The sequence below is a fragment of the Prionailurus viverrinus genome, chromosome B4 (assembly GCF_022837055.1).
Source record: "Prionailurus viverrinus isolate Anna chromosome B4, UM_Priviv_1.0, whole genome shotgun sequence".
Classification (NCBI taxonomy): Eukaryota; Metazoa; Chordata; class Mammalia; order Carnivora; family Felidae; genus Prionailurus; species Prionailurus viverrinus.
Window position 1 is genome coordinate 50,317,628 of NC_062567.1, and position 1,124,840 is coordinate 51,442,467.

At 37.9% G+C, this 1,124,840-nt stretch overlaps 13 protein-coding genes, 2 long non-coding RNA genes and 2 pseudogenes across 32 annotated transcripts; 7 read left to right on the forward strand and 10 right to left on the reverse strand.

The window, feature by feature from the left end:
* Positions 1-146,151: 146,151 nt before the first annotated feature.
* On the forward strand, positions 146,152-457,396 carry PDE3A (phosphodiesterase 3A). 2 transcript variants are annotated; one of them, XM_047866450.1, is made up of 16 exons: positions 146,152-147,147; positions 329,278-329,328; positions 392,141-392,398; positions 393,866-394,020; positions 400,319-400,443; positions 416,325-416,544; positions 419,929-420,014; positions 423,068-423,222; positions 424,836-424,973; positions 431,008-431,119; positions 437,357-437,470; positions 437,605-437,804; positions 439,445-439,648; positions 440,879-441,034; positions 443,444-443,702; positions 453,346-457,396. In XM_047866450.1, exons 1-16 carry the CDS (start codon positions 146,188-146,190, stop codon positions 453,585-453,587), a joined length of 3,435 nt encoding a protein of 1,144 aa, XP_047722406.1. In that variant the 5' UTR covers positions 146,152-146,187; the 3' UTR covers positions 453,588-457,396. The 2 variants fall into 2 exon arrangements, with proteins under 2 accessions (XP_047722406.1, XP_047722407.1); XM_047866451.1 differs by lacking the exon at positions 146,152-147,147 and adding an exon at positions 198,085-198,219.
* Positions 457,397-468,536: 11,140 nt separating this feature from the next.
* Positions 468,537-543,947, forward strand: SLCO1C1 (solute carrier organic anion transporter family member 1C1). Of its 5 annotated transcripts, none has more exons than XM_047866456.1 (17): positions 468,537-468,681; positions 468,772-468,921; positions 469,214-469,349; positions 474,017-474,186; positions 475,617-475,758; positions 486,761-486,893; positions 498,682-498,806; positions 502,166-502,312; positions 504,217-504,315; positions 506,299-506,544; positions 507,589-507,753; positions 510,541-510,736; positions 514,756-514,921; positions 517,767-517,951; positions 519,997-520,061; positions 529,581-529,698; positions 543,899-543,947. In XM_047866456.1, the coding sequence occupies exons 4-17, from the start codon at positions 474,058-474,060 to the stop codon at positions 543,900-543,902; spliced, it is 1,920 nt and encodes a 639-aa protein (XP_047722412.1). In that variant the 5' UTR covers positions 468,537-468,681; positions 468,772-468,921; positions 469,214-469,349; positions 474,017-474,057; the 3' UTR covers positions 543,903-543,947. The 5 variants fall into 5 exon arrangements, with proteins under 5 accessions (XP_047722412.1, XP_047722408.1, XP_047722411.1 ...); XM_047866452.1 differs by lacking the exon at positions 543,899-543,947 and adding an exon at positions 531,198-535,263; XM_047866455.1 differs by lacking the exon at positions 543,899-543,947 and adding an exon at positions 531,198-535,263 and having other exon boundaries at positions 529,584-529,698.
* A 9,901-nt stretch (positions 543,948-553,848) lies between these two features.
* Positions 553,849-630,474, forward strand: LOC125171301 (solute carrier organic anion transporter family member 1B3-like). 3 transcript variants are annotated; one of them, XR_007154250.1, is made up of 17 exons: positions 553,849-553,982; positions 554,751-554,824; positions 558,876-559,006; positions 592,967-593,108; positions 596,623-596,755; positions 599,970-600,091; positions 601,445-601,591; positions 601,752-601,850; positions 602,119-602,361; positions 603,402-603,566; positions 605,158-605,353; positions 609,276-609,441; positions 611,538-611,722; positions 617,380-617,444; positions 618,240-618,319; positions 620,553-620,670; positions 630,195-630,316. XR_007154250.1 is itself a non-coding variant. In XM_047868619.1 (16 exons), exons 3-16 carry the CDS (start codon positions 558,920-558,922, stop codon positions 630,400-630,402), a joined length of 2,076 nt encoding a protein of 691 aa, XP_047724575.1. In that variant the 5' UTR covers positions 553,849-553,982; positions 554,751-554,824; positions 558,876-558,919; the 3' UTR covers positions 630,403-630,474. The 3 variants fall into 3 exon arrangements, 2 of the variants coding, with proteins under 2 accessions (XP_047724575.1, XP_047724574.1); XM_047868619.1 differs by lacking the exon at positions 618,240-618,319 and having other exon boundaries at positions 630,195-630,474; XM_047868618.1 differs by lacking the exons at positions 620,553-620,670; positions 630,195-630,316 and having other exon boundaries at positions 618,240-619,859.
* On the reverse strand, positions 593,817-596,532 carry LOC125169780 (prefoldin subunit 4-like; annotated as a pseudogene).
* Positions 630,475-642,284: 11,810 nt separating the features above from the next.
* On the reverse strand, positions 642,285-693,589 carry SLCO1A2 (solute carrier organic anion transporter family member 1A2). Of its 3 annotated transcripts, none has more exons than XM_047866962.1 (15): positions 693,530-693,589; positions 693,073-693,189; positions 688,031-688,172; positions 683,530-683,662; positions 679,893-679,999; positions 677,950-678,096; positions 674,894-674,992; positions 673,378-673,599; positions 670,830-670,994; positions 669,435-669,462; positions 663,172-663,337; positions 662,057-662,229; positions 656,134-656,198; positions 655,470-655,587; positions 642,285-642,891 (listed from the first exon to the last, which is right to left on the reverse strand). In XM_047866962.1, exons 2-15 carry the CDS (start codon positions 693,130-693,132, stop codon positions 642,672-642,674), a joined length of 1,845 nt encoding a protein of 614 aa, XP_047722918.1. In that variant the 5' UTR covers positions 693,133-693,189; positions 693,530-693,589; the 3' UTR covers positions 642,285-642,671. The 3 variants fall into 3 exon arrangements, with proteins under 3 accessions (XP_047722918.1, XP_047722916.1, XP_047722917.1); XM_047866960.1 differs by having other exon boundaries at positions 669,435-669,630; XM_047866961.1 differs by lacking the exon at positions 693,530-693,589 and adding an exon at positions 693,299-693,331 and having other exon boundaries at positions 669,435-669,630.
* Positions 693,590-753,603: 60,014 nt separating this feature from the next.
* Positions 753,604-759,610, forward strand: IAPP (islet amyloid polypeptide). The gene is made up of 3 exons (XM_047868509.1): positions 753,604-753,618; positions 753,948-754,042; positions 759,223-759,610. The coding sequence occupies exons 2-3, from the start codon at positions 753,963-753,965 to the stop codon at positions 759,410-759,412; spliced, it is 270 nt and encodes an 89-aa protein (XP_047724465.1). The 5' UTR covers positions 753,604-753,618; positions 753,948-753,962; the 3' UTR covers positions 759,413-759,610.
* An 18,792-nt stretch (positions 759,611-778,402) lies between these two features.
* On the forward strand, positions 778,403-778,630 carry LOC125170994 (non-histone chromosomal protein HMG-17-like). The gene has a single exon (XM_047868015.1). It carries the CDS (start codon positions 778,403-778,405, stop codon positions 778,628-778,630), a length of 228 nt encoding a protein of 75 aa, XP_047723971.1.
* A 13,232-nt stretch (positions 778,631-791,862) lies between these two features.
* On the forward strand, positions 791,863-820,720 carry LOC125169848 (pyridine nucleotide-disulfide oxidoreductase domain-containing protein 1). 2 transcript variants are annotated; one of them, XM_047865637.1, is made up of 12 exons: positions 791,863-792,036; positions 796,643-796,723; positions 802,011-802,130; positions 805,130-805,258; positions 807,303-807,376; positions 810,464-810,624; positions 812,796-812,896; positions 814,622-814,757; positions 815,798-815,910; positions 816,771-816,893; positions 818,992-819,129; positions 819,628-820,720. In XM_047865637.1, the coding sequence occupies exons 1-12, from the start codon at positions 791,953-791,955 to the stop codon at positions 819,874-819,876; spliced, it is 1,509 nt and encodes a 502-aa protein (XP_047721593.1). In that variant the 5' UTR covers positions 791,863-791,952; the 3' UTR covers positions 819,877-820,720. The 2 variants fall into 2 exon arrangements, with proteins under 2 accessions (XP_047721593.1, XP_047721594.1); XM_047865638.1 differs by lacking the exons at positions 791,863-792,036; positions 796,643-796,723 and adding an exon at positions 799,878-799,907.
* Positions 802,999-857,936, reverse strand: LOC125169850 (uncharacterized). Its single transcript, XR_007153809.1, has 3 exons — positions 857,641-857,936; positions 831,849-831,947; positions 802,999-803,409 (listed from the first exon to the last, which is right to left on the reverse strand). It is a non-coding gene; the product is annotated as an uncharacterized LOC125169850 (long non-coding RNA).
* Positions 857,936-858,718, forward strand: LOC125169851 (uncharacterized). The gene is made up of 2 exons (XR_007153810.1): positions 857,936-858,074; positions 858,358-858,718. It is a non-coding gene; the product is annotated as an uncharacterized LOC125169851 (long non-coding RNA).
* Positions 858,719-887,573: 28,855 nt separating this feature from the next.
* Positions 887,574-901,018, reverse strand: LOC125169832 (cationic amino acid transporter 3-like). Of its 3 annotated transcripts, none has more exons than XM_047865611.1 (3): positions 900,904-901,018; positions 900,248-900,381; positions 887,574-889,621 (listed from the first exon to the last, which is right to left on the reverse strand). In XM_047865611.1, the coding sequence occupies exon 3, from the start codon at positions 889,615-889,617 to the stop codon at positions 887,833-887,835; it is 1,785 nt and encodes a 594-aa protein (XP_047721567.1). In that variant the 5' UTR covers positions 889,618-889,621; positions 900,248-900,381; positions 900,904-901,018; the 3' UTR covers positions 887,574-887,832. The 3 variants fall into 3 exon arrangements, with proteins under 3 accessions (XP_047721567.1, XP_047721564.1, XP_047721566.1); XM_047865608.1 differs by having other exon boundaries at positions 887,574-889,806; XM_047865610.1 differs by lacking the exon at positions 900,248-900,381 and having other exon boundaries at positions 887,574-889,806; positions 900,904-900,979.
* A 20,289-nt stretch (positions 901,019-921,307) lies between these two features.
* Positions 921,308-922,968, reverse strand: LOC125169847 (cationic amino acid transporter 3-like; annotated as a pseudogene).
* A 23,450-nt stretch (positions 922,969-946,418) lies between these two features.
* On the reverse strand, positions 946,419-948,185 carry LOC125169839 (cationic amino acid transporter 3-like). The gene is given in 1 exon segment (XM_047865619.1): positions 946,419-948,185. A coding segment is annotated over 1 exon segment (1,767 nt).
* Positions 948,186-998,399: 50,214 nt separating this feature from the next.
* Positions 998,400-1,000,338, reverse strand: LOC125169838 (cationic amino acid transporter 3-like). Its single transcript, XM_047865618.1, has one exon. The coding sequence runs from the start codon at positions 1,000,170-1,000,172 to the stop codon at positions 998,400-998,402; it is 1,773 nt and encodes a 590-aa protein (XP_047721574.1). The 5' UTR covers positions 1,000,173-1,000,338.
* A 2,563-nt stretch (positions 1,000,339-1,002,901) lies between these two features.
* Positions 1,002,902-1,021,767, reverse strand: LOC125170577 (cationic amino acid transporter 3-like). Its single transcript, XM_047867278.1, is given in 5 exon segments — positions 1,002,902-1,003,302; positions 1,003,305-1,004,498; positions 1,004,501-1,004,854; positions 1,020,693-1,020,896; positions 1,021,669-1,021,767. Coding segments are annotated over 3 exon segments (1,770 nt in total). The 5' UTR covers positions 1,004,676-1,004,854; positions 1,020,693-1,020,896; positions 1,021,669-1,021,767.
* Positions 1,021,768-1,054,132: 32,365 nt separating this feature from the next.
* LOC125169840 (cationic amino acid transporter 3-like) lies at positions 1,054,133-1,111,108 on the reverse strand. Of its 6 annotated transcripts, XM_047865620.1 has the most exons (4): positions 1,111,007-1,111,108; positions 1,110,383-1,110,516; positions 1,068,204-1,068,363; positions 1,054,133-1,056,475 (listed from the first exon to the last, which is right to left on the reverse strand). In XM_047865620.1, exon 4 carries the CDS (start codon positions 1,056,287-1,056,289, stop codon positions 1,054,526-1,054,528), a length of 1,764 nt encoding a protein of 587 aa, XP_047721576.1. In that variant the 5' UTR covers positions 1,056,290-1,056,475; positions 1,068,204-1,068,363; positions 1,110,383-1,110,516; positions 1,111,007-1,111,108; the 3' UTR covers positions 1,054,133-1,054,525. The 6 variants fall into 6 exon arrangements, with proteins under 6 accessions (XP_047721576.1, XP_047721579.1, XP_047721577.1 ...); XM_047865623.1 differs by lacking the exon at positions 1,068,204-1,068,363; XM_047865621.1 differs by lacking the exon at positions 1,110,383-1,110,516 and having other exon boundaries at positions 1,111,007-1,111,098.
* On the reverse strand, positions 1,087,721-1,111,075 carry LOC125169833 (cationic amino acid transporter 3-like). Its single transcript, XM_047865612.1, has 2 exons — positions 1,111,007-1,111,075; positions 1,087,721-1,090,008 (listed from the first exon to the last, which is right to left on the reverse strand). The coding sequence occupies exons 1-2, from the start codon at positions 1,111,008-1,111,010 to the stop codon at positions 1,088,228-1,088,230; spliced, it is 1,785 nt and encodes a 594-aa protein (XP_047721568.1). The 5' UTR covers positions 1,111,011-1,111,075; the 3' UTR covers positions 1,087,721-1,088,227.
* Positions 1,111,109-1,124,840: the final 13,732 nt, after the last annotated feature.

The following is a 1,124,840-nucleotide window of genomic DNA, read 5'->3' on the forward strand; positions in this document are numbered from 1 at the left end:
AATCACCGTGTTGTTCAGGTTGATATTATATGATGATTTAACCCTCAGAACTCTTGTGCTGTGTACTTTGGCTTTACTCCAAGTCACCATGAGATACGCATAGGGCACGCTTTGTCTTTGCTGAAATCACGAAAACACTGCAATTTCAGAATATGTGGTACCTGTTCCAAGATCATAAAGTGGCCTATCTATTGCCTTCACTCGTGAGCCCATAAAGTACTCCCCATGGTTCCTTTAAAACTAAATTGGGAAGGTGTCCTGTTGCTGGATGTTCATTTCTGTGAATATTTCACATTAATGTGTGGATTCATGTGCTGTCATTACGTTTGTTTTAGAGGTGGATTTTGACAGGAAACTAGCAAGGTTTCAATGTGAAATTTAGCTACAATTTCACATAGATAATTCTTCCTGTCTCTACTTTGTCTTTGAGCACGTAAAATTGAACACATGATTACTTATTTGTACTCAAAGTTACTAAGTAGAGTTTCAAGCCAGGAGCTTCCAGTGGAAGGCAGTCTCTTTTGTTAGTGTTTGATGCAAAATGCATGAAAAGTAAATTTAAGATTAACTGTGTTTGGGGGGCACCTGGGTGGCTCAGTCGGTTGAGTGTCCGACTTTGGCTCAGGTCATGATCTCACAGCTCATGGGTTCCAGTCCCAAGTCAGGCTCTGTGCTGACAGCTTGGAGCCTGGAGCCTGCTTCAGACTCTCTGTCTCCCTCTCTCTGCCGCTCCCCTGCTCATGCTCTGTCTCTCTTTCTCTCCCAAAAATAAATAAACATTAAAAAAATTAAAAAAAAAAAAAGATTAACTGTGTTTGGAAGCACTTTTAAAAGAAAACTCACAGCTATGTTGTACAACTATTGGTGTTCAGTCAAAGGACTTGTTCTGGTGGAGGAGATAGATCTGAGAGATAAGAACATGTAAAGTCTCAGTGGTAAATCAGTTGGGCATGAATAAGGCTTCAAAGTGTTTAAATCCACTTCCACTTTCAGTCTACAGAATACCAAATAGTCTGTTCAATGAATTATTTCATGATATTCCTCCAATGTTTGGTGAGAAAACTAGTGAATGAGAAACATTACTTTTGAAATTAAGAAAATTGAGTTGAGTATATATTAGCAATCTGAACCAAAAAAAGCTAAATATTTCTCTTTTTTTTTTTTTTAAGTTTTAAGAGTTTAAGCAAACATTGATTTGAATGGGGCAGTGACAAACTGGAAGTGATTAGAACTGCTCCCAAGATAAGTATTTCTAATTTTCTATTTTGAATCATTTATGCATAATCAATATTTTAAGTTATAATTTCTGATGTATTGTGGATGCTATATTTTAAAACTATCCTAAAATCATTTGGGCATATATAGCTATTTGTGTGCATGTATACACACATATGTGTAGTATATAACATATATATATTTTGGTCATTTTGAAAATTGATTCAGAAAACTTAAGTTTTAACTATGTGTTTTGATGAATACTATAGGTCCATAAATAATAATTTAGGTATTTATATATGTGTTTAAGTATATGTAATATATATGCTTTGTCTCAGAGGGTTTCCTTTTAAAGGTATATAGAAATATATAAAACTAACATAAATTTGCTTCTAAGGAGCATCATGTTTTTAAAATTTAAATAATGTTAAAAATAATATAACAAACTATCATTCAATTTATTGAATATGTATTAGGTTCACTTTCAAGTGAGACAACAGTGAACTTATATGGCTTCCTCATGATCTCTCATCCAAAGAAAAAAGAATAAAAGAGGGAATAAGCATTTTGTGCAGTGCTCTGGTTTTCATTCCCAAATATCTGGGTGACCTTCTGGTGTTGTAGGGTTCAGTATCTGAGTAGGGGGCTCTACTTCCTTGTGAAACCATCCAAAAGAATTGACCTTATCCTTCATCTCTCTGGTCTCTGAGATTCTGAGCCTTGCATCAATGGTCGAATTAAATTCTTCAGTCCAGAAGAATAGACTCAGTCTTCCCAGGCATCCCTCAACAATCTTGGGCAGTCATCAACCAAGAAAGTAGCATCACACATGCTAAAAGAGAAAAGATTTTCTAGAAAAAAATAAAGAATTCAGTAGTGTCTACTAGATGCAGGAACAAAATATACATTGAAGAAATAGTAAAGCAATTAGTATCGACTTTAAGACAGGAAGTATTTTTTATGTTTCCATTTGTTTCTCATTAAGAACCACGTCAACTTATTGGTGCATATGTAACAAAAATAACTCATTTATTTATTTATTTATTTATTTATTTATTTATTTATGCACACAGAGTAAAAACGCAGACTTTTGGGATTTTATTCCCCAGCCATTATCAATGGGTTTTTAAGCTAGCTAAAGGAAAGGCAATTCCTGGGAGAATTAAAATCTTGTAAGTGAAGACTCAAGACCAAATTAATCCATGCGTATATATACTTTACTATATTGCAGCAAACACTCTTGCTGGCAAAAGCAATTTTGATATAGACCAGTCTTCTCTCCTTTATTTGATTAGAAATTTTTCTCTGTAGGGATTTGAATCTCAAAGGCCTGAAACAAAAGTGAAAGTCAACTTAATTCTTTGTGTTTCTGTCTTTTCTTTCTTCCTTCTTTTCATCCCAACCACCAAAGATTTATGTTCTGTGCCCTGGGCTAGGTACCAGGGAATAAGAGATAAATAAGACACAGTCCCTGCTGATAAGGGCTTTATCATCTAGTGGGAAAGATAAAAATAAAAAAATACAAGAAATAAAGTATTGTAGGCTTTTTGATAAAAGGATGTACCTCTAGGGAAAGGGAAAGAAGCAGTTAGTTACTTGTAGGGGGATCTGACAAGGCTTCGTGGATAAAATGATGATTGCGATGATGATTATGACCTTGTAGTCACCAGTGGACAAAGTGAGAAGAGTATTTCAGATAAAAGCAGCACACAAGAAAAGTAAAGAGACTTGAAGTGGTAGGTACTTGCAGAATGGTTTGAATAGTTTTGGTATGGCTGGAATAGAAGATGTGCATGTGAGAATAAGAAAAAGAAAGGCGCCAAAAAGGTGAACTAAGAGTGTTGAACAGCTCTGTCATTTTAGAAGTCTGGAGTTTGTACTACAGAAAAGAGAGAACTGTAGGAGAACTTGTTGTTTTGTTTTGCTTTAGTAATATCATTGTTGCAGCCATGTGGAAGGTGGTTTGCACAGAGGCCCATGCAGACGGAAGTGGGGAAGGAGAGAGAATGTTTTCACAATCCAAGCTGATGCAGATCTAGAGAGCAGAGCAGTTACAACAGCAATAAAGATAGAGCAAAGCACACAAAAGGAAGGTAATTCAAGGGCCTGCCAAGGATTGTTTTTCCTATCTCCACCAAGATTAGAAGGCAAGTGGCCAAAGCGCTCTATGTCCTTAAAATAATTGGTTGTGTAGCATTGATCACTTAATTATGTAAAAGATAAGAAAAGAGTTTCTCTGTAGTTCCTGTGTATGGCAGAATGTCTTTAGGCAGCATTTCTTTTCTTCTCTTCCCTTCCCTTCTCTTCTCTGTCTCTGTCTCTCTCTGTCTCTCTCTCTCTGTCTCTCTCTCTCTGTCTCTCTCTCTCTCTCTGTCACTTGGTCTTGTTGTTGTTTGTATCTAACAAAGTTTATGCTGGGAAAGGGAGTTTGGGCCACTTTGGGAAAAAGAAATTGATTTCTTTGTACATTTATTCACTCAACAAACACTTAGAAACTACTGCACTGTGTCCCTGGGGATATGAAAAGAAAATGGCGCAATCCATGGCCTGGACTTGGAGATTTCACAGCACAATGGGGAGAGTATATAGTAACCACTACACTATCCTAATCTCCACAATGGAGGCATGTATGAACTGCAGAGGAACACAGAAGAAAGTAAATGCTTGAGGTCACACTTGGAAAATGAATAATTTGCCATGGGGAAAGGGAGTCAGACAGAATGAATATTTTATATTCAAAATTTCAGACGAATAAGGGGAACCTGGTATGTTGAAGAATAAATGGTTCAGAATAACCCCAGGAAAAATGGTGAGAGATAAAACCATTTAAAGTAGCAGGAACCGGGATATAGAGGGACGTTCAAGATAAAATATTCAAGAATTATGACATGGTCCAAATTGCATGGGCAGAGAAAAGAGAAGGGACTAAGTTAAGCAGGTACTTAACTCTGTGATGAATGCTTCAGGGGTAGTATTTCAGCATGATGCAGTGGGAAGAGCACAGTTTTGAAACTGAACAAATTGGAGTTTAGATCCTAGATCTTTTTTATTAATTTTTAGAGTTGGGTCAATTAATTTATTCAAACATCTATCATCTTCATAATGTTTTATGCCTAACTTGCATGGTTGTTATAAAGAACCGATGTTAGCTGCAAAGTGTATGACACGGTAAGTGTAGTCATATCCTTAGTACGAATAAACACTATTAGAGCTGAAATTCAAAGCTCTGCATAATTCCAAAGAATGCACATGACACAGCCTTTAACCAGTCAGAATATTGCAGAGCCTTGGACTGCTTCACTTAACAGTTGGTATGTGACTCATTCTGAGTCCGCCAAAGTTAACCCTAAAAATTACATGGAGATCCGGTCAAACAGCCTTCTTTTTCTGCAGATTTAGAGCACTGAGAAGGTGAATCTAGAGATCATTGTCACTGTTTGCCACCATGAAGCATGAACTAACTGGCCAAGAAATCATGCTAAAATAGAAGGAGGCAGAGTCAGGAAAGTGACAGTAAGTCCTAGTTCAGCTGTACCTAAAGTTAGCTCTCCCTATGTACTTTTTTGGTAAAGGAGCTAAATAACAATAATAACCACAATAATAAAAGTAACTTCCCTTTTGGTTTAGCCTGAATCGAAATAAGTTTTCAGTCACTTTTATCCAAGAATACTGACTAATAAGGTTGGAATTAGTAATATAGATGCACACTTCGGCACAGCAATAATGTAGGGATAGAGCGTTTGTAATCAATAAAGGAAAGAACTAAATATTAAGAGGGAGAGACAGTTGGTGTAGACTGCTTGTTCTAGAAGCTGAACTAAAAAAAAAAAAATCTTAAAGGAGAAAGCACAGTAGCTAGAGTGGAGACAGTTAAGGAAGTATTTATTCCCAAGATGGGAGAGACTTGAGCATGTTTCTAGCCTGCAGGAATGAGGCCAGTGAAAAGGAAAAGGTTGACAGTACTGAGAAGAGAGGGGATAATTAATGGAGGAAAGTCCAGACAGAGGCAGGAAGTGATGAATATTTCTGTTGCCATGAAATCTCTAATAAGGTCTAGTGTCTGCTCAGATGGTTGATCAATTTGACTAAAAGTTCTAATTTTTTTTTTAAAGAATTGTTTTAACTTCTACATGTCTAGTTATATTTTTTACGTTTCCTCCAATCCCTCCTATTTTCCCCAATCCATATGAAGTCGTATAATACCCCAGTTTCCCATCAAACAAAACCAAACCAAACAAAAAACGCACAAGCAAAACTAAATTAAAACCCCCCATTCAAACTAGTGGAGATTTCCACAGCCAAAGAATATCCAGGATAACTGAAGGCATCTCAACAGAGTCATTTTGCAAGTTTTTAGGTTTCCTCCACTTTTTTTGTCCGTAATTTTCACAATCTGATGCACAAAAACAATGGGAAAGAAGATTACGTCAAATGTATGAAAGAAGTGGCAGAAATCCAATGGGAAAGACATGCCCTCCACATTTGGCAGGAGATGTGCAGAGAGGCAGTGGCTTTGTAAAGTGATGAGTCACACTTGAACAGAGGCTCTGGAAGGAATTAGTTCAAGAGAAGGCTGGAGAGCTCCCTGAAATGTATGAGTGCCTCGGGCCATTAGCAATATGTGTGTGATCATAGCGAGACAAAGGAAACCCTGAGGTCTTCAGCCCGTTTTTTTCTGGAACCAGCAGAGGAAAATATCCCTAGCTTTTCCTGTCTCTGTGCTGTGTAGAAAATCACAGCCCTTTTCTATTCTAGTGAGAAAACAGTTCATAAGCACTTTTTAGAAAACTTTATCTTGACCCAAAGTATGTAATACAGATTTTAAATATGGTAACTAGATGACTCTGAAGGGAAGATTGATCTGCTCAAAGGTCACTGGGCCACACAATTAATGAGCTTAAGACAGACTGGGCAAGAGATGGATGAGAGAGAAGAAAACTGTTTGTTTAACTCTGAATCAATCAACAAAAAGCAAGCAAGCATCAGGCTGGCAGCAAATGACTAGCATATGGACAAAGCCTCAAACAACCAGGCAAAGAACAAAGCCGAATTTACATAAAGACATACCTATTGAACAATATGGTAAATATCAACTGCCACGTATCAGGGATCAAAAGTTCCTGATTCGAGTGCTAGCAAACTGCTCAGTATTTAATGTCTTAAGCCGGGATGGATTACCTTTCTGCAATAATTTTGAAAATAACTATAAATATTTATAGACATAAATGACAGCTATTTTCCTAATCCTGTTTGTTGTACCACGTCGTAGTAATCCTAGAACTTTGAAGGGCAGAAGTAAAATTTCAGTTTTATAACAATCACATTTTGAGCTTGTGACATGGAATAATACGACTCATTGTTATACTTCTGTATGTTCAAATATGACCAGAGAATAAAAAGAGGTTAGGCTTTCATAGGCTGAATTATCCGAGTGAGACCTAAATCCCCACAAATTGGTTTTTAAGTGAAGTGCCATGAAACCAATAAAATGTTCCAGTAGATTAATGCAACTGATTGATCAATTGGTTCATAAAGTGGAGCACTTTGTTTCTAAAGCATTAAACGATAGATCACGGAACAGAGTGTTGGTTCCAGGCCTTCTAAAATGGATACAGAACTGCTGGTGTAGAGGCAATTGGCAATATTGTCAGAAGACAGCCTCAGAGTGCTAAAACATCAGCTAATTTCTAGCTGTTATACTATAAGGTTTTATTTATGTATGTATGTATGTATGTATGTATTTATTTATTTATTTTTTTTTTGCTTTTTATTTACTTATTTTTTTTTTCATTTCAAAAGACCAAAAGTACTTGACATGAGTGGGGAGAGAGAACCCTCCCAGTTCTGGGAACTTTGAGTGAAGGCACTAAGTCTGTACAGCCCAATTGTGATAAAATGACTTAAACATTTCATTATTCCAGTTCCATTTGCTTGGGAGAGTATCCTTGACCCTAGATTAATGTAGAATTGAAATTTCCACAAACTGTAAACCTCTCACCATGTAACTAGAATGATGTCAGTAGAGCAGGTGATCTGAGGCCTTTGGTGACCTCTGAGGGGATGTCCTCTAACGGCAGTGGTGAGGGGGCTTGTTTGGCTTTGACTTTTAAAAATTGCTGGAGAAGACTATTCTTTGTCTCTTGCCATTTGAAAAGAACTGGAAGCTGTAGGTATGTGAGAGCTGATTGTCTCCAGTCCCCCTCTGCATGAAAATTCTTGGCGCTCTGCCTGGTTTACTTTACAGTTAGTATTACCTCATTATTCTTATTTTCTCCTGGTGTCCTGCCTTGAAGAGCTTTTCCCGAATGTGATTTTTCTGTCTCTCCCTTCAGAGTTGACCATGCAAAAATCAAATAAAGACAGTCAAAGCACTGCCCTCAAGGGTGTGATTATAGTGACTTTTGCCTAGGCATCACAGTCCATTATTAATGTAATTCTTCTGAGGAGGCCTTGTGAAAGAGTCCAGTCTGATATAGTTTCCCCATTCTATGATTGAGAAGCTGAGGTATATTTTAAAAATGGAGGAAGGTAGCAATTACAGTGGTCAGGCAACAAAATATTGCAGCAAACAAAAAGTTGAGAACAGCATCTATGCTGTGCCCAATTCTGTGCTAGGTGCTAAAGTATGTCCGTTCAAATCCTCAAATTAACTTTCTAAATTAAATGGCATTTTGTTTCTATTTGCTGCTAAGTCCCAGGGCTAGAATTTGACCCCAAGGTCATCTCCTTCCAAAGCTCAGTCTTTGTCACATCACACAGTACTCTTTCCCAATTGAAATAGTACTTTATAACATATTTCAGTGATGATTTACACTGAGTAGTGCATTTTACTAACTATCCTCACAAAAATCTTTTGTACTTAATAGGGATAACTAACTTTTTCTTACAGATGAAGAAACTGAGGCAAATTCAGAAGAAACTGAGGCCAAGGGAGACCCTCCTTCTTCCTACAAAACTTAATCACATTATAGGAAATAGGATTAAGGTCTTCTGTGTTGCAATGCTATGGCAGCTACATTAGATCACATCATCTATTTGGGGGTATTTATTTTGGGATAGACCCAAAGCAGTTAAGGATAATGATATATGTATCAGGATTTCCACAAATAACCACAAAATTTTACACGATTTTACTCAGGCTGTAGGTAAGAGGTGCTATCATCACACAATGTGGAGAAAAATGCAATGATAAGTTCCCTGACAGCAAGAACAGTATATCCCCAACAATCAGCACAGTTCCTGGCAAATAGTGCATATTCAATAAATAGTTGCTGAGTGAATGGAGAATAACTTAATAACATTGACGAATTAAGAGAGAGCTTGTTTGGGTGCCTGGGTAGTTCAGCCGGTTAAGCATCTGACTCTTGATTTCGGCTCAGGTCATGATCTCATGGTTGTGAGATTGTGCCCTTCATCGGGCTCTATGCTGAGCATGGGACATGTTTGGGATTCTTTCTCTCCCATTCTCTCTCTCTCCCTCTCCCCCCCACCCAACTTGTGCCCAAGCTCTCTCTCTGTCAAAATAAATAAACATTTGAAAAAGAGAAAGAGGGAGCACCTGCTAGTGAGAAAAACATTAAAAAATGAATGGACAGCATTGGTGTGTAGGTGGAACTATAAAGCTGCAACTTTTCAGCTTGTCAGCAGGGCCCAAGCTTTTTTCTGACAAAAAAAAAAAAAAAAGAAAAAAAAAAGTATACCTCTTCTCAAAAGGCTTCACTGGGAAAATGTGGTCTGAGGAATGTTGATTAATTTGACTATGTATATATCACACCAAATCCATCTATACATGGAAAATGCCACTAAACTTACCAATGGGGTATCTCTTTTTGGATGCACTCAGAATGGCTTTATACTCCTAAGAATTTGTTAGTTCTTTTGATCAATAACTAAAAAAAAGTTGAGTGCCTACTGTGCCATGATCCTCAATAGTGAGGATAGCAGTACACAAAATGGAGAAAAATTCTTCCTCATAGATCTTATATTCTAGTGTAGGAAGAGACAATAAACAAAAAGTTTAAATATATACTCTGTCAAATGAGGATAACAGCAGGGGCGCCTGGGTGGCGCAGTCGGTTAAGCGTCCGACTTCAGCCAGGTCACGGTCTCGCGGTCCGGGAGTTCGAGCCCCGCGTCGGGCTCTGGGCTGACAGCTCAGAGCCTGGAGCCTGTTTCCGATTCTGTGTCTCCCTCTCTCTCTGCCCCTCCCTCATTCATGCTCTGTCTCTCTCTGTCCCAAAAATAAATAAACGTTGAAAAAAAAATTAAAAAAAAAAATGAGGATAACAGCAATGAATAGAAATAAAACAGGATATGGAGTGCTAGTTGTGTGTGTGTGGGGGGGGGGGGGGAGAGAGAGAGAGAGAGAGAGAGACAGAGACAGAGACAGCCTGTGCAATTTAAAATACAGTGATATAGGAGACCTCACACATAAGATGATATCTAATGAAAGATATGAAGGAGTGAAAGAGATATAGATACTTAGAAGGGTGAGAAAGACATTATTGAAAATGGGCTAGTAAGTACAAAATCCCAAAGGCTGGAGTGTGCCTGTATTGTTAGAAGGAAGAAGGCTGGTGTCAGGACAGGGAACAGGTACACAGTAAAGTCGGAGAGGAAAATGGGTATTACATAGTGCCTTAGAGATGATTGTGAAGGCTCAAAATCTTCTCTGCACAGGAAACCACTAGTGGCCTTTGAGCACAACAACATGATTTAATATATACTGTACAAGGATTACTCTGACCACTTACTGTACTATGAATTGACCAGGGGCAAGGATGGAAGCTATTGAAGTGATCCAGGGGAGAGATGATGATGATTTGCTGAGATATTAACAGCAAAGTGGTAAGAAGTGGCCATAATCTGGATATGGATTTGAAGGCAGAATTGCTAAGGTTTGTCAAGGAACTGGGTATGGGGTAGAAGAGAAAGAGATCTGTCCAAGATAACACAGAGGTTTTTGTCCTTAGCACCAGGAAGGTGTTGCCATTTACTAAGACAGGAAAGACTGGAGAAAGTTCCAGAGATGGGGAATTCAGTTTGCAGTTGGGTGTGTGAGGCTGGAGCTCAGAGGAGATGTCCAGGCATGATACAGAGATTAAAGAATCATCAACTTATAGATGGTATTTAAAGACCTGAGACTGAATGAGCTCATCTGAGGATATACTATTGATCGATAAGAAAAGGAGTCCAAAGACTAAGTCATTTCATGATTGAGCACAAATAAAAGACTGAGCCTCCACTCCCATGTGTATTGCAACATTATTCACAACAGCCAAGATATGGAAGCAATCTAAGTCTCCATCAGTGGATGAATGGATAAAGAAGATATGATCGTATGTATCATATATATCACGTTATATATATATATATATATATATATATATATATATATATATATATATATCACATCACACACATGATAGAATATTATTCAGCCACAAGAAGGAGGTCCTGCCATTTACAACATGGATAGGTTCTCAGAGAAAGACAAATACTGCAAACTATCATTTATGTAGAATCTTAAAATAAAAACAAACAAAAACCCCCAAAGTCATAAAAACAGAGTAGAAAAGCAGGGAGTGGGAACTAAGGGAAATAGAAGAGGGGGATAAGGACATGGAAAGAGCACTCAGTGATGTAGGAGAAAAAGCAGGAGAATTTGATATCTGAGAGCCATGTAACAAAAGTGTTCTAAGGAGGATTGATCAATGGTGGGTGCCAAATGTTGCTTGAAAACCATGGAAGATGAGAATAGAGAACTCAAGAGTTTTAACAATGGGAGAGTATTCATGACCTCAGCAAGAGCTGTTTCAATGGAGAGATGAGTCCCAAAAGACTGGATTGGATTGGATTAAATAGATAATGAAGGAGAGGAATTGAGGCAAAGATAAATATACAGTTTTACATTTCAGTACGTGCAGAGAATTGTGAAGCATGGAGGTGACTGGGATAAGAGGGAATTGGGTTGCATACTCTGATGGCATGAAAATCTACTCTCAGTGAGTTTAGAAAAGAGAGAGGGAGGAAAGATAGGAAATGTCAACATGAAGAGCACTCAGCAGCCTTCATACCTAGAGATAGTAGGATGTGGGAGAGAAACTATCCATCATACTTGGGGACTGAGTGGGAATCTGTGCCATAAGGAAAGAAGCATTTTTCAGTTGGAGTAAAAAAAAAAAAAAGGTAAAGGAAAAAAAAAAAGGTAAAGGGAACCTTCAGTGACATATTTGAAGACATGGGGTATTGAATGGCCCTTGAGTCCAGAGGGCTTAGTGTAATGGTTTTACAAATTGGAGAATGGCAGGAGGAGATGCGGTTAGGTTAGGAGATATGGGTTTGGAGTCTCAGAGATGGAAACAAGGGCTTATTGTGACTGATAAAAATAATGATAATAGATATAAATTTAGTAAAATTAAATTTGATAGTCTTAAAGCAAATTGTGGAGATATAGTTATGAGTATTGTAGATGAGGGAAAAGGAGATGGGAGTATTGTCCGAAGTGTGAGGAACACAGGGCGCTTTGTTACATGATATCTGTAAATGCCAAATATTTCCTTGTCTTTCTGGGTAGTGTATTTTTAGACTTTTCCCGGACTCTGAGCTTATACTATGTTGTAATAGTCACTAAACAAATATCTGTTGAAAAAAAGAGTATAAGAATGAATACATGTTTCCATAAGATGATAAAATGCTGAATGAGACTTCATTTTACATGGGATGGAGTAACTTGTGTGGGACCAGGACTGCTATTTAGAACAACTAGAAAAGCCAGGTAAAATGATGATCTGTTTGACAACATCACAGGCTGTCGAGGAAATAGACACCAGGAGCACTGAGTTGGGAGGCTGAGATTTGGAGTGTACCCATCATGTGGCTGATTTTCTTCTCAGGACAATTCCTAGATTCTGGGGCTGTGTGGGTTAAAGACAGCAAAACTGACTGGTGTTCGATGTCTAGTAGTTCTTAAAATGTCTGGTGATTCCCTCAGTTTGGGACATACAGTCACCTGAGTGAATAACCATAGGTCGCTTTGGGAAAGGACTAAAGACTAAGTATATACCACAGTATATACTTCCATGGTGTTACAGGGTCCTTCCTCCTAGGCCTCCCTAGGTTCCAAACAGGAAAATTAGCTCAGTTCTGATAACCAAGCAAAGAACTGTGATATTTTCTTGGGGCAGTTTCCCTCATCTTTTTACCCCTCTATTCTTGCTCTTTTGTTGCCGCTGTTATTTATTATTGATTTTGAGCAGAATCTTGGCAGGCCCCCACCTCTCTTTCTCATGGGAACCCCAGATTCCATTAATCATTTACACTGTTCCCTGTGGGTCAAGCCTACTGGGCTCCTCCTCGGCTCACTCTCTGACCTTTCTGGTATTACAATCATTGCAGGCTCATCTTAATGCCTTTCCTGTTCTCTAGGACCTGGGTCCCTTCAGTTTGGGCTGATTTGGTTGCTCTCTGATGCTACCATTTGGCTTTTCTTTGTATTTTATTAAGCTTTTTGAGTTATTCTAGATGGCAAACTTAGTCTGATAGCAGCAATTTAGTCACAGATGAGTTACAGAATATTTAAACACTATGGATTAATAAATACCCTTTGCCCCTGGGAGACCCACTACTCTACCTCTTAGCACTCAACTCCACCCACACAGAAACAAATTAACATTTTATTCCTAAAGAGAAAATGCATTCCCTACAATATTTTTCTCACCATTGTCTCATGTCCCTGCTATACTGCGCTTTTTTTTATCCTATAATAAGATACCCTTTGACAGTTTTGAAATATGGTCATTCAGATTTCTGTGTTTGAGGCAAGGCATCAAGTGTAGTATTTTAAAACATTAATAAAACTAAATGTATGTTTGTATGTTGGGAAGGAAGCTGGCAGGAGGATTCTGGAGACCAATGGTTCCTTAGCTACGGTCTTCCTAGGAAAACCTGGGGTAAACTAACATTTTAATTGAAATTATGATTTTCATTACATCAAATGTATTGTTTGTCTTACTCCTTTTCTTGAATGAAAAATGGCATGCATTATATTAGCAAATATATCAGAAAAGAAAAGCATCAAAGAGATAGGGTATACTTGAAATCTTTTTGACCGCATGATTTATAAAGCAAGCTGTTCTATTTATACAGTTAACATCACATTGCCCTTCTGAAAATCTGAACTTAGTTTTCAGAGTTAAAAATTATTTGCTGTGAATATGTGTTTTAGATACTTAAATAGTTGTTTGAGTTCTGTATTACATGCATATGCTTTTTAAAGCTTATCTTTTTTGGCAATTTATCAATTTTTATTGTTATTGATTGATATTTTATTGCTATATAATTGCTATCCTTTCTATTTCCCATAGGAAAGTATATATTAAGCATTATAATTTTCAGGATAACAATGAGAAATTACTTAACATATGTCAAATTTCTCTTAAAACTATGAATTCCTAATAGCAATAGCTATCACTTATAATGAGCTTTTAATCCTCACAGCAATTCTGTCCTACAGATCTTGTTCTCATTTCGCAGATGTAGAAATTAAAAGTCAGAGTTTCATACCAGCTTAAGGTTGCATGAATATCAGTGGAAGAGTCAGGAGTTAAAACCATTTCGTAATGTACACACACAGCAGCTCCTGGTTATTGAATCAAGCACTAATCTAGATCCTTCTAGAATCTAGAATTCTGTGAAGGAATTTTGCAGATGTGATTAAAGCTGCTAATCAGTTAAGTTGATCCCATGGGAGATTATCTTGTATAGACTTGAATCAATCCATTGGAAATCCTTTCAGACATGCTCAAGTCTCTCTGAGTGGAGAGCTTCCTACCTGTGGTCATCATAAGCTTTTGCTCCTGCCCCTGGGGTTCCAGCTGGCTCACAACATTCTTTTCCTGATGGCTTTCCCAACAGGCCTCCCACTTGCGTAGCCAGTACCCACAATTACATAAACAAAAAGGCATATATTTGCTTATAGATATAATCTCCCACGGGTTTGCATCTCTGGATGAACCTTGACTAATACTCTTGCCTTCACTGCAAATCTCATGCTTGAGTCTGAACTTTGTGCAAATTCAGAATGGAACAGTGGGGAGGGAACAGTGAATTTAAGAACAGGGTGGAGAGAGTGAAGAGCTTTATTTTTGTATCTTTACATCGCGATGTTGAAACAGTTTTTACAAAGAATTCTTTTCCTGTCATTTGAGTGACTCATGTTCAACAACTTTTGACATCATTTCTAAAATTATATGGTATTAAGTAAATATAACTAGTGGCTATTAGTATCTGAATAGTAACACTAGGAGTTATGATGTATCAACATTTTTCAGTGTAAACCTTGAATTTGAATCCAAAAGTTCTGGATTATAGGGAAAAAGTTTTGCTGCTATTACATGTGTACATGAGAATTCTCCACAGATTTGTGTAAACAGTACTTTTCTGCAGAGCATTCCCTTATAACCTGCTCAATAGTTTCCAAACAAAACAGATTTCTCTTTTAATGAAGGAATACTAGAATACAAAATACCTTAAAAAATACTTTTATGGACTGAATGTTTGTGTCTGCCCCAAATTTATACATTGAAGCACTAACCCCCTAGTGTGTTTGTATAAGGAGATGGAGCCTTTAAAGGAAGTAATTAGGTCTTCATTCTTTTTTTTTTTTTTTCAGTTTATTTATTTTGAGAGACAGACAGACAGACAGACAGACAGACAGAAGGAGCTCACACGCATGTATGCAAGTGGTGACCTGAGCTAAAATCAAGAGCCCAGAGGCTTAACCGACTAAACCACCCAGGTGCCCCAGGGCTTCACTCTTATGATCTCATTTAATCTTAGTCCAGTGGGATTGGTTTTCTTATAAGAGAGAGTGCTCTCTCTTTCTCCACCAGTGGACAAGGAAGAGGTCATGTGAGCCCGCAGTGAGAGATGGTGGCCACCTGTAAGCCAAGAGGAAGGGCCTCAGAATAAAACCTACCTTGCTGGCACCTTGATCTTGGACTTTCCAGCCTCCACAACTGTGAGAAATAAATGTCTGTTGTTTAAGCTACCCAGTGTGTGGTATCTTGATGGCACCACAGGCAGATTAAGAAAAATACTACACCTAAAAGATAACATTTTAGGGGCACCTGGATGGCTCAGACTGACTTCAGCTCAGATCATGATCTCACAGTTCATGAATTCGAGCCCCATGTTGGGCTCTGTACCAACAACTCAGAACCTGGAGCCTACTTTGGATTCTGTGCCTCCCTCTCTCTGCCCCTCTCCCTCTTGTTCTCTGTCTCTGTCTCTCTCTCTCTCTCTCTCTTTCTTTCAAAAATAAATTTAAACATTAAAAAGAAATATTTTAAAAAGGTAACATTTTACTAAAAATTAGTTAAGTATATACAATTTATTTATTAACTATCTCAAAAAGCATATACTACAAAAAGTTTCTTAAACTTTTTATTATCTTAAGCCCATAATTTTAAGCTAAATTAAATAGCAGACATGCAGACAATGTAGTAAGTATAATAAATTCTAGAGGAAAAAAAAATAATAGGTTTTGGGGCACCTGCATGGCTCAGTCTGTTAAGCGTCCAGCTCTTTATCTTGTCCCAGGTCATGATCTCTCAGTTTGTGGGATCAAGCCCTGCATCCAAAATACAATTAAAAAAAAATTTTTTTTTAATGTTTATTTATTTTTGGAAGAGAGAGACAGAGCATGAGTGGGGGAGGGGCACAGAGAGAGAGACACACACAGAATTGGAAGGAGGCTCCAGACTGCAAGCTGTCAGCACAGAGCCCAACACGAGGCTCAAACTCACAGACTGCGAGATCATGACCTGAGCCGAAGTCGGACCCTCAACCGACTGAGCCACCCAGTTGCCCCCCAAAATACAATTTTAAAACAGTTAAAAAATTTTTCAAAGTGATTAACCATCATAGCTATAAAGGTATAAAAGTCTTACTAACTTTAGGTATGTGAAATTAGAATGTAATCAAATAACAGTTGAACCATTTAAATGCCAACTTAAAGTTTAAAAAATAGGGGTGCCTGGGTGGCTTAGTTGGTTAAACATCTGACTTGATTTCAGCTCAGGTGATGATCTCACATTTCCTGGGATCAAGTCCTGTGTTGGGCTCTGCACGGACAATGCACAGGCTGCTTGGGATTCTATCTCTCCTTCTCTCTTCTCTTTGCCCCTTCCCTACTTACTCTGTCTCTCTCTCTCTCATAAATAAATAAATAAACATTTAAAAAAAAAACTTTAAAAAATAATTTTAAGTATCTAAAGTGATCTTCATAAATTATATTTGTTAAAAACTAATAATGGTTATAACAGGGATTATAATGATGATATCCAGATCTTATATTCAATTAACTGTATAAGATCTATGACTATTAATTCTTCTAATTATCTTTAGAGCATCAAAAATACAGCAATCTTTGAAAGAGTTTGGGGTAAAATCTCATTTTTTAGTGAACTACATAAGTTGAGGGAATTATATATCTAGAGAACATTTGAATCTCAGCATTACAAAATAAATCATGTTTATAACCATTAAATGTGAAGCCAGGCCAATTACCAAACTAACATCCTAGAGACAAAGTGAAATAATTTCCTTTACTTATAGTTTGTGAATAGGTTAAAATTTAATATATTAGAATACTCCATGAGAATTCACATAGGCTTGTATATAGATTATTTGTTTATTAAATAACCTATATATAATATATATTTAACATAAAACATATTATATATATTTTTTCTTAATCATCATCCCTATTTAACCCATCCCCCCAACCCCTTCCCTCAGGTAACCATCAGTTTGTTCTCTATAATTAAGAGTCTGTTTCTTAATTTGTCGCTCTCTCTCTTATTTTTCCCCCTTGCTTGTTTGTTTCTTAAATTCCACGTGAGTGAAATCATGATATTTGTCTTTCTCTGATTTATTTCACTAAGTATTATACTCTCTAGCTCCATCCATGTCATTGCAAATGGCAAGATTTCATTCTTTGTGGGTGAATAATATACCATTTATATATATATATATATATATTTATATATGTGTATATATATATAAATATATATATATATTTATATATATATATATATATTCCTCTTTGTCCATTCATCAGTTGATTGACATTTGGGCTGATTGCATAATTTGGCTATTGTAGACAATGCAGCTATAAACATTGGGGTGCATGTATCCCTTTGAACTAGGATTTTTGCATTCTTTGGGTAAATACCTTGTAGTGCAGTTGCTTGATCATAAGGTAGTTCTATTTTTAACTTTCTGAGGAGCCTCCATACTGTATTCCCAGAGGGGCTGCACCAGGTTGCATTCTCACCAAGAGTGCAAGAGGGTTCCCCCTTTTCTGCATCCTTGCCAACACCTGTTGTTTTTTGTGCTGTTGATTTTAGCCATTCTGACAGGTGTGAGGTGATATCTCATTGTAGTTTTGACTTGCATTTCCCTGATGATGAATAATGTTGAGCATGTTTTCATGTGTCTGTTGGCCATCTGTGTGTCTTCTTTAGAAAAATGTCTATTCATGTCTTCTGCCCATTTTTAATTGGATTATTTCTCTTTTGAGTGTTGAGTTTTACAAGTTCTTTATATATTTTGGATACTAACCCTCTATCAGCTATGTCATTTGCAAATATCTTCCCACATTCCATAGGTTGCCTTTTAGTTTTGTTGATTGTTTCCTTTACTGTGCAGAAGTTTTTTATTTTAATGTAATCCCGATAGTTTATTTTTGCTTTTGTTTCCTTGCCTCAGGAGATGGGTCTAGAAAGAAGTTGCTATGGCCTAAGTCATAGCCTGTGTTCTATGCTAGGGTTTTGATGGTTTCCTGTCTCACATTTAGGTCTTACATCCATTTTGACTTTATTTTTGTGTATGGTGTAAGAAAGTGGTCCAGTTTCATTCTTCTGCATGTTGCCATCCAGTTTTCCCACCACCATTTGTTGATGAGACTGCCTTTTTCCCATTGCATATTCTTTCCTGCTTTGTTGAAGACTAGTTGACCATATAGTTGTGGGTTAATTTCTGGGTTTTCTGTTCTGTTCCATTGATCTGTGTATCTGTTTTTGTGCCAGGACCATACTGTTTTGATTATAATAACTTTGTAATATCACTTGAAGTCCAGAATTGTGATGTCTCCAGCTTTGTTTTTCTTTTTCAAGGTTGCTTTGGCTATTTGGAGTCTTTTGTGGTTCCATACAAATTTTAGGATTGTTTGTTCTGTGAAAAATGCTGGTGGTGTTTTGATAGAGATTGCATTAAATGTGTAGATTGCTTTGAGTAGTATAGAGATTTTAACAATATTTGTTCTTCCAATCCATGAGCATGGAATGTCTTTCCATTTCTTTGTGTCATCTTTGTGTCATTGCTTTCATCAGTGTTTTATAGTTTGCAGAGTATGTTCTTTGATCTCTTTGGTTAGGTTTGTTTCTAGGTATCTTATTATTTTGGGTTTAATTTTAAATGGGATTGTTTTCTTAATTTCTCTTTCTGCTGCTTCATTATTGTTGCATAGACATACAACAGATTTCTGTGCATTGATTTTGTATCCTGTGACTACTGAATGAATTTTTTGGTGGAGTCTTTCTTCCTTTCATTTTTTCATTCTTTCTTGCCTTTTTATTTTTGAGAGAGAGAGTGTGTGAGCAGGGGACAGGGATGGGGGGAGAGGGAGACAGAGAGAGAGACAGGAGAGAGGGAGAGAAAATCCACATGGGGCTCAATCATGACCTGAGTAGAAATCAAGAGGTGGATACTCAACCAACAAAGCCACCCAGGTGCCCCTCAGGTTTTCTAGATAGATTATTATGTGTTCTGCAAATAATTAAAGTTTTACTTCTTACTTACCAATTTGGATGCTTTTTATTTTATTTTTATTTTATTTTTATTATTGTGTGTGTGTGTGTGTGTGTGTGTGTGTGTGGTCTGATTGCTGTGGCTAGGACTTCTAATACTGTGTTGCATAAAAGTTGTGAGAGTGGACATTCTGTCTTGTTCCTGACCTTCAGGAAAAAACTCTCAGTTTTTCCCCATTAGATGATTTATCTGTGGGTTTTTCATATATGGCCTTTATGTTTCCTCTAAACCTACTTTCCTGAGGGTTTTTATCATGAATGGATGTCAAATGCTCTTTCTGTGTCTATTGAAACGATTGAATGATTCTTACCCTTTCTCTTATGATGTGATGTATCATATTGATTGATCTGCAATATTGAAACCCCCTTGGAACCCAGGAATAAATCCCACTTGATCCTGGTGAGTGATTTTTTTTAATGTATCATTGAATTCGTTTTGCTAGTATTTTGTCAAATGCAAAATAATATTAAACATATATTAATATATTTAAATGTAAATACATATTTATATTTAACATATAAACATATAATACATATTTATATAATATATATAAAAAGCCATATTTATGCATTATTGTATCAACCCTTCAGTTTTTTCAAAATATAATTTTTAAAGGTTAAATACATGACTTTCATATGAAAATGAGCACATCAAAAATTTATTTAATACATAAATGAGCAAACAAGAGGGGTCATGTTGTTTCCAAAAAATGTTTTGAAAAACAGAAGTAATGGGGTGCCTGGGTGGCTTGGTCGGTTAAGCGTCTGACTTTGGCTCAGGTCATGATCTCACGGTCCGTGAGTTCTAGCCCTGCGTCGGGCTCTGTGCTGACAGCTCAGAGCCTGGAGCCTGTTTCGGATTCTGTGTCTCCCTCTCTCTCTGCTCCTCCCCTGTTCATGCTCTGTCTCTCTCTGTCTCAAAAAAAAAGTAAAAAAAAAAAAAGAAAATCAGAAGTAATTATAATGAGTAAAAGAATGGTGAGAGAGGACTATGAAATTCTACACAAAGCTGAATTATGTCTTATATGAAGAAAAAAAAAGTAACCTTGGGTTTCAGACCAATTTACATATCTTCAGGGCGAAATTCATTAAAATGGCTTCCAGTATTGCACAAATTAACATTTATCCTTATGGTGCAGGAAAATATCCTAATGATAATAGGTAACAAATCCAAAGTTCCAAAATCAGAAAATCTTTGGGTGCACCTGTTAGTGCTTCAGTATGACAATCTCTCCTTGTGATCCTGATCCTAAATAAACTCTAGAGATTGTTGATTAAAAACACAAAAAGTTGGTCACAATGTTTTGGCCAGTTACAGAGATTTAGCAAACAATATCCATAGTTTCCTAACAGTATGCTCCGCAAGTTTTGGTTTGCTTTGGTTGAGTTTTAAATACCTCTTATGTGTTGTTCTATTCTGTGGGAGAAAAGAAAAAAAATTATCTTCATTAGGTTACAACTTCAGTACCTCTGTATGTGTATGGATTCTATTTCCTCAATGTTCACAAAATCTGCTAAAGTGTTCTGACCAGTGATGAATTAATTGATCTATTACACTGCCTATGAGGCTGTGGTCTTGAACTCCACAGAAGGTATAAGACCTATGTCCTGGAGGCAATGGACTTTGATTTCAGACCCAAATTATAACTTTGTTCCGTAGTGGGCTTTTAGTTCCAATTACATTGGATTTATTCTCCAGTAAGCCAGCATAAGTGGTATCTGCAATGATATCCTAATTAAAAATATATATATTCCTATGAACCTATGAAAATAATTATGTTGCTGTTAAAATGAAAGATTTAATCAAATATGTGTTTCTGAAGTATGAGAACCAGTCTTCATGGAAATTTCATTTCAGTCTGTAAAAGCATAGTCTAAAAAACCTAAGCATTAGAGCTAGAAGAAGGATGAAAGAGGATTTTTCATATACCCATCAAAAATATCAATATTCCAGGTCCACCTGAGTGGCTCAGTCAGTTAAACATCTCACTCTTGGTCTCAGCTCAGGTCATGATCTCATGGTTCATGAGTTTGAGCCCTACAGCGCAGAGCCTGCTTGGGATTCTGTCTCTCTTCTCTTTAGCCCTCCCCTGCTCGCATGCTTTGTCTCTCTCTCAAATAAAGAAATAAACTTAAAAAAAATCAACATTCCAAACAGAACACATATAACCACACAAATAGATTCCTTCAGCCATTCTTTCAGTTCTACGTGTGTAATTAATTATTAAAGAAGGGTAATATTCTCTATTGAGATACATGCACAACTATATCATGAGGATTTGATCAGTTTTTCCCCTGAGGGTTGAGTAGGTGTAAGGTGATCGAACTTTCTTTCTTTTTTTTAATTTTATTTTATTTTTTAACGTTTATTTATTTTTGTGACAGAGAGAGACAGAGCATGAACAGGGGAGGAGCAGAGAGAGAGGGAGACACAGAATCTGAAACAGGCTCCAGGCTCTGAGCTGTCACCACAGAGCCCGACGTGGGGTTCGAACTCACGGACTGTGAGATCATGACCTGAGCCGAAGTCGGATGCTTAACCGACCAAGCCACCCAGGCGCCCCTCGAACTTTCTTTTTTAATAGAGAGAGAGAGACACCTGCCTCTCCACCTCCCCTCCTTAGGGTGTCTCCTTGAAACATTATTGACTTGATAAAAAGCTGAACCTTTTGATCTGGCAATGCAAAGTCTTAGTCCTTCTGATTACTGGAACTGCAAACACCTTCAGAATTAGCTCAGGATCGTCTGTTAGATTGTCAGGAGGTGATCTCACAAGTGTATTCTTTAATCTCCCAAGAAGATTTGAGAAGTTTTAATTGTTCTTTTTCCACTTAAATGTATAAATATTTGTGAAATTGTATCCAACCTTGTAAACACTTTGAGGCTACCTTTACATGCATGTAAATTTGAAATGGTTACTGACTAGGAAATTTTGTTTTCTCCCTTTCTCTTCAATACTGGTATGGAGGGGATTTATTGGTTTCCTGACAGTTTTCAGGAACTGTGACATCACTTATGAGGTATAAGATGTTACTTGCTAACAAGTTAGCCTACCATAGTTTCATGGATGCCAGCAGAACCCACAACACTAGGGTCAGAGACAAGGGACTGTTTATTACTCACAGTGAAGCAAGCAGAATGATCATCATGTTCACATCAGTTGACCTTGCCTACCACTTTGTAGAGGCACCAGGTAGATGCTGTGCTCACACCTGAAGAACATGGAATTTAGGAAACCCAAATCTCTTGTAATAGGCTCCAAGGAAATGAAATGAAATTTACCTGAGGGCAGCCCTAACTTTATTATACTGGCCTCTAAACAAACAGCTGTGGAGAAAAACACTATCTTCCAAGCCTGTTTGCTATTAAGATATCCTTAGAAAGATAACCCAGGACAAGGGTAGCCAGGGTTTATGCTTGTAAGACATACAGAAATGAAAGAGATCCTTGGTGACTTGTCTTCTAAAAATGTGAGAAAATATTCTTCACAGTGAGGGCATTGTAAATTTCTAGAACCTTCCTTCAGGGTGAACATTCTCTAAAATATATTTGTATTAAAGCAAGTTATTCACACAAAAATAAATTTGGTAACCAATATTTCAGTATCCTAACTTAGAAATTATCTTGGAATGGATCGCATAGGTAGACCTCTGAGTAAAAAAAATGTTAAAAGACTTTGGGGGAACTAATCTAGCTTTTCTAATTAGTAAACCACCGTACAATGCTTAGGAGGCTCAGATTAACTAGTCCCTTCAAGAGAAAACAAATCCAAATATTCTAAAAGTAGTTTTTATAGTTTTACTGTATACTGATAGAGTCAGGGAGCTAATGGATTTTTTTTTTTTAATCTAGAATTGCTACGTTGGTCTGATTTGTTCAAGATTCACCTTATTTCCATTAATTTAATTACTGATAGAAAAAAATGCCTCAAAGCTAACAGTTTTGGTGAGAAAGTTTCTTTCCCCCCTCTCAAAAAGCACATTTAAAAAATCAGAAGTTTTGTGTCTTTATATTCTGGGAATATTAGAATTATGTCCATGATGACTAGTTTTCTACATGAGAACAGCCCTTATTTATTTTTAGAGACTTTCTAACATATTAATACCCACTGGAGTATAAAAAATATGTCACTCACACAATGAGAAGTAAAGGCTTTTCTCAGTTATAGATTCAGATACACAGACTTCACAGCTTTCCTTCACAACTCAGGTCAAAATACAACACAACACACACAGATCACTGGTTCAGATCCCAAATACTGCTCTTTTTTTCAGTGAGCATGAGATATTTTCTTAATTGATTTGAACTCACAAATTAACAAAAAAGACCAGTAACTGAGATAATCTGTTATCAGAGAACAAATCTGTGTCTCTACCCATTACAGATCATTAAATGGTGAGATCATGAAAACAGATTTTCATTTTTTGCTGTCCTATGCAAACCAGAATCAAAACCTTAGTTAAGAAATAGAAAATAAAACCATATAACAAGAAATTAAAATCGTAAAGAAATGAGTCAGTAAAGTTAATTGCTGCTTGATAGTCTTTCTAAGAGGCAAGAAAATATGTACTTTGCTTCAAATACGAAGTTCATTTCTTTGGAAACTCAGTCTAATTGGTTTGGGAAGATAGGTCCATTTGGACATCTTGGTGAAACCTGTAAAACTCTCATGGTTTTTTAGAAGTTCAAAGTATGACTCATATAAAAGGAACGCATCAAAGACTTATTAATAGTGCCCAAACTTGAGAAGAACTTGGGTTAATATATATATATATATATATTTGTATACATATATTATATACACATGGCAAAATAGCCTGTATATATGATATATATATATATATATACACATATATGTGTGTGTGTATGTGTGTATATATATATATATACACACACGCACATACACACACACATATATATATATCATCAATCACACATATAGGAGTATTCATGATGACTAAATGAAAGAATGATGGGATAAAATATTGAAATTACATGCAAAACTGGTGTAATGGTTAATTTTATCAACTTGACTGGGCCAAGAGATACCCAGATATTTGGTTAAACGTTTCTCCTGCATGTATCTGTGAGGGTATGTGTAGGTGTCTGCTGCCACCTCAGCAGAGGAAGATTTTAATAATCAAGTCATAGAAGGACTTGTTCTGTGGATACCAGTTGGCCTCTTTCCTCAGCTACCCTGCCATTGTCCAATGGGCTCATAAACAAAGTGGCCATGGTGGCAGGAATGGAGGTTCTCATGGGGTCCACACCATGGATCTCTACCATCACATATTGTGGAAGGGGCAGTGTTTTATTCTTGCTAGAAGAGACACTTACCCTGGATATGGATCTGACTGGCCTGCGTGCAGTGCTTCTGCCAAAACTACCATCCATGTACTTACAGTATGTGTTATGTACAGTTGGATGTTCTACAAAATATCGCTTCTGATCAAGAAATTCACTTCACAGCCCAGGAAGCATGGCAATGGGCTCATGCTCATGGAAGTCCTTGGTCTTAGCATATTCCCTAGTATCCTGAAGCCACTGGTTTGATAGAACAGTGGACTGGCCTGTTGAAGACTCCACTGCAGTGCCAGATAGGTGGCAATACCTTGCAGGGCTGAGATGAGGTTCTCTGGAAAGTATATATACTCCAAATCAGCACCCAGTATATGGTGCTGTTTCTCCCATTGACAAGAATCAAGGGGTTGAAATGAGAGTGGCACCATTATTAACCCTAGTGACCCACTAATAAAACATTTGCTTCCTGTTCTTGCAACCTTATGCTCTGCTGGCCTAGAAGTCTTGAGTCCAAAGGTAGAAATACTTCTACCAAGAGACATAACAATGATTCCATTGAACTGGAAATTAAGACTACCACACAACCACCTTAGACTCCTTATACCTCTGAATCAACAAGCAAAGAAGAGAGGTACTGTGACAGCTGGAATGATTGATCCTGAGTACCAAAGGTAAATTGGATTACTATTCCACAGCGAATGTAAGGAAGAATGTCTGGAATACAGGATCTCTATTAGGGCATCTCTGAGTATTGCCATGCCTTGTAATTAAGGTCAATGGAAAACTACAGTAACGCAATCCAGGCAGCATTGCTGGTGGCCCAGACCCTACAGGAATGAAAGTTATAAATACCAGCTATGACAATGTGACCAATTAAAGAAATTAGGAATGTTATTGTCATGAATATTCCTCCTGGTTTTGTTATAAATATAGTTTTATATGTGTGTATACATGTATATGCATGCATATGTACAGAGATATTTTCCATATATATTTTCTATTTTCCCTGCTCTTATTTTCTTATCCTATAATGTAAGATGTATTAACTTTATATCATAGTATTTATTCTTAATTTTATATCATAATATGTAAGTTGTGGGATAATGAGGACAAGAGTAAACATTACTCAAAGACTTAACCTTCTCCTTTGGGGAAGGATGAATGCATTTCTGGTTGTATACAGTGTAGTTGTATGATCTTAGATGGAATCTGGCCTTCTTGTCTTTATTTGAAGATTAAATGTGATTCAGGGACATGAGTATGGAGGCCAAGATGGTTGATTTTAAGCATCAACTTGACTGGGCCCCCAGGGGGCCCAGATATCTGGTTAAACATTATTTTTGAGTGTGTCTTTAAGAGTGTTTCTGGATGAGACTAACATTTGAATCAATTGACTGAGTAAAGGTGATTGTTCCTCCCCAGTGTGAGTGGGCCTCACACAATCAGTTGAAGACCTGGATAGCACAAAAGGCTAAGTAAGGAACAATTCTGTCTCTCTGCCTATGTCTGTGAGTTGGGACGTTGGTCTTCTCCTGCCTCTGAACTTAGGCTTAGACTAGCACTTACACCAACAGCCCTGTTAGGTCTCAGGCTCTTTGACTGACTAAAACTGTACCATTGTCTCTCCTGGGTCTCCAGCTTGCTGACTGCAGATCTTATATTTTTCAGCCTCTGTGTGTGTGTGTGTGTGTGTATATCTCCATTCTCTTGGTTCTTTCTCTGAAGAACCCAAATACAACCGATTAATGGCATGCAAGTGAAAAATAAACAAGAAGCTAAAACTTTTGATTTGTAATATTCACTATGGAGAGGAATAATGGTTCTCAACATGAGAAATTCATTTTCAAATTCATTGCTAATTTTTATTAGCCAAGAATTATTTGCATTGTTATCAGATTTCTGCAAGTTAGTTTACAATCTTTATAGAGTTGTAAAATAGCGTAATTAAGAGCAAATGGCAAAACAAAACAAGATAGATACTTCTAGATAATCAGATAAACTTTTAATATGAAAACTAATTTATTATTCAGTTTGACCCAAACTGTCCATGAAGGGGAAAAATGCCTACTATAAGACAATTCCTTTTATTATTATTATTTTTTTAATGTTTTATTTATTTTTGAGACAGAGAAAGACAGAGCATGAGTAGGGAAGGGGCAGAGAGAGAAGGAGACACAGAATCCGAAGCAGGCTCCAGGCTCTGAGCTGTCAGCACAGAGCCTGATGCAGGGCTCGAACTCACAAACCCTGGGATCATGACCTGAGCCGAAGTAGGACGCTCAACCAACTGAGCCACCCAGCCGGCCCCATAAGACAATTCCTTTTTAATATTCAAGTGTTATTATCAATGTACACTTTAGGTTGGGTATTTCTGAAAGTTTCATGAGATTGTTATGCATGTCAACAGTGAACAGCTTCTCTACATTATAGCTTGGATTCTGAAAAATTATGTGAAAATATCTCAAAGGTGTACAATCAATTAGATTTTCCTATGTCATCTCTCCCCAACTCCCTACTGTACCAAAATCTTGGGTGCTTTAAATTTTACAATGGTATTCATTTATATTGTAAGATGCTCCCTGTCTGTAAGAGTTGGAAATTCAACATTTAAATCCACACTGAAGGGTCTCCAGTTCAATGAATACCACTATTTACATTCATAAAAATTTAGATAATTTTTTGTTGTTAAACTTTTTGGCCAAGATATTCAATTCCACTAGACCAAGAGTGGGACATATTATTTTGTTTTTAAATGAATTTTTTTAAATGTAAAATTTTAGAAGGGTTTTTTTTTCAGAAAATAAGATGAATTATAGATTTAGACATGAATTTCAAAAAATCATACTAAATAGTCTAATTTTCTAATAAGAGCAACACAAATACATTTTTGCTCAAATTCTGGAGAAAAAAGCGTGTCTTCCTGATCAAATGCAGAGAGTGCTTTTGTTGCCCTTACTTGTGAGTTACTGACACCATTCAGAGGGACTCCTTTCAGCCCACAGTCTATAATCCTGCTCCCCACTGCCCGCCTTCCTCCCACTGGATTCTTACAGTGAAAAATCTCAGTCTTTGCTGCAGGTAGAATCACCTAGAGAGCCTTGATTGACTGATGCTTAGTATACACCCCACACAAATCAGAATCACTGAGGATAGGGCCCTCATATCATTATTTATCAAGACTTCTGATGATTCAAATATACAGCCAATGTATGGCCATACTGATACAATGGATGGATATTCTGGCTGCTAGCTTGTTTGTTCCTGACATTCCCTCCCAAAGTTTTCAAATACTTAAAAAAAAATTACTGTGACTTCTTTTAAAATAGGAAGCTCATATACCCATAAAATTCTTATTGTACAATTTTCTTAAGAATAGACATGTTCTGGGGTGCCTGCGTGGTTCAGTTGGTTGAGCGTCCAACTCTTGATTTTGTCTTAGGTCATGATCTCAGGATTCGTGAGTTTGAGCCCCACATCAGTCTCTGTGCTGACAGTGTTGAGCCTGCTTGGGCTTTTCTCTCCCTTTCTCTTTGCCAACCCCCACCCCCCACTCTCTCTCAAAATAAATAAGTAAAATTAAAAAAAAAAAACCTACTTGGGGCCCCTGGGTGGCTCACTCAGTGAAGCATCTGACTTCAGCTCAGGTCATGATCTTACGGTTCATGAGTTTGAACCCCGCGTCGGACTCTGTGCTGACAGCATAGACCCTGGAGCCTGCTTTGGATTCTGTGTCTCCCTGTCTCTCTACCCCTCCCTCACTTATGGTCTGTCTCTATTTCTCAAAAATAAATAAACATTAAAAAATAATAAAAAGAACCCAGCTTTAAAAAAAGAATAGACATGTTCCTCTGATAATATTTGAAAATATATACCCAAAATATATCTTTATAGAATGTGAATTTGTCCCACGTGATCAGAAAGTATATTGTTGATCCAGATATACAATATACCAGATTCCTATATGCTCATGTCAGTGACTTTAATGTATGTGTGGGTGTGAGTGTGTGCAAATTGGTCAATATTATTTCAAAGCTGAAAGTAGTTTCTCTCACACATGAATGATGCATTTTCTTTTCAGGGGGGAGATAGTTTTGTTGCTATTAACTGGGCTTTAAGGTATGAAAAGGTAAAACCAATATCCTGTTCTGGAATCCGGGTGGAGTGAAGACAATAAAGCCCTATACTTCCAAAAATAAATATTATAAATGATTATTTTTATTCTGGGAAGAGTTGCTCAAAATCCCTTTTTGGGAACATCTGAGAATGGTTGTCTGGATTGCATGGTAGGAAGATACAGGGAGGGAAATGTGGTGGTCCTTGTAATGATAGTTGAGCAGAAGCTCGCTGAGTTGAGAACTAAGAGTAACCCTGGCATAGCCTGGCCTAAGAACTCTGAGAGATTCTTTATGTTTAATTCAATTTCATGTGTGCGTGTGTGTGTGTGTGTGTGTGTGTGTGTGCGCACGCGCGTGCGCGTGTGTGTGTTTCACTGCATTCCTCTTTTTTTTCTACCCAAACCTTTAGTAGAATCTTGTTAAATCATGTTGGCTGATCATTTCTGTGGGGTGTTGGGGACTGTTCTGGGCTCAGAATGAAGTACCAAAGCGGACAGCAGCAACTGCCTAAGGGGAAAGTTTCCAGACTGGGAGAGGAGATCCAGAGCAGAAAAGAGACAGTCTGCCACAATGAACAGAGTGCCGGGTAGCAGTGATAACTGGAATAATTCCGGAACCTGTAAACATTCCTCAGTGATTCTAGAAATAAAAATACCTGGGAGTGGGGAGGGAGAAAATATTCCAAGACCAGATACTCAGTTATTAAGGATGACGCTATTTATGGTAAAAGTATTTATTTATGCTTTTACATATTTATATTATGCTTTATATTATGGATATATTGCATATATTGCATATATTATGCAAAATATATATATTTATGTATATATATGCATTTATATTATGCTTTACAACCTGGGTTGTAATAGGGGGGAAAAAGCCAACTGCCCATAAATTACTTTAACCACCTTGGAAATAGCTTTATAAATATATAATAAATAAATGATGTGCATAATGCATGAGCCAGCAATACAACTCCAAGCCTTATACCTTAGACCTGTGGTTCTTAAATGTTAGTGTGCAACAGAATTGTGTGTAGGGCTTCTTCTAACAGACTGCTAGGCTCTATCCCTAGAATTTCTAGTTCTCTTACAGTAGCACCCAAGAATTTGCATTCCACAGAAGTAACTGGGTGAAGCTGGTGTTGCTGCTCTAGGAACATGCTTTAAGTATCACTGCCCTAAAACCCCTGCCACAGTGCAGAAGGAAGTGTGTAAGAGAATGTCTCAACATTGTGGTTAAGAATTGGAAACATCTTAAAGGTTCTTTACTAAAGAATGGCCAAATACATTGTTTTATTCCTATAGTGGCATTTTCTATAGCTGTTAAAATGAATTAGACATGCCTAGCAAATGGATAAATCTCATGAAACACACTGGTGGGGACCAAAATCAATAGGGCCCATTGTTTGGTGATGGTGAGAAAGTGGATACAACAATGGCACGTTACAACACAAACACAGGAGAAAAGACACAGAGCATTCACGAAAAGCAGTGAGTTTTAGAAGAAATGTTATCATATGATACTGTATTAAATATTAAAATTGAAATATTAAAACATTAATAAATAATACTATATCATTTATGAACGCATATCAAAAGTATGAGAACATGGTCTGAGAATTATAAACACGAAGTTCAGGATAGTACTTAGGGCAGAAGCAGTATGTGGCATAATTCAGTATAATTAAGGAGACCAATACTGAGTGAAATTGTGGTAACAAAGGGTAGATACATTTTAATTCTCATAAATATTGACAAATGGTCCCCATGGAGGTTGTACTAGTTTACTCAAGTTTTATATCTTATACTGGGTGATAAGTATGATCATGCATTATATTGTTTCTTCTAATTTCATTGAATGTCTGAGATAGTTCATATATAAAAATTAATAAGGAATATGTGACTGTAACTAACTGCCCCTTGTTGATGCTTGACTCCTTAAAATGTCCTAAAGGAGATAAGAGGAAGATGAAGAAAAGTCACATGGCCTGTACCCTTATGTTAAATGCTGATTTCATCGTAACTTTGTTGCAAATTGTGAAATTATGGAACTGTTCTGAAAATTCCTCTTTCTCTCTAAATTTAGGCCACAGATTACAGATTTTTAACCCAAAGTATAAATGGTTCCAATATGGGTTCTATACTGTACCCAATTTTATTTAAAAGACTGCATAAAGAAAGGTCACATAAAAATCTGGTTCTCTAGTTTTTCTAAAAATATCAGAAGGTCTGGCAACACAGGGCTAACATTCCCACGTGGTAACAACTGCCTGGAGCGAGCACCAGCTGCCCCTCTTCACGCTGTCCATGGAGCTCACCTGGTCCACATGACTCATTGAAGTTACCACTCTAACCCCTACAAGCATTTGAGCTAACAGTCCCTGCTCTATCGAACATTGTCTGGGGGAAGTAAGATTTGTGTTTTGGAGCTCCACATGTGTGTGGTTATGACTCAATCATAATCAGGGAGGGGAGGTGGGTAAAATTTTGTGATCCACACAGGTGAGGTACACCCATAAGACGATGAACCATTGAGTGCCCGTTCCTTCAACTTAACTGTGACATGAAAAAAATCTAGACCAGACTTCTCTGCTGGAATTAGAACTTTAAAATTGCCACAACTCTCCCACTAAGGCCTTTGTTTCTCTCCCTACAACTTATCCCTAACCCCAACTCCCACAAGTGCCCTCTCCAGTATTCAAGACCAATGGTGTCCAATAGAATTATATATAGCATTATATGAAGACACATTTATATTGTTAATAACCACATTAAAAGAAGTAAAAAGAAACAGGTAAAATTAATTTTAATGATATCACATATTCCAATGTATCCAAAATACAGTAAAACCTTGGATTGTGAGTAACTTGTTCTGTGAGTGTCCTGCAAGATAAGCAAATATTTCTAATCATTTTTAACTTGATAAGTGAGTGATGTCTTACAATATGAGTAGTACATGATGCCAAACATCACATGATCTGAGCCAGTGGTTCTCTCTCTCTGTCTCTCTGTGGGATTGTGCGTGATCATCTCCCATGTTTGGATGCTTGGTCTCAGGCCACAGTGTTTGGCAGAAAACACTGATTTTTCAGACCTTTGGAAGGTGCCCCACAACTGGCACTAATGAACTTTTTGTCACTTCAAGTGCCTATGGACAGTCCTTTGCTTTTCCATACAAGAGTAAGCTTATGAATGCTTTGCTTCATTCTAGGTCAGGCTGCCTGCAGATAGAGACCCTTTCCTCTGCTGCCTTATTGCCAGTTAAATTAAACACAGTATACGACAAGAGTTCATTAATACTGTACTGTAGTCAACATCTGTGTGAGCATATACAATGGCCCCCATGCAGAAAAAGGTTGAAAAGAAAGGAGGTAAGAAGGAGATGATTATGGCAGAAGTTAAGAAGGAAATCATTGAGAAGTATGAATGAGGTATGTGAGTGGCCGAAATTGCGATTTTATAAGAAGTCTATGTCTGCATCTTGTCTGCAGGGGAGGAGAAGAAAAGGGTGAAGGAATCCCTCACTTCAAGTGAGATTAGGGAGATGTGTCAAATGTGGGAAATGGCAAAATTCTGTAGAAAAGCACCACCAGAATAAGGTGGTAGCAGTGTGAGCAATGAATCTGTTTAACGACAATGCAATGTCACATTTCTGCAAAATCCTCAAAAGGAGGCGTGCCATTGGACACTTTCCTCATTAAAGTTACATGAAATGAAAAAGAATTCATTGAGCCAATAGATAGCAGTGATTCCATTAGTGATACTGAAAGTAGTCCTACATAATAACCCTCCTTCCTCTTGTCTCTCTCACACCAGCCACGAACGTTTTCAAAGGGAAGTGCAGGCTACTGTCCTTATTTTTCTTTATATTTTGTATTTTAGCATTTTGTATTATATTACAGTATTGTAATCGTTTTTACATGAGTATTTTTGGGTTGTGGAATGCATCATCTGAGTTTCCATTATTTCTTTTGGGGAAATTTGCTTTGATATACAAGTGCTTTGGGTTACAAGCATGTTTCTGGAATGAATTATGCTCGCAAAACCAAGGTTTTACTGTATTATCATTTCAGCATGTTATCAATGTATAAATGATTATTTAATACGTGTGTGTGTGTGTGTGTGTGTGTGTGTGTGCACGCACGCTGCGTCTTTGATATTTGGTAGATATTTTTCACTTAATGCACTTCTCAGCTGAGATTAGCAACATTTAAAGTGCTCAATACCCACACAGGCTAGTGGGTGTAGTATCAGTGTAGTTCTACATGCAGTTGTTTGCACTTGGTGACATAATCTGTCGTTAGGAGATTTGAATCAAGAGGTTGTTTTACAAATCCTACGAAGCAGGATGTATTCATCAAGACATTTCCTGTGAAGTCGGTGATACCTCAATCTTTTGCATTGAAATATTCATAAAGCATACATCTTTAGGTTTATTTGTCACAATTGTAATGAAATTATCTCACCTTTTGAGAAGTTCCATATGCATAGATAGCTTTATGTTGTGCTGTGGTAGAGGGTAGAGAGAAACAGCACAAGAAATTATGGCCAAGCCCTTGCTCATACTTCAGCTACAGTTTGTAGGAATGACGCAACATTGCCTTCTGAAGGTTGCACTGGACCGTGAATGACTGGGAGGAACTCATACTTTTGGAGCAGCTTCCAGGTCAAGCCTGGGAACTCAAGAGGGATTACACATAAACTGGCTTTTTTCTCTGTATGTACTAGAAGACGTTGAACCTTGGACTGGTAAAAGGACTGTAAACAATAGAAATCTTTCTAGAAGGCAAGATAGAGCAAGCAATAAAGAAAAGGATCTGAGAAAAGTCCCTAAGAAAGATGTGACTATCTCCACTTTGGGCTTTGCTTTGTTTTTGTGTTTGTTTTGTTTGGCCTTTAGTTTAGGGCTGGAGGAACAAATTTCATAACACCTAGTAAAATGGCTTTGGGGAGCAAGTTTTTCCCTCTGACCATGTTCAATAGCCAAAAGGAGCACTTTTCCGACTCAGAAGGTAACTTCTCTAATTTGCACTGGGAGTTTTGAGAAGTTGTTGGTTAAGGTTGAATAGAAGCATGACTTCAGCTGGACCATAACAATGGTTGGGACTTGAACAGACAGAGGAGGAGACAGGGCATTCCTGGAGCAGGATGGCATACACAGCAGACTAGGCAGGTGGAAGAAATGAAACCCTCCAAATTAAAGTTTGCCACAGTGACAAAGAAGGCAAGGTAATAAGAGAATTATTCAGGGAGGTCAACAAGACACACAGGGAAGACCTTTATCTGCCCTTAGTCTGCCCTCAGGACATTACAAAAGGTCTGAATGAGGCACAGGGACTTCTAGAATAAAGCGACTTGAGTTTTATTTGGAACCATTATAATTTCGCCTCACTTCTTTCTCTTCTACTGACAGCATCCTGTACTTCCTATGCTCATTCCACCCGAGTCTTCACTACCTTCAATTTTGATTCTTACGAAAATTTTTGCAGGTTTTCTTTTTTTCCTTTTCTTTCTTTCTTTCTTTCTTTCTTTATTTCTTTCTTTCTTTCCTTCCTTCTTTCTTTTTTCTTTTTCTTTTTTTCTTCAGCTTGCTGATAAATGTCAGGAGAAGGGAATTATGTGGGGCCAGAACCACAACCATTCGTTTCCCAGCACACTTGAGTGTTCATACGGCTGAATGCTAGGATTGCTCTCCTAGCAAACTGACACGTGGTCAGTTTACGGCTCCATGTTTTCGCTTGAGCTTTTCCACTAACCTAAAATACCTTCTTTTCTGTTCTGACCCTAACAAAATTCCACTCAATTTCAAGGCCTAATTCAAGTCTAAATCATTTACTTGGGATAGTTAATATACATCAGTTATCAACACATGGATTACTACTCATTTTTCCCACAATTATTAGATGCCCTGTCTAATTTCATATTATTTTATGTGTTCTCATTTTATAAACTGTCTGCTTCCTATAATTATATAATAAATTTCTTATAATCAGAGACCATTCTTTATTTTTCTCTTCAAATATTCAATACATCCTAGTTGTACAGATTGATTCTTTGAATCCGTACTTAAGTTGTAGTTATTGAGCACTGATTATGTTCATTATGTTATAGCATAGTGAATCAGATCTTTTACAACTTAGATCTCAGTCTATTTTTCAGCTCTCCTGATTTGCAACTGTGTATCTAGCTTTCCTGATTTTCAACTTTGTATCTAGCTTTAAACCCTAGACTTGCTGAACTTTTCATCCAGTGTCTATTTTAGGTTATTATTGCCATGTTTCTGCATTTACTATTCCCCAATCCCATGCTCTATCCACACATGTATATTAAGCCAGCATCTGTTCCCAAATAGTGCTTTATGCCTCTTCTCATAGCACATTGGTAACGTGGTCTTGCATTCCACCAGATTGTATCCATACCTGTATACGCAAAGAGCAGCAATCTGGTAGCTAGGGGAGGGTATTGTATCCATCCAGGTATTATCAACAGAATAGTCAGAGTACTAAAATTGGAGTGGGTGAGTGGGGAGTCCCATATGTTTGAAATCTGGAGATAGAGAAGCTTTCGAGAAAAATGGGGGTGGTCAATAGGGATAAGAGCTCAAAAAGTGTCGAGAGAGAGAGAGAGAGAGAGAGAGAGAGAGAGAGAGAGATGTAGAAAAGACCTTTGAGTCTGACACAGAAGAGACTATTGAAGTAATTCTCTGGACAGAGTCTTAAAGAAACAGAGGTAGGTACATGGGAAATAGTAAAGTTTTGGTGCTAAAGAATTGAATATAGCTCAGATATTAGAAAATTTTGACAGTGAAAGAAAGGGAAACATATAATGGTAAGCAAATATGTCAGCATGGGCAAGGGGAAAAATATTTCCAAGATGGAGAGACTAATTTGTTGATTTTGATACCTACATAAACTTTCACTAACAGTCCTAGGGTGATTATTTTTTCCAAGCTTTTTAAACAAGGAAAAATATGATTATATTGGAATAAGTTATATAAGAAAGGTAACACTTAAATATTGTCATTTCCTGCTACGCCACCCTTTTCTCCTGATATAGCACAACACAGTACAGTCTAAATGACTACCATTCCACACACAATTCTGTTAATGCAGCATTACCTGATAAAATATTTCTTGTTTGCTTCAATGGTTTTCATTAAATTTAGTTCATCATTCAATACTTACATCTTACTACCTCTATGAAATCATAACGACAGTTACAATTCTTGGGGAATTCACCAACATTGTCATACCATTTGTTTATGTTTCTTAGAGGACAAATAACGTTGTCATTTTTATCATTGTTTTTAATGGGCTTTATTTATTAAAAAAATTTTTTAATGTTTATTTATTTTTGAGAGACAAAGAGAGACAGCATGAGTGGGAGAGGGCAGAGAGAGAGGGAGACCCAGAATATGAAGCAGGCTCCAGGCTCCAGGCTGTCAACAAAGAGCCCAACAAGGGGCTCGAACCCACAGGCTGTGAGATCATGACCTGAGCCGAAGTTGGACTCACAACTGACTGAGCCACCCAGGCGCCCCTAATGGGCTTTATTTTTTACAGCATTTTTAGATTTATAGAAAAATTGAAGAGAAAATGCAAAGGTTTCTAAATGCTTTACCTCTGCTGCTCTCAGGAGGAAAGTATTTCCCCTATTGTTAACCTCTTATACTGGTGTGATACATTTATTACAATAATGTACTAATATTGATACTTTATTGCTACTAATGTCTATAGTTTACATTAGGGTTCACTTTTTGTGTTGGACTGTTCTATGGGTATTGCCAGATGCATAATATCATGTATTTACTGTTACAGTATCATAGAGTTAGACTTCCCTAAAGAGTCCAGGTGCCACCATTTATCCATTCCTCTCCCCTATCTTCCTGGTAACTTTCTTTCCTGCTAACTAACTCTTGCCTTTGTCAAAATGTCATATAGTTGGAATCATACATTATAGAGCTTTTTGAGATTGACTTCTTTCACTTAGCAAAATGCATTTAAGATTCTTTTTTTGTGTCTTAACAGCTCATTTCTTTTTATCCCTAAATAATATCCTATTGTATAGCCGCACCAATATTCATTCAGCTATTGAAGGATATCTTGGTTGCTTCCAAGTTTGGGAAATTATTAATAAAGTTACTATAAATACTCATGTACAGGTTGTTAGGTAGACAGAAGCTTTCCACTCACGTGGGTAAATACCTAGGAGTGTGATTGCTGGATTATGTAGTGAGAGAATGTTTGGTTTACTAAGAAGCTGCCAACATGTTTTCCAGAATGGCTCTATCATTTTGCATGCCCACCAGCAGTGAATAAGAGTTCCTGTTACTCCACATCCTTGCCAGCATTTGGTGTTGTCAGTGTTTTGGATTTTAGCCATTCTAATATGCGTGCGATGGTCTCACATCATTTTAATTTGCAATTCCCTAATGGCATATAATATTGAGCATCTTTCATACGTTTATTACCATCTGTATGTCTTTGGTGAAATGTCTGTTCGGATCTTTTGCCCACTTTTTAATTGGGCTATTTTCTTATTATTGAGTCGTAAGAGTTCTTTATATATGTCCATAGAAGTCTGTATCAAATATGTGTTTTGCTTTATATCAAATATTTAATATCAAATATTTTCTCTCAGTTTATTTAGTTAAATATTACAACTGAGTATAATGTCCTGTAAGGTGAGATTTTATCTTAGCGATTTTTTGGTTTAAATTTAATTGGCTGGCAAACCCAATAATAGCCACATCACACTTCAGCTCTGGCTACTGTCACAATGTTCTCAGTGAAATATAGAACAGTTGAGAGCCCAGTTTTCAATGTTGGCCAATGGCTCAAGTATTCAAGAGTGAATTTTAACACGTAAGAAAATTATTTTCCCAAGTGTGTGCAAGCATTCAAATGAGAGCTTATCATTCTAACTTTAAAGGGGACTAATATTTAACCTGCGTATAAACTTTCTTACCATATAAGATTATTATAATTTTTCAGAGAAACCAAAAGAAATCTTCCAGCTTATCTTTTTTTGTGGTTTCAATGGTTTCTGACAAAATAACTAAAACTATATTAACACTAACATAATCCTTTTTTTAAAGTTTTATTTATTTTTAGAGAGACAGAGAGAGAGAGAGAGACAGAGAAAGAGAGCACGATGTGGGGGGAGGGGGTGGGCAGAGAGAGAGAAAGAGAGAGAGAGAATCCTAAGCAGGCTCCACACCGCAGGACAGAGCCAGTGCAGGGCTCCACACAGGGCTCAATCTCGTGAACCATGCAATCATGACCTGAGCCGAAACTAAGAGTTGAACATTTAACTGACTGAGCCACCCAGGTGCCCCTAATGTAACCCTTTTAATTTGTTTTAACGTTTGTTTATTTTTGAGAGAGAGAGAGAGACCGACAGACAGTGTGAACAGGGGAGGGGCACAGAGAGAGGGAGACACAAAAACCAAAGCAGGCTCCAGGCTCTGAGGTGTCAGCATAGAGCCTGATGTGGGGCTCAAACCCACAAACCAGGAGATCATGACCTGAGCTGAAGTCTAGTGCTTAACCAACCGGAGCCACCCAGGCGCCCCTGTAGCCCTTTTAAACAACCAAACTATGAGCAGATTTTTGTGGTGCACAGAAAATGACAGTAATTGGAACAAAATTCCAGAAAGTAAAGGCAAAGAAAAACACAATAAAGTCCCAACAGAGAGGAATGGAAAATATTTTGCAAAGTATCAGCCGTCTAAACTTCACTAACTGGGAGTCCAGTCCAGGAAGGTGAAGTCACCATCCTGAACAACTTGGATAGAACTGACATAAAAAGTTACACATTTAGTCATTAGTGTATTAATCCCCTTTCCCATTTGTAAAATGTAAGCTACATATATTTTTATCTACCTTTACAGTGTATAATAATTTTTATTGTACAATATTTTACTGTACATAAGACTGTATACTTTCTGTTTTACTTGGAAAACATTTTCACTTTTATTATTTGCTTTTCATTATAATAATAATTATTCATTATTCTGAATAAATATAAATTTATTCATTATTATTATTCATTTTTATTCACCATAACCAGTGGTGAAACAGGTAAAGTAGTAATGATTTCTAATGGTGTATTTCATCTGGTAGATACCTCCATCTATAAGTTCCATGAATCTCAAGTTCAACATGATTATTTTTTTTTCCTATCTTCCAAATCTGTTACTTTTAACAGTCCCTGACTCCATTAGTGACAGTGACATTAAAATGTATTGTTTCCCAAGCTAGAATCTTTAAAGTTATACTCACCTTCTAACCGTCTTGCAGTGTCTCTTTCCCAACCCCCATTCATCCTGTACACTACCATCTAGAATGTAAATCTGATACTAATCCTGAGCCTCTAATTTTGGGCAATGCCCAGTCACCAAACATGACGAAATGTAAACTCCTTTGCATACAATATAAAGCCTTTCATTAGCTGACTGATAAATTTTCCCAACCTCATTTTCCTCTACACCCCAAATGGACTCAACACTGGTTACATTAAACTCCCAGTTTCCAAACACAATGTGTTTCTCTGATTTTATTTATGCCTGCTATTCTCCTGCCCCTTTCTTTCCAATTCAGATGTTTTCTTTTCTGTGAAGTTTTAAGAATTTTTGTAACATAATTCATCTTTTATTCCTCTGTGTTCCTACACCATCTTATTCCATCGTACTTTAATTACTTGTGTGTCTTTTCCATGTAAACCATGAATTCCTTGAGGATGAGAATGAAGCCATTTAATTTTGTATCTCTCTCACCTTGCATAGTACCTGGCTCAAAGTTTGTAGTGGTCAAAGATTGAACAAATGAAAGGCTGAATGAACAAATGAATTATTGACTTGCTAAAACTTCATTTCCAATGCCCTCCACCCCCCCCCCCCAAAAAAAAATAAACTGCCTAAATAGACACCTAGGATGAGTTACTTTTTTTCCTGAGTATTCCATGTTTAGGTATTTTTAAAACATTCATATTATTGAATGGAAGTTACTTTGTTGTTTCACGGGTAGCAAAGATGCTTGAGATCTTTATTTTTAATCTTTATTGATTTTTGAGAGAGAGAGACAGAGAGACAGAGAGAGCGTGCGTGAGCAGGAGGGGTAGAGATGGAGACACAGAATCTGAAGCAGGCTCAGGTTCTGAGCTGTCAGCACAGAGACGGACACGGGGCTCAAACCCACGAACCGTGAAATCTTGACCTGAGCCAAAGTTGGACGCTTAACCAACTGAGCCGCCAAGGAGCCCCAAAGATGTTTGAGATCTAACCCCCACCTTCAGTGAGGAACAGAGACTCTGGTAGTCAGATCTAGAAATAACTGCGACTCAGGTAGAATGGGGTTGGTACTGTGTGAGGTTTATAGTTCTGGGTGTTAAAAGGAGGACCAACTTTCAGTTTTATCAAAGTACGTGGCATTTGCTTCAATTATTAAACTATCAGTATACTTTAGACAAGCAGAAATGCAAAGAAAAAGCATTATATAAAGAAAGCAGCAGAAACAAAGACCCAGAGCGTGCTGTTTGGCTGGACTGGGAATGGTTTGGTAAGTTGGTATGGCCAGACGATGAAGGACCTAAAACATCAGGATAAGAAGTATGAGATTTGTTTCATAAATTACTGGCAGCTTTTGGATTAGAGAAGAAACATACTAGCCATGGAAAGAACACAATATCAAGGTATTAAACACCCTTCTTTGCAACATTTTGCTCCGTACATGTATTAGGTATATGTTGCTTTTGCCAGTTAGTCTCCATTCTTACAGCAACAGAATGTTAAGTCCACCCTCTACCTTCTATCAGAGCTCCAGGGATGGAGTATTTGACCTGGGTTGAGCCTAGACAATTAGGGCATTTTGTTTTTTTGCCCCTGGCTACAGCTATTGGTTCTGGGGAGAACCGTGTCCTAACTCAGGGAAACCAGGCAATTAAACTCCATCCTGGACATAGTTTTAAAGTTGAAATCAGTTTGGGCTAGGTTTTCTGAAATTGAAATAACTTTTGCATATCTGTGTGTTTCCCTGCTCCTCCAGATTATTGCATGGCATTCGATTTTATGGCTGAGGCAATTCAGAGGTTTCTTTCCGTCCATCCATCCCAATAATGAACTCAAAACAACCACAGTTCAAGGCTTAGGCACAGGCGACAGCGGAATTAAGTTGAACCTATTTTATGAATAATAGTGACTAACAGATAATTAATGATTGATGAAAAGAGAGTTGATTTAAATAACTTATGGTATGTGAGAAACATTTGTAAACTGTGAAGCGTAATATAAAAGTTAACTGTTAATACTCAATACCATTTTTACATTGGCCTAATATTTATTGCTTCATTTGTTGCCTCTTGGAGTTCAGAGAGTCTCTTTGTACTCCTCCTGAGCACCTTTGGTTCTCTCCACGGTCTCTACACTGACTTTCCTTGTTTGTCCATCTGTAGCTTAGGGGGAAAAACAGAAAAAAAAGAATCAGGTAAGCCTCAATTCTTTAGAGAATCAGAGTTAATTCATCTTGTCTTGGAGCCCTTACAAAAACACCAACCTAACAACGGAGGTCTTTATTGCTGGGTGTTTTACTGATGATTTATCCTCTTAGACCTTGGTTTTCTATTTGATTGGCAATTGAAAACTGCCGCAATTTCCACCTTTACCTAACAGTGCCCTATATTTCAAAAGTGATTTCACTAACAAATGAAACAACTCCTAAGCTGACTAAGAAAATTAGATTTAGGTTTTAATTTACACTTCACAAAAACACACTTGCTGAGTGATACCAACAGCAAACGTAGAAGGTACATAATGGAAAGGAAATAGTCTCAAAACAAGGATATTGGCCGTTTATAAAACCTTACATAAATATTCTTTTTGGATTAGTCAAAACTCAGAGCTTCCATTCTTTGATGTTTGAAATCAGCCAGATTTTTAAAATATATTTTTCAACTTGGGAAATGTTTTTTTTATTACACAGTTGAAATATTTTCTTTAAGCACAACTTGTCACATCTATTATTTAAGCTTTTTAAAATTAGCACTTCCTTTCTCTGATGGAATATTCCATTTCCTCGTTTCTTGTCATTTCATTTATTTAAATAAAAAATTCCTTCCCCTAAGTCCCCTGAAACCCTTTATAATGCCTATTTTTTTCTTACGACTTTATATAATCTGCCTTGTATAATGTTTACTTGTGTTCCTATTATATACCCTTTGCTCAATTACTAAGTTCTTTAAGAACAACTCCTGGTTTCTTCATTGCATAGTACGGTATGCTTCCCTCCTGTCACTGTTTACATATACTTATTCTCCACACACGTGGAACAGAAAGGAAGTGAATTAGCAATTTACTTTATAATGGACTCCTCTAGCAACTATTTATGTATTTCGTTTCTGGGTAATTCGTATTGCCCTCTTTGTCTTATCAGAACACAAACTTCTCCAGGGCAGTGATCTTTGTTTGATTAACTGGTATATTCTGAGCATCTAGAATGGTCCCTGGAACATAGTTTACTCGATGAAGATTTATTGAAGAAATGAATGTATGAATGAATAAACGATAGTGAATGATACCATTGAGCGTTTTAAAAGCTAAAGTTGCTATACTCTTTTAATAAACAAAGAACAATGCAAGTTTTACTTTGTAGTTTTATAACCACAAAACTACCATTCAGAATGAAAGTTGTCTGTAAAACTTACAAGAGGACACAGCCCATGGCACCTAGGAAAACAGAAAGCTTTATTTTTAAGCAGCTTTTGTGTTGAGTTTGTTCACAATATGCCATCTTTGACATTTCCCCGGTGACATTTTTTTCTCCCATTCTTTCTTCTTTATCTTCACGATCACATCTGTTCTCTGTGATTTTTCTCAACATTTGTCTTAGGTCTTTGAAATCAGAGGGTGAAAATGGACTATCCCCGCCTCCCAGGCTTTCTACTCAGGGAGTTGTTGCCTGAAGAAGGTGTGCTATCTATGTTAGAAGGGAAAAACAAAGTAAGGAATAGTGAAAGTGGGGCACCTGGGTGGCTCAGTGGTTAAGTGTCCGACTTTGGCTCAGGTCATGATCTGGCAGTTTGTGAGTTCAAGTCCCACACTGGGCTCTGTGTTGGCAGCTGAGAGCCTGGAGCCTGCTTCAGATTCGGTGTCTCCCTCTCTCTTTCTGCCCCTCCACTAGCAGTCCTCTGTCTCTCTCTCTCTCTCTCTCTTTTTATTATTATTTATTCTCTCTATTTATTATTAAATAAATAATAAGCCTGAAAAAAAAAAGAATAATAAAAGCAAGTGGATGGTTCTTGCTTAAACTCAGCCCAAATGAAAAAAAAAAAAAAAAAGCACAGTTGACAGAAAAAAAACCGTCTTTCATTATAGCACACCAGGGCTAGCTCTCCATAATGAGAGAGGAACTTTCAATTTATGAGGGTGCTTTTTAATTTTTTTTTTTAATGTTTATTTCTGAGAGACGGAGACAGAGCGTGAGTGTGGGAGGGGCAGAGAGAGACAGGGAGACACAGAATCCAAAGCAGCCTCCAGCCTGTCAGCACAGAGCCGGATGCGGGGCTTGAACCCACAAACTGCAAGATCATGACCTGAACTGAAGTCAGACGCTTAACCAACTGAGCCACCCAGGTGCCCCTATGAGGGTGCTTTTTAAAGCATGGTGTTTATTTCCTGAAATCCTTTTCCTCAAATCAACTGAGTAGACTCCTTTTTTTCAGCAAAATGAAATTAGTTTCCATAATTAAAGGTACTGGTATATTGGAAATTTGAGAAAGAATTAAATATGTACAAAGCAAACTTAGGCTTGTTTTAGCTATCTGAAAGGGGAAAAATAAATGTCCCTACTTGATAACAGGTTTTGGCTAAATTAACTTCCTAGGTCATGTGGTAGAAACCATTCATTAGAGTTATCTAAGGCACTCAGCAGACTCTTCTATAACTTTTCAAAATTCAGTGGGCATAAGAATTGTTTAGAGGTCTTGTTAAAATGTAAATTCTAATTCAGCAAGTCTTGGGTGAGGCCTGGGATTCTATATTTGTAACAAACTTCTGGGTAATTTCAGTGATGCTGTTGGTCAAAGACCACACTTTGAGTTCTTAAGGCTTTTGGCTTCTTTTTTTTTTTTTTTTAACAGTGATTTAATTTGCAATCCCTAATTGTTTTAATTAGTAAAAAAATTTTTACTATATTTTAACTTTATAAAAAAAAAACACCTTGATTTCTTTACTGTGCTCCATAACTAAAACACATTTCTGCTGATTAAATTTTAGATATTTATTCTTTGAGGATTTTTTTTTTTTTGCCTGCTAAATTGAAAGAAAAAAAAATGATATAATATTCCACAGTTAGATTAGTTGAAAAGAAAGATAAACTGTCTTACCTTCTTGTACCACAGATGCTTCAAGTAAAGACAGGAAAATTTAAGTGAAACAGTCCGTTGCTGGCCTCCATGAGTAGACTTCCTCTTCCTGTCCTATCTCCTAACTTAATGCAATTTAAATGACACATGTTATATATAACACACTCGGTCATTTGTTTTCCTAAATGTATACAGGGTTAAAAAATCTCCTCTCATTTTTCCCAAATTTTCACCAATGTATTCTACTTTCCCTAAAGTAAAAAATTGGAACGAGGTTCAGTTTTTAGCTTCCAGTGACTAGCTAATGAAGTAAAAATGTTCATGTTCAGCAATGGTGATTAGAAATGTTTTTGTACTTGGCATTCAGTTTTCAAGAACATTTTAACTATGACCATACTGTTAATGAATGTCTGGGAACACCTTTGGGGAATTTTCTTTCTAAAGTACTACATTCTACTGACTATTTCAGGTCAATGGTAGGGGTAAAAGATGGGATTTAGAGATAGGAACACAGTTTAGCATTCTAAATTGCTTTAGTATAAAGACTGCTGAAAGCATATAGCTTTGAAGAAATCTGTACATGAAGACATAGAAAACTATTTTGTCATTAGGTTTGTGCTGATTTTTGTACATTGAGGAGAAAATATTGTGATGTGTTGACATAGTTGCCAAGAGTGACCTAGGCATTTGTTAACAAAAATGGTGTTTCATAAACAGAAAAAGAGAGACAAAGCATAAAGACAGACTTAACTATAGAGAATAAACTGATGGTTACAGAAGGGAGGGAGGTCGGGGGGGATGGATGTAATAGGTGATGAGGATGAAGGAGGGCACTTATCCTGATGAGTGCTGGGTGATGTATGGTATTACTGAATCACTATAGTGTACATCAGAAACTAATATAACTGATATAACTAATATAACTACATGTTAATTATACTGGAATTTTTTAATGGTGTTTTATTTATTGTATTTTTTTAAACCTACCTAAACTAGATGAGTCTGGCTTTCCTGCAAAATGTTTCCTTTGCTGGCAAAGGGTACTTGTGACACTCATTATATGACTTCCTATTTAGAATCTTTCAGTGGCTCCCCATGGCATTCAATCCAAAGCTCTCTTTAGTGTAGCACATTGTAGCCTGTATTGTCCTAACCCCTGCCCACCTCTCTAGGCCCATCTCTTGCTCTTCTCAGTACGTCTAGCTGTAATCAGCTAAGTGTTCACTGTTTAGTGGAGGCATCACATGAACCAGATTTTCTTTTCTCCAGTCACCTCCTCAACCACACTATGTCAAACTTCCCCAACCCACTGGATAGTACATTACAAAATACAAATTTACTCACTTCCTTACTACTCTTGATTGTTAAAATCTCTCCACTGTAGAAGTTACAGCTTCTGTATCTTACATCTCTTTTACTTCCCTCCTACAAGGCTGGTCACTTTCGTGGTTTAGGGAGGATGATTTACTTTTACTGCTCATTCTCTCACCTTAAAATGGAAAGGGGAAGTGATAGGTATGCCTCTGAGACACTTCCTTTCTCTCCCGTTTCCTGGCTCCAGCTCCTCCCCAGTATCCTGGGGAAGGTAGGGGAAAGATAAACCCGTGTCTCTTCCTTATGGACATTTCCGTAGTTTCATGTTAATCATTGCTGCTTCCCTGGGTAACAGTGACAGGTCACGGGAGGGGGCGGGTGTGGGCCCTATTGTTGAAATCCAAATGGTTAAGTCTATCAGCAACCCTCCTGGGAGTCATTTAATTTGACAATTTCCAGCTGTGGGGCAGCCAGCTCCACCTGGGCCTCTTCTACACACTTTTTGGTGGTGTTGGTAATACCAACTTCGCACTGCTCAGGTGCCCCTGCCCGCCATTTTGTTCTGTTGGTCTTGGGCTGGACAGCTGGCCCAAGCCATCTTCCACATTTCTCATTTGTCTACAAGCAGCACACATTCTTATCATGCCAATGGGCAGCTCAAAGGCTGTTTCATGCTTCCCGTGCCCCCCAACCCCAAGGCCTTAACATCTTCCTCCAATTCTCTCTCCCTCGTGTTCAAGAAGGCACAGGTGGGAAAATCAGTAAGTGTCTGACCTACACTCATGTCCAAGCAGGCAGTGAGATGCCAGTCTCTCTTGCCAAGCAGCCCTGAGCAATAAGGATATGAAAAATGACCGAGTATAAATTATCATGTTTTATGGCTACCTTTTTAAACTACAATTGTGGTTGATGGGAAAGTATGTTCATAAAATCAGGAATGCAAAGTGATAAATCAGAACTAGCACAGGTTTTGAAATCCAGAGCCCTAGAATCAAATAAGATCTGCTAGTTATTATCTGGATAAACATTGCCACTACCTTTCTGAGCAGAGGTTAATAATAATTTTACCTGAAAGAGATCCTTTCAAGGGTTAAGTGAAATAATGTATGTGAGGCCTTTTAAAAGCCATAGCAGATTATGAAAATAAAGCATTTACTATTATTGATATTTCAATATCACTAAAAACCTGGAAGTGTTTTATCTTTACTTTGTAATATTGGATGTTTTTGTTGAGCATAATTCTGACTGTATATAATGGTAAATACTCTGGAGAAAAATTACTGAATGATCTTGATTAATGGCAGTGGAAAGATATAGTTCAGTCTTGTTCCTGAAATAATGCTGTTCTTTTTCTAATCAAAATGATGAATGTTTTTTCTTGTTTTCATCAGTCATGCTCATAAGGCCCACTTATTTAGAGATTTGGCCTAACAGCTTACCTCAATTTAAAGATGAGCTAATGGATTGTATTTTCCCCTCCTGCTGTTGGGAATAACAGACACCATCTCTCTGAATAACTTTTGAATACTCATGACTGATAAGTAAGCCCTAAAGTTGATTGATTGATTACCAAACATACTAAATTAGTCCTCAAAGTAACTTCTAATTTGGTGAGAAACTGCAATCTTAAGTGTTCTAGGTGAAAATTCAGAACAAGTCTATTTTAAAGGTGTTCTCTGTAAGTAAGAATGCAAAATTGGGTTTGAAATAATTAAATCTGAGAAATATTTATGACTTTCCTCCCTTCATATAGCCTCCTGTGATATTCCTTTCATCTAAAGAAGCGGAATGGGATTTAAGTCCTTTGAAAATTTTTTTTTTATAATGCTGAATCTTAAATTTGTCTTTCAACTAGGTTGACAATCAAAGTTGTTTTAATAAGATGAGTCAAATAAATAAGATTTAAATTTTCCTACCCTAGAAAGAGCCACTTGACCTTCCCTATACTGTAATCTATGTACTTAAAAATGCTTTTCTTTTCTTTTTATGAGTACTATGGTCATATCCATAGATGTATATAAAAAACAAAGAGAAAGCAAATCATTATTTTACATTTTCAGGAAAGCAAATCATTATTTACATTTTCGGTAGGAGGTCTTTTTTTTTTAAAGATATTCCTGACTATAATTATTAAGTTTACCTGACTAAATGTGAGAAAGTGAGATGAAAAGATACAGAGGAAAGAATTAGAGAAAACTCTACTAAATGTATATACTTCTAGAAGGAATATTTTGAATAAGGCATGCCTTCATAATATAATGGAAGGTTGACAGCTGAGCTAGAATAAACCCAACTGTAATACCAAGAATGATTCAGATTTCTTTTAAGTATACCTAATGTTATCCTGGAAGGGAACAACTGTCTATTATCCAATATATTAATTTATTTTTACCTTTTTAAATTGAAATTGCAAATTTAAGAATAATCTGTATGTGTGTGTGTGTGTGTGTGTGTGTGTGTGTTTAACATAGATCTGGAATTTATTAAAACAACACAATTCAAAGTAGGCTCTTTTGAAACATTATTCATAGACTATTTATTACATAAAATATCCCAAGATGAAACTGACTTTTCCAGGCTATTTACAAAGTGGTCAAAGAGGGGGAAGTCATATTTTGAGTGAGATACTTAGATGTTTTTTTACCATTATTTTGACAAATTTGAAAAAAAAAATTGCCATAGTTACTGTCTTGGTCACACAACTGAGAAACTTCCTTTTTTTTTTTTTTTTAATTTTTTAATGGCTTTTTTTTTTTGAGAGAGAGAGAGAGAGAGAGAGAGAGAGTGCAAGCAGGAAAGGGGCAGAGAAAGAGGGAGACACAGAATCCAAAGCAGGCTCCAGGCTCTGAGCTGTCAGCACAGAGCCTGATGTGGGGTGGAATTCAGGAACCGTGAGATCATGACATGAGCCAAAGTTGAATGCTTAACTGCTTAAATGACTGAGCCACCCAGGTGCCCCGAGAAACTTCCTTTGCAATAATGGTGCACATGGAGTAAGGAAACAACAAAAGCTAGCAGAAAAGGCCCTGTTCTTTCCCCTTTTTCATTTCTCAATAACCATGGGATAAAATAATATAACTGATTAAACTGTTCTTAAAATTGGGAAGTCCTGGTTCGGTACATGTCTTTAAAAATATCTAATCGTCTCCTTTTCATCATCCACACATAATGTCATTTATTCTCCTGTCCTTTCTATTTTTTCTTTTCGAAGTTGGAAAGTTTGAAAGACTAGTTTGAGCAATCCAAGCTACCTCCAACTCCCTTGATCAGCATATGTCTCCTTACCACTGTGCCCTCTTCTTTTCTGCATTGAGACCACAGTATCCCTACCACTGGCCTTAAATCCCTCTTTCCCCCAAACACCCATTCCCCCCCTCTATCTCTCATTTTGTTTAGTGGCAATCCTCCCATATTAGAAACCTCCGTGTTATCCTTCACACCATCTTACTCATTTTCATATTTAACTTAGTGGCTTCTTGTCCTTCCAAGCAGTTCTATTCTTCACTGACATCGGTCTTAGGATAGATCTTAGCATTTTTATTTGCTCTATTAAAGAAAATCCAGGAGTATAACATACAGCAGTGAGATAGAGTACATAACATTTTCTGGGAAGCGTGGGAGAAAAGAGAGGGGCTCTTTCACTATGCAACAAAAGTTATTTAAAAATCTTATTATATATCTTTACCTTTCTCAAAATTAGGCATCACATGTTTTCACTTGCTTCCCCTCACCCCCCTTAATCTTCTGCTGTTCCCCATGAGAGGAAATGTCCATGTGGCCATAGCTGTCACTACTTAGCCTCGGTCCACAATAAGTGACATGCAGAGGACTGAGACCAGACCTAGCTATAGTCTGAATAAGCCAAGCCCAGCCAACCTGCAGACCCCTGAACAAAAAAATCAACCACAGACCTATAAGCTAGAAATAAATGTTCATGGTAATAGGATCCTGAAATACTGGGCTGTTTTTGGCATCATCTGACTAGTACAATACTATGGACTTAAAAATTGGTCGGAATGTGAACAAGCATCAGAGAAAGAAGGAAACAGAGAAAAGGAAAAGAAAGATAAAACTTTCCAATGTTCTAAGCATTTTACATATTTTATCTCCTTTTTATTCTCACTCATACTATGATACACTTATTTTTATCTCCAACTTACAAATGAAGAGACAAAAGGATATAACCAATCTCAGCAGCAACTACCTCCTAGAAATGTGTTAGAGGCACCTGGGTGGCTCAGTTGGTTAAGCATCCCACTTCAGCTCGGGTCATGATCTCACAGTTTGTGAGATTAAGCCACACATCGGGCTCTGTACTGACAGCTCAGAGCCTGGAGCCTGCTTCAGAGTCTGTATCTCCCTTCCCCAACTCACACTGTCACTCTCAAAAATAAATAAACATTAAAAATTTTTAAAAAGAAATGTGTTAGATATATGTATGTCCATGGACACTGATGGACTTTCTTATTTTATTTATGTGTTCATATATATATATTTTCAATTAGAATGTATTGGTTTTAAAATATTGACTTCTAAGTTTTAAGAATGGAAATGGGGAACCTCAGGCTGTGAGGAGTTGAGTGACTTTCCTAAGATGACATGCACAGTAAGTAGCAGAGCCAGGCCCTAATTCCACATGATCTCCAGCTATTTGTGCACGTTAAATTCAGTTCCTCTTTTATATCATTGCTGTAAACTGGACAGAGAGATGGGTGAGCAACCATCAATCACTTTCCTGTCCCTCGCATGACTGACCCCTTTCCCCCTGTCCTATCTCCATCCCCTGTTCTCATAGAAAATCTAATTTTGCAACCAAAGATGCACTCTCCTTTACCCCCATCTGTTAAGGTGGAGAACAGCAATATCACTCATGCTTCACATATATCAGAGTTTGCTAGGATCCCAGGGGCAGATGTGCTCTGAGATGTTAACTGCCCCAGCATCTGGGCTGCAGATGACCCTGCAAGAAGGTGCTGTCTGTACATTGGAAGATTCCAAAGTTGAATAAACATGGTTTAGGGAGCTTTGTTCCAGTCATTCATATGCTATTAAGGACCTTGACCCTGTTTTGTTAGCAGTTCTGCCATGGCATTTATATTCCACATCTTGCTTGTTAACATCTAAGAATAGAATTAGGGTATTAGCAAGACTGAGAGTGTTTTCTTCTTCCACTTCCCAAGAATATATAGGGTGTGAAGATGATGAGCAGAATGTATTTTCTCATAATATCCTCCTCTGGTAAACAAACCTAGAGATTAAAACCATTCTTTCAGGCTTTCATCTCCTAACTTCAGAAAGAATTTCTGACATCCCCACCATTAAAGCAGCAAATATAGGCTTATCCTAATACACAAATTAAATCAGAAGCATCTGCCGAAGGAAAAGGACAGCATCTGTTAGAATATGTCACATCATCCAACATGAAATATTTGATTCCTCCTTCCAATGACAGAAGAACTAGACCCTAAAACATCACACATCTGGTAACAATCTCCCACAGGCTTTCAGTGACCAAAGATACAGTGACACTAATGAAGACACCATCTATGTGCTCCTGCTAAAAGACCGCATAGTGCGCGAAAACTAACTTACTGGGTTTATGATACTCAGAGCACTATAAGTGGGAACTAGGACTTTTGAAATTTAAATGATAAATATATTCCAGGGAAGGGCTTTTGGCTATCCCAAAGGGTTTTAGCCACCTTACAAGGCTTTGGTGATTAATTATTTTAATATGGTGGTGATTGCAATCTTGGCTTGAAAGGTGCACTAAAAGAACATTTCCAAGTATTTATACACATTGAGCCAAAGTTTTAGTAAAAAAAAAAAAAGTATAACTTTGCACTTGGGAGTATGACTACACAGGCAAATTTATTTGCAACATCTTTTTGTGCATATACTCATTCAACAGCAATCTTAAATGATACCAAATAACTAAAGAATTCATATTTCATTTTGGAATTCAGAACCAAAATAGATTGCCTCCTTGCTTTTGCAATATATAATCAATCTTTGTAATGAAAAGAAATGTTTTACAAAGGAAAACAGTACAATTGCATCTTACGGCGTGTTTCTCCTTGTCTAATAGAGCCATGTGCAGATGGTTTTACTCCCTACTAGCTCTAGTGTGTTGCTAAGTTCTGCTAACCTACAGAAGGAATGAGACTGCATGAGAATTGGTGTAAATCTCATTTGGTGTGACTTGCGTTAGTAGCTGATTACGTGATGTGTTGATAATGAAGTTGAATGACTTAATGCAGATTTACCCTGTATGCCAGTCTATGGTTTGTATAAGTTCCCAGTAGTATTGACAAGGTGTTAAATGTGTTATGGCAACGAAAGTAAAATCACAAACATTGCTTTTAGTGCAATCATTTTGAAGGATAATACATGATTTGGGTCATATTTCTCTTGGCATTATCACAAGACAAGAAGCACAGATGTATAGTGTTCTATAGATAAAAGAAACAAAATTTCCCAGTGATAGAAACTGGGAAAGCTACTTATGGTGGAGAATTTTAAGAAAGAAGTTTTCTGTCTCTGAGGAGTGTGCATTAATTGCTGATTACCAGAGAATAAATAAATTTTCAAACATACTATTTACTGTCTATCTAAGCCTCGTATTTTACATAGGTATGCGTTATAAGAATTTGTGTTATCTTTTTATTCTTTTGTTTGTAGTAACCAAATGAATAACATCTTTTGTATGTGTGTAGAGCTAATTTATATAACTAATTTCATAATTTAAATTGTCATAATTTCATTGCCTTAGAAACATGTTGACTCTCCATTTACATTTTTTTTACTAATAGTTCACATTATTGAAATGCCTATTCCTAGGAACTATGTGTATATTTAATTCATAAGATTTAATGGAATATTCTCCAAAGCTAATATTTTTTAAATTACCTATTAATTTTAATATCTATTGAAGAGAAGTTTGGGGGAGAGAGTACGTGGAAGGGTATATTCAAAATCTTCAATTACTTAAAGGCATTTCAAGTTGATTTGCACTTAGACCTGCCCTGCGCGTATCCCATGAAGTAGGTCCAGGGCCAAATATAGTTAGACAAAATAAGTAGGTAATGGCATATTTAAAGGGGAAAAAAACTGTAAGAGAGTGCGTAGAAGATGGAACAGTTTGCTTCTAAAAGTGAAATTTTCCACAAAAGGAACTAGTATAGCAGCTAAGCAGTCACTCAACAGACATGTTTCAGAAAAACCAATGGTTTTCCCCCTTGTGGGGCTTTTGGGGTGAAGGATGATGATTTGTCAGGGCATAGGAAGTTAGCAGCCTCAAAGAGACTCCAAAATTTAGGCTCACTGCATCCTTCTGAAGTTGAAGTCGACCTTATACTTAATGCCTTCTGAGAAGTGATCCCCGGTATTAAATTATTTAGAAATGTCATTGATTATGACCTCCTAGAAGGCTCAGCTAAGAGTATAAATCACCTTAAAACATCAGTGTGGAATGGAACTCAGATAAAACAAGTTGTCATCTATCTGCAACTATTAAAATTAATGAGCTCATGGAATGACTGAAACTTTTGATAATTGATAGGGAATATTGAAACAAAAGGGAGATGCACGAGGACAGATATAACCGGCTTCATTCAACACTGTGTAAAGAAGAGAAAGGATAGCTCAAGTGTTGTTACGTTTCTAGCTCCTTTAAGGGTAAGAACGTATTTATATCTAAGCTCAAGCACAGGACTGCAGATTGTACAAACTGACCTCTGAGTAGGCAGATTTAAAAAGGCCTTCTCTATGAATAGATGAATTAGAATAAGGTGCCCCACTCAGGGATGACTGTCCTACTGGGAGAGGCTTGGAGAACAAAGCACAGGACAAATTTCAGGCCCTAACCATCCCTTGTCCCAGCAGCTTTGGCTGTTATACAAATTGCACATCAATATATAGTAGCCTGTGTTGAGTCCATTAATGAGCAAATGAATGAATAAGGAGAAAAAATATGGGGCATCCCATTGTTTTATTGTTTCTAAAAAGAAACGATACTAGGATAAGATTTAGTCTACTAATGACCCCCGGAAGACTAGAGAGATCATGTTTCCCTGATTCAATGACCATCAGAAAACTTTTTGATCAATTATTTGGTTTTCACTTACCGGGATCCTGGGAGCCCTGTAAAGCAAATGTAAGTGTACTAATTGTTATAGAGTGATACTCAGTAGATACAGGAATCAATATCTTTTTCTCTTTTCTGTGAATTTCAGGAGGACATTGCATCTCCCATGACTACCATATCATCTTGTCCCTTGCAGTATTCTGTAAAATGTATTAAATAAATGTAGAAAATAATTTTATCAGGCATTTAAAAATTTGGTTAATGCCGAAGACTAAACACTTTTAAGTGGCCATCTCCCTCTCTCTCTCTTCCTCTCGCCTGCTCATGCTCTCTTTCTCTCAAAATAATAAACATTAAAAAATATTTAAAAAAATACTTTTAAGTGGCCAAAAACAGAGTTAAAGTATGTGTAAAACTCATCTCTGATCTGGAACACCTGTGACAAGTGATTGCTACCTTGTGAGGCTCCACCTGAAAACATCAGCTGGTCAATCCTTCACAACTACAAGCAAGTTCATTTTATCAGGAAGGCTCACCTAGCAAAACAATGCAAGAGGAATTCACGAAAAGGAAGGCAAAGGCACCTGAGTGGACAGTGTGATTGACACAAAAACCATTACTCAAAATCATAACCTGTTAAGTTTCTAATCTCTCAGTGCCTAACGGCAGAAGGACATAGTAAAAACAAAAGTATAACAGATGAAAGTGTAGCCATCTGAAAATGAGTAAGATATTGAAAAAATATTTTATTTGAAATCAGGGATAATAATTCGAAAGGCGTCAGGGCCATTTAATATATAAGCAACAAGCCTAAAATGTCTCAGTGGCCTATGGAGAGCATCCCTGCCTTGCTGGAGAACTCTACCATCATTCTTATCCTAATGATGCTGCACGAAAATATTACATTCTGTTCCCTAGGTTCAAAAAAGCAGAAAGTCTATAATTTATAAAAAATGGTTAAAATATAAAGTAGCCAAATGTTTCTCATTGTTAGAGTAATGTTTTCTTACTGCTGTAGGAATATGTGTATATTTCAGCAGTCAGTTGTAGAAATCACTTCAGTGAGGGAAGTAATAGGTAATAAAGCTGCCACACGATGAGAAAAGAGGATGCCACCCAAAGGAGAATGCCCCTGTTAATAACCCTTTTAGAGGTCAGGGCTAAGATTAAAATGCTGTGACCTTCTGTTCTAATCCCAGAGCCTGTTCTAATAGGTTAACATCTGTGTCATGCCAGTCACTAAACATGTCGAACGTCATCCCTTCTGCAGAGCTTGATTCCTCTTGTTCAGTATCTCTTTTGCAGCCGACTCCCATTTCTGTACCAACAATACCTCCATCCTAGACTTAGCTCAAGCTTCCCAGCAGCTCTCCACACCTGGCCCGGAGGTAACAAGGAAACAAATAACACCCTGTGAGGCACATTGCACTAAACAGAAAGGCTTTCCGTTCTGTGGAAACTGGATAGCTAATTAGCCTCACTTGGCCTGAGATTCCTCATTTATTAAAATAGCTTTATTGAGGGGCGCTTGAATGGCTCAGTTGGTTGAGAGTCTGACTCTCGATTTCAGCTCAGGTCATGATCCCAGGATTGTTGGATCTAGCCCTGTGTTGGGCTCCACGCTAAGCATGGAGCCTGCTTAAGATTCTCTCTCTCTCTCTCTCTCTCTCTCTCTCTCTCTCTCTCTCTTCCTCTGCCCCTCTACCCTGCTCTCTCTTTCTCTCTCTCTCTCTCTAAAAAAAAGCTTTATTGAAATATAATTTGCATGCCATATGTATTAGGTTTCTCCAGCAAAAGAGAAACAATAGGATATGTGTGTGTATAGAAAGAGGGAGAGAGATTTGTTTCAAGGAGTTGGCTCCTGTGATTGTGGATGTTTGGCAAGTCCAAAATCTGCAGGGTAGGCTAGCAAGCTGGAGACCCAGGGAAGAGTTGCAGTGCAAGCCCAAAGGCAGTCTGCTGCCAAAATTCCTTCTTGATTGGGGAGGTTTGTTGTTTTTTATTAAGGAGTTCAACTGATTGTATGAGACCCACCCATTCTATGAAGGTAACCTTCTTTACTCAAAAGGTACTGATTTAAATGTTAATTTCATCTGAAAAATACCTTCACAGAAACATCTAGAATAATAGTTGACCAAATATCTGGGAACCATGCCTAGCCAAGTTGATACGTAAGATTAACCATTACAGGAGCACCTGGGTGGCTCAGTCGGTTAAGCATCTGACTTTGGCGCAGGTCATGATCTCACAGTTCGTGGGTTCGAGCCCTGCGTCAGGCTCTGTGCTGACAGCTCAGAGCCTGGAGCCTGTTTCAGATTCTGTGTCTCCCTTTCTCTCTGCCCCTCCCCTGTTCATGCTCTGTCTCTGTTTCAAAAATAAATAAACATTAAAAAAATAAATAAATAAAATAAAAGATTAACCATTATATCCTAAAATTCACCCATTTGTGTATAATTCAATAGTTTTTAGTATAGTCACAGATATGTACAACCATCATTATAGTCAATTTTATAGCATTTTCATCACCCTCAGAAAGAAACTTCATGCCCTTTAGATAACACTCACCTACCCCCCCCCCCCCCCCATTTTCCTCAGCCCCAAACAACTGCTAATCTACTTTGTGTCTCTATGGATTTGACTCTTCTGGGCATTTCATGTGAATAAAATAAAAATATCTGGCCTTTTGTGACTGGCTTCTTTCATTTGCATTTTTATTTATTTATGTAACATAATGTTATCAAGATTCATCCCAGTTGTAGCCAGTACCACTACCTCATTCCCTCCTATAGCTGAATAATATTCCATTGAGAGACCATGTTTATGCATTGATTCCCTTGATGGATATTTGGGTTATTAGCATTTTTTGACTGTCATGAATAATGCTGCCATAAACAAGTTTTCGAATGTTTTTACTTCTTTTGAACATACACCTGAGAGAATTGCTCATCATAGGGTAATTCTACTTCCCAGAGTGGTTGCCCCATTTTACATTCTCATGAGCAGTGTATAAAGCTCTTGGCTTCTCCATGTCCTTGCTAACACTTGCTATGGTATGATTCTTTGACTGTAGCCATTTTAGTGGATGTGAAGTGGTATGTCGCGTGGTTTTGATTTGCCTTTCCCTGGTGACTAATGATGCTGAGTTTCGTGTTTTCATCTTTTCATTGGTTGTTTGTGTATCTTTCTTGGAGAAGTGCCTATTCAGATCCTTTGTTCATTTTTCAGTTGAGTTATTTACCTTCTCACTATTGAATTATAAGAGTTCTTTATATATTCTGTATACAAGTCCCTTACGAAATATGTGATTTGCAAATACTTTCTGCCATTCCACAGGTTGTGTTTTCACTTTCTTGATAGTGTCCTTTGAAGCACAAAAGTTTTAAATTTTGATGAAGTAAGAATTACCTATTTTTTCTGTTGCTGGCCACGTTTTTGGTATTATATCTAGGAATCTTTTGCCAAATTTTAATAATATTAAACTTTCCAACTCATGAATATGGGGTATTTTTTCCCACTTATTTAGATATTCTTTAATTTTTCAACTTTTTTTTTCATTTTCAGAATATAATTGCATTTCTTCTGTTTAATTCGATCTAAGTATTTTACTCCCTATGATGCTACTATAAATGGAATTGTTTTCTTAATTTGATTTTCAGATTGTTGCAGATGAAGAAAGTCCCTTTGGGAAGAGATTAGGAGCTATCTGTTTGATGGCCTACTTCTGTCCCAGGCAAAATCTCTGAGCCAGGGCTCTGAATTTGGGGGTGGGAACAATGGCACAGTTCTCTCTCACTGATGTGCTTTAGTTGCTGAGTGATAGGTGGAGTCACTAGTCTGAGGACATCTCAGCTTGCCACCTCTGGCATCGAACCACCACCTCACGGGCCCCAAGCAAAGGTGACAGTATTCTCAGTGACACTGAACTCAAAGTAGAAGCCCCATTCCAAAAGCAGGGGCTAGGGGCGCCTGGGTGGCGCAGTCGGTTGAGCGTCCGACTTCAGCCAGGTCACGATCTCGCGGTCTGTGAGTTCGAGCCCCGCGTTGGGCTCTGGGCTGATGGCTCGGAGCCTGGAGCCTGTTTCTGATTCTGTGTCTCCCTCTCTCTCTGTCCCAAAAATAAATAAAAGACGTTGAAAAAAAAACTTTTTTAAAAAAAAGCAGGGGCTAGGCTAAAGAAGGAGATTCTCACTGCATCACAACACTCACATGGAGCTTAACCTCAGGGGCAAGTAGCTGGGTGCAGTGGGAGAAATGCTGACATTCTGCTCCTCCCAGGAAGAAAGCCCTCCAACTGGAGGCTGTAGGGAGAAGGATCCCTGTGCTCTCGGCTGCACCAACCAAGTGGAGTCTTTGCCTTGCTGAGCTGGAAGGGAGGAGAGCAGGAGTGGTCTTGGTTATTCTGTAGATTTTCTTGAATAAATGTTGATTCATCTGTTATATTCTTTAGGACCATATCCAGAGGCTTCAAATTGTTGTAGTTTATGTAATTTTAGATGGGGAGTACTCTGCAAAGCTCTTCATGCTATCATGCTACAGTTTGCTCATTTTTAACATGGAGATCATAGTCTCTATTTCATGTGGTTATGTGAGGTTTAAATTAGTTAATACATGTAATGTGCTTGAACAGTACCTGCTCCAGAGTAAGCTATCAAGTAGCTTAATGATGATCACTGTTAATGATGATCGCTATCATGGTTTTATTGATTGCCACCATAATTACCATTGGTAGGGAAGTGGTGGATTAAAACACAGACCCTGAAGCCAGCATGCTAGCAGTGTTTTCTTTTTTAACTTAATGTAATTTAATTTAATTTAAAGTTAATACCTTGACTTATGTGTATCCAGATGATTCTTCTCACCAAACTTTTCTCCTTTGACTCAAGTAAATAGTATCTTGAGCCATAGTCATATTTGTTAACAAATCAATTTAAATTATATTTGTGTGTGTGCGTGTATGTGTGTGGAGAGAGAGAGAAAGAGAGGGAGACTGACACTGAGACCTTTAACCCCCCTACCCCAGCCCCTTAAGTGTCTATATATGATAATAGCAAATATTTTGGAACATTTCTGTGTCTTAGCTTTGTATATTAGTTGATTGATTTCTTATTATACCCTATGTAGTAGGTACTCCTGCAAAGCCCATATTTTTAACCCCTATGCTATATTCCATTCCTATAAGATTACGTGCTTATTTCTGTATTTACATTTATGCATAGAGAGATTTTCCCCAGCGTGTGAATAGAGGTTACCTCTAGGTGGTGGGATTTTCATGATTTTCACTTTCCTCTTCCCATTTTTGAAGTTTGCCTCTCTCTTTTTTTTTTTTAAACAATGACCATCTACCATGACTAGAAAGAGCAAAATAAAAATCCTAGTGTGGGGTGCCTGGGTGGCTCAGTTCGTTGGGCATTCTACTTCAGCTCAGGTTATGATATCCCACTTAATGAATTCAAGCCCCATGTTGGGCTCTGTGCTGACAGCTCAGAGCCTAGATCGTGCTTCAGATTCTGTGTCTCCCTCTCTCTCTGCTCCTCCCCCACTCATGCTCTGTCTCTCTGTCTCTCTCAGAAATAAACATTAATTTTTGTTTTTTTTTTTTTTAAATCCTAGTGCAACTCTGCAGGTAAGAGCAAAGCTGCGTTAAGCTCTTTATAATAGGGTGATTAACTTGACAGGGTAATTGACTTGAACCTTTGTATTATCCCATATAAACCTGGCTCTCACCTGCATCGCATGTTTTGTTATGTAGAGACTAGAAATCAATCAAAATATGTTCTGTTAATTAATTATATCTTGTGCAAAATATACTGGGGAGAAGTCTGTGCTATGTGCTTGTTTCTCTGATTTTTCAAGCCGGGTCAAAGCTTTGGCTCTGAGTTCATAAGCATCTACCACATTTCACCTTGCAGTTAATACTTAATGTTCAAACTTAATTTCTGGAAGGAAGTATTCACCCTTCTTAGGGGAATAAGAGTATAAGTTATAAGAGTACCACTTATATTTGTAAACTTCAGTCTAATTCCTTAAATAAAAAATGCTTCTTAACACTTCCCTTGTAAGTAGGGTGGCCCTGGAGTAATAGTATTTGCATTAATTTTCTTTGTCCTGAGTGACGAACATTCAAGTAGCCTTGTTTTACAGTACTATCATTTACATTTTTATTGATTATTTTAATTAACACTTATTATATTCTATATAGAGAACACACTGATGCTTACCAGAAGAGAGGTGGGTGGGTGATGGGTGAAGTAGGTGAAGGAGTTAAGAGTACATGTATCACTATGAGCACCGAGAAACGTATAGAATTGTTGAATCATTATAATCATACACTTGAAACTAATATAATGCTTATGTTAAATCCACTGGAAACTTACTGGAAAAAAACTTATTCTCAAAAAAATGAAAAAATATAGAAATAAATTATTCATGTCGTTTGTATAGACCACAAAAATATATTGCTCTTTTTTCCTCTTTTTCAAGTTACTAAAAAGAGAACTAAAATATAATTTTGCTCTAGGAGAGTGAGACAAAATGTCATATACTTTCAAGTAATCTCCAAATGTGAAATAAGGTAAAACGCAAAAAAAAAAAAAATCTATTTTATAATAGCTGAGCTAAAGCTACTTAAGAATGTAATGGTGATGACAATTTTAAACACAAGCACACCAATGAGTATTTTAGATACTAGTAATTATTCCTCATTTCTTATTCCCTCTTTATTAGCCAGTCTTCTTTGTGCTAATGTGAAATAGAATTTGAACATATTTAATTTATGTCAAAGTAGATGCCCATGATCCCTTCCTAAATGTAAACGTGAAGTTGTATAAGTGCTCAAACACTATTAGAATGCTGGCTCCAAGGAAAATGTTTAGATTCAGCCTAAACTGGAAAATAGAATTAATAATTTATCAGCTGCCTGTTTTAAATGTTTGAGTGATGAGGACTCTGAAATACAAAGCGGGGTATAAATCCTAAAATTATGTGCAAGCCATCAGGCCTTGGTAACATGACCCAGATGCATGATACAGTACTAAAGATTTTAATCAGCCAAAAATGAAAATATTTCTAAGAGAAAAATACTAAATGAAATTACATGATTTTTGTCCATATATTTCAGAATTGAAGTATGACACTTTAAAAAAAAATTATATTCAGAGAGAGCCTGAGCAAGGGGAGAAGCAGAGTTGGGGGGGGGGGAGAGAAAGAATTCCAAGCAGGCTCCACACTGTCAGCACAGAGCCCAATGCGGGGCTTGAACCCAAGAACTAGGAGATCATGACCTGAGTCAAAAGCTAGAGTCAAATGATAGTCCTAGCTTTTTATTTAACTTCTTTTCCCTCAGATTTATCACCAATTAAATTATCTAAACCCACAGAGCCATAAAATTGTAGAACTAGGCTTTTAACCAAAAACTGTTTATATAAAGATGAAAATGTTGAAAACAACCTAACCATTCAATGCCAAAGGCTTGGCTAAATAATAAAAGATAAAAATCATATGCTGAAATATTATCTCACTATTAAAGGCATTCTATAGACACAGAGATAGTGAAAAACAGGTTTTAAATTATATTTGGTAAAATTATATTTTTATTTTTAAAAACAGCCATATATATGCACCAAAAATATATAAAAGGATAATTTCAATAATTGTAACCATAGCTTATTTTGGTAATTATATTTATTTTTTATTGTCTTTGCATATATATATATATTTTTAATTTCTGGGGTTTTTCTCCACAATTGAATTCAACTGCTAGGGCTGCTATAACAAAATATCATGTACCAGTTAGCTTAAACAACAGAAATTTATTTCCTCACAGTTCTGGAGGTCAAAAGCCTGAGATCAAGATACAGTTGGTTTATTTTAAGGCCTCTCTCCTTGGCTTCTTGGTGGTTGTTTTCTCCCTATTGTCTTTATATGGTCTTCCCTCTGAGTGTGTCTATGTCCAAATTTTCTCTTCTTGTAAGAATACCAGTCATATTGGATTAGTGCTCTCTGAAACGATCTCATTTTAACTTAATTACTTCTTAAAGACAGTCACCAAATACTGTATAGTCACATTCTGAGGTACTAGGGTTGGAACTTTAACATATGAATTTGCCCCCAGTGGGGGAGACCTTGAAATATATATATATTTATATAATGTAATATAATATAATATAATTATATATTATATATATAATATAATTATATATAAACATATATATTATATGTTTATGTAATATAATATAATATAATATAATATAATATAATATTATATTATATTATATTATATTATATTATATATATATAAATTTGGGAGGAGGGGGACACAATTCAGCCCATAATAATGTTCATATATGACTTTTAAGGAGAAATATAAGAACTTCATGCTGACAAGATAAAAAGGGAAAATAATCAACTCTTTCAATATTCCTACACTAAATTAGTTAATTGGTCTTTTGTTTATAAGTCAATCTATTTGGGATTTGGTTATTATGAGTCTGTCCTTCCAACTCCTGATCAACTCTCTGTAACTATTAACGCTTTGGCCAAGATTTTGTGTAGTGATGACACCATCAGGTACTGTCTAATTGTGAGGCACCCCCTGAGGCAGCTGGCTAGTCCATTTTGAGTTTTTGAGCTGTGACAGCTTCCTTAGCCTCTTCTTTCAGCCTCTTGTTTCCTTAGCCTCTTGTTTCAGTTTTCTTGTTATATAGAAAGATTTTTAGAAATATTAAGGAAACAACAATTAGAATCTTAAACTTACAAAAAACCAATAGTCATGTTTTCCAGACCACAGCAAGTAAAAGGAAAAATGAAATCAAAGAAAATTTTTCTGAAGCCAGTCCAGAAACATTGTTTCTTTTCCTTGGTTTCTCTTAATACTGTGCTGTACGGACACCACTAACAATGGAGCCCTGAGAAAAAGATGGGAAAATTTTTATAATCAGAGGAGTTGAGAAACTTCTGGACCATAAATCTCTCCTCTGGAAGATATTGCCTACTTTTGGTTTAGTTAAGAAAAAAGGTGGGAGATTTTCTAAGGAGGAAACTTGAAGGAACATCAGTGAATACAAAGAACACTAATGACATGGAAACTCCAAAGGAAAAGGTCAGATTTACTACCTATAGTCAAAGAACCATGGACCACATTTATTTGCATTTGCTCTGATATATCTTTGAAATAAAGGTCTAATATAGACTGCCAAAGACTATATGTTTATACAAATTCATAAAATTCATTTTTATTATATATCTTTCAAAAGGGTATAGTATTTTGAGAAAAGTAAGTGGGAAAATATTTTTATAAAGTCCATCAAAGTCTTTGTGTTTCCTCTTTTAATGCCTCATGATAAGTCATATAGTATTTCCAGGTCTTATTTTCCATAGAGTTAACTTGTTTAAATTGTAAGGGAAGAGATTTTAGGGGTTAGGAAAAGTAAATATACCAGACCAAACCATGGCTTCTCATTAACTTCATCTATGCTTGTAAAATATTTTTTTTAATTCTCAGGAACAAAAAAGTTTATAAAAATATATACACATTAGCAACTGGTTTTATATCCATGCAGATGTAAGTTTGTAAGTTTTATAATATCAACTGAATTCAAATGAACTTGAGATAACTAAAGAATATTTGACAACTGAAAAACATCATTAAAGTGTGAATTCAATACTTCAAGTCCTCAAATTAGAAAATATTCAATCCTAAAATCTTGAATATTAATCTGCGTTAATAGAGAAATATCCACCTATGACAAAGTCACTGAATGTAAACATAAAAAGAGAACAGATGTATCTAGAAAAAATTAATATCATTTCTTCTTTAATATTTGAAATGCTGCAGATCTTTTTTTCCCCACATAGATACAATGCAAGCATTTTGTTCATTGCTTTATAGTGAGTACAGTTCTCGTTTACATGTTCCTCTCTCCCTGTTAATACATTCAATTGTTTGAATGGCTGGAAAAGAAAATACTAAACAACAGTGACTGTCTCCATCTGACCTCCCCAGTGCCTCAGAAAGCAATTGTCATCCAAAACAGGACTTAATCTTTGGGAGTAAATTTCATTTGAAAAACTTGTAGGTTTCTTCAAAGCCACCTCACAAAATAGTTGCTGGGTGGCAACATAGATTCTTTCCTAATTTAAAAAGAAACTGGCTAACTTTGGTACTTCTGATGTCTCAGAAATATTACTTGGCAAGGATTATGATAAGAAACAAATCACTTCAAGTTCACTGCAGCCCTTATGATGACCCCAGTTAGTTGTGTAGACTAGACTTTGTAGGATTAGAAAGCACCTTTCAGTAAAGAACTGGGAAATTTGCAAATGAATAAGTAGGCCCCCTGGCAGGATCAAAATGCTTTTCCTCATCTGGTGTGAAATTCTTTCCACGGTTGCAGCTGATTATTAGACCGCAATAGAATTCTAATTTATTGCGTATTTCTGGACTGTTATAATGAGATAATTCTAGAATGTGCTGTGGTGGTTGAAACTGAGAGTAGCTGAGTGAGGCAACAGGGTGGCCTTAAGAATTAGTAAAATAAAGAAAAGGGATGGGGTGGAGGATGGGGCAGAGCCTGGGGAAAACATGGGTTGTCCAGATGCTAACTATTGCATATGAAAATAGCATTGGGGAAAGTCAGGAAAGCTGAGAAAGTGAGAGGGTGAATAAGAAAACAGGCTCTGAATTCTTCTGGAAAGGAAGTTATTACATTAAGCTCTATCTTTTATTCCTTGGAAAGGCCGGCAATAGAAGTACTTTTAGCCAAGGATAAAATGAGAGGCCCTTTCAATTTCCTTTTGGTGTCTGTTATATCAATGTCTAGAACATTTTTTAAACATTCCATAGAGGCACAGTACTTTACTGGGGAAGGATTTAATGATTTTAAATGTAAAGAAGATAAGATTCTGCTCCAATTTACTCTGACAACCATATCTTTGGTGATTTAAAAATATTTTTTAATGTTTTATTTATTTTTAAGGCAGAGAGAGAGATAGAGCATGAGTGACGGAGGGGCACCGAGAGGAGACACAGAATCTGAAGCAGGCTCTAGGCTCTGAGCTGTCAGCACAGAGCCTGATGCTGGGCTGGAACCCACGAACCATGAGATCATGACCTGAGCCAAAGTGGTATGCTTAACTAACTGAGCCACCCAGGCGCCCCCATATCTTTGGTGATTTATGTATTTATGGCTTCCTAGCATTTGGATGTGCATTTAGGTGAGCTAATCAGAATCTGTTTCTTGAACTGCATTTACTTATCTTAAACTTCATACAAGTAGATGGGGGTGCCTGGGTGGCTCAGTCAGTTAAGCGTCCGACTTCAGCTCAGGTCATGATCTTACAGTCCATGAGTTCGAGCCCCGCGTCGGGCTCTGTGCTGACAGCTCAGAGCCTGGAGCCTGTTTCCGATTCTGTGTCTCCCTCTCTCTCTCTCTGACCCTCCCCCGTTCATGCTCTGTCTCTCTCTGTCTCAAAAATAAATAAACGTTTAAAAAAAAAAACTTCATACAAGTAGAATATAGGTTCCACAAGAGCTAAAAGTTTTGTCTAGCTTGTTCTTTACTCTTTACCCAGCACTTAGAACAGTGCCTGCCCCAGAGTAGCTGCTACTGATCCTATTTGTTGAGTGAATACACACATAATTCCTACATTCAGTGAGATCATAATTCCTACATTCAGTATAAATGGAATGTTTCTAAAGTTGTTCAACCCATTATTATTGTGCATTCACTCTACCAACTCCACTGATTATTTCAACTGATGTCAACCTGTAAATGGCTTAACACCTAATAGAGGAGACAAACTGCATGCAAAGCACAATTCAGTATCAGTGGAAGAAATGGTCCGACCTACAGCCGTGATACTGCAGTAGTCTGAAAGCCAAGACAAATGTAAATGCCAAGAAATGTTGGGTTGTCTGCAGAACAAATACTGCAGAAAGGTAAAAGGAGATGGGGAAGAGGTGAAACATGTAGCTTTCAGGAGATTGCAACATACATGGTGATGAAGAGCCTTTTCTCTGGGATCAAGCTCTTTATGAAGTTTAAATCTCAGCTCACTACTCAGTAACCCTGTGCCTTCTCTGTGTGTCATCTCACAGATGAAGTCATAATAATACTACGTAAGCCATAGAGAACTTTTAAGGATCAAATGAGCTAAAATATTTGTAGGACGTTTAGAACAGTGCCTGCCATGTCATATACTATTACGTGTGAGAAGTGTCAATGATCATTACCAAAGCTGTCGGGAAAGAACCCAGGTGTTAAGAGTTTAGAAGAGGATAGTGAAACTTCTCTGTGCTAACCTTTGACCTCCAAAAGAATGACTTCCACACAGTTCCTTGGGTTATGCAAGTCTAAGGGAAGCAATATATACAATACTTAATCACTACAGCCTGCTTTGTTAGTCAGCTTCTGGCAAGACGTTTAATGATACCCTCCTCCTGGAATTCATGCCTGTACGGAATCCTCTGCCCTGAGTGTGGACTGGACCTAGTAACTGCAATCCATCGGATTGCAACATCTGATGGGAAAGTGCCTACGTATGGTGTGTGCAGGGCACCAACAAGGTTTACTTCAAGCAGTTCTGCAGAACTCGTCAGAAGTCTTATAACCCTTACCGAGTGGAGGATATCACGTGTCAAAGTTGTAAACAGACTAGATGCTCCTGCCCTGTAAAACTCCGCCACGCTGACCCTAAAAGGCCCCACCGTCAAGATTTGTGTGGGAGATGCAAGGGCAAACGCCTATCCTGTGACAGCACTTTCAGCTTCAAATACATCATTTAAATGAATGTAAACGAATGGGCCAACTTGAACGTGAGCTAGTGAAGCAGACATGTTAGCTTTTTTCCGTGCTCCTTCCTTATGCCTCTCTTTCTCAAAATACTTCATGAAAGGCTGTATTTTTGACAGAGCCTTCAAATAAAAGTATTGCAAAACAAAACAAAACAAAAAAACAGAACCCAGATCTTTTTGCAAATAGAATATGACAACAGTAGATGACAACAGAAGATGTCACTTCTGTGATTCGTTTTCAGAAGACTATGACTTCCATCTTGCAAGCTGTCTGATGTCCTGAAACTCTCCCTTGCCCTCTTGTTCTCTCACTTGTTCTATGAACCAAGATGCCATGTTGTAAGATGCTCTGTGGAGAGGCCCATGTGGCAAGAAGCTGAAGGAGGCCTCCAGCAACAATGTGTAAGGACCGAAGGCTTCAGCTATAGCCTAGAAGAAACTGAATTTTACCAACAACCAGGTGAGTGAGCTGGGACTCAAATACTTCCAGCAAAGACTTAAGATAACTGCAGACTCATGAGAGACCCAGAATCAGTGGACCCAGCTAAGCCCTGCCTGGATTTCTGGCTTACAGAAACTGGGAGATAATAAATGTTGCTATTTGAATCCATTATATTTATGGAGTCATTTGTTACACAGCAATAGTTTGCTCATATACAAGTATAAGAAATACATTTTATATTGTGACTTAGCATGCATGTGCACACATAGAGACACCTGTACATACACTTATATAGCTAGAGCAAGAGTTTCTTAAAACAAGATTTATCTTAACTATGTATAATATGCTCAAATATTTTCTATTCTATTAATTTTTAAAAATGACAATACAGACAGTAAGTTGATTTAATGGCTCACAAATTGGTTGTAACAAAGAGTTTAGAAACATTGGTTAAGAATGTTGTCCCTCAGGTTCCTCAAAATGTTAAAAAATAGAACCACCTGATGATGCTACTGGGCACTTACCCAAAGAATACAAGAACACAAATTCAAAAGGATACATCTACCACTATGTTCATAACAACATTATTTACAATAGCCAAGATATGAAAGCAGCCCAAATGTCCATCAACTGATGAATGGAGAAAGAAGAGGTGGTATGTACACACACACACACACACACACACACACACACACACACACTGGAATATTATTCAGCCATAAAAAAGAATGAAATCTTGCCATTTGCAAAAACAAGAATAGAGCTAGAAAGTATAATGACTTAGAAAGCTAAGTCAGAGAAAGACAAATAAGAGTCAGAGAAATAGGTCAGAGAAAGACAAATACCATGATTTCATTCATATGTGGAACTTAAGAAATAAAACAAACAAGCGAAGAGAAAAAATAGAGAGACAAACCAAGAAACAGACTCTTAGCTATAGAGAACAAACTGATGGTCACCAGAGGGGAGGTGGGTGAAATAGGTGATAGGAATTAAGGAGGGCACTTGTCATGATGAGCACATGGCGATGTATGGAAGTGCTGAACCACTATCTTGTATACCTGAAACTAATATAATACTGTATGTTAAGTAACTGGAATTGAAAACTCAAAAAAAAAAAACACCAACAAATAGATTTATACTTAGGCAGGGAGATAAACTGATACACATGCCACTACTAAAGGGTTGACAAACTGTAATAAAATATAATATATACTCAGAACATTCTTTAATAACCTGTATAAATCAACTTGATTTATAAAGTTCTACATATCAAATATATAGACATTAAAATAGTTGAAAAAAAAAGAATATTGTTCCTGGAATGAAACTTTCAAGGTTTATAATTCAGCTCTACCACTTAGTATTTGGGTAATTCTGGCAAAGTTGCACAGCCTGACTATGCATCAGTCTCCTAATCTATAAAATGAGAAAAGTAACAGAATACAGGGTGGTCTTGAAGATTGGATCAGGTAATGTGTGCAAAGCATTTGTTACAGAACTTCACAAAGAAAAAAGCTTTTCTTAGCTAATACTTTTTTATTGTAATGAAGCTTTCCTAGATCTTTCCTTATTCCTGGGACAGAATTTGTAATTCTATTCACTCCTACGGCTTGTTGAAAACAATTACTATAGCATCTTTTACATTCTATTATTATTATTTATTTTTCTGTAATTTTATCTCCCATACCCACTTCATTCCTACTAAGTTATGAGCTCTTTAAGAGCAGGTTGTATTTCTAATTATTCTTTGCTCTAATATTTGCACAATTCTTGACACAAAATAAGAATTCAGTAGCTATCAAATTGTAAATGAATTAACAATGAATGAATAAATGCTCACCATCACAAGATGACCCATTCAGTTTTCCAATATCTATAATTATTAACAAGCTGTACCTTACAGCAAGTTAAAATATACATTCTGTAAACTCATTTTCCTATTAAAATTGGCTCTTTATAAGTCTATTTCCTTTCTAATTACAGTTCTATATGCTCTCCTCAATGAGAAGCACTGTTATAGGAGAATAGGATTTATAATTCCAAATCATCTCTGAGTGAAAAAAGTCCCCAAATTTTCAATGATTCCTGACCAACATCGCAGTCATTCTTCTCTAGATGTATCACACTTCGCTAGTGTTTCTATTAAAATCTGATATCCACATCAGAGCAGGTGAGGGCAGGCAAATATCACATTGAACTCTCATTGTTCTGGTTTTACATTATAATTACACCAGTGTGTTCCTAACTGTTTTGGACTTCTCTAGTAAATATGTCATGCTCATTCTTATAAAAATATTCATTTTATACACACTCAATTATGTTCTTAATGTGGGTTCACATTTTTTATTTGTATTTGGGAAATATTTAATCTTATAGTTTGCATTCTTTAGAAAAGTTTTAGAATCCTGATTTTCTCATAATGTATTAACTAGGTTTCTAAGCTTTGTATCATTGAAAAATGTAGCAAACGCACATTCTATTCTGTGTCTCCCTCTCTCTGCCTTCGCCCACTCACAGTGTTTCATTCTCTCTCAAAAATAAACATTAAATTTTTTAAAAAAAAATACTGAAGCACATATGGAAACAGGACAAAGAAAAACAATGGAGACCTATAGTTGACCGAGTTATTGGCGTTATCAAGAAATAGACTGTAAAGTAATTGTGAATAACACATTTAAGAAATAATTGATAAGATAGAGAACTTTACTAAACAAGTTGAAATTCATTTTTTAAATTTTTTTTTAATGTTTGTTTATTTTTGAGACAGAGACAGAACATGAGCAGAGGGGAAGACACAAAATCCGAAGCAGGCTGCAGGCTCTGAGCTGTCAGCACAGAGCCCGACATAGGGCTCAAACTCATGAGCTGTAAGATCATGACCTGAGCCAAAGTCAGACATTTAACCAACTGAGCCACCCAGGTGCCCCTGGAATTCATTTTTTTTTTAATCAAATGAGAATGGTAGATTTTTAAAAATTGTATTTAGAACTCCAAGGATGAATCTAATACCAGATTTAACACAACAGAATAGAGGTTTAGTTCACTAGGACAACTCTGTAAAATGTATTTGGCTAAAACACAGAAGACAACAAAAACAAGATGACAAATAGAACAAATAACATGAGGTAAATAAGGAATATCATGACAAGCTCTTACATGTAAATTTGAAAGCCAAGTATTTCCAAAATGATCTTGAGGACAATGAATGAAGCCAAAGTACTTATACAACCGATATTAAGACCTATTAAAAAACAAAAAAAAATAGGTTATTTTTTTCATCAGAAGACACCATTAGAGAGTGAAAGGCAAGCTGCAGGAAAAGTGACAGCATTTATAATACTTATATCCAACAAAGAATTCATATCCATAATATCCAGAATGTATAAATATATATATCAGTATATTGAAAATCAATAAGAAAAAGACAATCTAGTAGAAAAATGGTCAAGAAATATAAAAGAGGTCTGAAACATACGAAAAGGGCTCTCTAATTATATATCAGAATAATAAGAATCAATAGCATAGCAAGTTACACTATATACCTACCAGACTGCTAAAATTTAAAAAAAAGTAATATTAAGTGTTGGTATAGATATGCATCAGTTGGGAGTCTCATTCACCACCACTGAGACTATAAATGGGTACAAACCCTTTGAAAATCTGTTTGGTAGTTGCTACACAATTTTAACATAAGAATACCCCATGATCTACTAATGGATACAGGACTGCCAAAAATGCATGTAAAGAGTGTTCATAAGGCATTATTCTGTATACTGGACACAACCCTTACAATACATTCATAAAATAGAATACAATAATGAAAACTAGTAGACTTGTAACCACAATGTAAATGTGTGACATTGGATCTCATAAGAAATATATACTTGGACTTTGTCCAGGTTCCTGGCACAGGGTTTCTAAAACTTTTGGAATTTCCCAATTGATAGGCATAAAAGGGGTATCCTTTGTTATTCATAATAAGGCCCTTTGTTATTCATAATAAGACTAGCATAAGTTTATGCTAGTGAGGTGAGCCTTGGTGGGCCTCTGGATAGCTTCAGGTGGGGGCTTTTTTCCAGAGGAACAATAATGAATAGGTAATTGGAACTTTTAGTACTACCCTCTGACCTCTGGTGAGGGTGGGAGAAGAGTTGAAGATTAAGTTAATCACCAATAGGTAGTGATTTAACCAATCATGCTTACTGCAATGAACTGAATGTTTATGTCCCCACAAAATTTATATGTTGAAATCCAAATACCCAATGTGATTACATTGGTATTGGTATATTCGGTGGTAGGGTCTTTACATCATAAGGTGATTACATCACAAGGGTGGAGTCCTCAAGAATGGCATTACTGCCCTTGTAAAAGTACCTAGAGAATTCCCTTGCCCTTCTGTCATGTGAGGACACAGCAAGTGAGCTGTCTAGAAAACAGGAAGCAGACTCTCACCAGACGCTAAATCTGCAAGCATCTTGATCTTAAACTTTCTAGCCTCCGGAAATGGAAGAAATAAATTTCTTTTGTTTATAAGCCACCCACCCATTCTGCGGTGTTCTGTTTAGCAGCCTGAACTAACACATCAGCATAATGAAACCTCCATGAAAATTTCTAACCAATGGAATTCAGAGAGTTTCCAGGTTGGTGAACACATCAAGGTGTGGGGAGAGCAGTACGTTCAGAGGGGCCATAGAAGCTCTGACTCACTTCCCCTATACCTTGCCCTATACATCTCTTCCATTTGGTTTTTCCTCAGTTGTATCCTTTACAATAAACGTGATAGTAAGTAAACTATTTCCCTCAGTTCTGTGGGCTATTCAAGCAAATTATCAAACCCTGACAGGGAACATGGGAATCTCCCAGTGTATAGCTAGTCTGTCGGAAGTACAGGAAGCCAGGGAATCGTGATTGATACTGAAGTAGAGGTATTCTTGTGGGACTGAGCCCTTGATCTGTGGGTCTGTACTAATTCCAGGCAGTGTCTGAACTGAATTGTAGAGCACCCAATTGGTGTCCAGAATGTGGGAAAATTGGTTCAGGTGAGGAAAAATAAACACCTACATTTGGTTTCAGAAGTGAGAGTAGAAACAGGTCAGAAAATGGCATGCAAATATTGTTGACTGAAATAAGCTAGTGCACATTGTATGTTTCAGTTATATCCATTTGGAAAACAGGCAAAACTAATCTATGGTATGAGAAGCCGTGATTTGTTACTTGGTTACTTTTAAGGAATCAGTAATTGGATAGGACAAGTGGGACACTTCATGGTAGCAATGCTCTATTTCTTGATCTGGAGAGTGGTTACGTGGGTATATTCAGTTTTACAAATTAATTGTTATTCATTCAAAATTTGTGTACCTTATGACTTTATATTTCATTGAAAGGTTTGCTTAAAAATCCATTCAAATATCCATTTACTTTTTTGTCCTAAAAATACATTACATTTCACAATGGAGACTTATATAACAATGTTGAGAATGTTACCAGAAATATTTGTCATACTTCAGAAAGATCCAATCTCCTGTCCTACAGGTGAAATATAAATTCCTAAAAATAAATTAATTAAATAAATTAAAATCAATCAATAAAATAAATCAATTATAAATCTAAATATTTTGATTATGTTTTTATTTTGTTTCTGGCATTGTGCTAGAAACTAGGAACATAACAATAATTAAGAGAGTCATTGAAAAATGAAGGGCATTTTGAAACCTGGGGACTGGTGTTTTAGTTTTCTATTGCTCTTGTAACAAATTACCACAAACTTAGCTGCTTAAAACAACATATGCTTGTTATCTGATAGTTTTGGAGATTAAATGTCTAAAATAAGTCTCACTGAGCTAAAAATCAACATGTTGGCAATGCAGTATCATTGTGGAGCTCTAGGAAAGAATCCAGGTTCTAAAGGCTGCCTGTGTTTCTTAGCTCATGGCCTTCTTCCATCTTCAGAGTCAGCAAATGCATTGCTCTTCCTTGCTTCCGTTGTCACCTCTCGTTCACTAACTCTGACTGTCCGCCTCCTTCTTTCACCTATGAGGACCACTATGATTACGTTGGTCTTACCCAGAAAGTCAGGATCATCTCCCTGTTTTAAAATCTCATATGATCATATCTTCAAACTCCCTTTCACTGTATAAAGTAATACAGTCACAGGTTCTGGAGATTGGGATGCAGACATCTTTGAGGGGCTATTAATCTGCCTACCACATGATCCTAAGAAATAATCCCTAAAACTAACAAATTAGTCTTTTTAAATTTAATTTGTGTCTCTGACAAGAAAGCTCTAAGAAGAATGTCACTGAAGGCCGTGTAATTCCTTTCAAAATACACCATGATGGTGGCTCCCCCCATTTTCTGTAGTAGTTGGAGGTGGGAGGAGCATTCTGGGGAACACTGTCTTTGAGTTCATTCATCACCTGAGCAGTCTGGCTGGATCTGAGGCATTTAAGTCACATGAAGTAACGAATCTATATGATCTCCACTACTACCATACTTACTTTCAGTTTTATTTTTTATTTATTTGTAATGTTTATTTATTAATTTTGATACATACAGAGTGAGTATGCATGTGGAGGGGCAGAGAGAGAGGAAAAGAGAATACCAACCAGGCTCGATGCTGTCAGCGCAGAGACGGAAGCGGGGCTCTATCACACACACCTTGAGATCATGACTTGAGCTGAAATCAGAAGGTGGACACTTAAGTTTTAAATCTTGACGATTTTAAGGTGGCTTTGCTTTAAAAAAAAATGCGATTGCCCTTTCGTGGAGAACCGGGAAGCCACATAGAGTTGAGCAATTCTGCATCGACACCATCTTTGTTATGTGTACACCCTCTCGTCCAAGTGTGTCACATCCTCTCGTCCAAGTGTGTCCAAGTGCCCATTCCTCATACCCGGCAAGCTGCCATTCTAATGTGCTTGCAGCTCTCCAGAAGGGCCACATCCTCACACAGTTCTATGGCTTTGCACATGCTTTCGTCATCTCTAGAAATTTCTTGCCCACATTTATTCATTTGATTAACTGCTATTTGTCCTCTAAGATCCAGTGTAGTATTTATCCCATATAAAAATGTTTCCAGGCCCTTCTCCACTCTCATCTAATCTCAGTATACATCCATGTATATGTTCTGATACAATTCTAGGCTTTCTTTTATCAAATCATGTATCAAACTGTATTACATATTTATTTATTTTTTATTGTCACCTTTAGGTAAGTTTCTTTAGGGTAAGATCCTATTTTATTTGCTTTTGAAATTCTAGCCTACAGATGATGAATGAATGAAGAATGAATGAATGAATGAGTGAATGAATAGTAGTAAATAAATTACACTTAAAGTCTATTTAAGACCTGGTTCTGGTTATACCTACGTGAGATTGGACTAAATTGATTGACAACTTGGAGCCTTGGTTTTCTCTTCTCGTGAGGATAATAACTTCTTTTTTTCTTATTTGTCATTTGAGGATCAAATGTAATAACTTAGGGAAAAGTCCATGCCAACAGTGAGGTTTTACAGAAACCTATTGACAGCTCACTGAGCTGGGCATAGAGAATACAAAGAAGAATAAAATATATGCCTGCCATTAAGGAACTTAGATCTGTCCTGAATGTCAAGGAAACAGGAAAAGGAATTGTTTTCTTCCGCCGTGAAGAGGGAGAACATCAAAGAGAGATACAGAGAGTGGCATTTGAGCGGGGCCATAAAGACAGATGAAGCATTTGCTTGGTTTGCAATCATAAAGTGATGAAATTAATACAAATTAGACAAAACAAAGAGTGCTATGGGCATACAGAAGGAGAACTGCTTAATTTTGTCCAGTGGAGTCAGATAAAGAAAGCTTCACACAAAAGATGGCATTTAGGACAGATCTCAAAGAACAGATAGTATCTTCCCATCCTTCAAAACCTTAACAGGAGGAAGGAAATTCTAGGCAGCCACCACACTGGATGACTAGGCTAGTTTGGCTACAGCATATGGTGTAGAGGACTGGCTGCCAACTCGAAGAGGAGGGTGTTTTCAACCCCCACCTGAAGGCATGAGCCTGGGTCAATAGCAGCTGAAGCCAAGAAGGGCGTAGAGGGTGACTGAATGACAGATGGGGCAAAGTCGCATGAGGACTGATGTCAGAATCGGCTGAAGTCGAAGGAACAACACAATTGCCAAAAAGGAAATCTGAGAGCAAAGACCAGTAGCCAGTAATGGACGGATGCCATGGTGTCAACACAGGGGCAGGGCAAGTTTCCAAAGGCAAAAGTCCAGTAGCCCAGCTGGGTTTGAAAGCTCTGGGTGAGCACCATCAGGGACAAGATGAAAACAAGGACCGATTAGGCAGAAAAGAGAATCCATGAGGGTCAAAATGTTTTGACACCATAAGGCAGGAGGTGGTGTTATTTCTAAGAGCCCAAAGAGTATTTGTTGCATACAAACCTTCAGTTCTAGTTCCTGGTGGATGAAATTGTTCCCTATGCTGGGGCAGAAAACACCACCTACTCCACTCCCCTACCTTTGTGGCAGTCACATGCAATTATGCTAGTGGTAAGAAATAAAGCTGGAAATATTAGAGAGGGCCTCATAAGGAAGGGCCTAGAGTGCCAGAGTGGGGAGTTTGTCCATGATTTGGAAGTTAATGCAGAGCCGTGGAAAGATCATAAGTAGGGAAGCCACATGATTGAAGCTGAACTTGAAGAAAATCAACAGAAAAGGTAATGGTATAGCTAGTGATGTTTCAACAAGTCCAATTTAAGTTATAAGAAGTCTAAATTGGAGCCTCTTTCATCTGTTCATTTATGAAGCATAGGTAATCAGAGTGGCAAACATTTATTTATTAAACCTATATTATCTGAATTGCAATAAGGCTAGCTGATACTATTTTATGGATCATCTATCATCATCATGTTCACCAGTTTGTTACTATATAGTTGTATGGATGGTGGTGGTGAATATTTGTCTGCAGAGGAATCAAAATTAGCATTTTTTTTAAAGATTCTACAAGTGCACTCTGCATCTAATGCAGGCCAGTTATTAGGCAAGATATGGTCATGTTTGCTGCCCATACCTATTATGACAGTTTAGAATCAGAAATTAACCTATTGGAAAACTCTTTTATACCTGTATATGCTAGTTTCTGAATCCCTCTAGGCCCCCAGGATGGGGATATTCCTTGATTTTGCCCAGTTCTATTCCCTGAGAAGGGTTCTGGTGGCCTTTGTTTCTTCTCTCTGTATGTTTGTTTTTGTTTGTTGGTTGGTTTTTCTCCTGATCCTCCTCTGCTCCGTGTGAAGTGAGCATTGGAAAATATGCCCTTTTTGGAAGGTAGAGGCATTTTTAGCCTACCATCTGCTGTTAGAAACATAGGGACTGAAGGATAATTTTGGGTTTTGAGGAAGACTTTCTTAGCCCCTTGCATCTGTAACTATATACTCTCTTAAAATGATGGATTTCTTATCTATTAAATTCCAGTTAGCTCCATGGACTAATCAATCATAGTTCTTTGCTCTTTTCCGGACATACTTCTTAGAATTTTACACATATATTAGTATATAAAACGAATCCCAGAAGCAGATAGGCATGCATATATACTTTATTTTCGTTTCTTCTTTTTCTTGCTTCTCTCTCTTGACTTATTGTCAGTACCTTATAAATACAGACTTTGATGGGAGAATACAACTTTTGTGCCTGTTCTCAGAGTCATTTTGTCCAATTTTAAGAATTTCTTGAGCAGTACCTTAATCTATTCAGAAGGGTTTTTTTTTTCCAGTGAGTGAAACAAGTATATCCTTGTTTTGATTCTTACCAAACGCCAAGTTTTTATCAGTCTTTATCCTCAGAATATTTCTCAATTTTATTCTTTTATTCTTTGGGCTTGAGAAATGGTTGTCTCTTTCATTATTATATATGGCTGTAAAGTTGTGGCCTCCATATCCTTTCATCCCTATTCACAGATCGGTCTGCTCGTTTATAAAGTCATATCTTTCTTCTATCTTGCCATATGTAGCAACTGACAATGGCACTGGCATTCAGTTCTCCCTCTTCTCCCAAAGCTACAAGCTCATCAGACACGTTGTCTACTTTCTAAGCTACTTCAGTTGTGCATAGCATGGACTGCTACCCATCCATCCTGAAATGTCAATTTTCTAACAGCCCTTTAGTCAGTGCCATATATTATAGTTTACTTGGAACATAACTAATCTTACAATCTTAGTGACCTCTAATTGCAAAGATCTATTCTGAAAAAGGAGTCAGAGAGCTCATCACTATTGAGTACATAATATGTCCTAGGTGGCCGGCCTTGATCTTTCCATGTACTATTTCATTTTAATCTTTATGAGGTATTCATGAGCATCTCCATTTTCTATGTAAGGAAAATAAAGTTTACAGGGATTAAGTAATTGTTCAAGAATACATAAATAGTAGTGGTAGTGGGATTCAAATCTAGGTCTGTCAGATGCCAAAACTTTTTTTTTTTTGACTATGTGAGAGAAAATATAAGTGTCTTCTGCCAAAATAAAACCAAGCTAGTCACATGTGTTATTGGCTGCAGCTACTGCATGTAAAACATGCACTGCAAATCTGATGTATGCTGATTAAATTTCAGCCATCTTTATTCTTTTAGCTTGTATGACTCAACATCCACTTTTGAATATCATGTTAAAATATTCGGTAAAGTTCCTCTTTGAAAAAGTAAGGCTTTTGTGAAAGCTACTGTGTATCTTTTCTTCCTTCCTTTCTTTTTTCTTTCTTCCTTTTCATCAAAGAGTATACCCACACCATAAAGGAAAAGTATAACCTTCCCTTTTGTAACATGAAAAAAATACCATTACTATTTTGGAAAGGATAATAATTGTACAGAAAAAAAATTGCTCACAAGAAAATTAAATTATATAAATGATAAAAGTCTAAATGAGATTGGTGATTGGATTTCAGGGAGAGATTATAATGGAAAATCCCTTTTGGATCTACCAGTTTAACCATTTCAGTCCTAATTTAAATGCTTCACTCAAGAACTTCACAAAACAGAAGAAAAGTTGAATAGTTTTTCCCTGTAAGGGACTAAGCAAACTGGATGCCACAGGAAATAAAATGACCCATTTAGATGCATTCCTTGTACTGAAGATGGTGACTCAAAGTGGTTAATATCTGATTGCGGTTCCTGGGCTCAGGTCCCATCAGTTGCTGGTCACGTGTCTGTACCGCACTTCCTGATGAAATTAGCAAAGATATCTCTAGCAAGGAAAATACATTTTAAGTGAAGCTGAATTTGTAACTATGTTTTCAAATCTAGACATGGTTTCAGTTAGCACAAATGTAAAGAAGAAAAAAAAAGCTACACTGTTAACTTGGTGAGAAAGGGACTTTGTTCATAAGCATAATCAAAGCAGTACTTTTCCATAATTTGCCTAACTTAATTTCAGGTTTAAATGAACCTTAAGTATACTTCATTGAAAACATGTTTTGCCAGGACAAGCTGTTTGCTTCCTCCTAGGAACTGCTGTATCATTTATTGTGTAAACTGTATTTGTGGTACTAGCATATGTTATCTTTAAATAAAATTTGCCATTTGTACAAATCTGGCAATTTACAAAATACTTTCATATCCAAAAGCACATTTTTGAATCCATAAAAATCCTGTGGATGTATCAATAACCCCATTTTACAGTTGAGAAAATAGAGCTCAAGAGAGACAGAGCAATCTGCCCAAGTTCTTAAAACCAGAAGAACAGGGATCCTTCTAATGCAAAACCTGGTCTTTTCACTGGAATTACTATGTTGCTTGCATTGTTGGTTAAGGTTAACCTCATATATACTGACTACCAACAAGGTTAGAAGCATCTTGAGCAAACTACGTCTTATATAACTTTTTAAATCAGTTTGGTAGTTTTTGATTATTTTTTTATGCAAGTATAATTAGCATGCAGTGTTTATTAGTTACAGGTGTACAATATAATAATTGAAATTTCTATACATTACTCAGTGCTCATCACAGTAAGTGTATTCTTGATCCCTGTCCCCTATTTCACCCATCCTCCCACCCACCTCCTCTCTGGCAACTACCAGTTCTCTGTATTTAAGTGTCTGTTTTTCCATCTATTTTTTTCTTTGTTCATTTGCCTTATTTCTTATGAAATGAAACCACATAGGAGTGAAATTATATGGTATTTGTCTTTCTCTGACTGACTTATTTCATTTAGTGTTATGCCCTCTAGATCCATCTATGTTGTTGCAAATGGCAAGATTTCATTCTTTTTATGGCTGAATAATATTCCACTGAGTGTGTGTGTGTGTGTGTGTGTGTGTGTGCGCGCGCACATGTATACCACATCTTCTTTATCCTTTCAACTGTCTATGGACACTTGAGGTGCTTCCATACCTTGGCTATAGTAAATAATGCTGCAATAAACATAAGACTCTATATATTTCTTTTCAAATTAGTGTTTTTGGGTCTTTTAGAGGGTAAATATCCAGTAGTGGAATTGCTGGCTCATATGGTAATTCTATTTTTAATTTTTTAAGGTCCCTCCATACTGTTTTCCACAGTGACGGCACCAGTTTGCATTCCCAACAGTGCACAAGGGTTCCTTTTTCTCTACAGCCTCCCCAACACTTGTTATTTTTTGTGCTTTTCATTTTAGCCATTCTGACAAATGTAAAGTGGTATCTCATTGTGGTTTTGAATTACATTTCCTGGATGATTAGTGATGTGGAGCACTAAGTTTAATCCCATATATACTGACTACCAACAGGGTTAGAAGCTTCTTGAGCAAACTATGTTTTGCATAATTTTTAATGAACAACCCTTCACAGAATGTCCTGTGCAGGGTGGTCATCCAGAAAAGTCTCTTGTGGATGATGATGTTAACCAACTCCAACAGTCTTCTTCCAAAGTAGGCTTAGAAAATCTTAGTTAGCTTTGAAATATATTTTAATTGCATTTAAAAATATGAGTTTAGTATCCTGCAGAATATTAAGACCACAAAATGTTTGCTTGCTTAGTCAATCTTCAAGCTTTATGCTGTAGGTTAAAATAACCCAACAAAACACCCACTCACCTCAATAACTTTCAAACCAAAAAAATTCAATTTTTAGATATATTCTTTTTTTTTTAACTTTATAAGAAAAGTAATTGCTTACTGCACAGAAACAAAAGAGAGGCTACCAAAGTGATACTTAAACACTGCATTGGAGAATTTAACATTAAAAAGTATTTTTGTTTCTATATAACAAATAATTATGATGAGCTCTGGCAGTTAACTTTGACAGTGTATTTTCATCAGAGGTAACTGATTTACATTTGGAGGGGAACATCCCTATAATAAAAGAAATATAATTTTAAATCTTTTATCATAATTTAAATACTAATTTCTGTGCTCAAAAGGCTTCAAAACTACTCATCTACTGAAAAAAAAAACTCCATGCATTTTCTCTGGGGTATTAATTTATGTTCAAAGAATTACCACTGAATGGAGCTCATATTCAAGTCCCATTGCCATCATCCCCAAATCTAGCATCTCTAGAAATAAAATCCACTAATGGCAATAAATCAACAATGCACTATTGAAAGTTTCCTTTTGGAAACTCCTAAAGGTAAACTATGTTAATCCTGAGAAAGACATCATTTTAAAGGAATATACTTACACTCCTTAACACTGTATTTGTGCCGGATACTCATGCAGGTGTTGACATTACCATTGAAATGGGTCCTGACAAGAACCTTCTGTGCCTGGGACAAATGTATACACAGAGAGGGAGAAGAGCAGCTTTCCAGAGTGACTCCCATGATGGTGGTCATGGCAGTGGAGTAATCACCTTATCAGCTACAGGACCAATGGTAAGTTACTCCTCTTCATTGGCCTCAGTTTCTGTTGTGTGTGAAATGTGGTTGGACTAGATCTTTTAATACTCTTGTGGCACACTTTGCGAAACAAACTCACAAGGTGCTAGCAAACCCCAGAATTTGTGAGATTTAAGAATCTGGTTCATGTATTTAATGGACAGATTATGGGCTTCAGTTGTTTTTTTGAATATGTCTCATATGAATATAATAGTCATTAGGAGAAACTTGTTTTGAATTTGAGTGACTCTGTGTACAACAGACCACAGCTAAGCTTTTTTAGATCACTTATGTTTTGAGGCTCAAGACCACCTGATGCCTTTTACTCCAGTCAACAAACAGCCATAGTTTAGTTGGCAATTGGATTCTCAAAAGCTCATGATAAAGTTTTCTTTTATAGCCAGAGTTCTGAAAGTAATCTAGCAAGTGAGCATGATAGGGGGACTATTTTCTGGCTGTGTTTCTCAAGCTTTTCATGCAAATCCATAAAAATTAGCTTACACAGACATTCTGTGACATTTCTATGGAGCAATATGGGCAATTTGGGGTAAAGTATGTGGGATAAGTTAGAAGGAGCACATTAGCATGCAGTATTAATGTGAGCTCCCCTTTCCCTTTGGTGACATAAATGAACAATTTGCAAGCAGATTATTACCTAGCCATGTGAAGAATTTTCCATTCTTCTTTTTTTTAAACACCCTTAAAAAAATCGATGTCTAGCTGGGGACAATTAAAAGAGATTAGCACATATGGCATAGAGGCATAAGTCAAGGGGTTTTAACATTTTTACTTAATTTAATAACCATATTTAATGACTTATAGTTTTGAAAGTTTAGCTAGAGCTTAAATTAAGTCAGATTTTATTCTTTCATGTTTTCCTTTTCTATCTTCCTCCCTCTTTCTCCAAGTTAGTGTGAAATAAAAAGAGTGGAACATTTCTTTTATCTAAAATCTCATATCTTTTATGGCTATCCTTCCTACTAAAAACAACAACAATAACACCATCCAAAAAAGAAATACCCACAAATTAATTCAATGATAGGCACTTAAGACTGAGAAACAGAAATTGATAGCAACTCTTGAATTCCTGTTTGGCTCTTGTATATCGTCTTATAAAAAGTGGTTGTAGCACTCAACATTTCTGAATCAATAGAGACTTGGTTATGACTTCAGATGGCAGAACAAACCCAAATTATGGAAACCTCTCCTAACCAAACAAATTGTATTTCATTCCAGTCTTAGATCAATATAGCACTTGCTTTCCAAATTAAGTTTTGTTTATTTGGGCTATTGGATTTTTACAAAACATGAAAGCAAGTCATTAAGTAAACTAACGAAATTTAAGAAGTTTTGTTTGTTACAGTGTGAACTTGTTTTTTGTGTTCTGATTAGAAACCTGGGCATATTTATTTTATATGGCTAAACTTTCATTACTCTCATATGCATGAGTGTCCCACAGACACTGAGATCTCAGTTTGTCCAAAGTCAACTACCTTCGGTATCAAATTGGCTTTAAGAGCTCCTATTTGTGCTTAGTTATTGGTGTAACAGTCTCCGAAGCTTCCAGTTATCCTCGATGACTCCCTTCTTCTCAGTCCCAGATCCAAATGCTTACTGAATCCTGTCAATTGTACCAGAGAAACGTCTTTGAAGTTGCATCCTTTTGCTCGTTATTTCCACAGTCACAGCTGTAGTTCAGGCGAATCCCAGAAGCTCTGTGGTGCAATGCCATTTATTAGCCACGTGACAAGTTAACCCCTCTGAGCTTTAGTTTACTCAGCTATTAAGAGGAGGGTGAACTCACTTCAGAGTGTTACTCGGTGACTGTGGTGATGGGCAGAAAGCATTTAGCAGATTTCTGGCATGCACTAAGTTGAATCTTAGCTAGGTGAAGGATGAAAAAGAGAAGAGGTTATACACTCTTTAGATGTTAAAAGGCTTGGAAACTTGAAGCGGCATTGCCCATTCAGGAAGAAGAATTTCTTATTTCAGTATCAAGAGTTTCCCATGTCCATTGCTATTAGATAAAATACTAGGCTGAGGACTTAATATAATGATGCTCATAGCTTAATAAGAATTACTCAATTTTTTTTTTTTAATCCAAAGTACAGGAGAAGAGCCAATTCCACTCAAAGGACAACTAAATACCACCCTCAGACACTGGTACAGACACATATTCATACCCTAAGAGTACCTCCTAGGAAAATATCCCCAGCAAGTGGTTCACTGATGAGACATTTTCAGCTCTTAATAGGGAATGCTGGGAAATGATTACAGTAGCTACTTTTGTAACATGTTATTTTTGTTTATTTACAATATTAAAAATTAAAGTTTCATGTGACCCTCTATTCTTAATCTGAAATTGCAAATATTAACAAACTTCAGGCTGAGAAAATTTTTACTTTAGTCTTTCAACCAGGCTTCACTCATTTGCACTGATTACTTGTTTCTTCTGTGCCATTTCCACAAGCTGTTCCTCTTATCTTTAATTGATTCAGGCTAATTGTATCTACATCTGCCCTGAGGGAAGGAACAGTTCTTTGGAACCAGTGCTGTAGGGCAGTAATCAGGATCTGTCTCAGAAAGTCAGTGTCCAATAGCTACCAGAAGACAGAGGATATTGGAATTAGAAAGATACTTCTGACAGTTCTTTCTACCTCTAAGAGAGAGAGAGACAGTATGCCACAGATTCTGTCTCCTTGCCAGGTCAACTTTCCTGTGATCAATATTAAGGAAAAAAAATTCCGTTCAGTTGCCAATTGAAGTTGTATCTTTTTTCAAGTAACACTGAGATGTTCCATTCTTTATCTAAGCTAAATGAACTATCCTTAGTCTTTCCTTTTACTTTTTAAAATAATGGCCAGTTTCTAACCAAAGTTAGCTATGCTTGTTTTTAAAACAACTGCAGAAGGACATGGCTGCCTCAGTGATTGTGGATTACAATCTACTCAGGGTGTCACCACAAGTCAATTAGGATAGATATCTATAAGGGCTATTAAATTTGTCAACCGTGTTTAATAGTCTTTCAGTTTGGCTGATGTTTATTTATAGTTGTTTATGATCTTCTAATTTCCCTGTTTCTACCAGGGCCTATTTAAAGTTGATACCATTTCTAAGATTTCTTTGGGGGCTGTGAAACTATATGTAACATGTTTTTAAAATATATAGTTATTTTGTTAGGGCACCTTGCTATGGTTGACAAGCATCAACATATTTAAGTAAGAAAAATTATGTCAAGTTAGTTAGAACCCTGAATGATATGGAGATTGGTATTGAAGTGATTGATAATGAAGAGTAGGTTTTGGGGGGTGTGCCCCTGGGTGACTCAGTTGGTTAAGTGACCAACTTCAGCTCAGGTCATGATCTCCCTGTTTGTGAGTTCGAGTCCCACATGGGGCTCTGGGCTGCAGCTCAGAGCCTGGAGCCTGCTTCAGATTCTCTGTCTCCCTTTCTCTCTGCACCTCCCACACTCATGCTGTCTCTCTCTCTCAAAAATAAATAAACATTAAAAAAAAGTAGTTTTTTTAAAAAGCTTCAGGAAATGTGAGGACTTGGAGTTGGTTAAATCTAAGATGCAGTGAAAGCCAGTGACAACCCAATAAATGTTCTGGTATTTCAGCCTTTAACATACCATGGTGAAAGGTTAGTAAATTATTCCCAGTGATTACCTTAAAGCAAATGCCAATAGTGACAGACTGGAGAACACAGGCTATCACTGCTAAATAGTGATGAACTAGGTTAAAGCAAATAGTTTGTTTAGTGATGAACTGTAGGGGAAGGTTGGACTACATCGGGTATATAATATCAAGCTCAAATTCTTATATTCTTGACTCAGAAATAAATTTTAAAAATTAAGATATTTAAATATTTAATTATTTATTAAAATACACATAAAATTGTACATATATGGCCTATATGTACTACATGTACAATTTTTAAAAGCACAATGACAAATAGGCATATACAAACCACCTCTTTTAAAAATTTGAAAATTACTTGCAGCTCAAGTACATTTCCATTCCTCCTGCCCTTTTCTGTCATCAATATTCTAAAACTTTTACTAAACATTCCCTTGATATTTTTTTATGGCTTTACCACATATGTATGTCCTAAAAAATATACTGTGTAGCTTTGTCTGTTCTTTACTTTTTAAAAATTTTTAAACCTGTTTATTTATTTTTGAGAGAGAGACAGAGCATGAGCAGAGGGAGGGGCAGACAGACAGGGAGACACAGAATTCGAAGCAGACTCCAGGCTCTGACCTGTCAGTACAGAGCCAGACTCGGGGCTCAAACCCAAGAACTGTGAAATCATGACCTGAGCTGAAGTTGATCGCTCAACCAACTGAGCCACCCAGGTGCCCCTGTTCTTTACTTTTATATGCTGGTAATAAATCATACAGTTATGTGTACTCCAATGATTTTTCCCACCCTGAAGATTATATTTTTAGTTGCTTCCATGTTGATACCATGGTTCATTCATTTTCAAAATTGTGTGATACATAACTACATGAATTTAAGGTGATTTACCTATGTAGTCTCCCATCAATGTACATTTGGATTATTCCAAACTCTGACTCTATCGACATGTTAAAATATATCTCCAACGTGCATATAGAGAGTTCTCTATGGTATGTTCGTTGGAATAGAATTGTTGGGTGTAGTGAAGGTATAACTTCTACTTTAAGAGGTAATGCCTAATAATTTTACACTGGTTATACCAACATGCACCCTCACCAGTACTTTATAAAGTTTCTGTTCTACCATATGCTTTCCAGCATTTCAATTATCAATCTTTTAAGTTTTTATCAATATCAGAAAATATCTCCTTTTATTTTTATTTTGTATTTTCTTAACTTAATAAATTTGGCTACTCAGCTTTCTTCCTGTGTCAAATGCTTCTTCTTTTTTTCCCATTTTTATAATGTATTTTTTGTTTTTATATATTGCTTTGTGGGAATTCCCTACATATTCTGTATATAAAGTTTTCTTGCTTATGTTCTTGGGACATATCTTCTCCTGACCTAGTTTGTTGTTTGTCTTTTCATGTTGTATTTTGATGATAAGTTCTTTGTTTTAATGTATTTGAATATTGATCCTTTCCTTAGAATCCTTTGTATGCCTTATTTAAGAAATCCTTCCCTACTCTGATGTGTTTTCCTATGCTTTCATTCAAGTTTTCCTTATCTTTTTAAAGTTCTATCTTCCACAAGTAAGTTTGAGTCTATGTTGTAGAAATAAGTTTTTTGTATTGGTGAAAAGCAGAGTTCAAATTTTATTTATTTAATATGGATACAAAATTTCCCCGGCACTATTTGTGGATAGTTCATTCTTTCCCAAATGACCAGGAATTCTATCTCTGTCATGTCAGATAGCCATATATTGACAGGTCTATTTCTTGGCCTGCCCTATACTTGTTTCCACTGGTCTGTTCTTCTGTACCAGTAGCACATTGTCTTAGTTAAATTTTGTGACTGATGAATTTTATTTTTAATAAGGCACTTTCTTATTTCTCCATCTCTTCCCCCTCTATCTTTTCCCTCATGAATAATTTAGCTATTCTCAATCCTTGGTTCTTGCATATAAATTTTAGAAATAGCTTTATCAAATTCCAAGCTTGTCCAAGCTCAAATTCTTTTGAGATTTTGATGGGAATTTTATTCAATCTATTCAACTATTTAGAGAGAATGACACTTTTTTTTAGTCTATCCATGAATATGGTACATATTTCCATTTATACAGAACTTACTTAATTTCTTTCACCATAATATTATTTTACTCCTATTTATATTTATTTCTGGCTACTATTTTTTTTTATTGTAAATAGTATACTTGTCAAATGTTTTATTATTTCCATGTATACAGAAATTCAGTTGACTTTAGTATAGTATCCTTATATTTGTCAATCTTATCATACTCTTATTCTAATAATCTTCAGAAAATTGAATTTATCTATAGAGACAATTATATAATCTACAAATAATAAAAGTCTTCTTTCTTCTTTTCCAATTCTTATACTTTATTCTTCTAATTACATTACACTAGCTAAGAGCTCCAATAGAATAGAATAGAAATGATTAAAAGGTGTATCAATGAATTCTTCCTGATTTTCAAGAGTTGGCTTGCTAATATTTAGGATTTTTGCATTTATGCTTCCAAAGATAGCATAGCATAAATTGGTCTTTTTTTTTTTTTAACATTTATTTTTGAGAGAGAGAGACAGAGTGTGAGCAGGGGAGGGGCAGAAAGAGAGAGACACACAGAATCCGAAGCAGGCTCCAGGCTCCATCCAGGATCCATCCAGGCTCAAAGCTGTCAGTACAGAGCCCGATGGGGGCTTAAACCCCGTCTCACAAACTGTGAGATCATGACCTGAGCCGAAGTCGGCCACTTAACCAACTGAGCCACCTGGGCACCCCTAAGTTGGTCTTTAATATTCCCTATTTTTATATTCTTTACTTGACTTTTATGCCAACATTATACTGTCTTGTCAGCTGAGTTGGGGAGTGGTCTCTTCTGTTAAAGACTTTGTTTTAAAGTACATCATTTGTTTTTTGAATTCTTGACAGAATTAACCTATAAAATCATCTGAGACTGATATTTTATTCTTGGGAACAGTTTTTGTTATTGGAAAATTAATGTTTTTACAGGTTCTTATCTTTCTAAAATTATTTCATTTTAACCATATTTTCAACTTTATTAGCAAAAATATCCATTATATTCTTTTTTAATCATTTTGATATCTGGTTAATCTGTATTAAATTCTTTTTTGCATTCCTATTAGTATTTTTTTTTCATTGATCAATCTTTTTAAGCTTATATGCAATAATTTCTTCCAAGAATTATCTTTGAGCTTTGCTGATCTTTTCTACCTATATTTCTTTTCTGTCTTCTTAACTTCCTTTTCTTAAATAATTTTTTTAATGTTTATTTATTTTTGAGAGAGACACAGAAAGAGCAGGGGAGGAGCAGACAGAGAGGCAGGCACAGAATCTGAAGCAGGCTTCAGGCTCTGAGCTGTCAGCACAGGACTTGATGTGGGGCCCAGACTCATGAACTGTGAGCCAAACTGTGACCTGAGCCAAAGTGGAACGCTTAACCAACCAAGCCACCCAGGCACCCCTGTCTTCTTAACTTCTGCTTTTATGTTTATACTTCTGATTTCTATGGAATTACAGTTTTTAAAAATCTTTAATTAGATAATTAATGAATTATATTTCTTCTCCCCTAATGTAAATATTTAAGGATATATATTTCCCTGTAATACTACTTTAGTTCTATCCCTCAAGCTTTGATAGATAGGGTTTTTTTTATAATATCTTAATTTTTTTGATCATTTTAAGGCTCACAGCAAAATGAAGGGAAAGTACAGAGATTGCCCATATACTCCCTTGCTCCTACACGTATATAACTTTCCCCATTATCATTATCCTCCACATCAATGGTATGTTTGTTACAATTGATGATCCTACCTTGAAACATCATAATCACCCAAACTCCATAGTTTACATTAGGGTTCACTCTTGGTTTTATACTTTCTGAAGGTTTGGACAAATGTAAAATGGCATATGTCTATCATAATATTATCATGCAGAGTATTTTTACTGTACTAAAAATGTTCTATGCCTCTATGATCATGGTCTGCAATTTTCTTTTCTTGTATTTCTTTGGTCTGGTTTTGGTATAAAAGTATTTCTGGCCTCATAACGTGGGTTAGGAAGTATTCTCTCTGCTTCTATCTTCTGGAAGAGATTATAGAGAATTGGTATCATTTATTCATTAAATTTTAGTGTAGTTCACCAGTGAGCCCACTTGTGCCTGGCACTTTCTGTTTTGGAAGGTTATTAATTATTGATTGAATTTCTTTAATAGGTATGGACTTTTTCTGATGTCTGTTTATTCCAGTTTGAGTTTTGACAGATGGTGTCTTCTAAGTAATTGGTCCATGTCATCTAGGTTATCAAATTTATGGACATAGAGCTCTTCATAATATTTCTTTATTATCCTTTTAATATCTATGGAATCTCTGATGATGCCTCCTTTTTTATTTCTGATGTTAGTAATTTGTGTCCTCTCTGTTTTCCTTAGTTAGCCTGGCTAGAGGCTTATCGGTTTTATAATCTTTTCAAAGAACCAGCTTCCAGCTTTGTTGATTTTCTCTATTGATTTTTTGTTTACAGTTTCACTGGTTTCTGCTCTAATTCTTGTTATTTCTTTTCTTATGATTATTTTGGAATTAATTGTATCTTCTTTTTGTAGTATCCTAGAAGCTTAGATTATTGATTTTTGATCTTCTTTTTTGAATATATGCATTTGCTGCTATAAATTTCCCATTAAGCCATGCTTTAATGTGTCCCATGAACTTAGATAAGTTGCATTTTCATTTTCATTCAGTTCAAAATATTTAAAAATTTCTCTAGATATTTCTTCCTTGACCCATGTGCTATTTAGAAGTATGCTTTTCAATCTTCAGGTATTTTGAGATTTTCCAGTTATCATTCTGTTATTTCTGTGGCCTAAGAGCAGACATTATGTGATTTCTGTTCTTTTAAAGTTGTTAAGATGTATTTAATGGTCCAAAATATGATCTATTTTGGTAAATATTTCATGTGAGCTTGAAAACAATGTGTATCCTGCTGTCACTGGATGAAGTAATCCATACATGTCAATTATATCTAGTTGATTTATGGCATTGTCGAATTCAACTATGACCTTACTGATTTTCTGCCTGCTGAAAATGTCCATTTCTAAAAGAGGAATTTTGAATTCTCCAACTATGATAGAAGATAATTATAATTCTATCAGCTTTTACCTTACATAGTTTCATGCTCTGTTGTTAGACACATACATGGTAAGGATAGGTAAGAATCCTTTTCCTTTGATATTTAATATTTTCTAGATTTCATTTTTATTTTTTTACCCCAGAGTTATAAACTGGTATATTTTTAATTTGCATCTGAATGACTTTAAAAATTATCTTGTTATTAAGTGAATTTAAATTTTTTCTAATGTTTATTTATTTTTTTGAGAGACAGAATGCAAGTGGGAGAGGGGCAGAGAGAGAGGGAGACACAGAATCCAAAGCAGGCTCCAGGCTCAGAGCTGTCAGCACAGAGCTCGATGTGGGGCTCGAACTCACAAAGTATGAGATCATGATCTGAGCCAAAGTCAGCTGCTTAAGTGACTGAGCTCCCCCAGCCACCCCTTATTAAGTGCATTTTTAAAAACAACATGCTCTCTAAGATATTGATTCTTTGAAACTTGTTAATGTGCTCTTTATTCTATATCATTTAATCAATTTTTGTAAATATTCCATGTATCTTTGAAAGAGCATACATTTTGCAGTTTTGGGGTGCAATTAATTATATGTATACATTTGAGCAAATGTTATAATTGCTTTATAATTATATTTTCATATCATTTCAATACTTATTAATTTATTTTCTGGTTTATCTATCATTTATTGAGGTAGTTGCCTAATTTTATAGTATGTTGATAAATTTATTATTTTCTTCTTTTGTGTACTTTGAAAATGTATGACTAGGCAGATGTCAATTTAGAAGTGTATCTTACTGAGACATTAAATCTTTTATCAGTAGGAAGTGATTTCAGACATATAACTTACAAGTAGATAAACCTGTTGTATTTTGTTTCTTAGATACATGCAAAAGTATTGTGTTTCCCATTGGTAAATGCAACTCAAGGTGGAAACAATTCCAAATCTTTCAGAATAAATGAAAAATATTTCAAAGAGAAACAGCTGGTCTGACTAATTCATGAAGTATAAAGAACTTTCATCACACACGATTAACATTAAAATACAGTGTCACAAGTTAATAAGTAGAGTTTCATTTTTCTTTCTCAGTAGGCTGTAAAATAATAATCCCCTTAATTCAGTGGCATATTGGATTAAGTTACACAAAATAGCCTGATATTTAAATCCATCCTGCTCATCTTTGCTTTTTTCTGGAAATTTTAGTCTATTTCCACTTCAAGATAGTTAATTTGTAGTTCATATTAGGCCCATTTATCCTATGTTTTCCTCGCCACAGTATTTTTTAAATTCTATTTTATTTGTTTATTTATCCCATAAGTTAGATATTATTACTGTTCCCTATAGTCAGTGTTTGGTCAGGGTTATGCATAGGTTTCCATTTTCTTTGTTCACCAGTTCTTGCAACTCATATCTTTTTCTTAAATTATTTTCTGCAGTTCTAATGTTTGTCCTTTAGAGATTTCCTTAGCAATGTATGTTAGTATTAAAATTTTCAGTTTTTGTTTGTATAAAATTGTCTTTATATCATTCTCAAACTTGGAAAAGTGTTTCACTGGGACTATAATTCTAGAATGGTAGTTACTTTCTCTTAGCATTTGAAGACATTATTTCTTTATCTTCTGTCTTATTTGTTGCTGTGTAGAAGTTAGTGGTTAGTTCTAATACTTTTTATTTTATAGACAATCTAATTATTTTTCTGGATGCTTTTAAGATCTTTTTGTTCTTGGTATTCTGAAATTTTATAAGGCAATGAAAACAATTTTTTGTTTATTCTCCTTGGGATTCACTGGGTTTCCTAAGACTGAATTCTGTTGTCTGTCATCAATATTTGAAAATTCTCAGCCTTAGCATCTTTGAATATTTGCCTTTCTACCATTCTTTCTAATCTCTCATTCCGAAACCCCAATAAGATATATATCAGACCCATTTATATTATTCCCATAAATGTCAATCTCACCTTCATGGATGGAGCTAAAGAGTATAATGCTAAATGAAATAAGTCAGTCAGAGAAAGATAAATACTATGATGTCACTCATATTTGGAATTTAAGAAACGAAACAAATGAGCAAAAAGAAAAATAGAGGGAGAGAGAAAGAGAAACCAAGAAACAGACTCTTAACTATAGAGAACAAACTGATGGTCACCAGAGGGGAGGGGAGATGGGGGGATGGATGAAATAGGTGATGGGGATTAAGGAGTGCACTTGTTGTGATGAGCACAGGGTGATGTATGGAAGTGCTGAATCACTATATTGTATACCTGAAACTAATATAACACTGTGTTAGCTAACTGAAATTAAAACAAAAGCTTTAAAAATAGTAATCTTGCCTTCATATTTTTTATCTTGTTGATTCTTTGCAGTACATTCTGTGTAATCTTTAGTTCTATCTCCCTGTTTATCAATTCCATCTTTACTTATATCTAATATGCTATTTAATACATTTATTGAATTCATAAACAATTTATTGAATTTAACACATTCTGAATTCTTTTTTTTTAATTTTTTAAATATTTTTTTTTCCAACGTTTATTTATTTTTGGGACAGAGAGAGACAGAGCATGAACGGGGGAGGGGCAGAGAGAGAGGGAGACACAGAATCGGAAACAGGCTCCAGGCTCGGAGCCATCAGCCCAGAGCCCGACGCGGGGCTCGAACTCACAGACCGCGAGATCGTGACCAGGCTGAAGTCGGACGCTTAACCAACTGCGCCACCCAGGCGCCCCAATGCTTATTTATTTTTGAGAGAGAGAGAGAAAGACAGAGTGTGAGCAAGGGAGTGGGGGCAGAGAGAGAGAGGGAGACACAGAATCCAAAGCAGGCTCCAGGCTCTGAGCTGTCAGCACACAGCCTGGCTCAGGCCTCAAACTCACGAACCATGAGATCATGACCTAAGCTGAAGTAAGACGCTTAGCCAACTGAGCCACCCAGGCATCCCCTGAATTCTTAATATGAGTTATAATATTTCCTATTTTCTAGAAATTCTTTGCAGTTATTCAGTGTTTTTTTGTCATTTTTTAGTTTGGGTGTTTTTGTGTATATGACAGTTTGATATGCTTTTTAAACATATTAAACATAGTTCTATTTCTATATGACAGTTCTATAAATTTCTTGCATGTTTTAGATTCTGAAAATTTTTATTTCAAATGATTTCCTCTAGGTATCTTGCTTCTTTGATTATTTTGTGATTTATTAGCCATAGGCTTATGTTTCTTGGACCTTTATCTATTGGAATTCTTTGAGGTCTGAGGTTGAAGTTAACTAAAGCACTCATTTTTATTGTTGTGTGTTTTTGTTTGTAGGCAGTTGAGGGCACTAGCAATATAACCTTAAATATTCAGCTTCAGCCTTTTTCAATTCATCAAATATTCTGCCCTAAACCCATGTGATGCCTGGCTTATGACTAGGAACCACTCATCACCTCCCTACTATCCTTCACCCACCACCATCCAGAGTGAAGGCTGAAGCAGGCAAAAAAAAATTTTTTTTCAGCAAGAATGTTTTTAGTCAACCCATTGAAGGGATTGTTTTGGGGGCCTTGATTTACACAATGGTGCCTCTCTTCTGATTTAGACATTGGGAGTGCCCCTAGTTTTGTCTCTTTCCCTGTCACATAGGACATTTGAAATTCAAGCTCTATTTCATCAAGAATGTGAAGATGCCCAAGGCAAATGCCTATATACTATGCATCAAAAAATTCACCCTATTTGCCATGTAGCTAATGCTTGCCTATCGAAAGATGGTTGTGTGTGTTTGTGTGTGTGTGCATGCACGTGAGTGCACATGCATAAAATTGATCCAGACTTTTTGCTGTTCCATACTGGAAGTGTTACTTCAGACAGCTAAACCACTACAGTACCAGAAAAAGAAGATAGACTTCTTGGAGACTTTTACTGTTACAGTGAAATAGTTTTGTAACTCTTATGACTAAAGAGCTAAAAAAGCTCAAAATCAAGCTCAGAGTTTACTGGGAGATATTTTCTACATAACAGGAAATCAATCTGGAATGAGTAAGGCCCTGAGAATTGAAATGAGTGTGTAGAAGAAGAGAAGAAGACTAATTGGAGAACTCTGAAGTTTATTGCCCTCTGAGTCTCCCCCATCTTGGAAAGGGGCAACTTCTTTTGCTCTCTCCCCTTTCCTTTATTAACCAACTCCTGTCCTAGTGTCAAGACACTATCATTCTCTTACCTGAGATGATTAGCTTCCCAAAGGAAGCCAGTTCTTACCTCCCATTTTATCAAAACCGAATACATTGATATTTCAAAATGCCTTCAGGAGTCAACTCTAAGTTTATACCCTGGACTGGGGTGCCTGGTGGCTCTGTCGGTTTTGTTTCCAACTCCTGATTTCAGCTCAGGTGATGATCTCATAGTTTGGGAGTTCAGCCATGCATCTGCTTAGGATTCTCTCTCTCTCCCTCTCTCGCGGCCCCTCCCTCTCTCTCTCAAAATAAATAAATAAACATTAAAAAAAAAAAGTTTACACCCTGGAGAAGAAATGCCCACACCAAAGAGCTATAGAACTCCCTTAATATATATTAGAAATAATCTCAAGAATATATATGGAAATGAAATTTTAGGGTCCTCAGCTAAGCAGAAAAAAACATAACCTCAGATCAGGTGAAATTTGCCAATAATGAAGCAATTTCTAGAAAACCCTGAATCTGATAGTTTTCTGGATGGACTAAGACTTCATTCAATATTGATTGACAAATGAAAATAAAATTCAATAAATGAATAAAAAAACATAAAATAAGATGGTAAAACTAATTGAAATATGCACATGTATATAAACATAAAAATTTGCCTTTTGGAAGCAAGCAGTTATTAGAATGGATTATTAAAATTCCATTCATATACTGTTTATAAGAGACAAACTTAAAACACAAGGACACTAAAAAACTGGAAGAAGACAACTTTATTGGTGAGGACCTTCAGAGTCTAGAGGTTTTGACCACATTTGGTGTCCCGCTTTGACCCTTTTACCAGGTGGCCTGAAGAGCTGCCAGCTTTCAGTGGCACTCGGAGCAAGAGAAGACTCTCTATTAGGCAGCCGGCAATACAAATGATAACTGGGTCCTTGTGAAACAGCAAGTACAATGACTCGTGAGTCTCAGACGATCAGGATGCTTCATAATCCATGGTAAGTCCCATAAGGGAATCAGTGTTCTGTTCAGTTCTCAACAAAGCCAACCTCTTTATGGCAAGTTACTGTATTTGTGAGAAGGAGTTTCTAGCTTGCTCCTGGATTCAGGTGTTAACCAGAAGAGTGAATCAGGGGAATGTGGGGCTCAAACTGACCATCATACATTAGATCCTAGCAGATCTTGTGTTTGTTTAGTCACACACTCCATTTGATCATGTAGAAGAGTATTTTTCAAACTATTTGGTCTAAGATCCACAGTGAGAAATATTGTCATCATAAATACACTCATACACACATATTTGAAAAAAAAGTTTTCCAACACAAAAATATTTTTACTATATTCAGTGCACTGTGATGTTTTTATTCTATTTGATCCTAGTTAATCTTCAAGTTCTGGCTGCAACCCATTACATTTAATTCACAACCCGCTAAAGGTGGGGGCATGCAATTTATCTCTTATGGTATCTCTCAGACCTCATCTTGAAGGCACAAGCAAACTGTACATCCTCAGTGGGTCTACGTGATCCTCACTGCCAGGGTCTCATTCAGTCTGCACCTGGGACTCCCAGGGAGTTCTTTATGACCTGTTGATGAAGAAGAAAAAAACTGAGCTGGGAGTAATAATTCTACTCTGCTATGTCAATAAACAAGCACAGTTGGTGAATTTCTAAAGTGGGTAATGATTTTGTAGTTCTTTCAACCGTATTCTCTGCCCCAATCACTATTTTAAATGGTGAAGGTTCTATACCTTGATGAAAACTGTCATCGTTTGCTGTCATCTCAAAGTAACTCTGTCCTTCCAAGTTAGAATTATAAACAAGAATAATAAGGTTTTTTTCAAGTAAGTAACCTAGTTTTAGGTTTGCCACCTTATATTCTTTTTTTAAAGAATTTTTTTGATGTCTATTTATTTTTGAGAGAGACAGAGACACAGTGTGAGCGAGGAAGGGGCAGACAGAGAGGGAGACACAGAATCTGAAGCAGGTTCCAGGCTCTGAGCTGCCAGCACAGAGCTCAATGTGGGGCTTGAACTCACAAAGTGTGAGATCATGACCTGAGCTGAAGTTGGACACTTAACTGAGCCACACAGGTGCCCCAGCTTATATTCTTTAATAAATACCATTACGTATTTACAATACCATGTTGAATGTAATTGTTGTTTTCTTAAAATAACAATTTTATCATTAGAAGTGTTCTCAAAAATAACTTTTTAAAAAAAACTGTCGTGTTGAACCCACAATATAGTCAATTAATCTTCAATAACGCAAGAAAGAATATCCATCAGAAAAAAGAGTGTCGCTTCAGTGGTGTTGGGAAAACTGGACAACAACACACAGAAGAATGAAACCAGACCACTTTCTTACACCATACACAAAAACAAAATCAAAATGTATGAAAGACCTGTGAGAAAGGAAACCATCAAGTCCTAGAGGAGAACACAGGCAGTAACTTCTTTGACTTCAGCCATAGCAACTTCCTCCTAGATATGTCTTCTGAGGTAAGGGAAACAAGAGTAAAAATAAACTTGGAGACTTCATCAAAATAAAAAAGCTTCTGCACAGTGAAGGAAACAATCATTAAAACTAACAGGCAAACTTCAGAATGGGAGAATATATTTTCAAATGACCTAATAAAGAGTTAATATCCAAAATATATAAAGAACTTGTAAAACTCAACACTCAAAAGAGAAATAATCCAATTAAAAAAGGGCAGAAGACATGAATAGACATTTTTCCAAAAGAGACATCCATGGCAACAGACACATAAAGATGCTCAACCTCACTGATCAATAGGGAAATACAAATCAAAACTACAATGGGATACCACTTCACCTGTCAGAATGGCTAAAATCAATAACACAGGAAACAACAGGTGTTGGCAAGGATGTGGCAAAAGAGGAACCTTATTGCACTGTTGGTAGGAATGCAAACTGGTGCAGTTACTATGGAAAACAGTATGGAGGCTCCTCAGAAATTTAAAACTAGAATGACCCTAAGAGCCAGCAATTGCACTACTAGGTATTTACCCAAAGAATACAAAAATCCTAGTTCAAAGTGATACATGCATCCCAATGTTCATAGCAGCATTATCTACAATAGCCAAATTATGGAAACAGCCTAACTGTCCATCCACTGATGAATGGATAAAGAAAAGGTGGTATGTATGCATGTATGTATGTATATAATGTACGTATGTGTTTGTGTGTTTGTGTGTGTAATGGTATATTACTTAGCCATAAAAAAGAATGAAATCTTGTTATTTGCAATGATGTGGATGGAGCTAGATAATATTATGCTAAATGAAATAAATCAGTGAAATACCATACGATTTCACTCCTATGTGGAATTTAAGAAACAAAACACATAAGCAAGGGGGAAAAAAATAGAGAGGCAAACCAAAAACAGACTCTCAGCTATAAAGAACAAATTGATGGTTACTGGAGGGGAGGTGGGTGGGGGGATGGGTTAAATAGGTGTTGGGGATTAAGGAGTGCACTTGTGGCAAACACTGGGTATTGTATGAAAGTGTGGAATCACTATATTGTACACATGAAACTAATATTACACTGTATGCTAATTGAATTTAAATAGAAACTTAAAAAATAAAAATAAAAAACTGTCATGTCATTGATGAGAAAACTAAAGTCTGTAGAAGTAATCGACTTATTATTGTCACACAGTATTGAATACTAGAGCCAAAACTACAATTCAGGTCTTCTGATATCTCAGCTAGTATTCTTAAATGTTCTTTGTTTGTTTCACTGTGTCTAAAGGGGAAGCTTCTCATTTATAATCCATGTTTAGCACTGAGTGAAAATAACAGCTTCATCAAAATGTTTCTAAGGGGTGAGTAAATCAGTCACAAGTGATTCTAGTGATCTTTATGCCTAGTTCAAGTACCATTCAGATCCAGAAAGAGGGGACTAGCCCCAGAGTGGGCTGTTCTTTCATCATTCCGTACAACCCAGATAATTATATTGTTTTAACACTAATGTTAACGTCTTGCTGAAGAAGCTTGAAATATGTTTTCTTAACACTACAGTGTGGAAAATGAGCAAATACTACCGTGACTCTGATTATTACTTTTGTTTTGTAAAACGTTATTTGGAAGCCAAATGTAGCATCTCTAGTCAAAGACATGCCTCATGAAACTGAAAATACTTTTAAAGGTCCGTAAGAAGGGTCCTCTAATCATGTCACTACTTAGAGTCCTCCTGGCCTCTTATAAATCATTAGTTTCAACAAAAACAAGGATAAAGAGGGGGCGCCTGGGTGGCTCAGTTGGTTAAGCGTCCAACTTCAGCTCAGATCATGATCTCGCGGTCTGTGAGTTCGAGCCCCACGTCGGGCTCTGGGCTGATGGCTCAGAGCCTGGAGCCTGCTTCCGATTCTGTGTCTCCCTCTCTCTCTGACCCTCCCCCGTTCATGCTCTGTCTCTCTCTGTCTCAAAAATAAATAAAAAACGTTAAAAAAATTGTTTAAAAAAAAACAAGGATAAAGTAAAACTGAAAGGTCATGCCCTCATGTCAGAATAGAACTAGTATTTATGTATATCCAATAGACTTGGATAATTTAGATACTTCATCTCTGTGTTCCTGCCCACTTCCACTGTTTTTTCCATTTTTTTTCACACAACATATCTGTGTTGGAAAGCAATTCAAACATCTAGATATTACTAATTATTCCAATGTCTGTTATCATGTTATTGAAATATCTTAGCCATGTACTAAATATCCATGAGGTTTACTGGCAAGTTTGTTCTCTCAACCACCTTTCTGCCAGCAATGCTAAAATGGAGAAGAATTTGGCTGTTCATAAAGTTTGGTCTCAGTTATACAATATAGCAGTTACCAACCCTGTTTTTATCACTTGATTCCAACCTCCGTTTGCTATTTCTGCTATTTCCTTTTTTTTCCTGGTTCTTTATAAATTTGTACTCTAGTACACAATACTAGAGTTCCCCACCATTATTGGAATTATCCACTTAAGTGTTAAATCTGCCTCTGGCAAACCAAGAAATTCAGAAATTCTTTTGTTTTTTTTTTTTCAATTTTTTTTTTTCAACGTTTATTTATTTTTGGGACAGAGAGAGACAGAGCATGAACGGGGGAGGGGCAGAGAGAGAAGGAGACACAGAATCAGAAACAGGCTCCAGGCTCTGAGCCATCAGCCCAGAGCCCGATGCGGGGCTCAAACTTCACGGACCGCGAGATCGTGACCTGGTTGAAGTCGGACGCTTAACCGACTGCGCCACCCAGGCGCCCCCAGAAATTCTTTTGTATAAAACAAATTCAATGATGCTCGATAACTCTGTTATATAATTATAAAAACAATTCACATTTGCTAGCATGTTTGAAGCCACAAGACTTGAGATTGGACAACCTGACTTTTATCAGAATCATCAATTTCATAGTTACCATGACAGGTCCTGAGCATTAGGTTAGGAGCTCTGTGAGTACCAGTTCAGTTAATCCTCACCAACGTCATTAAGACAAAAGTGCCATTAGTATTTCATCCTCATTTTTGTGGGTAAGGAATCTGAGGCATAGACAAATGTAGTTTGTTACCCAAGGCACAGTGGTTGGTGAGAGGAAGAAGGAGGCCATGAATCCAGGTTTATCTGCAGCTAGTGATTGGCATGTATAGTTTTAAGTAAATGAAAATTAGCCAGGATGTATGAAAGAAAGTCAGTACAATTTTATCCTTTTTAATAACCTTTTTGTTAATGCAAATGCTTCCAAAACAACACAAAGGTTACTTTTACATTGTATGCTCCAATATGAGCCTAATATTTGGTGGAACCGCCAAATATTTGGTGGTTCCCCTTACTTGTGAAAGATGGGCTTTTTCCAAATGAGAAATACTGCCTATTAATTTAACAAGTTATTTCAAGTAAGATTTAAAGCAGGAACCCAAACCTAAATAGTGGTGAGCTAGGTAACATGAGTGATTTAGAAAGGTTAAGGGTAGCAGTAACTAGGAAATGCGGTCTAATCCAGTGGTTCTCAAAGTGTGATCCCCTCACCCGCAGCATCAGCATCACCTGAGACCTTGTTAGAAATACATTCATTCATCAGCCCCGTCCCAAACCTACTGAATCAGAAACTCTGAGAGTGGGGCCCAGCAATCTGTCAGCACAGACCCTCCAGGTGTTTCTGATGAATGCTTCAGTGAAATATTGGTACTGGTCCCCAACCAGCAGTTTTGACTCCAGGGGTTCCAGGCACTTGTTGCTAGGAGAACCCTGGGAGACCACTTTGTAAAGCTTCCTGAGTTTTCAAAGTATGCCAGAAATACAGAATTTTATGTGAATTTTTAAATGTTAAGTGACATTTTAGTTTAAAAAGTAAGAAAAATCTATGATGGCTAAATAAAACATTTCTGCAGATCAAAACTTCCCTGGGTTGCCACTCTTTGGTTTCTAGTTTAGAGTATTTATTACAAGACAGAATGTTGTCAGTATACTTAGCCTTTACCCACATTTCTTGTACTAATAAGTACACAAGAACTATTTGATTCTTCTTGAGAAGGTAAAGAGTTGATTAAGCAGTTTTTTTTCCTTTGAGATTTGTTACCAGAGGACTAGTAATAAATAATACAAATAGCCAAACTTTAAAAATAGCTTTTATATTTTACATAAGTAGTGAATTCACATAACAACATACAGACAAATACTACTGAAGGGTAAACTACTTAAAAGTGTTATTTACCGTCCTACCCTACTTCCAATTTACCTTGTCAGAGATTAGGATTAGTCTATTTTTATAACATTTCATTTTTGACCCATTAACTTTGATATTTTATTTGAATCCCTACAATGAATGATAAAAAATTCTCCTGTGTGACATTTCTTTCACCTGATGATTTCTATCCAATTATTATTTTATGATAAAACTTTATTAACTTAGGGTGCCTGTGTGGCTCAGTCTGTTAAGTGTCAGAGTCTTTGGTTTTGGCTCAGGTCACAATCTCATGGCTTTGTGGGTTTGAACCCCACATCGGGCTCTGCATGGACAGTGTGGAGACTGCTTGGGATTCTCTCCCCACTTGGGCTGTCTCAGTCTCTCTCAAAATAAATAAATAAACTTTTAAAAAATAGAAAAACTTAGAGTAGTAATTCAGTTTAGTAATTATAATGATCTTCCTAGCTTTTCCTGTAAATTGATTCTGAATACTGTCAATAAATATCACTATAGTGTCATGATTATATAAGTTCACAGGAGAATTTGTTGCTATGATTAGACTCAGAGAAAAGGAAATAGAGCCCCATATCTTTAAACCTGGAACACTTGAAAAAGAATATCATCAAAGTCAGATTTCCTTTTTTTTCCTGTCATCTTAGAGTTTTCTGGGCATATACACACATCAGTCTCCTTGTAACCATATCATTTCCTTTCTTAAAATCCCTTGGTACTGTTTGATTAGTTCATATATATATATTTATATATATATGTATACATACACACATACACATATATAATATGTATTTATATATAATTAATGTTATATACTATATATAATTATATATTATACATATTATAATTATTATATAAATATATATCTTTGTATAATGAATAAATATATTCATATAAATGTATTCATATTTATATTTATAGATGTTAAATGTATATATTTAATATATATGTTAAATTTGGTTGGGAATGTGAAAAGTAGACTCAATAAATTTTCCATCAGCCTGGAAGACAAAAGGATTGCTGATGAGAAATCTGATGTTAATTTAATTCTCATTCCTTATTGTTTTTTTTTTCTCTGAAATATTTTAGTTCCATCCTCCGCCCCTGTCCATCCTTTCAGAATTGTGGATGGAAAACTGACCAAGAACTTTGTGTAAATAGATGATGTATGTCAAAAATCAAGACACCCTTACAGGTATATGGGCAGGGAGGAGGCAGGTTGGCTAATTACCCTTTTAATGTCTGTAAAGGAAGGCTTTATGTGGGCAGAGGTGGGTGTAAACTATTTTATACGTAGGTTTCTTGGTGTATTTTTCTTCCCCTTGTCCTTGTATCTCTTGTGGCAGCTCTGACATGCCTTAAGTTCTCCGGTGCATCTGTCTCAGATCCAGAGTCTAGGAGTTTTAATACCATTTTATTTAGAAGATGTTCTTGAAGTTTTCACCTAAGTGAAAAGTAATCAGTGCCCACTACACTGCATACAGAAGCAGGTGAAGGGAGTAGGGGACGCAATTCCCCCCAGATGACCTAAAGGCAGTTAATTAATTTCTAAGATCCACTCTACATTTGTTGATTTTGAGATGGGAGCTCCTTCAGGGCTCCCATATAACTGGTTGCTCTTGCCCCAAATGTTTGAACTCCTTTCTTTGTTTTTCTTTTCTTTTCTTTTTTCTTTTCTTTTCTTTTCTTTTCTTTTCTTTTCTTTTCTTTTCTTTTTCTTTTTTCTTTGGTTTTCTTTTCTTTGGTTTTCTTCTCTTTTCTGATATCTTCATCTGGGATATCTCAACAGTTTTGCTTTTTCAGGTTTCTTTATCAGCAGCTCTTTGTTTTCTGCCTTCAGGAATTCCTCATTATTTTTGATCTGCTGATGGAGCCTTTCTTGTACATTATACTCACTTGCAAAATCTGAAGCCAGGTTAATCCAACTCTGTCTGCTATTGGACCAAAATGGACTACTCCTATTTTAAAACAAATTTCTCAGTCGGTTAAGCATCCGAGTCTTGATTTCAGCTGAGGTCATGATTTCATGGTTTGTGAGTTTGAGCCCCACATTGGGCTCTGTGCTGACAATGTGGAGCCTGCTTGGGATTCTCTGTCTCCCTCTCTCTCTCTCTGCCCCTCCCCTGCTCTTCCTCTTTCTCTCAAAATAAATAAACATTTAAAACAAACTCCTGGGGCGCCTGGGTGGCGCAGTCGGTTAAGCGTCCGACTTCAGCCAGGTCACGATCTCACAGTCCGTGAGTTCGAGCCCCGCGTCGGGCTCTGGGCTGATGGCTCAGAGCCTGGAGCCTGTTTCCGATTCTGTGTCGCCCTCTCTCTCTGCCCCTCCGCCGTTCATGCTCTGTCTCTCTCTGTCCCAAAAATAAATAAATGTTGAAAAAAAAATTAAAAAAAAAAAAAAACAAAAAAAACAAACTCCTAAGGTCTTTTTTTTTTAAACTCCTAAGTTCTTATAATGACATCAGTGACTACAAGCATCTCTGCAGTCTGACTCCCAGATACTTCAGCAACTGTCTCCCTTCATTCTCCTTTTATCTGACTCCCTTCTGTCACACTGGCTCTCCTGCCATTTCTCAAAGTTGGCAAGCTTGTTCACATCTCCAATATACTCTGTACTCTTTCCCCAGATGTTCTTTTAAATTTTTTTTTTCAACATTTATTTATTTTTGGGACAGAGAGAGACAGAGCATGAACAGGGGAGGAGCAGAGAGAGAGGGAGACACAGAATCAGAAACAGGCTCCAGGCTCTGAGCCATCAGCCCAGAGCCTGACGTGGGGCTTGAACTCACGGACCGTGAGATCGTGACCTGGCTGAAGTCGGACGCTCAACTGACTGCGCCACCCAGGCGCCCCTCCCCAGATGTTCTTATACACAAGTCCCTTAATCTGTTGTCTGTCACTTCTTCAAATGGGACCAGCTCAGACCACCCTGTCAAAAATAGTTTTTTAAGATGTGTTGGAGTGTGTGTGTGTATGTGTGTGTATGTATGTATGTATGTATGTATGTGTGTGGTGGAATATTATGCAGCCATAAAAAAGATAAGCTCTTTCCATTTGTAACGACATAAATGGACCTAGATGGTATTATGTGAAGTGAAAGAAGATAGATTGAGTCAGATTGAGAAAGACAAATACCATATGATTTCAATCATACATAGAACCTAAAAAAAACAAAATTAGTGAATAAACAAACAAAAGGCAGAATCAGACCTACAAATAGAAAGAATGTAATTATAAAAATAACTGATAAAAATACTGATGGTTGTCAGAGAGGAAGAGGGTGGAGGGATGGACAAAATGGGTGAAAGGAAGTAGGAGAGATGGGCTTCCAGTTATAGGATGAATAAATCACAGGGATAAAAGGTACAGCATAGGGAATATAGTCGATGATATTGTAATAGTGTTGTATGGGGACAGACGGTAAGTCAGCTGTGGTGAGCAGAGCAGAGCATATAGAGAGATGTTGAATCACTGTTACACATCTGGCACTAATATAACATTGTGTGCCAAATATTCTCAATTAAAAAAAATTTTTTAAGTAGTTTATTCCCTCAATCCTGTTTTATTTTTCTGATAGCTCTTCTTTTCTGATAGTATGCCATATATATATATATATATATATATATATATATATATATATATATTTGTCTAACTTATTCATCACTCTGTATCCAGCACATGGAACAATACTTAGCAGGATGAATACCTGGTGAGTGAACAAATGAAACAGTCGTGCCCATTATAAAATCTGACATGTGGAGGGGTGCCTGTATAGCTCAGTCAATTAGGCATCTGATTCTTTTTTTTTTAATTAAAGAAAAATTTTTTTAACATTTATTTTTATTATTGAGAGATAGAGCATGAGCAGGGAAGGGGCAGAGAGAGAGGGAGACACAGAATCTGAAGCAGGTTCCAGGCTCTGAGCTGTCAGCACAGAGCCCGACGCTGGGCTCAAACTCACAAACTGCAAGATCATGACTTGATCCAAAGTCAGACGTTTAATTGACTGAGCCATCCAGGTGCCCCAGCATCTGATTCTTAATCTAAGCTCATGTCTTGATCTCAGGGTTGTGAGCTCAAGCTCTGCATTGGGCTCTGCACTGGTGGACACAAGCCTACTTAAACAAAATCTGGGGTGGATACCCCTTTATCTGACATATGATGGTCCAGGTACAGAGGAGTTAGATAATTTGGCTGCGGTTACAAAGCTAGGATTTAAACCCATATTTCCTATTCCAGAGCCCTAGCTCTTTTATTATTATTTTCTTAATGTTTATTCATTTATTTTTGAGGGAGAGCATGCACATGAGCAGGGGAGAGGCTGAGAGAGAAGGAGAGAGAGAATTCCAAGCAGGCAGCACAGAGCCTTACGTGGGGCTCGAGCCCATGAACCATGAGATCATTACCTGAAATCAAGAGTCAGATTCTTGACTAAGCCACCTTGACACCCAAGAGCAATAGCTCATAAGCATTGTGCCACAGAACCTCTTGATTTGGGACTCTAATCAGCCAATTTAATGTAGTATGATAAATGCTAAGCTGAGGTGTTCCAAAGGTGAAGGTTTTCCTCTGTCTGCCATTTCCCATTACAGTGAACTCCAGGGGATAGTCTTGGTTCTTTAGATATATGAGATTTTTGGCTCAGGTCATGATCTCATGGTACAGGAGTTCGAGCCCTGCATCGGTCTCTGTGCTGACAGCTCAAAGCCTGGAGCCTGCTTCAGTTTCTGTGTCTCCCTCTCTCTCTGCTCCTCCCCCACTCACGCTCTGTCTCTCCCTCAAAATAAATAAACATTGAAAAACGATCTGGCTCAATTGGTTAAGTGTCCGACTCTTGATTTCAGCTCAGGTCGTGATCTCACAGTCATGATTTCATGGTTGTGAGATCAAGCCTTGCATCAGGCTCCACGCTGAACATGGGGCTTAAGGTTCTGTCTCTCTCTCCATCTGCCCCTCTCTCCTGCTCATGGTCTCTCTCAAATAAAAAAAAAATTGTTTTAATCTGACATGTGGACATTAAATATTTGTGCTAGGTCTACTTTTGTCATCTAGTTCATCTAAAAAAAAACAACAACAGGGGCGCCTGGGTGGCTCAGTCGGTTAAGCAGCCAACTTCGGCTCAGGTCATGATCTTGAGGTCCGTGAGTTCGAGCCCCACGTCAGGCTCTGTGCTGCCAGCTCAGAGCCTGGAGCCTGTTTCAGATTCTGTGTCTCCCTCTCTCTCTGCCCCTCCCCTGTTCATGCTCTGTCTCTCTCTGTCTCAAAAATAAATAAACGTTAAAAAAAATTAAAAAAAAATAAAAAAACAACAACAAAAAGTAAAAAAGAAAATTATTGCTGCAGGTAGAGTTCCTTTATTCAAATAAATAGTAGAGCTAATAAACAGTACAGTTAATACAATAAGTTCAGTAATATTAAAATCTGAAAACATATATTGACAGATGCTGGCAAAATACATTCTGTCATCATTTCTGAAATGCTTCCATGAGGATGCACAGCTTAATCGTTAAGCACAAGGAGGTGAAGAGACCATTGTCCTCCTCCTTCTGTATGCTTTATTTTCTGTTCTATTTATTATTTGTCTAGTGCTTAACACCATAGCATCTATGTCTCATTAGTAAAAGGCAATCGGGAAAGACTGGAGTTGAAAAATTATGCCCTGAAATACTCATTTGAAAGCAGTCTGCCCAAGAGAAAGATCCTCCAACTGGAATGCCAACTAACATCCCAAGTGACCAAAGACTGTCAATGTCCCTGACTGAGTCTCAGTTTCTCATCTGTAAAATGACAAACGTGAAACTGAGTGACATTCAAGGCCTTCTTCTGCTCTAATTCTCTACATTTAAAGAACTCTAAATATGGCTAGTGTTAGACATGATTCTGAAGTATTTTCCTGTACTCATTTTTATTACATCATAGCAATCATTGATTATGAAACTTTGTAATGATAGACAAATACAGCATGATTATAAAACACATTAGGAAATGGTACAGTTTCCATCCAGCGTTCTCAGCCTCAGGCCCTTACATGGAAATGGAAAGGCCTGTAAGGAAGTAGTTGTCAGCATGGTCACTAGAGTCACACTGGCTAGGTGAAAATCTGGGTTCAACCACTCTGGGTAAATGAACTTGGGAAAGTCATTTTACTTATCTGGGCCTCCATTGCCTTATCTGTGAAGCAAGGATACTTTATAGGTTCTCTGAGAATGAAATTACTCTATTTGAGTGAAGTCCTGAGAATATTGCCTGACATCTATAAAGTATTACTTAAGTATTTTTCTACTATGATTACCTAGTTCAAAGGGTAAATACAAGAATTAAATAAGAAAACACACATTAAAATAATATAATATCTAGCAGAAAGAAATTCATTAATCCAACAAATATTTACTGAGGACTTCCTTTGTGCCAGTCATGGGTCTAGATACTAGGGACAAACATTTATTAATATTGAATTATGATCCCTGCTCTCCTGGGGTTTGTACCCTAGTGAAGAAGGACGGGAAATATACAATTAAGTAATTAAGCATAATGTTTAAGGCGGTGAAAATTGGTTAGAATGAAAATAATTTGGAGGAGAGAATGTTCAGATCCTTTATATTTAAGATGGCCAAGGAAGTCTTGCCTGACAAGATTGGTTTTCTTTCCCCAAGTTAACTCGTATGATAAACATAACTTTATAAATGCATAGTGTCAATGTCATTATCATCATATTTCCTTAAATTGAATTGTTATGAAGTAAGGGTTTGCATTTGGTATGTCATTGCTATTATTTTGATAAAAATTAGAGTAGTGGCAAGTGTCTTTTTGATGGTTCATGGATACATTTGGAAAACAGGCTGTTATTTTTTTGTCATTTCCAATAAAATCATTAACCTAGAGTTCATCCTATGATGAGTATTTTTTAAATATATATCATACGAATTTTCAGTGTACACAGTAACTTTAAAATGCATGCTTAATGTCTGCAAAATACATAAATGCCATTGAGCATTGATTAGGAAATTGAGGATTACAGAGATGTCCGAATTCATACCAGCAATAGAGCAGCACTCAACCCTATGTCCTTGATTCTAAATTCAGAATTCTCTCTACTACTGTAAACTACTTGAATAATAATATATTTAATTGGCTAGAATCTGCAGTGTCTTAATTTTTTTGTTCTTAGATACTTAAACTGGCCTTTTCTTCCATTTGTTTTCATTCCTGAGGACCAGATTGCACAAGATAATTTCATTTGCAGCATTAGTGGACTTTCATGGCCTTTGCCCTCAGATGAGAAAAATGTAGTATTCATTATTTTTCATATTCAATATCTCATTTATAATTCAACAAATTCAACAGGGTTTTGTTTTGTTTTGTTTTTTGTTTTTTGCTACCATAGAGCTTCTCTTTAATGGTAAACAGTTTACCCAATAGACCTGTTTAACTCCAGTAAGGATATCAAGATAACGTGAAACATGGTAGTTCTAGAACAATATGTTCTACTGAAGCATGGAAAGCTACTTGTCCTCTGGTACGGACTGAAAGCCATAAAGAAGAGCAAATGTGAGCTGGAGAAATGATGAATATTCATGCTGCACAAAGACACTGATTTCCATAGTGGGGCAACATCTGGAGCAGCTAATGGGGTCAGGCTGCTCTTAGTCACCTGCGTGCCAGAGAGAGACATTCACACTTAGGAAAACCAAGCAAAAGTAAGAGGCAGTAATTTAAAATTATATTCAAATATTGTGCATATGAAATTAATGATGTGTTTTTAAACATATATTCGATTCATGAGACTGGCTACATAGGAAGGCATTATTTTAGAAGCATTTAAAAATATAGTCCCATTAAGTCATTTTGTAAAAAGAGTAATAAATGACATTTTTATTGGTTTATCATCTTCTCGGGTTTTTTACAATGTGATTTTCTTGGTTTGGAAAAAAGAAAAAAACCAAAAAGCCCTAGTGACTTACTCTCCTAACCATGGCAAAAATAGAAAAGAGGACATAAATATAATGCACACAATAATGTCGCACTTTATGCTTTCCCCAAAAAGTGTTTATATACAGCGTGTCGTTTGAAGTTCAAGATCACGTGTGAAACATTGAGAAGAGTGCCTGGCACAGAGCTAGCAGTGAATAATGCTACTTGTTATTATCCAGCAGTGCCTCCAGTTCAATACATCTGAACTATACTCCTCACTCATTCCCTTACTTCTCCAATCTCTTTCTGCTTTTTCTCACCTGACCTGGTGAATGGCATAACCCACTCACTCTAGCCTGCAACCTGGGAGACGTCAGTGGCTGTGTCTTACCTTTCAACCTAACCACCATCTTCTGCTCGAAATTCTCGATGGCAGTGCATTGGCTTGGGTGCTCATGACATTTTGCCCAAACTCTTGCTATTGCCTTTCTCTTAACCTAAAAGAATCCCCATCCCTGAACCCTTACAATTCAATTGCTACACAGCTGGGGGAAGCGATCTAGTCATGTTGGCTGCCTACATAACCTTAAATATTCTCCTGGTTTTAGCATAAGACTCAAGAACTCTCACCCCTACCTCTTTCTTGTCACTTCTCACCAGCCCAACCATATCCTTCTGTAATTCATTCCCTCCATCCTCGGTTACATGTAGTTCTCAGAACACCCTATGTTCTGTTGAGTTTTTCCTCCTTTGCACAGCCTGCTTCATCTGAAAAGAATACTCCTTCCTCCTTCTCGGTCTGGAAATCCTGTTTTGAATTTTCAAGACTTGGGCCGGGCATCCATTCTCGGTAATGCTTACTCTGATGATCTTCTCTAGGCAGCTACTCCTCTGAGGCCTGGGCCCATATTGCTGGGTTATTTCCACTGTAGCCTTTGTTCGTTTTCACCATAATTCACTTGTTTAATATCTATTTATTTTTATTTATTTATTTATTTTTTAATGTCTATTTTTAAGACAGAGAGAGACAGAGCATAAGCATGGCAGGGGCAGAGAGGGAGACACAGAATCTGAAGAAGACTCCAGGCTCTGAGCTGTCAGCACAGCACAGAGCCCAATGTGGGCTTGAACCCACAAACCGTAAGATCATGACCTGAGCCAAAGTCAGATGCTTAACTAACTGAGCCACCCAGGTGCCCCTTGTTTGTTATTTATTAACGGCTGAATTTCAAAGATAAAAGACACAATCCAAGCTCTTAATTTGCATACCAATCCAAGTGGGAGAAAACTAAACAATTGCCATAACTGATGTATCAAAAAGTTGGCTTTTAAAATGCTGATTCAGGGGGGCTTGGGTGACTGAGTAGGCATCCAAATTTGGCTCAGGTCATGATCTCACGGTGTATAGTTGGAGTTCGAGCCCTGCGTTGGGCTCTGTGCTGACAGCTCAGAGCCTGGAGCCTGCTTCAGATTCTGTGTCTCCCTCTCTCTCTGCCCAGCCCCCACCCTCTCTTTCTCTCAAACATGAATAAACATTTAAAAAAAAATTTTAGTGCCGATTGAGTGCTCTTTTCCTGCCCTGCCCAACTTCCCCACCCTGCCTTCTTTACTTGGAGTCTCCATTTCAAAAACGTACTTTTCTCTCTTCCTTCAAGGCCAGCATAATATTTTGATGTTCTTTATGAAGTTCACCCCCACTTTGAACAGGATGGGCCAGATTCTGCAAAGGGAAGTGAAATCAATGGATGTTTCCCTTCTGAACTTTACCTGCTCTGTAGCTGGCTCATGGCTCTAAACTCGGGAGGCATTCTGAGTACTTTTGTCTCATTTTTAGTTTTCATGCACACCTATGCATCACTATTTCTTCTCTAGACCTAAATTAGTGACTGGATTTTCTTTTTTTCCCCTCTCTTCTTTTCTCCCTTTCTTCCTTCTTTGTTTCCATCTGTCAGTAAATACAGTCTACATACAGTCTACCATGCATTCTATTCATTGCTATCCTAGAGTGGTAAATAAGACAGATACAGTTCTGATTCCCATGTAGCTCTAAGAATCTACCAAGGGACAAATAGGAAGTAAAAAGTATGTATGTATGTATGTATTTAAATTATTTCATTATAATACTGATAAAAAGAACAAAAGAGAAGACTGTTTTTGTGCTAATGAGGTTCTTAGAGATTTAAAGCATGGGGCAGCATTTGGATGAGAGGTAGTTTATGGTCTATTCTCTAAGAGTGTGGCTGCCCTCAGGTGCATGGTGGTAAAGGGAACTCTCATCTTTACTTCCCCCAAAACACTACTCAATTTGTAGTGTTTGTTGGAGAGGGGGTGGCGCGGAGGGAAGGCAATATGATTAGACTAAATAATATTTAGGTAGTAAAGTCCTAGCAATGTGCCCCCAGCATGCACACATGTGAATAAAAGCAAAGTGGCTTCAAGAATTTTCACTTGTCATATATTAGTGCTCTATTTAAACTGCAGAGTTGATTTAATGAGAATTCCTGATATATTCTGTCAGTTGCAAATAGATACCACCAGTTTTCTAAGGAGGAGCATTGCCTTACTTCTAGTGCTTCTGTCGTGTGGCCACACCATAGTTGGGGTAGTTTGGTGTATTGTAAGCATACTTTTAATTTGCATATGAGAATTGTTTGCTAATTTCTTGGGAAGGCAAAAAAATAAAAAGGGTCATGAGGATAAGCTTTGGAGTCACATGGCACAGATCTTTGCTGGGTTTAGAATCTTGAACAACTAATTTAACACTCTGTGTTACAATCTCTTCATGTGTACAGTGAGATAAAATGAATAATATAGGTTTGTTGTAAGGATTAAATACGTAGGTAATACACAAAGTACTTTGGCATAGTACCTGCTAGGTAGAAGGTGTTCAGTAAATGCTAGATAAACATTCTTAGAGACTAATTTTGATCCCAAAGGTGAAAATTAAATCGTTCAGTTATGCATTGAGAAGGAGACAGAGTAACAAATTTGGTAGTAGTATCTTAATGACCTTCTAACACAGTGTGATAGACAGAATAATGTTCCCCCAACCTCCAAAGATGTCCAGGTCCTAATCCCTGGAGCTGTGAATATATTATCTTACACTGCAAAAAGGGCTTTGCAGATGTGATTAAGAATCTTGAGATAGGAAAATTACTCTGGATTATACAGGGGGTCCAATGTAATCTCACGTGTTTTTATAAGATGGAGGCAGGAGGGTCAGAGTGAAGAGAAGGACATGTGATGAGGGAAGAAACAGAGGTTGGAGAGATGTGAGCACTTGAAGGAGGCCACGAACCAAGGAATGCAGACAGTCTCTAGAAGCTGGAAAAGACAAGGAAAGGGATTCATTCTCTCCTAGAGATTTCAGAAAGAACCAGCCCTACTGACACTTTGACTTTAGCTCAGTGTGAACAATTTTGGACTTCTGACATCCAGAACTGTAAGATAATTAATTTGTGTTGTTTTATGCCAAATAATTTGTGGTAATTTATTATAGCAGTGATAGGGAACTACCACACATAGATTGGCCTGAATTGTTTCTTTTTTCTTTTTCAGGCAAAGCAAATTTCTAAATTTAAAAATGGAAAGCTATATTTCAACATATAAATATGTATTGCATATACTTTTCAAAGAAAACACAGTTATTGTTGGTCTTCATCACATGAACAATTGAGAAATTTTTCTGCCTTAACTCTGAGGTTAGACCTAGATAAACACGTTATACCCTCTTCCTTGCTTATCTTTCAACTTGGCATTATTTAGCTGGCAGGTACTAGTAGTTGTTAAGGATTACAAATTACAAATATATATATATATAAAATACTGTGCTATATGTATATATTATACATAATATATATAATATATTATACATATAATAAATATATAATATAATATATATTATTATACATTATTAAGAAATAAATAAATAATTAATATATTATATATTATTATATATTATTTAGCTGGCAGGGACTAGTAGTTGTTAAGGATTACAAATTACAAATATATATATATATAATACTGTGCTATATATATTATATATTATATGATATATAATATATATCATATTATTATATTATATTATTAATTAATGATTATTAATATATTATTTATTATATATATTAATATATAATATATAATAAATACTGTGATAATATTAAGTGTAAATTTTCCTCAACACTTCTTTAATAGCTAAAACTTCTCTCTGTTTTTAAAGTCCTGTTTTTTAAATTTGATTGTGCCTCTCTCTTCTGATTTAATGCTTATTATATTCAAGGTACAGTCTTTCAAAAGAAATAATTTCTGAGGATGAATATTTGTGTTATAAAATAAACCAGTACAGGGTTTCTTGAAATAGAACCTCCCTTAGTGCATTTCTAAATGTTTCAGCTTTATAGATGTGTGATTTATACACACAGCTGTTCTTGAGCACAGGTGTTGTACAAAGTGAAGAGTATCTGTGTGTATCTAGTGTCTGTAACTGGGCATGTTTCCATATATCTACCATGGTGTATGCACTTTAAAACATGCCATTTAAAAAGTAGAACACTTTTCTGGGTTTATTTTATTTCAGGAGGCTAGGGGCACCTGGGTGGCTCAGTCAGTTGAGTGTCTGACTCTTGATTTGAGCTCAGGTCATGATCCCAGAGTCATGGTATTGAGCCCTGCGTCAGGCTCTGCACTGAGCATGGGACCTGCTTGAGATTTTCTCTCTCTCTTTCTCTCTCTCTCTCCCTCTGCCCCTCTGTCCCACTCTTTCTAAAATAAAAAGAAAAAAGAAGGCTAAAACTTACTGTGTTGAGGTATCAAATGCTTACTCATACTTCCTTCTGTCTCATGTACCTTTCTTCATACTCATGGAATAAATTGATAGTGATGTTTCCAAAGACAGACAGACAGACAGACAGAAAGAAAGAAAGAAAAGGAAAGAAAGAGAAAAGGAGAGAGAGAAGCTTGAGTCTATTAATAAAATGAATTTTGCCTTTAATTGTTTGTTTAAAAGAAAATAAAATAGGCCATCCTCTCTAAAAGATGCTGCATAATGCCCCCAACATACTGCAATAGAATAACAAAAATCTAAAGATGAACTTATACATCCCCCTGATTTTTTAAAACATGTACTCTAGCTTTAGGAGTAATCTGAATGAGGTGCACTGATTCTTGAGAATGTGTATATGTGTATTTCTAAATTTTTCATCTTTCTCTAGTTCTTTAGTATTTCCAATGCACAGGGCCTATGGTAATGCCCCAGACAAACTGCCCAACTGCTCCATGTTTCCCACAGCAGGGACTTGTCAGGGCTGGAGAGAGACTGCCTGGCGCACGCCAGCTCAAACATGGACATTTCCTCTTTCTGTTTTCCTGCTCCCAAAGGCCAGCCAATCCAGGGTGAAAACCCTCAGCCCTGGCACGTGTGATTGAGAGTCTCCATACAAACGGTGATGCTTTCATTCCAGTGCCTCTGCAGGTGATAGAAAGTAAGCTGCTTTCTCTCCAGGAGAGGGCTGCCGGCAATATGTTCACACGTGCTTTTCTTTTAGAAAGAAAACTATTCATCAATGCAGGGCAGTGTTTAGAAAAACTGTTAGTCAGCTACTCTTAAAAGCAGTGCTTATTAAGTTGTAAACCACAGTCAGAGAGTAAAGAGGACTCTGGGGATGGCTCCCTTTGTGGATTCCATTCATAGTACGTCTCATAAAATTAGAGGTTCTTCCACTTTCAACTTCTCTCTCACTTATGATCTTCTGTCCCCAAGTATTTAAAGCTTTCTGATAGGAAAACTTAATAACTTAATACCAGCTTCAAGGAGGAAATCTACAAGTCATGGGTAGTTGTTTTCTTTTTCTACACTTAACAATCCTTATAAATATTATGGTAAGTGTAAAATGGGCAAAGAAGATTTTATGTGTGTATTAGCTTTTTGTTGCTACATAATAAATTATCACATACTTGATGGCTTCATATAGTATTCATTTATAATCTCACAGTTTGTAGATTGGAAGTCCAGCACCATGTGACTGAATTCTCTGCTGAAGGCATCACAAAGCTAACATCAGTGTGTCAGTTGGCCTGAGTACTCATCTGAAAGCCATAGACAAAAATTCTCTTCCAAGCTCATTTGGGTTGCTGGCAGGATCCAGTTCCTTGTGGCACATGACTGAGGTTCCCATTTTGTTTCTGGCTATTGGCTGGAGATGACTTTCAGCAACCAGAGGACATGTTCCAATCTTTTTCACATGGCCCCATCAATTTTTTTTCCAGTTTTTTAAAATGTTTATTTTTGAGAAAGAGAGAGAGCACGTGCGTGTGAGAGGGAGAGACAGAGAGGGAGACACAGAATCCAAAGTAGGCTCCAGGCTCTGAGCTATCAGCACAGAGCCAGATGCAGGGCTCAAACTCATGGACCGTGAAATCATGATCTGAGCTGAAGTTTGACACTTAACTGACTGAGCCACCCAGGCGCCCAGCCCTATCCATCTTTAAGTCAGTAATGGCATGTCAGATCCTTCTTATAACTTCAAGTCTCTGGACTTCCCCTTCTGCTACCAGCTGGAGAAAAACTTCCACACTTAAAAGGCTTCATGTAATTAGGTTAGACCAATCTGGATAATCTTCCTGTCTTAAAATCAACTTATTAGTAACCTTAATAACATCTGCAAAAACCCTGTTGCCAGGTAACATAACATGATCATAGGAATAACCCCAGGGGGTGGAAATCATGATAGCTATCTTAGAATTCTGCCTATTACAGTGGATGTTCTATTTCAATCACCCTTCCTGGTTATCACCACCTTTTATTGTTTTCAAACTGTGATACAATTCTCTAAGTTCTAGCACACTAATAATGCAAGTGATACTTACCCATGGAAATACAAGTGAAATGTGCATGCTACAATGCAAGAGATTGTTGCCCCATGGATAGACTACTTTTGCATCTGTTTATAAATTCGTTTTAGCATTCCCTGTTGCATATATATGTATGGTTCTTTAAACTCACCTTTGAATTACTTGGAACATCTTACTAGTCCCCTCATTAAATAATGGATTAAATAAAATATTTAATTTGTGTTCATTTTATATTTCTGTGTATGATTTGACTTTAAAAAAATTGATCCTTTAACAATATTTGTTATATGTAAGTTACTATAGTGTTCATCAGTACACAGAAATAACAATCTTAGGTAAGGTCATAAGAAGCTAGGTCTTTAAATAATTGAAAAGTTTCCTAGAAAGGAAGGAGCATAGTTGAGTGGAAAAGACATTATTGTTTTAAGTGAAATTTTAGGCTAATACCTTATAGAAGGTATGGAAAGATGTCTCAGTTTCAACAACTTTATAAGTAATTTTTTTTGGTTAAAGGGTAATAGTGAGTATGTATATTTAGTAATAGTAACACAAGAAGGATTTCCTTGAGCTTTCCCTAAATGAAGGAAAGCCACGAGTAGATGGGTTTACTGACCAAGGGTCCAGAGAAGTAGAAGCATTGATTTTAACTGGCCTGTGTTCCTGAGAACATGAATGAATCATTCATGAAGCTGTCAACTTGTACTCCATCTTATAATTTACAGCTTTGTGGATCAGTAGCCAATATTCAATCATTATAACAAAATTTGTAATTGCACTTGATTTGGTAATTATTACATGAACACTGCTGTTTGCCTTCAACTTTATCATTAGGTACAGATCTTTCTCTTACAATGAGGTTACTTCCCAGTAAGCCCATTATCAAAAATATCATTAAATCAGGGCACCTGGGGGGCTTAGTTGGTTAAGCATCAGACTCTTGATTTCAGTTCAGGTCATGGTCTCAGGGTTTGTGAGTTTGAGCCCCACATTGGGCTCTGTGCTGACAGTGTGGAGCCTGCTTGGGATTCTTTCCCTTTCTCTCTCTCTCTCTCTCTTTCTCTGCCCCTCCCCCACTTGCATTCTCTCAAAATAAGTAAATGAACTTAAAAATATATGTATCATTAAATCAAAAATGCATTTAATATTCCTAACCTACTGAACATCATTGCTTAGTCTAGCCTACCTAGTACCTACTCAGAACATTTCATCATTGTGAAGGAAATCTCCCACAAGTCTATAATACAAATTTATTTTATCCACTTCAGGATGATGAAGAGTTTTATCCTACAGTTGAGTGAAATCATCCAAAATAAAGCCTATTTTATCATAAAAGTATTGAATAGCTCATGTAATTTATGGCATCCTGTATTGAATGTGAAAAACAGAATGCCTGTATGGGTACACAATGGGTGTAAGTGCATCAGTTGTTAACCCTTGTGATTATATGGCTGACTGAGAGCAGTGCTTCACTGCCACTGCCCAGCATCAATAGAGAGTATCGTATTACAGATCACTAGCTCAGGAAAAGATCAAATTCAAAATTCAAGGTACAGTTTTTACTGAATGCGTATTACTTTCACACAATCATAAAGTAGAAAAATTGTAAGTTCAAGCTATGTAAGTCAGGGACTGTCTGTAGTAAATAATTTAGAGTGCCCTGGCATAAATCAGGTAACTAGTATGCTTTATACTTTATAAAGCAAATATAAGTACTCATCTTAAACAGAATTTTAAAACAACCTAAGTGTCCATCCATGGATGAATGGATAAAGGAAATATACACACATGCGCGCACACACAGACACACACACACACACACACACACACACACACACACACACATACACACACTGGGATATTATTCGGCCATAAAAAAAGAAGTAAATCTTGCCATTTGCCACAACATGGATGGACCTTGAGGGCATTATGCTAAGTGAAATAAGACAATAAAGGACAAATACCAAATGTTCTCACTTATCTGCAAAACCTGAAAACAAGAACCAAAATCTAAACTCATAAATACAATAAATTGGTGGTTGCCAGAGGCAGGGTGGGGGTGGGCAAAATGGTTGAAGGTGGTCAAAAGGTACAAACTCCTAAGTCATAGGGATGTAGTATGTAATGTACAGCATGGCAATTATAGTTAATAATACTGTATTGTATGTTTGAAAGTTGCTAAAAGCGTGGACCTGAAAAGTTTTCATCACAAGAAAAATAAATTGTAATGATGTGTGGTAATGGATGTCAACTAGAATTATGTGATGGTAATTTTGGTATATACAAATATGAAATCATTATGTTGTATACCTGAAACTAACATGATGTTATATGTCAATTATATCTCAATGGAAAAAAAATTTAAAAGAATGGGTCTATCAATTGGCTTGACTAGTATATTTTTATGTATCCCTGAAAGATATCTAGATCTGTCACACAATTGATTATACTTAGCAATTATGACAGGCCCAGCATTCTGAACTTGAGTTTTACACAAACACTTTGCTCCATTTGTTTCAAAATATCACAGATTATAATAAACTGCAATGATAAAACATAGAAAAGTTTTTGTGTTTGGATGCTAAACAGTACCCCAAATTGGCATTTTAGTTTGCTAAAAATAATCTCTAAATAGGTAATATTACTATAAATTCTCTTTACACAAAAGAGTGAAACTGTAACTATGGAAGGAAAAGAAAGATAGCTAAATTTGCTTTACTTTGTTTCTAAAACTTTATATTCTGTTATTAGATGCAGGAAGTAATACACCAGATGTTTTCTGGAAAGTTTGTTTTAAGAAAACAAATGTCTTAAATTAGCATCAATGAACAGTAACTTATTCAGTAAGAGTAGCTTACTTAAAAGCTTCTGAACTTCAGAAGGAAAGCATAAGGCTATACTTGGCCATCATCCTTACTGAGAAAAAATAATTCTCATAGGAAGCATCTTACCATGACTCACAGTTTTGCATCCATGAGAAAGGAGGAAGAGGCTAATGCTGAAATCAGTATTAAATGCGTAAAATAAATCTATATTATAGACTTGTAGGGGATTTCCTTCAGCATGATGAATAATTAGTCATTTCTAGATTCAGTGAGTAGCAATTTCACCTTTAACCCCTCTCACTGGTGCTGTTTTTTGTTTATTTATTTATTTTGAGGGGGGGGGGCATGTGCAAGTAGGGGAAAGGCAGAGAGAAAGGGAAGAAAGAGAATCCCAAGCAGACCCCACACTGTCAGTGCAGAGCCCAACACAGGGTTCCATTCCACGAAACGTTAGATCATGACCTGAGCTGAAATCAAGAGTCTGTTGCTTAACTGACTGAATACCCAGGCACCCCTCACTGTGCAGTTTTTTAATACAGGCATTTGGCCAAGTAAGATCAAGCTGTTGTGCTACAATCATGAAGTATAAAGTACTGCTTTTAGACTTTACAAGTAGAATACTTCTATTTAAGTAAACTGTATAGATTGTGTTTATTTGTACTACTCTAAAACACACCCTTGAGACAGTGTCACTTTTAAAAGTGACCTAGTATGGTGCAGAAAATATTTATAAATAAGTCCAAGGAACAAATAAAAGTGAATAAGCATATTCCAAAAAACCAATGACAACTTGCTGGAGAAGTTTTTACAAATATCTAAAGCTGTGGTAAGATAGACTTGACAAGTAAATATTATACCTTTCCAGCATCATCTTCCAGTGTCTGTGAACACTGCCTTTGAGTGCAGCTGTCTCACGGTCACATCGAGCTGCACTTTGAATTTCTTGCCTTTGATGCATTCCTGATTTTATTGGTGCTTAAAGGCAAAGTTTGGGTTCTATTTATTTTAAATGCATTAGAGAAATATTTGCAGAATTACTGGATTTATAATAAATGCCTCTAACAGATATGTTAATAAACCAAGAAAACTACACCCTTATGGATTCACTTAGAAAATTGATAAAATTGCTTAGTTGATGACTCTTAAACATGAAATATTTTTTGAAGCTTTTAAAAAGTGTTAGTGGTTTTTTACACAAGGACAATCAAGTTTAAAATGAATGCCACTGTTCTGTTAGATTTCAACAAATGTAACCTTAGAAACGTGTTTAATTGTATATTACCAAATGAAAGCGGAAAACATATAGGCTATAGAGCTCTAGATATAGAGCTTTACAGGGCCAAAGTAAACAATTACAAGGGGAAGAATTTAGTGTATATACATGTGGACTACATTATGACAGGCAATTGTTGGACCAGGGTTTTTAACTAAATTGATATCACTACTCAACTCCGACTCTTTCCTTTGGCCAGCACAGACTTCTCAAGTCCACCCTGGCCTCCAAAACAACATTCAAGTTCAGCTTTCTCCATGAGGTCTTTACAACTAATTAAAATTACCTTGATGTCTTCTCACCAATACAAAAGTCAGTATCATAAATGTTTCACTCGCATATGTACTGTGCTGTATTAGTTTCAAGGTGCGTGTATGTGTGTGTATGTGCATGTGTGTGTTTCTATGCACATGTGAATCTTGTCCCCCATGCAGGAGTTTGCACTTCTCCATGTGGGAAGCGTGGCCTCATGCCTTTTTATTTCCCATGGTGCCTAAAGTTATTAAGCATGAAATGGTTCCACTGTAAAACTCCAGGCTGCAGCCAAAGGGGTTTTTAATGGGGTACACAGGAAGTATACTAGAATCCACGTTTTTACCTAGTGGGGGATTCATTTTCATCTTGGACCTAAGCTGGAATTTATTCTCTGAACCAAAAGCAGTAGAATATACACCTCGTCCTTGCAACTGCTCAGCAGAACACAGAAGCAGCAAAGAACACTCAGAGAAGACAGAGAGTTGCCAGGCTGGTCAAATAGAGACAGAAGCCAGTCCTTGTATAATAAATACTAGCAGTGACCAGTTAGCTGACAGCAAGGAGCGAAACAGCTTTCATATTGAACTACGTACAGTTTACAAAGACTCTATATTGAAATCTGAAAAGCAAGCAAAATGGAAACTGAGAATTTTCTACCAGCGGTAGGAATTTGATAAAATGACATGCTAATCCTAGTACAGAAGAGTTAGGGGTATAAAGAAAACAATATGGATGACAAATTGACCACACATAGAGAAAATTCATTTGTGCTGTACCTGAGTAGAGACATTTCACTAGTCTCACTGAGTTAATAATACAGAATTAGAAAAAGAATTTCCAAACTCTACTCAATATTATTTCTAGTTTGTTATGTATACGTATCCTTAAATGGAGGTAAACTCTAATGCAATTCTTATTTAATACTTTTCTTCCTAGAGCCTTGAGATAAAGAAACCCTCTAGGTATCATTAATGATAGAAATCTGAACCTAGTCACTAGCGGACATGATTCTGGTCCCTGTATTGAATATACCAGGGTAGCATTCTTTATAGAGGATCTCTGTGAGAAAACTTTCTCTCATCAGGTTACAATACACTAACAGCTGGCTGGGCAAACATGTCTGTTCACTAAATTCTTGTGGATTTGTTTAACCCCAAAAATTGCGAATATAGGAATTTCTTCTTTTGAGCTCAGTTCTAAAACAGGATAAAACTACCTAATAATCTATACACATTTAAAAGAAAAAGGCAGGGGCGCCTGGGTGGCTCAGTAGGTTAAGCATCTAACTTCAGCTCTGGTCATGATCTTGTGGTGCATGGGTTGAAACCCCACATTAGGCTCTGTGCTGACAGCTCAGCTCTCTCTGACCCTCCCCTGCTCGCTCTCTCTCTCAAAAATAAATAAACATTAAAAAAGAAAAGAAAAAGACAGGGTGATATTGGGTGCTTAATAACCTTGGAATTAAAAGAGAAAAAGAGCTGGATCTTCATGAGCCTTAGAGGTGACATTTACTTTGGTCTGTTTACCTAGGCTCAGAGTTTGAAATCCCAGCCAAAATAATCTTGTCAGTCACCCAGAGATTGTGAATGTCAGGATGGCTAACTTGCATTTTCTAAACTCATAAGAGGCCAACTTTGTTAATTTACTATGTTATAACTTAGAACTCTTGGTCACAAGTGACAAAAACCCCAATGTCAAGCTCGCTTAAACACAAAGGAAACGTATTGATTTAAATAACACAAGTAGTTTGGAGGTTTAGTTAGATTGATGGTGAGATTCAAACAACATCAAAATTATCTGGTTCCCTAGCTTGAGTTGATTTCCCTCCTCCACATGTTGGATTCATTTGCAGACATGATCTTTCCTCTTGAGTAAAAATTTATTACTGCAGCTTCAGACTTTACATCAGATGTGGAAGGGAGAGCATCTCTCTCCCAATAATCCAGGATTCTGTTGTGGTGATTCCCACAAGGTCATACACCTATCTGTGTACCAATCACCAGACCAAAGGGATGGGATGTGCAAAGTTATGTTAGCCAGTCCTGAAGCTGAAGGTGAGGTCCCACATGATTGTGTAGCAGAGAGGGAGTGTTCGTTATTCCTCGAAGGGAAAGCTATGCATTATTAGAAAGTAAGAAGGATGCTGGGGGCTGGGGAAAAGTCATTTCATTATACAATAAAAAATACAACTGAACTAGCTGTTGACCTCAGCCTGAGAAGCACATTCTTTTTCCCTAAGCAAGCTAAAAATGTGGATACAAATTATCAGCATTTTTTTTTAGTAGACAAAGAATTTGATTGAAGGAAGTTAGTTATGTGATTCAAAATATTTTGTGACGACAACCTGTCCTATCCTCTTCATGTTGATTGTATGTTCTTAAGTGCTCTAAGCATTAGTTGCTGGGCCTTCCTGCAGTCCCATGTACCAGCTCCCACACCTGTTGTATGGAACTCTAGCTGGTTAAACAAACTCCATTTTAAATTTGAGGCAGCCAGTTCCCAGCAGAGATTCATTTTAGAACTCTAATGCAAAACTCTAATGTCAGTCTGTTAGACTTTGGTGGATTCTACAGACTGGCACATTGCCTAGAGCATGATACTGATTTATTATTATTTTTCTTTCATTTTCTTGAAAATAATGTCTGTTCATTAAGTGTGTAATCTTAGGCAAATCATTTAATCTCTCTGGATCCCAGCTTTATCAGTTGCAAATGAGATGAAATTCCATCCATCCTTTCCATATTCTTTATGACACTTTGTCACTAAAAGAGGTCATTAAATTGTCTCCTTTATTTTACATGTTGTGTATATTCATGTTATCCTTTTGCTAAGTTAGCACGTTGATATTAAATTCCAAATCTTAGTGGCTTGGAAAAAGAGAGGTTTATTTCTTACACATGGTACGTGTCAGCTGGGACTCTGCTCCTTATCATCCTCATTGAAAAACAAGGCTGGAGGAGAAGTCTGTACCCAGGAAATGTCAGTTTGATGGCAAAGGGACAGTAACTGGTGGAGTCCATGCCCTGTATAGATCACTTCTGCTCATGTTCCATTGACTAAAGCAAGTCACTTTAGTGACTCCATTGACTAAGGAAGTATTAATGTGGTAGGAGGTGAACAGGCTCAGAAGGGTAAGCCTATGACAAAGAGCTGAAATACATAATTCTCTCACAAGAAAGGATGACTCACTGCCCAAGTACATTAAAAACTTACATTATATTGCCTTATATTACCTTATGTTGCTTTATTTTAAAATTAAAAAAAATAATATTTATTTATTTTTGAGAGAGAGAGAGAGAGAGACTGCACACAAGCAGGGAGGGGCAGAGAGACAGGGAGACACAGAATGGGAAGCAGGCTCTAGGCTCTGAGCTGTCAGCACAGAGCCTGATGCAGGGCTTGAACTCACGGACCGTGAGATCATGACCTGAGCCAAAGTCTGACCCCTAACCCACTGAGCCACCCAGGTGCCCCTATGTTGCCTTATTTTTAATGTGAATTAGTAAGACACTTAAAAATATATTAGAACATTGTATAGCCCCATTTACAGTAAACTCAGTAGAGAGGCTGAGAATATGGGACTGTAGCCCCATTTACAGTAAACTCAGTAGAGAGGCTGAGAATATGGGACTGCTCTGAGAAAAAAGAATGTCAAGTAGATGTTGCAGTGGTAATGAAACCTGTGGAGAAGAATAAAATAAGTATGAGCCCTGGGTTTGTGACTTGATCTTTACTCTGACTTCTCCTGGTTACCTTTCAAAATCTGAACTTGGGTGGCACAAATGATGATCCCTCAACAAACTGAATATCAAATATTCACCAAGTAAGTGATTGCTGCAAGATATAAGCGGATTTAGCACATATAAACATGATATGAAATTGTAATATTGATGTGGACATGAGGCTCTCTTTCCCCTGAAGGGCCGCTGTGACATCCAAGTCAATGTAATGCAACAGCTCTCGAAGTGTGGTCCAGGAGACCACAGAGTCAGCAGTCTTTGGGAATTTGTTAGAAATACAAAATTGGGGGCCCATCTTTCTACCCAGTGAATTGGAAGTCCTGGGGTTGAGATCCTGCCAAGCCCTCCAACTATTTCTGAAATTCACTAAAGTTTGGAAACCACTGGTCAGGGAGTATTCTTAAGCCTCTGGGACTTCAAACCTGAATAGGTGACAGCTTGGGTCTTGAGTGCTAATGGCACATCAGCACCTTTGCTTCTGTCTAATAGAATCTAGTGCTGTTTACAATCTTCATCTTCACCTGAAACAACGTAGCCTATATAGCCTAGTGTTCTAAAACTTCAACTAGATCGTTGACATGGATTAGTGTGAGAAATATTTCTATATCACCGCATATTTGCTTTAAAAATATGTTTTAGCTATTTGCCTCACTATGCCACTTTGACCAGTGTTATGTGATCTTGAAATAAAAAACCTTGTCTTATTTTAGGGTCTGCTTTGCCAAAAATATTTATGGCTTTCCCAGCTTTGCCAGGATAGGAAAGCTGCAGGGGTTTGGTTTATAGCAAGCCGACTTGTGTAGGTCAAGGAGGCCTGTGGAAAAATCTGAACTGTGCCTCTTTCCCAAACCAAATTCAGGCCATGATCCAAGAAAAGGGAAATAAACACTCAGGTGAAGAATTGTTCATTTCTTCTGGAATATTTAAAAGATCTTTCCTAAGAAGGCTTGATTTAAGATCAAAGAAATAGGATTAAAAATAAAGCTTTAGTGGAAATTGGTGAGTTTAATATTTGGGATTGGATAATTAGTGCTGGGTTCCTAGCCTGTTTGAAATCTTCAGATCATTTTGGGATAATTCCTTTTTAGCAAAGTATAGCTCCTTACTTACGTTAGCACAGATATATTACTGACTGAACCTCCCATTGTTATTCTGGTTAATGTTTCTGAATATACTTTGGGTATTTTTGTAGATTTCTTTAAAAAAACTTTTGTCTATTTTAGAAAACTATGTTATTTTTTTAAATAGAAGGATGACTTCTATAACTGAAAATTTTATGCTAAGATTTATGCTTTCTACTTGGAAGTGTTTACAGTTCATGCATTTAGATGCTTGCCTGACATTTTTACTTAGTCATTGTTGTATTTTGCACAATTTCTTTCCTTTAGAAGAAGGTACTGGGGGAGGACATAAAGATATGGTAATATATTGATAGTTAACATGATAATGAAAAAAAAGGGTAAAGAATACCTTTTCAAGATCATATTAATAATCTGATTTTCCCAGGACATATCAGTCTGGAAGCTGACATGAATAGGGTGCTACAATGAAAGAATACAGGGAAAAATAATAACAATAAAAAATGTATTTCTAGCAACTGCCATCGCTGCTATAGCACCTCCTGGCATCCCTGTGTGTCTTTCTCTGTGCCATCCATCACATCGCTGGTGTTGACACTCCCTTTGTGACATCATTCACATTACAATACAGCCTTGCCTTCATTTCAGTTTCAACAGCACTTACGGTGAAGTAAAGACAAGTACCTTCTCACGATTAAACTCTACAGATGTGTTCCTTCTTTTCCCACAGTAGCACTCTTTCCCCCTATTTGATTTACTGATCTAGTCTCTTACAGCCTCCTTCCCCAAAGAGTCTGGCACAGGTTTCCCGAGGGCTGTTCCAGGAGACAATTTGTGTGACACATTATTTTGCTTCTTTCTTCCCCTCTTGTTCCCAGCGTGTTCCAACTCAGATTCAAAAACAGTCCTACCAGGCATGAGCTTTTTTTGTTGTTTTTTTTTCAAATGTATACAGTCCCTGAGAGGTAAAGAGTACACCATTTTTGCCTAAATGCTTTTAAAAAGCAATTTAGGAATCGTGTCCTGAGTTTAGGCCCTGTGTTGGGCTCCATGCTGGGCAAGGAGCCTACTTAATAAAATAAAATAAAAAAATAAAATAAAATAAAACATTTGCTATTTTTTAAATGTTTGTTTATTTACTTATTTTGAGAGAGAGAGAGAGAATATAAGTGGGGTAGAGACAGAGAGAGAGGGAGAGAGAATCCCAAGCAGGCTCCACACTATCAGCACAGACCCCAATGTGGGGCTCAATCCCATGAACTGTGAGATCATGATCTGAGCTGAAATCAAGAGTCAGACACTTAACTGATGGAGCCACCCAGTCACCTCTAAAATACATTTTAAAAAAAGAAAATACCATTTATATAATTTCAATAGTCATTATAGGGCCCAGAGTAGGGGGTGTTGAGTTAGCTTGGGAGTAAAAGAATCACAAGGCTTTGTCATGGTCATCTCTTACTTGATTATTGGTGCCTATTATGGACTAAATGTTTGTGTTTCCCCAAAATTCATATGTTGAAATCCTGACTCCCAATGTCATAGCATTAGGAGGTGAGACCTTTGGAAATGAATTAGATCATAAGGGTAGAACACTCATAAATGGGATCACAGAGGGGCTTCTGGTTGGCTCAGTCAGTTAAGCATCTGACTTTGATTTCTGCTCAGGTCGTGATCTCACAGTTCATGAGAAAGCCCCGAGTTGGGCTCTGGGCTGACAATGTGGAGCCTACTTAGGATTCTCTCTCTCTCTTATCTCTCCTCCCCTCCCCCATGCTCATTTGTTCTCTTTCTTTCTCAAAATAAGTAAACCTAAAAAAATAATAATAAATGGGACCACAGAGAGACTGTGGGGAGCTCTCTCCATTCCTTTGCATGTGAGGACACAGGGAGAAGTCAGCCATCTGCAACCAGGAAGTGGGTTCTCACTGGATACCCAATTGGCTAATGTTTTGATCTTGGACTTCTAGCCTCCAGAACTGTGAGAAATAAATGTTTGTTGTGTAAGCCATCTAGTCTATGATATATTTGTTATCAAAACCCAAGCTAAGACAGTACCCAAAAATACGGTGCCAGGGAGGAGCAAAATGACCAAAGGGCAAAAACTTAAATAAGATCACGATCCAGGATAGTAGGTAAAATATTTTATTGAATGAAGTATGGCAGCGGGGAAGGAGCTTAGAATGAAACATTCATTGAAGAATAGAATCAGGAGACATTAAAGACTCCAATGGGTCCAGGAGAGGTTCAGAAGCACAGAGATCCATAAGCACACAAGCACTGTCTATGACAGTGGTCTTCTTATGCACAAGATGAGGAATTTAAAGTAAAAGCTATTCCAGACCTATTAATATAGTCTTTTACTATCCTTTGCATTATTTAGAGATTGGGAGATTCCTTAGACTTGACTTTGGGTGTAAGCTACTCTATCCATTGAATTCAACTTTGATCAACACTGAATCAATCATTCCTTCCTTTATTTTAACCTTTCTTTCATATACTGGTTGCTTCTCTCTGTGTTGCATTTATGTGTAATCTTCACCCCCACTTTCCACCTTACCTACACTTCATGATTTACAGTCTGGTAAATCTTACTAACTGATTGTCTACCCTGAGCTAAAACACCAATAGTGAAGAAGCATCACTAACTCTCAAAGTTGTTGATCTTTTTCATTTTCAAATGGCTTTAATTGTTAGAAATGTCTTCCTTCTGATCACAAAAGCATGTACTCTACAATATGATTGTGCAAGTAAAATGTGGTTTCTTTACTACATCAATGGCTGCACTGATGTCTGTAATACCTGCCTACTACACACACAGACATTCCAGAAAATGTGGACACTGCAGACTTACAAATGGATGATATTTCTGTCTCTTTTGATTCAAAGCAGAATATTCATTATTTCTAAATTGCACCTTCCTTGCAGGCTGGTTTCAACAATACATTTTTGATGACTGAATTTCCTTAGGTAATTGCCCAGTCTTTCAGGTTTTGCTCCTGTTTCTTTGTTCCCCCAAGATGGTATCTAAGTAGATGAGGACAGCTTACTGTATTTCCCTGTCATCAGGGAAGAAGGTTCCTCATATTCATATGGTATCCTCCAGATTATCTAGTCTCTGATGTGAAAGTGCAATATAGTCTGCCTCTTGGTATTGAAAATTTTGAGGGATGAATGGTCCCATATAGTATTACAGGCAAATATGAAAGTACTCAACACTGCAGCCCATGAGCTTGGCAATTTTACCCCCATTGTGAAAGAGCCCACCCATGATAACCTCTTTAATTTAATGTCTCTGTTCATCTGCTGGTGCTGCCAGCACATCTGCGGCCCCTTACTAGGGCATGTGGGAACCATTGGGGTCCCTAAACACAAAATATAGGCCAAGGGAAACCAGGAACATGGCTACAACTTGGTAGATATCCAATATCCACAAATGCCTCTGAGGTATCTTTTCTTAGCAATGTTTGCTATGGCGCTAAGCTAAACCCTGTCACCTTCTTTGGGACCTGAAGCTCCCCATTGCTAAACGGGGGGAAACTATCCCTATTTCTAACATTCACAATCACTGTCACTCCTTAAAAATTTTTTTTTACTGTTTATTCATTTTTGAGAGACAGAAACAGAGATTGAGAAGGAGAGGGATGGAGAGAGAGGGAGACACAGAATCTGAAGCAGGCTCCAGGCTCTGAGCTGTCAGCACAGAGTCCAACATGGGGCTTGAACCCACGAAATGTGAGATCATGACCTGAGCTGAAGTCGGATGCCTAACCGACTGAGCCACCCAGGCACCCTGTCACTCCTTTTAAAGCTCAGCCAATTGAGAAGAGTGTCTAACCCTTTTGCTCTACTCTGTCTCCTTTCTTCCACAATCCCTGAAATGTGATGCTTTTCTCTACCTAATATCTGTCTAGGTTTGCAAGCCTAATAGCCAGCAATGTGCTGACAAATGTTTAACAACTGGCACTTTGTGGGAAGAAAACTAATTTGTAGGGTTTGCAGAATTTCATGGGGTAAGTGCTCCTACACAGCCAATTTCTAGCTACCAACATGATGTCTCTAAATGAGTTATGGAGTGATGCATATAACTAGGTCTTGGAAGCCAGTACCAGCCCACCCCAGCACACCTGCTTAAGGTCTAATGATCACACACTAAGCAGAGGATTTGCTGTACAATTATCTGTGATCTGAATCTTTTAGCTTTCCTAAATTGATAGACTAACAATATTCTTTTTATCCCTTTTTATTCCAGTTGAGCTGCAACTACAGTGCATATTCAGGGAGGATTATGTTTTGTTTCATGTATTTATCAAATTTCCCATTGTTTCAGGAAACTTTCATGGTATTTGAGCAGCCAACAAATCACACCTTTGTGAGTCTGTTGGTTCATGACCTTGGGAATTCCTGGGTAGGATTTGAAAGTGGCCCTTGTAAACAGAGAGCAGGGGGAGATGAAAGAAAGGTCAGAACACTCCAGATTGGTAGGTGACAGCTTCAGTAAGCAAGGGAAGTTACACTCAAGCCTTGTCTTGAGTGACCGCAAGATCTTCTTGGATCTTTACACCCACCCCCTCAGAGTCTTGAGTTTATACAGAGGACTTAACCAGGTTCAGTCACGCATCCAGTCCAGATGGTCTCCTTAACACATTACTCTCTCAAGGTTGCATTCCCAAAGTGGCTCCTAGTGTGGGAACAGTGGGCAGAACATACATTCCAAGGACAGGGGAGGGGCTGGAGCCTCTGATTGTCCAGCTCTCAGGCCAACCTGCTGTCACATACTCTCAATGACTTCCTCTGATTCAATCTGCATTTATCTCTCTTGAGATTTGTGTCAACTGGTATTACAGGCAAAATTCCATGATTTCTCCTTATATAGTGAAACCCAATAATTGACATATTGAAGTATACATTAATTTATCATAAAACTTTCTCCTTTATAGTTTTTCCAAACTGACAAGTGTGTTTGTAATATATTTAAAGTGCACAATGTGATGATTTGATGTATATATGCATTGTGAAAGGATTCCCCCCATCAAGTTAATCAACACCTCCATCACCTCACATATTTACCCTTTTTTATTTTATTTTATTTTATTTTATTATTTTATTTTATTTTATTATTATTTATTTTTTGTTAAATTTTTAATCTTTATTCCTTTTTGAGAGAGAAACAGAGTGTGAGCAGGGAAGGAGCAGAGACAGAGGGAGACACATAATCCGAAGCAGGCTCCAGGCCCCGAGCCATCGGCACAGAGCCCGACGCAGGGCTCAAACCCACAAACCGTGAGATCATGACCTGAGCTGAAGTCAGATGCTCAACCGACTGAGCCACCAGGTGTCCCTATTTTATTTTATTTTAATTAATTAATTTTGGTGAGAACATTTATGCTCTACTCTCTTGGAAAATTTTAATTATACAATATAGTATTATATCAGCTACAGTTATCATGTTATACATTAAATCTTCAAACCTTATCCATCTTATAATTTAAAGTTTATACCTTCTAACCAATCTACTCCTATTTCCCACATACCCTAGCCCTTTGGCAAGCACTGTTCTGTTTCTGCATTTCTTTGTTTTAGATTCCACATACAAGTAATACCATGCAGTATTTGTCTTTGTCTGACTTATTTCATTAGCATAATGCCCTCCAAATCTATCCATGTTGTTGTACATGATGGGATTTTCTTCTCTTTTTTTAGGACGGAAAAATTCTCCTCGTGTGTGTGTGTGTGTCCTATTTTATTTATTTAGTCATCTTGCCGATAAACATTTAGGTTGTTTCCATCCTTGACTATTGTGAATAAAAGCCAGATATAACCTGCAATTTCTTTTTCCAAAAAATAAACGTTGCAAAAAACATGGAAATACAGATCTCTTTAAGATAATAGTTTCATTTCCTTTGGCTGTAGGACCAGGAGTGGTATTGCTGGATAATAGGGTAGTTCCATTTTTAATTTCTTGAGGAAGCTTTATGCATTTTCTGTAGTGTCTGGGTCATCTTATACCACCAATAACAGGGCACAATGGTTCCCTTTTCTCCACAGTCTTGCCAGAATTTGTTATCTCTCGTATTTTTGATAGTAGGTATCATAACAGGTTTTAGGTACCTCCCTTATATGAAGACTGGGAATTACAAATTATCTAGGTGGGTAGGTTACATTAGTAATGAATTTTATTTTGGTAAAGGTGACTGTTTTAAAATTTTTTTTCAACGTTTATTTATTTATTTGGGACAGAGAGAGACAGAGTATGAACGGGGGAGGGGCAGAGAGAGAGGGAAACACAGAATCGGAAACAGGCTCCAGGCTCTGAGCCATCAGCCCAGAGCCTGACGCGCGGCTCGAACTCACGGACCGCGAGATCGTGACCTGGCTGAAGTCGGACGCTTAACCGACTGCGCCCCCCAGGCGCCCCAAGGTGACTGTTTTAGATTAGGATCCCCAATAAGCAGGCCCTGAGAAAGGATTTGAATGCAAGGAGTGTTTTGGGGAAGTAATCCCCAGGATGCACTGGCAGGGGCGTGTGGAGTGAAACAAGAGAGGAAGGGACAGGAGAGCAGGTGCATTAAAAAGCAAGTTAGCTTCCATGAGCCCCTGAAGCACCATCTCTTTGGAAGCTTCTGGGAGAGTGTGCAGAACACCACCATCTCTCAACTATCACACCTGAGATGTTAGGAAACTAGAGTGTAAGTTATCCATTGCCATTTGTCATTGACTGGGGGCAACTGCCAGGGACTCTGGCTCCCCAGCACTTTTGGCCTGTTTCATGTATGGATCAAGCATGGACCTGTGGCTACAGAAAGACCTCAGGCAGAGGGGCACAAGTGTTAACACAAAGAGGTTTGTAGGCAATTTTAGGGCAAGTGCTGATAAGAGGGACACGACCAATGTCTGCTCCAGTCCACTCCTTGTACCACCACATCCACTCAGGCCCTGCCTGAAGTTATCTGTTTTGTAACTGATTCCACAAAGTTCCGGCAAGTCTCTCTCTCTCTCTCTCACACACGCATACACACACACACACACACACACACACACACACACATAATTTCCGAAACAAAACTACCTCATTTATTACCCATTTTATTTTTATTTTTTAAAATTTATTTATTTGAGAGAGAGAGAGAGAGAGAGGGTAGGTGAAGGGCAGAGAGAGAGGGAGAGAGACTCCCAAGCAGGCTCAGCACTGTCAGTACAGAGCCCGATGTGGGGGCTCGAACTCACCAACTGTGAGTGAGAGCATGACCTGAGCTGAAACCAAGAGTCAGACGCTTAACCAACTGAGCCACCCAGGTGCTCCTCCACCACCTGTTTTAGAGTCTCCTCACTTTTCAGCCAGCACTTGTCCTGGCTTACGTCTCCCACCTGGTTGGGCAACACAGACCTAGGTCCTCGGTGCATTGTCTTGAAGATGTCAGATTATCCCCTGAGATGGAACGCACCAGGAGGCTCCACAGTGAATTCCATGAGTTCTAGCCATGTTCCTCTCTGCTCCCAGTATGCAGCACAACCCTATCAGCTTATGTCAATCATTATAGTAACTCTTTTCTTTGCCCGCTCTTCTATTGGCATGGGATGCCCAATATGCCTGGATAGCAGCCAAAGTTCTAGGTGCAGTGAAGGCTCTGCCCCACCACCCTTCCCTCCCCCATTGTTTGTGCCCTTATGAGGTCATTCTCCATTCTATCCTGCTAGCATGTTCTGGCCTGCCACAGTGTGTGAGACTAGCTCTCGCTGCAACCAGAAAACGTCCCCTGGCAGAGATCAGCAATCAGAAGTCACTGGTGTGTACGACCAAGGGATATGGGAGAGAAGTGACAGCATCTGTTACACTTATGCTACAAAGTATTTGTTATAAAGGGGGGGCTATGATCTTGTGGTTTATAATAAGAAAGACATATTTGTTCTTATGGCACAGAGCTCCTAAAGCTCTTGGAATTTCCTAAGTGATGAGAGTGATAAAGGTCTCTTTTGTTATGTTAATGAGACAGCTCTTGGAAAGCACCTAAGGATAGGTGCAGAATCAACCAGGTGCTTTGAGGGTTGGAACTGTCAGCCCCATCCCCAACCTCTAGGGAGTGGAAAGGGGCTGGAGGTTGAATTAATCGCCAATGGCCAATGATTATAATCATGCCTATGGAATAAAGACACCACAAAAACGCAAAAGGAGAAAGACTGGAGAGCTTCCAGGTTAGTGAGCGTGTGAAGTTCAGGGACAGTGGCATACTCAGAGAACATGGGAGCTCTGCACCATTTCCCCACACTTTGCCCTATGCATCTCTTCCATCTGGCTGTTCCTGAGTTACATCCTTTTATTATTTATTTATTTATTTATTTAAATGTTTATTCATTTTTTGAGAGAGAGATGGAGACAGAGCATGGTTGGGGGAGGTGCAAAGAGAGAGGAGGAGACAGAATCCAATGCAGCCTCCAGGCTCTGAGCTGTCTGCACAGAGGCCAACACGGGGCACGAACCTACAAACTGCGAGATCATGACCTGAGTGGAAGTCTGACGCTTAACCCACTGAGCCACCCATGCGCCCCGAATTAATGGACCTGTAATCTTGTAGGTAAAGCGTGTCCCTGAGTTCTGTGAGCTGCTCCAGCAAATTAATAGAACCCAAGGAGGAGGTCATTGGATCAATCAGCTAATCTATAGCTGATTGACCAGAAGCACATGTGACAAACAGGGCTTCAAAGTCAGATGACTGGTGGGGGGGAAGGGAATGGGGGAGTCTTGTAGGACTGACCCCTTAACCTGTGGGATCTGATACTATCTCTGGGTAGATAGTGTCAGAACTGAAGTGAATCGTAGATGCCTCGCTGTTGTCTGAGAACTGCTTGCTTGGTAGTATGGGAGAAAAAAGTCACACTGGAGTGTGATAATAGATATGAGGTAAAGAACCACTGGCTATACTATGAACTATACATTTATGTACCTAATTGCATTTGATAGCTGGACTCTAAATCTTTTATCACTCAAGGTATCCCTTATTTTATTTTATCCTTCATGTTATCATTTGGACATCAAAAATCTTTACATAAGGAAGTCCCGGGGGCAGAGAAAAGGAAATAAAGCAGAGCAGACATAACCAGTGTCCTCCCAATTTTCAGGACCTCTTCAATAAGGACAGAGAAATACAGCTGTAAAAGTGAGCAGGACTTGAAGAGCTCAGTTACCGAGTACAACGTGTGAGTTTTCCGCAATCAAGTGGTAACAGAGAGTAGTCTGTTCAGATCCCACTTAGCTCTACTGCTTGGGTGCAAGAGGGAACTTATTTTAGCCGTCGGCCCAAATATATTGGTTAAATTATTACCATTTTAATTTGGAGGCAGCTGAGAAAATATATGGCAATTACTCCCAGTGACCACTAGATTCAAGATGTCTTTTCATTCATTAATTATTAAGGATTGGGCTTTTGTAAGAGGAGGTGATGGTGACCTCTCTCTCTCCCTCTCCCTCCCCCCCCCCCCTTTCATTTAACACCTCTTTCATAGAGGTGCTGTGAGGATTTCTCCCTGTGTGGTAATGAGGTTCAGTAGCCTGCTTTGAATTTGTCAGTGGAAAAGGTGTTATAAAATTTTAAAGTAAAAAATATACTACTACTAATAAGGATGTTGATCTTGAAATGCAATATGAAAACCAGAGACTGGAAATTTAAAATTTGTAATGAAATGCTCTAAAGCTGTGATCTCTTCAGACCTCTGGAGTTCAGCAGGGGTGGGCCCAGGGAAGACTTGGATGGAAGAAGATGCAGGATGTGGTGGCGGTGATTCAGTAGGTGGCCCTCTTCCATCCCAAGGTGGTCCGGAGCCAGCTCCCAGCCCTGGGTTATGGAGCACTGTGCTGCAGGAGAACCATCCATTGGATGAGATGTAAGACTGAGTTTCTGACCACCTCTGCTCATTAAAAATTCTGGGGCATTTTTATAAGGTTAAGGATGTATCCTTGTGTTCTACAATCTGGTTCCAGTTGGGTAGCAATATTGGCTTCTTGGTAAAGTCTAGAGAAAAGAAAATGCATGGAAATTTCAGGAAGATGGTTAGCATTCCTATAGGAGAACATGCAGATAGATTAATTCAAAATTTTATCCCCAAATCTTATTTTACAGAGTAGCAAAACAAAACACCTGTTTGAGTAAGTTTCTTATTGGAGTGTAAATGTATTTGTAGATGAGAGATAGATCCCCTTTCTTGGTAAGTTTATATAATAGGGGTTAATTTAAGGAGCCACTCCAGTATTTATATACGGTGATGAAATATAATTTGAGGTATTTTCTGGGCTTTGGTTCAGTCCTTTGAATAACTCATCTTTGGGATAGTAAATGGAAAAAGATACATAGTGAATGATAATTGTGTTGATTTAGAATAACCTGAAAGCTTTTCTTCACCCCGTTTAGCTCTGTGTCATCCGTAACTTCCTGAACTCTTAGTTCTATGTCACCTATAACTTTACAGGTTATACACTGTGATTACAAAAATCAGAGCAAGAATGTAAAATTTATTCTTAATAAGAAATGGACTAGGGTAAAAAAAAAAGAGAAACAAAAATTAGTATAAAGATTAGGTCAAGGAGAGGAGAGTGATTATCAGAGAAAACTTGTGCATTCTGAGATTTATTCAGAGTCACCCCTTTTTTGGGATGTGAGAAGAACCACTTTGCTTTCTCCCTTGCATCACTTACTATTCTTACTGAGCTCAAAATGCCCCATTTCTAGATTTTTGTTAAAGAAAATCATTGAGCCTAAGCTCCCTATGGGATTTGCCATTTCTGTGGAAAGTTACCATAGCACTGTGGTTCCTGTAGAATGAAAAAAATGCCTCACAGCTTCAGGCAGACATCAGCTCAGATTAACTAATATGGCACTTCCCTCTCTGCCTCTGAATGTGAGATATTGATTATATTGAGAAGCCCTGATGTCTTCTTTTCTGAACTCCATATTAATGGAAGAAATAGTAGACTAGCATATTGCTTTCTGTATTTAAGTCTTTATGAGTACATAATAGTTACCTATGCACACTGATTACTTCTTTTCTACAGTCTCTACAGGTAGTTAGTTTTAAATGCTGTATTTTGACACTTTTGCTATGCTTTTAACATACTTATTGTGTTCAAGCCAACCAGACATGCCATAGTCATAAGTGAGATTGCCCTTTGGGGGCTAATGCTTTGAGGGAGGCAAGAATATAAGAGACAGTATAACAGTAAAATAAATAGCCCTAGATTCTGTAGGATCCAATGCAGCTACAAATAAAAATAACATGTAAATGTAAGGATAACTGGTCAAGTGCCAGTATTCTTTAGCTACATTTACTTAAAGGTACAAAATATATAATTGCTGGATCATGGTATCAACAGATCAGGAATCCAGACTGAATTGTGGGGTACCTTAGCCGAGGGACCCAAAATATCTGTGTCTCTGTTTATATTTATTTTGAATTATCCTCGTTTATAGCAGTTAGGATGCTATCATTCTCTCCTCCCATTTCATGTGAACAATGTTAATAAATCGTCTTTAAAAGCAAAGACTAAAACTATATTTAGATGAAGTTCCCCCAAAGTTCATGCTATACCACTTTTCTTTTACAAAAGACCTACATTGGTACCTGTTTTTGCTAACTGAAAGAAATCGAAGAGGATTTTGACGTTTATGAAAAGTGGCAAAAAGTGCAAATAACATTCAGCATGTGTTTGACAGCGAGCCGAGCTGTTACAGAAGCCGTGCACACTCTGAACAGCGAGTGGTACCAACAAGCTTCTTCTTGACAACTACGCTGAGCATCTCAGCATTAAGCCACCATGACTTTGACCTGTGTCTGTAGGCATTTGTGCTTTATCTCGATTTATTTGTGCACCCGTTAGCAAGATGTGTCTTAAAGTATAAGCAAAGCCTCAGAGAGGTTATTTTGGGGGTCTGGGAATGCTCAAAATTTTCCCAATGGATTAATGGTAATTGCTTCTTTGCTTGACTCCACTTGGGCTTACAAAACTTTACATAGATACACTCTACTTTCAGATCGCAGGGGAAGCCTGTACTTGTAAGTATTTCTTTTCAGGATAAACTGCTCTATGAGAGCCAAATACTAAATTTTTATATTTTTAATATTCTTCAGTTATACATTTATTTTGCTTTACATGATATCCAGCAATTATTTTATAACAGAATTAACCAAATATCAAAAGAATTTCAATGTGTGACTAGTACAGAGAAAACCAGTACATTTTTAAAAAATGATCTGCCTAAGCATAGGCAGAAGTAATAGCAATTCTCTTTTTAGCAGTATCACAGATAATGCAAAATATAATTTGTTTTCTTTTTATATTATAGATTTACATGTAGTTGTGAGAAATAATTAACAAATTCACATACCCTTTACTCAGTTTCCCTCAGTGATAACATCTTGAAAAACAATAGTACAATATCACAAGCAGGACATTGGCATTGATATAGTCAAGATACAAAACAGATTCAGCAACACCAGGATCCCTCCAGGTGACCTTTTGTAGCCACACATATTTCCTAACCACTCAGTCCCTGCACCTGGCTCCCAACCTCTGCCAACCATTAATCTGTTCTCCATTTCTATACTTGTTTAAATTTCAAGAATGTTATGTAAACAGGGTCATACAATATACAACATTGGGGGTTGGCTTTTTTCATTCAGCTCAAGTGTCTGGAAATTTATCTAAGTTTTTGTGTGGATCAGTAGTTTGTTGCTTTTAATTACTGAGTGATTGGTATTCTAAAAAATACATTCGTTAAGCTCTAAACACACCTTACTAGGAATGCTGCTTTACCTAGGGGATCCATGTTTTTGAGTAAAGTGCACAATGAAAGAATAATAACACATAATGAGAGGGCTATTTCTTGCTACAGTCTACTTTTAAAATTCTGGTAGTTTAAATGAACTATGAGAAAAAACAACATGAATGTATCTGGAAAACACAGTTAACATATTTTTAAATTACATTAATATAAACATGGATCCATGATCATGGGAAGTAATACAACAGTTTTATTCTCTTCTGTAGTGCAAAACCAGACCTAGAGCATTCCAGAATGCTGCTGATAAGCAGGTATAAAGGTACAAAAGATACTGAAGGGCCAAAATCCATGTTGCTCAATAAACTGTTCTACAAACTGGGGATCTCTCTCTCTCTCTCTCTCTCTCTCTCTAATGTTTATTTATCTATTTTTGAGAGAGAGAGTGAGAGTGCAAGTGGGGTAGGAGCAGAGAGAGAGAGGGAGAGAGAATCCCAAGTAGGCTCCATGTGTCAGCACAGAGCCTGACACAGGGCTCCAACTCATGAACCATGAGATCATGACCTGAGCCGAAATCAGGAGTTGGATGCTTAAACAACTGAGCCACCCAGGCACTCTATCTATTGGGGAAAATAAAGCTTCATAAGATTTCAAATATTTTGAATGCTGGCTGCTATGTATGGAAACTATCAAAGTCTTATTTTGTATTTCCCCAAAAGCAGAATTGGGAAATATATTTGAGAAGAGGCAAATTTTATTTCAGTGTTAGAGAAGGCTTCTCCCTGCCTTTGTTTTACTGAGATACAATATGTATAGACATTTGGCTAATTATGATTTCCTCCAAAATGATAAGGAGGCTCAAAACATTTTATTAGCCGTTAGGAACACTGATGGATTTCATTTATAAAAGAGGATTACATTTATAGACCAAAGATGTTTCTGAGCTATGCATAATTTTTTTCCTGGCATCTTTTTATGACATGCACAAAAAGTAATAGTTTGGGTGCTAGTATAACTTCTGAGGGTAAAATAAAACTAACTTTAAAATTCAGTGGTATTGGAGTATCAAAATAAATAGGCTATGCTTACATATTTTTTCTATCAAGTAACCATCAAATTTTTCTCTATAAATATGCTCTAATTGAAAACACAAATGATCCTTAAATTCGAACATTTTAAAATGGTCTGCATATCAGTATCAGCTGTAGAACTGAGGTATTTGCTCAGGGAGTCAGTAAGAGCAACATATTGCATATATTTTGAGATGAGGGTTATTTTTAAAGTAATTATTACTGCTCAGAGATTAGTTCACATTCAGTCTAACCCCTATCCTCTTACTACCATTTACTTCTGCAGACACAATTGAAAATTACTATTCATAATGATGAGTCTGAGACACTAGACAAGTTTGAATCATCACAGAAAGATTCAATTAAACCTGTCATGCTGATCGCACTAAAGCAGAGAAGTGGAACAATTTATTTAAAAAAAAAACTCTTTAGGGGGTGCCTGGGTGGCTCAGTCGGTTAAGCATCTGACTCTTGATTTCAGCTCAGGTCTTGATCTTGGGATCGTGAGTTCAGACCCTGAACTGGGCTACATGCTGACATGGACTCTGCTTAAAACAAAAGCAAACTCACAAAAAAACATAAAGCCTCTTTAAAACAGTAATATGAGCATTTTTAAAGCTCTCACTACTCATACTATTTATAGTATTTTGCTATTTGTATGAAAATAGATGTACAATAAATGCATTCACAGCTCTTTTGACTCAGGTACTATGTGCTCTGCTATCATGGCCTGTGATTTCCTTCCTTCTTAATAGTCTTGTCCTCTGAGGTTGAGACATTAAGGGTGTCGAGGAAAGCCTTAAGTCTTCACTTCTATACAGAACATCACCTTTAGATATGTATGTATATGAGACTCTTAAGTGAAAAGCATATGGACTACACACATTTTATCATTTATCATTATTTAGGAGACTAACTATACACACACACACACACACACACACACACTCACTTGTATCATTACATAATGATTCACTTTGAAGAGTTGCAGTTGTAGAGGAGTTACTGAAATTACTAGTGTTACTAATGAGTTACTAATATGATCAATGAGAATAACTGATGTGATGGAGAACACATCAACGTATGGTAGGGAAGATTTGGATTCTAGGCCTGGCCATGATCATGTCCATCCTACAAATCATACCGAGTATGTCTCATTTCCAAATTTGAAAACTAGATAAAAATCATGCATTTGAGTTGGAGACCAACTGAGGGAGTTTATGGGGAAGTGGCTGGAAAGAAGGGCTAAGAAATGTGAACATGGTAGTCTGCAAGCTACTGAGACCTTGGGATTCACCCCATGTTTATTTTAACAGCCTTCAGAAGGCGGCTTTATATTTTATTAGTGAATCAAATATTAACTGTTTCAAAAATTCCCAGATAAAGTGCCACCAGTTAGAGGTGTGCCTGAGATTATGATCTCCTCAGGCCCTGTGCTTGAAACCTTTGTCTGCAAAGGGCTTTGTCCTTTAAATCCGATGTGACAATAAATATTATCATTTTCTGCATGTGCCACAAAGTGAACAAGGTTGGGAACCCCTGTACCTAAAGCACTCTGATTTCCTTGACAGTTTGTTTAGAAAAGGTGGAGCCAGCAGTTAACAACATCCAAACGTGTTGTAGGAATGCCAGCTGTGTGTCAGACAACGTGGATACAGAGGGCACGGAGGGTAAAGTAACTGTCCTGGTGGTTTGTGCTGCAGACAGTCTGACGCTTTGTTAAAAACTTTTGCATGGGTCACCATCAGTCCTCACACCTTGCTTTTTCCTTTAGTGTTTCTATGCAAGTTCACAATTGTATTTCGAAAGCTGTTACTTAAATTCTTTGGAAATTAAATGGGGGCAGCACTCTACAGAAAGAGTGGGATGTTTGCACTTAAAAATACAAGTTTTCTATGTGTTTTCTCTGACTAGATGTGGAGCAATGAGTATTAGTATGGTCTATTCTGGCAAAATGTTTAATATTTTAAATTAAAAAAAATTTTTTAACATTCATTTATTTTTGAGAGACAGAGCATGAGTGGGGGAGGGGCAGTGAGAGAGAGGGAAACACAGAATCCGAAACAGGCTCCAGGCTCTTAGCCGTCAGCACAGAGCCCGACGTGGGGCTTGAACCCACAAACTGTGAGATCATCACCTGAGCTGAAGTCAGACCCTTAACTGACTGAGCCACCCAGGTGCCCATTGATTTAATGGTTTAAATTTAAATTCAACTCCTAAAGTAGTGTTGTTAATTGGAATAGCTGGAAACTATGTCACAGGTCACGATGTGAGAGTTATGACTCTTTAGTAATTTTTATTTAGACATCTCCTAATCCTCCTTTCTCAGCTGACTTGCTACCCAGATGCATATAGTTAAACTGATTTTTTTTCTGCTGGGCCCACAAGAAAATGGCTGTGGATTATGGACATTTCATGTGAGAATCCATACGGAGCTTTCAAAACAGTGATTTTTTAAAAGCAACTTTCTATTAAAAAAGTGATGCTCCATGATTCTGCCTATCAGTCCATTTTGGGCAGCAGTATCTTCCAGGCAAGATTTTGAGGGATCTGTCCACTTGAGCAATTAGTTGTATAAACATATGAAGATTGTCTTTAACTTAGACTTTGACAGAGATACCTGTTTCTTTTATTTGTGCATCTATTATCCGTTGACTTTCTTCATTCATCAAGTATTTATTCAGCAAGTATGCACAGAACTACTACCATGTTCCGAGCACTATTAGGGTCATCGGTACTACCCAGCAAACAAGCCAAAGATGTCCATGGCCTTTGTTCACAGGGCACTTACACCCTAGTGAAAGGAGATGTAGGATAAACAAGACAACAAATAAATGAGCAAGACTATAGCTAAGTGCTATAAATAGACTGCAACAGGGTAGTGTGGTAATAAATGAAAAAAATGTGTGTGTGCACAAGGAGACCCAAGACTTTTTCATGTTTGGGAAAAAGCTTTTCTAAAAAGGTAACATTTCAGGGGTGCCTGGGTGGCTCAGTCGGTTGAGCTTCCGACTTCTGCTCAGGTCATGATCTCTCGCAGTCTGTGAGTTTGAGCCCCGCGTCGGGCTCTGTGCTGACAACTCAGAGCCTGGAGCCTGCTTCGGATTCTGTGTCCCTCTCTCTCTGCCCCTCCCCCACTCATGCTCTGTCTCTCTCTGTCTCAGAAATAAATAAACATTAAAAAAAATTAAAAAAGGTAACATTTCAGACGAGAATTGATGGAGCAGAAGGAGGCAGCTGTGTGAAGTTCTGTAAATACTAAGGTCATGAGCAAGGTTTTCAATTTGACCTGCTAAAGAATGGAAAGACGGCTTGAGGAGCAGGAGACGAACCCATCAGAAACCACTATTCAGGTGAGGCTATTACATTTTTTAAATATAATTTCTTTTAATGTTTATTTATTTTTGAGAGAGACAGAGCGTGAGTGGGGGAGGAGCAGAGAGAGAGGCAGACACAGAATCCAAAGCAGGCTCCAGGCCCTGAGCTGTCAGCACAGAACCTGACACGGGGCTCGAACTCACGAACTGTGAGATCATGACCTGAGGTGAAGTTAGATGCTTAACTGAGTGAGCCACCCAGGCTCCCCGAGACTACTGAATTTTAAATTAATTAAAATAAAATATAAAAACTCAGTTCCTTGGTGGCACTATGTTTCAAGTTCTCAACAGCCATATGTGACTAGTTGCCACCATACTTGACAGTGCAGAGTATATCTGCATCATTGAAGAATGTTCCGATGGACAGTGTGGCACTAGTGAAGTAGGAGAATTGGAATAGGGCAGGTCACAGAGAGTGGTTTGCAAAGATCATGAAGGTCCCTGTAGGTGGCCATGAGAACTGCAAGTTCAGTGGAAAGCCTCTGGATGGTTTTAAGCAGGGAATGACATCATCTGACTTGCATTTAAAAAATTAAAAAAAAAATTTTTTTTTTCAACGTTTATTTATTTTTGGGACAGAGAGAGACAGAGCATGAACGGGGGAGGGGCAGAGAGAGAGAGGGAGACACAGAATGGGAAACAGGCTCCAGGCTCTGAGCCATCAGCCCAGAGCCTGACACGGTGCTCGAACTCACGGACCGCGAGATGGTGACCTGGCTGAAGTCGGACGCTTAACCGACTGTGCCACCCAGGCGCCCCCCAAAATTTTTTTTAACATTTATTTATTTTTGAGACAGAGAGAGGCACAGCATGAATGGGGGAGGGGCAGAGAGGGAGACACAGAATCGGAAGCAGGCTCCAGGTTCTGAGCCATCACCCCAGAGCCCGACGCGGGGCTCGAACTCGCGGACCGCGAGATTGTGACCTGAGCTGAAGTCAGACGCTTAACCGACTGAGCCACCCAGGTGCCCCTCATCTGACTTGCATTTTAAAACTCTCATTCTGACTACTGTGTGGAAAAGGGTAGGCGAGCAAGACCAGTGAGAAAGTTATTGCAATGTCCTGGCCAGGGATGATGATGGGTCTTTGGTTGGTTATTGTAAGAGGGAGGGTGAAAAGTTGATGGACTCAGGATCTATTTTAGATGTAGAATCAAAAGGACTTGCTAATAGATTGGAAGTAAAATAAGGTAAATAAAAGAAGGAATTGAGGGCAGTGCCCTCTTTTGGGACCTGAGCAGTTAGGCTCAAGGCTTTTCGCTCAGGTGCTTAAGCTTTTTCCTATGGTAGGAGGACTGGGGAGAAATAGTTTGGGGTGGTGGGGATTGGTGGAGGATGGCAGGGAGGGAGTTGGAAGTCAGGAATTTTGTTTTGGATGCATTGTATTTTAGATACCCATTTGATATATATGCATATCATATATATGCATATATATAGGTCAGGGAGGTCAGGGAGGTAGTAGGGAATGAATAAACCCCTGCTATAGAGTATAAACTTTTAAAATTTAACAGAATTCCCTTAAGGATAACTATATTTGGCAAATGATATGCAACCGGGCTGATTTCTAGATCCTCTTCACAAAGCACTAATGAAAACACGGTTGCTAGATTTAGCTAAGTGGAGAGCTTTACCAAATGGATTTTTCCTTTCCATTTTCCATACTCTACTTTCCCGTGGGTGCCTTTTTCTTATCCTTTGGCTGTGTTGTCACGTTCTGAATTGGGATTCATCGCTATCTGTAGAAAATAGGCAGTTTTATATCTGGGTGATTATTCAGTGTCCACTTTATGTACTGGGTCTCACTTCACTTAATATATTCTGCCCAAAGTTTGTCACTTTTTCAGTATAGTGTTGTAGCTTTCTGCATCTCTCTAGTAAGAGTATTTGTTATTTTCATTCATCTGCTTCCAGGTTTGAGATGATAATGAAGGTAAAGGGGTGAGGGAATCCACCTTATTTCCTCTGGGTGGGACAAATAACTTTCTGGGTGTGATTTTCGTTGAGAATGGGGAGAAGCCCAGATGCCAGGACATTGCCTCTGTAATACCATGGAATACCTCAAGGATGTCAGTTTAACATTTAGATCTAGTATTTTTGTGTTGGTGCATTAACAAATGTCATTCTTATTTTTTCTATTACAGTTTCTTAAAATGTCGACATTCCATCTCTCATAAATTCAATTTTTATGATGATGATTATTTTCTAAAGAACTGAGATAATTGTGGGGGTGGGAAAGAGAGAAAAGTGAAATATTCTAAAATTCCCCTCACTATGCCTTTCTTTCTAACCTTGATACATGCCGTATTTTTCATTTTAATATGCTGTTTCTGATCACCATTGGATATTAGCATGATTTTCCATTCAAGGTTTTTTACTCTGAAGTGTTCCAGGTAGGCTCTGGCATATGAATCATATATCTAAAAAGGAAACTCAGAAAAGTATGTGTGCATGCTAGGGGGCTCATTTGTCTTTGGCAAAGACATTGCTGCTTCTGTTTCCTTAATTATCAAACAGATGGTGCCCACTGCCATTGACTAGCTGCCCAACTTGTTCTCCACGTGATAGTATAGTTCTGGACATCTGATGGAGAGTTGTATCATCATAGCTCCTCGTATCCATTTATATCATAAATTAATATTAATACCTGCCTCTAAGGAGAGCAGGTTGTTTCCCGTAAAGCTAAGTTTAAGACTTCAGCCATCTTCTTCCCCCTACCTCTATGAATTAATTTTATCTCAAGTATCTCCTTTGGCTTTTCTTTATATTACTTCATCTCTACACACAAAATACAGTGGCATATTGAACCAATTATCCAAATACTCCAGGCTAACAACACACTTTAACCTGGAATGTCAAGATAATTAAGACAAAATTGGATTATTATTAATATTAGTGAAGGCAAATGACATCTAAGGTAGCCATATTCAACACGAACAAGAGTGGACGATCATATTCTTATGTTCTAAATGTAAAAAGGAACTAGCTCCCAACACTGATGGATTTTAAAGGCCCACTGGGTGGATATTGAATGATTTTTCATAATCTGCCTAAAAAGTTAGTTTTAAATTTTTTTAGTTTCTCAAAGACTACATTCCTACAGTATATGAAGCATGCATCCTGTAAACATTCATAACGAGGGTCCTGATTTTTTCTCACAAGCATTCTTTATGGTAGACATACTATTTCACAACCATAGTGAGTCTTCTCAGAGCTCTTCTGCTGTTAACCTACCTGGCCTCACTTCTCCCTTGAGATTTCTTTTAATTCCTTTTAGGCTTCTTAATTTGGTAAACCTTCTTGAGGCTGGGGTCACTTAATCTCCATGTATTTACCACCCACCATCAACAGCTGTTGCCTAATACTCTCATACCCTGGATTTTTCAAATAACAATTTGGAAAAAACAAACTAACAAAAAATCCCGCCCTCAACTCTTATTTCCCAATTTAATAATGCTGTTATGGGGTGCCTGGGTGGCTCAATGGGTTAAGCCTCCGACTTTGGGTCAGGTCATGCTCTCACGGTTCATGGGTTCAAGCCCCACATTGGGCTCTGTGCTGACAGCTCAGAGCCTGGAGCCTGCTTCGGATTCTGTCTCCCTCTCTCTATGCCTCTCCCCTGCCCACGTTCTGTCTCTCTCTCTCAAGAATAAATAAACATTAGAAAAAATTGAAAAATAATAATGCTGGTACTGTCTTGGTAACTTTTTGAGATTTCCCATCATTTGGAATAATAGGAAAGGCTTGGGTTCTGTTTAAAACAGACCTTCCAGCAGGAGCAGCCAGAGCATTACAATGCCACCTGAAATTGGTTTGCTGTTGTAACTGACTTGAGAACTAAGCATCTTTGAATCACTGACAGTAGATGTGGCTTGTCATCAGGAGGTAGCATGTTAGTTTCCACTGCCTGACAAGTAGGCAAGGACAATCCATTTTTCCTAACGTCCTAGGAAGCTCGGCCTGAGGGCCAGCCGCAGAAACCCGCAACCCCTGGCTTCAGTAAGCTGGGCGGTGGTAGACCAGCCTCAGCAACCCTTTCTCCAACGTGCTTAAGTGCGTGCGGGACCCGCTCAGGAGAATGCCGCAAAGCGCTGAAAGCAGCGCCTCCTCCGGGGGAGGAGGCGGGAACTCGGCTGGGAAAGCTTTCCTAGGGAGTTGCCTTAAAGAAAGCAGCAAGCAAGCTGAGTCGCTGATCACTCCAGTTGCCCGCTTTTTTAATACAGTTTTAACCAGTCGTCTAAACTCGTTTCCCTTTTGCAAAACTGCAAATCACCACCTACATCGCACCAAAAAGAAGGGGAGAAAAAAAAAAAAGAAGTAAATCTCGTTCTCCCTTCTCACCCTCCCTTCCTCTCACTCTCCCTTCCTCTCCAGCTCGCTCGCTCTCCCTCCCTCCCTTCTTGCCGCTGCCGCTAGCCTCTCGGACTGTGTCTCTTTCCGACGGGACTTAGCAACTTCTTGGTTATTTCTCAGCCCCCTTTCCATTTTTTTTGCCACCCTTTGCCATGGACTGGACCGACAGACGCAGGGGAGGCTTTGCTTTCTGCCCCGGGGAATGGCGGTTCGCTTCCTGGGGCCGTGCCGGGGAGGATCGGCCGAGGAGAAAGAAAGAGTGATAGAGAAAGAGCTGCAGGAAGGAAGAAAAGGGGCACCTCCAGACGCCGCGGGCCAGGCGCGCTGCAGCGCAACGCCGAGCGCCGCACGAGATGGCCCCGAGCTCGCCCCGCGCCTCCGGCTCCTCCAGCGGCTGCAGCCCCCGTGCGCGGGGCGCGTGGGGCAATTTTTAAAATCCTGAAGTAGGAAGAGACCCCGGAGGATAGAAATCGGGGGTGGGGGTGGAGCACAATTTTTAAGAGTTTTCCAAAGAGAGAAAAGGAGGAAGTCTGATCGTTTGTGTCTGTGCTAGCTTTTAACTTGAAGGCGTCTCTCTGGAGCATCCAGGATTCCCCAGGAGTTTACTGGGAAGCTGAAACTTGTAGTGGGGCTCGGGGGCCCGGGGAGAAGGAAGGATTCCGAGGGTGGGATTAGGGAGAGGGTGCGTGCGTGCATGTGTGTGTGTCGGGGTGGGGGCGTCGGGGGGACCTTGGGGATTCCGTGAGGAGGGCACACAATGGCAGTGCCCCGCGAGGCCGCCCGAGTCCGAGACAAGCCAGGCCACGGTGGGGTGCATCCAGCCCCCGCCGCGTGCCGGGACTACCCCGCTCGCCCCGGCGCCGCACCGCCGCGGGACTCCGGCAGCCGCGGCCGCTGGAGAGACCTGGTGCTGCAGCCGCTCCGGCGCTCCCGGAAACTTTCCTCAGCGCTGTGCGCCGGCTCCCTGTCCTTTCTGCTGGCCCTGCTGGTGAGGCTGGTGCGCGGGGAGATCGGCCGGGACCCGGAGCAGAGTAAGGAGGTGGCGGCTGCGGCGGCGGAGGAAGCGGCCCTGGGAGCAGAAGGGGGCGTCTTCCCGGGGCTTCGGGGAGGTGCTCCCGGGGGCGGCGCGCCGCTCAGCCCCTGGTTGCAGCCCTCGGCGCTGCTCTTCAGTCTCCTGTGTGCCTTCTTCTGGATGGGCTTGTACCTCCTGCGCGCCGGGGTGCGCCTGCCTCTGGCCGTCTCACTGCTGGCAGCCTGCTGCGGGGGGGAAGCTCTTGTCCAGATTGGGCTGGGCGTCGGGGAGGATCACTTACTCTCGCTCCCGGCCGCGGGGGTGGTGCTCAGCTGCTTGGCCGCCGCGACATGGCTGGTGCTGAGGCTGAGGCTGGGCGTCCTCATGATCGCCTTGACTAGCGCGGTCAGGACCGTGTCCCTCATTTCCTTAGAGAGGTTCAAGGTCGCCTGGAGACCTTACCTGGCGTACTTGGCCGGCGTGCTGGGGCTCCTCCTGGCCAGGTACGTGGAGCAAATCTTGCCGCAGCCCGCGGGGGCGGCTCCGAGGGAGCATTTCGGGTCCCAGCTGATTGCTGGGACCAGGGAAGATATCCCAGTATTTAAGAGGAGGAGGCGGTCCAGTTCCGTGGTGTCCGCCGAGATGTCCGGCTGCAGCAGCAAGTCTCATCGGAGGACCTCCCTACCCTGCATACCGAGGGAACAGGTAAGCGCTGGCAAGCTCTTCTTGCTCGCCTCTCGCCTCTCGGGAAGACTCGAAACGCTTGGGATTCGCCCCAAAGTGGAGGGAATCCCAGAACTGGGTACTAAAGCAAAGATAGCCTGGAAAAGTACTCTAACTTCAGACCTAGTAGGAAAGTAGACACGTATTCTCCTCGTCTCCCACAGTATTTTACAACCTGAACAACAGAAACAATAATAAGTAACAAAACTAGGTGGCGTTTGCAGGGTCTTCCACAGCTGGGTCAACTTTTTAGATGTGCTACACCTGGCGTTTGACTTCCCTCCACTTAAGTACTCTCCTAGCTTTACTAATGTAGCAGAAATCTTCCAATGCAGCTTTTTAGCACTGGGTGATTTTTCAACACGTGGATCTTACTAGATTTTTAAAATACTTTTGATAAAGTTTCATCCAAAGTGACAAATGTTTATGGAAGTCAGTAAAAGCAAAGAATGCTTGAAGGTGAGGTGTTGATACACGCTTTCTGGCTTTGCGGTAAGTTTTCCTTGAAGAGGCTGCATCTGGTGGTGCCCAGTTTGTTTTTAAATGTAACTTGGGGACATAGTTATTTATGTGCTAATGTGTTTTGTATCCTAATGATAAACTTCTATTTGGGGAACAATATGTCTGAACTGCGGAATTTGTCAAAGTCTTGAACTGAGCTCTTAGTGTCAACTAAAAGAAAACATTTCTCTTGAGTGCGCGCTTAAGTGGATGTTTAGAAATTCAAATGAATTTATTCAGATTATACAGGAAATATTAATTCAGGAGAATAATTCTAAGATTGCTGGTGGTATAAATCTCTCAAAAAGAAAGAAGAGAATTATGAATGAAATTGTCCTAGAGGGGGGAAAAAAAGGTTAGTGAATTTTGGAGATGAATCTCCTTATTATTAAGGGATTTGAGACCATGGAATATAGCTGCTATAAAGGGCATAAAAGAACAAATCCCAATTTTAAATACAAATTGTTTCTGAAAAGGTATACATAAGTGTTTGCTTCTCTATTCCAAACAGATAATGACACTTAAGGGGGTGGGGGCTGTAGAGAGCTTATTATGTACACAGCAAGTGGAAATTTACACTTTTCCCATTTAAATTTATGCCTACCTATGGTCTTTTTAGGACAACTTTAGTGAGTGGGAGAATGTCCTAATATATAGTAAGCTTTTCTTTTTAGGTTATTCTGTGTAGAATCATGTAGATTCTAAGACCTAGCAGTCACCATATGGTGTGGTGGCTAGTTTGTTTTTGAAATGGAGTTGATTACACAGAATGCAGTTGTTTGATAGTATTTGGCAGAATGGATGACAGCATCATAGTCTCTGTGTTTATTTTAAAAGAAATGTACTTATTTAGCTTTTTGTTTAGATAAAGCAAATATTTCTTGGGTATAAGCTTACTCTAAGAGTAAAGTTAAAAACAGGCCACTGACTGATACTTAGTTTTGGTAGAAATTTGGAAATCACCAGAATAAAATAAGCCATCTATTTAAAGGTAAACCAATTAGGGGGAAAACACAGTTCAGTTTCTTTTCAAAGTGTCAGGAGAGAATGTTTTTTAAATGAAAACACCGCTAGTTTAATTACAGTTTGAACACTTTTCTTTGACTTGAAGGGAAATGTGATATGATCATTGCAAAATTGAACCATACTTTGTAAGGCAAATCTGTGATTTAATCATAAATAGCTTGACCACAAATTAATATCACTTAACCTCTTACATTTCTGAAATTCCATACAACATTTAGAAGTTAAGGAGCTCCAAGTGGATTTAATGTAAAGGTGTTTAGGTGAGTTAACTAGCAGTGTTAATTATCTACGGATTTTTCTTGGTTTTCTCTGATTTGAATTGATAAATGGAAAATTCAAATAATGTGCAGACTTACAAGAAAACAACTTAGCATTGCATTTTTAAATGTTTTGCTGATTAATGCTGTTGAAAATGCACATTTATAATCTACTTTGGCCATTTTCTCTGGTTCCTATTTTTTTAAAGACTGTTTATGAAGAATGTTCTCAAGTGAGAGAGACTAGATCTCTTATGGTTGATGGAAAAAACAAGGTTACATTTAGTAGAAATTTAGATCCTTGAAGTTTTAATGAAGGTACTGGTTAGTGTGTGCGTATTACTTAAGACTAGTTTTCATATATGGCTCATTAAAGTTGTTGCTGAGTAGAATTGGGGGTGGGTGGGTGGGAACTAACATGGAATAGTCTCTTACAAGATAGGGCAATATCTCATACGTTAGCCTAACTGTGTGAAAAGTTCAGGAGCTATATAATAAAAGGCTTATCTGTTTTATCATAAGGAAACAAACTTCTGGTTAAGAGTGCAAAGTGTACACTGTCATCTGCATACTTTATGAAGTCAAGAATCACAATACTTGTAAAGCACATATATGACCCTGCCCTGAATGCTACCTTTATGAAAGAATGTCTGTTCTCAACTCAAGATGATAGGCAACAAGTGACTTTTAAATGGAGGCGTAAGGACATAAAGCCCAGAAAGGCTGGCAGAGGCCTCTTGAGAATTTACTTGGACCTTGCTCATTGCGAGGTTTAAAGGTGAGAGAATTTCAGCCTTTTCTTCTCTGTATGAATGGTAGTGGCCGCTTGCTTGCGAACTGCCTCTTTTCAATGACTCGATTCTAAAAGGTCAAGGAGAATGGATGATAAAAATTCTCGTAAGACAAACTAACTGACAGAGGTATTTTCCTCTCTTTTCCCCCTTCCTTCCTGAACCATAGCTAAGTCTACAGATTAGATATTGCACATGGGATTAGTTTTGCAGTGTGGATGATGAAGATGGCTTTAAGCGAAGGAAGGAGAAATAGGGCTAGTCCTCAGTCACAGAATTAATCTGATACTGGGTCTGTCTGTGAATGCAAGTGGAGGTATCTTGACTCTTCGTAAAGAAAAGTTTGTAATATTTGTGTGGCTTTTAGTTTAGTAGTATACTAGTCCAGTATCCTCAAGACTCAGGCTGATTTTGTAGATCAGTGTGTCAAACTGCACTTTTTTGGTTGGCAGATGTGTGTCCATTATGGTATATGTATCTTTTCTAAGTGGGTGTTCGTTCACGTTCTAGAGCAGATCTGTCTCTCTCAAGTTATCACTGCACTGTCTAAACACTGGACTATACAGAGATACTTAGAATTTCTTGAATTACTAGATATTTTGTATGGTTAATGCTATTTTTCAATATAAAATTTTAATTATGAAATTTTTACCATTTGGAAATTGTGTTTGAAGTGGTGTCTCTATTCTCTTTATAAGTCAAAGAACACCATTGGCTGGTCATTACTCTCTAATTACTGTGACCACCTTGCACTTTCAATTTTGAAAGATTCCTAACCAGTGCAATTTTATTTTGGTTACATGTCAAGAATTTAGTATTTTTGCCAATGGCTTCACACAAAGCACACCCCAGGTATGTGTCTCTCTCTGTTCGTGTTATTTGGACCACTCATTGACAAAATTCTTTAGGATGGATACCGTATCCATCAGAAATGTATGGCTATATACTTTATATTGTAGAATTAAAATTCAAAATGTTCATTTCCCTAAAAACTCTTAAACATCTTTAGCAACAACAGATTTTTGTAGGAATGTAGTGGAGCCTGGTGGTTGGTTGTCAAAAGTAGAATCAAGTTTTTCATCATTGACATAAGAAAGACATTTTGAAATGAAAAAGCAAGTAGCAACAATAAAACAAAAATATGAGAAATAGGTATGCTTTTTGCTGGTAGACACAGATAGGCCTTGATACATCTTTTATATGGAAAAGTATGACTTCTGTTTATAGTGTGGCTATAAAAATACAGAATTATTTCTTTTGAAAATAAAGACTATATTGTCCTTTGAGTTCCTAATACATTTAAGTATAATACACTATATTCCTCAAACTGAATAAATTTCAGAAACAATCATAGGTTTTTAATTTTATAACATTTCAGTAGGATAACTCAGCTTATGGTGATACAAAGAACAATACTGATTGTTTATGACCTGCTGACAGAATTAAAATTAATTAATCTCAACTTCTGAAAACATTAAAAAAGAAAAACACAAGACTTTCTTATCCCTTGGGAAAGGTAAAGGGAAATAATTTTGTGTGTTTGTGGGGACAAAATTGTGATTTTTACTTTGTATATACAGATAAATTTGAAGCATACTGAAAAAACGGTTTTAACTGACAGAAATAGTCAGTGAATCTATATAAATTTACAGAGGTTGGAAGGAGTCAAACAGTAATTTTACTCTTTCTGTATTGAGTCTAAAGTGTAAAAAGTTAAAACTGTAGAACTGAAAGAAATGCTGTGTATGCTGGGCTGTCATGTTAATTAAATAAACAACCAGAACAGTGACTCTGTGTATGAAATACATTTTGAAAAGCCTGGGCAGGGGGTGCAGGCAGGCAGGGGTGAGTGACACTGGCATGAAAAAGCATTCATTGTATTTGTAGTGACATTTGTGTGAATTTGTTGTATTCTATTAGGAAATAAAATTCTGAGACTAATCTTTGCACGACTCTAGTTGAATAAAGCCTTTACTAAATTTAATTTCACTTCTCCTTTAAATAGAATTGAAATGGAATGTTTATGAACCTCAAAATTAGATTTCTATATGTTTTAAGATTTCAGTTAATATGGGTGGTGCCAGTAACATCCCAATAGAGTCTATGTAGATTAACACAAGTTTTCAATGATGTCTATCGAATGAATGAGTTTATTTTGGATTTAGGATAGGAGTTGTATTTTTCAGGAAACATTGTTGTGAGATGTAATCTCATGGATGTAGGAAGGCAATCAATGCAACTGTTGTAGCATGTCGTATCCTAAAGAGGTTTTGACATGCAGACACAGTGCCTTTGCATAAGGCAAGTTTCTTTGGCTTTGTGAAATTATGTGTGACCCTACATGTTTGTGGTGAATTGTTTATTTACTTGGTCTTCTGTCTCCTATCCCATCAAGTCTTCCTCCTCCTCCTCTTCTCTTGTGATATTTATAATTGTATCTTTGAAAAAACCCTCAAGATATGAGATTGAAAACCTAATTTATGTTTGCTTTCTACATTCATGTTTTTAATGAAGCTCTATTAAATAATTCTTAATGAACCTCAGAAGGTTCAGGTATCTTCATATTCTTATATTTAAATTTGCTCGGTTAATATTCAAATGAATATTATTTTTTTGTATGGGAATTTAAATCCTCTTAGTAACTATTTATATATGCTTTTACTGTTGGTAGTATTTTTTAGAAGGATCTCCTACCTCCCCAATAAGGATTTTAGGGAATTGTCTTAACTTGGATCTAAGAATATAATGCTATTGTCAACATAAAATACACAGCTTACTGTCTGGAAGAAAAATATCTTGAAGATGTTGAGTAAGTTGTAGTTCAGAGAAAGATCTGTTGGATAAAAATTTTCAAAAATATTAGTCGGCTATATGTGTTCACCATAAATGTATACTACGGTTTTAAAAGAAGATGCTACATTTAGTGAATGTTATCCGTAAAGGTCTTTGGTCAGTGAACCTCTCGAATGTCATATCAGCACATTTTATATATTAGGCCTTTTGCGAAAAGCCATACAAATTATACACAGATATAATATAGTACTTGTCTCTCCAGAGCTTAAAGCCAGTTAGGGTAATGAGAGATCAACATAAGAAAAGGGGAAATCAGTAAAATAGCTAAATGACCTCTTAGATAATAGTTGAAAGAATGCATATAGGTTGAGCGTAGGTTTTACATCTAGATCCAGAACCATTCATCTCTTCTCTGAAATTTTATGCAAAACTTCATATGTTCATTTTTCTGGGATAAAAGTCTATAGTTTCATAGATTTTCATAACTTCCTCATTACTGGTTAAACATAAATGTTTTTAGAATTTCAGCAACTTTGCATTTTGAAGACAGAATTTTTTATTTGAAATGGAAGTTACATTAGTATACCTTTATAGTACTTCTGAAATAAAGTTATTACAGGATTTAGGAAGTTACACTTCAATATAGTACAATGATTGTTTTCATATCCTGAGGTAGTTTATGGCCTTAAGTAATTTGTAGCAAGGAGATCTCAAAATGCTCAATTCTGTACAGTTTGTAGTTAAGAGACTAAAATTAGTCTGATTTTAGAAGAAACTGAGGGAAAGTCAGCTAAATGTATGTAGTCAGACTGAGGCAAAATGTTGGTTTTTATCCATTTTTCTCTTGGGCCTGAATATGCTGCTTGGGGAAGAGTAGGAAAGGAGTCAGGCTGGTAAATTTAAGTATCATTTGTGAGTTGCACATGGAAAGAATTCTAAATTCTCATTCAGAATTTGAATAAAACCCATTGAATGGACAAATAACAACAGAAAACTTGAGCCCTTACAATGAATTTTCTGGTTATCAAAGTACCAGGTAGCCTCCGAAATGTATCATTCAGGACTTTGTCCCATGATTGAATATCAATTGCATTGCAAAGTCTAACTTTGTGGAGTCTTTATCTCATCAAAGAAGAGCATGCTCTGGTGACTTGACTATTGATTTTTGTTTTTATTTTAGTTTTTTATATCTATTTAAAAATGTTCAGAATTTCAAAATCCAAGGCAAAAAGTAATCTGCACATCAGTAAAGCATTTCTTTGTTAGCAAAAACAGCTGGTGGTTTTTGTTCACCTAAGTTATTTTGCATGGTTTCCTCAGGAATCCATTAAAATGTAAGTAAATAGGATGTAATATTAGAGGAGGTTGTGAAGAACATTGCCATTTATAAGGTGGAAAACTAGTTGGGAAAAATCAGCAACTAAACAAGTTCAGCCTGTTTGATTTGATTAGAGCTGTCATTTGTTATCGAGGAATCTGAATGATCATTAAAGACTTTTAAATATAGCTAGTCCTGCTAAAATGGTAATAAAATTACTTAAATGTGTTCATGTTGTTATCCTGAGATAGTAATAAAATTACTATAGTGTACTTTTTTCTTTCATCCTAAGAAAGTTTCATCCGATGAATATAGATATAAAGAGCATTTTATGTCTCTTGGTGTATATGTCCACATGGGTACATGTATGCATGCCTGTGTGTGTGATTTTTTTCCTCTGCCAGGAAATTGCTTTGGTTGTACCAATTTAGTGGAGAAACAGTGTCACCCAGTGGCTTTGATGAAAACAGTCTTGTAAACATTATAGATATGCGCTGTCCAATAGAAATCTAACATGAGCCACGTATTTAATTTTATATTTTCGAGTAGCCACATAGAAAAGTAAAAAGAAACAGGTGAAATCCACGATAGTCATATTTAAAGTAATCCATTATGCCATATCAACATAAAATCAATATAAAAATATCAGGATTTTTTGCATTTTTTTTGTTGTTGTTGTAAATTTAAATACCTGGTGTATGTTTTACACTTACAGCATATCTCAGTTTGGTGTGGCCAAATTTCAAGTACTCAAATGATATATGTGACTAATGGCTACCTTTTTGGACAGTGCAGCTGTACTTAAAACAATTTTTTTAAATATTTATTTATTTTGAGAGGGTGTGAGCAGGAGGGGAGTAGAGAGAGAGAGAGAGAGAGAGAGAGACGGACAGAGAGAATCTCAAGCAGGCTCTGCACTAGGCTCTACACTGTTAGTGCAGAGCCTGACACAGGGCTTAAATTCACAAAACAGTGAGATCATGACCTGAGCCCAAACTGAGTCAGATGCTTAATTGACTGAGCCATCCAGGTGCCCCTACCTTTTAAACAAATGATATATTTGAATATGCATGTGACCTGTTCAGTTATAATGAATAGCAAGTCTATGTAGATTTAATAATGGCACTTGATATACAATCATTCAAATTTATAAGTGACCTTAGTAACTCTTTCTTGTACCACTAACTGCTACACTAATAGGTGGAAAGTCTGTTTTTCGTCTTTTCTTCATTTCACATTATTGCACATATTTAAAAATATTATTTTAATTGGAGGGGAGTTTCACAGACTTCTTGAATAAGGAGACTTTATGTTTACATGATTCGTAACACAGTATTAAAATTGCCAGTTATTTATGATTCTGCCTTTCAGAGTTTGATTTTTAACAGAGATTGCTTGTGTGGACAGTGTGACCATGTGATTAGTCATGTTCATGGTGATTAGTGTATAATTGGGTTATCTAATGTCTCTTTAGAAATGAAAGTGTTTATGTTTATAGTGCAGGTCGTTATCTTGGTAACTTAGGAAACTAAAGTGACAAACTTGCTGGTAATTTTAATGGACGAAAAGTATAACAGTGTCTGTAAAGGGCTGATGACTTCTCACCATTGTTTATGCAAACACTATACAAAACGAAATGGAAATAGTTCTATTTTGTGTATAGAAAGGATTAGAGATTCAGGTAGTATGGAATTTCAAGACTAGGGATTGAGATGAGGTGGCTTTGGAGCTCTGTGTGATTTCAAACTGCAGGGTGAACTCAGAAAAAGGTACAGGTTTTGAAAAAGGTAGTGATTTTTGAATGTCCCCTTCCGTCTCCTCTCCCCAAACCCCACAAATTCGTTAACTCTAGGCAATGTTCCAATATTACATTGAGAATGCGGGGAGAATTACTTTTTGTATAAGGCATGTTGCTTTATATACACAGATACATACAATGATTTTTATTTAAGTATGTGTTTATTTTGTGTATAATGGTTTATATCTGTGTGTGATGCTTGTGGTGACCTTTGATTTATAAATTCCTTTTCTTTGAGCCAGGCCCATTATTTATCTTTGCATTCCAGAATAAAAATAGTGAGATACATAGATTTTTCACGTATCACTTGGGAAATCTAAAATGAACAAAAGGCAGTAGAATCATGATATGCAAAGAAGCACATTTAGCTAAAATGAAATAATGTGAACTCAGGCTCATTCCTGGTGAAGTTGGCTAAATTTAGACTTCTTGAAGTAGCTAGCTGGAGAATAAAGTATCATAATAATCATAACTGTTAACTTGAAAGAGTTTGTATTTGAATGTAACTAGTCATTCACCCTGGCTAATTTTTGAAATTGCTTTAAAAAATGCAGAAGTTGGTTGTGTAAAACTTTTTTTGCTAGTCATCTTTTCTGATAAAGTGTGTGTGTGTGTGTGTGTGTGTGTGTGTGTGTGTGTATTTCAAAGAAATGCTTTTAATTCATGTGTTTTTAACCTAGGAGATTCTTCTCCCTCAGAGTATATTTAAAATTTGAGGAATACCTTTCTATCCCCCACACCCCACAGTACCCTGTCAGATTATGGAAATAATTTTATGCAAGAAGCTTGTGGTTTTGATTTAATAGGATTTTAATAAAAATATTCCATCTTCTGAAGGAAGTTTATATGCTATGTCTATGGCAAGTGTTTGCCTCTGTCCAGGTATAATCCACTTAAATAAAGTTTGAAGTCATTAAAAATGTTCTTTTGGGAATGCTTTATTTTGTGGCAACCCACGTGGAGTCGGCACTCTTACCTAAACGCTAGTTTAAAAATGAAGGAAATGGTTCTTACTTTTAAACTAAGCGTTGCATATGATTCAATTCACAGGTCCACTTAGGCAATGCTCCTCATGAGGCATGGTGATACAAAGCATCCCCTTGTTTGGTAGTTTGTATTTTGGGGTCCTGACCCCTCGACAGCCTCTCAAAGTTTAAAAAGCAGAGGACCTGTTGAGTTGCCTAGGCTACCTTCAAACTTTGCTTTCTAGGCTAACGAACTAACGTCAGACTCTGATCATAACTGTTTTCATTATAAAAGAATCAAACTTCACAGCCTGCTCCAGCCCAGCGCCTTGCTCATTGTGGGTGCCGGCTGGCAGGTGTAATGGATGGAAAAGAAATAAATGACTTTTAATCTGAAATATTTATCTCCCTAATCTACTGATTGAGCTAGTGATTAAACGGATTTAAGTGAATTTCTATGGAAAGTAGAAAAGAAATAGCCTATCAGCTAGTCCACAAACTTAGATTTTTAATGTATTTGTATTTTTATTACTTAAAAAACTATTCTCTTGCATGTGTCAGATAAGGGGCTGAATTTGCTGTGCTCTTACTGGGAGGAAATCCCACTTTCAGCATGAGTCCTAGATATTTATTTTTAGCTCATTCCGAACTGAAAATAACCAAAGCTACCACCAAGATCGTCACAGTGTAAATGTTAAAACAAGCTTTGAAATTAGGTACATTTTTTTAGAAAAATAAAAATTGAAGTCTTCTAAGCCTTCTCCATGTTCAACTGATAAATTAATTGACAAAGAATCAGCATTGACTTTATTTGTTCCCATCACTTTCTGCGAAGAGTTGGCAGGTGATCTGAACTGCCGCCCTTAATATACTGTGTTGGTCTCTATTTTTGTTAGAGGTTCTTACTGAATAGCTGTATATCTGGAAACGTCTAATGTAAATCTCTCTTTTTTTTCCTTTAATTGTGCTCAATTATGAAATCTGATTTGAGTCCGTTGTTTCCAGAGATGACTTGTCAATTGTGCTAAATCTAGAACCTTGGTGGCATAATTGTAGAGTCCAGATGAGCTGAAAAACCAGAAATGGGCACCATTTTCTTGAGATGGCAAGTTTTAGTTTATCCAATTATCTTGATATTTCTAGTTTTTAATAGAACTTGTTAAGATAGAAAGCTTTAAGACCAACAATATTTTGTTGCTGAAGTTTTAATACTTAATAGAGATATTGTCATGGCCTTTCACTGAAATCAGAAATATCTCTTTTCAGCATGGTAGTCAGATTATCATGCCCTTAGATAAACTGGTAGTACAAGTGTAGTGGAAAAAAGGTTATGTTCAACTATATTATATAGTGACAAGTTTCTTTTACTCTGTGGATGTCAAATGGTCTCATAGGTAGATTTTTTTTTTTGAAATGTTGCCGTTACTGAAAACCATCAAGAGTTTGAGATTTCTTTAAATATATTATTTTTTAAAAACCTGAATGTTTCTATTTGAAAAAAAAAATTACAAACTAAGAATTTAGTCCTAAATTCGTATTTTAAAATGAGCAAAATATATTTTTGAAAATAAGCCATTTCCAATATGACATTTTAACACAAAATTTAGAAGCAAAATCTTTTAACTACATTTTGGGACAGGAAGCTAGCTATGTGTCTGTGCCATCTTGAATAGTGTCTGTTTTTACTCTTAATGATTTGTTTTTGCTCTGATTGGAATTGTTTTTGCTAGATAAGCAGCACCTAAATTATAGCCCAGTTTTAAAGGCAGTGGCCTCATATTGTCGGCTTCTTTTTATTTCTTTTTGCTTGAATAATAATTGAATCGGCTCTTCTTAACCCCTTTAAAGAATGACACTAGAACTTTTAAGTGTCCAGTGGAGCTTCTGTAAGGAATTAAGTAGTCCTAAATGAAAAGTGTGAGAATTTGGTTAGGAATGTTGGGTACAGATAGAAATGGACACTGATTAAGTTATCTAAAAAAGTGGCGTTGGGAAATGGAAACTGCCCGCAGTGAATGAGTGGAACAAATTAAGGCTGGTATTTGCTTGTGCAGAAAGAAGGCTAGATCAAAATCAAAAGAATAATTCCTCAGCTTAAAAACATATATTTACTGTATAGTCTTTTGGGGTTATAACATTGGTGCACTTAAAATCTAGAACTTTTTGTGATTTGGAAAGAGGAGAAGACCTGAGAGAGTCACTCCTGGACACTGGGCAGGAAGCCCATCCATGTATTGGGTCAGGATCTGTCTTCAGACCAAAAGCACTTAGATTATTTTTCAGAAGTCGTGATGCTATTTGTGAACTTTCCTGACATTATTACTTTCCAAGACATTGATTCATAGTCTTTACTTCTTTAGTGCATTTACCACTTTGACTTATAAATGTACTCTTATGGCAATCTTGTGTGACTTTTTTTTTTTTTTTTTTTTTTTTTTACCTCTTATGGGCCCAGATTGATTAAAAATGTCAGCAACTAGGGTCTCCTGGCTGGCTCAATCAAAAGAGCATGTGACTCGATCTCGGAGTCATGAGTTCGAACCCCATGTTGGGTGTAGAGATTACTTAAATATTTCAGCAAGTAGATGTATCTCATTTAACATCCAGGACTGTTTCACAATGACTATTTGTTACCTTCTGGGTATCTCAGTAAGTCTAGATTCTTAGCTTCTTTTTCCTTGGTGTTAATTTTATATAATTATAATGCTGTGTTAATCAGACTGTTTTATGAATTCTAATAGTGCCTGTTTCTGATTAATAGATTAGTAGACTTCCTTTAGACGCTTTACAAATCTGCGAGGAGATGGCCTGACCTCACCTACTTATAACTACATATCATCTGGTACTTTCTAAATCCAGTTGCATGCTGTAGTTCTCAAGTTTTAGTGTGAATAAAAATTAGATGGGAAGCATATTAAAATGAAAATTTCTAGGTCCTATGGTGAGATATCCTGATTTAGTTATGTGTAGAGTGGGGTCTAGAAATATGAGATTTTTAAAATTTAATTTTAGAGAAAGAGTACATGACCGGGAGAGGGGCAGAGGGAGGGAGAGAGAGACTGAATCTCAAGGAGGCTCCATGCTAAGCGTGGAGCCCGACACAGGGCTTGATCCCATGACCCTAGGATCATGAGCTGAAATCAAGAGTTGGACACTGAACTGACAGAGCCACCCAGGTACCCCCAGAAGTCTGAAGATTTAAGGTGCACTGTAGGTAGCTCAGTGGGAAAACATGGGGACTACAAACTTGTGTCTACTAAAACTAGACAGAAAGTTCTGACTTCTGCAATCTGATTAAACAAATAAATAGTTAAAAAATGATTGGTTCGGTGTTGTGGGGAAAACTTCTTTATTTATACATGTGTACAGATTATGGTTTATGAACGTATGACATTCATAAAATTTTCACTTTGATTTCCCCATTGAGGATATCTCCAAAAAATTATTTTACCACTCTGCATATCAATTTCTTCTTCTGTAAGACAGGAATAACAATTTTTCTACCTATTTCATATGGCTGTTATAAAACTTAATACACATAAATTGCTGTACAAATGTTAAGTAGAGTATATGCACTTTGTAATGTGTACAGGTTTCTTCAACTTTCTGAACTTTAATAATCCATATCATAACATGGAAATAATACAGTCTGTTTTTTTAAGGTGTGAAGATAAAGTTAGTGGAAATAATGGGCATAGGTTTTTGTCAAACATCACTTCTAACTGAATAAGAATAGTATCTATTCCTACCCATTAAGGCCAAGTCATTGAAGGTTGTGGGCTTACTATCAGAAAGTATCAACTTACATTTGATTAAAAAAAAAAAAAAGCTTGTAAGTCATATAAAAGATTTAGGTTTTCTGGAAGTTAATTAAAATGATATAAGATTACAGTTGCTTACATACAATCAAAGCTGACCAATGAAGAGCCTGGGGAGTCAGACAGATTAACAGTGGAAAGAGAAAAATCTGACAAAGATGGTGAGAGGTGCTTCTGAGGAAAATGATGCGAGTGAAAAAGGATGAAAGGAGATGTTGAGGAAAATTGATGGAGTCTTTGAACATGTTTGCAAAAATGGCTGATGATGCTGTTGAGAGTCAGCTTTGCAATCATGTGTCATAGAACCCCATCAGAAACGCGTTTTGTGCTATAGCTGCCATTATAACCCATATTTTGTTTTGAAAGTTTTCTCAGGATTTTTTATTTCATTTTTCATGGTAAAATTCCAGTCTTATCCTTCCTTTTTTTTTTTTTCATTATTTACCATTATTCTCAAACAAGGGACTTCCTGCTTATAATCTCTGGAAAATAGCAGTACAGCATAGGCTCAGAAATGACCCTCAGTGGAAGGGGGTAATGGTTTATTTCACCACATAAAAATATTTCTCTAGATGTTCCCTCTTTTTTCTAATTCTCACAGGACTTCAGTACTCAGACCACTTTTCTTCCAGATTTTCCCACTTATTGAATGATCTTTCAGTCTAGTCTGAGGTGGTTATTTTGGTTTGACCTCAGGGGAGCAAGAGTCCTGCATCATTTCACTATACCACCATTGGCTTCAATTTAGAAATTCTTCCTGTGGTAGTCTTCTTTCCCCCCAACTTGGTCATTGAACATTCTCTGGTTTTTGCTTCTGTCATGTAGAAGGAGATGTCAGACAGGTGACAGGAAAGGGCAGTAGATAAGTAAGCCATAGGAGTCATTGCCAGGCCGTTGCTCCAAGCAGAATGGGAAGCTATTGAAGGATTTTTGGTAGAGAAAGAATGTAATCAGGCCTATGTTGAACAGGATCTCTCAGGCTTTTTGTGTTGAGTGAGAATAAGTGTTAAGATGGACGAAGAGAAAAGGCTATTGGGATAATTGGAAATTAGACCAAGAGGTAGTGTTAGTGAGAAATAGATCTTGAAGGCAGTCCACCAAGATTGGTATTGACTGACTGAACTTCTCTTTGAAGGGAGAAGAGTTTCTTTAAGTTTTCTCTTTTATTCAGAGGCCAAATATTAAGGGAATATCTATATCTTCATTTCCTTTAAAAAATCTGATTGGTTCGACTTTATTGCTTTCCAAGTTTATCTTTTGTCTTTGCTTTTCAGAGGATGTACAAATTGTAAACCCTACTTTCAGGAAAACCATCAGATCTCCTTACATTGAAACAAATTACTTTAAAAAAAATTTTTTTTTAATGTTTATTTATTTTTGAAGGAGAGAGAGATAGAGCATGAGCAGGGGAGGGGGCAGAGAGAGAGGGAGACACAGAATCCGAAGCAGGCTCCAGGCTCTGAGCTGTCAGCACAGAGTCTGATGCGGGGCTTGAACTCATGAACCATGAGATCATGACCTAAGCTGAAGTCAGACACTCAGCCGACTGAGCCACCTAGGGGCCCACATTGAAACAAATTTCTAATCAGGTGTCTTATACTCTTCAAATGTCATTAGTTTGTTAGGGTATTATAACATTTGATAAAAGTTGGTTTTGGAATTTTATTCTTACATATGTGTCTTATTATTTTAAAACAAATTTTTAATACATTTAAGTGTCCTCATGCTCTCCTTCTTAAACAGATGTATTTGTAGATGCTTTAACATTTCAGCCTCTAATACAGCAAAAACATTAGACTGTTCAAAGAAAATTCAAGTCTTTCTCTTCTTATTAATCTTCAAATAGTCTGACAAATCCCATCTTATCTAAAGGCATGCGGCCAGTCCATCCCACACCTTCCTATAGAGGAAAAACTCCTATTTTGTTTTCATATTAATTCAGACCATTTGTCAACCTACAGAGCACTTCAATGATAGGTGCTATATAAATATTTAAATTCTGATAGCCTGATTGCCCTGCAATTTCTCTGAGTTTGCTAACTCTACACTGTGGTTAATATCTGATTCTGAAACATTTTGTGTATTGCTTGAGAGCAACACAAGATAGGAATTTTAAAAAGTGCTAAATGAAGAGTGTTTAATCACATGGGAAAATGTGTTGATGAGTAGAGAGGAAAACTAGGAAACAGAATCGAGGATACGGCAAGCTATCACCTGTAACAACAAAATGCATAACAGAGAGGATAGTTGTCAAAATCTATGTTTGTATGAGTGCATCATGGGTGATTTTTACTTGTCTATTTTCGGTACTTTTAAAGTTTTTAAACCTGAACACACATTTTATAATCAGAGAGACAATTAAAACATTGTAAAGAAATGTAGTCATTTGACATTGTTCTGCTTGACATGTTCAGAAAGCATTTTTAGGACCACCTGCTCTATAGTTGTTGGACCTATGGGCAAAATTAATAAAATTTTGAAGTAAAATTTTACATTCCTGTCTCTTGATCCAGATGGCTGGACAAGCTTAAATTTTTTAGAAGATCAATGTTTAACTCATATGTGACCCTCTGAAATGGGTTCCTGAAACTCTAGATTGACATATACACAATTTTTGTGATGTGACCTGGAAATATAGTTTCATGAAAGAAATATACATATGCACTGAAATATGTATACATATTTGAAAATGTATTTCAATTTTTACAAAGGCTCTTGGACCTGTTTAGGTTAAAAGGTGGTAGTAAAACTGTAACTGCATTCCTGTGATATGTTGAGATGAATATGAAAACAAATGATGTTCTACTAAGGAGAGACAATTCTTTTTAAAATGTACATAAGAGAGTACTGAGCCTACTCCACTGATTCTCAGGCCAGTAAAGTTGAAAAAAAGTCAGGTTCATAATGATTTTCAAAGTAATGGACGTTAAAAAAAATATCTTTGCCTGAAGGACTTTTAAGTACCAAAGTATTTATTAAATACATAATATAATTTTTCTAATAGTTTATGCATAGTCTAGAAATATAGGCCTTTTTATTTTATAATATTTAAAAAATTTTTATCCATCATTTATATGCAGAAACATGTTATTTTTATGCTTTGCTTTTTCTGCATCTGAGTTATACTGTGTATAATGATTAATTTCAGTTTTACTTGTCAGGATTTTGTTGATTATTCTTTGCATTTCCTGTGTGAGACTAAGGAACTTCATATATTTTCATTTGCTATGGTTTTGTTTAAATCGATGAATGGGGGAAAAAGCAGTGTGTGTGTAACATTTTAAAAATTATTTCCACACCTTGGATTATTACCATGCTTTAAGAACTGTAAAGTTATGTAAAACTAAATTTTAAAATATTGAAACAATTTCTGTAACTACCTAAAAACATAAAGACAATGTGTCTACCTACTAAAGAACAATCTTTGCAGGGGCGCTTGGGTGGCTCAGATGATTAAACATCCTACTCTTGTTTTCGGCTCAGGTCTTGATCTCAGGGTCCTGAGTTTGGGCCCGGCATTGGGCTCCACACTGGGTGTGGGCCCACTTAAAAAAAAAAACCTTTGCAGAAATAAATATGATAGAATCAGAGATGGTGTTTAAATAAAACAAAACAAAAAATTTTTACTCAAGCATTTCATCTTTTTACTATTCTATCCAAAGAGCATAAGTAGATTAGCCTTAGCTGATTGCTGGTTATGTTTAATATGGTTGAGTTAAGGTGACAGAGACTGGTAGGCATTTCTCTGTCAAGTGTATGTGTGTGTGTTAGGGGTGGGGAAAGGGGTGTTGGTTTTGGCATTGAAGTTAGCATTTGGCTAGAATCCAGATTTCAGCCTTGCAGGTCAGAGATGCACTTTTTCTATAGAACCAGAGGTTATTCATTGCTAAAGTACACTAATAAAATTCCAAGTCATGAATCAGAATGTCAGGTTATTAATTTATATGAGGGAATTTAATTGTGAGCTAGATCAGAATACCAGTACTTACTGGTAAAGTAAGTAAGTTTCTCGTTCCTAGTGGGAAAGTCACCTTTAGCATGGTTAGCTCCTAGATTGAAACTAGGGATCCCTAGCCTGTAGGAATTTTCCTTGGAAAACTTACTGTGTTCATGTTTTTAAATTTTAGAACCTTTGAGGAGTTCTCAGAACATACCAGAGAGGTGGGATTGTTGGTGAAGGGTTCAGAGTGGATCTCTGTTGCACCCCCTCCCTGAGTAGATAGTAAAGATACAACATTAACAAATGATTGCAGTGCAAAGTGATAAATACTTTGAAATATGGGAAGTTATGAGAACTTGGCACTCCTGAAAGATCAGAGCTAAATTCAATGCTTAAATACTGTCACCTTCTTTTTTTTTTAAGTTTGTTTGTTTGTTTGTTTGTTTATTTATTTATTTAGAGAGAACGAGCGGGGAGGGGCAGAGAGTGAGGGGGACAGGGGATCCAAAGTGCGTTCTGTGCTGACAGCAGAGAGCACAGAGAGCCCAATGCAGGGCTTGAACTCAAGGACTGTGAGATTCTGACCTGAGTCCCAGTCTGATTCTTAACAGACTGAGACACCCAGGTGCCCCTCAAATACTATCACCTTCTTAGCATGGATTTGTGGTAAAATTCTGTCTCCCCTTCCTTTCTAACTTCTCTTTTATATTTGTTTCCCACCTTTTCTTGTGTATATAGGGTACAATATAAAGAAGGTATCTAAAAAAGAAGAAAAGGGGATGCGTGCGTGGCTCAGTCAGTTAAGGGTTAAACGTCTGATGCTTCATCTTGGCTCAGGTCTTGATCTCAAGGTTGGTGGGATCAAGCCCCACCCGCTGGCTCTGCCCTGACATTACAGAGCCTGCTTGGGATCCTCCCTCCCTCCCTCTCTCTGCTCCTCCCCTGGTCATGTTCTCTTTCTCTCTCATTCTCTTTCACTCTCTCTCTCTCAAAAATAAATAAATAAACTTAAAAAGAAGAAAAATCTCAATGTATCCTTATAGGAATGTTTGTGTTTCCCCTGTGCACATGAGGTTCAGAGGGAAGGACAGAGAAAGGACAAAACATGTTGTGGGACTGGATGCCATGTGTGGAGCGATGGTGTATTCTGGAAATGACATGTAGAATGGAGAGGCTAGCCTTTGTGATGTGGGAGGGGTGGGATGGTGGGAAATTTTTAAGAGTTAAGATAGAGAAGGGTGGGGATAGAGGAACGAATAATGGAGTGTTCTAAGATTAGGGTGAGGAATATGAACATTATTTTGTCTGTGCCGAAAGTTACTAAGTTTTTAAATTTTTTTTTAATGTTTAGTTTTGAGAGAGAGAGAGACAGACAGCATGAACAGGGGAGGGGCAGAGAGAGAGGGAGAACAGAGCCTTAAGTGGGCTTCAGGCTTTGCACTGTCAGCACAGAGGCCAACGTGGGGCTGGAACTCAGGAACCCATGAGATCATGACCTGAGCTGACCCCTCAGAGGCTTAACCAACTGAGCCACCCAGGGGCCCCCGACAGTTACTAAGTTTTTTAACCAGAGAGTGATGCCAACAGATGAAACAGTGGATCAAATACTGGACAAACTGACATTTTTGGGATATGTGTAAGGGACTATTGTAAAAGTCCTGGTTAGAAACCATGGGATTTATTGGAAGAGTTGAGGTTGGAAAGCATAGATGATTCAAGAAAAAACAAAGAGCTGCAATTGGCAAGATTAGTCAGTGATCGGTGGTGGAAGGTGTTAACAAAGTGTCCGGGACAGTCCTTTAGTTTGTGAATCTGGGAAGCTGGAAGTATTGTAATGCCCTTCTTGGAGAGAGAAAGCATCAGAATATCAGCGTGCATTTGTTTTTAGGTTCAGAGTGAGGAAGGGAAGGTGATGTGTGTATGTGTTAGATTTGGACATATCCCATGAAGGTTACTTTTGCAGCCTCATGTGACCTTGTTTGCTTGAAGGTGCCCAGTTTCATTTGTTCACACAAAATATTTCAGTGTCAGAGTTACATTTGCTCCCCATGTTCCCTTGCTCAGTATGTACATACTTTTAAAAAAGAACCAGAAGCCTCTTGTGCCCTGTCTATAACCACAAGGGCGGAAAGGTTGTAGGCTTTGGCCATTTTAATAAGTTCAAAGATGATCACCCTATTTAAGATTAGATTGTAAATTAGTCTTAAATCTTACAGGACAGACAACTTAGTATTTTTGGTGTTGATCTTACCACTGAAATAGACCATCTAGAGTCAACAGACACTGCAGTCTGTGTGTAATCCTCTGAGATTCTTGGGTGATTTATGTCATAGCCCCAGATTGCATTCTAAGTTTTTAAAAAAGTTTACTTATTAGAAAGAGAGAGAGAGTGGGGAGGGGGGGCAGAGAGAGAGAGGGAAAGAGAATCTCAAGCAGGCTCTACACTGTCAGCACAGAGCTCATTGAGGGGCGCCGGCTGTACCAACCGTGCAATCATGACCTGAACTGAAATCAAGAGTTGCATGCTCAACTGACTGAGCACCCCCAAGACCACATTTTAGAAGTACATGGCCAAGCTTCTCATTGTCCAACAAATGAATGCTGGATCATAGAACTAGTTACAAATTATTTTGTCAGTTGAGTTAATCTAGGCAGTCTAGAGCCGTTAACCTTGTAAAATCATCTGGTTGAATTCCGCTTTGGTAGATTTCTTGGGTTATTCTAAATGTTTAACATGATTTGTGTTTATATAAATAAATAAATGGTTTGTTTTCATAAACATATATTACATATGTATAAAATATATTAGGCTATGCATTCTAGGTCAAGTTTCCTTAAGTGCAATGCAACTTCTATTCTTTGCCCACTTGTAAAGTTTCCCACATGGTAAAACCCTTCATTGCTCTCTGTATTCTTCTGAACTTGTTTTTATATATCATTGTGGAATTTTGGAGATCTTTTTTTTTCTTGTTTATGTATGTGTTCCTTTCCCTAAAAAGCATCACTGCTGTTACATTCTAGAGTTGGAGGGAAATTAAAAGTAGACCCAAATTTATAAAATTCCTAACAAATGGCCCTCTATAAGCTTTTGCTTCATTGCTACCATGATGGGAACTAAGTTCCCTTCCATAGTATTTCTACTCTCCCTTTCCTCTTCCCCTCTACCTCTTGTTGGAAGTCATGGTCTTTTGAAATTGAGAAGTCTGGAACCTGGTACAGTAGTTTAAATGTGGTATAATTGGGACAAAGCAGTGTGTGATTGTCTCCTTTTTCTTACCAAATAATTTAGACCTTTGTTTAACATATACTTGCCTAAGTACCAATCCTAGACCTAAACTATATTAAAATACAGGTGAACAGGTAGGTAGGATGTGTGATTCTGTAATATACTTGCTTACAAACCACTAATCTAGATAGTAAGATCCTTAATATATACTAAGACTGCATTTGCTTTTTTTTGTCAGCAAAATAATCTATAGATATATATTTAATTTTTAGTCCAAACTTTGAAGACCTTCACTAAGCTCTGTCTGTATTGTGTGTTTGGTACTTTCGACTTTCTGCTTTTGTTTGATTCACATGAAAAGAGGAAGATAGTCAAGGTTTCTGCTGTGTTAAGAATCTTTCAGTGATTTATGTATGGTTAGAATAGTGAAAAGTGAGAGGAAGCAACACTATATATGTGAAATTTGTTCAAGTTTTAGGGATTTAAAATAGTTCCATTTATCTGCTTTCTCTTCATTCAGAGTAGACGTTTAACACAATAGAAATCTGTAGCAAGTTTAATAATGTCTTAAGTTCTCATTGGTACAGAACCAGTACAGAAATGTGACATTTTGTCCATGATTTTGTACATAATACTTAAATTTGAAAAAAATTGTTTTAATATTTGTATTAGCACTCCATATAGATCTGAAATGTAGCTGGAAAGGGAAGTCATGAGCTTTGATGCCCCAAATTATGGGTGCCCTTGGAAATACTATCAACATAAGATGGTTCATTTCAATGGTGAAATGAGCTTTTTATCCTAGGTGAGATCTTTGAGTTGGCAGGAACATTGCCTCTTTGTTTCCTACAAAGGTGATGATCACATAGTAGGCTTTTCAGACGCTAACCTGCCTTTGATTCTGATATGTTCTGTTGAGGGAGACCTCCCCACCTCCTGAATCAATGCTTTTGTGAGCCATAGTTACTGATGTGTGTGTGTGTGTGTGTGTGTGTGTGTGTGTGTGTGTGTGTGTGTGTCACATCCATCAGGTATGTTGAAGTGAGAGAAAAAAAAAAGAAACTTGCAAATCACATCTCTATAAATTTAATCCAAGAAGGGCACGAACCTAATTTAGGGATCAAGTGAACATTTACTTTCCTGTACAAAGTTCCTGTAAGGAGGTATTTAAATAAATATAGCTTAGAGGAAGGGCCTTTTCAGGAGTTTCATTTGACATGAATGAAATATTCTTGCAAGAGGCAATATTTACCTCCATTTTTACAGGTCATATAGATTTTACTTTTGATTACTGGTTTTCTAACCTTGGATGACAGACGATTTCATATTTTTCCCCATAAAGTTATGCTTCGTTATTTATTTTCTATAGCTAATGAGTTCATGCTTGTAACTTACAGGGAAATCATAAAAAATGAGGCAGAGAGTAGCTTGAGCACCGTAAGTTCTAAAAGGGTATTTCTGCCTTAAAGATGGTATAAATTACTTTTTTCAGGAGTTGGGATAAATACAAACCTCTGTAGCACTTTGGGCAATAAAGGAAGGTGTACTTTATTTAACATTGGAATGACACCAACTGCTAAAGAATTGTACCTGAAATGTTTTTTTTATCTAATTTAGTTAAATATTTGTAGAACACATTAGCTATCAGAAAAGCATTGTAATTATGTAGAACTCCACATTTTCTTCTAGAAGTGCCAAATTCTATAATTGTAATCTTCACAGAAGAAAATAGGACTTTGAAATATAAATTATCAGAACTTGAATTAGTCATTCTGATTCTGTGTTTCCAAAGTTTGAGAGTATTGTATTGTTAGCTGGGACTGATTTTGCCCCTAGGGAACATTTGGCAAAATCTGAAGATAATCGTTAGTGGTTAGGATCTGAGGGGTGCTAGCAACATGCATGTACTAGGTGGAAGCCAGGAATGCTGTTAAACATCCTATAATGCATAGGACATTCCCCCAAATAAAGAATTATCTGCCACAAAAGGTTAATAGTGCTAAGATTGGGAAAGATTTTAGAGTATTGTGCACTTATTTTTATTATCACCGTGTATGAACAAGAGGATGAAATAAACAAATTGAAATCTTATTGTAAATGTGAAATAGTGGTAGCAGGATCTATTGATGGAATGGAGGAATTCAAGTCTAGTGCAGTAATTAAGAAGTAACATTTGTTATCAGATTTGGGTTCTGATCTTTACTCCCATCGCTTGTTAGCCATCTGGCCTTGGGTAAAATGATTAATCCCTCTAACCCTGAATATATCCATTTATGCAATGTAGATAGTAAATTTTACCTTATAAGCTTGTTAAGTTAAATGATGTTTGCAAACTAGAAAATATTATACATTCAATAAATGGTAGCCACCGTTACTATGTTTAGGATGTAATGTGGGATTGGTAGTATAGGATTTATATGGTTATATAGGGAGTGAGATGGCAGAAATGTTCTCAGTAGAGATGAATTTCTTGAATGAATCTAACGGTTTCTCTGTAATTGAAGGATCCAGTATATTCTTAAAGAAGCGCTGGGGTTTGTTAAAAAGAAAAAGAGAGTCTTTTTTTTCTAATTTTACATTCTTCTATGTTTAAATGTTTGTTTAAAGAATCCATTCCTTTTGTAATTGAGAAAGCAAACATGACAACAACAAACCCTCATAGTTTCTTAGAAGTCTTGAAAAATATGATACTTATAAAACCATTCCTCTCCTAATTTATAGTTACCCTTTTGCTAGTTTTTCTACATTAGTTGGTTTCCCTCTTTAGTTCCCTTTCTGAACGTGGTTAAACTGTGGGACCCATTACAATTTTACTGGCATGATAAAGCTCGTTGTATTGATACCTTTATCTTCCAGTTGGCATCTGGTGCTCTCCCTGAAACCACCAAAATTTTGTCTGGGTGGGAAGTAGAGAAGAGCACAGGAGAATTTATAACTGAATCTCCAAAGCCAGGACACTTCACTTGCTCAGGTTCTCTTTAGTGCTTTATTAAGTACTTGAATAAAAACAGAGGAAGCATATTTAGTAAATGTCTACTTGTCAAAAATTGGAAAGCATAGGTAATTGGATGATTAGATATAGATTTCACAGTGTGCATAGATTTTAACAGTGGGCAGAGACTAAAGGCATGAAATTTAATGGGAGAAAATGGAAATTCTGTAAATTTAGTTTTTGAAATGATTGTATCATTTCACAACGAGAGAATTTGGACACTTATCTAATTCCTGTTTAAGTAAAGAATAAATATTAAGTGTTGAATGGTGCAAGTTCAATGAGTTGACTCCTATTTGCTGCCTTATTAGACTTGGTTTTGGCAGCATAATATCCAGAATTCCCCTGGGTTTGTAGCTTTGTGACCAGTTCTGCTTGCCATTATTTTGAAGGCAATACTGACCACTAGAAAATGGTCAGAAAGCCTAGAATTAGTCATATCCCTGCTTTGTCATGTAGTAACTGTGTGGCTTTAAATAAATTATAATGTGCTTAAGCTTTAGAAATTAAAGTTTAGGTTTTGTCATATAAAATATATTAGGTTTTATGTAAAAAAATTTTAAGTACCACATAGAGATGTTTTACGGGCTGAGATTGATGATGATGCTAATAATAATTATTATTAAACTAATGTATTGCTTATTCTAAGCCTGGCTAAATGCTAAGAATTTATAAGAACTTCACATTTATGAATGCCTTTTTTTTTATGTTTTGCACCCCCCCCCCTCCATCCTTTTCCTGCCTCTAAGAACCACCTATCTGTTCTCTGTATCTGTGAACTTTTCCCCTTCCTTCCTCCCTCCCTCCCTCCCTCCTTCTCTCCCTCCTTCTCTCTCTCTCTCTCTCTCTCTCTCTCTCTCTCTCTCTCTCTCTCTGTCTTCTGATTCCACATATAAGTGATATCATATGGTAGTTGCCTTTCTCAGACTTATTTCTCTTACCATAATTCCCTCCAGGTGCATCCATGTTGTGGCAAATAGCAATATTTCATTCTTTTTTATAGTTGAATAACATTCTGTGTGTGTGTGTGTGTGTGTGTGTGTGTGTGTGTGTGTATAAATACATGCCACATTTTCTTTACTCATTCATCCACTGATGAACACTTAGGTTGTTTCCATAAGTTGGCTATTATAAGTAGTGCTGCATTGGACATGGTTGCATATATCTTTTCTTGTTTTTGCTTTCTTCAAATAAATACCTAGAAGTGCAATATATAGTTCCATTTTTAAATTTTTGAGGAACTTCCATGCTGTTTTCCATCATGGCTGCACCAATGGACATTTCCATCAGTAGTTCCCAAGGGTTCCCTTTTCTCAACATCCTTACCAATGCTTGCAATTTTTTGTCTCTTTGATAATACTCATTCTAACAGGTATGAGGTGATACCTCACTGTGGTTTTGATATGCATTTCCTAGATAATTAATGATCTTGAGCATCTTTTCCTGTACCTGTTGGCTGTTTGTGTATCTTCTTGGGAAAAATGTCTATTCAGATATTCTGACTATCAAGCTTTTTTTTTGCTACTGAGTTGTATGAGTTCTTTCTATATTTTAGATATTAATCCCTATCAGATATGTATTTGCAAATATTTTTTTCTTCAGTAAGTTTCCTTTTCAGTTTGTTAACGGTTTCCTTGCTGTGCAGAAGTCTTTTAGTTTGATGTAGTCCTACTTGTTTAGTTTTGCCTTTGTTGCTTTTACTTTTGGTGTCACATAAAAAAATCACCAAGACCTATGCTTTCTTCTAGGAGCTCTGTGGTTTCATGTCATACATTTTTAATGCTCATCAGTACTCTGGGAGGTTGGTAGCATTATTCCCATTTTAAAGCTGTGGAAACTGAGACACAGTAAAATTAATGTCACTATATATTCTAGTAAATCACAGTTTCATATTTTACACATATACAATGCTAAGCATTATGACATATGTGTCCTGACAATATCATGTATTTTACATACTTTTGTGGCCTTATTTCACTTTGCATATGGTCTTCAAGGTTCATTCATTTTTTTATTTAAAACATTTTTTTTCTAAAATTTTTTTTTCAACGTTTATTTATTTTTGGGGGGACAGAGAGAGACAGAGCATGAACGGGGGAGGGGCAGAGAGAGAGGGAGACACAGAATCGGAAACAGGCTCCAGGCTCTGAGCCATCAGCCCAGAGCCTGACGCGGGGCTCGAACTCACGGACCGCGAGATCGTGACCTGGCTGAAGTCGGACGCTTAACCGACTGCGCCACCCAGGCGCCCCTAAAACATTTTTTTAATGTTTGTTGATTTTTGAGACAGAGACAGAATGCAACTGGGGGAGAGGCAGAGAGAGACAGGGATACACAGAATCCGAAGCAGGCTCCAGACTCTGAGCTGTCAGCACAGAGCCTGATGCAGGGCTTGAACCCATGAATCACAAGATCATGACCTGAGCAGAAGTCTGACACTTAACTGACTGAGCCACCCAAGCACCCCTCATCCATGTTGTAGCATGTGTCAGAATTTCTTCCTTGAGGCCGAATAATATTGTATGCATCACATTCTGTTTATCCCTTGGTGAATACTTGGGTTGCTTTCACTTTTTGGCTGTTATGAATAATGCTACTATGAATACATGTACACAAATAAGATTTTTATATTACTTAAAACGGCATTAATATAACTTTTTATATAAAACTGTGACGTTCACGAAGGAGCTGCTGCAAATGTGGGTGACTTGACTGCATTTATTTAACTAGTACACTTTTCCCAAACTGATTCTAATCAATCACATCCTCATGGAAAGATAAAAGATAATAGGAAGAGATTAAAAGGCATATGTGAAACAGTTTTAGAACATTAATTAGGAACTGTTGTAAATTTTGGGTTAAAAATGGACATTTAATTACTTGGCTGGTCATTACTTTTAGGATTCAGATTATTAATTAATTAGAAAAGCTGAAAGGTATTGTTATAATTTCAGTTATTTTCTACTGGAGAAGCAAAGAAACCTCTCTCAACAAATAACACTGTGGACAGAAATACATTTAAGAGCATTCGATGCTTTGATTTTCAGTATTTGTTTTAGCAAGGCATAAATAAATTGTTTTTTCACCTATACAACTAGTATCCCAATATTCTGAGTTCCTAATTGTTGTAGGGGTCGTTTAACCATATTCAGCAAATCTTCCACAATTTTTTTTTTAAATATCGTTTTAAGTATTTGGTTGTAAATTCGTATTAACTTCTATCTAGTCATTCCAATTGAAACAGAATTTTGTTAAGAATGATTGGACAGAGGGAAGAGCACATTAACTTTTCTAATTTAGGAGCATTGTCAGGTTCTCTGCTTGTGGTGTGTGCACAGTTCCCCCTCAGTCCTATCATGTCCACCTCTGCTCTGAGACATCCATTATTAGTAGATAGTTTTCCCAAGCATGTGTGAGATCAGGAGCCAAGGCTTCAGGTCATTTTACCTTCTGGAGTTCTGTTTCTGTGTTCTGCCGAATGTCAGACTGAGCTCTGTTTTAAAAATAAGGAGTTGCTACCTGAAGCTAGGGAGCTACTGGAGAATGAACAGCCTTGAGACCTCTGCTCTCTGAGGGAGCAACACAGCCAGATGCTGATATGTGGGTGTGATAGCTGAAATCTTCATTATAAAAGCCCATTTTGACTCCTTCATATTTTTTTAATTAAAAAAATTTATTTACTTTTGATAGAGCACAAGTCAGGGAAAGAGAGAGAGAGAGAGAGGGAGGCACAGAAACAGAAGCAGGCTTCAGGCTCTGAGATGTCAGCGCAGAGCCCGATGTGGGGCTCGAACTCACAAACTATGAGATCATGACCTGAGTGGAAGCCAGACACTTTATCCGACTGAGCCACCCTGGCGCCCAACTCTGTCACATTGTTAATACTTTTGTTTCTCTTGCTAGTTCATCCTTTTCCTAATTACTAATTTTTCCCCAGTATGCTAAGCATTTTCCAGCATTTTTCCATGATAGCTAAATCTCCTAACAACCTTAGAGAGATCTATTATTGTGTCTGAAGCTCGAAGACGTTAAGTAACTTACCCAAGATTTCATTGTTTATCAGATGCAGAGCCTGGATTTGAGTCCAGGTCTGTCTGGCTCTGAAGGCTTCCTGTTTCCATTGCACTAGACAGCAGAAGCATTGCCGGAATTCACAGGATATAACTTTCTTCAAAGTGATAATCATTATGTCAAGCTGTTCCCTTCCTTTTCTGCTCTTGCTGACCTACTTTATGGCCTGGTCACATCATACTTGAATGGACTGCAGGCATATGTCAGAGATATTCCATGTTTGGTTCCAGATCATGCAATAAAGCAAACATTGCAATAAAATGAGTCAAGTTTTTTTGGTTTCCTAAATGCGTGTAAAAGTTATGTTGATACTATAGTCTATTAAGTGTGCCATTGCATTATGTCTAAAAATACAACGTACATACCTTAATTAAAAATTACTTAATTGCTAGGCATTATATGAGCTTTCAGCATATTATAATCTTTTTGCTGGTGGAGAGTCTTGCCTCTAATTGCAGTTGTTGAAGGTCATCTGTGGCAAATACTTAGAATAAGACAGTGGTGAAATTGGCCATATCATTTGACTCCTCTCATGAATGATTTCTCTGTAGCACGCAATGCTGCTTGATAGTATTTTACCCACAGCAGAACTTCTTTCAAAATTGGAATTCTCTCAAACTCTGCTGCTCCTTTGTCAACTAAGCTGATATAATATTCTAAATCCTTTCAACAGTCTTCACAGCATCTTCACCAGGAATAGATTCCATCTCAAGCCATTTTCTTTGCTTGTCCATAAGGAGCAACTTGTCATTCGTTAAAATTCTAACATGAGATGGCAGCCATTCAATCTCATCTTGAGGCTCCACTTCTAGGTCTGTTGCTATTTCCACATCTGTAGTGTTATTTCTTCCACTGAAGTCTTGACCCTTCAAAATCCTCCATGAGAGTTGGAATCAACTTCTTCCAAATTCCTGTTCATGTTATTTTGATCTTTTCCCATGGATCACAATTATCATTTAAAATATTTTAGAGCGCGAGCACGTGCAAGAGAGGGAGAGAGAATCCCAAGCAGGCTCCATGCTGTTAGTGCAGAGCCCAATGCCAGGCTCATACTCATGACCCATGAGATCATGACCTGAGCTGAAATCAAGAGTTGGACATTTAACCGACTGAACCACCCAGGTGCCCTGTGTCACGAATATTCTTAATGGCATCAGAATGGCAGATCCTTCCCAGTTTTCAGTTTATTTTGCATAGATCCATCAGAGGAATACTTACCTATGGGAGCGATAGTCTTATGAAATGTATTTTTTAAATAATAAGACTTGAAAGTTGAAATTACTCCTTGATCTTTTAATTTCCTTCAAGAACTTTTGCTCTGCATTCACAGCTGCGCTGGTTGGAACATAAAGGCCTAGCTTTTGGCCTGTCTTAGCTTTGACATGCCTTCCTTACTAGTTTAATCGTTTCTAGCTTTTGGGTTAAAGTGAGAGAGATGTGACTGTTCCTTTCACTTGAATACTTAGAGGCCATTGTAGGATTATTAATTGGCCTAATTTCGATATTGTTGTATCTCAGGGAATAGGGAGGCCCTAGGTGTGTGTGTGTGAGAGAGAGAGAGAGACAGATATCTGGTTGGTGGAGCAGTCAGGACACACACAACACTTACCTGTTAAGTTCACTGTCTTGCATAGGAAAGGTTCCTGGTGCCCCAAAACAATTACAATAGAAACATCAAAAATCACTGATCACAGGTCACCATAACAAATATAATAATAATGAAAAAATTTGAAATATTGTTAGGATTATCAAAATGTGACACAGAGATAGGAAGTAAGCAAATGCTGTTAGAAAAATGGTGCCCACAGATTTGCTGTATACAAGATTGCCATGGACCTTCAGTTCGTAAATGAAAATAACTAAATCGAAACCCAGTACGTGTGAAGCATAATAACGTGAAACGCTCTACAGCAAGGTGTGCCTGTATTGTGTGGTGGCTTCCCAACTGATCTTCCTGCCTTCATGCTTTCTAAATATTAACTCATCCCCTGAACTTCTGCCTTACACCTTCCTGGTCAAGTGTAATCATGACAGTAGTTTTGTTGAATGCTCGTGTAAGCTCTTGTCAATCCCTTGATAAACAGTAGTTCATAGTTCTTAGTTGCATTTCAAACAAACAAATACCTCTTAATTTGGGATTCTGGACCCTCTCTCATTTGCCAGTCCTCCCCTTCAGTCACTGCACACTGCCACTTCTTTGTCACATTAATTTTCTAGCTTGTTTGAATTGCTTATAGGGTGCGTGCTCTCTAGCTGGTGCTGGTTTGTGTTCTCTGCTCTCTCTGCCTCTCCATGCACCACCCCCATTAGGTAGGTAGGTAGGTAGGTCTCTGTAGAAACCTTGTTTCCTATTTCTGTTGCATTTATTGCCCCCTGCCTCTAATGCCCATCTCTGAATCCTGATAGCCAACTAATGTAAATGAAAAAAAATCACCCATCTTCTACCTGCCTCACGATGCATTTTCTGATCATCCCAACTGGCAGTTCTTTCTCCTTTGAATCTCCGGAGCACTCTATGTGTTATTCTCTTATAGCACTTATATTTTTCACCTTGGATTGTGAATATTTTTAGAAATAAGAGTGAGGTCTTGTGGGGGGAAGGGTCCATGTATAATTGGCCTGCCTTTCTCATGTGCCACATTGTTTTCCTGCCATGTAGATGGTCAACAAATGTTTTTAAGTAAATGAGATTTTATAACTTACATGTAGATAGTGCTTGGAAATTCAGAAAATATCTTAAGTGTACATTTTCTCATTAAATTGGGCAACAATAGTGTAGAATTGGGTGGTTATCTCCATTTTATGGATAGCATTTGGAAGTTTATGGAGATAGGGTCAGGAAATGTCAATGGAGTTTTATAGGCAGTTTTCCGGGGAGAATGGCAAGATGGGACTCCAAGTTAAGCAGTGTAGAGCTTTAAGGACTTTTAGGGCAATTGAATTAAGGGTTTTGAACCCTGTTAGTGCCTTGGACTCAACCTTCAGGAAATTAAATACAAAATCATTTACCAAGCCCTCCTTCCCCTACTCAGACCCAGACATTGGTATTTTTAAGTGTAGTGATTTTTAAAAATATTTTTTAAATGTTTTATTTATTTTTGAGAGAGAGAGAGAGAGAGAGTGCGAGCAGGGAAGGGGCAGAGAGAGAGGGAGACACAGTATCTTAAACAGGCTTCAGGCTCTGAGCTGTCAGCATCGTAGGCATGAGAGTCCATCGTAGGGCTTGGAATTATGAACTGTGAGATCATGACCTCAGCAAAAGTCAGACGCTCAACCGACTGAGCCACCCAGGCATCCCAGTGTAGTGATTTTGAAAAATATTTAATTGTTCCAAATTTATGGAAGAAACTTATTAATAGAGATTTATGATTTCTATTATAAACACATTAAAATTTTTTGAGCCAATCGTTCACAGACTTTTTTCTTTTTATAAAGGGAAACTTTTTTCCCTTATTTGTACAGTACTGTCAAAATTACTTTCTGATGCTGGTTTGAATAATAGGTCCATATTCTAGTTGTATGAGGCATAGATTTATGTTGATGTGGTCCTAACTAGGCTGTCAGAGTTGAAATATTCTATAATGTGTTACTGGGAGTCTACCTAGATTTCTGGGAGATGAAACTTGGGTACCAGTAAAGGTTATATTTAAAACTAAAAAAACAAAAACATAAACAAAGAAGTCTTGTGTCTTAATGAAAATTATTTGTTGAAAGAAAGTTATATAGGAATAAAGAAATAATGTGTAACTCTTATTTGCATGGCAATGTCTGTTTTTTTCTCTCGCTTAAAGCAATGTCATCGCTTGGATTTTTATTGTTGCTGTTCAGTTGGTAACTGAATTTCTTTCTTTTTCTTTATTTCTTTTTTTTTTTTTTTACTGTGTGGGTGTGTTCATAGTGCACACTGACTTTAATTACATTTTTTCTTGCTAGCTCAAGGTCTTGATTTTCAACTTGAATTATTTTAAAATGCAGCAGTACAGTAACATCCTCAGAGACCATTAAAATATTTAGAGATATTTTCCCGATGCTGAATGGCTCATCCTTCCATGCTTCTGTATCATAATGTGTTTTTCTTTAAACTTTCCTCCCCCCTCCTTTATAGTTAGCCGTCCAAAGTGCCTGGCAGATATCTTTTTGATTCTGCTGCAAGGAATAATTGTCAGCCTGCTACAAGAACAGTCAATCACACTTCCTTAGTTAATAACTCCGTGAGCTGTAGGTCGAGGCATGAGGGTGACAATTCATCTTTCTTACACAGGACAGTGTTTAGGATATGTGACCACAATTGTATCTAATATTTAGGGGCTAGATTTACAACTGTGTTATGAATGGAAGGGTTTTGTTGGAATTGCTTCTTAAAGGAAGTAAAGACACTTAACATCAGAATGTTCAAAATGGCAATCTCTTATGCAGAAGGAGATTTAGAAGTTTGACAACCAAAAATTTGTCCTTTTTTTTTTATAAGACAAAGAATGGTATTGCTTGTCATTTTTATTTCAAAACTATTTCAAATAGTTCTAACTATTTCAAGGGAGACTGTATACATGGTAGACATTCTAATGTTTATTCTAACTTTCTACTCTGAAATTTAACAATTTGGTCAAAGTTCAGTCTTGAGCTTTCTACTTGAACTTCCTAATGAATTATATCCTTTCAAAGGCTTTTCCTGGAATTTCTCCTTTTGGCAGGTAAGTTTGCATATCTAAAGTGACATCATTTGGCCAGATTCCTGAAAAAGAATAATTTAAGAGACAGAAGAATGTAGGTTGGCTTTTGAAAGTTCTAATGTTAAAATTCAGGGAGAAGCTAAAATAGAGAAATCATATGTTGTATTAATAGGAATGTGTTAATTTCTTAAAGTTCATCAATATTTCATGAGGTTTTTTTGTTTTAATAAGTTCATGAGGTTTATAACTTTATTTCAGGTGGGAAATACTACTTTTCCTTTTTTTACTGGGTTAAGTTTTGGCAAAAGTGACTTAGTTATAATTTTGGAGTGCATCCTGCAAGAAAGTAATTGGGTCTGGACTTAATAAAACCACACTGCTATAGAAAGCCATACAATTGTTGGTGTGGAAAAGGAACAAGATAGCTTTGGTAATTTCGAAGTTAAAAATATAATACTGGAAGTTGCTTGAGGTAGGAACCACATCTCGTAATTTTTTCTTTATCCTGAATTGAACTTAAAAAAGTGCTATGTACATGATGGACACTCATTAAAAAATTTTTAATTGATTTATTGGTTACCAAATAAATGCCTGGAATAGTACTAGCCATTCTAACTCAATTTGGCTTTATCTAGTGTTTTTCTAATGGAAATAGTCCTAGAAGTTTTTTCCAGTATTGCTATTATAATTTGGCTTTCTCTAATACATATTTCTATTATGAAAATAGTCATTCTCAAGGACTTTAGCTAGCATTTGTCTCCTGGAAATCACCGTTCCTTAATGGTTTAACTCTTTTTGAACTGTTAACCTCAGATCACCTTGTTTCTGTCTATTCAGATTATTTTCCTTATGAGCCATTATTCATCTTTCTTGAGCTGTTGGCTACTTGCTAAACTTCATGCTCATTTGCATCCATGTAGTTTATAAGTTTGGTGGGGGGGATAGGAACTAGCACAAATCCTTTTTTAAAATATGCATTTGTCTACTGGCCTTAGCTAAGAAGCGCTAATGGTTCCCCACTGCTTGCTGATTCAATACAGAGTTTTCTGCTGGCTTCCTTTATCTCCTCCCCAGTTTTTATTCTGACAGACTTATTCAGAGAATGAATCAGCTTTTCTGTATAAAGCTTTGAATTGGTTGTGAAGGAAGAAGTGACAGAGGTAACGGAAGAGAAATGGGAAGTGTGAGGTGTGATCCATGCTGCTTAAATTGCTACTTATTAATCCATCCTTGTTCCCTTCAATTTTCTCTTCATCTGTGTTATATGTATTTTGTCCATTCTATTATGTGAGGGTCTGGGGTGTCTTGGTGGCTCAGTAAGTTAAGGGTCTGAATGTTGATTTCAGCTCAGATCATACTCTCAAGAGTTTGTGAGATCTAACCCTATGCGTGGCTCTGATGGTAAGGAGGCCTGCTTGGGATTCTCTTCTCTTTCCCTCTCTGCCCCTCTCCCTCCCTCCGCACCCCCCCCCCCCTTCAAATAAAACCACTTTATTATGTGAGGGCTTACTTCTGGGATTATCCAGGCCTCTCACGGTTTCTTTGTGCGTACAGCTTGTATACTTTGATGGATACTCCCACTTTCTGTGAGACCTCCAGGTTTCTTCCCACCCTCATTCTCTTCCAGTCCCTGGGATGACCTAATTTCTCTTTGGCGATTTACTAGAATTCTGGTCCTCTTTCACGCACTGATCCAGAGCATTCTTTCACAAACCCTTCAGAACCTGTGCAGCTCATTCTCATTTACCTGAACTCCTCCTACATAGCACTGCACGGCTTAGCATTTCCTTACCTTTTGTGTGGTCTTATTTCCACGCCCACGTCAGAGACATCCTATCTGAAGCTGCTTCTCAGCATTATTTAGTCAGGAGTCATAGTGGTCCAACACAGAGTTTGGGATCAAGGCAGATATTCACTGCCAGCTGTGTGACTTAGGGGAAGTTACCTAGCATCTCTGAGGCTTTTTCTTCATCTGCTTAATGGGGATAACAATTTCTACTTCATAAAGTTATTACTTAATTTTAAGATAATTTGTTCACAGCATCCACCAGTGTCAGGCACATAGCAGACACTTAATAGATCCTTTTCATCATACATACATGGTTGGGTTTAGAATAGGTATTTACTAAAAACTTTTTTTTTTTTTTTTTGCAACTAAGTAGCTATACTCCACTTGAATGGCTGAATTTTTAGAAAGGCATTAGGAAGGCAGGAGATAGAATTAGTTTGACGTATTTTCGCATAGTTATTCTTTGTCAATGAAGGTAGTAGCTCTAAATGTAGCAAAATGAGGTTTGTTGTTACATAGTGTAGCTGTTACCAAGGTTCCTAGATAAGGAAAGGAGTTGGTGGAGAAAGATACAGCAGTACTCCCCAATTTTGTACAATTCAAAGATTCTGTTGCTTGGAATTAAAATTTTAATGGATTTTGGAGTCCTAAAGTTTAGAGTTTCAAGTTAGTTTTTGTAAACCTTGTTTAAAAATTACTTTCATCTGCCTTCCATGTGTTCAGCATTGTATTTGTATTCTTAAAATAGGTATCTGAAAAGCAAGTAGTATACATAATAAATATTTATGTTTTTTTGTGGAATTGGATTATATTTTAGACTCCTTGTACTGAAGTATGGTAAGACACATTTTCTTACAAGTAAAACTTTATTATAAATGTCACATGTAGCTTAATATTTTAGAAATCTATAATAGAGTATGGATGAAGTTAAAAAAATTAAACATATGAATCTGTCTCCCTTCGTAAATAATTGGAGGAGGACCTATTTGCCTTAAATGAAAACTGGTATTATGGTTAACAAATTTATATTCTTAATGATGTCTTGTGTTATTCTGGTCTGCTGTTCAGCTCTATAGATGTGAGAAAACACTCATTACTAAGGGCACCCTTTTTCTTTGTGGAAAATTAGCTCAAGCTGACATTAATTTGCAGATAGTTTTCATTAAAGAGTTTCTTTTCGTAAGGGTCATTCTTCATTCTTATTTCAAAGATTAAATGACTTTATAAATATTTTAATGTAGCATCTGTTCTTATTTTTCCCTACTCACATTTTTCTTCTCAAATATTCCATGTTTGTGTTCTGTAAGCTATACAAATGAGATTTCAAGAAGAAAATGCAATAATTATTGTGTAATTTATTGCCATTCTTTCTCTTATAATTTTCATTTTATTAAACATATTTCTCAAGTCTTTCAAAAGGCTTTTCTAAGTGCCGTGAAAAATTTAAATGTATATGACATTACTTATGTGTGTATGTATATTATTTCTGCTGCATAGTTTCTCAGAGTGCAATGATGAATCCATTGACAGTGAAGGGTCTGGAAGGCTCTAAAAGAGAGATTTTTCTTCCTTCTCCCTTCCCCATTCCTCTCTACTTCTTCTAGAATGGAACGTTTGTTTCTTCTGAAATCGTATGCAAATCTAATGAATGGATAGATTAAAACAAACCAACCTGATCCAAGCCCTTGAAGGCAGTGGGGGCTTGTGGACCCAGAGCACCAGACTTTTCCCATCATTCCACCTGAATTCCCCCTCCCTGCCTCTCCCCTCTTGTCCCCTCCCCTAGGTTCTTGGGCTAGTGTGCCAGAAATCTGGAGGTTGAAAGTGATATTTACTACAGGATTTGAGGTCCTAATGGTGGTTATGTTTTGTAAGTCAGTGACCCAGTTTGAAGCCACAGGCAACATTCTACTTTGAATAGTTTGTACTTTTAAAAACTATTTAAGCTGTTTCACTAACTGTGGTCACTTCTACAACTCTTCCTAGAAAACACAGTTTCTTAGATTTTAATATATTTGCTATTATTGGCCTTCTTATTTAAAGATGAACCAGATCTCTGTTCCTTAAAACCAAAGAAGTCCCAACAATTTTAACGCACTAGATGGAGAACAATTTTCTTTTTAGAAGTTATCAGGATTGCAAAACCTTTAATAGATGGGAAAAATATTCATCTTTGCTTGTGATGAATTCTTTCAAAATGAAGTCACTGATTCCAAAATAAAATTATGAAATATTACAGCTGGACATCATCAGAGAAGTGAGGTAAGTTTCCCACCTCAAACAGTAATTATTCCTATAGTATTTCTGTGACAAATGTTTATTTAGCCACCCCCTCAATACCTTAAGTGAAAGCTAGCACAACACATTCAAACCAATACAAAGCAGTGGTGTGTTAGAAAGAGAAGGGAAGGAAATGAATGTTAACAACTGTGAGATGATATGTTAATTATACCAAAACATCATGTTGCATGCATTAAATATATATAACTTTTTGTCACTCATACTTGCAATAAAGCTGGGGAAGAAAAAAAAAGAGCTTTGGATCCAAATGAACATTGGTGCAAATTGTGCTTTGCTACATATTAGCTGTTTGGTGCTGGGCAAATATGTGAATTTTGTAGCTTTGGTTTTGTATTTATTAAATGAAAAGTTAAATCCCAACGCTGCAGGTTTGTTGAGTGATAATATGAATAGATTATCTCATATGTGGGATATTTAATAAAACATTGCTATAGGATGGTTGTTATGTTGAGTCAAAAAGTGCCCTTTTATAACTTTGACCTCTTTTCTTAATATTTATTTTCTATTTTATGTAATAAATTTAGATGGTGACCATTCTCATTTGCCTCTTAGAACTCTTACGTCTCCCTCCCCCCACCCCCATGGCTAAAGATGACCCTTTCATTTAGTTGTCCTTTGTGGGACTTGATTTTCATATCTCAACAACTTTCCTCTTCCCTGGTGTGCAGTTGTGATCAATTCCCACTTGGGTATTGGGCTATACTTGGTGTAGCCATCAAAGCCACACTTACGTGGCTTGACCCTGTTACCTGACTGCACTAGATTGGACTCAGGAGCAATGAAATTCTGATCCAGAATTTGGTATTGGGACTGAGAGTTAAGTCAGTCTTTTCCATAATGGAAAAGCACCTTTCTGAATTCCTGTGGGGCTAAGGAGCATAGAAAGTCAATTTGCAGAATGAAGCAGTTATGGGGAGTGGGACAAAGGGAGAGGGAATCTTAATTGACTCAGGGTTTTCCTTACTTTGCTTCTGCTTCTCCCCTAAGGCTGCACTGTGCTCCTGTCCCTCATTCTGTGAATAACCCTGCCCTAAGCTGTATCAAGTTAGTTTCTGTTTAACTACTGTTTTGTCATCAAAAGATGCTATTCCTCTTTTGACCAAAACAATTCAGAGATATCAAAATGTGGGGGAAAATATGTTAACATAATAAATTTTAGAAACATCTCTGTTAAAATCTAGGGCTCAGAGTTGATCATGATGATGGACTCCCCCATCCCCCCCCCCCCCCAAATGGGGACACCAAAGTAAAAACCAGCATATTTCCTGTTCTGTCCACAGAGCACTTATCTGTTGCTTCCAGCTGCCTGAGAAACATTTCCATTTAGATGTTCCTATCAAACATATTTGACAATTGACCCTCTTCTCTGTCAGGCTGGATCCCCTTTATTTCAGTGTTCCTTCCTCTTCTAAGCTAGTGGTCCAGAGGAGTTGAGAATTCTTTTCTCATTCTTACCTAATTCCATTTGACATGAAGTTTTGACATTTAAAAAGAATTATTACTTTAAATTGTGGTATATTATGATATTGAGTATATTCATGCTGTTGGGCAGCCAACCAGTGACCACTGTCTCCTCTCCAGAGCTCTTTCCTCCTCCAAAACTGATACATTGCACCTGTTAAACAAGAACTCCTCACTCCCAGCTTTCCCTGGACCCTGGACCCTCATTCTACTTTCTGTATCCATGAATTTGACTACTCTAGGTGCGTCACATAAGTAGAATCGTACACCGTGTCGTCTTGTGACTGGCTTATGTCATTTAGTGTAATGTCCTCAAGTTATTCCCAGTTGTAGCATGTGTCAGAATTTTTGGCATTCTTTATGTTATCATTATTCTGTGACTCTTTTTCTTTTTTCTTTCTCCCCTCTTTTGACAGTCAAGATTCTAAGCCTTTATCACTGTACCTGTTACTGAAGTTATGTCTTAGTCTCTGAAGATTCTCTCTCTGATTACAGTCATAATCTATAATGCATGAGTCATCTTTAAAAACATGGATTTCATCTAGTTATAACCACAGGACGACTATGAATGGAGCTCCGTGGGTGGTTGGTGCAACATGGAGGCCCTGAATAGCTGCTTCTTGCTAAAAACAATACACTTTCCCACCCGATAGCCCCTGTCTCCTTAATTTTTGAGGCCTTCATAATTTAGTTAGATTTTCTGTTAATTATCTCCTCACCATGTGTTTTTATTTGTATACCTCTATTATTAGTCAAACACTTTCATTTCAGTCAGATAGTCATTTAACTTTCTCTACCAAATCCATTGTTTATACTTGTTTCTTCCTCTTTTTTGCCTTTAATTCCTCTCAGATGAAAATTTCAACTTCTCATGATCTTTCTGAATACCATGTGCTGGGTGTAGTTGACCTTCTTCATGAAAATTTCACAGCTGTGAAAGCCCCACATATACAGGTCACTTCATTGTAGTCTTACTCTTAAGCCCTTTCACTGTTGATTGTGTACTGCTGGTTAGTAGTTTCCTAACTAGATTACAGTTTCTTGAAAACTTATGTTTGTTTTTTTATACCTTTATATTAGCAAGCGTTGCGTGAATATGTATTCAGTGGGCAATAAATACTTGTGTTAGCGACATGTTTATGTTAGTGCAATAAAAGAATATGGATGTGCTTTAAAATCTTTCATGACACGACTGTCATTTTCTATTTCACCATTCTTTTTAAACCACCCACCCTTAATCTACTTGCAAGTGCTTTTAAGTTTGAAAATATTTAATTTTTTTTTAACGTTTATTTATTTTTGAGACAGAGACAGAGCATGAACGGGGGAGGGGCAGAGAGAGAGGGAGACACAGAACTGGAAGCAGGCTCCAGGCTCTGAGCCATCAGCCCAGAGCCCGACGCGGGGCTCGAACTCACGGTTTGTGAGATCGTGACCTGAGCTGAAGTCGGACGCTCAACCGACTGAGCCACCCAGGCGCCCCAAGTTTGAAAATATTTAAGAAAATTATTGGTGATAGTCTTTTTCCTTCTGTGAAGCACATGGGCATCTTATGATTTAATGTAGCATCATTCCAAAATGAGAGGTATTTGACATATCTATAGGTAACTATCATTAGATACATATCCATGAAAGGAGGAAAAAAAAAACCAAACTCCACTTGAATCCATAATGCTGGCAATAGGACATAGATGGCTATTACAGCATTTGAAATGCTAGCCTTCCTGCACGGGTGGAAGAATATTGTTTAGTCCTTTTGCTTTTTGCTCCTTTTGAACCACTCTTTTTTTTTTTTTTATTCTCCCTAGCCCTATTCTGAAACTTAAGCTCAAGGTTATTAATGAGTGTGAAGGATGTTTCTTGTCCATCTTTTTCCTCCAACTCAGGTGGATGGACTTATTGTTGGCCCTGATTTCTCTTCTTTCCAGTAACCCTGAAAAACACCATACTAGCTATAAAAATAAAATGTTGTAATTAGAGTGCAGGGGAGTATATGTTTAAAGTCGTAGATATATTAGCTTATATCACATATGTGGAAAAAGCAGATATTATACAATTTAGTTCAGTAGCAATACATTGAAACACCATTAGCATTCTCTACTAGGAATAAAATGATGAACAAGGTAACATCATTCTGCCATTGTGGATTATACTGTAGTAGGACTATATTAAGTAATTATAAATATATAAGTATGATTGAAGGGATGTGGAATATTGATTGCTGTGGGAGAGAATAGCAAAGGAATTTTATTTTGTCGATGGGGTCAGTGAAAGCCTTTGATAAAGTGTTCTTTAATGTATATGCATTATTTACCATGTGTGCCAATCAGAACTCTAAGGAAGGGTTCAGGAAGTAACTGGGGTATAGGCTGTAGATGAGACCTGATGGAATCAGGCACCCATGATGGAATCCTCTCTCTACAGATGGTGTAAGGCCATGGGAGTAGACACAATTCCTTGGAAGTTTGTAGAAAAGAAACACTCTTGAGAACCAATATTTAGCAAGAGATTAGAGGTGCATTTAGGACTGACAACCCCAGATATAAAATTATGTAAGTGGAAATATCTTGTACATCATCTAATCTGATTTAGTCAGAATAAAGATGAGTCAGATAAGGTCCTGTTAGACTCAGTATTTTTCTATACGACATGGCACAGAATGTCTCCCAACATTTACCTTTCTACTGTAGGTTTTATATTAATCTAACTTAGCCTTTTAGTGGTATTTTATCTGCATTGAATTACAAATTGTGAGGGTGCAAGAATTTTTTCCCCTATATTTGTCTTTAACACCCTTTGGTGGTAGAAAAACTTAAGATATCTCTCATGTAATCAAATCTAAATGTCTGCCTTGTCCCTGCTTATAAAACAATTATCAAATAAGATAATTCTTGGACATTGACTCTAGGTTGTTTTCCTTGGTTGCTCAGCCTGTTACATCTGTGTGCTTAGAATATCATGTACTTTTTCTTACAGCCTTTATTCATTTCTCTTACTAGACTCTAGGCTACCTGTGGGCAGTTTCTGTTTCTAACTATGGTTTGAATCCAGAGAAACATAGTGCCTGGCAAAAATAGGAATGGTATTTGCTAAATGAATGAAACATGCAGATATCTGAGACTATAAATTCTTTAAAGATAGAAACTCACTGTTTTCTTCTGGACAAGTACAAATATTTGCACATAATGAAAACACAATTATGTTGACTTATGGTTCTTTCTTTCTAGGAGATATCTTTTCTTATTGTTTGAACTGAGGGCAGTAAGTGATAGCATTAAGAGTAAAAGGTGGCTTTTTAAAAAAATTGAGTCTCACAAGAAATATGAACCATTATTAGACATAAAAGTATGTCAAACAATAAAATTCACAATTGTAAAATACTCATTACCTTTGGATCTAAAGATTGAATTGTACAGGATTGCTCATAAGGTTCATAGCATATATATTTTTAAGCCTCCAAAATATCTTTTATTTAAAGACCTTCTTTTTAAACCACAGAGTGTAGAGATAGTTAGGTTCTATTTATTGCTAATTTCTCTCTGGCTATTTTTTTCCTTTTTGTATCATGCCCACAGCAGCTGTTTCCCTAACCCTTACCCCAGCCCACAGGCTTTCCCACGGTCCTTTTTGGGCTGTCACTTGGCATTGATCCTTAGTGTGACAGATTAAACATGTGTCTGAATTGTAGTTATGACCACACTACCATCCATCAGGTTTCCCATAAGGGTGATTATGCTTATTTTTACTCCCAAACCAGGTGATCATTTTACAATGAAAGTATTCAGTTAACTTTGAATAAGTCTTCAGGCTCCTCATTTAATCTCTCATTCCTTGGTAACATGCTGATACTTTGCTCTTAGGTTTTGTAGTTCAGTGTGAGTCAAGCTCATGGGATATTAGTGTTGGGAACACAAAGAAGGGCCTCTGTGTTAGACAGATTGGGCTTCCAATCTTCCACAGTGATACCATTTGGATCAGTGTTGCCAAAAGCACATAATTTTATAGATAAGGAGGTTAAAACCCATAGAAATTAACTATCACACGTGCAGGCTTACAAGCTAACACATGATGGGCCCTATCCCTGTTTCATTCAAAAGTATGAAATCAAGGCTGCTACTTCTAAGGTATGCATCCATGGCTCTACGATATTCATAGCACAATTTGAACTTAAGTTGCAGGGACACTTCCCAGGTTGACGTATGGGTGTATGTGAAATCATGGTGGACAAGGAAGGAATAAATCACTTAAAACAGATTACAGTTCTCACTTGTGAACATTAGCACACTGGCATTAAAGGATCTGGTAATCAGTGGTCTAACTTATTTTAGAAACAAAACAAAACTACCTTCAAGTTCGTTTAGCTATACAGAGTAATTGGTAACTAAATTAGTTGCATTCTTAGGAGCTATCTTTATTGTCCTTGTTCCCAAGCGCTATTTAATACATTTCAAGTGTTAAAGGAAGAATAAGTAGTGGGTCAATAAATAAACAATAAATGATTTAAAGATGTTCATTGCATTCATAAATTTCAGACATAAATACAAACAACCTACCTTTGTGTGGGTGCCTATATGCATATGTGTCTGTGACTAAATGGTTACAATTTAAAATCAGGCCAAAATTAAACATTCAAAAGAACACTTATTAAGCAGCTACTGTGTACCAGGAATAGTAGGAATATTTTCATCCAAATTTAGGACTCCTCTTGCACACACTGTATAAAACAACTTAATTTTTTATTGGTGTGTATTTCAGTCACATCTTTATTAGTCTTCCTATGAATGCCTTCATTACTTCCCAAAGCCCTCAAGAAATTATGAAAGAATTAGAAGAGACCTTTGATTTTTAGATTCAAATTTTCAGACAGGATCATGTGAAAATTCTTTTCTCAGGTTCTCATACATATATGGTTATGAATACACAAGTATGGGCTATTCTTAGTTACTGTTAATTTAGAAAGAGCCCTCCTTTAGGAATACTTTTTATAGCTGTAAAATGGCTTAAATTCATATCTATACTCTTAATTTTATACTCAAAGTATATAAGGTAATCTGTTGTGATTTTTCCCCTTATATATGTACCTTATTAAGGGAGTATGGTTATTTTTATTAAAAAAAATTTTTTTTAAGTTTACTGATTTTTTTTTTTTTTTAGGGTGAGAATCCCAAGCAGGTTCCACACTGTCATTGCTGTCAGCACAGAGCCCCCTGCAGGGCTCAAATTCACAAACTGTGAGATCATGACCTGAGCTGAAATCAAGAGTCAGATGCTTAACTGACTCAGTCACCCAGGTATCCCTGATTATTTTTTTTAAAACAAATACACATTTTACAAATGATAGTGGAAGCCTTAACCAAAGTATGCTTAATATGTATACAAGATAAGAAACTTCGTTTCTGCAACTAGAATTCATGCTAGAATATGGACACTGATACTTAAGGCATAAATATATTTTGTAAAAAAGAGTTTATTTATTTATTTTGAGAGGGAGCGGGGAGAGAATCCGAAGCAGGCTCTGTGCTGTCAATGCAAAGCTCCACACGGTACTCAAACTCTTGAACTGCTAGATCATGACCTGAGCAGAAATAAAGATGCTTAACTGACTGAGCCTCCCAAGTGCCCCTAGGCGTAAATACATTTAATTTAACCTTTCCTCTGTACTTGATTTGTTGTTGGCTAAAAGAGTTATTTATGTGACATTTATGTGGCAGTCCTTAACTTTTAGAAACAGTTTACTTGTTCAAAAAATAAACTGGCAGTGCACAAAATTACTATTATATAAAAAGGACATTTTAAGTCTGATATTAGAATAATTTATTTTTTGTTTTACATTAAATTTTAAAATTGATTTATTTAGAAACTTAAAAATTTTTTTTAAGTTTTTTTTTTTTTTTTTTTTGAGAGAGAGAGTGTGAGCGAGGGAGGGCCAGAGAGAGAGGGAGAAACAGAATCTGAAGCAGGCTCCAGGCTCTGTGCTGTCTGCACAGAGCTTGACAAAGGGCTTGAACTCACAAACCGTGAGATCATGACCTGAGCTGAAGTCAGACGCTTAACTGACTGAGCCACCCATGTGCTCCTGGCAACTTCTTAATAAACCACAAATTATATCTTGGATACTGACATATTTAAGAATATTGCCAAAGTTATGGTATAATTAGGCTTGAGAAGTCAAAGTTGCCCATATTTTTAATTTCCTGTGGTCGCAATTCATAAATGAAGATTCTGGTATAAGTGCTAAGAGTATGGATTTTTGTTTTGCAAAGTTTCTTTAAACTTGAAGAGACATCCAGAAGGTTCTGAGTTCATCCACCCAGTTTCAGCCAGAATGGCTTTCAAATTGTCACATGGCTCATTTAGGCAATTAAAACATTGTAATTGTCCTACTAAAGGTCTAGAAGTATGCATTTACCTCACAAATATTATAAACAGGAATACTAGTTAAGTTTTATTGAATGATTTAATGGGAAAAATGTAGAATGATAAAACCTACATTTGTAGAATGCTTGTTATATATCCTAGGCAATTTATATCCTCATATTTTTGTCATAAAGATTAAGTAAATTAATAGAAAATACATACACATGCCTTGCATATGTGTTATCTATTTATAATAATATCAATTATTAATTATAAAAAAGTAATAGGTGGGAGAGCCTTAATTTGAAATCTGTTTGAATTTGAATTCCTGCCTGACCTCTATGTCCATTCTGCTTTTCATTGAGCTTTTCTAATTTTCACATGTAAAGAATCAGGATGGTCCAAACAGGTCACCAGGGCCTCCCTGTTAGTGATCCTTCAAAACAACCTTTTTTATGGGTTTTATTTTTATTTAATTGGAAAGTTCTAAATTTTACTTCCAATATAGTTCACATACAGTGTTATATTAGTTTCAGGTGTAAATATGGTGATTCATAATTCTATACATTACTCAGTGCTCATCATGATAAGTGTACTCTTAATCCCCATCACCTATTTCACCCTTCCCCCTTCCTTTCTTCCCTCTGGTAACCATCAGTTTGTTCTCTATAGTTAAGGGTCTGTTTCATGGTTTGTCATTTTTTTCTGTTGTTTGTAAGTTTTGTTTATTAAATTCCACATGAGTGAAATCACATGGTATATGTCTTTCTCTGACTTACTTTGCTTAGCCAAGATTTTATTCTTTTTTTATGGCTGAATAATATTCTTTGTGTGTGTGTGTGTGTGTGTGTGTGTGTGTGTGTGTGTACGTACAACATCTTTATTCATCTTTCAGTGGACACAGGTTCCTTCTAGAATTTGATTATTGTAAATAATGCTGCAGTAAACACAAGGGTACATGTATCCTTTTGAATTAGTATTTTGATATTCTTTGGGTAAATGCCCCATAGTGGAATTACCGAATCATATGGTATTTCTATTTTTAATGTTTTGAGGACCCTCCATACAGTTTTCCACAGTGACTGCCAGTTCTCATTCCCACCAACCAGTGCATGGGAGTTCCTTTCTCTCATATCCTTGCCAACCCTTGTCGATTCTTGAGTTTTTGGTTTTAGCCATTCTAACAGGTGTGAGGTAATATCTCATTGTAGTTTTGATTTGTATTTCCTGATGATGAGTGATGTTGAGCATCTTTTCATGTGTCTGTTGGCCATCTGTATGTCTACTTTGGAGAAATGTCTGTTCCTGTTCAAAAAAAAAAAAAATCAACAACAAACACAATACACCTTGGGAATAGAAGTTGGCTTGTGATGACTTACCAGACTATCAGGATGCCTTTCAGTGGTCACTGAATTTACACCAAACTACCTACTACCTACACTTTCTCAATTTCTTCTGTAAAATGGGGATGATGACAATACCAACCCTAGATTTATTGGAAGGAGGAAATGAGATACTGCATGTAAATTGCTGAGCACAAAGCTTGGCATATAACAAGCACTCAGTAAAGTTTAACTGTTACTGTTGCATTGAGGACTGTGTATCATATAACTGTATTGGCTGTGAGTGCTCACTTGTGGCCTAACTGAATCCTATGTCCCAAACTTGATGCTATACTTCGGGAACTAATCTTACTTCTTATTGTACCTTGGCACTACTCTTCTTATTTTCTGGGAATCCACTTGCCCCATCCATTTTGTTTAAGTTTTTTTTTTTTAATGTAGTTATGTTTTAAAAAGATTTGTTAGCTTAAATTCTGTGATAAGCAACAAAATAAATGACAATAATCAACGTTAATATTTTAGCAGTTTCTCCCATTTTTTTCAATGCTTTTACAGTTTATATAATTAGGATCATAGGTTACATATTGATTTTTCTGTATTTTTAATTAACAGTATTTTCTAACCATTTCCTACAGCATTAAAAGTATGAAAACTTTTATCACTTGTAATGCTTTTTCGCTGTACCTCATTTTTATTACTTGTATACTTCTTAAGAGTCTGTGTATGAGTGTGTCCTTTTTTATTTAAGCATTTCTCGTTGTTAGACTTGTTGATTATCTCCAGGTTTGATCAGTATAAATAATACTGAAGTAAATATTTGAATAAACCTTTGTTTAATTTCTGATGATTACTTCCAGATACATTTCTATGTATGTGATTATGGATTAAGTAACTAAGCATTCTGGGAAAAAAAAAAGGAACCAAGCATTTTGTACTTTAATGGTTTACAATCTAATAACTAAAATTGGGAGAAAATTTCTTTTAAAAATGCAGCAATGGTTTTTAAAGTGCTCTGTGACCTCTTTGGGGTTACTATTGAGACGGCAAGAGCTTTACACTGATGATAACCTTTTTCATGTCCCTTTCTTTCTGACAGCAAGTGAAATTTGTTATTTAATAACAAGGATGCATTTCAAAATATCAGGCTTGACAAAAAAATTAAGTTACGTGTTCTTGCTTCATTTTATAATATATCTATTTTGAGCACTCATATACTAGATACCATGTTTATTTTTTTTTAATGTTTATTTTTGAGAGAGAGAGAGAGAGAGAGAGAGAGAGAGAGAGAACAGGGGAGGGACAGAGAGAGAGGGAGACACCGAATCTGAAACAGGCTCCAGGCTCTGAGCTGTCAGCACAGAGTCTGACACAGGGCTCAAACTCATGAACTGTGAGATCATGACCTGAGCTAAAGTTGGACACTTAAGGAACTGAGCCACCCAGATGCCCCAAAACACCATATTTAATAAATAGTTTAAAATTAAATTACAATCCTCTGATTAAATTTAATATTAGTGAAGAAATGTAGTTGGAGGAAGGTGGTTTTAGGAACTTTTTTTTAAGTCAGATGAAGAATATTTTACTGACTTTACAACTATTATCAAAATTCTTAGAAGAAAGTATGGAAAAATATTTAGCTATTGTTTCAAGTATAGAGAGAACATTACACCCTTTTCACTCTACCCATTTCCATAAAGGGTTTGGGTGTCAGATGGAGCCAGACTTCAGAGAGGAAAGAAAATATCTGTGGCACAGATAGAATGTTTTGGAATCTTCTTGGGAGTTTATAAGAGTGTGGGAAGGAGAAAGTCCAGGGAACCAGGTGAGCGATAGACTGCAATATGCCTCTTCCTTGTAAATCCCCCATCTCCATCCTCTGAACTCAGAAATCTCATCAATTCACGAATGCTTGCTTGCAAGTTTTACATCATTCTTAACATGTGAGAATGGGCTTAGCTTCGTGCTGAGGTTGACATGTGGATTGAGGCAACCCTGAAAGACGAGTGAAAACTCTTGAAATAGACTAGCACCCAAGAAGAGTGAAAACTCGATGACTCCTAGGGGCAGGAATTTGACGAAGAGGAAAGGTTGGAATAGGAACCTTCACCAACTGTGGAATTTGGGGGCATGAGATTTTACTTATACCCACGGGTCATGGAGGCCTCAGTTTGAAGGCTTGGCTATAGGAGTTTTCAAGAGCATTTCAGAGATGGTAGGATAAGCCCGACTTTTCAGGTTGTATGGAACAGAATCCCTGAAGGATTGGCTGCACAGTGCCAAGTAAAGTCCCCACGCTGGATATGCATCAGGTTTATCACTAGAAATACAAACTTCTGGATACATAGGGTTAGGGTTTGGTCATTCCACTTTGCTATCAGATTCCAGGTAAGTTATCAGGCAATAAAGTGATGAATGTCTTGCCCTTTATTCATATGTCCTGGATCTGACAAATGTTTAGACTGTACTTCAATAGGAATAGGGGAAGGGCAGGTATGAGTGATAGATCTCAATATTGTGCCATGTAGTAGAACGAGGGCAAAAAAATTTTTTTTTCTAATCACAAGAGGTGTCTGAATGGAAATACAGTTTGGTGGAGATAAAATAGAAGATGTTGAAATGGTAAAGTTGTAATTATGATGATACATGAAATAGGATACTTATTTTACATAAATTTGTATGTACTGCTAGTACAGAAATCATCAAAGTGGTGGATTACCCATCTTAAAATATCTTGGCATTGATTTTTAGGCACATATATTTGTATATTTTTCTAGGTTTTTTTTTCTTTCAGAAGTTGCCTTTTCTGCTATTTATTTTGCCTTTCTGTAAGTACCATTTTAATGTTTTGCTGTTCAGGAAACAAACTAGTGGTAGATTTAATTTTGATGATCAGATTAGTTAATGTTTTTATATATGTCTTTATCAGACTTAATTCTGTGTTCACACCAAGTGACAACTCAAGACTGTGAAAATATTCTATTGGCTATGAGGTTTTTTACTTTAATTGCAGCTGAGTTAATCTGTAGAATTTAGCAATTATACTGCCATCTATCTTAAGGGTTTATAACACTAGTATAGAATAAGCAAATAGCATAAAACACTTGTACCTGTGTGTGCTTCAGAGTTTTATTGGTAATAAAAAAAAAAGGCATGCTGATTTTTGTGCTTGGGAACAGAATCTGTTTCTAACCTTTGCTATTAACAGGAAGTGGGAGAGGTGAAATGAGGCCTGGTTTTGTGGCTGGGCCAGAGCACTCTGTGTTCCTAAGAGTGGCATTTAAGTTTCATGTCTGTCTAGCTTCTTGCTCCTTGGAATAGCTGGCCTTTGAAGTCCTGAAAACATAGATTGGTAATGAGCAACATAAAGTCAGGAGTGGGCAAATATTTGGAAAATCCAAGCTCTGAGAATAGCCAGTCTAGAATAATTTGGCTTAGACTGTTACAACTGCAGTTTCCTTTCCCACCTACATTATGACATTTTTCTAATATAATGGTATAAATTTCCCAATTAAGAATAATTGAGAAGTCTCAACTTCACTTCTATATTCAGGTAGAGTGATTGCCGTATTTATTTTTAAATTGTAGGATAGCACTAACTTGCTGTCTAGAGTATTAAAGGAAAATTCAGCCCCTGAAGTGCCTAGTTTTGCAGGTAGAGGTGGAATCAGAAAAAGGAATTCTAAAGTAAATTTTTGGTTATATACTACATACCTTTGAATGAAAGTTATTAACCTTTTATTATAATATATACAGTGTCCTGTTTTAGAAAATATTCTCTGCCAGAAAAAAGCTCACATAATTTATTACTTATTTCCACCAAGGTCCTGTTCTAAAAATATTTCTATTTTTATATTTTAATTTTTTAAATAATTTTTAAAGTTTATTTATTTTGACAGAGACAGACAGAATGCTAGCCGGGGAGGGGCAGGGAGAGAGACAGAAACCCAAGCAGGCTCTGTCTGCAGAGTCAGCACAGAGCTGGATGCGGGGCTCGAGCTCACAAACTGCGATCATGACCTGAGCCGAAATCAAGAGTTGGATGCTTAACCAACTGAGCCACCCTGGTGCCCCTAAAAATGTAATTTTTGTTTTGTTTTGTTTTGTTTTGGAGGATGGACATGGCAGTAGCTCCATCTAAGCTTAGGTGAATACTGGAGAATATCCCATTTACCAATGCTCTACTGTCTCTTCCTTTAAGAAAATAAAAATAGGCAAAGTTTGCTAAATGGTCCCAAAGGGAGGACATACATGTGTGTGCTTTTATATATTTAGGAATATGTTAATTTTATTAAAAAGTTTTTTTGAAGTTTATTTAATTTTGAGAGAGAGAGAGAGAGTGAGCAAGCAAGCAGGAGAGGAGCAGAGAGAGACGGAGACACAGAATCCGAAGCAGGCTCCAGGCTCCCAGCTGTCAGCACAGAGCCCAATGCGAGGCTCAAACTCACGGACCGTGAGATCATGACCTGAGCTGAAGTCGGACACTTAACTGACTGAGCCACCCAGACACCCCAGGAATATATTAATTTTAAAAGGCAATCTGAGCTATTAGCATATTTATCTCTTGCCTTGGAGACTGTTCTTAAAACTATGAAGATTATTTAGTTCCAATTACTATAGACTTTTGAAATCTGATTTGATATTCTATTATTTACCTTTTAAAACCTTACATTTATAGTTGTGACTGTCAAAATATAACACATGTATAATTTTTGGAGAAGGTAATTTTATAATACTGATACCTGTATCTAATCTGTTATAATTATGTAACAGTGATAGTTTAAAATTTCAGTTGCCTGATAATTAGACTTGGAATACTAGAAATCACTAGAATGCATAGCTTGAGTTGATTTTGGTTATGTTTGGTTTTACACAGTAGCAAATTATAATGCCAATCTCTATACTCAGGTCTCTGAAAAAACAATGTGGCCTTTCATTTATGAAAATGCATTTAACATATTTATCACATTTATACATATTTATAAAATATACAGAGGAAATCTACATACATTTTAAAATAGAACTCTATAAATATTTGTATCATCCTAGATAAGACAATTACAAAAATAATGGCAATTAGATGTCACATGTCTGTTAGGAGCTCAGTTTTTTCCCCCAAAAGATTCCTCCCTCCCTTAGACACAATGTACACACTTATATATGAACTCATAAGCCTGTATCTGCCTTGATTGACTTCCTTCTGGAGACTTTAATCCCGAAATGTTTCATAGCACACATACAGCTAAGATTAAAGTGTTCTTTTTAAGAGCACACTTTTCATAATGCCTTGAACGTGTTTTCCTGTGGTAGAGGGAAACAACCTCTCATGCACCTGGACAAACAAAGGTGTTCCTTCAAAAACAGACTTTCAGAATCATTAATTCTGGTTTAGAAGTAATTATAAAGGTTAAGTGGACTCTCATGCGGAAGGCTTTAGAGCTGGTTAGTGGCCCATCTGTGGTTTGCCTCTCCCTTGTTTACATCTTCCCCATGCCATCTACATTACTGTGTCTCCTCTTCAAAGTTGAATTCCCTTTGCAGCAAGGGGGGCAAAGACAGCCTTCCAGCCTCTTCTAGCCTCCTGGTGGGATGCGGGGCCCACTCACTGAGATAAACACTTGGGCTGAAACACATCCTGAGGTAAGGCGAGTGATTGGTACGGGTTGGGAGAAGGGTGGGTTTGTTAATTCATTTGAGTCCTAAAGATGTAGAAAGAACAGAGAGTACACAAGAGTACAAATAGCAATAACCAGGTGGGAAATCAGTAGTGGGTTCACTGCTGATTGGAGTGGAGTCACTCTGTTTTAGTGTGAGGTTGAAGAGGTAGCAATGTCTTTAAGTGAGATTGAAGAGGTGAAAGTTGGTAAGAGATGATGCAGACTAGTGGGAGAAAGCATTGGATTTTTGTCATTTCCTTAAAACGTAATCATAAATTCAAAATTAGGAGAAAATAAGTATTACCAGAGTAAAATTCTCAAAGGATAAATTATTTTTTGCTTGAAATTCTTAGTACTTTTATAGTAATCATATTGGTTCTTACTTGCTGTATTATAGAATGGCTGTACAATAAGGAGGTCAATTCTTGGTTGTTAGGTAGGGAAAATGTGGACATGAGAAAGGAAAAGATAGTGATTAATGGGGACATGAGCTGAAACATGGCATTTTGTCTCATATCTGAGTGGGGTGGAGGACTCTATATTAGTAGGCCTCTTCTTCTGTCTCATTTTCTCTCTCGTTTCCTTTAGTACTTCTCCTGAATCACAGGTTTTTATTTCAGTAGGAAAATAATTCAATGAATACAACTAGATGAAGAGAAGCATATATGAATTGACTTTCTAAGGAAAAAATTTGGACATATGCATATGAGTTTATTAAAAATCCTATTATTGCAAATTATTAACATGAATTCACCCATGAGTCAACAATGAAGTGCTTCTACCCATGCAAAACAGAAATTGTTTTGGAGGTAGTATGGAATAATGTTTACAGCTACCTTATGGATGATTTATGTTAAAACTGCTATGCATACATGTCAAAATCTCTATTGGAAAATCGTAGAACAAATAAGCAAGTTTCCATCACTCACACTGTAGATTGAATCAAACAGCTAATGACAAAGTTTGATAAATATTAGTAATGCTTATAATTAGAAAGTAAAGAAGCAGAATATCAACAATAGAACAGCCATCTCAAGACAGTGGATTACTATGTAATTACAGGATTCCATCAATTGTGGCCTGCACGTTCTGCTCTGTCTGCTTGAATGGCATAGCCACACACTTCAAAGCCAAGTGAGGGCTCAGTGTGCTCAGGAAATTCTGATGGCATGCTGCTAGTTTTACTGGTTATATAGCTCTTAGTTTTAGGTAAAAAATGGTGCTCTGTGAAATCCCTGTGTCATTCATCTTAAACAACTAACAAAAGAACATATTTTAGATAACCTTACGTTAGCGGGAACACACATGGGTTGCCAAAAATATTGAATACTTAAAATCCAGGTCAGTTCCTGGATTGGTTTGGTGACCAATAATGAGTGGTGGCAATGCATGTTTCTGAGAGTATTTTTTATTTGTAACCCCTGAATATGTTGGGGACATATATAAAGTTAGTGGACTTCTTTCCATTAGAAGATGGGTGCTAATGAAGTTGAGTGATTTTTTTTCTTCATACAGTGTTTCTGATTGTCCCATCCACTTCTGCAATTCTCACTGTGCTTCTCTTCTATATTTAAGAGAATATTTCACTTTTTAAAATAAAGCCTCATTGCAATTTACTTAAAAGTTTATTTTTTTTTGCCCTAAGGAATGGTGTAATTTATGAGTTTACATATATGCATGTTTGTATGAATAAATAAATTTATAATATTGATATTTAAATAGAGCTAGCACCTAGGTTGGGCCAGACATTATTCTAAGCACTTTACAGATACTAATTTATACAATCCCTTCAACAGCCCTAAAAGTGACCTTTGTTTTTTGGATTCAATATAAAGTTATGCTCAGAATGTCTATGACCAATTTCTGTGTTGTGTATCATGATTCTGTTTATTTATTATCTATTTGATGGAACTAAGACTAGCATATAGAAATATGAAGATGTTGTATTTTGTTTGTTTTCCAGGTGTCTGGCACAGTACTTACTTTTCTAAGTATGTAAATCCTTGGATTGTGAGTAACTTGTTCAGCCAGCATTCCACAAGATGAGCAAACATTTCTAATAAATTTTAACTTGATAAACAAGCGATGTCTTGCAATATGAGTAGTACATGATGCCGAATGTCACATGATCACAGCTGAGCCAGTGGTTCTTGATATTCGCTTTGAAATATGAGAACTTTGAAATCATAAACATGTTTCCAGAATGAATTATGCTCACAAACCAGGGTTTTACTGTATTTATTTAGGATCAAGAAACAGCATAACATCATGATTATGAGCCCCAGTCTGGTCCTGGACTACCTGATTTTGAATCCTGGCTCTGCTTCTTACTGGCTGTGTGGTTTAAGGCAGGCTACTTAAATTGTCCGCACTTTAGTTTCTTCATTTGTTAGATGTATATAATAGAAGCACCTACTTCATAATTTTTATCCACGTAAAATGAGTTAATATTCTTAAAAGCACTCAGAACAGTGACCAACACATATTACGTATAAGTAATGGTATACATAAATGTGTTATTTGAATTTTCAAGAGTTCCCCAAAGGAAAAATACTTAAGTCTGTTGAAATTTTAAGACATAAGAACGGCAACCAGAAGAGATTTTGTAACAAAATGTAGTGGGTTCTCCCAGATTTTTATCTCTGCCTTAGGCAGCTACACATGTCACTGGCTTCTCTGTTAACTGGAGTAAGTGGTTGCTGGCTCCAAATGTGAACTGAATATGAAAAGTTTCAGTTTGTGAAAAAATCTGGAGGTTTTACTTGACTACAAACTTAGTATGAGCCAACTGTAAGATGCAGCTGCTTAAAGGGAGGGGGAAAGAAAAAGAAAATCATTAAGGCTTTCCTAGGCTGTATAAATAGAAATAGAGTGTCCACATCATGGGAAGTAGGATCTTTGATGTACCTAACACTAGCTAGATCACAGTTGGAATACTGTGTTCTAAGACACTGTAATTTTATGTAAGACATTGACAAACTGGTGTGCCAGGGGTCTGGAAATCATGTAGAAAACCGGGGAAGCAGGGATGGGTAGCCTAGAAAAGACCAAAGAGAACTAAAACATTTATCTCCAATTATTGACAAGGTTGCCATTTAAAAAAAAAAAAAAAAAGGACACACTTTTGTCCTGCTCTAGAAAGCAAAAGTAGAATCAATACAATGAAAGTAACATGCACATTGTAACTCAAGGGGGAAATTTTATAACCATCAGTCCAATAACGGGAGTAGTTTGCTGTTGTCCTTTAATAATGTGTACTGATACTGAGTCTTGCAGGAGTGCTGTAAGAATTCCTGTATATGGTCCAAGATTAGATTTGATCACTCACATGTACCCAAATCAAATTGATCTGTTCATATCCTCATTGGGATTGGCTAGTGAAGACCTCTGGAAAATTCATTAAGATTTTAAGGCTGTTATATGATTGCATGGATGGTAAAGATTAGACTTGCTGGCACTATTGGCTATATTTCCCATAATGAAAAGAGTAAAACATGTAATTGGTTCACTTGTATATGCAGGTTGGTTTTGAACCCAAGTAAGGCTTGCATCAAGGAGCACTGATGATACATTGTTTTCTTAAATTTCATGAATTCTTCTGACTTAGATTTAGTACGTTATTAAGAATTTGTTATATGTATGTCAACAAAAATAGTTTGATAAAGGACTAATTGAATATTGTATGATGTTGGGATCTGACCAGAGATCTTGTCCCTGATCTCTAGTTAGTTAGAACGGTTAAGAAGAGTGGAAATAATGTGTACTTTTGAGTTTTATATGTGAACAGTATTTGAGATTCATACTGGTACATTAAGGATTCTGTTTAAGGATGAGTATGAAAGTACACTAACTACTGGAAAATAGGAAACATATATGGTATATCTTTGAGAACTGACTTCATGTCTAATAGGAATGTTTCTCTTTTGGTATTTTGTTCTTGCGTCTTCAAATATATGCTCTTTGGGTTAGGTATGTGCTAGATCTTAGCATTCCTTTAAAACTCATCTCATCAAAATATTTGCCTTTATTGTATTAATAGTGCCTAGTTTCAGTGATTTGTTATAATTTCTTTGAAAAAGCAATAAAGTAGACTTAGTAATTTTATAGTTTTCTCATAGAAGACAGATAATTTTAACCAACAGACTGTGAGGGAGGGAGGGAGGGGCAGAGAGAGAGGAAGACACAGAATCTGAAGCAGGATCCAGGCTCTGAGCTGTCAGCATGGAGCCTGATGTGGGGCTCGAACCCATGAACCATGAGATCATGACCTGAGCTGAAGTTGGATGCTTAACCAACTGAGCCACCCAAGCGCCCCAGAAAACAGATATTTTAAAATTTTATTTAATAAATTTAACCTTATAATGTACGCATTTCCACATAGGATGGAATAAAAAGTAAAGGTGATCTAAATAAAAAATTAAAAGGCACATTCACATATTTTTTGCAGTACTAGATAATAGGTGTTTGCTATGATCCAGAATATACTGTCATCCTCCCAGACTATCCAAATTAATAAAGAATTTCTTAGTCTTCTTTGAAACAGGAGTGGGTACAGCTGAGAAATTGTTTCTACGTTTCTGGTTCTGGTCACATCTATGCTAAAGTCTGAATTACTAGGACTTGGTGAGGGACTATGCAGTTAGTTAGTCCCTGTCCTCCGTATAGAATTTTTCTTCCTGTTGTAATCCTGTTGTGAAGACACATTACAAATCAAACCACCCTGGTATGAATGTTTATTTCAATTTTTGATACATTTAAAAAACATAGATAAGAACATGAAAGGTAGATGTAATGTTTATTGATTGTAATCTATAAGTTTTGGAGGTTTTTTTAAAAATTCCAAAGCATGGGACTGGGTATGTGCAGAAGTAGGGAGATGATTGTGCATTCAAGTGTTCGGGTTGCAAATTATTTCCTTTGTTCATCTACTTCAAAAGTAGTCAAATGAATGCCATCAAAAGAGGTTTAATTACTGGAATATTTTCTTAAACACCCTTATATTAACATATTGTCATCTGTAAAGTGAAATATCTGTAACGGAGATTTGTGGAATATGTCTACTGTAAATAACATTGATGTTATGAATCTTGATCTTGTCTATCCTTTTCTTATAATTCTACCATGCAAATTCTCAATTAGGACCTCTGAGGAAAATGACTTCTATTGATAGTATAAATAAGCATTTCACTAAGTAATGGTTTTGGGTGTAGTTAAGTTCTGTTGCTTAATATTGCCTTTAATGAACATAGACCAGAAAAATAGCATACATAGGTTTGACTTCTGATTTCTTTCTTTTTTTTCTTCAAATGGTTACTTTTTGGCTGTTTTATCTTTTAATTCTTGTCTCAAATTGTTCCCTGGTACAGTGCTGCAATGGACAGCCCTTTTTTTTTTTTTAAATCGTTAAAGATATGAGAAAATACGTCTATGGGCCTTTGGAGGTGAGAAACATTGTGGATGTAAGAGTGTTGGGTTGTAAACACTGTATTGGCCACGTCTGTGTTTATGAAGCTTTTTCCTAAGTCGAGCAATTTTCAGTCAGCTAACCAGAAGACTATCCTAAGTAATGTAATGGGATCACCTTCAATGAAGCAAATGAACACTTTACTGAGCACCTGCTACAGCCAAAACTCTTTGGGAGACAGGGATTGTAAAAGAGAATGTCGATGTATTTAGATTTGGTCGTTAGAGTATATATACTTTTTATAGTTAGTGTTGATGTTTTTTTTCTTTTATCTCCCATCATTTCAGTTTCTCATTTTGTTTCAAATACCGAAGCATCAAATCCATGTTTCATATATCCTAGACACTGGTTGTCTATGTTTTCCCTGCATCCACCCAGCACCCAAATGCCAACATTTGCTGCATTTTGCCCTATGGTTTTAGACTTGAACTCCAGAATGCCCCCAAATGTTTTAAAATTTTATTTGTGTACATTTTCAAAATACCCTTCCTTGGAGGTCTCAGTTTTATGTGAGCTGTAGTTAAACTCTTTTTTCCATGACTTGTAGCATATGGTATTTAACTGTTTGCTAGTGTCACTTTCTCAAGTAAACATATTTGTACAAAAGTATTTTAAGAGAACAGTACACTTAATAAAAGGGTCTCCTCTAAGGTGACTCTATTGCTTAGACTTGGGTTTAAAAATTAAAATATATGTGGCTTCACACACTATTTCATTATCTTCCAAAGTTTGTCATATCTGATCTCTGGGAAAGAATCAGCATTAAAACTTTTTAAAGCCAGAATAATCTTTCTTACATTTCATCCTGAGATAATTGTTCCTAACAGAAGAGAATCAAATCCATTGACATTGTGGCCAGCCACTATCAACCTTGCATTAAAAAAAATACAAAAAAACAAAAACAAACAAAACCCACCAAAAACCCATCTATTGCATATGATTTGAAAATATAATCAAACATAAATCTAGGAATAGGAATTCTCTCACCTAATAGAGTATAAATTGCTTTCCATAAATTGTACCCTTAGTGCCTTTTTCATTTCGAATATTATTCACTGAATTCTTCCATCTTTTACCTCAACCACGTTATCACAAAGAAAGGACCTCTAGCCTTTTTCAATTCTGTTAGCCCTGTAATACCAATACTAATATTGGAATACATATTCACTATTCTAATTGTGGCTTCTCAGAGTGCAATTGTGGGAAGTGTTAGGCGTGCTAGCTGAATCATAAACACAGCTGCAAACATCTAGAGCGTGATTATTGATGCCATTTGTAAATCAGAGATGTTCGTCACAGAATAATTTGGAGACTTGCCCCAAATCACGTGGATAATCAGTGGTCGGGTCATGATCATAGTCCAGCTATTCTAGTACTGGGGTGCATTGCTTTTCCCAGGAAATCAGGGGATCATACCCAATGTGCCATAATCAAATAAATTTGCAGACTCTGATCTTTTCATCCATAAAAAACTCCACAAAACAAAAATTTCAAGACGTGGGGAAGGAAATATCAGTAGTAGTAGTATCTGTGATTCCAATTTAGTGACTCAAATACTCAAGGGGACTGTTTGTGTTTGTGCTTACATGATAAGTAGCAAAATGGTAGTGTGGCTAGTGTGGGTTTCCTTGTGGATTTTGGCTTGAGACAGAACTGGACTCAATCTTGGCTGTGCAAGTTACTAGCATTGTGGCCTTGGATAAGCCACTTAAACTACTGAAGCCCTGGTTTCTTCATCTACAGAAAATGAAATGGATGTCATGGCCTTATTGCAATGTTTTGATAAGTTAGAGATGCTATACATAAACCACCTAACACAGTTCATGGGGCTGTGTGTATGCGTGCGCACACACACACCAACATCTCCTGAAATGGTAAAACGAAGTGATTATTTAACCCCTCTCAATATTTAAAGTTATTTGTTAAAGTTCTGAAATTGTGAGGCAATTTTAGCAGAGGCATATATGATGATCAGAACGCCATAGATCATTATTAGTCCTTCAGCCAAGTATTTTTAAGTACGGGAGTTTTCACCTTCAAGAAAATCAAAGAAACAGCAGAGATTACTAGAACATCTGGAGAAGTGATAGTGTCATTCATTTTGAAATTCTTAATATAATTCCTTAGCTACTACCAAGAATCTGGGATTTTTTTTCCTACATGAAAACGTTGATGTACTGTTTAGAAAGATGGTATTTTGCTTAAACACCAGTTCAGTGTCTTCAGTAAAGGGTAGACACTGATTGCTTTGGAAGATGATGTGAACATTTAATCTTGAACACAGGTCTGATTTTGAGGCTTGGAAAGTAGAACCTGGTTAAATCGTTTCAAATAAGGAAATCTTTTGAAAAGCTACTAGTTTAGGAAATTTATTTTCCAGATGCTCACACATTGCACAGGATGAACCACTTAACGATATAGGAGAAAACTAGTAATTCTTGTATGTCAAAATTTCAGTTATGAATGCTGCTCATTCTGGCATCACTCTGGATTTCTTCCGTGCACCTTGTATAAGTTATCTCATGCACTTGGCAGGATCATCCTGCATAGTTTGAAAGCATCAAAAGCTGCTAGAATACTGTTACTGAACATCCAGGTGTTCTGAATCCTAGTGAGCGCTTTCCAGCCTGCTTTCGTAAAAACGGATGTCCCAGTAGTCTCTGTGTGTCTAAGCACCAATAGCTCTTGGCCAGGCAGGGTTATGCTGATCTGAAGGTGCTTTGGGCTCAAGACCCTGGTAGCTAGAGGCATCCCATAGCGGACATTAATATTCTTGGCTTACTTGCATTTTCTGTCAATGGCTCATCAAAATGCTGTTTGACATGAAACGAGTGTTCCCTGTAGCTCCCTCTAATGGGCCTGGCAAACATTGCAGTCTGTCTTAGGGAAACCGGGTCTGTTAATTGGAAGGGTGCTTAACTAGTAAGCCATTCTTCATACCTGCTTCTATTTCTTCTTTGAGAAAAGAGCAAATTATCTGAGAAGGAGAAGAAAACAGGCATGTATTTTAGTTTAAGTTACTGTAAAAATATGAGTGGGTTTTGGGACCCTTCACTGTCTTGATGCTCTTGAAAATAAGCTGAAAGTAAACCCTACACTGATATAATTTGGTTAATCTATTACCTTGGGCAAAAATTCTGGAAAACTACTTTAAAAGATATGAAGAAGAGGACCCTCTTGCTGAAAGCTTAGAAAATGGTGTTTATACCAACTATTAGTGAATAAAGAGAACACAATTGAAAACTTTTATGATGAAAATTTGTTATAGTGAGAAGATTCTCTTAGGTTTTGTGTTTTTTGCCACCTCCCTTAATACATCTGAGCTTAGGCACACATACACAGAGACCCCCTAGAAAGACGTCTGTCTTCAATAAAACTTTGAATGCAACAAATGAATGCTTCACCTTGTTCTCTTTTATGTCATGGAGGTACCCCTTTCAGGGAGGAAGGAAGCACTCATGATTCTTGATGTAGCAAATTCACAACCTGTATCCTGTAGGAAAATATATTTTTTTAATCAAGGAAGTTTTTGCTAATATTAATAATTTGATACAATCCCCTAGTTCTTGAGAAATACCATGGCTTTATTGAGCTTCTGTATTTTGACATGTTTTTCTTTTGTCTGAAGGAAAGTTGTCCACTTTGTTTTAGGGATAAATTACCCAGTTTTTTTTTTTTCTTTAATTCTTTGTTCTGGGGTCTGGTTGCATTACCTTACTTTGCTACAGGAGACCCAAAACAAAGCACTATACTGAAAGAAAGATCTGTAAAACTCTGGAAGTGAGCAAAGTTGAAATGGGTGACTGCATAGAAATTTAGCGTTTTATTCTAAAGTACGGTCCTTTAACATAAATAGGTCCCTGTCGTATATGTAAGCATTGGCTGCTCTCTGGATCCCTGGGCACTTCCATTCCCTACTTTAATATGTATAACCACAACTTCACTGAACTTAAAAGAATTGTGTTTTAGTGAAGGTAATATTTATGGGCTTTCTGTTATTCTGTGGAGAGGGAGACATTTCATGGGAAAATTACCTTAAATCCATGTTTTGTCCAGGACTACAGCTGACCCACCCCTTGGCTCCAAGCAAGGCATTCTTTCTATGCCACAGTTACTGCCATAATATTTAAATATTCTGGATTCACTGGAAGATTCTTTTTTTAAATATCTCTATTATGTCCTTTTTATTTTTTATTTATTTATTTTTCTATTGTATCCCTTTAGTTTTCAGTCATCATATCTCCCTCAGATTGTCTCACTGGTGGGACATTACCATCCTAATACAAAGTTTGCATATTTGTTTGTCATTCTGTAATTCTGTCTAAACAGGTTGATTTTATGTTTTGAAAGTAAAAGACACAGAATGGGATAAAGCTGTGTAAGGAGATTCTCTGCATAGCTAAGTCTGGCTCTTTACACATAAGTACCATGTTCACATAAGCATAATGAATGAGCCTCAAATGTTAGAATTTCTGAAAACAGTTTCTTCATAAAGGTTGATAACATGACTTGTTGTTCACTGCAAGTAGTGTTCTGCCACGTTGGTTCATGGGGAGGAAGAAAAGTTTCTCATCGTTTGAGAGGAGGAGAGGAGGATGCTGTATATAATATGAGAGGGGTAGGAGAAGATTTTATTGGGTCCATGACCTTAAAGTAACTTACTTACCTTTTTTTTTTTTTTGAGTTTATCTTTTGAGAGAGAGAGCGTGCACACATGCATGAGGACTGAAGAGGTGCAGAGGGTGTGGGAGGGGGTGGAGAGAGAATCCCAAGTAGGCTCCAGGCTGTCAGCTCAGAGTCTGAGGCAGGCTTGATCCCACGGAACTGTGAGATCATGAGCTGAGCCAAAATCAAGAGTTTGACGCTCAGCCACCCATGTGCCCCAATTTACCTGCCTTTTATGAAACTATTTCTTTATGCTTAAGACAAGGACATTTGAATTGCTGTGAGGATTACTTTAAATCAGATGGGTTAAGTGTTAGCACACTGTGCCTGTCAGATAGTGACTGGTAAGGGGAAAAACAAAATGCCACTGCTATTAAATGTACATGCAGCTATAATATGTCTAGATTTTCCATGGTATCAGATTACACTTCAGTTCTTTGAAATTCACTGGGAGAGCATAAAATAGACTGATAGAAATCATGAAGTCAGAGATAATCTATGTGCCTTATCTTTTCAGTTGTTTATGACCTTTTGAAAGAAAATGTGTTTGTTTCATACATTAGGTTAATGATACATCATACAACTGTGGTAAAGTTCCTAAGTTTCTGTTAGCTAAGAGTTAAATTAAGGTTCTAGATTGACTGGCCTGGTTATCTGACTTCAGGTATTAACCTGTGTGCACTTTTAAAATGCACAGTTAAAAGCATGATTTCTTTTTTCTTCACAAATCTTTTACAAAAAGCTATGATAATATGCTGATGTTGATGAAACATTTGAATTAGAAAAGATGCTTTTACTTATAGGTGAACATGATAAGACCTCAGGTGGTTAAATGATTTGCCCAAAGTCACATCGACCTGGTTCTAATTTCTCAGTTCACCAAATATGTAGGTACTCTTTCCAAAAAGCAAACTTCTCCGAACATCTATCGAATTTTCACTGTTTCCAGGATTATATGTGATTCTTTGAATTTTTTAAACAAATTTTTTAATGTTCATTTTTGAGAGAGAGACAGAGAGACACAGCACGAGTGGTGGAGGGACAGAGAGAGAATGGCACAGAATCTGAAGCAGGTTCCAGGCCCTGAGCTGTCAGCACAGAGCCCGACTCGGAGCTCAAACCCAAGAGCTGTGAGATCATGACCTGAGCTGAAGTCAGATGCTTAACCAACTGAGCCACCCAGGCGCCCCGATGCTTGGAAACTTCTTAAAGAAAACAAAAAGGAAGAGGTTCAGTTATTTTTCTCTTCTTCCCTTTTTCTATGTTACTGTAAAAAATCCAGAAAGTCTGAGGATCTTTGCTGAGAAGCTAGCATCTGATTAATGGAATCTGTAATGACTCTAAGAGTTAAGGAGAAGTTTCCAATCACGTTGTCATTTGTATTTATTCCTAAACCAGGGGTCAGTCAGGTTTTTAGTGCTTGTGGAAGGAGAATCTGCTAGACTGAAATAAAAAGTCATCCAAAATGGGTTACAAAGATGGGTGCTGCTGCTGAGATCTCTCATAGTGACAGGGAGCAGATCTGGTCTAGATAGTCCTGGGAATGTGGGGGTGCAAATGTACTAAGATTCACAAAGGTAAATGTATCTAATTGGGTATGTACTTTTAAGGGGAGGTGATTATAATTTGCAGTGATAATGGGAAAAGAAGTGAAATTGGTCACAGGGAGGACCAGGGGATCTCTCACATAATGACCAGTATAACGATCTGAAAGGTTAACCACCCCCCCCCCCCTTAGCAAATGTCCTGGCAAATACAGATGAGGGCATTGTCTTTCCATGTCACTGCCAGAGTAAAGAAATGAAAAAGGAGGAGAGAAAGGGTATCATGGTGGGTTAAAGAAGGAAGTCTTGATTCAGCGTCTTGGGTAGAAGCAGTGTACTTCATTTCAGACACTTCCTCATCAATGTGATATAGAGGTCTTCAGTGTCTATAAAAGACCAGCTGTCAAGTGGAGACTTATTTAGCTGTGAGATGTGTACTCAAGGCCCAAGACCTTCTAGTTTTGCAGCAGTGTCCATAGTCAGAAACACTTGGTAAGGTGTCTTCCAGTGGGAGGGTAGAGTGGTCTTCCTCTGATGAGGCTTCTAGAATACCCAGTCACCAGGCTCTAGATTGTGACCAACAGGATCCTTGAATTGGGATCTGGGAAAGCTTCTTTATTTAATATGTTAATGATAAGCTCGAGTATAAGACCTTAAAGACCTAACAGTAACTGGTTATGCCAGCATGAGACAAGAAGGCATCAACAGAAGGTTGTATACCAATAGACACTGGTCAGCTGGAGACTATTTCATGTGGAGTGAGTTTATGTTTCCCAAAGTGGGTACTGCAAACAGCAAGACCAAAGGCAGTACCTTAGGTCAGAGAGTTCAGTGGTTTCAGCAAGTTTTGAGATTCTACGTTTGTGGATCTGATTAGTTCTCTTGATCTTATGTGATGACTGAGGGTGGTAGGGACAGTGATAATTATAAGAAATTTTTGAGATTTTCATTAAGGTTTATATGATTTTCCCAGTGAAGTAGGTGCCTTGATCACTGGAAATTATACTGCAAGTATACTACTCTAAGGACATCAGTCTTGCAGCAGGAGACAGCTTCAATCCCTCATTTAAAAGTGATTTTAAATGCACTGTGGTTAGTGAAGGAATGTAAAAAATGACAAAATGGGGTTTGCTAGGGAGACTGGAAGAACTGAGTGGCTTTCTTGGGTTTTCCATAACTCCAAATATTTGTTTAATTTACAGTCATTATTTACCCATCTTCATTTCTCCAGTTCAGGAGCAGACTGTTAGTACCACAGGGACATCAGGATGGCAAAAATCTGGCAATGAGGGGTCACGTTTTGCAGATGCAGAATGGACTTCATACACGTGTTCCACAATCTTTATAGATGTCTGTTGCTGCTACCTTTGCAGCAAAGTCAGCTGGTACATTTCCCTGATACTCTGGTTCCATCTTTTTAGTGTGAGCCTCAGTTTTGATGACAGCAATTTCAGAAGGTAAGAGAATAGCAGCTAGAAGATTGTTTACTTGTTGCCCAAAGGCATCCCAGAGGATGTCAGAAAATCCCTTTTGTTCCCATAACATCCCAGAATCAGAGGTGACCCCAAAGGTATGCTGGATATCAGTATAAACTTTATCCATTTGTCTGATAATTGCATGCTTATATCAAATCAATAATTGTCTTTCTGATAAACTGGCATGCTCCAGTAAGGTCATGGAGCTCTGCTTGTTGGGCAGGTTAACTTTGTACAAGGTCTCTTCTTTTGAGTAGTTCATATTGGGTGGTAATAATATTATCAGCTTGAACATTTCCTTTTTCATTTCTACAGTATGACCCATCAGCAAAAAGATTAGATCAGAATTAGTTAAAGGAGTGTCTTGTAAATCAGGACATGGTGTCACAGAATGGAACATTATTACCTCGCTGTCACGCTTTCCTTTGTCAGGCAGGGGTAGTAAATTAGCAGAATTAAGGACATAGCGACATTTAAGATTAAGGATGTTGTGACGTTAAGATTATGTGGTGAAAGCAGAAGATCTCATAGGAAGTTAGTCTACTTACAGAGAAACGTTGAGTCAGTTCAGTGTTAAGTAGACTTCGGACAGTGTGTGCAGTCTGCAAATATTTCCTAGCATCAGATCTGGTGAGGCATCCAGTAATTTTGCATCTGAAGTTATAATCTTGAGACAGGTGGGAAAGACACACACAACTAAGTCAAGTTGTATGCTGTAATAGTCAATAGACCTATGTGTATTACCATGGTCTTGCGTGAGCTTGATCGCAGGGCTTGATTATCTCTTTGGTGCACAAATAAAGTGAAAGGCTTTGAATAGTTAGGTAGCCCTAGGGCAGATAGTTCATGCAGTATTCGAGTCTTATAAAAGTGTGTGTATGCTTGTCTTCCAAAGAAGGTGTTCAGAGACTGAAATTTTAGTAAGTCTATAGAGTGGGGAAGCTAATAGAGAAAAGTTAGGAACCCATAGTTTGTAATAACCAGTCAAGCCATGAAGCTGTTGCTTAGTTGTGGGTCTAGGGAATTCTTGATTAGCTTAATTCTTTTTGGAAACAGCTGAATTTTTTCAGCACTTAGATCATGACCTAGGTAATTAACAGTGTCTAGAGATAATTATAATTTTTCCTTAGAGACGTTGTGTCCTTTTTCAGCTAACTGTTGTAGCAAATAAATGGAATCTTTTATGAATGCCCCTTTGGTAACTGAGCACAGCAAAAGATTATCTACATATTGTACAAGCATCATTTTTCTAGGGAGCTGGAGGGTGCTTAAATCTCGGTGGAGTACTGAAGAGAAATAAGAAGGGGCCCCAGTGAACCGTTGAGGCATGACTGTCCAGGTATAGCATCAGTTGTTCAAAGTAAAGGCAATTAGATATGGACTGTTGGGATCTACAGGGATGTTGAAAAAGGCCAAACCAAGGTCTGCAACAGTGAACCATTTTGAGTCTGGTGGAACCTGTGACAGAAGCGTGTTCAGGTTTGGAAAGACTGGGAAATGGGGTATAGTCTTAATAGTTCTCAAATCCTGGGCAGATCACCATCCCATCCATTAGGTTTCTGGACTGGCAAGATCAGCTTGTTACAGGGACGAGTGCAGGGAATAATTTGCTTTGCATGGCCTCAGGCTTGAATGGATCTTGAGGTAATATAAGTTTAGTATCTGAATCTCTACATATTCTGTACTTCTCATTCTTCCAATGTCAGTTTTGGAAATAGGCACAGATTTTCGGGTACCTTGATTAAATTCAGGCACTTTTGTTGAAGTTTTTCCTCTTCTAGGTCAAGGACAGACTAAGGAACATATAAGAGCAGGTTTGGGTTGGTCAGGAAACTCTAAGGAGAGGTCTCCATTGGAGCAAAATGTATTAGCCCTTTTAATTTAGAAAGGCAGACCTTACCTAACTGATTGGTTGGGCTGTATGACATAGCAAAAATGAATGTGTTTTAGTAAAAGTCTGCAGAATTATTTGTACTGGTTGAGGTAAAAATTCTGAGCTTTATTAGATACCCCCACTATGGAAACTTCCTTTTTGCTCCAAGCAATTTGTTGTCCTAGGGGGGTAAGGCTTAAGGTAGAAAGCATAGCTCCAATAAAATTTAGCAAGGCTCCCATTAATTTTAATTTTAGTTTCCCCTTGGCTGTTTAAGGAAATTGTTGGTAACTTTTTACTGAAGAACTCTGAGAGCCCTGTCAGCTGTGGGAGGGGCCCAGTGGGGTTCCCTCCTTTGGAAATAAGTACGAGGACATTTGAGAAGTATTCGCATAGGACTTTTGAGGAAGATCTCTTTTTCTGTGTCCCAGTTGATTACAGCTAAGACCTCCATCTTTGGATGGCCATTTTGATGATGGACCCCTAGAGGGGTGCAGTATGTAAGGCCCAGGTGTTGTTTTGGGTCTCTGGCTTTGTAGCCGTAAAGCTAATAGCTTGGCAAGTTTTTGTTTGCAGTCTTGTTCCAGTGTCCTTTCAAAATGCTCAGCTGTAGTCATGAGTCCCCAAGCTGGTGACCTCCCAGCCTATTTCATGCCTTTTCTATCAATTCACTAATCTCAGGAGATAATCCATTTACAGAGCAGGCAGCTGGAGCAGGCTGGGTGACCTTATTTATTGTATGGAACCCTGAATACCATAGAAAATGGGCTTCCAAAGGAGCTTTAAATTCTGCCACAGATTCATTTTCTGTTTGTTTGCAAGTCTGTTTAATAGACCAGTCAGTACAAGCAGGAAATACTCTAGGAATGGTTTGTAAAAGTTTAGCTGCTATTTGGCAAGCTTTCTTTTTCTCTGGTCCCTGAGAGGTTGAAAACCCTGAAGGGTTTTGCCATCTTCTTGTATCCCTTTTTGGGCTCTAGCAGGTCCTACCAATGTGCTGATAAAGATCTGGCAGCCAAATCTAGGCCCCAATCATGACTAAATTCTTCAAAAACACTTTTTGGTTCTTCCCTAGATTTAGGAAATGCTTTTAGTTTCAGGAAATTCTTTTAACTGTGGACCTGAGTTGAGTCTTTGACCAAGGGGTGAAGGATACCTGGGGAGGTTCACTGCAACACTGGGTAGTTTTATTTTGAAAGGTAACTGTCTAATAGTCTCATAGAGTCTAATAGTCTAATAGAGTGGAAAGGCAGTTCAGCCCTGGAATGAGTAAAGCATGGGTACTCAAGTAAAGAAGGATAGAAGGGAGCAGTAGGAGTTCTGTCAATCCTGTCATTTTTCTGTTTAGGTACTTCTTGTGTCTTGAATTTTTTTTCATTTGCCTTTTGTAACAATGCTTTTAATGAAGCTGTTTTGCAATCTTGAAGCCTTTTGGAAGCTTCTGCATACTAATTAAAGTCGGCATCCTATTCTGTTTGTTCAACTTGGGATCCCTTGCTTTCAAGTGCATTTCTTAAATGAACCATCTTCTCTAATTGGAACATTCCCCTTAATGGCCATTGTAATTGTAGGTTATATTTAGTAAAATTTTGCCATTTAGCATTACTAGGTATCTGCAGCTTCTGGGACTATAGTTACAAGCCAAGTGTGCCAGAAGGTGGCCCTACCCACCCTTTGCATATAAAACATCCCATTTCTTTTTGCTACATCTTTGGGTTTCCCACAGCAAAATTCATACCTGTAAGCTCCTATCTCAGTAGTCTTCTTGAGATGGCGAGCACTCAACAGCCTTTTTAAATGCCTGACCCCTACCCACCAATGTTTGGGGCTTTTTTTGACTTTAAAGATTTCCATTAGCAACTTGTCTTTTTACTTTCAAGAAGGCCACCGACTGGACTCTGTCCTCCCACTGGACTCTGTCTTCCCACTGGACTCTGTCTTCCCACTGGGCTCTGTCCTCCCACTGGACTCTGTCACACTCAGATCAGACCCAGTCTGATCCCAGACCTAGTCTGGCTTTAAGTTGGATCCAGTCTAGCTCTGGCAGGTGACCATCAACAGTTCCTTACATGGAATCTGGGGATTAGAGATGATTGAACCAGCAGACTCCCCCCTCCGCCCCCAAATGAGGACTGCAGACAGATTCCAAACAAATGGGGAACTGTAGCTGCCCCTAGCAGCTCTCATATTGTGGAATCTGGGGATAGAGCTAAGGGCTGGGTCTCCAGTCCCGTAAGGGAACTGTGCGAAAGCTAATCAGATCTGGAGCTCAACAGAAAAAGAGCAAAGCCCAGAACTGGGAGGAACTTACCCTCGGTCTTTGGAAATAGTGAGAAAGAGAACTCAAAGGGTTTAAAGGCACCACATCTGTATTTCTCGTTGTCCCAGAAGCTGCCAGAAGTCTCCTTTGGTCCTGCTGCTGCCACCAAATCTGTCAAAGAACAAAAATTCAGCCAAGTAAATTTGAAGATTTAGTTGCTTTTATTCAGTGATTCACAAACCAGGCAGCATCCCATCTGACACACAGAAGGTGCTCTTGGGAGTTGTACAAAATGCAAAGCTTTTATAGGCAGATATGGAAAGGACAAGGAAGTTACCAGCAAAAGAAAAAAAAAGAAAAAGGCAAGGTCACCTTCCCTCAGGGGTAGGGGCAGGGGGTCTTATCCTGCAGATTGCCCCTCTCCTGCTGATCAGGAGATTCCAGACTGACTGGTTTAGAATTCCTCTCCAGGGAGAGGCTGGAACTGCAGTTAGGTTAGATATTAAGTCTTCCTGGGGCTTAACGGAAGTGACTCCATTTTGGGCATGCTGATTCTTTTTAACAAAAGAAATGAGGGTGTCATTTTAAAACAGGTTTTGACATTTATTACATTGTGTTATAATAAAACTTTAATTCTTCATTTGTTTTAAAAAGAATATTTAGGGAGCGCGTCTTATAAACCAGGCGTTTTTCTGGGTGCTGGGATATAGCAGCAAACAAAGCAGAAATGGCCTGGGATTCTTGAAGTTATACTCCAGAAAGAGCTTCTTTCTGAGGATAACTTGGACAGGCAGGCAGTACCTCTCATTTCTCACTTTGCCATGGGGAGTCCCGGTTGCAGTCTTTGTTATATGGTGTCACTGTGAGATTCTTGACTGTGGCACATTTTCACTCAGTTACTAATATTGATGATCTGTGATTAGCATTTGTATTCAGGTTGATCAACAGTGTCTCTCCACTGTTAAATCAAGTGTTGAGGATTCTAATTCTTTTCTTCTATCCAGCTGTAAGTCATTCAGCAGAATTTAGGATTTTCTTCCAGGTTAAAAAATTCAGTTAGAATGCACAATATTCTGAAATAGTGAATACCAAACAACATAGGACATTGCTATTCCTTTTTTATTTTTTTTTAATACAACTGTGGGAAAAATAGTGTAATAAATACCAAAGAAAACATGTCTGGAAGGTAGAAGATGGGTGATGTGGAAGGCACTGTTTTAGTGGGTAGATTCTAGACTTGGAAGTGGGGGGAGGAGGGGAGGGCATGTCAAAATTTGAGCCTCATTCCTGAATCTGATTCCCATGAGTTATGAGATACCATGGATAAGTTGCTTAACTTGATCAATCTGTTTTCTCCTTTTCTGAAATAGTAATTATGTCTCCTCTGCTCAGCTCACAGTTATTGTTACGGATTACATCAGAAGTGCATGGATGCTTTCATACTGTAGTGAAGGTACAAAGGTAGAAATGGTCAGATTTCAGACTACAACTGTGGTCTAACCACTCTTGATACAATACGGTGTTGGGTCTGTACAAACAAGGTTAATAAAGAAAACTGGCAATTTTCTCCTATGCGCGCGCATGTGTATGTGTGTTGTCTGCTATCGGGCAAGCTGAGATTTTTGGTGCAGAAGAATTTTTGTCATACCCCTCAGATTAAATGACATAGGTAAAGTTGGAGTAGATCCTTACTCCTTAAAGTAAGGTTCATTGGTCTGCAGCGTCAGATTTTGCCGGGAGCTGCTAGAAATATGGACTCTGAAGCCACACCTTAGATTACTGAATTGAAATCTGCATTTTACTAACCCCCCTAGTAATTATATGCAAATTTTCTTAAGCACTGGGGTTAACAGATTTCTAAATCCATCCTGGTCCTTCAGAAGACTCTTCAGAAGGTTTCAGATACCCTGATAGCTAGCAGCTGCTGGATGTTTTGGCACCACCTGGGAGAATGGGGGGCTCAGGAGGGTTATACTAAAATATGTACTGCTTTCTGTTCCCAAGAAACCATTTTAGGGGTGAAAGGTTCATATTCCATTATCCGTCCCCTGAGCCCACCAGTGTTCAAAAATGTTTTTTTCCCAAGACTTTTATGGTGCTTAAGTCAGACTTTTCATATTGGAATAACAGACCAAAAAATGACTGACAGTTATAGTGTCTGGGATTAAGGAGGGAAATATTTAGTCAGAGGAACTTGGAATTTATCAGGAGATATGTATGATTGTATCTCTAGGATTCTGATTTCTAGTCACCTTTGTTCTGTGAGGATAGCGAGTAAATACTGCTCTACTCTGCCTAAGTTCCACAAGGCACACATTCTCAGGAGCTTAGGGCGTTTTATAAAAAATATCTTATTCTGTTATAGAGGGAAAGAATGAAGTCAGTTTAAACCTGGAGAGGCTTAAATTCTCAATAAAGACCACATGCATGTTTGAAAATAGTAACTACTTCATAGTCCGTGTCTAATAGCAAAAGCTTTTCTGTATAAATGCAAATTAGCCCTCACTTCCAGTTTTAGCAAGGTTTAGGTAGGATTAAATAAAATTGAACTAATATCCCCCTTAGAACAGGGCTTTTCTTTTGCAGGATACATAAAATAATTTTTTTTAAGTTTTTATTTTTGAGAGAGACACAGCGTGAGTGGGGGAGAGGGAGAGAGAGAGAGGAAAGAGAATCCCACTAGTAGTGCAGAGCCTGATGCGGGCTCAAACCCACGAAACACGAGATCATGACCTGACCTGAAACCTAGAGTCAGGTGCTTAACCAACTGAGCCACGCAGGCGCCCCTAGATAAAATCATTTTTAAATCTTTCCTCCTGTGTAATTATAATAGTTGTAACTTTACTTTTTGCCCCTTCTCTTTCCCTCCTGCCTGGGGTGCTGGTAAAATTTAAGACATCTTCTGAGCTGCATGCTATGTGATTCCTTTGAGTTTGGACTCCACATCTGGAATGTGTAAATAAAAATTCAGAGCATTGGGTGATGTGAAGTAAATCAGCTTTACTACTAGAGATTGTAGATGGCTCAAGACAAAATTTCAGGCCTTAGTTTTCCATTTTTGCTACAAATTAGTGAAATTTTGTCATGGCGAGCATTTGGGCACCGTGTTGTACCCGACTCAGCCTTCCTTTATTTATTCAGCAATCCTGACTTGTTTCTAGTAATATTATAGATGGTAGGCCTGGAGTAGAAAGTAAAGACTTGTTCTCACTCACACAGTTTATAGTTCGTTGTGGTGGATATCCTTCAGAGCCCATAGCTCCAAAGTTTGAAATGAACTGAATTGTAAGTTAGCTTGTTGCTCATCTTAAAGCCTTTTATTTTATTTTTCAGTTTTAGCTAAACTTTTTATGGAAGAAAAGAAATTGCTTTTCACAATAGGTCTACCAGTCAAAGCCTAAAATTATTTCGTTATAACTGTCTTGAAAGCAGACCCGTGCTGGGGTATTGCTGACATTAACACTTTTCTTGACTTCTCCTGTGGCTGATTCCATCTAGTAAAGAAGGCTTCCTATTCTTGGATTTGGGAATTTTGCTAGAAAGAATTACTTCCATTTTCTCCAGTGTTCACCAAGTTACTCCTATTTCTCTTTGAAGGAAGCTCCTAACTATCCACAGGTGTTCAGCCTCCTAAAATTTCAATTTATCTTCAGCACATCCAGCTTTTGAGTGTTTACTATAAGACTTTAACCACATAGTAATTCCTGCCTTAAAGAAGTCTGCTGTGTATATAATGTTAAGGCGGAGTTGTCATGGCTGTTATCCTGTGTCTTAAGCCAAATACATTTCTCAGCATTCCAAGGTTATGTGAATACACAGAAATAATTATTTTCAGATGTTGACATTGTACTTAGTGCTTTAGTAATGTAAGAAAATATGGTTCAAAAGTCAGTCATCTAAAAAGCAATGCAAAATACGGTGCAGATAAATATGCTGTACATGCAGGCATATGCTATAATGTAGAAATGTTGGAGTAATTTAGCTTTCTGTCACAATATCTTCAAAACAGAGGATATGAACTCTGCTATGTCCTGAATTAGCATGTTTCCTGGACTGCTGTCCAGAGATGGTGTGCCTTGCTTCCAGTCAAGTAACTGCTTTTAATCATTGAGCCAGACCCCTGAGTCTTGGATTCTCTTGTCACTTAATATGTTCTGTCTTTAAGTCAACTTCAAAAGTTAAAAAAAAAAAAAATGAAATCTTCACTTAGTTTCAAAATACGTTTTTTCTATAATTGTTGTAAAATGACAGTAGGACTTAAAAAGCCTCATCTATCTCAGATTCTTTTGGAAGGAAGGAGTTGAGGACAGTAAGATTTAATCATTGAAGAGACCAAGACCAAGTTGAAAAATACGCTGAATTAATTTTTGTGTCAACATACATGGGAGACATCCAATATGAATTCTATCTGTTTATGTCAATTTGTCTTCTAGTCCATCGAAAAAGAGACATCGATGAAATTTTGTGATAGCCACAAAATTCTGATTCTTTACATTTATGAAAGGGAAAACTATTTTCATCATCCCTTAATAATAATTAAATTTTTATAGTGACATTGGAAGAAATAAAAAACTATTTGATATAGGAAGTATTGCACTTGAAAATGTTCAGATCACTGAGTATTGTTGACTGCTTGCAAAGCAAAATATTTTGACTTTACAACATTGTAAATGTTGTGGAAAAACGAGGAGTGTGCTAAGGTTTTCCTTTCAAATGCATATTTCTGTCTTTACCTTGTAGACTTGCAATACATAATTCAAAGTGTTTGCAAAGTACAAGAAGTTTATTGTATTGTTTAACTATCTGTTTTGAATTATAACTTTAAAAAGAAAATGGGACTCTTTTCCTGCCCCCCACCCTAGAGACAGATTTTCCATGACAGAATAGTTTTAAACATCAGGATATTGCATAAGTCTGTCTGGAAGAAGTAGGGACAGACAGCACTATCTCATAGGGCTTTGCTTTGTGACAACATATTTTTGTTAAATGAACCATACATAAGTTATAATTTTCCTGCGTGTTTGGAACAGCTTTCAAAATCAATTTTTTGCTTATGTTGTTTCTGATTGTCTTTGGACACTTCAATAAAAATAAGAAAAATCTTAACCATCACAGTATAGGGTAAGACCCAAAGAAATCTAATTAAGCTTTGGGTCTAAGAGAAAACCTGTTCAAGGAATGTTTGGAAGAGTTAACATTTGTGGTGAGGTGTGAAAAGCTAAAGTCGTGATATTGCCTGGCTTTTATGTACACAAGGACTCATTGGGATTTAATTTTTAAGCTTGCCACCCAAAGACATAAATTCCAAAGTAGTTTATAATGGGAAAGAAATTGGTGGGATAGTTCCATTATCCTACTGGTGGCTCAGGGCTGGCCCTAAAATAGTTCATGGGGTAGAGACTTAAAAGTCAGAGTCTGTTTCAAGAAAGTTGTAATCAGGGTGGGAAGGAAGAACTGTTCCTAAGTTCCTTTGAATTTTATGTGATCACTTAACCAACAAGGCCTGGGTCAGGCCCCCAAGTTTTTCAGGTTGTCCTAATGAGCCTACTGGGCTGGTTGCTTTTCAAGTGCACATCTATTCCTCAGTAAGTCCCACTAACACACTTCTTGAGTGCTTGTTTATTACAGAGGAGACAACGAGGGTATCAAGGAACATTAGGTTTACTTTTTGGTGGAATCTGGCAGAAAAACTGTTTTTCAACAGCCAGTTGTTTACAAGGATCCCTGTATGTCTGGTGACATCTTTATGGCCATGGGAGGGAAGAATGCTTTCTGACCAGTTGTGGAAGATTAGGTTTCTTCCCTTCCTGTTCCTGGAATATAAGAGCCAGGGGTTTATTATCAGAGATGGTAAATTTTCTTTTAGGACTTGTCATCGACAGGCCATGCAGTTTTAGAATAGTTACTTAAGCTATCTAATCTTTGATTACTTATAGATAAAAGGAAGGAAAATATTACCAGTTTTGTAAAATAGTTGTTGTTTCTGAACTTTATGAATAAAGATTGTATATATTATACTAAGAAATTTAAACCAGTTATGTGTAAGAATTAGATCTAATTTCTTAAGTTTTTCAACAGCCAAATCAGTACATTTAAGGCATTACAATTAAGTACTGTTGGAAATATACATGGAGAGATAAGAAGTAATACTGGCCGAAGGAAAATATAATATAGTTGGGGGGGGGGGGAAACACTGTATTTTATTTATCTTTGATCCAGCAGATTGTTTATAATGAAGTGCCATGAAGCAGTTCAAAAATATATTATAGTTCAGAATTGGAAGAGATTATTTCCTGGTGGTGGGGAGCATTCAGAACAGTCTTCATGGTGCAAATGGTATTTAAGCTGGATCCTGAAGGGTGAGTGGCATTGGGGCAGGTGAAGACTGAGAAAAGATATAGTCCAAGGCAACATCATTAGTAAAGGAAGAATGAAAAGATATGGTATTGAGGATAATGGCCTACTTGTGTTATGGGTAATAAAATGCATTAGATTAGTTAACCATTACTCAGAGCCAGGGACTGGCTAAATAAGCATTTTACATATTTACATATTGCTAAAATAAGCATTTTACATATTTTATTTTATTTAAATCTTTATGGTAAGCCCCAGAAGTGTAAATTTATGGATCAGGAAACCAGGACATCGTATAACTATTATGTGGCAGAAGTTGTACATTTCATTCTGTAAGCTATGGTCATTCATGGGATATTTTTGAGCTAGTTGAGTGATGTGTTCCTCTCCATTCCTCTCTTTGCCTCATCTTGCCCTTCTATTCCCACATCCTCTCTTCAAACCTGCCTTCAAACTACAGAACAAAAACTTTCAAAATTAATAGGTCTGATCTTACTGTGTTCCCAGGTCTGGAGCATATCTTTCCTGATCCGTCCCATGGTATACAGTGCCCTGCCAATCCCTTGTAACTACACTTGGAATTATTTTTCATTCTCTGAAATTTCTTTGTCTTCTCTTTCATCTACTTTTCCTGGGTTAGTACCTCCAGGTGGAAGACCCTTTCTCAGATCTTATCTCAGATGAGGGATCTCTGGATTCCCTCACCCTTCCAACTCCTCTCATTTATTGTTAAACATTGAGCCACTTAACCTTACATATAAATTTTGAAAATTTATTTCAAACATGCATTTCTACATCAAAATGAAATTTAACCGTTGACCCTACATGTTTCATATTAAAATGGCCTTGGGGTGCCTGGGTGGCTCAGCCAGTTGAGCGTCTGACTCTTGATGTCAGCTCAGATCATGATCCCAGGGTCTTGGGATTGAGCCCTGCATTGAGCTCTGCACTGAGTGTGGAGCCTGCTTAAGATTCCCTCCCTCTCCCTCTCCCTCTCCCTCTCCCTCTCCCTCTCCCTCTCCCTCTCCCTCTCCCTCTCCCTCTCCCTCTCCCTCTCCCTCTCCCTCTCCCTCTCCCTCTCCCTCTCCCTCTCCCTCTCCCTCTCCCTCTCCCTCTCCCTCTCCCTCTCCCTCTCCCTCTCCCTCTCCCTCTCCCTCTCCCTCTCCCTCTCCCTCTCCCTCTCCCTCTCCCTCTCCCTCTCCCTCTCCCTCTCCCTCTCCCTCTCCCTCTCCCTCTCCCTCTCCCTCTCCCTCTCCCTCTCCCTCTCCCTCTCCCTCTCCCTCTCCCTCTCCCTCTCCCTCTCCCTCCCCCCCCCTCCCCCTCCCCCTCCCCCTCCCCCTTCTCCCTCCTCCCTCCCCCCTTCTCCCTTTCCCTCTCCCCCCTCCTCCCCTTCCCCCTCCTCCCTCTCCCCCCTTCTCCCTCTCCCTCTCCCCCCTTCTCCCTTTCCCTCTCCCTCTCCCCCCTTCTCCCTTTTCCTCTCCCTCTCTCTCCCCCTCTCTCTTTCCCTCTCCCTCCCTCTCTCCTTCTCTTCCTCTGCCCTTCTCCCCTGCTTGCACATGTGCTCTCTCTCTCTCTCTCTCTAAAGAAAAATAAGGCTCCTAAAGTTAATGTAGGTTCCCCGCCCCCCCCCCAACCACCCAACTTCCAGCATGTTTCATATAGTCAAAACCAGGTAGTCGTCAGAATATGCTAAGTTATGTTGCAGTGTTAATAACCACCAGAATCTTAATGACTTACAACAAAAACTGTTTCCCTCTTATTTACATGTGTTTTGGCAGGAAGAGTGTGCTTATTACACTTCCAAAGGAAGCTCCGCTTGACACATGCTTCCCAATCACCTGAGCAGGGGCAGAGAACACAGTAAATCACATAGTGGCTCTTAGCACTTCTGCCTGGTAGTGATGCACGGCACTTGAGAATACACTGATTTCACATGGCCTCACTGAATGTCTAGGAGACAGAGAACTGCAATCCTACCATATGGTGGAAAGTGGGGGACAAGTAGAAATATTTAGTCAACAGCACTGGAGAGTGTGAGAGATTAGAAATTGTAGGCCAGTTCTTTTGAAATTTATGCTTATTAGCAGTGTGTAAAAATGTAGTCCAGTCTAGCAGTTTGGAAATTAAAAGTAAAAATGCTTAAGGTATGATTATGTGTCTTTTGATATCATTAACTCAATTTAATACATTGAATTTGCAGTAGATGCTTAAATTTAACTCTGTAAATGTAAGCACTGAATGGCTGAGCACAAAAACATATGTTAAAATCATCTTGTTCACTAATAGTGTGGAAAAAAAAGGCAGTGTCACGGCAAACAGGTTGAGTTATCTTTGGATATAAATCATGCTTGAAGGATGCTTTTTTCAGGGACAGAGGCCATGATCGTCATTCAGAATTCATCAAAGACAATGAGCAGAGTTTCAAAGAATCAAAATTCCGCATTGAAATACTTCTCTATAAGTGTTTTGAATTTTATAAAAACATAATATTTTTCTTAATATTTATTTTTTTGGTTTATTTTCATTTGTCATTACCAATTAACAGCCAGCACTTGTCAACACTAATTGCTGGGTTTTGTTTCCTTTTGTGAGAAGAGGTTCTACAGAAATTGATTTCAGGGACATTAAATGTAACATTGGAGAGAAATCTTACTCTGTCCTTTGTATGGATATTGCTAAATCGTATCACTCTGGTCCTCACCCCTCACTTGGATATAGGATCCTGACTACCTACATGAATGAGGATACTGGGGAGAGGGGAAAATAAGAAAATAGTTATACTAGAATTACTTGCCTTTTATAAAAGCTTCTTAGGAAATACCTCATTTTTTGGAATGAATAATGACTGTCAATATGACTGAGTATACAGACACAGAAAGAGGAAGTCTAAAAGCAGTATCTGTTTGATCCAAAAAATTTGTCCATTAATTGCTTTTTCCTGTGTTTTGCTTTTATTGCACAATGAGAACATCTCCTTCCATTTCTTATATGTAAGTTAAACATGTCTGAGTATATATTTTAGCTTTCTTTTGCCTCATAGTGTGCTAAAAATTATCTGGAGATGTATTAGCATAAATTAATGATTAAATATGGAAATCATAAAATAAACTATTCCATGAAAATAATTTTTTTAAAGAGAAATAAGTATTATTGCTTGTCTTTTTTTTTTTTTATTTAGCAGATTTGCTTATGGAACTTTATTCTTCTGCCTCTCAGAAAATTTGCCCAATCCCTCAGAACTCCCCTCCACACCCCCCAGAGTTTGTGTTTCAGTAACCTGTCAAAATAACAGCTGATTTGCATATGCCAGGTTTACTTCTGTTTAAAGCCTGGATCCTGCAGTTAACTTCTTTGTGTTAATGTGAGAGAAGAAAAAGGAGGAGGGAGAATCTTAAGTATTGGTTTATGCAGCGGAAAGTTAAAGGACAAGAAAGCTTTATAATTATGGAGCACAGGAACATTGAGTTCTGTTCTCAGTGGTGTGGTGTGGTGCATGTTGACAAAGTTTTAAAGATGATGCATCCTATAATTCCTTTCCTTTCTATTGTATAATTGACCAGCACAAGTTGACTAAGTATTTATTAGTTTAAGGTACTTGTGGCTGAGTTTTCATTTCTGTCCTGCTTTTTCTGTCCCCTCCTTCCCAACCTCTTTGTCCTGGATATTGGGTTTTCATGTGCATTAAATTCTCTGATAGGCCTTCACACTACCCACTTGTCCCCTCTGGCACTGAATACACATGAACAACAGATAGCAATACCTCTTAAACTTAGAAGCTTACACAAAAAACAAAACCAACAAAACCAGTTGGTTGTATTGATTTTTATCCCTCCATTTCATTCTGAGGAATCTAGTCAATGAGATCAAGTATATCATTCTGTTTAAATTCATGGACTTTGTCCATCCATCACTGTTTCATGTATGTAGCAGTGGGTTCAAGGATATTATTGACTTGACAGTGAATTGTTGACAGTTACAAGCTTAAATGTTGCCTTGTGAGTTTTCAAAATTAAAGAATTAATGCATTAATTCTCTTTGATGTGAACGATTCAAGATGCACCTCACCCACTTTATAGGTCAGGTTGTGGAACAAGGGAGTGTGATGAAGCATGACCATACATGCTTGGGGAATTAAAACCAAACGTGATTTTAGCAAATGATGGGAAGGAGTGAAGCGTGCCTTAAATTAGCTGCCTCGGAAATGATGGGAAGACTTGGGTGGCGATAGAGACAGGAACTATTTACATTATGAACTATATTACTTTATTCAAAGTAAGGCAGTTTGTGATCTATGAAGGAATCCCAGGCTCCAGGTTGGAGCCCATGTGGATCAGTAAATTTTGCACTAGGAAACACTTGATCCCGAGCCTTAGAAAGCACCTCATACTTGGACCGGTGGTCGCCAACACCATGCCCACTGCTAGCAAAATAACTCCAAAAACAAATCAAGCTGGGAGAAATTGCACAAATAAATGGGTGACAGAAGAGCAAAATGGGTAAGTGTGACAACATCATTTCCGTTGCCCCCCACACTATACTGCTTACATTAGAAACAACTAGAAGTCTAGTTGTATGTATGTTAATGTAAAGCCTGGTATTACATTCTTCAGTGATGCAGGAGTACGTGTTAACAGCTGTGCCTGGGTGCTTTCCCCTGCTTTGTCCTGGAAATCTATCACCATTTAAGAGAAATTGACTACATACCTTTGGAAAAATGTTTCTCTACCATATTGTGCAAATCCGTGTAAATCTTCTCATTTCTTCCCCTTTTTTAGAGTTAAGTCACACAAATATCTGTAAGGCTTTTCCAAATACTTTGTTAAGCCTGAAGAACTTTTCCCCCAGATTTTCAGCATGTCCAAATGGCTGCAGATTATAGCCAAATGTGAGTATGTATGTGCATGTGGAGTGAAGCCAGTTTTTAAAATGTGGGTGGCAGTGTCTTTAGCTCAGATTCAGGATGTTTTCTTTACACAGTAGTAGGAAGCATGAGGGATCACCTTGAAATTCTTTAAAAGCAATCAGAATTTTAGAAAGACAAAGGGAAATGGGAATATGGCCTCACCTTTTATTTCTCACTAACAACATAAATGACTCCCCTGCTGTGTTGTTTATTGTTTCTTCCAGATGATCTTTGCATACTCAGTCCATGGAGTATAGAGTCATTGCCCTGTACTCATTTTTTCCTTCCTGGAGGTATAAATAGACCGATGACGCCCTATGCTCTCTGCAGTCTGTGCATCATTCATACCGTACATCTCCTTTCTAGGTCACAAAGCTTTTAAAAAAATCAGCAGCGGTAGCAGCATGTGAGAAGATGAGCATATGACCCCTTCTCTCACCTCGAAACAGTGCTTTTGATAGCATCCAGACAGCAGTGCATGGAAACATGACATTTGGATGGTACAAGAATATCAGAGGGAAAAATAGCCATTCTTACCAAATAGTTTAAAAATAGCACAGTCTGAGCATTTTCCCCTCCACCCTTTCTCCCCTACATGCCTGAAATGAAGCCCTTCCCATCCAAGGCATAACAAGGAATTTGTATTTTGTGAGAATTTGGAGAGCCTGCCTCTCCCTTCCACAACAAATATCTGCCTTCTCCCTTGGTGCAGTCGTGTACGCTCAAATCATGAGAAAATGTCCTCTCCCTTTTCCCTCTTCCCTCTCTAGTCAAATAAAAATGGTCTTGCTTCCAGACCAGTCATTTATTATTGAGTGCCTACCGAACAAGGAACAGTGGATTGAGTGTTTTGAGATGGTGTGAGGGAGGAACATGATTCTCTGCTTTCCTCCAGCTTCTTCACTTTGCTGGTAATCAGTGATCTCTAATCCAGTTCTTCCACAGAGGGTTAATTGGCCAGCGATCATCTCCTATTTGGGTAAGGCTAGATAGAACAAGGTTGGTGAATAACCAAGGCAATGCCTTTGTAGTCCCTGAATTTGTGTCCCAGACTCCAACTTACTCATCACATTGTTCTCTTCTTGGTCTGTCAATACTTTTTAGGCACTATTAATTCTCTCTTAGAGTAAATATTTGAATGCCTACTAGGTGCCAAACTATTCTAAGCATTCAGAATACCAGTTAACAGAAAAATCTGTTCTCTTTAAATTTCATTCCAGTTGATAATATCTCATGTGGAGTAAGTGCTGTCAAGAGAACTCAAGCAGGCTGAGTGCTGTCAGTAGGGAGGAAGAGAGCAATGTGTTGTATTTCATGCAGGTTGGTCAGGGAGGATAGAACTGATAAAGGGGCATCTGCTTCTTTCAGGGGAACAAGCCACATGCATTGTCGGTGGCAAAAGCGTTCCAGGCAGAGAAATGAGCAAGTGTAAATCTCACAGGGGAGGGCACAGTAGAGGGACAACGGCAAGAGTGGTGTGACTAGGGGTCATGGAGCAGTGGGACACACCTAGGAGGCCCTTCTAGGCCATGCTGAGGCTTTTGTGGCCAAGATGTGACATTTCAGAAGAGCGGCACAATCGGGTCTACTCTGCAGAAGAATAACGTGGAATAGAGAGTGGGCATGTGCTCCTATTTTGATGAATACATCAGATGTACTTTTATTTCAAAGGAAGATACATGTCAAAATTTTGAGCTGAGTAGGTCTTGCTTGGGGGCAAGAAATGTATATTTGAGAACATGTTCATGGTAGTAAACAGGCTTTAATTGAGCCAGAGTACAAAAGATGAACAGGTAAAAAGTCCAATGACCTGCAGAAAGGTGTTTCACTTTTATGAAGCTTGCTGTTTAAAATCTAGTATTTACTTTTTAATCCCTTCAAATATGTTTGCAAAAATTCTAGTATTTGAAATATGCCTGGATCACTTGAAGGCTGTAGAGGTCAGAGGTAATTGTAAAATATCAGGTATTTAAGGATATGTTTCAACTGAGTCCAGGAAAGTCTCAGGCCTGAGTATATTAACAGCTGTCCTGACACTAGTCAGTGGTCTCTAATTCACATGTAGCTTTTAATGTTTTTTTCTGGAATAAAGGACCAATGACCTTTTTGAATGACCACAGGTTCCAAAACAAAAGGGGATTTATTTCACCATCTTTAATTCTACCACATTACATGGCACCCTGGTGTCTAGAATAACTTTCTCACGTATGAGACTGCAATGCTGGACTTCTTTTGGAAATAGCAAGATTTTAAAATCATTTAGGAATATTTGTGCCTAAAATGCATTAGCAGTTGAACATAGTGCACAGTTGTTTAACTGGTTTGTGTTTCATCCCCTCATCTTGTATGCTACATTCACACCTATTAATTTTTTTTTTTTTTAGTTTATTTATTTTGAGAGAGTGGGAGGGGGTGAGAGAGAGAGAGAGAGAGAGAAAGCACTAGTGGGGGAGGGGCAGAGAAAGGGGGAGAGAGAGAATCCCAAGCAGGCTCCACGTTGTCAGCACAGAGCCTGATGCAGGGCTTGATCTCATGAACCACCTGAGCCACCCAGGCACCGCCCCATCGCACCTATTAAATTTCTTTTTGTTACATTGCTCTGACCTGACTCACCTAGCCCTTTACCTGCTAAGTCTGCCTTGTTGCTGTGTCTGAATGGTCTTTTCTCCTCACCTGGTTTACATGCACTGCTCCTTTAAGTCTCAGCTCAGATGTTACTTCCTCTTGGAATGCTTCCCACATTCCTAACCTCGAGTATTTGTGCTCCTGAATCATGGCTGTCCTCTGTGCACATCAGCCTTGTTCTCATATCTCATACTGAGTTGTAGTGACTCACCTAGACTAAGTTGTGCAAAGGCAAGAATGGTCTCTCTGATGTTTGTTATTCTTGTTCTTGGTGTTTGCTTTAGTGCATGGAACACAGTAATCAGTAAATGCCTCTTATTGAATCAAAATTCAATATATAATTTTGATTACATATAATTGAATCAAAATTTTTTTTAACTTTGGAAGTCCATTGTTTTATATATAAGTTTTCCTGTTTCTGGTCATCGTTATTAGAACTGAAGTCTTTTTTTTATATCTACCTCTCTGTCACCCATTCGTCATTCACCAAGTTTTGACACTTTTGCTTTACAGGGTGTCTTCAAGGGGTCGTCATCTTCTCATCGTCCTAATTAAGGTCCTTGTTTCCTTTGCCTGTGGGTAAAATAAGTTTGGGAAATGCTAGTTAAACAGAGGTTTGATTACCACAGGACTTGACAAAAACTTTAGAGAAGCAGCATTGTAAGTATCCACAGACGAAATATAGAGCATTCCCTACCTTTATTTGATCAGAGAATCTTTTTTGTCTTCGAGGGGCTGCTGTGGTTAATGATCTGTAGAACTCACCTGGGGAAGTTCTGGCAGAGACTGGGGACTAGCTGTGCTCTCCTTATGGGCTGACGATCATTTGGTTTTAACCTAATGACAGACATAAGCCATAGACAGCAAACACATGGAAAGGAGGCATGCCGGACCCTTGCCCCTGAATGACCTTTGACCCTTACACCCCTTTGGCAGGTGGGACCAGTTTACTTTAATGAGGTGATGGGGCTCTGCATGGGGAAGCGCACACCTTATTCACCTGCCAGAGATGCTACTATGTCTTTTTGCCGTGCGGCCGATCGCCTGCTTTCCTTGATGCTGTCTTGCTAAGATTTTAAAGTTGATAGCCTCCATCTTCAGACCTTCAGAAAAAATACGATAGACTCTTTATTTTTTTAATCTTTCTTAATGTATATTCATTTTTTGAGAGAGAGAGCATGAGTAGGGAGGGGCAGAGAGAGAGGGAGACACAGAATCTGAAGCAAAAATACGATAGACTGTTAATGCCTGCCCACATGGTTTGGATTAGTAGGTTCAGGAAATTTAATAGCCAACCTCATGGAAGTCTGGTGGCAGGCTTACGGGCTTTTGTTTTCCAGATTTGGGGTAGGTGTGAAATGGTAAAGGTGTATAGGCAGCAAAACTATGGAAAGAGAGAATCATGATTTATCAGAGTATCCAAGAACTAGGCAAAATAAATTAGAAAGTTCAACTGTTTGGTTAAAGAGGCCAGAGAGGAAAGGCTGTAAAATGTTAAATACTTTTTTCCCTTGTTTTGGTTTTGAATAGAGATTGTATTCAGGAAATCATGTTGTTGATGCATTGGTTGGTCTGTTCCACTTCTGCAGTTGCTCACGGCACGTACTTGGGGTTATGCTTCTAGTTCTATTGCTTTCACATCCCACATCTGATCTGTCTGTAATCCTGGTCCACCCAACTTCAGAATCTATCCAGCGTCTCACCATTTACCACCTATACACTTACTGTCCCGCTGTCAGTCACCATCATCTGTTGCCTGTGTGATTACACTAGCCTTCTGAAAGATTGCTGCTTCTGCCCTTGCCTCCATGTGGCCTGTTCATCACACAGCACTAGAACGAATCCTTTGAAGGGTGAGTCAGATGATGTCGTTCTCTACAACCTTGTGATTGTTTCAGCTCTCTTTCAGAATAAAATTTAAAATTCGTAATGCAACCAGTGAGCTCAGCTATGACCTGCCTACCTGTTCTCTCTTTGACCTCCTCTCCTAACACTTTCCCCGTTACTCCTTTGGTCACAGCAGCTCATTGCTCTTGTTTTAACTTGCTGAGCATGTGCTCGCCTCAGGGATTTTGCACCACTGCTTCCTGTGTTGGAAGGTACTTCCTTTACGTATCCACATGGTTGCTTCTCTCATTTCCTTACAGTCTCTGCTCCAGTTTTCCTCATCAGTGATGTAATTAAGATTATCATCATTAAAGCAGTCCATACACTAACACTCATCACTCTAGCTTTACCTGCCTGTATCTTTCTGCATTGTCTGTATTCCCACATGGCATGTGTTACTTCCTTATTGTTCTTCTGTTCCAACTAGAATGCAAGCTCAAGGACTTTATCTTGTTCACTGCTTAGAACAATGCTTGTAGCAAAGATCATGGCACAAGGTAGGCATATGATAGATGCTTGCTAAATAAATGAAAGAATACACGAACAAGCTTTATGTGTTGTGGCAGTCAACATTTACCAAGAAATGATAAGCGGCTTCTCAGTAAATCTCTGTCATCTCTGTATGTTTATGGTAAAATCGGTAAGCTTTCTAATTAAAAACATAGAGGTAAACATTTTATGAATTGTTGCTCTCCAAGTTCTCTCTTTTGTGGCATATGGGACAGACGGGTATTTAAAAATGGTGACAATGTTGGGCAAAGGTCAAAGCAACAGGAAGTAGAATAATCTATTTAGATAATACCTCTTGAATCTGCCTGAGCCCATTTTAGGGACAATTATTGTTTGATGTATTATCTAAAGCTTTTCTAAATCAAAACATCATAGATCCCTGTAACATTTCTATCAGTGTAACATTTTCACTGGTAAATTGGCACTTGACCACAAAATACGGTGGTTTTTCCTGGGCTGAAAAATACATGAAGGAAAATACTAAAAATTATGGGTTAAAAATTAACTGCCTGTTTAAACAGTTATGTCCAGGACATCTTGACAAACTTGTTGGTTCCCATGTGAAGGGATCATTATCCTCTCTTGCAGCACTCCAGTGGAGAGAAGGAGAGTCCACATTCCAGAACAGGGAGAATTGGAGGCATGTATTGTGTTCTGCCCCATAAAAATTTACTAAGTGTTGGAGAGTGATGTAACTCAAGTTTACTAAAGTCCAGAAGCAGGTAGAATTTTAAAACACTGAATTCTGTAGTGTGTTCTCTGGCAGTGTGTTTGCTCAGATAATACAACACCAAAGAAGAGATAGTGTATAAATCTGGGAGCAGGTTTAATAAAACAAATATAAATATTTCACCTTTGAACCATAACGTTTATATCTTACAGTTGGCTTCTTAGAAAATTACATTTCCAAAAGAGTTGTTGAAAATATGCATCTCTCTGTGCTGTAGGGTGAACCAAACCCTGCATAACCTAAATTGATAGCTGTGAAGCTAAACAAATTTATAAATAACAGGTTACAGTAAAATATGACCAACTCAGGACAGTACTCTTGATATATTGATAATAAAGAATCCTTACCAAATAATTTGCTGGAAATCCCATTGAACCTATGTGTGTTTATGGTAGAGTTGCCAAGCATTGCATGGTAGTTGAATAACTAGTGATTTGGTTATTTCATTTGATTAATATAAAGTTTTAATAATCTTTTTATAGTTCCCTTGTTTCTTTATGGAGTAGCACTTAGTCACTGGTAAAAAGAATTAAGGCTGTGACTTTGCCCACCAGATTCAAGCAGAGGGATTATGCTTTTGGATAAATTTTCCAGCTGAGGACCTTTCTGAGAAGAACTACTTTCACTCTAAGCATAGAGATGCTTCTGTCAATTTACCTTGATTTTTGCTTTGTTCTCCCTTTGCTTACGTTATGCCAGAGCTTCCTTCCCAGGACATCCTTTTAATTCTCTTTTATTCAAGGCTAGCCAATCACTTCGTTTCCAATGTTGCATCTAATGCCAACAAAAAACAAACAAAACCCCACATGAAACAAGAAACAAACCTGGAAATTCACATAAATTTAAATTTTAAGGAAATTCTGAGAAAGGACCTGAGTGGAGAAGGAATGCCCTTCCTAATGTGGAGAGCCCTAAAAAGAAAGGATTCTAGTTTTTAATTCTAGGCAGGGAATATTTTAATTTATTCCTTTTCTTCTGTTTTTAATAACAAATCTGTACTTAGACCTTAGATGTTTATAGCTATACTCAGTTTATATAGGAGTCTCAATCATATTATGTTTATAGTACTTTACTTATGGTTAAAATAAGGCATGTATGAATTAAGGTACATATGTATATATGTATGAATTGGTGTGTGTGTGTGTGTGTGTGTATACATGCATTCACAACATATGTCAACACACACAACTTAATTCATGTGTATTTTATTTATCCATATATGAATAATTTATTTTGATATACATGTTTTACATATAAATTATTATATAATATTGTCCTCTATAGTAAGTGGTAGATCCAGAGTAGACTGCTGATTTCATAAACTCTGAACTTAAATGTTAGAAAAGGATATGTCTCTATTCAAAGGTATTATAAAGGTTAATCCACTTTTGGCCACTTAGAAGTTAGGGTATTTCTTATCTGAGTGGTTATATCTGTTAAAAAATAACTTGCAATATAATTAAATTTGTCATAGCTCATTTATGGCAATGCTGTAAAATTTAAAAAAAGAACTTGTAAACTATGTCCTGATTAAATTTAATAAACATGTCAGATAAGTTGCCATTTAGTAAAGTTATTCTAGTTTCCCTAAAATTGCTACATCCTGAGCCTGTCTTCTGTATCAGTTTTCACAGTGTTCTTTCATTAGTTGTTATGGTTATTATGGCCATTCCATGAGATATTAACTTTCCTAACTAGCAGATATGATCTTTGATATCTTTTTCTTCAAAAATATTTCCAGATATTTTTTTTTCTTCTGGATTTCAGGAACATGGATATGTTAGTCTGTTAATGAATTTTCATCTGTATGTGCTTACCTTCCCAGGGATGGATTTATTATTTATAAGCCAGTTAGCTGTGCCATCACAAATGTAGGAAGGGCAGTGCCCAGCGACTCTAGCTTTGTGTCAAGGTTGTTAATATGTTTTCTGACCACCTTTCTATTTGGTTACCTCTTATGTGGAGAGAACACTTACCATCTCCATTTCTTTTCAATGTAGTATTGAGTTTGTTGCCAATGTTTTTATGTTTTTTTCCAGTAATAGTCCTTATATTTATTCTGAATTTTATCAATTTGTATAAGTAATTACTCAAACACCTATTTTGGAATGAACATGTTATGTTATGCTTTGTATTGGTACAGGAGTGGACTTGGTTTTAGTTTAGAAGTGGTGTGTAGTCAGTATGTCTCACATTTTCCTGTTGATGTGCCCTTAGAAACACGGGAAGAGATGTACGCAGGACACTGGGGTTGATGTTTAATCTGCTGCCTGAACCTGGGAAGCGTTTTTGCTAACTATAAGGAAGAGAGAATCAGAGGTCAGACCCCTGGCTTCACTGCACTTAAATAGGAAGACAAGGGGTCCTTCCTAAGATTCACATGGTAGAAAGGCATAATTTAGGGTGCTGTCCATGTTTTTACGTGGATATGGTCTTTGGAGGCCATCAATATGTCTCCCACTATATTATATAGTTAATCGCATGGTGTTTATAGTGTTTCATAGAATGTTTGAAAAATGCGTACGGTGGAGTCTTGAGAAGGGAAAAAGGGTGGATTTTCAAAATGAGTATGTAAGGGAATAAAAAATATGTAAATATGTAAATAAACGTGCATAGTTATAAAAGTGAAGGGAATGTGTCAGATGTGAACAGTGCTTCTTTGCCAGGTGGAGGAATTAGGGGGGACTTTTTTCCCTACTTAATGTTTCTTTTTACTTCTCAACTTTTATAGTAAGCATCTGTTATTTGTGATTTTATGTATCAAGTTGATATTTAAACAAAAGACAATAAATAGGTGGAAAGGATAAGGGTGCCCCACTTTTAGTATATGCAATTTCCTATAAAATTCTCAATAGTCTTGTGACTTAGACCTTTATCAACATTATGTAATTAACAAGTGGTTAAAAAAAGAAAAGAAATAGTCAAACTAAGGTCCTAGTGCAATCTGTCTGACCCCAAATACTGTGCTCTTGACCTTACACCTTGTTACAAACAAAATCATCCTGATAGAAAGAAAGCTTCAAAGGTAGAAAATAAAAACACATATTTACAGAGTAAAAAGTTAAAAAAAATTTGAAATAGGCATAATTTCTATCTTTTAAAACTTGTGTGACTTTCAACATGATTTCTTATTAGTAAAGTAGTATGTAAAGAGAAAACCAAGAATGATTTGACCATCAAGATGTTGTTTAACATTTGAAACGATCTTGTTCTTATCTGTTTTGAGTGTGTGTGTGTATGTATATTCATGTATATTTATATATATACTCATATTTTGTAGCCTTAGCCTGAGATCTGTATATCAGAACTTTGCAATGTAATGTCGGTAATGACGAAAAGAGAACATGTTTTTGAGTTATATTGGTTTTACTCTGTGGCAGTAGCCATTCAGAAAGGTAGAACTCATTGAGGCAGCAGAAGTTTGAATGAAGAGAATGACAAAGGTAACAGAAGGACTGGAGGCACCAAAGTGAGAAAGGGTTGCTGCCCCCAAATCAGAAGCTGTTACCACCCAAGGCTGGAGGCCAGGAAAGTGCATTTGATGCTGAGTTCTGGTGGGACAGACAGGCTGCTGCTTCTGCTACCAGTGGTGAACCAGCTACTGAGTAGCTGGCTCCCAGGAGCCAGCATTGCTAATATTTCTGAAATTGTGAGGCTGGATGTCAGTCACCTGCAGTGGTTCTCAGGCACCTGCTGCTGCTGCTTCTATTAGAAACAGAAAATAATAAAAAATTTTTTTTCTTTCTTCCATGGGCAAATTTCTAACCGGTGCCTCCACTGGGCAGAATAATTTATTAAAGCATAACGTGGCCAGGAAATGAATAGTTGGGGGCATAGGATACTAGCAAGAAAGAGTAATGTACTTCTCCAAAGTGCCTAATACACTGTTTGTAAGAAGAATGTGATACAAAAAATCTAAATTATGGTAAATGAGAGATCATTAAGCTTTTGGAGTAACAAGAAAATTGTTTATGCTAATGTTGTGGTAGAATTCACGTAACTGATTTGTTAAAACAAAGAATGCTACTTTATCAATATGTATATAATTTTAGTAGTTATTTTAGGATTATTAGTACTTTTTAAAAACATTCACTTCTTGAAAATATGACTTGGCCCAATTATTTTAAAGGCTGTGTTGGTCATCAGTTGAAATAGGGACATGGGAGTTGATCTCAGAAGTGCTCTTTAGTTTCTACCCCTTCTTTTGGCTCACTGCTCCCATTACCGTCCCTGGGTCATAGACAAATGCCATTTTGGTTTTAGTTTGACCACCATGATTCTTGATAAAAGAGAACTTCAGCTTTTCATTTAAGTAATGTGTGCCTAGTATATACTATAGTATTTCTTGAAATGTGGAGTCCATATTAGTGGTAGAAGGAAACACTGTTTCATATGCAACCAGAAATCCTTTGTGGATCATATGTGCTTCATATGCATGTAAGTTATTTGCTTTTCAGTTCTGCTCTAATTTTTCTGATTAAAGAGCAAGGAGCAGATCTCAGCATGGTGGTAGTACACCATTAGCATCCCTCCAACACTTAACTGGTCTCCATTTATTACTGAGAGTAAACCTTGGTCTCCGTGTTTGTTGGGAAGTATGTAATGTCATGGCATTGTTTCTCACTGAATTTAATTTTATGGCAACTTTCCACTTAAAGCGTTACTGAGTTTTTATTTAAGTAGTAGTATAAAATTTAAAAAAAAGTAAATTCAGGGTGCCTGGGTGGCCCAGTTGGTTGAGTGTTCGACTTCGGCTCAGGTCATGATCTTTCATTTGTGGGTTTGAGCCCCTCGTTGGGCTCTGTGCTGACAGCTCAGAGCCTGGAGCCTGCTTCCGATTCTGGGTCTCCCTTTCTCTCTGCCCCTCCCCTGCTCGCACTCTGTCTCTCTCTCTCAATATCTCTCAAAAAATAAAATAAAAAGTGTTTAAAATTTTTTTAAAAATTCAGTTGAAGAAAATTCCAGTTTGAGGGTATTATATGTGTGGTTACTCCACAGTGTGGTAAAATCATGAAGATGATAGCTATGTGAATAATTGAAATTTGGGAAACAGTGATACGTAGTACATTTACTTCCATCTTATCCTTCTTTCTAGTTACTTTTGCCATAATGATATTAAGTGTAAAAGGATACACTTATCTTCAAAAATGATATTAAAATGATCATTTTTATCTACTTTCTTCCCTGAGTAATTATATTAAACTTTGGGTTTAACACAGCAATTAAAAGGGACAATGATGATTATTGATTACTGAGGTTTTAAAACCACAATTCCTAATAAAATAAATTTGTAGCTGATTTTAACAAATTTTGATTGGTCGATTCAGCAAATAAAGACAGGTATTGTGTCAAAATGTCAACTGAAAAGTGTATAATATCCTGTTCTATTCCAAAAATGATTTCTCGATCTACAGTATATCAAGCTATAGACCATTTCAGAGGATTTTAAAAATAGCAATGAGGATAGTAATAAAAGGAATGTTAGAGTGAAGAAAAGAGAGGAAGTACTTCTTTTGCCCCTTCCCTGCTGCATTTCTCTGCTGTGGGTACTACCTATATGTAGATACAGTCTGTGTCACCATCAAACAAGGCTTACCACCAGTCCTGGATCTCACCTGTCACTTCTAATTCTAGGTTAAAAAAAGATATGCTAGAAGTGTTACTATCTTTGACAAGTACTTAACCTCGGAATTTTCAAATCAATTTTGAATATAAAGAAGATTAAAATTTAAATTACAATGTAGTTTATGAAGATTGAGGTTAGGATTAGATCTCTTATCAGATTTGTACTTTGACTCCCCAGTTGCCCTAGACAACACTCTGATTGGTTTGGTTCATTATTCAATTTAGTTTGATTGGGTTCAGTATTCTAAATTTCCTTTTATTTTCAATTTACGTTAGTAAAACATTTACTTCAAGCTTGCAATTAGTTATTATTTAGTTAAAAACCTCTGGTAAGATACCAACACACTTTAAGAGGTTATAATCTATACTGCGCTTATGCCCAAGGTCACTTTCTGAGCAATTGTACATTGCCTGTGTCCATCTGAAAATACGAGCAAGACTTCTCTTCCCTTCAGTCAGACCTTTTGAGAATAAATAAGAAAATATTTTGCTGGTCATCTAAGTTGCAGGCATTAAATTGTTTCAGTGCGATGAACAATAGACCAGGAGTCAGAAGACTTTTAGCTTATCTGTGGCAGAGCTGGAGATAAATACCTGATCTCTCTACATGTCCATTTCTTCATCTGTGTAATGAAAATAATTATATTTTCCTTTTTTATGTTGGTATGCTATTAAGTACATTGATGACTAATTTATATGTATTTTCTTAAAATTTTTTGATGTTTATTTTTGAGAGAGACAGAGCATGAGTTGGGGAGAAGCAGAGAGAGACACACACACACAGAATCCAAAGCAGGCTCCAGGCCCTGAGCTGTCAGCCCAGAGTCCAACATGGGGCTCAAACTCACGAACCATGAGATCATGACCTGAGCTGAAGTCGGATGCTTAACCGACTGAGCCACCCAGATGCCCCTTATGTGTATTTTTAAAACTCCACATAAATACGTCTCTTGCTGCATCAAATCTTTTCTTAATGCTATATCTAAGCATCCTATAGTTTGTTCCTAGACGAAGAATCAGCCAAAGAAAGTCTCTGTATCTACAAACATATACAATTAGGGAACGGGAAGCATCACCTCTCCTGAAAGATTTCTGGTTTTAGTCTTGTTTTCACATTTACATTTGTTTCAGTACCCACCCAGAGTATTTGAAAATGTTGTAATTTGTAATTACAAAAGTAGTATGTCTTCACTGAGGAAAGATGCAGAAAAACATCATGAAGGTGACAGAGCATCAGGCTTAATTCCACTCCCCAGGCCTGTACACTGTTAATATTCTGTCATCATTACTTCCATCCTTTGTGTTGTGTGTGTGTGTGTCTGTTGTGTATGTGTGAAAATTGTATATTTTGAGGCTTTTTTGATTTTATAAAATGCAGACCATACTATGTAAAAGTGTATACATTTTTATATGAGTTTCTCTTGTTTTTTCTGAAAAGCAGAACTATTTTAAATTTGTTTCTGTCTAGTTGTTAATTATATTTACTGCTGCTATTTTGTTCTTTGGGGATTTGATGTCCTAGTCATTATTCTGCACTTGCCACTAGATGGCTCTGTTCTTGGAGTGACTATTTCCTAAAAGTGTGCCCTGCATTAATTATGTGTAAATGATGAAAATTTGTATTGGCCTTATTGGTATTATGTTAAAAATACATAAATATAATTGTGTAATAATTTGTTGAAGTAAGGCTTGTGATATTTAAAATGGTATTTTGGCAGATCCACAACTTTAATATATACCTTTCAAATCAGGATTATGTGTATTTAGAAATTAATGTATTCACCGGACAAGGTCCACTGCCAGTTGATAAACCATTACGTAAAATGTTTTTTCAAGTATTGCTTTTTAAATCTGTAGCTATAATTTTGAGTATATCATCTTTTTGTCCATTAATCAGCTAATTTTTATTATAATTTTCCCTTCTGTGGCAATGTTCATAGTGATATTGTAATTCTGGGCCATGAGATATACTGTATATATATGTAAGATTTTATTTTGAGTGTTTATGATGGTAAGATGTTTTACCATGAGTTGAATCATAATTATTTTCAAAGCTTCTCTGTTTTTGTACAGGTCCTAAGACCATGGCAGGATAGGGTATGATGCAAATTTTCTTTCTTCTTGAACACTGACAGCAGGGCTAGAAATGACTTCTCAGTTGAATGAAATGAGATATATGGGCACAGACATCAGTTTCTCATGTGTGAATAAGTTCTAGTCTTTGAAAACAAAGGTTTATCTGAAGATTTCCAGACATGCCTAACTAATTGCTATCACACCTTATCTTACAGTGAGGAAATAAAATATCAGGGGAAACATTCTTACCACATTATGAACGTATTAAATAACATACTGTATACCATTAAGCAGATTTCATTTTTATGAATTAAGAAGCAGTCAATAACATGAGAAGTATAAAACAGGAGCTTAGCCATGACATATAGGCTTGTTGTACATAACTGTAACTTTTGTGGTTTTAGGTTCATGATACTCTATTTATTTTTATTTTTAGACTTTAGATGTTACATATAACCTTGTAAAAATTCTGGGTGTTTTTCTCGGTTCATCAAACCTTCCTTTCTGTGAAAAGAAGTCAGTGAAATTGGAGATGGCTCTACACAGTTTCTTCTCTCTGTTGGTATGCCATTTTCCATTTCTGCAGCGTATGTATTCCAAGAACAGAGTAGCTCTTATACTAGGTCATTAAGTTGTAGCATTACACATGCCTACAACTCTCATATGATTCCCTTGCTGATTCTCTGATAGAACAGCTTTCCAAGCAAACTAACTTATGCATTCTAGAATGTTAAATATTTCAAGTACTTTTATTTACAATTTTTAAAGTGGCAACATGTCCTGCGTAAAATAAAAAACAGTTGTAAGTCCTGGAGATGGATAAAATGGGAAAAGCAGATAGGACAAACGGTTCCTACTTCTTAGAATTTGAGGGGCTATATCTAAAGGAATGTTCCAGAAGAAGAAAGTGTTATAAATAATACAAATATGTGCCAAAAAATATTGCTCATCTTACATCTCTCTTTTGGAGATTTTAAATCATTAGGAAATCGTGTTTTGATGGAAGTCAAGTGTAGAGGCTATTGCTGAGTGTGAAGAGCCAATGAACTAAGTCAGCAGGTTAAAACCTGACCCTCTGGCCCATTTATTTTTCTCTTTTCTGCCTCTTGAAAAGCATGTTCCCTGGAGATCTATCCAAATAGTCACTGGGAGTCCTGAGGCCCCACCCTTTGTCCAGTACACTGAACTGTGTTATGCAACGTGGAAATTGTTCCCATTCCAATTCCTGACGGCCAAACTCTTAGAAGTCAAGCAAAGAAACAGGATGCTTCTGTGAAGCACACTTTTTTCACTGACAGCTAGGATCTATGAATGAAACTACTTTTTATTAGATAAAAAATAAGGTTTTATTTCTTTTTAAAAATTTTATAAAGTATATCAACTCTTTCCCACCTCCCCACCCACCAAAGGTCTAGTAACTAAGAATTCTTGACGAGTGGGAAGCAACAGTTCTCATGTGTATTAGACACATGAAGCAGGAGTGGAGGAGGTGAACAGGTGCCAACTGATGATCATCTAGGGTGCACTGAGTTGTATTCAGGTGACTATAATGTGATATAATGAGTGGTCATGGGTAATACTTTGAATGCTTTTTAAAAATTTTTGGGTAGCTTTAAATAACTTATTTTAAGACTAAATTTTGGCCATACATTATTTTTAAACGTCTCCTAGTAACACATTTACTCCGTTTGTGTTTTTAACTTTGTGTGTAGTTCATGTTCTGGACAAATCCAATGTCCAGAAATTGACATTGGATTGACATTCATTCCAGAATAAATGTAGAAACCACTTACTCTATTAACAGTTGCCTGACTGTGGCTGCTTGTATGACAGAGGAAGTTTGAATTTTAAGATAGAGCATTTCTTCCTCTTTCTCTTCTTTAACCACTGCTACCTGTTTGTTCCCTTTCCTAAAGGGACCTGTCTTTCCCTACCACCAATTTTTAGTTTGAATGGTAAAATGAGATCTTATACATGTGCTTCCCATCTTACGGTTATGAGGACAAAAAATAAATTGTCACTTGAACTCTAGAATTGAGCTCAAAATGTGCAGAAATAGCACAGATTTTATTAGCTTTTGGGAGACTTTTTTGCTTTTCTCATTGTTAGGTGGGTAGCCTTTGTTAAATATGCCTTTCAAGGTTTTTTCTTTGTTGTAGAATTACTTGATCTGTGTATTATTTTAATAAGTACACTCAATTTTTGTCTAATTAGGAGTAAAAGAAGACAGCTGTTAAACATAAATTCTAAGTTATTGGTTGTTTTCATCTTCTAGAAAAATTCATTTGAGAAATAGCAGATAGACTTGATTAAAACAATAGGTTATAAATATGTGAAATATGTGGAAGAGACTTTTTAAGGAAGAAGAATAAAAGAAAGATCAGTGCAGTGACACTCTTGTCTATGTAGGAATCTTTAATTTTAAAATAAGTTATAAAAGTGAGTTAACCCAGCCCCTTTTTAAATGTTTTAGATTACACACTCATTATAAAAATGAGTTAACCCAGCCCCTTTTTAAATCAGTGATGACATCTAGGCCCCTAAAGCTTTGCATATGATTTCCTGTGTTCCTGCCTGGTAGTGTTTCCATTGCCCTATAGCCCTAGAAGTATTAGTATTAAATGTTTTATAAAAATGAATTATTACTCTTGATTATATAAAAGAAAGATTTTAAAAATCTCTTTAAAATTACCTCTCTATGTGATATGCTCTTAAAAACATTGAAAATACATTTTCTGGCATCTTTTTCTAGGTTTTGGACTTTATTCCTTATCCATTACTAGAACATCCACGGGGCACCTGGGCGGCTCAGTTTAAGTGCCCAACTTTGGCTCAGGGCATGATCTCACAGTTTATGAGTTCGAGCCCCACGTCCGGCTCTGTGCCGACAGCCTGGAGCCTGCTTCAGATTCTGTGTCTCCCTCTCTCTCTACCCTTCTTCTTGCACTCTCTCTCTCAAAAATAAATAAACATTAAAGAAAATTTGAAAAGAACACCCACTTTAATTTGAATTTTTGAGCTAATTAAACGATGAAGTGTTGGTCAGTGGGTACAAACTTTTCTTGAAACACTCAAATTAGTAGAAAGACTACATTTTGTAGCCAGCTTTGTAATTTTGTCCTTTAAGCTCAAGCAGAGTAAATTTTATTGTTCAGATTTTAAAACAACACCATTCTTCTACTAGGATTGAACTCTGTTCATACATCCATTATGGGATTTATTTTTCCATTTGCAAGTGGTTTCTCAGTATTCCCTTTCATACTCGGAGCTGTTGCAGAATCTTGCTTTTATTTTGGCACCATTTTGCATATTATGTATTTTGCATTTATATCAGTTGCTTAGTAGTAATAGTATTTTGTCTTGAAATTAAAAAGATAGATGCTTAAATTCTGTATTCGCCTCTGATCTGGAGCAAGTTATTTAATTTTTTTTGGATCTAGTTTTGTCATCTGTAAAATTGCCCTGGTAGTTTGGATCTATAATATTGATGGTAAAGATGGAGTGAAATGCCTGGTGTGGCCTCAGAATCTTTGTAAAGTTGTGCTAATAGTAGTCAAGAAGCAAGAGGCAAGTCAGATTATACCTACAGCAGGTCTGCCTGATGTTTCAGATTATACTGATAATCTCGCCGTGTTTCTCTCTCCACCATTATGCGACGTCAGGTATGCCAGATTTAAGAGAATTATTTCACTGTTGTTGTTACAACTCTTAACCTAACTACTGTTGAGAGGAATTAGACACCAGTACTTTAAGGAGTGTTAATTCACTGCATGTTAGTGGTGGACTGGCAAGCACTGTAATTAGATTTTTTAGGACTTCTTTACACAAAGGATGGACGAACCACTAAGCACCATTTCAGAGTTTCAAATGTCTTTTCTGGCAGAAGTTATTTTCTTAGATGACCTTAGGGGAGAGGTTACCTAAGCTTATTTTGCACATGGTGAGGCTGCCACTTTGTCACTAAGTGTATCATTAACATGGTCTGATTATTTGATCCCTTTCAGTTCCTTTCTGAACTGGGAATTAGAGTTCAAAGCCTTGGAGCTCATGGTGCTTCTCTGCCTTTCAGAACCCAATGGTGGCAACCTTGAAAATGATTAATCATGAGGTCGGAGAAGGCAGAGATCACTGCATACCATTCTCATTATTACTTTTTCTTTTTTTGGCAAATTTTGAAACCTATTTGTGTTTAACCGTGAAAGACTTCCAAGCCATTCCTTCAGCCTCAGAGTGACTGAAATTTTCAGATTTTCCTGGCTACCTCAGCAATCAGTATCTTCCTAGTTGCCTGGGTGTGACATCCAAGAAACATGTTTTGTTTGTTTTTTTTTTTTTTTTTGCCTGCCCTCTAAACTTCATTTCTTACTTTCAGTATGTTGTAACATCCTGTCAGCTTTGTTAAGTGCCAATGTTTCTCCGTTCCTGTGACCTTGGCCTATCTTCATCATCTCCCACCCAGCTATCTGTCACGGTCTTCTGTTTCCAGCCTCTCACCCCCAGAGTCTTTTTTCCACATCACCTTCATGGTCACTTCCCTGAAACATACATCTGCAGTGATTTCACTCAACACAGAAACTGATGGACTCTTTCTGAATTTGATAAATTAATTCAAGCGCTATGTTGTTGATGATGTTTATTAGGAACTATTTTAGTTTAAAAACTCCTACAGTTACCTTCCAGCAAACACAGGTGCTTCTATATGTGTTTAAGAGATGTCACCTATTGAATAATATCTAGAGAGAGGGGTAAATATTTTTAGGCACAACATTTATTTTTGATGACCTCTGAAAAGAAATATTATAGGAGAGGAGTATAGGTATTATTACCTACTATGACTTACTTCAATGTTATTTATGAAGTAAAGGCAGACTAATTTATTTAACACAGATTAACAGTATTGTAACTGTAAATAACACCTAAATTCTGAAGTTAAAGTTCATTGTGGAGAATGAAGACAGACAAAATAGAAATTCACATGGCAGGGAATTTTGGGCTTTCAGGGAATTGTAAATGACATTCTCTGCCAGAAATGACTGGAAAATTGTGTTGTCTTCTTTTCTAAACTTGTTTCCGTTTCCGCCTCTTGGAAATCATATCTTGAGTTTAATCTCTTTTTCTTGGCAATGAATTTTTAGATATGACACCAAAGCACAAGCAACAAAAGCAAAAATTTTTAAAAAGTGGGGTGACATTAAGTAAAAAAGCCTCTGTCCAGCAAAAGAAAATGAAAAGGCCATGTATGGAATTGAAAATGTTTGCAAATCTTGTATCTGATAAGAGGTTATATCTAAAATATATAAGGAGCCCCTATAGCAAAAAAAAATAGCAAACCCTCTCCAACCAAACAATACAATTAAACAAGTGGCAGAGGGACTAAGTAGACATTTTTCCAAAGGAGACGGGTAAATGGTGAAAATCCTGAAAAGATACTCAATATTACTAATCATCAGGGAAATGCAGATTAGAACCATAATGGAATATCACTTCCACACCTATTAGAATGGCTGTCATCAGAAGGAAAAGAGATTAAGTGTTGGCAAAAATGTGGAGAAAAGGGAATACTTCACTGTTAGAAATCTAATTGATACAGCCCCTATGGGAAATGGTATGGAAGTTTTTCAGATAACTAAAAATAGAATTACCTTCTCATTCACCAATTGCATTTCTGTGTATATCCAAAGGAAATGAAATCAGGATCTTGAAGAGAGATCTGTACTTCTGTGTTTATTGCAATCGCAGCATTATTCCCAATATCCAGGATATGGGAACAGCCTAAGTGTTTGCCTATAGATGAATGGATAAAGATGTGGTGTGTGTGTGTGTGTGTGTGTGTGTGTGTGTGTGTGTGTGTGTGCGCGCGCGCACGCACACGCGCGCGCGCACGCATACATACGGTGCAGTAGTATTCAGCCATGAGAAAGAAGGACATCCTGCCATTTGTGAGAACATGGATGGATTTGAGGGCACTATGCCAAGTGAAATAAATCATCCAGAGAAAGACAGATGCTGTACGTTATCACTTATATATCTCAGGAATTTAAAAAAGTCAGACTCCTAGAAATAGAGAATAGAGTGGTGGTTGCCACGGCCTGGGGAATGGGGGACATGGGAGATGTCAGTCAAATGGTACAAATTTCCTATTGTAAGATGAGTACATTCTGGGGGTCTAATGCCCAGCATGGTGGTTATAGTTAACAGCACTGTATTATACTTGAAAGTTGCTGAGAGGGTAGATTTTAAATGTTCTCAACACAAAAAAAGAAATAGTAATTACTTGAGGTAATGGGGGCGTTAACTATGTTTATCATTTCACAATATATGTGTATTACATCAACCTGTAATCTTAAACTCACACAATATTATGTATCAATTATATATCAACACTGGAAAAAATGTTTTTCCTATTTTTTTTCTACTTCTGCTTTATATATTAAGAAAACTTAGATTGCTTTTTCTGGCTTGTATAGTAGTAATCATTCAATATCATCCATTTTTCTTAACTTTGAGGGTAGCTTTTTAAAATTTTCTTTAACACTTATTTTTGAGAGAGAGAGAATCCAAAGCAGGCTGTGTCAACACAGAGCCCGATGCGGGACTCAAACTCGCAAGCCTTGAGATCATGACCTGAGCCAACGTCGGATGCTTAACCGACTGAACCACCCAGGTGCCCCAAGGGTAACTTAAAAAAAAAGTATACTACAGCTAAGTATACTAAAGCTTTGTTTAATGAAATAAATAAATTTGTTGATGGACCTTATGGCATAAAATAGAAGTTTTTAAAGCAGGGATTTTGAGTGTTGTTTCTACTTGAGTTGAATGCTGTGTTAAGAAGGTCTCTGAGGCTATATCTCAGCTCAGTGGAAAACAGGTAAGAATTAATGATGTCTCACCTGCCACATGTGTAGGGAGAGAGTGATGTCCTACAGGCCTTCTCTGATTTCAAGTATGACCACTGTTATTAGGGATTTGAACCCTAGGGTCATCTGATTACAAAGCTCAAATTATTAAATAGCTAATCTGTATTGGCTCTTATAATGGTATATAAGTAGACAGGAAAGAATAGTATAATTTATAATATATATATTTTAAAGTTTACTTGGGGAGAAAGACAGCATGAGTGGGGGAGGGGCAGAGAGCAGGGGAGAGACAATCTGAAGCAGGTTCCATGCTGTCAGCTTAGAGCCCAATGTGGGGCTCGAACCCACCAAGTTGTGAGATCTTCACCTGAGCTGAAACCAAGAGTCAGACTGAGCTTAACTGACTGAGCCACCCAGGTGCTCCTAATTGATAGTATTTTTACACTTTAAGCATTTTGAGATGGGAGTTGGGGACAGTGTAGCCATGTGGGTTGGGAGAGGTAGAAAGGATATTCTTTTCCTTTTTCTTTAGTCAAACAATAATCTCTGATTTCTGAATTTGTAAGTGTGGGCCTTAGGTTATCATCACAGTAATTGGGAAACTTTTGAAATGTAGTTCTGTGGACTGAATTGTGTCCCCCCAAATTCATATGTTGAAGCCCTAACCTCTCGAATGAGGCCTTCAGAAAGTAGAATTAGAGAGTAGAGTGGGGGTACTCCCCTCTTACCACCCCCTCCCACTACCCTCACGCCCGCCCCCCCCCCCCCCCCACACACACACATAATGTCAGGACACAATGAGAAGGCAGCCATCTGCAACCCAACGAAAAACCTCTCAGCAGAAACCCACCATGCTGATACTCTGATCTTCGATTTCTAGTCCACAGAACTATGGAGTCTATGGATTTCTATTGTTCAGGCCACCCAGTCTGTAATATTTTATTATGGCAGCCTGCACAAACATGCAGCTAAACGAGAGAACCACAGGCCTAAATCTGTCCCTTTCCTCTGTGCTTCGGCTCTGTAAATCCTAGTTTCTGGCATTGGAGTCTGATCACACTGTCTTTTCTTACTGGGCTCCCCATTTCCGCATTCAGAGCAACATTCATATTCTTTTCTAAGTGGCAAGTCTACAGTTTCAGAATTCATGTTTTTTCTATTGCCTCAAGTTCTTTACTACTTAAAATCCCAGAATCAGGATTGAACAAGTAAAAAACATGTATTTTCTAGGTTTATGGATTCTGGGTAAATTGGTATTACTTATCCAAAACTGCACATCTTAATGAATTTTAGACTTTATACCAAAATAACATTTGAATAACGTTCCTTTCATGTCCCTTTTTCTGGTGTTCTCATTTAAAAAAATATTTATGAAATATCTTTTACCTGTCTTTTAGCTTCTGTATTTGGCACTTGAGATATAAGGGAGAAGGTAACAGTGGAGTGTAGCACTGACATGACTAGTCAGAAAGGACGTGAACCATAAACAGCCCTTATGTTCATACTGGGGAATATTGGCCCCAAAAGTAACAAACACTGAAAGAAAAGATCCATCTCTCCCACCTTAAGAGAGCTGTTGTTTTTTTATAGAGTTACACTTGAATGTGTGTCAGTATAACTTAGGTGATTTTTGGGTACCACCTCAGAGATTCTGATGCAGTAGATCAGAACTGGAGTTCAGGAATCTGCATTTAAAAAATTTATTTATTTTTTAATTTACACCAAAGTTAGCATATAGTGCAACAATGATTTCAGGAGTAGCCCTCTTTGTGCCCCTTACCCACTTAGCTCATCACCCCTTTCACAACCCCTCCAGCAACCCTCTGTTCTCTATATTTAAGAGTCTCTTGTTCTGTTCCCCTCCCTGTTTTTTTTTATTTTTGTTTTCTTCCCTTATGTTAATCTGTTTTGTGTCTTAAATTCCTCATATGACTGAAGTCATATGATATTTGTCTTCCTCTAAGTTTGTTTAGCATAATAGCCTCTAGTTCCATCCATGTAGTTGCAAATGGCAAGATTTCATTCTTTTTAATTGCTGAGTAATACTCCATTGTGTATGTATATATGCCACATCTTTATGGATTCATCCATCGATGGACATTTGGGCTTTTTCCATACTTTCGCTATTGTTAATAGTGCTGCTATAAACATTGGGGTGCATATGCCCCTTTGAAATACCATACCTGTATCCCTTGGATAAATAGCTAGTAGTGCAATTGCTGGGTCATAGGGTAGTTCTATTTTTAATTTTTTAGGAACCTCCATACTGTTTTCCGTAGTGGCTGCACCAGATTGCATTCCCACCAGCAATGCAAAAGAGATCCTTTTTCTCTGGATCCTCACCAACATCTGTTGATCCTGAGTTGTCAGGAATCTGCATTTTTAACATATTTCTTGGGAGAATGGATGAAAAAAGACCACCAGGAAGGGATTCCTCAGTGGTCACATAAAACAATTTAGTGTCTGAAAAACTCTAGCCCACACCATGTTTTTTTCTTCTGTTTTTTTTTTTTTTCAGGGTCTTTAGTAGAAAATCTCTGCTGCCTGATAGTTGGCATCTTTGGGGTCAGTTTTATGGGGGGTTAGTTTCTATACATTCCAAAAACTTCATTTCCTCCCTTCAGGCCCACTGCAACCCCAGTCAGCAGGAAATTCTGGAAACTGGAAGACAGAGTGACCGCTTTTTTTTTCTTTCTCCTCAAGGTACAACTATCTAGTTAGATATAAAATCCTACACTCTTCAGTTGTTAAATCTATCAATCTAGTCATCCCTCTGGGATTTGATTAATCAAACAGCTGTAACTCATCTTAAGGAGTTTGTCTCGGAAAAAAAAAACAAAAAACCAAAAAAAACCCAGTAAATAGTTAGTGACTTTTTTCATTCTGAGAAAAATAAAGAACAGTTTAAAGTCTAAATCTTATCAGGGTTTCCTCTGAAATTTTTTAGAGGTTGGAATGTGTAGCTTTTAATCTTGTTTGGGGAATTTTAAAATTTGGCTCAGATTAAAGGGCCAAGTTTTTAGGCACATAAGCAGCTTACTATCTAAAGACACTAGAATATATATTTTCAGATGCACATTTTAAATAAATTAAAATGATTATTTACTAACATGGTAGATCTTTTATTATTTTTTACTTTTTAAAAATATAATTTATTGTCAAATTGGTTTACATACAACACCCAATGCTCATCCCAACTAGTGCCTCCTTGATGCCCATCACCCATGTTCCCCTCCCCACCCTCTCCATCCATCCTCATTACTCTGTACTTAACAGCTTTTGTGGTTTGCCTCCCTCTCTGTAACTGTTTTTTTTGCCTTCTCTTCCCCCATGGACTTCTGTTAAGTTTCTCAAGATCCACATATGAGTGAAAACATATGATATCTGTCCTTCTCAGACTGACTCACATGATAGATCTTTTAAATATGTTTCTGTTGACATAATTTAAGTGGCACTCAAAACAAGCTGGTCGTATGTGAGCTTACATGTAGTTAAGGTGTAAGCTATAATTTTTTTTCTTTAAATGTTTTTATTTATATATTTAGAGAGGGGGTGAGAGACAGAGAAGAAAGAGAGAGAGAGAATCCCAAATGGGCTCTGTGCTGATAGTGGACTTGGGGCTTGATCTCCTGAATCATGAAATCATGACCTGAGCCAAAATCAGGAATCAGATGCTTAACTGACTGAGCCACTCAGGTTTCCCATATATATAACTTTTCAACAATTAATAATGAACGATTCAAATAGAAAGGTGGATCTTAGAAATATGTAATTTGCTATTGTAACATTTCTGGTAAGTTGTATCATTGAACTTTTGTAGGTAAATGCTTTTATTTCCTATTTTTTTAAGTTTATTGATTTTGAGAGAGAGTGGGAGAACATGAGCCAGTGAGGGCCAGAGAGAGACTCCCAAGCAGGTTCCCTGCTGTCAGCACAGTGCCTGATTCAGGACTCAATCTCCCGAACTGCAAGATCATGACATGAGCCTAAATCAAAAGCCTGATGCTTTATTGACTGAGCCACCCAGGTGCCCCTGTAAATAAAAACTTATAATTGTGAATATTATGCATATGAAATGAGTCTATGTGATGTATGTACAGTTTGAAGAATACAGAACATTCATATTCCATCAGAATATTGCTTTATAGTTCACTGGAGGCCCTACCCTGACCCCATACTCCTCTTTTCCTTATACTGTACAGTTAATCCATATCCTCAGTTTTATAAAAATAATTCTTTTCTCTATAGTATGAATCCTTTAAAAATGTTTTGTCTATTTTTGAATGTTATAATATTAGAATAACACTGTTGTTGTTTTTTTCTGATCTGCTTTTTTTCACCCATCTCTTTGATTCTCAATGTTGATCTCTTTATCTGTAGTTCACTCATTTCCCACTCTATGTTCATTCATTGTGTGAAGGTACATGCCACAACATATTTGTCCCTCTTTGTGTGGATGGGCTTTTGGATTGTTCTCAGTGTTCTTAGAATACTACTAACAACATGAATATAATTGTATGGCTTCTAGCACAGAATACAAGAATTTCTTCAAGGTGTGCACCTTGGAGTGAATTGCTAGGTCATCTGGTATGAGCTTGTTCAGCTTGGCTTGCTAAAACCAAACCACCCTCCATAGTGGGTGTAACAGTAGAAAGTCCTCCCTGGCAGCTTGTCTGTATGTATTCTAGTTGTTCCCCATACTGATGAATCTGATGGGTGTTGAAATGAACTCTACTGTTTTTGTTTTTTTTAATTGCCATGTCAATGATTGCTAGTGCAGTAGAATCTCTTTTCGTATATTTAGGAGTCATCCATGAAATGCCCTTTTGTATTTTTTGCCTAGTTTATTATTAATGGTTTATCCTCTTGTTATTTCATAAGAATTCTTTATATATTTTGTATACCTATCTTTTGTCAATTGTGTGTCTTTTTTCTTCCTATTTTCTTGAATGATTTTGGTGACAAGACTTTTTATAGTTTATTTTTTAAAAAAAATTTTTTTTTCAACGTTTATTTATTTTTGGGACAGAGAGAGACAGAGCATGAACGGGGGAGGGGCAGAGAGAGAGGGAGACACAGAATTGGAAACAGGCTCCAGGCTCCGAGCCATTAGCCCAGAGCCCGACGCGGGGCTCGAACTCACGGACCGCGAGATCGCGACCTGGCTGAAGTCGGACACTTAACCGACTGCGCCACCCAGGCGCCCCAAGACTTTTTATAGTTTAATGTGGGTGTATTAGTTTCCTATGGTTTCTTTTTTTTTTTTAATTTTTTTTTCAATGTTTATTTATTTTTGGGGGGACAGAGAGAGAGCATGAACGGGGGAGGGGCAGAGAGAGAGGGAGACACAGAATCGGAAACAGGCTCCAGGCTCTGAGCCATCAGCCCAGAGCCCGACGCGGGGCTCGAACTCACGGACTGCGAGATCGTGACCTGGCTGAAGTCGGCCGCTTAACCGACTGCGCCACCCAGGCGCCCCTTTCCTATGGTTTCTAAAACAAATTACCACAAACTCAGTGGCTTAAAACAACACACATTTATTCTTATAATCCTGGAGGTGAGAAGTATGAAATCCGTTTCACTGGTGCAAAGTCGAGGTTTCAGCAGGCTTTGTTCCCTCCAGAGATTCCAGGGGAAAATTCCTTTTTTTTCCCTTTCCAGCTTCTGGGGTTGCATTCTTTGCGTTCCTTGGCTCTTGGCCTCTTCCTCCCTTTTCAAAGCCAGCAGCTTAGTGTCTTGTTTTAGTCCTCATATTGCCTTCTGTCTCTGTTGTTTTTAGATTTTTCTCTGACTCCTTCCTATAAGGATCTTTGTGATGACATTGAGGCCATTCAGATAATCTCACCTTCTTAAACACATCTGCAAAGTCTCTTTTGCCTTTTGGGTAACATTCATAGGTTCTAGGGAGTAGGATGTGATATCGTTGGGCCATTATTCACAGAAGATAAACTTCTGGGTTTTTTTTTCCTCTTTCTCTTCCCTTCCCTTTTCCTTTTCCTTTGCCATGTAGATGGGAGGGTGCTATGACTGTTGAATCTTCACAGGCTAGATTAACTGGATGATTTTTTAAATCTCTTTCGTTCCCTTTGGTCAAGAATGAATGACAAAATAGTCTGTCCTTTAATGATGTCCTTTAATTATCATCTACCTTTTATGCTAAATGTAGGAAAAAAATATGTATATTTATATAGACTACACAGGTATACTTCAGAGGTATTGTGGGTTCAGTTCCAGACCACTGCAATAAGGCAAATATCACAATAAAGCAAGCAAATGATTTATTTTGCTTTTCTAACACATATAAATGTTATGTTTACACTATACTGTAGTCTATTAAAGTGTGCAATAGCTTTTTGTCTTAAAACAATCTACATACCTTAATTAAAAAATATTTCTAAAAGATGCTATCATCTGAGCTTTCAGTGAGTTATAATCACTGATCACAGATCACCATAACAAATATAATAATAGTAAAGAAGTCTGAAATACGGTGAGAATTAGGGAGATGTGACACAGACACTTAAAGTGAGAAAATGATGTTGGAAAAGTGGTACAGATAGATATGCTTGATGCAGGGCTATGATAAGCCTCCACTTTGTTAAAAAAATGCAATATCTATGTAGCACAGGAAAGCAAAGCACAGTAAAATGAGATATGCTTGTATATCTTTTTGAATTCCTGGGCCCCTCTTCTTTCTCCTATATTGAATTCAGTAAAATGTCCACATGCTTGGGCTCAGTGTCCTCAGTGAAATCACATGTACTTTTCCATGTGAGGTCTGTTCTATGGTAAAATCTGAAGAGTGAGAAAAATGATGCAGAGAGCTTTTGCAACCTCTGCGCCTAGTTACATGATTTGTTAACTTTATGCATGCTTGGTATATAATGAACGAAAGAAATCTCTTCGGTTTTGTGTATCTGGAAATGGGGATTTCAATGGACTGAAGACACAGGCCACACAGGCTCAACTCCTAATAAAGGAAGAAACAGAAAAGCAGATGTTCTTGGAACTATTCATGGGGATACAAGAGGCTGGTGCTAGATAAGCATGGAAATAGAAACAGGAGTGGAAGTGAGGCAAGGCCAAGAAACGATAGGCACAAGAATTATTTAAATGCTTCAGTTTGTGTTTTAGTTCATGCCAGAAGTTATGGAGTTTAAAATTGGGTGCCTTTCTTAACTTAAATCTCTTTGCTTTAATCACTTGCATTTTATTTAATTTATTATTCTTTCCTTTGAGATTAAAATAATGATTTTGTTTTTCTGACTTTTAATATTTGGAAGTTGTGACAATCTTTAGAAAAATACTAGCACAGCATTGCTATTATTGACAAATAAAGTACTAATGTCACAAACTTATCAACCTATAATGTCCTTAGACTGGGAAAAATCAATACCTTCATAATATCTATGCCATGTGGTAAAGGGGAGACAAGAATCTATATGTATTTTGTGTTACATAATATTTGATTTTATGATATTTGAGTTTTGTGAGATGGATTTGATACTGCAATCCTATGAGGTAAAGATTGCCGACTCTTCTGTGATTGGAATAGAAAAAGGATTCAAGGATAGCTCAACATCTGCAGACCATCTATTTGACACACCACATTAACAAAATGAAGAATAAAAATCATAAAATCAGATGCGGAGCAGAATAAGCATTTGACAGAACTCAACATCTGCTTGTGATAAAAGCTCTTAATAGAGTGGGAATAGAAGAAACCTATCTCAACATAATAAAGGTCATATGGAACAAGGCTACAGCTAACATCAAACTCACTGGTGAAAAGCTGAAAGCTTTCCTCTAAGATCATGAATAAGCCAAGGATGCCCACTCTTGCCACTTTTATTCAACATAGTATTGGAAGTTCTAGCTAGAGCAATTAGGTAAGAAAAAAATAGAAGGCATCCAAATTAGAAAGGCAGAACTAAAGCTGACACTACTTTCAAGTAGAATGATACCATATATAGAAAACTCTAAAGGGGCCATTAAAAACCCATTAGAACTAATAAATTCAGTAAAGTTGCATGATACAAAATCAGTAAACAAAAATCTGTTGCATATCTTTATACTATTAATGAACTGTCATGAAATGCATTTACAATTGCATCAAAAAGAATAAAATACCTAGGAATAAATTTAATGAAGGAGGTAAAGATCTGTGTATTGAAAAATACCAGAGGTTAATGAAAGAAATTGAAGACACAAATGAATAGATGTCCTGTGCTTATGTTTTAGGAGAATTCGTGTTGTTAAAATACCCAAACACCCAAAGCAATCTATAGATTCAGTAAAATTCCAATAAGTATAAAAATTCCAGTGGAATTTTTCAAAGATATAGAACAAATAATCCTATAATTTGTATGGAACCACCAAAACCAAATTAGTCAAAGCAATCTTGAGAAAGAGGAACAGAAGACATCATGCACCCTGATTTCAAACTATACTATAAAGCTGTAGTAATTAAAACAGTATGGTATTGGCGTAAAAACAGATGTGTAGATCAGTGGAGATCAGAAAGAGGAAGAAAGATCATACAATGGAGAAAGGATGGTCTCTTTGATAAATGGTGTTGGGAATAGCCACATGCAAAAAAATGAACTTGACCACTATCTTACATCAGAACAATGTGGGGGTTCCTCAAAAAATTAAAAATTTTAGAACTACCACGTGATTTAGCAGTTCCACTTCTGGATGTTTATCTGAAGAAAACAAAAACACTAACTCAAAAATATATCTCTACCCCGTGTTCACCACAGCATTATTTTCAATAGCCATGATATGGAAACAACACAAGTGTCTATCAGTGAATGAATAAAGAAGTTGTGGTGTATCTGTACAGTGGAATATTATTCATCCATAAAAAAGAATGAGATCTTGGCATTTTTGACAACATGGATGGATCCAGAGGGTGTTTTGCTAAGTGAAATAAATCAGACGGAAAAATATAAATACCATATGATCTCATATGTGGAATCCAAAGAAACAACAAACAAACAAAAAACAAAAAAAAAATTCTGAGAACAAATTGGTGATTGCCAGAGGCAAGGGGTGGGAGGTGGGAGAAATAAAAATTGAAGAACAAAATGCAATGTAACTATATTTTTTTGACCCATCATATATGTGTGTGTCTATATAAAGCTTGAATTTACTTATTTTATTCATTGTAAGTTTTGAAGATCTATCTAGGAGGTTCCCAACAGTGAGCTAAGCACCATACAGTATTGATGGACAATGAAGGAGGCTGAATCTTACAGTGTTAGGGTAAGGAAGATGTGTGCTAATAGAGAGAAAGAGAAAAAGAAAAGAAAGAGAAAAGCAAATCATATGTTGGCTGTGGATACAAAAGTTAGGGAAAAATCAATAAAAATAATCTTTAAGACTCAACAGACTATATGAAATCTAAAATACAAAGTTGGTATATTTATATATACCAGTAATATTTTTACTTACACATAATGTGCTATATACATCCTTATATCCGTATTATACTAAGCACACACTTTCCCTCTGGAGAGTCCATTGTTAAAACATTTGCAACCATATTACTGCTTGTATAAATGCTTAAAATATATATAATAAGGCAATATATAAATTAAAACTGTTTTAAAGTAAAACATGACACATAAAAATGGGGCCAGAAGTGAGACTTGTAACGATAACACGAATATTAACAAATATTATCAGTGTCTTTTAATTTTCTGTGGGTAGCCTAATTTACTCTAAACTTTCTGGTAGCTACTGTAAAAAACAAGACCCAGTGGATGATTGATTGATAATATTTATTAATGAGAGGATATTGATTACTTAGGAGAAACTACTTTTGATTCTATGTGTGTTTGTAGGACCCTGGGTAAAATAAAAACAAAAAAAAACCTATAATAATCATATAAAACTTTCAAAAGCATTCAAAGAAACTTGATTGAGTATAGTGAGTCATTCAATGATATCTCTGCCTAATGATGAGAACTTAAAGCAAATTTCCTGGCACTAGTCTGTCTTGATCATTGCCTGCTCGGTTCCATCTTGTGACATATCATGTGAACCTACTGCGGGAGAATATAGTTGGCATTGAAGGATAATTCATTCCATGTGATTATCTAAATTATCCAAGAAGGATAGACTGTGAGTCTCTTGAACATATGGTTGGGTCTGTGGGGATTCAAACCAACGCCTTGGGGTTTAGATGAAAAGTCCTTCCCCGAAGAGCAGAAAGATATGTCAACAAGATTATAACCCTTGGCAAATTCCATCAAATTGTTTCGAATCTGTGGGCTGAAAACGTCAGTCCTTATTAAACTGCACACTGAAAATTATCAAGACTGTAATTGCTGAATGTCCCATGTTCCTTTCTGCCACTAGCAATGAAGTGACAGCTGATTTTTTTTTCTTTTTGGTGTAGCAGGGTCACTGTTTGTTATGAGCAAAAAGACAAAACACAGAAAAGTTTCCTTGTTTCCAACAAATACTACCTGAGAATTTAGTGCTGGTGAGTCAGCCCATCATTTCATCTGTATACTTACTGGTAAGCTACATTTTGAGGATGTTCTTCTCTTCAATGAACACTTAGCAAGTATTAAATCACCAGTAGAGTTTAAAAAAGCAAAGACATATTCTTGACATTTTCAAGAATTTCAAAGTCCATTGGAAATCTTTTGGAGCAAAGAAGTGCTATACATTTGATGAGAGATTGCCTGTGAAATCTGGAGCTACTACAAGAAAAGTATGAGTTAAATATTTCAGCATAAATGCCTCTTCTCCCTGTTTCAAAAGTACCATATCAAAAGAAAAAAAAACAACAGAATTATGTGCCAGCAATTTATACCCCTTGTTATCATGCAGTTTGCAAGTAAGTGATTCAAATCTTCTAATTTCTGACCAGAAGTAATGCAATTATGATCCTTTGTTAAATAACTTAAAAAAAAAAAAAAACAGGTCATAAGGAACAGCACTTCTAGCTGGTAGACAAAATAAAGGCCACAAGTCAAAAGGAATAATTCAGTATCTAGCTAGATAAATGAGATGTGAAAAGACAAGACTCTGGGTTTCTGCTAAAATCTTCCCAAACATAAAACAAGTAAGGGTGTCTACCAGCTGACTTGGGTGTGGAGGTAGAGAAGTAGGACAGAGGGCAGTAGAGGCATATTTTGAGAATTAGAGACACATATCTGGTTCCTAGGTGTTAAAACATAACATACAAAGACTCACTTTGTAACAGATTCTCTCCAGTGTCATCAATAATAGGTATGCTCTTAAACAGGGTTGAGTTTAAGAGGAAATCTCATGACTGACATAATAGTTTACATAATAAGGAAAAGGAAAATTGTTGATTTCATGGGTGTGATTCATACATTAGCCGGACAACTCAGGCTGCTGTGTTTCGGTTAAAATTCTAAATATCTTAACACCTTCCAAGCATTATTTTTGACTTGAAGAAGGCAGTTGAATATCTCCCTACCATTCCCCTTATCTGGAATTGAACTTTGAAATTTCTAAAGATTCAGAGGTTTCAGTGAGGCACAATATGGGTATTTCCCCACCTCCCAAACTTTGTATACAGAATGTCAACTGTACTGAAAAGTTGAAAGAAATTTACAATGAACACCTGTGCACATACCAGCTAGATTCTACCATTAACATTTTATAATATTTTCTTAATCACATATCCATTTCTCTAAAACTTCATCAATGTACCAATGCATCTAAGTTTTTTGATACATTTCAAAGTATGTTGCAGAAAGGGGTACACTTCTCTGAAATCCATCAGCATGCATATCGTTAAGCAGAACGCAGTGTTTATTTACTGGTTATGCAGTGTTTATTTAGCTAGTTATGTCTTAAACCTAACTACTCCAAAGCTGTCTGACTGAAAAAGAGTACTTAGGGGGAGAAAAAGCTGCCAAAAAATAGAGGCAGTTGAAATTTAGCCAGAAAGGAGCAGTTTTTATCTTGGATTAATCAGAGTTTTCAGTTATTCTTGCCATGCTAAGCCCTTTAAATGTACTATTTCATTTAATACAACAACCCTATAAATTTGTTTTGTTCCCTTCACATTCCTCATAAGCAAATGGAGTTTTGTAGAGGTTAAATCATTTGCTCCAGGTATACAGCAAAGCTGAAATGCATATATCTACATGTGTTGGACCTTGACTTGCAGGGTTTTTAAAAATGTAGATAGAAATAGCAGTGTGCTCAACTTGTGCATCCATTTCTTTCTTGTATTTATAGACTGATGTTAAAGTATTTGATAGTAAAAGTTAACTTGTGTTAATGTTAAAGCTTGATGATTATCTCTTGGGTTGTTTCTAGTATAAAATTTATTGTTCAGAATTACACTCATTTGTAATATTTTAATGTTCCCTCTTGATTTGATATATGTAGGAGTGAGTAAAGATATTAGTTACGTCCATTTTTAAAAACTATTCCAAATTCGAAGTTAGGATTGATGAGTTAAATTATTATAGCTATTAAGTTAATATCCCTTTTTTAGCCATCAATACTCCTAAGGGAAACACTGCCTATAAAACTGGAAAAAAATATGCCTCTTTTTTAGATTGTTAAATTTCGTTGCCGGCGTTTCCTTTATTTGACACTGAGGTTCAAGCAGAGGAGCACAATGTAATTTCCACTGAGGGAATCATTTCATACGTAAGCATGTAAGCTTTGTTTCATTGAATTCTAGCAGAGGCTTCTGAAACGGAAGCTTCTCTCTCTCTCTCTCTCTCTCTCTCTCTCTCTCTCTCTCTCTCTCTCTTTGTGTGTGTGTCTAGTTCTTAATACATGAATATATAATTATGATTGTTGAACTAATGTTTCTTGAGCTTGTTATGCATTAAGATGCCAAAGAGTAATAGCAACTAAATCCTACCTGAAGAGATGCCATTCACTGTTGAGTAAACCAAAAGCCTCATTTAAAAATATTTTGCCAAGGTGCACCTGGGTGGTTCAGTCAGTTAAGCGTCTGACTTTGGCTCAGGTTATGATCTCGTGGTTCATGAGTTCGAGCCCCACATCAGGCTCTGTGCCGACAACTCAGAGCCTGGAGCCTGCTTTGGATTCTGTGTCTCCCTCTCTCTCTGCCCCTGCTCATTCTCTCTTTCCTCTCTCAAAGATAAATAAACATTAAAAACTTTTAAAAAATATTTTGCCAAGAATAAACACGTGTGTACAGTATTTTTGTTGCATTTGTGGGGAATGCATATTGCTTTATTCTCAAGCCTGTTCTACCTTAAAGCCTATGTACACATCATGATTTTCAGTCCTGTATAGAATCATGTATCCTTCCACATGTAACTCAGTATGCTAGAGTTTTAAAGAGAGTAAAAGATTTGTATATTTTAAAGTAATTAAAATATTTTTGATTTAACGAAACACCATTCTGTACAAAAGGAGGAAACTGGTAAGATTTCTTTTTCTCTGTCATTAAGTATGTTAGCCTGGGGAGTGAGACCCTTAAATAGCAACTGAATCCTTTTTGGAAAACATGTTAGTGTCCCTCCTTCCTTTATAAAAACCAAAGATGGAGCTTGAAGAGTCTCTTCATGATTCATCTCCAACAGCTTGCCTTTCTCCTTTGTCACCAGAGTAAGCAGTTCTCTCCAGATATAATCTTCTGCCAGAAGCCACAAATTTGGCTTCTTGAAATCTCAGAACTACTTGTTTCTCAAATAAGTAATTAAAAACAAATAAATAAAATGTGTAAGGCTTTAAGTTTCCGCACGTGACTCATATTCTTCCAAAATAGTCTGTTCACAATTGTAATGTTCATAATAACAGTTGTGAGAAAGGGATGTTTAACTTTAGGAATTATTCTTCATGTAAATTTTTATTTTAAAGTGCTCTTAGGAATAAGGATGGTTTATCCCCATTGACAGCCTGGTCTGTGTGGAATAAACAGGGGAACCATGTTCAGAGGCAGCCTGCTATATTAGAAGGAGCAAGGATTCCGAAGAGGATACTTTGAAAATAAATATAGTGGTAGCTATAATCAGACATAAACACCCTAGGGAGCTATTTGTATGTTATACACCTTCATCAGATGAAGCTTCTGCAAACACTTAAGTTATGCATAATTAATATGTACTGGATCTAGAGCCCCTAACTCTTGCCACTATGCGTATTGCCTTCAGTGAGCCCCTGATGACTTGTTATTTTTTTATATCTTCAGTACCTAGCACAGTACTTGACACTCAGTAAGAGCTCAATAAATGTTGAATGTAATCACAAAATTAAGAATTACCTGTAAATGCAGCTACGTAAATATTTATTGTAACAGAAAAATTTCCAGGAAGTAATACTTTTCACCCAAGTGTATTACCTATTTTGAAATAGAATTTAAATGACATTTCTCCTTCTTTGTAATAGGAACAAATTTTAATAGGATAATTATATACTTCAAAATCCTCATAAACACCAGTATTTTATGGAATATATTACAATATTACTACTACTAATGTAAAAAGTTCCTCTTTTGCTATGAATCTCAGATCATTTTTAGGTCACAATTTCAGCATGTGCATTTTTGCCTAGATTCTTGGATAGCTGAAAAGTCTTCCAGCTTCCTGAATCTTCTCGTGCATTTTCTTCTCCATCTTAATAAAATAACTGAAGTAATTACACTAATTTGAAAACAAGTAATTACTGTGGCATCTTCAGCATTTATTAAAACAATTTCTCACGGCCAGATTTTTTATCTACACCTTTGCTAAGAAAAATGATGCTCAGTTAGGATTGACCTAGGATTTTTCAGGTAGTGCTGAGATACTTCTCAGGAGTAACAGCTTACCTATGGTATCTGTTGCTTGTAAATACTCTTTCCTCTTAAAATGTTTTAGTCTCTTAAAAGATAACTAACATAGTTTACAGAAGTTGAAAACCAGTGAATAAATCACTTGTCCTTTATATGAAATATATCAAATGTGTGCTGATGGATTCCTCTCTTTTTATGGCAATAATGTGATCATACTGTCGCCAGGAGACCTTTTCACCACACTTCCTTATTGATCAGTGCCAAAGTTCATATGTCTCTCTACATAAATTCCTTTCAGTTTATTCTCCTGTGATATATATACCAGGACACATCTTGCATCCTTGTTGCTGAGGGCCAGAATTTAAAAATTACCCCAGTTTCTGAGTTAAAAGGAAGTGAAGGAAAAAGAGTCTCACTGCAGAAATAGTTGTTCATAATATTGTCCAAATCTTGGTCCTTTGAGCTTATGATCAAACATGAGCACATTTATGCAATGCTTTCCTGGGGCCAGCATGGCAACAACTGTGGTTGGAAAGTGATTCAAATTACATGGAGGACATCTGGATCAGAGACTCCTGCAGCTGGAATTGCTTAGAAGTTTCTCACCATTACTTGAAATCTTTTTACATGTTATTAGTTGAGCATTGTATAATTAAATCTTCGGTTGACTTTAAGTTGCAACAAAGAGATTGCCAGGTGCGCAAGAGATCAAAACCCCAAAGGTAGACTGTCTAAACCTGAAGTTCATAAATGATCAAAAGGCTTCATCTGTCAAGATTTCCTTCATCGTTTTTGGAGTTCTTCTGATCATTGTTGACAAAAGCAAGTATCTGAGGAAAATTTTTCTTTTGGCTATAGGGATGGCAGTGAAGACGAGTTCATTTGTCCATGAAGTTCTTGCTCTTGCCTTCTAGCCTCATTTTATAGCAACGTGAGGCATGTTCCCCACTATCTCTGAAGAGAATGTGCAAAGTTTGGGCCTTCTTGGGGATGTGCTAATAGCCAAGCAGTAGGAGGGATTTGGCAATTAGTCTCACTGCTACAAAATGACACAGTTAATTGTAGAAAATTACAGGGTAAAATGCCAAGTCAAAGCAGTAAAATACCTTCTTGCTTATTTGATGTTTGTTAGCTATATAACAGAGGCCCTCTATCTTCATGGTGTTTATGATCATTTTCTTCTTTATCAGTCACCTAGTATAGTATCCAGGATTGAAAAATTATTCTGATTATGGGTAAGCCACTATATGTACTAGGCATTGTATAATTTAACATGATCAATTACATCTTCTAAAAGCATTATTTCCCAAATAAGAGGACTTACAAATTTAATAGAGAATCTTATTAAAGAAATGCCCTGATTAATTGCAAGTCTATCAGGAATAAATTTCCTTAACTTGGTCTATAGGTCATTTTCATCTCACAGAAAGAAGTTTTCCTTTAATATTTGCTTTGGATTATATAACCTCCTTCTCTTTAAAGCAATCATTTGCCAAGAAGCTATTTTATTTAGCTTGAAACCATAGGAGGACAGTAGAGAGAAGAATATATGTGAATAACAGTTCCACCATGTTCTCATAAAGATAAGTTTAAAAGGGAGAAGCTAAACAAACAAAACTAACCAAACAAAACTAGCACTGGCAATGAAGGCAGAACACCATTTAAGCTCTGAAATGAAGCCGTAGGAGAAATTCTCTTCACTGACTTCCTCTTTTTTTTTTTTATTAATTTTTTAAATTTTATTTTAGAGAGGGATAGAGACTGTGCAAGTGAGGGAGAGGAGTGTGTGTGGGGGTAAGGGGGGAAGGAGAGAGAGAGAGAGAGAGAGAATGAATGAATGAATGAATGAATGAATGAATATGTTCAGCAGGCTCCACACTCATCATGAAACTGGATGTGGGACTCAATCCCATGACCCTGGGATCATGACCTGAGCCAAAATCAAGAGTTGGACACAAGCGACTGAGCCACCCAGGTGCCCACCCACACCCCTTTTTTTCCATTTTTTTTTATTAAAGTATAACATGAAGTTATATCAGTTTTAGTGTACAATATAATTATTCCACAATTCTGTACATTACTCAGTGCTCATCATGATGAGTGTACTCTTAATCCCTGTTATCTGTTTCACCCATCTCCCTATCCAGTTCCCTCAGTTTGTTCCCTGTACTCATGTGCCAATTTTTTGCTTGTCTCATTTCTTTTGTTTCTTAAAGTCCACATGTGAGTGAAGTCATATGGTATTTGTCTTTCTCTGACTTATTACACTTAGCATTATACCCTCAGGGTCTGTACATGTTGTTGCCAATGGCAAGATCTCATTTTTTTATGGCTCATATTTCATTTATACACATGCGTGCACACACACAACATCTTCTTCATCTATGGATGAACACTTGGATTGCTTCTGTATCTTGGCTATTGTAAATGATGTACAATATACATAGGAGTGTTTGAATTAGCGTTTGCATTTTCTTTGGGTAAATACCAAGTAGTGGAATTCCTGCATCATATGGCACTTCTATTTTTAATTTTTTGAAGACCCTCCATCCTGTTTTTCACAGTGGCTGCACTGATTTGCATTCCTACCAACAGTGCACGAGTGTTCCTTTTTTTCTATATCCTCACCCACACTTGTTATTTCTTGTATTTTTGATTTTAGCCATCCTGACAGGTATGAGGTGTTACCTCATTGTAGATTTGATTTGCATTTCCCTGATGATGAGTGATCTTGAGCATCTTTCCATGTGTCTGTTAGTCATGTGTATGTCTTCTTTGAAAAAATGTCTTCTCAAGTGCTCTGCCCATTTTAAAATTGGATTATTTGTGGGTTTTTTGGTGTTGAATTGTAGAAGTTCTTTATTTTAGATATGAACCCCTTATTAGAGTTATCATTTGCAAATATCATCTCCCATTTGGTAGGTTGCCTTTTGTTTTGTCAATGATTTTCTTTGTTGTACAAAAGCTTTTTATCTGGGTGTAGTCCCAAAGTTTATTTTTGGTTTTGTTTCCCTTGCCAGAGGAGACCTATCTAGAAAAGTCTCTACAGCCAGTGTCCACTGACTTCTTCTTAATCAGCTCACCTAACTGACCCGTGCTGCCCAGTCTCTGTTGAAAATACCAACTGATGTATGTTGACAGTGTTTGTTCCCAAACTTCTACATACTGCTCCATCAACTGTGTTTGTTCTCACTTATACATAATTTCATTAAAATTATTTGATGTAGATACATTTAATTTAAATATTTGCTATTTAAATATAAACAAAACCATTGTGTCTGTTTTATGGACATTTGGTTAAATGTTTTCTTTGGAAGCTTGATGAAGGCCAAGTATATTTAACATATATGTTACATTAACTGTAGGTGATATAATTGTGAAATATTTGGAGAACTGTTAAGATCAAATAACCTTGCTGTATTGGAGATGTTTAGGTCATATTCTCTTTAAAGGTGACGTGTAATACCATGTTGGAGACCCATACCTTGTAGGGTCTTGTCCTTCATAGAAAGAATGGTGAATGAATGTGTGGATGATGAATATTTCAAGTTAAAATCAAATATTTATTCTAAGCAAATTTAATTTGTTGAAATGCTTCTCTGCTTTACATGACTCAACCGTGTGAACTGAGTTTTGTTAACCAACTACCAGTCCTGGTTGCCTAGATACAAAGACTCTTGCTGTAGTAAATCTAAGCGTCACCAAATCTGGGATGTCCTGGGACCTAGTCTGTGAGTTGCACATAAAGAAACACAATGAAGCAGCCAAAAAAATTAAAATAAATACAAGAAGCATTTTAATCATTACTTGTATCTTTTTCAGACCTTAAAATAAATCCCACTTATTGCTCACAGAATCTCTTCTCAAATCCCCCAAACTCTGCCCAGCTTCTTGGCTTATACAGTTCACTCAGCATCTCCAGGGAAGTGACCTGGTAAATATATATTTTTAACAGGCTCCCAAAATGGCTTTTCTCTGGCAAGTATGAAAAGCACAACTTCATTTCTTTTTGTTTTTTGACTCTTATGATGACATAATCATTTAACTGGAAGATGAAAAATATTTTGTTAATTTCATGACTAAACATATGCATTGCACACCTCTGTTCTTTTTTCTGTGCTCTAAAGAAAAAAAATACCCTGATACAGAAAATATTTATAATCTATACAGAAACGAATATTTTTGTTCCAAAACAATTGACTGGAAGCTATGGCATAGAGAAATTCTGTTTCTATAGGTATGTATTTTTTTTTAAATGAGCCAGATACTCAGGAGCATGTGGGAAAAATAAACAAACAAACAAAAAACAAGGACAACTGGAGGATGAGAAAACGGAGTTCTAGAAGAAGTGAAGCAAATTCTGGCACACAAAGTTGACAAATGCAAATCATTAGAGCCCAGTAGTACGTATTCAAGCAGGTTTGGATAAAACACACATGAAAATAAAATAAAAGTTGTTTCTCAAAGGACAAAATTGGAGCTAAGTGTCTGACTGTTTCAGAGATAAGCGCTTCTCAACTTAGAGTGGAAAAGGAGAAGCTGGTGTTTATGTAAAAGAATCTGTGTAAAAGCCATATGGAGCTGTTGCTAATAAATATCCATTTAATCAAATGTCACTATGTTTTTTAATGTTTTGTAGTTTGATGCAGAGAATGTACTTTTATTTCTTCAACAGCTGCTCTTTTTAAATGGGTGCAGCTGTACTACAGATTTAATTGGCAACAATTGCTTAATTTTTAGTCCGTTGCTTCCAGTCTTTCAAAAGCAATGTTTCATGTTCTGTGGAAGGGAAAGGCTTGATTTATTTTTCCTAGAAAGTGCAAAGTACAGTATGAAGTAGGAATTAGGCAAATAAAAGTTTCTGCTTGAGTTTTTTGTTTATTTGTTTGTTTAATGTGAAAGTGCTTTTTATTATCTTTATATCCCTACTTTTTGTAGACATCCTTTTCAGATCGCGTTGACAGAGATTTCGTGCCCGGTCATCAGTCCATCTCAAAACTCCCCAAACACTGTAAGCTAGAACAGATTCTGGCAGATGACCTGAACATGAGGGAGAAAATGACACCTATTGGTTTTAATGTTAACTGCTTTGAGAATAACCCAGTATCAGATATTCATTGCTTGAATTAGAAATGTGACTCTTCAGTACATACAGAACTTGCATCTCGATGTGTTTGATGGGATTAAAATAGGAAGCACATGTTCTCCTCTACTATTTATTACTTTTTTTGTTTCTACTGTGATATTGAAAATCGCTGGCTCAGTTGCTATGGAAAATTCATCCTTTGCAAGCCTTCCAATTCAGTTTCTTTTTTCTTTTTCTTTTTTCATTTTATTTATTTTAGAGAGTAAGAGTCGGGGGGCAGAGAGAGAGAGAATCTCAAGCAGGCTCCATGCTCGGTGCCAAGCCTGATTTGGGGCTTGATCCCACAGCCCTGGGATCATGACCTGAGCTGAATCAAGAGTTGGATGCTCAACTGACTGAGCCATCAGGTGCCCCAATTCAATCTCTTTTAAACCTAGAACAAATTTTGGAGGAAAGGGATTAATGTTACAGTACCTACTTTTCATCCGGTTTCACCATCTTTTACTTTTCAGGCTTTCATCCTCCAAACAGGATTGTGAGTACAGAGTATTGGATAGATAATGAAAAACTCGATTTCCAAAATGTGTGCCACTCAGAATCTCTCATGCAAATCTTATCTAGAGAGCTCTGAATGTATAGGTCTGCTGAATAAAACCGCCTTGGTTATCTGTTTCTTCCTGCTTCACATACCCACTTGAATTTAACTTACACTTTCTTCATGGAATGTTTCCAAAGATCTCTTTGTATGTGTTAGGCTCTTGTTCAATGTTGCCTAGGCACTTCTTAATTGCTTTATATAGTAAGCTGTGCAGCCAGAATTCAGTGATACATGTGGATTTGAATGCCCGATTCCACACTATTAGTTACCTAGTTATTATCCAGAATTAAGTAGATAACCCACTAGTTACTGTGATTACCTTGAGGCTTTGTAGCTCTTAGAACTATCCTGTGCTTAATGGGAGTGACATACTATATAACTCAGTAGCAAAGTCTCTTCTGATTTTTATGTAACATTTTCTTTAACATTTTAAGTGTTCTTTATTAAGCAGTAACCCAGTCATGATAAACTGAAGTAAATATAGCTTTGTATATTCCCCCAAATCAATGAAACTTTTCTTTATAGTTTTCAGTCTTTTGGGTTAAGGGAAACTTCTTAGCTTACTTCTGATCTCTGCAAGAAAGGGGTTTCTCTGTATAATTCGGTGTGCTTATTATCCTTTCTCACTTTGATATTATTATCTATTAATGGATCATGAGCTCCATTAAGTTTAATATATATTTCAGAAAGCTTTTGATTTAATTTTGTTTTAACTCTTTGCCTTGTCTTTAACATTTTTGGTCCTTATTCCATTGTCTCATTTTAATTTTTTAGGATATCTAAGATAAAACATAAATCTTGAAGTATTTTTAATAAAGGTATGACAGTAAAAGGTGAAACAATTAGCATTAAAAGAATGTCATTAATGATAATTGATGTACAGTGACCAGAACAGTCCATTGTAGTTTGTATTTAAAAAATTACCATGTTCCTTTCAAAGAGTTCTTTAAGTTTCGCTCTTTTTCCTGGTGTGTGTGTGTGTGTGTGTGTGTGTGTGTGTGTGTGTGTGTGTGTGTGTTGATAGAGGGCAAGTTGAAGGGAAAGAGTCAAAATAATTCGGTTAGTCATTAATGTGCATTAATAGTATATTATATTGAGATCATAAGTAGCATGTGAAGTTAGACAATGAAATGTCAATTCTTGGGCTAGTTTTCAGGGGCTATTGTAACAGTACCACAGACAGAAAGGCTTAAACAACGGAAATGTATTCTCTCAGAGTTCTGGAGATAGAAGTCTGAGATCTGTGTGCTGGAATGTTGGTCTTTTCTGACAGTTTTCCAGGAAGGATCTGTTCTGTACCGCTCTCCTAGCTTTTGGTGGTCTCAGGTATTCCTTGGCTTGTAGATGGCATTCTCCCTGTGTCTTCACATCATGTTTGCTCTGTACATGTCTGTCTCTGTGTCCAAATTTGCCTTTTTAATAAAGAAGTAATCATACTGGATTAGGGCCCCCACAAATACCCTAATCTTAAATCAGTCATCTGCAAAAGCCTTTTTCCAAATAAGGTCACATTCACAGGCACTGGTGGGGGGTTGAGGGGTGAGGGGGTTAGGACTTCAAATCTTTTGGGGAAGGGGGCACACAATTCAACCCATAACAGTTCTTGAAACATTGGCTAGTTCCTTCATGATTGATTTTTAATATGTCTTCAGGGTATATTATATTTTTATTCTGAATGTTCAGAATAAGGTAAAAAGTTAATTCACATATATTGATTTGTTCAGTAAGAAAATGGGCAGGTATTTTGTAATGATACATAATAGAGTTACCTATTTTCTGTCATCTCTGTGCTGATGTGGATATTATATGAAAAGTAATAAATTGTAAGGATTCACCTGTCTACATTTGCAATGGAATTCATGTTTTTAGAACCTGTGATATTTAACTTCTCTGTGTGCAAATATTTACTTTGCATTTAAATACTATTACTTATTTCTATAGTAATTTCATTATGGGTGCCCTGTTATGATATGGCAGGCTACAGAGTGCAAAGATTTATTAATTTTTATCAGTAAAACACTTTTATTTATTTCTTATTGTTTTAAATGTTTTTATTTATTTTTGAGACACAGGGAGACAGAGCATGAGCAGGGGAGGGGCAGAGAGAGAGGGAGACACAAAATCCAAAGCAGGCTCCAGGCTCCAAGTTGTCAGCACAGAGCCCGATGTAGGGCTCAAACTCACGGACTATGAGTTCATGACCTGAGCCAAAGTTGGACACTCAACAGACTGAGTCACCCAGGCATTCCAATAAAACACTTTTAAAAAATTAAGATGAATACTTTGGAATGGCTGAAGAGATTGTGGCTTGAATTAACGAGATTGAAGACTTTATCTCATTAATGCTTAGACACTAATGTCTATGATTTTATTGATACTTCGTTGTTTCTCCAAATAAAGTCCAAGGAATAGTTATTTTTGGGGGTTCCTGGGTGGCTCAGTGGATTAAGTGTCTGACTCTTGATTTCGGTTCAGGTCATGATCTCATAGTTAGTGAGTTTGAGCCCTGCATCAGGATTCTCAGTCTCCCTCTCTCTCTACCCCTCCCCTGCTCATGATTGCTCTCTTTCTTTGTCAAAATAAATAAACTTTAAGAAAGAGAGAAATGAAAATGTAATTGATATGGTGTTTTAGAAACTGGCTCCTTTTGAATGGGTCACCTGATGACAGCATTTAAAAAATATATTTGGGAGTTAGATATCTATGTGTAGAAACTCTTAGAGGATTACTTTAGCCTTTTTAAAAAAAAACAATATTCTTTTTTAATCAATGAAGTAATTCATGATCATTAAATCTCAGACAATACAGAAAAATATATGGGAAAAAGTACTTGGAGTCCAACTCAACATAATTTTAAATCTTATTGGTTTCTGTGTCCGTTTCTGAGGGTATGTGTATATGTGCACGGCTGTGTGCAGAGCCTAAGGATAATTTTTTTTTAGAAAAGTGTAAGTCATGACTCCTATGAAATGAGTGTATTTATTTACTTAACTGATTGAGGGAACTGATGTTACAGCTGATTCAAAGGAGAAGTCAATGTATCACATTTATAGTCAACATAGTGAATGATAAAATGAATTTTAAAAAGATGTAAAACTGGGTACTCCTGGGTGGCTCAGTCAGTTAAGTGTCTGACTCTTGATCTCAGCTCAGGTCTTGATCTCAGGGTCATGAGTTCAAGTCCTGTATTAGGCTCTGAGCTGGGTGTGGAGCCTACTTAAAAAAAAACAAAAAGATGCAAAACTCATGAGTATCCACAGAACAAGAATCAGTTGCATTCTAATGGACATGGCTTATATTTATGACAGTTTTCTGACAGTAATTTGCATTGCTCTCAAATTTATATTACTTAGGGAGTTCTAAAATGGCTCAAAGACTTTGGAAGGAGGAGATAACTAGGAGGTGTGAGCTGGTAAGGATACCCATGATTTAGGATGTATGTTTTATCTTTTGCCCATTTCAAAGTCTTTCACAAACTTTCCATGTGGCATATGTTAACATTTATTTTATCTTCACCAGTTGGAATTATATGTTTACATTTTTTCCACCCCAAACAAATATAATTGACATCATTGCTATCCACATGCACATGAAGTGCATAAACTCACACTTAAAAACAAGGAAGCAAAGTAAGACAAAACCATTCCTACCTTTCATTCTTTTTACTCTGGGAGGGGTAGTATATCACTCTTTCACTTCCCTTTTCACTCACCCTGTCCCAGTCACCCTTTCCCCCTTTCATGACTCCACTCCTCACCCCTGCTACCCCCAACATGCACACATAACCTGGTCAGTCCAGTCCTGATTCTGGAGCCTGGAGTTTTTCTTGCTTCAGTTGGTGATACCCATCACACTATCTGAGAAGTGCATTCAAGAATGTCGTTTGGTGTTGATGAATAAGTATTCTTAACATTTTCCTTTAAAGCCTCTATTTAACTGTGTTACAGAGCTTTACCACATTAGTCTGATCTTCTTTCTTTTGAAAAATTCATCTTCATTGTTATTCCCATGAGACCTGCCTCTTTTTCAATGAGCCAGCTTTTAAGAGAAATAGCTTCTTTAGCACTGAATGCAAAGTGTTATTCCCAGTGCTTAATCACCATTATTTTGTCTAAAGTATCTGTGGTCAAGGTGATAGTTTATATTTTAGTAAATATTTTTAACTAATAATTCTTCAAGAACTAGTCAATTCTTTGGGAATCATCAAAGAAGTTCTTTTTCCAAGAAAGAGAAACTAAAGTTCTAAAAAATTCATTTTCTGTTTGCTCTAAGAACAGATTTTTACTAATAACGATTTATTTCCTTTTTTTTTTTTGTTTTGAGAGAAACAGAGAAAGTAAGTGAGATGTAAGTGAGAGAGGGGGAGAGGGAGAGGGAGAGAGAGTATCTTAAGCAGGCTCCAGGCCCAGCTCAAAGCCCCACGTGGAGTTCGATCTCATAACTATGAGATCATGATCTGAGCCAAAAATCAAGAGTCTGATGCTCAACCCAGGCACCCTTTTCATTCCTTTATTAAGGAGTTTTGTAATTCATTCTCACTTGAATGAACAGCAAGAGAAGAGAAAGATGCATTCATTTTTGTCTTTTCTAGAAATTAATACAGAAAACTTGTACTAAAAATTTCATCTGGCTGTAACTTAGAGTCAGAGTGATACAGCTACCTAGCTTGGCAGTCAGCCCCTCACAATGTGAGCAAGCTTCCAGGTGGTCACGAAAAATGATGGCCATCCTTGTGCAGAGACTTATTACCATTTTGATCCAAAAAAATGTTTGGGTATAAGTAAAATACTGTAGACATGAAAATAAGACAGTCATTTATTTTGTCCTATGTATACTCCATGTAGTTATATAGAAGAATGAAAAGTCAATGTGCAGTTCTCTACCAATCCCTGTACATGAAGGAAATCATTTGTGGCTAAACACATTAATGTTTAATTCAACTCTTCTATATAAAATCGTATGTGGTCATAAAATACAACATTTATTTAACATTTGTAGTTAATTCCAGTTCTTCCCTTACCTATAGAGTAGGTAGCTTTATTCTAGTAAAACAAGTCTGAAAATAATGTTCACTGATTCAGATGTTGATGACAGATGGGTTTTAGGTCAGGCTAATGTCTGTGGCTTGGAGACAATGATTGTTAACATTTACGCTCCAATAATGAATGACCTGAATTTTTCCCACATGTTTGAGGTCTTGACGTCACAGAGGCTGAAGGATTTGTAGCCGTGGGTATATTCAATGTTGGCAGCCATTCATTAGTAAATCCTTGGTAGGAAAGTTGGATATGAGTGACATCTGGAGGCTTTCTATACCCAGAGGTGGGGGAATTCTGGGTTTGTGGGGTTTTTGTTTTGTTTTTGTTCCCCCCAGTAAGCTAGATTCAGCTTTTAGGAAATAACCACATGTGCAACTGATGAGTTTAGCATTTCGCAGAGAGAGGGACTGAAAGATTGAAAGAATGGAAGGAGAAAGATCTTTTATGATTTCTTTCACTGAATAGAATTGGTTAATTTGATGTTAGGTGCTAATATAAAACACTGCCTGAACTATGTGTATATCAAGCATATATATGTGTTATCAATTGCTACTTAAAAGTGAACATTAAAATTTTTATTTTTACCTATCAGAAAAATGACAGTTACCCTTAAATATTTGGAAAGGGTGCATTCCAAAGTGTCTAGCTATGAGGCAAAATTGCTAATATTGATTCTGTTTTCTTCCCAGAGTCCATTATAATGTGGGAAACTGTGAACACTGGAGTAGTGTGGGAATTTTGTGTTTGCAATATGGAAAAGGGAAATGTTAGGCTTGTCTACATTGTGACTAAGCAAGGCAGTGGATGCATAGTGAGGCTGGGGTGGAACTTAGACTCCAGTTCCCTATAAGACATAGTTCAGATAGTTTGATCATCTAGATTTGATGAAATGAAATTTGAAGCATACTTACTCTTCTGTACATCAATATTGTCCCAAGGGAAACTATAAAATTCTATCTTTATTAAACTCTGGAGTATATTGTTAAAAGTAGAATATTAAATGTTTTTCTTTTGGTTCTCATCCCATTGGAAGAACTAGTTAATCCAATATCTCTTTGGCACATTGTCAACAATAGGAATAATAATTTAGTAATCCTTTACTCTTTTCATATTCAAGGATTTTTTTTTTCCAATCCAGGAGTGTCAATACGCAGCATATTGTCTAGACCTCTACGTTACAGAATGATTATCCATAATTTGTAAGAAAGCCCTACAGTCAAATTTTTTAAATAAAAATTTAACTACAAAATGGGTTATTTGTCCTAAGAGATTAGACCAAATTTCTTTAAAGGAGTAATAGTAAGTGCTGTCATTTCCCATTGTTGCCATCTCACTATTGAATGTATAATGCATTGCATTTTTATTAGGAATACATAAAAATTGACAAAAAATAATGTTTATTTTATTTTTGAGAGAGGGAGAATGTGAGCAGGGGAAGGGCAGAGAGAGAGGGAGACACAGGATCGGAAGCAGGCTCTAGGCTCTGAGCTGTCAGCACATAGCCTGACATGGGGCTTGAACTCATGAACCATGAGATCATGACCTGAGCTGAAGTCAGATGCTTAACTGACTGAGCCACCCAGGTGCCCCAGAAAAACATAATGTTGTAGAACTATAAAATATAGAAGTTTACACTTCTTCCTATAATTCTACTTCCCAGATAAAATTCCTATCAATAACTTAGTGCATGATCTTTCAATACAAAAAAGACATGTATATCAACACAGCAAGGAGGCAGTATTCCATGGTGAGCAGAGAGAGAGAGAGAGAGAGAGAGAGAGAGCGCGCATGGGTGTGTGCGAGAGCATAGCCTCTAGAACAAGACTGCCTAGGTTTGAGTCCTATCTTTGCTACTGTAGGACTCAGGGTCCTGGGAAGAAATAGATGACCCAATCATAGGAGTCACTGAATACTTTGAGAAAAGCATGTGTGTGATTTTTTACTCTAGCAATATATCTTGATCATCTTCTATCTCTGTATCTACACACACACATATACTAATAAACATACACAAACATACACAAATGCATACCCATTCCTCTCTCTCTCTCTGCACACACACACACATACACACATACACACTCACTCACTCACTTACTCTTTATTGGCTTTAGAGTATTCCGCTGTGTGCATATACCATGATATATTTAAACTTTTCTGTTTAGATGGGGATTGGGACTATTTTAATATTGCACTATTATATACAATGCAGTAGTAACATTTCACCTTGTAATCCCTAATTTTGGATTTGAGAGAAGCGAGTAAGTTTTTTTTGTATTTTGAATCATGTAGATTAAATCATCTTCAGGCCACTCTTTAATAAGAAGGAATGTACATGACTGACATTAGTTCAGCTGTTCAGGAAGTGACTGAAGCCTTTTATTTCTCTAGGTCCTAACCCCATCAATTTTATAAAGAAAAGGTTTATAGACTTCTTTCTATGGCTTTTAACTTGATTGAAGAACAGCTTTTTGAATATTTTTTCTTGATACAAATATTCTGTGCACGTAGGTTTTAGGTAGTTTATCAAAATATTAATAATTATGTAAAATTCAGGGGCAAATTTTTGAACTGGTTGATCTCAGTGTAATGAGGTTAGAGAAGCACAATTATGAGTTATTGGAATCCCATGGTGTGTTTGTAAAAATTTTTTTAAGTTTATTTATTTATTTAGAGGGAGAGAGAGCACAGCAAGGGAGGGGCAGAGAGGAGAGACAGAATCCCAAGCAAGCTCTGTACTATCAGTACACAGTCCGATGTGGGCCTCGAACTCACAAACTTCAAGATCATGACCTGAGCCGAGATCAAGAGTTGGATGCTTAACCGACTGGACGACCCAGGTGCCCTAGTGTTTGTAAAGTTTTTAGATGCAATAATATATATCATGATTATTTTTTATTTATATATATTGTTGGCCTAGAACTTTTTTCTCCTTTTGTAACAACTAATGAACTAAATTTGCCCTTTATTGTGTAAATTTTATAAAATTCAGTAAGTGAAATATGAAAAAAGTAACATTTGTTTATTTTTACTTCTGGTCAGAATTATGGTGGACGACAATATATTTCATGCTGCTTTGAAATAATTAAGAATATTGCTGTAATGGAGAATCTAGACTGAGTAAAGGAAAGTTTCCACCAACTGTTCATTAAGGTTACACTGATGAGAATTGGAACAAATAACATTTTTAACAGTACTGTAATAAAACTATGTTTTAGTGGCATTGGTGACAATCTGTCCTAAATACAGTACTTCTCAGTTACATCATTTGAGGATTTAGCATGAATGAGATTGTTGTAGAAACAAATTGTACAATATTACTTATTTTAACATATTTCCTCTCTAAAAGAATTCCTTTTGAGAATTCTTCCATAAGGGCAGCAGAAAAGAGGACATTTCATGACTTTCTGTGTAGTATCTTTTGTCCTAACTCTCCATCTGCTAAGTGCTCCCTCAGTGCCTCCTGGTAATTCTTCCGTCCTCTCCCTGGATCTCTTGCCTGTTTTGCCAGTTGTCTTGTCATCTTCAGCACATGCTCTGGTGATCTGTGCCTCTAGTCTCAGTCTTAAACCTTTATTCCTGGCACCTAGCAAATCATCCAACCAAATTTGAATTGCTTTCAGAATATCAGATTTTGGATTTCTTAGATTTGTAACCACAAGTTCAGTGTTTAGAAAGTTAGGATAATACAAAGAAGAAAAGGAAAAAAAAATACAGTGTTAACATGCTAATCTGAGATCAGCAGCTCATGTTTTCTGTATCTTCAGTTAAACGTTTTACATGGTGCGCTGTATTTAATCTTGAATGTTCCTTTTAAATATGTCTATTTTACAAGCATTTTGTTTTGTACTAAGTGTTCAAAACATTTTTAGTGGTCATGTGCCAATTTTCTCTATGGCTATGACATAACTTACTCTCTTGTTAGACATTTTTGTTTCCTGATAGTCCTTATTACAAATAATGAGATAAAAACTTTGTATAAAAATATCTCAAGTTGTAGATCTCTTTATGAAGTATTCCTAGAAGGGGAATTAGTGGGCCAAATGGTATGAATACTTGAGAACTTCCCGTACATATTGCCAAATTGCTTTCCAAGGAGGCTGTACCAATTTGCACTTCCACCAGCAATGTAGAAAAGTGCCTGGTAAGTTTTCAATTGGATTTCTTTGATAAGAAGCCAAATGGGCAACATTGAGCTGGTCATTAAAACAAAGATGAGAACACAACTGTACAGGCATTTTGCTGTCAAGATGGAAATTCTGGTCTGTTGGATTTCTTCTGTGTGCTAAAGGAATTCAGCGTGTTAAATTATTATATCATTTTTATCCTCATTAGGTCATCAGACAACAATCATACTTGAATTTGCTTTTTACTTCCCCCTCGTTGGCACTCTCAATGTCAGTGTAAATAAGCAGATGTTGGGCACTTGGTTAAGCGTCTGACTTTGGCTCAGGTCATGACCTCACGGTTCACAAGTTTGAACCCCAAGTCGGCCTCTGTGCTGACAGCTCCAAGTCTAAAGTCTGCTTCAGATTCTGTGTCTCCCTCTCTGTCAGTCCCTCCCCCACTTGCACTCTGTTTCCCTCTGTCTCTCAAAAATAAATGTTAATAAATAAAGCAAACCAGCAGAGGTCAAAGAATACTGTGCCAAGATTCCGACCCCTCTTCATTGGGCTGGAATCGGTGGTGAGAAGTGGGGGTTGATTCTGAATTAGTTACTGAAGACCGTGTGCTGGGCTGGCCCATTGTGACTGACCCTGTCAGGGGGAAGGGACTGAAGAGCTGAATGCCCAACACCAAGTACGTGATATATTTAACGGCTGGATAGATTGGATACATCAAAGGATTAGTAAGTGAAGTAATGAAGTGGTAAACACACAAACCTGCTGACATTAAAAACCTGAAGTCATCCTTTTTGATATAGCTGGGTAACCCTCTTTACACGTTTGGCTAGTTAGAATTATCCTTGTTAAAACCTCTTGGACTTCCTGGTCACTGAACGGAACCACTCCCCCCCACCCCAAGCAAACAAGCAAAACTAATCCTCAGAGAGCCTTAGGTGCAGATTATCTCTGTACCATCTCATGGACCCAAGTGCTTTTAGAGCCATACAAAGAATTTATTTTGGTTCTTCTCAATCAGAACTCTACTTTTGGGTGTTGGAATTCATCCAAAATTAAGTTACTGACTTTCGTATTGAAAAAGATACTTTTTTAGAGATTTTGATTTGCTTTGCTATATTGAACTAAAGAGGTATTGGTTCTAAACTTCTGTCACTCACTGAGTTGGGCTTTATACTTAAGGAGAAAGGTCTTCATAACTGCTAGATTTTTTAAAATGTAGCACACACATATATGAAAGTGACAGGTTAGAAGGGTTCCAGAAGAGGATCGTTCATGTTGCTGGCTATGTCCTCTGTACTAGCCTTGCTACATACAAGGGGATGGGCCCAGCATACGTGAGAAGTTCCATGAAGAAGCACTGTGCTTGCATTCTGCTGGCCATATTTGAAAGTTTCAATATTACCATGGTGGTTTATGTTGGGTATTAAGATGGGTACTTTTTCTGTAATAGAAACTCTGTTATTAGATACTTCTTCTCAAGAGATCTCTCAGGTTACTATAATGAAAACTGTCAGTACTGGTTCCCTAAAGAGACTGTACTTATTTAGGATACATCCTCATAAGATTAAAAAAAAATTAATGTGATTCTGATATAATTGCTGGAGTACTTTAAACCTATCAGTCCTAGAAGTATAATTTATCTCTGTTGAAATAAATAAATATATATATATATATATTTTTTTCTATCAAAGGAAAATTTATCCTAATATTAAATAATATAAAATTCTAATTCTCCTAGATGTTGGGCAGTGTGTTTTGTGAACTTATTTAAATCAAAATGGGAGCCAATATATATAAAGAGAAATTAAAGAGTTTTTCTGTAAATTAAGGGACCTCTTGAAAACAGAAACCATATTACATATATGGTTTTATATATATATATATATATACACACACACACACACACACACGTAAATATATGTGTGTATGTACGTATATATGTGTATGTGTATATATAGTGAAAAACAGCAAAATATTTTAATTAGAATTTAATGCATTTTAATATAGAATATGTAGATCTGTCATTTTTGACTAATGACAAGTTGCCATTGCAAGAAGCAATTTTTTTACACATTGTTTTAAAAGAAGAAAATGATTAATCTTTATACTTTGAAGAGAGTGTGTTTCCCTATATTAACTGAAAAATGGCCCATAATCTTAACTTGGTCCCTTAACCATTTTTTATTTAGATTCTGAATTATTTTTTCTCTTTGGTATGATTAAAATTATTTTTTTTCATTTTTCAGGAATTTGTTTCTTATTATTTGGACTGTTCAACAACTGGTTTGCTCAGCAGAAAAATATAATGAAGTTATTTGTTTAAATGAATTTCTTTATATTTAAAAAATATGTATATTGTATCTTAGAGGGTTTTCCTCCCCTAATATTGGAAAAATTACTGATTAGGGGCATCTGGGTCGCTCAGTCAGTTAAGTGTATAACTTCATCTCAGGTCATGATCTTGCAATTCAAGAGTTTGAGCCCCACGTTGGGCTCTGTGCTGACAGCTCAGAACCTGGAGCCTGCTTTGGATTCTGTGTCTCCCTCTCTCTCTGCCGCTGTCCCCCCTCTCAAAAATAAACAAACATTTAAAAAAATTAAGAAAAATGACTGATTAAAGGGGAAAAGGCTTTAATTATTTTACTGTAGAGAATTTACAAGTGTTACAGGTAAAAGAGAAAATATTGGCATGGAATTGTAGTCCAAGCATAGGAATTCCCTCTTTAATATTATGTTCTGACTATTCTTTGATCAAGAATTTACACTACTTTTTTTTCTGCCTTTGGATTTAGGTACATTGTGAAGCAATAAGCCAAAATGATTAAATCAGAAATGAGAAAATATTCGTTGAGTTCAAAGATTATTTTTATTCAAAGATTGGTGTCTATGTTAGTGTCAGTATATCCTCAGCACCAAGTCAGAGTTTGTTTATTGCCTGGAAAGTGCTAAGTAAATACCGTACAATTAAATGAATGAAGGAATAAATATTTCAGCATTTTAACCAGCTATGAACAATATTACTACTCTAAATAGATACAAAATTATTCCCACAACCTGTTTGTATCAACTTTTTCAATTGTTTAAATGGAATAAGAATTTCTGTTTAGTTCAGTAGAAGTGATTTGAAATGGTGCATAGAATTGAAGTAGTTAAATTTTATTATTCTTATTTTCCTAGAAAATTATACTGAGAGAGTTGCGTTCTGTTTCTCTAATGAGCACTTATAAAAATGAAGCTATTTTCTGGTGCATTTAATATTGTAAGTGATAATTCCAGACTATTTTACATGTTTCAAGTTAGTCTGATGCCTTGGTAATAAAATTGAAAAAGGATGCTAAATCTTGAGATGTTAATGGTAGTAGAAATGACTGCATTATTGCTTTTGACATGTCAAATGTACCACATTAAGCTGTCGTCCCAGTCTTATGCTAAATAACTCACCTGTGTGTGCAGCTCATCCTGTTATAGAATTGATTATACCCTCGATTCTGACTTCCATAAACTCTGTACTTGTTAAACTTACAAACCTGTATGCGCTGAACTTTTAAAAGGGAATACAAATGATTGTTCATCCATTTGTAAATAATACTTCATAAAATAATATTAACCTAAAAAAACCCTATCCTTGCTTATATCCTGTAAGGATGTACGTGAAGCAAATACTCCCTATGTTTTTGGTAGGAATTATTATTACCAGTTGGGTGCTTTCTACTGAATCACATGACTTCCTTCATTCCCAAATATTAGATTTTCAGTTTGTAGCTGACAGGATATAGGAACAGTTAGGAAAAGCTGGATGCTTCTAACCACTTCCTATTTTTAAAAAATCTTTTAAAATTTATTCCTTTAAGTGTTAATCCAGCAATCGTATGAGGAAGGATATTTAGTCAAAGGATGCTTAACACAGGTAGAGTTTGAATGGACCAATGGAATGAGTCTTCCTGCCTAGAAAACCTTTTTCCGAGGGTATATCCATGGCTTAAATTCTTATTTTGTTCAGGTCACAAGTCAAATATCCCTTACCAGAAATACCTTCCCTGAGGTCACATGCCCAAAAAGTATTCATTTTACCAGAGGAAATGAGATAAGTCAGGATCTTTTTCTGCTGTGTTCACTGTGGTATGCTCAGTACCTAGAAGGGGTCTGGCAAAAAGCATTTGATGTGTATCTATGGAATAAATGAGTAAAAACATGAATGAATTATAGAACTAAAGTCCTTTTGATCTCCTCTGATCTTTTAATTTATATAATGGGAGCTAAGTCCAAGATCGGTGCATTGATTTCCTCAATATTCCATAGGTAAGAATTGAGGACATCCCAGAATTCCAATTCAGTACTTCATTCTGCGACCTTCACTTCTGTCCATGAGAGGCTGTGTAGGAAAGGGGAAGGACTCATGTTTGGGAGCCAGACCAAATCCTGATTTTATCGCTTACTAGCTGTGTGACTTTGTGAAAGATACTTAATCCTTCCATGTCCTTTTCTTCAACTGTAAGTGGAGATGACGTGTATATCGCTTTGGATTATTGTGAAGAATAAATGAGACAGTGTATCACAGAACTTGTCATAGAGCAAGCTACTATGGCTATCCTCATCATTTAGTCATTATCTATAAATCATACGGGTATTTAGTCTGTTACTTCCTATATATTACTACAGTAGTATTTTTCTCTGACTTAATATATATAAAGCTTGTTCATCATCACCTGAAGTGATTATGGAGTTTACTAGGTTGATATACTAGGTTCAGAATACTAAGTGATATTAATATGAAGTGTGTTTTCTATACTAGTTTACAACACTAATTAATATTAAATATCAATCTAGTGCTTCTAACTCCTGAGGCTTTACCCAGTATTCCACATAAAGATTATTCTCTTATTGGCAATAGACTTTAGAAATAAGCGGGATGTAAATCTAGCTACAGAGGTTGAAACTCGGTGAAAAAAATTACCTTTGATTTTCTTCTTATCAATTTCCTATCCAAAATAGAAAAATTTCTGTCATTCAGTAACCAATCAAGAGAAGGCATGGAGAGTATTCCAGAAAGAAGTAAGTTGTATAGATACATATTGATCATTCTTTTGCTTAATGTGTCATCTAATTTGAGTATTTGTTTTTTGAAATTAGAATCATGTAGAATAATTATTACTATTAAGAAACTAATTTTTAGATGCATATTTTTATGACATCATGATTCTGTCAATAAATTTCTGTGTGGTAGCTTTGCTTCTATTGGATTTTAACTTTAAAATCGACATCACAGGGGTGCCTGAGTAGCTCAGTCGGTTGAGCATCCGACTTTGGCTCAGGTCATGATCTCATGGTCTGTGGGTTCGAGCCCTGGGTCAGGGTCTGTGCTGATAGCTCAGAGCCTGGAGCCTGCTTCGGATTCTGTGTGTCTCTCTCTCTCTCTCTGCCCCTCCCCCATTCCTGCTCTGTCTCTCTCTGTCAAAAATAAATACCCATTAAAAAAATTAAAAATAAATAAATTAAATAAAATCGACATCATGTTTGATGTTCACTAGAATTTATAGACCATCCTGGGGTCCACTGTCTTTAGATTTCTGTTTTTCAAATGTAATGGAATGTGTAATAACTTATTATTACCATTACAAATTATGGAGCATTTCCTTGAGTTGAGAACTTTTGTTCAAGATTCTAAAGTCCTTCCTTCTTCTCAGCTACTCTGTTAACCTTTTACATACAGAAACTTTTATGTACACAGACCCATGTGCACATAAGCCAGTTCCTGAGTGCATCTTAGTCTTCTTTTAATCCCATGTCCTTGAGTCTAGCACACCTTAGACTTTCAGTAGATGTTTCTTAAATGAATGTTAAGATCTTTTTTCATTTATAAAGAAAACATGCTTTTATAAGCCAAGTTTACAAATTTTCTGTTCCTGCTGTAGCCAGTTATCACACACTTAATGGCACTAACCCATATTTATTTTTTATAGTTCTATAGATCAAATATCTGACGTTCACACTGGGCTAGAATCAAGGGGAGGTGGTTCTGCATGTCTGTCTTTAGGCTCTGGGTAAGATCCATTTTTGTGCCTTTTCCGGCTTATAGAAGCTGTCCAGTTTCCTTGGCTCGTGGCCCTTTCCCTCCACTTTCAAAGCTAACAAAGGCCAAGTCCGTCATAAATCACATTGCTCTGACCTCTTCCATCTTCACGTGTCCTACGACTGACTCTTCTGCCTCCCTTTTATAAGGATCCTGTGGTTACAGCGATGATAGTCTGGCATAATTTCCTGATCTCAGGGTCTGTAATCCCATCTGCAGGGTTGCTGTTGCCATGTCTTCACAGCTGCTGGAGATCACCATGTGAACAGCCCAGGGTCTGTTATTCTGCCCAGTACATTGAGCTTATGCCAGCAGCTGAAGCCCCAGAGGTCGTTTCCTTGTTAAGTATATGGGGAAGATGCTTGTTGGTTAGCAAGTGTAAGTGCTTTAGCCAACCCTGTCTGAGGTTTTAGCTCAAAAAGATCCATTCTTTAGGTTTAGATTTCATTTCAAGTGTGTAGTCAGCAATTAGTTTATATAGCCCTGTATTTATGGCCTATCACTTAAGTTCCAGTAAATTCACAGTAAATTCATAACACAATAGTTCATCACACAGTGACAGAGGTCTATGTGGTCCGTGGCAATTTCCCTTGAACTGGACTTAGGAGAATTCTTCTCTCTGCTAACTTTGCAGCCCTGTGTGAATCATTTTTTGCCACTGCACTTCATTTGCTTATGTAGAAACGGCATATAACTAAGTCTCTTACTCATTTTCCAGAACCACTAAGATCTCAATGAAAAATGTCCTATGAAGTACAGAGTTCTCTTTCCTATATATAGTATTTCTCTAGGTTTTATTAAAGGACTCTTTTGTACTGAAATGTTTTATTTACTTTGATGTAAACGTACACCGTGGTGAATCTTAGCACATTACTGAAAATAACTCAACATTTTGTAAAACCACTACTTAGTACTGCTTCACATGTTAAGCTTTCCAGTAAATGATACAAAACAGATTTTTTTTTTGCCTGGTTTCTTTGGGAAAAGTAATGTTAATCCAAGTGTCTGTTGATGGTTACACATTTCTTTCTGTAGTTCTGTTACATAAATGTGGAACTTTGATGCCTCAGTAATTTTATTTTTAATTAAGAAATATCGAGGACAGTGGTTTTCCAAGTAATTTTGTAAGCTACAGAAGCCCTTTTGCTACAGAATATTAAACGGAGCTGACATACAAAACAAATGTATGCGGAGCTGCTCTGGTTGGTTAAGGTCCCCATGAATACACCTTCCAGTGACTGCTAGGGGACCAGTGGGCCTCAGTGAACGGTGGTTACATATTTGTAATGTATTTTGTAAGCTCTAAAGTATATAAGATAATATAGGTCAAGAAGCTATGGGAACAGTAAATGTGTGTGTGTGTGTGTGTGTGTGTGTGTGTGTGTGTGTGTAGAACAGGTTAAATAAATGAGTTCTCCACAAGTTTATTTTGTAAATGCTAATGCTAAGTCAATGTTTGTTCTCTGAGTTAACCTCCTATAAAACCATAACCCATGTGAATATTTACATTTAAAATTATTTTCTTGAAAGTTATAAATTCATAGACCATGTATTTATATATATCATTTATATCATAATATGCATACTATGTGTGTGTATATATAATTTAAAAAATAAATTCTGTGTAACTTGGAAAATTTATTTTCTGCATCTGTCCATCATGACCAGAGAAAACAGATGTTATAATGATATAGCCCTGGGTCCTCAATATTTAATGTATATATGAGTACATGAAATATTTTTGTTAATCTTATCAGAGTAAATTTGGAAACTGTTTTTGGTCAGACTAGCATATTTAGTTTGTAGTAAGAAATCTTGAAGTTCTATTTTTTTCTCAAACTTTTTATTTTTTTATTGGTATGTCTATAATTTTACAGTAGAATTTATAATTTGGCTCATAAACATTGTCAGAAATGGTATGTGATACTCTTACCTATTGAAAAGATATGTATCTTCTGCATCCAAATATTCTTAAATAAGTTAACTCTTAAATACTTAAAAAAGTACAAGACACGTAATAGATATGAAACCTTTAAAGCCAAATGATTAGGAAAAGAGAGAATTGTACTATAATTCTTTGAAAAATATGGTATCAAATGAATAAGCCATCATTTTTATGTTCTGTTTTAGAGAAATAGGTTACTTAATGTTCTACATATGTGTGCACAATTTGGCTCATGTTGGTAACATCAAAATAAAGTAAGTGACTTGTGAGAAACAGGTGATTTTTCAAGAAGACAATTTACTTAAGAAAACCAAAATGTTTTAAACATTTTTATTCAATCCTAAAAGACTTTGTAAATTTTCATTCATTGCAAAAGGCTTATTAAACTCAACTTTAAATTTAATTCACATCATTAAGGGCATTTATTATATTAGGTCTATAGTTCTGCATCCGCTTTTTGGATTCCTTTTTTCATTTATCACAGCCAGAATATAAGCTACATTTCTATTTGTATTGGGCCCTTGAGAGGTTATATAGCTAATGGAAAAGCCTACATAGGAGTCCAACGTCTGCCTCTTCCAAAATTCATTGCCATAAGGAAAGCTGGTTAGCCTCAGGGAATTACTTAGACTTTCTCAATTTAATTTACTAGGCTGTAAAATGGTCTAGTCTGAAAAACAGGGGAGTTACAAGAATTAAATGACATAAGGCATGTGAGAGTTTACGGTGTAGGGCATGATGTATGTTAAGTGACCAATGAGTGCTTTGCTTCTCTTGCTCTTTTAGCTAGAAATTAATTTTCAGACTGACAGCCTCTAAATTTATATCTCCTGCTTGGACCCCTCTTTTGAAATCCAGACTCCCATATGCAGCTGCAATAAATGACCTCTTGACTCAGATATCTAACACACATCTCAAACTCCATGTGTCCCAAAGGGAACCTCCAAACGTTGCCTTCAAACCCAATCCAGATGCAGTCTTCCTAATCTCAGCTGTTGGCAACTGCAGCCTTCTAGGTGTTTCGTCGGAGATCTTGGGGGCAACCTGGATTTCTGTCATTCTCTTATCCATCACACCCAATCTACCAGCATGTCTAGTTAGTTCTACCTTCTGAATAGTCCAGAATCTGAGTACTTCTCTCCATCTCGCTTTTACAGCTGCCGTAGAGCTTATATCTTGCCTAGCCTGAGTGCTACCAAAACCTCTCAGCAGTTCTCTCTGCTTCCTTACTTAACTGTCAGTTCCCAGCAGAGCAACCTAGGTGACTTGAGAATAGAGGTTGGTTAATGTTACTCCTCTGCTTGAAACCATCCATGACTCACCTAGTCAGAGTAAAAGTCAAGGACTTTATAACCCCTACAGGGACCTCTGTAATTGAGCTCCTTTATCTTCGCCATTATCTTATGTCTTATTACCTTTCTCTTCACTTACCCTGCTTCGGCTACACTTACCTGTACTATTCTTTGTGCATGCCAGTGTACTCAGTGATAGTATTTGCATTGGCTATTCTCTCAGCCTGGAACACTTTCTTCTTGAATATCCTCCTAGCTCATTTCCTATGTGCCTGTGTCTTCCAGTCTTAAATCTGATACTGGCATCCCATTGTGGTTTAGCCTGACAACTCCCCCTCTCCCACTTCAAGATGAAGCCCCGCCCCCTGTAGTACCAGTCCCTACTTATTATCTTACTCTTCCTTCAAGAGCACTTGTCATCTAATACGTGGTAGAATTTGTTACTTTCATTATTTACTCTCTGTCTCCTTCTCTAGAATTTAAGCTCCATAGTGATGGAGCAACTTTTGTGGCTGTTGTTTTGTTTATTGATACTGCCGAAGCATCTAAAACAGTGTTTGGTACATAATAGGGGCTCAATAAATATTGACAGAATGAATTAGGTAAACCATTAGAAAAATGCATCCCTAGAGTTTTTTTGTTTTGTTTTGTTTTATGGTTTTTTTTTTTTTTTTACATTTCATCCTTTACTATTTATTTAAAAGGAACCCATTTAGAATAACAGAACAGCAAATTTGCAGTTTGGAAACAACTGGGAAGCAAACACAGATTAAGCAGTTAAGATATGGTAATGACTTTGGATTTGGGCTACCTGAGATTGATTCCTGCCTTTGCCACATAAAAAGCTCATTGGGATCATCAACTTTCTGATTATTTCATCACCATGAATACTTTAAAATAGCCATCGAGTTGGTAACAAAAATAAAGAAGAAAAATCTTGCATTTTTTTCAGTTTTTTACCCCAGCACTTGTTTTTCTTAAGCATCCAAATCTGTAAATGATGACATTTGTTTTATTTTTTGATGAGTCCATCCTTTCGAAATAAAGAATTGTATCTCCAAACCAAACAAAATCTCATCGTCATTTATCTAGCTACATCTTCGAATAATACCCAGCGTTTTCCACTCATTTCATGTTAGTACACATGCATTCAGTCACCAGATCTTAAACTGCCCTTCTTATGTTGGATTTGTGACATTGTGCGTCATCAAGAGCTGTTCTCAAAAACACAGATTCAATTACATCTAACAAACAGGCCAAATATCTAATCTGCCACCATTAAAACTATATTAACCTGCTTTTATCCAGTTGGGGCTTGAATAACAGAGCAAGACCACATCTGTGTCCACAGCTGCTTTCTTTTAGGCAAGAGCTAGCATAATCTGGACAAGGGCCTTTTGAAGAGTCTGTACACAAAGCATACTCTTTGCTATCAGGGAAAGCCCGTCTTCAGGGTTTGGGGTCTCTACTTTACCATCCGTTTCCCCATTTACAGAGTGTACACTTTATCTTTTTGCATTACCTTCTGTTTCTCTCATTAATACTTCTTTTCCAGAAGTAGTCTATCATTTATGCCTTAGTGTGAACTATTTATTCTGGAAGTGTTTGCTTTTATAGCTTAATTTTCAACTAAATAGTCTTTTTTTCATTAAAAAAAATGGGTGTGAAGAAGTTGGTAGGAAAAGTATTTTGAGAGGGCTTTTTTGGCACTATAATAGTCCCAGCAGGTATTTCAGCCTGCTTCATTACTTTATAATGTCTCATCCTAAACTGATGATTTTGTCTCCTGATTATTTTATTAATAGATGGTATTTAACGTTTTCTTTGTATTGTTAAATGTCTTTTGTTCTTTTTAGTGCGGCTTTGAAAATCCAGAAATAAATAGAAAAAAAATCATACACACTTTTACTCTTTTCTAGAAACCATTGCTATAATGCTAGTGTTAATTCACATTTACTAGAATTGGGAGAAATATTTGAATTAGTAATTGAATAGGTGAAAAAAGAATAGTTCATCTATTTAATTCACTTTTTATTTTTTGGTTTTTACTTAGGAAGCTGAACATTTTGTTAGCCATTTGTATTTTTTCTCTCATGAATTATCTTCTCATTAACACTTTAATAATAATTATTTTGTGTGATAAGACATTTCAAATGTGTTGCTTGCCTTATACATTTATTTATATTTCAAATGCATTTTTAAAATCATTTTGTATTTAGACATTATCTTTCTATTTAAAAATTTTCTACACTCACAAAGTTAAAAAAAAAAAAAAAAAGGAGACACCTGGGTGGCTCAGTCGGTTAACCTTTTCCAATTTATGGCTTAGGTCATCATCTCATGGTTTGTGAGTTCGAGACCGTATTGGGCCTTGTGCTGACCACTCAGATCCTGGAGTCTGCTTCAGATTCTGTGTCTCCCTCTCTTTCTGCCTCTCCCCTGCTTGCACTCTGTCTCCCTCCCTCAAAAATAAACAAACATTAAAAAAAATTAAAATAAAACTTCTGCATTCAGACAGCAACAGATTTAATCAGCATTTTCTTCTAAACTTTTTGGTTTAAGTGATTTGAAGTGTAGCACTTGAATTCTTTGAAATTCACTTATATGAATGGTAGTTTACATGTAAATAAGCAAATTGTGTGTATTTTCTAAGTTGCTACATAAATCTGTCAGCAAGTTTAGTTGAATAATGTATGTGATTTTTCTGTTGGTTTATCATATGTTAGATCACTTAAATGGTAGAGGAGAATTCACTGGAACTAGCTAATTAGGTAGAAGTTATATTTCATTCGTGGTAGAAGCCAGGTAACAGTGGGTAGAGAGGTAGATGGGAGTTGAGGACATGGAAAATTTTATTTAGATTACATTTCCAAGGTGCTGGGGCATGAAGAGAAATAGAAAAAGAGAAAAATAGCTAGAAAGTGTTTTGGAGATAAAAATCTACATTTGTAAGAAGAAGGGAGGGCCTTGAGTGTGTTTGCTGAGGAGAAAGAAAGTGGAAATGGAGAGGTTTGTAGATGCAGACGATTCAGGCAAATTAGTGGTGGGATTAGGTACCTGGAGAGGCAGGGAGAGGGAAGCTAACTCTTACATGGGTCCGTTAACACCAGATGAAGGCAGACTGTTTTCTGCTGAGTGGGAAGTAGACCATACAGATGTGTATGGTGCATGTATCTTTGTAGGAAGGAGAGCCTGAGGTTGAGCCAGGTTTCTTGACATCTGCAAAACAAGAAGGAAAGTATGCTCTGTAAGTGCAGAGAAGGTAATAGATGTCATTTTTGTCTGGATTTCTTCAGACATCTATTCAGCAAATGCTGAATGTTGCCATATGTCAAGTCCTGTGTGAAGACCACGAAAGGTGACCAGAAATGAAGTGTACAGTGAAGTCTATCAAATCACTCCAGTCATGAGTCGACCAGAAAGTCACACAGGGAAGAGGACTGTATGACTTCTGCACTGCAGCATCCAGAGTACCGTCCGTTCCAAAATGAAGTCTCCTTAAAGGGGTGTGTTCAGTTTGGGGAGAGGTGTATTTTCAGTTTGGTTAATGACATAAAAAAGGCTTAATATAGATGCAAATAGATAAATATGGAAATATTTATTGTCATGTATATAATTTAGGATTAGTATACACACAAATACTTCCTTGCTGTGTCTGCTGAGAGGGCCTAGAAACACAACACCCCGTTAGCACTGAGCATCTCCAGCTGAGACTGGTTTCTGATACCATCCCCGATAAAGGCATGGGGGTTCTTTGGAGAAGTGGTTTATTTGAGGACTGAGGTGAAGAATATACAATACAAGTCTGGAGTACCTTTTAGTGCCAGTAAGTTAAGAAGTGCTTGCATATACAGTCATCCCTACACACATATACACAGTGATAGGTAGGGTATGTCAGCTGGACCTAGGAGTCAAGTGAAAGAACGCTGATGGCCAAAGCTGGAATAGTCTGAGAAACAAAACACGTAACATAGTGTTGGATTACAACCTAACGTTTAAGGTAAATATTCGTGAGTCCATACTGATCTAAATGATTGACTAAATAGGCTGAATAGACAAATCTCCCAGTGCAAAAGGAGTCCAAATAATTTATGTAAATACTTCTCTTGCGAGGATGTAGAATATAACTCCCCACTCCTTAAGTGTGGGCTGCACTAAGTGATTCCTTCCAAAGAGTGTAGCATGGGAAGTGGAGAACAGATTAACTTTACACCTTATGGAACTGCCTTAGTCAGATGATCAAGGTTAATTTAACCTCAAAAGCAATGTCAGGTTGATAGTATATACCCATAATATGATGTGGTGAGAATATATTTACCTCTGTGATCTTCCTCCTCAAAACCTTTACCTCCAGTGTAATCATGAGATAAACATCAGGCAATTGAGAGATATTCCACAAATACATTCCTAGTTCCCAAATTGTCACAGTCATCAAAAACAAAGTCAGAAAAACTGCCATAGCTGAAAAGAGTCTAAGGAGATATAACAACTAAATGTACAGTGATTTCCTGGATCGGATTCTGGAGTAGAAAAAAAGACATTAAAAAACAACTAAGTATATCTGAATAATATATTGGCTGTAGTTATTAGTAATATATCAATATTGGTTCATTAATTTAGTGAATATACCATACTACATAAAGTGTTAATAATGGCAAAGTGTGTTTGTGGGAGAGGTGGGGGTCGCATCTGACTCTGTGCCATCTTTACAACTTTTCGGTATATCCAAAACTATTCCAAAATAAGAATTTTATTAACCTTTTTTTTTTTTTAAAGCCACACTACAAACCATATACTCTTCGGTAATTATGAAGCTATTCTTATATCAAAAGCTAAAGACAAATCCTATTAGTGCTAACTTGATTTATTGAGTAATCCCTTTGTAAACACCGCAGTGTGCTGATAAGAGTGTAGTGTTTCTTTCTTATCTTTCAGCAGAGGAAACAGATGAAATAGTCCATACTTGACAACAGTCACTTTGGGGTTTAGGGAATTTCATCTTCCAGAAAGGTTCAGTGAGTTTATTTTTAATTACAGAATGCATTCTGCCAAAGAGTGTAGCACATTTTAAGCTACACAAAATGACCATCCGAGAACTTCTGCGTGGGTTAAGCCTACATTTACCAGAATATTGCTTGGTAAATTTCAACTCCAGCACAGTAAGCAGTGACCTGACACCCTGAGACTGATGACAGATTTGAAAGTGCCAGGTTCCAAGGAAACAGTTGACTTGGTGCAAAGCATATTATTTATCATCATTTTGGAAGCATCTGTCATGATACAAATACATTCATTTATTAATATAGCATTATTCATAGTAGGAGGCACCAGATTCTTCTTATTCATTCTTTGCCCTTCGGGCTTCTTTTGAATAAATATATTTTGTTCTTTTTGCAGCATTAATTACGTAGAGTGATTTCCACCTCACCAAAGGATGTTGTTGAAGGCCTGTTCCTCTCTCCCCTATTAATTTCTCCTTTAAAATGATAGATGCTCTTGGACAGTGATTCTTGATCTTTCATGTTTTGCATCATACCACCTAATGTATTAAAAAAAAAACCTGTGTCCTACTGTCATAAAATCAAACCGTGTTTATAGTCATCCATTGTAAATATATTTTCATTTATATTTAAAGCATAAACTGATACAATTTTAGCAGCAAACTATGTTAATCCAGTATGTTAGAAATATTTGAAGGAGGTGAGATGGCAAAAAATAGGTGATTTGGTGAAATATTTAATGTCTATCAACCAACATGAATAAGAATTACAGTCAATTATGTGATCAGAAAGGATTGGCAAAAGAAAGTATAACTTGTGAGGATTGAGAGAAAATCTGAGTAATATTTGTGAAATTCTTTGTATCTCACGATACTACTGTGAATGTTATTGGGGAAGATTCTAGGTGCCATTTCTTGTTCCTTGTGCCAATTTACTAGTTGTTTCCAGGAGTTACTTGGTAATGACAACAGAAGAGACTACGCTGACAACATTTTACATATTAAGTGATAGGTACTTATAATAATTTTTTTCTTTCTTAAAATTTTTTTAATATTTATTTATTTTTGAGATAGTGTGAGTGGGGCAGGTGCAGCGAGAGGGAGACACAGAATCCAAAGCAGGCTTCAGACTCTAGGCTGTCAGCACAGAGCCTGATGGGGGGCTTGAAATTATGAAGCTTGAGATCATGACCTGAGCCGAAGTTGGATGCTTAACCAATTGAGCCATCCAACCCCTGTAATTTTTCTGTCTGATTTTTGATGCAAAATTTCTAGGCAGTAGTCTAAAAGAGATATAACCATACGATCTTTGCCTTGTTTAAATGTATTTTCGTGCTTAAATATTTAGTTGAGCTGAACTCGAACATGTGTACCAGATGTTGAAAATTTGTAATAGGCTTTTTTCTTTTTTAGTAAGGTTTATATCCCACCATCCAGAGCCCATATATCTAAACAAGACTTCCAGCCTGCTGGCCACTTCATGCACATTTGTTTGATTAGCATGATACAATAGATCAGTGTGACATTCTACAGGATATCCAGACCATTCAGGACATTGCAGATTATGGTATGACAGAGGGACAGACAGTTAACATGGCCCCAAGGGCAAAACTGTAAATGTATACATTTATACATTACAGGTGAATGCAAATTGTTTCTGATTCTCTTCTCTGATAGGTATACGAAAACTCATGTTAAACCAAAGCCCTATGTCATATGAATCAGAGATAGGACATTTGGTGTGGGCACTGCTAGTTCATGGACATTGGGGCTTTGCTTGTAGTTTGCTGTCATCTTCAGGATCCTTCTGGTTAGTGGAGGAGCCAGACTGTTGAATTGAGACAAAATGAGAACCATACTGTAGATCTTAAGGGGGACACTATTTTATGTCCTGGAGGATGTTTTGAATTGTGACCTCAAGGAACTTGCAGCTCTATAAAGGGCACCATACCCAAGAAAGTAATGGTAGATTTTTTTTTTAGGACAATAATAAAAGTGAATACATGGTATTTGAACAGTTGTGGCCTCGGAATAGAGGAGGGCCTAGAAAACTGTTTAAGGAAGTGAAATTAGTAATGCTTTGAACTGAACTGTGTTTTTAAAAAGGGAGCTAGAAAGGGAAGAGGGGAGGAGCAAGAAGATAGGGCAGAAAGAGCAAGAAGCAAGAAATAATGACGGTGCAGGGAAACTGCATTCTGTGGTTAGTTGCTGAGGCATCAGTTGTGGGGCTCCTATGACAGGAAGTGAGACTGCAGAAGAAAACAAGGCCAGATTGTAGAGGGTCTTCATCATCATGTTCAGGATCTTTTATCCCATCACAGAGAACCAGGTTATGCCAAAGTCAAGGTTGTATTTCTAATACAATGGATCATTCTGGCTCACTCCCCAGTGAGGACCACAACTTTGGGGTGGAAAGTTTGGAGACAGGTAAAGCTGTTGGAACTTAATTGACAAACCCATGGGACTGATGGTGTGAGTGAACTACTGCTAGAGTAGGGTGGAAATAGAGTTACTGAGTCCAAATGAGGTGACTGGTGTTGGAGCTTCAGAAAGGACCCAACGTGTAGACCTAGAGATTAGATGGTTGAGGGATGTGCAAGAAGCAGTACATTTGGGAAAGTTCAACAGGAATGATTAGGGGGATTGAGGATAGGGTGCATTTACTTTGAACTTCAGCTTCAGGTTATAAGGCATGTTTGGATAGAGACATCCAACAACAAATCTGAAGCTCAGAATGGCAGATGGGGATCTTCTGGCTTTAGAAAATATTAGAAATGTTGAAGATAACATCAACTTTCTTAGAAGAGTTTTGGAGATTTTCTTTAGCCCTTCTTTGTGTGAGGTCACTTGCTCTGGTCCACTGACTGAGTTGGTAAAAATATTCAAAGAGTTGATTTTTGTAGTTTAATTTCTATCAACTTGAAACCTAGAAAGAAAATCTGAAATAATGCTTGACTTTTTTGTCTAGTAATTGTATAGCTAAAATAAAATATCAGATTGTCACGATGTATACACTTTTGTTATTTATTCCCACTAAAACATAATTATGGACTCTAGAGACCATTTTCATATGTTAAAATATAATTTTTACACAGGTAGAATCATGGTTCATAGAAACACAAAATGAACATAATTCGAATATTTAATTAATGAGGGAACCACTAATTTGTTAAACCCCTATGAGACAAAATTAGTTTGCATTGTCATGAGGAGGAGTCATTTGAATTGCTGCAAACAGAAAATGTTTGCATTGCTACCAGTGTTCTCTGACTTAAGGATTATCCCTAAAGTTGTAAAATAGTCTAGCCAAAAGCAATCAGAGAAAGCATAAAAATGCATTCTTATTTTTAATCCCTAGAAGAATCATTAGAAATCCCTAACATTCCATTGAAAAGACAGTAATCTTTTTTGTATTAAGGGCCTAATACACTGTCTGATGCATAGTAAATACCCAGGAAATGATTGTTGACCATAATTATAATATACCTATACCACTCACATATTAAATGTGCTTCAGAATGCATGGCCTCAGAATTTCTGTCCAATTTTTATGAACCCAAGTGTTGCTATTTTTACATATATGAAAAATTAAACCTCAAATGTCTTCGGTTGATAACAAATCAGTTATTCCAGCATATGAGATTCTCACGTTATTTTTAATGAGGTTTCTTTAAACTTTTTGAATTATCTTCACTGTGATTAATTTAATAGTGAAGATGTTTATAAAATCAAATTTTTTATTCTCAATGTTGTCACTTTTGCTTCATGCAATTAAGCTTAATTAATTAAAAAAAATCACCAAGGCAAATTACATCAAGATAAATTTCATTCAAAAAAATTTAGCTAAAAGGAGAATATATTTTATTATGCAAAGCTAAAAGCTATAGTTAGGATGAGGAACTCTTTTCTCCTAATTCAAATTACAGAATTTCAAAGCAGGAAGATCATCTTGTCTTGCTCCTCTCTTTATAGATGGGAAACAGCCCCAGAGAGAGCACATGATCTGCTCAGTGTCTCAGAGGCACTTAGTAAATGGCAAAGGTGTGAGCTTAACTACAGCAGTGACAGGAGTTCCTTTTTCTTTTTCATACTTTCTAATGCAGCACTAGGAAATGAGACGTAATTTTGAAAGTTGTTCAGTGTCTTTCAGAGCATCAGGTGTAATTTACTGTTCTTGTTTTCGTTGATGTATCCATCCATCCATTCAAAAGGTTTAATTTACTAGCTAAAGTAATCCAAGAATAAAACAGGATGACCAAAACAAGACATGGCCCCACTTCTTGGCCAATTGACAGAGGAAGGAGTTGAAGGCTGGGTTTTACAGTGGCTCTTTGAACAGTAGGCAGAGAAGGGTGAACTTTCGGAGTATTTTTGGATGGCTTTACAAATATTGTGTGACTACAAGAGCTTATACGTGGAATGCTTTTCTCAGTTGTATAATAGGTACCACAGTGACATAAATAAGCTTTTTTACTGATTTTCTACTGTGTTTTTATAGCTCCCTCATGCAGCAAATTGTGTATTGGTTATGCCCTAATTGTACTGATATCCTTGGGGAAAATATGTTTTCTGTGTATGTGTGTATACATATATATGTGTATATATATGTTATATTTATAAATATAGCATAGTATCTTATGTGTAGTATAATTATATATAATCAATATATGTGATATATGTGATTAATATCAAATATAATTGTTATAATTATACATAGCATTTATATATCACATTACTATATTATTAATGTAATCAATATTATATTTATTTATAAATTATTAATTAAATTAATATAAAATTAAATAAAATTAATTAAATTATTTAATTAATTTATAAATATTTATATAAATATTATATATATTTATTATATAAATATTTAATATGTGTTTAATATATATATAATATATAACACAATAATATATATAATATTATATTTATATATAATTATATATGATATATAGTATATAATTATATATTATATGATTATATAATATTTACATAAATATTTATTATATATAATTTATTATTTATGTATATTTATTATATATGATATATATTTATATAAATACTTATATATTATTTATTATTTATATATATTTATTATACATATAACATATGTAATAAATTTATATTAAATTTAATTTATAAATTTATTTAATAAATAAATTAAATTAATTAAAATAAATAATATAAATTATTATATTTAATTATATAATTAATTATATTGCCATTATCTGAACTATCAGGCCCTGCTCTCTTCCAGCCCAGTAATACTGTCAGGATATATAGTGCAGGGTCCTTTACCTTTGTTCCTGTCACTGTGACAATGGTTGCCAAACTGGAATGTGCATACCAATCTCTTGCTCACTTGTCAGATGTGGAGTTCCAGGCTCCAACCTTAGGATTATGACTTAATAAACCTGGATCCTAGGAAGTGGCCCACAGGCATCTGTATTTAGCAACACTTTCCTGATAGAAGAGCTTCTAATGTGGGTGGTCCAAGACCATATTTTGAGCTCTGACTCTGTGGTGTTCTTTTCTGAAGACAGGCAGGAGTTTCTCTCTCCCTCCTTGGCATGGACAATGCCTATACACTACTTGAGCATGTAAATATTTGTCTTCCTAAGAATTGGTAGATGGAAGTAAATTTGCTCCACAAGAGGGTAAATTGCAGGCAGAATTCATCAGTTTTCAGATCTCATAAAGGACTGGCTGTTCATTCATTAAACGGCTTATAAAAGAGCAATCTTCTCAATATTCAAATGTACTAAGGGCACAGACATTTTTATGAATAAACACTAAGAATCAGTTCATTTATATAGGACACTTTTTGAAAGCTTTCTAATCCTTGTTATGAGCATGAACTTTTAGAGAGTTCAGACTTAAAATTTGCAAGGGTGTTTACCACTGGAAAAAAAAGCAATCCTTTTGGGAGATGATCTTGAAGTATTACCACCGTTAGCTCTTTGCTTATTCCTGTGAGAATAACTGACTTAAAAAAAAAAAAAGCAGTAGAGAGCATGGATAGAGACTGCTTTTTAAAATTTAAGCACCTATTTTTTCATCAAGAAAAATCTATTATTGGATTGGACTATTTCCATATTTGTAAATTAAATTTAATAGATGTTTCAGACCTGAAGAGTCTTTTCTCCATCTTCCTCCTTCCCTTTTGCATGTAGAGGATCATGGTGACCAATTCTTTTTGGTAACAGACAGCCAATAACCCAATTAACAATAGATTACATGAACAGAAGGGCATAGCCAGATTAAAAAACAAACAAACAAACACATTTTCATGGTCATTCTCTAGATGCAGCACAGTTCAGTGGAACTTTCTGTGGTGATTAAGATGTTTTATGTGTCTGTTGTTTAGTCTGGAAGCCACTAACTACATGTGGCTACCAAACACATTAAAAATGGAGCTAGTGCAACTGAGGAACTGAGTTTTTAATTTAACTTCAATTAATGTAAATTGCCACATGTAGGAAGTAGCTACTGTATTGCACTGTGTCACTCTAGAAAAAAGTATAATGTACAGTTTTTCATAACTGTAGTAGTAGTAAATGAGTTCTTTATGAAGCTAGAAAGCATTGTAGCCTACTAAGGTGGCTTTTAATGGAGCAGTCCTTTGACTTTCTCAGACTTATGGGTGTGGTTATTATCTCTCTCCTTGCTTTTATTTTGTTTGTTTCATTTATTTTTTTTTTGTAATGTTTATTTTTGAGAGAGAGAGAAAGAGAGAGTGAGCATAAGCAAGGGAGGGGCAGAGAGAGAGAGAGAGGGAGACACAGAATCTGAAGCAGGCTCCAGGCTCTGAGCTGTTAGCGAAGAGCCAAATGCCGGGCTCAAACTCATGAACTGTGAGATCACAACCTGAGCTGAGGTTGAATGTCCAACCTACTGAGCTACCTGGGCACTCTTCCCTGCTCTATTTTGAAAGTCCTTCCTTAAAGCAAATAGATGTTCTAGAGTGAGTCAGGAGATCGTTACACAGCACCTGGAGGGACCATGTCATGAATGGCTTTCCTTGGGATGATGCTCACAGCATCCTGGCCACCCTATAAAGCTGCACCACTGCTCAAGGGGATTCTTACTCCTTTTTATATCTAATGTGTTTAGCATGCAGTCAGTTCATGATAAATCTTTGTCAGATAAAATAGCAATGTATATCCCAATTTTAAATATCCACCATGATGAAGCATACTGATTTTACTATGTAAAAATCATCTTTAACTGTGCTAATAGAACCCATTGTATGAATTTTCCCTTCAGATCTACATTTATTGATTTGTCCTACATGTTTAGAGTACTTACTTTGTAGCAAGTATTACTTTAAGTATTTTGGAGTTCGAAGATAATTTTTAAAAAGATTTTTGTTTATTTTCAGAGAGTGAGTTGGCGGGGGTTAGAGAGAGAGGGAGACAGAGAATCTGAAACAGGCTCCGTACTGTCAGTGCAGAGCCCAACATGGGCCTCGATCCCATGAACCATGAGATCATGACCTAGGCTGACATCAAGAGTCAGACGCTTAATTGATTCAGCGACCCAGGAACCCCTGGAATTCAAAGATAATTTAGATACAGTATGTGCCTTTATGAATCCACTACTGATTAGTGAAGATGGGAATTAAATGTGCTGCATCATAAAATTGAAACTGATAGTTATTGTATATGTGTGGCGTAGTTTTGAATAGCCAAGGAAAAAGTGATTTTCGTCTGGCTGAGAGCAAAATGGAGGGGATGAGGGCAGAGAAGGCTGCACAGAAGAAATGACTTTTGGGGCAGGCTTTGAAAGAATAGCGGGGGCAACCGTAGGGATGAGTAAGGAAGATAAGGACTGCTGTGGTCCAGGCATTTTGCTAAGAACTTGAGAAATGGTATCTCACTTCAGTTCTCTCAGTGCTCCTCCGAGGTAGGTGTCCTTATCATTATTTTAGTGACAATGCAGCTAAGACTCAGAGTTTAAGAAACTTGTCCAAGGTAACCTCGTTATTCAGGGAGGGCGCCAAGCTTTGAACCTAGGTCTGTCCAACCCCAGAGCCCATTCATTGTACCAGAAATCATGAGTGTCAGCAGTGACCAACCCAGCATGTTTGGAGCAACTGAGTAGTATGGGATCACTGAAACACAGGATACAAAGAGGAGTAACTGAAGAGGCAGGAAAAACCACTGGTGCTCTGGTAAGTATGTTGGAATTTTTTTCTGTAAGTTATTTGGAGTCTTGGATGGGTTAGTTTTAGATTAGGCAATGACATCATGGTTCCTAAGGAAATTCAGGAGCTAAAATCAACAGCAGACTTGGCTAATTGTTTGACTTGAAGTTCTTTGTTTTTGAACTGGCTTTATTATTTCCTGAATGCACAGTTGCTGGGAAGTGGTTGAGTTCTACTCTGGCGTGTTGGCTCTCAGCCAACAGAGAAGTAAAAATTCACCATGAACAGTCGGCCAAGAGACACGTGTGGATATTTAAGAAATAATTATAATTGCTTTTCACATGTCTGCCAATGGAATGGAAAGCTTTTGCTCTATTGTGTTTTTTGATTGTTGGTTTGTTTTAATGTGTGTTTTCAAAAACATAAAGTAACAGGACAACAGATATCTGACGGAGTTGCCAAATCATTTCTAGGCTTTGGCCCAGGGTTTGATCATCCCTCTGCTGTTTTCTGGCTTCTTATGCTCAGAAGCACCCGCCATCAGCTCTCAGCCCTGTGGCAAAAATGAGGAATGGGGTCAGAGTCAGGCAAGCAGAAACCAGAGCCAGGAGTTGCTCTGGGAAGTTTGAGCATATGTTTTGTGCAGTGAGGAGTTCTCTGCTTTGTACTTGGCAACCCACATGAGACTCAAGCTAAAAAAGGGGGCTGATGATCTGAGATTGAGAGAAAGAAACCAGACAGGAGACCTTGAATCATGGCATGGCCCTTTCCCCACCTGTCTGATGGAGCATTCTTCATATTGACCCACAACTTAGACTAAAGCATTGCCCCTGTTCCTCATGCAGATGAAAACACACTTTGTTCTTAGTGTAGGGATATGTTTTTCCTTTCCTTTCTGTTACACTCCTTCTCCTTCTGCTTCAAATACATTCCTTGCCCAACTCCTGGCTGTCTCTCTAGGACCTTCCCTTTTTTCTTTGGCTTATAAACATCAGATTAACCTGCAGGTGTCTAGAAACAGGCTGGCTGGACAGGAAGGAAACAGGCAGACCTAGTTTTTAAATCTGTACACAGCTTTTGGAGCCAGGAACTGCTGTACAGTCTAGCTGCTTTGGGATAAGAATTTAAATTAGTAAAGAGGAGTGATGATGTAATAGGGAAATTAAAAAATATATATGTAATAGGGAAATTAAAAAAAAACCATAGATGATAGGAATGCAATCAGATATTTTAGTTAAGCATTTTGAGAAATAAGTTTAAATAGATTAAGTATTCAGTTGTGGACATTGAAAACGTATCACTGTCTTGACTGTCAGTGCATTTAATAATGATTGGTAATACCCAGATTTCCAATTTGATGAGTAGCCCATTTAAAAATGATATACACAGGTATTTATACTACACTTTGTTTTAAGAATGTTTTGGTATAAATTATTTAGGATCTGAAGCCCATGGAAATGTCTCTTACATTAAATCAAGTTTATTCCAAAATGAATTATTCATTTATTCACCGCAGTTCATTGAGCATCATCCATGTGTGATAGGCCAGGTGCTCTCCCATGTGCTGGGGATACGGTAGTGATCTCTTTCACGATGTTTTGTGGCTCCATTCATAATTTTATATTCTTTTAATTTGTCTTGTTCTTCCAACATGAATATACAGTTTTCAGAGCTCTTATATTTGGAAGGCTGAAAGGGCTCAGGCTTTGAAAGTGTCTTGTTTTCACTGCTTTTGCCTTGTTTTAATAAGCTATATAAAACTTGTGAATTAATATGTTTTTTAATAATTTTTTAATGTTTATTTATTTTTGAGAGAGAGAGAGCGAGACAGAACACAAGTGGAGAAGGGGCACATAAAGAGGGAGACACAGAATGTGAAGTAGGCTCCAGGCTCTGAGGTGTCAGGACAGAGCCCAGTACGGGGCTTGAACTCTCAAACCGTGAGATCATGACCTGAGCTGAAGTCAGACGCTTAATCGACTGAGCCACTCAGGCGCCCCATGAATTAATAAGTTTCTTGAGGGACTCATGGGTGGCTCAGTTGGTTAATCGTCCGACTCGATTTCAGCTCAGGTCATGATCTTGCAGTTTGTGAGTTTGAGCCCTGTATCTGGCTCTTCACTGACAGTGTGGAGCCTGCTTGGAATTTGCTCTCCCCCCTCTCTCTCTGCTCCTTTCCTGCTCTCACCCTCTCTCAAAATAAATAAATAAATAAACATTAAAAAAATAAGTTTTTTTAAACGTTTGTTTATTTTTGAGAGAGAGACAAAGCATGAGCAAGGGAGGGACAAAGAGAGAGGCAGACACAGAATCCGAAGCAGGCTCCAGGCTCTGAGCTGTCAGCACAGAGTTGGACTCAGATCTCAAACTCGTGAACTGTGAGATCATGAGCTGAACCCAAGTCGGACGCTTAGCTGCCTGAGCCACCCAGGTGCCCCAAAGCTTAGTGTCTTAAGGACAGGTGGTGTGTTATCTTATGGGATCAGACTCCTGGTTCCCTCAAGTGTTTGTTGCAGGCTCCCCTTGAAACTTGGAAACCATGCATACAGCATACAAAACTGTTTAGGAGAAGAGAATGCCCCCTTTCCTCTGTCTCAGTTGCCATCTTCAATCTTTTTTCTCCCTTTTTCCATTTCCTGGATATTCACCAGGTAACTTCTTTGGTCCAGACAGCTAAGAATAATTAGTTTTGGTTTGTTTTTTTTTTTCCTAAGTTAATAGTACCTAGATCATTTTAGAAATTGGCATACTCTACCACTCTGACAGAGGTTTTTCTTAACATTGAATTACATTGTTGATTTTTTGCATTCTAGAACTTGATGTTTTCTGATATGATCATTTAAATGCACTGAGTTATTGATCAAAGCAACAATGGAATTTATAATTTCCAACTGGGCCTATGATTCTTGGGGTTTCCTTCAGAAAAGAATACCTCTACAGTGGAGGAGCGTATCACTTAAAATGAAAAGTATCTTTAAAATCTGAATTACGAAAGAAAATAATCAATAAATGATTCACTTCATAGGAAAGTTCTTTGACCTTATCTAAGGTTTCAGACCTCTTTAGTGGAGAATCAAGTCTTGAATCTGGGTCTCCTAGGGGCTGGCTCACTTGTGGAATTGCCCACCACAGCTTCGGGGGAGTACCTTAGAAAGGGTGGAGGGGGATCTCTAGGAAACATACTCAGTAGAATGAGTCTTGATCAGCACAGGTTTATTTATTCATTCATTCATTCATTCATTCATTCTAATTTTTTTTTTAACATTTGTTTGTTTTTGAGAGAGAGCACAAGCAGGGGAGGGGGCAGAAAGAGAGGGAAACACAGAATCTGAAGCAGGTTCCAGACTCTGAGCTGTCAGCACAGAGTCCAATGCAGAGCTCGAACTCATGAACCACAAGATCATGACCTGAGCTGCAGTTGGATGTGTAATTGACTGAGCCACCCAGGCACCCCAGCACTCCTGATTTAACACATTCTTGTACTACTTGCAGTGTTTAGATTTGACTAACAAGTTTTCTTGGCAATTGTGGCTTCACTCAAACCTGTACAGCTATAAATTTCTAAAGCTGTAAGGTATTTTAATGATGTTCTAATTTTCTTGTTTTTAAGTGAGGAAACCATGGCCTTGAGTGGTTATTACTTGCCAAAGCTTATTTCTTAGAAGAATGGGAGATCTTCAAGTACCTTTCAGAATGTGACCGAAAATTACCCAAATCATGACATGTGTTCACTAAAAGATGATAAACTTCTCTGTCTACATTTCAAACCCAGTCTGGATGCCACTTGGGCCAACTTCTAAAGTTTTTAGAATAGCCGCTTTCTTTAAATTTTTAAATTGTAAAATACATCATTAAAAAGAGCATATGTACCATATATTTTAATGTATTTTGTTATTTTAAATCTATATTGTTTTAACTATATATCCAAAACTATAAATACATATATAGTTAAAATAATAAGAAAAACGGGGCACCCGTGTGGCTCAGTCAGTTAAATGTCCAACTCTTGTTTTCGGCTCAGGTCATGATCTCATGAACCGTGCGATCCAGCCCCTTACGGGGCTCTGTGCTGAAAGCGTGGAGCCTGCTTGGGATTCTCTCACTCTCTCTCTCTTTCTGCCCCTCCCCTGCTCGCGCTCGCTCGCTCGCTCTCTCTCTCTCTCTCTCTGTCTCAAAATAAATAGTAAACGTTAAAAAAATATAAAATAAGAATTAATGAAATATAAAACAGACACACAGGTACCAGTCACCGAGTATAAGAAATAAACCTTCCAGAATCTTGAAGGGTCCCTATGGATTCCTGATCTAGCTCCTCCCCTTCCTTGTCCTCAGAATAATCTCTGTGCAGTGCAGTCTAGTGGTTAGGAGTGTGAAGCTATGTAGCTGCTCTACACCTCTTGGCAAGATACTAACCTCTCTGTGGCTTAGTTTCCTCATCTTATTGTCTAAAGGGAATGATAATATACTTCACAGGGTTGTTGGGAGGGCTAAATAAGTTCAGCTATGTAGCATGCTTAGAAAAGTATATTGTGTTGCAAACATTATTTGTTTACTGTTTGGTTATCATCATGTTGAATTTTATATCTGAGAGACTTCATGCTGTCAACCAGATGGAATATAAAGGTCTACAAGCTGGTTTTAAGAGGGATAATTTTATTATTCCCTTTTCAAATCTTTCAAAGTGGAAGCATCCTGATTTCTCTTGGGCCTTTTAGATTTCATCTGTTTCACTTTATAAGTGTGTATTTTCAAAATACTGTCCTAAGAAGCTTCCATTGAAACATCATGAAAGTTTATTTAAGCAAAGACTCTTTTATGTTAGAATCATTATTTGAAAAGATAATACCAGTTGCTGGCCAAACAATTTTGTTTTAACAGGGGGTACCTGGGTGGCTCAGTCAGTTAAAGCATCCAACTCAGGCCATGATCTCACGGTTTGTGGGATCAACCCCACATCGGTCTTTATGCTAACAGCACAGAGCCTGCTTGGAATTCTCTTTCTCTCTGTCCCTGCCTCTTCCCCCACTTGTGCATGCTCTCTCTCTCTTTCAAAACCAAATTAATTAATTTTAAAAAAGATTTAATTTTAACAGGATCTTGCTATTCTGTTGTGTAATAGTGCTGGTTGCATTAAGATACAGTGAAGGGTGATATTAAAAATTGACAGACTTTCCAGAACACTATTTTGGGTCTTTTTGGGTTTGGTCCCTCTGCTGAGTTTACTAAAGAGTACCTCTAAAAGTATGAGAGAATAAATGTTTAAGAGTGACAAGGGGATAATTGGCAAAATAAGACTGTAAAACAAGAAAACGAGTTTCTAAAAATTGCTATCTTATCAGTATGGAGAGCCAAAGAAAAATTTCCCACTTGGAGGTTTTTGCTTTTTCTCTTAGTATTTATAAATACGGTTGAAAATCAACAGTACATTTTCTAAGTAAAAGAAAATACCCTTCTGCTCTAGGACTTTGTTTTGAAGTTGCCAATATAAAATTCACCAGTAAGGTATTTGGAAACTCTTGACGTCACTGTTCCTTTTCCTCTCAATTCATGCAAAGATTATTGTCTGAGCTCTTTGTTTTGCCATGAACGTCATATTTGATGACATCCCTTTATTGCCTTTACACATTGGTTTAGGCACTCCATAAAATTTCTTATGCTCTATTCAGTTGGTGCTCTTTTCCCCCAGTAAAATTACTTTTTTCCTTGGTGACATAATTCTCAAGTTGACTTCTAGTCAGCAACTCTGTAGGCACTTGTCTCTTGGTTTTTAGATTCTGTAATGCAATAGGCTAGCAATATTTCCTTTTTATTGAGATTGCATTGTATCTTTGTTAAGAAACTCATTTACACGTGTTTACATTTTAAAAATGTATCTGGGATCTAAAGATTCACTTAGAAATTCGCTTTCCTATCAGATTTGCAAAAGAAAAAAAATGTTGCAATGAAACCATGTCAACATAGGAAAAGAAAATACTGCGAGCATGCATAACATGTCTTCTATATCTCTATGCATCTGGCAGCAGAGATCTGTGTTTCATGAATGATCTACAAATCTGCTTAATGAGTTCATAACCAAGCATGTGGTACTTGGAGTAGTGGAGATGATAGGAAAAGCTGTCTGTCATTCATTTGCTTCTGAAAACATTTAATGGCAGTCTTAAACTTATTTTTTTTTTTTTACTTGTGGAATCTCACTTTATAGCAACATGAGTTTATATTGATCATATTTGTAATTGATGACGTACCCATGTCCCTCGGTGAAGTAAATTATGAACCTAGGAAGATTTTCATGTGTCAGTCCATCAGGAAATACTTTTTTCTTTGTATTTTTTAGCATGAGGAATACAGCAGCAGAAGCATAATAAAATAGCTACCAAACATCTGAAAAGATAAATACATTTCCCCTTTCTAAATGAGATAGTCAAGAGAGAGTTAGTTAAACATTTCTAATCTTACATTTGATGATAATGTTTATACAACCTAATAGTTGCTCCCTTTCCTCTCTTTTGCTTCCCTAATAATAACAGCACTGCTTCTGGCATTAAACGTAGTACAAAATAAATAGAAAGGCCATGAGCTTGATGCGCTGTTTCCTTTCTTTTTCCTTGATCCTCCTCGCCTCCCAACCTACATTTCTTGGCATCTTTCCACTCTCTGTTTGTTAGAACTCCGACTCTGACGTAAAGAACTCACAGCGAGTGACCCCCGTGGCAAACCTGTAAAACATTATACAACATGAATAAGAACTTTCTTATTAGATCTGCAGCTGGCTGGGTGCAGACATATGGCAGCAAGAATGTTTTGGAAGAAAGGCATTGCTTGACAAAGAACCCAGTCTCTTGAATAAAGGTTTACACTGGCACTTCTGGATGTTTACAATACCTGATGCCAGGGGCAAGACTCCACACCGCCCCCCCCCCCCCGCCCATTACATTGTTATTTTACTGTTTAAACCTCGTGGTTTCATATGTCGAGGTGGCTAAAATGTAGAAGCAGACGTTTTATGTGTGTCTGTATAACTTTAAAAGAAAAAAAAAAAACCCACAGAACTTTCTCAGGCTCTTCCTGCCCAGCTGGGAGTGCTCCTTTCTCTGAGGCCCAGCCTGTGATGGAAAGTGAGGGAGTTTCTCCTCTGCTGAGAAGACCCAAGTTTTCTGACTGGGATTAAAAACGACCATCAAAGGGTCACCTGGCTGGCTTAGTTGGTAGAGGATGTGACTCTTGATCTCAGGGCTGTGAGTTAGAACTCCACGTTGGGTGTAGAAATTACTTAAAAAAAAAAATAATAACGACAAAACAACCATCAAAGGGCGCATAGGCTTTGAATGCCTGACAACATCCACTGTTTCTTCTGGTCACTGTTGTTGACAGTAGTTATTTTCAGTTGCTAAAAAATTAGGTGGGGAACGATTTGTAAACTAGGAAGTTGTCACACTGGTTTTCATTTGACTTGTGATTTCTCAGTCTTTTCCTTGCTGCCCTACTGCCATTTCTCCGATGCCAGCTGCTAGAATTGCAAAGAACGTGGTCATGTTTGGTGATCTGCACTAGCACACTGGCATTGAATAATATAGTGAGAAATTTCCTGATGGTGGCAGATGAGCAGTTGCCTCAGGAGGGATGATGACACTTTGAATTACAGTTACAGGAACAGACAGGTTACATCTAGTGGCTAGCCAAGGTAAATGAATGAAAGCTTCTGCTTCTACTAAGATTATTGATCTCCTTTTATTACTGATTCTTTGTAACCTTGATGATATTTAAAATGCTCAAAATCTTAGATGTGGTCATTAGCTTCCTTCCCCTTATTGCACCTGTGATAATTTAGTGATAAGCTAAGCAAGGCATGCTGACTATATATCCTTGAGAGTATTTTCTAATTATCCCCATGTGATAGCTGAGAAAACTGAGGCAGGGAGCCACCCCCATGAGCTTCCCAGAGCACACATCATAACAGAGGCAGAATGAGCTGGGAGTCTAACACTGAGCAAGTAGGTACTTGTTGGCGCTTCTGATTTAGCATATGTTAAGAAGTATATATTTACAGAAGCAACATAGTGTATGCAGAGAATGGACTCTAGTCTGGGAAGATTGAAGAACACTAGGAAAGGTGTTAATAAGAATAATGTTAGAAATGCTCTGAGCTGTAAGGATGATTTTTTCCCTTATTTTCAGGTGTTCATGTTAAAAATTCTTTGGCAAGACATCTTGTCTTTGTTGATTTCATCTCCATAGTAAGAATGCAGGCCTAAAAACTGCCCTAGATTTGGAAAAGTCCTATCTGTAAAGGTCTTGGAGATCATCTAATCCAGGAGTCCTCAATCTCTAAATCAAATCTGCCAGATGAACCCTATGGTCAGTCATTATAAACATAACTGATCCTACTCTAGAAAAACTCACGTTTTTCTAGAAAGTGCAGAAAGCACAGCTCTTTCCAGGATCTTGCATTCAGCAGGTGCTATCAGCACTCATGAAGTATACATTTTTATTTTGAGAAAATGAAAATTGCTTTATTCCTTCAATGGTTGAGAACCCCATTAGGTAGTCGCCCTTAGTAATTTTCTATGTGTGAAAACTAAGACCCATATGTTATGGGTTGAATTGTGTCTCCCAAAAAAGATGTTAACATCCTAACCCCCAGCACCACAGAATGTACCCTCACTTGGAAATAGGGTCTTTTACAGGGGTAATCAAGTTAAAATAAGGTCTTTAGGTGAGCTCTAATCCAGTATGGCTGATGTCTTTAGTGGAAAATTGGGAATTTGGACACAGAGACAGGCACACACAGAGGAAAGATAGCTGTAAAGACAGAGGATTGGAACAATGCATCTATAAGCCAAGGAACATGAAAAGTTGCTAGGAAACCAACAGAACTAGGAAGAGGCAAGGAAGGATTTTTCCCCCTATTGGTTTCAGAGGAAGCGTAGCTCTGCTGACACCTTGATTTCAGACTTCTGGCCATCAGAACTCTGAGATAACACATTTCTGTTGTTCTGAGCCAGTCAGTTTTTGGTACCTTGTTGCGGTGGCCCTAACAAACCAATGCATCATGGGTATTACTGGTCATAGTCTCATAGGGAATTAATTAGTAAGGTGATCAAGTCTGCAGCCCAGTCTGTCTGAGTTCTGAGTGCTCAGTGCCTGCCTCTAGAAATAAATGATTTCATTTCATTCCTGTAAAGGAATTACAAATTAACAAATTGTTATAAGGGACTGTCACTTTACTGTTACCCATTTGAAGTTATCTGTGTCCATGAATTACTTGATTTAGAAGTTCCTGAAATCTAATATATATTTTCAGGTTCAGATTTCATTTATTAAAATTGAAGAATCGAATTTGAGGAGGTAAAATTTCTTCAACCATTTCTTTCACGTCTCACCGTTGATCAGTGAAATCTGGAGAAAACCGTAATTACTCTTCCTTTTCCTTTACTTCGTGTGAACACTGAAACCATAGTTAATAAAATGTGTCAGATTCCATAGTAGTCAAGGAATTAGGGTCAGCTAAAGTCGACCCTACTATATCTAATGGGCACACCCTTCTCTAGAAAGTAGAAATAAGACTCAGAGTATGTATTTCATAAGATAAATCCAATGTGAGCACCAAGTAATAGATTCAAATATAATTTTTCAAGGCTTGAATATGAGTTCACAAATCAGTATTAATGACTGTAAAATACATTTTGTTAAGAATTAGCCTCATGGCAAAATCACATTGAAAACCCCACCCTTTCTTTTCAAATTAAAATTAATTAGTAAATTAGAAGTGTGAATGCCTTACCAAGCTCAACAAATTAAAAAATGGTACATGGATCCAACAAATCCTTCCTCCCCTGGGCCTTGTCATCTGTGTACATTAATTGGAATAATGCTTTGTTCATTCTGTAGAAAGTGAGTGTGTTTTTAAATACCTCATTTAATGTAAATTCTGACTGGGTTTAATTAAAACATTATAGTAAATCAGAATTGGGATCCTGAGCATGAAAAAGGATTTATTGTTGTCTGGTTCAGAGTTCAGCCAGGAAAAGCACTCTCATGATAATCTAGAGGTTTAATCCTTTGAAATGTCACCCCAGACTGAAGTTCCCAGAGGCTAATGGGGTTTTCCTTATCAGGACATATTTCTGATCCCCATGCAACTCTCCTCTTAGCTTTATCCTGTTAGACCGGTTTCTATTTATTTTGACATTCCAAAACAAAATCGTTCCATTATTCTACCAACCTCTGCAAAAGCAGTGCTCCTTATGTTAAAAAACAAAAAACCCAAAAACCTTATCTATGTGAACGCATTTCCCATATTCTTGCAGGATACTTTACAACACATTATAAACAATTATTTTTTTTATTCTTTCATTGTAGGGCAAAATAGTGTTCATTTGATGTGAAGAGTATTCTTTAAGATAATTCTGTATTTCTGATGCTTGACCACATGTTACATTTATAAAATGCATAGTCAATAGTTTTAGGAGTAGCTTCACAAATTTAAATAGATTTGTCCTACTCACAATCATTACATCACATAAGAGACGAGGGCAAAGGATAAAGGCCTTCAGAAAGCACTTTTTTGTCTGTTCTGTCATTTGCTCCCTTGTAAAATCCCTGTGAGATGGTTAAGACAAGTAGTGTCTCCATTGACTTAGAAACTGAAGCTTCAAGAGGTCAAATATATTTCTCAAGTTTGCTTACATAGTAGAGGTTAAACATTAATGTGACATTTGCTCTGTTGTGGAAAAAAATTACTCTATAACAATGTATATGAACAGTGAAGGGTGTACCCTTATAAGGGAATTTTTTTCAGTTAAGATATTGGATTATTATTAAATAAATGATAACACTGTTTTTGATAAGAGTAGTACTTTCTAAAATACCTAAGGAATTAATTGAATACTCCGACTATTATAAGATTTGTTTTACTCAGAAAATTCTGAGTGATCTTTAAATTGTTTCTTCTATGTCTTAGGCTTTTTTTTTTTTTACTTTTTTTTTTTTTTAACATTTATTCATTTTTGAGACACAGAGACAGGGTGCATATGGAGGAGGGGCAGAGAAAGAGGGAGAGGCAGAATCTGAAGCATGGTCCAGGCTCTGAGCTGTCAGCACAGAACCTGATGCAGGACTTGAACTCACAAACCGCGAGATCATGACCTGAGCCGAAGTCTGACACTTAACTGACTAAGCCACCCAGGTGCCCCTCTGTGTCTTTGGCTTCTGTTTTTTATTCAGTGTTAGCATCTGTGAAATAAGAGATTAAGAAAAAAAATGTCTTGTGTCCTGTGCTCAAGTCTGATATATCTGTGTCCTCTGCTTGCTAAATGGACAGTTATTCCCTTAAAGTTTCAGTGTCTTCCCGCAGAGTACAAGTAACAGCAAAATAGGAAGCAAATACATTGGAAGCCTCAAGGAATTTTGTTTTTAATTAGTTTATGCTTATTTGCTAGCATATGCTCTGAACACAATTTAATTATACATCTGGAGTCATATTGAACAAAGCTATATAAAAGTAATGATAAAAGCTATAAATAAAAGTCATGATAGATGCATGGGACAAAAAAGGGTAAACTTTGGTAAGATCTGTAATAAGGAATATGAAGATCTGGATGCTTGGCATTTGTCACACATTTATTTAACGCAGAGCAGTTAGTTGGTACACTGTATAGATACTTGAAAATTTGAATATTTGAAAATTTATTTTGGAAATTATTTTCAATAGCCATAATCAGCAGCATTTATTAAGAACTAACAATGTTGTTTGGGTATAAAATGAACTAAGCCAGAGTCTCTAATCTTGAGTTTACAAATTAAGATTGACAACATTGATATGGTTAGATATAACAGGCAGATGACTACCATTTAACGTGAACATTCGTGATATTGACATCACACAAACATTTGGGTTGAGGTATCAGGTTCCCATGTGACAGTTTCTTGTGAAGGCTTATTCAAATCAATCTGTAAGAATGTATTAAGGGTCTCATGCTGTATTGACTGAGAGAAACAACACAACTAAGGTATTAACTAGATATCAGAACTCAAGCTATACTGTTGTTTTCTCTGGATCATTGCCCTTTGTCCATGTTCTATTGTTATGTTAATATTGCAGCACTTAAGTAATTAACTATTAGTTCTGGAACATCTTCTAGTGAAGACACAGTGTTAGGCTCAGCAGTTGGCAAATGTGCCTGACATTAAGGAATTTGCATTTTTTAAGCTAGAGGTCTGTGGTACGGTATGAGAGGTACACAGATTGTAATACTTGCCTTTTTCTGAAGCTGTCTTTTTGTCTTCTCTGAGTAATAAACCTCCACTTCAGGAATCTCTCTCACTCTCCCTCATCTCCTCCATTTATGTTGTCTCTGCCTTGCCCCAGATCCTCCTTAACTCTTGACCAGATAATAGAATTGTTTCTTAACTGGTCTTCATGCAGACTCCCTTCTTTACCTGACCCCAGTCTACTAAACACTGTCTTAGCCGATATCTTTCTAAATCTGAACAAAGCAGTGACTGTCTTAACCCATGGTGTAAATATTCCAAGTTCCTAACATGCCTTATCAGGCTTTCCAAAATTTGCTACCCTTTTCATAGTGCCTCCTAAGTATAGGTGATCAGTGAATTGGTCTTCTTTTCCTGAACACAGAATCCATGTGCTTTCAAATTCTGACCATTTGCCAGTGGCCCATCCTCCTGGGAAGATCTCCAAACCCCTTGACCTCCCTCTCTTTCTTTTTATCAAAACCATCTTCACCCTTCACAACACATAATAAATGGTTTATGCAGCCCTCCTTGTCTTTGAGAAACAGATATTTTAAGGGTTATAAGATTTTATTATAATTCTTCATTTACATGTTTTCTTTTCCTCTGGTAAATGAGAGTTCCTTCAAGGCAGACTCTCAGCTTTTTATTTGTCTTCTATAACCCAGCATCCGACAGTTAGTAAGTGCTTAATAAGTGTTCAATTTGTGAATAGTAAATATATAATATAGGTCTCATCAAAGCATGTGTATCCTTGGCTTTCTGAAGGCCTTTATCCTTTGCTCTTGCCAGGGCTACCCTTTTGGTCTCTCCAGTGATGAGGTATAATCTACCTCTAATGGGTAATACATTAGAGTAATTTTTTAGAATTTCTTTTTTTTAATGTGTATTTATTTTTGAGAGAGACAGAGCACGAGTGGGGGTGGGGTAGAGAGAGGGGGAGACACAGAATCTGAAGCAGACTCCAGGCTCTAAGCTGTCAGCACAGAACCTGATGCACGAGCCTTGAGATCATGACCTGAGCCAAAGTCAGATGCTTAACTGAGCCTCCCAGGTGCCCCTAGAATTTTCTTATCCATATTTACATTTATACTTTAAATGCTGTGTCCTGTGTGGGACAGCCCTTATACTGATCTGTGTAATTTAAAAAAATGGAAATCTGAGTGCTTGTCAACCACTCTAGACATTTAGATACATTTTGGGGCTCATGGATCCTTTAAAAGTGCTCAGGCTACAGTTGATTTAAATTACCTATTTAAAGGGAAAAAAGAGTATAAGATTCTCCCCCACCTTCCTTCTGAGTTGTCAATTCTCTATCTCTTTTTGTTGGGTTCTAATTTATTAGCTTTTAATTTTCTTTGGTTAATTAAACCTGTTGATACAGTTAACAACCTCAGATGAAAACATTGATGAGAGCATGAATATTTAATGGCCTTAATCTTTGAATGTGAGAGGAGAAGATGCTCATGTTTCAATTCAAATGTATCTTGAATTGATTAGACACTTCCTTATGAGAATAAGGGAATGAGTATGAACTTTAGTTTCAAACTGTTGTATCCATTCCATGTTTAGTAGGGGTCTTATTCTTAGGGATCTTGCCATCATTCTCCTTCCCAAAAGTTGCCCTATCATTCAAACAATCTGTAACTATGTTTATAGACTTGTCTTTCTAAAGCGCAAACATGTTCATGTAATTTTTACTTGAAAGTGTTTAATGTTTCCTTTGCTTTAAACATTTTTTTTAACGTTTATTTTTGAGAGAGACAGAGAGAGACAGAATGTGAGCGGGGAGGGGCAGAGAGAGAAGGAGACACAGAATCTGAAGCAGGCTCCAGGCTCTGAGCTGTCAGCACAGAGCCCAATGTGGGGCTCAAACTCACAAACTGTGAAATCATGACCTGAGCCGAAGTCGGACACTTAACTGACTGAATCACCCAGGCCCTCCTCCTTTTGCTTCTAAAATATATTATGAAACCTTTAACTTAATGTACAAGGATCTTTGTATCTTGACCCCAACTTACTTAGAATCCTCCCTCATCCCCGGCAATCTCCTATGCATTCTTTAAAAACCAATTTAAACATCACATCCTATCCTTTGTTCAGCCCTCATTGTTACCTCCTACCTCTCAGGGAAGAGTTCATTGCTTCCATATCTGTGATTAATTCATGATATGTGAGGAGTACAACGTTGAGGATAAGAGCTGGTGTTTCAAAGGGAGACCTTGCTGTGTATGCATTCTGGCTGTGGGACCTTTGACAGATTCCACATAATAAAGAGCCCTCTGTATGTCCCAGTTACATCATTTATAAGAGAGGGGAAATGATATTACTCTAGAGGGATTATTTGGAGGATTTTTGAAATAATGCATAGAAAATACTTAATGCATGCCTGGCACACAGTAAGGACTCAACCACACCAGTGGGAAAAACAAATGTGTGCTTACGTTTTATTTTAATCGCTTATGTTTCTTTCTCCTTTATTAAAATGAGATGGCCAGAATCCCATCTGTCTTTGTTGTACACAAAGTATCCAACAGCCCTTGGCATAGAATATTGGCTTATATGGTTATTGATATTAATATATATGGAAGGTCACATAGTGGTCAAAACATTAATTATTTGGAGAAGAATCATCAGATTATTACAATGCTTTAAATTACCCATATTAATGTTGTAGTCGGCACTCAAATATTTTGAGAAGGGTTTTGTTCACAGAGAAAAGGAAAATGAAAGCTACTGTGTGAGCCACAGTTTAAAATAACAAACCCCAAAATGTCAGATATTGTATCTCCAGTGCAGAATTACTCCTGGAGCCAATTTAGAAATAAAAACAATGTAAGTGCGTATAAAATCTCCCTTTGGTTCAAACTCTGCAGGTAGAGCCGGTATAAGTGGAAAGTTTCCTAAATATTTTCAGAGTACCTAGTAATAGGAATAGCAATCACCATGCATATACTTATCATTTTCTAATAGGAATAAGTCATGCTTATATTTACTTTTTAATACAGCTAAAATATCTTGCACATAAGGAAGTTAATTATAATTCTCTGTTCCACAATATTTTTAGCAGCATACATCAAATTTAAATAGGGATTATTAATGCTCATAATTTTTCCTTAAGCACTTCTGTAGTGTGGAATGTACATGCTTATTAGAAAAAAAAAGTTTTAATTGATATATAATTCACATACCATAAAATTTACCTATTTAAAGTATATAATTCATTGGTTTTTATATATTCATGGAGTTGTGCAACCATCACCAGTGTCTAATTCTGGAATATTTCTATCATCCCCCCAAAGAAATCCATCCATCGATAGTCACTTTGGATCGATATATCCATCGATAGTCACTTTGCCATTTCTGCTTCTATCCCTGCCACCTCCCTACCATTTGTCTCTTTTTTTTTTTTTTTAAGTGGTGATAGTCATTTTCAAGATCCAAGTGTCTGGCAACAAAGGCAACTGAGATGTTCACAGGTTACATCTGTGCTTAATTTATGAAGTTGCATATATGTGTCATAGCTTGATACATGTGTCAGATACATAATCAAACTACCAATCTTATAGTTAGCATGTTATGATGATTTTGCTTTGGAGTAAATCCAAAGTCAGTTAATGTGTGTGGATCTGTTTCTCTTCCATTTCCAAGGCCTTTCCTGGTATGTATTGATTGCCTTTCATTGTTGCTACTCTTCCATGAGAGGGAGAGAGATTGCGTTTGTACATGTTTGCTCAAATAGAACTCAATAATGACATTTTCATGGCTTCAGGATGTTGGGGCAGAAGCAATTATCTCTCTCTCATGGTCATTTGTATCAGATGATAATTGTTTCATCTCCAGAATTCTATATCCCTTCCAGGCAGGAAGGTGGGAAGGCAGAAGGGCAAAAGAGACATGCCAGCCACATTTCCTCTTTTAAAGAATTTTCCTGGAAGCTTCACACAGTGACTTCTTCTTATATCTTAGTGACCAAGACTGTCCCATGTCTGCCTGATTTGTAAGGGCGGGGAGGTCAGGAAATGTAGTTTTTAAGCTGGGCATTTTGCCATCTTTATGAAAATCGGGGTCCTGTGAAGAAGGAAAAAGAATAGAAAGTTTATGATATGAGCAACTACAGGTCTTTGGTCACATAAGACAAGCAACAAAAGAGAAGATTCTGAGTTGGAATGAAGAGACAAATCATCTTTACTATTAGGTGTTCTTTTTTCCTCTTGGTTGATTGTTTTTATTTTTTATTCTATTTTTATTTGAGTAGAGTTGACACACAATGTTACATTAGTTTCAGGGGTACTTACGTACTTCTGTCTGTACCTCTGAGCTTATAGAAACTTGGTATGCCTACATTTCCATCAAGAAGTGCTACAGAATCTTAAAGTTAAAATAATAGGCATTTTATTCTTTAAAATTTGAAAACTTATGTATTTCACAAGATGTGTTTTTGTAGCAAGAGAACTCTAGGGAGAATGAAATTGAAGACAAAGGATTCACAGCTATAGAAGTTTTGATTCAACTTCTCATTATTTAAATTTCTATCTAGTTAACTTCTCTTATTAAATTTTCTTTGGGACACACCAATCAGTCATTCTTTAAACAATATTTATTGAGTACCGTAACTGGTACCAGGCACAGTGTACATAGAAAATAAGACCAAAAGTTTGTGCTAACTTCAAACTCACTTTCCAGAAATGGAGACCAACAATACACAAGTAATGAAATAAATAGACAAGTTAATTTCATATTGCAATAAGTATAGGAAACAAACAGTGTTGTCGAAGAGTAATGGGGGAAGATGAGGGCAAGGCTGGCCTCTTTTCTTTACTCCCTAACCCCAGTGTCTTGTATCAAGCCTGGCCAAGAGTAGGTGCTGAATCTGTATTGGTTGATGTTGGATGGATAGATGGATGGGTGGAGAGATGGCTGGCTGGAGGAAGGGATGGATAGATAAAATGGGAAAATTCATTCCAGGCCTGATCAACAATATTCAAACCTTGAGTTTGTAGCAGGGAGTTCAAATTTAATTCTAAAGTAAGTGAAAAGCCAGTTGCATGGTTTTATATGGGTTCTCTCATCTATAAAACTTACATGAAGTTGGTAATATTCTTATCTCTATTTTACAAATGAGGAAACTAAACACAGCAATGATAAAATAACTTACCCAGATTGATGAGACTAGGAAGAGTGAAATAGGGATTTGTTTTCAGGAAATTTGACTCAGGAGTCTACCCTTCCAAGGATACTGTCTTGGGCACATCACACACACCCTGCAGCCAGAAACAGCATGAGAGGAGTGATTCCCTCATGACTGCTTCCAGAAATGAAGAAATGTGGGCTAAAAGGAAAATTGCCCTAATATTCCCATAAATGACCATAATTTTCCATTTTCAGATGTAATTTTCTGATCATTTGGAATCCCACAATTCTAATTCTTAAATTTCTTAACAAAGGGTGAGAAACCAAAACATTTTCTATGGCAGTTTCATTAAAGAGGTTTGGCTGTGACGTGGCATTGATGAACAAATATTTTGTCAAATTCCATCCCTCTCCCTATTTCTATATCGCAATTTCAATTGAAACATGTTTCTTGGTAAAATATTCAGTACTCCTAGTCATAGTTGGAAGCAAAGAAAATGTGTTTAATAAAAAAATATATATATTGTATACTTTATTTAAGATGGTCCTTTCTCCTCCCTAAAATATCCAGAAAAATTTCAGTGTATATAAATAATCTACGAAGCAGGAATCCCATTCTTTGTACATTATTAATTCACATTGACAAGGTCAGTAATAAATTGATATATCAATCAGGACTCGCCTTCTACAACCTAAAATAGCCATCATTAGTTAGCTATGTATCTATTTCCTTGTGTTTCTGCGCTTCAAATTAACTTTTTTAGTTGTTCCTCTTTTTATATTTGGCCTTTAATACAGGTTCTAGCATATAGTAATGCTTAAAAAGAAAGAAATAAAAAGGCAAGAAGTCTCTCTGCTCTAGCAGTAAGAACAGAGTTAGAGAAGAACATGATAATTCTTTTCGCACTTGTAATTCTACTGACCTCGTCAAATACAAAGAATTTATTAAGTTCCTAATTCAAAGTTCATAAATTTTGAAATTCAGAGAGTTCATGAAATACAAAGAACTTTAGATCTTATTATACTATTTTTTTCCTCCTCCTTCCCTTTTTCTTGCCACGATATCTTATATTCTAATTTATTTTCCTTGGTCCCCAGTGACCCAAATAATATATCCCCAAAGGGAATACATTTCCAAGAAAAGTTTTTTTTTTGTTTAATGAAAAGAACACTGATTGCAATATAAACAAACACATGAAATTACTCTCAACATATCAAATGGCTCTTGGAGCCATGAAGAAGAATGGAGGGGCTAGGTCAAATTTGGGGAGGTGGTTATATATTCTGCCTTAAACTTGAGCTAAGAGAATATCTTCTGGCCTTATAATAAATTATTTCCAATAACATTTAAGAATCTGAGGACAAAATTCACGTTTTGTTAAAACTTACTAATTGTAGAAAGTAGAAGTAAAGTAATTTTGGCAATACCAAGTTCAGAGGAAAAAGAAGAAACCCAAGGGACGTGTAATGGAGTTGGCATATATTGTTCTCTGCCATGTAAGTGAATCTGCCCTTTTCTCACTGACCCCAAAATGAAGCTGTTTGACAAGAAGGAAGTAGTCTGGAAAATATTGGGAATTATGTCATTTTGCTGAAGTTTCTTTGGCGCTAATGAGAAACATAGCTTACAACTGAATAAGGCTTTTAAAAATTTACAAAAAGCATTTTTGGGCCAATGTTGAGAGGAAATTTTAAAAAATTCAGTATTTTATGTCATTTTATGAGACTTAAAATGAGTTCAGTTGTTTAAGTCACATGAATTACTGAGATTTATTTGAAAAAAGTCATGCTATGGACTTTTAAGACCCTTTCTGAGAAAGATGGTTAAAGTGGAGAATTTTCCTCTGATTTAGTTTTGTTGATACATAACAGCTTAAAAACAGAGTAGTAATATATCTGTATTTTTATGGGTTCACAAGTGTTAAACTATTTGGGGATAAAGGTAATTTTCCCACTTCTCAGCACACAGTGTTAATTTTAATGCTTTTACATTAAAGAAACTATTCTTGTTTATACCACATACAATGCATAAGAGTGTTTGATTTAGAAAAAGGAAAAAAAAATCCTTAAAACTATCCAAATGCAAGACCTCTTGAATCTTGAGTTAAAGCTTTTGTCACAACTGAGGCTATTTCTGATTTTATTATTTATCCCTGGGATTTCCAAATTTTTCTTATAAGTAAAGATCAGTTTTATAGATTAGTTTCATGAATTTGCCCTCTTGGGTTTGACTGGGTTTTAATTTTTCTGGGGAAAATACTCTTGAATGAGCCCTTTCAGGAGACATTGTATAAATGCAATATGAATGTAGATAGGGAAACAGAAATATTGGCATGATCTAGTCTAAAAATAACAGGTGAAAAGCTGGAAATAATAAATGAGACCCCCATTTTTAAAGATTTCTACTCAGTTATAGAAATTGGCAGAAATCACATAAGAGGTAGTTTAACAAACTGTAAAATACAGATTTATAATCACATTCAAGGCTGCTCACAGATTTGGGTTTCACTGGAAGTAAACTTGATAAAGTTAAATGACTTTAAGCCGTAATGCCTCTTTACTATTTCACAAGAAAAATGTATTTCTTTTGTTGCTTAGAACTTAAAAGCTTTTTTACTGTGATTGTTTTACATGGATTTTGTTTTGTTTTGTTTTTGCTTATTGTTTTAGGGCTAATTAACTGTCACTTGCATGGGAAATTTGGTTGTATTTCCAACTAGTAGATCATACAGCTGAAGGTGCAAGTCTTTTTGATATTGAAGAAACATAGCATAGCCTTTACCTAACTAATCTTTTCAAGTGTTTGTTCTTTGTGATTCTCAGCTTTTTGCTACTCTTTATGTGTCAGGAAGAGTAAGCCATCCCAGTTGTCATTACTGCATGCGTCACCAAGTGGTCCTAGTAATGTTAGAGGTTGGGTTTTCCAATTGATACACAGAAAGTAAATCTGACCTGATGCAGTACACTCAGTAGACTCCATTGTCATGTACATCTCTTATGTTACTGTGAGTAATGATGCTTGAGTTTTATTTTACTTATGAATTTGATCAAATTTTATAAACTGTGTGGTGGCATGGGTCAAGGAATGGGTTTCTCCCATTCTAGTTTAATAGAAAGTAACTGTATATATCATCAGATTTATAGTTTTTAAAAAGAATCAGAATACAGTATCACCTAAATAATATTATATAATTACTAATGGTGACAGAAGTAACAGCTAAGGTTTGATGAGTGATATTTATTACACACCCGGTACTGTACTAAGCCTTCTTTATGTAATGACTCATTTAACAATCCCCTAACCCACATGAGTTAAATGCTATTATTATCTGAATTCTAATGGTACAGAAACTGAGGCACAGAAACATTCATTAAATTTTCCAAGATCATGTATCTTGTAAGTATCATGTCAGATTGTGATTTAAACTAATCAGCCTCCCAGAACCCATGTGCTTAACCAATGTGCTATACTTGATTAACAGTTCAGAAGGTACTTCAAGATTCTGTGGTGACTCTGGGTTGGCAATATCAGTATTTGTTATGTTTACATAGAGCATGGGGCTAGATATATTGTGGGCACCCAGTAAATATTTGTATGAATAAATATGTGAATGTAGCAATGAATAATGTGTATTAAAGAGACACATTAGTAGAATTTAGTATAACCTAACTTCTGACACGTAATTTACCATATACATTTTGAGGTAATTCTATAGCCCACATTAAAAAATATAATTAACTTGTAGGATTTACATAGGATTTTCTGAGACATTAATTTTTTCTCTTATTTCACAGTTTTTAAAGGAGGTGGAGACTAGAGAGTGGAAAATGGATTTTAGAGAAATAAATCTATCACATTAACTATCATCATTATTAATTCCATGAAGACAAATAAACTCCCACATCTTTTTCTTTTTTCTTACCAATATACTTCATTGCCCAGGATGGGATATTTGGTTTGGCTCAGTAATTCCTTATTGTTGAAAGTAATACAGTAGGAAAGAATTAAGTGATCATACATGATTCTATAAATTGTATGAAAATAATGTATATGAAAAGCATTTAGAAAACTGTAAAAAATAGTTTCTCAGAATGTATTCCAAATAAAATTATTACTCCCTTTTGAAAGAAAAGTATTCTGTGATCAAATTCTACTGGAAATGTTTAGTTGAATTGTGTTTCTTTAAGACTTCCTCAAACTTTAACAATGCTAATATATATTGCGACTAAGTAGAATTATATTTTGCAGAATTTCACAAGCTTATTTAACTTTACTGCTATTTCTTTGTGAAATGTTGCACTGTTTAAGCACAAGACCGATGTGATTGCATTATTCATAGTAGTACCAAAAATGCAAATTAGCAGTAAAAGTGTCAACAATTTATGTAATCAAGATAGTACAGATGTCATATGTAAATATGTAAAAATAATGGAAGCGTTAGTTTCATCGGTGACCACATATAGGTTTAGAGTAATGATTGTCGTTAGGATAACAGAGACAGAAATAGAATTATGGAAACACTCTAAATCAGAGTGTGTGAATATCATCATAATTGTCAGAAATAGATCTATGATTTACAGTAGAGAGGATGGGATTTCAAACTCCAGAATTTTTGAATTTCTTTCTACTTGAAGTATTTTCATTTCTCATGTTTATGAAATTTATACTTTGTTGGCATGTTAAGAGTCAGGATCAGGGATGGACTGATCCCTGTGTAGAGTGGATGGAATTTAGGTAGTTATCAGCAACTGTGAAAACAAAGATATCCCTTAATTTCAGTCATTCAGTTCTTTACTATTTCCAGGGTCTCAGTGCTAAGCAGAGTTAGTTCTAAAGAATCTTTGTTCCCCCTACTAATTTGTCTAAAGATTCAAGATGGGGAGAATAGGAGGAAGCTAAATTATTCTGGGAAAAACAACAACAACAACAACAACAACATATTTAGAGCCTGAGAAAGATCCTTGAGGCATGAAAGGCTAGGACCAGTAAGTTGAAAAAGACTCACTTCCCTTGTCCTGCCTCAAAAGTAAAGGGCAAGAGGTGTGACAGCTGCCCTCCTCCCACCCCACCCCCAAATGCTGAAGGATGCCTTTGGAGTATCTGATGAATATTTTTGTGGCTTTTTGCAGTATTCAGTGTAATGTAACCATGTCCTGTTTCCCCCTAAAATCTTTGATAGTATCTCCATCACTTGATAATGCCTTTGCAGAGTGAGATGGACTTGGGTATGGGTGATGTGATAAAGTGGTGGTGGTGAAGGTAGGCTATGGGTAAGAACCAAGGCCACTCATCAAACCTATCTGGTTTACCCAAAGGTGTCTGATGGAGTCTCCCAGTTTGTAAATTCAATTATAAAGGAGGGTAAATCTTGTCAGTGTCACCTGCATTAGGCCTTTCTATGCCCCAAACCCCAGGGAAGAACCCTGCAGGGCTGGGTGACAGTGTGTGGGAGCCTCAGGGATTCTGTCAACATCTTTGGCCTAAGGCCCAAATCAAATATAGATTTCAGCGTCCCTCTTCTGCAGAGCACAATGTCCTCTTGAACTTCTTACTCCATTGATAGCAAGAGGTGAAGGAAAGAAACAAAGGATTAAGAGCAGTTCCCCTCAAAGGACTAGACAGGAACTGAGCTTGGCTAGACTGTCTGTCAAAGAGCTTCCCAGGCCAAGGCACTGGCATCTAGTAGACCCTGTGGTCAGGGGAATGAGCCGTCCAGGTCTACCTTCCCACATGGAATCCTGAAGAGAGAAAACTTAAGTAGTAAAGAGATTATAAAAAGAGTATGCAAAGGGGAAGAATCCAAAGGGAAGTGCTAAGTGTAAAGAGAAGCTTTAATATGTTTATCAAATGGAAAGTTTCATGCCTCTCACAGTAAGTAGAGTTAAAAGGCAGCCTGCTGTGTCTTTTATGACTCTTGAAAAAAATGTGTAAAGGGACACCAGATTTGTGCTATGTGGTATGGCTAATCTAAGGGTGCCTTTGTGGAGTGTGGGATCTATTGCATAAAGTTGAGGAAGAGATTGGGGAAGAGGGGGAATCCCTGGTCTGTTATTGCTGAAGAGAATGTACTTGGCAATTTTTAATTAGTGGATCGAAAGATTAACTTTTGGGCAATTTTATACCAGAGGAAGGGAGTAAATACCAAATATATACCTATGGTTAAAAAAGATCAGCTCTTTTTAAAATTTTAGCTTAAGGATAATCTGCTATTTCCCAAATGAACCACTTCTCCCATCTCGAGATCGCGATCGTTGCATCTCCTATTTCCTCTGTCTGACACGCCCACCCCCCAGATATCTGTGTGTACAGCTCTCACTTGATACAGTTCTCTCCTAAAAAGCCACTTTTTCATAAAGGATTTCCCTGATCTACTTAGATGAAATTAGCTCTGTTCCCAGGCCCTCTCTGCCTTGAGCCGCTGATTCTCCTTCCTTTATTCCAAGCTTCTGTGTAGCTTTATCATCTCCTGCTATCTTCTGTTTATTCATTTATGTTCTGTCTCCTTTCACTAGAATTGTAACAGCCAGGTGAGTAGAGATACATCTTGGTTTGTTCACATCTAGATTGTGCCTAGAACAGTTCCTTGAACACAATAGGCATATAATAAATATGCATTAAAAATTTAATGAATAAATGATGCAATGAAAAGGAGGTTTATATAGCAACTTTGGCATCCTCGTATGCACCATCTATGGTAGATATAAGTATACATAGTGTGTATATATATTTACACACACACTATAATATATATTATATATTATATAATTATATATATTATATAATATGGCATATATATGTTATTTTATGTGTTTTTAAAAATATGCTTTAGTAATTCTTGACAAGTGAAGTAGAGGAATGGTTTCTAGAGAGGAAGGCCAGGATAACAATGGGATTGTCTCTCTGTGTTACTTTTTTTTTTTTTCTTATGTAAAGCCTCTTACCTCCTTAGGTATGTGCAAATAATTATTTTTTTCACACCTAGTGGGCCTCATGCAGCTTTCATCTCTTTGCAGTAATAGCGATGGTGAACTTTTTCCTCCCATGGAGCCCCTAAAAAGGTGTTCTTTTTTATATTAACAAACAAAAAATAATGCAATATAGCTCAGGGAAAAATCTAGAAACAAGAAAGGAAAATATTTTACCTACAGAAGCATACTTTCAACTGTCTGCATTTCTCATGCTATTATTAAAAATACCTCTGCTTGGATAGAACCATTTTGTTTCCATGCTGACTTCTCCTTTGCTTTCTCCTGTGAACTTTTTAAATTTGGTGTTTGGCAGCAGTTTTGTTTTCCTTGGAACTAAGTACTGTGTAACATACTGTTAGCTGAAGGCTGTGATGTAGAAATGTATTATTAAAAATAAAAGAGAGAGAAAAGAATTTATTCCATAAGGATGAAAATGACTCAGTGTCAAGGAAGTTAGGATTTTTGAAATGCTTTAAATAATAGATTGTGTTTCTTTTAAAGGAAGTATACTTTGTTTCCTAGAAATAAATATAAGGATCTGCATTTTCCTATCTTGATTAGTGGGACCTGGAAAAGAAGAGAGATAACTCTTGTGGTTTTTTTTTTTTTGAGAATTCCTTCATCAGATAGAAAGATTTTTGTTTAGCATTTGTGGGTATAACTTTGGTGACCTATATATCCCCAAACCTTCTTATTAAAATGCCTTTACCCAGAGGGGTAATCATATTTCAGTAGTTAAGAAGGTATTTTTAAAGGTGAGAGGCAAACATTCTTTTTTCTTCCTGAATTAAGCAGCCATGTATTCTTGACCAGCTAGAATACATTTGAAAACCTTTTTTTTTTTTCATTTTTCTAGTCAGTCTCAGTATGTGTCTCTCGTTCTCTCTTACATTTCTAGAAACTGTACATAACTAATCATAAAATCCTAAGCATTCTTTCTCCAGAAAGAGTATCATATCATGTTAATGAAGTGTCTCTTTCCCCAGAGTTATCTAGGTATCATGCTCTTCATTTTTCTTGAAAGTTTAGTCCAGATGAATTAAAGTGCAAAAAGAAAAAGATAATTCCACAGTTTCTACTTCTGTTCCTTATGGTCCATGACCGATTTCTGTCTTTCATCTAAGCCCATGAAAATGTCAAATGACTACTCTTGTCATCTGCAACTTAATACTAATCCTACCTGTTTGATTCAAAGGATGTTTTGACTTTCTCATCAGTATTGGTTTGCACTTAAATCTGAAATTCACTGACTTCCCTGTTCAAGATCCCCTTTTCACTGTTTATTATAACCAAGATTTTTGGTTTGTCCTAATTTAGTCATGAGAGGGAAGCTAATGAGATGTCTATATACTTCCTAAAGCATTTAGTCCTATGGTACAGCATTAACAGGAATACTTACCTGTGGGCAAATGCTTCATTTTAATGTAAATAATCTGTAATAATAAATAAGTCAGGCCGTTTATCACACTATGGATGGTTTTTTAAAAGGGATAGTGATGGGGCGCCTGGGTGGCGCAGTCGGTTGAGCGTCCGGCTTCAGCCAGGTCACGATCTCGCGGTCCGGGAGTTCGAGCCCCGCGTAGGGCTCTGGGCTGATGGCTCAGAGCCTGGAGCCTGTTTCCGATTCTGTGTCTCCCTCGCTCTCTGCCCCTCCCCCGTTCATGCTCTGTCTCTCTCTGTCCCAAAGGTAAATAAACGTTGAAAAAAAAATTAAAAAAAAAATAAATAAAAAAAAATAAAAGGGATAGTGAAAACATTGTGGTTATTTTAGTCTTTTGTCCTGTCTAAAGGCAGTGCTGTTATAATAGTAAAATAAATTCTTTGTGCAAATAAGATGAAAATGCATGTGCTATCATGTGCTTATCCTCACTCCCTACCTCACCCCTACCTGTGCCGGGTATGATGTAATCACAGGGAGAGCAGAGCCCTGACACCCTGTACAGCACCCCCACTACTTCCTACTACTGCCTTTAAAAAACAAATTACAGAGAATATTATAACAAAACCCATACATTCGACACTGAAACAATTAATGTTACATTTTGACTCAGATTATTTTAATTAAAAACAAAATCTTTGTATGATTTCTTCAAGTCCAAAGGGAAAAAAAAAATCTTGTTGAAGTTTCTTTGACTCTCTTTCCATCAAATAGAGAATATTACAGTATCTTGTTTATCATTTCAGAGTTTATTGCTTTTTTGATTTTATTGCATAGCATGTAGATTTCTTTAACTTTTCATTATTTTGAAAAAAGTAGTGATAGTATCATTTAAAAATACATTTTGAAATACTACCAAATGGCTGGTCCACTCAGACTTTTAAATATAATAATATATAAAATAAATATGTAATAATAGAATAAAATAGAATGCCTTTACCCTAAATCACAAGGTCAGATTTAGGGAGTGAACTTTTGGAGGTTTATAAGCTCTGGCTTATTATTATCAAGTTTATCTTCTTGTTCTGTGCTAAGGGATGACCCAAGTGACTCTGTATTTTGAAAGTTTTTGTTCAATGTATTATGTATTATGTATTATAACTTGTGTTTGTGGTTTACTTACCTCTTTTTATTTTTTTTATTTTTTATTTATTTATTTTTTTTTTTAAATTTTTTTTCAACGTTTATTTATTTTTGGGACAGAGAGAGACAGAGCATGAACGGGGGAGGGGCAGAGAGAGAGGGAGACACAGAATCAGAAACAGGCTCCAGGCTCTGAGCCATCAGCCCAGAGCCCTACGCGGGGCTCGAACTCCCGGACCGCGAGATCATGACCTGGCTGAAGTCGGACGCTTAACCGACTGAGCCACCCAGGCGCCCCTACTTACCTCTTTTTATTGTGACACTCATGATAGAATTTATTAAATTATCCCGTTAAAGTCATTAGCAAGAGAATAATGGCATAACAGTTTTTATAAAATACTATTTTCAGTAAATTTAGGTAGTACTCAAGTTATCATCTCTTTAAAGTTGCCAAAGCAAGTATCTCCTCTTTCTATTATTTTTTTTCTTCCTATTATTGACAAAAGTCAATAATAATAGTTTAATAATAATAGGTCAATAAGGCAGGTGATGAAATGTGTCAGGAATGGGTTTTGATAGTTCTGGTGAACAAGTAATTAAATGTTGATTTATATGTTTCTAAATCAGACTATTTATTTCACTAGTTGATTAGTATTTAACTTTTTTATAATCAACTTTATATAAATATTAATATTTACTAGCAGATGTAATGCCATTAAATCCAGAAATTAAAAAAAATTAAAGCATTAAAGAAATGTCTGCTAAGCGTAAACATTCAAGTTATATGATGATTACCTGGGCTAATTTACCCCAAACTGTGTGCTAGCCAAATTATAATTAAATCATTTCACTAATTCCAAGGCATACAATAACTGACCTTCTTATTAAAAATGAGTAATTTAAAATTACTTTGTTATATTTTTCACTTATTAAAACTTGAGCATTTTGCATGTAATTTTTAAAAGGGCCCTGAAGGCCACATTGTAAATGCAATATTATATTCTTTTGTATACTCTAATTTAGTGGATAGTTCCCCTGTGGTTGGATGACACAGTGATTGACACATTATAATTACTGGATTTTTACATTTTTATTTTCTAATTCAAAGGGTATGAATTTTTAAGAGTATGTAATATCTATTAAAATTGATATATATAGTGTATACATGTCTGTATTTACAAGTATGTAAATATATACATGTGTGTATCTGTGCACTACATACTAGCAATATATAGGCATATTAAGTTCCCAGAATATTATGTTTGCTAATTTAATAGGCAAGCGTCATTTCTTGCTTTTGTTTATATTGAAATTTTTTCACTTCAAATAAAGTTATTTCCAGTATTGATTATTGATAATTGTTTTGTGAACTATCTTTTCCTGTAATTATTTTGTTAAGTTGCATTACTTTCAAATTTGTAGAAAATTAGTGTGCTGAAGATACTTTTTTTTTTTTACCTGCCATTTAAAGCAAATATTTTGCCAGTGTGACATTTGTACACGGATATTTGAGGATTTTATGTAGTTGAATCGTAATCCTGTGTGTATGTGCATGTGTGTGTGTGTTTTGATTCTCTGTGTATGTGTGTGTTTTGTTTAGTTTGGAAAATCTTTTCACATTTCAAGGTAGTTTAAATATTTGCCTGGACTTTATTTTATTTTATGCTTTTTATCTTTTTAAATTTGTCTTTTTATCTATCTAGAATTAATATTTGTGTATAAAGTTCAGTTCTAATTTTTTTCCACAAAATCTATTTCTCTTTTTTTCATTTGTTGACTAATTCATCAAATACTCATTGATATTTATGTTTTCTTTTTCATATTTTGTTGCCATATGTACTTGAGTTTATGTCACAAGTGTCCACTACATCTCATTCATTTATATTTTGAGTCTTAAATCACTAGCTCATAATTAGGGTTAAATTTTAGAATATATTTTAATATCCCCTAGGGTATTACTCTCTCTTCTAATATTTTCTCATTCTTACCAATGTTTATTCAGATAAAATTTACCTAGTTGTTTTTTTTTTCAGTTTCCTAAACAAATATGGATCACTTTTCACTGAAATTAGGTTAAACCTGTAAATTTGTGTGGGTAGAACTGAACGCTTAATAATTTTATACAATTCAGTCTTTTTAATCAGGAGCACTGTATGACTATCAGAAAAGTTTTACCGTTTTCTGTTTATGGTTATCACACATGTCTTGCTAATGTTCAAAACTATAATACTTTTTTGTTGCTATTCTGTTGTGAACAGATTTCTTTATTTTTTTTCAATATATGAAATTTATTGTCAAATTGGTTTCCATACAACACCCAGTGCTCATCCCAAAAGGTGCCCTCCTCAATACCCATCACCCACCCTCCCCTCCCTCCCACCCCCATCAACCCTCAGTTTGTTCTCAGTTTTTGAACAGATTTCTTTATATCCACTAAGAAATCATTGCTGTTGTATAGAAAATCTGATAATGTATATGCATGTGTTGAAGGGTCTGTCCTGTTGGTGTACTAGTTTATTAGTGATGGGGAATTCTTCCATTGGGACACACGAATAGTAAGTGTACTGGACAGATGAATGGAGTTTTATTCCTTTCAGTCAACATCTTCTATTTTCTTAGTATTCTTATAGTTGAATGTTATTTTCAATAAATAAATACAATGCTTTGCAAGTAGAGTAGTTCAGGTCCATTACAACTATGGGACAAACTTGATAATGTCTTATAGTGTCTCTTTTGATGTAAATCTACATTTTGTGACCTTGGGGGCATATTTCATATTAAATCATTTCACTCTTTAGAATTCCCATGTTTTGTGATATTATCAAAACAGAATTAAAAATGATTGAAATATTTTTGCCTTCTCATTTTTGTCATTCATGACAGTAAATTAAGCTATACTAATGATTTATTTAGCGTATTTTCTTAATAAACTAGAAACCTAATGGCTTACAAACTTAAAAAGCTTAACCTGGGTTAACATCTCTCTAGGACATTCTGACAAAAGAACCATAAAGCTATGTATTAGCAGACTCTTTCTATCAGACAGTAATATTAAAATATCTTCAAAACAACTACCATTTGGAATCTTAGCTATCAAAGAAATTATTATGACTAGGTATATTAATTTATTCATGATAGCTATTTAATACATTACTATTAAAACTTAGATTTCAAAAACTTGATCTTTATAAGAAGGAGTACACATTTTTTGCCACATAAAATAAGCATCATTGAATTTATGGTAATTATTATATTATATTACAGCTCATGGGACATTCAGAATGGGACCACAAGCGAGGGCCAAGAGGATCACAGGTAAGTTTGTTTTCCTTTCCTTTTTTTTTTTTGCATTTTGTTTCTTAACGTTTTGAGCCGTGAGTCTTCTAAAACTCAAGAAATAACAAGTAGAAAGAGGAAGAGGCAAATAATCATGCCATTTGTTTTTATTTAAGTTAGTTGTGATTAAAGTCTGGTTTGAAATCCCAAAGGCAGATGCCTGCGTATTCTTCCTGAGATCTTTCTGGTATCCCAGATTGGTTGTGTTTACATGAATGTAGATTTTATATTCATCTTGTCTCTGCACAATACATTTTGATCAGCAACCCACTCTCTTGCTTTTATTCACTTCCTTTGAAAATTTTTCAGTGTATTTTCTTTCTTTCTCTATCTTCCTGTTTTTGGTTAAATATTTTGAAACATAATCAAAGTAAACCCTGAACTAATTACAGATTTTGTCTCTAAATTAACTGTCTTCGTCTTAGGGAAATAGAAAGATGAAAGGACCTATTATTTTTGAAAAGAAACAAATTCTGAACCTTTCTATATTACCAGATTGTTTTCATTGTCTTACTTTATGTCTTAGGCAAGGGGAAAAGCTTCCATGACGCATTTATGCTTTTTAATGACCTAATTAGACAATGTGGATTTGTTTTGGTTCCCTAATTACTTTGCCTGACAGAATAAGGACTGAGTTTTATACTAAGAAAATTCTCTCTCCTCCTAGGGTGTTTGTGAAGAAATATGAAAATCATTTATCTCCTAGTAGCCTGTGTGTTTACCTGTCTGTAGACATGCCAAATAAAAATTAAGTGGGTGGAACATTTTTACCTTTCCTGCTCACACTTTATATTTGTCACTAAAAAAATATGGCTGACAGAAAGTTGAATATGTAGCACTGCATATGAAAGTCTGTTGTGAACTGTGAGATTCTCTGGAGTGTTTTATGAAGCTGATGCAGACCGGCACGGTCATCAAGTTGGCATGGTAGCTAACTAATTTAGGTCATGGGAACATAAAACCCAGTCAATCAGTTGTTTTTCGTTGAGATTTTAATAGCTGTGGTTTTATTGTTGTCCATTATCAACTTGATTAGTAAATAATATAAGCCAGGCCAATTAAGTCGGTTATCCCACAGTATTTATGCCCTGCTTTCCTTCACTCTTATTTCCTCTTCTCCATTCTCTGTCAGCTCTCCATCTGTATACATCTGTAATGTTTTAAATCAGAATTTGCCGCAAGATTGGTAATGAAATGACGACTGTGTGGTAAATGCCTTGTGAGTCCAAACCAGTTAAAAAGTAAAGATGAGAACAAGAAATTCAACAATTCTGATAATTGCCACCAAAAACATTTTGATATTCAAAACATGCCAAGTAACTTCGTGCTGACATGCCCCTTCAAAGGGATGTAGTGTTATATATGTTTGTTTAAAATTTGTGTTATTTACTCCTCATATGACCAATTTGGGTTTTTTAAGGTTTTATTTAAATTCCAGTTAATTAACCTACAGTATAATATTAGTTTCAGGTGTACTATATAGTGATTCGGCACTTCCATAGAACACCTGGTTCTCTTCACAACAAGGGCACTCCTTAATCCACATTACCTATTTAGCCCATCCCCCTACCCACCTCCCCACTGGTAACCATCAGTTTGTTCTGTATAGTTAAGAGTCTCTTTCTTTGCCTCTCTCTATTTTTTTTCCTCTTGCTTGTTTCTTAAATTCCACATATGAATGAAATCATGCGGTGTTTGTCTTTCTCTGACTTATTTCATTTAGCATAATATTCTCTAGTTCCATCCATATCATTCATTGACTGATAAATGGATAAAGAAAATGTGACACACACACACACACACACACACACACACACACACACACACTGGAATATTACTCAACCATAAAAAGAATGAAATCTTGCTATTTGGAACCCATGTGACCTATTTGGATAGAATATATCTTCAAGTTTGAATTGGTCACTCTGTTATAAATTAGAAAAAAAAATGTCATAAAGGCACAATATTGCTTGTGTTAAATATAAACGTAAAGAACTCAGAGTGAAAAACTTTTAAATTCTAGATACTGCATATAGCTAGAAAACTTCAAAATTCCATATAGACAAATATTTTTATAAATAAAGTTTGATCATATTTGAAAGCCCGAGATGGTTCTCAAAAGCAAAGGCATTGGAACATTCTTGCATGAACTACCATTATCAGCATCAAGGCAGTCTTAGACCTTTCAACTAGCTAAATAAGTATTCTAAACAAGTGTTCCTTTGTCTCCCTTTGATTCTTCAACACAGCTAAAAATTGCTAAGGTAGAAAGAAAAATACGCATCCAAAACTGAAAACAGTAACTACAACAAAAAACATTATTCTTTGGAAATTTCAGATAACAAGTATTAGGTAATAATTTCTTACCTAATTTTGATTGCCCACTGGGGGGAAAAAGATACTGTATTTATGTTTTATATCATTGATCCCTTATCTTGCTATTATTTTCTGGGGTGATATGTCAAAAGCCTTTTAACCATTTCAAAGGAATTTCAGACAGTCTTCATCTGAATACAGATTTCTTAATAATTTCCTAATACTCAAATCCCATCTCAGTTTAGTTTAATTGGAGACATTTAGTAAGTTTTTAAGTACTTACAATGTATACACACTGTGGCAGATCTAAGTCTGAGGAAAAACTGAGTTGACAAGGTTACTGTGTTCCAAGAGCTCACAAGTTATATTTGGAAGTAGAACAATATTTGAATATATAATTTTCATATAAGGCAGTCTGGTAAGTGTAAAATTAAATATATAAACAAAACATGATAGGAGTTGAAGTGGGACAGAGTATTTATCCCTAGTGAAACTACTTCTTGGAGCTGATATTGGAGGTGAGCCTTCAATGCTGGATAAGATCTTAGAAGTACAAAGGGAGGAGAAGGAAAAGCTTGAGTAAGAGTCTGAACTGGCAGAGTATAGGACATGTTTAGATATATGTGAGTTTTCTTTATAACTTCTTTGTGAACATTTATTGGTTAAGGGCTGTTGCAGGAACTACAGCAAAGGAATGATTCAGAGAATGTCACGCATTATTGATTAAATGTGAGGAGGAAGTAAGGAGGGTCAAGATGTTGAAATCCAGTACTTGAGGAACTAGCACCATTCACATAGCCCAGTTTACAGAGAAGATGATGAGTTTGGTGTTTGTGATGTTACGTGAGAACATTTCCACAAGGATATTTCCACAAGGAAATAACAGACAACTACTTGAGATACCATTCTGGTGCTCTGTAGCCAGATTAGAGCTCTGTAATCAATTGAGAATGCTAATCATACATGTGATAATTGAACTACATCAGACATAGATCCTAGAGGAAGAATATTAAAAGGGAAAAATGAAAGAAAGACTGATTCTTGGGGAAGGCTAGTTGGAAGGGCTGGGGTGAGCCTGGGGAGAAAATTAAAGCATGCCTATGTTCCCACTAGGAGACCATTTGAAGGAGAAATGATGCAGAATCGAAAGCAGCATACTATGAAGTTACACTAGGAAGAAAATTGAGACAACAAACAAAGGTTCATGGAAACAAAACAAAAACATAGGAAATACCTTTCAGTATAGTGATTAGCAGGACATCAGTGAGCTTTGAGAATGCCATTTTGATCGAGAAGGGATGGAAAGCAGAATACAGAAATTAAATGACTAGTATAAGATAGAATGTTCTCTTGGAGTTTTTAGAAGAGAGATGGCAGCAGAAGTGAGTGAAATTTCTTTTTATGCCACAGTGAGATGTGTGTCTCAACAGTTATTAATGGCAAAGAAAAAAGAATCTGTGTAGAGAGGAAAATAGTGAAAATTCTTGACACCGGCCTGTTTAAGGACTGGAAAAATGGTGTGGTTCAGGGAAAGGAATGTACGTTCTTCCAGAGTGGCCCTTTTGGCACCTGTTGATGTGCTTTTCTTACATGCCATCAGTCCCCTCACCAAACGCCACCATTCACACTTTAGTCAGAAAACTGACCATGTTCTCAAAGGAACTATTGGGTGGATTCACCAAAAAGCACACATGAAGAAGTTTTGGAAAGAAAGTAGAGGCATCTATACCAGAGCAAGGTATAAGAAAAAGAGACAGATAGTACAAAGTAAAAGAAATACTGTGAGCCTAATGATTTCAGTTTTCTTGGTAGACAAAGGGTGCAAGAAGTTGATGATTAATAGTGGAACATCTTGAACGGTAGAAAAATAGATGGAATATATTTGTTTTGGGTATCTAAGAAAAGGGGACTGGCTTGATGTTTGAGTATCAAGAAGTGCCTAGTAAAAGCAGAGGCATTTTCTGTGAGTGGGTAGCCTGTAAGACAAATTTTCACCCCTTTTGTGTTGATTTACAACACCACCAATATATGTCAGGCACTTTCTTTAGCCTTTAAGGGGTCAAAACTGAACTGAACAACTTTGGTCTTCAAGAAGCACACAGTTTTACCTGAAGTCAGCCTTAGCTAGAGGATAAAAAATAATCAGCTAGTGGTTTCTTTTAATATTTTTATTTATTTTTGAGAGAGAGAGAGAGGGAGGGGGAGGGAGGGAGGGAGAGAGGGAGAGATAGCACAAGTGTGCAAGGGAGGGGCAGAGAGAGAGGGAGACACAGAATCTGAAGCAGGCTCCAGGCTCAGAGCTGTCAGCATAGAGCCCAATGTGGGCTGAAACTCGTGAACCCTAAGATCCTGACCTGAGTAGAAGACAGATGCTTAACCAATGAGCGACCCAGGTGCCCCTCAGCAAGTGTTGAGAGGATTAGTCATTATCAAGATAGAGTTAAGCTTATCTTGGATTTCCTCCCATGTGTTTATTACTAAGTAAAAGATTTTCTCAAATTTGACGTGATTCTCCAAAATTGTATCATGTGTGCACTATTACAGATAATAAGGGGTACCCTTCAAATATTTATCATATGGAAAAATGTATATCTTGTTTCAAGTAAACTGTACCACTTAATTGCATATGACTTTTCAGACTCAATAATTTAATTCAAATTGATTTATTGCAATAATTTTGTGACATAATTTATGAACTCACTCACAGCTTTCTGACTGTCTCTTCTTCCTCTTCCTCCCCTTCCCCCTCTCCCTTTTCTTCCTCTCCATCCCCTTCCTCTTCTTCCCCTTCCTCTTCTTCTCCCTCTTTTTTCTCCCCATCCTCCCTTTCTTCTGTCTTCTCCCTTCTCCTCTTCCCCGCCCTGCCCCCCCATCTTCTTCCTTCTTCCCCTCCTCCTTTTCCTTCTCCACCATGTTCTTAAAGTATATATTCCCAAATAGTAGATCATCCAAATTAGGGAATATGCTGGAAGATTAACTTCCAACAGCATGCAGAACTCTTTCCTCTGGCAGCATTCCCAGTAATACCAAATGAAGTCAGGGATGAAATTCTCAGAAGGCAATTAGTTTTTTATTTTTCTTTAAATTCTTGAAGAAAAGTTTTCCAGTGGGAAGTGAAGAAGGGCAATAGAAAATCACTCTCCTTTGAAAAGCTTAAAAATGTGAGGAGTGGATTCCAAGGAGTCTTGTGGGAAAAGATTACTTCAATTTGTGAGCTTGCTAAGATTTTAATATACTAGGAACCAGCAGGCTCTTCTTTACCAATAGTTAGAGACTAGCAGGTTCCTTAGTTGTTTAGTAAATTAGTGATGATTGACAGAGTACCAGTCAGGATTCATCAAATAGACTTAAGACCACTTATTGAAGAAACAGCTTTTTGTGTGATTTATGTAATTCTGTAGACAATGAAATTCTGATTTGTATGTCCCTAAATAAGTGAAGTAATGTGTATATAATAGAAGAGCACAGCTAAGTATTCTGATGGGGAAAAATAAGTTATCAGATACACTAAGCTATTGATATGCTTAAAAATGAAACAAAGATGGATATGTAACGTATCAATATTTATGGGATGCAGCAAAAGCAGTTTTAAGAGGAAAGTTCATAGAGTCTACCTCAAGAAATAAGAGAAGTCTCAAACAATCTAACTTACTACCTCAAGGAACTAAGAAAGAAGAAATGAAGGCCAAGGATAGTAGAAAGAAGGAAATTATAGAGATTAGAGAAGAAATAGATGATATAGAGACTAAAAAGAAAGTTAAATTAAAAGCTGTTCTTTGAAAAGATAAAAGTTGATTAACCTTTTGTTGGACTCACCAAGAAAAAAGAGAAGACTCAAAATCAGAGATGGAAGAGGAGATGTTATAACTGATACCACAGAAATACAAAGGATCATAAGAGGATCAGTCTCTTATAAGACTAATGTGAACAATTATATTCCAGTAAATTGGACAACCCAAACGGAATGGATAAATTTCTGTAAACATACAACCTACCAAGGCTGAATCATGATGAAATAAAAAATCTGAACAAACCAATGACTAGCAGGGAGATTGAGTCAGTAATCAAAAAGTTCCAACAATCCAAAGTCTGGGACTGGATGGTTTCACTGGTGAATTCTACCAAATATTCAAAGAAGAATTAATAACATTCCTTCTCACACTCTTTTAAAAAATAAAAGAGGAGAAACTCTTTCAAACATACTTAATCTGATACCAAAATCAGACAAGGATGACTCACAAAAAGAAAACTACAGGGCAATATCTCTAATGAACATAGATGTGAAAATTCTTAACACAATATTAGAAAATCAAAATCAACAATACATTAAAAGGATCATACACTGTAATTAAGTGGGATTTGTTTCAGGGATGCAAAGATGGTCCAACATTCACAAATCAGTCAATGTGATATATACCACATTAACAAGGTGAAGGATGAAAATGATATAGTAATCTTGGTATATGTAGATAAAGTGACAGAATTCAGCATCCATTTATGATTAAAAACTCCCAACTTCCTTCCCACGGAAGGAATGTATCCTACCGTATTAAAGGCCATATATGAAAAGCCCATAGCTAATATCATATTCAACAGTGAAAAGCTGAAGATATTTCTTGTAGGATCAGGAATAGATATTCACTCTTACCACTTTTATTCAATATAGTATTGGAAATCTTAGCCAGAGTGATGAGGCAAAATAAAAGGAAAAAACAAAACAAAACAAACAACAACAAAAAACTACCGAAGGCATCTAAATTGAAAAGAAGAACTAAAATTGTCTCTATTTGCAGATGTCTTGATATTATATATAGAAAACCTTGAAGACTCCATTAAAAAACTGTTAGAACTAATAAGTGGCTTCAATAAAGTTGCAGGATATGAAATCAACACCCAAAAACCTGTTAAGTTTCATTACACTAATAATGAACTATCAGAAATAGAAATTAAGAAAACAATCCCATTTATAATTGCATCAAAAAGGACAAAATACCTAAGAATCAATTTAATGAAGGAAGCAAAAGGCCTGTCTATTGAAAGCTATAGGGCATTAATGGAAGAAATTAAAGACATAAGTAAATGGAACGATATTCTGTGCTCATGAATTCAAAGAATTAATATTGTTAAAATTTTCATACTTCCCAAAGCAATCTAAGATTCAGTGTAATCCATATCAGGATTCCAATGGCATTTTCACAGAAATAGAATAATCCTAAAATTTTCATGGAACAACACACACACACACACACACACACACACACCAACTAAAGAGCCAAAGCAATCTTGAGAAAGGACAAAGTTTGAGGCATCATACTCCCTGATTTCAAACTGTATTACAAAGCTATTACAATTAAAACAGTATGATTTTGGCATAAAAACAGACACATGGGTCAGTGAAACAGAATGGAGAGCCCAAAAATAAACCTACACACATATGGTCAACTTATGACAAAAGAGCCAACAATATACAGTGGGTAAAGTATTATTAAATTATTAAAGCCTCTCTTTAATAAATGGTATTTGGAAAATTGGACAGCCATATGCAAAAGAATGATGCTGGGTTACTATCTTACACCATACACAAAAGACAACTTTAAATGGTTTGAAGATATGAATATGAGACCTGAAACCATAAAACTCCTAGGCAAAAACATAGGTAGTATGCACCTTAACATTGGTATTGGCAATATATATTTTTTTAATCTGACACCCAAAGCAAAAGCAACAAAAGGAAAAATTAACATCAAACTGAAAAGCTTCTAAGCACCAACAAAATGAAAAGGCAAACCACCGACTAAGAGAAAATCATCGTTAGGTCTTATGTCTGACAAAAGGCTAATATCCAAAACATACATAGAACTCCTACAACTCAATAGGGAAAACATAATTTGATTAAAAAATAGGTAGAGTATCTGACTAGACATGTTTCCAGAGAAGTATACAGATGGCCAACAGGGATGTGAAAAGATGCTCAACATCATTAGTCATAAGGGAAATACAAATCAAAACCACATGATTTATCACCTCACACCTGTCAAAATGATTATTACCAAAAAGATAAGAAATAACAGTGTTGGTGAGCATGTGGAGTAAGGAGAACTCTTGTCCATTGTCGATAGGAATGTAAATTGATGCACCACTGTGGAGAACAGGCTTCCTCTAAAAATTAAAAATAAAACTACCATATAATTCAGCAGTTCCACCTCTGGGTATTTTTCCAAAGAAACTGAAACACCAATTTGAAAAGATACCTGCACGCCACCTTCATTGTAATGCTGTTTACAATAGACAAGACATGGAAACAACCTAAGTGTCCATTGATAAGTGAATGGATAAATAAATTATTATATGTATTATATACACATACCCCCACACATCAGTGGAATATTATTAAGCCAGAGAGAAGAACGGAATCTTGGGATTTGAGACAATGTGGATGGACCTCCACAGCATTATCTAAGTGAAATAAGTCAGAGAAAGATAATACTATATGGTGTCTCTTCAATGTGGAGTCCTAAAAAAAATTATTACACACAGAGAATGGGCTGTTGGTTGCAAGAGGTAGGGAGTAGGAGATAGAAATGGGTGAAGTGTTTTTGGTTTAAACAAACTGAATAAAAATTTTAAAAATATTAAAAGTAAGTAAATAAATTATCTGTGTCTTATTTAGTAGCATGGCTTTAAGTGTCTATCACATACAAGAAACTCCAAACTATGAAACTTCTAGAATAAGAAGCATATATGTAGATAAATTAGCTTTTGCAGTAATATTTTAAGTCTTAAGGATGGAGTTTGATGGCAAGTTATCATACTTGAGGATCCTGTCCTCTCAGGTGTTCAAGAGAATGATACTTCACAGCTACTCAAGTTGATAAACTTAAGCATTTGCATCCTAAGGATCTAATTCAGGGCAAAGCAATTCTTTTCTATATTAAGTAATTTGCTTTTGTTATGAGAGTAATTTAAATGCTGTCCAGGTTTACCTGGAATAATGCCATATAAATTTATTAAAGTTAATTTCATTTAATACATTTAGAAAGACAACCATCCAGATTTTTCAGGAATTTATTCCAAGGGATTAATGTGAGCAGACTGGGAATCCATGATTATATTGCCCAAACTCCTGATGTGTTACCAAGGAATAATTCATATCCTAGATGAAGCTAGCTGCCAGTGTTAACTTTTTCTGCAAACACAGTGTTTTTCCCTTGTACTTCCATCTCATTTTTTACTTTACCATGTATTAATCTAATAATTATTATCATTTTTTGGCATCTCTCCAAGGGAATATTTTTATTGTTGTAAAATTTGTTTGAATTTTTTTATATGGGCCAAAATGCCAAGTATTTGCCTGGGCCCTACATGTTTTAGGAATGGCCTTGTCGTCTCATACAATAGAGGCAGGAAAGGACCTGATTGTTTAATACTTATTGAATGACCCTCTTATCTTGGAGGCTGTGGACATCATTTACTTGACATGTACCTTTTACTTGTTTTTGTTAAATCAGAACTTTTTGGTACATCTAAAAAACAAAACTGCCCATTAAATCCTTCTCTGAGTGTTTTAAATTTTACCCATTAGTCAGATCTAAATTTTTGGATAATCTCTCCCCCATATTCTGTGAAATTGCTTTTATCTGGTGTTATTTTACTGTTATGTCTTTAATTTACGTTGACACACTTTATAAGGTACAGTCTTAAAAATTTGTCCTGATGCTAACATCCAAAGAGGACATATAGACATTTCTTTTTATTTTAGTTCAGAGAAAGGGAAATGGTGTTTCTCTTTAACAACTGAACCCAGTGGTTTATTACTTCTCCAGCATCTCTGGTCTCTCCCCAGTAGAGGCCAGTAGCAAACTCCCTAGTAGAGGCCACCCACAGTTCATATGATAATGAAAAATGTGTCCAGACATGGTCAAGTGCCCCCTGGGAGGCAAAATTGCCTCAGGTTGAGAACCACTGAGATTACAGCATAATCTCTTTGCTATACATATAAAAGATAATAAATAAATATTTACTAATGAATGTTGATATTTCATATAGGAATATGGGAAAATACTTTTTAGGTGTAGCTTTTGAGCTTTCAGGTTCCATCTTTAAGTCTACTAAGCAATTTTAAAGAGCATATTCATTTTGTTATGAGGTAGTTACTCACAGTAGAATCATTCCTAGAAAACTAGGAGGAGAAAATGCACTGTTTCCACATGTAAGCATCCAAGTGATTCAGAAGAACAACTTTAAAGAGCACATGGCTGTGTCTATGCAGTGGTTGCACAGAATGTGTTTCTGGTGAATTGATGGATGGCCTTGAGTGAATCACTCTTCATCAAGGTCCCTGGTCTCTAAAAAGGCATTGATCGATGAACAGGAATTAAACAAGTCCACAGAAATAAAAGGGGAAATTGCCACTGGCATTTATGCTCTCCTCCCTCCATGTTTATAGATTAGTAAAAATGTTGTTCAGTAATTATTGAATGACCCTCTTGTTTGGGGACTGTGGACAACATTCATGTGGCATGTGTACTACCTTATGCCTGTTTTTGCCCAATCAGAGGCTTGTGGTCCATTATATGAAACACAACAAAGAAATGAAACAAGCAGCTGGAGATGACACACGTTTATCTGCAGGAGCTATAAATAGCTTAAGCAATAGTCAAATGTAATAAGTGTATAAAAGTATACTTTGAAGAAAATAAAAACAATAATAATTCTTTTCATTTGTTAGAATAACAGAAGAAAGATAGACTATCTGGAGAACTGTTAGTTTTGTCTTGGAATTGAAATGCCTGACAGAGGGAAGTAATTTTTACTGCAGGCTGGATGATTTTATGCAATCTTTGGCATAGAGTAAGATCTCGTTCTTCATTCATTATGGAACGTGCTCTACAAGGAAAGCTTTGGGGGTTGACTTTTTAAATTTTTACTCATAGGTAAAGCTGATGAAAAAAGATGGAGTTGAACATCGTTAGATTTTCATGGGAGACAAAAATCCAAGGCTAGGATATATTGACTTGAACAAACCGTCCTGTAGAGCAATAGGTGAAGGTGAGGTGAAGTGAAGGTCATATGAGAATTAGAAAGCCAGTTAACTATAAGGGGTGAATAAAGGCAACAGAAATAAGAAGTGACTGCAAGAAAAAAATAACTGATCTTTTAAAGTGAACATGGACATCTGTTTTGGTATACTAACAAAAACAAAACAAGACAAAACCCAAGATGCAGGTTTTTAAGCATCTTCTTTGTATAATTGGTAGACATTTGAAGACAGTGAATGTTATTTAATTTCTTAATGCAAATCTAGGTTACATGCAAAAATATACATTTCTAGTACATAACAATCTTATGGAATTTTTCTTTGCTTCTTTTGTAGGGGATGAACTAAAAACTTATTTAAGAGATTTCCCCACATGATTTTATATTGTCATCAAAGCTACTGATTTTTTTTTTTATAACATTTTACATTGGAGAAGGAGGTTGCTTGGCAGTTGTGTTCTCAATTTAAGTGATTGTCCCATTTTGCGTAGAATAAAGCCATTGTGTAAAATTAAGTAAATCTAAGGAACGGGGGCTAATAATTGCAAAGCAAAATCCTGGCGCAACATGAGAGATATTAGCGAACTGAAATTTCTCAAAATTCACAAAACTGAAGCTTCTTGTCAAGTTTGATTTTCCAGATCATAGGGAGGGTTTTTGTTTGTTTGTTTTTGTTTTGTTTTTGTGGTGATGCCTTATGCAATGACCCATTCCCAGCAAACTCTTCGTTTTACTAGTTAAAGCTTGTTCTCATTGGCAATCTGCAGGTTATCAAACTTGAATCAAAATAGTTTGGTTGCTGAATTATCTGGCTGTATGGCTAAATACTTCTGGGTGACAGTACGCACTTGGATCTCTACAACTATTTCCATTTTAGAATTTTGTAACCATGTGGTTTTCTTTTCAAATCGTTTTAACCCCAAGTGTACAGAAAGTTGTTTACACACCATCGGTGATATGCATTTACATGAGCAATTAAAAAAAAGTTTAGGAGAAAAACTCTCAGAAGGAGATTATGGGTGAGACCAACAGATGGAATGCAAATTTCAAAAGTTAAACCAACGTGATCATTCAGGAAGATAAAGAAGTGCAAACAGATGTAAAAGCTCTAGTTCTCCAAGGATTGAAAGCAAAGGAATGGAAAGAAGTTGTCTATCAAAAATGATACAAAAGAGACCCAAGGGAAAAAGGATTAGTCAATAGAGGAAATATTATTTCATGAAGCGAAATAAGGACATGACCATTGCAGCCATGTTGAGAAGGTTAACATGCATAAAACATTGCATAAAAGCCCTTTGATCCTGGGCATCATGATTTGGGGCAGCGGTGGGGGGTGGGGTTTGCATGCCTTAAACCCATTTTTACTAGTCAGGATTACTGTGACTCACTGCCATAACTTGTTGACATTTCTCTGGTACTTCAAGAATGTGTCAGTGTGATACATACTTGTGTTCTTAGGCCTCTTACAGTTTTTTCAAAAATATTCCAATGCACCAAGTCAATTTGTGAAAACTAATCCCAGTGTAATTTTGTTTCCATTTTGATGTAGAAATACAGCATGACTTTACATAAGTTTTGGCAAATACTGTAGTGTCATCCCAGCAGTCAGTTTTATTTTATGCTGATTATGGTAACTCCATACCCCAAACAGTAGATTTTTAATGAATATTTCCAAAATAAACGGAAGCATGTTGAAATTTAATAACTTACAGTTTAATTTAGTAAGTTTTGTTGAACCAGTGTGTTCTGAAGAAATTTCTATTAATCCACCATAAAATATAGCATCTCCCTAGGATTTATTGAAATGATTTCTAAAGCGTAAAATAATAAGGCCAAAAAGCCTTTTGTTCTATTTATGCTATTCCTTTGCCTTCCAATTTCTCTCTTTCAAACCTTACAGGTAAGTTGAGATTCCCTCCTTTTAATATCTCTGATGCCATATTATAGGATGGTATTTGATTACTTGAACTGTAAACTGCCATTATGATCTGAGGAAAAGTTGTATTGATATTAATGTAGGAGAAGATAGAATTTAAATATATACTTTTCCATATTGGAACATGTGTTCCTCTCATTCTCCAGACCCCTGTGGCTTCTCCCTCCCTTCCTCCTCCCCGCTTTGTTCTCATGACATGGACCTTTTGAGTGCAGGAGTGGTCCTGTCTCATGCAGCGTAGAGATCTGAAATTTACATAAGGACTTTAATAGAAACTTGTGACACATGAGATGACCAGGCTTTTCATTATTTTTTTGCTATTTATTTGGCTTAAAACCAGTGGAACAAACTGAACTTGGCATTGCTATTTCTGTTCAAAAAGAAGAAAAATACATAATTTTACTATTTCTTATGTTTTCGTCTTGGCACTGCGGCTTTTGTTTATGGAAAAAGATAGGAGAGGAAAGTGCATTATTTTAACTTCACATGATAAATAATCATACCAAACTAAAATTCCCTTAAAAAGCATTTGTTATTTTTTTTAATTATCATTATTGCAATGCACACTGCCACTAAGTCAGTGCAAGCTTGAGAAATAAGATTAATATTTTGTTTAACATTATAGGTTCAAATGCACCACTAAGATTATATTAATGTATTCCATTAGAATTCAACTAGTTTCTGTGCCTGTGCATGAAAGGGAAACCTTCCATTTTATTATGGATGTTATTTCCTCTTCATAAATCCTTACAGAATTTATGGAAAAGCATTTTGATTACTCTTTTTTTTTTTTTTTAAGAGAGAGAGGGGGGAGAGTGCATGCTTGTACCCACCTGCAAGCAGGGGAGGGGCAGAGAGAGAGGGGGAGAGATTTACTTTTGATAAAAATGATTTACCTTTGGTAAAAATGATAACTCACACTTTATTGTTAAACTTACTTGTAAGTGTTTTATGGACGTAGCTACTTGGAAATATTAACTATTTTTATCTGAAGTAAATTTATACCAAATAATAAAGAAAAATGGGAATACAAGTAATGTCTGACTTACAAATGTTTCAAAGAGGTTCTGTTTTCATCATTTTATGCACTGATGGTCATGAAAATTTGAATTGGGAGATGCAGTAGGGGAAATAAACAATTTTCCCGGAGTGAACAGCATATTATCCATATTAAGTGCATACATAGCATATAGGAGATGCTATGTTACACTGAATATCAAATAGTTGAAGACTTTCTCCCTTTTTTTATATTATATTTCAAACATGCAGCAAAGTACAGTGAACAATGTACAAAACCATATGCTTACTACTTAGACTTAATAAATATTAACATTATGCTACATTTGAATTTTTTTATTAATTGATGATTGCTTAGAAATACTTATTAAACTTTTTTATAACATGTACACTTTTCTCATTAAGAGATATGTATTTAGTTAAATTTATTTCACTATACTTGACAATGGGAATGCATAGAATGTGGAAAAAATTAGTATGGAAAAGAATTAGAGAATCTGGAAAGGAATGTGGAAAAAATTAGTTTTTCAAGGAGATAAGCAAGATGCAGGGGTTTTTTTGTATGTAAGCAGTACATTAATAAATATGCATACAAGTAATATCTATTTTAACACCATTTGGAATAAGCTGGTGGTATATGACCAACATTTAAATAAATACATATCCAGAAACAGGGTTAACATAAATGTGTGAGATAATCAAAGCATGCCCTGTATTAAAATAATCTCTTTGGAGATATTAAGAAAAGAATATAAGAAATTTTATTAACATTAAATATTCTCTTCTAACAACATTAAATATTCTCTTCTAATTCTCTAAAGCTAATAACAATTAGCTTTGTTAACTAGACCTAAATTTCTTTTAAATCATATTTTAGAAAATCATCCCTGTATGGGTCATCAGATCAACTTCTTACAATCAACTGTATGTAAAATTGGAAATGGATGTTACTATCTATCCCTGTAATGTTTTCTAAAAGTGTTACTTTCTATACATTGCACATAAATATTTAATGGTTATTTTAACAGCTTGAAAGACAAATATGTTTGATATATTTTTATTTTAAAAGTGTAATTACTTATGTAGGAGTTAGAGTTATCAATAGTGTATTCATCTCTTCAAAACCTTACAAGGGTTGTCACATTTGCATACACAGTGAATAGTTTTTGCAGAGCAGATTCAAAAAATAAAATAAGAATTGTAAAAATCCTTAAGATACCACCCTATATAACATTTTTATTGATGACTGGTTTGGACAAAAAATGCACACATATTTTTTGTTAAACATAGGATATGAAGCTTATATTTGAATAATAGAGTATATTTTCATTAAACTGCAGCTAAAATACTAAACCAAAAAAGATTAAATTGAAGAGGAGTAGACAAAATTTTGCACTTAAGTTTTCAATAAATTTCTAGTATGAAGGTGCCTGCATATTTTTATAAACAAGTGAAGAAATAGAAAAAAGGCTTAAAGGTCCGGGTTAACTTCAAGCCCAAATCATGGCTTTTTCTAACAGCATGTGCAACCTTGGGCTCTATTAGCCGTGGTTAGCAATGGCATGCAGAGAAGGAGTTATCTAATAAAATCTGCACTGGCGACATGAAACCTGCAGTGTTGCATTCAATTCACATTCCCAGATTTCACGAAGGGTGTTGAAAAGCTGATCCATTTACACAGAAGATCACCATGTGTAGACAGTATGGGAGAAAGAGTGCTTTCTTGAGTCGTCAGAAGTAGTAGGATGTTGAAGGGGAGTGCAGATTCTTTTTTTCTCTTTGAAGTCCTATAAGATGCTATTTGAACAAATGGATATAACCCAAGAGCAGTCAAATTTTGATTAGATATGAGGAGGACATTTCTGGCTATTCAAATTGACCTAGAAATAAAATAATAGTGTTCCTGACTATGAAGTTGTTTAAATGATTGTTATGTAGAATGGTTTCTATTAGAGCAGATGATCTAACCTAATAAGAGTGTGTCTCCTGATTGTTTCTGAACAGTGATTAATAGTCAAGATACTAAAATCTCAACCTCCTAAGTTAGTGTGACTCAGAGAAGAGTCCTGTTATGCTTTTCATTTGATGGAAATTTCCAAATCTGGGGAAACCATAAGTTTTAAACTCAGATATAGACCATATTCTTTATAGAGTATTCCATATAGAGTATAGAGTTTCCCTTGGGGAGTGGCTTTAAAGCCATCGTTTACATGGATTAGCAATATATATCCATTCAGTATCACCTAGGGAGTTTATCAGAGACTGATTGACAAGGTTTTAGATGGAGCTAGGCAACTTTCCTTTTAAGAAGTTTCCCAGGTGATGTGAAGAGTACCCATACATTCTACCATTGACTTAAAGGAGTTGTATTGGATGCTGAATGGATTTCAGTGCCTAAGCTAATCTTTTTCTCACTCCTGTCTGAAATTCTGAAGTTAGAGCTATATTTCTTTACTACTCATTGGTGTTGATTTGTAAGTTGTGAAAGCTTACATTTTGTATTGATATCAGTCATTTATTCATTAGTATGAATGAAGCATAATGAGAATGTTTGATGAGGGAGCATAGAAGGGCAAAGAAACAAAGGTACTCAATACTGGAGTTGAAAGTCAGGGAAACAATGCTGACAACTGATACTGGTTTCTCTTCCCCCAACTTAAGGTGCCAGGACAAGAAATTGAACAACTCCAACAACTACATGTGTAATCTACATGATTGATGCACATCCCCCTCCCCCGAGTTGTGCAGTGTACAACATGAAAAACTGCACATGTTTAAAGGGCCCTTAATGCCCTTTAAACCTCTTTCTACACATACAACAAAATGTTTGTTCTAAAACCTAAACATGACTGTGTCCCTCCAGTTAACTCTGTGGAAAAGGACATAAGGCCCGTTATTGACTCCTAGCTTTCTACTAACATCTTCACTCCCCAGAATAGATCAGATTTCCTGTTCCTTGGATGGCATTGTGTTATTTCACCCTCCATGCTTTGTAGATGTCTTTTCTCTGCCTGTAATAAATGCTCCCCCACCTTTTATTGTCTTCTTAAATCCTTCTTCAGTGCAGTGACACATTGAGTACCGATGCTTCATTTAAGCATTAACCATTCTCCCATAACACATTTTTATCCATCATGGATTTGACATAGAATATTATGTAAAATTTCACACCAGCCTAAAATTTCTCATATTCAGGAACTATGTCATGTTTGAACCTCCCATAGTGACTGCTCAGAAGTTGGTCAAGAAATGTTGAATCAGTGAATGAGTGAATGGGGTGAAAAGTGTGAAATCTGAGCATACAGAATTTTCATTTAATTATACTTCATGAGTTGGTTTTGGTGTGGCCCTGCTTTGATTTGAAGCATACCTGGAGTTTCAATCAATATTCAGGAAAAGCAAATTTTAAAGAACTGAGTATTGTTTTAACAGTTTCTGAACATTAAAAAAATATCTTATTACTGATCATGCATGGTGACAATACACCAATTTACCAAATTGTAGAGCTCCTACTTGTGGAATGTCTGAATAAAATTTTATCCTGTAAGGATTTTCAATAGTTGTATCAATTAGAGAAGATGAATTGAAAAACTTTCAAAAACAAGGAATCCAGAAAGTAAGAGAAATCACATCTATAATAAACTTGTTCAGCTTATTTCTTAAGTAATCTATTAGGTTAATTTTAGTGTTAATTTTTCAACAAATATATAACCTGGAACCAAAAAAACTTCACAGCCAAAGTTCTAGAATTTTTAAACTGCTACAAAACTACCTTAGAATGTTAAACAGAATTTTTATTAGCTTAGAATTCTTCAGTAACATCCCAAATAGAACCCCAATCTCTCTACCCAAAAGTAGAAGGTTAAAGTGTTGTGACACTTGATAATCTTTATCCAGTACCAAATCTACACTTAAAGCTTGATAATGTATTTTCTTCTGCTTGTTTTCCTATTTTCTTTGTGAATTAATTGCATACTTAGAATTTTTAAAGGTCTAATTTAAAATTCATGGAAGAACGTAAAAATACATAATACCCTGTCACCATAGCAGGAAGTAATAAACATCTGTTGAAAGAATCACTATTTGAGCAGACAAGGCATTTATATATAAGATATGCAAGTGATTTAGTGTTTCTGTGGCTGCTAAACTCTAATGTAGTTCAAGCATATATTTCATACTTAGAAGTTATCTTTGTAAGATGTATGAAATACAAAATTAGAAATGTCAATATATAATGTCCTCCCCCCTCCCCCATATTGGTTGGTACCTATCAGTCATTACTAGCCAAAATGGTGATCCTGCGTTTCTGACCATATTAAACTTTCCAAACTTGGGTTTTGGTTTATCTTGGACTAACATGCTAAAGTAGAGATCCTGCATGCCTTTTCTTTTCATTGACTTTGATGGTACTTTTTTTTTTCCCTATAGTAATTTCTCACTGCTTCCTGTAACAAAAGATAAATGATTTGAAGTAAAATATTAAAAACATATCTTGAGTTAACTTGAGGAAAAAGAAACTAACATTCAGTGGATAGGTTTTTGTTTTGTTTTGCCAGATACTGTGTGAGGCACTTCATTCACATAATTTATTTTAATCAATAAATAATTCTGGAAGGCCAAAATTAAATTACTTTTTCAGCTGAGGTTTTTTTGAGCACCTCCTGTGTATGGTTTTAGTGTTAGTAATGAGACAGTGTCATGGAAACAGGGCAGACAAATTTTGCCCCTTAAGAAGTTCATATTCAAGAGTTCTGGATAACATTACACATTCATAAATGAAGAGAAAGACTTAAACAGTCTATAGGACTAGCCAAACATCACAGAGCTAGAAAGGGGTAAGGTTGTGTTCAAATCCACGTCTGGCTCTAGAGTGCCGCTTCTTTAAAAAAAAAAAAATTAGCATTCATTTTTGAGAGACAGAGTGTGAGTCGGGGAGGGGCAGAGAGAGAAGGAGACACAGAATCTGAAGCAGGCTCCAGGCTGTGAGCTGTCAGCACAGAGCCCGATGCGGGGCTCGAACTCACAGACCGCGTGATCATGACCTGAGCTGAAGCTGGATGGTCAACCGACTGAGCCACCCAGACGCCCCCTAGAGTGCTGTTTCTGACTCCACTGCGCTATATTACCTTTCACCAAGATATATTTGGTATCTGATTTATGAGACCATCAAAACATTTTACCAGATAAGGTAAAAATTCAATTTTTTATACCACTGCTAATTACCATCTGTTAAAATAAACTCACTGTTATTGAATGAAACCTTAATTTTAATTAGAAACAAAGCCCCATCTCGAGATAGAGGTTATAAATTTAGAGTCTCAGAAATTTAAATAACTGCAGGGTTAATCTCTGAACACCAGGTTTTCTGAACAGCCTTATAAATGTGCAGGAAATAAACATTTCGGAATTACTTTTCTGACAAAAAAAAGGTGGTTTCAGGCAACACACATATACCACTGCATTTTCTGCTGCCAAGCCTGACTTCCATAAATTAAATTTATTATGTACAGTGCATGAGGAAGTTCTCCTCCAAACCTGTGCAGCTCTCACACCCTCCCACTTGACCACGTATGCAGCAGGACTGTTAAAGAGGTTAGTTTATTTATGATGGAGTAGAAATTACCTCTAAATATGAACTTTGGAAGACCTCTGAAAGTGCTGCAAACTTTCATTTTCCCACTGAGGTAAAATTTACTGTACTTCATCGTCTTAAAGCTGCACATCTGTCAAAGCAAAAGGTTGTAATTAAATTTCCTTGGAATTTTATGGAACTACAAATTTTTGGGTAGAGTCCTGCCGAATTCCACACTAACTGAAATGAAAAGTAGTTCCGTGTGGTGGTTTGGAGAATGCTCTTTGAAGTAATAAAGATCCCAACTCCATCATGGAGCACATATATCATCTTAATACGACACTTAACTGCTGGAAGTCATAATTTTCTCATCTGGAAAATGAGATAATATCTACTTTGTAGGGTTGTTCTGTGGATATGGTACATCGTAAAACATTAAATCAAAAAGAGTGTCTAGAATAGAGTAGACATGCTCATTTAAATGGTAGCTTGAAACACCTCAGCATCCATCCTCTGCCACCATGACCATCACCAACCGCCTTTATCTGTTTCTGTTCAAGAACTATGCGTATGTTCCCTCAGAACATATACTACTCATTTACCCTAGTGCCACAGAGAACCACCTCACACGGGCACATTTGTCAAAATGTCCTGCATACGTCAATTAAGCATTGTCTTGTGTTTCTTTCCCAAGACAGCAAGATCTCTCAAAGAGAGATTATGCTACCTTGTGAACTACTCCACTGAAAGACGATTAGCTTGAGCTCACCATTACACAGATTTCTTTGTTCTACGAGAAATGGTATTGTAACTGAGCTCCAAAGTGGAGATATCTTCCTTCCAAGTGTCTGTAAATGTCATTTAACATATTATTTATTGAGTTACCTCTGATTACATAGGTAAGATAAAATACCTGTCTCATTGGGAATGCCCACTTCTCGAGTAATTTATGAAGATGAATTGTAACATCATCCATAATCATTTTCAATGAGGATATTAATTTTTATGTTCTCTATTTTGCAAAACAAGTTGTCCTCATTAAACTTGGATTTTAACTTTTTAAATTAATATTTTTGTTTACTTGGAATGTGAAGCAAAACGTAAATTTACAAAAAGTAAATTTCAGCTTCCTTAATAGTTACCTAACCATTTCGTTAGAGCTAATATATTATTTAAGATTAAGCTACAAAATTAAGCTGTAGAAAAATGATTCAAAGCAGGAGAAGAAAATAGAGCTCTGATGAAATCAACAATGACCAAAAAATAGAATTTAATCTAGCCATAGAAAGAATTTTTTTTTAACCATAGAAAGAATTTTTGATAGCCTGTGAGTCGATTTTAATGTGTACTTTGGGTTTCACCTAATTAAGTAACTTTAAAAATCACTGATGCTGTTCACTGGTAATTTTTTGGTGTTTGGGAATTTTATCTATATAAAATTAAGTAATTTAAGGTATAACATGTTAATCTCTACGATTGGGATCATCTATAGGCTTCCATCCATGTAGAAAAAATTCTTTCTCTGCTTCATTCTGAGTTACATCGTGTTACATGATTCTGTTAAAATTAGCAGTTGATGCAATTTTCACTAAAGAGGCTGTTTCTTTCACCCTCCTTTTTTAACCCCCAAATACTTGATTGGACGTGACAGAAAAGATTTAATTTCAAATTGTAATCTGACAGTTTCATTTAGTTTTTTAAACACAGTATGATTGAAAAGGTCTTTTCCAAATGTACAGCTAACCTCAGATGCATAGAACTAATAGAAATTAGGTCAACATTTGCATGTTCACAAATCAAAGAATTTATACCTAGAAACTATTACCACATCTTAATTTGAACTTTTTACAATACTAAACTATCTCATAAGTGAATGTTACTGAAAGAATTGCTTAAATTTTACATTACTGGTCTTTATGTTTCCTAAATGTGGTTTGGGAATAAAATATTACCTTATTCTGAAGCAGGAATTTGAGAACAAAATTTGCCTCAAATATAGATTGAATTGTGAGCAGTATTTCATGTGTTATAATTTTTATGTTGTCCACTGAATGTTAGAGTAGCAGGAAGTGGCGAAATTGACAAAAATAAAGATGTGAACATATTTGAAATAGAGTACTATATGCAAACTAATTAAAAACAGAAGGATGAGTAGCTCGGCAGAAGCATTAAGGTATCCTAAAAACAGGAAAAAAAGGATTGCCTTGGTCTTACATACTGTGAAAGGACTAAATCCTCTACTAGCAGTAGACAGAACTGAAGAACAACTCTTTGAGCATTAAGCAGTCCATTGCCAGTGGGAATAAGATTAGACAGTCTTTATTTTAAATATATTCAATTTATGGAAATTTACAAAAATAAAATTTGTCTTGTAGAGAACAGTTTTCTTGTCACCTAAAGACCTTCCTTGATAATGAAAATATTATATATTTTTTCTTAGTTACGTGCTATTATAGGCACAGGTGGACTTTCTTATTTTTCAAATGGAGTATGTCCACTTGTGAGAATACAAGATTCAGTGACCCAGAAAGAGTAACATGGAATTACACAAAGGAATAAAAGAAAAGGGTAAATTGATAAATGTTGAATGAATGTATGCTTTCCAGTTTCTACTTTTAGATCTTTACATTTCAGAGCCACTCGTAAGTTTACAGTTAGTTATTTGTAATCTTTGTTAGGCTTATCTTTTGCATTTTCATTATGACACACAGCTGTACCGTGTTGCCCTAAGTGTTCATTCAGAAAATATTCTTTGAGTATCTATTTTGTGTTAAGTGCTATAAATGCAAGAATAAGCATGATTCTTGCATACCTGAAAAAAAAAACCAGCTACACATCATTCATCAATTCATTAAATAATTCATTGAACATTATGACTCTTCTGTGTGGGCAGACACTGCATTAGGCATTAGAAATAGGAACACAAAAATGAAATCGCCATGTTCTTAGAATGGATGAAAGTGTGTTTGGTACTGTGTTGGCAGCATGCTTTGAGAATGATAGAGGCTATAAGAAAAATATAAATACATTTGATATTCAGGTCATGCCTGATAGAAATGAGGGGCATTTGAGACTCTTGAGAGTTGATTCAAAATTAGACAAGGGAAGGGTTGTGGAGGACTTCCCATGCAAAGGCAAGGTGTATAAAAGCTTAACAGAATTTTAATTCCGTAAAACAGAGCGAAGAGTGCTGGTTAGGAAGGAGCTTGAGACTGACAGAGGTCACATCTTGCTGGTCCTTGTTACTTTTTTTTCATTCAAGTGTAATTAACATACAATGTTGTGTTAGTTTCAGGTGTAGAATATAGTAATTCAGCAATTCCATATATTACTCACTACTCATCATGATAAATGTACTCAATCTCCTTTACCTATTTCATCCGTCCCCCTCCTACTCCTCTGGTAACCATCTGTTTCTTCTCCACAGTTTAGAGTCTACTTTTTTGTTTGTTTTTTGTTTTCTTTTTAGTTTGTCTCCTTTTTTTTAAAGCTAATTTTTTTTTTTTTTTGGCGGGGGGAGAGAGAGAGAGAGAGAGCAGAGGAGGGGCAGAAAGAGTGAGAGAGAGAGAGAGAGAGAGAGAGAGAGAGAAAGAGAGAACGAGAACCATAAGCAGGCTTCGCACTGCCAATGAAGAGCCCAGTGAGGGGCTTGAGCTCGTGAACTGCCGAGATCATGACCTGAGCCAAAACCAAGAGATGCTTAACTGACTGAACCATCCAGGTGCCCCTTGTTTTGCTTCTTAAATTCCTCATATGAGTGAAATCATATGGTATTTGTCTTTCTCTGACTAACCTCGCCTAGCATTATACTCTAGATCTATCCCTGCTGTTGCAAATCATAGGATTTCATTCTTTTTCATGGCTGAATAATATTCCATTATATATATATATATATATATATATATATATATATATATATACACACACACACACACACACACACACACACACACACACACATACAACTTTCATTCATCTATTGATGGACATCTGAACTATTTCCATAATTTGGCTATTATAAATGATGTTGCAATAAATATGGGGGTGCATGTGTTTTTTTGTTTTTTTTTTTACCCAGTCTTCCAGGTATAAAGTGATATCTGATTTTGATTTTAGTTTACATTTCCCTGATGATGAATGATGTTGGGCATCTTTTTATATGACTGCCAGCCATCTCTTTGTCTTCTTTAGAAAAATGTCTATTCAAGTTCTCTATCCATTTTTAATTAGATTATTTGTGTTTTTTGGTATTAAGTTCTATATGTGTTTTGGATTCTAATCCCTTATTAATACATCATTTGCAAATATCTTTTCCCATTCAGATTTCCTTCTTGTTTAGTTGATGATTCCCCTCACTGTACAAAAGCTTTTTATTTTGGTGTAGTCCCAATGTTTAATTTTTCTTTTGTTCCCTTGCCAGAAAAGATAAAAAATGCTTCTTCGGCTAATGTCAGAGAGACTACCACCTATGTTTTCTTCTAGGGATGCTATGGTTTCAGGTCTCATATTTAGGTGTTTGATCTAGTTTGTGTGTAGTGGAAGAAAAAGGTCCAGTTTCATTCTTTTGCACGTTCAGTGTTCTCAGCACCATTTGTTGAAGAGACTTTTTTTCCCATTGTATATTCTTGCCTCCTTTGTTATGGATTAATTGACCATATAAATATAGACTTACTTCTGGTCTCTCTATTCTGTTCCATTGATCTATGTATCTGTTTTTGTGCCACTATCAAACTATTTTGAACATTGTAGTTTTTAGTGTATCTTAAAATCTGGGATTGTGATAGCTCCAGTTTTATTCCTTTTCAAGCTTGCTTTGGCTATTCAGTCTTTTGTGGGTCCAAACAAGTTTTAGGATTGTTTGTCTAGTTCTGTGAAAAATGTTGTTGGCATTTTGATAGAGATTGCATTCAATCTTTAGACTGCTTGGAGTAGTATGGACATTTTAACAATATTGTATTTTTAGATGATACTTTGCTAAGGCTTTTGAAGGACCCTGAATTGGGAACTAATATGATTAGATCTATAATTGAGGAAGATTATTCTGTTAGCAACATAGATAGGAGATGGATTGCTTAACACTTTTCAAAGTCATTCTGTAGCACTTGGATAATAGATGAGCTGAAAGCAAGAGATGTGAGGCAGGAGACAAGTTAGGAGACTATGAGGATAAAAAAGATAAAAACAAGCTGAACAAGTGTGATTGTAGAGATTCAAAGGAAGGTTATGTCCTGTCATGTCATGTGTTATGTCTTGTCCTCAGGCCTTCTTTTATGACCTCCTCTAAACTAGCTAGTCCCCTCACCATACATCTCTATTATTTCCTACCACAGCCTTATGTTTCCTTTATACTACTTATTTTAATTTTTAATATTTTTATTTACTTATTTATTGTACTTATGAGTATAGCTGTAAATGGGGTGAACCCAGGCATGCTTTCTTCACATTTGTGTTCCCAGTGCCTGAGCAAAATATTTGGCACATAGTAGCTACTTGACAAATATTATATTTTTACATTATATATTATATTATATTATATTATATTATATTATATTATATTATATTATATTATATATTTTATATTACATTAATAAAAAATAAATATGTGGGACGAACAAGCAAAGGATATCTTTTATTTTTTTTAATGAGGTAAGTAGGTAATGTGGTGTAATCATTGAGATAGGAAATGGAGGAGGAGAAGCAAATTTGGGGGGAAAGAGAATACAGATTAAGTTTTGAGCCCATACAGATAGTTTCACTTTAACGTGATCACCTTCTAAGAGGCAGTTGCACATATGATTGTGAAGTTCATGAGAAGGGGCCAGACTAGAGATGTAGATTTGGAAGGTTTTGAAGATTTGGAAACTTAGGAACTAAGCCAGATGCAGTTGCCCAAACAGAATGTGAAAGAATAAGGAGATGGCACCCTGCGACACAACACAGCCTCAGGAAATGCAGTAGCATTACTAACAGCATGAGAAGAGGAAAGTATTAAATCTTCCCAGGATATCAAGCAGAAACCAGCATAAGGACTACCTACACTACCCAAAGATTACCCAAACAAAGAATCCTAGGAATGGTTTTCAATTCTGAAGAGTCAGCTGGAGCAAAGTTACAGGAGGAGGCATAAAAGCACAGTGCTTTGAGAGCCCAGTGAATAGGTCAGCGTGGTGGAGTAGCACTCCTAGCACATGTGATTCCTGTGGGTCAAGTGTGGTGGAGAAGATGGGTTAGGTAAGAACCACTGTGACACACTTTGTTTGCCCTACTAAGGAGTTCGGAATGAAACCAGTACATAATAATCACTGAAGGATTTTAAGGAAGGAAGGTCTGCTACATTAAGTCCCACCCCTCCTCCCACCATGTCATTGAATTCTGTATTTTTTGGATTGGTGCATGTTCACATTCATGTGTATTTTTGCATAACTTCCATGAGTCTGGGAATCAGAGTGTGAATTTGGATTCTAACTGGCTTAGTTAGCCCCTAACTAGTACCATGACTTTAGACCTTAAATAACTTCTTTATGTTCCAGCCTTCTTAATTAAAAAAAAAAAAATCATGAATTTGGCTGTGTTATCTGTAATGTCACCCATTGCTTTACAATTTTGTGGTTGTGGTATGTGCTTTGGAAATGGGATTTTATGTATCCTAAAATGCCCAGTCATTTTATTTGCCAGAAATAAGGGGAAAAAATTCCTTGGTTCTTTTTATAATTATGGGAAAGCTAGTGAAAAATGTAAAGACTACTGAAGTAATAGTTTTCGGGAGATGGGACAAAAGTGGAGAGGTGCAATTAGAAACGAGTAATAAATTTAGGTTTGAAAAATTCATCAGAGTGGGAGAGGAGCTGTTCTATGAGAATTGCACCCATTTCACTACTTGTTCCAGGGAGAAACTTTAATGGAGTCAGAAGAAGTTGGTAAAGATTATTTGTGAATTAGGTTTCACTTCCTCTGTGAGAGTTTCACACTATTCCGAAGGAGTACAAGGCCAAGGCAGCCTTCATAAATAAGCGGTATTTCTTATGATGTTTTTATTTTTAATTTAAGGATAGTATCAATCAGGATGGAAAAGTACTGAAGCATTAAAGAGACCTCGACTCTCAAGACCATAAGGTTTATTTCATGCTCCATCATGTGTTGTCCATCATGCTTTGGCTTGGAGCTGTGTCCATATTGCCCTTCCATTAAGACAAGGTGGTGGGGCAGCTGCCATCTAAGGCATTGCCAATCATTGGCAGGGGGTGGGGGGTGGGTAGGGAGGTTATTTCTTGAGCAATTAAGTACCACACTCTGAAAACACGCATCACTTCTCCCTATAACTCATTGGCCACAGCCAGTGGCATGGCTCCACCTAACCATGGAGGAAGCGGGCAGTTGTAATCCCTCCAATGTGTCCAGAAGAGAGGAAAGTTGGGAATATTTTACAAACACCACCTTGGTTCACCCTTCTAATTGTTGCTGGATGAGAAAATTATTCTCCCCAGAGTTAAAAACAATTACACTTCTCTCCTTCTCAGGGGAGACAACCAAAAACTTTCATACAGTGTCCATGTGATCTGTTCTTTCCTCATTAGGGAGTGTATTAGTTTGCTAAGGCTGATGTGACAAAGTGGCTTAACGTGAGTGGCTTAAACAAAAGAAATTTATCGTTTCACAGATCTGGAGGCTAGAAATCTAAGATCAAGATGTTCATGGGGTTAGTTCCTTCTGAGCGCTGTGAGAGAGAACTTATTCCATGTCTCTACATAGATTCTGGTAGTTTTCTGGGCATCTTTGTTGTTCCTCGACTTGAATAAGCATCACTCCGATCTTTGCTTTTATCTATACATAGCATTGGCCTTGTGTATGTGTACGTCTCCAAATTCTCCCTTTTTATAAGGACAGCAGTCCCATTGCATTAGGGTCACTCTAAAGACCTCATCTCCAAATAATGCCACACTCCAGCATATGGGAGGTTCACATCTCAACTTATGAATTTGGGGGGAACACAGTTTAACCCATAACAAGGAGTAATGGGCAGTAATTTCTGTATCAGATGTGGATGTGGCTCCTGTTGATCCTGAGACCTCTAAATGTAAAATACAGCTTACCAGCCTTCTCACTCTCCCCCGACTAGTACACACACATACAGACACACTCATACAGTATGCACGGGTGGAAAATAGAATCAGCACAGCAAACACTGTCACTTGGAAAGGGAAGAAAGGAAGTCACACAGCATCACTAATGTGAAACAGTCCAAAGCCTTATTGGGAAACCCTTATCCTGGGATAGTATACATTTTTTCTTAGATCTTGGTTCTGCTCCCTGGAAGAAGGCCCCTGTCCATTGTTCCCTAGGTCCCTGGCTCTGACCTCAGAAGTTCTCCCTGATTATCCTCCAGGACCACTTGTAAACTGGGCATTGGGAAGCATGCCCTTCTTTGGAACTGAGCACCCTTATTTGATCACTACCTACAGAGTGTTGGGATCCAAAGGGTTGTGTTAAGTACTGAAAACTCATTCATTTCCTGTTATAACACTTTCAAAAACATAGCTCCTTTTTAAGCTGATTGCATTCAGCTTTGTATACTAATTACATCTACAGTTTGTTTCTGCATATATGTCTTAGATGTGCTATATCTTCCCATATGGTGTATGCTTCTCCCACTTTAGATTCTGATAATATGAGACTATTAGACTTTGTTGGAAAACCCTACCAGATTTTGATAAGAAAAGTATCTTTCTTTAGTCTCTTTTTTCTGAGTTATTTTATCCTACTGAAAGGATATATTGAGTGCTGTGACCTTAATTTAGTTTTGTTTTAAGACAACCTGGTCCATTCAGAGGTTTCAGCAATGGGAGTGATGCCCATATTCTTATTAATCCTTACCAAGACTGAGTAGTTACAGGCATTTTTAGTTCAGTCTCCTCAGCTTGCTCTTTTGCCATGTGAGAATGGGAAGCAGTTGCCTCTTTTCTTACAAATGATAACACTTTTTTTCTGAGCTTATCTGTTTCTTGTCCTGCCTTATCAAATACAGCTCACAGTAACCAACACGTGCTACTCATATCCTGTTTTTCATTCTTTCTGCTAGAGCTACAAGTTCATTAGATCCATCATCTACCTTCAAAGATACTGAGAGTGACAGTGTTACCAAACATTCCTTCTCTGCATCACATAGACTGTCTCTTTCCAGATTCTGAGGGTAGGTTTCTCACCACCTGCCACCAGATCCCTAACCCATTGCCTCATATATTAGTGATTTTTTTACAGCAACACTCCACTTTTGTCTGCCAGTTTCTGAATAGCTTTTTATTACCTTAGGTTATGTTTTGTTAAAATCAAAGCAAAGATCTTAGACTCAACCTATAGGTGTAGAGAAAGCAGTTGAAGAGCCAAGTACAATTAGAGTGAGTGAAGGCATCCTTGACAGGAAGAAAAATGCATGCTTACAAGGTTGGCTTAGAGTTGATTCGTTCATAAAAAAATATTCTAAAAGCTTTAAGAAACACCTATTTGGGATGGAGAAATGAGACCAGGCATATTAGATCAAAATTTAATATAAAAACAAAATATAGCCAGCTAAAATTGTGTAGTGAGCACTACAGAGGTGTCCAATCAAATTAAATTCACTGTGCCCACATTATATTTATCATGTAATAAACCATTGTGGGAGGAGGCCTCCTGCACCACTTTTAATGAGCCCATGACTTGGAGGTGGGGGATTCTGGGGAGGGAGCAGAGAGTTTTTGACTAATTCTTGGGGTTCAAAAACATGACTCCCTTGTTCAGAATTTAAAATTTGAATTAGAACCATGAGAACACATAAAAGTTAAGAAAACAGGACATAACATTTTAATGGTCTAATATTGACTATAGTGGGTGGAAGTCAAAGAGAAAAATCAGTGTGGACTGAAGTCTTCAGGGATAATTTCACAGAAGCTGTTGGCTTTAAAGAATGAATAAATGATGGGGTGGAAATGAAGAAAAGGTCATTTCAAAATTCAACCCTTGTAACCATACTGGTAATATTAAAAATATTCTAAGGTCCAAAAGCATTTAGTCAATTTAGTGCTGTGATCCTAGCAGTCAATGAACCAGTGTACCTTTTGACGGGCAAGGGCCTTTTGATTCTTTCCTGTTTCTATTTCTATTGATCGTGGAGCTGGGAAAATGACTGCAAATTATTTTTTGCTCTTTATTTTTTGTGACACTGAGCACAGTAGTGTGTGCTAAGTCAGAGGAATAAATGCACAGGCTAGTATTAAAATCGTGCTCTGCATACTCACATCGCTTTCCTGACACGCATGAAAATGTGCAAGCATTTCCTAAAAGTGACAGCTAATGGTATAAATTAACCTCCTGAATCTGGATCTGTCATTTTCAAAAGTACTGTAGCGCGTGAAATATGAATAGTAAATGGGAAGAAGAATGGCATCCCCTCCTCCCGCTTTCAGAAGCAGATGGAAGGTTCCACTATCAAGAAAATTATAACCTCTCAGTTTGTTTATTACTGAGATTTTCAAACAACCTTCCTTTACAGTGAACTAATTTAGGCTTGGGGGGAAAAATAGCAGAGGACAGTTCTGTTTAAATTTCCTTTTAAAACTGAAAGGTTTGCCAAATACTGAGCTTTATCACCGGCGGAATAAAGGCAAACTAGCAGTAGTTTATCACCATGGCAAACATATTCAATTCAGTGTGAATAGCAGGTACACATTTAATGCCAGACGGAATGCTTACACTTTTAGGACTTCGAGGTAAAATTCTAGTTTTTGTTTTGTTTTACTAAAGAATCATTAAGCAACAGGTGACTAATATTGATAGAGGTCATCGTATGAGAAAGATACAAGGAATGGAGAACATGCTTCGTAGCTTGGAGCCAAATGTGTCTTCCACTCCTTCACCTGATACCTTCCCCCTCATGTTAGACTTCGCTGCTACACTAGTTAAATACACACATGCATAGACATTGCAAACAGCAACATGTTAGAGCTTGCAATATCTTTCTTTGGAATCGAGCGTTTAGTATATTCATACATACTTGTCTCTAAATGTGAAATCTATAGAGAAATCGTGAAATACCAGAATTTTAAAATTGGATAAAACTTCATTGACTAATAGGACTAAGAAGAGAAACACCTTTTAAAGACTTCATTTACATTGTAAAAATGTGGTTTTTCTTTGTATTATTTAGTTTGGTGGCTTTTTATTTTTCATACTCTTCACAAGTCTCTGTTCATTGATTCAGAAATTTCTAAAGACACATTTTTACAAAAAAAAAAAAAAAGACATTGCCCTCCAAATTAAGACCTAGTGGAAATAGCCTTGTCTGTTCTGTTGCTGTAAAACTGGATATAAATGAAATTATTTTGATGGAAAGAATTCAAGTCATTTTGTAAATAATAGCAATATTGTTGTTAATTTATATTTAAAATGGTTCAGAATACTGAAGTTGGAATATTATAGTGAAAAGCTATATACATTATACTGTAAATTATTAAACAGAATGATTTGTCACCAATGATCCATGGTACAAGTTAGAATCTGAAACAATAGTCATTACAAATGCACGTATTGATGTTTATAGCAATATGTTGGGGACTGTAGACTTTTTTTTTCATTTTTGTGTTTGCTCTTGTCTGTAAGTAGAAATATTTACTCTGATGTGATTCTTGTTTGCACTTGAAAACAAGTGCCGTGTTGTAGAGTGAAGTCATGGTGAAATATAGAAGTGAAAGAATAAAAGGAAGTACATTTAGAAATAATATTCTCCCACAGTCCTAATATGCAGAGGGGGGAAAAAGGACAATTTTAGTAATTACTAGAGCTATTCTTAGGAAACTACTGCCTATGGAGCTCTTAAATTCTGCAGAACAGTTTTATAATTGCAGACCTATTCCCTGTTCCTTCCCTTTTTTCTCCCTCCCCCACTCATTGTCTGAAAACTGTTTTTTGTTTGTAAATATCCAAATTGTACCAAGTCAAGCCTCCACCAGAATGCTGGAATTACCTGCCCGCTCCAAAAGAACTCAGATTCTGAAATATTCTCCTTACCCCCACCTTGCCTCATGCATGGTATAAATTCTTGAATATAGAAAATATTTTTTAATCTCCTGTATTTTCTGTGCTCTCCGTAAATAAATAGTTGTGATTTAGGGAAGCACTAAGTATAGATAGATAATTTTTCCACTGATTTCTAGATTGCCCTCAAGGAGTTGCTTTATTTACCTTACTATAATTCCTACAAGTCATTTCATCTAGAATGAGAGATTGGTTAAGAATCTCTTTTAGTTGGATTTCACTAAGGGGAACAGTATAGAGGATAATGGTGAAGAGAGCAAAGACTCTTCTCCAATTTCATGGAGTCAGAGACTGCCTGGAATCAACCCCTGCCCCTTACTTATTACATGTATGCCCTTGAGCAGGTTACTTTAACTCTACCAACTCCTCTGTAAAATATGTATATAATGTTAGTACCTTCTTGACAGGGTGATATGAGGACTAAATGGCAAAGTTATATCAAGTGTTAAATTAGTTGCAGGCATAAAATAAGCCCTTAGTAAGTGGTAATTTTTATTCAATTTCCCACTATGATATTTGTTCACTTTTTTTTCTTGATCAATGAAATTAAGAAACTACTAATGTTCCTACAAAAAAACCAGCTTTCATTTTTATAGTCTACAAATAGGAGAAAACACAGATGGAGTGAGATACGTATTAATTCTAGTATAATATAGAACAGGAGTGCCACTTAGTTTCTGTGGAGAGCTTTGGGTACAGAAGAGGTTTTTTTTTCATTAAATTTTTTTAATGTTTATTTATTTTTGAGAGACACAGAGCATGAGTGATGGAGGAACAGAGAGAGAGGGAGACACAGAATCTGAAGCAGGCTCCAGGCTCTGAGCTGTCAACACAGAGCCTGATGTGGGGCCCGAACTCATGAATGGCGAGATCATGACCTGAGCCAAAGTCAGATGCTTAACCAGCTGTGCCACCCAGGCACCCCCAGAAGAGGTTTGATGAGGACAGAACAAGAGCTGATTGGCAAAGGCCAGTTTCAGCCCAGATTCAGAAACATCTTCTAATGACTACAGCCTTCCAGTTTAGAAAGACTGCTTTGTGAAGTGGTGAAGTCCTCGTCACTTTCAACAAAAAGGATCCCAAGAAAGACTGGGTGCTCTTGTTTAGCAGTCACACAGATGGTCAGTGTCCGTTGTCAAAAGTATGACCCTCGATGCTCTCAATTTTTTTGTGAGGTAACCTACAAAATCAAACTCGGAAATACTAGGTCATTAGAGATTCACATTTGGGTGGGATGATATGTTATCAACTCAAAAATCAAATGTTAGTGTGATTGGTGAATTATAGACATTGGTCAGTTGCCCAGGAAACTGTATTAAGTAGTATATTACATGACTTGCAATCCCAAATTGTTGATCAAAGGGAGTGGACCATAAAATTACTGCCATAAGGAGCACCTGGGTGGTTCCGTCGGTTAAGTGTCTGACTCTTGGTTTTGGCTCAGGTCATGATCTCACCTTTCATGGGTTCGAGCCCCACATTGGGCTCTACACTCACAGTGCAGGGCCTGCTTGGGATTCTCTCTCCCTCTCTCTATGCCCCTCCCCTACTCACACTCTCTCTCAAAATTAAACATTAAACAATTATTGCCATTTGAATGTGATGCCTTTAAGTTTCTTATCTCTCTAGAATGTTTCCATCTAGCTAAGGTTTAACAGCATCATTGCCCAATATCAGGACCTTCTACTTCACCTTGACAGGCTTTACACATACTGATTGTTCCATGGTAGCAACCAGTAATCCTGACTTGACATAGTAATGCCAGACACTTGATTAAAATATCCTTTTTTTTTTTTTTTTAGAAACTGATTATAAGACTGTTGTATAAGTTTTCTTGTCCTTTTTTACATTACAGTCCTAGGAGTAACTCCCCAAAGCACTATTATGAATATGAGATGTTTTATGTCTTACGTTGACTCAAACTTGGGCTAGGTCTTAGACAAGACAAAGCTTGTTCTGTCTAATGGATCTGTCTCAAGTGTGCCATTAAAATTTTGAGTATCTTCTTTTTTCTGGTGATTTTTATCTTTTGTGTCCTTGCTTCTCTTCCTCTGAAAACGTGTTAACTGTTTTCTGGACAGTTTTAGAGTCTGTTCTCTTGATTTCTCTATTTTATTAGAAGAAAAATAGTTTCCACTTAAAGACAGTTATGATTAGGTAAGGCACTCAGCACATTCTTTGCTTCTCTGCTTTATTTAATACTTTCTAGAAGGGATGTTAGATATTTTTGCTGATTATTAAACGTTTTAAGGTACAAATCTAATAATTCCTTGTTCTTATTCTCTCTTCATTTACCAAACTGATATTTTCCCTTGCCTGATTCTGCCAGGGCCTTCTGAGTTTTTTATTTTCCATTCTTAACCCAATACACAGAGCTCATAAAAAACAGTAGTTATCAAGTGACTGGTGTTTTTTAAAAACTTGCTTAGTTTATACGTTGAGTGAAGATGTTGCCTCTAAATCAGCAGCTGCTAATGACCTTTTGTTCCAGGAAGCTGTGAGAAATCCAGATGGAGTCCTGGAGCTGAAGCATAGTTTAGGCTTCGCCCCAAGTTGGTATTTTCCAAATGTACCTTGTTGAGTTTTATCTTAGGCCCTAATGGATTTATTATTAGACTTTGCAAGATTCACCTCAACTTCAATAACAGGGTATTCATTCCCTTGCCTTCTCTTTCCCATTACCCCTTCTGCCTTAAAGTAACACAACACAAGGTATTAAATATCTTGTAAAGCTATAGGATCAGCATACTTGCCTTCCATCCTGCCACCACCTTTTGCCAGTTGATGGGCCTTTTGGTAGTTTACAGAATCTCTCTGAATCAGATTCTTCTTGTGTAAATGGTAATAACAATTCCCACTTATCAGGTTTTTGTTTTGTTATTAAAATGGATAATGTGTGAAAATACCTAGCATGTTACTAGGCACATAATAAATCTGCAGTAAGTCCTAGCTGGTTTTCTCTAGCTATAAAAAAGTTGTCTTTTGAATTCTTTTTTTTTTCTTTGCTGCACTTGTTCTGCCTTCTTTCCTTTCTTTCATTACTTCCATAGCCATCCCTTGAACACTTAATACCATGCTAGGCACTGAAGACGCAAAGATGAATAATACTCTCCCTACAGTGGAGAGAGTTCACAGTGTCATGAAAAAATGGACATGCACCATCAAGTGTTGAAATTAACTTGAGGATGTGTGCACAGGTCATTTTCAAAAAACTTCTGGAAAAGGGCCAGCAGAGGCCTTCTGGAGGACAGGAATTGCTAAACTAAAGCTTAAAAGATGAGCAGAAAGACTTGAGAAGATACGTCTTCTGTGTAGAGGAAACAACATAATCCAGAAGCGTGCAACAGCCTACTCAGAAGAACAAACCAGAAATATTTTATAGAAAGAAAAAGAGTGGCAAGAGTCGAGTTGAATATGAGAGGGAGAGTAAGAGCTCAGTCACACAAGGCCTCATTTTGGATATGCCATGTTCCCTTTTAGAGTTAGTGGGTGAAGACTTTCAAATTCTACATCCCTCCCATTATTTCTTCTCCCTGCACCCTGACCACCATGCGTACATCACTAACTTTGCTCTTTCTACTATTGGAACTGTATCCTATTCCTCCAGTGAGTTGAAACAGGGTAGAAAGTTTAATACATAAGAGGGAACTCTTGAAAAAAAAGTCAGCCCAGAGCACACATAGTCCTATCTGTACTTCATAATCACTCACCTAACTTAGAGGATGAATGTATTTTCATCAGAAGTTATAACTGGAAAATAAGGATATTAAAAGTTCTTTTCAATATTATATGTTTAACATTTTTTAAAAAGTAAAAAAGCAAAACTTTTAGGAAAGGTGAAGAACGAGGTCCATAGCAATGTCTCTAAGCAATACCAAGATTGGTTAATCTTAATTAATAGACTTATCCTTAATATATAAAATTATTTTTTCAAAATTGTTTACCTTTGATAAAGGTCTGCCTAGGTAAGTGAAGTGTACCAGGATTTGGATAAAATTATCTGAGTCAAATGTGTATGCTTTTACCTTGAGAAATAATGTGTTGGGAGCCTAAAAAGGAGCTGATTAATTGGCTTTTAATGAGACCAGTTTACTCTTTATGGTTGATAGTATTTGCCCATTTCCAGGAACAGACTGGGTATTGTGAGTATTCAACTTCTCCCTTTTAAGTAAAAAAATCATAATAGGCAATAATAATTTAAAATGTGTATTCTCCTTTACACTATGTGTAAATATTAGAGTTGGTTTTTTGTTTTGTTCTAATTAGGACTTCTGGAAAGGATTTGTATTGGATGGGTGTCTCTTTTATGATTCTGTTTCTTTGATGAGGTGCAAACATTCAGTTGACTTATTTGCTTTTTTTTCAATAATTTAGAAAAATATGTGTTTCATGGAGTTATATCTAAGGCAAAATAGCTTGATAACTATATCATATGATTTCAACATTGAAAAAAATTCTGTCCATCCAAGTTTCTAGTGAACTATTAAAAGATGTGTGCAGATATGTAAGCTCTCAAGCCATTGCATTCAGCCTAAGGCTGCAGACTTATTCTCTGTAACACTGGGTGTTTATTTACAGGGATCAAAGAGAGCATGTGTGGAATCACAAGTCACATTAATAGTTTTCTTTAACACCTCTAGTCTTGGAATAAATGTACTTCAAGTCCTAAAACACAAATAGAAAAGACTTTAAATTTTCTTTTTAATGTAATGATCTATACAACCTTTGACTGGAATTTGGAGAGCTGGGGCCAAATGGCACTGTTGCTCTGATGCTAAAGCCGGTTCTTAAAATGGAGCAGAGAAGAAATAGAGAAAAATCTTTTAAAATGGCTACTCTGCTCCTGTCCTCCACAACTGAAAGTCAGAGCTTTTTGCCAGAGAGGAGGGGAGAGCAAAGTTGGGGGTGGAAGGGAATGATGAAGAAGGCAGTGGGGGCAGTTGTTTTTCTGTGCCTGCTGACGTCAACGAAATTGCCAGATGGCATTTGAATGTTTTGCAAAAAGACAGGAGCCTTTTATTACAGCTGTCACATGGGGTTTCATTCATTTGCATTCCCAGAAGTGGTCCAAAGCTTTCCCTAACTGTAGGAGTAATGAGGGCTCTGTACCTTCGGAGACCCAGAGAGCCTTTTGTAGGATGTTGTTACCTTAAGTGGCTCTGATAAGGGACACATGCTCAGAGAATGGCATATTTCACTGTCAGCTTCAGAGGGCTATGAATTACGCAGCTTCAATTAGGACTATAATGTGATCATTCAGAAATATTCTCTGCAGAAGGTCTTTTGTGGATCCTGACAGCTTTGGAAGCACACTCAGCAGCACCTGAAGGGTTAAAAATGGCAATAATGAGCTCTAGGAAAAAACCCAGGTTTTGTGAATTTATCCCAGGACAAAAAAACACCTAATGGAAATAGACCTGTGCATATGTACAAACAGCTTTAGCATCACCATCTTGCCCTGTGCTGCCTGTCATCCCCACACCATTTGGAGGGACAAGAAAGGAAAAATGAACTTTTAGAAAATCTGTGGGTCCATGCATAGAAGCAAGAGGCTTTGAAATACCAGGGACTGTGCTCAGAAACTGACTCCAGGCCACTCTCTTGAGCCAGGCTGACCTGTTCCCTTCATACTCCATTCCTCCCACTGCCAGAAAATTTCATATTTTACTTAATTTTCATGCCTAGAATTTCTGAAAATTTTAATTCACTGGATTGTCAACTACATTTTAAAATGACATACCTATTTCTGGGACAGGTAATTGGATGCGTTGATTTCCACAGCTAATTTGAGAATGACAGAAGAGATAAGGTACTTATACCAGAAAAGTTTTTATCTTTGTTTGCTATCACTCATATTACTTGTTACCACAAATACCAAAATGAGTTGATATTTGAAGACGGAGCTGTGTTACCCAGGTCACTGCCTCCTTCTTACCTCAGGTGAATGATATGATGCGCTGTTTTGATGGCAATAGGTCTGTGTGTTGTGCTGAAAGGAAAAGCAGCTTATATACCAAGGGAATTGGAGGCAAGGGACAAGGAAGGCTTAAAAAATTAGCTATTTGTATTACCTAGTTTCAGTCTTAGGCCCACACTGGCAGTGATAACAGAGTACTTACAATGGGACTGATCACCTCAATTTGGTCAAAAATCTTCCGCCCTTTTGTCAGTGGCAACACATGATGCAGATGTCAAGACTACTGGCTCAGTGATGGACAGACCTAGAGCAGTTTCTGTATGCCCTGTTATGCTGCCAATGAAACCAGTCCAGTCACTGCTACCATTCCATGCTCCAAATACAGGGTCAGCCATGAAATATTTTCCAAATATTAACTATGAGAGTGGAATTGTGGGGAGTGTGTTCATCTTATTTTAATTTCACTTTCTGGTTCCGATTTAGGATCTAGGGAGATGTAGGAGATGATGATGAAGATTATGAAGGTTTCATACAAAACCTTGCGGTTTCCTCTGATTCCTTTTTCCCTCTCATCCTTAGGGGCAGGGGCCCATGTAGTGGCATGACCAGTGTCTTATATTCCTGAATAGATCCAGATCTGAGAGGTGGCTTGAGGTCAGGAGCAAGGAACATAACACCAACATCAAAGAATACTTCTTAGGAGAAAGATGGTATCAGGAAACACAACCAAAATGGGCAGGATGATGGGAATTAAAAAGAGATGGGATATAAATATAAATCACCCACTCCCAACCCCAGGCAGCACCAAGGTGTTTTACAGGTGGAATCAAGATGAGAAACGTATTCATAAATACATATTTCACACAGAGTGTACCTGGATGTAAATCTCAAGAGCATGCAGACAACGGTAGATCTATTACACACCGTGTTCCTGTTTCCCTGAGAATAAACTCTAGGACAGCTGTCGTGTTAATAGCAGTGTCCTACTTTGTGTGTCCTAACTATCCACTCAGAAAGTACAGAGCACTTGTACGAGGCATAAGTATTGCTACTGTTGATACTACAATGGCCATTATTCATTGCCACCTATCTAAAATGCTAGAGTTTTGCCTGAGCGTTACCAGAATTAAAACAATATGTTCCTGAATATAACTTCAGGTGATAGTCATTTTTGCCAGATTGTGCTTGTCCCCATAAAGTCCTAAAACAGCAAGCCTATGATTCATTTATTTCTCAACTATAGAGAGATAATGTAAACTTATCTCCTTTTTTCATGAAGTAGGTTTCTGATTGGGCAGTAATATGGTATATTGCATATACTGGACAGTGCTACAGTTCAAGACAATATAAAACCATATGTAGATTTCACTGTTTTGAATGGAGTATCATAGCAAAGAATTGAATAGCCAATTGCCAACTTACATTAGAGTCAAACCACCATCTACTCTTATTTTAATAATACCATTTCTCAGTCAGAACCAGTTAGTGTAGAGTTTGTAGGGTCTGGTATCTCATTGCTGGTGCCATAATCCAAAACGCAATTCCATTTCACAAAGGAGTAGCTACAGGAACAGCTTCATTCTGACACACAGGTATAACCTTCCCATGCTTGAGGCAAATGGCCAAGACCTGTGCTTTGTTAAGGAATCAGAGGCAGTGATGATGACAGGCTGTGCTAGGCTGAGTGTCATGAGTCTTGCCAAGGGGCTGGTAGAGATGTTATTTTTCTACTAAATTCACCCAGATAATCGAGGTTTCAAAGAACTTATGAATTTTAACTTCTCTCATGAGAGGCTGATAAACCATAATGCTAGTGTACTCACTTTTCTTGAGAAATATCATTGCCAAACATTATAACACGGTGGCTATTCTGTTTTTGCTTTTGAACTAGAAAAGTCTACCTAGGCAAGGGTGCCTGGGTGGCTCAGTCCATTAAGCATCCAACTGTTGATTTGGCTCAGGTCATGATCTCACAGTTGTGAGATTTAGCACCGGGTTTAGTTCTGTGCTGAGCATGGAGCCTGTTTGGGATTCTCTTTCTCTGCTGCTCCACTGCTCACACACATATACTCACTTGATACCTCTCTCTTTCTGTCTCAATAAATAAATGAATAAATAAATAAATCTTAAAAATGTAGAAAGTCTACCTGGGCGAATAAATCAGTGAATAAATAAATGCAACTAATAACTTGCTAAGCATTTTGTATGCACCTAATGAGTTGCACACCCTGGAATAAGCACTGGAAATAAAAAAAGTCAAGTGGTGAAGACAGGTATGCAAACAAAGCATTCCAATTTCAGGGCAGTGATTGATACATAATTAGGGTGATATAGGAGTACAGGTGATGGGTATCTACCCCAGTTTGGTGTAAAGTGGGGAGTCAGAAAAAGTGTTTTTGGAAGAATGAAGTAGTAATGGAATAGTAGGAATAAACCAGGGGCACCTGGGTGGCTCAGTCATTTGAGTGTCTGACTTCGGCTCAGGTCATGATCTTGTGGTCCGTAAGTTCGAGCCCTGTCTGGAGCCTGCTCCAGATTCTGTGTCTCCCTCTCTCTCTCTGCCCCTCCCCCACTTATGTGCTCACTATCTCTCTCTCTCTCTGTCAAAAATACATAAACATTAAAAAAATTTTTTTAAGGAATAAACCAAAGGTGGTGGTGAGAGATGGAGGGCAGGGGGTATTGAGGAAGTAAATACCTTTACCAAGATGTATGATTAAAAACTAGCATGTGGAAAACATAAGTAATTAAGTACTTTTGGAGCAGTAAAATACAGTGAATACTCTTTTTAAGAGTGAAATAGAGTAGCAAGCCATATAGCAGGTAAAAATGCCAAGACTCAGTGATTAATGAGATGACGTTGAGGGAGGGGACTTAAGGCTTTGGAGATAAGGGTGAATGATTTGGGGCAGGGGGAATTGAAGCAGCGACTGAGATCCTAGAGTCAAATAAGCAGATTAGGAAAGTTGGTAGGTGAGGTGTGGGTGCTAGGCTCTGAGGAGCCATGGAGTCTCCAGGGGGTCCAGTGACAGTAGAGGCACTGGATAGAGAAGTTTTGGGCAGAGATGGTTTAGGTGTTATTAACTAGAAAAGATTATATGGATTTCATGAGAGCTTGTGAACAAATTTAGGGAATGTCTATAGAATAGAGAAGAGCAGTGGGCTAAGAGAGGAAACCTATGGAAATGGGTTTTAAAATGTTGAAGGATCGGGAAGGAGGAGGAAAAAAAATCCAGGAGAGAAGTGAACTGTTCAGAGAGATAGGGAAAGAACTAGAAGGACATGATATCATGGGAGTTGAAGGAAATGAGGTTTCCAGAAAATGCATGCCACCAATACTGTAAATGGAGAAGTCCAGTAATGCAGGATCTGAAAAGTATACTTTGGATTTGGCAATTAAAACCCACTGGGATGGCAAGAGCAATTACAGTCTTGATTCTAGAAGACCAGCTCAGTGGGATGGGATCTAAATGGAAAATTAGAAAATGAAGACTGTGAATACTAACTGTTCTTTCAAAAAGGTTGGTAGAAAAATTGGTTGGTAGTTAACAGGGGTGTGGAGATTGGGGGAAGAATATGGGATTAAAGAGGTATTCTAGCAAGGGAGTAAGAGGTATTCTAGCAAGGGAGAGACTGGGGTGTTTCCAAAAAGGTGGGGTTTATATAGGCTGAGAAGACTCTAGTATCAAAAGTTTGCTTACAACATATACTTTCAGAGTAAAGAGACAAATGATCTTAATGGTTACTGTCATCTTGCCGTCAGCTTAATGTGTCCTTCTCAATGTCAGGGCTTTTTCTGCCAGCTTCTTTTGAGAACGAGTTGGCAAGTTAGGAATATTTGAGTCGCAACAAACAAGCTCTTTCTTCCCAGCTGCTCCTTTCTAATATTCCCTATCATAACTCGTCAGCAAGAAATTCTTACCACAATAAATTCTTCATGACAAACATAATTTTCAACATAGTATTTACAGTTTATGGCTAAAATCTCAGAACGGATACCAGTATGTCTCCCGAGCAGAAAGGCAATCATTCAGCATCTTGGGTAGGTCATATTGTGGAAAGGTGGTAAATCTTATCTATTTAAAGATTTGATTTAAGAGGCTTTTTAAAATTTTGTAAATCTGAAGAAAGAAAGAATGTTGTCTCAAAGAGCATATGGGGTGATATGTGCTGATGACAGTGGAAAGCTCAAAAGTTAGTATATTCATTTTGAGAAAGCAGATAGATTAACTATAGGTCTCCAGAATTATCTCTTCAGAAGAACTGATGATCAGCCTGCACTCAATAAATTTAAACATTGTATATGGCTATAGACAGTATATAGGAATAGTATATAAAACTCTTTTAGCAATGCGTCCGAATTTTTTCAGTCTTCTGTTTCCCTTCTGTGTTCTAGAATTTTCTGATAATGTGACTGTATTGTAAATTACCACAAACAAAGCCACTTTCTGCCAAGTGTGCACGTATGCTTGAGTGCTAACCACAAACAGGAGCCCTGGAAATAAGTAGTGTGTCCCATCATCAGGGACTAAGGAAAATCAGCGAGGGCATCCAAAGGAAGTTCAAACACGCAGCCTCTCCTTTCTTCAGCACTCTCTTTTTGTTCCTGGCTCCTGGGAATCTACGTTTGCCAGTCACTTGAGCACTTAGGCCATCGCCTTAAGTAATGTGGTACTCAGTAGGAGGTTGTAAGAACATGAAGGGGATGTTGTTTGACTATAAGGACCAGGCAAAGGCACACTTTTTGGACTGATTAGTATGACTGAGAGCCTACAAACTTTTGAGAACCATTTGTTAGACTAACATATTGTGTTAGAAGGCAGAATTCATTTAATAATTATGTTTTTGGAGTTCTTACAGCATGCTGAGTGCTAAGATTATAAAAATTAATAAAAATCATCCTTGCCCTCAAATTCACAATCTGGCAAGGAATTTATTCACAAACAATTAGCAGTAGTGCAATATGATAATAGATGTTGGGAAAGAGTGCTACAGAGGCTTTGAGGCTGAAGTGATTAATTTGGTGTCAGTTTGGGAATGAGGCTAAAATGTTTTATGTTTGGATGTTGGATCTCGATCATTAAAAACAGTATATCAGAGAAATGAAGTGGTAGGCAGAAGTAATACCATAAGCAAAGGCATGGGGTTGTGGTAGCATATGGAGGAGGTAATCTAGCACAGTTGAGGAGGAAGCACATTAGTGGGATGTGTGGAAATGTAACTGGGGGAAAAAGGGTTAAGGATTAAGTTTTAAGATACCTAAAGCCATCCCAAAAGGTTGAATCTTGTTCTATAACTTCAGAAAACCATCAAAGAAAATAACAGAGCAGCATATTAGTATCTCTGTATTGGGGAAAAAATAAGTTTGTGGTAGGAAAAAACTGGGGGAAAAAACCCTACAGCCATTCTCATGTGAAATAATGAGATGGACTAAGGCAGGGATTAAGGAATTCTAAAGGAAGAAGTAGGTGAGGGGCTCCTCAGTAGAAATTTTCAGTTGCAGTGATTAGTTTGATGTTGGAGGTGAGAAAGTTAAAAATCCATTAGAAAAAGCCAAGGTGTCCAGTTCAGGTAAGTAATTTTGTCGTTAGCCAAAATAAAAAATAAAGGAGGGGAAGAAGAGTCTAGAAGATGGAGGTGAATTATTTTCTTTGGGAAGGTAATGATTGTGGGGTATCTGAGTGAAGCTATCCAGAGAACAGATAAATACACAGGCTGAGTCCAGAGAATTGGTCAGTGTTGGAGCTCCAAATTAGCAGGTTCTCACTGTAATGCTAGAGCTGGAAGGGAAGGGCATAGATAGAAGAAGAAAAAAACAGTACAAAGGGTCAGTAGTTAAGGAGGGAAGAAGACCCAGCAAAGGAGGCATGGAGTTCCTTCTCAGAGGGACTGGAGAAAGCCAGGGCAGGAGAAAGAGGCTGTGAAACTGGGCTAAGAAGACAAAACCAGGAATGTTATCATTAGATATTTTCATGAGGATATTGAATGGACTTGATAGAGGATTTTGCTTTATTTCGTTTATTTATTTGAGAGCAAGAGAGCATGCTCATGCAAGCTCAAGCAGGGGAGGGGTAGAGAAAGAGGGGGAGAGAGAATCCCAGGCAGACTCCGTGGTGTCAGTGCAGAGCCCCACTCGGGGTTCGATCTCATGAACCATGAGATTGTGACCTGAGCCGACATCAAGAGTCAGACTCTTAACCAACTGAGGCACCCAGGCCCCCTGAGGATTTTATTGTATCAGATACATCAGTAGAAGATTAAGTATCTTTAAAAAGGATGTTAAGAGAGAGTAGAGCTCTCTTTCCAAGGGTTTAACAGATTAGAATTTCAAAGGAATAAAGAGCATCTTAGATGGGGTCAAAGAACAATTTTGTCGGGAAGGGAAATGCTAATAATGTTCTTAGGTTAAGAGGAGGGAAAGGGGGAGAAAAAAGAGTGAATAAGAAAAACACGAATGAATAGAGGTATACTGTTTGTGTTTGAAGAAAGAGTAAGTAATTAGGCATCTTTTTGCTGAACATGGTTAAAGTTGCTGTGGGAGTAGAAAAATAGATATAAAATGATTCTCATTGCCAAGAAGCTCACAAAATCCACACTTGAGAGTAGAGTACATTTGCACAGGAAGATTTTATGAATGGCATTTTGATTATTACAAGTCATATTGAAAGTCCATGGCATCTGGTAGTTTGCAATTAAGGCACAGTTAGGGATAATGTACTGATGTTAGAAGTGAGTCACTTAGCTAGAGTGAAACTAGTCCTCGCTCTGCTCTCATATCTCCCAGTGAGCCACCAGGGTTTGCTGAACCTGTGATAATCATATTTTATTGCCTCCTGATATCCTGAATACAATAAAATCACTGAAACCAATTTTTTAAATTAACAGGATGAACTCTGTAGATAATGCTGCTATAAACACAGGCTATCTATAATAGCCAAATTATGGAAACAACCCAAGGGTCCATCAACTGATTAATGGATAAGGAAGAGAAGGAATATTACTCAGCTATAAAAAATAATGAAATCTTGCCATTTTCAATGACATAGATGGAGCTAAAGAGTATAATGCTAAGTGAAATAAGTCAGAGAAAGACCAATACCATATGATTTCACTTATATGTAGAATTTAAGAAACAAAACAAACAGACTAAGGGTAAAAAAAGGCAAACCAAAAAACAGACTCTTAACTATAGAGAACAAACTGATGGTTACCAGAGGGGAGATGGAGGGGGATGGATAAAATAGGTGAATGGGGATTAAAGAGTGCACTTGTTGTGATGAACACTGGCTGTTGTATGAAAGTGTTGAATCACTGTATTGTACACTTAAAACTAATACTGTATGTTAACTGGAATTTAAATGAAAACTTAAAAAAAATAAAGTGATTAACTCGGACTTGCAGACACATTATAAAATTTTATATTCATTACCACCTATTTATCTACTAATTCCTTATACATTTGTTAGTTTTATGCTGTATTAGTTACTTCCAACCATAAGAAAAAGAAAATTTTATTCAGATTACTGGTAGGCCATAATTTGAAATGCTTGTTATGTTATCTCTTATAATAAGGCCAGAGAAAAGAACGCTTCAGGGCTAATGAATTCATAACTCAAGAACATTGTAACAGACCTCGTTTTTTTTTTTTTTATTCTTTCCACTTTGCTACTGTCTACACTATTGGCTTCATCCTAAAGCTGATTCCACTTGGTTATCCAAAGATGGCTGCTGGCAGCAACATTGCTTCCTTCTGGAGGGTGAAGATTTTTTTTCCTAGAAGCACTGAGCAAAGTTCCCCTCAAGTCTCATTGAATCACAGTGCTTAGGACCTACCTACCCATCCTTGACCAAATTCCTGGCCTTAGAGATGGAATCACCATGATTAGTGTAGAGAGTCAATGACAACATCCATTGTGTATAGTTTGAAGAGAGTTAAGAACTGGGGCATGTCACTGGACATAGGCCTTGATATCAAAATGTTACAGTAGTCCCAAGGGCAACAATCAAGTCTGCCAACTGATCAACAGCCACAAGACCTGCTTGACGGGCATCTGAAAACCTGTTTAATCTTTTGGGCACATGTAGAGTGTGGTTAGTGACAGAGATACAACAGTAAGTTTAAATTACTGTTAGAAATATTGAAACCAGCAGGAAGACAATTTGAGGCTATGTATAGTTAGATCTCACTCTATATTAATTTCAGTCTTTAGTTTGCCATCAGAATCAGCATGTGAAAACATTCATTGCTTCTGTGTTTGTTTTAATCATGCTTTGCTTATTTTTTCCTATGGGATATTTTAATTAAGTTCTTGAATTATATTTCCACTGACAACTTCTTTTAAGATGAAATAAAACTAAAAGAGACTGAAATGATGGCTAAAGGGGAATTAACTGCCAGCTTCTCCCTAGATCCTTCCTCTTGATCCCCAGGGGAAAAAAATAACCACTTTTTAATCACACTTTTATTAATCTTGTAAGATCATAAGATCATAATCTTAGAAGATAATTTCTGAAGTCAGTTTGTCTTCTTTGCATAGACCTTTGTCTTAATGAATCTGTGCTGAATCTCAACAAATTGTTGGCCATTTGTATTCCTTCAATATGCTATTATTACTATACTAACAGCATATGGAAGCATTGACCAAACTAACAATTATGTCCACAAGGAAGAAAAATCTATGACATAAATGTTGACTGATGCATCATTATGACCAAATGACTTCTTTTCTTGCCTGATTTCCTCTTCACTCAGCAACACATTGTTGCTAAACATGAGGAGTAGGGTATCATTTTGAAATGCTTCTCATACAGAACCTCTATAATCTGGCTCAACATCTGCCTATTAAATATCTTGGTGAGTTACTGGGGTCTATTGACCCAAAGATAATCATATTTATTATCTGAATGTCTCATAACGTTATGAATATAATAAGATTATAACTGAAACCAGTTTCATAAACTGAAGTAATTAACCCAGACTTGTAGACAGATGCATTATAAAATTTTATTTTCATTACCACCTAAAAGGAAAATGAAGACAGATGCTTTCCTATTAGCAACAGAAGTCTCAACAAGAACCACCAGTTTTTCCTTCCAGGAGCAAATATTACATGAGATCTGGCTCAAGTATGAGAAATAAGGACAAAGAATAAATGGCATTTTTCTTGATGGAGAAACCGTGGGATCATCCCTAAAAATTCATTCTGGGAAGAGTCTAATTTGATTTTCAAAAACAAAACAAAACAAAAAAAAACCTAAAGGAAGGGCATATAATAATATGAATTCTTGGGTTGCCTGGGTGGCTCAGTCAGTTAAGCGTCTGACTTCAACTCAGGTCATGATCTCACAGTTTGTGAGTTTGAGCCCCGCGTTGGGCTCTGTGCTGGTAGCTCAGAGCCTGGAGCCTGCTTCAGATTCTGTGTCTCCCCCTCTCTCTGCGCCTCCCATGCTCATGCTGTATCTCTCTGTGTCCCTCAATAATAAATAAATGTTAATTTTTAAAAAAAATAATATGAATTCTTAGAGTATAGTGATGATGTTAATAAGTTCTTGATAAGGAGAGCCTAAATTGATGAAGATTAATTGCAGGAAGAGTTTATGGAACTAGTAGTATGTAACAAATTGACGAAGATATTTTATATCATCAAAGGTAAGTGACCATACATAGGAATAGTTACCCCCAGATACTGGTAGGCACTTTTGTGCTGTGATTAGTAGTGTAGGTGCAGACTGCCTGGGTTGAAATTCCTTCCTCTTCTGTCACTTACTATCTGTGTAATGTTGGACAAATTACTTGTGCGCTAGTTTCAAACTTTGAAAGTCATTCCCTTTATAATTTGTAGAGCTCTGAGTTGCCTTCTGGGAAATCCAGAAATGATATTACTCAATAATGTAATATTTTTAAGTTTTGATATTTTTAAGATTTTAACATTTTAAATATTCTGTGCATGCCAAATGGTTCACAGGTAAGCTTACCTCTTCTCTTAAAATCAGTTAGCAAGAAGCAGACCCTCAAGTACTCTGAGAGACAAGGGAGTTTCCAGTTCCCTACACTTTACTGGGAGAATGGGAAGCTGGGGAGCCTTGCAATCCAAGTTTCAAAGTGGAAACTTGGGTGGTGGAGCTATGGGAGTTCTAAGGGCTAAAGATTTTGAGGGAAGTGTCAAGAAACTGAACGTTTCTATGTTTGAGTGATAAGTATCTTTGCAACCAGTCCCTCTCCCTTCTCATGCTTCTCTTCTCTGGAGAGTTGATTTTTATTTTAATCCTATGTTGAGGAGAGGTATGGATGATAATGGTGACTCAGCTCAGGGTAGTCATTTTCAGAGTTGGCCAGAGGTAGGTGTTTTGAGACCTGCATTTTAAGAAACAACTTACTTCCCTTCTGGTAACCAGAGGTGGTGTGATTCATCACAGGATTCCTTCAGTTTCCTCTTTAGTCCTCCAATCGCTTTTAGTCCCCTGAACATCTGCCACTAGACTGCAGGCTTCTTGATGGCAGCTGCCAAATTTGTCTATCTCCATAGCCCTAGGATGTAGACGGTACAAAGTACCCAGTACATGTTCAGTTAATAACTGTTGAATAAATGAGGCAGAGATGGATGTTTCCCAGTGCCTCTGTATTTCCTTTTTGAATCACACCATTGATAAAATGTGTTTTGTCTTAAAATATTGAGGTATAGTTGAAATAGGGTACATTTGCACTGTAGAACAAAAAAAAATGCTTTCATACCTATTATTAAGTGGTTGTATAAGTTTGTGTGAGCTTGCCTAGGAATTTCATCACTGTTTATAGTGTTATTTCTCTAGAAAAATTCTATGTTCCAAAAAAAATGGTTTTAAAAGCATTTTGAAATTTGATCTATTTACAAGTTTGGAAACCTTGTTACATAATTTATGGTATCTTTGACTAGTTGTAGAAAATAGAATTTACTGTGTTTTAACAGTACATTTATGAAGTATTGGATGTTGTATTAAAACAGCTTGGGCCTATTAAGAGTATCCATTCACCCCTATGTTTAAATTTGGAGGACTACTACCAGGATATATCAAAAAAAAAAAAAGAATATTTTCTTAGTTGCTTAGACCCAATGTGGATTTTATACCCCGCAAGGGTATAAAAAGGAGTCTCCACCTTTTATTTTGTGAGGGCAAGAGTACTTGAAGAGATTCTCAAAAGAAGGAACTGAGAGAATATTGTGGACAGAGTAAAAGAAGACTACTACAGGAATAAATACATTATATTTTTTTCATGTCTCAGTCTTGGATGAATTTACAGGTGCAACTGATTCTCCTTAATGTTGCTTTCACTCTTCCCTCCCTGGCCATTCATACTGTAAGTATCTAGTTGGACAAAATCATTGCTGTGGCAGCCTTGGTCAAGTCTGTCTTCTCTCCACACCTTAATCTTCCTTAAGCACTGTGTGCTGTTCGATTACATCATTTTTCTTCTCAGACATCTTTCATCAGTCAATTACCAACTGATAGAATTAGAAAACTTTGTCCTTCATTCTTGGTCATCTGAAATCAGGCTTCATATTTCCTTTTCAACCTTATTTTCTGCTAATAAAAAGCAGAAACCTTCCATGCCTGAGAGACTAGCCTACTAATGGCATCCTGTATTTGTTTTTCTCATACTAACACCTGACCCTGTATGTTGACTCCATGCTTCTTCAAGCTTTACTGCTCTGTTTCTCACCTGCTCTGTGCCTGCTCTTCCACTTCGCCAGAATCTTCGGTCTAGTTGTTCAGTCGTCTTTCTTTTCCATCTGGCAGACCCTTCCCGTTTTCACTTTGTTGCCTTTTCGTGTAAAATTTCATGCTGAGTAACACTGAAAAGTACACAAACAACATATTGGAGCTGAGGTCTCTAACCTCAGCTGGACCTTCAGGATTGCCTGAGAATCTAGCCAGCTATTTCCTACTCCTTTTCCAAACGTTCTTTATTCTCTTCTATACTTCTAACCTCCACATTGCCTACATCGCTCTCTCTACGAGGGACTCATGACTAATCTTCAGAGTTAAATAAAAGCCAAAGTATAGGAACTCCAACCTCTCACCTGCAAATCTTTAGCCTTTTTTTCTCACTGTTACCATAGAAAATGTTAGTCACCCTCTACTTCCTTCTCTTGGACCTTGATCTCTTTATCATCTCTGTGTTTTTACTGCAGTTTAAACCCCTCACACTAGTGAGATTCCCCCGGTTCAATATTTATGCTAGCCAGCTCTTTAGAGCCTGTTTTCCCTCTGGATATGAACATATCTCTATCTTCTGTTTTACAGTAGTTTTCAGGAAAGAGTTTTCTACATTATTTCCATTTTCATATATTTTCTTTGCTTCATTTATTGTGGTGTGACTTACAACCTCAGCATGTCACTAAAATTGTTCTCTCCAGAGTTACCAGTGACCTTCCAAATACTAAACTAATGGATATTTTTTTAGAATTTATTAATCTTTCACACTCACTGGCCATACCTCTCCTCTTGACAAAAGCATTTATTTTATCCATTTGGCCCCATGCTCTTAATTTTCAGTTGTCCTTTCTCATTTTCCTTTGCCAGTTTCTCTTCTCCCTGACCTTTTCAAACTGGTATTGATTATGGCCCTGCCTTAAGTCTACCTTTCTTTCTCCTTATACACTGCCATGTAGGGTGTTACTGAAATGACCATATCTGTGTCATTGATACCCAGGTGTATATTTTCAGTTCAGATATCTCTCTTGATGTGCAACTTGAATCATTATGTGAATATCGCATATTTACTGAAGGATGAGTATCTTAGCATCCACATCAAAACTCATTCCTTCTCTTGTGATTCCTAATTTAAGGGAAGGTTCTTAGCTACCCATGTGTACAAGTCAGAAGCCTGAAAGTCAGCCTGACTCTTTCTTCCACACGTACTGATGATGTCACTACCCTGCAGGGGCTTCTCATTACTCTTAGTAGTTAATCAAAGCTCTTACATTTGGCTCATGTTCCTGTCATGATGTATTCCCTCAAACCTCTCCAGACACATCCTTTTCTTCTTCTTCTGTTTTTAAATTTAAGTATAATTGACATGTAACATTATATTAGTTGCAGGTGTCCAACATAGTGATTCGATATATATGTATATTACAAAATGATCACCACAATAAGTCGAGTTAACATCCATCACCATGCATCATTACAGATTTTTTTCTTGTGATGAAAACTTTCAAGATCTACTCTCTTAGCAACTCTTAAATATATATTATAGTATTATTAACTGTAGTCACTATGCTGTACACAGACAAATTCTTTTCAACCTGAAGCACTCTTACTTCACCTGAGTGTTATCACTGAAAGGTCATTCTTTCTCTTCCTCCAGTCCTTTTAACTCCTTTCCCCCCTCTAAAAAATACTCATACATTTACCTGAATCCTCTGCTTGTTCATTTCATACATGTACCAGATTATAGAAAAATATGTAGAATCACTTTCTTTTTTTTTTTTTTATTTTTTTTTAATGTTTATTTTTGAGAGAGACAAAGCATGAATGGGAGAGGGGCAGAGAGAGAGGGAGACACAGAATCAGAAGCAGGCTCCAGGCTCCGAGCTGTCAGCACAGAACCTGACACGGTGCTCAGACTCACGGACCGTGAGATCATGACCTGAGCTGAAGTCGGACACTCAACCGACTGAGCCACCCAGGTGCCCCCAAGATCACTTTCTTTTATCACTACTATTCATTCTCCTTGGCAATTTCACAATTTTCTGCTTATTAGTTATTCCAGAATCAGTTTGTGAAATACAGTTTTTACTTATGTCTCCAGTATTTCAGTCTAACAATTCTCAATATTTTTATTTAAATTAAAATGAGAATATGAAATTGTGCTAGAAGGTTAAATGTTTTAGGATGGCTTCCAGAAAATTCATTTATCTGTCTTGAGGAAATACCTTGGACGCTGTAATTTGTCTGTCTTTGTATTCTTTAAGACACAGAACTGGAGAGAGGAAATTTAATTCTCTGGAGGTTTAGAATATGCTACTTACAACTTCACTCATTTTTAAAATCATCGAATGTCTAAAAATTGTAAGATCCTAAACTAGGGTCTGGGGTTAAACTGGCAAAGGAAAACTAGCACTGCCTTTGTGCTAACGCTGGCAGCCTGAAAGAGGAAGACAAACCTTTATCAAGATCACACATCAAAAGTCGAATTGAACACTGTTACAAGTGTTTATGACAGAGATGTCCTAAAAATACATGTGAGAATTGGTCAGAGATGCAAGGTTTCTCTGAAGTTACAGCTTCCAAGGCTTTTCATTTGTTTGTTTTGTTTTTGATGCTCCCAGCATGAGGTCCAGGCACTCATGTGGTGAGCCCTTTGGGTGCTACTGTACCAGTCCAAGGTAAGATCTCCTGGTTGGACAGCAGCTGGAGCAAATTGGTAGCATAGATAACTGCCCGTTGCCCATGAGGTTGGAAAGAGTCTACTGATAGATAACACAGGGCAGATAAAATAGATGCCAATGAAGACTGACACAACCAGTCATGTCAGAATTCATATTTGGATGGTTTTGTTTTGGTTTGTTTTGGTTTTAGTTTTTATGGATATTTGAATCACAATGGAAAATTACATGGGGAAAAATATTTAATTGTATATGCAAATGGATCATCTTTAAAGTGTTTACCTTATGAAAATGGGAATAGGCGACAGAACTGAAGTGTTTATAGTGTAAAAGAATTAGTAACAATGTAATTACAGTTTCTCTTTGACAATGATCTTGAAACATATAACACAATTTAAGATTTTGTATTACTTTCTACCAATAATCTTATGTAAGTTATTCTTCTTTTAGTGTTTGTTTTTTTCTTGTGAAAAAAGAAACTGAACTGTGCTGGTTACTGAGGGAGCAGCTCTCATTCAAAAAAGATCTTCAATTAGAGTTCTTTAAAAAGGCAGAATACTGCCATCTGTTGTTCACTGAAATTGTTTCTAGGCTAAGCACACAGAAACCTCAAGAGTTCAAGTTTAATAGCAGTTCTTAAAATTTAATAAATAAAAGACCATCAAAATTCATCAGCTTTTATGAGTTCATACTTGAGAGAGTCTTAAATTTTCTATATTTATAAACTCATGCGCAATCAGAAAACCCAGTTTCTTTCACCAACAGAAATAATAATGCTTTTTATTTATATAACAGTTGGCACTTTACAGGGTACTTACCCACCTTCATTTGTGGGAGCAGTCACATGACTGGTTCTGTACCTGAGTTCCTCATAGAGCCACCAGCCGCCTCATCTTTTCTAATTAGAAGAAACTGAGAGAAGCAGCCCGATATGGGTGCTTAATAAATATGGTTTATTTCCTAAATGATAAAACAGTGTTCTGTGTTAATTGTTGTTTTTGAGGCTGTTTAGTGACTTTGCTAGTTTCTGGAAGACAGAAAACAGGGACCGCATGAACAACTTTCGGCTTATCTGCAGATAGATTATAGGGAGGTATGTAAGGACACAAGATGGTGTACTACATCCCATTTGGGGGTATGGAATGTTCCTTGAACATCTAAAGAGAAGGAAGTTAAGAACTCTGACAATTGCTGCATTTTGCTGCATCTCACCTCTCACATGCGGCCGGCCCACAGAGATGTTGGAACACAGTTTGATAAAGGGCCCTATATGTTTTCCTCCTACTGTACATACATATTATCTTAAGGAGAAAATCCAAATGTAAACTTCTAGTCCCTGCCAGAAAATTAAAATAAGCAAACATCTGCTTCCTTAGGATGGCATGTAGCCAAAGTTCAGCCTACAATGAGTTACTGCAAAATTTTCACATGATTTCATTTTTAAAAAATTTCCCAACCAACTTCAAGTCTAAAATTATAAATGGGTCCTATGAAAGTATAAACACATATGCAATTTTACTGGCTTTGAGGTCAGAACCAGTAATACACCAAAGACCATTTATCAATCCAGCTCACCTTCTAAGTGAATTTAGGGCCTTAAAGACCAAGATACTACTCCCTGGTACCACAGACAGCCTTCCAGAGAAAGATTTGGAGGGTTGGGGGTGGCAAACTGTGCTTTAAAGATGCAGGGGACTGCTCCCAAAAACCCATCAGGCATCTTTTCCCAGCATTGAGGACCAAAGTTGGGTAAGAAAAGTCCCAGTGACTCTTTCCTTTTATGTGTCATCTCTTACACTGTTTATTCCTCTCTTATCCCAGCTTGCTCTTCACCCTGAGAATGTTCTTCCCATGCTATGTTTGCCTCCCAGGGTGCCTCCCAGGATGACTAAATAGAAAGGAAGAAAAAAAAAAAACTTTCCAACAATGGAGCTAAGAGGCCTGCTCTTAGAATTCCTTTCACATACTGTGTTATAAATTATACCAGTGCAATCAGCCATATTAACTGAAACCAGGACTTTTGTACAATTACTTTCTGAGAGCCTAAAATCTCAGAACGATTTTCAATATACAGGAATAGGGAATACGATCTTTAGATTTACCTAGAATAAGAAGTGAAAGTATTCAGGTTTTCATTTTTGTTATTTTGTTTTTGTTGATAAAGAAATATCTCTATGCTGCCTTCATTTATGAAGGAACTGCTGTCCCAGTATATGTTGAAGACAAACATACATGCAGTACTTTACCACAATGTTTAGTGCAATAATAATGGTGGAGATATATAATATTTATCAAACATGTACAGTGGGCCAAGCAACTCTGCTGAGGTCTTTATGAGCATGATTTCATTTAATCATCAACAATACTATATAGTATCATATAATAATATTATTATTATCCCCTGTTTTGGATACAGGCAGTCTAGCTGTAGATCCTCTGTACCAATTCATAAAGGCCCATGTACCAATTCATAAAATAAAAATTTGGGGCACCTGGGTGCCTCAGTCGGTTAAGTGGCCAACTTTGGCTCAGGACATGATCTCGCGGTCCGTGAATTCGAGCCCTGTGTCAGGCTCTGTGCTGACAGCTCGGAGCCTGGAGCCTGCTTCTGTTTCTGTGTCTCCCTCTCTCTCTGCCCCTCCCCCATTCGCACTCTGTCTCTCTCTGCCTTTCAAAAAATGAATAAATGTTAAATTTTCTTTTTAATTTGATATAGATGAATGAGTAAAACTTCCTCTTTTATCTCAGTACTTTATCATTTTGCTTTCCAACTTCTCACGTATGCAAACTTCCAAATCACATACATGATGAAAATAGGCACCTGTTCCTTTTTGCCACCCCCATGTGCTGATTCATAAACCAAACTTTACTTTCTACACCTTGTTTCAGGAGTGGTAATGAACTAGCTATGACATAACTGTTAATAATAGTTCCTTTCACTGGAAGGCTTTCAAGTGAAAGGTGTTGTATTTAAAATGTGGGACTCTTGGGGCGCCTGGGTGGCGCAGTCGGTTAAGCGTCCGACTTCAGCCAGGTCACGATCTCACGGTCCGTGAGTTCGAGCCCCGCGTCGGGCTCTGGGCTGATGGCTCGGAGCCTGGAGCCTGCTTCCGATTCTGTGTCTCCCTCTCTCTCTGCCCCTCCCCTGTTCATGCTCTGTCTCTCTCTGTCCCAAAAATAAATAAACGTTGAAAAAAAAAATTTTTTAAATGTGGGACTCTTAACAGATACAATCAGGATCGTAGTTGGTCTGTTCATTTTAAAAACTTTAAAGCAGAGAATTATAAACATTTGACCTACATTTTCGATACCTCTAGTGATATATTTTAACTTAATACATCTAAATATGCAGGCTTTTACACATCTTTTGATGAAGAGCCAAGACTATTTGCTGTAAGCATGTGTCCACTGTATCGATTAGAGTTGCAAGTTGTCTTTCTTACATGTACCACACCTGTACCTCGTTGTATACACTGCCAGTTTCTGTTTATTTCACAGTGGAAATGACTTAGGCACTTACAAAAGCATTCTGAGTTCAAAATCTTCCAGGTATGTTATCACTTTCTTTTTGAACCCTTACAGTTGTACCTCCCCTGCTTAATTTAACAGAAATCAATATTAGGGCCTCACTTTTATGAAATGTATTTATGAAGTCTTTAAAGTTGTTCAACTTAGTTTTCAAAGGAACTCTTCCAGTTTTGACTCATGTATCACTGGTTTATGGATATTTTATTAGCATAGGTAATTTACAGTGACCGAATACAACTGGCCTCAACAGATGTGGGACTAAAGGAAACCGACATTTGGCAAATGTACAACTCCATTCTTGGGAGAAGCATGTGGAAATTCCAGAGAATAGCCTATTTGCTTGTGAGCACTCAGTGGACACTGGGCATTTTAACACAGAAAGGAAACAGCACCAGTAACTCAATAATAAGTTATAAGGTAGAGCTTAGGTAAGTTTAGCAATCAGTGAAACAAAGAATTTTCTGTCTACGTAATATCTTTTAAATTGTTTTAAAAAATTTTTTTTTAAATTTTTTTTTTCAACGTTTATTTATTTTTGGGACAGAGAGAGACAGAGCATGAACGGGGGAGGGGCAGAGAGAGAGGGAGACACAGAATCGGAAACAGGCTCCAGGCTCTGAGCCATCAGCCCAGAGCCCGATGCGGGGCTCGAACTCACGGACCGCGAGATCGTGACCTGGCTGAAGTCGGACGCTTAACCGACTGCGCCACCCAGGCGCCCCTTAAAATTTTTTTAAATACTTACCGATGCCAAGAAATAAGTTTTAAAATAATTTCCTTTTTTCTTCTTTGATGTATGTTTATGTGTATATGTGAAATCTTTAGATATATAGAATTGGAAGGGACCTTGGGAAAATCCAACCCAGTTCTCTGATTTCACAAGGGGGGAGCCTGTCTGGCCCCCAATGGATACAGTATTGCCTAGAGACAGCCTGTGTGGTTGGTTTTGGAAACCATCATAAATTAAACTATTAAAAAAGAGGATCTAATTTGAGGCATATAGCATCTCAACTAGGTTACTTAGATAACTGTCTTCAATTCTGGTTCTTTAGCATATGTAACCTGTCTTTGAGTTTCATGTAGAGTTATGAAGAGAGGCATTTATGCTGCTCCTAATTCTGTTTTTTTTTTCCAGTTAGAATAAATTAATCTCCAAAGCAAATGACTCATCAGATGATTCACTAATTCACTGAGTCAGAAGACTTGAGAGTTATTACATCTTCCACCTTGAAGTAGGGATGTGTGCAACCTATTTGATTAAATTATCAGTTTAATGTTTGCTTCAAAATGTGTAGGAAGAAAAGCTATAACTTGGGGCACCTGGGTGGCACAGTAGGTTAAGCGTCCGACTTCAGCCAGGTCACGATCTCGCGGTCCGTGAGTTGGAGCCCCGCGTCGGGCTCTGGGCTGATGGCTCAGAGCCTGGAGCCTGTTTCCGATTCTGTGTCTCCCTCTCTCTCTGCCCCTCCCCCGTTCATGCTCTGTCTCTCTCTGTCTCAAAAAATAAATGTTGAAAAAAAAATTTTTTTTTAAAAATAAAAAAATAAAAATAAAAAAAAAGAAAAGCTGTAACTTAGCTATATTGGTGCTGCCTCCAAAAGAATTCATCAAGTATTAGATGACTTACTGTCACCTGACTTTTGAAACCAGATAACCTCCCTGATCATTTTGAACAAGTAGTTTGCTGTTGACCTGAAGTTTCCCAGTCCTTTTCTGATTTTTATCTTGGGCATCTTCTCATTCTTTAAGTGAAAGAGTGTTTGTTGGCTTTTTTTTATTTACCTTGTTCCTGTAGCTATTTTCTAAAACTTCTTAGCAATTATTTCTTTTAGGAATTCCCCATTTCTAAATAATATGTTGACAGAACCCCAAACACAGTGCCACAGTAAATAATCTGACATGTTACTTTATTTTACATGCTATTAGTAATTTGGTCACGTGGATTTATCTAGAATTTTTAAAAAATTGCAACTTAGGGTAATTTAGAAACTTGAGTGCCCTTCCTAAAGTGCTCGTTTTTTTTTCTGATCCCTACACATATTGAAAGCTTTCCCTTTTCTTGTACTAATAGTGTAATTTCAAAGTTTTAACACAGCAATAGTAAGAGTGAAAACAAATTTCCTATAATTGAATTGATTGATACCTGCTTAGTCTAGGAGTTATGTTTAATGGTGTTTATGAGTATATTTGTTATTGTTTCTTTAACTTCTTATCTATAACTCCAGATTTTCCCCTGCCTTTGGTGTTCAATAAGTGAAGTAACTTGGAAACAACTAGATCATACTGTATAGCAAGACCATTTGTATATTCACAGCCTGGAGATGGTGAGATAGACTGGATGGAGATAAAGAGGGAAAGGATGATATTTTAAAAACTGGACACTTTGAATCAGCTATTTTTGCTTTAACCTATAAATATATATATTTAACATATGTATTTGTTATGTTATATGTTAACATTTTATTTTAACATATATATATATATATTTAAAATATATAAAACCACACTTTACTGTTCATCAGACTTAAATTCCCTAGTTTCTATTTAAAGGTAACAATCCAAATTTGGTTGTCATTTAAACGGTGTGTAGGGAATTGTACTTGCATCTTCTTAAATGTTAAGTGTAAATATTTCTGTTATAAGGAGAGCTTGCTAAGTAGAATGTTTTATATTGTTTGATCCTGTTTTTTTCTTTTAAGGAAAAGATTTGTTTGATTATCTCCACCATAAAACAACTCAACCGTGGTTTTATGCTCTAGTATATATAGTTCATTACTGCACTGAAAGATGATTTCATGCTGTTAGCTTAAGACTTTCCTTTAAAGTAGCTTTTATATAAACTTAACCTTTAGTATTTATTATCACTAAGGTTTCACCAGTGAAATGGAATATTTCTGAGTATGCCTAGAAATTTAGTTATGTTATTTTTAAAGTTGGATAGGGTATGGCAGTATCCTCTTTGTGAGTCACTCTTGTTTCATATTTTGTATCTTCCAATGAAAAAACTCTACCATTGACCGAAGCTTCTCTCTCCTAAAATTCCTTGTTACTTACTCCTTGGACTCGCCTGTGTCTTTATAATTTGCCTGCTGCTTATTGAAATAGTGATCTGTCTGCCTTTCAGTGAGTCACGTGTGGTAGTCTTGGAGATTTTGTGGCAAACAAATCTGATTGTTGGTTTTAGATTTTATGCCTCATTGAAGCCTTTAGTTATTTGAGCCAAAAAGTGGTGATAACGTCTGTGTGTGATGCAACTTTTGACTTTTATACAATTCTATTCTTTTTTTTTTTTTAATTTTTTTTTCAATGTTTTTATTTATTTTGGGGACAGAGAGAGACAGAGCATGAACGGGGGAGGGGCAGAGAGAGAGGGAGACACAGAATCGGAAACAGGCTCCAGACTCTGAGCCATCAGCCCAGAGCCTGACGCGGGGCTCGAACTCCCGGACCGCGAGATCGTGACCTGGCTGAAGTCGGACGCTTAACCAACTGCGCCACCCAGGCGCCCCGATATACAATTCTATTCTTGAATCAGAAAACCAGTAGAGCAAAGACCTGGTTTCATTCCAGTATTAAGTATATTTCATTAAAGTATACTTTTTTCCATAGTAAAAATGTTCACTTTGCTTTCATAGCTAATTCCAGTGTGGATAATTTACTACTTACTGGCATGAATATTGCTTTGTTTTTACTTGAAGACCTTTGCTTTTACAAAAGCTATGGCATAAATAGCATTGAAATACATATTGTGCTTATTTTCTAAATTCTTACGTAACACTAACAATGACAGGAGAATGAGTTTTCAGTACTGTTTCTATTTTAAAATTACTTTAAAAATGTTTAAGATTTGTTTTTTTCTGAGTACATAAATGCATTAAAAAAGAAAATATGTTATAATCATAAAATTAGAGAATTATAAAAAAAGACTTGTTCTCTCACCAATAATTCATTAAAAATTATAGTTCTAAATATCAATGAACATTTGTAAATTTTGTATGGTGAGAGCATTTTGAGAAAACCTCTTTAATTATTAATTATTAGCACATAAACTGTTAATTTCATTGTCAGAAAGTCTGAAAATTTTATGTCCTAAAAACAATTTGACTTAAATTTTCACTTTTTAAGGGGAACAATACAGTGACTTGTTATTTTAAGTTCATTAGAGAAACATGGATAGGAATAAATATTAGTTTTTCAGAAGGTCACAGTGAGTGAGTTTTTTAGAAGCATCATAATTAGAGATGCACTTGAAAAAAATGTGTTTCCAAAGGAAAATGTTAACTTAGTTCAGTGGCATTTCTTATGAACAGTTTTGAAGTTGGCAATGTAGGTACATATGTGAAGTATGCATAATTATGTATCCTAAAGATATTAACATTACACTTAAATTTGTACATTGGTTCATAACAGATATTTAGTCTTCCAAACAGAGAAAAGCTTGACACAGTGATTAAATAAAGCATTAGATAATTACAGATATATTTAGGAACATAAGGTAAAAAAAAACCAACATGTATTCTGGTGTACTGGGTTAGCACTTAAGCTGTAGAATCAGAGTACCTTTATTTGCAGCCTGTTGTTTCCATGTTTCAGCTATCTGACTATGATTTTGGCAAGTTATCTTAATAAAAATGGAGTTAATAAATGAAGTAACTACTTTGTAGACTTGTGCTGAATAAGTATCAGCTGCCACTATGATCATTATGGTTACTATTATTCCAAGGTAAAAGACATAACTATTCTATACTGTATCTTTACAGAAAAATTTAGCCTTTACTTACAGTTGTTACAAGGCTACATGTCTTCCTGTATGATGGGTGTTTTCATCATTTTTATATTTTTCTGATCATAAAAAATAATGCATATTCACTTTTTTGAGAACCTACCTTTCTCCACCAGTGAACAATATGAGTGTTTTTTCAAGTAACCATTTATAGATCTACCCAAATCTTAAAAAAAAAAAAAAAACTATATACCAGTGTATAATATAGTCAGAATACAACTTTGTATCATTTTCCCTGTAGATACCCATTTATGACTGCATTCTCTGGTTGTTATAAGAGTACTATTGTACTTTTTGTGTCTTTGTCCTCGTGTTTTTACGTATTTGTAGTTTTTCTTTAGATGTCTGTCAACATTGTTTTACTGGATAATAGGATATATGCACTTAAATGACACATTGATAGACTCAGCAAAATGCCCTTCCACAAATACTGGGTTATTTTGACTCACTGCTTATTTCCCCAAACTATTACTAATACTTGGTGCCTTCAATCCTTTATTATTTTGCCACGTTGATGAGTAAAAGTTTTCATTACCTTAATTTGCATTTTAAATATGTGGGAGACAAGGAGCTTTTTATGTATTTGATTGTTTACATTTTGTTTGAATTGTCTATTCAGTCCCTTTATCCAAATTTGTCTTTTATCGATTTTTTTTAGAAGCTCTTCATTTGGATATGTTTCTTCTTCTCTGTGGGGCAAATATTTTCTCAGTCTTCTTTACCTTTGCTTATGGTGTATTTTCTTACATAGAAGCTTATGTCTTTATTCCTACCTGTCATATATTTCATTGACAGGTTATGAAGTTATATAATTTTTTCTAACAATCCAAGATTATAACTTACTCCCCAGTATTTGCTTTTAATAAATTGCTTGTAATTTTATATGCTTAAATTTTTCATCTCTCTGGAGTTTATTTTTGAGTCTGTTGTAGATGATTAAACTTTTCTTCCAAATATATAGCCAAACTTGTAACATCCTCTTATTGAAAAACTCTAGAATTATCATTATTATTTTTACCATTATCCGTATTGAGCACTTAGAATTGCCAGCACAATATTGAGTGCTTTACATGTATTGCCCCATTTAATTCTTACAATTACCTTCTGAAGTTGGTGCTATTACTGTATCCACTTTACGGATGTAGAAATCACAGGATGGAATCTTAGTGACTTGACAGAGATCATGCAGCTAGATAGTGGTAAGGTTATGAGTCACGATTTGGATGTAAGTAGCCTAGTTCCAGAATCTGTTATGCAGTTATGTGGGTTTCCTGTGCCTCATATTGTGGCACTATTCCAGTATTAACGGTCTTTGATGCGCTGTCTTTAAGCTTCACCTGCTCTCTTGGCCTTGACTTTGCCCATCCTCTCCTTTGCTCTCATGCCTTCCTGCCTGCATTTGGGCCTGGCCAGCAGGTCCGGGAGCATTCCTGTCCTCCATTTTTTGTGCTCTTCCTTTCTTCAGCAAATACAGAATAATGACTCTCAGTGTTAGAGGTACTTTGCAAAATATGACAGATGTGCCGCAGAATACCAGAACTAAAATGACTATTCTTACCAACCACAAGAAGAGGGACAATGTGTGAATTTGATCACAAATGGAGTTGCTTTTTGTGCTTGTCTTTAACATTTCATTAAATAACTACCACATACCAGGCTAAACTATCACATTAAAATATTACTGAATTAAAAGTTACAGTACATTGGGGCACCTGGGTGGCTCAGTTGATTAAGCGTCAGAGTCTTGATCTCAGCTCAGGTCTTGATCTTGAGATTATGAAGTCAAGCCTTGTGTTGGGCTCTGCGCTGGCATGAAACCTACTTTAAAAAAAGGAGGAAGAGAAAAAAGTTTACAGTATATTAATGTTACTTTCAGAATGAAATTTCTAAATAAAGTGCAGTTAAATGTTGAGGTATTCATAAGGAGTGGCTGATAGGAAGTTTTTGTTTGTTTGTTTGTTTTTTCCCCCAGTTCTCTGAAACTTCTTGCCTTTGAAAAACTAGTTATCTTTTGGATTTCTTCAAATATGTCTCACCCCTCCCCAAGTTCTAACATTAAAAAACATGCATGAACACAAAAATGGCAAAAGACATGGCACATTTGGGTAAATTTGAAACAGAAATGTGACTTGAATATACTTTACTGCAACCTGAAAGAGTCAATCAGCCCATTTCTGAGAAAAAAGCCCAATTTTGTCTGTGCCTTCAGCCTCAGCTCTTCTCTCACTTGACTGTTCCTTTGGTGTCTCAGTCTTCAGGAACCAGTATTACTGTGGATATTGCCGTGATGGGTGAAGCTCATGGTCTCATTACCGACCTCCTGGCAGACCCTTCTCTGCCCCCCAACGTGTGCACATCCTTGAGGGCTGTGAGCAACCTGCTCAGCACCCAGCTCACCTTCCAGGCTATTCACAAGCCCCGCGTGAATCCTGTTATTTCCTTCAGTGAAAACTACACCTGTTCTGATTCTGAAGAAAGCTCTGAAAAAGACAAGCTGGCTATTCCCAAGGTAAGTATTAAGGACACGTTCCTGGAAAGGTTAAATTTTTTTTGTTTGTTTTCTGGGTCTGTTTGTTGTCACCCCACACCCATATGGAAGATTTATGTCAGTGACTCAGTGAAGACGTGTTGATCATGGTGATCAAAGTTAATAAAAATTTAAACATAAAGACTTGTGTCCTTAAACCTAATAGCTTTCTGCAAGTGAAAGCTTTACCTCGTTATGTTACCTTTATTATTATTATTATTATTATTATTATTATTATTATTATTTTGACTTTGAAGAAGATTTTACTCCTCTATGCCAGGCTCTGTTCTGTGGGCTAAAGATGTAGCAGTGAGGGGTGGGGGCAGGAAAAAGTCCCTGCTCCTAGTGTTTAAAATCTGGTGTCTTCTGAAACCCAAGGATGCTCTGCACATGATTTCTTTGTGTGATACCCTTCAGAGTATGCTCCTGGTTTTCCCAAACCCAAGAAGTTTTGAACTCAGAACAGTTTTGATTGATTCTGGATTATTTAAGGTAAAAGATGGCCTTAGTTATTTGTAGAATTCTTTCTTTTTACATGTAAGATCGGAGTTTTACAAACATAAGCTGTAGGAAATCAGATCCTACAGCCAGTTTAGACCTTGCATGAGAATGGGTCATAGTAAAGACTAAAAAAAAAAAAGTTTTAAGTCATCTCTGGCACATCCTGCAGTTGTCTGTTTGGTAAACAGGCTTCTGTCCTCTTTAGCTAGTGGTCAGTCAGTAACACCCTTGCTTTAGCTATTCTGAGTCTCTTGACTCAGGAATGTGTTTTTCACACAGCTTTCTCAATTAGGTATTTACATAATTTTTTGAACATCTGCTTCTCTGCAAAAAGTATGGCTAAGCATGATAAGACAGTAAAGGAATGAAGAAAGATTAACTGATTCCTTTCAGTCTCAAAAGAGACATGCAGTTAGGCATCAATCCTGATATGTAAAATGCTTGACCTCTTCTCTTACTATTGAATTACATTCTAAGATGAATATTCAGACCTTTAGGAAATATAGGAAGCTAGTATCAGAGTCATTCTTTTTTTTTAATGTTTATTTTTGAGAGAGGGACAGTGCAAGTGGGGGAGAGGCAGAGAGACAGGGGGAGAACACAGCATCTGAGGGAGGCTCCAGGCTCTGAGCTGTCAGCACAGAGCCCGATGCGGGGCTTGAACTCACGAACTGCAAGATCATGACCTGAGCCGAAATTGGATGCTCAACTTGACTGAGCCACCCAGGAGCCCCTGTCATCGTTTAGATGAAGACCCCAAAATGTTAATTTTGTAATATTCATTCCTTTATTGAATTCCTGACCACCTAGATCCAGATAGGTAATATTCAGCCAATAGATTTTAATAAATTTGCTTCCAATTTAAAACCCATTTCCTCCCATTATATTACATAGAAGTCAGTGATCAAAAATATGCTTGATAATAAAATCAACACTCCTTCTTCCTAGCGTCTGAGAAGGAGTTTGCCTCCTGGTTTGTTGAGACGTGTTTCATCAACTTGGACAACCACCACCTCAGCCACAGGCCTACCCACTTTGGAGCCTGCCCCAGTCCGGAGGGACCGTAGTGCCAGCATCAAACTGCATGAAGCATCTTCATCAAGGTTAGGCAATGCTCCTGTTGGTTTCATGTCTCTAGAGAAGTTATTTGCCAAAAGGAATGATAAATTGCAGAGGAAAGGTGGCCCAACTAGTTACAGTTGCCTGGAGGCCAGTGTCAAAAATGAAGATGGTATATGGTTTAAATGCAGAGCAGTACTATAGGGATTAATATTAGATAGTTAGGCTTAAGTTGTGTTGTGTGACCTTACATGTAAATGGGAACAGGGAGTTGAGTTAATGCCCGCCAGTATGACAGGATGGGAAGAGTTGAGCCCAGAGCAAAGGTAGGCTAGATTTTACAGAGACTGAGATTCATATTGAGATTCTTAAATCAAAGGTATACAACCTGATATTTGCAAATTGTTGTTAGATTTCCCCCAGCCCACCAGACCGGTTATCCTAGTATGATATGAAAGGCAAAAGATCAGATCAAAAAGTAGATCGTCATCCGGAAGGTATCTGGATATGTTCAAACATTTGGTGATTTAAAGTTTATTTAGACAAAGGACAAATTGGTGGCTAGCAGAGACAGGACATGGGGGGTGACGTGGGCCAAATAGGGAAAGGGGGTCAAAAGGTACAAACTTTGAGTTTTAAATAATTGTGATAGGGATATAATATACAGCATGGTGACTATAGTTAGTAATACCATATCACACATTTGAAAGTAGCTAAAAGAGTAAATCTTAAAAATCCTCCTCTCAAGAAAAAAAATTTTTTTACTGTGTGGTGATGGATGCTAACAAGACTTATTATGGTGATTATTTCACAATATATACAAATATCAAATCATTATACACCTGAAACTAATATGTTGACAATATCTCATTTGAGAAACAGAATAGACTTTATGTAGTATGTTAATTAAAATTTTACAAAGTGATTTAAAAGCCAGAATTACCAAAGCTAAAGAAAGATAGTGTTAAGATCTGGAAAGAATTTTGAAGAAAACTTCATGAAAGAGGTGCTTTTAGAGGGAGCTATTGTGTTTGTCCTTTTCTAGTTAGAATAAAAATAGCATACTTTGTATGAATTCAGTAATTTTGAGAACATTTCCCATACGATTTCAGGTTTTCGAAACATTTGCATCAGTTTTATTAATGATGAAATGACTAAAAAATAACCACATCTTTGTTGAACTCCATGAAGGTAATATTAAAAGTAATTTTCTCCTGATCTGGGCCTTGAATATCAATAAAGCACTATTTTGAGATTGGCAGAGAAATGGAAACCTTTAGAATTAGAAGTTTAATGACTAACTTTTCTTTCTTTGTCATTTAAAAATATGTTTAATTGGTTTCTCCCATATTAACATGGATAGTCTAATGAACCTATAGAATCCAAAGCAAACTCAAATGATTCTTTCACGTATCAGTGTAATTCTCCATTTTATTACCTGAACTTCTGTAAAACTTTAAATGCCACCACAGGAGAAGATTACCCAATCTGATTCATGAACATTTCCTAAAGTTTTAAATTACAGGTCTTTGGTGATATATTCCTCTGAAAATATTGACTATTGTCAGTGTCTCCAACAGCAAATATCGATAAGTGATACTGGGTCATAGTTAAATATTTGTTCCTTAAGAAAATGAATTTTGGGGGTGCCTGGGTGGTTCAGTTGGTTAAGCGTCTGACTTTGGCTTGGGTCACGATCTCACAGTTTTTGAGCTCAAGCCCCATGTTGGGCTCTATGCTGACAGCTCAGAGCCTGGAGCCTGCTTTGGATTGTGTGTCTCCCTCTCTCTGCCCCACCCCTGCTTGTGCTCTTTCTCTATCAAACATGAATAAACATTAAAAAAATTTTTTTGTAAAGAAAGAAAATGGATTTTGTTCTCAGTGTATATCTTTAGGGAAGCTATTTTACGGACCAATTTTGCCAGGATTTCTGTCATAGAATAGCTAATGCCCCATGATTTTTTTTCCATACAGTGACTTTGCCAGAAATCCATTTGTGCATTTTTGCATGATTCCTTTATTTCTGTAATTGTTTGTTACTTCTTGTCACATTTCATTTCTTATATTTCTTTTCTTCTTAGTTAAGTGAGATTAAGAACTGTAACTGAAATTATCATGAAGAGGGTTTCTTTTTTTTTTTTTTAATTTTTTTTTCAACGTTTATTTATTTTTGGGACAGAGAGAGACAGAGCATGAACGGGGGAGAGGCAGAGAGAGAGGGAGACACAGAATCGGAAACATGCTCCAGGCTCCGAGCCATCAGCCCAGAGCCTGACGCGGGGCTCGAACTCACGGAGCGCGAGATCGTGACCTGGCTGAAGTTGGACGCTCAACCGACTGTGCCACCCAGGCGCCCCATGAAGAGGGTTTCAAGAACTTTTATGAGCTGAACTCCCAGGGATCCTGTCATCCTACTTAATGAAATAAATACTCATAATCAAATATTTTCAACATAATTTAGGAAGAGTGTAAAATCTCATTCATTTTCTTTGTCCAAGAAAAAAAAATACTTAAAGCTGACTTGCCAGAGTATACTTTCCCCCTTAATTTTACTATTCCTTAATTTCACTATACTATTGAAAATCCTGATATAAATCTGAAAACAGTACAAATTTTCACCACAATGAGTAAATGAAATTCATTCTGAAGAGAATTTAAGGGAATAACCATATATTAGTGGCAATAGTACCATCATTAACTACAACTAGTTTTGGTGGACTCCTTTGTCATGGGTGAAAACAGTGAAAAGATAGCCATAGATCATCTTCAGCCCTGAATATAAACCAAAATTAAAAATTCACTTAGAAGACCTATTGATAAAACTACAGATCGATTTCAAAACTGATTTGAGTGTTAGCCCTTGTGGTTTCTTCCCTTTCAGCCTTTTTGTTTCTTCCTTTCCTATGTGCCTATTGAAGACTCTGAGGACTGTAGTTATCAGAAGAACAGAGGTGAGAAGTGGAAATTAGGAGCAACCCTCAGCTTACCTTACGTCCCCTTCAGTATTTAGCTAGGTGATTCACTCCTGGGTAGTTTTACCTACAGCCGGGTAGAAAGGACGCTGGACTGAGGATCAGAAAGACCTTGGCCCTACCACTCAGAGATGCGTGTCCTGAAGAGCAGTCCTTGTCTGAGCCTCAGCATCCTCTGCAAAGAATCCTTCAGAGAAGGGGGAACTGTGGCACAATTGTGAGATAAATCAGGTAGAAGAATACCAGATGCTTCAAAAACAAATAGGCTTGAGATAAGTCACAAAAGTCTGAAATAAATCACACCCTAGTGACTGAACTGACCCCTCCTTCGGTATATTAGGCAGAAAGGAAACTTGGTTTAAAAACAAACAACAACAACAAAAACTTAGGATCTGGTAAGACTTTTTGAACCTTGGATGGTGTTGTTATGGGTAGAACTAAGATTATAAAATTTACTTTTGTGGAAGGGGATTGAGATCTTCCACAGCAGACATGTACAAACTTTTCCTGTAGTCAGCTTGAGGTGACCAAGTAAAGGTTTCCCCAAGCTACTTTCCTCTTCCAAACCCAAATTATTATGTACATATTTATGTGATTGAAACAGCAATCATGAAGGTGTGAGGGTCAGTCCAAAGCTGAAAGCTATTGTGAGGCTCACAGAAGGCAATGTATTTGAAAGTGCCAGTAAATTATAATGCACATATATACATACACATATACGTATATCTACATATACATAAACATATAGCTTTATTGTTGATATCTGTTTTAATAAATGTTATATTAAGGACTGTATAGCTAGAATTTTAATTTGTCTTCAAGTTCATTTATTAACTTAATTATTAAAGGTACTCTATTATACTTTATAAAACTTTGCAGAATTAGCATATTTTCCATGTTTTCATTAAAAAGTAGACAGCTTTTGAGCTAGCTTTCATAATAGAAAACTTTTTGTGATAATAACAAATATACAAATATAATAAAATGCAGTTAATGTTAAGGTCTTTTCTTTTAAAAGTCTACATAGAAAAGTAATAACCATTCATTGTGTTATGTACTAAGAAATTAAAACTCCTAGGCCAATATACATTGCATAAAAATTCTTCATAGTGATCTTATTGGTCATTCAGTCAAGCAAAAGAAGTTAAAGAACAGCGCTGTAAAGAAATAGTGTAGTTATCTATCTCAGATTCTAAGTTTTCTTTGATTTCATTGTTTCAGAATTTTAGGCATTCTGAAATGCCTAGAATGAGATTTCAAGAAGAATATGAAACAAATATTATTTTGTGTGCTTTTCTTAATTGATAATCACTGGAGTTCATTCTATAGTTCATTCACTCTATAACATGTCTTTGTTATAATTTGTTTTGTAAACTGCTATTAGAATTAGGAGAAAAGATGAAGTTTTTAAATACCTAAGTCAGTAAGTGAAGAAAAATGTGAAAAGGAAAATAAGAAATGAAGAAGTAACGTAAGTGTCAGAGTGTTAAATGGAATTCAATATACAGATTTTTTTAAATTGTTTTTAATGTTTATTTATATCTGAAGAAGAGAGAGACAGACCATGAGTGGGGAGGGGCAGAGAGAGGGAGACACAGAATCCAAAGCAGGCTCCAGGCTACGAGCTGTCAGCACAGAGCCCGAGATGGAGCTCGAACTCACAAACCGTGAGATCATGACCTGAGCCAAAGTCGGATGCCCAGCCGACTGAGCCACCCAGGTGCCCTGTAAGTTATGGATTTTATTCATTGCTAATGTTACTAATAATCAGAGAATATAGGCAGTAGTAAAACACATGCTTAGCATTCTTCCCTTCAAGAAGTATGAAACTATTAGTGCAGCCCCCTAAAAAAGTCCTTTTGTTCCACATTAGCACATGGGTCTATTTTGTATTTAACATGCAGAATTCTAAGTAATTCATGCATAATGTTGCTTGTACAGAGGAAGCCATTTTGCTTATGGGACACCTCTAAATTATGTGTTATTAATTATACATCTTACACGACCAATCTCCACCATTCATGACTCCATGCCTCCATCAATTTCAGGTTTATTTACAATAAGCCACACAGACCAGGTACATCCTGCTTACACTGCCAGAAAGGAGGCTGCCTGTCCAAGATTGGCAGAATGTCAAATTGTCCAGTTATACTCATGCAAATTATAGATCTGACCTAGTACCAAATTTACAAATGTTTAAAAGCGCAAAGGTATTAGCAAAACATGACCAGGTGTTTTTCCCATGGAGCATTCCAAGATTGCCAACATAGCTTCCTAAATTTTTTTTCTCTCTCAAATTACAATATATTCTGTTTCAGATTTAACTTAAGGTTTTGAGCACTGCATTCAAATAAATTTTGCTTTAGAACACCTCCAAAATTCATATCCCATTAATTACATGGGTGTGTAATATTCTCCTCCCCAACCTTCCATAGATCCATTAATTCCAGATTTATTTATAGTTATAATCTAGGCAAACCAAGGATAGCTTGATAAAAGCATCCCTAGATGAAGACTTACTGTCCATTACCTTTCTCCTACTAAACAGCATCACTGTGTTTATCAAAATATCCATCATAAACGTGTTTACAAGGGGATTTGGCTCAGCATCCCTTTCTTTCCAGGGTGTCACCAATAAAATAAATTGTAGGCTAAATGCTTGTTGCTAAACTCTTCTTCACAAAAAAAATGCTTGTGCAAAGAATACTATCTTTGAATAATTTTATAATCACTTAATTTTCGAATTCAGATATACCAAGAATAGATGAGGCACCTGCCATTCATAACTAATGTAAATTACGAACTTTGTTAAAAGCTTTGTCAAATTTGGGGCACCTGAGTGGCTCAGTGTGTTAAGCATCCAACTTGGCTCAGGTCATGATCTTGTGGTTTCTGAGTTCGAGCTCTGCATTGGTCTCTCTGCTCTCATTGGAGAGCCCACTTCAGATCCTCTATCTCCCTCTCTCTCTGCCCATCCCCAGCTCACACATGCTCTCTTGCTCTTTCTCTCTCTCAAAAATAAACATTAAAAAAACAACTTTGTCAAGTTTTTAGAAAATCTGTGAGGAACATGATTATAATAGTACACTAAGAAGGTGTCTGGTTCCTACTAACTGGATAAATAGGAAAATTATCTTTCCTCTTTTATTAACCCAGTATGTTTGATGAGTAACTGCTGTATCCCTGAAGCAGAAATTGAGCTCAGATAACTTATTTTTTTTATTTGGAAGTAATGTAGTCATGTTGCTGAAGCTGGACCATGACTCAGATTGGCAAGCTGAATATGGAAATGCTGATTGTGTTCTGGCAAGATCTATCCCAATAATTGATTAATAATTTCTTCATTTTTCTTTATGCTCTGTCTTTATAGTGCTGTTTGTCCTGATTCTTGGAATAACCCAGTGATGATGACCCTCACCAAAAGCAGATCCTTCACTTCGTCCTATGCTGTTTCTGCAGCTAACCATGTAAACTCAAAAAAGCCAAATCGACCAGGTTAGTAGCTTTTTAGGAGAAGAGTTCCTCCTTAGTGAGTGTGTAGTCATGGGGTAAACTAAGCCTTAAGTGTTGAAATAAGATTCTGAGAATTCATACTAGGATATGTTTGGTTTGACTATTCTAAAAAGGAAGAGCCTCAATAACCAATTAATTTCTTAAATTTCTACAGATGCTTTCAATTTCTGCTAGGTATCCTATCTTGAACTTATTGGATGAATAGGAAATAAGTATCATCATTGAGGATAATCTGTGGAAGCATCATCTTGTAATATAAAAGCTAATGATGTACATGCCAATTTCAATTTTATTTTTAGTGTTAAAATTAGTTTTCAGGAGTATGGTAGTTATAGGAGTTAAGAAATGCTTCATTTGCTATACATATTATAATTCTTTCAAATAAATTCTTTTGTTTTTTAATTTTTTTATAGTTTGTTTTAGAGAGAGAGAGAGAATGAGCAGGGGAGGGCACAGAGGGAGACACAGAATCCAAAGTAGGCTCCAGGCCCTGAGCTGTCAGCACAGAGCCCAGCACAGGGCTCAAACCCACAAATTGTGAGATCATGACCTGAGCCAAAACCAGATGCTTAACTGAGCCACCCAGGCGCCCCTCAAATAAATTCTTTATGTCACTCATCCCCTCATATATAAAGGGGTGTATGAAAGGAAGAGGTAATTAAATTTGGAGAAAATACAGTTCAGAACCTTTCAGAGCCCTTTGGAAAAGCCCACAAATTAGCAACGAAAAAACCCAATAGCACAATGGGCAGGAAGTTTTCCTTACCTTTCAAGACTGGTACAAAATGAAATTTGATGTGATTTCTCCCATCTGGTATCTCGAATATAACTCTTGCATGGGGTTTTCCATGTTGGACTCAATGTACACTGTATACTTCTAAGCATCAGCTTCTCCCTTCCCTTGAGCTTCCTTTATTCAAGAAATATTTGTGAAGCAATCACAGTCTCAGACCCTAAACTAGTTTGGGGAATATGGCAGTGATTAAGCCAGACCCACTTCCTCCTGTCACTAGAATTACATTCTGGTGGGGAATACAAACAGATCGATAGCTACTACTATTTAGTGTGTTAAAGGCTATGATGAGGAAGAGAGGGAAGACTTTCAAATAATGAAAGATGAAAAGAGATAAGATCCAACACATTGAGAGAAAGCTTAAGGAACTTGAGTCTAGATGAGTGGCAAAATTGGCAAGCACAAGGGGGATGGAAACAGACATGCAGATAGGACCTGGAGATCTATGGAAAAGAGTATAGATATCAAAATTAAGGATAGTTAAGTATGTTTCAGGTAGGAAAGTGAATGTTTTGGGTAAAATTACTTCATTTAATTAGAATTTGGGCTGATTCAAGACTGGAATATGGTTTTTGTCAGATTCTTTTGCTAGATTGTCCCCCTCCTAGAATGTCACTTGAGAATCTGGGGTATATACGATGACCTCTTCTTCTTAGAATGTTCTGACTAGAAGTTTTCACCTCTCAGCACTGCAGAAAACTCTGATGAAATTTTCAGTAGCTTCCGGCGTATGTTCTTAATCTTCTGCCTTTATAGCAGCTTAAGAATTCTCCAAAAGGCTCCACGGAAAAACTGCCCCCTTCTCACTTGGCCGTTAGACATTCACATTCTAGCTGCCATGGCGGCAGTCCCAGACTCCAATTTTCCTGTCATTAGCGTCATGACGTTGCTAAAAGTTCTGCTGACTTGCTTCCTTAATAGCTGCACCCTTCTGCTTAGATTCTTAGACTTTTGCTCGATGCAAATGGTCAGTAAATAATGTTCTGAAAGGAAGAACAGTTCCTAAGACTTTTGCTTACCCTTCCGTGGTATCTTCTCTTTGCTCTCTCTGAGAACCTAGTCCCTCTGAATTGATCATCTTGTCTTAAAAGCTTTTTATTTTTAAACTCTTCTATTTGTTCTCAAAGAAACATGGGTTTATTACAAACTATGGCATCATAGCCAGAACCAGAAGTCCTCAAAATGGCAAAGTGTCTATGTGGGTCAGAGAAACAGTGCTCACATTCATTCCACTAATATTTCAAGACACCACCGTGAAGTGGAAACTTGATTTTAAAAGAGGTGCATCTCCTCTATTGTTTCTTACATCTGGAAATTTTAGTACTCTCTTTCCCCTTTGATCATCCACTTTCTATTGGTGACTATTTCTTGGAATCACGTAAGCAACAACTTTGCTTAAGTCTCTGTTTAGTGTAGAAAGACACTTCCTCCAGAAAAGACTCCAGGGAAAAACTGGAAAGTATGATTTTGTTAGAATTGCATCATTGACAGAAACCACTAAAAGCAATGCAGGTTTCCAAAAACTAATCTCGTCCTCTCTGCTCTTTGGTAATGTTCATTAAGTCATGTAATTTAGAAGTTATTAATGACCTGAGAAATATGGACCTGAGTAATATGGATCCTCATCTTGGGCTCCATCAAGACAGAGGAACTGAATTTGAGTATTCCACATTAAGCCGGAGAGAGATTTTAAGGGGGCACTAAAGTCATTCTAGGTCAGTGGGACCCTTGGTTCTCTACAAAAATATGTGCAAATAATTTTGGAGGAAAGCATCACCAGTTAAGGGCTAACCTATCAAGTTCAAACAAATTGGAGCTTGTAAGCAAGAGCACTAAACACACATAAAGGACACACACAGGGTTTCTAGCCATGAGTTAGAAACAAACAACAAACAAAAACAACTTTACAGATTTCTAAAAGGGTTGAAATATTTAAATGCTAAAATATTTACATATTTATGTTATAACTTTAAGGTATGTAAATAATTTAAGGAAAATATGAGGTCATAAAAAATAACAGCAATGAGAGAAGACATAACTGCAGAGCAGCTAAATATAACTTTCAGAAATGTAATCAAGGAAAAAGGATAGATTAAATGGAATAATACACTATTAAAGGGAGAAATAGTAAACTGGTGAGTGGAGAATATGAAGAAATTACCTAGAATGTGGTAGAGATGAAAAATGGGGAGTATGAGATTTTAAGAAATGTACGAATATAAGAAAAGGCTAGTATAACATTATAGTTTTAGTACAGGATAGGGGACATAAATGCTGAGGAAGAGCAGAGTAAAGGCAAAAAAAAAGTTACACAAAGACAAAATACTGAAATTACACAACACTGAAAACAAAACAAAACAAAAATCTTAAAGTCAGCCAGAGAAAAAGGAAATTTCAGGGAAAGCAAGTCAGTCTGAGAGCGAGCGGAACTATCTAAAATAAAGGGCATCAGAACACAGAGCATTTTTCTTCCAAGTTCTGAGAGAATATAACGAACTCTAGCAATGATCCCTGAAAGTATAGTCTTTCTGAGAGAATATAATAGCCTGAAATTGTGTAGCTGGCACATCTATCTCACAACAGTAGAGGAATTTTCAGATTCCTAAGATATTTTCAGAAAGTCAAAACCTTGCCACCTGCCAAATCTTAACTAAAGGAATTTAGGATGGATGTATTCTAGAAAGCAAAGTAATAGAAGAGAAGTCTGAGATCTAATAAAAATGGTTACTAAATTTAAAAACCATCAATTTATCAAATATTATGTGCATAAATAATAGTATTTTTAGATTTGTAAGTATTTTTTTTAATTTTTAAGGACAGTATTAAAATATCAGACAATAATAATATGTACCATAAGGGATGAAATATAAATGTAAATGTTCTACTTTCTTGTGTAGCTCAGGAAAAGGACTCAGATGAGGAGCCTGAGGCACAAAGATGTTAAGTAACTTGCCCAAGTTCACACAGTTATTCCTGAATCTTTTATTTTGTCCCAATGACTTTATACTAGAAGAAAATTGATGACAACAAATGGAGGTAATTTAAAATTAGGATTTTCTTTTTTTGTTGTTGTTCCTGTCTGGCCAAGTACATGACAATGGAAGGATTTGATTTTGTATCTCTCAGTTTCTTCATTTAGGTTAGAAAATTAAAATTATCAAAATAAACAACCAATGTGCTCATTTTGACAGTACATATACCAAAATTGGTGTACAAATGCTGAATCATTGTACACCTGAAAGTGATGTTCCATGTCAATTATATGTCAATTAAAAAAAAAAGCTGAAAACTATAGTTGGTGCATTCACTGGAGATAAAGAGCAAATGATGGCACAGACATGAGGAACAGCCTCATCTTCCTGTGTCCTACTCCTCAGTTTATACAACTGTAGTCAAGAAGAAAGAACAGAGTACAAAAAGAGAAAAATTTCCATGTTACATACCCCAAAGGCAGATGGTAGAAATTAGAACCCAGGCGGGTGAGAGCCTCTCTCCATTCTTGCCATAAAGTACATAAGGTATCTCCATCATGATTACTTTGGAGGGGATTTCGCATTGTGACATAGATTGCTGTCACAGCAGAACTAAATGTTTATAAAATAACCTACATCCTATGCATGCTGAATTCAACTAAACAAATCCCTGAAAGTCTGCCAAGAGGGAAGAAAGTCCATCAAGAATCAGAGAGCTGAAATTCAATTATAGTTCTTCCTGATCAGATGGGCTCTTCTGTTTTGAAACCTTTGTTTTTCTGCATTGATGACGTATTGGTGTTGATTGAGCTAAGTGGGTGTGATCTGTTTGATGTTATTGACTGAGATGCCTATGTGGAAAGGGGCTAGGAAAAGCCCCTTTATGTGGCAAAGAGTATAAGGAAATGGAACCAAATGAAGTGTGAAGAGAATAGGAGGAGGAAAGTAAGAAGTAATAGGCAAGAGAGGATAGGGGGATGCAAGCATAGAGAATAAACACTGAAAGGTAATGTTTCCAGAGGGAACTAATGAAATCTATTCTTTCCACGAATCAAGCAAAACAGTGTATTCTCTAGCTCAATCAGTGTTAATATAAATAGTTGAAACAAGCCAATTATTATACAATTGCTAATATAAATGGATAAAATCACATAGAAGTCCTTTGATTAAATGGATAAAATCACATAGAAGTCCTTTGATTAAAGCGCAGGAGCAGGATATTTAAATATAATTTACATTTTCAATCTTTTTTATTAGGAGTCACTGGCAATGTAGAGCTGCCATTGTCATTCTGCTTTTAAAATTCCTCCAGGTCATACTTACTGCATTTGCAGTAGAACCTTTCAAGATTCTTTTCATTTTTATAAGATTCTTATAATCCTTTTGCAGTGATTACAAATCTCTCTACACCTACAAGGTAGACGGAGTTTTCTGTACAGAAAATTTGAGGTGAGAGAGAACTTTAATTATGGTGCTCGGTGGTTATGGGGGAGGGGGTTGTTTCTTTTTGCATTCTCTATACGGTAGATACATTTTCTGTTTTGGAAAAGTATTAGGGCTGTCCATTTTACTGAGGGCATAGAAAAGAGACATGTATTTATTAGACATGCTCACTCCTTTCTTGTTCAATTAAAATTAAAATGAGAGTTTTACAGCATAAAACAGATGGATTCACTTAAGTAATTTTCCTCCAGTATTGTTTATCATCTCCCTTTAATTGTCCAGAATTCCTAGTGTCTTGACACATTTTCTCATGCTCTTAGAAGCAACGAATTAAAAACTGAATCACTCAAAGGATTTGGGATTTTAAAATTTTAAAGTTACATTTTTAATTTTTTTTAAATGTGTCAGTTTTATGTATTTCACATCAGGATGGTTTGAATCATTCAAAGATTTATATTTCATAAGCTGTATCTTTTTCCTGGAGTCTCAAATACAAAATGATAAATAAAATTAAGAATGCATGTTTAGGGGTGCCAGGGTGGCTCAGTTGGTTACGCATCCAGCTTAGGCTCGGGTTATGATCTCACAGTTCGTGGATTCGAGCCCTGCGTCAGGCTCTGTCCTGACAGCTCAGATCAGAGCTTGGATTCCGTGTCTCCCTCCCTCTCTGCCGCTCGCCTGCTTATGCTCTGTCTCTCTCAGCAATAAATAAATGTTAAAAATAAAAATAAAGAATATGTTTAACTGAATCCCTTCCCCACCCCATGCATGTGCATGTGTAAATGTGCAACATGAAATTGGATGAGACTCCAAAGCTCATAAAGTTAAGTCTTCTAACTTAGTACATGATCAAATTAAAAAAAAAAAAAAACAACAAACCTAGAATATAATTTGTTCTTGAAGATTTGTAAGGAAGGCATTTCTCTTGTTTCCTTGGAATATCCTCTTCCTTGCATCTGATAACTTTACTTGTAATCTACCCTTTCTAGAAATAAAGAGTATTTGGTTATTCTTAGCACTGGTGTATCTCTTTCTACTCAAAGACTAAAAATGTAAATATGTACCCATTTTCTATAGCATTCCTAATTCTTTTTGTTATTAAAACTTTACTGTGCACTGTATGAAATACTTTGATTTGGGAAAAAGGGAATTTATATATTTATACCTTTATCTTCTCACCTACAATATAAAAATATTCCTGCTTTTCCCACCAGTTTTATTGAAAAATAATTGACACACATTACTGTGTAAGTTTAAGGCGCGCAGCATGATGGTTTGATTTACATATATTGTGAAGTTATTACCATGATAGGCTCAGACAACATCCATCTTTCTCATTATAGATATAATAAAAAGAAAAGAAAGACAAGAAAAAGGAGAAAAAATGTTCTCCTTGTGCTTGGAACACACATGATTTACACTCTTAACAACTTTTCTATATATCATACAACTGTGTTAGCTATAGTCCTTATGTTGTACATTACATCCCTACATTATTTACCTCCTAACTGAAAGCTTGTACCTTTTGACCACTTTCCTCTAATTTCTCCTCCACCCACCCCCTGCTTCTGGTAACCACAGGCTGATCTCTTTTTCTCAGTTTGGTGCTTTTAGTTTTGTTTACTTAAAGTTTCCACATATAAGTAAGATCATACAATGTTTGTCTTTCTCTGTCTTATTTCACTTAGCATATGTCTTCAAGGTCCATCCATGTTGTTGCCTTTGGTAGGATTTCCTTGTTTTTTTTTTTTTTAAATGGCTAAACAATATTTCATTATATACACACACGTGTGTGTGTGTGTATAATTTATCCATTTATCCATTGATAGTTACTTAGGTTGTTTTCATGGGACAGTTTTTTTTTGTGAATGTTTTCATTTTCATGAAGTGAATTTGAGAGTTTTTACTTGTTTTCAATATTTTTTGGAAGAGTTTGAAAAGAATTGGTGCTAATCTTTAAATATTTGGTAAAATTTACGAGAGAGACCATCTGGCTTTTCTTCATTGGGAAAGTTGATTACTGATTCAACCTTCTTACTAGTAATTAGTGTGTTCAGATTTTGTTTCTTCGTGCTTTGGTCTTGGTAAATTATAGGTTTCCAAGAATTTTTCCATTTCTTCTAGGTTGTCCAGCTTGTTGGTATATAGTTATTTGTAGTAGCCTCTTTTGATCCTTTGAATTTCTGTGGTATTCATTGTATTGTCTCCTTTTTCATTTATATTTTGTTGATTTGGGCCCTTTCTCTTTTTCGCTTGCTTCTTTTAGCTAAGGGTTTGTCAGTGTTGTTTATCTTTACAGAGAACCAATTCTTAGTTTGGTTAATCTACTCTGTGGTTTTTCTTTTTCTATTTCATTTATTTCTGCTCTACTCTTTATTATTCCTTTTATTCTGCCAACTCTGAGTTCAAGTTGTTCTTCTTTATCTAGTTCTTAAGATGTAGATTTTAACTTGTTTATTTGGGATCTTTCTTCTTAATGTAGGCATTTGTGCTACGAACTTTCCTACCAGAACTGCTTTTGCTGCATCCCACAGTTTCTGATGTGTTGTCTTTCCATTTGTTTTAAGACACTTTTTAAATTCCTTTAAATCTCTTTGATCCATTGGTTGTTCAGGAAGGTATTGTTTGATTTCCATGGGTTTGTGAATTTTTACAGTTTTCGTCTTGTTACTGATTTCTAGATTTGTGCCATTGTAGTTAGCAAAGGTACTTGGTATGATTTCAATCTTCTTTCTTTTTTTAATTTTTTTTATGTTTATTTATTTTTGAGAGAGTGGGAAAGTGAGCAGGGAGGAGCAGAGAGAGAGGGAGACACAGAATCTGAAGCAGGCTCTAGGCTCAAAACTGTGAGCACAGAGCCTAATCTAGGCTGGAACTCAAACCACGAGATCATGAACTGAGTTGAAGTCAGATGCTTAACTGATTGAGCCACCCAAGTGCCCCTGATTTCAGTCTTCTTGAATTTGCTAAGACTTGTTTTGCGGCCTAACATATGGTCTATCCTAGAAAATGTTCTATGTGTGCTTGAGATAAATGTGTATTCTGCTGTTGGGTAGATTATTCTATTATTAGTCTTTTGGGTCCATTTGGTCTATAGTGTTGTGCAAATTTGCTGTCTCCTAATTGATTCTTTCTCTGGCTGATCCATGTATTGTGGACAGTCAGGTATTAAAGTTCCCAGCTATTACTATATTTCTTCTTGTAGCTCTGTTAGTTTTTGCTTTATGTATTTAGGTGCTCCAATGTTGGTTGCATAAATATTTTATAATTGTTATGTCTTCTTGCTGTAAAGACATATGCTGTAACATTATAAATAATGCTGTAACATTATAAATAACGTTCTTTGTTTTTACCATTTTTAGTTCAAAGTCTATTTTGTCTGAAAAAAGTATTGCTACTCCGTTTTTTCTGGGTTACCCATTTTCTTGAAATGTCTTTCCTTCCCTCTCAGTCTACTGTGCCTTTAAGGTTAAAGTGAGTATCTTTAAGGCAATGTGTTGTTGAATTATGTTTTTTTCACCAGTTGGCCATTCTGTGTCTTTTAATTGGAAAACTTAATCTGTTTCCATTTAAAGTATTTATTGATAGGTAGGGACTTACTATTGCCATTTTGTTAATTGTTTTCTGGCTATTCTGTAGGTCTGTTGTTTATTTTTTCCTTGCCTGCTGTTTATTTTTATATCTTTTATTATTTTATTATATTATTTATAATATTTTATTATTATATCTTTTATATCTTTTATACATTTTATTTTAATGTCTTTTGATATCTGCTTTCATTTCTTCAGCATATTTTTTTGTGTAATTATTAAAGGCTTTTCCCTTGTGGTTACCATGACACATACAGTATCTTAAACTTAAAATGCCATGTTTTATTTTTATTTTAAGTTTATTTATTTTGAGGCGAGGGACAGAGTGAGGAGAGAGAGAATCCCAAGCAGGCTCCGTGCCATCAGCACAGAGCCCCACACAGGGTGAGATCATGACCTGAGCTGAAGCCTAGAGTCAGACACTTAACTGACTGAGGCACCCAAGGTGCCCCCTAAATGTGGTATTTTTTTTTTAATTTTTTTAATTTTTATTTATTTATTTTTTTAATTTTTCTTTTCCCAGCGTTTTTATTTATTTTTGGGACAGAGAGAGACAGAGCATGAACGGGGGAGGGGCAGAGAGAGAGGGAGACACAGAATGGGAAACAGGCTCCAGGCTCCGAGCCATCAGCCCAGAGCCTGACGCGGGGCTCGAACTCACGGACCGCGAGATCGTGACCTGGCTGAAGTCGGACGCTTAACCGACTGCGCCACCCAGGCGCCCCCTAAATGTGGTATTTTAAACTGATAACAACTTAGCTTCAGTATAATCCATAAACTTTACACTTTGAGTTCTTCTCCCCCTCACATCTAAGATTATTATATTGCTGTTATAATTTACATGTAATTTATGTTGCATAACTAATAAAGATTATTGTAGTTATGATTATTTTTACATTTTTTTAACTTTTAAAGAAGAGCTGTAAGAGAATTATGCTCCACTGTTACCATATTGCAGAATCTATGAGTTTATATTTGTCATTATCAGTGAGATTTACACTACCTTTTTATGAAGTTAATTAGCATTCTTTTACTTCCAGTCAAGATGTACTTAGCATTTCTTACAAAGCAGGTCTGATGGTAATGAAGTCCCCCAGCTATTGTCTGTTTGGGAGTCTTTAATCCCTCCTTTGTTTCTGAAGGAGAACTTCATCAGGTATAGAATTCTTGGTTGACAGTTATTTTCTTTCAGTATTCTAAATATATCATCCCATTTTATCCTGGCCTGAAAAGTGCTGTTGAAAAATCTGCCCATCATCTTATGGGAGTTCTCTTACATATACAAACTCTCTTTTCTCTTGCTGTTCTTAAAATTCTTTGTCTTTGACTTTTGATACTTTGATTGTAATTTGTCTTGGTGTAGCCCTATTTTGGTTGAACTTTTTAGGGGTCTTTGGGACCTCATGGATCTGGATGGCCATCTCTTTCCCCAGATTTGGGAAGTTTCCAGCCATTGGTGCTTTAAATATACTTTCTGTCCCTTCTGTTTCCTTTCTTATTCTAGAATTCCCGTAACACAAATATCATTTCCTTTCATTGTATCCCCATAATCCCCATAGGCATTTATCACTCTTTTTCATTCTCTTTTCCTTTTGGTCCTCTGACTGTGTAATTTGCAATGTTCTACTCTCCTGATCATTGATTCTTTCTTCTTCATGGTCGAATGTACTTTTGAAACTCTCTATTAAGTTCTTCAGTTCAGTTATTCTGTCTTTCAAATTTGGATTTCTGTTTGGTTTTTGTTCATTTGGTTTTGGGTTTGTTTTGATGGTTGCTATTTCCTTGTCAGACTTCTCTTTTTGTTTGCATTGCTTTCCTAATTTTGTCTAGTTGTCTGTTTTCTTGTAATTTACTATACTTCTTTAAGAGGGGTATTCTGAATTCTTTGTCAAACAGTTCATAGATCTTCATTTCTTTAGGATTAGTTATTGGAGCTTTATTAGTTTATGTTAGTGGTGTCATATTTATCTGACGTTTTTGTGGTCCTTGATTTCTTAGGTTGGTATCTATGCATTTGGGTAACTGAGCTTCTTTTCCAGACTTTGCAGGTTTGCTCTACAGAGACACTTTTCACCAGTCAGCTCAGTTTGTTTCTGGCTTGTCTCCTGATAATGTCTTTGGGCAGGTAGGACCTGCTATTGTGGTCTATTTTGGAGTGAAACAGCTGTTCAAGCTCTGAGGTTGGGAATGAGGGAGCGTGCCACTGGCTGATAATAATTGGATAGGACTGTTGGCTTGGTCCCCTACCTAAATGAGGCTGTAATACGGGCTCCACAATGCATTGATTCTCTGGTCAGGCTTAGTAGATGGTCAGGACTGCTATTATATACAGTAATAGTGAGACTATGACAGGGATCCTAGCAGGGACCCCGGACCTATGCAGCTTGTTGTTTGGGGACATGAATCAGGCCAGAGTATACATTGAATGCTCTGGTTAGGTAAGGTCATCAGTTTTGCTCTGCAGATGGGGGAACCCACAGGCTGTGCTCTCTGTTCAAGTGCCACTGTATGTAAGGCTATTGATGGGTTATGCAGCTTCCCGTGTGCTCTATTTAGAACCTGGTCAGACAGGCTCTAGGTTGTATTTAGCAACGTGTAGGAGTAAAAACTTAGACTCTCTGCTTGGCCACAGCAGGAGAAGCAGCTCTAAAGCCTACAAAGCTCTTTGTTTGTTGTCTTTACTCAAGCTGTACCACATCTCATGTTCCCTGACCAAGCAGGGCCACTGGCTTTGTTCTGAAAGTTGTCTGTTCTCCCTGCCCATGTGTCAGCTCCAGTGATGCTGGACCACACAACTTCCAAAAGTTGGTCACCTGGGGATAAGACACTCTCTACAGTGAGTAGGGCTGTCTCAGGGCAGGAGGGGGAGGTGTCATTCCAGCTATTTTCAGTTTCCCAAACAGGCTCTCAGGTTGAGAGTGGCTAGGAGTCACCCTCAGGCTTAGCTATGAATGAATCTCCCTGCCTGTGCATAGCATGGGAACACTCCACACCCAGCACTGGCTTTGCTCTCGGGGTATTCCACACTGCCCTTGCACCCCTTGGCTCAAGTGCCACCAGACCTCACTGCCTCTGGGAATTGTCACCAATCCTTTTGATCAGATGGGGCTGGAAGACACTCCCCACAGTGGGGGAGACTATGACTCACTTCCTTGCCTGGGTATGGACATACTGGGCTTTAGAGCTGACAAAACTCCTTGCTTAAGAATCTGAATCAGGCACATCTGCACCCACCAAGTTCACTGATCTGTGTGTGCCCCCAGCTTGGTTCTGCAGCTGAGCAAAGCTGCTGGTCAAGATTACTATTTGGGCATTGCTTGTATGAACTTGATCTGCCAAGATCCATGTCCTAGTTGTTGCAAACCCCTACTCCCCTTATATATCACAGTCCGATTCCCAGTGGTTGAGCCTCACAGATTCCCCTGCAGTCACCATGGTACAGATCAGAATAGGGACTTCCACAGAGCAACCTACAATTCTGGGAAGGGTGCTCGTTATCCACTTGGGTTGTCTTTTCCTGCAGGAGGAACCAGAATCTCAGGAGAGACTTTGCGCATTATTGTGCTTGCTGGGGTTAGAGCAGCGTGGTCATCCTGTAGCTTCTTTTCTTACCCTTCTAATGCAGTCTGTCTTGATCTCTGTGGTGCACAGGGAGTGCTTCAGCCTCACCCCCACGTTCTAGGACTCTCTCAGTGGTGTTTTTTGTTGAGTAGTTGTTGGTTGTTCTTGTGAGGGAGAGCTAAGCTGGGAACATCCTATGTTGCCATCTTTGTAACTGAAGGCAAATATCCCTCTTTTCATGGTTGTTGCCAGGGCTTGTACTTGTCAGAAGTGTTCAAAATATGTAGACCAACAGTACTACAGAAGTAACGTGCTTTTCCTCTCTTACAAGGTTTATTTTAAATTTCATCCCAGGCAGTAAGTTTGGAGTCTTAAGGTCTGCTTTTTGTTTAAATTTAGTCAATCCTTGAGTTCCAAGAACTCTAATCATTGAGTGGATTGTTAAATTTGTATTTAAGAGGGAATTGCATTTCTCTGAGAATCTCAGCTGGCAGCTATAAAGAATTTGCAATGAAAAAGATCACTCTTCTCATAAATTTCCCTTAGAAAATATGTTGTATTAAGACACATATGGCACTACTCCCATTGACTTGATTAAAAAAAAAAGTGGTGGAAAACTCAAAAACTCACAATTAACTATCAAAATAATTAAAGAATTGCCTAAAGCAGTGCCTGTCAGAAGTCTTTTTTTTTTTTTTTCCAAAATATAGCGGTTAAAATCTTGCCTTGGCCTATCAGCTCTCTACAGCCTTGCCTGGCAGATTCTCTGAACATGTTCCCTGTCCCCTGCTCCTCCTTCCCCTTCACTAAGCTGCTTTCCCTTCCACACTGACCTCCCAACTGACCTTCTGACCTCTCCCAGGTAGGGCCCTCTTTCTGAAACATGCTTCCCCAGTACTGTCTAAATGTCTTCCTTACTGCACCAGGCCTCTGTTCAAATTTTACCCCTAGAACATTCTGAATTTCTTTTCTTTGTTCTATGTTCTCTGCATAATTTTTCTTTATATCACTTAAAACTACCGGAGTTTCTTTTCTTTTAATCCCTCCTCCTCTCCTTCTTCTTTTTCTTTTCTCTTCCTTTCCCCACCTCTTCCACCTCTTTTTTTTTTAAGGTTCTGTCTTTTCCAAGAGAGTGGAAGCTCCACGAGAGCTGTTGTTGTTGTTGTTGTTGGCTACTTCATCCTTAGTCTCTGGAACAGGACACAAAATTTCTCTGTGCAGACACTTTCTTTATACAACGTCATACCTCCATCCCACTCCTTATGTTTACCTTGCTTTTCTAAGATTATCTGTAGGTGGCCATAATCTAACAAATAGTCTAAACTAGTTGTTTCCAACCTTTTTACATCAGAGCATATGATGTAAATCATACATGTATGATGTATATATGATGTGTTATATGTGATACAACGTGTGAATACAGTAGTGTTCCACAGACAGCAGTGGAGAAAGGGGAAAGGATTTAGAGCTTGGTGAAAATTTTATTTCCTTTGTTTTATAAAAATATAATACAATATCATTACAAAATATTAGAAATAATATTAAAAATTAAATTTATTCTGAAAGACAAATAAAATCTTATTTAAAAAAATTTACAGCCCTAGTACTTCACAGGACACCTATAACCCACTTGTTGCACACAATGATAGATTTGTTGGGAAACTCTAAGACTTAAGGGAAGTTTTTGTTTTGTTTGTTTAGGAGATTATATGTTGTGTAGGTTTGTCAGTGTCTTTGGTAAAATAGCTAAATCTTTTCCAAAGACATAGAAGACAGTATAAAAACCCTTAGGCGTGTTGTTGTTAAGTGCAGTACAGATGCTGTCTAGCAGATCATGGATTCTTCTTCCTCCTCGGACAGCCTCTGATAGAAGTATGGGCTAAAACCACATTTTACTAAGAACAGCTGCACTCACTCCATATTCTCCTGTTCATTAGCACTGTGACCATGGGAAGGTTATTTAACCCGAGTCTGAATGATTTCTTTACCTATGAAGGCAAGTGATTAAGCTACTGATCAAGTATCAACAATAGAGAGGTGCCTGGGTCGCTCAGTCGGTTAAGGGGTTAAGCATTGTCACTCTTGATTTTGGCTCAGGTCATGATCTCACGGTTTGTGGGATCTTGCCCTGAGTCCAGCTCTGCACTGACAGCATGGTACCTGCTTGGGATTCTCACCGTCTCCCTCTCTCTCTGCTTCTCCCCCATTTGTGCTCTCTCTTTCTCTCGAAAATAAATAAATGAACTTAAAAAAAAGCAACAACAGAAATATTTGAAAGGAGTAGGAGGATAGGAGGGGCTCCCAGCTTCTACATTTATCAAACAAAGGAAGAGCACAATTTCTCCTCTGGTATAACAAAACAAAAGAAATAATGATGCCAACAAGACGTGGAAATTACAAAAGCCTTTCAGCACGCTTAATATTACTTTCAATGGACCCAAAAATCTTCGGGTGTAATATATCAAACTTTTGAGAGAACTGGACATTGGAAGCAAACTAAGCCAGCCGCGAGTTCCCCACACATATTAGTCAATGATGTGAGAGCTGCCTGTTGTGTGTTTCCCTTGAGTGGTGAGAAATAGAAAACAACTCAAGATTTCATTTCATTTGCCTTACAGTAGGTTGTTCAGCCATAAAATGCTGGAAAACAGTAAGCAGATGGCTGTTCAGAAGATAGTTCTCTCTTCAGTTTTCAGTGCAGGCTGCCTTCTCTGTGTTTGGGAGAATGGAACTTCAAAAGATCTCGTCCCTGTACTCAAGTATCAGCACTTTGAAATCTAAGCCAGTTTTCTGTACAGTTTTCACAATCGAGAGTAAACGCACTTTGGCACAGATATCAACGCTTAAAATTTAGGCTTTAGTCCTTTTGTTTCATCTGAAATGGATCATATTACATTTTTAAATGTTTTCTTCAGATACTATTCTGATCAGAGTTCTGTCTCACACCAATAACGTAGGTTCACTAAAAATGTTGATGGTTAATAAAGTTAATTGCCTCTCAAAAATATATCTTCTTTATTTACGAATTTTAAGCATCGGATACCTGCCAAACTCTGCTCCAGATAAGTTAATGTTTAAAACAATAGCAGATCCTGTTACTGCTAAAAATTTCTCAACCTTAGAGAAGGCAAACACACGAGGAAATTTTAATTATTATCATTATGTCAGAATGACAAGAAGAAACAAAGATGGGAGGAGAAAATAATATCCTTCTGTCCTGAAGTTACTCCAGGACACCAAGGCTTTAGCTCAACTTGCCAACATTGCCACTGATCTTTTCATGATGATCCATTCTTCCCATTTCATGCCATGGAGACACCCTACTATACACCTTGTCTCCAGATGGTGGTGTGCAGAGAGGGCAAGCCCCGTGGTCTGAGTGCTCACTCAGTGCATCACGTGGTCCTGATGGAATGAGAGGGGGTCTAAGGTGAAGCGTAAGAGCTGCAGTTTCTAATTTCCAAAAAATTTATTTAGTGGTTTAATAAATCTTTGTCTTTCTAGGTGCCCTAGCTAAAATTTCACCTCTTTCATCGCCCTGTTCCTCACCTCCCCAAGGGACCCCCGCCAGCAGCCCAGTCAGCAAAATTTCTGCAGTGCAGTTTCCAGAATCTGCCAACACAGCTGCCAAACAGGGCCTAAGTTCTCACAGGGCATTAACTTATACTCAGAGTGCCCCTGACCTATCTCCTCAGATCCTCCCTCCACCTGTTATATGTAGCAGGTAAGGATTTTATCGTGTTAACTAGAGTTTAACTCATCAGAAAACGAATACTAGTTTTCTTCTTAGGAACACTTACCTCCAGTCCACATAGCTATGTGGAGGTTTGACAAAGCAATGGACAGGAAAAGTAGAAGATAATGTATTTTATGTTGAATAGAAACTTAATTTTTTGTGTGTGGTTGTCTGTTAATATAAAGCTTAGAGTCCATACAGTCCATACAGCTAAACTTTGGAGATGATATAAAATAATTAGTTGTATATTTCCTCTGCTTACTGATGAAGAATGCATAAAACCTGTAAGTAAAAAATTGTATCAAGTCATTTAGTATAATAGGATGTTGTGTTGGAATTTTTTTAAATTTTTTTAGTGTTTATTGATTTTTGAGAGATAGAGTGTGTGTGTCTGAGTGGGGGAGGGGTAGAGAGAGGGAGACACAGAATCTGAAGCAGGCTCCAGGCTCCGAGCTGCCAGCACAGAACCCAACACAGGGCTCAAACCCATGAACCGTGAGATCACGACCTGAGCTGAAGTCGGACACCCAACCGAGGCATCCAGGCGCCCCATGTGTTGGAATATTTTTATATCCAGGGAGGATTTTATATTGATTTTAAGGGTATTTTATCTTAAGCATGCAATTCCCACTTTGAAAATATGCAAATAACACATGACAGGTTACAGTTGGACCAAATGGGTCTCTGAATGCAATTAAGCAATCGGTTTGTATTGCTCTATCATTTTTCAATAGAATTAGAAATAAGAAGTCATGTCTTGTCACAGAGGATAAGAAAACAAGGCCTAGCATGGTGAGAGTAGTTATTTTGCCAACATTGTCCTGAGAAGGAAATACCTCTTCTTACTGATATGGTAATATTATTGTTCTCTAGAAATAGCTTCAACTTGAAGAACTGGTTTTAAAGCATTACAGTATTCTTTTAACTACAAGAGTTGAGTGTTTTTAAACTAAGTATAATCATGAGAGTGTTATTTCTTTTCTAAGGTTACTGAGGGTAACCATTTGCATAAACGACTTACATATTGATAGTTTACTATCACCTGGTGGTTCACAGACCCAGATTTAAGATTCACACGTTTCATTTTCTGATCATTTATTCAAAAACTATATTCTTTTCTCTTTACAAATATTTTTAAAGGGAAATCATTTTTGTTAGTTTCCTGGTCCAGGGTCAGAGTAAAAAGTTATTTTACCATCCAAAAGTTATTCTGTTACCCTCTCTATGACAGCTTTTTTAATGAAATAATTTATGTGGAATATGAATCCCATCTTTCCCCCCACTTCCCCACACACAAAGCATGATCTGTGGTAAAACAGACCTATCATATATATTTCCCTCAGCGATTCACAACACACATCACTTTATTAAAAGCTCTGAGAAGTCCTGCAAAAAGAAACCTCTTGATTTTTGTCTCATCTAGCATTTCCTGAATATATCTGACCACATAACCAGTTTCTTTAGGTGAACACACAGTAATTTCCCATGGAGCTAGTGTTTGATGGAACATCCTTAAGAAACATGTTTTTGTGGTATGCATCCTAAGCCAAGACAAAGCTCAGTGGAGTAATCACCATCAAGGACATCTGCTTCCAGCATTTCTAGGGAGACTCTCCCACTGCGGGCTTCAGACTTGTGGGAAATAAGTTGCCTAAAGAAAGCAGAGATGTTCTGATCTACCACTCACACAGCTCTTCTCCTCACAGTCTATTTTTTGTGAATTTAGCAGGAAGAATGTTAATGGGATTTTTATAAAAGAGGTTTTGGAGAAAAACAAGACAATTTCACTGCCTGCTTTTTCAGTAATGTTTATAAATCCAGTAGTGTGTCTTTTATTTGTTTGGGCTTTATAAATCTGTAATTCAAACCATGTTCTATTATTGCCTTCAAGGCAACCACCCATGTAGGCACAGAGAGCTCCAGAAACACACGACTAATTATTGTGGTTTCCCCTGCTGAACTCGAAGGGTTTGGCATTGAATCCGTCTTTTGGCTGCTGTAATGTCTACGCAACAAGCCATTTTTTTGGCATAAGAGGTAGTATATTTGGACTACTAATTTAAGTGTTCCTTTTAAGTATTATCTTGCAATGAAAATTCTTAAAACTAATAAACCCGGCATCTACCAAGTGTCACCCAAGAGTGTAAGCCCATCATTTGTATCTGTTTTTTCCCCCACTTTGGTCCAGTCATTTTCTTTTGATTCCCTAAATCAAAGTGATGGGATTTCATAATTAGAAATATTTCACATGTGACGCTTTTCCACTTACGTTTAAGGCTTGAAAATAAATTTACTTAGGATGAAAATATTCTCTACCTAGAAAAATGCTTATCTCTACAACACATATCTAAGCACAATTCAGGGAAAAGAAAAGTGATGAGACATTTAATATATTAAATTATGAACCATTTCATTTCTTTTCCTTTTAGAGTGAATAATCTGTGGTTAAATAACAAACAAAACCGTCCAAGACCATTTGTAGTATTAGGCAGAAGAAAAGAACCCATAAGCAAAAGGCAGATTTAAAATCTAACCATGGAGTTTCTAAACAAAATAAGTAAGAGAAGAAACTTGCCCAACCATTTGTGGGGTTGCTTTTTAATTTATGAAACAGTCAAAAGTGTTGAGAAAGTAAGTGTCCTACATTCTCCAAAGTCCTCTGTTAAAGAGCCCAGTCTCTCAAGTATTTTCATTTTTCTAGGTTACTCACAACATACCCCTTTGGCCTGTTTTTCTCAATTAGTGTTCTGTGCTAGTCAGTTTTACATTCACTCTTCATCAAAATGTATCTCTACTTTCTTCATTTCCTTAGGGCCTTAACAGTGACTGGTCAATATTAAAAAAAAATAATTTTTATTTTGTGACAAAAAGTTAACATACTAGCATCCTATTTTCACATATGCAATCTTTTCTTAAAGGGCTCCTTGGGCATAAAATGTCTCTTAATCCACAGAAATAAATCTAATAATGAGGCTTTTAAGCAGATACAAAGGGATTCCACTGGGAAACATATTTTTTAACTAAATGTGCATCAGCACCTCCAAAATCATTATTATAAATAGGTAGCAGACAATCCCAGGATTCTCTAAATAACGTAACAATTTTGCCAGTAGTTTCACCTCAACTATGGTCTAGATTATAGAGGAAGATGAGCGTTGAGTGGAGTTTCTGATCATTTGTATTGATGACATTCTCACAAAAAAGAAAACAGTATATCAGCATCTGTATATAAAGCAAAATGAGGTTTTCTATCAAATAAGTGGAAGATAGAAAGATTTGATTATTATTGCCCTTCATGTGTACATAGATGGTGTATGCCTGTGACTTTTTGAAAAGAAAGAATATACTTACAGCTGTTCCAATATTTCTCAGCTGTGGCAGGCCATATCCCCAAGGGACCCCTGCTGCTGTGCCCCTGGAGAGAAGCAGTGCCACCATTCGGACACCAAGCAGAATGGGTAATTCTTTGTTTGGATTCTTTTGCTTAAAATGGAAATCACTTTACTTTTTTTTTTTTCCTCTGATCAAAAAGGTAACATATATTTCTGATTTTTTAGATAACAAATTTAAAAAGATAGTGAAGGAAGACAAAATCATCCATAGTCCTACTACCTAAGAGCTAATCGTGGGTAAAATTTTGATGCAAAGCTATCCAAAATGGTTTTCAATATCTATACACAAATGTATGTATTTTTAAAACTAGAAGTCATTTTATATAATGTGTAGAACTATGTAGAAATATCATATTATCTTGGACACTGAAGGGTCATCCCTTTTAGGGAACTCTCTGGAAATCTCCATTACAGGCTGAGAATCACTATAAGCTTGTAAAAAGGCTTTTTCTTGAGGCAGTGTTATGGACAGGTTAAAAGAACACAGGCATTCAAGGCTGGTTTTACCTTTATTTCACTGTCTACTAGTTTGTATTGTAATCTCTGTGACTCAATTCCTTCATCTGTGGATGTGGATGATAATAGTACATACCAGACAGGATTGTTGTGAGAATTAAATGACTTAAAACATGTAATGGAAACACTAATTTGAAAAGATATATGCACTCCTATGTTTACTGCAGCATTATTTACAACAGCCAAGGTATGGAAGCAACCTAACACATGACAGAATATTACTCAGCCATAAAAACATAATGAAATCTTGCCATTTGTGACAACATGGGTAGACCTAGAGGCTATTATGCTAAGTGAAATAAGTCAGACAGAGAAAGACAAATAACACATGATTTCATTTATATGTGGAAACTGAAAACCAAACAAACAGAAACAAACTCATAACTACAGGGAAAAAATGTTATTGCCAGAATGGAATAGAGTAAGGGGATGGGCAAAATAGGTGAAGGGAATTACGAGGTGCAGACTTCCAGTTATAAAATAAATAAGTCATGAGCATGTAAGGTAGAGCAAAGGGAATATTGTCACTAATATCATAACTGTACAGTAACTACACTTATGGTAAGCACTGCATAATGTATATAATTATTGAATCACTATTTTGTATACCTGACACTAACACAGTATTTTATGTCAACTATACTTCAACTTAAAAAAATCAAGTAAAATACTTAATAGTATCTAGGTCACTGTAAGTAAGTGACCCACTGTAAGTAAGTGACCCACTGTTTGCTGCCATCACTACAGTAATTATTATTTTATTTTTATTGATGCAGATCTAGGGACTTGCTTTTGTTAGTGCTGAAGATCTACATGGTAGGAAAAAAATGGCTTCTCTGAACTACAGAGTTTAGGGTGATAAAGGTATGCAAGAATGGTTCGTGATTATCTGCTTCAGCAGATATGTCAAGGGACACAGGCAAGAAAAATTCAAAAGGAGAATTCTCTGTGATATTGTAGCATTCTGAAGACTCAGAATATCCCCTCCTTATGTCCCTGATGTTCTTTGACTCTACTGAGTCTGATAGAATATGGGTAGTAGTTTCTTATCTCCTTTGTGGCCTCATGTAGAACTATGGCCTTTGAGTGTTCTTCATTTTTTCTACAAATTCTGAGATTGAAACTTGTCTATTGTATTTTCATGCTGTGTCTCATTCTAACATAGAACAAACTTCATGAGAAAGATGGAAGAAAGACAGGTCCTTGGAAAAGTCTTATAAGATACCCCTGATTGCAATAGTCTACCTAACAAAAGCCATTATTCGCTAACAACTTCAGAAAAATTAGATAGTAAAGGTATGATGGCATACAACAATACTAGAATATACGCATCTGAGAAGGGAGAACAAAGAGGAAATACTTTACCTGACTTCAAGACTTAAACTATAGTAATCAAGATAGTGTGGCGCAGGAATAAGGATCAGCAAATAGGTCAAATGGAATAGATCAGAAAGCCCCAATTTAGACCCGTGTCTACACCGTCACTGAATTTTCAACAAAGATGCCAGAGCATTCCAAGAGGGTTGGAAAAAAAATGAATTTCACCCCCTACTGCACACCGTATGAAACATGGTCCTGAGGTGGAGCATAAACCTAAATGTAAAAGCTAAAACAATAAAGGTTCTGAAAGAAAACAGAGGAAGATATATTTGTGACTTAGGAGAAAGCAAAGATTCCATAGGGATGTTAGCAATAACCATAAAAGAAAAAAAAAGCTAGGCTTTATCAAAAGTAAAGAATACAGGACGTTGGGTCAGATTTCATGGGTTCAAAGTCATGCGGCAAAATTTACCAGCTGTGTGCCTTAAGCCATTTACTTATCCCTTTTGTGCCTCCATTTCCTTTCTGCAAAGTAAGGATATGAGTAATGCAGTGATGTGCTGTAAAACCCGCCTCAGGATTGTGTAGGTTTAAAGGCGTTAGTACAAATAAGGTGCTTTCGGTGCTGTCCAGCACATGGCCACTCACACAGTAAACTTCATTCAGGCACTTGTTCAGCCATGAGAAGGTTCTTTCAAGGTCTTTGCCCCAGAAGCATGTTCTACAGACTGTTCACATTACCTGATTGGGCCTCTGGTTAGCATAGTTTAGTGCTGATTGAAATGGGAGACAGTGGAAGGAGGCATCTAAGGAGGAAAGCCACAGCTTCCTATGGAGATTGGACACACAAGATGTCCCCAGTCCTTCAGCACATGCTACTGTGCCATGTCCCACAGACACCACCTTGTTCTCAGGTGTCAGCTAACTTCTACCATGTGCCCATTCTGGAGTTAGTGTTTTGTCAGCTACTTGCTGGTTTAATGTGTTGGCGGATGCATAAAGGAAAAAGGAACATAATGTTGTATGATTTGTAAAAAGTATAAACTGCTGATCTACATATTATTACTGAGGAATTACTGAGCATAATATAAACCACAGGTCATAATTCTGTCTATTTTCTTGGGTTAAGAAATGTGTACTTTTCTCCATTTCATGATCTCACCTTCTTGGTGTGTCAGCTCATGAAAGCAGTTATTTCCCTACTCGCTTAGGAACATGCGCTCACATAGGACCCCTTTTTCCATTAGCAGGTTTCATCATAATCTGTTCTCTTGTAATTGCAGATGACACTACTCAAGTTACCTCTGATTATGAAACCAATAACAACAGCGATAGCAGTGATATTGTACAGAATGAAGATGAGACCGAGTGCCCGAGAGAGCCTCTAAGGAAAGCTTCGGCTTGTGGCACCTACACGTCTGAGACCATGATATTCCTGGTAGCCCCATATCACTGTGCTCATTCATTTACTTGAGAGATTGCCTTCTGTTACAGAAATTGACTTAGAAACGGATCCCTGAGTCGTTAGATTTACAGATGTATCTCTTTTGGAACACACATGTGTTATAGCCATACCTATGTGTGTCAGTATGTGTTTTCCTTATGCAAGTATATCAATCTCTTAATGATTCTATTATTTAGTGATTAAAACCATAAATATTCATGTCCACAAGTGATTACAGGTGTTTAATCCTAGAATCTAAAAATGTAAATCTAAAAGTGCATAGAAAAAAATTATTTCATCCAATAAAAAAATATTTTATAAACATCAGTAAAAGTGAAATATGTTAGTTGTCTTAGGGCTTCTGCTACTTTTTCCTAGCACTTCCTTTATTTAGAAAGCATGCCAATATTTATTTTCCTTATTGTATTAAGCTAGATTTATACTGACACTTGCTACCCGTTCAAATATCCTTTAATGATGACTGATCTGGGGTGTTTATAGAGATCCTTTTTTTTTTTTTTTTTTATAATTTTTTTTTCAACGTTTTTATTTTATTTTTGGGACAGAGAGAGACAGAGCATGAACGGGGGAGGGGCAGAGAGAGAGGGAGACACAGAATCGGAAACAGGCTCCAGGCTCCGAGCCATCAGCCCAGAGCCTGACGCGGGGCTCGAACTCACGGACCGCAAGATCGTGACCTGGCTGAAGTCGGACGCTTAACCGACTGCGCCACCCAGGCGCCCCTAGAGATCCTTTTAAAGAAGATAAAAGCATACATTTGAGTCTGATTAATCTTGGGGAGGCAGTAAATAGTAGAAAATAGTTCACTGTCATGTAATTATCCATTGTTGCTATTATCATTTTTATTTTACCTGAGTTACCATTTATACTTTTAATTTAAAGAGATTGTCAGATAATGTAATTTGCATGTTTCCTAATCCTCACTATCATTTTTTACTTTTACCTTTTGGTAAATGTACTCTTAAGAATATCCTCATTTAGAACATACCGTAAAATGTCTTTACATTTCTTTAGCGCGGGTTTCTTTATAAACCATACATCACATGAATTAAATAAAAATAGTGAAAAATGTGGCAGTTATCATAGGATTAATGCTGATTTTGAAACAATAATATAAATTTGGCCAAGTAGGGGGTGATTGACTCCTCCCCCATCATGGGTTTCTCTTGAAAGTCCAATATAAACCAGGAACCCTCCCAGAAAAATTTACATATACTTCTAAAGAGATAAGTTTATATACAATTTCAGAGCATCCTAAAGTCCTTTAGTCTTTATTGAAGAATCCCATAGTAGGTGAAAAGCAGTTCTATTAGGAAAGAAACATCCATTTTTTTCTGTGGCATATATGAACCAGCAATAGGCAGGCACCTAATACGCAAAATTCATGGTATGAAACAGCATTAGGACCTTCTCTCCTTACTTTTGGACCAATGTCTTATTCACCTTGCTTTTTTTTTTTTTAAGATCATTCATTCACCCTGAAGTTTTAAGTCCTTTATTTTTGTAAACTCAGTTGTTGAACAAAGCGCAAATTGCTTTGTAGAAAAAAATTACATGTTCTTAAAATATTTTCTTCTTCATTATAGGACAAACCAGTTCTTGCTCCTGAACCTCTGGTCATGGATAATTTGGACTCAATTATGGAGCAGCTAAATACTTGGAATTTTCCGATTTTTGATTTGGTGGAAAAAATAGGAAGAAAATGTGGCCGTATTCTTAGCCAGGTAAGGAATGCATTCATACGTGTGACTTTAAATGTAGGAAAAAAAAAAAAAAACTCCTTGGTTGGTTAAAGCTCTGTACATGCTTGACACTGGTGGTGGACTTCAGGTGGAGAAAGGAAATTTTAGTACCTCACATTCTGTAGATTCCTTGGTAGTGGGTCAACAAAAGAAGTTGGAATTTCAAGTGAGTGAATACCATAATGTACAATTAAAATACGTAGTTTTTTAAGACAGTGGAGAGGAACAGGGACAAAACAAATAAAAGCTGATACAAGCCCTCAAGATAAGAAAGCTACCTAATAATAAATAGTAATTTATTGTCCATAATTTTTTCCAATGACTAGTTTTTAATTTTTTTTTTAATATTTCAGTGTTTAGGTCTTACCAAAAGACCTAAAATTGTGCAGAAACACATTTCCTTCCATTGCTGTGAGAAACATATCAGAGTTCTCTGTTCTAATATAGAAGACACCATTAAGTATCACAAGAAATAGACTATGAACTATTGCTACTTAACAAGACTTTTTGTATATTTTCCTTAAGCTAGACGACTCTCAAGGCTTTCCACATTAAAAAATATATAAATTTGTGTCCTTGAAGGAGAAAGAAAACACAGAAATTAAGAATTTGAGTATGATCTCAATAAATGAAAAAAACAAAACAAAACACTGGAATTGTTCTGTTATCAAACACCTCTCAGAACACACCCTCAATGAAAGGGGCTAATACAATAATATTTATCAGCTTATGTAAAATGCTTCAAGTGTGTTCTCATAGATTGACTAAATATCACAGCAGAGATGCTAAGGACCACCAAATTAATATGAGACGTAGAATTCAAGACCCAGATTTTTGGAGCCACCAACATTTCCCTGGAAAACACTAGAAGAGAAATCACGTGTCATACTGATTTCTACTCCATGCATCAGAGACAGGCTTTCTTCAGACTTCTCAACAAGTATCTTAAGTGTGGAGTTTCAGGGTGAGGTTTCCTGATCCCTGAAGGTTTGAAGGAAGATGATAGAGGGGCCTTTCCTCTGTTTTTCAGATCCACAAATACAAAGTACTAGGCTAGTCTTCAAGAAGGAAAAGTAGGTCTGTGCCTTAAAGGGACTAGTAGGGAAGTTAGATATGTGTCAAAATAATGGCAGTTCAACTTCCTACGCAGAAAAGTGTGCTAAAATGATTGATGGCTTATGAAGGTCAAAATAATTATATGGTCTGTGTACCGTGTAGTTGCCTCTGCTAAACTGTCTTCTAACCATGAACACTGTGAGACCTAGGGTGACAGCCCTTGCACCTTTCCTACGAGTTAGTGGGCCCATTTTCTCCTCTCTTTCCTTCTCCTCAGTGCTAAGTAACCTCTTTTATGCTAGGTGATCGTGAAGACAGCTTTAAGGGCAGCTGTTTTTATCCAGTCCACCTTCACCTCACACCTCGGGACTCCTCCTGGGAGATTTTGTATCCCACTTTCTGAACCCCCTTGCAGACTGCACCTCTGAGGGAAGGATCTTACCTGGAAATACCCCTGGAATGGCACAGCAAGAGGAGATGGCGGTGGGCCCAGAACTCTGCTTTCCCTTTCACTGCAGTGTGTTTCCTGTGAAGAGAACATTTTCACATTGTTTGGTATTTGATACGTATGTCACAGACTCCCCCAAGCTCTGCAATTTAATCCTCTCAGTAACGTTGATGCAGGTATTCTGTTTAATCTCTGTTTTTCAGAAGAGGAAACCAAGGCTTAAAACAGCATATCCCATTCATCTAGCTATATAGTAAATATCGGACCTGTGATTTGAAACCCATACTTATTTTTTTAAGTTTATTTATTCAGTTTGAGAGAGAGAGAGTGAGAGCGGGAGCAGGGGAGGGGGAGAGAGACAGACAGACAGAGAGAGAGAGAGAGAGAGAGAGAGAGAGAATGAATATGAATGAATCCCAAGCAGGTTCCGCACTGTCGGTACAGAGCCCGGGGCTCGAACTCAGGAACCATGAGATCAGATCATGACCTGACCTGCTCTGAAATCAAAAGTCAGATGCTCAAATGACTGAGCCACTCAGGTGCCCCAGGAAATCCATACTATTGACTTTTGTTTACCTTCAGCTGTTTCTCAGCCCCTCATAAAACATTCACTTATTCTGTCTTCAAACTGGGAACAGAGAGCTTGAGCCAGTGGGAAAATGGTTATTGTAGTAGTTGGTTTCTTAGCTACAGTGACAGTATAGCAAATACTGTTCCAAGTACCTAGCTCCCCTTTAATTTCTGGGAACAAGGGGTGGGAATGTGACCCTTGACCAGCTTTGCCACAAAATGTTTTGTAAGAGTCCTGGATAGGAGTACACAATGGAAAAATTAGATGTAATGAACAATTAGATTGCAGTAAAATTCGCTAATGTTTTTTTTTTCCCAGTCATCTTTCAAAAATAAATACATAACTACATGATCCTTAGTACGTCACTATTTTGTCTTTCCGGTTTACAAAACATTGAACTTTGAGAAAATGCAGTTTTATTTGTCTTGCTGAGTAGAACTTTATGGGATTTTTTTTCTTTGATTGGAGTTTATAAGCACAAAATCATGAAATTTTCACTGTGTGAAAGGCATATTTTTTTTTTTTACCCTAGTAAGACTTTTGGGACAGCTGAAATGAATTAACTTGAACATTCCGAGAAATCACCTTTTGGCTGAAACTACACAGAAAAAATCTCACTTCAAAAGATTTTTAAAGAGACATATGTGCAATGGAAATGACTTTTCAGTCTCAATATACTGACTGCCTTTTTGATGACTATCATATTTACTTTAACAAATTTAAAAGGGCATGGTTCAGATTTCAGAAGAGTGCTTGCTTTTTCCAGTTACCAGTATTTACCTGGTTAATGGAATCTGTATTTGTAGTGTAAATTATTAGTGGTTGATTTGTAATGGCATCTTAGTGAAAATTCTTCTATTTTAAAACCATACTCTAAGATATCCTGTTGTCTTAATTTTTTCAATTCATCTTTCAAATGTTTAAGAGAGTAATGGGAAACTTTAGTTATTTGCAATCTTAAAAACATTGCTTTTCACATACCAGTGGTAGGATCTAACACAATTTAGAGCACAAAATTTGGAGCCAAAAAAGGCTTGGCTTGAATTTTGGTTCTGAAAATGTCAGCTGTGTGATCTCGGACAGGTCCCTGAAGTAACATGCATAGTTAAGCCCTTTAGGTATTTATAAGCGAGAACTCATATACAGACTAAAGCAGTAGTAAGGAGGAGCTAACTTAAAAAAAACAGCCTGAAATATTACAGAAACCTTAACTTCACTTTCTGTTGCATTTTTAAAGAGAGGAGGTGTGGATGTTATGTTCCAAACAAAAAGGGTAAAACCTCAATGTATTTTCCATTCAGAGTGGAGAAAAGCATATAGAAGTTGATGTACCTAGGGTGTAATCTGTTTCCAACAGCAGCTACGGTGATGCTTTTAAAACAGAAGTCAAATAAAGTTACTTCCCTGCTCTAATCTCTTCCAGGGTTTCCCTACCTCACTTAGAGTAAAAATCTTACAATGGTCAGTCTAGCTGTCAAACCCCCAATATTGCATCCTGCCCAATCCCACTCTGCTGTTACTAACATAAATTCTACTCCTGTCCTCATTCATTCTGTTTTAGCCATGCTGGCCTTCTTGCTCTTTCTTGAGCACAGCAAGCATACCTCAGGGCCTTTGCACAGGCCTTTTTCTCTGTATGAAAAACTCTTTTCTCAGATATCCGTGTACTTCAGTCTACATATCCTTCAATTTTTTACTCAAATGTCACCTTGGATATGTCTGCTCTAACCACCATACTTAAAAAAGCAAATTCCATAGCTTCTCTGGTATTCTCAGTCCTCCACCCCTGCTCCCCTCCCCCCCCTTTTTTTTTACATATTACTTACTACCTTTTGTCATAGTGTATACCTTATTATATCTGCTGTTTACTTCCCTTCCCTGCTATACCGTAAGCTCCCTGAAGGAAGAGATCTTTGTTTTGTTTACCTGTATATATGCCTCATATGCAGAAAATTGTCTGGAACGTGGTAAGGGCTCAATAGATATATGCTGAATGAATAACTCTCCTTTTTAGTTATGCCAGCCTAAAGAAGTAAACCGAGGCAAGCTCAAAATTGTCAAAAAGATGAGTTTATTCAGGAATAACAGGCATACTGCGATTTTGGATATGCAAACTATAGCAAACTATCATGAGTCCCTTGAGGGTTTGGGGTGGGCTGTTATCTATGGGCAGGAAATGTAAAAAGGGGATAGTTCAATTAGAGACTGTTAAAATAAAAAACAAATGGGACCAGGTTTGAAAATTCCTCAAGCAGACGAAACCAGTGCAGTCATACAAACAAAGCTCAAGTCAGTTTATTTTGTGAGACCAGGCCGACCCTGACCATTCCTTGTTCACGCCTCTGGAAACCATAAGTACAACTTCCCAAGGTTGATAACGAGGCAACTCTTGATCAACTACCTATCACTTAAGAAAATTCCAGTGTTACCACTTTTTTTGTAAATCAATCATTTATGGGAAATCAGTCTGTCTTTAAATTGTATTTTTCTGACAGCATATGTGTGTGATTTTTTTTTTGTTTTATATCCTTCTGTTTCATTTTAGATAGAAATTCCTTTAGAGATATATATACACACACACACATATGTTAAACACTGAGTACATAATTAAAGGAATATCATTGAGGGGCACCTGGGTGGCTCAGTTGGATTAGCATCCGACTCTTGATTGCAGCTCGGGTCAAGATCTCATGGTAAATGGGTTCAAGCCCCTCATCAGGCTCTGCTCTGACAGCATGGAGCCTGCTTGGGATTCTCTGTCTCCCTCTCTCTCTGCTCCTCCCCCTCTCACCCACTGTCTTTCTCTCTTTCTCTCTCTCTCTCTCTCTCTCTCTCTCTCTCTCTCTCAAATTAAATAAGCTTCAAAATGGAATGTCATTGACTTTAAATAAGTTTAAATAAATTTAAAGTCAAATGACAAAAGATAGGAATTTATGAAACTATATCAAAGCTTTGGAAGAAATATTTCAAGACAATTTTTTTTAATATATGAAATTTATTGTCAAATTGGTTTCCATACAACACCCAGTGCTCATCCCAAAAGGTGCCCTCCTCAATACCCATCACCCACCCTCCCCTCCCTCCCACCCCCCATCAACCCTCAGTTTGTTCTCAGTTTTTAACAGTCTCAAGACAATTTTAAGAAGAGATGCAGATAATAAAAATGATGAATAATTCTTTCATAAGGTCTCCTGAGTTATAACCAACTCTGTACCTTTGTACAGATACGAAGTAAGGCCACTTGAAATGGTGCTGTCCTCCATTCTGCCATGTGAATAACCATTTCTCTCCCCATTACCGCCTGTGCCTTTATCATTTTTTTCTCCATCATTTGCCTGTCAAATATGCCAATTGCATGCAAAGGTATTCACTGACTTTGAGTTGCCAGAGCTGTGAATGCAACTGAAAGGAGAATAGATATTTGGAGGAGAAAGAGAAGACATGTGAGAAAAAAATAATTTAGATGGCATTTATACTGCAGTAGAATAAATTGGTTTCTCTGTACATTTAGTCAAGGTAACCCTTTTTCTGTCTCATAATTCTTTCCCCTTCTCTAAGGTACAGCTATGAATCCTTTATCCTCTGGAATTTCTTTTTCAATAAACATTAGTCAAATTAAAGCCTTTTCTCATTTGTTAGTGCTTATGTTATGCACTTTGCAGTCAGCAATTTAGGAAGTAGTGTTGCCTAGCAGTTGATATCACACACAATTGATTGCCTTGGTATGTTTCTGCAGTGTATATACTGTTGTTTGAGTTGGTTGTTTTCTTGGTTGCATATCCCAACATTTAAAAACAGATTAAGTACCCCTTGTGGTCAGGGACTGCAAGGGCTAGACACACAAAGTTCCTCAATAGTTACTTGACTTATTATTCCCAATAGGTGTCTCTACTAGCTATGAATTATTTGGTGTTTTATAAAGCTTGTGCTTCTGCTTATAGGTATCATACAGACTTTTTGAAGACATGGGCCTCTTTGAAGCTTTCAAAATTCCAGTTAGGGAATTTATGAATTATTTTCATGCTTTGGAGATCGGATACAGGGAAATTCCTTGTAAGTATAAGTTATTTGTGAAATAACACTTTAAAATCTGTCAAATTTTCTGTGGGTAGTGAGATATTGAATTGTTAGCAGCTAGCAGAGAATTCCTCATGGTAAAAACAGTGTGTGGCCACATGCTATAGTGATTAGGAGAGAATAGCCTGTTTCAGAATCCCAGCCCCTACATTTATCAGCTGTGGAAGACCATGGGTCTTACTTAACCTCTGCATGCCTCATTTCTCAATCTGTGAAATGGGGATCATAATATCTGCTTTGTAGGATTGTTATGAGGGTAAAATGAGGTAATAATTCTAAAGGAGTTATACTAGTGCCTTCACCTAGTAAGACATTTAAGTGTGTGCCCCACAAATAATTAAATGTTAAATTTATTGCTCATTTTATTACGTACTCCTTTTATTGGGTGAGTTCAACTTTTGTTCTGGCATCTGCAGAGTTAAAACATTAACTCTTGATATTCTTGAATATAACAAAAACCTGCCTGGGTGTTGAGGGACAGGTGGGTGATGGTATAATTAATAAAATACACAAGAGGCACTCCTGAGTGGTTGCAAAGAAATTATTAGAAGCCTTTAAAATCAGATAAATGTGAAGACCAAAGGAAGATTTTGTGAACCAAGTATTCATGTTTGTGAACTTTAAATATTATGAGCATAGTTTGTGATTTATAATAATGCAAAATAGAACAGAGGGAAGATGTTAAATTTCCAATATGGAGCATTGCAGGTTTCATCTGAACATCATCCTAAATGCTACAAAATATATGGAATGGAAGAAAATGTCCAAAAACCCAGTCATAGAAATTGTGAAAATGTGCAGAAATCACGTGGTACTTTTAGAAAATAAATGGCATACAACAAGAGAAATAGGCATCATATATTGGTTGAGGCATGTCTTAGAAACGTGTTGTTCAAATCATGTTCTAAGTTTTAAGTTTTAAATTTTCTTTTATACACCTTAGACTTTAGAATCCCATGTCTTTTTCTAGTTGCAAAGAGCTGAAGTTAAATAAAAATTCCATGCAGACAAATAAAGTTCAGGTATTTCCAGACATTAAACTAGTGATCCATTATTAACATACTGTTTTTCAAAATGCCATCTGATTGGAACAAAAATGCACACCTAATGGCATGTGATAGGAAAAGAGAATGAAGAATTGGATCCACAATGAGATTTGTTGGAGAATATGGGACCCAAATGCAGGCAAAACAGGACAGTGGGTGTAGAGGAAAGAGGAACTTAAGAACACTGGTCCCCTTGGGAAGGTCTGGCCAATAGGGCCATGGAAATTGAGAGAGAAATATGAAAAAGGAGTAGTTGAAAGGATCTCAAGATAAGCTTTGCTTTCTTAATACCATTTTCCCAGGGCTCCCCTGGTTGGATGCCAGTGATTGACATAAGTGTTACTGATTTTTCAACAGCTAGTCACCAGACTAAATTTACAAATTGCTGTATTTCCAAATATATTTTAGTAACATAATCAGTGATAGCCAAGTCCAGGGAGTACAAATTGATATAATAACTACTAACTTTTCTCTAGGCAGTGTGTCATTAAATCGTAGGGAAAGTTGACTAGTATTTAAATGTATAAAGAAGTTTCCAGAGTCTAAATTTTATTATTCATGCTTATAGTTTTTATTTTACAAGTGAATGGATTTTTTTCCCTGAAAGAGTGGGTTCTTCATTCCATGTGAAAAGAATTTGTTTATTATAAACCTGCCTATTCTATTAGGGGTCCCAGACACTTTCCATAAAGGGAATTCACTGATATCTTCTCACAGGAAAGTTTTAGCTTGATTGGTGATCACTTTTCAATAGTAATTCTTTGCATATGGTTGTGTTGTAAATTTCAACTAATATAGATATTTATTAAAAGTTTTGTTTATCATTAATTATAATTATGCTACATAAAAATTTGTTTTATGTGTCCTTAACTTTAATACATATTCCTGGAGAACTATGTTTCTAATAGCTCTATCTAAATAAACCCATACCTAAATGAAAAAGCTCAAGAGTAACTAAAATGGGTTAGATTAACTTTAATATGACAGTCACCTAAAATAATAGAAACTAAACTGTATTAGACTTCTAAGTACACCTTTAATAATTTTTAAAAGAAGCGGGAAAATGTGAAAGCATTTATTTATTGATTGGTTGAAAGCATGAGAGGGGAGAGGAGCGGACAGAATCTCAAGCAGGCTCCCACACTGACAACGGAGAGCCCCACACAGGGCTTGATCCCCCAATCCTCAGATCATGACCCTAAATCAAGAGTTGGATGCTCAACTGACTAAGCCACCCAGGTACCCAAAAATATTTTAAATTTGTACCCAGAACCCTTATTAAAATTTGAAGAATCTAGATTTAAAAATAGGGGCGACTGGTGGCTCAGTCGGTTAAGTATCCCGACTTCGGCTCAGGTCATGATCTCACAGTTTGTGGGTTCGAGCCCTGCGTCGGGCTCTCCATTGTCAGCGTGGAGTCTGCTTTGGATCCTCTATCTCCCTCTCTCTCTGCCCCTCCCCTGCTGGTACCCCCCCCCCCCAGTTCTCTCTGTTTCTCTCTCTCTCTCTCTCTCTCACATACACACACACACTAAATAAACTTTTTAAAAAATAAAATAAAATAGACATGGGTAGCTAGGTAGATATGACAAGGTATAGATGTAGGCAACTCACTGACAGAAATATGATACCAAATATATACTTGCTCAGTAAAGATTTGGATAGATTAAGGTATAGTTTATATTCAATTGCACAGAGAGATAATGTTTAATATTGTTCACAGTCCTTTTCAATTGGACATACTGGCAGGTAAAGAAGATAAATCATCAGGTGATATTCATTAGCAAATTCAAAGTTACTTTTGAGAGTGCTTTTTCTCTTTTCGGAGAATTTCATCTCTAAAATATATGTTACCTAGCACCTCTCATTCTTGTTACTGAAGTTGGAGAAATGGGTACGATGTCTCAGAAATACCTGTGATCAGGTACTATTTAATGGCAGTAAGAGAATAATCTTGCTCGATCTGTGTTCAGTTCAGCTGAGCTGTATGTCATGTGCCCACCAATTCTAAAGTAGATCCTGAGGTGACACAGCATAAGCTGGAAAGGCAGAAATATTACAGTATTTGCTATATTCCAAAGGGGAAAATATTTACATTGTCACTTTTCTTCTTTTAACACTTTTCCATCGGCACATAGACAGAATTTTAAATTGAAAATCTATAGGCCTAAAAATGTATGAATTTTACGTATAACTCCAACCCTGCATGCCAGTTTGCTTCAACTCTCTGCTTGAGGGATCAGGAGAAAGTTGAGAAAACAAGTGTCTCAAGACAGAAGAGGGAGATGGACAGGCTTTGGGTATGGGGTAGGGCCTATTATGTGTTAGTGTGTGTGCATGTGCGTTTATGTGTTGTCAGAGAGGCAGGGGGGCTTACCAGATGGGAGGGGGAACCACCGAGGGGGTTGGAGGTTTGTCCAAAATGCAGAGATGAAGGAAGAAGGATGACAGCAATGATAGCTCTGATGCTGTTACTTATCCCTCTCAGTTGCCTACAAGAAGAGGAATATTTAAGCACGTTTGTGTGTCCTACAAAATCCCCTATGTGGACCTAGCTGGCTTATTTCCTGGGTGCTTTTGCTCCGGAGTTGGTCATCAGAAAGCTGATGGCGAGAACAGCAGCAATGTTAGCACTTGACACAATACTTGCACATAATACGTGCTAAGTAAATGTTTATTTAATAAACATGTTATTGACTGCTTAGAAGGCAGGTGATTTTCCATCGTGCATATGTGACAGTGACAGTGTTATTCTTCTGGATCTACACATGCATAACTGGAGATACTTTTTTTTTAAGGAGTTAGGTTTGGTTAGCTATTGTTTTAAGTATTTCTGAACCTATATTCAAAAGCAAAGGGGGTATTTATTTCCATATACTGTCTTTACCTAATTTTTAAATCAAGATTATTCTAGCCTCATAAAATGAGTCAGGCAGCTTCCCTCCTTTTTTATATTTTCAGTACCAGATTATTTAGATAAGATTATTCATTGAAAATTCACAGAAGTTACCTGTGAAGCCTTCTGGCCCTGGGCCTTGGGGTGGGGAATAGGGCAGGAAGCAGTAACTCCACAGGTTTATCTGTACTTGATGTTGTCTGTCACCCCAAACAGACTCTGCCAACACCCTGATCCTGCCCGCATCCGCCCTTCATGATGCTGGATGCATACACAGGTTTCTGTGACTTGGAAGAGGACTGGGAACTACTTGCACACAGTCATTTTCCAAGCTTGCCACAAAGGGGGAGAAAAGAACTTAGAAGCTCTCTCCTGATATATCCCCTAACAGTGGCAGCCTGGGCAGTTTCTCCCTCTACCGGAACATCACTGCCTTCTCTGTCCCCCAAGGGTTTAGCATAGCTGTTATTTTTAGGTCTTCAGTGTTTAACAAATCCAGGATGGATTTTGGAAGAAAATTGGTGATCTGTACCATCTTGTTCCAACAGCAATAATTTATTTTATGTGACTTATATTAACTGCAAGCTTACTATGTGTCAGGAGTTTAAAAATACGTCCTCTGTAATTCTCACAATTGTACCATTGTGCTATAATAAGGCACCATTATTTAATATGTCTATACTTTCAAGATTAGGAAATGAGACTGAGAATTTTAACTCACTTAAGGTAACCCACGTAATACTATCAGAAAAGAGACAAAATCAGATCTCACCTAAATCCAGAAACGTTTAGTGTGATCAATTTTGTACATGGCACAGGTGTGGATGTAAAATATAATGGCCTTGGATGACTTGAGATAGTCCATATGCAGAGATACAGACTCCAGTTTCAATACAGTTGTTCTTTAGGGCACTAGATAATATCTGGCAATGGCAAAGGGCACAGGTTTTCCTCTTTTCCTCCTTTGGAGCCTGGGTTATCTGTTTCTCAAAGCTCTTCTGAACACATCTTCTCAAGTCCTCACAAGGCCCCTTGACTGAATTGCTGGGGTGTTTACGTAAGATCTAGCTACATGTCCTCACATAAAGACTGACTCTTAAGAGTTACCAGAAATGTAGGAGAATAGGCACTATCTCCACACATTCCCTCCGTGTGCCCACCAACACAGTGTCAGTTTTTTCTTTCTTCCCTGAACAGGGACCAGATGTTTCTCTCCAAGTCCCATTATTATTCTCATTTTTCTCTCTCTCTTTTCTCTTCATCTGTTGAGTATTATTCAGAGATATAATCTATATTGGAGGAGACTGTATGATCGTTGGCCATTGGAAATAAAGTATGTAAAGTTAGTAGACTTAGGGTAAGGCATAGCACTCAATGAAATACTATGAAGGGCCAGTAGACAAGAGAAAAACTTGGAAGAATTGCACCAGAAAAAGAAGGTGAGCCAAGAGCACACTGGGCCTTTTGTCACGGTTCAGTAGAAGCTGAGGTGCACACATAGAATAGACCCCCTTCCTGTGATATGACATTGTTAACTAGAGGTTGTGGTTTTCCCATAGATTTTGCTCTATGGTCAATGACTCAACTCCCTACATTAATGTACAAAGAGGCTTTTATTGTTCTCTGTAGATATGTCCTAGAGCTGTATTCCCAAACTGAACATCATTGATTCTTGTTCTTGATTTTTGCTTTGTGGATTTAATCTACATATAAAAGATATATCAGTAACTTTTAACCAGTGTTTTAAGTTTGATACAAAAGAATAGTACTATGTTTTATTCACAGAATATATTTGCATGCTATTTATCAGAGATGAGATATTGGGTGATATAGGCCATTGATCTGACCTATTTGAAGTATGTCACAGGTCTTTATTTTATTTTGGTCCTCTGCATAATCTTATAGGAGCATGGAAATATATATAAAGGTAAACATTACAGGGGTTTCACATATGTTTTCTTTATATGTTAGGTTTCTGGTAGACTTTATACTTTCTTTATATGTTAGGTTTCTGGTAGACTCTGCACACAGATTTTTCCACTTCAGACATCTGCATGAATAATGAATGTTGTGTGTGCTTTTTTTTTTTCTTGTCACTATGGATATTTTGGAGTAATGGAAGAGTAATCAAAGAGTATTTGTCCTTGAATGGCTGCTTTTTGCTGGGGTATTAAAATGTTAAGACTAAAATGTTTATCCAGTAGATGGCACTCTTAGTCCTTGGACCCCAAGTTCACAAATTAATGACTGTTCCCTTTGCATTGGTTAAAGATCATAACAGAATCCATGCCACTGACGTCTTACATGCTGTTTGGTATCTTACTACACAACCTATTCCAGGCCACTCAACTGTGATTAATGATCACGGATCAGCAAGTGATTCAGGTACGTGTTAAGTATATCGGTGCTTCTTTGTAACTGTGGGGGGAAAAGTATTTCTTTAAAAAAGGAAGTCAAGACAAATGGTATCGCTTTAATACTTTTTAAAACTTTCTGTTACTTTCATTTTCTCTTCTCAGATTCTGACAGTGGGTTTACACATGGACATATGGGATATGTATTCTCAAAAATGTATAATGTGCCTGATGATAAATACGGATGTCTCTCTGGAAATATCCCTGCCTTAGAGTTAATGGCCCTGTATGTAGCTGCAGCCATGCATGATTATGATCACCCAGGAAGGACTAATGCTTTCCTGGTTGCAACTAGTGCTCCTCAGGTAAATCTTTCAATTTTGATTACAAGAGATAATTCAATTTAGAGATTTTTCCAAAGGAAATTTATTTTATAAATTTGACTTATAATAGGGACCAAATGAATATGAGCCAAGCTATATTTAGCCCTAGGAAAAAATTCTTACAGACCAAGCTAATTTTGAAAATATATCATGTTTGTTCCAAGATATTAATGGCAGGCATGCAACTTTATTACCCATGGGACTCCCTTGTCAGTTTTCTTAAGAAGAAAAGCTAGTTGAATTCATATTAATGAACCTTCTCAACAAAGAAAATCAAACCTATACTAAAGTCTCTTTTTTGGAAAGATTAGAGAACCCAGCCTTTCTTGGACTTTTAAGAATATGGGGCTTATTTGTATATAAATCCTATTCATTTGAGATATATTCATTATAACAACCATGATTCTTATGACATTTCTATTGATTAGGATTTAAACATCAACTTATTTCATTCATTTGAAGGAATTTTTTTTTATCTGAACATAGTATTCAAAAAACAATAACTTTAAAGAAGTTCATTTTCATATATATTTAAAGTTAAGTCAAAAATTAGTCACTGAGTATCTCAGCATCTCCATTTATACAATTAAACTCAGTAAGTTTCTCCTTCATTTAATTAGCTGGATCCATGTTACTAAGTATTCTGAGATCCTGTTTTTCTTTCTAGAGGATCTAGAAGACAATCTGGTCTCATACATTTTTTTGTTTTTTTCTTGTTTGACTTTTGTCCTTTACCCAACCCCTATCCATTTCCACCTGTCATATAGACTAGACTAGATTTTCCTCTAATCTATATGTTAAAAAAGTATCCTGATATTTTTTCCCTACTTATTTTAAACTTATTCCAGCATGTCCTCCTTACTCCAGAATTATTTTCCCTAAAGATGGGCAAATCATTTTGCCAGCACCATTTGTCATGCATATTTTCCTACACATGTATGCATTTTTACTTAATTCAATGTAAATTTTCATGTGCTCAGGCTCTCCTTTTTATCCTTATGCCTTTTAACCCTGTATTGTCACCTATCTGACACACTAACCTTCAAGCAGTTTTTAGGCAACTTCCTTCTCTTTTGCAATGTCCTTGAGCATTATTAGAGAATTCCAAGCAGATATTTATTATATACCTTCAATTACTACTTTAAGGATGATGTTTTCAATGGCTGCTTGTGAGGTGAGAATGTTTTAAATTATGAGCTTTTCAGGGATTCCATTCGTATGTATTAGTTATATGTGTTTAAGAAAAGGTAATTCTTACTCTAGATGCAGAAAGTAACTGAGTTACCTCCTAGGGATTTTAGTGTATTTGGATTGTTTTAAATGGTTAAATTCCTGTGCAAAGAAATCTGATAAAAGCTAACTCTAAGCCCCTCATTTGCAAGAGTTTAGAATAAAGTTCAAGGAAATGAACTTCATCTTATAAAAAAGGAAATTTAACCAAGAAAAGTAACCATCAATCAATGTAATTACAATATATAATTCTTAATAACCAACAGTCACAAGATTAAATTTCTGTGTTCTGTGAAAAAAGAGAATTCCGAAAGCTTTGCATACTCATGTATTATTATTATTTTTTTTTAACTTAAAAGTTGAACTCTTCAGTCTCTTACTTATTTGCTTAGGCGGTGCTCTATAATGATCGTTCAGTTTTGGAGAACCATCATGCAGCTGCTGCATGGAATCTTTTCATGTCCCGGCCAGAGTACAACTTCTTAGTTAATCTTGACCATGTGGAATTTAAGCATTTTCGTTTCCTCGTCATTGAAGCAATTTTGGCCACTGACCTGAAGAAACACTTTGATTTCGTAGCCAAATTTAATGCCAAGGTAAGTAGATTTGTACCAGTCTTCATTTTATGACCATATTGAAAGATGTCATGGAATCAAAGTGTGGAACAAAATTCATTGCTTTCACCTTTTATATGTCAAATGTGAAAATAAAGTGCAATAAAATGATTAACCAGAAGCAGATATATAGACATTGGTCCCAATCTAGAAATCTGAGAAGTTGAGGTGCTGTTTATGTGTGTGTGTGTGTGTGTGTGTGTGTGTGTGTGTGTGTACACATACATACATTTTGTGCTGCAGAGAAATAAAACTCTCAGTGTCATTGGGTTTTTGTTTGATTTAATTTACTCTCACCTCTGTAGCATATTAACATAAATTATCTGACTGTAGAAAAGGTCAAAACCTCAAAACAAAATTTCATACTTCAAACATAAACACCAAAATTTAACTTAAGAAAATTTCTTACCGTTTGTAGCTATATTTATTTACTGGTAATTGGTAATATATGCTAATTTTATTTATTTGTTTATTTAGAGAGCATGAGCAGGGGAGAGAGGCAAAGGGGGAAATAAAGACAATCTTAAGCAGCTCCACGCTCAACATGGAGCCCAACACAGGGCTCAATCCCACAACCCTGGGATCATGACTTGAGCCAAAATCAAGAGTCAGATGCTCAACCGACTGAGCCACTCAGGCATCTCTTTTTATTTATTTATTTATCCACTTTAATTTACAGCCTCTTTACATATATATGCTAATTTTTTTAATTATTTTTTTAACATTTATTTATTTTTTTTGAGACAGAGAGAGACAGAGAGAGACAGAGCATGAATGGGGGAGGGTCAGAGAGAGAGAGAGAGAGAGAGAGAGAGAGAGAGAGAGAGACAGAATCTGAAACAGGCTCCAGGCTCTGAGCGGTCAGCACAGAGCCCCACGCAGGGCTCGAACTCACAGACCGCAAGATCATGACCTGAGCCGAAGTCGGACGCTTAACCGACTAAGCCACCCAGACGCCCCTATGCTAATTTTAAGTAGCATTATTTTCACTTCAATAATTAATAATTATTTTGTCCATCATTTCTTATTTTAGTCTTCCGATAAGCTATTTTACTGTTATGCAAGCCAATAATGTTATTTTAAATAACTACGAAGTTCTTCATTTCTTGGTATTCTGATCTCTACATGTTAGGAAGATAATAAATATTGTTTATCTGTTCAACTTTTGCTTTCATTGAGGCAAAACACATTTTAACTTTGCCCCTCAAACAGGTTAATGATGATGTTGGAATAGATTGGACCAATGAAAATGATCGTCTACTGGTTTGTCAAATGTGTATAAAGTTGGCTGATATCAATGGGCCAGCTAAATGTAAAGAGCTCCATCTCCAGTGGACAGAGGGTATTGTCAACGAATTTTATGAACAGGTAACTAACTTAACTGTTTATCTTAATTCCTACTTAGGCTGCTCATAAATTCAGAAAAGCTTCCAAAAGCTGTAAAATGTGATCAGTCTCTTTCATATTCATACATCAGAAAATGCGCTGACTAAAAACTCTAAACATACACAATTTGCAAGGATTGTGGGAGGGGAAGGAGAAGATACTGAGATAATGAAATGACTTAGCCATTAGGAACACCATTGACATATTGTTTTTTTTTTATAAACTGATTATAAGGTAGTTTATATGGGTGAATGCATATCAGATTAAGTTCATTTACTTTTTAATGTTTATTTTGAGAGAGAAAGAGCAGGAGTTGGGGGGCAGAGAGAGAGGGTGGGGAGAGGCAGAGAAAGAGAAGGAGAGAGAGAACCCCAAGCAGGCTCTGCGATGTCAGCACAGAGCCTGACACAGGGCTTGGTCTCATGAACCATGAGATTATCACCTGACTGGAATCAAGAGTCAGACACTTAACCAACTGAGTCACACAGGCACTCCCAAGTTCATTTACTTTTAGTGGTCAATAACAGCAGCATACAAAAAAACTTTAAAAATAGGCATTTTATTTGACATGATAATGTGAAAATAAACACACTAACAAAAAACCTACCAAACACATAAACATGAGGTGATCTTCCCCATATTATCCTATGCTGATTTAATTATATCTGAAACTATGTTTTGAGTACTGTGATTTACTCTCTTAAGAGGAATGTGGAGGCAGTAGATCATGGGTAAAGGACAGGGATCAGTGACATAAAAAGACATGAAAAAAGTGAAGATCATTACCACGGGAGAAAATGGAGGTGATGTAATAACTGTCTTCAGATACTTAAAAGGCTGACTTACAAATTTAGTGTTAAGTGATCATACACTGTGGAGATTAAAGAAGATAAATTATTGCTTAACACAGGACCTGATTTTTTTTTAATGTCTATTTATTTTTGAGAGAGACAGAGACAGAATACGAGTGGGTTAAGGGCAGAGAGAGAGGGAGACACAGAATCTGAAGCAGGCTCCAGGCTCTGCGCCGTCAGCACCAGAGCCTGACGTGGGGCTCAAACTCACGAGCTGTGAGATCATGACCTGACCAAAGTTGGACACCCAACCTACTGAGCCACCCAGGTGCCCCAAGATGTGATTTTTAAGAAACATGAGATTTCTTTTTCCTTCCCTAAAAATGGTGTGGATATAACCAGTCTATAGAAGGTATAGTGAGATTGATTTCAAGACAATGAGAGAAAAAAATTTGTATTATGAAGAAATCCAGAAATAAGTAATAAATTGCCTGCTATCGCTGGACATATTTAAAGAGGGATTAGAAAGAATTTTATAGGTTTATAAGGTTTTGTAGACAGGATTCATATATAGAATAAAAGGTTTATACTTTCTAGATACTTTTCTAGAAATGAGATTAATTCATAATCAATCCCCAAATATTGAAATAAAGAAAAATAAAAAGGATAATTTATGATCATTCTACATAGGTATAACCATTGTTGGTATTTCACTATATTTCCATCATTAATATTGCTAGATGACTACTAGTTTACAATCTGTTTTTTTTTCCAGAAAGATTTGAAGCAGTTCAAAATAAAAACACACAATAGTACTGATAAACATATTGCCAAATAAGACTTTCAGAAACCGTATAATCACAGAAGATATAATTCAACCAAAAGCTGGGATAAGATAGCACCTTTAATTGAGTAATAAACTATACTAAGATTTCTGGCAGCTAAGGCAAAAGAAAAAAAAAAAAGAAAACATGATAGATTATGTATTTGTTGGATAATTATTCCCAGCATTGCATTTTAAAGTGCATTTATATTCTCATTTAAAGAGGAATCATGTGTAATAAGATGTACCATCTAGTGAGACATTAGACCATTTCTTCTATTTCCCCTCAATCAAAAGCCAAAATCTCAAGATCACAAAAGTGATAAATAGCAACAAAACATTTCTACAGGGATCTTAGTAATTTGAGTAGAATCTTTTAGCAGTCAAGCAAAAGAGGGAGTTCACACATGAATGTCTGGGCTCTTACATAATTGCAAATTTTAGGTGCCAAGTGAATGTTGACTTTACTAGTATTTTAAATTTTCCATGTCGGGGTGCCTGGGTGGTGCAGTCGGTTAAGCATCCGACTTCAGTCAGGTCACGATCTCGCGGTCTGTGAGTTCGAGCCCCGCGTCAGGCTCTGGGCTGATGGCTCAGAGTCTGGAGCCTGTTTCTGATTCTGTGTCTCCCTCTCTCTCTGCCCCTCCCCCGTTCATGCTCTGTCTCTCTCTGTCCCAAAAATAAATAAACGTTGAAAAAAAAATTTTTTTTTTTAAATTTTTCCATGTCATTTATCTTTCTGGTTGACTATTCATGCTAAATTCCTATTTCCAGGGTGATGAAGAGGCCAGCCTTGGGTTACCAATAAGCCCCTTCATGGACCGTTCTGCTCCTCAGCTGGCCAATCTTCAGGAATCCTTCATCTCTCACATTGTGGGTCCTCTGTGCAACTCCTATGATTCAGCAGGACTAATGCCAGGGAAATGGGTGGAAGACAGTGATGAGTCAGGAGATACTGATGACCCAGAAGAAGAGGAGGAGGAGGAGGAAGCACCAAATGAAGAGGAAACCTGTGAAAATAATGAAGCTCCAAGTAAGTTTTATAAAATCTATTTCTAGTGTGTTTTTCCTAGGATTGTTGTTTTATTTTTTGTTTTTTGTTTTTACATAGGTTTGGATGAATTTAGGCTTCTCATGAACTACATAGTTTGTGTCCACATATCATCTGCACTGGATTGTGGATAACCTCCCTTCCCTAATATAATAATAGCAATTATAGACTGTGGAATCTATTATAATACCATGTTCATACAAGGATACATTCTCTGTTATGAAGCAAAAAGAAATCAAGTCGTTGAAGCCTGTTCTTTGTAGTATCTTAATGATTTAGAGATGAAAGGAATTTCACATACTATATAGAGCAACAATTGACTTTTGTTGGTCTAGTTCAAGGGAAGCCATGTGAAGTGGTAAGAGGTAGTTATCACTCATTTATGTAACAAATTTTTATTAAGCATCAACACTGTGCCAGGCATTCTTCCACGTACTGAAGATAGAGCCATGAACAAATCAGACAAAATATAAATCCTTGCCCACTTAGACTTATCTTTCCAGTGGAGTCAGTAAACACTAAGCAGGACAAGTCAGTAAGTCTTTAATAAGTCAGGTACTGATAAATGCTCGATTTAAAAAAAAGGGGGGGATATGAAATACTGCAGAGAAAAGTTAAAATTTTAGATAAGGTACCACAGATGGTCTAAAGAAGAAAGACATAAAAAAAGAAAAAAAGAAAAAAAGACTGAAAGAAGTGAAGGAAGATCCATGGCAGTTCAGGTGGAAAAAGTGTTCCAAGAAGAGAAAGAAGCAAACCATGTAAACGTCCTGAGGTCGGCGTTGGCTGGGTGTTCAAGGAGCATCAGGAGAGCTGGGGTGGCTAAGACAGGAAAGGGGGTAGCAGGAGAGAGGCAGTGGGGAGCCAAATGATGTAGGGTTTGAAGGTGGGGCGCTGTAGGTCACAGTATGGAGTTTGGCTTTTACTCTGAGTAAGTTGGGAAGCCCTGAGAGATGTGGTGCAGAAGAGTTAGCTGATTCAGCTTACATTTTAAATGGGTTGCTTCAGCTGCTGTATTGAGAACACTCTTGAGTCTGAGGTGGGAATAAGGGTAATAAGAGGCTGTTGAAGTTATCCAAGTGAGAAATGACTGTGGCTTTGAACCAAGCAAAGTAGTGACATTAGGAACAATGAAAAGTATTCGCATCTGGTCATTGATTTGGAGCACATCATGTAGCCAACCTAATCCATTTTAACTCACCTGATGACAAAAAGGCATTAGTTTTATTCATGTCTTGAAATATTGTCTGCTACTTCTCCTGTTATAGGGAGGAGGCCCAAACATCATAATTAGGAAAACCCATAACCCTTACAGTAACATTGCACAAATAGTACTCTATAAGTACTCTGTTGTAGGCTTGCAAAATAGAGATACAGAGATCTTCATGAACTATAAACTAATGAGGCAGGGTTTCACAAATTTGCTCTAGATTAAATTTTTGCTTCAGTTCTGTCTTATATTTTAACTTTGATACAGAATGAGGTGAAAATCAAAAGTTGTTTTCCTTCAATATTCTATTATCAAAGAAATTATATTTTATTTCTCTGGTGCTTATAAAAAGATTTCCATTAGCAATTTTGTGCTAATCTTGAGATTCAGAGGTTGGAGACAAGACTTGGGATTCATGGCTTATGTTTTCATTTCTTCATTTAATAAACATGTAGTGGTTGTTTTGTTTTGTTTTGTTTTGTTTTGTTTAACTTCAAAGAGCCAGGAGGTAGTTTGCTGTTGAGGGACAGGACAGGTTTGTTTGTTTGTTTGTTTTTTGTTTTTGTTTTTCTTTTCCCACTGAGTGACTTTGGAAAGTGTTGTCGGCTTAGCCTCTTGGAAAAGCTTTGTTCCCATGGGCTTTTACGGATTGCTATTTGAACTCAAACACATTGAAAACACACACACATAATACCGGCATCAAGAATTGAAGAACACAGGCCAGGAGATTAAACAGGCTCAACTTGTCAGCATTGGCTTTAGCAGCAAATGAGACAACCAGATATTCAATTACTTTTCGTTCTGTAGGGTTAAGTTGCCGTACTGACTTCCAGATTCTGATGTGTTACTCTCCAAGCCCAGATTTCCTCATTTCTAACTCGACTGCTGTAGAATCCGAGTAATTTTAGTTTCATAATCAGATTGACTGAGACGGTTAACTTGATTGAGCCTGAAAGTTAGGTTTCAGAAAAAATTAAGATTAAATATGCACTGATAATTTCAGCAATTTGCAAAACTTGGAGATCTCCCAGGAAACACAGAATTAAATGTTTCAATATGGTATCCTAGGGAAAGAAGGCTTTTTCCCAACCTCATAATTAAATCTGAAAGATTCCTACAGCGAACTAAGAGGTTTCTAATGAAGTACTAAGCTGCATTTAGAATTTCAGCAATGAAAGGCTCTTTGTTCTCATTTCAAAAGGTTCCAGTGCTGAACAATTTGGCTCCCAATACAGGCATGTTTTAGACCACCTGCAGACTCTAATCTACGCAAATTTATTTGGTACAAACTTTCTTCTACGTCACCTTATTCAGTTCAAATCCAGAGAGGTTTATTGCTAACATTTAACAGCATTAATAAGAGAACAGCTGTTCTCATGGGAGCTGTCCTGAAAGGAAAAGGAGAAAAATCAAGCTTTTGTTACCTTCATCCCTTTGAATACACTGCCATGAATGTGTATAACTTTCAGATGGAATAATCACCTTGGGCAGTAATGTTTTCCTATAACCGTGATTCAAATCTGGCCTTTGGCCAGTGCTCATTGGTAACTCTCTTGATTCAAAGGATTAGGTTCAAAAGTATATTGACATTGAAAAATTCCTAAACAGAAGCCGATTTGACTTAACTATAATAAAAACAAAGTAGACACAGACAAGTAGATGACTTTGGTAGAAGAATAATTTTATAAATTTGCTTTTAAAACTCTAATGTGGTAGTAATATATTTTATTGATTTTTATAGAAATAATTCAGATTTCTTTAAATTTTAGTGTATATGTATACACACACACACACACATGCATACACATATACACATAGAGTCTTTGTTAAGAAACGTTCAGTTGAAGAAATTGATGTCATGCTCCACAGACCCGTAACCCTGCCTGGTATGCTGCCAACACCTTCACCTAGAGTATTTAATTCTCAAAATTTACGTCTCACCTCAGGTGTCCTGTTCTTTGAAAAAAAAAAATCTTACCTATCCCCTCACAGGCTGAGTCTCTTGTGTTGCCATGGTTTTAATGTACCAGAGAGAGATTGCAATATACACTTTGTTAAAAATGTCAAGGAATGCTTTATTCAACATTGTTGCGATAAGGGAGAGAAATTAAACTCAACTCCATTGAAACTAAGGCAGGAGAATTTTTAAGCAATAGCATGAGCTATGAAAAAGTACTATAGGACCTTAGAGGGAAGTTGGCCCATGTGATTGAGCCATTTGTGTTTGCTAATTGGTACGTATTGAAGTTAGGCACCTTCCTTCCCATGAAGACTGAAAGGTAGGGCCCCTGTTTTTCCTGATTTCATTTCAAAAGAATTAATGCCCATGTACTTGAGGAAGGAGTTCCTGGGTTGTAAAACTGGCTAGAAACTGGGAGAAGTTTTATCTGTATTACATAAGAGCAGAGAAAGTATCTGCACTTTCAAGTTTTATAAAGTAAATGCTATAATAAAAGGCAGGCCAGAGATACAATCTGGAAGAAACTGGTCTAGAATTTAGTCCAGCTAAGGGGAGCATCAAGACCATCTTAGTCACATGCATATGTCTGTCATAAAACATAGCATGTGTATTTTATTTTCTTGTCTTCTTTGCTTTCTCTCCTATAAACAGTAAACTCCTTTAAGGCAAGCTCTTGGACTAATTGGTATTTGTGTATGTAGCATCCAGAAATTTCTTGTCAATTCATAGATGGTCAATATAAATTTGATTGATGGGTTCATCTCATAAATAAAATAATGAAAACAGTAAATCGTTTTTTAAATTCTTGCTTATGACTCAGCCTATATCCATTCACCCTGGCATTTATTCAATTTAATAATTTTGTTATGTGTCTATATGGTTCAAAATTAATTCAAGATAGCATGTCCCTTTTTTTTGGCATCTGTTTCTTTTTATTCTTTTTTTTTTAAATTTATATCCAAATTAGCATATACTGCAACAATGATTTCAGGAGTAGATTCCGTAGTGTCTCTTACCTATTTACCCCATCCCCCCTCCCACAACTCCTCCAGCAACCCTCAGTTCTCCATATTTATGAGTCTCTTCTGTTTTGTCCCCCTCCCTGTTTTTATATTATTTTTGTTTCCCTTCCCTTATGTTCATCTGTTTTGTCTCTTAAAGTCCTCATATGAGTGAAGTCATATAATTTTTGTCTTTCTCTGACTAATTTCACTTAGCGTAATACCCTCCAGTTTCATCCACATAGTTGCAAATGGTAAGATTTCATTCTTTTTGATTGCCGAGTAATACTCCATTGTGTATATGTATATATACTACCTCTTCTTTATCCATTCATCCATCGATGGACATTTGGGCTCTTTCCATACTTTGGCTGTTGTTGATAGTGCTGCTATAAACGTGGGGGTGCATGTGTCCCTTTGAAACAGCACACCTGTATCCCGTAGATAAATGCCTAGTAGTGCAATTGGTGGGTCATAGGGAATTTCTATTTTTAGCTTTTTGAGGAACCTCCATACTGTTTTCCAGAGTGGCTGCACCAGCTTGCATTCCCACCAACAATACAAGAGATCCTCTTTCTCTGCATCCTCGCCAACATCTGTTGTTGACTGAGTTGTTCATGTTACCCATTCTGACAGGTGTCAGGTGGTATCTCATTGTGGTTTTGATTTGCATTTCCCTGATGATGAGTGATGTGGAGCATTTTTTCATGTGTTGATTAGCCATCTGTATATCTTCCTTGGAGAAGTGTCTATTCATGTCTTTTGCCCATTTCTTCACTGGGTTATTTGTTTTTTGGGTGTTGAGTTTGATAAGTTCTTTATAGATTTTGGATACTAACCCTTTATCTCATATGTCATTTGCAAATATCTTCTCCCTTGCTGTCAGTTGCCTTTTAGTTTTACTGATTGTTTCCTTCGCTGTGCAGAAGGTTTTTATTTTGATGAGGTCCCAGTAGTTCATTTTTGCTTTTGTTTCCCTTGCCTCTGGAAATGTGTTGAGTAAGAACTTGCTACACGTAAGATCAAAGAGATGTTTTCCTGCTTTCTTTTCAAGGATTTTGATGGCTTCCTGTCTTACATTGAGGTCTTTCATCCATTTTGAGTTTATTTTTGTGTATGGTGTAAGAAAGTGGTCCAGGTTCATTTTTCTGCATGTTGCTGTCCAGTTTTCCCAGCACCTCTTGCTGAAGAGACTGTCTTTATTCCATTGGATATTCTTTCCTGCTTTGTCAAAGATCAGTTGGCCATATGGATCAGTGGGTCCATTTCTGGGTTCTCTATTCTGTTCCATTGATCTGAGTGTTCTTGTGCCAGTACCATACTATCCTGATGATTACAGCTTTGTAGTATAGCTTGAAGTCTAGGATTGTGATGCCTCCTGCTTTGGTTTTCTTTTTCAAGATCGCTTTGGCTATTCGGGGTCTTTTCTGGTTCCATACAAATTTTAGGATTATTTGTTCTAGCTCTGTAAAGAATGCTGGTGTAACTTTGATAGGGATTGCATTGAATATGTAGATTGCTTTGGGTAGTATTGACATTTTAACAATATTTGTTCTTCCTATCCAGGAGCATGGAATCTTTTTCCATTTTTGTGTGTCTTCTTCCATTTCTTTCATAAGCTTTCTAAACTTTTCAGCATATAGATTTTTCACCTCTTTGTTTAGATTTATTCCTGGGTATTTTATGGTTTTTAGTGCAACTGTAAATGGGATCGATTCTTTGATTTCTCTTTCTGTTGCTTCATTGTTGGTGAATAGGAATGCAACTGATTTCTGTGTGTTGATTTTATATCCTGCAACTTTGCTGAATTCATGAATCAGTTCTAGCAGTTTTTTGGTGGAGTCTTTTGGGTTTTCCATACAGATTATCACGTCATCTGAGAAGAGTGAAAGTTTGACCTCCTCCTGGCTGATTTGGATGCCTTTTATTTCTTTCTGTCAGTTTTTCCCTTTTGAGAATGATATTAGTGTTGGGTCATTCATATATGGCTTTTATGATCTGGGGGTATGCTCTTTCTATCCCTGCTTTCTTGAGGGTTTTTATCAAGAAAGGATGCTGTATTTTGTCAAATGCTTTCTCTGCATCTATTGAGAGGATCATATGGTTCTTGTCCTTTCTTTTATTAATGTGATGAATCATGCTAATTGTTTTGCAGATATTGAACCAACCCTGCATCCCAGGTATAAATCCCGCTTGGTCGTGGTGAATAATTTTTTTAACGTATTGTTGGAGCTGGTTGGCTAATATCTTGTTGAGGATTTTTGTATCCATGTTCATCAGGGAAATTGGTCTGTAGTTCTCCTTTTTAGTGGGGTCTCTGTCTGGTTTTGGAATCAAGGTAATGCTGGCTTCATAGAAAGAGCTTGGAAGTTTTCCTTCCATTTCTATTTTTTGGAATAGTTTCAAGAGAATAGGTGTTAACTCTTCCTTAAATGTTTGGTAGAATTCCCCTGGAAATCCATCTGGCCCTAGGCTCTTGTTTTTTGGCAGATTTTTGATTACTAATTCAGTTTCCTTACTGGTTATCAGCGTCCTTTTTTTTTTAACTGTATTTTGAAATTGATCTTACCCTGTAAAATAAAAGAATTTTTGTGGTATATTATAATAAAACTGTTAACAGAATCACTAGTACTTCCATAAAAATTTTGGTGGATGGCCTCCAAAAGATCTACTTCCTTTGGCATATCTCATAGCTCATGTATTTTTTCCTATTCTTACTATTTTTTTCTTCTTTTTTCCTCTCAGATTGTACATTGTAAATCATTACTACTTCATTAGGTAAACCCAAATATCCCTGCTGATATTCCTGGTAACTTGTACTGTTAACTCTTTAATGTAGTCCCCATTAGATCATAATTTCCTGTGGACCGCTTTTTCATATCATTGTCATTTTTATCACTTATCACCACTTCATCATTTACTTGGACCTGTGGAACAGAAACTAGAAAGAACATGATTCATCTAGTAAACTCTTACTAAAGTCTGGAGCTTTGTATACAATATACACACAAAAGGAGGGACCTGGCTTCTCTGCATTGGAAAGTTCATAGTCCAATAGGGGATCTTAGCCTAATTTTTAAATTCTTGGTCTAAGTCTAAGATGGCCACTCGGATGAAGGTACTAAAAGTTATATTCTGGCCACAACCAGACCCTCTTCTAAACTCAAGTCTAGCTCTTACTTTACCTCCGCACTTGAAGGTCTCCCAGACATTTCATGTTCAGCATCTCCCTCAAATCTCCTCACCTAACATTGCCTTCTCAGTACATCTTATGACCACCTACTCAATGACTCAGACCAGACAGCTCAGGGTTGTCTTTGATTCCTTTCTCTTCTTTTTTTCCTTACATCTAATCAGTTGCCAAAGTCCTGTTGATTAAACCTCACAAATATGTCTCACATTTATCTACTTGTCTTCATTTTCATTACTTTCTTCCTAGCCCAAGCCATGGTCATCATGCCATATTCTCTTGGCTGAGTAATTTTTGTCTCTTTCTGGCACCTTTAAAAGATTTTGTAAGACTCAGTGTGATTGTACCTACCTTTTCACTCTTGCCCACTAGAGTAAAAGCTCCATGCTGGCAGGCATTATGTCTCTCAGTGAATGACCAGAACCTACCATACTTGGTACATATTAGGTTCTTAATAAGTAGATAAAGAATTGGAAGACTAAATAGTGAGTTATGGTATCAATTCAAAGGTCTTTAAAATGTCTTATGTTTCATCTGTCAAAGTTGATGATATTATAGTTCCTTAAGAGATTCTGTGAAAATTGTCCTTACTATTTCAATGTTGAACACATGAAATGTTTTGATCACCAAGACAATGTAATTTATTTACTTATCAAATGCATATTTGCTGAGCCTCATTCTGTATAAGATACGTACTTCTCTTTATAAGTCTCCCTAAAAGAAGCTGTAGTCTAGTAGAGGGGCTAAGGCCTGTAATATATGAGAGCAAGATAAGTGCCCTAAAGAATGCATGTTATTGGGGCACCTGGGTGGCTCAGCGGGTTAAGCGTCCAAGTTTTGGTTTTGGCTCAGGTCAGGATCTCACACTTTTGTGAGTTTGAGCCCCGTGTTGGGCTCTGTGCTGACAGTGCTGCAGAGCCTGCTTGGGATTCTCTCTCTGCCCCTCTCCTACTCGTGCAGTCTCTGTCTTTCTCAAAATAATAAACTTTAAAAAATTAAATAAAATAAAGATAAAAGAATGCACATCATTAAGGACATTGTTTTTGTTACAAGTGACAAGACTCCAATAAAGTGAGTATATACAAAAGGGAAAATTACTGGTTCAGGTAATTGGGATGTTGTCCAGTATTCACGCTTACTTGCACCTGCTCTTGTCTCTGAGTCACCTGCCTGACAGCTTGATCTTTCAACCTTTCTTTCTATGTGAGACTGGAAATCTAGCCAGCTCTATATTCACTTCATTTCACATAAACAGGCAGAGGAGAAAAGATCCCCGGCCCCCATTCCCTGACTGATTCCATGCTGTTGGGAAAATTTCCAGGGGAAGACGCTGAGTGACCTGATTTGGGTCACACCCATTGACTAGCTGCTGCAACAGGGCTATATTGTGGGAAGGTGGGTGGGGAAGTAGAGTTTGACAACCTTTTCTAGAACTATATAATTGAAAGAAGGGATGAGAGTTTCTGATTTTGGATATGCAGTTATCAGAAAAAGATACCAAGATAATGAGAAAGGAAAAAAATGAAAACAATGTGTACTCTTGGAAGCATGAATGGAGGGAAATGAGAGTTTAGAAGAGTGAGGCGATACAGGGGGAGAGAATATTTCTTATAGGAGCAATTCAGTAAAATCTGAGTCTTAAAATAATAAATGGGCATGAACTTTTGAGGACTGAGAAGAGCATTTGAGAAGGAGGGCCAGTACCTGCTGGACAGTAGAAGAGTTCAGTGTATATATGGAAGTAGAGACAGAAGCCAGGCTGCGGAAGATGGAAGACTGCAAAAGCATGCTTTTGCCAGCTTGTGGGAGAACTTTGACAGGACTTTGAAATTAATATTTTAGTCCGTGTGAAGCAGAACAATAACATTCAAACCATCCTAAAAGAAATCAATCTTGTAGACTTTTGTGGGTTGAATTAGCTGACAAAGTAAAGGAAGACCTAACAAGAAGTTCTTCCAGTAGTCCAGGTGAAAAATCTGGAGGATCTGACTGTATTGAGAATAATACCAAAACTTAAGCAGAACTTTTTATTGGGCATTACTGGATATTAAATCCGGTTCACAGTATGTCTCGATGTAACCATGATATATTAATGATGGTTGCCATCTCCCTCTTATTTCCCCACTCTTGAAAGCAACATTATGATGATACACAAATCAAGTGGTATATGTATCTGTTTGGTACTTTAGCTCCTATTAATGATGTGAAAAAAAAATAACCACCATGTACTCAGCACACAAATAAGTAATTTGGTGTTTTCTCAGGAAAGAAAACTTTCAAAAGGAGGAAAATCTACTGCCAAATAACTCAACACCTCCTGCAGAACCACAAGATGTGGAAGAAAGTCATTGAAGAGGAACAGCGGTTGGCGGGCATAGAGAGTCAATCCCTGGACCAGTCACCCCAACAGCATTCCTCAGAACAGATCCAGGCCATCAGGGAAGAAGAGGAAGAGAAAGGGAAGCCAAGAGGAGAGGAGATCCCAACCCTGAAGCAAAACCAGTGACGATGGATATAATGAGCTGTGTTTCCCAACAGAGTGACTTGTCACAGACTCTTTTCAAGCCAGCACAACACTTAGACACAACACTGTAGAAATACAAGAAGATGGGCAAACAGCTATTGCATTTGGGAATTCTTCGCATTTTATGTGTTTATTTTTACAGTGAGGTACATTGTTAAAAACTCTTGCTCGGAGAAGCTTTCACATTTGCAACACCAGCTTCCAAGGATTTTTTTTAAGGAAGAAGTATATATGTGTGTGTGTATATAAGCTCGCACGTAGATACATGTAAAACATATTCACACACATACACGCACATGCACACTGAAAGCCAGGGTTACTGGCTCCACACTTTAGTAACATTCATATTAAGATATATAGTGGTCACTGTGATATAGTAAGTTATAAAGGAAAAAAAAAGGAAAACAATTCACAGAGGAAATGGGGTGGCTTAGCAGGGAAACAGTGCAGTGAATGTAAGTTACCAACTAAGGAGCTTTTGCTCTTAGTACTGACGGATGAAAGTTCCAGAGCATTATTTGAATTCTTCTACATCCTGCCGATATCGTGTGTGTGTGTGTGTGTGTGTGTGTGTGTGTGTGTGACAGAGAGAGAGGAGAGAGAGCATGCTTGTGTGTATGTATGTGCTTATGTCAACAGAGATTTTTATGGTTTTAGTCATTCATAGAATAGCTGCAGCAGATGACTCAGCACATCTGAACAAACGGAAGGCAGTTCACTCTGGAGTGTCTGAGAGGCAGCCATTCCAAATGCCTTCCTCCATTTAGCTTCAGTCCAGGGCCCTCTGAAGAGGGAGGGTATTCACAGGCTGGTGAGAGGGCCACGGGATTGGTACTATGCTAATGCACCACTTGGAGGCACTCTATCGCCGGCCTTAAACCTGGAAGACTGAGGCATTTTCCAATCTGCTTGCCTAATGAATGTATAGGAGCTGTTTGTCTGTGAGTATGTCTGTCACTCATGTAAGATCAAATCAACTATTTTTAAGGGGATGGCATTCTTTATACATAAACACCTAAGAAGGGGCTGAAGTCCGATCTTTTAATTAGGTTAGAATTCTGAAAAGTTGCCAGAGGAGACTTGGGGGAATTGCTCTTCACGGTGACCTTCCATGTCTTAAATATGCTGCAAAATGTGTGATAGAAAAGAAGAAAAAAAGGCAAACAGAAACCCACTATGGGACATATAGCGAGAGATGAAGGGGGAAAATTGCAACCTAGGGTGTGGTGTTTGTTGACGTAGTGAAAGCCTGATTCTGGGCAACTGTTGAAGATTGGCTTTGGGTGGTGAAGGTCCCACTGACAACAACCTTGTTGTGGTGTTCCACGTGCCGTGGGGTAAGGTAGCTTCTGTCTGCAATCTGGCCCATTGTCATGTTTCTTTTGTCAGGGAAAATTATAGAGGGAATTTTGGGTACTGGGCCTATTATTGAAAGTCTTTTTTTTTTTTTATTTGTTCATCTACACTTGTTTATGCTGTGAGCCAAACCTTATTTAAAAAGTTGATACTCACTTCCAATATTTTATTTCATATTATTATATTTGTCATGAATAGTTATCTTGATGTAAATATAAAGATTTTTTTTTGTTTCTGTAGATAGTAAACTCTTTTTTTTTAAAAAGGAAAAGGGAAACATTTTTATAAAGTTATATTTTAATCACCATTTTTATACATTGTATCTATCTCCAAGCCCAGTAAGAGAGTGATGAATCATTTGCACGGAGGTCTAAGGACAGCCACATATCTACCTATTCTAATTTAAATGATAATCAGATAGTTATTTTATGCCAATTAAAGGAAGATGCCACAAAGAATGTTTTTTTCCTAGGAACTTGGAACTTTTAGGTCACTTTGGGGTTCATGTCTCCCAAAGAGAAAGACTTGCATAACCAATACCGAATTTTTATAATTGGTATCCATTTCCCGCCAATGTTTTTTGGTTATAATTCCTCCTTCAGTACTATGTACGGAAGAACTTGTTCATCAATGAAACGATCTTAGCTTCTAAGTTAACCATGATGGTGATTTCTAATTTTTCTTTCCTCTGAAGTCATAGCAAAGAGTGTTTACATTAAAAATGCTTTTGTTTCTCATAAATGAATATTCTTCCTTTCCAAAGCAGTGATTTTACATTAACCTATGGCATTTTTCAAATAAGGCAAACATAATATCGAAAGTAAACACAATTTCAGGGCAGATTTCGCATTAAGTAGGAAAATATGAAAAAGGATCAAATAGATGCAGACTCTGTTTCAAAAATGAGAATAATTTCATATTTTTGTGTTAACACTAGGTCTTCACTATTCAGGATTTATTGAGTTGTTTTCCATTTTCTTAGTAATGCTTTTGTGTCTCATGTTTGCAAAAATTACTGTGAGTCCAATGCATTTCCCCAGTGACATTAACTGTTTTCCTTCCCTTGCAAATAAGAGAAGAGGGGGAAAAAATGTGCTCGTTTATCTCTTGTACCTAATTACTTAAGAAAACAAATCTTTCCCCATTCTCCAAATGTCGTATGACAAGTGTCTAAAACACAGGTGAAAGTGAGCACAAATATAGGTTGTGGAGCAAGTAGTGTGACAGCAAAACAGTCACGAGTCTATAACTGTGTATTGGCAGCTGCTGTGTCAAAGCTGGCCAGTCTGGCTGCCAGAGTAGAGGTCTTAGCAAATGACCCAGTTGTGTTTATTCTGTTTTAAAGTACCTGAAATAATGGTGGCCAAAGCACTTAGAACCTCTTCATTCCCAGATTGTGTTAATCAGTCCAGGCAGATTGATCACCTTTTTTTCTTCAAAAATCAGTTGCCAGGATATTACAGCTAAAAGTCCATTGAAATAAATAGAGATCAAGGATGACCCTTTCATACACATTCAGTACATCCCAAAGGATGACCAGGGGCATAAAAAGATCTTTTCTGCTGGCTATGTTCTCCCCCTCCTCGGTGACAGCAGTATTACTGTGTTCACTTCCAACTCCAGAGCTTATTCCCTGTGGTGCCAGTGTGTTTGTTGCAATTTGCTACATTTTTATATGAGCCTATTTATAGGTGCCATTTAGGTAAACTCAGGTCTTTCAAATGAAGGAATCTGTAGCCCATTTAGGAAAAAGGATCATTGTACAGACAGCCATAAACCCAATGGGAGGAAAACTCGGAGCTGGTGACCTTGATTCTAGGGGTTGCTCTCTGTTAAGGAAAAGACCAGGTATTACTATGAGTGTCATCACTGTCGTTTCCAGCATGCTATTACAATGTCCTTTCCAGGTATCCAACTAAGCCAACCTTTAGGATATCGTTCCCTTTAGCTTTTTTCTAAACTATAAAATTTTATTTGTCATTTCTATAAGATTTGGTTTTCTCTCAGTAGATGAAGATAGTAGCACTGTACAGGGATAGATCTATACTAGTCTTCATCTGGCAAGTGAAGGAATGTCCTCATGTTTAAGAAAATACTCATTTTCTAAAAAAAGAATACCCAATTCTATATGTTCCGTTTTGATCGACTTCCAGAACAAACCCCTAATTATTGCAATCCCAGTAAAACTAAAGAAAAGGGATTGTACGATGTGCAGACTGTTCGTATAACATGTATGTATTGTGATTTCCTCATGTCCCCTGCCTGTCTTGATTTGCGATTTCCCGACGTCCCCTGTCACGTGCCCAGAGAACTTTCTTTGAAGGTAAAAGCTGTGCAAGAGGCATGAGACTCAGGCCTATTTTTTGTTTAAATGGTGGAAAAATATAAATTATTTTCTAAGTAATAAAGATATGCAAATTATCATTGTAAATAAAGTCTAAAGTTTGAAATGACTGCTTTATATAAGTGATATTTGTGTGATGAACAATTCCTGACCAATGAGAAGTGACTGATCAAAAAATCATTTCTAGCCTACTTTGGGAGGTAATTTTGGTGCTTCGCTGTCAGTATGGGGATCTCCATTGTCCTCACCTTTTGAAATATTTCTAAAATAATAATGAAAACCACAGTAAGGATCTTACTGTCCTTTCTTCCATCCTAACCCTGAGTCCCACTTAATGCCTTTCCTGGTTTATATGCCACTTTGGAAATAAACTGTCTTTTCAAACTGGCAGAAGCCTCCAGTAAAACCAACTTTTGTAAGCTTTCATAGCCTGGGGTAAATCAAGATTCTCCTTATTCTAGGGATTCTCAGCTCCTGTGTGTAGAAAGAAAAATATCAGTAAAATTTCAAATGCTCATAGGTTACCTCCAGACCATTGATACCTAAAATATCTGTATACTTCGAAACCAAACTGAGTTTCTTTCATTCACCTTCGCTCCTAACAAGCAGCAAAATACTTTATGATCGTTGTTCTAGGTCATTCATTTCTCTTGTGATTTTTCCATGAAAGGAAACTGAATTTGCTGATACTGTTCGTCTGTTTTTCTAATCTGTTCAACAAAATTCCACCATAAGATTAGGAGACCAATTAGCCGTTTTAAGCGAGGAGCATTCCAAAATTAAATTACTCTTAGAACCTCTAATCAGGGCAAAATATGCAAGTTTTAGGTCCACCTGTATTCATATCAGTGTGTTCCTCTAGTAAATACTCAAATTCTTATTGCATATTTGATTGATTGCATATTCAGTGCATATAAGCACTGAATTAATTAAACTATAAACAATGCATTCAGCAACTTAAATTGAGGTTTGCATGGTATTTATAATGTTTAGCACTAATAATCCATGATCAGAGAAGAACAGATTTTTCAGTCTATATTACATACCATGGCAATTTGCGTATCACCTCACACATTTCATTTATTACCATGCTGCAATTTTACCTTACCTAATGGTGCTTTTACCTTACCTGAGTGATCTTTACGTTCATACTATCACATCATTCAAACAGGTTAACAATGGTGACAAAAAATAATTAGGCATTGTCCTGCTAAATATGTTTAAAGACCCAAAACTAAACCTTAAAGCTTTATTATTTGGTGGAACTCCATGTTAACATCTGCAGATTCAGAAATACTGATCCACCATAAATTATTTTAGTACAGTAAGACTATAAATTATATGGAATTGTATAGAGATGGAAAACAAAATTAGCTTTTGCTCTGTGCTTCAGGTTGCAAAATGAGCCCAAATTTCCTATCTAAAGGTAGCGGGTTCTTCTCCATATTCTACTCCTAAGGTTGATTACTTGAAAGGCATTGGTATTCATGGATTTCTGCTTCCCTCAACAGAAGAGAAGTCAACCCTTCTTTTGATAGATAGTGAACATGTACCTGTTCAGAAAAGTTTCCTCATTGCTTCACATCAAGAAGAGGTTCTTTAAGCATGCAAATAATCCATTAAAAAAATGCTTCAGAGAGTAATATTGTCATCGTATGTAAGTACTATCAAAAATATTTAAATTTGATATAGTTTTTGAAACAAAGCTGTTTAAAATTTTTTTGTTATTCAATTACAACGAAACTCACAAAATGACCTTCCATGGTAGAGAGACGCTAAATATATTGATAGAATTACAACTACTATTGTGTCATAAAAAACTGGAAAGAATATTTAATTATTTGTCTAATATCTCTCATGCCTCAGGGAGGAAATTGTTTTATGGCAGGTTCAAGAAATACATGAAATAGATAAAAATAAACTTAGTACCAATAATTTAATTAGATGAAATGCACAAATTATAGCCTGATTTTTTCAGACTTGTCCAGAAAAAAAAGGAATGTATTATCCAGCAATTTTTCATGGATTAGATTGTTTTAAAGTAAATGGTCTGTTAATGTAGATTATATTTTAGTAAATTATAACACTGTTAAAAAGCCAAATACATTATCTTCATTACTAAAAATAATTAAATCTTATTAATCTTGACTTTCACAGATGAAGCACTGACCAGGCAATAAACTACACCCACTACTTCATCTACCAAGACTGATCAAATGGTAGGTCGGAATTTGAAATTCATTAACAGAAACATAAATTTTTAAAAATCATGTTAAAGCTTTACTGCTTTAACTAAAATTTCAGTGTCAGTAAAAGTACCTATTTCAAATGAAACAAATTTTAGCAGGGCTTTAACTAAAATTTCAGTGTCAGTAAAAGTACCTATTTCAAATGAAACAAATTTTAGCAGGGCTTTAACTAAAATTTCAGTGTCAGTAAAAGTACCTATTTCAAATGAAACAAATTTTAGCAGGGAATTCTTCCTTTCCTCTTTAAAAAAAAAGAAAGTCAAACTCATAGGAGAAAAGTGTGACTTCTCTTCAGTTTTACTTCTCTAACTCAAAATAGTCAAGGAAAAGTGATCAGAAATTCTCCGCCATAATAAGGAATAAGAAATACCCTTCACCTAAGTTACAACTCTCCACACCCAGTTTCATTGTGCAGTCCATGGTACCAGAAAGCAGGAAAAAAAAAAAAGTTATGGATCAGGAGTGAACACAACATAAAATGTGAAGGATCATGCCAGCACACCCCTCCATCTTTGTGATAAACCAATTTAGTTATCAGTTACTCTTGAGTAAAGACACTTAATGGATCCATATTTCAGCCCTGACTTCCATTATACAGTCAGCACGTACACATGCTTTGGAATGTGAATTAGCCCTTAGAACTTAGAAACTGCTGCTTGAGTACCTTTTGATGGGAAGGACTTTTTTTTTCTTTTAATTCTAGTAATTTTACTCCCTATATAATAGCAAAATATTTAGATGATTTAATGTAAAATTAAAAGTAGTTGTTTAAAGATGTTTTGTGTATATAACTTGTTGGTTAGAATTTTCCACCAACTTTCTTTTGAAAATTAACTGGTTATTTTTATGGCTTAAAAACTCCTATCACATATTATGTTTTAGCTAGTTATAAGCATAAACCAGTACTATAGTGTTGCTATCTTTAAATAATAATCCTAATTACCTATATATTACCTGTTAGTGGGGTTTATTGGCTTGACATTTAGTGTATATTTATTCATTAGTTTTTTTATATAATCACTATTTTTTAATATTCTGTCAAATATCTGCATGGGATTTTTACCATACTCTGTTTGCTTAACTGGTGGTTTGCTTTTGTTTTTGTTTTCCATTTGAGTGTCAATTCATTTCTTGATATATTCTCACAGAAGTATGCATACCATTTTTTGCTCCAACAAGGACAGTTTGTTAGTTGATGAGCACTGGAAATAAATATCACTGAACCCACCCACCCCTTGATATTTCTTCCTAAAGATTTTGGTCATGCAAATCAGAAAATGAAAAATCGGTGCTTTTAAAAATATTCAAAACTTTCAGTGCAAAACAATGAGTAAGAATTCTTCCTGGCTTTCTATCGTAATATTTGTATATGCAACTGAAAGAACTTTAATTTGAATGTAGAATATTTTTGGTTTGGGCTGATTTGGTTAATTTGATTTGTTTTTTGGTATTGAAATGGATTTCTGATTCCCGATGGAACAGTTGTTCTGATCAGTCATTATTTCTTCCTTTTCCTAAGAAGAAAAAAACAAACAAACAAAAAAACTGCCATTAGAAAGTTTATGTTTTAAGTCCCAAATATTTGACTTTGTAGGGTATTTGCAAACCAGAGAGTATTACATTAACTTAATTTAGTATTCCTGAAAAGCAATATTTTCAAATAAGTAGCAACCAAAGTAACAGTATAGGGAATGCCTTTTGCACATGACAATTTTTAACAAGGTAGTTCTTACCACTCTCAACTGAACGTGTTTATTAACAACTCTCCAAATTTATCAACTTTTAGAAACCCAAGAGTGAAGCATTGGACTTAAGGGATCATTTTGCAATTGAAGTAAATCTTGTCCTTACACCTGTATCTCACACTTAATACATGTAGCAATACTTCGTATCTTCCTATCAAAATTATTTGTTAAGTGATTTAGTTAATGGCTGATAAATATTTTGTAAAACATAAAATTGTACAGAAAAAATATTAATTTGTATTTATTTTTATTATTTTTTAGCATAGACACTATATTGACGCTCCTTTTTTGCCAGAATTACTGGAAGTGCCTCTTGATTTTTATATATATATATATATATATATAAATATTACAGTAAACATATACTCAAAATTATTAGAATTGTGTCACAGATGATCAATGTGGATGTTACAATGTGAAAATAATGTATAATATAAATATAATTCTGTGGTATTATGTTTGATGTAGTTATTTGTACAATCCAAGCCCTCCGTCCAGTTTTGAAGAAATCCTTCCCTCTCATATCCAAATGCAGTGGTTTGTGCCCAGCTATACATGCTATAGTGAGACATCTGCTGGACTCCTACAATTCCTAAGGACTCCTGGGGGCTTTTTCCCCCATGGTCACATTTCCTTGCCTATTGCTGATGAATTCTTAGTTTCATCTCTCTGTAACTAAGCTGTGTTCTTTGTCTAATCAAATAGTTAACACCATAATCAACATACCTAGATTTCTGGCATTCAGCTGCAGAGTTCTATAAAATAGCTCTGCCATTGATCCTATAAATACTACAGTTTGTCCTATACGGATTGTCTGTTGATGCCTAATACATGGGATATTTGGTTGTACAGACTCAGAATAATTTTTGTTCTGCATCTTTGAAAGCTTTTAAGAAAACTGAATGATTCAAAACATTCAGAGTGTTTTAACTAACTCAAACATACAGTCTTCAGACAAAAAAAAAAAAAAGCAAATGTGATTTTTACCCACAGTTTCCAAGGAATTAATTCTTTAAGCTACACATACAGATTTCCCTCATTCCCTGTTAGGCAAAATCCCTGCTCCTAAACTTGGTATATTTGTAGCTTTCTTCACTTTGGCCCCAAACTATCCCTCACCAAAGGAACTAACCATCTATCATTTGTATTTCTGTGTCTTAGGCAAGTTATTATCAGTGGAGTATTTACACACACTGTATACATGTATTTTCTTTCTTTTGTATACACACACATACTTCCAATCACAGGCAGCACAAAAGGGCAGAAGATTGACAGTATCTTCCTGAGTTGTAAACTTTATCCCTCTCCTAAGGCTTTCCTTTTACAGTGATGTCCTCAGTGGAAAGGAAGCAATAGCTGGAAATTCCAGTCCCAACCTTCATCTCCTTCCTGCAACTAGGTGCTATCAAAACTGTTCGTAGGTAAGCAAATGTTCATTTACATGGTTGGGTAAGAGAAGTGATGATAGGTATCTTCTAATGGCTCCTGAGATTCAGCCCAGGGCAAAGGGAGGACCATAGCCACTGCCTTGGAGATCAGTTTAGTGTGTCCTGGGTCAGCTCTACAGATCACCCCTATGCCTGCTGAGCCATGTGAGGTGGAGCTCGGGATATGGGTACACCCCAACCAATGAAAAGAAAAATGAAATAAAATCAGTTCTTAAATAATTAGAAACTCTTCTGCTTATTAGGATCGATTTAAACTTATTTAATCCTGAAGCTACTTCAGGTCCTGATCATTCTTTCTGACATCATTGCTGGCTTTATAAAGGAGCCCAAGGTCCACTTCTGGTGAAATTTGTCAGATTTGAAGAATTATCAGGCTGCCCATGCTGGCTGAGATCTTTTGAGCTATTGGGGCCAGTTAGAGCTGGATGGGCATAGGGAGAACATATTGGTTCATACTTTGTGCTTACTCTACTGTCAATTTGACTGCCCTTTCCCTGTAAGATGCCAAAGGTGAATTCAGAGAAATCCTGGTCTTCAGAGAGTGCAAAGTAATTAACGATTACGTAATCATTTTCTATTTGTGCTATAATCAATTGCCACAAACTTGGTGACTTCAAACCAACAATCAATTACCACAACAATGGTGACTTATTGGGTCAGAGCTTGGCCAGTCAGAAGTCTAGAGGGACTTGGCAGGACTCTCCTTCTGGTCTCTCACAAGACTGAAATCAAGTATTTGCCAAAGTGTTGGCCAGCCTGGACTCCTCTCTGAAGTCTCTAGAATCCACTTCTAAACTCATTTAGGTGGTTGGCAGAATGCAGTTCCTTGTAGTATAGGACTGAGGTCCCCCATTCCTTGCCAGCTGATGTCTGAGAGCCTTTCTCAGGGTCTTCAGGCAACTTCTTTCCTGTAGGCATTGCTTCTCTCACCACTCGTCATCTTCAAACTGGTGATGTCACCTGATTCCTTCTTACACTTTGAGACTTTCTGACTTCTGCTGCATCCTTCTGTCTCCAGCTAGGAAAGTTCTCTCCTTTTAAGGGCTCATGTTATGATATTGGGCCCAGATAATCCAAGAGGATCTCCCTACTTTAAGATCTTTAATTACATTTGAAAAATCTCTTGCCATGTAACTTAGCATATTTATAATTTTCTGGGGATGATGGGGTGGACTTCTTTGGGGGCTCTAATTATGTCTTCTACAAATCATGAATAGGATGAGGAACACAGTGAAAATAAAGAAGGCATATTAGCCACATGGTTGTTCCACATGATGGAAGCTCATGCCCACAGTGAAACTGCGGGGAAGGTACAGAGATTTCCCATATACCCCTGCCCCCTGTACACTCAGCCTTCCCCATTACCAATCTCACTATCAGAGTGACACAGTTGTTACCATTAATGAACTTACCATTTATGGACCATTTATGAACACATCCTAAATCACCCAAAGTCCATTATTTACCTTAGGATTTGCTCTTGGTGTTGTACATTATAAGGGCTTGGACAAATGTATAATTACATGTATCTGTCCTTATGGTATCATAGAGAGTATTTTCACTGCCTTAAAAATTCTCTGTGTTCTGCCTGTTCATCACCGCCCCCCGCCCCCTGCCAGCCCTAACCTCTGCCCATCACTGGTCTTTCACTATCTTCATACTTTTATCTTTTCCAGAATGTCATATAGTTGGAATCATACAGTATGTAGCCTTTTCAGGTTGGTTTCTCTCACTTAGAAATAAGCATTTAAAGTTCCTCCATGTCTTTTCATGGCTGGATAGCTCATTTCTTTTTAGTACTGAATTCTATTCCACTGTCTGGATGGACCACAGTTTATTTATTTACTTACCTGCTGAAGGACAAAATGATTACTTGCAAGTTTTAGCCTTTATGAATAAAGCTGTTAAAAACATCTGTGTTGCAGGTTTTTGAGTGGATGTAAGTTTTCAACTCTTTGAGTAAATACCAAGAAGTGTGGCTGCTGGATCTTATGGGAAGAATATGTTTAGTTTTATAAGATTCCACTAAACTGTTTTCCAAAGTGTGTGTACCATTTTATATTCCCACCAGCAATGAGTGAGAGTCCCTGTTGCTTTAAGTCCTTACCAGCATTTGGTGTTGTCAGTGTTCTGGAATCTGGCCATTCTAATAGGCGTGTATTGGTGTCCTACTGTCACTTTAACTTGCATTTCCCTGATGACTAATGATGTGGAACATCTTTTCATATACTAATTTACCATCTTTATATCCTCTTTGATGAGGTGTCTTTTAAGGTCTATGGTCCATTTATTAATTGGACCCATTTCCTTTCTTTCTTGCACTTTTGGTTGGGAAAAAAAAATAATTGTTTGTCTTAATGAGAGTCTTCATTTTGGGTTTTGCTGATTGCACCTTTATAGTTTCATTTAGCATGTTCTTCTCTTCCTTGCATTTCTTCTTCCTTTTTTCCCCACACACTTATTGATTTTTGAGAGAGCGCAAGCAGGGGAGGGGTAGAGAGAGTGCGGGACAGAAGATCTGAAGTGGGCTCTGTGCTGACAGCAGAAAGCTGGATGCACGGCCCAAACTCATGAACCATGAGATCATGACTTGAGCCAAAGTCGGAGGCTTAACCAACTGAGCCACCCAGGCACTCACTCCTCTCTTCCCTAGATTTCTTAAGAACTGATATTTAGATCTAAACTGAGGTTTGGTAAGATTTTTTTTGAACTAGGGAAGAGTGCTATTTCAGAGGTGATATTTCAAGTTTCTAGCGTCCATTGAGATATTTAAAATAGCTCCTTCTTTTTTGTATTGTTACTGATCGTTGGTGACCATTACCTAGATGCATTAATTCATTAGAGGTTTGAAAATTATGGTATTCTAATTCTTTCATCCTTTTTTTGTTCATTATTTGGAATACTTCTATACAGAAAAAAAATATCTTCACATTTTAATGATTCTAATGACTAGGAAAGACAGGATAAATGCAATTTTTCTCCTAAGTACCAGTTTTAAATGTATTGAAGTGTTTCCTTAGAAGCATCCAGAGTTTAACATGTTCTTTTTTTGGAGTGCTATGAATTCATGAATTTAAACATTCTGTATATTTCAACCATTACAATTACTTTTCTTAACGATGAAAATTTCCTACAGTTGGTTAGTGGGAGCTTGTTCAAATTCGCCCATGAGTGACTGGGGCACAATCTAGTCTTCAAGGCCTCCCTGCTTTTTTGTATGACAAATATTCTGGGCTCATCTTATATTCTCAGACCTGGTAGTAATCACATATTGAGAAGCCATAATTCCTTTTATATAGCATTTATAGACCCAATTCAGTGCTGGTTGCATTTATTGCTACTGGTTGATCATTGGTTTTAGACCTTTTCAGTGCAGAGCTAAGATATATGTCACTCAGACTGAAAACTCCTGCTTCAAATATAGGACTACCAAGTTTTTCTTAACCTGGTTCATCTTAAATTATAAATGACATTTTAAGCCATGAGCCTGGATGAGGTGATTTGGGATTATATGTAGATAGGGCAAAGAAGATATTCTAAGGACTGAACTGTGGAATGCTGTGGCAATGAATACTAACAGAAAATGACCACTTAGCCAGGAGGAAAACAAAGAGAGTGTGGGGTTATAAAAACCGGGTGAAGAGAATGGATTAAAGAGGACACAATCAATGGTATGCAATTCTGCTAATAGCTCAATGAAGATGAAGCCCAGAAACTGCTGAATTTATTAATGTGAAGGCCTTTGATGTTATTTATGAAAGTAGTTGTGGTAGAGTTGTGGAGGCAAAAAAAAAAAAAAGAGCTGGTGGGTCAAGAATTGGAGAAGAGGAATTTTAGGTAAGGAGTACAGATGAAAGCTTGGTCTTAGAAACATGGACCATGCAACCATAGGAATAGAAGAGGAAACAAATCAGATGAATACAAATGCAGATGGAGAGTAAATGTGGTGGGGGAAGAGTACAATATTTCTCTCCTGATTTCATCAGTGAGTTCCCTAAGCAAGGTCATCAGCTGATAATGAAAATTGGGAAAGAAATGTTGAGGGTTTGAGAGAAGTCACTTGGAAGAAAGGGAAAGAGATTAAGTTATTAAAAGTTATGCTTAACAATGCCTCTAAGACCCAGTGAGGTCAGTGGTCATAAATTTAAGATAAGCCCTTATGTCATGTTAATGAGTTTTTATTCAACTATTTAAAACAGTGTGGGTGTAAATACAGAGTGGAGAGAAATTTGAATTTAACCCAACTGTGGTTTGTCAAGGAAGAACAAATTGACCAATGGACAAAGGAAGTGATGCGCTGTGCAAGTGAGTGATTAAAACAGTTATGTGAAACAACTCAGGTAAGTAGGGAAATGACAATATGAATGATATGGGTTAAGTTGTGTCCTCCCCCCTAAAAACATATGTTGAAATCCTAATGCCCTGTATCAGTGAATGTGACCTTATTTGGAAATAGGGTCTTTGCAGATGTGATCAAGTTAAGATGAGGTCACTGGAATGGGTCCTCATTCACTGTGACTGTCCTTTTCAGAATAGGAGAAGACAGAGACACATAAGAGACAATGGTCATGAGACAATAGAGGCAGAGATTAAAGTAATGAATCTACGATTCCAACAATTGTCAGCAAACATTGACAGTAGAAGAGAAGGAAGAATCCCTTCTTTAGGTTTCAGAGGGAGCATGGCTCTGCTGACACCTTAGTTTTGGACTTTTAGCTTCCAAAACTGAGATAATAAAGTTCTGAAGTTTTAAGCTCCCCAGTTTGTGGGGGCTTTGTTAATGCAGCCCTAGAAAACTCATTCATTTATGGTTAATTTCACACCACAGCAGCAGAGGTGAGTGGTTATGGTAAAGTTTATATGGCCTGCAAAACCTAAAACACTTACTATTTGACCCTTTGCAGGAAAAGTTTGCTGATCTAAAATACGGAAGTAGGATATAGTCCAATGAAAGACTACAAATGAGAAGTGCTGAATATTGTGTAAAGTAAGTAGTATGTACATTCAAAACTGTAACTTTAACTGTGGACTGAAGAGGTCAGAAAAGGAATCATGTTAGAGAGTGAACTTGAGTAAGCTGAGGTAGACCAAATTACACTCTTGGGAAAATTCCATTTGTTGGTGAGGAAACGTAGGCTCTTTGCACTTTGGGATAGTAAACACTGCTTCCCTTTGAATGCACTAATGACCACACTGTTAAACACATTGAAAATACAAGATCTATTGCAATGCTTGCTCACTAGCAAAAGCTAGTTTGATTGCTAAAATAAAATATTTGGTCTTTCAGAATCTGAATGTACCATTGCCTCATTGTGAGATTTATCACTTTATTTGTATCCTTTTTTTTTCATTTGTAGTGAAATGTGCTTATAACCTTTGATTTTTGGTTAATGATCCTTACCATTGTGTGAACTGAAATTGTATATGTAATGATGATACTTTCCAGTCATTTATAACATTTTGTTATTTGGAATATACTTCTGAATAGCTCATATAATTTAATCTTTAAGAGAGCCCCATGAATCTATTTTATTTTGAATAAAAATTCTGCTTCACAGAGGAAGAATCTGGAATTCAGTAAAGTTTAGTGACCAGGTCAGAGTCACAGCCATTTAAGAATATGATGGATCTTGGATGATACCGGTAGCAAATTCATTTATTACCATAACCAAATGCAAGCTGATATGGCTCAGAATCCTCCTAAAATGGTACTCTTGGAAAAAGAATTTATTGTAATTTTAGAATTTTTCAGTGCAAGGAGTTTTCTCTCCTTAGAATTTAGATAGCATAAACAAGTGGATGCTGAAAAATCCAATGTTGTTTTGTTTTTTTTCTTTTTCTATTGGATCCTCATAAATTGTGGATGTGAGCAACTGATCCTGTGTCTGAGAACTCTTTCTAGAAAGAACTCTGCAGAGCCTTGATCCTGACCTGGTATGTGTTCCCTAAGATTCTGGAATCCCAGTGGGAAAAGAAACCACACAGAGATTTAGCCTATGAGCCTTTTTTTTTTTTTTTAAACAGAAGTATCCCAATGATGTCTCAAGGAGCAGCTGGCTTAAAAACTTCTTGGAAGGAGAAGGAGGGATCTTTGTTACAGACTTCCGCCCCTCCTCCTGCTTCTGTTCCCTTCCCCTCTGCCCCCTGCAGAGTTTTGTTTCTGGGAATCAGCAAGTAAGATCACAAGTGGTCTTTTCTCTTTTCACTCTCTCCCATACAGAAAGCTTTATCACGTGTGGCCTTAAACTTGCAGCAAATTGCAAAGAAATGGCTCAAAAGCTTCAGCTCTCTCTGTGCCCTGGGAGCTGAGATGCACGTCAGTGGCTTTGCCAGCGTGGCCTGTTCTCTGCAGACTGCCAGAGAAAAGAGGCCAGGAGGAAAGAGGAAAGAGTCGAAATTGCCCAGGGGTGAGACCATGCCCTTCATCTTTTCTTTCCCCTAATTTGCTCTGTCTGTGTCCATCCAGGCTCTCCCCACCTGGCAGAACTGCTCAGAGCTGCTGTAGAATTCACCCCAGTTTCCTCTTTCAGTCTGTGGACTGGGGTCCAGCCTCTTGCTGAGCAAGTTGAGAGGAATTGGCTGTCTTTGATCTCCACCTCCAGGTAAGATTTAGTTCTCTGCTTTTGTATTTTGTGACTATCACACCAGATTCTCATAGGAGAGCAGCTAATAAACCCTTCAGTTCTGCACTACAAGTATCTTATCCATACACACCATTAAAATTGGGCCCTTGTCAGGTTAATAGAAATAGGAAAGGACACAGGTTAAAGTCAGATCAACTCAGATCTGGTTCAAATTTTGACTCTGATGCTTATTGGTTGGGTAGTTCTTGACAAGTCACTTAACAGCTCTGAGTTGTATAATTTTCTATAAAATGGGAATTCTAATGCTAACCTTGCTGAGTTGTTTTAAGGATCAGCCAAAAGTATATAATTCACCTGGCACATAAATAGTACTTGTTAAATCTGAATCTGACACAAACAATTACTTGTATTAGGGGGCTTAGCTTTCTTAACAACTCACAGTTTGTATTAGCAAGTACCATGACATTATTTGGTGTCCAGAAGATAAGCTAGTCCAGAGGGTTTCCTCATGAGACTAAAAGAAGAGGGTGTTGGGGGTTGCTCTCTGACTTTCTCTCTGGCAGTCTTTGGAGTTTGACTATGGATGGAATCTATGTCACAGGATTATGGCACAGAGCTTCAGGGCTTCTGTGTGATCCAATTACACCCTTTCAGGCTATCTGTGCTCTTTCAAGACCAGAAGATTCATTTTCAAACTCATATGAACAGAGAATTCTGTCATTTTTTTTTAAGTGAAAAAAATGAAAAGCAGTTGGCTTCTTTTTCTTTGGCCTCCAGAGTAAGATCTACTCCAACCCAGGATGTTGGATGAAAACTTTGCCATAACTCTTTTCCTGGAGGAATCTGTTCAAGTGGTGGAAGAACAATTAAGGATTTGCCAAATGCGAATCCTTCTAAATAGTTGTGTGCCTTTGCTCTACTGCTGCAACTGCAAATGAATAGAGAGAGGGAGAAAATCTGGAGGATCTTTCCATTCATGTCCTTGAGCTTTCCTTCTTCTTCTCACACAGGAATGAAGAGCTCAATACTCATAAACATGGTGTCCTTGAAACAGACTATTCTTGAGGTGATATGCAAATTAGCCATCAAGATGAAATGACATTTTCAGTGAAAATATCCAGTGCCAGTGTTCTAAGCTGAATCCTATTTTGCCCTAACACAACATCAACTAAGATGACTATAGCTTTCTTATTTTTGTCATTACTTCTAGATTAGAAGTGATTTTTGTGTCAACACTCCCAAATATAAGAAGACAGTGTGTTTTGGTGTCTCAAGGTTTTAATATTGTTTGCAACATGATTGTTTTTCTCTTTAGCATTAGCATTCTAGATGTAACCTTTGAATCTTTTAAAGATAGATTTGTTATAAGTGATAGTATATTTAATTATTAAAGAATTTGTTCTGGTCCATTGGCTTTATTATAACTGGCCAGAAATAATATATTGAAGCTCTAAAACAGTAGGCCAATTTGAATTAAATTTAAATTTTTTCTGGTATATATTCCTTGCTTGGTGATATTTTTACATCTTTAATGTTTAAAATATTTTTGTATGTTCATTATAGAAACATTAGGAAATATGAAACACAAAACATTTTTAAAACATTGCCTACAGTGTCACCAACCACAAATAATGTGTTAACTTTTTCTTTATATCTAGACTTTCTGAAACTTCGTTTCTATGCATATACACATGTGAAAATGTATGCTTCTGTTGTAAAATAGCGTATTATGTATATTGTTTTGTACCATGAAGTTTTAAAATCAGCTCTATAATAAAAATATTCTATATAGCTGTATTTACTTCTTTACACTAATTTCTAAAGGCTTCAAAAGATTTTCTTGCATAAATAGACCATAATTTGTTAGACATTTAGGTCATTTAGATGTTTTGACTTTTATTATTATTATTATTATTATTATTATTATTATTATTGGCAGTGTGTCTCCAGCAATTTAATGAAGGTACAGGTACTCAGTAGTCTTTTAGCAGAGAAACCTATGTAACATTGGATAACCCAATGTTTCTCAGACTCCCTTTTCATTGTTCTGACAAAACATTGTTCTGGAAAACTAGTTTCAGTGACTCAGTGGACATAAGAAGTTGACCTTGGGTATCAGAACACGGTAAAGAAGAATCTCTATGTCCTTAGTTTCTTAGAAGTTGTGTTTTTTTTTTAATCAGAAATGGATGTTAAATTTTATCACCTGGTGTTTGGCATCTACTGAAACTTTATTGTTTTTTTTATTTTGATTTTTTTCAGCTTTCTTGAGATGTGACTGACAAAAATTGTCTAAATTTATGATGTACAATGTGATGTTTTGATATTCATTATAACATGTAACATTATAAATGTATACATTCATTAATGTAATGATTTGGTAAATAAAATTCCTAATATTGTTACATTTGTAAACTAGATCCTAATTACAGAATATAAATTAATTTGGATTTACTAGTATTTTATTTAAAATTTTAGCATCTCTAAGTTTCACCTGAAGTGTTTTTTTTCCTTGTGCTATCTAAATGAGATTTTGCTCAATATAACTCTGACGTTTTTAAATGAATAGAGATTTTTATCATCTGTTTTAATTACCTAATATTTTCTCTTTGAAGGGTATCCCTTACTAAACTACTCCTTAGTATTCTTGTGTAAGGGATCTGTCCTTAGTATTTTTGCTTAGAGGATAGTTTCAGCGTATTTTTGTTAATGGTTCCCTTGGCTATTTTTGTTTTCTCGGCTGTATCAGTACAGGTAATTAATATTTGCCAGAAAGTTACCTATTTGGTCAAGACTTTGAAGTTATTTCTATATATTGTGCATAATTTCTATGTTTTATACTTATAAACATCTATGTTTAGAGCTCACTGATATTGTATTCTTGGGTCTTTGTCTTTTCTTTTTTTAATCTTTATTTATTTATTTATTTTAATTTTTTTTTCAACGTTTATTTATTTTTGGGACAGAGAGAGAGACAGAGCATGAACGGGGGAGGGGCAGAGAGAGAGGGAGACACAGAATCAGAAACAGGCTCCAGGCTCTGAGCCATCAGCCCAGAGTCTGACGCGGGGCTCGAACTCACGGACCGCGAGATCGTGACCTGGCTGAAGTCGGACGCTTAACCGACTGCGCCACCCAGGCGCCCCTAATCTTTATTTATTTTTGAGAGAGAGAGCATGAGCAGGGGAGGGGCAGAGAGACAGGGAGACACAGAATCTGAAGCAGGCTCCAGGCTCTGAGCTGTCAACACAAGAGCCCAACATGGGGCTCGAATTCAAGAACTGCCATATCATGACCTGAGCTGAAGTGGGATGCTTAGCTTAACCACTGAGCCACCCAGGCACCCCAATGGGTCTTTGTCTTTTGATCTTGCTTAGTATTATCTGCTCTTTGTTTAGTTCTTTGGTTTTTAACTTTTTTCCTGTTTCACTCAATTTTCCTTGCCCATTTCTTAAAAGTTAAATGTATGTATCAAATAATCTAAAAATCAAATAATCTAAATATCTAATACTAAAAAAAAAAGAAAGAAACAGGCCCTTGCTTTACCCTTCTCCACTCATTTCTCACTCCCTAGAGGAATCCCCTCCAGTTTTAATTGTTCAGGTCTTACTTTTGATATTTAATTCCGTATTTCAAAATAAATTCTTGATTTTTCAGTTTTGAGAAATTATCTATGAATTCAAACTGTGAAGGATGAGGTTTAGGAAACACAGAATAAGTATTACATAAAGTCAAGGTAATATATTCATAGGCAGAATAAGCCTAAATTTCTAAATACATTAAATTTTACTCCTAATGTTATTCCTTTAATTAGTTTTATGAAAATATGCAAGATTTATATTAACATACAAATGCATCATTAGGGTGATCCAGAAGTTATTTTGTTTTTTCAATCTCTTCACTTAATTTATTTTTTCAGGCAGGTATTGAGCCATGCAGAATCCTAAAAAAGTAAATACGGATATGAATAGGAGAAAATAGGTTCAGAGCATGTGAAACTGTCCAGGGCTTGGTAAGGACAGGAGGATGGAAAATTAAACATAGGAAGGGAGGCCATCTTTTTTTAAGGCACTAAAGTAACTTTTGCCTGAATTAAATGTAAGCCTGAGGCACAAATCATGCTCCTTCCTTGTGTGTCAAACTAACATGATACATAAATTGGTCCTCTTCTCTTTTTTGCCATATTTTAAACCTTACTTTGGATGCTGCAGACCTATAGGAATAACAGTGTGCTACAGGGACCTATAAGGGGCATCAATCTTTTCTACCCATTCTGTTAAGATAGATTAAAAGGCTTTAATGACTTAATTTTAATGAATCAATATTCAAATGGTTGAATGCCTCTTCCTTTCCTGCTTGCTTCTAGTTTAAGCTGGCAAGACCACAAAGTTTGCAAAATTCTGCCTCGTTATTTATTCCAAAGACAACATTTAAATTTATTCTTTGCCATAATGAGGCTTAAGCTGGAGGGATTGAGAAAGAATGTTGGCTACAGAGTCCTGATAGCTGGATTAGTTAATCAAATATACTGGTCAATTTTAATTGAAAAATTTTGCCAACTTCTGTGGTAAAATAAGGTAGCTTATATCAAGCTATGTCTCCAGAATTGTGATCTGTGAAATAAAAACATTATTTAATAAACAGTGGATTTGAATTTTTGTTTTGTTTTGTTTTTTTACTGTCAGAAGCAACCTTGACAGGATCAGAGTCAAGGAATATTTTCATAATGGACACTTCATCCAAAGAAAATATCCAGTTATTCTGCAAAAGTTCAATGCAACCTGTCGGGCGACCTTCCTTAACAACAGAATATTCTTCCTCAAAGGGGAAACAACAGTGCTGTGGTGAACTGAAGGTAACAAGCAGTTCAACAGTAAACAACAAATAACCCTATGTAGTGAACTAAAGAGTAACAAAGAATTAGGGGGGGGAGGGGGTGTTGGGGAATTATTTGGTGGAGTCCATGTTTTTGACTCTCCATCCAGATGTTTGCTACACAATTTTATAATTCATGTTTCTATGCAATTATTTTCCATATGTAGTTAGAAGCAAGAATTTTTTTTTCCTTTTTAAAAAGCGATCTTAGATGCAACTTATTGAAACCACACTTTATCAGGCAGTGAAAGCAGTAGTCTCTCTCTACCATGTAGGTTGTTACTGCATATTACTTTCGGGCCCCATTTCAATGCCCCTCCTAAAGTGAAATGAGAGAGAAGAAACTAACGTTTATTCAATTTCTACCATGTACCAGATATTATGCTAAGTATAGTGATAGCATTTAATCTATGAAATGTCCATCTATTCCCATTTTGTAAATGAAAATTTTGAACTTTCCTTGCTGCACAGTAAAGGGTAGCATTGCTTTTTATTATTTTTTTTATTTTTATTTAAAAAAATTTTTTTAACGTTTTATTTATTTTTGAGGCAGGGAGAGATAGAGCATGAACAGGGGTGGGTCAGAGAGAGGGAGACACAGAATCTGAAACAGGCTCCAGGCTTTGAGCTGTCAGCACAGAGCCCGACGTGGGGCTTGAACTCACGGACCCAGAGATCATGACCTGAGCTGAAGTCAGCCGCTTAACCGACTGAGCCACCCAGGCGCCCCTAGTGTTGCTTTTTAAATGGTGCTCAGTGTGACTCCCAAATTCCTGTTCTTTCTTTGTACCAAACATTTGCTTAGCAAATATATGTGTGTGTTTTCATACAAGTGCTCATCTGTTCTATGGATATTCCATCACAGACTCAGGTCTGGCAAAATACATAAGCCAGCTATTAAAAAAACATTCATTTGAGAATGAATTTAACTTGAATATGAACTCAAGCACAAGGATAGTTGTACTTTTTTTGGTCTGCTATGTTCCTGCTATGACTGTGAAACAGTCATGAGTACTAGACTTGATAAGATGTTAAGTGTTTGATTTATATCCTTGTTTTATTTTCTTACCTATGTATGGTTCCTTCCCTCTTTGCTTCACCATACAGTGGATCTTTTTTTCAAAGCCAAGACTCCTTCAAGTATCCTTGAGGGGAGGGGGTGGAAAGAAGGGAAAAAGCAGAATTCAATATACATTCTGAATGAAATATATTTCAGAATTTATATTTTTAGGAATCTGCATGAGCTTGAGGCTGAAGAAAGCCTGTACCCATCCTTGAGAGAAATCTTCAGTGATAACAAGCTTGTTAGATTGTTCTTGGTTTGCATTCTTGTTTGTCTGTTTGTTTAGTAAGTTTCCACATGTATGTCAAGCTGGAGTCAGACTAAGTGTGACTTGTCATATTTTCCAGGTATTTTTGGGTGCCTTGTCTTTCGTTTACTTTGCCAAAGCATTGGCAGAAGGCTATCTGAAGAGCACCATCACTCAGATAGAGAGAAGGTTTGATATCCCCTCTTCACTGGTGGGAGTTATTGATGGTAGTTTTGAAATCGGTAGGTATTGCAGACACATGGCTTTACTTTTAAGTACAAGGTCTTCTAGGCGTTACTAAATGACATCCTCACTGCATTCTGTTGTTGCTAGGATCAGACTCTCTCTGTAAATTCATGTTTAGACAGAATTTACTAGGACCTGTTACAGTGGAGGCCAGGTGTTCACTATTATATGACACACAATTCAGAGTTTCCAATCAGAGTGAGAGACTTTCCTAGAGGAGAGGGTGAGATGCTATTGGGATTTTGAGTTAAAAATATTCAGGAACTGTCTTTACAGAAGAGTTCTATATCCTGAAAGCCCTGTGATTCAAAATTTGGAAGAATTCACATGGGTTGTACAAATCTTTATTGTAATGATTTAAGAAGTGAAACCATAAAATAAGTTTTCTGCCCAGTGACCTAGAAAAAAATCTTATTAACGAGAACAGTAGAGCAAAGCAGGCAAGAAAACTTCTACTCTCATGTGTCTTTGGGTAGCATTTGACTATAGACTTCCTCTTGGCACTTAAAAAGACCAAATGATTGTAATCACTGTGTTGGAAGTACTTTAAAGAGTATAATTCCACCTAGAGCTTCCTGAATTGATAAGGTACAAGGCTGTAATTCTTTGTTAAAATAAACAAAGAATTGGGGTCCTTACTACCTTGGGACTCAGATATATACTTTATGTAGTAAAAGCTCTAATGGCTCCAGTTTCAGCTCATGTGAACTTATAGAAATGTGAGGAAATATTTTTCAACTCTTCAACAATGACTTTTTTAGTTCATCCTGTATATTTCTGTTCTTACTCTGAATATCACAAAACTAATTAAAAGAATGAAAAGGTAACCTTTTACCTTCAGGGTTTTCTTCCCAAATCCTTCTTTCATCATCCTATCAAAAAAATGGGAATGCTTAGGTCAGTACTAATCAAATGTTAATGTACATCCGAATAACTGGGCAACGTGGTGAAAATGCTGATGCTGAGTCTGTAGAAATTGGAATAAGACTCTGCCTTTCTAACAGGCTCCCATATCACATGAAGCTGTTATTCAATGGGCCATACTTTCTGTAGCAAGTGTTTGAAACATCTGATCATATCACTCCCTTGAGTAAATTCTGTAGACAGGCCTAGATAGTTGATGTAGTACTTGATGCCTGTCCTGTCTATAGCCCTAAACTGAATGAAGGGCCATGGAGAGTCAAGATAAGGATGACACACATAATCACAGGAAGAAATGAGTATAAAGAGGCAACTAGTTCTAATTGAAAGAACAAATCACACAAAAAGAAGGAATGAACAGATAGAAAATTATATACCAAGTGGTACTTCTTGCTCACTCTAGGTTATAGTATAAAAACATTTTAGAGCTGAAGAGACTTAGAATATGGTCCAAACTTTTTCTTAAGTCCCCAGGTCCTAATGCAACTTGAGAGAGCCTTTATTTGATACAGAGTACTAACGTTTCACAAGAAGTGACAAAGGACCCTGAGAATAAATTGATATTAATTCTTTCAGACTATTCTAAGGATAGAAGCTGTTTATTGAATTAGATACAGTAAAATGCTTTGAAATCCTCTCACTTCCATTGCAAACCTTTATTCCAAAACATCACTAGGTTTTCTCCAGTAGTTTGCAATCCACAGTTTTTCAGAAAAGTGGGTTTCCTGACCATAATCCTAATTTATTCCTCTTGCCTCTCTCCACATTCCTTCCTTCCAGGATTCTGGATGCACTATCACCTTTGTCTCTAGCTCCCATTTCTTCTTTTTTGCAGAACAATCTCATTTATCCTTTGACATCAGTTGGCATTATTATCTAATGTCCACACAACAGGCACTCAGTTTTTTCCCAAGTAAAGTATTTTTTCAAACCAAAGTCTTTCTCCAGCAACAGCAGAGTTGCCAAGAAAATAAAATGTTTTCTATATTATCACTTCCTAATATTTCCAGATACTCTTTCTTTCAAAAGTTTTCCCATATATTCTTATAAATATTTAAAAGTTTTGCTTTTCATATTTTAGTATTTAATCAACTTCATGTAGACATTATAAAAACTTTGTTTTTTAGAGTAGTTTTGGATTCACAGCAAAATTAAGTGGCAGGTACAGCGATTTCTCATATATACCCTACTCCTACCTATACAAAGCCTCCTCCATGAAAAGATCCCCCACCAGAGTGGTATATTTGTTACAACTGATGGACCTACCATAACATTATCATTCAGACACCATAGTTCGTATTAAGGTTCACTCTTTGTGTTGTATATTCTAAGGAATTGAAAAAATATATATATGTATAATGCTAGATATAGCATTATATATCTATCTATCTATGTGTATATATGTACACATATATGTGTACATATATGTATATGTGTGTGTGTGTGTATATATATATATATATATATATATATATATATATATATATATATAAAATGCTAGATATCCATGCAAACTACTTTCCCTGCCCTAAAGATCCCTGTGCTCTACCTGTTCTTTCATCATGTTCCCCTACCCTCTGGCAACCACTGATCTTTTTACTGTCTCCATAGTTTTGCCTTTTCCAGATTGTCATATAGTTGGAGTCATATAGTATGTAGCCTTTTCAAATTGGCTTCTTTCACTTAGTAATATGCATTTGGGGTTCCACCAAGTATTTTCATAGCTGGATAGCTCATTTCTTTTTAGTGCTGGATAATAATCCATTTTCTGGATAGGCTTTAGTTTATTTATCCATTCATCCACTGAAGGACATCTTGATTGTTTCAAAGCATTGGCAACTATGAATAACGCTGCTATAAACATCCCTGGGCAGGTTTTTGTGTGCACATGTTTTCACCTTCTTTGGGTAAATACCAAAGAGCATAATTGCTGGATCATATGGGGAAAATATGTTTAGTATTGTAAGAAACTGTCAATTGTTTTCCAAAGCTTCTGTGCCATTTTGCATTCTCACCAGCAATGAACAAGAGCTCCTTTTGCTCCATGCCCTCACCAGCATTTTATACTTTGGATTTTGGTCATTCTAATAAGTGCATAGTGATATATAATTGGCACCTCAATTTGCAGTTCTCTTATATGACGTTCAACATCTTTTCACGTGTTTATTTGCTATCTGTAAATCTTTTTTGGTAACCTGTTAAGTTATTTGGCCCATTTTTTAATCTCACTGTTTGTGCTTTATTATTGAGTTTTAAGTGTTCTTTGAATATTTTTGATAACAGTCCTTTATCTGATATGACTTTTGCAAATGTCTTCTGTCAGTCTGTGGCTTGTCCTTTTATCCTCTTTTCATTATCTGTCACAGAGCAGAAACTTTTAATTTTGATGAAGGCCAGCTTATCCATTTTTTTGTCACAGATTATGCTTTTGATGTTATATCTAAAAAGTCATCACTAAACCTAAGGTCATCTAGCTTTTCTCCTAAGTTATCTTCTAGAAGTTTTATAGTTTTGCATTTTACATTTAGGTCTGTCATATATTTAGACTTTATTTTTATGAAGAGTGTAAGATTTGTGTCTAAATTCATTTTATTGCATGTGGATGTCCAGTTGTTCCAGCACCATTTGTTGGAAGGATTATTCTTGCTCTCTCATACTACATTTGCTCCTTTGTTAAGGATCAGTTAACTACATTTATGTAGGTCTGTTTCTGGTCTGTGTATTCTGTTCCACCATCTATTTGTCTATCCGTTCACCACTGTTACACTATCTTGTTTAATGTGGCTCTATAGTATATATTGAAGTTTGGTAGTGTTGATCCTTTAACTTTGTTCTTTTTCAATATTGTGTTGGCTATTCTGGGTCTTTTGCCTCTCCAGGTTGTCAGTTTAGAAGTCAGTTTGTCAGTATCCACAAAATAATTTCCTGGGATTTTGACTGAGATTGAATCAATAGATCAAGTTGAGTAGAACTGGCATCTTGATAATACCAAGTCTTCCTATCCATGAACATGAAATGCCTCTCTGTTTTCTTAGTTCTTTGATTTGTTTCATCAGAGTTTTTTAGTTTTTCTCACATATATCTCGTACATGTTTTAAGATTTATACCTAAGCATTTCATTTTGGGGATGATAAGGTAAATGGTTTTCAAGTTCATTTGTTCATTGCTGGCATGTAAAAAAGCAGTTGACTTTTGTGTATTAACCTTGTAGCTTGCAATCCTGCTATAATCATTTGTTAGTTTCAGAAGTTTCTTTGTCAGTTCTTTTGGATTTTGTACATAGATGATCATATCTTCTGGGAATAAAAACACTTTTATTTTTTCCTTCCAAGTCTGTGTACCCTTGTTTCTTTTCCTTGTCCTGTTGTATTAAGTAGGACTCCAATACAGTAATGAAAAGTAATAGTGAGATGGGACATTCTTGCTTTGTACCTGATCTTAGTGGGAAGCTTTGAGTTTTTCATCATTAAGTATGATGTTAGCTATGTATTTTTGTAGATATTCTTTGTCAAATTGAGGAAGTTTGTGTCTCTTCCATGTTTATTGAATTTTTATCACGAATGGTTGTTGGATTTTGGTCAAGTGCTTTTCTGCATCTACTGATACGAGCATGTGATTTTTCTTCTTTAGCCTGTTGATGTGATAGATTATATTAATATAATTTCTAATGTTTAACTAGCCTTATATATCTGCGAAAAATCCCACTTGGTCATGGTAATAATTCTGTATATTGTTGGATGTGATTTGCTAATATTTGCTAATATTTTGTTGAGGAATTTTCTACCTGTGTTCATGAGAAATATTAGTATTAGGGCAATGTTGGCCTCATGGAAATGACTTAGGAAATTTCCCCTCTGCTTATATATTTTGAAAGAGATTATAGAAAATTGGTATACTTTCTTCATTACGTGCTGGGTAAAATCCACTAGTGAATCTTTTGGAGTCTGTGCTTTCTGTTTTAGAGGGTCATTAATTATTGGTTCAATTTCTTTAATAGATACGGGCCTGTTTATATTATCTATTTCTTCTTAGGGAAATTTAACAGATTGTGTCCTTCAAGAAATAGGTCTATTTTATTTAGGTTATCAAATTTGTAGGCATGGAAATGTTCATAATACTCCTTTACTATCTTTAAAAAAAAATTTTTTTTAAGTTCATTATTTTTTGAAAGAGACAGAGTGTGAACAGTAGAGGGACAGAGAGAGAGGGAGACACAGAATGCAAAGCAGGTTTCAGGCTCCGAACTGTCACCACAGACCCCTTTGTGGGCCTCAAACTCACAAACCTGAGATCATGATCTGAGCTGAAGTCAGAAGCTAACCCACTGAGCCACCCAGGCGCCCCTCCTTTATTATTTAATGTCCATGAAGTTTGTAGTAGTGTCTCCCTTTTCATTTCTGGTATTAGTTATTAGAATCTTCTCTTTTTTCTTCTTGGTGAACATGACTATAGGTTTATATTTTTATTTAAAAAATACATTTTATTAAAAATTTTTTAATGTTTATTATTTTTTTGAGAGAGAGAGAGAGAGAGAGCATGAGTGAGCACAAGTGGGGAGGGGCAGAGAGAGAGAGGGAGACACAAAATCCCAAGCAGGCTCTGAGCTGCCAGCACAGAGCCCAACGTGGGGTTCTAACTCACAAACTGCAAGATCATGGCCCAAACTGAAGTTGGACACCCAAACTGAGCCACCCAGGAGCCCCATGAGGTTTATTGATTTCATTGATCTTTTCAAAGAATCATCTTTTGGTTTTGTTGATTTTCTCTTCTGAGTTTCTGTGCTCAATTTCATTTATTTCTGCTGTAATTTTTATTATGTCTTTTCTTCTGCCTCATTTGGATTTAATTGGCTCTTCTTTTTCTAATTTTCTAGGTGGAAACTTAGATTACTGGTTTTAAATTTTTCTCCTTTTCTAATATATGCATTCAATGCTCTAAAGGTCCCTCTAATCATTGCTTTTACAACAATAGTCTTCTGTTACATTTTCTATTTAGCAATTCCTGGAACATTAGAACAATGTTAATATCTAATATATTTATGCAGAAACCTTGTTGAATTTGTTAATTTTTTTTAAAAAAATTTATAGTTGACACACAATATTACCTTAGTTTCAGGTGTACAACTTAGTGATTTGGCATGTTTATACTTTATGTTGTGTTCACCACAAGTGTGGCTACCATCTCTTCCATTATATCACTACTACAGTATTATTGACTGTATTCCTTGTGCTGTGCCTTTTATTCCCATGACTTATTCATTGCATAACAAGAAAACTGTGTCTCCCTCTTCCCTTCATCCATGTTGCCCAACCATCCTTCCCCTCTGGCAACTGTCAGTTTGTATTTAAAGGTCTTATTCTGCTTTTTGTTCATTTTTGTAAGATTTCACTTATGAGTAGAATCATATGGTATTTTTCTTTCTCAGTCTGACTTATTTCACTTACCATTATACCTACTAGGTCCATCCATATTGTCCTAAATGGCACAGTCTTGTCCTTTATATGGCTGCATAATATTCCTGTGTGTGTGTGTGTGTGTGTGTGTGTGTGTGTGTGTGTGTGTACGTGCACACCTCCTTTATCCATTCATTTATGAATGGACATCTGGGTTGCTTCCATATCTTGGATATTGTAAATACTGCTACAATAAACATAAGGGTGCATACATCTTTTTTAATCAGGGTTTTCATTCTCTTTGGGTAAATACACAACAGTAAAATTATTCTTGTGGTATTTTTGTTTTTAATTTTTTGAGGAACCCCCATACTATTTTCCACCATGGCTGTACCAATTTTCCTTCCCACCAACAGTGCATGAGGTTTTCTTTTTCTCCACATCCTTGCCAACACTTGTTATTTTTTGTCGTTTTGATAGTTGCCATTCTAACTGGTGTAAGGGGATATCTCGTTGTGGTTTTGATTTACATTTCCCTGATGATTACTGATGTTGAGTATCTTTTCATGTGTCTGTTGGCCATCTGTGTGTCTTCTTTGGAAAAATGTCTATTCAGGTCCTCTGCCCATATTTTAATCAGATTTTTTTTTGGTGTTGAGTTATATAAATTCTTTATGTATTTTGGATATTAACCCTTGTCAGATATATCATTTGCAAATATTTTCTCCCCTTCAGCGGGTTATCTTTTGTTTTGTTGATGGTTCCCTTTCCTGTGTAAATACTTTTTATTTTTATATAGTTCCAATAGTTTATTTTAGTTTTTGTTTCCTTTACATGAGGAGACAGATCTAGAAAAATCTTGCTACAGCCAATGTCAGAGAAATTACTACCTGTGTTCTCTTCTAGGACTTTTATTGTTTCAGATCTCAAATTTAGGTCTTTAATCCATTTTGAGTTTATTTGGATGTATGGTATTAAAAAGTGGTTCAGTTCCATTCTTTTACATATGGCTGTCCAGTTTTTTCAACACCATTTATAGAAGAGACTGTCTTCCCCATTATATATTTCTGCTCCCTTTGTTGTGAATTAATTGGCCATTTAATTGTGTTTATTTCTGGGGTGTCTATTCTGTTCTTTTGATCTCTGTGTCTATTTTTTGTGCCAATACAATGCTGTTTTGATTGCTACAGTTTTGTAGTTATCTTGAAATCTACTTTGTGATACATCCAGTTTTGTACTTCTTTCTCAAGATCACTAGTCTTCTGTGGCTCCATACAAATTTTAGTATTATTTTCTCTTGTTTTGTGAAAAATGGTGTTGGTATTTTGACAAGGATTGCATTGAGTCTGTAGATTGCTTTGGGTAATATGAATATTTTAATGATATTAACTCTTCCCATCTATGAGCATGGAATATCTTTCCATTTGTTTTTGTCATCTTCAGGGTTTTTTTAAAGAAGTTTTAAATGTTTGTTTATTTTGAGAGAGAGCGTGCCCACGAGTGGGGGAGAGACAGAGAGAGAGGGAGACACACAATCCCAAGCAGGCTCTGCAATTGTCAGCACAGAGCCCGGCTTGGGGCTTGAACTCATGAACCATCAGATCATGACCTGAGCCAAAACTAAGGTCAGATACTTAATCTATTGAGCCACCCAGGTAACCTTGTCATCTTCAGTTTCTTTCATCAGTGTTTTATGGTTTTTGAAGTATACTTCTTTCGCCTCTTTGGTTAAGTTTATTCTTACATATTTTATTCTTTTTAGTCCAGTTGTAAATGGTGTTGTTTTTAAAATTTCTCTTTTCTTCTCTTTTGTCATTATTGTATAGAAATGCTACCAATTTCTGGTTATTTATTTTGTTTCCTGTTACTTTACTGCATTTATTTATTATTTCTAGTAGTTGTTTTATGGAGTCTTTAGGATTTTCTTTTTTTTTTCCTTTTTTTAAGTTTATTTATTTATTTTGAAAGAGAGCAACCAGTGAAAGGGTAGAGAGAGAGAGAGGGAGAGAGAGAATCCCAAGCAGATTCTATGCTTAGCAGCACCAACTCACCAACTATGAGATCATAACCTGAGCTGAAACCAAGAGTCAGACACTTAACCAACTAAACCACCCAGGTGCCCCAGGATTCTTTATAGTATAAATGTGTGTCATTTTAATTGTCTATAGATGTCTATAGTAGAGTTTTCTGAATGGACAATCATATTATCTGAGACAGAAGTCAGTTTTATATTATTCTTTCCAATTCTTAGATCTGTTGTTTGTTTTTGCCTTATTGCCTTGGCTTCAGTACTATCTTAAATAGAAGCAGTGACAATGGGCATTCTTTTCTCATATGTGACCTTAATGAAAATGCTTTTATAAATTCACCATTAAGTAATATGTGTGCAGTGTAATATGGTAGATACACTTTATTTAAAAAAAAATGTTTAATCAATTAGCATGAGTGAAGGAGGGACAAAGAGAGAGAGAGAATTCCAAGCAGACTCCACACTGTCAGTGCAGAGTCCTACGTGGGGATTGATCTCGCAAACCATGAGATCATGACCTGAGCTAAAATCAAGAGGTGAACACTTAAGTGACTTAGCTACCCAGGTGTAGATATACTTTAAAAGTTAATATGCTCAAATATTTTTCTTATCATAAATTTTTCTTACCCAATTATATTGGATGCATTTACTACATCTGTTAGGATAACCATGGAATTTTTCTCCTTCTTTAATACAATGATTAAATTAATATATATTTTTATCTTATTTGGTGGTACCCTTGCACTTCTGGAACAAATTGCATTTGGTCTTTTCTTTCATTGTCCTTGTCTAGGTTTGGTTTCAAGGGTATATAAGTCTTATGAGTTGGATGGCTTCTTTTCTGTTATCTAAGTAGTGTGTGTGTGTGTGTGTGTGTGCGCGCGCGCTGAGAGAAAGGAAGAAAGAGAAGGTGGGGAGAATCTGTTCCTTCAAAGCTTGGTAAAACCATTTTAAAACACTCTGGATCTGTTGTCGTTTTCAGAAGCTAGTGATAGTAAATGTGAAAGAATTTTGATATCCAATTTAGTTTTTTAGAGATTACTTATTGCCATTTATTTTCTATGTGTATCTTCTGAGAACTCAGAGGGATACAAAGTAAAGAAAGCAAAAACACTATAGATATCATAGATGCTAAAATGGTATTATGTAGTCTTTGGCATACTCACTAATGTAACACAGAAACAGTCTGTAAACATGAGTTCTTTATTGTGAAGTGTTGGTGGTGTGGGAGTTGGGGAGAATAGGTAATGTTGGTTGCAGGGATACATTACCTATAACTGAAGGTCAGCTTTTACTTTACTTTGGCTTATTCACTGTGACACATTAACAAAAGTATAGACATAATTATCAATGTAATATGATACAAAGTTTCTTCTACTAAATGCTTAAATACCGAATGAGAAATCTCATACTCAATATTTTTCCCCTGTGAAAATTAAAACAAGTTTAATTCTTTCTGAAGCCATAAAACCTAGAGCCACTGTGCAAGCTAATTTTCTCACTGTCATTATTGTCCTCAAGTCTATAAAAATTGCTACTCTTTTTGCATTTGACTAAAGCTGGCAATGTGAACAAACAGTAGTAAATTAGATGATTGCTTACAGATGTAAGCAAACACAGTCTTGCTCGAAAATTGGAAACATCGAAGAAAGCTTCAAAGCAGCACTATCCATCAGCCATCACAATCAATTGCTGGGGAATTGCTAACTTCTTACTCTGTCTAGCACTGAAGATTTTAAAGACTATTCCAAATGCAAAGAAGTGAAACTTTAAGCCTTTTGAAATCTAAGATTCTAAACAATGTTTATCAAACCGTATTTCAGGAACCATCTCCATCAGCACATATGAGCTAGTTTTAAAAATGCAGATTTCTTGACCTACCCCTAGATCCATGGAATCAGAATCTGTTGGGAGCTTCCAAGATACTGCATTTTTAAGGTTTCTGTTACTGTCACCACCACCTTTCACCGTTTTTGTGTACAGCAAAATATGAGGACGTTTTCCCTAAAGCATATTTAATCACTCATCACCATCATCAACTAAAAGTAATTTATCATATGCTTCTCTAGAGACATTTTCAAAAAGCATAACTTCTACATGCAGAAAAATTCTTTTTTGTACTAATATGAATTTCATGATTTGATTTCATAAAGTGAGGTACAGTTGTGTTTATCATACTTTTTTTAGAAGGAATATCTGCTGAAGCAAGAATTTGTAATGTATGTTTTAAGAGCAAATGGGCAACTGACAAGTTTTAATAAAAAATATTAATGAATGAAAAAACAGTAATAAGGTTCACTTCACAATCATTGAGGAAAACTTAAGAGAACGCCTAAAGGAACTCTTCTACAATTTGATTTACTGTTAAAACACTTTTAAAAGGACAAATAATCAGGGTAGATGACAATGAGGTAGTTGTGTTGATAATTAAAGTATTTTGATAAATGGATGAAATAATTGAAGTAATGAGCATGGAGACAATTTCAACAGTCATCTCAGATTAAAGAGAAGAGAGAAAGGATGGGAAGAATGGTGGGGAGACAGTTTAGTTAAAACAAAGAATTGCCAGAACCGCTATAGACATTCATGCATTTAATATGCTGATGACTTTTTCTAATTTATCTAACTGATGCACATTTTATTCTTTATCTGAAGGGAATCTCTTAGTTATAACATTTGTTAGCTACTTTGGAGCCAAACTTCACAGGCCAAAAATAATCGGAACAGGGTGCCTAATCATGGGAGTTGGAACACTGCTCATTGCAATGCCTCAGTTCTTCATGCAGCAGTAAGTCTAAAGCAATTATCTTTTTCTTGATTTAACCAACTGTATTGCTCCCTTTTTATAATTACAATTAATTGTTTAAATTTAAGAAAATCACACATGGCTTAAAGCATGATGATTTATACCTTATTTTTGTTATATCCTCTGAGAAAAAATTCAGAATACTTACAAGTTTGCTTAAAATTTAATAATCTGTAAAAAAAATTGATATATAGCTATGTATCGATGTCAGCAAAAACTAAAGGGAAATTTCACTATATGTCTTCATTCAAATAATTTATCTGGGGACACAAAATAAGTAAAAAATTAATGTATTGTGGTAGATGTCAAATGGGTAATGAATGAATGCTTCTGACAATATGTTGGGTCACTTGACTGGCAGATCATTGACTAAGGGTATTTTATCAATTCAAATAGCTATTCAGTGTCCAAATACTATCTCATAGAACTTTTTCAGTAGGTATAGGTTGTCGGTATCCTTTAACCCTGAAGTCTGCTTTTGGTACTTTTGCTACTAAGTTTGTTAGTACTTGCATACAACTTTAGTAGTTCCAAAGATTTTCCACCATCTTTGTATCATTTCACCTTTACCTGTGAAGTAGAAGAGCAGTTTGTCTTTTTATTTTAGGACTAATGATCATGACTTAGTCAACTTTTTCAAGGTTAGGTGTCCTGTAATTATAGAACTGGAATCCTAAAACAAGTATTCTGACTTCATGCATATCTATGTTGCCTTCCTTATCCATGGTTACCTATTGCCAACTGAGAGAAGTGACTACCTAGAGGTTTTGAAGCAAGATAATAGTTTTTTAAAATTATATATCAAATAATACTTTGATACTGTTCACTCTAGATCATTGTATCATGACATTTTAGAGCTATAGAGACTTAGGTATGATATAGTACAAACGTTTTCTTGGAGTTTGTATAGTTACTATATAAATATAGTCAGATTTTTACCTCTGTGGTCAATCTATAAAGATAGTGCACAGAATCCTCTGAGTGGGATCTCTTGTACTTATTTGGATAGTTTCCCTGGCCCCTTCATTTTTACTTGGAGAGAGATCGGTGTTTTCAGAACTTCTGCCTACTCTTTGAACACCTATCCAGCCTCCTTTTCATGAGGCAGAAGTTTTCCTTGGATCACTGAGGTTCTACAAAGGTGCCATTTGGAGTCAATGGAAAAACAGCAAGCAAAGGAAAAGGCTGAGGGAATGGATCTTCACTCTGCCTAATCCCTGCTTGATCAATAGCTGTGACACTACTATCTGTTCTAGTCACTGAACCCCCATGCAACAGTTTGCCAGGTGGGGGGGGGGGAAGAATTCCATTACTTAAAAACATAAAATTAGAAAGTAGTTGCAGAGGATAAATAAATCTATGACTCTTGACATAACTCATTCTGCAGTGGGTTTTTTCTGTATGACCTTGGACATGTTACTTAAGCTTTCCAGGCCTCAGTTTATGCATATTAAAAATAGGTATTATAAGTATTAAAAATAATACCTAGCTTATAATATTGCAAATATTAAATGAGATGACACAGGTAAAATGCTTACTAAGTTTCCTCATATATCTAGTAACTGTGTCATTATTGTTATGTATTGTTGTGAGACCTTCTTAGATCATTAAGCCACCTGGTTTTAACCAGAGACAAGTAATGGGTTGTCTTCAGGTTAATAATTTTGTCACCTCAAGTTAGTGACAAATATAAAACATTCTATTTCCCCTTAATCAAAAGCCAAAACCTCAAGATCACAAAAGTGGTAAATAGCAACAGAGCATTTCCACAGGGATCTTAGTAATTTGAGTAGAATCTTTTAGCAGTCAAGCAAAAGAGGGAGTTCACACATGAATGCCTAGGTTCTTACATAATTGCAAATTTTAGATGCCAAGTGAATGTTGACTTTACTAGTATTTGAAGTTTTCCAGTAAAAGAAGTAAAATTTTCTAGTAAAAGATTTTTCTTTTTTCTAGTAAAAGAAAATCAGAAAAAGACCAGCCAGGCAGCCAGGCAAGGGTTATCAAAGGTTGCCAAAGGGTCAAGGACAAATTATTAGACACTACTTTTTTGTATGTTTAAAGTTATATTTGTTTATTTATTATTTAGTGTCTGCATTGGCCTGATACTGTGCCATGTAATGGGGCTACTTCAGTGAGAAAAAAACAAAATGAAATTAAACAAAAATATATGTGCACAATTTTTACCCATGAAGTTTACTATCTACTAAGGGTTATTATAATAACTTCTTTTTAACTTTTCACAGTATTATTTGGACAATTGTCCAAATGTCATTTTTGATCTCCAAGAGACCACTGTACTCTTCTGCCTAGCAGAAATACTTTTGGTTTCCAGCAAAACATAACACTGATCATGGATATCAATTATTGAGGGGCTACCATGAACAGACTGTGTTTAGCTTTATGTGTGTGAGCTCACCTGAATCATGAATTTAAAAAATATATATTGGTGGTTTTTGTAGGTAATGCAGATAGAGTAGAGACAAAAAAATCTCTGTTCTCTTGGATCTTATGAGGAGGAGACAGATAATAAAGAAATAAATAATGATACAGTATTCCAGATAATGTTAAGTGCTACATAGAAAAATAACCTTCTGAAGACACATAAGGAGTATGTTGCGGGGAGGAAGGGTTGCAGTTTAAAGTAGGGTTATGAGGGGATGGCTCACCCATATGATGACCCTTGGGAAAGACTGAAAGAGATGAAGGAGAGAGCCATGCAGACACCTGGGGAAGAAAGCTTCTGTGCTGATTGAATAATGAATATAAAGTTCCTGCAGCAGGAGGGAATCTGGCATGTGGGTAAAGAGCAGGGAGGCCTGTGTGGCTGAAGTAGGACAAGCAAGGGGAAAATGTAAGGGGGAATAGCAGAGGCTGTCAAGGTTGTTTCTCAAACTTTGGTGGACATTTGTGTCACCTGAAGCTCTTGGTAGAATAAAGATTCTGATTTAGTAGTTCTTCGATAGGGTTTGAGATTCAGCTGATGCTGTTGGTCTGCAGACTTCACCTTGAATAGTAAGGTTGCACACAATTGCAACTTCAGCTTCTTCTTGGGATGAGATGGGAAGCTGGTGGAGAGCTTTGAGCAGAATGGCATGATCTCACTTACATTTTTTAAGGGCCATGCAGACTCCTGCTTGGAAAAATAACTCTGATGAGGGAAATGTGGGAGTAGGAAGACTATTTAGATGGCTACTGTAGAACTTCATGTCTCTGAATCAAGATTGTTTCAGAGTCTGAATCCAGGTCAGGAACTAAAATCCCTGGTTTAAAAGCATTTAAACCACTGGTCCCCTGTGAAATTACTTCTATGTCTCCTTATCCAACAGAACCTAAATTGTACAGACTACATGGATACCCCTACTTTACCACCAAAAATATTGAAATTTGAAAAGGTTAATTGATTTTTCTAGAGTGTCATATCTAGTAATTAGTGGCAAAGGAGACACTTGCATAAATTACATTTATTCAAAATCTAAATAATTGTTATGCTAAACAGTTTCATTGTGATAGAATGAATTAGGAAAGCTCAAATAATTTAAAATTTTAAAAATTCTACATAATCATGATTGACATTAATTTTAAGAGCTCTAAGGCACTATAACAGTCCGTGGTACCTCTGGAATTATTAAAGAAAGAAAATTATATTTATCATGATTTTAATGCTGAATGTTCTCTTGGGTAGCTGAGAATCGACAAATAGTTATCCTCATTAAGTGGTTTTTAAACTATTTTGGCCAGAGAACCATATGATAAAAGTAACAACAACTCTGAACTTCTTTCTTTAAATACTAACATACATACAAAAATGTTGTTACTTTTTCTGTAAGGTTCATGGACCTAGCGAGGTATAGATTATGCAAAACTGATATAAGGTGACCCATCTATTAGTCTATATATTTTAATACCTCAATACATGTTTTACTTACATGGCTGAGTAGGTTGTTATTACTAATATTATAAATACATTACTCTGATTCCTAGTCTTTAGTCATATGGTACCTGAACAAAAAGAGAACCATGATGACGTTGAGAAAAAGATAATGTTGTGATGTCCTTTTATCAGGTACCTCTTTTTGGAGAGTGCAGTGGACAGAGAAATTGTCTCATGAAGGATAATTTGAGAGGGAGCATGGCTGGGGAACTGAAGATAGAATTATCACAGTGTTTCCATTCAGCCTTGGCTCTTCAATCCAGCTGCCATTGTAACCATACATCAGAGGAAAGAATGGCATTAGAAATAACTTCGAGCCCTAACAATAAACTCTAGAGAAAAGTGATACCATCCAGATAAACAGTTCAAAATCCCCTTATATCAGGGGAGAGGAATATGGCAGCAAAATAGGCAGACCCTAGGCTCACCTCATCCCATGAACACAGCTACTATCAAATCCTCCTAAATACCCCAGAAACCAACTTGAAGACTGACAGAACAAACTCCACAGCTAATGAGAGAGAAGAGGCCACATCGAAGAAGGTAGGAAATGCAGATTTGGTATAGGGGAGAAATAGGTCACAGGTGCTGCAGAAGGGAGGGTGCTGTGGTCACAGAGAAGGGCACGAGAGAGAAGAGCAAACAGGGGAATGCACAAGGAGAAAGTTTCTCCAAAGTTACTGACTTGGAAAACAAGAGAGGTTGAACTTCATCTGTTTTTGCAACCAGCGGGGCATAAAGTTTAGAGTTTAAAGGTCACCAGACCTGGCGGATAGAGCCTAGAGGGCACTGTGCTGCTCCTGGAGAGAAGGCTGACAAACAAGCCAGGGGCATACAGCATGGAGACAGCAATCTGAAGAGTACCTGAACCACACAGGGGTGAGATTATTTGCTCTTCTTGGTTATCTTGAAGCATATTCCAGAGAGATCGCATTCACAGAGATGCCTCTTGGAACAAAGGAGCTGGTACCATTCCCCTTCCCCACTGTTCCTCAGCATAAGCACAGAGCCATGTGCTGGAAGCAGCACAGCACCAACACTAACTTCCTAACTTGGTTATACCAAGCCCCACACCCCTGTGCTCTGGCAGGACTGCTCTTCTCTGTCAAGCTTCCATCAGTTCCAGTGCAGCAGGCTCCATCCTCTGAAGATGAGCATAAACCTCTGCCCATACCAAGTCTCCCAACCAGAGTTCTCCAGGGCCTTGGCTCTGGTGGAAGTGGTATCATGTCTCATTTCATGACCAAACCAAGCACATCTAATTAAAACTCACCACATTCAGGCCAGGGAGCAAACACTGCCCGCAGCAGACAACAAAAGCCTCTGAGGGCAACCGGCCTGAAGGATAGATCAGCTAAAACAAAACAGCAAAGCGCATGCAGCACATACCTGAGACACCCCCTGAAGCACCAGGCCCTGGACACTTCATGACCTCTTCATAAAGTTGTTACTTTCAGGCACAGGAGACATAGTTGGCTTTTCTAACACAGAGAAGAAGGCAGAGACTTAGGCAAAATGCAAAGATGGAGGAATTTATCCCAAATGAGAACACAACATAAGGCCATAGCCAGAGATCTAGGTGAAACAGTTTTAAGTAACACACCTGATAGAGAATGACAATAGAAGAAATCAGTGAGACCCTTACTACAGAGATAACAGAGTTGAAAAAGAAAAATGAAGAGTGCTATAAACAAGATTGGAAACAGGCTTGATGAAATAATCAGCATTCTGGAAGAAGCCGAGGAATGAATTAGTGACCTAGAAAGCAAAATAATGGAAAATAATGAGACTAAACAAAAGAGAGAAAGAATTATGGAACACGAGAATAGATATAGGGAACTCAGTAACTCCATCAAATGTAAAAACAGTCATATTGTAGGAGTCCTAGAAGAAGAGAGAGAAAAGGGTGCAGAAAATTTGAGGAAAGTAATAGCTGAAACCTAGGGAAGGAAGCACAGATCCAGGAGGCACAGAGAACTCCCATCAAAATCAACAAAAGCAGGCCAACAATCAGACATATTGTAATTAAATTTGCAAAATATAGTGATAAAGAAACTAAAGGCAGAATGTCAAAATAAGTCCTTATACAGGAAGACCCTGTAAGGCTAGTTGCAAATTTCTCAACAGAAACTTGGCAAGCTAGAAGGGAGCAGCATGATATATTCAAAGTGCTGGAATGGGGAAGACTGCAACCAAGAATACTCTGTTCAGCAAGGTTATCATTCAGAATAGAAGGAGAGATAGAGTTTCCCAGACAAACGAAAACTAAAGGAGTTTGTGACCACTAAACCAGCCCTGCAAGAAATATTAACGGGGATTCCTTGAGTGCAAAGGAGAGACCAAATGTGACAAAGACAAGATCAGAAAAATCTGCAGAAACAATGACAAAACAAATAATAAAATGGCAGTAAATACATATCTATCAATAATTACTCTGAATATAAATGGACTAACCAATAAAAGACAGGGTGTCAGAATGTATAAAAAAAAAACACAAGACCTATCTGTGTGCTGCCTACAAGAGACTCATTTTAGACCTAAAGACACCTGCAGATTGAAAGTGAAGGGATGGAGAAACATTTAACATGCAAATGGATTTGACATACAAGTCAAAAGCCAGAGTAGCAATACTTATATCCGACGAACTGGACTTTAAAACAAAGACTGTAACAAGACACAAAGAAGGGCACTGTCTCATAGTAAAGGGGACAATCCAACAAGATCTAACAATTGTTAAGTATTTATGCAACCAACATTGGAGCACCCAAATATATAAAATAAATAAAAACAAAAATAAAGGAACTAATTGATAATAATACAATAAGAGTAAGGAACTTTAACACCCCATTTACATCAATGGGCAGATCATCTAAGCAGAAAATCAACAAGGAAAAAGTGACTTTGAATGACACGCTGAACCAGATGGACTTAGACATATTCAGAACATCTCATCCTAAAAGAGCAGAATACACATTATTTTCAAGTGCACATGGGACATTCTCCAGAATAGATCTCATATTAGGTCACAAGTCAGACCTCAACAAGTACAAAGGATTAAAATCATACCATGCACCTTTTCTGACCATAACACTATGAAAGTAAAAGCCAACCACTAGAGAAAATTTGAAAAGACCACAAATACATGAAGGTTAAGCAACATGCTAGTAAACAATGAATGAGTCAACCAGGAAACTAAAAAAGAAATAAAAATACATGGAAAAAATGAAAATGAAAACATGATGGTCCAAAACCTTTGGATGCAGCAAAACATTTTTTAAATTTTTTTAATGTTTGTTTATATTTGAGAGAGAAACAGAGCGCAAGTGGGGAAGGAGCAGAGAGTGAGGGAGACACAGAATATGAAGCAGGCTCTAGGCTCTGAGCTGTCTGCACAGAACCCGAAGCTAGACTCAAACTCATGAACTGTGAGATCATGACATGTGAAATCATGACATGAGCCAAAGTCAGATGCTTAACCGACTAAGCCACCCAGGCACCCCGCAGCAAAAGCTATTCTAAGAGGGAAGTATATAGTGATACAGACCTACTTCAAGAAGCAAGAAAAATCTCAACAACCTAACCTTATACCTAAAGCTAGAAAAAAGAACAACAAATGAAATCTAAAGCCATCAGAAGGAGGGAAATAAATATTAGAGCAGAAATAAATGATACAGAAACTAAAGAAAAAGAAAAACAAAAACAAAACAAAACAAAACAAAACAACAAACAATAGAACCAGAGCAATGAAAACAGGAACTGTTTCTTTGAAAATATTAATAAAATTGATAAACCTCTAGCCAGACTTATCACAAAGAAAAGAGAAAGATCCCAAATAATCACAAATGCGAGAAGATAAATAACAAATAACACCATAGAAATATAAAAATTATAAGAGAATATTATAAAAACTATATGCCAACAAATTGGACAACCTAGAAGAAATGGATAAATTCCTAGAAACATATAAACTACCAAAACTGAAACCGGAAGAAATAGAAAACTTGAATAGACCTATAATCAGCAAAGATATTGAATCAGTAATCAAAAATCTCCCCCAAAACAAAAGTCCAGATGCCTTCACAGGGGAGTTCTACCAAACATTTAAAGAAGAGCTAATATCTATTCTTCTCAAACTATTCCAAAAAACAGAAAAGGAAGGGAAACTTCCAAATTCACTCTATGAGACCAACATTACCCTGATACCAAAACCAGATAAAGACTCCACTAATAAAGAGAACTATAGGCCAATACCTCATGTACATAGATACAAAAGTTCTCAAGAAAATACTAGCAAACCAAATCCAACAATACATTAAAAAAATCATTCACCACGATGAAGTAGGGTCAAAGGTGGTTCAATATTCATAAATCAATAAATGTGATATACCACATTAATAAAAGGAAGGATAATAGCCATATGATTTTTACAATAGATGCAAAAAAAGCATTTGAAAAAGTACAAATCTATTCATAAAAATGTTTTTTCAACAAAGTAGATTTGGAGGGAACAAACCTCAACATAATAAAGGCCATATGTGAAAAACGCACAGCTAATATCCTCAATGGGAAAAAATTGAGAGCTTTTCCTCTATGGTCAGGAACAAAAAAGGAATGTCCTCTGTCACCAGTTTTATTCAATATGATACTGGAACTCCTAGCCACAGCAATCAGGCAACAAAAAGACAAGGTATCCAAATCAGCAGGGAAGAAGTCAAATTTTCATTATCTGCTGGTGACATGATACTCTATATAGAAAATCTGAAAGACTCCACCAAAAAAAAAAAAAAAAAACCTGTGAGAACTGATAAATTCACCAAAGTCACAGGAGACAAAATCAATGTACAGAAATATTTTGCATTTCTATACACCAATGAAGAAGCAACGGAAAGAGAAATTAAGGAATCAGTCCCATTTACAACTACATCAAACCCAATAAGATACCTAGGAATAAACCTAAACAAAGAGATCTGTACTCTAAAAACTATAAAACTCAGGAAAGAAATTGAAGATGACACAAAGAAATAGACATTCCATGCTCATCGATTGGAATGTCTATATTACCCAAAACAATCTGCAGATTTAATGCAATCTTTATCAAAATACCAACAGCAGTTTTCACAGAGCCAGAACAAAGAATCCTAAAATTTGTATGGAACCATGGTGGCGCAGTCGGTTAAGCGTCCGACTTCAGCCAGGTCACGATCTAGCGGTCCGTGAGTTCGAGCCCCGCGTCAGGCTCTGGGCTGATGGCTCAGAGCCTGGAGCCTGTTTCCGATTCTGTGTCTCCCTCTCTCTCTGCCCCTCCCCCGTTCATGCTCTGTCTCTCTCTGTCGCAAAAATAAATAAAAACGTGGAAAAAAAATTTAAAAAAAAATTTGTATGGAACCACAAAAGACTCCAAATATCGAAAACCATCTTGAAAAAGCAAAGCAAAGCTGGAGGAATCACAGTTCTGGGCTTCATGTTATATTGCAAAGCTGTAGCAATTATGACAGTATAGAACTAGCACAAAAACAGACACATAGGTCAATGAAGCAGAATAGAAAACCCATAAATGAACCCACAACTATATGGTCAACCAATCTTTGACAAAAAAGGAAAGAATATCCAATGGGAAAAAAAGTCTCTTCAATAAATGGTGTTGGGAAAACTGGACAGCAATATGCAAAAGAAAGAAACCAGACCACTTTCTCACACCATACCCAAAAGTCAAAATGGATTAAAAACCTAAATGTGAGACCTTAAACCAGAAAAATCCTAGAGGAGAACCCAAGCAGTAAACAATTTGGCATCAGAAGTACCAAGTTCTGGGACACCTGAGTGGCTCAGTCGGGTAAGCATCCGACTTTGGCTCAGGTCATTGTCTTACCTTTCCTGACTTCAAGCCCTGAATCGGGGTCTGCGCTGACAGCTCAAAGCCTGTAGCCTGCTTCAGATTCTGTGACTCCTTCTCTCTCTGCCCTCCCCTGTTTTCTCTCTCTCAAAAATAAATAGACATTTTTTAAAAAGTACCAACTTGTTTCTAGATATGTCTCTTGAAGCAAGGGAAACAAAAGCAGAAATAAACTATTGATATTTCAGCAAAATAAAAAGCTTCTGCACAGTGAAGGAACCAATCAACAAAATTAAAAGGCAGCCTATAGGAGGGAAAAAGATAATTGCAAATGACATATCTGATAAAGGGTTAGTACCTAAAATCTCTAAAGAGCCTATAAAACTCAACACTCCAAAATGAATAATCCAATTAAAAATTTTAAAATCCAATAAAAAAGACATGAAGAGACATTTTCCCAAAGAAGACATCCGGATGACCAATAGTCTTATGAAAAGATGCTTAATACCACTTATTATCAGGGAAATGCAAATCAAAACTACAGTGAGATATCACCTCACACCTGTCACAATGGCTAAAATCAACAACCCAAGAAACAACAGGTGTTGGCAAGGATGTGGAGAAAGGGGAACCCTCTTGCACTGTTGGTGGCAGTGCAAAGTAGTGCAGCCACTGTGGAAAACTGTATGAAGTTTCCTCAAAAAGTTAAAAAGAGAACTACCTTATGATCCAGCAGTTGCACCACTAGGTATTTACCCAAAGAATGCAAAAATACTTATGTAAAAGGATACATGCACCCTGATGTTCATAACAACATTATCCATAATAGCCAAATTAAGGAAACAGCCCAAGTGTCTGTTGACAGATGGATAAGGAATAAGTGCCATATGTTATTATTATATAATATTATATAATATATATGACATATATTTTTGGTGGAATATTTTTCAGTCATAAAGAATGAAATCTTGCCATTTACAATGACATGGATGGAGCTAGAGAATATTATGCTAAGTGAAATAACTCAAAGAAATACCACATGCTTTCATTCACATGGAATTTAAAAAGCAAAACAGATGAGCAAAAGAGGAGAGAGAGAGAGGCCAAGAAACAGACTCTTAACTATTGAGAACAAACTGATAGATACCAGAAAGGAGGTGGGTAGGGGAATGAGTTAAATAGGCGATTGGGATTAAGGAGTGCACTTGTCATGATAAGCATCAGGTATTGTATGGAAGTGTTGAGTCACTATATCGTATACCTGTAACTAATATTACACTAGATGTTAACTAACTTGAATTTTAAAAGTTTTTGTTAATTTTTTTATGTTTATTCATTTTTGAAAGAGAGAGCACAAGCAGGGGTGGGGCAGATAGAGAGGGGGACACAGAATCTGAAGCATGCTCCAGGCTCTGAGCTGTGAGCACAGAGCCCGACGCAGGGCTTGAACTCATGAACCACGAGATCATGACCTGAGCCAAAGTTGGATGCTCAACTGACTGAGCCTCTCAGGCGCCCCTGGAATTTAAAAAGTTAAAAAAAAACCCACACATCATCATCGATTCTCTAGAATCAGCAATGCAGTTGTTCTACTAAATTTACAACTCTAAATATAGCATGCAATACCATAGTTTTTAAATTATTGCTTTTCCTCTGACTTGGAGATAGTCATGATTTTATCAAACATTGGATATTTTTTCACCAGGGGAATAGGTGATTTATAGTCATTATTTTTACATTAAAATGAACCCTTATGAATAATTCTTACTTTTATTTTCTTTTACTACACTAACTGGTTGAGATATGGTGTAATACCTGTAAATGAGACTTTGTGGTTATCTCTTCAGGACATCTGCTCTTAAATGCTGGTTTGGTTTAGTGATTAAGACTCAAGGGTAGTTGCAAACTCAAACAGGTTCCATAGTAACTCATGTAGTGTACATTTAATATTTTTAGTATGATGTTAAATGAGTCTGTAGTGAAGAAAACATTCTTTTTTACAGGTACAGATATGAAAAGTATTCTCCTTTCTCTAATTCCACTCTGAGCATCTCTCCATGTCTCCTGGAGTCAGACAATCAATTACCTATCTCAATTATAGAAAAATCACAATCCAAAAGAAGTGATGGTAAGATGATTTTGTTTACTTGACTAAGATAGCTTTTTATAAAGACTTTATATTGCTTTAGTATGGGCAAAAAATTTATGTGATGTTTTTCTCTTAAAAGCTTTACTACTTAAATTGAGATACTATAGTGCCATAAAAATTCCTAGAATATAAAGCAGTATATGATGAGATCTGAAGAAAATATGGAAAAAGCATTAATTGCTGGTGACTGGGAAAAGCTTCCCATGGTTCCAAATAAGGTGGGCCATGAATTAGGATAAAACTAGTTTAACACATATTAATCTCAGTCCAGTGTTCAGATATGAAAGAAATATATTCTTCCCCAGATCTCAATTTAACTTCTGTGTTCAGCCCCTTTCCATCAGAATGGGATAAATTGAATCTCATTCAATTTGTCCCTAACCTTACCTTTTTCCCCAGGGGTTGCTTATATTCTAGGGAGCTTACATAATAGCAAAGAGGGAAGTTGTGGGAGGGGCCTCTTGGTGTTATTGGTCCCTTGTCAACTTAGGTATTTAAAATCCCTCTGGCCACAATATTTGGTCATACATGTCACTTTAGGGCCATCCCATGTCTACCTTTATGTCCTTTTTTAGCACAGAAGCTCTTCCTGATGCAGATGTGACAGTCTTGGAAACTTGGGAATAATTGTTTTCCACACAACACAGGATGCAAGGAATTTTGTCAGGATGTCTAGAATTCCATATGGCTGATGCACATTGCATAGCAATGCTTTGTGTGAGCACCCTTGGGAACATGGAAATCATCTCTTAGAAAGCTTTTGAGGAGCCAAAAGCAGGACGCTTAGCCACACTGTTCTACATATGTAGCCATCTTGTCTTTTGGGTTTTGCTACCTCCCTGGCTCTACCATGGTGGCCCAGGTTCTTCCTGCTAGAGAATCCACAAATCTCCCCTGAGGTGTTTGCTATGTCTCCGGGATGAGCTCAAATGCCCTGTCTCCACTGCCCTTGAGCATTGACATGCTCGACGCTTCCTCCTCACCACTCCCACCCCACTCCCTGCTCCTAGCCTACAGATTGCTGTATAGGCAGTGTGGAAGCTCCTCTTTTCTATACCTGCTAGTCATGCAAATCTTTTATCTATACCATAAAACCTTTTCTTTCCCCTAATATCATCATCAGTGCTTTCTTTTGAGATGCCTTTTTTCCTGAGCAATGAACTCCAGAGGTCTGGATGAAGGGAAGGGCCAGAGGATTAATAGAGATATGAGGCAGGGAGGGAGGGAAGATGTGAACATGTAACAAGTGTACCCCATCCTGCTGTATGAAAAGAAGAAGAAAAGCCCCCTGGAAGAAGAGAAGAGTGTGAAAGGAGGGTTTGGACTTTCACTTCCACAAAATGTACAGTTATTGAAGATATTTTGTTTTTGACAGGAAAGATAGGATGTAGATGGCAATACAGCTAATCACGAAATATTTAAACCTTTAGTGTTAAGAAGAGAAACATAGCATCTAGAGGTGGGAATTAAAAATTTTTTAATGTGGGACGCCTGGGTATCTCAGTCAGTTAAGCATCCGACTCTTGATCTCCGTTCAGGTCATGATCTCATGGTCATGGGATCGAGCCCCAGGTTAGGCTTTGCAGTGATAGCACAGAGCCTGCTTGGGATCCTCCCTCTCCATCCCCTTTCTCTCTAAATAAATAAATAAATAAATAAATAAATAAATAAATAATAAACAAATAAATAAATAGATAGATAAATAAATAAACTTTAAAAATGTTTTTAATGTAGAGACAGGTTTTAGACAGGTATACAGCATAAGACCCACAATCTTTTTCTTTGCTTTAAATGAGGCCCTGCTCCCTGAAAGTCATAGATCTGTATAAACATCAGATATAGTGGACACAAAGTTTATCCTAAAAATTATAGTAGGGTGATAATAGGACTCTTGTCAAAAATGCTCCACCTACAACCCCCATTCCCACTACACTGGAGAGCTGAGATGTCCAAAAAAACTCTGCAACAGTGGAAATGTTCTATATCTATGCTGTCTAATACAGCAGCCACCAGCACATGTGACTGTTGACTTCTGTAATATAGCTAGTGTGACTGAGGATTGAATTTTTACTTTTATGTAACTTTAATTAATTTACTATTCAGTAGCCACATGTATTTTGTAGTTACCATATTGGAAAACACAGATCTAAGCTATCTTCACCTGTCTACAAGATTTCCCTACCCTTGTGTGATCTTGGGATCACACAAATGTCAGGGGTAGAATTGACATTAGAATCAATTTTTTGGAAAAGGAATTCCCATTATATTTTGGGGAGTGAAATGGAAATCTAGAAAAGATAAGTGAAAAATGCGTGGTCACTTGGCTACATTTCTAGAAGAGGCAAAATTAGAAGGAACATGACTACACAATAGTCTTGTCTGTTACGCAGTCTGATTCATCTACCCAAAAGGATTCATCCCAGTTCCAAATAACCTATATTTTACCTTCAAATTTTACTTAAGGGCTACTAATAAGTGTAAATAACTCCTACCTCATATGATTATTAGGAGGAAATAATTTAAAAATGCCTGCAAACCACTTAGCCCAGTGCCTGGCAGAAAGGGAGCACTCACAAGTGGTGATTGTCAGAGATAGATAACATTATCACTTTTATTAAAGTGATCAAACTCTTCAAAATATATTTCACTTGTGATGTGGGGGTAATTCTCCAGCTTTACATGATTATATCAAGACATGACTTCTATAAAAGCATTTTAAAATAGTTAGCTTTGAATGTCTAAGAATACTGCCAAAAGGTTCTTTTTGTTGGAATAGTTATACTACTAAAGTATATAGAGTTTTAAATTTTTATGTGACTTTGTTTCCTAAACCTGATCCCTAAAAATGGTTATTCACTAACAAACAATTGTAATGCTGTCCATATAAAAATTTAAATTTCAGATAAAACTTGATCAGCAATAAAATTACAAGGGATTTCTGTTGAAAAATAGAAAAGTTTAAAGATTAAGGCGAGAAATGCCTTTGTTCAAAATTTTGTCTTTTTTCCAAGACAGGATAGTGAATGTTATTGGAGCATAGGAATTCAAAGTACGCAGTATAAATATAAAATAAAAAGAGAAGAGAAAATAAGAAACAAGGCATCAGAAACAAGAAACAAAAGAGTCCTTTTTTCAAAACCTCTGGGGGATTTATATTGCCTAAAATATTGAGGAGAAAATATTTTCCAGTCTTGCTTAGACTCCTATCAAATTAAGTCTGTTGAAAATTTCATTTTTACATCCTAATCCAATTTTAGGACAGCTTGTAGAAATGCAAAATAAGTATTTAACTTTGATACTGATCTAATTTCACTTCTCTTGTTTGCTTTCCTTTTAAGAATGTGAAATTGATGCCAGCTCTTCCATGTGGGTTTATGTTTTCCTGGGGAACCTTCTTCGTGGAATTGGGGAAACTCCTATTCAGCCTCTAGGCATTGCCTACCTTGATGATTTTTCCAGTGAAGACAATTCTGCTTTCTATATTGGTAATGCCTACCCCATTAATCTTCTTGGGAAGCAGCATATCTGGTTTTCTCAACTCTATTCCAAACTGAGTGGAATAGAGTGTGCAATAGAGTTTGACACTTCATATCCAGTTCCTATATTGAGGTTCACACATATCTGAGGTCCACACTGAGGATTTGGATGATAAAGAAGCTTGCATTAGAAGGACCTGTCACATTAGGGAAAGAACATTAGATTAAAAGAAAATAACTATAAGATCAACTGCAATCATGTATGACTTTGTACAAGTATCTTCATGGACTTCAGATTTCATAGGTTTTTTTTTATTGGGTTAACTGTGCCACTGAAGCATTTAGGTATCATATATATATATATATATATGTGTGTGTGTGTGTGTGTGTGTGTGTGTGTGTGTGTGTGTGTATCTATATGTGTGTGTATATATCTATATGTGTGTGTGTGTGTGTGTGTGTGTGTGTATATATATATATATATATATATATATATATATATATAATTTTGTCTTCAGAGCCCTAGAAATTGCTTTCTAAGATAAAAGCCCTGATTATTTAAAGCATCTTTTTTTCCTATGAGGGATAGCCTGCAAGGAATTCTGAGTTATCAGTAGGAGGTATGAATGGATAAAGAAAAACACAGAAAGTATGAGAGCAAGGCCTGACACGAACCCATGTCTGGAACAGGCCCCACTGGATAGACCAGCAGCTAAAATCACACACACACAAAACAAAATATAGCAAAACCAAACTCCAAGTCCAGATACATCTAAGCAGTATTGACTGAGTGCCTCTTATGTCTTAGAAACTAATTTTTTCTCTATTTCACACACCAGTCTTGGTTTTTTTTGGGTTCTGATCTTTGAGGGCCTGGCCTTCAAGGGACAGAAGGACAGGACTGAAATTCATTGGGAGGGGCTATGGCTAGCTCCACAGTATAGTTCTTTGCTGGCTATGCACACAGAACTCCAGAGAGCTCTGATTACAGTCTGGCAGGCTGTAATTAAAAACAGGTTACCTGCTCTAATGGAAAACTCCAGCATAAATCAGAAACTAGAGTAGAAGTTGCTAGGCAATGACTCTGGAGACTAGAGGAAAGATTGCAAGCCAAGAGATGCAGGCATGTATCAAGGTGTCCCCTTCCTGTTCATTCTGTTCACCCTGTCTTCTCTTCTGAAAAGGATCTGTAACTGCCATTTACTCCTCCTATCAATTTAAATTAATCATCAGGGATATGCGTGTATCAAGCTCTGTGGTGAAATGAAAGGCATATAGTAGATACTTTGCAAGGAAGAGTTATGTTTCTGGTAACCAGAAATGATGTCATTTATACAGTCTGCTCCACTTTCCTGTTACAGCTGCCTAGGCTGGTCATGGTTGCTCCAAAGAGCACCTTCCTGCCCTCCCAGGTCTAGCTCCACTTGCTGGCTGCATCCAGGGATATGCATAGTTACTACTCTCACACAGACTCTCTGAACACATGCACTTCTTCACTAAGGTGGAAGAAATGAAGTTTAATGTCAAAATGACTCTTATGCTTAGCCAGCCACAAAAAAGTTTTGAAAGACTGTCAAAATAGTATAATTCTGATTTTTTATCAGTGGGGGAAATCTAATCCTAACGAGTAAAGTTTGTTCCATTTGGGGGAAGTTAACTTCTTCAGAGTCTTGGTGTCCCTTCTTTACTAAGAAGTAATTAAAGCCTTCCAAGTGTTCGTTCTTCTTTCAAAGCTGAGAAGGACTTATTTCCTGATTCAATAAGGTTGAAAAAATTGACAAATTAAGCACTCTTAAGTGAAGAGTTGATGAAATATTTTTAGCTACTCACTGGATTTCACTAATATTTCTTGTTTAAAAATGTATTAATTTACAAAAGCAGAGAAATGCCCCCCCCCCTTTTTTTTGGTGCAGGGTGTGTGCAGACGGTTGCAATTATAGGACCAATCTTTGGCTTCCTGCTAGGCTCATTATGTGCCAAACTGTATGTTGACATTGGCTTCGTAAACCTAGGTAAGGAAGTTTATTTTTGTTTATTTATTTATCGTAGTTACTGCAATTTTTTAAATGCAGATGGTGTAAAAAGTATCAGAGTCCCTTTTTATAAAATGACAGGATTATAATCTTTCCTAGAATGAAAATAATCCACTGAAAATTTGTTGTTGATATAATCACCACATACATTAATAAATGAAATATGAAAAATAGGCAGTGATTAGAACCGGACGACCTATGGTTTGTTATTCAGATGTATCCTTTTTCACTTCTGGTTTGCCAGTTCAAACACATTCCAGCATAGTTAAGACTAAAAACTGTGGCTTCTCGTTGGCTCTTGTTGGTTCAGGTGTATCAACATGACAGTCACATCGATTGATCATGTATTTTGTAGACTTGCCAAGAAGACCGAGAATTGAAAGTCTTTCGGCAACCAAAATTCATTCTTTACAAATCATTTTCAGGTGGAAGCATATTAGAGTGGGACTACCTTACCCCCTGAGAGAGTAGTTATGGAGGGAATAAATGTCAGAACTCATCTTTCCATAAGTATTAATTTGTTTCTTTCCTTATGAGATGTACCTCCTAGAAATGGGCATTACTTTTCTTTATTTTTTTAAAACTTTTTTAATGTTCATTTACTTGTGAGAGAGAGATTGGGACAGAGTACAAGTAGGGGAGGGGCAGAGAGAGAGGGAGACACAGAATCCGAAGCAGGCTCCAGGCTCTGAGTTGTCAGCACAGAGCCTGACATGGGGCTTGAACCCACGGACTGCAAGATCATGACCTGAGCCAAAGTCAGATGCTTACCTGATTGAGCCACCCAGGCACCCTTATTTTTCTTTCTTTTTAAAGAAGTTCAAGAAATCGGTTAAAAGCAAGAAAATAAGTTGCATTTTTAAAAATTCTGAAATTGCTTTTTGAAATCATTGTGTGTTAAAATTAAATGCAAAACTCTTGCACTAATTTTCCTTTTTTTAGCAAATAAACTTCAAGATGAATTCCACAATTTTTATTTATTCATTCATTTATTCATTAACCTTAGTTTTATATCTATCTTAGGTGCTGTTCTACCACAAAATAGTGAACAAGATAGTAGATGAATTCCTTGAGTTCGTTAAAATCCTGTCATGGAAATTGGTACAGATAAGAAAGCATAGGTGTGATGAGTGGTACAGAGGGAAATTGTTCAGGGGAAGCAATGAAGATGCAGAGAACTAGTGTGAATGATTTACCAAGTATGGTGTAGTGTCAATTGAGCCTAGTTGTCAAAGGACATGTGTTTATTTTGTTGTTCTCATAGGGCACAATGGAGGTAGACCAGTTATATGCTTTATGGGTTCTTTATATAGAAAAGAAAAAAACACTTGATTTCATTCATCAATACTTAGCTTCTAGTCAAATAAAAAATGGTGTCAAAAATAAAGTTTTTATAACGATTAAGATATTGACATTTTATTTACATATACAATTCTTACTTCAGACCTTGAATAGCTCTGAAGTATTATTAACCATCATTTAATAAATAACATTCTGAGTGGTTTAGACCAGATTTTGACCAGAAGGTGTAGGATTTAGCTCTTTTTTTTAGTAAGATCTTAGACATTCAATTTGTGAACCAGGTGAAAGTGGTGCTGATGTGGGGTGGCTGGCAGATTTTGAGTCCTCAGAATTCTCCCTCACATGTTTCTTTCCTCCTGCCATGGGCCCAAGCGTTCTTATGCAGAACCTCAGGGCAGAGTAGAGACCACTCTTGCAGTATTTAGAATCTATATTTCAAATCTGAGGAACAAAAGAAGAAAAGCATCATGTCCCAGAAACACCTTGTTCCCTTCAAAAAGCAAGATGATGATAATGTTCAGACTAGAAAGTTATCCTGCATGAATTATTAGGTATTTTATGATGTGATAGAGCTAACACTAGGATTTTTTTTTAAAGAGGCTGATTTCAACACACCAGCTTTGCTGTACATGCTATTTAGCTATCCTCTCTCTCTTTCAGATCACATAATGATTACTCCCAAGGATCCTCAGTGGGTAGGTGCCTGGTGGCTGGGTTATCTAATAGCAGGAATTGTAAGTCTTCTTGCAGCTGTGCCTTTCTGGTGTTTACCAAAGAGTCTACCTAGACCCCGAAGTAGAGAGGATTCCAATTCTTCCTCTGAGAAATCCAAATTTATTATGGATGATCGCACAGACTACCAAACACCCCATGGAGAAAAGTCAAAAATAATGGAAATGGCAAGAGGTGAGCCAGATTCTGCTTGATTTTGAAGCCCTTTCAGTTTTCCATTGACACTCTATACGGGATCTATATATAATATCCCTCTCTCCCCATCATTTGTTCAGAAAAATTGAGAAACTGTCCAGGAAGCAGAATTGAAGATTACAAAGTCAGCTTTATTACTGGAGAGTGGATTAAAGAACATGACCCAAAGTTTTGGTAATATTTCTTGTTGACATTCCCACCCTTATACTGCTTCAGGTTAAACCTTGCAGTTGCCCCCATCTGGGTTTGCGGCTTCACATCAGTCCGGGTGGACAGAAGAGAGTGAATCTTCATGGCTTGTGGCTTTTTAACAGATGAGATTCAGCCATTTGACAAACATGTGTCAGTGCACGTTTCCCCCCAGTGATCAAAGGAATGAGTGTGGTGTGGGGCAAAAGGCTAGACATGTTAGAATGAATTCCTTCCACATGGAAAAGGGTGGCTGGCCATGAGGAAGATTGGTTCTTCTCAGTTGGGCCCAGCAAGCAATATTTACATTTACGGAAAATCTTCACATTTCAAACTATGTGGCTGCGTAATAGTAAGAAGGGGGAATGCCAAAGCTCATTTCTTACACTAAAGTTCATTGACTTAAGTGGAGGTAACTTGCATATTTCTTTCTCTGTGACCATGACCCAAGTTTGAAGAATAGGGACCAGAAAACTGAAGTTCTTAATGTCCTGCCAATGACTTTCAGCTCTGGAGTGAGGGAGTATTCTCGTCCCTCTTTCCTTTTACCCATATCAGTTAGAGGAATCTAGTCCTATCTGACTTATACCTCTAACTGTAATCTAAACTATATGCCTGTAGAAGCGAGTGCCTATGTCTCGATGTGAACCTGACAGATCTCAGTCTTGACTTGAGCCAGTGTTTAAAACCCATAGTGTGTGTGTGCCCCACACTGTACGTGTTCCTGATCGCTGTGACAGTGGGGCTCGGCCGTCTATGCCCTGCTGCCAAGGCTGTGTCTTCTGCCAGGTGTTACACTGACTTTAATTTCTCCATGTTACTTTTGTCTTACAGATTTTCTTCCATCACTAAAGAATATTTTTGGAAATCCACTGTACTTGTTATATTTGTGTGCGAGCACTGTTCAGTTCAACTCTTTATTTGGAATGGTAACCTATAAACCCAAGTACATTGAGCAACAGTATGGGCAGTCAGCCTCCAAGGCCAACTTCGTTATTGGTATGCTCACTTGTCCTTCATGCTTGCCAGTAGGTACTGTCAGCTGCATCTTTGTTAACCGTTAGCGATTTTAGAGAACACTATTCTCATATTTAGACTGAAAGTGATTTATGGCATTTTAGATACAAAGTTAGAAAGGTGAGTGAATAAAAATTTAGCAGAATGAAAAAAGATCCAGTGGGGAAAAAATATTTAGATAGTCTGTGGTATAACCTTTTAGCAAGAATTATTCACAACTGTAGATGAGTGACCTTAAGAATATTATATAAACCAAACATGCATTTTATTAGGAGGTTGTGATACTGGATATGTGTCTTTCAAGTATAGCCAAAACTTCATAACAGTGGCCACTTTACCTGAACAGTTTCTAGGACTTTAAAAAGTGAGTATTCAGACGGTTTAAAAGGTACTCATTGCAAAACAAAGTTTGTATTTGCTCAGAGTTAAAGGACTTTTCTGAGTCCTGGCATTCAGGTTATTTAAAAGGGCTGTGTTTTTAGTACAGCAGGTCAGTCAAGAATAAGAAAGCTATTCAGGGGCAAAGAAAAGCATGAAGAAATGAATGAAGAAGAAACAGAATCTACAAATACAAGAAGGTCCTGCTCCAAGTAATTGTGGATACTTTTAAAACCTAGATTAGCTCCTTTAGCCTATGAAGATGTTACTTAATGCTACTGTTTCAAGTCATAAATATATTTTATTCCATTGGATATATTCATTTATGGTAGGAGACTCTAAAAATTTAAAAACATTTCTTCTTCATAAATATTTCAGGAATTGTTCTATGTATCTATCTCTGAAAGAGAGCTCTGAGCTCATTTCAGAATATGTAATTGTCCTGTAACCATCCTGGATAATTTAATCCAGACGCTAATTTAATTGACTCTGTTTAGACTATTCTGTTAAATTATAAATATTAAAGCTATGCCAGTGAACTTTTGCTTTCAACATGAATTGGTTTGAATTAAGTTAATCGTATTATTTAATTGTTGATCTGAGGAAACAGTTTAGGTTTTTTTGCCCCCCTCCATGCCAATCAGTGCTTTATACTGACTTTAAAAAGAAGAGAAATGAAAGTTTAAGAGACATTCTTTTTATTTGATTTTTAAAATTTCCTTTATGTTTGTTGAGATATAACATACAAGCAACATTTAACACTGTAGCCCCTAAATGGGTAGTGTAGCTGGATAAATGTTTATATGTAAATCTATATGGTAACCATAAACTAGAACATGTAGCCCATTTCAGAACCCCAGAGGCTCCCTCAAACCTCCTTTTACTGAGTACTCTTTCCTAAAGCTTGTAAGTATTCTGAACTCTGCCATCATAGATCAGTCTTACCTGTTTTTGAACTTTATTTAAATGTAATAGTGTGTTATGCACTGTTTTGTATCTAGCTTATTTCGACTGAAATGAAATCTATGAGATTCATGTTGTGTATAGCTGTTTGATCTTTTTCATTGCTGTGTCATATCCTATCACGTGAATATACCACAGTTTATTCATTTTATGGTTGGTGGGCATTTGGGTCTTTTTTTTTTTTTTTTTTTTTTTTTTTTTTTTTTTTTTTGCTGTTGACAATTAAAAATAACACTGCATGACTATCCTATATATATTTTGGTGGGTGTATACATATGTTTTTCTTGGTTGTATCTTGGAGCAGAATTGTTGGGTCATGTTTAGATCTAGTAAATATAACCAAAACGTTTCAGTAGGGTTGTGCAGATTTATAGTCATGCTAGTAGTGTAAGAGCGTTCCAGTCACTCCACATCCGTATCACACTTAGTATTGTCAGTCTTTGTCATTGTAATCATTCTTATACGGTATGGTGATATCTTATTGTAGTTTATTTGCATTTCACCAATAACTAATGATGTTGAGCACTTTTTCTGGAGGCTTGTTGGTCATTTCAACATTCTCTTTTGTTAATTATGTTCAAATTGTCTATTTTTCTTGAGCTGTCAGTTTTTTCTTATAGACTTGTAGGGGTGGGTACTTTTTTTCTGATATAGGTTCACGAATTGTCTCCCAAATGCTTAGAAGGAGAGACAGGGGATTTAACATTAGATCTATCTTGTCAAATCTGGTTTTAACACTTACTAACCATGACCATAAGTAAATTGCTGTCTGAAGTGAAATTAACAATATAGCTACCTAGAGTTGTGGTAAAGGGTAAATGTGAGAGATATATCAGATGCTTACGTGAGTGGCTGGTACATCATAAGCAAATAATAAATATAAAAGTAGTCTATTAATACATTGTTGTTGTTTTTTTGTGGTGGTTGTTAAGGATACCAGACTAAGCAGACAAGAGTGTAAATAAAAATAAATTTTGTTTGGGCCAGAAAAAAGAACGAACACTGTTTCTTTGTTCCCTAAATTCCACGTGCCTATTAGTCTTTTACACATAACCTTAAAGAACATTAACTTCACCCAGTTGCCCTTTGATTGAACATGTCAATCCTGGGATTAGACCAGAAAGACATTGACTCATTGACTAACTCATTGTTTGTTGATTTTGGACTCTGTGCTAGACACTGTTTTAGGCAGACCTCTGAGACTCTGTTGGGCTATCCTTAATCCATAACCTAGACATTCATCAAAATCTCTTGATATGTCAATAGATAATAGTGAATGAATATTTCTATAACCTAAAATTACCAACTAGTCTAACAATTTGTCAGGAAGTATTATAATTTTGTATAATCCCTTAGAAAGTTTATGTCAGTGTACTCAGATTTCTTTTAGAGATTCACAAAATGACATATATATTTTTTATTCCTCAGGGCTCATCAATATACCTGCAGTGGCCCTTGGAATATTCTCTGGGGGAATAGTTATGAAAAAATTCAGAATCAGTCTGTATGGAGCTGCAAAACTCTACTTGGGATCATCTGTTCTTGGGTACCTCCTATTCCTTTCCCTGTTTGCACTGGGCTGTGAAAATTCTGATGTGGCAGGACTAACTATTTCCTACCAAGGGTATGTTCACTCATTAAGTTATCTGAGGACATTGGCTTGTTTAATCAAATTATTGATAGAATTTCAAAATAAGATAATTTGATTTTAAGCATCCTAACTATGAGAAGGAAATTATTGTTTTATTGTGAAATAGCTGACTGTACTTTGACATGGAAACTGTTGTTGTCACCAAAATCTGTCATCTCCTTTGAATTTGGTTGTCTAAGAGAAATTATTAAAAATACTAAATCTACATTTTACTTTAGGGAAGCAACCTAATAGTGGAAAATACAGACCTTGAATTTTGCCTCTGCCCATTATTAGTGAAGTGACATTGTATAGATCATTTAATCTAATCAAGTCTCAAATTTTTAAATAAGAATTATAGCTACCTTATAAAATTTTGTAAGCCTTAAGCAAGATAATATACACGGAAGTGATTAGTACTTGTGGCACAAAATCAATGCGCCATTTGTAAACAATTTTTTTTTCTTTGAACCCTTGGATAACTGGAAAGGTCTCTGTGACACTTTTTGTTCTCTCTGTTATACTCAAATCATGTGAAGTTTCAGGAAAGAATGCTATTCCTCAGCCCGGTAACCCACACAACAGCTCTCTTTAGCTCTTTGCAGTTGGTCAAGGGAATATTTATTGTGCTCTCAAACCTATGCCATCTTATGTAAGGTAGATGATTAATTTTCTTAGTTTCCAGGGTCTATCACTCCTAATACAAAGCTGGATCTTGAAGAAACTACTCTGTCTTTTCCTTTCAAGAGTCCTTGATATCACTCTACCTCTGAACAAGAGTTCCCAGAGGTAGCTCTCTTCATTCTTCCACCTAATTATGCATTTTCTATTTAAAAAAAAAAGTTATTAAGCCGCTACTATGTGCCAAGCCTATCACTGTGACTGCACTGCCTGACTGCCTAAAACTCTGCTGATCTAATGTTCTGTCTTTTGCTAGTTCAGGTGCCTCTTATTTACTGCTTGCTCTCCAGCTTTCTTCCTATACCTCCTTCCAAGCTCCCCTATCTGTCTTGTTTACATATTCCAGTCTCCAGCACCTTCATTAACCTGGTTTCTCCTGGTGTTAAGTGAACATCAACTACACTTTTCACCATCTAAAATGTGCAGGAAAATTAGTGACTGCCAAGTTTATATACCATTGCTCCTGGGAGTTACCGCAGTAATGTTAGACTTAACTGAGTGTAGCATTGACTTGGTAATAGTCAGCAATGTAGATTAAGGACATTAATTATCAATAGGAATTGCAAGAAGATTCTAAAGAGAGTAGAAGCTCTGTGTTATCTTTAACTGTCCCTATAACCCTAATGGTAGATGGACAGTGGTAAAGTACTTTGTATTTTGCAATTTACAAAACAGCATAACTTTCGTTATCTCACTTGTATCCTCAGACCATCTTTATGAGGTAAGTTTTGTTATCCTCGTTTAAAGGAAAATGTGTTTAGAAAGGTCAATTATCTCGTCAACATATAATATTCTGTCTACCGCATCATGCTGTCTTGAAGCCAGAAGCAAACACATAAACAGTCACTAACTTTTGAAGTTCAAATAAAAGTATACCCACAAAATAAATGATTAAATATTTTTAAACAAAGAAAAGATAATATATTCATTGCACGAGTACTAGCCCTTGAAAGCAGTCACCTTGAAAGACAATAACTACATTGCAATAATGCTATCATTGTTAAAGCATTCTAAAACTCCTCTTTTGCAATTGCTTTCCATATATTTCAGAATATTCTCAGTAATGGCAAAGATTTAACTTTACAAGTAGCTTTGCTATTGGAAGCTGCCAAAAGCAATGGCAGCATACCATGAAAAAGCTCTTCCATCCAGCATGACTATTTTGAAAGAAAAATCTCATTCAAGTATAAGCATTCTGACTTATTTGATTAAACTTATCTTAAAATTTTAAATAACAACACTGTAAGTACATCCTTTGTAAAATATGCAACTAATTTCCACTACAAGATTGTCCTAGATGATAAATGTAACTTACGTTTAGTAGATAACATGATTGGCCTTATAAGATACAACATGCTCCCCAGGGATTATCCTCAGTTGCTTTGTTCCACAAGGCTGTTTTGATTCTGGACACTCAACAGGAACCTTGTAGACAGCTTTAGATGTGGTAATGGAAGAAACTTTTCTTCTGTAATATTGAGAGTAAGTTTGATGTTATACCAGAATTTGGAATCCAGAGGCTTGGAAGAGTTCTCATTTTGAAGTTTGTCACTAATGAACATTGTGAAATCGAGCCAATAATTTGCCCACTTTGGACCTGATTTTTCTGATCTACCAAATGAGAAGTTGACCTAGATCTCCCCCAAAACTCTTTCAGCACCAGACTTCTGAGACCTTAGTCCTACAATATTCATAGTGGCCTGATTCTAAGCTTTCAAGGCATTTATTTATACTGTTAGATACTACCAACAGTCTCAATTAATTTAATGATTAGCGCCTTATGGAAGAGAATGGTTGAAATATTCCTACAAGATTTCTCAGGAAGCCTGTTTATACCCTTTTATTCTGTCTGAAGACATCTCAGAGGCTTTCGTTTTTATGTTTGAGGTAACCACATGCATAGGAGTTCTACCAGATGGAATATTCCATCAGTTATGAAATTATAATTGCAATCATTATATGAAATACCTCTTAGAAGGAGGTGCCAAAATGACTGATTTTTCCCCTCCAAAATAGAATAGCATTTTACTTCGACTTACCAGAAATCTGGTTTCTTAACAGCATATATCCCAAATTGTTCTTAGTGCTGGAGATACAGGAGTTAATAGAAACAAACAGTTCCTGCCCCCACTCAGTATACATGATAGTGTATGTGGGGTTTTTGTTGTTGTTGTTTTGGTTTTAAGTCTTTCAAATACTTAAGGGAAAAAATGAGAGGAGAATAAGCAAATAAATAGATTCAAAACAAGAGAGAAAAAGCAAAGAATGATGGAGTGCCAAGGGATTAAAAATAAGGTACAGGTAGAAGAGAAATACCATTGCATAAGTACCCCCTCAGAAGAATAAAGGAATATGAAAAGAGCAAGGGGAATAAGAGTAGAAGGGTTAGGTAATTCAGGTGAGAGGAAGAAATAGATGTGAAAGAGAAGGAATACTGGGAGAGTTAAAAGGGGAAGGTAAGACAGAATGACAGAGAGGGAGAGAAAAGAGAGAAGACAATCAAAATTATGTAAAGGGAGCAATTAAAACAAAAAGCCAGCTCCTTAAGGGCATATATTCTCATTCATATTTGTAACTCTCTTCTCTCTTCCCCAAGCTAGCACTTAGAAGGCTTCCACAAAATTTTTGAACACATGAACAAATGAATGGGTAAGTCATTGAAAAAGCATGTGCAAGAGAGAAAGAATGCCTTAAGATATGGATGAGCTATGTAGTGTGGGAGATTATGAAAGAGAAAAAGAGAGAGAGAGAAGTTAGATGAACTGGCAATACATTTATTAGACAGACAAATAGGATATGTAGCTCTCCAAACCAAGGTCTGTTGAAATAATGTTGACTGCTTGATTGTTTTTTTTTCTTTCACCACACCATCAGCAATGTCCATTCTACTGATGCTTAGACAACAATTCTGAAGGAAATTTACACACATGCACACATGTACATTCATACACTACTTGCAGTGCATTTCAGTAATGTCATAAATCACTCTAAAAGTTTATTTCTTTTCTCCCTTGTTAGCCATCTTCCTACATCTTTGCATAGGAATATATTAGAAGGTCCTAGACACTGTCAATTTTAGTAAAAACCATAAACCCGGAACTGGATATTATGTGAAGTTGTAAACTTCTAAAGATAACTTTCAAGAGAAAGCTGCTTAAAAGTAGACTCACATCTAATCATCAGAAGCTGGCATTTCCGATGACAGTTGTGTTTCCAAAAGGCAAACTCTGTTGGCAGTGCCATTTATATCATTCAAGAACATTGATTTTTGAAAATATTAGGGTGCCGCCTGCTTAAGAGGTAATATTTTATACTGTTACATTTCTTTTCAGAACCAAACCTGTCTCTTATCATGAACGAGCTCTCTTTTCAGATTGCAACTCAAGATGCAAATGTTCAGAGACAAAATGGGAACCTGTGTGTGGCGACAATGGAATCACATATGCATCAGCATGTCTCGCTGGCTGTCAGACCTCCACCAGGAATGGACAAACTATGGTAAGAAAGCCCTAATGTGTGTGCTTGTGATGCCTGCGACAATACATAACCACACAGCTCTGCAGGGGCTCAGGGACAAACCCAGCAGCAGACTGCACTTATAGCAGACCTGGCTCTTACTCTACCCTTGTTATTTTGTATGGATACAGGAAACATCACCGTTGCTAGTGGACTAGAGTTGTTGAAAGAATTAGGATAAGAATTAGAATCATGAAACATGTTGGAAGAGCCTTGCAATGATGTAGGCTAGTTCTCTCATTTTGCTTATGAGGAATCTTAGCCTCAAATGAGAAAGTCTTGGTCATAAGATCATATGATAAGGTCTGCATTGGGATCCATGTTTCCTGACCTCAAAACCAGTGGTCCTTGGAGGTTTTAGGGAGAGGACAAATAGAGGTCAGTGTTAGAAAGTCTACTCCAAGAGGTCTAAATCCAGGGATCACAAATTGAGGAGATTGATGATTCCAAACACTCTGCCTGAGAAATCAAGCTGATGTGTGTAATAATGAAGAGAGTAGGGGGCTCGAATGAAGGGGTTCTATAAGATGGATGAGGGAGTTGAGGTTGGAAATAAATATAAGAAATCAGTTGTGAAGGATATTAAGTACTTAAAGCATTAAGACTCTTTCTCCAATCACACCTTTATGTTTCTGCCCCAAACATAGACTCTTCCTTAGTACAAACATGTACTCTCTGTATATATGGCTAGGGGTCAGACTGCTGTCTACTTGTGCTGATGAAATCTGCCTGTATTTGACAGTCCTGGAGGGCTGAAAATTAACCCACATGTCTATTTGCATATGCTTATCAACTAGATAAGAATGCTTAGGCAAAGACATCTGTAGACACAGAGTAACATGTTGATTTTCTCTGTTTATTGTTATTTTGACATTTTATTCAGAACATGAAGGATTGGCCTCTAGCAACAGTAAATAGGACTACTTATCCATCTGAAATCTGAGCGTTTTTTTTTTCTTCCTCTTCCCTTCCCTCTCTCCTTTCTCCCTCCCTCCCATCCTCTCTCTCTCTCTTTCTCTCTCTCTCCCTCCCCCTTTCTCCCTTTTCTTCCTTTCTTTCATTCTTTCTTTCTTCTCTTTCTCTCTTTCCCATCCTCCTCCTCCTTCTTGTCTTTCAGCTACTACTTTTTTTGTCCAAACTGCTTGGAAGTTTTCCTTGACTAGAACTTCCACTTATTGAAGGCATTCATGCCAGAAACTAAGAAAGGTGCTTAAAAAAATGGATTTAAATATCATGGTCTTCAAGTAATTGGGTATTACTTTACTTTTTTTTCCATATGTGAGAACTGAGGCACTGAGATGCCTAAACTCGCATATCTTGTATGAAGCAGAGTCAAAGTTCAGAAGCCTTTTACCTGGCATTAAAAAAAAAAAAATGTTGCTACTCTTCCTTGAAAAGGAAAAGCCAACTTTATTTCATTGTTTCTCTAAAAATTCACAAACTCTTTTGTTTTTTGTTTTTTAATTTTTAATGTTTATTTATTTTTTGAGAGAGAGAGAGGGAGAGAGAGAAAGAGAATGATCAGGGGAGGGGCAGAGAGAGAGGGAGACACAGAATCCGAAGCAGGCTCCAGGCTCTGAGCTGTCAGCACAGAGCCCATCATGGGGCTCGAACCCACGAACTATGAGATCATGACCTGAGCTGAAGTCGGACGCTCAACTGACTGAGCCACCCAGGCGCCCCATCACAAACTCTTTTGTGATAAAAGTGACAACTCATAATATATACACATTTATACGTGAAATTTACAAAAATAAACTAATAGGGATTATAAAAGTTGCCTTTATATCCAAGATTTAGTTGAGGTTTATTTTTTCAGGTTTTTCCCCCCTGGTAACCATTATAAAGTCCTGTCTTCAAATTGTGACCATTTATTTAACAAAGTTTTATTGAGTGCCTGAGGACCCGTTTTAGGTCCTCATGTACAGTGTACATGTACCATGATGAGAAAGCAGACAGTTTCTGCCAGAGGTTTCATTCTAGTGGGGGTATATGATTTAAAAATAAATGATTATATAATATTCTAATGGGTAGTGATAAGCACTGTAAAGAAAAGATAGAATAAATGATGGAGAGATGGGGATAGTCTTTTGAATGGGTAGTCATGGAAGCCCTCTCTAATGAGCAGAGACCTGAGGTATGTGTGCCAACCTTATAGCTATCTGGCAGAGCTTCCCAGCAGAGAAAACAGCAAGGCTATGAGACGTGGGTAAACTTGCCATGGTTGAGGGTTTGCAAGGACACAGTGGAAGCCCATTTGTGTGGCTGAAACAGAGGAAGAGGGGGAAGATCATTGAAGAGTGAGGCTAGAGCAGAATCCATGATAGTGTGTAAGCCACTATGATTTTGGATTTTATACAAGTGTGATAAGAAGCTATTGGAAAGTTGAGAATAGTGACTGCCATTTTTAAAGGCTCACTTTGGTTACTATGTGGGTAACAGATGATAGCTGGATAAGAGTGGATGTAAGTTGAGTGTAAAGAGATCATTGCAATAACCAAGACAAGAAATAATGGTGGCCTAGACTTGGAAGTGGCAGAGAAAGAGATAAGGTATGATTGGATTTACTAGGACTTACTGAGAGATTGTTCTGTGATGTCACTAGTTTGAAGACCAACCACCTTCTGTTTGGATAAAAAAAAAAAGTTATCTATATAGATTTTACTTTGCTTGATATACCCTAACACCAAGAAGTAAAAGAATATTTACCTTATTGTTTATATAATACATATATATTATACTGTGAGGTCTTTTAAAATGAACACTTATCTTCAACTTTATTCAAATGTTAACTCAATAATTGGGACTCTTTTCTGTTGTGTTACAGATGTTTTATAACTGCACCTGTGTGGGAATTGCAGCCTCAAAGTCAGGAAATTCCTCAGGCGTGATGGGCAGATGTCAAAAAGATAATGGATGTCCCAAAATGTTTCTGTATTTCCTTGTAATTTCAGTCATCACATCCTATACTTTATCCCTAGGTGGCATACCTGGATACATATTGCTTCTAAGGTGAACACTGATTTCCCTGCCCCAATTTTAATATAATACTATAATCATCTAGAGGATTGATTTCAAATTCTGATCTATGGAATTATGATTCCTTATAGCTCTTTTAGGGAACTTGTCCCACATCCTTGTTCTAGTTTTATCCTTTTCCCACTTTGGGCTTTTATGTAAATATATGGTTGAAGTTTTTCTAGTTAAAATTTTTCAGATCAATTTTTCAGATCAGAGTGATGTCAGTGCCTACATCACTGTAGCTACTTAAAAACAGTATGCTATTTCTAATGGTGGCAGTAATATTAACCAGTGTAGACTAAGTGTGTGTGTGTGTGTGTGTCTGTGTGTGTGTGTGTTTAAGATTTTATTTTTAAGTAATCTCTTTACCCAATTGTGGGGCTCGAACTTACAACCCTGAGATCAAGAGTTGCATATGGGGCGCCTGGGTGGCGCAGTTGGTTAAGTGTCCGACTTCAGCCAGGTCACGATCTCGCGGTCTGTGAGTTCGAGCCCCGCGTCCGGCTCTGGGCTGATGGCTCAGAGCCTGGAGCCTGTTTCCGATTCTGTGTCTCCCTCTCTCTCTGCCCCTCCCCCATTCATGCTCTGTCTCTCTCTGTCCCAAAAATAAATAAACGTTGAAAAAAAAAATTAAAAAAAAAAAATAAATAAAAAGAGTTGCATGCTTTACCAATGAAGCCAACTAGGTGCCCCTAAACTAAACCTGTTTTAGATTAAACATGGTTTCACTGAATTATTGGTGATAAAATTTTAAAATACTTTAAAGATCATTTAATAACACAGTGTTTCACATTTATTATTTTAATCTGTAAGGTTATTTTTCTTGTTCTGACTGGAATTATCTGTGTGTGTGTGTGTGGGGGGGAGGTGTTCATGATTTTTTAATCAATTTTCTCTAATTCATGAATATTTGTTAATGACCCCAAGGGTTTTTGCTTATAAAACACTAAAATAATTTTTAAAACTGTGCACCACTTTTGCACATTAAGTGGACATCTAAAAATTTATCATAAGTTTAATAGTAATTAAGCATTGATTTCCAGTATATTATAAGTATTTACATTTACAAATATAATGATTTTATTTTATTTATTTTATCTTAAAGTATACTTATTTTGAGAGAGAACACTAGTGAGGGAGGGTCAGAGAGAGAGGGAGAGAACCCAAGCAGGCTTCACGCTGTCAGCACAGAGCCCAGTAAGGGTCTCCATCTCATGAATGATGAGATCATGACCTCTGCCCAAATCAGAAGTTAGACACTTAACCAACTGAGTCACCCATGCACCCCCAAAAATATGATGATTTCAATGTACATCACTCTTTTAAATGTAATCAGTGAGAATCTAGAAAAAAGATTAGATAACTAATATCATCTAACTTTAAATTATACAAAAAATCTTTTTCAGTAAATATCTTACATATTTCTTCTCCTTGTGCTTATATCTTCATTCAACTTCCCTATAGGCTTCTCATCTGTTGTAATATAATTTATTTTTGAATATTTTTTATTGATTCTCCTATCATAGAGCTCTGTTAAAAAAGTGTATAAATTCAAACTTTAAAATATTAGTTTCATAACTAGTATGGTCATTGATAAATTTTTTATTATGAAATTATCCTTGCAAATATTACTATTATACAATTAATCAAAATAACCTAAAAATATTACAAATATTGATAAAATTATTAAACATAAAACATCAAATTCATTGGAAACCAATCTTATGAGATGGATTAGGTGATTTTTAAACTAAGTCATAATATTAAAGGATGAATATTATATTATTCTAAAATTAAATTAATCAAAAGTATTATATACATCTTTAATTTCCCACAGTATATTATGGAAATTGATTAGGAAAGATAAAAAATAGAACCTGACATCAACAAATATGTTCTTCACAAAAGGGCTTAAGGAGAACCTGAATAATTGTTTTTTCAAATGGGAGCATGATTTAGAAACCATTGCCCCAGAATTCTCAGACCAGAATTGTTCTTCACTATATTTTTTTTTATAGTGCTTTTGTTGTTTTTAGGTGCATTAAGCCACAACTTAAGTCTTTTGCCCTGGGAATCTACACCTTGGCAATAAGAGTTCTTGGTAAGTATAATTTATGTTTTAATTATGATAGCCATGATAAATGTATTTTGAATACCTTTCTATGTATTTTCATAGAATTATCATGCATAACTACATAATATAGGTGGTTAGATGCATATCGTTTTTCCTTCCTTCCTTCCTTCCTTCCTTCCTTCCTTCCTTCCTTCCTTCCTTTATTCTCTCCCATCCTTTGTTCTGTAAATATTTCTTGAGAGCCAATGCTCTGCCCATGGTATAATAAAGGGATTTTGTGAAATTAGTGACATTTTTCGTTTAATAATCTTGTCTCTTCCAGCATTGGTCTATTGTCAAAAAGTTTATTCTTATTATAAAAAAGCCCTCTGAGAATAAAGGAAGATATGAATCAGTAAGAAAGGCTGAAGCTTTAATATATTTTTTTTTCAGTTATTAAAATAGAAGGAATTCTTTTGAGCTACTCTCAATGCTAGGATGTATCATTTGTTAGAAATATCAGTTCATTCATGCAATCAAAACAGTATGGCTTTGAGTTGACAATTTTCTAAATGTAATTGGAATGTTTTTTACTAGCTAGAAGATTTTTCAATATGCATTTAAGTTAAAGTCCATAGAAAATAGAGTTAATGAGTCAGATAAATTTTCTATCTGTACAAAGTTTATATTCTAAAGAAGAAAGTGAAACAATCATAAATATTCCTCTGTAATTTAACAGAAAAGAAATACTAGAGAGAAAAATAAACTCAGATCTTTAAAAAATCTGAAAATAAATAGATCTTGATATGAAATGGGTATATATGAAGATGCAGTATGGCTGCAATATGAAGATGCCATCATGGCTGGCTTTAATTCTATGACCTAAAAACAAAGATTATCTTGAAAAATGTCAGATTATCGAGACTGAAGTATGTCCCTAGCTGGAATTGGTTTCTATATCTACCTCCCTTTGGAAATGTAATGTAACCTACACTGTGCAAAAGATTTCTACTGGCTGGCTCAGTAGAGCATGTGGCTCTTGATCTCAGGGTCATGAGTTCAAATGCCATGTTGGGCATGGAGTCTACTTAAAAAATAAATAAATAAAAATAAAGTATAAAAAAAGAAATGATTCATAAAATTGATTTCATAAAAATATATCCAGCAAAACCTTGGTTTGAGAGCATAATTCGTTCCAGAAACATGCTTGTAATCCAAAGCATTTGTATATGAAAGCGAATTTCGAGAACCATTGGCTCAGTTGTGATCATGTGATGTTTGGCATCACATACTACTCAGATTGCAAGACATTGCTCATTTATCAAGTTAAAATTTATTACAAATGTTTGTTCATCTTGCAGAACACTCGCAGAACAAGTTGCTCTCAATCCAAGTTTTTACTGTACTTGAAAATGGCAAAAATATCATAAGCAAAGTCAAAAGGCAAATGATAAACTGGGAACAATTTTTTTTTGCAATTTATGTAACAAAAAATTTATAAAATCTCTGTGATAAAGAGAGCCTCTAGGTGTTAAGAACAAAAGGACCAACATGCAAGTTGAAAAATGGGTAGAAGATATGAATAGCCATTTCATAGAAAAAAATGTAAATGCCTCATATATAAAAAAATGTCAAACTCTCCCATAATAAGGAGAGCACAAATTGAAATTGCACTGATATAATATTTTTTGCTTATCAGATTTGCAAATTACCAAATGTTGTTTGCAATGTATGGGAAAATACGTACACTTAAACATTACTTTTGAGCACATGGTACCATTTCTCAATGGTCTCAACACTCAATGGAGGGTTATGTGGCAATAACTAAAAAAATTACATATAGATATATCTTTTGACGTAGCAATCCCACTTGTAGGCATTGATGCCAAAAATATGCTAGCAAAACTATGAAATAAGTCAAAGGTTATGAATGTCTCATTGTGGCATTATGTGTAATAGCAAAACTGCAGTCTAGTTGTCCATCAATATGAGATATTTAAATAAAGTATAGTGAACCCATATGATGGAATCCTATGGAGCTGTGAGGAAGAATGAGGAAAAAACTCTCTGTCTAATGTTAACAAGTAGATTAGTCAGTTCTAACTGCCATGACAGAATACCACAGACCGAAGGACTTAAACAACAGAAATTTATTTTCCCACGGTTCTGAAGGCTTGGAAGTCCAAAATGAAGCTGCCCACAGGCCTGATCTTTGGTGAGATCTCTGAGACCTCTTTTCCTGGTTTATAATCAGCTGTCTTCTCACGGTGTCCTCACAAGCATCTTAGTCTGTGTACACATGGAGAGAGGGGGAGAGCTTTGGTATCTTTTCCTCTTGTGATTAGAACACCAGTCATACTGAATTAAGTCCCCACTCTTATGGCTTCATTTAACCTTAATTATCTGCCTAATAACTCTATCCCCAAGTGCAGTCATATTAAGGTTAGGGCTTCAACATCTGAATTTTGGAGGGACATAATAGTCTATATACCAAAGGATACCCAGGATAGACTCTTAAGTGAAATGAAGTAAAATGTTGAACAATGTTCGTTGTATGATGCATTTGGTGTAAGAAGTATGGAAAAGTGGAAATATTATATGTATTTGCTAATATTTAAAAAAAGAAGCAAAGGAAGTATAAACTAAAAACATGATGATGATGATGATGGTGGTGGTGACTGTAAGGGAAGAAAGGGAAAAAGAGAGGACAGGATGGAAAGTAGAGTTTGTAAATGTAACTCTTCTTTATGTTTTAATTTGAAATTATGCAAAGGTTTTCTATAATTAAAAAACAATGGAAAGAAACTAAGACATTTTTCGAACAAACTGAAACTAGCTGTATATCATATAAGAGGGCATAACCATAAAGAAAAACATTTAGACTTAAAAGGACATGATCATTACCAAATCCACATAGCCTCACTACATTTTGCAGTCTTATCTTTAATATTAATATTGGTATTGTTATGTTGAACTATTACATATTTTTAGATAAAACAGATGAGATGTTAATATAATTAGAATCAGTATTTTCAGCCCAATAGAAGGGTGATAAAAGCATAAAATAGTGAAACCCATTCTTTTTTTTTTTTAATGAAATTTATTGACAAATTGGTTTCCATACAACACCCAGTGCTCATCCCAAAAGGTGCCCTCCTCAATACCCATCACCCACCCTCCCCTCCCTCCCACCCCCCATCAACCCTCAGTTTGTTCTCAGTTTTTAACAGTCTCTTATGCTTTGGCTCTCTCCCATTCTAACCTCTTTTTTTTTTTTCCTTCCCCTCCCCCATGGGTTCCTGTGAAGTTTCTCAGGATCCACATAAGAGTGAAACCATATGGTATCTGTCTTTCTCTGTATGGCTTATTTCACTTAGCATCACACTCTCCAGTTCCATCCACGTTGCTACAAAAGGCCATATTTCATTTTTTCTCATTGCCACGTAATATTCCATTGTGTATATAAACCACAATTTCTTTATCCATTCATCAGTTGATGGACATTTAGGCTCTTTCCATAATTTGGCTATTGTTGAGAGTGCTGCTATGAACATTGGGGTACAAGTGGCCCTATGCATCAGTACTCCTGTATCCCTTGGATAAATTCCTAGCAGTGCTATTGCTGGGTCATAGGGTAGGTCTATTTTTAATTTTCTGAGGAACCTCCACACTGCTTTCCAGAGCTGCTGCACAAATTTGCATTCCCACCAACAGTGCAAGAGGGTAACCATTTCTCCACATCCTCTCCAGCATCTATAGTCTCCTGATTTGTTCATTTTGGCCACTCTGACTGGCGTGAGGTGATACCTGAGTGTGGTTTTGATTTGTATTTCCCTGATAAGGAGCGACACTGAACATCTTTTCATGTGCCTGTTGGCCATCCGGATGTCTTCTTTAGAGAAGTGTCTATTCATGTTTTCTGCCCATTTCTTCACTGGGTTATTTGTTTTTCGGGTGTGGAGTTTGGTGAGCTCTTTTTAGATTTTGGATACTAGCCCTTTGTCCGATATGCCATTTGCGAATATCTTTTCCTATTCCGTTGGTTGCCTTTTTGTTTCCTGCTTTCTCCTCTAAGGTTTTGATGGTTTCCTGTCTCACATTTAGGTCCTTTATCCATTTTGAGTTTATTTTTGTGAATGGTGTGAGAAAGTGGTCTAGTTTCAACCTTCTGCATGTTGCTGTCCAGTTCTCCCAGCACCATTTGTTAAAGAGGCTGTCTTTTTTCCATTGGATGTTCTTTCCTGCTTTGTCAAAGATGAGTTGGCCATACGTTTGTGGGTCTAGTTCTGGGGTTTCTATTCTATTGCATTGGTCTATGTGTCTGGTTTTGTGCCAATACCATGCTGTCTTGATGATGACAGCTTTGTAGTAGAGGCTAAAGGCTGGGATTGTGATGCCTCCTGCTTTGGTCTTCTTCTTCAAAATTCCTTTGGCTATTCGGGGCCTTTTGTGGTTCCATATGAATTTTAGGATTGCTTGTTCTAGTTTCGAGAAGAATGCTGGTGCAATTTTGATTGGGATTGCATTGAATGTGTAGATAGCTTTGGGTAGTATTGACATTTTGACAATATTTATTTTTCCAATCCATGAGCAGGGAATGTCTTTCCATTTCTTTAAATCGTCTTCAATTTCCTTCATAAGCTTTCTATAGTTTTCAGCATACAGATCCTTTACATCTTTGGTTAGATTTATTCCTAGGTATTTCATGCTTCTTGGTGCAATTGTGAATGGGATCAGTTTCTTTATTTGTCTTTCTGTTGTTTCATTGTTAGTGTATAAGAATGCAACTGATTTCTGTACATTGATTTTGTATCCTGCAACTTTGCTGAATTCTTGTATCAGTTCTAGCAGACTTTTGGTGGAGTCTATCGGATTTTCCATGTATAATATCATGTCATCTGCAAAAAGCAAAAGCTTGACTTCATCTTTGCCAATTTTGATGCCTTTGATTTCCTTTTGTTGTCTGATTGCTGATGCTAGAACTTCCAGCACTATGTTAAACAGCAGCGGTGAGAGTGGGCATCCTTGTCGTGTTCCTGATCTCAGGGAAAAAGCTCTCAGTTTTTCCCCGTTGAGGATGATGTTAGCTGTGGGCTTTTCATAAATGGCTTTTATGATCTTTAAGTATGTTCCTTCTATCCCGACTTTCTCAAGGGTTTGTATTAAGAAAGGGTGCTGGATTTTGTCAAAGACCTTTTCTGCATCGATTGACAGGATCATATGGTTCTTCTCTTTTTTTTTGTTAATGTGATGTATCACGTTGATTGATTTGCGAATGTTGAACCAGCCCTGCATCCCAGGAATGAATCCCACTTGATCATGGTGAATAATTCTTTTTATATGTCGTTGAATTCTATTTGCTAGTATCTTATTGAGAATTTTTGCATCCATATTCATCAGGGATATTGGCCTGTAGTTCTCTTTTTTTACTGGGTCTCTGTCTGGTTTAGGAATCAAAGTAATACTGGCTTCATAGAATGAGTCTGGAAGTTTTCCTTCCCTTTCTATTTCTTGGAATAGCTTGAGAAGGATAGGTATTATCTCTGCTTTAAACGTCTGGTAGAACTCCCCTGGGAAGCCATCTGGTCCTGGACTCTTATTTGTTGGGAGATTTTTGATAGCCGATTCAACTTCTTCGCTGGTTATGGGTCTGTTCAAGCTTTCTATTTCCTCCTGATTGAGTTTTGGAAGAGTGTGGGTGTTCAGGAATTTGTCCATTTCTTCCAGGTTGTCCAATTTGTTGGCATATAATTTTTCATAGTATTCCCTGATAATTGTTTGTATCTCTGAGGGATTGGTTGTAATAATTCCATTTTCATTCATGATTTTATCTATTTAGGTCATCTCCCTTTTCTTTTTGAGAAGCCTGGCTAGAGGTTTGTCAATTGTTTATTTTTTCAAAAAACCAACTCTTGGTTTCGTTGATCTGCTCTACAGTTTTTTTAGATTCTATATTGTTTATTTCTGCTCTGATATTTATTATTTCTCTTCTTCTGCTGGGTTTAGGCTGCCTTTGCTGTTCTGCTTCTAGTTCCTTTAGGTGTGCTGTTAGATTTTGTATTTGGGATTTTTCTTGTTTCTTGAGATAGGCCTGGATTGCAATGTATTTTCCTCTCAGGACTGCCTTTGCTGTGTCCCAAAGCATTTGGATTGTTGTATTTTCATTTTCGTTTGTTTCCATAAATTTTTTAATTTCTTCTCTAATTGCCTGGTTGACCCACTCATTCGTTAGTAGGGTGTTCTTTAACCTCCATGCTTTTGGAGGTTTTCCAGACTTTTTTCTGTGGTTGATTTCAAGCTTCATAGCATTGTGGTCTGAAAGTAAGCATGGTATAATTTCAATTCTTGTAAACTTATGAAGGGCTGTTTTGTGACCCAGTATATGATCTATCTTGGAGAATGTTCCATGTGCACTCAAGAAGAAAGTATATTCTGTTGCTTTGGGATGCAGAGTTCTAAATATATCTGTCAAGTCCATCTGATCCAATGTCTCATTCAGGGCCCTTGTTTCTTTATTGACCGTGTGTCTAGATGATCTATCCATTTCTGTAAGTGGGGTGTTAAAGTCCCCTGCAATTACCACATTCTTCTCAATAAGGTTGCTTATGTTTATGAGTAATTGTTTTATATATTTGGGGGCTCTGGTATTCGGCGCATAGACATTTATAATTGTTAGCTCTTCCTGATGGATAGACCCTGTAACTATTATATAATGTCCTTCTTCATCTCTTGTTACAGCCTTTAATTTAAAGTCTAGTTTGTCTGATATAAGTATGGCTACTCCAGCTTTCTTTTGGCTTCCAGTCGCATGATAAATAGTTCTCCATCCCCTCACTCTCAATCTAAAGGTGTCCTCAGGTCTAAAATGAGTCTCTTGTAGACAGCAAATAGATGGGTCTTGTTTTTTTATCCATTCTGATACCCTATGTCTTTTGGTTGGCGCATTTAATCCATTTACATTCAGTGTTATTATAGAAAGATACGGGTTTAGAGTCATTGTGATGTCTGTATGTTTGATGCTTGTAGTGATGTCTCTGGGACTTTGTCTCACAGGGTCGCCCTTAGGATCTCTTGTAGGGCTGGTTTAGTGATGACAAATTCCTTCAGTTTTTGTTTGTTTGGGAAGACCTTTATCTCTCCTTCTATTCTAAATGACAGACTTGCTGGATAAAGGATTCTTGGCTGCATATTTTTTCTGTCTAGCACCCTGAAAATCTCGTGCCAATTCTTTCTGGCCTGCCAAGTTTCAAAAGAGAGATCAGTCACGAGTCTTATAGGTCTCCCTTTATATGTGAGGGCACGTTTACTCCTTGCTGCTTTCAGAATCTTCTCTTTATCCTTGTATTTTGCCAGTTTCACTATGATATGTCGTGCAGAAGATCGATTCAAGTGACGTCTGAAGGGAGTTCTCTGTGCCTCTTGGATTTCAATGCCTTTTTCCTTCCCCAGTTCAGGGAAGTTCTCAGCTATTATTTCTTCAAGTACCCCCTTCAGCACCTTTCCCTCTCTCTTCCTCCTCTGGGATACCAATTATGCGTATATTATTTCTTTTTAGTGTATCACTTAGTTCTCTAATTTTCCCTTCATACTCCTGGATTTTTTTATCTCTCTTTTTCTCAGCTTCCTCTTTTTCCATAACTTTATCTTCTAGTTCACCTATTCTCTCCTCTGCCTCTTCAAGCCGAGCTGTGGTGGTTTCCATTTTGTTATGCATTTCGTTTAAAGCGTTTTTCAGCTCCTCGTGACTGTTCCTTAGTCCCTTGATCTCTGTAGCAAGAGATTCTCTGCTGTCCTGTATACTGTTTGCAAGCCCAGTGATTAATTTTATGACTATTATTCTAAATTCACTTTCTGTTATATTATTTAAATCCTTTTTGATCAGCTCGTTAGCTGTTGTTATTTCCTGGAGATTCTTCTGAGGGGAATTCTTCCGCTTGGTCATTTTGGATAGTCCCTGGCGTGGTGAGGACCTGCAGGGCACTTCCCCTGTGCTGTGGTGTATAACTGGAGTTGGTGGGCGGGGCCGCAGTCAGACCTGATGTCTGTCCCCAGCCCACCGCTGGGGCCACAGTCAGACTGGTGTGTGCCTTCTCTTCCCCTCTCCTAGGGGCGGGATTCACTGTGGGGTGGTGTGGCTCGTCTGGGCTACTTGCACCCTGCCAGGCTTGTGATGCTGGGGATCTGGCGTATTAGCTGGGGTGGGTAGGCAAGGTGCACGGGGGCAGGAGGGGCAGGCTTAGATCACTTCTCCTTAGGTGATCCACTTCAGGAGGGGCCCTGTGGCAGCGGGAGGGAGTCAGATCCGCTGCCGGAGGTTTGGCTCCGCAGAAGCACAGAGTTGGGTGTTTGCGCGGAGCGAGCATGTTCCCTGGCAGGAACTGGTTCTCTTTGGGATTTTGGCTGGGGGATGGGCGGGGGAGATGGCGCTGGCGAGCGCCTTTGTTCCCCACCAAACTGAGCTCTGTTGTCAGGGGGCTCATCAGCTCTCCCTCCCTTTGTCCTCCAGCCTTCCCGCTTTCCGAGCAGAGCTGTTAACTTATGACCTCCCAGACGCTAAGTCGCGCTTGTTGGTGGAACACAGTCCGTCAGGCCCCTCCGCTTTTGCAAGCCAGACTCGGGGGCTCTGCTTGGCCGGTGAGCCGGCCCTCCGCCCCGGCTCCCTCCCGCCAGTCCGTGGAGCGCGCACAGCCTCGCCGCCCTTCCTACCCTCTTCCGTGGGCCTCTCGTCTGCGTTTGGCTCCGGCGACTCCGTTCTGCTAATCCTCTGGCGGTTTTCTGGGTTATTTAGGCAGGTGTAGATGGAATCTAAGTGATCAGCAGGACATGCGGTGAGCCCAGCGTCCTCCTAAGCCGCCATCTTGCCTCTCTAAAACCCATTCTTAAGTAATGGGAAGTTGACCAGGAAAAGTAAGGTACACAGGGGTTAGGTTTGTTATGGAGATTTATTTATTTATTTATTTATTTATTTATTTATTTATTTATTTTAATTTTTTTTTCAACATTTATTTATTTTTGAGACAGAGAGAGACAGAGCATGAACAGGGGAGGGGCAGAGAGAGAGGGAGACACAGAATCTGAAACAGGCTCTAGGCTCTGACCTGTCAGCACAGAGCCCGACGCGGGGCTCGAACTCACGGACCGTGAGATCATGACCTGAGCCGAAGTCGGACGCTTAACCGACCAAGCCACCCAGGCGCCCCTGTTATGGAGATTTAGCTGTACGCCTTCTCCTTTGCTAAAAGCCTCTTGGAATTAAGAATCATCCTTCTCTCCTTGGTACAGAGAGGGGGACCCTCTTATAAATGGAGATTTCTCTTATAAATGTAAATTTCCCTTACAAAAGGAAACGCATTCTATCTTCAGGGCTTCTCCTGTGCCTTCTGTTTCTCAAAATAACCTTTATGCCAGAGGAAGATGATGAGGTGGCATATCCCGGTCTCCTATAGGTACCCTATTACCTCCAAAGCAGTATTTTTTTTTTTAGTTTGAAAGTAATTGGTTCCAGAGACTCATTCATTACAAAGATGTGTGTATATTTTTAGAAGCAATTATTTGTTTTCCACACAGCAGGAATCCCAGCTCCTGTGTACTTTGGAATTTTGATTGACACTTCATGCCTCAAATGGGGATTTAAAAGATGTGGAAGTAGAGGATCCTGCAGATTATATGATTCAAATGCTTTCAGGTACTGTATCATCCTCATTCCTGCATCTCACTGCTACTTTGCACAATGAAATTGGCAGTAAACATTCCTTATGTAGTTTCACTGCGGAATGGTAATGTAACTAAGAGGTGTGTTCTATTTTATAGAATAATTTTATTATTCACTTGGCTAGACCTGTGTTTGTCCCCATTCCTAATCTCGACTCCCATCTTAAATGAGTAATCATTTTTTTAAAAATTCACAAAAGATTCCAGAATACAATAGAATTTGGCAACTTTATGCGCACAAGTGGGTAATTCTCTGGATCTCAGAAGCATTTAAATTTAGGTCACATTTTGGGTTCAATTCCATTCTTTTTTAAACTGAGCCAAACTGTCCCATTTACGTCAGATATAATCCCCCTGGGCAAGAGTTGGATTTGGCTCTAAATCTGTCTAGCTTTTATTGCCAAACTGATGTTCAATTATTCCAGTACTTGAGATGCATAAAAGTAAAAGGTTTTTTCTGTGTGTATGAGGGTGTATGGAGCTGAGGGGCATGGCTTTTTCACTATGGTATCATTCATTTCAGTTCATCCAACACTTAGTCCCCTTATTGCTTAAAGCAATGCTTCAATGGCTTAAAAGCAGGAAGGATTTTTTTTTTTTTTAGATTTACAATCTGAGCATTTTCTGGAGAAATAAACTTGGTACTGAACTGTGTAAGTTGGAAGTTGGATGTGAATTGAGCCAACCATCTTAAATAAGTTTGTTTGATTTAATAGGCTTTGATGTTATGTGAGAAATTTATTTTGGTTTGAAAGGGACTTGATCTGTGAGTAGAATTTGTGCTTTGCTCACATTTGCTAAGGCTGCACACTTTAATGTAAAGACAATGTATTTCAGTCAGAGACTGAGTATGTGTACAAGGTGACCAGAATAAATCACTTAACCTGTCCTGTTTTATGATAGAATGAAGAACTAAAGTCTTCTTATTGAAGAAAATGAATCAAACCTCATTCTGCTCTACTAAGAGCTCTGATTCTCCCCTAACATTGCTCCTTTTTTTTTTTTTTTTTTGTAGAAGTGCATCTGGGCAAGTTTCAAGGGTAGGGTAACCACATAATTTATTATTCAACCTGGACACTTTTGAGAGTGAAAGGGGCACTATTAAAAAGTACATTGGGATAACACCAGCATAAGCTAGGACTGTTCTGGACAAATAGGCATATGGTCACCTCGTTTAAGGGAATAATTTACAGAGAGGATGGAACTGATTATGTAATTAGTAGTAACTAACATTATGGCATCACTAAGAGATGGCTTTATATTAGTAAACTGTCTTCAGTAGTCTGCCCAGTGTTCACAGAAAGCTCTTTTATAGCCACTGAATTTGCATTCTTAAGGAAAATCATCCTCATGATGGTTTCATTGGTAGATCGGTTTTATTCACATGATATTTATTGATTAACGTTGCCTTCCTTTCACACTTTAAAGTTGGATAGTTGCAATAATTATGATTGAGCGTCTCTCTTCTTTTAGACACATATATCTGGGACTAACTGTGATGCTGGGCACAGTGTCTATTTTCCTAAGTATTGCAGTACTTTTCACTTTAAAGAAAAATTGTGTTTCAAAACATAGAAGCTTCAGAACCAAGAGAGAAGGAACAATGGTGTCTACAACAATCAGGAAGGAAAACTGTACTACAGGTGATCATTTGCTACAACCCAACTACTGGCCAGGCAAGGAAACACAGCTTTAGAAAGATTACGACTTGAAGCCATGTTTTCTAATTTCTGGAAATTCTGCAAATAGATTTCAATCTAAAGGGTTTTAAAGTGTAATTTTTTTTCTCCTTTCAAAGGATGTCTTGGATTTTGACCCTAGGTATTAGATGACGTATCTGATAACAAATATAATTAAACATATAACAGACAATGTAGATAATAAAGTTCATCTAAACCTTTTAATTCATTATATTATTTATATAAATTACTTATATTATTTACTTGTCCTGCTAAATTTTGCCTTGTGCCCATTGATATAGTAGCTGTATTTCTAGTAGAACAAGTGTCCTAATAGTCTAATGGCTGTGTATAATTTCTAAACTGAGATACTTGTCAAGGGGGAGAGAATACTGTTAAAAAATTAAATTATATCTTGGCCTCCTTTAAATATGACCTTAATGCAGATGCTAGGATAGAGTCAGAACATGTAGAGAAAGATATTTTTAAGCTCTTCCTTTTTTTTTTTTTTTTTTGGAATACAGTAATTGATACAGAAATGTATAGTGTCAAATAATCTTGGGGGATTAGAATTTTGAATTATTACCTATTCTACCATTCATTATATGTGCATTGTGTGTGATGCTTAAAGTGACCATGGTGGTAAAGTAATAAAATTAATATTAACATGCTTTATTGTCCTTCTATAAATTTAGTGGATTAAAAATATTGGTAATACAATACTGTCCCAATTTGAATGTAAGCTGTTCCACATGTATGCACGTGACGTGATCCTAAAACATATTTGAAAGTTGAATTTCTGAAAGTACAGTAGCCGTAGGTGTTATAACAGGAATGCAGACTGAGGGGTTGAGTGATGGTGTGGTTCTTGGGTGCTCTAACTGGCACTCATCACAGGGCCTAATAGTTTCTGGGCAGGCTGCTGACACTGCTGCGGCCTGCCAGATAGCTCTCTGTTTCTGGACAACTGAATAAGTCAGGGCAGCCCTTTCCTCTTTGCGGGCTTCCTGGTGCTCCTCTGAGAAGATATAGTAGGCTCAGCGGTCCACCATCTTTAATCATCAGCTCTATTATGTACTATATTTTTCTATCTCCACCACAGCTGCATGAGAGGGGCTTGGGCCTCACAAGAAAAGCAGAATTAAGGTAGAGACCGCCCCAGTGGAATCTCGAAATTGTACTGCAATTATTAGCAGCCTATACAACAAACAGAATGTGCAATCAGGAAACTCCCAAAAATAAGTTTTTTGAGGAGTTTCTTGGAGCCTATGTCCAACAAGAAGGTCTAGCTCAAAAAGGTAATAGTCTTCAACAATGGAAGGATAATATAGTACAAACAAAATAGTTTGCTGTCTTTTCATTTTTCCATTACATACCAATCCTGTAAGTATGAATAGAAAAAAAAAAGGTGGAAAGTTTAGGATGGAGAGAAGAGAAAATTTCCTTTAGGTGTATATTCATTTTGTCATTTTATTTGAATTAGTGATGCAAGATTTTCTCATATTTTACTATTTTTGAAAATGAAAATAGACGTTTTTTGTTTCAAGCATACCTACATCAGACCTGCTGCTGCTGTGCTAATGTGAGAGCAGGAATTCTTTTTTGTCATCTCAGTATCAATCTTACCCACAATAAATATTTACCAAGTTGGTGAGGGAGTATACTTGTCAAGAATTTGCTCTGTAGAGATATAATTAAAGTTCAAGCTCTTCATCCTGTCTCCCACATCCTCTTTATTTTTTAAACATTTGTAGCAATATCATGAAAAATAATTTTTTTGCAAGTAAATCTGTAAACAGAATCTTATCCAATTTACTCTTGAGTAACTTGAAAAATGAATATTGGCATGAAAGTTGATTGAATGATCTTTTTTTGTTAATGTACTGTCAGTGAAAAGGAACCATATTTTTATGCATAGCCATTAATTCAACAAGTGGAATTCTGTATATGAAACTCAAAAATATGGCATATGATTTAGTATGATTTAGTGGGAATTGAATTTGCAAAGAGAAACCCTGATTATTTTAGATGAGTAAATTCATCTGACAGAAATAAGCAGGCTTTTTATGCCTCAAAAAGCACATGATTAATTTTTTTTTCTAACAAACCAAACTTCATTTCAGAGGTCAAATAAATTCCCTCAGTCCTAGGGCCAGACATTGGAGGTCAAGCCTTGACTGACATGTGGGAATCTCACAGTTGCTCCATATTCAATGGGTCACTTTATTCTCTTATTCTCCAGCCTTTAGAAGTGGCCAGCACCTCAAATGAACATCTGATTCTCTATAATTTTCAGACAGGTTAATCTCCAGCTATGCCATTTTATAAATGGAGTGACTTAAATTGGATTAAATGACTTACCCAAGGTGGAGGGGGACAAATTAATCCCGGGTTCCTCCAATATATCATGATGCCTCTAAAGCAGGTAATAAAAATGTTCTGAAATTCTTAAAAACTAGAAGAATTTTTGTGACAATTAGCATTTAAGAAATCTCCACTTACATATTACATATTTATATGCTCATACCTAAAGGGAGATTGAAAAAATACATTGACTACAGCATATAATCGAGAATAATTTTAAAAACAACTATTACGTTACTTTATAACTATTAACTATAATAATATTAAGCACTCTCCATATGTGTGCTGTGTGCTTTAGACACATTATCTCAATTTCAAATATCAAAATAACATTATGTGGTAGTTATAATTACTGATATTTTTAGAGGAAAAAACTGAGGTTTAGTGAGTTTTAGTGACTTATTTAAAATCATCAAGTCCTAGTAGTTGGTTGAGCCAAGATTGAAATTGAGTTTTAGTAGTTTTGAACAGTCACATTATGCCTGTATTAATCTATATCCTAAATTGTCATCTTCCACTAACTCTGCTAAAAATGAAATTTGTACATCTACACATTTACATTAGAAAAGCTTTAACATACCAAAACAGGCACATCATTTTTAAAAAAATCAAATAATACAGAAGGATTTAAAATGAAAAGTAACAGTCCTCCACCCCAACTTCACTTTTGTTCCTCAAAGGCAATTACTTCTAATTAGTTTGGGTTGTTGGTTTTTCAAAATAGTCACTTCCACATCTTTAAATAATATGTTTGTGCCACTTTCTTGACTTACCAACTTTGGGCAATGTCTATTGACTGTCTGATAGATTAGGAGTTATGTCTCTCATTCCTTGTAATTAGTACTAGTGAGGTCACTATTCTGAGTTCCTTGAATGTCACATCAATACCTCCATTTCTTGTTCAATAAACATAAATCATATCATGTTTCCCCACTTTGTGCAATGAAGACCTTGGAGCTTCCTCCCTTCCCTCGATGTCTCCAAACTCTCTTTATCTCCTTTCTGTTCCCTGTATTTTTATTTTAACTTGACAACATGTTTAATCAGCTCTGTAACCATTCCATCAGGAAAAGCCTGAATGGTTATGATTAAGCTCAATGCCATCTACTGTTGAAGACACAAAATCTCACAATTAGGAAAAAAGAGAGAAAAAGAATAACATATTTATTGAGGACCAACTATGATCAAGCATTAGAGGTACATTAACGTATTTCAGTGTTAATAATGAAGATGTAAAAAAATGTTATATGTTTGAAAAATTTTAGAATTTGCCGTTAATGATAATTCTCACACAAGTGCAGAACCTTTAAGATGTGATGATGTACATTGCTGATCTCTTCAAGAGGATGTGTAACTCAAACTCATTTGGCATTAAATCAACTTTTTGTTAACAAGTCTTGGGCTTAACTAGTTTTCTTCAATGCAATGTATTAAAAATACAATTTTATCCTCCTCCTTTTAATTTTTTTTTTCTATCGTATATGTCGGCTTCTGGTATCAGGCTTATGTAGTTTTGTAAAGTTAACTGGTAAACTATTTAGTTTTTAAGGTTCTGGAACAGATTTTATAACATTGGAAATATCTGTTTCTTTTACATTTGAAAGAGTGCTTCTAGCTTTTTAAAGAAATAATATTTTTAAATTTAAATATTTTTAAATACTTAAAAATATTTTTTAAAGTTTTTGATTGGTTATTGTAGCTTTTTTTTTTGAAATCTGCTTCCTGATTCAACAAATTATATGTTTTCTAGGAAATTCTAAATTTTTCTTAACTGCTTATTTATTTTTGAGACAGAGAGGATGCAGGGAAGCAACAGAGAGAGGGGGAGACTGAGGATCCAAGGCAGGCTCCATGCTGTCAGTGCAGAGTTGGATGTAGGGCTGGAGTGGGTAAGATCATGACCCAGCTAAAATCAAGAGTCGGTCGCTTAACTGACTGAGCCACCCAGGCACCCCCAGATTTTTTAATTTCATAAAATTAGAGCACATAAGCCTCAACTTGCTATTACACTCTTTTCTCATTCCTAATTTTATGACCGAGTTTGGCTTTTTTCTGAATTTTGCTTAACAGGGAATTATTTTCTTGAAATTTTCAAAGAAATGGCTTTTGGATTCTGTTTCTCTGCTACCTAATTGATTAATTTTTGTTTTTTACTTTACTTCTGCTTTCTTTAGGCATGCTTTAAAAAAATCTTTACCTAAATTCTTGATTTGTAAGCTTATATCATTTACCATAGTAAACAATATCTCTTACAGTAAAAATTTGTGTATAATTAAAAGGTTTGCCCTGATGTAGTACCAATGATGTTTTTGTAATTGTTTATAAATACATTCTTGATTTTCAATTTGATTTAAAATTCCTATTTGCTCTAAAAGGAGAATGATTTAAAATTTCTCTGTTTGGAAATTTTAATTTAAATTTGCCTTTTAGTTTTCAGATTAATCACATTTACAATTAGGGAATGTAGCCTATTCATTTTATCCTTTTGGAAATTTATAAAAGGTTTAAACCAAAGAAGTTAATTTATGAATATTAATAAGTTCTGGTTTTGAAAATAAAGGATGTTTATTAATGATAAAGGACAATAATAAATATATATGTAACATATCAAACCAATTAATTATGCACCTCCCATCTTTTGATATTATTTTCTTTCCTGTTTTTTAAAGCTTGAGAGTAATCATATATTAAAATCTTTCAATATAATTGAAAAAGTTTTATGAATTAATTCCATTTTTTCAAAAATTTTTACTTGTAGAACTTAATGTGTTTTATAGCTATCATGTCTTTATGAAGTATAGATTTGATTTTCTAAAAAAATATGTGTAATATATATTAATATGTCATATTAATATTTATAGTTAATTTTTTGAATTTTATTTTAATAAAAATATTGCTACTTCTGTCTTCATTGATTATGTTTACATGATGTATCTCTGTTCCTGCCTTTATTTTTTTCAATTTTCTGTGTTCTGTTTAAGGTTAGAAATTTATTAACAGTATAAAATTAAATTTTCTAAAATTTTACCTTATCTAAAATTTTGTCTATTAGCAAATATATTTAATTGTCATACCTGATGTTTGGTTTTCCTCTTTTATATTATGTATTGCATTTGGTTTTACTTTTCCTGGTATCTTCCTATATTCTTCCATATGTATATGTGCTATATTTTTGCTTTTAGTTTTTACTAACAGTATGGAAATCATAGCCACTTCTTTAGCAATTTGAAAAATATTTTGCAATTGGTTGTCTAAAAATTATAAAAATATACGTTAATACTATTTTTCTCTTCTGAAAAATGCAAAAGAATCAAATAATAAATGCTGTCTATTGACTCCCTTTGTGTAAGATTAAACATTTAAAATGTTAAATTTAAAAGACTTGAATGTAAGAACAAGCCATAAAACTCCTAGAAGAAAGCATAGGAGGTAAGCTCCCTGACATTAATATTGGCAGCGATTTTTTTGGATTTGACACCAAAAGCAAAAGCAACTAAAGCAAAAATAAACAAGTGGGATGACATCAAATTAAAAAAAAAAAAAAACTTCTTCGCAGCAAAGGAAACCCACAACAGAATGAAAAGGCAACCTACAAAATGAGTGAAAGTATTTGTAAATCACATAGCTGATAAAGGGTTAATAGTCAAACTATATAAAGAACTCCTACAACTCAATAGCAACAAATTAATCCAATTTAAAAATGGACAGAAGAACAAAGTAGACATTTTCCAGAGAAGACATGCAGATAGCCAACAAGTAAAGGAAAAAATGTTCAGTATCACTAATCATCATGGAAATGAAAATCAAAACCACAATAAGATATCACTTCACACTTGTTTAAGTGGCTATTATCAAAAAGACAAGAGATAATAGGTGGTTGACAGAAATGTGGAGAAAAGGAAGTCCTTGTGAACTATTGGTGAGAATATAAATTTGTGCAGCCATGATAGAAAACAGTATGGAATTTCCCCAAAAATATAAAAATAGAACTACCATATGATCCAGCAATTACACTTCTATCCAAAGGAAAAGAAAACAGGATATTGAAGAGACATATGCACTTCCATGTTCACTGCAGCATTATTCATACAGACAAGATTTGGAAACAACCCAAGTGTCCATCAGTGGATAAATGGGTAAAGAAGATGTGGTGGATATATATACAATGGAATGTAATTCAGCCATGAGAAAGAAGGAAATCCTGCCGTTTGTGACAACATGGATGGACTTTGAGGGCACTGTGCTAAGTGAAATAAGTCAGCTAGAGAAAGACAAATACTACATGGTATCACTTACCTGTGAAATCTATAAAAAAAAAAAAAGATTAAATTCTTAGAATCAGAGAGTAGAAGAATGGCTATCAGGGGCTAGAGGGTGGGAGAGATAGGGAGAGGTTGGTAAAAGTGTATTGACTTTCAGATATAAGAGGAATGAGATCTGTGGATCTACTATTAAACATGGTGACTGTAGTTGATGACACTGTATTGTATAACTAAAACTGCTAAAAGAGTAGAACTTAAATGTTCTCACACACCAAAAAAGTGAGGTTATGGATGGGTTAATTGACTATATGGGGGATTCTTTCACAACACATATGTATATCAAATCACAACTGTGTACACTTTAGATATCTTACAATTTTGTATGTCAATTTTACCTCAATAGAATTGCAGTTTAATTTTAAAAATTAAACTAAAAATTTGTTTTTATTTTCTATTTCCTCTTTTCACAATTCCAAGTTTGTTTTACTAATGTTATCAAAGATCTAAGATATAAATTATTAATAAATTATTTTTATGTGTCTTCTGTTTGGTATATAAACAAATCCACAAGGAAAATTTCATGCATGCATCCTTTTGCTTTATATTTATTTCTTTAAAATACATTCCTAGAGATAGAATGTTTCAAATATACTAACCAGTGGCATTCCAAAAGGGAAAGACAATAGAACCTCACAAACAGCTTTTGAAAGATTAGCTGTCCTCAAACTTCACCAATTTATCAAATATACAAATTAAAAATGGCATTTCACTGTTTTGATTTTCACTTTTGCTAGTGTATTAAAACTTACATATCGGGGCGCCTGGGTGGCTCAGTCAGTTAAGCGTCCAACTTCGGGGCTCAGGTCATGGTCTTGTGGTTTGTGGGTTCAAGCCTTGTACTGGGCTCTGTGCTGACAGCTCAGAGCCTGGAGCCTGCTTTGGATTCTGTGTCTCCCTCTCACTCTGCCCCTCCCCAGTTTCCACTCTGTTTTTCTCTCTCTGTTTCAAAAATAAATATTAAAAAAATAAATTTTGTTTAATGTGAATTTTGACTTAAATATATTTTTAAATTCTATAATCATATACTCCTATATAGAATCTAAATTTGTAAATGTGCTTAAAATAATTTTCTTACCTTATGATGATATGATTACCTGCATTTATCTGTGTTTTATGATTTAGTTTCTAAAAATATTTAATGTATCTGGATTTATTTTGATGTAGTAGTGTTTACAAAGATTTTTTAAAGTACACCCAATGTGGGGCTCAAACTCACAATGCTAAGATCAAGAGTTGCATACTCTACCAACTGAGCCATGCAGGTACCCCTTGATGTAGTATTTTGAGGTAAGGAACCTAATTATTTCAACAAATTGTTAGCCACTTGTCCTAAATACTATGTGTTTAATAATCTATATTCTCTGCCTTTGCAAATTATTAAATTATGAGTGTCTGGGTTTTCTAATCTCATTATTATGCCTATTTCTGTCCAGGATCACACAATATAAGAATTATATATATAAAGTATAAAAATACATTTTAATTTCTGGCAGCACATGCCTTTCTTCATATGATTCCCTCTCAAAGTCTCTTAGATATATTCATTTTTTTTCTTCTAGATACATTCATGATTCATGATTGTTTTCTTCTAGATACATTCAGCTTCTAAAACTATCTAGTTGAGACCTAAGAGACCATTTATTTATAATCTTTATATATATGGCATTTATACATAATGCATATTTCCTTGGAGTCCATAATGCATGTTAGTATATGCATTTTTTTACTCCACATAATCTTAAACATCAATGTTTCTTTCCATTATAGATTAAAAATTTGAGCCCATAAAAGGATTATATAAATATACCTGACTTGCTAAGGTTGTAGTGTCAGGTTTTGACAGAGTAGAAGCTTAAACCCGTATCTGCTGATGCCTAGTCTAGTGCTTTTGACACTCACTATATGTGGTTGATATTGTTTTAAAGCCCCCAACCAGCAGAGATAGTGATATGATACAGGGTACCATATATCCAGGATATTCAATTTTGATTTTGAAAGAATCAAGTTTTCAACTCTGTTCCACAGTTTTTGCCTCTATATAAACAATAAAATTAGTTTGCCTAGTTGTTGTTTTTATTTTTCCTTTTTCTTTCTGGTATAGATCTCTAGGCTGGCTAAAGTGGTTGACTTGTAAAAAAAAATATTTCTATATTTGGTAGCTCATACAATGCAAAGAACCTCACAATGATAGTAGGGCTGACTAATGAACACAGAGTACCTACCACCATAGTAATCAGTGTCAGCACTGGAGGTGAACTCAGAAGTCATTAGTCAACAGGCAGGAGGATCAGGACCACTGAAATGAAAGTTCTCATAGACACAAAACCAAGTTACTTACTAGCAGTGTGTGGGTTGCTGTGCTAGCTGGGTGCCCTCTTACTACTAAGACCTGTCATTGACCAACCTGAGTTGAAAATCAAGGCCTTTGAAGTTCAAAGTAGACTAATCTGGATAAAAACTGGTATGAGAAACCCTGATAACTTTATAAAGCACTCACACTGATACAACATATAATTTTTGGCATCATATATGTATATTTAATGTTACCATGGCATTCCCAGGCCTTACATGTTTTAAGCACAGTTACCTGTAACCTCTCATTTCCTATTCTCCTCTTCCCCGCCCTCACTATGCTCCACTCCGGCCTTCCTCATGTTCCTCCAACATATCAAGCAGCCTCTATATCAGGATCTTTGCATTTCCTAAGCCCTTTATCTGGAACATTTTGCCCCCTATGACTTGATCCTTCACTCTCTCTTTGTTCAAACGTCAGCTTCTTGAAGGCCTTCCCTAAAAACCCCATCTAAAATAGTATGTGCTGTTTCTATTTCACTAATCTTACTTATTTCTCTTTATAGCAATTAACTATTCCTCCTTAATATATGTATCCTCTTGCTAATTTGTTTCTTGCCTGCAAGTCCCACAGTGTGTCAAGAAATAGTTTTTCCCCACTGTAATGGTCTTGGCATAGAAGTACCCAGTGAATTAATGAATGAAACATCCTAGATTTGAGAGAAATAGAATAACTGAGTAAAAATTTGGAGGTGTAGAAGGTGTAGAAATCGCCCCTACAAAAATGGGTAAATAGACATCACATGCTGGAAGCTTACAAACTTTATACACAAAGTTTTATATGATGAATTTTTACCAAAAGGCTTTATTGAGGTATTATTTACAATTAATTGGACTTTATTACTGAAGTTATTCAGGTGCATCTACACATAAGATTCTTTAACAGATTTCATTTTCTAACATTCATCCTCAAACATCAGTAGAACTCAATCTTAGGTTATACAGTACTTTCGGCCAGGTCTGGAGTGGATTAAATCCATATTTTAAAAATTCAGGCATTGATTTATTTCATGCCTAAGGCTCCGTCCTTCATAAGCAAAATCCGAAGTAGTGAAATATTCCAATTCCAAGACAGAAAAGTATTCAGGAGTGCATCTGTTTTGCCTTATTCAGAAATGCATATATTTTTTTAAAACCCTGCCAGAACCCTGGCCATTTTGAAAGTATTTACTTTATTGCAATTCTGCTTGTGATGAGTGTTTATTGTGAATCTGTGGATTTGCCATTATAAATCTGAGTATGGATTTCCTGGGAACTGGCAAAGTGCCATCGCTGTACATGAATGTCACCTACTCTCCTGTCCACTTCACTGCACCTCTGGGAATCTAGTCACTCTCATGACAGGGGTTCCCTGATTCTTTGCTCCACCAAAACACTCTATAGTCCCTAGGAATTTTTCATGTAGCCAGGGGCATTAGTTCCCACAAATGTGCCCCTGCTCCTGAATGGTTCCTCCTTCCTGTTATCTCTGTGCCTCCTATTCCTCCAACTTGTAGGGGCAAGGTTGCTCAAGCACTTGATTTCTGTACACAGGATGCTTATTAAAGCTCTGGGTTCTGAAATAAAGTGCTGCTTCAGTTTCTAGCTTTTTTTCTTATATTGTATTCCCACTAGATGGTAAGTTCTCCTTCATCCAAGGAGATTGATCAAACTTTATCTCCAGAGTGAACAAGGATGGGCAGAATAGCAACTAGAGTCTGTGGGAAAATAGAATATCTATGGTTGAGTGAATGATATCATTATGATCAAGCTGGCATGCCCAGTATGGAGTGAGATCTCAATCTGAGGTAATAGCAAATGAAACGGATTCAGTTTCTTGGAAGAGAATCGGCTAACTGGAACTATGGTCAAGGGTCTAGACAACTAGGGTTTCTAGAGTGGAGCATGATAAACTAGATTATGTTCAGAATATCAAATATATTTATTCTCCAAGAAGGAAATAACAAATTTCATGACCACTGGTCAGTTATGTTCATGCAGTTAGAAATATATGAGGTTCATCCTCTTAGCCACCAAGACCATAAGAAAATATAGTAATTTACTATGATAATATAAGTGGAGAGAGTTTAGAGTAGCTGCTAACAATAGAAATCCCATTGAATGGTACCTGGAACCCACCTATGAGCTGTGAATCCTGGATATAGTACAGCAACACTTATCACAAACCTCACCCACCAGAGATTTTTTATATACAACATTCAGTGACCGTTACTTGAACATTTCACTATTGACAGTTTCTGTAAGAGGTAGGTATATGGAGGACAGCAGAGGAAGTGAGAGGAGGGTTGACGAAGGCAGTCACCACCTATGTTATTTTCCTACTGGTACTATACAAGGTACCACAAACTTAGTGGCTTACCACAGCACAAATTTATTCTCTTCTGAGTCTTGAAGTCGTAAGTCTGAAATCAATCTCACTGGGTTAAAGTTGGGCATTGGCAAGGCTGACTCCTTTCAGAGACTCAGAGAAAAGAGTCTATTTTCTTGCTTTTCTCAGCTTGTAGTGCCTTTTTGTATTCCTTAGCTTGTGGCCTCTTCCTCCCTGTTCAAAATGTGTAGCTCCAGTCTGCTTCTATCACCACACCACATTCCCCTCTGAGTGTAGTCAAGCCTACCTATACCTCCCTCTTAACACTTTCCATTACATTTAGGCCCAATCCAGATTATCCAGGATACTCTCCCCATGTTAAGTTCCTTAAACTTGATCATATTTGAAAAGTCCCTTTTGTCACATAAATGAGCATTCACAGGTTCAAGTGATGAGGACACGGATATGTTTGGGGGACATTATTCAGCCTCCCACATCATTTTCCACTACCTTTCAACTTTGTTTTATACATAACATAAATTTTACAAGTGACCTGCTGAGATAGCAAATCATATGGAGACACCATTTGAACTTCTGTTTAACCATTCACTGTTTTATTCAACAACTATTTAATGGATATCTACCAGGTGCCCAGAACTGTGTTAGCCTATGAAGCAAACATCACAGATATATCCTTTCACTCATGGAACTCACAGGCCACATTATTCCCTTTACTAAATTATGTATGCCCTTCCCCTTACTCCTTTTCTTCTGTGAATTTGCCCGTCCTTGTCTAATCCTGCCTTTCTGATCTTAAACCAAGTAGCACTCTTTTTCTGAGAGGATGGGCCAAGAACAGAATTCATTTAAACATGTAGCACGATTAGCTTCTTAGCATTGAAAGCCTCAGATGATATTTTACTCTTTAGATGTTTACTTCACCTAACTTGAAATTATGTGGAAAAAATGTCATATCCTAGGCATGGGTTAAATTAGTGAAAGGCCCTAATCTCCTTTGAATAGGGATTAGTGACTGCATAAATATTGCCCAAGAAAGAGCTGATCCCTGGAGAATGAAAGCTGCTTTTACTGCAAAGTGCTAAATGACTACTCAGATGTGTGAATTATTTATAGTATTCATCTTTACAGATAGGATTCTGCTTCCATCTACTGGCTGGAGAATTTTACAATCTTCAGTACCACACAGGTAATTTTTACTTGGATTATTGTATTTGTTTCTGATTTACAGGCATACTATCAGCTCTTGTCTACCTAGGCCTTCATTACTCCAAAATTAAACAGCTCTTTCTAGTCCTACCTTCTGGAGTGGTTGATTAAATTAACCAATGTGTTGTCTTATGAAAATTGTTAGGTAGCTACAGATAGCCAAGGTATCTAAGAGGACATCTGAAGCCATGAGGAAGTCCATGGTACACAAAACACACTTATAAAGGCCCGAGAATAAAGGAACAAGGCAATCCCAGGAGGTAAGGGCATGACTGAAATTTCTGGAGGCCTGGGGTTAGCAGTCATTGAGGACAGGAGAATTCTGTTGCTCCAAAGACAATTTTGGGGATTGTGACTAGTCTTTGTTATGTTGTGTAAGAGAGAACAACTTGAGAATTCTCTAGGAAAGTTATAATTTCCAGAAAAAAATAATATTTGTGCTCTGAGGTGTTAAGAATCTTTCAGAAAACAGGGTTAATTAGGATTTCTCTTTCAGAAAACCAAATGTTATACTGGTGCTATTCAAGAGGACACACATTTTTGCCATTTGAGTATGAAAAATATTATTCTGAATTTGAGCCAAAGTGACCTAGAGAGAATTGAGGTAAAGAAGATTTGTAGCATATGAAATATAATAGAGGACTCTGTCATAAAGTCTTATGAATTAGCATTAGTGTAGCCTGTAATCAAATAAATGCAAAAATGAAACAGTAAGATTTCATTTTGTAATTGTCTAAGATTGAAGAAATATATGATTGATGGATATAATCCATCAGAGGTGCAATATATTTGTAGGCATTGTTCTTGAGATATTCTTTTTTGGAAAGCAATTTGAAAAGTGAGCTTTGAAAAGCTTATACTGTGATTTGGTAATATTGATTCTAGGATATACACTATAGAAATAAATCATAGATATATCTAAATGTTTACATAAAAGGATATTCATTGTAGCATTGTTTAAAATTAGAAAAACTCAGAAAAGGTCTAGGGGAGCCTGGGTAGCTCAGTTGGTTGAGCGTCCCCCTTGATTTCAGCTCACGTCCCCATGGTGGGCTCCACACTGAGCGTGGAGCCTGCTTAAGATTCTCTCTCTCCCTGTACCCCTCTCCCCCACTCACACACTCTAACAAAATAAAATTAGAAAGGCCTATTACAATAGCTACCACATAATGAGTGATTATAATGTTTCTGTCATTTGTGCTTGATCCTTGATCCTGAGATACAGCAGGAAAGTAAAGGGAGAGAAAAGAGAAGGAGAAAAAAGGAATAATATAAGAAAATAGAAATAATAGAGAATTACTTATCCCCTATGTTTCCTAACAGCCTAATGATTTGGTATTTCAGCCCTTGAAAAGAGTTAGATAAACGGTAAAAGCCTTAGAAATGGTTAAGTAAGATTTTGTGACACTTGTAGGAAAAGACCATTTTTCCTCTGCTCTACCTCAGTCGTGCTACAGACTGATAACCTGAAGTTATGTTGCCCAATAAGGTAGGCACTAGCTACTTATATCTAAATTAAATAAAATAAATTCAGTTTCCTGGTCACACAAGCCACATTTGAAGTGCTCCCTTAACACACATAGTTGCTACTAGATTTGAGAGTGTACTTATAGAATATATCATCATCTGCTGCCCTGAAGACTCAACACAGATAACTGAGGAGAAATTCGACACCTTTCTGAGTATTGGAAAAATTGTAATCTATTTCACTTTTGTTACCCCATCTTGTAGCTGCTTTCTGGTATTTATCATCACCTGGAACTGCTTCACAATAATACATTTAGATTTCCACTTTTCCCCCTCATCTCATTCCCTCAATTAGTCTCTTCCTAATTCATTGGACTTTCAATATATTGGCCCTTCTATTTTCTTCCTATTCATTAGTACAATGATGTCCAATAAAAATACAATGAAGTATGATGATTATATAGGTATTCTGATAGACACTCTTCATTACTTTAAGGAAATTCTAATCACGGTTTGCTGAGTTTTATCATGAGTTAAAGAAGAGTTTTATCAAATGCCTTTTTTACATATTTTAAGATGATATAATTTTAGGGGTTTTTTTTCCTCTTTATTCTATGGATGCAATGAATTACCTTGATTGACTTTAGACTTTTGAATTGACTTTTGTTTGACCTTAGTGATTTAAGATTCTCAGATAACTAGAAATAAAAGAGAACCTCTTTAACCTGTAAGTACAAAAACCTACAGCTAGCATTATTCTTAATTGTGAAAGACTGAAAACTTTTCCTCTTAATATTGGGAACATGGCAGGGACCTGCTGTCACCATTTCTATTTTATAATCTGATAGTCCAGAGAGAACACTGCAGGTTTTAGACAGTACAATAAGGCAGGGGGAAAGGCATCCAAATTGGAAAGGAAGAAGGGCAACCATTTTCATTTGCACACAGCATGGTAATTTACATTAAAAATTTTAAGAAGTATGTTTTTAAAAATCCAGTAAAACTACCAGCTGAGTTTAGTAAGATTGCAGGACATAAGTTCAATATACATATGTAAGTTTTTATACACTAGCATTAAACAATCAGAAATTGAAATTAAAATAATATAATTTATAATAGTATAAAAATAATAATGCTTAACAAACTTGACAAAATATATGAAAGAATTGTCACTGAAAAATACAAAACTGTGCTATGAAAAATTAAAGAAAACTTAAGCAAAGGGGAGATACACCATGTTTATGGATTATATGACTTAATATTACCAAGATGCTAATTATTCCAAAATTGATCTATAGAGTCACTGCATTTTCTACCAAAATTCCACCAGAGTTTTATTCAGAAGTTAACAAGTGTATTAAAAAATGTTTATGGGAATGTCAAGGACCTAGAATAGTCATAACATTCTTGAAAAAGAAGAACAAAGTAGGAAGACTTATATTATCTGATTTCAAGACTTGTTATGAAGCTATAACAATGAAGATAGTATGGTATTGACATAAAGATAGACATGTTGATCAATGAAAGAATAAACAGTCTAGAAGTAGGCCCACACATTTATATTTAACTGTTATTTTACAAAGATTCCAATCAAGTTCATAGGGAAATAATGTTTTAAACAAATGATGCTAAATAAATTGGATAATGATATGCAAAATAATAAGTTTTGAACCTTGCCTCATGTCTTATACCAAGAACAACTCAAAATGGAGTATAGACTTCAACATAATAGCTAACAGCTCTAGAACAAAACAAGAAAAATTTATTGACCTTGATTTTGGCAAAGATTTCTCAGAACACAAAAAGCACAAAAGGTAAAGAAAAATTGATAAATTAGAATTCATCAGGGGCACCTGGGTGGCTCAGAAGGTTAAGCGTCTGACTTTGGCTCAGGTCATGATCTCAGGGTTCATGGGTTTGAGCTCTGAATTGGACTCTGTGCTGACAGCTCAGAGCCTGGAGCCTGGATTCTTTGTCTCCCTTTCTCTCTGTCCCTCCCCTGCTCTTACTAGCTCTCTCTCGCTTTCTCTGTCAGAAATAAACATAAAAAAATTAAATTAGACTTCATCAAAATTTTAAGGTTCTGACTTGAAAACATTTGTAAATGTATACCCAACAAAGATCTTGTTTGTAGACGTCTAAATAACTCTTACAACTTATTAATAAGAGGACAAACATCCCAGTAAATGCTGAGTAAAAAAAATTGAGCAGACATTTTACCAAAAGACAGAAAGAAAGAGAGAAGGATAGCAAATAAGCACATGACAAGATGCTCAACATCATTAGTCATTAGGTGAATGCAAATTTGAAATCAGAATTACATACTACCACATATCTATTAGAAGGAATAAAATTTAAAGACTATTCATACCAACTATTAGGAGGGAGAGGAACAAAACTCTTATACATTGCTATTGAGAATGTAAAATAATACAACTATGTTAGAAATTTCCTAAAAACTTAAGTACACAACTCTCATATGACCCAGGCATTCCACCAGTAGGCATTTTTCAAGAGAATGAAAGCATATGCCCACACAAAGTCTTATAAACAAATATTGATAACACTTAATTGTAATAGCCAACTGGAAACAACTCACATTTCAATAAACAGCTGAGTAGATAAAGAAATTGAAATAATTTGTATAATGTGAGCTAATCAGCATAGAAAGGAATGAACTGATATACACAACAATATGATTGAGTTTCACAATAATGATGTTGAATGAAAGTAAGATAAAAGGTATCATTTGTGTGGGTGATAAAAGATGGTGATGGAGTGAGCTATGCAGATATCTAGAGAAGAATAGATTGGAAGAACAGCAAATACAAATACTCTGAATATGGGGTCTATATCTTAAAAGTCTTAAGGCCATTCTTTGGACTTCATGCTGAATGGTAGGAAGCCATTGGAGGATTTGAGCAGATCAGTGTCATGATATGACCTGTTTTGACATGATGGAATTCTGGCTGCTGTGGTGAAGTTTACATGGGAGAGTGCAGTTGGTGAATTTAAAGAGATAAGCTGAAACACGAATTGGAGAATGTCGCAATAATTCAGGACCAGAACGACAGCCGTGGTGGTGGTGAGAAAAAGTCAGATTCTGGGTATATTTTGAAATTAGAACGTATGCTTTGAGTAAAAGAAGAGTCAAGAATTATTCCAATAGTGTGTGTGCATGTGTGTGTACATGTGCGCATGTGTACACACAACTAAAAGGATAGAACTACAATTGACTGAGATGGGGAATATTATAGGAGTGGTTTGGGAAAGGAAGATGAGAGGAACAGCTTTAAAATTTTTTAGTATCAGAAGCCTATTATCTATGTAAAGGGAGATGGTGAGCAGGCAATGGAAAAATCTACCATAAAGTCTTGAGGAAAAATCTCAGGAATAAAGTCTTTACCAGAGGTAAAAATTTTAGAATTCTCAACATACAGAGAATATTAAAGATATGAGAATAGATGAGATCACCAAAATATAATGGTTGAATTCTGAGGCTGTCATGGAATAATTGGGAGTGACTTGTAAGACTGTCATGGAATAAGTGGGAATTGAATCCTGAGACATTCCCATTAAGAGGCCAAAGATAGGGGCGCCTGGGTGGCGCAGTCGGTTAAGCGTCCGACTTCAGCCAGGTCACGATCTCGCGGTCTGTGAGTTCGAGCCCCGCGTCGGGCTCTGGGCTGATGGCTCAGAGCCTGGAGCCTATTTCCGATTCTGTGTCTCCCTCTCTCTCTGCCCCTCCCCCGTTCATGCTCTGTCTCTCTCTGTCCCAAAAATAAATAAACGTTGAAAAAAAAAATTAAAAAAAAAAAAGAGGCCAAAGATATATAGAATATTTAGTACATGAAGTGGAAATGGAAGCCAATGAGTTAAGAGGAAAACCACAAAGGATAGTATCCTGAAAACTGTTTCCTGGAGAAGGGAATAGTCAGCTCTGAAAGATGGCTAATAGTTCAAGTCAGATAAAGACCATCACGTTATAGCATTTAGGTAATTTATGACTTAGGGAAGAGTAGTTTGAGTGGAATTGGGGGTATAAACTTGATTGAGTGTACTCAGGAAAGAATGTGAGAAAAGGAATAGAAAACGATATTATAGATAAGTCTTTTGAGAAGACTTTTTAACAGTACAAAAATAGTGCAATACCTGTAAAAGGTACAGAATCAAAAGAGGGATTTATGAACATGGGAGAGTGACAGGATGCTTATATGCTGATGGGAACATTTCTTTAGAGCCGGAAAATTGATATCCTTTGGAACACAAGGAGAGGAGACAATCTGGTGCACAAATGGAGAATGATCTTGGCTGCAGCATGGACAGTTCCTCAAGGCAAAATATGTGGCACTGATGCTATAGGTAGATAGATGTATTGGAAGGAGGTTTTGAGTTTTGTTCTTCATTTTTTGTCACTGAAATAGTCACCAGCTGAAGGTAAAGATAGGAAAGGATGTTTTAGAGTTTTGAGGAGATAAATTAAGTTTAACAAGAGTCAAGGGGCGCCTGGGTGGCGCAGTCGGTTAAGCGCCCGACTTCAGCCAGGTCACGATCTCGCGGTCCGTGAGTTCGAGCCCCGCGTCAGGCTCTGGGCTGATGGCTCGGAGCCTGGAGCCTGTTTCCGATTCTGTGTCTCCCTCTCTCTCTGCCCCTCCCCCGTTCATGCTCTGTCTCTCTCTGTCCCAAAAATAAATAAAACGTTGAAAAAAAATTTAAAAAAAAATAAAAAGAGTCAAAAACAAGGTGACACAAATTAGGAAAATGCAGCATGATACCTACACAAAGGCTCATTTGAGTTTCTTAATCATAAACTTAAAGTCAATATGTTGAGGGTTTTTCTTCAACCTCATTCAGTAGCATGGATGAATTGACAGAGTAGTCTGAGAGTTGGGGTTAATCAAGGTTGTAGCTAAGCAATTAAGATGATGCAAAGGTCAATAATGACTTGAAGAGATATGGAAAAAAGTTATTACCATGACCATTGAATCTAACCCAGAAATGCAGGAAAATGAGGACATGAAACCAAGAACAATGCAATCTCTGGTAGAATCAATCAGTGGTTTATAGATCCTGATTAGTGAAAGTGTTGTTGCATCTGAGGTATAACACAGTATATGCTGGAAAGATAGTGGTAAACCAATCCTTGGCAATGATATTATGGGGGAAGTTCCAGTTTTTTGTGTAACAAGGTCTAGGATATATCCATTGGAGTAGATAGAAAAGCAAGATCATTGGAGAAGGAAAGTTAAAAACCAAGAAGCCAGAAAATTAAAAGGATTATCTCCATGATCATTGAAATCACCAATAATTATGATAACAGTAACATTCTGAGAGATTGACTTTGAACCAGGAGCTTAAACTGTCACAGAATAAGTGGAAGTGACTGAAGGATTAGATGATTCCAACAAGAAGAAGGATAAGTGATAGTGTCTTTTGATATGAAATTCAAAACTATGCCTTCTGAGAGAAGAGGGAATGAACACAGAAGGGAAGTAGCAAAGTAGAGCAAACTGAAAACCAGCCCATCTGGTATGGAGCAATATGGAGAATAGTGCCGCTCCCACTGATTACAGCAGCGGGAGAGGCAGTCTTCAGGAAAGTGCCAGGTTTAAGTTAGAGCAAGAGATGAACAACAGCAAGAAATTCAGAGAAGAGACTGAAGGTAAAGGGAATTCTATGTTTGATTAACCATGAGTTCCAAAAGCTCAAGAAAAGGGTCTTAGTTCAGGCTTGGCAGAGCCATATGGGGATTAGAGAGGAGGTGATGAGACTGATCAGGAAATACCTTCCTTCTTATGGTGGTACCTATAATAACAAAGGTGATGGTCACAGTAAGAGTAATCATAATGACACAAGGGCTTTAGCATCAGTACATACAGAAATGTTGGGTTCTTTCCAGGAGTATATACCTCCTGGAGCTGCCTCATGACCATTGCCAAGGGAAGTGGGGTAGACAGGTGGCAGCATGTTTGCTTTGAGCTTGAAGCCTTTCTCTCAAAGCATGCCTGAGAACTCGGGCAATAAAAATTGCCAGAAGAAACTGCTAGGCACATGTCTTAGAGATGTTATTTTTACTAATTTGATGTGAATTAATTGCTGTAAATATTTATAATACAAACATCATACAATGAATCCTATTAGAAAGTAGATATTGAACTATAATGTCAAGTACTGTGTAAAGCACTTTATATACATTATTTAATCCTTACTCCAAGTATTGTATTTTACAGATGAGGATATTGATGCTTAGAAATCTTAAGTAACCTTAAGCTCATACTGCTAGCAAGTAGCAGAGACAAATTGGCATTGAAGTCTATCAGATTTCAAGGACTATGATATGCCATCAGAACTGTAATGATAATCTCTGAAACAAATATCACTAGAATATTTTTATAAAATTATACAATTCTCCTGACCCATGGATGTTAGCATTATATGGATCTTAAAGGAACTATTGTAACATCTTTCCTCTGACCACCTTACTTCTCCACAAGTTGCACAAGCACGGTCTAATTAGTAATTAAACAGTCATACGGAAGGAAGAGCACAGAAGACGCTCTTTGACCTATGAAAACACTCCAGGATTTCACCAGAAGGCCTTAGTTTAGGGATTAATATGGTTCTTAATTTGTACTATTTTACCTTCATTCCCCCTTGGTAGAATGGAAATTTGAAGAGGAAATCACTACCGTAGAAGCCCCTAAACTTATTTCCACTCTGAATAATAGGGAAGTCCATAATGTCCTGAAAGTATTCTCTAGGTCTGCTCTAGTGGTTCTCAAAATCTAGAGATACATAAATATTAAATGAAGTGCTTATTTAAAAAAAAAACTTTCATAAATGGAATCAAAATTTCCAAGTGGGGAGATTGTTGGGTGGATGGGTGGGCCTGGACTACTATAGATTCTGACTCAGCAGAGGGCTATCTGGAAAACCAGATCTTAATTTCCTTTGTCCCAGTTCTACATTTCTCAGTTCCCCTTACTTGGAAAATTGGGGGTCTCCCAACTCTTCTATCCCTCCACAATCTCTGGTTCCTCCTGTGATTCCAATGCTTCTAAAAATAAACATGGACAGAGCTAATGTATCAAATAACTGAGATACAGAATTTAAATACATATTGCTGCAGCTGTTCCAGTAATTGTCTTATAGAAGTGATTAAGGGGTAATGTTTTCATATATGCAGTCTCACATTGCTATATATGCATGTGTGTGTGTGCACGTATACATACAAGCATATATATACATATATACGTATATATACACATATATATACATATATACATATATATATATACACATATATATATGGTGTTCTCTAATAGCTATATATATATGTGTGTGTGTGTGTATGTATGCAGTATTCATTGACCCTGTATTAGAACTGTACCAAAGTATCAAGCAAAAGAGTATGTTTTATCTTAAATGCTAAAGGAACCAGTAGACACATTTAAAAAACTGCCTTGAATTCTTTTCTAGTTCTAAATATCTTAGATAATCTATGTTTGTATTTTTAAAGAAAAAATATTATGCAACCAACTCAAGCAAATATAAGTTATTCTCAGAAATGAAGTTTAATAATTAAACTTTTACATAAAAATAATTTATAAATTCTGAGAAATTAATGTAATGTAGTGTAAAATCTGACATTTTTTTTCCTTTTCTGTAACACAAGTGCCTAGGTTAAGCTCTGATTGCCAAAGCATCCATTTCAAAGAGGCAGACACGTCAAAGAGAGCTATCTCAAATAAACAGCTGCCAGCCACAGAACAGATAAAGAGCCATCCCCCATCCTCCACCTTTGAGGCATCTTTGTTTTAGAGATCTTGGTTGATTTCAAAAACTGACCATTTGGGGTCACTTTTCTTTTACTTTTCCTGAGCTTTACATTTTCACTCTTATGTTTTAAATTCACCAATAAGAGTGATTTGGTAAAACCCTAGGCCTCAACCTTCACCCCCAATAAAAGCAGAACCCCAGGCATTGCACTCTCTCTCTCTACCTATGACCTTGCTGTTTGCCTCCACGTGTGCTGTGTAAATCCCAGATCCTATAAGAAATAAACCTGTAGTTTTTCAAAGTTCCCTGATGCTTATTGCTGAGGAGCATCTTGAATAAAAGCAGAACCCCAGGCTTTGCGCTCTCTCCCTCTACCTATGACCTTGCTGTTTGCTCCCATGTGTGTTGTGTAAATCCCCAGTCCTATAAGAAATAAACCTGTATTTTTCCAAAGTTCCCTGATGGTTTATTGCTGAGAGGCATCTTGAAATCATAATAAAAACCACCTGAATGGGTCCAACCACAACATTGGTAATTAATAGACTGAGATCACAAAATATATAACTTTTAAAATGTAGAAGTCTGGAGCAGGCTCTTAGAATAATTAATTTTCTTCTGCTTACTTAGGACAATGACCTAATAATATGGTTAATCATCACTGAACTGATAAAAAAAAAAAGCCAACTCACTATTTAAAGAGAGATTTTAACAACAGATAAAGGGATGGACTCCTTGCTACTGGTGTAGGATCTAAGTCCAGGTAAGAACCTTTGAGAACCTCTAATTTCAGTGTTCCTTCTATGTGAGAAACTGCCACAGATTTCAAGGGAAAAAAATGTTTTGATGAACATGATAAATATTACATGTTTTATGCTTTGTCTTCAGCACACTTATATGTAAGCCTATAAAATTTATTAAATATGACTTCTGGAGATAGATGAGCCTCAGGTTTCTATGCTCTGAAAGTTAAAATGTAGAAAATAAGACATTCATAATTTAAAAATAAATTTTGAAACCCTGTTACCATTACTTTCTAGATAAGTGAAACTTCAAGTTAAAAAAAACGGATCTCTGTTTACCTTCTCAAAATATACTACAAGGCATTTATTTGCACTGACTATATGGAATAATTAGATCTATTCCTTCCCTTTTTTATCCCATATTAACTGGATAATATAGGGTGGAGAGTTAGTTGGCAAACATAAAAAAAATGGGACATGTCTCAAAGTCACTTACCCACCTCTACGTTCCTGTTTCAACTCATTTGACTCAAGGTGAGGACAAAGAAAGAAGTTTTCTAGATAATTTTGTCTCTGATCAAATGAGAAAAAAAATTTTCCCAGCATGGTTCCTGGCATAAACTAAGAATTCAATAAATATTAGTTCCCTTCTCCAATTCAGGAAGGTGGCTACTCTTAATAGACCATTGTGACTGCAAAAGTGAGGTAGAAAATGAAGAAAATCCTTCATAAAAGGTCTAAAAAGTTAATAAATTTGTTTTCTCTTTTTTTCCTCCTCGGTTCCATAGGTATACAGTAGAGACTGGGTCACCTGCTTGCACTGCTTTTTTATGATCTCTCTAACAGTAAAAGCTTGACACAGGTAAGGAGAGGCTAGTGAGATTCTGCCCTCCACTCCAGCCCAATCAAATGAGGCAGAACTGGGCTGTTCTGTTGAAGAAAGAATGGCAGTGCTGTGTCTGAATGCCTGTGGTTCTGTCTTAGAAACATATTGTGTCCCCAAAGTGTATTTAAATGTCAGTTGTTTGGGGCCCTGAGGGGGAAAAAAAAGTGTCCAGAGAAAAGTAAGTTAAATTCTCCAATCAGGTTTAAAATGCCATGATGAAGTAAAAAGTGTGGTGGTAAGAGTCAAACCTAAATTGATACTCCAACTCCGTTATTACTTTGAGGTTACCTATTACAATTCAGTCTTTCTCAGACATGAGGGGGGGAAGTCCTACATTTCCCACTTTTTTGCTATTTTTTCTTGGTATCTAGGAGAGAGGTATGGAATTTGAGAAAGTTGTAGAAATAACAGGGAAAAGTAATGACTGTGTTACAAGTTATAAGCAGCAGTGTGAGAAAGGTTTTTTTCAATTGGGAGTAACTGGGAAAATATCTAACAAGAGTGATTTGGGGCAGAATTACCATGAAAAGATGAGGAAGAACATTACAGGTTAAGAAGAAACATAGGGCAGAGCATTCTAGGGACACTTGGTTCCATATGGCTGTAGGTGCTAATGGATGTGTTGGGAAATGAGACTGAAAACAAGGGCTGGGTTTAGTTTGTAAAGAATCTCAAATAGGAAGTGTGAATTTTATTCTGTATGATACAGGGGACCTCTGAAAGACTCTGAAGACGGATATGATAGAAATAAAATAAGAAATCATAATTTAATCAAATGCAATAAACAGGGCAAGACTGCAATAAAGAATACTTGTTCACAGGGCTCCTGGGTGACTCAGTTGGTTAAGTGTCCAGCACTTGATTTTGGCTCAGGTCAGGATCTCAGGGTCATTGGGGAGCCTGCTTGAGATTCTCTCTGCCTCTCTTCCCCTCCCCTGCTCACTCGCTCTCTCTAAAAAAAAAAATTAAAGAAAAAGAAAAAAGAAAAAGAATACTTGTTCAGTAGCCAAAAAACAAAGCACAACAAACAGAACTAAAGCTATAGGGTGTATATACACCTCATAAATCATTCAAAGAGATTTTCAGTAATAGATTTAAGTGGAAAAAATGACTTCCTAACCATTTAAATTCTGGGGAAAGATACAGAAGAAGGTATTCATGAAAAATATAACAGGAAATTTATCAAAGGGCTGGTTATGACTTTGGGGTCCCTAACTACTGATTTCTTCCTCATTCTTCTCCACTTAGTAACTGAAAAGGTATAGGCATGTTTGGAGCACATGCAAAAAAAGTGGAATAACTAGGATTTACTTAGATGTACATAGACGTGGGTTTTTGCATTGATGCATATGTTTACATACACATGATAATATCTTCAGATATTTATCACTTCTACAGTTATACATTATCTATTAAATTGGCATTATATATATTCATTGTCTTTAGAATATAAGGACTCAATAAATCCTGATTGAATAAATTAATAAAATACATAGTTGACCCTCATTATTCATGGATTCAGTATTTGGGAACTTGCCTTCTCACTAAAATTTATTTGTAACCCCAAAATCAATACTAATGTTCTTTATGGTCATCCATAAACTTGTCCAGAGTGGCAAAAAATCTGAGTTATCCAAAACACACGGTCCCAGCTGAGGTCAGACAAATGTGGCTCTGCCTTCTTTTTTTAGCTCTCATGTTCTAAACAAGTGTTCTTTTCACAGTTTATTTAGAGCCATAATTTTTCACTTTTGTGCATTTTTTTTATGATTTTGCTGTTTAAACAGCTCCCAAGTATAGTGCTGAAGTGTGGGCCAGTGTTCCTAAGTGCAAGAAGGACGTGATGCACATGATGGAAAGAATATATGAGTTACATAGGCATCCCTCAGGCATGAGCAAGACAGTGCTATTGGCCACAAACTTAAAATTAATGGATCAACAATATACATTAAATAAGATATCTTTAAACAGAAGCACACATGAAACAAGGTTATAAATTGATTGGTTGATGAAAATGATGTGGCCAGAGATACACGGACATCTAACCCTCTATTAGGAACAATGTTCAGGTCTTGCTGTTTGCATCAACTTTATAGAATACAAGTACTGCAAATAATAAGAATCAACTGCACATATGACATATTTTAAATATATTGTATAATTATAGCCCTATTAATTATCATATATCTATGCTTATGTGTGTTTCTATATATAAATATCTTAGATACATAAGTATGTATTATGCAGATATGTATAAACAAGAATACATTTTCTAAACCTCAGCGAAGAACTCACTGTTCCATATAAAAGAGCAAATCTAAGGAACAAGTTGACTCATTTTACTAGTCTTTAAAGTAGAGGCTTAATAAAATAAGTCAATCAGAGAAAGATACATACCATATGATTTTACTTATATGGAGAATTTAAGAAACAAAGCAAATGAGCAAAGAGAGAGAGAGAGAGAGAGAAACCCAGAAACAGATTTTTTAACTATAGAGAACAAACTGATGGTTACCAGAGGGGAGATGGGCGGGGGGAAATGGGTTAAATAGGTGATGGGGATTAAGAAGTATACTTATGATGAGCAATGGGTGTTGTATGGAATTATTAAATCACTATGTATTACACCTGAAACTAATTATTACACTGTGCTGACTGGAATTTAAATAAAAACTCAAAAAATTAAAATTAAAATAGAGGTTTAACAATTTACAAAATTATAATTTATCTTGCATTTTGACCTCAAAATTCATAAGAATTTATCTTACACATAAATAAAATGACATATTAAAAAAATTTTCTAGGGGCGCCTGGGTGGCTCAGTCGGTTAAGCGTCCGACTTCAGCTCAGGTCATGATCTCGCGGTCTGTGAGTTCGAGCCCCGCGTGGGGCTCTGTGCTGACAGCTCAGACCCTGGAGCCTGTTTCAGATTCTGTGTGTGTCTCTCTCTCTCTGACCCTCCCCCGTTCATGCCCTATCTCTCGCTGTCTCACAAATTAATCAACGTTAAAATTTTTTAAAAAAATTTTCTAGTATGAAATATTTAGACACTAAATGTTTATCAACATGTAACTAGATATATTATGGACAATAGGATAACTACAACCATAAAGAAACTGAAAAAAAGTCATTACTATAAAGTAGCATAAAAAGGTAGAGAGCAGTGTTAACGGTATGCCACCATCTGTGTTAAAAAAGGAAGCTGTTATGTATTTAATTAAAAATGCATATCACATTTCTGGATAATATTCACTGAGAACTGGTTAAATTAGTCCTCAGAATAAGAGACTGGATGTTGGGTAGACAAGGGCTACAGAAAGATTCTTTAATATACGTCTTTTTGATATTTTGTACTTTCAAATACATATATTTTACATACATGCAACTGCATACATTTTATCTTCGAAAGTAAATGAACAAAATAAAAATAAAGTAGGGTTGTGATAGTGGTAAGGTCAAGCATGGCCAGAGTCTCTCTGAGAGGTACTCTTTAACAAGTCCAAACTCGACCTGCATTTCATACCTGGTTCCTGAGGTATCTCTTCCATGAAACCTTCTTAGGTCACTCTAATTACAATTCCTTACATTATTTTTCTGTCTACCCATTTTGACTGTCTACTATGTACAAGGCACAGTTTGACCCTTTGTAAAACTATAAAGATGAATTAAATATATATTTGCCTACCTAAATTTTATAATGGAGATATGTGAAACACTTAAATTTTTCTTTCAGTACTTTAAATTTTTGATCTCATCTAGTGTATGATCTATACTATTCATTTGTTGTTTCAAATTATTTTCAGAAATTTATCTTCCCAAACAAATTGTAATCCCTGGAAATTAGGACTCTGTGTGTGCATGTGTTTCCCCCTTCCTTTGGTGTCTAGCATTTGCCTAGTGCTCTGGACATTGAAGACCCCGAATGAGTATTAGTGGGTTTATCTATTGATTAATGTCAGCCTTACAGCATATTTCTGAATTATATATTGTCAAAGTGAAATAAGTTATCCTTTTTCTCCCTGAATAGGTGGTCGTTTCAAACCAAGCATCAACTACAATTGAAAACACTCAATGATGGACCCAAATCAACATTTGAAAAAGACAGCAGAGACAACACCTTCAGAGAAAAGGGAAACTAGATGCTGCAATGGATTCAGGGTAGAAAGAATTTCATGTTTCCGAATTAAAACAAGTGAAGGGGGAATTTTTTTAAAAAACCACAGCCAGTTTTTAAAAAGAATATTTCATTTCAAATTAGCATTTTTAATGAAAGCATACACTAAAATATTAATAGAATGATCTATATCATGATTTAAATGAGTCTTTAAATCTGAAAAAAGGAATTTCTTAGTGATACCACCACTGGCTAAGAGTTTGTTAATGTTAAAAATTTAGAAGTCTTTTGATTTAGAAATCTTCTCTTTGGTACTTGATGGACCAAAAGATATTTATAGATGTCATTAAAATAAGTCACTATATAATGAATAATATATAAATATATTCTTAGAATTGACTTATAAGCAATGGATTATTTAGTCTTGTGAATCACTTTGCGGTCTTGACCTATTAATTTTTTTTCTTTTAGAGAAAGGCATTTTTCATTCTAATAATTTAAATAACAGAGTATGATGGAAAAGAGATTTGTAGTAATAATCGAAAGACGTCCAAACACCTAGTTACTAACTACTAACTTAGGACAGCCATTTAATTTTTTCACATGCAAGTTACTGAAAATAATACTCTTGTGTTTTGATTTTGTCTTAAAACTATGAGACATTAAATGGTAGACTGTATTGGGATTTTCATAGAATAAAGTACTCCCTGAGCACAGTGTTGAAGAAACAAAGATTGAGGAAAATTGAGAAGTTTGCCTAAATTCATCTAGCTTGTAAATCAAAAACCTTTAAACCCACGTCAAAGCCTTTAAACTCCTGTAGAGAAGTTTTGAAGAAATAAAAAAAAATAATAATCATGGCTGCCTTTTATCAATATTTTGAATTATTTTTTGTTTTTTGTTTTTTTGTTTTTTTGTTTTTTTACTCACAGATGTAGTCTTAATTGCTGAATAAGGACTACAGAAGTCAGACTCAATTGCAATAATGTTATGTAAGGCCCCTTTTAACTTTGTCCAGAGAACATGTTTTGTTTGTTTTCAGATATTACTGATAAAGTCTGTTCTGATGAAATATTTGAACAGCAGTCACAGGTAAAAGGTAGTGGTAAATGTAAGTCTAAGGGTAATATGGTGTGCTGGGCTGTTTCTGCTTTTTATTTATTTTTATTTTTATTTTTTAATATGAAATTAATTGTCAAATTGGTTTCCATATACCACCAGTGCTCATCCCAACAGGTGCCCTCCTCAATACCCATCACCCACCCTACTCTCCCTCCCACCCCCCATCAACCCTCAGTTTATTCTCAGTATTTAAGAGTCTCTTATGGTTTGGCTCCCCCTTCTCTAACCTTTTTTTTGTTTGTTTTTCCCCTCCCCGATGATCTTCTGTTAAGTTTCTCAGGATCCACATGAGAGTGAAGGCATATGGTATCTGTCTTTCTTTGTATGTCTTATTTCACTGAGCATAACACTCTCCAGTTCTATCCACATTGCTACAAAAGGCGATATTTCATTCTTTCTCATTGCCACATAGTACTCCATTGTGTATATAACCACAATTTCTTTATCCATTCATCAGTTGATGGACATTTAGGCTCTTTCTGTAATTTGGCTATTGTTGAAAGTGCTGCCATAAACATTGGGGTACAAGTGCCCTTATGCATCAGCACTCCTGTATCCCTTGGGTAAATTCCTAGCAGTGCTATTGCTGGGTCATAGGGTAGATCTATTTTTAATTTTTTGAGGAACCTCCACACTGTTTTCCAGGGCGGCTGCACCAGTTTGCATTCTCACAAACAGTGCAAGAGAGTTCCCATTTCTCCACATCCTCTCCACCATCTATAGTCTCCTGATTTGTTCATTTTAGCCACTCTGACTGGTGTGAAGTGGTATCTGAGTGTGGTTTTGATTTGTATTTCCCTGATGAGAAGCGACGTTGAGCATCTTTTCATGTGCCTGTTGGCCATCTGGATGTCTTTTTTAGAGAAGTGTCTATTCATGTTTTCTGCCCATTTCTTCACTAGATTATTTGTTTTTTGGGTGTGGAGTTTGGTGAGCTCTTTATAGATTTTGGATACTAGCCCTTTGTCCGATATGTCATTTGCAAAATCTTTTCCCATTCCGTTGGTTGCCTTTTAGTTTTGTTGATTATTTCCTTTGCAATGCAGAAGCTTTTTATCTTGATGAGGTCCCAATAGTTCATTTTTGCTTTTAATTCCCTTGCCTTTGGGAATGTGTCAAGTAAGAAATTGCTGCGGCTGAGGTCAGAGAGGTTTTTTTCCTGCTTTCTCCTCTAGGGTTTTGATGGTTTCCTGTCTCACATTCAGGTCTTTTATCCATTTTGAGTTTATTTTTGTGAATGGTGTAAGAAAGTGGTCTAGTTTCATTCTTATGCATGTTGCTGTCCAGTTCTCCCAGCACCATTTGTTAAAGTATGTTGAAAACTATAGAAAGCTTATGAAGGAAATTGAAGAAGATATAAAGAAATGGAAAAACATTCTATGCTCATGGATTGGAAGAATAAATATTGTTAAAATGTCAATACTACCCAAAGCTATCTATACATGCGATGCAATCCCAATCAAAATTGCACCAGCATTCCTCTCAAAGCTAGAACAAGCAATCCTAAAATTTGTATGGAACCACAAAAGACCCCAAATAGCCAAAGTAATTTTGAAGAAGACCAAAGCAGGAGGCATCACAATCCCAGACTTTAGCCTCTTCTACAAAGCTGTAATCATCAAGAGAGCATGGTATTGGCACAGAAACAGACACATAGACCAATGGAATAGAATAGAGACTTCAGAATTAGACCCAGAAAAGTATGGCCAACTAATCTTTGACAAATCAGGAAAGGATATCCAATGGAAAAAAAAAAAACAAAACAAAACAATCTCTCTGCTTCTTTTTAACATTAAGGGTTACAGTAATTTCATTTGCATATGCATAGTAAAGTGACAACAATCTGGCTGAAACAATTAAAACTGCTAGAACAGTCCCTTGCAGCATATTTGGAGAGGAGCTAGAAGTTAGAAAGTTTGTGTGTATAATGTATATTAATTGCAGTCTAATAATCTAGACCAGAGAGCAATAATAACAATAGAAGTTAACATTTATTGAGCACATATTATATGCCAGACCCTGTTCTAGTGTTATATTTCTTTTAGTAGGTTTATTCCTTACCAAAGTTCCATCAGCCAGATGCTATTATCTCTCTTTTACAGATGAAAAAACTTAGATACAGAGAGGGCAAATGAATACTTCTCAGTCCCAAAGCTGGTAAGTGGTGGAGCCACGGTCTGAACTTAGGCAGTCTGATTCCAAATCCCATGCTCCCAATTCTATTCCACATTTCTGAAGTAACTATAGCTTTCCATAATATTAGACCCCTTACGATGTTCTGGTAGGTAGGGATTTATAAGTAGGCTATTTAATCATCTTTCTCATTTTATATTTTCAAATATTCACCTTCAGACCAACTATTTTCAGTATCAGGCAACCATAGGATTCTTACACTTGTTTATGTGCATGGGCACACACATTTACACATGTTATTATTGGCATGTATATACAAACTCAGAGATGTATAAAAGTGCAAATAGATAATAGGTTTTTAAAAATAAAAACAACAGAATTTGATTCTTTCATCCCCCTTTTCCTTAATTTTTGGACTAAACCAACCACATCATGTATATTTTCATCATATATATATATATATATATATATATATATATATATATATATTCTTCATCTTTACACTTGATATTTCTGTGTTTCAGATTTCTTATACTTTTATGTTACAATAAAATTTCAAGACAAGAAATAGTAATGCATCATCATCAAAACCCATATATAATAGGACAAAAGTAAAGGTCCCCCCTCTTTGCCTTCATTCCTACTCACCCTCCAAAAATAACCAGAATAACCATCCCTTATGTAATCATTAGTGGTATTCATATCCTGTGTTTCCTCTCACTTTTCACATTAGCCTTTAGCCTTATTAGCCTTTTTGCTATTTATCAAAAATGCTGAGCAAACTTCTGACTTGGAGAAGTTTGCACTTGTTTTCCCATCTGAACGTTCTATTTCCAGATACCTTGCTCCTTCATTTTATTCACATTTCTATTTAAACATTACCTCATCCTTGACCACCCTGTATAAAATACCCTTAGTTATTCATAACACTTTGATAAGATTTATTTTTTCTTTTTTTTTTTTTTTAATTTTTTTTCAACGTTTTTATTTATTTTTGGGACAGAGAGAGACAGAGCATGAACGGGGGAGGGGCAGAGAGAGAGGGAGACACAGAATCGGAAACAGGCTCCAGGCTCCGAGCCATCAGCCCAGAGCCTGACGCGGGGCTCGAACTCACGGACCGCGAGATCGTGACCTGGCTGAAGTCGGACGCTTAACCGACTGCGCCACCCAGGCGCCCCAGATTTATTTTTTTCAAAGCATTATCACCACCTGACACTGACACACAAACACACATATGTGTATGTGTGTGTGCATACATATGCCCTTAATGGCTCAAAAAAATAAATGTGTTAGAGTTCTCTCATAATCTTAAAGTCCTGACGTTCAGAAGTCTGAAATGAGTCACAATGTACTAAAATCAAGGTGTTAGCAGGGCTGTGTTCGTTTCTGGAATCTCTAGGGGGAAAAGCCACTTCCTTGCCTTTTCCAGCTTCTAGAGGCTGCCCAAAGTTTGTGGCTAGGCTCTCTTTCATATGGAAAGCTCATGGTCAGTCAAGTAATTCTCACACTGCATCACATGAACACTGACTGTTAGGCCTCTCTCTTCCACATTTAAAGACCTTTGTGATCCCATTGGGTTAACCAGGATAATTTAGGATAATCTCTTTAAGGTCATCTGATTAACAAGTTTAATTACATTTGCAACCTTAATACCTCCTTTCCATGTTACATAATATATTCATAGATAGGCAGAATAACAGCCCTCAAAGAAAGATGTCTAGGTTCTAATCTCCAAAACTTGTGAAAAAAAATATATAGTTTGTGTATGTACTTATTTATTTATATTTATATATGTGTGTGTGTGTGTGTGTATATATATATATATATATATGCACTGTTTGTATATTATATATGTTTAATATACTTATATATTTAATATATTTATATATTTAGCTTTGGTACATTGTATGTTTCTAGTAATTTATTCATATCCTTTAAGTTACCCAGTTTGTTGGTGTATACCTTTTCATATTAGTTTCTAAAGATCCTTTTTATTTCTATGGCATCAATTATAATGTATTTTTTTATCATTTCTGATTTTATTTATTTGTGCTTTTTTCCTTAATCTAAGGGTTTGTCAATTTTTTACTCTTTTAAAATAACCAACTTACTGATTTTTCCTATTGTTTTCTTATGTTATTTATTATTCCTGTTCTACCTTTTGTTATTTCCATCCTTCTGCTAACTTTGGTCTTAGTTTGTTCTTTTTCTAGCTCATTGACATGTGAAGTTAGATGGTTTATTTGAGGTCTTTCCTCCTTCTTTTAACTTGGGTGCTTATCACTATGAACGTCTCTCAATACTACTTTTGCTGCATTCCATAATTTTTGGTACATTGTGTTTTCGTTTTTGTTTGTTTTGAGGTATTTTCAATTTTTTGTTTGAATTCTTCTTTGACCCATTTTTATTTGAGAACGTGTTGTTTAATTTCACATATTTGTGAATTTTCCAATTTTCTTTCTGCTGTCGATTTCTAGCTTTATTGTGGGGGGAAAAGATACTCTATATGTTTTCAATCTTTAATTTGTTAAGGATTTTTATGACCTAACGTGATATATCTTGGAAAAAGATATGTGTACACTTAACACAAATGTATATTTTGTTGTTGTTAGGTAGAATGTCCTATATATGTTGTTCAGGTTCATTTGGTTTATAGTATCATTCAAGATCTCTATTTCTTTACTAATCTTCTATCCAGATGTTCTATCCATTATCTAAAATGAGGTATTAAAGGCTCCTACTATTACTGTATTGCCATATATTTTCCTGCTGTATTGTATATGTTTCTGTTCTGTTTTGTCAATGTTTGCTTTATATATTTAGGCATTCTGATGTTGGAGATATATATATGTATGTGTATATATATGTGTGTGCGTGTATTATATATAATAATATATATAAATACATATATATATATATATATATATATATATAATAGTTATATCTTCCTGGTCATTTGACACCTTTATCATTATATAATGTCTTTTTGTGCTTCTTGTGACATTTTTATTTAAATTATATTTTGCCTGCCATCAGTGCAACCATTCCTGTTCTCCTTTGGTTACCAATTGCGTGAAATCGCTTCTTCCATCACTTCACTTTCAGCCTATATGTGTCCTTAAATCTAAAGTGAGTTTCTTGTAAACAGGGCAGAGTGGAGTCTTGTTTCTCTTTTTTATACATTCAGCCACTTTATGTCTTTTGTTTGGGGAGTTTAATCCATTTACATTTAAAGTAATTATTGATAGAAATGATTTACTATTGCTAAAGTATTGTTTTCTGTTAGTCTTATACAAGTATACGTCAGAGATATTTAGGCTTTGGTTCCAGACCACCGCAATAAAGCAACAATCACAGTAAAGGGAGCCAAGTGATTTTTTTGGTTTCTTAGTGCACACAAGTTAGGTTTACACTACAATGTAGTTTAAGTGTGCAATAGTGTTATGTAAAAAAAACACAATAATGTACATACATTAACTAAAAAAATACTTTATTGCTAAAAAATGTTAACCAGAAATTTATAATCTTTTTGCTGGTGGAGGGTCTTGCCCCAAAGTTCATGGCTGTTGAAAGATCAGGGTGGTAGTTACTAAAGGTTGGGACAGCTATGGCAATTCCTTTTTTAAAAATGCTCATGTATTTATTTTGAGAGAGAGAGAGAGAGAGAAAGTGGCTGAGAGAGAATGAGCAGGGGGAGGGGCAGGGAAAGAGGGGTGGTGGGGAGAGAGAATCCCAACCAGGCTCTGTGCTGACAGCCCCAGTAGGGTTCGAACTCACGAACTGTGGGATCATGACCTGAGCTGAAATCAAGAGTCAGATGCTTAGCTGAGTGAGCCACCCAGGTGCCCCGTGCTGTGGCAACTTCTTAAAATAAGACACAGCAAAGTTTGCTACATTGATTGACTCTTCCTTTTGCAATTTCTCTGTAGCATGAAATGTTGTTTGATAGCATTTCACCCACAGTAGAACTTCTTTCAGAATCGGAGTTAATCCTCTCAAACCCTGTTCCTGCTTTATCAGCTAAGTTGATGTAATATTCTAAATTGTTCTTTGTCATTTCAACAATCTTCATAGCATCTTCACCAGGAGTAGATTCCATCTAAAGAAACTAACTTTCTTTGTTTATCCACAAGAAGCAACTCCTCTTCCATTAAAGTTTGATCAGGAGATTACAACAATTCAGTCAAACCTTCAGGCTCCACTTCCCAGTCCAGTTCTCTTGCTATTTCTACTACATCTGCAATTACTTTCTCCTGAAGTCTTAAACCCTCAAAGTCATCCAAGATGGTTGAAATCAACTTTATCTATACTCCTGTTAATATTGATATTTTGACTCCTTCCCATGAATCATGAGTATTTCTAATGGCATCAGAATGGTGAATTGTTTCCAGAGGTTTTCAATTAACTTTGCCTAGATCCATCAAAAGAATGACTATCTATGGCAGCTCTAGCCTTACGAAATGTATTTAGTAAATAATAAGACTTGAAAGTAGAAATTACTCCTTGATCCATGGGCTGCAGAATGGATGCTGTGTTAACAAGCTTGAAACAATGTTACAATAATAATATCAAAGGTCACTGATCACAGATCACCTTATTAAATATAGTAATAATAAAAAAAAGTTTGAAATATTGCAAGAATTATCCAAATGTGACACAGAAACATGAAGTGAGAAAATGCTGATGGAAAAATGATGCTAATAAACTTGCTTGCCACAAACCTTCCATTTGTAAAATGCACAACATCTGCAAAGCACAATGAAGTGAAAGCTCAATATAATGAGGTATGCCTATAGTTCTTTTATCTGTTTTTTTCAGTCTTGTCTTTCCTTGTGTTTTGTTATTTTTTAAAATTGATATGCTTTGATTCCTTTCTCTCTCTTTTTTAAAAGTTCATTTGTTTTGAGAGCATGCACAAGTGGGGGAGGGTCAAAGAGAAAGGGAAAGAGGGAGAATCTTCCACACTAGCAGTGCAGAACCCAACATGGGTCTCAAACCCAAGAACCGTGAGATCGTGACCTGAGCTGAAATCGGGAGTAGGACACTTAATCGACTGAGCCACCCAGGTGCCCCTCTCTTTTTCTTTTGTGTAAATTCTATAGGAATTGTGTGTGTGTGTGTGTGTGTGTGTGTGTGTGTGTGTGTGTGTGGTTAAATTGGTGTTTACATAAAATATCTATAGTTATACCATTATGTTAAACTGATAACAACTTATGTTTAATAGCACACAAAAACTCAACATTTTAACTCCCTCACCTACTTTATGCTATTGTTGTCACATTTTGCATCTATTTATATTGTGTACCTTTTAAATATTTTAGTTACAGTTATTTAAAAATATTTTTGTCTCTTAACTTCTATATTAGAATTATCAGTGAATTTATTCACCACTATTATAGTAATAATTATAGTAATACGGTGTTCTGTATTTGTTAATGTACATACCTTACAGTTTCATATTTTCTTATGCTATCCTGTTGCTGCTTCGCATAATTTAGTTTCAACTAAAAGAATTCTCTTGAGCATTTCTTGTAAGGGAGGTCTAGTCTTGATAAACTCCTTCAGTTTTTGTCTGGGAAAGTCTTTATCTCTCCTGCACTTTTGAAGGAGAGTTTTGCCAGGTATAGTATTCTTAGTTGGCAGGGTTTTTTTTTTCTTTCTGCACTTTAAACATTTTGTCCCATTCCCTCTGGCCTTCAAGGTCCTCATAAAATCTGATATTCATCTTTTTGGGGTTCCCTTGTGTGTAACAAGTTGCTTTTCTCTCGATTCTTTAAAAATTCTCTCTTTATTGTTGACTTTTGACAACTCGATTATCATGTGTCTTGGTGCGAATTTCTTTGAAATTAACTTATTTGTGTTTTTTGGCCTTCCTAAATCTGGATGTTGTGTCCTTCCCCAGTTTGGGAAGTTTTTATTATTTCTTTGAATAAGCTTTCTGGTTTTTTTCTCTCTCTTCTCCTTCTGAGACTTTCATACATATATGTATATTGTTCTGCTAGATGGTGCCCTCTAAGTCTCTTAAGCTTTCTTTGCTCCTTTTCATTCTTCTCTATTTTTATTATTCGGACTGAATTGCTTCCAAAGACCTATCTTCAAGTTTGCTGATCCTTTCTTCTGCTTGATCTAGTCTTATACTGAATGCTTGTCATGAATATTTTAGTTTGCTTAGTGTATTCTTCAGCTTTATGATTTCTGTTTGACATTTTATTATAGTTTCTATCTCCAAGAATGTTGAAATTCTCACTTTGCTCATACATTGTTTTCTTGACCTCAGTGAGCATCTTCATGAGTTATTTGCATTCACTGTCAGTGAATGACCAAACTCTATTTCATTTTGGTCAGTTTCTGGAGATTTATCTTGCTCCTTTGTTTGGAACATTTTTTTTTTTATGAAATTTATTGACAAATTGGTTTCCATACAACACCCAGTGCTCATCCCAAAAGGTGCCCTCCTCAATACCCATCACCCACCCTCTCCTCCCTCCCACCCCCCATCAACCCTCAGTTTGTTCTCAGTTTTTAACAGTCTCTTATGCTTTGGCTCTCTCCCATTCTAACCTCTTTTTTTTTTTCTTCCCCTCCCCCATGGGTTCCTGTTCAGTTTCTCAGGATCCACATAAGAGTGAAACCATATGGTATCTGTCTTTCTCTGTATGGCTTATTTCACTTAGCATCACACTCTCCAGTTCCATCCATGTTGCTACAAAAGGCCATATTTCATTTTTTCTCATTGCCACATAATATTCCATTGTGTATATAAACCACAATTTCTTTATCCATTCATCAGTTGATGGACATTTAGGCTCTTTCCATAATTTGGCTATTGCTGAGAGTGCTGCTATGAACATTGGGGTACACGTGGCCCTATGCATCAGTGCTCCTGTATCCCTTGGATAAATTCCTAGCAGTGCTATTGCTGGGTCATAGGGTAGGTCTATTTTTAATTTTCTGAGGAACCTCCACACTGCTTTCCAGAGCGGCTGCACCAATTTGCATTCCCACCAACAGTGCAAGAGGGTTCCCGTTTCTCCACATCCTCTCCAGCATCTATAGTCTCCGGATTTGTTCATTTTGGCCACTCTGACTGGCGTGAGGTGATACCTGAGTGTGGTTTTGATTTGTATTTCCCTGATAAGGAGCGACGCTGAACATCTTTTCATGTGCCTGTTGGCCATCCAGATGTCTTCTTTAGAGAAGTGTCTATTCATGTTTTCTGCCCATTTCTTCACTGGGTTATTTGTTTTTCGGGTGTGGAGTTTGGTGAGTTCTTTATAGATTTTGGATACTAGCCCTTTGTCCGATATGTCATTTGCGAATATCTTTTCCCATTCCGTTGGTTGCCTTTTAGTTTTGTTGGTTGTTTCCTTTGCTGTGCAGAAGCTTTTTATCTTCATAAGGTCCCAGTAATTCACTTTTGCTTTTAATTCCCTTGCCTTTGGGGATGTGTCGAGTAAGAGATTGCTACGGCTGAGGTCAGAGAGGTCTTTTCCTGCTTTCTCCTCTAAGGTTTTGATGGTTTCCTGTCTCACATTTAGGTCCTTTATCCATTTTGAGTTTATTTTTGTGAATGGTGTGAGAAAGTGGTCTAGTTTCAACCTTCTGCATGTTGCTGTCCAGTTCTCCCAGCACCATTTGTTAAAGAGGCTGTCTTTTTTCCATTGGATGTTCTTTCCTGCTTTGTCAAAGATGAGTTGGCCATACGTTTGTGGGTCTAGTTCTGGGGTTTCTATTCTATTCCATTGGTCTATGTGTCTGTTTTGGTGCCAATACCATGCTGTCTTGATGATGACAGCTTTGTAGTAGAGGCTAAAGTCTGGGATTGTGATGCCTCCTGCTTTGGTCTTCTTCTTCAAAATTCCTTTGGCTATTCGGGGCCTTTTGTGGTTCCATATGAATTTTAGGATTGCTTGTTCTAGTTTCGAGAAGAATGCTGGTGCAATTTTGATTGGGATTGCATTGAATGTGTAGATAGCTTTGGGTAGTATTGACATTTTGACAATATTTATTTTTCCAATCCATGAGCAGGGAATGTCTTTCCATTTCTTTAAATCTTCTTCAATTTCCTTCATAAGCTTTCTATAGTTTTCAGCATACAGATCCTTTACATCTTTGGTTAGATTTATTCCTAGGTATTTTATGCTTCTTGGTGCAATTGTGAATGGGATCAGTTTCTTTATTTGTCTTTCTGATGCTTCATTGTTAGTGTATAAGAATGCAACTGATTTCTGTACATTGATTTTGTATCCTGCAACTTTGCTGAATTCCTGTATCAGTTCTAGCAGACTTTTGGTGGAGTCTATCGGATTTTCCATGTATAATATCATGTCATCTGCAAAAAGCGAAAGCTTGACTTCATCTTTGCCAATTTGGATGCCTTTGATTTCCTTTTGTTGTCTGATTGCTGATGCTAGAACTTCCAGCACTATGTTAAACAGCAGCAGTGAGAGTGGGCATCCTTGTCGTGTTCCTGATCTCAGGGAAAAAGCTCTCAGTTTTTCCCCGTTGAGGATGATGTTAGCTGTGGGCTTTTCATAAATGGCTTTTATGATCCTTAAGTATGTTCCTTCTATCCCAACTTTCTCAAGGGTTTTTATTAAGAAAGAGTGCTGGATTTTGTCAAAGGCCTTTTCTGCATCGATTGACAGGATCATATGGTTCTTCTCTTTTTTTTTGTTAATGTGATGTATCACGTTGATTGATTTGCGAATGTTGAACCAGCCCTGCATCCCAGGAATGAATCCCACTTGATCATGGTGAATAATTCTTTTTATATGTCGTTGAATTCTATTTGCTAGTATCTTATTGAGAATTTTTGCATCCATATTCATCAGGGATATTGGCCTGTAGTTCTCTTTTTTTACTGGGTCTCTGTCTGGTTTAGGAATCAAAGTAATACTGGCTTCATAGAATGAGTCTGGAAGTTTTCCTTCCCTTTCTATTTCTTGGAATAGCTTGAGAAGGATAGGTATGATCTCTGCTTTAAACGTCTGGTAGAACTCCCCTGGGAAGCCATCTGGTCCTGGACTCTTATTTGTTGGGAGATTTTTGATAACCGATTCAATTTCTTCGCTGGTTATGGGTCTGTTCAAGCTTTCTATTTCCTCCTGATTGAGTTTTGGAAGAGTGTGGGTGTTCAGGAATTTGTCCATTTCTTCCAGGTTGTCCAATTTGTTGGCATATAAGTTTTCATAGTATTCCCTGATAATTGTTTGTATCTCTGAGGGATTGGTTGTAATAATTCCATTTTCATTCATGATTTTATCTATTTGGGTCATCTCCCTTTTCTTTTGGAGAAGCCTGGCTAGAGTTTTGTCAATTTTGTTTATTTTTTCAAAAAACCAACTCTTGGTTTCGTTGATCTGCTCTACAGTTTTTTTAGTTTCTATATTGTTTATTTCTGCTCTGATATTTATTATTTCTCTTCTTCTGCTGGGCTTAGGCTGCCTTTGCTGTTCTGCTTCTAGTTCCTTTAGGTGTGCTGTTAGATTTTGTATTTGGGATTTTTCTTGTTTCTTGAGATAGGCCTGGATTGCAATGTATTTTCCTCTCTGGACTGCCTTTGCTGCGTCCCAAAGCGTTTGGATTGTTGTATTTTCATTTTCGTTGGTTTCCATATATTTTTTAATTTCTTCTCTAATTGCCTGGTTGACCCACTCATTCGTTAGTGGGGTGTTCTTTAACCTCCATGCTTTTGGAGGTTTTCCAGACTTTTTTCTGTGGTTGATTTCAAGCTTCATAGCATTGTGGTCTGAAAGTAAGCATGGTATAATTTCAATTCTTGTAAACTTATGAAGGGCTGTTTTGTGACCCAGTATATGATCTATCTTGGAGAATGTTCCATGTGCACTCGAGAAGAAAGTATATTCTGTTGCTTTGGGATGCAGAGTTCTAAATATATCTGTCAAGTCCATCTGATCCAATGTCTCATTCAGGGCCCTTGTTTCTTTAGTGACCGTGTGTCTAGATGATCTATCCATTTCTGTAAGTGGTGTATTAAAATCCCCTGCAATTACCACATTCTTATCAATAAGGTTGCTTGTGTTTATGAGTAATTGTTTTATATATTTGGGGGCTCCGGTATTCGGTGCATAGACATTTATAATTGTTAGCTCTTCCTGATGGATAGACCCTGTAACTATTATGTAATGTCCTTCTTCATCTCTTGTGACAGCCTTTAATTTAAAGTCTAGTTTGTCTGATATAAGTATGGCTACTCCAGCTTTCTTTTGGCTTCCAGTCGCATGATAAATAGTTCTCCATCCCCTCACTCTCAATCTAAAGGTGTCCTCAGGTCTAAAATGAGTCTCTTGTAGACAGCAAATAGATGGGTCTTGTTTTTTTATCCATTCTGATACCCTATGTCTTTTGGTTGGCGCATTTAATCCATTTACATTCAGTGTTATTATAGAAAGATATGGGGTTAGAGTCATTGTGATGTCTGTATGTTTTATGCTTGTAGTGATGTCTCTGGGACTTTGTCTCACAGGGTCCCCCTTAGGATCTCTTGTAGGGCTGGTTTAGTGGTGACAAATTCCTTCAGTTTTTGTTTGTTTGGGAAGACCTTTATCTCTCCTTCTATTCTAAATGACAGACTTGCTGGATAAAGGATTCTCGGCTGCATATTTTTTCTGTCTAGCACCCTGAAAATCTCGTGCCAATTCTTTCTGGCCTGCCAAGTTTCAAAAGAGAGATCAGTCACGAGTCTTATAGGTCTCCCTTTATATGTGAGGGCACGTTTACCCCTTGCTGCTTTCAGAATTTTCTCTTTATCCTTGTATTTTGCCAGTTTCACTATGATATGTCGTGCAGAAGATCGATTCAAGTTACGTCTGAAGGGAGTTCTCTGTGCCTCTTGGATTTCAATGCCTTTTTCCTTCCCCAGTTCAGGGAAGTTCTCAGCTATTATTTCTTCAAGGACCCCTTCAGCCCCTTTCCCTCTCTCTTCCTCCTCTGGGATACCAATTATGCGTATATTATTTCTTTTTAGTGTATCACTTAATTCTCTAATTTTCCCCTCATACTCCTGGATTTTTTTATCTCTCTTTTTCTCAGCTTCCTCTTTTTCCATAACTTTATCTTCTAGTTCACCTATTCTCTCCTCTGCCTCTTCAAGCCGAGCTGTGGTGGTTTCCATTTTGTTATGCATTTCGTTTAAAGCATTTTTCAGCTCCTCGTGACTGTTCCTTAGTCCCTTGATCTCTGTAGCAAGAGATTCTCTGCTGTCCTGTATACTGTTTTCAAGCCCAGCGATTAATTTTATGACTATTATTCTAAATTCACTTTCTGTTATGTTATTTAATTCCTTTTTGATCAGTTCATTAGCTGTTGTTATTTCCTGGAGATTCTTCTGAGGGGAATTCTTCCGCTTGGTCATTTTGGATAGTCCCTGGCGTGGTGAGGACCTGCAGGGCACTTCCCCTGTGCTGTGGTGTATAACTGGAGTTGGTGGGCGGGGCCGCAATCGGACCTGATGTCTGCCCCCAGCCCACCGCTGGGGCCACAATCAGACTGGTGTGTGCCTTCTCTTCCCCTCTCCTAGGGGTGGGATTCACTGTGGGGTGGTGTGGCTCGTCTGGGCTACTTGCACTCTGCCAGGCTTGTGATGCTGGGGATCTGGCGTATTAGCTGGGGTGGGTAGGCAAGGTGCTCGGGGGCAGGAGGGGCAGGCTTAGATCGCTTCTCCTTAGGTGATCCACTTCAGGAGGGGCCCTGTGGCAGCGGGAGGGAGTCAGATCCGCTGTCGGAGGTTTGGCTCCGCAGAAGCGCAGAGTTGGGTGTTTGCGCGGAGCGAGCAAGTTCCCTGGCAGGAACCGGTTCCCTTTGGGATTTCGGCTGGGGGATGGGCGGGGGAGATGGCGCTGGCGAGCGCCTTTGTTCCCCACCAAACTGAGCTCTGTCGTCAGGGGGCTCAGCAGCTCTCCCTCCCTTTGTCCTCCAGCCTTCCCGCTTTCCGAGCAGAGCTGTTAACTTATGACCTCCCAGAGGCTAAGTCGCGCTTGTTGTGGGAACACAGTCCGTCAGGCCCCTCCGCTTTTGCCAGCCAGTCTCGGGGGCTCTGCTTGGCCGGCGAGCCGCCCCTCCGCCCCGGCTCCCTCCCGCCAGTCCGTGGAGCGCGCACCGCCTCGCCGCCCTTCCTACCCTCTTCCGTGGGCCTCTCGTCTGCGTTTGGCTCCGGCGACTCCGTTCTGCTAATCCTCTGGCGGTTTTCTGGGTTATTTAGGCAGGTGTAGATGGAATCTAAGTGATCAGTAGGACGTGCGGTGAGCCCAGCGTCCTCCTAAGCCTCCATCTTGCCGCAACGCCTGTTTGGAACATTTTTGCTGGATTCTTCATTTTCATTGATTCTCTGTTTTGACTGTATATTAGACAAAGCAGTCATATCTCCTAGTCTTCAGATACTGGCTTCACAAAGTGAAGACCCCCACTAATAAGCTTAGCCAGTTTCTGGGGTCCTCTACCAATTTTACCTTTGAGAAGCTGAGAACTGGGGATTTGTTCTTACATGCTTACACTGTGCTGAGCAGGGAAGAGGATCTATTGCGTCTACCAGTCCTTACTGCTATCTCTGTTCTCCTCCACAGTGGCTAGACTATTCTGGATCTATCAGAGCTCTAAGACTGGTAACACAGAAGCCAGTCCTCTAGAAAAAAAAAACCCTTGGAAAAAAATGGAATGCTGAATGTATAAGTCAACTTTCTTTCTCACCTGGGAGAGGCTCGGGGCTAGGGATCTCATCCTGATCATATGGTGCTATGTCAGTGCAGGGACTCTGGTGAGAGGGTATCCTAAATTTCCCAAGCAGCTTCTGTGAATCTGGTTTCACATTCTCCATGTGTGCAGAAGCTGTTCAACTTGTTTCTGGATTTCTCACAAAGGGAATTTTTCTGTGAAAATCTACTTCACTATCTTGCTGATGTATCCCCTTATTGATTTTTGTTTATATGTTTGGGAGCTATGAAGTACATTATTTTTTAACTGTTTCTCCTCCTCACTCCTCCTTCTCCTCCTCCTCCTCCTCCTCCTCCTCCTCATTCTTTCTTCTATTTAGAGAGAGCATAAGCAAGGGAGACGGGCAGAGAGAGAGAGAGAGATTGGATCTTAAGCAGGTATTATGCTCAGCGTGGAGCCCAACAGGGGGCTTGATCCCATGACCTTGGGATCATGACCTGAGCTCAAACCAAGAGTCAGATGCTCAACTGACTGAGCCAGCCAGGCACCCCTTAACTGTTTTACCTTCTAAGTAGATATATACCTATATTAATATATAGAAACCTCCTCTATCCCTGATAATGTTTCTTTAAGTCTACTTTGGCTAATATTATTATGGCTAAGAGAGTTTTTATTTAGTAACTGTGCCTTCTCTCTCTTTACTATGATCATAATTTCCTCATGATTTAGGGGCATCTTTTATAAAAAGGGTACAGTTGGATATTGTTTTTAAAAAGCAAAACTAAAATATTTGTGTCCATTTACATGTATTGTATGTGTTGATATATTTGGAATGTTTATATTAGCTTATACCAATTTATCCTAATTTATATGCTCCTTTTAATGTTTTCTTATACTTTTTAATTGATATATTATCTTTTTCCATAACAATGCAAACCCAAAGGCATGTTCCCTATCCTTTGATGTGTCTCCTTATCCTCTATCATACTGATACTCTTTGGATCTTAAATCTAAAATTTTAATTTTTAGATATCATAACTATTTTTCCTCCTTTCCTATTTTTGGTCTTATTTTTCTAAATACAATAACAAAATTTACCATGTAAATTTATCCACCTTATTTTACAAATTCATGCATCATCTCCTGGTTCTGGTTCTCCTTTTATTTAAGGAAATCTTCCCAAATTTTTTTCTTTTTTCTTTTTTATAATGTTTATTTATTTTTGAAAGAGAGACAGAGTGAATGGGGGAGAGAGAGAGGCATAGAATCTGAAGCAGGCTTCAAGCTCTGAGCTGCCAGCACAGAACCTGATGTGGGGCTCAAACTCATGAACTCTGAGATCATGACCTGAGTTGAAGTTGATGCTTAACTAACCAAGCCACCCAGGCACCTCTTTCTATACTGTTTCCAATGTGGGTCTGTATGTGCCAAATTTTTTGAAAACTTATATGCTTAAGAACATTTATCTTTATAGTTGATTGGCCATTTGGACAAATGTAAAATTCTAGGTTCAGTGTTCTTTTATTTCAGTACTTAAAAAAATATTATTCTTTGCATCTGTTTTGTGGTTTTGGGGTTTTTTTTATTTGTTTATTTGTTTTTATACCCACTCTTGCTATTTAAAAGCGATGTGCTATCTCTCCTGGAAGACTTCAAATTTTTCTTTACTGTTAATATTCTTAAATTTCAATCCACTGTGCCTAGTTTTCTCATATACATGCATGGGTTCTTCCTTATCACCCTTTTCGGATATTCTCTTGTCCCTTTCAACCTAAAGTTTTTCATCTTTGCTGAATATTGGTAAAGTTAAATTGTTTCTTTAAATATTCCTCCTCTCCTCTGTATTCCTTTTCCCTTTTAAGGCATTTATTATTTAGTTAAGTTCTTTATGAATGAGATCCTCAATTTGGTTTTCCAAATCATCCTTATTTTTATCTCAAATATTATTTTAAAGTATTATACTTTCCATATATCATCTTTTCCACTTATTCTTTTTGTTATTTTATTTTGCCTTCATTTTGCTAATATTTTTCCTCATCCATTTTGTGTATTTATTATGCTTGCTTTAAACTCCTTTGGCGTATCTTCTAAAAACATCTACTACTTATGTCTACATCCCAGGCATTTTTTTTTCTTTTCTTACTTTTGAAGAGCTTTATCTTCCTTACATTCTCACTATTTTGTCCTAAGGTCATATGTCTCTGGTTTTGATGGTTACCCTTTTTAAATTATTTTTTTCTTTTAATTTTATAATGTTCATTTTTTCATTTTGAGAGAGAGAGAGACAGCATGAGCAGGGGAGGGGCAGAGAGAAGGGGGGTGGCAAAGAGAGAGGGAGAGAGAGCATATCAAGCAGACTCCTTGCTGTCAGCACAGAGTCCAATATGGGGCTTGATCTTACAAACAGCGAGATGATGACCTGAGCCAAAATCAAGAGTCGATTGCTTAACCAACTGATCCACCCAAGGGTCCTGGTGATTACCTCTTTTTGATAATGCAACATCAGGGAGACTAAACAACAGACCCTTGCTGATGTCAACCCCAACAGCTCAAGAAGAAGAAAGGGAGATAAACCTTAGGGTGAAGAACAGTAGTCACTAGTAAAAACATGTCACTTTACTTTTCCAAATTCCTCTGACAATGCTCTTTCAGTCTTCTAAGAAGAAACAGGTCTAGGAATTTTGAGGGAGATATCCACGGAAGAAATTACCCTAGATTAGTGAGGCTTACCTCCTTTGCTTAGCTCCTCTGTTGGTCAGGACTTTTGAGAGACCCTGATTTTACTGTGGGGGGCACTTACTACTGAGGTATGGTCAATAATTACCATTCCCTGCATTGAAGTGGAAGACATTGACTTCCAAGGCTGCCCTGGGTCATACAACTATATTGAATGCAGCCCAAAAAATGTAATCGCTTTGTATTATATAATAGGATGAGTAATTGCTGAGCAGGGAAACTAAGATCAAGACTGAGTCCAAAGTTCAAAAGTGAAGTTGAAGATAAACTTGCGAAGATTTCAGAGCAGAGGCCTTTAGTTGCTAGGAGGTTTCTCTTAATTCCTTTTAAAGGAAAGTGTCAGTAAATGATTAAGGAATTATGTCAAAGTCTGCCATTTTGAAACTCTAGTACATATTAAAACATTATACTTAAATGATTATATCAAAGACATAATTTATGACACTTTTTTTTGAAGTTCACCTTTTAATAAAGCATTTTAAAATTTGTAAGCAATTAAAGGTAATCACATAATCAATGCCAAGATAGCACAAAAAGCTAGGGATTATGACAGTGAATACATAAAACTGACTGAAATGAATTGAGTAAGAAAGATGGAAATGCACGGAAATAAAAATGACAATCTGTAAGGCACCTGGGTGGCTCAGCTGGTTAAGCATCTGATTCTTGATTTCAGCTCAGGTTATGATCTCATGGTTTCTAGGATTGAGCCCCAAGTTAGGCTCTGCACTGACAGCACAGAGCCAGCTTGGAATTCTCTCTCTCCCTTTTGCTCTGCCTTTCTCTCACTTACATGCTTTCTCTCTCTCAAAATAAATAAATGAACTTAAAAAATATTTTAGGGGCACCTGAGTAGCTCAGTCAGTTAAGTGGCTGACTCTTGATTTTGGCTCAGGTCATCTACTCATGGTTTGTGAGATTGAGCCCCACACTGGGCTCTGAGATGACAGCACAGAACCTGCTTGCTATTCTCTCTCTCCCCCTCTCTCTGCCTCTTCCCCACTCACATGCTCTCCCTCCCTCTGACCCTCTCTCCCTCTCTCTCTCTTCCTCTCTCTCTCAAAATAAATAAATAAATTTAAAAAGTTTTTTAAATGACAAACTGTAAAAGCTGCAAGTGGAATTAACTGTAAGATGTTTTTTTTTTTTTTATTTTTTTTTTTTTTTAAATTTTTTTTTTTTTTCAACGTTTATTTATTTTTGGGACAGAGAGAGACAGAGCATGAACGGGGGAGGGGCAGAGAGAGAGGGAGACACAGAATCGGAAACAGGCTCCAGGCTCTGAGCCATCAGCCCAGAGCCTGACGCGGGGCTCGAACTCACGGACGGCGAGATCGTGACCTGGCTGAAGTCGGACGCTTAACCGACTGCGCCACCCAGGCGCCCCTGTAAGATGTTTATTTAGCCAAAGTGACTGCTAATGAGAATATAGTTGCTCACAACTAGTTAGTAATAGAAAAAAAGGAAATTTCAAAAAATTAAAAAGTCTCACTATATTAAAATTATATAAAGCAATATTAAATAAAAGAAATGTAGATTTAAAAAGACAAAGACCAGGGCACCTGGGTGGCTCTCAGTCGGTTAAGCATCCAACTCGGCTCAGGTCATGATCTCATGGTCTGTGAGTTCGAGCCCCACATCGGGCTCTGTGCTGACAGCTCAGAGCCTGGAGCCAGCTTCAGATTCTGTGTCTCCCTCTCTCTCTGACCCTCCCTCATTCATGCTCTGTCTCTCTCTGTCTCAAAAATAAATAAACATGAAAACAATTTAAAAAATAAAAATAAAAATAAGACACAGACCTTTTTTTTTTTTTAAAGCATAAGGTTGATACTTAATACTGCTTAAATCTTTAGGTATGGGATGCACTGCCCAGTTTATGCATCAGACAAGTGCTTTATAATTTTTCAGTCTATAATATACATCTTTCTAACTCAGTTATAGTATATCTTATAGAGCTTGTAGGCAGGGTCTTGGCAGTCAACACTATTCCTATTCTTCTCCCACTGCCAAGAACAATTAATATAAACAGAGAGTGTGAATGGAGCAAAGTTTCAGAAACAGGTCTTATATTCATAAGTAGAGAAAAAGGATAAATCAATAAAGGGCTTCCAAATTTCATATATGTTTGGTGTACTGACAAACGTTCACAAACATTTCCATGAATTCAGGAACATAATTTCCTTTCAAACTGAGAGTACTTCTATGAAATAAGTTAAAAGTTATATTATTCTTGTATGTATGAGGCAACTGAAGTTCAGTGTAACATTTCCATCTTTGTTAGGTTATTAAGTGGGAAAAGGGGCATCTGGATCTAGACTTTGTCATTGCAAAGTAGATTTTGTTTTCTTGCATCACATGCACACCAAGTCCATGGATAGTTTTCTTCTTTTGCCAACAAGAAAACAATGCAAAGAGAAAGAGGTATAAGGAAAAAGAAGGGGGAAAACATGAGATATAGAATCCAGATATGAAATAAAATGAGGTGAAGAGAGAAAGAATGTATCTGAAGCCTAATTTTTCTGAAACACATCAGTATATTGTCCTCGAATCCTAATTGGAAATAGTGTATTAAATTTATAATATTTACATTCAATTCTAAATTAAATTAAAACTTATGGAAGTTGAGAGCTAACAACAAAGACATTCACAAAGCATCCTAACTAGAAATTCTTTTGCACAGCATGAAGATGAGAGAAAAATAAATTTATTTCACTAAAGCAAATAGCATAATAATTTTACATTATAAATATTTTTGAATTAAGATTAATTTAAAAGCTGTATACCTTGACCTTAAAAGGCAGGAAAAACATTAGATGTAGTTTTCAAGAGATAACTAAAAACAAAAAAAATCAAATAATAATTTGTAGATTTCAACCATGAAAATTTTGGTTTTCAGTAAAACATGCTAATAGTGCCTTATATCACCATATTAACATGGAAAATAAACAAGTTTTGAAACATAGGAAATCTAAGAATAAAAATGAAAACATTGAAGGATTAAATTTCAACAAAAGATTTAATGAGTGTATACAATCACCCTATTTTCCAATTTTCCACCCCTCCCCCCACCATCCCACCACCTACCTTCTCTGGATCTCTTTATAAGAATCTCCCCCTAACTTTTAGGTGACTGTGGTTAAACTAAACTCTTCTTTCTTATTCTTCAGATTAAAAGGACTATAGGTTTTCTAAAAGAGTCTTAGCTATGAAGGTACTGTGACCTTACCTCAAAGCCATAAGAATGAGAAACTAACCTTAACCATTTTCTTCTAAGTATCATCTCCCATCCAGAGTCTGACTGCTTTTGTTTGCCCTCCCCTGTGTTCCTCCAGGTGATTTTGTTTTCCCCTTTGACTTTATAATTGTTATTTGTTGGAGGATTAGTTTAGTGGGAATTTATTGAGGTCTTTTAGAAATGGAAATGGTTATACATATTTAAAAATCACCCTGGCTGCAGTGTGAAAAGAATAACAATGAGGAATGAGAAATACTGCTTAGAAAAGGTGGTAATCTGGGTGAAAGATGATGGTCATTTAAGTAGAAATATAAAGTGAAGTATGTTGAAAAGAGATATTTATAAGGTTACGTTTTTAGCTTTGGAATATCGATTGGAGGTAATCAATAAGAGAGTAGCTCTGGCCTGGGCAGCAGGTTGAATGCAGTGATCCAGGAAAAGGAGGTGAAAAATGAGGAAGAAGACAGTGAGATCTGTGCATAACAATGAAGAGCCTGAATGGAGTTCAAATGTAGGCACTTTGGAAAAGCAATCTAAAATTCAGCAAAAGCAATCTTGGCTCAAGATATAGATTTGGTAATCATCATCATCTAGGTGGTAATAAAAACAATGGCAATTGTGGAGCTTTCTGAGAAAGAGTATGTGGAGTTAAAAAAAAAAAAAAAGAGCCTGAAACAAAACCCTGAAAAAACAAATTGAAAAGTGAGAATAATATAGCCTGTTAAGGATACTTGAGAAGTGATGCAAAAAATAAGATTTCATTTATGCAAATGTAAACAACTCTCACTTTGTAATGGAAAGGACAGGAATATTTTTAAAAAGGGTATGAGATTTTTTAATGGAATTGATGAAGTTTTGGGGTGATGTTGGGTGGGGTGGTCTGGAGCCCAGAGACAAGAAAGAATTCTTGAAGACATCTTTGGTGCAAAAAGGTCATTTTATTAAAACATGGGAAAAGGCCCTGTGGGCAAGAAGAGCTGTGCTGGGGTAGTGACAGGTAACTCATTATATACCCTCAGTTTGGGAGGGGGTTGGGGTAAAGTAAGTCTCTAAGATATTTTGGAAGCAAGGTTTCCAGGACCTTGAGGGGCTAGGTGTTGGTAGGAAAATGCCATTTATTACCTTTTAATAAAACATCAATCATGAGACCCTTCAGATGTATATCAGGGGGTCGTAAGTTTGGAGTATGATTGCCAGCACATACCTTGGGACAGTAGAGATACAGGAAGTAGACTTACAAGATACTCAAGGTTGAGATAATGTTAAACTAAGATTCTCTTTTGCCCCTACCAAAGTGTCATCCTTGAAGCAGCTGAGATCCTAGAGGGAGGTCATTCTGAGGGTTTCAAGGACTTGTCATTGGGTTATAGGCAGTAAGGGAATTTAATTTTTTCATTTTTCTTAGTTTTCCACATTACTGTGGCAAGCACTTAAACCCCTTTCCTTTGTTTTTGGGTGGCCAGAAGTGTCCGAGGAATATCACACACATTCCACCTGGGGGAGAGTGGTAATGTTAGCCTATGTTTTGCCCTCAGCTTGCCGCAGCGTCCCTCATCAGAATAAACTTGAAAATGGATTATATAGCTATTCCCTAGTAAATCTGCAAAGGACCTCCAGACAAAACTCTCTCTTGAGCCCCAAACCTGCCAGATGTGTCTGCTTGATGTATGTTTATTTTTAGGAATCTCAAACTTGATTTGTGACTTCATTGTTTTTAACCCCAAAACCTCTCTTTTTCTCATCCCAAATAGCAATAATAGTTATTTGCTCATAACTATTGCTCATAGCATACAGTTATCCAAACTAGAAACCTAGAAAACAAGATCAGAAAACTCATTTTCTATTATTCCCACAACTTATTGAGTCTCCTCTTAAACTCCAAAGTGTCTGTGATTTTTTGTTTCCTTCTTTCCAACTCATCTTTATTTTCTGAAATCAGCTTTCAAATAAATTTGTCATAAGTCCATCTTCCACAGGGATATCAGAATTGGCCCTCTAAAATTTGATCTCCTTATGTTACATTTAAAAATACAATTTCATCTCCCAGTGTCTGCGTATTTCTAATGTTCCACCTAACAGATATTCTTTTTGTTTTTCAAATGATCTGTGTTCTTCCACTGCTCAGATTTTTCGTGTGTTTCCTTTTTTGTTTTAAATGTGTTTCTTCTTCAATTTCTAAGTTACTATTATCTCTTTTAAAAAAAAATTAATGTTTATTTTTGAGAAAGAGAGAGAGCATGAGCAGGGGAGGGGCAGAAAGAGAGGGAGACACAGAATCTGAAGCAGACTCCAGACTCTGAGCTGTCAGCACAGAGCTCAATGCGGGGCTTATACCCATGAACTGCGAGATCATCACCTGAGCTGAAGTCCTACATTTAACTGACTGAATGACCCAGGCACTCCAGTTTCTATTATCTCTTAAAGACTTAGTTCACATGTCACCACACCTATAGAAACTTTAACCATTATAGACAGAATTAATCATCTTTTCTATGTATTCATAACATTATAAATTTATAGTACTCATTACATTATTATGCTGGAATTATTTATTGTTTTTGCCCCAGGAAATTACTAGTTCATTTGGGACATTGATTTCATCTAGTTTTTTCTGCCCTTCTTACTCTGCACCTGTCTCAACTCCAAGATGTAGCAGAGTAATTGCTGTATTGGAGTTGCTCAATAAATGCTGAGTAAATGAATTGAGGTTCAGATGAGTTAGCAGAGTTAATCTTGGCTGTACTTGTAACCAATTGGAAACTTGGAACTGTCTTCACGCTTCAGTTCCAGAACTCTTGCCAAAAAGCTAAAGGACTGACTTGCCATGATTGCAGGTAAATATCAACTTGATCTCTTATCTGCATGCCAGTTGTCTCTATCTGTGATACTTTAAACTCTATTTGATAATTGTGAACATTTATATCTCTATTTTGAAATCTTTCAATCTTAAATTCTCTACCTAATGGCACAGGTGTTTACATGTTTTTCACTCAAGATTTCAGCTTTCTTATTCCTTTTGATTTTTTTTTAAGTTCTAAGAAAATCATCGTGTCATTCTTTCTCTGAACCTCAGTTCTGTGTTAGGAATAGGGTTAAAAATGCCCATCTTATAGGGTTATAGATTAAAAGAAAACCCAATTTGGGGCAACTGGGTGGCTCAGTCAGTTAAATGTCCAATTTTGGCTCAGGTCATCATCTCACCATTCATGAGTTCAAGCCCTGTATCAAGCTCTGTGCAAACAGCTCAAAGCCTGAAGCCTGCTTCGGATTTTGTGTCTCCCTGTCTCTCTGCCCCTCCCCTGCTTATGCTCTCTCGCTCGCTCTCGCTCTCACTCTGTCAAAAATAAATAAACATTAAAAAAATTTTTAAAGCTCATTTATAAATCTATCTATATTAATTCATTTCATATCCTTCTAAAATCCCAGCTCGTTGGAGAGATTCTATGATGGCTATGTATTTCCATCTATTACTTTTTTCTTATTTGTAAAAGGAATTTAGAATTATACTGTGAGATTTTTACTTTTTTAGGTCCCTCTCTTATCTTGAGCTAATTTTCCTTTTAAGATTGGAGACATGGACTATACAAAAGTTTTGTCTGAACTTTTAGAAATTCCTTCTTCTACAGGACAGAGTTTGTATTTAGTTATACTTACATATGCTTTAATGATATGTTCCATTACTTTTCTGAAATTTTCTTCTTTGATTTCACAAATGAGAGCTTGATGGTCAGTATTTAAATGAGAGTTCACTTTTGTATTTCTTAAATAGTCAATAAATCATATTGTCAATATGCTCATTATTGATTCTGCAATGCCTATAATAGTGCATGGCATAAAACTGTATTTAGCTAAATGATCATAAATCCTGTTTTGGTCTAAATGAACTTAAACCTAAAAACTGGTTGATGGTAGTTCGCAATGGTAATAAAAACACACTTGTGAGTGCTTTCTGTGTGGCTAGCACTTTCTGCAAGTCAAAAATTTTATGTATTTTTTTTCAATTAATCCTCATTGTTTATTATAATAAACATGTTGTAATAATTGCCATCTAAGAACTGAGGAAACCAAGAAATGAGAGGTTTCACTACATGTTGACTGTGTACCAGATTTATAATCTGAATTGGAGGAATAATAATTTTTTCAACAACCCAAAAACATTTATTGAGTATTTGCTCATTATGTGTCAGGCATCTGAGTTTGATGGAGAGCCTCATGACATTTTTTCTATTTATTCATTAGAAGAGAGCTCTAACTTGAAGCCTTCCAGTTCTTCATAGCAGGCTAAGAATAATAAGGCAGAAGCCACCTCTTCCTCCCTCCAATTTTAATAAATAGTCTAAAAGGTATTAAAAGCAACTCATAACTGTGTTAGAAAACAAGAGATATATTCTGTAAATCAGAAACCATGAGGGTTTTCTGAAAGATAATTAGTAAAAAGAATTAGAAAAAAATCCTAGTCTAAGACTTGTGCAGGAGAAGAAAACTGAAAAGCATGGAAGTGGCTCCAAGGGTGCTTCAAGCCACAACACACTGGTGAGAGGTCCCAGGGAAAACTGACAGGTGGTTAGTTAGGGTATCCCACTCAATACATTAAAACATACATCTTTCCTTGTTTAACATGCCTCTCTTCATCATCAACATACCCCCACTTAGTAGGTTGCACATTTTAACTTTGGGTAATACAGACCTTTTAACAATATCACATCTTCCAGTCTGCTAGCACAGATGTCCCATTTATTTGATCTTTGATTTCTTTAGCAATGTTTTGTAGTTGTCAGTGTACAAGGCTTTCACCATCTTTGTTGAAGTGTATTCTTAAATATTTTATTACTTTGATGCTATCATAAATGGTATTCTTTTCTCAATTTTCTCTTCAGATTGATTATTTTCAGTGTATAGAAACACACCTGATTTTTGAGTGTTAATTTTTTATCCTGTATCTTTGTTGTACTTGCTTATTAGTGCTAATAGTTTTTTGTGTGTAGAATCTTTATAGATTCTTACATATAAGATCATGTCATCTGTGAGCAAATAGTAGTAACAGTATAAATTACATAAATTATAAATAAGTAGGAAGTATAATTATAAATAAATAATATAGTAAAAATATGATTTTACTTCTTCTCCAGTTTATATGCCTTTAATTTTTTTTTCTTGTCTGATTGGTCTGGCTAGACTTTCCAGTATGGCATTGAATAGTAGTGGGTAGAGTTGGCATTCTTGCCTTGTACCTAATCTCAGAGGAAAAGTTTTCAATATTTCCCCATTGAGTCTGTTAGATATGGGATTTTTATATACAGCCTTCATTCTGTTGAGTTAGTTTGCTTCTATTCCTAGTTTGTTGAGTGCTTTTATCATAAGAGTGTTGAATTTTGTGAAATGCTTTTTCTGTATCTATTGAGATGATTGTGGTTTTATTCTTCATTTTGTTAATGTGATGTATTACATTGATTGATTTTCATATGTTGAGTCAGACTTGCATTCTAATTGTAAATTCCACTTGTTTATGATGTATGATCCTCTTAATGTGCTGTTGGACACTGTTTACTAGTATTTTGTTGAGAATTTTTATATCAATATTCTTCAGGGATATTGGTCTGTAGTTTTCTTTCCTTGTGATGTCTTTGTCTGACATTGATATCAGGTAATGTGGCCTCATTTAATGAATTTGTGCCCTCTTCAATTCTTTGGAAGAATCTGAGAAGGATTACCATTAATTCTTTAAATGTTTGGTAGAATTCTCCAGTGAAACTGTCCTGGGCTTTCTATGTTGGGAGGTTTTTAATTACAGCTTCAGTCTCATCACTAGACATAGGTCTGTTAAAGATTTTTTTATTTCTTCATTATTCAATCCTGGTAACTTGTTTCTCTAATAACTTATCCATTTCTTCTAGGCTACCCAATTTGTTGGCATATAACTGTTCATAACAGTGTCTTATAATTTATTTTATTCCTGTGATACTATTTGTAATGTCTTCTCTTTAATTTCTAATTTTAGTTATTTGAGCCTCCTCTTTTTTTTTCAGTTAATCTAAGAGTTTGTCAATTTTGGTGATTTCTTCAGAATCCAACTCGTAGTTCCATTGATTTTTTCTATTGTTTTTCTATTCCTTTTTTCATTTACCTTTCCTCTAATCCTTATTATTTACTTATTTTTGATAACTTTGGGCTTACTTCTTTTTCTAGACCGTTGAGGTATAAGTATAGGTTGTTGATTTGAGATCTTTCTGTTTTTTTAATGTTATCTTTTATCACTATATACTTATATTTTAGCAGTGCTTTTACTACATCCCATATGTTTTGGTATGTTGTGTTTTCATTTTCATTTGTCTCCAGATTTTTTCTAAATTCTCTAGTGATTTCTTCTTTGATCTGTTGGTGATGTTGTTTAATTTCTGCATATTTATGGATTTTCCTGGTTTCCTTCTGCTATTATTTTTTAATGTCACTCCATGCAGTCAGTGAGAATACATTGTATGATTTCAATTTTATTAAATTTGTTAAGACTGCTTCATTACCTAACATATGGTCTGTCTTGAAAAATGTTTCATGTACACTTGAGGAGAATGTATATTCTGACAGATGGAGTGTTCTATAAATGTCTGGGTGCAATTGAGTCTAATTGGCTTATGGTGTTGTTCACGTCTTCTGTTTCCCTGTTGGTTTTTGTCTGGTTGTACTATTGAAAGTGGGGTATTGAATCTCTTATTCTTAATATGTTTCTGTTTCTACTATTAGTTCTGTCAGTGTTTATGTATTTGAGTGCCCTGTTAGACACATATTTATAATTGTTATATCTTCCTGATGATTGACCCTTTTCTCATTATATTGTCCTTCTTTGTCTCTTGCAATACTTTTTGGCTTAAAGACTATTTTGTCTGCTAAAAGTATGGTCATCCCTGTTTTCTTTAGGTTTTGTTTGCATAAAATATTGTTTCTCACCTGTGGGGGTAACTATAACCAAAAAATCATAGACTGGGTGGCTTAAATAATAATAACTTATTTCTCCTAGTTTTGGAGGTTGGGAAATCCGAGACGGAGGTATTAGCAGATTAGGTTACTGGAGATGGCTTTTTACTGATTCACAGATGGCTGTTTTCTCATTGTGTCTTCATATCATGGAAAAAGGGCATGAGAGTCCCCCTGGGGTCTCTTTTTTAAGGACAGTAATCCTATTCATGGGGGCTCTGTCCTTATGACATAATAACCTCCCAAAGGCCACACTTCTTTATACCATCACTTTGGAGATTAGATTTTCAATATGAATTTTCAAGGGACAGAAACATCCAGGTTATTACATACCCTTTCATTTTTAGCCTTTTGGTATCCTGGATTGAAAGTGAATCTCTTATAGACAGTATATGGTTGAATCTTATTTTTTAAAGAAATTCAGACAATCTATGTCTTTTAATTGATGCACTTAATCAAGTTACATTTAAAGTAATTGTGGATAGAAAAGAACTATTGCCATTTTGTCAATTGTTTTTCTTCCTTTCTTAAATTTTTTGTTCTCATTTCCTCTCTTGCTGATTTTCTTTCTTTCTCTTTCTTTCTTTCTTTCTTTCTTTGTAATGACATGTTTTGATTCTCTTCTCATTTCCCTTTATGTATATTCTATAGACATGTTCTTTGTGGGTACCATTGCAACTACATAAAACAAGTTAAAGTTATAACCATCTATTTTATTTTTTTAAATTCTTTTTTACATTTACTTATTTTTGAGAGACAGTGAGGCAGAGCATGAGCAGAGGAAGGACAGAGAGGGAAGAAGACACAGAATCTGAAGCAGGCTCCAGGCTCTGAGCAATCATTCAGGACAGAGCCCAATGTGGGCTCGAGCCATGAGATCGTGACCTGAGCCAAAGTCAGACACTTAACCAACTGAGCCACCCAGGCACCCCATTTTTAAATTTTTTTTAATGTTTATTCATTTTCGAGAGACAGAGACAGAGCATGAATGGGGGAGGGGCAGGGAGAGAGGGAGACAGAATCCAAAGCAGGCTCCAGGCTCTGAGCTATCAGCGCAGAGCCTGATGCAGGGCTCAAACTTGCAGATGGCAAGATCATGACCTGAGCTGAAGTTGGTCGCTTAACCGACTGAGTCACCCAGTTCTCTATTTTAAACTGAGAACAACTGAACTTCAACTGTATATGAAAATTATACTTTTATGTATTTGCCTCCATCCCACTTTGTTGTTAATGACACAATTACCCTTTTTATATTGCATGTCCATTAACATAAATTTACATTGACTCTTTATGCTTTTAAAAATCTAAATTAGATTTATGAGTGATTTACTCACCTACATTACAATAATACAGGAATTTATATTTCCTTTACTAGGGAATTTTTCATTTGATATCGTTTTGTGTTGCTATTCATCACCCATTCACTTCAACTTGTAGAACCTTCAGTGTTTCTTGTAGGGCAGATCCAGTGTGATGAATTCCCTCAGCTTTGAATTATCTGGGTAAGTCTTGATTTCTCCTTGCTCTTAAAGGACAATTTCGCCAGATATAGTATTCTTGGTTGGCAGTCTTTTATTTTCAATATTTTGAATATTATATTATATTCCTTTCTAGCCTGAAATGTTGTTTTGCTGAAAAATCTGACAATAATCTAATGGAAATTGCCTTGTGTGTGATGAGTTACTTTTCTCCTATTGCTTTCAAGATTTTCTTTTTGTCTGTGACTTTTGACAATTTGATTGTGATGTGTCTTGGTGTAGGTCTCATTATATTTTATCCTAGATGAGCTTCTTTAAATTCCTAAAATTTCTTCACTCAGATTAGGAAAATTTGGGTCCATTGTCGTCAAATAATTTTTCTGCCTCTTTCTCTTTCTTCTTCTGGCGTTCTCATAATGCATATACTGTTCTGCTTCAAGATGGTGTACCATAGGTCTTTTATATTCTTCATTTTTATTAATTTTTTCCCCTTGGGTCAGTCTTTGAATTTGTTGATTCTTTTCTGTTTAATTTTGAATCTCTCTAGTGAAGTTTCCATTCAGGCAATATCTTCTTCAGTTCCAGAACTTCTCTTAGGTTCTTCTTCCTAGTTTCTATTTCTTCATTAATAATTTCACTTTGCTTACGCATTGTTTTTCTGATTTCATTTAGAGGTATATTTATTTATTCTGTATTTTAATCCATTGAATATCCCTTTGATGGTAAATTTGAATTCATTTTCTGGCAATTCATATATCTCCATTTCTTTAGGGACAATTTCTGGAGATTTAATTTCTTCTTTTAAATGTGTTGTGGTCCCCTGTTTCTTTATATGTCTTATTATTTCTTGTTGGAATTTTGGCATTTGAAGAATCAGCCAATTCTCTGTGGTTTTGTACAGGGATAAGTTTCACTACTTAGCCAGACTAGAGATTCTCTAGACCTCTCAACTTTTTTCTGGGTGTGTTTCCTCCCTGGGCTATTTGAAGAAGTTTGCTGGTGCCTACTTAGAAGTTCTTCCTGGTGTCTGAGATACTGCAGCCTCCCTGTGTTAGTAAACTACAGTACTGGTTCTCCACCTAGTGTCTATCCATGGTACTACATGATTCTGGTGCATGGTTTATTGTCTTTGTTCCCAGAGCCTCAAATCTGGCCATCTACTCTTGTCAGTACTTGGATACAAACTGGTCCCTCATGCAGCCCCCTTACAAGTCAGCACATTGGATATAAGTTCTACTGATTTAAGTCCCCATAGAGAATATAGGATTTGGGGGTTTTGTCCCAAATGGCAAGAAAGTTGACAGTGTCAGATTTTCCTACTGGGCTTGCATGGTTGGCTTCACACTCTCTAGGATGCAAAAATGTTTTAAGTGGTTTCTGGATTTCTCATAGAGGTATTTGTTCAGTTGTTGTTGTTAAATCTATGTATCCATGGGGGAAGGTGGGTTGGGGGCTCCTATTCTGTCATCTTGCTGACATCATTCCCATCTACATTTCTTAATTTCTGATGTCAGTAACATGATTATTTTTGAGAAATGATTAGAACCTGAAAATTTTAATTTCTCTTTTATAATGTAAAGACAGTAAATAATTCTACAAGAATTCCTAATTGGCGTTCCTTGAAGAAAATATTCATACAATTTTTTTCTAATCCTGCTGGACAAATTTAATATCTTTGTCCTGTGAGTCTTGTTGTTCCCTTCACCAATTTAGTAAAATTGATTTTGATATAATTCCACCTTTTGTGTTTCACTCTTGGATGACTTCCTATATCTTATATAAGAATGCTTAATTATTTCTAATAAGTGGTAACATTTACAACTTTTCTCAAGTCTTTTCAACTTCATCAAAATTCCATATGCAGAATGAAAGTACACACATCTTTCCAGCCATGGAACGGCTGTATTGGGCCTTTTATCTCTTTTTCTAAGCATGACCTCATGCAAGACACATACTAGGTTATAGTTAGACAAAAGATCAACACAGTTTCATTGAGCAAAAACCCTCAAGGATCTGAGGGAGTGAGTGATAGGGACATAACTATGGGGAAGAGTTTTCCTTGTAGGAATAAAAGCAAGAACAAATAACCTGAGGCAAAATAATAAGCCTGGAATGCTCAAGGTACAAGAAGAAGACTAGTGTGGATGGAGAGGAATGAGTAAGAAGTAGAGTAACAGAAGATGAGATCAGAAGAGTAAGAGGGAATACTTGTGGGGAACAGATAGTTGGGGTGGGGAGGACAGATCATTTAGGGTCTTGTAGGCCATCGGAAAAACTAGATATTACTAAGAGTGAGATGGGAAAACAGGGAGCAATGGCATGATCCAATTTTTATTTTGAAAGAATTTTTGTAGTTACTGTGTTGAGAGGGAGGATGAGAGCAGAAGCAGAAAGATCTAATAGGCTGAACATGATGGTGGCTACCCGCAGTGGTGTAGAAGGCAATGAGAAAGACCTGTCTGAATCAGCTTGGGTTACTATAAAGAATATACCACAGACAAGGTGGCTTAAACAACAGAAAATATTTCTCATAGTTCTGGGGGCTGAAAGTCTTAAGATCTGGATACCAGCATTGTTGGGTTCTGGTGGGAACACTCTTCCTCATTTTCAGATAGTACCTTCTTGTGTCCTCACAGAGCAGAAAGAGAAAGTAAGCTCATATAAGGACACTAATCCTATCATGAGGGCTCTATCTTTATGACTTAATTCCCAAAGAACCCATCTCCAAATATTATCACATTAGGGTTTAGGATTTTAGCATATGAATTTGGTGGTGACACAAACATCCAGTCAATAACAAAATAATATTTTAATGCTAGATTTAAAAGGAATTTGCTTATGGGTAAATCAACAAATTTTGTTAAAATTAATTTGAAAATAAAACACCTATAACCACTAGAGTTAAAGTATTTTTTTAGAACATTGAATACTTTGTTGTTTTCATTTTAATTCGTTCTCCAATAATAGTGATGATTTATAAATTTAAAAAAAGTTCCATTTCTAGCTGAATTCCTGGAAATGCCACCTTTGAGAATGTCTAGCCACTTCCCTCTCAGTTAGTCTATACTGTTCATGAAGGAATAAAGAATAGCTTATCACCATGGCCATCTCAGACATCATCTAGAAATCTTTAATAATATTAAATAAAAAATAACAGCCTTGACTGTCCTGCTCTAATTACCTGATGTTGTAACCAAATTAGAAAATGATGCTTTAGGGGCGCCTGGGTGGCGCAGTCGGTTAAGCGTCCGACTTCAGCCAGGTCACGATCTCGCGGTCCGTGAGTTCGAGCCCTAGCGTCGGGCTCTGGGCTGATGGCTCAGAGCCTGGAGCCTGTTTCGGATTCTGTGTCTCCCTCTCTCTCTGCCCCTCCCCCGTTCATGCTCTGTCTCTCTCTGTCCCAAAAATAAATAAACGTTGAAAAAAAAATTAAAAAAAAAAAAAAGAAAATGATGCTTTATCAATGTAGCGATGGTAATGTTAAAGGACTAGGTAATGTTAAAGTACCAATTGGTATAGAGGAAAGGTGGGTATGCTTTTTATGATAAAAATAATGTTTTTAAGTAAATAAGATAAGCCATTTTTAATTCTATGCATATATAAGCATTATAGTCTTTTTATTAATCATTTTAACTTATCTTTCTGCTTTTTCATAGATGTTCTTAGTAGCCCTGTCACTCAGCTTTATGTGTAAGGCACTCGGTGGAGTTGTTATGAAAAGTTCCATCACTCAGATAGAAAAGAGATTTGACATATCATCTTCTGTTTCTGGCTTAATTGATGGAGGCTTTGAAATGGGTAATTTTTATTTCTATTTTTATTATTACTTAGTAACCAGATTTGTTGAGGTAAAACTGTTCATAAAAGCTCTACACCATTGATTCTTAGGAGTAAATTCTATCCCCCACCCCAGGGGCAATTTGATGATATCTGATGTCACTTTTGGTTGTCATAACTGGGGGGAGGGAGATTGTTATAGACACCTAGTAGTAGAGGGTAAGAGTGCCACTAAAAATCCTACAATGCACAGGACAATCCCCACAAAAAAGAATTAATCTAACTTAGAATGTCAATAATGTAGAGGTTGAGAAATGCTGATTTATACAAACTCATTGCTTGCAGCTAATACTTTTTAGGGCTGTACCTCTCCTCTCTCAAGGTGCCCTAGTGAAAAAAAATTTTTTTTTAAAGTTTGGAGAGAGGATTATGATTCTGATGATTTAAGGAAGGAGGAACAGCTTTGGAGCAACCTCTGTTCTACTGTTTGACTGGGTATAAGATTTGGGGTGAAAGGTTTTTTTTATAGAACATTGAATGTATTGCTTTGTTTTCTTTAATTCAGATATCTCTAATAACAGTGAGGTTTTATATTATTACTGGACAATATTTTCTCTTACTTTATGAATTCATAGCTTATTACCTTTGCCTTCCCCCCCTTCAGAACTTTTTTCATTTTAAATAATATCCAAGCTTATTGAACAAATATTAAAAAGTATTATAAAATGTTTAACTTTCATCAGCTTCAAGGTTTATGTTGCTCTCGAATTTTGCATGTAATTGAATCTGCTAACACCCACTGAATTAATTCCATTCTGGATTTTAAGGCATTAGTTTACTTTTGCAAATTTTTCTTTGCTTCTCCTAACATGTCCTGTGTTTCTTCTTGAGGATGACTGGTGAAATATCACCGATTTGATAAGATATGATTAAGTGGTCATCACCTTGTAAGCGTCATGTCCTCACAACAACTTGTAAATTTTACAGTTGTATCTTTTTCACATCTTATTTCTTCCTTCAGCTCTGTGGTTCTACTTGCATTCTGTGCATGTTTGCTGATCTTTTTATTGGTCTTCAAAAGTAACATTGACATCTTCTGCATCCCCCTTCTTCGTGGTGGCCACCGTTTTGGTCCCTTTTTAGACTTAATGATTTGAGGGGACTCAAAAATTATGTATGCTGTATTAATTACAAATATTTTCTGTAAGTTTGCTGTGTATCTTTTAAGTTAAAGTGTATTTAGCTATTGAATATTTTAAAAAATAATTGTATAAAGAAAGACCCATCTATATTTTTATTATGAATTCCACTTTTTCATGATTAAGAGGTTATCGACACCTTGCATCCTTCACTCTTCACCTCTGAGATTTAATGAAACCATCTAGAATTTTAGTTTTGGATTATTATTAACTTTAAATTGTAATTTTCTGTGTGTCTCTTTTTATTGAGGAATGGATTCTTAATATTTTTGTTAAACTTCGTAGCTATTTGACAGCAATTATGTGGGCATGGTTTTAGGTTTTCCTGGTTTCTTTGCTTACCACTGTTACTTGAATCTTATCACTTCAAATCTCATCTTTAGTTTTTCTGGAGTAGATCTTTAAGTTGTTATATTTTCCCAGAAATAATTGAACACATAACATATTTCCCAAGCTCTTGCTTGTTGGAAAATATATTTACCACTGTATTCAAGTAATAATTTGTGTATGGAATTAAAATTTCAAAATATTTTCCTTGGTACATTTAAAATATTTACCTACTGCCTTTTAACACCCAATATTACATATAAGACATCATTATAAATATCATTGTCATGCACTGATGAGTACCTCCTCTTTATCTCTGAATTTCAGAAATTTTACTAACATATATCAGGGCTTTTTTTTTCTATATATATATTACTTCTGGAGAAATGTATCTGAGGGGTTAACTTTAACTGAAGGTTTCCCTTTAACTCAGGGAATTTATTTTCTATTTTTAGATGTGTATCTTTCTCTCTATTATTTATTTTCTTCTGGAACATATATAAGACAAATATTAAATTTCCTCACAGTTTGGTTCCTTTAACTTTTTCTGTCTAAAATTATCTTTGTTTGGAACACCTGGGTGGCTCATTCAGTTAAGCGACCGACTTTAGCATAGGTCATGATATTGCGGTTCATAGGTTGGAGCCCCCATGTCAGGGTCTGCGTTGAGAGCTCAGAGCCTGGAGCCTGCTTTGGTTTCTGTCTCTCTCTCTGTTCATCCCCCACTTGCTCGCGCTTTCTCTCTCTCTCTCTTTCAAAAATAAATAAACATTAAAATTCTACTTTCATTGACTTTATTTTCCATCAATCTCTGATACTGTCTTCTATCTTATTAGCTCCCAATATGTACATTTCTCTATACTATTTAAAAATTTTTTTAATGTTTATTTTTTTGAGGGGGGAGGGGCAGAGAGAGAGAGAGAATCTGAAGCAGGCTCTAGGCTCTGAGCTGTCAGCACAGAGCCCGACTTGGGGCTCAGACTCACTAGCCGTGAGATCATTACCTGAGCTGAAGTTGGACACTTAACCAATGTAGTTACCCAGACATCCCTTACTATTTTTGATTTACAAAAATTCTTATTATTCTCTATTTTTAGTCTTCCAGTTCTTATTTTATGGATGCACCATACCATAGTACCTCTAGAGATACTAACTGGATTTTTTCAGTTCCTCCTCTTTTTAGTTTCCTTATTTAACTGTTTCTCCATAAGTTACTTTATCTACCAGTTCATTTTGGCACTTTTATTGAATTTTTTTTCCCTATCAACTGCTTTAGTAATTCTTGATTTGTGTCTATTTGCTGTTATACATGTAGCTCCAGATGGATTAGGTTGGTCATGACTTCCTCTACTTGGAATACTCTTCTTCCCCTTTTTTAATCTAAATAATTTATACTAGACATTAAACTTCAAATGGCCTCTCCTCCAGGAAACTTTCTTGTAACCCCTACTTAATTTAAGCTCTTCTTTTCTGTGATCTAATACCACCTCTGTTCATCTATTTATTTTTATCACTGGTATATATGTTCCTGGAGGACAAATACTATTGTTTATTCCTTTTTTTTTTAAATTTCTAGCTCTTAACACTATGGCAGGTACTTAATAGGAATTTAAAAAATGATAGGAGTGAATCAATAAATCCCTGAATGAACACCTTTCTCTCAGGTCAGGAAGATTTTCTGCATTTTTTTTCCAGCCAAAAACAATTCAAACCAGTCTAAATTCTTCAGTAAAATTTTGTGTCACTAATATTACCTGGTCATTCAAGTGCTTTCTTTCCTATCTAAAACTCATTCTTCTTATTATTAATAACATATAATTTTACAGTGAGTGATTTAATGTAAGTAGGTTTCACCTTCTCAATTGAATTACATGACCTTTGGGGGAAGGTACTATGTCTTATGCTTTACTTGTATTCATTCTGGGGCTTTCCATTCTACTGGACACACAATTGGACTGTCAATGTTTGCTATGATTAATCATGTCAAAATAATTTTATTCTCTTTCTAGGAAATTTGTTTGTGATTGTATTTGTGAGTTACTTTGGATCCAAACTACACAGACCAAAGATAATTGGAATTGGTTGCTTCATTATGGGAACTGGAAGTATTTTGACTGCTTTACCACATTTTTTTATGGGCTAGTAAGTGTTAAACAGTTCTGTCCTTAATTATCATTTAACTATAAATTAATGGTAGAATTTCATCTTTTTTCATTTTAAACAAGCAGTCATCTTTTAAGAGGAATACCCAGTAAGCATGTGTAGAAATGAAGTGTATTTTGTGTAAGTAACTTACTGCTTTATCAGCCATGGCTTTCATTGACTTTCAGATATGAATAGCACTAAGGAAAGTATACATTTTCATAGGGAGTAAATGAACTTTTTATGGCCTTTTGATATGACATACACTGCATGTATTTGCTTACAAGTTTTTTTTTAATGCTCAATAAGAGTTTATCACCTAACCCACTACCATATCCATTGAGAGTATTCTTCTTAAGGTCATTGTATCATTATGATTAGAGTCAAATACTAATGACAGCAAACCTAAAATAGTGATGGCTTAAATAAGATAGAAACTTATTTTCCACATAAAAAAATTAATGTAGCCAGACTAGGCATAATAGATTCATGCTTCTTTTTTATCATATTTCTCTGCCTTTTTAAAAAAATGTTTATTTATTTTGAGAGAGGGAGAAAGACAGCACGAGTGGGTGGGGGCAGAGAGAGAGGGAAAGAGAGAATCCAAAGCAGACTCCGTGCTGTCAGCATAGAGCCTGATGCAGGACTTGATCTCATGAACCATGAGATCTGACCTGAGCCAAAATCAAGAGTCAGACACTTAACCAACTGAGGCACCCAGGTGCCCCAATATTTCTCTGCCTTGCATGGCGTTAACCTCATGCTCCAAACTGGCAATGTTGTTCCAAGCAACAAGATAAAAGAACGGAAGAAGAACCAGAAGAAACAGTGCATGCTGGCTGGGGCTTAAGAAATATTTTCAGAACTATAACACTTCTCCTAACTTCACATTGGGCAGAACTTTGTTACATTTCACATCCAGATATAAAGACATTGGAAAAAGTACACTTTATTCCAGGCCACCATGCTCCTAGCTAAAAATCCCACCTACTATTACAATGGAAAGAGAGAAGAATAGATATTGAGAGTTAATGAACAATTTCTGCTAAAGATATTACTTATTCATTGTCAACACAAACAGTCTGTCTTTTGGCATACTAATTCCTTTCCCCACCTTTATTTGACTGTCATAAGAATTTTCTTCTTCCTGGTACTGCTGCTTCTTATTTTCATTATATTTCTGTTTCTTGATTTATTTTCTATATATGTGGTTTCTTCATCATGCCCATACTTCTGTTGCTGACACCATAATGTCAGTATCCCCTAACCTCCCTTTTCAGTCTTCTTCATTTTTCATTCTGGATTTTTTGTATGAAGTGTGTGCATTATACGTATCAATCACATATATACATTAATTTTTTCTTACACTTAGTCTCTATATAGTCAACCACTTCATGGGTATCTCCAGCCTAACATCTGATAAGAATTTCCCATTCATATATTCAAAACTAAATTCATCCTTGTGTCAAAACCAGTTCAGATTTTCCACATTCACTCTCTCAATAATGATTAATTTAACCACAGTGGAACTCAAACCAAATCAAGGGGCCCATTCTAGATTCTCTATTTTGACACAGATGACAAGTGGCCACCAAATCTTCCTTATTCTACTTCCAATGTGTCAGATTGTCTCCTTTCATCCCTATTTTTCCTAACCTAACTTAAGCTTCCCACATCTCGGGCATAGAGTTTTTGCCTTCAGTCTCAACTCCATTATAACTCATATTCCATACTATTCATTTTCAAACGCAAATCTAATTATTTTATTCCTGCTTAAAATTCCCAATTTCCTACAGCAGTGTTTTTCAAGCTTCAGATTCTGACCCACTAGGGGACCAATTCAGATTATTGAAACCAACAACTTTTGAGAGGATAGGATAGAATAAAATAGAAGAATATACAGTATGAGAGCAAATATTATTCTATGAAACTTTTATTTTGATTGTATATATATATATATATATATATATATATATATATATATTTGTGTGTATGTGTGTGCACGCACACATATGTATATGTTGTTGTGATGCAAAATGTGTTTCTTACTGTTGGTCATAGTTGAAAATGTTGAATGCCTCTTGCCTATGGATTAATATCCAAACTCATTTACATATAACCTGACTATCTTTCTAGCTTCATCTTACACTGCTCCCCAGAGTGGAGAATCATACTCAAGGCTTGTGGTGTTTCCCTATGTGCCATGCATGATAATGTTATATCTTTGTGCATGGTGTTTCTATAGCCTTGCATAATCTTCCTTCTTTGTCTAACTGTTGAGCTCCTATCCTTTTTTAAGGTTTATCTTGCATGTCCTCTTCATTGTGAATTCTTCTTTAGTTTACCACCTTCCCCACCTCAGAGGAAAGCTGATCATCCCCTTTTCCTTTATGACAACTCAGGACCTATTATATTAAAATTATCATGTCTTTTATTGTATATGTTTATCTAATAGAGAATAAAATGCCCTTGGTACAAAAGCTGTGTGTTTTATTTCTAGTTCCCTGGAGCTGAGCATAAAGCCCGGCCTGCAGTAGGCTGCCCTTGGAGCTCACAGGACACCTCAGTATTTTTGGATCAACACTGTCCCTATGCTAGCTCCATCTCTGTTGTTCTTATTAAGTTCTTCCTCACTCAATTGAAATAGACTAGAATTTTTTAAAACTAAGTTTTGTAGTCAGACATTTGAGTGTGTGGGGGGCAGATGGGGGTATGAATATCTGTGACAGAAGATCAGACAGGTATTGATAAAATATATAGATGAACTGGTATGCATTATAGATTGACTTGTAAAACACTAAAGTTTATTAAATGTTATCAGAAAGTTTATCAGGAGGTTTAGATTGGGACCACTTGAGGATAATTCAAATGGGTGGATAGGTATAGTTAGCAGGGGATTTTTTTGTTTCGTTTTTTAACAAAGCATGAAACCAAGATATTGTACCTCTTGAACAGAATACAAGCACTCCTAGAATGATAATCCTCCTTTCCTGGGGAGTATTGAATAATATTTCTTAGTGGGCATTCCCATTCATTTGTACCCATTTCTTCCCCTAAAATACAAGCTGGGAAATTCACAAAAGGGATTCTGATAACTTAGAGAAAAAAAAAAAAAAAACAGTGCAAATAAAGTGGGAAAATTTATCTGTATTTCTGTGAAAGTGAAACTATTCAGTAGATAAGCAAAGCTTTAAATCTGGTGACATTCTTACAGTTACAGGTATTCTAAAGAAAGTCTTGTCAATCCATCAGAAAATTTAACAACAAGCTTTTCAACCTGTTCAATTAGTGAAAATTTGTTACTCAATAGTACATCACCTAAGATAGTAGAAAAAGGTAAGAATTGATAATGTCACTAATTCTATAACTGGTCAATTTAATTATATCTGTGAAAATTATTATGAGATGTATTAGCAAAATTGGTTAAAAATAGGAAAAGTATTTGCATTATTATGTATATATGACAAAACCATGTTAATATATGTTATATATAAGAAGCTTTTAGAAGTAATAAGAAAAGAAGAATATTTTGGGGCATGTGGGTGACAGTTGGGCCTCTGACTTCGGCTCAGGTCGTGATCTTGCAGTCTGTGAGTTCGAGCCCTATGTCGGGCTCTGTGCTGACAGCTCAGAGCTTGGAGCCTGCTTCGGATTCTGTGTCTCCTTCTCTTTCTGCCCCTCTGCCTCTCATGCTCTGTCTCTGTCTCTTTCTCTCACTCAAAAATAAAAAACATTAAAAAATTTTAAGAAAAGAATATTTCAGTAGGAAATTGGCAAAGAATATATACATTTAAATTAGGAAAGTGGTATAAATATGGTAAAAATGCAACTTTACTCCTTAGGAGAAACACAATTATTACACCAATTAAAGATTATTTTTACCTATTAAGACACAAATTGTAAATTATAGTTATAATTTTTTTTGCCTATTGGGTGTTTCTACTTATTAGGAAAACATTTCAAAAAAATATTTTTCTACCTGTTTTTATTAAAAATAAAAAGAAATGATATAGAGGGAAAAACATTTATGTATTGCTGGGAGTATATAAATTTCTAGATTTTTGAAAGTTAATTTTCAATATAGTAAAGAACATACATGCTTAAATCAGCAATTCTACTTTTACTGAGTTATCTTAAAGAAATAATCTGGAATGTGACCGGATTTATTTACAGTTCTAGCTACGGCATACCTGTTTAACAGAATGAAAACTTCAAAATATTTTGTGAGTAAAAAGTAAGGGATTAATTAATTAATTAAGTTGCAAAACTTACTCAGCACACCACCATGCAGTCATTAAACCCTGATATAAAAGAAATCTTAAAAATATGGGGAAATTGACATAACATGGTGTTAAGTGTAAAAGGAGATTATAATATGATCTGGACATTTAAAAATATAATGTACATAAATATTATGCATATTTTTATGTGAACTGAAAATGTGGAAGATACATGCAAACATGAGAAGTAGCTCTCTGCATGTGGTGGGATTATAGATAACTTAGTTTTTACTTGTGTACTTTTTGCTTTCCTATATTGTCAAATTTTGTAAAGTAACTATGAATCAGTCTTATAATTCGAAAAAATAAAAAAAAATCTTAAATGGAATAATTAAGGGATTAAAGCAGTTGAGTTTCTTATATAAATGCTAAAATTAATATTTAAAATAAAACACTCTTGTCTGCATAGGTTGTGAAAAGGAATCTGGATCATATCTATGGATATATGTACTACTGGGTAATATGCTCCGTGGAATTGGGGAAACCCCCATAGTACCCTTGGGGATTTCTTATATTGATGATTTTGCTGAAACAGGACATTCTTCTTTTTATTTAGGTAATGTACAGAAAATATTAGATTTTATGATTACTTTCCCTGGGTCCACCCTTGAAATAATAGTGTTCCTAAATTCATTTTTTACTTACTAAAAAATTCTTTGGAGACTTGTATAATTTTATTATTGGCATCTGATAAAATTGTTTTATAATATTTTTAGGTACTTTGCATGCAATATCAATGATTGGTCCAATCATTGGCTTTATACAGGGATCTCTGTTTGCTAAAATGTACGTGGATATTGGATATGTAGATCTCAGTAAGTATAATAAGAACAAGGTAACATAATAATACTTTTCAAGTACAGGACATCATCCTTCCAAATACTGAATCCACTTTTTCAGTAGTTCTTTACTGACTATTTGTGTGATGAAATGTGAACAAAATTAAAAAAATAGTGTCTCAGAATTGATGTAATAGAGTTTAATTTCTGTATCTATGAAGGGCAGCAGTCATTATTATTGCTCAGAATTTATTGCATTTCAAAATGATTTTTTTGACTGGCTACTTATAATTCTTTATTCTAGGCAGTATCAGAATTACTCCTAAGGACTCTCGTTGGGTTGGTGCTTGGTGGCTTGGTTTCCTTGTGGCTGGACTATTATCCATTATATCCTCCATTCCATTCTTTTTCCTGCCCCAAAATCTGGATAAACCACAGAAAGAAAGTACAGATTTAGGATCTTCGCATTTCCCCAAAACAAATGAGACAAGGAGTCAAATAGCTAATGTGACCAACCATGGGCAAAATATTAGTGAAAATATAACTGGTAAGTATTTCACATTTATAGTCAATTTGGAATTGTTAATTTCAAATGAAAGTAGACGAAACTATTTCTTAGTTGCCACTGGGCAAAAAGCATAGTTCTGACTCTGTTTGATGGAAACTTTTAGAGACGTATAGAACGAGATGTTTCAAGGTCCACGTCATCCATCTCTAGATAACCATACATGGTCCTGTCTTGCTAGACTCTAACACTTACTACAATTATTTCTAAGAAAGTCCTTCCACTTTTAACATCCGTTACAATTAGTCACCCCTCTAATTATAGACCCAGACTACAAAATTCATGCCATGGACAGAAGTTATGAATTTTTCACACACTTGTTTGTAGGCACAGATTGTTCTACTATTATTGTAATAATGTCACCTGAGACACAACATCATTATTCTCTTCTCCTTGTACCACAAGAAAGGTGATTTATAATACTATATAGTATTTTAAAGCAGAAAAGTTGCATACCAAGAAACAGATCTGAGTCCTGCATTAAATAGAACTTTATAATTTTTTAACTTTGGTCTTCTCATTTCTGTGAACTTTCTACTTAAAAGTAAAATTCTACTTAATAATTGTATTATTAACATAAAAATTAATACTAAGTGCTAACAAATAAGAGACATTGCATGTCTATTCACTTTTGTTTCTTGAGCACCTAGCATATTGCCTGGGACCCAGTTGAAAACCAAATATTTGTTGAATGAATGAATAAATTAATTAATGATACATGCAGTTGTATGGTAGAGTGCTAAGAATAACCAAATATGAAGTGAACTGAGCAGGTTGCAAAACAGCATGTATGTATGATTTCACTTTGGGGTAAAATAAACTAATTGAATAGATATTAATGAACATATGGAAAAATGAAGGAAAATATAAAAACTGTTGACAGTAGAATTGTAGGGTACTCTGATTTTCTATGTTATATATTTAAGTAATTTTCAATCTTATATAACTTTTATATTTATAAAATTAAGATATTAATGTATACTTAAGCTGCATTGTAATATCTTATCTTTATAATTTTATAGATTTTTTCCAGTCCTTGAAAAGCATCCTTACCAATCCCCTATATGTTATATTACTGTTTTCATCATTGCTACTGTCCAGCAGCCATATTGGTGCTATTACTTATGTCTTCAAATACATAGAGCAACAGTATGGTCAGTCAGCATCTGAGGCTAACGTTTTTCTTGGTAAGACACGTTATTTATGTTTGTTTGATAAGCTATATACTACCTAGTAATTGAGTTTCAAGTGACATTTCGTTGTGAAGGCAATTTTATATTTTAGTAAGTATAACTTCTAATTATTTTTTTGCAAATCTTGTTGAATTTGTCTGTCTCATGGTGTCATCATTGTTCTGCATTTGAAGTCACATATCATGCTATTTTTGAGAAGATGAATTCCTAGAAGAAAAGTTGCACGTGAATGGACTATTTAGATATAGTATCTGTATAATTGAATTTTATAGTTTAGTGTTGAGATCCTGAGACAAATCCTTTTGTAATGTAATCATAATTTCATAATTCGTTGACTTTAAATCAGAACTCAGCTACCTACAAAAAATAGGAAAGAGAAAACAAACACATCACTGATGTCTACATAACTCAAACAAGTATCATATTTTATGAGTTATTTTGCTATAATATCTGTTTCTAGTGACATATTGAGACTTGCTTTTGAAGAAAAGGTTTTCTTATATAATTCTTCCCTCACCACCAGTATAAAATGAGATTACTATTATTTTATTTATTTATTTATTTTTGGAAAGAGAGAGAGAGAGCATGAGTTGGGGAGAGGAGCAGAGAGAGAGGGAGAAAGAGAATCCTAAGCAGTCTTCATGCTCAGTGCAGAGCCCAACACAGGGCTCAATCCCTCGACCTTGGGGTCATGACCTGAGCTGAAATCAAGAGTCAGACCTCAACTGACTGAACCACCCACGTGCCCCAATATGAGATTTTTAAGAGCAGTACATTACCTAGTACAGTACTCAGCACATTGTAGAAACTCAGTAAATATTTGATAAATTAAACTGAACGTCTCAAGTGGCATGTGAGTAGGTCTTAAGTAAACAAGAAAATGATAATTATGTTCAATACTTTTATTGAACTTAAGGTAAAAGTTTAAGTGGTAAAAGTTGAGTTTGACTCCCAGTAAGGTTCCCAGCCTGAATTATGTTGTTGTTGTTGTTGTTTGTTGTTGTTTGTTGTTGTTGTTGTTAGAGGGATCTTTACTTTTAATAACTCTTGCAGGACAATGACATGGAAAAGTTATAATAGGGGTCATTTTTAATACCATATTTAGGCCTATTTATCATTTTAGGGTATATGTGTGTTGGGATGAATAAAGAAGAGATATTAATTCTAGTATTTAATTTTAAAGTGATAGACAAATTTAGAATGAGTTTTTAAGGATTGGAACTCTTCATTTTGAGGAGGTGTAAAGGATTTAGATGGTAGAATGCAAGTCTCATAGACAGGTGATATTTTGTTGCTGTTTTCCAGAAGAAACTCCCTCATAGAAACCATCTGTTCAGATATTCAAACATTCTCAGTCCCCGACTTTTGCTATAGGGGGACCCAAATTCCCAGCACTGGCATCAAGAAGTTATTTTTGTTTCTCCCATGTGCTACACTGGGTCTCCTACCTCCATGCAGGGCTATTGGCTTTCTACTTAAGTCGTAAGATGGGATACATTTGGTTGATGTACTCTGTGTTTCATATTATAACACATTTCGGAATAACCATATTTATATAACAACAATTTTTTTCTCTTATTTCTAGGAACCATAACCTTACCAACTGTTGCAACTGGAATATTTACAGGAGGATATATCATTAAAAAATTCAAACTTAGCTTGCTTGGAATTGCCAAATTATCATTTTATACCAGTGCATTGGCCCTCATATTTCAACAATTCAACTTTGCAGTAATTTGTGAAAGCAAATCAGTTGCTGGCCTAACATTGACCTATGATGGGTTTGTATATGTCAATATATTAACTGCACAATGTATAAATTATACAATGTAAAAGACTATAAGTAAAACAGGGAAGATAACAATCTTAGATAAACTTTTTTTTAAAATTTTTTTCAACATTTATTTATTTTTGGGACAGAGAGAGACAGAGCATGAACGGGGGAGGGCCAGAGATAGAGGGAGACACAGAATCGGAAGCAGGCTCCAGGCTCTGAGCCATCAGCCCAGAGCCTGACGCGGGGCTCAAACTCACGGACCGCGAGATCGTGACCTCGCTGAAGTCGGACGCTTAACCGACTGCGCCACCCAGGCGCCCCAGATAAACTTTTTTTAATTGAAATTTCAATTTACAAATTCTTAAAACCTCCACTTCCTAAAATCTCAAAAAGTTCTCCTTTTATTCCTTCCTAAAAGAAAAACTACATAAGTTGTAATAATAATAGTTATCTTTTGGGCTTGTTTATAATGACTGACAGGTACTTTTACCCTCATTTTATAGATAGGGAAAGCAGGGTGTAGAGAAATACACATATTACAAGACTAGCAATGTTAAGATTCTGACTTAAATTGGGGAGTTTTGACTCCAAAACTTTTAGTCTTAACCACTACAATTTTGGATGCATTATAAGAGGAATATAAATAACATTTTCCAAAAGTGACTGAAAAATTCTTATCTACAGTTAACTGTAATGTTTAACAACTATCTATTTTATTTTAAAGTGATAGACAAATTTAGAATGAGTTTTTAAGGATTGGAACTCTTCATTTTGAGGAGGTGTAAAGGATTTAGATGGTAGAATACAAGTCTCGTAGGCAGGTGATATTTTGTTGCTGTTTTCCAGAAGAAGAAACTCCCTCATAGAAACCATCTGTTCAGATATTCAAACATTCTCAGTCCCCGACTTTTGCTATAGGGGGACCCAAATTCCCAGCACTGGCATCAAGAAGTTATTTTTGTTTCTCCCATGTGGTACACTGGGTCTCCTACCTCCATGCAGGGCTATCGGCTTTCTACTTAAGTCGTAGACTTTCTACTTAAGTCTACTTCCTTACATTGTATTGAATTCTCCTTTTCTGCAAGCTAATACTGTTTCTTATGATATTATCTTTATTAGCAGTAGAATTAATAAATATCCTATATATGATTGTATATTAGACCTGGGAAAACCTTTACTTTGTAGTATTATCTGAAGTATTCCCAGTACGCCAGTCTCTACCCCAAATTAGGGGCAGGATTCTGGTGTAGATTTCTTATAATCTCCAGAATATAGCCATGAATTTAAGCTTGGAAAGGTTCACATTCAGACAACAAGGAAAGATCTTTGGATTATGCTTGCATAACTGTGCTACGTAGTGCTGGCTCTGAGCTTCTAAAGTCTCGATCTCATGAGGTGTCAGTTTGAACTTGTCAAATTTCCCCACAACTGCTTACCTAAACACCATCCTATTCTTAGATACTTGTCAACCTGGTCTTGAATTATCTCTCTGGTTCCTCCCAGTCCTGACTGTTGGTAATTACTCCTATCCACCCAGCATTACCCACTCCGGTAAATACAGAGTACTTAGAACATTGAATTTTTTTTATTCCAAGCTAGTTAACATATAGTATAATAATGGTTTCAGGAGTAGAATTTAGTGATTTATCACTTACATGTAGCACCCAATGCTCGTCAGAGTAAGTTGGAACCCCTAATGCCTATTCACCCATTTAGCCCATCCTCCTACCCAACACCCCCTCCAGCAACCCTCAGTTTGTTCTCTGTATTTAAAAGTCTCTTGTGGTTTGCCTCCCTTTCTGTTTGTATCTTATTTTCCCTTCCCTTCCCCTATGCTAAACTGTTTTGCTTCTTAAACTTCACATGAGTGAAATCATACGATATTTGTCTTTCTGTGGCTGATGTATTTCACTCATCATAATACATTCTAGAACATTGAACTTTTGAGGTAAAAGAACCTTAGAGGGGCACCTGGGAGGCTCAGTCGGTTAAGCGTCCGACTTCAGCCCAGGTTGTGATCCCATGCTTTGTGGGTTTGAGCCCTGCATCGGGCTCTGTGCTGACAGCTCGTAGCCTGGACCCTGGTTTGGATTCTGTGTGTCCCTCTCTCTCTGCCCACCCCCACCACTCTGTCTCTCAAAATAAATAAACACTTAAAAAATATTTTAAAAAAAGAGCCTTAGAGATCATGAAGCTCAAACCTCTTAAATCCTCTTAATTTATTAGTTGAGACCCAGAGGAACCATAACTTATTTGAAGTCACACAATGACTCCAGACTGATGCTATATCACATCAGTAGTTCTAAGGGCTCCCAAGTTGTCAGATATGCGTTAGCCTAAAGCCAGTTTCCTAAAAGCATGTATACTAACTGTGCTATCTATTCAAAAGAAAGCAGCTAGAATTGTGTGGGATTATTTTCCTTCAGTAATTTTACTGAGTGCCTCCTTAAAGATCAAGAAGATTTATAGGATACATCGCTGCCTTCATGAAAATCATAGTTTAATCATAGTAAATAATAGAATAGATGTATTCAACATTTATGAAGTGCTAGTAACAGAACTAACTTTTTAAAATATAAATAAGTTCAGAGTTTCTTTGAATGTGGCCTGAGGGTCAATAGGAGTCCCTGAGACCTTATTGAAGTCTCAGCAGATTCTAAACTATTTTTATAATAATACCAGAATGGTATTTGTCTTTCTTATTCTCATTTTCTCATGAGTGTAAAGTGATATTTTCTAAGGCTACAAGAAAAGTGATGTTATCTTTCTAAGATAACATCAGTCTGGTGGCTAATGATGTGTGCTTGTGTATTCTCATGTATTAAACATTTGTAGTATTAATTTCTAATTAGAGTCTATATATACCAATACCAATACATATAACCCACTTGAACAAAAAACCTTTGGGGTCCTCAATACTATGAAGGGCTACTGAGAATAAAAACTTGAGAACTTCCTTATTAATTTTTTTTTTCCAAAAAGTCCCTATGCGATTGATGTTATTATCTCTGACTTACAAATGGCAAAACTGTTTTAGGAAGAGTAGTCACAAGTATCTTATTCAAAGATAATTCATCAATTCTCAAATGTTATCAAGATTTTTATCAAAACCAAAAGCATAATTTTAAAAATCTATAAGCAGAAAATTAAATTATACAAATAATCCATTTTATAATTTTAGCCATGTTATGAAATTATATCTTATAAATACAACCATGTTTTATAGTCCATCATTTTAAAGCATGTTGTCATTGCATTTAAAAATTATATGGAGTTTTTCTTGTCTTTTTTGAGTGATTTTATTTTTGATTTTTAAAAATTGATCCTTAGGAGTTCTGCTTTGACCATATTGAATTATTTTCTTATGTAGTTGAAATATAGATTTTAAAATTCAAACTAAGTAACACTAACAGATTCATGGGACTTTATAGTAAGCTGGGGAGAACTTTAGTTTATCGCCTTACTGAAGAGAAACTGAGTCTCAGAAAAATGAAGTGACTTGTTTAATGAATAATTTCTTGGTAGGATCACAAAGATCTCCTATCTAAGTCTTATTGATCTTTTTTTTTCTTTACGTTTTACTTTTTCTAGGTCATAAATTATGTCTGGGTGAAGATGGGGGTATGTGTTAAGTTAATAAGCAGTATTAAAAATGCCATTTTTGCATCATCATTCACCAAATTTCTCTGGTTAAAGCCCAACTGTTTTCCTTGTTTCTCTTCTGCCCTCCTCTGCTTTCTCCTTCCCTGCCCTCCTCATCCTTCTCCCTCTCCCCTTGTGCCCTCCTCTCTTCCTCCCTTCCCTTTGCTTCCCTTTCCTACTCTACCCTTCCTTTCTCTTCTCTCCTCTCTTCCCTCCTTCTCCTATTTCTCCTTCTTCTTTCTCTCTCGCTCTCTTTTTGATATATGTCTACCTTATATTTCCAGAAATAATCCAGTGGCATCTCACATAAATGTACCACTTTCTTATTGCAACTCAGACTGCAATTGTGATGAAAGTCACTGGGAACCTGTCTGTGGAGCCAATGGAGTAACTTACATGTCACCTTGTCTAGCAGGTTGCAAATCTTCAAGTGGCAATAAAAAGTCTATAGTGAGTATTTGTTTTTACTTTCTCTTCTCTCCTTGATCAAAATCACATATTTTGTTTACCTATTACTTATCAAATCTTTCTGAAAGTGAAGTCTCCAGTAAAAAGATAAAAGAAAAAGACTCCCAGTATTGTCTGTCATTGTGATAGTTGTGGGGTTGTGTTTAACCTCCAATAAAATCCTGTTTGAAACACAAATGGGTTTTTCTGTTGCATGAATTCTCATTGAGATTATTTCTACTTTCCCCCTTGAATTTATGAGAATATGACTGTCTGGAATTTAAATGCATTTAAGATCTCTAGGAAGCACTTCATTTGACTAATTAGATTCAATTAGGGTTACTTTATCCTCTACCCTTCAGAAGTTAGGGGAAAGTCCTGACCCAACAATTTGTCAGTACTTTCTGCCTTTCCAGTACAACAATCTATATACAAAATTGCCTTTAGGCTCACCACCCTTTTGACTTTCCAAAAAATTAATCAAGGCTTCATGCTCACTTGACTATCCAATTCTTGGCTTCCAATTTTCATATCTCCAAGGGCAGCACTTCTATCCAGTATAACTTAGTCATTTGCCTACCTATTCCAGACCACTTCCATAGAAATACCATATCCTTCTTCACTTAAAATATTCCCTTCCATGCAAACTATGGGTTCTCCCTAATTCTCTGGGTTAATTTCCAGTAGTTGGGGATCAGGTATTCTACTTACAATCTACTGAGTACTCGCAAAGTTGGGAGCCATTTTCTTATCACCAACATTAGCAATATAATCAGCTTATGATCAATCATTGCCCTCTTCCACACATTTCTGTCTTTGATTTTCAAACTTTTTCCATCTTTTCCTTGTCCATAACCCTACTAATTGTATTATTGAAGGGTACTGAGAATTTGAAGAATAAAGCACCCAGAGTCTTTGAGGCCAGGCCATAAATTAACATCCAAGGACTATACTTAAAAACCCCTATTTTATATTCATGGCTCTAGTGCTTTTCACTGAGAATGCCCTGTTTAATCCATGGTCCCACTTGGCCCCTTAGTGAAGGCCTGGAAGAGACATGATGTTAGAATCCTAAAGAGAACTCTGTGTACTGTGGAGACATTTTCTTAATGCTGGCATGACTATAACATTTGGGGATTACTGGGGAGTTCTTTTACCAAATCCTTAGTAAGAAATCATCCCTTCCTAATTACTCAAAATAACGTCCTTTGTACCTGAGTTTGGTTATATTGGTCAATAGGCTTGATACATAAAGGATTCCTCCATATTATTCCTAGTGAAAAAGTAAAGTTTGATCATCAGATAAGTACGGATTCAAATTCTCTTCCAATTCCTTCTTCAATAAATAGTCTAGAGTACTAAGAAGTTTAAGCTTAAGTGAATTGCTTTTTTTTAGCCTAGCCTTAAAACAGGATTTATTTAAGCCACCTATATAAATAAACTGCCTGCCAAATCAAATCTCTAAAATCATTTGTTCCTAAGATTTCTTCTCCTGTGCTCTATTCATTAGGGTATTCTGTTGTGTTGAACCTCCCCGGTGATAACATCATCTATCCTCTAATCTGTCATTATGTTCTTGGATGTTGTGTTTGCTGTACAAAGTAGTTCCAGTATGCCTGCATAGTTCCTATTCCCCTAGATTCTGCCCCAATTCTAATGGGTAGCTCCAGGCTTTGCCCCCCCACAAAACTATATTTTCTGGATTCTCTGAGTAGCCTCTCCCCAGAAGATATTTCTGACACTTAGTAGGATTGTTAAGGAGAGTAACTAGATGTTTTATAGAAAGTAAAAGTGACTGGGAGAAAATTATTTAAAAGAATTTATATTAATGAGAAATTATTTGCAGAGTTTCAAACATTAATTTTTCTATTCTTTTCTAGTTTTTAAATTAGGAATGAGTTAAATGTTAATAGTGAATTGCTTTTTTTCTAGAGTAATAGAGGAAACAATTTTACCTTTCATCTATTAAACAACTGTATGTTTTAAAAACTAAACATTTTAGCTTGATGGGTGAGACTTCTTTAGCTATAATTAAATGATTTAAAACCCAGTCATAATTTACAAATATATTCTGTAATATCTCAACAACTATTTTTTAGGTGTTTTATAACTGTAGTTGTGTGGAAGTAACTGGTGTCCAGAACAAAAATAATTCAGTGAATTTGGGTGAATGCCCAAGAGACAATCATTGTACAAAAAAATTTTATATTTATGTACTGGTGCAAGTCTTGAACTATTTTTTCTCTTCATTGGGAAGCACCCCAACTATCATGCTGGTTTTTAAGTAAGTATGACTTTTTAAAAGCACTTTAATGTATATTTAGACAATAAACACACCTAATAATGTACATATTTTCCATAATATATTAGGAAAATGAATTTATATTTTGTTACATTTTAATTTTCTAAGAATGCATTTTCTTAGGATTATTGTGATACTCCAATGCCATAATGAATGATAAAAAGATTTCATATTTTCTCCTCTTATGAAGAATTTTGTGACATGGAGTGACTGAAAATCACTTCAATTCTGAAAAAAAAACCCATGTTGTGATTCTAAAAGAACTTCTAATTTTGAGATGCCTTACACCAGGATAAGCCTGTCAGAGTGAATCAACCATTGATTTAATTGAAAGAAAACATTTGGGAGCCAGACTGTGTAATGTAAACCATCTACAATATTCTAAAGTTTTCATATACCCTCAAAATTGCTTTTGACTTGGTCTCTCAATTACCCTCATAGATAAGAAAAAAATATATGAGCAGAATTCATTCCTTTTTTCACTCATTAGACTAATACTTACACCATGCTTGAAGAATATTCCATGGTGAATAAAACAGATACACATTAGAATATTACAGGAAATAATGATGTAAGAAAAATAAGTTTAAAAATAAATACATAATTAGAAACTGTCATTAGTACTAGTAAGGAAAAAGAACAACATTAAAGAAAATAAAGAGGAAAACCTAATTGAGGATTGAAGCGAGGAGCAGTGAGAAGAGGACTCAGAGACTTCTCAAAAAAAGCAACATTGAATCCTAAAGTCTAAAGAATAGGTTAATATTAGTCAAATGAAGAACTTTATAGAAAAAGAGCATCAGTGCCAATTCTTCAAGACCAGAAAGAACTGGAGTGTTTGAGTTGGTTGGAACATACTGAGTGAGAGGGCTATGACATAAGATAAGATTGGAGAGTTAGGAAGGGAGAAGATCACACAGACCATGTTGATTAAATTAATTGTTCAGTTACCTAAAACTGAAAACATATTAAAACTTGCATGCATATCTCAAAAATATACAGGTGTAAATATGGTAACCTGGGTTAACATCCAAATTATACTTTTAGGACCTAGGTAGTTAACCACAAGTTCACTGTCAGCCAACAACATGACATGGAAGGGAAAGAAAACAAATGTGATAAGTTGTGTTAAAATGAATATACATGAGTAGACAGAATCTATAATTGTTTAAATTTTATTCTTACCCCAAATCTTGTTAAATTATTTATGCTAATTTATTCTACAGCTATGTCTCCACCTTAATATAAAATGTCTATTCAAAAACAGAACTCTTCCATATTTGCCAAATTACACATTAATTATCAGAAAAAAAACTCCCTCAAAATTCTGCATTAGCTTTATCTAAGTCTTAGCTTTAAAAAAAATGTTTTAGTGCTTTATTTTTTAATTTTTTTAAATGTTTATTTTTCAGAGAGAGAGAGAGCAGGGGGAGGGGCAGAGAGAGAGGAAGACACAGAATCTGAAGCAGGATCCAGGTGCTGAGCTGTCAGCACAGAGCCTGATGCGGGGCTCTAACCCATGAACCATGAGATCATGACCTGAGCTGAAGTCGGACATTTAACCGACTGAGCCACCCAGGTTCCCCTAAGTCTTAGCTTTTTAATTTAAAATCTTTGCAGAGTGAATAGAGGGTTTTAGAGAACACTGTTTCATCATTGATGACATTTATGTTTTACCTTATTAAGTGGTTAAGATAAACATTACCATCAAAAACATTTACTGATCTCTCACCAGCCTTTAATTTTAATGAAAGAAAACTTTTGTGAAGCAGACTGTAGAATACAAATATGAACTTCAGTCTATTAATGATTTTCCAATGCTTACATCATAAAGCTATTATTAAAACTAGACTAAGCAGGAATGATTATATTCACTCATTCATTATATTCATTTTGTGTGTCAGACACAATTCTAGGTGCTGAGACAGAACTATGAACATAAGTGATAAAGGCTCCTCTTTTACTAGCTTCCAGTGAGGGTGAAAGACTGGATGGGTATAAAAGAAGAAACAATAAATAAGCAAGTAAATATGTAAAATAGAAGTATTAAGCACTAGGAAGAAAAATAACTCAGACTAAGAATATAGAAGTGGGGCAAATAAATGATAATAATTCAAATATTGTGCATTGGAATTCACTTGATAAAAGAGCACAATAAAAAATGAGGGTATAAGCTATGCTGATCTGGGTACAAGTGAAGAGCATGGTCCAGATAAAACATACCCTGTGGGTCACAGTAACAACTTTTGAGTTTATTCTAATTGTATTAAGAAGCCAGCAGAGCCATTAGGCATTAAAATTATACACCTGACTTATCCAATTGTAAGATGACTCTGGCTGTTGTGTGGAGATCAAGTTTTTGGGACTCAAGGATGGAATCAGGGAGAATGGAAGGCTTTGATAGTTCTTCACAGGATGGGAATTTGATTGAGGATAGTGATGGTAAAGGAATTAGAAAGTGATATCAGTTTGTCTTTTATCTGTTTTTAAAACCAAGTCAATAGTATTTGCTGATGGATTGAATGTGGCATGTAAGAAGAAAAATTTAAGGATGATCTCAAGGTTCTGGCTCAGCTCTGAGAAGATGGTGGTACTTTCAACAAACTGAGGCAGACTAAGGAAGGGTAGTTGAAGATAGTGGATAAGCAAGAATTTGTTCTATCCCTGTAAGTCTGAGATGCCTATTGATGAAATATTGGAGCTGGAGACATTAAATTTGGAATGAATAACACACAGATATTATTTACAATCTTGGTAATGTTGAGACCTTCTAAAGATTGAATACAGATAGAAATAAGATTCTAGAACCAAGACCCAGGCACTCTAATCTCAAACCAAGAATAGGAGGAGAATCCATTAAGGAAACTAGGAAAGAGATTCCATGAGGTTGGAGAGAAACCAAGAAGGTGTGTCATGGCAGTTAAAGATTAGGAAGTAATTCTTGGATTTCATTATGTACTTGTCACTAGATTTAACAAAAGTAATGCATAAAGATGGGAGGAAAGAAGGGCTGTTTTGCAAAGAACTAAGAGGAAATGCAAGAAGGGGAAGTGCAAATACTCAGGGAAAATCCTTCATATTAGTAATGTTATATAAAGAAGCAGAGAAGAAATGTGGTAAGCTAGCAAGGGTGTGGTGTCAAGATTTCTGTTTATGTTAGATATTATAGCATGCTTGTGTACTGATGAGAATTATCCAGTAGAGTTTAAGGAAATTGATGGTACAGGAAAGAAAGAGAACATGACAGGGGAAGGTGAAAGGGGATATGAACAAGTGCATGGAGTTTATTCTATAACAGAAAGGAATGTCTTATATGTGAGTAAAAAAAAAAAAGAGTTACATGTTTAGCTTTACTCATACAAGGGTATTGAAAGTCTGTTCTGATTGCTTCTACTTTTTCTGCTAAATAAAATGCAAGGTAATCAACTAAGAGAGAGGAGGAAAAAGAAGTAGCTTGAAATGAGATCAGAAAGTGGGAACTAGTAATCTTTAAGGTTGGGAGAATAAACTGGGAAAGTGGGCTAGTAAAATACAGTAGGATTGTACCAGAGGCCCTGGGGGGTTGTACTTATGAATTTAAAATGAGCTTAGTCAGAATGTTTGAATGATTTCCTCAACTCAGCACAGCTCTGGAGGGGTCGAATGAAAAAGGTAGGGGTTGGATGAAAGCATTTTTGCTTGCCTGGGACAATAATGGGTGAGAGGGACATGAAAGTTTAAGGTATATGAAAGGAAGGATGATAATGAGAGAACATGGTAGGTAAGAAATTAGGCGGTGAAAATGGAGATGGGTGGGGACAAGGTGGAGGGTGGCAAGGTCCTGAAGAGCCCTGTGGATCTGAACTTTGTTGGAGTTGGTTTAGTGGATACAGTGAAGTTAAGAGGTGTTATGAAGAAGGGAGCTCAAAGCTGATAATTAGGGAAGTATGTACTGATTGGCATGACCATGCAGTGGGTGAGATAACCCCAAATGGGTGAAGAGGTCAAGAAACATGTAGGCCAGAGCTTTGAGAGGATGGTTTACATGGATTATTAAAATAACTAGGAAGAGTGGCAGATATAGTTTTGGGGAAAAAATCACAGCCTAGTACTAAAATTGCCAAGGAATGATGCGGGGGCGGGGAGTGTTGTGCTAGTCCATAGATATTTCAGCCAGTAAGTTAGAGAATGATATATTAGAATGGCACAATACTTGAGGGAAGTTAAAGGTCTTTCAGAGGAGGCACTAGGGTCTGCAGGTAGTAAAAAAACAAGGAAGGGAAAAGGCAAGAAGGACATCTATTCTTGAGGCCCAGTGAGACTGCAGGCTGTGGGAGAAAAACAGCCCCCACTTGAAAGAGTTGCATTGAAAGAGAACCATCAGGGGGAAGCCAGGCTTTGTTAGAACAAGAAAGTGAAAAATTTCCTAAGAACATATGATCTAAAGATTTTCCTGGTAACAAGGGATATAATGGAAGAGTTTGAGTGCTGTAAGAACAAGAGACTGGGTGTGATTAAAGAATGAACTAAACCATGTAAGAACCCAGGGACTCAGGAATATGGAAACTGATACTAAGAGAGGTTACATGATTTCTCCAAGTCACTTATTCAATATGAACCACCATTATCTCCTTATTCAAGAATAAGAACTAGCATGGAATGTCATAGGAGACACTTAGACATCTGTTGAATGACTAAGTCTGCTTATCTCTATGAACAAATACAGTCATCCAAACAGTTCAGATTAAAAAAAAACACCTTTGTATTAGTTAATCAAGTATTTCCATAGAAATGTTCCATAGAAACAGTCATCTCCTCCCTATCCTGCCATTACTGCTGGATAATTCATTTCACTTGAAATGTATTAGGCTATCACAGGTATGGTAGTGTCATCATCTCATTGGACACAGAAAAATGGAATGGTGGAAAGAAATTTCTAAATGGAAGAGTGAGTTAATTTCTAAAAGAGAGGATACAAATGTGCTTGTTCCCTTTAAAATGCCATTTACATACATTAGACACTAGAATACACAGGTATCTTTTTAGCAGAAACGGCAGAAATAAGATGGTAAAAGAGTTCTTCTCCTCACACCAAGACCTCAATAAAAGCATCTGCTGTATCACGTGAACTGTGTCAACTGAATGGGTCACAGGAGATCTGTTTCTTTGTAGGCATAATAGTCTGTTTCAATCACAAACTGATAGGATTTCAAAGGATCAATTGTGAAAATGCTAAACTGTCTTGAAATCTCAATATATTGAAAAATAAGAGAATAATAATTATTATCACTCATATGTTCCCGTTTTAAAATAACTGAAAGACAACTTGAAATGTCAGCCATTCACTTGAGGGTTTTCATTTGAACATGAAGAACAATGCCACTGAGTATTTGTTTGTTTGTTTGTTTATGAAAGAGTAAATAGGGGCAGAGAGAGAGAGGGAGGGAGGGAGGGGAAGAATCTTAAGCAGGCTCCATGCTCACCATGGAGCCTGATGCGGGGCTTGATCTCATGACCCTGGGGTCACGACCTGAGCTGAAATCAAGAGTCAGATGCCTAACTCACTGAGCCACCCAGGAGTCCCAAGAAATGTTTAAGTATTGAACTTGGTTTGGTATTTTGGAGATGTTTAATGTTTCTTTGCCCTTATTTTATTTCAGAAATGTTCAACCTCAGCTGAAATCCCTTGCAGTGGGTTTCCATTCACTAACTATACGAGCATTAGGTATGCTAAATATAGAGATTAAAAATTTAAGATATAAATTTTCATGCCAAAGCTCACAGACTGAATATAATTAATTTCCAATTATAAGAAATGTTTAGAAGTTACAATTCAAAATAATTTCTATTTTTGTTGTAAATAAAAAAATGAGAGGAAAACTAAGTAACTTAAAAGAGAATTTGTTCATTCTAGTTAACGTCAAGGTTTAACTAGAACAAAGAGTCATCATATTTGTTTTACACTCTTTTTAACACAAAGATAAGTGATCCCCCAAGTTTCTCTACTTTTAGAATTAGTAATGTTACTTCCCATAGGCAAAGTGGAGGGCCTTCCTTCTACACAAAGACGTTAATGCCCAAAACAGCTTGGAAGTACTGGGTATCCGGTCAGGCTGAGATTGTGTGAAACAACAGGAACAGACTTTTTGCTTTCCCTTTTCTCTAAGGCTGGGGACCCTAACCTTTATCAGAAGTTAAAAATGAGAGAGGAAATGGGAACTAAATGGTAGGACTGAACATCTGGGACTAAAGGAGTGTTCTGAACGAAAGAAAGATCAGGAAGTAGTGTTTTATGTTGTTAAAGAGTAGGGCTGTAGGCTCCAGAGGTTAGAGTCCTATTTCTAAATATTCAAATGAGGTGATTAGTACAAGATATAGGATATTGCCCTTTTCCCCTTGTTGTCATTTGTCATTTATACCACACAGATTTCCCTTGCTAGCTCAACAACTCCTAACTTAACTCCTGTGCAAGCCCCTTTGTAAGATGTATTAACATAATATGCTTATTCCTGGGAAGTAGGAAAAGAGCACCATTCCTCTAGGGATTGGGGTAGAAGACTGACCATGGCCTGGAGGCAGCCACTGATGGCAGAAGGAAAAGTAAGCGAGAGGGGCCAGTCCCTGGGATCCGTGCAAGCAAAAGGAAGAAACATAACTCTATGGCTAATTGCATTGGAGAAGTTGTACAGGAAGTATATTTGAGAAGGCCACAGATCCTTAAAGGTAGAAAGAGGAAATACAAAACACATGGAGAGAAGAAGATGGAGGTGCTGCAGGATTCCACTTAGTTCTCGACCCAGCCTTCCTTCTGTTCTCTAATCTCACAGCTCTGTCTGTCCTAGAAGCTTCCTGCCTCCACATATGATGGAGATGCCTCACTCCTAGAAGCTAAGCCATAGAAGCTAGCAGATGAAATAGAATGTGGAAGCAAGCACTCCTCCTTAGATTCTGAAATAAGATTGAGACTAGAGGAAATTATTCTAATGCCATAAAACAGAAAGCAAGGAATTTTACCATCCTAATTGAGCACATTATTTTGATGTGTCCAATATATGGTGCAATAGAACCTAACTGCTTTTATGGGGAGAAAAAAAGTGCATCCTGAGTAGTGAACTTTCACAAATAATTTTCTTGAATACAAAATATGTGTAAATTGTGAGGATTCCATAGAGAATCATTAAACTGAAAAGGATAATCAAAAAATAGATAATTTGAAGTTTTAAAATTCTAGTAATGACTTAAGATCAAGGTTGTTACCTAAAACATTTAATGCATTAAGTTTGGTCAGTTTGGTCAGACTGGTGGTATTATATGGGGAAAATAAATTATTGGCATGCATTTTTCATTTTTCAAAGGGTGGCTGTAATTTGTGGAAAGCTGCAAATTTTTCACCCATTTTCTCAGTACCAGTTTTCCTCAGATATGTTTAGCCCAGACACCAGAATTTTGTCATCTCTGATTTTTCACTCTCAGAAAATTGAGATTAATTAAAAGTAAATGGAATTAATAAAATTTGTGAAATATGAATCACTACCACTTTTATGTAACAAAATAAAAATTGTCAGCCACTCATCAAAATACAAAAAGAACAAAGTAAAAACATGGCCACTTCAGTTCCACCATATGCAATATAGATCTCTACTGGCATGTCCCTAAAATTTTATTCAAATTACTAGTCCTTTGAACTAGGAGTTTATCTCAGAGTTTATTAAAATAGCAGTAGGAATAGATGGGCACTTCTTCTATAAGGCAGCATATGTATTTCTAAAAAGATTTACATTCTGTAAAACTGTACACTACAAATAAAACCTGGGTTAGGCACAGACCACTAGACACCTAGGCATCATTGTCATCAGAACATTAACAGAAACAAAATTCAGCCACCAGCCCTAACTTGAACAGCCCATGCTCCTTCAGGAGATTTTAAAAATGTGCACAATCAATGGAGAGAAAATGCAGGATTGTGGGCTTTAATGACACCAACAAAGTGGAAGGGGAGCTCTAAGCCAAGAAAGGACAACCTGCCAAGATGCCTAGAATTCTGTGAAGCTGAGCCTGTGCTTGTCTGCGGAGGAAGAGCTAGTGTTGCCATTTACCTTCTAATTTTTTGTTTGTTTATTTAGTTTTGAGAAATTGAGCATGAGCCGTGGAGGTACAGAGAGAGAGAGAGAGAGAGAGAGAGAGAGAGAGAGAGAGAGAGAGAGAAAGAGAGGGAGAGAAAGAAAGAATCCCAAGCAGGCTCTACACTCTGTGTGGAGCCTGACACAGGGCTTGAATTGTGAGATCATGATCTGAGCAGAAATCAAGAGCTGGACGCTCAACTAATTGAGCCACCCAGGTGCCCCTACCTTCTAATTTTCTTAAAAATAGCGTACAAGACTCCCCTGACTTTGCAGTAATTGAGTTGAGAACATTTACCTTTCCCTGTGAAGTTATAATTCTACTCCCATTCCTCAGCTTTCCTTGCCTAAGAAAAATTATGTACGAACCAACATAACTTTCATGTTTTACTCACAACATTCTCCTTTTCACCAGTCAGGCTTAAGTTACTTGGGAATCATAAGAACAGAGTGTACATGCGTTTAATGTTCCATCTTCTCTTCCCTATGTGTGGCGGGTGAGGTAGATAACAGATATCTATGCTATTATATGTGATTTGAGCCTTTGAGATTCCTAACAGTCTCAATTATTGAGTAAATTTAGGTCAAAACAATGGAAGAGTGCTTTAAAATTTTCAACTTTTACTTAATATAAAATGTATCAGTGTGGAATATCACATAGTTATGTTTGAAACTTGTTTCTTGAATTGACCTTTTCTCATCTCATGTTGCAGGAGGAATTCCAGCTCCTATATATTTTGGGGCTCTGATTGATAAAACATGTATGAAGTGGTCTACCAGCAGCTGTGGGAAACGAGGGTTTTGCAGGTTGTATAACTCCAGATTATATGGGTAAGATGTCATAAATATATTTCTTGAATTGATTTTTTCCTTTGACTATATTAATTCCTAAAAGATGACATGTCATTTCGGTATAATAATGATTATAAACACCATTTAATGAACTTTGTATTCATGTTGTATCAGGCAGCATGGTATCTCATTTTAATACTCTTAGCAACTGTAGGAGATGGATTTTTTTTCCTTTTTCCTTAAATATGAAGAAATAAAGACTCAAAAAGAATAAGTAATTTGTTCAAAATCATACAGTAAATAACAAAAAGATCTGGGATTTGTACTCAGGTTTTTTTGTTGTTGTTGTTTCTAAAATCTCTCCTAATACTAAAGAAAACTATGTTCAGTGACATTCTGGCTTCTCTAAGATGATATAAAATGATCAGCTGGAGCTCTGGTCACAGGTCTGGAAAAAAAAGGAAAAACGTTGTTTCTACAATCTTCTATTCATGGGGAAAAAACTGGATGGTCATCTAGAAAAAAAAATAGTTGCAATAGTACTTTAACCTTACATAAAAAATAAATGCACATTAATCAAACACATATATTTACAATATGAAACTACAAGTATTAGAAAAAAAAAACTCTGGTAGAAATACTTTTAATTATCTAGGAAGCAGGAATGTGTTGCTCAGTATGATCCTAGCCCCTAAAACCACAGTAGAAAAAAAAAACCAAAACTCTGTGTCCCAAAACTGAGGCAAAGTTCAAAGACAAAATGTAAATTGGAAAAAGAAGGTGTAACTTATAACCATCGAATATATAAACCACATCTTTATCCATTCATCAGTTGATGGACATTTAGGCTCTTTCCATAATTTGGTTATTGTTGAAAGTGCTGCTATAAACATTGGGGTACAAGTGCCCCTATGCATCAGCACTCTGTATCCCTTGGGTAAATTCCTAGTAGTGCTATTGCTGGGCCATAGGGTAGATCTATGTTTAATTTTTTGAAGAACCTCCACACTGGTTTCCAGAGCGGCTGCACCAGTTTGCATTCCCACCAACAATGCAAGAGGGTTCCCGTTTCTCCACATCCTTTCGAGCATCTATAGTCTCCTGATTTGTTCATTTTGGCCACTCTGACTGGCGTGAGGTGATATCTGAGTGTGGTTTTGATTTGTATTTCCCTGATGAGGAGTGACATTGAGCATCTTTTCATGTGTCTGTTGACCATTTGGATATCTCCTTTGGAAAAGTGTCTATTCATGTCTTTTGCCCATTTCTTCACTGGATTTCTTGTTTTTGGGGTGTTAAGTTTGGTAAGTTCTTTATAGATTTTTGATACTAGCCCTTTACCCGATATGTCATTTGCAAATATCTTTTTCCATTCTGTCGGTTGCCTTATAGTTTTGTTGGTTGTTTCCTTTGCAAGTGCAAAAGCTTCTTATCTTGATGAGGTCCCAATAGTTCATTTTTACTAGTAATTTAATTCCCTTGCCTTTGGAGATGTGTCAAGTAAGAAATTGCTGCAGCTGAGGTCAAGAGGTTGTTCCCTGCTTTTTCCTGTAAGGTTTTAATGGTTTCCTGTCTCACATTCAGGGCTTTCATCCATTTTGAGTTTATTTTTGTGTATGGTGTAAGAAGGTGGTCTAGTTTCATTCTTTTGCATGTTGCTGTCCAGTTCTCCCAGCACCATTTGCTAAAGAGACTGTCTTTTTTCCATTGGATGCTCTTTCTTGCCTTGTAAAAGATTAGTTGGCCATACATTTTTTGGTCCAATTCTGGGTTCTCTATTCTATTCCATTGGTTTTTGTGTCTGTTTTTGTGCCAATACCATACTGTCTTGATTACACGTTTGTTGTAGAGGGTAAAGTCTGGGATTGTGATACCTCCTGCTTTGGTCTTCTTCTTCAATATTACTTTGGGTATTCAGGGTCTTTTGTGGTTCCATAACAATTTTAAGATCATTTGTTCTAGGTTTGAGAAGAATGCTGGTGCAATTTTGACTGGCATTGCATTGAATGTATAGATTGCTCTGTGTACTATCGACATTTTAACAATGTTTGTTCTTCCAATCCATAAGCAGGCAATCTTTTTCCATTTCTTTGTCTCTTCTTCAAATTCCTTCATAAGCTTTCTATAGTTTTCAGCATACAAGTCTTTTATATCTTTGGTTAGGTTTATTCCCAGGTATTTTATGATTTTTGGTGCAATTGTAAGTGGGATCAGTTTCTTTATTTCTTTTTCTGTTGCTTCATTATTGGTGTACAGAAATGTAACTGATTTCTGTACATTGATTTTGTACCCTGCAGCTTTGCTGAATTCATGTATCAGTTCTAGGAGTCTTTTGGTGAAGTCTTTTTGGGTTTTCCTATGTAGAGTATCACGTGGTCTGTGAAAAGTGAAAGTCTGACTTCTTTGCCGATTTTGATGGATTTTATTTCATTTTGTTGTCTGATTGCTAATCACTATGTTAAACAACAGTGGTGAGAGTGGACATCCCTGTCATGTTCCTGATCTCAGGGGGAAAGCTCTCAGTTTTTCCCCATTGAGGATGATATTAGCTGAGGGCTTTTCATATATGGCTTTTATGATGTTTAAGTATGTTCCTTCTATTCCAACTTTTTTAGGGTTTTTATTAAGAAACCATGCTGTATTTTGTCAAATGCATTTTCTGCATCTATTGAGAGGATCATATGGTTCTTATCATTTCTTTTATTAATGTGATATATCACATTAATTGATTTGTGAATATTGAACCAGCCCTGCAGCCCTGGAAAGAATCCCACTTGATCATGGTGAATAATATTTTTTATATGCTGTGGAATTCAGTTTGATAGTATCTTGTTGGGAATTTTTGCATCTATGTTCATCGGGGGTATTGGCCTGTAGTTCTCCTTTTTTGTGGGGTCTCTGTCTGGTTTAGGCATTAAGGTAACAGTGGCTTCACATAATGAGTCCAGAAGTTTTCTTTCTATTTCCATTTTCTGGAACAGCTTGCGAAGGATAGGTATTAACTCTGTTTTAAATGTCTGGTAGAATTCCCTAGGGAATCCATCTGGGATTTGCTGGGAGATTTTTGATAACTGATTCAATTGCTTCACTAGTTATGGGTCTGTTCAAATTTTATGTTTCTTCCCATATGAGTTTTGGTAGTGTGTGGGTGTCTAGAAAACTGTCCGTTTCTTCCAGGTTTTCCTATTTGTTGGCATATAGCTTTTCATAGTATTCCTCTGATAATTCCTCGTATTTCTGAGGGATTGGTTGTGATAAATCCATTTTCATTCATGATTTTTCTATTTGGGTCTTCTCTCTTTTCTTTTTAGAACTCTGGCAAGGGGTTTATCAATTTTGCTTATTTTTCTTTTTGAAAAAATTTTTAAATGTTTTTATATTTTTGAGACACAGAGACAGAGCATGAGCAGGGAAGGGGCAGAGAGAGAGGGAGACATAGAATCCGAAGCAGGCTCCAGGCTCTGAGCTGTCAGCACAGAGACTGATGCAGGGCTTGAACTCATGGACGGGTAGATCGTGACCTGAGCTGAAGTCAGACGCTTAACTGACTGGGCCACCCAGGTGCCCCGCTTATTTTTTCAAAAAAACAACTCTGTTTCATTGATCTGTTCTACAGTTGTTTTTTTTTTTTTTTGGATTCCATATTGTTTATTTCTGCTCTGATATTTATTATTTCTCTTTTTCTATTGGGTTTGGGGTTTCTTTGTTGTTCTGCTTCTAGTTCCTTTAGGTATGCTGTTAGATTTTGTATTTGGGATTTTTCTTGTTTCTTGAGATAGGCCTGGATTGCAATGTATTTTCCTCTTAGGACTGCCTTAGTTGCATCCCAAAGGGTTTGGATTGTTGTGTTTTCATTTTCATTTGTTTCCATATACATTTAAATTTCTTCTTTAATTGCCTTGTTGACCCATTCATTCTTTAGTAAGATGTTTAACCTCCATGCATTTGGAGGTTTTCCAAACTTTTTCCTGTGGTTAATTTCAAGTTTCGTAGCATTGTCATCTGAAAGTGTGCATGGTTTGATCTCAATTATTTTATATTTACTGAGGGCTGTTTTGTGACCCAGTATGTGATCTATCTTGGAGAATGTTCCATGTGCACTTGAGAAGAATGTATATTCTGCTGCTTTAGGATAAAAAGTTCTATATATATCCGTCAAGTCCATCTGGTCCAGTATACTAGTCAGGGACATTGTTTATTCACTGATTCTCTGTAAAGATGATCTGCCCATTGTTGTAAATGGAATATTAAAGTCCCTGCAATTACCACATTCTTACCAATAAGGTTTATGTTTGTGATTAATTGTTTTATATATTTGGGTGCTTCTGTATTCCGTGCATAAACATTTATAATTGTTAGCTCTTCTTGATTGATAGACCCTGTAATTATGATATAATGCCCTTCTTCCTCTCTTGTTAGAGTCTTTAGTTTAAAATCTATTTTTTTTCAGATATAAGTATGACTATTCTAGCTTTCTTTTGACTTGCAATAGCATGATAGATGGTTCTTCATCCCCTCACTTTCAATATGAAGATGTTGTCAGGTCTAAAATGGGTCTCTTGTAGACAGTAAATAGATGGGTCTTTTTTTTATCCATTCTGATACCCTGTGTTTTTTTATTAGAGCATTTAGTCCATTTACATTCAGTGTTATTATTGAAAGATTGGGTTTAGAGTCCTTGTGTTATCTGTTTCAAGTTTCAAGGTTTCATGCTTGTAGTGATGTCTCTGGTGCTTTACAGTCTTTACAACACTCACAGAGCCCCCCTTAAGATCTCTTGTAGGGCTGGTTTAGTGGTGATGAATTCCTTCAGTTTTTGTTTGTTAGGGAAAACCTTTATCTCTCCTTCTATTCGGAATGACATACTTGCTGAATAAAGGATTCTTGGCTGCATATTTTTCCTATTCAGCACGTTGAAAATTTCCTGCCACTCCTTTCTGGCCTGCCAAGTTTCAGTAGATAGGTCTGCTACTACCCTTATGTGTATATCCTTGTAGGTTAACGCCTGTTTATCCTTAGCTGCTTTCAGAATTCTTTCTCCATCTTTGTATTTTGCCAGTTTCACCATGATATGTCTGCAGAAGATCAATTCAAGTTATGTCTGAAGGTAGTTCTCTGTGCCTCCTGGATTTCAGTGTCTGTTTACTTCCCCTGATTGGGGAAGTTCTCAGCTATGATTTGTTCAAGCACACCTTTGGCCCCTTTCTCTCTCTTCTTCTTCTGGAACTCCTATGATACATATATTGTTCCATTTCATTGAATCCCTTAGTTCTCTAATTCTCCCCTTGTGATCCAGAATTTTTTTTTTTATATCTCTTTTTCTCAGCTTCATCTTTTTCCATAATTTTATCTTCTATTTCACCAATCTCCCCCTCTGCCTCTTCAATTCTCGCTGTCAACCACCTCTAGTTTATTTTGTACCTCATTTACAGCATTTTTAATTCAGCATGACTATTTTTTAGTTCCTTGATCTCTGCAGCAATAGGTTCTCTGCTGTCTTCTATGCTTTTTTCAAGTCCAGAGATTAATCTTATGACTGTTATTCTAAATTATTATTCAGTTATACTGTTTATATCTGTTTTGAGCAATTCTTTAGCTGTCCTTTCTTCCTGGAATTTCTTTTGAGGAGAATTCTTCTGTTTCATCATTTTGGCTAGTTTTATGCCCCTTATGTGTTTTAAAAGCTTGTTATGTGTCTTGCGCCTCTGAGAACTACTATATTAAAGAGGGGTAATACACTGTCCAGGGCCTGGCCCTTCAGGAGGTGTTTTTTGGAGAGTGTACTTGCTGTCTGTTGTTGTGAGTTTGGTTACTTTATCTCCCTACTCATAGTGATGTTTTGAACCCTTCACTAGGTGTGCTTTGATTTGTTCCTTGAAGTATCCCCAGAAAGGAAAACAAACAAACAAAAAACACACAGAAAACAAAAACACTCAAACACACGCATAAACAAAAAAAAAAACAAAAACAAAAACAAAACAAAAACAAACATGAGCCACAAGTAAATAAAAGGGTGGAGGAGGTACTGATGGAAGAGGCCTTATCCCATACAAAGAGAGAAATGACAAGGGAGGGGAAAAATAAAGAATAAAAATTGACCAGAAAAACTATATGGCTTAATCCAGAGAGAAAGAGTAAGAAAAATAAAGAAGGAGTAAGGGAAAAAGAAAAAGAAAATAAAGTTATCCATACAGAAACTGTAGGGCTTAATCCAGAGAGAGAGAAAGGAGAATAAAGAAAGAGATTTGGAACATGTATCAAGAGAATGGATTAAATATGTCTGTTTAAACAAGCCAACAACCAGAGTAACCAGACTAGAGGAGGGAAGAGATAAGAAGGAGAAAAGGAAAGAAGAATGTATCTATATAATAAGAATTGTCTGAGAATTAAATCAGGCAATGCAACAGCGCTGGTCTGGAGTAGGGGCCATCTGGTTCATCAGTATCAATCCCACTCCAGTAGATACACAGTTATCAGGTGCGGAGGGGCGTGGTATGGTGTGCGCTGGCCTTGCCTCCACTGTGCCCCCCCCCACCCCGGCTGTCCGTTGCTGAAATCCCACCTTGTTGGTGATGAGGAGAAAATGGTGACACCCCAGTCTCTCCTCTATGGGCCAGGTGTCCCAAACCACTCTGTTTGAGCTGTCCTCACTGTGCTGCAGCTGCAAATGAGGCGTTTTGTCTTGCTCCGCCAACTCCTGTGTCCTGGTGCTTGGCTGGAATTCAAACTCCCGCTCTGTGCACCCAGTACTGGGGAAGCAGCACTCCATGCTGCCCAATAGGTGGTCCCTAACTGGTGGGCACAGGCCAGGCAGCTGACCCCGGTCCCAGTCCGGAGAAAGCCCCTCAGTTAGAGATTGCCTCTCTCTGTCCCAGTCTGTGATTTTTTTTTTTCTTGTCTAGATACAGACCTATGCTTCCCCAGCTGCTCCTTCTCTTCCCTTTGTCTCTCTGCAGAAGGGGATCCCTCCCCTCGGTTCATTTTGTCTCTTCCAGTTCACAGTCACACACCTATGACCCATAAGGTTGTCCTGGTGGGTCCCTGGAAGCCACAGTCTCTTTTCCTCCTGGACTCTTGGAGTTCAAAGTCCTTTAGCTTCAACACTACTTTGTGAGATGAGGGAACTTTGGATCCCCCTACTTCTCCACAATGCTGGCCCCTCCTCCTAGAAAGGATCTTAAATACACATTGCCAAGTGAAAGAAGGCAGTCTAAGAAAACTACTACTTTCTGCCATGAAGTTTGCAATATTGCAACCAGCTGGAGATAACTAACCCTCTTTAGAACTCTTAACACTTTGAAGCTCACTCAAGGGCCTTATCACTTTCCTTTTGGTCAGTTGTGTTCATTGCCTAAAGTACTTTGAAAAGTACTGCCTAGACATTGTCTAAAGTGGAATTTTAAAAAAGAGCAGTGTGTTCTCCAGTGAAGAAACAGCAAAACCTAGTCACCTTATGATTTTTTTGGATTTAATATCTGAGGTAACCAGACAATTGTTCATTCATTTTATCTGGCATAAAAATAATGTGAACAATTCCTACTCCAAGAAGTAGAAATCTACATTATGATATCAATCCCTAACCTAAACCCAGTTTACTCAAGTTTTCTTAGCAACAGTTACATAATCAGAAACACATACTAATTTTTCTCAGTAACAATAGAAATTCTGAAAAGTTTAACATTGTTGTAGAACTACTTGACATAACCCAAGGATGAGACAAATATATTTGAAGGTTTAAAATATTTCTTTTATTATATGTGGGACACCACAACATTCTATTGTAATTTTAATAAATTTAAGCTTATATGGCTCAAAATTCTATAAATCCATTCAGCTTCAATTAAGCCTAATAATTGTTCAAATATTTTTTGTGTGTAAAGCTTATCAATTAGTTAACAATGTCATGAGGCCAGTGAGTGTTTCCTAACCTCCTAGGTCAGTGACGATCAGTCTTTCTTGTTCATTATAATCACCTGAGGAGCTTTAAAAACTGCAAATATCTGTGTCCCATCTTCAGAAATTTTTATTTAATTGTTCAGGGACTGTGGCATGGGCATGGGATTTAAAAAAATCTGCTGGTATAATTCTAATGTGCAACCAAAGCTGAGAATCATGAGAATCGACCATGTGTGCAAGATAATTTAATGTAGCTTTGTTAAAAACTTCCAGTAGGTGGGCTAGATTCCAAAATCTATAAATAACTCACTAAACTCCACATCCAAAAAACAAATAATCCAGTGAAGAAATGGGCAGAAAACACGAATAGACAGTTCTCTTAAGAAGATATCCAGATGGCCAACAGGCACATGAGAAGATGCTCCACGTCACTCCTCATCAGGGAAATACAAATCAAAACCATAATGAAATGTCACCTCATGCCAGTCAGAGTGGCCAAAATGAACAAATCAGGAAACTATAGATACTGGAGAGGATGTGGAGAAACGGGAATCCTCTAGCACTGTTGGTGGGAATGCAAACTGGTGTAGCCACTCTGGAAACCAGTGTGGAGGTTCCTCAAAAAATTAAAAATAGGTCTACCCTGTGACCCAGCAATAGCACTACTAGGAATTTGCCCAAAGGATACAGGAGTGCTGATGCATAGGGGCACTTGTACCCCAATGTTTATAGAAGCACTTTGAACAATAGCCAAATTACGGAAAGAGCCTAAATGTCCATCAACTGATGAATGGATGAAGAAACTGTGGTTCATATACACAATGGAATACTACTTGGCAATGAGAAAGAATGAAATCTGACCATTTGTATCAACATGGATGGAACTGGAGAGTGTTATGCTAAGTGAAATAAGCCATACAGAGAAAGACAGATACCATATGTTTTCACTCTTATGTGGATCCTGAGAAATGTAACAGAAGACCATGGGGGAGGGGGAGGCAAAAAAAAAGAGAGAGGGAGAGAGCCAAACCATAAGAGTCTCTTAAAAACTGGGAATAAACTGAGGGTTGATGTGGGAGGGAGGGGAAAGTGGGTGATGGGTATTGAGGAGGGCACCTGTTGGGATGAGCACTGACGTTGTATGGAAACCAATTTGACAACAAATTTCAAATAAATAAATAAATAAATAAATAAATAAATAAAACTAAAAAAAAAAAAAAAAACACTTCCACTAGGCCATACAGCATGGGCTGTGGACTGCATTTAGCCTATAAACTAAACTTTGGCTCCTGGTTCAATCTAAATGAATTCAATTTGATGATCTGTTAGTTAATTCATTTCCTTCATAGTCTCTTTCCATTACACATGAACTAATCCATCTTTGAGAAAGCTAAACATTCCAAGTATACCTTACTTTTATGGAAAGCATTTAGGTAGATCATTAATCATGCTTAGTTTCTGTGGCTTATATATTCCTTTTAAAATAATTTTAAAAACCCTCCTATGTATCAGTAAAAATAACCACTAGAATTGCTGACTGAATATTCTTATGTATAATTTCAAGTCCCATTTTTTTTCCTCTTAAGGTCTTCTGCATACTGGAGAACAACACTGCAAATTGTTTTAAATGACTGAAATGGAAATTTAATTTTTTTCTCTTTTAACAGAAATACCTACTTGGGCTTGATTGTGAGCTTAAGATTTTCAGCACTTATTCTGCTTGTTGTATTAATTTTCACTATGAAGAAAATATATCAAGGAAAAAATACCAAGGCATCAGAAAATGGAAGAAAAGATATGAATGAAGCAAACTTAGAACCCTTAAATAATGATGGATATTTTGTACCTTCTTCAGACAATGAAGCACATATGTAAGGGGAAGAAAAGAATATGTTGCTGTGTTTTACACTAACATTGTATTAAAGTAGTAGGATGTTATTTTGAGCAGTTCTTGGTCTTTTCACTGAGAGTCCTCACACTCGTCACTTATGAAGGTACAGCAAATCACCTATGAATTTGTCATAATGAACCAGACTATATATAAAAAGGAATGAGAGTACTCTTTGTTCAGGGTATGACTATGCATTTTAGGTGAACATTAATGCAGATGATCCATACAAATTTATAGTGAGAGGTATGGTTAATATGTAATAAAAAATTTTTGCCCAGGTAATTGTAACTCAATAAAACAGTGACTAGAAAATAGAAGTAAAAAGGAAGGAGAAAAATAAATAAACTTAAAAAAAAGCCTAATACTTTTTTTTAAAACCAGTTTGGCCCATGTTACTCAAACATGAAGTTAATGTGATGGAGGCTTTATACTATGATGACATCTGTCATTCATGTATTAAGTCATGTATTTCACAGACCTCATTAATTTATAATTTGAAGTTGCATTTGACCATGAACCCCTGATGTATCCTCTTCCAACTTTCCATTAAAATACTAGTGAAGAAGTAGACATAATTGAGAATTTGCAAGCTATGATTGCCAGACAGCATATTACAGAATGTGTTAAGTTTCTTTCAGGCCCATGGAAGTGGATTAAGAAAACTAACATTAACTTGAGAAACCAAAGCCCATTACAACGTGTATCTTCATTCCATTTGCTCCCTGGAAGACATGGAGTTTGTACCAGATAACTTACCAGCTGTTTCTCAATTACGTGTGTGTGTGTGTGTGTGTGTCTGTGTGTGTGTGTGTGTCTGTGTGTGTTTGTTTGTTTTTGGTGCACCAAGAGACAGCTTTCACAAATAAGATAAGGGTGGATGAGAACAAATGTTTGAATATTGTGTTTGTTAAGTGACAACAGCTTTATACTGACTGCTAAAAATTTGTAGTTTTTATACTCAATAAGGTTAAAGGACAATTTTTGGCATTGGAATAACCTGTAAAACTTTTTTTTAAAAGAAACCAGTTATGTACCCACCCCCAGAGATTCTGATTCAAAACGATTTTTCATGTATCCTAGACATCTCCTTTAAAAAAAAAAAGTCTAAGGGCGCCTGGGTGGCTCAGTCGGTTAAGCGTCCGACTTCGGCTCAGGTGGTGATCTCGCGGTCCATGAGTTCGAGCTCCGCGTCGGGCTCTGTGCTGACAGCTCAGAGCCTGGGGCCTGTTTCAGATTCTGTGCCTCCCTCTCTCTGACCCTCCCCCGTTCATGCTCTGTCTCTCTCTGTCTCAAAAATAAATAAACGTTAAAAAAATTAAAAACAATATTAAAAAAAATTCTATATAGAGTTCCTGATAAAGAGATACAGAAAACCACAGGATAGGAGAAGGTATTCCCGAGTATGACAAAGTCACATAATATGATGCTTGCTAGAATCTGAGAATTAGCCTACCAGTTATGTATATTCAACTATTCTCAAACTGTAGCCCTGAGAAGATTTATTACTTCCACAAACAGAGATTTGGAAAAACCACCAACATGCTCAGTTACTATGTTACAAGTCTGGTGTGACCTTGTCTCAAAAAATAGTGAAAATTATGAAGCTGTTTTTTAAAGCATTATAAAAAAATAAAGGCAACATCTTGAATATTTACTCGACAATTTTTGAGTGTCAAATATATTTCAAGTATAAAATATCTGTCAAGCAAAATGAAATATAATAGTAAACAAAACAAAACAAAAAAAAGGACCCTATCTTGTGGAGCTTATACTTTAAAGGAAACAAACATTACCAATGTTATAAAATTAACTGTTATAAAATTATAAAATGATATAAATTAAAAGAATACATTTATATTTATAAATTTGATATGTGCAGTGAAGGAAAAGAACATTAAAATATGCCTCAGATTATTTGATCTAGTTCAGAACCCAAGAATCCAGAATATTAATCCTTAATTCAATGACATTTATTAAACAGGAATACAAATCCTAAGGGAAAACAGAGGGGAGTGGGAATTCTACAAAAATATGAATAAGGAAAGTTTGCAAAGTCGCAAAATAATGCAAGAGTGTAATTAAGACACACATTGGATAAGGTTAAAAGAAGACAATGGCCAAAAAACCTTATCAATGATGAAATTGAATTTGAAAATTTGTGAAAATGTGGAGGAAAAAGATAAAAAAGCAAATTATGGAAAAAAGGTAGGTGATTTAGAAGTCAGATGGCAATTTAGAGGACAAACTAAAGCACCAACCTAGGAAATTAGATATATTTGAAGAGGAAATCAGATCTAGAAAAGAAACACTAAAAATTTAGTGGCAGAATGCCTTTCTGCTGTGAAGAGAGACTTCAGTATACAGACTAAGACTTTTTATTTGCACCCTGTCTTTACATTCCCATCCATTTTCATGCAGGGGGAACTTTGACTATGATATTTCTTCCTTCTGGTTTTTTTTCCACTTAATTAACTGCGTCTCAGCATTCAGATCTAGGCTCAATCACCATTCCTTCAGTGTCTCTGACTTCTCTGCTTAAAAGTCCTCCAATTATATTTGTAGCAACATAGGACTTAAAAAAATAGTGATTTTACATCTATTTATGATTTGTTAACTGTCTCCCTCACAGTCATATGCTCTAGGAAGGTAGAAATTGAACTCATTTTACCTATTTTATTTCCAGCATTCAGCTCAGTGTCCTACACATAGCTGGTGCTTTATCAATTATTTTTGAATGAAGGAATAAGTGAATGAATAAATGAACTCCAAAAATGCCACTCATAAAAACAATATGCAAACATTTTAAAGTTCCATTAAGGTCATTGGATAGGGAGTGGGGACTTTAGATGTTTTGAAATTTTTCTTTAATATTTTTAAATGAAAAAATAAAATTTTAAAACATTTATTTTCTTATTTTGAAAGAGAGAGAGAGAGAGAATGATTAGGGGAGGGGCAGAGAGAGAGAGGTTGAGAGAGAATCCCAAACAGGCTCTGCACTCTCATTACAGAGCCTGACATGGGGCTCAATCCCACAAACCATGGGATCATGATCTGAGCTGAAATCAAGAGTTGGACACTTAACCAACTGAGCCACCCAGGTGTCCCTAAGAAACACTTTTCAAAATGTTAAAAATATCTTTTGACTGCCATCTACATGCTAAGCACAGGTAACAAAAATATTTATGAAACAGAGTCTTTGCCCTATGGGAGCCCACAAAAGAGTTGGAGAAACAGGCATGTAAACATATGATAATATACACTATAATAAATACTATTCTAGAATAAACATGTCCTTGTCTCTCATTCACGGGGACCATTCTCATCTCTGTTTCAATTTCAACATAGGTATTTTTGGATATTTTACCAAAAATTGAGAATTAATAATAAAAAAATTCCAGTGAGAAGATCACTATGCAAGTGGTGCATTTTCAGCAACACTGTGGAGCACTCCTGCCCCTAAGTCATAGATGGATCTTTGACCCCAAACCAATCTCCATTATTAAACCTGATGTTGCCCCAAGTTCCATCATTAGAAGTTTATTCTTTTGAATTAACACTTGGTCTTCACTTAAATTGGAAGGGATCATGTATTATTAGTCATGTAATAGTGTGAGTGAGATTCCAATCTTTTCTCTAGAAGCAGGTTTGTGATAATGGGAATGGAGAACATGAGGATATTCCGAAAATAAGGATATTCCGAAAATAAGAAAAAAGGTCACAGAAAAGTGAGATTATAAACACCAAAATATCTTTTGTCTATTTTTAGGATTGATATTAATGATACAGTCCTATACATTTTAAATCTGCAAAAAATGTTCCATTGAGTCCATTCACTTAAATAAATGTCTTCATTTGTCTAATGAATTTGTCTAATCATTTGTCTCATAATCTGTTTAATATCTGAGCTTGATTCTGATGATTTGTCTATTCAGACAGTGTGTTTTATTGTTTTTTGTGTGTCCTATACTTTTTTGTTGAAGTCCATAAATGTATTACAGGACAGTCAATACTGAGATGAATATCTTCTTTATTTGTAGATGAGTCCATCTTTCCTTCGGCTAGGACTGTATTGTGGGGTTTGTTGCAGAAGTAGAGCTGGGTTTGGAGTTTGTTTTTGCTATAGATACCCTCAGTGTACCTAGGGCTTCAGATTCCTCCAGGGAAACCTTGTGTTTAGAGTTCTACTCCCTATTATGTGGATTTGGTTCTCCCTTTTGTTTTGTTACCCAGAAATAATCTGTGTCTTCTAGCTCTCCCACTGTATTCCACTCTTATTCTTACTAGATGCTTGCTACTACGGTGGGGTTTACAGGTATAGAGGAGGGAGACTGAAACAAACTCTGTGAACCTAGGTCTTGGGAGTGAAACTTTTCTTTCTTGCTTCCCTTCCCAATTGTAGTAGTTTTCACCAGTAACCCTGAGCTACAGTTTTTGTTGCCATTCCCCACTGGAAAGAAAGGCTGTTGTTACTTAGTGGAAAGAGGGGGTACTAGTCTGTGTAGAATTTGAGCAGTGTCTGCTGTTTTCTCTCCCCCAGCCAGCATTAATAGTGCTTTTACAAGATTCTCTCTAATGTTCCCTGAGGATGCCTGGTTGGGCTCATGGAGGAATCACCTGCAAGAGGTGTAAAACCCTTCTCTTTGCCACCTTCAGGACCTTCACATGCCAACCCACATATGGTCTTTAGGTACTCATTAAAAATTTCTAGCTGAATCGTTTTACTAACTTATACGGCATTGAGTGGTTTCTGCCCTAAGCGAGTAAATGTTCAAATTCTGTTTCTCCCTGCAGAAGCCTCTCCTTCTTCAGCTTTCTAGTTAGCTGCTTGCACACTAATATCAATTCACTGATGGGTTTGAGAAAAGTTATAATTTGCATTTTCTTAGCGTAAAGTTGTAGGTGCAACAATCCTTCCTGCTCTGTGCATGCCTGAACTGAAACAGGAAGTCTCACTCTTATTCCTTTAATGAAAAAGAAAATGTGTTTCAATTAACTATGAATTTGCAAGACCATTTTAGATAACTAGAGAGTAGTTCTCTTCCTTTCCCTCACTTGATTCTAGTCAGTAGATTCTCCAATAACTAGGATCTTATCTATTTGGTAAACAGATCTTAGTACACATATCATTTCTAAAGTAACTCATTCTATAGGCTCAAGTTATCAGGCAAGAAGGCTTTTAATTTTTTTTTATTGAGTTCCATCTATCTTTTTAGTTAATTTTTTCTTTTAAAGATTGGATTTTTTAAATTAGAGTCTATTTTTATTAACTCAAAAAATTATCCCTAGCAACTGTGCATAAAGAGTTCTAGTGATGTTCTTCTAGCAATATTTCCCATACTCTTAATATGATCTTTTCATTAATATGAAGTCTCTAAACAAACTGATAAGGAAAAGAACAAATAATGCCATTAAGGATGAAGGTAGAAGAAAAGGCGTAATCTTGCAAATACATCTGATATTTGGAATGCCTGCACAAACATATCCAATGTGGTGAACTTGTTAAAAGTCATTAGGTGTGCATTACACCAGGTCTATATGTTATTTTTCTCACATGTTTTAGGAAAATATACAGAATTATGAAAACAATGAGGTTTTCCCATCATGTGAAAGCCAGCTAAATATCTTTTCTGTATATTAGCCTATTCTAAGAAACTTAGCACATTAGGTATATATGTACTGTTTGGAAGAATGTATCTCTTTCTCTCTCCCCAGCAACATCCTTTCTTCCCTTTCAAGTAACTTACACTACTGTCATTTACTTATAAAAAATGATATTGGTGAAAGATGTCTTTTGAATTTACCAAGTTGACATATCATTGGGACCAATCAAATTATAATCTTATTTGGAAATTGACTGCAACAAGAATTACATCCCTCTCAGTGCTACTGTGATTTTCTTTTAAGTAACATTTGTTTAAATTTTTATTAAGACCAAATGTAAAAAAGAATATCACTGTTTCTAACAAAGTTCTGGGCACTATTGTCCGGTATGAGTTGTATATATACACGTATTAACCAGGCTATAACACTGAGAAAAAGTAAAAGTAAAGTAAACTTATTGTTTAACAACATAAAAAAATCTACTGAGATAGTTGTTTGTTGGATCCACAAATCTCTTGAGCAATAAATTTAAGAAGTAGATACATGAGTCATAAATTTTAAAATCACTTCCAGGATTTCCTATGCTCACTGTATGGTTCAACAAACTGAAAAACATTTTAAATATTTAGTCAATAAAACTCTTTGTTTCTATTCTAGAGCAGGAGATAATATGAAATCAACTTAAGTTTCAAGACCACAGTATTGTGTAGTGGCATTTATTAATCTAACCCTGGATGTAAGTGAGCTTAGTGTGAAAATATAATTGGCAACATGCATCTAATTTCTAGATATTTATCAATTTTTATAAAATTTATCAATATTTTAATTGTGTTTTTCCCCTTCTTCTCTCTCTCTCTTTTTTTCTTTCCTTTCCTTAGTCTTGTCTTTCTTTTCCCTAAACTGAATAATTCAATCCTGAGCCATTAGATGGACTCAAAAAAGTAGGCATGTAGGTAGATAGGAAATGTTAGCTATTGAGGGAACTACAGGGAACTGAGTGGCATGTAAAAGCTCAAGGGTTCAAGCAATGCTAGGAGAGTGTCCATAAGAGGGATGGACCAACATGGGTGCCAGAACCCAAGGAAGTGAATATTGGTCAGGGTTTTCTAGAGGAACAAAATCAACAATATAGACAGATATAGATGTAGATAGATATAGATATTAGGCAAGCAATTTTGAGACATAGGGAAGAGTTTATGTTGCACTTTGAGTCCAGAGACAGTCTGCTGGCAGAATTTCCTCTTCTTCAGGAGATGGTAGTCTTTTTTTGATTAAGGCCTTCAACTGTTAGGTTGAGGCTCACCCTCACTATGGAAAGTAATCTACTTTAGTCAAAGTCTACTGGTTTAGATGTTAATCTCATCTAAAAAAAATACCTTCATAGAAACATCTAGAATAATGCTTGGCTTACTATGTGGGTATTATGACCTTGCGAAGTTGACATATAACATTAACCATCACAGGAGTAAAGAGGACAATAACACATGGGCATTCTGGTATGGGTGACAAAACCTAAATAGAGGTAGACATCCCTGTAGGAGGAAGCAGGACAGAGGTATGATGTGAGGTGTTGGAACTTCAGTAGAGTGAGAAAGATTTCCAGGTAGGAGAGCAATTACAGTACATAGTGTTGGACTCTGAGTAGAGTGAAGAGGGCATCTGCAAGGGAGAGAGAGTGGCACCAGAAGTGGAAGATTGGGTGGCACCCAGGATGGGGGATTGTTTGCCAATGCCACATTGCCTTAATTATTTTAGTTTTATAGGTTTTAGTATCTGGTGGTGGGCTTCTCCAACTTCATTCTTCTTCAAGATTGCGTTGACCCTTTATATTTCCATGTAAAAGCCAAATAATCTTGTCAGTGTCTGCATTTCAAAAAGTACTGGGATTTTGTTTAAGATTTCACTGAATCTGTAGATAAATTTTGGAACGACTGACATCCTTACAGTATTAAATGTTTTAACCAATAAATATGATATAGATATTCATTTCTCTGGATACTCTCTTGTAGCTTTGAGGGTAGAGGTCTTGGATAGCTGCTATGAGATTTATCCCTAAGATTTCAATGTGGTGGGGTTTTTTTTTGATACTATACTACATAGTATGCTTTACTAATATCATTTCCTAATTGCTATTGATACTTGAAAATCTGTGTTTGATTTTGTGTATCCAGATTTGTTACAATTCACTTATTTGGACAGTTTATGTCTAGTAACTTTTGGATTTTCTGCTTACACGACATGTCACTGATGATTTTATTTTTTATTTTCCTATCCTTACAAATTTTCATTCATTCTTTTCCCCTCCTGTTTCTCTGGCTGGGACATTGGGCATAATGTTAAATGGAAATGATGACAGCAAGTGTTTTCTTCTCACACTCATCCTCAGCAGGAAAGCTTTTAATATTTCTTATTAAACTGTAATATTTGCAGTAAGTTTTTTTGTTGTTGTCATTTTTTATCATGATTGTCTCCTGAAGCATATTACATGGAATTTGTTGTGGGTTTTTTCTCATCTTAAATATTCACTTTTAACCTTATTTTGTATTCATTTAATTTTTTCTTATATAGGCTCTCCTCTCTATAAGCTTATATTATAAGCTTTTTTATATAGGCTCTCTTCTATATAAACTCTACATTATAACCTTAATATTCCACAAAACTTAGCCCTGACCCTGCTGGTGCAGATTTTCAGCACTACATCAGGTGGCCAGGCTCTGGCTGTCTTCCTGCTCCACCTTCCTCAAATGTTGGTCTCCATTCTTATGCCTGTTGTCTGGTTGCAAGGTGGCTCTTGCTCCTCAAGGCCTAATATCCACAGTTCAGGTAGGAAGGAAGAAAGAGCACAAAATATATTCTCAGAAAGTTTTGTCTTTTTATTTTGGAAAAAAAATTACCAATTAGCAAGTTTCTGCCAATAACTCATATCTGTAATTAAAGGAGATATTCTTCATTCGCTTCAATTATTCCTTCAATTAGGACTGGATTTTTTTTTTCTTTCTCTATCAATCTGGAGTCATCATTTCCCACCAAGACCTGAATGGCGAGCTTATGCAAAAACTCCGATTACTCAGTGACCCGTTACATATTCACAGTGTTGGAAATTACATTGTGCTATTATTTGTTGTTCTATAATTGTTTTCTGTGTATATTTATTCACCTAATAAAATGGCGCCAACTTTCATTCTACTTAAATTCTACAGACTACACTTAGTTCCCATCACTGTCAGGACCTCTAGGACCATATATCCTCTAGGAGAAACAAATGCAAAAGTAGTTGTTCAATAAACACCCATTGAAGAACCTCAACAACTCTTCAAACTGGAAGACTCAGTTTTTCCCTTTCTGTAAAATGCATCATCTTATTTTTTTAATATTATTATTGTTTTTGCTGATGTGTTATTCTTCATGAAGTACTATTTTTTAACCATGATTTATATGCACAGGGGGAAAATTCAGAGTGCAAAATGAACTAAAATGAAGGACATATATATTATTTTTTCTTCTCCTCCTGATAGTCCAGTGCTGCAGAGGCAACCATTTTAAGCAGTTCTAATAATATGTGTATGCTAATTTTATGTTAATTTATCAAGTTTAAAATATTAACTTCGTGTTATGAAATATGAAGAATAGTTATTCCCTCTCTTTCCCTTTACATATATATTCCCAACTTTTATATTTTCTTAAGTTCTTATTTTTTGGTTCTTGTAAGCATTGATTATAGTCAGAATTATAAATAACACATTAAATTACTATTTCTATTTCCATTAACTTAGACTCTCCACAATATTAATTAAGAAAGTAAGTGATCCTAGGCTTCCCTCTATCTATCTTCTCCTTTTCTCTTCTCCACTTTTATCTGCTATGACATTACGTCTACCCTATCATGAAGAAGTTTAAGTGTTCAGAGCAAGAACTGACCTCCACAGATCTCCTAGATCATAAAGCACTCCAACAACTACTTTCTCCAATTTTCTTTCCTCCACCAAGAAATGTCAAGAGAGAACCCTATGCTCTCAGGGTAAAATGCCGTCTGCCAGGAGGAGATAAGAATGAGCCCAAAGCACTGGGTCCAAAACCATGTCTCTTTTTTTCTAGGTAGTCAAATTTGTTGGCATATATTTTTCATACTATTCTCTTATAATTGTTTGTATTTCTGTGGTGTTGGTTGTTATTTCTACTCTCTCATTTGTGATTTTATTTATTTGGGTACTTTGTCTTTTCTGTTTGATAAATATGGCTGGAAGTTTATCAATTTTATTATTTTTTTTCAAAGAGAACCAGTTTCTGATTTCATTGATCTGTTCTATTGTTGGGTTTTTTTGTTGTTTTCTTTTTGCTTGTCTTTTGTTGTTTTTTGTTTTTTATATTGTTTGTTTTAGTTTCTACATCATTAATTTCTGCTCTAATCTTTATTATTTCCTTTCTTCTGCTGGCTTTAGGATTCATTTGTTGTTCTTTTTCTAGCTCCTTTAGATATAAGGCTACGTTGTTTATTTGAGATTTTTCTTGCTTCTTGAGATAGGCCTATACTGCCCTTTACTTCTCGTTTTAGAGTGCTTTTGCCTCATCCCAAAGGTTTTGGAGTGTTATCTTTTCATTTTCATTTGTTTCCATGTATTTTTTACCTTTATTCTTTGATTTCCTGGTTGACCCACTTGTTGTTTAGTAGCTTGTTGTTTAGCCTCAATGTACTTGGGGTCTTTCCAAGTTTTTTTGTTTTTTGTTTTTTGTTTTTTTGTGGTTGACTTCTAGTTTCATAGCTTGCGGTCAGAAAATGTGCATAGTTTGATTTCAATTCTTTACAAAAATTTTTAAGGCCTGATTTGTGGCCTAATATAAGTTCTATTCTCGGAATGTTCCATGTGCACTTGAAAACAATGTGAATTCTGCTCTTTTAGGAGGAAATGTTCTGAATATATCTTTTAAGTCAATCTGCTCTAGTATGTCATTCAAAGCCATTGTTTCCTTGTTGATTTTCTGTTTAGATGTTCTGTCCATTGATGTCAGTGGAACGTTATAAAATTCCCTTCTATAGTTGCATAGATAATTGGATAGAATATACATGGCTGCAGATTTTTCTCATTCAGCACGTTGAATATACCATGCCATTTCCTTCTGGCTTACCAAGTTTCTGTTGAGAAATATCCAGCTATCCTATAACTCTTCCCTTGTAAGTTAAAGACTTCATTTTTCTTGCTTCTTTTAAGAGTGTTTCTTTATCACTATATTTTGCAAATTTAATTATAATATGTCTTATTGTTGGCCTGCTTTTGTTGATTTTTGTGGGACTTCTCTGTGCCTCCTGGATCTGGATATCTGTTTTCTTCCCAAGATTAGGAAAGTTTTAAGCTATTACTTCTTCAAATAAAATTTCTGCCCCCCTTTACTCTTTCCTCTTCTTCTGAAACTTCTATAATATGAATGGTAATAAATTTTACAGAGCCACTGAGTTCTTTAAGTCTATTCTTGGGTTGTATAATTCTTTCTTTTGTTCACTTTCATTATTTTCCATTATTTTGTCTTCTAGGTCACTAATTCATCCCTCTGCTTCTTCCAGCCTGCTGTTCATTACATCAAGCCTGCTTCCAATATCATTTATTGATTCTTCATCTCTGATTGATACTTTTTTTTAACTCTTTCATCTCTTTTGTAAGGGTCTCACTGATGTCTTCTTTTCTCAAGCCCAGTGGCTATCCTTATGATCATTGCTTTAAGTTCTCCATTAGGAAGGTTATTTATATTTGTTTTGCTTAGCTCTCTGGCTGTGGCCTTAGCCTGTTTTTTTTATTTGTGATAAATCCCTCTGTCTTCTGTGAAAATGTTCCTCTGACAATATCTGACACTATAACTTTTAAGGATTATTTTTTTCTAATATTATACTTTCATCCTTTGACACAGATACTTGTTTTTCAGAGAGAATTTAGTCACCAGGTTTGAACTGCTAAAAAAAAAAATTCCAACAATCTTTGTTACATGATTTTTAATAAACTGACTCAGTTTTTCAGTATTCTGAACAAAATGAGCAAATATGTTTCTTGAGTAATAAAGCAGAAAACAAATTGATAGTAGGTGATGGCATAGTAATGAGTAATCTATTTTTAAAACAATCATGTCTGGAATGAATAGGAAAAGTTAAAGAACAGTTAAAGAAAAGAAAAATTCTTTAAGGAAAAGTTAAATAATTAGAAGACATCAGCTTCTTTCACATAAAAATGATGAACTTGAATAAAGTATTTAAATAGTCATGTAAGCAGCATAAGAATTTCAGTCTCTAACCCCAATAACAAAGCAGAAATTCAATGAAATTAAACAGATTTTCCTAATAGGAAATTTTTAAGATCAATTGGAAAAGATATGGGATATATACCCTTATTTCACATGAGTTAAAAGAGAAATTGCTATTTTAACATAAAAAATAAAACTGGGTCTAATATCCTGTTTTAAAGGTTGTTATAAATGTCCTCTGAGGAAAATTTCAAGTGCCGTGGATGTCTCAGAAATACCATCAGTGAACATTTTTTTATCTTGGGTAAAAAAAAAAATTGAGGTTCATAAAGATAAGAAAAAGTTACGCACTTACCCCTATTGATTTTCAAAGCAGTTTGGTTATAAGTGTATTCCACAACTCTGGGAAGCATGATATAATAGGGCATTACAATTTAGTTTTCAACTCATTATCATTCAAAACTTTGGAATTTTGGTCCATATCTTTACACTCATTTTCCTTCTTTGTAGTTTTTGCCTCTGTAAGCATAGTTCCTGAAGAGGCATTTTCACCAGGTAGATGACGATTCTTCAAAATATTTAGGATTAAAAAGGCTGGGATATAGCTTAATCCTCTTAGAGCTGCTGGCAAACCAAGGTAGATGTATCTATAAAAAAATGTTTTAAAATATTAAGCTTACATAGTGTGGTGAGTACAAGCTACTTTTGAATATCTTTAATTATGAATATTTCATTCCCATGAGGATAATAGCAGCTGTTTTGCATGTCAATCTTATATAAGCAACTTTGCTGAACTCACTTATTAATTGTTTGTTAAATGGTTTTTTTTGCAAATTTTCATCTAGAAAATTCACACTTATTTTCTTTTCTTATCTTTGGCTTTTTTAAATCTTTTTACAAAAAATTGAACCTCTGGTTTGAATGCAATACTGATAATGGCAGCAGTTGTATTCTAGTATTTAATAAGAATGCTTCCAAAGAATAACCATCAATTGTATTATATTATATATTCTGTGGGGGTCTTTTTCATGGCTTTTTAAAAAAGGTTTATTTATTTTAAGAGAGGGAGAGAGGTAGAGAGAGAATCGCAAGCAGGCTCCATGCTCAGTATGAAGCCTGACACGGTGTTCAATCTCCCAACTATGAAATCATGACCCGAGCCAAAATCAAGAGTTGAACACTTAATCATCTGAGGCACCCAGGCGCCCCTGGATGATTTTACTCAGATTAAGAAAGTTCCTCTTCTATTCTGAATTTGCTCAGAGTTTCAATTATGAATGCGTAAAGTATCACCAGATTATTTTTGTTCCTATAGTTAGCAGAACATCAAGGATTTTGCCCCCTTAATTGTGTTAATAGAGTATATTAGGTTAATAGATTTTTCTGATGTTGAACCATCCTTGCATGACTAAACTCTATTAGTGAGGTTTTATACATTATTACATTTGATTTATTAATTTTTAGAATTTTTGCATGTGTATTTATACATGTGTATTTATAAGTTAGGTCAGCCTATACTTTTTTCCTTATGCTGAACTTGTCCAATCTGAATATCAAGACTGGACACTTGTATTGTTTGACTTTTTTTCTGTTATCAACAATACTGCAGTAAACCTCCTTTTACATGTCTCCCTGTGTATGTTAGCAAGATTTTCTCTAAAATGTCTCAGGGTCTTAGAGTACCCAACTTAGCAATTGTCCAGACGTTTTCTTCAATAGTTTTTATTTACTACCAACATTCTTTATAGTCTATAGTGTCTTCTGTCATAAAGAAAATTTTTAGATTTATATTTAGTGATATTGGCTCCTTTCTTGCTCTGGTTTGTGTGTGTTTTTTTTTCAACTCAGACCCAAAGCAATAAGGATCAGAGATATGTGGCTGTGTTGTTGCTGTAAACAACCAATCTACTATTGGTTTAATTGTTATTTCTTTGTAAGTCACCTATTTATTTCTCTGGTAATTTTTATATTCATTTTTCTTTATCTTGAATGTTTATAATTTTACTCTGATATGCTCATTTATATATTTTTTGACTATGCCTTTAAAATGTATTTTGAAGTGAAAATTCATGCCTCAAATTATAGAAAATTCTAAGCCATTAATTTTTTTAAATTTATATCTGCCATTTCCTCTATTCTTTTTCTAGAAATTTTTTTTGAGGTGTATGTTTTAATTGTTAACTGGTCTTTAATATTACATAGGTGTTTATTTTTGTTGAATCAGTTCACATTGTTGATCTACATTCTAGATAACTTCTTCTGTACTCTCTTCCAGTTCACCAATTCTCAACTGTATTGCCTTCAAATTTATTATATACTTAGGATTCCTTTTATTATCTCAATAACATGCATTTAATCTATAATGTTCCTGAGTTCTTCTTAATATTCTTATTTCTGCTTGATTTTTCCTATCATTTCTTGTTAACTTTTAATGGATATTATGCCATTTATTAATTTTAATCCTATTGAGCTGGTTAAGCATACTTATTTTAAAGTCTTTGTCAAACTCCTACATTATATGAAATTTAATCAGGAATGAAGTCATGTTTCATTGGGAATTTATGTGCTTATCTTTTTTACCGTTAGATTTGTTCATGTTTTTTTTCAGAATTTTTAATTTTTTTTTAATTTACATCCAAGTTAGTTAGCATATAGTGCAACAATGATTTCAGGAGTAGATTCCTTAATGCCCCTTACCCATTTATCCCATTCCCCTCTCACAACCCCTCCAGTAACCCTCTGTTTGTTCTCCATATTTAAAAGTCCCTTCTGTTTTGTCCCCCTCCCTGTTTTTATATTATATGTTTCCCTTCCCTTATGTTAATCTGTTTTGTCTCTTAAAGTCCTCATATGAGTGAAGTCATATGATTTTTGTCTTTCTCTGACTGATCAATTTCACTTTGCATAAGTGTTGCAAATGGCAACAGTAGTTGCAAATGGTAAGATTTCATTCTTTTTGATTGCCTAGTAATACTCCATTGTATATACCTACCACCACTTCTTTAGCTATTCATCCATCGATGGGCATTTGGGCTCTTTCCATATTTTGGCTATTGTTGGTAGTGCTGCTATAAATATTGGGGTGCATATGTCCCTTTGAAACAGCACACCTGTATCCTTTGGATAAATACCTAGTAGTGCAATTGCTGGGTCGTAGGGTAGTCCTATTTTTAATTTTTTGAGGAACCTCCATGCTGTTTTCCAGGGTGGCTGCCTCAGCTTGCATTCCCACCAACAATGCAAAAGAGATCCTCTTTTCCACATCCTTGACAGCATCTATTGTTGCCTGAGTTGTTCATGTTAGCCATTCTGACAGGTGTCAGGTGGTATCTCATTGTGGTTTTGATTTGTATTTACCTGATGATGAATGATGTTGAGCATTTTTTCATATGTTTGTTGGCCAACTGGATGTCTTCTTTGGAGAAGTGTCTATTCATGTCTTTTGTCCATTTCTTTACTGGATTATTTGTTTTGTGGGTGTTGAGTTTGATAAGTTCTTTATAGATTTTGGATACTAACCCTTTATCTGATATGTCATTTGCAAATATCTTCTCCCATTCTGTCGGTTGCCTTTTAGTTTTGCTGATTGTTTCCTCCACTGTGCAGAAGCTTTTTATTTTGATGAGGTCCCAGTAGTTCATTTTTGCTTTTGTTTCCCTTGCCTCTGGAGACGTATTGAGAGAAGTTGCTGCGGCCAAGATCAAAGAGGTTTTTGCCTGCTTTCTCCTCAAGGATTGAGGCTTCCTGTCTTATATTGAAGTCTTTCATCCATTTTGAGTTTATTTTTGTGTATGGTGTAAGAAAGTAGTCTGGGTTCATTCTTCTGCATGTAGCTGTTCAGTTTTCCTAGTACCACTTGCTGAAGAGACTGTCTTTATTCCATTGGATATTCTTTCCTGCTTTGTCAAAGATCAGTTGGCCATACATTTGTGGGTCCTTCTCTATTCCATTCCATTGACCTGAGTGTCTGCTCTTATGCCAGTACCATACTGTCTTGATGATTACAGCTTTGTAGTATAGCTTAAAGTCTGAGATTGTGATGCCTCCTGCTTTGGTTTTCTTTTTCACGATTGCTTTGGCTATTTGGGGTCTCTTCTGGTTCCATAAAATTTTAGGATTATTTCTTCTAGCTCTGTGAAGAATGCTGGTGTTACTTTGGTACGGATTGCATTGAATATGTAGATTGCTTTGGGTAGTATCAACATTTTAACAATATTTGTTCTTCCTATCCAGGAGCATGGAATTTTTTCAATTTTTTTTGTATCTTCTTCAATTTATTTCCTAAGCTTTCTATAGCTTTCAGTGTATAGATTTTTCACCTCTTTGGTTAAATTTATTCCTAGGTATTTTATGGGTTCTGGTTCAAATGTAAATGGGATTGATTCCTTGATTTCTCTTTCTGTTGCTTCATTGTTGGTGAATAGGAATGCAACCGATTTCTGTGCATTGATTTTATATCCTACAACTGCTGAATTCATGAAACAGTTGTAGCAGTTTTTTGGTGGAATCTTTTGGGTTTTCCATATAGATTGTCATGTCATCTGTGAAGAGTAAAAGTTTGACCTCCCCCTGGACAATTTGGATGCCTTTTATTTCTTTGTATTGTCTGATTGCAGAGGTTAAGACTTCCAATACTATGTTGAATAACAGTGGCAAGAGTGGACATCCCTGTCTCATTATGGAAAGTGCTCAGTTTTTCCCCATTGAGGATGATAATAGCATTGGGTCGTTCATATATGGCATTTATGATCTCGAGGTATGATCCTTCTATCCCTACTTTCTTGAGGGTTTTTATCAAGAAAGGATGCTGTTTTTGTCAAATGCTTTCTCTGCATCTATTGAGAGGATCATATGGTTCTTGTCCTTTCTTTGGTTGATGTGATGAATCACGTTAATTGTTTTGTGGATATTAAAGAAACCCTCTATCCCAGGTATAAATCCCACTTGGTCATGGTGAATAATTTTTTTTAATGTATTGTTGGATCCAGTTGACTAATATTTTGTTAAGGAATTTTGCATCCATGTTCATCAGGGAAATTGGTCTATAGTTCTCCTTTTTAGTGGGGTCTCTGCCTGGTTTTGGAATCAAGGTAATGCTGGTTTCATAGAAAGAGTTTGAAAGTTTTCCTTCCATTTCTATTTTTTGGAACAGCTTCAAAGGAATAGGCATTAATTCTTCCTTAAATGTTTGGTTGATTTCCCTGGAAAACAATCTGGCCCTGGCCTCTTGTGTTTTGGGGAGATTTTTGATTACTAATTCAATTTCTTTACTGGTTATGGGTTTGCTCAAATTTTCTATTTCTTCCTGTTTCAGTTTTGGTAGTGTATATGTTTCTAGGAATTTGTCCAATTCTTCCAGATTTCCCTTTTTATTGGCATATAATTGCTCATAATATCCTCATTATTGTTTCTATTTCAGCTGTGTTGGTTGTGATCTCTCTTTTTTCATTCTTGATTTTATTTATTTGGGTCCTTTCCTTTTTCTTTTTGATCAAACTGACTAGTGTTTTATCAACTTTGTTAATTCTTTCAAAGAACCAGCTTCTGGTTTCATTGATCTGTTCTGCTGTTTTTTTTTTATAGCATTAATTTCTGCTCTAATCTTTATTATTTCCTGTCTTCTGCTGTTTTCGGGTTTTATTTGCTGTTCTTTCTCCATCTCTTTAAGGTGTAATGTTAGGTTGTGTATCTGAGACCTTTCTTCCTTTTTTAGGAAGGCCTGAATTGCTATATACTTTCCTCTTATGACCGTCTTTGCTGTGTCCCAGAGGTTTTGGGTGTGGTGTTATCATTTTCATTGGTTTCCTTATAATTTTTAATTTCCTCTTTAACTTCTTGGTTGGCCCATTCATTTTTAGTAGGATGTTCTTCAGTCTCCAAGTATTTGTTACCTTTCCAAATTTTTTCTTGTGGTTGATTTTGAGTTTCATGGTATTGTGGTCTGGAAACATGCACGGTATGATCTCGATCTTTTTGTAGTTGCTGAGGACTGATTTGTATCCCAATATGTGGTCTATTCTGGGGAACATTCCATGTTCACTGGAGAAGAATGTATATTCTGCTGCTTTAGGATGAAATGTTCTGAATATATCTGTTAAGTCCATCTGGTCCAAGTGTAATTCAAAGCATTGTTTCCTTGTTGGTTTTTTGATTAGATGATGTGTCCATTGCTGTGAGTGAGGTGTTGAAGTCTCCTACTATTATGGTATTACTACCAATGAGTTTCTTTATGTTTGTGATTGATTTATATATTTTGGTGCTTCTTCATTTGGCACATAAACGTTTACAGTTGTTAGGTCTTCTTGGTTGATAGACCCCTTAATTATGATATAATGCCCTTCCTCATCTCTTGATACAGTCTCTATTTTAAAGTCTAGATTGTCTGATATCAGTATGGCTACTCAGGCTTTCTTTTGATAATGCATGATATATGGTTCTCTGTCCCCTTCCTTTCAATCTGAAGTTGTCTTTAGGTCTAAAGTGGGTCTCTTGTAAATAGCATATAGATGGTTCCTATTTTCTTATCCATTCTGTTACCCTGTGTCTTTTGATTGGAGCATTTAGTCCATTGACGTTTAGAGTGAGTACTGAAAGATATGAATTTATTGCCATTATGCTGTTTGTAGAGTTGGAGTTTCTGGTGGTGTTCTCTGGTCCTTTCTAATATTTGTTGTTTTTGGTATATATGTATGTATTTTTCATCTTTTCTCCCCTCAGAGAGTCCCCCTTAATATTTCTTGCAGGACTGGTTTAGTGGTCACAAACTCCTTTAAGTTTTGTTTTGGAAACTTTTTATCTCTGCCTCTATTTTGAATGACAGCCTAGCTGGATAAAGAATTCGTGCCTGCATATTTTTCTGATTCAGCACATTGAATGTATCCTGCCACTCCTTTCTGGCCTGCCAAGTTTCTGTGCATAGGTCTGCTGCAAACCTGATCCGTCTTCCCTTGTATGTTAGGGACTTTTTTTCCCTTGCTGCTTTCATGATTCTCTCCTTGCCTGTGTATTTTGTGAATTTGACTATGATATGCCTTGTTGATGGTTAGTTTTTGTTGAATCTAATGGGAGTCCTCTGTGCTTCCTGGATTTTGATGTCTCTGTCTTTCCCTAGGGTAGGAAAGTTTTCCACTATGATTTGCTCACATAACCTTTCTACCCCTTTTTCTCTCTCTTCATCTCTGGGACCACTATGATTCTGATGTTCTTCCTTCTTAATGAGTCACTGATTTCTCTAATTCTTAAATCGTGCTCTTTTGTCTTAATCTCCCTGTTTTTTTTCTGCTTCATTATTCTCCATAAGTTTGTCCTGTATCACTGATTCTCTGTTCTCCCTCATCCATCCTTGCCGCCACAGCATCCATTTGAGATTGCAGTTCAGTTATAGTATTTTTTATTTCATCCTGACTAGCTTTTACTTCTTTTATCTCTGCAGAAAGGGATTCTAATCTATTTTCCACTCCAGCTAGTCTTCTTATTATCGTGATTCTAAATCTGGTTCAGACATCTTGCTTGTATCTGTGCCGGTTAAGTCCCTGGCTGTCATTTCTTCCTGCTCTTTTTTTAAGGGTGAATTCCTTCATTTAGTTATTTTGAAGGGAGAAAAGGAATTAATGAGGTAGAAAAAATTAAAATTAAAAAAATATTAAAATTAAGACATTAAAAAAAAAGAACACACACACACATACAAATCGAATAAATGATGCTAGATCCTAAGTGTGTTTTGGTCTTGGTGTTGAAAGTAGCTTGATAGATTAGAGAAAAAAGGGGAGAAAAACGAAATCATTTGAAAATTTGAAAAAATGAATACGTTGAAGTAGCTAAAATGAAATGATCAAAGTAAAATAGAATTTGAAAAAAAATTAAGCAAAGTAAAAAATATAGTAGAAAAAAATTAAAGAAAAATATTTTTAATAAAAATTGAAAATAAAAATGATTTTTTTCTCTTTCTGTATTCAAGAAAAAAGAAACAAAAAAGAGAAAAAAGAAAGAAAATTGAATAGTTTGACTGTCTAACAGACTGAAATACAACTGAAATTACTTCGTTTTCCCCTAGAAGTCAAACTATGAAGCATTTTATAGTCCACAAACTAAGTAGGCGCTGAGGCTTGTGTTCTTAAAGACAGAGGTTGGCCCAGTTGGGCAGGGTTTAGTGTACTGGCTCCATTCTCCACTAGATGGCGCTGTTAGCCTACTGGGGTCGATTGTTGTGGTGCTTGCAGGTGCGTATGCACATACATGGAAGAGGTGAAAATGGTGTCACCCAGCTACCCAGTCTCTAGTATTGGAACTCTGTTTTCTGCAACTAGCAATCATGCATCCATCCTCTGTCTTCTTTTGTCCATTTCCTGCTTTTTCACTGTCTGTGACCAAGCCCCAGGCAGTACCTCTCTCCTGAGTTTTATCTCAGATGCGACTGTTTTCCCAGGCCCCTTACTTCTGTGCAGCTTTGACCCATTCAGCCTCTCTGCGGGAGGATCTCACCGAGCAATGGCCAAATGTTGGCTGCACCCAGGAATGCTTGCTGGACCCTGCTGCTGCTGGTGCCCTGAGACTGTGGCCAGATGCCAGCCCACCCCAGAAAAAGTTCACAAGATAGTGTAGCAGCAGCATTTCAGGGATTATGGACAATCACAACACACATCTGGCACCAGGCTTCACCCTTAAAGACATTGTTCCAACACCAGCGAATGTGGCCGCCTTCTGGGGCCTGCTGAGCCCAGGTGGCCTCACAGCCTCTACCAAATGTCCTTCCAGCAGTGGAACTGCTTCTCCCCATGTGGCCTGAGAACCTCCTGGACCCCACTCTGCTCCTTGGGATTTGCTCTTTCCAACAGAGCACCGTCAGTTATCAAGCTGCAGAGTTCAGACTCTGTGCTCCTCCTGTTTACAGTCTTGATGGAATTTAAACCCTCTCCTTACTCGTTTCTTTTTACTTCAGTTCCTGTGGCTGTTTCCAATTTTCCTCTTTTCCTCCAGCTGCTTTTGGGGAGGGGTGCTTTTCCCATATTTTCCCCCTGTCTCTGTCTTCTCTCCACACACAAAAGCAGCTTCCTGCCCTTTGTGGCTTCTGTCTTCCCAAGTTCACCACTCCATGTCACATACCTGCTGAATTCTGTGGCTCTGGTTGTGCAGATTGTGTGTTAATCCTCAGATCAGTTTTCTAGGTGTGCAGGATGGTTTAGTGTTTGTCTAGCTATATTTCATGGATGCAAGACACTCAAAAAACTTCGATGCTCTTCTGCCATCTTGGCTCCTCTTGTTCATGTGTTTTTAAGTTTTAGCTTGCAAAACTAAACAATTTTGAATATTTTGTTGTTTTTGTTGACTGTTTGTTCTGGTTTTCTTCCTGTGTATTTATTCTTCCAAATTTGTTCTGTTTGCTCTTTCTCTGTATTTATTCTTCTAAATCTAATAGCTTTCCCTTTGTTCCTGAGGCCAGACTGAGTTTTTATAAGGGTGATTTTTTTATAGTGATACTGGGATTAATCACAAGAACAGATTGTTTGCTCTGGTTCTTGGATATATCTATGTCTTAGTTCCTCCTTAGTAACATAACAGTGATATGTTAAAGAGATTCTTTTAAAACCTCTTTTACAAAGAGGTTTGTATTTGTTTCCTAGGACCTCTATAACAAAGCACCACAAACTTGATGGCTTAAAACAAAGTAAATTTATTCTCTCACAGTTCTGGAGGCTAGAAATCTGAAGCCAAAGTTTGCTTCCTCAGTAGACTCCAGGAAACAATCCTTCCTTGACTCTTCCTACCTACTGGCAGCAATCCATAGCATTCCTTGTTTTGTAGATGCAACACTGCAATCTCTACCTCTGCCTTCACACAGGATTCGTCCCATATATATGTGTCTCTATGCCTCTTTTCCTCTTCTTATAAGGACACTGGTGATTTGATTTAGGGCCCACTCTAATCCAGAAGGACCTCATCTTAATTTCACTAATTTAAAGACTTATTTACAAACAACTTATTTCCAAATAAAGTCATATACTGAGGTTATGAGTGGACATGAAATTTTGAGGGACACTACGCAACCCAGTTCATGGGTGTTCAACACCACCTCATGGATTAAGCACTGAATCTGGATCTAATCTCTTGACTCCTTGGAAGTACTTTATTTTTTCTTTGGAAACTGATCACCCAGAAACCACTTCCTGTTTCTAGGCTTAGAGGCTTTGCATTAGCCTTTGTATTCAGCTTTTATTTATTCCTTTATGTTGCTGTTCAATTTCTACTTCAGGAAAACTGGATGTCCAGAATGATGTTTATATTATCTTTTTTTTTTAATTTTTATTTTAGAGACAGAGAGAGCACAAATGGGGGAGGGGCAGAGAGAGCCAGAGACAGAATCTGAAGCAGGCTGCAGGCTCTGAGCAGTCAGCACAGAGCCTGACGTGGGGCTCGAACCCACAAACCATGAGATCACGACCTGAGCTGAAGTCGGACGCTTAACCGACTGAGCCACCCAAGCGCCCGATATATTATCTTTGAACCCAGATATATCCCTTTCAAATTTAAAATTATATCTATTGTTCTTATTTGAAATAAGAAATATATCAATACATAACTTATTGAGCTACTTATCAGGCTTTTCTACCTTATTTGAAATTACATTGTTGTCCTTTTTATAAATAATGAGTTCATTAATTTTTAGTCTTTAAAAAAATATGTATATATAAAGTTCTAAATATACCTTTGAGTATTGTTTTAGCTTTGTCCCACAAATTTTCCTCTGCAGTGCTTTCACTGATATAGAGTTTTAGTTATTTCATTATTTTTATTATAATTTTTGCTTTGACCTGTAAGTAATTTCAAATGTGAGGTTTTGGGAACATTTTATCATAGATTTCTAATTGCATTGCATTATGGACAGAAAACAATGGTTGTAAGGTATCAAACTTTTTTTTTTTTAACTTTGTGACATTAGACTTAGTTGTAATGTTTTTTATAGGCTTGAGAAAAAATATATATTCTATTGGTTGGGGGTTTTTAAATTGCTGTATATCTATTAGATAACTCTTGTACAATTTGGTGATTGAAATTTTTCTGTATCCTCAGTAACTTTTTGCCTATATTTTATATTTCCTTTTGGAAAAGTGTGTTGAAATTTTCTACTCTGTAGATTTCTTCTTGTAATTTTGTAATTTTTTTGTTTTATATATTTGAGATTAGGTTGATAAATATATATGGGTTGATGACTGTTACATATTATTGATAAAGTGTTTTTTTATTACTAAGTAATATCCTTATTTAACTGTTAATCCTTTTCACCTTAAATTCTATTTTGTATTACAGTCATTAATATAATCACAAAAGCTTGATTTAATATCTGCCTGGTATTTTTTTTCCTGACCTTTATCTTCAATCTTTCTTCACATATATATTTTAAGCTATGTCTCGTAAGCAACATATAGCTGGAATTTTGAAAACACTGAAACTCACATGGAAGTATCTTTTAAGCAAGTTCAGTTGGTTCACATTTATTATGAAACCTGACGTATTTAGGCTTATTTTTTCAACTTATTTTGTGTGCTTTTATTCTCCTATTTCTTACTTCCCTTGAATTTTCCTTAATCCTTTTATTCCTTTCTACTAGCTTGGAATAAATGTAAGTGGCCATCCTTATATCTTTACATTTTTGGCATAATTTAAAGTTAGTCAGTATTTCTATTCTTTGAACTGTAAAAGAGTCCTAGATTTTCCCTGGATTTTAAACTGACACTTTAGCCTGACATAGTTGCATGGATGCTGGCTGGAGATATGAGACTTCCAGGCCAGAGACAAAGGACGTTTTTACTCACAGTACAATAATCATCACAAGCTTCATGTTCAGGTTGGTTTTCCTTAACCTTCAAGTCCCAAAGAAATCACACCATGGGAAACCTATGTGAATTTTGTGCATACAATGGGTTTTGTTCACAGCTAAGAAAGCCTGAAATTAGGAAATCCCATTCTTTTAAACAAGTTGGAAGAAAATCTGCCAGTCTTAGAGAGAGTTATTACTTTTATCATCCTAGACAGCAAACTCTGCTCCATAGGAAAACATCATCTACATACTCCAAGATCATTTACTATTCAAACATCCTTGAAAAGATAGTCCAAAACAAAATCCTCTGCTAATAAGATATGCAGAAATGTAAGAGACTCATGGAGAACTGTTTACCAACAATATCCACCTCCTGTTTCTACTCTACACCATCTGGTAAATTTTCTCACGAGTACACTTTATCAGCCACTCTAATTAATCTGACTGATAGAGGATGCTAACAAATAAAATCATCTTGTCTAAAATAGCATTTAATTAAGGCTACTATCAACAGGAATCTTGGCAGCAGGATGAGGCCAATCTATACCAGTGATTCTCAGTGTTTCTCAACTGTGAAGGTATGTACGCGGGCCCACCTTCACATTACCTCTGAAGAGCTTTTGGGGAACAGAGCACTGATGAAAACATGAATCTCATGCTGTCTGCTCTCTTCACAGTACTTGCCATATATCCTTTTACTAATCAAAATAAGACCTTAGAATGTTTTAAACAATGCTAAATTGTTTTTTAGTAAATGAAAGAATTTTTGTACTTTCAATTTTGTACGATCAAGAGAAATTGATACAGATCTAAACAAAATTCAGGTCTCCAGATAAAAAAGAACATGGAAATAGAGGAAATGGAAGTATTTTGTTCAAAAACACATTATGTTGAGTTTTGTTTAAAATCAGATTTATACTAACAAAAGAATAAGACTTTATGAGACATGAAGAATTTTGTGTCAGCAAAATTTAACGAAGAAGGAAAAATATTTCAAAAAGTAGAGGTAGATGTAAAAAGAAGTAAAGATTCAGGCTAGTAAGATGCTGAAATGATGTAGGATGCAATGAGGATACTTTAAAGAGTAATATAATTTTTAAAGGTAGTTTATGTATAGCTATTACCTTCAATAATGCGTTGATTGCAAACAATTTAACAAAGATTATTTTGAAAGGCTAGGTTAAGGGAGTTATCCATGCTTATATTTACCAAGTAGTTTGAAAATATTGAGGAAATAAAATTCTGGTATATAAATAAGGAATAGAGATGTAATATTAGCATATGTTCTGGAAGCACAGCCAAAAGTAGTCTAGTAACTGAAAAAGAAAGTGTTATTCATGAATGTTGTCATTTTATGTACAGTCTGTGCTTAGAAAGCAATTCTTTAAAAAAAAAGATTATTATATTTACCTGAAATTGGCTGAATCATATATCCTGCATGCTCCTGACTCACCACATTTCAAAGTTCCCCAGTGTAAACATGTGGAATCCACTAAAGCTCCAAAATATATAGGTGCAGGAATTCCAGCTACAGTTAAAGAGGGGAGAAAAAAAATACATCAACAAGGTAAGAATTAAGGTACATTATTTTGTTTGTAAACATTTCCGTTTTCTCTATTTGTAGAATAAAGTATGAATAGAATGCTTTACATTTTATTTTTACATATCAGAAGTTGTTACTTTTACCGTAACATTTCTAAGTTATAAAGGATAAGTAATGTGATGGATAAATGCAACATAAAAATCACTGATATTGAAAATCATTGAATTAATGACTCGCTATATTTTTTCTGCAATTTTTTGTACCAATCATGTATACATTTTACTTTAACAAAGTATTTTTTGTTCATTAGCTTTTCAAATCTTCTAACAGCTGAAAAGCAAAATTAAGTTCAGATAGGTCTTTTTCAAGAAAAAGGGGAAATTCTCCATTTCTTCTTGTACCTTATTCTCATACAAATTACTAAGTGCTGCAAACAGAAGGGATATTTGCTAGACTTGGAGAGAATGATTTCATTTACTTGGTAGTTAATAGTGGTCTGATATGATGCTGGAAAAAAATAACAATTTTTACCAAATACTCTTGTGCAAAATGTATGTAACCCCACACCAAGAGACTTCTCTTCAGGCTTGATACACCTAAAAAATAAGTAAATTCATAAATAAAATGAAAATAGAGATTTAAACGCTGTTGTAGTTTCTTTAAAAATTCTTTGTAAATGCTGGTAACACACTGGGCACTAGAACATTTTTTTTGCATGCTCAGATCTTGGTTATCCAAGGCCTGATTATCCAGTTTGTAGTCTACACACGAGCCCTACTTTTGATTCTTGGCATTTTACCTATCACTTTTTTGCTATTATCAGAAAATTATCAAAGAAGAAAATATTTCATATCAGTTTCTACCCCAGTATCCATTTATTGAAGCAGTAGTTCTTGATTAAACCTTCAGCCTAAAACAAGAATAATGCAGCCCTAGCTGTATTTAAATTATTTGTATTAACAAAATACAGAAAAGCCAAGAATTATATAAATAAATGAAAGGCAGAAAGAAAACAAGGATAGAAATTTTCAAAGGAATGTGATGAAGAAATCCAAGGCAACATATTTTAAGTGATTTGGTATCATTTCAAGAGTCACAAAGATCTCTCCATTCTCTCCAAAATCCCCACTCTTTTGCACTGTTGCCTGAAATTCCTATATGCAGAAATAGAGACTATAATTCTGCAATGGACTTTCATGTATCCAACTCACTCCAGCATCACCATGGGTAGCTCCTCAAAGAATTCACATTGAGAGTTCTACTGTATTCCCTTTTCTTCCCTGACTAACTCAAAGCTGAGAAAATAAAAGTAGCTTTCTTCACAAAAGCATACATTTTTAGCAAAAATGTCATCTTATTGGCATTTTCTTAACATAAATGTTTTACTGAATTTTCAGAAACCTTATAGATTGATCTAGACATTATCTACCTGACACATAAGTTATTTAGACAACATCAATGATTTTACTCGGAAGGAAGTAAGAGAAGCCAAGAGACTCAGAATGACCCTCTAGGTCCCATGGTTTCCATTTAATACAGAAAATAAGGCATTTAAGTTTTACTGAAGAATTTTTCTTTCCTCTCTATATCTAATATACTACTTAATGATCTCACAGAAATGTGAAATACTAATTTAAGCTGTTATTATTTAAACTGTTGAAACAGTTTAAACTATTCTACAAACTCTATCATTGATTGGCATTGATAATAACAATTTCTAGAATCCAGGAATCAGAAGAGTTAGCATGCACATCATGGGAAAATGCTGAGAGAAATTCAATTTTTTCTTTAAATTGGCAGAATAACAATGATGTTGCATCCCTTTGCCATCGTGGTAGGAAATCCAGGGAGATCCCGCAAAAATAGAGACAACACAAGCATATTAACAAAAATCCAGGTATTAAATTCTACAATATGACCCTGGAAAGAGGTGGGGGAAGAGAGGAGGGACATGAAGACAGCATGATTAAGTACTTGTTTTATTAGGAGGTAGATATTAATACTGAAAAGTTTTAAAATTGATGAGCAAAACATAAGTATAATTAAGAATATCAATAATCAGTCTGACCATTTCAATAATCAAAGTAGCAGAAGAAAATCCAATATATACCATAGTTTCCTCTTATCTGTGGTTTCACTTTCCACAGTTTCAGTTACCCACATTGAACTGTGGTGTGGAAGCAGATATTTCTCCTTCTGACATATCAGATCAATAGCAGCTGAATGCTACAGTCTGTGTATCACAAGAGCTCCATCATTCACCTCATTTCATCTCAGCATGTAGTCATTTTATCATCTTACATCATCTCAAGGAGAAAAAGGGTGAGTACAGCACAATGTGATATGTTGATAGAGACCAGATGCACTTAACTTTCATTATAGTATATTGTTATAATTGTCCTATTTTATTATTAGTTATTGTTCTTAATCTCTACTGTGCCTAATTTATAAATTAGACTTTATCACAGTTATGTATCTTTAGGAAAAAATATCAAATATTTAGGGTTTGTTACTATCCATGGCTTCAGGCATCTGCTAGGGATCTTAAAATATGTCCCTTGCAGATAAAGGGGTACCACTGTACAATGGAAAGCAAAAAAAAGAAAAAAAGAAAAAAAAAGAAGTAAAAAGAAAGTCAAATAAATAGAGTATATTAAATAAAATAGCAAAAAGAGTCTTATCACAATAATTACAAGAAATCTAAGTGAGGGGTGCCTGGGTTGCTGAGTAGTTGTGTCCAACTCTTGCTTTTGGCTCATGCCTTGATTTCACAGTTCATAAGTTTGAGCCCTGCATTGGGATCTGTGCTGTCAATGCAGAGCCTGCTTGGGATTCTCTGTCTCTCCCTCTCTCCCCCGCTTATTCTCTCTCTCTCTCTCTCTCTCTCTCTCTCTCTCTCTCTTTCTCTCTCTCTCTCAAAATAAATAAACTTTTAAAAATAAATAAATAAATATAAATGAGCTAAATGTACCTATCTCAGATTATAAAATTATACCTAGCAAATTGCCTATGAAGCAAAATGAAAGACTGAAGATTGAAAATAAAGGAAAGGGAAAAGATATAACAAGTAACAACAAACCAAAAGAAAGCTAGAACTTCCATTTTAATGAAAAACAAAATACAATTCCCTAAAAGAAATAACTAAAAGATAAAGAAAATTAAGTGATGCTAACAATAGAAATATAATGATCAAAGACACATTTTCATCATATAATATAGCCTCCAAATATATGAATTAAAAAACTGAGAGATTTATAGGGAGAAATACACCAGGAATATTTATAGATTTGAACATCTCTGAAAAACTGATGAATTAATGGAGACAAAAACAAGAATACATTTACAAAATTTAGATAACACAATGCTTTACTTCAATCCAAGAGATATGGAACTATATACCCAAAATTCAGTTACACATTCTTTTCAAAAAGACATGAAATACTAAAAAAAAATGCACTAGGCCCCAAATACAACCTTGATATTCCATCTCCCCAACCTGTAATCTTTCAGATTAAGTTGTCTGAACATAAAAATAGAATAATAATAATAAAGTATACCTATAGAAAGTTCTTAAAGATATGGAAATTACATAACACATTAATAAATAATCTTTGGTCTGGTGGGGCAAATCACTATGAAGTAGAAATAAACTCCACAGAAAATACTAGTTGAAGCATTGCTAAATCAATATTTGGAAAGAAATGTATAGATTTATGTATAGTAGTCAGAATGAACAAATGATCTAAGTATTAAACTGAAACAGTTGGATAAAGAAAAACAGAGCAAGCCTAAAAGAAAAAAAAATCAAGAAGAGCAGGATTACATGAAATAAAGATTAACAAAACCAAAACTCATTCTTTAAAAAGAGAAAAATAAAATAGACAAGCCTCTGACGACCATGATCAAGAAAAAGTAAAGAGGGGGCAAATAAAATACGTAAGAAGAAAAGAGAAATCCATTCTGATACATCAGAGAATATCAGATAAGGAATATTATAAACACCTACATACAACAGGTTTAAGTAGAAATTGAAAATACGAATAGGCACTAATACTAAATAAATGAAAATAATAAATAGTATCACTGTCCCAACAAGCCCAAAGTATAAATACTTTCACAGATGGATTTATATAGCTTTCAACAAATATTTAATGTAAGTAGTGCCAGAAATTAAAAAATAGAAAATTTATTAATTCATTTTGTAGGGTCTATGATGATTCCAAAACAAAAAAAGAATAAAAAGTAATATGTCTATTTTATTTATCAACATAGATGTAACAGTTTTAAATAAAGTATTATTTACACAAACCAAATCATATATAAAAATATAATTAAGTATGGTTTTTTTCATCCATGCAAACAGTTCAACATGAAAATATCTACCAATTTATTTTACTACACCAAAAATACTGAGTAGAAAAATTATAGAATCATAGATGCAGAAAAATACACCTAATAGCATTTAATACCTATTTCATTATTAAAAACTTAGAAACTACATGAAAACTATATACTGAAAAATCTACAGCAAATATCATCATGGAAAAATGTGTATGTTTTCCATTAAGATTAGAAAAGTACAAGAATACTCACTATCATCACTATCATTTCACATAGCTTTGGAGGTCCACGTTGATGCTTTAAGAAAAATTTAAAAGCCTAAGATGTGTAAGGTTTAGAAGTGAAGAGACAGGGGCACCTGGGTGGCTCAGTTGGTTAAGCGCCCAACTCTTGACTTTGGCTCAGGCAATGATTTCACGATTCGTGAATTCAAGTGCCATGTTGAGCTCTGTGCTGGCAGCACGGAGCCTGCTTAGGATTCTCTCTCTCCCCCTCTCTCTCTGCCCCTCCCTGCTCATGCTCTGTCTCTGTCTCTCAAATAAATAAATGTTAAAAAAAAAAAAAAAACCACAAGACCATATGTAAAAGGTAAAGTTATAAAGCTATTAGGATAAAATTTAGGTGAATATTTGTATAGATTAGGAACATAAAAACATTTTTAAAATGTGACTCCCCAACACACAAACCCTAAGGGAAGAAAATTGTAAGATTTCAGTACAACAGTATTTAGGATTTAATTTCATAAAAGAGAGTATGGAGAAATTAAAAGAAAGATGAGAGATTAGGAGATAATTGTATCATGTAAGCAATATTACATTAACATTTATAATTTAGACAATAATCAGCAAAATCACCAAGAAAAATATATGACATATATTAGAAAATGAGCAAAGAAAATCAATAAGCATCTTGAATCAGAAGCCTAAATAGCTAAAAAATAAATTTTGAAGATGCCTAAACACACTGGATCAGGAAATCACATATTGAAACATCAGTGAACTACCATTTTACAGTCATTGGACTAGTCTAAGTCAGAATGTTAGATAATGTCAAGTGTTAGTGAGGCTGTAAGAAGGCAGGAACTCTCAAGTGGGGAAGGTGTGAGAACTCATACATATACATACTAAGCAGTATTTGGTGAATGTATGTACTCGTCTTATGAACCAAAGCAAGATTTAAAGCACAACACCACACATGTGAATATAGGAACACATACTCACAAAAAGATGTTAGTATTTTACAAAAGAAAATACATATTTAAGTTCGTGTAGCTATCATATTAATATGGGTGGCTATGGTGAGAGAAGGTGAAAAATAGAATGAAAAAAAGCAAAATCAAGAAAGAGTGAAAACATCCCAGCCTATGAGGATAATGTGCTGTGAACTGAGAATCACAATGAACTTAACTCTGCTTCTAAGTTCCAATGAAATATGATGAAAAAAAGGGAGAAATGCAAATTTTATTTACTAGGGATGTTTACAATCGTTTACTAGACATGAAGAATGTTGGAATAACAAGAACACATGTATGCCACACCTAAGTCTGAATTTTAGCTCTACAATTTCCTAGTGTTGCAAAGCTCTTCATCATTTGTATCTAACAATAGCTTTGTAAAAGACTCAAGCATTTATTATTATGCCTATTGTTTATTTAAAATGAAGCTCAAATAAATCGAGGGACCTCTTTAAGTCCCTGTAGATAGGAATTGGTGACACAGGCTCTGACAGCTTTGCACTCTGCTGCCCAGTAGTTTGAACCATCTGAAATGACTGCAAGGCAACCACTCTTTACCCATCAAAATGACCATTTCATATGGTTTACACTAAAATATAAATGTGTCTCCTCTTGTGTGAAACAATGAGAGGATCACTAATTTAACTGCAAAATATAAGGAAGGAAAGATAGGGAGGAAAATGGCAAAATATGAATATTTATATTCCTATACTTTTAAAATTTTGTAAAGTCTGACAATGCCTAGTGTTAAACTCTTAATAAATGATATATATGAACACAGGATTCTTAGATAATGTGGGCTCCAGGGGGATTTCTTAGAAAAAGGCTCTTTAATAAAGGATCCGAAAGGAATATAAATAAAGAAAATATTTTCTGTACCTTAGGAGAACCATATATCCAGGTATGGCAGATAAAGAATAAATGAAACTGCCAATTGCTGACAAGATTAAAAAGTACTGGAGCATCATGGAACAGTCATGTCCTTTGTCACACAGCCCAAGAACTGCAGATGAATTTCCTGATGTTTGAATGCAGCTACAATTTTGGAATACCTATCAGAAAATAATATTATCCTATTTAAAGAAAGTAAAATTTTGAACACAAATCACAAATATTTTGTACATAGGCAACTGGATCAAGGCAGAGACCATTTATTCTCTTTATTCTCATCTCCTTTGTGGTGCCTCTCGGGATTATAGCAAAACAAACTACTGAATGATGGTTTTAGAAAAATGGTATTTATTTCTAAATAAATAGAGTAAATTTGCAGTAACTCAGCTACCTTAAAGACAAGCCTTTTAAAAACACATATTCTTTTGTTACAAAATGAAGTATGACAAACAAAATTGTTTTGGAAGTCAGTTAAAATATTTAGATACTTACTAATAAAACTTTGTTTCAAAAATACAGTTTATTTCAAAAACAGAGTAAAGTAAGTCCTTTTAAAGTTTTTATGTTTCCAGGTTTTAATTGGTATTAAAAGTTATATTTTACTTTATAACCAACCAACATTTAAATGTTGTAATATGTTTTTAGGCAAACAAAACAAAACCTAGTTACATTTTCTTAAAAGAGCTGTCAGAATGTGAAAAACACAGAAAGCACATGCAAGCATACATACAGGGGAAAAAAGGGAAAAAAAGCAATTAGGTAAATAATTGATATCAAAACCACCAACTTTATCTCCATGATAAAAATATTTCAATCCAGAGTATTTTTAAAACAAATTACCTGAGTAATAATGCCAACAGCTATGAAATTAAATTTCAGTGATCGATGTCTGCTATATTCAAAAATTTTTTTTGATTAAAAATAAGATCAGTGGTCAGAGGTTTAAAATAAGATTTATGAAATAAAAGGTAAATCAAGTGAACATACAGAAAAATTTTACTTTTACTTTTATCAAATGTGGCCCCAGTTCATGTGGGAATGTTCTAGTGCAATACATAAAAACAAAGTTTTGTGGGAAAAAGAAAGCCAACAGAATGTGTTACCATGTTTATTCCTGCTCCAACGGATGTCTCACAACCAGCAAGACAAGCTGACATATATGAAACACCATTGTTTCCACACACAGGATCCCATGTTTTAGTTGGACAGTTGCAATCCCTATTACAGTCAGCAAGAATGGCGTTTTCCATATATAAATCTTGTTGCATTCTGAAATAATTTAAAATAATTCATGGCTATTGAAAGATCATTTTCTTTTTCTTCTTTTCATCTTAATCCAAAATTATATTTCCTCTCCTTCCCAAAACAGAAACAGAAATCTTCCAACCATCAATGTGTGGCCTCAATACTATATCTCTGGCATAAAATATACCTGCTTTGGTGATCACATAGCCACTTTATCAATGATTTATTTCAGATAAAAAAATAGCCGATAAACAAGTATTAATTGAGTGTCTACCATATGGAAGGTATTTTTCCAGGTATTATTAGCACTCAAAAACGAAGATGACCTAATCCCTGTGGCTGATCCATATGGTAGCATTTAACAAGAGATCATATGTTATGAAAGCAAGCTTGAAGATCAAAATCTATAAATTCAGTTTATAATGCAGATATTAATTACATTTAGCTTCAGAAATCTAACTACTTGAGTAAATAAAGACATTCTTCTAGTATGAAGAGTGTCCAGGGGTTATCAAAATGGCAACACAGTTTGTTTTTGATGAATCTCCCTCATAAGAAGACCAATTAGCAGCTATCTATAGACAAGATACCATTGTGAAAATCCCAGAATCTGGGAATGACGCTGACGCACCTTCCTGGAGCACAAAGACCTACAAGGACCACATTGGAAGAGTAAGAAGAACAGTTAGACTCTGATCAAATTATGCATCCCCCAGGTCAGCACAACACCACACTGAGAAGACCTCCTTGGGTCTACAATTTCTCCAGTGGGAAAAGAGAGCCCAAGGTAGACATCAAGTACCTTCAGCATTGTGGGATGTTACCCAGGAGGCCCATTCAGGTCTCACTTCATGAGGATGACTAGAAGAATCTGCAGGCTTCACTTATTAGGGATTAGATAGAGAAGGGGGACAGTGATTACAACAACCAGCACTCAGATCTTGACAGACAGTATCCTTACTTGCAGCACTATCCAAGTACAGATCCCAGCCAGTAGTTCTACTGATGTACAGAGCTGAGTGATGGCTCCTTTTATCCAAGAAACTCAGTTGGCAGTTCTGCTTTATTTACAGTCAACAGACTATACTGGCTGTGGAGCCCATTCAGCTGCCACATCTGGGCAGGGAAGCAAATTCACAGGCTTCCCTAAATGCTGAGCACAGCCTCATGTTCCACCCACCCAGAAAGCGTGGCCAAAGAACCTAGGGAGTCATAGAGTCCATCCTACAGCCTGCTCAGTCTGGAAGCCAAGCAAATAGCCCTGCCCTATTGTTAAACATAACCTCTGGCCCCATATAACCAAGGAGCCTGAACAGTAACCCTGGGAAGCCTCAGAGCCCAGACTACAGCACCACCCAGCAACAGAGCCCAGTCCTTGGCCTTACCCAATTGCTGAACACAGCCTGAAGCCTTGATCAGGCAGGGAACGTATCCAGTGACTTTGTCAAATCATGGAACAAACTTAAAGCCTCACCTGATGAGAGAACCTGGAGAACAATTCTGCCCAACCAGAAGATGCAGTTTCTAGTACCACCCTATTCTGGGGTACAACTAGAAGCCTCTCTCCTCTAGAGATTCTGGCCAGCAACTTTGTCCAACAGCAGAGCACAGTCAGCAGCTTACCTGATTATGAAGCCCAGTCTATGGCCCACCCAACTTCAGGGCACACCTTGTGGCCCTTTCTGATTACAGAACACAACTGGAGACCCAAGCTGACCAGGAGCAATTGCAAGCCCAGCCCATTGTTCTGACCAGTGGTAAAGTCCAACCAGTGGCATCATCCTGCCAGGGAATATAGCCTACAACCTTGTCCAACCAGAGGTGATTGCAAAGATCTATCAGTGGTCCCACTGAACTGCAGAGCACAGTCAGCAGCCCTTCCCAATCAAAACGCCCACCGGTAGCCTCATTTGAATGTGTAACCCAGCCAAGAATCCCAAATAGTTTGAATTCAAAACTAAAGTACACAAAAACATGTAGTAATTAAACTGACAAAAGTCAGAGATTAAGAGAGAATTTTGAACACAGCAAGAGAAAAATTATTTGTCACTTCATGTGCATTCGCATAAGACTATAAGCAGATTTCTTAACAGAAACTTTGCAGGTCAGAAGAGTGGGATAATATATTCAACATATAGAAAGACAAAACTCTCAATCAAGAATACTATACCTGGCAAAGCTGTCCTTCAGAAATGAAGGAAAGATAAAAATTTTCCCAAACAAAAGTTGAGGGAGTGCATCACTACTAGACCTGAATTACAAGAAATGCTAAGGGACATTCTTTAAACTGGAATAAAATGATTATAAATAACATTATAGAAACATGTGAATGTGTAAAGCTCACTGGTACTGGTAAATATATAGCCAAAGTCAAATTCTCTAACATCATGATTATGGTGTATAATTAATTCACTAACAACCCTAGTTTTAAAGTTAAAAAAAAATAAATAACCACAATTAGAATAATACATTATTAGATACACCATGTAATAATGATGTAAATATTAATGTTAACCTAAAATGTGAGTGGGGAGAAATGCAAATATATTTTCCATATGCTATCAAAGTCAAGTTGTTAACATAAAATAGGATGCTATAAATATACTTTAATGTAAGCCTCATACAAAGGAAAGAACTATAGTAATACATAAAAGATTATGCTAAAGTTGTGTAGGCATACTGCCACAAAAAGTTATCAAATCACGAAGGAAATTCATTCATCAAGAAGATATAACAATTGTAAATACTTATGTACCCAATATTGCAGTCCCCAAGTATATAAAACAAATATTAACATAACTAAAAGGTGAAATAAACAGCAATACAATAATAGAGGCTTTGATACCATACTATCAACAATGGATAGATCACCTAGATGAGAATCAATAAGGAAATAGCAGATTTGAACAATACAATAGACACCTACAAGACATATACAAATCCAACATATTCCATCCAATAGCAACAGAATGCACATTCTTTTTAAAAGCACACAAACATTTTCTCAGATATATCATGTGTTAGTCCACAAAACAATTTTCAAGAAATTCAAGACAATAGAAATTATATCAAGTATTTGTTCTGACCACAATGATAGGAAACTAGAAATCAATTAAAAGAAGGAAATCTGGAAAATTCACAAATATATGGAAATTAAACAACACACTCCTAAATGACCACTGGATCATAGAAGAAATCAAAAGGGAATAAAAAAATATTCTGACACAAATAAATGGAACCATAACATACCAAAATTTCTAGGATGCAACAAAAGGAATTCTAAAAAGAAAGTTTATACTATGAACACATAAATTAAGAAGACAAAAAAGACCCCAAATGAACAACCTAACTTTACATATCAAGGAAATAGAAAAACACAAAGAGAGTAAAACTAGATAAATAAAATTATAAATTAAGGAGGAAATATTACAACCAACACCACATAAATATAAACGATCATAAGACAAAACTATTAATTATACAACAATAAATTGGACAACTTAGAAGAAATGAGTAAATTTCTAGAACACATATCATACCAAGATCAATCATGAAGAAATAGAAAATCTGAATAGATCAATTACTGGCAAGGAGATTAAATCATAATCACAAACCTCCCAACTAAGAAAAGCCCAGCATTAGTTGGTTTCACTAGTGAATTCTATGAAACATCTGAAGAATTAACACCAATTCTTCTGAAATTCTTCCAAAAATTGAAGAGGAGAAACATCCCCAAACTCATTTATGAGGCCAGAATCATATTAATACTAAAGTCAGATGCAGCCACTACAAGAAAACTATGGGACAATATCCCTGATGAATATAAGTGCAAAAAAATATCAATAAAATACTGGTAAAATGAATTCAACAACACATTCTAAAGATCATATGCCATGATCAAGTGGGTTTTATTCCAGGGATACAAGAATGTTTCTACATACATAAACCAATCAATGTGATACATCACATTAACAAATTGAAGGATAAAAATCATATGATCATCTCAATAGATGCAGAGAAAGCATCTATTTTGTTGACAAAATTCAACATCCGTTCATGATAAAAACTCTTAACAAATTACATATGGAAGAAATTTAACAACATAGCAAAGGCCATTTATGACAAGTCCATAGCTAACAACATACTCAATGATGGGAAGCTGGGAGCTTTCCTTTAAGATCAGGAACAACATAAGAATGTCCATCCTGTCCACTTTTATTCAAGAAATTCTAGTCAGAGCTATTAGGTGAGATAAAGAAATAAAAAGCATTCAAATCAGAAATGAAGAAGTGAAATTATCTCTATTTGTAGGTGACATGATATATATAGAAAACCCTAAGAACTCCATCAAAATATGGCAAGAACTAATAAATTAATTTAGTAAAGTTAAAGGATGGGAAATCAGTATACAAAAATCAGTTCTGTTTCTATACAGTAACAACAAACTATTAAAAGAAAAAAGAAAACAATCCAATAATTGAATGAAAAGAATAAAATACTTAAGGAATAAATTTAACCAAGGATGTGAGAATCTCTACATTGAAAACTATAAGACACTGCTAAAGACAAAATAGGCCATAAATAAATAGAAAGATATTTATTCCATGCCCATGCATTGGAAGAATTATTATTGCTAAAATGTTCATACTACCCAAAGTAATCTACAGATTTAGTGCAGTCCCTATACAGATTCCAGTGGCATTTTCATAGACATAGAAAACGATTCTAAAACTTGTATGGAATCACAAAAAAATAGCCAAAGCAATCTTGAGAAAGAGCAAAGCTGGAGATATCACACTTCCTGATTTCAAACTATTTTACAAAGTAATAGTAATAAAAACAGTTTGGTATTAACATAAAAAAGGGTCACAAAGATTAAGGAACAGAATAAAGAATGCAGAAATCAACCATGCATATATGGTGAATTAATTTACAACAAACAAGCTAAGAATTTACTGTGGGGAAAGGATACTCGCTTCAGAAATGATGTTGGGAAACTAGGCAGCCATATGCAAAAGAATTAAAGCAGATCCCTAACTTATATATACAAAAATAAACTCAAATGGATTAAAGACTTAAATTTAAGACCCAGAACCATAAAATTCCTAGAATAAAACATTGTGGGTGAACTCCTTGACAGTGATTTTTTGGATTGGACACCAAAAAGCACAAGTAACAAAAACAAAAATTAACAAGCGGAACTACATCACACTAAAAAGCTTCTGGACAGTAAGGAAATCATGAACAATGTGAAAAGGCAGCCTATGGAATGCGAGTAAATATTTACAAATCATATATCTGATAGGGATTAATATCCAAAATATATAAAAACTAATAAAACTCAATAACAACAATAACAAAAAACACCAATCTGATTTTAAAATAGGCAGAAGATTGCTTCTTGGTCTTTTGGATAAGATCAAGTGTTAAAATGGGAAGAGGAACTAAATAGAAAATTTTTCAAAGAAGACATACAAATGGCCAATAAGTAAATGAAAAGATGCTTAATATCACCAGTTATAAGAGAAATAGAAATGAAAGCCACAATGAGATATCACCTCACACCTGTTAGGATATGTATTTTCAAAATACAAGAGATGATATCAGTATGCATAACCTTCCTATAAATTCAGACTATCCTCAAATATAAATCTAAAACTATTCAATGAGACATAATTACACAAATGTATGAATTTACATATTAATTAAAATATCATGTATTCAGATTCAGTTATGCTGGATTTAAGCCCATTGTGGAAACATATAAAGGTGATTAAGATTGTATAGTTAATTCTTAATTTTACCCATTTATGAGACTATAAAATATATGAACAACATACCCTAATGCAACCTAAAACTATTGGCAGTTTCTTTGATATCCACTTTAATGTCTACGAGGATATCCAAAAACAAGCCCACACACATACATGTGCACTCATAAACTACCTAACCCTGCTAGCCTGGAGGGATAGGCTTATAACTGACAGATGGAGGAAAGAGAAAGACCATGGATTATTGCTATCAATTCCAATTAGCAAATGATCTGGTCATTGGGTAATCATTGAATAAAATATGTCATTAACTGTTCTAAAAGTATGACATTCATTAGAAAACAACATACCCATTATAAGTGGTGGTTATGCCAGCAACTGAAGAATTATCACAGATCATGAGAAAACACAAAAAATGAAGAAGATATTCAGTTAAAGATAACCAACATGCTATGTGGGCAGCTTGTTTGACAGTAATCTTGAATTTCTTCATAATTAAACCACCAGCTATATATCCAATGCATATTGGAGGTAAGTTATAAATACCTATAAATGTAAGTAAAATGTTGTTTACAAAGTGATTTAGCAAAAGAACAAATATGGTATCTAATATGTCTTACATAAGAAACCATCTAGGTCCAACTCACAGTGAAGAAAGCTGATTGGTTATTATCTCCACTTATTTACATATTATATACAGAGAGATTTTTAAATGCTCCACAATGTCAAAGTATATTAAGACTCTTATCACTGTCCTTCATTTAATTTATTGTAGTAGGTTGTAAATTTCTTATATGCAGGGATCATGATCTATATCTCTTTTCTAATGATTTAGGCAGGAGTGGCAATTCAAAGTTAACCAGTAGTTTATGATTAATATGATTTTGCCATTGTTTGTACCGACTCTAGTTGTTAAGAATTTGACTTCATTCAAGGTACCTTAGAAGGTTACTTTGCTGAGCCTGTGATTGTCAAGTGTATTTACATTTCATGTCCCTTCCCTAAAAAAAGAAAAGAAAAAAAACAAGAAAAAGACAGCCCTTGATGGCATTCTTAATGTCAGGGTCTCTCACAGAAGCACATCACATCTACTTGGGAGAGTGTTTAAAAATCCATTCCAGAGTCCCACACCAGATTGTCTAATTTAGTATGTCTGAGGTGGGTGCCAGGTATCTGAACTTCTAACAAGCACTCTATGTGACGTGGATCCAGGTAGTCTAAGAAATTCACTTTTCAGATCAATCAAAAGATCTCAGGAGAAACCCAAGGTGGAGGAATACCACCAAAGTTAATGTGGTCACAGGAAAATAAGAATGCCTGTGCTGCAAAGACACCACCAGAGGGGCAGGGAACTAAGGAGAGACAGAATTCATAAACTGGAGTTAAAAAAGTAAAACAGACTCCTGATGAATTAGCATTGGTTTCCTTTGTATATTAATGGCTTGCCTACCTAAAAACTGTCTCTAATTTGTACATTCCCCAAGAATTCCACAAATATTTTGAATTTGCATTCTGATTGGAGAGAGAGCAGAAGAAAAAAAGCCAGGATTTCCTGGCTTCCTTCCTTCCTTCCCTTTGTTGATTTCCCAGAAGAATGGAAGGGGGAAATGTACCAGAGACAGAAACATCTCAGTGTATTTCAATTTAGGAGTCTCCTAGACACATCATCACACTGTTCACCATTTCATGGTTAAAAAAAAAAAAAAAACAAGTGGGGCTACTAATACAGAGGAGAATAAACATACCAATTAGAAAGATTACATCTGAAGCTGATTTTCCGTGTTGCTGTTCCAGATATTTGGGCATGAAGGTGAACATATTAACAAATGCATTGAACTGTATAATACTTATTAGTATGAAAAGCATGTAAACTGGGTTGCATAAAAGACTTTTCATGAATGGCAAAAAATCTGAAATGAAAGAATGACAGCAGTATTATACTAGCTTGGCGTTGCATTTTAAGATTTACTTTTTCTAAAACATCAACTTCCCTTCCAAATTACATTTTTCTATTTATAATGCTCATACTGTTTTTTAAATGTGTGTTTTGTTTTGTTTGTACCTCTTGAAAGCTAAAGCTATATCATTTTGGTACCTTCTGCAAGTCAATAATGCAGTTGGCTGGGTAGGGCTCAGAACACAACGGTTTTGCCATCATTAAGTTACTATTGTGTCTTGGGGAAAATATTTTCTGCATTCACACCATTTCCTTTTTTTTCCTTCTCTTTTTCCTTCTCTGAATATCCTCTCTTCTCTAGAGATCATCTAGAATGAAGGATGCTTGTTCTGTTCTTTAAAGTTTAGAAGGAGGTCAACTTGATAAAGTTCACACTCAAATATTGATATTATCATTCCTCAACATTCAAAATGAAGATATATGTAAGTATTCATGGGATATAATTTTATCAAGTACCGGGTATTTTTCTTCTTCCTCAGAACAACAGTTTTGGTCCTGCCAGTGGTTCATACTGGGTACGCAATGAAATCACCTGGGGATCTTTTAAGATACAAACACCCAGGTCCCACTCTCTGAGATCTTGATTCATTTGGAACAACATACTAAGGGTTATGTAAATGATATAACCCAAACTTTCCCCTGTCGGTGTGGACTGACACAGCTCGAAGCCAAATTTGTGGCCCATCTCTTGCAAATATTCTGGGTTGCTCTGCCACCTTTTTGGGATCAAAGTCTCATGTACAGTTACTTTTCACTTTTCCTATCTTCATGTTTTTTTGTCTTGATTTCCTTCCTTATTGTGTATTTTTTTCTCAATAAACTGTCAAAATCCAAAGAACAAATAAATTGGGAGAGAAGGAAGAACAACTTGATGCAAAGAAAACTATTTTAGCTGTAGAATTCATATCACAAATATGAATAAAGTACATGGTGGGTGAGAGAGTTGTGTTCAGAGCACTTTGGAGCTTTTTAAGTTGTACGTGTTTGTTGACATCTCTGTCCTAGTAAATGAGTCTCAGTAGTTCAAATTTCCTTCCTATGTCTCTCATACTAAGCTCACCTCTTTCCTAGTTTTGAAAATGGACCTTGCAGATCACAAACAATATTCTATGTTAAAATCCTCTATGAGTCCACATCAACCTTTCAAAAAGAATTGTTAATCATGATCACTCTGAAAATTTAAAGGTTCTGAATTGACTCCTAATGATCTAAGAAGTATTATGTTTAATACTAGCTTAAGTTAATGTGTAATTGTTAATAAAAGTTCTGTGCAAATTGGTATCATAATTAATGGGTGATAGTAGAAGTAGCAACATCAACAGTAATGACACTAATACTACTAGCAGTAATAACAGTAATATGTGCCAGAACTCCTTTTACCCTCACACAACAACTCTATATTAAAAGTACTATTATTACCTCATTTTACAGATAAGTAAACTGAGTCTCTCTTCATCTTGTAAATGAACAATCTTTAAGAATTCCAAGGCCCAGGTGATAACTCATACTAATTAAATCACACCTGGGAATACTACAGAATTTTAGGCATCAATATTTTTTTCTAATTTCCCAAGTAAGTCCAATATATGGCCAAGTTTGAGAATCAGGGTTCTTGAACACTAAATACTTAGACTACCTTAGCTTAGTTTCCCACAGAAACACTTTCTGTAAATTATTCTTTGAGTTTTTATTGAAGATTATCCAAAAAATTAAAAAAAAACCTGTTCTATGAAATATGCACTTGCACTTGCTGGAAAAGAACTACTATGTGGTTCAGTATTACTGTATCATACATCGTATGAGAATGTTTTTCTTTAATTGCAATGTGTTACTTGAGAACAGTTTCTCTTTAAGAACTATTATTCCTCTCTGTATCAAATATAGAGAATTATATGACCTTTCATGTATTCTTTTTATGCCTTAACTTCCAGGAAGCTCAAGTTAAGCTAACAGTTTTTGTTTCAGAAGTATACACTTTGAAATAGTGTATATTTTTTCCTCCCTTTGTTCTCAGTTTGAATTTCTTTTTTTTAAAATTAGACTTATGTTCTGTATAAAATAGATTTTTTTAAAGGCAAATGGGGATTTATTTATTTATTTAGTGCCTGAATTGATATACAATTTTATATAAATGCTGACCACAGGTAATTTGTCTTGAAATTATATCACTTATTTCCATGTAGTAGCACAGGAAGACTCAGACTAGTTAGACATTATTGACTACTCACTATTAATGACAAATTGTCTTAATGCAGCCTGGCATGTTATAGTGTTAGACTGAAATACAGACACATATGTATAAAATAAAAAATAAATTATATAGTATTTATATTTACCTTTAGTGATTCCATCCTTTTTCTTCTTGACCTCTTCTCTTTGTTTCTCTTCTTTGTCATTTTTAATGATGTCTGCATTACTCTTTAGTCCTTCCTTTGGAAGCCATTTGGGCAAAAAGAAAAATGGAATGGCAGTGAGCACATTCACTCCTGCACAGATCAAAAAGCCAAACCACCATGCACCAACCCAACGAGTATCAGTGGGAGTTATGGTCAGATCATCTGTAAAGAAATATACGCATTTTTGTTAGCCTGACACTATTTCCTTCATGAACTGTAGAAAATTCTTAATATTAAAGTTTTCAGGTTTTATTCAAGTTCAGAATTTGTATGCAATTTAGACATTCATAACATTTGTCTGACAATATGTGGTATTACAGTATTGTCTAGCAATAAATTATTTTGCTTATCTGGCCTATCCTATAAGGAACTTATTAGTAGATACTTATTAAATAACTACAAGCTCTATTTAATTATAAACAAATGATTATTTGATTAAAAGAAATTCAGACCTATACCTTTATTTTTTAATTTTTTTTATGAATATATAAACAGTAAATTTTTATTTTTTTTTCAATATGTGAAATTTATTGTCAAATTGGTTTCCATACAACACCCAGTGCTCATCCCAAAAGGTGCCCTCCTCAATACCCATCACCCACCCTCCCCTCCCTCCCACCCCTCCTCAACTCTCAGTTCTCAGTTTTTAAGAGTCTCTTATGCTTTGGCTCTCTCCCACTCTAACCTCTTTTTTTTTTTCCTTCCCCTCCTCCATGGGTTTCTGTTAAGTTTCTCAGGATCCACATAAGAGTGAAAACATATGGTATCTGTCTTTCTCTGTATGGCTTATTTCACTTAGCATCACACTCTCCAGTTCCATCCACGTTGCTACAAAGGGCCATATTTCGTTCTTTCTCATTGCCATGTAGTACTCCATTGTGTATATAAACCACAATTTCTTTATCCATTCATCAGTTGATGGACATTTAGGCTCTTTCCATAATTTGGCTATTGTTGAGAGTGCTGCTATAAACATTGGGGTACAAGTGCCCTATGCATCAGTACTCCTGTATCACTTGGGTAAATTCCTAGCAGTGCTATTGCTGGGTCATAGGGTAGGTCTATTTTTAATTTTCTGAAGAACCTCCACACTGCTTTCCAGAGTGGCTGCACCAATTTGCATTCCCACCAACAGTGCAAGAGGGTCTCGTTCTCCACATCCTCTCCAGCATCTCAGACCTATATCTTTAAATCTCTTGAAAATAAGAAACGTGATTGTGGTGCCATAGAAAGAGCACTGGATTTTGAGTCTGAAGGTCAGCATTTTAACTTATTTTCCTGATCACGGGTTTGAAATATTTCAAAAATTCTTTAAACTCTTTCACTTCAATTTGTGAACCTGAAAAGTGGAATCAATTTACCTAACCAAGGGTCAAATAAGGCAACAACTAACTGTGATAACAATTGACGTTACTTTCTGTTACTATTGATACTATAAATAATCGTATTGAATTACCTGTGTTCACAGATCCAGTGTCAACATAAACATTGGCACAGAATGATGCTAATGAAAGTCCAAACAAAGGACCAATGATAGCTCCCGTTTCTACAAACCCTAAAAATAAATGAAAATATAAAGTTATAATATAGTTATATACCCCCATAAAGAGTCCTAATTCCATAAGTCTAGAGCCTGACTTGTTTTTGCCTCAGATATGTTTGCCTTACACTTTCAGTTTGTAAGAAAATGAAGCTTAGTGTACATATAAGTAACAAGTTTGTTCTGTAAATGTGGAAAAAAAGAGCCTCAAAATGTAAAACTGCATTCTCTAGGCCTCTAAATTCTCTTTCATGATGAATTGCAGGTAAAATCTGCTGTGGCAGCATAGGCTGGGATCGTGCTGTTGACAAAGCCACAATACAGAGCAAGATTCTTTTACTGCTTTCTATAGGCACATTTTTGGAGGAATTCTAAAGTAACACCCTGTAAATTTCTTGTGGCATATTCCTCAGGAAAGCTTTACTCTCACGTCTCCAACTTGAAGCCTCCTCTGGCTGTGTCCTCACTGTCACTGATCCTTCTGTTCACTTTCATCATGATCTCCTTTCTTACTCTCCACATTATCTTCCATACTCATCAGTCCCCTTTTCCTTATGACTTACGACTTACGACTGCTTACTCATCTGGAATTTCATCATCAGTTAGCTCTTAGCATATCTACAATTCAGAATCAAGGCTGAGCTCTCGCAGCTCCTGAAAACCAAGACATGACCTTCTTCAACTTTGTTCCTCTTTACTTCAAAATATGTCTCCACCAGTGTCTCTGCCTTCTCCACCGTTCCATAGGGTAGCCCACCCAGTATACACACCACATTTCTTGACATCATCCCCTTCTATCTTCTCAGAAATCTTTCTCAATTAAACATGTCTTTATTTGTGTTTGTTCAATCTCTCCTACCCTCTGGTTATACTATCTCACATCTACCCTGCTTTCTTTCCTTTCACTAACTCTACACTTATGGCCTCACCACTCACTGAATCTACCCAAATCCTTCCACATTCTTCTCAAAGCACTTGCAGGCAAGACCAGTGTTATTTCTGTCACTAATTCAGTGTCCTTTTCTGGTCTCCATCCTCCTAGTCTTCATGTTATTTGACATTGCTTGCTAGCTCCTCTTTTGACATTTTCTCCTAATACTTTCATAAAACTATGCTTTTATTGTTTTACTTTCTCCCCATGTGACCACTCCTTTGCTTTTTTTTTCTTTTTTTTATTAAAAAATTTTAATGTTTATATGAGAGAGAGAGAGAGGCAGAGTGTGAGCAGGAGAGGGTCAGAGAGAGAGGGAGACACAGAATCCAGAGGAGGCTCCAGGCTCTGAGCTGTCAGCAAAGAGCCTGATGCGGAGCTTGAACTCATGGACCCTGAGATCATTACCTAAGCTGAAGTCGGACACTAGCCAACTGAGCCACCCAAGTGCCCCTGCTTTTTCTTCTTTATATTCTACTCACTAACTAAAAGTTTTCTCTAGTATTTTAATGTAGGATTTCTCACTATATATATGGCTTCCTTTGGAAAACTCATTTCTCCGTCTTAATTTATTTTCTCTATATATGATTCTCAAAATTCATTTCTAGATTTTATGTTCTCTTCTAAACTTCAGAGCCATACATGGAAGTATTTTCCTCAATTGTATAGCTAACTGATTTATAGTTATTTAATTACATGCACACACACATTTATTTATTTAAATTTAAGTCTATTAAAAAAATTAACTACACAGAGATATTTATCAAATTCGATTGATTTATAATTATGTAGCTATTTATATACTAAACCTTATATGGACTGTCTTATTGACCTTAGAACATATAGATATTATCACAGTTATTTCTATATAATATACATCCTAGTATTTATTGAATAAAGAAATACATATAAAAAGGTATTCATTAATTTATTACAGGCAAGCATTTGTATTCTTTCAAGATAAGTATGTGAAGGGATTTGAAAGTACCAAAAAGAAAAACATTGAAAAAAGTTATTGCAAAATCAGTGCATCATCAAAAAGTGCCAAAGGTTCGTTGGGGTAAAGGATCTGTAAATATTTTGATCTTTTCCAATTATGTGTAGCTCTGTTCCTGTCTTCTTTGACCTTCTTTGACATTGCCAGTTCTTAAAAGATATGTCTACAGTAATGGCAAAATTGTTCCTGTACTAAAAGTTATGCTTTTATGCTAACAGATGGAATAACTAAAAAATATAAATAAGTTATTCATAATAAATGAAGAATATTTAGGAGATTGGAAGACAACATAAGAGGGTAGATCTTAAATTGGTTATTGTCGGAGATGACACTGATCAGTTTTAGAAAAGAAAATTTTCAGAAACACAACCAAGAATATGAACCAGAGATTTGTGAAGAATCTGAAAAATCTGACTAGCATGGAGAGACTGTGATGAAGAGAAACTATACAAAAAACTAAATAAACTAAATAGAGTACAGAGCTGTAATAAGTGGAGAGATCAGAGATAGTAAATAAAAAGCCAGTATGTTATATAAACTGGTAGAGAAGACATAATCAAAACAATGTTTGAGAAAATTGTACTGCAAAAACATCGATAATAAATTGATATTAAAAATCCTAGCAATAAAATGACCAATGGAGATGTTATAATAATCTACAGATGGAGTAATGAAGACCTGAGCAAAAAATAGAGGTAATGAAAATTGTAAGAAAGGTTTTGAATAATAAGGGACATTTTAAAGAAAATATTGGTAAATCACTTAATATATTTGATGTAGAATGGTGCCAAAGAAATGGACGAATCAAGGAGAACTCCTGGGGCACTAGATTAGTAGTATTTTCAATAGAAAGAAGCAGAATTAGCAAAGTGGCTTATTTGGAGTTAGCATGTAATTGCTCCATTCAGCAACCTTTCATTGATGGCCAGGTGTGCCGAGGTACTTTGCTCATCATTCTGGAAATCACTGACTCCAAATAACTGATATCCACCCTTAAGAAACTTACTTTCCTGAAAGGAGGCTAAGGCAGATTTTCAAACTCACCAATATATAAAGGAGAGTTTTCAGATTTGGCAAAATCTTCTATGTAAGAAATACCCAAAGGCATGATGGGAGTTTCACCAATTCCACGTATAATATTGCCTACTAGTACATACATCCACATTAATGATTTAACTTCTTTCACACACTCTGTATTAAAAGAAAAAAGATACATTGTATTCATGGTTTGGTAGTAAAGTATTAGTAATACTTAATTCTAAATTTTTGTTAAACATTTCACAGTTCTTATGTGACATGGCATCTTCTCAATTACTTGTATTACTATGTCAGCAGTGAATCATTGGGCCATTCCAGTTGCATTTTCTGACAATGTACTTAGGTATGGCAAATATAAATGGTATGTTGGAGCCAGTTACTACTAGGTTGGGAGAGATGAGTAGTATACACATCTCTCTTCAGTTTAGTATTTAGTGACAACATATTGGCAGTTTGATGGCAGTATTTGACGGAAATTGACAAACACTAAAAACCAGAACTATTTTTCCCTCCAAAGAAACAGTTTGCCACTAGCTACTAGACCCAGTTAGCTACTATGAGAGCTGTACAATTTCTACACTAACTTTGGGAAGAGAAAATAAACCTACAAATATCTCTCCCTAGAACTGATACTATATGATTTAAATAATAATCTCACTGAAGTTTTAATTCTCTACAGCTCTAACCACTTCACAGAAACTAAAAATATTTAAATAGAACCTACTGTTTACTGTAACCTCCAAATAATCTTTTAACAAAGAAATCCACCCCAATCCTTGGAGCAGCACTGCTTAGTAGAATAATAAAGATTAGGCCGAAGGTTATTGAAAGGGATGAAGATAAGCACATGTCTGAAAACAGCCAATTCTTTTCTAAGCCAAAATAGCTACCAAGCCAGGAGGACACTCTGTAGGGTCATGTTCAGGAAAGTGAATGACAACTTATTTTCATCTTCTATAATCTGGCTGGGTACCCAAAGATGTGAGGGTCCTGAGCACAGCTGGGCCTGGAAATATCTATCTATATATCTATCTATATGTCTATCTCTCAGTCATTCCTAGTCCAGAAAATCATAATGTCAATTTCTGGGTATTCATAATTTTTTTTCTGTGGTGAGAATAGCAAGTTGTATCTAGAGGTCATAGTCAAACTCTAGGCCTACCACAGGGCAAAATATAAAATATCTGGTGATCAAAGAATTTTTATTTATCCACTACAATGCGTATTTAAAGAAAAAAATAGAAAATAGGACCTAGTCAGTCTTTGGCAAAAGAAGAGTATATAGGCCACTCGATGTCACTGTTTTGGTTTTGTTTGTCTCTTAGCATAAGAAGGAGCAGAAGCTGGCATGTTGGTGCCTGGGATTGCAGGAAGCCAGAAGAAGCACCACTATTGTGTCAGACTGTAAAGTAGTATCTCTGGTAGGGAGGAAGAAGTAGGGCAGAAAGACAAGTTCCTAGTTCAGCAGAAAGAGAATAGAGTAAATCAGAGTTAGAGCATACTTGCTTCCTTTCTCTCCTATAGAAGATCAGTGATATAACACAAATCTTTTTGTTTCTATCTCTATTATTCATTTACAAATCATCAGCATAAATCCATCTTTCTAACGTGTTTTCCTCTGTGGAATTAACTCTAAGTGGTCCTCGAATGGATGTCTTCGGCTTATTTTTAAATAACCATTTCAAAGAATAGATAAGGCATTGTTATTAAATATATTCAAATATAAGAGGAATAACATTTTATAATGTTATTGGATGGATATAAGCCAATGGATATAAGCCATTCCTAATCCCCTCCACGATCTCCTCCAAAATCCCTGAAAAAAATAAAATATGTTTTGTTCATTTACTTGCTTACTTAACCAAACTTAATAATATTCAAAGCCCCCCAGCAGAAAGTGTTCAGTTACAAATTCACTGAACAGAAAGCAATACAATGAAGTGGACAACCTGATGGATCTTCTGTTGGTCTGATAATCTGGGTTCCATTTTCCATACACAAGAAACTGTTTGAGGACAAATTGCCTGAAACTGAAACTGTAGATTCATATTCATATCTGTATGAACACAGGGAAAACATGTTGATGTTAAGGAGCCAACGATGACAATGTGAGCATTGTGCAGATTATTAACTCCTGCTTCACTTAAGACACAACATCCAAATCCAGAAAAGAAAGTATCTTTTTGTCTTTGCCACATAATCATCATAAATTAATATTATTGAAAAGAACTTGCCACTCACTCTCAATGTACAATCCCTTGATAACTAGCTTTCAATTATCTGTATGTGGATGATCTACCTTCTAAATCATCTGACATCGACCTTTGGTGGTTTTTAGGTGATCATTTCCTGGAACTAATTACTGTGTGATAAGAAACAAGAACCAAGAAAAATAATAGACTCAACAAAGCATAATTAAGAAGATAAAGGCTTTGGGGAGAGAAAAAACAGCACAATAAAGCAGTTCTCTAACTTTGGATTCTCTAAGGTTTCCTAATAAGAAATATACTCTCACTTTCTGAGAATCCAAACAATAATTCTTTCACCTGTTCATTAACCCTCTAAAAGAAACAAAGCATTTACCCATCATGAGAGACCTTAGAAGAATCTTAAACACTGTGACAGCACAATTTAATGACTTTTTCTCTTCTCACGAAAACAAAAGTGTTAATAAACTGTGACCATTTATCTTAGGCATATTACCAGAAGATCCACATGCCCTTTCTCAGAAAGTAAATTATATGCTGCAGCAATGGAGGAAATATGTCCAGCTAAGTCTCTCTTTGTTAGAAATTACACTGGATTGGTTTCTATATTTCTATTAGATAAGAGAAAGCCAAAAGAAAACTTGCCTTTCTGAGTTTCAAATGAGCTCAAGAGTGTTATACTTGGATGTCACCAAGAGTCCTAATTAATATGTTACAGAACATAATAAAAATGGTTAAAATACCTTCCCCTTAGAAACACTGCCCAGTCATACCCATAGAGTTTGGCTGTGAACTGTGGACTAAGGCTTCTGTTTCCACACCCATGGTCCCATGAGACATGGAAGCTTCAGACAAAATAAATAATAATACCTTTGGCAGAGTATAGAAAGAAATGACAAAATTGCTGAATATGACTCAACATTGTCTTGAACAGGATAGGATATGATAGGAAATAAAAGAACAGTAGATATTCCTTGTCTTGATGCCTCTGATCCCTTCAGAAATATCTGAGAGCTAAAATGTCTTTTTCATTTAGATTATTGACTTAAAACCCAATAACACATCACATGTCCATTCATTCCCAAAACATCAGCAAAATGGCAGTAACTGGATTTTAAAATAGAAAAGGAAAAGACATAATGCCATGAGGATAAAGATAAGGGAAGATCTGACAAGAAGAGAGAGTTTAGTAGGATTTTGAAAATGGAAAAGTAGATAAATGAATGATCACTGAATTAGTAGATATGAGAAACATAAAACTGAGTAATTTCCTGTACGAGAGCAACTGAACACATGCCACACATCCCTGGAAAGCTTCAGTCAAGAAAGAAGATACTTCTAAAGGTGAGAGGATGCATGGTCCAAAAAGGGGATTGCTTTCAAGTGTGTATAAGGAGCAGTTAAGCCTTTTTAGACATCCTCTGTCATTTCAACTGAATATGGCTTTTGACTCTAGAGTCTGAATAAACACACAGAGGATAGGGAAGATATACTAAAAACTGGGGATATTAGGTTTAAAAAATCCATATACTGAAAAGTGAGATTTCCACTCCCACGTGCTGGTAACCAAGCTTCTACCTCCTGGAAAACAGATTGGAGAATCCCTGCCTAAGATAGTTTATGGGCAGTTATGAGTCACTTAATACACAGCCAGGCCATGTACAATCACCCTACAAAGAAATTTTCCATTAATTAAGTCTTACATACACAGAAGTTCCAGGTAGCTTGTGTTATTCCTCTCTCTTAAATATGTATAGATAACCAAGAACCACCAAATATATGAGGAAAGCCTATAATAGTAAAGACAGAGACAAATAAAAATTATACACTCAGAGAAGGCAGAGACAAAGAAGATAGATGAACAAATTTAGTTGGAAAAAGACATCATATTCTTGAAAGAAGAACAAAATATTCCTTCAAAAGATACAAAGAACAAAAGAGTCCTTGGGAATTAAAAATGGGATAGCAAAAGTTAGAAATTAATTCAGTGCTTTAGAAGATAAAGTTAAAGAAATCTCCCAAAAAGTAACAAAAAGACAAGAAGATAGAAAATTGGAGAAAATGATGAGAAATATATAACAGGATATGCAGAATTCAAGCAGTAGAAGTTCTAGAAAGAGAAAATGGGGAGGGGGCATATTATCAAAGAAACAATACAAATTCTCCAAATGCCCAGATTGAATACACCTAGCATGATGGAGGAAAAGGATTTATACTAAGACAATTATCATGAATCCAGACTCTGTAGCTTAAAAGAAAATCCCAATAGTTCCCAGAGAAAAGGAACTAGTCATGGGGATTAGAGTGACACAAGATTCTCAACAGTACTACTGTAAACTAGAAAACATTGGAAAAATGTCTTCAAAATCCGTAGGAAAATATTTCCAACCTAGAATTTTGTATCAGCCAGAATATTAATCAGGTGTGAGAGTAGAATTCCAAATGTTCAAGGTCTTAAAATTTTATGTCTCTTACACTTTTTCTCAGAAACCTATTAGATTATGTTTTCCAAAAAAAGGAGTGAGTAAAAAAGTAGAAGATATGATATCCAGGATCTAAGTTAACTGAATACAGGAAAGAGGCAAAGCAAATTCCCAAGGATAATGGTGAGGAAAAATTTCCAGGAAGGAGCCATGCACCAAGCCTAAGGAGATTCCAGTTCAGACTGAAAATGGAGAATTGGTGACATAGAGGAATCTCTAAGGCAAAAATGAAAACTTGTGATATGTATGAGTATTTTGAGATGTTGCCCTGCCAGTGGAGAGTTTGCTGATGATTAGTGAGAGATAAAAAGAAAATGAATCAAATAAAAAAGGAGCAATTATGAAGTCCAATAAAATTGAAAAATATTAAAAGAAAATAATAGCATGGTTCAGTGGTGAAAGATACTTACATAATCATCCACATGGAAATAGTGAATATAATTTTATAGTAAGATATCAACATATATGACATAACATGAAAGTATTAAAAACTAAAAGGTTAAATATTTACTTAGAACGATGGAGGCAAATTGAAGAAGAAAGAACTAAAAGAATTGCAAGTAACTTCTCTTCAAAACCAGTAATATGGACAATGGTGAAGGGGCAGGGGACAACTCTTTGTGCAATATGATAATTTTGCCTGGTCCTAAAAATCATTTCATCAGACTTCATAAAATCGCAAATCTCTATTTCATATATGGACAAAATATGACTATATAAATGAAGTGAGGCAGCCAAGAGCACAGTGGACCAGTGGAATGGAATCTGCATCTTCCAGTTCCCATTGCAATGTTCTGTGCTTTTAGGAAAATTTACTCCTAGAAAGGAAATTTCAAGTTTCATTCCATACAGTCCAAAGTTGAATCTATGAAATAATCAGAAACTTGAGTACTTACCTCTCCATGAGGAAATGAGGTAGAGATTGTAAGAAACACCCTAGACCCATAACCACACATCCAACACCAATCAGTATAGGTCTATGTAATTTGGTTCCAAAATAACTCACAAAGATAATCAACAAAAGATTTCCTAGGAAAAAATTGATATTGAAATGAATATTTCAATTAAGCATGAACAATATCTTATCTTCATTCAATCATTTACTATCTAGCATTTCTTTTAGAAAACCTATTCCAAATACTAGAACTGGTACTAGGGATGCATGAAACAATAAATGAATAAGACACAATTCTTGCCTTGAAGAAGGACTCTGTTTTACAATGTCGACAAATACACAAACAGGTATCTGTGGAACCCCAACGGTTAAAGAGAACAGAAGAGAAGTGAGTAGAAGGGATTGAAGGATAGTTCTGAGAGATGTTAAAGACTCTGTGTGTTATTATCTAGTCTTAGATGTGTCACCTCTGGTCTTTCCCTCCATTCCTGCTCCAGAGAATATTATAATGTTTTCCTATGTCGGAAAAGAGAAGCAAAAGTCAAATTCAGATATATATATATGTTTTATAACTCATTGTTTAGATATAACTTTGTATTGGTCAATATAATCAAGCCAGAGATCTATGTTTGTTTTTCTCTCCTTAGAAGTAAAAAAGAGTAGATATCCACTTCTCCACTGAGTTTTAGAAATAACACTTGCGTTGAGGAGTAAATAATTCAATGAAAAATTTATCCACATGTCTTAGAATGAAGTTTAAGGATAAAGAAACTAATTGGGGAGGCCTCATTCTGATTAACAGGTCCTTGATAACTATGGTGTAAAGGGTCAAAAGAACCAAACACATGAGGAAGTTCTCATATCATACATCTTAAATTCAGTAATCAATATTTTCCCTGATCTTATTATGCATAAGGAAAACCTCTATGATGAGCTCAAGAATTATAAAAGTTTTAAAAACTTTCCCTCAATTTGTTAATAGTTTTCTATGTAGTAATGTATATTTTGAAAACTTTTCTTTCCATATCTGTTTCTCTCTAGTCTTCCTTGTAAGTAGAAGAAATGTCAGGGCCTACATTATTTTATGTGGACAGTGCCTCACCAAGTGCAACCACCTTGTCCTACCTAAGTCTCTAAAATTCCCATCATCAAAGCCATCCATGTTGACAGTATCATCTCTAGAAAGCCACAGTTTGAAATCCATATCCATTTTTGAAAGGAGAAGAAAGGAAGAGACTTCACTCCACATAAGGGTAAGCTGATATTTCAAATTGCATTTCTCTGTCAATAAAATAATTACCATGAAAGGGAATAGGAAAGGACAGATAAGATTTTGTCAAGGGTATGGAGAACGCTATCTATAAACATTACTGAGGAAAGGTAAGCAAAGTAATACATTTATTGGCATCTGTAAATTACCTCTCCTTTTCTCTTCAGCGATTATTTCAGATCTGCATCATTGCTCTCAAGCCACTTATCACCACTCACTTTCCATAGTTAATACTTTCTACTTTGTCAAGAAATTTGGGGCAGTCCAGTTCCCAGGTTATGGCCTTACCACTTTCCTTCTGTTTCAGAGGTTGTGGTGCCCATCCTACCATCCACAGACTAACGCACAACCTGGGCACTTCCATTCCCTCCAACAACTTACTCCACTAATTATAATCTCTCTTGTATATGTTAAGTGTCTCCCTCTCTGATGCATTTTAATTACAGATGTTCTCTAGTTTCTCTCCAAACTGATGCAGATTCCACTTCTTTCCCTCTTGTTCTTTCCCAAAGTCACTGCTCTCTCTCTCTCTCTCTCTGCCTCCTAGCTTGTATATCCACGATTCAGCTAAACATGCCCTGGCAAAGATCATCAATTATCTCATAAAACCCAGGGAATATTTTTCTATCCTTATCTAATGGGATATTTTTTAATGCTTTTGAGACCGTTGAGGAATTTTTATTTTGGGAACTTGTACTCCCTTGGTATCTATACCTTCTCTCCTGTTTCCCCTCTTAATTCTCTATTTCTTCTCTTAACACTTTCATGGGTTACTTTCTTCCACCTGTTCATGAAATATTGGTGTACCTCAAGGATGCACTCTGCCCATGGTATTTGTCACCGTATACCCTCTTCTTAAATAGCCTCATCTGTTCTCTAGTTTTAACAACCACCTGTTTACTCACTAATCAGTTCCTCCAGCTCAGACAGTTCCTCCAATGCTTCCAACTCCTATAACTGCAACATGGACATCACTACTCAAAATCTCACTGCTATTACCACAATTTTCCTAAACAGAACTCATCATCATTCCCATAGCCACTACCACAATCTTGTCCCCCTTCCCCATTATCCACTCTACTACCCAAGCTGTAAATCTGGGGATGTCTACTTTTCTCATCCACCACATCCAATCTGTCACTAAGTTCTCAGGAATTTAACTCCTAAATATTTCTTAGGTCACTCTCTTCTTTCTATTCCTACCAGCATGATCTGTGACTCAGATCCAGATAGCTCTCTCTTGTGCTTTTGCCATGCTAGAATCCTCTCTGGCTAGCTGGCCACCTTCAAATCTATCTCCAACACAGCCACAAGCGTGGCCCTGCTAGAAAGCAAATTTGACCTTTGTTTTAATTTTTTTTTAATATTTTATTTATCTTAGAGAGAGCTCGAGTAGGAGTGGAGGAGGGACAGGGGGTGGAGAGGACAGAAGATCTGAAGCAAGTTCTGTGCTGATAGCATTAAGTCCAATGTGGGGCTCAAACTCACAAACTGCAAGATCATGACGAGCCCGTCAGAGGCTCAACTGGCTGAGCCATCCAGGCACCCCATCTGACCTTTGTTTTAAATAGGCCCGCCTAACCTGCCATATATAAACAAACACCCATGGAGTCCATGGATAGAAATCAGGGGTTCTATGATCTTGAGTGAGAAAAAAAATGCATCTTTATTTTCACTAACTTATAATTAAAGTTATGTTAGCATTTTCTTTGATACTGAGAGTAGACGCAAACTATGGTAGCCTTAACAGTACCTACGATTTTGTCACAGATTGTCACCAATAAAAGTTATAGATATTTTGATATGACATTACATTGTTGTAGATACCTCAAAATATTGACACTACTCATTACTTCAAAATTAGGGTAGATATTATATTTAGTGTGTTGGCAAGCACAAATATTATTATATGGCAGGTTGTTTTAATATTTTGGTAACTTTATTCAAATAAAACTGGGTTTCTTTTTACCTTTTTTTTCCCCTTTTTACTGTTATAGTTTTTATTTCATGCAAGTGCCGTAATAAGCACAGAAGACCAACCATATTTCATTTCTCACCCCTGCCCATTTCTCCAGACTCATATCTTAATAATTCCCACATAAGCTTTGTGAGTCAACAATATTGGGCTGAATGTTACTCCCCACACAAATTACTACTCTGACTCACCCTTGTGCTTCTTTTTCTATTGGAATTCCCTTCACGCTCATCTAACCCTGTTTCTTCACCTAGACAACTTTTTACTCATCTGTCAAGACCTTCCCTCAGTAAGGCTATGTCCCTGCTGTGTGTTTCTATAGGACCTTGCATCTATCTATGTCACCAAATGTACTGCATTCAATTAAAATTATTATTGTGTCTCTATACCCTCCATTTGACTGTGAGCGCAGTCTAGACAGGGCTATATAAAGAGTTGTATCTAACTCCATCACCAGGATCCAGTACACAGGTGGTGCCGAGTTTAGTTTCAGGTAGTTAAGTGCTAGAATATACAATCAAGCATCACCTGTTTCAGTTTTGCCTCCCCTCAATCCTGATTTTTCTTCCAGATATTAAGTATATTGAAAGCAAAATTCACCTTGGAGGAAATAGAAGTCACTCTAAAGCTGTAAAAGAATGGCATTCGTATTTCTATGTAGCTTTGTTTACAAGAGAAATCTTTCTCTTCCTCAGTCCTCCCCTATGTTCACATCTTCCCAGTCCTCCACAAAATTCAGAAAGAACAGACTTTATTCCTTCCTAGAGTCTGTTTCTGAAATAAATTCAGGGAGATGCAAAAAACAGTTTCTTCTTCCTTCTGCACTTAGAAGAATTGTTAACCTCCCAGAAACAGCAGGAAAATAAAAATATTCATGTTTCCTTTGGAAAACAGATTCTTTTGTTTTCCATGACATATGTCTTCTAAATAGGAAGATAGAGCTTTTAAGAATTCTCAAATGATAGATTAAATTTAAAAAATTTAAATACTCTGCTACTTATCCTAGCTAACCAAAAAACTATTAGAATAAAAAGTCCAGTGGTGGGATATGTGGCAATACTTAGGTGTTATTTGGGAGATAATATTTAAATGAATTGTTTCTAAGCATAATCCAAAGTTAGCAAGGCTATTCATCCATTTTGGAAAACATATTATTCAGTCAAATTAGATGGCCTAAAATTGCAAATGAGGAGAATAAAATTCAGACTAGCTTTATAGATAAAATATAAAAAGGAGTAATACAAAAATAATTCATACCAATCTCAAAGCTCCCATTAATAAATCCAACTAGAGATGTAGGAATGTTGAATTGTCTCTCTATTTGTGTGAGCATGGAATTCATATAAGATCCAGATAGTGTTTTGGATACAAATGCACATGTTATTGCCAACAGAAACATCTAAGGAGAAAAGAATATAAGAAAACATAGAAAAAATTATTTTTAAATTGTATATTTGCCATTTGTTGACAAAATTTCTTTTAACACAAGACTGATCATCTCCAACATAAGTAACCCTTAAATTTGCAAGAAACTTTTAATGCAGTCTTTTCATCTGGTCTTTCATGCCATGTTGTCTCTGAAAACTAAAGTAGGACTGATTAGTAATATTGAATTTTGTGGGTAATTGTAGCCTCATTATTTTATAGGTACCTCTTTTACATATGCAGAAACAGTCATTATAAATAAGAGATAGCTTTTAAATAGATCTTCAACACTACACTGCCATCTGTAGTGCAAGAAATACATATATGATAAAAAAGGAACACAGCATTACACAAAGACATTATTTCTGTAGCAAATTTGTTCAAGGTGTCTCCAAAGTAATATGCAAATTATGCAACATTAGATTGCTGCTCACTACCAGTTTATTTATTTAAAACAATATTATATATATATATTATAATAAAATATAAAGTAATTATAAACCATTATAAAAATGTTTCTAAATGGAACAGGCATTTGCTATAAGAAACAAGTATGAATACAATAAATTTCTATATATTGAATCACATTTCCTACTTACTGATACAGTTTTAGAGGACAGTCAGGTTGATGTGATCCATAACAAAAACCAAGGACAACTTAACAAACAGAACCATTGTGATCACCAAAAGCTAGTATGGTTTTACTGAAAATGTGGAAAAGTCACAATTTTGACAGTTTTATTAAATTAGGAAGAAGCAGACTTAGATTTTAGTAGAAGATTTGGCAAAGGAGTATTGTCTACTAAGTGATAGCATAGTTAAGTAAATACACAATAGAGATAAATAGATTTAGGCCATCCTGAATGGTGGTTTTCCAACCCTAGGCCAAAGTACTTTTTCCTTGGTCTTACTTAAAGATGTTTCCTGATGAAACTTCCATCCTGGAGACCATTCAATCTACTCTGTAGCCAGCAGACTCAAATCTGTAAAATCCTCACCCCTTCATCTTCCAAATTCTCAATCTTAAACCAACCCCACAATTAATACTGCACCTTGTACATTCCCTTCACAGTTATTCACAATCTTTTCTATTTCTCAGTCTTCGAACCAGTCATGTGGTCTTCATGACCAGCAAATGATCTCAGCAACATCACCATCAAATATTCCCCCATCTCTGCCTCTCTAATTCCCTTCCTACCTTAGAAGGATAGGTGTCCCTTCTCCAGTACAATAAAATCCCTCTACCCATGCTTTTGAATCCATTCTTCCCATTTGAGATCTTGATTCATCAACTACTACTCTCTCCTCTATTTTCAACCTCACACTCTTTACCACCTCTCTACTAATTTATAAATGTATTTAAAATACTTCTGTCTTCATATATGTGTGTGTGTGTGTGTGTGTGTGTGTGTGTGATATATACGTGTATATATATATGGTATTTTTCCCTACCCCCTGATGGTTGCAATTCCAGCTACCAACAGGATGTTTGAAAGAACAGTCTAAGTTTATTGCCTAGACTGTTTAACTTTCCATTCACCCTTTACTTTCCTACTGTTTAGCCTCTCCTGAAGCTACTCCATTAAAGGTCAAAAACAACTTCCTGAGTTCCAAATTCAATAGATACATCTCAGTTCTCAGCTTTTCTGATGTCTCTGGGTCATTTGACTCCATTAATATCTCTTTTCTTCCTGAGGTTCCCACCCTCCACCCCCCCACACACCTATATGTCCACTTACCTGCTAGCATCTTTCTTTTCAGTCTTCTCTTTGGCCAGCTCGTTCAGGATTTGTCTTGCACCCTCTACTCTGTGCTATCTATGCTCTCCTTAGGAAATCTTATATATTCCCATAGCTTTCCCTATCACCCAAATGCTGAAATCCCTCAAATGTACAAACAGTTTAGATGAGACAATTGTCAGCATTCCTTAGTTGTCTGTAGTCTTGTCCACACCTAAACTCCCTCCACCTGCCACCATAACTGGCATGTGATTTCACTTCTTAAAATGTTTTAATGACTTCTCAAAAACAAACATTTATACTTTTTTAGATGGCAAACCATGTTTCATCTATATGTCAATAACATTCCTGCTGTTTATCCCTATACATAATGTTCTACTTAAAGTTTCTTTAATTCACCATGCCATTTTACATCTCAGTGTATTTTACAGGATGGTATTCCACTTGTAATATTTTTCTTCCTCTTGTGTATATGATAAATATATACTCAATTTTTAAAAGTCAACTCTATCATCATTTCTATCGTGGAGACTTGTTGTTCTGCTCCCCAAGTAGCCTTGACCACTCACTCTACCTTCTCATCCTACTGTGTACTGCCTCTATTATAGCCCTTATCGCCGTGCACTTTATGTATGTACTTGGATGCCTCCTTCACTGTACTGTGAACAATTCAAATATGGGATACATATATTATTTATCTTTAGATCATTGGTGTCTAGGCACTTAATACAGGTTTGCTGAATTAATAACAGAATAAGTATTCAAAAACATCTTGAAGAAGTGGTCAGAGCTGAAAGTAAGCTGAATATAAGATGAAATGTAATAGAATTAAATACAACTGAGATGAATTGGCTGTACCAATTCATTTGGAGAAATCTGAATAGAAATTTATGTGGAAAAAGTCCTGAGAAATTTAAATATGAAGCTCAATATGAGGCAAACCATTATATGGCTATATCTCTGTTTATTCTTTTATAGTAAATGCTATTTGTAGAAACTGTCTCCACACTATAAATCTTTGCAGAGCACATTATTGAGAATAAAAAAAATTCACATGGTTTTATATTTAATTTTAATTTTAAGTGTTTATTTCTGAAAGAGAGAGAGAGAGAGAGAGAGAGAGAGAGATCATGAGTGGGGTAGGGGCAGAGAGAGAGGGAGGCACAGAATTCCAAGCAGGCTCCAGGCTCTGAGCTGTTTGCACAGAGCCTGATGTGGGTCTCGAACCCACAAACCACGAGATCATGACCTGAGCTGAAGCCGGACGCTTAACCGACAGAGTCACGTAGGTGCCCCTTCAGGTTTTATATTTAAAAGCAAGGTCTACCAAATAACGTACAAATCATATTTGGGGGTATAATTTATTTTATTTAATATTTTAAGAACAGACACTAGAAGAATCATGGCCCCAGTGTTCTTTCCTAAAACACCTAGATCGGTTACCTAAACTGTTTGGTTCTAGTCACAAAGTAAAAGCAATCAGTGGCTATTCTGACTCATGTCTAGTACGAAATAACCTCTATACTTGTGAAGCTAGTTCTACTAGCTGTTAACAATAATGCCACAGAGTTTGAAGCAAACTTACTGAGGACAGTCCACTGATGCTTTTTTTTTAAGAATTTTGCTTACAATTTACTACCATAAGGGCGCAAGTTAAAAGTTTAGGAGCTACTGAGCTTTGAGAAATAATAAAAAATGAAGAGTATCCAGTTATCCTCAAGTTTAAATAAACCATGTGATTATCTACTGAAAAAAAAAAGAATTTTGCTTAACATGCATATTTTTAAGTTCAGAGAAGCCAAAAAAAAAAATCTGGCTATTAAGCAGTTGCTTCCCAATTTACCTGATAAATTTGTCCTTGCAACATTTTACCATAATGTGAACATCAATATCTAATCTTGTCAAACCCCTAAGTAAGCAAATATTACATTAAAACCTTTTTTTAAATAAATGACACTTGACTTTTATACACAAATGCTATTAATACTAATTTTTCACTTCCAAGTTTTTATTTAAATTCCAGTTAGTGAAAATATAGTGCTATTAATAATAATAGCTAATATTTATAGAATGTATATAATATTCTAGTCATTTTCCAAGTATGTAAAAAGGAAAAAATCCTATGAAATAGGAGTTTTGTTATTACCTTTTTCACATCAGAAAGCTGAAGCAATCACAAAGAACAACTTGTCCAAGGTCATATGGCAAGAAAGCAGTTGAACCTAGGCATGAACACGGGGAGCCTGAGCCTAGATCCTTATTTTTAACCATTCAGTTTTAGGATAAGGGCATGAGAATTGAGGGATAATTTAAGGGGAATTTTTTTTGTAAGGGGAATTTTTTAAATAAATAATTAATACAGCATTTCAGGCAAATGTAGCTTGCTAGATCTAAATCATCATTCTCCACTTTTATGCACATGTATAGATTTTCCCTACACATGTATGAAGAGAAAACAAACTTTGATAAGGAGAATATTGGTGACATTAGTCTAAAAACCACTTGCAGTCACTAGCTTTAGAATCAAGACAAATATCCAGATCCCTTGGTTTAAAACAAATTAAAATTTTCTTTGAAGGCAAATGGCTTTGAAGCTATACAAAAAGAATTTGTTCTGAAATGTCAAGAGTACCAGAAACAGCTAACAAAATGGGCATTATTCTTACAGACAATGGTTGATATGTTGCCAAAGCTTGAAGTAAATATTTGTTTTACTAGGTCATTGTGAATTAATCGTTACAAACAGACCAACAAAGCATTTCTGTACAATGAACCGTTTTCTAGGTGAGACCCCCACACTCCTCTGGACTAAAAACCCCAAAAGAGTGAACATTAAATTGGCCATTTTATCCAGAAAATCAAATCCTATTGTAACATATTATCGCCTGAAAACTTTTAAGAACTTGTCTTCCATTTAAGTTCCTCAAAATCATTTCTGATTAAATTACCTGAATCAGTAGCCCTGTTTAACCCTCAGTTATAAAACCAACTTAATTAAAGCAAGAAATTATCAATATATTAGGTAATGTGACATTAACATTAAAGCACTTCATGTGAGCAACTTTACAAACTCTAAACTAAAAAAAAAAAAAAAAAAGTACACATACATATATCCATACACACAAAAGTCCATACCTTCATCTTGGAAAGACATCTTATTCTATGGGTTTTAATTCTTTTCTCATTTTCTGCCATGTTCTTCTGAGTGTTCCAAATATTTATGTTTCAAAGCTTGAAATTTCTTAGTTCATCCTTTTAAGAAGACAAAAATCTGTTAACTGGCAAAATCATAAGTCGTCATTCTTTTGAAGAAAATATAGAATCTGAGTAACAATCAGATTCTACTGTATTACAAAAATACCTTAGAAGCTTTTATTCAGATCTAGAAAATAATGATGTTAGAGAAGATTTAGTTGCTAATTTTCCACTGAGAAAGTTACATCAAATAACTTTAGTTAGTCTTTAGCTAGATTAAAGATATTATAATAATTTGCTATGGTCCCCTTGCAAAATAATGACCACGTGGTTAAAACAAAGGTTTTCATTTCTTTAGCCAAAACAAATAGAACCAAAGTGAGCTTTTTGGACTTACATGAAAATGCTGCTTTTAAGAACACAAAGACTTTGATTTGTGTTTGTGCTAAAAATCTGCTTCAGCAAGCCTACCAAGGCTCAAAAATCTCTATTTGGCCAGGCTCCCTCTTCAAGTTCTTTGCGTTCCAAGACTTCCCTGGAGTCTCAGGAAGGGAAACACTTTCTGGGGCACTGCTGATTCAAGGAAACCTGGGGAGATATGGAATTTTAATCATGGAAATAGTCTAAGTAAAAATAACAAATAATTCTGTGATCTGGAAAAGAATCCTACAGTTGCAAGTTAGAATGTGAGGTGTATAAGAAGACCAAATATATAAGTGGAGAATGATATGCCTACATATGTAATAAATACAGATATATGTGTACTTGTATATAATACATAGGCACACATTTTTATATGTAAAACAAGAAGATGAGTTAAACTCTATTAAATTCTACTAACCCCTTCTCAAAGATTTTGTCTATTTGTGTCTTGAAACTAGGGCATTATTTTGCCCCCAAACTAAAGTGTTTCACTCTGACAATATTTATTTTCATAAATCCACTTCAGGTTGCCAGAATGATATTTTAGTAGTATCTTCAATGTTCATTTATTAAAATCCTCTGAACAAAATCCATTTAACAAGTGATCCTCAATGATTCCCATTTTCCAAAACTTAATTGTCTTACCTCTATACATTTGCTGAATCGGCAACAGTCTAAACAATTATGTATGAACTTAGTTTTCTTTACTCATTCTCTCACAGACAACAAATATGTCTGCTATGTACCAGACATAGTGCTAATCACAAGATTTCAGCAGTGTTTAAGACAGATAGGCTGTCTTATAGACAACAGAAACTAGTTATAACCTAGTTAATGAGTCTCTGTGGAAAGTACTTGGACCCAGATCCCAAGGAAATTCTATTTTTATTGAAAAACATAAAACTTTTAAATAAAACACAGTGGAATAGAACTGAATAGCATCAGATCAAATACAAATTGTTTGGTATGTAAGAGGTGAGAAATTCATAGATCATACATGAAAATTATTAGAGACAATCTTGGCAAATCTGAATGGCATACACATGAACTCATGCTGAAATCCCCCACCTAAAATGTCAAATCACCTTAACTATAGAACAAGTACATGGCCCTAGTTTTGGAAAAACCAATAGATAGGGTTAATTTTTCGAAAGAATGGGAACTGCTATTCTTTGGTTCTCATTTGTATTATACCTGCTTTTTATTTTATACCTGTATTATAAACCTCTCAGCTGCTCTCGTTCCTTCCTTCTCATGATTTAGAATCTGGTCTTTCCTCTGTCTTTTTTCCTTCTGTTCTCCTTGCTCATATCTGAGCCCAATTATGGTCACCCAATGAAACAGTACAAGAGGGAGAAAACTTATTCCTCTTCCATGTCAAAATTGGCTTTACTCTTTAGTGGCTAAAGTCATGACTGTTCTAAATGCCTATTTTCCTATGCAGCCACAGGACATAGAAGGTGGAGTTAGTGACACAGAAAGTCACTACAAAGGGGAATTCTGTAGTTCTTTCTATGCGTTGTGATACTATGTAACCATCTTGAGCAGGTTTTATCACCATGCCTCAAAGATTTGTTTGAAATGTGTTTACTATCTTGAGAGAAGTTCTATAAAGAGTTGTCTTGACTGGGGTAAGAGGTAGTGTGTGAAGCTAAGCACTTGGAAGAAATTAAATGTGATTGAGTTAATAGTAAACTTTCCCTAAAAATTTTTTGGCTTCTCAGATATGTTTAAAACTTTTAATGAAGGAAAATAAATAAAGGAATGAATAAAATTTATTCTGTTTGTTTAACAAAATTCATGAAATCCAATGGTTAATGTCACCATCACTTTTGAGCACCGTGGCTCCGAATCAGGGAATGCACGTGTTGTTTCTTCATATCTCATGGCCGTGCAAGTGCCAGCCATGTGAACAGTCCCTTTTTGTTAGCACAGTGTTGTTTACATGGTGACTTCTGCTCCTGGGACTACAGTGTCACCAATAAATCCCCATCAATCATTACTGTTAATGAAAACAACTTGCTTGAGTTTTATTAAGTGGAGAAGCATTTTCTTTCACTAACTCCTTCTCAGCATTCAAATGAAAGCAGGTAATTCTTTAGTATGTGTTCTCATACAAATGTGGTTGAGTGTCTTCCATGCCTAGTGGTCATGACTCTGGGGGTTTTTGTTTTTGTATTGTTTTTTAGTTGTGGTAAAGGCACATTATAGAATTAACTAAATGCACATTTTTGGTATTTGGATCTCTAGAACTTTTTCATCTTGCATGACTGAAATTGTATAACCATTGAATAGCAACACCCTGGGGGTTTTGGCACCCCTTGGTTGTCAGCCCTTAATGATATGTTTCAGTCACAAAAGAGTGCAATTTTTACAAAATGAATAAATGGTCCTGTTTGTGCTTTCCCCCCAATGTTAAGTATCTAGACACAGTTTTTTATTACTATAAATCACTGAAGAAACATGTATACATTTAATTTTACATTATTCTATACTATTAAGAAAATAAAGGCTTTCCTTTATCATGACAAAACTAGCAATACATACATGAAGAAGACTTAGGAGAACATCCTTTCCCCGGGAAAAAAAAAAAGAGAGGGCTGCACCAGCAAAAATCTTATGAAAGTTGTTTATTTCCAGAATCTTCAAATGGTTCCTACTAGCCCTGCAAGAAGAGAACAGCCCCTTGGTGGTGTCCAGCTGAAATAATTTCAACCAATAGCACAACAAGTAGTGCCAATCAGGCATGTGTGGAAGCAACAATAACTCTTTGTATGATGCCTAACAAATTATTTTTCTTCTTTTAGTTCATTTCCATCAGAAATCAAAAAATAAGATAATGGGTTCTGCAAATCAGCATCATAAATATAGTTATATTTTCCTTCCTACATGCAGAGGAGGTACAAGAAATGCATGACTGCAGACAAAGTAGGGTAGAAACTTAACTGGGTCATAGACTCATACATGGATTTCACCAGGCAAAGTGAAAAATAGAACATACAAAAACACAAACAAAAGCTTCCATTAGCAATCCAGAAATAAATATACCTACCGTGTTACTTTGGGTAACATACTGTCTAACTCTGGGTAATAGACCAATATGTGGAAAAAGTAAAACTGAAACCTGACTTCTAAATCTTTAGGAGAACTGATTGTAAATATCATCAGTGTTACCTCATGCCAAGTTATTCTAGAGAATGACTAGATAATTATGGGAATAGCTAACACTTTCCACACTTGTCATATAAACTGTTTCATTTATTTAGATTATTACTCCAATTCTTCTTTTCCTTTTGCCTTCATAGACATAACTTTGGATAAAAAAATGTGTTCCTTCGTTTAATTATGGCAAGTAAATACTGAGCTGCTCCTTTTTCTCATAGACATAATATTTTGTCTGTTTATAAAGCTCCCCAAATAAAATGTTTACTTTCCCCCCCCCAAACCATTGATATATGTATTTGTCCATTCACATTAATAGAGGCGGCTAGATATGGTAAAAATGTCAGGACATGAAGCCCATTTAGCTAATCCTAGTTTAGTTGTGAGTTATTTAATCTCTTGAGCCTATTTTTCCTTAACAATGATGTTGGACTATTTATGCCTATCTTGCAAGATTGTTAATGAAGATTGAGTTATAAAATTTACATAAGATCCCTAGCTTTGTTGTTGGAATGAAACAGTTACTCTATAAATGGCAATGATTATTATTCATTCATTCCCCAAATATTTATTAAGACTCTACTACATTCCAAGCACAGTAGTTGGTGCTAGGGATACAAAGATGAATAACATATGTTCTTGCTCTCAAGAGATCTCATAAGCTATTGGGGTTGGGGGGGATAGACAATTAAATGGTACTCATAGCTAGTTAGTGCCATAATGCAGACAATTTGAACTAAGTAATGGGAAGAAGTGATTCATGAAAACTGTTTATTTGAATACTCATTTGGAATATCATTTGAATACAGCACAGCAGTTTAAGTACTTGGGCTCTGAAGTGAAGCACAACTGGTTTGAAAGCCTGGTGTTAAACTAGCTGTGTGATTTTGTACAGGTTACCTTAATCTATCCACACAAGGAAGATAACCTCTACCTTTGTATCAACCAAGGTTCGGACAGAAAAACAGAGCTCATGACAGGTAGTTCAGTAAAGGAATTTAATATGGAAAAGTGTCATAAAGGTATTAGAAGAGTTAAAAAGCCATATACCAGTAGGAAGTCATTCCCATGCCTAACGCTGTTATCAAAAAGGGAAAAAGGCTGCGCTGCAGGAGCTGGTGTCCTTCAAGGACACACAGCCACTGTCAGAGGCTCTACCTAAAGTGGGTGGATATGCCCTGGCTGTTTTTTTCTCTTTACACTCCTGTCAAAAGTTCAGAAATAACAGAAGTAAGACCAATAAATCACTCGAGTAGTAATTAATAAAAGTTTACTGTGCACAGACCAAAAAAGATAGTTTGCAAAACCAGGAGCACTAAAACTGTGAGAAGTGAGATGATTAATTTTCAGAAATACCAAATAAAAGCTGTGCTGTGTAGTTAATAATAAGCTTACAACCTATTGGGAATATGTACGAACCACTCCCCTGCAATGGAACCCAAACCCTTAGACACTTCACTTCCTGGTTCTTCTTCCCCTCTTCATTTCACTTATTTTTCGTGGGCTTTGCAATGAGTATGCACCAAAGAACTGAAGTCTCTGCATCACCTCAAGGAATGTACATTTGTTCCAGACTACTTTTTGCCTTACACGGGCATAGGTGACTTCCAGGTAAGGCTGTAGCCTGTATAGTACTCAGCCGATGAGGAATCAGGAGAGGGACCTGCATGCTATGAGATAAATTGCCTGCTGTAACTGTACCAAGTGTGCCTGTGCATCAGGCACCCACTCTTGTAATAATGTTGATTAAATCCTCACTTCACTGTGCTCTGAGTCTCTGTGTTACTCTGTTGATTGGGTCAGTGGGCTTATTTATCGCACAAACGAAAACATGGAATGTGGCTCAGGAGTATATTATTATAAAGCATCTAAGCATAGTAAGAAAACAGTGACTGTTTTATTTTCACAATGGTTGGTCAGAATATTAGAATTTTCTTAAGTGATAGTGAATTGGTCAGTGGTTATTTCATATCAACTTTGGGAAATAGTTTAAGTTTTGCTTATGATTTCCAGAAGCACAAGCAAGAAATAACACACATCCAGTTAGTCTTGCAAAAAATAAGCTAAATTAAATGAGTAAACTGGTTTTCTCTGCTCCGGGAATTTCCAAGGCTGATCTTGTTTGTTTTGATTTTAACAATTCCAGTCTCACACCAATACTTGCCACTGACAACCTAACATGAAATCAGATGCAAGGGTGCCTGGGAGATTCAGTCTCTTAGGATAGAGGATCAGAGGATGGGAGGCAGAAAAACAAATAACCAACACAGCCACAATCAGTTGGAGTAGAATTAAAATAATATGTAATAAAAGTGTAATATGATGCTAGAGGATAATCAACATGCAGTGAAGGGTAGCAGAGAGAGAGAGAAAGAGAGAGAGAATCCCAAGCAGGCTCTGCACCATTCGTGCAGAGCTTGATGAGGGGCTTAAACTAATGAACCATGAGGTCATGACCTGAGCCAAAATCAAGAGTCAGATGTTTGACTGAGCCACCCAGGTGCCCCCTCAATGCCTTTTTAATTCTCAGTAATAGACTCAGGAGATTTAACTAGTTCCATAATTGGCCAGCTCTCAACTTTACATATGTAGACATTGCAATCTATATGTGATAACCAGTAAGACATGAGACTTTGTCATCATTTTCAACTGATTCATACATCAATCAATTATTTTTATATTATGTAAACACAGTTTCAGTCACCAAATCTTCACATAGAAAAGTACATATCCAGCTTTCTTATTTAAGTTATATGTAGGAAAAATGTCCAAAGAGAACTGAGCTATATACTCTTAGTTACCACTAAGTGCTTTGTTAGAATGTTTCAACAACCAGATTTTTAAAAGTACAGTCAGAAGTAAACCTTTCAATGGTGGAATAAGAAAAAGGGAAAAGACTAGCATTATTATTATTCCTTATTCTCATTATTTCCTTCTATGTGGATAGAATTCACACACAAATCCTCTCTCTGTAACCTCACCTACTCCATGTGAGATGGCTGATATGATTGAAAGACTACTTGGGAAAGACTATTTGGAGGTCAACTGTAAGAAAGTGTGCTAACGGAAGTAAGCCACATTCCCTATCAGCTTGGTAAGTGCTAAAAGTGATGTTTTGGACTCTGTGTGTTATACTTTTCTGTCTTGTTTTTCAATTGACTCAAATTAGGATGGGGGAAATCTGGTATTTATTGATATTTATTGGACACTCTCAAAGGCCCCAACATACAAATAAAGCATGGAGAAGCAGTTTTCCTAAAAGGCTATGACCAGATTAGAAAAACACAAGATCTATTATTATATATACAATATGATACCATTTTTTGTAAAACTATATATAATTGGAGATAATAAAAAATATAAACTTTGTACATAATTTTTATATTGTAGGCCCTCTCTAGAAGCTTTATAAATGTCAATCCATTTAATTTTCCTAAAAATCTATGACATCAATAATATCATCCCAACTTTAAAGATGTGGAATTAAAGCACAGAGAGGTCAAGTAATGTGTGCAAGGACATATAGCTTGTAAGTGTCAGAGCCAGGATTCAGATCCAAGCAGTATGCCTTTGAGATTATTAACCTAGGCTGCCTCTCCATTAGGGTGTGGGGTGTGTATGTGTGTGTGTGTGTGTGTGTGTGTGTGTGTTCATTGTGGTATTCATTTAGATAAAATACTGAAAGACCTAAGCCAGAATCTTAAAAGCAGTTCTCTCTGGATGGGTTATGGTTGATTTTGTTTTGTTTTTACTTTGGAAATTTCTGTGCTGTTTTCCACAAGAATGGTTATACTTTTTTTATTTAAAAAAATAGAGAAAAAGAACACCCATCTTTGGAATTGATTTTTTTAATGTAATAAGAATGTAGCACACTTCTACTTCATGTTCATATTGTATTCCTAACTACTTCTATTTTTTCTTATTTCTTTAATTATTTTGCTTTCACTAATATATTGTCTCCTTTTCTCTCCCTTCTCTTTGATTATTTGGTATTTATTTTAGCTATTCAGCCCAATGCATTTATAAATTTCCTGACTGAAGCCACTGAAAGAGCTAGAAGGTATCTGGGCTCACTACTTAGCACTTCACACTGGCTGCATGTTGGCACAGGCCATGAAGGTATCCATTCCTATTTCTACTCTGGGATTAGTAAGTGAAACGCTTGTTTAAATTATATAAAGGGAACAGTTTAGAGGTCTGAATAAATATCAAGAGAGAGGCTCAGGGGCTAGTGTCAGTGAATGTGCACATGACTGGCATCTCCTTCAAGTTACCCCTCAGCTGAATTTATCAGCATGGTGGCTTGGGTCATTAGACAATTTTAAATTATCTTTATTCATGGCCGTATGCTTTTTTATTTATACTTCTAAGGGGCCACTGAATGAGCCACAGGAAGCTTGAGAAGCACTAATGTTAAAATATAACCTAATGAGGAGCATTAAAAAATAGTATTTTTTTTAGTTGATTTATTTACTTTGAGAGAGAGAAAGAGAGTAGGGAGGAGCAGAGAAAAAGGGAGAAAGAATCCCAAGGAGTCTCTGCACCATCAGCACAGAGCCCAGTGTGGTGTTCGATCTCATGAACTGTGAGATCATGACCTGAGCCAAAATCAAGAGTCGGACCCTTAATTGACTAAGTCACCCAGGTGCCCCCCAAAATAATAATGTTATAAATTTCCCATAAGGTTATTTTCATTGGATCATTAAGTTTCATTCATCTAATCAAAAATTTTACCTAGGACCTTATCTTATGGCCTTATTGTTCCAAAATCAATTTTGAAAAGGAATAATAGGTGGAAATTGAATCTAGATGGGTTTTTTTCACACTCAGAGACATATCTGCAAATAATAACTTAAAAGCCATTCTCCTATTTCCTCAATTTGAAAAAAAGTCAAGCATTATAAAACTAACTTTTCTGATTTTTAAAAAATTTTTAAACAACCTAAGCATAGAAATGCCTAACATCATATCAGCTTTTTAAATACCTTAAGAAATATAATAAACACAAAAATCTACATTTTCATATGTGATTCCCCACAGCCAAAGACAACATAATGTCATTTTTTAATTTATTTCTTCACAGATCAAACATTTACTCACAATATTAGTTTAAAATTAAGAGTGTACACCTTTTGTTAATATGATGTACATGACAAGAAATTTGCATTCATACTTAATATTACCAAATATTATAATTAAATAAAATTAATAATTGCCCACCAATATCAATTTAAAATTAAACATTTAGGGTCACCTGGGTAGCTCTTGGTTTCAGCTTAGGTCATGATCCTAGGGTTGTGGGATCAAGCCCCATGTTGGGCTCTGCACTGAGTGTGGAGCCTTCTCAAAATTCTCTCTCACTTTCCCTCTGCCCTTCTTCCCCACACATGCTCTCTCCCTCGCTCTAAAACATAAAATAAAAAAATAAAATTAAACATTTAGGTATAATTGTCTACTATTAAATAAGCTTTTTTTTAATTTATAAGAATTTTCAAAAGATTATGCATTATCGTGAAGGAGAATAAGAATCTTATATAAGCCAAAAGAGATGGATGAACACTGGTCCAGTCAAGTTCTCACTTGGAAAATATGGAAATAGACATCATATGTATCTATGCACACAAAATACCTAATAAAACACTTTTACACAGTGATTGACTAAAAGCCAAAATATTGCCAAAGTCCATGGTTCTTAGCCAGAACATATCATAATAGTCAACCTATTGGTCTATCTTTTTACCTATTCCTATGATCTAACACTCCCCACCAGAAATGAATGCTGTTAAAGCAGAGCTTTTATGAACAGTTTCATTTATTGGATCTGCTCCTTTAAGCAGCAGTATTGTTTTAGCAGTGTTTATTTTGGTATAACTTCAAACATAGAGAAAAGTTGCAAGAATATACAGAATTTCCATATACTTTTTACTCATATTTACCTGTTAGTTACATTTTGCATCATTTGCTTCCACATTCTCTCCCTTTTCCTCTACCCCCCTCTTTCTCTCTCATTCTCTTTGTGTATATGTTCTTCCCTTCCCACTCCTAAGCCGCTTGAATACTTTGGAGATACTGTGATCCTTTGTTATTAAAGATATCTGTGTGTATTTCCTAAAAACAAAGATATTCTTAAAGATATTCTTTTATATAACCAGAACACAATTATCAAAGCCTGAGAATTTAACATTAGTTCAATATTCTTATCTAATCCATAGTTTGTATTCAAGTTGCATCAGTTGTCCTAATAAGGTCTTATAACTTTTCTGTTTTAATAATGTAGGATCCAATCCAGCACCATACCCTGCATTTCATTGTCATATCTTAGTTTATTTTGATCAGAAACAGTTAGTTATTCAGTTTTTTCCTTTTTCTTTCTTTCCATTTTTTCCCTCTTTTAGTATTTCCTGACCTTGAAATTTTTTTGAGCCTAAGTTAGCTGTTTTGTAAAATATTTCTCAAAATGAGTTTGTCTGATGTTTCTTCTTGATTAAGTTCTGGTTACACATTTTAGATAGGAATACCACTGAAGTGATGTGTCCTCCTCAAGGCATATAATCTTGAGGCACATGATATCAGCTTGTTGCAATTTTGCAAATGTTAGCTTTGATCACTTGGTGAAAGTATAGCTGCCAGTTTTTTCTATATAATTATTATTTTCCTTTTGTAATTCATAAATAATTTCTGTGGAGATACTTTGAGACCTGTGTAAATATCCTGTTTCTCCTCAGATTTTGATCCTCTAGTTTTAGTATCCATTGATGATTTTCTAATCCCTTTATTCCTGTTAAATTTATTAGTAGGCATTCTGGTATTAAAAAAAAAAAAGAGCTATCATTTTTCTCTCAATGTTTATTTATTCATTTACTTCAGTATGGACTCATGAGTTTTATTTTATTTGATGAGTTATAATCTATTGCCTTCATTATATATATTCATGTTCAAATTTCCCAATAGAAATCCCTTCCAACTGGTTACTCTATTTTTTGGCTATGTCTCCATCATTGTTTGGGCATTTCCTTTTTTTCTAGCTCTTGAAAATATTCTAGGCTCATTTTCATTCTCCCTGGAACAGCTCTCGGGTTAACTTTTTCTCCAAGAAACCCCAGTTTCTTTAGGGGAAAATAATATTTACAAACCAAGATAGAGATATATACATATGTACTCCCAGGAAATAGATGTCTATATCAACAAGTAAAGATAGGTAATATAGATATAGGAAAATGTATAGATACTGAACACAGGTTCATACTGATACTTCCAATTCCAATCCAAAACATTTTCCATGATGACCAACACTGATCTGTACTGAAATAATCATTTTTTTTTCTTCTTGGAAAAAAATTTATCCTCTCTGTTATTAACTGCAGATAATTTTTTATCTCAAGTTCTTATAACAAGGCATTATTTTTCCTCAATATACTTGACTCCAAAAGCTAATATAATATCATGTCTTTGGATTTATTTGTCAATAAATTCATGTCCTTACTTAGTTCAATAATTTAAAGTAAAACTAAACTTCTAAAATAGCTTGCCACTTTTTAAATATTTTCCCCGGATGACAAGTATCTCTCTCTCTCTCTCTCTTTTTTTTTTGGTTGCCTTGTTTTTTGCTCATTTATCTGTTCTGAGCACTCTGTCCTCTGGCTGATTGCCTCTGTGTTTTCTGAGCTTAAGCAATGGAAAAGTGTTTATTGTACTTATTTTGTTGTTGTTGTTGTTGTTTTGTTTGTTTTTGTATTTTTTGTATTTGCTTGTTTTCTAATTTTTTTTATTTTCTTATTTGCTTTTTGCTAGAAGTTTAACCTCTGTACTAAGTCCAAGACAAACACATTCTCACTCCATTCAGCAGATACAGACACCAATGGATGGTTTTGCTGTTTAACTCTTTCTCCTTATTAAATAACATTGTCTCCACGTATTTATACAAGTATTTGTCTATTCATGTGGGTGTTCTTTGTATGAGGAAGGATATGTGGGCACATTAGAAAAAGCACAGTTGATTGAAATCTGAAGAAATTTTGAGGTAAGAGGAAGTTAAGAGAATATGTGTGGAATGACTATCACATTCTCAGTGAGGAGAATTAAGTTTGTCAGTAGAAAGAAAATGGGTCAGGGACATGCTGGAAGACCACAGTAGAATGAAACAAGTTAAAAATGGTCACTGTTGAGGTTAAAAACAAAAGGTGAAATGGAAGTGAGTAAAAAGATTGGTGAATAGCACTGATTGCTATACTGAGTAAGATTTGATGATACAATTTTATAGAAGATCATAAATACCATTGTGTAATTAGTGCCAGAAATATTCAATAGAAATAGAAAAATAGGGAGATAAATAGAAAAATGTGCTTATCTAGAATTTGGAATTGGCAATTTTGATTCAGTAATTGGTTAGGGGAGTAAAGGAAGTTAAGAGGCCAGTAAGTATAGAATTGAAATTATGTACCATAAAGCCAAGCTTGAGTACAGAAGAAAGGGAAGAAGGAAGGAAGAAACAGACTGAAACCACAGGGTAGGTCAGGTTATGAGTAATGTGAAACAGATGAAAAGTTGACTAATTTAAAAGGTTAGAGAGTTAGATAAATAAAATATTATTATTAAAGAAAACAATTCAGATGCATTTCCTGGTGCAAGATATCAGAAGAGTAAATAAAATATTATTATTAAAGAAAACAATTCAGATGCATTTCCTGGTGCAAGATATCAGAAGAGTACTCAGAAAAACACCACCAAGGTTTGAAGCTTGATACAGGATGTGAAATTTGCCCAGGCTAAGCAAAAATGTTCTCAAATACATCAAAAAATTTTCAAATGCATTGTTTCTAAAAATTTTGGGAAAATTTATAATTAGTATTTGGCAAGGTTATGGATTCTTCCGACATTAAAAAAAATTCTCCTAGGGGCGCCTGGGTGGCGCAGTCGGTTAAGCGTCCGACTTCAGCCAGGTCACGATCTCGCGGTCCGTGAGTTCGAGCCCCGCGTCGGGCTCTGGGCTGATGGCTCAGAGCCTGGAGCCTGTTTCCGATTCTGTGTCTCCCTCTCTCTCTGCCCCTCCCCCGTTCATGCTCTGTCTCTCTCTGTCCCAAAAATAAATAAACGTTGAAAAAAAAAATTCTCCTAGCTGACATTTTAAAACAATCTATAACTATTTTCCCCTTTCCTTTCCTGATGCACCCCTTACATATAAAGGTTTTTTTAAGGTTTAATAATTGACAAGGGTTAAGTTAGTATGCTTCTATAATGTCTCTTAGAACTTTAGAAAAGTGATAGCCTACAATGAGTGAAATAGACATTCCAGAACTTCTATGGAAATGGTAGGAGAAGGGATCAAAAAGCTCAAAGAAGCAAGCATGCTAAAGTAGATATGTCACATAAGGCCAAAAACCCCACCAGTCAGCTGTGTTACACAGGAGACTCCAAAGGATATTGTATTTGCCCAAGCATTATGGAATTCATTGATAAGCATTTTTTGAGAAATTCAGAGATGATTACCTGGGATAACATTAAGAGATGCTATTATAGAATATTGGTCTCTAAGAACAAAGATGATGATAAAATCATAAAACAGTAGAGGCCAAGTGGTAGCATTTAAATATCAGAAGCAAAGTTGGTACAACAACTTTAAGTAGTGTCAACATTGGAGTAGTAATCAGTGGGATTTGAACTGCAGAAAGTTATGGGGATGGTTAACAGAACATGACAACCATAGGTGCAAGATAGATAGTAACCAATATGAATGTTACTCAACCTATACAATCAAAAGAAATCAAGGATAGATTCTCCGGAGGTTGAAAGCAGCCATCCCTAAGAAAATGTTATAATATCTTGTTCACTTTCCCCAAATGAGCCATTTTTCAGACAGGAAACTATTGATTGAAGGCGAGGCCAGGTCCCCAAGAGGAAAAGATTGTGACATCTCAGCACATATATATGGTTTCCTCCAGTCCTTCCTAAATGAGCTATTTAAACATTTATTAGAGTATTCTTATGTTGGGGAAAGGGATATAGTCAAGTATTTCAGGGGCTAGTATGTAGGATCTGAATTGACATTGATACCTAGAGACCATAATAGTCATTACAGGCTTCTTGTTAGTTTGGGGCTACATGTGGGCAGACAATAAATGGAGTTCTAGTCCAGGTCTAGCTTGCAGTGGGTCCACAGAGACACTCATGGCCATGTTTTTTTTGATCATCAATAATTAGAATTGATATTCTTGGTAAATGATAGAACCCCCACATTTGTTCCTTGGCTTATGGGGTAAGATCTATCATAGTGATCTGTGGAGAACAGCAGAAATTAATGCCACCTTAAAAGACCAAAAGTGCAGGATTCCTTTCCTATGCTCCATTTACACACTGCCTTTGTCCCTGCAATAAATAGACAAATTCTAGAGAATGACAATAGATCATCACAAACTCAAACTATCAGTAATCCCATTTACAGCTGCTGTGAAAGTGTGTTATTTTTTCTAGGGAAGATTAACATGGTCTCAGGTACATGTTATACATGTATATTATGCAAACATTCATCTGTAAAATATATTCTTTTCTATCTTTATCAGAAAAAAAGAACCAGAAGTTGCTCATATTTGTGTGGGAGAAAAAATGATTTGCATTTACATTCACATTTACAGAGATAGCTGTAATGGGAAAAGACAATGTGTGGAGGTAATGGCAAGCTCTGGTATGAGAATCACAATAGAAACACTCCTGCCCCTCAGTTTCTTAGGATATGTATTTATTTTTAAAAATGTTTAATGTTTATTTATTTTGAGAGAGGGAGGGAGAGAACAAGCAGGGGAGAGGCAGAGAGAGAGGGAGACATAGAATCCAAAGCAGGATCAACGCTCTGAGCTGTTAACACAGAGCCTGGTGCGTAGGACTCAACCTCACAAACTGTGAGATCATGACCTGAGCTGAGGTTGGATGCTTAACTGACTGAGCCACCCAGGTGCACTGATCCCCCTGTGTTTCTAAAGCAAGGCCTTGCTCTCTGCAACTACCAGGCCCTGAAAATGAAAGAGAGACTGACTGCCTAGAACACATCAAGTGACCGTGTGACCAGAGACACCCATGATGAGCTGGATTCTGTCAGACTCACCAAGCTATGGAGTGAGGTAAGAGCCAAGCAATCAATCAAGATAAAAGTAATGCCTTTGTTATCAGGCATAAGCAAGTTCAGAGGGCATGTGCAAGCAGATAGACCATACTCCATGTCATCTATTAGTATTGCACCTACATCTCTCCATCAGATCATATCTACACTATCAGCAACATCCCTTAGTATCAGCTGAGAGTGGAGACAAAAAATATGAGCTTGAGACAAAAAATAAATAGATGGGTGAGCTCAATATGTGAATTTGATGCAGTTATCCCTAAAGAACAATTAGTATATAAGGTTTTCCCCCTGGGGACCTGCCTTAATGGCCAAGACATCTTCAATGGAAAGAATTTTATTTTACAATCATAGATTACTGGGCTCTAAATAATTCCTTTGAATTCTGCTTGGAAACACACCATTGTCTGAGCACATCTCTCTTTTGTAGTGCCTATTATCAATTCCAGTTAGCAACAACCAGCTCATGCTATCATTTCTGCCACAAAAACCTCCTTGCCTGTGCCACAAGTTCATTAGGTACTTTTTTCATTTTCTAGGCTATTGCAGGCAAACTGACCAAATGGTTTACCACCATGTAACATGAGTCACCATTTTCCTAAATCATATTATAGGTGTTTGCCATCTGATTCGAAAACCAGTAATGCGACACTGGCGGCAAGATGGCGGCTTAGGAGGACGCTGGGCTCACCGCACGTCCTGCTGATCACTTAGATTCCATCTACATCTGCCTAAATAACCCAGAAAACCGCCAGAGGATTAGCAGAACGGAGTCGCAGGAGCCAAACGCAGACGAGAGGCCCACGGAAGAGGGTAGGAAGGGCGGCGAGGCGGTGCGCGCTCCACGGACTGGCGGGAGGGAGCCGGGGCGGAGGGGCGGCTCGCCGGCCAAGCAGAGCCCCCGAGTCTGGCTTGCAAAAGCGGAGGGGCCGGGCGGACTGTGTTCCGACAGCAAGCGCGACTTAGCGTCTGGGAGGTCATAAGTTAACAGCTCTGCTCGGAAAGCGGGAAGGCTGGAGGACAAAGGGAGGGAGAGCTGCTGAGCCCCCTGACAACAGAGCTCAGTTTGGTGGGGAACAAAGGCGCTCGCCAGCGCCATCTCCCCCGCCCATCCCCCAGCCGAAATCCCAAAGGGAACTGGTTCCTGCCAGGGAACTTGCTGGCTCCGCGCAAACACCCAACTCTGCGCTTCTGCGGAGCCAAACCTCCGGCAGCGGATCTGACTCCCTCCCGCTGCCACAGGGCCCCTCCTGAAGTGGATCACCTAAGGAGAAGCGACCTAAGCCTGCCCCTCATGCCCCCGAGCACCTTGCCTACCCACCCCAGCTAATACGCCAGATCCCCAGCATCACAAGCCTGGCAGGGTGCAAGTAGCCCAGACGAGCCACACCACCCCACAGTGAATCCCGCCCCTAGGAGAGGGGAAGAGAAGGCACACACCAGTCTGACTGTGGCCCCAGCGGTGGGCTGGGGGCAGACATCAGGTCTGACTGTGGCCCCGCCCACCAACTCCAGTTATACACCACAGCACAGAGGAAGTGCCCTGCAGGTCCTCACCACGCCAAGGACTATCCAAAATGACCAAGCGGAAGAATTCCCCTCAGAAGAATCTCCAGGAAATAACAACAGCTAATGAGCTGATCAAAAAGGACTTAAATAACATAACAGAAAGTGAATTTAGAATAATAGTCATAAAATTAATCGCTGGGCTTGAAAACAGTATACAGGACAGCAGAGAATCTCTTGCTACAGAGATCAAGGGACTAAGGAACAGTCACGAGGAGCTGAAAAACGCTTTAAACGAAATGCATAACAAAATGGAAACCACCACAGCTCGGCTTGAAGAGGCAGAGGAGAGAATAGGTGAACTAGAAGATAAAGTTATGGAAAAAGAGGAAGCTGAGAAAAAGAGAGATAAAAAAATCCAGGAGTATGAGGGGAAAATTAGAGAATTAAGTGATACACTAAAAAGAAATAATATACGCATAATTGGTATCCCAGAGGAGGAAGAGAGAGGGAAAGGTGCTGAAGGGGTACTTGAAGAAATAATAGCTGAGAACTTCCCTGAACTGGGGAAGGAAAAAGGCATTGAAATCCAAGAGGCACAGAGAACTCCCTTCAAACGTAACTTGAATCGATCTTCTGCACGACATATCATAGTGAAACTGGCAAAATACAAGGATAAAGAGAAAATTCTGAAAGCAGCAAGGGGTAAACGTGCCCTCACATATAAAGGGAGACCTATAAGACTCGTGACTGATCTCTCTTTTGAAACTTGGCAGGCCAGAAAGAATTGGCACGAGATTTTCAGGGTGCTAGACAGAAAAAATATGCAGCCGAGAATCCTTTATCCAGCAAGTCTGTCATTTAGAATAGAAGGAGAGATAAAGGTCTTCCCAAACAAACAAAAACTGAAGGAATTTGTCACCACTAAACCAGCCCTACAAGAGATCCTAAGGGGGACCCTGTGAGACAAAGTCCCAGAGACATCACTATAAGCATAAAACATACAGACATCACAATGACTCTACACCCGTATCTTTCTATAATAACACTGAATGTAAATGGATTAAATGCGCCAACCAAAAGACATAGGGTATCAGAATGGATAAAAAAACAAGACCCATCTATTTGCTGTCTACAAGAGACTCATTTTAGACCTGAGGACACCTTTAGATTGAGAGTGAGGGGATGGAGAACTATTTATCATGCGACTGGAAGCCAAAAGAAAGCTGGAGTAGCCATACTTATATCAGACAAACTAGACTTTAAATTAAAGGCTGTCACAAGAGATGAAGAAGGACATTATATAATAGTTACAGGGTCTATCCATCAGGAAGAGCTAACAATTATAAATGTCTATGCACCGAATACCGGAGCCCCCAAATATATAAAACAATTACTCATAAACATAAGCAACCTTATTGATAAGAATGTGGTAATTGCAGGGGACTTTAATACACCACTTACAGAAATGGATAGATCATCTAGACACACGGTCAATAAAGAAACAAGGGCCCTGAATGAGACACTGGATCAGATGGACTTGACAGATATATTTAGAACTCTGCATCCCAAAGCAACAGAATATACTTTCTTCTCGAGTGCACATGGAACATTCTCCAAGATAGATCATATACTGGGTCACAAAACAGCCCTTCATAAGTTTACAAGAATTGAAATTATACCATGCTTACTTTCAGACCACAATGCTATGAAGCTTGAAATCAACCACAGAAAAAAGTCTGGAAAACCTCCAAAAGCATGGAGGTTAAAGAACACCCTACTAACGAATGAGTGGGTCAACCAGGCAATTAGAGAAGAAATTAAAAAATATATGGAAACAAACAAAAATGAAAATACAACAACCCAAACGCTTTGGGACGCAGCAAAGGCAGTCCTGAGAGGAAAATACATTGCAATCCAGGCCTATCTCAAGAAACAAGAAAAATCCCAAATACAAAATCTAACAGCACACCTAAAGGAACTAGAAGCAGAACAGCAAAGGCAGCCTAAGCCCAGCAGAAGAAGAGAAATAATAAAGATCAGGGCAGAAATAAACAATATAGAAACTAAAAAAACTGTAGAGCAGATCAACGAAACCAAGAGTTGGTTTTTTGAAAAAATAAACAAAATTGACAAACCTCTAGCCAGGCTTCTCAAAAAGAAAAGGGAGATGACCCAAATAGATAAAATCATGAATGAAAATGGAATTATTACAACCAATCCCTCAGAGATACAAACAATTATCAGGGAATACTATGAAAAATTATATGCCAACAAACTGGACAACCTGGAAGAAATGGACAAATTCCTGAACAACCACACTCTTCCAAAACTCAATCAGGAGGAAATAGAAAGCTTGAACAGACCCATAACCAGTGAAGAAATTGAATCGGTTATCAAAAATCTCCCAACAAATAAGAGTCCAGGACCAGATGGCTTCCCAGGGGAGTTCTACCAGACGTTTAAAGCAGAGATAATACCTATCCTTCTCAAGCTATTCCAAGAAATAGAAAGGGAAGGAAAACTTCCAGACTCATTCTATGAAGCCAGTATTACTTTGATTCCTAAACCAGACAGAGACCCAGTAAAAAAAGAGAACTACAGGCCAATATCCCTGATGAATATGGATGCAAAAATTCTCAATAAGGTACTAGCAAATAGAATTCAACGGCATATAAAAAGAATTATTCACCATGATCAAGTGGGATTCATTCCTGGGATGCAGGGCTGGTTCAACATTCGCAAATCAATCAACGTGATACATCACATTAACAAAAAAAAAGAGAAGAACCATATGATCCTGTCAATCGATGCAGAAAAGGCCTTCGACAAAATCCAGCACCCTTTCTTAATAAAAACCCTTGAGAAAGTCGGGATAGAAGGAACATACTTAAAGATCATAAAAGCCATTTATGAAAAGCCCACAGCTAACATCATCCTCAACGGGGAAAAACTGAGAGCTTTTTCCCTGAGATCAGGAACACGACAAGGATGCCCACTCTCACCGCTGCTGTTTAACATAGTGCTGGAAGTTCTAGCATCAGCAATCAGACAACAAAAGGAAATCAAAGGCATCAAAATTGGCAAAGATGAAGTCAAGCTTTCGCTTTTTGCAGATGACATGATATTATACCTGGAAAATCCGATAGACTCTAGCAAAAGTCTGCTAGAACTGATACATGAATTCAGCAAAGTTGCAGGATACAAAATCAATGTACAGAAATCAGTTGCATTCTTATACACTAACAATGAAGCAACAGAAAGACAAATAAAGAAACTGATCCCATTCACAATTGCACCAAGAAGCATAAAATACCTAGGAATAAATCTAACCAAAGATGTAAAGGATCTGTATGCTGAAAATTATAGAAAGCTTATGAAGGAAATTGAAGAAGATTTAAAGAAATGGAAAGACATTCCCTGCTCATGGATTGGAAAAATAAATATTGTCAAAATGTCAATACTACCCAAAGCTATCTACACATTCAATGCAATCCCAATCAAAATTGCACCAGCATTCTTCTCAAAACTAGAACAAGCAATCCTAAAATTCATATGGAACCACAAAAGGCCCCGAATAGCCAAAGGAATTTTGAAGAAGAAGACCAAAGCAGGAGGCATCACAATCCCAGCCTTTAGCCTCTACTACAAAGCTGTCATCATCAAGACAGCATGGTATTGGCACCAAAACAGACACATAGACCAATGGAATAGAATAGAAACCCCAGAACTAGACCCACAAATGTATGGCCAACTCATCTTTGACAAAGCAGGAAAGAACATCCAATGGAAAAAAGACAGCCTCTTTAACAAATGGTGCTGGGAGAACTGGACAGCAACATGCAGAAGGTTGAAACTAGACCACTTTCTCACACCATTCACAAAAATAAACTCAAAATGGATAAAGGACCTAAATGTGAGACAGGAAACCATCAAAACCTTAGAGGAGAAAGCAGGAAAAGACCTCTCTGACCTCAGCCGTAGCAATCTCTTACTCGACACATCCCCAAAGGCAAGGGAATTAAAAGCAAAAGTGAATTACTGGGACCTTATGAAGATAAAAAGCTTCTGCACAGCAAAGGAAACAACCAACAAAACTAAAAGGCAACCAATGGAATGGGAAAAGATATTCGCAAATGACATATCGGACAAAGGGCTAGTATCCAAAATCTATAAAGAGCTCCCCAAACTCCACACCCAAAAAACAAATAACCCAGTGAAGAAATGGGCAGAAAACATGAATAGACACTTCTCTAAAGAAGACATCCGGATGGCCAACAGGCACATGAAAAGATGTTCCGCGTCGCTCCTTATCAGGGAAATACAAATCAAAACCACACTCAGGTATCACCTCACGCCAGTCAGAGTGGCCAAAATGAACAAATCAGGAGACTATAGATGCTGGAGAGGATGTGGAGAAACGGGAACCCTCTTGCACTGTTGGTGGGAATGCAAATTGGTGCAGCCGCTCTGGAAAGCAGTGTGGAGGTTCCTCAGAAAATTAAAAATAGACCTACCCTATGACCCAGCAATAGCACTGCTAGGAATTTATCCAAGGGATACAGGAGCACTGATGCATAGGGCCACTTGTACCCCAATGTTCATAGCAGCACTCTCAACAATAGCCAAATTATGGAAAGAGCCTAAATGTCCATCAACTGATGAATGGATCAAGAAATTGTGGTTTATATACACAATGGAATATTACGTGGCAATGAGAAAAAATGAAATATGGCCTTTTGTAGCAACGTGGATGGAACTGGAGAGTGTGATGCTAAGTGAAATAAGCCATACAGAGAAAGACAGATACCATATGGTTTCACTCTTATGTGGATCCTGAGAAACTTCACAGGAACCCATGGGGGAGGGGAAGGAAAAAAAAAAAAAGAGGTTAGAATGGGAGAGAGGCAAAGCATAAGAGACTTAAAAAGTGAGAACAAACTGAGGGTTGATGGGGGGTGGGAGGGAGGAGAGGGTGGGTGATGGGTATTGAGGAGGGCACCTTTTGGGATGAGCACTGGGTGTTGTATGGAAACCAATTTGTCAATAAATTTCATAAAAAAAAAAAAAAAAAAAGAAAACCAGTAATGCATACTTCATGTTTTTGTTACAGAAGAACCCTATTTCTAGTACCAGTTTCTGTATGTATACAGTTTTGTGCAATAATGCCACATAACAACCTCAAAAACCTCAGTGGCATCAAAACAAGAACTATTTTCACATTTATAGCTCTGTTGTTTGGCTGTGGGTTGGACATAGGCAGTACTTAGCTGAGACAGGCTGGAGCCTAGGCTTCTGTCATGGTTTATTTCTATTCCACATATTTTCACTTAGAAATACAGGTTACCTGAAGCATATTCTTCTTTTATTTATTTGTTTATTTTTTTTAAATTTACATCCAAACTAGTTAGCATATAGTGCAACAATGATTTCAAGAGTAGATTCGTTAATGCCTCTTACCCATTTAGCCCATCCCCCTTCCCACAACACCTCCTGTAACCCTATTGTTTGTTCTCCATATTTAAGAGTCTCTTATGTTTTGTTCCCCTCCCTGTTTCTTTATTATTTTTGTTTCCCTTCCCTTACGTTCATCTGTTTTGTATCATAGCGTTCTCATATGAGTGAAGTCGTATGACATTTGTCTTTCTCTGACTGACTGAATTCACTTAGCATAATACCCTCCAGTTCCATCCATGTAGTTGCAAATGGCAAGATTTCATTCTTTCTGATTTCTGAGTAATACTCCATTGTGTGTGTGTGTGTGTGTGTGTGTGTGTGTGTGTGTATATACACACCACATCTTATTTATCCATCCAGCCATCGATGGACATTTGGGCTCTTTCCATATTTTGACTATTATTGACAGTGCTGCTATAAATATTGGGGTGCATGTGTCCCTTTGAAACAGCATAACTATATCACTTGGATAAATACCTAGTAGTGCAATTGCTGGGTCATAGGGCAGTTTTATTTTTAAGCATATTCTTCTCACATTAGATGACAAGAGTGCAAGTGAAGCAAGTAGAAGATGCTATTGCAGTGTTCCTTAGTGCTTTGTGCTAAACCTACACAGTATACTCTGCTTGTATTCTACTGGCCAGAGCATGCCAAATGGCCAAGTCAGTGATGGGGGACAGGGATCAGAGTATATTCACCCATAGCCAGAGGATCTGAAAAGTCATATGGCCCTAACTGTCAGATCCATATTCGTTTCTATACTCACCCTATGCTCCAGCTATCTGTATCTGCTACTTACTTTTTCAAACTCACCTACCACTATGTTCTTCCATCTTAATAGAAAATTTTTCTGCTTTCTCTGCCAATTCCTCTTATTCTTCAAGGTCAAACTCCCAAAGTACCATTCTTTGAAGTCTCTCCCATCCCATCTTCATCAATATTTACTTTCATACAATTTTTTTTTGTTTTTCACTGAATCAGTTTCTGCATTATAAAATACACAGGTATGTGTATCTCCAGGCAGATTACAATCTCTTTAAAGGAAGATACAACATTTTACTCATAAAAAAGAGCTTCTTGTACAAAAAGCCTTCCCAGACTATGTGTCACTTATTTAGTGAACAGGTTAAAGGTGTAGTGAGATGCTAATAGCCCAGCCAAAAGACGGCCAGTCTGGGCCTGGAACAGCCAGAGTCCCTAAGACTGTCACCTCTAGCTGGGAGCAGCCACTTTTGTTTGTACTGATATGCAATACAAATAGTTATTTTTTATATGTGCTATAGAAAAAGCTCTAAAGCACCTAGACAAGTGTTGCTCTGTTAATAAATAGTTCATAAATACTCACTGAATAACAAACTGTAAATCCTTTCTATAAATTAAATAGCACTTTCAAATCATGTATTTTGAAACAAACATTCTAAGTTCAAAATACTACAGATCAGTAGTATTTTTTCTTGGAGCTTAAGATGCATAAATTAAATAAGCTGTCATGGGATTTCTTAAATATGATGTTAATACACATAACAAATATGATTGTGCAATTTATAGAAAAAGTACATGCTTGAATACCATTTAAAAAGGCACTATTAACTAAGTATTTTTCTTTATTAAATATTTTGAAGTCAACCAATAGGAATAAGTCAGATAATAATAAATAGAATTTGCCTAAGAAAAATTGTTCAGCACAATTTTCTGGTTAGGAGAGAATTATATTTCCTTGGGGCTAATGAAAACATGCCAAGGTGAGTTACGATATAAATTAATTTCTGTGTGTCCATTTTATCTATATCTGAATGTTGGCTGATCTGATTTTCCCTCCTACAAGGCCAGAAATCTGAAAATATGACAAGCTAAAGAATGGGCTGTCTCATCTCTTATGTCTGAAACTATGGAGCTGTCTCTGCATCTTACTTGTATTCGCGCCACTCATACCAATGCAGACGAGATAGATAAAAATATGAGGCACTTCTCTTAGTTTAGAGATCTGCCACCATGGTAGAGGAGACTGTTAAAAAGATTTATAAGTAAAGCTTTATTTAATCCCATCTGTTTCCCTTCTAACTAGTCCTTGAGTCAATTCCATTTTATTTCCTTTGCCACCACCTTTGTCCAATTTGCCATCTTGTCTAATGTTCTCTATGCAAGCATTTTTATTTATTAAGGGAAACAATTATTTCTCCTTTACTTGATTATATAGCTCTCCCCATCCTGCTTTGTAAAGATTTGGTTAGTAAATATATATACCTAATACATACAGAACACTCTTCTAGATCCATGTAGCTTTAGAAAATGCAGTTTCTATCTACATGAGGCCTATGGCTTATTAAATAAAATATCTATAGCAGTAACTATAATGTAAAGTTATGTCATGCCAATGCATAGACTAAGGAACAAGAATGTAAGTTCTGGAGCCAGACTGATTCCAATCCTGACTCACAACTGTCTAGCTACATGACCTTGGAAAAATTATCCAACTTATTTCCTCATCAACGAAATGTATTCAGTAAGAGTACCTACCTTGAAGGTTTGTTTTGGGAATCAAATGAGTTACTATGTGCAGAGATCCAAGCATCATTCCTGGATTGCAAAAAGTACTAAACAAATATTAGTTACTATTATTACAGGAGAAAAAGATCACTTTTAACTTAGGGAATCACAGAAAGTTTCATGATTTAGGCAGCACTCAAACTGAACTTGAAAGGTAGAGGTTAGGCATTCTTGACAGGAAAGTGAAAAAGCAAGTCTGTCATGAAATAAGCAGGCTCCTTCAAGAAGCTCTTCATTCCCCACGGGCATACAGAAAATGGGGTAAATACCTTAATGTGGGCAACTGGTAATTAGTGAGACCATATGATCTATGATTGCTTCTTTTCTGGCTCCTTCCCTCTCCTGCTATTTCTAACAGGATGATGATTTCTCTGTGTGTAAAAAGTCAAGGATGGATTAGATGATTATATTAATTTCCTGAATAGGAAACCGAATTCATTATGAGATTACTTGAAAGTCATGTACTAGATATTTGCAGGGGAGAGCCATCACTTGCCTGGCTCCCAAAGCGGTCCCTTACCTACAGGCCTTTAGTTTCTCCCCAACACTGTCCTCCTAAGGCCCCAACACACATGTACATGTGCACACATACACACATACACGCATATCCACGCACACATCTTATTTTGCATCTATACATAGGTAGATAAATGTACATTCTAATGTGAACACCTAGAGGTAATGACTCCAGTTTTGTCTTTATTAACTGAAAGTAATGACTGGTTTCAAACCAAACAGAAGAAAAAAGTAGCCCTGTAGTCTGCTGTTACAGGCATTTTTTTTAAGTAGGAAGAACCATAAAGAACTTCATGCAAACCAGGTGTAGCTAACCTTATTGTGCATGAAGGAGAAAGTAGAGCTGATGAAAGTCTGGTCTGTATCCCCAAAAAGAAGTGAATAAGTCAGGCACAAAAACCATTGCTTAACACTAGAGGAAGCTGAATAAAAATACTTTTGAAAAGTCACTTAGGACATATTCACACTAGCTGCCTGCATTTTAAGTTAGTAGATTCTTGCCAACTTTGTTGTTTATTTGAAACTACATGGAATTGACATCAGTATTCCAAGCAGTCAAGGTATTATCTCCAGTTAGCCAACCAAATTTTTAAGCAGACCCCTTAATGATATCATTTAGGATAGATACATGTGTTAAAATATGACTTGAAATACATTTGAGTTTATCTGGATCATCTGAATTGCTTGCAAATTTAGCTATGTTACACAAAGAGCTTTGATTAATATAATGTAAAGAAAGAAATGTGATGTAAGTTGACTGTAGCTCAAAGACTTCATTTTCCTAAAGTTTTTCACAAAAAGGTCATCAGTTGTGATTCATCAATCACTGGCTAATGAAACCAGATAATATTTTACCTTCATTACTCACCAGGCCATGATTCTGAGTTTGTGGAAATGTGACTGTCTTCAAATTCATCATATAATGGCAAAAACATTCTTGGTTAGCAGAATAGCTAATATATGTAACTTACTAATGTATATTTTGTTTAAAATATCATTGGACCTACCAATATAGAAAATTTTTAATTAAGCATCTTTTGGTGGTCTGTTAACTCTTTTCTTTGGGCTGGGCCAGAATAAATGGTTGTCTATATGATGGGATTTTAAGTAAACTAATTCCAAAATATCACTCTCAAAAGGTTAAAAATTTCCTATATTCCTTTATAAGATATTACAGTTTCTGTTAAAAATGTAGTTCCATGAATAAAAGAGACTCAGTAAATATGTGTAGATTGGATAATAGTATATTAGCCACTATCAGGTTCCCTTATGCACAGTGAAATATTTGGTCAATAGATACAGCTAATCACTTATGAAGTTGTACCTCATGCCTCCAGTTAAGCTAAAACACCTATATATACTGTAAAAAATCCACACACATGTGCCACGTACCCATGTGATATACACCTGTCATCTTGAAAATCAAATTGTCATTGTCATTTATTTTTCCTTCCTTAGTCTGTATGAGAGATGACAGGCTACATCAAGGACTGACGTCTTTTTTTTTAAATTTTTTTAATCTTTATTTATTTTTGAGAGAGAGACAGTGTGTGAGCAGGGCAGGAACAGAGAGACACGCACACACAGAATGCGAAGCAGACTCCAGGCTCCGAGCTGTCAGCACAGAGCCCGATGTGGAGCTCGAACTCACTGAGCTGTGAGATCATGATCTGAGCCAAAGTCGGATGCTCAACTGACTGAGCCACCCAGGTGCCCCAAGGACTAACTTCTATGGCAAAATATTTGTCTTTTTTTTGTTTATTTTATTTTATTTTATTTTTTTCAATATATGAAATTTATTGTCAAAATAGTTTCCATATGGCAAAATATTTTTCAGTCCCTTTTGCTCTTCTCCCTTTCCCTTAACTCTTCAGACATGTCCCTCAGGGGCCTCATTTTGCTACTTTCCAATGTGATGCCAGCTAACTAAAGACACCATTCTCACTAAGAGGTAACATCCTCTTCTGCTGCCTCTTAATTTTGAATTTACTATGCTCCTCCCAGGCAGGTGCATATTTTAATGGGCCTTTTGTTAAAGTTTTTCATTAAAAAGACTGGCTCACATGTTGGGAATTTAACACACAAGAAGCCAAAGAGGGAAATGAATATTTGATAGGAAAACTCTTTAAGATCCTTCATATTATACTGTTACTTATCTGATGAATGTAGCAGAAAATTATATTCATGAGAGAAAGATGAAAGAAAATGAACATATTAATTAAAGTCCCACTCTATGCATAATAATGCATTTGGCTCATCAAGTTATAAACAATTTTCTTTTTTTAATTGTTTTTAATGTTTATTCATTTTTGAGAGACAAAGACAGAACATGAGTGGAGGAGGGGCAGGGAGAGAGGGAGACACAGGATCCAACGCAGGCTCCAGTTTCTGAGCTGTCAGCACAGAGCTCGACACAGGACTTGAACTCCTGGACTGTGAGATCATGACCTGAGATGAAGTCAGATTCTTGACCTACTGAGCCACCCAGGTGCCCCACAATTTTCTTTTTTAAAGGTAAGGTAGCAGTCTGAGGTTTTAGATTTAGAGTAAGTTTTTCTGTACACTGAATTCAGATGTTAGTAAACCCCAGCCCTTTTCTCTTTAATAACGAACTGTAGTACTGCTTGTCCTTTTTCTTGGTAAGATCAGTGTTGATAATAAAGGTTCTTTCTTCAAAATCCCTAGCTCAAATGAACAGAACGATTTTTTGAATCCATGTTTTGTAAATACAGAGCAATTAATCTATAGGAGACAGTAGATGGTAGTTAAATACACACACAAAACTAAACCATAACAATACCTTCAAAGAAGCAGATTAATATTCAATCTTCAGTTACTTGTTGCTTTGCTTTGATTTTGATCTGTTTTTGTTTTATGTTTGATTTTGTTAAGCACAGTTGCAGAATTTTCTAAGACTAACTTTTTATAGTCCAAATTTAATTCATTCTTTACCTAAGCTCAGATAATGAAGGTATGTGAAAGTCTAAATGTATGTGCATATTCATATAGACTCTACCTGCTCCTTGCACTAGAAAAACTAAATTATTGTAAATCTGTGGATCAATGCTTATCATATGAACATAGCAGTCTAGAGACTGAGAATAGACTATTCTAAAAGTTTAGAACCAGAGAAAGAATAACAGATTTATCTGCAAGCAAGCCCCATACTATCTTTTTTTTTCCTTTGTTACAAACAATAATAACTATGTTTGTTAATTTTAGGTGAATGGGTAATCCTAAAAAATTTAGGTTCACTATCAATTTGTGGGAATGGATTTATAGTATCATGCTACAAATTGTAATTGATTTTAAATTGGCTTTTGCCACATCATCACTGAAGCCAAGTAGTCAAAACTGAACCAAGTGTAAAACTGAAATGCATTTTTCCATTCCAAGTCATCAAAGACAATCACAAATTATGTTTTTTTAAGCAAATGAACTGATAATAGAATTAAATCTGATGTCAGTTACAAAGTCAGTTTACCAAATGACAAAGTTTCCAAATTTACCAAATTTTCAAACTTACAAAAACTTGTCATAAGGCATATTGTTTTTAAACATACATATATTTTCATTAAATACATTGCATTATTTTTTTTCAATATATGAAGTTTATTGTCAAATTGGCTTCCATACAACACCCAGTGCTCATCCCAAAAGGTGCCCTCCTCAATACCCATCACCCACCCTCCCCTCCTTCCCACCCCCCATCAACCCTCAGTTTGTTCTCAGTTTTTAAGAGTCTCTTATGCTTTGGCTCTCTTCCATTCTAACCTTTTTTTTTTTTCCTTCCCCTCCCCCAAGGGTTTCTGTTAAGTTTCTCAGGATCCACATAAGAGTGAAACCATATGGTATCTGTCTTTCTCTGTATAAATACATATTAAAGAATATTCAATTTGTCAAAAGCTGAGTCCTAGGTTTATTTGGTCTTTATTATTTTCTAATGAATGTATAGAATATATTAAATATATTAAAATTTATTATGTTCTAAAATATAAGTATATTAATTAAATACAGCCTAATAAGATGGTATTATAAGCATAATGAATATGAATAAATTCATTGAATATAGTCATATTTGTGATAAATATATTTATGAAGAATACAATTAGGAAGAATGCATTTAAGAAGAATGTATTAATATAACATATATTCTTCAATAGGTTCTTGACTATATTCAAGAAAAAAATAATCATATTCACTTTATATAACCAATAAATTATGTTTATAGGAAGCCATACAAAAAATATTTAATGTGCTCATAGAGATTAATCCTTAAAACAATATTTTTGGTAAACTAGTAAATTTAAACTCTGTTCCATTAATGGCTTTCAGTGCCTTGATCTTTGAAGAATTCACTACTTCCATAAAATTGTGGTGAAAAGGTAGTATGTGTTAAAGAGCAGTCAAACACAGAAACATGTTTTTTGAGCACAGGATGTAGATCAAAAATGGGTTATTGTGTTCGAAAGAATTTGCCTTTTTGTATGTACAGTCAACCAAACTAAAACTGCTAACTATGTGATTTTATACTGAGAAGATATATCCCCAAAAGAAAACATATGGAACAATGACTATCTTTTATCCCTGCTTTAGCGGAAGCCATGAGCATAGCCATCTTTCCAGTAGTGATAAATATCTCATTTTAGATTCCAGAGCAATTTCTCTTTGACTGAATTTTGGCCTGTTGTGTGACCCAACCTCCAATATCATCAGATGTTGTATATCCTGAATTTGCATACTTCCTTATGAAAGAAACACCCACATTTTCCAATGTACCTCATTTGGACACAAGATGAGCTAGCTAGCAAGCCATACAAATGACATTGTGCCATTAACAATAGGTTCAGTGTGTTTTGCAGTAATTGCCCAATGTAAATCCCCTTGTGTAAGGTAGAGCATTTCCTTCACTCCTTGTGGAAATCTCTTAGTAGCATGACTGATCTCAAATTCAAACTTATTTCAAACTACAGTGGGGTGGGGGGAGAAAGCTGCTATTTATAGACAGTCAAAACTGTGTTATTGAAAGATGAGGACTGTTTTAAGATACAGAGGAGTTGTCTTTCTTTTTGCTAACTTCAAACGGAAAGAAATTGTTGAAAGTGAAACAACTTTGAAAATAGCTTGCTAAAATTCATTGTCAATGAGCCCAAATATATCTATTTCCTCAAGTACAATTTATTCGGTATACACAGAGTACAAAGTGGCACACTGGGCATTAGAGTTAAGCAGTAGCCTTGGTCCATTTCATCACCTTTTCTAACTCCATTTGCAGTAATTGTCTCTACTTCATAATTACCATGTATTATAGCTCATCAGGCATGCTTATTGTTTCATATGCCTAGGTCTCAACAATATTTAAGTTTCCCTGTGGCCTAGAACTATGGTTTTACCTTATTTTTACACACATATTTCCTAGTTAGTGCTGAGTTTCAAATGTGTACTGCGTTCATACTGCCAGTCAGTACAATAATGTGGATTCAAGAGATCTCAACCAAATCAAATATGACTGAATGAATGGCTGGTCTCACTTTACTGGAACTGTTTTGACTGCTAGAGTAAGTAGGAATTTACATACATCATTCTCCTCATCTTTAGGCCCAGTGCTCATTGAGTCTTATATCAATCCACAAATGATCAAGCACATGACTCTTTTATCTCTTTACTTTTATTATCAATTCAACTCAGTCATTTATTATTATCACTTTTCTTGAGATAGTTGGTTACCATAAGAAAAATACTAAATTCCCACTTCATTCCATAGCCCAAAATAAATTCAAAAAATAGTTCTGGAAGAAAATTTTTGCATTATTTATAGGCTATGATGGAAGAAAAGACTTTTCTAAATATAAAAGTAGAGGCAAAAATACTTATATTAAATATTAAAAAGTTAAAATTTAGAGCAACAACAATAAAGAAAGAAAATAAAGTCTATTCATAGCAAATAAGAATCTGGGAAACACTGAAATACATATGACAAATTTTAATAGCTTTATATTAATAATGCTTACCTATCAATAAGAAAGATATACCATCAACAGAAACATGGACAAAAAAATAAGAACATATTCACAAAAGAATAAATAGCAAGTAAATTACCATACATTTAAAATTATAAACTTTAACAACTTTTTCAATAAATCACCTATAATCAGTATCTTTATTTCTTGACCTCATTTCTCAACCACTGTGGCTTCCAGCCAAACTGTTGCACTAAAATCCTTCATCAGAACCCCTACTGAGCTCACTGTTGCTAAATCCAACAAACATCTACCTTTTAGCTCTTCTTTTTCTTCACCTTTTAGCAATATTGGACACCGAGGACCGTTCTCTTTTAAAAATATATATATTATCTTCCCTTGGCTTCATGATATCATGTTCCATATCACCTCTTACCTGTACCCTCACTGCATTTTGAGTCATTTATCAACCACCAGAGATCAAAGGCAGAAGACATTTTTATCACTTGAATTAATATTAATTTGATCCAGTCATTTATATTAATAGTGATGCTACCTTCCGTAGCTTTCTTTCTCTATCTGCTCCTTCTTACTCTCCTTTGGATGCTCCTCTTCTACCCACTCCATAAATGCTGGAAATTTTGAAGACTCTGTTCTGTTATTATTCTTCCCTTCCTCATTTTACCCCTGTGAAGATTACTTATTCCTATTGCCTCCATTGCCATCTATAAAGACACAAACATCAGACTCTTCCAACAATTGCCTGCTAAACTACTCAACTTGGATATTTTGCAAACATTTCAAATTTATTGTTACCAAACTGTCTAAATCAGAATATTTGGAGTCCTCCTAGATTATATTCTCTCCCTCACTTCCACATTCAATGAATTGCTCAGTCTGTCAATTCTGCTTTATAAATATCTGCTGAATCCATCCACTTATCCCTGCTCTATAATGGACATCTGTTGTTTTGACTTTCTAGCACCCCTCCACTTCTTTTTGTTACCAGAAGCCCTCTATTGGATTTGTTTTTAACTCATTGAAAATATGAGTCTGTCCTTTTATAGATGATGCAGCAGTAATAGTTGGATTACTAGAGCCACCTGTGGCCTTGTTTGTAGCCATGTGGAAAAAGCCAGTCTGAGACAATCAGTCTGAAAAGTAGAAAGTACAAAAAAAAAAAAAAAAAAGGAAAAAGATGAGTAATGACAGCAAAGAGAATGGAAAAGAAAGGGAGAGGGGATGAGGAAGAGACTGTTGGAGTTTGGGGTTTCCATTGTTCCTAAGAACCAGGTGAAATTTTTACTTTAATGTTTTGTTAAAAGAGCCAAAATTTCTCCCTTTTGCCTTAAGCTGGTTTAAGTTAGATTCCTATCACTTGTAACCAAAGAATTGTAATACAAGCTGCAAGTCACTCCTGTCCACATTGTTGCCTCCTACCTAATCTCCCCAAATGTACCCTTACTCTCCCCAAATGCACTCTTACTCTCCATTATCAAAATGAAACTAGAATTATATTTTAAAAACGAAAAATCATATCCTTAAAATAAGGTCCTCAATCTTAACGTGGCTTCCAAGGCCTTTATGTGATCTGACCTCTAAATACCGCTCACACTGTGTCTTGAATCGTTCGATTGTGTCCATGTTCTAGCCACACTATATTTTCTTCAGTTCCTCAAACATCAGTCAGTCTGAAAACCTCTTACTTCTGTGCTTCCCTGCATTTCCTTCACTTCCCAGCTGGGTCAACTTCTGCCCATCTGTAAGTGTATTCCAGGAGGCTGAGTCTAACACCTTGGCCTAAATTATAGCTCCTTTAGATATGTTCTTCGTCATCACGCCTTTAACTGCTACATGCTTAATATAGATTTAGAGTGACATATCATTTATACTTTTAAACCAGCTAAACTTTAAGTTCTATCAAAGTAAGAACCTGATCTGTCTTGCTTACCTCTGAATCATCTCCCCCACTTCCTATCATCACCCAATTCAGTGCCTGGAATACAATAGATGCCTATTAGTATTTGCTGAATTGAGACTGAATTTTAAAATACAAATGAGCTGCCATTTTTTACTCATCAAATTGTCAAGGTTTTCTTTATTATAATACTCAACATTGGCAAAGATCTTTCATGTACTGATGATGAAAGTACTGAAATGGCAACTGAGTAGAAGATATCAGGTATTTAAAACTGTAGTCTTTGACTTGACAATTTTATTTCTGGAAAGTTTAAGAAAAAATTATGGACAAAATAATGTATAAGGGAATATTTACCACAGCTTTGCTTCCATAAAATATTTTTAAATTACAGAAAAAAAGCCTGAATGTCCAACAATAGGGATTGTTTATTTTATGCATATACAATAGAATAAAATGTGGCCACATTATTGCAAGGTTATTATTGACATGGAAAAGTATTCATAGCACTACTTGGCAATGAGAAAGAATGAAATATGGCCTTTTGTAGCAACGTGGATGGAACTGGAGAGTGTTATGCTAAGTGAAATAAGGCATACAGAGAAAGACAGATACCATATGTTTTCACTTTTATGTGGATCCTGAGAAACTTAAGACCATGGGGAAGGGGAAGGAAAAAAAAAGTTAGAGAGGGAGGGAGCCAAACCATAAGAGACTCTTAAAAAGTGAGAATAAACTGAGGGTTGATGGGAGATGGGAGGGAGGGGAAAGTGGGTGATGGGCATTGAGGAAGGCTCCTGTTGGAATGAGCACTGGGTGTTTTATGGAAACCGATTTGATAATAAATTTCATATTAAAAATAAATCATATTATCTACTGAGAAAAAAAGAAAAGTATTCATAGCATGTTCTTAAATAACAAAAGGCATGTTACAAAATGGTATGAAAGATATGATGTCACTTTAAGTCTACATGAAGATATATAGAGATTAAAAATCTATGTTGGGGGGAGCCTGGGTGGCGCAGTCGGTTAAGCGTCCGACTTCAGCCAGGTCACGATCTCGCGGTCCGTGAGTTCGAGCCCTGCATCGGGCTCTGGGCTGATGGCTCAGAGCCTGGAGCCTGTTTCCGATTCTGTGTCTCCCTCTCTCTGCCCCTACCCGTTCATGCTCTGTTTCTCTCTGTCCCAAAAAATAAATAAACGTTGAAAAAAAAAAAAAAAGAAAAATTAAAAAAAAAATCTATGTTGGGATAATATTCATCAAAATATTATATTTTATTGTATCTTGGAGGTTTGACTAAGTTGGTTTTTACTTTAATATTTTTGCTTATCTGTATTTTCTATGTTTTTTTTAATGAAAATACTGGATGATTTAAATTTTTTTCCTCACAAAATTGCTACCATATATCGAGTGTTTATAAACTTCTAGGCACTGTGGAAAATATTTCATACGCATTATGAAATTTACCACATAACCATAAAAGATTGCTTTTGTTATTCAGTATTATAAATGAGGAAATAGAGATTTAGAGATATTAACTTGTTTAAGGCCACACAACCTGGATTCCAATCCAATTTTGTCATCCTCCAAAGCCTAACTTTTAATCATTACACTATAATAACAAGGTGCCTAAATGTGTACAAGACACTGTGCTAAGAGTCATTGGGTGAATAAGAAGTTAGCAATTAGTAGCTCTCACTTTCAAGCGGCTTAGCAGTCAATAAGTAAGACATGTAGACTACTATACAACATGGGAAAATATGTTTTATAACATGAGAGGTACAAATCTGGAGGTCACAAAATTCAGGGGTGTTTTGGGAATAACAAGCACGTCATCTTGTTTTATTAGTGTGGTTTCTCAAAATGTGGCCTTTAGCCCATCTGCCACATATTTATCAGCTCATCTCAGGAGAAAAAAATCCCTACCAACTCAGGAGAATTCAAATGATTTCCATGAGCATCATACATTTGGTATCTAGCATTTTTAAAAAAATGCCTTACAATACTTATAAACGTTACTAGCAATATAATACTAAAGGCTTGATTCTTGGTCAAGGGAATATAAGAAGTGTACCACCACCAGGCTATATTGTGTTCCCAAATACCTGAGGTCAGACAAATGCCGTGTGACCCACCAACATCTCCTGGGCTTTTGGGTCTTGGTTTGTACTGATTTGAAATTGGCCTTAGGAAGTTTTCTCCTAGGTTTCAAACACATCTTGGGACGAATTTGAAGGACAGATTGAGGTGGATTCAAAATACCTCCAAATACCTGTATTCTTATGGAAAATGTCAGGCTCCCAATTGCATCAGCCTCTTAGTCACTACCTTAAAAGCTCTGCTAGAATTTTGTTTTGTTTTGTTTTGTTTTGTTTTGTTTTGTCTTGTTTGTACTAGATGACATTTTAATTTTATTTTTTACTGTGGTAAGGACACTTAACATGAGTCCTAACTTCTTAAATTTCTAAGTACACAATACAGTATTGTTAATTATAAGCACAATATTGTACATCAGATCTCTAGAATTTATTCATCTTATATAACTGAAAGTTTATACCTCTTGAACAACAAATCCCTATTTCCCCCTTCCTTGCCCCTGCAACCACCATTCTACTCTGTATGAGTTTAACTATTTAGATACTAATATAAGTGGAAAATCATGCAGTGTTTCTGACATAGCATAATATCTTCCAGGTTCATCCATGTTGTCACATATAGACTAAGGCACCTTAATGGTTTTTAATGGCTCAAACTTCTTAGAACTTTGTCTAATTGATATCATCCACCCCTCCTGGTCTTCCTTCCCTTGCATTTAAGGATAGCCTTTAAAAGGGAAGGTCTTCTGTTTTATTTCACAGACTGACAGGTTAGAATTGCACTTCACCAAAGCCCTTCAGTCCAGACCTACACCAAGCCTACACCAGACCCACAGTTTATCCAGAGATAAACTGAATTTATCTCTGGAAATGCAAAGAGAGGAAATACTAAGATGGGTGAATGGTAGCAATTAGATAAGATTCTAAGAAATTCAAGCCATTAAAAGCCTAGGGGGCTTTAGTATGGTAGCTCCAATTCCATATTGTCAGTAAAATCTCAAAGAGTCCTACTCCATTTTCCCAGTAACTGGGTCACCACCCCCATTTCTCCACCTTCACCTGTTTCAGTAAGGTCATCTGACTGAGAGAATCTCTAAATTGAACATTTGGGGCCCCCTAGTAGGGGTGCTACTATGGCTGTGTTTAGATGTGTTCAAGAACACCAGTCATCATCATGAGACCTTCAAGTCTGCCTACATATAATCACTCCTTTTTGCCTATCATCTGTTTATAGATAAAATTTTGTTGCTGTGAGCCTCTGAAACTGAACATATTTGTTCAGAATACATAGGTGTTGGCTCTTCCATCCACAGCCAAAGGTATAGTACAACAAATATCAACAGTCCATCTACGCTAAAACACACTGAAATAAAAACACTCTTTCCCTGTGCAGTACATATTTGGTTGGTTCACTGATTAATTAGCTGTTTCTAACTAATCTGTCTGGGGGTAGAAGGGGTATGGGTGAATGTAGGCAGAAATATCTCAGTGAGCTTGGCAGTTTTGTCACCCAATGAATTTACAAGGTGAAACCACTAATCTAATCTGTTTTTCTTAAAAAAAAATTTGTTAATGTTTATTCATTTTTGAGAGACAGAAAGAGACAGAGCATGAGTGGGGGAGGGGCAGAGAGAGAGGGAGACAAATAATCTGAATCAGGCTCCAGAGTCTGAGCTGTCAGCACAGAGCCTGACATAGGGGCTCAAACTCATGAACTGCGAGATCATGATCTGAGCTGAAGTCGGTCGCTTAACCAACTGAGCCACTCAGGCGCCCCTAAACCACTAATCTTTAAAGCAATTTTTGGCATAAGTTATTAAACTTCTCAACAGTGGATATAAAATAGATAGATTTCAACTTAAATTTTATGTTACTCTGAGCAGTGCCATAACATAATCACAGGGTCTCTTCTTAAATTATTATAGAACCTGTGTAAATGAGCAAATCCTAATCAGAGTTCGACTATACACAGTATCACTTAAAACTCATCTGTGTAATTATATCCAACCACAGCATTCATAACTAAAAGAAATTACTATTTGGAGCCAGTTAATTTTATTACATATCTACTTAGGTTGGAATTTTTTTTTTAATTTTTTTTTCAACGTTTATTTATTTTTGGGACAGAGAGAGACAAAGCATGAACGGGGGAGGGGCAGAGAGAGAGGGAGACACAGAATCGGAAACAGGCTCCAGGCTCTGAGCCATCAGCCCAGAGCCCGACGCAGGGCTCGAACTCATGGACCGCGAGATCGTGACCTGGCTGAAGTCGGACGCTTAACCGACTGCGCCACCCAGGCGCCCCAGGTTGGAATTTACTTAAATCAAATTGCAATAAAACTCAAATATAAACAACAGAAAGTAATATTATTTATAAAAGGTTTCTAATATAAAACAAAACAAAAAATATAAACAAGATTTAAAAGAGCTAATGAACAAGATTTAATCTTAAACAAGATTTAAAATCTTAAACAAGATTTAAAAGAGCTAACTAGAACCATGATAGTAATAGACAGTAATATTGTTTAGAGGGGAATAAAGGTTACTCCCAAGACTTCTACAACATGGAAGGTTTCTTTCCATACTTTTTGATTTGTGTTAAGGAAATATAAGAGCAAGAGCAGTCAGTGTTCAGTGGCTTTGATAGGAGATAATGTATGATTGCTCTAATGGGCCTATTATATTCTTTTTTGTTCTTCCTTTTTATTTAACTCATATTTGAAAATCTCCTGCAGACAACTTGGCTCTTTCCCAGAGGTTTGGTCCAACCCCAGGTTCCATTGCTATCAGATCTAGTGGAGGTCAAAGCACAGGCCAAGCGGCTGCAGGTCTGCGAGGATGTAAGGACACCCCTTTAGCATAGCTAAGGAGCATTTCTGATGAGTCAATAGAAAGGTCAGGCTAATAATTATTCTCAAGTGGTCATTTTCTGCCATTTGACAGTTCAAATTTCCCAAATTTACCTTCCTTCAAACTCCAATCTTAGTTATAAGACTTAATTTCCTAAAAAAATTAATTTCCCAACTTATATATAATTGTTCCAACTGTGTGGCAGCTGTAGTGTGTGGAAATGGATGTTGGACTCTTTTTCCATACCCTAACATGAATGTGAAAAGTTATATAATCTCTCAAAGCATTCAAATGATCTTCAGTAGAAGTTAATTATTTCCTACTTCACAGGGTTGTTTGAAGATCAGGTGAGATATTATACAGAAGATCCTAACACAATGCCTGACACAGAGCAGATTCTAGATAACCATACATTTTTAATGTCCACCTCCCTCTTCCCCATAAGACATTGCTTTCCAACTCTTTGAGAACACTATGCCAACAATTATCTCTTTCTCTCCCCGCTCACCAAACTCCCCTTTCCTGATGGCTCCTGAAAGATCAATAAACATTTATTGAATGTGTAGTTAGCAAGTTGGCCAGGTATTTTTCCCATGTTATTTTAACCTAACCCTAACCTCTCCTGAAACTATTGGTCTTTCTTTCTCCTCCTTATGATGAAAGCTCTTCAAAGAGGCTATAGTAGAAGAATCCATATAAAGAGTATTGTCAGGGGAAGTATAAGTGTCTGGGTACTGTGCCCAAAATTTAGATGACATGTTCAAGTGCATATTTTCCACATACTATTTTCCCATCATAGTCTTAAAAGAATCCTTATCCTCAATATGTTGAGATCCACGGATAGACATCAGTAACATTTCAGGACTGTCACACTATTCCTTTATATCTGCTTCTCTCCTTACTATGAATTGAAATTTTCCTAGCTATAGCCATCATTAAACTTTATTTTAATGTTTATTTGTTCATTTTGAGAGAGAGAGAGAAAGAGAGAGAGAGAGCGCACACGTGTGAGCAGGGGAAGGGCAGAGAGAGAATCCCAAGCAGGCTCTGTGCTGACAGCTCACAACTGTGAGATAATGACCTGAATCAAAATCAAGAGTCAGACACTAAACCAACTGAGCCACCCAAGTGCCCTGTCATCAGTGAATTTTTACTTGCCAGCTTCCAATTTCTATTTTTAGTCTTCATCCTACATAATGTATTTGTATCATGTGACATTCATCCCAAGCTTTCCTTCTTGGAACTTTCCCATCACTTCATTTTTGAAATTACTTTCATTTCCCAATAAGTAATGTTTGTGCACTCCTATTTCTTTCTCTGCTCCTACTCTTCAGTATGACTCCTAAATTTTGATGTGCCCCAAGATATTCTTTGTCTTAATTTATTCTTGTTGTACATCCTCTTTTTTCATTGTATAATTTATGTCCAAAAACATCCCACATTTCTAGGTTAGACCTATCCTGAAATCCAAATCCATATTTCAAGGTAATTAAAAAATAAATTGCATAAATACACTAAAGTTTTAAGTTTCATTGGTAATCAAAGAAATTCAAGTTATTATAAAAATATTGTGTTCTTTTACCATACAAGTGATGGGTAGTTTTTTTTTTCTAATATAACTGTGTTGAAAAATTTAAGGAGCTGATCAAAAAGGATTTAAATAATATAACAGAAAGTGAATTTAGAATAATAGTCATAAAATTAATCGCTGGGCTTGAAAACAGTATACAGGACAGCAGAGAATCTCTTGCTACAGAGATCAAGGGACTAAGGAACAGTCACGAGGAGCTGAAAAACGCTTTAAACGAAATGCATAACAAAATGGAAACCACCACAGCTCGGCTTGAAGAGGCAGAGGAGAGAATAGGTGAACTAGAAGATAAAGTTATGGAAAAAGAGGAAGCTGAGAAAAAGAGAGATAAAAAAATCCAGGAGTATGAGGGGAAAATTAGAGAATTAAGTGATACACTAAAAAGAAATAATATACGCATAATTGGTATCCCAGAGGAGGAAGAGAGAGGGAAAGGTGCTGAAGGGGTACTTGAAGAAATAATAGCTGAGAACTTCCCTGAACTGGGGAAGGAAAAGGCATTGAAATCCAAGAGGCACAGAGAACTCCCTTCAGACGTAGCTTGAATCGATCTTCTGCACGACATATCATAGTGAAACTGGCAAAATACAAGGATAAAGAGAAAATTCTGAAAGCAGCAAGGGGTAAACGTGCCCTCACATATAAAGGGAGACCTATAAGACTCGTGACTGATCTCTCTTTTGAAACTTGGCAGGCCAGAAAGAATTGGCACGAGATTTTCAGGGTGCTAGACAGAAAAAATATGCAGCCGAGAATCCTTTATCCAGCAAGTCTGTCATTTAGAATAGAAGGAGAGATAAAGGTCTTCCCAAACAAACAAAAACTGAAGGAATTTGTCACCACTAAACCAGCCCTACAAGAGATCCTAAGGGGGACCCTGTGAGACAAAGTCCCAGAGACATCACTATAAGCATAAAACATACAGACATCACAATGACTCTACACCCGTATCTTTCTATAATAACACTGAATGTAAATGGATTAAATGCGCCAACCAAAAGACATAGGGTATCAGAATGGATAAAAAAACAAGACCCATCTATTTGCTGTCTACAAGAGACTCATTTTAGACCTGAGGACACCTTTAGATTGAGAGTGAGGGGATGGAGAACTATTTATCATGCGACTGGAAGCCAAAAGAAAGCTGGAGTAGCCATACTTATATCAGACAAACTAGACTTTAAATTAAAGGCTGTCACAAGAGATGAAGAAGGACATTATATAATAGTTACAGGGTCTATCCATCAGGAAGAGCTAACAATTATAAATGTCTATGCACCGAATACCGGAGCCCCCAAATATATAAAACAATTACTCATAAACATAAGCAACCTTATTGATAAGAATGTGGTAATTGCAGGGGACTTTAATACACCACTTACAGAAATGGATAGATCATCTAGACACACGGTCAATAAAGAAACAAGGGCCCTGAATGAGACACTGGATCAGATGGACTTGACAGATATATTTAGAACTCTGCATCCCAAAGCAACAGAATATACTTTCTTCTCGAGTGCACATGGAACATTCTCCAAGATAGATCATATACTGGGTCACAAAACAGCCCTTCATAAGTTTACAAGAATTGAAATTATACCATGCTTACTTTCAGACCACAATGCTATGAAGCTTGAAATCAACCACAGAAAAAAGTCTGGAAAACCTCCAAAAGCATGGAGGTTAAAGAACACCCTACTAACGAATGAGTGGGTCAACCAGGCAATTAGAGAAGAAATTAAAAAATATATGGAAACAAACAAAAATGAAAATACAACAATCCAAACGCTTTGGGACGCAGCAAAGGCAGTCCAGAGAGGAAAATACATTGCAATCCAGGCCTATCTCAAGAAACAAGAAAAATCCCAAATACAAAATCTAACAGCACACCTAAAGGAACTAGAAGCAGAACAGCAAAGGCAGCCTAAGCCCAGCAGAAGAAGAGAAATAATAAAGATCAGAGCAGAAATAAACAATATAGAAACTAAAAAAACTGTAGAGCAGATCAACGAAACCAAGAGTTGGTTTTTTGAAAAAATAAACAAAATTGACAAACCTCTAGCCAGGCTTCTCAAAAAGAAAAGGGAGATGACCCAAATAGATAAAATCATGAATGAAAATGGAATTATTACAACCAATCCCTCAGAGATACAAACAATTATCAGGGAATACTATGAAAACTTATATGCCAACAAATTGGACAACCTGGAAGAAATGGACAAATTCCTGAACACCCACACTCTTCCAAAACTCAATCAGGAGGAAATAGAAAGCTTGAACAGACCCATAACCAGCGAAGAAATTGAATCGGTTATCAAAAATCTCCCAACAAATAAGAGTCCAGGACCAGATGGCTTCCCAGGGGAGTTCTACCAGACGTTTAAAGCAGAGATCATACCTATCCTTCTCAAGCTATTCCAAGAAATAGAAAGGGAAGGAAAACTTCCAGACTCATTCTATGAAGCCAGTATTACTTTGATTCCTAAACCAGACAGAGACCCAGTAAAAAAAGAGAACTACAGGCCAATATCCCTGATGAATATGGATGCAAAAATTCTCAATAAGATACTAGCAAATCGAATTCAACGGCATATAAAAAGAATTATTCACCATGATCAAGTGGGATTCATTCCTGGGATGCAGGGCTGGTTCAACATTCGCAAATCAATCAACGTGATACATCACATTAACAAAAAAAGAGAGAAGAACCATATGATCCTGTCAATCGATGCAGAAAAGGCCTTCGACAAAATCCAGCACCCTTTCTTAATAAAAACCCTTGAGAAAGTCGGGATAGAAGGAACATACTTAAAGATCATAAAAGCTATTTATGAAAAGCCCACAGCTAACATCATCCTCAACGGGGAAAAACTGAAAGCTTTTTCCCTGAGATCAGGAACACGACAAGGATGCCCACTCTCACCGCTGCTGTTTAACATAGTGCTGGAAGTTCTAGCATCAGCAATCAGACAACAAAAGGAAACCAAAGGCATCAAAATTGGCAAAGATGAAGTCAAGCTTTCGCTTTTTGCAGATGACATGATATTATACATGGAAAATCCGATAGACTCCACCAAAAGTCTGCTAGAACTGATACAGGAATTCAACAAAGTTGCAGGATACAAAATCAATGTACAGAAATCAGTTGCATTCTTATACACTAACAATGAAGCAACAGAAAGACAAATAAAGAAACTGATCCCATTCACAATTGCACCAAGAAGCATGAAATACCTAGGAATAAATCTAACCAAAGATGTAAAGGATCTGTATGCTGAAAACTATGGAAAGCTTATGAAGGAAATTGAAGAAGATTTAAAGAAATGGAAAGACATTCCCTACTCATGGATTGGAAAAATAAATATTGTCAAAATGTCAATACTACCCAAAGCTATCTACACATTCAATGCAATCCCAATCAAAATTGCACCAGCATTCTTCTCAAAACTAGAACAAGCAATCCTAAAATTCATATGGAACCACAAAAGGCCCCGAATAGCCAAAGGAATTTTGAAGAAGAAGACCAAAGCAGGAGGCATCACAATCCCAGCCTTTAGCCTCTACTACAAAGCTGTCATCATCAAGACAGCATGGTATTGGCACCAAAACAGACACATAGACCAATGGAATAGAATAGAAACCCCAGAACTAGACCCACAAACGTATGGCCAACTCATCTTTGACAAAGCAGGAAAGAACATCCAATGGAAAAAAGACAGCCTCTTTAACAAATGGTGCTGGGAGAACTGGACAGCAACATGCAGAAGGTTGAAACTAGACCACTTTCTCACACCATTCACAAAAATAAACTCAAAATGGATAAAGGACCTAAATGTGAGACAGGAAACCATCAAAACCTTAGAGGAGAAAGCAGGAAAAGACCTCTCTGACCTCAGCCGTAGCAATCTCTTACTCGACACATCCCCAAAGGCAAGGGAATTAAAAGCAAAAGTGAATTACTGGGACCTTATGAAGATAAAAAGCTTCTGCACAGCAAAGGAAACAACCAACAAAACTCAAAGGCAACCAACGGAATGGGAAAAGATATTCGCAAATGACATATCGGACAAAGGGCTAGTATCCAAAATCTATAAAGAGCTCACCAAACTCCACACCCAAAAAACAAATAACCCAGTGAAGAAATGGGCAGAAAACATGAATAGACACTTCTCTAAAGAAGACATCCGGATGGCCAACAGGCACATGAAAAGATGTTCCGCGTCGCTCCTTATCAGGGAAATACAAATCAAAACCACACTCAGGTATCACCCCACGCCAGTCAGAGTGGCCAAAATGAACAAATCAGGAGACTATAGATGCTGGAGAGGATGTGGAGAAACGGGAACCCTCTTGCACTGTTGGTGGGAATGCAAATTGGTGCAGCCGCTCTGGAAAGCAGTGTGGAGGTTCCTCAGAAAATTAAAAATAGACCTACCCTATGACCCAGCAATAGCACTGCTAGGAATTTATCCAAGGGATACAGAAGTACTGATGCATAGGGCCACTTGTACCCCAATGTTCATAGCAGCACTCTCAACAATAGCCAAATTATGGAAAGAGCCTAAATGTCCATCAACTGATGAATGGATCAAGAAATTGTGGTTTATATACACAATGGAATATTACGTGGCAATGAGAAAAAATGAAATATGGCCTTTTGTAGCAACGTGGATGGAACTGGAGAGTGTGATGCTAAGTGAAATAAGCCATACAGAGAAAGACAGATACCATATGGTTTCACTCTTATGTGGATCCTGAGAAACTTCACAGGAACCCATGGGGGAGGGGAAGGAAAAAAAAAAAAGAGGTTAGAGTGGGAGAGAGCCAAAGCATAAGAGACTGTTAAAAACTGAGAACAAACTGAGGGTTGATGGGGGGTGGGAGGGAGGAGAGGGTGGGTGATGGGTATTGAGGAGGGCACCTTTTGGGATGAGCACTGGGTGTTGTATGGAAACCAATTTGTCAATAAATTTCAGAAAAAAAAAAAAAGAAAAATTTAAGGACGAACAGATACACTAATGCATTTCTAAAGATGAGCAGATTATTACAACCCTTATACAGAGGAATTTGGCTCTATAGCTCAGAATTCTTTGAAATATACATACACAGTTCTGCTTCTATACTGTGAAGTTATACCAAAGGACCCTCCCACTAAAAGACAACTAGAACGAGGGTGCCTGGGTGGCTCGGTTGAGCGTCAGACACCTGACTTTGACTCGGGTCATGATCTCACAGTTTCATGAGTTTGAGTCCCACATGGACTCTGCACGGACAGTATGGAGCATGCTTGAGATTCTCTTCCTTGATATTTCTCTCCCTTTCTCTCTCACAAAATAAATAAATTTAATAAAAAGCTAGCAAGAAATTGGATACATTAGGAGATAGATAGATAGATAGATAGATGATAGATGATGGGTGATAGATATAGATGATATAGATATAGATAGGCATGGCTAAACTCATAAGAAGAAAAGGAAATCTCAAAGTAGGAGGGGTGAGACAATGAACTAAAATTTGAGCACAGCCACAAGTAAGTAAGTGAAAGTTGCCCTGGAAACAAATACTGATAAAAATCCTGAAATCATGAAGTCCTAACTTCAAGGTTGGAGAACTAATGTGAGTCTTCTATATAACTCTAGACCTTCCTTGGAGCTAAAGTGACCCCAAATACTGGCAAATTCTGATAGTGGCAGATGAAACCATAAATATCCTTTCTAAGAGAACATCCCTCTTGGATTCTTACAGATTGAATTTATTTATCCGTATTTTAAAAATATTTATTTATTTATTTATTTATTTATTTATGTGAGAGAGAGACTGACAGAGAGAGCGAAGAAGGGGCACAAAGAGAGGGTGATCTGAAGAAGGCTATGTGCTGGGAGCCTGATGAGGGACTTCAACTCATAGAACCATGAGATTATGGCCTGAGCTGAAGTTGAGCACAACCAACTGAGCCACCCAGGTGCCACTCCCTACAGATTGAATTTAAAAGCATATGATCTTATACATATAAATCAAGCCATTTTGACTGAAAGCTAACAGAAACAAAATACAGATTAAATTTCTAAGCAAATTCATATGCTGAAATTATCAGAAACACAACATTAAACATATTAAATGATTAAAAACCTAAAGTTGGATTATTTTTAAATCAAGTCTTTAAAAAAAGACTATTATAAATGAACAAGAAATATTTAAAAGTAAAACAACTTAACCTTTGATATTAAAAACTCATTTAATGGGTAACAGCATATCAGATAGAGATGAAAGAGACAATTCATGAACTGAAGAAGAGATTTCAGGATAATACTCAGAATTAGTATAAAAGATTCAGGAACCAGACTCAATTTGAATTCCGGCTCTATCACTAACTGGGTCTGTGACCTTAGGTATGTTGCTATCCTCTTGTATTTCAGTTTCATCATAAATTAAAAAATAGGGGTTTGTGTAAGGATGAAGTGCTTGGACCAAAGCTGATAATATTAAGCCTATAGAACAAATATTATTGATATGACAGAGGTAATTCCAAAATATCTATTATATCAAGAAACACATGGGTTTAACTTCCCTACCAAAATAAGGAGTTTTTCAGATGACTCACAAATGAAATCTCACCTTATGCTGTGTAAGAAACACACTAAATATAAAATTATTCACAAAAATTAAAATAAAAGAATGAGCAATGATATACACAGCATATGCAAAAAAGAAAAGAGAAAAAGAAAAAACAAGAGTCATGATAATGTCTAACAAGGTAGAATTCAGAGCAAAAAGCATTAGAAAAACTACAGAAAGGTAGTTTAAAGGTACTAAACAGGACAATTCACAGAAAAATATGTGCGATACATTTCTGTGTACCCAGCAACAGTGAGGCAATTTCACACAGCAGAAAATTCAGGAGGTACAAAGATAAATCAGCAAAAACAATAATTGGCCTTAATTCTCTTCCCAGTCTAAGACATAACAAGATGAAAAGCATTAAAAAAGGATTTAGAAGACTTGAATTACATTTTTAATAAATTACATGATATGCACATATATTGAAATTTGATAACTGAAGTAGAAAAGTATGGCTTTAAAAACGTGCTTTTGGAACCTTGACTAAAACTGATCATTTATTAGGTCACCAAGAAAAATTTATTAAAGCGTAAAGTAAAATCAATACAGAAAACATTGTTTGACCACAAAACAATAAAAAGATACTCCTCCACTGAGGTTTTAAAACAAACCTGTATTCCATTGTGTATATAAACCACAATTTCTTGATCCATTCATCAGTTGATGGACATTTAGGCTCTTTCCATAATTTGGCTATTGTTGAGAGTGCTGCTATAAACATTGGGGTACAAGTGCCCCTATGCATCAGCACTCTGTATCCCTTGGGTAAATTCCTAGTAGTGCTATTGCTGGGCCATAGGGTAGATCTATTTTTAATTTTTTGAGGAACCTCCACACTGTTTTCCAGAGCGGCTGCACCAGTTTGCATTCCCACCAAGAGTACAAGAGGGTTCCCATTTCTCCACATCCTCGCCAGCATCTATATCTCCTAATTTGCTCATTTTAGCCACTCTGGCATGAGGTGGTATCTGAGTGAGAACAAACTGAGGGTTGATGGGGGTGGGAAGGAGGGGAGGGTGGGTGATGGGTATTGAGGAGGGCACCTGTTGGGATGAGCACTGGGTGTTGTATGGAAACCAATTTGACAATAAATTTCATATTTAAAAAAAACCTGTAGAGTTAAAGAAGATAATAAAAACAAACGAAAAGCACAGAATTTCTAGAAAACAACTGTTATGGTTGAATTATGTTCCCTTCAAATTCATATGTTGAAGTCCTAACGGTACCCACGAATGCAACCATATTTGGAAATAGAGTCATTGAAGTTGTAATTAGGTAAGATGAGGTCAACTGGAGTAGTTTCATCCCCTAATCCAATATGTCTGGTGTCTTAATGAAAGAGGGGTAAATTGGGTGCACGCGCGCACACACACACACACACACACACACACACACAAATACCACATGGAAATGAATACAGAGATGGGTGTGATGCTTCTTCAAGCCAACGAACACCAAAGACTGCCAGGCAATCACCAGAAGCTAGGGGAGAGGCATGGAACATCCCTCAGAAGGAAGCAATCCTGCTCACATCTTGATCTCAGACTTCCAGCCTCCAGAACTATGAAACCATACATTTCTGTTTGTAAGTCACTCTGTTTGCAGTACTTTATTCAGCGGATTGAAAACATCACTGCTATTTTCTGTTCAGTTGCCCAAATCTCCAATTACACCATATTTCAGAGTTTAGTACCAAATAATGCTGTAATATCATTAAATAAATAAGTCAAGCATCAAAGTGAGTAAATTAAATTCTCCCTACAGCCTCTTCTAACTCCGAGATTTTTGTTCATTTGTGTGCTTATTTTGTTTTGATTTGGGGGGAACATAATAGGCCTTTCGAAAGCTCCTAATCTGTATTAGGATCCTAGAAGTCATTGAAAATACATTTTTTAAAATACTAAAATAGTATAGAAAGAACACATGTTCATTAAGATAATTTCTTGAGAAACTTAAAAAAAATTTTTTTTTAACGTTTTTATTTATTTTTGGGACAGAGAGAGACAGAGCATGAACGGGGGAGGGGCAGAGAGAGAGGGAGACACAGAATCGGAAACAGGCTCCAGGCTCCGAGCCATCAGCCCAGAGCCTGACGCGGGGCTCGAACTCACGGACTGCGAGATCGTGACCTGGCTGAAGTCGGACGCTTAACCGACTGCGCCACCCAGGCGCCCCGAGAAACTTTTAAAATATAAAGATGCAAACCTCGCATACTGAGCTCTCCACAGAAGCTTACAAATGAATTGAAGCTGTGAGGGAGAGGCATTGCTCACACTCCCCTAGACTTTGGTGGGGTGCAGTGGGCTCCTGTCTCTTTTCAAAACATTACTCACATTTTTTGAATCTGGTAAGAGGAGATGTGAAGAAAGTGTTGGAGAAGACATTATTCACTTTAGGGACTTAAATTTTTCTGTGCTACATTTTTAAAATGTTTATAGATAGATTTTTTTTTTTTTTATTTACTGAGGGAGAGAGAAAGAGAGGAGAGTATGTGCATGAGTGGGGAAAGGGTGGAGAGAGAGAATCCCAAGCAGGGTCCACACTCAGTGCAGAGCCCAATATAGAACTCAATCTCATGACCGTGAGATCAATGACCTCAGCCAAAATCAGGTCCAGACACTCAACTGACTGAGCCACCTAGGAGTCCCTCAGTGCTGCATTTTAAAGGATGGCAGGAAAGAATGGCTACATGTGGTGTGAAAACAATGGCAATTCTAGATTGCTTTCCAGCAAAGTGCTTCTGTGATTTTACAGAGGTGAAAGTATGTATGTTGAAAAATTACCCACGTTGTTAATTTGTACCTTTTTGCATAAAAAATAATCTTACTTAAACCCTCAGAGTGGAGTGGAATGAAAAAAAAAATTACTTGATGCAAAGTGGCATAGATTATAAACAAATTGTTTCACAGATTCTAAGGTGTACATATAGCATTATTAATAATAGCCAGACTATGGAGAGAGCCCAAATGTCCATTGACCAATGAATGGATAAAGAAAATGTGGATATAAAATGGAATATTACTCAGCCATCAAAAAGAATGAAATCTTGCCATTTGCAACAATGTGGATGGAGCTAAAATGTATTATGCTAAGTGAAATAAGTCAATCAGAGAAAGACAAATACCATATGATTTCATTCATGTGAATTTAAGAAACAAAACATGAACATATGGGAAGGGGGCGGGGGAGAAAAAGGGGAGAGAGGGAAACAAACCACAAGAGATTCTTAATGATAGAGAACAAACTGAAGGTTGATGGAGGTAGGTGGGTGGGAGATGGGTTAGATGGGTAATGGGTATTAAGGAGGGCACTTGTGATGAGCACTGGGTGTTGTATGTAAGTGACAAACCACTGAATTCTACTCCTGAAATAAATACTGCACTGTAATGTTGGCTACCTAAAATTTAAATTAAAAAAAAAAGGAAGAGAAAATAAATAATGCCCTCATGATGATCCCTCAGCTATTTTTTCTTAACCCATTGGGCTTAATATATAAAACCATGATCTACCAAAATATTAAAAAATATAAAAATAAAAATAAAAACACATTTTTCCTCTGAAAATGTTTAGAACAATATTATTTCCACACTATATTTTGATATTTTGTTAGGGATTACATTAAACTTGTAGGTTGTTTTATGTGGTATCAACATTTTAAAAATATTTGTTTTCCCAATCCATCAGCATGGAATATCTTTCCATTGCTCTGTGTCGTCTTCGATTTCTTTCATCTATGTTTTATACTTTTCAGAGTACAGGTCTTTCACCTCTTTGGCTAAGTTTATTCTTAGGTATTTTATTCTTTGTGGTGAAGTTATAAATGGGATTGTTTTCTTACCTTTTTCTGTTGTTTCATTATTAGTGTATAGAAATGCAATAGATTTCTGTATATTAATTTTGTATCCTGTGAATTTATAAAATCACTTATCAGTTCTAGTATTTTTTGGTGAAGTCTTTAGGGTTTTCTATGTGTAGTATCATGTCATTGGGAAATACTGAGACTTTTTTTCCCTTACTTGTATTGTACGACTTTTATTTCTTTCTGTTGTCTGATTGCTGTGGCTAGGGCTTCTAGTACTATGCTGAATAAGAGTGGTGAAAGTGGGCACCTTGTCTTGTTCCTGATATTAGGAAAGGAGCTGTCAGTTTTCACCATTGAGTATGATGTTAAGTGCAGATTTTTCATATATGGTCTTTATTATGTTGAGGTATGTTCCCTCTAAACCTACTTTGTTGAGGGTTTGTGTCATGACTGGATGTTGTACTTTGTCACATGCTTTTTCTGCATCTACTGAAATGATTATATGGTTTTTATTCTTTCTCTGGTTGATGTGATATATCATGTTGATTGATTTGTGAATACCGAGCTACCCTTGCCTCCCATGAATAAATCCTACTTGATCATGGTGAATTTGTTTATGTATTGTTAGATTCAATTTGCTAGTATTTCATAGAGGATTTTTGCATCTATATTCATCGGAGATATTGGCCTATAGTTCTCTTTTTGATGGTGTTTTTATCTGGTTTTGGTGTCAAGGTAGTGTGGCCTTATAAGATGAATTTGGAAGTTTCCCTTTCTCTTCTATTTTTTGCATAGTTTGAGAAGAATAGACACTAACTCTTCTTTAAATGTTTGATAGAGTTCACCTGTGAAGCTGTCTGGCCCTGGACTTTTGTTTGTTGGAAGTTTTTTGATTACTGATTCAATTTAATTGTTGGTTATTGGTCTGTTCAAGTTTTTTATTTCTTCTTCTTGTCAGTTTTTGTAATTTATCTGTTTCTAGAAATTTATCCATTTCTTCTAGGTTGTCCAATTTGTTGGCATATAATTTTTCATAATATTCTCTTACAATTATTTGTATATCTGTGGTGTTGGTTGTGTGATTTCTCCTCTTTCATTTGTGATTTCATTTACTTGAGTCCTTATTTTTTATTAATTTGGCTAGAGGTTTATCAATTTTGTTGATCTTTTCAAAGAACCAGCTTCTGGCTTCATTGATCTGTTCTATTGTTTTTTGTTTTTTGTTGTTGTTTGTTTTTATTTTGTTTTGTTTTTTTTTTTTTAGTTTCTACATCATTTATTCCTGCTCTAATCTTTATTATTTCCTTCCTTCTGATAGTTTGGTGTTTTGTTTGATCTTCTATTTCTACTTCCTTTAGGTGTAGGTTTAAGTTGTTTATTTGAGTTTTTTCTTGCTTCTTGATGTAGGCCTGTATTGCTATAAACTTCCCTCTTAGAATAGCTTTTGCTGCATCTCAAAAATTTTGGACCATCATGTTTTCATTTTTACTTGGATCCATGTAGTTTTTTATTTCCTTTTTAAATCCTTGATTGGCCCATCCATTGTTTATTAGCATGTTATTTACCCTCCATGTATTTGTGTTCTTTCTAGATTTTTTTCTTGTGGTTCATTTCTAGTTTCATAGTGTTGTGTTCAGAAAAGAGGCATGATGTGATTTCAATCTTTTTGAATTTTTTGAGATTTGTTTTGTGGCCTAACATGTGACCTATTCTAGAGAATGTTCCATGTTCACTTGAAAAGAAGGACATTCCACTGTTTTAGGATGGAATGTTCTGTATATATTTGTTAGATCCTTTTGGTCCAATGTATCATTCAAAGCCACTGTTTAGTTGTTGACTTTCTGTTTGGATGATCTATTCATTGATGTAAGTGGAATGTTAAAGTCTCCTACTATTATTGTATTACTATCGATTGCTTCCTTTATGTTTGTTAATAGCTGCCTTATGTATTTAAGTGTTCCTGTATTGGGTGCATAAATATTTATAATTGTTATAACTTCTTGGGGTGTTCCCTTTATGAATATGTAGTGTTCTTCTTGTTAGAGTCTTTGTTTTAAAATCTATTTTGTCCATTATAAGTATTGTTCCCCTAGCTCCTAGCTTTTTTTTTCACTTCTGTTTGCATAAATGTTTTAATATCCCTTCACTTTCAATCTGCACATGTCTTTAGGACTGAAACAAGTCTGTTACAGGCAGTCTATAGATAAGTCTTGTTTTATTGCCCACTCTATTACCCTAGTCTTTTGATTAGAGAGTTTAATCCATTTACAATCAAGGTAATTATTGATGGCTGTGTACTTATTTCTCTTTTGTGACTTGTTTTATGGTTGTGTTTATAGTTCATGTTCCTGTCTTCTCTTGCCCTCTTCTCTTGTGCTGGCATTCTTTGATGATATACTTAAGTTTATTCTCTTTATTTTTTGCATTTCTATTACTGGTTTTTGATTTGTGGTTACCATTAGGTTGATATACAACATCTTATGCATATAACAGTCTATATTATACTGATGGTCACTTACGTCTGAACACATTCTAAAAGCACTAAATTTTTGCTTTCCCCCCTGCCATCTTTTAGGCATATAGTGTCATACTTTACATCTTTTTATTTTGTGAATCCCTTGACTGATTTTTATAGATATACTTAATTTTGCTACTTTTGTGCTTCCAAATTTTCTTACTCCTACTTATAGTCCTTTCTTTCCACTTGAAGTATCCCTTTTAACATTTCTTATAAGTCTGCTTTACTGATGGTTAATCCCTTTAACTTTTGTTTGGGAAATTCTTTAGCTCTCCTTCTATTCTGAATGATAGCCTTGATCAATAGAATATTCTTGGCTGCAGGTTTTTTCCTTTCAGCACTTTGAATATATCATTCTACTCCCTTCTGGCCTGCAAAGTTTCTGCTGAAAAATTAGCTAAGAGCCTTATAGGGTTTTCCTTGTATATAACTATTTTATTTTCTCTTGCTGTTTCAAAGATTCTTTATCGCTACTTTTTGCCATTTTAATTATTACATGCCTTAGTGTAGATATCCTTGGCTTGATTTTGTTGGGGGTTCGCTGTGCCTCTTGGATCTGAATTTCTGTTTCCTTTCCTGTATTCCAGTTATTATTTCTTCAAATAAAATTCTGACCCCCTTTCTTTCTCTTCTTCTGGGATCCCTATAATACAAATGTTATTATGATTGTGTCACTGAGTTCCTTTGATCTATTCTTATTTTTTTATTACCTTTTTCTTCTTTTGTTCAGCATGATTGCTTTCCATTATTCTGTCCTCCAGGTCTCTGATCCATTCTTCTGCTTCCTCTAGTCTACTATTTATTCCTTCTAGTGTATTTTTTATTTCAGTTATTGAATTCTTTATCTCTGATGGTTCTTTAAATTTTCTCTTTGTCAAGGATGTCACTGAGGTCCTTCACTCTTTTCTCAGATCCAGTGAATATCTTTATGACCATGACTTTAAAATCTCTGTCAGACATATTACTTATCCCCGTTTTGTCTGATTTTGTGCCTTCCTTTCATTTGGAACATATTCCTTTAACTCCTCATTCTATCTGACTCTCTGTTTCTATGTGTTAGGTAAGTCAGCAATGTCTCCTGTTCTTGAAAGTAGTAGCCTTATGAAGAAGAAGCCCTGTAGTGCCCTGTGTAGTGCATGTCCCCTGCTCACCAGAACCTGTCACTTTCTATAGGTGTAGTGTGCACCCTACTGCTGTGGCTAAGTGCATTTGCCTTCAGTCCAGCCATCTGCAATGGTTCTCGTTGCCTGTAGTGCCCAGGGTTTGGTTCCTGTGTTATTAATGGGCCAGTCTTGGGCCACTTTGGGTATGAATTGGGTGAGACTAGGCTTTTGACAGAGGTGTGGTCCCACCAAAGTCAGAACATTATCCCTCTGCTGTCCCCCTAAGAAGCTTGTTGGTGGGCAGGGCCTGAGGTCAGACCAGATATCTGTCTCCAGCCCATTGCTCAGACTGCAGTCAAACTGCTGTGTGTGGTTATCTTCCCCTCTCCCCAGGGTAGGTGTCACTTTGTGGTGGTGCTGGCTCCTGTCAGGGCTGCTTGCACACCACCACATTTGTGGCACTACTTTGGATGGACTCCTGCTGAGGGCAGGTTGGAGAGAGTGTGTCCACAGAACAGTGTGGGGACATGGCATGAAGTGTTAGCAAATTTTGCACAAGTCTGCCATGAGAGGAGAGATGGCACTGTTTTGGAGAGCTGCAGAGGCTAGTTGGAGGGGGCGAGTCCGCAGAAGAGCATGGAGGTGGGGGAATGTTGTTAGGCAGCTAGGTGGAGAGTGTTCATGTGCTATTTCCCACAGGTGTCCATGTGTCTAGCTTGGGCGGTGGAGGAGGAAAATAGTGCCTGCCAGCTCCTTTGTTCTTGGTGTAGTCTCCCAAAGATCCCTGCCCTTCCTGCACATATTCTGAGATTAGTAAATAAATCTCCTTTCTATATACCCCAGACATCTTTCAAACTGCTGCTTCTATGCTATATCTAAGCAGGATTGTTTGTTATGCTGTCTCTTTAAGGGTGGTGACTCAGTTTCCTATCACCCTTCAGCTCTCCCAGAACTGATTTTTAAAATTCCAACTGTTAAGCTCTACTGACTGTTAAAACTCATGATGTTAATCCCCTATGGTTTTCAAAGCCAAATGGTATGGAGATTTGTCTTCTCTGAACAGGTTCCCCTTAAGATGCCCAATATGGGGTCTGTTCTCCCCTCTCTTTGCTTGCAGAGTCCCTCCCTCCTAGGGACAGTCCTGAAGTCAGTTTAGTTCCTCACTGGATTTCTGTTCTTCCTACCGTTTTTTGATTTGGCTTCTTCTTTATGTTTAGCTGTGGAGAGTCTATTCTTCCAGGCTTCAGGTCATTTTCTAGGTTATATACACTGATGTGGGTATTATGTAGGTGTATACATGGGATGAGGTGAGTTTGGGATCCTCCTACTCTGCCATCTTATAAGTACCCAAGATAGTTTTACAACTATGTAGCAACAACAAAAAAATGTTTAGTGAAAAATCAGCTATAAACTCTTACTATTTTTATGTTTTCTATATTTATATGAAAATATTGTGTATAGTTCAGCCATTGTATATATGCAATCTTGTGTCATATTTTATCTCTCTAGAAAATAATATTTTATTTATCTATTCATCTGTCAACAGGCACTTAGGTTGTTTCCATACTTTGGATATTGTGAATATGCTGCAATGAACATGTAAGTACAGATATATCTTCAAGACGATGATGTTGTTTTCTTTGTATATATACACAGAAGTGGGATTGTTGGACCATACGCTAGTTCCATTTTTAATTTCTTTTTTTTTTTAATTTTTTTTTCAACGTTTATTTATTTTTGGGACAGAGAGAGACAGAGCATGAACGGGGGAGGGGCAGAGAGAGAGGGAGACACAGAATCGGAAACAGGCTCCAGGCTCTGAGCCATCAGCCCAGAGCCCGACGCGGGGCTCGAACTCACGGACCGCGAGATCGTGACCTGGCTGAAGTCGGACGCTTAACCGACTGCGCCACCCAGGCGCCCCTCCATTTTTAATTTCTTAAGGAAGCTTCATAGTGTTTTCCATTGAACTAATCTACCAGCATTGTGCAAGAGTTCCAACATAGGATAATTTGAACATCAAAAAAGTGGGGATCAAAATACATGTATATTAAAATATAGGGGTTCACAATGAGAACCACCCCCATCCCCCCCCCAAAAAAACCTTTAAGGTCATATTTAGAGGATGCTTGAGAACCACCTCATTACTGTATGCAGAAAACTCATGAATGAGAGGAAAGAATGAAGTATATATCCTGCTTTTTCTTTAAAACTGTACCTCAAGGTAGTGAAATACTTAATGAAGAATGCTCTCCTTTATTGGAGAATTTCAGCAAATAAATGTAGAGGGAATAACAGAATTAGACTATCACTGGAAGCCTGTAATAAAACAATGGTTCTAGGCAATTATAACCAATGGTTGCTAAAATCAGAGTGAAAGGCTAATGGAGAACTCAGAATGGACAATGTGGCTGACAAAATCTGACCTCGCTGATCAGTCTTAATGCCATAAAAGAGATTCAACCAGATGTTGTAATGCAGTAGGAATAAACAGTATCACTGAAGCATTCTTACCTGAATGTGATCAAGCCTCTAGACCAAACAACCAGTATAGAGAAAATACAAGTGAGAAAGGAACACATTAAATGATACCTCATGATTGCCATCAGCAAAATCTGGGATGTGGGGAATTCTATACAATAAATGACCTGGTTTCTTTAATAAGTCAATGGTAGGAAAAAGAAAGGAAGGAAAATTATATATTAAAAGAGTCATGAGAGACAAAAAAACAAATGCAATCTTATTTAGATTCTGACTCTAACAGACTAATTAAAAATATTTTATAGACAACTGAAAAATGTGAACACTGATTGGATTATTTAATTATATTAAGGAATTACTGTAAAATTTCACTTTAGCTATACCAACAATCTTGTAGCTGTGTTGTATAAAGTATCCTTGTCTTTCATGAATATAAACCTGAAAAATGTTACATATAAAATTGTATGATGTTTAGGATTTGTTTTTAACAATCTGGTATGGAGTGGGAGGAAAGTAGGTAGGAATATAGAGAAAATAAGATAGATTTGTGATTTGATAACTATCAAAATTTTATATACATTTGAAAGTTTCTGTAAAAAAATTAAATGTAAATATTTTAAAAAATCCATCTAATATTGATACAATCAAAATGTTTTATTTTTTTAATTTTTTTAAATGTTTATTTATTTTTGACAGAGAGAGAGAGAGAGAGAGAGAGCATGAGCAGAGTAGGGGCAGAGAGAGAGGGAGACACAGAATCCGAAGCAGGCTTCAGGCTCTGAGCTGTCAGCACAGAGCCCAATGAGGGGCTTGAACTCACAGACCATGAGATCATGACCTGAGCCGAAGTCGGACGCTCAACCGACTGAGCCACCCACGCGCCCCTCAAAATGTTTTATTAAAATATTAGAGGAACAGGATAAAGAAGAAAAGTGTGCTGTTAAATGCTAATTCTTGGGGTGCTTGGCTGGCTCGGTTGGTAGAGCATGAAACTCTTGATCTCGGGGTTGAGTTCAAACCCATGTTGGGTATAGAGATTACTTAAAAATCAATCAATCAATCAATCAATCAAGTAAATTAACTAACTAACTAACTAACTCTTTATCTTCCAGAGTAGGATATGTGCTGTCAGCACAGAGCCTGACTCAAGGCTTGATCTCATGAACCATGAGATCATGACCTGAGCTGAAACCAAGTCAGACACTTAACTGACTGAGCCCCCCAGGTGTCCTAAGAAGAGATTATTTTCAAAATATGGAGAAAACAGCTAAAATCGCTAAAATTGATTACCTGTGGAAAGCAAAATTCAGAGGTAGGCTGAAGGAAGACAGAAGACTGCTGTTTTTATTATTAGACTTCTGATAATATTTGATTTTTAAAAATTGTAGACACACAAATTTGATAAAAAATAGAAATTATTTTCTAAAAGATTTATAAAATATATTTTATAAATTTGATGAAAAGCCCATTAATTTGTATTATTAATTATATCCTAACCTGGCTCTCATTTTAATGCTCTGTTCCCATTCACTTGTTCTCCATACTTAATCCATTGTCAAATCATATAATGATCCCAAATGTGATTTGAACTCATTTACTTTTCTACTGCTCTGCTATCACCCTATGTGTGGCATCACTATCTCACATCTGGACACTGCCATAGTCTTCCAACAGATTTCCTGCTTTTACTCTTGCTCCCCTCTGATCCAGTCCACCCACAGTAGTCAGCCTGATGTTTTCTTTATTATTTTTTTATTACTTTTTTTATTTGAGTGTAGTTGACGTACAATGTTACATTTGTTTCAGATGTACAACACCACATTGATTTTTTAACGCTATAATCATCTTTACACCAATTTCTCCTTCAATTACCTGAATTTTCACATGTTGTTTCTCAGATCTTAAACACTTTCCATTACTTTTTCCTTTGTCATCTCTTACGGTTTAGGATTCAACTTAAACATCACCACTTTTCTTTCTCTCACTACCAAATTAGTTTTCTCCACAGCACTTCACACTTGTAATTACATATTCACTTGTTCACTTTCTTTGATTTTGTTTCCTTCACTGGCTCTAAGCTCCCATGACAGCAGGGACTTGGCTTTGTTCACTGTTGTAGCTCTAGTCCCTAGAACATTCCCTATCATAGAATGTGTCTTTAATCAGTGTTTATTGAATCATTGAATAAATGGAATGTGCAATAGACCAGATTTTCTCAAACTTTAGTGTGCATACAGTCACCCAGGGAAGATATTTTTAAATTAAAAAAAAATTTGTTTTCAATGTTTATTTATTTTTGAGACACAGAGCATGAATGGGAGTTAGGGCAGAGAGAGAGGGAGACACAGAATCTGAAGCAGGCTCCAGCTCTGAGCTGGGCTCAAACTCACAAAGCATGAGATCATGACCTGAACCAAAGTCAGAGACCTAACTGAGGCATCCAGGCACCCCAGGAAAATCTTTTCTTAAATGCACATTCTGATTCAGTAACTCTGGGGTGGGGCCTGAAATTCTAACAAGCTTCCAAATAAGGCCAAAACTGCCATGGCATTACTTACGCTTGGACTAGCAAGGCTAAAGTGGGTACAAAGATGAGTGACAGTAATGTTTGTCATGTAGGAAGGAGCTTATTATCTGGTAATGGAGTTACCTCATAAAGACAATCTACTACCTCCACTTTCAATGGTGTAGGAAGCATGAAAGACCTAAAGCTGTTAGAGATTGGGATAGATGTTGACCTTACCAAACATTATACAAGACTGCCTAAGGCCATATTTGGCTGCAACTGAGTCATTTGAAGTGTTATAATAAGATACAACATTTACAGGAAGGAATTAGCAATTCAGTATATGAGAACAGAGATCCTTTATAACAAAGAAATAAATATCATGGAACAAGGAGATGAGAATTTGAATTTCACTTTGCCCTGAGTAGCTGTGCAACTTTAAGCAGTCACTTACATTCTCTGAATCACTGTATCATCATCTAATGATGAAAACAGACGTGTGAAGATGAAGTGAGGAATCATATATCAATTAAATAACCATGACTGACATAAGGTAGCCCTTAAAAAGATTCAGGTTCTCCTGTTCCTTTCTTAGGTAGAACATTTTCCTTATAACATTAATTTCCTACAGGGAGAGAGAACCAATTTTTGAATGTTATGTTTGGCACCTTCAACATCTCAGAGGGGAAAAAAATAGGGAAATAAAATAAATATGTAGCTAAAAGCAGGTATTTTGGTTTAAAGGAACACTAGACCATAAATCAGAAAAACCAAGCTTTGGCTCAAGGTTTCAACATGAACTAGATGTATAATGCTGAATAAGCTATTTAACATCTCTGGGTTTCTGTTATCTTTTCTAAATCATTGTATATACTTTGTTAAATACATCAATCATTTTCTTACAGGAAATTATCATTCTTCCAAATCACTTGATTTTTAAAAATATTTTTTTAAGTTTATTTATTTATTTTAAGAGAGAGAAAGAGACAGAGAGAGGATGAGTGGGGGAGGGGCGGAGAACGAGGTAGAGAGAATCCCAAGCATGGTTCCCAACTGTCAGTATGAACCTCCCCCACTCAGGGCTTGAACCCACGAACCATGAGCTAATGACCTGAGCCGAAATCAAGAGTCAGACGCTCAATCAACTGAGCCACCCAGGTATAACCCAAATCATTTGAGTTTGTTTTCTTTCTTTTTGGAATATCAGTAAATTTTACAGAAATATTAAAATTGCAGAATCATTGGATAATTAGAATAAGGATTGGGAAAACTGATTTTTTTCCTGAAATTTTTACTAACTACCCTCAAACTATATTACTAAGCTTTAAAGAATTATATGAGTTCAGTGAACTTATTTTTTTTACTTGGAGTGCTTCCATCTTTTTTAGATTGCATAGATATGCATATTTCCACAAGCATTTGGAATTTGTCTTACTTGCTACATCGGCTATTGTCATAACTCAGAACATTAACTTAAATATAACTTAGAAATACAAGAAAAGAAAAAACAATTTGGAGAAAATAAAAATAACAAATTAAATATTCTTTCAAAGTAATTGTGATGTTTCTCTGTAATAATAGAAAAAGTCAGCAAAAAAATTCTTAATCACACAGATATGTGTCTCTATTTAAATGCTGACAAATGAATTTGGGGATTGAAAATTATTGTTTTGCTGCCTTTAATCTTCCATCCCCATTTCATTATAAGTAGCTTTCAATTTCTTTCTGTTCCCCCCCCCCCCCCGTCTTTTTAAGTGTCTTTTTTTATACACCCTGGCCTCATAGTTTACTACTGAATGTTCATGGAATTAAGCCATTGGGGTCATTTGGCTTTAGCTTCCTCATTAGATTCTTCAATGTCCCTGGCTTCACTCTTTGCATATAAACACATTTGTTATTCTTAATCACTTCTTTCTATCAATCCTTTACTAGAGCATACCACTTAATCTTTGAAAATCCACTCTTGTATTTCACAAAAATGGAAAATTCAAACTTCTGCTGTGTGTGACACACCATTAACTGCACAAAGACACTCTGTATCTGCTACCTTAATATTTACTGATGTGTTAATGTAATATAATAATGACCCATCTGCTTCTGCTGTCTATGAGGCACTTTCTATAGGGATGGAAATTAATGACAGTTTCTCTGAGCTGCCTGATGTCAGAGCCGGGAAAGGTGTGAAGAGTATATAAGAGCTGGATTACTCATTGGCAAGTGTGGGGGCAAATACTCCAGTGGATGCAAGCTTGGGATTGTTTATAAAGCTTTCTTACCATTAGAGGCATTCTCTGATATTGCTGACGCTGAAACACTAAAAGGTAAAGAGCTTCCTGTTTATGGGAAAATATCATTTGTTTAGGGAAGCTTAGATTTGGGATCAAATATATACTTATTTCAAAGAAAGGCTAAAGCAATAATGTGGTATAATATCAACTTTCCAGATTGTTTAGAGAAGGAAATTGGGAAATTGAAAATTTTGAAAATATTTGAAAATTGTTTAAACAGTATCAAGAAACTGTATCAATAAAATTGCTATATTTGGAGATTATGTTTAAAGAGATTTTTTTTAAGTAGGCTCTAGTCTCAAGTTCCATCAATCAGAGCTATGAGACATTTCTTGATTTCAATGCTGAATTATTCTTTTCAGAAAATTTGAGAAGCAATGTGCCTCCTGAAACTTCCAGTAGTTCTCATTGTGCTCTTGGTTGCACTACACCATCTGAAAGCTACCCCCATTGAAAGGTTAGTAACAAAAAATCCTGTTTCTTTTGTAAAATGTGGGAAAATTAGAATTAAAAACTGCTATATAACTAACAGCCCTTATGCCATTAGATTTCTGATGAAATCATGCTTAAGAACAGTACATTAAACTGTTTATCTGTTCTTTGAATTCTGTGTTCTTTAAAGAATTAACACCAGTGGTTGATGACTTTCTGACAGAACTGACAGAAAGGAATGGAATAGTTCCAGTTTTATCAAGAAATATGCTTTTGCATAAGAGACTCTTAAAAACTGAGAACAAACTGAGGGGGGGTGGGAGGGCAGGAAGGGTGGGTGATGGTTATTGAGGAGGGCACCTTTTGGGATGAGCACTGGGTGTTGTATGGAAACCAATTTGACAATAAATTTCATATTAAAAAAAAAGAAAAAGAAAAAGAAATATGCTTTTGGAACCTAGAGGGGCAAAACCAGAACATGAAGCAGGAAAAGCCAAGGGTAGTATTTTCCACTATATTAACCTGATTCTAAAACAAACTGTAAAAACTTAATTAAACCATATATTTTATAACAGGTGGGATTTTATTGTCTATTTACAGATTTCTTTTTCTCCTTGGAGGGCTCTGGCAATATCCAGAACTTTTACATCTCTTTCTGGAAATCAAAATACATAGAAATAATCAGGGGGCAAATTAAAAATTTTAGAACTAGTTAAAAAGCCATTTGTAGTCAGGCTCTGGGCTGATGGTTCAGAGCCTGGAGCTTGCTTCGGATTCTGTGTCTCCCTCTCTCTCTGCCCCTCCCCTGCTCATGCTCTGTGTCTCTCTGTCTCAAAAATAAATAAATGTTTTAAAAAATTAAAAAAAAAAAAGGGTGGCTCAGTCGGTTAAGCGTCCGACTTCAGCTCAGGTCACGATCTTGCGGTCCATGGGTTGGAGCCCTGCGTCGGGCTCTGGGCTAATGGCTCAGAGCCTGGAGCCTGCTTTGGATTCTGTGTCTCCCTCTCTCTCTCTGCCCCTCCCCCGTTCATGCTCTATCTCTCTCTGTCTCAAAAATAAATAAATGTTAAAAAAATTTTTTTTAAAAAGCCATTTGCTCTTAGGGTTTTTTTTTCTATATTGTTAACTGTTCTGTTAATGAAATAAAATTATAAAAAAATATATTCTTCATAAGATTACTTCTGAGCTGCACTAAATGTAAATTAATACTTCTTAAAAATGAATTCAGTAGGTAGCATATTCACCAGGATTTCCTGAAAAGGTTTATTTGAGAAGGTGTCATGTCATTTAACTGGTAATATTTTAAGGAAGTCTAAAAACTATCAGGTGATAATGTTAGCAGTAATTACAACTTTCAAGTGGAAAGCCTTTAAAACTGTAATTCTTTTATTTAAAAGATTCTCAAGTCCAAATGCATGCATATGTCATATACAATATAGTGAAGATTTGTTTGTACTTAAATCAGTTTGACTCCTTGTAGTCTTTTAGGACTGAACTTACACATTCTTTAACACCAAAGAGAGTTAAGTTTATTTTTGAAGAGTTTGCTTTAAGTCATATTAGAACTTTTCTCATAGAATTATTAGCATCTTGTCCATTTTCTGTTGGGGTGTTTTTTCATTGAGGTGACAATCTGTGGTAATATGTATATTTCTACAGCACCCACATGAAACAAATAGCAGGAGTTATCAGACTTCCTTTGTCCTTTCAGGCTTATCGAATTTATAGGATGTTCTCAGAATTGACTCTGATTTTCAATTGGATTTTTGTGGATAAAAATAACTAAAACTGACATGAAGTTTCTGGTAAACCAGCAGAACAATAGAATGACAGGAAAATTAGCAGTATTACTTCATAATTCTGTCTATATCTTGATCTTTTCTTTCATTAGGTATAGACATTTGATAAGCATCTTTATGCAGTATGGCTTCATAGATATTAGTTTATTAGGAAGTGAACTTCACTTGAAAATAAAATAGTATATAACATTATTATCAAGTTATTTTCACAATCTCTTACTTAGAATCTTTATTAGAAATACTTGTAAAGCATTCTTCAAATTGCTCTTTAATGGGTTTCCTGAAATGAGTATGTCTGGTCATTTTTTTAATGAAAATTTATCATCCTGAGCTGTTCAACCATGTAATATTCTATAACCTCAAAAAAAGCTTCTTGAGAAAGCTTCTTCAGAAAATGACTCAAATTTCAAACACCTTTAAAAGACAAAGCTGATGTTGATTTATCATTCATTGAATGTGATTTTTCTCATAAAATTTAATCATCTCACTTGAGATCTTTTTTAACTTCTACACATGTATGAGGTGAGATTAAGAAGTAACAAACTTGGGGCACCGGGGTGGCTCACTCGGTTAAGCGTCAGACACTTGATTTCAGCTCAGGTCATGATCTCACAGTTAGTGGGCTGATGGCACAGAGCCTGCAATGGGATCTTCTCTCTCCCTCTCTCTCTGCTCCCCCTCATGCTCTCTCTCTCTCTCTCTCTCTCTCTCTAAAATAAAAAAATAAACAGTTCAAAAAATCTTAAAATAAAAAAAAGGAAGTAACAAACAGACTTTACAAGTCATACTAAAAAATAGTTATTTAATACTCTTGACTGGAGCAACAGGATCATACATTTGCCCACACCTTTTAAACACTCAGTTGTAAACCTGCTTAGCAGATAATCAGAGATTATCTAACAGTATAATTAACAGAGTTTTCAAGCTATACACATAGGAGCTTGCTGTAGGAATTCTTATACTTCCACAAATGAATATCGAGAGCTAGAGCAGGGATACAGTTTAAAACTTTTAAAAACCCTGAAACTGAGGTGTTTTTAAAGAGAGACAATTTAAGAGTAATACTTTAGCTTACAGTCTTCACTTTTTAAACTCTTAAAGTTAAGGACATATGCATGGGTATAAATTGTCAATAGCTTTGAACCAGTGTTTGTTACTAGATGCTAGGCAAGCCTTGCCTACCCAAGTAGTTAAAGAGAACAAAATGCCTGAAAGTAGGGGTGTGATGCCTTTTACTAACCATTTAATCTGTATTTTTCCATCCTAATAATAGTTTGGGATAGAATCTTGTACATACTGTTGCTATGTTTACATGAAAAGTTGTGTTTGTGAAAGCATTTGCACAATAATGAAATCAGTCATCATAAAAGCTCTTAATATTTCTGTTTAGTAGAATGATGGTTCTTCTAGCTAACCCAAATAAGATAACATTTTGGTTGGAATAATTTTAAATCCTGTTACAGACCTTGAGAGCAATTATCAAAGTACCACTCAGATATTTAGCAAATAGACTAGTTCACACTCTACTCCAAGCATTTGCCAAACATATCTTGGAACAGATATCACCTTTCCAATTTCACTCAGAACTTTATTTATTTCTTTATGTTTATTAATTTGAAGTGTTTGGGTCAAATTCTAATTTCTGCTTTTTTCAAGAAAAGTTTATTCTGTTTCAGAATTAAATGTCTGATGTATGAATTATTGGTTTAATCCTTAAAAAGCATTAAATCATTCTTTGGAAATGCACATTGGCCATGCTTACGACACATGCAAAGAGAAATAATTAAATAGATAATATGAATAATACTATCATGTATACCAAGTAATTATGTCTCAGAGTGGATTTCCTTTGCCTGAATAATTGGTTTGTCAGCATACACTTAGACTCAACCCAATACCTAATACCAGAAGGTATCATCCAGATACCTAATGCCACAAGAAATTATTGTATTTAGGAAAAAATATGAGAATAAAAACCCTCAAGTTTCACGTGAGATTTAAAAACACCCCGAGGCTATGACTATACAGAGATACAGATAAGAAGTACTCTCCACATAAAGTAAACACATTGAAATAAAATATATGCATTTTGCCCCAAATTATGTAAAACCACTGGCTTCTGAACATTGCTTCATACCTATATTTCTTTCTCAGTGTATACTTATCCTAAGTTTTACCAATATTTTTATTTCTATGGAGCTGAAATTAAAACATTTCCCTAGCTTTTATAATCATCTACAAAAAGGAAGCATGTTATTCTGTATCCATTTCCAATATCATTTTGAGAGCGCATTAAAACAAAAGGTGGTACAAAAATGTAGAGTTGACATAAACAAATTCTGTAAAAAGAAACAAAAGTTAAAATTCAAATCAATTATTTAACCATAGTGATCATTTCTGACTTACCTATAATATTATTATGCAATTGTTCCAGCTGGCCGAAAGAATGTGGTGAACATTAATACTATTAATATAAAAAGTCTTTTAGTTTTAACATTCAGCCTAGTCTTATCATTAAAATTGTTAAAAGGAACTAAGTAGGTGGCAGAAAGATAATAACATTCATGTATTTATATTAAGAGTAACAGAACTCCCATACTACAATAGTCCAAGTGTAGGAACAGATGGTAAATTTGATTCTCTTGAGACTTTATAATACTTGAAATTTCTTTCTTAACACCCCTGATTTGATGATCTCAAGGAACTTAACAAACATATCTTACACTGCTTAATTTTTATTAGAAAGATATGGGAGGGGCGCCTGGGTGGCGCAGTCGGTTAAGCGACCGACATCAGCCAGGTCACGATCTCGCAGTCCGTGAGTTCGAGCCCCGCGTCAGGCTCTGGGCTGATGGCTCGGAGCCTGGAGCCTGTTTCCGATTCTGTGTCTCCCTCTCTCTCGGCCCCTCCCCCGTTCATGCGCTGTCTCTCTCTGTCCCAAAAATAAATAAAAAAAAAAAAAAAAAAAAAAAAAGTAGAAAGATATGGGAAATGAATATATATGTGTTTAATTCTACATATTCCAGATTCCATATACATTTTCTATTCTAAATGCTTTTTATATATTGGGAACTAGATTCATCAAGATTTAGAAGAATATAACATAAGGAAACCTTTTATTATTATTGTTACTGTTTGGAATATATTCTAAAGTTTCCAAGGATCATACTGGGAAATTCAACATTGACTATAATGGAAGTTTTCCTGTATGATTTCCTAGTCAAAAATCGATTCTGCTGCATTTTCAAGGTGTCAAAAAAAATCTGTTATCCAGCTGTTTCCAAACCAAAACACTGAGTTACTTATGTAAAAGTAACCAGTTCCCATTGATATATTTGCTGGCACATTAATATATCCAACCATGAGTCTAAGTCTCTAACCTTTCATATTTGTTCTATGCCACCAGTAACCAAGTGGAAAAGCGGAAATGCAACACTGCCACATGTGCGACCCAACGCCTGGCAAATTTCTTAATTCGTTCCAGCAACAATCTTGGTGCCATTCTTTCTCCTACTAATGTGGGATCCAATACATATGGAAAGAGGAGCACAATTGATATTTTAAACAGGGAACCATTGAATTACTTACCCTTTTAGAGGTCAATGTACCTCTAGAATTCTTTTTGTTTCATGTACAAATATTCTAGTGATTTCCTGTGTAATTTAACATTAGCATGAACCTGCGTCTGTATGTCCCATGTTTGTTGCCAGTACATATAAATTGTCTTGAAAAGAATTGTTTTAAATTTAACACTAATTAAGGTCCCATAATAAAAAGTCATATCTTTAAAAGTGAAGTGTTCTTGTTATAGATTTTTATTTTAAAAACATTAAAAAGTCACTCTTTAGCTTGTATTGCTATGGCTTGAGTTTGAGAACAAAGGATAAAATGGTATTTGGAAACTTGGTAAATTGTAAACAGCTAAGAGTAAAGTTAGGAACATTAAAAAACCAGTAATCATAAGGACCGTTGTTAAGTAATTCATTTTGCATTAGATTTCTAAAATGAGATAAAATGCTACGTAAAAATTTTAATTAATTTTTGCTCTTACTCAGTCAAAATATTTTTTTTGAAATTATATTCTTTGCTGGATTTGCTGGTACTAGAGGTTATTTAAAAATCTTAAAGCAATTTGTGTTCATGAGGGTTTCATTGTGTGTTATCATCGATGTGCTTTTGTTAAACATATATGCCTTTTATCCTGCTCAAGTGACTTTCAGCAAACCTCAGTCATATTCTGATGCAGCGTATTGCAAAAGCAACTTGTGTTCCTATTAATCATGTTTTCAACTAAAAGATCACAGACTTCTGGGAATTGTATACTGTATGGTGATTTATTTTGTTTGTTAAACCTATTGGACATTTCTGGCAGAAGTTACATATGTATGATACATTTTTTTTTGAAGGAAGCTGTTGAATTGGCTATGAACTGTAATGTTTCCCTCTAAGTCTCATTTATATAGGGGTATCTGCTTTTCTCTGTGAGTTAGTTACCTTTTGGAAACAGCATTAACTGAGATAAATTGCTATCATGCTGTATTATGCCATTTCTAAAAGCACTCAACTTGTATTTAAAAAAAAAGTAGAAAAAAAAAGCATCTCAATGTTAGTGAGAATCTGACTCATTGACTTGATTTATACATTAAAATTTCCCCTTATGAAGTATGCCTTAGATTGTCATATTATAGTTGTTTGTGTGTATAGGTGTATAGAAACAGGAGATGATATTTATAATGATTTATGTCATAAGTTGCATTTTGAAATAAATAAGTTAATGTATAAATTCCTATTTGTGATACTAAACTGTTGGCCCTTCTTTCAAAGTGGAGTTGAGCTCAACATTTTAAATTAAGCAAGGTATGATTAAATTATAATTTCTTACACTTAGTTATTTAAAAAATTTCCCATAACAGTCTAGTTTATGTTTTTTAATATTTATTTATTTTGAGAGAGAGACATAGACAGAGTGTGAGTGGGGGAGGGGCAGAGAGAGAGGGAGACATAGAATCTGAAGCAGGCTCCAGGCTCTGAGCCCAACACAGAGCCCAATGTGGGGCTCGAGCTCACAAACCGTGAGATCATGACCTGAGCTGAAGTCAGTCACTTAACCGACTGAGCCACCCAGGTGCTCCAATAACAGTCTACTTTAAATAAAACTGTATTGCATATCAACTCTATAGCAAAATTATGTGTGATTATAGTAACCTAACAACCTCTGGTGCTAAGGAGTGAAATGTAGGTAAGGTAGCTATGTAACTTATTCTAAGCAGGAGATTTTGGTAAAGAAAAGAATTTATTATATTGATATAAGAGATATTAACAGTAGATGTCCATATAAATTTATTCATTAAATTTATCAAAGTGAAACATTTGAACAAATTCAGGATTATTTTCTTGGTTGGTAGGCCAATAATCTCATAGAAGTTGGAAATGCCTTATTGCATGCAGTTTACCAAATACTTTCCCTGCTTTTTTATAATTGCCTTGTGAAAACAATGAGTAAAACTCAATTGATACAATTGGTGATATTAACAGTAAGTTTTGGGGACTACATTTATCCCAACCTTTCTCATTGTGTCTTGGATACTTGAAATCATAGGTACTTTTGAATAATCTAGAAGTGAGTTAAGCCTCCAAATACTCACATGCATGGCACAAGTTATATTTCACTAAACTACTAAAAATACAAATGATTTCCCTATCTTCCATGCTGTAATACAGAGTTAGACAAGAATTTATTTAGTAAAACTCCATTTAAAACTTCTGGAAATTCTCTCGGAGTGCCTGGGTGGCTCAGTTGTTTAAGTGTCCTGTCTGATTCTTGGTTTCGGCTTAGGTCATGATCTCATGGTTTTGTGAACTCAGGCCCCGTGTCTGGCTCTGTGCTGACAGCCTGGATTCTGCTTGGGATTCTCTCTCTTTCTCTCTCTCTCTCTCTCTCTCTCTGCCCTTTTCCCACTCATGTTGTCTCTGTCTCTCTCAAAATAAATAAATTAAAAAAAAAAAACTTCTGGAAATTCTCTTGAGCATTTTGAGAAACATTATGCAATGAACATCTTACTTCTGTGAAGCCTGAATATCATTACCTAGCAATATTATGTAGAATACCTTTTGGTCAAGAGAAGGAAAACTTGTCAGTCCAAAGCTCCTTAAGTTGAGTACAAAACAGACTTTTTAAATAAAGTAGGAGGAAGTATTCTTTGTCTACTGATTCTTCTTTACACACACACACACACACACACACACACACTATCCAAAGCTATGGAAAGATTCATCTTACACTCAATGCATTTCTAGTAGACATTATAGTGCTCACCAGTATCCTCTCTTTCCTGAACCTACAAGAGATTATAGTCTCAACCCTTTTGTATTTAAGTGAGGCCATTTGGCTAATTCTGGCCAAATTTAGCGAAGTGATATGTCATTTTCAGGCTGATCCAGTAGGTAAAAAACCTACAGTTTTCAATCTTTCTCTTTCCTCTACTGCAGCAGTTCCTGATGAGGATGGACACATCCATCAGGTGGGAGCTCTGAGTAACTTCATGGAGAGCATTCCATTCTTGGACACGGAGTGTTATCAAGAAATAAACTTTTATAACTTATCTACAACCCACCATAATACAATAACCAAACTCTAACTTTTACTCAACCTAACAAACCTGCTTCTCCTGTCGGCTTTATGAATAATAGCATAAGCATTCTCTCACTATAACTCAGTCTTGACATCTTAGAATTATCACCAATTGCTCAAATTCCTCACTCCACACATTCAAATCAGTTACCAGGACACATGTACTTGAAAGTCCCCTTGCTACTAAGGTATGTTTCTCCTTTCTTCTCCCATTGCCAATAATGTAACTTCAACCTCTTTACTGCAAATCAGGACCCTACAGCAACCTGCAGATAGTTCTCCAACGTCCAGTATTTTCTGCCATTCTATACACCAATGCCTAAAGCACATTTCTTACATCAGTCTTCTACACAGAAATTTTAAAAGGCATGTTGTTAATCTACTAAAATCCATCAAATTCTTTAGCCTAACATTCAAGTCTCACCACAAACTAACCCCAGTCTTCTTTTCCAGCTATACTGCGTAGGATCTCACTTTATACATTTATTCCCTGTCAAACTCTGGTTGTTTTAGTTGTTCCTAAACTGATATCATCACATATCCTCTTCTTTTCCAGTCTGTCTCTTCCCTCCATTCCCTCCAAGCTGAACAACTGTCCCCAGTGCAGCCTTTTGAAACCTTTTAATGACAAAGTCAAGAATCTTTCATCATTCTTTTCCTGAATATGATTTCTCCACCCACTGAGCTGCCATCACACTTTGAGGATATATTTCAGATTCAAAAGAAATACATTATTTTATATTATATCACTATTTGTATTAAAAATACTATGTTGTTATGTTGTTGGGTAACTGACACATTTCTCTTCAACATTGCTAGGTTCCTAAGGGCAGAAACTAGGACTTAGTCTCCATTCCATGAATTTTCTATTGTACAATCAAGGAGCTTAAGCCTATTTGCACATTCTGGAGAAAGGTAAGCTACTTGAACGATTTCCTTTTTCTGTTCTTGATATTGTTCTGGCACAGAGCTTAACAGTTTTTGTTTTCTGAAAATTACTTGACATTCACTTTTGGTATGGAATATACCTTACATAGACTAGAACATGTTAATTATGGTTTTCTTGCCTTGATTTGAATTACTAAACACTTGGGAAATGAAATTCATCACCCAATAAAGTGAACAGAGTATTACACAATTAAATATTTAAATTCCGTAAGATAACTATTGAAATAAAAATCCTAAATTTCAATATTAAGTGAGATTAAGTAACTTCCATAGAAAATGGGTTTTCTGGTGGAGTGGGACAGGAGCAAATGGCCATGTTTCTCACCTTACTGTTTGAAAAATGCCTTTTCATTTGAAAAAGGATAAAATATGCTATCAACCTTCCCTTTCCCCTTATTATTGATTTAGACTATACACTGAATTCCTAAACAAAATTTGAATCTTTGCCTATTGCTTAAACTTTGAAAATTATTTATTGATCACTTTTGTGAGAATGTAGTGTATATTTGTCATTCCTATTCATGCGGCTCTTTAACCTATATCATTTGGAAAGTATACTAGCTGAAAGATCCCTACTTTGAAACATTTATTGATAGTGAATAATGAGATCTTCTGGACATCTCCAAAATGCTACTACTTATCTGATAATTATTTAAAGGGGTTTTTCATATACCTAGGCTTTATAATGCAGTGCCATTTTTCTACTGCTAAAGAAGTTACTGGGTAACGAGATCCAGTTAAAAATTCCATTGTTGTTTCCAAGGCCCCTTGGTGTCTACAAATGGTGTGAAATGCACCTATGTTGGGTAAATAATGGCAGATTCTTTAAAAATTACTGTCAAATTATTCACTTCTTATTTGCATAGGAAAAAATGATGATTTCAGACCTGCTATTTCTTCACAATGACAGATGGGAGATTTGCATTTGTTCCACAGCAACACTCCTTGGAGTGATTAAGAGAGAGGTGATGAGTATGTGTCCTCATTAGTGCCTTAAGATAGGAAAGCTAGATGGTCTGGAGTCATGTACACTTGTGTGACTAAGGTCAAATTACTTTGAACCTCTCTTTCCTCATATATGGCATGAAAAAATATTTCTGAGATTGGCTGTGAAGATGAAAAGAGATTGTATCATTAATGAAAACAGCTGGGATTTTTGGCTACAAATCTGCTCTGCAATAAATGCTGGTTCTCTCCCTTTCCCCTTGGAGAGGAAGCCTCCTCTCTCCCTACAAAGCATTTCCCACAAAGGCCACCTTGCCAGAGCACAATGACCTTGGGCCACACTTTGTAAGGGAGAGGTACCTGCCCACTGTAGAACTAAGCCAGGTGCTTGAGAGAGCATTTAACATGTTTTTATTTATTTTTTTAATAGCAGGTACTCTACCCTACATCTGAATGTCCCTATCTGTTTATCTACATCAGCTTATACTTGGTACAATTTAATTGATACCCATTGATTGCTAAGCACTCATTGCCTTCCTGTTTAGAGCTATATTTATGGCATGCTTACTAAGTGTCAGATGCTATTTTAAGTTTATTCACATCTATTATCTGACTAAATCCTCCTATGAAATAAATACTATTATTTCCAGTTTTAAAAGAAATAGCTCCTGGAGATGTAATATGCAGTATGGTGACTATAGTTAATACTGTATTGTGTGGGACACCTGGGTGACTCAGTTAAGCTTCCAACTTTGGCTCAGGGCAAAACAGTTCACGAGTTCAAGCCCCATGACTGGCTCTGCACTGACCGCATGGAGCCTGCTTCAAATTCTCTCTCTCTCTACCTCTTCCCTTCTTGCACTCTATCTCTCTCTCTCAAAAATAAACATTAAAAAAAAATCACCTGTATTGTATATTTGAAAGGTGTTTTTAAAAAAAGTAGATCTTAAATGTTCTCATCTTAAGAAAAAAACATTTCGGGGTTCTGGGTGGCTCAGTTGGTTAAGCATCCGACTTTGCCTCAGGTCATGATCTCACAGTTCGTGGGGTCCAGCCTGCATCGGGCTCTGTGCTGACAGCTCAGAGCCTGGAGCCTGCTTCAGATTCTGTGTCTCCCTCTCTTTCTGCCCCTCTCCTGCTTGCGCTCTTTCTCTCTCAAAAAATAAACATTTTAAAAAAATTATAAAAAGATAAGAAAAAACATTTGTATCCATGTGTGATGATAGATATCAATTAGACATACTATGACAATCATTTCTCAATATATACATATATTGAATCATTATATTGTACAGCTGAAACTAATATAATGTTATATGTCAATTATGTCTCAATAAAAAATACACTTAGTATCCCCATTTGCAAATGAAGAAACTGAGGCTGTTTGACCTTGAGAAAGTCACTTTACCTTCTTCTGCCTCAGTTTGGACCAAATACAATCCAAGTCCCATAGCAGAGCCAAGGTATTAACCCAAATACTCATCATTCCATATGTTTGCTGAGGCCTGTTATATGCCATTCATAGTGCTTGGGATGTATTAGTAATCCAGACAAAATCCCTATCCTCATGGAATTTGCATCCTAGTTTTGGGGTACTAGGTACAAGAGCTATGCTCTTAGCCACTATATTATATTGCTTCCCCCAACTTCAATTCCCTAAAAATTATTTCCTAATTTGCAAAACCATTCATCTTGCTTTCACAGCCTAACAAACTAAACCACAAAGATTTTCATCTTGCTTTCACAGCCTAACAAACTAAACCACAAAGATTTTAAGGAAACCAAAATATCTGGGCAGTATTAGAAAAAAAAATCTCTATTTTCTAAGTACCATCTACACATACTCATATATATATATATATATATATGTGTGTGTGTGTGTGTATATAATTGTTAATTTTCACAAAACTCTATGAGCCAAGTATTGTTATACCATTTGCTGATAAAAATTAAGGAGCAAAAAATGATCTGGCATAAAAATTTCATTCTGCAAAATAGATGATAATAATAAGGATTTCTTTCCTGTCTCAAAACAGATGCATATTTCAAAATAAAGCGATTATTTCTTTAATGAAAATAAAGCAACTTGTCCTGGATCACACAGTTAATAAGGGTCGTTACAATATTGGAACCCAGGTTTATCAGTCTCCAAAGTCCAGACAATTTCTCTACATCATGTCCAAACAAAAATATTTTTATTGTACTTCCACTATGTCCTGTGATTTATTTTAGGTAGAACCTTGCCAAATCAGTTTGTCTTGGAACTGGATAAACAGGTCAGGCAAAAGAATAATAGGACAAAAATATCTTTTCAAAATATGAAGAACTTGTTTGATGTTAGGAATAACAATCATTACCCAGTATGAGATAGTTTTGCCTTGTTTTCTTTAAGGTTTTCAACTGAAAGAAAGTTTGAAAAATCGAATATACTTCTTAAATATTTCTAATACTGAAAGATTGCTTGTAGCTTATCTTGATTCCCACCCCTCACCAAATTCAACTTAGATTTTCACATTTAGTTTTCTATTGAGATTTTATTTCTTTGCTCTGTATACAATTACGAAAATTTACTTTTATGGCTTAATGAAACTCTGCTGAGTGAATAGGCCTTCATTCAGTAGCCAATCTATTGAGGTTCTCCTATGAGGGTTCTCAGACTATATTTTATCTTCATTGCTATCGCCTGTCTTTCATATTAATCTCTATATATTTCACACCTCACACTCACCCACCTCCACAACTTTGGTCATATAACTTACTGAACTTGTAGTCTCTCTTCACCCTTCGGAAATCTACCTCGAGGGTCTGCTCAAATCCACATTTTCCGAGGAATCTCTCATGATGTTTTCAGCTCTCCTCTGAATTTGCATAGACTTCTATCTGTATTACTCTTCTGATACCAGTTTATTCAAACATTTACTCAGTCACTCATCAAATGATTATTTAGCTCACTTTGGTATTTGATAATACTTTCGTGGTTACAATTTCGAGGACATCTTGAGGAAGTTCCTAGTTTCTACTTTGCATTTTGGTTTGTATGACCAGGTATTATTTCCTGATCTAGCCTGTAAACTAGCTGGAGACAAGGACATATGAGTCATCTCTGTAATTCCTGTAATATGTAAGCCCACTACTTGACATAACAGGCACTCAATATATATTGTTAAATAAATGTACTCTATGGCTAATGAACAAATGAATGAATGAAACCTAATATAAAGTTATGATTTAATACAGTATGATAAAGTTGATACAGTATGGCAACTCCCACCTTTTGTAAACAGGGGATAATAATTTTAGGGTTTTATTATTAAAGAGTAGGAAGAAAATATGCATCTTGGGTGTTCCATCAGTGATAGCTGTTACAGTCATGGCCACTGTACACAAAGAAAGGAACAATATTGGACTACAGTTGGTACTTTTGTTATTGTAGCAAACAAAAGGAATTTAAAAACAGAGAGGGGGGAGGAAAATGATAAAGGTAGATAACAAAAAGGGGCTCAAAACAATGTGGAGAAACATTCAAAGAAACAGAAAGGGAAATAGAATAATGACAATAATCTACCCAAATCCTAAATAGGATTTGTATCACAAGATACCTTTCCTGCTCCAATAACCAATGCAAAGGCACTTGTCCTGCACAACCATGTCTATAATTACAAAATTTTGACAGAGCCATACAAGATGCAGGTTCTGAGAATCCACCTTTTTGCTGAGAAAAACATTCCTTTTGTTTTTAGAACAAAGGTAATAATCAGTAAGAAGTGGCACACAAACCCTAATAAGGAAATCACAGACAATATAGAAAAAGCACATCTGGTAGAGTTTACCTGGGTTGGAAGTAGGTTAGAAGAGCAAGAGCAAATTCTCAAACTTTTAAAGGATGGAATTTAAGCAGCCAGAAATGTCACCACATATATAACAAACCATATATTAATAAATTTAATACTTTTAAATTGAAATCATGGACAGTCACTGTAAAAAGGGAAATTAATTTTGTCAAAAACTTGTAGACATAGGTAAAAAACATCTTTTATTTTCCAATTTAATTTTATCCTATAAATATGTGAATGTGGGGTCTGGGAAACTGAAATGCTGTAATGATTAGTGTGAGCTTACCTGAGGGCTAGGAACCTATGGCCCTACACACATATAAGTGTGATAAAACTGTTTGTGACAATTGACTTTCTTTTTTTCAGTAAGTGCCTCCACTGACAGAAATATGAATGATCTGAATAAGCAACAGGTCTTGCTTGAGTAAAACCCCTACCCCAATTAACCTGCATAATTTTTTACAATTTGAAATCTATTACTTTGCATTTTAAAGGCTTTTTAGCTTAAAAGTCCCTCAATGAAAGACAAATCTCTCTTGACAGAGAAATCCTTACTATCAAATAATACCCTAGATGAAGTACAGTACCAATTAGCTAATAACAAACCCTCGGAGAATAGAATCAGCACTTGAAGTCAAGAAAAAAAAGGTGAGCAGGAGGCTCAAGCTGCAAGGGGTAAAAAGGAGAATGAATAGAAGGAAAAGACTTAAAAGGGTCCTGGTTATTTTACAATTCCTCTGGTCAGGCTTTGGGACCTACATTCATTTGTAACCATTGTCTTGCACAGAGTTAGGCATGATCAGTGTTTAAAGCACCGATTCTACTTTGGCTATAAAGATCCTAAATGTGGGGAGCCTGAGTAGCTCAGTGAGTTGAGTGACAGCCTCTTGATTTTGGCTTAGATCAGGGTGTGGGAGACCCACAGGAGCCAGCTTTAAGCCCTGCCTTGAGCCCTGAGCCCTGCTCAGCATGGAGCCTACTTGGGATTGTCTCTCTCTCTCCCTCTACCCCTCTCCCTTGCTCATTCTCATTCTCTCTTTCTCTCTCTCTCTCTCTCAAATAAAATAAATAAATAAATAAATAAATAAATAAATAAGATTTTTTTAAAGATCCTAAATGTTGTTAGCCTGGGTCAGTGGAGTAGAGAAGGCTGACAGGACAAAGCAGGGAAAAGAGCAAGACAATGGAAACCATTTGTTTCTCTGAAGCTTCCTCAGGGTTCCTCAGACAGATTTGAATCCTTGGGACTCTTTTTTCCCAGATTCCCCCACCTACAAAAATGGAACTGGAAAGAGGCTACGAAACAGAACCAAATTCTTCGAGCACCAGGACATTAAATGCCAGTTTCTGGAGCTTTCTTTGAATTTGAGTTTATAATTAGCAGATGTCTATACCCAAGAGATATTGCTCTGTGTTCAACTTCCATAATAGAAAAGTAAAATCAAGCATTTGAAGGATGTCCTATCATTATGTTGAAAAACAAAAACTCATCAGGACTCTGGAAGCTACTACAGTGAGGTTGCTGGTGTGGTGGGAAGGGTGGGTTTTGGAATCAGGCTGACCTTTGTTAGGATCCTGGTTCTTTTCGAAACTTTGAAAACATTTCTTAATTTCTTTAACCTCAATTCCTTCATTAATATATGAAAAAGATAATCTATTCTGTGGAGATGAAAGGATAGAGATAATGCATGGAAATCACTTAGTATATAATTATACCTGGCTATACTACATTTGGCAACTTTGAGCTGTGATTATTATTAGCTCAATTCCAGGATACGGCCTTGACCAGAACATGAGGTATTAAATACTGATACAACTTCACTCTGTTCACATTTGGCTGCACCTTGATTCTAAGACTTCCAAGTGAAAAATAAGAAAACAGTAAACTCAAATCAGGATGCTTAGGAGACCCTAAAAGCTACAACTGAGAAAAGCTGTGAGTGTAGGATTGGTCTTCTAGAGCCTATTCGAATATAGAGAAGATCCGTTTGTTCTTCATCATCATGAACATCCTCATACAACAATCTAACGAACGCTTGACTGTGGCTGTTTTAGCACATCATATGCTGAGGCACTTAACCATCCTTTACGTCTACACATCTCTAGTACATGCTGCCCTTTTGGTATATTTGCGTTTAAGAGCAGAATCACCTAAAATGGATAATGCGCGGCTCTACCAAATGAGCTTAGTCACTGTGACCAGTAATCTGAGCTAAATTGTTTTTCCAACTGTAATACAGGAAAGCATCAGGACAAAATGTTTACATATCTAAAAATAGTTATAACACATACAGTTACATTTTCCTGCAAGTTTTTATCTGGAACTTTGCCTCACAAAGCTGAGGCGTTATTACCACTTACACACATTTCTTTTTAGCCTTTTCTAGGAATGAATACTTAAAACTTAACTCAGCTGATAGAAATACACAAAAACGTGATTATGAGTTCCATGTACAGATGAGATTATTAAGAAGTTAAGATCCAATATTGATGTAAGAGGTTAGCAAATGATCAGGGTCCCATCTGGAAAACAGAAACATGGAACATAGTCTACCCTCTGTCTTTTCCTTATGCATGTAAACAATTTATTCTGTCAGGTAAATATGGCAAAAGATGGGATAGCAAGATCAAAGATTTCTTCACTACTCAAATATATATTTCTGACATTGTAGTTCATACTGAATTTAGATAGTAAGTAGTCCTACTAATTGGCCCCATTTGCTGGACTTTAATGTCAAGATTCACAGCATAAAGGAGTACATAAACCACAATGTGTCACTAGCAAATGAAGAAAAAATAACATTCATACATAAATAAAAGAATATGGATATGAAAGGAAACCAGGATGTCTTTACAATGAGGTATTTCCTATGGGTTTTTCACAGTCCTATTTCATTAGCTGTTTTTCCATTGAGAATGTAAATAAAAGTTATACAGTTTGGTGATTGCTGGATTGCCATATTATATTCTCATAAAGTATATGAAGTCATATATTATTACTGACAAAAATATTTATAATTTATAAGACAAAAATGTTGGTGAACCAAACTAATATAGAACCCATTCTACATTCTCCCATTCTTTTCCTGGATTACAAATATGATACGATTTACATCACATATTCGATGACATTTTGTAGCACCGAAGGTCCCACTGCCATATCTGAATTAATTCTAATTTTTAAACCCAAGTAACCTGAATACCTCTGATTTTCCAGAACTGCTAAGGGACCATCTAGGTAGATCTTGTCAGGCTTTCTAGAATTGACTGAAATAGGGATATATAAATCTTCTTGGTGGATCCTGAAAAGATTAGACATCCACATGGCATGTAATGAAAAAGGAGACAAATGATGTAAAGTACTTGTCAGAAACCCTGACACATTATAAGTTTCAATAATTGGTAGCTCTTGCTGCCTCTGTTGCTAGACAAAATGACTAAAAAGCTGTCAAGCTTGAGCTTCATCTTATCCTGTTCTGCCTTTGAATAGCTGTATTAAGTAACGTTTTTTAAAGTAACGTCTGCACCCAATGCAGAGCTTGAACACATGACCCCAGGATCAAGCATTTCATGTTCTACTGACTGAGCCAGCCAGGTACCCCTGTAACTCTTGAGACATTTTCTACATTCTGTCCTCATTTCAGTATAGGACATACAATTCTATTTATATCCTGTCTTTTAAAAAATAAATGGCTATTTTGAAGACTTAAAATACTATATAAATCTCTGAAATTATCATCATTATTATAAATGATAATTCCACTTAGAAAACAACTCCCTTTATAATGTGCCCCAAGTTTGAGTCACATGCTTCAACTGTCCTTATCAATCCCTATCCTGTGGAATTGATGACATACTTGTAAAGCTAAATCTATTCTCATGATTCATAAAGATGTCTTTAGGTTAAATGGTAAAATATTATGTATGTGTAGAAAATACTTCAGTAGAGGAACTAGCAACAGTATACTGAAGTAAAGGGAAGGTTGAAAGCAGGCAAATATATAATCCTGGTGTCTTTCTGAGAAGAAGGCCAATGTTTACTGAAAGGGATGTGTTGTTGAAAAAAGACTTTAAGATTTAAATAATCCACCCTAGTATTTACATTAGAAATTGATCACAAGTACAAATCCCTTGAACAAATGGTCTTTATAGCATCAGAGAATAAGCCTTATTCTTCTCCCTCCACTGACTATAAAATGTATTTTATGGGACCTGTTCTTCTCCTGATACTAAGTGGAATTTCAGATTGCACTACTTTCTGTTGACTTTCAAAAGAAAAATAAAAGCCCTCTGGTCACATTAGTCTCACAAAAATGACTTTGAACTTCATTTAAACTGAAGCTTCTTTCCTCCCACTACAACATATCCAAATCTTCCAGGTGGGAAAAAGGGTTCAGGTGGTTTGTTTATGCTCTGCTCTAGCTTCTCCTGGCCTCTCTCCCTAGCCCCACTCCAGCTCTTCCCACGGAGTGAAGCAAGGCTGCTTCTGTGTCCTCCGGAGTTGAAACTTGGTGTGGGAAGTTAAAGAGGCAGGTAATGTCATTTTTTCTTTCTCTGGCCTAGAGAGCAATTTAAAACAGACTCTCCAGGCCATTTCTGTGGGTCTTTGGAGATGGTACCCTTCATTTGTGATCTCTAATGTGCAGTAACTTCGGTGGGGTAAATGCACTTCCTCTGACTAGTCACACACAAGTTCTCCTTCAAATTTTTACCTGTAGGACACACTTTTAGCCTCTCTACTCAGGTCTCATCATTGCTTCATATAATCCAATTAGCCAGACTTGACAGACCCAAACCAGTTGACCCACCCTTGACTGGGATGTTGCTCCTTTTCAAATTTAGTCCTTGCTTCCTTTCACCTCCTGGCAAGAGGATCCACCTCCGCTCTTTGCCTTCTAGACTTTTTAGCAAGAATCAGACCAGTCTCTGAATCCTCCAAACTGTAGAGGACAAATATAAAGCACTCTGAGCAAACCTCTAAAATCATGCTCACTAAGCTTGAGGTTGGGCAAAACAATGTCTTTGCCCTGAAATTGAAAAGGATGGTAGGCACCTTCCATAGGAGATGCTAAAATCTTCTGTAGCATTAATGTGATTCAAAGAGTAAGTCATGAGCAAAAAAGTAGGCAAACAAGTCTCTGGCACAGACTAAGTCCATGACTAGATCCAGTAAAATTGAAAGTGTAATATATGATAAATACTTCAGGGACGCCTGGGTGGCTCAGTCGGTTAGGTGTCCGACTTCAGCTCAGGTCATGATCTCACGGTTCATGGGTTCGAGCCCAGCATCAGGCTCTGTGCTGACAGCTCAGAGCCTGGAGCCTGTTTCAGATTCTGTGTCTTCCTCTCTCTCTACCCCTCCCCCACTTGTGCTCTGTCTCCCTCTGTCTCAAAAATAAATAAACATTTAAAAAAAGATAAATACTTCAATAATAGTTCATCAGGAAAAAATATATCTTGTGTAATAAATGATATTGATATAATTAGATCTCCTTCTGGAAAGAAAATAGACTCTTAGCCCTCCCTAATGTCATGTTCAAAAATGAAAAGAGCAATAGATTGAAGATTTAATGTAAAAAATGAGAATATTTTTTAAAAGTAGGAGTGTTAGGATCAGGAAAAAACTCTTCCAAAAAGAAAAAGAAAACCCAAGAAACAATAATGGAAAAAATTTAGAGTTGACTTCATAATGATGCAAATTACACAAAGGCCAAAAAGTACCATAAGTAAGGTAAAAAAAAAAACAAAAAAGAGAAGAAATAAAGAAAGAAAGAGAGATAGAGGAAAGATTTGAAATATATACAAGAGGCAGAGGTTTATATCTCTAATGTGAAAAAAGACCTCTTACAAATTGACAAGAAAAGAGACAAACATGGATATGAGCTGGGGTTCATAAAAGAGGAAATGCAATGGCCCAAAAAATTTATAAAAAGCTTTTTGTAAGAGAATGTCAAATCTCACTAGTAGCTAAGGAAATGCAATTTAGCACAACACAATATTCTCATTTATTAGTATAATAAATTAAAAAAATTATGGAAATTTATAATATTTAATCAAATTAGGTATAAAAATGGTAAGTTGTGAATTGCAGTGTGCAATGTTTCTGTAATTTCCCTTTTGGAAATCTTTCTCTAGAAATGGAAATGTTTCTAAGGAGATACAGGCCAAGAATGATTTAGATGTATGTGTGGGCCTAGAGGAATGTTCATGGTACACAGTTGAATGAATACAGCAACAAGGTAAGTCACATATATAATGATGATTCTATTCATGTGAATAAAAGTAGGGAGAACATTTGTATATAAATATGTATAATTATATATGATATATGTATATTTTATGTGAATATAGAAAGAAATGTAAAAAGATATGTACCAAATTGACTTTTTCTTTTTATACTATTTGTGTTATTTGGCTTTATTAAAAATATAACTCTCACTTTCAAATTTTTAAAGAAAACACCCGTGTGTGTGTGTGTGTGTGTGTGTGTGTGTTGTATGTGTATAATATAGACAGCTAATGCTCTAGGATTTCATAGGAGAGAGACAGGGATATGGAGAACACGGAGCTTGATTAGAACTAGAAGGATGGGTTTGGAGGAACCAGATAAACAAAAAAGAAGTCTTTCAGACCATGGGCAAAACAAGAGGAAAGCAGTATTATCCAGAATCATTTAGATTCACTTCAAATGCTCCAAATCACTTATAACTGCATATTTAGAAAAAATACAAGTATATATCCATATGTTTGTGTGTGAACAAGCAATATTATTATAATTACATGATCCTGCTTTACACAGAATTCTTGTCACTATCAGGAAATTATAGACAAGATAATTAGAAAACCCAAAGAGTCTTATATTTCCGAGTATTAAATTGGCCTTATATTTTTTTCTAAGCAAAAATAACTAAAATGCAACTCACAACAACCCAAGTCAATGAACTCCCTTTACCTTAGCATTCACCAACATCTCCATTCACTGCTGCTTCTACACTTGTGTAAGATCATCAGAGTTTTTTAAAAGTACACATTGAGTAACCAATATGTATAACGCTCTGCACACATGTAAGCTGGAACTTCCTGCCCTGCAGAGAATCAGAGTTACAAATAAAGGGATCTTTGTTTATATAACTTTTAATCCTTTGATAAAGTTTCTTTGCTCTGAGGGTTACGTAAAACAGGTTAAAGAAAAGATTAATCACTTGGAAACAGAAGCTCCTCCCTGGCTGTTTTTTCTTAAGTTAACTCTTATGTGGTGTGGTTCTGACTATAACATTGTATTAAAAGAGTAAAGAAAAACTCAGTGAGTACATAATAAGTTAAATAATAAGTACTTAACTTCCTTAGACTTCAGTATTTTTCTTTGTATATTAACAAATCTTTTGTAAATCAAAGAATTGCTTACTGATTTACTCATGTATTGAACAAACTTAATATGTTGAGCATTAGTTCAATTCTGGGTAACTGGATAATCTAAGAAAAGATGATTCCAAAATAGGAATAAACTTAGAGGCAATAAACTTGGAGCAATGCTGTGGACAGGACCATCCATTTCTATCAAACATTGATTTTCTCCCGTCAGCCACCAACATTTCCAAACAGTAGGCCGATGGGAGAAAACCAATGATTACGAGTTATTCCATTGGTAACTTGCCAGCCAGATCAAGTGAGTGAAAGATTAGCTATGTCATGTGCTGAGGTGGTCAGATCCAGGTAAAATTCAGGATGAAGTGGAAAGGATGGTTTGGATTAACATAGAACAAATGCTATGGAATGTTTACAAGCACCAGCTAAACCAGCTCCAGCACTGATGAGTTGTGTTCTTGGACAAGATCATTAGCTTCGTTTTTTTAACCTATGCTAAGGGATAATTATAGCATCTACCTCAAATAATTGATGTGATTATTGTTCTTTCATTCAACAAATATTTGCTAAGTGCCTACTCTATGCAAAATACTATCCTAGGTGGTAAGAAGTCATAGGCATTGTTTGTTCTGACTGAAGGAAGGAAGATTTAAACAAGTCAACATAATAAGATTCAGAGAGAATATTTTCCCCTCACTAGGCCTGTTTAATAAATATATTTTAAAAACCATAAAGGGCTGGGAGAGAGGCTGGATCAAGATTGGATTTATCAATGCTTTCAGAACCCAGGATGTCTTTCTGAGGCCAATCTACAAGCTCTGTCTACACCTTCATTGCCTATGTACTTATAAGTTTGAATCTGTTTGGAAACAAAAGTAGGTTTTATTCTGCCAGCCATTCAGACTTGTTTTAAGATAGCTTTGGGGATCTTTGAACACATTGTTTTCATCCTCATTTTTAAAGTGAGTGACTGTGCTCTGTCTTGTCTGTAAGTACCACCAACCTCACGCATGTGGACACACACACACACACACACACACACACACACACATGCTGAAAGGGTGGCCTACTTTCCTGATTCATGTGCCTTCCTGCCTAGAACTTTTATCTGGCAACTTATAGGACCAGCATCTTCAACATGATACACTGGATTTTCATCTGCAGGTAAGGGACTGGAAATCTTCTTTAGTGAACGGTTTCTCCAGCGGACTCACCAGCAAAGTGTGGAGGAACATATGCACAGGTCTTTGGGTGCAACAAAGCATATGGTAAAATACTACTGCATGTTAAGAAGTCACATTAAATGTTGTAAGCAGAGTCAGGGGCAGCAGTGACAGTATAAAGGGCTTCTGTATTTCACTGCTGCTGAAGGAAGGATGATGATCTTGGATAAATATTTATTCAAAGAGGAGACATCCAAAAATAACTGAGAAGTCTCCTTTAAACTCTTTTTACTGTTTACTTCCCTCAAGTCCTCATCTCTAACTTGCAGCAATGGAGGTAGTGTTCCTTGGCAATAATTCCACTATAAAGATTCCTATAGCCTGGATCAGACGATTATGTTTCTTCTCACGTTGGAAGATGTAGCACCCGTGGAGGGATAATTCATTAAACTCTAAGTTCTGACCTAAACACCATTTCACCACGCTGGCAGGGATGCTGTATTTATACCTGTTCCCCCACTATAAGGTATCCATATTAACCATTGGATGGATAGGATTGAACAGAGCTCAGCAAAGTATGCACTGGGGCCAAATCTGGCCTGCCACTTGTTTTTGAGTTTTATTGGAACACAGCTGCACTCAACCATTTACATTTTATCCATGGCTGCTATTAATGACAGCTTTGAAGAGTTGTGACAGTGACCATAGAGTCTTCAAAGCCTAAAATGTTTACTATTTAGCCCTTTACAGTACAGGTTAGCTGACCCCTAGTATAGAATAATGCTCCTGGTAACAGCAATGCCAGTTTGGTGTCAGGTCAGCAAAAGTTCTGATAAAAACTGGACTTAGAGCTATACAGATACCAACATGAAATGTTGAAATGAATCCATGTGTGGCTAGTGACCAACTACCATCTTTGCCTTTGAAAATAAGCTTTGCGATCATGGTTATATCACAGAATTGTACAGTTCAGAAACTTCCTTCAGAATCTGCACCTCTTGATTATCTCTCTCTGAACTTCAAACTCATTATGTGTGTTCTCTTCACTCCGTTGCACATGTTCTTTCCTCTCAGTGAGCACTGGTTAGTCAGGTAGTTCCTCATGACTTTTAAAAATCTATTTAAATAGTATTTATTTATTTATTTAATGTTTTTATTTAGATTCAAGTTACTTAACACAGTGTAATATTATTTTCAGGTGCACAATTTAGTGATTCAACACTTATCTACAACATCTGGTGCTCATTACAATAAATGCCCTTCTTAGTCCCCAACACATATTTAATCAATCCCCCCCCCCAATCTCCCCCTCTGGTAACCATCATTTTGTTCTCTATAGCCAAGAGTCTGTTTCTTGGTTTGTTTCTCTCTCTTTTTCCTCTTGATCATTTCTTTTGTTTCTTAAATTCCACATATGAGTGAAATCATATGGTATTTGTCTTTCTCTAGCTGACTTATTTCACTTAGCATAATAGTCTCTAGCTCCATCCACATCGTTACAAATGGCAAGATTTCATTCTTTTTTATGGCTGATTAATATTCTATTATATATTCTATTCTTTCTATATACTCCATTATATTCATATGTACATAAAAGAGCAGTGTGAAGAAGTGGGGGTAAGAATGACCCCCAGACTGGCCAAAGCCCACACACCACTTCATCCATTTGCCCAGTGCCTATGTCCCACCACTGTCACCACTATGCCCAAGAGAAAGGCTGAAGGGGATGTTAAAGGAGATAAAGCCAAGGTGAAGGATAAGCCACAGAGAAGATCTGCAAAGTTATCTGCTAAACCTATTCCTCCAAATCCAGAGCCCAAACCTAAAAAGGCCCCTGTAAAGAAGGGAGAAAAGATTCCCAGAGGAAAAGCTGATACTGTCAAATATGGGAGTAACCCTGCAGAAAATGGAGATGCCAAAACAGACTAGACACAGAAAGCTGAAGGTGCTGGAGATGCCAAGTGAAGTGTGTTCATTTTTGATAACTGTGTATTTCTGGTAACTGTACAGCTTGACATCTATTTTTTATCAAGTTTTATAAAAATGTAGCATATATATACACACATATATACATACTATATATATATATATATATATATATATATATATGGCATCTTCTTTATCCATTCATGGTTGCAATAACTTCTTACTAGATATGTCTCCTGAGGCAAGGGAAACAAAGGTGAAAAACAAACTACTGGGATTTCGTCAAAATAAAGGCTTCTGCACAGCAAAGTAAACAGTCAACAAAACTGAAAGGCAACCTGCAGAATGAGAGAAAATATTTGAGAATGACATATCTGATAAAGGGTTAGTATCCAAAATATAGAAATAACTTATAAAACTCAACCCCCCAAATAATCTGATTTTAAAAATTGGACAGAAGACATGAACATTTTTCCAAAGAAGACATACACCTGACCAGCAGACACATGAAAAGACTTTCAATATCTCTCATCATCAGGGAAATACAAATGAAAACTACAATGAGATATCACCTCACTCCTGTCAGAATGGCTAAAATCAGCAACACAAGAAACAACAGGTGTTGGTGAGGATGCGGAGAAAAGGGAAGCCTCCTAGACTCTTGGTGGGAGTGCACACTGGTGCCAGCCACTCTAGAAAACAGTATGGAGGTTCCTCAAAAAGTTAAAAATAGGGGCGCCTGGGTGGCGCAGTCGGTTAAGCGTCCGACTTCAGCCAGGTCACGATCTTGCGGTCCGTGAGTTCGAGCCCCGCGTCAGGCTCTGGGCTGATGGCTCAGAGCCTGGAGCCTGTTTCCGATTCTGTGTCTCCCTCTCTCTCTGCCCCTCCCCCGTTCATGCTCTGTCTCTCTCTGTCCCAAAAATAAATAAACGTTGAAAAAAAAAAATTTTAAAAAAAAAAATTAAAAAAAAAAAAAAAAAAAAAAGTTAAAAATAGAACTACCTTAGGATCCAGCAATTGCACGACTGGATATTTACCCAAAGAATACAAAAAAATATATACTAATTCCAAAGGATACATGTATCCCTCATAATTTTTTTTTTGTGGGTGTTGTGTTTTTAAAATGTGGAATGTAGCTCTCAGGGCACCTGAATGGCTCAGTAGGTTGAGTGTCGAACTCCTGATTTTGGCTCAGGTCATGTTCTCAGGGTCATGGGATAGAGCCCCATGTCAGGTTCTGCACTTAGAGTGGAGCTGCTTAAGATTTTCTCTCTCTCTCCTTCCGCCCCTCTCCCCAACTTGTGCTCTCTCTCTAAAAATAAATAAATAGATAAATAAATAAATGTAACCCTTTTAGGAAATCCTCCATTTGGACAAAAAAAAAAAACTTATGGGGCCTCAGGAACCTAGAATTACATTAATCACACCCCTTGGTTTACAACTTGTTCTCATCATTGCCCATGTATGGATGCTTTTATTTGCAAAACCTAACACCTTATCAATAAACTGCATCTGTCTGATTTTCCCACCAACACACCTCCTGTCTCATCCAGTTCAAGGTAACCACCCACCTGAATCTTATGTTCATCATGAATATTTTGTTCATCATTCCTTTGCTTTCATTTTTATGTAGTTTTGTTTTTATGAATATTCCTAAAGAGAGAGGGGCAGAGAGAGAGACAGACAGAGAGACAGAGAGAGAGAGAGAGAGAGAGAGAGCACAACCATGCATGCATATATCTGTTTGTTTCAAACTTTATAAAGTGTTTCAGGCTGTATGTAATTTGAGGGGACTCAATTTTTTTCACTTATTGCTATGATTAATTCATTTTGTTGGATATTATATCATGGTAATTAATTTGTTTTTATTTCTGCATAAAACTCCATTGGGTGAATGTACCACAGTTAAATTGCCTACTTTCTCTTTGAAGGCATGAGGGTTTGTTGGTCTCTGCCCCCTGTTCCTGGCACAGAGCTCCCCAAACCCTTGTAATTTTCTAAGGTATAAGAGCACTAAGAATATCTTCTTCTAATATTTGTTTTTGACCCTATCCCTGACACAAGGCTCCTTTATATTCTATTGAAGCAACTCAAAGTGGGTTCCTGGGATGGCTCCTAGATGGCAGCTGGTCACCAGAAAGACCAAGTCATGATTAGAAGCTTGGAATTTTCAGCCTTACCTCCCTCCTCATCTTCCAGTGTGGGGAGAGAGGCTGGGAATAGACTTAATAATTGATCATGTCTATGTGAGGAAGCCTCCACAAAATCCCAATACTAGTGGGCCCAGAGAACATCCAGGTTGGAGAACACACCCTTATACCAGGAGGGTGACATACTACATCTCCACAGGGACAGAAGCACCTGCACTTAAGATCCTCCCAGACGTTGCCATATGTATATCCTCATCTGGCTATTCATCTGTGTTCTTTATCATATCATTTAATAAACTTGTAAATGTAAATAAGTGTTTTCCTTGGTTGTGTGAGCTGCTCTAGAAAATTAATCAAACCTCAGGAAGGATCATACAAACCTCTGATGTGTAACCAAATTGAATAGAAGTTGTGGGTAACCTGGGGATCTACTAGTTGTGATTGGCATCTGCAGGTGGGGGCAGTCTTGTGGGAATGAAGCCTTAGTGGGGTCTGATGCTACTTCCAGGTAGATAGTGTTGGAATTGAGTAAAATTATAGAACACCCATATGCCGTTGCAGAGAATTGCTTGATGTGGGGAAAACTCCATATACATTTGGTAACCAGACTGTCAGAAGTCAAGTGTTATGTATGAGTGTGTTAGTGATGTCAAAGGAGACACATTGGAGAGGAACATAGAAAGAAAGAACATGATTATTCCCTACTGAAAAGAAAGAACTGTAGGGTTTTCGAACACAAAACTCTTTATCTGGGTTTTGCTATTAAGAACAGCTCATTATACAAGTGCAAAATTTTATTTTGAAAGTAGACTTACCCTGTGGAAGGATGCAACTGAAGGTATGTGAATGTTCAACTTAAGGAAGTAAATGCAAACTCTTCTAGTAGTTACTTTATACCGAACAGCAATGCATGGAAAATGTTATTGAAATACAGACTTGGTATTTTCAGACTTTTTAATTTTTCTCAAAAGGATGGGTATAAAATGATATCTCATGATTGTGATGTATAATTTACTGATTAATAGAGAAGATTGAACATTTTCTTGATATGTTTATTGGCTATATGTTTCTTCTGTGATATGCCTGCTTATGTCTCTGATCTATTTTTCTATTGGGCTGCTTGTACTCTTCTTATTAATGAGTAAAGGTTCTTTGTATATTACTAATTCTAATATATTAGTTGTATGCATTGTAAATATTTTCTCCAACTTTTTTACTTGTCATTTCATTCTTTATGTTGGCTTTTGATGAACAAAAATTCTTACTTTTTAGTATAGTCAAATTTTTCAATTTTTATTTTATTTTTTTAATTTTTTTTAATGTTTATTTATTTCTGAGACAGAGAGAGACAAAGCATGAGTGGGGGAGGGACAGACAGAGAGGGAGACACAGAATCAGAAGCAGGCTCCAGGCTCTGAGCTGTCAGCACACAGCCCGATGCGGGGGTCGAACTCACAGACTGTGAGATCATGACCTGAGCTAAAGTCGGATGCTTTACTGACTGAGCCACCCACGCACCCCAAATTTTTCAATTTTTAAAAATTTATTGCCAATGCCTGTTTGTGACAATAAAACTCTGTCCAAAAATATTTTTTAAACTAAATTTTTTCATGTCATGTTTTAAAATTTTGTTTTTGATAAGTAGATATTTAATATATCTGAAGTTGATCTTTCTATATGATATGATATACTAATCCAATATTATCTTTTTCCATAAGGATATAGTTTTCTCCAGGTCCATTTATTAGACAATTTCTCATTTCCCCATTTATCTCTCATGTCATCACAGTCATACCAAAATTCCAAGCACATCTGGGCCTCTTTCTGGGCTCTAATTTTATTCCATTTGTCAGTTTATCTATTTCTGCAATGTTACTACACAGTGTTTATTATTATGTCTTTATAATAATTATTAGAATCTGATAGACTAAGTCCACCCTCCCACAGACTTTCCTTTAGAAACACCCTATTTGTGACCTTTTACTTGACCATATAAAATTAGAATAATCTTATCAAGTGTCATGTTTGTGAATTGCATTGAATCTATAGATCAATTTGGTGAGAAATGCCATCTGTATGATATTTAGTTCTATCTATGAACATAGTATCTCTATCTGGAATTTAAAAAAGTATTTCTAAATAAAGTTTCATAATTTCCTTATAGATATAACAAATATCTTTTGTCAAATTTAATCATTTAATAAATAATTTTATAAGTTTAAGATCCTTTTCTTTCTATTCCTGAGTTACTTAGAATATTTACCATGATTTCCTGTTGGATTTTTTCAGTTATTAATCAAATGCTAATATGTTTTCCTCTCTTAATCTGTTGAATTGCATTGATGAATTTGTTTTGTTAGTTTTCTAAAAGAACCAATTTTGAGCTTTCTCCTTCGTTGAGAAGTAAGAGTTAATTTGTTCAAAACTAATTCTCTGTAAACTAGCCCCTGCAAAGCTCCACTGGAAATCAGCTCCTGTTTAGTCCTTGAGGCAATCATTCTTGATAGATTGTTAAGGTGAAGGCTCAGACCCCAGGTTCTGTAACTTTTGGATCTCAGCCCCTGAGGGCTGCTGCTTTCCCATTAATGAATGCCATAGTAAAGGATTAGGGTTAAAGACCAAGATTCTACCATGTTACAGTGCTATGACTTACACTCTTGGACTTCGGTCCAGAAGAAAGGTCCTATGACTTATTTAAGATGGATGCTTAGTTCACTGATTGTGGTACTTTCTTTTTTTCCTAATGTAAGTCCTTGAGGTAAATACTATTTTGGTGAATACTATTTTCTTACCATTCAGTTCTAGACCATTTTTAGTTTTCATTATTTTTTTTTAACTTATGACTTATTTGGTAGCATTTTTTTCAATTTCCAAATGTGGGGAGTTTGTATTTATGCTTTGTTGTTTCTAACGTCTAACTTGTTTTAGCTTGTTAATAGTATTGTTTAGGTGTTTAAAATAGTTCCAGCCTTTTCTATATTTGACTTATCAATAATCACAAGAGTGTACTGACATTCAGTACTGTTAAACTTAATTTGTATGTCAGGCCCCTCAAAATGGAGGTCACCCCAGTACCTGGCCCACGTCACAAATGTAAACCTAATTCAGCCTGCACTTACAAGAAGCACCTGTCAAAGAATCCTAACATACACCAAACACAGTCCTCCAACTTAGCTTTAGCTAGCTTACCTTACCCTAGAAAATAGGAGATTCTACCCTGACCTCCCAGCCAATCATGTCCTGTTTCAAAGTGGCCTCCTCTAAAGTTCTACAAAACTCCCTCTTGTCCCAAATCCTTTGGGAACATTGTTCCACTGCTTATGAGGCAGTGTAACCCCCCAACCCATGAATTGTTTTCCCTCGAATAAAAGACATCAAACTTGTCACAAAATTGTTTTAGTTTTATTTGGCAGTGCAATAGTGGATGTATCAATGTCTCTAATGTCTATCAATTTTGATTCATGTATTTTAAGGGTTAAAATTCTACATTTTCAAAATGTATTGCAATCTTTATCATTATGTGATGATTTATTTTATTCTTTATAATTTTTTTGCCTCAAAGTCTAATTTATCTGATATAAATAACTATACCAACGTTATCTTGGCTAACATTTGCCTGATGTAAATATTTAAAATTTTTTTTTTACTTTTGATCTTTGCATGTTCTTATATTTGGTGTTTCTTTTGTAAATACTATACATTTAGATTATTTGACCTATTTATTAATCTGTATCTTTTAACTGGTGAGTTGAGTAATTATATTTCTTTTAATTAGTGATATACTTGGACTTGCTTCTACCATGTTAATTCATAATTTCAGTTTGTCTCCCTTTTACTAAGTTTCGTATTAATTCATTTCAACTGAATCGGGGGAATGAAGGGCTCAATGAAGGAAAATTCTAAGGAAAACCCAAAACTGTTACATTACTGATGTGTTTGAAGTTATTGAGCTGGAATATTAACTGTTTGAACTTACTGATCTAGAATGTTAACTCCATGAGGGAAGTAAGTAGCACATAGTAGGTACTCAATATATTAATTTTCTATGTCCCTGTCATATCTTCATTTTTTGGACAGTTTGGGAAGAAATTAGTGATAACAACAATAAAAAGTAAGCAAGTAAAAAGGCAAGGCAACCATTGATTCCAGGAAAACAAAAAAGTTATACAAGACAAGAAAGGTATTCATATTGTAATATCAGCTGTGAATAATATTTACACAGTCATAACTATACAAACATTGACAAACATTTAATCAAAATGATAATTGACTATATCGGGATGCTATCAAAAGGAGTATTTGTCTGTGTAGTTACATATACAATGGGTTAAAGAGAATTACATCTTCCATAGGAAGAAGCAGATAAAAAGCATAAATCCAGTTCTTAGTTGGAAAAAAAAAGAGGTGATACCAGAGAAAAAAAAATATTAAAAGTAACTTTCTTTAATGAGGGTGTGTTTGTGAATGGAGAAAAGTAACAAATACTATTATTTTTGCTGAAAGATTTGTAGTTCCTGACATTTTCATGCATAATTTTGATACTTATAAAAATAATTTATTAAAAATGTAAACAAAATATAAAAAATAAAAACTATACAAATTGATATATATATACTCAATGGCCAAAACTATGTGTAAAGATGAGAGATGGTGCATATCAAAGAGAAGTTAAATCATGCTAAATTTCCTGAGTTGTTTGGGAAAATATTGGAAGCATATACGCATTTGAGGACAGTACAATGTACATATGTATTGAAATGTGAGGATAATCAGTAAACATATAGAAATGGAATGTTGACCTTTGTTTCCAGCATTATGTCAGGTAAGTGTACTAAGAGACTTTCTCACTACACAATATCATCTCCAGAACATCTCCAGCTTGTGGAAAGAAAACATACTTTTTTTTCAACATGTCATGGGTCTCCACAGAAGTAGGGGAGGTCTATAAGGATAGTAAAACTTTATGACCCTACTCCCACTCCCAACCTGCACCTGGGTTGTTCTAAAACTAAAGGCCAGAGAAATACCAGTATTGGGATGGTATACCCTACTCCAAAAGCAACAGAGGGAAGCTAAATATGAGTCTCCTTCATTGAGCCAAAATTCTAGAGGAAGGTTTCAAGTCACCAGTGCCTCTGGGTTTCAACAGAAGAAAAAATGAGTGAGAGTCAGAAGAAGTAACAAACAGAATTAGACTACTGAGAACTGCAAATACTGGAAATTTCAGGCACAGAATATAGAACAATTATGTATAAAGATTTAAAGAGGTAAGGGAGCTTCCACTTTTGCAAACAGAACATTTAACTATTGATACATGCAACAACCTCGATGAATCTCCAGAGAATGATGCTGAGTGAAAAAAGTTAATCCTACAAGTTTACTTATTGTCTTATTCCATTTATAGAATGGAATTATTTAAATAATGAAATAACAGAAGTGGAGAACAAATTAGTGGTTGCCAGGAGTTAAGGAGATGACAGTGGTAGAGAAGTAGGTGTGGCTATAAAAAGGAAGCATGAGCAATCCTGTGGTAATGGAAATGTTCCATATGGTTGTGATTTGTACTGTAGCTTTTCAAGACATTACCATTGGGGGGAAACTGGGTAAAGGTACATGGATATTTTTATGGTACTTCCTATAACTGTATGTGAATCTTCAATTGTATCAATATAAAATGCTTAATTTTTAAAAGTATGTAAATATTATATGAAACTCAAATTTCATTGTCCATAAATGGAGTTGTATGGGAAGAATGTCATGATAATTTGTTTACATATTGTCTATGGCTGTTTTCATGCTTCAATGGGAGAGTTGAGTAGTTATGAGAGAGACCATATGTTCTGTAAAGCCAAAATATTATATTATCTGGCCCTTCACAAGGGAAGTTTGTGAACCCTTGATCTAGGTAAATTAGATCAACCTACTGAAGTAAATGTATATATATATATTTTCTGACCAAAATATAGCAGAAGATAAAATGTTATGTAATCCTAGAATTCAATCATTCAATACTACCTTTGTCCAGAAGACATTTGTTTTTGATCTAGGAAAAACAATTGCAAAACTGATCAATTTCTATAGAATGTGGGTCCAAAAGCCTGACTGGAGCATACTTAAGAGAAAAGGAGAAAAGAAGTAGTATTTCTGTGAAGGGGTCACAAGTGACAAAGGTGAACTTATGTCCAATCTTGACCAGGTCAGTTCTGATTTATGCCTATTACCTTAGCATCATAATTAACATCCACCCTCCCTTTCGGTTTTTGAAAAGTCAAGTTTGAATAACTCACATGGTCAACCTACCAATGACCTTTCCATTATTAAATCTAATGGATATTTTTCAGTCTTCTCTTACTTATTAGTGGCATTTGACAAAGTCTATCATTCCTTTCTCCTGAAAAGTCTCTTCACTTGGCTTCTAGGACACTACATCTCTTATTTTTCTCCTGTATTATGGGTGATTTATTTCTGTCTCCTCTGGTGAGACTCCCACCCCCTTCCTCTGCTTGATCTTGTAACACTGGAATACCTCATGGCTCAGTCCTTGGTTCTCTTCTCTATTTAATCTATATAAACTTCCTCAGTGATCTCATCTAATTTAATGGCTTATAAACACCTCTTATAGGCTGATCATTCCCAAACTGTTGTATCCAGGCTGGATGTTACTACCAAACTTCAGATATATGTCTACTTATCATCTCTACTGGATATATCAAAGATAACATATGAAAAATTGAATTAGAATTGATGTTCTCCTTCCTCCTTCTCGCACTCAAAAACAAAACAAAACAAAACAAAACAAAAACAAACAAAAAGGTGCCATTCCACCTTCAGGTTTCCCCCATCTCAGTGGATGGTATATCATCTATTTGGCTACTTAAGCCAAAAACTCTAAAGCAATACTTCCTTCTCTTTCTCATTCAATGATGATTTTTCTCAGAAGACATTTTTCTGACCCAGGATAAACAGTTTCAAAATGGATAAATTTTTGTGGATTATTGGACAGTTTGACTGGAGAGGAAAGAAGAGAAAGAAATGCTCTGCAAAGGGCAGGGAGGGGAAGTTCTTTCAAGGTCACTAATGACTAATGATTTTATGTCCACTTTTGTCCAGGACAGTTCTGATTTATGTCTCTTGTCTTGGCATAATATTTAATAGAATCCCTTTTCAGTTTTATAAATATCTAATAGACATGATAAAAAGTATATGGTCAACCCTCCAAATCCTGTTGGTTCTTCCTTCAAAATATATCCAGAATTCAAGTACTTCTTCCTGATGCAAAGGCACCATCTCCTCTCACTTGCTGCATTTTGTCTCTCTGCTTTTGACCTTGCCTTCAGAGCATGTCACTCTTATGTTCAAAACCTTGCAATGGCTCCTCATTTCATTAAATAAGTACCAAAGTCCTCGCATAGCCTACAAAGCTCTATTTAATTTGTCTACCTCTTTCATTATCCTTTCTCACCTCATATCTTACTCTTTCCCCCTCAGGTCTCTGCTCCAGGTAGGTAGCACATTGTAAATTTTAACAAAATTAGGATTCTGTTAGCAAGGAAAAAAGGGAAGAATGTATATCCAATAGGCAACAGAGGAGCAGATATGTTAGAAATGGAAAATAGAAAGGGAAGAGAACTTCACAGAGAATAGAACTTTGAGAAACAAGTGCATTTAGGGGCAGGTGAAAAAAAATGGATCATCATAGGACAGAAAGCAAAAAGACTTAAATATGTAAAAGGAAAATAGGAGCATTGTTAAAAGAGTTATTCAAGTTTTATAATACTAGGTTTATATAATGTTATGACACTTTTCTAAATTATTTTTAAATATGAGGAAAATAATTACATCATGATTCCATAAGTCATGGCTGTCTGATAATTGATATTAACATTCCTTTTCAAATGGAGCATTAATCGGGGTGCCTGGGTGGCTCAGTTGGTTAAGCGTCTGACTTCGGCTCAGGTCATGATCTCGCGTTCTGTGAGTTCCAGCCCCACGTCAGGCTCTGTGCTGATAGCTCAAAGCCTGGAACCTGCTTCAGATTCTGTGTCTCCCTCTCTCTCTGGCCCTCCCCTGTTCATGCTCTGTCTCTCTCTGTCTCAAAAATAAATAAACGTTAAAAAAATTCAAATGGAGCATTAATCAATACAAAGAACAACAAAAATATAGTGTAGGTTCCTGGGGCAGATGGCTGGGGCAAAAAAAGGAGGAAATAAATAGTTGTCTAATTCTCTTCAAATACCAGATGCTGTAACTATTCTATAACTGGTGATACATTAGATTACTTCAAAGATGTCAAAAAGTGAAATCATTGCACGGCCTTCCTGAAGAAAAATATTTCCCTTTGTGAATGCAGTTCCACAGTCACAATAATAACAAGATTTTTTAGAACTTTTTTAAAAAAATTTTTTAATGTATATTTTTGACAGAGAGACAGACACAGAGCATGAGCAGGGGAGGGGCAGAGAGAGAGGGAGACACAGAAACTGAAGTAGGCTCCAGGCTCTGTACTGTCAGCACAGAGCCCAACACAGGGCTGGAACCCACGAACGGGGAAATCATGACCTGAGCCAAAGTCAGATGCTTAACTGAGTGAGCCACCTAGGCATCCCCAAAATGTTTTTTAAACAGCTGTTTTTCAAAATGTGATCTATACAATAAATAACCTCACCTGAACCAAGCCAGAAATTGGTTATATACTTGTGTCTCCCAGGGCTAATGATGAAATTTGAATTTCTTTTCACTTTTAGCTTGATATGTTCAGGTTGGCATGTATATGAATCATTGTTGCTACCAAATATATTTTGATTGAGATCATTTTGATGGCTAGAATTCCAAAATCTCATGTAAACCTGAAAGAATTTTCAAGACTAAAAATGGAAAATTTACTTAAACTTTCATGTAAGTCTGTCTTGGGTTAATGTGAAGTTAAAAAAATAATAATGGAGAAGATAATGCAGTGTTTGTAGTATTTGAAACAACGTATTTTTTCTTTTAAAAACAGGTAAAATTCTTTGGTGCAACTGTTCTGACATCAGTATTTATATCAAATTAGCCATATCTACTTGATGCCCTATTTTAGCATTTTTCTCATTGGAAGGGAATATGCTTCACCTTCTTTATACCTCAATTTATTTTATGGGAACTACAATTTCAATAAACAAAAAGTATAAATACAAAGTGGTGTTCCTTTTTCTTCCCTTACTATAATAACTAGCTGTGGGAAATATTTTAATTATTTATCAGAAAACAATTTTAATTTATCTTATCTTCAATATAGCTAATGTTAAAATGCTTATACGCTACCTTATACGCTAAAATGAAAAATAGTTAAGTATCAAGATAAGTAAACAATAATTCCATTCCACTGGCCGTTCTCCATTTCCTCCAGATGCTTGAGTTCTAGGCTGTTCTTCTCTTTGCCCATCCTAAAGGGGAGCTAGCTTTCAATATACAGGAAGATCTTGACCCTGGAAAATGAATCTAAAAGTCTTTAGGGAACTCACAGGCAGTCTCATGCTCCACTTAATTACTAATTCATTCAGGACATTTACATTGAGCACTAATTGAAGATTGGGACTACAAAGGGAGACTAGTAATAATCCCTAAGATTAAGGAGTTTATTGTGGTGGGGTGTGAGGGTTAGGGTGAGTAATAGGTAGTTTTAAAATAAGGTGATATAAGTCTAAACTCAGGGTATGACAAGGCGCTATTGGGACATACAGAGAAGACACCTAGCTCAGTCTCAACAACATTTGATAAAGCTTTTTAGGGGAGGTAATGGCTGGTTGAAACCAAAGGTCAGCAAGGATTTAGCTAGGGAAAATTAGTTGGAGGAAGAATATCACAGGAAAAGTTATGTCCAAATGCTCCGAAAAGAAAGAACATACCATATCCTGGGTGCTGCCAGTGCAGTTCAATCTAATTAGAGCACAGTGTGAGTGAGATCATGTGAAAATAAGAAGCTACAGAAGTAAACAATGGGCTTAAAGTACTAGTTCCTCCTCTTAGAAATGTTTTGTTTGGTTGTCTAAGCTAGTAATGGGAATTAAACTCACAATTGAACTACTATTTAATTTGTGAAATTAAGTATTTAATAATTATTAAATAATTATTAGAATATCAGCAAATATATATAATTACATGGTAGGGTTTTCTATTCATCCAGAATGGTTATTTACAGAGTTTAAAGAATTAAAGGGGGGGGGTTGCAATTACCAGTTTTAGAGTCAGCCACTTAGAGATATTGTACCTTCTTAATATTATAGTACAACACTAAGGAAACATGTTATATGAGACAGTAAAGGCAATAGTAAATAGCAAAATAATGAAAATAGTGAATACCATAATACAAATATAAAAAATATTTTTAAAAAACTTAGTCATTTCTCAAAACGAATACAACAAAAAAGGTATTAGCAATAAAATTACCTTGGGGATATTAAATTCCTTCACACATGCTATTTACTGGACACTTGGGAGGAATGTTCATTTATCTTGACAAAATGGTGAGCAACTCTCTATACTACTGAAAATTTTAGCTGAGGTCAAAATTGCAAATGGAAATAACTTCTCAGAACAATTCAGTAGTATTGCTTTGCTTTAATATATCATGAAGAATGTGCTTTCAAAATATCAAATCTTGGTTTGCCAGGCAGAAGGTAGGGAAGGATTATATTACTTATGATATATGAGTTTAAAATTGACTCAATGTCAAATTCCTCGAAGAACCAATAGTGAAAACTTCAGGGCAGTTTATTTATTCTGAGTGCCCGGTCCTGTGAGAACTCTGGTCTGTGTTTAGACAATTTGCCAAGCTTCTCTTGGCGACTCATCTTTTTACTTTAATTTTGTTAGATTTTTTTTTAATTTATTATTATTATTATTATTATTATTACTATTTTGGTCTTCTCTTTATCATATCTATGTGTTAAAATTCTATTCAGGTGTGCTGACAGTAAAACGAAACCCTGGAATCAAACACACGTCTTTCTACCGCGGAAACGAGGCTCTAAGCGGATACGCGAGGACACTAAGTGTGAACTGCTGGGCACCCGTAGCTCAGAGTCTCAGGATCAGGCCCCGGCACCGGAAGTGGCCGCCCAGCTTGACTTCCGCTCCCAGGGTAAGAACCCTTACGGCTCGCTCACCGGTTGCCAGAAAACCGCTAGGAGTCAGATCATGGAGGCAGCGCGCCCTCCGTCGACGGCGGGAAAGTTTGTGGTGGTTGGCGGTGGCATCGCGGGTGTCACTTGTGCTGAGCAGGTAGGCTGACGCGTCGACAGTTCCGCCTCTTCCCTGACCCCGCGGCGGTGGCACTCAAGGCACCCTCTCGCCCCCACCTTGTCCTTCCAGATCCCGCTTTAGACGCTTCTTTCCCCCCGCCCCAGCACTCTTTGTTTTCAAATGTTAGAGACTGCGTGGCGGCCCCTCTACGAAGTTCTTGGTACCTCGCAAGCTTCGCCTTAGGCCTAGGGAAGAGGAGTGGGGAGCAAGTTGTTGGCAGGTGGGACCCCAAAGCTGACTGAACCAGGCTGTGGTGCTAGTTATGCCAGAGCAGACAAGAGGGCTTAAACTGGTAAATAGTTCGTCAGAAAATTCAGCCTCCATTGCTCGTTAGCTGATTGAATTCAGGTTTCAGGTAGATGCCAGGTCCTTAGTTCCTCGTAAATAATTGAAAAACCCTTACGTAGTTTCCTATACTTTGAACTCCCAAGATAGAAGAGATTTCATCTGTAGTAATGTTTTGTAAAACAACCAACAAGGGATTAAAAGCAGCTGGGGAATGCTTTTCTAATTATAGTGAATAATCAGGCTACACACACACACACACTCCAAAAAGAATTGTTTTGTTGATATAAAGTAAATGTAAGCAATCATTGAAGTCACAGAAGTAGTGCAGGAAATCCAACAATTGTTTTCAAACTTCTAATCTTTAGGTGTGTATTTTCCATGTTTTCACCAAGTGAAACACCTGTTATCCAGGTACGGTACTAAGGGCTGAGTAATCACAAACAGAGCATGGTACCTCCTTTCTAGGGACTCGCAATCTAGTGGAAGAGACATGTGAATGAACCATTTCATCAGTGTGTTTGCCAACCTAAGGGTGTCTGGCGAGTTGACAGGGCATGAATTAGGGGGAGGTGTCCTTTTGTCTCAGTATAGAAAAATGAGTAAAGGTTGACCAGGTGGACAAGAAAAACTAGATGGTTCAAAGGGAGGCAAGGATATATAATCTCAGGTAAGAAAGCACTACTGAGAGCAGCAAAGCTTAAAGAACATGGTGCTTGGGGAGGTGACCAGAGATGAAGCTGGGAAGGCTGGGAGAGACCACATCATGAAGTATCTTATTAAGTCTTGCTAATAACTAACAAGTGGGGCACCTGGGTGGCTCATTTAGTTGAATGTCCAACTCTTGATTTCAGCTGAGGTCATGATTTTACAGTTGTGGGATCGAGCCCCGTGGCAGGCTACATACTGAGCAAGGGGACTGCTTGGCATTCTCTCTCTCCCTCTGCCCCTCTCTCCTGCTTGTGCTCTCTTTCTAAAATAAAAAAAATAAAATAAAATAAAAAATTAGCCAGAACTTGCAAGAAGTGAGATGATTTTGAGCAGTGGAGTAATGTGATCAAATGAAATATTTTGAGAGTTGATTAGCTCCAGTATGTTTGGGGCAGGGGCAGCTGGTTAAAATGAGACTGGAAGGCCAACTGGAAGGTGAATTTGGTAGTATAAAGAAATTTTGAAGCCAGGTATAGCAATGAAAACAAAGTGGGGAAATAACAATATATAAAGAGAAGAAAGATGGAAAGAATGGTAATATCATCAGATATTATAGAAAGTTCAAATAAGGTGATATTTTAAAAAATTTAGTGAATTTTAAGGGTCTGGAGGTGAATTCAAGATGCTCCTTTTTTCTTTACTGAAGTATTGACATACAGTATTCATCAGGTATACATCATAGTGATTGGCTATTTCTTTACATTATGAAATGATCATCTCAATAGGCATAGTTACCCCTTGTCACTACACAAAGTTATTACAGTGTTGACTATATTCCCTATGCTGTACATTACATCCCTATGACTTATTTATTTTATAACTGGAAATTTGTTCTTCTTAATCTCTTTAACCTATTTTTCCCTCTTCCCCCCAGCCCCAATCCCTTTCCACTCCATTAATAGTTTGTTTCTTGTGTCTATGAGTCTGTTTTGTTTGCATTGTTTTTTCGTTTTCCACAAATAAGTGAAATCATATAATATTTGTCTTTCTTTGACTTACTTCACTTAACATGATACCCGCTGGGTCCATTCATGTTGTCAAAAATGGCAAAATTTCATTTATAGCTGAATAGTATTTCATTGAATATATTTATACCACCTCTTCTTTATCCATTCATCAGTAGACACTTAGGTTGCTTCCATATTTTAGCTATTTTAAATAATGCTGTAGTGAACATAGGAATGCATGTATCTCTTTGAGCTGTGTTTTGGTTCTCTTCCCATACATACCTAGAAGTAGAATTGCTGGATCATATGGTAGTTCTATTGTTAATTTTTTGAGGAACCTCCATACTGTTTTCCATGGTGGCTGCACCAATTTACATTCTGAAAAACAGTGTACAATGGTTCCCTTTTCCCCACATCCTCACCAACACTTGTTATTTCTTGTCTTTTTCATAATAGCCAATCTGATAGGGGTGAGGTGATATTTCATTGTAGTTTTGATTTGCATGAGCGATACTGAACATGTTTTGTTGTATCTAATGGCCATCTATCTTCTTTGGAAAAATGTCTATCCAAGTTTTGCCCATTTACAAATTTTTTTAATAGTAAGTTGTGTAAGTTTTTAATATATTTTGGATCTTAACCCCTATTGGATGTATGATTTGCAAGTATCTTCTCCCATTCAGTAGGTTGTCTTTCTGTCTTGTTGATGGTTTCCTTCTCTTTCCAAAAGCTTTTTAGTTTGACGTAATTTCTTTTGTTTGTTTTAGCTTTGTTTAACCTTGCCTGAGGAAAATGGCTCAAAAAATATTGCTAAGATTGGTGTTCAAGAGCTTACTGCTTATGTTTTCTTCTAGGAGTTTTATGGTTTCGAGTCTTATATTCAAGTCTTTAATCCATTTTGACTTTATTTTTGTATGAAACAGTGGTCATGTTTCATTCTTTGGCATGTAAGCTGTCCCATTTTCCCAACATCATTTATGAAGAAACTTCCCCCACTCCCGCTGTATATTCTTGCCCCCTTTGTCATAGATTAATTGACCATCTATGTGTGGATTTATATCTGGGCTCTGTGTTCCATACCATTAATCTTTGTGTCTGTTTTTGTGCCAGTACCATACGGTTTTGATTACTACAGCCTTGTAGTGTGGTTTGAAATCAGGAAGCATAATACTTCCAGCCTTGTTCTTCTTTCTCCTTTGGCTGTTTGGGGTCTTTTGCAGTTTCATCCAAATTCTAGGATTCTTTGTTCCAGTTCTGTGAAAAATGCCATTGCTATTTTGGTGGGCATTGCATTGAATCTGTAGATTGCTTTGGGTAGTATGGACATTTTAACAATATAAAGTCTTCCAATCCATGAGCGTGATCTTTCCATTTATTTACGTCTTACTCAATTTCTTTCATCGGTGGCTTATAGTTTTCAGAGTACAGGTCTTTCACTTCTTTGGTTTAATTTATTCCTAGGTATTTTATTCTTTTTTTTTCTTTTTTTCAACTTTTTTTTTATTTATTTTTGGGACAGAGAGAGACAGAGCATGAACGGGGGAGGGGCAGAGAGAGAGGGAGACACAGAATCTGAAACAGGCTCCAGGCTCCGAGCCATCAGCCCAGAGCCTGACGCGGGGCTCGAACTCACGGAGTGTGAGATCGTGACCTGGCTGAAGTCGGACGCCTAACCGACTGCGCCACCCAGGCGCCCCCTAGGTATTTTATTCTTTTTGATGTGGTTATAAATGAGATTGTTTTCTTAATTTCTCTCTTAGATAGATTGTTACTAGTATACAGAAACTTGACATACGTTTTCTGTATGTCAATTTTGTATCCTGTAGTTTTACTGGATTCATTTTCTCATTCTAATATTATTTTTGGTTATTTATTTATTTTTGTTTGTTTTTTTGATTGAACATGCTCAGTTTTAACAGTATAGTAGGGAAAAAAATAGAAATTGGTGGAGAAATAGAATTGGTTGAGGAACCAGAGTATGATTTAAGAAAATTCTTTCAGGAAGTTTAAAGTGAAAGCGAGGTTGTAGCCAGAGGAGAATGATGGAAAAAAAATAGCAAGTTAAGCCTCTAAATACTGTTGAAGCTACTACTAAAATGGTTTTGTTTTTCCAGAGTATACACTGGTTGGGCATTTGGAAGAGGCAGAATAGGAGTACCAAAACACTTGGGAAAAGTCAGGCTAAGATTCTGAATATTTATGAGTAAGGATTTACTGTAATTTCATGCCACTGAAGGGAAATGAAAATACTATTTTAAAAGAAATAAAAGTTGGTTTAACTGTTAATTAGGAAGATATTTTTTTTTTCTCATTCTCTGAAGGACAACTTTACATTGGTATGCAAGATAGTAAGGGATAATATCATTTTTCTTATTCCGGAGGTTTTTGTTAGTGTTTATTATAAGCGTATTATACATTTTATCAGTATTAGAGTTGAACGTTAGTCACTACTACCCCATAAATAGGAACAAGACACAGAATAATGGAGACCTTTGGATGAGGAAAAGTGACTTTTTAGTTTTCTAGGTTAATAATAACATTATTAAAATTGCATTATCCCTATCTCACCCCCATGTCACATATGTTAATACCTAAAGTTACTTATGAAATTTTTTCTCCCAATTTTTTTTTCTTTAAATAAGTTGGCTATTCACTTTCCATCAGAAGATATTCTCCTGGTAACAGCTTCTCCTGTTATTAAAGCAGTTACAAATTTCAAGCAGGTAAGAATCCTTTATATAACTTTCTTAGTCATATATATTTTTGTAATTTCAGTAACTTGCCCAGCAGTTAGTGCAATTATAGTTTTTAAATGTTTAAAATGATAAATGTTCTTTTGATGGTCATTTTAAAACCAAAGCCCAAAGTTTAGAATTATATTAAATACCAGGGCACCTGGGTGGCTCAGTTGGTTAAGGGTCTGACTCTGAATTTTGGCTCAGGTCATGATCTCACAGTTGGTGAGTTCGAGCCCCAAATTGGGTTTGCACTGGCAGGGTGGAGCCTGCTTATGTTTCTCTCTATCCCTCTCTCTCTGCCCCTCTCCTGCTCTTGCTCTCCAAATAAATAAATAAATAAATAAATAAATAAATAAATAAATGTATTATATTAAATACCAAAAGCACCCAACTGATGTTGAATTCCTAGTCTTTCCTATCTTTTCCTCCCACTCAGAGTTACTTTTCAGAAATTTTTAAATAAAGTTCTTTTGAGGAAAAATGCTTTGCAAATGTAAATATGAATACCAATACATATATGTAATTATTATAAGTTGTGTGTGTAAAAATTGTGAGTTTGCATATCAGAAGAGTACTTCTCAGCTAAGTTTACACTTGTAGGTAATTAATGTTTCAGATGTGTAATAAGCATCTCAGAACACTTTGTAGTTCCATGAATTTATATTACATTAGGAGTCTAAGATCATTTGGGTCTTAGTGTTATAGAAAAGTGATCTATAAACATTTTTGATCTGATACCTCACCTGTTAAAAAGTTTTGGCTGATCTTGTAATATACGTATATTTATATATTTATAAATTATGTATATACTATAGTGCTCTAATTATGAATGTTATAATGGCTATGCAAAAAAATTAAGTAAATCATACTTCACTGAAGTATTTCTTCTCATACTTCAGTGAAGAATACTACTATAGTCTTTAATACAAGTTTTCCTTTAGATCCTGATAATAAAATAAAACTTTCTCATGTTGTAAACCCCTAAGACCAAGGGTAATTTAGTGTGATATGTTTTTCCTTTATAACCTTCTTAGAGATATGTAAGATATCTTACTACTGAGGTATGGCCAAAGGACTTAAGGGATTGGGAGAACTAGAGAACAAATTGTGGCTATTAATCTCTAATGGGAAAAAAAAAATCAATTATAGGCTAGGAGCACATACATAAGAGAAAGATGTTTGGCTTTGTCTTATAAGTGTTTTTCTGGAAGACTTAATTCGGTGTGACTATTCCAGAGTTATAAGACTTGACTTAAATTTTTGCTGATTTTGTAAATTTTATATAATAGAAGAAAAACAGTTTTGGATTCTAGGCCTACCTGTTATTTACTGGCTGTGTAGCCTTGGCAAATCTCTGTATCTAAGTTGTTTCACTTCTAATATTAGGATAGTATCTTCCTTGTTTACTTGAAGGAGGTTGGGAGTTTAAGATATACTAATATATGTGAAAATGAATTGGAATAACTATGCAAATGTCAGTTATTCTTAATATTCAGAAGTAGGAAATTGCATCCTTTTTATCATTTATTGAACATCTATATTATGTATGAGCCAGTGTGCTAAGCACCCAGAAGACAGATTGAAAGTATAGAACATACACCAAAAAGTCACTAATGGTCATCTCTGGTGTTGGGGGATGGCAGTCGTGGTGGGGTAGTGTGAGATTTAGGGAAGAGTAAGAAGGACACTTTATTTTATATTAGGTATTGTTTGTTTAATGTTAAAGAAAATGTTTTCATGGCATGTGAAATTTCTAAAGGAGAAAAAAGATTAATAATAACATGTTATTTATGGAGTATTTGCTATGTACCAAACACTTTTCTAAATGTTTTAAATACATTAACTTATTTAATCCTTAAAGTAATCCTATGAAATGGGTTCTTATATTATCCCCACTTACAGATGAGGTAAATGAGTCAGTGAGGCTGGGTAAATCTCCAAGGTGTGTATAGATAGGTTTTCAATTCAGGTTGGCTCTGTAACCCTCATGGTTAATGAGTAGCACTTTCTCAGAATGGTAACAAATCTGCAAGACAAAGTTATCATTATAATGTGGTAATTATCCTTATAGTGGCAAAAAAAAAATTGCGGTTGTATTGCAATATATACGTATTTATTTTTATAAATATATTGTGAATGAGTGCTAGAGCCTGCCTTTGAGATCAAGAAAGGCTTTACATAGGAGAGTGGATTGAAACTGAGACTGAAAGAATAAGTAGGTCTTGCCATGTTTACAAGAGGTTAAATGGAGGCAGGCCTGTGCCAAGGTGATGAAAGTATATGACTATATAATATGTTGTAATAGGTATCAGTTCAGTTCTGCTGGAATGTAAATTCAGTGCTGAACCAATAGTCAGAGGGCAGACCATGGTGGGCTTGTATGCTATGATGTGGAATTGTATTTTATCCAAAATTTAGATGATGCCAAACTTTTGGAGCATTTTCAGCAGGTGAGAACACTGAATTGGAGATATAACAGGTTGGTATTCATCATTGTCTCAGTACCAGCTCAGCCATAGGCATTGGCTGCAATTTCCCAGGGAGAAGAGCCCAATAATAGTGTTCTATGGAACACCGACACTTAAAGGAAGATCAGAGAGAAAGGAAGCCCTGAAAATGGGCACCCTATTTATTAATCTTAAGTCAGAGAGGAAAACTATGAGAGAAGAAGAGTTTGTTTCCCTGAAGCCAAAGATGGCAAAAGTTTAATTAAGTGCAGTGGTCAGTGGTGTCAGATCCAAGGATAGCAGGTAAGATAATGACTCAAAAGTGCCTATATCTAGTAAATTATTGGTGACTTTGAGACAGTTTACACCATTTTCAGAAATTAGTGGGGGGTAACTCTAAAATGACAGTAACGATAAACTTTTCTCTTTTGAAATTTAGCTGCAAAAGGAGAAAAGATAGGGTGGCAGCAAATAGAGAACGTGAAGACTAGCATTAAGTTGAGTTTTATTCTTTTTTTTTTTTTTTTTTAACTGTTGATTTATTATTCTTAGAACAAGCGAGCACATGAGCAGGGGAGGGGCAGAGAGAGGGAGACACAGAATCTGAAGCAGGCTCCAGGCTCTGACCTGTCAGCACAGAGCTCGACGTGGGGCTCGAACTCATGAACCACAAGATCATGACCTGTGCCAAAGTCACATGCTTAACCAACTGAGCCACCCAGGTGCCCCAAGTTTTATTCTTTTAAGGTGGAAGACACTTTAGCGTGTTTACCTATTGAGATTTAGAAACCAGTAGGAAAGGCTGAAGATGAAGGAAAGCAAGGAGTATATAATAAGGAAGGAATCCTGAGGAGGTGAGAGATGATGGCATATAGAGCACAGATTACTGGATTCACCTTGAAAAGGTAGAAATGGGTCATGGAAGGTGGACTGTAGTACGGAAATGTATAGATGGTGGGAAAGAAGTCATAAGAGTTCTTAGTAGTCTCTTTGAGCCAAGAAGTAAAGTGATTTGCTGGGAGTGCTGAGGATGGAATGTGTTTGGGAAGCATTAGAATGGTGAACGTTTAGAAAAATCACCAAGGGTTGGAAGATGTTACTTCGATGTTACTCTTGTCACTACATTGACACATAAACACTGATGGATTAAAAAAGCCTTGGTGGCTAAACTGAACTAGTGGTCTTGTATTCTTCACTTCCAGGCACTCAGTGAAATAAATTAAAGCCAGTAAACAATGGTAATTTTATTAAATCCTGACTCTTCAGTGCACGTCTTTTTAATGTTCTGTGTGATGAGATGGGATGTATGCATAAAGCATTTGTTCCACATATGGGGCTAGGAGGGAAAAGCAGTTGTGCAGTTGCTGAGTTGCAAGAGGAATTAATTACCCTTTTTCTGGAATACCAATTTTACTTGAAAGAACAACTGACAAACTAATTTCATATTTGGAAAATGAGTGAAAACAAGTGACAGTATTTGTTGCCAGGATAACAAAATTATTGTTGGTGACAATAATGAATGTGGTTTTTGATATTGTATTGAGTTGAAATTAACATGTGGAAGATCTCTATAACTTTGTGAACCACTGTTGTCCAGATGACAAATGTGATGTTACACGATCCAAAGTGCAGGATAGACCAATAGATTTCACAGTAGTAGGGTATGAAAATTCTTTGATAACGGTTTCAAATTCTGCACTGCAACTAATCTTTAAGAAACCACACTTGTTGAGTTTTACTATAACATCAAAGAAGAATATACAATTCTCTGAAAAGGCTGCACATCTCTGTCAGCCTGAACTGTCTTCATAAATTTTAACCAAATTAACATACTGCAATAGTTTGAATGCAGATGCAGAGTATGGAAGCAGTTTGAATGCAAAAGCAGATCTATTAAGACCGGATATTAAAGACATTTGTAAAAATGCAAAACTGCCATTCTTCTCACTTAATTTGTTTTGGAAAAAAAAGTTACTCTTATTAAAAGGATATTATATCTGTTTAACATGTACTAGATCTATTCTTAAGTGAATTAAGAAATGTTTTAAATTTTTCAGTTTTCATTTCTAGTAGTTGCAAATATCACTGAGTTTAACTTACACAGACTAAAGTTCTTTGGAGTCCTCAGTCCATTGTAAGAATGTAAAGGGAGAGTCTTGAGACTGAAACGTTTGAGAACTGGTAGGGCCATGTAGTAGGTCTTACAAGTAGTATTGAAGGGGTAGCTGAGGTCAAATACTAGTCTGCAAGGTGTGGTCCTTCCACTGCATACTGGGTATAGGACTGGAGAAAGCAGGTTGTTCAATCTGTGGTTGTGAGTTTTCAGGGTAATTAATGGTTAAACACAAGAGAGCAAGGAAGTATAAGTGGGCAAAACACGAAATGATCTACAATGGAGTCTTGGCTGCATAGGAAGAAAAGTGAATCCAAGAGGATGCTGATGGTTTTGGACAACAGGAAAGAGTCCAAAGACTAGATCACAATAAAGTTAGTAAGTAGAGAAAACTATAAGGATACAGAAACAGACAAGCTGTGCAATTAAAATATGCAGAAGTAAGTAGAGTTAGCCCTCATTTTCCAGGCTAGGAAACTAAGGTGCAGTTACTTGGCTGACTTGCCCCAGTGATAGGATTGTCATTTGAGTTCAAGTCTTAAAATGCGAGTTAGCCCTTTTTTCACTGTATACAGTACAGTTGGCCGACGTTCTTGTTTTATGAACGTTAAGTAGTATATAAAAAGAAATGAAAATATTTTCATTATTTAAAATTCTTAAAAGGAAATATTTTTTTGAAAATTTACATTTTCACCTTTTTGATTTAATACAGGTTTCTAAAGTATTGGAGGAATTTGATGTTGAAGAGCAACCGAATACCATGTTAGAAAATCGCTTTCCCAACATTAAGGTTATAGAATCCGGAGTAAAGCAACTGAAGAGTAAAGAACATGTAAGAAGTTTTTTTTTTTTTTTTTAATTTTGTTAAATGTTTGTTTATTTTTGAGAGAGAGAGGCAGAGCACAAGCAGGGGAGGGGCAGAGAGAGAGGGGGACATAGAATCCAAAGCAGGCTCCAGGCTCTGAGCTGTCAGTGCAGAGCCCGACATGGGGCTCAAATCCACGAACTACAAGATCATGACCCGAGCTGAAGTTGGACACCCAACTGACTGAGTCACCCAGGCACCCCTAGAAGATGTTTTTCTTAATGATGGTCCATTGTTAAATATTGATGAGCTTTCCCTGCTTTCTTTTGAACCCATCTGTACCCCCACCACTACTAAGGTTCCTAGCATATAAAGTTTAGTAACATTGATTTCTTTTTATTAGGAAAATTTATACTTTTTCTGAATTTATTGGGATTATATAATTAGTTTGATTTAACATTTTAGGTTTTACATTTCAAATTAGCATTAACGTTTACATAGTGTCTTGTGTTCTGGGCACTGCAATAAGTGCTGGGATACAACAGGAACATTACAGTGAACTTGGCCTGGGAGGTCTCATTGTCATAGGGAATATAGACATGCACATGTATTAATTATATATACATGTGAAAAGCACAGTCACTGAAGTATTATCAAAGCTCTGATATTAGGGATTTTGGAGGACCTGACAGAAGGAGAAAATGTTTGAACTGGGTTTAAAAGGTGGGTGAATTAAGAGTTCTTGGTTAAGGACGTTGTAGGAAAACGAGGTTGCTTGTTCAGAAACCCAAAGAAAAGCAGCACGTGGAAGAATAACATCGTCAGAGGTACTGTGGTGGAGATAAAGAGAGGAGATTGGCAGACTAGGGCAAACAAATAGGACTGTGAAGAGCTGTTTACATCATGCCAAGATGATTTATTTTACAGTCAGTGGGGAAATAAAGTGGAGGCAGGGATGGTAATATATTCTTTTAGGAAGACAGATCTGATACCAATGTTGAGGATGAAATGGGGTGGAGTGAGTGATAGTGTCCAGCAACCAAACCAGAAGGTGGTTGCAATAGTCCAAACTGATAGAAGGCCTGAACGAAGACAAGAACTGTGTATTTGGAAAGAATGGCGCAGATATGAGTGAGATTTCTCCTGTAAACTTAGCAGGACTCAGTAACCCATTGGATGTGGGAATGAATAAGGCAGTCGAAGGAAACGTGTTGTCAGATGATTAACAATATCCTCAGGTGAGCTTTAGGCAAGATGAGAAGTAGGGTTTCTAGTCGTTTCTCTACAGCAGCTCTAATTTTTCACCCTTATGGAGAAAACACATACATAATACATTTGAAACACAAATAATTTGACAGTAAAAAAAATAAGAAAAAGGACTAAATTTTATGAGAAAAAAATAAAAAATCTGAATCCCAAAACTGGAATAAATTTCTAACATTTACAGTAGTACATATCCTATATAACATCCATGTCCGTTAATTTGTAAATTGAGGTGGGCTCAAATGTAGACTAATAAATTGTGAGGGAATTTATATTAGGGCATTTGAGTAAATCCAAATGCCACCCATTACCATTTGAAGTGTCCTGTATGAGCTCATGTCTGTATTCTCTTATTTGTCCTTTATATTCTTTGATGAATTAGAGATTGTGTGTTTTATCTTCATGTCTACTTCCAAAAATTTAGCAGTAGCCAATGAAAGGAGTTTTTGTGTTTGTTTTTACAACATAAAATGTAAATTATTTTTAAAATTTGGTCAGTGTCTGTTAATTACTGTTTGTCAGATAAAATTCCCACCACATTACATTATCTTCAGAAAGAACTGCATAGAATTTCTGTATGTGTTATACTGTGTTGAATTATCAGTTTTATGTATTTGTTATGCAGCTGAAGAGTTACAGCGGGTAACAAATGGCTCAGTGGGTATCAAGTGCTATCTTATGATTTGCTATGTTTTATAAGTCAAACACATGTCACAGTGTTAATCTCTAAACCATTCCAACAAAGTCTTCTGTCATAGTCACATGTGTGTGTATATATACATACACATACATATATGCTTATTAAAAGCTCCTACTTATGTGCAGATTTCCATTTGATTTTAAAGAATAAAAACAATGGATCACAAATACATATTTTTAGACTCAATAATATTATTAAAAATTAATATAAATGACTTTAAAAGCTAGTACATGTTAGGATTTAAGGTTAATATGTTTTTCACTTAATATGAAAATATCCCCAAAGAACATTTGTGGTTAGGTGATTGTTATTTGTACTTAAGAAGAATGCATGCACGTGCAAACTGGGGAGGTAGAGTGGGGGAGAGAGAGATTGAGACATTGAGATTCTTAGAATCTATGCTCAGCACAGAACCTGACACGGGGCTTGATCCCATGACACAGGAATCATGACCCTGAGCCAAAATCAAGAGTCAGGTACTTAACAGACTGAGCCACCCAAGCTTCCCAAACACTTTTAATATTTTTAGATTAAGAAGACATAATGTAACCTTTTTTACCGCACTGTACTCCTCTGTACCCATAACAAATATGAAGGTATGATGCCATTAGAATTATTAGATCTTCCTACAGTAACTTCCATTGAGATCAGAAATATTAAGGCCTACCTCAGGTATAATATGATCAGAATGCTTGATTTAAAAATTTCTGAATGTTTAGTTTTTAACCTGAGGTCAACATACCTCCCTGAATATAATAAGATTCCCTAAGTTTTAGGCAAAATCTGGTGTGAATGTATGTTTTTTTCCAGGGAAGAAAGACTGTTTTGCCCTAGATTGTCAAAATGGTTCATGGCCCTAAAATGATGGTGAATCACTGGGTTGGAGAATGCATTCTCATGTTTACTCTGATTTGCAATTGCTGTGACAACGTATTGAGTGCCACCAAGAGGCAACCTTAATGTATTTTTTTGCTTTTGTCTTACTGAATTGTGTATTTAAAATGAAACTGTACCCATGTATAAATATGTTTCTCCTCTCCCCTTCCTTGCCCTGTTTTTACAGTGCATTTTAACAGGAGATGGCAGTCAGCATGTATATAAGAAACTCTGTCTGTGTGCTGGAGCTAAGCCAAAGTTGATATGTGAAGGAAATCCTTATGTATTAGGAATCCGTGATACAGACAGTGCTCAGGTAACATTCTGAGATGGGGCCACGGGAAAGGAACATGAATATTTCATAGACTTCCTTTATTTGAATCAAAGTATTCCACTTACAGTGTTAATTCTTAAATTACAGAAGAGGTTTGTTTTGTGATCCATAAACCAGAAAATAGTTATAATGTTTTATTGCCAATTTCAGTTTGGTTGTAGCTGATAATTTTTCCTGTTTTTAGTCCCATGCTGATGTTCTGTGTTCTTTCCATTGTGCACTATCCCAGATATAATGACTAAGCTGAAGGTTATAACTTATACACACATTCATTACTGTATTTTGATTGGGAATAGTGATTTGTAGCCTAAATAATGTAGCAATCTTTTTCCACAAAGGTAAGGCATATCCCAAAATTACTGTACTCCTTAGCAAAGAAATTAATATTCAGATCTTTGTGGTCCAGAATCATGACAGAATCCCAGAACTAAAAAATTCATTTGGTTTATTGTTCTCCTCAAGAACCATAGTAAACTATCCCAATAAGGTGAAAACTGTGTGGAACCTTCTACAACTTCTTCTGATAATTTATTGCAGGGCTTCAGGGTTTCTTGACCCTTCTTGCCAAGAAGCTCTTCCTGGTTTCCAGTCATAATACTTTGTCTTACCTGTAGCTTATTGTTGTAGTTCTGTCCCTAAGGTGATAATTTTATGTATACTAATAATATTTTATATTCTTGAAATTGATGTTTTCTTTCAATCTTTCTTAAAACTTTTTTAAAGCTTATTATTTTGAGAGAGAGAGAGAGAGAGAGTGTGAGCAGATGAGTGGCAGGGAGAGAAGGAAAGAAAATCCCAAGTAGGCTCTGTGCTGTCTGTGCAGAGCCCAACATGGGGCTCGATCCTCCAAACCATGAGCATAGCTGTGTTCCAGCGAGGCTGCCTATATACATGAATTCACTAACTGCTTATGATAATACTGTGTGACAGTATTACTCCCAATTTACAAATAGCAAACTCTAATAGATTAATTATTTACCTATACTTAAATAGCTGTTATCAGAAGTACAATATAAACTTACGCCATTCATCTCCACATCCAGTGCTTTTAACAGATCTTTCTTATTTGCTGTCCTCAGAGAAAGGCTGACTGAAATTAACTTAATGTTTTTTTTTTTCTGGTAGAATTTTAAGCCAGTCAGTTTCAGTGATTATTTATTGAATATTACAATAAGTTTTTGGGTGAATTTAATAGAAATGGTAACTTGACATGGTAGGAAGAGGAAATTTAGCTATTGAGATGTCATCCTGATCCAGTGGGACTATTCTGTACTTACAAAAGTGCCATAAAAATGACCATGGCTTCCCTAAGCTCATTGTGATAATTTTTTTTAGGGGGCAGAAGAGGGGGGTAGAGCCATCAGTTAATTGTCTTATGATAAGAAAGTAGCATTTTTTTTTTTCAATTTAGACATTATCGTGCCTGCTCTTAACAGCTTTATTTACATTATCCTAATGCTTACAGAGACGTAATGAAATACAGTCACTTCTTGTTTCCATTTATATTGAAGAAGCTGAGGCACAGAAGGGTTAAGCAACTTGGCCAAGTTACTAACTGGGGGAAGTTAGTAACTCCAGGGACTCTTAACCACCAAGCTGTTGTGCTTCTCATTCCTGTAAGTTTCGGTGTTGAGTGAGTCCAGGGAAGTGCCAACTGACAGACTAGAAGAAAAGGAATAACCCTGTATGTATACAGATCAGTGTCATGTTAGTAAGTTGGTTTGATCAAGTAGTTAGGAATGTGATGAACTAGAGCTAGTGCCTCTTGCTGCAATTCTGAAGTACTCTAGATGTAATGACATAAAAAGTCAAATCATAAGAGGCATTGCTATAAAGGCAGTTTGTGTGACAGAGGAAAACATTTGTAATATTGGGAGGGTGTGTCCTGGCAGAGTGTGAAAGTGAGATTTTTGTTCCTTTGTAAATCAGGTAAAATTCGTACAATTTTAAGAACATTATCAGTGAAGCCTTTCTTCAAGTATTGCCCACTATTACAAAACACTATCTCATTTTCTTTTTAATATAGGAATTTCAGAAACAGCTTACTAAAGCCAAAAGAATAATGATCATAGGGAATGGTGGCATTGCACTTGAACTAGTGTAAGTATATATTTTTAAATATCATTTAAACACTACTCTATGACTCATAATTGTTGGCAGACTAGAAAACATCCTGTTCTGAAATTCAAAGATAAATAGAACTGTTTTTCATAGATTTTCAAGGAGAAAAAAATCCATTTTATATTTTTAGCTTCATGGAATTCATAGTTGTAGAAATGTCATTGTAAAACATGAGTTTAGGGAAGGTTTTAGGTCTCAAGGGGTCACAGGTGACTGGACAGATGTGATCCATACATGTGTTTGGTAGGCATGTACTATATTGAACAACAATTTAAATGTGCACACCTTTAGAGATTTCTAGTCACAGTATCTACCCGTTTTATTGTTTACACCCATCCTGCTTCATTCATTTATAATGCTACCTGTTGGGCCCATGAAACCCACAGTGTGTTTGACTCCCTATTTCAAGATGTGGTACTCCCAGCTCTTGTTTTTTTGGAAGTTGAAAAATGTGAACCCATCAATTAATGTGAAATACTATCTTAAAATGATATTTCAAGTTTAAAGAACACTGAAAAATAAATATCCTGCTATGGTCTACAGAGCATTCATTTTCTTTATGATTTTATCTGCCATTGGATGGCTGAGATGGAATAGTCTGGACATTTTTAGGGCAGAAAGTTGAGTCCAACTACAAAGAGGACAAATTTGAATCAAAGTAATGAATTTGCCAAAGCCTTGTCCATTCCTATTCGCAGACTAGGTTTTTGCTCTTCTTTTTGACAGGATGGTGATTCCCAGTGGAAGCTTCTAAGAGTTCCTAGATTGCCTGAGTACTAGAGATGGCAATCATTCTTGTAATTATGAAATTTATGGCACTGTATGGAGAACAGAGAAAAAACTGGAGATTCAAAATCAAACAGGTCTAAGAAGGAGGCACATGACAAATTTTCTCCATCAGCTATCACCAAAAGTGTAACTGAATACTATTATTATTTACACTGGAAAATTTTCCTTGCATTCAGAAATGCTCAGTCTTAAAACATGTAATCCTATTCCTCATTTTCTTGAGGTTGGAGATATAAGACTATATAATCGGACAAAGCTTATAATTTTATATTGAATAAACTCTGATAGTTTAAGAAAGGCTGCATATAATGCGATTGTCTCAGCTTAGGTCCACTGAATGATCAGGTGTTTATCATCTCATGGTGAAAAATGCCATATACAAACCCTTTTTGCTCTTTAATAGCCCTTGTGTTCCCTTGAGGCTAATGCTGATTTTCTTCAGTGTATTTTTATTTCAATTACTGCCTCTGTTTTCTTCTTTACTAGTGTAGGTTAATCTTTTCATTTCAGACATTTTTTTAATGATTTCAAAAAACCGTAATACTTCACTGTTTATTTTTTAAAAGTGGTTTTAAAAATGAAAGTATTTCTACTATATATGTGATACTACCTCCATGGTAATGTATCTCGCTGAGGGCATGGTTCATAGTCTAAGGGCATCTTGTGAGGTAGGAGGTGTATAGATGTTACTCGTGGTTACTTATAATTGTGGGTGGCCTACTAGCCAAGCATTAGTATTTTAAACTATATTGATACTGTGTTATACTATTATATTACTTTAAAATTTAAAAAAAATGGTAGAGGAGTTTCTTAATAAAAACTAAGGAGAGTGTTTCATAATAACTATGTGCCTATATGTAAATTAAAATATGAAATTTATTACTGAATGTGTATTCTACTTTCTGCTCATCAGCAATCCTATGTGATTTGAGCAACATAGAATATTCACCAAATAATCTGAAATTTAGTAACTAAATATTTTTTTCTGCGGTAAGGGAGCAATTGTCACAAAGCATGTCAGGTGACCTGAAATCAGATGTACTAAACCTTTTTTTCTATCATTTATTTATTGATCAGTTTGAATCATTTATTGAGAAGTTAATGTGTTACATTATAGCAGTCTGTGAAATAAACATGGCAGTACTTTGTACCACAAGTAAATGTTAAAAGTTCTTAACACATAATACTCTTATTACCTCTATAGGTTCTGATAAAGTCCTAGTATAATTAGGATGACCATATATCCTGTTTATCGTGGATGGTCTCAGTTCATCAATTGTACCAAAACAAGTAATAATAGCAGAAAAATATAATGGACTTCAGGGACTTAGTGAAATGAATACTAAGCAAACCACATTCTCTGTGACTAAATGTAGAGATAAAACAGCAGATCCCCAGGAGCTCCGGCTGTCTCATTAGTGGTGATGGCCTGTACACTCCATGGCCATTCTGCTCTTTCTTGATTTTTCTGTGAACCGGATCTTTCTTCGGCTGAATGGCTTAGAAATTATTGAGGTGAGGGGCGCCTGGGTGGCTCAGTCGGTTAAGCGGCCGACTTCGCTCAGGTCACGATCTCCCGGTCCGTGAGTTCGAGCCCCGCGTCGGGCTCTGTGCTGACAGCTCGGAGCCTGGAGCCTGCTTCAGATTCTGTGTCTCCCTCTCTCTGACCCTCCCCCGATCATGCTCTGTCTCTCTCTGTCTCAAAAATAAATAAACGTTAAAAAAAAAATTTTTTTTAAAGAAATTATTGAGGTGAAGGGAAGGGATTGCAGGGTAATGGTTCCTTTATAACAAAGTTAAAATTGTAGTTAATAACTCTGATTCTCTCCTTTGAGTACACAAAATATTTGTTACCAAAGAGTATGCTGTTGTCAATACTGTAACCATATACCATGGATCCATTCATCCATTATTGATTACACTATAACCACATCAACAAAGCACTGCTCACTCCTGGGAACCGTGGGGAACATTCGTATAGTAACTGTTGGAGAAATTGAACCCTTAGAAGTAATGCTCATTGTAATGAAATTTTATTTGATACTCAGTTACACATGCTTGTCATTTTTATGTTCTCTCAAATAAACTGGATAAATTTATTGTTTATTCTACTTTAGCTCTTATTATCCTGAAAGAGTTTTACATTCTTCCTTATTTCTGTTTGCCTTAAAACACTTTCTTTTACCTTTGGAGAAAATTGTTATTTACAAAAGAAAAAAGAAAAAAGATTGCTACTCAGACTTCTTAAATTGCTCTGAGTAACTTTATTCCTTTTAGGTATGAAATTGAAGGCTGTGAAGTCATTTGGGCCATTAAAGACAAAGCCATTGGGAATACTTTCTTCGATGCAGGTGCAGCTGAATTCTTGACTTCAAAGCTCATTGCTGAAAAACCAGAGGCTAAAATTGCACATAAAAGAACCAGATATACAACTGAAGGTAAGTATAGCATCTATTCATTAATTCACAGATGAAACTGTTTCTTAGCTGTATAGAAAAAGGCTATAAGAACATGGAGTAAAAATACTACAGTTGAGAGACAGATACATAGATAATATTTATTTCCTGTCTCCATACACAAGATTTAGACTTTCAAGGATTTTTTTTTTTCAAGGTTTATTTATTTTGAGAGGGAGAGAGCACGGATGGGGCAGGGGCAGAGAAATAGGGAAGGAGAGAGAGAGAAAGGGAATCCCAAACAGGCTCTGGCTGTGAGTGCAGAGCCCAGTGCAGGACTCAAGCCCACAAACCCTGAGATTATGACCTGAGACAGAACCAAAAGTTGGATGCCTAACCAGCTGAGCCATCTAGGAGCTCCTATCCAGGACTTTTTTTTTTTTTTTTTAATGAAAACTGTGTATAATTAAGACTGGAAATTTAAAGTGAATTAAATAAACCAGCCCATCTGCATCTTTGCAAACAGGTGGTACAACTGGACAGCACCTTAGGTAATTTTACAAAAAAAACAAAAAATGCAGTAAGTTAAAAAGGAAATACAAACCTAGATTTTTATTTAAGAGGCTTTTTAAAATTTTTACCTTTTGGCTTATAAAATTCAAAAAATTCTGTAAGTGTTGAGGGTGCTAAAAGTTGACAAAATGTTTAAAAACTGTTGGCTAATTGTTTAATTGAATTATAACTCATATATTAGTTTCAGATGTACAATAGTGATTCAGTATTTTTATACATTATGACGTGATCACCTCTGTAGGTTTAGTTACCGTTTGTCACTGTACCAAGTTATTACAGTATTGACTATATTTCCTATGGTGTACTTTATATCCCCATGACTTATAACTGGAAGTTCATACTTCTTAATCCTGTTCACCTGTTTATCCTGTGCACCAGTTCCCTCCCCTGTGGCAACCACCAGTTTATTCTCTATATCTGAGTCTGCTTCTGCTGTGTTTTGAGGTTTTTTTTTAAATTATTTTTCTAGTTTAACTTGCCTGCATTTATTGTAAAATTTTTATTGAAGTATAATTAACATACAGTGTTCTATTATTTTCAGGTATACAGTAAAATGATTCAATAATTCTATACATTACTCTGCTCATCATGATAAGTACACTCTTAATCCCCCTTGTTCCACACACACATCCCTTCACCCACCTCCCCTCTGGCAACCCCCCGTTCTCAGTTTTTGAGTGGGTTTTTTTGAGTCTCCTTTTTCTTTGTTTCCTAAATTCTACGTATGAGTGAAATCATACGGTACTTGTCCTTCTCTGAGTTATTTCACTTAGCAGAATATCCTCTAGGTCCATCCATGTTGCAGATGGTAAGATCTCATTCTTTTTCCTGGTGGAGTAATATTCCATTGTGTATATGTGTGTGTACACATACACATGCACACCACATCTTCTTTATCCAGAAGTCTGTCAGTGGACACTTGAGTTGATTCCTTATCTTGCTTGTAAATTATGCAAGTTCACATAGGGGAACATACATCTTTTTGAATTAGTGTTTTCATTTCCTTTGTGTAAATTCCCAGTAGTGGAGTTACCAGATCATGTGGTAATTCTGATAATTTTTTGAGGAACCTCCATACTGTTTTTCATAGTGGCTGTACCAATTTAGATTCCCACCAACCGTGCACGAGGTATCTTGTTTCTCTACATCCTTGCCAACACTTGTAATTTCTTGCTTTTTGATTCTAGCCATTCTGGCAGGTGTAAGGTGATCTGTCTCATTGTAGTTTTGATTTGTACTTCTCTGACTAGTGGTTTTGAATACTTTTTTATGTCCTTGTTAGCCATCTGTATGTCTTTGGAAAAATGTCTGTTCAGGTCCTCAGCCTCTTTTTTATTTTGGTTGTATTTGTGTTACCAAGTTGTAGGAGTTCTTTATACATTTTGGATATCAACCTTTTATCAGATCTCACCCTTCATATTGACCATGTATTTAGTATGGTTTATATTCAACACTTGATTGAAAAATTACCTGTTCTGTAGCTCTATATCACAAAATATTAAAACAATCAATACAGATAAGTTAGTTTATGCTATATATGAGAATCCTGACATTGCCTAAAAGCTTGAGAACACAAGTATACTTCTCTGCCTGGAAGTTTTTATATCATTTGAATTTTGAATTGAGTTTTATCTTTTCAGGAAGAAAAAAGGAAGCACAAACCAAAGGTAGTGCTGGCAATATGGGCAGTGCCTTGGGACCTGATTGGCATGAAGGCTTGAATCTTAAAGGAACAAAAGAGGTATGTGTTCATACACTAATTAAACATGTGTAGATGGAATTTTAAATTCTTGAACCATTCGTTGAAGACTGGTTACAAATATAGTCCAACAACTGCTAGGTCACTTAAAATCCATAGTGCTAGGATAGAACCAAGCAGCTGGCCCAGTTCCTTACCTTAAGAGATAAGTGGATATTTAATTCATCAAAAACTGACTGTTCAGAGTGGCCAAAATGAACAAATCAGGAGACTATAGAATGCTGGAGAGGATGTGGAGAAACGGGAACCCTCTTGCACTGTTGGTGGGAATGCAAACTGGTGTAGCCGCTCTGGAAAATAGTGTGGAGGTTCCTCAAAAAATTAAAAATAGACCCACCCTATGACCCAGCAGTAGCACTGCTAGGAATTTACCCAAGGGATACAGGTGTACTGATGCATAGGGGCACTTGTACCCCCCCAATGTTTATAGCAGCAGTCTCAACAGTAGCCGAATTATGGAAAGAGCCTAAATGTCCATCAACTGATGAATGGATAAAGAAATTGTGGTTTGTATACACAATGGAGTACTACGTGGCAATGAGAAAGAATGAAATATGGCCCTTTGTAGCAACGTGGATGGAACTGGAGAGTGTTACGCTAAGTGAAGTAAGCCATACAGAGAAAGACAGATACCATGTTTTCACTCTTATGTGGATCCTGAGAAACTTAACAGAAACCCATGGGGGAGGGGAAGGAAAAAAAAAAAAAAAAAAAGGTTAGAGTGGGAGAGAGCCAAAGCATAAGAGACTCTTAAAAACTGAAAACAAACTGAGGGTTGATGGGGGGTGGGAGGGAGGGGAGGGTGAGTGATGGGTACTGAAGAGGGCCTCTTTTGGGATGAGCACTGGGTATTGTATGGAAACCAATGTGACAATAAATTTCACATATTAAAAACAAACAAACAGTTGCCCTTCTTTTTAATTCTCCAGGCACAGAGATTTCTACAGTGAATATACCTGTCCTATTTTAAATTAATCTTTTCTTAAAGGTCACCTCCTATGCATTATAATATTTTACAGGTTATTTGATAAATTCTAAATACACATTTAATACCTTAATTGGATAAGATGATTTGCTTTTACTCATTTTATTTATTAGGTATTTGTTTTTAAATAATTGCTAAAAGGCTATGATATGTAAATACTGTAAGAAGCATACACGGGGTTCTTATTACTTTGTATGATTTCAGCCTCAGGTACTTTGGAGAGGAGCTGGCTTCATGTTATACCTCATTTTTGTGATAGAAATTATGCAAAATCAGTTCTTCTGCACCTTCAGATTCTAAGTTTAGTAGTATTTTTAAACTGAGCAGCAGTTTGGTTCAGTGAACATTATCTCCTACATACTTGGTACTTTACTAAGGTTCTGGGATATAATAGTAAGTAAATCAACATAGATCTGCCCTCAAGAGGGTTTTATAGTTCTCTAACAGTTGAAATTTTTAGAAAATATATTTGTAATTATCAGTGAGGCTTATCTTAAAAAGCATCCCTTGGTGTTACCTGTCAGTGCAACTACTTGTTCTCTTAAGTTCTGAATGGATTTCTTCTTACTGCCTTCACAAACAGAAATCGAGATTATATGGGGGCATCCAGTGTGTTTTCATTTATATTTTCCATATGTTTCTACAAGTGTAATTTTTTTTTATCAGTAACCCAAATCAGTCTTTTGGGAAGTATTATTTATGGTAACCATGGTTTCTTTTAGTTTTCTCGTAAGATTCACATTGAAACTATGTGTGAAGTAAAGAAAATCTACCTTCAGGAAGAATTTAGAATTTCGAGGAAAAAGTCCTTGCCTTTTCCGAGAGACCATCATAATCAGCCAGTCACAACTGATAAAGGTAAGTAATTAAGAAAAAATGTAATAACCAGTAATTTAAAAGGAGGAAACTTAAACATAAAAAATAAACATGAGGAGCATCTGGATGGCTCAATCCATTAAGTGTGTGACTTCAGCTCAGGTCATGATCTCACAGTTTGTGAGTTCGAGCCCCACTTCAGGCTCTGTGCTGACATCTCAGAGCCTGGAGCCCACTTTGGATTCAGTGTCTCCCTCTCTCTCTGCCCCTCCCCCACTCATGCTGTGTCTCTCCTTCAAAAATAAACTTAAAAAGTAAACATGAAATCATTACTTAATGTAAGTCATTTCCTTTTCACTACTTAATCTTCAAGTTTCCTAATAATTGATATAGTGAGCATCACATTTTACATGGCATTCATGGTGTTTTGCCCACCACAACTCTGTGAGTCAAATGGAATACCTTGCAGATCAAAAAGAAACTAAAAAAACCTTTATGCTTTCAGAGATGAAGTGACTTCCCCCAAATGAGATTGAAAATCTGTAATTTGGGACTAATTCCTGTTCCACATCTCCTGTGAGACCTACCACTATTTGAAGAAATACACTCAAACTAGTGTGTAATATTCCATTGTTTTGAATTCTTTGAATTTTTCCACGGGAAGAGTTAATGTTACAGTTTGACTAAGAACAGTAAGGGAAAACATTGAAAAATGAGTAATGTAGTTGGGCTAAACTCTCTGGAGTATATAATGTATTAATATTTTTAGATAAATAATTTATAAAGTGATTATCAATTTAAATTTACTTTGTTAGAAAAGGTCTAGGTCTAAATTTGAAGGGAAAATGTTTAGAATGCTGTAATGTTATAAGTATACCCAAAACAAGGAGATAATGTTGATTGTATTATAATTGTTTTAGTAAATGTGTCTTATAAAAGTTATTAAGCAGTGTTGTTTTAAAGTACTCTCCTGCCGTTTTCTTTCACCCTTTATGCTAGGTATTATAGTCATATAATGCTATGGATAACTTGTGGTGATTATATTGGAGAATAAAGGTTTTGTTTATTTTGTTTTGTTTTAGAGGTATGGCCTGTATATGTGGAATTGACCAGTGAAAAGATATACGGCTGTGATTTCATTGTCAGTGCTACAGGAGTTACACCAAATATAGAACCTTTTCTCTGTGGCAACAATGTAAGGTGAAGTTTTTTTTGGTTTTTTTTTTTTTTGTCCTGCTGTGAATATTTTTATATTTTTTTTAATGTTTATTTATTTTTGAGAGAGACAGAGAAAGAGTATGAGCAGAGGGAGGGGCAGAGAGAAAGGGAGACAGAATCCAGGGGAGGCTCCAGGCTCTGAACAAGCTGTCAGCACACAGCCTGACACGGGGCTCAAACTCACAAACTGTGAGATCATGACCTGAGCTAAAGTCAGATGCTTAACCGACTGAGCCACCCAGGTGCCTCATGCTGTGAATATTTTTAAAGTACTGTATGAAATTTAACTTTCAAGCATAAATAACTGTTCCTTGCTTTAGTGTAAAACTAACTTACGGAAGGTGAAAACAATTTAGATCATATTCATGTTTGGATTTGCAGTATTTCTTATTGCGTAAAGTCCTTAAGCAGCTAACATCCCAGCATAAATGTCATCATTGATGGGACATAATGCACAGTTCGTTTGTCTAAAGGTTGGTAAGAGACTGACACCTATGGATTCTTACAAGTGATTCTTTTGGAGAAATGCTAAAATGCTAAATGCCTTTTAGCATTTAAAGCTCACAAAACTGGAATATTGTAATTATGAGTGGGGTAGTCACGGTTACTGAGTGTTCCTGATGTTGAAAGTCTAAAAATTTTTGAGTTGGTCTGTCTTAATAGCATTTTGATCCCCTGGAAATTGAGCTGAGTTATCTAAACTTACAGCTATTATTTACTTTCTCATTAAAGATCAGCATACCAAGGTGTACAAATGTGACTTGTTCTTTTACTTTAGAATGACAAAGCCATCTTTCACTTTTCTTCCCATGTGTTCTCATAAGGAACATTGTTTAGTTTGATCTAGGCGAAGATGGTGGCCTGAAAGTGGATGATCACATGCACACGTCTCTCTCTGATATCTATGCTGCAGGTGACATCTGCACTGCGTCATGGCAGCCCAGCCCAGTGTGGCAGCAGGTAAGCCAGCATCCAGGATCACATCTTCATATCAGAGATTCCATGTGATGGTAAAGGAGTTGCTACCAGCAAATCTAAATATCTGGTTTTCCAACTTTTTTTACTTTAAGAAGCTGTCATAGAGTTTTTTGTGACAATTAAAGAATTTTCCCTTTTGGTAAGTTATTACATAGTGATGGAACAGTAGTTTATCAGCCCTGTCCAGTGGAACTTTATGCGATGACAGAAATGTTCTGTACCTTTGCAGTGTCCAGTCAGGTAGTCACTAACTACGTATCTCTATTGAGCACTTGAGTTTAAATAGCTACATGTATCTAGTGTCTGCCAGACTGGACAGCACAGCTTTAGATTAATAATTACTGAGGTATAAACCATGTAGATAAATGATGACCCTATTCTATCCCTGTGAGAACTGTGACTGAAAAAATTTCCTATAGGAAACAGCCTTCCTCAGCTGAACACCTCCATTGAACTGGGCATAGACTTCCTCCTAATGGTGGAGGAGAAATCCTTGAGGAAGATACTCAGACCGTGGTCATAGGTGAGGTGGTCTCAGGGGGAGGAGAGACACAGTAGATGTTACAGATAAAAGACCCAGGCAACACTCCGTGTGAGACCAGCTCCACAGGTAGGGATATTACTCCTTCAGATCAACCATGGAGTGTGAAGTAGCAGAAGAGCAGGATGTATTTTAAGAGGCAGCTTCATTACTTTGTGTGTTTTTACCTACAGCAGAGCTGACAATCATATAAAAGTGCTTTTAGCCTAGGGGCGCCAGGGTGGTATAGTCAGTTAAGTGTCAGACTCAGCTCAGGTCATGATCTCACGGTTCGTGAGTTTTTAGCCCTGCATCAGGCTCTGTGCTGACAGCTGGGAGCCTGGAGCCTGCTTTGGATTCTGTGTCTCCCTCTCTGTCTGCACACCCTCCACTCATGCTTTGTCTCTGTCCTCAAAAAATAAATGTTAAAAAAATTTTTTTTTTAAAAAGAGTGCTAGCTTGTTTTCAGTTTTCTCTGTAATCATTCTCTTTCACTTCTGTGACAGATCTGTCTGGGATTTTTTTAACGCTTTTAAACCGTTTAGGATAAATTACATCCTTAATGGGTGTCATAAACTCTGGTATAGTCCGTGTCCAAAAATGACAAGTGTCTCTTGAGTGAATCTAATAGACCCTGTCTCTTAATTTGCAGAAGCAGTAAATACTAAATAAGTACACTAATTAATCTGTTTTACACAGTCCGAGACACAGACTGAAGGGACCTTGAAGCTGGTATACATTGTTTATGTTTATAGAGGAGACTGAATTAAAAAAAAATATCAGAAATGATTGTGGTATTAGTTTTGCACACAAAAGGACATTACTAATTGCTTAGTGTAGGCTAGCTTATTTAAATCTCTTAATAGCCATTGAATAGGTGGTATACATTTTTGTTTCAGGTGAAGATTAAATAAGTAGAAATAAAAACTTAAAAATCTCTTGACTTCCAAGGCCAGTGTTCTATGCAGGATCACTGATAACCTAAGGGAAGAATTTAAAATGAATTCCCAGCATTGGTTGCTGAAATCTGGTAACATTTCTTGAGGCTGTTAGGACACCAACTAATATATCGATCTGCCTGACCACTGAGGTTTTATTGCATGAGAAGCCTTAACTATATAGCACCAAAATCTAAGGATTAGGAAAAGGAATGAATTTTTCAGTGATCATTTCTCATCTCTATTTATGCTGATGATAAACTTACTCTGTGAGAGGAGACCAGTTAATTAGTATTATTCTTCCCTGGTGTACCCTGAAATGTTTTATTTTTAGTTTATATGTTTATAGTTTAATGTTTATAGTTTATTGAAACATACAGAGTTGGTATCATCCTTTAATTTTCGAATTCTCAAATAGCAGTATCAGTTTTGGTTAGTGTGGAATGGTGATTGCTTCTGTGGCAAAGACAATCCAACTGGTCATCTGGCTAGCTAGATCTAACCAGTCTCAAGGACTCTCGATCGATATTGAAGCCCTTTAAGCAATTTTGTAAGGTTAAGGTGCTAGCATTTTTTAAGTATGGACAATGAACATTATATCTCATAACATTTTTTATTTCAGATGAGGCTGTGGACCCAGGCTAGACAGATGGGGTGGTACGCAGCCAAGTGCATGGCCGCAGCTACTTTAGGACAATCTACTGACATGGACTTCAGCTTTGAACTTTTTGCTCACGTAACAAAATTCTTTAACTATAAGGTAAGATAAACAAAGTAGTGCCTTTTTCTGCTTGTTAGCCTTTAATTATGTAATTTTATCATTTAAGTAAATATATGGTTTTAGTCATTTTACAAAAAAATGACATCTCATTTCTTGCAAATCGGTACCTGGTATTACTGCTGGTCTTAATTCCTAATCACCACCTACCTTCCTACGATACTATTTTATAGTTAAAGGTGGGGGTGGGGGGGCATCTCTTCTAGACTTACTCCCTGTTGGTGCATTTCTGCATTTCATTTGAGATCCATCCTTGCCTTGTAAGGGGAACTAATAGCTGTCATACTCAAGAATGAACCAGGTACTCTGCCATACTTATTTTACTCTGAGGCAAGTTTTTTCTTGATAATTTACTGATTTTTAATGTTCATATGTAGATTGTGTGTTAGTGTCATCTGTATAATAAATGCAGTGCTATTCTAGCATAACACAGTGTAACTACATACCATGTTTCCTTTTTTACTTTATCCCTGTGTTTAGGTTGTATTGCTGGGAAAATACAATGCACAGGGCTTAGGTTCAGATCATGAATTAATGCTGAGATGTACCAAAGGACAAGAATACGTCAAAGTCGTCATGCAGAATGGGCGCATGATGGGAGCTGTCTTAATTGGTGAAACTGATTTAGAAGAAACATTTGAAAACTTAATTTTAAATCAGATGGATCTTTCATCATATGGAGAAGATCTGCTAGATCCCAATATTGATTTAGAAGATTATTTTGATTAATAAAAGCATTTCAAGAGCTACATAATGTTCCAAATAACACAAAGTCACAATAAGGTAAAATTTAATACAAGTGATAATGATTTCAGTGGCAAAGTTTTAAAATACATTTTTTCTAACTTAAATTTACATTAAGTGCTAGGTTTTAAGTTATTTATTTCTAATTTAGCTTTGGGGCAGATTCAGCTAGGTTGTGATCTACTTAGCCAACAACTTGGCCTGGTACACCAGAATCATTCTGATTGAAATGTTAGAGAGGGCTGTGGTTTCAAGAGGCTTATAGTTTGGTTTTACTTCTAGAAATGTAGCAATAGCTTACTTACTAATATCATTTGTATTGATACTTTATTCCTTTTGCATTTGGATTCCACAGCTGTTAAGAGCTGAAATCATTCCCTTTGTAATAAGCCTATATAAAATATTCCACGTGATAACACTGCTATCAACAGTTATGTAAAAATAATACGAGTTTATGTGAACTTTAGTTTACATTTTTCTCATTTTATACTGACAATTTTTATAAATCATGATCTCAAGTGTTCAAGCCTTCAATATTAATGAAATTGTCTTAAACTACAAAATAATGGTGTATATGTACATAAAATGTTTTCTTGGAAAATTCGGAAACACTCTTTTCTTAGATTGCTGAAGCATGTTTGCAAACTTTTGGAAGTTACCTGAATTGTTTTCTTTCCTCCTTATCAGCTCCTTTAGAATGATACATTTGGGGGCGCCTGGGTGGCGCAGTCGGTTAAGCGTCCGACTTCAGCCAGGTCACGATCTCGCGGTCCGTGGGTTCGAGCCCCGCGTCAGGCTCTGGGCTGATGGCTCAGAGCCTGGAGCCTGTTTCCGATTCTGTGTCTCCCTCTCTCTCTGCTCCTCCCCCGTTCATGCTCTGTCTCTCTCTGTCCCAAAAATAAAAATAAAACGTTGAAAAAAAAAAAAAAACCAGAATGTTACATTTGAAGTGATTCAGTCTACAAACAAAAACACACACTTTGGTAAAAACTCAGCTGTTCCATTTTCTCTTCAGATTAATAGTCCCCCTGGGTCCTTCTATATCGGTTAGCTCTTAAGTGTCGGTGGCCTATCTACTCAAATATGAGCCCTATCTTGAAGGGATATGTTGTCTGAAAAACCCTAAATCTATGGACACAGTGGTACACAGCATAGTTTCACAGGCTTGAGAGTATCGGTTCAACCTTTGCTGCGCAGGCAGACTTCTCAACCAGTGTTGATCACAACCAGTATTGTGAACAAGTCCTGTGCCTACTTCAGGATCTTGATTAGATCTCTGCAGTATGCTGTTAGATGTTTCATCTTTCACATGCTGTAATGAAATAGGCAACTGGGATTTGGGAATTACAAGGACAGGCTATTCTAGCTATTAAACTGGCTTAAAATGAGTCCTCAACATGAGCCACCCTAAACACTGATTTGTTAATTTGTTCTGAACTAAAATTAGGATATTCCTCAAGTCTGTCACTAAACTGTTCTAGTCTCTGTAAGACATTGTTGAATTTACAGAGATCTAAAGAAAATAACCTGGTTACCAGAAGGCCTTTGGATATGCTCTAGGAACCAGAGTGTCTGCCAGACATGATTGAGAGATACTTAGAATCAGCCTATTGTTCATATTTACCTGATTTGTGCTCATTACACAATATTCTGGAAACTGTGGCTTCCTAGGTACACTGTTTAGAGACAAGAATGTCCTCATCATCAGATATTCCTAATTATTGATTCTAGTACCCTGATTTATATATCAGACTCTTGTTAACTGGTGAGTATAGCACAGCATAAGAAACTCAGAAGTTTCTCTGGGTACAAATTTAAGACCATAGTTACCTTCACCCACCAGGTGTCAGAACTCTGTGAGGGGGAACTGGTTAGTCCAGCTCTTCAGATACAACAAACATGCAGGATGAAAAAAAGTTCAACTACAGCACCCAGACACTGCTATCTATGTTAGTGTCTTATGAGTGATTAGCCATTACCTGGTTCAAAAATAATTCACTCTTTTGCATGGAATTTCTCTTTCCAATCAGCCACTATAAACTCTTAGAGATTAGCCTTTTCTTAAATAGCATTTCTATTCAGAGCGAAACTTTTCCCTTCATTTCTTAAAAATTTAACATGCCCTTAGTACAGCAATATAGATCCATACACATACCACTTACCCTTTTATCCTTTTATTATTTCACTGTTTTAAAACCGTGTTACTTTTGAATCTAGAAAATGCTGTTCACAGCTTGCTTAATCTTTTAAATCCATTTTGGGATCTAGTATTGCCCCCATGTAGTCCTAGCTATATATATTAGCCTATAAAGATTTAAAAACAATGAACTAGGGAGTGTTCCAATCCAAGATGGCAACATAGGAAGATCCTGAACTGGGCGCACCAAATATACACCTGTTTATAGGCAACTCCTCTTGAAGAACTGAGGACTGACTGAACAGCTTCTGTACAATAAAAGATACACCACACGGAGAACAGCAAGAGAGACAGACCTGGTAATCCACGTACCCACCCCTGATGCTGCAAACTGTAGTGGGAGGATAGAAATGAGGTACCAGGAGCAGATTCATCTACCCTGGGCCACAGAAAATAAAAGCCCTGGCTTAAAAGAGCAACTAGAATATAAAGTAGCCCTTGAACCCTGCTAAACGGGAGGGGAGCTGCTGCAACTCTTTCTGGGTTGGAAGGTCTAATATGTGCCACAGTTTATGCACCCTCCCACAACCTTGACAGCATAGATGGGAGCAGGGTCCAGATGTCCTAACCAGCCTGCCACCTCAGTAAGCCCTGACACCAGCCCCAGCTGTCCCACCAAGGCAGCCCCATGGTGGTGCACACCAGGAAGCCCTGGTCGGCGCTCACTATAGCTCCAACTATCTCACCACACTGAGGCAGGCACAAAGCACACTGAACACCTCAGGCCTGCACCACTGTGGTTTCAGACAGCTTTTCAGCACACCCCCAGCTGATGCCTGTTTTCAGCTCCAGCTCCCCTGCCAGGACACCCACACTTGACCTTCCTTGCAGGGCACCCTCCATACAGAGAACCCTAGACTGACCCCAGCCTATGCCTATTTCAGCTATAATTGTCCAAGTTGTCCCCTTTACAAAGCACCCAGTGACGTGCCCAGCCAGCAACCCATCTCAGCTCCAACTGCCCCCACCAAAGTACCTTCTGCACATCCCAGAACACCCCAGCTTACACCCACTTGGATTTCAGCCATCCTGTCAGGGTGCCCTCTGCACGGAGAACCCCAGGACTACCCATGGCTTGCACCCACTTCAGCATTTGCTTTCCTGCCAGGGCACCCAATGCCAAGAGCCTCAGGACCCACCCCCAGCCCACACCCACTTATCTACCACTCTTCTACCAGGGCAGCCCCAGCAGGGGGTACACTGCAACCCCCATCCCATGCCAGACAGCAAAAGTCACCAGATACATACAGTCTACACAGAGGACAACCACACATAAAGACCATTCCTTCAAGTTTAGGAGGAGTAGCTCTTCTGCCTAATTCATAGAAACAAAGTTAAGCAAAATGAGACAGAGGAATGTGCTCTAAATGAAAGAACAAGACAAAACCTCAGAAAAAGAAATTAATGAAATCAAGATAAGCAATATGCTTGAAGAATTTAAAGTAATTGATCATAAAGATGTTCACTGGACTACAGATAAGAGTGGGAGAACTCCATGAGAACTTTAACAAAGAACTGGAAAATAAAAACCAGAGTTGAAGAATACAACTGAAATGAAAACTACATTAGAGGGAATCAAAAGTAGATTAACGATGCAGAAGAATAATCTGGAAGATGGGGTAATGGAAAGCAGCCAAACTGAACAGCAAAGATAAAGATTTATTTTTTTTTCTTAAGTAAAATCTATGCCCAGCGTGAGGCTTGAACTCACAACTCTTTGATCGAGTCGCATGTTCTACCGACTGAACTAGTCAGCTGTCCCCCTCCTGCCACCCGCCCCAAATAAAGAATTTTTAAAAATGAGGATAGGTTAAGGGATCTGTTGACAACATCTAGTGAACAAACATTCATATTATAAGGACCCCAGAAGGAGAGAAAGGGGCATAAATTTATTTGAAGAAATAATAGCTGGAAACTTCCCAACCTAGGGAAAGAACTAGACATCCAGATTCAGGAAGCATTTTAGAGCCCCCCCTAAGATGAACTCAAGGTCCACACCACAACACATAATTAAAATGTCACAGGCTAAAGAGAGAATTGTAATAGTAAGAAGGAAACCCCTTAAAAGCTCTCAGCTGATTTTTCAGCAGAAACTTTGCAGGCCAGAAGAGTGGCATTATACATTCAAAGTGCTGAATGGAAAAAAACAAAAACAAATAAAAAACCCTACAATCAAGAATACCTGACAAGATTATCATTCGGGGGGGCGCCTGGGTGGCTCAGTCGGTTGAGCGTCCGACTTCAGCTCAGGTCACGATCTCGCGGTCCGTGAGTTCGAGCCCCGCGTCGGGCTCTGGGTTGATGGCTCAGAGCCTGGAGCCTGCTTCCAATTCTGTGTCTCCCTCTCTCTCTGCCCCTCCCCCATTCATGCTCTGTCTCTCTCTGTCTCAAAAATAAATAAATATTAAAAAAAAAAAAAATTAAAAAAAAAAATTAAAAAAAAAAAAAAAAGATTATCATTCGGAATTCAAGGAGAGAGAGTTCCCATACAAAAGGTAAAGGAATTCATCACCACTAAACTGGCCTTCCAAGAATGCAAAAGGGACTTCTTTAAATGGAAAAGAAAAAAACATATTAGACATAAGGAAACTATATATAAAAAGATGTAAAACTGGCAACATAAACATAAACCATGGAGAGGGGAGTGAAAAGGAAGTTCTTTTCGAATGTGTTATAAATGCCCATGAATTCAATATAGACTGCTTTATATTTAGGATGTTCTTTATCAACCTCATGCTAACCACAAACCCAAAACCAAATTAGGTTAAAAGAAAAAAAGAAAAAAAAAAAGGAAAAAGTACAGTATATGGGATATAGTCAGTGGTATTTTAACAGTGTTGCATGGGGACAGAGGGTAGCTACATTTGTGATGGGCACAGCATAACAGAGTTGCTGAATCATTATGTTGTACTTGTAATATTGTGTGTCAGCTACACTCAAAGTGAAAAAAAGGGGGTGCCTGAGTGGCTCAGTAGGTTAAATTAAGTGTCTTGATTTTGGCTCAGGTCCTCATCTCACAGTTCATGAGTTTGAGCCCTGCTTTGGGCTCTTCTCTCCCCCTCCCTCACTCTCTGTCCCTCCCCTACTCATTCTCTCCCTCTCTTTCTCTCTCTGTCAAAATAAATATTAAAAAAAAAAAAAAAAAAAGGAAACGAAATGAGGGGTTCTTGGGCAGCTCAGTTGGTTAAGGGTCCAACTTCAGCTCAGATCATGATTTCATGGTTCGTGAGTTCGAGTCCTGTGTCCGGCTCTGTGCTGACAGCTCAGAGCCTGGACCCTGTTTCAGATTCTCTGTCTACCTCTCTCTCTGTACCTCCCCCCTCACACTCTCTCTGTCTCAAAAATAAACATTAAAAACAATTTTTTTAATGAAAAAGAAAAGAGAGAGCCAAACATAACACTACAGAAAGTCAGCAATCACAAAGAAAGCTAGGAACAGAGAAAAGCTACAGAAACACCCAGAAAACAATCAACAGAATGACAGTAAGTATACAGCTATTAATAATTGCTTTAAATGTAAATGGTCTAGGGGCGCCTGGGTGGCTCAGTCGGTTAAGCGGCCTAAGCGGCCGACTTCAGCTCAGGTCATGATCTCTCAGTCCATGAGTTCGAGCCCCACGTCGGGCTCTGTGCTGACAGCTGAGAGCCTGGAGTCTGTTTCAGATTCTATGTCTCCCTCTCTCTGACCCTCCCCTGTTCATGCTCTGTCTCTCCCTGTCTCAAAAATAAATAAAACGTTAAAAAAAAATTTTTTTTTAATGTAAATGGTCTAAATGTTCCACTCAAAAGACATAGGATGGTGGAATGGATTAAAAAATCAAGACTCATCTATCTGTTGCCCAAGAGACTTGCTTTGGGCCTAAAGACACATACAGACTGAAAGTGAAGGGATGGAAAAACTTATTAGGCAAATGAAAGCAAAAAGAAAAGCCAGAGTAGCAGTTAAAACAAACTTTAAAACAGACTGTAACAAACAGAGTCAAAGAAGGGCAACACATAATAATAAAGGTACCTATCCTATCTATGCACCCAACATACGAATCTAGATACATAAGGCAAACATAAGCAGACAAAGGGAAAAATTAATGGTAATGTAGTAATGGTAGGGAACTTTAACTCTCCACTTATATCAATGGATAGATCATAAAGGCAGAAAGTCAACAAGGACATTGTCTTTGAACAACACGTTAGACTAGATGCACACAATAGACACATACAGAACATTCCATCCAAAAGAGCAGAATACACATGCTTTCAAGTGCACATGGAGCATTCTCTAGAACAGATAGCATTAGGGGACAAAATAAGTCTAAATAAATTTAAGAAGACTGCATCTTTTCTGAACACAACAGTATGAAACTAGAAGTCAATCTAAAGAAAAAAAAATATACACGTGGAGGGTAAACAACATGCTACTACACAAAAAATACATGGAGACAAAGGGAAACGGAAACACAATGCTTAAAAATCTTTGGGACACAGCAAAAGCTGTGCTAAGAAATTTATAGCAATAGAAGCCTACCTCAAACAACAAGAAATTTAACCTTATGCCCAAGGGAACTAGAAAAAGAACAAAACCCAAGATAAGTAGAAGGAAGGATATAATGAAGATAAAAGCAGAAGTAAATGAAACAGAGTTTAAGAGAAACAAAGATCAAGGAAACCAAGAACTGGTGTTTTGAAAAGATAAATGAAATTGATAAACCTTTACCCAGACTCATTGAGAAAAAATAAGAGAGGACCCAAGTAAAATCAGAAATGAAAGAGAAGTAACAACTGACACCATAGAAATACAAAAGCTTGTAAGAGTATTATGAAAAATTATATGCCAACAATTGAAGAACCTAGAATAAATAGGTAAATTCCTAGAAACCTATAATTTTCCAAAACTGAATCAGGGAAAATGGAAGTCTGAACAGACCAATTACTAGGAACAATACAGAAGTGATAATCCAAAAACTACCAATAAAGGTCCAAGATCACATGCATTCATAGGTAAATTCTACCCAACACTTAAAAAAGAGTTAATGCTAATCATAATATTACCATAAACTTAGTGGCTTAAAAAAACACAAATTTATTATCTTGCATTTCTATGGGTTAGAAGTCTGACGGGTCTCCCTAGATTAAAATCAAGGTGTCAGCAGGGATGGATTTCTTTTGGAGGCTCTAGGGAAGAATCTGTTTCCTTGTCCTTTCCAGTTTCTAAAGTTAATTCTCCTCAAACTATACCAAAAAAATAGAAGAGAAAGGAAAGCTTTTAAATACATTCCATGAGGCCAGACTTACCTTGATACTAAAACCAAAGACAACAGACAAAAAGAATACTATAGGCCAATATCCCCAATGAACAAAGATGCAAAAATCCTCACCAAAATATTAGCAAACCATATTTAACAATACATTAAAAAGATCATTCAACAGTCAAGTGGAATTGATTCTGGGGATACATGGATAATTCAATACTGGCAAATCTATTACATATTTATAAGAGGAAGAGTAAAAACCATATCATCTCGATAGATGCAGAAAAAGCATCTGACAAAATTCAACATCTGCTCATGACAAAAAGTCAACAAAGTGAGTTTAGGGGGAACACACCTCAACATAATAAAGGTCATACGTGAAGAATTTGCAGCTTACACTTAATGATGAAAAACTGGGAGCTTCTCCACTATAATCAGGAGCAAGACAAGGATGTCCACTCTCATCACTTTTGTTCAACATAGTACTGGAAGTACTAGCCACAGCAACCAGAAATAAAAGAAACCCATATTGGTAAGGGAGGAATTAAAATGCCACTATATGTAGGTAAAAAGAACTATGCAAAGAAAACCCTAAAGACTTCACCAAAAAGTATTAGAATGAATTCAGTAAAGTTGCAGGATACAAAATTAATACACAGAAATCAATTATGTTTCTATACACTAATAATGAAGTAGCAGAAAGATAAATTAAAAACATAATTCCATTTACAATTGCACTACACATAATAAAATACCCAGGAATAAACTTAACCAGGAAGATGAAAGAACATGTACTTTAATGAAAAAAACAATGATGAAAGAAATTAAAGATAACATAAGCAGATGGAAAGATATTCCATGCTTATGGATTGGAAGAATACTGATAAAATTCCTAATACACAAAGCAATCTACAGATTCAATGCAATCTCTATCAAAATACCAATAGCATTTTTCATAGAACTACAATAATCCTAAAATTTGTATGGAACCACAGAAGACCTCAAATAGCCAAATAAATCTTGAGAAGGAAGAACAAAGCTGGATTTCACATCCCAGATTTCAAGATGTAGTAGAAAACTGTAATAACCAAAACAGTATTATACTAGCACAAAAATAGATGCAGATCAATGGAACGGAATAGGGAGCCCAGAAATACACACACACTTACACGGTCAATTAATCTATGACACTGAATGCAAGAATACACAATAAAGAAAAAGTCTCTTCAATAAATAGTGTTGGGAAAACTGGACAGCTACATGCAAAGACTGAAACTGAACCACTTTCTTACACCATACATAGAACCAAACTCAAAATGGAATAAAGACCTAAACGTGAGAGCTGAAACCATAAAATGCCAGAAGAGAACATTAGGCAATAATTTCTTTGACATCAGCCATAGTATAATTTTTCTGAATATGTCTCCTAACACAAGAGAAAACAAAAACAAAAATAAGTTATTGGGTCCACACCAAAAAAGCTTTTCCACAATGAAGAAAAACAAAACTGAAAGATAACCTACTGAATGGGAGAAGATATTTGCAAATGACATATCCAATAAAGGGTTAGTATCCAAAATATGTAAAGAGCTTATAAACTCAAACCAAAAAAGCCAAATAATCCAATTAAAAAAATGGGCATTTTTTTCCAAAGAAGACTTTTTTCCAAAGAAGACTTACAAATAGCCAACAGACACATGAAAAGATGCTCACCATCACTAGTCATCAGGGAAATGCAAATCAAAACCACAATGTGGGATCACTTCACACATTGCCAGAATAGTTAAAATCAGAAACACAAGAAACAAGTGTTGGTGAGGATGGGGAGATAAGGGAATTCTTGTGCACTGTTGATGGCAATGCAAATTGGTACAGTCACTGTGGAAAACAGTACAGAAGTTACTCAAAAAATTAAAAATAGAATTACCATACGATCCAGTAATTCCACTACCAAGTATTTACCCAAAGAAAATGAAAACACTAATTTAAAAATACCTATGCACTCCTATTTTTACAGCCAAGATATGAAAGCAACTCAAGTGTCCATTGTTGACACATGAATGGATAAGAAGATGTGGTATACATACACAATGGAATATTACTCAACCATAAAAAGAAACATCTTGCTATTTGCAACAACATGAATGGACCTAGAGAGGGTATTATGCGAAATAAGTCCAAGATAAATACCATAGGATTTCACTTACATGTAGAAACTAAGAAACAAAGGAAGAAACAAAACCCAGAAACAGACCCATAAATACAGAACACAAATTGATGTTTGCTAGAGGGGAGAGAGGGTAAAATGGGTGAAGGAGAGTGGGAGATACAGCTTAACAGTAATGGAATGAATAAGTAATGGGGATGAAAGGTACAGCACAGGGAATGTAGTCAATGGTATTGTAATTGCACCAAATGGGGACGGATGGTAGCCACACTTATAGTGGGCACAGCACAATGTATAGACTTACCAAACCACTGTGTAGTACACCTGAAAATAACCTTATATGTCAACTATACTTCAGTGAGGAAAAAAGTGAACTCAACAAATGCCTTTACATCAGTTATCACACATTTTCTTGCATGCTTCATCAAAATGTTGAGCTATCAATACACAGTGACATTGCAAACACATTTAGAGATAAAAATTATTAAATGACCTAACAAGTTTTAAAAATTCCTATTCCAAAACACAGTTATATGTTCTATTACTTTCCTATTGCTTATCATAACATTACCATAAACTTAGTGGCTTAAAAAAACACAAATTTATTATCTTACATTTCTATAGGTTAGAAGTCTGGCATGGGTCTCCCTAGATTAAAATCAAGGTGTCAGCAGGGATGGATTTCTTTTGGAGGCTTTAGGGAAGAATCTGTTTCCTTGTCTTTTCCAGTTTCTAAAGACTGCCTTAAATTCCTTGGTTAATGCCCCGGTTTCCTCCATCTTCAAGGCCAATAAGTATCATTCTGACCTTTCCTGCTCCCTTCTACATTTAAGGACCCTTCGGATTATACCGGACTCCTCAAACAACCCAGAGTTATATCCCTACTTTAAGGTTGATTGTCAACCTTAATTCCATTTGCAATCTTAATCCCCTTTTGCCATGCAAGGTAGCTTACAGTTTACAGGAATTTGGATTTAGACATCTTTGGGGCACTGGTCTTCTCCCCACCATGTAAAATTTTTTTCCATATGTACCCTAAACATTGCTTTAAGAAGTTGTCAGGGATTCACTTTGAAATTCAGTATTTTGCAACTATTAAATAACCTTCCTGATTAGCAAAGCAGTTTCTTTTACAGTATCAGTTTCACTCTAAATCACAAAATGTAGGGGCGTCTGGGTGGCTCAGTCGGTTAAGCGTCCAACTTTGGCTCAGGTCATGATCTCACAGTTCGTGGGTTCGAGCCCCGCATCAGGCTCTGTGCTGACAGCTCAGAGCCTGGAACCTACTTTGGATTCCATGTTTCCCTCTCTCTCTGCTCCTCTCCTGCTCACACTCTCGTCTTTCTCTCTCTCAAAAGCAAAATAAACATTAAAAAAAAAAAATTTTAAATCGCAAAATGTACTTCTTGGGAGTCTACTGGATGTCTAATGAAATTTTCATTTTCCTATTTAACTAGATTATTGTGCCCTCTATAGGAAAGAAATGGCATTTTTGTCCAGCTACTGCTTATCAGTTCAAAATTTTTGAGTAGTATAAAGATAACTAATACTAAGAAGCCATTGGGGAATTATATGGTCTCATTAAAACCACCCTAAATGGCCTTAAAATTTATTTCTTATGGAAAAGCTTAACTATGTTCTTATTTCATCAACCCTTCAGCTGGTGAGATGATACATTACTAAGCTCAATTCTCAAAACCTATTATATACACCTTTTCAAAATTATAAAGCATGTAGCTGTATGCCAGTGCCAGAGAGAAAAAGCTTAAGTTCATTGTCAATTTATATCAAAACTTTCAATGAAAGAGGGGATGAATGAAATAGGATTAAGAGGTATCATCTTCTAGTATATAAAGATAACTATATAAAGATAACAGCAGGATATAATGTACAGTAGAGGGAATATAGTCCATAATATTGTACCAACTCTGTAGGGAGACAGAGGGCAACTAGACTTCTTGTGGTAACCATTTTGTAATGTATGAGAATACTGAATCACTATGTTACAAACCTGAAATTAATACAACATTCTACTTCAATTATTCTTCAACTAAAAAAATTAGCATCTTAGTATACTTGTTTTACTTAAAAACTACAAAAAAAAATAGTTTTGGAGGATTATCAGGTAGAGAGAGAGAATATATTTTCTTGAATTAAGGCAGATCCTAAGAGTTCATATACTGGCTCCCATCCTTCAGACACTTGCTTTTCAGGTTTCTACTTGATACTCTACTGGTGTATTTACTTAGTGAACAAGTACTCAAAGTAATTTCTTAGACTTTCAAATTGTGCTTATGTTTAAATGCAAATAAATAAAAAAGTTAAATAAAAAAGGTATGTGGCTTACTTGGTTATGTTTTGACAACATGACTCCATCTCATAAAGCTTCTGTTGTCCCACATTTTCCATCACCACCATTGAACTTATTCTGAATATATCTCCAAAGCTGTAATACAAAATACAGTCACTTTCATGTCATCTCAGCTGGTAGTGTGAGAAATCTTGAGATTGCATAGCTACTTAAAAATTTCAAAATATGCAAAAATAGGATGTATAAAATCAGGTAGCAATGCTTTATAGTCTAAATATATCACATCTACAAAGTTCAGAAATGTGAAAGTTAATTTGTAACAGCTTCCCTCTACAAAGTTCAGAAATGTGAAAGTTAATTTGTAACAGCTTCCCTCAAGTTATAAAAAGAAAAAAATGACTATAGAAACTTAATCTACTTTATGAGTTAAAAAATATATACATAAATAATACAGTTATTGAAGTTATAGATTAGAGACCACTAATTAAAAATTCAGAAGGCAAAGATGGGACACCAAATTATCTTAGCAAACATAGGAAACAATTCATAACACTGCAATACAAGTAAAATAGGCACTTAAGTAAAAGTAAAAAAAAAACTGCAAAAATGGCTTCATTGTTCTAAAAATACTAGCTAATAATGAAGATTCAGAATACAGAATTATTAAACATCATCTATAGTGTGCTCTCTAGAAAAACTTTTTTAAAAGTTACTTCTGAAGACGAGTTATACATACCTGCACATCCTTAGTAATAATTCAATAGATTTACTCACTGATGAATAACAAACCTCCAATGTTATATTAATTCCCGTATCAAATGCAACCGTGGCCACTACTATCTAATCTGTTTTTACACTTTATGCTAATTAAGTTAAAATATTTTTAATGTTTTGTTTTTTTTTTTAATTTATTTTTGAGACAGAGAGAGAGCATAAGCAGGGGAGGGGCAGAGAGAGAGGGAGACACAGAATCTGAAGCAGGCTCCAGGCTCCAAGCTGTCAGCACAGAGCCCGACACGGGGCTCATACCCACAAACCGTCATGACCTGAGCTGAAGTTGGATGCTTAATCGATTGAGCCACCCAGGCGCCCCATCATTCTATAATTTTAGAACCAACTGAATTGTAACCAAGGCTCTACTTCAGTAAAGGGTTTAAATTAAAAAAAAAAAAAAAAAAGGAAAAAAAAAAAAAAGAACTACAGAAGCATACCTTAGAAACATTTAACATGGTAGCTGAAATTCCTAATGCTTTAAAACCATTAACTGGTCTTCCGTAAGAGAGATCAATGGGCAAATCACAATGGTAAAACCTAAAAGAAAAAGTAACTACCTTAAAATTTACACTTTCTCCAGAATAAGTTTCTACCACTCACCTGAGGGCATCACACATTAATATACTTCCTATTTTTTAGCCTCATTAATAGAGGTGATAAATGATCATTAACCAAATAAGCAAATAGAAGATTACAGGGAAATCTCTTCCCTTATTCAATACTATAAAAATAGGGGCGCCTGGGTGGCTCAGTCAGTTAAGCATCCGACTTCGGCTCAGGTCATGATCTCACAGTTCGTGGGTTCAAGCCCTGCGTTGGGCTCTGTGCTGACAGCTCAGAGCCTGGAGCCTGTTTCAGATTCTATGTATCCCTCTCTCTCTCTGCCCCTCCCCTGTTCACGCTCAGTCTCTGTCTCAAGAATAAACAAACATTAAAAAATAATAATAATAAAAATAGGTATCATTTTGAATTTTTACTTTACTATCATTTTTTAACAATCAGTATTGGTAATCTCAGCAAAATAACATAAATCTAGTCAAATACTGCCCAGTTATATCAGGAAAAAAATACTACAAAGCTTTCCAAAGAAAAGATAGCAACCTGTATAGTTAAGAATGGTAGTTACATAAGCGTTCTTCCACACTCACTGTACCAGATTAATTTATGCTGAGTAGAAACTGATGAATAGTTTATTGACTGAAGTTCTTTTTTTTTTTTAATATTTATTTTATTTGAGAGAGAGAGAGATGGCATGAGCAGAGTAGGGGCAGAGAGACAGAGAATTCCAAGCAGGCTCTACACTGGGAGCACTCAATGAGATCATGACCTGAGCAGAAATCAAGAGTTGGATGCTCAACTGATTAAGCCACCCAGGCACCCCTTGACTGAAGTTCTGAAAGTATATCACTTTCTCTTATTACTGAAACTGTCTGCAGCTATATAGCTATTCTACATTATTAAAATTGCTGACCTCTGTAGTTTGTTCCTTAAAATAACCTGAGACAGAGAGCAGATAAATTAAAAACTATACTCAGATTCAGACTTTATCAGGGATTTTACCATCTCAAATAGTCTCTCTGCTGTATTTTCACATTCTCCCTCATCAATGGTAACTTCTCATTACATTTAAACATGGGCAAGCCTCTCTCATCTTTGAAAAACCCTGGATAACTAATTTAGGGCACCCTCTCTTTTTCCCTTCACAGCAGTTCTTTCCAAAGAATATCCCATTCACTAGCTCCCCATCCTCAATTTCTCTCCCCTCTCTCCATTCCCACGTAAATTCTTTCTCCAAATGTACCCTACTTCAGTGAACAACTTCACCATTTGTCCCAGCCTAGAATTTGGGCGTCATTCTAGACTATCCCTTCTCCTACCCCCATCCAATGAATACCAAGTCCTTCTGAATCTACCTCCTAATTATTTCTATAATTCCTCCGTCTTCTAAACCACAATTCTGACAAGTCTCTTACCAGTATAAAACCCTTCCATGGTTTCCCACTAATCTAGGGAAGATTTTATAGTATCTTTCAAGACTCTTTCCACGTGCCTTGCCCCTCACTGCCTGCCACACTGAAATTCTTCCAGATTACTGATATTCCCTATACACATGTTCTTACTTTTGGGCTCTCAGAAATACTGCTCCGCTGAATGAACATTCTTCCTTACTCTGCTATCCTTTCTTTGCCTACTTATCCTTCAGCTTTTAGCTCAAATGCCACTTCCTCAGACAGCCTTCTCTGGACAGCCCCTAGACCAGACCTTTGCACTGACTTAATTCCCTATTAACACCTTTATCACAAAACCTTTACTGCAATTGCTTGCAATTACCTATACTCACTAGACTGGGGTCAATAAACTAAGAACTGGCTGCTTGTTTGGGTAAATAAAGTTTTAATTTTCATCTAAAATTTTCTACATGGTTTTATGTAGGTTGAGTAGATTAATGATTAAGATTTAAAGAATCCCTACACTTTTCTCTGTTAATTTTCAATGTCTGCAAGAACAACTGTTTTTCATTAACTTTTTTTAAAGTTTACTTATTTATATTGTAAAACAGACACCAATAGGACTTTAATAGCTAGAGAGGAAAAATCAATGCCTGGCCTCAAAGCTTCACAGAATAGGCTGATTTTCTGTTAGGAGCTAACAGAGCCAATGCTCATTTACCATTCCAAAACTCATAGGGGCAAGAATTATGCTAAATATACTCTGTCTATGTTCAGTAAGCCTGAATGACAGCACATTTGTTTATAACATGTTTACTAAGTACTTTAAGCCCACTGTTGAGACCTAGTGCTCAGGGGGAATAGAACAAAGAAAGATTTTTTCCATTGATAGTGCATCTGGTCACCCAAGAGCTCTGATGGAGCTCCATCTCTGATGGAGATGTCCAAGAGATTCATCTTGTTTTCACGCCTGATAACACAACATCCATCTGCAACCCATGGGTCAATAAGTCATTTTTGACTTTCAAGTCTTATTATTTACAAAATACATTTCATAAGGCTATAGCTGCCACAGATAGGGATTGCTCTGATGGATCTGGGCAAAGTCAATTGAAAACCTTCTGGAAAGGATCTGACATGCTAGATGTCATTCGGAAAATTCATTATTCATGGGAAGAAGTCAAAATATAAATATTAACAGGAATTCAGAAGAAGTTGATTCCAACCCTCATGGATGACTTTGAGGGTTCAAGATTTCATTGGACAAAGTCACTGCAGATACAGTAGAAACAGCCAAAGAACTAGAATTAGAAGTAGAGCCTGAAGACAGGAGTGAACTGCTGCACTCTCATGATAAAAATAACAGGAGTCATCTTAGGGGTGAGCGAATAAAGTGGTTCTTGAAGATGCTGTAAAAATTGTTGAAAGAACAACAAAGGATTTAGAGTATTACATAAACTTACTAGTTAATAAAGGAGCAGCAGCAGGTTTTGAGAGGACTGGCTCCAATTTTGAAAGAAGTTCTACTATAGGTAAAATGCTACCACACGTACAGAGAAATCATACATGAAAAAAAGGAAAAGCCCACCAATGTGGCACACTTGATTGCTGTCTTGTTTTAAGAAATTGCCACAGCCACCCCAACTTTCAGCAACCACCACCCTGATCAGTCAGCAGCCATCAACATCGAGGGAAGACGCCTGACCAGCAAAAATACTACACTCACTGAAAGCTCATTTTTCAGCAATAAAGTATTATTTTTTTTTAAGTTTATTTACTTATTTTGAGAGATAAAGAGGGGGAGAGAGTGTGAGTTGAGGAGGAGCAGGGAGAGAGAAATCCCAAACAGGCCCCTACACTGACAGTAGAGCCTGAAGCAGGCCTCAAACCCATGAACCGTGAGATCATGACCTGAGCTAAAACCAAAAATTGGATGCTCAACTGACAGAACCACCCAGGCATTCCAGCAATAAAGTATTCTTAATTAAGATATGAACATTGTTGTTCGAGACATTCTATTGCAAACTTAATAGATCACAGTATAAATATAATTTTTATATGCACTGGGAAACCAAACAATTCATTTGCCTTGCTTTATGATATTGGCTTTATTGTAGTGGTTAGAAACAAACCTATAAGATCTCTGAGGTATGCCTGTATCACCAGAAAAGTAGGGAATATATGTGGGAATAGATTCTATGGATACTAAATCAGAGTGAACAGAACAAAATAGGTAAAAAGCTAAATTTACTGATACAAAAATTCTGGCTTAGTGCATTAAATACAGTGGCCAGGAGTGGCTCTAATAATTTACTTAGCTGTTTGCCAGAAACCTGGCTCCAATGATGAATGTCAGAAAGTTGGGCTGGAATGACACAGGTGTAGATTCCAATCACACTGAAGTGCTAGAACTTCCTAGGTATAGTCTAAAAAGGGAGTCCAGAGGCTTAGGGAGATGGGAATGCTAGAGTGGATTATCAGGTAGATTACTATCTACTCTCTTGTGGTGTCCACCAGGAAAATCCAGAGGACACTCCCTTCACTAAAGTGAAAAATACATTAATAAGGGGAGCCCCAGCATCCCTGAAGAACTCATAGTGGCTGTTCTCTTTAAGCTAGGAATGACAGTAAGGAAAGTATTGCCTTTGAACTAGGTCAACAGAATCAACAAGAATGATGGATTCCAAGGTATGGGAGCTAAATGGTAGCAATTCAATTCATAACCAAAGAAAAGGTACATGTGTTGCTATAAGAGGCAAGAGAACAGAAGCAGTAATCACAATAGTCCACAGAGAACTCTGGCATTGGCTAGTTGGTCATGATGTCCTTGAAACAGATTACTCAATCTGAATATGCAGAATACAAAGCCCTGATTCTGGTAAATGGAAGTTTGACCTGAATCACTAGAGTCAGAGTCCTTCAACCAGTTCCCAGAAATGACCCAATTTATAGACAAAGAGTCCCTTGAATAAAGTGGAGGTTGGGACCCTTTGAGGAAGAATTCTATTACATAACTAAAATTTTATGTAGTAAGTCTTCACACTAGTATTCTCCAGAGGAACTTATCAGAGTAATTACGTACTGGGGAAAGGAAAATAACTTCTCAGAAATTACTGGACATTAACTCTGAAATGACAGTTTCTGGAAGACTAAAATGCCATGGTGATCCACCAGTCAAAACAGGGACTGGACTTTATAAAAGTCACATGATCGATGCAGTTTTGCTCAGGTTCATTACAGAGTGGGCTCAGGAGGTCCTCTAACCTACTCTGGTTATTTCCCCGGTTCCAGATCATATTATCAGAACAGACATATTCAGCAACTAACCAAATCCATGTATTGGTCCCCTGGCCTATGACTAACAACTATTATGGTAGGAAAGATCAAGTAGATGCCAGTATAACTGCTCTTACCTACCAAAACAGTGAATACAATACCGTTTGTCCCATAGATAGGATTCTTGGGTCTAGGGATCAGGGTGGAAATGGGAGTGGCTCCTCTTACAATTGCCTCCTAGTGATCCACCAGTGAAATGCTTGCTTCCCATCCCTGAAATTTTGAACTTTGCTGGTTTAGAGGTCTGGGGCACCTGGGAGGCTCAGTCAGTTAAGCGTCCGACTTTGGCTCAGGTCATGAACTCATGGTTAGTGGGTTCGAGCCCCACATCAGACTCTGTGCTGACAGCTCAGAGCCTAGAGCCTGTTTCAGATTCTGTGTCTCCCTCTCTCTCTGCCCCTGCCCTGCTCACACTCTGTCTCTCAAAAAAATAAATAAACATTAAAAAAAAAAATTAGAGGTCTAAAGCAAGGAAGAAATGCTTCTACCAGGGGGAAAAAGCAATGGTTCCATTTAAATGGCAGTGGACTGCCTCTTGACCACCTTGAGCTCCTGGTTGCCAGTAAATCAGCAGGCAAAGAAGGGTTTACTGTACTGGCTTGGGTGAGTGATTCTGACTATTCAAGGGAAATTAGATTGCTACAACACTACTGAAAATTAAGGAGGAGTATGACTGAAATGTAGGGGAACCTCTAGAATACCTTTTGATATTCCCATGTCCTGCGATTAGAAAGTTAATGCAGGGGAACCTGGATGGTTCAGTCAATTAAGCATCTGACTTCAGCTCAGGTCTTGATCTCACGGTTCATGAGTTCAAGCCCCGCATTGGGCTCTGTGCTAACAGCTCAGAGCCTAGAGCCTGGAGCCTGCTTTGGAATCTGTCTCCCTCTCTCTCTGCCCCTCTCTGCTCACATTGTCTGTCTGTTTCTCTCTCTTTCTCTCTCTCTCAAACATAAATAAACATTAACACATAAATAAAAAATAAAGTTAATGCAAAACTGCAAGACCTGGGGTGCCTTCGTGGCTCAGTTGGTTAAGCATCCAAGTTTTGCTCTGGTCATGATTTCATGGTTCATGAGTTCGAGCCCCACATTGGGCTTTGCACTGATAATGCAGAACCTGCTTTGGATCCTCTGTCTCCCTCTCTGCCCCTCACCTAAGCTCACATGCATTCTCTCTCAAAAATAAAAACAAAACAAAACAAAACTACAAAACCCAAATGCAAGCAAACTGCTAAGGCAAGTCCACACACCAGGCAAGGATGTGTGACTAATTAAGATACTTGCTGAGAGCAATAGAATAAAGAATGAGAAACTGAAGAAGACAGTTATAAAATAACATCTAATGACCACATGATCAAGTGAGAAACAGGACTGTAATAACTATAAGTGTTTCTTATTTTCTTGTTGGTGGTGGTATGTATGTATGTATGTATCTAGGTCCCTTTTCCTATTTTCCTAACATGTAAATAAAATGTGTTAATAGTAGCTGACTTCACATCTCAGGAGTTAAGTTAGAGGATTACCAAAGAAGGATGTGATTCAGCAGGAAGAGGAATGAGCATCATCCAAAGATGAATAACAAGAACCTGTGCCCTTTTCGGGGGGAGAGGAAGAGTGTGTCTTTGGTTGTACAAGGGACAGTTGTTTCCTTGAGCAGCCAGATACATGGAAGGTAGAAGTGAAAGAGTGCCCTTGTTTTCCATATGTGGAAAGGTTAGTTAAGACCAGGACTGATGACCTCACTGGCACAGGGCAGCACTGAGCCCACAACTCTGGCTGCTGCTAGATATCCTTGGGGAAAGAGCAGAGTCTGTAGCTCCCCCAGATGCTGTTGGTTCTCCTTCAGCTTCTCTGAACCCTCAGCCAAGCAGTATGCCAGTCCATGTGCATGTACACCCACTCCTGAATCATCCACACTGGAGACTGTGAGGCACTGAGACTAATACAGGTTCTGCTAAGAAACACGATTCATGATTCACAGGTTGCAGTTTGCCTCTGCACCCCCACTGTACATCACCTTCTCTTCCTGACCGCTGGTGTGGACTTCAGTGCCAGACACACAGGTGACAAACACCAGGGAAGAGCTTGACCACTTCACACAATCACATAAGGTTAAATCCCTCCAGTAAATCCCTTGTATCATGCATAGTGCCTCTGCTTCTCTGATCAAACCCTGACAGAGAACTTCTGATCCAAGATGGCAACATAGAAGACCCTGAACTCATCTCCTCCACAGACACAACAAATCTACACCTATTAACAGAGGAATTCCTTCTGAAGAACTGTGAGCAGACTGAACAGCTTCTGCACAACAAAAGACAGAGCACATGAAAAACAGCAAGAGACACACACTGTAACAAAGAAAACTCCCAGCCCCTATGCTGCAAACTACAGTGGGAAGGGATACTATTGAAGGGCCAGGAGCAGGTTCATCTGCCCTGGGACACAGAAAAAAGCCACAGTTTGGAAGGGAAATTAAGAATATAAAGGAACCAGCCTTAGGCCACTACCAAATGGTGGGGCAGCTCCTAGAACTCTCTCCAGATCTGAGGCGCTGGCAAGTGCCATGGTTAACATTCCCAGTCCACCTTGACAGCACAGACAGGAGCAGGTTCCAGAAGCCATAGCTGGCCTGCTGCCCCAGCGAGCCCTGATCCCCTAGCCCACATCATGCCTGGATCTCTTGGAGCAAAGAAAAGAAGCTGCAGTTTAAAAGAGCAACTGTAATATAAAGGATCCAGCCCTAGACTCCACCAAATGGCAAGGGAGCTGCTGGAAATCTCTGGATTGGAGGGCCTGGTGAGTGCCAGATCCTGTGTTCTCTTCCACCTTGCTAGCATGGATGGGAGCACAATCCAGGCACCCTAGCTAGCCTACTGCCTCAGTGAGCACTGGTCCCTAGTCTACACCATCCCAAGCCATCCTACCAAGGCAGCCCCAACGCAATGCACACTGCAGCACCCTGGTCAGCACTCACTACAACTACAGCCAACCTGCCAAAGTGACACAGGCACAAAGCACCTGGGAACCACGCAGACCTGTACCATGTTGACTCCAGATGATATGTGCTAGGACACCACAGTGCACAGCACTCCAGGACCTCCTGGCTCTTGCTCTCTTCTGCTCTAGCCACTCTGTGGCTCTAGCCACAGAGCACCACAGGAATCTCTGCCTTGCACCTGCCTTGGTTACAGCCACCTTGCCCAGGAACCACCGATTTGGGAGTGCCCTGGGAGACTCCCCGCCCACGTCCCGCCTCACGGCCCCACAGGACACAACATGTGCGGAGCATCCCAGCACACCCTGGGTCATGCCCACTTTAGCTCCAGCCACCCCATGTAGGTGTCCCCTATGCTGAACACCCTAGGACACCCTGGCTTGCACCCACATCAGTTTCAGCTCTTCTGCCAGGGTACCATCTATACAGAGAGGACTGCCCAGGCCAATGGCCACCTCAGCTCTGACCATCACACCAAGGCAGCACCAGCACAGAGGACCCCAGCATCCCTGGCCCATGCCAGGCAAAGTTCCAAGTCAATGAAAGCCACCAGGCATGCACAGTCTGCCCAGGGGACAACCACACATATACATAGGACTATTCTTTCAAGTTTAGGAGATGTAGCTGCCCAGCCTAATTCACAGAAACAAACACAAAAAAGTAAAAAAAAAAAAAATGAGACAGACCATATGCTCCATTTAGGAGAAAACAAAACCTCAGATAAAGGACTAAATGAAATGGATGTGGCAAATCTACTTGATGAAGAATTCAAAGTAACGGTCATTAAAATGCTCACCGGACTACAAAGTAGAATGGATAAGCTCAGTGAGAACTTCAACAAACAGATGGAAAATATAAAAGAGAACCAATGAGAGCCAAAGAATATGGTAACTGAAAGAAAATACAATAGATACAGGAAGCAGAAAAACAGTCCAGCAATCTGGAAGAAAGGGTAATGGAGAACACCCAACCCGAATGTTTTATTTATTTTTTTAATGTATTTTTGAGAGAGAGAGAGAGAGAGAAGGCAGGGAAAGGGCAGAGAGAGAGGGAGACACAGAATCCAAAGCAGGCTCCAGGCTCTGAGCTGTCAGCAAAGAACCTGATGCAGGGCTTGAAACCATGAACTGTGAGATCGTGACCTGAGCCAAAGTCGGAAGGATGCTTCACTGACTGAGCCACCCAGAAGAGAATAGGGGTGCCTGGGTAGCTCAGTTGATTAAGCGTCTGTCTCCCAATTTTGGCTTAGGTCATGATCTCACGGTTCATGGTTTGAACCCCATGTCAGGCTCTGCACTAACAGCATGGGGCCTGTTTGGGATTCTCTGTTTCTTTTCCTCCTTCCCTCCCTTTCTCTCTCTCTCTCAAAAATAAGTAAACATTTAAAAAAGAAGATAGATTCAGGGTCCTCTGTAACAACATTAAGCATAGTAACATTTGCATTATAGGGGTGCAAGAAACAGAAGAAAGAGAGGAAGGGGCAGAAAACTCATATGAAGAAATAATAGCTAAAATAGTTCTCTAATATGGGGAACAAAACAGACATCCAAGGTTCAGTAAGTACAGGCAGCCCTTAAAAAAATGAACCCAAGGAGGTCCACACAAAAACACATAATGGAAATGGCAAAGATTGAAGAGAGAGTTTTAAAAAGGAGCAAGAGACAAAAAAAAAGTTATATTCAAGGAAAACCCCATGAGGCTATCTGCTGATTTTTCAGCAGAAACTTTGCAAACCAGAAGAGAATGGCATGATATATTCAAAGTGGTGAAAGGAAAAAAACCTGGAACCAAGAATACTCTACACAGCAAGGTTATCATTCAGAATTGAAGAAGGAATAAAGAGTTCCCTGACAAATAAAAAGTAAAGGAGTTCATCACCACTACACTGGCCTTACCAAAAAAAAAAAAAAAAAAAAAAAAAAAGTTAAGTGGAATTCTTTAAGTGGAAAAGAAAAGGCCATAATTAAAAATTTAAACAATTATGAAAGGAAAAATATTCCATTAGTAAAATCAAACATAACAGTAAGGTAGTAGAGAAATCACTTATATAGCTAGTATGGTTAAAAAATAAAGAGAAGTAAAATCCACTGTACCTAAAATAAATTATGGGAACTCACAAAATAAAGAGATGTAAAAACTTCTAATATATACATAAACGTTGAGGAGGATAGTAAAATTGAAATTCTCTTAGAATGTGTTCAAACTCGGGGTGCCTGGGTGGCTCTGGCAGTTAAGTGTCCGACTTTGGCTCAGGTCATGATCTTACAGTTTGTGAGCTGGAGCCCCACGTGGGACTCTGTGCTGACAGCTTGGAGCCTGGAGCCTGCTTCAGATTCTGTCTCCCTCTCTCTCTGCCCTTCCCCACTTGCACTCTGTCTGCCTCTCTCTCAAAAATAAACAAACATTAAAAAAAAAGTTCAAACTTGAGTAGCCATCAGCTTAATTTACATTGGTATACACATGTTATATATGAACCTCATGGCAACCACAAGCCAATAACCTCTATGAGACATATAAATAATAAAGAGAAAGAAACCCAAGCATATCATTAAAGAAAGTCATCAAAAAGAAAAAAGAAAGTCATCAGTTACAAAAAAAGAGAGCAAGAGAATAAGGAACAAAGAACGACAACAACAACCAGAAAACAAGTAACAACATAGCAATAAGTATATATCTACTCATAACTACCTTAAATGTGAACAGTCTAAATATGCTGCAATCAAAACCTAGGAGCTGAAAGGAAAACAAAACAAAACAAAACAAAACACAAAACAAGACCCATCTATATGCTGCCTACAAGAGACTCACTTCAGACCTAAAAAAAAAAAAACATACAGACTAAAAATTTAGAAATGAAACAAAATATTCCATGCAAATGGAGACAAGTGGAGATAGCAACATATCAGACAAAATAGACTTTAAAACAAAGACTATTATAACAAAGAAAGGAATTACATTACAATGAAGAGATCAATCCAACAAGAGTATATAGCAACTATAATTCACTATGCAACCAACATTGGAACATCTAAATACATAAAGCAAATATTAAGAGACATAAAGAGAGAAATTGATGGTAATGCAATAATAGGAGACTTTAACACCCCACTTACATCAACACACAGATCAAAACAGAAAATCAATGAGGGAACAATATCTTTGAGTAACACATTAGACTAGATGGAGCTAACATACATACAGAATATTACATCAAAAAACAGCACAATACATATTCTCTTCAAGTGCACATAGGATATTCTTCAGGATAAATCACATGTTAGGCTACAAAAAAAGCCTCAAAAAATTTAAAAAGATTGAAATATTATAAATAATCTCTTCTGACCACAATGGTATGAAACCAGAGATCAATTATAAGAGAAAAGGGGGTGGGGGGAGACACCAACACATGGAGCTTAAATAACATGATACTAAGCCACCAACAGGTCAACAAAAAAAGCAAAGAGGAAATAAAAACAAAAACAAAAACAAAAACAAAAACAAACACATGGAGACAACTGAAAATAAAAACACAATGGTCCAAAACCTTTGGAACACAGTGAAAGCAGTTCAGTGAGGGAAATTTATAGCACTACAAGCCTACCTCAAGAAAAATGAAAAATCTCACTCTAACCTTATACCTAAAGCAACTAGAAAAAGAACAAACAAAGCCCAAAGTTAGTACAAGGAAGGAAATAATAAGCACCAGAAGAAAAATAAATGAAATAGAGACAGAAAGAAGAGAAGGGAAAGGGAAAGGGAAAAAGGAAAAGAAAGGAAAAAGAAAAGAAATTCAGTAAAATGTGGTTTCCATGAGCTGGTTCTTTGAAAACATAAAAAAACACTTGATAAACCTTTAGTCAAACTCATCAAGATAAAAGAGAGAGAACCAAATAAATTCAGAAATGAAAGGTAAATAACTGATACCACAGATATACAAAAGATTATGAGACTACTATGAAAACATATGCCAACAAATAGGACAATCTAGATGAAAAATTTCCTAGAATTATCCAGACAGATACCACAGAAAAACACACACACACACACACACACACACACACACACACACACACACAACTACAGGCCAATATTCCTGATAAATGCAGATGAAAAATTCTCAATATTAGCAAAGCACATTCAACAATATATCAAAACAATCATTCACTATTATGAAAAATTATATGCCAACAAATTTGATAGCCTAGAAGAAATGGATAAATTATTAGAAACATACAACTTCCAAAACTGTATCAGGAAGAAATAGAAACAGACCAATAACATCCCAAAACTGAATCAGGAAGAAACAGAAAATTTGAACAGAATGATAACCAGCAATGAAATTGAATCAGTTAATCAAAAAACTCCCAGCAAACAAAAGTTTAGCACCAGATGACTTCACAGATGAATTCTTACAAAAATTTAAAGAAGAGTTAATACCTATTCTTCTCAAACTATTTCAAAAAGAAGAAAAGGATGGAAAACTTCCAAATTCATTCCATGAAGCCAGCATTACCCTGATACCAAAACCAGATAAAGACACTACAAAGAGAACCACAGGTCAATATCTCTGATAAACATAGATGCAAAAACCCACAATAAAATATTAGCACACCAAATTTCACAATACACTAAAAAACAAAAAATCATTCACCAAGATCTAGTGGGATTTACTCCAGAGAGGCAAGGGTGGTTCAATTATTTGCAAATCAATCAATACGATACATCACATCACCAAGAGGAAAAATAAAATCATATTCTCAATTTAATAGATGGAGAAAAAGCATTTGATAAAATACAATTTCCATTCAGGATAAAAATTCTCAACAAATTAGGGTTAGAGGGAACATACCTGAACATAATAAAAGCCATACATGAAAAACCCACAGCTAACATCATACACATGATGAAAAACTGAAAGCTTTTATTCTAAGATTAGGAAAAGACAAGAATGTTCACTCTCACCACTTATTCAACACAGTTGGGAGTCCTAGGTGCAACAACCAGACAAAAAAAAACCCATCCATATTGGTAAAGAAGTAGAACTGTCACTATTTGTAGATTTCTATACTATATATAGAAAACTCTAAAGACTCTACTGAAAAACTATTAGAACAATAAAGTTGCAGGATACAAAATTAATATATAGACATGTTGCAATTATATACACTAATAATGAAGTAGAAGAAAAATTATAAAAACAATTCCATTAACAACTGTACCAAAAAGAATAAAATACCTAGGAATAAACCTAACCAAAAAAAAGTGAAAGACTTGTAAACTACAGGACACTGCTAAAAGAAATTGAAGAAAACACAAATAAATGGGAATATTCTCCGCCCACAGACTAAAAGAAGTGACATTGTTAAAATGTTTATAATGTCCACAGCAATCTACAGATTTAGTGAAATCCCTATCAAAATTCTAATGGCATTTTTCATAAAACTAGGGCAAATAATCCTAAAATTTGTATGGAACCACAGAAGACTTCAAATAGCAATCTTGACAAAGAAGAAACAAAACTGGAGTTATTACAATCTCAGATTTCAAGATATATTCTAAAACTTCAGTAACCAAAACAGTATGGTACTGGCCCCAAAACAGACACACTGATCAATGGAACACAATAGAGAGCCCAGAAATAAATCCACATCTATACGGTTAATTTACGAGAAATGAAGCAAGTATATACAATGGAGAAAAGATAGTCTTTTCAATAAATGGTTAGGAAAACTGGGCAGATACATGAGGAAGAATGAAACTGGACCACTTTCTTACACCAAATACTAAAACAAACTCAAAATGGATTAAGAATGAAGTGTGAGCCCTGATACCACAAAAATCCTCAAAGAAAACATAGGCAGTGATCTCTTGGACATTGCCCTTAACAACCTAATTAAGGATATATCTTCTTAGGTAAGGAAAAAAATGGAAATGTAAATTAAAAATGCTAATTACATCAAAATAAAATGCTTTTGCACAGCAGTGGAAACCATCAATAAAACAAAATGACAACCTAGTGGATAGAAGATATGTGCAAATGATAAATTTGATAAGGGATTAATATCCAAAATACATAAAAAGCTTATATAACTCAACACCAAAAAACAAACACTCCAATTACAACATGGGCAGAACACCTCAATAGACATTTTCCCAAAGAAGACAGAAGGGCAAACAGACATATGAAAAGACGTGTAACATCACAAATCATCCAAAGATATGCAAATCAAAACAACAATGGAGTATCACCTCACATTAGTCCAAATAGCTAGTATCAAAAACACAAGAAATAACAAGTGTTGGCAAAGATATGGAGAAAAAGACCCTTGGTGCACTCTTGGTGAGAATGTAAAATGGTACAGCCACTATGAAAAACAGTATGGAGATTCCTCAGAAAATTAAAAAAAAGAAATACCTTATAATCCAGCAATTCTACTTCTGGGTATGAAGAAAATGAAATTGTTGATTCAAAAAGATATATGCCCCCTATGTTCACTGCAGCATTATTTACAATAGCCAAGATAGGAAAGCAACCCGTGTCCAATGACAGATGAATGGATAAGATGTGATATACATGTGCAATGGAATATTAATCATAAAAAAGAATGAGCTCTTGCCATTTGCAATAACACTGATATATATAAAGGGTATTATGCTAAGTGAAATAAGTCAGAGAAAGACAAATACCATATGATTTCACTTATAGGTGAAATGTTAAAAAAAAAAGAAAAGAAATACAGAGAACAAACCGGTGGTTGGCAGAGGGGAGGAAGGTGGAGAGGTGGAGGAAATGGTGAAATAGGTGGAGTGGGATTAAGAGGTACAAATCTCCAGCTGTAAAATAAGTCCTGGAGATGAAAAGTACAGCATAGGGAATATAAATAATATTATAACAACATATGGTGATACGTAGTGACTATAGTTATCATGTTGCAATCCTGGAAATAATATCATTATATGTTAATTATATGTCAATGACAAATAAAAAAACATAATAAAAACTCTTTGCAAACTAAAATGTTTGTGGAAAAATAATACATCTTTATATTATGATATTAATCTGAGTAGTGAGACTAGGAGTGACTTATGTTTTCTACTTTATGATTTCTTAGGTTCCTAGAATTCTATCAAAAAACATATCATTCCTTGGAACTCTTATGCATTGCTTGGGGGAATAAAAAATGAAACAGTGAGTATGGAAAATAATATGACAGTTCTTGAAAATTTAAACACAGAAATACCAAGTGATTCAGCAATTCTACTTCCAGGTATATATCCAAAAGAACTGAAAGCAGAGGCTCAAAAACATTTGTACTCCAATGTTTATAGGAGCGTCATACACAACTGCCACAAGATAAAACAACCCAAATGTACCTGACAAATTGATAAACAAAAGGCGGTATATACATACAACGCAATGTTATTCAGCCTTAAAAAGATACCTATCACAAAATGGATGAAGCTCAGAGACATCATGCTAAGGGAAATAAGCCAGAAACAAAAGGACAAATATTGCATGAGTCCACTTATATGAGGTACCTAGAGTAGTCAACTTCATATGGACAGAATATGAGTAGTGTTACCAGCAACTGGAGGAAAGGGAATAAGGGAGCATTACTGTATAATAGGTACAGAAATTCAGTTTGGAATGATGAAAAAGTTCTGGAGATGGATACTAGTGATGGTTACACAATAATGTGAATTGCTGCCATTGTACTATATACTTAAAATTAGTTAAAATGGTACATTTTGGTATATATGTTTTACCACAATAAAAAAACAAAACAAAACAAAACTCAGAATTTTTAAAAACAAGTATATATTTCACATTTTTTAAGTGTATTTATTTATTTTGAGAGAGAGAGTGCAGGAGAGGCAGAGAAAGAGAAAGAAGGAGAAGGAGAGAATCCCAAGCAGGCCCCACACTACTAGCACAGAGTCTGATGCAGGGCTGGAACTCACAAACCATGAGATCATAACCTAAGCTGAAATCAATAATCGGACACTTAACTCTGAGCCACCCAGGCACACCAAAACAAATATTTTTATAATTTATCTTTCTTTATTTTTATTAAGACTTTCCTCTTAGAGCAGTTTAAGGTTCACAGCAAAGTTGAGAGTACAGAGAAAAAAAAATTTTTTTTCAAAGAGCAATTAGAAATAAAACAGAATATACTATACAATGTAATCATTTCCACTAACTTGAAATGGATGCCATTCTAAAATTGAATTGGAGATTCAAACTTCTTTATAAAAATGAAAGAAAAATTATAGCAAGATTTTTAAACCGTAGTTTAAAATATTTTTTAAACCTAACCAATGATAATTTGTCACTATTAAGCACAAAAAAATGTTAGAAAGTAAACCATATATTATAATGACTTTTAAAATGACTACATGGTCTTGCACTGTTGGTGGGAATGCAAATTGGTGCAGCCGCTCTGGAAAGCAGTGTGGAGGTCCCTCAGAAAATTAAAAATAGACCTACCCTATGACCCAGCAATAGCACTGCTAGGAATTTATCCAAGGGATACAGGAGTGCTGATGCGTAGGGGCACTTGTACCCCAATGTTCATAGCAGCACTCTCAACAATAGCCAAAGTATGGAAAGAGCCTAAATGTCCATCAACTGATGAATGGATAAAGAAATTGTGGTTTATATACACAATGGAATACTACGTGGCAATGAGAAAAAATGAAATATGGCCTTTTGTAGCAAGGTGGATGGAACTGGAGAGTGTGATGCTAAGTGAAATAAGCCATACAGAGAAAGACAGATACCATATGGTTTCACTCTTATGTGGATCCTGAGAAGCTTGACAGGAACCCATGGGGGAGGGGAAGGAAAAAAAAAAGAGGTTAGAGTGGGAGAGAGCCAAAGCATAAAAGACTGTTAAAAACTGAGAACAAACTGAGGGTTGATGGGGGGTGGGAGGGAGGAGAGGGTGGGTGATGGGTACTGAAGAGGGCACCTTTTGGGATGAGCACTGGGTGTTGTATGGAAACCAATTTGACAATAAATTTCATATATAAAATAAATAAATAAATAAATAAATAAATAAATAAAATGACTACATGGTTATTCCCACACTAATTTTTACTGAGAATTCTACAGATTTCAGAGAAGTGTCCAAAATCACATAAACAAGTATAACACCAATGACACTTAAACACCACATACAAAATGATTAGCAAAAAAGACCAAAGCTTTCAGGCTTTTTTTTATTAACTCAACTGTATTGAATTTTAGCAAGAAATTATTGTATGATCTTAGCAAACTTAACCTGTTCCTCTTCACCTCTTTCCTTGTCTGTAAAATTGAGATGGCAAAACCTATCTTATAAATAACAGATTCAAATGTCCAGATTAGGCAAAATCCATCCACATAAATACTCAAATTAATCATTCAACGTTTCATTCAATACTTGCTTTAAAGAGTTACAATTCAATCTTAAAAGAGGAACTCCTATTCTATGGAGGGATTAGATTTCAGACAAAAACATGAAAAGGTCAGAAGTGGGGGAAACATATGGTGCAAAATTAAGGAACTTCAAATACCTGTGAACGACTAAAACTTAGTAGTACATACATATGAACAAGTAGAAGACGCTTGAGGGCAGGAATTTCTCACTATATAAACCACTTTCTAACAATATACCTGAGCTTCCTTCCATGTTTTGGTTTGAAAGCTCCTGGTTTGCAAACTGTCTTTTTGGTGTGTGCACAATAAACTTTCACTAATTACTACTTCAATGATTCATTAGTTTTACCTCTGTTATTTCTAAACTTTTGACAGTTTGTGGTGTCAAAATGGGATCCAAAGAAAATACCCCTTTACCTCCCCTTCCTCCTCAACTAAGGCCCCTATGGTGATGGAACCCAGAGTCTACTGAGTTCAGTGCTTTCTCATTTACTCTAGAGTTTGAAGGTAAGTCTCTCTCATATCTGAGCTCTGTTCTCTCCATTTTGAGCTGACTTTAATTTGCATACCTGCATTTTGTTTGTTGAAGCTTATTTACCTAAATCATCTTACTCTATTCCAAAGGGAAGAGGGCGGGGAAACACATGGTTCCCTGTGTTTGAGAACAGCTTTTAGAAAACAGAGCCCCTCAAATGAACTCTTAGGGAATCTAAAGGCAAAGATGTGTTCTACCTCGTTGGTCTATGGACCAGGATTTTGTGCCTTTTTGGAAAATGGGTGAACTTATAGAATTGTAGTGGTCACTGTAGGGCAACTTTAACTTGAAGTGTATCTTAAGCTGTGCCTTTGACAAGAGAGGATTTCAAACCTCTCAGAGACAATGGAATGCATTCTTTGATAAGCAGAAGCTTCTCAAAGATCCTTACAGCTTGCAAACAAACAAACTTTGCTTTGCTATCTGAGCAGGTAGCCTCAAATTAGCCCATCTGCCAGAAACACAATTTGGATCCAACTATTCTTTTATAAACTAATGAGTTTTGCATTATTATGGCTATCAGCTCATGCCTAATTTTTTTTAAACAAAAGTTATAAGATCTGTTTGCCTCTGTCTATATGTTTGTCTATCTATACGTGTTATAGATGTGTGATAGTTTTCTAACTCCAGATGGTATTGCCATAACTAACGCATAAGGAGCTATTTAATTGGCTTATAGAAAAAATAAGTCCTTATAAATGAAGTACTCTTGAAACCCTCAGAAATATAAAAACTAACCCAAATGTTTTCAAGTTCACCTGACCTGATATAACTTTTGATAAGTAAAACCTAGTTTAAGTTTGTTGGCTTAATAAAAGCAAGCATGTCTTCAAAATTTGCCAACAAGAAAAATAACTTAGGATGATGGTTAGGTGTTGTTTTTTTTTTTTTTTCTTTTTTAATGTTTAGTCATTTTTGAAAGACAGAGACAGAACACAAGCAGGGGTGGGGCAGAGAGAGAGGGGGACACAGACTCTGAAGCAGGCTCCAGGCTCCGCGCTGTCAGCACAGAGCCCGACACGGGGCTCGAACTCATGAACCATGAGATCATGACCTGAGCCGAAGTCGGATGCTCAACCGACTAAGCCACCCAGGCACCCTGATGGTTAGGTGTTTAATGTTTAATCCAAGCTTAACTGTTAAAAACAAATAATTTAAATAAATGTAAATAACAGAAATGTCACCTATCAGGAATCCTAAATTCTCTCTGGTCTGGTAAGAGAGCAAATGCAGAAATGAAAACGAGAGAGGCTAATATCTAGAAGGATACACCAGCCCCAAACAGAGATTTCTGTCTCCTTTCATCTCCATATGTATTGACCTCTCAAGACTACAGACGTGGTGAATGTGCAGAAAGAAACAATCAGATAGTAGTCATTAATTTGTGGAAGCAAAGAGTCGGGGGGGGGGGGGCAAGTGGCTTTTGAAATTGTGATCAAAGCACAATAATATATTGGCGTCACCAGATGGAAAGTAGTATCCTGTAGGCAATACAACTAATTAGCAGTTATCTTTAAAAGTTTAAGATTGATGGAGCATGCAGCTTTAAGGATAACCGGTTACTATTCTAGCTAGCTAACCTTGGGTGCTTTAGCCCTGTGGGCAGCTTTCTGCCCTAAGCCTTTATAATCCATTAATGTAAGTGTAGGAATTCTTGAACCTATTTCCCATACAGAAAAGTACAGACCAAGTTAAATTAAATAATGAATATTTGTTGACTATCTAAATTATTTCCCAATGAGTTAATAAATATACTGAATCATTAAACGTTAAACATAAGTTTATCTACTTTGGGCTTTCTTTTTTTTTTCTGTATTGTAGTATTGCTAATATTTTATTTAAGGAAACTAACTTTATTTAAACTCCTAATGAAATAAAACTATACATCACTACCAGAAATGAGGAAAAAACAAAACAAAACAGTCACTTGCTATAAGTAAAAAGTAACCACAACTATAATTGTAATAAATGATAAATGTAACCAATGATATTTTTTGCCTGCTGGGAGTTTGGAGCTTGGGCATTGCTCTTTTTGTTAAAATGAGGAATCAGCAGATATAAGAGAATTACTAAAGACATACAACCTCAACTAATAATTTTTCCCTGAAGCTAATAAGAACTAAAAAAAGTTAAAAACATATCTCTAAAAAGTTTTATAATTGTGTATTTAATTGTGTATTTAATTTGTGTATTTAAGCTATGTGATTCAATGTACTTTTTATCACATCTGAGTTACAACTAAAACTGACCTGAGCAAATCAGTGTTTTGGAAATGCCATTTCAATAAATTTAAGTCAGCTCTCTGAATTGGTTCCCATCACGGCAGTCCCTCAGTACTACTACACTGCCTCAAATCTACCTCAGAGTGAATGGTTTTTATTAAGCACCTCCCTTGCACTACTATGCAAGGTTCTTAGTTATGTTTTATTTGTCTCCATTTGTATCATCTGCTACAAGGTAACCTAAATCTAGTTCTTCATCGTCTAGGAAAACTCTTCCAATAAATTCAAGCTATGGCAACTATCCTTTCACTTATGAGAAATCACTATATTCTTTCTATTAGCACCTGCCAACATTGTTTTACCCTAGCCTCCAACCCCAACTTTTGGCCTTTTTAATTTTTACAGATAGACGATACTTGGGTCTGTTAATAACTATGTCCTTTGCCACACTAATAAACATACTATAAAAAAAGTATCTAAAAAAAACAAAAAACGTATCTCTAAAAAGTTTTTATAATTGTGTATTTATAAATTTGCCAGTCCACAATTGCTTACTTCTTAGTTTTTACTAGGAATTCAAGATTATAAGCATTAAAAATCCTAATTAATAGATGTAATTTAAAGCTAATAGAAATAATACAGGAGAAAGATAACGACTTTATATGAAAAGTAGGAAAGGAAAATAGAATGTGTTTTTTGGACAAGGAAAGAAATGAAGGACATGGGTTTTTGTTAGTAGTGGCGGTGGTGGTGTTTGGTAAGGGAAACAAATAAAGCGATTTCATCCTAAAGTAAAATAATTGTTCCTGGGGCGCCTGGGTGGCGCAGTCGGTTAAGCGTCCGACTTCAGCCAGGTCACGATCTCGCGGTCCGTGAGTTCGAGCCCCGCGTAGGGCTCGGGGCTGATGGCTCAGAGCCTGGAGCCTGTTTCCGATTCTGTGTCTCCCTCTCTCTCTGCCCCTCCCCCGTTCATGCTCTGTCTCTCTCTGTCCCAAAAATAAATAAACGTTGAAAAAAAAAAAATTGTTCCAGAATGAGGAAAAGAAAAAAAAAAAAAAAAAAGATGGGGCAAAACCGGAAATCTTGAGAAAAGAATTTTATGTATGGTCTAGCTACAAGTGAAATGGATTTAAGTTTTAAAAAAAAAAAGTGCTAACATCAAAAGTATACTGGTACAAAATTAGAATTTGGTTTTCTGTTAAAAGGACAAAGTTTTGTTTTGTTTTGAGTATTGATCAGTTCTTCCTAAGAAATTATAAATAAAACTTTTTCTGTACCTTTAAGGTAATCTATTTATGAAACAAAGATCTGGGTCTTATGAAAATAATTTTGTGTAATTCTTCATCACATCTCGGATTACTTAGAAAAACTGAGTCTTCTCTATTACAAGAGCTCAATTTTTTATAACTATGTAGACTTTTATATTTGCCTTTGGAATCTTTTAATTGTTATTCTGGTTGAATGGGTACCTAAGTATTATTTCAGAGTGACCTATGATCCTATTTGACCAAATGTTTTAAATCTTTTGACATTTTAAACAAACTTCCCCAAATCGACTTCTAAATAAAGTAAAAAGAGGAAGGTTAATTTATGTAGACTTACTTGATATATTAAATTGCATGGGAAACACTGTCAAATAATGTTTTACCTTAGATCATAATTTTTATATAGGATATATTAAATAATTCAAAAATTATTTGAAATTCCTAAATACCTGACATTTCCTGTCATAGTCATAATTCTAGTCATAATTTCAACTTTTATCTTAAAATATCATATCATAAAAATAACCAATTTTATTTCTCAATTGCATGTGTGCACGTGTGCATGTGTATGTATGTGTATGAACTCTCACCAGATCTTTAACCATGGCTATTTTTTAATCTTTTTTCACTCTCTGGCAGTGATTGTTTTACTCTGATCTCTCACAAAAGTGTTCCTATAAAAGTGCTTCATTTACAAGGAAATTCATGGAAAAGACTGACAAGTACAGGTTTGTCATAACTTTAAGATCATAACACTGAATGGGTAAGAATTTCAAACTGATACGTAAAGCTGCTGACCTAAGCTGAAGCAAAACAAGAATTATAAGAGACTGAACTGATGAGACGATGATTATAATTTTTTTATGACTTCATTTAAAACACTGCTGGTTCTTACATGTTTTGTTGTCCAGATTTAAAGGGTCCTGTTTTCTCCTCTCTTCTAAGCTACCTATAGCTTACAGCAGCACTTCAGTAAAATATAATTTTGTAAACAAAGGTTGAAACATGTATATTTTTCTCCCTCCCTGATCCCTCCAGAATTCAGAAATTCATATTGAATATCTTTATTTTTCATGACAATACATGTATTTACATAAGCTCAACTGACTCTTCTCTTTGTATTAGGACACAATTAGAAACGTCCTAATGTTAGCTTCTTAACCTAAAAAGACTTGAAAAGTTCAATCTAAGATTCCTTATGAAAAGTTCCATTCCAGCAGAGCAGATTTAAAAGAGCCTATATGGTCAGTCACTATTCTTGCTGCACTTACGTAAATAATCAGGCCAAATTTTTGAAACTAGACTTAATTTGCAAACAAGCTAGTGTTACCATGGTTATTTTTGATAAAAATAAGAACAATTTTAAAGAGAACAATGTTTCAGTAGTACACCTCTGTGGATATCAGATTCAAGTGCTGTTAATTGTCCTTGAGGTTTTGTTTTCTCACAAAATGAACTGGATCCTGAATTCTTCTAGTTTCCTCCAATACTTGACTAGAACTCTCCAAACTAACATTTCCAGTTTCCTCCCACTCTTCTCACCTGGAATCACTATGGAAATAAAGTTGCCCTTTTCTCAAAGCCATGCAAGGTAAAGCTGGACAACTGAATATAAACTTCAGAGAAACCACCAAAACAGCTCATGTGAGGCCAGTCGTTGTGTCTGTTGCTCTGTGGTCACGCAGCAAGATACCAGAGACATTCAAACCGCAAACCAGGAAAATCTGTCAATTGCCACTCTTGCCCTCACTCCATCTGAAGATGCTTTGAACCCAATATTTATAAATTTTCTCAACTGGCTGCCCTCCAAACTCAGTGAATTTGTAATTTCCTTGAACTATTAACCTTTGTTTCTCGTTCGTTTCCACAGAAATACTTTTTATTAAATTACCTGACTGCTCACATCATAAAGAGGCCTAATTGGGGTGGAAGTTCATCTGCAACACTGCCTCCTAAAATAAAACATCCTCATGTTCATCCAGTCCTAAGTCATCATGAGGATGTGACTGTTAATACATCATGTTATGCTTTTGTAAATAACTTTTTAACAATTGCAATCCATTTGATTTATTTAGTTGGTTAAATCTTGACACCTGGGAATCTGCTCTGGGGAATTTTTCAGTCTTTGGCTATGGTTCTCCTTAGGTCATCATATATACTTCTTTAATATGTTGTCTACTCCTAAGGGTTCTTAAATGCCTGCCAGCAGCCACTCATATGCCAAATGGTATCCATCAGGATCAGATTACCAGAGGAAATAAACAATAAACACATAAATGATGAAGACGGTGACTACATGGCCCTCAGGCTGATTATTCAACGAATGGCAACAACAAATATGTGGTTCTTCAGACTGGGTACATGAGAAAATAATCAAAAGGGGTGAATTGTTAAAATAAAAAACCAACAGAGACCAGCCTTGAAACTTCCCTGGCAGACAAACCAGTTTTGTCATACAAAGCTTAATTTAGCTTATTTTGTAAGACTAACTTCACCTGGATAATTACTTGTTTACGCCCGTGGAAATCATAAGCACAACTTAAACTGTTTCCCAAAGTTGATATGAGGTAACAACTAACCAATTCCCTATCACTTAAGAAAATGTAAATATTCTTATCACTGTAAAAAAAAAAAAAAAAAAATCCTTAGACTTCTTACTTCCCAAGCTGCTTTGTAACAACATAGCCCTGCGCCTAATTCTGTTTTGGCTTGAGTGCTCCTGGTTCCCCAGCTGTTCTTTGGTGGATGCTCAACAAACTTTACTAATTGCTACATCAATGATTCATTGGTTTTCTGCTATGTTTGAACTTCGACAGCAGCCACAGTAAATGTTGTATGGGGTCACAGCCAGTCATTTATGTTGGAGTAAATACCCTTGAGGTACTACAGGCTAAATCAGAAACACACTCCTCCTCTCCCCACCAACTGCTTCTTAAAGACGACAGCAATCCTCCACTATGCCTGAGTGGCCCCTGTACCGTTCACAATAAATGGTGGTTGCCAATAAACAGACTTTGGAAACCAAACTTCCTGCATGGGAAAGGTTGGAGATAAAAAGGAGTAGAAAGTCCAAGGTGCCCCTAAAGGCCCGAGTTCCACTAGAGATGGGCGAGGATTAACGAATGCCCTTTTCTCTCCTGCACAGTATATTGGTGAAAGGAAGTGATCCGCGATAGACCGCCCTCGCCCTCAGTAAGAAGAAAGAAAAGATTAGCCCTTTCAAACCCGAATTACCCCAGATCCTCTCCCACCCATCCACCCTCCACCCCTTCCACCCTCCAGCCCCTCCACCCACACCCCCACCCCCTGCTTCTTAGGTCTCCGACCTCAAAGAGCACAGCTCAGGAACTGTAGGCTTTCAGCCGCTCTCCAAAGAAAACCTCCCCCTACCAAGCTTCCCTTTTTCTCCAGCTGGGAGCATTCGCCCTCAGGTTTGGTCTCCTCAACCAATTGCAAGTAACACTCTTCTCTAATTGGTGAAGGGGTGTGGCCACCATTTGTATCACCGAACAAGACTATGGATGATTGGTTGCTATTGAGAGGGTTTCGCCAATGGGAAGCAGTCTTGAAGCTCTTGTGGGGAGCCACACTTGTGGCTCGAGTGTTCTGTAGATGCTCGGGCTGTACCCTTGGCTGCCTACCGGTTTTTTATTAATTAATTAATTTTTTTTCCGCGTTGCTTTGTCCCCTGGGCTCTTGGAGGGTGCAGTAGCCGTTCCCCTCACCGCTGCAGCCATGATCTCCTTAACGGACACCCAGAGTAAGCACTCGCCCCGGTATCCCCGCCTGGAGCCTCACACACCCGTTGCTCGAGCTCGTTTCGCTCGCCTGCCCCTCGGCCCGGGTCAATGAATGAAGCTCCGTGTTGGGGGCGGCGGCCTGCGGGACTGAGCGAGGGATGCGGGACTGGGAGGGCTGCCTTGAGGGGTCGGGGGCTGGACTTGCAGTGGCAGACCTGGTCTGGGAGGCGGGTGGGCGGGGTCTGGGGAGAAGTCCGATCTGGAGTGGGGGGAAGCCTTTGCTGAGCGTCTGTCTTGCACCAGGGTCTCGCCGCTCTCACCCCCAGTGAGATGGGCGCTTTGTTCCTGCAGATGGCCACAAGAGAAAGTTTGATGTGCGATGTCCGCGGTTCATCCTTGGGGACGTTTCTGCAAACTTGGACTCCTCTACAAGTTACAGTCCCGTTGTTTGGGAGGCGGTATTTTAAATGTCACCAGTTATCGGGTTTTGGCTTTCTTTCTTTCTTTTTTTTTTTTTCCTCTTAATATGCTTATACTTTAATATTTTTACTATTTCGCCGTTTGCCACCTCTGGAAAGAAACTTTGAAAAATTTCTTTAAACGATTTCACTTTTCTGCCACCTAATGTTTCCGCAGTAGTAAAAAGCCACATTGTGTTCAGTTATACAGTGTCTTTCCTCAATGTTGTATATTGTGCTTTGTGGCTTATTTTATTATTTTAGCATCTCTTTCTGCCTGACAACAGTTCTCCACGCCTTTCTTATCTCTAAGGTTAGAATTGCTGTTTTCCTCTTTCATAACACTCCTACTTCTCTACCACTTTGTCAATCTTAAGTATTTACATATCTGCCCAACCTTGTCGGTCCTATGTTTTTTAATGGTCATAATAGTCTTTTTGTCCCACTTCGCTTTATCTGCCATCCTCTGGGTTTCTTACTTTGCTTAATTTCCTTTGATTTTCAAAATTTTAAGTATTAAAAAGTCCTTTGAAAACAGAACTTCATTTAAAATGCCCTATTTTAAAGTGGAGTCTTAAGATTTGGGTTCAAGTCATGGCTGGCTTGAACTTAACAGAGCTTCTAATGTCTCCTATATACACTACGACCCCAATCAGTCTTTCTTCCTTCCTGAGGTTAGATGGGTCTGCACCTTGGGGCCACCTGCACTGGCACAGGAAGGGTGCCCATTTTGGTCTGTTGCTCTGTTGGCCTCACCTGTTCTAATGTGAGAACACATAAAGTCTCTTTTCTTTTCTTTCTATCTTTCTTTTTTTTCTTTACTCTTATAATAAAAACTAGCAATTGTATAAAGTCATCTTCTTTCATTTTACTGAGTGCCTTCATGTAAATCATTACACTGAATTTTTATGAGTCCTGTAAGGCAGAGAGGAGTATACCTCTTTTATATATTAAAAAAGGCTCAGAGGTGCCTGGGTGGCCCAGTCTGTTGAGCATCTGACTCTTGATTTCGGGTCAGGTAATGATCTCATGATCCTGAGATTGAGCCCCGTATTGCCTCACACTGAGCATGGAGCCTGCTTGGAATTCTCTCTCTCCCTTTCTCTTGCCCCTTCTCCCCCGCCCCCTCTCACAAAATAAACAAACATTTAAAAAAATAAAAGAGGCTCAAAAGAAATTCAGTGTATGGTTATAAAGAAAGTGATAGAAACAAGGCTTGATCCCAGGTCTGCTGCTCTAGAAACTTTTATTTTCACTGTACCTTACTAGCATCTAAGAAGCCTTGATATAAACTTTGAGATCTAAGAATGATGCAGTTCTTCTGATAAGGATGCATAAGGCAAGCTGACACCCGCCCCCCCCCCCCCCCCATGGGATATGTGTGACATTCCTCAGGCACTCCTAGCTGCCCTAAAGCTAAGAGAAGCAGAAAACAATTGGTTCACTGACAGAGATGCAGGACAGGAAATCTCTATCATTTTACAAATGTCTTTGTAAATGACAAGACAAAGGCAATCTTATCAATAGCCTGATCTCCAGAAACCTATGGACTCAGCTTCCTGGAGCCCCAACATCACCCTCCACTCCACAGTGATGTGGGGAACAAAGGCAAGAAGGAAATGGTAACATTAACTTTCTTTATAACCTGTAGCCCATTGACAAAAACTTGAGGCAAATACAGAGTATAACAGTTCTCCAGGAATCCCCTACTATCATAATGTTAATGATTTGCTAGAGAAAAAAGCAATCTTAGCTTGACAATAGCTAGGCCTCCAGTATCTTATGAGTCCTCTTTAGCATATGAAGGCCTTTTGAAAGCCTCCTTTTGCCTTTACCTCCCACAACTCCATAGTATATGATCAGTCACTCTTCACAACCCCAGTACAGTTCTTGCTGCCCACGGGTCCTGTCCCCGTGCTCTAATAAAATCACCTTTTTGCACCAAAGACGTCTCAAGAATTCTTTCTTGGCCCTTGGCTCTGGACCCCCACCACTCCAAAACCCCATCAAAGCCAATGCCAGTTTTGGCAAATAATGTTACAGGCAACTGCCTCCTGGACTACACTGAGTGAAATAGGAGGAATGTTTCAGTTCCCATGTTATGGTTTTAAGCTATGGAGTCCAAAACTGGGTTTGAATTCTGGCCTGAATCCACACAACCACCACTCTTCCTGCCCATCTGCCCCCAGCCCCAATGCACACATATACATACATTTGCTGATTGTATGAGCAAGGATAATTCTTTTTTTATATAATTTTTTAAGGTTATTTATTTTGAGAGCAAGAAAGCATGAGCTGGGAAGGGGCAGAAAGAGGAGAGAGAGAGAATCCCAAGCAGACCCTTCCCTGTCAGTACAGAGCCCCATGCAAGGCTCGAACTCACGAACCATGAGACCATGACCTGAGCTGGAACCAAGAGTGAACACCTAGCCAGCTGAACCACCCAGGCACCCTGAAGCAAGGGTAATTCCTAATCACTGTATCTATGAAATATGGGGCTGGTGCTACTCTTCACCTCAAAATTCTGTTAAAGGCATTACAACATATTTGTGTAAAAATTTCAGTACATGTGAAACCATAGCCACACGTCCTTTTTCATTGTAATCAATTTTTAATACTTCTAATACCTAATTAGTTGTATTAGATAATAAACTAATCATATCGAACTTGAATCACCTAGATGCTTCCCCCAGAAGTTCAGAATACTCGAATACCCTTGAGGTTCATTTAATAAAACATATTTAGCCTGAAAAAAAAATCCCATAGGAAACAGTGTGACATAATGGTTAAACACAGGGACTGAGTTAAAATGCTTAACCAGAAGCATGACTCCAGGCAAATTATTTCTCTAAACCTCAACTTCCTGCATCTCTAAAAGGAGGTAATGAAATACCTATCTTACAATAGTACTGGGGGGATTTAATTCTATAAGGCATGTAAATCACCTCAGAGATAATTCATGACAAATTCTCAGTACATAGTATATTTCCATATAATTTCCTTTCTAATGAACAAACATCTCAAAATGTTTATGTAATCATTAATATAATTTGTGAATAGATAGAAATTAGTCATATTCAAATAACTCAGCTGCCAGTGATTAAACCCTAACTACTAAATAGTTATATAATGGAATTTATTCTTTTGTTCATATTTTTCTCTAGGATATTATGTCTGACAGGTAAAGTTATTTTGGTCAATTCTCTTAAGGAATTTAAACATGGAACTATTAGCCAAACATTTTCATAGGATTTTGTTTCTTTGGAATATACCTCTCAGTATATTTACAAACAGATAACTGAATTCTTTTAGGAGAATTTGCAAGAAAAAGATAGTTGAAATGGAAGGCAGTAGTTAACTGTAAATTGAGGAGGTGGTGGATGTAGAAAAGTATATGATAGAAGTATTCATCTCATCAGAATATTTTACAAGGCTTCAACATTTTTAAATAGCTGTGCCCTTGATTTTGGCTTTGTGGAGCCAAGGCCAAAAAGTTAAATAACAGATCAGAAATCATTAATAGTGTACTTCAAACTGGGCTTCCAAAAATATGTGGAGAAACCATAGAATAATGGAGTCCTAAGAGCCAGCTAAGACCAACAAGGCAGAGAAGAGACTTTAGGACCAGTTATACAAAGAGGAAAGGGACACAGTTGAACAGAGAGGATGGGAAGACAGTACCTAAGGTTGGGGGAGGAGGGAACTGGCCAGTATAAATGTTTGGAGGCAAGTCCCAGTAAGCATATGTGGTGAGTGTCATGTGTGGGAGACACACAGAACAAATGAAGTCAGCTGTTGACAGTCTATAACAAGAGCTAACAAGGACTCAGACTATAGGTAGGCCATCTCCAGCCCAACAGCATGGGTCAACACTGAATGCTACTGTTGGCCTCTCCAGAAAGAGAAGTAGGAATTTTAGTTTCCATTTTCTCCTTGTACTTTAAGGGAATGTTGGTTGCATTCCTGGTTGTTTTGGACACAGACTCGTCCTCCTATAATGAATCTGAGTGTTCAAAGGTATGATGCTCCTCTCTATTGTACTAAGGGATAAAGTGAAGCCTGGAGCAGAGAAGACTATTGGATCCAAATTCGAATTGTATTTAAGAGCTGAGTTCTGCTTGGGCTCAATTTATATCCTTAGGATTTATTATTGTTTTATTTTAATATTCATTTTTGAGAGAGAGAGCGTGCAGGTCGGGGAGGGGCAGAGAGGGAAGGAGAGACAAAATCTGAGGCAGGCTCCAGGCTCCAATCCATCAGCACAGAGCCTGTTGCAGGGCTCGAAATCATGAACTGCAAGATTAAGACCTCAGCTAAAGTCAGACACTCAACCGACTAAGCCACCCAGGTACCCCTATGTTCTTAGGATTTCACTGCTTATCTTCCATTTTCCTCTCTTCCCCCTGAACATCCCTTAAGGAGATGCTGAATTCCACTTAAGCCAGTTGAGGGAGTGGTTAGATGTGGAAGTAGAAGTTATTACAGAATGACTTCAGAAAGACTACTATGCTTTGGGTTAGCTGCCTGCCACAGCCCTGACTCCCTAGATTAAGTCACGATATTCTCATTTCTAATCCCATTTGGATTCACAAATGTAAGTGACCACAATGGAAATTCTGAATACCAAAATAGAAACTGAAAAAGTCTGAATACTGAAGTAGAAACTTCTCAGTGACCATTCTGAGCAATCAGTAAAGCCATATTGGCCCTAAACCTTGAAGGAAAAACTGAATTCAGTTTTGCTGAGTAGAGTACAACTTTAATACAGCCCAACTGCAATTAGAAGCTAGGGACTAAGTCGTTCCTGAAACCCACCTGGAGAATTCCTCCCCAAGTCCTCTCTATTCTCCACATTCTGCCACAGAAGATAGTAAAAAGGGGTTGTGCCACACCCTTCTGTAGAAAAAAGGTAGATTTGGGAAATAGTTTGGAGGCATCAAAATTATAAGCAATTTTAGGGTACAATCAAGACCTGGCTGCTTAACCCTACAATAAATTGGACTTCAAAGGCACTCAGCATTGGTAGGGGAAAAAAAAAAATGCATGTGCTTGCAAGATGATATGTGTTTGATGCTAATGGAAAAGATGAAAAAATAGGTCATCATCATGTAATGAGCTTGTGTCAGAATGTGTGCTGTTGGAGGAGATAGGGGAAGGGAGACGGAGAGCAATCAGCAAAGCAAAAAGGGGCTGGAAATCAGACTCCTATCCCCATGATCTTCCCTTTGGTTGCAGACAGTGGATGGGCCTCTGGGGGCACAGGTGGACCCCTCCCCCATTTTTTCTTTCTGGGACATCCCTTCAATGCTTTCCCCAACTGGATTTCTGACATTAATCACCTCTCCCATTTTGAAATCAGCCAGTCAGGCCATTGAAGCATTGTTAATGACACCATTGGCCAAAGTATCAATCACGCAAGAGAATTTGAACTTGACTCAAAAGGGCTCTTGGCCTTCCTTCCCTGAGGTAGAGATCTCCAGGCAGCAAATGAAGTCATCCACGGGGCAGCCAGGTGATCCACCTAACAATGCATTCCACGTGGGAAGTTCCTTTTACCAAGCTCTTTTGTTGTTCTTCATAACATGCAGTGGACACACCAATCTGTCACCTATTAGTTGCAGGATTTCTTATTCTTTAACACAGGCCACACAATTGGTAACAGCATCAGGCTAAGGCTCTGGTATATACAAGTTGGTGCAAAAGGGTATAGAGTCCCAGGACTGGAAATAATCTTAAGAAGTCATTTCAAATACCTCCCACCTCTAAGAGGATCACCATACCCACCCACCTCGAAGGCAGTCTTCTTTCCTCTTCCCAAATACAGAAGTAATTTGCCTTTCTCAGACTGTCCATTCCCAGCTATAGTCACACAATGATGTAAAATGCCCCCTGCGTGTTCCAGGTTTTACCTTTAGGAAGCACCTAATCTACGTTTTTTTATGGAATGTAAATATATTAACTTTTGTCAAAATGCTTACTAAGCAACAAAGCAGTGAATAAAAACCAACAAAAAGGCTGAAAAGAGGAAGAACCAAGAACCATTCAAAGACAGAAGAAGTTAGTTAGAGAAGGCTTCCAGGAAGAGGGAGTATGAAGCAGGTTTAGAAAAGAAAGGGGCAGAAAGGAGAGAAAGATGAAGATATGCCAGCCTGATGGAGGAGGGGAAGTGTGTGAGGGATGTTTCAGAGGCCAGAAAACATGTAGCATGGACAGGAGGCCAGGAAGCAGCTTGAATCAGCTGATGTGGACCATAGGGAGGGACAGAAAAGAACTGAGTAGAAGGAAGTTGACAGTAGAGTCTTGCAAGTAAAACTAGAGTCTGAATGTGACCAGCAGTAGCATGGTGTAGTATTAGGAGTCTTGAAGTGTGAATCAAAAGACATGGGTTCCAGTCCTGGATCTGCTACCATCTCAGGCACTATAGGTCTTAGTCTTCTCATGTATAAAATAAGACCATTGGACAATAAACACATGAAAAGATGCTCAACATCACTCATCATCAGAGAAATGCAAATCAAAACCACAATGAGCTATCACACCTGTCAGATTGGCTAAAATAGAAAACACAGTAATCAAGAGGTAGTGGTGAGGATGCGGATACTAAGGAACCCCTTAGGCACTATTGGTAGGAATGCAAACTGATGCAACCACTGTGGAAAACAGTATGGGGGGGGGGGTCCTCAAAAAATTAAAATAGAACTACCCTGTGATCCAGTAATTCCACTAGTGGGTATTTACCCAAAGAATACAAAAACACTAATTTGAAAAGATGTACACAGCCCTATGTTTATTGCAGCTTTACTCACAATAGCCAAATTATGGAAACAGCCCATGTCCATTGATAGATGAATGGATAGAGAAGATGTAGTGTGGACGTGTGTGTATGTGTATGTGTGTGTGTGTGTGTGTGTGTGTGTGTGTGTGTGTGTATTTGATGGAATATTATATATAGAATAGAATATTATTCAGCCATAACAAATAATGAGATCTTGCCATTTGCAACAGCATGGATGGATCTAGAGAATATATTGCTAAGTGATTTGTCAGAAAAAGACAAATACCATATACTTTCACACATGTGGAATTTAAGAAACAAACGAATAAAGACAAAAAGACAAACGAAAAAGGAAACCACTTTATTAACTATAGAAAACAAACTGATGGTTACTAGATGGGAGGTGGATGGAGGGGATGGGTGAAGTAGGTGAAAGGGATTAAGAGTACACTTATCTTGATTATCACTAAGTAATGTATAGAATTGTTAAATTACTGTATTTTACATCTGAAGCTAATACTGTATGTTAACTATATTCGAATTAAAAAAAAAAAGACCATTGGATCAGAAGACCTAGAGAATCCCTTGTAGTTCCAAAACTCAGTGCTAAGGTACCAGAGACATACGGACTGCCATAGTTGTTCTTCCACAAATCCATTTAATATTTTTCCCTTATACAAGTCTAAGTTCCCTTCATCCCTGCGACTGAATTACAACTTGAGTTTATTTACAATGTCAAAGATTAAGCCTCTAAACTTGGCAAACTCACTGGTTGAGCAGCAAGGAAATATCTCTACAGAAAGAACAGATTCTGTAAATTCTTGGTCAGTTACGTAGGACCATTACTAAATTATTTTAAAAGGATTGTGCGTCTACACTCTCACTTCTCTCTCTGTCAGATGATTTGCTTCCTGAACTAGGAAGGCTGTCCAGGCAGGGACCTTAAAAAGTTTGATATATTCCAGATCCTTTAACTTCTGGGATTTTAGATGATAAATAAACTGCACAGTGGAATTGGATCAACCTACTCACAGACTACAATGGGGCAAGACAGTAAGTTATTGATATTGCCCCTTCAAAGTATTCTACATAGCGTAACACTTCAACTGGCTTTAATTAAGGAAGTGTCAGCTTTCCCATGCTTCTGCCTCAGGATTTATGGTGGATTTTAAATGTTTATTTTTCTGTCTACCAGCCTAGGGGCTGCAAGCTCCCTGGTGACTTGTACATCTTCAAATAAGACCTAGTATAGTGACTAGTACCTGGTTGGTACTTGTATATCTGTTCAGTGCATGAATGCATAAAGAAATGGCAACCTAATTGAGAAAGACGTTGTAGTGTCTAGGCTTAGTCATATGCTACACAATCACTCACTCCCTTCTGCCTCCTGGGCCAATAACTTAGCTTAGTCATATGCTACACAGTCACTCACTCCCTTCTGCCTTCCTGGGCCAATGACACCTCTTGCATCAGAATTAGAGATCTACCCTTCATCCCCGTACCTCATGCACACCTCCATCATAAAGCTCTGATCATGCTGTATTAGAAATGCTGGGTTACTTATCTATCTTCCCACCAACCTGAAGGCACCTGAAAGGTAGAGACCTTGTCTTATTCATTTTTGCCCTCCTTGTCCGCAGTAGTAGCTAATATAAATAAGTCTATTTGTTGACTGAATCCAAGAAGCAAGAAGCTTATGTTTCCAGTGTTATGACCAAAGAAAGAACCCTTTAGTATATCAAAGGTCAATCTTTTTGACAAAAGATATACCCATAACATTGTGCCTACTTGACCAAAGGAGAGGCTTGCAGAAACAATCACATGGATATTCTAAGCCTCTAAACGTGTTTCAGAAAGACAAGCATCGTCTACACAGATCAAATTATCTAGGTAACTATTCACCTCTAGCACCTGGGGTTATTATGAATTCAAGCTCTCAGTTGCACTATGAGGGCTGTGGAATAAAGCAAAAAATGCAAATGCAGGCTCTGTCATCAGAGATGCCCTGACTGAAGCACATTAGTGAGAATGAACAGAAGGAAGCTGAAAAGCATTAATGCTGTACAATTAGCCAAAGAAAGGCATCAGACAAGGTAAGGCTCTGGGGTACTTGGCTTGGGAAATGAGCAGGGTGGCTGGTCATTCATATTTTGACAAACTGTCCTCTTGTTGGCCCAGAAGAGCTTCTGAGGTATAGTGAGGAAAGCACAGGCTCCTAGAAGGCTGAGAAAAAGACTGTTTGGTAGTTTGGGGGAAATCAAACTACTGAAGTGCAGTATGAAAGAATTGTTCATATTTTCACATATGTCTTACAGGGGAAGATGAAATAGACCAAAAAGTCATTAAACGAGGTGGACCAAGGAGAGGGTGGTGAGACAGGAAGATCTTGGGCCTGACTCATGGTGTGTTATGAAATTCTTACAAAACCATAGGGGATCACTGAGAGAGATTGAATACAAGCTAACTAATCGATTGGAAGACTAAGATGACAAGACTGGGTGACCTGTAGTGGGATCTATTCTCCCAAGTTGCTCTACATCTCCATCTTACCCACGTCTAGACAAGGGCTATTTCCTCTAAGAATGACCTCCCCCTCTGCACATATGCTTCTTCCAGGAAGCCTTTCAGAACCAACAACCCCCCTAAATGCCCTGCCCTGCACATAGATATTTGGAGGTTGGCCAAGTTATGTACTACTCATTCATTTGCTGACCTGCTGCCACTCATCATCTACCTCGGGAGATTTGCAGTCTGTCTCTTCTCAGTAGAAGGGCTCCTGGAATAGAAATCATCTTATTCTCTTTTGTGAGTTTTGCTCCCAGAAGTTGTTCATGGTAGAAAAGCACAATCTGAAGAAGACAGTCATCAGATGGCTCCGTTCCCCACATCACAGAGTCTACAGTGCATTCCTCCCTACACTAAAGTTATGGAGTGGGAGTTATGGCTCTCCCTGTAAAATGTCACTCTAATTACAAACAAATGTTTATGGCTCTTTACACCATTCAGGCAAAGCCTCTGTCTGCCCTGATGGGCAGGGATTTTAGATCCTGTTCTCCATAAGGATGGCTAGATAACCCCAGAGGTAGATGTGTTAATGCCTAATTGGTCACTGTTATCGAATCTGTTTCAAACAGTGGGACTGGACAGTCCTGACTGATAAGGGAGGGCAGCAAACAGTTCCAGAGGAGGGTGTCAGGGGATCACTGTAGTGAGCTCTCTTTCTACACTGCCCCCTCTGCCAGTCACTGTTCCTTTAAACAGGGCTCTTAACAGCAGTAGATTTCATAGTCTCTTAGAGTGAACCCCATCAACTTCCCAGCAAAGCAGTGCTTCTCCTAGTCTACCCCTAATCTCTCAGTCCAAAAGTCCCAGTTGCTTCTGCGCTGGCCTCAGGGAAGGCCAGGGTTCTCCTTTTCTGGAGCTTCAACACCTTAAATCCCCTGGTCAGTATTCTCTCTCCCCTCTACTTCTGTCTTCCTCTCCATTTCTGACCTTTCTCTTCTCCATACCAATCACAACTTTCTTATTTATATCCTCTTTTCAAAGCCATGTGACTTAAACACACACACACACACACACACACACACACACACACACACACACATACACTTTTCTAGAACCCTTAACCATTGTAATGAATATCACTTAATTCAGAGTGGGTAAAGCATATCGTTTGAACATTCATCACTTTTGCCAGAAAACAGTGCACATAGACCCCAAGGACCTATGACCGGGAGGGCCATACTGGGAGGGATGCAAGTGAAGAAGATGGCACTATTTGTAATTTGTGGCTTTAAAATCAAGGTAAAAGAGGAGCGCCTGAGTGGCTCAGTCGGTTAGGCATCCTACTTCAGCTCAGGGTTTGATGTCATGGTTCTTGAGTTCAAGCCCCGTGTTGGGCTCTGTGCTGACAGATCAGAGCCTGGAGCCTGCTTCAGATTCTGTGTCTTCCTCACTCTCTGCTCCTCCCCCACTTGTGCTCTGTCTCTCAAAAATAAATAATCATTAAAAAAAAAAGCAAGGTAAAAGAAGACTATTTGTAGTTAAGTGAGATTTTTAAGATCATAGAATACCTGAAATCTTCATTTCAGACTTTCTTTTAAACGTTTATATTTTGAGAGAGATATGGTGTGAGGAGGGGAGGGGCAGAGAGAGGGAGACAAGATCTTAAGTAGGCTCTGCACTTGCCCATTGAGTAATTTTGGAGGTCAGAAACAGAAATGAGGGAAACATCTTTTAAAGGAGATGGAAAGTAGCTGACGAAATATTTCCTGGATCAAGAGAGAGTCTGAGGAGGATAGTTCTGGGAAACTGAAGTCTTAAGAGTAGCACTGGATGGCAAACCAAGGAAGGGCTGGTCTTCATTTTCCTGGATATCAAAAGAGACAACATCAGTTTTCCTGCAGAAGTAGCCTACGTCTACAAAGCCTGAATTCAGACCCATAGTGTGTACCTCAGAATGTGATTTCTATTTATCACCGAACCTACTCTCTGCCCCACATTAGAGCCTCCATAACACCACGCCAAGAGCTATGTGGATCAAGTAAATAAAAACATCCCAACCTACCTCTCCATTTCCACAGACATCACTACACTGGAATGAAGCCAAAATCATTTTGAATGACTCTTTCTGATACAGACCATAGTTGGCTGGGTCATTAGACAATCTCAGAAAATCCTATACTCTACTCCTTTTTGCTTCTACACTTACCACAACAAAGGTTTAAAGGGCCTTTGCCTGGTGACATATGTAGCTTGTATAGAGTCAAACCCACACTAGAAAATATACTTTAAAATAAGGGCATTTTTGTTGACAGCTTGAAAATGCATAAATGGACAAGATTGTATACCTGTCTGGCTTGCTTTTGATGACCCAAAGTCAAATCACCACTGATTGACCTGGTGGCTACTGCTGGAATTTCAGGTACAGGTGCCTTCAAGAAAAATTCCTGTAGTGTGCTAACTTTAATACTCCAAAACAGAATGAAGACAGTAGAGTCGTTTAGTGGCTTAACCTATGGACTTGGAAGATGACTCCTTGAGTATCAAACTCACCAATTAGGAAAACACATGACTGGAGGAAAGAGATGGGACTCAGGTGATAGCTCCCCAGTTTGCCTGTGGAACCAAAGCCCAGGAGTTCCCTCCAAATCCAAAGAACCCCAGACTTGTCCCACTCCTAGAGATTTCCATCTCCAAAGTTCTGCAATCAGAAGAAAAATTAGATATATACTCATATTTTTATTTAGTATACTCCTCAAGGTCATTTCTATATTCCTCCGCCCCTAAAAAGAACCTGCCCCTATATTCCAACTTCAATTCTCCCAGACTGTAAAAAGAAGACATCCATTTCTCCGAAATCAGGGTCCCCAACCCCAATCTCCAAGAGGTGAGGGGTGCAGGGGAAAGACACTCATTAGCAAGTTGCAGGTGGTGTTTCCAGAGTATTTATTATCTGCTGGTTCCAAAGATTCCCTGAGCCTGCACACAGAGCCATTGCTCAGAGGCTGCAAAGTCTGAGACAGACGACACATAACCCAGGCATGAAATCCACCTCTTCCTCCTGAGGAGCTGGAGGCAATCTCAGGGATAGGAGCCACCCTTCTCTTGGGAGAGTCCCCTGGTTCCGAAAAGTGTTGGGGAAGGTACAAAATACAGGGGATATTAGATCAGTGAGGAGCAGGCTCTCCTAAGGGAGAGAAGGGTTCCAAAGGTGTGCAAGCACAGGAGGTCCCAGAACAATGTGTGAGATAGGAGAAAATGAGATCGGGGTTACAGGCTGGGGCAGGTTGGGGAAGAGGGAGGCCCAGAGATGTAATCAGCTGCTACATGGGGGAAACACTGATGCCAGAACATACGTTGTGGCAAGAATGAACCTCCAGAGATACCTAGTGATTAAAGTTTTTTAACAGAGGAGCAGAGGGGGGTGGTCATCAGTAACACCCTACATTGAGATATATTGCTACAGGATAAGTGGTCTATTACTAGCATAAAGCAGACTGCAAGGCAAAAGACTAGTGTATGGGCTAGTAGGACTCTTCAAGGCAACATTTGGCCATATATCCCTTTGCTGAGAGAAGCCCAACCATCTCAGAAAGTGGTGAAAATTTTAAGTCTTGTTCCATTACCTCTTTCTTTAGGAAAGTAACTTGAGAGTTCACTATCCCCTAGGAGGTCCATACCCTGAAATCTTAGCTCTCAGTCCATATTTTTGGTCTGACTTCATCCTATGTGCACACCTCACTAAAACAAGGGAGCTTGTTTGGAGGTGTGGCAGGGAAGACTGCTCCTGTCTAGCCCAAGAAAGAATTTCTAACAAAAGAAAAGCACTTCTCTGTCTCTCTCTGTCTCTCTGTCTCTCTCTCTCTCTTACGTAGCTGCAAGAGGGATGGACTTGAAAGGGATAGGGAGGTAGGGACTCCCATCCAGTCAACTCTGGATGTTGAGGCAGTGAGTGCCATAACACCTGATGGCAGGGCAGCAGAAAAGGAGGTCTGGAAGGAAGGTCAGAATGACCTCTAAACTAAATGAGTTGGTCATGTTGTGTTTACTGTTGGGAAGTCCTTTACTAAGTTTAACCTCAGCACCTCGAGCTTTAAATGATCTCTTTTCCTCTTATTGGAAAAGGAGAAAAGGAAGACCCTTCTCTTTCATTTAGTACCCCAGAAACTGGTTGTAAAAAGCCCCAAGCCACACTATGAAATCTCTGAGCCCCTTCTAAACTCAGCACTCCTGAGTATTCTTTGCCAAGTAGAAATTTTGAAGACAAGAAACCCATAAGAGTTTATAGACATCCCTCCTTTAAAACATGCACCCACTAAATATCCTTGGAGGTCTCACCCCTTGAGAAAAACTTAATATAAGCAAATGCTGCAGAATAGCTCACTCCTATTTGTGCCCATACAGAGAGGCCAAATACAAGCTTCTTGCCTTAGATTCACTAAACCTATATGCAACAGGTTGGGAACTTTCTAATGGTCTGGTCTAAAATGGCCCTAGGAGACTTAAGCCAGGACATCTCTCTGTAGGGACAACTATAGGATCACTGCAGAGAGCAGAGAGCAGGTCTGACCTCCACTGTATCCCCAAACAGTAGTGAATGGAAAAAATCTTCTATCCCTGGCTTGCCCCAAACTGTCAACCCCCCTAATAGGATAAGAAATAGCCAAGACCATGATGCAGGATGAATCTCTGAAAGATTCCACTTCTACCCCAGATTGTGAATCCTGTACTCTGTGAAAACTGGGAATGGAGAAAAACAGCACAGACAACCAAAACTGTTGATAAATTATATAAAATCCATTTGACTCTGAAATATATTTTATGAAAATTTTATACAACGTATCTGTTATTCAGGCAGACATGAGATCACTTTTCCTTAACCTGTGCTTACTTGGAGCTGTGTGGGTGAAGGAAGTCTAACGTTACAAATTCCTTGCAAAGATATCCGAGAATTGAAACTAAAAAATTGACCAATGGTCAGTTTCCTACCATACTCACCATCACTAGACACAGAGAAACTCAGACCTACCATGCACCTATCAGGAGGCTAGGTGGTCAGCAGTCTTCCCCTGCAGAAACACAGGGGCTGAGGGAAATGAAGTATTATTACTAACTCCTGTAGGCTCTGAGAGCCCTGGAAAGTCTACTCTCATCTGTTAATAGTGGGATCAATTCTATCCCTCAATTGGTTTCAATTTGACTAATTTACTGGAAGTGGGGAGACTATCAGACCAGACACAGTGGATATTTTCCTAATAGGCATGCAGGACTGTTAACCTCTAGGATCTGTTAAACTGGTTGCTTTAAAAGCATAGACTCTGTCTTCTTTTTTAAGATAGGTTATAGGAGAATCTGTGGTGAGGCACCAGGCCTGGCAAGATGACTCTCTTGCTTGTTCAGTGGCTTGACTCTTCTTTTCTAGGAGAAGCCAGATCCAATATCCAGAAGATGAGGGCTGCAGTGTTATTTTACAAATAAGCCCTTCCTATATCAATGACACTTACTATACCAGAAGCTGGTATTAAGTAAAGCAGTATTGAAACGCATCAAGGGCTTATTGAATATTGATTCCCACTTACATGACAGCAAAACGGCCTAAGAAATCTCTGGGTGCTTCAGCCCCTTGATAAACAGGGTGTGTTTTGTTTTATGAATCTGGGATCCAGGCCAGTCACATCTTATAGCTCCACTTAACTTTTATTTAATAAAAAGGTATGGCATGAGTGAGGAGGGGGAGTGTGTGGTGTCATGTTGCTTTTCAAGAGGACTTGATCTGTTAGCAAAGCAAGAGGAACAGGAGTTAGACTTCAAAAAGGATTTTTGCATCACACCATGGGCCAAGCAAGGGAATAAATCCTAAAATGGGCTGCCCCAAAAGCAGATTTAGATCTTTCTTCTAAGATAAGAACCCTACCTGGGTGGAATGGAGAAACAATTTGGCTAGCCAGCAACTGCCATACCAGGAAACAATGGAGAGACTACTTTTGGAAGGTAGAGTCATAGAGTCTCTCTTTATGAAAGCAGGAATCCAAAGGTTACCATATCCCTTCCTCGTATGCCAGATCTCCCCTAACTTAGCCCTTAATCAATATGGGAATTCCTCCTCTGAATTTTCCAGGAAAAGAGATTACACTGGCTTTCCCACCCCACCCCAGTCTCTACCAGAAAAAAAATTCCTTAATGTTAAGTCTTAGTTCAATTCACCAATTTCTTCAAAATGTTCCCCCTGGAAAATGAGCTACAAAAGGAACTAATGGCTCTGTCCCAGAACAGCATGGGGGGGGAGTGGGGACCACAGAGAACAGAGATGAGGCTTAGAAGGTGAATCCTCTCCTAGATCTTCACCTGCACCCCACTCAGCCTCCACTCTTCAGTTTACACACATGACCAAACTTCTCAGTATGGAGGGCCACAGAAGCCATTTCCCTCTAGCCTAACAAGAGGGAGTGCAGAGGCATAGGGATCCAGGATCGGAGATGTGGCAATAAGGGAGGGTGAACAGAGGAGCTGGGAAATGACCAGAAATGTATCAGGCTGCCAAGCCACTGATCTCGTTTTAATATCCCAGAGACTGGAAGCGTGAGTAGAAATCATAGGCTCCAGAAAAATAACCTTTGAAAGAAAATTGCCTGCCATAGCCAGAGATATATGAAAGTGCTGTTATTATCACTGGGAGTGATTGTAAAACTAGATTATAGGAGGGGCGCCTGGGTGGCTCCGTCGGTTAAGCATCAGACTTTGGCTCAGGTCATGATCTCGCTGTCCGTGAGTTCGAGCCCTGCATCGGGCTCTGTGCTGCCAGCTCAGAGCCTGGAGCCTGTTTCAGGTTCTGTGTCTCCCTCTCTCTGACCCTCCCCCATTCATGCTCTGTCTCTCTCTGTCTCAAAAATAAAATAAACATTAAAAAAAATTTAAAAAAAAATTAAAAAATTAAATTAAAAAAAAATAAAAATAAAAAACTAGATTATAGAAGAGCTATAATGGCTTGGTTATTGCACTGACTGGCCAACATCATGATGCTTTTGAACTCCCAACAGTTGTATTCAAAATGGAAAATCCCTATGGATTTGGGGAACTATGATGGCACAGGCCAAAGTATATAGGCAAGCACAGGGCAGGGCTGCTCAAGCTTCAGAGTAGAGCCAGATCTGTGATGACTGGATTCCAGGGAGGTGCCAGAGGGGCACCAGGGACTTAGAACTTCAGTCTTTCAAAAGCAAGGGGCAAGAAGAAAGCAAGAGTGTTCTTGACCTAGGGATCTTATACCAGCTTCCACAAATGAACCATCCACCTCTGTCCTCTGACAGTCTTGTCTGACTTTCACCTGTGTCTTTGCCTTTCCATCTGATTTTCTCTCTTTTCATTCTCTTACCATTCACTGTTCTCTCCATGTCCACATGCTTATGTTTCATGTTCTACTTCTACCTTGTTTTCACTATCTGGTCCCCAAATTATAATTGTGTTTATATCTCTGTCTCCATGGTGTCTGTCCCTCTTGTGATCCTTCTGGGTTTTTTGTTTGTTTGTTTGTTTTCTTTTTTTACAGTCAACCTCTTATGTCCATCTAGTTGGGCATCTCCCCCCACCTCTAATTCTCTACCAAAAAGTGGCCAGGCAGCCCAGACAGGGACATTCTCTTATTTGACCCTTAAAACTTGTCTGAGAAGTAGGTCTTATTATCCCCATTTTATAGACAGGAAAACAAGATCAAAGAATCTAATACAATACTAAGTGGTAGAGCCAGGATTCAAATTTAAGCCTGCTAGCTTCAAATATTGAACCCATAACAATTAGTAAGCAAGAAGAAATCAGACAGAAAAACTAGTAAGAGGGCAAGTCGATGGAAAAGATCCTAGAGAACACTATGGAGGTAGGGGCTGGTAAGTGTTCCACACCAATCCATGGGAACAACTAGATGTCAGTCCTTAATCTGCATGCCTTAAATCCTGATGGACTAATTATGGATCTGTCAAGGAGATTACCAGCCTTGACCCGACTTGAAAGTTGGGTGGAAGAGAAAAGAAAACCACTAGCCCCAAGAGGAGCATTTTCCCTCCAGGCCTAGGCTTTTCTAAACCTCCTAAAATCCTTTCCAACTGAGCCCCAGATCCTTGGTGGGAAAGGCTGGCTCCTTGTGGCTTGAGATGACACTATCTCCACAAAGACACCTGTTCATTCATTATGCATAAATAACACCATCAAATCTATGTTGGATCACAAAATTCTCAGGCTAAGGGCAGGTCTTTATCTGTCCCCATTAAATGTCTTTTGTTTTAAAATTGCAGTTCTCTCCATGCCCTGCTTCCAGTGCTTCACACCCTTACTGTCACAAAGTTCTCCTTAGCACTCCTGTCTTTCTCCACTGCTAGAAATGAATCTTGGTCCCAAATTGCAGCCATCTAATTGTATAAGGGAAAGTGTCTTCCAGCTTCCATGAGTGTCTGGTGTGTGCCATGGAACAACATGAGATGGGATCTGTTATGTCAACATCACTACAAATGGAATAATTGGTCATAAAAATTATATAGCTTGTTTGAAAAGAAATCACAACAACAACAACAACAACAACAACAACAACACAGACAACACACTACAGATTCCTGAGGTAGATTCTCCTGGCTAAAATTTTACGATTCCTCCATATCCCAGTCATCAGCAATATCCCCCCACCTCCATGTTTTCAAAACATGGAGTCTGCTCCAAGAAGAAGCCCAAGACAGAGTACAGACTCAAAGCTACAGATTCATCAGAAGTTCAGCCTGGGTGGCTCAGTTAAGTGTCTGACTTCAGCTCAGGTCATGATCTCCCAGTCCGTGAGTTCGAGCCCCGCGTCCGGCTCTGTGCTGACAGCTCAGAGCCTTGAGCCTGCTTCAGATTCAGTGTCTCCCTCTCTCTCTGCCCCTCCCCTGCTCATGCTCTGTCTCTCTCTGTCTCAAAAATAAATAAAAACATTTTTAAAAATTAAAAAAAAAAAGAAGTTCAACTTAACTGAACCAACACAACCTGACCTAGAAGTTGAGGAGTTAAAAAAAAATGCCTAATAACCTCCTTCATAATGGAACTATGTGCCAATAAATCAACATCTTAGATACCTTTTGAAATAGAAAGGTAAGATTCCCTTCAAGGAATACTTCAGCCTGATAGAGAAAGTGGACAAGTTTAGAACACTGAAATACTGTACTGAATGCTAGAGCAGTGGTTTTAAGGCACCAGATCTGATACAAAGTACAAGAGTGAGGTAATCCTGGTGAGAGATGAAATGACCAACCACATGCTGCCTCCCAGAGAAGAAAGAGGTGAAGGGGCATTATTATTTGCTCTGAATGACTAAAATGCTGGAAACTATATTCTGGAAGGTCTGGACTGCACTCCCCTCCTGGTCTTGGCTATCAGGTCTCAGTGTCTCACCATGCCACTCTCTGTTATACAATGACACTCAAGGACTAAATCATAGCCTGTGGTAAAGTTCAAAAGGCACTGCTTCTAAAGGTAAATAATTTTGGAGAGATGGCAAGAGATACACATGAGTTCCTTGCTCAGGGTATAAAGAATCTAATCAGTTCTTTGCCTCTGCTCTAGAAATCACCCCTAGGAGAAGACCAAGAAATCCACGTCTCAACCAGTAGAGCAAAATTCAGATGTGGAAAAATGTGGGAAAGACTCAGTAATCTTTTCCATGACTCTGGGGGAAAACCTTTCATTATATCATTCTCCCACTCAACATACAACTTCTTCCCGGTTCACCCCCAGCTACTTTGCCCTCCAGTTCCATTATAATCCCTCCATGCCCTAAAAATCAAGGAGCAAGTCTAGTGAGTGTATCTTGGCATCCTTTGCTGGAGATAACCAAGGAGGGCAAGACACTAGCCTAAAGAATTTAAAACTCCTGCCTCTAGCCTATGCTTCTGTGCATTACAGTTCTCCTACATCTGGAAGTGAGAGAGCAAGGGGAGATTTTACCTGTTCCCTTTATTTCCCACAGGGAGAGGGAGCAAAAGAAGAGGGAATCTGGATATGAGACAATTAGACTCAGAGACTGGCTCCTAGTTTTCCCAGCTGTGTACTCAACTTATTAGAGTGAGGGCAAAGAGTGAGATGAAACATTTGCTATGTGAAGAACAGGTTTGACTCCCACAGCCTGTCTCCACTTTTTGAGTCTGTCCTCACTCTCTCTCCATGGGGTGAGGATGAAGGAAAGAATCACACCAGCTCCTCATTCATTCCTGGCTATAGTCTTTCCTCCTAAAAAATATGAATCAACCATAGAGACAGAAACAAGATTATTTTGAGACCTGAAGCTCTGCTTCAGGACTTCAGTGACAAATGTCTGCTGGTGAGACAAGTGCTTAGTTCTGGGGGAACACCACCAGTCAATGTCAAAGTATATTATAAAAAATTTGCCCCTGTTCTGCCTAATTGTGAGACAGACACCTATCAAGTTTCCTTCTCCTTGAGAACACAGACTCCTGTTCTGTCTTAGCTTCGGAGAGTTAGCTTTCTAGGCAATTCTGCTAGGGATTCATAAACTCAAAGGACACAAAACAACATCCTTCCTCTTTCTTGAAAATATCCAGACAGTTTGAATCTAGTCTAGAGGTGTTATTTAAGGTAGATTTTACTCATATACACGTGTGCAGTATAAATTATTCATCACCTCTCCTACAGCCCTGCTTCTCTTACTCAGTATACATATCAGTAATCTGGAGATCCTGTTAAAATGCAGATTATGACTCAATATGTCTGGGGTGGAGCCTGAGATTCTGCATTTCTTTTTAAAAAATTGTTTTAATATTTATTTATTTTTGAAGGAGAGAGGCAGAGCATGAGCTGGAGAGGGGCAGAAAGAGAGAGAGACACAGAATCCAAAGTGGGCTCCAGGCTCTGAGCTGTCAGCACAGAGCCTGACGCGGGGCTTGAACTCACGAGCTGTGAGTTCATGACCTAAGCTGAAGTGGGATACTTAACCAACTAAGCCACCCAGGCACCTCATCTGCAATTCTAACAAGCTCGAGAGTGAGGCTAATATCACTAGAGCCCAGACCACACTGTGAATCTCAAGGACTTAGAACAGAGTACGTGAACCCAGAATGGATTTCACCTCCTGCCTTGAAGTAGCCTCCAGTCTGAGAGGAAACCAGGACACAGGGTAAGAGCAACCAGACAAAATATTACACAGATTGGGAAGAGGGGTTTGTATAATAGAGCCTGGGACATCTTAGGACATCAGGGAAGTTATCTTAAAACAGCAGAATTATGAACAGAATATGAAGGTAAGGGCCAACTCAACTGAAGGGTCTCAGAGTCAACATGTACAAAGGATCAGGTATGAAAGAAGAAAATTCACACAAGGGCATGGACCCAGTTTCATCTCAGAGCAGGATTCTGGACCAAGTAATTTTAGGAGCTCATTGGAGGGAGTCTCTAGGTGCCAGTGTTTCGAAATTCAGTCTGAGGAGGTGAGATTTAATACAAGAAATAGAAGCTCTGCGGTCAGCGTGGTGCTTTAAGAAACTGAGTAAAATTGTGGTGGAGGTATGCCAAGGAGAGGGGCAACGAGGTCGGAGCAGTAAATGGGGAGTTACTATTTAATAGGCACAGATTTCAATTTGTGAAGATGAAAAACTTCTGGAAACAGCTGGTGGTGACAGTTGCACAATAATGTAAATTTACTTAGTGCCACTGAACTTCACACCTAAAAATAGTTAAAATGCTCAATTTTGTTATGATGTCTTAAAACACTAAAAAAAATCATAGTGGAGGCAGAGGCCATAAAAAGTTGGTGCTAATATCTAAATATTACTAAGATCCAAGCCCACTCTAGGCTGAGGAAATGCTGAAAAATGGGCCTCCTGAAGTGAAAATAAAATTTGGAACCACCTCTCAACCCCAACCCACCACCTCCATTTCACTATTCTACCATAAATTGGGTCACTTATGTTCTTAAGGATTTGAAAGAAAAGCAACCATATTATAAATGAATATGGATTTGAAAGAAAAGCAACCATATTCTGATGTGCCTTTGAGCTCAACCTGCTCAGCCTGAGTCACTATGAGGTGCTCTGTAGGTGCCATGCATGGATCTCCTTGCTCAGCAGCCAGCAGATGAAAGAACCAGGTGAAAAATGAGGAAAGGCAAGCTCTGAAAACGCCCATGCTCAGAGTCCTGGGGAACATGGGACTGTTTTCTGGTTCCACAAGCGAATTGGAGAGAAAAGGGATGAGCCAAACTGATAGAGGATGAAAACAAACTTTGAGAAGAACCTATCAACCATTAAAGTTGGAAACACTCCCAAGAAGATAGTGATGGCTGTCTTAAAAGGCCAGAGAAACAAAGAAACCAATAAAGGACTAAAGTCAAAGGCATGGAAGACACAGACCAAAAAATTGGAAAAAACCCAAAAAGTATAACTTTGGCTAGAGAAGGGGCTACACAACATAACACCAGCACAAAGTGCAAACGTTTCTACAAGGCACAAGCTGTGAAGTAGGCTTGCTTGACAACTGGGAGACATTTCTGACAGGATTGTGGTGTGTGTGTTTTCAGGGTGGGTCAGTGCTGAGAAGGGAGTTTGGAAAACCATTTCTTTGGGTCAGTCTGGAGGAAGATAGTGGAGAAAGGAAAGCTTGGAAATGTCACTCAGTTGTTTGAAACCCATTATGCTGATCCATCCAATGGGGAAGCACCAGATTGTATCCCCCACTACAACCTATCCATAAAGGTAAGCCCAGACAGCAAGGGCTCCAATAAGCTGGCTTCCTACCCTGGGATCCAGGGAAGGCTTCTGGCCCAATCAGATTCTACCCCTACTCTCTGCCTCCACCTTCTGTAAGTAATGGTGAATCCAGCAGCTGCTCTTAAGTCAGCTTAGGCACAGAGTTTGATGATATTTTCTGACTTAGGGCAGCTAAGTCAGAAACCCTAATGGGTTTCTTTTTCAAAATCCATTATCTGTGATCAAGTCATAGCACCCATATAATCCTCAGGCTCCGCCCTGACCATCATAGCAATCCCCTGGTCTCCAATGATAATACAAGTGATCATATTGTGACTGGGGAGGATTTTTCCTATTATTTATGTCCTCATAGCTAGGTAGTTAAGGGCTTCTTTCTGAAGTTTGCCCCCAATGCCTACTACTATTTAAGAAGCATTTATTTTCTTCAAGGACATTTTTTTGAAGGGACATGGATCTCATTGAAGTAAAAAAAAAATGCCATCTACAAATGAGTAAATTGAAAAGAGACCAAAGATTGATACAACCATTAATTATTTAAAATTATCTTTTGAGAAGACTCATAGATAAAATCATGAATGAAAGAGGAGAGAGCACAGCCAACACCACAGAAATACGAATAATTTTAGGAGAATAATATGAAAAATTATATGCCAACAAACTGGACAATCTGAAAGAAATGGACAAATTCCGAGACACCCACACACTACCAAAACTCAAGCAGGAAGGAATAGAAAATTTGAACAGGCCCATAACCAGCAAAGAAATTGAATACATTTTTAAAAATCTCCCAAAAAATAAGAGTCCTGGGTCAGATGTCTTCCCAGGGAATTCTACCATTTAAAGAAGAGTCAATATCTATTCTTCTCTAACTGTTCCAAAAAATAGAAATAGAAGGGAAGAGTCCAAACTCATCCTATGAAGCCAGCATTACCTTGATCCCAAAACCAGACAAAGGCCCCAGTAGAAAGGAGAATTAGACCTATATCCCTAATGTACATGGATGCAAAAATTCTCAACAAGATACTAGCAAGTCAAATTCAACAGTACATTAAAAGAATTATTCACCAAGATCAAGTGGAATTTATTCCTGGGCCACAGGACTGGTTTAGTATTTGCAAATCAATCAATGTGATATACCACATTAATAAAAGAAAGGATAAGAACCATATGATCCTGTCAATAGATGCAGAAAAAGCATTTGACATAATTCAGCATTCTTTCATAATAAAAACCCTCAAGAAAGTCGGGATGGAAGGAACATGCTTAAACATCATAAAAGCCATTTATGAAAAGCCCACAGCAAATATCACCCTCAATGGGGAAAAACAGAGCTTTCACCCTGAGATGAGGAACACGACAGGGATGTCTACTCTCACCGCTGTTGTTTAACATAGTGTTGGGAAGTTCTAGCATCAGCAATCAGACAACAAAAGGAAATCAAAGGCATCAAAATTGGCAAAGATGAAGTTAAGCTTTCAGTTTTTGCAGATGGCATGATACTATACATGGAAAACCCGATAAACTCCACCAAAAGTCTGCTAGAACTGATACATGAATTCAGCAAAGTCGCAGGATAGAAAATTAATGTACAGAAATCAGTTGCATTCTTATACACTAATAATGAAGCAACAGAAAGACAAATAAAGAAACTGATCCCATTCACAATTGCACCAAGAATCATAAAATACCTAGGAATAAACCTAACCAAAGATGTAAAAGATCTGTATGCTGAAAACTATAGAAAGCTTATGAAAGAAATCGAAGAAGGCACAAAGAAATAGAAAAACATTCCATGCTCATGAATTGGAAGAAAAAATATTGTTAAAATGTCAATACTACCCAAAGCAATCTATACATTCAACTTAATCCCAATCACAGCATTCTTGTCAGAGCTAGAACAATCCTAAAAATTTCATGAAACCAGAAAACACCCCAAATAGACAAAGTAATTTTGAAAAAGGAAAGCAAAGCTAGAGGCAACACAATTCTAGGGTTTAAGCTGTATTACAAAGCTGTAATTATCAAGACAGTATGGTACTGGCACAAAAACAGACACATAGATCAATGGAACAGAATAGAGAACCCAGAAATGGACCCACAAATGTATGGCCAACTAATCTTTCCTATATGGCAGGAAAGACTATCCAATGGAAAAAGTGAATCTCTTCAGCAAATGCTGCTGGGAGAACTGGACAGCGACATGCAGAAGAATGAAACTTGACCATTTTCTTACACCACACACAAATATAAATTCAAAATAGAAAAAAACCTAAATGTGAAACAGAAACCATCAAAATCCTAGAGGAGAAAACAAGCAACAACCTCTTTGACCTTGGTCACAGCAACTTTTTTTAAATTTTTTAAAAATTTACATCTAAATTAGTTAGCAGATAGTGCAACAATGATTTCAGGAGTAGATTCCTTAGTGCCCCTTACCCATTTATCCCATCCCCCCTCCCACAACCCCTTCCATAACCTTCAGTTTGTTCTCCATATTTATAAGTCTCTTCTGTTTTGTCCCCCTCCCTGTTTTTATATTATTTTTGTTTCCCTTCCCTTATGTTCATCTGTTTTGTTTCTTCAAGTCCTCATATGAGTGAAGTCATGATTTTTGTCTTTCTCAGACTAATTTCACTTAGCATAACACCCTCCAGTTCCATCCACATAATTGCAAATAGCAAGATTTCATTCTTTTTGATTGCCGACTACTACTCCATTGTGTGTGTGTGTGTGTGTGTGTGTATACACACACACACACACACACACACACAATGGAGTAGTAGCCGGCAATCAAAAAGAATATATATATATATATATATATATATATACACCACATCTTCTTTATCCATTCATCCATCGATGGTGGGAATGCAAGCTGGTGCAGCCACTCTGGAAAACAGTATGGAGGTTCCTCAAAAAACTAAAAACTAAAAACTACGACCCAGCAATTGCACTACTAGGCATTTATTCAAGGGATACAGGTGTGCTGTTTCGAAGGGACACATGCACCCCGTGTTTATAGCAGCACTATCAACAATAGCCAAAGTGTGGTCACAGCAACTTCTTAGTAAACATGTCTCAGGAGGCAAGGGAAACAAAAGCAAAAATGAAATATTGGGACCTCATCAAGATAAAAAGCTCTGCACAGCAAAGGAAACAATAAACAAAACTAAAAGGCAACCAATAGAATGGGAGAAGATATTTTCAAATGACATATGGGATAAATATCAGTTAGTATATTTGTCGGTTAGTATCCAAAATCTATAAAGAACTTATCAACGTCAACACCCAGAAAACAAATAATCCACTGAAGAAATGGGCAAAAGACATGAATAGACACTTTTCCAAAGAAGACATTCAGATGGCTAACAGATACATGAAAATATACCCAACACTATTCACCATCAGGGAAATACAAATCAAAACCACACTGAAATACCACCTCACACCTGTCAGAATAGCTAAAATTAAAAACCCAGGAAACAACAGATGTTGGTGAGGATGAGGAGAAAGGGGAACCCTTTTGAACTGTTGGTGAGAATGGAAACTGGTACAGATACTCTGGACAACGGTATGCTATTAACTCAAAAAATTAAAAATAGAACTACCCTATGATCCAGCAATTGGACTACTAGGTATTTATCCAAAGGACATAAAAATGCTGAATTCGAAGGGGCACATGCAGCCCAGTGTTTATAGTAGCACCATCAACAATAGTCAAATTATGGAAAGAGCCCAAATGTCCATCAATTGATGAATAAAGAAAATGTGGACACATGTTCCACACATGAAATATGTTCCATTCCATATATATGTGTATACACACACACACACACACACATTTATATGGAATACTACTACTCATGAATCATAAAGAATGAAATCTTGCCATTTGCAACAACATGGATGGAACTAGAATGTATTGTTCCAAGTGAAATAAGTCAATCAGAGAAAGACAAATATCATATGAGAACAAACTGGACGTTGCTAGAGGGGAGGTATGTGTGGGAATGAGCTAAATGGGTGATGGACTTTAAAGAGGGCACTTGGGATGAGCACTGGGTGTTGCATGTAAGTGATGAATCACTGGGTTCTACTCCTCAAACCAATAGTATGAGGTTAACTAACTTGATTTAAATAAATACAAATAAAATAATCTTTTGAGATGTACTATTTGTAGGAGGAAAAGGCTCTATATTTCTACTGAGAAGTTAAGAGGGAATCACTATCTAACATTCACAAAGTTTATTTAGAGAATTTTTATACCCATTACTTCAACCAATCTTCAAAAACATCTCATATGGGGATGGGAAAAGTAGGCATTAGTATTATGATGCTCATATTTTTAAAACTACAAGTGAATAAATGGAAGCCAAAAAATGATATTACTTTAACTAAGTCTAGGCATTGGGAAGAATCTGTAGGGATTGTGAAACATTGTGAAGTGATTCTCTATGATTTCCCCACTGTGAAAGCATTCATGATGGTATTTGAATCTCAGTGTTTCATGAAATGAAGTGAATGTTCAGAGGGTGCCATATTTCCCTTGCTTCATTTTACATGTATGTGGAGGAGTTTAAGCTGGAGCCTTGGTCTTTAATGTGAGGTCCCTGGAGCAGCAGCAGCAGCAGCAGCATCTCCTGAAAACTTGTTAAAAGCACAAATTCTGGGTCCCACCCAGATGTACTGAATTCCAAATGCTGGGGTCAGAGCCCAACAATGTGTATTTTCAGAAGCCCTCCAGGTGAGGTGACATCCATTGAAGTTTGAGCCTCATTGAACAGAGTACTATCCCTGGCTTCTCTCTGCTTCCTTCTCTCTCTGTGTCTATCAGTCAAAGAGACGGTACTGAGCATGCCTAGCTAAGCTTCTTCCAGGTTTTTTTTTTTTTTTGGTGGTTTCCTTTTTTTCATCTGGATCCAACATGCTCACAGGACAAATGCACTCCAATTTGCTCATACACAAGAAAATCTAATAAAAACAGGCTCTCTCTTGTGGTAGGAGGTAGGGTGTGCTCAGCAGTGCTTGTGATGAAGAGTAAGACTATCTAACTTAGTGATGCCAGATTAGCAAGCCAATTAGGCTGAGGCTGATGGTTTAATCATTTGTCTCTATGTCTTGAATATCATAGGAGGGGGAAATGTGGTATTTATTGCACCTCTACAACTCCAACAATAGGTTGTAGTAAAAAGTGGGCAGAATGCAGGTTCAGATCACTTGTAGTAGAGACCAAATTGAGAGAAAAACAAGACAGAAGAACAAGACAATATCCTACAATTTTTTAACAAAAGGGAACTTTAGAAATTATCAGTTGTGAACTCTCATGCTACAGACAAATAAACAGAGCACTGAGGGAACTGAAGGGCTTGCTCAAGATCACAGTGCTAGTTAGTGGTGGAAACAAGACTAGAACCAAGGACACTTGGCTGTCAGCTGTGCACTTTCTGAACTAGTGGACCAAAGCAGACAATAGTAGAGAAACTTTAAAGTACATGAATACATACATGACCAAGTAGAAGAAGCAACCCCAGGGATTTGTAGCATGGGCAGTGGGTTCAAAGCCAAAGTACTTTGTGATCAGAGGAAAGATCTGGTTTCAATCTACCTGTGTATGTTCTGTTGCCCATCCTCCCTCCTACTCCCCCCTACCCCCACAGCCAAGTGTCAAGCTACACAACCTGCTCAGTGTGCTCTGACCACTTCTTCGTTTTCCTACTGTTGTTCTCTCTGCCTACAGTCTTTCCCTGCTGCCCATGTGTGGCAAAATCCTATTTGTCCATGGAGAGAGCTAACCCAAATGTCATTCCTCTACAGTCTTCTCTGATTTCACCATCAACTGTCATCACTGTGGCAGCCACAAATGGTCATTCTCCACTCTGAATTTCTAAGACACCTCATTTGTATTTACTTATTATGGCAACACTTTTTACTTTTTGTTACAGCTGTGCTTTATCTCTTGTATTAGAATATAAGTTCCTTAAGGGCAGAGGCCATATTTCATCTTTTCTTTTGTCTTTTTCTAATTTTCTTTATTTTTTATTGAAGTATAATTAACACATAGTGTCATTATATTACTCTCAGGTGTATAATAAAATGATTTAACAATTCCATACATTTTTCAGTACTCAACAAGTTAAGTGTACTCCGAATCCCCTGTATCTATTTTACCCATCCTCCCACCCACTTCTCTTTTGGTAACTACCTGTTTGTTCCTTCTATTTAAGAGTCTGTTTTTTTATTTGTTTGTCTCTTTGGTTGTTTGTTTTATTAAATTCTACATGTGAGTGAAATCATATAGTATTTGTCTTTGACTGACTTATTTCACTTAGCATTACATCTTTTAGTTCCATCCATGTTGTTATAAATTGCAAGGTTTCTTTTGTTTTTTTCCAATGCTTGATTAATATTCATATATATATATGAATATATATATGTATATGTATATATATATAATCTCCTTTATCCATTCATCTACTGATGGAGACTTGGGTTGCTTCCATATCTTGGTTATTGTATATAGTGCTGCTATAAACATAAGGATGCGTATATCTTTTGGACTTAGTGTAAATAAGAAACTTTTCCATAGAAAAGAAGCCATCAGCAAAACAAAAAGACAACCTACTGAATGGGAGAAGATATTTGCAAATGATATATCCAATAAGGGGTTAATGCGAAATATACTATGAACTGACATAACTCAACACCAAAAAAATTCATTCAAAACATGGGCAGACACCAACACATACATGAAAAGATGCTCAGCATCATGAATCATAAGGGAAATGCAAATTAAAACTGCAATGATATATTACTTTACACATGTCAGAATGGCTAAACTAAAAAAAAAGACAAGAAATAACAAGTATTGGCAAAGATATGGAGAAAAGGGAACCCTCATATACCGTTGGTGGGAATATAAATTGGTGCAGCCACTTTGAAAAACAGTATGGAGGTTTCTAAAAAAAATTAAAAATGTAATTATTATATAATTCAGTAATTCCCTGACTGGGTATTTACCTAAAGGAAACAAAAACACTTTTTCCAGTTTCTTTTAATATTTTTTAAAGCCAATAGGCAGCTACAGACATAACTGAAAAGCAGATAAGGGGGGGGGAAAGAAGGAGCAAAGACACATCCTTGACTCACAATAAATTATTCCCCCACCAATATCCCATAGATCTCATTTCCATCTGCTAAAGAGTACTCAAAATTATTGTGTAGGGGGACCAGACTGCATTCAGGTATGATGATGTCAAACTAAATATGTATGGGCACTGATGAGTTCAAGGTCCACAGTTTTGGCCCTACCTTAAGTGGAGTTGGCCATTCCAACTCCCTCCACACTGTGCTTGATCCCATAGCTGAAATAGATAGCAAGCCCAATAAGCGTGGAGACACCAAATCTGGCCCAGGTGCCAGCTGTCATCTGCATCATAAGGTAAACATTCATGAAGATGCTCAGTAGTGGGACAAGAGGCAGGGCAGGGACCTTAAAGTAAAGGGGACTGGAGCTCTGAGGCTGTCTCCAGATGACCCCAGTGATCCCAGTGATGAGCATCAGGAGCACCATAACCACTGAAATCCACACTGGGTCTCCAGAAAGCAGGACTGGCCACTGGGCCAGCACCAGGCAAAGAAGAGTGAGCAGCAGAGCAAGCAGTGAGGAGCAAACATAGACAACCCGGCCAGAGAGTGGAGTGGGGGAGGAGCTGCCTGGAAAAAGTAGTCCCTGTAGAGTCAGCCTCTCTGCTGCAGGTCCATTCTCCTCCTGCACCTCTGCTTCATTTTCCTCATTCCTCCTCTGAGGCTGGTACCTGAGGATGAGAACACAAAGAGCCACCAGGGAGTAAGCTAGCAGGGACCCAAGTGACCTGAAGTTCACAAGATCAGTGAGTCCAAAGAAGACTGCCATGACTGGTGCAGTAATGCCAAAGATCACAGTGGCCACGATGGGAGCATATGTGCCAGTTTCTATCCTGGCAAGAACAGGGAACAATAGGCCATCCTTTGCCATCTTGTGTATCAACTGACGTATGGGTAACATAGAGCCCAAGAGGCTAGATGAAAGACTACAGAGGAATCCAAAAGCTACAACATAGTAGGCAGGAGCCCAGCCAATATGGAGAAATGCCTCAGGCAAGGTGCTCCCAGGTTGAAGCTTGTAGTAGGGCACCATAAGCGTAAGTGCTGAAGAGACACCAAAATATACTAGAAGGCAGATGAACAGTGAAATCACAATGCCCATGGGGACTGAATGCTGGGGATTCTGGGCTTCTTCAACTCTTTCAAAAATATTGTGGAAACCAATAAATGTATAGAAACAGGTAGCTGCTCCATGGAGAATCCCCTCAAAGCCGAAGGGCACAAATCCTCCAGAGCCCAGGGGGCTCAAGCTAGAGGTGTCATTGAGTCCAGCCGTTATGTAGTCGTCTTCTGTGAGCGTCCAGTTGTGCAGATCCCCCTTAATGAATCCAGAGATGATGACAAAACCAAGAACCAAAAGTTTCACCAACGTGATCACTTTGGTAATCAGGAAAAACTGACTATGGTTCAGAGTCTGCAATTCCATGAGCAACAACACAAGGCCCACAACAAAGAAGACTAGATATTCTGCAAGGACTTGGGGAACATACAGTAAGATGCTCTCACGCAGGGTCTGAGAGATCTGGTTCCCAAGCAGATTGGCAAAAGCTAAAGTCCAAGCCCGGGTTACATTGGCTGTATCAGCCACAAGGGAGAAGATGAGGTTCCAGCCAGTGATAAAAGCCCAGAGTTCACCTATAGTGACATAAGTGTAGAGATATGAGGAGCCAGAGAGGGGAACTCGGGCAGTAATCTCAGCATAGCACAGCCCAGACAACACAGAAGATAGGCCGGCCACCAAAAAGCAAATCACGATGGATGGTCCTGCTTGATTGCTGACCACCTCACCAGCCAGGACATACACACCTACACTCACTGTGCGGCCTACACCCAGGGCCACTAAATCCAGAGTGCTCAGTCTTCTCTGTGGGTCATCCTCAGCCACTGGTTCCTTGAGCGGAGGTCTATGTACCAGCTTTTGACCAAATCTGCGAAGTGCCTGACGCAGCATCTAGCTGGAATTGAAGAGGATTCCAGGATCAGAAAGCTATAGCAAGCCCAGAAAGCATAGAATCTGGGATTTTGTTCGGTGAGCCGGAGTTAAGCCAAGTTGGGTTGACGCAGCCAAGTTCTGTTGCTCTCAAGGCTTTAAAGCTATTGCTTCGTATTTCATCTGGTATGTGTTATCCCTCTATAATGCCTAAAAAAACAATAAATATTTACTGAACAATGATGTTCAACCAACCACAGAAAACTCAGAAGTCCCATGTCACTTTTTGCAGCCCAAGAATCACAGAAACTGACACCAAAAGATGTCATAGAAAAATCAATCTTGCTTTTCCCCCCAGAAAAAGTGAAAAATACTTCCTAACATTCTCCTATTTTACACACCACATAACATAATCCCATTTGGGTTAATCTAATTCATGTAGCTTCATATACTAATTAAACTATAAGAAGCAACGCAGCATGAATATATTATGCGATAATTCACACATGGGATATTTACATGGTGCTTGAGCATGAGTTATGACCCATTAATTCATGGAGTAGAAGGCCTCACTGCAGTTATAGGACTATTTCTAACCATCATCTGGGTTTAAAATACAAATAGTGTTCCCTGGGTCTCAAAACCCTTACCTCCAAAATCAGTTAGCCAAGGTCAGATGTCACTTTGGCTCCCTTTACCTTCATTCTGAATCATTCATTTAGCTGTGCTGATGTCACAGAAAGTACAGTCCAACCCTTCACTCTTAGCTTCCTATGCCCACAGATGTGATGTGAAAAGAGAGGAAGAGGAAGGAATGGTCAGGGACCGCAAGAACTACCTTCAAGAACTATAAGAACAAGCTGCAGGGTAAGGAAACACTGGAGAAATGAATGCAACATCCAACCAAGAATCCATGACCAAGAACAGAGGAGAGCCAGAAAGGCCATAGTATGAATTCTAGAATTCAGTAAACCTCACCCAAAGCTCCCAGATAAAAATTAACTACAGTTTTACATCCTCAGTTATGAGAGTGTGATGAGTAGGGAGGAAAGAAGTAAGTTACTTAGCTCAGTAGCTCACAAAAAAACAATTCCTTCTGTCTCCTCTCTCTGGATTTCAGAAGAGAAGGTGAGCTCACTTCTGCAGACAGTCTCCTTGCTGGCCACAGTGTGCTCTGTAAACACCTCGCCATCTGTGATGTCAGCTGATAGCCGCCTGGAAAATCTTCCCTGTTCTGTAAGCTTGTATGAAAACACTCACTTGTAACTGTCTATTGATTTTTCACAAGGAGTTATTTTAACGTTCTCAAATCATTGTCTGAATATATTTTCTTAATGAAGAAAACTTTCTAGTAGTTCCCCCTTTCTCCTCCTCTACTGCTACTATACAAATGGGCCCCTCTTCAAGGGGAGTGAGGCTTTAAATGAAGAATTCACAGCAATGCCCCAGAAATGAGTAGTGGGAAACAGAAAAGACAAAGTCATGCAGACTTTACTCTCCTCTCTACTCTGGCTTTGGTTTTGAGAGAATTTTAGGAAGTGTTGTAAGAAGTTTTAAAAAACAGAACAAGTCAAAATTGAAATATCTTCCCTATAGGTTATCAAAAGACATCCTTATGTTGTGGTTCTGACCTTCTGTCTACAAATACATCTAGACTTCTTATTTGCCATCCACCAGTTCCAATGTTATGATTTACCAACAACATGGGAGATAGATAAGGAGGGTCAATTCTTAACTCATGGAACTTTCTATACTATGAATGTAATTGATGTGTCCCCCACCCACCCCCAGTCTTCAAACCCTTCAGTGGTTCCCACTCTCCTTCCTTCATAATTCTTCCTTCCTTCATCATCTCACCTGTGCTGATTCCCCTATCTTCATCCCCTGCCCAGTTCCTGATCCTGCTGTGAAATTCCACACTCACCCTGTTCTCTTGCCTCTAATGCCCTCTTATCCCTCCCCTTAGTTAACCCCTACTTCTTTTTCAGTTCCCAGCTCAGGTGTTGCTTCCCAAGGAAGCCTCCCCTGACCTTTATGCTGCCCTTCCTATGTATGCCCTTCCTCATAACACCTGGGCTTCTCCCATATGCCATTTATGCTAATGTATCAAAATTCCAGTGGATGTATGTATCTAAATACACATATAGAACATGGACTGGAAGAGCATTTGTTAAATACACTAAAGCAAGTGCATCCAGTGAGGAGGGGAAATAAGAAAGAGCTCAGGATGAAAGGGGAAAATAAAATACCTTGAAAGGGGCCTGACAGAAAGCTATGGTTCTAAAAGTTCATGACTGAGGGAGGGGTTGACTCTACTCAGTACACTTCAGGATCAACAAAGGGACTCCATGAGGTGATGTCATGAGAGGATCTGGTTCAGAGCCTGATAAATGGCAGGCACTCAACAGATTTAAACTGAAGGAGAACCAGAATCCTATAATTGTCAGGACATGGAGAATACAGAGAAGGAATACCTGCTAGAAAGAGGGTGGAGAACAAGGGAAGATGGGGTACCCCACCTACTAGTTCTCTCTGAACCTATTTCCCTTTTCCCAGTTCCTCTTTATCCTTCAGCTCCTTCAACTGTCTCTAGAGGCTTCTTACTGGGCACTAAGGATGCTTGTACCATGTTTCTCTGGGGAACCGTCCCCAGTCACCTACCTCCCAACAAAGAAAAATATGTTTCCTAACATTTGTTCAATCACACACCCCTCTGAGGTTGGTCACCTCAAAATAATGTCATCAACATTCTGAAATCCATCCATGGACCCTGAGCAGGAATCCCAGAGGATGACCATTTAAATGGCAGGGTTGGAGATGGGTAATGAGTTTGATAATTTCTGTTTCATTCAACTGTGTTGTGCAGGGTGGCCCTTGAGCTCTTCCCACTTTTACTGAAGATGAGGGACAGTAGATCTTTAGACAAAATATAAAGATATCAGAGAAGCAACCCAAAAGAACCAAATATCTGGGAATTAAAAAAATCATGTTTTATGACTCCAACAGAAGCAGGCAGAACAAAGAGATGAACAAGCAAACTTGTAGAAGAGAAAGCCAACCCATGATTGGGAATACTGAGAGAGCTTACCACAAATTTAGCTTATAACAACACAGAGAAACTTTGTCCTCAAGCACAATTTCAGAAATGCCCTTTCTTTGTGCAGTATTCTGTGGTTATTCCAATGGTTTATATTCAGTCCAGACTTTCTGACCTACCTGTCAGAGCCCCACATTAATTCTTCCCCTATTCTCTGGCCAATCACCTCCTTCCTAACTCAGGTCCTTGCATTCTGATTTAACCTTCCTGGGATGAGCCTTGGGCTTGGGTAAGTTATCTACCCTGCCAGGGATACCCTCCTCACTCCTTTCTTTCCAGTCTTGACCCTCTAGCCTTTTTCAACCTTATTCTACAACCTTCTCCCTTTCCACTTCTAGGAAGCCTTTCCTAAACCATCCCAACTGGTGCCTGGGTGGCTCAATTGATTGGGCATCCAACTTCAGCTCAGGTCATGAACTTGCGGTTTGTGAGTTTGAGTCCCCACAATGGGCTCTGTGCTGATGGCTCACAGCCTGGAGGCTGCTTCAGATTCTATGTCTCCCTGTCTCTCTTGTACTCTGTCTCTCTCTATCTCTCTCTTAAATATAAATAAATAATAAGCAAAAGTTAGGGGCACCTGGGTGGCTCAGTTGGATAAGCGTCTGACTTCAGCTCAGGTCATGATCTCACAGTTCTTGAGTTCGAGCCCCTCGTCGGGTTCTGTGCTGACTGCTCAGAGCCTGGAGCCTACTTTGTATTCTGTGTCTCCTTCTCTTTCTGCCCTTCCCCTGTTCATGCTCTCTCTCTCTCTCAAAAATAAAAAAAAAAAAGTAAACATTAAAAAAAGTTAAATAAAAAGGAAAGAAAGGAAAGAAAGAAAAGAAAGAAAGAAAGAAAGAAAGAAAGAAAGAAAGAAAGAAAGAAAGAAAATGTAGAGAGAGGCCAGGGAACATGAAGCCAGGTTTTATGAATTCCATAATGCACCAGGGTTTCCCTTACCTCCTCTCCTCCTCCCTGTATTTCCTTTAGTCTCTGAGCTCCTTCCAAACTTCAAAATAAAAGTTCCATCCCAAGTCTCCCAGAACAACTCTTGTCAAGTTGAACAATCCACCCACAAAATTGCAGGCCATCTTGCTTTCCCAGCCAGCCCCACCCACTCTCCTTTGTCCTGGAGATCATTGGGTTCACTCCTTTGTCTCTAGAACGGTACTGCCCTCACTCTGGACCTTTCCTATCAAAACATTTTTCCAAGGCAGTAAGTTCCACTGGTCCCCGTGATTGGATGTTAACACTTGATCAGGAAGTTGGCTCTGTGACTCCTCCCAAATAGCCTCAAAGATAGTTTGGATACCAGTTGCCTTGCTAAAAGTTTGATAAAGACTTGAGAGGAAGGCTACTGAGGCTGTTAAATAATTATTTTTAAGCTCTCAAAGTTTCAGAGAACTGGACTTTAAATGCAGCATCTACAGAGATTATTGTAATCCATTTGTATCCAAGCACAGCTCCTTCCTGATCCCAAAGTATATAGATTCTCTCATCCTCCTTAAAATTTCCAGAAAATGAAAACTCTGGAGCCAGTCAAACCAGTGGCTCCCAAACAAACAAGAATAAAATATTCTGGATAGCTGAGTTTCCCCAGAGTTTCTGGATTTCTAACTCAGCACCTCTGCAACTTGGGTAGGAGGCAGTCATAAACACAAGAGTAGAGGCTTTGAGTGTAGGGCAAGAGTTTTAAGTATTAGGAAGTGTTGTGTACATGTATACCAACATGTCCAAAAGTGAAATAGTTCACAATACATATGAAAAGGTAAACAGTCAAAAGCCGTCATGACACTGGTGCTGAGTCTCATGCCCAAGGGTAGAAGAAATTGGTTAACAAATCCAAATGAAAATGGAGTTGTCCCATTTTCTCTTTCAGTTTGTGCCTTCTCTTGAAGTCTGTGTCCAATAATGGTCTTTCATTTATTCAAATATATTGGCCCCATTTATTCATAAAGCAAAGAGAAACACAAACATTTCTCCACTCAAGTTGCTTAAGTTCCTGCAGTAGGAAGCAAACAATAAAAAAAGTAATATGAATAGGTATTGTGTTGGTATTGCAATCAGTACTGCAGAGAAAAAGGAAGCAAGAAAGGGTTAGGATGTGCTCAGTAGGTGTTTTGATTTTAAAATGGGTGCTCCAATACAGCCTTGCCTTCACACTGTTGTGCAACCGTCACCACCATCCATGTCCAGAACTTGTTCGTCTTCCTTAGCTGAAACTGTACCCATAAAGAGTTAGTTCCCATTCTTCCTTCCCTGTAGCCCCTGGAAACCACCATTCTACTTTCTTTCTCTATGATTTTGAGTACTCTAGGTACCTCGTATAAGTAGAATCATACAATATTGTCATTTTTTGACCAGGTTATTTCACTTAGCATAATGTCTTCAAGATTCATCCAGCTTGTAACATATGTCGGAATGTCCTTCTCTTTAAAGATGAATAACATTCCATTGTGTGTATATCTCAATCTTGTTTATATATTCATCTACTGATGGGGATTTGCATTGCTTCACCTTTTGGCTGTTGTGAATAATGCTGTTATGAATACGGTTGTAGCTTTTTGAGTCCCTGCTTTCAATTCTATAGGATATATACCCAAGAAGTGGGATTACTGGATCTTGTGGTAATTGGATATTTAATTTTCTGAGAAATCACCATACTGTTTTCCACAGTGGCTGCCCCATTATACATTCCCAACAGCAATGCACAAGCATCTCAATTTTTCCGCATCCTTGCCAATAATTGTTATCTTCTAGTCTTTTTAAAGGTAGCCATCCTGAAGGGTGTGAAATGGTGCCACTTGGCTATTTTTGAGGAATAATAAGGAGGTCTGTGGGGCCAGGAAAGAGTGAGTGAGGGGTAAGCAGTAGGGGATGAGGTCAGAGAGAAAGCAGGAAGCCAGATCCTTCATTGTAGGGTCTGACAATCAGTGTGAGGACTTTAGCTGTTACTCTAGGTGTGATGGGCACCCTAGAAAAAGTGATAGTTTTACATGTTGACTTCTGATTTTCATGTTATGTAAACTAAGTATTGGGTTCTGTAAGGAAAGTCCTCCTCTAGAGTTTGAAAACAAGGCATGGAGACAAGTTTTGTAGAGATCTCAATAGATGTCTAGTGTATCTGGTAATACAACAATGACTGAACTAACTGCATTCTTGCCTCTGCCTCCCTCTCTAGGTGCCAAAGCAGAGATGCCATACAGCCACCCATGGGGCACACACACACACACACACTCCCACCCAGACCTTGCACAAGGAGAACACCCAGTTAGAGAAGAGGTCAGGAGTAGTAGGTGGAGGGGGGGTGTTGCTGAGGAGCAGAGCTTCTGTCTGATGACGCTTGAAGCATGCCTTTCCTTCCCCAGATGAAGCCTGAGGTACAAAGAGTTAATTTTCCACAGCCAAGAAAGTACCCCACAATTTACAGTCCAGTTTGGTGATGTCAGACATCTGACATGAGAACTGAGGTCCAAGTCTCTTTCACCACAACAAAGTGAAAGTACAAAGGGAGTAACCCAAGTCAGCTGAAATAAAGTGCAATATCTGTGACATTTATATTTTTCTCCAGTGTCATCACCTTGACAAATGAACACATGCACAGCACAGAGTTTTATTACTTCCACTGCTTTATGTTATTTGGAAAGTAGGTCACCTAGTGCTTTGGCATTAGGCAACATACATGATACTCAAACTGTAATAACTACATTGAGTTTAACCTGCAGAAGTAGGGAGTGGTACAATAGTCAAATGATCGGATTGTATGTAAAACAGGATTTCATTTGTTTCAGGAGGATGGGGAAGTATCCATGAAATGCCCTTATACTATAAGCTCCCAAAGAAAAGAATTTTCTCCATTTGCTACCATTTTTCCTGTACTGTCTGTAGATACCTACAATTATGGGATCATTGTACTTTGGGTTGAGTCTAAAGTGATAAATTGGATGGTCCTTCAAGTTGAAACCACAAAAAAATTTCTAAGTGAGAAAGACTGGATTCAATCTATTAAAGATCAGATTTCAACTAAGTGTATCTGAATACAAAGACAAATTCTAAATTAGAAAATTCAAGCACCATAGTGATTGTTTGTATAAAAGAACTCAAACAAAAGCAACATCTTTCTACCCCCAAAATTATAAACACCACCACAATTATTCCCAAGTCATCATGTACTCATATACACACAGTGCAAGACAACGGTGGCAAATAGTGGATTTTCCTCAGTGGGAATTTACAATTAAGGGCATTTCATGAGCACTTCACCACCAGCCAAAATAAGTAAAAGATATATAACTAAGAACTAGGAAGGGTAATCCTAAATTATAAATGAATAGTCAAGGCAAGAGTATGTCAAGATACCAGATGGCTTCCTAGTTGATGAAAGGTAAGAGTTGTAAGGACCTCATTTTCCTTGTTGGCAAGACTATGAGTGTCTTCTGTGCACCATGGGTCAGCCTGAGAAGGCCACATGGAAGAGGGGGAATTACCCTATTTTGGCATTGTACGTAACTGTTTCCCAGGACAACATCAATTCAAGCTACATCTTCAGGTTGGGCCATGATCCAATAAATAGAGACTCTTTTAGGTCATCTTCCATGCCCCCCACCAAAAACACAAAATAAACTCCACCACACCTTGAACCAGTAAATCCAGTTTGCCAACTAAACAGATTCAGGTAAACATTTGCTGCAGATATTAGTACAGATCTAGATATTAACATATATTAATAATAATAATAATAATAATAATAAATTAATTAAAGATAATAATAATTCTCAGTCTTGGTCTGTGCAGAAAAGGAAAGGAGAGAGAAACCACTGCAGTAGTCATAAATGTGTAACTTATTCCCTGGGGAAAGAGAAGTAAATGTCGGATAGCTTCCTTGAAAAGTTGTAAAGAGGAGCGCCTGGGTGGCTCAGTCGGTTAAGCGTCCAACTTCACCTCAGGTCATGGTCTCACAGTCCGTGAGTTTGAACCCCGCTTCAGGCTCTGTGCTGACAGCTCAGAGACTGGGGCCTGTTTCAGATTCTGTCTCTCTCTCTCTCTCTGACCCTCCCCCATTCATGCTCTGTCTCTCTCTGTCTCAAAAATAAACGTTAAAAAAATTTAAAAAAAAGAAAAGTTGTAAAGAACGCTGAAGTAACCAAGCTCAAACTAAAGAAAATAAATATCCAAATTTATCTCCCTGGAGTCTTCTGAGAACAACCTCACTAAGCGATCACTTACTAGGCATCCTCCCACTTATGATTTTACTTTGTGCTGTATTCTATTTGCATGTTACTTGGAAGAAGATTTTGTCTCCCTTTCTAAAATAAAAACTCCTTATGGTAGAATGTGCTTCATGTTCTCTCAATGAGGTTAGAAACCCTAATTCTGCAAGTGAATATCACTAGGTACAACCAAGACTTGAACTTGGAGATATGGTAGTCCACAAATTGTATGCTCATTAGACCTATAGGAAACACAACCACCTCTTCCAACTCTCCTACCTACTCTACCACCCCCAGCACAAAACCTCTCAAATCTCATCCCAGTCTGGCAGAGGCTGAATTCCAAGTGAGAGAAAACCCACCCTGACGCAGACTAACACACTCCAGACCAACTGTATGTAGGCCAAATGCATTAAGCCAAATGTAGACTAATTTATCTGTAGATGTAGACCAAAACATTTTCACTTCCTTCCCAAAATACCTGTATAGTCCTTGTTACATGCAGATACCATACTATCATTGCACCATTATTTAGGTAAACAGATAGCCAGAGCTTTTCAAGAGGCTGTGTATACTCCATATTATCTAGTATCTTTCTGGTATGGCTGTGAACAAGCACCCTGCCTTAGTCCTTCTGGAATAACTGGAGAGAAGACAGAGCTAAGTGTAACATTCTTGATTTATGATTTCACACATTTACAGGCTTAGTTTCAGTCAGAATTCTGTTTTGAAAATCATTTACATTTGTATGACACCAAAACAAGGTGATCAACTTGACAAGTTAGAAAAGCCTGAGCTTCTGTTTCTAGATGTTTTCATAAATTAGATGGGCTACCAGTAAGAATCAGAATCAGATTTTTCTAACAAGAATCAAAGAGATCTGGGAAAAGCCAGGAAGGATGTGCAATTAAGGGATTAGAAAATGATATGATATATTGATGTCAACAGTGCAACTCAGTTTTTTCTCTACTTCCCCCCTACAATTTTCTACTCCCTTTTCTCAACCTTGAATCTTATCAACAAAGAACATCTAATAAAAGTCCTCAGGAGGAAGCAATAGAAGTAAATCCATCTGCCTGTCTGCCTTATTATCCAAACCACAACTGTCATGTAGCTGAGCACTAATCTGCACTCATTTTTTTTCCAAGAAGCCTTGCTAAACAGTTTTGTTTTTCCTCCCCAAACCTTCATTCCCTTGTAAATTCAGAATCTAGAAACTTATCCAGTCATCCCATGTATAACTATACCCTTGTCTCCACTTTCAGACTAGCAGCTGTGAGTGGTCAGAGCCCATTGCTCCTTCTTCTGTACTTCCTCACAATATACACCTTCAGTATTACACTGCATACAAAGTGGCTTAGGAAACGCTGTTATCCCTCTGGTTATCTTCCTTCATATATTTAAATATGTCCTTCTGTCCTCCCATATAAGTACTTGGCCATTACTTTCTCTCTTTCCTGTCTCACCAGACTGTGCTTGGTTCCTCTCATAGCCCTAGGTAGCTGTGGCACACCCTCACCATGACCCTTGGAAAGTTAATTTGTTTTGCTTTGTTTTGTTGTAGGAGGGTCACCAGATCATCTGAGTCATATGAAAGTTGTATCATGCCTCACAGTCCTGAGTTCTCATCCATGGATCAGTATGACTTCTCCACCAAGACTCAACTGCCTCACCGCAGCTTGGGCATCATAATCTAAAACAGATAGCCTCTGCCACTGCTTTTTAAGGGATACTTTTTATCTTTCTCTCCTTGTTTTTTCTAATCCCTACTCTGCTTTACCACTGTTCAGTACTAAAATAGAAAAAGGGATGAGGATAAACCAAAAGAATATAATCAAAAAATCATTTTTATCAATTTGGAATTTCCTTGGTGAAATAAATTGGCCTTTCCACATGATTTTGCTTAAACTAAGGTTAAAATAAATCTGCCTTCTGGAAGCATATAACATGTATCAGTTGATAGTGGAGATAAGTTGCCTAAGAACTTCTAGAGGGCAAGAGAAAGACAACCTAGAAATAAACATTTGACACATGGAATCAATGCATCAAGTGTTGTGCATGGATAAGTGTTGTCTGTGCTTCTGGTGTTGGGGTAAAGCCCACAGTGTACATGGCAGTGGGGAAGAGGGTAAGTGAATAATTTAAGAGGCCTTAAATTAAAGTGTTGCAAAGGGCCTTAAATTAAAGTGTTGCAAATATGTTTTAAGATAACAGCAAACTGCCACTTTGAGACCCAGTGCTATAGGACCACTTGGCAGACACACCCCAGGGGAACTTAGGAATCTTTCCTCCTACAGCCTGACCTGGCCTATAATCAATCTACAACAAATTTTTTTTTAATTAGATAAGAATGGTAGGGAGGTACCTTCAGCAGCTGTAAAAATAGATATCTCTCTCCTTCAGCATGGAGGAAGAAGACTCTTGAATCCTCTCTGATGATGGCAGACCACCTTGGCAAACCAGATCTGCTATTCTGCAAAGTCTACAGCAATGTCCTCCCTAAGAAGACATGACACAGAGACTTTCAGAATCTCAAGTAAGAAAGTGTGGCAAAACATGAAGGAGGAAGCAGAGCCAAGTGGAAGAATATTCATTCACTGAAAGAACATGTCTAAGCATACTATGTGCTGGGCCCTGTGGGCAAGACAAAGCTGAAGAGAACAAGCTCTGCTACATGTCAGAAAGGAAAACCAGGAAGGAGGGAAGGACAAGGAGGTGGGAAGGATGCTGGAAGAGAAACACCAAGGAATACCCTCCCATGACTTATATTTTCTTCAGCAGAGATGAGAGCTTCTGGTCTGGAGAACAGAGTGTAGGTCTCTAAATCACTCTGACCCCAGCAAACTTACCTGCCCTTCCTCAACTCATAAAGCCTCTAGTCTGCACCCTCTCTGGTGCTAGAAATATCCTCTGCTCAAACCCTACAGGGCTTCCACAGCCAGGGATATTCCAAACCCAGCCTCTTTTTCTCTGGCCCAGTCTGTTTTCTTGCCAACCCTACAAACACTAGAGATCACTTACCAATTGGCTTTTTCTGTCTCAGAAGAGAAAGACTTGAGAAGAATGTGCAAGCCAAACCCAGGGACAGGTAAAGAGGTTAGCCAAGCAGAGTTAGGACTTGGAGTGGAGGTTAGCTGGGCCGTCAGGGAGTTGGGGCCCTCAAGAGCCAGGCCCTTCTGGAGGCTGGGCCCTCAGGAGGCGGGGCCCTAGGAAGGCTGGGTCTCTATGGGTTGGGGTTATTGGGAGGCAAGTATATGGGAAGGGTGGGAAAGGGTGAAGTATGTGGCTTAGCTGGAATCCTGGAGAAAAGCTGGAGCTGGGCAGTAGAAGACTAGTGGGGGCCTTCATTGTGAGAAGGTAGACTGAGGGCTTAAATGGGACTTTGTTGGAGACTTTGTGGCAGCAAGGTCTGAATTTAGAAGTAAAGAAGCTTCTGGGGGTGCCTGGATGGCTCCGTCAGTTAAGCGTCTGACTTCGGCTCAGGTCACAATCTCACTGCTCGTGAGTTCAAGCTCCACTTTGGGCTCTGTGCTGACAGCTCAGAGACTACAGCCTGCTTGATTCTGTGTCTCTATCTCTGCTGGCCCCTCTTCTGTTCGCTCTCTCTCTCTCTCTCAAAAATAAACATTAAAAAAATAAAAATAATTAGAACTGAAGAAGCTTCCCAAAGTCCTGGGTATGGAGGAGATGCTAGTTGGAAGAAGGAGAATGTTGGGATCTGAGTGGAGTACATCCTGTGGTAATTTGGAGGCCAGTCCCAGATCCAGCTAAAGGGTCCACTCTGTAGCCCTTTAAACAAGGATAAAAGCATCCCCCTCTGACACCTCTCCCAGAATCTCCTACTAGGTTTCTCTACCATCATCAACCATCCCAGTCCTCCACCCATGTTTCTTATCTTCCAGGAATAAAACCAAAAGGGATCTGGTTAAGTTTTACCATGAGGGATTTCCTGAGGTACTCATAGTATAGTCTAACTGAATGTGCATTGAGCATTGTGCTGGAGGAAGTAACAAAAAAGACGTAGTTTCTGCCTAGAGAACTTTCTGCTTAAGACATTCAAAACATAGGACTTCCAAGACCCTGAAATAGTGACCAAAGGAAGGTGCCTCATCCTTCCCAGGATGTTAATCTTCAAATAGAGGCAAGACTCTCAGAGATGGAGAAGGTGGGGCCTACTTAGAGACTGAGGGCTGAATGGACAAATGATGGGGCAAGAAGCCAACGGTCTCAAGGTAAAGGGGCACCACTTGCTCTCTGTGATAGCGCTAGATTCCTCTAAACCTTAAAATAGTTTACTTAAAGACTGGGGTGGAGGTGGAAGGAGGGGAGAGAAGGGTAGCAGCAGGATTTAATAGGGACATAGTCTATATTAACTGTACTAAAAGCATTGAAATTGAAGAACAAAGAATTGCTCCAGATATCAGGAAGAATTTCCAACAGAGGAAAACCTACAAATCACATTGACTCTGCCTTAGCACATCTCCATTAGGCATGGATGAAGGGCACTAACTGAGCATCACCTTTGTTCCAGGCACTATGCTGGGTAGTGAATGAGTGGCCCAGCCAGGATTATAAAGCCAAAATTCCTGGAGGCAAAAGAGACAGGCAGGAATTTGAAGGATGTGTGCCATGACAGAACAGTAGGGGAAGGGGCTTCTGGGCGTTTGATTTGGGGGCATCTGCGTCATCTGTTCCAACATTCTAGGCTATCTTACCTTGTCTCAAGGTTGGATTTTCCCAGATGTGCATTTGCCCTAGGGAATAAAGGGCAGATACAGGTGGAGGGTCTATCTATCCTCGCATCTGGTCCTGACAGTAATCCTTCCTCTTTCTTCCTGTGCCATTCACTAACTTCTTGGTAGAATGTGGGAGGCTGGGGGAATTTCAAAGTTCCCCAGCCAATCACCAGGTAAGGAAAATAATTGACCCAGGGCTGGTGGGGTTGGGGGGGAATGCAGAGGACACAGCAATGGGGTCATAAGTCTCTCCTGTACAAGGTGGGACAGAATGGGGCAGTTGGAGCCCACTAGGTGATTTCACATGAACTATCTGAACCTTGGGGGTGAGAGGAGGGAAGAGGAAAGAGGCAAGGGTGTCAACCAGAGACAGGGGAAGAGGCTGAAGGATACAGAGATAAGAGAAGCAAAGAAGAGAGATAGAAGGGAGGCAAGAGAGGGAACAAGGGTGGGGGGGAGGCAGCAAAAAAAGATACTGGAGGAGATGTGGGTGGAGAAACTAAAAGGCTCACAGGGTGAAATTCACAAAAAAAGTGATGGGAAGAGAGACCCTCAGAGACTGGGGAAGTGAAACATGGAGAAAGCAGCCAGATAGAAGGGCTGATGACAGATTCAGTCCAGGAAAATCTCAGACCACAAAATATTTGGAATCAGAGATACAGAAGGGTTTAGTGCTTTCCTGACACTAAAAGTTACTGCCTTGTGAGGTTTAGTGTCAGGGAAGCAGGCAGCTGGAGAGATTCCATCTCTAGTGGGTAGTGCTTTCCTTTAGAAACTCCAGGGTACCTGTATGAGTGTGTGTATGTGTGTGTTTAAGTGTATGTGTGTGTGCATGTGTATTCACTTGACATGCATGAGGGGAAAGGGGGAATGGATCTGATGGTCCAGGAGTCCAGGTCCTGTCTGGAGGTGAGAGTATTTCAGGAGCTGGACTCTCAGACCCTCTGCAGCCCTAGCAGACACAGACCCATGACTGCAGGGACAGAGGGTGGCCAGTCCTGCCACCGCAGAATGAATGCAGGCTGGACATTGGGCAGCCTCTGTCCTCCCTGGGATTGAATTTGCTCCCGATTCACATGGTTTCCTGTGTTCTGTGGTTCAATCCAGTCTCCATTCTCCCGTCTTGTCCACACTCATGGGCATTTCCTACGTTCAGAGCTTAGAGCACTTGTTAGACTCAACCATATGAAATTCTTGATAGTCACTTGGTTTTGGTTTATACAGTCTATTACTTTCACTCTTCCCTCTTCCGAACATACTTTTTGATTTCAGGCTAAGGAGACAGGGGAGCAGACTGAGGAAGGGCAAATAACAAGAGCTAATATTTATTGAGTGCATACAGTGTGCTGAGAGTGTTGCATCCTTACCACAGCACTAATTCTCACTAGTCCCAGGGATTATTTCCTGCAACCCCTGTGACTATTTCCTACCTTTTACAGGTGGATGAGACCAGGTGAAGAGGCTTCATGGGGAGGAACAGGGTTGGGATTCCAATTCAGCCCAAGACCTCCTGTTTCACCACTGCCCTCCCCCCCCCCCACACCCCCACAACCAGGGGTGTTCTGGCAGAGACTGGGAACCAGAAGGCAATGCCTGCAGCTTCACAACAGGAGGGTTTAGTGTCAGGCCAAAATGGAACTCTGCCTGGGACATAAGAGCCTCCATAGAAGGGGGTGAGGGCAAGCCCAGGGACCACACCTGAAACCAAGTGGGATAAGGGCCCTTTCCATGGAGAGCCAATAAGGAGACTAGGACATGAAGCCAGATGTGGGCAGAGTGCAGGAGGGGGCAAGGAGGATCGAGGATCTTCAGGGGAGACCGAGGGCAGTGTAGACAGAGCAGCAGTGAGACAAAGGAGAGGATTCAGGCTACAGAGTATATGCCACCAGGGAGGTAGCAATAGCAGCTGCATGGGGAAGAAAGATAAAGTCCAGGGTGAAGGATGAAAAACAGGAGTGAGGGAGAGACCCTGTGGGAAAGATGTGAGATTGAGGTAAATAGAGGAACCTGGGGTTAGAGGCAGTGCTCAGAGATGGGGAGCAGGCATCTTTTGAGAGGAGGGAGAGAAGGGAAGAATGGGGGAAGGTGATAGTACTGGGGAAGGAGTGAAGGAGGAGGGTGCACACATACATGCACTCATACCTTCCAAGTCAAAAGGAGCAATTATGTGGTTATTGGCTACTAGGTCCCAATGAGCACCCCAGCCCCATCTCCTCAAATGCTGGCAGGCTTTTTAAGGCGATGGAACAAAGGTCCTCAGGACTTGGAGGATGGCTGGGGAGAGGGAAATCATGAACCAGTGTGTGTGGTGTGTCCTTCTGTGCCTGGCATGCCTGTGGGTGGCTAAGAGTGTGTGTACATGTAAGTGCACCTGCTCCAAAGAGCAGCCTGTGCCTGCAGGACTCTGTGTTTGTTGTCCCTATGACTCTTCATGTGAGTTACTCCTCAGTAGGAAGAGTCTTCACGTGGTTTATAATGAATGTTTCTGGTCGCTCTGGCATAGTCTTTTGCCATTTTGCTGTTTGCTTTCTTATCAGGACCTCAACGGGGACAGATGGGGTCAGTTGTGGGAGAGAGACGGTAATTCTTGGGCAGTCAGTGGTCCCCCCACTTCTCTTGCACACAGGAGCACACATGCCTGCGCACACACACACACCCTTGCACACACACTGCTGTCCACTACATGCAGCCAATGAAAATACAACAAAAGCAATCAAGGTACCATTCACACATGACCACATGGAGACTCACAGGGTGAGTCAGAACAGGGTGCTCAGACATAGTAATATGCCAATCACTCACACAGATGGAGAAACAAGAGCCTGGGGCACAAAGCCACTAGGATGCATATCATGCCCCTCAACACACATACACAGAAGACATGCAAACCTGGGTATATCTTCTCCAGACAATTGTGCACATACACCACTGCCTAGCACATCACAGGGCACCTGTAGGGTCCCAATAGCTCTCCTAGCAAATGCAGAACACCTAGCCTGGTCATAAGATCTGCCCCTCTCCACTCCCCTTTATGCTGCTTCCCCAGTTAAAATGTTTATCTAGGCCAGAAAAGCTGTCTCCTGCCTGCCTTATGGTTTGATCATCCTGCTTCAGAAGCAACACAGAGAGAGGTTCTCTTCTTCTTTTCTTCCTCCACCCCATGTCATATTGGGTTTCTCCTTCTACACCCTGCTTATGATCCCCCTTCTCCAGGCAGCCTTCCCTGATGAACTAACTGGCCTTGATTCTGAATGTGCCCTACTCCCAGTGTAGTCCTGCAGTCTCTGGGGTGAGCTGATAAGGAGTGTTAAGAGGGGACAAGGCAGGTAGTCCTTCGTGTGGAAAATGGAGGTTAGGATGCCGAGCAGGCTCGACTGAAGCCCTCTGCTCTTCACAGAACATTCTCCAGGACTGCAGACCCGGGTTGCCCTCCTGTCTGTTGTGCTGGCTGCTCAGGCCCTTAGAGTTGCCCATCCCACTCCCCAGTTAGTCTACTGGGAGCCACTTGAAATTCTGGGAGGGCGCTCGAGGTCCCGTTGGACAGGTATCTGTATGTCTGGAACACTCTGTGAGAAGAGGAGTGAGGAGAGGCAGGAGGCCCATTGGAGGTGCTTTGCAGGAAGGGGCAGGGTATGCAAAACATGCAGTCTGGGAGCATAGCCTCTGTATCCTGGGCAAGAACTTCCCAGAAACTCCTTCCACCCCTCAGACAGGCCCATGTAGGTCAATGAGTTCAGGGAGATTATGTAGCACATCTTTAATAAGGGAAAGGGAACAGAAAGTGAGTGTCCCTATTTTATCCCCTCATGGCACCTGTAATACTTCCTCATACATAAGAAGTTCTCAAGAAAGTCATTGGCTCATATTTCACCAGGTCTCCCAAAATAAGCACCTAAATCAGTAGAACTCAATCCTTTTCAATATTCCTTCCCATCCCAGCCCCCACTCACTCACCTCCTATTTCCAGTTCCTTGGTCCACACTGGAACTCTTTTGCTATATTTCCCTTCCTGTCCCCACAGTCTCTAGAACTCTCTCCCACACCATGGAAGTGGTGATTCATTCCTTCATACAACAAACACTATTGAGCCCTATTTGCCACCTCCCCTTCACCTCCTACCCCCAGGCCTGAAGTTGAGGCAGACACATTAAAGAGTATGACCACCTGTCCAGTGGTCTGATGGCGAGAGCAAGAGCTCAGAAATCAAGCACCTGAGTTCAAATCCTGCCTTTACCTCTTAATATGCTATGTTACCTTGGGCACTTGACATAAACTATCTGAGCCTCAGTTTCATAAATTGTAAGGTGGGGTTAATAAACTTGACCTAATCATTCTTTGAGGATTAAAAAAGAGGTAAAGTTTTATCAGTAATGTGTCTACCTGTGGAAAGTGAGCCCATTCCATTTCCGAGTCCCTGTGGTGAGCATCTCCTCAACAGCCTTGAGTCCTGCTGTCCCTGAAACAGAAACTCAGTCTGCTTCAGCCTCAGAACCTCAGTTGTCAGCACCACTGGGAAACTTGATTTCTGCTTGGCCAGATCCATAGGACTCCCTTGCCCCCAACCTGGCCCCCGCCCCTCCTGGTCCATCATGTCTCTTGCCTCTCCGCAGGTTGCGTTTCCCCTAATAACCTTTAATGTAGCTGATGAAGGCCCGAATGTTTGTGATGGAGCACTGAGCCTGTGCATCAGAAAGACATGAAGTGCTAGTCAAGGTAGCTGTCCCAGGACAAATTTTCCTCTTAATCTCTAAGCTTCAGCCAGCACCCTGAGCCTGCATGATTGATTGACTAACCTTTCTTTGTATACCTATAGATCATGCATTCTTTCCTAGAAAAGAACAGAGCCCTTCTGCACATAATGAAGCAGAATCCAGAGACTGTTACACAACACCTTCCCCCTCTGCCACATACTAAGGAGAGACCTTCTGCACAACCCCCAGGAACTAAGGAACCAGACCCCTTTGCACAACTTGTTAGCACTGAAATAACATCTGTAGCTGATAGGTCAAGTCTGCATGTAGTCAAGAAATGTTAGGGACTATTGTACTCCCTTTACTGATTAGCTGCCCTAAGCTCCTTTAAAAACTCCTGGGTCAGGCAAAAACCTCAGAGTTAGCATGTGGACAAGAGTCCCCCTTCTCCCCAGGTAGACAGGCTCCTGAACAAAACTTATATTCCTTTCTAATCAATACTCTCTTGAGTATTGGTTTTTGGAGCAATGGGCAGTTGAACTTAGGCTTTGGTAATCAGAAATTTAAAAGTTGTGCTAAGTTAAATGATAAATTGGGCTGAATTCTTTGGATATCCAAGACTTTTCCAAATAAGACAGACCATTAAAGCATTGGTTACTGAATGGAGATTTATCTGCATTCATTTCTTATTGCAGAGAAACTGAAGATACCTGAGACTGTTGGTGAACATGTTTTATGCTTAATTAAGAGATTGTACTGTGGAGAAGTACATGTTTCTAGGAATTATGAAATGCATACATAAATTTCCAATCTAAAGAGTTCTGATGGAACAGATACTTCACAATTGATTACTGCTTAATTTTTACTGGAGAGTAAGGTTTTTAAGTGTTAAAATTATGGTAAATGTCATTAAGACCAGTGGAAATGACAAGGAAAGCAAACTGGTATGTAGGAAAGTAGGAAATGTGTAAGGAAGGTATACAAAATGAAAATACATTCTTGTCGAGGTAAAAGAAAGTAATTTTTTCTTAAAATGAGAGTACTGATTTAGAGAGAGAAGGCTTACGATAAAATCTGAATGAAAAAAGGAAGTTGTAGAAGGCTTGTGAAGGGAAAGCTTTGGAAAAGAATTTTATGTGTTGTCAGGACTGACTCCGATTGAAACAAATGGATTTTGAAAGGACACTGGTATAATATTGAAATTCTGGGGGCACCTAGCTGGCTCAGTTGGTTGAAGGTTTGACTCTTGATTTCAGCTCAGGTCATGATCCCAGAGTCCTGAGATAGAGCCCTGTGTTCGACTCTGCTGAGTGTGGAACCTGCTTCAGATTTTATCTCTGTTTTTTCCTCCCTCCCACTGCCCCTCTCCCCTGAGTCTTGTGTGCTCGCGCTCTCTCTCTCTCTCTCTCTAAAAAAAAATACTTCTTTCAAAAATTGAAATTCTCCTTTGCTCTCTGTTAAAAGACAAATTTTTCTTGGATTGTTGATCTGTTCTTGATAAAAAATTGCAAAAAAAGCTTTTTTTTCTTTTCTTTGCCCAGAAAACCAAAGTTTCTATGTTTTGTCATTTCAGAACCTTGATTACTTAAGAGAATGAAAACCTTTCAATAGTAAAGGAGATAATTTTGCTAACAACTATGTAACCTGCCGTAGAACCTCTTATTGCCAGCTTGGTTAAATAGATAATTAAATATTAAATTTTATAATGATCTGTAATACTATTTAGGTGTGTGCTTCAGAACTTTCTGAGCTTTTGAACGAACTTCCTAAGATTTGAATTCTCAATGAAATGTTTTTGACCAATTAGGGTTATTTATTTGGTATGTTATATTACATGAAAAGCATTGTCCAAAAAAATGATAATAAACCTTCTTAGATTGTACTGTATGGGTACATTTTATAACTGTTTTAGAAAATATAGAAGATCCTGAAATTTTAAAATGTTCTGGTATAGGATGATCACTTGACACTCTAATATGACATTTTGTGTGTCACAGAAATAACCAGATTTCCCTGTTAATGGCACAATAGTGAACTCTCATCAGGACTTGAAACGTGCATTTTTGAGTCTTTTGTCATTTACAGTTATTTTTATGATGCTCTTGCAAAATGTGTTTTCTCTTCAAGGAGATTCATGGAACGCACTTTTGACAAATAGAGGGTTTTGATATCTTTAAAATCATAAAACTAAACTGGGTAAGAATTTCTGGAACTATTGGAATAGCTGCATTCAAACAGAACAAGAATTAGTAGCATGGGACTGAATGAATGAAGGAAGATGATTATAGTTTTTAGGACTCTTGCTTAAAACATTGCTGGTTTTCTAATGTTGGCTCTTCCAGATTTAAAGGGACTTTCTCTTTAAATATATCATAGGTATCTATATAAAATATTCCTTTGTGAACAAATGTAAACATATAGCTTTTCTGTCTATCTGAACCCCCCCCCCCCCCAGAATTCAGAGACTCTTGGTGAGTATTCTTTCTTTGATGACAATCGCGCTTTTTCGCGTAAGTTCAATAAAATCTGTTCTCCTTGTAACAGGACACCATTGGAAACACTGGTTACTTTACGAAAGCCTTGACTGGAATGTCATGTTTGAAAGATACATACATAGACTCAGGACAAGACAGCATTAAGGAAATAAGGTTGAGTTTATAGAGCCAATAAACCCCCTTGGAAATGTTGGCCAGATCCTTAGTTGATAGAGTTCCTGGGAGGCTTACCAGGTGAGTAAAGAATGTCACTTCCTGTCAGGGGCTTCTGGCTTCTGGCTTTTTGGCTTCTGGAGATTTCTTGTGAAAAGCCCCAGGAAAGCACGTTTGAAAGAATCTATAAGGTCAATAATCCCTATTCTTGTTGAGCTTATAAAAATAATTAGGCCAAGTTTGTTAAAATTGGACTTATTTTTCAAATGAAATACTCTCTATTTTATTCTTTTTGGAAATGAGGGTGATTTTAGATAGAAAAATTATGTTTCAATAACACACCTTTGTGGATGTTAAATTCTGGTTCTGATTGTCTTTGAATTCTGCTGTTTGCCTAAGCTAGACAAACGAGGTATACTTCAGAGGAATTGCCACAATAGCTCATAGAAAATCTTTGTACTTGTTACTCTTGTTACTTGTAGGCATAATAACAGGACCCAGAGTGCATATGATTACTTGAACAACTGAGAAACAGGATGGACTCCCTGACAACTCTATAATTCAAGTATCACTTTAAACCAGTTCTATGTGCCTGGGATAAAAAGATCATTCCTTAACAGCCAGAATATACCCCCACTCCATCGGGTTAACTTGTAGATGTAATGGATGGCCTAACTTTTCTTATGAGCAGAGAGAGGGTGCATTTTGGGATGCTCACATCCTCAGATAAGTCTTCTCCCATTTGCCAGTGAATCTTTGCAATTAGGAAATTGTTTTTTTTTTAAGTTGATTTATTTTTGAAAGAGACAGAGAGACAGAGGAGAGACAGAGAGACAGGAGACAGAGAATCCCGAGCAGGCTCCATGCTGTTGGCATAGAGCCCAATGTGGGGCTCAAACTCACTAACTCTGAGATCATGACCTAACCAAAATGAAGAGTCAGAGGCTTAACTGAATGAGCCAGCCAGGTGTGCCTAGGATATTGTTAAAGCTAGATATCAGGAAAAGAGGGTTTCTTGACCACTTAAACTAACCAATTTTATTTCAGTCACTGTCACTTGACCTCAGCCCCATCTATCAGGGAAGATGGGTCAGGCGGCATTTAAGCTACTTTGTTAGTGCCTATCAGGTTCTTCCTGATGTCTCACCACCATGCTCCTTGCTGTGTCCAAAACCCACGCCCTCACAGATGTTGCCCTTAAATCTTATCTCCCTTTCTCTTCAAAACTGGAATCATAGATGAAGAAGGTTGAGGGGAAACAGAGAAGTGAAATGCCCCAGAAAGAAGGCAGGAAAACTGACCAGGCGGGGTGTGGGGGAAGTGACAAGGATGGGACAAGGGGAGGAGAGGTTGCAGGGGGAGAATCAAAAGACTGCAGAAGCAAGAGTAGAGGGAGTGAAATGTGTAGAACATTATCCCCAACTCCAGTAGGTGGTTATAGAAAGAAACAGCCTTGGTGAGTGAAAAGAGGAAGAAGGGAGACGAATGGGGAAGGAGGCAGACAGCATTTCTGTAGTAAAACAACATGGGTTCAGATGTGGGGGAGAAATCCCCAATACACATCCTGTTTTGCTGTTGCAGAGCCTGTTCTGGGAGGGACTTGGGACTGAAAGGCCTTCCCCTGAAGGAGATGGGTCACAGGAGTATCTGCTCCAGGGAGACGTGACAGGATAAACTCACATGATGTGGAATGGAGGCTCAGGGGAATCAGGGAAGTGATCTTTCTATCTACTAGATAGATAGATACCTATCTACTTTCTGTCTACTTTTATTTTCAGTCACTTGAATTGTGGTTGAGAAGGGATAAAGTAGGAAAGTAAAGCAGTTAATAAAGCTCGTGATTCTGACTGAAGCCTCCTTTTCTCTCCCATCCCCAAATCCAATGAATTCAGAGAGATAACTGGACCCTCTTTCTTCCTCTGTCTCCCATCCTCTCATCTCCATCTTTTGAACAGGCTCCTGGAGGAAATATGCCCATATGCACCCACATTAATGTCAGTTCTCCCACCAGAATCTTCCTTGACCTGCCCTGAGCTACCTGCCCTATAATTTCTGCTTCAGAAGGGAGCCAATAATGCTGTTGCCCACTAAGGGAGACTCCAGAGAGGATCTTCAGCCGGGAACTAGAGTATAAGTAGAGCTTACAGATTATGAACTCTGCCCCGGATACAAATGTGGGCTCCCTGGGTTTAGGAGTCAACTTCCCCATTCCCCTGCCTCCATGTGTGTTCTGGTCTCACTCTTCCTTTTCCTCCTCCACACATTCTTTTCCATCTCACTTCCTGCACCTACAGCATGAAGTCCCTTGTCAGATCTAAAACCCACTTTAGTTCATCTCAGGTGCCAGCCCCGGTGCCGGTGTTAGAAGATATAAGTCCTGATTCAGGCACAGCAAGTGGTCCAGCTTGGACAAGAATTTGGCTGTTTGACTTCAAGGCCTCTGTAGGTACCACTACTCCAAAGTGCCTGTCCATCTCTGAGGATCAGAAATGTGTCTTGTGTATGCCCTGAGTGGCTAGAAGGAGGTATAGTTATTCCTCCCCCAACAAGCATCTCTTAAAACAAAGCAGTGTGAGTCCTCTGGACACAATTCTGGACTATGGAGCCAAGAGGTATAGTTCTTCTTGAAGCAGAACTTTATCCTTTACTCTTGTGCAGGATGCCACTTGTGAAGAAGCTGGTCTCAATGGGATGGGGGAAGGCTGAAGAGAGATGAGTGCTACAACTTCAATTAGAAGAACTTATGGTAACCTAAGTAAGACTTTCTCAACATACCGAGGAGTCCCTCAGCATGACCAAGGAGGTCAGGGCCATTGTGAGGAGGGGAATCTTCACTCTTGAGTTAGCAACCAAAATGTGTTATCCAAAGAGAGGCAGAGTCAGGAAAGTAAAAAGTTTTATACTTTTTACTGGGTATAAATGCTCTAGGTGCCAATCTCAGATTCATCTTGCTCACTCCCGAGCCTTTCCTAATATGACCACTGCTCGACAAGACTGGAAACTACAGCTACAAACTTGTGCCAGGAGGAGGGGGGAAAGAGAGTAGTCAAAGGAAGACCATGGAAATGAAAACTACCTGAGACTGCTGGGATACTGGCAGACTACATGCTCTTCACAGCCTTGGTTGTGTTCAGCCTTGGTGCAGGGATCCAGGAGTGATGAGTGGGAGAGGGTGCAGGGTTGTCTCTAAAGTCACTTAGGGGATATCTTCCTCCTTCCTCAAAGTCCAAAAGCTCTGAGCCACTCCCCCAAGGAGTACAGTCCTCAGAACCCTTGAGATGGAGGTAGGAGATAAAAGAGAGTCTCTGTGACAGCAATTTGCCTTTCTCTTTGCATATTTCTGTTTCCATCTCTTCCCCAGTTTCCCACTTTTTGGGGCATTATTTCCGAGGCCTCTACTTTGATCTATCTCCAAGTCTCTAGCAATATCAACCCTGAGACAAAGGAAGGGTCCTGACTTCCCCTCTGCCCAAGGCAGGGGGGAGATTGGGAATTTGGACCAAAAAAGGAACCATCCTAAAGTTTGGTTGACAAACACACCCCTGGTGGCAAGGTTGTTCTTCTCATTCTGCTACTGATTTTATTTTTATTGCTCTTCAGGTTAGAAATTGAATGAACTCATAAAATACTAGGGTAAATATATGACAGTGATCATAAAGGCCTTTCCTAACCTTCCTATCTAAAGAACATTCCCTGTTATTATTTGTCACAAGACTTTTTTTTATTTCCTTCAGGTGTTTTTTGTTTGTTTTGTTTTGTTTCTGTTTTACACTCTGTAATTATTTGACATTTGTTTACTTGCTTATTATCTATTTCTCACTTGGAAAATCTGTATATTCTAATGAGAGAAAGAATGAATGATGAATAAATATAATTACATTGGAATAAGTCTGATGGGATAAAAATTTCTTAATAATAAGATCTATACCTGAAAGCATTATGTCCAGACCTATATTTACAGTAATATCCTTAATCAATATTCATGATGCCCCTACTTCTACATCTCTACCCATGACCTCATCTCCTACAACTGTATGTCATACATACAGAAAAACAATGGCCCTCCTATACCAAAGCATAAAACAACTGTATGTCATACATGAAAGTTATGTAACAGTTCTTTAGCTCTGAGTTAAGGCCTGTGGAGAGAATATAAAAATATACAGGGAACAGTCTCCCTACTCCAGAAGTGTACAGTTGAGTGAGGGAGAAAGGGAAGATATAATAACTACAACTGAAGACAGTGTGTGGAGAGACAGCTATGGTAAGTCTGACGCAAAGGAGTGGAGGAGGTCAAAGGAAATACATTGCTTCTGAAGCAGGTTATCCAGGAAGTTGTGGGTAGGAGGTAACATTTAAACTGGGGCGCCTGGGTGGCTCAGTCGGTTAAGCGTCCGACTTCGGCTCAGGTCATGATCTCGCGGTCCGTGAGTTCGAGCCCCGCATCAGGCTCTGTGCTGACCGCTCAGAGCCTGGAGCCTGTTTCGGATTCTGTGTCTCCCTCTCTCTCTGACCCTCCCCCATTCATGCTCTGTCTCTCTCTGTCTCAAAAATAAATAAACGTTAAAAAAAAATTTAAACTGGACCATGGTGATTATGTAGGATTTCAGTAGTCAGAGATTGGGGGGATGGTATTCCAAGTAAAAGACACAACTATTTGGAAGGATTTCTTGACTTTGGGCATCATTTGATATTGAACTTGTGTTTGTCATTAGAAACTGAAATTCAAGGACTATTGAAATTCAAGAGAAAAGTGCAGAAGCTGGAGGCTTTGAATACAGAAGACAGGAGCCAGGACCTGCATCCCAGCTCACGTTCCATTTATGTCCATTTCTCATGCACTTGATCCTTATTGAAGGTGTGTAGGGTTCAAATGAAATAGGGTATCCATTATGTCTCCATCTATATGTCTTTCATCTCCTTTCTCCCCTCACTGAGCTCTTTATTAACAATGATTCCTTAATGGATATAATCTTTAAGTGTCCTTTTTCTGGAACGGCTGAAAAAGAGAATCCCACTTGGAAGCAAAGAAGTAAATTAAATGTCTTCTCTTAGTACCGTCCACGAGGGGTTCTAGGAGACGGGAGGAGGTTACATGGGTGATGTGCATACAAAGTGGCTGTGTATTAGGTTAGAAAGTAAAAGATAGGATGGGATTGCCTTGGGGCTGCTATTCCTATTTCTCTGAAAACCCTTTCTGATTGTAGCAGATTTACAGTGACTCTGCAGCAGCCTAGCATCTTAGCCATTAAATTCCTGGAAAGAAAACTCACTGAGGTCCCCTTGAGAGGGAATGAAAAATAAATATCAGGGTTTGGTATAAACACACCAACCAGGTTGAGAGGGAAGTAGAAAGACAAATATTTCCTTACAGCTGATTAAACTCCTTCAGGATTTGTTTACACGCATGCACACACACACCACACCCCCCAAATTCCAACAAATGTGCTCATATAGACCGATGGAGATAAATGTACCCTGCACCTTTGCATATCTTTCCACTCAATTCAAACATATGTCCATATAGTAGGCACACACACACATGGCTTTCAATGAGGTGCTTTGTGAATATATGTAATGCAGCCTTCCCCCTCTTCCCAAGCTCCTGACTGCAGTGTGGGGCACAGGAAGATGAATGAGAGAATGTCTGAGTATTAGCTTGCATGTGTCATTAAGTGTGTCTCTGACCACATTCCACAAAACAAATAGAATTTCTTTTTCATTATTCACTATTTGGAATAAGTTTCCAAACTTGAAACTGCACCATCAAGTTTCAAGGATCATCTATACCTTATGAGCTGCTATTCCAAGCAGAGTATAATTCAGAGGTTAGTGGTTCAAACTTGATAGAGAAATCTTAGCTTCACTACTCATTTTGCACAAAATGACTTAACCTCTGTGAGCCTTAGTTTCAACTGTAAAATGAGGATAACAATATTCACCTTATAGAACACTTGTATTAAATAAATGATTTTGTAAAGTGTTTAGAATGAAGTATACGGCATTAGTATTCAGCAAATGATAGCTATATTTTCATCATCACTTTGTGGGCATTGGAGATATGAAGAAGTACTACATAAAAGAGATGTTCTTTTCCCTTAAGAAGTTTTTTAAATCTCATCAGTGAGACCAGATAAATATATGGATAAAGATATGGAAACCTGAAATTCTTATTTGATCCCTAATGTGTAACTATTCTCCTAAATCCAAGCCCTGTTTTAAAATTTTTAGCAGATTTCAGGGTGCCTGGGTGGCTCTGTTGGTTAAGCATCTGACTTCAGCTCAGGTCATGATCTCATGGTTCATGGGTTTGAGCCCTGTGTCAGGCTCTGTGCTGACAGCTCAGAGCCTGGAACCTGCTTCGGATTCTGTGTCTCCCTCTCTCTCTCTCTGCCCCAACCCTGCTCGCACTCTGTCTCTGTCTCTCAAAAAAAAATAGACATAAAACTTTTTAAATAAAATTTTTAGCAGATTTCAATGCTCTCATAAGATTTTTTTTTCTTAACTTCTGTCACTCATCATCCCATGTCTCACTGCCTTACACACACCAACATCCACCCCAGGCTTTCATTTCAGGAGTTGACAGGAGAATTTGGGATAATAAAAATTTTGAGTTTATTTTGTACATTTCTCTGTTTCTGGACAAGAACCTATCTTAGACATTCCAAACCAAAATGACACGCATGGTGCTGGTCCATGGTGCCATACTGTGCAGAGCAAGGATCTGCATGACTGTAGCAGGTGCTACAGCTGTCTCCCAGGAAAAGTCTATCTGTCCACATCCTCTGTCTATCCTCCAGATGACAATCATATCTCGTCCCTTCCTGATTCAAGATTCTTGCTGCATGGAACAATACACAATACAAACCTGGCTCATAAATTTCCTTCAAATATAAAAACACATATCCCTCACAAGAGTCTCAATCTTTCATGACTCTTAAAGGTTTGTGTAGCCTAGAATTACTGTCCCATTTCTTTTTCAACTCACCTATTCCTCTTTTATTGCTCCATAGGCATCCTCCTCCAGGAAGTGTCTCTTGATCAATACCTCAGTTTCTACTCATACCTTCCCTTCCAAAGTAATGATGCCTCCATCCCTGTCCAGTTACTAATTCCTCCTATTCTGGTTCATTTCTCTCCCCATTTGGAGTATCAGTGCTCTCTGCCCAATGAATCCTAGATGCTCTCACAAGGTTTTTGCACCAGTCTCTCCAAAAAGCTTCTAAAGAATTTGGTAAGTGTATGGGTAATCGTTCTTGGAGTCCTTCCCCTGGAGTTACCTACTCCCTGTTGGGAAGATGAGAAATAAGAAAGTAGCTTCCTGTCCCTCCCTCCCAGGGCCAGCCACATACATAAATATGATAGAAAAGCAATGGCCCTCCTATAGCAAAGCATAAAACTTTGACCGCATTGAATAGATATATGTTGTGCCCATGCTGAAGCCCTTCTTCTATTCAGGGATCCTCTGGAGTCAGGTAAAGCAGGTTGGGCCTTCCATCAATTTCACTACTTCCAGCCCTTCCACACATCCCATGGGAATAGATGAAGTAGGACCTGGAGAGGACATTTCAGGTACTCTCCTCCCTCAGAGCTGTATTTTCACTGTTGGTCTTTGAATGACTAACACTGTTCTTACTGTTGGGTCTAGAGGAAAGGGAGAAACTACCCTTTGCCCTGAACAAGATTATATTCCGATGGAACAGACAGGACAGTCACCAGAACTCAGGCAGAGCCACACAAATGCAAAACTAGACATGCCTGGATACCATTCTAGATGCTGGGTACTGATCTAGATACACTTCTAGATACAGTTCTCGATGGAGAGAATTGCTATTTGTCAACGAAGTGTCCCAGAAGATAATTTTAAAGGAGTATCACATACAGAGGTCCCAGCAGCCTTACCAGGTGAGTAAATAATGCCACTTCCTGGCAGGTGCAAGAATCTCAGGACATTATGGGGACCTTGAAAAGAGGAATTGGTGTGTGTGTGTGTGTGTGTGTGTGTGTGTGTGTGTGTGTATGTTGCAGACATGTCTGATGGTAAATATTTGGCTTGGCTTCTGGCCTAGAAAGGTTATTCAAAGTTCAATAGAAATTCCTTATAAAAAGTTCCATCAAAGCAAATTTTAAAAAATCTATATGATCAATCACTGTTCTTGCTGAGCTTATGTAAATAATTAGTCCAAGTTTGTTAAAATTGAACTTACTTTTTAACCACATTAGTCTTGGCTTGGCTATCTCTGAAAAATAAGGGTGATTTTGGAGAGAAGATTTGTTTCAATAACACATCTTTTGGATGTTAAATAAATTCTAGTTCTGATTATCTTTAGATGTTTCTGGTTTGCCTAGACAACTTAAGGTATACTTAAGAGACATTCGCACAAAACTCATGTACAGACCTTCTTTGTACCTGTTGCTCTATGGGACATTCAAAGCGATCACCAAAGACATTTGAATGACAAACAAAAAAAAAAACCCCATCTGATTCCCACTGCCTGTTCTGACTCCATCTAGCATGCTTCGAGCCTGACATCTAAAATCTTCTCATTGGCTGCACTCAAGACTCAGACGCTAGGTTTATAATTTGCTGTATTAACCTATATTTTCTTTACTTTTCATAAAAGTGTCTCTTATTAATTACCTGATATTTTACTAAACAAAACAGTCTCTATGATGGTAAATACCACCTGCTACACAATTAAGGACTTAAATGACTCAAAATAACATTGTTATTAAACACTAAAATAACTCAAATGCATAAAAGAGTTCTACAAAATAAAATGGTATTATGTTTTAACAGCTACGCAGGGTGAAATATGCACCATCATTAAAATGGAACTCTGTGTATATAGTCCAGATTATCACAAAAATATAATAGGATTGCTAAAAAATAGAAACGCTCAAATTATGCTTTAAATAGTCTCTCCTTCTCCTTTAGTAATCGATTAAAACCTAGAGGATTTTAATTAACTATTAAAGGTCTTTTACTGGGCCTCTTTTTTTCTTCTTACTTTAGTTATGTTTTGCTGTTGGTTTTTTTTTCCCCTACATCTTTCTGCCTGGTGCTGGAACTCCCTCACTGCCATAGCTTCAAGGGGACAGATGATCTTTTCTGCTAAGGAGATTCCCATATGTTATCAGCTCTAGATACAGCTGCCTCAGCCTTTCTTGACTCCTATTATGTCTCCTCTGACCAATATTGACACATAGGTAGGGACATCTCTACACCCCTACTCGGCAGGAAAAAACTACAGAAGATGAGACCTTCTGCCTTCAACACCCTTAACAACTTATGGGTCAAAGTTATTCATGGGGGAAAATGAGGAAAACAAAGTCAAGAGAAATGTAGCTTAAATTAAATCCCCTTATAGCTTGCCGCCCACCGGTAGATGTCTGAAACATGCAGAGCATGGCGTTTCTCAAGGAACTCATGACTGCCTTAGTGTCTTAATGTTTATGTTTTATTAAAGACTAAAAGTAACCTCATCTTAACAGCAGCTAGCCCCTCAAGGTCCTGAAAGCCTTGCTTCCAAAATTCCTTAGAAACTTACTTCATCTCTACCCCCACCCCCTCAACAAACTTAAAAGTATAAAATTAGTCACTTCTCACAATCCCAAGGCATCTCTTTCTGCCCACAGGTCCTATCCCTGAGCTATAATAAAATCAGCCAGCCACAGATGCTCAACCTCCATTCTTAATTCCCAAGACACTTTATTTGTATATTACTTATGACAATACTTTCCACTTTGTGTTACAGCTATGGTTTACCCCTTGTATTAGAATATGTGCTCCATAAGGGCAGGGGCCATATTTCATCTTTTTATCGTTGTTGTTGTTTTTTGCTAGTTTCCTTTATTCTTTTTATTGCAGCATAATTAACATACAGTGTTGTTATATTACTCTCAGGTGTACAATGTGATTCAACAATTCCACACATTTCTCATTGCTCATCAAGGTAAGTGTACTCTTAAATTTTTTATAATGTTTATTTACTTTTCAGAGGGAGAGAGAGCGCTGGGGGGGGGGGGGCGTGCTCAGAGAGAGAGAGAGAGAGACATACACAGAATCTGAAGCAGGCTCCAGTCTCTGTGCTGTCAGCACAGAGTCCAATGAGGGGCTCAAAATCACGAACCATGAGATCATGACTTGAGCTAAAGTTGTACGCTTAACCAACTGAGCCACGCAGGTGCCCCAAGATAAGTGTATTCTTAATTTCCTGTATCTATTTCACCCTGCTCCCACCCACTTCCCTTTTCACAAACACCAGTTTGTTTCTTGTATTTAAGAGTCTGTTATTTTTGTTTGTCCTATTTTTCCTTGTTCATTTATTTCTTAAATTTCTAATATGAGTGAAATCATATGGTATTTGCCTCTCTCTGATTTATTTCAAATAACACTATACTCTCTAGGTCTATCAATATTGTTATAAATGGCAAGGTTTCATTTTTTTCAAGGGCTGATTAATATTCTACTGTGTGTATATGCCTTATCTTCTTTATCCATTCATTTATTAATGGATATTTAATTGCTCCCATATCCTGGCTATTGTATATTATGCTGCAATAAATATAAGTGTACATATATATTTTTGAATTAGTGTAACTAAGAAGCTTTTACACAGCAAAGGAAACCATCAACAAAACAAAAAGGCAATCTACTGAGTGAGAAGTTATTTGTAAATGATACATCCAATAAGGGATTAATATGCAAATATATAAGAACTTATACAACTCAATGCTAAAAGAAATCCAATATAAAAATGGGTGGAGGACCAACAGACACATAAAAAATGTTCAGCATTCATAATGATCAGGGAAACACAAATTAAAACTGCAAAGAGATACCACTTTACACCTGTCAGAATGGCTAAAGTCAAAAAGATAAAAAATAAAAAGTGTAGGCAAGGATGTAGAGAAACAAGCCCCATGCACTGTCAATGGGAATGGAAATTTGTGCAGCCACTATGGGAAACAATAGGCAAGTTTCTCAAAAAATTAAAAATAGAACTACCATAGAATCCAGTAATTCCACTACTGAGTATTTACCCAAAGAAAACAAAAACACTTTGTCTAGTTTATTCTAATTATAATTGTTTCAAAGCCAGTAAGCAGCTACATAATTAAAAAGTAGACAAGTAAAAGAAGAAAGAGAGAGAAGACACATCATTCACTCCTCCACAGTACATACAGAGCTCTATTAGTGTTCTCCCAAAAAACATCCCACAGGAGGCCTAGCTTTCAATGTACTCAAGAGTACTCTCCAATATTGTGCAGGGGGACCAGACTGCATTCAGGTGTGATGATGCGTACATGCACTCCTGAGTTCAAGGTCTACAGTTTTGGTTCTAATTTAAGTGTTGTTAGTGACCCGGCTGTGTTGGATCCCATAGCTGAAGTAGATAGCAAACCCAATCAGCATCCAGACACCAAATCAGGCCTGGGTGCCACCTGTCATCTGCATCATAAGGGAAACATTCACAAAGACACTCAATAGTGGGAGGAGAGGCAGAGCAGGAACCTTAAAGTGAAGGAACTGAAGCTCTGAGGCTGTCTCCACATGACCCCAGTGAGCCCAGTGATGAGCACCAGGAGCACCACAACCACTGAAATCCACACTGGATCTCCAGAAAGCAGAACTAGCCACTGGGTCAGCACCAGGCAAAGAAAAGTGACCAGCAGAACAAGCAGTGAGGAACAAACATAGACAATCTGGCCAGAGAGTGGGGTGGGGGGGGGCTGCCTGGAAAAAGTAGTCCCTGTAGAGTTAGCCTCTCTGCTGCAGGTCCATTCTTCTCCTGCACCTCTGCTTCATTTCCCCCCTTCTTCACCTCAGGCTGATACCTGAGGATGAGAACACAAAAAGCCAGCAGAGAATAAATTAGCAGGGCCCCAATTGATATGAGGTCCAAGAGATCAGTGAGTCCAAAGAAGAATATCATGATTGCTGTAATAATGACTAATATCAACATGGCCATGATGCAGATGAATGTGTTGGTATGGATTCTGGTAAGGACAGGGAACAGAAGGCCATCCTTTGCCATCATGTATGGCAACTGATATATAGGGAACATCAAGTCAAAGATGTTGGCTGAAACATTACAGAAAAATCCAAAAGCCACAACATAGTAGGCAGGGGCCCAGCCAATATGGAGAGATGCCTCAGGCAAGGTGCTCCCAGGTTGAAGCTGGTAGTAAGGCATCATAAGTGTAAGTGATGCAGAGACACCAAAGTACAACAAAAACAAGATGAACAGTGAAATCACAATGCTCCTACAGATGGAACCCTGAGGGCCCAAGGTAGAGCTGTCATTGAGTCCAGCCTTTATGTAGTACTCTTCTGTGAGCTTCCAGTTGTGCAAGTCCTCCTTAATGAAGCCAGTGATAATGACAAAACTGAGAACAAAAAGTGTCACCAATGTGACCACCAATGGGACCATGTTGGTAACCAGGAAAAACAAGGTAGTATTCTTAGTCAGCAATTACATGAGCAACAACACAAGGCCCACAACAAAGAAGCCTGGCATTTGCACAAAGAAATAGGGAACATGAGGTGAGATCCCCTCACGTAGTGTCTGAAAGATGTTGTTCCCAAAAGGGTTGTCAAAAGCTAAGGTCCAGGTCCAAGTCACAATGGCTGTACTAACAACATTGACAAGGATGAGGTTCCAGTCAGTGATGAAAGCCCAGAGTTCACTAACAGTGACAAAGCTATAGAGATATGAAAAGCTGTAACATGGAACCCGGGCACTCAACTCTGTATAGCACAGCCCAGCCAACACTGAAGTTAGGCCCGCCAGCAGAAAGCAGATCACAATGGATGGTCCTGCCTTATTTCCAACCACCTCACCAGCCAGGACATACACACCTACACCCACTGTGTAGCCACATACTCAGGTCCACAAAATCCAGAGTGTTCAGACTTCTGGCAGGGGCAGTCTCAGGTACCAGTGGCTCCAGCTTACGTCTGCATACCAACTTTTGAGCAAATCTTTGAAGTGCCTGACACAGCATTCTAGCTGGAATTGAAGGGGATTCTGAAATCAGAGAGCTGCAGCAAGCCCAGGGAGCCAAGTGTCTCAGATCAGGTTTGGTGAGACTGAGTGAGTTAAGCTGATGTATTGGGGCTGCCAAGTTCCTTTGCTCAGGCTTCAGATCTGCTGCGTTGTATTTCTTCTGCTTTGTGCTATCCCTCCATAATGCCTAAGATATGGTAAACAATTAATATTTACTTAACTCATTATTCAACCCACAAACCAGAGCTGAGAAGTTGCATGTCACCTGTTGCAATCCAAATATCACAGAAACTGACACCAAAAGACATAGAAAATTCAATCTAGCTTTCCACTCAGAAAAATTGCTAAATATCTCCCAACCTTCTGCTTTTTTACACACCACATGACATAATCCCATGTGGGTTCATCAAAATCATGTAGCTTCATGTACTAATTAAGCTATAAGACACAAGGGCTCAAATTTATTGTGAAATAATTCAGGAGCACAATGTATGTGCAGTACTTAGCTGCAAGTTATGACACATTAATTCACAGAATGGAATGTGTCATTGCAATTACACAATCATTTTTTAAATATAATTTGATTTTAAAATATAAATATCAGCCCCCCAGTCTTAAAACCAGTAGCCCTCAAATCAGCCAAGCTTAGATGTCACTTTGGCCCCCTTTCTCCTCATTCTGCACCATCTACTTAGCTATATGATGGCAAAGAATGTTCAGTCCAACACTTCATTTTACCCACCTAGGCCCACAGGGGAGCTGTGAAAAGAGAGGAAGAGGGAGGAAGGGGTAGGGCCTTCATAACTCCCTGCAAGAATTGGAGGAGCAGGCTTTCTGGTGAGGAAACACTAGTGAAATGGGTGCAGCAGCCAAAGAAGTGTTCATTACTAAGAAGGGAGAGGAGCCATCAAGGCCATTTTGTGAATTATGACATTCAGTGAACCTCACCCAAAGCAACCAGACAAAAATTCACCACAGTAATAAGAGTGTGATGGGTAGGGAGAAAAGAAATAAGTCACCTAGCTTCACAGCTCACAACCAAAACAATTTCTTCTGTGTCCTCTCTCTCTCTGGGTTCTAGGAGAAAAGGTGAGTTCACTTCTGCAGACAGTTTCCTCACTGACCACACTGTACTCTATAAATGCCCTGCACCATCTGTGATGTCAGCTGCTAGCAGCCTGGAGAATCTGCTCTGCTCTGTGGGCTTATATTGAAACACTCAACTATTAATTTCTCACAAGGAGCTATTTTTAACATGCTCAAAACACTGTCTGAATATACCAGATATATTTTCTTAATGAACAAATCTTGCATGTGGTTTCTTCTTCCTCCTCCTCCCCTGATACTATTCAGATGGCCTCCTCCTCAAGCAAGTCTTTGTGTTTTTTTTTTTTTTAATTTTTTTTTCAACATTTATTTATTTTTGGGACAGAGAGAGACAGAGCATGAACGGGGGAGGGGCAGAGAGAGAGGGAGACACAGAATCAGAAACAGGCTCCAGGCTCTGAGCCATCAGCCCTGAGCCCGACGCGGGGTTCGAACTCACGGACTGCGAGATCGTGACCTGGCTGAAGTCGGACGCTTAACGACTGCGCCACCCAGGCGCCCCCTCAAGCAAGTCTTTGAATGACCAACTCAAAGCAATGCATGAGATATGAGTAGTGGAGAACTGAGAAAACAAAGTCATGGAGCCTCCACTCCTCTCCCTGCTCAGGCTTTGGTTTGGGGAGGATTTTAGGAAATGTCACAGGTTTCTTAAGACAGAAAGATCAAGTCAAAATTGAAAAGTCTTCTCTACATGTTATCAAAAGTTACCCTTGGTTTATGGATCAGACCTTCCGCCTACAAATCCATCTAGATTCCTTATTTGCCACCCACTAGTTCCAATCTTATGATTTACCAACCAGTACACAAGATAGATTAGGAGGATAAGTTCCTAACTCATGGAATCTTTCTACACCATGAATTCGATTGACATGTCCCTCACCCACACCCAGGCTTCAAACCCTTCAGTGCTTCCCACTGCTCATCCTTCATAATCCTTCCTTCACCATCTGACCGGGGCTGATTCCTCCAGCCTCATCCCCTCCCTGTTCCTGCTCCAGCTACAAAATCCTACACTCACCCTGTCCCCAGCCTCTAATGCTCTCTTGTCTCTTTATGTAGCTAGCCTTCACTTCTCTTTCAGTTCCCAGCTCAGATGTCAAGTCCCCAGGAAACTTTCCCTGACCTTTTTGCTGCCCTTCCTGTGTGCTCTCACCCATGCTTACTGCAGGTACCACCTAACCTAAAGTATCAAACTTCCAGGCCAGCTGCCTGTCTCCTCCATCGGACTGTGAGTTAGGTACTCAATAAATATTTGTGGAAAAAATTTACAACCTGAGAAGAGAAACCTGAAAGAAGGTATGATCCAGATTTCATATCTACTTGTGTTTGGAATACATGCTTTGTAGCAAATCAACCTTTATAAACCAAGCTCAGGTAAAGACATAAATGGTATTATCTTCCCTGTGGAAGGCAAGCAAAATAAAAAGTGTGACAGGAAAATTAACTGTGATAAAACACTGACTACAGATCATTCATTGTAGGTGTAAGCCACACAGGGTGATAAAGAATTGTTTGCCTTTGAGGATGCTTGTTTTAAAAATATAGGCTGTCTTGAGTTATAGGCAACCAACTGCCCACACTCAGAGAACACTTACTTTTTTGAAGGCATCACGCTCAGGCCCTGTAATCTAGGTAGGAAAAACTATGGAGAGGTTCTCACTTTGGGGGCAGAGGGAGGCATAAATAAAGACACTTGAGGACATTTTCAAACTTCATATCCTCTCTCTGGAGATTTTGTCCACTATCTCTGTACTTCCCATGACTGCTCTAAACCCAACTGATAGGAAATTGTCCTCAGATTCACAGGGAAGAGATTCTAAAAGCTTCCTTCACAGGAAGGCAGCACAGTTTAGTGGTTAGGAATAAGGCTTTGCAGGTAGATTGTCCAGGTTCAAATCACAACTCAACCACATACCGGGTGACTCTGACAAAGTAGTTCACCTCCCAGGGCTTTAGTTTTCACAATAGTCAAATGGGAGTCAAAGTCAATACCTCAAAGGGCAATTCTGAGGAGTAAATGAAATGATGCCTGTAAAGTACTTAGCTCAGTGCCTAGCAAACAATATGCACTTAATATAATCTACCTAATTCTTAATATTGAAATCTGATCTAAAGTTCCCAAACTTTGAAAATCAGTTAGTCTTTGTAAAGGTCTAGCCTCAAAATCATTCACTACAACTCAAGCCTGTGAGCTAGCTGTCACAAGACAATGAAAACATTTTTCTTGCATATAATTTGCCTTAAAACCCTAAGGACTCTAATTAGACACCCTCACACATGTTGGTACTAAGCACTTGGGGGTCCTAGGCTGACTGAGTTAGACCAGGCATCAAGAAGTACTATCTTTGCCTACAGATGCCTCATTTTATTTCTGGAACAGGCAGTACTGGGTACTATAATGCTAAGAGCAATGAACGTTTTATCAGAAATTCTGAATGTGAGCCCTGGCTCTTCCATTTGACTATGTAAACTACAGTAATTGCTAAGTATCTCTAAGCCTCAGATTCCTCATCCACAAAAAAACCTTACTTGACTTCCCTTACTGGAACAACATGAGTATTGCATAACACTATACAAACTATCACTCACTGCTGCTGGGAGTGTAAATGGTGCAATCATCCTGAAGCACAGTCTTAGTGGATTTAAAAATCACAGAGCCTACCACCCTGCAATCCCTCTCCGAGTAAACACCCCAAGGAATCTCTCTTTTGAATCCATAAGGACACCCCATATGAACACATTCATCATTTGCTTCTTGTGGTAGCAGGAAATTAGAGTTATGCCAGCATCTCTTACCAGAAGAATATATAAGTAAAACGTATCATAAATGCATAATGAGATACTACATACCAGTCACAAATAATAAAGTAGATTTATAGAGAGCAACTTAGCTAAATCTATAAAAGTAGATTTACAGAGAACAACGTTAAGTAGGAAAAGTAAAAGCAGGATGAGGTATATGGCACAATGCTATTTATGAACATTTATAAAACATCCATAAAACACTGTATATTTGTCAAGAATACACATATATCTGTTAAAAATGTCATGACATTCCTTGCTCAAAACCTTCCACTGGTTTCCCGTGTCATTCAGAGTAGAAGCCAAAGCCTACAAAGTCCTACAGTATTTATCACTGACCCAGCTACCTCTCAGCCTCTGTTTCTCTCTCTTCCCACTCATTTTTCTCTAGCCACTGGCCTCCTAACCATTCTGGCCTCCTAACATACCAGGCAAGGCCCTACCTCAGGGCCTTTGTACTTGCTGTCCCCTATAATTGTACCACTTCTGACCCAGGTATCCACAACCCTTAGCTGCATTTAGTGAAATGGCACGTGTGTAGCATGGCCTTCCTTAATCACCCCATATAAAAATGCAACCTGCTCCTAACGACTCAAAACACAACTTATCCCCTTGCCCTTTTTTTCCCATTGCACATATCACCATTTAAGGTACTATAGGTTTTACTTATTAGTTTATGATTTGTCTCTTTCCAAAAGAATGTAAGCTCCATGAAAGCAGGACTTTCTTTTATTGTTTTGCTCCTGGCTATATTCCCCATACCTACAACTGTCCCTGAAATAGTCAGCACTGTATATTTATTTCCTAGGTGGATGAATGTATATAAATACACATGTAGAGCATGGACACAAGATCATTTGTTAATTACACTAAAGCAAGTGCCTCCAGTGAGGAAGGGAAATGAGAATAGAGATCAGGATAAAAGGGGAAAATAAAATGGATTGATACAGTGTTTGGCAGGAAGCAATGGTACTAATAGTCCATGACTGAAGGAGGGGTTTACTCTACTCTGTGCACTTCAGGTTCAACGAAGGAATTGCATGAGATTGCATGTGAGAAGACCTTGTTCAGAGTCTGATAGATGGCAGGTACTCAACAGATTTAAATTCAAGGGGAACTGGAATCCTGTAACCGTCAGGACATGGAGAATATAGAGAAGGGATATCTGCTAGAAAGAGGGTGGAGAACAAGGGAAGATAGGGCTCTCCTCCTACCAGTTCCCTCTGAACCCATTTCCCTTTTCCTGAAAACTCTTTCTCCTTCAGCCCCTTCAACTGTCTCTGGAGGCTCCTTACTGGGCACTAAGGATGCTTATACCACGTTTCTTTCTCTGGGGACCTGTCCCCAGTTACCTACCTCCCAACAAAGACACAACAGTGGTTCTTACTTAACATTTGTTGAATCACAGGCCCCTCTGAGGTTCGTCACCTCAAAATAATGTCCTACACTCTCCTGAAGTCCATCCATGGACCCTGAGCAGGAATCCCAGAGAAGGACCATCTGAGTGGCAGGGTAGGAGGTGGGTAATGTTTTTGATAATTTCTGTTTCCCTCAAATGTGTTGTGCATAGTAGTCCCTGTGCTCTTCCCACTTTTACTGAAGATGAGGGGTGGTATGAAGACGCCAGAGAAACAACCCAAAGAATGAAGTATCTGGGAATTAAATAATAATGTTATATGACTTCAAAGAAATAAGCAGAACAAATAAATGAACAAGCAAAATTATAGAAGAGAAAGCAAACCCATGATTGGGAATTCTGAGAAAGCTTACCACAAATTCATCTTATAACAATACAGAGAAAATTGTCCTCAAAGGCCATGTTCAAAAGGGCCCTTTCTCCAAGCAATAATCTTCAATTATTCCAATAGTTTATATTCAGTCTATCCTCTCTGACCCAGCTGTCAGAGCTCTGCCCTAATTCTCTCCCTACCCTCATGCCCATGACCTCTTTCCTAACTCAACTCCTCACATCCTGACTTACCCTTCTTGTGATCAGCCCTTGGCCTGTTACCTGACCTGCCAGGGATGCCCCTTGTCACTCCTTTCTCTACAGTATTGACCCTCTAGCTCCTCACAACCCTACTCTACAACTTTTCCCCTGTGTCTAGGAAGCCTTTCTTAAGTTGTCCTGACTGATCCCCATCTCCAACCTTCTTCCCCTTCCCACCAGCACTTACAGCCTGTCCTGATGCTTGCCTGAAACTAATTTTCCCTTTCTGTCTGCATCTAAGGTGTGTCACTTAAATTCCTTTGGAGGCTAACAGCTTCTAGAGGACAGAACCAGCATCCATGTACTTCCTCTTTCTGGATTCCACACTCCCATCCCCCAACCCTCACTACTCAGATCAAGGATCTGGTCATGAACTGTACCAAGCAACAAAAATAGGTATCAGGACTGAGGAAATGAATATATATATATGTATGGATTGACTACTATATCTTGAGATTCCTAGAAGTAGGGTGTTTTTTTTTTTTTTTTGGAAAGAGATAAAAGGCCAAACTGAGGTGTAAACAGGAGACTAGAACATGTACCATCATCTATTCAAGTGAATTTCCTGAAGATATTTCCTAAAGAGGGCCCTGGTTCTGTGAATCTCAGTTTAATTAGTTAACAGTCTCTCCCATAGGAGGTGTTGGTGCAGAGGAGGTGCTGAAAGAAATGTAGAGAGAGGCCAGGGAACATGAAGCCAGCTTGTATAAATTCCATAATGCTCCCCTCCCCCCCCCTTTCTTCCCTCTTCTTCCCTGTATTTCTATCAGTCTCTGAACTCCTTCCAAATTTCAAAACAAAAGTTCCATCCTAAATCTCCAAGAACTCTTGTCAAATACAATAATACACCCACTAAATTGCAGACATGTAGGTTGTTTCACCTTTTAGCTGTTATGAATAATGCTATTTTGAATACAGTATAGAAATATATTTTTGGGTACCTGCTTTCAATTCTTTGGAATACCTAGAAGTGGGATTGCTGGACCATATGGTAATGGTTTATGTATTTTTTCTGATAAAATACTATACCGTTTTCCACATCAGCTGCCCCATTTTACATTCCTACTAGCAATGCAAAGCATCCCAGTTTCTCCACATTCTCACCAATGCTCGTTATCTTCTGGTCTATTTTTAATAGGAGCCATCCTAACAGATCTGAAGTGGTACTTGGCTATTTTTGAGGAATAACATGGAGGCCTGTGGGGCCAGGACAGAGTGAGTGAGGAGGAAGCAGTAGGGGATGAGGTCAGAGAGAAAGCAGGAAGCCAGACCCTTCATGTTGGATCTGAGAGTCACTGTGAGGACTTGGGCTGTTCTTCTGGGTGTGATGGAAACCCTAGAGAAACTGATAGTTTCGTATGTTGCTACTGATTTTTATGTTCTGTGAACTAAATATTGGGTTCTCAAACTAAGAAAAGGCCTCCTCTAGGGTTTGAAAACAAGGAGTGGAGACAAGTTGTGCAGAGCTCTCAAAAGATGTCTGGTGAGTCTGATAATGCAATGAAGGCTAAACAACCTTCGGTCTTGCATCTGCCTCCATCTCTAGATGCCAAAGCAGACTTCCCATACAGCCACCCATGGCAGAGTAACATGATGGATTGCTTTCATTGAAGCTGTTCACTTCATGGATTATCTCTAGGCAGGACTCCATCACTTAAATATCAAACAAAAGTCATTTTAGTATCATTTACTATTTTAGGTTATTCCCACCATTATTGTGGATAATTAAGAGCTAACATGAAGACAAGCGTGCTTTTTCTAGAACCTGGTAACATTAAGGACTGCAAAGACAGGGGTGGGGAGACTCTCAGAAAGGGGGGCAGGAACCATGAGCATCAGACACTTGCAAGCCTTGCAGAATTAAACAGATGAAACCAGTCCCAAGCCCCAGATGCCTCAAAAAGGTCTGTCAGAAATGTATGAGACACTGAGAGCTGGAGACAGATGGCATCAAAGGAAAGCCTTTAAACACACTTCTGAGAGGCATAGAGTACTTTTCATAACCTTACTTCCCCCAAGTGACAGGGATGAAAGCTTCTACATCCAAATGGGAAGTCCAAGGAGTTATATACTTTCTTAATAACAGAAAATCTGGAGAGAATTGCCACTTGCTTACAAATGTTAGAAAAGACATACTTCCGTGTGAGGGAAGGGGCAGGGGATACAGGGTAGAGAAGAGAATGATGAGGTTGTCCCTGCTGGAAAAAAGAAGGGATAAAAATCATTTTTCACTGTGACAGTCTTAGGATTCAAATAGGGGTCAGGGCAGGGAAGTATTGTAAAATCTGAAACCCTAAATAACTTATTTCTCTCAGCAAGGAAATAGGCTGTGTACTCCTAGATGCTGTGTTCTGCTTTTCTTTCCAGCTGAGAACCACCTAATTCATCATCTACTCTCAACATAGTAAGATCATCACCTACGCCCAGGATAAAGGGACTCCACAGCTTAACCCGTGTCATAGTCCCCATCTCATTTCCACACTCTTCTTTGTTTTTGCTGTAATAATAAAAGAAAAAAAAGGATGAGGATAAACCAAAATAATATAATAGAACAATCATTTTTATCAAATTGGAATATAGTTGGTGAAGGAAATTGGCTTGCCACATAATTTTGCTTAAACTAAGGTTAAAATGAATCTGCCTTTGGGTGCCTGGGTTGTTCATTCAGTTGGGCATCTGAGTCTTTATTTCAGTTCTGGTCACGATCTCATGATTTGTGAGTTGAAGCCCCACATTGGGCTCCATGCTGGCAGTGTGGAGCCTGCCAAGGATTCCCTCTGTCTCTCTCTCTCTCTCTCTCTCTCCCCCTTCCCTGCTCTCTCTCTCTTCTCTCTCAAAATAAATAAATAGGCTTAAAAAATAAAATATTTAAAAAAGAGTCTGTCTTCTGGAAGACCATAACATACACCAATTGATAATGGAGAGAAGTGGCCCAAGAACTGCTAGAGGGCAAGAGAAAGACAGCCTAGAGATAAAAATTTGCCACATAGAATCAATGAATCAGGTGTCATGCATGGATAAGTGTTATTTGGGTTTCTGGTGTTGGGGTACTCCCCACAGTGTCCATGTTGTTGGATAGGAGGGTAGGGTAGAGAACAGTTTAAGACTCCAAGTGCTGTTAAAATTAAAGATTTTGAAATATATTTTGTGATAACAGAAAACTGCATCTTGGAGACCCAGTGTTTTAAGATAACTAGGCAGAAATACCCCAGGGGAACTTAGTAATCTTGCCTCCTATAGTCTGCCCTGGCCTATAATCAACCCCCACTAAAACTTTTTTAAATTAGATAATAGAGGCAGGGAGATACCTTCAGCAGCTGTAAAAATAGATATCTGTCTCCTTCAGTATTGAGGAAGAAGACTCTTGAATCCTTTCTGATGATGGTGGACCACCTTATCAAACTGGATCTGCTGTTCTGCAAAGTCCACACAAATTTCCTCCCTAAGAAGATATGACACAGACACTTTCAGAATCTCCAGTGAGAACGTGTGGCAAAACATGAAGGAGGCAGCAAAACAGGTGGAAGAATCTTCATGCATTCAAAGAACAGTTCTAAGCATACTATGTGTTGGGGACTGTGGGAAAGACAAAGCTGAATAAAGCAAGCTCTGCAAAAGAGGTGAGAAGGACACTGGAGGAAAAGCACTGGGAAATAACCTCCCATAACTCATATTTTCCTCAGCATAGGTGAGAACCTATGGTCTGGAGAAGAACAGTATAGACCTCCAAACCACTCTGACTCCAACAATCTTACCTGTCCTTCCTCAACTCACAAGGCCTCTGGCCTTCACCCCAAATCCAAAGTCTAGCTCTGGGGCCATGAAATACCTTCTGCTTAAACTCTACAGGGCCTCCACAGCCAGTGACACTCCAAGCCCAGCCTTCTTTCTCTCTATCTCTGTCTCAGTTTTCTGGCCAACTCTATCAACACTAGAAAACACCAGTTGGCTTTTTTTCTGTCTCAGAGGAGGAAGTCCTGAAAAGAAAGTGCAAGCCAAACCCTGTGACAGGTAAGGAGCTTGGCCAAGCAGAGTCAAGACTTGGAGTGGAGTTTAGCGGGGCCCTCAGGAGTCCCAGCCCTCCTGGAGGCTGAGCCCTCAGGAGGCGGGGCCCTAGCAAGGCTGGGTCTCAGTGAGTTGGGGACATGGAGAGGTAGGTAAATAGGAAAGGTGGGAAAGAGTGAAGGTGGTGGCTTAGCTGGAATCCTGGAGGAAAGCTGGAGCTAGGCAATGGAAGGCTGTTGGGGCCCTGCATGGATGAGGGAGTAGACTGAGGGCTTAAAAAGTAGATGAGGGACTTTTGTTGGAGACTTCGTTGCCATCAAGATGTGATCTTAGAATTAAACTATCTTCCCAGGGTCCCGCATATTGAGGAGGTCCTGGTTGAAGGAAGGAGAGTGTGGGGAGCTCGGTGGAGCCATACTATGGTGATTTGGAGGCCAGTCCTAGGACCAGCTAAAGAGCCCACTATTGAGCATTGTGCTGGATGAAATAACGAAAAATGTGTAGTCCCTGCCTAGAGAGCTTCCTTCTCTATACAATCATTGCATAGAGCTTCCAACACCCTGAAACATGACCAAAGGAAGGAGCTTCTTCTTTCCCAGAACTTCAATTTTCAAACATAGGCAAGACTTCTCAGTCAGAAAAAGTGGTGCCTACATAGAGACTTAGGGTTCAAGGCACAACTGATGGACCAAAGAAGCCATGGGTCTCAAGGAAAAGCATTACTCCCTCTGTTTTAAAGTGCTGGAATCCTCTACTATAGGTTACTTTAAGACTGAGGTGGAGGTGGGAGGGGAGAGGAGGATAGCAGCAGATCCCTAAAGGGAAAGAGTCTATGATAACTATACTAAGAGCATATTGAAATAAGTACAGAAAGAATTGCTCCAGATCTCAGGAAGAATCTCCAACTGAGGAAAACCTATAGTTCACATTGACCCTGCCCTAACTCATCTCCAATAGGCATGGACCATGTGCATTAACTGAGCACCACATTTGTTCCAGGTGCTATGCTGTGTAGCAGGTGAGTGGCCCAGCCAGGACTACTTTTCCATATCACTTCGCCCCCTGCTGAGCCCAGTCCCCCTCTCAGGTGCTGCTGGGTGGTGGATGTGCCCAGAAAGCTGACGGAATGAAGCTGCTGCCATTACTACCCCAGGCTCCCTCCCAGTGCCAACCTGGGTGTCCCAGAGATCCTTATAGGGATATGAAAACTGCCTTCCCTACTGTCTCCTCCAAAATGGTGCAATCAAAAGACCCCAGAAGCTCAGCCCTAAATGTTTCAGAGATAATGTAGCCTTGTACAACCAGTGCAAGGGAGAATGGGGGCCAAGGAGAAAGAGGAACAGAGGCAGGCAGGCAGCCGGCAAGCAAGGCTGACAAGCTCTGGAGAAAGTGATAGGGACAGACTGGTTAGGGATCATTTAGAGAAGAGGGAGGATAGGTTAGGACCTGGACTATGGTGGGAAGGAGGATCTGCAGGGGGAGGCCAAGGTGAGTGTAGATAGACCAGAAGGGAGTCAAAGCAGAGGAATCAGGCTACAGAGTTTAGGGCACCAGGGTCAGAGAGATAATGGAGGTATGGGGCAGAAAGATAAAGTCCAGGGGAAAGGATGAAAGGCCTGAGCAAGGGAAAGACCCTATGGAAAAGATCTGGGACTGAGGCACATAGAGGAACGCAGGGTTAGAGGCAGTGCAAATGGCGGTGGCAGTGGGGGGTGGGATGCCTGAGTCCCCTGAGAGGATGGAGAGAAGGCAGAGTGGGGGAGGTGGCAGTATGGGGGAAGGAGTATTGGGGAAGAAAGCAGTACACACACACACCAGCAGATCCCTAGACTCAGAGTCTGCAACCCACCCTGAAACCTCTACCTGCCGCTTCTCACTGCCTCCTCTTCTGGCCCCCACCTCATCTTTTCCCTTTTCTGTCTCCCTCTCTCTCCCTCTCTTTGTGTACCTCCCTGGGCCCATGTCCATGGATCTGTCTTTGACTTTGGGTCCAAGGCTCTTTGTGTACCTCCCTGGGCCCATGTCCATGGATCTGTCTTTGACTTTGGGTCCAAGGCTTTTGTATTCCCTCAGCCTGGGTCAAACTTATGTCTCTGAGTCCATGTCTGTCTCTGTTCAATCTCTGGTCTCTGGGTGTCTCTCTGTGTCTGTCTTCGATCTTTCACTCTGCTCTCTGGATTCTGCTCTCTTTCCTCTCTCCTGTCTCTGAGTCTGTCTCCCTGTGTCTCCATTCCACTGACCACTGTCTGTCTCTGTTGACTCTGTGTCTCCAGAGTGCTCAGACTGGCTCCGCCATCTTGGTCCCACTCTGTTGGTCTTGGCTTGAATTTACTGGGCCTTCCTCTCTCTGCCCATGTTTCTGTCTCCCCCTTTCTCTGCCTCCCAGTGCTGTCCTGTGGCTCCTGGGGTGAGCTTATGAGGAGGGCTCTGAGGAGACAAAGCAGGTGGCCTTTTGTGTGGAAGTTGGAAGTCTGGAGTATCAGGATACAGAGCAGACTCAGACTACAGCACTCTGTGCCTCACAGAACATTCTCCAGGATTCCAGGCTCAGGTTGCCTCCCTGCCTGCTGTACTGGCCAGTCAGGCCCTGAGGCTTCCCCTTCCCCAGTTAGTCCACTGGGAGCTACTGGAAATCTTGGGAGGGCAGCAGAGGTCCCCCTAGGCTAGGTATCTATGCCTCCGAAGCAGTTTGTGAGAAGAGTGAGGAGAGGCAGGAGGCCCACTGGATGTGCTTTGCCAGAGTGAGGTGGAGGATGCAGAACAGAAAGCCTGAGAGCTTTCCCTCTGCATCCTGGGTGAGAACTGCCCAGCAGCTCCTTCTACTCCTCAGACAGGCACATGTGAGGCAACTATTCCAGGGAGGAGATGCAGCACAGCTTCAAATAGGGGAAGTGTAACAGAAAGTATGTCCGGATTTTATCCCCTTGTGGCACTTGTAACCTTCTTGTACATAGGGAGTTCTCAAGAAAGTCATTGGCTTGTATTTCACCAGATCTCCCAAAATAAGCACCTGAATCAGTGTAAATTAATCCCTTTCAATATTCCGTCCCACCCTCACCCCCCACTCACTCATCCCCAGCACCTGAGTATCTGCCCCCAGGACAGTTTCCCCTGCCAAGCCTTCCAAACACCCCAGTGATCATGGGTCCCCAGCTCAAATCCCAGTCATTCCAAGCCCTCCTCCTCAGTCATTTACCTGATATACCTCCTTCCTTCTCTCCCCCCTTGACCACCCAATGATACTTGGCCCCCTGGGTGTCTCCCCCAAGACAGGCAGTCACTAATGAGCACTGAGCACTAGAACGGGAGGGTCAAGGGCAGCCTGGTGGGTGGGAGGGGACTCCAGAGCTAGCAGATAAGGAGTCCTGTCAGCATCTGTCAAATACGCCATCTCCCTCCAGCATCCCTGTCTTTTGCCTCCTGGCTCCTGACAATCCATCTCCCTGTTGAGTCTCAGGGACTGAGCTCAAGAGCAAATTCACCCGAAGCCTAGACTCATAATGCCTGGTTGGCTCCTGAGCCATTTTCTGTAGGAGCGGCACTAGCCCCTGCTCCCTTTCTTTGAATACTTGGGATGAGCCTTGGAAGTGGAGGTTGTAGATGGAACCTAAGATGGAAGAGAAATTACTCTCTTTGCTCAATATCTTGATCCCAGGACCTTGTCTGCACCCCATCCCCAAAACCAGAACTCAAAACTTCAGGCAACAGCAAATAGAGTTAAATCTCAGGAAGACTACCCCAGCCTTAACAACGTCCTATGTACCTTCTAAAACCAGAGCAGACTGGGGAAAGTTGCTCTTGGACAACCAATGATGACTCTTTGAGATGTAAGAAATTTCTACCAGGGGGTGAGAGACGTGCCCGGTGGACTTGAGGGGAACCTGCGAAGCAAATGGCGGCCACAAGAGGGCGGCAGAGAACGGCTCTCCCTGCAGAGTCAGCCCTAGGCCCTTGGTACTGAAATAGGGCTGGGCTCTCCAGGCTGGGGGAGTCTTTAGCTCCAGCAAGAACCCATGAATTTTCGAATTCAGGAAACCCTTCCTGCACCCCTTTCCACTGGCATCCCTTATTCCCTTTGGCCTCTGAAATGCCATCACTCACTCCAGCGCCCTTCCCTTTTCTGATCCCAGCACTAGGGCTGCAGACTCATAAGGTTTGTGTGGTTTTCCTTTAAGGCTGGACAGCAGATGACATCCAAGGTCAAATAAGTGATGCTTTATAGGGTCCCAGCTGATAACTAGAGCCATAACTGGAACCCACGTTTTCTTGATTCCCAATACAGGGGTCCTCCCATTTTGTGCTGACTACTGCTCCTAATAGAAAAGCATACTTCATAGGCTTCCCAGTGGGAAGTCTGCTCACAAACTGTGGTTTAAAAAACCTGGAAAAGCTACCCATGTGATATATGTTTACATACATCACTGGTGCACAAAGAACTGTTAACCACAGAGCACAGACATGTATACCACAAATGCCGTGCTGTGTATACACTCACCCTCAGCACACACATCTCTCTACCCCTCAAAGTCCCACAACCCCTGCCCCTCTCTTCCTACTTCCTGAGCTACAAGAGGAACTTCTGTTCACAATTTCCTCTTTCCCTGTGTTTTCAGAGGCTCCTCCAAGCTGCAGACAGGGAAGAAGAAATTGTAAGCAAAGGATTTGTTTCTGTTCTTTGCCCAGAAAACGAAAGTTTCTGTTTGGTATTTATCATTCTTTGATTGCTTAAGAGAAGTAAAAGTTCTCAAAGTAAAGGGGCTAAGTTTATCTAACAACACTATAACCTTCTGTAGAACTTCTTACTGTCAGTTTGGTTAGATAGACAATTAAATATGTAGTTTTGAAATGCTCTGTAATCCTATTTAGGTGTGTGCTTTAGAACTTTCTGAGGTTTGAACAAAATACCAAAGATTTGAATTCTAAATGAAATCTTTTTGACTACTTGGACTTGTTTATGTGATATGTTAAATTGCATGGGAAGCATTGTCAAACACAATGATGATAAACATTTTTAGGTTGTACTGTATGGGCATATACTAGACTGTTCTAGAAAATATATGGAATTCCTGAAGTTTTAATATGTCCTGGTATAGGGTCATCACTTGCCATTCTAATCATGAAATGTTATGTGACACAGAAATAAGCAGATTTCCTTGTTAAATGAATTATAGTGAACTCTCATCATATCTTGCATGTCCATTTTTGAATCTTTTGTCATTTACAGTTATTTTTCTGTTACCCTTGCAAAATATTTTTCATCCTCAAGGAGACTTATGGGAAGAATTTTGATAAATAAAGCATTTTGGTTTCTTTAAAATCATAAAAACTAAACTGGGTAAGAATTTCTGGAACTAATGGAAAAGCTGCAATCAGAATGAGAATTAGTAACATAGAACTGAATGAATGGAGGATGATTATAGTTTTTAGGATTCTTGTTTAAACATTGCCTGTTCTCTAATATTGGGCTTTCCAGATTTAAGTAAACTTTCTTTTAAGATAGCTATGCCTGATAGAAACATGATAAAATATTCCTTAATGAACAAATTGAAACATTTAACTTTTCTCTCTGCCTGAAACCATCCAGAGTTCAGAGACTCTTGGTGAGTATTCTTTCTTCCATGGCAATTGCTCTTGTTTGCATAAGTTCAATAAGAATCTGTTCTCCTTGTAACAGTACACCATTGGAAACATTGGTTACCTTGCCAAGGCTCTGACTGGAATGTCATATTTGAGATAGACATGCGTAGATTCAGATATGACCAACAGCGTTAAGGAACTTAGGTTGACTTTATAGAGCCAATAAAGCCCCTTGGAAATGTTGGTCAGATCCTTTTCTTACAGACTTCCCAACAGCCTTACCAGGTTGGGGTTGATATTACTTGCCAAGTAAATAATATCACTTCCTGGCAGGTGCAGGTAATCTCAGGATATTTGAAAGACCTCCAGAACAGAAATTCACCTTAGTCTATAGGTATTGCAGGCAAGTGTGATGGTAGGTATTTGGCTTGGCTTCTGGCCTAGAGAGGCTATGAAAAGTTTAATCCAGAGAGTATCATGCAAAGTGGCAAGTCATTCAGAGAAAGACAAATACCATATGATTTCACTCAAATGCAGAATTTAAGAACCAAAACAAATGAACATAGGGGGGAAAAGAGAGGAAAGCCAAGAAACAGACTCTTAACTATTGAGAACAAACTGATGCTTACCAGAAAGGAGGAGGATGAGGGAATGAGTTAAATAGGTGATAAGGATTAAGGAGTGCACTTGTCATGATGATCACTGGGTATTATATGTTAAAGGTTGAATCACTAAATTCTATACCTGAAACTATTATTACACTGTATGTTCACTAACTGGAATTTAAATAAAAAAATTTTTAAAAAGAAATAGGAAAATTAATACAAATTTAAAAGTAAAATTCAATCTAGTGATTCCTTATGAAAAGTTCCAGCAAAGCAAGTTTGAAAGAATATATAAAGTCAGTCATAGTTCTTGCCCAGCTTATATAAATAATTAGGCCAATTTTGTTAAAATTGGACTTGTTTTTCAAATAAAACATTCTTCATTTGGCTCTCTTTGGAAATGAGTGTGATTTTAAAGGAAAATTATGTTTCAATAACACGCTTTTGTGTATGTTAAATTCTAGTTCTGGTTAATTGTCTTTGAATATTTGTTGTTTTCCTAATCTAGATAACTTGAGGTAAACATCAGAGAAATTGCCACAATAGCTCATGTATGTACAATCCTCATGCTTGTTACTTACTCTGTGGGGAGAAAAACAGGATCCCATGGGCATATGATTACTTGAACAACTAAACAATAGGATGGAATCCTGACAATTGTGTAATTCAACTATCACCTTGAACAGTTCTATATGGCTGGGATAATAAAATTGCTCCTAAAAGCCAGAGCTTAACCCACTCCATCGGGTTAACTATGAACTTGTGAAAGTAGTGGTTGTCCCACTTTCCTTTTGACTGGATCAAGTGTGCACTTGGGGACACCCATATCCCCAGAGGAGTCTTCTCCCACTTGCTGGTGATTCCTCATAATTAGGATATTGTTAAGGCTAGACATCAGGCAAAGCAGACTTCTTAACCCCCTCAGTCTAAAGCAATTATATTTCAGTCTGTCCCTTGTACATCAGCTCCATCTATTAGGGAAGACAGGTTAGGAGGCATTTAGGCTGCTTTGTTAGTGCCTATTGGGTTCTTCCTGATGTCTGACCACTATGCCTCTTACTGTGTCCAAAGCCCACTCCCTCAGATGCTGCCATTAAATTTCATCTCCCCATCTGTGGAAAGTTGGAATCATAGATGAAGAAGGTTGAGAGGAAACGGAGAAGTGAATTGATACAGAAAGAAGGCAAGAAGAACTAAGCAGTCAGGGGAAGGAGAGGAGTGACAAGGATGGGGGGAGAGAGGGAGAGGTAGCAGGGGGAGAATCAAAACACTGAAGAAGCAAGAGTAGAAGAAGTTAAATGTAGAGAAAATCATCCCCAACTCCAGCAGGTGGTTATAGAAAGAGACAGGCCTGGTGAGGGGGAAAAGAGGAAAAGACTCCAGAGAGGACCTCCAGCTGGGAACTAGAGTCTTCATACAGCTTACAGATGATGAACTCTGCACTGGATACAAATCTGGGCTCTCTGGGTTCACGAGTCAGTTTTCCTATTCCCCTGCCTCCATCTCACTTCCTTTCCAAGCAGTGTTCACTCTGTTCAGTTTGGACAAGGACTTGGCTGTTTGACTTCAAGGGCATTGTAGGTACGACTACTCCAAAGTGCCTGTCCATCTCCGAGGGTCAGAAATGTGTCTTGTGTATGCCCTGAGTGACTAGAAGGAGGTATAGTTATTCTTCCTCAAACAAGCATCTCTCAAAACAAAGCGGTGTGAGTCCTCTAGACACAACTCTGGACTGTGGAGCAGAGAGGTAGAGTTCCTGTTGAAACAGAAGCATAGCCTTTACCCTTGTGCAGGATACCACTTGCAGAGAAGCTGGTTCTAATGGGTGGGGGAAGGCTGAAGAGAGGTGAGTGCTGCAACTTCAAGTAGAGGAATTTATAGTAACCTAAGTAAGTCTTTCTCAACAGTCTGAGGAGTCCCTCAGCATCACCAAGGAGGTCAAGGACTTTGTAAGAAGGGGGACCTTTACCCTTGAGCTAGCAACCAGGATATATTATCCTAACAGGAAACACAGCGAGGAAAGGAAAGGGTTAGTGGGTGTAAAAGCTCTAGGTGCCATTCTCAGATTCTTCTTACCACTCCCAAGCCTATTTTTCTTTCTTCTTTCTTTCTTTCTTTCTTTCTTTCTTTCTTTCTTTCTTTCTTTCTTTCTTTCTTCCTCCTTTCTCCTTTCTCCTTTCTCTCATTCCAAGACTTTCCTAATGCAACTGCTCTTCATATTGAAAGTGAGGGGACAGAGAACTATCTATCATGCTATTGGAAGTTAAAAGAAAGCTGGAGTAGCCATACTTATATCAGACAAACTAGACTTTAAATTAAAGGCTGTAACAAGAGATGAAGAAGGGCATTATACAATAATTACAGGGTCTATCCATCAGAAAGAGCTAACAATTATAAATGTGTATGCGCTGAATATGGCAGCCCCCAAATATGTAAAACAATGAATCACAAACATAAACAACCTTGTTGATAAGAATGTTGTAATTGCAGAGGACTTTAATACCCCACTTACAACAACGGATAGATCATCTAGACACAGGATCAATAAAGAAGCAAGGGCCCTGAATGATACATTGGATCAGATGGACTTGACAGATATATTTAGAACTCTGCATCTCAAAGCAACAGAATATACTTTCTTCTCGAGTGCACATGGAACATTCTCCAAGACAGATCACATACTGGGTCACAAAACAGCCCTTCATAAGTATAAAATAATTGAGATCATACCATGCATACACTTTCAGACCACAATGCTATGAAACTTGAAATCAACCAGAGAAAAAAGTCTGGAAAACTTCCAACAGCATGGAGGTTAAAGAACATCCAACTAAAGAATGCATGGGTCAACCAGGGAATTAAAGAAGAAATTAAAAGAAATGTGGAAACAAATGAAGATGAAAATACAACGATCCAAACGCTTCGGGATGCAGCAAAGGCAGTGTGAGAGGGAAACACACTGCAATCCAGGCCTATTCGAGAAACAAGAAAAATCCCAAATACAAAATCTAACAGTACCTCTAAAGGAAATAGAAGCAGAACAGCAAAGACATCCCAAACCCAGCAGAAGAAGAGAAATAATAAAGATCAGAGCAAAAATAAACAATATAGAATCTAAAAAACAAACAAACAAACAAACAAACATTAGAGCAGATCAATGAAACCAAGAGTTGGTTTTTTGAAAAAATAAACAAAATTGATAAACCTCTAGCCAGGATTCCCAAAAAGAAAGGGAGAGGACACAAATAGATAAAATCATGAATGAAAATGGAATTATTACAACCAATCCCTCAGAAATACAAGCAATTATCAGGGAACACTATGAAAAACTATATGCCAACGAACTGGACACGTTGGAAGAAATGGACAAATTCCTAAGCACCCACACACTTCCAAAAGTCAAAGAGGAAGAAATATAAAACTTGAACAGACTCATAACCAGCGAAGGAAGTGAATCATTATCAAAAATCTCCCAACAAATAAGAGTCCAGGACCAGATGGCTTCCCAGGGGAATTCTACCAGACATTTAAAGCAGAGATAATACTTAACCTTCTCAAGCTGTTCCAAAAATTAGAAAGGGAAGGAAAACTTCCAGACTCATTTTATGAAGCCAGCATTACTTTGATTCCCAAACCAGACAGAGACCCAGCAAAAAAAGAGAACTACAGGCCAATATCCCTGATGAATATGGATGCAAAAATTCTCAACAAGATACTAGCAAATCAAATTCAACAGCATATAAAAAGAATTATTCGCCATGATCAAGTGGGATTCATTCCTGGGCTGCAGGGCTGGTTCAACATTCACAAATCAATCAATGTGATACATCACATTAATAAAAGAAAAGAACCATATGATCCTGTCAATTGATGCAGAAAAAGCATTTGACAAAATTCAGCATCTTTACTTAATAAAAACCCTTGAGGAAGTCGGGATGGAAGGAACATACTTAAACATCATAAAAGCCATTTATGAAAAGCCCACAGCAAATATCATCCTCAATGGGGAAAAACTGAGGGCTTTCGCCCTGAGATGAGGAACACGACAAGGATGTCCACTCTCACCACTGTTGTTTAACATAGTGTTGGTAAGTTCTAGCATCAGCAATCAGACAACAAAAGGAAATTAAAGGCATCAAAACTGGCAAGGATGAAGTTAAGCTTTCACTTTTTTCAGATGACATGATACTATACATGGAAAACCCGATAAACTCCACCAAAAGTCTGCTAGAACTGATACATGAATTCAGCAAAGTCGCAGGATACAAAATTAATGTACAGAAATCAGTTGCATTCTTATACACTAATAATGAAGCAACAGAAAGACAAATAAAGAAACTGATCCCATTCACAATTGCACCAAGAATCATAAGATACCTAGGAATAAACCTAACCAACGATGTAAAAGATCTGTATGCTGGAAACTATAGAAAACTTATGAAGGAAATTGAAGATAGAGAGAAATGGAAAACTATTCCGTGCTCCTGGATTGGAAGAATAAATATTGTTAAAATGTCAATACTACCCAAAGCACTCTACACATTCAATGCAATCCCAATCAAAATTGCACCAGCATTCTTCTTGAAGCTAGAACAATCAATCCTAAAATCTGTATGGAACCACAAAAGACCCCAAATGCCAAAGTAATATTGAAGAAGAAGATCAAAGCGGAAGGCATCACAATCCCAGACTTTAGCCTGTACTACAAAGCTGTAATCATCAAGACAGCATGGTATTGGCATAAAAACAGACACATAGACCAATGGAATAGAATGGAGACTCCAGAATTGGACCCACAAAAGTACGGCGAACTAATCTTTGACAAAGCCGGAAAGAATATCTAATGGAAAAAAAAGACAGTCTCTTTAACAAATGGTGCTGGGAGAACTGGACAGCAACATACAGAAGGATGAAACTAGACCACTTTCTGACACCATTCAAAAAATAATCTCAAAATGGATAAAGGACCTGAATGTGAGACAGAAAACTATCAAAACCCTAGAGGAGAAAGCAGGGAAAAACCTCTCTGACCTCAGTTGCAGCAATTTCTTACTTGACACATCTCCAAAGGCAAGGGAATTAAAAGCAAAAATGAACTATTGGGACCTCATGAAGATAAAAAGCTTCTGCACTGCAAAGCAAACAATCAACAAAACTAAAAGGCAGCCAACGGAATGGGAAAAATATTTGCAAAGGACGTATCAGATAAAGGGCTAGTATCCAAAATCTATAAAGAACTCACCAAACTCCACACCCGAAAAACAAATAATCCAGTGAAGAAATGGGCAGAAGACATGAATAGATACTTCTCTAAAGAAGACATCCAGATGGCCAACAGGCACATGAAAAGATGTTCCATGTCACTCCTCATCAGGGGAATTACAAATCAAAACCACACTGATATATCACCTCATGCCAGTCAGAGTGGGGCTAAAATCAACAAATCAGGAGACTATAGATGCTGGAGAGGATGTGGAGAAACGGGAACCCTCTTGCACTGTTGGTAGGAATGCAAACTGGTGCAGCCACTCTGGAAAACAGTGTGGAGTTTCCTCAAAAAATTAAAAATAGATCTACCCTATGACCCAGCAATAATACTGCTAGGATTTTATCCAAGGGATACAGGAGTGCTGATGCATAGGGGCAGTTGTACCCCAATGTTTATAGCAGCACTTTCAACAATAGCCAAATATGGAAAGAGCTTAAATGTCTGTCAATTGATGGACAAAGAAGTTGGATGGATAAAGAAGTTGTGGTGTATATATACAATGGAATACTACTTGGCAACGAGAAAGAGTGAAATATGGCCTTTTGTAGCAACATGGATGGAACTGTAGAGTGTTATGCTAAGTGAAATAAGTCATACAGAGAAAGACAGATACCATATGTTTTCACTCTTATGTGGATCCTGAGAAACTTAACCGAAGACCATGGGGGAAGGGAAGGGGGAAAAAGCAGTTACAGAGAGGGAAGGAGGCAAACCATAAGAGACTCTTAAAAACTGAGAATCAACTGAGGGTTGATGGGGAGTGGGAGGGAGGGGAAAGTGGGTGACGGGCATTAAGCAGCGCACCTGTTGGGATGAGCACTGGGTGTTGTATGGAAACCAATTTGGCAATAAATTTCATATTAAAAAATAAGATAAATGTATTCTTAATTCCCTTTATCTATTTCACCCATCTTCCCACTCACCTCCCCTTTGGCAAACACCAGTTTCTTCCTTGTGTTTAAGAGTCTAGTTTTTTGTTTGTTTGTCTCTTTTTATCTTTCTTCATTTCTTTTATTATTTTACTTCCACATATGAGTAAAATCATATGGTGTATTTGTCTTTATCTGACTGATTTACTTTACTTAGCATTATACCCTCTAGGTCCATCCATGTTGTTACAAATGACAAGATCTCATTCTTTTCTATGACTGAGTAAAAAAGCCATATTTTTGTGGGTTGCTTTCATATCCTGGCATTGTCAACAATGCTACAATAACATAGTGGTGCATACATCTTTTCAACTTCATGTAAATTAAAACTTCTTCACAGCAAAGGAAACCATCAACAAAATGAAAAGGCAAACTTGCTGGATGGGAGAAGATTTTGCAAATGGTATATACAATAAAGAGTTAATATGAAAAATACATAAAGAACTTACACAACTCAGAACTGAAGAAGTACATAATCCATTTAAAAATGGGCAGAGGAAATGAATCAATATTTTCCAATGAAGACAGACAGATGGTCAACAACACATCAAAAGATGCTCAACATCACTAATCATCAGGGAAATGCAAATCAAAGCCATAATGAGATATCCCTTTCCACCTGCCCAAATGGCTAAAATCAAAAAGACATAAATAGTAAGTGTTGGTGAAGATATGGAGTAAAAGGAATCCTCATGCACTATGTGTGCGAATGTAAAATGGTGTAGCCACTATGGAAATCACTATGGAAATTCCTCAAAAAATTAAAACTAGAACTACCATATGATCCCGACTATTTATCTAAAGAAAACAAAACACTTTGTCTAGGTATTGTAAATATAATTGCTTCAAAGCCAGGCAGTACAGATATAATTACAAAGTAGACAAGTGGAGGGAGGGAGGGAGGGAGGGAGGGAGGGAGAGAGAGAGAGAGAGAGAGAGAGAGAGAGAGAGAGAGAGACATCCTTCACTACACAATAAAAACAGAGCTCTATTATGATTCCCCCACAAACATCCTATGGGAGACCTAGCTTTCTATGTGTTCAAGAGTACTCCCCACTATTGTGTAGAGGGACAAGACCGCATTCAGGTGTGATGATGTCTAGCCAAATATGTACTTGCACTACTAAGTTCAAGGTCTATATTTTTGTCCTGACTTGAGTGGGATTAGGTGACCAGGCTGTGCTGGATCCCATAGGCAAAGTAGATAGCAAACCCAATCAACATCCAGACAGCAAATAGGGCCCAGGTGGCAGCTGTCATCTGCACCATAAGGCAAACATTCATGAAGATGCTCAGTAGTGGGAGCAGAGGCAGAGCAGGGACCTTAAAGTAAAGGGGACTAGAGCTCTGAGGCTGTCTCCAGATGACCCCAGTGAGCCCAGTGATGAGCACCAGGAGCACCACAACCACTGAAATCCACACTGGGTCTCCAGAAAGCAGAACTGTCCACTGGGCCAGCACCAGGCAAAGAAGAGTGAGCAGCAGAACAAACAGTGAGGAGCAAACATAGACAACCTGGCCAGAGAGTGGAGTGGGGGTGGAGCTGCCTGGAAAAAGTAGTCCCTGTAGAGTCAGCTTCTCTGCTGCAGGTCCATTCTCCTCCTGCACCTCTGCTTCATTTCCCCCTTTCTTCACCTCAGGATGATACCTAACGATGAGAACACTAAGAGCTACCAGGGAGTAAGCTAGCAAGGACCCAAGTAACCTGAGGTCCAAGAGATCAGTGAGTCCAAAGAAAAATGCCATGATGGCTGCAATAATGCTCAAGATCACAGTGGTCACAATGCAGGTGTACGTGCTGGTTTGGATTCTTTTAAGGAAAGAGAACAGGACACCATCCTGTGCCATCTGATATACCACTGAACACATGGGGATCATAAAGGCAAAGATGCTGAAAGAAAGACTACAGAGGAATCCCAAATTTACAACATAGTAGGCAGGGGTACAGTCAGTAAGGAGAAATGCCTCAGGCAAGGTGCTCCCAGGTTGAAACTTGTAGTAAGGCACCATAAGTGTAAGTGCCAAAGAGACACCAAAATACACCAAAAAGCAGATGAACTGTGAAATCACAATGCCCATGGGGATGGAATGCTGGGGATTCTGGGCTTCTTCAACTCTGGTAACAATAACAGCAAAACCTATGAATGCATAGAAACAGTTAGCTCCTCCACGGAGAATCCCCTCAAAGCCAAAAGGCACAAATCTTCCAGAGCCCAGAGGGCCCAAGCTAGAGGTGTCATTGAGTCCAGCCTTTATGTAGTCATCTTGTTTCAGCTTCCAGTTGTGTAGGTCCCCCTTAATGAAGCCAGAGATTATTACAAAACTGAGCATTAAAATTTTTACCAAAGCGAACACTTTGACAACCAGGAAAATCTGACCAATCCTCACAGTCAAAAAGTCTATGAGGAAGAACATAAGACCCACAACAAAGTCTTCCGGATATTCTACAAGGACCTGGGGAACATGTGGTTCAATGCTCTCACACAGGGTCTAAGAGATCTGGTTCCTAAGCAGGTTCACAAATGCTAAGGTCCAGGCCCAGGCCACAATGACTATGCCAGAAAAAAAAATGTAAAGAATGGTGCTCCGGCAACTGATGAAAGCCCAGAGCTCACCTATAGTGACATAGGTGCAAAGATATCCAGATCCAGAATGGGGAACTCTGGCACCAAACTCTGCATAGCACAGCCCAACCAACACAAAAGATAGGCCGACCACCAAAAAGCAGATCACAAAGGATGGTCCTGCTTGATTGCTGACCAACTCACCAGCCAGGACATACACACGTACACTCACTGTGCGGTCCACACCCAGGGCCACTAAATCCAGAGTTCTCAGTATTCTCTGTGGGTCATCCTCAGCCACTGGTTGTTCCAGCTTACATCTGTGTATCAGCTTTTGGCCAAATCTGCAAAGTGCCTGACACAGCATCTAGCTACAATTGTAGAGGATTCCAGGATCAGAGAGCTGAGCCCAGTGAGCAGAGAGTCTTGATTGGGTTTGGTGAGGCTGGTTTAAGCCTGGTTTGGGTTGATGATGCCACGTTTTGCTGCTCAGGTTTCAAAGTTACTGCTTTGTATTTCATCTGGTATGTACTATGTCTCCATAATGCCTAAATAAACAATAAACATCTACTGAACAATGTTGTTCAACCAACCAAAACTCAGAAGTTCCATGTCACTTATTGCAAGACAAGTATCACAGAAACTGACACCAAAGGATATCATGGAAGAATCAACCCTGCTTTCCCTGCAGAAGAAGAGCCAAATACCTCCCAACATGTTTCTTTTTTACACACCACCTGACAAAATCCCATTTGTTTTAATCTAACTTATGTATCTTCATGTACTAATTAAACTGTAAGACACAATAGGGCATGAACTTATTTGCAATAATTTACATGCAGGATGTTTGGGCAGTGCTGGAGCTTGAGTTATGACACATTAATTCATGGACTAGAGGGCATCATTGCAATTACAGAACGATTTTTAAAATATTATCTGAATTTAAAACACAAATATTGGTCCCCAGAGTCTGTAACCCTTAGCCCCAAAATAATCAGGCCAAGGTCTGATGTCACTTTGGTCCCTTTTCTCTTCATTGTGCCTCACCTCTTTGGCTATACTGATGGAAAAGAAAGTATTCTCCAACCCTTTGATTTACCTACTTAGGCATACAGGGGCTCTGGAAAAGAGACAAAGAAGGATAAAGGGGCAGGGCCTTTCTAACTACCTGCAAGGAGAGGGACAGGTAAGAAAACACTGGATAAATAGGTACAGCATTCAACCAAAGGTCCATTACTAAGAAGGGGAAAGAGCCAGAAACACCATTTTATGAATTCTGACATTCAATAAACCTCACCTCAAAATCGTCTACTAAAACATAAGCTTATTAGCTAGCCCTCATGAGACATTGAAGACACTTTTATTACATATAATTTGCCTGACAATCCAATGACTCTAATTAGACAATCCAATGACTCTAATATGTGCTAGTGTTAAAAACGTGGGGGTCCTAGGCTTACTGAGTTAGACTACGCATTGATAAATGCAAGGCTCAAATACAATAGTAGTAGTAGTAGTAGTAGTAGTAGTAATACCTTTGCTTAAGGATGCCACATATTATTTCTGGAAGAGGCAGTGCTGGGTAAGAACAGTGAACTATAGAGATGAGCAATGAACATTATTCCAGAAAGTTTGGACTTGAGCCCTGGCTTTTCCACTTGACTACGTAAATCAAAGTAATTTGGTCAATTTCTATAAACCTCAGTTTCCTCATCTATAAGGAATCTTACTTGACCTCCCTTACTGGATCAACATGAGAATGCAGTGAGAAGATACTGCTGATGGTAGTGTAACTGGGGCCACCATTGTGAAGCACAATCTTAGTGGAATGAAGAACACATACACACATAGTCAACACTGGGTATTTGTTGAGTGTATCAAAGTATCTAAATACACATATACAGCATGAATTATAAGAGCATTTCTTAAACACACTAAAACAAGTGCCTCCAGTGAGGAGAGGAAATGAGAATAGAGATCAAGATGAAAGGGGAAAATAAAATGAATTGAAAAGGGGCCTGACAGGAAGCAATGATTCTCAGTCCATGACTGAGGTAGGGATTGATTCCACTGTGTGTACTTCAGGTTAAACAAAGGAATTGCATGAGGTAATTGTGAAAGGACCTGGTACAGAGCTTGAGAAATGGCAGGCGCTCAACAAATTTAAATTGAAAAGTAACTAAATTGTGTATCTGCAGGACATGGAAAATACAGAGACGGAATACCTGCTAGAAAGAGGGTAGAGTAAGGAAAAGGGAAGATGGGGCACCCCTCCTACCAGTTCCCTCTGAAACCATTTTACTTTTCCAAATTCCTCTTTCTCCTTCAGCACTGTCTCTGGAGTCCCCTTACTTGTCACTAAAGATGCTTGTATCATGTTTCTCCCTTTGGGACCTGTCTCTAGCCATCTGCCTCCCAACAAAGACACAACAGTGGTTCTTAACATCGGTTGAATCACAGACCCTTCTGAGGTTTGTCGCCTCAAAAAAGTGTTCTACACTCCTCTGAAGTCCATGGGCCCTGAGCAAGAATCCCAGAGGAGGACCATCTAAATGACAGAGTCAGAGATGGGTAATGTTTTTCATAATATCTGTTTCACTCAACTGTGTTGTGCAGGGTGATCCTTGTGCTCTTCTCACTTTTACTGAAAACAAGGGATAATGGGCTACAGACAAAGTGATACCAGAGAAACAACCCAAAGCACAAAGCACCTGGGAATTAAATAATCATGTTTTATGACTCCAACAGAAGCAGGCAGAACAAACAAATGAACAAGCAAAGTTATAGAAGAGAAATCAAAGCCATGATTGGGAATCCTGAGAGAGGACTGTCACAAATATAGCTTGTAACAACATAGAGAGACATCATCCTCAAAGGCCATGTCCAGGAATACCCTTTCTCCTGTAAAAATCTGTGATTTTCCCAATAGTTTCTATTCAGTCCTGACTCTCTGACCCAGCTGTCAGAGCCCTTACCCTAATTCTCCCCATACCCCCAGGACCATCACCTCCTTCCTAACTCACCTCTTCACATCCTGACTTATCATTCCTTGGATGAGTCTTGGGCCTGGGTAAGTTACCTTCCCAGGTAAGTTACCTGGGTACATTACCTCCTAATGTAAATGGAGTGGGGGTGGAGAGCAGACATTGTCTAAAGTGGGAGCCCAAATGGCAAGCAATTGGCTGCAATTTCCTTGACAACTTAAATACCTCCACATTTGGCCTTCCCAAACCTCAGCCATCACCCAAGATTTGCAGATGCTGCTGACACACACGATTGGGAACACCTCTGTCACAAAAGAATCCCAAGTGGGAGAAAGGAGGATAGGAAGGCAGATGGTGCCAATTCAATGAGGATGGTTTAACAAAACATCTTTTTAAGCTTCCTAATTCACTTGGCTATTTGCTTCCCAGGCTTGGCTGCCAATCAGGAGCAGACTGGAATGTTTGCCAGAGAATGGCAATCTCCTCTTTATCCTTAACTGAGAACCACTACCAGAAAAATGTCAGATTGCCAGTCACTTCAAAACATTAACTCCTTCCAGAGCTAAACATCAAGGTGATACTGGAAAAAGGACTTCAGCTATGTCAGAGTGATCATTCTGGTGTGGTTGTTGTTGACAATCAGAGACCTGACCTGATATATAAAGGGGGCATTAGTGTTCTCCATTGTGACCTATGTCTGTGACCAGCTCTGAGCTCACAGCACTTAGTGCATTGTTAGTATTTATTAATCATCCATGAAATAATCACAGAGAACAATGAACATCAGGCACCAATACTGACCTCTTTGTCTATTTTTGGATCTCTTCATTTCATTATTAAAGTATATGGCTTAAGATAAGGAATAATGGGTATTATCTACATGCTATTAGTACAGGAAGATCAACAGAGAAGATAAAGCATTGCTTTTTTGTTTTAGTTTCAAAAGGCATACAACTACCAATATGTACAAAAACAAGATAATTTACAAAGCAGCCTCTAAGGATCCTGACTTTATTCAGGGAAATTCTGTAAAACTTTCTTACAAATCTAAGAAATTCCAACTGAACTCTTTGGTTTCAGATATTCAGAGGTCACCAGCCTAGCCCTCAATTCAATTCAGCTGACATGAAGTCACTTAGACACTTAGTACTTATAGTAGACCTCTATCTAGTAGGTTCCTAAAGTTTGCAAATACTGCATATCCAAGGTCACTTCCTGCCATACTCTGCTGGCCATGAAACTGGTGACTCTAAACAATGAGATCCTCTCAGCTCTCAGATTCACCCAATAACCACCAAACTGCTGTCCTTGAAGCAGAATAAAGCTCTAAATCACATTCTTCCTGATCACTACATGCACCAAATAACTGAAGTGTGAGTGCTCTCTACCCTCTTTCTGGGAAAGAACACTTTCCTCAAGTCTTAAAAAGACAGACAGACAGACAGACACACACACACACACACACACACACACACACACACACACACACAAACACACACACCATGCTCCCAACCAGACCTACAGTTTCCTGCTCTCAGTTAAGTCCAAACTTCTAAGAATGTATTTCCAAGGCCTTGTCACTGTTCTACTACTTACTCCTGCTTCTGTGAGTCCTGCTTCAACAGGATGTATCTTTCCCCACACATGCACATCTTGCAGGCATTAACATTAGCTCTCACACAGATTGTCCCCTTCTCCCTAGAACATGCTCTTTTCAAGCACTGTTCAACATGAACCTCCTTCTGGAAGCTTCTCTGGCCATACCTACAGATAGATATCTGATCTTTCCAGTATGTTCCTTGATCCCTGATACCCCTCATTAATCTCCAGCGGCATAACTCACTGTCCTAGAACTTTGCACTGTGTAGACTCCCAATTAGAGAAGAGGGTAGGAGTATGAAGTGGTGAGGTGGAGCAGAACTTCTGCCTAATGATTCTTTCAGTTTGCCTTTCCTTCCCCAGCTGAAGCCTGAGGTACAAAGAGTTAATTGGCCACAGCCAAGAAAGTACTGCAGCATCTGCAACCCAGTTTGCTGAGGTCAGAGATTTGACATAAGAACTTAGGTCCGAGTCTCTTTCACCACAACAAAGTGAAACTACAAAGAAAGTAACTCAAGTTGACTGAGATAAAGTGCATTATCTGTGACATTTATGATTTGTTCCAGTGTCATCCCCTTGATATGTGACAACTGAACAGACATACAACACAGAGTTATATTACTTCCATTGCTTTACTTTATTTGGAAAATAAATCACCAAATCCTTGGCATTAGGCAACATGACACAATACTCAAACTGTAATAACTGCATTCAAGTCTAGCCTATAGAAAGGAGGAATGTACAAGAGTCAAATAATTGAATGGTGTATGGAATAGGATTTCACTTGTTTCAGGAGGATAGGGAAGGATTCATGAAATACACATATGTAGTAATCTCCCAGGAAAAGAATATTCTCTATTTGCTACAGTTTTTCTTGTACTGTCTCTAAATAACTATACAGATGGGTTCTGTATACCTTGGGTTGGGTCTGAAGTGAGAAATTGGATAGTCACTCAAGTAGAAACCACAAAAAGTTTCTAAGGGAGAAAGACTGTATTCAATCTATTAAAGATCAGATTTCAATTAAGTGTAATAAATACAAAGGCAAATTTAAAATTAGAGAATTCAGGCACCACACTGATTCTTTGTGCAAAAGACATCAAGCAAAAGCAACATTTTTCTTCCTCTAAATTATCAACACCACCACCATTACCCCAAATCATCTTGAACTCATTTACAGACAGTGCAGGACAATGGTGGCATTGAGAATTCCTCTCTCTGGTAAATTACAATTAAGGGCATTTCATGAACATCTCCCCAAATGCCAAAATAAGTAAAAGACACATAAACTATGAACCAAAAACAGTATTCCTAAATCAGAAATGAATAGTCAAAGCAAGGTCATGTCAAGATCCCAGAGGGCTTCCTGGTTGATGGAAGGTAAGGGTAGTAAGGACCTCATTTTTCAGTGTTGGAATGACTACTGAGTATCTTCTGTGCACCTTGGGTCAGCCTTAGAAGGCTTCATGGAAAAGGAAAGAATAAGCCCGTCTTGGCATGAGTATAACTGTTTCCCAGGAAAAACATCTGTTCAAACTATATCTTCAACATAGGCTTGATCCTTAGGTAGAGCCTCTTTTAAGCCTCCCTTCCATATCTTCCACCAAAAACACAAACAAAAAAACAAATAAACGAAACAAAACAAAAAAACCCACAAAAAAAAAAACCAACAAAAAAAACTCCACCACACCTTGAATGAATAAATCCAGTTTTCCCAACTGGACAGATCCAGCACAATATTTGATATGGATATTAGTACAGACCTAGATACTAAAATATAATGATAACCATATTAATTATTATTTTTGGTCTTGGTTTGTGCAGAAAATAAAAAGAGAGAAATAAGCCATTATGATAGTAATAAACGTGTAACTTTCGCACCTGGGGGAAAGAGAAGCAAAGGCCAGATAGCTTCTCTGAAAGGTTAGAAAGGTGAAGTAACCAAGTTAGGTTCATACTAAAGAAAATAAATATCCAAACTTATCTCCAAGGAGTCTTCTGAGAACAACCTCACCAAATGGATCATTGACCAGCATCCTCCTAACTTTGATCTTACTTTGTACTATATTCTGTTAGCATTGTTACTTGGAAGAATCCTTTGTCTCCCTTTATAATATAATACACACACACACACACACACACACACACACACACACTCCTTAGAACATACTTCACTTTCTTTCCATGAGGCTAGAAACCCTAATTCTGCAAGTAAATATTGCTAGGTGCAACCAAGTTTTGAACTTGAAGGCATGGAAGCCCCCAATCTGTCTGCTCATTAGACCAAGAGGAATACATCCACCTCCTCCAACTCACCTACTTACCCTACCACCCAACCTTTAGACCTCTCAAATTCCATCCCAGTGTGGCTGAGGCTGAATTCCATGTCGGTGAAAAAATCCATCCTGATGCAGACTAACATGCTCCAGACCAATTGTATGTAGACAAAATCCATCCCACCAAATGTGGATCAAAATCTATATACCAAAATAAACACCAAATATAAACCAAAATATTTTGCTTTCTTCCCACAATATCTATGGAGTCCCTGCTACATGCAAACACTACACTACTATCATTGCACCATTATTTGGGCAAACAAGCTGGTAGTTAGAGCTTTTCTAGGGGCTGTATAGACTCCGTATCATCTAGTATCATTCCAGGATGATTGGGAATAAGTCAAATTTTCTTAGTCCCTCTGGGATAACTGTAGAGAAGACAGTTAAATACAATGTTTCTCATTCATGCTTTGACACACACAGGCTTAGTTTCAGTCAGAATCCTGATCTGGAAATTTTTAACATTTCTAGAATATCAAAACAAGATGATTAGCTTGAAAAATCATACAAGCCTGAGCTTCTCATTCTAGAGGACCTCAGAAACTAGATGGGCTACCAGGAAGAATTAGAATTAGATTTTCCAAACAACTATCAGAAAGAGAGCTGGGGAAAGCCAGGAATTGTGTGCAATTAAGGATTAGAATGTGATGTGATATGTTGATGTCAACAGTGAAAATCAATTTCTTCTCTATTTCCCCCTATAATTCTCTACTCCCCTTTTCTCAACCCTGAATCATGTCAACACAGAACATCTAATGAAAGTACTCAGGAAAAAGCACTGGAAGGAAATCCATCTGCCTGTCTACCTTATTTTCCAAATCACAACTCTAACACAGCATGGCCTTTACTACAATGAGCATCGATCCACACTCATTTGTTTCCAAGAAGCCTTGCCAAACAGTTGTCTTTTTCCCCAAAAATCTATTCTTTGCATGTAAGCACAAAACCAAGAAATCCATCTAGTGTTCCCAACTATCACTATACTCTGTATCCACTTTTAGACTAGTGGTTGTGGGTTGTCAGAGCCCATGGCTCCTTCTTTGTACCTCCTCCCAATGTGTACCCTCAGTAATACACTGCACACCAGGTGGCTTAGGAAAATCTGACTATATCTTGGTTATCTCCTTCATATCTTTAAATATGTCCTTCTTTCTTCCCACGTAAACACTCAGCTGTCTCTTGTTCTCAGTCCTTTCTTACCAGACTGTGTTTGGTTCCTCTCATAGCCCTAGGTATCTCCACACAGCCACCTACTCTCAGAAAGTTAATTTGTTTTGCTTTGTTTTGTTGTAGGAAAGTCACAGGATCCTCTGAGTCATATGAAAGTTGTATCATGCTTCAAAATCCTGAGTTTTTATCCAAATATAGATCAATATGATGTATCCAACAAGACTCGTCATCATCACCCCAGCTCAGGCACCATAATCTACCACAAGGAGACTCTGCCATCACTTTCACGGACGCTCTTTATCCTTCTTCCCTAGTTCTTTCTTAACCACACTCTGCTTTGTGATTTCTGCAATAATAAAAGAAAACAGGGATAAGGATAAACCAGAAGAATATAATCCAAAAATAATTTTTATCAATTTGGAATATACTTGGTGAAGGAAACTGTTCTTGCCACATGATTTTGCTTTAACTAAGGTTAAAACAAATCTGCCTTCTGGAAGGACATAACAACCTATCAATTGATAATGGAGAGTACCTTCTCAAGAACTAATGGAGAGCAAGAGAAAGACAACCTAGAAAGAAACATCTGCCACATATAATCAACAAAACAGGTGTCATTCTTGGACAAAAGTGTTGTATGGGATTCTGGTGTTGGGGTACTACTCACAGTGTACATGGTGGTTGTGTGGTGGGGAAGTTGAAGAACAGTTTAAGACTCCAAGGGCCTTTAAAAGTAAAGAGTTGCAAATATGTCTTGTGATAACAACAAACTGCTTATTGGAGATCTAGTGTTTAAAAGTCCATTAGGTAGCCACATTCCAGGGGAACTTGGTCGCCTTTCCTCCTACAGCCTGACATGGCCTATAATCAATCTCCACCACAACTTTCATAAATTAGATAAGAAAGGCAGGGAGATACATTCACAGCTGTAAAAAAATTAGATATTTAGCTCCTTGAGCATGGAAGAAGAAGACCTTCAAATCCTCTCCCATGAAGGTGGACCACTTTATCAAACTGGACCTGCTATTCTACAAAGTCAATACCAATGTCCTCCCTAGGAAGATATGACACAGAGACTTTCAGAATATGAAAGTATTTCTCTTTGCCATGAGAAAGTGTGGCAAAACATGAAGGAGGCAGCAGAGCCAGGTGGAAGAATCTTCATTCAAAGAACATGTCTAAGCATACTCTGTGCTGGGCCTTGTGGGAAAGACAAAGATGAATAAAGCAAGCTCTGTACCAGGTCAGAAAGGAAAGGCCAAGAAAGATGGCTGGGCAAAGAGTTGGGAAGGACTCTGCAGGAGAAGCACCAAGAATTAACTTCCCCTAATTCATATTTTCTTCGGGAGAGCTGAGAATCTTTCTGGTCTGGAGGATAACAGAGTGTAGGCCTCCCGATCACTCTGACCCCAACAAACCCACCTGCCCCTCCCAAACTCACCAGGCCTCTGGTCTGCACCCCCAATCCAAAGTCTAGCTCTGGGCCATGAAGTACACTTTGCTCAAACCCCACAGGACTTCCACAGCCAACTGCACTCCAAGCCCAGCCTTCTTTCTCTCTGGCTCTGTCTCCATTTGCTTTCCGACTCTATAAACATGAGAAATCACTTACCCATGGGGGTGTTTCTGCCTCAAAGGAGAAAGACCTGAGAAGAAAGTACAAGTCAAACCCAGGGACAAGGAAGAGCTTGGCCAAGCAGAGTCAGGACTTGGAGTGGAGCTTATCAAGGATCATCTGGAGGTGGAGCCCTAGGGGGTCAAGACCCAGGGGAGGCATAGCTTAGATAGGGCAAGGCTTTAGGAAGGGTGGGAAAATATGAAGGAGGTGGCTTAGCCAGAATCCAGGAGGAAAGCTGGATGTGGGCAAAGGAAGACTAGTGGGGCCGTGCATGGGTAAGAAAGTGGACTGAGGGCTTAAATGGGACTTTGTTGGCAACTTTGTGGCAGGAAGATATGAATTTAGAAGTAAATAAACATCCCAGGTCCTGGGTATGGAAGAGGTCCTGGTTGTCTGAAGGAGAGTATGGGGAGTTGAGTGGAGACCACCCTGCGATTATTTGGAGGCCAGTCCCAGATCTAGGTAAAAAGACCACTCAGCAGCTCTTTAAACAAGGATTAGAAGCACCTCCCCAGCTGTCTGTCCCAGATCTCCAAATAGGTACCTCTACCACCGCCATCCACCCCAACACCCTCACCCATTTTTCTCATCATTCCAGGAATAAATCTAAAAGTGAACTGGCTCAAGCTTTACCTTGAGGTATTTCATGAGAAGGTCATTCAGCATTCATAGCATACTCTGACTGAATATGCATTGAGCATAGTGCTGGAACAAGTAAAGAAAAAAATATAGTCCCTGCCTTAAAGAACTTCCTGCTCTAGACATTCACATTTAAAACATAGGGTTTCCAAGACCCAGAAGAGTAACCAAAGGAAGGTGTCTCTTCCTTCACTGACTGTTAATCTTCAAACAGAGGCAAGACTTCTCAGAGATGGAGAAGATGGGGCCTATGTAGAGATAGAGAGGTGAATGCACAAGTGATGGACCCAAGATGCCTTGTGTCTCAAAAAAGGGGCATTACTGCCTCTCTTTGATAGTGGTGAAATGCCTTGAAATGCTAATGGTGCGGATGTGGATAGAGGAGAGAGAAGTGTAGCAGCAGGACCCTGAAAGGACAGAGTCTATTCTAACTATACTAAGAGCATTGAAATTAGAGCCAAAGGAACTACTCCAGATGTCAGGAAGAACCTCCAACTGAGAAAACCTTAGCATCACATTGACCCTACCCTAACACATCTCCAGTAGGCCTGGACCAAGGGGACTAATTGAGCACCTCATTCCTTCCAGGTGAGTGGCCTAGTAGAGACCACAGGAGCAAAATCCCTAGAGGAAAAGCAGACAGGCAGGAATTCGGGGATGCCTGTAATGATAGACCACCAGAGGAAGGGTATCTGGTTGTTTGATTTGTGTCTGTTCAATAGTTTTATGCTTTCTTCCCCTGCTTCAAGCTATTTTCCCAGATGTGTATCTGCTTGAGGGCAAGAAGGGTGTAGAGGAAGGGTCCTCCTGTCCTTGTATCTTGTCCAAAGAGCAATCCCGATTGCCTTTCTCCCTGTGCTATTCACTGCATGTTGGGTGGGAGGTTAGGGGGAAATGCCAAGATCCACAGATAATCACTAGGTAAAGAAAACAACTGGTCCAGGGCTGGGGGAAATGTAAAGAATGCAGGGTTGGGACCATAAGTATCTCCTGGAGGAAGGGGTACATCATGGAGGCTTGGGGGGTTGCTGGCGGTTATGGCCCATTGAGGTGATTTCACATGAAGTGTCTGAACCCTGAGGGGTTAGAGGAGGAAAGAGGAGAAGAGAAAAGGGTGTGAGCCAGAGACAGGGGAAGAGGATGAAAGACACAGAGATACTCTTATCTCTGCAGGGAAGAGAGAAGGAAGGGAGAGCAAGACAGGGAACAGGGATGGAGGGGGGCAGGAAAAGGAGACAGATAGGAGAAGATGTGGGTGGAGAAACTAAAAGGCACACAGGGTGAAACTCACAAAGATGTGATGGAAGAGAGACCTTCAAAGACTGATAGAGGGAAGCAGGGAGGCAGACAGCCAGAAGGAGAGCTAAGGGCAGCCTCAGTCCTGGAAAATCTCAGCACAAACTACTTGGAGTCAAAGAGATAGACAGGCCCACAGACAGACTTGCCTGACAGAGATGAAGGTGAAGGAAACAAAGTAGGAAGGAAGAAGATGGCTGCAGGGAGGAGGGGAGAGAGTAAGACAGAGAGAAGGAGGCAAGTGTGGAGCAGGAAGAGGGAGCCAGGCAAGAGAAGGGACATATATTTGCCGGATGATCCTCTTCCATCTCACCTGCCTCCCTGCTGAGTCTGGTCCCTTCTCAGGGGCTGCTGGGTGGTGGTTGTGCCCAGAAAGCTGACAGGCTGAAGCTGCTGTCATGGCTGCCCCAGGCTCCCTCCCAGTGCCAACCTGGGGATCTCAGAGGCCCCTACATGGATATGAAAACTGCTTCCCCTACCATCTCCCCCAAAGTGCTGCAATCAAAAGATGCCTGAAGCTCAGCCTTAGTTTCTCAGAGTTAATTTAGCCTGGCACAACTGTTCAAGGGGGGTGGGGGCCAAAGAGAAAGAGAAACACAGGCAGGCAGGCAAGCCAGCCTGACAAGCTCTAGAGAAAGTGCTGGGGACAGACTGGTAGGGATCACATGGAAAAGAGTGAGGAGGGGTTCAGGATTGGGACTATGTCTGCATTGAGAGCTAAAGAAGCACCATGCAAATATAAGCAAAATAACATATGAGTGACTGCCCATTATTTTGGGGTCAACAATATAGACACCTTCTGAGCAGTCACCATCAATGCCTTCAAGCAGCTCTGACTAAAGGCCACCCCCAATATATATATAATATATATTTATATATATTTTATAGATATATTTATATATTTTTATATTTATTTATATTATTTTAATAATATAATTACTTAATTATATTATAATAATTTATATTATATAATTTAAATTATATATTATATATTATGTAATTTTATATAGATTATATAATTTAAATTATATAATAAATTATATCAATATATATTATATATATTAATAATTTATATTATATAATGACATACATAAATAATATATAATATATATTAATATAATATAATTAATAATATAATATATTATGTATATGAATATATAAATACATATTTATATATAATAAAATATATATAAATATAATATGATATAATTTATATTATAATAATTTAATAATATAAATATATATTATTTATATTGTATAATAAATGTATTATATTTATTTACATATATTTTATATTATATATATTTATATGTATTATATATAAATATATATTTATATATGTTTTATATACATATTTATATATATATATATATATAATATATGTATCAGATAATATGCTCCACAGCAAGTAACAAAATGTAGTCTCTCTAAATATTAGGAAGATAATTCCCCTCTAACCTTTAGCACTGGGACGGATATAATTTTTTTCCTCCCTCAGGCATTCTAAGGAAGGATTGTACAACCTGTAGGTAAGAGGCCCACATGCAGATGCCTAGTTTTCTGTCCTATCCCCCAAAGCTTCCCTCTCCTGTTGGAACTTAACCTGCCTGCACCTATCAGTGTCAGTTCTTTGGACTCATCTTATGAATCCAAAGCCCAGGGGGAAGCTAAGCATCCCAAGTATAGAGAAGACAGGGCCTTGTTCTCTGGGATGTGAGAAGAGAGACACACAAGACAAGAAACCCTGGCAGAGAAGAGGAAAGAGACGAAAGTAGAAAAGAAAAAAAAAAAAAGCATATAAGTTAATAGAGTATAGCCAGATCTTTCTAGTACTGGGTACCTATGGAAAGAAGGATGGAAACAGACGGAGAATACAAAGCAAGATCAGAGGGAAGGAAATGCCAGATTCAGAGGCTGGGGGTGCAAAGGACTTGGAAGACAGGAGACTGATCTGCTCAGCAGGAATGGAGAGAATCAGCTGACAAGATAACAAAGATGAGCATGAGGATGGTTATGATGCCTAATGCATTTAGATTTATAAATCTTTACAACTGTACACAGTTCTTTGGCATAAATCTCATTTTAAAAGAGGCTACAGGAGGGGCACCTGGGTGGCTTAGTCAGTTAAGCATCCGACTTGGGTTCAGGTCATGATCTCATGGTCTGTGTTTCAATCCCCGTGTCGGGCTCTGTGCTGACAGCTCGGAGCCTAGAGCCTGGTTTGGATTCTGTGTCTCCCTCTCTCTCTGCTCCTCCCCTGTTCATGCTCTGTGTCTCTCTGTCTCAAAAATAAATAAACATTAAAACAGTCTACAGGAGCAGGTTCTATTACTGCTATTTTACAGATAATGAAACGAAGGCACAGAGAGGTTAAGTAATTTACCTCAAGTCACGGAGCTGGTAAGGGAGGAGCAAAGAATCAAATAACTGCACTGTGATGCCTCCTCCTGCAGGTTTTGTCCTGGGAAGCACCCAGGCTTGGGGCCTGTTGTGTGAGGGAGAAGTTACTCCACAGAGGGCAAAAGACCTGCCTCCTGGGTCCCTTCTCATCATGTTCTTCCCAGGAGAGCTTGACCAAGTTGAGGCCTCATCTGGGAAGTGGGGAAGTCATACCTTAATCCTCTGAAGATGAAAGCTAAACTAGATCATTTACTGAAGACCTTTAGCTTTAAAAGACAGAATTAAAAATCAAAGAATTAAAAAATTAAAAAGAATTGAAAATTAAAAATTAAAGAATTTTAAAAATTCACCTGTGGAAAGGGTGGGTGAAGTGGATAACCAAGATAAAGGGTTCAAAGCCACAGTCTTCCCATTACCCCTCCCCACCCCCATACCTGTTTCCCTCTCCCTCTTTCTGTCTCCTGAACCCCAGGGGCCTTTTCCCCACCTGTCTAGGCATGGGCAGTTGTCTCCCCCCCAGCCATGGCTCACCGGCCCATGTAGTCCAGGCTCAGTCAGCCTCACAGCATACATATGAGGACACATCAAGGCCAGACACATCAGCCTAGCTTCCCAGCATCTCGTCCACCCAGCCCAGGGTCACCATGGAGCTACAACCATGGCCCATTTGACATTGCTGCCCCACTTCTCTACCACCTCTGCCACCCTGTCACATCCCACCCCTGGAGGGTGGGCTCTCCAGGTCACCTCAGCCCAAGCTCTGTGCTCCTCTCTCCAGCAGACCCTGCCTCCTCCATCCCTCTGCCTCCCTACCATACTTTCCCCAACACACACACACACACACACACACACACACACACACACACACACACACGCCCTACCCATTTCTTCCTCATTGGTCTTCAAGGCACACATCCCCTTCCCCATGATCATACACTTACTGAGAGCTCTGGCTTATCTGATCCTCTCTTCTCCATTTTCCTGCTCCTTGCTAAATAAATGAGTCTTCTTCTCCTTGTCTCCTAGGAAACTTTCTAGACTTGTCTTCTTCCATCTCCCCTCCTTGGTCATTGTCAGTCTCCCAATATCCAAGTCATGGGGCCTGGTCCAGTTGTCCTTGACCAACTCCCCTCACAAACATTTGTTCAGGCTCAGTCATCCTCACAGTCTAAGAGATCAGGGACATCAGCCTAGCTTCCCATCCCAGAGCACTGGGCCTCTCTGTCTTGGATCCCAGCCTCATCTTACCATCTGCCCAGGAGCTCCCACAGAACAGGGCCCTGCTCCTCCATCTGGGTCTCCCCTCACTGACCAGCACACACAGAGGGTAGAGTGTGTGACTCACTGATTCTGCTCACTGAAAGGAGGGAGCTGAGGTAGAAACCCAAGCAGGGACATCATCTGAGCCTATACTGGCCTTTGAGGTTTAGTGTCAGGGAAGCAGGAAGTTGGAGAGAATCCATCTCTAGTGGGGCAGTGCTTTCCTTTAGAGATCCCAGGGCACATGACTGTGTGTGTGTGTGTGTGTGTGTGTGTGTGTGTGTGTGTATACCTGATATGCATGGAGGGGAGAGAAGGATGTGGGTCTGAGGCTCCAGGAGTCCAGGTTCTGTCTGGAGGTGAGAGTATTTCAGGAGCTGGTCTCCCAAGCCCTCTGCAGCCCCAGCAGACACAAGCCCATGACTGCAGGGACAGAGGGTGGCCAGTGTTATCACGAGAGGATGAACACAGGATGGACTTTGGGCAGACTCCACCTCCCTGGGTTAGAATTTGTTCCATCCAGCATACAATTCACATGGTTTCCTGTGTTCTGTGGTTCAGTTCAGTCTCCATTCTCCCTTCTTGTCCACACTCATGGGCATTTCCTGTGTTCAGAGCTTAGAGTACTTGTTAAGCTGAACCATATGAAATTCCAGATTGTTAATGTTTTTTATGGGATTCTATAGTCCATTACTTTTGTTGTTTTTTCTTCTAAACATGTTTTTACTCCAGACTAAGGAGACAAGCTAGCAGTCTGAGGAAGGGCAAATAACAAGAGTTAATATTTATTGAGTACTTACTATGTGCTGAGTATGTTACATCCTTACCACAGTGCTAATTCTCACTGAAGTCCCAGGAATTATTTCCTGCAGCCCCTGCAATTATTTACCACCTTTTACAGGTGAGTGAGTCCAGGTGAAGAGGCTACATGGGGAGGAACAGGGCTGGGATTCCAACTCAGCCCAAGACCTCCTGCTTGACCACTAGCAGAGATGGGGAGCCATAAGACAATGCCTACTCCTTCAACACAGAAAAGGGGAGGAGGAATCTGGTTACACTGGAACTCTGGTGGGGCCAGAATAGCCCCCATGGAAGGGGCAGGGGCAAAGCCCAGAGACCACACCTGAAACCAAGTGGGATAAGAGCCAGTATGGAAGAACCAGGTCAGAAATACACCTAGGGCTTGGATGGAAGATCACAACTCTAGTGGATGGAGCCCAGGAGGAAGACATGCAGAGAGAGCCAAGGTGGGTATAGACAGAGCAGAAGGACAAGGATAAGGAGGAACTGGGTTATAGAGCCTAGGGCACCAGGGAGGAAGCCATAGCGACTGCATGGGGGAGGAAAGATACAGTTCAGGCAAAGGGTGAAAAGCAGAAGGGAGGCAGAGACCCTGTGGGAGGAATGTGGGACTGAGGCAGACAGAAGAACCAGGGTAGAGGCAGCTTGTGCAGAGGAGGAGCCAGAATTGGCCCCATAGAGGGAGGGTTGGGGAGGTGGCAGATCTGGAGAAATAATGAAGGTGGAGCATGCGAGCGTGTGCGCGCGCGCACACACACACACACACACACACACACACACACACACACACACTTCCAAGGCAAAAGGAGTAATTGTTCAGTGATTGCCTCTGAGTTCCCAGTGAGTGCACCAGCCCCTTCTTCCCCAAACCTGGCAGTGTTTGGAGGTGATGGAAGGCAGGACCTCAGGTCTCTGAGGGTGGGTGGGGAGAGGGAGATAATGAGCCAGTGTGTGTGTCCTTCTGTGAGGCCTGTGTGTGCCCAAGAGTGTGTGTGCATGTGAGTGCACCTGCTCCAAGGAGCAGCCTGTGCCTACAGAGCCGGGAGTTTATGTCTGCACATAGTGACAGGCATAGCATGGTCTTTCTGGGTATAGCTCTTTGCCATATTGCTCCTTGCCTTCTTGTGAAGACATCACGGAGGGTAGATGGAGCCAGTGGAGGGAGGGAGAGAGAAGATGGTGATGTTCTGCAACAAGGGCACCCCATCTGTGCCACTCCTCCTGCACACACATGCACACACATGCACATATACAACAGATAGTGTTGCACACACATTGCCCTTCGCTGCATGCAGCCAAAGAAAACACACCTAAAGCAACTGAGATACTATTCACACATGATCACATGGAGACACACAAAGGAAAAAAGGCACTCAAACATGCTAACATGCCAATCACCCACACAGATGGAAAGAGCCTGAGTTACAAGCCACTTGGCACAAAGTCACCTGGATGTACATCATGCCCCCCAACAGACACACACAGAGACATGCAAACTGGGGTACTTACTTCTCCAGACAATTGTGCGCACACACACCACTGCCTAACCCATCTCAAAGCATCCCCAACTGGTCCACAATACCCCTTCTAGCAAATTCAGAACACCCAGCCTGACTGTCAACATCTGCACTTCTCCACTACCCTTCATGTTGCTTCTCTAGTCCAAGTATTTATCCCAGGCCAGAAAAGCTGTCTCCTGCCTGCCTTATGGTTTGCTCATTCAGCTTCAGAAACCACAGAGAGATTCTCTTCCTCTTTTTCTTCTCCATCCCATACGATATTGGCTTTTTCTTTCTACACCCTTCTCATGAGTTCCCTCCTCCAGACAGCCTTCCCTGATGAACTAACTGGCCCAGATTCTGAATTTGCCCTCATCATTTGCACTTGTTGGTCTGTGCTGGGCGAGTGTCACCAGGTTACTGTGCATATCAGTTAGGAAGGAGGAGACTGTCAGCTCCCCAAGGGCAGGACCAGTATCTCAGGCAAATGCCAGGCCTCAACCTCCAGTACCAGGCTGAGAGTGCTCCAGGGAGTACTACTACTTGTTTTTCACAAACAGAAAAATCAAACTGGGAGTCTGGCAGCCACCAGGAATGTCTCCTTCTGTCACATGCTGCAAGCATCTCCTTCACAATGACCTTTCAGAGCCATTTTGGAGGAGGGCACATCTTCCACTGTGTCTTCCCACACTCACCTTATATTTAACTGGAAATACTGTTTTCCAGCTGGGTCCTCACCTTATTCTCCAGCCTCAGAAAAAAACTTGGCAGCTTTTAAAAATCAGATCCACCCCAAGGACAAACATGTGTCTCTGGTGAGGATGCTCAGAACTGTTCTGCAGTCTGTGAACGTGATCCCCACAGAGGATGCCAGGTGACCAGGCACCTGCAGCAGCAGTTGTAAGCGCTCCTGTGAAGAAGATGGTTGTGTGGAATAGGTTCATTGTACTTAAAACAAGAGAGAGACAAGGTAACCCTAAAAACCCTCACTGACCACCTCCCCACCTCCCACAGGGTTCTTTATCCCAGCCCAGCCTCTCTGAGGAGACAGGTGCCCTGCTTGCTTCCCCCTTTACCCTCATCTGCTTCTCAGCAGCTTGTCTCTCTCCTGCCCTCTCTCCCTCCTTCAGTGAGAGGCCCCCTCCCTCTCCCTGTGTCTCTGCACACCCTCCTCCATCATATTCCTTATCCTGCTCTGTCTCCCTCTGTCTTCTGCCCATTTCTCTATTCCCTGTTCCACTCTCAGTTCCCTTGCTTCTGATCTCAGTCAGGGCTCTGCCATTTCTTCTCCATCTCAGTCTTTCTCTAACTCACATCTTGTTTCTGTTCTCCCCCCTTACCCTCTACTACCCAGAGCAGTCCTGCAGAGGGAGGGGAGTGGGGCCTCCTTCAGCACCAGAGGACTAGGTCATTTTGTATGGAGCTCTGAATTGTTGTGTTCCTGCCACACGCACACACACACACACACACACACACACACACACACACACACACACCAGCTGAGCCCTTGACTCAGAGTCTGCATCCCACCCTAGGCCACCTCTACATGCCCCTTCTCACTGCCTACCCCCTGGTCCCCACCTCCTCCTTTTCCTTCACTGTCTCCCACTCTCTCCCTCTCTGTGTGCACTCTTCTCTGACTATCTCCTCAGCCCTGGCCCCATGACCATGGATCTGTCTTTGGCTCTGGATCCATGGCTTTCAGATCCCCTGAGCCTGGGTTGAACTAGTGTCTCTGACTCCATGTATATCTCCACTATCTCTAGCCTCTGGGTGTCTCTCTGTGTCTGTTTTGGATCTTTTGCTCTGCTCTCTGGATGCTCCTCTCTTTCCTCTCTCCTGTCCCTGGGTCTGTATCCCTGTCTTTCCATTCCATTACAGACCGTCTATCTTTGCTGACAGTGTGTTTAGATCTCTTGGATTCTCCAGGTGCTGAGACTGGCTCTGCTTTCTTGATCCCACTCTTTTGGTCTTGACTTGAATTTACTGGGCCTTCATGTCCCTGTAGATGTGTCTGCTTACCCTCTTCTCTCCCCCACCCCCTCCAGTGCTGCTCCTGAGGTGAGCTGATGTAGAAAGTGCAGAGGGGATACAGCAAGCAGTCCTTTGTGTGGAGATGGAAGGCTGGAATGATGCAGAGCAGGTTCAGACTGCAGCACTCTGCCCCTCACAGAACATTCTCCAGGATTCCAGATTTGGGTCATCTCCATGCCTACTGTGCTGGTCAGTCAGGGCCTGGGCTTCCCTGTCCACTCCCCAGTCAGTCTACTGGCAACCACTGGAAATTCTGGGAGGGCACTCAAAGTCCCCCTAGGTCAGGGATCTGTTTGTCTGGAGTATTCTGTGAAAAGAGGAGTGAGGAGAGGTGGGAGACCCTGGAGGTGCTTTGCAGGTGGGGTCTGGGGTGTGCAAAACAGAAAGACTGGGAGCTTTTCCTCTGCATCCTGGACAAGAACTGCCCAGTAGACCCTTGTACCTCTCAGACAGGCACATGTAGGCAATGAGTCCAGAAGGAAGATGGGGCTGGTCTTCAAAAATGGGAAGAGTAACAGAAAGCGTGTGTCCCTTTTTTATCCCCTCATGGCACCTGTCACCCTGCTGGTACATAGGAAGATCTTAAAATTAAAATAAAGATTTTATTTCACCAGGTCTCCACAATAAGCACCGAAATCACCTAAATCAGTGGAACTTATTCCCTTTCAATACTCCTTCCCACCTCCACCCCCACTCACTCACAATCAGCAACTTAGTATCTGCCCCCAGGACAGTTTCCCCTTACTAAGCTTTCCAAGCACTCCAGTGATCATGGGACCCCAGATTAAATCCCAGTCATTCCAACCCCTCCTCCTTCATCACTTACCTGATATCCCTCCCTCCTCCTCTCCCCCTTGCCCATCCAATGACATTTGGCCCCCTGGGTGTCTCCCCAAAGACAGACAGTCACTAATGAGCACTGAGCACTAGAGGGGGAGGGTCCAGGGCAGCCTGGTGGGTGGGAGGGGATTCCAGAGCTAGCAGATAAGGAGTCCCGTCAGCATCTGTCAAATATGCCATCTCCCTCCAGCATCCCTGCCTCTTGTCTCCTGGCTCCTGCCAATCCACCTCCCTGCTGAGGCTGAGGGACTGAACTCAGGTGCAAACTCACTGATGTCTAGACTCATAATGCCTGGTCAGCTCCAGACCCATTTCTCCAGGACTCTGACTATTCCTACAGTCTTTCTTTGAAACTCTTGTTGATCCTGGGAAGTTGAGTTTGTACACGGAACCCAAGGAGGAAGAGAAATTGCTATCTTCACTCTGTATCCTGATCTCAGCCCCTTCTCTCCATCACACATGCCCAAAAGCAGAGCTTGAAACTTGAGAGGGCAAAGAGGGTTAAATCTCAGGAAGACAGTCCCAGCCTTAAGGAGGTCCTGAGTGCTTCCAAAAACAAGAGTATATGGCTGAGAATTATGATCTTGAACAACCAGAGATCACTTCTGATACACAATTTCCACCAGGGCATGAGGGACTCTGTCCTGAGAACTTGAGGGGACCTTTTCAAGAGGGACTTGTGAAGAGCTCAGCGGCCACAAGAGGGCGGCAGAAAACAGCTCTCCCTGCAGAGCCAGCTCTGGGTCCTGGGTGCTGTGATAGGGCTGGGCTGCCCAGGCTGGGGGAGTCTTTGACTCCTGCAAGAACGTACGATTTTCTGAATTCAGGAAACCTCTCCTGCAGCCCTTTCCACTGGAATACCTTATTCCCTTTGGGCCCTGAAATTCCATCATCCACTCCAGCCCCTTTCCCTTTTCTGGTCCCACGCACTGAATGATTTTCCTTTATGGCTGTACAGCACATGACATCCCAGATCAAAGAGATGATGCTTTGCAGGGTCACAGCTGATAGCTAGACCCTGAACGAGAACCCACGTTTTCTTGATTCCCAATACAGGGGTCTTCCCCTTTGTCCCAACTGCTGCTTCTAACAGAAAAACATACTTTGTAGGCCCCAGGCCAGCTCACAACTCTTGGTGTATAAAACTGATGTCAAAGCTGTACCCGTCCCCCATGTGATACATGTGATACATACATGACTGGTGCACACAGGACTGTTAACCACGTAGCACATACATGTACACCACAAACACTATGCTGTGCACACCTCACCCTCAGCACACACACCCCTCTGCCCCTCAGAGTCCCACAGCCCCTGACCCTCTCTTCCTACTTCCTGAGCTGCAACAGGAACTTCTGTTCACAATTTGCTCTTTTCCCTGTGTTTCCAGAAGCTCCTCAAAGCTGCACACAGGGAAGCACTTTCCCCATTCTAATCTTAGTCCTTCCTTCCACAGCCTGTGTATCCCATTTCCCCTGGCACAGCTTGGAGTGACAGAAGAGGGAAAACTTGTGGTCTCTGAGCTCCCTTCTCAGAATCTGTCTCTTCTATCATGGCCCTCCTGCCCAGGAAAGGCCTGTCTCATCTGTGATTCACCAGCTTTAGCCCGATTTCCTCTGAGTGTCCCTAGACTCAGACTCACTTCCCTATCCAGAAGAAACTATTTCCATGCTTGGGGATGAGGGTGTTAGGTTTCAACTGCATAAATTCTGGTTGAGCTTATAGACCACAAAGTGCAACAAGGAGATTTGACTTAGCCTCAGTAAGAAATTACCAGCACAAGGGGTTGTAAGACTCAGCTTGTGTGAAATAGACCAAGAATGCATATATGGCCTTCCCAGAGGACTTCAAGAAACAAGGACTTGGTTTGGCACTGTCTTGGTAATACTGACTAGAAATAGAAGTCTTCACTGTGATTCTCATCATCCCAGCCTCAGGAAGTGGCACACAGAGACTTCTGGGGACTCTAAGGCCCTCAGGCAGAATGGGCGGAGCCTAGAGTTAGGAACTGCAGCCTGGTTACATCATTCCCAAATCCTGGGGGTGGAGGTAGGGGAGAGAGTAGGCCTGAACTCTCCACTGTCTGGCCACCTTCCCATCCTGGCCCCACCTCTTTATGGCCTTCCATGGTCAGAGCAGGGCCTCTGAGCTTTTCCAATGCAAACCTTGTGTGAAGGCCTCAGGACCCAGTCTCCACCCAGGCTCAGATCCAGGGCCCTGATGCCATCCCCCTGTGCCTGGCAGGGCAGAGGCACCCATTGCTCAGGCTACCCAACCCCCTACTCCCGAAGCACAGACAGCCTTTCTCTTCTGGCCTCCCACCTTCTCTACCCCATACCACAGCCTTAAACCTGATGGAAATTTGCAAAAACCACATCAAAGACATCTTCAGCTATGAGTCTTCAGGTTCCCCTGGGACAGTACACACACATATACAAATGCCCACATGCAGATGCACACACATAGATGCTCACACATAGATGTCACACTCACGCATATACACATATACCCTCAAAGTACACATATATACATACCCATACATCACAAACATTCTCATATGTATGTAACACAAAGACACATACTCACAAACTTATACATTTACACAGGCATGCACACACAAACATACACACTGTTATACACTCATCACACTGCACACATACAAACCATTCTATTCCTTCCTCTAAGGATCCAGAGCCCAGCCCTTTAGATTCTAGAAATATAGAATGTCTAGGAAAAGCTTGGAAACCCACAGGAAACCTGTTTCCACTTCCCTGGCCACACTGGAACTCCTTTGCTATATTCCCATTCCTGCCACAGAGTTTCTAGGACTCTGGCCCATACCATGGAAGGTGAACCTGCACAGATAATTCATTCTTTCATATAAGAAACATTTTAGAACACCTGCCTACTACCTCCTACCTCATCTCCCACTCACAGACAGGCATGAACCGTAGGCAGACACATAAAAGAGTAAGACCCTCTGCCCAGTGCTGTGGTGGAAAGAAAAAGAGCTCAGGAGTCAAGGACCTGAGTTCAAATCCTGCCTTTGCCTCTTAATATGATGTGTTATCTTGGGCACTTGACATAGCCTCTCTGAACCTCAGTTTCATCACCTGTAAGGTGGAGTTAATAAAATTTACTTAATAATTCTGTGAGTATTAAAAGACAGTTAAACCTTCCATTAGCAATATGTACACCTGTGGAAAGCAACCCCATTTCATTCCCCAGTCCCCGTGGTGAGCATCTCCCCCATACCTTTCCAGTCCTGCTGTCCCTGACACAGAAACCTAGTCTCCTTCAGCCTCAGACCTTCAGTTGCACACGCTTAGGGAAACTTGACCTCTGACTTGTCAGGCTGCTCCAACCCTGCCCCTGTCTCTCCTGGTCCATCATGCCTCTCGCCCATTTACAGGTTGATTGTTCCATATTAATCTTTAATACTGCTGACCACGGACCACATGTTCACAGTGGAGCACTGATCTCATGTTTCAGAAGGACACAAAGTGCTAATTACCCCTATGGGAGCTGTCTCAGGAAAAATTGACCTCCTAGTCTTTAAGATTTAGCAAGCACCCTGAGACCACATAATTCATCAACTAACCTTTCTTTGTATACCTATAGATCATGCATCCTTTCCTGGAAAAGAACAGAGTCCTTCTGCACATCATGAAACAGAAACCAGACCCCCTTGCATAACCTCTTACCACTGAGATGAGATAACATCTGTTCCTGGCACCACCAAGTCTGTAAGTAATCAAGAAATACTAGGGGCTACTATACTGCCTTTACTGATTGACTGCCCTCAGATCTTTCTATAAACCCTGGGCAGGCAGAGTCCTTACAGAGTTGGCCTTTGGACAAGAGTCCCCCTTCTCCCTAGTTGGCTGGTCTCCTGAATAAAACTCATATTCCGTTTGAATCAAAATTCCTCTCTTAAATATTGGCTTTTGGAACAATGGACAGGTGAACTTGGGTTTTGGTGACAAATTTTGGCGACTCAGCCAAAAATCAAATCCCTTGTGGCATCCAGTTCCCTGGGTATCCTAAAGTAGAGCAGTTGGCCAGTAGCTGATCAGGGGTCCCTCTTTTGTTTCCAAGGCTAGTAGGTTGGACCACCTCAGCACATTAGTTGTTCCAGGTTAGTTGGACTCAGGGAGGGAACCTGATGGATCTGTCCCTGTAGCTGCCTAGACTACTTTGTCTTTAGAAACCTCACTCCTGATTCCAGACCCAAGCTACCTGCCAATGAAGATGGGAATATTCCTCCTGTTCCCAAAGAAAGTCCAAGAGGACATATTTTATTTATTTTTAAATTTTATTTAAATACAAGTTAGTTAATACGCTGTATAATAATGGTTTCAGGAGTAGAATTTAGTGATTCATCACTTACCTATAACACCCAGTGCTCATCCCAACAATTTCCCTCCTTCATGCCCATCACCCATTTAGCCCATCCCTCCACCCAACACCCCTCTAGCAACCCTCAGTTTATTTTCTGTATTTAGGAGTCTCTCATGGTTTGCCTCCCTCTGTTATTATTTTATTTTTCTTTCCCTTCCCCTATGTTCACCTGTTTTGTTTCTTATTTTCCACATATGAGTGAAATCATATGATATTTAGCTTTCTCTGACCGAAATATTTCACTTCCCGTAATAAACTCTACTTCTATCCACATTGTTGGCAATGGTAAGATTTCATTCTTTTTGATTGATGAGTAGTATCCCATTGTATATATGTACATCATACACACACACACACACACACACACACACACACACCACACCACACACATCTTTTTTATCCATTTATCAGTCGATGGGCCCTTGGGCTCTTTCCGTAATTTGGGTATTGTGATAGTGCTGCCATAAACATTGGGGTGCATGTGCCCCTTTGAATCATCATTTTTGTATCCTTTGGATAAAAACCTGCTGTGCAATTGATGGATGGTAGGGTAGCTCTATTTTTAATTTTTTAAGGAACTTCCATACTGTTTTCCAGAGTTGCTACCCCAGTTTGCATTCCCACTAGCAGTGCAAAAGTATCCCTCTTTCTCTGCATCCTTACCAGCATCTGTTGTTTCCTGAGTGTTAATTTTAGCCATTATGACAGGTAATATGAAGTAATATCTCATTATGGTTTTGATTTGTATTTCCCTAATGATGAGTGATGTTGAACATCAGAGGATTTGCCACAATGGCTCATGTATAGGCACTATTCATCCTTGTTATTGTGTGAAGATAAAAAACAGGACCTTATAGGCATACTTAACTTAAACCACATACTTAAACAACATAACAATAAGATATGTTATATAACTAAATAATAGGATAAAATTATATAATTCAACTATCACCTTAAAGGAGTTCTATGGGGCTGGAGTTTTATATGGCAATAACAAAATTGCTCCATAAAAGCCCAAATGTACCCCTCTCCATGGGGTTAACTGTGAACATGTGGAAGTAGTAGATGGCCCCACTTTCCTTGTTACTGGATAGAAGATACACTTGGGGATGCCCGTATCCTCAGACAAAGCTTCTCCCACTTCCAGTGAGTCTTCATAATTAGGATATTGTTAAGGCTAGACATCAGGCAAAGAAGTCTTCTTGGCCCCTTAATCTAACCACTTTTTTAAGTCTCTGTCACGTGTACATAAGCCCCATCTATCAGGGAAGATGGATCAGGAGGCACTTAGGCCACTTTGTCAGTGACTATCAGATTCTTCCTGATGTCTGCCTACAATGCCTCTTGCTGTATTCAAAGACCACTCCCTCAGGGCACTTGGGTGACTCAGTTGGATAAGCTTCCAACTTTGGCTTAGGATCTCACAGTTTGTGGGTTTCAGCCCCGTGTCATGCTCTTTGCTGACAGCTGGGAGACTGGAGCATGCTTTGGATTCTGTGTCTCCTTCTCTCTCTCCCTCCCCCCTCAAAAATAAATAAACATTTTAAAAAAGCCCACTCCCTCAGGGCACTTGGGTGGCTCAGTTGGGTAGGCTTCTGACTGTGGCTCAGGTCATGATCTCATTGTTTGTGGGTTCGAGCCCCACATTGGGCTCTTTGCTGACAGCTCGGAGACTGGAGCCTGCTTTGGATTCTGTGTCTCCTTCTCTCTCTGATTCCACCCCACCCAAATAAATAAACATTTAAAAAAAGCCCACTCCCTCACAAATAGTGCCCTTAAAACTCATCTTCCCATCTCTTCAAAGTTGGAATCATAGATGCAGTTTGAGGGAAAACGTAAGTGAAATGACCCAGAAAGAAGGCAGGAAGAACTGACCAGTCAGGGGGAGGAGAGTAGTGACAAAGATGGGAGGCAGGAGGGAGAGATTGCAGGGGGAGAATCAAAAGACTGAAGAAGCAAGAGTAGAGAGAGTGAAATGTATAAAGCGTTATCTCCAACTCTACCAAGGATGTCATGGCTTTTGTGAGAAGGGGAAAATTTACTCTTGAGTTACCAACCAAATCATGTTATACCAATAGGAACCAGGGCTCAGTAAAGGTATGAAAGCTCCAGGTACCAGTCTCAAGTTCCTCTTACCACTCCCAAGCCTTTCTTAATGTGACCACTGCGCTGCAAGAGACAGAAACTAATGCTACTAACCTGCTGGCAGGAAGGTGGCAGGCAAGTAGTCAAAGGAAGACCCTGGTGTTGAAGCTGCCAGGAGGTCAACTGACTGTTCCTCAGAAGCTTGGTTGTCTTCAACCTTGGACAGGAATCCAGGAATGACTGCAGGGGTGGAGGGAGTTATCTCTAAGTCACTCAGGGGATGCCATTCTCCTCCCCCAAAGCCCACAAGCCCTGACCAACTCCCCCAAGGAGTATAGAGCCCAGAACACACTGAGACTGAGGTGGGAGGTGAAAGGGAGTCTTTGTGACAGCAGTCTGTCTCTCTGTTTGTGTATCTCTGTCTCCATCTCTTCCCTAGATTCTCACATCCTTTGGCATTATCTCAGAGGCCTCTACCTTGATCTGTCTCCAGGTCTCTAGTAAGATCAGAGCTCTTAACACCTGTTTTGCTTTCCAACTCCTAGTCTGGAGAAGAGAGGGCAGGGTCCATCCTGAGGCAAGGGGAGGGTCCTGACTTCCCCTCTGCCCAAGGCAGGGGGAAGGTTGGGAAGATGGACCAAAGATGGAACTAATCCTAAGGTTCGTTTGACAAATACACCCTTCCCCTGGTAGCAAGGTCGTTCTTCTCATTCTGTTATTGGTTTTATTATTATTGCCCTTCAGGTAGGAAGTTGAATTAACTCATAATGATAGGATGATAAATATATGACCATGACCATAAAAGCCTTTCCTAACTTCCATATCAAATGAAAACTTCCTGTTATTCTTATCAATAGACTCAATTTATTTCCTTCAGGTGTTTATCACACTGTAATTATTTAAGTGTTTTCTTATTGTTTACTTCCCACTAAGAAAAGCTCTATATTTGAACGAGAGAAAGAATGAATGGTGAATAAATATATGGGGATAAATATACTGGTGAGGTAAAAATTTACTTATAATATGACCTATTCCTAAGGGTATCATGTCCAGACCTATGTTAACAATAATATCCTTAATCAATACTCATAATGCCCCTATTTCTACATCTCTACCCATGGCCCCTTCCTCTGCAACTGTATGCCACACATGAAAGTTATTTAACAATTCCTTAGGTCTATGTTAAGGACCGTGGAGAGAATATAAAAATATACGGGGCACAGTGTCTCCACTCCAGAAGCTTACAGTTGAGTGAGAGAGAAAGGGAAGATACAGGGTAACTAGAACTGAAGATGGTGTGTGGAGAGACAGCTATGGTAAGACTGACAGAAAGGAGTAGAAGAGGTTAAAGGAAAGAAATTGCTTCTGGTGCAGATAATCCCAGAAGGCGTGGGCAGGAGGTAACAACTGGACTATGATGACTGTGTAGATTTTAACTAGTCAGAGATTGGGAGGACAGAATTCCAAGGAAAAGACATAGCTGTCTGGAAAGATTTCCTGACTTTGGTCATCATTTGATTTTGAACTTCTGTTCATCATGAAAGAGTAAAATGCAAGGACCACGAAATTCAAGGTAAAACTGCAGAAGCTGGAGGCTTTGAATACAGAATACAGGAGCCAGTGCCTAGATCTCTGCTCCCAGCTTTCACTTATCTGCACTTCTCTTGCACCTGATCTTCTTGAAGGGGTGTAAGGTTCATATGGGACAGGGTACCCATTATGCCTCCATCTAATTGTCTCTCATCTCTTCTCTCCCCTCCACTGAGGTCTTTATTAACAATGACAGGATTTCTTAATCTCATTACTTAGAAGACCACAAAGCATAGAAAAGCATATACTACACAAATTAAGTCAGGTCATTTGCATACCTGGGAAAGGAAGAACCCCCTTCTCTTTTCATCTCCCTAGTCAATTTTCCTCCATATTCTGACACTATATGTCAATAAATATCTATATTCCCTCCTTCTCTGGACAAAGGATGTTTTGAAATATCGGATATAAAGTTTGTTATAAAAATATCTCATTAAAAACGTCTCCCAAGTACTGGTGAGTTGGGAAAGGGTTACATTAGGAAGCAAGAGATAAGGGACCCTCAAAGAGGCAGCCTGCAGCTGAAAGTGGGAAGTTGAAGAAGCCTTGGGGGTTGGGAAAAAGAAAACAAAAACAAACAAGATGAACATATTTCAGACTTGCCTGGTCTAGGTGCCATGCATGGAGTCTCAAAAACTTTCTGATAACGTCCCAATAAAAAGTGAGACACAGAAACCTAAGTGGCTACGCAGTAGAGACCCCTCTCACTCTTGAGAGTTTTATGCTTTCAGTCAATAAATTCTGTTGCTTTGCTCACTCTCTGTTGTCTTTGAGATTCATTCTTCAACGCCATGACACAAGGATCAGTGTCTCTCCCACGCTCCTGAAACAAATATTTTGGTGCCCAAACTTGGGAATCATCGGAGGGTAACAGCAGACTCTTTTCTTTCCCTTTTTGAGCAGAGGATCTCCTTACCAAGACTCTCAAAACCAGGCACGTGTGAGCCAGTTAAAAGCTGTAGCACAGGTGCAGGTCTTAAGTTTCAGGTGACAGGCTGCTGGGTAAAGGTTTAGTCAATCCCCCCTTGTGAAAGGGGAATGTTGGCCTAACGCCAACCAGTTCTATTTTCTGCTGTTGCTTATTCTTTCTTCACCTATCCTTCTTAAATGGCTTTTAAAACCTTTCCAAGTCCTGATGATCAACATGCTCCAGCAATTAGGGACTTGTTTGGTGAGATATGTTTTTTGGTCAGGCACAACTCAGGCTTAAATGTGGCCAGGATTCTAGGCTTCAAATATCAGCAGATTCATCCCTCTGTATCCCCTGGGTTTTGGACATTAAAAACAGGAACACAGATCTACCACCAGTGCCTTTGTGCACAATAGCAGTGGGAACCTTAATAATCGGGACCTGTCGGCTGATGGGACATCAGGCATCCAGGAAGGAAAGATGCTTGGGGGTGAGGTGAAGAAATAATCGACCTATGGACTAGATTCCATGGGTTGGGAGGTGTGAGCACATTAGTACGACCAAGAAATGAGGGCTCAATCAAGGGAACTCCAAAGAATGAGGTCATCAGTGGCCTTCTTGGTTACATGAAAGGTTCATCTGGGGGGGGTGCACATAAGGACTGGCAATGCAAGTGCTCTGAACCTGCCCTATGGTTCCCATTGGGCACTTGAGACATAAAAGGATGGAGACCAGCCCTGGGGGCCATGGCCCAGGGAAGCCTCCTTCATAATCAACCCAGGTTTGCTTGCACCCATAATCTTTATAAATAACAAATCTTGATTCACTAACCTTACCAAACTCCTTAAGATTTAAGAGATTTAGGGGCACCTGAGTGGCTTAGTTTTTTAAGCGTCTGACTTCATCTCAGGTCATGATCTCACAGTTTGTGGGTTCGAGCCCCATGTTGGGCTCTGTGGTGACAGCTCAGAGCCTGGAGACTGCTTCTGATTCTGTCTCTCCCTCTCTCTCTGCTTATCCCCTGCTTGAAGTCTGCCTCTCTCTCTCTCTCTCTCTCTCTCTCTCTCTCTCAACATTAAAAACAATTTAAAATAAAAAAGGTTTAAGAAAGTTAGAAGGATCCAGAGGAGAGAAGAAGGGTTGTGTATGGGCTGAAGCAGTGGGTCACAATGGCTACTTCCACTGGCCCAATCCTTCTTCAACCCAAGGTGTCAGGCCATTCTCTCACCCTGGAGAAGGCAGATGAAGGGATGCCTTGATTCTAAAGGGAAGAGCTAATATGTTGGGATACCTTCATAGTCACTTCTCTAGTATAACAGGTACAGAGGTTCTTGAGGTTCTTGACTTCTACCTGCATCACAAGATGGGAAACAAACTATTCTCTGTGGGTACTCCTCTGGAACATGTTCTGAGAAATTGGAAACGATTTGATACACACAAGGTCAAAAATAAGTGCATGAAGTTTTTGTTTGTTTTTTTTTTTTTCTCCCAGGCTTGGCCTCAGTATCTTCTGGAGGATGGAGAATCCTGGCCTCTTGAGGGAAGTATTCAGTACAGTACTATCTTACAGTTAGATCTATATTGTAGAAGAGAGGGTAAATGGCCAGAAGTTCCCTATGTACAGGTCTTCTTTGCTTTACAGGACCAGACAGACTTATGTAAGACTTATAAGATAGATGCCAACCTCCCAGCCTCTTCAAGAGATACAGAAGAGTGAGTACTTACACACTTGTCTCCTGAGGTCTCTCCTCAGGAAAGGCCACCTGTTAAACCCTCACGTCCTCCTTATCCAGGATTGCCAAGGAGAAGAAATCTTTCCCCTGAAAGGAAGGCACATTCAATGTATCCATTGACTGAAATGTGAATTTGGCCCCACGAAAGTCCATGTTCCATTTTCCCTGCAAGATTCTAAACAAATAAAAGGACCTGGGCAAAGTTGCAGACAACCCCGATCAACACACAGAAATGTTCCAAAACCTAATCTAGGTTGCTGAAGAAAACACAGGCAATCCCTAATGAAGGGAACTCTAATACTCTCACTGTTTCTCCTAGTACACTCTGGTTAATCTAGCTGTATGTGGGGCTTCTCCCTCATTCATTCCCTGGGTTAATGATTATGATGATTTGAGCCAACTCTCTCTGGTTAGTCTGCCTCAGGACAGGGACTTTAATATTCCCAAGCAGATGCGGAAACTCCTTTTGCTTCAGGGAACTTCCCTGTCTTCTGTGGCCTGACATGGACTGCCTAATTCCACTTGTTGGAGGAAAAAATCTACATCTGCTCATCTGTCCTAGCTGACAAGCTTTAAGTCAAGGAGAACTCTTTCTCTGCCATCTGGGCTTTTATCTGCTCCCGCGTCTTGATGGCACCTCACCACTACTGCCTTTCCTTCCCTCCTCCTGTTTCTGCACCACCATGGGTGCAGCCTCCATAACTGACTCCTATACTATCTGGATGCCTCCAGCACCATGGGCTCCTCCTTCTCCCCTCACTGTCAAGGAGCAAAGAACACGACCTTAATTTACACCTCCCACTTTAGATTCCTTCACCGGTGCCCTAGGTAAAAATTAACAATGGTGAGCAAGTTGATTGACTTTTCGTTGGACACAGGTGGAAAGTATTCTGTATTTAGACTAATTAACATTTGTTGGTTTAATTAAGATAGACATGTCTTTAGAGTTATCAGCATGAAATATATAAAACTTTTTCTACCTAGGTTTATGAAGGTCAGATAAGCTCATGAATATTTCTGTTGCAATTTGTCAACAAAAAGTGGCTCAAAATAATGGTAATTTTGTCTGTCTCAAAGTTTTCACGAGTAATTGTTAACATAGCTTTCAGGGTCTTTGGTAACCTGAAACTTTAACATTTTGCTCGGATGATAAACTGTATTGAATTTATTGGACATTTAGGCCTTTTCTAAATCAAATGGAATGCTGAAGCATTGCTTACTAAACACAGGTTTGTGGTTTTGGTTTATGGCAGAAAAACTAAGGATACTTAAATCTGTTGAAAGACATGCTTCGTGCTTAATTGATTTATAAGTTTGCCATCCAAAAAAATTATGATGTAACAGTTCACAATTGGTTACTACTTAGTTTTCACTGGAGGCTAAGGTTTCTAAGTTAAAATTCTGCTAATTGTAATTAAGACTGATGGAAATTAGGAAAGTAACTGTATGTGGAAAAGTAGGAGATATGTAAGAAAGATATAAGGAATGGGAATACATTTTTGTCAAAGGTTAAAAAAAAGTAATTTTGTCCTAAATTAGACTGGTTGTGTGTAGAAAAGGGGCTCAGGTCAAAATCTGAAAGTAAAGGAAAGTTATAGATGGTTTGTGAAGGGAAATCTTTGTAAAGGAATTTTATGTGTGATCAGAACTAAGGTTAAAATAAATGGATTTTAAAAGACACTGCTATAAGATTAAAATTCTGCTTTACTCTTAAAAAGACAAAGTTTTATTGGATTGTTGGTCTGTTTTTGATTAAAAAAAGATTTTTGTATTAAAAAAAAGAGGTAAACAAAGTTTTTTTTTCTCTTTTGTCTGCCCTAAAAGATGGCATACAGGTAATTAAAAGACAGTGGATAATTCAAAATAGTGAATTAAAAAATATAATATTTGTTTTGTGGTGCGTAGTCAGAGAGACACACTTAGTGGCACATGCAAGCTTATTCTCATACATTCTCTCATTTACCTTCACCCTGCCCCAGGCTGTAGCCAGGAGTTTGGAAAGGGGGAGAGTCTGGGTATATTACATTCATAAGTCACCTCATGAAAGTCATATGTGTGCCTTCTGTATGGACATCTGTGTTTGAATTTGAGTGGAAATATGCAGCAAGGTGTGGAGTATATTTATCTCAGTAGGTATATAAAAATGAGCATATTTGTTAAACTTTTGGAGCATGGTGTGTGTGTGTGTGTGTGTGTGTGTGTGTGTGTAAACAAATCCTCAGAGTTTAACCAGCAATAAGGAACTGGCCACCTTCCTTCCCTGGCCTTGGTTGTTGTGTTTGTACCAAATCTTGATATTTATTTTTATCACCTTTCAAGGGAACTTCAATAAGCTTTCTGGGAAGCTTACGACTAAGATATGGGTGCTTTGGTGCTCCTGTAAATCTGGCATAATCCGAAGAGGTTTCCACAGAAAAAGAACAGTATTCACAACACAATCCCCTACTTTCTTTTTCATTCAGCCTGACACAGCTGTCCATGTATGTACACCACCCACGTAACCACCACCCCTCTCTACAACCCTCTCATGGAAGGTAATAAGAGAAGCCATTTTATTTATTTCTTTGCTTCCAAGTGGGACTCTTCTATTTGAGCCATTCCAGAAAGAGAAGAATTAAAAATTTTACTAATTAATGAATCTAGATTTTAGATTGTGTGAAACTCATCATTTGTGGAACTAACTTCATAGAAAGCATGGGCTTCAACAGAAGCAAGGACGGTAAGAGGAGCCAAATGTCTCTGTTTACTTCTTTAGAAAACCTGCAGCAAACCTCCTAGAAGCAGGAGGCAGGATGACCTTCCCGTGGTGTGAAGGCAGATGCAGCAAAGGCACCCCCACCCCCACCTTCCAATGCCACTACTTGAGACACTTTTTATGAGGGATTTTATGACAAACTTTACATATAACACTTAACAACATCTCTCATCCAAGGAGGAGGAAATATAGATATTTATTGACATATAGTATCATAAAATGGATGAAAATTGACTATGGAGATGGAAGAGGAGGGGTTTCTCCCCTTCCCCAGGTATGCAAATTATCTGACTTAATTTGTGTAGTTTATACTTTTCTGTGCTTTGTGTTCTTCTCAGTAATGAGATTGAGAAATTATTTCATTGTTAATAAAGAACACAGTGGGGGGAAGGGAGGGAATGAAAGACATATAGATGTAGGCATAATAGGTACTTTGTCCCATTTGAACGCTACACCCTTTCCATAAGTCCGGGTTCAGGAGCAGTGGAGATAAATGGAACCTGACAAGGAAGGAACCCAGGTCCTGGCAAACAGCTTCTGTACTCAAAACCTCCAGTTTCTTCAGTCTTACTTCAAATTTCACGGGTCTTTGCATTTCACTCTCTCGTGAATAACAGATGTTCAGTATCAAATGATGTCCAAAGTAAAAAACAAAACAAAACAAAAAACAAAAAATAAAACCTTGCATATAGCTATGCCTTTTTTTTTTTTTTTTTTTTGGAATTCCATTCTCCCTATCTCCGACTACTGAAATCCTACACAGTCATCACAGTCCAGTTTAAAACTTTTTTTCAACGTTTTTTTATTTATTTTTGGGACAGAGAGAGACAGAGCATGAACGGGGGAGGGGCAGAGAGAGAGGGAGACACAGAATCAGAAACAGGCTCCAGGCTCCGAGCCCTCAGCCCAGAGCCTGACGCGGGGCTCGAACTCACGGACCGCGAGATCATGACCTGGCTGAAGTCAGACGCTTAACTGACTGCGCCACCCAGGCGCCCCAATCACAGTCCAGTTTAAATGTTACCTCCTGCCCATAATTTCCAGGATAATATGTGTCAGAAGCAATTTATTTCCTTTGACCTCCTCTACTCCTTTCTGTCAGTCTTACCATAGCTGTCTCTCTGCACACTATCTTCAGTTGTAGTTATTGTGTCTTCCCTTTCTCCCTCATTCAACTATAAGTTCTGGAGTAGAGAGACTGTGCCCTGTATATTTTTATATTCTCTCCACAGTGCTTAACATAAAGCTAAAGAATTGTTAAATAGCTTTCATGTATGACATACAGTTGTCTGGGAAGAGGCCATGGGTAGAGAAGTAGAAGTAGGAGCATTATGAATATTGATTAAGAATATTATTGTTAATGTAGGTCTGGACATGATACTCTCGGGAATAGATCATATTATAAGTAAATTTTTATCGCGCCAGTCTAATTATTCCCATATTATATATTTATTCATCATTCATTCTTCCTCTTATTTAAATATAGGGCTTTTCTTAGTGGGAAATAAGCAATAAGCAGGAAAACAAATGTTCAAATGATTACAGAGTATGATAAATACCTGAAGGAAATAAACTGGGTCTAGTGATAAAGAATAACAAGGATTTTTCATTAAATATGGAGATTAGTAAAGGTCTTTATGGTCATGGTCATGCATTTAGCATACTATGATTATGAGTTAATTAATTTCCTACTTGAAGGACACTAATAATAAAAACAGTAACAGAACAAGAAAAAGACCTTGCCACCAGTGGTGTGTTTGTCAACCCAGCCTTAGGATTGGTTCCTTCTTTGTACCAGCTTCCCTACCTCTCCCCTGCCTTGGGCCATGGGGAAGTCAGGACCCTCCCCTTGCCTCAGGATGGACCCTGCCCTCTCTTCTCCAGGCAAGAAGTTGGCAAACAAAACAGGGGTTAAGAGCTTTGATCTTGCTAGATACTTGGAGACAGATTAGGCTGGAGGCCTCTGAAATAATGCCCCAGGATGTGAGAAACTGGGGAAGAGATGGATACAGATGTATCAAAGAGAGAGGCAAATTGCTGTTACAGAGACTCCCTTTCACCTCCCACCTCAGTCTCAGTGTGTTCTGGGTTCTGTACTCCTTGGAGGAGCTGCTCAAGGCTTTTGGGCTTTTGGGAAGGGGGGAGAAGATATCCCCTGAGTGACTTTAAAAGAAACCCCCTATACCCCTTGCAGTCATTCCTGGATCCCTTCTCCAAGGCTGAAGACAACCAAGGTTGTAAGAAGCAGGCAGTCTCCTAGTATCCCAGCAGCCTCAGGCAGTTCTTTCATTAGCAGGGTCTTCCTTTGTCTACTTCCCTGCCCCACTCCTCTTGGTATAGGTTAGTAACATTAGTTTCTGTCTCTTTCATACCAGTGGTTGCATTAGGAAAGTCTTGGAAAGAGATAAAGAAGGAGAGAGAGAGAAAAGAAAAGAGAAAAGTAAAGAAAAAAGAAAGGAAAGGAAAGAAGGAAAGGAAGAAGGAAAGATAGGCTTGGGAGTGGATAAGAAGAATCTGAGAATGGAACCTGGAGCTTTACACCCACAAATCCTTTCCTGACCTTGTTTCCTGTTGGGAGAACACATTTTAGTTGGTAGCTCAAGAGTAATGGTTTGCCTTCTGACAAAGACCGTGGCATCCTTGGTCATGCTGAGGGACACCTCAGACTGTTGCGAAGGGCTTACATAGGTTGTCATAAGTTCCTCTAACTGAAGTTGTAGCCCTCACCTCTCTTCAGCCTTCCCCCACCCCATTGGGACCAACTTCTCTGCAAGTGGTATCCTGGACAAGGGTAAAAGCTTCAAGAGGATCCCTACCTCTCTGCTCCATAGTCCAGAATTGTGTCTAGAGTACTTTCACTACTTTGTTTTGAGATCCTTGTTGCAGAAGGAAGACCTATACTTTCTTCTAGCTGCTCAGGGTGCACATAAGACACACTCCTGATCCTCAAAGATGGACAGGCAGTTTGGGGTAGGGGTACATATAGAGCCCTTGAAGTCAAACAGCCAAGTTCTTGTCCAAGCTGGGCCACTTGCTCTCCCTGAAGCAGGAGGTACATCTAACATCTGCATTAGGGCTGGCACCTGAAATGAGTAAGTAGGTTTTAGATCTGGCAAAGGATTTCATACCGTGGGTACAGGGAAGTGCGGTGGGGGAAAAAAAAAACACCGCTTGGAAGAAGGAAAGGAAGAAAGACTGGAACATACATGGAGGCAGGGGAATGGAGAAGCTGACACCTGAACCCAGGGAGTCCAGATTTGTATCCAGAGCAGAGTTCATAATCTGTGAACTGTACTCATACTCTAGATCCCAGATTATGGTCCTTTCTGGAGTCTCTGCCTCAATGGCAGCAGCATTATTGGCTCCCTTCTGAGGCAGACAGGATAGGACCTGTGGCTCAGGGAAGGTCAGGACAGATTCTGGTGGCAGAGCTGACATTAATGTGAATGAATATGGACAGGTTTTCCCAGGAACTTTGTTCAAAAGATAGAGAGGAGAGGATTGGGAGACTGAGGAAGAAAGAGGGTCCAAGTATCCTCTCTGGGTTCACTAGATTAGAAGATGAGAGAAGGGAAGGCTTTAGTCTGGAAAATTCCCTCTCCACCCTCCCTCCCTCCTGCTGCTAAAGAGACCACTTGGGCTCTAGCTATAACCAGACATCTGGCCTCTGGGACCTTCAAGTGTGGCTGGCAGGGAAGGGGGCAGGGAGAGCAATTACCCTTTAGATTGCATGAGTTAATGTTCTTACGGTCTCCATGACCCTGAGAGGAGCCAGGGAGCTACTCTTTGCAGAGCTCCAGGAAAGCCTGGGGGAAAAGACATGGTCCAGCTTCCCATGCTAAGTTATAGGTCTTCACACACTTGGCTGGTTGCTTCATCGCTGTTCCCTTAAAACCTAGATTCAAGCAGGTACACTGGCCTCAAGGTCTATATTCTCTGCTTCAGTATCTCCTTTTGTGGATTTCATATTATATTCAGGGGGGCAGGATTTAGTTCAGAGCTGGTTAAACTCATTGATCATGATGGCTCAGAAGGTGTCTACATTGTTGACCCCACATTAATGGACAGTCATTAGTATCTTATTTGTTTATACTTTGCATGTTGCTTATTTAGCTCTCAATGCAGATATAGTCCAGGTCCTTATCCTCTCCTCCCTCTTCTTCATGTGATCCCTAATGAGTCCGTCCCCAGCACTTTCCTCAGAGCTTGTCAGACTCTCTTGCTTGGCTGCTTCTGTTTCTCTTTCTCCTTGGTTCCCACTCTCCCTTTTACTGGCTGTGCTAGCTTGCATTAACTCTGAGAACTTTAGGGCTGAACTTCAAATGTCTTTTGACTGCAACATTTTTGGGGAGAGGGCAGGGAAGGCAGTTTTCATATCCAGGTAGGGGTCTCTGAGATCACAACTTGGCACTGGGAGGGAGGCTAGGGAGGCGATAGCAGCAGCTTCACCCTGTCAGCTCTCTGGGCACACCCATCACCCAGCAGCACCTGAGAGGGGACCAAGCTTAGCAGGAATCAGGTGAGATGGAAGAGAATCATAAAGAAAATATGTTTTCCTTCCTGACCTGGCTCCATCCTCCTGCTCCACACTTGCCTCCTTCTCTCTTTGTCATGATCCCTCCCCATTCTGTCTTCTTCCTTCCTATTTTGCTTCCTTCACCTTTATCTCTGTCAGGCAGATTTGTATGTCTGTGGGTCTCTCTGTCTCTCTGACTCCAAATAGTTCGTGGTCTGAGATTCTCCAGGACCGAGTCTGCCATCAGCTCTTCCTTCTAGCTCTCTCCCTCCCTGTGTCCCTCCCTTAGTCTCGGAGGGTCTCTCTTCTCATCACATCTCTGAGTTTCACTCTGTGTGCCTTTTAGTTTCGACACCCACCATTTCCTCCTGTCCGTCTCCTTTTTTCTGCCTCCCCACTCTGTTCCCTTCCCTCTCTGCCCCCCCTTCTCTCTTCCTTTCTTCTCTTATCCTGTGTCTTCCAGCCTCTTCCCCTGTTTCTGGCTCACACCCCTGCCTCCTTACCTCTTCCCTCATCCTACACCTCAAGGTTCAGATACTTCGTGTGAAATCACCTGGGTGGGCTCTGCCAGGTCCCCCATTCTGTACCCCCTCCTCCAGGAGAGACTTATGCCCCAACTCTGCATCCTCTGCATTCCTCCAGCCCTGGGAAAATCCTCTTACTTACCTGGTGATTATCTGGGGCCCTGGTGTTTCCCTTAACCTTCCAGCCTCTACCAAGCAGGCAGTGAATAGCACAGGGAGAAAGGGGAAGGGATTGCATTGGGGACCAGATGCAAGGATAGACAGCCTCTCCCCCTGCACTTGCCCTTCTTCCCACAAGCAGATGCACATCTGAGTAAATCCCAGCTTGAGGCAGGGAAAGCAGCCTAGGATGCTGGAACAGACACACATCAAATACCCAGATGCCCTTCCTCTGTTGTTCTGTCAAGACAGGCATCCTTCCAAATCCTGCCTCTTTTGCCTCTAGAAATTTTGGCTCTGTAGTCCTGGCTGAGCCACTCATCCACTAATCAGCATAACACCTGGAACAAAGGTGATTCTCAGTTTATGCCCTTGGTCCATGACTACTGGAGATGTGTTAGGGTAGGGTCAATGTGCTCTGTAGGTTTTCCTCCATCGGAGGTCCTTCCTGACATCTGGATCAATTCTTTCTGTTCCTATTTCAATGCTCTTAGTATAGTTAGTATAGACCCTGTCCCTTTAGGTAACTGCCACCGTCCTTCTCTCCCCTCCCTCCACCTCCTCCTTGGTCTTTTTTTTTTTTTTTATGAAATTTATTGTCAAATTGGTTTCCATCCAACACCCAATGCTCATCCCAACAAGTGCCCTCCTCACTGCCCATCACCCACCCACCCCTCCCTCCTATCCCCCATCAACCCTCAGTTTATTCTCAGTTTTTAAGTCTCTTATGGTTTTCCTCCCTCCCTCTCTAACTTTTTTTTCTTCCCCTCCCCCATGGTCTTCTGTCAAGTTTCTCAGGATCCACATAAGAGTGAAAACATGTGATATCTGCCTTTCTCTGTGTGACTTATTTCACTTAGCACAACACTCTCCAGTTCTATCCATGCTACTACAAAAGGCCATATTTCATCCTTTCTCATTGCCAAGTAGTATTCCATTGTATATATAAACCACAATTTCTTTATCCATTAATCAGTTGATGGACATTTAGGCTCTTTCCATAATTTGGCTATTGTTGAAATTGCTGCTATAAACATTGGGGTACAAGTGCCCCTATGCATCAGCACCCTAGTCTTTAAGTAAACTAATTTTGAGGATCTCAGCACTATCAGGTAGAGCCAGTGGTGCCTCTTTTCCTTGAGACCCATGCCTTCTTGGACATATCACTTGTACATTCAGCCCTTGGTCTCTAAGTGGGCCCCACTTTTTCTAATGCAGACATTTTGCCTCTGTTTCAAGACTAAAGTTCTGGGAAGGAGGAGGCACCTTATTTTGGTCATGTTTCAGGGTCTTGTAAGCTCAATGCAATGATTGTATAGAGAAGGAAGCTCTCTAGGCAGGGACTATATCTTTTTCATTACTTCTTCCAGCACAATGCTCAATGCATATTCAGTTAGAATATGCTATTTACTCTGAATATCTGTCTCAGAAAATCTCTTGTGGTGAGACTTAAGTGAGTTCCCTTTTGTTTTTATTCCTGGAGTGATATGAAACATGGGTGTGGAGACAGGGATGGATGGTGGTAGAGGAACCTAGTAGGAGATTCTGGGAGAGGCAGCTGAGGGGAGAAGGCTGCTTCTATCCTTGTTTACAGGGCTGCTGAGTGGGCTCTTAGCTGGTCCTGGGACTGGACTTCAAATCACCATAGTCTGGCTCCACCCAGCTCCCCACATTCTCCTTCTGTTAACCAGACCTCCTCCATATTCAGGACCCTGAGAAGCTTGTTTACTTTTAAGTTTACATCTTGATGCCAACAAAGCCTCCAACAAAGTCCCATTTAAACCCTCAGTCTAGGGGCGCCTGGGTGGCGCAGTCGGTTAAGCGTCTGACTTCAGCCAGGTCACGATCTCGTGGTCCGTGAGTTCGAGCCCCGCTTCAGGCTCTGGGCTGATGGCTCAGAGCCTGGAGCCTGTTTCCGATTCTGTGTCTCCCTCTCTCTCCGCCCCTCCCCCGTTCATGCTCTGTCTCTCTCTGTCCCAAAAATAAATAAAAAACGTTGAAAAAAAAATTAAACCCTCAGTCTACCTCCTCACCCATTCAGAGCCCCACTAATCTTCCACTGCCCATCTCCAGCTTTCCTCCAGGATTCTAGCTAAGCCACCTTCTTCACCCTTTCCTGCCTTACCCATGTATCTACCTCCCAATGGTCCCAACTCACTGAGACACAACCTTGTTAGGGCCCCACCTCCTGAGGGCCCAGCTAAGCCCCACTCCAAATCCTGACTCTGCTTGGCTAAGGTCCTTACCTGTCACTGGGTTTGGTTTCCACTTTTCTTTTCAGGTTTTTCTCCTCTAAGACAGAAAAAGCTGATCAATCAGGAAGTGATTTCTAGTGTTGATAGAGTTGGCAAGAAAACTGAGACAGAGCACTGGGTGTTGTATGGAAACCAATTTGTCAATAAATTTCATATAAAAAATAAATAAAATAAAATGGAACAATAAAAAAAAAAAAGAAAACTGAGACACAGTCAGAGAGAAAGAAGGCTGGGCTTGGAGTATCACTGGCTGTGAAAGCCCTGTAGAGTTTGAGCAGAAAGTATTTCATGCCACCAGAGCTATATTTTGGATTGGGGGTGCAGGCCAGAGGACTGTGAATTGAGAAAGGGCAGGTACGTTTGCTGGGGTCACAGTGGTTTGGAGCCTACACTCTGTTCTCCTCCAGACCAGAGGTTCTCACCTCTGCTGAGGAAAATATGAGTTAGGGGCAGTTATTCCTTGGTGCGTCTCCTGAAGAGTCCTTCCCACCTCTTTGCCCTGCCCTCCTCCCTGGCCTTTCCTTTCTGACCTGGTGCAGAGTATGCTTATTCAGCATACTCTATTTGTTTTTCCCATAGGGCCCAACATATAGTATGCTTAGACATGTTCTTTGAATGCATGCAGATTCTTCCACCTGCTTTGCTGCCTCCTTCATGTTTTGCCACACTTTCTCACTTGAGATTCTGAAAGTTTCTGTATCATATCTTCTTAGGGAGGACATTCGTATGGATTTTGCAGAATAGTGGATCCAGTTTGATAAGGTCGTCCACCATTATCAGAGAGGATTTGAGGGTCTTCTTCCTCCATGCTGAAGGAGACAGATATCTATTTTTACTGCTGCTGAAGCTAACTCCCTGTCCCTCTTATCTAATTTAAAAAGGTTTTAAAGGGTATTGATTAGAGGCTGGGTCAGGCTGTAGGAGGAAAGATTACTAAATTCCCCTGGGGTGTGGCTACCTAGTGGTCCTAAAACACATTTTCTTAAGAAAATTCTGAAATGCCCACCGGGTAACATTGTTCCATTGCTTATTGCTCTGGGTCTCTGTAATTATAGGTCTCATATAGTTTGTTATTAGCCATTTAAAATCATCAAAAGATCTCTTAAAAAGAATTAGTTTTGTCCATGCAGGAGTTTAAACCCTTTTTCAGTCATTGGGTTTCCCTTTAAGATCTTGAAAAACCAAATTATCCTAATTTCCAGGACAGATAGTTAAGAACTCCTATTTCAATTCCCCAACCTCCGTAGCCTCCTCAGTTAGTGTCATGTGTTATCATGCTTTTGACTAAGGGACAGTACAACCCTGAGGTGGGGAATGACTGATATGACCTCCTCTGTCCCTTTCAGGCCATCATATGAAGTAGGGGAAACAGAATTGGCAGCTGTCCTGACCTACCCAACACTTGCCCCAGGGGAGCCCCTGAGGACCAGGAAGACTCCAGCATAAGCATGGCAGGCATTTTCCCAAAGTGGGCAGAGTGTCAAACCTGGCACAGTGACTGGTTTGAGAGGCCTGGGGATAAGAGGGCAGCCACGGCCCACATGTCTCCCTCTTCCCCAAATTCAATTTCCCCAGCCTAGACCCCTCCTCTTGTGTTCCCAATTCCAAAGTTGTCAGAACTTCCAGAATACTCATCTGAGGTCAGACACCTATCATCCATCATCTAAGGCCAGTACTACTCACACCCAAAAGGGCATACAAATCACTTTGGATCTTGTTAAAAATGCAGATTCTGATTCTGTAGATCTGGTTGGGGCCTAAGGTTCTGCATTTCTAACAAGCTCCCAGGTGATACCCACACAGCTGGTCCATTACCATACATTGAAGAGCAAGGATCTAGATGACTGTAGCAGGGGCTATAACTGTCTCCCAGGAGAAGTCCATCTATTCACACTGTTCTGTATGTCCTCTATATGGCAGACAGTCATAACTCATCCCATCCTGATTTGGGAATCTCACTCCATGGCACAAAACAAAATACAAATCGGGCTCATAAATTCCCTCCAAATGTGAATAAATACATCCCTCACAAGTGTGTCATTCTCTCATGAGTCCTGAAGGTCAATGTACCCTAGAATTATTGTCCCATTTCTTTTCCAACTCACTTATCCATATTTTATTTTCCAAATTGCTCTATAGGCATCCTCCTCCAGATAGTGTCTCTCAACCAATACCTCTTTCTCAGCTTCTACTCATACCTTCCCTTCCAAAGTAATGATGTCTCCATCTCTATCCAGTTACTAATTTAAGTTCATTTTCCACCCCATTTGGGGGTGTGAATTTTCTCTCCCCAAAGAATCTTAGATTCTCTCACAAGGTTTTTGCACAAGTCTCTTAAAAAAGCATCTAAAGGAGTTGGTAAATATATAATAATCCTGCCTCTACAGCCTTCCCTGGAGGCACCTACTCCCTGTGAGAATATGAGAAATTCCACAAGTAAGAAAGTAGTTTCATATCCCTCCCTTCCAGGGCAGGACACATACACAGAGAAATACTGACCCTCCTATGCCAACCATAAACCTCTCTCAAGAAAGATGCCTGTTGCGCCCATATTGGAGTCTGTCTCCTCTTCAGGGAGTCCCTGTAGTCAGGTAAATTTGGTTGGGCCTTCTATGAATTTGCTACTTCTGGACCCTCCCCACATCCCATGGGAATATGCAGAACAGGACCAGGGAAGGCCCGTTCAGCCTTTCTCCTGAGATAGCATTGTATTTTCCCTGTTGCTCTTTGAATGAACAACACTGTTCTTACTGTTGGGTCTACAGGAAGGGGAGAAACTACTCCTTGCCCTGAACAAGACTCCACTCTGATGAATCGGACAGGACAGTAACCAGAACTCAGGCCGAACCACACAAAGCAAAACTAGAGGTGCCTGGGTACAGTTCTAGATGTATCTAGGTACAGACCTAGGTACAGGTCTAGATATATTGTTCTGGATTGAGAGAAAGGCTGTGTCTCAAGGAAGTCTCCCAGAAGATTGTTTTAAAGGAGAGGCACAATGCTAGCCTGAAAGGAAGGACAGTATTCTATACCAAAGAAAAATGTGAGAGTTAATTCTATTTAACAATTCATTTCTCATTATGTGCCTGGTCCCAGGTGGATGCTCTGGGGAAGTGAACAAGATACACTCCTTACCTATGATAAGGAAAAAAATAAAGAAAATAAAGACACACAGATAACTGTGGTATTTTCTTTTTTTATTTCAGCCTTATTGAGGTATAATTGACATATAAAGTTGTAAGATATTTAAAGTGTACGTTGTGGTGATTGGATAAGCATATACATTGTGAAATGATTCACTATGCTTTCCCCACTGTGAAAGTATTAATGATGGTATTTTAATCTAAATGTTTCATGAAATGAAGTAAATGTTCAAAGGGCACCATATTTCAATGGTTTCATCTTTACACTTGGACTAGCTGGAGTCTTGGTCTTCAATGTGAGGTCCCTGGAGCAGACCCCACCCAGACCGACTGAATTCCAAATGCTAGAGGAGGGGCCCGCAATGTGTGTTTTCATAAGCCCTCCAGGTGAGGTGACACCAGCTCAAGTTTGAGCACCAGTGTGCAGACTGCTATTCCTGGCTCCTCTCCACCCACCATCTTTCACTGTGACTTTGATTAGTGTATTGAAGAGACAGCACTGAGCATGCCCAGCTCAGCCCCTTCCCAGTTCTTTGGTTTAAGTTTTTTTTTGTTTTTTTTTTTGTTTTGTTTTGTTTTGTTTTTAATCCAGAACCAATCAGCTCACTGGACACATGTATTCCACATTGCTCATACAGAAGAAAAGCAGGTTTTCTCCTGTGGTGGGAGGCAGAAGGTACTCATAGCTGCTTATGATGAGGACTAAGTCTGCCTAATTTAGTGATGCAGGACTAGCAAGCCAATCAGGTTTCAGATCTAAAGCTGACAGTTTATTCACCTATGTCTTGGGTATCAGTTGGTTCCAGACATAGAAGGGGGAAATGCAGTGTTTTGTTTTGGTTTTTTTTTTTAATTGAGCAGAATGCAGGTACTGAGTGGCTTGCTCAGGGTCACATTGCTAGTTAGTGGTGGAAACAAGACCAGAACCCAGGATACTTGGCTCTCAGCTGTGCATTTATTGAGCAGGTGGACCAAAACAGACAACTGTAGAGAAACTTCAAAGTTCAAGAATGCAGAAATAGCCAAGTAGAGGAAGAAACCCCAGGGCTTTTCAGCATGGGTAGTGGGTTTAAAGCCAGAGTGCTTTGTGCTCAGAGGAAAGCCCTGGCTCCAATCCACCTGTGTGTGTTCTGTTGCACGCCCACTCCCCTCCCGCCCACTGCCAAGGGTCAAGCTACACAGCCTGCTCAGTGGAGTCTGAATGAACACTGCTTCATTCTCCTAGTGCCATTCTCTTTGCCTACAATCTCTCCCTAGTACCCATGTGTGGCAAAATCCTATCATTGGAGAGGGCTAACCCAAATACCATTCCTCTACAAAGACGTCTCTGATTTCACCAATCAACTCTCATTACTGTGCCAGCCACAAATGATTACCCTCCACTCTGAATTCCCAAGACACTTTATTTGTATATTACTTATGAAAGCTTAATACTTTGTGTTAAGGTATACTTTACCCTTTGTATTAGAATATAAGCTCTTGGAGTGGTTGGATGGCCTTAGGGTAAGTGTCTGACTTCAGCTCAGGTCACGATCTCATGGCCTATGAGTTTGAGCCCTGTGTCAGCCTCTCTGCTGTCAGCATAGAGCCTGCTTTGGATCCTCTGTCCCCCTGTCTCTTCCCCTTCCCTACTGGTTCTCTCTATCTCAAAATAAATAAATGAACTTTAAAGAAAAGAATATAAACTCTTTAAAGGCACGGGCCATATTTCATATTTTTTTTTTGTATTTTTTCTAGTTTTATGTTTTTAATTGAAGTATAATTAACATATAGTGTCATTATATTATTCTCAGGTGTACAACATTAGGATTCAGCAATTCCATACATTGATGAGTAATAATAAAGATAAGTGTACTCTTTTTTAAAATGTTTATTTTATTTTTGAGAGAGAGAGAGAGAGAGAGAGAGGCAGAACATGAGTCGGGAGGGACAAAGACAGAGGGAGACACAGAATCTGAATCAGGCTCTAGGTTCTGTCAGTACAGACCAATGCAGGGCTTGAACTTGTGAACTGTGAGAATGTTACCTGAACTGCAGTCAGGCACTTAACCGACTGACACCAGTCACCCCAAGATAAATGTACTCTTAATTCCCTTTATATATGTCACCCATCCCTCCATTAACCTCCCTTTTGATCCTTGTATTTAAGTGTCTGGTTTTATGTTTGCCACACTGTTTTTTTTTTTTTTTGGTTACTTAAATTCAATATATGAGTGAAATCATATAGTATTTGTCTTTCTCTGATGGATTTGTTTCACTTAGCATTACACCCTCTAGGTCCACTTATGTTATTATAAATGGCAACACTTCATTTTTTTCAATGGCTGAGTATGTTCTATAATATATATATTAATGGACAATTGCGTTATTTCCATATCCTGGCTATTGTATGTAATGTTGCAATAAACATAAAAGTACATATATCTTTTCCTATTCATGTAAAGAGGAAGCTTTTGCGCAGCAAAGAAAACCATCCACAAAACAAAAAGGCTACATACTGAATAGGAGTAGATATTTGAAAATGATATATCCCACACTCTTCCAAAACTCAATCAGGAGGAAATAGAAAGCTTGAACAGACCCATAACCAGCGAAGAAATTGAATCGGTTATCAAAAATCTCCCAACAAATAAGAGTCCAGGACCAGATGGCTTCCCAGGGGAGTTCTACCAGACGTTTAAAGCAGAGATCATACCTATCCTTCTCAAGCTATTCCAAGAAATAGAAAGGGAAGGAAAACTGCCAGACTCATTCTATGAAGCCAGTATTACTTTGATTCCTAAACCAGACAGAGACCCAGTAAAAAAAGAGAACTACAGGCCAATATCCCTGATGAATATGGATGCAAAAATTCTCAATAAGATACTAGCAAATCAAATTCAACGGCATATAAAAAGAATTATTCACCATGATCAAGTGGGATTCATTCCTGGGATGCAGGGCTGGTTCAACATTCGCAAATCAATCAACGTGATACATCACATTAACAAAAAAAAAGAGAAGAACCATATGATCCTGTCAATCGATGCAGAAAAGGCCTTCAACAAAATCCAGCACCCTTTCTTAATAAAAACCCTTGAGAAAGTCGGGATAGAAGGAACATACCTAAAGATCATCAAAGCCATTTATGAAAAGCCCACAGCTAACATCATCCTCAATGGGGAAAAACTGAGAGCTTTTTCCCTGAGATCAGGAACACGACAAGGATGCCCACTCTCACCACTGCTGTTTAACATAGTGCTGGAAGTTCTAGCATCAGCAATCAGACAACAAAAGGAAATCAAAGGCATCAAAATTGGCAAAGATGAAGTCAAGCTTTCGCTTTTTGCAGATGACATGATATTATACATGGAAAATCCGATAGACTCCACCAAAAGTCTGCTAGAACTGATACATGAATTCAGCAAAGTTGCAGGATACAAAATCAATGTACAGAAATCAGTTGCATTCTTATACACTAACAATGAAGCAACAGAAAGACAAATAAAGAAACTGATCCCATTCACAATTGCACCAAGAAGCATAAAATACCTAGGAATAAATCTAACCAAAGATGTAAAGGATCTGTATGCTGAAAACTATAGAAAGCTTATGAAGGAAATTGAAGAAGATTTAAAGAAATGGAAAGACATTCCCTGCTCATGGATTGGAAAAATAAATATTGTCAAAATGTCAATACTACCCAAAGCTATCTACACATTCAATGCAATCCCAATCAAAATTGCACCAGCATTCTTCTCGAAACTAGAACAAGCAATCCTAAAATTCCTATGGAACCACAAAAGGCCCCGAATAGCCAAAGGAATTTTGAAGAAGAAGACCAAAGCAGGAGGCATCACAATCCCAGACTTTAGCCTCTACTACAAAGCTGTCATCATCAAGACAGCATGGTATTGGCACCAAAACAGACACATAGACCAATGGAATAGAATAGAAACCCCAGAACTAGACCCACAAACGTATGGCCAACTCATCTTTGACAAAGCAGGAAAGAACATCCAATGGAAAAAAGACAGCCTCTTTAACAAATGGTGCTGGGAGAACTGGACAGCAACATGCAGAAGGTTGAAACTAGACCACTTTCTCACACCATTCACAAAAATTAACTCAAAATGGATAAAGGACCTAAATGTGAGACAGGAAACCATCAAAACCTTAGAGGAGAAAGCAGGAAAAGACCTCTCTGACCTCAGCCGTAGCAATCTCTTACTCGACACATCCCCAAAGTCAAGGGAATTAAAAGCAAAAGTGAATTACTGGGACCTTATGAAGATAAAAAGCTTCTGCACAGCAAAGGAAACAACCAACAAAACTAAAAGGCAACCAACGGAATGGGAAAAGATATTCGCAAATGACATATCGGACAAAGGGCTAGTATCCAAAATCTATAAAGAGCTCCCCAAACTCCACACCCAAAAAACAAATAACCCAGTGAAGAAATGGGCAGAAAACATGAATAGACACTTCTCTAAAGAAGACATCCGGATGGCCAACAGGCACATGAAAAGATGTTCAGCGTCGCTCCTTATCAGGGAAATACAAATCAAAACCACACTCAGGTATCACCTCACACCAGTCAGAGTGGCCAAAATGAACAAATCAGGAGACTATAGATGCTGGAGAGGATGTGGAGAAACGGGAACCCTCTTGCACTGTTGGTGGGAATGCAAATTGGTGCAGCCGCTCTGGAAAGCAGTGTGGAGGTTCCTCAGAAAATTAAAAATAGACCTACCCTATGACCCAGCAATAGCACTGCTAGGAATTTATCCAAGGGATACAGGAGTACTGATGCACTGGGGCACTTGTACCCCAATGTTCATAGCAGCACTCTCAACAATAGCCAAATTATGGAAAGAGCCTAAATGTCCATCAACTGATGAATGGATAAAGAAATTGTGGTTTATATACACAATGGAATATTACGTGGCAATGAGAAAAAATGAAATATGGGCTTTTGTAGCAACGTGGATGGAACTGGAGAGTGTGATGCTAAGTGAAATAAGCCGTACAGAGAAAGACAGATACCATATGGTTTCACTCTTATGTGGATCCTAAGAAACTTAACAGGAACCCATGGGGGAGGGGAAGGGGGAAAAAAAAAAAGAGGTTAGAATGGGAGAGAGCCAAAGCATAAGAGACTGTTAAAAACTGAGAACAAACTGAGGGTTGATGGGGGGTGGGAGGGAGGAGAGGGTGGGTGATGGGTATTGAGGAGGGCACCTTTTAGGATGAGCACTGGGTGTTGTATGGAAACCAATTTGTCAATAAATTTCATAAAAAAATAAAATAAAATAAAGAAAAAAATGATATATCCATTAGGGTTAATATCCAAAATATATAAAGAACTTATACAACTCAATATCAAAAAATCCATTTATAAAATGAGCAGAGACCAACAGACACATGAAAAGTACTAATCATCAGTAATCATCAAGGAAACACAAATTAAAACTACAATGAGATATCACTTACTTTGTCAAATTGGCTAAAAGAAAACAGATAAGAAATAATAACTGTTGGCAAGAATGTAGAGGAAAAAAAAACCTATCGTGCACTGTTGGTGGGAATGTAAATTGGTGCAGTTTCTAGGGAAAGTAGTGTGCAGGTTCCCAAAACATTAAAAATAGAATTACCATATAGTCCAGTAATATCACTACTGGATATTTACTCTAAGAAAACAAAAACATTTTTCTAGTTTCTTTTAATAATAATTTTTCAAAGCCAGTAAGGCCACTAAGCATCTACAGACACAACTGTAAAGTAGACAAGTAAAAAGGGAGAGAGACAGCAAGACAGAGACAGAGAGAAAGAGAGAGAGAGAGAGAGAGCAAAGACACATCCTTCACTCTACAATATGTACAGAACCCTATTAGCATTCCCTCACCAACATCCCATGGGAGTGTGAGCTTTCCATGCACTCAAGAGTACTTTCCAAAATCATGCAGAGACAAGACTGCATTTTGGTGTGATGATGTAAAAGTGAATATATATTGTCACTGCCGAGACCAAGGTCTATAGTTTTGGTGCTAAATTAAGTGGGGTTAGCGACTTGGCTGTGCTGGATCCCATAGCTGAAGTAGATAGCAAACCCGATCAGCATGGAGACACCAAATTGGGCCCAGGTGGCAGCTGTCATCTGCATCATAAGGTAAACATTCATGAAGATGCTCAGTAGTGGGAGGAGAGGCAGAGCAGGGACCTTAAAGGGAAGGGGACTGGAGCTCTGTGGCTGTCTCCAGATGACCCCAGTGAGTCCAGTGATGAGCACCAGGAGAACCACAACCACTGAAATCCACACTGGGTCTCCAGAAAGCAGAACTGGCCACCAGGCCAGCACCAGGCAAAGAAGAGTGAGCAGCAGAGCAAGCACTGAGGAGCAAATATAGACAACCCGGCCAGAGAGTGGAGTGGGGGTGGAGCTGCCTGGAAAAAGTAGTCCCTGTAGAGTCAGCCTTTCTACTCCATGTCCATTCTCCTCCTGCACCACAGATTCATTTCCCCCATTCCTCCTCTCAGGCTGGTATCTGAGGATGAGAACACAAACAGCCACCAGGGAATGATTAAACAGGGTCCCAATGGACACGAAGTCCACAAGATGAATGAGTTCAAAGAAGAATGCAATGACTGCTGCCATAATGCCCAAGACCACAGTGGCCACAATGGGGATGTGTCTGCTGGTGTAGGTCCTGGTGAGGACATGGAACAGGAGGCCATCCTTTGCCACCATGGAGATCACCCGACGCGCATAGAACATATCATTCAAGATGGTAGTAAAAAGAGTACACAGAGCTCCAATAGCCACAACATAGTAGGCAGGGGCCCAGCCAATATGTAGAAATGCCTCAGGCAAAGGGCTCCCAGGTTGGAGCTGGTAGTATGGCACCATAAGTGTAAGTGCTGAAGTGACACCAAAATACACCAAAAAGCAGATGAACAGTGAAATCACAATGCCCATGGGGATGGAACGCTGGGGATTCTGGACTTCTTTAGTTCTGGTAACAATATTGTCAAAACCTATAAATGCATAGAAATAGGTAGCTGCTCCACGGAGAATCCCCTCAAAGCCAAAAGGCACAAATCCTCCAGAGCCCAGGGGGCCCAAGCTTAATGTGTCATTGAGTCCAGCCTTTACATAGTCCTCTTCTGTGAGTTTCCAGTTGTGCAGTTCTCCCTTAAAGAATCCAGAGATGATGACAAAGCCGAGAATCAAAAGGCTCACCAATGTGATCACTTTGGTAAATAATACTGACTCCCTAGCCGTCAGAGTCAGTGCTCCTGTGAGCAACAGCACTAGGCCCATAGCAAAGAAGTCTGGATATTCTGCAAGGACCTGGGGAACATGCAGTAAGATTCTCTCATGCAGGGTCTTAGATATCTGGTTTCCAATCAGGTAGTCAAAAGCTGTTGTCCATGCCCGAGCTACACTGGCTGTGCCCGCAACATAGGAGAGGATGAAGTTCCAGCCAGTGATGAAAGCCCAGAGTTCACCTATAGTGACATAGGTGTAGAGATATGCAGAGCCAGAATGGGGAACCCGGACAGCAAACTCTGCATAGCCCAGCCCAGCCAATGCACAAGATAGGGCAGCCACCAAAAAGCAGATCACAGTGGCTGGTCCTGCTTGTTTGCTAGCCACCTCGCCAGCCAGGACATACACACCTGCACCCAGTGTGTAGTCTACACCCAGGGCCACTAAATCCAGAGTGCTCAGCCATCTGAGAGGGGTAGGTTCAGTTTTCTTTTCCTCCAGCTTACATCTGCGTACCAACATTTGACCAAATCTGTGAAGTTCCTGACGCAGCATTCTGGCTGGAACTGAAGAGGTTTGTAGGATCAGAGAGCTGTAGCAAGTCCAGGGTGTGGAGAGTCTGGGATTATCTTCAGTGAGGCTGAGTTAAACTGATGGCTCAGGGCTGCTGAGTTCAGCTTCTCAGGCTTCAAAGCTGCTATATTGTATTTCTTCTGGTATGTGCTGTCCCTCCACAATGCCTAAGTAAACAATAAATATTTGCTGAACCCATTTCCAACCAACCAACCAAAGCTCAGGAGTCCCATAGTACCTGCACAGGTATCGCAGAAAGTGACATCAAAAGACATCAGAGACAAATCAGCCCTGCTTTCCCTGTAAAAGAAGTGCCAAATATCTCTCAACATTCTGTTATTTTACACACCACATGACACAATCCTCTTTGGGTTCATCTAACTCATGCAGTTTCGTGTACTAATTAAGCTATAAGAGGGGCGTCAGGGTGGCTTAGTGAGTTAAGCAGCTGACTCTTGATTTTGACTTAGGTCATGATCTCACAGTTGTGAGATTGAGCCCTGCATCGGTCTCCATGCTGGACGGGAAGTCTGCTTAAGATTCTCTCTCTCTCTCTCTCTCTCTCTCTCTCTCTCTCTGTCTCTCTCTGTGCCTCACTCACTCATGCTCTTGAAAGAAAGAAAGAAAGAAAGAAAGAAAGAAAGAAAGAAAGAAAGAAAGCTGCAAGACACAACAGAGCATGAATTTATTGCGCATAATTAACATGTGGGATGTTTGCACAGTGCTTAAGCATGGGTTATGACACATTAAATCACAGACTAGAGGGTCTCATTGTAATTAAAGAAACATTTTTAAATATCACCTGAGTTTAAAATACAAATATTGATCCCCTAGTCTTAAAACCCTTAGTCCCCAAATCAGCTACCCAAGGTCAGATGGCACTTTGGCACCCTTTGTCCTCATTCTGTATCATCAATTTAGCTGTACTGATGGCAAAGAATGTACAGCCCAACCCTTCACTCTACCCACCTAGGCGCACAGTGGGTGCTATGAGAAGAGAGGAAGAGGGAGAAAGAGGCAGGGCCTTCATAATCCCTGCAAGAACTTGAGAAACAGGCTATCTGGTGAGGAAACAGTGGAGTAATAGGTGAAGCAGCCAATCATGGGTCCATTACTAAGTAGAGAGAAGAGCCAGCAAGGTGGTTTTATGAATGCTGACATTAATAAACCTCACCCAAAGCAACCAGGCAAAATTTACTACAACTTTTATGTCCACAGTTTATGAGAATATGATGAGTAGGGAGAAAAGAAGTAAGTCACCTAGCTCAGTAGTTCACAACCGAACAATTCCTTCTGTCTCCTCCCTCTCTGGGTTCCAGGAGAGAGAGTTCACTCCTGCAGACATTCTCCTCATTGGCCACACTGTGCTCTATAAACACCCTGGGCCATCTGTGATGTCAGCTGTCAACAGCCTGGATACCCTGCCTGATCTATGAGCTTGTATTCAATACTCAAAACTCCCCATTAAATTTTCACAAGGAATTTTTAACTTGCTCAAACCATTGTCTGAATATGCCAAATATATTTTCTTAGTGAAGGAAGTGTATATTTTCTTAGTGAAGGAAGTGTATTCTGAACACTGCTTCATTTTCCTGTGCTCTTCCCAGTGTTGCTCTCTCTGCCTAGAAGAGACTTCTAGGGCAGTGGACCTGTATAAATGTTTCTCCAAAGGAGACATACCGGATGGGCAACAGACACATGAAAAGATGCTCAGCATCACTAATCACCAGGGAAATGTAAATTAGACCTATAATGAGGTATCACTTTACACCTATCATAATGGCTAAAATAAAAAAGACAAGAAATCACAAGTACTGGTGAGAATGTAGAGAAAAAGGAACACTTATGCTTAGTGGGTGAGAATGTAAATTGGTGCACCCACTATGGAAATTACTATAGAAGTTCCTCAAGAAGTTAAAAATAGAACTATCTTATGATCCAGTATTTACACTATTGGGTATTAACAGAAAGAAACAATTTTTTTCTAGCTCCTTTTTATTTATTTATTATTTTTTTTTTCATATGAAAGTTATTGCCAAATTGGTTTCCATACAACACCCAGTGCTCATCCCAACAGGTGCCCTCCTCAATACCCATCACCCACCATCCCCTCCTTCCCACCCCCATCAACCCTCAGATTGTTTTCAGTTTTTAAGAGTCTTTTATGGTTTAGCTCCCTCCCTCTCTAACTTTTTTTTTCCCTTCCCCTCCCCCATGGTCTTCTGTTAAGTTTCTTAGGATCCACATAAGAGTGAAAACATATGGTAACTGCTCCTTTTTAAAATGTGTTTTAGTTTTTATTTTGAGAGAGAGAGAGAGAGAGAACACAAGCAGGGGAGGGGCAGAGAGAAAGGGAGAGAAAGAGAATCCTAAGCAGACTCTGTGCTGTCAGTGCAGAACCTAACGTGAGACTTGAACCATGAGATCATGACCTGAGTTTATATCAAGAGTCAGACACTCAACTGATTGAGCAACCCAGGCACCAATTTTCTAGCTCTTTTAATAAGAACTTTTTAAAATCCAGTAAGCAGCTACAGACACAATTAAAAAGTAGACAAAATTTAAAAAAGGAGAAAAAGCAAAGACAAATCCTTCACTATGTAATAAATACAAAGTCCTATTAGTGTTCCTCCACTAACATTCTGTGGGAGGCCTAGCTTTCCATGCACTCAGGAGTATGTCCCGTTATTGTACAGGAAGACCAGACTGCATTAGGGTGTGATGATGTCAAACCAAATATGTACTGGCAGGATCCCATAGCTGAAGTAGATAGCAAACCCAATCAGCATCCAGACACCAAGTATAGCCCAGGTGCCAGCTGTCATCTGCATCATAAGGTAAACATTCATGAAGATGCTCAGTATGGAGAGGAAAGGCAGAGCAGGGACCTTAAAGTAAAGGGGAGTTGAGCTCTGAGGCTGTCTCCAGATGACCCCGGTGAGCCCAGTGATGAGCACCAGGAGCACCACAACCACTGAAATCCACACTGGGTCTCCAGAAAGCAGAACTGGCCACTGGGCCAGCACCAGGCAAAGAAGAATGATCAGCAGAACAAGCAGTGAGGAGCAAACATAGACAACCCGGCTGGAGAGTGGAGTGGGGATGGAGCTGCCTGGAAAAATAGTCCCTGTAGAGTCAGCTTCTCTGCTACAACTTCTCTATTCCCATCCCACACCTCTGCTTCATTTCCCCCATTATGCATCTCAGGCTGATACCTGACAATGAGAACACCAAAAACCAGCAGAGAGAAAGCTAGCAGGGGCCCAAGTGACATGAAGCCCAGAAGATCAGTGAGCCCAAAGAAGAATACTATGACTAGTGCAATAATGCCAAAGATCACAGTGGCCACGATGGGGATGTTTGTGCCAGTTTGGATCCTGGCAAGGACAGGGAATAGGAGGCCATCCTGTGCCATCATATGTATCACCCGTTGTATGGGGAATATAAAGTCAAAGGAGTTGATAGAAAGACAGAGGAATCCAAAAGCTACAACATAGTAGGCAGGGGTCCAGCCAATATGGAGAAATGCCTCAGGTAAGGTGCTCCCATGTTGAAGCTGGTAGTAAGGCACCATGAGTTTAAGGGCTGAAAAGACACCAAAATACACCAAAAGACAGATGAACAGTGAAATCACAATGCCCCTGGGGATGGAATGTTGGGGATTCTTGGCTCCTTCAACTCTGGTAATAATAAAAGTGAAACCCACAAATGTATAGAGACAGGTAGCTGCTCCACGGAGAATCCCCTCAAAGCCAAAAGGCATAAATCCTCCAGACCCCAGGGGGCCCAAGCCAGAGGTGTCATTGAGTCCAGCCTTTATGTAGTCCTCTTCTGTGAGCTGCCAGTTGTGCAGGTCCGCCTTAATGAAGCCAGCAATGATGACAAAAATGAGAACAATAATTTTCATCAATGTGGACACTTTGGTAACCACAGGAAGCTGCCTAATCTTCCAAGTCAGAAATCCTATGAATAACAACACAAGGAACACAACAAAGAAGACTAGAACATCTGCAAAAACACGGGGAACATTTAGTGAGATGCTGTCATGCAGCATCTGAAATATCTGGTTTCCAAAAACATTGTCAAAAACTAAGATGCAGGCTTGGGTCACAATGCTTACAGAGACAGTATTTATGAGGAGGAGGTTCCAGCCAGTGATGAAAGCCCCGAGTTCACCTACAGTGACATAGCTGTAGAGATATGAAGAACCAGAATGTGGAACTTGGGAACTAATCTCTGCATAGGTCAGCCCAGTCAACACTGAAGTTAGGCCAGCCACCAAGAAGCAGACCACAATGGATGGTCCTGCTTATATCTAGCCACTTCGCCAGGCAGGATATAGACAATTATATTCATTGTATAGTTCATACCCAGGGCCACTATATCCAGAGTGGTCAGGCTTCTGGCAGTCTCAGCCACAGGTTGTTCCAGTGTACGTCTGCGTACCAGCTTTTGACCAAATCTACAAAGTGCTTGACACAACATTCTAGCTGGAATTGGAGTAGATTCTAGGATCTGAGAGCTGTGATGAGAGCAGGGAGCCTAAGTCTCAGATCAGGTTCCGTGACACTGAGGTAAGCTGGGTTGGGTTGGGGAAGTTGCAGCTGGTTGCTCAGACTTCAGTGATGCTGCTTCATATTTCTTCTGCTATCCCTCCATAATGCCTAAGACATGGTAAACAATAAATATTTACTGAACAATGGTGTTCAACTAACAAACCAAAGCTCAGAAGTTGCATGTCACCTGGTACAGCCTGAATATCACAGAAACTGACACAAAAGGACATCATAGAAAAATAACCCTGCTTTCCACCCAGAAAAACTGCCAAATATCTCCCAACATTCTCTTCTTTTACATAATACATGGCATAATCCCATTTTGGTTTGTCAACTTAATGTAATTTCATGTACTAATTAAGCTGTAAAACACTACAGTTATGTTCACAGTTATGAGAGTGTGATAGGTAGAGAGCAAAAAAGTAATTCACCTAGCTCAGTAGCTCACAACCAAAACAATTCCTTCTGTCTCTTCCCTCTCGGGGTTCCAGGCGAGAAGGTGAGCTCACTTCTGCAGAAAGTCTCCTCACTGACCACAGTGTGCTCTATAAACACTTTGAACCATCTGTGATGTCAGCTGCTGGCATCCTGGAGAATCTGCCCTGTTCTGTGAGCTTGTAACTCCCTATTAAGTTCCACAAGGAGTTATTTTTAACTGACTTAAAATATTATCTTAATATATCAATTATATTTTCTTAATGAACAAATCCTGCATGTGTTTCCTCCTCCTCTCCCCTAGCTGCTATTCAAATGTCCCCCTCCTCAAGCGGAACAAAGTTTTAGTTGAACAATTCAGAGGAATGTCCTAGAAATAACTAGTGGAAAACAGAGAAAACAAAGTGATGGAGCCCCACTCTCCTCCCTACTTAGGCTTTGTGTTTTCTTAATTTTATTTATTTATTTTTATTTTTAAGAGAGAGAGAGCAGGATCAGGGAAAAGGGGCAGAGAGAGAGAATCTTAAGCAGGTTCCATGTTCAGCCTGGTGCCCATTGCAGTCCTGGGATTATGACCTGAACTGAAATAAAGAGTTGGACGCTGAAATGACTGAGCTAGCCAGGCGCCCCTCAGGTTTTAGTTTTGAGAGAATTTTAGGAAATGTTGTCAGAGGTTTCAAAAGAGAGAAAGACCAGGTCAAACTTAAAAAGATCTCTATAGATGATCAAGAGGACCCCTTGGATTATGGGTCAGACCTTTCTACAAATCCATCTAGACTCTTTATTTGCCATTCACCAGTTCCAATGTTATGATTTACCAAAAAACACCTGAGACAGATAAGGAAGGTCAATTAACTCAAGGAACTTTCTACACTATGAATGTGATTGATGTGTCCCCACTCATGTCCAAGCCTCAAACACTTCAGTGCTTCCCCACTGCCCTTCCTTCCTTCATAGTCTTTCCTTCCTACATCATCTGACCCTTACTTATTCCTCCAGCCTCTTGCCCTTCTCACTTCCTATTCCAGCTGCAAAATCCCATATTCACCCTGTTCCCTTGCCTCTAATGCCCTATTAGCACTTCACATACTAACCCCCAATTCTCTTTCAGTTCCCAGCTCAGAAGTTGCTTCCCCAGAAGTCTCCCCTGACCCTTATGCTGCCCTTCTGGTGTGCTTTCATAGCACCTGGGTTTCCCCCATATTCCATTTATCCTGATGTGTCAGAATTCCAGTTCAGCTGCCTGTCTCCTCCAATAGACTGTGAGTTAGCTCAATAAATATTTGTTGAACAAACGTACAAACTGAGAAGAGAAGCCTGAAAGAGCACATAACCCAGAATTCCTATCTACTTGAGTTTGAGATACATACTTTGTAGCCAAGCAACCTTTATGCACCTGGCTCAGGTAAAGATATAAATGGTATTACCTTCCTTGTAGAAGTCAATCAAAATGAAAAGTGTGAAGCAAAATCTACCTGTGATAAAAGCTTGATCTTCACATTGTTCACGGCAGGTATAAGCCACACATAGCTGATAAAGAATAGTTTGCCTTTGAGGACACTTGTTTAAAACTACCAGGCTGCCTTTGGTTACAGGCAACCACCCACCCATGCCCTACTTTTTTGAAGGCATCATTCTCAGGCCCTATAATCTAGGTAGCATGTCCTTAGGCAAAGGTTCTCACTTTGGGGGACAGAGGGAGGCATAATGAAGGTACCTGGGGACATCTTCAAATTTCATATCCTGTCTCTCTGGAGATTCTTGTCCAATTAGCCCTGTACTTCCCATGACTGCTCTAAATCACCCCAAAATGAAAAGAAATTGTCCTCAATTTCAAAGGGAAGATATTCTAAAAATTTCCTTTACAGGAAGGCAGCACAGTTTGGTAGTTAGGAGTTAATAAGGCTCTGCAGGTAGACTGTTCAGGTTCAAGTCACAACTCAACTTATATCAGATAACTTTGGACAAAGTAGTTAACCTCCTGGGGACTTAGTTTCCACAAGAGTCAAGTAAGAATGAAAGTAAATACCTCGTAGGGTAATTGTGAGGAGTAAGTGAAATGATGCCTGCAAAGTACTTACCTCAGTGCCTAGCAAACAACATGTACTTAATATAACCTACCTAATGTTTAATATGGAAATCTGACCCAAAGTTTCCAAACTTTGAAAATCAATTAGTCTTTATAGATATATAGCCTCAAAATCACCCACTACAACTCAAGCCTGTGAGCTAGCTGTCATGAGACAATTAAAAGTTTTATTCTTTTGCAGAGCAGAAGCTTTTTATCTTGATGAGGTCCCAATAGTTCATGTTTGCTTTTAATTCCCCTGCCTTTGGAGACGTGTCGAGTAGCTGATGAATGGATAGGGAAGATGTGGTTTATATATATACAATGGAATACTACTTGGCAATGAGAAAGAATGAAATATGGCCATTTGTATTAATGTGGCTGGAACTGGATAGTATTATGCTAAGTGAAATAAGTCAGGCAGAGAAACACAGATACCACATGTTTTCACTCATATGTGGATCCTGAGAAATTTAACAGAAGATCATGGGGGATGAGAGGGGGAAAAAAAGTTACAGAGAGGGAAGGAGGCAAACCATAAGAGTCTCTTAAATACTGAGAACAAACTGAGGGTTGATGGGGGGTGGGGGAGAGGGGAAAGTGGGTGATGGGCATTAAGGAGAACATCTGTTGGGATGAGCACTGGGTGTTGTATGGAAACCAATATGATAATAAATTATATTTAAAAAAAAGAATGATTTGGAATAGAGAAACCACAAAGGAGATGTGGAAAGACTTAAGATTTAAAATTTAAACTTATATATATGAAAACAGTATAAATAAAAGGAAAAAAAATAAATGTTTTATTCTATATATTTTGCCTTGAATCTCAAAGAACTCTAATTAGACACACTCATACATGCTGGTGCTAAACACATGGGGGATCTAGGCTTACTGAGTTATACCAGGCATCAAAAAATGAAAGAGTTGAAAATAATAATAACAATAATAATAATAATAATAATAATAATAAGAAGAAGAAGAAGAATATTATCCTTGCTTACAGATGCCGCATCTCATTTCTGGAAGAGGCAGGGCTGAGTACTATAGAGGTAAGAGCAATTAACATTATGTCAAATTTTTGGATTTGAGCCTTGTTTTTTCTGCTTGACTATATAATCTCTTCCGGTTAATCCCTCTAAACCCAGATTTCCTCATCCACAAGAAAACTTACTTCACTTCCCTTACTGGATCAAAATGAGAATTCCAGGGGCGCCTGGGTGGCGCAGTCGGTTAAGCGTCCGACTTCAGCCAGGTCACGATCTCGCGGTCCGCGAGTTCCAGCCCCGCGTCAGGCTCTGGGCTGATGGCTCAGAGCCTGGAGCCTGTTTCCGATTCTGTGTCTCCCTCTCTCTCTGCCCCTCCCCCGTTCATGCTCTGTCTCTCTCTGTCCCAAAAATAAATAAACGTTGAAAAATGAGAATTCCATGAGAAGATACAAACTATCATGTACTCCTGGTGGGAGTGTAACTGGCCACCATCCTGAAGCACAATATTAGCGGAATTAAGAATGTACACCCCCCCACACACACACACAACCCCTCTACAAGGTAACACCCAAAGGAACCTCTCTCCTGAGTCCATAAGGAAGCCAATATGAACACGTTCAATGCAGGACTGTTTGTGGTAGCAGGGAGTTGGAAGCTATGCCAGCATCTGTTACTAGAGGGATACATAAGTAAAATGTGCTGTATGTGCACAATGAAATACTACACAGCAGTCAGAAATCATACAGTAGATTTACATACAGCAACATGGGTATATCTCAAAAATAGTGTTAGGAAGCAAAAGCAAAAGCAGAATGAAGTGTATAGCACAATATCACTTATGTAAATTTAACGAACAGCCAAAAAATGTGTATATTTGTCAAGGATACATATATATCTGTTTAAAATGTCACATTATTTCTCTGCTCAAAAGCTTTCATTGGTTTCCCTTTTTATTCAGAGTGGGAGCCAAAGTCTGAACTTACAATGGCCTACAAAGTCCTAGAGTATTTGTCACTGACCCAGCTACTTCTTAGCCTCTCTTTCTCTCTCTTCCCATTTTCCTCACGCTACTGGCCTCCTAAGAATTCTGGTTTCCTAACATACCAGGCAAACCCTCACCTTAGGGCCTTTGCACTAGTTGTCTCCTATAACTGTACAACTTCTGGCCCAGATATCCACATGGTTGCTTCCTTAATGGCATTTCATTAAATAGCACAAAACTGTGTAGCAATGCCTTCCTCAATCACCACATAAAAAACTTCACAATGTACCTTACCCCCCCATCACTTATCCCTATTTAACATACTATAAATTTTACGTATTTATTTGTTCATGATTATCTCACTGCCAAAGAATATAAGCTCCATGAAAGCAGGAATTTTTTATTATTATTTTGCTCCTGGCTGTATTCTCTGCACTTACAACTGAGCCTGACACATAATCACCACTCTGAATTCATTGCGTGGATGAATGTATCTAAATAAATGTATAGAGCATGGATTGGAGGAGCATTCATTGAATACACTAAAACATGTGTCTCCAGTGAAGAGAGGAAATGAGATTAGAGATCAGGATGAAAGGGGAAAATAAAATGCATTGATACAGTGCCTGACAGGGGGCGATGGTGCTAACAGTCCATGACTGAGGGAGAGGTTGACTCCACTCTGTGCACTTCAGGTTGAACAAAAGAATTGCATGAGGTGATGTTGTGAGAGGACCTGGTTCAGAGCCTGAAAATGGTGGGCACTCAATAGATTTAAAATGAAGGGCAACTGGATCCTATAATCATCAGAACATGGAGAATACAGAGAAGAAATGCCTGCTAGAAAGAGGGTGGAGAACAAAGGGTATCCGACACCCCTCCTACCAATTCTCTCCAAACACTTTTCCCTTTTCCCGATTCCTCTTTCTCCTTCAGCTCCTTCAATTGTCTCTGGAGACTCCTTATTGGTCACTAAGGATGCTTGTACCACGTTTCTCTCTCTGGGGACCTGTCTCCAGCCACCAACCTCCCAACAAAGACACAACAGTAGTTATTGACATTTATTGAATCACAGGCCCCTCTAAGGTTAGTCACCTCAAAAAAATGTCCTACACTCTTCTGAAGTCCATCCATGGATCATGAGTAGGAATCCCAGAGGAGGACCATCTGCATGGCAGGGGTGTAGATGGGTAATGCTTTTGATAATATTTTTTCCCTTCAAATGTGTTGTGCAGAGTGGTCCTTGTGCTTTTTCCATATTTACTAAAGATGAAGGACAGGGGTCTACAGATCAAGTATGAAGATACTAGAGAAGCAACCCAGAGAACAAAATATCTGGGAGTAGATAATCATGTTTGATGACTCCAATAAAAACAGACAGAACAAACAAACGAACAAGCAAACCTATAGAAGAGAAAGCAAACCTATGATTGGGAACCATGAGAAAGACGACCACAAATACAGCTTATAATAACACAGAGAAACATCGTCTTCAACCACCATGTTCAGAAATGCCCTCTCTCCGTGCAATAATCTATGATTATTTCAATAGTTTATATTCAGTTCAGACTCTCTGACTAAGCTGTCAGAGACCGCCCCCTAATTCTCCCCCTACCCTCAGGACTATCACCTCTTTCCTAACTCTGCTTCTTCCATCCTGACTTACCCTTCCTGAGATGAGCCCCTCACCTGAGTAAGTACCCTCCCTGCCAGGGATGTCTTCCTCACTCCTTTCTGTCCAGTCTTGATGCTCTTGCTCTTTTCAACACTAATCTACAACTTTACCCCTTGTAAAGTTTTTCTTAAGCCTTTCTTAAGCCATCCTGACTGATACCCATCTCCAACCTTCTGCCCCTCCCATCAGCACTTACAGCCAATCATGATGCTCAATTAAAACTAATTTTCCATTTCTACCTGCTGGTGTCCTGAGTGTGACACTTAAATTTCTTTTTTTTATTATTTATTTATTTGTTTTTTTAATTTTATATATGAAATTTATTGTCAAATTGGTTTCCATACAACACCCAGTGCTCATCCCAAAAGGTGCCCTCTTCAATACCCATCACCCACCCTCTCCTCCCTCCCACCCCCCATCAACCCTCAGTTTGTTCTCAGTTTTTAACAGTCTCTTATGCTTTGGCTCTCTCCCACTCTAACCTCTTTTTTTTTTTTTTCCTTCCCCTCCCCCATGGGTTCCTGTTAAGTTTCTCAGGATCCACATAAGAGTGAAACCATATGGTATCTGTCTTTCTCTGTATGGCTTATTTCACTTAGCATCACACTCTCCAGTTCCATCCACGTTGCTACAAAAGGCCATATTTCATTCTTTCTCATTGCCACGTAGTATTCCATTGTGTATATAAACCACAATTTCTTTATCCATTCATCAGTTGATGGACATTTAGGCTCTTTCTATAATTTGGCTATTGTTGAGAGTGCTGCTATGAACATTGGGGTACAAGTGCCCTCTAAAGAAGACATCCGGATGGCCAACAGGCACATGAAAAGATGTTAAATTTCTTTATAGTCTAAAAACTGCCAGAGGGCAGCACCAGGATCCACCTTCAACTCTCACTACCCAGGACAAGGATCTACTCATAATTGTACCAAGCAACTAAAAGAGGAATTTGACAGATAAAATGAATTGATTGATTGATTGATTGATTGACTACTATATCTTGAGATTCCTAGAAGTAGGATTTTATTTTCCATTGGAAAGAGAGAAAGAGCCAGTCCCAGGTAGAAACAGGAGACCAGATAATGCATCATCTATTCCAACAGTGTTTCCTTCGGATATTTCCTAATGAGGGTCTTGGGTCTGTGAATGTCGATTTCACTAGGAAACAGTCTCTCCCAAAGGAGGTGTTAACTCAGGAAAAATTCTTAGAGAAATGCAGAGAGGCCAGAAAAAATAAAACCAGCTTCTTTGAATTCCATAATGCCCCTAGTTCCCCATTTACTCAGTCCTCCCTGTCTTTCTTGGTCTCTGAACTCCTTCCAAATTCCAAAACAAAGTTCTATCCCAGAAAAACTCCCGTCAAATCCAATATTCACCCACTAAATTAAGGCCCTCTTGCTTTTCCAGCCAGCTCCACCCACTTTCCTTTGTCCTGGAGGGTCACTGTGCTTATTCCTCTGTCTCTAGAAGGGTACTGCCCTCACTCTGTACCTTTTCTTTTCAAAACATTTTTCCAATGCAGTAAGTTCCACTGGTTCTTTCCCATGGTTGGGTGTTAACACTCCTGCCAATCAGGAAGTTGGCCTTGTGGCTTCTCCCAAATACATACAAAGATAGTTTGGATACCAGCTATTTTGCTACAAGTTTGATGAAGACCTGTGAAGGAGACTACTGAGACTGTTAAATAATTATTTTCAAGTTCTCAAAGTTTCAGAGAAGTGGACTTTAAATTCAACATCTCCAGAGATTATATCAATCCCTCTGTATTTAAGCACAGCTTCTTTCTGATCCCAAAGTATATAAATTCTCTCATCCTCCTTAAAACACAAACATCCTTCACCTCAAGTTGCTTACATTCCTGCAGTAGGAAGCAAACAATAAATAGATAAGTAATATGAATATATATTGTGTTAGATTTGCAATCAGTGTTGCAGAGAAAAGGGAAACAAGAAAAGGTTATGATATGCTCAGAGTGGGTGTTGTGATTATAAAATGGGGATCTAAGAGAGCCTCACCTTCACACTGTTGTGCAACCGTCACCACCATCCATCTCCAGAACTTGTTCATCTTCCTTAGCTGAAACTCTGTACCCATTAAACTCCCCATTCTTCCCTCCCCACAGCCCCTGGCAACCAACATTCTACTTTCTGTCTCTATTAATTTGACTACTACAGGTACCTCCTATGAGTAGAATCATATAATATTGCTCTTTTGTGACCGGGTTATTTCATTTAGCACAATATCTTTATGTTGTAGCTCATGTCAGAATGTCCTTCCTCTTCAGGCTGAATAAGATTCCATTGTGTGTGTATCCTACATCTTGTTTATCTATCCATCCACTGGTGGGCATGTGATTTGTGTCACCTTTAACTGTTGAGACTAAGGCTATTATGAATACGGGTGTACAAATATCTTTTTGGGTCCCTGCTTTCAATTCCTTGGGATATATACCCAGAAGTGGGGAATGCTGGATCATATGGTAATTGCATAGGTAATTTTTTGAGAAATCACAGTGCTGTTTTCCACAGCAACTGCTCTATTTTACATTCTCACCAGTAATGCACAAGTGTCCCAATTTTTCCACATCTTCCCCAGCACTTGTTATCCTTTGGGCTAGTAGCCATCCTAATGGGTATAAGGTGGTACTAAGTGGTTATTTTTGAGAAATAACCAGGAGGCCTGTGGGGCCAGGACAGAGTTAAGTGAGGGGGAAGCAGTAGGGGATGAGGTCAGAGAGAGAGCAGGAAGCCAGATCCTTCATATAGGGTCTGAGAGTCACTGTGAGGACTTTGGCTGTTACTCTGGGTGTGATGGGAACTGATAGTTTCACATGCTGCCTACTGATTTTCATGTTCTGTGAGCTAAGTATTGGGTTTTAAAACCAAGGAAAAACCTCCTCCAGAGTTTGAATACAAGACGTAGAGGGAAGTTTTGTGGAGTTCTCAACAGATCTTTGTTGTTTCTGGTAACACATTGAGGGCTGAACAAGATGTGTTCTTGTTTCTGCTTCCCTCTTAGACACCAAAGAAGACATGCCATATGGCCACCCATGGGGCAGTAACATGATGGATTGCTTTCACTGAAGCTGTTCACTTTCTGGATTATCTCTAGGCAGGACCCCATCACTTAAAAATCAAACAAAATTTATGTTAGTATCATTCACTATTTCAGGTTATTCCCACCATTATTGTGGATCTGGAATCTGATGAAATTAGGACTTCAAAGACAGGGGTAGCGAGACTCTCAGAAAGGGGAGCAGGAACCATATGCATCAGATACTCACAAGCCTTGCAAAATTAAATAGATGGATCCAGTCCAAAGCCCCAGACGCCTCAGGAAGGACTGTCAAAAATGTCTGAGATGCATTTGTGGAGAGAGAGAAGGACCCAAAGAGAAACCTGAAACCACATTTCAGAGAAGCAAAGAGTACCTCCCATGACCTCACTAGCTCTGGGCCACAAGGATGAAAGCTTCTATATCCCAATGAGAAGTCCAAATAGGTATACAGCTTCTCAACAACAAATAATCTGGAGAAAGTGGCTGCCAAAGCACCATTTATGAATGTTAGAAAATATAAACTTGTGTGTTGGTAGTGGGGAGATATATGGTAGAAAAGGAGAGAATTATGTGATTGTCCATGCTGGGAAAGGAGGAGGACTGGAATCAATTTTCACTATGACATTCTTATGATTCAAATGGGGGCAGGGGAAATAAATAAGTATAGTATAGAGGGAAGTATATTATGGAAATGTAATAACTAATTTCTCTCATCAAGGAAACAGGCTATGTACTCCTAGGTCCTGTGTGCTATGTTTCTTTTCAGCTGACAACCACCTTATTCATCATCCACTCTCAACTCATTATGATCACTACCCACCCCCAGGGTAAAGAGACTCCACAGTTTGCCTATGCCACAGTCCCAATCTCATTTCCCTTCTCTGTTGGATCATTACAGATGTACTGGGTTACCTTTAAGCCTTCAAACATGTATAATAAAAATGGGACTCAGATATAGGAGAAGGCTGCTCTTCCTCCTCTCCTCAAGTATAAAAATAATAGATCTAAGTGACAGTGAAAATTTTAGGTCATTCATTTATTTGATCATTCAAAAATAGTTAAACACCCTTTAAATACCTGTCCTAATGTTTGATGGTACCAACACAATATGGAGGAAAAAGGCATTTCCCTGCCTACATGGCACTCATTGTTATTAACAATGTTCTTATATAATATTCCTGCCGAATATCAAAATTATCCATGTCAGGAATGACAGTAGGAGGAACTGTTGCATTTTAAAGGAGAATAAAGAGGCATGACAATGAAATGCAATGCATAACCTGGGACTGCAGCTGGATTAGGGATAAACATTTTACTATAAAAAAATTGAACTTGTAAACTTTGAATATGGATCATATATCATATATACATGCACATGTGCACACATACAAACATTGGAGAAAATAAGCAAATGTGGCAAAATATTAACAACTGGTCAATCTTGGTGAAAGATAATGGGTGTTAATTATATTATTCTTACAACTTTCTGTAGGGTTGAAAATTGTCAAACAAAAATGGGAGGAGAAAAATAAGAATATCACAATAGTAAAGGTTATGGACTCTCTTATCCTAAATTCCCTTTATAAACAAGCTTGCCATCACTTGGTTGGAACAAAACCCCATCCAGAATGATCTAGCCCCCAAACAGGAACTTTAGATCAGAGGATTGGGCAGGAAGACAGAATTCCCTTGTCTTTGATTTACAGTCAAAATTGTCACCAAGCAAAAATGTTTGGAAAGAAACCACAACCTTGGCTCATGTTAGCACAGTTATGAACCCTAGAGGTGCTGGGAAACATCTGCAGAGGCTGGAGGCAGAGAACAATGGTATCAGGCAAATAGGGGTACCAGGTAAATGTGTAAGATTTAGGGATACATGGAGAGAGTGGTGAAAGTGAGCCAGAAGTTGTTGAGCTGCAAGTGATGCATAGATGTTATTTCATTTAACCTCCATAACAACCCAATGAAATAAGTATTATTATTACACTTTACAGACTGAGTGGCTAGACAATTGTCCCAAGCTCATATTACCAGTCCAAAGAAGAGCTGGAATTTGAACTTGGTTCTTTGTTACTTCAAAGACCTTGTTTCTCTACTGCAGCACCCTATCTCCACAAAGAGTCAAGACTCTAGGGTGTGGCTATTTAAGGAATATTTGAGCTAGTTCTTATCTTTGTGCCTAGGAAACCTGCTGATGTTTTCCCTTTCCTCCCAAATACATACTGATGGGCCAGAGCTAGAAGTACTGGGGTCATTAAACCTCAAAGCTCTATCTAAACAATGCCATGCTAAACTCCAAACCTAATCTAGGGCTAAAGTGTCTCCACACTATCCTTTTAGATGCCAAGAAAGATTCCAAAGCATCCCCGTAGCCATTCCAATAGTTCCCAGGTATGATTTTACAACTAAGTGTAATTCCTGCCCAGAGCTTTAGCTCATCCCCTTTGCTTGGCTTCTAGTAAAATATAGTATAGTAGACCCCTAGATGCCAAATATAAGACACTTTCCTGGGCATTAGTGTTCCCCATTGTGACCCATGTCTGTGATCAGCCCTGAGCTCACAGCATCTATAGCATTGTTAATATTTATTAATCATCCAGGCGCCTAGGTGGCTCAGTTGGTTAAGCATCCGATTTTGGCTCAGGTCTTGATCTCAAGGTTTGTGGATTCAAGCCCTGCGTTGGGATCTGTGATGATAGCTCAGAGTCTGGAGTCTGCTTTGGATTCTGTGTCCCCCCACCCCCGTCTCTCTGTCCCTCCCCCGCTCATTCTCTATCTCTCTCTCCCTCTCAAAAATAAGTAAAAAAACATTAAAAAACTGAAAACAAAAATTTATTAATCACCCATGGAAATAAGCACAAAACCAGTGGAAATCAGGTGTCATTACAGACTTCTTTGTCCATTTTTGGCCCTCCTCATTATTTTTAAAACTTATTAAGAAATATGGACTTGGCAAAAGAATATGGGTATTATAAACATATTATTAGTATAGGATGATCAACAGAGAAGATAGAGGATTGTCTTTCTGTTGTAGTTTCTAAGGAAGCAAACCCCAAATATGTGCAGAAGAAGAGGATTGACAAAGCAGCCTTTAAGGAGCCTGACTTTATTCAGGGAAATTACATACAAATTTGGAACAAGTCTAAGAAATTTCAGCTGAATCATTGGTTACTGATATTTTGGGATCACCAAACTAGCCTTCTGTTCAATTGAGGTGACATGAAATCACTTAGACATTTTGCACCTTGTCCATTCTAGACTTCTATTTAGTGTGTTTCTATGCATTGCTAATATAGCATATCAAGGGCCAGCCTCCTGCCATACTCCCTGGTCCACCATCCTGGTCCATAAAATGGGTAACTCTAAACAATGAGATCCTCTCATCTCTCACTCAGATTCACTCAGTAGACATTCAAGCTGCCTTGAAGCAGGATAAAGCCTAAATCACATTCTTCACAACCACTACACTGCACCAGATAACCGAAGTGTGAGTACTCTCTACCCTCCTTCTGGAAATGACACTTTTTGTCAACTCTTAAAAAGACACCCCCACCCACTCACAGCCAGATCTGTTGTTTCCTGCCCTCTATTAAATATAAACTTCTAATATTATATTTCCAAGGCTTTATTTTCACTGTTCTTCTACCACTTAGTCTTACTATTAACTTTTCTGTGGCTCCTGCATGAATAAGACAAGTCTTTCCATACACAGGACATTAACATCAGTCCTCACACAGATTGCCCTTTCTTGAATAGAACTTGCTCTATCCCAACTCTGTCCAACATGACCCTCCTTCTGCTAATTTGTCTGGTCACATCTGCAGATACATAACTGATATTTCCAGTATGCTTTCCTTGTCTCCTGCTCTCCCCTCATTAATATCCAGTGGAATAACTCGCCGACCTAGAATTTTGCCTTGGTGGACACCCAGTTAGGGGAGATGGCAGGAGTAGTAGGTTATGAGGTGGAGCTGAGGATAAGAGCTTCTGCCTGATGATACTCTCAGCTTGTCTTTCCTTCCCCACCTGAAGCCTGAGGTATAAAGAGTTAACTCATCACAACCAAGGAAGTACCCAACCATTTACAGCCCAGTTTGGAGATCTCTATCACCACAAGAAAGTGAAAGTACAAAGTAAGTAACCTGAGTTTACTGAGATAAAGTGACATTTATGATTTGCTCCAGTGTTATCCTCTTGATATGTGACAACTGAACGGTAGACAATGAGGTGTGTTGTTACTTACATGCTTTACTTTATTTGGAAAATAAGTCACTTAATGCTTTAGCAGTAAGGAACATGACAGGATACTCAAAATCCAATAACTACATTTAAGGCTAGCTTGCAGAAAGGAGGAATGGTCAATTGACTGAATGAAGATAGACTAGTATTTCACTTGGTTTAGGAGGATAGGACCATGAAATGATCTTATATCTTAAGCTCCCAGAGAAAAGAATTTTCTGTATTTGCTACCATTTTCCTGTGCTGTCTATAAATAACTAGACAGATGGGTTTGGTGTACTTTGGGTTGGGTAAAAAATGAGAAATTGGATGGTCCCTCAAGTAGAAACAAAAAAAAAATATTTCTAATTAAGAAAGACTGGATTCAATCTATTAAAGATCAGATTTCAACTAAGTATAAATGAATACAAAGGCAAATTCCAAATTACAAAACTCACGCTCCACACTGATTCTTTGTGCAAAAGAACTCAAGCAAAAGCAACATTTTTCTTCCCCCTAAATTATCAACACCACCAAAATTACCCCCAAATCATCATACACTCAGTTATACACAGTGCAAGACAATGATGATAAATAGATAATTCCTCTCTGGGAATTTAACATTTAGGGTATTTCATGAATATATCCCCATCAGCCAATAAAATAAAGATACATAAACTATGAAACAAGAAGGATATTTCTAAATTAGAAGTGAATAGTCAAGGCAAGGACATGTCAAGATCTCAGATGAACTCATAATTGATGGAAGGTAAGAGTAGTAAAGACATCATTTTCCAGTGTGGTGAGAATAAGGATTATCTTCTGTGCAGCGTGGGTCAGCTTGATAATGCCACATGCAAGAGTGGGGAATTAGCCCATCTTGGCATTGTGGATAACTGTTTGACAAGAAAACATCAGTTCAAGCTACATCTTCAGCTTGGGGTATGATCCAATAAGTAGAGTCTCTTTTAGACAGTCCTTTCATGCCCCCACCAAAAACACAAAATAAACTCTACCAGACCTTAAACCAGTAAATCCAGTTTTCCCAACTAGACAGATCCAGTACAATATTTGCTACAGATAATTAGTACTGATCTAGATACTAAAGTATAATAATAATAATTATTATTATTAGTTCTCAGTCTTGGTCTGTGGGGAAAAGGAAAGAGGAGAAAAACCCCTGCAGTAGTAATAAATGTGTAACTTCTTCCCTGGGGAAAGAAAAGTAAAGGTCAGCTAGCTTCCTGGAAACATTGGAAACAAAGCTGAAGTAACCTAATTCAGCTCATACTAAAGAAAATAAATATCCAAACTTACTTCCCAGGTGTCTTCCGAGAACAACCTCACCAAATGGATCATTTAACAGGCATCCTCCCATATATGGTCTTACATTGTACTGTATTCTGTTTGCATATTACCAGGAAGAAGCCTTTGTCTCCCTTTCTAAAATAAAAACTCCTTAGGTTATCATGTGCTTTCTCAATGAGGCTAGCAACCCTATTCTGCAAGTGAATATTTCTAGGTTCAAAGAAAACTTGAACTTGAAGGAATGGCTGTCCCGAAACTGTCTGCTCATTGGACCAAGAGGAAACAACCACCTCCTTCAACTTACCTATCCTACCACCACCAGCCCTACACCTCTCAACTCCCATCCCAGTCTGGCAGAGGCTGAATTCCAAGTCAGTGAAATGCATCCTGATGCAAACACGCACAAACATGCAGACCAACTGTATGTAAACCAAATCCATCCACACAAATTTAGCCCAAAATCTATATACATGTAGACCAAAACATTTTTGCTTCCTCCCATAATACCTATGGAGTCCCTGCTACATACAAACACCACACTAGTATCATTGCACCACTATTTGGGTAAACAGTCAGATAGCCAGGGTTTCTTTGGACGCTGTGTAGACTCCATATTTTTCAGTATCATTCTGGGATGGTTATGAACAAGGCATTTTTTCTTAGTCCCTCTGGGAAAACTACAGAGAAGACAAAGTTAACTGCAATGTCTCTCATTCAAGATTTGACACATTTACGAGTGACACATTGATGTCAGCAGTGAAAATCAATTTCTTCTCTACTTCCCCCTATGATTATCTACACACTTTTCTCAATCCCAAATTCTGTCAGAACACCTAATAAAAGTCCTCAGAAGAAAGCAGTAGAAGGATATCTATGTGCCTGTCCACCTTATTTTCCAGTCCTCAACTGTAATGTATGATGCCTTTGTCTATAATGATCACTGATCCACATTCTTGTTTTCCAAGTCTTGCTAAACAGCTTTTCTTTCCCTGCCAAATTCTTCATTTCTTTTAAGCTAAGAATCTAGCAATACATCCAGTGTCCCATCCATCAGTATACTCTCTCTCCACATTTACTAGCATTTGTGAGCGGTCAGAACCCATGGCTCCTTCTTCCATGTACTTCCTCCCAATATACACCTTCAGTAATACACTGCACACAAAGTGGCTTAAGAAAGGCCAACTATCTCTCTGGTTATCTTCCCTTCATACCTTTAAGTGTGTCCTTCTGTCCTCCTGTGTACGGACTCAGCTGTCTCTTTCTCTCTGTTCTCTCTCAGCAGACTGTGCTTGGTTCCTCTCACAGCCCTAGGTAGCTGCTCCACACCGCCACCATCTCCCTGGAAAGTTAACTGTTGTTGTTGTTGTTGTTGTTGTTGTTGTTGTTGTTGTTTTGTAGGAAAGACATCAGATCCTCTGAGTCAAATGAAAATTTTATCATGCCTCAAAGTCCTGAGTTTTTATCCAAATACTGATCAATATGACTACTCCACCAAGATCTGTCTGCCTCACCTAAGCTCAGGCAGTAGAATCTAAAACAACCAGCTTCTGCTACCAGTTTTTAAGGGATACTCTTTATCCCTCTTCCCTAATTGTTTCTAATATCCAGTCTGCTTTGGGATTTATGTAATAATAAAAGAGAAAAGAGATGTGGATAAACCAAAATAATGTATTGTAAAAATAATTTTTTATCAATTTGGAATATACTTGGTGAAGGAAATTAGACCTTCCACATGATTTTGCTTAAACTAAGGTAAAATGAATGTGCCCTCTTGAAGCACATAACATGTATCAACTTACAATGAAGAGAAGTTGAGAAACAGTGGCTAAAGGGCAAGAGGAAGACAACCTAGAAATAAACATTTGACACATATAATCAACAAAACATGTGTTGCACATGGATAGATGTTGTCTGGGCTTTTGGTGTTGTGGTACAGCCCACAGTGTACTTGGTGGTGGGGAGGTGTGGGGTTGGAGAACAGTTGAAGACTCCAAAGGCCTTCGAATTAAAGAGTTGCAAATATGTTTTGTGATAACAGCAAACTGCCTCTTAGAGACCCAGTGTTTTAAAGACCACTAGGCAGCCACACCCTAGGGGAACTTGGTAATCTTGCCTCCTGTAGCCTGACGTGGCCTATAATCAATCCCCACCACTTTTTAAAATTAGATACAAGAGACAGGGAGTTACCTTTGCAGCTGTAAAAATAGATATCTAGCTCCTTCAGCATGGAGGAGGAAGACCTTCAAATCCTTTCTGGTGATGATGGACCACCTTATCAAACTGGACCTGCTATTCTGCAGAGTCCACACCAATGTCCTCCCTAAGAAGATATGATATAGAGACTTTCAGAATTTCCATGAGAAAGTGAGGCAGCAGAGCCAGGTGGAAGAATCTTCATTCATTCAAAGAACATGTCTAAGCATACTATGTGCTGGGCCCTATGGGAAAGACAAAGCTGAATAGAGCAAGCTCTGCTACAGGTCATAAAGGAAAGGCCAGGAAGGAGGGAAGGGCAAAGAGGTGAGAAGGACTCTGGAGAGAAAACGCCAAAGAATAACCTCCCCTGAGGAATATTTTCCTCAGCAGACCTGAGAATATTTCTGGTCTGGAGGAGAACAGAGTGTAGGCCTCCAAATCACTCTGACCCCAGCAAACCTACCTGCCTTTCCCAAACTCCCAAGGCCTCTGGTCTGCAACTTCCAATCCAAAGTCTAGTTCTGGTGTCATGAAAGACACTCTGATCAAACCCCACAGGGCTAAACATCCAGCCACACCCCGAGTTCAGCCTTCTTCCTCTCTTGTTCTTAGTTTTCTTGCCAACTGTATAAACATGAGAAATCACTTACCTATTGGCTGCTTCTGCCTCAGAGGAGAGAGACCTGAGAAGAAAGTGCAATCCAAACCCAAGGAGAGGTAAGAACTTGGCCATTAGAGTCAGGACTTGGGGTGAAGCTTAGCTGGGCTCTCAAGGAGTTGAGGTGAACAGGAGGTGGAGTCACTGAGGAGGTGGGGCCCCCAGGAGGCAAGGGCAAGGGCATAGTAGGAAAGGCTGAAGAAGGTGGACTGAGGGATTAAATGGGATTTTGTTGGAGACTTTTTAGCAGCAAGATGTGAATTTAGAAGTAAACAGGATTTCCTGGGTCCTGGGAATGCAGGAGGTCCTGGTTGTCTGGAAGAAGGTGTGGGGAACTGTGTGGAGCCTAGGCTGTGGTGATTTGGAGGTCAGTTGCAGATCCAGCTAAAGATCCTACTCAGCAGTTCTTTAAACAAGGATAGAAGCACCCACCAGTAGCCTCTTCCAGAAACTCCTACCAGTCTTCTCTACCAGCACCATCCATCCCTACCCCTCACCCATATTTCCCATCATTCCAGAAATAAGACTAAAAGGGAACTGGCTTAAGCTTCACCAGGAGGGATTTCCTGAGATAGTCACTTAGCGTTCATAGCATATTCTAACCACATATGTGTTGAGCAATGTGCTAGAAGAAGTAAAGAAAAAGATATAATCCCTGCCCAGAGAGCTTTCTGCTATAGACAATCAAAACACAGACCTTTCAAGACCCTGAAACAGTTACAAAAGGAAAGTGCCACCCCATTCCCAGAATGTTAATCCTCAAAAAGAAACAACACTTCTCAATGATGGAGAAGGAGGGGACTACTTAAAGACTGAGGGCTGAATGCACAAGTGATGGACCCAACAAGACTTCAGACAAAGAAAACTGACTCTACTTAATAGTGCTGAGATTCCATTAAAGCCTAAATTAGGTTTCTTAAAGATTGGGATGGAGGTGGAGGGAGGGGAGAGAAGTGTTGCAGCAGGTTCCTAAAGGGACAGAGTCTATACTAACTAAACTAAGAGCATTAAAATAGGAGCAGAAAGAATCGCTCCAGATGTCAGGAAGCATCTCCAAGAAAAATATAAAAATCACATTGACCCTGCCCTAACTCGTCTTCAGTAGACATGGAACAAAGGCACTAATTGACTACCTCACTTATTCCAGGTGATATGCTTGGTAGTAGATGAGAGGCCCAGCCAGGACTACAGAGCCAAATTTTCTAGAGGCAAAGGAAACATGCAGGAATTGGAAGGATGGCTGTCATGACAGATCAGAAGGGGAGGGGCATCTGGGGATTTCATTTGTATCTGTTCCAAAAATCCTAGGCTGTCTTCCCCTGATACAAGCTGGGATTTTACCAGATGCACATCTGCTTGAGGGAAAGAAGAACAGATACAAAGGGAGAGTCTGTTTATCCTTGTATTTGGTCCCAAGATCAATCCCTTCCCCTTTTTCCCGGTGCTATTCACTGCCTGCTTGGTAGAGGTCTCCATTCTCTGCCTCGGTCTCTCTTTTTATAGGTTTAATATGTATATATATGTGGGGGCCCTTTAGTGGAGGGCTGCTTGAAGGCATTGATTGTGACTGCTCAATTGTTTCTACATTGTTGACCCCACATTAATGGACAGTCATTAGTAAATTATTTTGTTATACTTTACATGGTGCTTATTTTGCTCTCAATGCAGACATTGTCCCAATCCTTACCCTCTCCTCACTCTTCTCCATGTGATCTCTAACCAGTCTGTCCAAAGCACTTTCTCCAGAGCTTGTCAGCCTGGCTTCCTGTCTGCCTCTGTTTCTCTTTCTCCTCGGCCCCCACTACCCTTGCATTGGGTGTGTCAGGCTTCATTGACTCTCAGAAATTTCAGCTGTGCTTCAGGTCTGTTTTGACTACAGCATTTTGGGGAAAAGGGTAAGGGAGGAAGTTTTCATATCCATGTAGGGGCCTTTGGGATCCCCAGGTTGGTACTCGATCCCTAGGTTGTTGCTGTAGCAGCAACTTCACCCTGTCAGCTTCCTGGGCACACCCACCACCCAGCAGCACCTGAGAGGGGACCAGGCTCAGCAGGGACCAGGTGAGATGGAAGAGGGTCATAAAGCAAATATATGTCCCCCTCCCTAGCCTGGCTCCCTTCTGCTCCACACCTGCCTCCTTCTCTCTTTTTCTTCCACCCTCCCACCTCCTCCTTGTAGCCCTGTCTTCTTCCTTCCTACTTTGCCTCCTTTACCTTTATTTCTGTCAGGAAGATATGTCTGTTTGTGGGCCTATCATCTGTCTATCTAACCTATTAGACCACATGTTTTGTGGTCTGAGATTCTCCAGGACAGTGTCTGCCATCAGCTCTTCCTTCTATCCATCTCCCTCCCTGCTTCCCTCCCTCAGTCTCTGAGGGTCTCTCTTCCCATCACATCTTTATGGGTTTCACCCAGTATGCCTTTTAGTTTCTCCACTCACATCTCCTCCTGTGTCTGCACTGACAGCTAAATACACACCATGCACAGTATAAGGAAAGTAACTTACTAGTGACTGTCCATTAATTTGGGTTCAACATTGTAGACACTTTCGGAGCAGTCATGATCAATACCTTCAAGTAACTCCTCACTAAAGGGCTCTCACAAATATATATATGCAACCCACAAAAGAAGAAACTGAGGCAGAGATTAAAGACCTTGGGGCCAGTGTACATGCTTGAATCTAGGTTTCAAGGGAACAGTGATAAAGCAACCAGCCTAATGTGTGAAGACCTAAGACTTAGCATAGCAAGTTGGACCCTACCTTTTCACCCCAGGCTTTCCTGGGGCTCTGCAAAGACTAGCTCCTCCAGCTCCTCTCAGGGCCAGTGGAGAACCTAAGAACATTAACTTAAACAATCTAAAGGGAAATTGTTCTTCCACTCCAGTCCCTGCCAGCCACATTTGAAGGTCCCAGAGGCCAGAAATCTGACCAGAGCCCAAGAGTCTCTAGTAGCAGGGGGAGTGAGGGTAGAGAGGGAAACTTCTAGAAAAGTCCTCCAGAAAAGACATGGAAGAAAAACCCACCAGGTCCATCCCATCCCCCATGGACTCCTAGAAGTTTAATAAAGTTCAGAATGTCCAGGGCTTCCATGAAATTAAATCCAGGAGCTGAGTAATTACATTTCTTCTCCAAGTTCTACCCTTTACCCTCCCCCACCTCCATGGACACACATCATTTATGAAACACACTGAACCAGATCCTGGACTTCAGAAACTTCCTCTACTAGAGAAATGGGCTTAATTTCAGGAAAAGAAATTAAGAATACACTTTTGAAAGTATTCCCTTAGAGTTAGGATTGGTAAATGGTAGAATGGGAGAAACACCCACACATATACACATCTACACACACACCCAAACAGGAAAAAGAAAGCCATCTCTTGACAGCTTCTTTCCTTGTGTAATGGACCTCCAGATGATGTGTCCCAATCAGGGAACAAAATGTAGTTTCTTTCCCAAATAGTAGGAAACTAATTCCCCTCTAAGCCTAGCTCCAGGAGGGAGATGATTGTTTCCCTCCCCAGTCATTATGGGGGCCAACATTATGAAGAAGGATTACACAACCTGTAGGTAAGACCCCACATGCAGATGCCTAGTTTGTTGTCTGATCCCCCAAAGGCCTCCCTCTCCTGTTTGATCTCAAACTTCCAGCACCTCTCAGTGTTCATTCTTTGGACTTATCCTCTCAACCGACCCAGGGAGAAGGAAAGCATCCCAAGGGAGGAGAGAAGACAGGGTCCTGTTCTCTGGGAACAGAGACACACAAGACACGAAACCCTGGGGGGAAATACCATATAAGTTACTAGAGTGTAGCGAGATCCTTTTAGTACTCAGGGACCTATGGAAAGGAGGATGGAAATAGAGACTGAGACTACAAAGCAAGATCAAAGTGAAAGAAATGTCAGATTTAGAGGCAGAGGGATATAAAAGGCTTGGTAGGCAAGAGGCTGATATACTCAGCAGGCTTGAAGAGAGTAAGCTGAGAAGATATCAAAGATGAGAATAAGGATGGTTTAAAATGGCTAGTACATTTAGATTCATAAATCTTTACAACTATACACAGGTCTTTTGCATAAATCTCCTGTTATCCTCAATAATAGGGTACAGAAACGGTATTAGTGCTGCTATTTTACAGATAATGAAACTAAGGCATGGAGAGGTTAAGTTACTTGCAACAAGTCACAGAGCTGTTAAGGGCAGAGCAAAGAATCAAATGACTGCACTGTGGTGAGCCCTCCTGGAGGTTCTTCCCTGGGAAGCAGTCAAGCTTAGGGCCTGGTGTGCAAGGGAGAAGTGACCCCCAGTGGGCAAAAGACCTGCCTCCTGGGGTTCTTCTCAAGCATGTTCTGCCCAGGAGAGCTTGGCCAAATTTAGGACTCATCTGGGAAGTGGGGAAATCATACCTTACCCTTGCAGATTAAAGGCTAAACCAGATTATTGATTGAAGATCTCTAAGCTTTAAAACATAATTCAATCCATGGAGGGTGTGGGTAAAGGGGATAGCCAGGATAAAGTTCTCAAAGCCTCCAGTCTTCCCATTACTCCTACCTAACCCCATCCCTGTATTCCTCTCCCTCTTTCTGTCTCTTAACCTCTGGGGGTCTCTTCCCCACCTGTCTAGGCCCTGGCCACTGTTTCCCTCCAGCCATGGCTCACTAGCCTATGCAGTCCAGGCTCAGTCATCCTCAAAGCATGTGAGGACACATCACAGCCAGAGATGTTAGCCTAGCTTCCCATCATCTTGTCTACCCAGCCCAGGGTCACCATGGAGCTACAACAATGGTATATTTTTACATTGCTGCCCCACATCCCCACCACCTCTGCTCCCCTGTCACATCCCATCCCTGGAGGGGTGGCCCTCTAGGTCATCTCAGCCCAAGCACTCTGACCCTGTTTCCTCCATCTCTCTGCCTCACTAACACACATTCCCTAACACACACACACACACACACACACACACACACACACACACACACACCTGGACATTCCCTCCTCATCTGTATCTAAGGTTCAGATTCCCTACCTCAAGATCATGCCCTTCCTGAGAGCTCTGATTTATCTGATCCTCTCCTCTCCATTTTCCTGCTCCTTGCTAACTAGATGAGTATCATTCTCCTTGTCTCCTAGGAAATTTTCTAGAATTCTGTGTTTTCCTCCATCTTCCCTCTTAGGTCATTGACAGTCATCCATCATCTAAGTCACAGGGCCTGGTCCAGTTGCCCTTGACCCACTCAGTTTACAAACATTTGGTGAGGGAGCACCCAGAGCTCTGTGCCTTTCTGTCTTGGTTCTCAGCCTCATCCTCCCAGGTGCAGGAGCTCCTGCAGGACAGGGATCCTGCTCCTCCCCCTGGGTCTCCCCTCAGTGCCCAACACACATATAGAGGGTAGAGAGTGTGACTCACTGATTCTTCTCCCTAGAAGAAAGGAAGGAACTGAGGAAGAAACCCAAGCAGGGACATCATCTGAGCCTACACTGCCCTGTGAGGTTTAGTGTCAGGGAAGCAGGCAACTGGAGGGAATCCACCTCTAGTGGGGCAGTGATTTCCTTTAGAGATCCCAGAGCATGTTTGCGTGTGTGTGTGTGTGTGTGTGTGTGTGTGTGTGTCTGTGTGTCTGTGTGTACCTGACGTGCAGGGAGGGGAGAGGAAGAGGCAAGCCTGAAGTTCCAGGAGTCCAGACCCTGTCTGGAGGTGACAGTATTTCAGGAGCTGGATTCCCAGACCCTCTGCAGCCCCAGCACACACAGCCCCATGACCACAGGGACAGAAGGTAGTCAACAGTGCCACCACAGGATGAATAGAGGCTGGACTTTGGGCAGCCTCCATCCTCCCTGGGTTGGAATTTGCTCCATCCAGTGCACAATTCACATGGTTTTCTGTGTTCTGTGGTTCAGTCCAGTCCCTACCCTCCCTTCTTGTCCACACTCACGGGCATTTCCTGTGTTCAGAGCTTAGGGCACTTGTTAGGCTAAACCATATTAAATTCCTGATACTTGGTTTTGGCTCATAGGAGTCTCTTACTTAGTTCCTTCTCTTCTAAACATTTTTTGACTCCAGGCTAAGGAAACAGGGGAGCATACTGAGGAAGGAAAATAATAAGAGCTAATATGCATTGATTGCATACTATGTACTGAGTATGTTAGATCCTTACCACAGCACTAGTTCTCACTACAGTCCCAGGGATTAGTTTCTGCAGCCCCTGCAGTTATTTCCCACATTTTACAGGTGAGTGAGTCCATGTGAAGAGGCTACATGGGGAGAAACAGGGCTGGGATTCCAGTTCAGCCTAGGACCTCCTGCTTCACCACTGCCCCCCACAACCAGGGGAGTCCTGGAAGAGACTGGGAGCCGGAAGGCAATGCCTGCAGCTACACAAAAGGAAGGGGGAGGTGGAAACAGGCCAAAATGGAACTCTGGAGGGGCCAGAAGAGCCCCCATGGAAAGGGTGGTGGCAAAAACCAGAGACCATACCTGAAATCAAGTGGGAAAAGGGCTAGTTCAAGAAAGAACACACACAGGCAGAAACACAGGGAGAGTTGGGATGTAGACTGGGAGGTGGTGGCAACAGGCAGGGTGCAGGAGGGTGGAAGGAGGACATGCAAGGGAAGGCCAATGTGGGTGTAGACAGAGCAGAAGGGCAAGAAAAACTGTGCACAGTGTGCTCCTGGGATGCTGTGATAGCAGAAGCATGGGGGAGAGAGATAATGTCCAAGGGAAAGTTGGAAAGTAGGAGGGAGTAGAAGAGTTGTGGGACTATTGCAAATAGAGAAACCCAGAGTAGATGCAGAGCACATAGAGGTGAGTCTGAGTTAGCAGCACCCAGGGTGAGAAGGGGGGACCAGTGGTGATTGCAGGACTGGGGAAGAAGTGAATGAGGGAGCACACCCATAATCACACACACACACACACACACACACACACACACACACCTTTCCATGGCAAAGGAAGCAATTGTCTGATGACTGGCTCTGAGGTCCAAGTAAGTGAACTCAGCCTCATAGCTTCAAACCCTGGCAGGAATTTAAAGTTCATGGAAGGCAGGGCCACAGGGCTCAGAGGAGGGGTAGGGAGAGGGAGGTTATGAGACAATGTCTGTTATGTCCTGTGGTTTATAGGCCTTGGGTGCCTGAGAGTGTACTTGCAGATGAGTGTATATGTCTGAGGAGCAGCCTGGGGCTGCAGGACTGTGTGTCTGTCTGCTGGCCCTATAATTCTTCGTGCAGGTTTCTCCCCCGAAAGAAGAGTCTGTTCATGGTTTACAATGTTTCTGGTCTCCCTATGCATAGCACATTGCCATTTTGCTCTTTGCATCCTTGTCATGACCGTAGCCAGGGCAGATGGAGCCAGTGGAGGAGAGAGACTGAAGGTGATGTTTGGGTAGTCAGGGCTCCCTGCCAGCATCACTTTTTACACAGGCACGTGCACACATACACATACACAACACACACCCTTGCACATATGCTGCTCTCCACCACATGCAGCCAAATAAAATACACAAAATTAACTTAGGTACCATTCACACATGATCATATGGAGACACAGTGAATAAAGGTGCTCAGACATACCAACAGGTCAATCACCCACGCAGATGGAAAGACAAGAGCCTGGGGCACACAGCTACCTGGATGTACATTCCCCCTCCCCTCCACAACACACACAGAAGACATACAAACTTGGGTACACACTGCTCCAGACAATTGTGTGCATACACTTCACTGCTTAACACATATCAGGGATTCCTCCAGTGGGTCCCAACCTCTCCCAGCAAATTCAGAACACCCAGCCTGGCCGTAAGATCTACACTTCTCTATACCCCTTCATGCTGGTTCCCCAATCCAAGTACTTGTTCCAAATCAGCAAAGCTGTCTCCTTTCTGGCTTATGGTTTGCTCATCCTGCTTCAGAAGCAACACAGAGAGAAGTTCTCTTCCTCTTTTCCTCCTCCATCCCATGCCCTATTGGGTTTCTCCTTCTATACCCTGCTCTTGACCCCCTCCTCCAGGCAGCCTTCCCTGATAAACTAGCTGGCCCTGATTCTGAATGTGCCTTTGTCCTTTGCACTTGTTTGTCTGTGCTGGGTGAGTGTCACCAGGTAACTTTGCATATTTGTTGGCAGGGAGGGTACTGTAATCTCCCTAAGGGCAGTACTATTTGACTAAGAATTTCAGGCAAATACAGGCCTCACCCTCCAGTACCATGCTGGGACTGCTCCTGAAAGCACCACACCTGGTTTTCACAGACAGACCAAAAATTAATATGGGCTCCAGCAGCCACCAGGAATGTCTCCCTCTGCCACATGCTGCAAGCATCTCCTTCTCAATGACCTTGCGTCTGACAGATGCATCTGTTTACCCTCTTCTCTCTCCCATCCCCTCCAGTGCTGCCCTGAGTCCTGAGGTGAGCTGATGTGGAAAGTGCAGAGGTGATAAAGCGAGCGGCCCTTTGTGTGGAGATGGAAGGCTGGAATGATGCAGAGCAGGCTCAGACTGCAGCACTCTGCTCCTCACAGAACATTCTCCAGGACTCCAGATTTGGGTTGTCTCCATGCCTACTGTGCTGGTCAGTCAGGGCCTGGGGCTTCCCTGTCCACTCCCCAGTCAGTCCACAGGACCCACTGGAAATTCTGGGAAGGCATTCAAATTCCCCCTAGGCCAGGTATCTGTTTGTCTGGAGTATTCTGTGAGAAGAAGAGTGAGGAGAGGTGGGAGATGCCCTGGAGGTGCTTTGCAGGAGGGCCTGGGGTGTGCAGAACAGAAAGACTGGGAGCTTTTCCTCTGCATGGTGGACCAGAACTGCCAGCAGCTCCTTGTACCCCTCAGACAGGCACATGCGGGCAATGAGTCAGAAAGAAGATAGGGCTGGTCTTCAAAAATGGGAAGAGTAACAAAGTGTGTGTCCCTTTTTCATCCCCTCATGGCACTTGTAACCCTGCTTGTACATAGGAAGTTGTTAAAGTTAAAATAAAGATTTTATTTCACCAGGTCTCCCACAATAAGCACCTAAAATACCTAAAACAGGGGAACTCAATCTCTTTCATTATTCCTTCTGACCTCCACTCTCACTCACTCACTTTCAGCAATTCAGTATCTGCCCCCAGGACAGTTTCCCCTTACCAAGCTTTCCAAGCACCCAGTGATCATGGGACCCTAGGTTAAATCCCAGTTATTCCAGCTCTTCCTCCTCCATCACTAACATGATGCCCCTCTCTTCTCCTCTCCCCCTTGCCCATCCAATGACATTTGGCCCCCTGGGTGTCTCTCCAAAGACAGGTAGTCACTAATGAGCACTGAGCACTAGAAGGGGAGGGTCAAGGGCAGCTTGGTGGGTGGGAGGGGATTCAGAGCTAGCAGATAAGGAATCCCATCAGCAACTGTCAAACATGCCATCTCCCTCCAGCATCCCTGCCTCTTGTCTCCTGGCTCAAATTTACTGATGTCTAGACTCATAGTGCCTGGTCAGGTCCAGAGCCATTTCTCCAGGACTATAACTATTCCTACAGTATTTCTTTGAAAACTCCTGTTGACTCTGTGAAGCTGAGGTTGTACATGGAACCCAAGGAGCAAGAGAAATTGCTATCTTCACTCTGTATCCTGATCTCAGCCCCTTCTCTCCATCACACCTGCCCAAAAGCAGAGCTTGAAACTTGAGAGGGCAAAGAGGGTTAAATCTCAGGAAGACAGTCCCAGCCTTAAGGAGGTCCTGAGTGCTTCCAAAAACAAGAGGAGATGGCTGAGAATGATGGTCTTGGACAAATAAATATCACCTCTGTTACACAATTTCCACCAGGGTGTGAGGGACTCTTTCCTAAGAACTTGAGGGAACCTTTCCAGGAGCGACCTGTGAAGAGCTCAGAAGCCAAAAGAGAGTGGCAGAGAACAGCTCTCCCTGCAGAGCCAGCTCTGGGTCCTGGGTGCTGTCATAGGGCTGGGCTGCCCAGGCTGGGGGAATCTTTGACTCCCACAAGAACCTACGAATTTCTGAATTCAGGAAACCTCTCCTGAAGCCCTTTCCACTGACATATCTTATTGCCTTTGGGCCCTGAAATGCCTTCACTCACTCTAGCCCCCTTCCCTTTTCTGGTCTCAAACACAGAATGACTTTTCCTTTATGACTGTACAGCTGATGACATCCCAGTTGAAAGAGATGATGCTTTACAGGGTCACAGCTGATAACTAGACCCTGAACTGGAACCCAAGTTTTCTTGATTCCCAATACAGGGGTCTTCTCATTTGTGCTGACTGCTGCTCCTAACAGGAAAAACATACTTTGTAGTGACCAGTGGGAAGCCTGCTCACAACCCTTGGTGTATAAAACTGATGTCAGGGGCGCCTGGGTGGCGCAGTCAGTTAAGCGTCCGACTTCAGCCAGGTCACCATCTCGTGGTCCGTGAGTTGGAGCCCCGCGTCAGGCTCTGAGCTGACGGCTCGGAGCCTGGAGCCTGTTTCCAATTCTGTGTCTCCCGCTCTCTCTGCCCCTCCCCCGTTCATGCTCTGTCTCTCTCTGTCCCCAAAATAAATAAAAAACGTTGAAAAAAATAATAAAAAAAAATAAAACTGATGTCAAAGCTGTACCCTTCCCCCATGTGATATGTTTACATACATGACTAGTGCACACAGGACTGTTAACCATGGAGCACAGACACGTACACCACAAACACCGTGCTGTGCACACCCTCACCCTCAGCACACATACCCCTCTGCCCCTCAGAGTCCCACAGCCCCTGCCATTTTCTTCCTACTTCTTGAACTGCAACAGGAACTTCTGTTCACAATTTGCTCTTTTCCCTGTGTTTCCAGAGGTTCCTCAAAGCTACACACAGGGAAGCACTTTCCCCATTCTAATCTTAGTCCTTCCTTCCACAGCCTGTGTTTCCCATTTACCCTGGCACAGCTTGGAGTGACAGGGGAAAACAGAGGAAAAATTGGTGGTCTCTGAGTTCCCTTCTGTGAATCTGTCTCTTTGATCATGGCCTTCCTGCCCAGGAAAGGTCTGACCCATCTGTGATCCACCAGCTTTAGCCCCACATCCTCTCAGTGTCCCTACATTCTGACCCACTTCCCTATCTAGAAGAAACTACTTCCATGCTTGGGGATGAGGGTGTTAGGTTTCAACTGCATAAATTCTGGTTGAGCTTATAGCCCACAAAGTGCAATAAGCAGATTTGACTTAGACTCAGTAAGAAATTCCCAGCACAAGGGGTTGTAAGACTCAGCTTGTGTGAAATAGAGCAAGAATGAATATATGGCCTTCCCAGAGGACTCCAACAGACAAGAACTTTGTTTGGCCCTGTCTTGGTAATACTGACTAGAAATATAAGTCTTCACTGTGATTCTCATCATCCCAGCCTCAGGAAGTGGCACACAGAGACTTCTGGGGACTCTAAGGCCCTCAGGCAGAATGGGTGGAGCTTAGAGTTAGGAAGTGCAGCCTGGTTACATCATTCCCAAATCCTGGAGGTGGAGTTGGGGGGAGAGAGTAGGCCTGAACCCTCCACTATCTGGCACCTTCCCATCCTGGCCCCACGTCTTTATGGCCCTCCCGGTCAGAGCAGGGCCTCTGAGCTCTCCCAATGCAAACCCTGTGTGAAGGCTTCAGGACACAGTCTCCAACTAGACTCAGAGCTACCCAAGCCCCTACTCCCGAAGCACAGACAGCCTTTCTCTTCTGACCTCCCACCTCCTCTACCCCATACCACAGCCTTAAACCTGCTGGAAATTTGCACAAACCACATCAAAGACATCTTCAGCTATGAGTATTCAGGTTCCCCTGGGAGAGTACACACACATATACACATGCCCACATGCAGATGCACACACACAAATGCTCACACTCATGCATATACACAGACACATACCCTTAAAATACACACATATACATACCCATACATCACAATCATTCTCATATGTATGTAACACAAAGACACACAATCACAAACTCATACATTTACATAGGCATGCACACACAAATGTATACACTGTTATACACTCATCACACTGCACACATACAAACCATTCTATTCCTTCTTCTAAGAATCCAGAGCCCAGACCTCTAGATTCTAGAGATATAGAATGTCTAGGAAAAGCTTGGGGACCCACAGGAAACCTGTTTCCAGTTTCCTGGGCCACACTGGAACTCCTTTGCTATATTCCCATTCCTGCCACAGAGTTTCTAGGACTCTGGCCCATACCATGAATGGTGAACCTGCACAGATAATTCATTCCTTCATATAAGAAACATTTTAGAACACCTGCCTGCTACCTCCCACCTCATCTCCCACTCCCAGACAGGTCTGAACCTTAGGCAGACACATAAAAGAGTAAGACTCTCTGCCCAGTGCTGTGGTGGAAAGAAAAAGAGCTCAGGACCCAAGGACCTGAGTTCAAATCCTGCCTTTGCCTCTTAATATGATGTGTTATCTTGGGCACTTGACATAGCCTCTCTGAACCTCAGTTTCATCACCTGTAATGCGGTATTAATAAAATTTACCTAATAATTCCGTGAAGATTAAAAGACAGTTAAACCTTCCATTAGCAATATGTCCACCTGTCGAAAGCAACCCCATTTCAGTCCCCAGTACCCATGGTGAGCATCTCCCCAATACCTTTGCAGTCCTGCTATCCCTGACACAGAAACCTAGTCTCCTTCAGCCTCAAACCTTCAGTGGAATATGCTTAGGGAAACGTGATCTCTGACTTGGCAGGCTGCCCCAACCCTGCCTTTCCTGCCTCTTCTGGTCCATCATGCCTCTCGCCCATTTGCAGGTTGATTCTTCCATATTAACCTTTAATACTGCTGACCATCGACCACATGTTCACAATGGAGCACTGATCTCATGCATCAAAAGGACACAAAATGCTTATCACCCCTATGGGAGCTGTCCCAGGGAAAACTGACCTCCTAGTCTTTAAGATTTAGCAAGCACCCTGAGCCCACATAATTCATCAACTAACCCTTCTTTGTATACCTATAGATCATGCATCCTTTCCTAGAAAAGAACAGAGTCCTTCTGCACATCATGAAACAGAAACCAGACCCCCTTGCACAACCTCTTACCACTGAGATGAGATAACATCTGTTTCTGGCACCACCAAGTCTGCAGGTAATCAAGAAATATTAGGGACTACTATACTGCCTTTACTGATTGACTGCCCTCAGATCTTTCTATAAACCCTGGGCAGGCAGAGTCCTTACAGAGTTGGCCTTTGGACAAGAGTCCCCCTTCTCCCTAGTTGGCTGGTCTCCTGAATAAAACTCATATTCCTTTTGAATCAAAATTCTTCTCTTAAATATTGGCTTTTGGAACAATGGACAGGTGAATTTGAGTTTTGGTAACAAATTTTGGCAAGTCAGCCAAAAACCAAATCCCTTGCAGCATCCAGTTCCCTGGGCATCCCAAAGTAGAGCAGTTGGCCAGTAGCTGGCCAGGGCTCCCTCCTTTGTTTCCAATGCTAGTAGGTTGGACCGCCTCAGTACATTAGCTGTTCCAAGTTACTTGGTCTCGGGGATGGAATCTGATGGGTCTGTCCTTGTAGCTGCCTAGACTACTTTGTCTTAGGGAACCTCACTCCCGATTCCAGACCCAAGCTGGCTGCCAATAAGGATGAGAGTACTCCGTCTGTTACCAAAGAAAGTCCAAGAGGACACCTTTATTTTTTTTTAATTTTATTTAAATCCAAGTTAGTTAACATGTAGTATAATAATAGTTTCATGACTAGAATTTAGTGATTCATAACTTACATATAACACCCAGTGCTCATCCCAACAATGGTCCACCTTCAGGACCATCGCCTGTTTAGCCCATCCCTCCACCCAACACCCCTCTAGCAATGCTCAGTTTGTTCTCTGTATTTAAGAGTCTCTTATGGTTTGCCTCCCTCTCTGTTATTATTTTCTTTTTCTTTTCCTTCCCCTATATTCATGTGTTTTGTTTCTTGTTTTCCACATATGACTGAAATCATATGATATTTATCTTTCTCTGACTGAAATATTTCACTTACCATAATAAACTCTACTTCTATCCACATTTTTGGCAATGGTAAGATTTCATTCTTTTTGACTGATGGGTAGTATCATTTTGTATATATACATATACCACATCTTCTTTATCCATTTATCAGTCGATGGACGCTTGGGCTCTTTCCATAATTTGGCTATTGTTGATAGTGCTGCTATAAACATTGGGGTGCATGTGTCCCTGAGAATCAGCATTTTTGTATCCTTTGGAGAAATACCTGCTGTGCAATTGCTGGGTGGTAGGGTAGCTCTATTTTTAATTTTTCAAGGAACTTCCTTGCTGTTTTCCAGAGTTGCTACACCAGTTTGCATTCCTACCAGCAGTGCGAAAGGGTTCCTGTTTCTCTGCATCCTTACCAGCATCTGTTGTTTCCTGAGTTATTAATTTTAGCCAGTCTGACAGGTGTGAGGTGGTAACTCATTATGGTTTTGATTTGTATTTCCCTAATGATGAGTGATGTTGAACATCAGAGAATTTGCCACAGTGGCTCATGTATAGGCAATATTCATCCTTGTTATTGTGTGAAAATAAAAACAGGACCTTATAGGCTTACTTAAACAACATAACAGTAAGATATATTATATAACTCAATAATAGGATGAAATTATATAATTCAACTATCACCTTAAAGGAGTTCTATGTGGCTTGGATAACAAAATTGTTCCATAAAAGCCCAAACGTACCCCTCTCCATGGGGTTAACTGTGAACATGTGGAAGCAGTACATGGGCCCACTTTCCTTATTACTGGATAGAAGATGCACTTTGGGATGCCCATATCTCCAGACAAATCTTCTCCCACTTCCAGTGATTCTTCGTAATTATAATATTGTTAAGAGTAGACATCAGGCAAAGAGGGCTTCTTGGCCCCTTAATCTAACCATTTTTTAAAGTCTCTGTCATGTGTGCATAAGCCCCATTATCAGAGAAGATGGATCAGGAGGCACTTAGGCCACTTTGTCAGTGACTATCAGATTCTTCCTGATGTCTGACTACCATGCCTCTTGCTGTGTTCAAAGTCCACTCCCTCAGGGCACTTGGGTGACTCAGTTGGATAAGCTTCCAACTTCGGCTTAGGTCATGATCTCACAGTTTGTGGGTTTCAGCCCTGTGTCACACTTTTTGCTGACAGCTGGGAGACTGGAGCATGCTTTGGATTCTGTGTATCTTTTTCTCTCTGCCCTTCTCCCACTCACGTTCTGTCTCTCTCTCCCTCTCTCAAAATAAATAAACATTAAAAAAAAAGCCCACTCCCTCACAAATGGTGCCCTTAAAACTCATTTTCCCATCTCTTCAAAGTTGGAATCATAGATGAAGGTTGAGAGGAAACATAAGTGAAATGATCCAGAAAGAAGGCAGGAAGAACTGACCAGTCAGGGGGAGGAGAGTAGTGACAAGGATGGGAGGAGGGAGGGAGAGATTGCAGAGGGAGAATCAAAAGACTGAAGAAGCAAGAGTACAGGGAGTGAAATGTATAAGGCATTATCTCCAACTCTACCAAGGATGTCATGGCTTTTGTGAGAAGGGGAAAATTTACTCTTGAGCTACCAACCAAAGCGTGTTATATCAACAGGAAACGGGGCTCAGTGAAGGTGTGAAAGCTCCAGGTATCAGTCTTAGATTTCTCTTATCCACTCTCAAGCCTTTCCTAATGTGACTACTGCCCTGCAAGAGACAGAAACTAATGCTACTAACCTGTGCTGGCAGGAAGGTGGCAGGCAAGTAGTCAAAAGAAGACCCTGGTGTTGAAGCTGCCGGGAGGTCAGCTGAGTGTCTGCTCCACAGAGGCTTGGTTGTCTTCAACCCTGGACAGGAATCCAGGAATGACTGCAAGGGTGGAGGGAGTTATCTCTAAGACACTCAGGGGATGCATTTCTCTTCCCCCAAAGCCCACAAGCCCTTACCAACTCCCCCAAGGAGTACAGAGCCCAGAACACACTGAGACTGAGGTTGGGGGTGAAAAGGAGTCTCTGTGACAGCGGTCTGCCTCTCTGTTTGTGTATCTCTGTCTCCATCTCTTCACTAGATTCTCACATCCTTGGGCATTATTTCAGAGGTCTCTACCTTGATCTGTTTCCAGGTCTCTAGTAAGATCAGAGCTCTTAACACCTGTTTTGCTTGCCAACTCCTAGTCTAGAGAAGAGAGGGAAGGGTCCATCCTGAGGCAAGGGGAGGGTCCTGACTTCCCCTCTGCCCAAGGCAGGGGAAAGGTTGGGAAGATGGACCAAAGATGGAACTAATCCTAAGGTTAGTTTGACAAACACGCCCCCCACGCCCCCCCCCCCCCCCATTAGCAAGGTCGTTCTTCTCATTCTGTTGTTGATTTTATTATTATTGCCCTTCAAATAGGAAATTGAATTAACTCATAATGATAGGATGATAAATATATGACCATGACCATAAAAGCCTTTTCTAACTTCCATATCTAATGAAAACTCCCTTTTATTCTTTATCAATAGACTCAATTTATTTCCTTCAGGTGTTTATCACATTGCAATTATTTAAGTGTTTTCTTATTGTTTATCTCCCACTAAGAAAAGCTCTACATTTGAGTGAGAGAAAGAATGAATGGTGAATAAATATATGGGAGTAAATATACTGGTGGGGTAAAAATTTACTTATAATATGACCTATTCCTGAGTATATCATGTCCACACCTATATTAACAATAATATCCTTAATCAATACTCATAATGCCCCTACTTCTACATCTCTACCCATGGTCTCTTCCTCTGCAACTGTATGCCACACATGAAAGTTATTTAACAAATCCTTAGGTCTATGTTAAGGACCATGGAGAGAATATAAAAATATACGGGGCACAGTGTCTCCACTCCAGAAGCTTACAGTTGAGTGAGAGAGAAAGGGAAGATGCAGGGTAACTAGAACTGAAGATGGTGTGTGGAGAGACAGCTATGGTAAGACTGACAGAAAGGAGTAGAGGAGGTTAAAGGAAAGAAATTGCTTTTGGTGCAGATAATCCAGGAAGGCGTGGGCAGGAGGTACCAACTGGACTATGATGACTGTGTAGATTTTAACTAGTCAGAGATTGGGAGGACAGAATTCCAAGGAAAAGACATAGCTATCTGGAAAGATTTCCTGACTTTGGTCATCATTTGATTTTGAACTTCTGTTCATCATGAAAGAGTAAAATGCAAGGACCAGGAAACTCAAGGTAAAACTGCAGAAGCTGGAGGCTTTGAATACAGAATACAGGAGCCAGTGCCTAGATCTCTGCTCCCAGCTTTCACTTATCTGTACTTCTTTTGCACCTGATCTTCTTGAAGGGGTGTAAGGTTCATATGGGACAGGGTACCCATTATGCCTCCATCTAATTGTCTCTCATCTCTTCTCTCCCCTCCACTGAGGTCTTTATTAACAATGATAGGATTTCTTAATCTTATTACTTAGAAGACCACAAAGCACAGAAAAACATATACTACACAAATTAAGTCAGGTCATTTGCGTACCTGGGAAAGGAAGAACCCCCTTCTCTTTCCATCTCCCTAGTCAATTTTCCTCCATATTCTGACACTATATGTCAATAAATATCTGTAATCCCTCCTTCTCTGGACAAGGGGTGCTGTAAAATGTCAGATATAAAGTTTGTTATAAAAATCCCTCATATGGTGCAGCCACTCTGGAAAGCAGTGTGGAGGTTCCTCAGAAAATTAAAAATAGACCTACCCTATGACCCAGCAATAGCACTGTTAGGAATTTATCCAAGGGATACAGGAGTACTGATGCATAGGGGCACTTGTACCCCAATGTTCATAGCGGCACTCTCAACAATAGCCAAATTATGGAAAGAGCCTAAATGTCCATCAACTGATGAATGGATAAAGAAATTGTGGTTTATATACACAATGGAGTACTATGTGGCAATGAGAAGAAATGAAATATGGCCTTTTGTAGCAACGTGGATGGAACTGGAGAGTGTGATGCTAAGTGAAATAAGCCATACAGAGAAAGACAGATACCATATGGTTTCACTCTTATGTGGATCCTGAGAAACTTCACAGGAACCCATGGGGGAGGGGAAGGAAAAAAAAAAAAGAGGTTAGAGTGGGAGAGAGCTAAAGCATAAGAGACTGTTAAAAACTGAGAACAAACTGAGGGTTGATGGGGGGTGGGAGGGAGGAGAGGGTGGGTGATGGGTATTGAGGAGGGCACCTTTGGGGATGAGCACTGGGTGTTGTATGGAAACCAATTTGACAATAAATTTCATATAAAAAAATCCCTCATAAAAAAGTCTTCCAAGTACTGGTGAGCTGGGAAAGGGTTACATTAAGAAGCAAGAGATAAGGGACCCTCAAAGAGGCAGGCTGCAGCTGAAAGTGGGAAGGTGAAGAAGCCGTGGGGGTTGGGAAAAAGAAAACAAAAACAAAAACAAAAAAGATGAACGTATTTCAGACTTGCCTGATCTAAGTGCCACGCGTGGAGTCTCAAAAACTTTCTGATAACGTCCCAATAAAAAGTGAGACACAGAAACCTAAGCGGCTACGCAGTCAGGACCCCTCTCACTCTTGAGAGTTTTATGCTTTCCCTCAATAAATTCTATTGCTTTGCTCACTCTCTGTTGTCTTCGAGATTCGTTCTTCAACTCCATGACACAAGGACCAGTGTCTCTCCCACGCTCCTGAAACAAATTATTTTGGTGCCAAAACTTGGTAATCATCAGAGGGTAACAGCAGACTCTTTCCTTTCCCTTTTTGAGCAGAGGATCTCCTTACCAAGACTCTCAAAACCAGGCACGTGTGAGCCAGTTAAAAGCGGGTAGCACAGCTGCAGGTCTTAAGTTTCAGGTGACAAGTTGCAGGGTAAAGGTTTAGTCAATCCCCCCTTGTGAAAGGGGAATGTTGGCCTAATGCCAACCAGTTCCATTTTCTTCTGTTGCTTATTCTTTCTTCACCTATCCTTCTTAAATGGCTTTTAAAACCTTTCCAAGTCCTGATGATCAATATGCTCCAGCAATTAGGGACTTGTTTGGTGAGATATGTTTTTCGGTCAGACACAACTCGGGCTTAAATGTGGCCAGGATTCTAGGCTTCAAATATCAGCAGATTCATCCTTCTGTATCCCCTTGGTTTTGGACATTAAAAACAGGAGCACAGATCTACCACCAGTGCTTTTGTGCACAATAGCAGTGGGAACCTTAATAATTGGGACCTGTTGGCTGATGGGACATCAGGCATCCAGGAAGGAAAGATGCTTGGGGGTGAGGTGAAGAAATAATTGAGTTATGGACTAGAGTCCATGGGTTGGGGGTGTGAGCAAATTAGTACGACCAAGAAATGAGGGCTCGATCAAAGGAGCTCCAAAGAATGAGGTCATCAGGGGTCTCCTTGGTTACATGAAAGGTTCATCTGGGGGACGCACATAAGGACTGGCAATGCAAGTGTTCTGCACCTGCCCTATGGTTTCCACTGGACACCTGAGATGTAAAAGAATGGAGACCAGCCCTGGGGCCATGGACCAGGGAAGCCTCCTTCATAGTCACCCCAGGCTTGCTTGCACCCATAATCTTTATAAATAACAAACCTTGATTCACTAACCTTACCAAACTCCTTAAGATTTAAGAGATTTAGGGGCACCTGAGTGGCTTAGTTGGTTAAGCCTCTGACTTCATCTCAGGTCATGATCTCACAGTTTGTGGGTTCGAGCCCCATGTCGGGCTTGGTGGTGATAGCTCAGAGCCTGGAGACTGCTTCTGACTCTGTCTTTCCCTGTCTCTCTGCTTATCCCCTGCTTGCAGTCTGCCCCCCCACCAAACATTAAAAAAATTTTAAAAGAAAGATTTAAGAGATTTAGAAGGATCCAGAGGAGAGAAGAAGGGTTGTGTATGGGCTGAAGCAGTGGGTCACAATGGCTACTTCCACTGGCCCAATCCTTCTTCAACCCAAGGTGTCAGGCCATTTTCTCACCCTGGGGAAGGCAGATCAAGGGATGTCTTGATTCTAAAGGGGAGAGCTAATATGTTGGGATGCCTTCATAGTCACTTCTCTAATATAACAGGTACAGAGGTTCTTGAGGTTCTTGACTCCTACCTGCATCACAAGATGGGAAACGAACCATTCTCTGTGGGTACTCCTCTGGAACATGTTCTGAGAAATTGGAAATGATTTGATATACAAATGATCAAAAAGAAGTTCATGAAGTTTTTTTTTGTTTGTTTTTTGTCTCCCAGGCTTGGCCTCAGTATCTTCTGGAGGATGGAGAATCCTGGCCTCCAAAGAGGGAGACACAGAATCAGAAACAAGCTCCAGGATCTGAGTTGTCAGCACAGAGCCCGACGTGGGGCTCAAACTCACGGACGGCGAAATCATGACCTGAGCTGAAGTCGGACCCTTAACCGACTGAGCCACCCAGGCACCCCGAGAATCCTGGCCTCTTGAGGGAAGTATTCAGTACAGTACTATCTTACAGTTAGATCTATATTGTAGAAGAGAGGGTAAATGGTTAGAAGTTCCCTATGTACAGGTCTTCTTTGCTTTACAGGACCAGAAAGACTTATGTAAGACTTATAAGATAGATGCCAACCTCCCAGCCTCTTCAAGAGATACAGAAGAGTGAGTACTTACACACTTGTCTCCTGAGGTCTCTCCTTAGGAAAGGCCACCTGTTAAACCCTCACGTCCTCCTTATCCAGGATTGCCAGGGAGAAGAAATCTTTCCTCTGAAAGGAATGCACATTCAATGTATCCATTCACTGAAATGTGAATTTGGCCCCACGAAGGTCCATGTTCCATTTTCCCTGCAAGATTCTAAGCAAATAAAAAGGACCTGGGCAAAGTTGCAGACAACTCCGATCAACACACAGAAATGTTCCAAAACCTAATCTAGGTTGCTGAAGAAAACACAGGCCATCCCTAATGAAAGGGACTCTAATACTCTCACTGTTTCTCCTAGTACACTCTGGTTAATCTAGTTGTATGTGGGGGCTTCTCCCTCATTCATTCCCTGGGTTAATGATTATGATGATTTGAGCCAACTCTCTCTGGTTAGTCTGCCTCAGGCCAGGGACTTTAAGGAATATTCCCAAGCAGACACGGAAACTCCTTTTGCTTCAGGGAACTTCCCTGTCTTCTGTGGCCTGACATGGACTGCCTAATTCCACTTGTTGGCTCATCTGTCCTAGCTGACAAGCTTTAAGACCAGGATAACTCTTTCTCTGCCATCGGGACTTTTATCTGCCCCCGCTTCTTGATGGCACCTCACCTCTACTGCCTTCCCTTCCCTTCTCCTGTTTCTGCACCACCATGGGTGCAGCCTCCATAACTGACTCCTATACTATCTGGATGCCTCCAACACCATGGGCTCCTCCTCCTCCCCTCACTGTCAAGGAGCAAAGAACACGACCTTAGTTTACACCTCCCACTTTAGATTCCTTCACTGGTGCCCTAGGTAAAAATTAACAATGGTGAGCAAGTTGATTGACTTTTCGTTGGACACAGGTGGAACGTATTCTGTATTTAGACTAATTAAGATTTGTTGGTTTAATTAAGATAGACATGTCTTTAGAGTTATCAGCATGAAATATATAAAACTTTTTCTACCTAGGTTTACGAAGGTCAAATAAGCTCATGAATATCTCTGTTACAATTTGTCAACAAAAAGTGACTCAAAATAATGGTAATTTTGTCTGTCTCAAAGTTTTCACGAGTAATTGTTAACATAGCTTTCAGGGTCTTTGGTAACCTGAAACTTTAACATTTTGCTCGGATGATAAACTGTATTGAATTTATTGGACATTTAGGCCTTTTCTAAATCAAATGGAATGCTGAAGCATTGCTTACTAAACACAGGTTTGTGGTTTTGGTTTATGGCAGAAAAACTAAGGATACTTAAATCTGTTGAAAGACGTGCTTTATGCTTAATTGATTTATAAGTTTACCATCTAAAAAATTTATGATGTAACAGTTCACAATTGGTTACTACTTAGTTTTCACTGGAGGCTAAGGTTTCTAAGTTAAAATTCTGCTAATTGTAATTAAGACTGATGGAAATTAGGAAAGTAACTGTATGTGGAAAAGTAGGAGATATGTAAGAAAAATAAAAGGAATGGGAATACATTTTTGTCAAAGGTTAAAAAAAGTAATTTTGTCCTAAATTAGACTGGTTGTGTGTAGAAAAGGGGCTTAGGTCAAAATCTGAAAGTAAAGGAAAGTTATAGATGGTTTGTGAAGGGAAATCTTTGTAAAGGAATTTTATGTGTGATCAGAACTAAGGTTAAAATAAATGGATTTAAAAGACACTGCTATAAGATTAAAATTCTGCTTTACTCTTAAAAAGACAAAGTTTTCTTGGATTGTTGGTCTGTTTTTGATAAAAAAAAAAAAGAGGTAATCAAAGGTTTTTTTTTTTTTTTCTATTTTGTCTGTCCTAAAAGACGGAAAGAACTATGATTAACCAAAGGGGCAGGACAGCAAACCCTTTTGAGTTGTTTTGCTCAAGCCTTGGTTGAAATTGCCCCTCCTTGGATCTGAAGACTGGGAGACCATGGCAATGTCCTTGCTGCAGACCTCCAAATACTCCACATTTGTGGTGTTTTTGCTTAGCAAAGGAATGGGTGCCTGTGCCATATGAGGAATGGATAGCATATGAAGAAGGGCTTTTACTGGGATACATGGGAGCCATTTTGCTACACTTAGCCCAGGGTATGCCTATTTGTAACAAACTAGATATTCTAAAATGGATATCCACATGGGCTGGAACATATTTATGTGGGTATTGCTGAAAAAGGCAGAAGAATAAACCTCAATTTTGGCCCTTTTTGCACCCCTCAGTGGCAGATTTTTCCTTGCAAAACATGGTTTTTGCCAGCCTTTTGAAATATATTTGTGAAGAGAATTACTGTTGGGGCAAATGAAATTAGTGCATCCTTCTACAACTGGGGGAGTCTTGCTTGGTCACAGTGAATACCCTCAAAGTCCTGCAGGTGGGAAAGAGAGGGGTAGGAGTAATTGGAAAAGACTGGTCAGCTCTTGAAGGTAGGATCAAGCCTGGGTAAGAGTGACTACTCCCAGCACCTCACAAGACTGACAGGGCTTTTGGCTGACAGTAACATAGCCAGCCAAAATGTGGGACCAGGAGATGAGGCTTCTCCTGGCCAGCTATAAGAGTTAAGATATAAGACACCTTTTCCTCCTTTTTCCTATAGAAGGGCAAGTCCCCAACCAAGGCCAATACTCCTATGGGGTACATTCTGAAAAACTGGGAAGACTTTGATCCACAAACCCTGAGGAAACAGCAATTCTTTTTCTTTTGCACTGAGGCTTGGCCCCAGTACAAACTGCCTGCTAGAGGGAAGTATCAATCATAATACTATCCTACAATTGGACTTGTTTTGTAAACATGAGGGGGAAATGGGGAAAAGTCCCCTACGTTCAGTGTTTTTGGACCTTAAGAAAAAAATCGAGGTAGGTATGAGCAATGTGAGATCAATCCTGACTTAATGGCAACTCTCCAAAGTCCAGCATTCAGGAGGGGAAACAATTAAGGGCCCTTTGCCTGTACCAAAGCAGACCTAGAGAAGAAGGAGGGTCATCTTTCACCTCCACCTCCTTCCCCTTGGGTCCTTGGTCTATATATCCAGATTTAAAAATGTGCACATCTGCTCCCTGCTGCCCACCTTATCCAGGCCCTTCCCATAATGTAACAGGCATGTTTTCCCTACAAGAAGATGGAATGCCCAAAGGAGGGACACAAAGCGGTACCACTATGATAAGATTACCAGTACCTTTTTCATTACACAATTTAAGACAGATAAAAGGAGATCTAGGCAAATTTTATGATGATCCCAATAAGTATATAGAGACTTTTCAAAATATTACATATGCTTTTGTGTTCACCTGGAAAGATATAATGTTTTTGTTAAAACAGACTCTTAATGAGATAGAGAAGCAAGGGGTTCTGGCAGCAGCTGGAAGATAGGGGGATGAGCAACTCATTAATTATCATGGGACTGAAGGTCCTATAGGGAATTTCCAGTTTCCTACTGGGGCCCAGGTAGTTCCATCCCAAGATCCTAATTGGGATTATGACCATCCCATTGAGGAATGGTATTGTCACCACTTCCAAGCTCGTGTTTTGGAGAAATTAAGGAGGTCTAAGGTTAAACCTTAAATTATGCCAAATTAGCCAGTATTTTACAAACAGAGAATGAGAGCCCAATGGCCTTCCTGGAGAGGTTGAAGGAGGTTCTCATTAAGGATAAAGGGTGTCTATCTCCCCTGACACCCCTGAGACTGAGACAATTTTAAAGGACAAATTTGTCAATCAACTCTAAATATTCAGAGGAAGATACAAAAATTGGCATTTGCCTGGAAGGACTCTGGAATATTACAACTTAAGAATAAATCAGAGGCCTTAGTCACAGCCTTATGTACTATGTCAGATGAGAATCCCTGAGGTCCTGACACCAAATGCCATTTATGTGGCCATTCAGGGTATTGGAAAGAAAAATGTCCTCAGAAGAGACAACAGAAGTCAAAGCCCCACAAGCAATGCCCCTATCTGTATACAGTCACTTTAAGTTTGCCCTTGGGGCCCTCTATCTTTGAGGCCTCAGATAACCAGTGTCCCTGAAAGGGGATGATGGGGCCTGGGGCTCTTCATGGTGGTTCCCCTAAACCAACTGTCCATTGGAAACCCAGAGCCTTGGGTAACTCTGGATGTAGAAGAAAAACCAGTTGATTTACTTCTTAATACTGGAGACACCTTTTCTGTCCTCCTTTCCACTCCAGGCCAACTATCCAAATGCAGCATAACAATTAGAGACATCTCCAGAAAACTTATGACTAAATTTTTCTCTCAGCCTCTGGGATGTATATGGGGAAACCTAACTTTTTCTCATTCTTTCTTGATAATGCCAGAGAGCCACACTCCCTTGCTAGGAAGGGACATCATAACTGAATTAGAGACTATAGCATTACTAGCCTGAGGACAGATGAACAATTGTGTGGAGTTTTAGAATTACAGTATATTGTAGGCTGTGGATACCAGGGTTCAAGAAAATATCTCGCCCGCTATATCAATTAGAGGACTCAATCCCACCTACTCTCCTAAGGAAATGAACAGGGGTCTGACACATGGTCACTGTCTTCACCCCTCAAGATAGTTACAAACAGAGCAGGGCAATTATTATTACCTAGCTCACAGAGCTAAATAATCATTAAGCACTACATCCAGCCTTTCATTTAGGGAGGGATAAAACTTATCAAATGGCCCAAAGGATGTTTACTGGGAAAATTTTGTTAAGGACAGTTCAACAAGAAGTATCAGCCTGTGAAGTTTGTGTTAGAAACAATCCTCTCAACCACAAACTTGCTCTCCCAGGTAATCAAGGAATTGGAACCTAATCAGAGGAAGACTGACAATTAGATTTCACTCATATGCAAAGGTCAAAGGGGTTCCAACATCTGTTGGTATGAGTTGATATTTTTACTAATTGGGTATGGGTCTTCACCTGCAAAACAAAAAAGGCACAAAAAGTAATGAAAGCTCTGTTTTATAAAATAATACCCAGGTTTGGCTTACCTAAAAATTTGCAAAGTAATAATGGTAATCAACTGTGTTGGCTCTTTCTCTGGTATGACTCCTGGCCCTTGGAAAAGTTTAACACCTAGAAATAAGGCAAACTGTCTGCTTACTCAGCAGAACTCTAAATGACACCTCACAAGCATTAAATTCTTTAAATCAAAAAATTAATTGAATTTAGGGAAGGACTCTTGGATAATTGAGCTCCATTGATTACTTACTGATCTTCCATCACCTGTGTTGTGAGAGATTCCCTCACATGTGTTGTTTCAATATAACCAATAATTCCCATAAAGTCTCACAACTGATAGATGACATTTGGATACAACTGGACAAAGTCAGAGTCTCTCCTGGATTGTTTAACTGGTTTGGAAACTGAGGACAGTATCTTAAAGATGGCATCTTATTGGTCAATATAATCTTCATGTCTTTCTCTTTGTGTCTGCCAATGTTTGTGGCACCTTATGCCTGCCAACCTTCCTGTGGAACCATCCTGTGGACCACTCGACCAACCCTTGGGTAGACTGTGACTACTGTACCCCCACACAGTCCCTTGTCAGTTTGAAGAAGCCAGAGTGGTCATCGTCCCTGTTCCCTGACAGCAGTCAGGGGCCCTATTCCAGAGGGAGGAATGAGTGGGGAAAGGGTTAACATTAGGCAGGGAGAGATAAGGGATCCTCAGGGAGGCAGGCTGCAGCTGCAAGTGTGAAGCTGAAGAAGCCATGGGATTTGGAAAAAAACAAAAACAAAAACAAAAACAAAAAACAAAAAGGATAAACATATTCCAGACATGCCTGGGCTAGGTGCCATGTGTGGAGTCTCACAAACTTTCTGATAATGTCCCAATAAAAAGTCAGAGACAGAAATCCTTGGCAGCTACCCAGTCAGGACCCTTCTCACTCTTGAGAACTTTATACTTTCCCTCAATAAACTCTATCACTTTACTCACTCTTTTTCAACCACGAGATGCATTCTTTGACTCCGTGAGACAAGGACCAGCATCTTTCCCACCCACTTGGGAGAGGGGGTTCCTGTGCTGCCTCTGCCTTCACACCACGTGCAGATCATCCTGCCTTCTGCTTCCAGGAGCTTTGCTGCAGGTTTTCTAAAGAAGTAAACAGAGACACTCAACTTCTCTTATCAACCTTGCTTTTGTCAAAGCTCATTGCTTTCTATGAAGTTAGTTCCACAAATAACCAGTTTCTCACAATCTCAACTCTAGAATCCTTAATTAGTATAATTTAATTCTGCTCTTTCTGGGAGGGCTCAAATGGAAAGTCCCACTTGGTACCAAAGAAGTAAATAAAATGTCTTCTCCTGGTACTTTCCATGAGGGGTTCTAGGAGACAGGAGCTGGTTACATGAGTGGTGTACATACAAGGGCAGCTGTTTATTAGGCTAGAAAGTAAAAGACAGGAGGGGATTGCATTGTGGAGGCTGTTTCTCTTTTTCTTTTTTCTTTTCTCTTCTTTCAAACCACTACTGACTATAGATTTGTAGGGGCTCCAAAGCAGCCCACCATCTTTGTCATAAACTTCCCAGAATGAAAACTCATTGAGGTTCTCTTGAAAGGGGATGAAAAGTAAATATCGGGTTAGGTACAAACACACAAAGCAAGGCCAGGGAAAGAAGGCAGCTAGTTCCTTATAGCTGGATGAAGTCCTTCAGCATTTGTGTACACACACACACACGTGCTTGCATGCACGAACATACGCATGCACATATCATACCCAAATATTCTAACAAATATGGTCATGTTTATAGACCTATCCCAGTCCTTGGTGAATATTTCCACTCAAATTCAATATCATATGTCCATATAAGCAGCACACACGACTTTCAATGTGGTGCTTTATGAGTATAATACACCAAGCCTCTCCCCTTTTCCAACTCCTGATTACAGGATGGGGCACAGTAAAGGTGAATGAGAGAATGTGTGACTATAAGCTTGCATGTGACATGAAGTGTCTCTCTAACTACAGGCCACAAAGCAAATAGAAATTGTTTTTTCATCATTCACTGTTTGGAACTATCCACTGTCTTTCAATTATCTCTATGTCATCAAGTTTCAGTGATCACATATCTCTTTTTGAGCTGCTACTCAGTGCAGAGTATAGGTCAGGGACTAGTGGTATGAGGTTTCCTCTAACTTGGTGTAAATCCTAGCTACACTACTCACTTTCCAGAAATTGCTTCATTGCACTTTGCATTTCTCTCAGCATTACTTTAAACTTTAAAAAAAACGAGCATAATGGGACTCAACTCATTTAATTTTTGTATTAAATAGGTTATTATGTAAAGTGTTTGGAACAAAGTATAGGGCATAGTAGTCAGGAAATGATAGCCATATTTTCATCATCACGTTGTGGGTATTGGATATGTAAAGAAGTAATACATAAAAGAGATTTTCTTTTCCCTGTGATGTTTTTAAATCTCATCAATGAGACAAGATAAACACATGGAGAGGAGCATATGAAAACCTAATGCTTTTATTTGAGCCATAACATGTAACTTATTATCCAAAATCCAAGCTCTGTTTTACAATTTTTAGCAGATTTCAATGATCTAATAAGATTGCTTTTTTTTTCTTTTATTATTCCCATGCTATACCACCTTACATAAACTACACAGTTACACCAGTCTTTCATTTAAGAAGTTGACTGTAAGGACACCTGAGTGGCTCAGTCGGTTGAGCGTCCAACTTCGGCTCAGGTCATGATCTCACAGTCTGTGTGTTTGAGCCCCACGTCAGGCTCTGTGCTGACACCTCAGAGCCTGCAGACTATTTCAGATTCTGTGTCTTCCCCTCTCTCTCTGCCCCTGCCCTGTTCATGCTCTGTCTCTCTTGATCTCAAAAATAAATAAAACATAAACAAAATTTTAAAAAAAGTTGACCGGAGAATTCTTGGGATAAAAAAGATTTTGAGAATTCATTTTGTACACTTCCCTATTTCTGGGAAGGAGATCATCTGAGACATCCCAAACCCAAGTGAGACAGCCATGTGCATGGCCAGAGAGCCTACTCCCTCCTATCTTCCCTGGTCACCCTGTAACCTCAGAAATTCTTCCTTATGTCCAATGTAAATCTGTTTTCCTTAAAATATTGGCCTCTCATTATAACTGATTCTGATTGGGAATGAGGTACACAAACTCTCAAAAGCTTAAGACAATTCTGAAATGCACACCTGGGAACATTGTTGCATTGCCTATTGGTCTGGGTCTCTGTAATTATAGTTCTCATATAGTTTGTCATTAACTGGTTAAAAATCATCAAAAGATCCCTTAAAATCTTTAATTTAGTCCCTACCAGAGCATAACCCCTCATGGAGTCATTCATTGGTACTCTCTTAAAGTTTTAATAGAAGTACACTAATTACCAGGATAGTTAAGAATTCCTATTTCAATCCTCTAACCTCCATGACCTCCTCAATTATAGTCATTAAGTTATCACTCATTTGATGAAGGCACAGTACAACCCTGAGGCGGATCATGACTACTATGATCTCCCCAGTCCTTTTCAGGCCATCATATGAAGTAGGGGAAACAGAATTGGCAGCGGTCCTCACCCACCAATTCTTTCCCCAGAGGAGCCCTGAGGGCCAGGCAGACTCCAGCATGGGCACAGCAGGCATTTTCTCAAAGTGGGTAGAGTGCCAAACCCTGGCACAATGATTAGTGTGGAAGGCCTGGGGACAGGAGGGCAGCCAAGGCCCACACTTTTCCTTCTTCCCCAAATTCAATTTTCTCAGTCTAGGTCCCTCCTCTTGTGCTCCCAATTCCAAAGTTTTCAGACCTTCCATAGTGCTCATCTGAGACCAGACATCTGTCATCAATCTTCTAAGGCCAGTGCTTCTCAAACCTGAAAGAGCATAGACATCATCTGGGAGCCTGTTAAAAATGCAGATTCTGATTCAGTAGGTCTGGGTTGGGCCTGAAATTCTGCATTTATAACAAGCTCCCAGGTGACACACACATTATTCATCCATGGACCATATTTTGAAGACCAGGATCTACATGACTGTAGCAGTTGCTACAACTATCTTCCACAAAGAGTTTATCCACTTCCGTCTGTCTTTTGTCCTCCAGATGGCAATGAGAATCATGCCTGATCCCTTCCTGATTAATCTCACTCCATGACACAATACACAGTGTAAACCTGGCTCATAAATTCCCCTCAAGTGTGGAAACACACATGCCTCACAAGAGTCTTATTCTTTCATGTCTTAAAGGTCCGTGCAGCTCAGAATACTGTCCCATTTCTTTTATAACTTACTTATCCCTGTTTCCCAAATTCCTCCATGTGCATCCTCTTGACCAATACATCTTTTTCAGTTTCTACTTGTACTTTCCCTTCCAAAGTAATGATGCCTCACTACCTATATAATCACTAATGCCTCATATTTCAGTTTGTTCTTCTCCCCAGTTTGAGGTGTACAATCTCTCTCCCCAAAGCATCTTAGATTCTCTCATGAGATTTTTGCACCAGTCTCTCAAAAAAAGATCTAAAGCATTTAGTAAGTATATGAGTAATCCTGCCTCTAGCAGGCAGTCATCTACTCCCTGTTGGGAAGATGATAAATTCTACAAGAAAGTAGCTTTCTATCCCTCCTGACCAGAGTAGGCCCCATACATAAATACAATAGAAAGCCACTGGCCCTTCTATGCCAACTGTAAAACTGCTTCAAGAAAGATGCCTTTTGTGCCCATGGCAGAACCAGTCTCATCTTCAGGGAGTCCTTGGAGTCAGATAGAACTGGCTGAGACTTCTATTAGTTTTACATCCCCTCCCCACATCCCATGGGAATGAATGGAGCAGGACCGGGCAGAGTTGTGTCAAGCATTCTCCTGCCCCAGGGCTGTATTTTCTCTGTTCCTCTTTGAATCAACAATCTTGTTCTTCACTATTGGGTCTACAGGAAGGGAAAAACCTACTCCTTGCCCTGAGCATGATTCTACTCTGATGGAACAGACAGGACAGTCATGAGAACTCAGACATAGTCACACAAAGGCAAAACTAGACATGCCTGGGTACAGTTCTAGATACTGTTTTAAAGTTCAGCATGGAGAGAAATACTTTGTTAAGGAAGTCTTTCTGAAGATAGTTAAAGGAGTATCACAGTGCTAGCCTGAAAGGAAGGAGAATTTTCTGTACCAAGGAAATGTGTAAGACTCGATTCAATTTAACATGAATTTATTAATGCTGCTTATGTGCCTGGTCCCAGCTGGATGCTCTGGGGGTGTGAACAAGAAACACTCCTTACCTGTCATCTAAAATCAGGAACAATATACAGAAAACAAAGATACACAGATACCTGTGGTATTTCTTTTTTTTTTTTTAATTTCAGCTTTATTGATTTATAACTGATATATAAAATTGTTAGGTATTTAACATGTACATTGTGGTGGTGATTTGATAACATAAACATTATGCAATTATTCACTATGATTTCTCCATTGTGAAAGGATTAGTGATGGTATTTTAATCTGATTATTTCATTAAATGAAGGTAAGTGTTCAAAGGGTACCTTGGTTTCTCTCACTTCATCTTTATATGTGGAGGGGTTTCAGCTGGAGCTTTGGTTTTCTGTGCATGGTCCCTGGACCAGCAGTATCAACAACACCTGGGAACTCCTTAGAAGTACAAGTTCTGGGTCCCACCTAGACCTACAGAATTCCAAACGCTGGAGGCTGGGCCCAGCAATCTGTGTTTCCACAAGCCCTCCAGGTGAGGTGACACCCATTGAAGTTTGAGCACCACTAAGCAAAACTATTCCTTGCCTTTCTCCACCCCCTTCACTGTGACTTTAGTGAGTTAAAGAGACAGCACTGAGCATTCCCAGCTCAGTCCCTTTCACTTTTTTTCTTGGGTTTCTTCTTTTATCCAAAACCAAATTAGCCACAGGACACATGATATATCTAATAAGGGGTTAATATCTAAAATATATAAAGAACTTACACAACTCAAAACCAAAAGGCCAAATAATCCATTAACAAGTAGACAGAGAACCTAAATAAATATTTTCCAAAGAAGAGATACTAGATGACAAACAGACACATGAAAATGCTCAGCATCACAAATCATCAGGGAGTATAAATTAGAACTACAATGAGATATCACTTTACACCTGTCAGAATGGCTAAAATAAAAATAAACAAGAAATAACATGTGTTAGTGTGGATGTGGAGAAAAAGGAACCCTCATGTACTGTTGGTGGGAATGTAAATTGTTGCTGTCATTATGGAAATGAGTATGGAAATTCCTCAGAAAATTAAATGTAGAACTACCATATGATCCAGTATTTCTGCTATTGGATATTTACCCAAAGAAAACAAAAGCATTTTTTCTAGTTTCTTTTAATAATAACTTGTTTAAAGTCAGTATGCAGTACAGACACAATTGAAAAGTACACAAGTAAAAAAAAAGAAAAAAATAGGAGAAGAAGACACATTCTTCACTACACAATACACACAGAGCTCTTTCCCCTACCACCATTCCATGGAGGCCCAGCTTTCCATGTGCTCAAGAGTACTCTCCATATTATGCAGGGGGACCTGACTGCACTCACGTGTGATGATGCCAAGCCAAATCTGTACTGGCACTAATGACTTCAAGGTGTACAATTCTGACCTTAATTGAAGTGGGATTAATTGACCAGGCTGTGCTGGATCCCATAGCTGAAGTAGATAGCAAACCCAATCAGCATCCAGACACCAAACAGGACCCAGGTGTCAGCTGTCATCTGCATCATAAGGCAAACATTCATAAAGATGGTCAGTAGTGGGAGGAGAGGCAGAGCAGGGACCTTAAAGGGAAGGTGACTGGAGCTCTGTGGCTGTCTCCAGATGACCCCAGTGATCCCAATGATGAGCACCAGGAGCACCACAACCACTGAAATCCACACTGGGTCTCCAGAAAGCAGAACTGGCCGCTGGGCCAGCACCAGGCAAAGAAGAGTGAGCAGCAGAACAAGCAGTGAGGAGCAAACATAGACAACCTGGCCAGAGAGTGGAGTGGGGGTGGAGCTGCTTGGAAAAAGTAGTCCCTGTAGAGTCAGCCTCTCTGCTATATGTCCATTCTCCTCCAGCACCTCTGATTCATTTCCTCCAGTCCTCCTCTGAGGCTGATACCTGATGATGAGAACACAAGTAGCCAGCAAAGAGTAAGCTAGCAAGGCCCCAACTGACATGAGGTCCACAAGATCAGTGAGTCTAAAGAAGAAGGCCATGATGGCTGCAATAATGCTCAAGATCACAGTGGCCATGATGGGGGTGTCTGTGCCAGTTTGGATCCTGGCAAGGACAGGGAACAGGAGCCCATCCTGTGTCATCATGTATATCAGATTACGTATGGGGAACATAAAGCCAAAGATGCTAATGGAAAGACTACAGAGGAATCCAAAAGTTACAACATAGCAGGCATGGGCCCAGCCAACATGGAGAAATGCCTCAGGCAAGGTGCTCCCAGGTTGGAGCTGGTAGTAAGGCACCATAAGTGTAAGTGCTGAAGAGACACCAAAATACATCAAAAAGCAGATGAACAGTGAAATAACAATGCCCATGGGGACAGAATATTGGGGATTTCGGGTTTCTTCGACTCTGGTAACAATAATAGTGAAACCTATAAATGTGTAGAAACAGGTAGCTGCTCCACGGAGAATCCCCTTGAAGCCAAAAGGCACAAATCCTCCATAGCCCAGAGGGCCTAAGCTTGAGGTGTCATTGAGTCCAGCCTTTACGTAGTCCTCTTCTGTGAGCTTCCAGTTGTGCAGGTCCCCCTTAATGAAGCCAGCAATGATGACAAAAGTGAGGGTCAAAAGTTTCACCAATATGACCACTTTGGAAACCAGGAAAATCCAACTACTCCTCAGAATCAACAATTCCATGAGCAACAACACAAGGCCCACAACAATGAATCCTAGAATTTCTCCAAGGACCTGGGGAACATTTGGTGAGATGCTCTCATGCAGGGTCTGAGATATCTGGTTCCCAAGCAGATTGTCAAAAGCTAAGGTCCAAGCCCGGGCCACAGTGGCTGTATGAGCAACAAAGAAGATGATGAGGTTCCAGCCAGTGATGAAAGCCCAGAGTTCACCTAGAGTGACATAGCTGTAGAGATATGAAGAGCCAGAATAGGAAACCTGGACACCAAACTCTGCATAGCACAGCCCAGACAACACAGAAGATAGGCCGGCCACCAACAAGCAGATCACGATGGATGGTCCTGCTTTATCTCTAGCCACCTCACCAGCCAGGGTATATACACCTACACCCACTGTGCAGCTCACACCCAGGGCCACTAAATCTAGGGTGGTCAGTCTTCTGTCAGGGCCCATATCGGCCGCATATTCCTCCAGCATATGTCTGCGTACCAGCTTTTGACCAAATCTGCGAAGTGCCAGACACAGCATTCTAGCTGGAATTGAAGAGGATTCTGGGATCAGAGAGCTGTAGCAAGTTCAGGTGCCATGAGTCTGGAATCAGGTTTGGTGAGGCTGAGTTAAACTGAGTTGGGTTGGGGCTGCCAGGTTCCATTGCTCAGGCTTCACAGCTACTGCTTCATATTTTTTCTTCTATGTGCTATCCCTCCTTAAAGCCTAGAAAAACAATAAATATTTACTGAACAAAGGTGCTCAACCAACCGACCAAAGCTCAGAAATCCCATATCACTTGTTGCAGCACAAGTATCACAGAAACTGACACAAAAGACATCATAGAAAAAATCAACCCTGCTTTCTCCTCCCAGAAAAAAGGGTTGAATACCTCCCAACATTCTCCCTTTTTACACACCACATGATATATTCCCATTTGGGTTCCCCTAACTGATGTAGCTTCATGTACTAATTAAGCTGTAAGACACAAGAAGGAATGCATATAATGTGCAATAATCCACACGTGGGATGTTTGCATCGTGCTTGAGTTCGAGTTATGACACATTAATTATAGACTAGTGGACCTTGTTGCAATTACAGAACCATTTTTAAAAATATCATCTGAGGGGCGCCTGGGTGGCGCAGTCGGTTAAGCGTCCGACTTCAGCCAGGTCACAATCTCGCAGTCCGTGAGTTCGAGCCCCGCGTCGGGCTCTGGGCTGATGGCTGGGAGCCTGGAGCCTGTTTCCGATTCTCTCCCTCTCTCTCTGCCCCTCCCCCGTTCATGCTCTGTCTCTCTCTGTCCCAAAAATAAGTAAAAAACGTGGAAAAAAAATTTTTTAAAATATCATCTGAATTTAAAATACAAATTTGGCCTCCTGGTCTTTAAACTCTTAGCCCCGAAATCAGCTAGCAAGTTTGGATGTCACTTTGGTTCCCTTTCTCCTCATTCTGCATCAACTGTTTAGTTGTACTGATGGCAAAGAAAGTACAGTCCAACCCTTCCCTTTATACACTGAGGCCCACAGGACACTGCAAAAAGGGAGGAAGAGGGAGAAAGAGGCAAGGCCTTCATAACTACCTGCAAGAAGAAGAAGAACAGGCTGTCTGACAAGAAAACACTGAAGAAATAGGTGCAGCATTCAACCAAGGGTCCATTACTAAGAAGGGAGAAGAGCCAGAACAGCCTTTGTGTGTGTGTGTGTGTGTGTGTGTGTGTGTGTGTGTGTGTGCATGCATTCTGACCTTAAATAAACTTTACCCATAGCAACCAGGCAAAAGTTCACTATGGTTGTATGTCTACAATTGTGAAAGTGTGATGTGTAGAGAGGAAAGAAGTAGCTCACAATCAAAACAATTCCTTCTGTCTCCTCCTCTCTGACTTCTAGGAGAGAAGATCAACTCACTTCTGCAGATAGTCTCCTCACTGGCTACCCTGTGCTCAATAAACACCCTGCACCATCTGTGATGTCAGCTTCCAGCAGCCTGGAGACCGGGAGAGCAGCAAGCTGCCCTGCTTTATGAGCTTGTATTAAAATACTCACTTGGAACTCCATACTAATTTTTCACAAACAGTTATTTTTAACTCATTCATACCATGGTCTGAATATAACAAATATACATTCTTAATGAATGAACCCTGCATGTGGTTCTTCTTTTCCCCTACTCCCTTGCTGCTGTTCAAATGATCAGCTCCACAAGGAAAACAAAGCTTTGGATGAACAATTGACAACAATTCCCTGAAAAAGGCTCTGGAGAACAGAGGGAAAAAATTCACATAGCCCACGCTCTCCTCCATATTCGGGCTTTAGTTTTGAAAGAATTTTAAGGAATGTCAGAGGCTTCTAAAGAGAGAAAGGTCAAGTTAAAATTGAAAAGTCTTCTCTGTAGATGATCAAAAGGAACCCTTGTGTTACAGTTCAGACCTTCTGTTTACAAATCCATCTAGACTCCTTATTTGCTACCCACCAGTTCCAATGTTATGATTTACTAACCAGCATGCAAGATAGATAAGAAGAATAACTTCTTAATTCATGGAATATTTTCTGCTCTATGAATGTAATTGATGTACCCACCCCCCGCCCCCACCAACGCCAGGCTTCAGACCCTTCACTGATGCCCCACTGCCCTTCCTTCCTAGTCCTTCCTTCCCTTCATCATCTGACCCGTGATTATTTCTCTAGCCTTATTCCTTGGTGCTAAATACTTGTGGGGCCTAGGGTTACTGAGTTAGACCACACATTGAAAATGCAAGGCTCAAATACAACAACAACAACAACAATCACAACGACAACAACAACAATGACAATAGTATCTTTACCTGCAGATGTCTCATCTTATTTCTGGAAGAGGTAGTGATGGGTACTACAGTGGTGTGAGCAATAAACATTATGTCAGAAATTTTGGATTTGAGCCCTGGTTCTTCTGCTTGACTACATAAACTAGGGTAATTTGCTTAATCTCTCTAAGCCTCAGTTTCCGCATCTACAGGGAAACTTACTTGACTTCTCTTACTGAACCAATGTGAGAATTGGATGAGAAGATACAAACTATCACACACTCCTTGTGGGAGTGTAACTGGGGTCACCATTCTGAAGCACAGTCTTAGTGGAATTAAGAATGCACACACCCTCTCACCCCACAATCCCTCTACAAGGTGAACACTCCAAGGAAACTCCTGAATTCATAAGGAGGTCCTTATGAGCATATTCATCACAGGACTATTTGTGGTAGCAGGAAGTTGGAAGCTATGCCAGAGTCTGCTACTAGAGGGATATAGAAGTAAAATGTGTCATATATGCACAATTAAATACTGCACAGCACTCATAATAATAAAGTAGATTTACAGGAAGAAACATGGGTAGATCTAAGAAACAATGTTAAGTGGGAAAAGTAAAAGAACGATGAAGTGTATAGCCCAATGCCATTTATGTTCATTTTAAAACCTGCCAAAATGAGTATATTTGTCAAGGGTATACATATATCTATTAAGAATGTCAGATCATTTGCTCAAAACATTCCACTGGTTTCCTTTTTATTCAGGATTTGAGCCAAAGTCTGCATTTACAATGGCCTACAAAGTACCACAGTATTTATCACTGACCCAGCTACCTCTCAGCCTCTGTTTCTTTCTCTTTCCACTCATTTTTCTGTAGTCACTGGCCTCCTAACCATTCTGGTCTCCTAACCCTGCCTCAGAGGAAACCTAATGAGGCTGTTAAATAATTATTTTCAAGTTCTCAGAGTTTCAGAGAAATGGAATTTAAATGAACCATCTCCAGGGATTATATCAATCCCTCTGTATCCAAGCACAGCTCCTTCCTGTTCCCAAAGTATATAAATTCTCTCGGCCTTCTTCAATATCAAGACAATGAAAACTCTGGAGCCAATGGCACCCCAACAAGTATAAAGTTTTTTGGATAGTTGAGCTTCCCCAGAGTTTCCAAACTTCTAACTCAGCACACCTGGAATGAAGGAGGGGGCAGCCAGGAATACAAGTGTAGAAGCTCTGAGTTCAGAGTGGGAGCTTTAAATAATAGTGAGTGTGGTGCATGTACACCAACACTTCCACAGTGGAAACAGGTCAGAATACATATGAAAAGGTAAACAGGACAAAACTACTATGACACTGGGTCTGAGTCTCATATCCAAAGGTAGAAGAAATTAGTTAACAAATCCGAATGAAAAATGGAATCTTCCCATTTTCTGTTTCTGTTTGTGCCTTCTCTAGAAGTTTGTGTTCAATCATAGTCCTTCTTTTATTCATTCAACAAATATACTGATCCCATTTATTGAGCAATGTACATAAAGCAAAGGAAAACACAAATATCCCTCCATTCATGTTGCATATATCTTGCAGTAGGAAGCAAACAATAAACAAATAAGTAATATGAATATAGATTGTGTTGGATTTGCAATCAGTGCTGTAGAGAAAAGGGAAGCAAGAAAAGGTTAGGATGTACTCAGAGGGGGTGTTGTGATTATAAAATTGGGATCCAAGACAGCTTCACCTTCACACTGTTGTGCAACCATCATCACCATCAGGTCTAGAACTCGTTCAACTTCCTCAGGTCAAACTCTGCACCCATTTAACAGTAACTCCCCATTCTCCCCTCTGAGCAGACCCTGCACACCACCATTCTACTTTTTGTCTCTATAAACTTGACTAGGCTAGGTACCTCATATAAGTAGAATTATACTATACTGTCCTTTTGTTTTCTGGGTTACCTTTAAGCCTTCAAATATGTATAATTAAAATGGAACTAGGATATAGGAGAAGGCTGCTCTTCCTCCTCTCCTCAAGTAGCAAAGTGACAGTGAAAGTCTTAAATATTCATTCATTCAATAAATATTAAGCACCTTCTATTTTTTAAGAGTTTTGAGAGAGAGAGAGAGAGAGAGAGAGAACACAAGAGCAAGCTCATGAGAGCGAGTGGGGGAGGGCAGAGAGAATCCCAAGCAGGCTCCATGCTGTTAGCACAGAGCCTGAGGCAGGGCTCAAACTCACAAACCATGAGTTCATGACCTGAGTCAAAACCAAGAGTTGATGCTTACCTGACTGAGTGACCCAGACACTGCCCCAAACACCTTCTAAAAGCCAGTCCTAGTGCTTGGTGCTACAAAAAACAATGGTGAGGAAAAAGACATGTTTTCCCTTCTTGCATGGCACTCATTGTCTTTCACAATGTTCTTATGTCATATTCCTGCCGAAAACGTGTAACCTGAATCTAATGATAAAAGTGATCAGTCTATAGGGGCACCTGGGTGGCTCAATTAGTTAAGCATCCCACTTTTGATTTTGACTCAGGTCATTGCCTCATGGTTTGTGACATTGAACCCTATGTCAGGCTCTGCTGCATATAGCAGGGAGCCTGCTTGGGATTCTATCTCCCCCCTCTCTCTGCCCCTCCCCCACTCATCCTCTCCCTCTCTCTCTCTGTCTGTCTGTCAATAAATAAAAAATATAAAAAAAAGATCAGTCTACAGAACAACTTTCTACAGGAAGTTGACTTTCTAGAAAACAAATGACCTGTGCTGTTTAAAACTGTCAATGTCAGGAATGACAATCTGAGGAACTGTTGCAGATTAAAGGAGAATAAAGAGACATGACAATGAAATGCAGTGTAGATCACTGGACTGCATTTGGATCAGGGAGAACATTTTAGTATAAAAATGTGGAAAATTAGTAAATGTTGAATATGGATCATATTTCATACACACACATACATTGGACAGAGCAAGCAAATGTGGGACAATATTAACTAACAATTGCTCAATCTTGATGAAAGCTAAAAGAGTGTTAATTGTACTATCCTTGCAATTTTCTGTAGGTTGTATATTTTTCCAACTAAAAAATGTAGGAGGAAAAGTAGAGTGTTCCACTAATAAATGTTATGGATTCTCCTTCCCTGAATGCCCTTTATAAACAAGCTTGCCATCACTTTTGGCTGGAACAAAACCCCACCGAGAATGACCTAGTACCAGATCAGGAACTTTAGATTAGAAGAGTGGATGCAGGTAAAATTAATTTATCTTTGATTGACACCAAAATTGTCAACAAGCAAAAATACCTGAAAAGAAACACAACCTTGGCTCATGTTAATACGGTTATAAAAATTCCATAATCTTATTATCATTTTGTGGGATCACTAGTAAACCAAGGCCATAGAATTCAACCATAGAGGCATTTGGGAACATGTGCAGAAGCTGAAGGCAGAGAAAAAATTGTATCTGGCAAATAGGGGTACGAGGTATATGCAAGACCTAGGGATACATAAAGAGTGTGGTGAAGGAGAACGAGATTTGTTAAGCTAAAAGTAATGTACATGTTATTTCATTTAACTCCCATAACAGTCCAATAAAAAAGTATTATTATTCCACTTTACTGACTGAGATGTTAGACAACTGTCCCAAGCTCATTTAGTCAGTACAAGGAAAAGCAGGAATTTAAAATTGGGTTTTTGTTATTTCAGAAACCATGTTCTTTCTACTGCAGCATCCTAACTCCACAAAGAGTGAAGACTGTACAGCATAGCTATCTAAGCAGTATTTGAGCTGGTTCTTTTATTTATGCCAAGGTCACCTTCTGCTAATGTCTTCCCTTTCCTCCCGAATATATACTGATGGGCCAGAAATGGAGGTACTGAGATCATTAAATCTGAAGGTGATATGTGGCCAGGTCTTGCTAAAATCCAAACCTAATATAGGGCCAAAATGTCTCCAGACTATCTTTTTAGCTGCCAAGAAAGATTCCAAAGCATCACCATAGCTATTTCAATAGTTCCCAGATATGATTTTACAGCTAATTATAATTTCTGCTCACAACATTAGCCCATCTCCTTTTGCTTGGCTTTTAGTAGAAATATAGGATAGTACATTTCTAGATGCCAAATATAAAAGTCCCCTTCTGAGACTCCTTTCATCATTCCATTCCAAATATTTTCTAGTCACTACCTCATTCTTTTTTTTATTTTTTTTAAGTTTATTAATTTATTTTGAGAGAAAGAGAGAGAAGGAGAGAGTGAGAGAATCCCAAGAAGGCTACTCAAGGTTGGTACAGAGTCCAATGCAGGACTTGAACTCACAAACCATGAGATCATGATTAGAGCCAAAACAAGACTCAGAAGCTTAACCCACTGAACCACCCAGGCACCCCAGTCACTACCTAATTCTTGAGAAAAAGAACTATCTTTGATGCAGGTAGGGTCTGCTAAAGAAGAAAATGAAACCTTGATTCTCATTGTGTAAAGGAAGATGGGGAGGGAGAGAAGACATTTTCTAAAATGGTAGCCTAAAGGCAGGAAGATGGTTGCAATTTCCCTGACAACATAAAAATCTCCAGTTTGTGCTTCCCAAATCTCAGTCTCACTCTAGGTTTCCAAATGCTGCTGGTACACACCGCCACAGAACATCTGCCACAAATGACAGCCCCGACTGGAACAGATGAGGGTAGGAAGGCAGATGGTGCCAGTTTAAGCAGGATGGTTTAACAAAACATCTTTTTAAGCTTCCTGTTCACTTGGCCATTTGCTCCCCAGACTTGGCTGCCAATCATGAGCAGATTGAGAATGTTCACCAGAGAATGGTAAAACCCAGAATAACCAGTACCATAAAAATGTCAGCTCACTAGTCAATCCAAAATGTGATTAATCCTTTCCAGAGCTAAAATGGCAGAGAGATGCTGATAAAAGGACTTCAGCTATGTCAGAGTGATCATTCCGGCTTGATTGTGGTTGAAAACTAGAGACTGCCCTAGTATTATATATATATATATATATATATATATATATATATATATACACACACACATATATATGTATATATATAATTATATATAATATATATTATAATATATATTATATAATATTATATATTATAATATATATTATATAATATTATATATATTATAATATATATTATATAATATTATATATATTATAATATAATATATATTATATATACATTATATATGGGCATGAGTGTTCCCCATTGTTACCCATGTCTGTGAGCAGCTCAGAGCTCATGGCACCTAGAATATTGTTAGTATTTATTAATCATCCATGGAAATAAGAACAAAGACCACTGCATATCAGGCATTACTACACACCTCTGTCTATTTTTGGATCTCCTCATTATTTTTTTAAACTTATAAATGAATATGGACTTGAAATAAAGAGTAGTAGACATTCTGAACATGCTGTTAGTATAGGAAGATCAACACAGAAGATAAAGGATTGCCTTTCTATTTTAGTTTAAGAAGGAAGAAAACCCCAAATATGTCTAGAAACAAGAGGATTGACAAAGCATCTAAGGATCCTGACTTTTTTATTCAGGGAAATTCCATAAAAAAATGGAAGTGAGAAATTCCAGCTGAACTCATTGGTTTCAGATATTTGGGGATCACAAACTTAGCCCTCAATTCAATTCAGTTGACATGAAGTCACAAGGTGCACTTAGCACCTTGTTCACACTAGACCTCGATCTAGTAGGTTTTTATGGTTTGCAAATAGTGTACATCCAGGGCCAGCCTCCTGCCATACTCCCTGGTCCACCCTCCTTGTCCATATTGGTAACTTGAATAACGAGATTCTCTCAGCTCTCACTCACATTCACCCAGCAGCCATCATAAAGTATTGCCCTTGAAGCAGAATAAAGCCCCAAATCACCTTCTTACTGACCACTGCATTGCACCAGATTACTGAAGTATGAGTGCTCTCTACCCTCTTTATGGAAAATGACACTTTCCTCATGTCTTAAAAAGACATACACACACACACACACGCATACACACACGACACATACTCTCTCTCTCTCTCTCTCTCTCTCTCTCCAGATGTATAGTTTTCTATTCTCTATTAAGTCCAAACTTCTAAGATCGTACTTCTACATCTTTCTTTTCACTGTTCTTCTATCACTTACTCCAATTAAACTTTTCTGTGGCTCTTGCTTCAACAGGACAATTCTTTCTTCATGCATGCACATCATGCTAGCATTAACATCAGCCCTTCACACAGGCTGTCCCTCTGTGTCCAGAACACACTCTTTCCAAACCCTGTTCAACATGAGCTTCCTTCCAGAAGCTTCTCTTGGCAACCTACAGATAGGTATCTTATCTATCCAGTATGCTCTCCTTGCCCCCTGCTGTCCTCTCACTAATGTCCAGTGGCGTAACTCACTGGCCTAGAATTTTGCCCTTAGACAACACTCAGTTAAGGAATATGGTAGGAGTTGTAGACGGTAAGGTGGAGCCCAGGAACAGAGTTTTTGCCTCATGATGCTTTCAGCTTGACTTTCCTTTCCCAGCTGATATCTGAGATACAAAGAGTTACTTGGCCATGGCCAAGGAAGTACCCCAGGCTCTATGGCCCAGTTTGGCGATGTCAGAGATCTGACACTAGAACTGAAGTCCAAGTAAAATATTAATAGGTGCAACCAAGATTTGAGCTCAAAGGCATGGAAGCTTTCGAATGGTCTGCTCATTAGATAAAGAGGAAACTCAGCCACCTCTTCTAACTCACCTACCTACCATAACACTCCCAGCACTACACTTCTCACATGACATCCCAGTCAGGAAAAGTATGAATTTCAAGTCAGTGAAAACCCATCCTGATGCAGACTAAGACACTCCACACCAATTGTATGTAGACCAAATTTCTCCACCCAAATGTAGACTAAAATCTATTTAGATATAGACAAAATAATCTTTGCTTCATTCCCACAATACCCATGGGGTCCCTGGTACACGCAGACACAACACTAGTATCATTGAATAATTATTTGGGTACACAATCAGATAGCCAGACCTTCTCTACAGGTTGTATAGACTCTACATTCTCTGGTATCTTTCTGGGGTAGTTGTGAACAAGACACCCTTTCTTAGTTCCTGTGGGATAACTGCATTAAATGCAACATTAATCACTCATGTTTTCACTCATATAGGCTAGTTTCAGGCAGAATCCAGTTTTGGAAATTCTTTTTTTTTATTTATCTATTTTCTTTGAGAGAGACAGAGACAGAACGAGCAGGTGAGGGGCAGAGACAGACATCGGGAGAGAGAAAATAATGAGCAGGCTCCACACTGCTAGCGCAGTGCCCAATGCAGGGCTCAAACTCACAAAACCATGAGATCAGGACCTGAGTCGAAACCAAGAGTTGGATGCTTAACTGACTAAGACACCCAGGTGCCCCACAGTTTTGGAAATTCTTAACATTTCTCTAGCCCACCAAAACAAGATGATCATCTTGACAAATTAGAAAATACTGATCCTCTGCTTCTAGAGGTTTTCAGAAACTAGATGAGATACCAGGAAGAATCAGAATGAGATTTTCCAAACAAGAATCCTAAGAAGACCAGGGGAAAGCCAGGAAGGGTGTGCAATAAGGGATTAGAAAATGATATGATATATTGATGTCAACAGTGAAAATCAATTTCTTCTCTACTTCTTGTGATTTTCTACTTCCTTTTCCTCAACCCTGAATCCTGTTGACACCTAATAAAGTCCTCAGGAGAAAGTATTAGAAGGAAATCCATATTCCTGTCCACCTTATTTTCCAAACTACAATTGTAACATAGGATGGCCATTGTTTACAATGAGCCCTGATACACACTCATTTTTATCAAGAAGCTTTGTTAAATAGCTATATTTTGCCCCCCAATCCTTGCTTTCCTTGTAAGAAGAGAATCTAGAAATCCATGCAGTGTCCAATCCATCACTACACTCTGGCTCCACTTTCAGACTAGCAGTTTTGAGTGGTCAGAGCCTATGGCTCCTTCTTCCATGTACCTCCTCCCAATATTCACCCTCAGTAATATACTGCACACAAGGTGGCTTTGGAAAGGCCGACTATCTCTCTGGTATCTTTCTTCGTATCTTTAAATGTGTCCTCTCCTTTCATATAAGGACTCAGCTGTCTTTCTCTCTGTCCTCTCTCACCAGAATGTGCTTGGTTCTTCTTATAACCCTAGGTATCTGCTCCACACTACCACCAGCTCCATTGGAAAGTTGTTTTGTTTTGTTGAAGGGAAGACACCAGGTCATCTGGGTCATATGTAAGTTGTATCATATCTCAGAGTCCTGAGTTCTTATCCAAATATAGATCAGTATGACTTCTCTGCCAAGATCCATCTGCCTCACCCCAGGTCAGGAAACATAATGAATGTACAACAGAGTGACAGCCACCAGCCTTAAGGGATAATCTTTATCCCTCTTCCCTAGTTTTTTCTAAACTCCAATCTGCTTTGTGATTTCTGTGATGAAAAAAGAAAAAAAAAAGGAAGAGGATAAACCAAAAACTATAATCCAAAAATAATAGTCATCAATTTGCAATATACTTGGTGAAGGATATTTGCCTCTACACATGATTTTGCTTAAACTAAGGTTAAAATGAATCTGCCTTCTGGAAGCACTTACCACATACCCATTGATAATGGAGAAAAGTTGCCCAATAAATTCTAGAAGGTAAAAGAAAGACAACCTAGGAATCAATATTTGCCACATTTAATCCATAAAACAGGCTTTATGCATAGATAAGTGTTGTCTGGGATTCTGTTGTTGGAGTACTGCCCACAGTATACATGACATTGGGGAGTGGGGGAGGGTGGAGAACAGTTTAAGACTCCAAGGGCCTTGAGGAGTTGCAAATAGGTTTTGTGATAAGAACAAACTGCCTCTTGGAGACCAAGTAAGTCAGACCTATTTTCAACTTCTCTTCCAATCCTTATTAATTAATATGTCTATCATGAATATAAAATTCATAGATTCCAAAAGAAAAAAAAAACAGAGCCTTCAGTTTTCAATGTTTATTTAGCACTGGTTCATAACAATATGCTTGGGAACTCAGATGAGCCTTCATACAGTTTTAAAGATCACTAGGCAGCCACACCCCAGTGGAACTTGATAATCTAGTCTCCTACAGCCTGCCCTGACCTATAATCAATCCCTACCACCTTTCTGACTTAGATAATAGAGGCAGTGAGATATGCTCAGCAATTAAAAAAAATAGATATTTAGCTCCTTAAGCATGGAGGAAGAAGTACTCCCTCTTGATGATAGACCACTTTATCAAACTGGACCTGCTATTCTACAAAGTCCACTCCAATGCCTTCCCTAAAAAGATATGATACAGAGACTTTCAGAATCTCCTGTGAGAAAGTGTGGCAAAACATGAAGGAGGCAGCAGAGCCAGGTGGAAGAATCTTCATTCATTTAAAGAACATGTCTAAGGATACTATGTGCTTGGCTCAGTGGGAAAGACAAAACTGATAAAGCAAGCCCTGCACCAGGTCATAAAGGAAAGGCCAAGAAGAAGGGCAGGGCAAAGAAGTGGGAAGGACTCTGGAGAGGTAACACCAAAGAATAACCTTCCCTCATATTTTCCTCAACAGAGCTGAGAACATTTTTGGTCTGGAAGAGAACAGAATGTAGGCTTCCAAATCACTCTGACCCCAACAAACCTGTTTGCCCTTCCCAAATTTGAAAGGCTTCTGGTCTGCCCCCTCAGTCCACAGTCCAGCCATGAAATACTTTCTGCTCAAACCCACAGGGCATAGACAGCCAGCAGTACTCCAAGGTCAGCTTTCTTCCTCTCTGGCTCCGTCTCAGTTTTTTTGCCAACTGTATAAACACAAAAAAGTCACTTACCAATGGAAGTCACTTACCAATGGACTTTCCTACCTCAGAGGAGAAAGACCTGATGAGAAAGTGCAAGCCAAACCCAGGGAAAGGTAAGAACTTGGCCAAGTAGAGTCAGGCTTGGGAGTTAAGTGCAGCTGTGCCCACGGGGAGTCGGGGAGTCGTGGCCCTGGAGATGTCAGGCACTGGGGAGGTGGGGCCTCAGTGGAGGCAGGGCTCTAAGGAGGCTGGGCCCTTGGGAAGTTAAGGATTTGGAGAGGCCAAGGCCTGGGAAGGGTGGGAAAGGGTAAAGGAGATTCCTTAACTGGAATCTGGGAGGAAATCTGGAGGTGGGCAATGGAAGACTAGTGGGGCCCTGCACAGGTGAGGAGGTGGACTGAGGGCTTAACGGGACTTTGTTGCAGACTGTGACAGCCAGATGTGAATTTAGAAATAAACAACCTTCACAGAGTCCTGTATATGGAGGAAGTGGTGGTTTGCAGGAGGAGATTGTGGAGAGCCAGTTGGAGCCAAGCCTGTGGTAATTGGGAAGCCAGTCCAAGATCCAGTTAGAGTCCACTCAGCAGTCCTTTAAACAGGATAGAAGCACCCCTCCTCCACCAGCCACCTCTCACAGGATCTCCTATTATGTTCGTCAAACACTCCTATCCATAGGTTCCTCAAACACTCCCATCCATGCCATCCATATCCATCCACTCACCCTAGTTTCCCATCATTCCAGAAATAAAACTAAAAGGGAACTGGCTTGAGCTTCACCACAAAGGATTTACTGATACAGTCATTCAGTGTTTATAGCACATTCTAACTGAGTATGCATTGAGCATTGTGTTAGAGGAAGTAAGGACAAAGATATAGTCCCAGGGTACAGAGCTTCATGCTCTAGACATTCAAAACATAGGGTTCTAAGACCCTGAACAATGACCAAAGAAAGGTTCCTCCTTATTCCCAGAACATTAATCTTCAAACAGAGGCAAGACTCTCAGAGACAAAGAAGGTACTTAGAGACAGAGGGATGAATGCACAAGTGATAGACCCAAGAAGCCTTGTACCTCAGGGAAACAGGGCACCACTGCTGCTACTTGATAGTGCTGAGAGTCCTCTAAACCCTAAAGTAGGTTCCTTAAAGACTTGGGTGTAGTTTCAGGGAGGGGAGAGAAGGGCAGTGGCAGGTCCCTAAAGGGACAGAGTATTTACTACCTATACTAAGACAGCACATTGAAATTGGAACAGAAAGAATTGTTCCATTTGTAAGGAAGAACCTCCAACTGAGGAAAACCTACAAATTACATTGACGCTGCCCTAACACATCTCCAGTAGGTATGGGACAAGGGCACTAACTGAGCACCTCCTTTGTTCCAGGTACTATGCTGGGTAGTGGATGAGAGGCCCAGCCAAGACTATGGAGCCAGAATTCCTAGAGGCAAAGGAGATAGGCAGGAACTGGAAGGATGGCTGTCATGACAGAAGAGTAGGGGTGGGGCATCTATGTGTTTGATTTGCATCTATTCCAACAGTCCTAGGATGTCTTCCCCTGCTTCAAGCTGAAAATTTTCCCAGGTGTGCATCTGCTTGAGGGAAAGAAGGGAAGGTGCAGGGGAAGACTCTCCCTTTCCTTGCATCTAGTCCCAAGGCAATCTTTTCCATTCTCCCTGTGCTATTCACTACCTGCTGGGTAGAGAGTAGGTGGCAGGGGTGGGTGGTGGTGTGGAGAATGCCAGGGCCTCCATACAATCAGCAGGTAATGAAAAAACTGGTCCAGGCACCCTCTTTCCCTCCCTCCCACAGGCTACCAGGGGTCCTCAGCCTGGATCTGTATCCATGCACCACCTTTGGTGGCCAAGCCCTTCCAGGTGGACTTGTTGCCATTTCTCGATGCTGCCAAGGAGTCTTCCACCATCACTCTTGCCTTTGCTGTGGTGCCCTAGCCTGACCACTGCCTCCACAGTGGACACAACAGCTCTGAAGCCCCCACTTGTGTCCATACGCACAACCCCATGCTGCTATCTCTGCACCCTTGGCCTTGTAGACCCAACCTCAATGGTCGCCCAAGCCTGGATTGCATCTGTCTGGGAGAAGAAGACAAAGAGAAAGGGGCCCTACATGTGCACCCTTTCCGCAAAGGAGTTCCAGATGGCTACAACCTCCAGAGGCAGGAAGGCATCCACAGTGAGAGCCAAGGCTGGCGGGGTCCCCTCAGGTGCTATGGAGATGCCCACTGTGGTGCCCTGAGGCACCTGAGAGTTGCCAATTGAGCAGAGTTGGCAGGGAAGGGGAGACGTGGGTGAGGGGCAGCGGAGAGGCCATTGGTGGACAGTGACTAGGACTGCTTTGAGAAAGCACATCTGGGAGAAGCACACCTGTGAAATGACATGCTTGGCAAGGCTTTTCTGCACTCTCCTGATGCACTGCACTCTTTCCTTTCTCTGTCCTCCACAAAAACAGCTCCCTACTCCCCCAGGCTTCTCTCTCCCCCAGTTCACCTCTCCACACTTCATACCTGCCAAGTTTTGTGGCTCAAGTTATGCAGATTTTTGTATTAATCCTAAGATCAATTTCCTGAGTGTGCAAAAAATGGTTCAGTGCTGATCTAGCTGAGTTTCAGGGATGAGACAAGCTCAGGGTCTTCATGCTATTCCACCATCTTAACTTGGTCTCGCTAAGTTTTAATGATTTGTTTCTCCTTCTCCTCTCTCCTCCCTATCAGACCTGACCCCACCCACCTGTCTCCTCAGTTGTGTTGAAGCCCACAGGATTGTGGGCAGGGGTGGCAGAGGAAAGGAGTGGCTACTACCCTCACCCCTTTTCCTCCTTGTACTCTCCCCTGCCCTGCCTCCAGTGATGTGTGAGTCTCTCCTTGATTGTCCTTCCTCTCCTCCTTCCACCCCCACTACTGTCTACTGCCTTTCCCTGGGAAGTTGGTGCTTTTCTTTTTTTGGGGGGTGGGAGGAGTGGAAGGAGGGGAATCAAAGATTCTGTCCCAGAGACCAGAATACGTGAGACTGGAGAAGGTGAAACAAGCCTTCATATGGTAGGATTGTTTGGGGTCAGGCCCTGGACATTTTCCTACTTGAAATCTGTTACAGTAAAACAAGTCAAGAGGAGAAAAAGAAGGAGCAAGTAGGGTGAGAGGCAGGAAAGGACATGGAATTTCAGTGTACAGGCTAAACTGGGGGGACCCAGGGACTACAGGTTCTTCCTAGAAGTGGGGGGATGCAGCCACCTTGTCCCCATCCCTCTCCCAGCCCAATTGCAGCTCTGGACTGTTCTCATCTCCCTCCCCTGGGACAGAAGCTGTGGCCCCACAATGTCATTGCCTTCCTGTATCCCTTGCATGTTCCCATCCTTCACTGCCTTCTTTTGCTTTGACCCATTACAATAAATTTTAAACTAAAATAACAAAGAAAGGGACAGAACTGTCCCAAGGCTGGGGGTAGGGGTGGGGTGGGTGGGGGTGGGATGAATGCAGAGGGTTCAGAGTTGGGGGCATAAGTCTCTCCTGGAGAAAGGAACAGAATGGGGGCCTGGCAGTTGGAGCCCACCAAGGTGATTTTACATGAAGTATCTGAACCTGAAGGTATGGGAAGAGGGGAGAGGAGAGGAGGCAAAGGTGTGAGACAGACACAGGGGAAGAGTCTGAAAGACACAGAGATAAGAGAAGCAAGGAAGAGAGATGGAAGGGAGGATAAGAGAGGGAACATGGATCTGAGTCTGGGGGAGGGAAGCAGGGAGGGAGACAGTCAGAAGGAAGAGTTGATGGCAGACTCAGTCCTGGAATATCTCAGATCAAAAACTGTTTGGAGTCAGAGACACAGACAGATAGACAGACAGACAGATCTGCCTGAAAGAGATGAAGGTGAAGGAGGCAAAGTAGGAAGGAAGAAGAGAGGGCTATGGGTTGGCGGTGGGGAGGGAAGAAGACAAAGAGAGAGAAGGAGGCTGGTATGGAACAGGAGGAGAGAGCCAGGTCAGGGAGGGGGACATACATTGGCTTTATGATCCTCTTCCATCTCACCTGGCTCCATGCTGAGCTGGTCCCCTCTCAGGTGCTGCTAGGTGGTGGATGTGCCCAGAAAGCTGACAAGGTGAAGTTGCTGCCATCACTGCCCCAGACTCCTTCCCAGTGTCAAACAGTGATCCCAGAGACCGCTATATGGATATGAAGACTACTTCCCCTACCATCTCCCCCCAAATGCCACAGTCAAAAGATTCCTGAAGCGCCATCGCTAAATGTTTCATGGTTAATGCAGCCTGGCACAGAGCGTGAATGAGGGAGTGGAGGCCAAGAAGAAAGCGAAGCAGAGGCAAGCAGGCAAGAGGGGCTGACAAGCTCTGGAGAAAGTGCTGGGGACAGATTGGTTTGGAATCACATGGGGAAGAGGGAGGAGAGGGTAAGAATCGGGACTATGTCTGCATTGAGAGCTAAATAAGCACCATCCAACGTATAAGCAAAATAACATACTAGTGACTGTCCATTAATTTGGGGTCAACAATATAGCCACCTTCTGAGGTGTCACCATCAATGCCTTCAAGCAGCTTTTTACTAAAGGGCCTCCCAAAATATACATATAAAACTCACAAAAGGAGAAACTGAGGCAGAGATTAGAGACCTTGAATCCAGTGTACATGCCTGAATCTAGGTTTCAAGGAAACAGTGATAAAGCGACCAGCCAAATTTGTAAAGACCTAAGAGTTTAATGGCAAGCTGGACTCTACCATTTCCCCAAGGCTTTCCTGGGGCTCTACAAAGACTAGCTCCCCAGCTCGTCTCAGGGCCATAGGAGACCCTAAGAACATTAACTCAAGCAACCTAAAGGGGAATTACTCTCTCTCCCACCCTTCCCTGCCAGCCACCTTTGAGGGTCTCAGAGGCCAGAAGCCTGGTTATAGCTAGAGCCCTAGGAGTCTCTTTAGCAGCAGGAGGGAGGGGAGACAGGGAACCTTCTAGAAAAGTCCTGCAGAGAAGACCAGGGAGCAAAAACCACCAGCTCCATCCCACCCCATGAGCATATAGAAGTTTAATAAATTTTATAATGTCCAGGACTCCATGCATTTAAAGCCAGGAGTTGGGCAATTATATTTTTTCTCCAAGTTCTACCCTTTACCCTCTCCCTCCCCGATGAACATACATCTTTTATGAAACACACTGAACCAGATCCTGGACATTAGCATTTGTCTTCTCTAGAAAGATGGGATTCATTTCAGCAAAAGAAATTTAGGATACACTTTAGAAAGAATATCCTTAGAGGTAGGGTTGGTAAATGCTAAAAACAGACACACACACACACACACACACACACACACACACACAGAGCACCTAAATAGAAAAGGAAAGACCTTCCTATACTGTCTGTGGGATGGACCTCCAGATGATGTGTCCCACATCAGGGAATCAAATATTGTCTCTCTAAATAGTAGGGAGTTAATTAGTGTCTAACCCTTAGCTCAAGGAGGGAGATGATTGTTCCCCTCCCTCAGTCATAGCAAATCTTCTGAAGAAGGATTACACAGCCTGTATGTAAAAGCTCACATGCAGAAGCCTAGTTTGCTGTCCTATCCCCTGAGGCCTCCCTCTCCCATTGGATCTCAACCTCTCAGCCCCTCTCAGTGTCCGTTCTTTGGACTCGCCCTGTGAGCCCAGCCCAGGTGGAGGGAAAGCTGCCCAAGGGAGGAGAAGACAGGGTCCTGTTCTCTCGGATGTGAGAAGAGAGACATACAAGACAAGAAACCCTGGGGAGAGAAAAGCATATAAGTTAATAGAGTGTAGCCAGATCTGTTGAGGACTGAGGGAACTCTGGAAAGGAGGATGGAAACAGAGATGGAGAGTACAAGGCAAGATCAGAGGGAAGGAAATTCCAGATTTAGAGGGTGGGTGTGTGAAGGACTTGGAAGACAGGAGACTGATCTGCTCAGCAGGAATGGAGAGAATCAGCGAGAAGATATGGAAGATGAGCATGAGGATGGTTTAAAATGCCTAATGCATTTAGATATGTACGTCTTTACAACTATACACAGTTCTTTGGCATAAATCTCATGTTATCTTCAATACCAGGCTACAGGAGCAGGTTTTAGTGTGGCTATTTTACACATGACACAACTAAGGCAGAGAGGTTAAGGACCTTGCCTCAAGTCACAGAGCTGGTAAGGGGCTGAGCAAAGAATCAAATGACTGCACTGTAGTGCCCCGTCCTGCAGGTTCTGCTCTGGGAAGCAGCCAGGCTTGGGGCCTGTTGTGTGAGGGAGAAGTGACCCCCAGAGGGCAAAAGACCTGCCTCCTGGGGCCCTTCTCAGCATATTCTTCCCAGGAGAGCTTGGCCAAATTGAGGCCTCATCTGGGAAGTGGGGAAGTCATACCTTACCCTCTGAATATGAAAGGCTAAACCAGATCATTTACTGAAGTTCCTTTAGCTTTAAAATACAGAATTCAGTCCATGGAAGGGGTGGATGAGGGGATAACCAGGATAAAGGTCTCAAAGCCTCAGTCTTACCATTACCCCTCCACACCCCATTATGTCTCCCTTTCCTTCTTTCTGTCTCCTGACCCCCAGTGGCCACTTCCCCACTTTTCTAGGCCCTGGAAGTTGCCTCCCCCCAGCCATGGCTCACTAGCCTATACAGTCCAGGCTCAGCCAGCCTCACAGAACATGAGGACACATCAGGGCCAGCGACATCAGCCTAGCTTCTCAGCATCTTGTCCACCCAGCCTGGGGTCACGGTGGAGTTTTAACCATGGTATATTTTACATTGCTACCCCACAGAGAGCAGACCCTGTCTCCTCCATCCCTCTGCCTCCCTAACACACATTCCCTAACACACTCACCAGCCCCCCCCAACACACACATGCACACCTGCATATTTCCTCCTCATCTGTCTCCAAGGTTCACATTCTCTACCAAAAGATCTTGCACTTACTGAGAGCTCTGATTTATCTGACCCTCTCCTCTCCATTTTCCTGCTCCTTGCTAACTAAATGAGTAATATTCTCCCTGTCTCCTAGTAAACCTTCTGCAGTTCTGTATCTTCCTTCACCTTGCCTCTTTTGGTCATTGATAGTCATCCATCACCTAAGTCATAGGGCTTTGTTTAGTAGTCCTTGACCACTCAGCTCACAAACATTTGCTGAGGGAGCTCCCAGAGCTGTTTGCCTTTCTGTTTGGTTCTCGGCCTCATCTCCAGCTGCCAGGAGCTCCCCCAGGGCAGGGCACCTGCTCCTCCCTTGGGTCTCCCCTCAGTGCCCAGCACACATATAGAGGGTAGAGTGTGTGACTCACTGATTCTGCTCCCTAGGAGAAAGGAGGGAACTGAGTAAGAAACCCAAGCAGGGACATCATCTAAGCCTACACTGCCCTGTGAGGTTTAGTATCAGGGAAGCAGGCAGCTGGAGGGAATCAATCTCTAGTGGGACAGTGCTTTCCTTTAGAAATCCCAGGACACCTGTGCATTTGTGTGTGTGCATGTGCGTGTGTGTGTGTGTGTGTGTGTGTTCGCGTGGGAGCACACCTGACATGCAGGGAGGGAAGTGGAATATGTGGATATGAGGCTCCAGGAGTCCAGATCCTGTCTGGAGATGAGAGTACATGGGGATCTGACTTCCACACCCTCTGTAGTCCCAGCGGACACAGGCCCATGACTGCAGGGATAGAGGGCAGTCAGCTCTGCCACCACAGGATGAATGTAGGATGGACTTTGGGCAGCTTCCATCCTCCCTGGGGTCCAGTGCAGAAATCACATGGTTTCCTGTGTTCTGGTTCAGTCCAGTCCCCACCCTCCCTTCTTGTCCACACTCACGGGCATTTCCTGTGTTCAGAGTTTAGAGCACTCGTTAGGCTGAACCATATGAAATTCCTGATAGTCAGTTTTGGTTTATGCAGTCAATTACTTTGGTTCTTCTCTCTTTTAAAAATCCTTTTTACACCAGGCTAAGGAGACAGGGGAACAGTTTGATGAAGGGCAAAAAGTAAGAACTAATATTTATTGAACACATACTATGTGCTGAGTGAGTTGCATCTTTACCACAGCACTAATTCTCACCACAGTCCCATGAATTATTTTTTGCCCCTAGAAATAATTATGCCCCTGCAATTATTTCTCACCTTTTACAGGTGAGTGGGTCCAGGTGAAGAGACTACATGGGGAGTAACTGAGATTCCAACTCAGCCCAAGACCTCCGCTTCACCACTCCCCACCCACACACCCAGGGGAGTCCTGGAAGAGATGAGACCCAGAAGGCAATGCCTGCAGATTCACAACAAGAAGGGAGAGGAGGAAACAACCACACTGGAATTCTGGCAAGGCCAGAAGAGCCCCTGTGGAAGGGAGCTGGGGCAAAGACCAGTGACCACAGCTGAAAATAGCAGCTTGCTATTTTACTGTTTGCCTCCTTGTCATGACCTTAGTGAAGGACAGATGAAGGAAGAGAAGAGATAATGATACTTGGACAGCCAGGGCTCCTGCCAGGTGCCACTACTCCTGCAGACAGACGGACAGACACAGAGACACACATACACAACACACACCTTTGCACATAAGCTGCCCTCTATTTCATGCATCCACACAGATGGAAAGACAAGAGCCTAGGTCACAAAGCCACTTGGCACAAAACTACCTGCATATACATCTTGCCCTCTAACACACACACACACACACACACACACACAGAAGACATGCAAAATACATCTCTGGGTACCCTCCAGTGGGCCACAATACCTCTCCTAGCAAATTCAGAACATCCAGCCTGGCTGTCAAAATCTGCCTGTCTCCATTCCCCTTCACTCTGGTTCCCCAATCCAACTGTTTATCCAGGACAGCAAAGCTGCGTCCTTCCTGCCTTATGGTTTGTTCATCCTGCTTCACAAGTAACAGAGAGAGGTTCTCTTCTTCTTTTCCTCCTCTGCCCCATGTCCTGTTGGGTTTCTCCTTCTACACCCACCCATGAGTCCCCTCCTCCAGGCAGCCTTCCCTGATGAACTAACTGACTCTGATTCTGAATGTGCCCTTGTCCTTTGCACTTATTGGTCTGTACTGGGTGTGTGTCACCACTCAAAGGTAACTTTGCATATTAGTTGCCAGGGAGGGGAACATAAGCTCCCCAAGGGCAGGACCATTTGAGCAAGTATTTCAGGCAAATGCAGGCCTCACCCTCCAGCCTCACCAGGCTGGGAAGGGAGCCCTACTACCTGATATCACAGACAGGAACATTAATCTGGCTCCAGCAGCCACCAGGAATGTCTCCCTGTGTCACATGCTGCAAGTATCTCCTTTGAATGACCTTTCAGAGACATTTTGGAGGAAGGCACATCATCCACTGTGTCTTCCCACATTAACCTGGTTTTTAACTGGAAATACTGCTTCCCAGCAGGGTCCTCACCTTATTCTCCAGCCTCTGAGAAAACTTTGCAATTCTCAAAAATTAGATCCACCCTAAAGGACAAACATGTGTCTCTGGTGAGGATGCTTAGAGCTGTGCTGCAGGCTGTGAAGGTGACCCCACAGAGGATGCCAGGTGACCAGGCACCTGCAGCAGCAGTTGTAAGTGCTCCAGTGAAGAAGATGTTTGTATGGAATAAGTTCATTGTACCTAAATAAAAGAGAGAGACAAGGAGAGGCTTGAGGTCCGCTGAAAGTGCTTTGAAGAGTGTGGGGTGTGCAGAACAGTAAGCCTGGGAGCTTTGCCTCTGCATCCCTGACCAGAACTGCCCAGTTGCTCCTTACAAACCTCACACATGCACATGGGGCATCGGGTCCAGGGAGGGTATGTGGCATGTCTTTTACTACAGGAAGGGGAACAGAAAATATGTGTGTCTCTCTTTTATCCCCTCATGACCTGTAACCATTCTTGTACATATGAAGCTCTCAATAAGGTCATTGGTTCTTATTATCTAGGTCTCCCAAAATAAGCACTCAAACCAGTGAAACTCAGTCCCTTTAAATATTTCTTCTCACAGTACCCCCAACTATCTCACCCCTTGAACCTCAGTATCTATCCCCAGGACAATTTCCCTGTCAAGCCTTCTAAGCACCCTAGTGATCATGGGGCCCCAGCTCAATTCCCAGTCATTCCAACCCCCCTCCTCCATCATTTACTCAGTGTCTCTCCCTCCTCCTCTCTCCCTTTCCAGGGGGCAACTTAGCCCCCTGGGTGCCTCCCCAAAGACAGGCAGTCACTAATGAGCACTGACCACTAGAAGGGGAGGATCAAGGGCAGCCTAGTGGGTGGGAGGGGATTCCAGAACTAGCAGATAGGGAGTCCTGTTAGCATCTGTCAAATATTCCATCTCCCTCCAGCATCCCTGTATCTTGACTCCTGGATCCTGCCAATCCATCTCCCTGCTGAGTCTGATGGAGTGAGTTCAGGTGAAAACTCACAGAAAACTGGTCTGCTCCAGACCCATTTTCTCCAGGAAGGTCACTATCCCTGCCATCTTTCTTTGAAAACTCCCAAAGACTCTGGGAAACTGAGGCTTTACATTGAACCAAAGGAGGAGGAGAAATTGTTCTCTCTGTTTAATATCTTGATTTCAGCCCATGTGTCCACTGCCCTTCAACAAAAGCAGAAGTGAATACTTCAGGCAATGGCACAGAGAGTGAAATCTCAGGAAGACTATCCCAGCCTTAAGGAGGTTCTGAGTGCCTCATGAAACCAGTGGAAGTGGGAGGAAAGATGTAGTTGGATGATCAAAGATACCCTTTTGTTATATAAGGAATTTCTACTGGGGGGGGGGGTTGCTGGGCAGGGGAGCAGCTCTAGGGACTTGATGGGAACCTTCTCAGCAGTGACCTGCAAGGGCTCATGGGCCACAAGAGGGCAGCAGAGAATGGCTTTCCCTGCAGAGCCAGCCCTGGGCCCTGGGTGCAGAGATAGGCTGGGGGAGTCTTTGGCTCCACCAAGAACCCATGAATTTCCATTTCAGGAAAACCCTCTTGCAGCCCTTTCCACTGGCATCTCTTATTGTCTTTGGGCCCTGAAATGCCCGCAACACTGTGCTGTGCACACACTCACCCTCAGCACACACACCCCTCTGCCCCTCAGAGTCCCATAGCCCCTGCCCCTCTCTTTTTACTTTCTGAGGTGCAAGAGGAGCTTTCCTTCATTCATAATTTGCTCTTTTCTTGTGTTTCCAGAGCTCCTCAAAGCTTCAAACAGCGAAGTACTTTCCCCTGTTTGAATCTGGTCCCTCCTACCACAGCCTCTGTTTCCATTTCTCCTGGCATAGTTTGAAGTGACAGGGGAAACAGAGGGAAAACTGGTGGTTTCAGAACTCCCTTCTCTGAATCTGCCCTGTTGATCATGGCCCTCCTGCCCAGGAAAGGACTGACCCATCTGTGATCCACCAGCTGTAGCCCCATATCCTTTCAGTGTCCCTACACTCTGGACCCACTTCCTTATCCAGAAGAAACTACTTCCAGGCTTGTGGATGCAGGTGCCAGAGTTCAATTTCACAAATGTGGCCTGGGCTTATGAGGCACTAATTTCAACAAGAGGATTTGAGTTAAACCCATCAAGAACTTCCCAGCACAAGGGGTCTGAAAGCTCAGCTTGTGTGAAATTCAATAAGAATGCATATATGGGCCTTCCCAGAAGACTCCAAGAGACAAGGGCTTGGTTTGGGCCTGTCTGGCTAGTACTGACAAAGACAGAAGTTTTCACTGTGACTGTGGTCATCCCAGCCTCAGAAGGTGGTACACAAAGACTTCTGGGGACTCTAAGGCCTCAGGCAGAATGGGTGGAGCCTAGAGGTAGGAATACCACCCTGGTTAGTCTTTCCCTAGAACTGGGGGTAGGGACAGGTAAAGAGAGTAGGCCTGAACCATCCACTGTCTGGCCACCCTCCCACCCTGGCCCAAAATCTTCATGGCCCTCCCTCGTCAGAGCAGGACCTCTGAGCTCTTCCAATGTAAGCCCTGAGTGAAGGCCTCAGGACCCAGTCTCCACCCAGCCTCCGATCCAGGACCCTGATGCCATACCCCTGTGCCTGGCAGGGCAGAGACACCCACTGTTCGGGCTACCCAATCTCCACACCCCAAGCACTAAGAGCCTTTCTGTTCTTCCCTCCCACCTCACCCTACCCCATAACACAGCCTGAAACATGCTGGAAGTTTGCACAAGTCAAAGGTATCTTCACCTCTGAGTTCAGGCTCCCCTGGGACCACACACACACACACACACACACACACACACACACACCTGCACATGCACACACACAGATGTTCATACTCATACATACACACAGACACATAACCTCAACTATACACATATACACCCTCATATGTCACAAACATACTCACATGTATGCAACACAAAGACACTTTTCTCACAAACTCATACATTTATAGACAGGCTTCACACATAAACATATACATACTGGAAGACTCAAACAACACACCTGTGCATACATGCCACTGTATTCCTTCTTAGGATCCAAAGCCCAGTCCTTTAAATTACAGAGGCCTAGAATGTTCAGGAAAAGGAGGGAAACCCACAGGAAACCCATTTCCAGTTTTCTGGTCCACACTGGAATTCCTTTGCTATATTCTTCTTCCTGCTGCAGAATCTCTAGGACCTGGGCCCAACCATGGAAGCAGAACCTGCAGAGATAATACATTCGTGCACACAACAAACACTTTTGGGCCTCTACCTTCCATTCCCCACCTCACCTCCTGCCCCCATCCCCTGGCCTGAAGCTGAGGCAGACACATTAAAGACAACTTCTGGCCATGGTAGAGTGGAAACAACAAAAGCTCAGGATTCAAGGACCTGAGTTCACATCCTGCTTTGCCTCTTAATATGCTGTATTACCTTGAGCACTTGATACAATCTCTCTGAGCCTCAGTTTCATCACATGTAAGGTGGAATTAATAAAATTTACCTAATAATTCTTTGAATATTAAAAGGCAGGTAAAGCTTTCATCAACAAAGTGTCCACCCACAGAAAGTGACCCCATTCCATCCTCCCAAACTCTGTGCTGATCATCTCCCCAACACCCTTCCAGTCCTTCTGTCCCTGAAACAGAAACCCAGTCTCTTTCAGCCTCAGACCCTCAGTGGTGCACACCTTAGGAGGCATGATCTTCAACTTGGCAAGCTCCATTCAACTCACCACCCCAACACTGGCCCCTGCCTCTCCTGGTCCATTTCATCTGGCACCCTTTTGCAGGTTGCAGTTTCCTTAATAACCATTAATGGGGCTGACCATGGCCTAAATGTCTGCACTGGGCCTGCACATCACATGGACTGAAGGGCTAATAATCCCCCAGAGAGCCATCCCAAGGAAAGTCATCATTAATTTCTGTGTATTACTCCAATTTCAAGACATTCTTTATGAACAGACAGTGCAGGAGAGTTATAGGACAGCACTTGCTGTGCTAAGCAGATGTGGAAGAGAGAGTGTGTCCCCTGGAATATAAACAATTCCTCAGATGAAACCCCATTAGATTCTGCGCTCACAGTTGGGAAGCAGCCCAGCCCGCCCCCACCCAGATGGGCACACCCAGCAGGTGCCTGGGTAAGGGGAGCAGGAATCACAACCCTTCCTTTGCTGCTCAGGTGGTCTTCTCAGCTCCCCTCCAGAATGAGGACTCAGCTGAGTGGGAAGTGGCTCTAGAGGTCCTACCATCACCTTCCTGGGACACTCCAAGGACCCACATACACCCACAAACTCCCTTGCTATCCCTGCCACAGGCTTTATTTCCTATATTCCTCCCAGACTCTGACTGCTTCTGAAGTGCTGTCTGTCTTTGCCTTCTCCCAGTGGGATTCTCCTCCAGTCCTTGCAGAGTACCCACCACCCTGCTGGAGGTTTATTTGCTTTGGCTTCTTGTTGCAGAGAAACTGAAGACACTTGGGTCTATTGGTGAACATGTTTTATACTTCATTAAAAGATTGTGCTATAACAGAACATATAGCATAACAATAGTCACCTCATACAACTTTTGTATTAAATAGGTGATCACAAAAAGTGTTGGAAAAAAGTATAGGGCATAGTACTCAGCACATGGAGCTATTATCTTCATCATTTTGTGGGCATGGAGATATGAAGAGGTAATACATAAAAGAGTTTTTCTTTTCCCTTAGGGGTTTTTAAATCTCATCAATGAGACAAGATAAACACATGGAGAGATAAAGAACACGGAAACCTAAAACTCTTATTTGAGCCCTAACATGCAATTTATTTTCCTAAATCCAAGACGTTTTAAAATTTTCAGCAGATTTCAATGCTCTAATAATTTTTCCTTCCGTCACTCATCAACCCCATGCCTCACTGCCTTACATACATCACACATTCACCCTGGCCTTTCATTTCAGGAGTTGATTGGAGAATTCTTCGGATAAAAAAAATTTTTTTGAAACTTCATTTGGTGCATTTCCCTGTTTCTGGGCAGGAGCCCATCTGAGGCATTCAAAACCCAAGTGACACAGCCATACACACGGCTAGAGAGCCTGCTCCCTCCCATCTCCCCTGTCACCCTGTAATCTCAGAAAATTCTTCCTTATGTTCAGTCTCAATCTGTTTTCCTTCTATGTTGGCCTCTCTTTATCACTCGTTCTGATTGGGAGTGAGGTACACAAACCCTGCAAAACTTAAGAAAATTCTGAAATGCCCACCGGGTAACATTGTTCCATTGCTTATTGCTCCAGGTCTCTGTAATTATAGGTCTCACATAGTTTGTTATTAACCCATTAAAAATCATCAAAATATCTCTTAAAAAGAATTAGTTTCGTCCCTACAGGAGTTTAAACCCTTTTTCAGCCATTGGGTTTCTCTTTAAAATTTTGAAAAATGAAATTATCCTAATTTCCAGGACAGGTAGTTAAGAACTCCTATTTCAATTCCCCAACCTCCGTAGCCTTCTCAGTGTCATCGCGTTATCATGCATTTGACTAAGGGACAGTACAACCCTGAGTTGGGGCATGACTGATATGACCTCCCCCGTCCCTTTCAGGCCATCATATGAAGTAGGGGAAACAGAATTGACAGCTGTCCTGACCTACCCAACACTTGCCCCAGGGGAGCTCCTGAGGACCAGGAAGACTCCAGCATAAGCATGGCAGGCATTTTCCCAAAGTGGGCAGAGTGTCAAACCTGGCACAGTGACTGGTTTGAGAGACCTGGGGATAGGAGGGCAGCCAGGGCCCACATGTCTCCCTCTTCCCCAAATTCAATTTCCCCAACCTAGACCCCTCCTCTTATGTTCTCAATTCCAAAGTTTTCAGAACTTCCAGAGTACTCATCTGAGGTCAGACACCTATCATCCATCATCTAAGGCCAGCACTACTCACACCCAAAAGGGCATACAAATCACTTTGGATCTTGTTAAAAATGTATATTCTGATTCTGTAGATATGGTTGGGGCCTAAGATTCTGCATTTCTAACAAGCTCCCAGGTGACACCCACACAGCTGGTCCATTACCATACATTGAAGAGCAAGGAACTAGATGACTGTAACCGGTGCTATAACTGTCTCCCAGGAGAAGTCCATCTATTCACACTGTTCTGTATGTCCTCTATATGGCAAAGACAGTCATAACTCATCCCATCCTGATTTGGGAATCTCACTCCATGGCACAAAACAAAATACAAATCAGGCTCATAAATTCCCTCCAAATGTGAATAAATACATCCCTCACAAGTGTGTCATTCTTTCATAAGTCCTGAAGGTCCATGTACCTTAGAATTATTGTCCCATTTCCTTTCCAACTCACTTATCCATATTTTATTTTCCAAATTGCTCTATAGGCATCCTCCTCCAGATAGTGTCTCTCAACAAATACCTCTTTCTCAGCTTCTACTCATACCTTCCCTTCCAAAGTAATGATGTCTCCATCTCTATCCAGTTACTAATTTAAGTTCATTTTCCACCCCATTTGGGGGTGTGAATTTTCTCTCCCCAAAGAATCTTAGATTCTCTCACAAGGTTTTTGCACAAGTCTCTTAAAAAAGCATCTAAAGGAGTTGGTAAATATATAATAATCCTGCCTCTACAGCCTTCCCTGGAGGCACCTACTCCCTGTGAGAATATGAGAAATTCCACAAGTAAGAAAGTAGCTTCATATCCCTCCCTTCCAGGGCAGGACACATACACAAATAGAGAACACTGGCCCTCCTATGCCAACCATAAACCTCTGTCAAGAAAGATGCCTGTTGTGCCCATGTTGAAGTTGGTCTCCTCTTCTGGGAGTCCCTGGAGTCAGGTAAATTTGGTTGGGCCTTCTATGAATTTGCTACTTCTGGACCCTCTCCACATCCCATGGGAATATAGAGCAGGACTAGGGAAGGCCCAATCAGCCTTTCTCCTGAGATAGCCTTGTATTTTCCACGTTGCTCTTTGAATGAACAACACTGTTCTTACTGTTGGGTCTACAGGAAGGGGAGAAACTACTCCTTGCCCTGAACAAGACTCCACTCTGATGAATCAGACAGGACAGTAACCAGAACTCAGACTGAGACACACAAAGCAAAACTAGAAGTGCCTGGGTACACTTCTAGATGTATCTAGGTACAGACCTAGGTACAGGTCTAGATATATTGTTCTGGATTGAGAGAAAGGCTGTTTGTCAATGAAGTCTCCCAGAAGATTGTTTTAAAGGAGAGGCACAATGCTAGCCTGAAAGGAAGGACAGTATTCTATACCAAAGAAAAATGTGAGAGTTAATTCAATTTAACAATTCATTTCTCATTATGTGCCTGGTCCTGGGTGATGCTTTGGGGAAGTGAACAAGATATACTCCTTATCTATGGTCAGGAAAAAAAAAATAAAGAAAATAAAGACACACAGATAACTGTGGTATTTTCTTTTTTTATTTCAGCCTTATTGAGGTATAACTGACATATAAAGTTGTAAGATATTTAAAGTGTACGTTGTGGTGATTGGATAAGCATATACATTGTGAAATGGTTCACTATGCTTTCCCCACTGTGAAAGCATTAATGATGGTATTTTAATCTAAATTTTTCATGAAATGAAGTAAATGTTCAAAGGGCACCATATTTCAATGGCTTCATCTTTACACATGGACAAGCTGGAGTCTTGGTCTTCAGTGTGAGGTCCCTGGAGAAGACCCCACCCAGGCCTACTGAATTCCAAATGCTAGAGGAGGAGCCCAGCAATGTGTGTTTCACAAGCCCTCCAGGTGAGCTGACATCAGTTCAAGTTTGAGCACCATTGTGCAGACTGCTATTCCTGGCTTCTCTCCACCCACCATCTTTCATTGTGACTTTGATTAGTGGGTTGAAGAGACAGCACTGAGCATGCCCAGCTCAGCCCCTTCCCAGTTCTTGGGTTTAAGTTTTTTTTTTTTTGTTTTTTTTTTTTTTCCAGAACCAATCAGCCCACTGGACACATGTATTCTACATTGCTCACAGAAGAAAAGCAGGTTTTCTCCTGTGGTGGGAGGCAGAAGGTACTCAGCGCTGCTTATGATGAGGACTAAGTCTGCCTAATTTAGTGATGCAGGACTAGCAAGCCAATCACGTTTCATATCTAAAGCTGACAGTTTATTCACCTATGTCTTGGGTAACAGCTGATTCCAGACATAGGAGGGAGAAATGCAGGGTTTTTTGTTTTTTGTTGTTTTTTTGTTTTTTATTGAGCAGAATGCAGGTACTGAGTGGCTTGCTCAAGGTCACATTGCTAGTTAGTGGTAGAAACAAGACCAAAACCCAGGATACTTGGCTCTCGGCTGTGCACTTTCTGAGCAGGTGGACCAAAGCAGACAACTGTAGAGAAACTGCAAAGTTCAAGAATACAGAAATAGCCAAGTAGAGGAACAAACCCCAGGGCTTTACACCATGGGTAGTGGGTTTAAAGCCAAAGTGCTTTGTGCTCAGAGGAAAGCCCTGGCTCCAATCCACCTGTGTGGGTTCTGTTGCACGCTCACTCCCCTCCCGCCCACTGCCAAGGGTCAAGCTACATAGCCTGCTCAGTGGAGTCTGAACAAACATTGCCTCATTCTCCTAGTGTCATTATCTCTGCCTACAATCTCTCCCTAGTACCCATGTGTGGCAAAATCCTATCTATCTTTGGAGAGGGATAACCCAAATATCATTCGTTTACAAAGATGTCTCTGATTTCACCAATCAACTCTCATTACTGTGCCAGCCACAAATGATCACCCTCCACTCTGAATTCCCAAGACACTTTATTTGTGTATTACTTATGATAGCTTTATACTTTATGTTACAGGTATACTTTACCCTTTGTATTAGAATATAAGCTCTTGGAGTGGCTGGATGGATTTAGGGTAAGTGTCTGACTTCAGCTCAGGTCATGATCTCACGGCTTATGAGTTTGAGTCCCGTGTCAGACTCTCTGCTGTCAGCATAGACCCTGCTTTGGATCCTCTGTCCCCCTGCTTCTTCCCCTTCCCTATTTGTTCTCTCTATCTCAAAATAAATAAATAAACTTAAAAAAAAAGAATATAAACTCCTTAAAGGCAGGGGCCATATTTCATCTTTATTTTTGTATTTTTTCTAGTTTCCTTTATGTTATTAATTGAAGTATAATTAACATATAGTGTCATTATATTATTCTCAGGTGTACAATATAAGGATTCAGCAATTCCATAAATTTCGGAGTAATCATAAAGATAAGTGTACTCTTTTTTTAAATGTTTATTTAATTTTTGAGAGAGAGAGAGGCAGAGCATGAACGGGGGTGGGGGCAAAGACAGATGGAGACACAGAATCTGAATTAGGCTCCAGGTTCTGTCAGCACAGAGCCCAATGCAGGGCTCAAACCCATGAACTGTGAGAATGTGAACTGAGCTGCAGTGGGGTACTTAACTGACTGAGCTACCCAAGCGCCCCAAGATATTTTTTATTACTTAAATTCCACATATGAGTGAAATCATATAGTATTTATCTTTCTCTGCTGGGTTTGTTTCACTTAGCATTACACCGTCTAGGTCCATCCATGTTGTTGTAAATGGCAACATTTCATTTTTTCAATGGCTGAGTATTTTCTACCATATATATATTAATGGACAATTGGGTTATTTTCATATCCTGGCTACTGTATGTAATGTTACAATAAACATAAAGGTATATATATCTTTTCTTATTCATGTAAAGAAGAAGCTTTTGCACAGCAAAGAAAACCATACACAAAACAAAATGGCTGCTTACTGAGTAGGAGTGGATATTTGCAAATGATATATCCAGTAGGGTTAATATCCAAAATATATAAAGAACTTATACAACTCAACATCAAAAAATCCATTTATAAAATGGACAAAGACCAACAGACACACGAAAAGATACTCATCATCACTAATCACCAGGGAAACACAAATTAAAACTGCAATGAGATATCACTTACTTTGTCAGATTGGCTAAAAGAAAAAAAGATAAGAAATAATAAGTGTTGGTGAGAATGTGGAGGAAAAAAAACTATCATGCACTGTTGGTGGGAATGTAAACTGGTACAGTTTCTAGGGAAAGTAGTGCGCAGGTTCCTAAAAAAATTAAAAATAGAATTACCATATAGTCCAGTAATATCACTACTGAATATTTGCTCAAAGAAAAAAAAACACTTTTCTAGTTTATTTTAATAATATTATTTTTTAAAGCCAGTAAGGCCAATGAGCAGCTACAGACAAAACTGTAAAGTAGACAAGTAAAAAGAGAGAGAGACAGAGACAGAGAGAGAGCAAAGACACATCCTTCACTCTACAATATGTACAGAACCCTATTAGCATTCCCTTGCCAACATCCCATGGGAGTCCTAGCTTTCCATGCACTCAAGAGTACTCTCCAAAATCGTGCAGGGACAAGACTGCATTTAGGTGTGATGATGTAAAAGTGAATATATACTGTCACTGCCGAGACCAAGGTCTATAGTTTTGGTGCTAAATTAAGTGGGGTTAGCGACTCGGCTGTGCTGGATCCCATAGCTGAAGTAGATAGCAAACCCAATCAGCATGGAGACACCAAATCGGGCCCAGGTGTCAGCTGTCATTTGCATCATAAGGCAAACATTCACAAATACACTCAGTAGTGGGAGGAGAGGCAGAGCAGGGACCTTAAAGGGAAGGGAACTGGAGCTCTGCGGCTGTCTCCAGATGACCCCAGTGATCCCAGTGATGAGCACCAGGAGCACCACAACCACTGAAATCCACACTGGGTCTCCAGAAAGCAGAACTGGCCAGTGGGCCAGCACCAGGCAAAGAGTGAGCAGCAGAACAAGCAGTGAGGAGCAAACATAGACAACCCGGCCAGAGAGTGGAGTGGGGGTGGAGCTGCCTGTGAAAAGTAGTTCCTGTAGAGTCAGCTGCTCTCCTGCAGGTCCATTCTCCTCCCACACCTCTGCTTCATTTCCCCCATTCTTCACCTCGGGCTGATACCTGAGGATGAGGATACAAATAGCTACCAGGGAGTGAGTAAACAGGGTCCAAATGGACATGAAGTCCACAAGATGAATGAGTTCAAAGAAGAAAGCAATGACTGCTGCCATAATGCCCAAGACCACAGTGGCCACAATGGGGATATGTCTGCTGGTGTGGGTCCTGGCAAGGACATGGAACAGGAGGCCATCCTTTGCCATCACAGAGATCACCCAACGTGCAGAGAACATATCATTCAAGATTGTAGTGAAAAGAGTGCAGAGAGCTCCAATAGCCACAATATAGCAGGCAGGGGCCCAGCCAATATATAGAAATGCCTCAGGCAAAGGGCTCCCAGGTTGGAGCTGGTAGTAAGGCACCATAAGTGTAAGTGCTGAAGTGACACAAAAATACATCAAAAAGCAGATGAACAGTGAAATCACAATGCCCATGCAGATGGAACGCTGGGGATTCTGGGCTTCCTCAGCTCTGGTAACAATATTGTCAAAACCTATAAATGCATAGAAACAGGTAGCTGCTCCACGGAGAATCCCCTCAAAGCCAAAAGGCACAAATCCTCCAGAGCCCAGGGGGCCCAAGCTTAATGTGTCATTGAGTCCAGCCTTTATGTAGTCCTCTTCTGTGAGCTTCCAGTTGTGCAGTTCTCCCTTAAAGAATCCAGAGATGATGACAAAGACAAGAATCAAAAGGCTCACCAATGTGATCACTTTGGTAAACAGTACTGACTCCCTAGCCCTCAGAGCCAGCACTCCGGTGAGCAACAACACCAGACCCATAGCAAAGAAGTCTGGATATTCTGCAAGGACCTGTTGAACATGCAGTAAGATACTCTCATGCAGGGTCTGAGAGATCTGGTTCCCAATCAGGTAGTCAAAAGCTGTTGTCCATGCCCGAGCTACACTGGCTGTGCCAGCAACATAGGAGAGGATGAAGTTCCAGCCAGTGATGAAAGCCCAGAGTTCACCTATAGTGACATAGCTGTAGAGATATGCAGAGCCAGAATGGGGAACCCGGACAGCAAACTCTGCATAGCACAGCCCAGCCAATGCACAAGATAGGACAGCCACCAAAAAGCAGATCACAGTGGCTGGTCCTGCTTGATTGCTGGCCACTTCGCCAGCCAGGAAATACACACCTGCACCCAGAGTGTAGTCTATACCCAGGACCACTAAATCCAAAGTGCTTAGCCATCTGAGAGGGGTAGGTTCAGTTTTCTTTTCCTCCGGCGTACATCTGCGTACCAGCATTTGACCAAATCTGCGAAGTGCCCGACGCAGCATTCTGGCTGGAACTGAAGAGGATTGTAGGATCAGAGAGCTGTAGCAAGTCCAGGGGGTACAGAGTCTGGTATCATCTTCAGTGAGGCTGAGTTAAGCTTATGGTTTGGGGCTGCTGAGTTTAGCTTCTCAGGCTTCAAAGCTGCTACGCTGTATTTCTTCTGGTATGTGCTGTCCCTCCACAATGCCTAAGTAAACAATAACTATTTACTGAACCCATTTCCAACCAACCAACCGAAGATCAAAAGTCCCATAGCACCTGTTGCAGCACAGATTTTGCAGAGAGCGACACCAAAGGACATCATAGACAAATCAACCCTGTTTCTCTCCCCCCACCACAAAAGAAGTGCCAAATACTTCCCAACATTCTCTTATTTTATACACCACATGATGCCAGCCCCTTTGGGTTCATCTAACGCATGCAGCTTCATGTACTAATTAAGCTATAAGAGGGGCACCTGGGTGGCTTAATGAGTTAAGCATCTGACTTCTGATTTTGGCTTAGGTCATTATCTCACAGTTGTGAGATCGAGCCCTGCATCAGGCTCCATGCTGGACATGGAGTTGGCTTAAGATTCTCTCTCTCTCTCCCTCTGTGCCTCATTCACTCATGCTCTCTAAACAAACAAACAAACTAACTAACAAATAAAGCTGTAAGACACAACAGAACATGAATTTATTGTGCATAATTACATGTGGGATGTTTGCACGGTGCTTGAGCATGAGTTATGACACATTAATTCACAAACCAGAGGGCCTCAATTAAAGACCCATTTTTATTTTTTTTATTTTATTTTATTTTTTTGAATTTTATTTTATTTATTTATTTTTTTTTTATGAAATTTATTGACAAATTGGTTTCCATACAACACCCAGTGCTCATCCCAAAAGGTGCCCTCCTCAATACCCATCACCCACCCTCTCCTCCCTCCCACCCCCCATCAACCCTCAGTTTGTTCTCAGTTTTTAAGTCTCTTATGCTTTGGCTCTCTCCCATTCTAACCTCTTTTTTTTTTTTTTCCTTCCCCTCCCCCATGGGTTCCTGTGAAGTTTCTCAGGATCCACATAAGAGTGAAACCATATGGTATCTGTCTTTCTCTGTATGGCTTATTTCACTTAGCATCACACTCTCCAGTTCCATCCACGTTGCTACGAAAGGCCATATTTCATTTTTTCTCATTGCCACGTAATATTCCATTGTGTATATAAACCACAATTTCTTTATCCATTCATCAGTTGATGGACATTTAGGCTCTTTCCATAATTTGGCTATTGTTGAGAGTGCTGCTATGAACATTGGGGTACAAGTGCCCCTATGCATCAGTGCTCCTGTATCCCTTGGATAAATTCCTAGCAGTGCTATTGCTGGGTCATAGGGTAGGTCTATTTTTAATTTTCTGAGGAACCTCCACACTGCTTTCCAGAGCGGCTGCACCAATTTGCATTCCCACCAACAGTGCAAGAGGGTTCCCGTTTCTCCACATCCTCTCCAGCATCTATAGTCTCCTGATTTGCTCATTTTGGCCACTCTGACTGGCGTGAGGTGATACCTGAGTGTGGTTTTGATTTGTATTTCCCTGATAAGGAGCGACGCTGAACATCTTTTCATATGCCTGTTGGCCATCCGGATGTCTTCTTTAGAGAAGTGTCTATTCATGTTTTCTGCCCATTTCTTCACTGGGTTATTTGTTTTTCGGGTGTGGAGTTTGGTGAGCTCTTTATAGATTTTGGATACTAGCCCTTTGTCCGATATGTCATTTGCGAATATCTTTTCCCATTCCGTTGGTTGCCTTTTAGTTTTGTTGGTTGTTTCCTTTGCTGTGCAGAAGCTTTTTATCTTCATAAGGTCCCAGTAATTCACTTTTGCTTTTAATTCCCTTGCCTTTGGGGATGTGTCCAGTAAGAGATTGCTACGGCTGAGGTCAGAGAGGTCTTTTCCTGCTTTCTCCTCTAAGGTTTTGATGGTTTCCTGTCTCACATTTAGGTCCTTTATCCATTTTGAGTTTATTTTTGTGAATGGTGTGAGAAAGTGGTCTAGTTTCAACCTTCTGCATGTTGCTGTCCAGTTCTCCCAGCACCATTTGTTAAAGAGGCTGTCTTTTTTCCATTGGATGTTCTTTCCTGCTTTGTCAAAGATGAGTTGGCCATACGTTTGTGGGTCTAGTTCTGGGGTTTCTATTCTATTCCATTGGTCTATGTGTCTGTTTTGGTGCCAATACCATGCTGTCTTGATGATGACAGCTTTGTAGTAGAGGCTAAAGTCTGGGATTGTGATGCCTCCTGCTTTGGTCTTCTTCTTCAAAATTCCTTTGGCTATTCGGGGCCTTTTGTGGTTCCATATGAATTTTAGGATTGCTTGTTCTAGTTTTGAGAAGAATGCTGGTGCAATTTTGATTGGGATTGCATTGAATGTGTAGATAGCTTTGGGTAGTATTGACATTTTGACAATATTTATTTTTCCAATCCATGAGCAGGGAATGTCTTTCCATTTCTTTAAATCTTCTTCAATTTCCTTCATAAGCTTTCTATAATTTTCAGCATACAGATCCTTTACATCTTTGGTTAGATTTATTCCTAGGTATTTTATGCTTCTTGGTGCAATTGTGAATGGGATCAGTTTCTTTATTTGTCTTTCTGTTGCTTCATTGTTAGTGTATAAGAATGCAACTGATTTCTGTATATTGATTTTGTATCCTGCAACTTTGCTGAATTCATGTATCAGTTCTAGCAGACTTTTGGTGGAGTCTATCGGATTTTCCATGTATAATATCATGTCATCTGCAAAAAGCGAAAGCTTGACTTCATCTTTGCCAATTTTGATGCCTTTGATTTCCTTTTGTTGTCTGATTGCTGATGCTAGAACTTCCAGCACTATGTTAAACAGCAGCGGTGAGAGTGGGCATCCTTGTCGTGTTCCTGATCTCAGGGAAAAAGCTCTCAGTTTTTCCCCGTTGAGGATGATGTTAGCTGTGGGCTTTTCATAAATGGCTTTTATGATCTTTAAGTATGTTCCTTCTATCCCGACTTTCTCAAGGGTTTTTATTAAGAAAGGGTGCTGGATTTTGTTGAAGGCCTTTTCTGCATCGATTGACAGGATCATATGGTTCTTCTCTTTTTTTTTGTTAATGTGATGTATCACGTTGATTGATTTGCGAATGTTGAACCAGCCCTGCATCCCAGGAATGAATCCCACTTGATCATGGTGAATAATTCTTTTTAAAAGACCCATTTTTAAATATCACCTGAGTTTAAAATACAAATATGGTCCCCAGTCTTAAAACCCTTAGTCCCAACATAAGCTACCCAAGGTCAGATGGCACTTTGCCCCCTTTTCTCCTCATTCTGCATCATCCATTTAGTTGTACTGATGGCAAAGAATGTACAGTCCAACCCTTCACTTTACCCATCTAGGCCCACAGGGGGCGCTGTGAGAAGAGAGGAAGAGGGAGAAAGAGGCATGGCCTTCATAACTACCTGCAAGAATCAGAGGACAAGGCTGCCTGGTGAGGAAACACTGGAGATATAGGTGCAGCAGCCAATCAAGGGTCCATTACTAAGTAGGGAGAAGAGCCAGAAAGGTGGTTTTATGAATGCTGACATTAATTAAGCCTTACCCAAAGCAACAAGACAAAATTTACTACAACTTTTATAAGTTGTAGTAAAGTTTTAAGTAAAGTTTTATAAGTTTTATAAACCATGGTCTACGAGACTATGATGGGTAGGGAGAAAAGAAGTAAGTCACCTAGCTCAGTAGCTCACAACCAAACAATTCCTCTGTCTCCTCCCTCTCTGGGTTCCAGGAAAGTGAGTTCACTTCTGCAGACATTCTCCTCATTGTCCACACTGCTCTATAACCACTTTGCCTCATCTGTGATGTTAGCTTCCAGCAGCTTGGAGACCCTGCCTGCTCTAGGAGCTTGTATTAAAACACTCACTTAAAACTCCCTATTAAGTTTTCACAAGGGTTTTTAACTCACTCAAACCGTTGTCTGAATATGCCAAATATCTGGTTCCTCTTTTGCTTTTCTTTGTTGCTGCTATTCAAATGGCCCCTCCTCAAGCAGAATAAGGCTTCAGGTGAACAATTCACAGCAATGCCCCAGGAATGAGTAGTGCAGAACAGAAAAAAACAAAGTCATGCAGGCCCCTCTCTCCTCCCTACTCAGGCTTTGGTTTTGAGAGAATTTTGGCAAATGTCAGAGGTTTCTAAAGATGGAAAGATCAAATCAAAATGGAAAAGTCTCTTCTACAGATTATCAAAAGGAACACTTGACTTATGGGTCTGACCTTCTGTCTACAAATCCATCTAAATTCCTTCTGTGCTGCCCACCAGCTCCAGCGTTATGATTTACCAACAAGCTCACGAGATAGATAAGGAGGATCAATTGTTCACTCATGGAACTTTCTACAGTATAAATGTGATTGACGTATCTCCCACCTACCCCCAGGCTTCAACCCTTCAGTGATTCCCACTGCCCTTCCTTCATAATCCTTCCTTCATCATCTGACTTGTGCTGATCCCTCCAGCCTCGTCCCTTGCCAAGTTCCTGCACAATTTCCCAGTTGTGAAATTCCACACTCACCCTGTTCCCTGCCTGTAATGCCCTCTTGTCCCCTTCACATAGCTAACCCCCACTTCTCTTTCAGTTCCCAGCTCAGATGTTGCTTCCCCAGCAAGCTTCTCCAGACCCTTATGCTGCCCTTCCTGTGTGCTCTCATAATGCTAGGGTTACTCCGTGTGCCATTTTTCCTAATATGTCAAAATTCCAGCTCAGCTGCCTAACTCCATTAGACTGTGAGTTAGGTACTCAATACATATTTTGTTGAACATGTACAAACTGAGAAGAGAAACCTGAAAGAACACAAAATCTATAATTGCTATCTACTTGAATTTGAAATACACGCTTTGTAGCCAAGCAACCTTTATAAACCTGGCTCAGGTAAAAAATTTAAATGGTATTACCTTCCTTATAGAAGGCAAGCAAAATCAAAAGTGTGAAGGGAAAACCACCTGTGATAAAACCTTGACTGTATATCATTCATGGCAAGTATAAGCCACACATAGGTCATTTGCCTTTGATGACACTTGTTTAAAAATATCAGGCTACCTTGGGTTACAGGCAATGAACAACTCATGCCCAGGTGGAGAATCCCTACTTTTCTGAAGGCATTATGCTCAGGTCCTATAATCTAGGTGGGATGTCCTAATGCAGAGGTTCTGACTTCGGGAGACAGAGGGAAGCATAATGAAGACACCTGGGGACATTTTCAAATGTCATATCCTCTCACTCTGGAGATTCTTGTCCACTTCCCATGACTGCTCTCAACCACCCAGCTGAGAAGAACAGGTCCTCAATTTGAAAGCTAAGAGATTCTAAAAGCTTTCTTCACAAAAAGGCAGCACAGTTTAGTAGTTAGGAGTAAGTCTCTGAATGTAAACTGCTCAGGTGCAAATCACAACTCAACCTCATACCAGGTGACTCTGGACAAATTAGTTCACCTCCAGGGGCTTTAGTTTCCACATCAGTCAAATGGGAATAAAAGCAAATACTGCATAGGATAATTGTGAGGAGTAAATGAAATTATGAGTATAAAATACTTAGTTCAGTGCCTAGCAAACACTATGTACTTAATATAATCTACCAAATATTTAATATGAAAATCTGCTATAAAGTCTTCAAGCTTTGAAAATAAATTAGTCTTTGCATATGTCTATCTTCAAAATCATCCACTAAAACTCAAGCCTGTTAGCTAGCCATCGTGAGACAATGAATATGGTTTTATTCCATATATTTTGCCTTGAAACTCTACGGACACTAATTAGATACCCTCATACATGCTGTTGCTAATCACTTGGGGGTCCTAGGCTTACTGCGTTAGAGAAGGCATTGAAAAATGTAAGGCTTTAATATAATAATAATAATAATAATAAAGTAATCTGTAATCATAGATGCCTCATCTTATTTCTGGAAGAGGCAATGCTGGGTACTAGAGAGGGAAGAGCAATGAACATTATGTTAGAGATTTTGGATATGAGCCCTGGATCTTCTGCTTGACTATAGAAACAAGGTAATTTTCTTAATCTCTCTAAGCCTCAGTTTCCTCATCCATGAGGAAACTTACTTTTATTGGATCAACATGAGAATTTGATGAGAGGATACAAACTATCATGCACCATTGGTGGGAGTGTCACTGGGGCCACCATCCTGAAGCACAATCTTATTGGAGTTAAGAATGCACACATCCTTCCACCCTACAATCCCTCTCTGAGGTAAACACTCCAAGGAACTCTCTCCTGAATCCATAAGGAGGCTCATATGAGCATGTTCATCACAGGACTATTAGTGGCAGCAAGTAGTTGGAGCTACGCCAGCATCTGTTACTAGAGGGATATATAAATAAAATGTGTGGTATGTGCACAATGAGATGCTGCACAGAAGTCAGAAATAATAAATTTGATTTACATTTAACAACATGGGTACCTCTCAGAAACAACGACAAGTAGGGAAAGTAAAAGCAGGATGAGGTGTAAAGCACAATGCCATTTATGCACATTTATAAAACAGACAAAAATGCTGTATAATTGTCAAGGATACACACATATCTGTTAAAAATATCACATCATTCCTCTGCTCAAAACCTTCCATTGGTTTCCCTTTTATTCAGAGTAAAAGCCAATGTCTGCATTTACAATGGCCTACAAAGTCCTACAGTATTGGTCACTGACCCAACTACCTCTCAGCCTCTGTTTCTCTCTTCCCATTCATTTTTCTCTAGCCACTGGTCTCCTAACCTTCTGGCCTCCTAACATACCAGGCGAGACCCTACCTCAAGGCTTTTGTACTTGGTGTCCCCTATAACTGCAGCACTTATAGCCCACATATCCACATGGCTGCTCACTTCACTGCATTTAGTGAAATAGGACATGTGTAGCATGACCTTCTTAATCACCCCATATAAAACTGCAATCTGCTCCTAATCACACATAACATACCTTATCCCCCTGCTCTTTTTTCTATAACACATACCACTGCCCAAAGTACTAAATGTCTTACTTATTTGTTCATGATTTGTCTCACTTCAAAAGAATGTAAGCTCCATGAAAACATGACTTTAAAAAAAAATATTTTGCTCCTGGCTGTATTCCTCACATCTGCAACTGTTGTTGAGTGGATGAATGTGTCTAAATATATATGTAGAGCATATACTGGAAGATCATTTGTTAAATACAGGACAGTAATCCCCCCCCCCACACACACACACCCACTGTGAGAAGAGAAAATGAGAATAGAGATCAGGATGAAAGGGGAAAATAAAATGCTTTGTAAAGGTGCCTGACAGGAAGCAATGGTGCTAAAAGCCCGTGACTGAAGGAGGGTTGTTTCCACTCCGTGCACTTTGGGTTCGACAAAGGAATTGCATGAGATGACACTGTGAGCAGGCTCTCAATAGAATTAAATTCAAGGGGAACCAGAATCCTGTAATCGTCAGGACATGGGGAACACAGAGAAAGAATGCCTGCTAGAAAGAGGGTAGAGAACAAGGGAAGACTGGACACCCCTCTTACCAGTCCCCTCTGAACCCATTTCCCTTTTCCCAATTCTTCTTTCTCCATCAGCTCCTTCAACTGTCTCTGGAGGCTCCTTTCTGGGCACTAAGGATGCTTGTACCATGTTTCTCCCTCTGGGGAGCCACCTTTGTTCTTGGGAACAAAGACACAAGAGTGGTTCCTCTCATTTGTTGAATCACACACCCTTTGAGGTTGGTCACCTCAAAAAAATGTCCTACACTCTTCTGAAGTCCAACCATGGACTTTAAGGAGGAATGCCAGAGGAGGACCATCTGAATGGCAGGGTTGGAGAGGGGCAATGTTTTTGATAATTTCTGTTTCCTTCAGCTGTGTTGTGCAGGGTTGTCCTTGTGCTCTTCCCACTTTTACTAAATATGAGCAAAAGTGGACTACAGACAAACTATGAAGATATCAGAGAAATAATCTAAAGAACAAAACATCTGGGAATAAATAATCATATTTTATGACACCAACAAGCAGAAAAAAAATAAGCAAGCAAGCTTACAGAAGAGAAAGCAAACCCATTATTGGGAATCCTGAGAGAGACTATCACAAATCCAGTTTGTAACAACACAGAGAATCACTGTTTTCAAAACCAATGTTCAGAAATTCCCTCTCTCTGTGCAGTAATCTGTGGTTATTCTAATGGTTTTTATTCAGTCCAGACTCTGACTCAGCTGTCAGAGCCCCATCCTAATTCTCTCCCAACCCTCAGGTCCATCACCTCCTTCCTAACTCAGTTTCTCACATCCTGACTTACCCTTCCTGGGTTGAGCCTTTGGCCTAAGTGCCTGTCCTGCCAGGGATGTCCTCCTCACGCCTTTCTGTCCAGTCTTGATGCTCTAGCTTTTCTCAAACCTATTCTACAACCTCCCCCATCTCAACATCTAGGTGGCCTTTTCTAAGCCATCATGATTGAGCCCCATCTCCAACCTTCCTCCTCTTCCCACCAACACTTACAGGGCATCCTGCTGCTCATGTGAAACATTTCCCCTTTCTATCGGCTGGTGTCCTGGGTGTGTCACTTAAATTCCCGAAAACTTTGGGAGGGAAGGGCCAGGATCCATATACCTCCTTCTGAATTCCACACTCCCCTTCTAACTCTCACTACCCAGGATAAGGATCTTCTCATAATTGTAGCAAGGAAACTTAAGAGGCATTTGGGACAGAGAAAATGCATATAGAGATGTATTGAATGACTAATATATCTTGAGATTCCTAGAAGGTTTGTTTGTTTGTTTGCTTGGAAAGATAGAATGGGCCAAACAAAGGTGTAAGTTGTAAATAAACTAGAACAGGCACCATCATCTATTTCAAGTGCATTTCCTGAAGACATTTCCTAATGTGGGCTCTGTGTCTGTGAATCTTACTTTAATTAAGAAACAATCCCTCCCTAAGAAGGTGCTTACACAGGGGATGTGCTTAAAGAAATACAGAGCAGGGGTCAGGGGACATGAATTCAGCTTGTATGAATTCCAAAATACCCCTGGCTCTCTCTTTCTACTTCTTCTCTGTGTTTATCTCAGTTTCTGAGCTCCTTAAAAACTCCAAAACAAAATATCCATCATGAATGGCCAAAAAGAACACCTGCTAAATCCAACAATATATACCCAGTAAATTGCAGGCTGTCTTACTTTCCCAGACAGCCTCACCTGCTCTCCTCTGTCCTGGAGGGTCATTGTGTTCATTCCTCTGTCTCTAAGAAGGGTACTGCCTTCACTCTAGACCTTTCCTTTTCAAAAAAAATTTAAAGTCAGTAAGTCTCACTGTTTCCCATGCTTGTGCATTAACACTTTTGCCAATCAGTATGTTGGCCTTGTGGCTTCTCCTGAATAGCCTCAAAGATAGTTTGGATATCAGTTGCTTTGCTAGAAGTTTGATAAAGACTTTAGAGGAAGGCTACAGAGGATGTTAAATAATTATTTTCAAGTGCTCAAAGTTTCGGAGAAGTGGAATTTAAATGCAACATTCCTTTACAGAGATTATATCAAACCCTTTGTATCCAAGCACAGCTCTTTCCTGATCTCAAAGTATGTAAATTCTCTTGTCCTACTTAGAATTTCCAGACAACAAAAACTCTGGGACCAATCAAACCAGTGGCTCCCAAATAAACAAGTATACAGCTTTTTGCATAGCTTAGCTTCCCCAGAGGTTCTGAACTTCTAACTCAGCAACCCTACAACTCTGATAGGGGGCAGTCATGAACAAGAGTAGGGGTTTGAGTTGAGGGTGAGAACTTTAATTAATAATAATGTAGTGCCTGTGCACACCAACACTTCTAAACTGGAAACAGTCCAGAATACATAAGAAAAGTAAACAGAGAAAATCCACCATGAACACTGGGGCCATGTCTCTTACCCAATGGTAAAAGGGATTAGTTAACAAAATCAGATTAAAAAAATGGAAGCAAAGCAAAGGCTAGGATGTGTTCAGAGTAGGTGGTGATTTTAAAATGGATGGTCCAAGAGAGCCTCACCTTCACACTTTTGTGTAACCATCACCACCATCCATCTCCAAAACTTGTTAATCTTCCTCACCTGAAACTCTGTACCCACTAAACAGTAACTCCCTGTAGCTCCTGTACTTTCTGTCTCTGTGAGCTTTCTGTCTTCATGAATTTGACTACTCTGGATACCTCATATAAGTAGAATAATACAATTTGTACTTTTGTGACCAGCTTATTTCACTTAACATTACATCTTCAAGGTTCATCCATTTTATAGCATATGTCAGAATGTCCCTCCTCTTCCAGGCTGCATAATATTCCATTGTCTGTATATCCCACATCTTGTTTATCCATCCATCCACTGATGGTCAAGTGGATGTTTCACCTTTAGCTGTTGTGAATAATGGTGTTACAAATACGGGTATACAGATGTCTTTTTGAGTTCCTCCTTTAAATTCTGTGAGATATATACCCAGAAGTGTATATGTAGTTTTTTTGTAACCCACAATACTTTTTTCCACAGTGGCTACACAATTTTACATTCCCACTAACAATGCACAAGCATCCCAATTTCTACATATGCTTGCAAACTCTTGTTATCCTCTGGTTTTTTTTATATCAATCATCCTAATGGGTGTGAAGTGGTACTTGGCTATTTTTGAGGATAATAAGGAGGTCTGTGGGGCCAGGACAGAGTGAGTGAGGGGGAAGCAGTAAGGGATGAGGTCAGAGAAAAAGCAGGAAGCCAGATCCTTCTGTAGGGTCTGAGAGTCACTGTGAGAACTTTGGCTGTTACTCTGGGTGAGATGGAAACCCTAGAAAAAATTATAGTTTCACAAGTTTTCTACAGATTGGTGTTTTTGAACTAAGTATTGGATACTCTAATAAGGAAAGCCCTCCTCCAGAGTTTGAAAACAAGTCATGGAGATAAGTTTTGCAGAGCTCTCAATAGATGCCTGGTGCCTCTGATAACACAATGAGGCCTGAACAAGCTGTGTTCTTGCCTCTGCCTCCCTCTCTAGATGCCAAAGCAGAGATGCCATACAGCCACCCATGGGGGAGGACGATGGCAGATTGCTTTCCCTGAAGACTTTCACTTTATGGATTATCTCTAGGCAGGACTCCACCACTGAAAACTAAGTCACTTTAGTGCCTTTCACTATTTTAGATTATTCCCACTATAATTCAGGATAATGAAGAGTTGACATGGAGATAAAGGGTGCTTTCTTGGAACTGATGATATTAATGATTACAAAGACAAGGGTAGGTAGAGTCTCAGAAGGGGGATAAGAACCACATACATCAGGCACTCTGAAGCCTTGCAGAATTAAATAGGTGAATTCAATCCCAAGGCCCATATGCCTCAGAAAGGACTGTCAGAAATTTCTGAGATGCTCAGAGCTGGAGAAAGGGCCCCAAGGGAAGCCTGAAAACACATTTCTGAGAAGTAAAGAGTACTTCTCATAATCTCACTTCCCCTGGGTGACAGAGATAAAATCTCTACATCCATATGAGTATTCCAAGGAGTTCTACAGTTTCCCAACAACAAATAATCTGGAGAGAATCACCGCCCAACCACTTTTTATAAATGCTATAAGATACAGACTTCTGTGTGTGAGTAGGGATGGGGATGGATGGTGGAGAAGGAGAGAATTGCGGGGTTGTCCTTCTGGAAAAGGAAAAGAGACAGGAATCAATTTACATAATGACATTCTCTATTTTCAAATGGGAGTTAGGGGAGGAAAGTATAATAAAATCTTGAAATCCAAATGACTAATTTCTTTCAGCAAGGAAACATACCATGTACTTCTAGCTTCTGTGTCCTGTGTTTCTTTCCATCTAAGAACCATCTTATTCATTGTCCACTCTCAAAATATTATGATTATCACCCACCCCCAGGGTAAAGAGACTTTACAGCTTGCCTCACCTCATAGTCCCATCTCATTTCCTTTCTCTGTGGATCTTGACAGAGGTCCTGGGTTACCTTTAAGCCTTCAAACATGTACAGTAAAAATGGGACTAGGATATAGGAGAAGGGTGTTCTTCCTCCTTTCAAGTAGAAAAATAATAGGCCTTAATGGCAGTGTACATCTTACATCATTCATTCATTCATTTATTCACTCACATATTCATTCATTCAAAAATATTAAGCACCTTTTAAAGGCCAGTCCTAGGGAATTGGGACTGGAACACAATAGGGAGGAAACACAAATAGGGAGGAACACAATAGGGAGGAACACAATAGGGAGGAAAAAGATGTGTTCCCTGCCTGCATGGCACTCATTATCATTAAGAATATTTGTATATAATATTCTTGCCCAAAATGTGTAACCTGAACCTAATGATAAAATTATCAGTCTACAAAAGAACTTTCCTCAGTAAGTTGACTTTCTATAAAACAACTGACCCATGCTGTTCAAAACTGTTAATATTAGGAATGACAGTCTGAGGAACTGTTGCAGATTAATGGAGAATAAAGAGACATGACAATGAAATATAATGCAGAACCCTGAACTGCATCTGCATCAGGGAAAAATATTTTACTATAAAAAAATCAGACAATTAGTATACTTAGAATATGGACCATATTTTATACACACAAGCACACAAACACAAACACACACATTGGAGGGAGCAAGTAGTGGGAAAATATTAAAACACTTGGTCAATCCTGGTGAAAAATAAATGGGTATTAATTATTCTATTCTTGTAATTTTCATATTTGTAGTTTTCATATTTTTTTCAAACCAAAAAGATAGGAGGAAAATAAGAATATCCCAGCAGTAAAGGTTATGGATTCTCCTCCCCTAAATACTCTTTATAAACAAATTTGCCATCATTTTGGTTGGATCATTCCACCCAGAATGATCTAGCCCCAAATCAGAAACTTTGGATCAAAGGAGTGGATGGAAGATAGAACTCTCTTGACTTTGCTTTATAACCAAAATGGTCAGCCAGCCAAAAAACCTTAAAAGTAACCACAACCATGGCTCATGTTAGTACAGTTATAAAAATTCCATATTATTATTATCATTTTGTGGGATTAACACAAACTAATAAACCAGGGCCCTAGACTTCAATTCTAGAGATATTTGGGAACATGGGAAGAAACTGGAAGAAGAGAAAAATGGTATCTGGCAAGTATTAGTACCAGGTATATGTGCAAGATTTAGGGATGCATTAAGAGGGGGGTGAAAGTGAACCAGAATTTTTTGAGCTGCAGGTAAGGCACATATGTTATTTCATTTATCCCCCATAACAGCCCAATGACATAACCATAATTATTCCACTTTATATAGAGAGAGTTTAGATAACTGTCCCAAGCTCATATAGCCAGTAAAAAGGAGAGCTAGAAATTGAATTTGGTTCTTTATTGCTTCAAAGACCATGTTCTTTCTCCTGAGTACCCTACCTTCACAAAAGGCAAGACTCTAGGGAATTGCTATAAAAGGAGTATTTGAGCCATGTTCTTTTATTTGCTCCAAGGTCACCCTCTGCTAATGTCTTTCCTTTCCTCACAAATAGATATTGATGAGCCAGAACTGGAAGTAGTGGGACCATCAAAACTAAAATCTCCAAATAAACATTGTCCTGATAAAATCCAAACTTAATTCAATCTAGGACCAAAATGTCTTCGGATTGTCCTTTTGGATGCCAAGAAAGATTTCAAAGAATTGCTATTCCTACCCCAGTAGTTCCCAGATATGATTTAATAGCTAATGGTAATTCCTGCCCACAACGTTAGCCCATCTCCTTTTGCTTGGCTTTTAGTGGAATTATAGGATAATGGATCTCAACAGGAAATATAAGTCATCCTCATAGGAATACTTTCATCATATTATTCTTTCACCATTCTATTCTAAATCTTTTCTGGTCACTGCCTCATTCTTACGAAGAAAAAGAACAATCTTCAGTACAGTTAGGGAGTGCTAAAGAAGAAAATGAAACCTTTACTCTTATTGTGTAAAGGAAGATGGGGGTGGGGAGCAGACATTTTCTAAAATGGGACCCAAATGGTAAGAAGATGGTTGTAATATTCCTGACAGCTAAATACCTACAGATTTGGCCTTCCCAAACTTCAGCCATCACTGAGGCTTCCAGTTGCTGCTGGCCCACACCATTAGGAAACATCTGTCAAAAAGGACAGGGGCGCCTGGGTGGCGCAGTCGGTTAAGCGTCCGACTTCAGCCAGGTCAAGATCTCGCCCTCCGTGAGTTTGAGCCCCGCATCAGGCTCTGGGCTGATGGCTCAGAACCTGGAGCCTGTTTCCGATTCTGTGTTTCTCTCTTTCTCTGCCCCTCCCCCGTTCATGCTCTGTCTCTCTCTGTCCCCCCAAAAATAAATAAGCGTTGAAAAAAAAAAATTAAAAAAAAAAAAAGGACAGCTCCAACTGGGACAAAGGAGGGTAGGAAGGCAGATGGTGCCAGTTTAATGAGGATGATTTAACAAAACATCTTTTTAAAAGTTTATTTATTTTGAGAGAGAGAGAAAGAGAGCAAGAGAGAATGCCAAGCAGGCACTGCACTGTCAGTGAAGATCACAACGTGAGGTTTGAACTCAGGAACCGTGAGATCATGACCTAAGCTGAAACGAAAAGTCACACGCTTAACCAACTGAGCCACCCAGGTGGCCCTAACAAAACATCTTTTCAAGCCTCCTAATTCATTTGGCCATTTGCTCCCCAGACTTGGCTGCCAATCAGAAGCAGAATGGGAATGTTTTCCAGAGAACAACCATCTCCTTTCTATTCTTAATTCAGAAGAACAAGTACCAGAAAAATTTCAGCTTTCATGCCACTCCAAAGTATGATTAACCCTATTCCAGATCTAAAATAGGAGGGTGATTCTAGTGAAAAGGACTTCAGTTATGTCTGATTGATCATTCTTGTTTGGTTGTCATTGACAACTAGAGACCTAACCTAGTAGAACATATAAAAATGGGCATCAGTGTTCCCCATTGTGACCCATGTCTGTGGCCAGCTCTGAGCTCACAGCACCTAGAACATTGTTAGTATTTATTAATCATCCATGGAAATAAGTACAAAGAAGAATGGACATCAGGCATCAACACAGATATCTTTGTGTATTTTATGATTTTGTCATTATTGTTTTAAACTTATTAATGAATATGGACTTGAAATAAAGAATAATCAGTATTCTGAACATGCTATTAGCATAGGAAGATCAACAGAGAAGATAAAGGATTGCCTTCCTATTTCAGTTTCAAAGGGAAACACCAAATATGTCCAGAAATAAAGGGTTGACAAAGAAGACTCAAAGGATCCTGACTTTATTAGAGAAATTCCATAAAAAGTTCAGAACAAATCTAAGAAATTCCAACTGAAATCATTGGTTTCAGATTTCGGGGGATAGCCAAACTAGCCTTCAATTCAATTCAGATGATACGAAGTTCCTTAGACTTTTAGCACCTTGTCCACAACAGACCTCTATCTAGTATGTTCCTACACTTTGCAAATACAGCATATCCAGGGCCAGCTTCCTGCCACACTCCCTGGTCCACCCTCCTGTCCATAAAATTGGTAATTCTAAACAGAGATCCTATAAGCTCTCAGTCAGATTCACTAAGCAGCCATCAGAGAGTACTGCCCTTAAAGCAGGATAAAGACCTAAGTTACATCCTTCCTGATCACTACACTGCATTAGATACCTGAAGTGTGAGTATTCTCTACCCTCCTTCTGGAAAATGACACTTTTCTCAAGTCTTAAAAAGACACTCGTGCGCGTGCGCATGTGCACATGCATGCACTCTCTCTCTCTCTCTCTCTCTCTCTCTCTCTCCCAACAGACTTGCAATTTTCTGTTCTCTATTAAGTTGAAACTTTTAACATGGTATTTATAAGTCTTTATTTTCACTGTTGTTCTATCACTTACTCCTACTATTAAACTTTTCTGTGGATCTTTTCATGAACAGGACAAATCTTTGCCAACACTTGCACATGTTGCTGGCATTGACATTAGCCCTCATATAATCTGTCCCTCTCTGCCTAGAACACGTTCTTTTCAAACCCTGTCCAGCATGACTTTCCTTCTGGAAGTTTCTCTGGTCACACCTATAGATAGATATCTGGTCTTTCCAGTATTCTTTCCTTGCCTCCTACTCTCCCTTCATTAATGTCCAGTGGCATAACTCACAGGCCTAGAACTTTGCACAAGAACACTCAGGTAGAGAAGAGGGCAGAAGTAATAAGTGGGGGTGGGAGTGTTGTGAGGAGCAGAACTTCTGCTTGATAATGCTTTCAGCTTGCATTTCCTTCCCCAGCTAAAACCTGAGGTACAAAGAGTTACTTGGCTACAGCCAAGGAAGTACCCCACACTCTGTAGCCCACTTTGGTGATATCAGAGATCTGACACAGAACTGAGGTCTAGGTCTCTTTCATCACAACAAAGTAAAAGTATAAACGAAGAAACCCACTCATGTGGGATAAAGTACAATATCTGTGAGGTATATGATTTCCTCCAGTGTCATCTCCCTGAACATGTCACGACTGAACAGATAATCCAGAGTTTTATTACTTCCACTGTTTTACTTTATTTGTAAAATAAGTCACCTAAAGCTTTGTCATTAGGCAACATGACATGATACTCAAACTGCAGTGGCTTCATTTAAAGGTAGCCTGAAGAAGGGAGGAGGGATACCATAGTCAAAGGATTAAATGGTGTCTAGAATAGGACTTCTCTTGTTTCAGGAAGATAAGGAAGTATCCCTGAAATGCCCTTATAATATAAGCTTCCAGAAAAAAATAATTTTCTGTATTTATCATAATTTTCCTGTACTATCTGTAAATAACTACACAGAACGGTTCTGTGTACTTTGGGTTGGGTCTAACATGAGCTATTGGAAGATCCCTCAAGTAAAAACCACAAAAAGTTTCTAAGTGTGAAAGACTGGATTCAAATCTGTTAAAGATAAGATTTCAACTACATGTAAAAGAAAATAAAGGCAAATTCCAAATTATAAAGTTCAGGCACTACAGTGATTCTTTGTGCAAAAGAACTCAAGCAAAATCAACATATTTACCTCCCATAAATAATATACATCACCACCATTACCCCCAAATCATCACACAGTCAGTTACACACAGTGCACAATGGTGGCAAATACAAAATAGTCCTCTATGGGAACATACAACTAAGGGCATTTCATCAATACTTACCCACCTTCCAAAATAAGTAAAAAAAATACATAAAGTATAAATGAGGAAGGGTATTCCTAAATCAGAAATGAATAGTCAAGGCAAAGGCATGTCAACATCCCAGATATCTTCCTAGTTGATGGAAAGTAAGAGTAGTAGTAAGAGTAGTAAGAGTAGTAAGGACCTAATTTTCCAGGTTGGTAAAACTAGTGGGTATCTTTCTGTATACTCCATGGGTCAACCTGAGAAAGTTGCATGGATGATGAAGCTTGCATAGATATCCCCACCTTGGCATTGTGTATAACTGTTTCCCAGCAAAACATGGTTCAAGCTACATCTTCAACTTGGGACATTACCCAATAAATACAACGTATCTATGCCTTTCTTCCATGCCCCCCACCAAAAACACAAAACAAGATCCACCCACACCTTGAGTCAGTAAATTCAGTTTACCCAACTAGACAGATCCAGTTAAATATATTATAAAAATATAATTATTATTATTATTCTCAACCATGGTCTGTAAAGGAAAGGAAAAGAGAGAAACATCATTGCAGTAATAATAAATATGTAAATTCTCCCCTAGGGAAGGAGAAGTAAAAGTCAGATAGCTACCCTGAAAAGTTGGAAAGAAAGCTGGACTAACCAAATTCAGCTTATAGTAAAGAAAATAAATATCCAAACTTGTATCCTAGGGGTCTTTTGAGAACAACCTCACAAAATAGACCACTTACCAGGCATCCTCCCACCCATGATCTTACTTTGTACTATATTCTGTTTGCATGTTACTTGGAAGAAGGCTTTGTCTCCCCTTCTAAAATAAAATCACTCTAGGGTAGGACCTGTTTCATGTCTCTCAATGAGACTAGAAACCCTAATTCTATAAGTAAATATTACTAACCAAGACTTGAAGACATGGCAGCCCCCAAACTGTCTGCTCCTTAGACCAAGAGGAAACACAGCCACCTTCTCCAGCTCTCCTACCTACATGACCACCCCGAGCCCTACACCTCTCAAATTCATTCCCAGTCTGGCAGAGGCTGAATTCCAAGTCAGTAAAAACCCATCCTGATGTAAACTTCATGCTTCACAACAACTGTGTGTAGACCAAATCCATCCACTGAAATGTTGACCAAAATCTATGTGAATGTGGACCAACACATTTTTGCTTCCTTCTCACAATATCTATAGAGTTCTTGCTATACTCACACTCTACACTAGTATCATTACACCATTATTTGGGTAAACAATCAGGTAGCCAGCTTTTCTTTAGAGGCTGTATAGACTCCATATTATCTAGTATCATTCTGGTATGGTTGTGAACAAGGTGGTTTTTCCTAGTCCCTCTGGGATAATTTCAGAGAAGACAGGGAAATGCAAAACTTGTCACTCATGATTTGACACATTTACACCTTTATTTTAAGTCAGAATTCAGTTTGGAAATTCTTAACATTTCTATCATCACATCAAAACATGATGATCAACCCGACAAGTCAGAAAAGCATAAGCTTCTGCATCTAGAGACCTTCAGAAACTAGATGGGCTACCAGAAAGAATAAAAATGACATTTTTCAAACACGAATCAGAAAAGGCTGGGAAAAACCAGGAAAGATGTGCAATTAAGGGATTAGAAAGTGACGTGATACATTGATGTCAACAGTGAAAATCAATTTCCTCCCTATTTCCCCCTATGATTCTCAACTCCCTTTTCTTAACCCTAAATCCTGTCAACAATGAACACCTAATTAAAATCCTCAGGAGAAAGCAGGAGAAGGCAATCCTTTCCACCTTGTTTTCCAGACTATAATATATGATGGACTTTGTCTACAATGAACACTGATCCATTCTCATTTTTTTCCCAAGAAAAAATTGTTTTCCCCCTCAAGTCCTTCCTTTCCTTGTAAGCACATATTCTAGAAATCCATCCAGTGCCCCATCCATCACTATACCGCGTCTCCACATTTAGAATTGCAGCTAGGGGCTGTCGGAGCTCATGACTCCTTCTGCCATGTACCTCCTCGCAATATACACCTTCAGTAGTATACTACACATAAAGTATCTTAGGAAAGGCTGACTATGTCCCTGGTTATCTTCCTTCATATATTTAACTGTGTCCTTCTGTCCTCCCATGAAATTACTTGGCTGTCTCTTTCTTGTGTCTTCTCTCACCAGAGTGTGCTTGGTTCCTGTCATAGCCCTAGGTAGCTGTTCTATACCACTACCATCTGCCTTGGAAAGTTAATTGTTGTGTTTGTTTTGCTGTAGGAAAGAGAATAGATCATCTGAATCATATTAAAGTTGTATTATGCCACAATGTCCTGAGTTCTTATCCAATTATAGATCAATATGACTTTTCCACCAAGATCCATCTGCCTCACCCCAGCTCAGGCAACATAATCTATACAAAGAGCATTGGGCACCAATTCTTAAGGAATATTCTCTATCCCTCTTCACTAGTTCATTTTAATCCCCACTTTGCTTTGTGATTTCTGTGCTAATAAAAGAAAAAAGGGACAAGGATAAACCAAAAGATATAATCCAAAAATCATATTTATCAATTTGAAATATACTTGGTTAAAGATACTGGCCTTTCCACATGATTTTGCTTAAACTAAGGTTAAAATGAATCTGCATTTGGAAGCATATAACACATATTAATTGATAATGGAGAATCATTCCCAAGAAACTCTAGAGGGCAAGAGAAAGACAACCTTGAAATCAACATTTGGCACATATAAGCAATAAAATAGGTGTCATGCATGGAGAAGCATTGTCTGGGCTCCTGGTGTTGAAGTACTGCCCACAGTGTACATGGTCTTGGGAGCAGAGAAGGGTGGAGAAGAGTTTAAGACTCTAAGGCCTTAGATTAAAGAGTTGCAAATATGTACTTCGATAAGAGCAAATGGCCTGTTGGAGACCCAGGAAGCCAGACCTATTTCAGGCTTCTCCACCAAGGCTTTATAAATTAACAAATTCATGTACATAAAATTGATAGATTCTAAGAGAAAGAACAGAGCCATCAAGTTTCAAGGTTTAGTTAGCACTGGCTCATTTACAATATACTTGGGAACTCAGACAAGTCTTCACACAGTGTTTTAAAGACCAGTAGGCAGCCACACCCCAGGGGATCTTGGTAATCTTTCCTCCTACAGCCTGACCTGGCTTATAATCAGTCCTACCACAACTTTTTAAAATTAGATAAGAAAGGCACAGAGATACCTTCACAGCTGTAAAAAATAGATAACTTGCTCCTTTAGCATGAGGGAAGAATATCTTCAACTCCTCTCTGGTGATGGTGGACCACCTTATAAAACTGGATCTGATATTCTGCAAAGTCCACACCAATATCCTCCCTAAGAAGATATGATATAGAGACTTTCAGAATCTCAAGTGAGAAAGTGTGTCAAAACATGAAGGAGGCAGCAGAGCCAGATGAAAGAATCTTCATTCAAAGAACATGTCTAAGCATACTATGTGCTGGACCCTGTGGGAAAGACAAAGATGAATAAAGCAAGCTCTGTGCCATAACAGGAAGGAAAGGCCAGAAAGGAGGGCAGGGCAAAGAGGTGGGAAGGACTAAGTAGGAGAAGTGCCAAAGAATAACCTCTCCTGACTCATATTTTCCTCAGGAGAGCTGAGTGTAGGCCTCCAAATCACTCTGACCCCAGCAAACCTACCTGCTTTTCCCAAATTTGCAGGGCTTCTGGTCTATCTATACCCCCCAAAGCAAAGTCAGCCATGAAATATGCAACCCCCATAACAGAACTCCAAGCCCAGCCTTTTTTCCTCTCTGGCTCTGTGTTAGTTTCCTTGTCAACTCTATAAAAATGAGAAATCACTTACCCATGAGCTTTTTATTTCTCAAAGGAGAAAGACCTGAGAAGAAAGTGCAAGCCAAACCCAGGGACAGGGGAAAGCTTGGCTCAGCAGAGTCAGCACTTGAAGTGGAGCTTGGCAGGAGCCCTCTAGAGATAGGGCCTTGGGGAGGCCGGGCATTTGGGGAGGCGGGGCACACCAGCAGGTTGAGAAATAGTGACGGAGTTGGATTAGACAGAATTCAGAAGGAAAGCAGGAGGTGGGGAATGGAAGACTAGTGGGACCATATCTGGGTGAGTTGGTGGAGTGAGGGCTTAACTGGGACTTTGTTGGAGACTTTGTGGCAGCAAGATATGAATTTAGAAGTAAATAAATTCCCCAGAGTCCTGGGTATAGAGGTTGTACTGGTTGTCAGGAGGGGAATGTGGGGAGCTAAGTGGAGTCCAGCCTGTGGTAATTTGGAGGCCAGTCCCTGATCCAGCTAAAGAGCCTCCTCAGCAGCCCTTTAAACAATGACAGAAGCAACCCCCAACGGCCCACTGAGAAATCTCCTACTAGGTTCCTCTACCACCACCATCCACCCCTGCTCCCTCACCTATGTTTCCCATCACTCCAGGAATAAAACTAAAAGGGAACTGGCTTAAGCTTTACCAACAGGGATTTCCAGAGACACTCACTCAACGTTCTTAGCACATTGTAACTGAATAACGTATTCAGCTTGTGCTAGAGGAAATAAAGGAAAACATAGTCCTTGCCTAGAGAATTTCCTGCTTTGGGATCCTCTTCCATACCACCTGTCTTTCTGCTGAGCCTGGTCCCCTTTCAGGTGCTGCTGGGTGAGGGGTGCACCCATAAAACTGACAGGATGAAGCTGCTGCCATTGCTGCCCCAGGCTCCCTCCCTGTGCCACCTGGGGATCCCAGAGACCCCTACATGGATATGAAAATTGCCTCCCCTACCATGTCCTCCACAATGCTGCAATCAAAAGACCCTAAAGATCAGCCCTAAATGTTTCAAAGTGAATGCAGCCTGGCACAACTAGTGGAAAGGAAAGTGGGGGCCAAGGAGGAAGAGAAACAGAGGCAGGCAGGCAAGCCAGGCTGACAAGGTCTGGAGAAAGTGCTGGGAACAGAAAGGTTAGGGATCACATGGAGAAGAGGGAGGAGAGGGTAAGGACCGGGACTATGCTCTTTATTTAGCATTGAGAGCTAAATAAGCACCATGCAAAATATAAGCAAATAACGTATTAGTGACGGTCAATTAATTTGAGTCAACAATGTAGCCACCTCTGAGCATCACCATCAATGCCTTCAAGCAGCTTTTTGCTAAAGGACCCTCCAAAATATGCATATGCAGCCTACAAAAGGGGAAACTGAGGCAGAGTTTAGAAACCTTCAGGCCAGTATACATGCTTGAATCTAGGTTTCAAGGGAACAGCAATGAAGCAAACATGTGTGTGAAGACCTGAGACTTAGCATGGCAATATGGACCGTGCCTTCTTCCCCAGGCTTTTCTGGGACTCTGCAAAGACTAGCTCCCCAGCTCCTCTCAGGGTCAGGGGAGACCCTAAGAACATTAACACAGGCAATCTAAAGGGAATTGTTCTCTCTGCCTCCGTCCCTGCCAGCCACATTTGAAGGTCTCAGAGGTAAGATGTTTGGTTATATCCAGAACCCAAGGAGTCTCTTTAGGAGCAGGAGGGAGGGTGAGTGAAGAGGGAAATTTCCAGAAAAGTCTTGCAGAGAAGACAAGAGAGCAACACCCACCAGGTCTATCCCACTCTCATGGACACTTAGAAGTTTAATAAATTTCAGTGTGTCCAGGATTTACATGTAATTAAAACCAGGAACTGGGTAATTACATTTCTCCAAGTTTACCCTCTTCCTCCTCCACAGACACACATCTTTTATGAAAGAGTGAACCAGATCCTGAGCTTCAGAAACTGCCTCCACTAAAGAGATGGGTTTAATTTCAGCAAAATAAATTCATCAGACACTCTGGAAGGGATTTCCTTAGAGCTACAGTAGGTAAATGCTAAAAACAGAGAAACACACACACACACACACACACACACACACACACACCGCAAACAGGAAAAGGTAAGTCTTCTCTTTGCTGTTATTTCTTTGCCTGTTGGATTGAAATCCAGATGATGTGCCTCACATAAGAGAATAAAAGATACTCTAAACATTAGGAGATTAATTCCCCTCTAACCCTCAGCTCCAGGAAGGAGATGATTATTTCCTTCCTCAGCCATGGCACTCTCAAAAAGGATTACACAGCCTGTAGGTAAGAGATCCACATCAGAAGCCTAGTTTGCTGTCCTATCCCCCAAGGCCTCCCTCTCCTGTTTGATCTCAAATTTTCAGCACCTCTTAGTGTCCATTTTTTAGACTCCCCCTGTGAAACCACCTCAGGGGGAAGGAAACCATCCCAAAGGAGGAGAAGACCCTGTTCTCTGGCATGTGAGAATAGAGACACAGCCTGGCTGTCTACATCTGCTTGCCTCTATTCCCCTTCTTGCTGGTTCCCCAATAGAACTTTTTATTCCAGGCAAGCAAAGCTCTCTCTTGCCTGGCTTAAGTTTTGCTCATTTTGCTTCAGAAACAACAGAGAAATGTTCTCTTCCTCTTTTCCTCCTCCATACCATGCCCTGTTGGGTTTCTCCTTCTACATCCCACTCATAACAGCCCTCTTCCAGGTAGCTTTCCCTAATCAACTAACTGGATCTGATTCTGAATTTGCCTTGGTCCTTTGCACTTGTTGGTCTGAGCTGAGTGAGTGTCACCAGGTAATTTTGCATATTAGTTGCAGGGAGGGTGTCTATAAGACCCCCAAGGGCAGGACCTTTGGATTGAGTATCTCAGGAAAATGCAGCCCTCACCCTCCAGTACCAGACTGGGAATGCTCCTGGGAGCACTACTACCTGTTTTTCACAGACAGGAATATTAAACTGGGGCTCCAGCAAACACCAGGAATGACTCCTGTCACATCCTGCAAACTGCCCCTTCAGAATGACCTTTCAGAGCCATTTTGGAAGAGGACGCATCCTCCACTGTGTCTTCTCACAATCACCTTATATTTAACTGGAAATACTGGTTCCCAGCTGGGTCCTCACTTTATTCTACAGCCTCAGAAAAAAAACTTGGCAGTTTTAAAAAATCGGATCCACCCTAAAGGACAAACATGTGTCTCTGGTGAGGATGCTCAGGGGTGTGCTGCAGGCTGTGAAGCCAATCCCCACAGAGGATGCCAGGTGACCAGGCACCTGCAGCAGCAGTAGTAAGTGCTCCTGTGAAGAAGATGATTTCATGGAATAGGTCCATTGTACTTAAAACAAGAGAGACACAAAGTCACCCTAAAAATCACTCACTGACCACCTCCCCACCTCCCCACCTCCCCACAGGGTTGTTTCATCCCAGCCCAGCCTCTTTGGGAGACAGGAGACCCCACACCCCTCCCTCTGCAGGACTGCTCTGAGCAGTGGAGGTGGAGGGGGGAGAACAGAAACAAGATGTGAATTAGAGAAAGACTGAGACAGAGAAGAATTGGCAAAGCCCAACTGAAATCAGAGGGAGAGAAACAGAGTGGAGCAGGGAGTAGAGAAATGAACAGAAGACAGAGGGAGACAGAGGAAGTGAAGTAATATGATGGAGGTGGGTATGCAGAGACACGGGGAGAGGGAGGGTGCCTCTTGCTGCAGGAGGGAGAGAGGGGCAGGAAAAGAGGCTGTTGAGAAGCAGATGAGGGGAAATGGGGGAACAGATTTTGCTTGCCCCATTTCTGGCTATGCTGGCCATTCGGGTCCTGAATCTTCCCCTTTCCACTCCCCAGTTAGTCCAATGGGAGCCATTGGAAATTTTGGGAGTGCACTTAAGGTCCCCTTGAGCCAGGTGTCTTTGCATCTGGTGCATTCTATGGGAAGTGCAGTGAGGAGAGTCAGGAGGCCTGCTGGAGGTACTTTGCCAGAAGTGAGAGGTGTGTGCAAAATATAAAACCTGGGGGTTTTGCCTGTGCATGCTGGGCCAGAACTTCCCAATGTCTCCTTGCACCCCTCAGACAGGCCTACATGGGGCAACTAGTCCAGGGAGGAGATGTAGCATATCTTCAAACACAGGAAGGGGAACACAAATTATGTGTCACTCTTTTATCACCTCATGGCCTCTGTAACCCTTCATATGTATATGTATATGTATATGTATATGTATATGTATATGTATATTTCATATATATATGAAATTCTCTTGTATATAGGAAATAAAGTCACTGGCTCATTTTCCACCAGGTCTCCCAAAAGAAGAACCTAAATCAGTGGAATTCAATCCCTTTCAATATTCCTTCCTACTCCCAGCCCCACTCACTCACTATCAGCAACTCAGTATCTGCCCCCTGGAGTTTCCCCTGCCAACCATTCCAAGCACCCCAGTGATCATGGGATCCCAGCCCAAATCCCAGTCATTCCACCTCCTCCTCAGTAATTTACCTGGCATTCCTCCTTCCTCCTCTTCCCCCTTGCCCACCCAATGACACTTTGACACTTGGCCTCTGGGGAGTCTCCCTAAAGACAGGCAGTCACTAGTGAGCACTGAACACTGAAAGGGAAGAGTCAGGGCAGCCTGGTGTGTGGGAAAGGATTCCAGAGCTAGCAGATAAGGAGTCTTGTCAGCATCTGTCAAATATGTCATCTCCCTCCAGCATCCTTGTCTCTTGCCTCCTGGCTCCTGCCAATCCATTTCCATGCTGAGGCTGGGGGAATTAGCTCAGGTGCAAATCTGGAAAGGGATTCCAGAGCTAGCAGATAAGGAGTTTCGTCAGCATCTGTCAAATATTTCATCTCCCTCCAGCATCCCTGTCTCTCTTGCCTCCTGGCTCCTGCCAATCCATTTCCATGCTGAGGCTGAGGGACTAAGCTCAGGTGCAAATCTTTAGAAGCCTAGGCTCCTCGTGCCTGGTCCACTCCAGACTCATTTTCACCAGGAATGTCACTATCCTTGCTTTTTTTCTTTGAAAACTTTCAAGGACACTTGGAAGTTGAGGTTGGAGATGGAATCCAAGAAGGGAGAGAAATTGCTCTGTCTGCTCAAATATCTTGATTTCAGTGCCTTGTCTCCACTGTACATCCCCAAAAGCCAAACTTAAAACTTCAGGCAATGGCAAATAGGGTTAAATATCAGGAAGACTTTTTCAGTGTTAATGAGGTCGTGAGTGCCTCCTGAAACCAGGGGAGATGGGGGAAAAGACGTGGTTGGATGACCAAACATCATTTCCTGATATATGCAATTTTTACCATTGAGATGAGTGGCAAGCCTTTCTGGATTTGAAGGAAACTTCTTGGCAGAGACCTGAGAAGCCTGGGCAGCCACAAGAGGGTGGCAGAGAATGACTCTCTCTGCAGAGCTAGCCCTGGGCCCCCGGCGCTGAGATAGGGCTGGGCTCCCAGGCTGGGGGAGCCCTGGGCTCCAGCAACAACCCACAAATTTCTGATTTTGGAAATCCCTCCTGCAGTCCTCTCCTCTGGCATCCCTATTCTCATTGGCCCCTGAAATGCCATCACCTACTTGGCCCCCTTCCATTTTCTGGTCCCAGTACTGTGGGCTGTACCACTTTTCAGAGAACAGATGACATCCTGCCTCAGAGGTGATGCTTCACAGGTTCCAGCTGATAACTAGAGCCAGAACTGGAACCCATGTTTTTTTAATTCCCAATACAAGGGTCTTCCCATTTGTGCTGACTGCTGCTCATAAAAGAAAGGCATACTTTGTAGTCCCCAGTGGGAAGCCAGCTCAGAATGCTAGGTTTATAAAACTCATGTCAAAACTATACCTTTTCTCATTTTATGTATGTTTACATACATGACTGGTGCACAAAGGACAGTTAACCACGGAGCACAGACACGTACACCACAAACACCATGCTGTGCACACACTCACCCTCAGCACACACACCCCTCTGTCCCTCAGAGTCCCACAGTCCCCGCACCTCCCTTCCTACTTCCTGAGCTGTAAGAGGAACTTCTCCTCATTCATCATTTGGTCTTTGTCTTGTGTTTCCAGAGGCTCCTCAAATCTTCATACAGGTAAGAACTTTCCTGGCTCTACTCTTGGTTCCTCATATCATAGCCTCAGTTTCCCCTGGCACTACTTGGAGTCACAGGGAAAACAGGAAAAACTGGTGGTTTCTGATCTCTCTTCTATGAATCTGCCCTGTTGACCATGGCCCTCCTGCCAGGAAAGGTCTGACCCATCTGTGATCCACCAGGATTCACCCCACATCCTCTCACTCTGTCCCTACACTCTGACCTACTTCTCTATCCAGAAGTGGGGGTGAGGGTGCTGGGCTCCAATTTTACAAACTCAGCCTGGGCTTATTGGGCACAAAGTGCAAAAAGAGGATTTGAGTTAGACTCAGTAAGAACTTCCCAGCACAAGGGGTCTGAAAGCCTCAGCTTGTGTGAAATTCAGTAAGAAAACACATATGGCTTTACCAGAAGTCTCAAAGAGACAAGGACTTGTTTTGGACCTGTCTTGGTGGTACTGGCCAGAAAGAACTTTTCACTGTGATTCTGGTCATCCCAGCCTCAGAAGGTGGTTCACAAGGACTTCTGGGGACTCTATGGCCTCAGGCAGAATAGGTGGAGCATAGAGCCAGGAATTGCAGCCTGGTTACATCATCCCAAATCTTGGGGGTGGGAGGGTGCAGAAAGTATGTCGGAACCCTCCACTGTCTGTCTACCTTCCCACCCTGTCCCCATCTCTTTATGGCCCTCCCTGGTCAGAGCAGGGCCTCTGAGCTCTTCTAATGTAAGCCCTGAGCTAAAGCCTCAGGAACCAGTCTCCACCATGCCTCAGACCTGAGACCCTGATGCCATCCCCTTGTGCCTGGCAGGACAGAGACATCCACTGCTTAGGCTACCCAACCTCTCACACCCCAAGTACAGACAGCCTTTCTCTTCTGGCTTCCTGCTTCACCCCACTCCATACTACAGCCTGAAATCTGGCAGAAGTTTGCACAAATCAAAGACATCTTCAGCTATGAGTCTTCAGGCTTCACTGGGACAGCACACACACATACACACATGTACAAATGCACCTGCACACATGCAGATACACACACACAGATACTCACAATTATACATATGCACACAAACATACCCTCAAAATATTCACATATACACACTTATACGTCACATTGTCACATGTATGCAACACAAAGACACATATTCATGAACTTATACATTTACAGAAGGGCATGCACATCCAAACTTATACACTCTCATACACTCATCAAACACCCTTGTACACATGTACACTATATTCTTTTCTTCTAAAAATCCAGTGCCCAGTCCTCTAGATTCTAGAGATCTAGAATATCCAGGAGAAAACATGTCAACCCACAGGAAACATATTTTCAGTTTCTGGGCCCATACTGGAACTCCTTTGCTATATTTCCCTTCCTGCCACAGAGTCTGTAGGAGTCTGGCCCACACCATGGAAATGGAATCTGCAGAGATAACTCATTCCTTCTCTCAACACTTTTGAGCACCTGACACTCCTTGCCTCACCTTCCACTCCCACAACTTCAGCTAAGGCAGTCACATAAAAGAAAAGAATAAAACCTTCTGCCCAGTGGTATTGTGAAATTATAAACCTTCTTCCCAGTGGTATGGCTCAGAGCCAAGGACCTGAGTTCAAATTCTACTTTTGCTTCTTAATATGTTCTGTTACCTTGGGCACTTGATACAAACTCTCTGATCTTCAGTTTCATCATCTGTAAGATTCAATTAATAACATTTCCCTAATAATTCTGGGAGGATTAAAAGACAGGCAAAACGTCCATCAGCAAAGTGTCCACCCATGGAAAGCAACCACATTCCATCTCCCAACCTCCGTGGTGATTGTCTCCCCCAACACACTTCCAGTCCTGCTGTCCTTGACACAGAAACCTGGTCTCTTTCAGCCACAAATCTTCAGTTGTGAAAACTTCTGGAAACTTTATCTCTGGGTTGCCTGACTCCATGGAAGTCACTTGCCCCAACCCTGACTCCCACCCCTCTTGGCCCATTATTGCCCCTTTCCAGGTTAGATGTTCTTTAATAACCTTTAATGCTGCTCACCTCAGCCAAAATACTAATGATGAAATGCTGAGCCTGTGAATCGAAGGATTGGAAGTGCTAATTATCTCCAAGGGAGCTGTCCCAGGGAAAATCTTCTACTATTCTTTAATCCCTTACCAGCACCCTGAGCCCACATGATTAACTAACCTTTCTTAGTATACCTATAAATCATGCATCCTTTCTTAGAAAAGAACAGAGCCTTCTGCACATCATGAAAAAGAATACAGAAACTTGCACCACACCACCCACCCTTGTGCACCAAGGAACTAGACCCCCTTGCACAATTTCCCAGAACTGAGATAACATCTGTATCTGATATTATCAAGTATGCATGTAATCAAGCAACATTAGGGATCACTGTACTCCCTTTGCTGATTAACTGCCCTAAGTTCCTTTAAAATCCCTGGGCCAGGCAGAGACCTGGGAGATGCTCTTTGGACAAGAGTCTGCCTTCTCCTCAGGTAGATGGGCTCCTGAATAAAGTTCATATTCCTTTCCAAACAAGCCTCTCATCTTGAGTGTTGGCTTTTGGAGCAATGATGGGCAGCTGAATTTGGGTTTCAGTGACAAATTTTGTTGAGTCAGCTGGGAAACAGTGCCCCTCTGGTGTCCAACCCACCGTGGAGCAGTTGGCCTGTACCATGCCAGGGATCCCTCCTAGTCTATTGGGCTAATAATTCCTTGGAAGACCACAAGAGAATAGCTGTTCTGGGCTAGTTGGTCTCTGGGAAGGAATTTGAGGGATCTGTCCCTGCTGATGTCCAGACTATTTAGGTCTTAGGGAAAAGGCCTGCTGATTCCAAACCTAAACTAGCTGCCAATTTTGTTTTTGCTTTGAATGGAAAGGAAAGGAAAGGAAAGGAAAATTTGGTGATGCTGAGGATCTTTGGTATTTAACTTCTATTCATTATTGGAGAGTGAAATGCAAGGACCAGTGAACTTCAAGGTAAAACTGCAAAAGCTGAGGCTTTGAATATGGAAGACAGGAGCCAGGACCTGGGTCCTAGCTCAACTTCCACTTATCCCCAGTTTTCTTGTACTTGGTCTTCTTGAAGGGGTGTAAGGTTCAATTGGGACAGCATATCCATTATACCTCCACCTATATGTCTCTCATCTCCTCTCTTCCCCCACTGAGTCATTCCTTAAGAATGATAGGACTTCTTAATCTTGTTCCTGAGAAGAGTACAAACACAGAAAAGCACACACTACACGAATTAAGTCAGGTAATTTGCATACCTGGGAAAGGGAGAAATCTCTTCTTCCATCTCCATAGTCCATTTTCCTCAATGTACTGATGCTATATTATGTAATATCTGTATTTCCTCCTTCTCTGGACAAGAGATGCTGTGAAATGTCAGATGTAAAGTTTGTCATAAAAAACCCTCATAAAAAAGTCTCCCAAGTACTGGCATTGGAGCAGGGTGAGGGGGGGTGGGGCAGTTCCTGCACTGTGTCTGCCTTCAAATCATGTGCAGATCATTCCCCCTTCAGGAGGTTTGCTTCAGGTTTTCTAAACATGTAAACAGAGACATTCAACTCCTCTTTCCAACTTTGCTTCTGTCAAAGCCCATTGCTTTCCATGAAATTAGTTTCACAAATGACCAATTTCTCACAATCTCAAATCTAAATTCCTTCACTGGTATAGTTTTTAATTCTCTTCTTTCTGGGATGGCCCAAATAGAAAGTCTCACTTGGGGGTAAAGAAGTAAAATGTCTTCCCTTAGTATCTTCCATGAGGGGTTCTAGGAGAGAGGTGAGGTGGTTACATGGGTGGTGTGCATACAAGGGCTGCTGTGTATCAGGCTAGAAAGTAAAAGACAGGAAGGGATTGCATTGTGGCTGCTGTTTCTCTTTCTCTGCAAACCTCTTATGACTGCAGCAGATTTATAGGGGGTCCAAGCAGCCCAGTGTCTTAGCCATAATCTTCCCAGGAAGAAAACTCATTCAGGTTCCATTGAGAGGTGATGAAAAGTAAATATCAGTGTTTGGTACAAATATATCAATGAGGGTGGGGGGCAGAAAGCAGGCAGTTCCTTATAGCTGGTTGAAGTCCTTCAGGATTTGTGTACATACACTCACACACATGCACACAATACACTGCACACACACACACACACACACACACCATATCCAATAAGTCTAACAAATATGCACATGTTTCTAGACCTAGCAGAAAGAGGTGGCCCACTCCTTGGCACGTATTTCCACACAAATTCAAACACATATGTCCATATAGTTTGCACATACACATGAATTTCAATGAAGTTCTTTATTCATTAAAAATTCATTGAATAAGGGTGGGGCACAGTGAAGGTGAATGAGAGAATTTGTGAATATAAGCTTCCATGTGTCACTAAGTGTCTCTCTGACTACATGCCACAAAAAAAATAAATTGTTTTTTCATTTTTCATTATTTGGAATTATCTACTGTCTTTCAACTACTCTATGCCATCAAGTTTCAATGATCATCAGTCCTTTACTGAACCACTACTCCCTGCAGAAGACAGCTGAAGGGTTAGAGGCATGAACTTTGCTGAAACTGGGTACAAATCCTAGCTTCACTACTCACTTTACACAAGTGGCATAACCTCTCTGAGCCATAGTTTCAACTTTTGTAAAGTGACCAAAACAATACTCACCTCATAGAACATTTGTGTTAAATAGATGATTATGTAAAGTGTTTGGAACAAAGTATAGGCATAGTAGTCAACAAATGTTATTATGCTATTATGTTTATCATCACTTTGTGGGAATTAGAGATATGAAGAGATAATACATAAAAGAGATGTTCTTTTCCCTTAGGAGGTTTTTATTTTTTCATTTTATTTTTTTTCAATATATGAAATTTATTTTCAAATTGGTTTCCATACAACATCCAGTGCTCATCCCAAAAGGTGCCCTTAGGAGGTTTTCAAATCTCATCAATGAGACAAGATAAATACATGAAGAGATGAAGGACATGGAAACTTAAAACTCTTATTTGAGCCCTAACATGCAATTTATTTCCTAAATCCAAGCCCTGTTTTATCATTTTTAGTAGATTTCAATGCTTTAATAAGGTTTTTTTTTTTCCTTTGGTCATTCATCATCCCCATGTTTCACCACTTTACATACACCACATATCCATCCCACCCTTGCATTTCACAAGTTGACAGGAGAATTCTTTGGGTAAAGGAGATTGTGAGAGTTCATTTTGTAAATTTCCCTGTTTCTTGGCAGAGGACCATCTGAGGATTCCAAACCCAAGTGAGACAGCCATGCCTATGGCCAAAGAGCCTGCACTCTCCTGTCTCCCCCTTCACCCTCTAATCTCAGAAATTCTTCCTTATCATCTATCTGAATATGTTTTACTTGAATAACAGTCTCTCTTCTCACCCATTCTGATTGAGGATGAGGTACAAAAACCATCAAAGCCTGAGGAATATTCTCAAATGCCCCCTGATAATATTGTTCCAGTGCCTGTCAGTTCAGGTCTCTGGAATTATAGGTCTCATATGTTTTGTTATTAGCCCAATACAATCATCAAAATGTTCCTTAAAAAGGTTTAATTTGGTCCCTACCAGGGTACAGCCCTTTATGTAGTCATCTTGTCTCTCCTTAAAACTTCTGAAAGAGGAAAGCACACTAATTCTCCTGAAAGATAGTTAAAATGTCCTATTTCAATCCTCCCAACTTCCATAGCCTCCTAAATTAGTATTATCATATTATCACCCATATGAATAAGAAACAGTACAACCTTGAGGTGGATCATGACTAAAATTAACTAATAACTCTTCAGGCCATCACATGAAGTAGGGGTAACAGAATTGACAGCTCTCCTAACCCCACAATGCTTGCCCCAGGAGAGCCCCCGAAGACCAGGCAGACTCCAACATGGGCACGGCAGGCATTTTCCTAAAGTGGCAGAGTGCCAAACCATGGCACAGTGTCTGGTGTGGGAGGCCTGGGGACAGGAGGGCAGCCAAAGCCAAGACTTCTCCCCCTTCCTCAAATTCAATTTTCCCAGCCTTGGCCCCTCCTCTTGTGCTCCCAATTCTAAAGTTTTCAGACCTTCCATAGTGCTCATCTGAGGCAACTATCATCCATCATCTAAGGTGAGTTCTTCTGAAACCTGAAATAACATACAAATACCTTGGGAGACTGTTGAAAATGCAGGTTCTGATTTAATAGGTCTGGGTTGGGGCCTAAGATTCTGCATTTCTAGCAAGCTCCCAGATGACACCATGCTGGTTCATGGACCACACTTTGAAGACCAAGACCTATGTGACTTGTAACAACTGCCTCCCAGGGAAAGTCTATCTGTCCACATCCTTCTGTCTGTCTGTCCTCCACATGGCAATGAGAATCATATCTCATCCTTTTCTGATTCAGCAATCTCACTCCATGACACAATACACAATACAAACCTGGCTCATAAATTCCCTTCAAATGCAAATACAAACATCCCTCACAAGAGTCTCATTCTTGCATGACTCCTTTTTTAAATGTCTGTGTACCCTAGAATTACTGTCCCTTTTATTTTCCAATTCACCTATGTTATTTTATTTCCCAAATTGCTCCATAGGCATCCTTCTCCATGAAGTGTCTCTTGACCAATATCTCATTCTCAGTTTCTACTCATTCCTTCCCTTCCAAAGTAAAGATGGCTTCATCCTTATACAGCTACTAATACCTCCTATTTCAGTATATTTTTCTTCCCATTTTGGGTGTAAGTTTTCTCTCCCCAAATAATATTAGATGTTCTTATAAGGTTTTTGCACCAGTCTTTATTTTTTTAAACATAATTGTCGAATTCATGTATCAGTTCTAGCAGACTTTTGGTGGAGTCAATCGGGTTTGCCATGTATAACATCATGTCATCTGCAAAAGTGAAAGCTTGACTTCATCTTCGCCAATGTCGATGTCTTTGATTTCCTTTTGTTATCTGATTGCTAATGCTAGAACTTCCAACACTATGTTAAACAACAGCGGTGAGAGTGGTCATCCCTGTCATGTGTCTGATCTCAGGGGGAAAGCTCTCAGTTTTCCCCCATTGAGGATGATGTTAGCTGTGGGCTTTTCATAAATGGCTTTCATTATATTTAAGTATGTTACTTCTATCCAGACTTTCTTGAGGGTTTTTATTAAGAAAGGATGCTGAATTTTGTCAAATGCTTTCTCTGCATTGACAGGATCCTATGGTTCTTTTCTTTTATTAATGTGATGTGACATATTCCATTGATTGATTTGTGAATGTTGAACCAGCCCTGCAGCCCAGGAATGAATCCCACTTGATCATAGTGAATAATTATTTTTATATGCTGTTGAATTCGATTTGCTAGTATCTTGTTGAGAATTTTTGCATCCATATTCATCAGGGATATTGACCTGTAGTTCTCTTTTTTTTTTGCTGGGTCTCTGGTTTGGGAATCAAAGTAAAGCTAGATTCATAAAATGAGTCTGGAAGTTTTTCTTCCCTTTCTATTTTTTGGAACAGCTTGAGAAGGGTAGGTGTTATCTCCACTTTAAATGTCTGGTAGAATTCCCCAGGGAAGCCATCTGGTCCTGGACTCTTATTTGTTGGGATGTTTTTTTTTTTTTTTTAAAAATTTTTTTTTCAATGTTTTTATTTATTTTTGGGACAGAGAGAGACAGAGCATGAATGGGGGAGGGGCAGAGAGAGAGGGAGACACAGAATCGGAAACAGGCTCCAGGCTCTGAGCCATCAGCCCAGAGCCTGACGCGGGGCTCGAACTCACAGACCGCAAG

Coding starts and splice junctions, on each gene's coding strand:
- PDE3A (XM_047866450.1), top strand. CDS start 146,188: ATGGCAGTGCCCCGCGAGGCCGCCCGAGTCCGAGACAAGCCAGGCCAC. Junction 431,120..437,356: donor CGGATACAGGGAAATTCCTT/GTAAGTATAAGT, acceptor CATTGGTTAAAG/ATCATAACAGAATCCATGCC. Junction 443,703..453,345: donor TGAAAATAATGAAGCTCCAA/GTAAGTTTTATA, acceptor GTGTTTTCTCAG/GAAAGAAAACTTTCAAAAGG.
- SLCO1C1 (XM_047866452.1), top strand. CDS start 474,058: ATGGACACTTCATCCAAAGAAAATATCCAGTTATTCTGCAAAAGTTCA. Junction 475,759..486,760: donor TGATGGTAGTTTTGAAATCG/GTAGGTATTGCA, acceptor CTTTATCTGAAG/GGAATCTCTTAGTTATAACA. Junction 506,545..507,588: donor AATAATGGAAATGGCAAGAG/GTGAGCCAGATT, acceptor TTTGTCTTACAG/ATTTTCTTCCATCACTAAAG.
- LOC125171301 (XM_047868619.1), top strand. CDS start 558,920: ATGATGGACCCAAATCAACATTTGAAAAAGACAGCAGAGACAACACCT. Junction 596,756..599,969: donor CCACATTTTTTTATGGGCTA/GTAAGTGTTAAA, acceptor ACATTCTTACAG/TTACAGGTATTCTAAAGAAA. Junction 605,354..609,275: donor CTAACATTGACCTATGATGG/GTTTGTATATGT, acceptor TTATATTTCCAG/AAATAATCCAGTGGCATCTC.
- SLCO1A2 (XM_047866960.1), bottom strand. CDS start 693,132: ATGGCAGAAAATGAGAAAAGAATTAAAACCCATAGAATAAGATGTCTT. Junction 683,663..688,030: donor TAATGGGAGCTTTGAGATTG/GTATGAATTATT, acceptor ATTTTTTCCTAG/GAAATCTTTTGTTGATTATC. Junction 662,230..663,171: donor TTGGAGCAGGAATAAACATG/GTAACACATTCT, acceptor ATTTTCTGATAG/GTATTCCAAAATTGTAGCTG.
- IAPP (XM_047868509.1), top strand. CDS start 753,963: ATGTGCCTCCTGAAACTTCCAGTAGTTCTCATTGTGCTCTTGGTTGCA. Junction 754,043..759,222: donor AAAGCTACCCCCATTGAAAG/GTTAGTAACAAA, acceptor CTATGCCACCAG/TAACCAAGTGGAAAAGCGGA.
- LOC125170994 (XM_047868015.1), top strand. CDS start 778,403: ATGCCCAAGAGAAAGGCTGAAGGGGATGTTAAAGGAGATAAAGCCAAG.
- LOC125169848 (XM_047865637.1), top strand. CDS start 791,953: ATGGAGGCAGCGCGCCCTCCGTCGACGGCGGGAAAGTTTGTGGTGGTT. Junction 796,724..802,010: donor CAGTTACAAATTTCAAGCAG/GTAAGAATCCTT, acceptor GATTTAATACAG/GTTTCTAAAGTATTGGAGGA. Junction 815,911..816,770: donor CTTTTCTCTGTGGCAACAAT/GTAAGGTGAAGT, acceptor AACATTGTTTAG/TTTGATCTAGGCGAAGATGG.
- LOC125169832 (XM_047865611.1), bottom strand. CDS start 889,617: ATGCTGCGTCAGGCACTTCGCAGATTTGGTCAAAAGCTGGTACATAGA.
- LOC125169838 (XM_047865618.1), bottom strand. CDS start 1,000,172: ATGCTGCGTCAGGAACTTCACAGATTTGGTCAAATGTTGGTACGCAGA.
- LOC125169840 (XM_047865623.1), bottom strand. CDS start 1,056,289: ATGCTGTGTCTGGCACTTCGCAGATTTGGTCAAAAGCTGGTACGCAGA.